Source organism: Nycticebus coucang, chromosome 18 (genome assembly GCF_027406575.1).
Source record: "Nycticebus coucang isolate mNycCou1 chromosome 18, mNycCou1.pri, whole genome shotgun sequence".
Taxonomy (NCBI): Eukaryota; Metazoa; Chordata; class Mammalia; order Primates; family Lorisidae; genus Nycticebus; species Nycticebus coucang.
In genome coordinates, this window is record NC_069797.1 from 66,502,672 (window position 1) to 67,638,695 (window position 1,136,024).

Here is a 1,136,024-nt window from a genome sequence, read left to right on the forward strand (position 1 = left end):
CTGTGTACCGCATGAAGATGTAATTTGTTCCTCGGGCGTTATCCCCACGTAGGAAGTGAAAACACTTGTCCTAGTTAGTTAGCCCGTTATTCATTGGCTACCAGGACTACGCTGTCTTGATTTTACAAGTCCAGAACCTTAATTTAGAAATCATTTTGCATCCTAAGCTAATTACTGCAATGCTGGCAGGTGCAGAGTGCGGCCAGTACTTTTGTAAATTACCAAGTAAAGCGGCTTGTGAAGGAGTAGCTGGCGCGTGCCTGCAGAGGACGCACGTGGGGACGGCCCAACTCATCGCTCGCTGAGTATTTTTAAGGTCTGCCTTGAAGATGCTAGCATACCTGGAGAAACAGCCATCCCCCAGCTTTTCATTGTTTTACGTTATTGCCAGATTCACTAAGTTCATAAAACAACTTCATGAGGTAAAGATCCCAAGAAAGAGAACATGTTTAATTCCCCAAGGAAAAAAATTTCTTTTAAAAGAAGAAAACTTTCGGCCGGGCGCGGTGGCTCACGCCTGTAATCCCAGCACTCTGGGATGCCGAGGTGGGTGGATCTCCTGAACTCACGAGTTTGAGACCAGCCTAAGTCAGAGCGAGACCTCATCTCTAAAAATAGCCGGGCGTTGTCGTAGGTGCCTGTAGTCCCAGCTACTCCGGATGCTGAGGCAAGAGAATTGCTTGAGCCCAAGAGTTTGAGGTTGCTGTGAGCTGTGACGCCACATCACTCTACCAAGGGTAACATAGTGAGACTCTGTCTCAAAAAAAAAAAACTTTCCTAAGATATATACTATCTTAGAGCAGATCACACAGGATACCATTTTTTGAGATTGCCTACTCATGAAATTTGATTATAAGAATGGCCTTTATGTGAGTGGCTCCTGTGGCTCAAAGGATAGGGCACCAGTTCCATATGCTGGAGGTGGCAGGTTCAAACCCAGCCCCAGCCAAAGACTGCAAAAAAAAAAAAAATGGCCTTTATATTTTATTATAACAAATGTAAGCTATTGAGTGGCCATCAGTGGAACACGCCCTTTTGGTGCTTCAAGAGACTGCACCTGCTTGGTCTTCTGTCTGGTGAGAAATTTCACCACTTGTGGAGGCCTTTCCAGTCCAAGGAAACAAAAAAAAATAAATAAGGCAAGGGGAGTAATGAACACCAGGACATATCGGGGGAAATCGATCAAATTCTCCACCAAGCACTATAAGCAACTCAAGCTGGGGTTGTTTATTGCTCAATAATAGCAAATCAAATGAAACACGGTAGAATGAAATGCTTGTTTCCCCACAGCTGTCTTTATCTAAGACAGTGGTCCTTCCATACTTTATCAAGACAAGCATCTTTTATTTCCCTGAGGCTTTGATATAAGGATGGAGAGAGTTGGAGGGCAGGGCTGTGGGTAGTGGAGTCCCTGAGCAGAGTCAGAGGGACCAGAGCAAGAACCAAATGAGCCTTAGCAGCACCTGGCCGTCTCCTGTGTGCACAGAGCAGCGACGGTTCTTGGTTGTCAGTAGATCAGACAGAGGCCATGTGTTTTCCTTTCTTCCAGGCTGAGGCTTTACTTTCTTGCCTGAGTTGTTATTGTTGTTCCTTGTGGGTACAGGGAGAAATGATTAACTAGAATCAGTTGACTGCTGTTGGGCTGGACATGAGTGCATCAGGTGCCTACAATCTTAGCTCAGTGAGGGGAGGATGTTGTGTACCTGTGGTGGGAGATTGCCAGTTACCTAGCAGTGTAACAGTGCCGCTAGCAAAGACTGTTGGAATTAAGAGCCAGCATTTATCCCTACAGCTCACCTGAGAAGTCCCCATGCTATAACTAAATGGGAGGGGATTAAGGAAGGGAAGACCCCTGGGTCGGGGTGAGAGGTAACCAATCAATTGTGGGCATTAGCAATTATTTTTAAGTCTCCTGTTTCATGGAGAAGGGGCAGGAAAAGAACAAGGAATGTTAGCCTGAACACAGAATTTTTCAGAATCCTCCTCTCTCCCCCTTGCCTTTAAGGAGTGAGCACAGGACTCTTGGGAGAGGTATCACCTAGACCAGTGGGTGACCCATAGGTGGAGGCTGGGATCAAAGTCAGAGCACTAAACTGATGATTCAGAAGTACGTTGCAAATTAAATTTCCTTGCTCTGTGTGGCTGTTTTCAAATAGACCAAGTCATTTTCAAATTAGGCAATAGGAACTGCTTAAATATGGAAAAAGCTTAACTCTGAGATTTATAGTAACTAAGATGAAGGTTCATGTTTTGTTCTATTCACTATATTCAAGATTTAGGAGAAGGTAAAGCAATGCATAGTTAATCAGGCAGCAGCTGGACTCTCATTAGTAGGTCTCAAAATAGGTAGAGACAAGGATCTAGCTGAGAAGAATGTGAGAATCAGGGGCCAGTGTTGGGCAATCTTAGGGAGCAATAACATTTTATAAGACTGGATGAATCAATCAGAAATCCCAATACCAAACCTTCCAGGCAGGGTTGCACAAGAACACCCACTCGAAAGACTGAGTAGAGGCTAAAATCCTGCACGCATTCCTCTTACCAAGTGTATCTTTGGGCCTCTATCTTCCCAGAAGGGGAACCACTTTTAAATTCAAACAAAGGTACCATGTAGGCTAGTGGAGGCCCTGGTTAACATCACAGCTGATTCTAATTCGTTGTGTCTCCACTGAAAGAGTTTCTGAGGATAGCCTCCCTGAGGCTTGAGGTTTGGGGACCTGCCCTCTAAGCACGCCTTCTTCTAGGCCCTCCCCCTGTCTCCTCTGTCTCAGCATCACTAGCCACTTGTGGCTCAGGTCAAAAACCTAGGCCTCATCCCTATCCTGACCTCCATTCTACTCCCACGTTCAATCCATGAGCAAGTTTTGTGGGCTCTACCTCCAGGACAGGTCGCAAACCTGCCCAAGCACCTCTCCCTGTTGTAAGCTCCGTCATCTCTTTCCCAGACCACTTACTGGGTCTTCCTGCTTTCATTCTTGCCCTTCTCAATTTGGACTCCACAAGTAGCCATCTTTTTTTTTTTTGTAGAGACAGAGTCTCACTTTATGGCCCTCGGTAGAGTGCCGTGGCATCACACAGCTCACAGCAACCTCCAACTCCTGGGCTTAAGCGATTCTCCTGCCTCAGCCTCCCGAGTAGCTGGGACTACAGGCGCTCGCCACAATGCCCAGCTATTTTTTGGTTGCAGTTCAGCCGGGGCCGGGTTTGAACCCGCCACCCTCAGTAAATGGGGCCGGCGCCCTACCGACTGAGCCACAGGCGCCGCCCAAGTAGCCATCTTTTAAAAATGTACCCTTTTAAATCCACTTTATGTCTTGAATCAATGGAAAGGCATGCCCTGGTTTTAGATAGGAAAAGACAGAGAGATGTCAATTTTCCTTAAACTATGCATGTGGTAACTTAGTCCAACAAAAATAGGATTAAAAAAATAGACAAGCTAATTCAAAAGTCCAACTGAAAAGAGCCAACATGTAGGAATAAATATCCCACCAGATATAAATCAGGAAGAAAAAGAAGAACAAGTCCTGGGGAAAATAAAGGCAAATGTCATGAACAGATAGTTCTCAGAAGAGGAAATGTGAATAATTCTTAAAGCATGATAATGTCTCATAATAAGATAAATGTAAATTAATACCATTTTGAAATACTATTGTGACCCAAGAGTTGAACACAGATAAGTGTGAGGAACACACCGTTTCAGTAAGGGTATGTGGAATCAGTATCATTTATCTTTGTGGGGACTGAAAATTATCCCAAAGACATAATAAAGAACTATTGGGCAATAAGTGTTGTAATTCGAAATGCATTAAACCCCTTGACTTACCAATTCCACTTCTGGTATGTGTGGCTGACGAAGCGAGCACAGCAATTCCACTTCTAGAAATGTATCCCCCACGTATATGTGCACACATACACAAGGGGGCACATTTATAAAAGCATCACTGATTCTAACAGCAAATAATTATTAAGTGTCTATCCACAGGAGACTAGTTAGATCAATTACTATGCATTCAGATGCTAGAATTATTTGCAGCTGTATAACAAATGAGATCAATTATCTGTACTGTGATAGAAATATCTTCCAGATGTATGAGTGAAAAAGCGAAATGCAGAAATGTGTAGAGAATGCTAACATTCATGTTCTTTCAAAGAATATATTATATAAACATAAATCTTAGAAATCTGAATAAATACACAAGAAATCCGTAAGAGTGGTTGCCAAGGGAGTAGGGCTGGGTGGTTGGGGGAAATTAACAAAGGAAGATGTACCTTTTACTGTGTTAAACCTTTTGTACATTTGAAAATTTGTCCCTAGTCAAGAAAAATATATAATTTTTAGAAGACTTCAAAATAACGAAAATCTCTATTAGATATATCGTATTGAAAGAAGTATGTAACATGTTAGTAAGTGGAACAAGCAGAATATAAAATAGTATTAAAAGTGAGATTCTGGTTCTGTGCCCACAGCTCAGGGATTAGGGCGTTGGCCACATACACCAAGGCAGGCTGGTGTGAACCCAGCCCGGGCCTGCTAAACAACAATAACAAATGCAACAAAAAAATAGCCGGGCGCTGCAGTGAGTGCCTGTAGTCCCAGCTACTTGGGAGGCTAAGGCAAGAGAATCGCTTAAGGGCGGCACCTGTGGCTCAAGGAGTAGGGTGTTGGCCCCATATACCTATGGTGGGTACAAACCCGGCCCGGCCAAAAAAACTACAAAAGGAAAAAAAGAGAGAGAATCGCTTAAGCCCAAGAGTTTTGAGGTTACTGTGAGCTATGATGCCACAGCATTCTCCCCAGGGTGACAGCCTGAGACTCTGTCTCAAAAAAAAAAAGAAAGAAAGAAAAATAAATAAATGTAAGATTCCACCTTTTTTGGAATACACACCCACCTCCTATGAATATGCAAATGTTCTTGTGATGCACACGCCAGGCACGTGTGTATATAAAGGTGCATGCACCAGAATGTTCAAGTATGTGGCTGTCTCTGAATGATAAGTGGAAATATAGATAACTTTTCTGTAAAGCAAGCTTGGCCTAGGGCTAACATTTTGAAAGAGCATTATGAGCCATACTTTTAAAAAATGTTTTCATTTAATCGAAAGGAGGCATTTATCATTTTTAATGTAAAAAGTTTTTCTTGTCGAAATTGCTTTGTTGCTTTGTTGCACAGAGTAAGGAGTGTTTACCAATTTAAACATGAAACTGGACTGCCCGTAGGGCGTTTCTTGGTGTTCAGAACTCAAGGTTTTTTTTTTTCTTAAGAGACAGAGTCTCACTTTGTCGCCCTCCGTAGAGTGCCATAGCATCACAGCTCACAGCAACCTCCAGCTCTTGGGCTTAGGTGATTCTCTTGCCTCAGCCTCCCAAGTAGCTGGGAGTACAGGCATCCGCCACAACGCCTGGCTATTTTTTTGTTGCAGTTTGGCTGGGGTCGGGTTCGAACCCGTCACTCTCGGTATATGGGGCCAGCGCCCTACCCACTGGGCAACAGGTGCCCCCCATTCCTGAAAAGGCTTTTTGGTCACCTTTCTTTGAGTTTTCCTACAGCAAGTGTGCAACTCAGAAGTCCTGGGTTTGAGTATAAGCTCCAGCAGTTACTCATTGGCTAACCTGGGTAAACTGCTTTCCACCAAGTGTCTGTTGCTTCATAAAGACCCTAGGAGTTTTTTTAAGAATTTATCCAGATGATGTATATGTGAGTGTTTAATAAATACAAGATCTCAGAAACATAAAGTAGCATGTCTGCATTTTGGAAAGAAGGGAGATCAAATCTCCCTTCTTCTAAGCCCATTCCTCCACCCCAAACTGATGTATAAATTTTCCCTCCACTCTCAGTGACTGTGGATTAGCACATGGAGCACGTACCATGGAGTTCACATTTTAAACATACATAGCTTACCAGTCCCCCTCCACTACCTTTAAGTTGCTTTTTAGCAGAAGTTGTAATACCCAGATTAGTTAAAAATTTCAGATCCAAAGGACCTGAGTAATTCCCATAGCTTTTTGCTCATTACTGATTTTTTTTTTTGACACAGTCTCACTCTGTTATCCTGAGTAGAGTGCTGTACTGTCATAGCTCACAGCAACCTCAAACTTGGGCTTGAGCAATCCTCTTGCCTCAGCCTCCTGAGTAGCTGGGACTGCAGGTGCCTGCCACAATACATGGCTAGTTTTTCTATTTTTGGTACAGATGGGGTCTGACTCTTGCTCAGGCTGACCTCAAACTCCTGAGCTTAAGGAATCCACCTGCCTTGGCCTCCCAAAGACGCATAACTGATTTAATTAAAATGAGAGTGGGTATGGAGGTTCTCTCCTGATGTTTTCCCAGAAAAATTTCTGGCCATGCATATTTCTTGAAAATTTTAACAGGAACCAGTGGTCCCTGTCTTCAATGGGAATTCACATATCGAAATTTTTAAACCTTTATTAATCAATTTTTCAAATATATGTAAAACGTTTTAAAAAATGAATCCCATTGAATTCCTGCCACTCAGCTTCAACAGTTATCAACTCATGATGAGTCCTATTTCATCTGTCCCCTTCCTTATTTCTCTATTCTCTAGATAATAATATGTTAACATCACCATCATGAGGAAACCTTTGGAGGTGATAGCTATGTTCACTATTCACTGGTTTCACAATTATTTACGTAGCAAAACTTATGAATTTGTACACTTCAAGTATGTGCACTTTATTGTAAATCATTTATACCTTGATAAATAAAAACCTTAAATTGGTTAAAGAACATAGACAGCTAAGTATAGCTAAAAACAATTCAGCAAGCTAGCAGAGGAATAGTAGAAGAACCAGTTGGGTCTCCAACATGGCATTCAGCTGACTTTACCTGGAGGCTAAGACAAGCCCAGTCTATCCAATAAGGTATGAAGTTCAAGTTGTGTTTTATTCCACATAGCATAGCACTCTGCTAGTCTCAGGAATACAAAGTGCAGGAGATGTATTTACTCTTTGTTGTTGAGGGGCTCGAGTTTTTCTGCTATACCCCAAACGCGAGAGGTTTAGCCCTGAAGTGAAGTCTCATTTTAAGGAAGTACAATCCAATGGGCAAAAGCAAGTACATTAAAATTTAAAGAATGCCATTCATTTCTCATATCTCTTGAAGGACATCAAGCAAAATCCAGTTTACACTCCCCAACCAGACTTTTTAATCCCCTTCTGTTTCTTCTTTCTTCCTTCCGACATTCACTCTCACCTCCCACATTCTCAGAACCTTTTAGAAGCCCCCTTACCTGCTCTCCCCCCAAAAGATATTTCCTTCCCTACCCAGAACAAAATCAGCTTTTACTTCCTCCCCTCTCCATTATGATTTTTTGGGTCTCTTTATATATATATTTATGTGTGTGTATATATATACACAATATCAGTTTTGACAAAAACTCTCTCTACCTCTCCCTCCTGCCCTCATTTTAAGATTTTGCATCTCAACAAGTCTGAGAATTGGTTTTAAACAGGGTAGATTGAGGTTGGAGTGAGCACCAGGTAGGGTAGCTAAGCCAAACGGAAGTGCTGACATCACCAAGATTCTCATTCATTCATTAATCAATGAACGCTAAGTCTTGGACTACTAATATGGTATGGTGTGTGCGTGTTGTACACTGATACAGTGGTGAGTGAAACAAAGTCCCTGCCTTTGTGTAATTTACATTCTGTCTGCTGATTGATGTGGGAGAGGGTAATTTACAGACACTCCCACTTAGCAAAATGTAACTCATCCCATGTGCTCACTTATATTGATTTATACAATTGTCATCATTTAATACACCTGTATAATTCCCTTCAAAATTTTGATCCTGTTTTGGTTTGCATGTAGCACCTGCTAATGGATTAAATATAGCACAACTCCCTCTGATGGGTATAGGGCAAAGATCCCAACAAAGCTCAGAGAAGCAGCTAATCGGATGTATCCAACAAGGTTAATGTAGATAAATCAGTAAGTAACAGAATGACATCCTTCCCTTGGAGCTATTTTACCACGCTCAATGTGGTAATGACAGCCTGGTTCTTTTAAATGAACACATATTATTACTTGGCAAGTTATATAATCTGCAATTATATGTGTGGTTGACGTAGCCTTGGAACTGGAGTGGTAACACTTCCCAAAGCTTTGTAATCTATCAAAACATCATTCAAATGTCTATATCAAGTGTGATTCTAGCAAACAGGAACAATATAAAAAGTATTCAGCAACACAACTTATTTAATAAATCTAAATTGAGTACCTATTACATACCCAATCACTGTTACAGATGCTACAGATGAACAGTGAACAGAACAGTTCCAACGGGAGGGGAGTTTTCAAAACTTATTTGAAGGAGGTTAAGAGAGAAGGAGAGACTGAAGTCAGAAATTACAGAATGCCTTTGTAAACAGGAGTTTAAAAAGAAAAGTGGAGGAGGGTGGCCAATGAGATCAAAATAAATTTTTATGGGAAAACAACTACATGTTTGTGTGAAAATGGGAGTGGCCCTAGAGAGAAAAAGAAGCAATAAAGGGATATGTCAAATAGTTATGTTAATTATAGTCAATAGTTATTACAGAGGGAAAACTTTTCCTATACCCACTTGGGTTCTTTCATTGGGGGCCTGTGATTAAACTGATAAAAGAAAAATAACAGGTGAAAAGACAAATTTTTGTTCGTTGAAGTATGTAGAACGCACAGAAAAATGTGACTCAATGTGTTCATTAGAATTTGGGGCTTATATTCTATCTTAATAGGGGAACAGGGAGAGACAGACCTCTTAAGAGAAAGCAAATGACTTTTAGGATGGATAACAGGGCCCTTAGACAAGCAAATGGAGGGCGGCGCCTGTGGCTCAGTTGCTAAGGCACCGGCCCCATATACCGAGGGTGACAGGTTCAAACCTGGCCCCGGCCAAACTGCAACCAAAAAATGGCTGGGCACTGTGGCGGGCACCTGTAGTCCCAGCTACTCAGGAGGCTGAGGCAGGAGAATCGCTTAGGCCCAGGAGTTGGAGGTTGCTGTGAGCTGTGTGAGGCTGTGACACTCTACCGAGGGCCATAAAGTGAGATCCCGTCTCTACAAGAAAAAAAAAAAAAGAAAAGAGAAGCAAATGGAAGATATGATAGTTTTGTGTCAACGTCTGTTTGGGTGATCTCTTAATCCCAGTGCTGACTTAACTGCAGTGGTAAAAGCCAATCTGCCCTGGTTATGAAACTCCCGGGGTGAGAATTTATGACAGTTGAGTTCTTTTAAGAGGCGTTGCTTTTAGGGGAGTTCAGAAAAAAATGTTTCTTCCCACATCTGTTGATTCTCAAATGTCTTCAGCTCAAAATAATTTTTCTGCTGCAATGGCATGTTCTAAATTTTGGAGGCTGTGGCAGAGAAACTATAAAAAAGGGCCCAACCCCACATGCAGATATGAGAAAAGTCATCCTTGGTGTCAATCCCAAATTGCTTTTCCTTCTGGAATGTCTGACAACAGCCTCAGCTAGGTGAGATGGCAACCTCAAATCACAGATGCGGTAAAAATGTCTTCTATTTGGTGAATAAGTGTCCTTAATCTTCAGAGATCTAGAATTAACTGTCCAGATGATAAACTAAATTAAACCTACAGTATTTGTATTTTTGAGTTGACTTTAGAAAGGATCTATGTATACTGTGTTCAAGAGAATTTAGCATATTTGAAGTTTTAACAGATTAACTGTGATTCTAATTTAAAGTGGGTAACTGAGTAATGAATTTAGACTGAGATTTTTAACTTGAAATCTTATTTTGTAAATGTTATTAAAACATTTCAGAGAATTTTAAGATATTCACCAGTTTTATAAATTTGATTACTTAGATTTATTATTTTTTCTTTTTCTTTTTTTTCTTAGATAGAGACTCACTCTGTTGCCTTGGCATCATAGCTCTCAGCAACCTCAAACTCTCAGGCTCAGCAGGGAATACAGGTGTTTGCCACTACACTGGCTAGTTTTTCTATTTTTAGTAGAAATGGGGTCTCTCTTTTGTTTAGGTTGTTCTCAAACTCCTTAGCACAAAAGTGGATCTTAGCCTAAAGGCTGACAGGTGATCAATCTCCTGAGCTCAAGGAATCCACCTTCCTAAGCCTCCCAGAGTGCTAGGATTACAGGCATGAGCCACCATGCCTGGCTGATTAATAAAACTTTTTAAAGTTTTAGGTTGTATGCTTGGTGCCTGTAGCTCAACAGGTAGGGCACTGGCCACATACACCAGAGCTGGCAGGTTCGAACCCAGCTCAGGCCTGCCAAACAGCAATGACAACTACAACCAAAAAATAGCCAGGCATTGTGGCAGGCGCCTGTAGTCCCAGCTACTTGGGAGCCTGAGGCAAGAGAATCACTTAAGCCCAAGAGTTTGAGGTTGCTGTCAGCTGTGATGCTACGGCACTCTACCCAGGGCCACATAGTGAGACTCTGTCTCAAAAAGAAGTTTTAAGTTGTAATGAAGAAATCTTTGTCAAACAATTGACAGTTTGTTATTTTTATTGTTTTCCTCAAACATCTCTAAAATGATTTATAAATAGAAGTAAAACAGTAAGACTTGTTTGCTGAACTAAAGATTTAAAAAAATATGTTTTTAAATCTGTAACTTTAGTAAATTAAACATGACAATTAAAAATATATCTTTCTAAATATTTTTCTAAACAAAACAAAGGGATGACAAAAGTAACTCTCAGGGACATAAAAACTCCATTGACAGTTTTGGGTGTCATTTTGTCCCCCACTCAGGTAGATATTTTTCCTGCCCTGTAGTGAAAGTCTACATGTGGTCCTGTGGCACGTGAACTCTTAAAAGTGCTTAAATTGTTTTCATACAAGTATCAAACACGTATTCAAAGTGAACCTGTACTCAAGATGTTTGAATTCAGGTTCATTACCTTTAGACCTGGGCGCTTTTCTTATAGTTGAGTGTCAATGATCCAAAAAAAATTTAAGCTCAAAATAATGTGTGGAAAAATAAAGGCCTAATATTGAAAGAAAAAAAAATTGGCCTATCTAATTGCCAAATAGTCTTAGAAAAAAATTTAATGGCATTTCAAAAGAGTAAACTAAGTGGATGCAGAAAACATACCATTTGATCAGGGTTGTTCTCACACAGAAACAATAATATACAGTGAAGTTTTGATGAGGCAAACTCAGACAGTGGTTATTTCCTTGCTCCTTTGGACTAGTGAAATACCACTTTTGAATGTATAAACATTGACTTTAATAAATACCTTTAGTTGACACTTTATTGTTGAGTTCTCTGTAGCTGCCCTAAACTAACTAAATTATTTATAAAGTTTAAGAAGAGAGAAACCAAACTGTAAAACATTTAGCATTTATTGTATGCTGAACTATGTTCCAGGAATTAGTTTAAGCACTTCGTGGGCAGATTTTTAACTCCTTCAACCTTCATATCATATGTGGTACGTGTTAATATTTTCCCTTTTTAACCCATGAGGAAACTGAGGCACAAAGAGGTTATATAACACATCCAAGGTCACACACCCAGTAACTAGCAGTGCTGAGATTTGAACCCCAGCAGCTACACGGCTGGCAGCTGAGTCAGCTTTCGTGCAGAACACTTCCCTCTTGACAAGACGAATTCTCCCAAGTTGATCCTCTCTGAGTGGAGCAGGATTTTTTTTTTTTTTTTTCCGTTTTGGGAGAACTTTTGGTGAGGAAGTAAAGCACTGGAGACAGTATGTAAATATTGAAAGAGTTGAGAGAAGCCAAGTCTTCCATCTAGTGGTGCAAGCATGACTCCTGGTGATTGAACAGGGAGCTTCCTTATGTAGCTGGAAGGAGGAACAAACAAGCAAAACAAATAGTTCAACAAATATTTCTGTGTCACCCCTTTTTTGCTAGGTTTTGCTTTCTTTGATAGAGTGTATAGTTTACCTCAGAGTACTTGTGTCTCCAGCACTTTCTGGAAATTATTTTTATAGTTAGTCTCACCAACTGCAAGCTTCATAAAACCCTTTCTTTGTACCTCTTTCACTCCGTGTACAACATCTAACACATTCTAGGTCCATTCATTCTATACTCAATAATAGCCCTGGAGTGGCTCAGCACCTGTAGCACAGCGGCTAGGGCGCCAGCCACATACACTGGAGCTGGCGGGTTCAAATCCAGCCTAGGCCTGCCAAACAACAATGACATCTACAACCAAAATCAGGCGCTGTGGCAGGTACCTGTATTCCCAGCTACTCAGGAGACTAATGCAAGAGAATTGCTTAAGACCAAGAGTTTATGGTTACTGTGAACTATGAAGCAACAGCACTCTACCAAGGACGACATAGTGAGACTCTGTCTCAAAAAAAACCCAATAATAATAATAATATCCCTGGAGCGTCCACTATGAGCCAGACACTGGAGACACAGTGTCTAAAATAATGGCCCTGCTCTTATAGAGCTTCCGTTCCAGGGGGCTGTGCTGACAGAACCATCAGAATCCAAAATGAAGCTGGATGTTATAGCTCAGTGGTTAGCACTGGTCCTGCTTACCACATGTAGTGGGTTTGAACCTTGCCTGGGCCTGTAAATAAAATAAGGAGAACCCAAAATGGAATCTGATACCAGCCCCCCATTTTTTGACCAAACCCATTTTATCATTTTATCATTTTAATTTCCTCGTTAATTATTTGCATTTCAAAATGGGGGGAAAGAGTCTGTGGTTGTCTTTCTACTTTTTTTTTTTAATTCCAGTAAATTCCTTTATTTATTAAGGTTAGTGACGAACGTCTCTGTTCTTTACAATTCAGAGAGGCCAACTAAATGTCTTTCTACTTTTTTTTGTAGAGACAGAGTCTCACTGTACCACCCTCAGGTAGAGTGCCGTGGCGTCACATGGCTCACAGCAACCTCTAACTCTTGGGCTTACGCAATTCTCTTGCCTCAGTCTCCCGAGCAGCTGGGACTACAGGCGCCCGCCACAACGCCCGGCTATTTTTTTGTTGCAGTTTGGCCGGGGCTGGGTTTGAACCCGCCACCCTCAGCATATGGGGCCAGCGCCCTACTCACTGAGCTACAAGCACCGCCCATGTCTTTCTACTTTTTAAAGAAATGTCCTGCATCTTCCTGGGGGAAGATGTGAGATGTCCCCTTGTTATTCCAGATTTAACAAAGTAAATCTCACTTTGGGTGCCTATGAAATGGGAGATTGTCAGAAGAGGTTTTAACCAGTCTCTTCCCCCCATCTTGGTGAAGCTGCTGTAACAGAACACTACGGACTAGGTGGCTTGTAAATAGCAAGCATTTACTCCTTACAGTTCTGGAGGCTGGGAAGTCCAGAGTCGAGACACTGGCAGATTTGGTGTCTGGTCTACAGGCTCACTGCCTGATTCACAGGTGGCACCTTCTCACTGTGTGTCCTCCCAGGGTAAAAGGCACAAGGAGCTCTCTTGGGTCTGTTTCCTAAGGGCACTAATCCCATTCACAGGGCTCCACCCTCATGACCTAATTACCTCCCAAAGGCCCCATCTCCTAAAACCCTCATTTTGGGGGCTAGGATTTCAGCATATGAATTTTGGGGAGGACACAATCATTGTCTATAGCACCCCCACTTCCTTGTTCCTCTGCCTCTGCCTGGAGGCTGGTGCTCAGGGTACCTGGTTTCTGAGGGGTATCATCCAATTTTTCCCTTTTTTGTGCCCAAGAATCCAGACTCTGGAACCAGCCCTGCCTCTCGTGAAAACCCTGAACATTTTGTTGTCTCCTTTCCCTGGCATGTCCTTTCTCTGAACCCCCACTGCCTTCCTCCACTTTGCACCTCCAGAATCTAGTTCCCTGCAATCTCAACAGCCCCCCAGCTGCCCCGGGCAGGTGCCCTTGTGCCACACCAAATCAGGCATGGTGGGCAGAGTCCACAACTCATGGCTCACGATTTTACCCTAAAGTATTACAGGGTCCTTGGAAAGACAAGGTGAAATCTCAGGTTCCTGTCCTCAGGGAGCTCCGGATCCACTTGTTTTTGTCCAGTGACTGATGATCTTTGGGAGATGCTCTGACTCCACTTCTGATCGATCACTTGTAACAATGATCTTTCACATTTAGTCTTCAGTGTGATTTCCCAACTCCTTCCACCAGTTACTTGTCTTTCAACAAATACTCAGGTAAACATGTAAAGCTCTTATCTAAAGAAATGTTCTGTTGGGGGAAAAAGAGACTTAATAAAAACCATTCACAACTCTTTTAATTTACCCTTTCATGTAATGGATTTTCCAGGTGTAAAGTCTCTTAAAACAAGTAGAACTTTATCCATTTCTACTACCCCAGTATTTAGAAAATGGTTAATTATTAGTCTGGACTATCAATCATCAACCATTTTTTTTAATGAACCCTTGTTAATGTAAAAATAGCTTAACAATTGCCAGGTTTCTTCATAAGGGAATAGATAAATGGATTTTTTTTTTTTTTTTTTTGTAGAGACAGAGTCTCACTTTATGGCCCTGGTAGAGTGCCGTGGTCTCACACAGCTCACAGTAACCTCCAACTCCTGGGCTTAAGCGATTCTCTTGCCTCAGCCTCCCGAGTAGCTGGGACTACAGGCGCCCGCCACAACGCCTGGCTAATAAATGGATATTTTTAAGGAGGGTATGAAAGAGACAGCAGACCATCTCTTGTTCTTTCTTAGCACTGCAGTCATATTGCCTGTAGGAAGACACAAAATGGGTTCCTATTTACTAGATTCCAGATGTGGCCCTTTCAAGTGCTGGGGCCCTTATTCATCCATACAGAACCAGGCCTGGGCTCTGAATTAATAAATCTCTGAACTGGAAACATCTCCACTTTACAAATGGGAGTGCTGGGGCCAGAGGTTCTCAAATAAAACAAAGTGGAGAGAGCTAATGTATCCATGATTTTGTCTGAAATGTTCAGCTGATTGCAGCCAAAAATGGTTTCCCTCAAATTTTTAGGAGCGTTCTGGACCCTTCATGGGTGCGTGTAACATAGAACTAACTAGAGCCACTTAGAGGATAGGGGCAAAGCCTGGAAGCCTCCTGTCCTCATTTCCCCTTCAGTGATCATATGGATGGAGATCTCCTGCCAATCTTACAACAGACCTGTCACCTTGAAAGAAATGACAATGACTTGTTCCAGTGAATCTATACAGAGGGAGCGAGTTCCTTCAAAAATACCTTATTCTGACTGGATGCCTGTAGCTCAATGGTTAGAGTGCTGGCTCCGTGCACCAGGGGTGGCAGGTTCGAACCCAGGCAGGGCCTGTTAAAAAACAAACAAAACACCTTGTTCAACAGGCACGGTAGCTCATGCGTAGTATCCTAACACTCCAGGAGGCTAAGGCAAGAGAACCCCTTCAACTCAGGAGTTTGACACCAGCCTAAGCAAGAGTGAGACCCTTGTCTCTACTAGAAATAGAAAAAAATTAGCCAGGCATTGTAGTGGGCATTGTCGTGTAGTTCCAGCTACTGGGGAGGCTGAAGCAGGAGGATCACTTGAACCCAAGAGTCTGAGGTTGCTGTGAGCTAGGCTGAGGCCACGGCACTCTAGCCTGGGCAACAGAGTGAGACTGCCTCAAAAAAAGAAAAATCTTTTTCTTATGCTCCCTCTTTTGGCGTGGGGGCTGCTTTTTTTTTCCATCTGAACTCATTTTTCATTTTTAAAACTCAGCTATGTGATAAAAATAAAATAAAACACAAATGTTAGAAAAATGTCTTTTGCTCTATTGGCTCCACCCCTCTAATCCCACAGAGGTAATCTCCGTATCTACTTGCCTTTTAAAGGAAACTATTCATATTACACAGCACAGTGTCTTGATCCAAGTTCTTACAAAGGGAAAGACAAAATGCTTCAGATGGCTTACTGCTGGCCATCACTTCCATGCCCCAGCTCTCATCCTACACAACAAAACAAAAATCAACAAATGGTTTCACCAGACAGTTGGAATTAAAAGGTGAACTGGTACAATAGTGGAGGATATCTTTGTCTAGCCACATCAAAGCACTTCTTTTCATGTTTACTGTGCCTCAGAAGTGATCAATACGTTTGTTGATCGAATAGGTTATGTTCGGGTCACTGAAGTGCCATTTCATGGGGAAATGATAAATAAACATGCAGCCATCTCTTTTGGCCTCCTTTGCCACATAAAATATGCTTTAAGGTAGATTTTCATCCCCTCTCCAAGAGCCTGAATGGAATGATCAGAAATTTTAACCTAGCTTTAAGGAAGGAGGGAGAGAGAGATTGAAACTAACCGCTGGAAAGGCTCAGTGAATTCATTCCAGATATTTTAGTACTATTGATTGTCCGAGTGAGGGCCAAAGCTCTCTTTTCCTTTCTATAAAGAATACAGAAGCAATAACAGGAGAAAATGTCCAGGTATATTACAAACTCCATCAGCGTCACGTTGTTATGAAAGTTGCTACTCTTTTGTCCAACATTCTGTAAACAGAAGCCTGCGGCTGCTGGCGCCCACTCACCATCACCTTGTCACAGGCTGAGAGCCCCAGAGTGGTCTGGCTGGGCAGTTGGAGTATTTCTCGCCTGCTCAGGCTCACAGAAAACCTGGACAGACCGAAAAACACTTGGATTCCTCAAGCTCTTCCTTGTGGGGACTTCTACTAGCAGATTAGTGGTCCCTGATAGAAAGAACTGGACGTCATAAAACAAACAAACAGGAATTCCATATGTGTTATGTGAATTTGTACTCAAGTAAGTAATTGACATTTAGGTAGCTCCCTGATAGCACCATGTGGACCCACAAGAAAATAAAGAAGAGAATAAGGGTTTTAGAGTCACACAGATCAAGATGTAATTCCCAGGGCCAATCCACTTAGCAACAATACCTTGATAGATTATCTAACCTTCCTGGGCCTCAATGTTCTCTTCTATAAAATGTGGGTAATCCCCACAAAAAAAAAAAAAAAAAGCTGGGAGAATTAAGTGAGATAATGTACCAAGGGCCCAAGCCCAGTACCTGGTATATCATGGGTACACAGTAATGTAAATTCTCTACCTAAGACATGTCTGTTGGGGATTAAAAAAAAGAGAAAGGATCATAAAGGAAAAATAAAAAGAATGAGAAAAGGGAGGAAAAATCAAGGACCAGGAGGAAGGAAAAAAAAAGAACTTGATAAAATGCTTTTCTCGAGGTGGAGAAAATCCTCACGCTCCACACTCAGCTGATACAGGCTCCAGGGCCTGGCTGCTTCTCCCTCCTGTGGTTCAGCCTTTGGCCATTTCATTCCTCATTAGCACCTTCCCTGGGAAGAAGAAGAGAGAGAAGCTGAAGCTCAGGTCAGTCAATTTCCCTGTTAGTAACTCTCATCAAGATTAAGTTGAGAGAAGAAAAGAAGCAAAGTGAAGGTCAGAAGTTATGTGTATATTTTCGCAAGATCTCTCTTCCTCTCTCTCTCTCTCTCCTTGACTCCCCATCTTTCATTTCTCTGTGAAACAGCTTTATTGGGAAATGTGGGCCCTGCCTCTCTGCCTTTTCTCAGCCCCTACTCATTGCTTCACCCCACTCCAAACTCAGCACTAGAAGAGACTGTCTTTTCCCATATCCCTAGAGACCTCTTAGTTGCAAAATCATTTTTTGGTCTATGTGATGTTGGCATGGCTGACCTTGAAACTTGCGATTCTCGTAGCTAGCTATGCCCCTGGCTTCTGAGAGTACTATTTGTCTACCAAATTCTCTTTGCCCCTTTTTTCTTGCTATCCTTTTCTAGAGATATGTGCCCATCTAAATACTACATTCCTAGCCTTCGTTGCAGCTAGAAGTGACCATAGAGATGTAAGTAGAATCCACACAGAGAAGGGCACCCAAGAGGGCTGTCGGCCACATCTTCTGGTGGCTTAAACAGAACCCTGAATATACTACAGAGCTTTCTTTTCTACCCTGTCAGGGCTTTAGAGAGCTGAGATCACTATGGAAAAATTGCTCTAGGCCTCATAGGAATTCAATCCTAATGAAATCTATGCTTTTCCCCAATGCAGGGGTGATATAATTGTCCCCCTATAGACTATGTTTCTTGGGATGCAGGAGATACCTATTGACTAAGTGTCCTAGGATGGAGTAGCTACTCGTTCAGTGGCCCCTGAGAAGTAAAATGAAAATTCTATTCCTGACAGTTTGGCAGGTGACTCTGAGGACAGGTGGTTTGAGGAGAAGGAAAGGAGAGTTTCTTCATTTGTTAGCAAATAGGGAGAATGTCAGACTCATGTCTTAAAGTACCATTTTCTGGGTGGTGCCCGTGGCTCAAAGGAGTAGGGCGCCAGCCCCATATACTGGAGGTGGCGGGTTCAAACCTGGCCCCGGCCAAAAACTGCAAATAAATAAATAAATAAATAAAAGGTACCATTTTCTGCTTTAAGCAGAAATACAGGGCTTTTGGAGGTGAAGTTTTAGCTTTAGGTTATTGTTGCTTAATCATAGTTGATGGTTCTTATCCATCCCGTCTCCAAGGAAGACAATCTCAAGACCTGTATGTGACCTTTGCCTGGATTATTCCTTTGAACCACCTCCTATGGTACAAAGAGCAAAGGACACTCCCCTGCCCCTCTAATTACTGGCCTCAGACAGGAATGTAGGTTTTAGTTCTCAAAGGAGTTAGGGGGTTCTAAAGAGACAAAATATGTTTACCCTCTTTCAGGCCATTCCCTCTGTTACAATTTCATTTTGGAGAAGAGGGTTTCTGTGTTTAACATTGAGGATGACTCTTGGTTGATCTTTCTGGATTGTGGGGTGATGTATCTAGAGATGATGGAGTTGGAGGGATGGGAAAGGGGAGCCTGAAGCAGGAGAAGCAGTGGCCAGGCTAGAAGAGGGACTTTTTAGCTGGAGTATGTGGAAATATCCAAGATCTTGCTTATGCCCAGAAGTCAGAGGAGAGCTAGGAGGGTGAGTGCCCAGCAGAGCCCAGAACACTCATCAACTGGAACCTTAGCTGGGGATGAGAAGCAGGCTCCTTCAGGGAGCTGGGTGGGACTGGGGTGAGCTGAAGCATCACAGGGATGATGGGATGACTGTGCAGTGGCTATTAGAGCCAGGTAGTAAAAGATCAGCAAAGTGTGCAAATGCTGTGGGGAATACTCCTAGTTAGAGTGGGGTCCCTGAGTTTCCATGAGTCACTGTGGCATAACTCACAATCTCTGCAGGTTTTGTTTTCTTAGTGACTCATCTTCTGATCCATTGTGGTCACTTTACTGACTAGTCTGGAACTTTGTGCCAACTTACTGAGTCACCTACTGGAAAGACTGTCTGAGATGTGTAATACTTCTCAACAATAATCTGCAGTGTAGCGGGGAAGTTCAAATAGGAGTCAAATGAATTACTGAGGCTTTGGGTGAGCTCTTTTTACCTTCTGAGCTTCAGCTTTCTTGGCTGTAAAATGGGAATAAGAAAGCATGTTTATCAGCTTTGTTTTAAGGACTAATTTATGTTATGTATTTATAGCAGTGTTTTTTTAACTTCAGTAATCTGAAAAGCTTATTAAAATACAGATTCCAGGGTCCCTACCTTGAAAGTTTCTGATGTAACAGGTCTGGGTGGGGCTCGAGAGTCTGAAATTTGAATAAGTTCTCCGGTGATGTTGCAACTGCTGTTCCTAGACCCACACTTTGAGAACCACAGCCTTAAAGCTTTTAGGTTCTTTCTGACACTTTTCCGTGATTTTAATGAATTTCCTTTCTTCTTCCTGAGTAGGCACTGGGCTCTTCCAACCCAAGGCTTAGACTTTTGAATGATTTTTTTGACAGATACTATTAATGACTGGTCCATTACTCAAGATATTAACCTGCTTTATAGGAAAGTAGCAGTGTACATTATGGTCTGCATTTTTAAGGATAATAGTAACAAGGCTAATTCACATAAAATTTTCACAAATATAGTTTGTTTGATTTGATCTTCACCAAAATCTTACTTTGTAGATGTGGACAATGGGGTTCAAAAAGATTAAGTGATTTGGCCAAACTCATACACCTAGACAGGCCTAGACTGAAACTTAGGTTTTCTGCCCCAAGGTGGTATTCTTTCCATCAAATATTTCCCCTTATTTTTTTTTCATTGTTATTATAAACTAGTTGGAAGGTGAAGGGTTTGTCTTTTCTGTTCTCATACATCTGAAGGGTCTTTAATGAAGTGAGTGACTCATTGTAAATTCTCTAAGTGGAGTGACTTTGTCACTGATAGCACTCAGGAGCACCCCTAAGCAGATGGGGGTGATTTTTTTACTGTTTGCCACCAATGCATGCTCAGTTTTAACTAAGAAATAACCTAAAGCAGCTCATTCCACAAGAAATGCTGCCCTGTCTTGGGTTTTCCTCTTGAACAGGGATGATTCCTGCCCCATGGGACTACACTGGAGGCAATCCACCAAGGATGAAAACACTTAGAACCATGTTCCATCAATAAGATTGCTGAAAAGCAAATGGAAATTACATTCTGTCCAGGGAAAATGAGAGCCATCCACCTGCCAGGAATGGGAAGTTCACAGGATTGAAAAACAGCATCTGGCTTCATTTGCAGTAGGATTTGGAGCCAAAAAGATACTCTCACTTCAGTGCAATTAGGGAATTATCAGTGTGCTGTGAGGAGCACTGAGGGAGGGCAGGCAGGGAGAGGGGAAAGAGATTCTAGCTTCTGAAACCTGAGGAAACCTGGCTGCTGATCCAGGCTTCTCCATATGCTGGACAGCCCCAGACAAATGACCCTCCTGTCTGGGATGTTGTAGGAATTGAATAGGATGAAACGTGCAGGATCCCTGTTAGCATAATATGCACCTACCATACTAGTCCTCTTCCTCCACCCACTGGGATAACCTTGTGACTTTTGTCTTTTTTCCCTTGGACTTTGGACTTCTTCTTCTTCCTCTTCTTCTTCTTTTTCTTCTTGTTGCTATTATTTGTTTTTTTTTTTTTTGCAGTTTTTGGCCAGGGCTGGGTTTGAACCCGCCACCTCAGGCATATGGGGCTGGCACCCTACTCCTTTGAGCCACAGGTGCCACCCTATTATTTGCTTTTTTCTACTTTATATCAGAACACCTTGGGCAGTAGGCCCCATCTCCCTTTACAGAAGATGAAGAGGCCACGTGTTTTTTCTCTTTGACACCTGGAGAGCAAGTACGTGAACAGGCTTCAACAGTCACCAACTTTCCTATCATAATTTGGGTTGCTTGCAAGTAGAGCCTGAGCAAGGACTTGGGTGTTTATTTTGGAAGTGATTCCAAGAAGCTCGGCTGCTGGAGTGGGGAAGTAGAGTGTAGACTGAAGAAGCAACAATCAAGGCTGTGTTGCTGAGCAGCTCACCGTGTGGGCATTGGGACTCCACCTGGTCAGGGAACCATCTGAGGAACAACATGGAATGAATCTCACACATTGCTTCTCTGCCTTTTGGTTAAGATCATGCAAAAAAAAAAAAAAAAAAAAAGATCATGCAATGGTGTCCAATCTGCAGCCTGCAGTCTCCATGCTGATTTTGTAAGAATAGTTTTCCTTATCTGTGGTACCGAATAGCACAAAAAGTATGTATGGACATTTTTTGCTAATCAGCTTTCCTTAGTGTTTGTGTGTTTACTGAATAGCCCAAGACAACTCTTATTCTTCCAATGTGCAGCAGAAAAGAAAAAGGTTGGACATAGCAGTTGTCTCTTAAAAATGAAAGGCTGGAGCAATTCCGCTCCCACTTATATGGCTAAGAGAAATGAAAATATGTGTCCACACAGCAACTTGCACATGGATATTTATAGCAACACTATTCATAATCAGCAAAAGATGGGAAAACCCCAATTGTGAGCCAACTGATGAATGGATAAATAAAATGTGGTATATCCATACAATGGAGTATTATTCAGCTGTAAAAAGGAGTGAAGTTCTGATATATGCTAGAACATGGATGAAAACAACAGGCTGATTGAAGTCAGATGCATAAAACCACATATCATATGAATTCATGCATTTGAAATGTCCAGAGCAGAGAAATCTGTAGAGGCAGGAAGCAGACTAGTGGCTACCCAGGGATGAGAGGATTGGGGGAGTAGAAAGGTAATAGCCAAAGAGTACAGAGTTTGGGGGATGATGAAAATGTTCTAAAATTGACTGTGGTGATGTTTGAATATATCTGTGAATATACTAAAAAGTGTTGAATTTTACTGTTTGAGGGAATTATATGACATGTAAACTATAACTCAGTAAAGCTGTTTTTAAGAAAAGGAGGATGGGGCACCGGCTAAGATAATCCCTGAAGAGTGTTAGCTCCCCCATAGCTTCTGGGCTGCAGACTGAGAACTGAGTTCCCTGGGGTTAAGCTAGAGAAGCAGTGTGTGCTTTCCATGGGAGTCAGCCTGCCTGGACTGACCCTGTCCTCCCAGTGGCAGGCACAGTGACAGGTGGGCTGAGAAAGAGTGGCTAAGAGCACCAAAGATGCTGGCTATACTTTCCCCTAGTCCAGTGGTTCTCAACCTTCCTAATGCCATGACCCTTTAATACAGTTCCTGTGGGTTGCAACCCATAGGTTGAGAACCGATGCCCTAGTCATTGAATCTTAAGTGAGAGGAATACAGATATAGCAATAAAGGGGACATGACTTGAAATATGATCCAGCAAATCCACTTCTGGGTATGTACCAAAAAGAGCTTAGATATCTATTTACACGCCGATGTTCATAACAGCCTTGTTTGCAATAGCCATAAAGGTGGAAACAACAATGGCATATTATTCTGCCTTAAAAAGGGAGGAAATTTTGGGACATGCTACAATGTGGGTCAGCCTTAAAGACATTATGCTACGGATGAATACCATGTTATTCCACCTGTATGAGGTACCTAAAATAGTCAGATTCATAGAGACTCAAAGTAGTCGCCAGCTGTGGGGCAGGGGGGCAAGGGCAAGTGGGTAATTAGTGTGTAATAGGTACAGAGTTTCAGTCTGAGAAAATGAAAAACTCTGTAGATGGATGGTGGTATGGTTGTACAACAATGTGAATGTACTTAACGCTACTAAACTGCAACCTAAAAATGGTTAGGGTGAGGGGTTTTTTGTATATACCATACTTCATTGATGCTGAGACACATTCTTTCTCACATTTTAGTATATAGGACATGGATCATACTATTTATATAGACTTGTATTCACTGGTTTCTTTTTCTTGCAGTTTTTGGCTGGGGCTGGGTTTGAACCGGCCACCTCCCGGCATATGGGGCTGGGGCCCTACTCCTCTGAGCCACAGGTGCCGCCCTAGATTTACTGTTTTAAATCATTTTCTGCTGGTATTGCAATTATAATTTATCTTAAAATCTATGAAAACTCCAATTTGATAAAAGATGATAATCCTGTGACTAGATGTGATCAGATTGCCTCGTGGGTGGACACTGTGGAATCCTCAGCTTCTTGGTCCTTATTCCAAATGAAAGAGATGATATGAGGAGGACTCGGGGATATCCTGATATAACTGGCACCTCATGTACCATAATGCAAGGCACAGCCAAAGGAGGAAGGAGGGCACTGGAGATGGGTTTTCCCCAGTGGAGGACAATGTCATGGCCCTCTAGACTGCTGGGCTGCACCCAGCAGAACAGGCTGGCCGCCTCCCCAGCTGTCACATCCAGGGTCGCTCAGAGATGCCACCTGCAGTCAGCATTGGCCAGGTGCTCACTGCTGGGTTCCCTGCTGCTCCTGCTCACCCACATCCACAACACTCACCCGGGCTTTGGGTAGAATCCCAAGACGTGGTAGACCAGCAGCAGATGGCCAAGCCAGGGGCTGGGGCCACTGCACAGCCAGGCCTCAGGCTTCACTGGGGCCAGAAAGAGGCAGTGAGAGGGTCCTATCATGACTTTGATTGAGATCCCAGGGGCTCAGAAACCCACAAGGTTGGACAATGACCCCTTCCACAGCCGTGGGAACCAAATAACCGTTGATTAAGTCTCTCTTCTTCTTGGGTACCTTCCTACTCTGGAGTTCAGAGCAGGAGGTGGGAGTGGAGAGTGGACTTCCCTTCTGCAGCTCTGACTTCCCGCATCAAGGACCCTCAAGAGATATCAGGGGCAGGTTTCCAACAGTAGCTTGGTTAAGATGATCTTTTTAAAAAGGTCAATGGCTGCTGTACAAATGAAAGAACTCTACTTAAAAAAAGAAAAGGGAGTGGTCATATTGGGAGTTGTGCTGTCTGCATGGCAGCACGCTGGGCGCCCTGCTGCCTCACCTCCCTTGCTTCTGTCTTTTCTAGGCCTAGTTCTCTGGCCTTCTCGAAGAATCCACAAGCTCCCTGATATTCTCCTAATACTTTGTGTGTGTGTGTGTGCTCACATTTGACAGTCACTTGCTGTTTCTTGCTTCCCAGGACTCTGACTCATACACATCTAGAATAGAATTGGCAAAGCAGAAATTTCAGGTTATTTTATACTATAGCCATTTATAATATTAACACAAACCCTAGAGCCAGACAGTGTTATAGATGTGACTGTTTTAAGGCAGGACTCAGTGTTTCTTAACTGCAGAAGTAAACAGGTCTAGTTGGTGCTTCAGGACAAGTATGCTCAGTGAAGTGGCCCATGCTAAGTGACGGTAGGGTGGGGTCTTCTTCCTCTTCATTTGCCATCTGTATAAAACAATTTCTAGACCGCAAGGCTACCATCGTCCTTACTGCTTGGCCAATCTGTTTTTTCCCCAAATATGCTGATGGTAGCAGAAAGAGAAGGGAGACCTCTCACCCTCCCAACAAAACCAACCCCGGACTTCACAGAGGAATCAGGCAGATTTAATAAGGAAAAAAAATTAAAACTTTGCCAATGAGGGTTATTCTCTCCATTTTCCACTTGCTTCCATCCCTAAGAAAGAAAGAAAGGCCAGCACAGCATGTCCAAAGGGGGATCTGTGGAAATAACCAAATGGGAGCAGCTAGAAGGAATATGGGAGGCAGAGACCGACCACAGGGGAAGCGGCTGCCTCCTCTGAGCATCCATGAGCATAACTTTTATATGTGAGACCTACAGCCAAGGAAGGAGACTCTACGGTGGGCATTGTTAAGACCCCCACAGCAGCACTGGCCGACAGGTGGGGACCACGTCTTGGCAGGGACCAGCATTTATCTGCAAATCTTAGAGCCCAGGAGCAACTTGAGAGATATTGGAAATCATGCCCAGTGGCCTCAGCCCAGCCCCTACACCACTTTTCTAAGACCATAGATGCTGGAGGATTTTAAGTATAAGAGGAATGAGATCCTCAAGAATCTGTTAGAGTTGTATTTTTGTCCAGTCATTGGGTAGGAGCCCAAAGCAATTTAAGTTTGACTTTGGGATATAAAGCAATGGGACCTTTGGTGCACTTGAATTTGTACTTAGCACGTAACTTTCTCACTTTTCAATTTCCAGCCTTTACTATAGTCAGTAGTTGTATGGTCAAGGCAGCCACGTAGTTATCTTCATTGCAGAAGCAACTCTGTAAGCAAACCTGGCACAGCAGACCTATGTTTTATGTTTTTGACTAAATGAAGCTTGATCTGAACTTGATCCAGGTTTAAAGCTGGGCTACTCTCCCCTTGTCATCTGCATCTGGTTACTCAGGACCCACGTCCCGTCCTGAGTCATTGTGATGGTTAATGTTATATGTCATCTTGACTGGCCAGGAGTACCCAGATTAAACATTATTTCTGGATGCATTTGTAAGGCTGTTTTCAGATGAGATTAGCATTTGAATCTGTGGACTCAATTTAAATTGCCCTCCTTGGGGTGGGTGGACATCATCCTATTCACTGAAGCCTGGAATCGAACAAAAAGCAGAAAAAGGGGAAATTCACCCCTTTTTTCCCCTGCCTCAGAGCTTGATGTGACATTTCATCTCATTTTCTTCTCTCTCAGACTGGATTTTACACCGTCAGCTTACACCACTGGCTTTCCTGAGTCTCTAGCTTGCAGAGGGTAGATCGTGAAGTTCTCCGTAAGTACAGGAACCAATTTCTTTCTTCTTCTTCTTCTTTTTTTTTTTTCTAGTGTGGGTATCACTAATTTATTATTATTATTATTATTAGGGATTCATTGAGGGTACAGAGAACCAGGTTGCACCAATTGCATTTGTTAGGTAAATCCCTCTTATAATTGTGTCCCACCTCCAAGAGGTGCATCACACAGGAACCAATTTCTTGTAATCAATCATATATGTGAAAAGACCCTACTGTAAGATTTCTCTGGAGGACTTCACTAATGCAATTCTTCCTTGACTTCTGCCCCCTGGTTGGGGCCACCCTGTCTGTCTTAGCTCACGGGGGGCTTTCTAGCACCTTAGGACCATCTTCTGGGTCTCATTCAAGACTCTTCACATGGGCAGTCAGAGGCAGTGAGGAATCCCTAGCCCAGTGGTCCTCAAACCTAGCAGTGCATCAAATTCACCTGGATCAACATAAAAATGCACCGAGCTCCTGAACTAATGCCTAAATCAGAGGCTCCAGGGATGGAACCAGGACTCTGCAGTGTAAGAATCATTTCAGGTAGCTCTTAAGCACAGCAGGGTTTGAGAACCATTATGTTGACCAGAGCTTCTCAAACTGCCCACTTCCCAAATATAGAGGAGAAGCAGTGAGAGCCCCAGGAGAGTCTGGGTCCATAATTCAACTGCTCACTAAAAGCTGAAATTTCTTTGAAGTCTCACTTTTCATCTTCAAACTCATTTTCATTCTGGTATCTTAAAGTGTGAATTCCGCCCTCTCTGACTGACAGCTCATTTTGATCTGATGGCAGTGTTAATACTACCAGCTACCATAAAACTACACTTCCTTCCACTCATGGCATACTGACAAGCTCTACTCTCCAAGTTTTCATAAAAAGACAAATACGGTATTTTATTTAACTAAAGCTGTTTGACCCTCACAACAACACACAGGTAAGCTCGGAGAAATGACACAGCTAGTAAATGTCAGAGCTGCATTTCTTTTTTATTTTTTAATTTTGGTAAAATATACACGAAATAAAATTTATCCACGTTTAAGTGTAAAGTGTAGTGGCATTAAATACATTTATGATGTTTTGCGTCGATCGCCACTGTCTGATTCTAAAACTTTTTCAACATCCGGAACAGAAACTCCGTTTCCATTAGAGATAACTCCCATTTCCCCCTATTCCTCCAACCATCACCACTGTTCCCTTTCTGTCACTATGGGTTTGACTACTCTAAGTACCTCCCCCTAAGTGGAACCATCCCCTATTAGTCCTTTTGTGTCTGGCTTACTTCATTTAGTCTTCAAGACTAAAGTCTTCAAGATTCAGGCAAATTGTGACGTTTGTCAGACAGACCTGCAGTTTGAACCCACTTCTGTTCTAACAGATTCCTAAATCCATGCTCTTACCGCTTCTCACTTTGTGCCCAACTATTGGAATAGCTGGGAAGTGAAAAGGAAATTAAGCAAATTTTGTTTGGTCATAGGGCATAAAAATGAGATGATCAGGGGAAGTTTCAGAGAGGCGAGGTCCAGCCTGGGAGATTAGAGAACACGTCTCATAGTTGGAACTGACCCAAAATATTAGTGAAATAGGGCCAGCTCTCTAGCCTAGGGAGTGAGTTACCGCATTTTGCTGTGTGTGATGTGGTCCTGTTTATGATGCGCACCCATGTTTTTGGCCCAAACTTTCAGGAAAATGCCCGTGGAGAAAGTGGCTGGCTCTTTCAGCTGGAGAAACATATCTGAGGAGGGCAAATGCTCTCCTGGTAAATGTGCAGATTGCACCTCCCACCCAGCTACTTGCTCTGTGAAGCCTGCCCTTTCCTTCTCTCCCAGGAACCCTTCCTTCTCTCCTGGGAGCCCTTTCCTCTCAACATGTTGGGGACTGCAGCCAAGATGGCCACATGCATGGCCAGTGGGGTGGAAACGTCTGGGGCCATAGGTCTGCCAGCAGCTCAGCAGGGCTCCTGGTCCCCTCCACACAGCCAGGTTTCGGTCCTTGATCCTCGTCCTGCATGGCTGTGGCCCAGCAGCCCCATCACATCCCCTCCCCCTAATTGTAGCACTGGGCAGAGGCCTCTCTGACCCACTCCCAGTGGATCCTAGATCCTCCCTGTCCGGAACCCTGTGCGCCTGGTGGGCCCAGGCAGGAGGGTGCAGTGGGGCTGAGAGGCCTGCTAGGCCCCCATTCAAAGCTGTACTACTCATGTAGGATGCATATCCTTATTTTTCCTCAAAAATTTGGGGGGAAAGTGTGTATTATACACAGAAAAATACCATATTTACCCCTGGTGGTGACCAAGCACAGTTTGGACAATAGGATTTTGTTTTTATTTTTAATGGTAAGATAGGTTTTATTTTACAGAAAAGAATACAGAGAAAAAACACCAAAGCTCCTGGCAGAGAGGAAAAACCCAAGTGGGAAGAAAGCTTTATCTCTCTCTGGACAATAGGATTTTGGTTGGGAAAAGGGAGGGATAAGAATAAAAATAACTCTTCTTTTTTTTTTTTTTTTTCTAAGAGTGAGTCTCACTTTGTTACCCTTGATAGAGTGCTGGGGCAGCCTCGTTCACAGCAACCTCAAACTCTTGGACTCCAGAGATCCTCTTTCCTCAGCTCCCAAGTAGCTGGGATTACAAGTGCCTCCTGTCACACTTCACTAGTTTTTCTATTTTTAGTAGAGATGAGGTCTCGCTCTTGCTCAGGCTGGTCTCAAACTCCTGAGCTCAAACGATCTACCCACCTCGGCCTCTCAGAGTGAGCCTCCAGAGAGTGAGCCACCACACCCAGCCAAAAAAAAATGGTTTTCAATCACTTCTCCTGAGATTGCGCTGGATTCATCAAGAAAGTATTTAAAAAAAAAAAAAAGACTTGTGGGTCCCCCTGCAGAGTCTAAATCGCTGAATCTGGAGAGGACCCAAGGGGTGTATTTTTTTTTTTTTTTTGAGTGGAGTCTTTAGAGTTTTCTTTTCTTTTTTTTTTTTTTATTAAATCATAGCTGTGTACATTGATATGATCATGGGGCATCATTCACTAGCTTCACAGACCGTTTACCAAGTTTCACATATACCCTTGTAAGATGTACTGCTGGTGTGGGATTACACCAAGGGGTGTATTTTGGAAGAGTCCTGGATGTATTCCAGGGTGAGGAGCCACCAGACCAGATAGTAGCTAACCCCAGCACCAGATCTTTTTATTTAAGGGCTGGGTAATCACTCTCATCCAGAGTGTAGGTTCTGACTCATTTATTAATAGGAAAAGGTCTGCCCTGAAATGGATTCTAACAACTGTTCAAAGTCTCTGAGAAACAGAGGTCAGGGGTGGGCCGTTGTGTCTTGGTAATGATTCAACATTAGGAATGATGAGCATTCAAGCCCATTAGCATCCTGAAATCTTGCCAGGCTCAGGAAGTAGCAATAACATTCATTTCTACGCCTGTGGAAGTAATGGGCCCCCGCTTAGCATCCCTGTGGGCCCTGTGGCTCGTGATGTGCCAGCCTTGCCCTCTGGCTGAACGTCTGCCCCATCCTCAACCTCCCTCCAGAATTCCCTGGTCTCCTGTCCCAGGGTTTGGATGTGGATTGGGAGTAGAGGGGTGGAGAGGCACAGCTGTGGGCAGCAGGCATGGGCCATGTGGTCCCTCTCTAGATTTAAAACACAGGAATCACCTGGGGATCTTGTTAAAAGGCAGGTTCTCTTTTGGTGCAGGGCAGGGAGGTGAGATGGAGGACCCTGCATTTCTAACAAGCTCCCCGAAAATGGGTAATCCCTATCTCTGATGCTAACCACCCTGTTCATGGACCACACTTTCAAATAGGGGTGAGAGTGCAGATTCTGAAGATGGAATGGTTGAGTCCGAATCCTAGCTCTACTTTATGACAACTGGGCAAGCTTGGCCAAGATACTTAACCTCTGATAGCCTCACTTTCCGCATTTGAGAAAAGAGAAGAGTAATAGCCCCTGTATCGTAGAATTGTGAGATTATATAAGATAAAATGTGGAAAGCGCTTTGCATGGCACCTGGCATTTAGTGAAAACTGTGCTCCAATATTAATAAGCAGGTTGAAGAAAGGGGGTTGCTGGTGGAGACACAGGTGGGAGGCAGGCCTGAGGTAGGCTCTGGGCATGACTGTCTCTTCTGCTCTTTTTCCTCCACCATCCCACACTAGCCCACGTGAGCAATGCTTTTGCTTTATAATCTGCACTGTGATGGGGCTTGTGTGGATGGTGCTAGTATAAAGGCTGAAACCCACATTGCTGGGGGGAGCCGCTATGGGGTTCCATTGAATTTGGTGCCGCTGTATCTGCTCACCAACTGTGCCTTGATGTGCTTTAGAGCTTTCATCCCTAAATTGCTATCCTGTCGCTTCTGTCCAGGTAGAGAGAAGCCAGTAATGAGTCCAGCCTGATGAACAATTCAGGGAGGAACATTCTTTTCTTCCCCTGGTGAGACTTCGTTGACTAGCCAGGCAAGGCTTAGCAGGTGCTCTGAATGTTCAAGATCTTGTTAGCAGGTTTGGCTCACTATTGGCTGGGCACTTGCCTCCTGTGTGGAAGGATGCTGGTGAGGCAGAACCCTCATGCAGGCCTACAGGACTGTCTTTTCTACCAATTTCCTGAATTGTCTGTACACATCTTAGTCCTATTTCTCCTGAATAGTCAAGACTCAGATAGTCAGCCTGCTTATCTTTTGTTTGTAAAGATAAGCCTGGTATAATTCAGGGAGCAAAAAAATTCTGGCTAGGGATATTGCCAAAAAAAAAAAAAAAAAAACAAAAAACCAGAAAACAAAAAAAGCCACAACTTTGATAAGTGACCAATCCCACAGTAGCAAAAATGGTTTAGAAGGTATTTGAAGTCTCTCCTAGAGCCATCTCCTGGGGCCTCTTTTATTGTGTCTGAAGGATGAAAGGATGGGTCGGCTTCTCCAGGATTCTCATCAGTCATTTCCAGAACCTTAATAACTTCAGTTCATGCTTCTGACCTTTCCCATGTAATTGGTCTGGGTCAGGACCTCTGTTTCCCACCTCTTGAGTTCAGGGCTGCATGTACCAATATGTCCTTTTAATGACAAAAATGGGACCAAGGGAAGTATTTTAGCCCATTTCTCATTCTGTAACAGAAATCTCTTAGACTGAGTAATTCATAAACAATAGAAATTTATTCCTCCTAGTTCTGGAGGCTGGAAAGTCCAAGATCAAGGCACCAGCAGATCTGGTGTCTGGTGAGGGCTGGTCTTTGCTTCCAAGCTGGAATCTTGTTGCTGCATCTTCACATGTTAGAAGGTAATACAGGGTTGAACTCTCACCCCCAAGCGCTTTTATAAGAGCACTAATTCTATCCCTCATCACCTTGTAAAGGTCACTCCTCTTCTATGGGGGCTTAAGTTTTGATATCGATTTTGAAGGGACACAAATATTCAAACCATAGCCGGAAGGTTCAGGAGTCTAAGGCCAAGCTGGTTGGTTGGAAGCAGTAAATAGTAGCCCTGATGAATTCAATATTCTGAATGGACCAGTTGTCCAGGCAACCCGTAGCCGTGTCTCAAGAACCAACACATTTCTCACTTTAAACATTTCTTGTACAATATTTTTTGAAATACACTTCAGACACTGTTATGTGGAAAACTCAATTATTTTTCCCAATGGATTTCATAATCACTATTGATATCTATTATAGGAGCAATGAGTTCAAGATGTTTTGAGGCACAGACCCTAATATAAAATAGCCCCAGACCTTCAACTTCTATAACTCATCTTTATTGATTTTTTTATTATAAAATGATATAGTCTTAAATTTCTTTTTTTTCAGTTTCTGGCCAGGGCTGGGTTTGAACTCGCCAAGTCTTAAATTCTTTTTTTTAAAAAATTGTTTACTTTTTAATAGTTTTTGCTGTCTCCTTCCAGACTATTTGCCTGGTATTTTGTTACTTTTGTCTCTTTTTAATATGCTTCTCGTAGCATCCAACTCATTAGTTACCATTCATCTAGATTTAGGCTGGGAAATCACAATATCAAGCTTATTACAACTGTGTGTAAAGAATGCTGTTAGGATAAACAAATGCTTAGCCAGTCAATATTGCTAATAGGATAGAACTTTCCAGTGGATTCTAGAAGTAGTTCAGGGTAGATAATCAGTTAGACCCAAGTAAAAATTGCCACTTACTGGTATTGGGAGCTTTAAAAAAATGATCTTAACATCCTTAGTTCCCTCAACATAAAATAAAATTACCCCCCCCCAACTTAGATAACTATTGTGAGGATTAAAAGAAATTGGATGCCACACACTCGTCACAGTCATGATGGTGACTCAATGAACATGAGTTCTCTCGCCCACAAATGACTCCCATGTATCCAGACGTGGAGGACTGTGCCTAGACAATGGTCTCAAACTTGAACTTGTAGTGGAATCTACTGGAGGGCTTATTAAAATGCGGACTGCTAGGGCGGTGGCTGCGGCTCAGTGAGTAGGGCATTGGCCCCATATACTGAGGGTGGCGGGTTCAAACCTGGTCTCGGCCAAATTGCAACAAAAAATTAGCCGGGCGTTGTGGTGGGCACCTGTAGTCCGAGCTACTCGGGAGGCTGAGGCAAGAGAATCACCTAAGCCCAACAGCTGGAGGTTGCTGTGAGCTGTGATGCCATGGCACTCTACCCAGGGTGACAAAGCAAGACTCTGTCTCTAAAAAAAAAAAAAAAAAAAATGCAGATGTTCATTCCATAGAAATAGCCGGGGCCCTGAAAAATTGTGAAGAAATTTCCAGATTTTGCTGGTGATGCTGCTGCTGATCTGGGGATCACACATTAAGAACCACTGGTCTAGGGGTCTAGGAGAGAGATCAACTTGGGTCTGAATCCCTGCTTGGCCACTCAGTAGTTGTGTTAATTTGGGCAAGTCCTTGAACTTCTCTGAGCTGTAGTTTTCTTATCTGAAACATGGGCATAGTAACTTATGCCTCAAAGTTGTAATAAGTGGTAAATACTATAGCAGTTGGACAAGTTCTAGTATTTAATAGGTCTTCATAAATCTTAATTTTTTTCCTCTTTGAGGCAGAGTATTTCTGTTCAGCTTAAAGAAAGTTAATGTTCCAAGGAACTATAGGAACCAGATGATTTTCCTCCTAGTATTATGTCCATCTCGTCTTAGATACTTTAAAATAAGGGGTCTCTCATTTACTAAGAAAGGGCAGCAAGAAACTCTGCCCTAGGTAATAAATTTTGATACTGCACAGGTAGCTTACAAGAATAATTTCATTGACTTTCCACTTGGTTTACCATTTGGGGAAATTATGGATTAATTACAAAATATTCCTCCCTATAGATAGTATGCCCACATATACAAGCCAAAGAGTATTTTCTCCATTGAGTGTCTGTGGGTTATGGTCTGTGGGTTGGGGGGTAGCTATGTAGACTCATAAAAGTATACTCTTAAGTTGCAAATTGGATATAACTATAATAGAATTTGTTCTGTTCGGATGATATACGCTCCAGGAAAAAAATTATGTTTTTCTGCTCTGAAATTGGTTTGCTGGTGTTCTGCCAAATGGAAACCTTATCATAATAAATACATCGACTTTAATTATTCATTTCTATTTGCTTAAAGAAATATTCTTATGTGACATACATATGTTCATACATTTCCTTGTTGTAACAACATGAACTAAATAAGTCACTTTCACGCATAAATGCAACTCCAAGAGTTATTGTTACTAACTTGTGTTCACTATACTATTCACATATTTTCCATGCATTTGGATAATGGGGAGGAATAATGGAGCAAAACGTGAGAATCTTTTTTTTTTTTGTGGTTTTTGGTCGGGGCTAGGTTTGAACCCGCCACCTTAACATGGGGGGGCAAGCACAGGCTATACCATCTGCTATTACTGATACATTGAAACATCTCTGTCCATAGAGATTCATTAATGTACAACTAGTTTGCCAATTTCCTCTACTCAGTCTACACAACCAGAGTCTTTTCAGTAAGGACTTCAGATTAATATTAGGTTTTGCTCTGCCATCTGGTGTTCATTGAAGGAAACATCCTCTGAGGCATTCTGAGTTAAATAGTGTTTCAGACATTAGTGGTGGGTATGAGTATGAAATTGTTATGATCTCAATGAAAGGCAAGTCCAGACTTCCAGCCAAATTTCAGTAAAAGGCGATTTCAGAATATATATTAAAATGAAAAGTGAATGTTCTCTTGGCCCAGTGATTTTACTTTTATGAATTCATCTTATGTATATATTTATAGAATGTACACAAAGAAATGTATATAAGAATATCCCTAGCATCAATATTTATTGTAACAGAAGACTAGAAACAAGTTTGATGTTCCTCAGTAGGGTCTGGTTAAATAAATTGTGATATAGCCCATAAAGTGGGAATACTGTGCAGTTGTTTGAAAAATAAGGCAAATATATATCTACAAATACAAGACATATTGTTCATGAAATAAACATCTAGACCAGTGTGTATAATATTCTGATACTGGTATGAAAATGTCCGTGTATGCATAGAATATCTCTAAAAGGAAACTTAAGAAAGTGGTACCAAGCGATTGACTTCGAGGACTGCTTTGTTAAAGTAGGTTGGTCAGCAATGAAAAACATACTTACTTTTCATTATTTACATCTTGTACTATAGTAATAATTTTTAACAGGTGTATATAATAGGCAGGGAGTGGTGGCTCATGCCTATAATCCTAGCACTCTGGGAGACCGATGGTGGGTGGATTGCTTGAGCTTAGGAGTTTGACCAGACTGAGCAAGAGCAAGATCCTATCTCTAAAAATAGCCATGCATTGTGGTGGGCACCTGTAGTCCCAACTACTTGGGAGGCTGAAGCAAGAGGATCCCTTGAACCCCAAAATTTGAGGTTGCTGTGAGCTGTGATGCCACAGCACTCTACTGAAGGTGACAAAGTGAGACTCTGTCTCAAAACAAAAAGAGAAATTGTTTTGTCCTATTCAAACAATTCTTTTTTATTTTAGAGACAGAGTCTCAGTTCATTACTCAGGCTGGTGTGCAGTGATGTGATCATAGTTCCCTGAAGCCTCAATCTCCTGGGCTCAAATGATCCTTCTGCCTCAGCCTCCTGAGCAGCTGGAACTACAGGCATGTGCCACCACACCTTGCTAATATTTTTATTTTATGTAGAGACGGGTCTTGCTATTGCCCAGGCTTTGCTTGAACTCAAGTGATCCTCTCTTCTACGCCTCCCAAAGTTAGATACTTTTTAAACTCTAGTGTCCTGCTATAGTTCTAAATTGCCATGACTATGCAGCAGGTTTTTCTAATGTTACTGTGAACAACTCAACTTCATATATTTGGACATTTTCACAAAAAGAGCTTTCTACTATGTGAAAGTTCACACGTACCTTGGAGAAGAGAAATGATGCATGCGCAAATCCCCTTTTCTTCCTTTTTCACCTCTTTGCTCCTTTTTTTTTCTGTCCATGCAACCAGGAGAGAGAATGGGAAGAGTTTGGAGAAACACAGGACTGAACCAGAGAGGCCGTATTGAACCACCAATAACTGTACTAATCTGAGTTAAGTTATTGAGAACGCTGAGGTTCCTCCACAGTGATGTCCCAAAAGGCATTTGGTCACATTTGGGGAATTTGTGTTCTAGGAGAGTCTATTAAAATAGAAGCACAGGATGTAGTGTTTGAAAACAAAGCTGCCTGGCATGGCTCCCATTGAGGGTAATCTACTGAGTCCTCTCCCTGGTTTCACGCAGGTAGGAATGAAAGCCTTGGAGCAAACAGGCTAGTGCAAAGCTTACACTGATACTATATGGCCAAAATAGTTTTCAAAATAGAATATTTTTTCTCCTATGACCATTGCTCTGATCATACTTAGTCATAATATTTCACTCCAATACCATGAAATGAGGGCATACGATTTTTGCATTTATCAAGAAATAGTGAGTTTGATAAATATATCTCAAGGACTACCATCTACATGTGGAAGAGAAGGTTAAGAGGGATAGTCACTTCTTCCCCCATTGACGCCTACACGAAGCTCTATCTTGCTACTAGTGGAGGACAAGCATTAAATAATAAAATGCACTGCTTTATTTTAAGAAATGAGTTTCAGTTTTAAGGCAATCTTGATCTTTGAACTCAGGCTTCATGCACAGCTGCTGCTTGGGCCTTAAGAGATGTGACAAGATGATAACATTAACGTTGGTCATGTAGGGGAGGAAAAATAATTTTCTGTTTATCTTTCATAGTTCTTAGCTGGGACTCCCCAGGCAGATTAACAAGAGAAAAACAAATAGAAGTTTATAAGCATGCGTACCTCATGTCCACATGGAAGGGAATCATGGAGAAGTGAGTAAATCTCTAGAGTAGATCTCAAAGAAAGATATGTTTAAACTTCAGGCTTAAATACCACCCTTTGGGTGTCGAGAAAGGATGTGGAGAAAGACCCTATAAGGACAAGAGGGGCAGGAAAAACATCGTGTAGCAAGGGTCATGTTTGTTGTGTGGGGGTCCATGTGTCTCTATCCTTAAAGAGTATCTAGTGATTTCCTTTAAAATTTCTTTACAAAAGTTACTCCTGTGTCCATAGTTTCTCAAAGGAACTAGCTTAAAATAATCCATGTGCCAAAGGGGCATATGTTGGGTTGTCATAGTCTGGTCTTCTACAGTCATATTTTGCAGTGGTTTCTCCTCACCCCTAGCAGTCACCACTTTTCCGCATCTTTCCTATGTCTGCCCTTTCCTCTCTTTGGGCCAATCATGCTGACTCTTGTTCCAGCTGCCACCCAGGCTTAGGCACCCCTCCAAGACATCCCTCCCACTTCAACCAAAATGCTCATCTATCGAATGCCATTTCATCTGCTGCATGCATAATCTGATTTAATTCATTCATTCAAATGACAATGTGAATGAAGCTTCACTTTTCCAGCAAGCATTTGTATTTTCCAAAGAGAAGTTTATTACAGGAAGTGAATCTCCAGTTGGTGAATTTTGCTGGGGAAATGGTTCTGAGCAACCACATCGCTTCACTTCTTCACTTCTTGTTAGTCAGTTGACAGCTATTCTAGAGCACTGATGACTTCTCAGGCACTGGTCGAGGTGCTGGAGATGCAACAGGGAAAGACAGTCAGCCCTGGAGGGCCCCATACTCCAGGTGTGGAGGCAGATAAAAAATATATAAGCAAATGAATGAAGATAGTTTTAGGTGTTGGTGAATGTGACGGAGGAATTAAATCAGGATAGTGTGGTACAGGATGAATGAGGGACAAGGGAGTGTTTTAACCAGGCTGGTGATGAAAGAAACCAAAACTATGCTACCCCATAATATACAGACTTGGTGCCCCAAAACTATGCTACCCCATAAGATACAGGCTTGGTGCCCCAAAACTATGCTACCCCATAATATACAGGCTTGGTGCCTGTAGCTCAGTGCTTGGGGTGCCAGCCACATACACCAAGGCAGGAGGGTTAGAATCGGACCCGGGCCTGCTAAACAACAATGACAACTGCAACAAAAAAATAGCTGGGCATTGTGGCGGGTACCTGTAGTGCCAGCTACTTGGGAGGCTGAGGTGAGAGAATCGCTTAAGCCCAAGAATTGGACGTTACTGTGAGCTGTGACGTCACAATACTCTACAAAGGGCAACACAGTGAGACTCTGTCTCAAAAAAAATACATACATATATATATATACACACACACACATCTTTGGTATATTTTGAGATGTTTGTTCAGAGGGGGCTGCCAATACAAGGATAACCCTGAGAAGCTGTCTTAGTGGAGGATATTTGCATCTGTAGAGGACATCCACATTTGTGAAGTAAGCAGCTATGCAAGCAGGCTTTCCTTACCCAAATCAGGAAAGATTCACTCCCAGGAAAAACAGACAAAAAGTCTAACACTTTTAAAGAGTTGCCTGGGAACCTTTTAGCCCAGGCTTTCCTTCTGAGGGCTGCTGTTTGTAAAGCTTCATCTGCATGGCAAGAAAGCATTTGCTTAGTTTGCTCTCTTCCCTTCATCCTCTCCCCATAATCTGGCAAGCCTCCCTGCTCCCCAGAATGCCCAACCCCTTATTATTTCTGTAACTTCCAGATGGTATAAAAACTTCAATCATTTAGTCCCTTCCTCTGCGTCTCATGGTCTGTGTGTGGCTCCCGTGTTTAAGCATGTTGATATACTTTTGTGCCTCCCCATCACCCCGTGAATCTGTCTATCATCAGTTTGTTTTATGGATTATAGGACCAAATATAGATTTTTATTATTTTTTTCAGAGAGGGAGGGGCATTCTCTGTACCCCTATGGTGGAAAGCACCACTCCAAGTGATGAGATGGAGGGGGATGAAAAGTATTTGGGGAATGAGGTCAAGTGTAGACAAGGGCAAAGTTCCCGGTATGTTTCAGGGAAAGAAACGAGACTGTGGAGTAAAATACCATCTGCAAGAGTAGGCAATTAAGTTTGTGAACTCATCCTAATAACATGCTACATTCAGCATTGCTGAGTATCACTATGGTCACCTTCAAAGTACTTCCCGTGGCCATCTGGTAATGGTAGTGACATTAAGCAACGTGGTGTGTACCAACTTAATTGTCAGATCTTGTATGAGGACAGCTCTGATGGCCATTCCAGAAAAAGAGTTCCAAAATTGCTTTGAAGCATGTTCTGGAAGCTGGCATTAGTGCATAGCTTTCCAAGGAGCGTACTTCAAAGGTGATTGTGGTGATGACCAACAAAGAGGTAGGTAGCACTTTTCCCAGGATGAGTTCCTGAACTTCATTCTTCAATCTCATATATACTCCCAGATTCATCTCTTCACTCCAGATTCTTGTATCTGCCTTGGCTGTAATGGATATCCCAAATCTAGCAGATAAGTAAGTGAACTTTTGGTTTCATGCACTAACCTCAAAATCAACCCCTCTATTTCCCCCACTCCCCAGTCAATCTCAACAAATGGCACCTCTATTTCTCTAATGGCTAGAGCATGAAATGTAGGTCATTCTTGGACTTTCATTTTTTTCTGGACTCTCACATGACAGCCAGCCATCACCATCCACAATGACTTTTTCTTCCAAATGAAATTGAATCTGATTCCTGCTCACCATTTCTACTGCTACCATTTTGGGGTCAACAAGGACTATTGCAAATCCCTCTGTGGTCATCAGGGTGTCGGCTACGAAGATGTAACAGATATATTATTCTATGAATAAAGAAAATGTGTTATATATACACACGAAATAGACTATTATTCAGCCATAAGAAGAATGACATCCTATCATTTGCAGCAACATGGATGGAACTGGAAGTCACTGTAAATAAAATAAGCCTGGTAGAGAACGACAAATGTTGTATATTCTTGCTCATATGTGGGAGGTAAAAACGTGGATCTTGTGGAGGAGATAGAGAGTTGATTGGTGGTTATTAGAGACTTGGAAATATAGGTGGGGGGGTGAAGAAAGAATGGTTAAAAATACAGTTAGAGGGTGGTGCCTGCTTTGCTTTTATTTCTGAGTAATGTCTTGGCTATTCGAGATTTTTTCTGATTCCATATAAAATGAAGTATTATTTTTTCAAGATCTTTAAAGTATGACAGTGGAGCTTTAATAGGGATGGCATTAAAATTGTTTATTGCTTTGGGTAGTATGGACATTTCAACAATGTTGATTCTTCCCAGCCATGAGCATGGTATGTTTTTCCATTTGTTAACATTTCCAGCTATTTCTTTTCTTAGAGTTTCATAGTTCTCTTTATCGAGATCTTTCACATCCTTTGTTAGATAAACTCCCAAATATTTCATCTTCTTTGGCACTACAGTGAATGGAATAGAGTCCTTAACTGTTTTTTCAGCTTGACTATTGTTGGTATATATAAAGGCTACCGATTTATGAATGTTGGTTTTGTAACCTAAGACGCTGCTGTATTCCTTGATCATTTCTAAGAGTTTTGTTGTAGAATCCCTTGTGTTTTCCAGATATACAATCATATCATCTGCGAAGAGCAAAAGTTTGATCTCTCTGACCCTATATGGATACCCTTGATCGCTTTTTCTTCCCTAATTGCGATGGCTAAAACTTCCATTACAATGTTAAAGAGCAGTGGAGACAATGGGCAGCCTTGTCTGGTTCCTGATCTGAGTGGAAATGATTTCAATTTAACTCCATTCAGTACGATATTGGCTGTGGGTTTGCTGTAGATGGCCTCTATCAGTTTAAGAAATGTCCCTTCTACACCAATTTTCTTAAGTGTTCTGATCATGAAGGGATGCTGGATATTATCTAAAGCCTTTTCTGCGTCAATTGAGAGAATCATATGGTCCTTGTTTTTTGATTTATTTATGTGCTAAATTATACTTATAGATTTACGTATATTGAACCAGCCTAGAAACCCTGGGATAAAACCGACTTGGTCATGATGTATAATTTGTTTGATGTGTTGCTGGATTCTGTTTGTTAGGATCTTGTTGAATATTTTTGCATCTATATTCATTAGTGATATTGGTCTATAATTTTCTTTTTTTGTTGGGTCTTTTCCTGGTTTGGAGATCAGGGTGATGTTTGCTTCATAGAATGTGTTGGGTAGTCTTCCTTCTTTTTGTACTTTTTGGAACAGGTTGTTCCTCTTTAAAGGTTTGGTAGAATTCTGACCTGAAGCCATCTGGTCCCGGGCTTTTCTTTTTAGAGAGATTTTGTATGATTGATGCTATTTCAGAACTTGATATTGGCCTGTTCAACATTTCCACTTGATTCTGGCTAAGTCTTGGAAGGTGACGTGCTTCCAAGTATTGGTCAATCTCCTTCAGATTTTCATATTTCTGAGAATAAAGTTTCTTGTTCTATTCACTAAGGATTTTTTGATTTCTTTCTTTCTTTTTTAATTTTATTTCATTTTTTATTGTTGGGGATTCATTGAGGGTACAAGAAACCAGGTTACACTGATTGCATTTGTTGGGTAAAGTCCCTGCTTTTTTGAATTTCTGAGGAGTCTGTTGTTATTTCATCTTTGTCATTTCTGATTGATGAGATTAGAAATTTTACTTGTTTTTTCCTAGTTAGGTTAGCCAAAGGTTTATCTATTTTATTGACATTTTCTTTTTTTTTTTTTTTTGTAGAGACAGAGTCTCACTGTACCGCCCTCGGGTAGAGTGCCGTGGCGTCACACGGCTCACAGCAACCTCTAACTCTTGGGCTTGCACGATTCTCTTGCCTCAGCCTCCCGAGCAGCTGGGACTACAGGTGCCCGCCACAACGCCCAGCTATGTTTTTTTTGTTGCAGTTTGGCTGGGGCTGGGCTTGAACCTGCCACCCTCGGCATATGGGGCCGGCGCCCTACTCACTGAGCCACAGGCGCCGCCCATATTTTATTGACATTTTCAAAAAACCAAATTTTGGATTTATTGATCTGCTGTATAATTCTTTTGTTTTCAATTTCATTTGATTCTGCTCTAATTTTGGTTATTTCTTTTCTTCTACTGGGTTTGGGGTTGGAATGTTCTTCCTTTTCCAGTTGCTTAAGATGTCCCATTAAGTTGTTAACTTCCTCTCTTTCTATTCTCTTGAGGAAGGCATGCAGTGCTATAAATTTCCCTCTTAGGACTGCCTTTGTGGTATCCTAGAGGTTCTGATAATTCATGTCTTCATTATTGTTTTGTCCCAAAAATTTGGCAATTTCCTTCTTAATCTCATCTCTGACCCAGCTATCATTCAGCATAAGATTATTTAATTTCCATGTTTTTGAATGAGTATGCAGATTCCTGTTGTTACTGAGTTCAACTTTTATTTCATGGTGGTCCGAGAAGATGCAAGGAATAATTTCTATTCCTTTAAATTTACTGAGGTTAGACTTGTGACCTAAGATGTGATCGATTTTGGAGTATGTTCCATGGGCTGATGAAAAGTATGTGTATTCAGTTTTGTTAGGATGAAATGTTCTGTAGATGTCTGCTAAATCCAAATGTTGGATGGTTAGGTTTAAATCTAAAATTTCTTTGCTCAGCTTCTTATTGGAGGATCTATCTAACACTGCCAAAGGAGTGTTGAAATCTCCGACTATTATGGAGCTGGAGGAAATCAAGCTGCTCATGTTTTGAGTTTCTCTTATAAAAGGAGGTGCATTCTGGTTGGGTGCATAAATATTAATAATTGAAATCTCATCATATTGAGTATTACCCTTAACAAATATGAAGTGACCGTTCTTGTCCTTCCTTACTTTTGTTGGTTTAAAGCCTATTGTGTCTGCAAATAGAATTGCAACACCTGCTTTTTTCTGATTACCATTTGCCTGAAATATGGACAACAATCCTTTCACCCTGAGTCTATATTTATCTTTTAAGATAAAATGTGACTCTTGTATGCAGCAAATATCTGGCCTGAGTTTTTGTATCCAGTCAGCCAACCTGTGCCTCTTTAGAGGGCAGTTTATGCCGTTCACATTAATGGAGAGTATTGATAAGTCTGGTAAAATTTTGGGTACCCAGTTTTTTGAAAGTCCAGTGGATATTTTTAATCCTTTCACCTCTGTGGAAGTTGGAGTTTGATCAAAAGTTTCTGAGCAAGTTTACTTTTGTGGTAGAGGATTGGGCTGGTCATTATGGAGGATAGGTCTGAGAATAACCTGAAGAGCTGGTTTGGTTATGGCAAATTTCTTCAACATTTGCCATATGAATGTCATTAAAGTATTTAATTTCTCCATCATAAATGAAACTCAGTTTAGGTGGATACAGGATCCGGGGTTGAAAGTTATTTTGCTTTAGGATATTAAAAGTCAATGACCACCCTCTTCTGGCTTGAAACGTTTCAGCAGAGAGATCTGTAGTCATTCTAATATTCTTCCCTTTGTAGGTAATGGATTTCTTACGTCTGGCTGCTTTCAGAATTTTCTTCTTCATATTAACTTTAGTGAAGTTAATTATGATATGCCTGGGGGATGTCTTATTCGGATTGAGTTGTGCTGGGGTTCTGAAACTGTCTGAATTTCAGAATCTCTTGGCATGTCTGGAAAATTCTCTTTCATAATTTCATGGAGAAGAGGGCCTCTGTGCCTTACGAGGCCACTTCATCACTTTCAGGGATTCCAATGATGTGGATATTAGCCTTCTTCGAATTATCCCAGAGCACTCTGAGAGAATGATCTGTTTTTGCTCTCCATTTCTCTTCTTCTTTGAGAGTTTGGGAGCGTTCAAAGGCTTTGTCTTCAATGTCAGAAATCCTTTGTTCTGCTTGCTCCACTTTGTTACTGAGGGCTTCTACTGTGTTTTTCAGATCTTTGAGGGCTGCAAATTCTTGCCTCAGTGTGTCAAAATCTTTGGTGGTTTTGTCTTTAAATTTGTTAAATTCTTTTTTTTTCTTTTTTGTAGAGACAGAGTCTCACTTCATGGCCCTGGGTAGAGTGCCGTGGCATCACACAGCTCACAGCAACCTCCAACTCCTGGGCTTAAGCAATTCTCCTGCCTCAGCCTCCCGAGTAGCTGGGGCTACAGGCACCTGCCATAACGCCCAGCTATTTTTTTTTGTTGCAGTTCAGCTGGGGCCGGGCTTGAACCCGCTACCCTCGGTATATGGGGCCGGCGCCTTATCGACTGAGCCACAGGTATAGCCCTAAATTTGTTAAATTCTTGAGACAACTTTTGAATTTCTCCTCAAATTTCTAATTCCAACTTTTGAATTGCTCCTTGAATTTCTAATTCCAAATTTTCCTCCATTCTATTAATCTTGTTTGCAATCCAAATTCTGAATTCGATTTCTGACACCTTGGCCAACTGTTTATGAATGGGATCTTCAGTTGCATCTGCCATATCTTTCCTTGCGGGGGTTGATCTATTCTGGTTATTCATGTTACCAGATTTTTTCCACTGATTCTGCCCCATGATTATTTTACACCATTTGATTTTTCCCCTGGAGCTTTGTCAAGGCCCTGTACAGTGCTATGGCCTGAGAAACTGGGGACCTGTTTGATGTGGTGGAGCTAAGTGGTTCTTTCTTGTTTTCAGCTGGTCTCTGTCTGACCCTAGTGAAATAGTTACTTTGGGTTGAAGTCTCAGGGGGCCTGTGTTTCCATCCCAGATCTATTCCGCAGTGGTTGCCACCTGAGAAGATGCCTGGCCTCCTCTGGTTTCCCAGGGAGACAGGGGGGTGTGTCTTCGGAATATCCGGGAGTGAGCCCTATTGTTGCCAAAAAAGGCTGCTGCTCTGTGCCTCAGGGCACCGTTGCTCTGATGCGGTTTCCTCTCAGCCGACCATCCTCTCCTCACTCCCCTGCTGCAGAATCAGCACTGACCAGCTGCAGTCTAGGCCCTGTCCACACCCCTCGCGAAATCACCCAAGAATCTGTACTCCTTGGGGTCAGGTCTCCAGACCTCAGAGTGAGAGTGGAGGGGAGTGTTGGGAGCTCAGAGTTGCAGATAGAGAATATATACAGTTTTATACAGTTTTATGCCTGGCAGGAGAACACTGTGGCACCCTAGTAGGGGAGGTAGGTCCAGTTTTTAGAGGGTCTCTCCCATGGAGTGGAGTGTTGTTTGTGGGGCACTCTGTGCTGTTCTCATGGGGGAGGGGACTCCCGTCTGCTTGGTGATGGATTTTGTACCTTTTGTTTGTATCCTTGGGGTCACAGCTCATCTCAGCGGGGTTGATGTGCGTTCTTCAACCTTCTCTCTTGGTGCAGCTCTAATCCACTGCAGATTCTGGTAATATTCAAAGTCAGTGATAGGGGATATGCTCTTGATATAGTCTGATCGAAACTGGTTTTCAGGGTTGGCCAGCGGAACTGGAGGTATAATAGTACTCATCGCTGAAATAATTGTCACAATAGTATCTTTAACATTTTCCCGTATGTCTAAAATTTTCTGCTTCTTTTCCTCCGGATTAAATCCATTGATGTGCAGGATCCTCATCTGTTTGACAATAGTCAAGACTCGCTCTTGGTGCTGGCGATAATAAAGTCCTAGATTTTTTTAGTGGTAAAAAAATAAAATAAAATAAAACTCCCTTCTGTTGCTGGCCATTCCTTTTACCCTGCTTATTTTTCTTCATAGCACTTACCCTTGACATGTCACCTCTTTATTTATTTATCTCCCACCAGAATGTCAGAAACTCTAGGGCAGAGATTTTGTCTACTTTGTCTACAGCTGTGCTGGCACATAGTCAGCCTTAAAGAACACTCATGGAATAAATGAAAAAAAAAATAGGAAAGGAGAGAGAGCTGTGGATACAGGTTGACAAGGGACAAATCACCCATAGACCATAATGAGGAGTTTGCCTTTTGTTCCAGTTTTAATGGGGAGCCATAGAATGTCTAAGTGATAGAGTGGCTTGATCTGTTCTTTGCAATGATCACCCACTTGAGCTTCAAGGGCCTACAACTTGATGTTGCCATTGATAGGATGGTTATTGCTGGTTGATGATTCTCATTTTATTGCTGAAAATCTTGAATTATTAGACATTTTTTTTGGTCAGGGCTGGGTTTGAACCCACCACCTCCTGTATATGGGGCTGGCGCCCTACTCCTTTGAGCCACAGGCGCTGCCCTATTAGACTTTTCTTTCATATGTTGGATCCTTCTTCCCTATAATTGGTATCCATTGATCTGAGGTCTGTACTCAGAAACAACTTGAAACAAATCTAAAACCTCTTCCAAACAATGGTTCTGGAAATATTTGGAGACAGCTTTCTTAGTCTTTTCTTCTCTAGGGTAGGGATCCAGGATTCTTTCATTTATGATTGTTACATGATTTTTAGACTGACTCCACAGCAACCTCAGTGTCTTTCAGAGAGAGGTCTGGATTTTCAATGTGTGTCTGAACAACTGCCAAACTTTGGTCTGACCAACACAGCACAAAGAAGCAACTGTGTCCAGACTGGAGTTGTTTGTACCTTTGAACACAGCCTAATTCAATTACATGTCAGCTGTTTCACTTGTGGGTCAAGCTGAATTTGTGGTCAATGAAAACATCTGGAACTTCTTCAAACTGGAACTGCTTCCTCCCCTACTTAATCAACCTACATGCTGAGATTTACAATGATCTCGTGAAGTTTTTTCCCCCAGTTTCTGGCTGATGTGTTGAGCTTTGAGATCAATTCTGTCTGCATCCTCTCTGTTGTGCAACATCTGAAAAGTTGTCAAGTTCTTTTCTTATTCTTTATCTAATTTGTTGAAAATATTGAATAGAATAGGCCTAGGGAAGTAATTCTATAATTGTGTCCTTGCAAGTTTTCTTAAGCATCGGCTTTTTAATAGAGGACTAAGAGGTAGAGGATTGTATGTGGGGGTTCTTAGCTCTAGGATGTTGGCAGATGAAGGCAAAGATTTTGGAGCAGAGCAAATAGATGAAGAGGACACGCTATGTTGGAGAAAATTAATGAGAGAACACACAGAAACAAAGGGAAAATAGCAAATATTCTTGACAGGTTAAATAATAAGTTGGATTTCTTTTGATCCGGGAGAGAAGGGAGTCATCTGTAAATCTCTGTGATGTATTTGTACTTATTCACATATCTAGACATAAGAATATTTTTTAAAATTCATCATCTTTGAGGAGCCAGTATAAATCAACATGGTTGGTTGTCCATGTTCACTTTAAATTTAAAAATTTAAATTTGAAACAAAAAACAAGAGATGGTATTTGTGGGAGATATTTGTGCCTCTGCTCTCTTAAAAATAGTGATTGACACAGCCAAGGACACAATCAGTAGAGCAAATAGACAACCAAAGAATGGGAGAAAATATTTGCATGCTGTACAGCTGACAAAGGGCTAAAACCCAGAATCTACAAATAACTCGAGCAAATCAGCAAGAAAAAAAATCAAACAACTCCATTAAAAAGTAGGCAAAGGGCTCGGAGCCCATAGCTCAGTGGTTAGGGCATCAGCCACATACACCAGGGCTGGTAGGTTCAAACCCGGACAGGCCTGCTAAACAACAATGACAACTACAACAACAACAACAACAAAAAAAAAAAAACAAGCAACGGGCACCTGCAGTCCCAGCTACTTGGAAGGCTGAGGCAAGAGAATCACTTAAGCCCAAGAGTTTGAGGTCATTGTGAGCTGTGCCGTCACGGCACTCTACTGAGGGTGACATAGTGAGACTCTGTCTCAATATATATATATAAATAAATAAAATAAAATAAATAAAATGTAGGCAAAGGACAGGAACAGAAAGTTTTCTTTTTTCTTTTTCTTTTTGGCAACAGAGTCTCACTGTCTTGCCCTCAGTAGAGTACTGTGATGTCACAGCTCACAGCAACCTCAAACTCTCAGGCTTAAGTGATTCTCTTGCCTCAGCCTCCCAAGTAGCTAGTACTACAGGCGTCTACCACAACACCTGGCCATTTCTTGGTTGTAGTTGTCAGTGTTGTTTGGCAGGCCCAGCTGGACGCAAACCTGCCAGCTCTTGTGATCTGGCTGGCACCTTAGCCATTTGAGCTACAGGCGCCGAGCCTACACTCAAATGTTTATTGAAGCATAATTCCCAATCGCAAAGATGTGGAAACAACCCAAGTGCCCACCAATACATGAGTGGATTAATAAAATGTGATTTGTGTATATCACGAGTACTTACACAGCCATTAAAAAAAATAGTGTCTAGTATCTTGTGTAACAACCTGAATGGAATTGGAAACCATTCTTCTAAGGAAGTATTGCAAGAATGGAAAAATAAACACACATGTACTCACTGCTAAACTGAAATAAATTGATCAACACTTATGTGCTCATACAAAAGTACAACTCAGTGGAAATCCAGCCAGTGGCAGGGGGTAATTTCACACTTAAATAGGCACACTGCACACTATATGGGTAAAGGGAACTTGTATAACTTTGATTCAAAAGGCACTAAAGGATTAAATGTGACCAAAACATTTGTACCCCTGTAATACTTTGAAAAAAAACAAAAAAAGAGTAGTGAATCATTCTCCAAGGCTTCCTTTTACTCTTATATAATCTGGACCTATTAGAGCTAATAAAACTCTGTGGGGCTTGTGTGTTTCATATTACAGCTGTTGAGCAGAACCTTTTGCAAGGTTCTTACAAGCAGCTGCCAAGTCAACTTCACATAGTAGTTGTATGTTCCAATTCCATAGTCTCAAGAATCCAGGTAGATAAGTCATCAAAACTTGCTAAATGAGAGATGCACATTATGCTAAGGTATTAATATTTTCCCTTATCCACTAACCTAAAAAAATATCAAAAAGAGAATGAGGTTTAATTTGTTGTATGCATCAAATGTTTGAAGAGAGTTCATGTTGTTTTTTAGTGATCATTTCACATTCATCTAAATGCTCATAAACCATCTGTCTAACAATGCATACCACTGGGCTGTGGATTTATGTCAAGCTGATGAGATTTGGTTGTCAGAATCCATTGCTTTCCCTCCTGTGTCTTCAGGCATCTTTCTTGTTTATCATTTTTAAAAATTCCTTTTTTTCCTCCCACTTTAAAATGATACAAACATGTTATGTAAAATTTGGAGACAGAGAAGAACAGAAACGTAATCTTCTAACTCAAATACTCTTAATATTTTGATGCATTAACTTCTAGCGTTTATCTCTGTATATTCTTAACAGTATTATGATGCTGTACATGTATTGTTAAATAAAATCTTTATGTTATTAGATTGTCTTCTGTACTTTCCTGTAGTGTAGAACTTTCTGACAGTGGTGTTCATGGGGTTATGATTATAAATTCTTGAAATTGGAGATATATGTTCCTGGATTTATAGTCCTTAAGGCGTTTTTGGACAACCTGTTATTTATGTTATTTTCTAGCTGGGCTTCAGTTCTATCCTCATGATGTCCATGTTAACTTTTCTCAATGTGAGTGTAATTTTCTTTGCTAGATAAGTTGGAGAAAACCTAAAAATTTAAAAATCGAGGTCTCTGTCAGCTTTAACTTTAACTTCATACATAGTAGGAACATAAATTGGGCTAATATTTTGGGAAAGCAACTACGTAAGATGTATCAAGAACCTTCAACATGTTTTCCCTTTTGTCAGAGTAATTCCACAGTTAGCACTCTATCTTAAGGAAATAATTTATTCAGAAATTTTGTAAAAGGATCTTAACTCTACTTTTATTCATAATGCTAAAAGATAACATCTAAATAAGAAAAGGATTTAAATATAGAGCATCTATATGATGGAAGATTATGCAGTCAGTAAAAAAAAGCGAGATTTGAAAACACAAATAATGATGTAGAAAAGTACTTTTGATATTAAAATAAAATACAAAATTATATACCGAGTATGATCGTGATTTTAATTTTTGCCTCCATTATACGAACACTGCAAAGAAATAACACTAGTGATGACATTACAGAATTTTGTTTCCTGTGTTTATTTGATAGTGTATTGTTTGTTTTCATAATGAGAAAAATACAGTTCCTTCTGTATGGACCATCTTCCTCATGAAGTCCAATACCTCTTCTTTCTCTCTGCATTCTGACCTCTCTGTTATCTTCCCGTTGTCTGAGATCTTTATCTCATCCTAAATTTAGTTTAGTCGGCTGAGTTCCTGACGTTTTATGGACTCAATTTATGCTGTACTTTTGATTCATTCCATGTAATATTCCCCTTCCTCCATCTTTAAAAAAACACACACAACCCATGGTCTTTTTTTTTTTTTTTTTAAATATGAGCCCATTGGAGAAACTTCTTGAGGAGTCATTTTAGTTTTTCTGCCTGCCTCCTGATTTTCTCCTGCATCAGATCATTAATGAATGCATTTTCAGCACCTTCCTCTCAGGCCCTCGTCTGTTCAACCTCATTCCCTTTTACAATCTCTAGTGATGAGATAATATTGATCTTTTCTTTGGCTTTCTCACAATTTGTGTTTCTAAATATGTCAGTGACACCTCTGTGAAAAGTCTCAGTGTCCCCTCCTTTGTATTACAAAGTGTCACAGCCTTTTTGTCTTGAACTTGGGACTTCATCTGAAGGAGGAAAAGGGGGAGAGTTGGAGACTGAGACCCCCAAAGGCTGAGAAGCTGACCGTGGAGGAAATGGCTGGGATGTCTGGCAACCACCAGCTGTTAGCTGGGTGATAAAATGACCCTACTGAATCTCAGGGAAGCATTCATATTATTTTCTACATGAAGATGAGTTCCTGGAGTGAGGGAAACCCATAATTATGTTGCTCATGGATGAGTAGTATCATTATGGGATGCTCATTTAACATGTGCAGACTTGAAATAGGAATTTCAAGTACTTTGCTGTAAGACAGCCGAGACACTTATGTTAATAAGGAGAATGTTAATGAGAACTAAATTTTGTCAAGCACTGACTATAAGCCAGGCATTTTATGCGTATTCTGAGGGTGTTCTTATTTAATCCTGACAACAATCATTTGAAGGTTTTAATTTTTACCCCAATTTTATTTATTTATTTATTTATTAGAGACAGAGTCTCACTTTGTCACCCTCGGTGATGTGCCGTGGTATCATAGCTCATGGCAACCTCAAACTCTTGGGCTCAACAATTCTCTCGCCTCAGCCTCCCAAGTAGCTGGGACCGCACGCACCTGCCACAATGCTCGGCTCTTTTTTAGAGATGGGGTCTTGCTCAGGTTCAGGCGGGGTCTCACTCTGGTTCAGGCTGGTCTCACTCTGGTTCAGGCAATCCACCTGGCTCGGCCTCCTAGAGTGCTAGGATTACAGGCATGAACCACCACTCCTGGCCTACTCCATTTTAGACAAGACAACTTAACCATAGAATCTTCTCCAAGATGACACAGCTATTAAGAGGTAGAATCAGGGCTTCGACTCAAGTATACCTTGATTAAAACCTCTGTCCTTAACCATGACACCCCACTCTCTCCTTCTCTGATGGAATCATTCTATAAAGAACCAAGCTACTATGTTCCTTTTTCTACTTGGCTCACCTTCTGCTCCACAGACTCAATATCACAACTACATAAATATGGAAACTTTACTCCAAATCCAATCTAAAACCCAGACATCTAGGTTGGCAAATATGTCCAGCAAACTTCCCTCCAATTTCTAAGTAATGTCCTTATTCTTTTGATAAGACTCTATCCTGTCAGGCCATTGTTTGGGGCTGGTGAGGTCTGAGGCAAAATGCTTCCCTCTTCAACAGAGCAGCTCGTGTTCTGGTTCATTCTAGTCAGGTGTACCTATGGCCAATTTCCTACTGTTCATTTCATAGAAATGTCTCCTACTCACTAACGCACAGAAGGCAGCAGTGATTTAGAGAGTAGAATGGAAGATGAGTTTACATGGTGAGATACTATTGCTTCTCCTCTTCCAATCTCTCTCTCCCTGCACTACCCTCTCACCTCACTGCTGTCGATATTCTTTCCAAAATACAAACATGACCTTGTTCTTCTCTTTTGCTTCCTTCAAAATGAGTTCTAATTCCTAAACTTGGTTTACAAGAGCCTTGGTCGTCTGGTTCTCACTCCCTCTGCAGCTTTGTTTCCTAGTATTCCTACCCTGAAATAATCAGCTATGTTCAACTATTTACCACTGTTGGGGCTAAAATCATGCAGTTTAGATCTCTTTGTTTTGGCAACCACCTAGGATATCCTCCTCCTTACCATCACAAGTACCTTACGTTGTTTTCCATTACTGTATTTGTAGTATTGTCCCTTAGCCTTAGTACACTGTGAAGTTCGTATAGACAATAGACAAGTCTTATTTGTTTCATAAATTCCACTAGCAACCACAAAGTATAGCTTAGTAAAGGCTTAGTGTTTATAAAAGAATGGAATGCATTCACAGAACCCAGGAGGAGATTCATAAGTGATCAGGAGTTGTGTAATACCGAAAGTATAAAAAGTAGTGTCACTTTGGCAAGAGAGGTAATGTACATGGTGCAACCCTATTAGTTACACTTGCTTTACGTAAACATTAACTTGCTGGATCAGTGGGTCTTAATCCTTACTGCAATCATCGTTACCTGGATACTTTTTTAAACAAGGTCTTCCTCCCAGAAATTATGTTCTAATTTTTCTAGACTAGAGCCCAGGCTTTGTTATATTTGAAAAATAACTGAGAAATTTTAATATGTAGCCAAAGTTAAAAATAACTGCTCTAGATAAAGGTAGAAATCACAGATGGTTTTTCATGGTAAAAGCTATTTATATGGAGAGGATTCCATTTATCCACACAGAGATGATTCAGTGCTAATTTAGGCTGCCTATACATTTCTAAATATATTTAATCCTGCCCCCTAAACCCTGTGACATGTTACCATATCCCCTTTGCAAAGTGTACATAGTTCCTGACCGAGTTTGTTATCACAGGAGCAAAGTCACTAGTATCTTTTCACTGGAATCTTAATGGTGGCTGTTAGCTAGTATTCTAACCCAGAGAGAGACAATATTGAAAGTAGATTAAAAAAAAAAAACTAAACTATTGCTACATGTTAGATGTTATGGTCAAAGTCTTTGCTTGCGAAGTAAATACGTTTTTAGACATGTGATGCAGGGTGGCACCTGTGGCTCAAAGGAGTAGTGCGCTGGTCCCATATGTGGGAGGTGGCAGGTTCAAACCCAGCCCTGGCCAAAAACTGCAATAAATAAATAAATAAATATGTGATGCAATGTGGTTTCAGGAATACAAAACCTTGAACTCTGAGTCCAGGTCTTTCTAGTGTAATTTACAAATTAGGGTGAGAAAGGATAAAAAATCATCAAGAAGGGCGGCACCTGTGGCTCATTGAGTAGGGCGTTGGCCCCATATGCCGAGGGTGGCGGGTTCAAACCCAGCCCCGGCCAAACTGCAACCAAAAAATAGCTGGGCATTGTGGTGGGTGCCTGTGGTCCCAGCTACTCGGGAGGCTGAGGCAAGATAATCGCTTAAGCCCAGGAGTTGGAGGTTACTGTGAGCTGTGTGAGGCCACAGCACTCTACCGAGGGCCATAAAGTGAGACTCTGTCTCTACAAAAAAAAAAAAAAAATCATCAAGAATTTTATTTTTTTATTTATTTATTTTTTTGTAGAGACAGAGTCTCACTGTACCACCCTTGGGTAGAGTGCCGTGGCGTCACACGGCTCACAGCAACCTTTAACTCTTGGGCTTACGCGATTCTCCTGCCTCAGCTTCCCGAGCAGCTGGGACTACAGGTGCCCACCACAACGCCCAGCTATTCTTTGGTTGCAGTTTGGCCGGGGCTGGGTTTGAACCCGACACCCTCGGCATATGGGGCTGGCGCCCTACTCACTGAGCCATAGGCGCCGCCCATCATCAAGAATTTTAAATACAAGGTCCTATGTTTCTTCTGAAACAAAAGTACTGTTATGTATTCTTCAGCCTCAATATCCGTATATCTATATATTCCTGATCATGACTGACAAAAATGTAACCTATGAAGAGTGACATTAAATCCAAGGGTCGTCAGTCTTTACTGCTTATAAATCTTAACGATACAAAGCAGCCACTTGATGTGCCAAAATTCCTCAGGTCTTTTTTTTTTTTTTTATTGTTGGGGATTCATTGAGGGTACAATAAGCCAGGTTACACTGATTGCAATTGTCAGGTAAAGTCCCTCTTGCAATCATGTCTTGCCCCCATAAAGTGTGACACACATCAAGGCCCCACCCCCCTCCCTCCGTCCCTCTACTCAGGTCTTTTTCTTAACAGTTTTTCCGTTTGTTCTGCCAAATAAAACTTCAATGTGTCTTTAAAATATTGTTTTACATTGGTTATCAGCCAGCTCCTCAGTTATGACGGAGGTTAGTTTTGGGAGTGTGAGTTGACATACACGGAGAGGAAGATGGATGAGGTCAACAGCTCAACCACGTGGTGCTGAAGTTAGACAGTGCATCTCAAGTTGCAGTATGAAAATAGCTGAGTGGTACAATTCCATCTCCTTTCCCCCCAAGGCTTTTCATTAGACCCATGTGTGTTTTTGGAAGAGTTCTGGGAACATCTTGTAATTCTCATACATTTTCAAGTGGCAAAGCACCCAGGACTAATAATAGTCACTATTTATTAATTGTGCAGATCACCATCCATTATCTTTGTATTTAATTATACAGACAAGGGAAATTTTTCCTAGCCAACCAGTAAAACTAAAAGTTATACATATTAGCACACACATGCCTCCCCATAAAACCTACCAAAGGTGTCAAACTAAGTTTGGTTTGGTTGTTTCTTTAGTTTCTTCTTACTATTGTTTTGTATCATTTTTCAAAGTTTGGTAGCTAGCAAATAGGAGTGATGTGTCAGTGATGACAAGGAGAATAATGGGGAGGAGGAAATTAAAATTTGGGAAAATTTTATCCATTGCATTGATTTTTAGAGGGAATGCAAGTAAAATTTGAGCCTCATGTGATCCAGTTTAAGAATAGGGTCTCATTCAAAGTACACTTCAGGAAACCAGAAAAAGGGCACACATTTTTAAAATTTCTTTTGTTTAGTTCTATTTTTAAATGATTTTATTTCCAAACGTACAGAAAAGTTTCAAGGGTACAACAAAAAACTTCCTTAAAGTCTTTACCTAGATACCCTTATTCAAGTTGCACCAAATGTCCCTGCTGGCTCCAATAGCAGAAGAACCTCATTGGGCATTCACTTTTCGTGTCTCCCTAGGTTCCTTCTGTCTTTCTTTGCCTCTCATGGCTTTTCCCTTCTTGAAGATTACAAGGCAGTCATTTTGCATAATGTCTTTCAACTTGGGGGTGTGCAATGCTTTCTCATGACTTGACCTAGGTTGTTATGTTTGGGGCAGGAACATGGCAGAAGTGATGCTGTGTTCTCATGGCATCCTTTGGGGGGCACACAGGGCAATTTGTCCCATTAACAGTGATATTAATTTTAATAACTTAATTAATAGATGGTGTCTTTCAGGTTCTTCCTCTATAAATTCCTTTTCTCCCTTTGTCATCATTATGTTATGTGGAGACACATTCGAGGCTGTATAAACATCCCATTTCTCAACCCCTTACACCTTGAAGTTTTAGCATCTATTGATACTTCTTGCCCCAATAAAATATCTCTCTGGTGATTTCCAAATTTCAATTTTCTAATTCAAGCACTCCTCTTATATTAATTACTTGGCATTTTACTGTAAGGAAGAGCTTTCTTATCTTCCCACATATTTGTTCATTCATTTATTGCTAATAGTATGGACTCATTGGTTTCTGTTATTCAATGGATTATAAAGCTTTACTATTGTTACTTATTTTGACCCACAAATTAGCCCATATTTGACCAGCGAGAGTCTCTCCAAATGTCTTTTCTGTCCTTTTGACATGTACTTATCCTTCTCGGACATTACTAGAGTCATTCTTCACACATGATATTCCAGGCTAATCTTATACTTTGCCTGCCTCATTTCAAGAATCTGCCAATTTTCCGAGAAGCTCTGGTGCCTTGCAGTGGTCAGCTGTATTTAGAAACTAAGGCTCATCACGATGTGTCTTCATGGCTACTGCGTGTATTGTTGCTCCCAGGCTACTGGAGCGGACACAGTCAGGAATTACATGTCTGTACCAGCATACGTACATACACACATTCACATAGCATTTTCATCTGTATGTGTGCAAAATTTACACTATCTTCATTTCCAACCCAATACCACAGGGCTCGTGCGCACTTTCCTTCTTTTCATATTGTTGTACTTAGTATTCCTTCATCAGTGAGAAGCCTGACTCCCATTATCCTCAATGTATTTGCTTGTTTGTTCAATCCCCTGTATGTAGCTAACCTTGTGGACATTGCCAGGCTGGCCGCCCCACACAGATCATCATGACTGCCCCGTTCAGGTCTTTCTTGTGACTTTTGGACTGAATTAGGAAGGAGAGAAGGAGGGAAGGGAGATAAGAAGGAAGAAAGGAAAGAAGTAAGGAAGTGTTTCTCAATTGAGATCTCATTAAACATAGGCACAGATCTTAAATGTTTAGTTTGATCAGTTTTGAAAATTGCATGTATCCAAGTAACAATCATCTAAAATAAATATAAAATATTCCCACCCACCCCCAGAAGGTTTCCTCATGCAAAGAAATTTGCATCATTAAAACTTCTCTCCCCATCCTCTCCTCCCAGTGGCGATCACTCAATTTGCAGCTGTTGCCAAAAATACTCTTCTCAATTTTAATATTTTTCCCCCCTCAAATTTTCTTTTCCTGATGTCCAACCTGTTTGGTTTTGCTCTCTGTTTCCCCATCTACCTCAGATCTTATTATACAGGGTGTCCATAAAGTTCGTGTGCAAAAGACTAATGTGGCTTTTCTTTTTTTAAAAAAATACTTTTTTCTCACAACTGCCTTCTGCAAAGAACTTGGTCCCTCTCAACTTCATTAGCTTTTTTTCTTCTCCACCTATCAAGAGAATTCCCCACGATAAAGCAGAATCTGGGAGTTATCCAGCCAACAAGAGTCTTTCCCCTTGGACTAAAGGAGAGGGACAGCCATTATTTGACATCAGTGATAGTACACTTTTCTTCTTATCATGGAACACAGCGTTCATTAGGAACATCCTTTACGAATCACAGCCTGACATGAAGTTTTCTCAAGCTGACGCTCTCAAGGAACTTTAGACCTGTGGGTATAAACCAAGACCACCCACATGAGAACAAATATATAAGTAAATAACAAGGATATTTATTCAGAGCTTGCTATAGCAAGAGAATCAGCCAACATCCCTTGCATTTGGCAGTGACTCAAAATCAGGCAGGGGAATGGGAAACGTTGATAACAGAAAGAGGGAGAAGGTTTCAAGTATGAGCTGACTTATTTTCCATCCAGGGATAACGGTGGGGGCGGACTAGAAGTGGAGCCTCCCCGTGATTGGCTAGAGAAATGTGTTTGGCTTTCTCTGATTGGTTGGAGTCAAGTGAAAGTTGAGCCAGTTGTTTCAAAGGTTGTGGTTTGGCTTCCTGGACTGGCTGCTACCGAGTTTGTGGGTCAGAGTTCTATTTTCATATGTGGCCTGACCATTATCCGTTTGTGTATTCAATCCCTTAGATCAAAGATGTGGAAGAAAAGTATGGACTCAAGGAGGGTCCCCTCTGAACCCTCCCAAGCAACATAATCGGTGTTGGCTTATTCTCTCTTCCTACCCAACGTTTTTTCTTCCTTAAGTCCCAACTCAGTGAAACTTGATAATTAGAAATCTATCTAGACAGATCCAAGATGTACTAAGAATGGACGAGCAAGACTTTGCATGAGAGAAGATTGGGAATTCAAGGACAGCTCCAAGGTCATACCTGGAGCTGCCGGAAGGGTCTTGTTGGTAACTGCAGATAGAAGGGGCATCAGGGAGAAATAGTCATTTTGTGGGAGAAAATGTGAAGCTAATTTTCGCTTTTAAAATTTTGTTTGTTTTTGAGAGAAGATCTTACTCTGTTGCCCCTCCTGAAGTGCAGTGGCAGCATCATAGCTCACTGCAGCCTCAAACTTCCAGGCTCAAGAAATCCTCTGCCTCAGCCTTTTGAGTAGCTGGGACTAGTGTACATGATATTGCATGTGGATAATTAAAAAATAATTTTTTTTTTTGAGAGACAAGGTCTGGCTGTGTTACCCAGGCTGGTCTCGACCTCCTGACCTCAAGCAATCCTCCAGCCTTGGCCTCTCAAAGTGCTAGGATTATAGGTATGAGCCACTGTATTCTGCCCATTGAGCTAAGTTTTTAGGGCATTAAATTTGTAGGTGCCTCCTGGAAGGTGTCCTTTAGAATCATAGATCTGGAGACCTCGTTGTAGGGATGTGGAGGCTAAGACAGAGAGAGTAGTGCTGGTTCTAAATTTATATACTGATACTGTGGGTTGAAACAGGAGCTTCAACCTGTGCTGCTCCATTTGCAATGAACACAGAACAAAATATGGAGAATGAGAGGTCCAGGAATCCAGAAACCAGCAAGATTCTGTCAGAGTCGATCACGAACCGTTTTGTGCCATTAAGGAAAATGCCATGAAGACAGAAACCATCTTCCCCAAATTTCATGACAGATTCCCATAAGTGAAGAGTAAATGATTGAAGAACATAGGTCTCAGAGTTCTGTTCAAATCATAATCCTTTATCTTTTATTTACAAAAATAAAAGTACACCCCCCAGATGATTAATGCTTAAACATTTCTTTTGTGTTTGCATCTCTCCTTTCAGTAGAGGAAAACCACTTTGGGAGTGTCAGTGTGGATCACCACAATGATTTCTCCAGGATGCATCTTGTTCTCAAGTTTTCTGTGCTATGTTGCTTTGGCAGTTCAGAGTAAGTATTTTTTGCTTTTGAAAAAATATTGAAAAAAAATTTTTTTAAAACAATTGATACATCCAGGTGGCGCTTGTGGCTCATTGGAGTGGGGCACTGTCCCCATATGCCGGAGGTGGCAGGTTCAAACCCGGCCCTGGCCAAAAACTGCAAAAAAAAAAAAAAAAAAAAAAGTCATTTTTTTTTTTTATATCCAACTCCCTCATATATGTCAGGGATATATAGTGATAATTTGATGTAAGTGGCTGCTGAAGAGACTGTGTTGATGCTTATTTTTTTAATATCGCCCTGTTTAAAGTTCCTCCTCCTCCACAGTAAATAAAGCATCTAGCTGATTAAAGCCTCAGTGTACTGACCTGCAAAATGGGAATAACAATAGTATTTATTTCAAATAGTTATTGAGGAGATTCGATGAAATATTGCATAGGAAGGATTGGTATGGAACTTGGCATACTTATGGGTAGCATTACATATTTTCATATTTAATTTCATGCTGAATTTAAAAATGCAAGTAGAGATTTCTTAACCCGTCTGCTTTGTACTCTATTTCAGCCTGTCCCAGGCCAGATGATTTACCATATGCCACAGTTGTTCCATTAAAAACATCCTACGATCTAGGAGAGGAGATAGTGTACTCCTGCAAGCTGGGCTATGAGTCGCGGGGAGGGATAAGACGGTTCACCTGCCCCCTCAGTGGGCTGTGGCCCGTCAACACTCTGAAATGCACACGTAAGTCAGCACCTTCTCTCCTCTCACTCCCCTAGTTTGGATTCTGGACACGTTGAGGAGATAACCTACCTTGTTGTGCCCAGCGGAGAGAAATGAGGCGCTCTGGGGGTTTCTCTGTGGGTGATTGGAGTAAGGGCAATCAATGTAACTTAAAGAAGAGAAGATCGTAGCCTGGAACTACAGGAGGTTGAAGAAAGAGACCTCATGAAAGGAGAGCAAAACACTACAGAAGTTAAAAGCGTGGTAGAAGTGAAATAAGCCAAGCATAGAAAGAGAAATCTCACATATTCTCACTCATAGGTGGAAGCAAAATATTAAAGAAATTGGGCAGCGCCTGTGGCTCAAGGAGTAGGGCGCCGGTCCCATATGCCAGAGGTGGCGGGTTCAAACCTAGCCCCGGCCAAAAAAAAAAAAAAAAAGAAATTGATACTGGAGACAGAGTGGAATGATGGTTGCCAGGGGCTGGGAAGGGTAGTGGGGAGGAGGAATAAAGTGGGGATGGTTAATGGGTGCAAAAATATAGTTAGATAGCTAGATAGAATGAATAATACCTAGAAACTCCATCGTTAACCACCTCTTAACCTGACCACCTCCTTAAGTTGATTTTATTTTCATAGACCAGACCTGCACCGTATGTAGGTACATATATCAGTATAATAGGCCTAGTTCCTCATGCTGATCCTCTCTATATGTTGACCAATTTAACCGTCTCTTGGGTCAACTTACAGAGGTTCTATTGTATTTGATAGCACAACGAAGTGACTATAGTCAACAGTCCGTTAAGTTATACTTTCAAACAACAAAAGGAGTGGAATTGGAATGTTCCTAATACCAAGAAATGATAAATGCCTGAGCTAATGGAGACTCCAATTACCCTGATTTTATTAATTCACATTGTATGACTGTATTGAAACATCACATGTACCCTATAAAGATATATGACTATTATGTACCCATAATAACTAAACACTTTTTAAAAATTAAAAAAAAAATTTAAAAGGGCGGCGCCTGTGGCTCAGTGAGTAGGGTGCCGGCCCCATATGCCGAGGGTGGCGGGTTCAAACCCAGCCCCGGCCAAACTGCAACAAAAAAATAGCCAGGCGTTGTGGCGGGCGCCTGTGGTCCCAGCTGCTCGGGAGGCTGAGGCAGGAGAATCATGTGGGCCCAAGAGTTGGAGGTTGCTGTGAGCCATGTGATGCCAAGGCACTCTACCGAGGGCGGTACAGTGAGACTCTGTCTCTACAAAAAAAAAAAAAAATTTAAAAGAGTGGTGGAGATACTCTGAAACTGATGCGAAAGAGACACTTGGATAAACAAAACGTAGGGGATTGTATCTTTGGACTTGGCCTCCAATGAAAGTGGGTAATAGTGACTGAAATGAATATAAATTTCATCTAAATTATATACATTTTATAAATTATATTTATAATAAAATATAAATAAGTATGTTAATAACATAATGCACATCATATAGATATCACTAGAGCACTATTGTACATGTTTGCTTTTATGTAATCCTTAGAACATGATTCTATGAGGTCTTGCGAGCATTATTTTTTACAGTCAAATATTGAGCAATGAACCAGATTGCATTTCTGGCAATTATGTACAAATCAGGCAGTAAAAACAGGTATATGGACCTGTCTGGGCTCTGGTTATTTTGGTTATACAGACATGACCTTTGTCAAAATTGCACGTTAATGCACATTGATTTTACCATTTCGTTTGATCTAAGAACATTAAACATAATTTTTAATTAAAAAAAATACAACGTCATCAGGGAAAATTTTTCCTTAAATCAGAAAAAAACTCTGGAACACTAACGGCTTCAATTTTTCTTATTTTCCATGTGTATACGTTTACATCATTACAGAGAGCATATATAATTTTGTATTTTTCTATTTTCATCAGCATATCATAAAAATAGGCCCTATTTACATAGCCTTCATAATTTATATTTTGTTGGCTACATCGTAATTCAAGTGTTGATTTACCATGGTTGATTAAAACAGTCCCCTGATACTGAGCACTTAGATCGTCCAGATTTTATCATTAATGGTAACAATGTAACAAAAACCTTGGCACATGTATCATTTGTCTTATTTTGAATTGCTTTCTTGGAACTGTTACTAGTAGAGTTATTCCATCAAAAGATGGAAGTGAGTTTATACATTTCTACTTTCATTAAAAATCCTATGAAAAGAAATTTACCTTTTTTATCTTTAAATCACAGCCAGAGTCTGCCCTTTTGCTGGAATCTTAGAAAATGGAGCAGTACGCTATACAAGTTTTGAATATCCCAACTCAATCAGTTTTTCTTGCAACCCCGGGTAAGGACTTTCATGTCACTCAGTAACGAACAGAGCATATTTTCTAAATGTGAAGACCGGTCCATATGTAGTTTCTAGCCTTTAGGTTGGACTTTTGCTGAATACAAATCCGTTTTAGTCCGGTGTTAATATAATATATACCACAGTGGTGGTGAAGGGGAAGTAAGAATTGGAGAAACTGATGAAATACGAAGTCACTATTATATCTAATTTTTCTGCTTCTGACAGTTACTTATTTGGAAAGGTACATCAAAATGATTGAACCTAGATGATAATTCTTTATAATCGCTGGAATGAATTTTGGCATAAGCTTATTTAGAAATAAGACTTGAGCTTTAGTTATGAGGCTAATTTAATTGGCCAACCTGGTAGTCTAGAAGAGCCTTCTTCAGAGAAGCTGGGAGTCTGATGGTGTAGAACACAGCAGCAACACAGCTCAGGGAAGAAAGCACTCATGGCTAATCTGCCTTGTGAGTCAAGACACCCAGGGACTTTGTCGATAGCACATTGGCTATGCTGTAGAGCAAAATTTCCCTGACGATTCTTGTTTGGGATCAGAGATTAAGAAATACTGTGTGTGAAAGAGAAATACAGTCTTTTCATCTGAAACACCAATTCACAGGCGGGTCTAATAAGAAATGACCTTGAAAAAAAATCGCCTTCCAGGACAGAAGGTTACAGTTTCATTGCACATTTTTTTTTACACATTCGTGTCAGTAGCTCTAAGGAAATGAACAGTAGCTGTTACTGCCTTTGATTCACTTTTGTCAACCTGAAGAAGAGATGGCTCTTTGTTTTATGCAGTTAACTTGGCCAACTAGTTGGATTTGAACTCCTGGCCCTACGTAATCCTCCCCCCTCGCCCTCCCAGAGTCCTAGGATTATGGGTGTGAGCCACGGGGCCCAGCCCAGCCAGCTGGTTGGAGATGAGGTATTTAGAGGTATAGCTTCTATACTCATCACCTACAGAACCTTCTAGTGATTGACTTGCAGCATTGGCTGGGGGATTCCGTGGGCCTTAGGCGAGTGTTAAGATCTTCAGGAAAAACCGGACATGGATGTGTGTGCCTGTAGTCTCAGCTATTTGGGAGGCTGAGGCAGGAGGAACACTTAAGCCTAGGAGTCTGAGACCAGCCATGGCAACATAGCAAGACCCTGTCTCTAGGGCGGCGCCTGTGGCTCAGTGAGTAGGGGGCCGGCCCCATATACGGAGGGTGGCGGGTTCAAACCCAGTCCCGGCCAAACTGCAACAAAAAAATAGCCGGGTGTTGTGGTGGGCGCCTGTAGTCCCAGCTGCTCAGGAGGCTGAGGCAAGAGAATTGCGTAAGCCCAAGAGTTAGAGTTGCTGTGAGCCGTGTGACACCATGGCACTCTACCAAGGGCAGTAAAGTGAGACTCTGTCTCTACAAAACAAAAAACAAAACAAAAAAGACCCTGTCTCTAAACAAACAAACAAACCTCTAGAAAAGAACATTATACAATGGGAAAGAAGTCAATGGCATTACTGTGGAGCAATACTCAATGGAGAATATATTTGAAATGCCAGTGATGGATTATTTTAAAGTTTGATATATTAAATTTTCGTGCCATAGGTATTATCTGAATGGAACTCACACTGCTACATGCACTGAGGAAGGAAAATGGAGTGAGGATCTTCCTGTCTGTGCTCGTGAGTCTCTGGGTCCCAGTTATGGGAAGGGTGACCAGTTGGTTTGTCAGAACTTTCCTGGTTTTAACTCTGAAAGTCCCATATCCTGGAAATTCCTCAGTCCCAGAAGCCTCTCAGTCCTGGCTCAGTGAGACAGTTGCTCACCTTTATGGGGAATGTTCATCCTGATATAACTAGGGTGCCAGAACCAGGAATAAAGAGTCACACACTTGTGTGGGTTACAGTAGTGCTTTATTACTAAGATTCAGAACCCCAGGAAGACAGGGAGATCCTTCTCAAAGGCCACCTTTCTTTGTTTCACAGAGTTCTTATGCCCTCTCCAAAAGTTACTATCTCCGCTACACGTTATTCACCCTCTAATCTCTAGTTGAAGGACTCAGTGTTTGTTACTTTCCCAAGCTGCACATGTGGTGTTTTTTGCGGTGTCAGAACCAGGGGAGGACGAGGTGACATGACTGATAGGTAACTAGTTAGACAGTTAAATAACTTTTACAGATAAGGGGGTGTTGAGGCTGTTTTTCCTCTTACCCTGATAGCATCCTGCTCTGAAGGGTGAAACAGTCACTTTGGAATGACAAAGGAAAGTATTTTACTCATGAACACATTTTGTATGCTCTACCTCATAGTAATCATTTTATCCAAGCTAGTAATTTCTAGATTTGTTGACTCACAGTACTTTGGCAGGAGCTTGGATATATGTGGCATGGGGCTGTCAGGAACCGTCACCATTTGACTAGGAGAACTGCTAACGGGGGGGTCAAACATCTTCCTCCCAACTCTGGGACCTCATTCATTCACATACTCAGTAAATATGAATTGAGGATCTAATATACACTGGTTCTTGTTCTCAGCCCTGAGGCTACACGGCCAAAGGAGAAGGCTCAGTCTTCATGGAGTAAGTCTCGTGACATGACCTTCACTGTAGGGCAAGAGCCATGAAAAGGCCTCCTAGGAGCTGGTTGAGATTCCTCCGGAAGGCAAGCAGTCAGTCACGTGTAGGCTTTGTTTACATAGAGACGGGCATTCCATTGTTAACTTGTGGTTTATATGCCCAGTCTTTGACCACGAGACCCAAATGTTACAACAATAGTGACAGTTCTTCAATGTTTCAGTGAGGTCTATCCCAAGGAAAGCCAAGTGGAAAGTAAACCAATTTCAAATAAATACTAGGCTAAGAAAAACTGAACAACACCAACAAAAAGTTTTTTATGGATAAATCTAGTATGGTTTTTCACTCTGCAGTAAGGATCACCATGGTTCCTATCGTATTCCTTATTAGCAAATGTATATCAATTATGTAAATTCACTTTCTTTTTAGTTAAAAGCTGAAAGGCTACTTTAGCTTCAATCTAGCCTGAATCAACATTTCTCACACTTGACTATACATATGAATCACCCGGGCACCTTGTTAAACTGTAGGCACTGACTCACACACCTGTGGTCTGAGTGTCCACACTTCCAACAAGCTCCCAGGCAGTGCCCCTGCTGCTAGTATGGCTGACACTTAGAGGGACAAGAGCCTAGATAATTCAAGTTAAACCACAATTTGGTCTGCACTATCTTCTACCACATCAGTGTAACTTTCCCTGAAGTCGTTGAAACTTTGTATTACTGAGGCGGTCAGTGTAACAAGCTACTACTTGTCTCTGGCTCCTTAAAGCATCTTCCAAGGTAGCATTTGGATCCAAGATTTATGGAAACCTAACCACTGTGTTAATACAAAAGGCAAATTCGTTGTGGCAAGATCGACATTTACTTCCTTTTTTAGCATTTTGACTCTTTTGGACCTCAGATTTGAGGATTCTATTTGCTTATGTGGCATCCACAATTGACTATTTTTTCCCTGGAATTTCATCAAATTTTACATTTTCATAAATTTGTCTTTTAAGTTTTTTTTTTTCCTTTCTGGAAAGAGTATATTTAAAGGCTCGATAATTTTCATAGAAATGATTGTTATTTTCTTTTCCAGTTGTAACCTGCCCTCCACCACCTGTACCTCCCTTTGCGAGATTGAGTGTTTATAGGCCGACATCCGGAAGCAGCTCCCTTTACAAGGATGTAGTTGTCTTTGAGTGTATACCACATTACGTGATGATTGGAAATAGCGCAATTACTTGCACAGAGTATGGAAAATGGACTGAAGTACCAGAATGCAGGGGTAAGTGCAATGATAAGACCAAGTGACTATGGTATTGTAGAATCTTGTTTTTGAAAAGTATTACAAATTCCAACTATTGTGGAGTGTTTCCAGTTACCTCATATAATAAATTTATAGAGCATCTTCCATGTGCCAGGCAGTGTGCTAGGCACTGGGGATCCTAGAGTTACTGGCTTCTGCCCCAAGAGGATTTTATGTAATGGAATTATGTGTCTGGAGCTGCTTAGGAAAGCTTTCCACAGAAAGTGACTCTTGAGATGATGGGCCTCTGGAGGAGAGGAGAATGAGGGGACGACCCCCCATGCAGAGCACAGCAGGGACTAAGTCACAGAGGCACCACAAGCGGGATGTGTCCAGAGGACAGCTGAATATTTCAGTGGTGCTGGTAAAGAGAAGCCTGGATTAAATTGGGAAGTCCTAGGAGATGAAGGTCAAAACCAAGCTGCAGTCCGATGATTATTTTTCTTTCTTTTTTTTTTTTTTTTAGAGATAGAGTCTCACTTTATTGCCCTCGGTAGAGCGCTGTGGCATCACAGCTCCTGGGCTTAGGCGATTCTCTTGCCTCACCCTCCCGAGTATCTGGGACTACAGGCGCGCACCACAACACCCGGCTATTTTTTGTTGCAGTTTGGCCGGGGCCGGGTTCCTACCCACCACCCTCCGTATGTGGGGCCAGCGCCCCACCCACTGAGCCACAGGCGCCGTCCCTGATCATTATTAATGTAAACCTTTACCTAAATTTAAGAATTTATTTGACTTAAAATGTTATAAACCCTCTTCTTCCTTTGGCTGACCTGTCGTTACTCCTTGAACTGGTCAGCAGCGTAATAAGTAAACAAATTATAGAGTTTATCATGCACACAGGAGATATCCTAAGGATTGTTAATGTCTCCAGTGGTAGATACTGCATATTTTTATTGAATGATTCAAAAAATAAGTGATTTTTAGCCTGGGGGAACTACCAGTCACAATAATAACTAGCACCTGTTTGGAACTTAACTATGGCCCAGACTCTGGCCTCCTGCTACAATCAGGGGTGTCACCATCAGAACTGCTGTCTGTGGGCCTCAGGCAGATTTTGAGAGGACTTTTTTTGCTTATATGAAATATCAGGAAAAATATGCTCATATCTTATTTTCGCTAATAAGCTTCTGTTAGTGCTTGTGTATTTAATGTGTGGCCTAAGACAATAGCTGCTGCTTCTAATTTTCAGCAGAGGAAAAAAAGGGTGGACACTGTCATCTGATTTAATTCCCCTAAGTCCTCAGCAGGAAATTCTTTTTTTCCTTTTTTCTTTTTTATTTATTTATTTATTTAGTGTGTGTGTTTTTTTTTTGGGCCGGGGCTGGGTTTGAACCCACCACCTCTGGCATATGGGACTGGCGCCCTACTCCTTGAGCCACAGGGGCCGCCCTCCCCCCATAACCTTAATTGTCATTAATTGTCCTCATATCAAGATTGAGTACATAGGATTCATGCTTCTCCATTCTTGTGATGCTTTACTAAGAATAATGTCTTCCACTTCCATCCAGGTTAATACGAAGGATGTGAAGTTTCCATTTTTTTTAATAGCTGAATAGTATTCCATGGTGTACATATACCACAGCTTGTTAATCCATTCCTGGGTTGGTGGGCATTTAGGCTGTTTCCACATTTTGGCGATTGTAAATTGAGCTGCAATAAACAGTCTAGTACAAGTGTCCTTATGATAAAAGGATTTTTTTCCTTCTGGGTAGATGCCCAGTAATGGGATTGCAGGATCGAATGGGAGGTCTAGGTTGAGTGCTTTGAGGTTTCTCCATACTTCCTTCCAGAAAGGTTGTACTAGTTTGCAGTCCCACCAGCAGTGTAAAAGTGTTCCCTTCTCTCCACATCCATGCGAGCATCTGCAGTTTTGAGATTTTGTGATGTGGGCCATTCTCACTGGGGTTAGATGATATCTCAGGGTTGTTTTGATTTGCATTTCTCTAATATATAGAGATGATGAACATTTTTTCATGTGTTTGTTAGCCATTCGTCTGTCGTCTTTAGAGAAAGTTCTATTCATGTCTCTTGCCCATTGATATAAGGGATTGTTGGCTTTTTTCATGTGGATTAATTTGAGTTCTCTATAGATCCTGGTTATCAAGCTTTTGTCTGATTGAAAATATGCAAATATCCTTTCCCATTGTGTGGGTTGTCTCTTTGCTTTGGTTATTGTCTCCTTAGCTGTACAGAAGCTTTTCAGTTTAATGGAGTCCCATTTGTTTATTTTTGTTGTTGTTGCAATTGCCATGGCAGTCTTCTTCATGAAGTCTTCCCCCAGGCCAATATCTTCCAGTGTTTTTCCTATGCTTTCTTTGAGGATTTTTATTGTTTCATGCCTTAAAGTTAAGTCCTTTATCCATCTTGAATCAATTTTTGTGAGTGGGGAAAGGTGTGGGTCCATTTTCAGTCTTTTACATGTAGACATCCAATTCTCCCAACACCATTTATTGAATAGGGAGTCTTTCCCCCAAGGTAAGTTCTTGTTTGGTTTATCGAAGATTAGGTGGTTGTAAGATGTTAGTTTCATTTCTTGGTGTTCAATTCGATTCCAAGTGTCTATGTCTCTGTTTTTGTGCCAGTACCATGCTGTCTTGAGCACTATGGCTTTGTAGGACAGACTAAAATCTGGTATGCTGATGCCCCCAGCTTTATTTTTGTTACAGAGAACTGCCTTAGCTATACGGGGTTTTTTCCGGTTCCATACAAAATGCAGAATCATTTTTTCCAAATCTTGAAAGTACGATGTAGGTACTTTGATAGGAATGGCATTGAATAGGTAGATTGCTTTGGGAAGTATAGACATTTTAACAATGTTGATTCTTCCCATCCATGAGCATGGTATGTTCTTCCATTTGTTAATATCCTCTGCTATTTCCTTTCTGAGGAGTTCATAGTTTTCTTTATAGAGGTCCTTCACCTCCTTCGTTAGGTATATTCCTAGGTATTTCATTTTCTTTGAAACTATGGTGAAGGGAGTTGTGTCCTTAATTAGCTTCTCATCTTGACTGTTATTGGTGTATACAAAGGCTACTGACTTGTGGACATTGATTTTATATCCTGAAACATTACTGTATTTTTTGATGACTTCTAGGAGTCTTGTGGTTGAGTCTTTGGGGTTCTCTAAGTATAAGATCATGTCGTCAGCAAAGAGGGAGAGTTTGACCTCCTCTGCTCCCATTTGGATTCCCTTGATTTCCTTGTCTTGCCTAATTGTATTGGCTAGAACTTCCAGCACTATGTTGAATAGTAAAGGTGACGGAGGACAACCTTGTCTGGTTCCAGTTCTAAGAGGAAAAGCTTTCAGTTTTATTCCATTCAGTAAAATATTGGCTGTGGTTTTGTCATAGATAGCTTCAATCAGTTTTAGAAATGTGCCACCTATGCCTATACTCTTCAGTGTTCTAAATAGAAAAGGATGCTGGATTTTATCAAATGCTTTTTCCGCATCTATTGAGAGGATCATGTGATCTTTATTTTTGCCTCTGTTAATATGGTGGATAACGTTTATGGACTTGCGTATGTTAAACCAGCCTTGCATCCCTGGGATGAAGCCTACTTGATCATGATGAATGACTTTTTTGATGATAAGCTGTAATCTATTGGCTAGGATTTTGTTGAGAATTTTTCCATCTATATTCATGAGTGGGATTGGTCTGAAAGTCTCCTTTTTGTTTGGGTCTTTTCCTGGTTTTGGTATGAGGGTGATGTTTGCTTCATAGAATGTGTTGGGGAAGATTCCTTCTTCCTCAGTTTTTTGGAATAATTTCTGCAGGACAGGAATAAGCTCTTCCTTGAAGGTTTGATAGAATTCTGGAGTGAAGCCATCTGGACCAGGGCATTTTTTAGTTGGAAGCTTTTTTATTGTTTCTTTGATCTCAGTGCTTGAAATTGGTCTGTTCAGGAGCTCTATTTCTTCCTGGCTAAGTCTAGGGAGAGGGTGTGATTCCAAATATTGATCCATTTCCTTCACATTGTCAAATTTCTGGGCATAGAGTTTCTGGTAGTATTCAGAGATGATCTCTTGTATCTCTGTGGGATCAGTTGTTATTTCCCCTTTATTGTTTCTGATTGAGGTTACTAGAGATTTTACTTTTCTATTTCTAGTTAGTCTGGCCAATGGTTTATCTATTTTATTTATTTTTTCAAAAAACCAACTCCTTGTTTCATTAATTTTCTGAATGATTCTTTTGTTTTCAATTTCATTGATCTCTGATTTGATTTTGGATATTTCTTTTCTTCTACTGAGTTTAGGCTTAGATTGTTCTTCTTTTTCCAATTCCATAAGATCTCTTGTGAGATTGTTGATGTGCTCTCTTTCTGTTTTTCGAATGTAGGCATCTAAAGCAATGAATTTTCCTCTCAAAACTGCTTTTGCAGTATCCCAGAGGTTTTGGTAGCTTGTGTCTTCATTGTTGTTATGCTCAAGGAAGTTAATGATTTCCTGTTTTATTTCTTCCTTCACCATCTGTTATTCAACAGAAGATTGTTTAATTTCCATGCCTTTGGGTGGGGTCGAGCATTTTTTTTAGAGTTGAGTTCCACCTTTAGTGCCTTATGGTCTGAAAAGATACAAGGTAAAATTTCAATTCTTTTGATTCTGTTGATATTTGTTTTGTGTCCCAGGATATGATCAATTTTGGAGAATGTTCCATGGGGTGATGAGAAGAATGTATATTCTTTATCTTTGGGGTGGAGTGTTCTATATGCGTCTATCAAGCACAGTTGTTCTAGGGTCTCATTTAAATCTCTTATATCTTTGTTTAATTTCTGTTTAGAGGATCTGTCCAGCTCTGTAAGAGGTGTGTTAAAGTCCCCTGTTATGATGGTATTATCAGATATCATATTGCTCAGACTGAGTAAGGTCTGCTTCAAGAATCTGGGAGCATTTAAATTGGGTGCATAAATATTTAGAATTGAAATGTCTTCTTGTTGTAGTTTTCCCTTGACCAATATAAAGTGAACATCTTTGTCTTTTTTGACTTTAGTTGCTTTAAATCCACATGTATCTGAAAATAAGATTGCAACTCCTCTTTTCTTCTGAATTCCACTTGCCTGAAAAATTGTCTTCCAACCCTTGACTCGGAGCTTTAATTTGTCTTTTGAAGCCAGGTGTGTTTCTTGCAGACAGCAAATGGATGGCTTGTGTTTTTTAATCCAGTCAGCCAATCTATGTCTCTTCAGTGGGGAATTCAAGCCATTAACATTTATGGAGATAATTGATAAGTGTGGTAGTATTCTATTCGTCTTATTTGGTGAGATTCCATTGCTTAGTTTTATCTTTTGCATCAGTGTGGAGGTTAGGTTCTGTCCTTTGATTTCTGAGTTCTTACTTTGCTGCTGATCCATTGTGGTGGTCAGTGTGCAGAACAGGTTGAAGTATTTCCTGTAGAGCTGGTCTTGTTGTGGCGAATTTCCTCAATGTTTGTATATCTGTAAATGATTTGATTTCTCCATCAATTTTGAAGCTTAGCTTAGCAGGGTACAGAATTCTGGGCTGAAAATTGTTCTGTTGAAGTAGATTAAAGGTAGATGACCATTGTCTTCTTGCTTGGAAAGTTTCATTAGAGAAGTCTGAGGTCACTCTGATGGATTTGCCCCTGTAGGTCAACTGGCACTTACTCCTGGCAGCTTGCAGAATCTTTTCTTTTGTCTTGACTTTGGACAGGTTCATCACAATGTGTCTTGGAGAAGCTCGGTTAGAGTTGAGGCGACCTGGGGTCCGATATCCCTCTGAAAGCAGTGTGTCAGAATCTTTGGTGATGTTTGGGAAATTTTCTTTTATCATATTCTCTAGTATGGCTTCCATTCCTCTGGGGCATTCTTCTTCCCCTTCTGGAATTCCTATAACTCGTATGTTGGAACGCTTCATAAAGTCCCATAATTCTGACAGTGAACGTTCTGCTTTCTCTCTCTTCTTTTCTGCCTCTTTTACTATCTGAGTTATCTCAAAAACTTTGTCTTCTACCTCTGAAATTCTTTCTTCTGCATGGTCTAACCTGTTGCTGATACTTTCCATTGCATCTTTAAGTTCCCTGATTGACTGTTTCATTTCCTTCAGCTCTGCTATATCCTTTTTATATTCTTCATATCGTTCATCTCTGATTTGATTCTGTTTTTGGATTTCCTTTTGGTTATTTTCCACTTTATTAGCAGTTTCCTTCATTGTTTCCATCATTTCTTTCATTGTTTTCAACATGTGTATTCTAAATTCCCTTTCTGTCATTCCTAACATTTCTGTATAGGTGGAATCCTCTGCAGTAGCTACCTCATGGTCCCTTGGCGGGGTTGTTCTGGACTGGTTCTTCATGTTGCCTGGAGTTTTCTGCTGATTCTTCCTCATGAGTGATTTCTTTTATCTGTTTCCTTGCCCTAATTTTCCTTTCGCTTCCTCTTGCTCTTTAAGTTCTTGTGCCTGTGGAAGTTGTGGGCGGGTTTCGACGGATTGAACACATGCGACCACTTGCTGGTTTTCCACTGTTTTAGTCCTCCTCTTAGGGTCCAGAAGTCTCTCCCTGACTCCCTGTATCCTCATAGGAGTGATGATAGGCAGTTCCCACCAGCCGGAGATGCCTGGAGTCCTATCTCCCCAGACTCATGGTGCCCAGATGCAAGGAAGCTGTTACTCGGCTGCCATCTTGCTCCGCCTCCTTTTTTTTCCTTTTTTCAACTCTTCCCTTAGATGTATCAGTTGCTGACATTTTGTGACATTTTTTCCCCTCTCTGCTTTTCCATACATAGACCCCCTTTTTCCTGAACAATCTTAAAATAAGTTTCCTATGTCATGACACCCACAAATACTTCAGCATAAATGTACTAAGGACAAAGAGGTTCTGTATTATCACTATACATAAGCCATTTAATGTATTTTGAGTTATTAATAATAATAATTTAAATAATTATATAGTGTAAACAATAATATCATGCAACATTTATTTCAGATGCAAATTTTATAATTGACCCAGAAGTATTTTTTTATTTATGTGTTTTATGCAAAGATCTAATTAAGAATAACTTTTATTTAGTTATCATGTCTCTTTAGTTTTCTCTAATTAAGAATAACTCCTTGCCTCTTTTGTTGTTTTTCACTGACATTTTTGAAGAGGCTAGTTGTTTTATATTATAGACTGTTCTATAATCTGAATTTGGTTGATTATTTACTCATGATGAGATTCCAATTAAATATTTATGTTAAGAATACATTTTGTGGCCAGACGCTGTGGCTCACTCCTGTAATACTAGCACTTTGGGAGGCTAAAGCAAGAGGCTCACTTGAGACCAGGAGTTACAGGCTGTCGTGAGCTGTGATGGTGCCACTCCCTTCTAGCCCAGGGAACAGAGCAAGACCCCATCTCAAAAACAAAAAGCAAACAAAATGCCCCCCAAAGGATGCATTTTGTCACATTAGGAGGTGCATATCTCCTTTGGTAAAGGCACCTCTTTTTCTTTGGAATGAGGAAGCCACCTGTGGATGGTGTTTTGAAACCACCTGAAGAAGTTATTGTCCCATCTGTAGAAGTTATTATAGGAGCCACTGACTCTGTTATGACAGTGGCAGCTGCAAAATGGTGACTTTGTACCTTTCTTTTTACATCTATTTGCTGGCTTTCCTCAATACAGAAAAGCTTTCTCTCCATCCACTTTTGTTTTGTTTTGTGTTTAGTATTTTTGTAGATGCATGAATTCTTTTTTATTCAGGGTAGGCAGACCCCAAATTGAGCCAAGCAGTCCAATTCCAGTGCTCTTAACTGCCTCCTTACGGTACTTGCTAGGAACATAGTGCTCCTCACTACAGCCTGGCTTTCTTGTGCTGCGGGAGACAAGGATACGGGTTTGGGGCTCTACCGATGAGTCTCTTGAGGATACCAGGAAGCAGCACCATGTTCCTCTGACATATTTCACGCTGGCTTCTTGCATAGTCTGAAAACAACAATAACAATCAGGCTTCCTATTTTAAAACCAAATGATGGTGTGCTAAGCATCATTTGGGGGAGGAGAGTAGAGGCTTTGGTTTTTAATTTCATGGTTTGTTTTTCTTCTTTCAAAACCACCATCATAGATTGTGTGGAGATGCAATTATTGATAAATAATACCTTATGATTATACGTGAAAGCCCAAAGAACTTAGCAGAGTGTCATTCATTTGCTTTCGAAGTATTGTTCTTTTTAAATATCCAATGTGCCATGAGAATGAGAGAAGGGGACAGACTTAGGCATACAGTACACAGAAATGACATTCAGTCACAGGCACACCCAGCGAGTAAGTGCTATGATGGAGATAGGAATGAAATCTTTCCGTAACAAGTGGACAGCACTACTATTTATTACTAATATGTCTTATTGAATAAACTCTTTAGAAGTAAAATGCCCGTTCCCACCAAGACCAAACCACGGATTTGTGAACTATCCTTCAAAACTAACGCTTTATTATAAGGACAAAGCCACATATGGTTGCCATAATACATACGTCCTGGAGGGCCCAGAAGAAGTAGAATGCACCAGACACGGAAACTGGTCTGCACAGCCGAGTTGTAAAGGTACGTTAACATTGACGAGGCCCTTTACGGTCTCTGAGTGTATCCAGCAGACTGCCTTCACTTGCCGCTTTCTCCTTCCAGTCACTTCCACTTGCTGTTCAGACATGCTTCACAGTTTTGGGCATGCGAAAGACTTTAGGACTCAGATCTACATGGAGAAGCCTCATGCTTAGAAAGCTTGCATGACATTGAACTGCACAAAATAAGCAGATCCTTCAGAAGCCTTGATAATATTATAGAAAATCGTGTGAGCTTTCTAGATTTGCTTTTAAGTCTTTGCCTATGAGTATCCTGTTTTCTGTTTTTGTTCTGTGTAGCCAAGGCTCTTTTTTTTTTTTTTTTCAAAAACCATCCACACATTCAGTTCAAGCAAATTGGGGATTCAGGGATTATTATAAAATGGCAACAGGCAATCACGTGGCACTGAAGATGAGGAAAGGAAATGAGACTCCTGAGGACTGGAACGGAAAGTCAGGATCTAATGCTACTCTTCCATAGCTCAGTGGCTCCCCCATCTCTGTGTCTCTCTGCTCACTCACCTGGAACATGGCTTAAGGCTACTGCAGGAGTTCTCAGCTAAAGGACTTGTCACCAATTAGCATCTTTTCCCTGAGATCCTGATTTCTTTTGAGTTAGGCGTCTACCTTTAATCAGTAAGTTTTATGCGTGTGCAGAATCACCACCTGGCACTGTAACTCTGCTGGAGTTTCTATGAGATAGAGAGTTCAAGTAGAAGGAGGAAATTCGGCACAGCGGGAAAAATGACAAATGACTGCCATCTTAAGTTGGCGTGTCCCAGAAGCAGAGCCTGAGGCAGGAATTCAAGTGCAACTCACTTACTAAGTGAGTGTCTCAGGAGAAAGAGATTAAGACAGGTAGGACAGGGCAGGACCTTAGTTCTCAACCTTCCCTCCGCATCAGGGTCACCTAGAGGGCTTGTTTAAGCACAAGATTTAGGGGCTTCACCCTCAGAGTTCCTGATTCTGGGATGGGACTGAGAATTTGCATTTCTGCCAAGTTCCCAAGAGATGTTGCCCCTGCTGATCCAAGGACTATGTTTTGAATATGGTTGTGGTCTTAGCTTAGAGATCAGCTGCTGTGGATCCCCCTGGGAGCTTTGGAATATGAATTCTACCCAGGAGTTAGTTCCACCGAGAGGGGCGAGGGGAGCTGCTTTTTATATGCCCTGGTTAGTCAATCAGTAACTACGAGCTGCTCCCTTCCCTGACCTGGGGGTGGGGTTTGCATACCCTCCTGAGAAAGTGGCTCCATTATGGCTAAAGACAATTTTTTTTTTTTAGAGAAAGGACATTTGGGAGCTTATGGTGGCTGGCTAATGGACAGCCACAGCAGGTCAGTAAATGGGATCTGAGTAGTGCTGGCTTACATGAAGGGCAATATCTCACCAAAGCTGAGAATCTGATGTTTCTGTTCTGACCTTCTCATGTGGCTACTGCAGGGGAAGAACAGGGCATCTTGGGAGCCATGAATAATGGTTCTATTGATAGAGACAGACGATTAGCAATCACGTTGGTATTACTTAACCATGTACACCCTTGGACTCTTCTTGCCTTGACCAATTTGTATATGTATACCCATCGACTGTTTCAAATGTCATATTCTCTTTAGGAAAGATTTACTAAACTGTTAAGTTTTAATCACAAATATTCTCTCTTTCAGCATCTTGTCAATTATCTGTTAAAAGAGCCACCGTGCTATATGATGGAGAGAGAGTAAAGCTCCAGGAGAAATTTAAGAATGGAATGATGCATGGTGACATAGTTTCTTTCTTCTGCAAAAATAAGGAAAAGAAATGCAGCTATACAGTGGCTGCTCAGTGTATAGATGGCACCATTTCTATCCCCAAATGCTTCAAGGGTAAGTCTACATTGGCATTTTTAGTTAGAACTCCCACTTGCCACTCACCATAGTCGACATTTAAATTATATAATGACAGTGAGAAATCAATTGGCCACTGGATTTTTTAAAAGAAGAGTGATAGGGAGAAAAAGCCAGTTGAAGGAGTGAACTGTGAATAGTGTCTCCACTGGCAATTTCCTTTCCAATTCTTTCCCTTAAAACTCAGGGTGATGGTTTTACTCAATGAATGTTGAGATGAATTATGCCAGCTTGTGCAACTCCAATTTAAACTTGAATAATAATACTGAATCAAATATCGAATGATAAAAATATTTACTGCTTCTTTGTCCTAAATTACAAAGAGCTCACCCCAAATCACAGGCAACACATGGTCATGGTAATTGGTCTGTAGACCAGAGTTTGTGAATTATCTATTAAAGCGAAGTATTCATTACAGCAAAATATTTAAGGAAGATGATACTATGTTTGTGCAAAATAAAGAAATGCACAACAGCCCGCCTTTAGAGTTGCTAACCATTTAAGATCACAGGTTTAGGGTTTAAATGTCTTTATTGCTAGGAAGAAAAAACTACCCTGAGGCTAAAGTTGTAGTTGGCACTAGGTTTAGAAAGGGCCCCAAAATGTTGACAATCCTGTATCAACAACGCAGAGAAGATATTGGGGGGTGGGGTGGGCGGGAGCATATAGAGCTAAGAAAAGAAGGTTCTGAGAAATATATAGTTAGAGGGAAGAAGGGAATGATAACTGATTAATAATAACCACCTCATGGGGTGGATTGATTTATTAGTAATATGCATGACATGGCGTGCTGGACCAATGACAGCATCATTTTAACTACAGTTAGAAATGCACTGAATAAATTGTTATTGTTCAAGAGATGGCAGAGCCCTGGTGAGATGTTTAGTACAAAAATTGAGAAAAGTACAATAAGTCTAGTAGAAATCAGTAGAAAAATAGTAGAAGAGGGTTTTTTTTTTTTTAATCAGAGCTTTGTTGATGTAGTTCATCAGGCTCTTCTCCCTGCTGGTCTTCAGACGGACGCAGCCCTGTCAGTGCACTGTAAAATAAATAGAGGACTGATAGAGTTTTTAAAATCTTTTAATCTGGACCGTCAGACTTACATAGAACCTTTTATTTCCCCCTTTGCATTTCCCTTAACTTTTTCTTCCATCATGTAACCTCTCCCACACAATGGTTTCATTCATATAATTAAATGTGTTCTATACATTTGCAAAGTGTATTTGATTTGGCTTAGCTATTTAATGAATTCAAGAAATGATTGTCTTAGGATGCTTACGTATCTTTTTCTCCCCCAACAGAACACAGTTCTCTGGCTTTCTGGAAAAGTGACGCATCAGATGTAAGGTCTTGCTAATGTGCTTTTCAGATTCAAAATTCAATGTTATATTTTTATTTTGTTTGTTCAAGGAACTTAATGGAAGTAGAAAAATAAAGTGTATGAATTTATTGCCTCAGCCAGTGCAGCCTTCCTCCTCATGGTAGCTTACTTTTAGTTACATTATTCGGTTAAAAACCACAAATATTTGGAACATCAGAACAGCCACATCAATGGCTGTGAAATGAAAAGTGTAAATAATTATCTGGGAAACCCGGTTTCCCTCTACCTAATCCTCCTCCCAAGTACTTTCACCCAAAACCCCTGAAATGCAATATTTTTCATAGAATGGTCCACAGACCTGCAAATCAGCATTTCCTGTCTACTTATAACTCAGAAAGAATGCTTTGTCTCAGAATTGCCTAGAATGGCCCACAAATCTGCATTTAGGTCAAAGTTCTCAGATAGTTCTTATGCGTCTTCAAGTTTGAGAAGCAGCACCATATAGAAATAACTGGATTTGAATCCTCGATGTGGGGTTTATGGAATGCCAAAGAAAATCTGTCCTCCACTAGGATCCCGTGATTTGTTATTACCATTGCTCACTTGCATTTATTCAACTTCCTTGCCCTTCTCTCTGCCAGTACTCGCTGTCCAAACTCACCCCAGACTTCCCTGTGCCTGCACTAGAGCAGCTGAATGTTGGAGGGAAAGAAAAAACAAAAACAAAAAACAAGAAAAACTTAAATTCATAAATGCGAACCTTACATAGACCCTGAGCTCTGCCTGGCAATCCCACCTTAATTTCTCTAGTTTGTTTATTCCCTTACTGTCCAAGGTGGCTATTTCTCCTATCAACCTTCCCTTAGCCACCTTCTTGCTCCTCACTCTCAGCTGATAGACTTGATTCTTATTTCACTGAGAAAATAGGAAAAATCCTTCTTTATCTCCCTAATCCCCAACCTGCCCTTCTCCCAGTATCTGTACCATGGACCTGTCTTCCATCTGGTTATAATGGATGAACTCTCAGGTCTCATTCAAGGGCAAGGCCTCTCTTTATGCACCAGTTCCCATCTTCTGTCTCTTACTGAAGGATTTTGCTTGATACTCATCCATGTTTACTACCCCTTCTTCTGTTGGCACAGTTCAATCAGCATACAAATTTACAGTAATAGCACCTGTATTTGAAAACTTCCTGTGGCCCGGCACAGTGGCTCATGCCTAACACTCTTGGAGACTAAGGCAGGAGGACTGCTTGTGCTCAGGAGTTCAAGACCAGCCTGAGCAAGCGTTAGACCCCATCTCTACAAAAAACAGCCACATTAGCTGGGCATGGTGGTGTGCATCTGTAGACTCAGCTGCTTGGGAGACTGAGGCAGAGGGTCATTTGAGCGCAGAAGTTTGAGGTTTCTGTGAGCTAGGATGATGCCACTCACTGCATTTCAGGCAGGGCCATAGAGTGAGATGCTCTCTGAAATAAACAAAAAACAAAAAAATCTTCCTGTTACCTCTCTTCCAGCTATAGAGCCACGTCTTTGGTGTCTGTTTTCACGAGAGTCCTGGACAGTTATTTACCTTTTTCATCTGCACTATATACTACCCATCACTACTTTTTTTTTTTTTTAAGAGACAGAGTCTCACTTTATCATCCTCAGTAGAGTGTTGTGGCATCACGGCTCACAGCAACCTCCAACTCCTGGGCTTAGGCAATTCTTTTGCCTCAGCCTCCTGAGTAGCTGGGACTACAGGTGCCGCCACAATGCCTGGCTATGTTTTTGTTGCAGTTTGGCCAGGGCGGGGTTCGAACCTGCCACCTTAGGTATATGAGGCCAGTGCTCTACCCACTGAGCCACAGGCGCTGCCCCCCATCACTACTTTTAAAGTCTCTGTTCCCCATACATATGTCCTCACCTATCCCTTCCTTGGAACTTGACCCAATTCCATGTGGTGGGACCCAGATCTCTTCTCCAAGACCCTTCCCTACTCCACCTCCTTTTGAAGAAACCAGGGTGGTCCTGGGCCTTCCTAGGCTGACGTTCAAGAGCTCCAATTTCCCATTACCTAACTTTTAAAAACAATTTTACCTTTCTTCCTCAACTCTTTCGTTCCAGACTCTGTGTGTGTGTCTGTGTGCCTAAGTATTAAAGGTAGAGTTTGAGAGGCTGTGATGTTTCCCCCTTCTAAACCCAAAGCCCTGTTTAGGGATTTTACTGAACAAGAGGGCCATCCACCCTGCATTTCCTCACTACAAAGCACAAAGCTTTAGAACCAGTGTTTTCTTTAACTTGTCACATGTTAATTTTAAAATTGGCCTTCCCTTCTTTCTACCTAAGAGCAATAAAACTTTTAGAGCTGTTTCCCCTGACCCACATATGCTCATTGTATTTGCTCTGGAAAAAGGGAGAATTTTGTTTTATTATCCTCTCTTTTGTTACAAATGCTTTCATAACTACTTTTGTTGTTTTTAAATTAAAAAAGATATGTCAGAGCTAATAAATTCAGTAAAGTTCTAGAATATAAAATTAACACATAAAAATAATTTTGTATAGCATTTCTATATACTAATAACAAGCTCTCTGAAAAAGAAATCAAGAAAACATTCAATCCCATTCATTATAGCTATAAAAAATACTTTGGAATAAATTTAACCAAGGAGGTAAAAGACCTCTATGCTGAAAACTATAAAATGTTGATGAAAAAATGAATATTTATTTAATATTAAAGATCTCTGTTTTGGTAGCGCCAGATATTCATTGTGGCAAAAGTTTACATGCAGGCACTTCCATTTTAAACCCACAGTACCTATCCAATACCACTCCCCTCCCCAGCCTATTCTACAAAGAAGCTCCTGGAAGATGAGTTTGGTGAGGATGGCTATTTGCACCATTTTATTCGCTGGAAGTCATCTTGGGGTGTTGGATAAGCTTGCATCCCTGAAAAGATAATCAGAGTAGACTTCAGAGCTTAGAAAATAGTACTGATTCTTCTAATTTAAGGATATTTTCACAGAAATGAAAATCTGCTATTTTTGGAACCTGAAGAGGCAATTTGGATTACAGGACCCCAATCAGTAGAAACTGCCCGGTTGCAGTACCTCTATTTAGTGATTATTTGGTTCATTTAGTCCCATAAATAGATTCCTCATTTCAAATGTTTTTCTTCTTGAATGCTCAGCTCTCCAGGTTGCCTGTCACCAAGTTCAGCGGTACCCTATGTGCTATTGCTGCCTCCTAGTGGTATCTGCTGCTTTTCAAAGTGCTGGAAAAACAGTTGGGAAAGACAAGATGACTTGGTATTGAAGTCTCCTTAATTCAGACACCGGGCAAAGTTTTCCACACATATCACCTCTGTTAATTCATAAGGAAGATAAACTGAAACTCAAGGAGGTTACATAACTTGGTTTACCCAGGTGACAAAATTAATGAGTGACAGAACCAGATGTCCAAACCTCAAAACTATGTCTTTTGTATCATTCTTACACAGCTAATTAAGCTAGGACTTTTCCCGTTGTCTTCTTAGAAACATTTGAACTCTGGGCGGCGCCTGTGGCTCAGTGAGTAGGGCGCCGGCCCCATATGCCGAGGGTGGCGGGTTCAAACCCAGCCCCGGCCAAACTGCAACAAAAAAATAGCCGGGCGTTGTGGCGGGCGCCTGTGGTCCCAGCTGCTCGGGAGGCTGAGGCAAGAGAATCGCGTAAGCCCAAGAGTTAGAGGTTGCTGTGAGCTGTGTGATGTCACGGCACTCTACCCGAGGGCGGTATGGTGAGACTCTGTCTCTACAAAAAAAAAAAAAAGAAACATTTGAACTCAAAAATTGAGATTGTGCAGCCCTATGCTAAGACAGGTTGGTAGGAACGATTGTTACCCAGGTGCGGCTAGGAAGTGCCCTCTATTGCTAGTTTCTCTGGACACTTTCTGGACAACATGGCAATATATATATTATTGAAGAAGGGAGGAAGAACAGCCAGTTTAGCTCTGTTAACAGTCTATTACATGAAATTACCCCAAGAAAGTAGGATAGAGTAGATAGCAGAAGGATTGATGAAATGGTGAATATTGCTTAGTTCTGATATAAGGAAGAAATTCAGAATCACTATCCTAAGGGCAGTGACCTTTTTTTTTGAGACAGAATCTCACTATGTTGCCCTCAGTGGAGTGCTGTGGTGTCACAGCTCACAGCAACCTCAAACTCTTGGGCTCAAGTGATTCTCTTGCCTCAGCCTCCCAAGTAGCTGGGACTACAGGTGCCCACCACTGTTGCTGTCCACTGGCCGAGTCAGAGACACGGAGGCAGACACTGCAGATGAAATGATGATTTATTAAGGGATTGGCTGGTGCTCGCTCAGGCACAGCACCAAATGGCCGTTCTTATTCACATTCTTATATACCCAAAATCATCAGATAGAAATAATCCAAGAACAAGGAAGACAAAAGGTAAAGATGCCTTATCAGAGTTAATCCAGCAAAGTACGTACACACCTTTCTAAACCAAGACTATCTTGTTTAGAGATAAACAGCAATGGAGATGAACCACAAAGGGCAGGGTTGTCTGTTCTGTTTGCCTTCTTCTCTATATGATTAACTGAAAGTTTTTGTGTAAATAGAGGTAGGGGATTAAGTGCAATGGTCCATTGCCTGAGGCCGATGATCTGTCTCCAGCTATGACTTAGTGAGAGCCCTCAGGACATTCTTTCCTTCAAGGTGTGACTGCCTGCATTTTTCAGCAAAGCCGCTTATGTGAGCTGTGGGAGAATATCCCCCCCAAATTCACACCTAGCCCAAGTACTGAAATGTCCCTTCTCAGGGTCTCATAACTTCAAGGAGCACAAATGAGACTGATTCACCTACCAGGGTGCAGTGGACTGTGCTCCTTCACACCATGATGCCCAGCTATCTTTTGTTGCAGTTGTCCTTGTTGGTTAGCTGGCCTGGGTAGGGTTCAAACCTGCCAGCCTGGGTGTATGTGGCCGGCACCGTAACCACTGTGCTGTAGGCGCTGAGCCTGGCAGTGACTCTTTTTTCAGTGGTGAGGAAAATATGCTTTACAGTCCTTGATTTCTACCCTTTATTGCATCCATTTGTGGTATAACATGCTTTTGTAATCTGTAAATAGAAAGTTCTGAATTATTTCCCATCCAGTTCAAGGAATTTACTGGGCACAGGGTTGTTCTGATATTTATCTCTCAATAATAGTAATAATAATTCTTGGTATTTATAAATTTTTTTCCATCTTGATATCTAAAAATCATTCAATTACTTCATTCTAATGATACAGAGTATCTTAATGCAAAACTGAGTCACTGATTGAAATTTGATTAGAATACCAGTTTATAAGCACCATGTACAGAGTCATTGCTAGTTTTGAAAGAATAAATGAAAAATATGGAAATATCCATATCTATATATTTACATGTATATGTATATATCATGCAAATTCCACAAAAATAGACAAAGGAGAAAAGAGCTACTCTGCAGAAGAAAGCAAGGATTAATAGAGGTATTTAAATATTTCAACTTTTCTAATTGTGGAAAATATAACTCAAAAGGGATTTTTTTTTGCAAAAACATACAACTAGCACAGATCTAAAAAATTGTTAATATGAGATAGCTACTCCACAGACCATTGAGCAGGATTGCAAATTTGCAAAATACTTTCAGCAAGCAATTTGTCAGTACTGATCAAAAGCCTTAATGTTTTTTTAAGCCCATAGGAATTTCTTTTATGGAGATAGTTAAAGCTTCAACCAACATTTATATATATTCAAAGGCATTTATTGTGACATTATTTATAAGAGCAAAAGATTCATAACCACAGGAGAATAATTAAGTGAATTATGTTATATTCAAATGATGGAATAATAAATGGACATTTAAAATGGTGATAGATATAAAGATTTAAGTATGTAAAATGTTAATAGTGATTATTATTCCTTAATGGAAGGATTAAATATACTTTTTAATTGTCTTCTTAAAACCTTCCAGTATTTTCCAATTTCCTTATAATAGCATAAAAACTTACAAAATCTGAAAAAATATGCAATGCAAAAGCCTAGTTTAGGAAGTAAAATTTTATTTCTCTATTAAGTTAACTCTTGATTACTTTTAGACAGTGAGTGGAAATTGCTGCCTAATAATCTACCACCATGATTCCACAGCGCTTCAATATCCCCAACATTTGTCCTTGGGTCTTGTACTTACTTTTTAATGTGTTTTTTACTCACACTCCTTCAAATTTCCAGATAAATCCACAGTGGAGTTGTTGAAACCTTGAGTCTAAAATGTTTTATGGGAGAAAAGTACAGTGAATATCATCATTTTGTGCCAGTATTTTGCAAAATAGGGTTATTTTTGGAGAGATTTCAAGATAAATATTAAAGGAGTACAACTGATAGGACCTAAACCATCTTTAATTCCTTTACATAGAGAATCATTGTCCACATTTTATTTATATTCTTATTCTCATAAGTTGTTTTCCTTTTGATGTGTGTATGGGAAGTATTGAAAATGACATTACGATTTATAAATTACAGTATTTTGTAATTCACTTTTTTTTATTTTTGAGACAGAGTCTCAGTACGTCGCCCTTGGTAGAGTGCCTTGGTTCATAGCTCACAGCAACCTCCAACTCAAATTGCTTTAGCCTCCCAAGTAGCTGGGACTACAGGCACCTGCCACCATGCCTGGCTATTTTTTTGTTGTTGCAGTTGTCATTGTTGTTTTAGCAGGCCTGGGCTGGGTTCGAATCTGCCAGCCTTGGGGTATATGGCTGGTGCCCTAACCACTGAGCTATGGGCACCGAGCTGAACTCACTTTCTATGTTTAGAGTATAAACTTATGCTTTTGGTATTGATCTTCAGAGCAATTAAGGCATTAAAAAAATGTCTTTATAGAACATATTAAGTTTTACAAGTATATAATTTAAGGTTAAGACAAGTAAGTTGTTGTATCAGATTTACATTTGACATAAGAGAGAAGGTAATCTAGTAATCTCTATTATAGTGACTAATTTTATTAAGCAAGCGTTTCAAATATACAGTTTTAATGCTTATAACAAAATGTAAGTCTAGAAATCTAGTTCAGTTTAGATATGAATAATTATCCTTCCAATTAGTAGAAGTTCACATTTTCCCACATTTTGTGTAGAGATCAATTGAGTTCATATTGTTCCTTATCTAGACTAATTCTGAATTGTGAGTTCACATTTTGAAAATAAGTAGGTCCCTTTCAATATGAGACGTATAGCATAATTAACTTTCCACCCAGGAAAGAAAAACAGTTTATTTTTTAGGGGCCTGTTTAATTTTATCATCGTCAATAATGTTACCATTTGAATTGTAAAAATTGAGGTAAAAGGTTATTTGTTTTTGAAATAAACCTTCTACTTTCCTTTCAGTCATTTGTAACTATTAGGAAATAACATTTTTCAATGGAAATAATGTTTTAATTTCATTATCTTTTTAAAATATATTTTCCCAATTGCTTCTCAGCCTTTTGGCTAAGATCAAGTGTAGTATCTGTTCTTACCAGTTTAAAATATATTTTCCTATACTGACTTTATAATCACGGTACTTTGTTTTCCTTTTCTCCTCCTGTTCCATAACGTATTATTTATATACCTTTTGAGCCAGGTGAGAAAATCTCACTCTAACTATGGTTGTTTGACATTTGTCTTATTATCTCCTACTATATAGTAAACTTTTGGAGAGTGGAAACTTATCTCTGTTCTCACAACTCCTGGAGCTTCATTGTAGTTGCAACAATTTTTGGTAACTCACCCACTGGTTCCCTTCTCTGAGAAAGTAACCGCAACCTCTCCCTGAAGCACAAAAGTGAGCTAATGAAGCCGTGTTTATACAATGGGACATCCAATCTCCTGACCATATCTGATTGGACTAATTGTGTTCGATAAATGTTTACTGAGTTGACAAATTATCCTTTATGAAGGATAATTTATGACAAATTATCCTCTATGACTAGATATTAATGAACTTTGACTCCAGCAATTTCTTTCTAAATATTTCTAGAGGCCCCTAGGGTGAGTCTCATGGATGTTTTTTTTATTATATTGAATTGCTGTATGGTGTGCATCATTTATGTTTCTCCAAGTCTGTGTAGCTGTGAGGCTATTACATTTCTTTTCATTTCCTGCTCTGATGCTTGATGAAGGCATCCCTGCTGGTGCTACTTTTCACTAATGTTTGCCTCGAGGATGCTAGAGCTCAGCATTAAGGACAATAATGTCAATTTTGATTTGTCAGCTCCAGAAAGTATGGACACAGATGTTGCTTATGACTTCAATTCTCAATGTCTAAATGGATATCAAGTCCATGTGGGGCACAGGTTCTTAACATAGGCTCAGTGGACATACATCAGAAACTATGGGCTACTTGGGAGGCTGAGGCAAGAGAATGGCTTAAGCCCAAGAGTTTGAGGTTGCTGTGAGCTGTAACACCACAGCACTCTACTGAGGGCGACAGAGTGAGACTCTGTCTCAAATAAATAAATAAATAAGAAATTATGGGAGCCCTTTGGTCTGTACATACATTTTCGTACATGTGAGTATTTGTTGGTGGAGATGTATGGGGGGAGAATTACAGCATTTTAAGATTCTCAAAGGAAGTTCTTCGCCTCTTGAGGTTAGGAATCACTCTCAGGAAGGAATCACTGTTAGGAAGAAAGACTGTGGACAACCCATAGCCAGCACTGTCCTTTCCATACCATCACCTCTGCCTCAATGTTTGCACACTGTCTTTGAACCAGAGCTGTTTACCATCTCCTTAGGTGACTTACATGTTTTCTAGGAGATTCTTTGGTTCTCGGGTAAGGAGATTCCAAAAGAACATTGTCTACCAGTCTTCTAAACATAACATACATGTATTCAAGGCTTGAATTCTAAGGTGAACATAGCTGAGGCTCAAGTTGGCATCCCTGCTACATATGTATAACATAAATAAGTAAAAACCTCCTATGTATTACCTTTATGTTTTCCTTTGCATAAAAATTTGTATATATGTATATTTTACATATATTAATAAATATACATATATTAACATACATATTACCTCATATACTTATCAGTTTTGTGACAATACTTAAAATCTACTTTCTTAGTAATTAAAAATATACAATACATTTTTGTTACAGTCACCATGTTGCACAATAGATTTCTTGATCTTATTCCGTCTAATTGAAATTTTGTATCCTTTGATCGATATTCCTACCTGGGATTAGGAAGCTGAAGTTTATATATCTTGCAAGTCTTCACCGACTGGTAAAATTCTTGCAATTGCATGAATTGCATGAATTGAATTCATTGCCTGAATGCTTGGGTTCTGCATCTTTGATTCTTCATGCAAACCATCTGCATTCTAGATCATTTCTTAGCTATAAACATGGTCAATTATGGTCCATGGTCAAATATGGTCAAAAGTTCAAATACGCTTTTGAAAAGTAAACATTGTTAAAAGCATTCTGTACCTTTTCTTTTCCTTAGCACGATTTGTGTCTGAAACAATGAAGAATGTTGGTGTTTGCTTCCAGTGGGATGAATTTGAAAAAGATCCTTACTTCTCTTTTGAAGCTTGAAAGTAACTAGTTATGAACGAATGGGTCTTCTGCCTTCTTTATGGAAAATTGAATAGATACTTCAAGCTGTGCTTATGTCAGATTTGGCGTCACACTGAGCATACTGCAAAGATACTGCAGAAGGAATCCTATTGTGAAATTAGATGAAAAACAGTGGTAAACTGAATCTTATTTAAGTGAGTGTTTTTACAATTTCAATTTTGTTTCTGTATGCTTTTTAAACTCATTTAGCTCAGAGCTTCTCTGGAAGAGTAACAGAAGACAAAGAGAACTCTGCAACACAGCAGCGCAGATGTGCAGACTGTCCTTGAGGTGGATGAAACTTCTTGGGAGGGGCAAAAATACATTGTACCCTTGATGTTGCCGGTCTTTACAGAACTGGTAACCACACAGCCTTTTTATTCTAGGACCTTCAGAATTTGGGATTAATTTTTTCAGACCTTGGATAGTTCCGAACTTAAAAAAGAAAAAAAATATTGCTTATTTCCCATTTAATCTACCCTTATTTCCGGCGGAGTGGCGAGACAGGAGGGAGAGAGTTTTCACTTTTTTAGTCTCATTCAATTGACGCCTCTGCAAATAATGGGCACCCCCTTTTCTATGAACATCCTCCAGCAATTTTACTCAGCCTTTCTCCACCGCCCCTAAAGTGTTCACAAGCTATTCTTTGCGCCGGAGGCCGGAGGACAGCACCACTCAGCCATCCAGCCACCAAGTTATCCCAGAAAGCAATCCGGGAGGCTGCACAACGTGGGGGGGAGGGGGGGTGGGGTGGGGTGGGGGCGTAGCGTCGCTGTGGCAACGGCGCCGCGCGTACGCCGCCGCCGGAGGGCGGTGAAACGCCAGCGCGCAAGTCTCCGCCCTCGGCGTGTTGGGGGCTGTGGTAGCTGCAGCGCCGAGCGTCGCCACGGCAACGGCGCCGCGCACCAGCCGCGGTCGGAGTAGGGGGGACGAGGGGGCGGGGAAATGCGAGCTCGGAAGTGCCCGCCCCCGGGCTGCTGGGCGGTGGCGACCCAGCGGCCGGCAAGTGTTTGAAACCGTTTGGCAGCGGCGGCGGCAGCAACCGAGCGGAAGGCTTGCGTGTGGGGGCGACAGGTTCTCGTTTTTTCCCTCATTTCCCTTCCCCGCCCTCTCCCACCAGGTTCTCGGGTGGAATTTTGCGCGGGATGGCGGCCGCCCAGCCCGTGCGGGCTCGTTCCGGGAGGGCGTCGCCCGCGGGCTCCGGGCCCGTTCTCCCCGCCTGAGGGGCGCGCGCCCGGTGGCGCCGGGGCCGGGGGGCGCCTCGACGCAGCCAGCGGCGTGTCACTTGAGTGAAATCCAGTCCGGAACGGGTTGGGAAAGTTCTCAGTAAAGTTTGATCAGCCGGGGGGGCTGGTCAGCGTGACATGGTCCAGAAATCTGACCAAAGGGTTGGTCGCTGTGGAAAGAAATCTGTGTCCCGGACAGGGCAGGGGAGCGGCCTGGCCTGGGCCGGGGTGGGCAGCGCAGGCCGACCCCGCCAGCTGCCCACGCCGGCCGAGGAAGTGACGGCTAGGAGCGGCACCGCTGCAGTTTTCAAATCCCTCTCGGAGCGGAATCCTTGTCCGCTGCGTTAGTTTGTAGAAACAGACCGCTTGGAAAGGCTGTTTTCCAGCATCATGGCTTGTCAGGAGCTACCCAGTGTTTCTGAGTTTATTATTACAGTTTTTAAAAAATTGTTCAATGGAATGACCTAAGCAAATCCAAACAGTTTTTGTTCTGATACTGCGTGGCTATTTTTTTTGTTATTTGTCTTAAATATTTAAAGATGAGTAAAAATAGGATAGCAGAGGCACGTGAAATGCCACTCTTCCCAGGGGTCAGGCTGCAGCGAAGTGGAGAGCATGGTAATTGGTGCATGGTGTTCAGGCCCAGCTGTCACTTTCCGTCGGAACCTCTGTCAGTTACTTCCCTTGGCTAAGCCTGAGCTTCCTCTGAATTGGCAGTGGAGACAGTGCCTGTCTGGTGGGGCGAACCAGAGAATACACCAGGACTGCGTGCTGTTGGCACCGTCAGGGATGTCTCCTGTCAAAACATGCAGATGTGTAAGGGAGATAAAACGTGCACCGGTAAACCTTTTTAATTTGTTGACATTTAAAATTTTTTTTAATGACCCACAATATGTTTAAAGTGTGATTGGATTGAACAAAATGGTTTTAGCACAACTTTCAGGAGCACGTTTTTTTGTATTTGGCAAGGGGAGTATGTGTGAAGTGTATTCTTTATTTAGCAGTCATGGCTTCCTTATGCTGACTTGTTTGGCAGCTAAGCATCTTGAGACCGTCTTAGCCCATTTTATGGGTGTCTGCAAAAACCCAGATTTATGAAAAGACAGTGCCAGTGAGTTAAATAAGAGGCATAATCTAAATATAGATTATAAGCAAGAGGCACCCAATTCTTTCTTTACTTTTAAATTAACTTCCATAACTGTAAGACATACTGTCAGAACTTTATGCCTAAGTTAAAGATGTACGTAGCTTTACTTATTTTTCAATTCTGGTAACTTAAGGCTGCAAGTCTCATAAATGGCATAAAGCTTTTTGACTAGCTGGAAGAAGCTATAATTTGTTTATAAGGTGTAATTTGTGTAGCAAGAATTCCTTGAAGGCATAAGGAGAGTTTTAGCTTTTACCAAATATCACTTTCCTTTTTTATCTCTCTCTTTTTTAATGTACACTCAAGTATCACATGTCATTATAGCAATTCAAATTGCCTTTCTACTCTTCAAGATACTTTTTTTTTTTTTTTTAAATTTTTGTAGAGACAGAATCTCACTACTGCCCTTGGTAGAGTGCCATGACTTCACAGGAGTCACAGCAACCTCCAGCTCTTGGGCTTACGAGATTCTCTTGCCTCAGCCTCCGGAGCAGCTGGGACTACAGGCACCCACCACAATGCCCTGCTATTTTTTTTTTTGTTGTTGTTGTTGCAGTTTGGCCGGGGCTGGGTTTGAACCCACCACCCTTGGTATATGGGGCCGGCGCCCTACTCACTGAGCCACAGGATACTTTTTTATTAGTTGATATTGCTGACTTATATGTGAACAGCCCAGTGGTTAGATATAATGGGTCTGAGAGCTAGGGTTTTCCGAAGTTTAATTTGAGCTTTGGGCTTAATTTCATGATTTTGAGTGAGTCATTTAACTGTTGAGTTTTCATTTCCTCTAACATTAAACATTATCATTTACTACCAATGTCAAAGGATTTACTGAGAATTAGTGATTATGAGGAATCTTTTTGTTTAGCCACAGCTATGGATGCTGTAAAACAGATATTTGAGTATATAGGTGGGATACACTGTTTAAGCCTGGGGGTTTATCCGGGTTTACGAATTTCCATTGGTTCGTTCATCCATTTGAATGGCGGTTTTTCATCCTTATGATCTAACATCCAGCAGTGGTTACCAAGTACATAGAATATATTGCAGGGATGTAAAACAAAACAAATAAAACCAACAAAAAGAAAAAAAACCTAGCTAACCAACTAATCAGAAAATGCATCTAATTAGATGTGTTTTACTTAAGTCTTGAATTTGAAAATATGTTTCTCCTACCATAATGCAGAAGGCAGGATGACCAATTTTGGTAAATGGAATTAGGGGAATGCAGTATTCATATTCTGGAAGATCTGTTTAATTTTTAGAAGCATTAAACAAACAAACAAGTATGTACAAATGGGACATTAATCTGTTTTTTAGCATTTGTAAGTAATCAGCTCCTCTGCTTTTACTGTGACCTAGGTAATACGTTAGGTACCTACAAAAATTATTAGTCACGGTCCCTGCTTTCTAGGAGGATCTCACAGATGGTGGAAGATGTGTAAATAGTACACAGATGTGTAAGAAAAATAACAGCATGATAAATACTGTTACACAGATGTGGGCAGGTTACACACAGAATGGAACAACAACAAGTATAGGGTAAGGAGGATCAGCTTCGCTTAGAAGTGACATTTGAGACTTCAGGCAGAGGAGACAGCCTTTGAGAAGGGTGTGGGATCAGATAAGGGCTTGGAGTGCTTGAAGAATGGTGAGGAGTTCATTGTGACAAGAGTGAAGTGGTCTTTGGTGGGTTGGCGTAGTTAGGTATAAATGCGTGTGTGGAGGGGTGAGGGATAGGCCTAAATGCAAAGGTACTTGCATGGCTGAGGTTGTGTTTGGATAGTATTCTATTGTAGGCAGACATGAGAGATTTTTAATCAGGGAGTGATAGGCTTAGTTATGTCATCAGGAAACTCATTCTTGTGCCAGTGAGGAAAATGGATTCAAACAGAAAACGACGGACAGCAAGGAGACACAGGTCGTGAGGCTGCTGCAGCAGGTTGGGTAAGTGGTGGGTAGGTCTTTATGTGAGCTGGTGGCAGGTAGCAGAGAGAAGTAGGCAGATTTGGACATTTCTGAGTATTTGTTGAGGTATTGGTTTATGGAACACAGAAACGTCTAGCAGGGGGGATGAAGTAGATGATGATGCTAGGAAGCATAGTATAACATGGTAAAACAGATTTATGGGGAAGAACAAAAGGACATTTGTGAATAGGTCTGGGAGGCTGTTGTAACATCAGTCTGGTGTTGCAAAGAGAGTTTGGAGTTTGACATAAAATTAAGAGTGAATGACATGAAGTTAATACTTAAAGTTATGGAACTGAATGCAATCACCCAGGGGGAGTGTGAAAAGTCAAATTTAAAGGAGATTAAGGAGAGGGCACTGGAGAGTCCTATTTTAATGTTGGGCAGAGAAGCAAGAGCCATGAAGAGACTGCGAAGGAATGATCTGAGAGGCAGTAGGGGACCCAGGAGTGAGTGGAATCACTGAAATCAAAGGGGAAAAGTTTCTAAAGAACAGCAGGTCTCAAACTGTGGGTCGCGACCCATCGGAACTGTATTAGAGGGTCGTGGCATTAGGAAGGTTGAGAGCCACTGTTCTAGAAGTAGAGAGTTGTTAGAAGTATAAGATGCCATGGGGATGTCAAATAGATACAAACTGAAGATAACCCTAGGGATTTGGTGATTAATGGATCATTGGTGAACTTTGTTTTTGTTAATGTTTACCATTATTTTATTATTTTTTTAAGTTCAATATACAAATATCCATTGTATACCATTAACAATTAAAGAATTAAAGTTAACATGACAACACAAAATGTGAGATACATAGAAATAATTCTTCAGGGCGGCGTCTGTGGCTCAAGGAGTAGAGCGCCGCCGGTCCCATATGCCGGAGGTGGCGGGTTCAAACCTAGCCCCGGCCAAAAACCACAAAAAAAAAAAAAAAAAAAAAGAAATAATTCTTCAGAAACGTAGTATTTCTATGTGGAAAACTTCTAGTTATTATTGAAAATATAAAAAAGACACATACTTATATATATTGCAAAATTGTTATTAATTTTTTTTATTATTTGTTGAGGTATTCCTTCTGTTATAACTTGAGTTATTATCTTTCTAGGGATATCAGTACCACATAGCAAATTCAGTTCACTTTGGGGGTTCAGAAAGATTGTAGTAAACAGCTGGTCCATTGGGGGACACACGTATCCGATAGTGGGTGTAATTATATATGCAAGTACCTTCAGGCTTTCCTGTATATTCATAGTAAGAGTAAACCAATAACACAATTTTGACAGTTTTTCTAGTTTGGGTTACCTTTTGGGTAAATTTTCCACAACCTTCATCATGTCTTACACCCAAGACTAAAGAAGGAAGGTGAAAAAGTCCAAAGCAAAGAGTCAGAAATCAGTCCCCCGCTGCTGCTGCTCATCCTCAGGCTTCTGCCATGCATAGACCCAGTCAGCTCCTGGTATGTGACTGGGGAAGGGTTGTAGACTGTTTTTTCAGGGTAGGATGGTGCGGATATTCTAGGTGTCGTTGGACCATCCACTCCCCATCACTGTGTGGTTGCATACGTGAGTGATGTATCCAGGCAGGGATGCCATTCATCTTCGCTGCTGTTGGTGTGGACAGGATCACCAAGTAGGGGCCTTTTCACTGTGGTTTCAGTGGGCTCAGGCTCCAATCTTCAATCCACACCTGGTTACCTGGAGAGTAGGGATGGACTGGGGGTGATAAACTAACTGGATATCTGTCATTCACCCATTCTGAAATATTTTTTTGTTATTTTTTCCCAGTGACATTAGTTGGTTAGTAAGTTTGTTTCTTCCAGTTCTCTGAGTGTCCCTGGTAAATTTCTTAAAATAGGAGGGGTCCTGTGATAAATTATTTTATAGGGTGAGTAACCTATTATTATTATTATTATTATTATTATTTAGTTTTTGAACCAGGTTACATTGATTGTACTCATTAGGTAAAGTCCCTCTTATAATTGTGTCCCACCCCCAGTAGGTATGCCACACACCATAGGGGATCACGGTGTGTGGCATTAGTGAGCTTTGAAAGATTTTCAGTAGTGTGATGGAGATGGAAGAGGTAATTCACAAGGCATGAGATCTGGATAGAAGTTGATGAAGTGGAGAAGGTACCATTCTACCAGTGGAATGGTAGAATGAGGGCTGCTGGGCCATGGGGTGGAGTCAGGGGAGATGGAAAATTTGAAATAGTGAAGAGGCAATTGATAGATGTTGGGTAGAGGTAGTGATGTTGTAAGAAAGAGTTAATGTAGATACAGGAGCAGAGAAGGTGAGAATGTTTGCTGTAAGAATTAAATTGAGAGGTGGGGAAATAACATTTTTTGGTATTACCGCATGACTATTATTTTTTCCAGGAAGTAAGAGATTTATAAAATTGAGAGGAGTTGTTTAAGCCGCTTTAGGATATCTGAGAAAAGTGTTAAAAACTGCTGGGTAGGGTGGTGCCTGTGGCTCAGTAAGCAGGGCGCCGGCCCCATATGCTGAGGGTGGCAGGTTCAAACCCAGCCCTGGCCAAACTGCAACAACAAAAAAATAGCCGGGCGTTGTGGTGGGCGCCTGTAGTCCCAGCTGCTTGGGAGGCTGAGACAAGAGAATCGCCTAAGCCCAGGAGTTGGAGGTTGCTGTGAGCTGTGTGATGCCATGGCACTCTACCGAGGGCAATAAAGTGAAACTCTGTCTCTACACAAAAAAAAAAAAAAACCCCAAAAAAAACAACAAAAAAAAAAACTGCTGGGTGGAGTAGGAAGTAGCAAAAGGCTCCTGAGGATCTGGGTGACATAGGAAGCTATCTGACTATAAGCAGTGCCATTTTTCTCCAGCAACTCCCTAGACAATTTAGGAGGGCGTCTCGGTATGAAGGGATCCCAGTCCTGCCATGTGTAAACCAAGATCTAGTGAAATAAGGAGGTGACACTGTCACCAGATGGGGCTTTCCTTGTGAGTTGATAGTGATGACAATGGGGAGTATGTGGTAGAGTTAGATGGTTGGAACCTTGTAAGAGGGGGATTTGGGATTGAGCTTGGATGAAAAGTAGTTAGGAAGTGGCAGGATGGATCCAGGCAAGTGTTTCCTGGGCAGGGGTGGGTGGAGAGAGAGAAAGACTACAGAGAATGCCTGAGAGAGAGAATACATGACTTTATGAGATACCTTGGTTCACTTCCAATGACATGAAGGAAGTGAAAGCTAGAGTTTACTTACAGAGACAGGGTAGAGGGAACTTTCTGTGAAGAGGTTGTTGACAGTCAAGTGGCAGACACTGTGGTGAAGGTTAGAAGCTGGTTTAGCTGGGAGAGGGCAGTCTGTGGAGCAAGATAGCTTATGGAGCAGAACAGAGCTTTCCCCTAAATATGTAATTTGTAAATTGAACAAATGACAAATTGGGCACTATGTATAGCGTGAATGTAGTCCACATCCCTACTGAGGCATTTCACAATTTAAATAAACAGCTATTGACCTATGTGAAAAATTTGTGTTCATACAAAACTGTAAATGTGGTGTTTTTAGTGGCTTTATTTTTTAGATCATCAAACACTGAAAACAGCTCAGGTGTCCCCAAGGGAACCTGGGAATGGATAAACTGTGGTATACCCACACAGTAACATAGTCCATATATATTGAGTGTGAGTGTATTTTTAACTTAATTTTTATCAAAACCTAGATTTCTGATTTTTGGAGTTTACCCCCATTATATTCAGCATTTTTCTGGCTAATTAGGAAGAAATATGAAAAACAATATTTTAAGTTTTTAGTGGGAATAAAAATTTAAATTTACATATAGCAAATTCACTTTTTTTGGTGGTTCTGTGATTTTTTTATACATACATAGATTCTGTATTTTTTTTGTTTTTTTTGAGACAGAGATTCAAGCTGTTACCCTGGATAGAGTGCTGTGGCGTCATAACTCACAGCATCCTCCAACTCAGGCTCAAGCAATCCTGATCCTCTTGCCTCAGTTTTTCTATTTTTAGTAGAGATGGGGGTCTCACTTTTTGCTCAGACTGGTCTTGAACTTGTAAGCTCAAGCAATCCACCTGCCTCCACCTCCCAGAGTGCTAGGTCCTCCATGGACAGTGTATATACAACAATTCCAACACCGTAGATATTTTCTTGAAATTATTTTCTAATTTCTCCATGAATTGCACCTTTATTGAACATCAGTTGTTCATGTTTGAGTTGGTCCATTTCTGGACTCTAGTTTGTTCCATTGACCTCCGTCTCTGTCCTTTTACAAATGCTACATTGTCTTGACTATTGTAGCTTTATAGTACATCTTAAAACAGGGTAATGTAAGTCTTCCAACTTTGTTCTTTTTCAAAGTTATTTTGGCTATTCTAGCTTTTTTACCTTTTCATACACATTTTTAGAACTAGCTTGTCTGTATCTACAAAGAATTCTGCTGGCTTTTGATTAGAATTGCCTTAAATCTATAGGTCAATTTGGGGAGAATTAACAAGTTAAATATCATGAGTTTTCTTTGTTATGTGTTTTCTTTGATCTCTTTCATCAGTTTTCAGCATACGGTTCCTTAATGTTTTAATTTTAAATCTTTTACAGATTGGATTATGGAAGTGGGAAGTGAAGAAGAGAAGTGGGAGAAGCTGGATGCAGAATTTGATCACTTTGTTGTAGATATGAAGCCCTTTGTTCTAAAATTACCCCATAGGTCAGGTAAGATTGTTTGAAAATTAGATTCAAGTTTTTTTCTTTATAGTCTTAGTCAAATGAACGAACGTCACAATGGAAAGAAAGCTAAATTCCTCTAGTAACAATTTCCCCAATTGTTAATGTAGGATTGTTTAAGTTGTTCAAAGGTAAATAGAAATTTAGTGTTTTACGAGACCATGGAAAGATCTTATAATGCCACTTTTCATATGTCATAAGCTTATATATAGCACATATCTGAGGTTAGCTATAACCATTTTTTCCTACATCTTATTCTTCCCTCTGTGGAAATATTTTCTTTTTCAGGAGCTTAACATCCATCTGTTCCCTGACCCTTTTGTTTTTTAAAGCAAAAAATAATCTGTTGATCTGGGCAATGGCTCACGCCTATAATCCTAGCACTCTTAGGAGGCTGAGGAGGGTGAATTGCCTGAGCTCACAGGTTCAAGACCAGCCTGAGCAAAAGGCTCGTCTCTGAAAAAGTAGCTGGCCGTTGTGGTGGGCACCTGTAGTTCCAGCTACTTGGGAGACTGAGGCAAGAGAATCACTTGAACCCAAGAGTTTGAGGTAGCTGTGAGCTATGAAACCATGACACTCTACTGAGGGTAACAAAGTGAGACTCTGTCTCAAAAAAAGTCAATTGGTTTTTTATACTTATTGATTGGCTGAATAAAATCAAGTATGAATGAGCTTTTGTTACCGTTTCATCTCCAATTTGGAGACTGATATTTCTAATTGTGGAATGAGATTCTTTGTGTAAAGTTAGCGGATTTTTAAATAAGGAATTGGAGAGCAGTTGGGAAAAATTTTGGAAACTAGGGAGATTCTCTGAGTTGTAGTAGGCATAAGGTTGGCTATAAAGATAAATCTGATTTGGTAGCTTTTGTATGGAGAGTTTGGAGTAAGGCAGAGAAATTATGGCTTTTTCCTTTTCCAACTTCTGTATTTTCCTGAGGTGTCTGAGTAGACTCTCGATTCGAAGTGAGGAAATGACTCAATATTAAATATAATAGCCCCCCTTTTTCTTGAGGGACATATTCCAGGACACCCAGTGGATGCCTGAAACTATGGATACTACTGAACCTATATGTACATATATATGATGAAGTTTATGTTAGGCACAGTAAGAGATTAACAACAATAGCTAATAATAAAATATAACAATTATAATGATACACTGTAATAAAAGAGGTGAATGTAGTCTCTCTCAAAATACCTTACTGTACTATACTCACCTATTTTTAGACTATGATTGCTTGTGAATAATTGAAACAGAGAAAAATGAAATCATGGAAAGCAAAACCATGGGTAACAGGGGACTCCTGTACTTATTCCAGGGAGCTATGTTAGGTAAAGGGAGTATAATAATGTGAATTACGCGTTCTGTCATCACCCATTGTTCTAGATCCTGCAGCCTTTCCTAGTGCATGGTGGCTTGGCATAGTCACTCCTTGGAGCTGCTTCCTCTGCTCTCTTTTCTTACCTTGTGAGATATAATCTCTTCTTTCTTTGTCTGCTGTTCTTGAAATGAATATTTTGCAACCCATGACTCATTTATGATCATTTTATATCATTCAAATGATCATTTCTATTTCTATTGCATCCTCTCAGATTTTCACTACATTTTTTTCTATTTGCCTTAGATCTGATTATTAGAAAACAATTATATTAAAATTTCCCATTATAAATGTATTTCAAATTCAACTATCTTAATATTTTATCTTTAAGAAAAAAAGATTTTAGAGGCTGGGCACGGTGGCTCACACCTATAATTCCAGCACATTGGGAGGCCAAGGTGGGTGGATCTTCTGAGCTCAGGAGTTTGAGACCAGCCTGAGCAAGAACCAGACCCTGTCTCAAAAAAATAAAAAATAGAGAGGCCTTGTGGCACGTGCCTGCAGTACCAGCTACTCGGAAGGCTGAGGCAAGAGGATCAACTTGAACCCAAGAGTTTGAGGTTGCTGTGAGCTATGACACCATATCACTCAACCCCAGCGCACAGAGTAAGACTCTGTCTCAAAAAAAAGAAAGTTTTTAGCTACATAGAATTGATTAATTGTAATCTTTGTTCATGACACATAGTCAGTATTGGCACCATCCATGGCTCTTTTTTATTTAATTAATTTATAATGAGCAACTGGGAACTTACATACCCATCAAGAACTAGAAACTCATAATAACTTACATCTTTGTGTGGCTAAATTCTACTTTTAATAATGGTTTTTCCTGTCACCTTATATAGAGGAGTGAATTCTTTAATCAAGTTGTACTAGATTCTGGGCATGAGAATAATATATGGATTTCATATATTTTGGTCATGTGGAAAGTACATAGCTTGAAAACTATTTACTTAAGTTTATGGGTTTTCCTTTTGCATTTTCTATTTATACAGAGTACATCCAATATTCCATGAAGTTTGTTTTGTGATTATGTAATTTTCACAACAAAAAATACAAAGTATTTTTAGAAGCATAACTCTCATACCTGTAGTGGTATTTGCAAAGTGGTAAATCCAGTCTTAGTGATTTTTGTAGGTAAAAAAAAAATTAAATGAATATGACCTTTTTAAACTAAGAGATTAGAGAAGATTTATGATTTGTGTTAGATATATAATCTTCAAATTGAGTTATGCTGGTAAAGATTAATATCAGAATAGTTTTCATGAGATCTAAAACCATCCTGTGTCATGGCAAGATAATATAGCCAGTAGATCATTATAGTATGTATGTGAATTAAACTGCGCCATACTTTTTAGGTAGAGTTTAAAAATGATAATTATTCCACAAAATTACATGTAAAGAGCACTCAATTATTTTAGAGATGTAAAAAGAAAACCCTGAACAAATCAGCAACAAATCCCTGGATATTATTGGCTTTAATAAATAAAATGTTTTAGATTTAATTTTAGAGTAAGTTTAAAACACATAAATCAGGGATTGCATTTTATCTCTTTCCAGATTTGTATAACTAGAATTATGCAAAGATTTTTCATTATATCTAAAATACTTTGGAGATGCAAAATTATAGCTAAATTTTATCTCAGAAATTTGATAGTAATGCAGAGGTTTTATTTTTGTGAAAACATTTATTTGCATGCTTGCCCAATTGCCAATTAATTAATAAAATTAAATTCTAGACCAGAGACCATAGGCCAACTACACCCACAATCTTTTTTTGTAAAGTTTTACTGGAATACAACCATGCCTTTTGTTTACGTACGGTCTGTGGGTACTTTCACACTGCGGTGGCAGAGTCGAGTAAGTGCTCCAGAGATCATAGGACCTGCTAAAGTATTTACTGTCTGGCCCTTAGCAGAACAGGTTTGCTGATTTCTGTTCTAGACTAAAACAGATGCTGTTAAAGGACTTTGTAATCTAATGTTTTATTTTCTGAAGAATCTAGTGTTTAATAGTTCTTATGTATTTACAGAACGCCAAAGGTGTGCTCTTTGGATTAAAAAACTGTGTGAACCTTCAGGATCAGGTTCAGGAATAACAGGGAGGAAGAATCGGAACCTTTATGCAAAGTTGTTATTGCATATGCTTAAGCGAGGGGTGCTTGAAGGCCCTTTTACACACCGACCTGAATCAGGGACACTAAAAACTTTACCTTCATACATGGTAGGTATCAATGACCAAAAGGTATATGAGTTTCATATCTTTAAAAGTTAGTGTCAAGTTTTCATCCCTTTTGGGAGTGATAATACTACTAAGTTGTCTGTACCAATTTTTTTCTTCTGATTCAGTTTTTTCCACCTTTAATAGAAAAGGGACATTTGCCTGTTAAGGTAGTATCCTTGCTGACTTATTTTTCCCTCAGTATTCCACAATATTTTTGAAAAACTAAAAATGAATTTTTTTATACTGAGCTTTTCTTACTAAATTTTTACTGGATTATAATAGTAATATTTTAATGTATTTATATTAATGTAATTAAAATGTAATGTAATTTATATTTAATGTAAATTCTAGTTTTTTAAAGTTCTTTTATATATATTATTTTAAAATTCATGAGAGTTTGGATTGAGTGACTTCTAAAAGTTTTTTTTACTCAATAAAATGAAAATATTAAGTTGGAGTTCAAAAGTGTTTTTTATACTTCATTTAATTTCATTATCAAAATCAGCTTTTTAAAAAGGTAGTTATTATTATGCTTGGTTCATTAATTGTCACTGTCCTGGTATTTGTAACCGTGAAGTATACCTTGGTTTGTGTGATATTGAATGCCTATACTTGAGAGATCTGATGGTGTGCAAGGTATTGGTAGTTGCTGTTGAATATATGTGTGTGTGTTTTTAAACTACAGACTTCTGTGTAGTGTATTTTAAGATTTTCCCGTATTTTATCAGTAAACTTTAGCTGAATGGCATGCTGTGCACTAGAGGATAATTCCATTTTCCATGGCAGAGTGCCAAAAGTTTTAATGTTATTACCAATTGTATGTTAAAGTTGGACTGTCCATGTTGCTTAGGTTACTATCAGTAGTAGTTGGGATAGTAGTTACTTGGATCAATAATTGATTAAATGTTTGAGTGACGATGTCATTTAAAGAGAAATTTCTGATCATGTCTGATTTGGGAAAGAGGGTTATATGTTACCCCTCCATAGAGAACAGCCCCCGAGGATTCTCTGTGTAGGGTTGGGAGAATTGTTACAGAGGTGTTCAGTCAGTACAGAGTTTTCTTAAAAAATGTGTAAAGGTATAACATTGTGTGAAGTCGGTTAAAATATGAATATATTTTATTATATTTTCCCATTCATTCTCAGTTTCATAGACTAATAAGGAAGGGCTTTATTTTACAAATAAAGAGAAGGCCTAGAGTCTTGTCATAGGTTTCTCAACTAGTTAATAGTATGGCTAGAACTAAGGTCTCTGTTGTTCTCATTTTATCAAGGGATTCCTAATTTAATTAATTAATTAATTGATTCATCAATTTTTTTGAGACAGAGTCTCATTCTGTTGTCCAGGCTAGAGTGCCATCATGTCAGCCTAGCTCACGGCAACCTCAAGCTCCTGGGCTCAAGCTATCCTCCAGGCTCAAATTATCCTCCTGCCTCAGCCTCCCAGAGATGGGACTACAGATACCTGCCACAGCACCCAGCTAATTTTTCTATTTTTAGTAGAGACAGGCGTCTCACTTTTGCTCAGGTTGGTCTCAAACTCGGCCTTCCAGAGTGCTAGGATTAAAGGAGTGAGCCACCATGCTGACTGGGAATCCTAATTTTAATTTCTGATTTGCATTGATTGTGGTTTCTTTGCCCATTGCTTTTGTGTGTGTGCAAAGTAGTTATTGATCACAGAAATAGGGTATGATTTAAACATGATTTAAAAAAAACTTTATTTTTAATTTTTCATAAAGCTAATATCCCTTTTGTGGTATAAGTCATTTTTACAAGATTTGTCTGTTATAGAATTTTGCTATTTCTAAGATTACTTATATAGCAGAGCACAGCTAAAATATAAATATATTATACATTTTATTATTTCATTCTTGGTACAGTGAATGATTTTTTAAATAATTTTATGCAATTGAATTTAAGTTGAATATTTGAAAGGCTGTTGTCAAACTTGAAACTTGATGGAAATTTTGTTTCATTTTAGTATATTTTGAAAAAATATTTTTTTTAATTTTTAAAAATCAGTCCATCTATTTTGATGAACCAAATCCAGCACGAGCAAAAGGTTCAAGCCCAGAGGGATTACCAGACTGGGTGTTGGGTGAACTGGGGACAAGTGAACACAAATTAAATGAATCATGGAAACTTTCTTCTGGAGAAGATAGCAGTATGGTACCGTCATCAACTGATATCCACAGGTATGCCAAGAAAATGAAATTTTGGATGTGTTTCATCATTTAGCCTGTTTTGGAAGTGATTCATACGTTCTACTTTTCCTTTTTATTTTTATGGTAAGTAGTTGGTTCACTTTTTTGTTTTTCTTAAAGTTGAGAGCTGCAAATGGACATTGAGTAGGTAAAATGACAGTTTTACTTTTCCATTTACTGTATATTCAAAATTATTTTACATTTTTAGTCACTTTTAGAGATACCTGTTAACTTCATATGTATATTCCATTGCTTGGAAAGTGGTACTGAAGAATCTTTAAGACAATTATGTATTTTGCTTTATGACAAGTATGAATTGAGAATATTATCAGTGAACTTAACAAAATGTAGTATCTTGAAACATTCTTGAATTTCTCTCCTTTTTTCCTTGTTGGACAATATTTGTTTTTGTAGTAAAGTAATGAATGTAAACATTAATCCCATTAAATTGTCCTTTCTTAGTAGAGTATTAAATAGGATGTTTAATCCAAATAAAAACAAATTTCTAAATTTTCAAAATGTACAAAAAGGCCATATTGTTGTAGTATAATTTTTGGCCTTTAGGAAGGATAGATTTAAATTTGGACTTTCATCAAATTTTTATTTTTCCCTTTGGCCTTGTTCTTGAAATGTTAAATATTAGACAGTGCCAAATGACATATGCCGCACTTTATGTTTCACTCCTCACCATTCTCTTGGTAATTTTCATTTTAGGAATTTGTTCTTGTTAACACTGTCATTTTTCTTGTCCACTATAATTTTTTTTTGGTTTATTAGTTAAGTAGATATAGAAATATTATTAGTAATTTGAAATGTCTCCAAGTTGATGTAGTCTGGTAATGTACATTTCAGACCTAAGATACTATTGTGGAAAAGAACAGATGAACAAAAGCAAGAGCTCCAGTCCATATGAAATTATTTCATTTGAAAGGAGAAACAAATTAAAATGGAAGAGGCAAAATAATTAAGGGCATGTTCAGAAGAATAAAAGAAATTAATATATAAGTCCATAGGCTATGGTGTTAAACACATATTCATTGGAGAATTAAAATTAGAAGAGGACTAAATTATAGAATTTTCTGTTAATGGAGGTATAAGGAAAGTAGTTTGAACTAAAAACAGTACAATTCTTAGTTGGGTTGAAAAATTCATCATTTATTTGCCAGAATTTGTTAATAGTCCAGGTAAATTCTGGGTTCCTTTCTAGGTAAAACGAATATGGAGTTTATAGCATAAAGGTGAACTAAAGTAGTTTCCTATACCTTGGAGCCTAGACCAGGCATTGAAAATTTGTGATCTTCCTGGACTGATGAATCATGTGGATAGATTTATTTTGTTTGACTTAAGCAATGTCTTTAAAAAATTTTTGAATGAGTTGTTAGCAATTGGGGAATTTCATGTAAGAGAGCAGATTTCTGGCTCCTCTTGAAAACTGGAGCTCTAGCAAGTCTTTCATACGATCATATGAAAAGATGGTTGTATGAAAGACCAGCTTTCTGGCTTATCTTATACACTGGAGACCTAGGCTGACCTAGATAGCTTGGGTTGGAGCTAAGTAAGATTTGCTTATCTCCTTATTGTAAATGCCTTCACTATTTCCTGATGATTTCCCATCACCAAATTTGAGGTTATATCTATTATTGAGCTTGAGCTTTTTTTTTTTTCCTGTAAGTAGGGGTAAGAAGAAAATGCAGTATTTGTTTTTCTATATAAGAGAAAGCTAGAAAAAGAAGGATCATATGATTCAAGAAGGGGAGAGGGCCAGGTATGATGGCTATTCCTATGTTTACAGGTATTTAGGAGGGTGAGGTGGGAGGATTGCTTGAGCCCAAGAGTTAAGAGGCCAGCTTGGGCAATGTAATGAGACCCTATCTTTAAAAAGTTTTTAAAAATTAAAAAAATGAAGTAGAGAGACACAGCATCTTCATAGAAGTGAAAAATATCTTTCTGTTCGTGTAATCGTTCCTTTGTTACCTGTTTAAGTCCTTTGTTTTAGATCAAGCGTCCTCAAACTTTTTAAACAGGGGGCCAGTTCACTGTCCCTCAGACCATTGGAGGGCCAGACTATAGTTTTAAAAAAAAAACTATGAACACATTCCTATGCACACTGCACATGTCTTATTTTGAAGTAAAAAAACAAAACGGGAACAAATACAATCACACCACTGCATGTGGCCCACGGGCTGTAGTTTGAGGACCCCTGTTTAGATGAACCTGTTTTAAGTCTTTTGTTGTAGATCAGTGGGCTTGGGGGAGAGAATGGTTTCAAGGAGGTGGTCACATGTAGTCGTGAAGTATTTGCAAAGTTTAAGATGTGTGTAAGGGAAGGGTTCAGGATAGAAAATAGACTTGAGATTTTTGGGGAGTCCAGGTGAATAGACTTTTTCTTCCTTGGAACAGAGGATCAAGTTTGGGGAAATATAGGGAGACTATTCTTCAGCTGTTACTCAGTGACTTTTTTGGAAAATGAAATCATAGTTAAACCCCCACAATTATAACAAATAACTTTTTTTCTCTTTGTTGTTCACCTATAATTAAATGACATTTTGATGCCAAACAATTACTGGAAGAGTGTGAGCTATTAGTTGTCAGTTATATAAGTAATTAATGGGAATAGTAGGCAGTCTTGTGATCCTGGTCAGTCCTTCCAATCCATCAGATCACACAACTTCAAAAAAGCCTTAGCTGATTTCCCAGGTCCTAGCACTGGGTGGAAGCATGCTGTTTATATTTGTATAAGTACTGTTTATATTTGACAGTAAACCAGGAATTAGGGAATGGACTGTCAGGCACTGCCACGTATTTATTTTAATCTGTACAAAACCCAGATGAGACAGGTATATTGTGTCAATGGCCCCAAAGTATATATTTTTTCTTTTTAGCTTTCAGAAAAAGTTGAGGGAAGAGTAAATTATAGAAAATGTTGAAGGAAGCATGGGTATAGATGATAGATTCCCTTCTTACACTGTGAGGAACAGGAGACAGTGAAGGAGCTGAAGAGGACAGACTGATGTCTTTCTGGTTAAATGTCAGAATAACACTAGGGCCAATGGCAGTTAGAGCTGCAGAAACCATACTTCTCCGGTATGTTATGTTTCTTTTAAGTTAATAATTTGATTTATTTAAAAAACATTTTAATTTGATTAAAAATTTTAATCCACATTCATTAGTTAATAGATATTTGTAGTTTTAACATAGGCAAGCATTTTAAAATAAAACTAGCATTTACTCTAGCTAGAGTCAACAAAATTGATTTTAAGGTTAAGTACTTAGTATGTGATATCAGATCAGATGTTGAGGTGAACAGTTTATTGAGGTTCGGTTTTCAGATTTCTTTTCTAAAGTTGCTTCTTTACTAGTGGTCATACTGTGCTAATAACCAAGTTAGTATCTGTTAGTATTGACCTAATACATCTAATCAGTTCTGTAAGAAATTGTTTTAAAAAGTTTAAGAGGCATATAATATTTGACACATGTATGTTTTTATAGTGAATAATTTATTGTTACTTAGAACTGAAGTTTAATGCTGCCTCATAAATTTTACAACCACTTCAACTTGTCCTTTGAAAAACCTCTTTAATCTTAAAAGATTTTCCCCCTTAGTGTTTCTTTTTTGATCACTTTATAAAACCCTGCTTTACTTAGACCTTTTTTTATATCTGAAGTATTTCTAATGGCATTTTAGATTATGCTATTTGTGTCTTACCCTTTTTATATTATTAAAGATGCAGAGTCCTTTGAAGCCTTTTAGTTCAGTAGACTCCCTATTCAGTAGAGATGGCACCTTTCCTTTACCTTTATTTTTCCTGTAGAATGTGGTGTGTAGCCTCGTTCCAAACTCATTAGAAGTATTATGAGATCATATTCTATCTGGCTTATTCTCATGCTTTTTTCTACCAAATGTACATTATATACTGGTATACTTAGCATTTCAACCAGTTTCAACACATAGCTAATTCTGTCCTGGTTCTTTCTTCGGTTTTCCTTTTTCACATTTTGTGGTTTAAGGTCATGTTATTACCCAAGTTTTCTTTCAGAAAAGCCACTTTTCCAAATGGCATTGCTATTTTATTATAGATCTGCTACTGCATTTTTTATAGCAAATATCTGCCTGTTTTCTTGACAGTGAATTTTTTTAGTTATATTTGGGTTTGTAGCATGACTTTATAAAATGTTACTAATGAGACCATAGGCTTACATCTTGTCCATGTATAGTTTGTTTAATTTAATTGAGTCATGAGTTACATCAGTATATATTATCTTTCTGGTCATCCTTCAGATACTTGCCTCTGAGATGTGATAAAGACTTTAGGGTGTCCCTGGTGATCCTCCTTCTGATGTTAACAGACTTCGATAATCTCCTTCCCTTCAGTGTGTGGGCAGGATCTGTGACTTGCGTCTAACTGATAGACTATGGCAATGGTGATAGGATGCGACTCCTATGATTACATTACACTACACACATATAAAACTTCATCTTGCTATAGACTTGCTTTCCTGTCTTCTTGTCGTTTTCTTTGCTGGCTTTGGGAGAAGCAGCTCCCATGAATCATAAAGCCATAAGGAACTGAACGCTGCTGACAACCACCCAAGTGGGGAAGTGGATCCTTTCCTAGTTGAGCCTCTAGGTGAAAATTCAGCTCGGGTCTAGCCATGATTGCTACCTTGGGTGGCCCTAAACAATAGAGGACTCAGTTCAGCTGCACCTGGACTTCTGACCTACAGAAACTATGAGAAAATATATGTGTGTTGTGTAAAGCTGTTAAGTTTGTGAATAATTTGTTAAACAGCAATAGATGACTAATACAGTCTTTATCCTCAGTTTAGAAAATAATGCAGTCTTTATACATGCTTGTAACACCTTTGTGTAGAAATATGTAGAGTAAAAAGTCAAAGTCCACCTCTACATGTCCTCTTTATCTCGTTTTCCTCATGAGAAGAGAGCATTATTAACATTCTCCAATAGATACCCACACCTGTATAATTAAAAGATTGCAGATTGGCTTATGTTATATGCACTGTTCTAAAACTTACTCTTTTTTTACTTAACTATGTCTTAAACCTGTATCATGGAGTCTTTTTAATTGCAGATAATCCACAGTGTGGAATACTATAACCTGTCTCTGTGCATTCAATTTTTTATTGTTGTGAAGAATGTCTGAGTTAACATCCAAGTATGTATATCATTATACATCTTTTTTTTTTTTTTTTTTTGACCAAAGTCTTTGTTGCCCAGGCTAGAGTGCCATGGCATCAGCCTATTCTAGCTCACAGCAATCTCAAATTCCTGGGTTCAAGCAATCCTCCTGCCTCACCCTCTTGAGCAGCTGAGACTGTAGGCACCTACCACAATGCCCAACTACACTATGCATCTTGTTTTAAAATGTGTCTGGAATTTTTTTAATCAGGTACGATAAGATGACAGACATGGCGACAACTACTTTTGAGAGAAAAGTTTATTACAATTCCCAAGAGGAGGGGCTTGTGTTACACCATATAGGGCCGCATAGAAAAGCATCAGGGTTGGTTAGGAGGCAGAAGGAGTGAGTGTGGAAGTGTGGGTGAGAATAAAATATTACTAAAAGGGCAGGGACTTGGTAGGTGGGGATGTTCCCTATTTGCAGAGAGTGAAGCACAGGTTTTGGGATTTGTAGTTGGAAGGTTTGTAACGTGATTTCCATGTACTTGCAGAAAAACAAGGATGGTATGGATGTAAACAACTTAGGTTGTTAGTTTGGCCTATGACTTCAAGATGCCAAATTATCAATTAGAATATCAAGAATTACTATAAACTACCTGCATGTGTTTGGGCTATTATGGATTCCTAGAAAAGGAATTGCTGTCTTGGGAGGATTATTGGTTGGTTCGACATCTTGTGCAATGGTAAACAAATCTATATGGGCTACCATGGCAAGATCTCTAAGATCTATAAAGTTTAAAAGGAGTGCATAAAAGTACATTAGGCTTCTATTTGTGTTTGTGTATGTGTGTTTTAAAGAGGCTACATGGGTACATTATGTGTACATGTGCATGGAATATTTCTGGATGCCACACATAGAACTTTTAAAGGTGATTGGCTTTGGGGAATGGAACTAGTCTGGACTGTGAAGTTAAAAACATTTTAAAATGTATGTATATGTTATTTTTAATAATAACACTTTTTTTTACATTTGTAAAAGCTATTTTTGATACTTATTTTTTGATAGATACTGTCAGATTGCTTTCTGAAATATCTTGTTAAAATATTTATTTATTTGGTTATATGCATTATTCACATTAGTGATGAAAATAAATTAACTTAACTATATGAAAAATTTCCGGTAAATACCCTAAATGTTTGTGGATTCCACTTGTTATTTCTAATTTTTTAAAGCCCAAACCAAGTGAGGCAAGTCATCATTTATGGAGCTCATGCTGTATGCTAGATACTCTTCTAGGAATCCTTCCAAGCTATCTGATTTAATCCTCTCTACGGCCCCGTGAGGTTGACATCATTGCCCTTTTGTATTTGTAGATGAGGTAACAGGCTCAGGAAGATCAAGTGACTTTTCCAAAGGTGGGTCCAGTATCGGAGTGCAGGTTTTTATGATTTCATACCCATGTTCTTTCTATGATACCATGTAGGCATAACAAGTACTTTATGCAGCAAATATGGAAATTTCATTTTTTATCTTTTTTCTCCACTTGTGCTGCTTCAGCAATCCTGGGCAGCTATTCCTTTGTTCTTGGTTTTTTGTAGGTTGAGCTGAAATGAAGCAGTTTGCCTTTGTTCAAATTCTACTTCTGACACTTGGCAACCATCTGTCCTTAGGCAAGTTACTTAATTTCTCTAAACCCCAGTTTCATCATTTGCAAAATGGAGATAGTAGAAGTGCTAACCTCAGAGTCGTAAGGATGTAGTGAAATAATGAAGTAGAGCCTTTGACATGGGGTATGTTAAATGTTAGCTGCTGCTACCACCATCATCATTGGTATGGTGATTGTTATAGTCATAGTTCATCCAAGGCTTTGCTTGTTAGATTGTTTGATCATTTCTTTTGTTTATCTAATTATCAAATCTGTCCAAAGGTTATTATTTTAAAATCCATTGGTCAGTAATTATTATTATTTTTCAAACTTTTTTTTTTATTTTTAGTGTTTTTTTTTAATTGTTAAATCATAGCTGTGTACATTCGTGCAATCAAGGGGTACAATGTGCTGGTTTCATATACAATCTTAAATATTCTCATCAACTTGTTCAATGTAGCCTTCATGGCATTTTCTTAGTTATTGTATGTAGACATTTGTATTCTGCATTTAGTAAGTTTCGCCTATACGCATTCTAAGATGCACTGTAGGTGTGGTCCCATCCATTACCCTCCTTCTATTCTGACCTCCCCTCTCCCTTCCCCTTTCTTGGCCATTTCCCCATATTCATGTGCTATAGTTGGGTTATACCCTTCATGTGAAAGCTATAAATTAGCTTCATAGTAGGGCTGAGTGCATTGGATACTTTTTCTTCCATTCCTGAGATACTTTGCTAAGAAGAATATGTTCCAGCTCCATCCGTGTAAACATGAAAGAGGTAAAGTCTCCATCTTTCTTTAAGGCTGCATAATATTCCATGGTATACATGTACCACAATTTGCTAGTCCATTCGTGGGTCGATAGGCACTTGGGCTTCTTCCATGACTTAGCAATAGTGAATTGGGCATTCTGGTACAGATGTCTTTGTTATATTGTGATTTTTGGTCTTTTGGGTATAAACCTAGTAAAGGAATTACAGGATCGAATGGCAGGTCTATTTTTAGGTCTCTAAGTATTCTCCAAACATCCTTCCAAAAGGAACGTATTACTGTGCATTCCCACCAGCAGTGTAGAAGTGTGCCCTTTTCTCCACATCCACGGCAACATCTCTGTTTTTGGGATTTTGTTATGAGGGCTTCTCTTACTGGGGTTAGGTGATATCTCAAAGTAGTTTTGATTTGCATTTCTCTGATGATTAACGATGATGAGCTTTTTTTCATGTGTCTGTAGACTGTGCATCTGTCTTCTTTAGATAAGTTTCTCTTCAAGTCCTTTGCCCACCCTGAGATGGGATCACTTGTTCTTTTCTTGCTAATACGTTTGAGTTCTCTGTGGATTCTGGTTATTAAACCTTTATCGGAGGTATAACCTGCAAATATTTTCTCCCATTCTGAGGGCTGTCTGTTTGCTTTACTTACTATGTTCTTGGCTGTGCAGAAGCTTTTTAGTTTGATCAGGTCCCAGCAATGTATTTTTGATACTGCTTCAATTGCCTGGGCAGTCCACCTCATAAAATACTCAACCAGACCGATTTCTTCAAGAGTTTTCCCTGCACTTTCTTTAAGTATTTTTATAGTTTCATGTCTTAAGTTTAAATCTTTTATACAGTGAGAGTGTATCTTAGTTAATGGTGAAAGGTGTGGGTCCAGTTTCAGTCTTTTACAGATTGACAGCCAGTTCACCCAACACCATTTGTTAAATAGGGAATCTTTTCCCCACTGAATGTTTTTAATTGGCTTGTCAAAGATCAAATAACGGCTTTAAGTAGCTGGATTTGTCTCTTGGTTCTCTGTTCTGTTCCAGACATCTACTTCTCTGGTTTTTTTTTTTTTGTGCCAGTACCATGCTGTTTGATCACTGTCGATTTATAGTACAGTCTCAGGTGTGGTAGCATGATTCCTCCTGCTTTGCTTTTATTGCTGAGTAATGTTTTGGCTATTCGAGGTTTTTTCTGATTCCATATAAAACGAGGTATTATTTTATCAAGATCTTTAAAATATGACAATGGAGCTTTCATAGGAATTGCATTAAAATTATATATTGCTTTGGGTAGTATAGACATTTTAACAATGTTGATTCTTCCAAGCCATGAGCATGGTATGTTTTTCCATTTGTTAACATCTTCAGCTATTTCTTTTCTTAAAGTTTCATAGTTCTCTTTCACGTCCTTTGTTAGGTATACTCCCAAATATTTCATCTTCTTTGGCACTACTGTGAAGGGAATAGAGTCCTTGACTGTTTTTTAAGCTTGGTTGTTGTTGGTATATATAAAGGCTACAGATTTATGGGTGTTGATTTTGTAGCCTGAGACACTGCTGTATTCCTTGATCACTTGTAAAAGTTTTGTAGTAGAATGCCTAGTGTTTTCCAGATAAACTGTCACATCATCTGCGAAGAGTGAAAGTTTGATCTCTTCTGACCCTATGTGGATACCCTTGATCACCTTTTCTTCCTTAATTGCGATGGCTAAAACTTCCATTACAATGTTAAAGAGCAATGGAGACAATGGGCAACCTTGCCTGGTTCCTGATGTAAGTGGAAATGATTTCAATTTAACTCCATTCAATGCGATATTGGCTGTGGGTTTGCTATAGATGGCCTCTATTACATTAAGAAATGTCCCTTCTATACCAATTTTCTTAAGTGTTCTGATCATGAAGTCATGCTGGATATTATCAAAAGCTTTTTCTGCATCAATTGAGAGAATCATATGGTCTTTATTTTTCAGTTAGTTTATGTGCTGAATTACATTTATAGATTTACATATATTGAACCAGCCTTGAGACCCTGGGATAAATCCCACTTGGTCATGGTGTATAATTTTTTTGATGTGTTGTTGGATTTTGTTTGTTAGGATCTTATTGAGTATTTTAGCATCAATATTCATTAGTGATATTGGTCTATAGTTTTCTTTTCTTGTTGGGTCTTTCCCTGGTTTAGGGATCAAGGCGATGTTTGCTTCGTAGAATATGTTGGGTAGTATTCCTTCTTTTTCTATATTTTGGAAGAGGTTTAGTACTATAGGTACTAGTTCTTCTTTAAATGTTTGGTAGAATTCTGATGTAAAGCCATCTGGTCCTGGGCTTTTCTTTTTAGGGAGATTTTGAATAGTTGATGCTATTTCAGAACTTGATATAGGCCTGTTCAACATTTCCACTTCGTTCTGGCTAAGTCTTGGTAGGTGGCGTACTTCCAAGTATTGGTCGATTTCTTTCAGATTTTCATATTTCTGAGAGTAAAGTTTCTTGTAATATTCGTTAAGGATTTTTTGACTTTCTGAGGGGTCTGTTGTTATTTCATCTTTACCATTTCTGACTGATGAAATTAGAGATTTTACTCTTTTTTTCCTGGTTAGGTTGGCCAAAGGTTTATCTATTTTATTGACCTTTTCAAAAAACAAACTTTTGGTTTTATTGATCTGTTGTATAATTCTTTTGTTTTCAATTTCATATAATTCTGCTCTGATTTTGGTTATTTCTTTTCTTCTGTTGGGTTTGGGGTTGGAATGTTCTTCCTTCTCCAATTGTTTGAGATATCCCATTAAGTTATTGATTTCCTCGCTTTCTGTTTTCTTGAGGAAGGCTTGCAGTGCTATAAATTTCCCTCTTAGGACTGCCTTTGCAGAATCCCAGAGGTTCTGATAGTTCGTGTCTTCATCGTTGTTTTGTTCCAAAAATTTGGTGATTTCCTTCTTTATCTCGTCTTTAAACCATCTATCCTTCAGCATAAGGTTGTTTAGCTTCCATGTTTTTGTATGGGTATGTATATTCCTGTTGTTATTGAGTTCAACTTTTATTCCATGGTGGTCTGAGAAGACGCAAGGAATAATTTGTATTTTTTAAAATTTGCTGAGGTTAGATTTGTGACCTAGGATGTAGTTGATTTTGGAGTATGTTCCATGGGCTGATGAATGTGTATTCAGTTTTGTTGGGATGAAATGTTCTGTAGATGTCTATTAAGTCCAGACATTGAATGGTTAAGTTTAATTCTAAAATTTCTTTCCTTAGTTTCTTTTTGGAGGATCTAGCCAGCACTGCTAAAGGGGTGTTAAAATCTCCAACTACACTGAAACTGGAGGAAATCAAGTTGCTCATGTCTGTTAGAGTTTCTCTTATAATTGAGGTGCATTCTGGTTGGGTGCATAAATATTAATAATTGAAATCTCATCATATTGAGTAGTACCTTAACAAATACAAAGTGTCCATCCTTATCCTTCCTTATTTTGGTTGGTTTAAAGCCTATTGCATCTGCGAATAGGATTGCAACGCCTGCTTTTTTCTGTTTTCCATTTACCTGGAGTATAGATGACTATCCCTTCACCTTGAGTCTATATTTGCCTTTTAATGTAAGATGAGATTCTTGTATGCAGCAGATACCAGGCTTGAGTTTTTGTATCCAGTCAGCCAACCTGTGCCTCTTTAGAGGACAATTTAAACCATTCACATTAATTGAGAATATTGATAAGCCTTTCGAGAGTCTGGTGGACATTTTTAATCCTTTTGCGACTGTGGAAGTTGGAATTTGATCAAAATTTTCTGGGTGGGTTTACTTTTGTGGTGGAGGGTTATGCTGGTCTTTATGAAGGATAGATCTTAGAACATCCTGGAGAGCTGGTTTAGTTGTGGCAAATTTCTTCAACATGTGAATGTTGTTAAAGTATTTAATTTCTCCGTTATAAATGAAACTCAGTTTAGCTGGGTACAGGTTCCTGGGTTGAATATTATTTTATTTTAGGAGATTAAAAGTCAATGACTATCCTCTTCTATCTTGTAAGGTTTCAGTAGAGAGATCTGCAGTTATTCTAATATTCTTCCCTTTGTAGGTTATGGTTTTCTTTCGTCTGGCGGCTTTCAGAATTTTCTCCTTCATATTAACTTTAGTGAAATTGATTATGATGTGTCTGGGGGATATCTTATTGGGGTTGAGTCGTGCTGGAGTTCTGAAACTGTCTGCTATCTGAATTTCAGAATCTCTTGGCATGTCTGGAAAGTTCTCCTTCATAATCTCATGGAGAAGAGACTCTGTGCCTTGTGAAGCCACTTCGTTGCTTTCGGGGATAAGACGAATTTTGGTTTTCTTCTAATTATCCCAGAGCTCTCTGAGAGAGAGTGATCTGTTTTTGCCCTCCATTTCTCTTCCTCTTTGAGAGTTTGGGAGTGTTCAAAAGCTTTGTCTTCAATGTCAGAAATCCTTTCTTCTGCCTGTTCCATTCTGTTACTGAGGGATTCTACTGGTGTTTCTCAGATCTTTGAGGGCTGCAACTTCTTGTCTCAATGTGTCAAAATCATTGGTCATTTGTTCTTTGAGTTCGTTGAACCATGAGATATCTTTTGGGTTACTGCTTGGAATTCTAATTCGATCTTCTTTGCTATCCAGATTCTGAATTTGATTTCTGACATCTCAGCTATTTGTTTGTGCATGGGATCTTGTGGTATGTCTGCCCCATTGATCCTTGGGGGAGTTGATCTACTTTGATTGTTCATATTGCCAGAGTTTTTCTGTTGATTTTGCCTCATGATTGTTTTTCACTGTTGCCTCTGGCCATCCTCAGAGTTGGGGAGGTGTCTCTCCAAGATTAGACCCCAGCGGGATCACTCTATTGTTGCTGGATCTTTGTAGTGAGTGACCCTGTGTAATTCCTCTGGGGCTGCCCCAGCCAGGGAGTTCTGGTTGTGGAAGCAGCTCCGGTTTGTGACACACCTGGATCCAGCAACAGTGCAGGGGGTGGTGCACACAGTTCTGGGAGTGCCTGGCACCTAGTGACTGGCACAGAGAGCCCAAGGCTCCAACAGTCTCTGGCCAGGAGAAGGGCTCCGTGCAGAGGCAGGGAGGGCTCCGGAGGGCACGTGGCTACCAGAGTCCCTGGGCAGATGAGCGGGCTGGTCTGGAGGCAAGGAGGATATAGAAAGGAGGGCTTGGGGTTGTGCAGCTGCTATAGTTCCTGGTCAGGGTGTGTGGAGGCCCGGCTGGCACAGGTCGCCAGTTTCAGTTCGCAGTGCAGCTCTTACCGAGGTCTGGGGAGGCTTCGATGGTGGTCGTGGCGCAGCTCTTCGGTTGTTTAGTTTTTTGACAAATTTGTACGCTGGGTGCTGTTGCTTTGCTGAGGCACTTGTTAAAAACAGACGGAATTTCTTTTTTCCTTTAAGGATCTAGAGCCCAGATCCTAGAGTCTAAGATATATAATATGTGTCCAGCATCTCAGCATCTTTGACTTTTGGAATCCTAAGGTTGACCATCATTGGCTGTTCCTATTCCACTGCCAACAGGTGACTGTTCAGAATGAGATCACCATGTGTGCCCCGAGACAAGAAGAAACAGCCGAGTTCTGTGCTACGTTAACCAGGCACCACACAGCTGCTCCACTGCAGAACACACACAGTCTAGTCTAAAACAGAACTCAAGCATCACCAAAGAAGTCTCTGTTTATGTAATAAATTGGGAGAGAGCCTAAGAGCCTGATAAAGCTGCCTTTGCCTACTATCCAGCGAGGGGTAGATGGTCAGTAATTATTTTTAGTTACTAAAAGTGATTTTGTGTTCTTCAAGAAAAATAAAGTATGACTGCAAAAAAAGGTTATGATTTTAAGTATGAATCCTGAATACTATCCCAATAAAAAGTGGTAATACTATTTTAAGAGACTTTGTAGGAATCTTTATTTAAATAAGTTAGCAAGTCTTTTTTTCCAATGTAGAAGGAATATGGAGTGGTGGGCTCCAGTTTTTACATTTTGCCACACCATATATTTGAAGGGGTCTAACTAAGTAAATAATATTTAGACTTCAGCTCATGTCATTTCTATATTGTTTTTGTGTTTTATCCCAAAGATAGAACATAAATGTAATAGGTTGTATTCTTAGAATTCTGTGAAAAATGTTTTGAAGCTTCTTTTTAATGGCTTATAATTATTTTTATGACTTTTCAGTGAAATATGTGGGGTCTGATAGCTTATCACCAAAGCTCAGTTAGGTTCTGAGGTAGGGAAACTGAAAAAAAAAAAAAAGACTGAAAAGCACATACTATATTTACTTGAAATTTTGATTTAAAGTTAGGATAAAGTGAAGGGGCGTAATGTTGAATCAACCTTGACCTTTAAACACTGCTTTTATAGTGGAAGAAATACATCCTTTCTGCTTTTTATAGAGTAATTTATTGATAAAAAGAAAGCATTCATTTCTTTAGGTACAATTTTATAAGAAATGACCATCCAGTTTTCTTAAAAATTCTAGGAATATGTAAAGAACTATTATTAATTGCATGTTATTTTTGCCATATGAGATTTAAAGTAATTTAGTATAAATTATATCCTATCTTTTAACTTATGTTAGGTCATCTGAAGAAATGTATTGATACCAATACAAAAGGACTTGGAGAATAATTACCCAATTTTAAATGATTATAGAGGACTACAGTTTTTGCAACTTTCCTTTAATAAGATTTTTCCATGAATTATTTGGAATTTCAGTTTGGAATGAAGATTCTAATTATGGTTCTGCCCTTATGGAAAATGTTATTTTCTTTATAATGATCCCTGTATGATGTGGTTTTCCAGAAATGTATTGTGGCAAAAAGCTGGGATTCTGCATGTCCTTTAAAAATGACTCCTAATACAGCTAATATTTCATTTGCTTGTGCAGTTTAAAATATGGCCAGCAGATGGTGATGAAGTATTATAAAAAAGCTTAATGTGATAAACCTTGTTAGATGTATGTGAGAAAACATTTTCACTTTAAAAATACTGTGCTAATACCCCTGTAAGATGCACCACAGGTATAATTCCACCAATCAGGGGTATTTGCGAAACTTGGTAAATGTAGAATGTAAATGTCTTGGCACACTAACTGGGATAATGCCAGGAAGGCTATGTTAACCATTGTGATGAAAATGTGTCAAATGGTCTAGAATCGAGTGTATGATGCCCCATGATCATATCAATGTACACAGCTATGATTTAATTAAAAAAATAAATAAAAATACTGTGCTGAAATTTTAAAAAATTATAAAAATTATAATAGAATCGTTTTATTTTGTTACAGTCCATTTTTTTTATTAAATCATAGCTGTGTACATTAATGCGATCATGGGGCACCATACACTGGTTTAATATATCATTTGACATATTTTCATCACACTGGTTAACATAGCCTTCCTGGCATTTTCTTAGTTATTGTGTTAAGACGTTTATATTCTACATTTAGTAAGTTTCACATGTACCCTTGTAAGATGCACCGTAGGTGTAATCCCACCAATCACCCTCCCTCTGCCTGTCCTCCCCCCTCCCTCCCCTTCCTCTTCCCTTCCCCATATTCTTAGGTTATAACTGGGTTACAGCTTTCATATGAAAGCCATAAATTAGTTTTATACTAGAGCTGAGTACATTGGATACTTTTTCTTTCATTCTTGAGATACTTTACTAAGAAGAATATGTTCCAGCTCCATCCATGTAAACATGAAAGAGGTAAAGTCTCCATCTTTCTTTAAGGCTGCATAATATTCCATGGTGTACATAAACCACATTAAAGTCCATTTTATATGCAGGTGAGCTTCTGAAATTGTTGGATGATTTAGCAGGGAGCCAGTCAATACCTTTCCTTCTTTGGAATCTTTATGTCAATTGGCAAAAAATGTGTTTAATCTTATACATAGTAAAATATTCTGAAATATTATTTACAAAAAGTACATTCATTTTATTTAAGAATAGCTTCAATGATTGCAAAGATAAATTCTATAGCAGCACTGTCTAGTAGAACTTCCTGTGATGGCGGTAATAATGTTCTATAGTTGTGCTGTTAATTACAGTAGCCACTAGTAACACGTGACAATTGAGCACTTGAAATGTGGCTGCTGTGACTGAAAAACTGAATTTCTAATTTTAGTTAATTTAAATAGCCAATGTGATTATGGTTACCATATTAGACAGTACAGTTTTGGATCTGGGTCTTCTGTTGGGGAGGTTGGGTGGGGACAGGGACGCGGGCTTGGGTACTGTGCGTGTCAAGTGGTTCTGACACTTTTCTTCTGTGCTTACTTGCATTTCATGGGCAGCTCCCTTCTTTGATGATAATCACTCATGATCAACATGTCCTTGCTTCTGTTGGATAGTCTCAGGTTTCAGAGGCGCTCTCCTTAACAAACAAAAAAGACCTGTTAATCTTTTTCATCAGTTTGTTTGGGTGAAAGCTCTTATACTATAAATCTGATTAATTTGATATCTTTGTGGACACTTGTTGATAGACAATCTTGTGTTCTAGAAATAAGACTGTTATATAAATAAGTGAAAACTGCTTATAGGGTACTCAATAAAATGTAACATTTCACATACTCATAAAACCACTTAGCTACTCATTAATTTTGAACACTAATGTGCTAATTAAGGACCATTCTTAGGTATTTACCAAGGCCATGCCAAGTGGCAACAAGTTGTAATTGAGATGGACGAGTTTTGAAAATTGTGGCCCTATACTTCCTTTAGGCTTCCCTCCCCTGCCATTCCAAACTAAGACAGATTTTTGACAAATTACTCACATTTCTCTTTCCTTTTTAATGAGTAAGGCTTTGTAGTAACATCTTTTTATTCCACAAGTTTCTCTTTGTCAGATAATATTGAATAGTTTTGATTGTCCTTTTAATAAACAAAAATGGATGGCAGTAATCTTCTAAGTATATTGTACAATTAAATTTTAAGGAAATTAAAATATTGAGTGTTATAAGCCAGAGATATATTAATAAACATTGATTAAGTATGTGATTTTTCAATGTGATTTTTAATTTTGAGTTTTAAAATAACATGTATTATTTTAAAGAAGGCAGTAAAAAGCATGAAGTCTTAACATGTTTATGGATCTCTGGTCACTTTTTAGTTTTGTTAAGCATCTCATTATTTTCACTTAGTTTTGTTTTTCTTTTTATTTCTAATAAAGTTCCCTTTGCATAATTAAAATAAATATGTTGTGGATCATTGGAAGTTATTTTCATTTCTTAATTTTCAGTGTTATTTAATACTTTGTTATTAATGCTGTTTATTTTTATTTAACAAAAGTATTTAGCAATTATACCCTAATAAGGCTATTCTACATATGGTATATAACACTACTAGCTGCTGTTCACACGAATGAAAAAACATGAAATCTTATGTTAGTTCTCACTTTAGTTTTCTGATCATTTGTAATTCAGTAGTTGTGTTATTCTTAAAACATTTCACAACTGTGAAACATCATATGTGTAAAAGCATACATGTAAAGTGCACAGGTACAGTTTAAAGAATAATTAGAAAATAAACATTCGTATACTTTCAATACAGCCAACAAATAGCATGCGACAGTGTTCCAGAAGACCCCTGAGTACCCTTCCTCTGTGGCCTCTTCCCTTCTCCTGGGAGGAAACCACTGTCCTGTGTTTTGTGTTTGTCATGTCTTTGCTTCTCTCTTCTTTTTATTTTGAACTTCATAAAAGTGAAATCATGCTGTATTATTATTTTGAGGCTTGCTTCATTCCCTATGTTTCAGATATATCCATGTTGATAAATATAACTTTAGTTCGTTACTTGTCTTTTGGTAAACTTTTAAAATAAAGTATACAGCAAGACACATCAAGATACAAAACTTGAAGTTTTACAAAATGAATACATCTATGAAATCACCTTCCAGATCAAGATAGCAAATATAGTCAGCTCTTCAGACACTCTCTTGCTCACTTCCAGTCATTTTTCACCCCTTCCCCAAAAGGTAACCATTACTCTGTGTTATGTCACCATAGATTAAACTGTTTTTTTTTTTTTTTTTGTCAGAGACAGAGCCTCACTTTGTTGCCCTTGGTAGAGTGCACACAGCAACCTCCAGCTCTTGTGCTTAGGCAACTCTCTTGCCTCAGCCTCCCAAGTAGCTGGGACTACAGGCGTCTGCCCCAATGCTCAGCTATTTTTTTGTTGCAGTTTGGCCAGGGCCAGGTTCGAAACCACCACCCTCGGTATATGGGTCCGGTGCCCTACTCACTGAGCCACAGGCGCCGCCTGATTAAACTGTTTTTGACCATAAAGTATGTTCACTTTTGTTTCTGGCTTCCTTTGCTCAACATTATGTTGGGAGATTTATCCATGTTGTTGCCTTTAGCAATGGATTTTTTTTTTATTACTGTGAGTATATCACAATTTATGTATCCATACTGTTATTAGTCTTTTGGTTTGTTTCCAGTTTGGGGCATTACAAGTAATTCTACTGTAAATTCTATTCTTTTACATGTCTTTTAGTGTACCTATATATACATTTTTTTGAATATTGACTTAGAAGTATATTTATAGTAGATAACTGTCAAAGAGTTTTTGAAGTGGCCATACCAGTTTACATTTCCATTAGTAAGATTTGAAAGTTCCCATGGCTCCACCATCCTTGTCAATATTTGGTTTGCCACTTTCTTTTAATTTTAGCAATTGTGGTATGACGGATGTGTAGTTTTAATTTGCATTTTCCCTCATGATTAATGATACTGAACATTTTTTTTTAAATGCTATTGACCATTTGGATATCTTCTTTGGTGAAATTCCCATTTGAGTCTTTGACTTTTTTTTTTTTTTTCTTTTTTAAAGGATATAAAAAATGGCTTGTGTTTTTGCTGTTGATTTGCCTTTATATATTCTGGATGCCAATTATTCAGGACACCAACTTTTGAGTTGCACATACCTTTTTCTACTCTGTGCCTTACATTTTTACTTTCAACGTTGTATTAGTCCTTGTTGTGCTACTGTAACAGAATAACTGAGACTGGATAATTTACAATGAACAGGATTTTTTGGATCACAATTCCAGAGGCCAGGGAATCTATTACCAAGATGTCAGCCTTTCTATTGTGTCATGTTATCGTGGAAGGTGAGAGGGAGGGAAGGAGTGGAAGGTAGAAAGAGAAAGAAGGTGAGAGAAGCAGGGTCAAACTAACTCTTTTATTAGGAATCCGTACTATTAATCCATTAATGACATCAGAGCCCTCTTGGCCTAATTACTGCTGAATGGTTCCACCTCTTAATACAGTTACAATGTCAATTACACATTGAATGTTGGAGGAGGCAAACATTCAAATCATAACAACTGGTATCTTCTGTTGAATGTTACTAATTTTCATTCAGTTTTATTTTTTCATTGTCTCTATTGTGTGTATGTTTGTTTCCCATTTGCATTCTTGCCTTGCCTGTTACAAGATCATAGAGTACTCTCTGACTTATGTTGTTTTTTAGAAGCTTTCTTATTTTACCTTTCTCATTTCTCTATGTGGTACATCTGGAATTGATTTTTATGTATGAAGTAAGGTAGGGCTCATGGCTAATTCCCTCTGCCCTTTTTATTTTTATTTATTTTTGAGATAGACTCTCACTCTGTTGCCCTGGGCTAGAGGGCCATGGCATTAGCCTGGCTCATGGCAACCTCAAACTTCTGGGTTCACATGATCCTTCTGCCTCAGCCTCCTGAGTAGCTGGGACCATAAATGCCCACTAGGATGCCCAGCTAGTTTTTGTATTTTTAGTAGAGATGGGGATCTCACTGTGGCTCAGGCTGATCTCGAACTCTTGAGCTTAAGGGATCCTCCCTAAGATTATAGGCGTGAGCCGCTGTACCTCGTCCTAGCATTATTTTTTAAAAGCCATTGTTTCCCTACTGCTGTAGTTGGTACCATTATTGTAAACCAGGAAATCGTATTTGTGTGGGTTTTCTTCTGGTTTCTAGTTTGTGTGCTAATACCACGCTGCCTTAATTACTATAGTTTTAAAACAAATGTTCATTTTTAGGAGTGTAGTGTAATCCCTCCAACTTTCTTCTTCTTAAGTTTGCCTTGGCTGTTCTTGGTGTTTTGCATTGCTATATAAATTTCAGAATTAGCTCATCAGTTTCATTTACATACAAATGTACAGAAATACACACAAACCCCTGTTTATGTATATATATTTTTGAGACAGTCTCACTTTGTCCCCGTAAGTATAGTGCTGTGGCATCTTAGTTCACAGCAACCTCAATCCTCTTGCCTCAGCCTCCCAAGTAGCTGGGACTACAGGTACCCGCCACAATGCCCAGCTATTATTATTATTTTTTTTTGCAGTTTTTTGGCTGGGGCTTGGTTTGAACCCTCCACCTCCAGCACATGGCACTGGCGCCCTACCCCTTTGAGCCACAGGCACTGCCCCGGCTATTTTTTTAGAGACAGGGTCTCACTCTTGATCAGGCTGTTCTCAAACTCCTGAATTCAAGCAATGCACCCTCCTTGGCCTCCTGCAGTGTAAGGATTATAGGCATGTGCTACCACGCCTGGGTCCACTATTGTGATTTTCTTATCATAAATTCATTGAATCTTCCCAAGATCAACTTGAAAAGAATTGGTATTTCTATTGTATGGAATTATACCTGAGCCCCAGGCAAGCAATGGTCTCTTTTTTGTCTCTATTGTTTTACCTTTTCTAGAAATATTATGAGTAGAAGCATAAGCTGTATAGTCCTATGTATCTGGTCCTTCCACTTAAAATATTATTTTTGAAGTTCTTACTGTTTTATGCATCATTAATTCATTTTTCTTCCTGAATGGTATTTCATTGATGAGTATACCATATTTTGTTTTTCGATTCACTGGTTCATGGATATTTGGATGATTTTCAGTTTGGCTGTGATGAGCTCCTATGGACATTCATTGCAAGTTTTTTTTTGGACATATGTTTTCTATTTTTCTTGGGTAGATATATAGGAAAGGGTTGTGTGGTCAGTGTACTTTTTAACTTTTAAAAAATTTGTTAGGCTTGGTGTGGTGGCTCATGCCTGTAACCCTAGCACTGTGGGAGACTGAGGCTGGAGGATCCCTTGAGCTCAGGAGTTAAAGACCAGCTTGCGCAAGAGCAAGACCCTGTCTCTTACAAAAATTAAAAAAATTATCTGAGCATGGTGGTGTATGCCAGTAAGTCCCAGCTACTCAGCAGGCTGAGGCAGGAGAATGCTTGAGCCCAGGAGTTTGAAGTTGCTGTGAGCTATGATGATGCAACTGCACTTTAGCTAGGATGACAATGCGAGACTCTGTCTCAATAAACAAATAGTCAGTTCCCCGCCCTGAACCAAATTTTTAAACTGTTTTCAAAACTGGCTGTTTCATTTTATATCCCCTATTGTCAATTTGTGAATATTCCAATTAGTGAAAATTAGTGGCATTGTCAGTGGTTTTGATTTTGTTCATTTTAATGGTATGTAGTGGTATCTCATTGTGGTTTTTAATTTGCACTCTCTAATGACTAATCACACTGAACATCTTTTCATGTGCTATTGTCTATTTGTCTATTTTCTTTAGAGAAATGTCTGTTCTAATAGTTATCTGCTCCCCATCCAACATACAGTGGTGAGACAAGCATAGGATAATCTCCATAGACATTTCTAAAAAGGAGGATAATGGGAGGCACAAAGGAGTCACTCGTTCAAAACAATTGTGAGATTTGTTTCCAGATAGGCAAATATTCGAATTAATTCTCATGACTTAGAAATAATTCGCCATGACTCTTGGCTCCTTTTAGTGGGCTCGCCATTCCATTTTCTCAGTTTTCTTTCCCTTTTATGAAAGGTAGTATGTGTTTTTTGTAGAATAGTTTTCACAGCCTGTTTCCTTCCAGAAGAATTTTGGGGACCCAGTGGCCTCTTTTCATTTTATACTGTCTTTATCTAAGTTTCAGGAGGCAATGATTTTGCTGATAAAATTTTCTCAAAAGCTATGTAGATCCTTTGTATTTCCCATTTGGGCTCATGACATTAGACAAAAGCCATGTCTGATCTTTTTGAGAGAGAGTCATTTTTAAACTTGGGCTGTTTCTGAGAAGATTGAGGACAATATTGTTAAGCATTCTGTAGACCCTGTTGTTTGAGAGGATCTGTGGGCAAATCCTCAGTCTTTTTAAAGGGCTCCATCTATAAATGCATAGTACTGTGATGTACTATCTTTTATATTTTAATAAAAGTTTTACATACACACCTGTGGCTGTGTCTGTAGGCAGTGCCCAAACTTTCCTTGGATGTCCTTCTTAATTTAGGGTATCTTGACATCTGGAAAGGCTGAGAATTTTTACAACAGTAAAGTCTTGGTTTCATTCTCTTTAAGTACACTTTGTTCAGTTCATTACTCTTGCATTTGTAACTGATAGGAAATACTTAGTAAATCTTTTTAGCTCTATTGCCCACGTAGCTCATCAGACACATTTTGTAATTTACAGGTTACTGATGATGATAGAGTGGCTTTATACCATTGTACAAACAGATGCCCCTTCCTCCAGTTTTCAATAGCATGTTTCTTATTTTCTTTTGAGCCCTCACTGGCAATACTCTCAATCTCCAGATCTCTACTAATAGCTTTAGGACACTAATGTCTTTAGCACATTTCTCACAATCTTTATAGCCTGTGCCCACCACCTAGTTCCAAAGATGTTTCTACATTTTTAGGCTGTACCTTACTTTCAAGTACCAAAATATGTGTTAGTTATCCATTTCTGTAGTATAAATTACTCCAAATCTTAGCAGCTTAAAACAATAAACATTTATTTTCCCATGGACATGGCTTAGCTGGGCCTTCTGAGTTAGGTTCTCCTATAAAGCTGCAACCACAATATTAACTGGGGTGGTTCCAAAAGAAGGCTTGACTAGGAGAGAATCCACTGTTTTTACTCATATTGTTAATAAGGATTCAGTTCTTTGTGAATTATTGATCTGAGAGCCCCAGTCTTTGGTAGCTGTCATCGAAAAATCTTCAATTTTCTTCCATTTGGGCCTCTCCATAGGACACCTCACCACGTGGCACTTGGCTTCCATTGAAGTAAACAATCAAGAGAACAAGAGAGTAAGCATGATGGAAGCCAGAACCTTTTTTAAAGCTAATCTTGGAAGTAATAGCTCATCACTTTTGCTAGATTCTGTTTATTAGAGGCAAGTCATTAGGTTCAGTCTGCACTTAAGGGCATACATGGGGGCACAAATACCAGGATCTAGGGACAATTGGGAGCCGTCTTAGATGTGCCTAACACATAGCTAGAGCAAATACTCAAAATATAAAGGCAAATAATTAGGAGGATTAAAATGGAATGCTATGAAATAGTCAATTCTGAACACAAAAGAAGGCAGGGGAGGAAGAAAAGAAGAGCACAGAGCACATGGGACAAAATAGCAAAATGGCAGAATAAATAGAACCATATTAATAATTTCATTAAATATAAATGAACATTGGAAACCAAAGGCAGTGATTGTTAGGTTGGATAAAAAAGCAAGAACTAACTTTATATTATTCACAAGGGGCATACTTAGCATACAAATAAAAATAGGTTTAAAATGAAAAGAGGCAAAGAAATGTACCATGGAAACAAGAATTAGAAAGCTGGAATGATTATATTAAATATCAGGTAAAATAGACTCCAAAACAAGGAGAATTACAAAAGACTAAGCCATTTTTAATAGTAAAAAAGTCAATTCATAGGCACGATAAAGTGATCATGTAATTAGCAAATAATAGAGCTTCAAACACATAGAGCAAAACCCAACAGAGCTAAAGGGGGAAATAGGCATAAGCATTATTGAATTTATTATTTCTTGGGAATTGATGTAACAGTTTGAACAACCAAAAAATCAAATGTGATGTAGACTTGTAGATGACTTTGAACTACCACAGCCTAGTCAACACTTGTAAATACCCCATTGAATAACTGCAGAATATGCATTCTTCAAATGTACATGCATGGGCGGCGCCTGTGGCTCAGAGGGGTAGGGCACTGGCCCCATATGCTGAGGTGGCAGGTTCAAACCCAGCCCTGGCCAAATACTGCAAAAAAAAAAAAAAAAAATGTACATGCAGTATTTACCCAGGCCATAAAATACATCTCCAGTGTTCTCAAAACATTGAATTTACACAGACTATTTTCTGAACTCATTAAAATTGCATAAAAAAATCAACAATAATAGTACATCAGGAAAAGCCCTCAAATGTTTACAAGAAAATTTACTTCTGGGCTGGGTATGGTGGCTCACACCTGTAATCCTAGCACTTTGGGAAGCCGAGGTGGGTGGGTTGCCTGAACTCACAGGTTTGAGACAAACCTGAGCCAGAGTGAGACCTCGTCTCTAAAAATAGCTGGGCCTTGTGGTGGGTGCCTGTAGTCCCAGCTGCTTGGGAGGGTGAGGCAAGAGAATCACTTAAGCCCAAGAGTTTGAGGTTACTGTGAACTATGATACCACGGTACTCTACCAAGGGTGACAAAGTGAAACTCTGTCTCAAAAAAAAGAAAAAAAAGAAAAAGAAAATTCACTTCTAATTAACTGTGGGTCAAGGAAGATATCACAGAGAGATTTAGAAAAATTTTTAAAATCAAATGATAAAATACAAAATTTGTGGGATGCAGCTAAAGTAGGGCTACAGAGAAATTCAAAGCTCTTAATGCCTTGTGTCAAGAAAGTATCTACAGCCAGTGGTCAAAGGAAAATAAGAGCCTTCTGGGCTTAATATCCATAGAATGAAGGCAATGGAATAGTGGAAATGAATGGAAGGTAATTCAACAGAAAATAGTATAGAAAAAGCCCAACATTGATTTTTGAAGAGATAAATAAAATTTGTAAGTTTTAATTAGATCAAATCAAATAAAAAGAAATACATTGACAAATATGAAAACCTATAGTATTGTAATTTTTGCTCGTGATTTCATTTTTTTTTTTTGTTAAAGAGATAGAGTCTTGCTCTGTCACCCAGGCTAAAGTGTAGTGGCATGATCATAGCTCACTGTAGCCTCAAACTCCTGTGCTCAAGTGATCCTGTTTCCTCAGCCTCCTGATTATCTGCGAATACATGACCCACTAATTTTTTATTTTTATTTTTGTAGAGACAGACTCTTACTATGGTGCACAGGCTAGTCTCAAAGTCCTATCCTCATGTGACTCTCCCACCTTGGCCTCCTATGGTGCTGGGATTATAGGTATGAGCAAACATGTCTGGCTTATAACTTCCCTTTTTATTTTATACGATTAAAAAGACATGCATTATACCATTATGAATATATGTTAATTGGTACACAATATAAATAACAAAGTTGGGGGGGAATGAAACTGTAAAAGTGGAATTTTTGTATGTGATTGAAGTTTAAAATAGGTTGTTGTAACTTACGGATGTTTTCCTTAGTCTCCATGATAATCACAAAGGAAATATAGAATATGCACAAAGGTAATGATAAGGGAATCAAAACCTGTCAAGACAAGAAAATCAACTAAACAGAAAGGAAGGCAGTAAGAGAAGAAATAAGGGAAGATAATGGTATAAGACATGTAGGAAAAAATAACAAAATCAGAATATAAATCCTTATCAGTAATTATTTTAAATATAGTTTAAACTTCCCAATCAAAAGACATAGATTGGCAAACTTGATTAAAAACAAAAACAGGCTCCAACTGTATGCTGCCTATGTGACACTCACTTTAAATCTAATAACACGCCTGGCTGAAAGTGAAAGGATGGAAGATACTTCAAAATAAGATATGTGCAGTGTGCATAGGAATTTGTTCATAGTTTTTTTTTTTTAACTATAGTCTGGCCCTCCAATGGTCTGAGGGACAGTGAACTGGCCCCCTCTTTAAAAAGTTTGAGGACACCTGGAGACCATGCAAACAGTAATGAAAAGTAACCAGGGTGGCTATATTAATATTTGACAACATGGACTTTAAATAAAAAAAAACAGGAGAAAAAGAAAGACATTATATAGTGATGAAAGAGTCAAGTCACTCATAATATATAACAATTATAAACATATATGCACCAAACCTCAGAATGCCTGCAAGTATGAAACAAACTATATTATAGAATTGTAGTAGGAAATGAATCTGCAATAATATTGGAGACTTCAATACTGCTTTTAAAGATGGGTAGAACAACCAGAAAATTCACAAATAGAGGACTTAAACTATCCTATAGACATGGTTCTCAAACTGTGGGTTGCAACCCCTTTGGGAATTGAATGACCCTTTCACAGAGATTGCCTAAGATCATCTTGCATGTCAGATATTTACATTACGATTCATAACAGTAGCAAAATTACAGTTATAAAGTAGCAATGAAAATAATTTTATGGTTGGGGGTTACCACAACATGAGGAACTATATTAAAGGGTCGCAGCATTAGGAAGGTTGAAAACCACTTCTATAGACCAATTGGATCTAACAGATATAAAAAATATTCTAGCCAACAATAGAAAATGGAGCATTCTCCAAAATACTCTGTATGTTAGGCCACAAAACTAACATTTCAGAAGACTAAAATCTGGCTTGGCACCTGTAGCTCAGTGGTTGGGTGCTGGCCATATACACCAAGGCTGGTGGGTTCAAACCTGGCCTGGGCCTGCTAAACAACAAGGACAGCTGTCACAAAAAAGTAGGCAGGCATTGTGGTGGGTGTCTGTAGTCCCAGCTACTTGGGAGGCTGAGGCAAGAGAATTACCTAAGCCCAAGAGTTTGAGGTTGCTGTGAGCTGTGATGCCACAACCTCTACCGAGAGTGACACAGTGAGACTCTATCTGGAAAAAAAAAAAAAAAAAAAGATTGAAATCACACAGAGTATATTTTCTCATTATCACAGAGGTAAATTAGAAATCAGTAGCAAAAGGAAAAGAGGAAAAATCCACAAATATGTGAAAATTAAATAATACTCTCAGTAAGAAAATATCTTGGGCCAAGTGAAAGCAAAAACACACCATACCAAATTGTATTTGATGCTGTTAAAATAGAGCTAAGAGGGAGATTTATAATTGTAAGAGCTTATCTTAAAAAAGAAGAAAGATCTTAAATTGCAACTTAAATTTACGCCTTAAGGAACTGGAAAAAAACACTAAAAGGTAGCAGAAGAAAGGGAATTAATAAAGATTCGAGCAGAGACAAACGAAATAGGGAATAGATGAACAAAAATAGAAAATTAATGAAACCAAGAATAAGTTTTTGAAAAAGATCAATGAAATTGGCAAGCATTTAGCTAGGTGGAATAAGAGAAAGTGATATTCAAATAACTAAAGTCAGAAATAAAAAAGAACATTGCAACAGATTTTACATAAATAAGAATGATTGTAAGAAAGTATTATGGACAATCATATGCCAACACATTTGATAACCTAGATGACATGGACAAATTTATCAAAACACACAAGGTACCAAGACTGAATCATGAAGAACAGATAATCTGAACAGATATTTAACTTGTAAGGAGATTGAATTAATAATCAAAAACCTATCAACAAAGAGAAGCCCAGAAGCAGGTAGGTTCACTGGTAAATTCTGTGACACATTTAAAGAAGGGTAAATGGCAGTTCTTCCTCAAACTTTTTCAAAGAATTGAAAAGGTGGGAACACTTAAATTTGTTGCATAAGGTCAGAATTAATCTCATACTAAAGGTAGACCGACAAAGACACTACAGTAAAAGAAAACTACAGGCCAATGTTCTGGTGAATATTCCTGCAAAATTGTCAAGAAAATATTTACACATTGAATTCAGCAGTAACTTAAAGGCTTATACATCATGACCAAGTGGTATTTATTCCTAAAATGTAAGAATGATTCCACATATGAAAACTAATACATGTGATATACCAGTAGAATCATGGGGAAAACCACACACAATCATTTTAATTGATGCACAAAAACTTTTGACAAAATTTAACTCCTTTTTTTTGATAAAAAGAAACTTAGGAAGAGAAGGAAACATAATAAAAGCCATTTATGAAAAGTAGCCAACTTATTTATGGTGAAAAACTGAATGCTTTTTCTCTAAGATCAGGAACAGGCAAGGATACTCTCTTTTGTCATGTGTATTTAAGATAGCCCTGAAAGGATGGCACCTGTGGCTCAAAGGAGTAGGGTGCCAGCCCAGTATACCAGTGGTGGCCGGTTCAAACCTGGTCTTGGCCAACTCCCCCCCCCCCGCCCCAACAAAACAAAACAAAACAAAACAAAAAAACAAGATAGCACTGAAAATCCTAAGTAGAGCAATTGTCAAGAAAAATAAATAAAAGGCATCCAAAGTGGAAAGGAAGAAGTAAAATTATCTTTGTTCACAGACAACATGATTTTTTATGTAGAAAACCATAAAGATTTTATTTAAAAAAGTTAGAACTAATTGGATTTAGCTGATTTGCAGGGTATTAAAATCAACACACACAAATTAGTTTTATTTTTGTATGACAATAGTGAATAATCTGAAAAGGAAATTAAGAACATAATACCATCAGAAAGAATAAATTAGTTAAGAATTAGTCCGGCAGGTGAAAGACTTGTACACTGAAACCTATGGAAACCTGTATGAAAGAATTTAAAAAGACACTAATAATGCTAAGACATCCAGTGTTCTTGACTTGGAAGACTTAATATTATATAAGATGATTTACAGAGGCAATGCAATCCCTATTAAAATCCCAACGGCATATTTTGTTTTCAGAAACAGAAAAATCCATCCTAAAATTCATATGGAATCTCTTAGGATATTAAATAGCTAAAATCCTTTTGAAAAACAACAGGAAGGTCTCAGGCTTCCTGATTTGGAAATTTAACTGCAAGGGCACTGTTATCAAAACAGTGTGGTACTGGCATAAAGACAGATATAGACCAATGGAACTGAATGGAAAGCCCAGAAATAAATCCTCACATACATGATCAAATGACTTTTCACAAGGTGCTAAGACTTTTCAGTGGTAAAAGGACAGTCATTTCAACAAATGATGCTGGGAAAAATGGAAATCCACATGCAATAGAATGAAGCTGGACTCTTAACACCATACATATATAAATTAACTAAGAATGGATCAAAGACTTGAACATAAGAGCTATACCTGTAAAACTCTTATAGGAAAACGTAGGAAAAAACTTCATGACATTGGTCTCGGCAATGATTTATTGGATATGACACAAAAAACACAGGCGACAAAAAATACATGAACTATATCAAAATTAAAAACTTGTGGATCAAAGGATACAATCAACAAAATGAAAAGACGATCCATGGAATGGGCAAAAATATTTGTAAACCATATAGTTGAAAAGGGGTTAAGATTTGGAGTTTATAAAGAACTCATAAACTCAACAGCAAAAATCTGATTTAAAAAACTGGGTGAAGTAGGCAGCACCTGTGGCTTAAAGGAGTAGGGCACTGTCCCCATATACTGGAGGTGGTGGGTTCAAACCCGGCCACAGCCAAAAACTGCAAAAACAAACAACAAAAAAAAACTGAGCAAAGGACTTGAACAATATGCACATGAAAAGTTGCTCAACATTTACTAACCATCAGTTAAATGTAAAGTAAAACTATAACAAGATATCACCCCACACACATCCCATCAGGATGGCTACTATAAAATAAAAATAAAGCAGGGTTTCAAAGAGCTCCATTTGTATACAAATATTTATAGCAGCATTATTCACAATAGCCAAGAGGTAGAAGCAGCCTAAATATCTGTTTATAGACGATTGGATAAAGAAAATCTGGTATGGGGCAGAGCCTGTGGCTCAGTGGGTAGGATGCTGGCCCCATACACAAAGAGTGGTGAGTTCAAAACTGGCCCTGGCCAAACTGCAACAAAAAAATAGCCAGGCATTGTGGCGGGCGCCTGAGGTCCCAGCTACTTGGGAGGCTGAGGCTGGAGAGTGGCCTAGGCTCAGGAGTTGGAGGTTGCTGTGAGCTGTGTGATGCTGCGGCACTCTACTGAGGGTGACAAAGTGAGACTCTGTACAGAAAAAAAAAAAGAAAAGAAAAAATCTGGTATGTTAAGATAATGGTTAGTATTCAGCCCTGAGAAGTGAGAAAATCCTGACATCTGGCAATGTGTATAAATCTTGAAGACATTATGCTAAATGAATAAAGCAGTCACAAAAACAATATTGAATTATTTCACTTAAATGAGGTATCTAAAGTTGTAAAATTCATAAAAACAAAGTAGAATGAATGGAGTTAAATTGAAATCATTTCCACTTAGATCAGGAACCAGGCAAGGTCGCCCGTTGTCTCCATTGCTCTTTAACATTGTAATGGAAGTGTTAGCCATCACAATTAGGGAAGAAAAGGCGATCAAGGGTATCCACATAGGGTCAGAAGAGATCAAACTTTCACTCTTCGCAGATGATATGATCATATATCTGGAAAACACTAGGGATTCTACTACAAAACTTTTAGAAGTGATCAAGGAATACAGCAGTGTCTCAGGCTACAAAATCAACACCCATAAATCTGTAGCCTTTATATATACCAACAATAACCAAGCCGAAAAACAGTCAAGAACTCTATTCCTTTCACAGTAGTGCCAAAGAAGATGAAATATTTGGGAGTATACCTAACAACTGTGAGAGATCTCTACAAAGAGAACTATGAAACTTTAAGAAAAGAAATAGCTGAAGATGTTAACAAATGGAAAAACATACCATGCTCATGGCTTGGAAGAATCAACATTGTTAAAATGTCTATACTACCCAAAGCAGTATATAATTTTAATGCAATTCCTATGAAAGCTCCATTGTCATATTTTAAAGATCTTGAAAAAATAATACTTCATTTTATATGGAATCAGAAAAAACCTCGAATAGCCAAAACATTACTCAACAATAAAAACAAAGCAGGAGGAATCACGCTACCAGACCTGAGACTGTACTGTAAATCAATAGTGATCAAAACAGCATGGTACTGGCACAAAAACAGAGAAGTAGATGTCTGGAACAGAATAGAGAACCAAGAGATGAATTTAGCTACTTACTGTTATTTGATCTTTGACAAGCCAATTAAAAACATTCAGTGGGGAAAAGATTTCCTATTTAACAAATGGTGCTGGGTAAACTAGCTGGCGACCTTTAAAAGACTGAAACTGGACCCACACCTTTCACCATTAACTAAGATTGACTCTCACTGGATAAATGATTTAAACTTAAGACATGAAACTAAAAATACTTGAAGAAAGGGCAGGGAAAACTCTTGAAGGAATTGGCCTGGGTGAGTATTTTATGAGGAGGACTCCCCAGGCAATTGAAGCAGTATCAAAAATACATTGCTGGGACCTGATCAAACTAAAAAGCTTCTGCACAGCCAAGAACATAGTAAGTAAAACAAGCAGACAGCCCTCAGAATGGGAGAAAATATTTGCAGGTTATACCTCCGATAAAGGTTTAATAACCACACAGAGAACTCAAGCGTATTAGCAAGAAAAGAAGAAGTGATCCCATCTCAGGGTGGGCAAAGGACTTGAAGAGAAACTTCTCTAAAGAAGACAGATGCACAGTCTACAGACACATGAAAAAAAGCTCATCATCCTTAACCATCAGAGAAATGCAAATCAAAACTACTTTGAGATATCACCTAACCCCAGTAAGAGAAGCCCTCATAACAAAACCCCAAAAACAGAGATGTTGCCATGAATGTGGAGAAAAGGGCACACTTCTACACTGCTGGTGGGAATGCACAGTAATATGTTCCTTTTGGAAGGATGTTTGGAGAATGCTTAGAGACCTAAAAATAGACCTGCCATTCCATCCTATAATTCCTTTACTAGGTATATACCCAGAAGACCAAAAATCACAATATAACAAAGACATCTGTACCAGAATGTTTATTGCAGCCCAATTCATAATTGCTAAGTCATGGAAGAAGCCCAAGTGCCCATCGACCCACGAATGGACTAGCAAACTGTGGTACATTTATACCATGGAATATTATGCAGCCTTAAAGAAAGATGGAGACTTTACCTCTTTCATGTTTACACGGATGGAGCTGGAACATATTCTTCTTAGCAGAGTATCTCAAGAATGGAAGAAAAAGTATCTGATGTTCTCAGCCCTACTATGAAGCTAATTTATAGCTTTCATATGAAGGCTATAACCCAACTATAGCACAAGAATATGGGGAAAGGGCCAAGGGAGGAGAAGGGAGGGAGGAAGTTGGGGTGTAGGGAGTGTAATGGGTGGGGCCATGCCTACAGTGCCTCTTAGAATGGGTACAGGTGAAACTTACTATATGCAGAATACAAATGTCTACATACAATAACTAAGAAAATGCCATGAAGGCTATGTTGAACAGTTTGATGAGAATATTTCAGATTGTATATGAAACCAGCACATTGTACCCCTTGATTGCCCTAATGTACACAGCTATGATTTAATAATAATAAAAAAAAAGAAAGTAGAATGATAGTTATCAGGGATGGGGGAAGCAGAGAATAGGGAGTTATCATTTATTGGGTGTAGTGTTTCAGTTTTGTAAGTTGAAATTTAGACATGGATGGTGGAAATGATGGCATGACACTGTAAATGTACTTAACACTACTGAAATGTATACTTAAAAATGGTTAAAGAGATATTGGCCTGTAATTTTTTTTTATTATGGTGTCTTTGTCTGATTTTGGTATCAGGGTAATGCTGGCTTTGTAAAATGAGTTTAGAAGTGTCCCTCCACTCTTCTTCATTTTTTTGGATGAATTGAGGAAGATCCATGTTGATTCTTTTTTCAATGTTTGGTAGAATAAAGCTTCTATGCTTTTAGGAATCTTTTCTTCTCCTTCAAGAATTTGCCATATGTAGACTAAAACTGAACCTGCACCTCTCACCACTTACAGAAATTGACTCTTGCTGGATAAAAGATTGAAATTTGAGACATGAAACAATAACAACTCTAGAAGAAAGTGTGGGAAAAGCTCTTGACAATATCAGTCTGGGAAGAGATTTTATGAAGACCCATTGGGCAATTGCAGGAACACCAAAAATAAATAAATGAGACATGATCAAGCTAAAAAGCTTCTACACAGCTAAAGACACAACTGAAGCAAACAGGCAGCCTTCAGAGTAGAAGATATTTGTATGATCTGACAAAGGGCTGACACCTAGAGTCTACAGAGAATTTAATCAACAGGAAAAGAGCAAAGAATCCCATTTACAAGTGGGCAAGAGACATGAATAGAACTGTCTCTGAAGAATACAAACGAATGGCCAACAAACACATGAAAAAATTTTGCTCCTCATCGCTAATCATCAGAGAAATGCAAATCAAAACCACCTTGAGATATCACCTAACCCCAGGGAGAATAGGCACTATCACAAAGCTGCAGATGCTGGTGTGGATGTGGAGAGAAGGGAACACTTTTACACTGCTGATGAGATTGCGAACTAAGCCAAGCCTCTTTGGAAAGAAGTATGGAGAATCCTCACAGAGCTAAAAGTAGACCTATCTGTTTGATTCTTGCCATCCAGTACCAGGAGAAAAAATCATTTTACCTTCAGGACATTTACACTGACTAGATTCTTTATAACAGCTCAATTCACAATCACCAAGATGTGAATCAACCCAAGCGTCCATCAACCTAGGAGTAGATTAATAAACTGTGGTATATGTCTACCATAGAATACTATTCAGCTGTAAAAAAGATGGAGACTTTACATTTTTTTGTATTTACTTGGATGGAGGTGAAGAATATTCTCCTTAGTAAAGTATCACAATAATAGAAAAGCAAGTATCCAATGTGGGCTCAATATGATACCAAAAGGTAAACAACTATATGCCCACATGAGAGAAAAACACAATTAAATGCAAGTTATGGGAGAGGAAGGAGGGAAGAGGAGGTAGGGGAATTGGTAAGCTCTCAGCTAACAGGCACAATATAGGTGTGTATACAGCACATTTGGGTGAAAGGCCCAACTATAACTTGCACTTACCTAACAAACACAAACAATGTAACCTAATGGTTTTGTACCCCGATATTAATCTGAAATTTAAAAAAAATTGTTTGGTGGAATTCACCAGTGAAGCCACCTGGTCCTGGGCATTTCTTTTTTGGGATCTTCCTGATTATCGATTCAATCTCCTTATCTGTCCACATTTTCTATTTCTTTATGATTCAGTCTTGGAATGTTTTGTACTTCAACAAATTTGTTCATTCCTTTTAGAGTATCCAATGTACTGGTGTACTACTGCTTACAGTATTCTCTTACAATCCTTTTTATCTTGGCTAAGTTTGTTATGATGTCTTCTCTTTCATTTCTGACTTTAGTTACTTGAATCTTCTCTTTTTTTCCTTTGTCTGTGTTTTCTAATTCTTTAAGACATAAATTTAAGTTGCTGGTTTGAGATTTTTCTTCATTTTTAATGTAAGCTCTTACAGCTATAAGGTTCCCTTCTTTACACTGTTTTTGCTGCATCCAGTGAATTTTGGTATGTTGCTTTTCATTTTTGTCTCAAGATATTTTCTAATTTTCCTTAAGACTTCTTCTTTGATCCATTGGTTGTTTAAGAATGGGTTGTTTACGGGTGGCACCACTGGCCCCATATACCGAGGGTGGTGAGTTCAAACCCGGCCCTGGCCGAACTGCAACAAAAAAAAATAGCCCGTGTTGTGGTGGGCGCCTGTGGTCCCAGCTGCTCGGGAGGCTGAGGCAAGAGAATTGCTTAGGCCCAGGAGTTGGAGGTTGCTGTGAGCTGTGTGATGCCATGGCACTCTACCGAGAGCCATAAAAGTGAAACTCTGTCTCTACAAAAAAAAAAGAATGGGTTGTTTACTTTTCATGTATTTGTAGACTTAATACTGCCATCTTGTTACCTGCTTTCTGTTTTATATTTCCTTTGTTCATTTCTTCCTCTTCTATTGTTTTTCTTTGTGGTTTGATGATTTTTTTGTAGAGACAGAGTCTCACTTTATGGCCCTCGGTAGAGTGCCGTGGCCTCACACAGCTCACAGCAATCTCCAACTCCTGGGCTTAAGCGATTCTCTTGCCTCAGCCTCCCGAGCAGCTGGGACTACAGGCGCCCGCCACAACGCCCGGCTATTTTTTGGTTGCAGTTTGGCCGGGGTTGGGCTTGAACCCGCCACCCTCGGTATATGGGGCCGGCGCCTTACCGACTGAGCCACAGGCGCCGCCCAGGTTTGATGATTTTTATTGTTGTGTTATGCTTTGATTGATATTCTTTATATTTTGAGTACCTATCCATGTTAAATATTTGTGTTAGCGTATAGTTACATAAATCATCTTAAAGTTATAACCATTTAAGTTGATAACAACTTAACATTGATTGCATATAAAAGTTCTGCCCTTTTACTTTCCCCATACTTTGTTATTATATTAATATCCCAATTTTCACCATTTTTACATTTTGTATCACTAACATTTAAGACTTTTGCCTTTTTTTTATTTTGAGACAGAGTCTCACTGTCATCCTGGGTAGAGTGCCCTGGCATCGTAATTCACAGCAACCTTAAACTCTTGGGCTTGAGCAATCTTCTTGCCTCAGCTTCCCAAGTAGGTAGAACAACAGGTTCCTGCCACAATGCTTGGCTAGTTTTTCTATTTTTAGTACAGACTGGGTCTCATTCTTACTTAGGCTTGTCTTGAACTCCTGAGCTCTACCATCTTGGGCCTCCCAGAGTGCTAGCATTATAGGAGGGAGCCACCACACCTGGCCAAGACTTTTGTCTTTTAACTTTTATATTAATCATGAAAATGATTTATGTACCACTATTGCATCAATAGAGTAATCTGTATTTGACTTTATAATTACCTTTACCAGTGAGTTTTGTATATTCGCATGTTTTCATGCTGCTAATTAGTATCCACTCATTTCAAGGTGAAGAATTCTCTTTAGCATTTCTTTTAAGCAGGTTTAGAGGTAATGACTTCCTTCTACTTTTGTTTGTCTGGTTAAGTCTTTATCTCTCCTTTTTTTTTTAGACATTCTCACTTTGTCACCCTTGGTAGGGTGCTATGGTGTCACAGCTCACAGCAACCTCAAACTCTTGCCTCAGCCTCCCAAGTAGCTGGAACTACAGGCACCCGCGACAGTGCCTGGCTATTTTTAGAGACGAGGTCTCACTCTGGCTCAGGTTGGTCTCCAACTTGTGAGCTCCGGCAATCCACCCAGAGTGCTAGAATATCTCTCCATTTTTAAAGGATAGTTTTTCAGGCCAAAATGTGGTTGATTGAAGGTTTTTCTCTTTCAGTACATAGAATTTATCATTTCATTCTTTCCTGGTTTATAAAGTTGCTTCTGAGGAATCTGACAGTTTGTGGATCTCTTTTGTATGTGATTAGTGCTTTTCTCTTTTTGATTTCAAAATTCTTTTTCTGTTTTTGACTTTTGACAATTGGCCTGTGACCTTCCTTGGTGTAGATCTCTTTGCATTCAACCTATTTGGGATTCTTTGAGCCTTATACGTATGGATGTCTTTTACCTTCCCCAGATTATTTCTTTAAATGAGCTTACTACTTTTCTCTCTCATCTCTTTCACTGAATCCAATGATACATATATTTGCCTTCTCGATGGTAAGTTTCATAGGCTTTCTTCATTCCTTTTCATTCTTTTTTAAGTTTTGCTTTTTAAACTTCCAAGAGTTAATTTCAAATGACCCATCTTTGAGGCTGTTGTTGAACTCCTTTAGTTAAGTTTTCAGTTAAGATACTGTATGGTTTAACCCAACATTTGTTTCTCTTTATTTTAAACATTTTTTATTTGTTGAAATATTCATGTTCTTTATGTATAATTTTCCCAAGTTTATTGAAAATTTTGATTATGGTTATTTTGAAATCTTTGTCCAGTAATTCATATACCTTTATTTCTTTAAGGTTGATTTCTAGAAATTTATTTTCTTTTTTTTGGGCATATTTTATGTTACTTGGTCCTTTGTTAAGGCACTTTTCTTTGCGTTTATGGAATAACTTTGTACTGGGGATGACCTTCAAGAATCAGACCCAGTAAAGATTCTTGGGCCCTCATAAACTTTCTGTTGATATGTGTTCTTAAACTTCTTTAAATTTTTCTGTGTAAATTCCTCAATATTTGCTGGTTACTATTGTCAGGAGATTATACTCTCTCACTCCTTCTAAAATTTATCCCTTGTACTACAGGCCCTCTGTGTCTTTACTGTGATGGCCCAACACTTTTGTTTTGGGTTTTTGATTTCTTTTTTGGTTTTAGCCACCCTTAGGCATCTGGACAATGCCGGGTCCCCCTTAGTGCTTTAAGATAGGTGAGATAGACAGAAGTTCCTTGGGCAGTTATCCCAGATGTCTGAATGTTGGACATATGCTTTAATTTTTTCTCTTCCTCCCCAGGGAGAAGTTGAGGGCTATTGAGTTTTTCCAGTTGTGTCAAGTTGAGCTGGCAGAGGGGCTCTGGCCATGAGTGCGTAATAGTCCAAACCATTGCTTTTGTTCTCTAGAGTTTGCTAATTCTTTCATAGCTTATAGAATCCAGTCCCTCAGGCAGACCCCTCCAAAAGCCAGAATGTTGGACAGATGCTTCTTTTTCCCCAGGGAGAAGGTGCAATTTAGGGGGGTTCACTTGCTAATTCTCTTCTGAGCTGATGGCAGGGACTGTGGTTGGTTATTGCACATTGGTCCAAACTATAGCTTTTGTTTTCAGCTGTTTCCATCCTGGGACTCTTGCCTCTCAGAGCTCAGATTCAGGCAAGACAGTAACCAGTCCCCTGGGTATCCCCCAGAAAAGTCAGAACATTGGTTGTACAATTGATTTCTCCTTCTGGGGGAAGCTGGGAGCTGGGGATTTTTCCCTGATCCTGTGCTACTCTGTTGGAGGAGGGATTATGGCAAGAGAACTCCATAAATTTTTCTACTGGCTTCAATGTGGTTGATTTTATGTTCGCCTGGAGTGCAGGAGCCTCTCGTCTGGTCTCTGGATGTTTTGCAAAGAGAACCATTCCATGTATTGTTAAATTTGTATGTCCATGGGGGAAGCAGGGTCTAGGGCTTCTTCTTTCACTCTTTTCCTGACTTTACCCCCTACACTAAGTTTCTTTTGCAACAGGACATTTGATTGAATTTAAAGCCTTTAGGCTTTAAATCTTACTCTGTAGCTCATTCCTTATCTATACAGGACCAAGTTTATATTTTTCTAGTATTGGGAATCAGTGCAGATATTTCAAGAGTGTTTTGGAATTCCTTTTGAAATATTTTTACATTTGCAAGAAATGAAAGGGAAAATTTTTATTTCCTTAGTTTTATTGCTTAAGAGTAGTAAAGAGCATGTCAGGGAATTTTCCTCATGTACTCAATTTTTTTTTTCTGTGTTAGTTTTGGCACTCTGAAATTAATGGAGCCATAGTCCCCCTTTTCTACTTGGCTGAAGTACCATTTCATGAGCTCACTGTGATCATGTCCCCTCTACCAATTGTCTGCTATCTTTATAAGTGCCAGGACTTGCTATCCTCTGTGGCAGGTAGCACTTTGTTATTCATAAAGAAGACTTTAGGGTTGAGTTTTTCTTCCACCTTCTGTTTTGCTGTTCATCTTGACCACTAGCTACATCATTATGAATTTGAGATAATCTTTGTACTTACTAGGAGTTTAAATTAATTTTATTTCCAACTAGAAACAGTCTCATGGCAAGAAATGAAACTTCTGTGCATGATGTCCTGTGTTTCTTGTGCCAGTCAGATTTTAGCAATGATACTGACCTCCTCTATTAGTTGGCTGAAATGCCTTATCTAGAAGCTGTCTTCTGTAAGCTTCTGCATTACTCAGCCTTCATTGGAGCATATTTTAGGGGCAAGATGATGAATTTAGTTTTAGACATGTTAATTTGAAAGAAGGGCTGTGGGCTATTCAATTGTATTTGTGATAGGTTTGGAGGCTGAGAAAGCAATTTGGACTATAGATGTAGATTTGGTAAGCAAAGTTTCTTACGTTTTGAAAAACTAATAGTATATTGGTTTATCCAGGGAAAACATGTAAAATTAAAATATAAAATAAATGGAATTTGGCACAGGATGAAATTATAGCATGTATGGTGTGGGCAGAGAAAGAAAATCTAGTGAACCTTACTGTGAAGGAGATTTTTAAAAGATAGGATGAGAACAAGGGAACCATTGGAGGCAACGAATGCGGCATCTTTAAAATATTGTCTCTCCTATATTAGATTGGTTAGGCTAAAGACAGATTACTTAAGATGACATTTTAAGTAATGGGTAACTGACTCATTTTCTTGAATGTCTAGGGGATCATTGATGGCCTTACTTATAGCACTTTCAGGAGGAGCAGGAATCAGATTGTAGTTGATTTAAAAATAAATGGCAAGTTAGGACATGGATCCAACAACTGTTTTGAAAATTTATTGTGAAGGATAAGAGGTTGATTGGTAAAGGACAGCTACAAGTGAATTAAAATGGTAAGTTGTTTTATGTATGCACCCTGTGCGATAAATAGATAAATGTTTTAGGCTGCTTTTTTATTAATATTTTCTATGAGAAGAATTATTTTTAATATTTAAGGATTTTTAAATTTTTAAGTATAGCTCTTTTTATGATTGTTTAATCTATTCTCAAAGAAGAGAAAGGCACTGCTTAATGTGATGTATCAAGTTACCTTTTTCCACATATTGAGTTTAAAATGCTTATATCACCTCATACACATTGATGAAATAGTTCTCAAAACACTTCCTTACCTATTTTTCTTATTTGCTTTTAACTGTTTGGGATTCTGGGATACTGAATAGAGGCATAAAAAATCAATAGCTCTTTTTCAAATGTTCTACGTTCCTTAGTAACTAGAGCAGGGGTGGGAACCTTTTCATATTGGAAGGCCACATTAATTTAGCTGTAATCAAATAAGATCACATTCAAGAAAGTTTAATTAGGGGCGTCGCCTGTGGCTCAGTTGGTAAGGTGCCAGCCCCATATACCGAGGGTGGCGGGTTCAAACCTGGCCCCGGCTTAACTGCAACCAAAAAATAGCCGGGTGTTGTGGCGGGCGCCTGTAGTCCCAGCTACTCGGGAGGCTGAGGCAAGAGAATCACTTAAGCCCAGGAGTTGGAGGTTGCTGTGAGCTGTGTGAGGCCATGGCACTCTACCAAAGGCCATAAAGTAAAACTCTGTCTCTACAAAAAATAAAAAAAAAAGTTTAATTAGAATATTAAAAATATACATTATTTTGTAAATAACTAATATGGCTTTAATAATTTCAAAAAAGAAAACTATTAATTTTTAAAATAGCCTTTTGACTGTTTCGTTGTTTCTTCTTTTTTGTTGAAAAGCATTTGAATATTTGGTTGCAGCGTGGAGGTCCTCAATTTCATTTGATCCTCAAGAACAGGCATTTGTGACTTTAAGGGCATCTTGATTTGGGTTAGGTAGGAGAATGTAGATTCACAGCAATAGTGGTTGAAAAGCAAGAAAGTATCTTTGGGTATTCTGCATTTTTCCATATTTCAGTTGGATCTTCCTTAGCATCAAACAATGACTTTAAAATGTCATCTTAAGAATTGAGAGCTCAGTCAATTCCATCTGTAGTTCTTTAGGTGCCTTAGTGATATCAACTAGGTAAGGCTAAAATGCTAATTTGAGTGTGATGTCATGATTCTCAAAGTCAGTGACCCTTTCATTGTATTCTGCAATTAATAGGTCTAATATGCATGTGCAACTGCATATTCTTCAAATGATTCATGTGTATCATCCTGCTCATCCGTGACCTTTGCTAACGGGGAAAAATTTTCATCCAAAATTTCCTTCTGAAAAAGAAGTGTTTTGAAAGAGATAGTTTTTTTTTTAATGCTTGGACTTATTTTTTGCCAGACTTAATTTTACATTGCAAAGAAATATTCAAGTCATTTTGATTGACATATCACACAGAAATGCATTCCAAAAGAAATCATCTTTCAATAATTCACATTGGTGATAATGCTCATCATAAAATTTATCTGTTCTTGCAGAGATAAAATTTTGGCTAACACCTGTCCCTGCAACAGCCAATGTACCTTAAAATGATATGACAAATCCACACTGAATACCTCATCTTTCAACTTCAGCATGTTAGAAAACTGACTATGCTGTGCTGCATTTGCACAAAAATAGTTTAGCTCAGAGATTTTGCTAATGGAAGATAAAATGAAAATAAATAAGAGCATCTGGATCTGTTAATACTTTTTTTTTTTTTGTTGGTCTATGCAATAAGCCCTTCATAGTGTCTTATCATGGGAGGTACACTGTCTATACATACCCCTCACTCAGTTTACCACACTCAGTGCAACTTCATGACACTTACTTGAAAGTTGTTGAAGATATCCATTCCCCATGTTCTGTTTGCAAGAGTGTCCAAAGCTAGTGACTCTTCATAGCAAAGAAAATCTTCTTTTTGATTGGAATGAAGTATAAAACCTGTGCTGAGTCAGTAGTTATCAGTTGATTCACCAACACTATTGAATAATATAATTTCTTTTTGAAGTATTACATGAAATTGTTTTGTTAAGTTGAAGGCTAATTCATGTTGCTGATCAGTTACGGTTCTCTGTGAAAGAGACACTTATTTGTACTTTGAAACTTCATTGTAGTCTAAGCATCCTAAGCTTCAACAATCCATTCTTTCAGTTTTCGATATTACTGAATGGCTTCTCTTTTTTTCTCAACTACATAGCTACTTTATAACTTACTTCAGTGGCATTATTTCCAGGGCTTAACTGCTGCTTGAAAGAATTGTCTTTGCTTTTGCTTTTCATCTTTTAATTTCAGCATACCTTTTGTGCCTTTATCCAAATTTAAAATATTTGTGGTTCTAATGAGTGTTACAATGCTAATGGTCACTGAATTTTTATAATGTTGATATTGCAGTATCATAAAGCAAGGAAATCATCTTATCTTTAGCAGAAACAAGACAATAGTGCAATTCCTGATCCTCATTATGAAAATCTATTTTTTTCTTTCAGTGTTCTCTGTTTTTTTTTTTTTGTTTTTGAGACAGAGTCTCACTATATCACCCTCTGTAGAGTGCAGTTGCATCACGGCTCATAGCAACCTCAAACTCTTGGACTTAAGCGATTCTCTTGCCTTAGCCTCCCAGATAGCTGGAACTACAGACGCCTACCACAATGTCTGGCTATTTTTTTGTTGCTGTTGTCATTGTTGTTTAGCTGGCCCAGACCAGGTTCAAACCTGCCAGCCTCAGTGCATGTGGCTGGTACCGTAAACACTGAGATATGGGTACCCAGCCTTCTTTCAGTGTTCTTTTGATCTTCTTTGACACAATGAACTATTAAACAGACAGAATTAAAACATACTGTTAAGCTGTACAACTATGTACAAATTCTATTTCGAACAGAAACACAGTTCACCATTGTCACAAGCTAATAATGGAGTGGTGTACTCGATCCCCATAAACCCTCACCAGCCAGCCTCGACCAGTAATGGTACCAGTCAGGTGGGGGAAGTTAGAACTAAACCACAAGTGTAGGAGCTGTCTTTTTGAATTAGTATTCTTCCTTCTGGGAATACTTAGTATGGTCCACAATTTGTGAAGGAAATCGTAATATGGTTTTCGTCTGAAAGTTAGTGACTTTAATTCACTATATAATGGTTACTTTCCATTTTATATGTCTTGAAGCAGGTGTTCAGAGGATGGGTATTCATAATCATGGAACTTTTGCTGAAATAGCTTGAATAAAAACATGTAAGAGAGACTCCAGGCTAAAGTAGGATGGTAATTTTATATGACATTTTGTATTAGAGTCTTTTTGTTGAAATCAATTTAAACTGGTTTCCTCTTTACCCTGTATATAGCACATTCTACCTGAATTAACATGGTTTATTTTAAAATCAAAGACTTTGATATAGCCATGATTTCTGAGATAGTTTCAAATTAATTGACACTTTATGCTATATGGAAGTTTTATTATTTTATATATTTTAAGGTTTCTCTTGACATGAAATATAAATCCAAAAAAATTTGATAACCTGCTTTAAACAATGATCTTCTTCCAGAATATATGCTTCATGTTCTGTCTTCCATACTTAGAAAAGGAGCAAATGAGGAGAAAAGACTTAAATTCAGATGGCTTAGTATACTCCCACTTGACAATAGCATTCATGTTAACAATTGTGTGGCATTCATGTGACATTTAAATTTTAATTTAATATACATTAATAAAATATGAGAAATGTAAAGTTATTTGTGTATATTTTGGTTTGCTATTGGAGCATAATTAATAATAAAAAATCTCATTTCCAAAAGAATAAAAATTGGTAATCCTAGAGTTGAATACTCTGTGCTCTCTGAATTCTCCAAATTTTGATTTTGGCTATTTTGTTCTCTTAGTAGGGAACAAGATGTTGGGACACTCCGAATGAGATCACATTCTGTGAGTCCAACTTACGGAGAAGATGGACAAAATATTACTCCAAAGGCTTGTGTAAGATTAGATTTTACTTTTGATTTTTTCTTGTAGTTTTAAAATGACTTCACAAACTTATAATTTCATATTGTTATAGTTCCAATGATTATTTAAAAACAGTGAATAAAGTCTGAATATCTTGATGTCAGCGAATGTGGTGTGTTTGGTATATTCCATAGGATTCTTTCTGCTTTCTCAATGATTCTGAAGTGTCATGCTCATCAGTCTGTTGTTTCTCCTGTTCACTGAATAACCTCAAAAAGCTTTGTTTTTTACTTTTCCCTTTTTCTCAGAGTATGAATGGAAATGATTAGATACCTAGTGATTAAAAAATTGAGAATAAATTAGAATTAGCTTATAATAATGTAAGGAATAATGCTTTTCTGATGAAGGTGGACTGTTTGTATCTTGAAATATTATAAATGTCTATCTTGTATTTATTTATTTTACACAGATCTGGTTCAAACAAGACACTAGTGAGCATTCCCATTAGCTTTATAAAGAGAGAAACTGTTCTTGCTTATTACAGTCTTTATTGCCTAACTCTGCAGTCTTAGGTTGCATGACTTTTAGTACAAGAAGGATCATGTGTAACTCATGATACTCTAGCACATATTGCTATAAACATAACCCATTGCATTTTCTCCAGTTTTGGAACTTAAAACAATTTAATCTGAAGGGCAGCACATTTCTAATAATGACTAACTATCAATCATTTTACAGTAGAACCTCTGTAAGTTGACAACCCAAGGGACCATAACAAACTAGTCAAGATACAGAGGTGGTCAACATAAGGAACTAGGCCTACTGTACTGACACGTATGTGTAGTGCATGTCTGGTCTATGAAAACTGGGTCAACTTAAGGAGGTGGTCAGTGTAAGGAAGTGATTATCTATGGAGGTTCTACTGTATGTACTCAAAGAGGGCAGATACATTTTTTCTTACTTAAGAAGTTCTTGTTCACAAAGAAAAGCATATAGAAACCAGAGGACCATTAGGAGAGATGATAATGAATTTTAATACAGTTTATAAATGATGGACATTCAACATTTTGTTGGTTAGAAATTTAGAGATTCAGTAACATATGATCACTTCATATACATTTGAATAACCATCGGTAAATAGGTTTATTTGTTAGCAATGAGGCTTTGTAAAAGCATGAAAATGCTATACCAACAAATTTAATTTCAAAATAAATTTCTTGGGCTGTAAAATAGGCATTATTTTACACAGATTTGCCTTACTAAGTTTTTAGAGCTTATTGTCTGTTTTGGCCATGGATAGGTTGCCATCAGTTAATTATAGTTTTAATTCAGTTTGATAAATGTATATAATAAATTATACAGGAAGAAAAGAAGCATGGAATTTTCATTTTTTAAAAAGTAAAGAATCGCCATAATTGCATTTTCATGACGTGAGTCCAAAGATTATTTATTTTTATATTCAGTGTATGAGTGAGAATTAATTTAAGAACACAGAGCATCTTGGACATCAACACAACATTTTCCTGTTAATTAATTTTAATGAGACTAAATAATTCATCTTTTCAAGTCTTCCCACTCCCACTTTAAAGCTACTGTAGTATACCACAATTAAACATTTTTGTAAATGAATTTAGAGTCTGGATTAATTTTTTAAAATATTCTCTTTCTCTTTTTTTTTTTTGGGACAGAGTCTTGCTCTGTTGCTCCAGGGCTAGAACGCCCTTGCATCAGCCTACCTCATAGCATCCTCAAACTCCTGGGTTCAGGTGATCCTCCTGCCTCAGCCTCCTCAGCCTCCTATAGGCACCTACCACAATGCTCTGTGAAAGTTTCTGTTTTTAGTAGAGATAGTATCTCCTCTTGCTTAGGCTAGTCTCAACCTCCTGAAATCAAGTGATCCTTCTGCCTCTGCCTCCCAGAATGCTAGGATTACAGGCATGAGGTATCATGCTCAGCCTAAAATATTCTTTAAAAAAATCCAGTTACTATGTAAATAGATTGTTAAGGCTTCTCTTAGCCCTAAGCAGCTGTAAGAAGCAGTCATTACTTAGAACTGAGAACTCTAGCTCACTTGTAACATAATCTTTCCCTCTGAGGACAACATGGCATTACCATACAAACACACAAAACTCTCATTACTCTGAATGACATATATTTTGACCTATTTTCTCCCACCCTTATCCCCCCTTGCTTCTTTGGTTTCTTCCTTCCTTCCTTTCCATCCTTCCTTTCTCTTTCCTCTTTTATTTCTTTCTTCCGTCTTTTCCTTTTTTATTTCTTCCCTCTTCTTTCTTCTTCCTCCCTCTTCCCTTTTTTCTTTTGTATTTCAGGAAGGTCATTTGAAAAGGTCCCCTGTTTCTTTGGATGATAATGACATTGAAGCTCGCCTTAAAAGTTGGAACCTTGGGGTAAAGAAAAGTATTTGTTTTTTATATATATATCAACATGCCAGAATTATATCATGTATGGATAACACCTGAACTAATGTAATTATATTCAGTGAATTTGGTTATTATATAATTGTTACTGTGTTAGCCCAGAGAAATACAGGATAGAGAAAAACATTCGAAAGAAGCATATAATAGTCCTTGTCTTTGACAAGGTAACCTTCTGATTGGTGAAATAAGAGATATACACACAAAATCGTTAATAATTTAGGATACAATAAGAAAAAATACCAAAGTGAGTTATATGGAAAGTAGAATAGTGAGGTAGGTGTGAGGAAAGGGAGAACTTGGAGAAGCCAAGGTAAGGGGAGCAGAGGAGAAGTAGGAAAGGCAAACAGAAGTGGGCATAAAAAAGATTTGGTAACATAAGTGAATTGTCATAACTGGGTCTTTGGGATTTATGTGTGGGATTCACAGGCAGTATTGTCAGGCTGCATTGTTTTGGAACTCTGAATGCTAAACTGAGAAGTTTAGCTTTAAAATTTTAGTTAATAGTGAGCCCTGTAGGTTTTTCCCCCCACATCTACTTTTCACTTTACATATACACTGTTTAAATGCTTTGAGGAAATCAATGAAACCAAAAGTTGGATGCTTAAATGATGAATAAAATCAACAAACATTTAGCCAAACTAACCAAGAATAAAAAGAAAAATGAATTTGCTAATATCAGGGATAAAGGAGGAGATTTCAGTATAGACTCTACAGATGCTCAAACTGTAAGAGATTACTGCAGAGAAACTCTGTGGGCATAAATTTGATAATGTAAATGAAAGGGACAAAAGTCCTTGAGCAACACAAACTACCAAAATTCACTCAAGAAGAAATAGATAACTTGAAAAGCCCTATATATTTTAAGTAAATTGAATTTTCAGTTGAAAACTTTTCAGCAAAGGAAACTTCAGGCCAAGATGATCTCACCAACAGACTCAATCAAACAAGCATGAGAAATAATACCAATTTTACATAATTCTAGAGGAAATAACTCTTGCTAACTTTTGAGGCCAATTTTATCTTGTTACCAAAACCAGGGACTAGTAGAAATATTTGTAGATCACATATCTGACAAAGCCTTCTATCCAAAATGCATAAGAATTCTCAGAACTCAACAATAAGAGAACAACCTAATAAAAAGATGGGGCAAAGATATTTCATTGAGATACCACTACACATCTATTAGTATGGTTAAAGCAAACAAACACCTACAACGACAAGGCCAGATGCTGGTGAGGATAAGAAGCAACAGGAACTCTCACCTCTTAATGGAGGGAATGCAAAATATTAGTTTGTATTTTTTAAAAAGTAAAACTTAATTTTTTACCATGTGACCCAGTATTCTCCCTTCTAAGTATTTGTTTACTCAAGTGAGATGAAAGTCTATGTTCACCCTAAAACTTATAGCAAGTATATGTAACAGCAAACCTCACCCCCACCCTTTTGTGTCATTGTTCCAAACTGCAAATAGTTCCAGATGCCTCTCGATTGAAGACTGGATAAGCAAATTGTATGTATATCCATATAATGGAATACTTTTCAGTAATAAAAAGGATTCAACTACCAAATCATACATTAAAGTGGATGAATTTCAAATGCAGTATATTACACTGAATGAAAGAAGATGACTGAAAAGGCTATGTGTTTTTGTTTGCTCTTGTTTGATGCTGTGGAAATGGCAAAACCATAAGGATGGAGAACAGATTAGTAGTTTCTAGGTGGTAAGGATTGAGGTAGAATTTGGTTACAAGGGTGGAGGTGGCACTTGAGATTTTTTATTTTTAAAGTTTGGTGGAACTAGTTTGTATATTGCTCGTTATACCACTGTATGCATTTGTTAAAGCTCACAGAAGTATACATTTTTATTTTTTATTTTTACGTTTTTTTGGTAAGAAGAAGATATCTATTTAAAGAGTAAATTTTAATTTAAAAAACTTAAAAAGTGACTATATTCTGCTGTTTGCCATGACAAGTCAGCTGTGAGGCAGTAGTTTACTGTCTTGTCTTTTATTTATTTATTTATTCTTTTTTTTTAATTGTTGGGGAATCATCGAGGTTACAATGAGCCAGGTTATACTACTTGCATTTGCTGGGTGAAGTCCCTGTATTAATAGTGTCCCTCCCCCAAGAGGTGCATCAAACACTGTGCCTCACACCCCCCTCCTTCCTTCTCTCTCCCCTCCCCCACTCCTCTTTACCCCCACCATGTATTAGCATCAATTGTCCTCATATTAGAATTGAGTACGTTGGATTCTTGCTTTTCCATTCTTGTGATGCTTTACTAAGAAGAATATATTTCAACTTCATCAAAATTAATGCAAAAGATGTAAAATTACCATATTTTTAGTAGTTGTATAGTATTCCATGGTATACATGTACCACAGCTTGTTAATCCATTCCTGTATTGGTGGGCATTTAGGTTGTTTCCACAATTTGGCAACTGCAAATTGTGCTGCAATAAAAAGTCTAGTGCAAATGTCCTTATGGTAAAATGATTTTTTTTCTTCTGGGTAGATGCCCAGTAATGAGATTGCAGGATTAATTGGGAGGTCTAGTTTGAATTCTTTGAGTCCTTCCAAAACGGTTGTTACTAGTTTGCAGTCCCACCAGCAGTGTAAAAGTGTTCCCTTCCTTCCACAACCACGCCAGCATCTGCAACTTTGAGTCTTTGTGATGTGGGCCATTCTCACTGGGGTTAGGTGATATCTCAGGGTGGTTTTGATTTGCATTTCTGGCAATTAGGGATGATGAGCATTTTTTCATATGCTTGTTAGCTATTCGTCTGTCTTCTTAAGAGAAGGTTCTGTTCATCTCACTTGATATATGGGATTGTTTTTTTTGTTGTTGTTGTTATTGTTGCTTAATTTGAGTTTTCTGTAGATTCTAGTTATCAAGCTTTTGTCCAATTCATAATATGCAAATATCTTTTCCCATTCTGATGGTTGTCTATTTGCTTCGGTTCTTGTCTCCTTAGCTGTACAGAGGCTTTTCAGTTTAATTAAGTCCCACTTGTTTATGTTTGTTGTTGTTGCAATTGCCACAGAAGTCTTCTTCATAAAATCTTTCCCCAGCTGATATCTTCAAGTGTCTTCCCCATACTTTCTTCGAGGATTTTTATTGATTTGTGCCTTAGATTTAGATCTTTTATCCATCTTGTATCAATTTTAGTGAGTGGAGAAAGGTGCATGTCCAGGTCAGTCTTTTACACACGGTTATCCAGTTCTCCCAGCACCATTTATTGAACAGGGATTCTTTTCCCCAGAGAATGTTCTTGTTTGGTTTATCCAAGAACAGGTGGCTGTAAGATTTTAGTTTCATCTCATGGTGTTCTGTTTGATTCCAGATGTCTATGTCTCTATTTTTGTGCCAGTAACATGCTGTTTTATCACTATGGCCTTGTAGTACAACCTAAGGTCTGACAAGCTAATACGCCCAGCCTTGTTTTTATTACTAAGAATTGCCTTAGGTATGCAAATTTTTTTCTGGTTCCATACAAAAAGAAGAATTATTTTTTCCATATCTTGAAAAGATGCTGTTGATATTTTACCGGGGATTGCATTGAATCTGTAGATTGCTTCTTCTTCTTCTTTTTTTTTTTTTGACACAGAGTCTCACTTTGTCACCCTCAGTAGAGTGCTGTGGCGTCACAGGTCACAGCAACCTCAAACTCTTGGGCTCAAGCAATTCTCTTACCTCAGCCTCCCAAGCAGCCGGGACTACAGGTGCCCACCACAATGCCTGGCTGTTTTTTGGTTATAGTTGTCATTGTTGTTTGGCAGGCCCGGGATGGGTCGAACCCTCCAGCTCTGGTACATGTGGCTGGGGCCCTAGACACTGAGCTACAGGCACCGAGCTGGAAGTATAGACATTTTAACAATGTTGATTCTTCCCAGCCATGAGCATGGTATGTTCTTCCGTTTGTTAATATCTTCTGCTATTTCTTTCTTTCTTTTTTTTGAGACAGAGTCTCACTATGTCACCCTCAATACAGTGCTGTGACATCACAGCTCACAGCAACTTCAAACTCTTAGGGTTTAAGAGATTCTCCTGCCTCAGCCTCCTGAGTAGCTGGGACTACAGGTGCCTGCCACAATGTCCGGCTATTTTTTGGCTGTAGTTGTCATTGCTATTTGGCAGGCCTAGGCTGGGCTGGAACCTGCCACCTCCGGTGTATGTGGCTGGCGCCCTAGCTGCTTGAGCTATAGGCGCTGAGCCTGCTATTTCTTTTCTTAGGGTCTTTAATTTTCTTTATAGAGGTCCTTCACCTCTTTTTTTAGGTTTATTCCTAGGTATTTCATTTTCTTTGAAGCTACTGAGAAGAGAATCGATTAGCTTCTCATCTTGGCTGTTATTGGCATATACAAAGGCTACTGATTTGTGGACATTGATTTTATATACTGAGACATTATTGTATTTCTTGATCACTTCCAGGAGTCTTGTGGTTGAGTCTTTGGGATTCTCTAAGTAAAAGATCATATCATCAGCAAAGAGGGAGAGTTTCACTTCCTCTGTCTGCATTTGGATGCCCTTTATTACCTTCTCTTGCCTGATTGTATTGGTTAGAGCTTCCAGCACTATGAATAGTAAAGTTGAGAAAGGCCAACCTTGCCTTGTTCCAGTTCTGAGTAGAAAAGCTTTCAGTTTTACTCCATTCAGTTTAATATTAACTGTAGGTTTGTCAGATGGCTTCGATCAGTTTACAAAATATGCCATCAATGCCTGTATTCTTCAGAGTTCTAATTAGAAAAGAATGTTGAATTTTATCAAATGCTTTTTTCGCATCTATTGAGAGGATCATATGGTCTTTGTTTTTGCTTCTGTTGATATGGTGAATTATGTTTATGGACTTGCATATATTAAACCAGCCTTGCATCCCTGGGATGAAACCTAGTTGATCATGATGTATTACTTTTTTAATGATAAGCTATAATCTATTGGCTAGGATTTTATTGTGAATTTTTGCATCTGTATTAGTGAAATTGGTCTGTAGTTGTCATTTTTAGTTAGATTTTTTCCAGGTTTTGGTAACAGGGTGATGTTTGCTTTATAGAATGTGTTGGAGGAAAATTCCCTCCTTCTCAAATGTTTTGAGTAATTTCTGCAGTATAGGTATAAGCTATTCTTTGAAGGTTTGATAGAATTCTGGTGTGAAGCCATTTGGACCAGGGCATTTTTTTGTTGGGAGATTTAAATTTTTTTCTTTGATCTCAGTACTTGAAATTGGTCTGTTCAGGAGATCTATTTCTTCTTGATTAAGTCTTGGGAGAAGGTGTGATTCCAAGTATGGATCCGTTTCCTCCACATTGTCAAATTTCTGGGCATAGAGTTTCTTGTAGTATTCAGAGATAATCTCTTGTATCTCTGTGGTATCTGTTATTTCCTCTTTATCATTTCTGATTGAGGTTACTAGAGATTTTACTTTTCTGTTTCTAGTTGTTCTGGCCAAAGTTTCATCTATTTTATTTACTTTTTCTTTTTCTTTTTTTTTTTTTTTTTAGAGACAGAGTCTCACTTTTTCACCCTCGGTAGAGTGCTGTGGCATCACAGCTCACAGCAACCTCTAGCTCTGGGCTTAGGTGATTCTCTTGCCTCAGCCTCCCAAATAGCTGGGACTACAGGCACCCGCCACGACGACACCCAGCTATTTCTTGTTGCAGTTTGGCTGGGGCCGGGTTCGAACCCACCACCCTTGGTATATGAGGCTGGCGTCCTACCCACTGAGCCACAAGTGCCACCCCTATTTTATTTACTTTTTCAAAAAACCAGCTTTTTGTTTCATTAATTTTCTGAATGATTTGTTTTCAGTTTCGTTAATCTCTGATTTAATTTTGGATATTTCTTTTTTTCTTCTGGGTTTGGGGTTAGATTGTTCTTTTTCCAATTCTATAAGATGGTTTGTGAGTGTGCTGCTGCGTTTACTTTCTGTTTTTTGAAGGTAGGCATCTAGTGCAATAAATTTTCATCTCAGGACTGCTTTTGCTGTTTCCCAGAGGTTTTGGTAACTTGTGTCTTCATTGTTGTTATTTTGAGGAACTTAAAAAATTCCTCTTTTATCTCTTCCTGAACCAACTGTCATTCAGCGTAAAGTTGTTTAGTTTCCAAGACTTTGTGTGGGAATGAACATTTTTGTTAGGGTGGAGCTTCACCTTTATAGCCTTGTGGTCTGAGAAGAGACATGGTATAATTTCTGTTCCTTTAATTTTGCTAAGGTTTGATTTGTATGCTAGGAAGTGATCTATTTTGGAGTGTATGCCATGAGCTAATGAGAAAAAAGTATATTCTTTTGCTTTGGGATGGTGTGTTCTGTATATGTCTATTAATTCCATTTGTTCTAGGGTCACATTTAAGTGTTTTGTATCCTTGTTTAGTTTCTGTTTAGAGGATCTGTCCAGTTCTGTTAGAGGGGTGTTGAAGTCCCTGACTATTAAGGTGTTATGGGATATCATATTGCTCAGACCCCTCAGGGTCTGTTTCATAAATCTGAAAGCATTTAAGTTAGGCACATAAATGTTTAAAATTTAGATGTCTTCTTGTTGTATTGTTCCTTTGACCAGTATGAAGTATCTGTCTTTGTCTTTCTTAACTAAAGTTGCTTTGAATCTGCTTGTATCTGAGAATAAGATTGCAACTCTTCCTTTCTTCTGATTTCTATTTGCTTGAAACACTGTTTTCCATCCCTTAATTCTGAGTCTTGATTTGTCCTTCGGGGTTAGGTGTGTCTCCTGGAGACAGCATATGGATGGCTTGTGTTTTTTTTTTTTATATATATATTTTATTGTTGGGGATTCATTGAGGGTACAATAAGCCAGGTTACACTGATTGTATTTGTTAGGTAAAGTCCCTCTTGTAAGCATGTCTTGCCCCCATAAAGTGTCAGCCAGCCTGTGCTTCTTCAGTGGGAAATTCAATCCATTGACATTTGTTGAGAATGTCGATAAATGTGGTGGAATTCTATTCATCTTATTATGAGATAGTTTGTTGTGTAGTTTTGTCCTTTGTGCCATTGTGGAAACTAAACTCTGGCCTTGGCTTCTAGGTGTTTATTTTGGTGGTGGTCCATGGTGGTGTTCAGTATTGGGAATAGGTCTAAGTATTTTCTGTAGAGCTGGTCTTGTTGTGGCAAATTTCCTCAGCACTTGTATATTTCTGTGGCTCCCTACAATGGCTGCCACGCAGGGCTTCTGCCCCTATCCACACAAGACTTGTCTAGTTTGTCAGATCTCAGCCCCACTGCTCCAGTTCACTTACAGCAACCAGCACCCCACCACCTCACAGTGCACTCTGAGCCACAGCTCCAGGCAAAATTGTGTTTTATTGTTTTAAAGAAAATGAAAGAAATCATTTGTTCTCCTAACCTGCAAGTATATTTTTCATTTGTTACTATAACTAAAGATGAATAAAAGAGCTGAAACCTATGAAAACAACTAAAAATTTCTATAGATAAAATTTTTCCTTTATTAAATCACCATTCACCTTTGGTTATCTTTTTTGAAAGAACAAAAAAAAGTTTTGAGATAGGAGAAATTGCTGTGGTTCATGTTTTATTTTTAAAATTATATGGCACTTTCTAAAAGTTAAAGAAAAAAGTATGGTTTCAGAAGAGAGACCAAGAAAAAGAATGGGGTATGAATTTATAGTCTTTTCAGATGGTTATGGGGTATTTATAAAACTAATTTAATTTATATATAAAGAAATTCTAATTAAATTACTTCATTTTAATAAAATTAGAAATTAACATTAAAAGGATAGTTGCCTTTCCATGTCTTCACCTGAAAATTAAAAACAAAATACAAAAACACTCTGAAAAGCTGTCTGTAAAAGTGGTAATTAAAACCAAGTGGCAGACTTTAATTAATAAAGGTGAAATTTGATTAAGAAGTACTGTGATGTGTCCAGAGTGATAATGAGGATCAAAGATAGCTTATTTAATTTAATGAAATTAAAACCAAACAAAGCCAAAACAAAACTACAAAAGAAACAATCAAAATTGCCCCCCAAATCATTAGAACTGATCAATAAAACAGTAGCTGGGTCTTTGTAAAGAACAATAAATTAGAAAATTCTATATTTTCTTTAAAGTGATCAAGAAATGAGAGAGGATAAAAATAGTGTTAATTGTTGAAAAGAGATTGTAACAATAGATCCAAAGGTCTAACAGTCGTGGGTAAATACTATGTATGTTGATGTATAAAATGATTCGGTATGGAAGTAGCACTACAGATTTCAAGGAAAACATGGTAATTACTGTTTTCATCATTCACCCTTCTCTTGTCTTGCAACTGGTTCTCTGCTGTATCAACCGTTTTTTAGTCTGCTTTTCCTGTAAGAAACGTGGAAAGGCTGCCTGTTCTACTTAGTGTGGCCTTCATTTAGGGCTTATCAAGACTTGCTCTAGGGCGGCACCTGTGGCTCAGTCGGTAAGGCGCCGGCCCCATATACCGAGGGTGGCGGGGTTCAAACCCGGCCCCGGCCCAACTGCAACAAAAAAATAGCTGGGCGTTGTGGCGGGCGCCTGTAGTCCCAGCTACTCGGGAGGCTGAGGCAAGAGAATCGCTTAAGCCCAGGAGTTGGAGGTTGCTGTGAGCTGTGTGATGCCATGGCACTCTACCGAGGGCCATAAAGTGAGACTCTTGTCTCTAAAAAAAAAAAAAAAAAAAAAGACTTGCTCTAAAAAGTCACTCAGGGGCAGCTGGCACATTGGTATAGCAGACACACAAGAAAGTCCACCTGAGATGTCCCAGTAGATGAGCTGCCCCAGTTGCTGACTCACAGAATTGTGAGCTGAATAAATTGGTTGTAGTTTCAAGCCATGAAGCTTCGGGTTGATTTGTTATGTAGCAAAAAAGCTAACTGATACATGTATATTATAGTAGTTACTGCTCAACAGTGTTCTAAAGTGGTCATGTCAGTTTTCATCCTCATCAGCAGTGTGTGTCAGTTCCCCTGGCTCTATTTCTTCTCTGATACTTGGTATTTCCAGTTAATTTTTTTTAAATAAAAAAAAAATTAGCCATTTTTGAAAGTGGTTAGTGAGATTGCATTGTGTGGTTTTAATATGTACTTTCTGGATGACTTATAAAATGGTACCTTTTGATATGTTTATTGACAATTTGTATAGGCTCTCAGAGTGATGTGCCTATTAAAGATTTGCCAATTTTTCTCTGGGGTTGTCTGTTTTTTTTTGTCATTGATATGTAAAAGCTTTTATCTATTCTGGATAAGAATCTTTTTGCAATATAGTATTATAAAATTTTCTTTCACTTTGTTGCCTTTCTTCATTCTCTTACTATTGTCTTTGATGAACAGAATTTTTGAATTTTAATGCAGTTCATTTTATCATTTTTTTGTCTTTATGGCTAGTGCTATTTTGTGTCCTATTTAAGGAGTCTTTGACTATCTTAAGGTCCTGAAGATGTTCTTTTATTTTTTTCATCTATAAGGTTTATTGTTTTACTTTTCCTATTTAAACCAAATACTCTGAAGGTGATTTTTGTTGTATGGTTAAATTTTAAACTTAAACTACAACCAATACATTGTAAGATAGGAAGTTAAGATTTGTTTTGATTTCTTATGTATATACAGGTGAAACTACCTTTTATTGAAAAGACCATTCTTTTCCTACTATCCTACAGAGTTATTTGTTTCATAACTCAGGTGACAGTGTGTCTGTTTCTATTCTGTTCCTTTGGCTTATGTGCTTTGGGCCAGTGGTATGCGTTTTTATGTCTGTTTTGTTTATGCTCATTGAATGTTTGTTGAAATGCTTTGGGTAAACTGAAGAATGAGCATGAATTTGGGCGGCACCTGTGGCTCAGTCGGTAAGGCCCCGGCCCCATATACTGACGGTGGCGGGTTCAAACCCCGCCCCCGCCAAACTGCAACAAAAAAATAGCTGGGTGTTTTGGCGGGCGCCTGTAGTCCCAGCTACTCGGGAGGCTGAGGCAAGAGAATCGCTTAAGCCCAGGAGTTGGAGGTTGCTGTGAGCTGTGTGATGCCACGGCACTCAACCAAGGGCGATAAAGTGAGACTCTGTCTCTACAAAAAAAAAAAAAAAAAAAAAATTGAAAAAAAAAGAATGAGCATGAATTTATAGTATATTTCTCTGGAAAAATGTTTTTAAAGTTTTAAAACATTGACTTAAAAACATAATTTTGGAGCATAATCAACTTGGCATTGAAGACTGAATTTATTTTTTACTGTAGAGAGAGTTTTGGCAGTTCTTCTGACTGATGCCATGATTTAAAAACATTCATTTTAGTTGTGTTGATGGTGATCTATTACTGTTAGTTGATAATGTCCATTCCTCTAATATAGTTAATATATAAAATGAGGTACCTTCTAATTTTTCTGGGGCCATAAAACTTTAGTTGATCAACTTTAGTCTATAAGGGGGTATTTGCTTATGTAGGTTTGACCAAATCCCGAATGATTTTAAAAAACAAACTGGCAGAAAATCCTTTGTAACCAAACAAATCTGCTAAAAAACTAAACAAAATAAAATATCAAAACCCAGTTTTCATTAGAAAGTATTCAGATATCCATTTTTATGTCTAGCTTAAATTATTATATATTTTGTTGTGATTCTGTTTGCATCTTTAACAAGAAATGTACAGATGCATTATTTATGCCATTGAAACTTAATTATATTCAGCTTTGCTTTATATATAATGTTTTCTTACACTTCAGTGTTTTGCATAAGTCCTTTTTTTCCCTTCCATTTTAATCATTTTTTATTGTGGTATTCTTTCTTGAGATGGTATGAAAGAACAAGAAGTTTTCTAAAGGAGCATGAAAAAAAAGTTAAAATGTTTACAGATTGCTTCAAGTCCATGTTACTTGTGGATTACAAAGTGGGAACATTCAACTTCAAAGCACATCTGGCTGCTGTTACAAAATGAGAAAATAGATTGCTTATTTCCCCCAAATAGACTCAGGAACACGCTTTACCATGAATAATTCCCATTGCATATTAAAAATGGTTATGAGACAAACTCAATGTATTGTAAATGAATAACAACAATGATGGAATATTTGGTACTTTGTTCATTGTTACCTTTGAAAATTGGAATAGACATTTTTTATTTCTTTTGGTCAACTCGAGAAAGGAAATTTATGATAGTAGAATGAGTCTTTAACTTCTTTATTTAATGGCTTTTAAAGATGAAGAGGATGAAATAGGAGTTACTTCTGTGTAGTATAAATGCTACATTGTAATTAGCTAAACCAGTCTTTTATATACTGCTTATAAATGTGGAGCTGGGTAACAATAAGTTACAGATTGTTTTCTTGGCTTTTGGTTTTAAATTTTAAACTTAATTAGAGCTTGACAATCTTTGGAAATTCTTGTTTCCTCTTCTTTTATTTTTTCTCTTATATTTAATTCTGATTTATGAATTAGAGTTTTATGTATTTGCAGAATTATGTTTATTTTTAAATGCTTTCTTGCATTACCCAAATAGAGAATGATTACTTATTTTTCACATACTTACCTTGAGACAATAAATATTTAATTGAGTGTACTTTGCTGTTAGCTAGAAATTTGCTGTCTTTATTTTTCAAAAAGCAGTTGTATATAGTACTGTGTTATTTACGGAAAATATGCCTCTTTCTCTGGTACAATATTTAAGTACCTTGAATTATTATCTTTACCTAATAATTGTTTCCCAAAGTAAATGTACTAATCATGCACCCACAAGTAGTGCTTCATATCTTTAACATATTGGTTGTTAAATTTTTAATACATGTAAACCTATATAATTATAAAATGTTATCTCATTGTGGTGTTTCTTTGCATTTTTCACATTGCTAAACAGATTGAGCATATTTTCATATGTTTATTAACCATTCATAATTCCTTATCAGTGAAATGTGCCCCAATTTTTTCCCCATTTTTTCAAGTATGGAGTTCATCTGTTTTTCAAGGCCTTCTTTATACATTTTGGCGACTAATCATTTTGCAAACATTTTTCGGTTTATGGCTTGTCTTTTCACTTTCTTTTTAGCTTAGAAGTTCTGATTTAAAGTGATCAAATTTATTAATTTCTTTCTTGCTTATGCTTCTTTGTTTAAGAAATCTTCTCTACCCCGAGGCCATAAAGTCATTCTTCAAATTGTCTTCTGAAAGTTTTTGTATTAATAGTTTTGCCTTTTCTGATAAGCATTTAATTCATTAGGAATTTATTATACATGATGTGAGGAAGTAATCTGATTTTCTTTTATTTATTGAACACATCCTTATTTTATCAATAGTTTGTAATGCTAGATTTTTCACAAATCACATTCTTTTTTTTTTTTTTTTGAGTTTAGAAAATTTTTTTATTTTTATTTTTGGGGATTCATTGAGGGTACAATAAGCCAGGTTACACTGATTGCAATTGTTAGGTAAAGTCCCTCTGAGGGACGGAGGGAGGAGGGTGGGGCCTTGGTGTGTGTCAACACAAATCACATTCTTATATATACTTGAGTTTCCTTCTGATGTTTTCTGGTTGGTTCTATTGGCTTTTCTTCATTAGTATAGTTTTATTATGTCTTTGTAAATTGCTGCACCTTGATTTTTTTCAAGTAGGTATGTGTTGCCTATTCTTGCTCCTTTATTCATTTGTATATATTTTATAATAAGATTATTAAAAACTCTCTTTATTTTGATTTCCTATTTTTTCTAGGGTGTTTTATTGGATATTGGATTCTTTTTTCTGTTTATGATGATTTGTTAGATTTCTTGAACAAGCAATAGCACCAAACTAATCTGGTTCAGCTTTGTATATTGAAGTAGTACATACTTTTTCAGTTGCCATAGACCCCCAGGTTAAAGTTTACACAACCAAGCATGCCCAGATAAATCAAGCACACCATAGGTGGAACCTAAGTGTTCAGATCCAGGAGCAGAGACAGAATTAAGCATGGCAGGATTGCGTGTCCAATTAGTCCTGGTATCACCAAATAGCAGGATCCTATCAGAGCACACTTCCTGGTATCACCCCATTGCAAGATCCTATCAAATTATGCCTCAGTACCCTCTGACTTACATGCTTTTATAAAACCAGCCCAACCCCTTTGTTCAAGGACACACTGCTTTGGGAACTATTTCCATTGTGCTTTGTACTTATGGCAAGTTATAAAAGCGACGTGGCTGTGTCTATTGGTCTAATAGCCACCAAACAAACAAATTGTCCTCTCCCAGATGGAAGAAGAGTTTGACTGGCTTACATTATTTCCTGGTTCTGGAAGCCCCCCTTCTCCTGCAACACTGCAGTTTAGTATCTTTAATAAATGGTGCCTTTGGTGGTTATCATTTTAGCCTGTCATCTTTTGATTCTTCAACTGTCTTGTTTCTGTAGGGCCCTTATCTTCAACTATTTTTTTCTTTCCCTTCATCATGGACAACCTTCCTTTCAAGATGCCTGTCTCTTGCAGAAGTGGATCACTCTTAAGACTGTCTTCTCTGGTTCTTCACACTTTCGAGGCTTTACCTTTTGTACCTCTGTCTCCAGCACTCTGATGTCTGGATTTTTGTGTGGCTCACTCAAAGCAGGCAAGTCTCTTTTGACAGGTCAGTATTTTATTTTATTTTTTATTATTTATTAAAAATTTGTTTTTGAGATGGGGTCTTACTCTGTCACCTAGGTTGGAGTGCAGTGGCATGATCATAGCTCCCTGCAGCCTTGACCTCCATAGATGTGTGCCACCATGGTCAGCTAATTAAAAAAAAAAAATTGCAACTTCTCTGAAGAAGACAGGTGCACGGCCTTCAGACATGAAAAAATGCTCATCATCTTTAATCATCAGAGAAATGCAAATCAAAACTACTTTGAGATATCATCTAACTCCAGTGAGACTAGCCTATATCACAAAATCTCAAGACCAGAGATGTTGGCGTGGATGTGGAGAAAAGGGAACACTTCTCTACTGTTGGTGGGAATGCAAATTAATACATTCCTTTTGGAAAGATATATGGAGAACACTCAGAGATCTAAAAATAGATCTGCCATTCAATCCTGTAATTCCTCTGCTGGGCATATACCCAGAAGACGAAAAATCACAACATAACAAAGATATTTGTACCAGAATGTTTATTGCAGCCCAATTCATAATTGCTAAGTCATGGAAAAAGCCCAAGTGCCCATCGATCCACAAATGGATTAATAAATTGTGGTATATGTACACCACGGAATATTATGCAGCCTTAAAGAAAGATGGAGACTTTACCTCTTTCACGTTTACATGGATGGAGCTGGAACATCTTCTTCTTAGTAAAGTATCTCAAGAATGGAAGAAAAAGTACCCAATGTACTCAGCCCTACTATGAAACTAATTTGGGGCTTTCACATGAAAGCTGTAACCCAGTTATAACCTAAGAATAGGGGGAAGGGGGAAAGGGAGAGGAGGGAGGGGGCTGGAGGGTAAAGGGAGGGGGATTGGTGGGATTATACCTGCGGTGCATCTTACAGGGGTATTTGTGAAACTTGGTAAATGTAGAATGTAAATGTCTTGGCACAGTAACTGAGATAATGCCAGGAAGGCTATGTTAACCATTGTGATGAAAATGTGTCAAATGGTCTATGAATCGAGTGTATGATGCCCCATGATCATATCAATGTACACAGCTATGATTTAATAAAAAAAAAAAAAAATTGTAGAGACGGCCTCATTATGTTGCCTAGGCTTCCAAACTCAAACTCCTGGGCTTTAGCAGTCCTACTTTTGGCCTTCGAAAGTGTTGGGATTATGGGCATGAACCACTGCACCCAACTAATATTAGATCATGTTTATGTTCTGGGACTACTGGAGCCCTGAGGAACTTTTATTTTTTTCATGCTATCACTCTGGTTTGGCTCAGGATCTAATTCTACTGGTTTGGCATCTTCATTTGGCCACTTACATGTTAATCCAGGGATTAGTGTTTTCTTTCAACATGTCACGATATAGGCATGAATGAGGAGCATTTTTACTTACTGTCTTTATTGATCTGTATGGATCTTTGGAGGATAGGGAGAGAAATTAAAATTCAAACAGTGGCCGTTACTTTACGAGTTCTAGCTTCCAAAAGAAGGAAAATAATTTTATATATTTCTCCTAATCCAAGCACCAAAATATAGTTATTCCTAATATTCTGTTTCTACAGAGACTTGTAAAAAAATTTACTAATGTTCTGTTTTTAATTTTATTGCCTGTATATTCATTGATTAACTGATTCTTCATCCTTATCATTATTGTCAGGTTAGGTGTGAATTATTCATCTTAGTGATTATTAAGTATAATAAATTGTTTAGGGGGGAGCTTTCTGAAAACACAATGGGGTTTTAGAGGAGTGGAGCCCAATAATATATCTTTCAAAAAGTTTATCACTTGGTCTTCATGTATACTCTTGGGTGAGAACCACTATTGTGGATTGAAGTCATGATTATTATTCTTGTGGACTATGAAATTATTTATATAATGAATTATGAGTCTTCTGATCTTAAAATATTAGACTTCCGTGGTAATGATTTTTAATTATCACATTATTTATGCGTGAAATAGTAGGGATAACAATGTATTCTACTTGATCACATTAATTCAATGAGTACTATGTATTTCATTGAAAGGCTACTATGCCTTAGATCCCAGAGAAAAGGCATTATCCTTGTACTTATTCTGATCAAAGACAGATGTGGAAACATACTGATTAAACACTCAGAAGTATTGTACAAAGGTTATGGGAAAGTGGACACCAGATACTTTTGAAACTGATAAAAGGGTAGAAGCAGGTATAGTTCACTGCATCCTTTTTTCCTTTGTTCCTTCCTTTCTAATGAATCTTTGCTGGGCGCTATGGTAGATGCTAGGGATAGAGTAGTGAACAAGGAAGCCACAGTCTCTATTCTCAGAGTCCACACTCTTTTAGAGAAGATGGATGCTAAATCCCCAAAAGGGAACAAGTGTTCAGGGTACTACTGGAGTAGTAGGAACTAAGTTTCCCAGGAGAGATGATTTCTAAACTGTGAGTCTTGAATAATCATGTGAAGAAGTTGGGAGGATGATTTCACAGGTTGCAAAGACAGATGTGGGAAAGAATATAGCACTTTCAAAATATAACAAGTTGCTTGGTGTCCTTGGAAAATAGGTTTTGTTGGGCATAGTTGAGTCTGAAAAGGTAGATTTGGGAGAGTCTCAAGTGAATTTTGTATTCTCTTTGCTATCGTGGAGGTATGTTTAAGGATTACTATATAAATATATTGAGAGTGTAGTGATTAAATTGAGACTTGAAGAATGAATAAACGAGTGCTTATAGGGATTGGAGGGGAGGGCAGAGGCACAAAAAGATATGTCATATTTTAGTAATGTCAGTTATTTGGGATTCTGAGATTATAAAATGTGAGGTGAGGAGTAAAGGAGTTGAGATGGGGAGTTAGGAAGTGAGAGGGTCATAAGGATGTACTTATGCATGCAAGAAATTTATGTTTTATATTTTATGTTTATATTTTATTTGTTGGGGGTCACTAAAAATATACAATACCCATTCTAAAAATGAACTAAGTATTTCAGACATATAGAAAATTTATTCATATAGCAGTTTAATTCTATTTTTTAAACAAATAATAATTAAAAGTCCGTTTATTTTCTCTTTGAATTTTCAGATAGAAAATCCTCGATACCTGAGACAGAAGCCTATCCCAGTTACTCTGGTATGATCCACTGGACATTTTCTAGGACAGGAATTTCTAAATAAAAATATCATCAAGTTATTTACAGTAAATAATGTATATTTATATTATGAAGCATAATAATTTTTAATCCTATCACTTGGAACTGAATTAATCACTGTTTTCCTCCAATGTTAGTATTATTTTGGTGTGGGCTTCAGGCAGTTTAGAAGTTTACTTTTGGATTAAGGATAAATGATACCTGAAAAAGTATTAAATAACTCTTAATCATTCAACAGATGACTCCCAAATTCAGCCTGAGAAAATGTAGCGGTGTTCACGATGATCATTTCTTCTCTCGAGTGCACGAGAAAGAGGTAGGACTAGGATGTTTCTGATGTACCTAATTGTTTTAATATTTTGTACACTCTGAGTTTTCCAGTTCACATGGTAGGAAGAAACTGTCTTTGAGACAAATATAAAATCATGATGCAGGATAGGCAGAGTTTGTCTTTCTGCTTTTCAAATGCTCACCTCTCCGCTCCATGATCATGATGCAGGATAGGCAGAGTTTGTCTTTCTGCTTTTCAAACGCTCACCTCTCCGCTTGCGTGTCCTAGCTCCATGATCGTGATGCAGGATAGGCAGAGTTTGTCTTTCTGCTTTTCGAACACTCACCTCTCCGCTTGCGTGTCCTAGCTCCATGTCTGCTTGATGGGGCGTGGGGAGGGATTCTGTCCCTGCCAGTTCTGGGTTTTCAGGGGAGTGGGGGAAATGGCAGTTTTTAGAATCAATATCTTTGACCTCTGACTCTAATACATTTATTTAAATAATTATATTTTCCCTTTTCATTTGATTTTTCTTTCATTTTTCTGAGGAGGCTTATATGACTTCCTGAAGTTCAATTTCAGGTTCTTTTCAGTTCTTGATAGATTTTCCTTACCACTTGGTTTAAAAAGTATCACAAAAGGCATTTATGTATTTTTTCTTAGATATTTCAAGGAATATCATGAGAATAATATATTTATTTTTGCTCATAATGATGGCTATTTTTTTCTTTTAAATTTTTCATTCTGATAGAATTATTGCTGCGGAACTCAGTAATATTCTGCATCATTTTATAGCTCCATTCAAAGGCATGAAGAGTTTTTTTAATTGCCAAATAAAAAATTATACATATTTATATTGTACAACATCATTGTTTGGAATATGTATACATTGTGGAATGGCTAAATTGAGCTAATTAACATATGAATTACCTCACCTACCACTTTAGTGTGATGAGAACACTTGTACTCTTAGCAATTTTTTTTTATTGTTAAATCATAGCTGTGTACATTAGTGCAATCAAGGGGTACAATGTGCTGGTTTCATATACAATCTGAAATAGTCTCATCAAACTGTTCAAAGTAGCCTTCATGGCATTTTCTTAGTTATTGTATGTAGACATTTGTATTCTGCATTTAGTAAGTTTCGCCTGTACCCATTCTAGGATGCACCATAGTTGTAGCCCCACCAATTCCCCTTCTTCCACCCCAACCTCCCCCGTCCCCTCCCCTCCCTTGGCCCTTTCCCCATATTTTTGTGCTATAGTTGGGTTATAGCCTTCATATGAAAGCTATAAATTAGCTTCATAGTAGGACTGAGTACATCGGATACTTTTTCTTCCATTCCTGAGATACTTTGCTAAGAAGAATATGTTCCAGCTCCATCCATGTAAACATGATCTTAGTGATTTTTAAATACATTGTTATTAACTGAAGTAACCATGCTGTACAATGGATGTCTAGAACTTATTCCTCGTATGTCACTTAAATTTTATAGCTTTTGTCCTACCTCTCCTCAATTCCACCCTTTGTCCCCTGGTCTCTGGTAACCACCATTCTACTCTTTACTCCAGTGAGTTCAACTTTTTTAGATTACATGTATAAGTGTGCTTATGTAGTACTTGTCTTTCTGGGCCTGGCCTATTTCACTTAATATAATGTTCTCTAGGTTCATCTATGGTCTCCTAAGCAATAGTATTATTTTCTTTTTTAAAGCTGGATAGTATTTCATTGTGTGTGTGTGTGTGTGTATATGTTGAATAGAAGTGGTGAGAATAGGCATTGTTAACTTGTTCCTGGTCTCAGAGAAAAAGATTTTGATTTTTCACCACTAAGTATGGTGTTATAAGTGAGCTTGTCATATATGCCCATTACTGTGCTGAGGTACATTCCTTCTGTACCCAATTTGTTAAGTTTTTATTATGAAAGGATGGTGGAATTCTGTTAAATGATTTTTTTGTGTCTACTGAGATGATGGTTTTATGTAGTTTTTATCCTCCATTCGGTTAATGTGGTGTGTCTCATTTACTTATTTGCATATGTTGAACTATTCTCAAATCACTTGATCATGGTGAATGATCTTAATGTGCTGTTGAATTCAGTTTGCTAGTGTTTTCTTAAGGTATTTCAAGTATGTATTTTCATCAGGAACATTGGCCTATAATTTTATTTTCTTATTGTGTCCTTATGTGGATTTGATATCAGAGTAATAATGGCTTCATAATATGAGGCTGGAAATATTCCCACCACTTACCTGTTTTGGAAATTTGAGCAGGATTGGTACTAGTTCTCTTTTAAATGTTTGGTAGAATTCAATAGTGAAGCCATTAGGTCCTGTGCTTTTCTTTGAGAGGTTTTTATTAATGATTCAATCTCCTTACCTGTTATTGGTCTGTTCACATTTTGTATTTCTTAATGATTCACTCATGGAATGCAGGCTATCCAATTTGTTGATACATAACAGTTCATAATAGTCTTTTATGATCCTTTGTGTTTCTATAGGATCAGTTTTAATATCTATTCTCTTTAATTTTTATTTTCATTTATTTGAATCTTCTCTTTTTTCTTAGTTTTAGCTAATGTTTGTCAATCTTATTTATCTTTATATAAAAATAATTTTGAATTTCATTGATTTTTCTATTGTTTTTTTAGTGTCTATTTCTTCTTTTTGAGATAGTGTCTCACTATGTTGCCCTCCGTAAAATGCTGTGGCATTACAGCTCACAGCAACCTCAAACTCTTGGGCTTAAGCTATTCTCTAGCCTCAGCCTCCGAAGTAGCTGGGAGTACAGGCACCCGCCAGAACACTTGGCTATTTTTTGGTTGCAGTTGTCATTATTGTGTAGCAGGCCCCACGTGGCTCAAACATGCCAGCATTGGTGTATGTGGCCGGCACCCTACTTGCGCCGAGCCTCTAGTGTCTATTTCATTTTTTCTGCTCTGATCTTTATTTCTTTTCTGTGAACTTTGGACTTAGTTTGTTTTTTCCTTCTTCTTTGAGGTATAATGTTAAGTTGTTTGAGATCTTCTTTTTTGTTGTAGACATTTATTGCTACCAATTTCTCCCTTAGAAACACTTTTGTTGTATCCCATTGGTTTTGGTGTATTGTGTTTTTATTTTTGTTTGCTTCTATATATATATATTTCTCACTTTGTTGCCCTGGATAGAGTGCTGTAGCATCACAGCTCACAGCAACCTCCAACTCTTGGGCTTAAGTGATCCTATTGCCTCAGCCTCCCGAGTAGGTGGGACTACAAGTGCCATGCTTGCCACTACTACGCCCAGCTAATTTTTCTGTTTTTAGTAGAGATGGGATCTTGCCCTTGCTCAGGCTGATCTTGACCTGCTGACCTTAAGCAATCCACCTGCCTCAGCCTTCTAGAGTGCTGGCATTATAGGCAGAGCCACGATGCCCAGCCTTGCCTCTCAATATATTGAATTTCTTCTTTGATTTATTGGTTGGTCAGGAGTATATTATTTAATTTCTGAAAGATAGCTTTGCTGTTTACAGTATTCTTGGTTGGTCGTCTTTATTCTTTAGGTACTTTGAATAAGTCATGCCACTCTTTATTGGCCTGTAAGATTTCTACCGAGAAAGTCACTGCCAGCCTATTGGAACACCAGTGGACTTTGTTCCACTGGGGCCTGGTCATTGGTCTACAGGATTAGACGTGGAATCTTGATCCATGGGGGTTGGTCTGGCATCAGGGTCTACTAAGAAAGGCCTGACCTGCAGGTCTACTAGCCAGGCTTAACCCTGGGTCTGCTGGGGTATGAGGAGTCCAGTGGGATTGGTCTGGAGGTTGAGGTTTCAGGAATCAGCCTTGTCCCTGGGACCAGGGGTGCTGACTGGAAGTTGGGGTAGATTTGAAGGCTGACGCTATGTGGACTGACCTAGTTCTGAATCCTGTGGCATGTCTGGAGTGGGAACTGAAGGGGCTGGCCTGACACTGGGTCAGTCAGAACCTAGATCCACCTGGGCCAGCTTGGAAGCTCAATCTGCTTGTTGTGGCGGGGTAGGCCTGGAGCTGCAGGATCTGGCCTGGTTCTAGGGTAGTCCTAAAAGCCTACTCTATAGGTACTTGTCTGGAATCTGGGTTGCAGAACCTGGCCTGGAGCCCAGGTTTGTGGGGGCTTGCCCAGCTTGGATTAGACCTAAAGTTCAGGCTGCTGGGGTTGGCCCAGAACTGGGGCCAGTTTGGATCCTAAAGCTGCTGGGATTGGTGTGGCTGTGGGTGGGACCGGATCAGATCTGCTAGGCACACTTGGAGCCTGGGACTGTGAGATTCTACTTTGCGCCAGGGTGGGTCTGTAGCCTCAGTCATAGTGTACTGGCTTAGAGTCTGGGACAAGGGGTCGTGCTTGGTACTGTGTTTTACTGTGACTGGCACAGTGAGGGGGTTTGAGGCAAAGTTCGGTGATCAGTTTTCTCACCTTCCCCCAAATGGAGGGTATCTGTTTCCATGTCCATGCCTCCTGGAGTTGGGGGAGGGGTGATACAGATTTGTCAAACTACCCTCTTCAATGTCTCTTCTTGAAATTCCTGTGCTTTGTCCGGGTGTTGTAATATGCTTGGTTTCCTTAGCTCTTGTGAAGATACTTTTATGTGTGGATAGTTGCCTAAATTGATTTTTCTACAGGGAGGCAAGAGCTTGAAAGTCTCAGTTGCCATCTTGCTGAGATCAGTCTCAGGGTTTTCTTTCTTCTGCATTGTATCAAAATACATTGAAATAAAAACAAATTACATTTTAAAAAGCCTTTGGGGGGGTAATACTCCTTATACCTTTTTTAAAGCTTTAGTTCTGATTTCTTTTTTTATAATCATCACTAGTTATTTTTAAAATCACTCTGACTTATTCCCAATCTTTGTTTTAAAAAATTTCATTTTGTGTACTTCTTCCTTTTTAGGCTGCTTACCATAAAATAATTAAAAGAATTGACAGGAAGTGGTGGCTTAAAAATTGATTTTTGTTATTTCATGAAATAATATTTTTACTTTTTATGATGACAGCTTGGGACTGGAGTAAACATCCCAGTGCTACCCACATATGTTTGGAAAGAAGAAAGAAAAAAAACATGTAAAGTATCATATATTATATCAGAGATTTATTTTTAAATGTTGTGTGGCTTTATTTTTTTGTACATCCTTAGTTTTTGTTTTTCTTTTTGGCATACTGTTAAATATTTGTGGCATCACTGAGAAGTTTACACATAAACATTAACTTGTTCTGTCTTAAAATATATCCACTGTACATTTTTCTGAAACAACCCTTCGTGAAATTTCATAGTCATTTCTGACTTGTTTTGATGACTTTAACAAGGTTTTTAGAGACAGTGTCTTGCTCTGTTGTCCAGGCTGTAGTGTAGTGGTTGATCATCTCAATGAAGACTTGTTGGATATTAAGGTTGTTTATAATTTTCATTACTATAAATAATTCTCAGAAGAATAGCCTTATGTCTCTATTTTATATGTATCACTATTTTGGGTAATGAAGTTTATCTTATGTGTTCAAATTGAAATGATATTAGTAGATTTTACTGAGTGATTTTTCAAGTAAGGAATTTATTATGTGAAAATAAAAAGTTAAAGGCATCTTCAATATATGAGAACATGGATTTATTTTGTTTTTGTAAAAACGTTTAACTTTTAGAACAATTTTATTTAAAACATTGTGGGCATGTGGGTATATACTCTTGTTTTGAAGTTTGATAGAGCTTTACATGTCCACATAAAACAGCTCTGTTGTGAGAGAGGGAAGGAGGGAGAGGGGTGGGGCCTTGGTGTGTGTCACACCTTCTGGGGGCAAGACATGATTGCAAGAGGGACTTTATTTAACAAATGCAATCAGTGTAACCTGGCTTATTGTACCCTCAATGAATCTCCAATAATAAAAGAAAAACAAAAAGAAAAAAAACCCAGCTCTGTTGTGTCTTGTGCGTGTTCTTATCTAAAATGCTTTTGTTGTTGCTGGGTAATATTTGAAAACAATTAAGTAGAATTTTTCAGGTGAATTAACTTTATTTTAAAATTAAATATTATTCATTTAAATATTTAATCTTCACTTTTTAAACTCTTGATCTTCATTATTCAGAGGGAGACATTGCTAAAAATTTAATGTGTATACTCTTTTTTTAGATTATAATTTTTTTATTGTTAAATCATAGCTGTGTACATTAGTGCAATCAAGGGGTACAATGTGCTGGTTTCATATACAATCTGAAATATTCTCATCAAACTGTTCAACGTAGCCTTCATGGCATTTTCTTAGTTATTGTACGTAGACATTTGTATTCTGCATTTAGTAAGTTTCGTCTGTACCCATTCTAAGATGCACCGTAGGTGTGGCCCCATGCATTACCCTCCCTCCACCCTAAACTCCCCACTCCCTTCCCCTCTCTTGGCCCTTTCCCCATAGTCTTGTGCTATAGTTGGGTTATAGCCTTCATGTGAAAGCTATAAATTAGCTTCATAGTAGGGCTGAGTACATCAGATACTTTTTCTTTCATTCTTGAGATACTTTGCTAAGAAGAATATGTTCCAGCTCCATCCATGTAAACATGAAAGAGGTAAAGTCTCCATCTCTCTTTATGCTGCATAATATTCCATGGTATACATGTACCACAATTTGCTAGTCCATTTGTGGGTCGATGGGCACTTGGGCTTCTTCCATGACTTAGCAATTGTGAACTAGGCTGCAATAAACATTCTGGTACATATGTCTTTGTTATATTGTGATTTTTGGTCTTTTGGGTATATACCTAGTAAAGGAATTATAGTATCGAATGGAAGGTCTATTTTTAGATCTCTAAGTATTCTCCAAACATCCTTCCAAAAGGAACGTATTAGTGTGCATTCCCACCTGCAGTGTAGAAGTGTTCCCTTTTCTCCACATCCATGCCAACATCTCTGGTTTGGGGATTTTGTTATATGGGCTACTCTTACTGGGGTTAGGTGATATCTCAAAGTAGTTTTGGTTTGCATTTCTCTGATGATTAAGGATGATGAGCTTTTTTCCATGTATCTGTAGATCGTGCATCTGTCTTCTTTAGAGAAGTTTCTCTTCAAGTCCTTTGCCCACCCTGACTGAGATGGGATCACGTGTTCTTTTCTTGCTAATACGTTTGAGTTCTCTGTGGATTCTGGTTATTGAACCTTTATCAGAGGTATAACCTGCAAATATTTTCTCTCATTCTGAGGGCTGTCTGTTTGCTTTACTTACTATGTTCTTGGCTGTGCAGAAGCTTTTTAGTTTGATTAGGTCCCAGTAGTGTATTTTTGATACTGCTTCAATTGCCTTGGGAGTCCTCCTCATAAAATATTCACCCAGGCCGATTCCTTCAAGAGGTTTTCCTGCACTTTCTTTAAGTATTTTTATAGTTTCATGTCTTAAGTTTAAATCTTTAATCCAGTGAGAGTCTATCTTAGTTAATGGTAAAAGGTGTGAGTCCAGTTTTAGTCTTTTACAGATCGACAGCTTTTCACCCAACACCATTTGTGGGGAATCTTTTCCCCACTGAATGTTTTTAATTGGCTTGTCAAAGATCAAATAACAGCTTTAAGTAGCTGGATTCATCTCTTGGTTCTCTATTCTGTTCCAGACATCTAATTCTCTGTTTTTGTGCCAGTACCATGCTGTTTTGAACACTATCGATTTATAGTACAGTCTCAGGTCTGGAGTGTGATTCCTCCTGCTTTGTTTTTATTGCTGAGTAATGTTTTGGCTATTCATGGTTTTTTCTGATTCCATATAAAACGAAGTATTATTTTTTCACGATCTTTAAAATATGACAATGGAGCTTTAATAGGAATTGCATTAAAATTATATATTGCTTTGAGTAGTATAGACATTTTAACAATGTTGATTCTTCCGAGCCATGAGCATGGTATGTTTTTCCATTTGTTAACATCTTCAGCTATTTCTTTTCTTAAAGTTTCATAGTTGTCTTTGTAGAGATCTTTCATGTCCTTTGTTAAGTATACTCCCAAATATTTCATCTTCTTTGGCACTACTGTGAAAGGAATAGAGTCCTTGACTGTTTTCTCGGCTTGGCTATTGTTGGTATATATAAAGGCTATAGATTTATGGGTGTTAATTTTGTAGCCTGAGACATTGCTGTATTCCTTGATCACTTCTAAAAGTTTTGTAGTAGAATGCCTAGTGTTTTCCAGATATATGATCATATCATCTGTGAAGAGTGAAAGTTTGATGTCTTCTGACCCTATGTGGATACCCTTGATCACCTTTTCTTCCCTAATTGTGATGGCTAAAACTTCCATTAAATGTTAAAGAGCAATGGAGCCAATGGGCAACCTTGCCTGGTTCCTGATCTAAGTGGAAATGATTTCAATTTAACTCTATTCAATATGATATTGGCTGTGGGTTTGCTGTAGATGGCCTCTATCAGTTTAGGAAATGTCCCTTCTATACCAATTTTCTTAAGTGTTCTGATCATGAAGGGATACTGGATATTATCAAAAGCTTTTTCTGCATTAATTGAGAGAATCATGTGGTCTTTATTTTTCAGTTTGTTTATGTGCTGAATTACATTTATGGATTTACGTATATTGAACCAGCCTTGAGATCCTGGGAGAAGTCCCACTTGGTCATGGTGTATAATTTTTTTGATGTGTTGTTGGATTCTGTTTGTTAGGATCTTATTGAGTATTTTAGCATCAATATTCATTAGTGATATTGGTCTATAGTTTTCTTTTCTTGTTGGGTCTTTCCCTGGTTTAGGGATCAAGGTGATGTTTGCTTCGTAGAATGTGTTGGGTAGTATTCCTTCTTTTTCTATATTTTGGAAGAGGTTTAGTAGTATAGGTACTAGTTCTTCTTTAAATGTTTGGTAGAATTCTGATGTAAAGCCATCTGGTCGTGGGCTTTTCTTTTTAGGGAGATTTTGTATAGTTGATGCTATTTCAGAACTTGATATAGGCCTGTTCAACATTTCCACTTTGTTCTGGCTAAGTCTCGGTAGGTGGCGTACTTCTAAGTATTGGTCGATTTCTTTCAGATTTTCATATTTGTGAGAGTAGAGTTTCTTGTAGTATTTGTTGAGGATTTTTTGAATTTCTGAGGGGTCTGTTGTTATTTTATCTTGACCATTTCTGATTGATGAAATTAGAGATTTTACTCTTTTTTTCCTGGTTAGGTTGGCCAAAAGTTTATCTATTCTATTGATCTTTTCAAAAAACCAACTTTTGGATTCATTGATCTGTTGTATAATTTTTTTGCTTCAATTTCATTTAATTCTGCTCTGATTTTGGTTATTTCTTTTCTTTTGCTGGGTCCTTGGGGTTGGAGTGTTCTTCCTTCTCCACTTGCTTGAGATGTTCCATTAAGTTATTAACTTCCTCTCTTTCTGTTCTCTTGAGGAAGGCTTGCAGTGCTATAAATTTCCCTCTTGCAATATCCCAGAGGTTCTGATAGTTTGTGTCTTCATTGTTGTTTTGTTCCAAAAATTTGGTGATTTCCTTCTTAATCTTGTCTATAACCCATCTATCCTTCAGCATAAGGCTAGATAGCGTCCATGCTTTTGTGTGGGTATGCAGATTTCTGTTGTTATTGAGTTCAACTTTTGTTCCATGATGGTCTGCTGAGGTTAGATTTGTGGCCTAGGATGTGGTCGATTTTGGAGTATGTTCCATGGGCTGATGAGAAGAATGTGTATTCGGTTTTGTTGGGATGAAGTATTCTGTAGATGTCTGTTAAGTCCAGATGTTGAACGGTTAAGTTTAAATCTAAAATTTCTTTGCTTAGCTTCTTTTTAGAGGATCTATCCAGCACTGCTAAAGGGGTGTTAAAATCTCCAACTACTGTGGAACTGGAGGAAATCAAGTTGCTCATGTCTGTTACAGTTTCTCTTATAAATTGAGGTGCGTTCTGGTTGGGTGCATAAATATTAATAATTGAAATCTCATCATATTGAGTATCGCCTTTAACAAATATGAAGTGTCCATCCTTATCCTTCCTTATTTTGTTTGGTTTAAAGCCTATTGCATCTGCGAATAGGATTGCAATGCCTGCTTTTTTCTGCTTTCCTTTTGCCTGGAGTATAGATGACCATCACTTCACCTTGAGTCTACATTTGTCTTTTAATGTAAGATGAGATTCTTGTATGCAGCAGATATCTGGCTTGAGTTTTTGTAATCAGTCAGTCAACCTGTGCCTCTTTAGAAGACAATTTAAACCATTCCCATTAATTGAGAATATTGATAAGCTTTTTGAGAGTCTGGTGGACATTTTTAATCCTTTTGCGACCGTGGAGTTTGGAATTTGATCAAAATTTTCTGGGTGGGTTTACTTTTGTGATGGAGGGTTACTCTGGTCTTTATGAAGGGTAGGTCTTAGAATATCCTGGAGAGCTGGTTTAGTTATGGCAAATTTCTTCAACATGTGAATGTCATTAAAGTATTTAATTTCTCCATCATAAATGAAACTCAGTTTAGCTGAGTATAGGATACTGGGTTGAAAGTTATTTTGTTTTAGGAGATTAAAAGTCGATGACCATCCTCTTCTATCTTGAAAGGTTTCACTAGAGAGATCTGCAGTTATTCTAATATTCTTCCTTTTGTAGGTTATAGTTTTCTTTCATCTGGCTGCTTTCAGAATTTTCTCCTTCATATTAACTTTAGTGAAATTGATTATGATGTGTCTGGGGGATGTCTTATTGGGGTTGAGTTGTGCTGGAGTTCTGAAACTGTCTGCTATCTGAATTTCAGAATCTTTTGGCATGTCTGGAAAGTTCTCTTTCATAATCTCATGGAGAAGAGACTCTGTGCCTTGTGAAGGCACTTCATTCCTTTTGGGGATTCCTATAAGACGAATATTGGTTTTCTTTGAATTATCCAAGAGCTCTCTGAGAGAGTGATCTGTTTTTGCCCTCCATTTCTCTTCCTCTCTGACAGTTTGGGAGCGTTTTAAAACTTTGTCTTCAATGTCAGAAATTCTTTTCTTCTGCTTGCTCCATTCTGTTACTGAGGGATTCTACTGGTGTTTCTCAGATCTTTGAGAAACAAAGATGCAACTTCTTGTCTGAAATGTGTGAAAATCTTTGGTCATTTGGGCTTTGAATTCGTTGAATTCTTGAGACTTCTTTTGGGTTACTGCTTGGAATTCTAATTTGATCTTATTTGCTATCCAGATTCTGAATTCGATTTCTGACATCTCAGCTATTTGTTTCTGCATGGGATCTTGTGCTGTGTTGCACATAAAGGGGGAGTTGATCTACTGTGATTATTTGTATTGCCAGAGTTTTTCCATTGATTTTGCCTCATGATTGTTTCTCACCATTGCCGTCCTCAGAGTTGGGGAGATGTCTCTCCAAGATTAGACCCCAGCGGGATCATGCTATTGTTGCTGGATCTTTGTAGGGAGTGACCCTGTGTAGCTCCTCTCGGGATGCCCCAGCCAGGGAATGCTGATTGTGGGAGCAACTCTGGAGTGTGACACACCTGGATCCAGCAACAGGGTGGGGGGGTGGTGGTGCACACAGTTCTGGGGGAGCCTGGTGTCTAGTGACTTTGGCACGGAGGGCCCAAGGCTCCACTGGTCTCTGGCCAGGAGAAGGGCTCTGGAGGGCACGCAGCTACCAGAGTCCCTGGCCAGACAAGCAGGCTGGTGTGGAGGCAGGGAGGGAGGAGGGAGGACACAGGGTGGCCTGGCTTCCACAGTTCCTGGTCAGGGTCTGTGGTGGCCTGACTGGTCGCGGGTCCTGTTTCCCAGCGCAGCTCTTATGGAGGTCTGGGCAGGCACCTATCTCGGGTCACGGTCGTGGTGCAGCTCTTCCAGAGGTTTAGGTGGGTGCCAATCGCGGGTGTGGGTCACAGAGCAGCTCTTACAGAGGTCTGGGTGGGCGCAGGTCACCGGTTGTGGGTCAGGAACCCTACTCAGCTCATTCTCAGGTGCTCAGTAGGCTCAGGCAGGAGGACCACTGGAACCCAAGTGTTTGATGTCGCAGTGAGCTGTGATGACACTACTGCACTGTAGCCCAGGTGACAGAGTGAGACCCTATCTAAAAACAAAGGTAATGTCACAGAGGAAAGAATGCCAGCATGCTAATCATCTGGTGAAGAATGTGCTCTCTCTTCCTCAGTCTTTGTGGGTGTTCATTAACCTTGTAGGCTCCTTAGCCAGTAGAGCACAGCTGTCCCAGGGAAATTTCCATATCCCTTTCTTTTCTCTGGAGTAGCTGTTTTACCAGCCCTGCCTCTAGTGTCTCAAAAGCAAGTAGGATATGATATCAAGAAGCTGGGGCGGGGCTTGGCAAGGTTTTGGCCATTTTCTCCCTGTTATCAGCCACTTGCAGGAGATCTGCCGTGTAAGGGTCATCTGGCTGGGAACTGGATATGAACTGACTTCAGAAGAAGGAAGTCGTTCATTGATTTCCATATGCTGGTGCTTAAAAGTCATTCTTTTCTTGCCACCTGTTCCCTCCTTCTGCAGCCAAACGGCCCCTGGAACGCGCCTTCCTCGCTGGTTCTTTCCTCCGACACCGGCTGTGGGGGTAGAGTGGGTTGAAAACAGCCTTAATGTGTATTCTTTTAAAATTTCTTTTAAATTAGGCGTGGCACATGTAGCTCAGCAGCTAGGGCTCACATACACCAGTGCTGGGGGTTTTGAACCCGGCCCCAGCCTGCCAAACAACAATAACAACCACAACAAAAAAAATAGTTGGGTGTTGTGGCGGGCACCTGTAGTCCCAGATATTTGGGAGGCTGAGGCAAAAGAATAGCTTAAGCCCAAGAGTATGAGGTTGCTGTGAGCTGTGATGCCATAGCACTCTACTGAGAGCAACATAGTGAAACTGTGTCTCAAAAAAAAAATTAAATTAAATTAAAGCATAGACTATGTGATGTTTTGATTTTTACTAAAATATATATTCTGATAATCATTCTATCAGAAATAATGACCCCATTCTTCTTCATAGTTACACCGACATTTTTTTTGATATAGTTTGCTATTGCTGGACATAGGTTGGTTAAAGTATTTTACTATAATAGTGTTTAAAAAACACCCTTGGGCATATCTTTGTGTATTGTATGTTTTTTCTTGCAAGATAAATTCTGTGAAATGGAATTGTTCACTCTTAGGGTTGCACATTTAATTTTCTTATTGACATTGTCAAAATCTTAAAGAAAGGTAATGTCTGTGTCTGGCTGCAAGCCTGGGAGAGATTAGGAAGTATTGGCTCATGAGTATGAAGTTTCTTTTTGGGGTGATGGAAATGTTTCAAAATTAGATTGTGGTCTTGATTGGTTACCTCTTTACTGTGTTGAAAATCTTTGACTTGTATTATTTAAATGAGTGAATTTTACAATATGTCAATAAAACTGTTAAAAATAGGTTATGTCTATTTATACTTGCATCAGAGAATGTCTCAGGTGTTTGGATTAGAAAATTTCTGTAGTTCTGTCATCAAATTTATAGACATTTGCCTGGGCTGTCTCTAATCTGTTAAACTCATCTAGTGAATTTTTCTTTCTTTCAATTATAGTAATTTTCAGTTCTGGAATTTTTATTCATTTTCTTTTTATAATTTCCATTTCTCTGCTGAGATACCCTATCTGTTCTGTCATCAAAATTATATTTTCCTTAATTCTTTGAGTACATTTTCATTTAGTTCTTTGAAGATATTGATATTAATTGCTTTAAACTCTTCTATACTGAATAGGGACATCTTGGACCTTATTAACCTCTTTTATTTATTTATCTTGCACTTTTATCTTGCATGTTTATTAATTTATGTGTTGAGAACATTGTGGATGATGCATTATATAGACTCTAAATTCAGTTATTTTCTTCCATAGAATATTGATTTTTTTTTTGTTTTTATTGTTCTTGTAGGCTGTTCAGTTACTAGTCAATCACCTTTAGGTTGTGTAGACTTGATTTTACATTCTGTCAAAGCAGATCTGTGGAAAACCAAAGATATTACAAACTGTCTTTCTGAGGCTTATTTCGAGTCCTTGTTAGGCAGGTTTAGTGTAGGCTTTAGTTATAGCCTCTGTGTTGTTTTAGCTGGATGCCCACTCAGGGTCTTTGGTGTCTCCTAACACTGTTTAATCTGTAGTATCTGTAGTATTTTCTACCCTGTAGCAGCCATGCTTTGTTATTCACTGAATGTATGTGCATCCCAACCCATGAGCCTATGGTCAAGGACTGGCACAGAATTTTGCTAGGCAGTTCATATCTCTCTAGTGCCATATACTTAAGATTCTAGCTTCTTTAACTGCCCTGAACTCTGACCTTTACCTTCTCAGCTCAGCAGTCCTGTAGTGCTGCCCTTGGGTTCCAGTTGCTGTATGCAGACAGAGAGCTGGAGCTATATAGGGCTCAATTTATGAGGATCAAAGGATCGCACTGCCTGTTGTCCAATACCTGAAAACGGTTACTTCATGTTTATTATTCCATTTTATGGTTTTAACCATAGGGGGTTAGTCTAGTACTTTGTTGTAGGCTAAAGTAGATTTCCAGGCTTCTTAAATTTGAAATTGATAGTGTATATTTTCATCCTGTGAACAGAAAACCTAAATGTTGTTTGGAGTTAGGGCTACTTGGGGCTCAAACAAATTAGAAGTGTTATATTTTGTCTTTCAATTTCTGCCTTTTGTGTTAAACTAAAGTAAGCAATGTGCCTTTTACACATATATGTGTGTGTATGTAGTTGTAACACTTGTATACATCTCTATATTTATATCTACATCTAAATCTTGTGTTACTTTTCTATATCATATTGGTAAGATTGTTTTTATATTCTAATCCTGATGACTTGTTGTACATCATGCCTTAGAGTACAGAAATATAGAGCTATTCTGTGGCATCAAAGTAAGAGTTTCCAGAGAAGAGATATTCTTTTTTTTTTTTAAAGGATGGTAGTGGAAAAACTTTCTTTTAAATACTATTATCCTTATAATAACTTAGTGTACATTATTTTGGCCAATTCATTACACTTTATATCAGAAATATTAGGACAAACCAAACACCTACTAATATGATGCAATGTACAGGGATATAGTATCACTTTAGTGTCTTTCTTGCCAAAATCTCATAAATATAATCATGAGGAAACATCAGACAAATTCAATAAATGGTTATACTCTTCAAAAATGTCAAGGTCATAAAACATAAAGAAAGGTTATTCCATATTAAAGGAGGTATAGTTGATATAACAACTAAAGGCAATACATGATTCTAGATTGGGAAGAAATTAGCTACACATGGCATTATTGTGGTAATTTATAAAACTTGACTATAAACTGTGTATTAAGTAGAATTATTGCATGAATATTGCATTTCCTAAATTTGTTAACTGGACTGTGGTTATGAAAGACAGTGTTCTTGTTCTAAGGAAATATGTACAGAAGTTTTTAAGGATAAAGGGGCATGATGCTTTTAACTTACAAATATTAAAAAATTATGTATGTCCTTCTCTTTCTCTTTAAGTATGTTATATAGATAAGGAATGATAAAGTGCATGGATTAAAATGTAAATCATTGATGAGTCTGAGTAAAAGGTATATGGGAGTTCCTTTAGCTATCATTGCAATTAAAAAAAATTAACATTATATCAAAATAAAAAGTTATAACCATAAAATAGAATTATAATAAATCTCTTTTGTTACAAGAACAGAGATGCATGAAGATACCTAAAATAAAAAGATTCATTGAATTCAAGTAATCCTATTGTCAATAAGATCTTTGGAGCCTTAAGTTGTTTACTCCATATTTCAGATGCAATGTGATTTAAAATTTGTGTTACATTTGTGTATTTGCTTTGCTTTTTTCTATATACTGGATTTATCTGCTTGGTCTTGGTTGCTGCACTTTAGAAATTGGGTTTGTTCCCTAAAGTGGGTAACTTGCTGTCTTAGCTCAGTTTCTTTCTTTCCTTTCCTTCTCCCTTTCCCTTTCCCTTTCTCTCTCCTCCCCCTCCCCTTCTCTTTCCTTCCCTTCTTTTCTTTCTTTTCTTTCTTTGAGACAGAGTCTCACTTTGTTTCCCCTGGTGGAGAGCTATAGCATCATAGCTCACAGCAATCTCAAACTCTCCAGCTCAAGCGATTTTCTTGCCTCAGCCTCTGGAGTAGCTGGGACTATAGGCGCCCACCACAACCCCTGGCTATTTTTTATAGACAGGGTCTCGCTATTGCTTAGCCTGGTCTTAAATCCATGCGCTCAAGTGATCCACCCACCTCGGCCTCCCTGAGTGGCGGGATTATAGGCATAAGTCACTGCACCTGGCCCTCAGCTCACATTCTAAGACAAAAAATTGAATGATTATTTGCTACCTAATGGATTGCTTAAACATGTGTTTATTCCTAATTTGGTCAATAAAGATTGAGGTGGGGCAGTTGAGAAGTGGTGGGTGGGGTGTGGTACACACATGGTGTTTAGGGCTCACACTCAGGAGCTGAGAGTATGACACGGTAGAAAGTATTGTGGAAAGAGCTGGCTATGGCCTCTATACCTGGTCAGCTCGATCATATTTCTTTTTGGGTTCAGTTTCCTTTTTATATACCCCCAAAATGCTTCTGTTAAGGATCTTCATATGGACTTAGACTACTTAGTCCCTTTTCTGCATAAATAAGGAAGAAAATGATTTAGAGACAAGAAAATAGAAACATTCAGAATTTTTTCCTTTTGCATAGTAAATGGGGGTAACTATCTGTTCTACCATTCATAAGGTTTAAGAGTGATGAATCTATATTAACTTTTGTTTGTAAAATTTTGAAATTTTATTTTGATGTGATGATTTGATCATGCATGTTTATCTTGTTAAATTTATAAGTCATTTTTCGGGAGGCTGAGGCAAGAGAATCGCTTAAGCCCAGGAGTTGGAGGTTGCTGTGAGCTGTGTGAGGCCACGGCACTCTACCGAGGGCCATAAAGTGAGACTCTGTCTCTACAAAAAAAAAAAAATTTATAAGTCATTTTGTACTTGAAACAGTAATTGAAAATCTAAAGTGTATTTCAAAAATTTTCAAGGAAATATTTTGCTGGTACATTTCTAATATTTTGAAAGAAAAAGTTCCATAAGGTTGTAGCCTATTTTTGCATACTTACATTATGTCACATATTGTACTGAGTATGGTCACTTAAATTATTTTATTGAATATAATTTTGAGAGTCCATTGAGGTAAGGACATTTTCCTTAATTAGCAGAATAGGAAATGAAGTGTCAAAGTGGTGTCTTGCCTGAAGTCACAATAGTTAATATGTGCTGGCATTAGACTTAGAGTTAGAAATGAGATCTGTTAGACTTCAGTGTACATGTTCTCTTGACTTGTAATGAATCAGCTGGCCAAATGTTTTCACATTTGAGATAACCAGTGTTATATTTCTCTTTAAAAACCTGTAGTGTTATTGTTCTTCTGATTCTGGGATGTACTCATTTTTAAAAAATTAACTAGCATTAGTTACATTTTTGCTAGCTTTGCTTAGAATACTGTTGCTTGGGGCATTCATTTGGGGAAGATAGACGTTGAAGTCTGTGATTTTGGGAGAGAGAATTGGGAAACTGTTGAGATATGTGTGCATTTATCAGTAACTTGCCATTTCTGTGGCTGTTCATTCTCAAATTGTCATATTTAAATATGTAGATTAATAAGAATATTATTAAGTGAGCATGTAGATGTGAGAAAAGAAAAAAAATTAAAAGACTGGAAGGGACTTACTGAAATAAAAAATAAAAAAGGCTAAAATACTGTGTAGATTTAAATGTAAAAGCAAAATATGACTTTGAAAGGACTTGTTATGGGGGAGAAGGAAGAGGGGAGTAGAGGATAACTGATGAATCTATACTTAGTATGTCAGTTTTGCTGACCAAGTGAAATTTATTTTAACCAATTTTAATTAGTTTGAAAGTAACTAAAAGAATATAATCAAAAGACTGGTATATGTAATGTGGTTGCTAGAACCTGTGGCTACATGGTTAAAATAGAAAATGATACTTTTTTTATATAGAGTTATTTTAATTTGTATATTTCTTGCCAAAGGTAAAAGTAAGTTAATAACACCTTTAACATATTTTTTTCTTGAAGTTGGACATGAAAACAAAAATGATAGAAGCTAAATTTCATGAAGAAAAGCTTAAACTGCAGCAGAAACATGATTTTGATGTTCAGAAGGTGGGATATGTATCACTTATCTTTCATTTATATTGAATTTTTAAAATATATAAGTCTTATGCTGATCCTTACATTTACCCATCTATCTGCATATTTATGTACTTTATGACAGTCTGAACTAAATGGAATTTGTTAAAGTAATATCCTAGCAAAAATTGATCTTTTGCACTTCATTAGCTAAATCTATATATTATTAAATTGGAAACTTCTGATGTAATGTAAATTAACAATTTAAATTTTCATGCAATTTTTGTCATATTTTGAGCTGATTTTTCTGATTTACAATAGCAGAACCTCGATGTAAAAGAAGCCTATTAAATGTCATCTTCCTATGTATCTGGGAATTCTTGTTATTGTCACTAAAATGATAGAAGGACACTTGTGGGTGGATTTGTGAAATGCTCAACTGAAAAATGTTCTATTCCAATGCAATGGGATGACTTGTACTGTCCCAACGTATCAAGCTTCTGATGGCTTCTCTCTGCCACTTTATGACAGTTTAATTTCTGAATTATATTTGAGGATCACCTAATTTATTATTTATACTGTCCTTAAAATCGATATGTGAAAATCCCAAAGAGATAACATATTTGTTTCAGATAATTATTCTAGTATATTTAAAAAATTTCCCAATGCACTTTAATGAAAGTTTTATTAATTTTTTGAAACCATTTATGAGATTAGCTGTGATAGACTTTACAAAAAATACTGTGCTCATTAAAAAAATCATGTTTTTAATACTTAATGTACTGAAACACATTTAATTCATTTGCAGATATTAGAAAGAAAGAATAATGAACTAGAAGAACTAAAAACTTTATACAAAAAGAAACAAAATGAAACTGAAGAAACAATTAGGAAGCTTGAAAAGAAAGGTGATGTTGTGTTACATAAATCTTTTAATAACTTTTTTTATTTATAGAGAGTAAAATTTGATTTCTGACCTTTTGTGTGAGGAGGTGGAAATTTTTATTCATGTGAGCTTCCACCAGTGGGTAAATTTATGTAGGCATCCATATTAGTGGGGAAAAACTATATGTGTGTGTGTGTGTGTGTGTGTATGCCTATATGTGCATTTGTGTGGTTAGTGGCAACAGTGATGGGGTGGTAGTGGTGGTTGGTTTGGTTAAGGAGTTGGAAGAGCATGTTGCTGTTACTCCCTCTTCTTAACTCTCTCTTCCCATTGGGGTAGAGCTGCCACAGATCACTTCAAAGCAGTCATAGAATTTAGGACTTAATTAGCTTTTATGAAAAAGTTGAAAGAGCCTATTCTTCTTTGTCTAATAAAATTCATTACATATCTACTTTATGCCTTACAGTATATACTAGTATTGAGATTGACAGAAAAAACTTTAAAAGCATTATCCATTTACACTTTCAATAAGAAAATATGTAATAAAGTATTAAATTGGCTACAATTACGGTCAGACATCTAAATCAACAGGTGGTCATGAGAGAGAGTGTTGGAAATACCTTTTGTAATGTTTGGGCTAGGCGTGATGCCTCATGCCTATAATTTTAGCACTCTGGGAGGCTTAGGTGGGAGGATCTCTTGAGCTCAGGAGTTCAAGACCAGCCTGAGCAAGAGCAAGAACCCATCTTACTAAATATAGAAAAATTAACCAGGCATTGTGGTGGAAACCTGTAGTCTTAGCTATTTGGGAGGCTGAGACAGGAGGATCACTTGAACCTAGGACTTTGAGGTTGCTGTGAGCTAGGCTGATGCCATAGCACTTTAGCCTGGGGCAACAGAGTGAGACTTTGTCTAAAAAAATGAAAAGTTTATAAAGATTTGATTAGTTGGAGAGAAGAGTTACAGATACTGAGATAGGAATGCTGAAATTGGTAAATGATGAGAAGGATGCTGCAAAATTATTTAGCTAGAGATACCCTATGAATTAAGTGATAGATTTAAAAATATTAAGGCAGTTGACATGGGCTAGATTAAGCATGACCTTGAATTTCAGATTTAGAAGTTTGATCTTCATCCTGTAGCTGTTGGGGAGTCAGAAAAGATTTTTGGACCATTGTTTTGGGAAGAATGAATAGGTTGGTAATAATGATGGGTGTGTTGAACCCAGGTGAGGCCAATTTCTTGTCTGTTTTTAGTGGTCAGAGGCAGTTAGTAGTGAAGGAGCGAACATTCTACTTATTAGAATACAGTTTCTAATCCAAGCTCTGCTATTTAATGTCTGATGTCTGGAATGTGACATCAAGAAATCTCTGGGCCTTAGTTAACTAATTATAAAATAGTGAGATAGGAATAAAATCCCTTCTAAGTCAAAGATACTATGCTTCTGTACTTCTGTAATTTTGCACATAAAGGTGGTAAGGACCCAAACAATCTAAGTGATGGCAGTGACAGTAGTGAGAATAGAACTGAAGAAGAAATTCTGAAGAGTGGATCATGATTTGGTGAATAAGACATAGGCAATGGTTAAGAAGAAAGGAGAGAAGAAGGTTTTCATTTAGGAGTTTCTGTATGGCTGCCCCCCAGATTTCCAAACCTGAATGTATCTGAATTAATGGTGATGCCCTCGACCGTTTAATATAGCAATTAAATACGTAAATTAACCAGTGAAATAAATATTCTTAGATTCATTTCCAGCCTTAAATGTCAGGGAAAGGATTAGAAATTTGTTTAGGTTTTTTTTTTTTCTGCAAATATCAGTGGGTAGAAAAATATTTTTAGTTTATTTCCAGATTTTCATTTTTACTCTGATTCAACTCAGGCAGTTCAAACATGCCTAAGATTTAAAAATGCCTAAGTTTTAAAAATAATGTTTATTAGGGCTTTTTGAATGGAAATGAGGCTTGGTTTAATTTTGGAATTGTAGAGTAAAATATGGTATAGATGGTAAAAACTCATGTTAGGTTAACTTGGGTTCTTTTCTATACTCTATTTGTTAGGTATGGAACATAGTATAGTTGAGATATAAAAGTGAAAAAAGTTTGAGGGAAACATTTATGAAAGTTTTGCTGTCTTGAAGTAAATTAATAAAAGCCTATAGTAAGCTAAGAAAATATATAAGTAAAAATACAGTTAAATTTATATTACCATCCAGATGCCATGAATTTAAATAAATTTTCACTTATGTAGCAGTTTACATAATTTTAATAAAGATGACAGAAATAAAAATGATTTATAAGTAATTTTTTATGTAATTTGAAACATATTTCATTTTAGTAACATAAACCTTGAAAACAATTTTAAAGTATCTAGGAGCAACAGCATATTGAAATGATGGGTTCAATATTTTTTAATTCAGTATACATCTTTTTGAGCTTGCTTGTATGACTGTTATGCTCTGGATAAGAAGTTGAAATAACTTTTTCCTCAGTGAACATGGTCTTAGTAAAGAGGAAATAGGCAAGTATTTTATAAGGTAATAAGTGATTTAGTTGATAAATATGCAAGGGAGTAAAGAGGAATTTCTGTCCGTACAAAGGGAGGAAAGTAGTTGGTGAATGGTTCATAAAGAAGGTGATATTTGAGCTGAGATTCCAAGTATAAACAGGAGTTTTTCTACAAGGAAGGACATTCTAGGTAGACAGATGACCATATTTAGGCAGTGATGTAACAAAGACTATATCCTCAAGAACCTGCAGAGAGATTGGTGTGTTTACAATACAGGTTTACAATACAGATCACAAGGAGTGTTTTCTATGTTAGAAGCTTCAGCCTTTATCTTTTATGTAAGGAGAACTGATTTTACACATGAGAGTAACAATCATTTGCACTGTTGAAAAGCCTCTTTAAAGCAACAGAGGACCCATTTCAGGGGAATGATACTTGAGGCTAGCATTCTGTTAAAATTCTCTAGGGCAGGGGTGTCCACCCTGCATCCACAGGCTGCATGCTGATTTTGTGAGGACTTTTTTTGTTTTTTTTGTGGTGTCAGATATCACGAAAAGTTTGCATGGACCTTTTTTTGCTAATCAACTTTCATTAGTGTTTGTATATTTGGTGGCTCAAGACAACTCTTATTCTCCTAAGGTATGACAGAAAAAAGAAAAGGTTGGTCTAGGGAGGGAATAATGACAAGTGCAACCAAGTCTGTGGTGGGAAAAATGTAGAAAAAGAGCAAGGAATAAGAGCTATTTTAGAAAATTGAGAAAGCTTGGTGAAAAACTGAATTATCTCTTAACTGGTACATTGTGTTTTATATGATAAAACTGGTATGTAGTACTTAAAACTGGTTTAACTATGTTTAGAATTGGTTTAACTATGTTTTCATCATTTTCGACAGTTCAGGCCCTTATACGTGACTGTCAAGTTATCAGAGAGACTAAAGAAAACCAGATTGTAGAACTAAAAAAGATATGTGAACAAAGTACAGAATCTCTGAATAATGACTGGGAAAAAAAGGTAAGCTCCATAAATAGTAAAAGAAAATATAAAAACTTGTTCTTCAAAGTAACGTGTTTATTATAAAAATAATAATTTTACAAAATATGCAGAAAATTATGAAAAGAAAAATAATTAAAACTCTGGACTGTTGATAAATAGCACTATTCATATTTTAGTATATTTTCTTTTAGGATTCCATGGTCTATAAAATTGTTTTCATTCAGAAAACATTCTTTACTAATTCTTGAATATATGTTCTGGATTTGTTGCATAGCTAATAGATTTGAAGCAAAATTAATGGCCAAATAACTGTACAACAGTTTTTGGAAAGTAAACCATTTTATTTTATTTTATTTATTTATTTTTTTGTTGTTGGGGATTCATTGAGGGTACAAAGAACCAGGTTACATTGATTGCATGTGTTAGGTAAAGTCCTTCTTATCATTTTTATTTTGTATTTGGGCCATTGGAACATTTCTTTCCTAAAATTTTAGTAACATAATATAATCCAGACTAGAATTTATACTTTAAAATTGTTTTTTATTATTTTAGTTTATTTTTAATTAACATATAATTATACATATTTAGGAGATGCAGTGTGATGTTTTGATACATGGATATATGGTATAATGATTAAATTAGGGTAAATTATACCATTTCTGCCACCTCAAACATTTATCAGTTCTTCCTTTTAATTCCCTCTGTCACTATCAGTTCTTTTGGTGCATTAGATTTTGAACCTGGAAGATTTATGATTTTTGCCACTTCTTTTGTCCCTCATTTAGTATTTTACCAAATCATCCAATTTACTTCTGGTCAAGGACCAATGTGTAGGATGCTGGGCAGGGCTTTTGCATCTCCTATACCTACTGTCAAACTCTGGGTTAAAAAAATCTCCTTGGGAATGTATATGGATGAACTCATTATTAAGACTTTATAGCATGCCTAATAATATTTGGCTAAAATAGCTTATTTGCCTTTTAAAGCCTCCTGGTCTCAGTAACATGGACTCCAATTCTTTTCTAGGTTTGGGAAAGCTGTTTTTGATGTGCTGTGCCTGGTACATAATAGGCATTTCTAAAATTTGTTGGATGAATACATGTTGATCATCTCTAGTTAGATTATTAGACCAGATACACCTATCTGATTCTTACACACATCAGCTAAGTTAGAGCATGTTTGTTTTTGCCAGTGCCATCTTTACCCTTGTAGTCTCAACTATATTTTCCTTGGATGAATTTCAAATGACTCAGACCAACTTATTGTCACCCCTCCAGCAGCTATAGTCCTTTTAGAAAATAACTGTGGGGTGTACCTGAGAAACTACTACATGTTGATGGGCTACTAAATACAGTAGATTTTTGACATTCAGCAGGCATATGTTCTAGGTCCTTTGGGAAATCATAAACCCGAGGAAACATCTATAATATATAATTGTTCCCATAACTACAATCACAAAATTCCAGTTACTCCTTTAGATTCCTTTATCAGAGTTGCCATGCATGTCAGTGACGGCAGTGAAGAAGCACTGGGATTTAGGTGCAGTGGGCTTGGCCATGTTATTGTTTCAGCTAAGTGACTTACTTTTGAATAACAGACCTAATGCTGGTTAAAAATGATTATTGCAACAAAAATACAAATTAAACATATCAGGGACTTGGGGGACCTCCTCAAACTTATCCAAATGATACATATTAAATTGGGGAAACCCAAGGGTCTTCTGTGTGACTATTATAGAGACATTCTTATTCTTCCTGTTCAACTAGAAACCAATAGAAAAGTCAATGGAAAAGTTTTTGAGACCTTACCAGTACTGTTACCATAATTATTGCCTGACCTGCCTCTAGTTCCTACCTCTCAGAGACTTCCTTATTCCTCCAGATCTCCAAAATAAGTCCAATAAGAGCCCATTCTGCCTATATTGTGTCCTTGTCTCTCTCCCCTATTTATGGGTAATGAATTAAATATCTCGTTTGAACTATTTTGGACTCCTAATCTCTCTTCCTATTGAGTGGGCCTGGGGTTGTGTTCAGGGACTAGGTGTTAGAATAAAAATTCCTCTCCCATTAAGATAAGTGAATAAATGTCCATAGACTGTGAGCACAGAGTTTTAGTCCCCTTAGGAAGCTGTCCATTGAACCTTACCTGGACCTCCTGCATTTGCCTTTGTTCTCTTTATTTTAGTTTTAATAGATATTTTGAACCTTTATTCATTTAAATAGTACATACATAGTCTTTATAAATAAAGACCTATGCACATGAATATGTAGTATACAGTTCTCAGGCATCCTACTCATACTTTATTTAACTTAAAAATGTGGTCTGCGTGTCTGTTTTTGTTTATGTGTCTGTGTTTTTGGTAATGGCTAACAGTAGTTTCTTGTTGGGAATTTGAGTAGAGGAGAAAGCATTTTTTAACTTTGCTATTGTCCAAAATTTCATGCGAGTAAGATGAATAATAATAGATATTGCAATAGTATTCCTAATCATTAATAATATTATAATATTTCATTTTTTCTGATTTCAGACTAATATTGGTGTTGCTTAGCTGAGGTATTATATTATCTATCTAACATTAGAAATATTTACCATTTCTACCTGAGGCAGATAATTCTATTTAATATTTGATTATCCATTGAAATTTTCAATTCAGGAAAGCAGAAAAAATTAAATATTTCTTAATTTTGCTCTCTATAGAATATCTTTACTTTGGATCTTTATTTGTGAGTTTTATACCTTTTGTGTTCAGATCACCATGTGTATATATAGAGGAATACAGAAAATGTTTTTTTCTGAATTGCAAAACAGTTTCTCCAATGTTAGTGAAGGAGTCAATTCTTGCTTTCGTTGTGTAGCTCCACAATGCTATAGCAGAAATGGAAAAGGAAAAGTTTGATCTTCAAAAGCGACACACTGAAAACATTCAAGAATTGCTAGAGGACACAAATGCACGTCTGAATAAAATGGAGAATGAATACATGGCGCAGACACAGTCTACAGTGAGTCTTTTATTTTCTTGACATTTTTAGAAACAACCTTCTTAATTTCTATGTCTTCATGCTTCCCTGATGTTCATGGTATATAAATAAGTATGTTATAGAATTAAAAGGAAAAACTTAACCTCCCTACTTGGAACAAATTTATGTGTGTCAGTGGATAGTCCCTTTAAGTTTGATGAGGGATTTGACTCTGGCTTATTTGATGCCACTTTTTAAAAAATATCTTGCCTTTTTTTTCCATTGAATTTCTATTCAGAGATAATTCATTGTCTTTCCTTCTTTTTAACTGAAGAATTGATTGTTTTTTGAAAATGTGTAATGCTACTATGAAGGCAATCAAATAGGGAGCTAGGAGTAGTATGACCACTCTGATACATTTTCTTAATAGATCATTTTGACTGAGGAAGTCAACACAGATGTCACATGGGTAAACCCAAAGTTCCTTCCGAAAAGGACACAGAGGAATGTTACTATATTCAGGCTACACAGCAGAGAGGCCAGTGATGCTGTTCAAGGAGAGGTGGAGGATCCCCCAAAAGAACCTCATTGAGTACATGTTGCAGAGTACAGGTCTGAGGGAGTGAATGTCTGCCTTTTACAAGCTTGCCTCCCTTCCTAAGATCCATAAGCCAGTTCTCCTGGGAGGCTAATATGCATGTAGGTCAGAGCTCCTCACACGCAAGGCTAGTGTACCTCCTCAATCTTGTCACTAATACCTATGGTACCCGACTTACAATGGTTTGACTTACAATTTTTCAGCTTTACAATGGTGCAAAAGCATTCTTCAGGTCCCCATGTGACCATTCTAGGACTTAACCTCATCATAAATTGAGGAGCATCTGGAATTCTACTGAACGTATATCACTTCTGTACCATTGTAAATTTGAAAAATTGTCAGTTTAACCATCGTAAATTGGGGATCATTTGTATAACCTTTATGTTTTTCACTTTCACTACAGTATTCAGTAAATTACATGAGACACTCAACACTTTATTATAAAATAGGCTTTGTGTCAGATAATTTTGCCCAACTGTAGGCAAATGTAAGTGTTCTGAACATATGTAAGGTAGGCTAGGCTAAGTATGATGTTTGGTATGTTAAGTATATTAAATTCATGTCCAAATTGCAGTATTTAAAACTCATAATGGGTTTATTGGAACACAATCCCATTGTAGGTCAAAGAGCGTCTGTATAATGTGAACTCATAGAATGGTCAAATGTTGTATTCCAGGCGTGAACCCAGTGCTCATTTGCCACTTACCACCTCATCAGTCTAGCTTGGTCCAAGTACTTTCTTGAATTTAAAGCTGTGGAATTTGAAAAAGAATTTTGAACAAGTCAGAATTTGAACAGGCATATTGTAGACATGCCTTGAAATTTGTTACTTTGGTCTCTTAGACTAGCACTAAAGCCTATCTCAGAGGGTAAAAGGCAGTGGTATGCCCAGTCATTGGGAACCTAGACTTTTTGGGGTTTGAATTCCAACTCCTCTATAGTTAGAGTACCATATAAGCTATTAAAATGTTAATTTTCCTCGTCTGTGAGATAGAATAACAGTAGTACAATGTAATATAAGTTGTTAGAAATATTAATTAAATTAATATACAGAAATTAATAAGCACTTAATAAGCATTAATAAACAAAGATAATTGTTAATATTTTGTTAAAAAATATAATACCCTTTTTATTTTTTGTTTTTATTAAATCATAACTGTGTACATTGATGCATTTATGGGGTTCAGTGTACTGATTTGATATACAATGTGAAATGCTTACATTGAACTGATTAACACATCTATTACAGTTATACTTTTTTCTTAATAGTTTTGAAATATACCATTGAATCATGCACATTAGGTGAGGTCCCCCCAAATACCCTTCCTCCTCTGCTCTCTCTCCTCTTCCTTTCTACTTCCTGGACGATAGTTATATTTTAACATTTGTATGAATGTGTATTAGTGATTATATATTGATTTCATAGTAGTATTGAGTACATTGGATACCTTTATTTCCATTCTTGAGGTACTTTACTAAGAAGAATATGTTCTAGCTCTATCTAGGTAAACATAAAAGATGTGAAGTTTCCATCTTTTTATGGCTGCATAGTTTCCATAGTGTATGTATAACACAGTTTGTTAATCCATTCATGGGTCAGTGGGCACTTGGGCTGTTTCCATGTCTTGGCAATTATGAATTGGGCTGCAGTGAATATTCTGGTGCAAATTTCTTTGTTATAAAATGATTTTTGATCACCTGGGTATATACTTAGTAGAGGAATTGCAGGATCGAACGGTAGGTCTACTTTTAGTTCCTTGAGCATTCTCCAAACTTCTTTCCAAAAAGGTCATATTAACTCTCATTTCTACTAGCAGTGTAGAAGTATTACCTTCTCTTCATATCCATGCCAACATCTGTAGTTTTGGGATTTTGTTATGTGGGCTAATCTTACTGGAGTTAGATGATATTTCAAAGTGGTTTTGATTTGTATTTCTCTGATGATTAAAGATGATGTGATTTTTTTTCATGTGTTTATAGGTCATGCACCTGTCTTCATCAGAGAAGTTTATGTTCAAGTCTCTTGCCCACATAGAAAAGGGGTTATTTGTTCCTTTCTTATTGATTAGTTTGAGTTCTCTGTGAATTCTAGTTATCCGACCTTTGTCAGAAGCATAACCTGAAAAAATCTTCCCCCATTTCTGAAAGTTGTCTGTTTGCTTTCTTAGTATGTTCTTGGGCATGCAAAAGCTTTTTAGTTTGATCAGATCCCTGTAATATATTTTTGGTGTTGCTTCAATTGCCCAGGGGGTCCTCCTCGTAAAATATTTTTCCAGGTTGATTTCTTCAAGTGTTTTCTCTGCACTCTCTTCTTGTATTTTTATAGTTTCATGTTTTAAGTTTAAATCTTTTATCCAGTGAGAATCAATTTTTGTTAATGGTGAAAGGTGGGGGCCCAGTTTCAGTCTTCTACAGGTCTTCAGGCAGTTCACCCAGCACCATTTGTTAAATAGGGAGTCTTTCCCCCACTGAATGCTTTTGATAGGCTTATCAAAGATCAAATGCTAATAAGTAGCTGGGTTCATCTCTTGGTTCTCTATTCTGTTCCAGAAATATACCTCTCTATTTTTGTGCCAGTACCATGCTGTTTTGATCATTATAGGTTTATAGTATAGCCTGAAGTCTGGTAATATGATACCTCCTGATTTGTTTTTATTTCTGAGAAATGTATTGGCTATTTGAGGTTTATATGATTCCATATAAAATGAAGCACTGTTTTTTCAAGCACTTTCAAGTATGACAGTGGTGCTTTAATAGGGATTGCATTAAATCTGTAGATTGCTTTGGGTAGTATGGACGATACAAGTTGATTCTTTCCAGCCATGATCATGATATGTTTTTCCATTTGTTAACATCTTCAGCTATTTCTTTTCTTAGAATTTCATAATTCTCTTTATAGAGAGATCTTTCACATCCTTTGTTAGGTAAATTCCTAGATATTTCATCTTCTTTGGCACTACTGTAAAAGGAATGGAGTCCTTGACTATATTTTCAGCTTGACTATTGTTGGCATATATAAAAGGTACTGATTTGTAAGTATTGATTTTGTATACTGAGACACTGCTGCTTCTAAGAGTTTTGTAGTTGAGCTCCTGTGATTTTCCAGGTATAGAATCATATCATCAGTGAAGAGTGAAAGTTTGATCTCCTCTGACCCTACTTGGATATCCTTGATTGTCTTCTTTTGCCTGATTGTGATGGCTAAGACTTCCATTACTATGTTGCATAGCAGTGGAGACAATGGGCATCTTTGCCTTGTTCCTGATATAAGTAGAAATGTTTTCAATTTTACTCCATTCAATATGATACTGGCTGTGGGTTTGCCGTAGATGGCCTCTATCAGTTTAAGAACTGTCCCTTCTATGCCTATTTTCTTAAATGTTCTGATCATAAAAGGATACTGGATATTATCAAAAGTTTTTCTCAATTGAGAGAATCATATGGTCTTTGTTTTTTATTTTATTGATGTGATGTATTATATTTATAGATTTGCATATGTTGAACCAACCCTGTAACCCTGGAATAAAACCAATTTGATCATGGTGTATAATTTTTCTGATGTATTGTTGAATTCTGTTTGCTAAGATCTTACTGAATATTTTTGCATCAATATTCATTAATGATATTGGTCTATAACTTTCTTTCTTTGTTGGGTCCTATCCTGGTTTGGAGATCCGGGTGATATTTGCTTCATAGAGTGTGTTGGGAAGTAGTCCTTCTTTTTCTATGCTTTGGAAAGGTTGTATAATATAGGTACTAGTTCCTCTTGAAAGGTTTGATAGAATTCGGATGTGAAGCCATCTGTCCTGGACTTTTTTTTTTGGGAGAGATCATATTGTGGATGCCATTTCAGTGATTGATATATGTCTATTCAAGATTTCTAATTATTTCTATTTGCATCTAGGAAGGTGGCTTGCTTCCAGATATTGGTCCATTTCCTTCAGATTTTCATATTTCTGGGAATAGAGGTTTTTGTATTAATCATTGAGGACTTTTTGAGTTTCTGAGGTGTCTGTTGTTACTTCTCCTTGATTGTTTCTGATAGATGATATTAGAGATTTTACTTTTTTGTTTCTGGTTAGTTTGGCTGAAGGTTTATCAATTTTATTGATCTTTTCAAAAAACCAACTTCTGTTTCATTGATCTTCTGAATGATTCTTTTGTTTTCAATTTCATTTAATTCTGTCCTAATTTTGGTTATTTTCTTCTGCTGGGTTTGGGTTGGAATGTTCTTTGTTTCCCAGTTGCTTGAGATGATCCATTAAGTTGCTGGCTTCCTTTCTTTCTGTTTTCTTGATGAAGGCTTCCAATGCTATAAATTTCCCTCCTAGGACCGCCTTTGCAGTATTTTACAGGTTTTGATAATTTATGTCTTCATTATAATTTTGTTCCAAAGATTTGATGATTTCCTTCTTAATCTCATCTTTGACCCAGCTATCAATAATATGATTATTTAGTTTCCATGACTTTGTTGTAGTATGAATATTCCTGTTCAACTTTTATTCCATGGTAGTCCGAGAAGATACAAGGAATAATTTCTATTCTTTTATATTTGCTGAGATGAGACTTGTGTCCTAAGATATAATCAGTTTTGGAGGATGATCTGTGCACTGATGAGACGAACGTATCAGTTTTATTCAGTTTTATTAGGATGAAATGTTCTGTAGAGGTCTGTAAAATCCATTTGTTCTAGGGTCAGGTTTAAGTCTAATATTTCTTTGTTTAGTTTCTTCTTGGAGGATCTATCTAAAACTGTCAAAGGGGTTTAAAATCTCCAATTATTATAGTGCAGGAAGATATTAAATTATTCATATCCATTAGGGTTTGCTTTATAATTGAGGAACATTCTGGTAAGGTGAATAAATATTATTGAAATCTCTTCATGTTGGGTGTTTCCCTTGACAAATATGTAGTGACCTTCCTTGTCTTTCTTTATCTTTGTTGGTTTAAAGCCAATTGTATCTGCAAATTAAATTGCAACTCCTGCTTTTTTCTGGTTTCCATTTGTCTGTATTATAGATGTCCATCCCTTCACCCTGAGGCTATTTTTATCCTTTAAGGTAAGATGAGATTATTGTATACAGAAGTTATCTAGTCTGGGTTTATGTATTTGGTCAGCCATCCTGTACCTCTTTAGAGGACAATTTAAAACATTCACATTAATTGAGAGAGTTGATAAGCCTGGGTGTCATGTTTTTGACATTCACATTAATTGAGAGAGTTGATAAATGTTTTGGGTGTCTTGTTTTTTGAATGTCCAGTGGATATTTTTAATCCTTTCACCACTGTGGAAGTTGAGTTTTGTTTAAAAATTTCTAGGTGAGTTTACTTTGGTGGTAGAGCAATGTGCTGGTCATTGTGGAGGATGGGTGTGAGAATATCCTGGAGAGCTGGTTTAGTTATGGCAAATTTCTTCACCATTTGTATGTCATTAAAGTATTTGATTTCTCCATTACAAATGAAACTCAGTTTAGCTGGATACAGGATCCTGAGCTGAAAGTTATTTCGTTTTATGAAGGTCGATGACCATTCTCTTCTGGCTTAAAATGTTTTGGCTGAGAGATCTGCAGTCATTCTGATATTTCTCCCTTTGTAGGTGATGCCTTTCTTATGTGTGGCTGCTTGTACTATTTTCTCCTTTATCTTAACTTTGGCAAAGTTAATCACAGTGTTTCTAGGAGATGCTTTATTTGGATTGAGTCTTGCTGGGGTTCTGAAACTGTCTATTGTCTGAAGTTCTGTATCTCTTGCAATGCTTGGGAAATTCTCCTCCATAATCTCTTGGAGTAGAGCATGTGTACCTTTAGGACCATCCTCTTCTCCTTCAGGAATTCCTGTAAGACAAATGTTTGATCTTTTGGAGTGATCCCACAAATATGTCAGGGAATGACTTTTTTTGCTTTCCATTTGTCTGCCTCTTTGAGCACTTGGGAACATTCAAAAGCTTTGTCTTCAATTTCAGAGATCCTTTTTTCTGCCTGGTCAACTCCATTACTGATGGATTCCACTGTATTTTGGAGTTCATTGAATAACTTTTTCATTTCCTTGAGCTCTGCTATCTTTTTACTCATTGTGTCCATATCTTTGATGAGTTTGTTGTTGATGGTGACTTTGTCTCTTAATTCATCAATTTCTTGAGATAACTTTAGAACTACTGTTTCGAGTGCAATTTCTATCTTTTCTTCCATTCTATTCATTTTATTTGCCATATTCTGAATTGAATTTCTGACATTTCAGCCATGTGTATGTATGGTATCTTCAGTTGTATCTCTTTTTTACTCCTTGGTGGCAGTGTATGTGTGTGTGTGTGTGTGTGAGAGAGAGAAATACTCTGGTTATTCATCTTGCCAGAGTTCTTCCACTGGTTCTGCACCATGTTAATTGTTCACCATTTGGTTATTAAAACTGGTAGGGTGAGATTGAATTGGGGTTGTCAGTCAGTAGAGATAATCAGCCCTTTACCTAAGTGCTAGGCTTTGTAATTGTGGCTTATCTCCTACAACTTTACAAAGACCCCTTTTACAGTTTTGGCTGGAGACTCTGAGGACCTACTTGGTGAGATAGTGTAAACTGGCTCTGTTTTGAAATCAGCCAACCTCTACTCTGTCCTTAGAAGCTACAGGATTAGGTTTAGATCTAAGCTGTGGAGTAATACAGATAGCTATGATGCTCCACTAGTGGGGAATAAAGAGGACATGGGAAGAGGACTTCGAATGTCAACCCCCGGTGACAGCCCCAGACATGAGTTCCAATCACATTGTCTCAGCAGCACAAACCTTGCTCAACAGAGAGGGATCCAAGAGTCTCCAACAGTACAATTGGAGCCAGGAGTTCATACCCCTGACTGCCATACTCAGTCCACACTGGTGTCTACTTCTCTGCTCACCAACCCAGTTGGAGCTGGGGACCATGCCCCACCTGCTGGTCTCAGTCCCCACCCTGTGAGTCTCTGCTCACCTTCCCAGTTGGAGTCAGGGGACCATGCCCTTCCCTCAGGTCTTGGTCCACACCCAACAAGCCTTTGCTCATGGGTCCAGTTGGTTCCAGGGACCAGCCCTTCCCGCTGAACTCAGTCCACACCAGGCAACCACTCTCCTGCTTGTGGGCACCATCCGAGCTGGGGATTCTGCACCCCTTCCTGCCAGACAGCCCAAACAAAGGGTCAACACCACCACTGGCTGGGCAAAGTTACAACCAGGGGACTGTTCCTTTTCCCGCGAGTGTCCCTCTCTTCCCATGTCCTCTTTCTTCCCCACTAGTCACAGATTCTGTCCTGATGTTTGGTGGTGCACACTATGCCCAAATCTCTCAGTAAATGACCAAACATGCTGCACTCTGCAAGGGGTAGAACTCCAGACCGCCATGTGGGGGTGGAAGGGTGGACTGGGAGTTTGGAATTGTGGGGGAAGATATTTGTTCAATTTTGTGCCTGGTGGGTTGGTGTCTAGGTTCATATATGGGACCTCCTTGGAGAAAGAAACCCGATGTTTAGTAGCTATCTTCAGCTCTCTCACAGAGAGCCCACTGCAGGCCTTGGGGGAGGGGTCTCCTGGTCTCTAGTCAAGAGGCTTTGTGCCTGTAATTTGTTTTCTTGAATCCTCTTCCTTGAAGTCACAGCTCGCTTAACTTTTTTGTTGGCTCAGCTTTCCACTTTTGGCTCATAGAGTCCCATTCTGTCCAGTTTTTCTCTTGCTGCTGAGGAGCCTCTCCTGAGGGTTGCTACTAGTCGCCCAGCTTCCCCCAACATACATTTTGAATATAATAATATAATGATAAGATAGACACGAATAATTATCAAGAGAGACATACAAATGAGAAAAGAAAGACTTATTTTCAGAAATGAATCAACATTTGTTTGAAGTTGGAGGGTTGAACGTAGTTTTTGCCTCCATTTCCTGCTATAAAAATGACAGGAAGAGGGATTAGAAAAAAATAAACCCAAATGGGCAAAGAGAATGGGAGAACAATATAATTTTTGGAACTAGACAGGTAATGGTTGAATTGAAACTGACCTAGCATAATCAAGAAAGCATAGGCCTGAATCAACAGTGAGGAAATCTGAGAAGCAAGCTGAGTTACACCATTGAGACCTCTGATGGCTCAAGACATCGTGGAAGAGAGTGTATGAGTGTTGTTTCAACACATAGATTTCTAGAAGGTCTATTTAAGAAGCAGCTAAATGTTGAATTTGGTAATAGGTACAAGGGAGTTTATTATACTATTCCTTCTAATTTCTTAGTTATTTAAAGTGTCCCATAATGCAACTTTTTTGAAATGATAAACAACAAAAAAACAACCAAATGTTTATATCTTTTATCCTATTTCATGAAGCATCCAACTTAGAAGAAGACATTAGACTATGTTCTGGAGAGAATAAAGCAGTCTGTAGATTAAAGACATCAGACATAGTTGAGATTTTTACCATAGCAGTTTGAAAAGCTTGTGGGGAACAGATCCCAGGAGTTCTTGAGAATCTAATCCTTTGAATGGCCAGATTATAAATTGCTGTAGCCCCCTCCCAAAGAAAACACAACACAAAAATTGAGTCATTTATAAGGGGAAAATGTATTGGTGCTTTCAGATGTCTTTATTTCAGTATTCAATGTTAGAAGATAGTGGAGCTTTTGGTAATATCTAGCATCCTTGATGGGGGGAGACAAGATGGCGGACTGAAGCCAGCTTTCAACAAAGGCTCCCGTCCAGAAGGAGAGTTAAGGGACAGGAATTTAGTAAGTATCCTGGTGGACTTGAGCCTCACCAAGAGAGAAGGCTGAAAAACGCACATCAACACCGCTGAGGCAAGTTGTGATCACAAGGACGCAAACAAAAGGTACAAAATCCACCACCAAGCGGACGGGAGTCCCCCTCCCCCATGAGACCGGCTCAAGAGCCCCACAATTGAACAAGCGGGCAGAAATTAAAGGCCCTCCCACTACATTCCACGGGAGAGACCTTCTAAAAACTGGACCTACCTCCCCTACTGGGGTGCCGTGGCATTCTCCTGCCAGACATAGGGCTGAATAAAACTTTGGGAATCCTTTGCCGGCAACCCTGAATCCCCGGCGCTCCCCTCCCGCCCACTGAGGTCTGGAGGCCTGTCCCCCAGGACTTCGGATCCTTGGGTGATTTCTCAAGGGGAGTGGACAGTCCCCGAGTTGCGACTGGTCAGCATTGACTCTGAGGCACGCAAGTGAGGAGAGGGCACCGGGCTGAGGGGGAGTCACACCTCGCGGCACGGGGCCCAAGACTGAATAAGACTCTGGCCTCCCCACTGAGAGCTGAGAACGCCTACTCTCACTCGGGGTCTGAGGGCCTATCCCCCAGGAGTTCAGCTCCTTGGGTGATTTCTCGAGGGGAGTGCACAGTGCCTGAGCTGCGTCAGGTCAGCGCTGACTCTGGGATACGTGAGCGAGGAGAGGGCACTCTGCTGAGGGGAAATCAAGCCTTGGCGGCACTTCCCTGCGGTGCAGTGCAGGAGCCCTCCCCAGACCGTAGTATTGCGTAAAACTGAATGAAACTCTAGCTTCCCACCCCCACTCCCAATCGGGGTCTGGGGGCCCATCCCCCAAGAGTTCTGATTCTTGGGGGCTCTTAAGGGGTGTGGACCCAGCACAAACTGCGGTGCTCAGTGCTGACTCTGGGGCGCGGGACAGAGGAGAAAAGGGTCGCCTGAGTGCCCACACCAGAGCAGCAGTTCCCTGGAGGTAGATCAACAGCTGTTTTTTCTTTAACGGCAGAACGCTCACTTCTGGATATTCTGAGGCCACACCCCCTGTCTCCCTGGGCAACCAGAGGAGGCCACCGGGTGACACGGCTCACAAACCCGGGAAGCTTCCAGGGTGGGGCCGACCCAGAGAGGTGTTCAGACGCAATTCTCCAGCAGCAAAGACGTTTGAACTCAAAACAGCCCGTCTACTGTAGGCGACGACAGGAACAGAGACAGAACCTCACAAAGTTGTCTGTTCTGTTCTGTTAGCAGCATCCATCAGGGACGGGGCTAAGCCTGAGTGAACACCTCCTTCCCATCACCTGCATCAAACACTCAAAGATGTCAGGCCCCATCTCCTCCTGCTAGATAGCGGCAGTCTGCGGGGGCCTGGCAGACTTCCTTGCGATTCAGGCAGGTGCAAACCCCTGGAGTGTCTGTTCACTGCAGGCAACTGGGTTAGCCATCTGCAGAGATACCAGTGACTGGGTCCGACGGAGGGGCAAGGTGGGGAAGGAGACGTCAACCTTCCCAGACTGCTCTCTTTGCTGGGTGGCTCCTCCTGACTCCACGCTGCACTGGGGTGAACTGTGTCAGAGGAGTCACCAGGCCCCTGTGATCCAGTTCCCAGAGACCTCTTGAACCCTTCCACCCGAGACAAGTGCCGATTGAGACAGTTGATTTGGACCTTTTGAACTGGGCTAATAGACTGAGGACTTTTCAGGCGGTGCCCTGGGTGTGAGATTGTAGGAAGGTTTGATTCTCCTTTTCCAACTGGGGCCAGAGGTGGGCAGGCGGGGTGACTTAATTGCTGATTTTTCCACACAGCTGAGACTTCAAGCCAGAGTAGAAGTTGCAATAGGATCGAACAGAAACCAGCTGAAAACAAGACAGAACCACTTTGCTCCACCACACCAGACAGGGCCCCAGTTTCTCAGGCCACAACACTGTACGGGCCCTCGATAAAACCCCAGGGGAAAAACCAAAGGGAGTAAACCATGGGGCGGAATCAGCGGAAAAACTCTGGTAACATGAATAACCAGAATAGATCAACCCCCCCAAGAAAAGATACGGCAGATGTGATAGAAGATCCCATTCATAAACAACTGGCTGAGATGTCAGAAGTCGAATTCAGAATTTGGTTTGCAGACAAGATTAATAAAATGGAATTAGGAATTCGAGGAGAAATTCAAAAATCGTCTCAAGAATTTAACGAATTTAAAGACAAAACCACCAAAGACTTAGACACACTGAAACAAGAACTTACAGCCCTCAAAGATATGAAAAATACAGTAGAATCCCTCAGTAACAGAATGGAGCAAGCAGAAGAAAGGATTTCTGACATTGAAGATAAAGTCTTCGAAATCTCCCAATCTCTCAAAGAGGAAGAGAAATGGAGAGCAAAAACGGATCACTCACTCAGAGAACTCTCAGATAATTCGAAAAAAAACAACATAAGGGTTATAGGAATTTCGGAGAACGATGAAGTGGCTGCCAAGGGCACAGAGGCCCTTCTACATGAAATTATGAAAGAAAATTTTCCAGACATGCCCAGAGAATCTGAAATTCAGATAGCAGACAGCTTCAGAACCCCAGCACGATTCAACCCCAATAAGCCATCTCCCAGACATATCATAATTAGCTTCACTAAAGTTAACATGAAAGAGAAGATTCTCAAAGCAGCCCGGCGAAAGAAAACTATAACGTACAAAGGTAAGAATATTAGAATAACTGCAGATCTCTCTGCTGAAACTTTTCAAGCAAGAAGAGGCTGGTCATCAACTTTTAATCTCCTAAAGCAAAAAAACTTTCAACCCAGGATCTTGTATCCAGCTAAACTGAGTTTCATCTATGATGGAGAAATTAAATACTTCAATGACATTCATATGTTAAAAAAATTTGCCATAAGTAAATCTGCTCTTCAGGATGTTCTCAGACCTATCCTCCACAATGACCAACCCAATCCTATACCACAAAAGTAAACTTACTCAGAAACTTCGGATCAAACTCCAACTTCCACACTGGCGAAAGGATTAAAAATGTCCACTGGACCTTTGAAAAACTCGATACCCAAAATTCCACCAGACTTATCAATACTCTCCATCAATGTGAATGGCTTAAACTGTCCTCTAAAGAGGCATAGGTTAGCTGACTGGATACAAAAACTCAAGCCAGATATTTGTTGCATACAAGAGTCACATCTCAACTTAAAAGACAAATACAGACTCAGGGTGAAAGGATGGTCATCCATATTTCAGGCAAATGGTAATCAGAAAAAAGCAGGTGTTGCAATTTTATTTGCAGATACAGTAGGCTTTAAACCATCAAAAGTAAGGAAGGACAAGAATGGTCACTTCATATTTGTTAAGGGTAATACTCAATATGACGAGATCTCAATTATTAATATCTATGCACCCAACCAGAATGCACCTCAATTTATAAGAGAAACTCTAACAGACATGAGTAACTTGATTTCCTCCAGCTCCATAATCGTTGGAGATTTCAACACTCCCTTGGCAGTGTTGGATCGATCCTCCAGAAAGAAGCTGAGCAAAGAAATCTTAGATTTAAACCTAACCATCCAATATTTAGATTTAGCAGACATCTACAGAACATTTCATCCCAACAAAACTGAATACACATACTTCTCATCAGCCCACGGAACTTACTCCAAAATTGATCACATTTTAGGTCACAAGTCTAACCTCAGTAAATTTAAAGGAATAGAAATTATTCCATGCATCTTCTCGGACCATCATGGAATAAAACTTGAGATGAGTAACAACAGGAATCTGCATACCCATACAAAAACATGGAAGTTAAATAACCTTATGCTGAATGATAGCTGGGTCAGAGATGAGATTAAGAAAGAAATCACCAATTTTTTGGAACAAAACGACAATGAAGACACAAACTATCAGAACCTCTGGGACACTGCAAAGGCAGTTCTAAGAGGGAAATTTATAGCACTGCAAGCCTTCCTCAAGAGAACGGAAAGAGAGGAAGTTAACAACTTAATGGGACATCTCACGCAACTGGAAAAGGAAGAACATTCCAACCCCAAACTCAGTAGAAGAAAAGAAATAACCAAAATTAGAGCAGAATTAAATGAAATTGAAAACAAAAGAATAATACAACAGATCAATAAATGAAAAAGCTGGTTTTTTTGAAAAGGTCAATAAAATAGATAAACCTCTGGCCAACCTAATCAGGAAAAAAAGAGTAAAATCTCTAATATCATCAATCAGAAACAACAAAGATGAAATAACCACAGACTCATCAGAAATCCAAAAAATCCTTAATGAATATTACAAGAAACTTTATTCTCAGAAATATGAAAATCTGAAGGAAATAGACCGATACTTGGAAGCACGCCACCTTCCAAGACTTAACCAGAATCAAGTGGAAATGTTGAACAGACCCATATCAAGTTCAGAAATAGCATCAACTATACAAAACCTCCCTAAAAAGAAAAGCCCGGGACCAGATGGTTTCATGTCAGAATTCTACCAAACCTTTAAAGAGGAATTAGTACCTATATTACTCAACCTGTTCCAAAATGTAGAAAACGAAGGAAGACTACCCAACACGTTCTATGAAGCAAACATCACCCTGATCCCCAAACCAGGAAAAGACCCAACAAGAAAAGAAAATTATAGACTAATATCACTAATGAATATAGATGCAAAAATATTCAACAAGATCCTAACAAACAGAATCCAGCAACACATCAAACAAATTATACATCATGACCAAGTTGGTTTTATCCCAGGGTCTCAAGGCTGGTTCAATATACGTAAATCTATAAATGTAATTCAGCACATAAACAAAAAAACATAGACCATATGATTCTCTCAATTGATGCAGAAAAAGCTTTTGATAATATCCAGCATCCCTTCATGATCAGAACACTCAAGAAAATTGGTCTAGAAGGGACTTTTCTTAAACTGATAGAGGCTATCTATAGCAAACCCACAGCCAATATCATATTGAATGGAGTTAAATTGGAATCATTTCCACTCAGATCAGGAACCAGACAAGGCTGCCCATTGTCTCCATTGCTTTTCAACATTGTAATGGAAGTTTTAGCCACCGCAATTAGGGAAGAAAAGGCGATCAAGGGTATCCATATAGGGTCAGAAGAGATCAAACTATCGCTCTTCACAGATGATATGATTGTGTATCTGGAAAACACTAGGGACTCTACTACAAAACTCCTAGAAGTGATCAAGGAATACAGCAGCGTCTCAGGTTACAAAATCAACATTCATAAATCGGTAGCCTTTATATACACCAACAACAATCAAATTGAAAAAGCAGTTAAGGACTCTATCCCATTCACAGTAGTGCCAAAGAAGATGAAATATTTGGGAATTTACCTAACAAAAGACGTGAAAGATCTCTATAAAGAGAACTATGAAACTCTAAGAAAAGAAATAGCTGAAAATGTTAACAAATGGAAAAACATACCATGCTCATGGCTAGGAAGAATCAACATTATCAAAATGTCCATACTACCCAAAGCAATATATAATTTCAACGCACTCCCTATTAAAGCTCCACTGTCATATTTTAAAGATCTTGAAAAACATTACTTCGTTTTATATGGAATCAGAAAAATCTCGAATAGCCAAGACATTACTCAGAAATAAAAACAAAACAGGAGGAATCACACTACCAGACCTCAGACTTTACTACAAATCGATAGTGATCAAAACAGCATGGTATTGGCACAAAAACAGAGAAGTAGATATCTGGAACAGAATAGAGAACCAAGAGATGAATCCAGCTACTTCCCGGTATTTGATTTTTGACAAGCCAATTAAAAACATTCAGTGGGGAAAAGATTCCCTATTTAACAAATGGTGCTGGGTGAACTGGCTGGCAACCTGCAGAAGACTGAAATTGGACCCACACCTTTCACCATTAACTAAGATAGACTCTCATTGGATTAAAGATTTAAACTTAAGACATGAAACTATAAAAATACTAGAGGAGAATGCAGGGAAAACCCTTGAAGAAATTGGTCTGGGTGAGTATTTCATGAGGAGAACCCCCCGGGCAATTGAAGCAGCTTCAAAAATACACTACTGGGACTTGATCAAACTAAAAAGCTTCTGCACAGCTAAGAACACAGTAAGCAGAGCAAGCAGACAGCCCTCAGAATGGGAGAAGATATTTGCAGGGTATATCTCTGACAAAGGTTTAATAACCAGAATCCACAGAGAACTCAAACGCATCAGCAAGAAAAAAACAAGGGATCCCATCGCTGGGCAAGGGATTTGAAGAGAAACTTCTCTGAAGAAGACAGGCGCACGGCCTTCAGACATATGAAAAAATGCTCATCATCTTTAATCATCAGAGAAATGCAAATCAAAACTACTTTGAGATATCATCTAACTGCAATGAGACTAGCCTATATCACAAAATCTCAAGACCAGAGATGTTGGCGTGGATGCGGAGAAAAGGGAACACTTCTGCACTGCTGGTGGGAATGCAAATTAATACATTCCTTTTGGAAAGATATATGGAGAACACTCAGAGATCTAAAAATAGATCTGCCATTCAATCCTGTAATTCCTCTGCTGGGCATATACCCAGAAGACCAAAAATCACACCATAACAAAGATATTTGTACCAGAATGTTTATTGCAGCCCAATTCATAATAGCTAAGTCATGGAAAAAGCCCAAGTGCCCATCGATCCACGAATGGATTAATAAATTGTGGTATATGTATACCATGGAATACTATGCAGCCTTAAAGAAAGATGGAGACTTTACCTCTTTCATGTTTACATGGATGGAGCTGGAACATATTCTTCTTAGTAAAGTATCCCAAGAATGGAAGAAAAAATACCCAATGTACACAGCCCTACTATGAAACTAATTTGGGACTCTCACATGAAAGCTATAACCCAGCTACAACTTAACAATAGGGGGAAGTGGGAAAGGGGGTGTGTGGGTAGAGGGAGGGGAATCGGTGGGATCACACCTGTGGTGCATATTACAGGGGTGTTTGCGAAACTTGGTAAATGTAGAATGTAAATGTTTTGGCACAGTAACTGAGATAACGCCGGAAAGGCTATGTTAACGACTGTGATAAAAATGTGTCAAATGGTTTATGAAGTGAGTGATGCCCCATAATCATATCATTGTATACAGTTATGATTTAATAAAAAAAAATATCTAGCATCCTTTTATGATCAGAACACTTAAGAAAATCGGTTTAGAAGGGACATTTCTTAAACCGATAGAGGCCATGTACAGCAGACCTACAGCCAATATTATATTGAGTGGAGTAAAATTGAAAACATTTCCACTTAGATCAGGAACCAGGCAAGGTTGCCCACTACCTCCACTGCTTTTTAACATTGTAGTGGAAGTCTTAGCCATTGCAATTAGGCAAGAGAAGGCAATCAAGGGTATCCATATAGGGTCAAAGGAGATCAAACTTTCACTTTTCGCAGATGATATGATTGTATACCTGGAAAACCCCAGGGACTCAACCACAAAACTCTTAGAAGTGATCAAGGAAATATAGCAGTGTCTCAGGCTACAAAATAAATCTCACAAATCAGTAGCATTCATATATACCAACAATAGTCAAGCTGAAAAAATAGTCATGGACTCTATTCCCTTTACAATAGTGCCAAAGGGGGCGGCGCCTGTGGCTCAGTCGGTAGGGCGCCGGCCCCATATACCGAGGGTGGCGGGTTCAAACCCGGCCCTGGCCAAACTGCAACCAAAAAATAGCCGGGCGTTGTGGCGGCCGTCTGTAGTCCCAGCTACTCAGGAGGCTGAGGCAAGAGAATCGCTTAAGCCCAGGAGTTGGAGGTTGCTGTGAGCTGTGTGAGGCCATGGCACTCTACCGAGGGCCATAAAGTGAGACTCTGTCTCTACAAAAAAAAAAAAAAAAATACAGTAGTGCCAAAGAAAATGAAATATCTGGGAGTGTACCTAACAAAGGACGTGAAAGATCTCTATAAAGAGAACTGTGAAAGTCTGAGAAAAAAAATAGCCGAAGATGTCAACAAATGGAAAAACATACCCGCTCATGGCTGGGAAGAATCAACATTGTTAAAATGTCTATACTACCCAAAGCAATCTACAGATTCAATGCAATCCCCATTAAAGCACCTCTGTTATACTTTAAAGATCTGGAAAAACTAGTACTTCATTTTATAGGGAAACAGAAAAAACCTCGAATAGCCAAGACATTACTCAGAAATAAAAACAAATCAGGTGGACTCATGCTACCAGACTTCAGACTATACTACAAATGTATAGTAATCAAAACAGCATTGTATTGGCACAAAAATAGAGAGGTAGATGTATGGAACAGAATTGAGAACCAAGAGATGAATGCAGACACTTATTGTCATTTGATCTTCGAAAAGCCTATCAAAAACTAAAATTGGGGGAAAGACTTCTTCTTTAACAAATGGTGCTGGGTGAATTCGCTGGCAACTTGTAGAAGACTGAAACTGGACCCACACCTTTCACCTCTAACAGAAATACTCTCAATGGATAAAAGACTTAAACCTAAGACATGAAACCATAAAGATACTTGGAAAGAGTGCAGGGGAAACACTGAAGAAATTGGCCTGGGAGAAATCTTTATGAGGAGGACCCCCAGGGCAATTGAAGCAATACCAAAAATACATTACAGGGATCTGATCAAACTAAAAAGCTTGTGCACTGCCAAGAATACAGTAAATAAAGCAAGTAGACTGCCCTCAGAATGGGAGGGGATACTTGCAGGTTACGTTTCTGACAAAGGTCTGATTACAAGAATCCACAGGAAACTCAAACTTACTAATAAGAAAAGAACAAGTGATCCCATTTCACTATGATCAAGAGACCTGAACAGAAGCTTCTGCGAAGAAGACAGGCACATGGTCTACAGACACATGAAAAATTGCTCGTCACTTAATCATCAGAGAAATGCAAATCAAAACCACTTTGAGATACCATCTAATTCCAGTAAGAGTAGCCCACATCACAAAATCCCCAAACTACAGATGTTGGAGTGGATGTAGACAGAAGGGAACACTTCTCCACTGCTGATGGGAATGCAAACTAATACATTCCTTTTGGAAAGAAGGGATCTAAAAATTGACCTGCCATTGAACCCTACAATTCCTCTATCCAAAAGACCAAAAATCACTTTGCAAAAAAGATATTTTTACCAAATTATTCATTGCAGCTCAATTTATAATAGCCAAGTCATGGAAGAAGCCCAAGTGCCCATTGACCCATGAATGGATTAATAAATTGTGGTATATGTATACCATGGAATACTATGCAGCCTCAAAAAAGATGGAGCCTTTACCTCTTTTATGTTTACATGGAGGGACCTGGGACATATTCTTCTGAGTAAAGTATCTCATGAATGGAGGAAAAAGTATGTACTCAGTACTTCTATGAAACCAACTTATATTTACTCACACTTTCTTATGAAAAATAGAACACAACTATACCCTGGATAAAGGAGAGAAATGGAGTGGGAAGGGAGGAGAGTGTGGAGGTTTGATAGAGTGAGGGTAAAAGGTGAGGCCACATCTATGGAGCATATTGCAAGGGTACAAGTCAAATCTGTCAAATGTAGAACATAAATGTCTTAACATAATAAGTAAATGAGACAAAAGCTATGTTGATTGGTTTGATATAACCACATTAGATTGTATAAAAAAACCAACACATTGAACCCCACATATGCATAAATGTATTCATGATCTATGTGTATATGACTTAATAAAAAGAAGATAGTCGAGCCACATCTAAAATATAAACATTAGAAAAATGTGCCCCCCAGATGGTTTTCAATACAAAGGATATGAGCAATTTTGAACATCAGCAAATATCCTTGATTTTTATATATATTAAATACTCTTATAATGTCTCTAGTTGCAGGCTTTCTGGCTTTATTTTGAGCCCTTTAAACTTGAGTTTTTTTCATTTTTCTGCATTTATTATTTCCTTGAAAAAATCTTCCTACCTAAGGTCTTATTTTATGTTTCCTATCTCCTTGTTTTATTCTTTATCCTTTACCTCTAGGATAGTTTTGTGTTCCAATCTACTCATCAGTTAAGGCTGTAGTGGACATACTCCTGCTTATTACACTTTTTAAGTATTTTTTTATAACTAGTATTTTCTTTTTTTTTGTAGAGACAGAGTCTCACTGTATCGCCCTTGGGTAGAGTGCCGTGGCGTCACACGGCTCACAGCAACCTCTAACTATTGGGCTTACACGATTCTTTTACCTCAGCCTCCCGAGCAGCTGGGACTACAGGCGCCTGCCACAACGCCCAGCTATTTTTTTGTTGCAGTTTGGCCGGGGCTGGGTTTGAACCCGCCACCCTTGGCATATGGGGCCGGCGCCCTACTCACGGAGCCACAGGTGCCGCCCCTATAACTAGTATTTTCATTTGACTTTAAAAAACAATTTATTTTTTCACTTGTTAATAATATTATTTTCTTCTTAAGTATATTTATCAGGCTTATTTAAAATTATTGGCCTTTCTCTTGATATAATTCACCTTCAGAATATTATATGTTATAAATTATAATATATGGTATATGTATTATATTAATTATATGTGTTAATTACTTACATATTGTTAATACAAGTATTGCTGACTTTCTTTCATAGTTGTTTTTGCGGGTATTTAGTTATTTTGTACTGTGAACTTATCGTATTTGTTGGGTTTATAAGTTACTCCTATGTGTACTGGGGAAAAGCTGGAAGACTGGGTTCTTGTAAAGACTTAAGTAGTGAGGAGGGAGTGAGGCTCTGGGAGAGACCTCCAAAAAGCACAGGACCACTGTTGAACTCCCATTGAAAGCTTCCCATCTGCAATAGGAAAGCCCTGATAATCCTAAGGGAAAGAAAGAATGCTTTGAAGAGAGACTGTCTCCCAAGTTTATAATGTGTCAGCTGATAGGATTTGGAGGGAGAAGTGATCTATTGATGAAGGAAGTTCTTATTTTACCTTAGTTCCGGGATGCTCCACAGATACCAAACCCATGGATGCTCATCTCTTATATAAAATGGTATAGTATTTCCATATAACCTATACACAACTTCCCTTATACTTTAAATCATTTGTGGATAATACCAATATAAGTGCTATGTAAATGGTTGTTATACTATATTGCCTTCGTCATTTCAACACATTTAAATTTAACACAATTGAATTAAATATATTAAATAATTTAAAGATTGAAATTGGTAAAATATATTAATTGCTTAAAATGTTTACTGCATTTGCATATTTCATTTATTAAATAATTTTAAGAGAGAAATATCTTTCACAGTATAACTTTTGATTTTTATAAGTTTGGAATGGAAAGAAAAATAATAATTTTGAGCCAAGAGGTGACTGTCATTCTATTTTTAATGAAAGTTGAATTTAGAAATTAGCATTTAGATCATGTCATAAGTAAGAATAGTAAATATAGAGAAAAATGGGTAGAGTCTGTCAGCAGGATTGAATTTAAGAATCATCAAAACTAGACAGGTCTTGCTGAGCAGCTCCTGATTTAATAATTAAACAAGGTAGAGTTCAAGGCATGGCTTGAGATGAAAGACGAGACTGTCACTGAGAATTACTTTCTCGGTTGTGTTGTTCTTTCAGGCTTTTTTCTTTTTTGTTGAGTCTTGTTTTATTTTATTGCCATTTGTTATAAGCAGATACTTGTACAGATTATTTGACTTATGTTTTTTAGTATGGGCAGGGATTTTCTTATGTGAAATTCATAGTTAAACATGTAAACACTGGATTTTTAAAACAAACATTAAAACTTAGAAATATAAAAATAATAACCAAATTATTGAATGCTTGTGGAGATAAGGGCTATAAAATGATAGTGCTCTCTTGAGATCAGAGTTTAGATACACTGACAGTCTGTGGGTAGCTTTATTGAGATTCTAGGCCTTTTTATTGGAGTTCTTAACATTTTTTGTACCATGGACTCTGCTGGCCATCTGGTGAAGTCTATGTAGTCCTTCGCAAAATAATATTTTTAAATTTAATAAAATATGTAAGGTTACAAAGAATAATTATGTTGAGTTGTAGTTGTAAAAATATAAATCAAAATTCTGATAGAATAATTTATATGCTATTAAATTAATGCAATAAATATCAAGATCTTGCGACGGGCCTGGAAGTAATTTTTGAATAATGATAAGGGTAAAAAAAATTAGTAAGCACTAAATTTTGGTGTAATGAACTATAAATATATCTGTGATTTCTGTTAGTCATGTTTCAATAAGAAGTTTATGAAATAAGATAAATTTTATTGTTTTTTTTGCCATAGGAATTTGTTATAAGAGAAATTTGGACTCTAAATAGTTGCCTAATACTAACCTTTAAAAATTTTTGACTCTACAGAGTTTCAAATTAAGTTTGTATACAAAACTCCAACATTTGTATCACCAGTCCTGTTTTCTTACACCATCCATGTTGCTGCATAACTGTTTCAGATGCTGCATTAACTGAAAGCCCATAGGCTATATTAGATATTTCCTGAGACTTACGTTGTTGAAAATCACGTCTATGATATTTCATACCAAAATAATACCCTTTCCCAAACTTGCTTTTAATTTCTCATTGTCACTATCAGTCTCTTGGTGCATTACATTTTGAACCTGAAAGATTTACGATTTTTGCCACTTCTCTTCTCCTTCGTTTAGTATTTTATCAAATCATCCAGTTTACTTCTCTGAAAATGTTCTTGGATCTGCTCTATTCCCATCTGTTTCCACAGCTACCAATTGAGTACAGGCCATTGTTGCCTCATTCCTGGACTCTTCCAGTAACCTGCCACTTGCTATCCCTGCCTCTTCTTGCTCCACATCTGACAAGTGTAATTTTTCCCATTTCTCCATGATCCAGCACTTGAATTTCTCCTCTCATGCCTATTATAATTTCTGCTTATAAATCATATCACTTCAGGAGGTCTAAAGTCTTCCATGTGCTACCTTCGAGTTCCCAATATGGGAAGACAACCTGTGTACCCAAGGTAATCTGTTTATCATTTCTTGTACAGTAACTTTCTTCCCTATTCCTGTGGTTATATACCACCGAATTCCCCTTCTACACTGTTACAGCCTGCAAAACATCTTTTTAAAATAATTTTTTACCTCATTTTGAGGCCTTTACTATTTTGTTTCTCCTCAGCTCTTTGTATTCTGTTTTAAAAAAGATTATTTTGGCCAAATATTATTGTTGTCCTTCAGGTACTTTATATGTGTCTGTGGGCTTTCCACTATCATTATCTTCATTATCATCAAAATATATTGGTCCATGAAGCCTTGAGTGTTCCATTGAGGAAGAATTTTATATGAATTCACATGTAATGTGGTATTAAGTCATAGTCATTGTTTTTTGTTGTTCTTTTTGTTGAGGTAAAAAGGCACAGAACATGAGCTCTATCCTGTCAACAAATTTTTAAGTATAAAATGAACACAGTATTAACTATAGGCACATTGTGATACAGCAAATCCCTCAAACTTTTACATCTCACACAAATAAAACTCTGTAACCATTGAGTGATGAACCATCTTTACTTCAGTTGATATTCAGGAGACATTTTGTGGTAACATTATTTATACTGCTCTATTCCTTTAGTAGATAATATAATATCTATTTTTCCCTCTCCCATCCCCTGGCAACCATCATTCTACTTTGTTCCTAGGGGGTTGACAGCTATCGAGACTTCATATAACTGGAATCATACAGCATTTGTCCATGACTGGTTTATTTCATGTAGTATAATATCCTCAAGATTCATTCAAGTGGTATAACATGACAGGATTTCTTTTTTATAGCTCAATAATATTCCATTTTATGTATATACCACATTTTCTTTAGCTAATCACCTATCCATGGACATTTACATTGTTTGCACTGCTTGTCTATTGTAAATAATTCTGCATGGGACACAGTAGTGCAAATATCTCTTTGAGATCTTGATTTCAGTACCAAGAAGTGAGATTTTTGGATCCTTTGGTGGTTGTTTTTTAAAATTTTTGAAGAGCATCCGTACTGTTTTCTATAGTGACTACCATTTTACACTCTTACCAACAGTGCATGAGGATACTGATTTTTCCACATCTCCGCCAACATTTGTTATTTTCTGTTATAACCTAAAGGTTTTTCAACAGGTGAAGACAAATAAGGATGGACAAGCATAAGTACTTACTTGTCACTGTTGAGAGTACATACATATCTTTAGGAAGAATGACCAACAGTCCAAACCACACATCTAGTAGGAAAGAAAAAAGAACCACTTCTCCTTTTAAACAGGTATATTCCATGGGTTATCTATTTTAGTCACAAATCTCTTCCTTGTAGATCATAAAGTTTTGATCATTTTGAGTGAAAATTTCAAGTTCACTTTATCACTGTTACTCTGCTTAGTGATATACAGATAGCTGAGATCACAATATTGTTTCAGCGTCTAACACTTTCATCTCTGATTTGTTCGATACATTTCCCTCTCATGTCCTTTCTCTCATAAAATTAGTTTTATGCTTTCATCTGAGCATTTTCTCTCATCTCCACTGTATTTAATTATTCAGTTGTGGAAAGAGGGCTATCTGGTTTTTCCTCAGTGATAGAAAACCTTTTCTTTAGGCAAAGTCTGTTGATTTATTGATATTTGTGCAATTCTAGCCCCCTTTTACCTTGATTTATTTCTTTAGCAATTTGGCATTTTTTAATATTTTATAAAAGAGCACATTTATTTTGCATTAAGATAAAGAAATAGATTTTCAAAATTTTTCTTTTAATTTAAGGGGGATATCTCTACTTGGGATTTCTTGTATTCCATCTCTACTTTTTTTTTCCATCTCTACTTTTTATAACACACAAAACTGTTTTGGTGTATTCTATATTGAGCAGATGTTTATTATTTCCTTGTTGTAACCCAATAATAAACTTTAAAAGATGCTAATATTTTTCAATAATGTGGTCAGAAATTGACAGGTTGAAGTTTAGTAGCTATCCTGTTTGTACTCTTTAAAAATGCAGTCTTTTATGGTAAATGAATTATGGTGCATCCACCCATTAAAAATGGTGGTATAGTAGGGCACAGTGGTTCATGTTTCCTGGCCTTTGGGAGGCCAAGGTAGGAGGATTATTTGAGATCAGGGTTCAAGACAGCCTGAGCAATGTAGCAAGACCTCCATCTCTCCAAAAAATTTAAAGATCTGCCAGGCATGGTAGCATTTGACTGTACTCCCAGCTACTTAGAGGCTGGGGCAGGAGGATCATTTGGGCCCAAGAGTTGGAGGCTATAGTGAGCTGGGAATTGAGCCATTGTGCTTTAGCCTGGGTGACAGAGTCAGACTCTGTCTAAATAAATGTTTTTATTTGAAACAAATTTTTAAAAAGAACATCATGGTGTGGATTTAAATTTAGTGATATGGAAAGAGAAAAAAATAAAAATACAATCTTTTTTGGGTATATGAAGGAATTGGTTTTAGGATCCCATGTGTATTAAAATCCACACTTATTTAAGTCCTGCACTCAGCCTTGTGGAACCCCAGTATAAGAAAAGCCTGCCTGCCTTTGTGTAAGCAGCTTTTGCATCTTGTGAATACTATATTTTTTCAACCCTGTTTGGTTGAGAAACATCCACATATTGGTGGACCTATGCAGTACAAGCCCTTATTGTTCAACTTTACTAATAATCTAGAGATGATTACTGAATACCTACTCTAAGACAAGCAGTACTATAGAAACAGAAGATCAAGTGCAAACAAAGCCATGTCTTGGCTATCTTGAACTTATACTTTCTTGTGGAAAATAGATAACAAAGAGACAAAAAAAAAAATAAAAAAAGGAAACTTTTTTTTAGAAAACTATGGCGATTAGAGATCTGGTTATTTAGATAAGAGTAGCCATGGAGAGATTTCAACAAACAAACAAACCAACAAAACACGAGATACTGAACTGTGCAGGCACCTGAGGAAGAGTGCCACAGGCAGAAGCAACAGTTTGAGGCTAGCTTGATGACTTTGATAAGCAGCTGGAAGGCTAGTGTGGCTGGTGTATGACAAATGGGAGAGGAGAGTGGTAGGAGATGAGATCAGAGAGGCTGTGATAATCATCCCTTACTCTGGGTACGAAGGGAAGCCCTCAAAGGGTTTTGGTAAGAAAGTGATATATTTGAAAAGCTTTAAATGGATCATTTCCTACTTGACTAATTTTATCAAGTTATTCATTCATGGCATTCTTCATTCTATGTCATTTTTATAGTATATAGTTCTATTTCTATATTCTTTTCTTACAAATTTTTGTTGTAGTTTGTCTTTTAATATACAGTAGAACCTCTGCAAGTTGATTACCCAAAGGACTGTAAGCAAACTGGTCAATATACAGAGGTGGTTAACTTAAGGAACTAGGCCTGTTGTACTGATATGTACAGGTTGTGCATGTCTGGTCTATGAAAATGAGGTCAGTTTCAGGAGGTGTCAGTGTAGGGAGGTGGTCAGCTACAGAGGTTCTACTGTATTTTCCTGTTTTAGCATTTGTTTTTCAGGTACACCAATTATATAAATGTTGGATCTTTCTTTTCTCTTTTCTGTATTAATTGTTTACTCTTTAGATTTTTGCTTATTCTAGTTTTTATTTTGTTTGCTTTTCACTGGCCTTTTCTTCATGTTTATTACTGTGTCCCTTCTCTATACATTCTTTTTGGAGCTAGTTATTATGGTGACTTTCCTTTTCATGATGCTTTTTCACCCTTCTCCTTTTACCTGAAATTATTATGTTGATTTTTTTATTGTTTTTTTTTTTTGTATCTCATCATAGCCTACAGTTGTTTTTTTGTTTTTGTTTTTTTGATCTATTTTCTTTATAGAAGTGAGATTTAACTTTTTATGGATATATAATTTTTTTGAAAATTATAAAAAGTACTTTGGAAATATTTAGTGTTGATTTTAATCTATCACATGTAAGTGATTTTTTTTTTCTTGGTGAGTGCATTTCATTTGCCTTTTGTTTTTTCTGCCTTTCTTCCTTACCATTTATTTGTATAGATGCTGGTGGTCCATTTTTGATGGTCTCTCTTCTTTAAATTTATGTTTCTTCCTTGGCCAGCTACTTGAAGATTGTTTCTGGATACATAGGGCCAAGGTCATGTTTCAGAGTGGAAGGAATTTCTTGGCAGACAGGGGTACATGAGAGTGTATGATTTAGCATTTATTATTCTGTGGCCTACTGTAAGACTTATTATAATGTTTCTTTGCCTAATCCTTCTTACCCATGCTTTCTTCAAAAATGGTTGTGTGATTTTTTTATTCAGCATAGTCTTTTCTGCTTCTTTTTTCATACCAGATTGTATTGAAAGAAGCTATGATCGTAATGGATGCATCTTTTGTCATTGAAACAAACAAGAGATTATTTGCTTCTACTTAGTTTAGGTAACTGTGCTCTGATGGTATTTTCTTAGATCTCCAGCTATGAGTCATCTTCTCCTGGACTATTCCTGTTCTTACGTGTGATCTTCATTTAATTTTGCAGGATAAAATATGTCTTCATATGTTGTATAATTTCAGTATCTGGGCCATCTGTATGCATGTTTTTGTTTTCGCTTTGATTTTCTCTTGATTCTATTTCTTGGTCTGCCTGTTATTTTCTGGTTGATTGCCAGATGTGGTGTATGAAAAGGGATAAGGCTTTGTATGACATTATCTTCTGGATTGCCTCTGTCCTCACCTCTGAGAGGAGCAAGGGTGGAGACAGATCACAGGATTCATTCAGGGACTGAATTGCTGACGGATGGGCTGTGTCTTTCTAATCTTTGGTCTCCTTTTGAATAATCTCCACTCCTACTGGTAGCCCTTAACACAAGTAACAACTGAAATTCTTGATGTTACCAGGATCTCCTCTCCATTGGATAATGTATAATTTTTACTCCTAAGAGCAATGATTTGCTGAAAACTCTAGGGTGCTTTTCAGAGTTTTTTCATTTGGTTTCTTGTCTTGCTGTCCTGTGAATGTTATGATTTAACACTCCTTGAGTAGAAAACTGCTGGTATGGAGCTTACTTCTCTTGCATCCCTTGTGTAAGGATCTTGGTTCCTCATGTCCTGCTTTGGCCCCCCTCTGCTTTGATTTCCTTGTTCCATTGTCATCTTCTTTTTTTTTTTTTTTTTAATGGTGTGGGAAATTTATTTGTGCAGTTCTTGCTATAGAAAACAAATTTGGGTACAAAAATCAGGAGGATTTAAGAAAGTGTGCCCCCTCCCCTGCCCCCAGTGCTGTTATCAACATTGTTTTTTTTTTTTATTGTTGGGGATTCATTGAGGGTACAATAAGCCAGGTTACACTGATTGCAATTGTTAGGTAAAGTCCCTCTTGCAATCATGTCTTGCCCCCATAAAGTGTGACACACACCAAGGCCCCACCCCCCTCCCTCCGTCCCTCTTTCTGCTGCCCCCCCATAACCTTAATTGTCATTAATTGTCCTCATATCAAAATTGAGTGCATAGGATTCATGCTTCTCCATTCTTGTGATGCTTTACTAAGAATAATGTCTTCCATGTCCATCCAGGTTAATACGAAGGATGTAAAGTCTCCATTTTTTTTAATGGCTGAATAGTATTCCCCATTGTCATCCTCTAACATTGGAAAATACCTCTAGGGTAAAAGCAATATAGAGAATGTTGAAGTCATCTCTCTGAGGTTTCTTTCTCTGGACTCCTTATATCCAAGCTACTTGGAAGTCCTTGAATGCCTTCCTACTGATTTCTTTGATATCTTTCTGGGTTTTTCAGTTGTTCACAGTGGGAGTGTGATCTGCTGCAAGCTACTCTTTCACAGCCGGTAATAGAACTTCTTCTCCTAAGCTTTATTAGGATGGAGTTTGCATTTCTGTTTCTAGTATGTCTGTCTCTTTTTGGTATTTACTAAGAGAAGAAGGGATATAATCATCTTTATTTCACTATTTAAAACTGGAAGGCAAAGGATGTTTTCTTTTCTTTGTTTCTTATAGTCAATATTCAGGACACAATGGGAGTTTAGAATATGTGTTAGAAGATTGAATCTGTTCTCTTTAGTAAAGTATCACAAGGTTGGAAAAGCAAGTATCCAATGTATTCACTACTAATGAAAAGCCAATAGATGAATTAATACATGCCCACACAAGAGAAAAACTCAATTTATTTTCAGATGGGGGGAGGTGTGAGAGGAGAAGGGGAGTGGGGAGGAAGATTGGTGTGCTGTCACCTAATGGGCCCGATACAAGGGTTCATGCCACACCTCCTGGGTGAGGGGCAGAACTACAACAACGATTTTATCTAACAACCCAAGCATTGTTAGATAAAATGGTTTGTGCCCTCATATTAATCTGAAATTAAAAAAAAAAAAAGAAAATTGAATCTATTTTCTGAAAGAAGCTCTTAATAAAGAGGTAAAGTGAATAGGCTACAAGGAGAGGAAATCTGAATATTTGATATTGTCAGACTCTGAGCCACAAATTTTATGTATTTTTAAAAGTTAATCTATAACCCATGCTTGTAAGTTAGATACAATGATTTCTGTTTTACAGATTTGGAAACGGTTGCACCAAAATTTATTTAACTATTAAGTGTTATAATGCAGAAAGGATGAAATGAAGAAAGGATGTCAGGGTAGTAATATTATTTAAGGTTTACATCATATTTTAAAGGATTGTCTTAGAAAATATATATCAGGGTAACTGACCAGACCCTCAGACTACCTTTCTTAATAACTCACACTTAAGTTTAAGTTTTTTTTTTTTTTGGCCGGGGCTGGGTTTGAACCTGCCACCTCCGGCATATGGGACTGGCGCCCTACTCCTTGAGCCACAGGCACCGCCCTTAAGTTTAAGTTTTAAAATGAAAATCAATTGTCCCTTCAACTGGTGCTTGCTTAACCTAATTTTAGATAAAGCACTAAAAGGTCATAAATATTTTCATCTTTTTAAAAAGTTGCAGTCCTACAAAGGTGAAACATTTTAAATAACTAAAGTATTAAGTAATAGAGAAGTGATTTAAATGCTGAGGAAGAATGGACAAGTGGCTTTTATGAAATGATAAAGTCATCAAAAAATGAAATGAATGAAAATCTTGTGTACTAATACTGCAACCGTGTAATAAAATATTCCTATATACTTATATAATAATAAGCATGTCACTTAATTGACAAACCCCTGTGTTAAAATGTTTGTGTTAAGACTTCCTTTTAAAAATATTACATTGCTTTTATAATTTAAAAAACTTTCTAAAACTGCAAATGAAGAACAAAGAACACTGGTAAGTATGCACCTAACTAATCTCTTAATAAACAGACGTAAAGAAAATATAACCTTTCTGAGGATGGGGACTTTGCCTATCTTACTGCTACTACCGATATCCTGCAGTATTACCAGACTGAGTAAATCAGTATTCATTAAATGAACGAATGGCTAAAACAACATAACCATGACGTTCTCTTAGTTTTATGGTAGTTAGCATTTTTTTTAAGATGTGATGAATTTAGAAGTTGATTTAATTTTTGCTACTGTGGTTCATGATACATTTGTTTTGTTTGTTTGTAAAGGTTACATATTTTTTTAGGCTCCTTGGCAATACGAAAATGTTATAAAACTTATCAGAGGCTTTCTTAACAATGACATATTTGTTTAGAACCACATGGTCAAAGAGTTGGAGGCCCGTGTCCAGCAGCTGACTGGAGAAGCAGAGAACAGTAATTTACAGAGGCAGAAATTAATTCAAGAAAAATCAGAACTTGAAAGATGTTACCAGATAACATGTAGTGAATTACAAGAAGTAAAGACAAGGTAATGTCTGCAATCAGATCTCTATCAGGTGTAGCTATAAAATACTGATATTAACTCTATAAATTAGCAGCCAAAATTAATTAAACTTGCACATTTAACCTTGAGAAGTTTCTAACCTAAATACCACTGTTTGTTTACTTTTGTCTCTTTGTAATGTAAGTGTAATGTTTAGAAGCAACTGATAAAAATGTTGACACTTAATTTGATATATTGAATAATGATGTATTTGGATTTAGTTGATTAAAAAATTCCATTTTAGCGACTGGCCCTAAATATTTTGGAAGTCTATTTTATTCTCTTATTGCTTTTAGGCGCAATGCACTACATAAAGAGAAGGATCATCTTGTAAATGATTATGAGAAAAACATGAAACTTTTACAAACAAAATATGATGCTGATGTAACCCTTCTCAAACAAGAGCATGCTCTTTCAGCTTCTAAGGTATTATATGTGCTGGTAGATACATCCACCTGAAGTAGTTATTTACTTCACTCATGGATAGCCATGGATAGGCATGTAGATTGTTTGACATTTGAAATTAGTCTCTCCTTCACTTTGTTCTTAAAATAATAGAAACTTTAAGAATTTTTATTGCTATTTAAAATGTTGAAAATGCTAAAATATATAACACAACGTAAATAGTTAATAAACTAAATTCTGCTATAAGTTAATGCTTTTACACATAAAACCCAAGGAAAAATGCTTTATTATATTAATAATACATTTTGAAGAGTGAGTATATACATTATTATTATTATTTTAAGAATTGGTTCCACTTTAGTTTTATAATTAAATTAAAAAACTTCTGTAAATCTATTATTTTTATATGTTACATTTTCATAACATTCAACACTATGCAGCACTTAATTTCTATTTTTGCCTTAAAGGATTTATTTTTATACTGTCTTTTAAAAATATTTTTGATTCAGATTTATGGATAATTTTAATTTTGATTGAATTTTCAAGGGAAAAAATATATTTTTTTCAACTAGAATTAACAAGATTGCACAAAAACCAACATTCTGCTTTTATTCTTCTTCCTATACTCTTTGTAGGCATCTGGTATGATTGAAGAATTAGAGCAGAACATCTGTCAATTAAAACAGCAATTACAGGAAGCAGAATTTCAAAGAAAGCAACAACTAAGGGTGAGTTTTGTTTTTCTAACCAGAATAATGGCCAAATACAACTTTTTCTTTTCTTTATCTGAAAAATGAGAGTAAATTTTAAAAGAACTCTCAGAAATGCAAGTTGTCTTTTCTGGTTTCTTTATTGCATTGTATAATTTAAAAAAAATGTTAACTAACATAGGTAGGTGTTAATAAGATATATAGAATTAAATATGATAATTTTAATTTGAATGATCTCTTTTTTGAGATTAATTAAAAAAATAAACCTTTTTAAAATATATTATTATTTTAGAATAATTTCCTCTTTTTAAATTATCTGCAAATAATCTTTCTCTCTTTCTCTCTCTCACTTTCGATTTTTCCATTTCTCTCGTGGTCAAAAATTATCAAGTGTACCAAGGACCATTATAACTTCAAATCTATCATTTTCATATTGACTTAGTTGGTCATTTTTAAAGTAATATCCTAATCCAAATGTTTAGAAAGGATTTCTCTTACATTATAAAGAAGGTACTTTTGAGAATAGTGACATCTTCAGATTAAGTAAGCTTTTATGCCCTGTAATACATGGGTTACTATGAAAGTTTTGAGACAGACTGTGTTATGGTCCATTATTTACTTCCAAGAAACACAGTCTACAGCATCCTTTCTAATTCACCTTTGCAAGTTTCATCTTGCTTTGCTTATCAGTATTGTGGGAAGGATTCATTTGTTTCCATCTTCATAGATTTTATATTTCTTGTTTTTTGTGTATCTCAAAACTTTCATAATGACCTGCTTATAAGGCTACTCATGTTTCTCATTGTGGCTTGGAAAATGGGGTAGGTAGGTGTCTCAATGATATGCAAAACTCTAAAGTGAAGTTTGACATCAAGTAGATCACCGATTTCATTAGAGTACTCATTTTATTTTCAGTAGCTATTTTAAATCTAATAAAAATAAACATTTATCATTCACAGGATCAAGAAAATAAATTTCAAATGGAGAAAAGTAATTTAAAACGCACCTATGAAAAAAAGGTAATATGTTTTGTATGACGCTTATAAAACATAAAATAGCAAATAAGTCATTAATGTAGAGCTGATTTTTATAAAGCCATACGTTCTCACCCTTAGACAATAATTTGTTTCTAAGATAACCATCCTTAACCAGTGATTAAATTTTGCTTCATTATTTTCCATAATTTTTATTTATTTATTTTTATTATTTTTTAATTTAATTTTATTTATTTTTTGATTGTTAAATCATAGCTGTGTACATTAGTGCAATCGCCTGTACCCATTCTAAGATGCACCATAGATGTGGCCCCACCCATTACCCTCCCTCCACCAAAACCTCCCCCCTCTCTTCCCCTTCCTTGGCCCTTTCCCCATAGTCTCGTGCTACAGTTGGGTTATAGTCTTCATGTGAAAGCTATAATTTAGTTTCATAGTAGGGCTGAGTACACTGGATACTTTTTCTTCCATTCCTGAGATACTTTGCTAAGAAGAATATGTTCCAGCTCCATCCATGTAAACATGAAAGAGGTAAAGTCTCCATCTTTCCTTAAGGCTGCGTAGTATTCCATGGTATATATGTACCACAATTTGTTAGTCCATTCGTGGGTCGATGGGCACTTGGGCATCTTCCATGACTTAGCAATTATGAATTGGGCTGCAATAAACATTCTGGTACAGATGTCTTTATTATATTGTGACTTTTGGTCTTCTGGGTATAAACCTAGTAAAGGAATTATAGGATCGAATGGCAGGTCTATTTTTAGGTCTCTAAGTATTCTCCAAACATCCTTCCAGAAGGAACGTATTAGTGGGCATTCCCACCAGCAGTGTAGAAGTGTGCCCTTTCCTCCACATCCACGCCAACATTTCTGGTTTTGGGATTTTGTTATGTGGGCTACTCTTACTGGGGTTAGGTGATATCTCAGAGTACTTTTGATTTGCATTTCTCTGATGATTAAGGATGATGAGCTTTTTTTCATGTGTTTGTAGATCTTGTGTCTGTCATCTTTAGAGAAGTTTCTCTTCAAGTCCCTTGCCCACCCTGAGATGGGGTCACGTGTTCTTTTCTTGTTAATACGTTTGAGTTCTCTGTGGATTCTGGTTATTAGACCTTTATCAGAGGTATAACCTGCAAATACTTTCTCCCATTCTGAGGGCTGCCTGCTTGCTTTACTATGTTCTTGGCTGTGCAGAAGCTTTTTAGTTTGATCAGGTCCCAGTAGTGTATTTTTGATACTGCTTCAATTGCCTGGGGAGTCCTCCTCATAAAATATTCACCCAGGCTGATTCCTTCAAGAGTTTTCCCTGCACTTGCTTCAAGTATTTTTATAGTTTCATGTCTTAAGTTTCAATCTTTTATCCAGTGAGAGTCTATCTTAGTTAATGGTGAAAGGTGTGGGTCCAGATTCAATCTTCTACAGGTTGCCAGCCAGTTTACCCAGCACCATTTGTTAAATAGGGAATCTTTTCCCCACTGAATGTTTTTAATTGGCTTGTCAAAGATCAAATAAGTAGCTGGATCCATCTCTTGGTTCGCTATTCTGTTCCAGATATCTAATTCTCTGCTTTTGTGCCAGTACCATGCTGTTTTGATCACTATGGATTTATAGTACAATCTCAGGTGTGGTAGCGTGATTCCTCCTGCTTTGTTTTTATTGCTCAGTAATGTTTTGGCTATTCAAGGTTTTTTCTGATTCTGTATAAAACAAAGTATTATTTTTTCAAGATCTTTAAAGTATGACAATGGAGCTTTAATAGGAATTGCATTAAAATTATATATTGCTTTGGGCAGTATGGACATTTTAACAATATTGATTCTTCCCAGCCATGAGCATGGTATGTTTTTCCATCTGTTAACATCTTTGGCTATTTCTTTTCTTAGAGTTTCATAGTTCTCTTTGTAGAGATCTTTCACATCCTTTGTTAGGTATACTCCCAAATATTTCATCTTCTTTGGTACTACTGCGAAAGGAATAGAGTCCTTGACTGTTTTTTCAGCTTGGTTATTGTTGGTATATATAAAGGCTACAGATTTATGGTGTTGATTTTGTAGCCTGAGACATTGCTGTATTCCTTGATCACTTCTAAAAGTTTTATAGTAGAATCCCTAGTGTTTTCCAGATATACGATTATATCATCTGCGAAGAGTGAAAGTTTGATCTCTTCTGACCCGATGTGGATACCCTTGATCACCTTTCTTCCCTAATTGTGATGGCTAACACTTCCATTACAATGTTAAAGAGCAATGGAGACAATGGGCAACCTTGCCTGGTTCCTGATCTAAGTGGAAGTGATTTCAATTTAACTCTATTCAATATGATATTGGCTGTGGGTTTGCTGTAGGTGTCCTCTATTAGTTTAAGAAATGTCCCTTCTATACCAATTTTCTTAAGTGCTCTGATCATGAAGGGATGCTGGATATTATCAAAAGCTTTTTCTGCATCAATTGAAAGAATCATATGGTCTTTATTTTTATGTTTGTTTATGTGCTGAATTATATTTATAGATTTATGTATATTGAACCAGCCTTGAGACCCTGGGATAAATCCGACTTGGTCATGGTGTATAATTTTTTTGATGTGTTGTTGGATTCTGTTTGTTAGGATCTTATTGAGTATTTTAGCATCTATATTCATTAGTGATATTGGTCTATAATTTTCTTTTCTTGTTGGTTCTTTCCCTGGTTTGGGGATCAAGGTGATGTTTGCTTTGTAGAATGTGCTGGGTAATATTCCTTCTTTTTCTATATTTTGGAAGAGGTTTAGTACTATAGGTACTAGTTCTTCTTTAAATGTTTGGTAGAATTCTGACGTAAAGCCATCTGGTCCTGGGCTTTTCTTTTTAGGGAGATTTTGTATAGTTGATGCTATTTCAGAACTTGATATAGGCCTGTTCAACATTTCCACTTCGTTCTGGCTAAGTCTTGGTAGGTGGCGTGCTTCCAGGTATTGGTCGATTTCTTTCAGATTTTCATATTTGTGAGAGTAGAGTTTCTTGTAGTATTCGTTGAGGATTTTTTGAATTTCTGAGGGGTCTGTTGTTATTTTATCTTGACCATTTCTGATTGATGAAATTAGAGATTTTACTCTTTTTTTCCTGGCTAGGTTGGCCAAAGGTTTATCTATTTTATTGATCTTTTCAAAAAACCAGCTTTTGGATTTATTGATCTGTTGTATAGTTCTTTTGTTTTCAATTTCATTTAATTCTGCTCTTATTTTGGTTATTTCTTTTCTTCTGCTGCGTTTGGGTTTGAAGTGTTCTTCTTTCTGCAGTTGCTTGAGATGTTCCATTAAGTTATTGACTTCCTCTCTTTCCGTTTTCTTGAGGAAGGCTTGCAGTGCTATAAATTTCCCTCTTAGGACTGCCTTTGCAGTATCCCAGAGGTTCTGGTAATTTGTGTCTTGATGGTTGTTTTGTTCCAAAAATACGTTGATTTCCTTCTTAATCTCATCTATAACCCATGTATCCTTTAGCCTAAGGTTGTTTAGCGTCCATGCTTTTGTATGGGTATGCAGGTTCCTGTTGTTATTTAGTTCAACTTTTATTCCTTGATGGTCTGAGAAGATGCAAGGAAGAATTTCTATTTTTTTAAATTTGCTGAGGTTAGATTTGTGGCCTAGTATGTGGTTGATTTTGGATTATGTTTCGTGGGCTGATGAGAAGAATGTGTATTCAGTTTTTTGGGGATGAAATGTTCTGTAGATGTCTGTTAAGTCCAGATGTTGAATGTTTGAGTTTAAATCTAAAATTTCTTTGCTTAGCTTCTTTTTGGAGGGTCTATCCAGGACTGCTAAAGGGGTGTTGAAATCTCCAGCTACTATGGAAGTGGAGGAAATCAAGTTGCTCATGTCTGTTAGAGTTTTTCTTATAAACTGAGGTGCATTGTGGTTGGGTGCATAAATATTAATAATTGAGATCTATCATATTGAGTATTACCTTTAACAAATATGAAGTGGCCATCCTTATCCTTAATTATTTTGGTTGGTTTAAAGCCTATTGCGTCTGCGAACAGGATTGCAATGCCTGCTTTTTTCTGCTTTCCATTTGCCTGGAATATAGATGACCATCCCTTCACCTGGAGTCTATATCTGTGTTTTAATGTAAGATGCGATTCTTGAATGCAGATATCTGGCTTGAGTTTTTGTATCCAGTCCGCCAACCTATGCCTCTTTAAGGACAATTGGAACCATTCACATTAATTGAGAGTATTGATAAGCCTTTTGAGAGACCAGTGGACATTTTTAATCCTTTTGCGACTCTGGAAGTTGGAAGTTGATCAAAAATTTTTTGGGTGGGTTTACTTTTGTGGTGGAGAATTATGCTGGTCTTTATGGAGGATAGGTCTAAGAATGTCCTGGAGAGCTGATTTAGTTGTGGCAAATTTCTTCAACATGTGAATGTCGTTGAAGTATTTAATTTCTCCGTCATAAATGAAACTCATTTTAGCCTGATACAGGATCCTGGGTTGAAAGTTGTTTTGTTTTAGGAGATTAAAAGTCGATGACCATCCTCTTCTAGCTTGAAAGGTTTCAGCAGAGAGATCTGCAGTTATTCTGATATTCTTCCCCTTGTAGGTAATGGTTTTCTTTCATCTGGCAGCTTTCAGAATTTTCTCCTTCATATTAACTTTAGTGGAATTGATTATGATGTGTCTGAGGGATGTCTTATTTGGGTTGGGTCGTGCTGGAGTTCTGAAACTGTCTGCTATCTGAATTTCGGAATCTCTTGGCATGTCTGGAAGTTCTGCTTCATAATCTCATGGAGAAGAGACTCTGTGCCTTGTGAATCCACTTTGTCACTTTCGGGGATCCCTATAAGACAAATATTGGTTTTCTTCAAATTATCTGAGAGCTCTCTGTTAGAGTGGTCTGTTTTTGCTCTCCATTTCTCTTCTTCTTTGAGGGTTTGGGAGCGTTTGAAAGCTTTGTCTTCAGTGTCAGAAATCCTTTCTTCTGCTTGCTCCATTCTGTTACTGAGGGATTCTACTGTGTTTCTCAGATCTTTGAGGGCTGCAACTTCTTGTCTCAATGTGTCAAAATCTTTGGTCATTTGGTCTTTGAATCCGTTGAATTCTTGAGATAACTTTTGGAATTCTAATTTGATCTTATTTGCTATCCAGTTCCTGAATTCAATTTCTGACATCTCAGCTATTTGTTTGTGCATGGGATCTTGTGCTGTTTCTGCCCCATTGATCCTTGGAGGAGTTGATCTACTCTGATTATTCATGTTGCTAGAGTTTTTCTGTTGATTTCACCTCATGATTGTTTTTCACTGTTGCCTCCGGCTGTCCTCAGAGTTGGGGAGGTGTCTCTCCAAGATTAGACCCCAGCGGGATCACTCTATTATTGCTGGATCTTTGTAGGGAGTGACCCTGTGTAGTTCCTCTGGGGCTGCTCTAGCTGGGGAGTTCTGGTTGTGGAAGCACCTCTGGTTTGTGACACACCCGGATCTAGCAACAGGGCTGGGGGTGGTGCACACGGTTCTGGGAGTTTTTAGAGCCCAAGGCTCCAGCAGTCTCTGGCCAGGAGAAGAGCTCTGCGCCGAGGAAGGGAGGGCTCCAAAGGGCATGCAGCTACCAGAGTCCCTGTCCAGATGAATAGGATAGTGTGGAAGCTGGGAGGACACAGTAGGGAGGATGCAGGGTTGCGTGGCTCCCGCAGTTCCTGGTCAGGGAATGCGGAGGCCCGGTGGGTGCGTGTCACAGGTCGGGGGTCGCTGCACAGCTCTTATGGAGGTCTGGGCAGCGCCAAGGCCAGGAGTTTGAGGTTGCTATGAGATGTGACGTCACGGCACTCTACCCAGGGAAACAGCCCAAGGCTCCAGTGTGCCAAAACTATCTCACTCTGCCCCTAAGGATTAAGGCTATAAGGCAGCTCAGTCTCCGCCTTTAGGCTGCTCAGTCAGTAGGTTACTTTGACCGCCCAATCCTTGCTCTGAGACCCTGAGGGCGGAGCTTGCCGGGACAGTTCTTTCACAATGGCTTCCTGCGCCCAGCTAAGTGTCTCAGTTTGGGGCCCCAGACATTGCCCAAAGTTCTCCACACTCCTGCTCAAGCTCTCCCCAAGGCAGTTCAACTGAGGGCCAAGTCCAAGAACCGAAACAGTTCACAGGTAAGGCCTTTCCGGTTTGCACTCTCACTGCTGCTTGTACTTACGGTTGCTGGTGTGATTAGGTCGATCGAACACACGCAACCACTTGCCAGTTTTCCACTGTTTTTGTCCTCCTCTTGGGGTCCCGAAGTCCCTTGCTGGCTCCGTGTATCCTCAAAGGGATGATTATAGGCAGATCCCACCGGCCAGAGATGCCTGGAGTCTTGTCTCCCCAGACTCACTGTTCCCAGTTGCAGGGAAGCTGTTACTTGGCCACCATCTTTAATCTCTCTCCTATTTTTCATAATTTTTAAACTGCTTCTTCAATTCAATTATTAATCATATTGACATTAAAACACCACTTGCATGTTATATTTAATGAGTGAAGTACAGTCAGCCTTCCATGCCTGTGGGCTCTGCATCCATGAATTCAGTCAACCATTGTTCAAAAATACTCAGAAAGAAAAATTCCAAAAAGTTCGAAAAAGCAAAACTAGAATTTGCTATGCACAGAGTAATACATTGAATCCATAAGAATGAAGTGACGTATAAGCATTTTTAAAGTGTTGTAAGTAATTTAGAGATAATTTTAAGTATGTGGAAGGATGCGTGTTGATTACATGCAAATTCTCTTCCCTTTCATTTCAGAGACTTGAGCATCCTCTAATGTTAGTATCCTAAGGGGTCCTGGAACCATGGATATGGCAGGATGACTGTATTATTATTTTAACCTTTCATAGTAACACTTGAAATTACCTATTTTTTCTACCTGTTTAAAAAGATGATACAATCAATTGGAGTTATTTTGTATTCTTTTCTCTTTGTGCAATGACAACTTTAAATATTTAATAGAACATAAAATAATGAAAAATTGGGGACTATTAAAATGATTAGTACTTATTTCTTATTTATAATGGCGAATATTTGTAATGACAAATATTGGTATCCCAGTATTATCAGAAATAACTGGGGGGTTATTGGCAAATTTAATACCTTAGGTAGTAAAGTGCAGAGTTCTATAGATTTGTGACTGAAACTTCAGTTTTGAAATTGTTGTTTGGTATAAGAAAGTAAAAGACTAGTTGAAATAGCGAAGGTGTTGTTGCTGTTTTTGTAATTATTTGCTATTCTAACATTTACCAAATTAATCCACTTATAAAATCTACATATGATGGAAAATGAGAAAAAGTTTAACCTTTCAACTAATTAAAGTACATATAAATTAAAATCAAACATGATTTATATCTCAAAACTCTTAAAAATTTTGTAATACCACTTATCTATCCAAGTAGTCACTCGGCAGATATCCATTAAACGCTTACATTAGGCAAGGTATCGTATTAGGTACTGAGGTGGGGTTGAGGATCAATTACACATGAACTCTGTTCCCTGAGGGCTTACTGTATAGGAAGAAGAATGTTTCTGTCATTTAAAAAAGTATTTCTACTGACATATATATATGCTTTTTAAAATTATAATACTTTTTTTATTGCTGTAGTTTTAATCCAGCTCAGTGCAAGATCTTAAGTATATTTCATGTCTATAAAATATCTGAACAGGAAGGGGAAATATAGCTTCTACTGAAATAAAGAATATATTTTCAGTGTCTATTGCTGAGCCATACAACTTCATAAGTATCTTACTTACCCAAAGAAGAACCTTTATTATCATGAGCCTTGCTCCTCACTGTATTAGGCATATGGATCCTCTGGGTGTACTTGTTAGTCCATTGGTCACTCTGGAGAGATCACTGGCTTCCTTCCCATTAAGTAACATCTTCCTGGCCTCCTGCTCTGTACATTCTGGTCAGCTCTCTTCCTGAGAGATGGTATCTGTCTACGTGTGAGACAGATGGGCTAGTAGCAAGGAGAATGGCACACACTTACTGATTGTAAAAGAATGTATTCCTATCCCAAGCTTCTTTAAGTCCAGCTGAGGGTGTTAGATACAGAGATAGACCTAGAAAGACAATCTTTCTCTAGAAGATAGACAATCACTATCTTTTGTGTATATTTAGCCACTAAGTATTTTGCCACCAGTCTCTCTCCCCAATGAACATACACAAGAAGAGAATATTGGAGCTCAATTCATCTTTACCCAGAAACCTTCTGATCATTCCTATTATATTTCATTTCAGGGAGCAGACCTAAGTCCTTGTCATTAGGCCTCATAACTACAGCTATTCCCTTTCCATAACGTATCAATTGGCCTACGTTTTAAATAAAGTAACCAAAGTATGTTGTTTTCAATATATATAAGACTTGTTTAAAATAATAGCAATGAAAAAAATACTCTATTTGTTCATATTGCATATAGCCTAAAATTATTATATTGGAGGAGAACGTTGCTCAGCATGTCACTTTTTTTTTACGATTAATTCCATGATCTCTCCCTTTAAATTGACATCTGTTCTTCTTTCTTTATTAAACCTGCTGTGATCTCAAGCCTTGAAGATTTGATGTCTTATACTCCCCTTAGGGAATATCCTTTTTGACTGCTGAGAGAGCTGTCATAAATCTTACATGGCCTGGACTGTGTAACTGGATAGTTAAATGGGATGTGTAGGGCTTTTGTTTGTTAGGCTGTGTTACAGGTGTGCACATTCAATAACTTTTGGTATTAAACTTAGTTCTGAATATCTGTTCAGTAGGAGGAAATGCCATCTGAATGACATTATTTTCTCATGCCTATAAGAAAGCAGCAGAACAGGAGCATACCGTTGTAACTTGTCTTTGAGGTGGAAGCAACAGCATCAGATGCTGTCCCTAATTTAAGCACACACGTATTATCTAATGGTCTTTATTGCTCTCTAGTGGCTATTGCCTGCTCTTAAGCTCTTTGAACATCAAACAAATAATAAGTAGTAAAACTAAATGTCATTGTTTGATGAAGTGTCCTAATCTGTTAAATCAGGAAATGGTTAGGCTAAATGATTTTACTAGCAAGGAAACACCTGTCTCCTACAAATAGCCTATTGCTTGTTTTCTAAACAGGCACTGGGGAGTGAGAGATGGTGCTATTTACTTAGAGATGTTCATAAGACAGATGTTAAGCATGTATATTCTAAAATGTGCTGAAGTGAAATATCTACTTAGAATCATTCTTATGTAACTATTTAACATATGAGGTATAAGTTCAGTGGAGTTCAAAACCATTAAAATAGTTATTCCAATTCTTTCAATTATATTCAAGTAATTTAAAATGTTCACAGCTTTACATATATTGGATAGTATTTTCCAGCTCTTACCAACACAGTTTTTTAAAGCAGATGTGTGCCTTTACTCAAATTTTAAAACATGAAATTTTATAGTAAAATGATTTATAGAAGTTGTGCAACTTAATCCCCCATATTTTTCATGATGGGAAACAGAGGTGAGAACATTTCAAAAACAAGATGGAATTATTTAACTAGTCAGTGATTGAGTCAACATCAGTTCTGTACTTTTTACCATGCTATGATGTCTGCTACAATACATCTAGCTCTTGATATATTATACAATTCTCTTTCTCATTCCTACAAACTCCTTTCTTGATTACTTAAATTCTTGAATATATTTAGTAAATATGCAATAAATATACTTTTGGCTACTTAAATCAGTTATTTACAGCAAATTCTCATGTTTGAGAATATTATATATATATGTTTTGTGATTTCATTTTTATCATTTTTAAATTCATTTTTAGTATTAATAGGTAGTGGGGAAAGGATTACAAACAATTTCAAGCATCATTTTCCACCACCATTAGTACATTAAAAAGGAAAGGTTGGCAATAGCATTATCTTTTTTTGTTTAATTTTCTTTTATGTAAAATAAATAAAAGTTTTCTTAATGCAACAAAAGTATTATTCTCTTCCCTATTTTTTTGAGATGAGTATGTAACGATTTCTCACTTATCTGGTATTTATCTGTCACCCACAACTATCTGGAATATAGGTGAAAACTAAAACTGCAATCCAAAAAGGCTCTTAAACAATACAAATATATTCAATTCAGAGCCTCCCCTCCCCACAATAGCATTTATTGACTACTGTAGTGTGGTCCAGGTCTTTCCTGGGTATGAGGGATATAAAAATAAATGAGAAATAGCTTCTAGATTTAAGGGATCCCCATCTGAAAAGTATGTGCTTTGACACATGCATGCTTGCCTCTGAGGGAAGTTCTTTTTTCTCTCACGAAGGCAGTTCATTCCTCCTTTAAAAATGGTTCTAATAGATTTAGAAGCATAAATTAGATCAAGATGTTTCAGTTAGCATGCTAATCAGCATCAAGAAGTGTCAGCTGGAAACTTGACAGGTTAAAATTGAATAGTAAGTGATAAAAAGCACTTATAAGAACTCAGAATGGTTTGCAATTAAGGGGCCATTTTCTGAAAGGGCAAATAGTCTAGGCAGGGGTCCTCAAACTTTTTAAACAGGAGGCCAGTTCACTGTCCCTCAGACCGTTGTAGGGCTGGACTATAGTTTAAGAAAAAAAAAAAAATGAACAAATTCCTATGCACACTGCACATATCTTATTTTGAAGTAAAAAAACAAAACGGGAACAAATAAATCACACTGCCTCATGTGGCCTGTGGGCTGTAGTTTGAGGACCCCTGGTAGGGGAATTACTGTATTGTGGTACTTTGTGATTTGAGGTGGGCATAACCTTGAATTAGCAAGAAAATGTTTGTATATGGAATATTCAACCTGAGAAGGTAAAATAATATTTGTTTCACATTTACTGACTATTTTGTTCCCAGTATTGTTCCAAGAGATATAGAGTAATTTAGCTTACCACAATTCTTTGATACATGCTGCCTGTTTTGTCCCCATTTTTCAGAGGAGACAACTGAGGTACGGTGTTTAGTATAATAACATGAGAAAGGGTAGGGATACAAATTCGTGCAATCTAATTCCAGAGTGTGTGCTCATAATCAGCATGTAATTTTAGGTAGATTTTTCTAAAAAAAATGGTTAATTTTTTAAAGTTTTCCCTTTAAGGGGATAAACCTCAATCATCTTTTTATGCAGAATGTTGAGTCCCAGAAAAAAAAATTGAACAGGAAATAGAGGGGAAACCACTGGTAGCATGGTACCTTGGAGGTCCTGTGTCAATTGTAAAATACCATTGACTTGGCAGTAATTCTCACAGAAGTTCCTTATTAGTTTTCCTTGTGATGTATCATTTCAGAGCACCAGAGCAACAGTCTATGGGTTGAGGAGAAACATGCCTTTTCAGTACAGCAGCATAACCTAGTTCAACACCCCTTTTCCCCCAGGTAGCTCTGAGAAGAAATCACACTAAGAGATATATAATAGGAGCAAGGTCACCCCTCCTATAGTTTTTGTTAAGTCCCAAGTTGAATGGTGTTCTGAATGTCAAGCACCAAATATGAATGATGAAGACTATTTGAGTAGAATAAAAAGTTAAAACAGAGTATGTAGGAAAATAATGTAAAGGAATGGGATAAGAACATTATAGCGAAGATTCAGAGAAAGGAATTACTTCTGAAAATGTATTATTCCAGAAGAAAATAACAAGAAATTTATCAGTAGAACACAAGAAGATGTACTATCTATGAAAAAGGAAAAGATACCATCACGAAAGAAAGAGATAAAGTACAAATGGAGGTATTTGTGAGAAGGATTGTAAGGAAACTACGGTAGGGCCTTTGTAAGTTGATCACCCAAGGGATTAAAGCAAACTGGTCAACATATGGAGGTGATCAATATAAGGAACTAGGCCTTAGTACGTGTGGTGCATGTCCAGTCTATGAAAATTAGGTCAACTTAAGGGAGTGGTCAGTGTAGGGAGGTGGTCCATCATGGAGTTTCAACTGTATTATAAGTGCGCAGCAGCATACTTCAAATCCACATAGGAGCTGGTTAGGGAAGAACAGATTTTGTAAAGAATTAAATCAGTGATTTGAAGGAAAAACAAAGTTATCTTTCAGCCTGCAAAGAAAAAGGACAAATAATAAAAATTTTTGAGAAAAGTGATAGATGGTATGGCAGAAAATGGAAAAATACTGTACAACAAGTGATGTTTCTGAAGGAGGGCTTAGAATAAATTAATACAAAAATTTACAAAAATAACTGAAGATACGAGAAGACTTTTCAGAAGGTTTATGTATGCAATTTTTAATAGTCACCTTTTATCAGCTAATAATAAATAAAAGATTAAAAAACATTTGAATTATAGTACAAGGGGAATGATTTTATAAGTATACAAACCAGGGGGTAGAAAGAGCAAAATGTAGGTGAGTTTAGTCTTAGTTAAATGTCATAACACAGTAGAGTATCGTATGCTGTGTTTTAGGTGACAATGTTGTAACCTAAGACTCTTATACACAGAGCTTTTTTCATATGTAAAGGCAAGAGAATGACATTATTGGATATGCAAAGCTTCAGAAGACACTTCCTTGAGATATTATTTTTAAAAAATAAAATTACTGGTTGAGATGCTTTAATTAACCTAAGGATAAATAAAAAATAAAAACAAAACAAAAACTACTTCAGAATGAAAAGGGAGTACTGTTGAATGCCAAAATTTCCTAAAATAAAGATGAATTTCAATATTTATTGTACACACGTATACAATATACACAGTGCTAGTGTCTGAAGAGATTCTTGAAAGAGAAGGTATGTAAAGTTTAAAAATAATTGAAACAACCATCTGGATCAACGTCCAAAGGTTATGCAAGAGAAAACTAAAATGACTAGGAAAGGGAGAGGTAAACATGTGCTCAACTATTACTTTAAAAGATAGGGCAAAGAATTTAATTTTTCACTTGCTGAATATTAGTGAGATATAGGTTAAAAATAATACTGACATCTTTATAGCACCATTGGTAAAATTAAAAAGTTCCTGTATCCAAAGATATTACCAAAAAAGATATAGGTTATATACTTGATTAACATACATGCACATATCCTCAACAAAATACAGGATGTCCATATAGCTTGTATGCAATTTAAAATTGCACACTATTTTAAATTGCACATGAACTTTATGGATACCATGTACTAGCAGACTGAATTCTATAGCACATTAAAAGGATCAGGCACCATGACCAAGTGGGTTTATCTTGGGATGCCAGGACTGTTCAATATAGGCAAATCAATATATGTGATATACCACATTAACAAAATGGAGGATAAAAATCATATGATTATCTTAATAGATACAAAAAAACATTTGACAAAATCCAACATCATTTTATGATAAAAACTCTACACAAATTAGATATAGGGGAAATGTACCCTGACATAATAAAGGGCATATATGGCACACCCAAAGGTAACATCATACTTGATGGAGATAAACTGAAGTTTTTCCTGTAAGATCAGGAACAAGACAAGAATATCTGCTGTCATCACATTTAGCCAACACAATGCTGGAAGACCTAACCAGAGAAATTAGGCAAGAAATAAAAGGCATCCAAATTGGAAAGGAAGAAGTAAATTTGTCCCTGTTTTCAGATGATGTGATCTTAATGTAGAAAACTTTAAGGATTACATAAAAAAACTGGTAGAAGTAATAAATGAATTCAGGAAAATTGCATGATATAAAATTAACATTGAGAAATCAGTTATTTTTATATTATATATATGAACAACAGATTATTAAAAAATGTAAAATAAATCCCATTTGGAGTGTCATAAAAAATTAAGAATAAATTTAACAGAGATGAAAGATGTATATATGGAAAACTATAACACGTTGATGAAAGAAATTGAAGACAATAAATGGATAAGATATCTCAAGTTCATGGATTAGAAGGATTTATATTAGTAAAATGCTCGTGCTACCCAAAGTGATTTACAGATTCATTGCCATCCCTATCAAAATTTTGGTGGAACTTGTTAAAAGTATCCTAAAACTGTAGGGGACCACAAAAGACTTGGAATAGCCCAAAAAATTCTTGAGTAAGAACAAAGCTGGAGGCTTTATACTTTCTCATTTCAAAATATACTATGCAGCTAAAGTATTCAAAACAGTATGGCACTGACATAAAAACAGACATACAGACCAGTGGAACAGAATAAAGGGCCAAGAAATAAATACAGGCATGTTACAGTCAATTCATCTTCAGCAAAGTTGCCAAGATCACATAATGGGAAAAGGACAGTCTCTTCAATAAACAGTATTGGGGAAACTGGCTATCCACATGCAGAAGAATAAAATTGAACCCTATTTCATCCCATGTACAAAACCCAACTAAAAGTAAACAAGTGACTTAAATGTGAAACCTGAAAGTATAAAACTACTAGGAAACATAGGGGAAAAGCTTCACAACATTGGTTTTGGCAAACATGTCTTGGATATAACAATAAAGCATAGGCAAAAACAGATAAATGGGATTACATCAAACTAAAAAGTTTTTGCACAGCAAATTAAGTAATCAATAGAGTGAAGAGGCAACCTACAGAAGAGTAGAAAATATTTGCAAACCATACATCTGATAAAGGGTTAATATTTAAAATACATAAGGTACTCAAAAAACTCAATAGCAAGAAAACAATCTGATGATCAAAAGTTGGGCTAATTATCAGGGAAAGGCAAATCAAAACTACAATGAGATGTCACCTTACATGTTAGAAAGCCTTTAAAAAAAAATCAAAACAGGGCGGTGCATATGCCGGTGGTGGCGGGTTCAGACCCAGCCCCGGCCAAAAACTGCAAAAAAAAAAAAAAAAAAATCAAAGCAAAACACAAAAACCAAAAGAATGACAAGTGTTGGCCAGATGTAGAGAAAAGAGCACTCTTGTTCTCTGTTGCTAGGAATGTAAATTGGTACAGTCATTATGGCAAACAGTGTGGAGGTTTCTCAAAAAAATTAAAAATAGAACTACCATATGATCCAGCAATTTCCATTCTGAATACATATCCAGAGGAAATGAAATTAATAAAGAGATATCTGCCCTCCCTTGTTCATTATAGCACTGTAGTCAACATATATGTTCATGTACAGATGAGTGGATAAAGAGAATGTGGTATATACACGGTAGAATACTCTTTAGCCTTAAAAAAGAAAAAATTCTTCATTTGTGATAACATAGGAGGAGGACAAAATACTACATGATCTCTCATTTATATATGAAATTTGCAAAGAAAAAAAGACTCATAGAAATAGATAATAGAATTGTGATTACCAGCATGGGAGGGTGGGGTGTGGGAAATGGGTAGATGTTGGTTAAAGGGTACAAAGTTTTAGTTTAGACAGGAGGAATAAGTTCTGGAGATTTATTGTATAGCATGGTGATTGTAATTAGTAATTTACAGTATACTTGAAAATTGCTAAGAGAGCAGACTTATAATGTTCTTATCACAAAGATGGTAAATGCGCATGAATATAATAGATACGTTTTTAGCTTGAGTGAATATTCCCATAATGTATACATATATCAAACTTCACATTGTACACCATTTATTATACAAGTCGTCATTTGTCAAATAAAAGAATTCTTTAAACTATCATGCTGCACACATTAAATATATATAATTCTCATTTGCCATTTATTTATCAAAGCACCTGGAAAAAATTTTTCCTGTTTCTGTCTATATCTGAATCTATCAGAACATGGAAAAGTTTAGAACAAGAAAAATCATATATGAAAGGTAACAAAGAGCCAGAAAGCAGAAAAAAATGGCATGCATAAGAATATTTTGGTGATAGCAAAATATATAATAATTTCTCCTATTAAAAGAAGATAATGTATAAATTTGGGCCAATTCCAACTATGTGAGATTTGAAAGTGACTTTAAAGTTTATTAACAAAGACATATTAAAGCAAAAGCATAGGTAAATATGTTTGGGTAAGTAACAATGGAAAGTAACCTTTGAGATATTAGTTTCTCCCTTTAACTTTCTTCCCAGCTGCCCTTCCCCTTGAATAGATTTACTTTTCTCTGTGTTTTTCTAAATTGGAATTTTGATTTTTTACCTAAGATTTTATTTCAAGAAAGGATTTTGAAGACACTAAATAAAACATACGCTTCCAGAATCTTTACATTAAGACATATGTGAGTTTTATTTGGGGGTTTTAATCTTTGATTCTTTGCATTACAAAGACTAGATTTGTGTTGAATGGTGCTTTTGGAGCTTATGTTTTTATTCCAGTCAAGCTGAAAAAACAGTTAAGGACTCTGTTCCATTCACAGTAGTGCCAAAGAAGATGAAATATTTGGGAGTTTATCTAACAAAGGACGTGAAAGATCTCTATAAAGAGAACTATGAAACTCTAAGAAAAGAAATACGTGAAAATGTTAACAAATGGAAAAACATACCATGCTCATGGCTGGGAAGAATCAACATTGTTAAAATGAAATGTCCCTACTACCCAAAGCAATATACAATTTTTTTTTTTTTTTTTTTGTAGAGACAGAGTCTCACTTTATGGCCCTCGGTAGAGTGCTGTGGCCTCACACAGCTCACAGCAACCTCCAACTCCTGGGCTTAAGTGATTCTCTTGCCTCAGCCTCCCGAGTAGCTGGGACTACAGGTGCCCGCCACAACACCCGGCTATTTTTTGGTTGCAGTTTGGCCGGGGCCGGGTTTGAACCCGTCACCCTCCGTATATGGGGCCGGCGCCTTACCCAGTGAGCCACAGGCGCCGCCCAAGCAATATACACTTTTAATGCAATCCCTATTAAAGCTCCACTGTCATACTTTAAAGATATTGAAAAAATAATACTTCGTTTTATATGGAATCAGAAAAAACCTCTAATAGCCAAGACATTACTCAGAAATGAAAACAAAGCGGGAGGAATCACGCTACCAGATCTTAGACGATACTACAAATTGATAGTGATCAAAACAGCATGGTATTGGCACAAAAAGAGAAGTAGATGTCTGGAACAGAATAGAGAACCAAGAGATGAATCCAGCTACTGACCATTATTTGATCTTTGACAAGTCAATTAAAAACATTCAGTGGAGAAAAGATTCCCTGTTTAACAAATGGTGCTGGGTGAACTGGCTGGCAACCTGTAGAAGACTGAAACTGGACCCACATCTTTCACCATTAACTAAGATAGACTCTCACTGGATAAAAGATTTAAACTTAAGACATGAAACTATAAAAATACTAGAAGAGAGTGCAGGGAAAACCCTTGAAGAAATCGGTCTGGGCGAGTATTTTATGAGGAGGACCCCCTGGGCAATTGAAGCACCTTCAAAAAATGCACTACTGGGACCTGATCAAACTAAAAAGCTTCTCCACAGCCAAGAACACAGTAAGTGAAGCAAGAAAACAGCCCTCAGAATGGGAGAAGATATTTGCAGGTTATGACTCCTAAAAAGGTTTAATAATCAGAATCCACAGAGAACTGAAACGTAAAAGCAAGAAAAGAACAGGTGATCCCATCGCAAGCTGGGCAAGGGACTTGAAGAGAAACTTCTCTGAAGAAGACAGGTGCACGGCCTACACACATGAAAAAATGCTCATCATCCTTAATCATCAGAGAAATGCAAATCAAAACTACTTTGAGATATCATCTAACTCTAGTAAGATTATCCCATATCACAAAATCCCAAGACCGGAGATGTTGGCATGGATGTGGAGAAAAGGGCACACTTCTCCACTGCTGGTGGGAATGCAAATTAATACATTCCTTTTGGAAAGATGTTTGGAGAACACTTAGAGATCTAAAAATAGATCTGCCATTCAATCCTATAATTCCTCTACTTGGTATATACCCAGAAGACCAAAAATCACATTGTACCAAAGATATTTGTACCAGAATGTTTATTGCAGACCAGTTCATAGTTGCTAAGTTATGGAAAAAGCCCAAGTGACCATCGACCCACGAATGGATTAATAAATTGTGGTATATGTACACCATGGAATATTATGCAGCCTTAAAGAAAGATGGAGACTTTACCTCTTTCATGTTTACATGGATGGAGCTGGAACATTTTCTTCTTAGTAAAGTATCTCAAGAATGGAAGAAAAAGTATCCAATGTACTCAGCCCTACTATGAAACTAATTTATGGCTTTCAGTTATAACCTAAGAATATGGGGAAGGGGGAGAGGAGGGAGGGAGGGGGGAGGATGGGTGCAGGGAGGGTAATTGGTGGGACTACACCTGCCGTGCATCTTACAAGGGTACATGTGAAACTTAGTAAATGCAGAATATCAATGTCTTAACACAATAACTAAGAAAATGCCAGGAAGGCTATGTTAACCAGTGTGATGAAAATGTGTCAAACCGTCTATAAAACCAGTGTATGGTGCCCCATGATCGCATTAATGTACATAGCTATGATTTAATAAAAAATAAATAAATAAAAAGTCCACACTAGGTATGCTTATCTGTATTTGCATACGAAGAGCTTTCTATAGTGGAGACGAATTTTCATTTAGCCCTTGTTTTGACTTACTCAAAGGATGCCACATGGTTTGGGGGGATTCTGTCCCAAACTCAGCAAATGATTATACAAATAATTCCTAGCCCTGGGAAGAAGAAGTTCATTATAACTCATATGTGTGTAGGGGATACAGATACATCATTTTAAAATATCAAAAGGAATTGCTCTCTTTTTCATTTTTGTACATATCAATTTATTTTAAAAGAGTCCACATGCAGGTACATTCACGCAATTAACTTCAAACAAAAAATTGGTATTGGAAGTATAGTATTGAAATCATTCTATGGTAAATGATTATGGTTGATCAAGGGTCTATCTTGTCATGTCTAAATTACTTTTATTATATATTACAAATGGTTTTGAGATCACTGTTTTATTATTTGCATTTCTGTTTTGAGTAAACTTTTCTTGTCTTCCAATAAATTTTATATGTCTTTGCCACGGTAGCTTCATGACTTGCAGAGTGATGTTGATAAAGAAAAAGAAGATGGTCAAAAGAAAATGCATAAATTTGAGGAAGCTTTGAAGTGAGTAAAATTATAACATATTTAATTAATATAATAATTAATATATAATACTATAATACTATACTGTGAGCCAAATTAAGTAACTAGAACCTAAACATCATATTTTCACAAAAGGCTTGCTATGAAGTCATTTGTGTTGGTTTTCCACCATAAATCTCTGTTTTCAGAGTTTTATTACTAGCCAGTCATGTTTTTAAAAAAACAAGAAAGATCAATTCAACTATTTCTAAATGATAGGAACATAAGAAAATAGTGCTTAGTGGTTTCAGATCCTTTCTGCCTCTTAAATGAAAACAGATTTTTTTTTTTTTAAATGAGAGTTAGGTCTTAGAACATTTACAAATCCCACTATAGATTTTATTGAAAAATTTGGGTAATGAAATGTTTCAGTTGTAAAAAAAAAAAATGTTTCAGTTGTTAAATTTGAGAATAGGTTAATAATACAGGCATTGTTGAGGAAGGTTTTGTATTGTGATATAATTCTTAGAAGTACATTAAAGTATTAAATTTTATTTGTCTTCTTCATTCATTTACTAATATCAGTCTACACATACTACTACTTTTGACCTTGCTGTTTTTAGCCAGACAACGTGGATTTTTTTTTTCAACAAATAATTGACTTTCCACCATTTGTCAGGCAGTGTGTAGTCCCTTCCTATAGGACCATATAGTCCAGTTTGAAATATTTAACAAATTTGACAATAACAGTACAGGGTGATAGTAACTTTAATTGGAGGAAGATCAATAGGGTACCTGACTTAAGAAATTGATTTAAGAAGGAAAGCTTTCTTGAAGTTAGTATACCTAGCAAACTCACAGAGTGTCAGCTAATTCCATTTTTCTTGATTCACTAAACCTCCTAATAGGAATAACTTACCAAAAGACCAAAAAGAATACCCAGTAAAAAATTATGTCTGGGAAGATGGGAAGATTATATAACCCTTCCCTCTCCCTCACTTGGCTAGTTAGTAAAATGTTTTGAGTTAGTTACTATATAGAACATCTTAAAATAATTTATGTACTATGACATTACAAGATAGCAATTATTTATCTACAAGGACTTATTCCTTATTTGTTCACCTCACTAGTATGAATTAGATGAACGCAGAAGAGAACAGTAATATTCATTAAACATTAAGCCATATAAATGTATTTTCTACTTCATCTTGAATAATGACAAAACTAGGGCATTCTTGCTTTTTTTTTTAGTGGATAGAATACCCTCTCTTTATTCCTAATTAACCATTTGTCTCCTTAATATAATCAATAATAACTTTCTTCATGAAGCTTTCTTCTTTTATTGAATTTACCACACCTTTTCTTTTTTGTTCTGCTTTGCCTCTGTTCTTTTAAAATTTCTTTATACTTTCTTAATTGATTTATTGATTTGTATTTTATATCTTTAAAGGAAAGGATAATCCCATGAAATAACAGTGAATCAACAAATAATAATTTTGTACCTACAATATTTATACATTGTAATATACTAAAAGAAATAAGAGGTTTAAAAGACAGAGCTCAAGATATAATGATGTTCTTAATGATTTTTCAGGTTAGGCACTTGTTACAGTACTTAGAGTAACTAAGTATTATGTTATTGACAGTTAGTGCACTTAGAATTAAGACAGTTTTTTCTCAGTGGGATACTAGGGGTTTATGTGTATGACAGTGTGGTATCTGTATTGTTGCCTGGTCAGAGAGCCCTGAAGCTTCTATAGTTTTCTGTATACAACACAATTATTTTCTGAGGCAAGTAACATTCTTTAGAGCCCTTAAATGTTTTTGCCAAAATGTGGAATTTCACTTGGAGTTAAAGAAATTATTTTAGATTATTTATTAAAGATATTTGATTTCGTATTTGCTGTTTTCAATTTTTGTTCTACATATATACTAATCATTTTTGCTTCCTATTTCATTTTTATTGTGGAAAATATTTTAATAATCTCAAGATACTAAAAGTTATCTGAAACTATAACTCTAAATGATATGAATTTTCTGTGTTCATTTTGCTTTTTTCAAAGGTGAGTAATTAAAATGTGTGGGAAATATAGACTCTAATGAATGGAAAATTACTATATATAACAAAATAATTTGGTGCAACTCTTTGAAAGACTAACACTTAAAAAGGGTATTTTTTTTCCTTTTTTTTTTTGGAGCAGTTAAGATCTATCAATTATAGACTTAGATACTATAAGTATCTACAGCGGTTGCCAAACAAATGTATTGGCAACAAAACATCAGAATGTATACTGATAAGAAAAGATGAAAACCAGTCAATTGAGCATCTCTTGTAATTGCAGAAGTTAAACGTGACTTGAGTATTACAAACGTAATGGTTTTGTTTCTGAAAATGTATATACATTTTTTGGTACCTTCTGTATAGCTTGGTTTATTGCTTTTTATATTTTCTTGTATTTATCAAATTTGATTTCAAAGTTTTTGGAACTACAGAAATACTCCTACCTCAGTCTCCCAAGTAGCTAGGACTACAGGCACACACCACTACTGTGCCTAGCCCAAACTATCTTTTCAGTTGATAACTTTTGTAGCAAAATACCAGAAATTGTCCTGAAATAGACTTATTCTGACCTATTTTAACTTTTTTTTTGCACTGGTAAATGGTAAACATTACATATACTATACATATGACACTAACTCTGACACTATTATAGAAGAACTTTCTATTTTTCAGTTAGTATCGAAAAATATGTACAGTAGTAGTAATTTCAATGGAACAAATTATTGCTCTTTGGATAATATGGTTATAAATGACCCTATTGAAAACATGTCCTTATTTAACTAAAACATGATGTATTGTATATGTGTCTGTGAATGAATGTGTATACCGAAGGTTTTACTTCATTTTTTTTTTTTTTTAAAGAGAGATGAAACAAATACAAATCTGGGCCTTTTGGCATGGCTAATACAAACTAAGCATGCATTTTTGCTAGGAATATGCAACAGTCTCATGAATTCTGAAAATTTTATTAGTTTCTTTTTTAATCATTTTCTTGAATTTTCTCATAATGACTTTGTTAAACTGAAACAATATGTTTAGCTGAGTTTTTGCAAAGTTATATGATATATGTAATATAAGCTGGGTGCAGTGGCACTTTCCTATAGTCCCAGCTTCTCGGGAGGCTGAGGTGGCAGGCAGGACTGCTTGAGTCCAGGAGTTCCAGTCCATCCCCGGCAACATGATCGTACCCTATTGCAAAAAAAAAAAAAAAAAAAAAGTAAATATGTAAGATATTTGATTGTTTGAATATTCAGAAATATCTATTAAGGTTTGTTCTTGCCTATATTTGGGTACTATAAATAATGTATATGTACTATAAAGAAAAATGAAACAGTGACTAATTGTATCTTTACAGTTTTTAAATATTTTCTTAAAGCTAGGCAATAGAGTCCCATGGTTTAAAATTTTAAAGATTTTTAAAAAGAACATACAAGGAAAAGCCCTCCTCCTTTCATGAAAGGTCTCTAACTGCACGTTTTCTCTCCTTGGAAGAAGCAATGTCACCAGCCCCCTGTGTATTGTTTCTTTCATTTGCAGGCATCAATATTTTCCACTGTCATCTTCCTGTCATTCTCTACCTGTATTCTGACCATACTCACTTATCTCAAAGGTATTTTCACATAAGGACATACAGAGCTTCCTCATTCTATTCTATATATTTTTTATTTGGTGGACTATTGTTCTTTAAAAACAGCTTCTTATTGAAAAACACATGATGAAAATTCTTGGGTTTGTTTTCTATACATATATAGCTTGATTTTTACATTTAAATTTGTGGTCCGTTTGGAATGTATGCAGTGTAGGCTGTGAGGTGTGGACCCAGTTTGGTTTTATTTTTGGCTTCTGTCAAATGGCTATCTAGTTACTTCAGCATCATTTGTTTAATAATCTAGCCTTTCACTCAGTAGAGTTCCGGTTAGAGTACTTCCATCACTGGTCTTGTTGTGAGGCTTTCTCTTCTGCTCCAGAGATCTGCGTGTGCTTGCACCAGTGCCATGTTTTTTTAATGGCTGCAGTTTAAAAATAATGTTTATTGTCTATTCTTATTCAGCCACAGTGTTCTTTTTCAGAATCTTCCTTTTTTTCTTTTTTATTTTTTTTTGCTTGTTTATATTTTTCCACTTGAACTTTGGAATTAACTTGGTAAAAACTGATTAGGCATTCATGTGTCTGTACATGCATATAAACAAAGGAAGAACTGACATCTTTTAATGTTACATCTTTTCAGAGTATAATATGCCTACCCATTTGTTCAGGTCTTATTTTGTGCCATTCTACAGCAATATACTATTTTTAAACAGATTTTTATTTCACAATAAATTTAAATATTACAAGTTGATTCTGTTATAGTATTAAGCATATATAGTATTTTGACTACATGTTAAGGCATGTGGTATGAAAATTAAAATACAAAGGGAGTCATACATTCCAGGCTTGAAGTTTCATACAGATTTTGAGATATGGATTTTAAAATCTCTGTGTTTGTGGTCATGCTATGAAAAATACATGAAAAATGTGAATTCTTTAGGGCGTCACTTGTTTATACTTCTGTAGCCTTTCAATGCTTATGTGATTTTAGTTAAATTGATTTATTAATTCATCCCATGATATATAACATTTTGGACTAGGAACTTCCTTGGTGCTGAGTATGAAATGCTGAATAAAACAAGCGAGGTCTGTGCTCTGGCCACTATGCACAGGTTTTAAATTGCCCAGCTGTAAAGGGCGCTGTTCACACTATGTAATGTCTTCTTGAAGGTAGATGTGTTTTTCCTGTCTTATTTGGTAACAACAGATTTATCTTGACTTTATTTTATTTGGTTAATATAAGATAGTTATTTTGCCTTCTATTGTACCATCATTGGGATTGCTGCATTGTTTGTAAAAGTAAGCATTTTATAGTGAAGAGATAAAATGAACTATTTCAGTCACTGTTTCAAGACCTGGAGTTAGTAATTTACAGGAAGCTCAGGATCAGTCACCTTAATCTTTGTGTCCATAACATCTTTTTATTTTTTATTTATTTATTTATTTTCATTAAATCATAGCTGTGTACATTAGTATGATCATGGGGCACCATACACTTGGTTCATAGATCGTTTGACACATTTTCATCACACTAGCTAACATAGCTTTTGTGGCATTTTCTTAGTTATTTTTGCTAAGACCTTTACATTCCACATTTACTAGGATTCACATATACCCTTGTAAGATGCACCGCAGGTGTAATACCATTAATCCCCCTCCCTCCACCTACCTCCCCCCTCCCTCCCCTCCCTTTCCCCCTTCTCCCTATTCTTAGGTTGTAACTGGGTTATAGCTTTCATGTGAAGGTCCTACATTAGTTTCATAATAAGGGTGAGTACATTGGGTACTTTTTCTTCCATTGTTGAGACACTTTACTAAGAAGAATATGTTCCAGCTCCATCCATGTAAACATGAAAGAGGTAAAGTCTCCATCTTTTTTTAAGGCTGCATAATATTCCATGGTGTACATATACCACAATTTATTAATCCATTTGTGGATCAATGGGCACTTGGGCTTTTTCCATGACTTAGCAATTATGAATAGGGCTGCAATAAACATTCTGATACAAATACCTTTGTTATGGTGTGATTTTTGGTCTTCTGGGTATATGCCCAGTAGAGGGATTACAGGATTGAATGGCAGATCTATTTTTAGATCTCTAAGTGTTCTCCATATCTCTTTCCAAAAGGAACGTATTAATTTGCATTCCCACCAGCAGTGCAAAAGTGTTCCCTTTTCTCCACATCCACGCCAACATCTCTGGTCTTGGGATTTTGTGATATAGGCTAGTCTCAGTGGAGTTAGATGATATCTCAAAGTAGTTTTGATTTGCATTTCTCTGATGATTAAAGATGATGAGCATTTTTTCATATGTCTGAAGGCCGTGTGCCTGTCTTCTTCAGAGAAGTTTCTCTTCAAGTCCCTTTCCCAGCCTGCGATGGGACCCCTTGTTCTTTTCTTGCTAATGCGTTTGAGTTCTCTGTAGATTCTGGTTATTAAACCTTTGTTGGAGACATAACCTGCAAATATCTTCTCCCATTCTGAGGGCTGTTTGCTTGCTTTACTTACTGTGTTCTTGGCTGTGTAGAAGCTTTTTAGTTTGAACAAGTCCCAATAGTGTATTTTTGAAGCAGCTTCAATTGCCCGGGGGGTCCTTCTCATAAAAAACTTGCCCAACCCAATTTCTTTAAGGGTTTTCCCTGCACTCTCTTCTAGTATTTTTATAGTTTCATGTCTTAGGTTTAAATCTTTAATCCAGTGAGAGTCTATCTTGGTTAATGGTGAGAGGTGTGGGTCCAGTTTCAGTATTCTATAGGTTGCCAGCCAGTTCACCCAGCACCATTTGTTAAATAGGGAATCCTTTCCCCATTGAATGCTTTTAATTGGCTTGTCAAAGATTAAATAAAGGTAATTAGCTGGATTCATCTCTTGGTTCTCTATTCTGTTCCAGACATCTATTTCTCTGTTTTTGTGCCAGTACCATGCTGTTTTGATCACTATCGATTTGTAGTATAGTCTGAGGTCTGGTAGCGTGATTCCTCCTGCTTTGTTTTTATTTTTGAGTAATGTCTTGGCTATTCGAGGTTTTTTCTGATTCCATATAAAACAAAGTATTGTTTTTTTCAAGATCTTTAAAGTATGACAGTGGAGCTTTAATGGGGATTGTGTTGAAATTATATACTGCTTTGGGTAGTATGGACATTTTAACAATGTTGATTCTTCCCAACCATGAGCATGGTATATTTTTCCATTTGTCAACATTCTCAGCTATCTCTTTTCTCAGAGTTTCATAGTTCTCTTTATATAGATCTTTCACGTCCTTTGTTAGATAAACTCCCAAGTATTTCACTTCTTTGGCACTACTGTGAATGGGATAGAGTCTTTAATTGTTTTTTCAACTTGACTATTTTTGGTATATATAAAGGCTACCGATTTATGAATGTTTATTTTGTAACCTGAGACACGGCTGTATTCCTTGATCACTTCTAAGAGTTTTGTAGTAGAGTCCCTAGTATTTTCCAGATATACAATCATATCATCTGCGAAGAGTGAAAGTTTGATCTCTTCTGACCCTATGTGGATACCTTTGATCGCCTTTTCTTCCCTAATTGCGGTGGCTAAAACTTCCATTACAATGTTAAAGAGCAATGGAGACAATGGGCAGCCTTGTCTGGTTCCTGATCTGAGTGGAAATGATTCCAATTTAACTGCATTCAATATGATATTGGCTGTGGGTTTGCTGTAGATGGTCTCTATCAGTTTAAGAAATGTCCCTTCTATACCAATTTTCTTAAGTGTTCTGATCATGAAGGGATGTTGGATGTTATCAAAAGCTTTTTCGGGATCGATTGAGAGAATCATATGGTCTTTGTTTTTTAATTTGTTTGTGTGCTGAATTACATTTATAGATTTACGTATATTGAACCAGCCTTGAGACCCTGGGATAAAACCGACTTGGTCATGATGTATGATTTGTTTGATATGTTGCTGGATTCTGTTTGTTAGAATCTTGTTGAATATTTTTGCATCTATATTCATTAGTGATATTGGTCTATAATTTTCTTTTCTTGTTGGGTCTTTTCCTGGTTTGGGGATCAGGGTGATGTTTGCTTCATAGAACGTGTTGGGTAGTCTTCCTTCTTTTTCTACCTTTTGGAACAGGTTGAGTAATATAGGTACTAATTCTTCTTTAAAGGTTTGGTAGAATTCTGACGTAAAACCATCTGGTCCTGGGCTTTTCTTTTTGGGGAGATTTTGTATGGTTGATGTTATTTCCGAACTTGATATGGGCCTGTTCAACATTTCCACTTGATTTTGGTTAAGTCTAGGAAGGTGATGTGCTTCCAAGTAACGGTCAGTTTCCTTCAGGTTTTCGTATTTCTGAGAGTAAAGTTTCTTGTAATATTCATTAAGGATTTTTTGGATTTCTGAGGAGTCTCTTGTTATTTCGTCTTTGTTATTTCTGATTGATGAGATTAGAGATTTTACTCTTTTATTCCTGATTAGGTTGGCCAAAGGTTTATCTATTTTGTTGCCTTTTCAAAAAACCAGCTTTTTGATTTATTGATCTGTTGTATTATTCTTTTGTTTTCAATTTCATTTAGTTCTGCTCTGATTTTGGTTATTTCTTTTCTTCTACTGGATTTGGGGTTGGAGTGTTCTTCCCTTTCCAGTCTCTTGAGATGTCCCATTAAGTTGCTTACTTCCTCTCTTTCCGTTCTCCTGAGGAAGGCTTGCAGTGCTATAAATTTCCCTCTTAGAACTGCCTTTGCGGTGTCCCAGAGGTTCTGAGAGTTCGTGTCTTCATTGTCATTTTGTTCCAGAAATTTAGCAATTTCCCTCTTGATCTCATCTCTGACCCAGCTATCATTCAGCATAAGGTTATTTAACTTCCATGTTTTTGTATGAGTATGCAGATTCCTGTTGTTACTCATCTCAAGTTTTATTCCATGATGGTCCGAGAAGATGCATGGAATAATTTCTATTCCTTTAAATTTACTGAGGTTAGACTTGTGACCTAAGATGTGATCAATTTTGGAGTAAGTTCCGTGGGCTGATGAGAAGTATGTGTATTCAGTTTTGTTGGGATGAAATGTTCTGTAGATGTCTGCTAAATCTAAATGCTGGATAGTTAGTATTAAATCTAGAATTTCTTTACTCAGCTTTTTGTTGGAGGATCGATCCATCACTGCCAAAGAGTGTTAAAATCTCCGACTATTACAGAGTTGGAGGAAATCAAGTTGCTCATGTCTGTTAGAGTTTCTCTTATAAATTGAGGTGCATTCTGGTTGGGTGCATAGATATTAATAATTGAAATCTCATCATATTGAGTCTTACCGTTAACAAATATGAAGTGACCATTTTTGTCCTTCCTTACTTTTGTTGGTTTAAAGCCTATCCGCAAATAAAATTGCAACTCCTGCTTTTTTCTCGTTACCATTTGCCTGAAATATGGATGACCATCTTTTCACCCTGAGTCTGTATTTGTCTTTTAATTTAAGATGTGACTCTTGTATGCAACAAATGTCTGGCCTGAGTTTTTGTATCCAGTCAGCTAACCTATGTCTCTTTAGAGGGCAGTTTAAGCCATTCACATTAATGGAGAGTATTGATAAGTTTGGTGAAATTTTGGGTATTGAGTTTTTCGAAAGTCCAGTGGGCATTTTCAATCCTTTTGTCGTTGTGGAAGTTGGAGTTTATCAGAAATTTCTGAGTGAGTTTACTTTTGTAGTAGAGGATTGGGTTGGTTATTATGGAGGATAGGTCTGAGAATATCCTGAAGAGCTGGTTTGGTTATGGCAAATTTCTTTAGCATATGAATGTCTTTAAAGCATTTAATTTCTCCATCATGAATGAAACTCAGTTTAGCTGGGTACAAGGTCCGGGGTTGAAAGTTATTTTGCTTGAGGAGATTAAACGTTGATGAACACCCTCTTCTGGTGAAAAGTTTCAGCAGAGAGATCTGCAGTCATTCTAATGTTCTTCCCTTTGAAGGTAATAGTTTTCTTTCACCTGGCCGCTTTGAGAATTTTCTCCTTCATATTAACTTTAGTGAAGTTAATTATGATATGCCTGGGGGATGTCTTATTGGGGTTGAGTCGTGCTGGGGTTCTGAAGCTATCTGCTATCTGAATTTCAGGTTCTCTAGGCATGTCTGGAAAATTCTCTTTCATAATTTCATGCAGAAGGGCCTCTGCGTCCAGTGAGGCCACTTCATCTGTTTCAGGAATTCCTATGACTTGGATATTTCCCTTCTTAGATTTATCCCAGAGCTCTCTGAGTGAGTGATCCATTTTTGCTCTCCATTTCTCTTCCTCTTTGAGAGTTTGGGAGTGTTCAAAGGCTTTATCTTCGATGTCGGAGATCCTTTCTTCTGCTTGGTCCATTCTGTTGCTAAGGGATTCTACTGTATTTTTCATATCTTTGAGGGCTGCAAATTCTTGTTTCAGTGTATCTAAGTCTTTGGTGTTTTGTCTTTAAATTCGTTAAATTCTTGAGAAAGCTTTTGAATTTCTCCACGAATTCCTAATTCCATTTTGTTAATCTTATTTTCTATCCAAATTCTGAATTCGATTTCTGACATCTCAGCCAGTTGTTTGTGAATGGGATCTTCAATTACATCTGCTGTATCTTTTCTTGGGGGGGTTGATCTATTCTGGTTATTAATGTTACCAGAGTTTTTCCACTGATTCCACCCCATGATTGTTTTACTCCCTTTGATTTTCCTCTGGTGTTTTGTTGAGGACCCGTACAGTGCTGTGGCCTGAGAAATCGGGGCCCTGTTTGGTGTAGAGGGCCAAGTGGTTCTGTCTTGTTTTCAGCTGGTTTCTATGTAACCCTAGTGAAACAGTTACTCTGGGTTGAAGTCTCAGCTGTGGAGAAATACCAGCAATGAAGTCACCCCACCCACCACAGGCAACAAATGGAAAAGGAAAATCAAACCTTCCTACAACCACACACCCAGGGCACCACCTGGATAGTCCCCAGGTGAGTTGACTCAGTTCAAAAGGTCCAAGTCAATTGTCTCAGTCAGTAACTGCCTCATGTGGGAGAGTTCAAGAGGTCCCTGGGAACTAGATCACAGGGGTCTGGTGACTGCTCTAAAATGGGTTGCTCCAGTGCTGCGTGGAGTCAGGAAGAGCCACCAGTAAATAGATCAGTCTGGGAAGATTGATGCCTCCTTCCCCACCTTGCAGCTCTGTCACACCCAGTCGCTGCTAGCCCCACAGGGCTGTGACCCAGTCAGTTGTCAGCAGTAAGCAGATACTCCTGGGGTTTGCACCTGCCTAAGTCACAGGGTAGTCTGTGTCTGCTTGACTAGGCCGCTATTCTCTGTCTTTATCCAGCAGGGGGTGGTGTGGCCTGTCAACCTCGGGCACTTGATGGAGGCTGGAGGTGTTCACTCAGTTCCAGCCCCACCCTTAGTTTATGTTACTGGGTGAACAGAACAACCCTGTGGGAGTTTGTTTCTGACCTTGCCAGATTCCTCTGCAGAGGAGGGGCTGATTTGAGTTCCCAGAACCTGTGCCTCAGGCCCTGTCTTTAGTCCTGTGGGTTTGTATTTGCAGCATAATCAGTTGTCGGCTGTAGCCTCTTGGCCTCCTTTGTCTATAGGCTGGTGATCCCCTAAGGGCCAGGTGCATCTTAGGCTCAGTAGAGCGGTCCTCTGGATCAGCCCTACCCTGGGAGTTTCCCGGCTCTCCGGGTGTGTTTTCTAGTCCCCGTGTTCCACCCAGGTCGGTACCGTCTCAGGCAAACCCTTTACTCACGGGGCCTGTGTTTCAGTCCCAGGTCTGTTCCGTGGTGGTTGCCATCTGAGAAGATGCTCGGCCTCATCTGGTTGCCCAGGAAGACAGGAGGAGAGGCTATGGGATATCTGGGGGTGGGCCTTGTTATTGCTGAAGACGGCTGTTGCTCTGTACCTCGGGGCACCACCGCTCCAGTGTGTAATTCCCTCTCAGCCGACCGTCGTCTTCTCGCTCCTTTGCTACAGAGTCAGCACTGGCCAGCTGCAGTCCAGGTCCTGTCTACACCTCTCGAGAGTTCACCCAGGAATCTGGACTCCTGGTGGGGGCAGGTCTCCAGGTCACAGTGTGAGAGTGGAGGGGAGTGTTAGGCGCTCAGAGTTGCAGGTCGTAACACCAAGCTCATTGAGACCAAATGAACAAATAAACAGATACAAAGGTTACCAGGCACATGGGCCCATAGATACAGAGACAGACGGAAACACGTAGACATACAGGCAACAGCGACAATAACAGCAATATAAGAACAACTGCAATAAAAATAGTGATAATCGTAAAATAATTGAAAGAAAGGAAAAAAAGAGAGAAAAAAGTGGTGTTAGAAGGAATGCTAAATTAGAAGAAAGAAGAAATTGCAATTAGAAGACATAGAAATAAAAAATATATCTATATAAAAGGTAATAATAAAAAATTATTGAAATCTCTTCTAAGAAAATGGTGAGGAAAAAACAGAGAAAAACAAAACAACAACAAAAAAACCCCCCATGAAAACCAAACCAAAACAAAACAAAACAAAAAGGCACCAACTACAAAAATATTCTTGTGTGTAGAAATATACCTATAAATATCTATATGTCTGCTGTAGGGATCAACTTTCCTAGGAACATATTCATACTGCAATATACTTTCTGGAGACCAGGTGGCGCTGTGAGTGGTTTCGAGACTTATACCTGATTTACAGTTTGTACCGTTACCATGGTAACCACCTTCCAGGGTCGATGGCCATTTTGGAGTTTCAGTAAAAGTTTGTCGCCTAAGAATTGTGCAACCTCGGCTGTTCTTTTCCAGACAGCACTTGCGACCGACCTTCCTGCTCAGTGCAGGTGTCCACGCTTCCTAAGTCCCTCCACTCTGTTCCCAGGTTCCCCTGCAAACTGGCGACTGCAATCGGCCATAAGGGGAGCGGTGCTGAGTTCACGCGGTCGTTGGCGGGCTCGCGGCTCTATCTCCTGCAGCTGGTTCCTGCGGCTTCAGCAGCCAAACCCGGTCCGCAGCTTCAGTAGCTTCACAGCTTCAGAAGCCAAAGCCGGGTCCTAGGCTTCAAGCCAGTTCCCGTGGTTGGAGCGCTCGGGGGACTTATTCTGAGTTTTATGGTTCAGAGTTTCCCTTTTGGATGGGCGCCCGCCAGTTCGCCGCGCAGCCTGAACCGCCAGCCCCCTCCAACACCTGGGGGAAAGGTGCCCGCCCTTTTGGGTAGTTCAAAATGTCTGTTTCCGGGCAGGATCCCTTCCCTTCAATTGTCCAACAGTTTGCCCAGCTCCCCGTGGTTTTGAGTGGCTCTCCTTTCGGATGCCTCCCTCAGTTCAGGATTAATTATTTGTCAATTGGATTTTGTCAGCATTTACAAGCTGCTGACCTCTGCAGGGGAGGGGTCTGCTGGCCTGCACGGCAGAGCAGGGAAGAATCTCTACAACAGAGTCTGTGATTTTAAATTACCCCTCATATATAGCAAACCTCCAGTTCACTGGGCGTCTCCGGCTGTCTGTCCACTCCAATAATCCACACACAGGTAAGGTCCAGACCGCCTTTCCTCTCACCTGGTGGCTTGGGACAGGTGGGCTACACGTCCGTCCTGTCCGTCATCATGCTCCGCCTCCCATAACATCTTTTTAAACCTTAGTTGCTTGAGTACTTCCCTAATCATCATGCTGCCCTGTTGTTTGGTTATTGTTAGCCCACATGCTCAAACTGGGTCATGGTCTTCTTTCATGTGACTTTCTTCTCTGTTCACATGTGCAGGATGAAAATCAGTGTTTTTTTTTTTTTTCTTGCAGAGGCAGGCCTAATAGAATATCTCTAAAGCTACCCAACTTTTCCTTTCTTTTTGGAGAAAAGAAATCTTGAGATTTAAACATGAAATCTTTTTTCATCATAGAATTTGTATCCAAAACTCTTTAGGGTGCTGCTAATTTTTTTTAGTGCTGATTCCAAATAGCACTATGACTTTAAAGTGCTTTCAGGATTGTATTACTTAAATAATGGGTGAACATGGGAAAAGTAAGTAATTACTATTAGAGTTAACTCAGCACCTAAATAGATCCTGTATTTATAATGTGTTAACATAGTACAATTATTATAAGAAATGGTGAGTAAGAGATTGAGCAGCACCTGGACACAGACCTGCCCCATTTCTGACTTGGGCTAGTTCACCCCTCCTTAGGCAACCTGGTGGTCTCCTGCTCCTGGGAGGTTACCTTACTGAGGTGTAAACCTGGTCATCGTAACCAAGTCAATCCACAGCCTCTGGAGTAGCTGGGACTCTGGGTGCCACCACCACTTCTGACAGATTTTGCAACTATTCTAGGAAACAGCATCCACAGGCATGAGAACTTAAAGAGCAAGAGGAAGTGAAAGGAAAATTAAGGTAAGGAAACAGATAAAAGAAATCACTCATGAGGAAGAATCAGCAGAAAACTCCAGGCAACATGAAGAACCAGTGCAGAACAACCCCACCAAGGGACCATGAGGTAGCTACTGCAGAGGATTCCACCTATACAGAAATGTTAGGAATGACAGAAAGGGAATTTAGAATACACATGTTGAAAACAATGAAAGAAATGATGGAAACAATGAAGGAAACTTCTAATAAAGTGGAAAATAACCAAAAGGAAATTCAAAAACAGAATCAAATAAGAGATGAACGATATGAAGAATATAAAAAGGACATAGCAGAGCTGAAGGAAATGAAACAGTCAATCAGGGAACTTAAAGATGCAATGGAAAGTATCAGCAACAGGTTAGACCATGCAGAAGAAAGAATTTCAGAGGTAGAATACAAAGTTTTTTTTTTTTTTTTTAAAAACACAAAAAACATTTATTGCTCTCGTTAATTTTCAACATTACCAATACAAAGGGTGATACGATTCTGTAGTTCTCAGAAACATTTTCAAGCTGATTTTCAGTATTATCAGCAATCACATCTGTTATCCTAGCTTGCAAATTTTCTAAAGATGATTTGGTTGAACATTAGCTTTCACATGTCCCCATAAAAAGAAACTCAATGGAGTTAAATCTGGCAAATGTGGAGGCCAGGAAAATGGTCCACCTTTTCCAATCCATCTCTTAGGGAATTTCTAATGTAGAAACTGTGGGCGGTGCCTGTGGCTCAGTCGGTAAGGCGCCGGCCCCATATCCCAAGGGTGGCGGGTTCAAACCCAGCCCTGGCCAAACTGCAACCAAAAAATAGCCGGGCGTTGTGGCGGGCGCCTGCAGTCCCAGGTACTTGGGAGGCTGAGGCAAGAGAATTGCCTAAGCCCAGGAGTTGGAGGTTGCTGTGAGCTGCGCGAGGCCATGGCACTCTACCGAGGGCCATAAAGTGAGACTGTCTCTACAAAAAAAAAAAAAAAAAAAAGAAACTGTCTAACATGCAAAGCAATGCAACAAGAAGTATCATCTTGTTGGAACATTATATTCTGTATCAGTCCTAATTCTTCAAGCTAAGGAATAAATAATTTTGCAGCATTTCTAAATAGCTATCCCCATTAACACCCCCTTCAAAATAGAAGGGTCCTATGACTGATTTTTGCCCGAAACACACTACACATTAACTTTGGAAGAATCTCTTTCATGTTCAACAGACTCATGTGGATTTTCAGTTCCCCAAATATGACAATTATGCCTGTTGACTCTGCCACTAATGAGGAATGTTGCTTCATTGAAGATCATCAAATTACTCAAAAATGCATCATTGCTAAGTTTTTCATTGAACTGATGACAGAGGGCGGCACCTGTGGCTCAAAGGGGAAGGGCACCAGTCCCATATGCCGGAGGTGGTGGGTTCAAACCCAGCCCCGGCCAAAAACCACAATAAATAAATAAATATCTATTAAAAAAAGAACAAAAAGAAACATAAAGAACTGGTGACAGAAAGCTGTGTATGATAATCCTCTTTCTAACATTTGATGCACTTGAATTTTATATGCTTTCATGTGAAGTCTTGCCCGCAGAATCTTCTTGTATAGCAGAATTTGGAAGCCTCAGTTCTAGGGATTCCTGTCTTAATGACTTTCTTGGATTTGCCTGAATGGTTTCTTCTACAGATGCTACAGTTCCTTCACTAATACGTGGCCTACCAGACCATGGCGTATCATTGACAGAGCCTGTTTCTTTAAATTTGTCCTTCCTTCTTGTAATGAGTTCTAAAACTTCTTTGGACAGCAGCGGCAGATTTTAGTTCAACCAAAGAACACAGTTTTCTATTCTCTTCTAGTGAAGCCATAGGTCCATGATTAAAGTCAAACTATTTCAAATTAGGTAAGAACTTTATGGACACCCTGTACAGTTCTTTCCACAGGAGTTAATGGAATCATTAGCAAATTCTCAGGAGTTAATGGAATCATTAGCAAATTCCCAGGAGTTATTGGAATCATTAGCTTATTCTCAGGAATTAATGGAATCATTAGCAAATTCAGACCACAAACGCAACAATTGCGAATCACTTTCCAAAAGAAAGACAAAGTTTTTGAGATAACTCAGATAGTAAAAGAGGCAGAAAAGAAGAGAGAGAAAGCAGAACGTTCACTGTCAGAATTATGGGACTTTATGAAGTGTTCCAACATACAAGTTATAGGAATTCCAGAAGGGGAAGAAGAATGCCCCAGAGGAATGGAAGCCATACTAGAGAATATTATAAAAGAAAATTTCCCAAATATCACCAAAGATTCTGACACACTGCTTTCAGAGGGCTATCGGACCCCAGGTCGCCTCAACTCTAACCGAGCTTCTCCAAGACACATTGTGATGAACCTGTCCAAAGTCAAGACAAAAGAAAAGATTCTGCAAGCTGCCGGGAGTAAGCGCCAGTTGACCTACAGGGGCAAATCCATCAGAGTGACTGCAGACTTCTCTAATGAAACTTTCCAAGCAAGAAGACAATGGTCATCTACCTTTAATCTACTTAAACAGAACAATTTCCAGCCCAGAATTCTGTACCCTGCTAAGCTAAGCTTCAAAATTGACGGAGAAATCAAATCATTTACGGATATACAAACATTGAGGAAATTCGCCACAACAAGACCAGCTCTAAAGGAAATACTTCAACCTGTTCTGCACACTGACCACCACAATGGATCAGCAGCAAAGTAAGAACTCAGAAATTAAAGGACAGAACCAAACCTCCACACAGATACAAAAAGATAAAACTAAGCAATGGACTAGCACAAAATAAGATGAATAGAATACTACCACACTTATCAATTATCTCAATAAATGTTAATGGCTTGAATTCCCCACTGAAGAGACATAGATTGGTTGACTGGATTAAAAAACACAAGCCACCCATTTGCTGTCTGCAAGAAACACACCTGACTTCAAAAGACAAATTAAAGCTCCGAGTCAAGGGTTGGAAGACAATTTTTCAGGCAAATGGAATTCAGAAGAAAAGAGGAGTTGCAATCTTATTCTCAGATACATGTAGATTTAAAGCAACTACAGTCAAAAAAGACAAAGATGGTCACTTTATATTGGTCAAGGGAAAAATACAACAAGAAGACATTTCAATTCTAAATATCTATGCACCCAATTTAAATGCTCCCAGATTCTTGAAACAGACCTTACTCAGTCTGAGCAATATGATATCTGATAATACCATAATAACAGGGGACCTTAACACTCCTCTTACAGAGCTGGACAGATCCTCTAAACAGAAATTAAACAAGGATATAAGAGATTTAAATGAGACCCTAGAACAACTGTGCTTGATAGACGCATATAGAACACTCCATCCCAAAGATAAAGAATATACATTCTTCTCATCACCCCATGGAACATTCTCCAAACTTGATCATATCCTGGGACACAAAACAAATATCAACAGAATCAAAAGAATTGAAATTTTACCTTGTATCTTCTCAGACCATAAGGCACTAAAGGTGGAACTCAACTCTAACAAAAATGCTAGACCCCACCCAAAGGCATGGAAATTAAACAATCTTCTGTTGAATAACAGATGGGTGAAGGAAGAAATAAAACAGGAAATCATTAACTTCCTTGAGCATAACAACAATGAAGACACAAGCTACCAAAACCTGTGGGATACTGCAAAAGCAGTTTTGAGAGGAAAATTCATCGCTTTAGATGCCTACATTCGAAAAACAGAAAGAGAGCACATCAACAATCTCACAAGAGATCTTATGGAATTGGAAAAAGAAGAACAATCTAAGCCTAAACTCAGTAGAAGAAAAGAAATATCCAAAATCAAATCAGAGATCAATGAAATTGAAAACAAAAGAATCATTCAGAAAATTAATGAAACAAGTAGTTGGTTTTTTGAAAAAATAAATAAGATAGATAAACCATTGGCCAGACTAACGAGGAATAGAAAAGTAAAATCTCTAGTAACCTAAATCAGAAATGATAAAGGGGAAATAACAACTGATCCCCAGAGATACAAGAGATCATCTCTGAATACTACCAGAAACTCTATGCCCAGAAATTTGACAATGTGAAAGAAATGGATCAATATTTGGAATCACACCCTCTCCCTAGACTCAGCCAGGAAGAAATAGAGCTCCTGAACACACCAATTTCAAGCACTGAAATCAAAGAAACAATAAAAAATCTTCCAACCAAAAAATGCCCTGGTCCAGATGGCTTCACTCCAGAATTCTATCAAACCTTCAAGGAAGAGCTTATTCTTGTACTGCAGAAATTATTCCAGAAAATTGAGGAAGAAGGAATCTTCCCCAACACATTCTATGAAGCAAACATCACCCTGATACCAAAACCAGGAAAAGACCCAAACAAAAAGGAGAATTTCGAACCAATCTCACTCATGAATATAGGCGAAAAAATTCTCAACAAAATCCTAGTCAATAGATTACAGCTTATCATCAAAAAAGTCATTCATCATGATCAAGTAGGCTTCATCCCAGGGATGCAAGGCTGGTTTAACATACACAAGTCTATAAACATTATCCACCATATTAACAGAGGCAAAAATAAAGATCACATGATCCTCTCAATAGATGCAGAAAAAGCATTTGATAAAATCCAGCATCCTTTTCTAATTAGAACATTGAAGAGTATAGGCATAGGTGGCACATTTCTAAAACTGATTGAAGCTATCTATGACAAACCCACAGCCAATATTTTACTGAATGGAGTAAAACTGAAAGCTTTTCCTCTTAGAACTGGAACCAGACAAGGTTGTCCTCTGTCACCTTTACTATTCAACGTAGTGCTGGAAGTTCTAGCCAATACAATAAGGCAAGACAAGGAAATCAAGGGAATCCAAATGGGAGCAGAGGAGGTCAAACTCTCCCTCTTTGCTGACGACATGATCTTATACTTAGAGAACCCCAAAGACTCAACCACAAGACTCCTAGAAGTCATCAAAAAATACAGTAATGTTTCAGGATATAAAATCAATGTCCACAAGTCAGTAGCCTTTGTGTACACCAATAACAGTCAAGATGAGAAGCTAATTAAGGACACAACTCCCTTCACCATAGGTTCAAAGAAAATGAAATACCTAGGAGTATACCTAACGAAGGAGGTGAATGACCTCTATAAAGAAAACTATGAAATCCTCAGAAAGGAAACAGCAGAGGATATTGACAAATGGAAGAACATACCATGCTCATGGATGGGAAGAATCAACATTGTTAAAATGTCTATACTTCCCAAAGCAATCTACCTATTCAATGCCATTCCTATCAAAATACCAACATCGTACTTTCAAGATTTGGAAAAAATGATTCTGCATTTTGTATGGAACCGGAAAAAACCCCGTATAGCTAAGGCAGTTCTCTGTAACAAAAATAAAGCTGGGGGCATCAGCATACCAAATTTTAGTCTGTACTACAAAGCCATAGTGCTCAAGACAGCATGGTACTGACACAAAAACAGAGACATAGACACTTGGAATCGAATTGAAAAGCAAGAAATGAAACTAACATCTTATAACTACCTAATCTTCGATAAACCAAACAAGAACATACCTTGGGGGAAAGACTCCCTATTCAATAAATGGTGTTGGGAGAACTGGCTGTCTACATGTAAAAGACTGAAACTGGACCCACACCTTTCCCCACTCACAAAAATTGATTCAAGATGGATAAAGGACTTAAATTTAAGGCATGAAACAATAAAAATCCTCCAAGAAAGCATAGGAAAAAGACTGGAAGATATTGGCCTGGGGAAAGACTTCATGAAGAAGACTGCCATGGCAATTGCAACAACAACAAAAATAAACAAATGGGACTTCATTAAACTGAAAAGCTTCTGTACAGCTAAGGAGACAATAACCAAAGCAAAGAGACAACCTACCCAATGGGAAAGGATATTTGCATATTTTCAATCAGACAAAAGCTTGATAACTAGGATCTATAGAGAACTCAAATTAATCCACATGAAAAAAGCCAACAATCCCTTATATCAATGGGCAAGAGACATGAATAGAACTTTCTCTAAAGACGACAGACGAATGGCTAACAAACACATGAAAAAATGTTCATCATCTCTATATATTAGAGAAATGCAAATCAAAACCACCCTGAGATATCATCTAACCCCAGTGAGAATGGCCCACATCACAAAATCTCAAAACTGCAGATGCTGGCGTGGATGTGGAGAGAAGGGAACACTTTTACACTGCTGGTGGGACTGCAAACTAGTACAACCTTTCTGGAAGGAAGTATGGAGAAACCTCAAAGCACTCAAGCTAGACCTCCCATTTGATCCTGCAATCCCATTACTGGGCATCTACCCAGAAGGAAAGAAATCCTTTTATCATAAGGACACTTGTACTAGACTGTTTATTGCAGCTCAATTTACAATCGCCAAAAAGTGGAAACAGCTTAAATGCCCACCAACCCAGGAATGGATCAACAAGCTGTGGTATATGTATACCATGGAATACTATTCAGCCATCAAAAAAATGGAGACTTTACATCCTTCGTATTAACCTGGATGGAAGTGGAAGACATTATTCTTAGTAAAGCATCACAAGAATGGAGAAGCATGAATCCTATGTACTCAATTTTGATATGAGGACAATTAATGACAATTATGGTTATGGGGGGGATACAGAAAGAGGGAAGGAGGGAGGTGGGTGGGGCCTTGGTGTGTGTCACACTTTATGGGGGCAAGACATGATTGCAAGAGGGACTTTACCTAACAATTGCAATCAGTGTAACATGGCTTATTGTACCCTCAATGAATCCCCAACAATAAAAAAAAAAAAGAAATGATGAGTAAGAAATCTTTATTTCCAAAATAGTCTTAAATGACTTACAGTATAAACACATATTAACATGTAATTAAAATTAAGATATAACAAACGTATAAAGGTTGGTAGATATTATTGTACCAAAAATAAAACTATTTCTGTATTTAAATTGTAAATTTGCTTTGACTTGAATGAACTCTTGCAGGTGGTTTGAATTTAGTTCAAGTTAAGATCATGTGCTCTAGACCCAGGTGTCATGGGTCCAAATTCTAGTTAAATTACTGTGTGACCGTAGGAACTTCCATGTGATTCAGTTTTTACATCTGTAAAATGAGGACAATAAGTTCTTCCTCCTAAGATTGTTCAGTGGCTTAGAAGAGTTAAAGCATTTAAACAATGTCTGTTACAAGTATGTATTATTATTATAAGGAGTATATTATAAGTATATAAATGTATATAAATTATTTCATTTCTCATTGTCCTTTAAAAAGGTACAAACAGTTTCTTCAGAGGTAGTAATCTTTAACTGGCATCAGTTTTTTCTTTTAAAAAACCAGCTTTATTGAGGTATAATTATCACACCATAAAATTAACTTGTTTTAAGCACACAAATGATTTTTAGGAAATGTACAGAGTTGTGCAACCATCATCATAATTTAATTTTAGAAAATTTCTATCACCCAGAAAGATCCCTTACGGAACCAAATTTTAGAAGACAATGATGATTTTTTTTCTGATTAAAAAGAATATCTAATATGGAACAAGATTTTCAATAGTTGTTTAGCAGAAAATGCAAACTGTTTTTTATTTTGACCCTCACCCCGATAATAGCTGATGGTATGTTGTGCTTTCACTTACTGAAGAGATCTTAGCTAATATTGTCCTAATATGTTGCTTCCTGGTTATTTAACTTTCTGTTGCTTAGACATTGATGGGCGGCGCCTGTGGCTCAGTGAGTGGGGCGCCGGCCCATGTGCCGAGGGTGGCGGGTTCGGACCCAACCCCGGCCAAACTGCAACAGAAAAATGGCTGGGCGTTGTGGCGCGCGCCTGTGGTCCCAGCTGCTCGGGAGGCTCAGGCAGGAGAATCGCGTGGGCCCAAGAGTTGGAGGTTGCTGTGAGCCGTGTGATGCCACGGCGGCTCTGCCCGAGGGCGGTACAGTGAGACTCTGTCTCTACAAAAAAAAAAAAATAAAATACGATGAATTTAAAAATTAGATACTCTTTCTTTCTCCATGTGTGTAGCTCTTGTGTATAAATGTGTTAAAAGGAACCTAGAAAAATATACATACTAAAGTGAAATGAAAGGAGGATGATGTTCATGTTTTGCATATAGTTTTAGTCTTTTTTAATTATAGTATTTGCTATGTTATTTTTGTAGCTTAAGACAATAGTAAAGACAAAGAAACCCATAAAGGGTTATTAGGAAGAATTATAAAACATTAATAGTGTTGTATGCTCACCCTAGTTGGTAAACATATAAAGTTTTATTTATTTATTTTTATTAAGTCATTTGTACATAGATCAGAAATACGTTTATGCCATTATGGAATTCGATGTGTTGATTATTTGTACAAATTGGAGTGCTTACATCCTACTAATCAACATAGCCTTCAGCTCATTTACCCCATTACAGCATTAAGACATTTGTGTTCTACACCTGATAGATCCAACTTGTATTTGCAATGTGCTCCATAGGTATGGAATATATAAGGTTTTAGAGCAGTGGTTCTCAACCTGTGGGTTGCGACCCGCAGGAACTGTATTAAAGGCTCGCAGCATTAGGAAGGTTGAGAACCACTGTTTTAGAAAATTTCTCTACATTTTGCATATATTCTTAAATAAACATGTCAGGGTCCTGAAACATTTTTCCTAAATCACTTAGCCAGCAAGGGACAGAGCAGGGAATAAACCCAGACAGTCTTTGGAAATAGCTGACATCTATTTTGGGTTTTTGATAGAGAAAGCCTTCAGTGTGATTCATATGATAAATGGATAGGTGCCAGAGTTGACACATTCTTTTCTGGTTCTATTTACAGGTGAGAATTTTTCTCACCTACAATGGAAAGAGTACCCTGCCACACAGCTTTTAAAGAAAGGCTATTAGGAGGCCTATGGAATATAGAATAGGAAATAAAGCTTTCTAGTAAGTGTACAATTAGGATTTTTTAATGACAGTTAAGTGAATTCTCCGTGGAGGATTATAGTACATTTTAGACATGCTTCAAGTTTCCTTCTTGTGGGAATTTATGTGTAATGCATAAAGTTATCTGCTACTTTTATCAGTCTTACTTTGTAAACTTGAATCTGATTATACTACATAACATATATTTTGATTCCTAACATTTCAGGATAGGTAAATTACATGAATTAACTGTACTTCAGGAAGATTATTCTGGCAGGAGTGAAAATATTATAAATTTAAATAATGAGAAGAGGGAAGCAGAAAAACAAGAACAATGAGGCTATTCTAATAGTCCATGAAGGAGATGGTGAACTCTGAGACAGTGGTGAGTCTTTGATGGAGAGGATGCATGCAGCCTCCATGGTTTAGACTCTCCAGGACAAGGAGCATCTCCGGAACTGTCCAATCCCAATTGAAAAGCTTTTTTCATCAAAGTCAGAATTAACATTCACAAATAACTTTAAGAGATATGCTGTTGAAAAACTGTATTATTTTATATTTTTCTATAACATATATTGAATAAATGGAAACGAAGTATAGATACTAAATTTTAAAATTCTGAAGATATAAAGTCAAGGATTTTAAGCTTTTGAACATTAGAATTTAGATTATTTGTATAATATGTCTCTATTCATACAGAAGATGCAAAAAATGTATGCACATTTTTTTTTTTTTTTTTTTGTAGAGACAGAGTTTTACTTTATGGCCCTCAGTAGAGTGCCGTGGCCTCACACAGCTCACAGCAACCTCCAACTCCTGGGCTTAAGCGATTCTCTTGCCTCAGCCTCCCGAGTAGCTGGGACCACAGGTGCCCGCCACAACGCCCGGCTATTTTTTGGTTGCAGTTTGGCTGGGGCCGGGTTCGAACCCGCCACCCTCGGTATATGGGGCCGGCCCCTTACCTACTGAGCCACAGGTGCCGCCCAAAATGTATGCACATTTTAAGAAGGGAAAATACTGTATTAAAATTGTCATATTCAATATAGACCAATAACAAAAGATGAATGAAAGTCAACTTTGAGCACCTATTGTAACTGCAGGAGTCAAATGTGACTTGAGTATTACAATTTTAATAAGTTATTTCCTTTCTTAAAACGTGTTTACATTCTTTGACACCCTCTGTGTGTGTGTGTTTACTCATATATACACCTGTCTATGTATAAATGTATATACATTTTTTCTTCAGTATAGTACCTTCTAGGACTTGAGTTGTAAATAAGCCATGATGAAAAATATTTAGGAATGTAAAAATATTGAAATTGAGTTTTTTCTTGTTAGCCAACATTGGTTGTTATGATGAAAGTAGACATTTTATTTTAGACAAATTTCAATTAATTTAAGACATAAGTTGTTTTAGCTACTTTTATTTATTATATCGCCTAATGAATGCCCAGAATCCCCAGAGGATTGAATAAGCAAGCTGAGGGAAGTGCTGGGGTAGATGCTGGCTGGATCCTGTGCTGGGTCACTTTTGGGTTTCCTAACTGGTGATGTATAAAGGACCAGAGATGGAACGGATTTTGACCTATACCTCAGCTTCAGGCGAGGGAGCTGCTCTATGTGGAACATGTAGGTGTCCTTTCTTCTATTTCCCCACCTATGTCCAAGATGTCTGTTTGAACAGTATCCAGTTTTGCCTGTTCTTAGAGTTATCACTTCTCTGTATCATTCTCCTTTTTTCCATCATCTCACTAAGTTTTATTTTATTTATTTATTTATTTTTTTTGAGACAGAGCCTCAACTGTCACCCTGGGTAGAGTGCCGTGGCATTACAGCTCACAGCAACCTCCAACTCCTCAGCTTAAGTGATTCTCTGCCTCAGCCTCCCAAGTAGCTGGGACAATGGGTGCCCGCCACAATGCCCGGCTAGTTTTTGGTTGCAGCCATCATTGTTGTTTGGCAGGCCCAGGCTGGATTCGAACCCGCTAACTCAGGTGTATGTGGCTGGCGCCTTAGCCACTTAATCCATAGGCGCCAAGCCTCACTAGGTTTTAATCTTTGAAGATAGATATACCACTTCCTTGTTCCCAAGGAAGGAAGAGCAAAAAGACCACATCCAACAGAAGTAGTAGCAATAAAGCTTAGTCCCCTGCTAAGAATTCTTGCCTTTTTGTTTTCTTTTAATTCTCAACAAGATGAAGCTCTGATTATCAGACTCCTAGCTGAATTCAACTGGAAACCAGAAAGCAAGTGAGGCCATTGATGGAAATCAGACAGATTTGACATCTGGGGCACAGAACTGGGTGGAGAAAGATGGAGGGTATCTGAAGGGGCAACTGATAAATGTTCAACACAAGAGTTGATGATAGAGCCTTTAGAGGCAACATTCTCAGTTGTGGTTATGCCAGTGAGGCTAGAGAGGGAAAGAGAACAGAAAGTGGCCCCCACCAGGCAGGGATACAAATGACATACCCCAAACATTCACTTATTATTGCATTTACTTGACTGAGTGTCTAAACTGGAATGTTCTTTCCCTCCAAAGGATGCTTTGGGGGAGTGCAGTGAGTGAGTTATTTTTTATAAGTGTGTGTGCTTTCCATATGCTTCCTATTTTCCTCCACATCCTATTCTCTTAGAACTATTTTCATAGTACATCATGGAAAAAATTGCTATTAGAAGCCAAATGATGCCAAAGGATTCCAAGTATTGAGGGGTAAACCGCATATGTGGTCAATTCAGTAAAAATATAACTGATCAAGGGAGAAAGTATGTGCTAACATCTCTGAAAGTGCCCCACTCTTGTCAGTTGAATTCTCACCGTCATCCCCAGATTGTGATTCTTTCCTCTCAGATCATGGCTTGTAGAACTCTCAGGGTACCCCCTGAATCCTACTGAAGTTCCTGCTATGAGCCCTATTGATCATGAACTGTAAATGTCTTCTGCTGATAATGTATCTGATACTGACCTATAATACCCCTTTTCTGTCTCTAGTCATTTTCTATGAATGGAATGTTATTGAGGGTGCTCATAACACAGTCCCATAGAACTTCCAATGAAGTGTAATATACAGACCCAAAAGTTCACAACTGAACCCACCCGCATAAGAAGCTCCCAGACCAAGAAACTGAATGTTACCAGCATTCCAAATGCCTCCCACCCAGGCTGCTAACTGAGCACTGCCTCACCCCCAAGAATAACCACTATCTTGATTTCTTTTATCTGTTTTTTGAACTACAGATATATAGGATTATAAAATGTACTTTTTTGTGTGTGCCTGGCTTCTTTTGCTCCATTTAGCTCTTCGTTTATATTGTTGAATATTGTAGTTTATTCATTCTCATTTGTTGAATAGTATTTCAAAGTGAACATCCTGCCATATATTTAGCCCTCTACTATCAGCTTCCATTTAGGCTGTTTCAAGCCCGTGGATATTATTAATAGTGCTGCTATGAACATTCTTACATGTTTCTTTTGGTAAGTGCACATACATATTTCTATTGGATATTTCATCAAATTTTTATATTGTGTCAAGAAGACACTAAGATGGGGAGAATAGACTTATGTGCAGTCCCTGGAGCAAGTGGAATTTTAGATTACACAGTAGCATTATCAAAGAACCAGTTGAGCGAGTGGGAACTTAGTTTTCCAGAGGGAAGAACTTATTGGAAGACTTTTTTCACTTTTACTTCACCCTGGTATACTTTTAAGCTTCCAACTCGAAGGACATTGATAACAATCAACTTAATTGGTTTGGGAAAGTCTAAGACATAAGTGATTTGTGTTGGCGTGGATGTGGAGAAAAAGGAACACTTCTACACTGCTGGTGGGAATGCAAATTAATACATTCCTTTTGGAAAGATGTTTGGAGAACACTTAGAGATCTAAAAATAGATCTGCCATTCAATCCTATAATTCCTCTACTAGGTCTATACCCAGAAGACCAAAAATCACATCATAACAAAGATATTTGTACCAGAATGTTTATTGCAGCCCAATTCATAATTGCTAAGTCATGGAAAAAGCCCAAGTGCCCATCGATCCATGAATGGATTAATAAATTGTGGTATATGTACACCATGGAATATTATGCAGCCTTAAAAAAAGGTGGAGACTTTACCTCTTTCATGTTTACATGGATGGAGCTGGAACATATTCTTCTTAGTAAAGTATCTCAAGAATGGAAGAAAAAGTACCCAATGTACTCAGCCCTACTATGAAACTAATTTATGGCTTTCATATGAAAGCTATAACCCAATTATAACCTAAGCATACAGGGAAGGGGGAGAGGAAGGGGAGGGAGGGGGGACGTGGGCGGAAGGTGGGTGATTGGTGGGATTACACCTGTGGTGCATTTTACAAGGGTATATGTGAAACTTAGTAAATGTAGAATGTAAATGTCTTAACACAACAACTAAGAAAATGCCAGGAAGGCTATGTTGACCAGTGTGATGAAAATGTGTCAAACGGTCTATAAAACCAGTGTATGGTGCCCCATGATCCATTTAATGTACACAGCCATGATTTAATAAAAAAAAAATAATAAGTGATCTGATTCATGGTCTTGCCAGCTGACAAATGGGTGGTGATAAGCTGTCTGAGCAAGTGTTACAAGTAAAAAAAAAGTGAGGCAATTCGTCAGGGCTTATTTTACCAAGTTCTTGATTTTTTTTTAAAACATTATTCCCTCTAGTAAAGATTTCTGTTATTGGTAGCTATTTTGTTTTGAAAACATGTAATCATATTTTCATATACTGTTGCCTTTCCAAGCATAATTTTATTTTCACATAGTGTTATTAGAAAAAAATTATTTATATTTTTAAATTAATTCAGAATGCTCTTGGATTATCTTTTTATTTGACCAGTTTTGAAGCTAGCCCTCAAGGCTGGCAATATTCAGCCAGTGTTCATCATTTGGCTTATTGAAAATCATTCTATATAACTATTTACTTCTACAGAAATTGGCAGCATATCTTCTTTGCTTACTTTTATCTATAGTTGTGTTTAAAGTGGGAAATTTGTGAAATAGTTTCAGGGTTTTTTTTTTTTTTACAACAAAGTAACATATAGCTTTTAAAAAACATATCTTTTCTTGCTTAATATGGATTATGGTGGAAAAACAGATTATTTACCCCTAGTTACATTGTTAAAGAAATTATATTTTTAAACACGAGTGTAAAAGCTTTCCTATAAGGTTCTTTAAAATCTTCCGTTATCTTTAGTTGCTTGTTTGTTGTTTAAATCAACATTTGTGATATTAGTAGGAACAGGGATTAATCTTCAAATAGGAATAATTTAAAATAAAACTGCAAAGACACTAATCTTAATGAAAGACTTCAATGGAATACTAAACAATCTTGTGATTGTTCAAAGAGGGAGTGAACTTCATTTTGATTAGGTTTGTTTTTTAATGGAGCATTTCCTGCTGCAAAAATTTGGATGAAGTTGCATTAAAATGCATAGCCTTCCAGTTAAGTCAGGAACTTGATTTTGAATTTTAGTAGAAAGGGAGCAGTAGGTTAAATCAGTCTTATATAGGAATTTTAAAGTATAGCTGAGTAGTGTAAGTCTAGATTTAGTTTTAATATTGCCAAAGTGAAGAGGTGTGGCTTGGTCCTTTTGTTTGTGAGGTTGGTAAAAACATACCTTTAGGAATCAATGTGACATTTATTTTAAAATGGAAAGAAATTGAATTAAGGAACTATCTAGAAAGAGAATAAAATGAAGCCTGCAAACTTGAATAGTAAACGCAAAGATATCTGTCCCTGATAAAAAGTGAAAACATCTTTACAGGGTAACTTGGATAAGATTTTATTCTGTAATCATTTTATCATAAGGACATATGCACTAGATTGTTTATTGAAGTTCAATTTACAATCTCCAAGATGTGGAAACAACCTGAATGCCCATCGATTCAGGAATGAGTTAAAAACTATGGTAAATGCATACCATGGAATACTATTCAGTGATTAAAAAGATGGTGACTTCACATTTTTTGTATTAACCTGGATGAAGTTGAAACACATTCTTCTCTATAAAGTTTCATAAGAATAGGAAAGTACATTATTTGTACTCAATACTAATATGAAGCCAGTAGATGATCTAATTCATGCCCACATGGGAGAAAAACTCATTTCAGTTCAAGTTGGGGGAGGAGAACAAGGGAGAGGGGAGAGTGAAGGGGGGTGTTTGGGGTGCTCCCACTCAACAGGCACAACGTAGGAGTGTATAGCACGTGTTTTAGGTGCAGGACATAGCTACCAGAGGGACTCTACCTAACAAGTTCAATATTGTGATTGGGCTGTTTGTGCCCTCACATTAACCTGAAATAAAACTAAAAGATAACAGTAAAGGATAAAGAAATTTTATTCTGTTTAGAAAATAAATTTTAACTTTTTAAAATGTTTTCTGGAAAGAATAATTATAAATGCTGTTCTACCACAACATAAAAAGTAGCCTGCAACTTATGATAGTTATTAATAATAAATAAGAGGTAGTGCTGGTTTTAACTTAGGCTTATTTATTTAAAGACTAATTGATTAAGTTTGTAAATTATTACTATTTTATTATGGCTACTAAAATTAGGAACAGATCCAACTTACAATGTATTATTCAAACAAAATAAGTCCCACTTTCTTATCTACCTATACTGTTACCTCTCACAACATAGATACTTTATAGAGTTGGGGATTGCTTTTTTTTTTTTGCAGTTTTTTGGCTGGGGCCGGGCTTGAACCCACCACCCCCAGTATAGGGGACCAGTGCCCTACTCCATGAGCCACTGGCACCGCCCTGGATTGCTCATTTTTAATTTGATTGTTTTTTTCTGTTGAGTTGTTTGAGCTTCATATACAGGGTAGCCGTAAAGTTTGTGTGCAATTTTAAATAGAGTGCAATTTAAAATTGCACACAAACTTTCTTTCTTTTTTTTTTGAGACAGAGTCTCACTTTGTCACCCTCGGTAGAGTACTGTGGCATCATAGCTCACAGCAACTTCAAAGTCTTGGCCTCAAGCAATCCCCCCAGCCTCTCAAGAAGCTGGGACTATATGCACTCACTATAATACCCAGCTATTTTTTTAGAGAAGGAGTCTCGCTCCTGCTCAGGATGGACTTGAACTCCTGAGCTCAGGCAATCCATTCTCCTTGGTCTCCCAAAGTGCTAGGATTATAGGCATGAGCCACCATGCCCGGCCCTTGCACATGAACTTTATAGCCACCCTGTATATTTCGATTATTAATCCCTTGACAGATGGATAGTTTTCAAATATTTTCTCCCATTTTGTGGATTGTGTTTTTACTATGCTGATTGTTTCCTTTGGTGTGCAGAAGCTTCTTAGCTTGATGTGGTCCCATTTGTCCAAGTTTTGTTTGATTGTCTGTGTTTTGGGGGATATTATTCAAGAAGTTCTTGCTCAGCCAAAGTACTGATGTGTTCCCAAATGTTCTAGCAGTTTCATGTCTTAGATTTAAATATTTAATCCATTTTGGTTTGATTTTTATATACGGCAAGAGATAAGGATCAAGTTCATTATCTGCATATGGATATCCATTTTTCCCAGCACCAATTATTGAAGAAACTGTCCTTTCCCTACTATATGTTATTGGCACCTCTATTAAAGATAAGTTCACTATAGATATGTGGATTTATTTCTGTGTTCTCTATTCTATTCCATTGTTTGTTTTATGCCAATACCGTGCTATCTTGGTTACTATAGCTTTGTAGTATAGCTGTATATTTTAAAATCAGGAAGTATGATGCTTCCGGCCTTGTTCTTTTTACTCAGAAATACTTTAGCTATTCATACTCTTTTCAGTTCCATACAATTTTAAGATTTTATTTAAATTTCTGTGAAGTATGACATTGGTATTTTGATAGGAATTTCATGAACTCTATAAATTGGTTTGGGTAGAATTGTCATTCTAACAATATTAATTATTCTCATATATGAGCGTGGAATGTTTTTCTCATTTGTGTTGTCTGATTTTTTTAATCAGTGTTTTATTGTTTTCCTTGTAGAGATCTTTTATCTCCTTTGTTAAATATATTCCTAGGTATTTTGGTTCTCAGCTTGGTTATTATTGGCATATAGCAGTGTTACTGGTTTGTGAATGCTGATTTTATAACCTGAGACTTCAGTGAATTCATTTATCAAATCTAGGAAGCTTTTGGAGGACTCCTTAGGGGTTTCTAGATAAAATATATCATTGGTAGATCACTTGACTTCCTCTCTTCTGATTTGGATGCCCTTTATTTATTTCTCTTGCCTGATTGCTTTGCTATAACTTCTGTATACTATACTGAATACAAGTGGTAAATGTGGGCATCCTTTTTGTTCCAGTTCTTAAGGGGAATGCTTTCACCTTTCCTCTATTCAGTAGGATGTTGAGTAATACATGGTTTTTGTTATTTTCAGGTATATTCCTTCTCTGCTTATTTTATTCATGATTTTTATCATGAAGGAGTGCTAGATTTTATCAAGTGCTTTTTCTGTATCTATCAACATGATCATGTGGGTTTTGTTTTTAATTATTCGTGTGTGAATCATATTTATTGACTTGTGTATATAGAACCATTCTTATGTCCTTAGGATAAACCTCAATTGATTGTGATAAATTATCCTTTTGATATGCTGTTGAATTTAGTTTGCTAGTATTTTTTTGAGGATTTTTGCGTCTGTGTTCATCAGTGATGTTAGTCTGTGTTTTTCTTTCTTATGTTGTGTCTTTTCTCGTCTTTGGTATCAGGTTCTACTGGCTTTATAGAACAAATTAGGAGGGATTCTCTCCTTCTTTTACAAACATATCAGTAGGATTGGTGCCAGTCCTTCTTTGTATGTCTGATAGGTCCATCTGGTCCTGTCGTTTTTGTTTGTTTGTTTTGGGTTTTTGGTTTGTTTTGGTTGGGAGACTTTTTAAAAAAATTATTGATTAAATCATACTACTTACTTATTGGTGTTCAGGATTATGTTTCCAGGAATTCATCCATTTTCCCTAGGTTTTCTAGTTGGTGTATGTAGAGCTGTTCATAGTAGTCTCAGAGGATCTTTTGTATTTCTGTAGTATCAGTTGTGATGTTTCCTTTTTCACGTCTGATTGAGCTTATTTGAACTTTTTTTGCCTTCTTTTCTTGGTTAATCTAGCTAGTGGTCTATCAATTTTATCATTTCACAGACCTAACTTTTTGTTTTGACGATCTTTTGTATGGTTTTTTGTCTCAATTTTGTTTAGTTCTGTTCTGATCTTTGTTATTTATTTTCTTTCTACTAGCTTTGGATTTGGTTTGTTTTTGTTTTTCCAGTTCCTTGAGGTTCTGCCATTAGGTTGTTAATTTGTGATCTTTTAATCTTTTTGATGTAGGCATGTATAACTGTAAGCATCCCTCTTACTACTGCTTTTATTTTATCCCAGAATTTTTTTTTATCAGTTATGTCACTAGTTTTGTTCATTTCAAAAATTTTAGAAGTTTCTGTCTTGATTTCATGGTACACCCAAATGTCATTCAAGGGCCAGTTGTTTAATTTCCATCTATTTTTATAGTTTTGGGAATTCCTCTTAGAAATGATTTCTAGTTTTACTCCCCTATAGTCAGAGAAAATGCTTGATATTTTGATTTTTAAAATTATATATTGAGACTTGTTTTGAGGTATAACATATGTTCTATCTTGAAAAATGTTCATATACACCACTTAAAAGGTACATGGATGGATAAAGCAACAGAACCTAAACGCATGCTGCCTTCAAGACACTCACTTAACTGATAATGACTTTTGTAGACTCAAGGTAAAGAGGTAGAAAAAGATATTCCACAAAAATGGAATATCTTGGCAAGAGTGGAGGTGAAATGAGGGATTTGTTAGCCCAAGTTTATGGGGATAATGCCATGAGGAAAGTGGTAGTGTACAAATGGATTAAATGTTTTTCTAAGGGCAGAGAGTGTCACTTATGAAAACAGGTCAGAATACCAGTAATGAGTGAAACTGATGAAAACATTACAAAAGTTCATTAAATTATGTGTGCAATTGTCAGCTTACTATGAGAAGCATAGAAACATAGCAGCAGACCAAGTAAACATTGATAGAGAAATAGGAAAATCTTAACTGAAAATCTTGGCTAACAACTCATGGCTCTTGTATCACCACAGTGCACCAACTCACACAGCACTTGTCTGTGATGGAGTTTTTAGCCAGTAAACAAATAATTGTATTAGAACATCCTCTCTACTCACATGATGTGGCCCCCAATGACTTTTTTCTTTACCTGAAAATAAAGGAAATATCAATGACATTCAGGACTTCAAAGATAATATGACCATAGTTCTGATGACCATTCCAGAAAAAGAGTTCCAGAATTGCTTTGAAGGGTGGATTAGGGGCTGGTATCAGTGTATAGCTTCCCAAGGGGACTACTTCAAAGGTGACCATAGCAATATTCAGCAATGAGCTATGTAGCACTTTTTCTAGGATGAGTTTGTGAATTTAATTGTCATACGATGCATCCATGCATGAGATCTTTTTGATGGTCAGTTTTTATTCTGTGTATCTTTCTTTTTTTTTTTCCAGTTTTGGCCAGGGCTGTGTTTGAACCCGCCACCTCCAGCATATGGGGCCGTTGCCCTACTCCTTTGACTCACAGGCGCCACCCCTCTGTATATCTTTAATGTTGTTTTTTTCCCCCTGATTCTGAGCCAGCTTTCAGAGTCCCATTGGCATTTTCTTTCTTGTTAGTCACAAACAAGGTAGATTTTGTTCAGTGTTAATGACAAACACTTACTGAGGGCTTACTGTGTATGCACTATTCTAGAGAGTGTCTGACCTTAGTGTGCAAGGTATTTTGGGTATAGATTGTCCTGTTCCTGCTCCATGTCAGCTTGTATAGTTGTCATATTCTCTTGAAGATTTACAGCTGGGTAAAAACATTTGTCAGCTGCCAGTATATTTCTAAGGAAAGTGTTACCTACAGAAACTCTGCTTTACCTATGGTGTATCTTTTCATAACCTATATTCTGAGTCTTTGACTTTCTGAATTAATGTGAATTTTATAGTTCTTAGTGTATTTTGAACTCATTTTTTTTTCCTATTTTTATATCCATTTGTATTTCTCTACTTGTGGAGATTACAGGTCCCTGTACACAGTACATTGACATCATTTGTCCTTTACTTCAATCCAGATGTTTTCCAAGAGTCTGAATGGATGTGTAGAGACCACCAATAAATGGTGGTAAGAAAAAAGCATCCTTATGGAAGAAAAATACATCATTATGGAAGAATCACAGCTACCAGATACTTTTTAGACATAGTCTCTTTGACTTGGGAGAAGTGGAAGTTGTCTTCCTCTCATTTTTCTCAGGTTATATTTCCTGAAGCTAATTTATATTTGTTTTCAGGTAGACCTGTATAGTTATTTATTATCAGCTTTTCCCCCATTTACTTTGTATTTGATTGAAATTCCTCCCAGATTCTTTCATTGGATTTTTATGTTGGTTTTTGTTGGAATGTTTTATTCTTGTTTTTTTCCCTTTCTCTTTCTATATTTTTTTAGTGAGAATTTGGACGATACCATTGGTGAGATGTTACCCAGATCTCACTTTATCTATGAAGGCTAGAACCATTCTTACTCTGATTTTTTTGATAGGATTCTTTTTGCAATGTGATATATATATTCCTAACTTTTTATAATTGCATAGTGAGGATATTTATCATAAGTCAGCATCCTCACTTTTGGAATCTATTGTGATTTGATGTAGATTGAATTATAGATTGGTTTGTGGGACTAAAATCTAAGTACATACTGACATTTCTATGACTTTGAAACTTGATTTTTTAAAAACAAAACAAAAACAAAATGTCCTTGATCTCAGCTTGCTTTGTGGTTTGATGATTCTTTTTCAAGAGGATAGGGTGAGGCATGTGGAGCTGTATGACCTCCTGAGTGGTGTAACATGGTTAGCTTTCTGCAAAATTAATAAGTGAATCAAAAGCTGACTCATGATCTCCCAAATGGGTTTTTCTTTTATTCCAGAAAAATCATATTCTGTTGCCATGAGTATTCTTTGATTTTTCATACCATTGAATATATGCTTTATTAATATAGTAGACCACAGGCAACTCCTTCTGAGGTTTCATCTCTTTTAAAAAAATTATTGCTGGCACTATTCATGGAGTGTCTAGTGAAGGCTTTGCCATCACTTTTAGACTGACAAACAGTACTGCTCTGCCTCTCACTGATTACATGTAGAATTGGTGCTATTTCTGTTCTTGTGACTCCAGGCCAAAATATTGTTTCTGATTTCATTAATGTCCTTTTAAACCCCCATGTTCTTACATTTTATTAATTTATATTATGTGTTCCCTATACTAATTCTCCCACCAGTTCTCTGCTTCCTCCTGCAATTATAGCAACTTTCTCCATTTTGAAGTCTGATGCAAGACCCCCTTGGTATCTCTCAATGACATTGGTCCTTGTATAACTTAGACATGGTGAATATCCATTTCAAAAATCTTTTTCTCAATCTCACTCCAAGTCTACCCTTAAACCGTCATTTCTTTTTGTCTTTACTTTGTGCTCAGGTTTCTTTCAAGAGTGATTTTACCTACTGCCTCCATTGCCTCATCTCCCCCTCTTTGGCCCTGTCCAATCTGACTTCTTCCCTTGTGTTACTGCAGCCTCTCCCTCTAATCTGGATTTTGTTCAGTCTTCCTTCCTTATAATACTTCTTTTTTGTTTTTTGGGCAACACATTCTCTTGATTTTCTTCCTTACATTCACTCGGGAATTGTATGTTTATCCTACTTTCCTTTCACTTTAGCATCTCTCTTTAGACATTTGAGCTCAGTTATATAGCTTCAGTAATCATGATTCTACACTATCATGACAGCAGTGATTCATGAATTTATATCCTAGCTATGGACTATTTGCTTAATTTTCATAACGGCACATGTTACTGTATGGTACTTCGTAAAGGAGATCACAACCACTTTCAGAGAATCATTGTTATAGAGACCATATTTTCTGTTCTTTGTGCAATTAAATTAGAAATCAATAATAGGCAGCCAGATTTTTTTCTAAAGCTCTCATATTTGGAAACTCAAAATTGTACTTTTAAATAAAGTTGGATTACAAAGGAAATCACAATAAACATTGCCAAATATTTAAAACTGAAAGATAATGAAAGTATTACCCATCATATGATATGGAATATCTCTAAATTAACATCTAGGCTGAAACAGGCTAAGCTTTAACCTTTAAAAATCTAGATTAAAGAGCAACAAAGTAAATATGGAAAAGAAAATAAAACTAAGAGCAGAAATCAATGAAATTGGAAACTCAATTCAGAGAAACACCACAACCAATTTATAAAAGAATAAATTAGACAGGTATCTATTAGACTGGTTAAGAAAAGAAAACATAAGAGGAAGAAGCAAAAATTAAACATTAAAGAAAAAAATACCAGGGACAGAATTACATGCAGTATATGCAGTCTTTGGTTTACTCTTCTCATTTTTGTTTCTTGGCCCCTGTAGGCGTTTGAATTTGGACCCCTGGTCCACAGTTACAGCTACAGTCTTTTTGTTTTAATTTAGGTAAAATTTATGTAACATAAAATTAACAGTTTTAACGTGAATAGTTCATTGACATTTAATACATTCACAGTGTTGTTCAACTACTACCTCTGCCTAGTTCCAGATCTTTTTCATCACCACAAGTAAAACCCCAAATTCGCTAAGCAGTTAACTCCCATTCCTTATCTTCTCTCAGAAGCTCCTAACCCCCAATCAGCTTTCTATCTCTATGGAGAGATCCAGGATATCTTTGTTGGGTATTTTGTATAAATGCCATCAGACCATTTGTGACCATTTGTGTCTGGCTTCTTTCACTTGGCATAAAGTTTTTGAGGTTCATCTACATTGCTGTGCATATCATTACTTCTTTTATGGCCGAATAATATTCCATCATACGTATATCCCACAATGTGTTTGTCTATTCAACTGACAATGGACGTTTGGGTCATTTCTATTCCTTAGTTATAGTAAATAGTGTGCTATGAATTTTTGTGTACAATTAATTTTTTGAGTACCTGTGTCCAATATTTTAAGTATAAATCTGGGAGAGGAATTGTTGGGGCAGCTAACTACTTGGTTCTTAGCTTCTATTCTGTCCTACTCAGCTTCTATTATTAGTCTTCAACATAATCCTCGGCCCGTCAGCATATAGATTTTGCTTTTACCTAGTTGTAGCTGCTGCTACACAAGGAGAGTGGACATTTAGAATTACATAAGCAGTTTCCAGCATTTAGGTAACAGTATTTTTTTCTAGTGCTCTACTCTGTTCAAGAACTCAGATCATAGATTAAAGTGTTGTTTGATAACCATATAATTATAACAAAGAGAGTTAGTTATTCATAATTTGTTTTTCTATCAAATTAGGTTAAGCAGTTAAAGTGGACAAGTTTAGCTTTTTGACTTTGGGAAAATTTTGCTTGTATCTTTTATGCTAGGCTTCATAAACAAAATTTTTCTTTGATAATTAGTGCTAAAAATACTCTAAAAAAATTTTATCTTCTATGTCCGTCCATATATTGTCATAAAAAAACAGTAAGTAAAAAACATCATCACTTTATGCCTGGAGAGTCACAATGGAATTCTTATGTTATTACATCTGCCAGCCATTGTTGCACTGTGTCAATATGGCCATCTTTTTACTATACCAGCTCATTTGTATAGTCCTTTTAACTATTGTTTTGTATTTTTGCAAATCAGAAAAGTAGTGCCAACTATAGTGATAAGAAAGAAAGTTTTACAAACAAAACAATCAAGAAAAGATAGAAATCAGCTTGGCACCTGTAGCTCAGTGGCTAGAGCGCCAGCCATATACACTGGAGCTGGTGGGTTCGAACCCAGCCCGGCCTACCAAACAACAATGACAATTACAACCAAAAAATAGCCGGGAGTTGTGGTGGGCATCTTAGTCCCAGCTACTTGGGAGGCTGAGGCAAGAGAATTGCTTACACCCAAGAGTTGGAGGTTGCTATGAGCTGTGATGCCACAGCACTCTACTGAGAGGGACATAGTGAGACTCTGTCTCAAAAACAAAACAAAACAAAACGATAGAAATCATTGGCCATACTGAAAGCAATTACTTCTTCCACTTCAAAATAGTTTCATATTGGACTTAAGCCTGTGTGTTAAAGGAAGAGAACTATATTAAATAATACATTTGAATTACTGGAGAAACATCCTCAGTGATGGTGACTTCTCACAGATATGTTGGCAATTATCTATCAGATACTCTGGTTTCTTCATAGAGATTAGAAAATAAGTTTCCTATGTAATAAGTTTCCAAAAATTAACCATTAATTTTATAATTTAAATAGAGCTCTTCCTGATGGTGTCCCCCGGTTATATTCTGAATACAGTGGCTTTTATGCTCAGTAGATTTATTTATTTATTTATTTTTTTGTAGAGACAGAGTCTCACTGTACCACCCTCGGGTAGAGTGCCGGCCTCACACAGCTCACAGCAACCTCCATCTCCTGGGCTTAAGCGATTCTCTTGCCTCAGCCTCCCGAGTAGCTGGGACTACAGGCGCCCGCCACAACGCCCGGCTATTTTTTGGTTGCAGTTTGGCCGGGGCCGGGTTTGAACCCGCCACTCTCGGCATATGGGGCCGGCGCCCTACTCACTGAGCCACAGGCGCCGCCGAGTAGATTTATTTTTATATAGTGTCACCCTGGAAGTTAGAAAAGCATGAGCTACTACGTAGAGAGGGAGAGTCCGGGGTGTTTGTGAAGAAACCTGAGAAGACCAGCCCAGCTGGAATAGAAAGCACAGGAGACTGGCAGTCTGCACTGAGCAAGACCCGAAACCCCCAGAGCTGAATGGTTGAAGAATTTGGTAGCAGAGTTGTACGTGACCAAAGTGACATTGGAGAAAGCCTTACTTTTGAATAATTCTTGGCAATAAGCTAGTTTTTGAAGGAAGGACAGGGAATAAACTGGTGGAGAAGAAGGAATTTTTCTACCAGAAAAATAAAATGTTGCAAGGACATGAATCTGATGGCCTGTTAGTGTCCAAGCATGAGGTTAGGAGTATAGAAAAATACACTTGGTTTTCTGGAAGAAAGATTTTGTCATATTATAATAAACAATAGACAAATAAATGGCAACCATTTCCATCTTTGAAAAACGTGTTTTTATATATTCACTGAATTACCTTTATTCCTCTCTAAATCCTAGTCACTGAAGTTTGATGTCATAATATTTAACAAGGGTCTTTCAAAATTGGTGACTATTAAAATCTTAATCCTCTAGTTTTTATTACTTGATACAAATTTTATTCATTTGAGCTGTATAATACACAAATGTTGAGGAACTTTGAAGAAACAGTCAGTAATTTGAACCATATATCTCTATTCTTAGTGAAAAATGAAAACACCCCGTAGGAGATTTTATGTGGAGTAAACTAGGTCTGGAAATGGTCTATATTGAGAGACCTAATGGCCTTTTGATGTCTGAATCTTTGATTTGGCTTTTTTAAAAAGGGGCACTATGTTATTATAATTAGAAACATTTTAAGCTCTTTACTTGGGAAGTTAATTGTTCCTTTGCCTGCTCTATTATTATTAATCATGTAGTTTTGAATGGTAGTACTGTTGGAAATTATCACTACGGAGATTCACAGTGTTGACTAGAGAGTGCACTAATTCATCATGAAAGCTTTATCAAATTCATAATGTGTACTTACTCATTTTGCAGGTTGTGGCTAAGATGTGAATATATGTAGGATGCCAAAATATGTATACCCATTTTAAGAAAGGAAAAAAAGTATTAAAATTGTAATACCCAATAGATACCAATAACAAACAATAAATACAAGTCATGTTGAGCACCTCTTATAATTGCAGACGTCAAATGTGACTTGAATATTATAAATTTAATACATTTTTTCTTTTTTAAAAGATGTATGCATTTTTGTACGCTCTACATATTATATATTAAAATTTCATTTTAATAATTTCTAAATAATTTTTTATTGTTAGAGATTCATTGAGGGTACTGAATAATTTACTAAGATTATAATGGTTTGCTTTTCTTGCAATTAGAATCATTATATTTTAAGTCAGAAATTATGGCTAAATTACTAGAAGGCTTTAACAAGAATTTACATTCTTTTTTGCTTATCAATTGTACAATATTCATTTTTGTATTGATATAAGCATTGTGTTTTCTTAAGAAAAGTTATCCCTACAATTTAGAAAATGCCTAAAAACTTCAAATATAATTCTCTTTTTACAAATGGCTTTGTTAAATATCAATGGTGGCGATGGTAGGAGGGAGAGGACGGCTGTTCTTTTTTTTTCCACACTGCTTGAGCATCTGAAACCATTTAGATCCAGAGCAGGCAAAGATTCTAGTTTATTGTAAACATTCCTTAGCTCCAGTGTACATGCTGTCTTAACCCTTCCTCTAACAAACACAATGTAGAGCTTGAAAGAAGAGAACAATATGTGTGTGACCTTGATTCAGTTGAAAAGAAAATTTCTAGTCTATTAAGCATTTCTTTGTGGATATGTCTTTGCAGAACTTTGCACTTCTCATGAGAACACGTTGCTTAAATGTCAGTATAGTATGTTGGTCATGAGTCCTCTTAGTGACAGAGACATTTGTTATACTATTTCGTATAATATGTTTAATTTGGAACATGAGATGTTTTAGGTTTATTGGATGCTTTCTTTAGTAATTAAGTGTACAAAACTCATTTTTTTTTTAGCAGTTTGTACATTTAGCTTATTAAGTTTTACTAGAATCAAAATTTACTTTAACCATGAAATAATGGTAAAATAAATATAATTTAGGGAGGGAGGGGTAAAATAAGCTAATAAAACCCAGTAATATTTAGTGTTTTAAAGTTAAAGAAAGGTTTTAATATATATTCTCTTAATTTATCCTCAAAAGAATCCATTCTTATTGCTGTTATCTGCATTTTAAAAAGGAAGAAAGTAAAGTTTGTAGAGATTAAGCAAGTTGACTAATACTGCCTAGCTAATATGTGACTCGACTGGGCCCTAACTGTGGGTCTTCTGAATGCTGATTCAGTGCTCTTTACCTGATAGAAGGCTGACACTTGTACTTTTGTGTTATCAAAGCTAGTATTTCTGTTGTGCTTTTTTAATGACTTAATCTAAATCCTTCATAGATGAAAACATATACTAGATATATCATTATTTATTCTTCACTCAACTCTAAATAGGGGAATCTGCCCTGCCCACACTTCTGCTATAGGACCACTTCCCTTTCTCTGCCCATGCTCAATGGGGCTAGAGTGGACACCTGATCCAAAGGCAGCTGATCAATTTTACACTGAGTTACAAAGAGTTTAAGTCACACAGCTGGTGGAAGAGCTGGGATTTGAAATTGTGTGTGTTTCACTTTCAAGCTCCCCTTCTTAACCACTGTGTTATACTGCACTGCTCCTTTTTGCTGAACTAGGGAATTTGGAACTGGAAAACTGAGAGACTAACTCAATCAATATAGAAGCCAAAAATGTGGAAAGTTACTGTGATGAAGATTGAGTAGGCAGCCACTGTGGGCCATATGTAAGCTAAAGCTTTGAGTAGTTAGGGTGATATCAAGAGGAAAATGGGCAGATGGGGCAGGTGGGCAGATAGAAGCTGTAAGAAGTGCAGCTGTGCATAGGAGAGCTTTGTCCATTCCAGTTCCATTTTAAAAGAGTTGCTTTGCTGAAATCTCACATTTTTTCTAATATATAACTGTTTTATTTGGTTAGCATGAGTTTAAAGGTATTTTAAAAATTTATGGAGGAACCGTGAGGGTATGCGGGGGTTGCAACCAGGCCTGATACCCACAGACCTTCCTCGGTGGCAGCTGCACCTTAGTCCGCCTATGCCCGCCGGCCCCGGAGGACGTGCCAGATGGACAGCGCGTCTCGCCGACTCCAGCCGGCGGGAGGGCTGGGAATCCGGAGCGGGAAAAGCTTCTCTTTAGTTTTTATGAATTTAATATGTGGCCCAAGACAACTCTTCTTCCAGAGTGGCACAGAGAAGCCAAAAGGTTGGACATTTCTGCCAGATCCACAGAATACTCAATTTCAAGAGTAAACTCTAAGACTACCATGGCTGCAGGAGTTTTGCCTCAGAATGAACAACTGTATTCTACTTTGGTGATTAACAATAGGCATGATGAAAACACGAAAGGGTAAAGATTTTATAGAAAATTTCAAACATTCACAGAAGTATACAGAATAAAATAAAGGGGGGGGCGGAGCATGATGGCGGACAGGACGGACGTGTAGCCCACCTCTCCCAAGCCATCAGGAGACCTGCCCCCCCAGGAGTCCAGATTCTTGGGTGAACTCTGGAAAGATGCAGACAGGACCTGGACTGTAGCTGGCCAGTGCTGACTCTGTAGCAAAGGAGTGAGAAGAGGACGGTCGGCTAAGAGGGAATTACACTGCAGCGGTGGTGCCCCGAGGTACAGAGCAACAGCTGTCTTCAGCAATAACAAGGCCCACCACCAGATATCCCATAGCCTCTCCTCCTGTCTTCATGGGCAACCAGATGAGGCTGAGCATCTTCTCAGATGGCAACCACCACCTGGGACTGAAACACAGGCCCCGTGAGTAAAGGGTTTGCCTGAGGCGGCACTGACATGGGTGGAACACGGGGACTAGAAAACACACCCGCAGAACCAGGAAACTCCCAGGGTGTGGCTGATCCAGAGGACCGCTCTACTGAGCCTAAGATGCACCTGGCCCTTAGGGGATCACCAGCCTATAGACAAAGGAGGCCAAGAGGCTACAGCCGACAACTGATTGTGCTGCGAATACAAACCCGCAGGACTAAAGACAGGGCCTGAGGCACAGGTTCTGGGAACTCAAATAGCCTCTCTTCTGCAGAAGAATCTAGCAGGGTCAGAAACAAACTCCCACAGGGTTGTTCTGTTCACCCAGTAACATAAACTAAGGGTGGGGCTGGAACTGAGTGAACACCTCCAGCCTCCATCAAGTGCCCGAGGTTGACAGGCCACACCACCCCCTGCTGGATAAAGACAGAGAATAGCGGCCTAGTCAAGCAGACACAGACTACCCTGTGACTTAGGTAGGTGCAAACCCCAGGAGTATCTGCTTACTGCAGACAACTGACTGGGTCACAGCCCTGTGGGGCTAGCAACGACTGGGTGTGACAGAGCTGCAAGGTGGGGAAGGAGGCATCAATCTTCCCAGACTGATCTATTTACTGGGTGGCTCTTCCTGATTCTACGCAGCACTGGAGCAAGCCATATTAGAGCAGTCACCAGACCCCTGTGATCCAGTTCCCAGGGACCTCTTGAACTCTACCACCCGAGGTAGCTACTGACTGAGACAATTGACTTGGACCTTTTGAACTGAGCCACTCACCTGGGGACTATCCAGGTGGTGCCCTGGGTGTGTGGTTGTAGGAAGGTTTGATTTTCTTTTTCCATTTGTTGCCTGTGGTGGGTGGGGTGACTTCATTGCTGGTATTTCTCCACAGCTGAGACTTCAACCCAGAGTAACTGTTTCACTAGGGTCAAATAGAAACCAGCTGAAAACAAGACAGAACCACTTAGCCCCTCTACACCAAACAGGGCCCGGTTTCTCAGGCCACAGCACTGTACGAGTCCTCGACAAAACACCAGAGGAAAATCAAAGGGAGTTAAACAATCATGGGGCGGAATCAGCGGAAAAACTCTGGTAACATGAATAACCAGAATAGATCAACCCCCCCAAGGAAAGATACGGCAGATGTCATTGAAGATCCCATTCACAAACAACTGGCTGAGATGTCAGAAATCGAATTCAGAATTTGGATGGCAAACAAGATTAACAAAATGGAACTAGGAATTCGTGGAGAAATTCAGAAGCTGTCTCAAGAATTTAACGAATTTAAAGACAAAACCACCAAAGACTTAGACACACTGAAGCAAGAATTTGCAGCCCTCAAAGATATGAAAAATACAGTAGAATCCCTTAGCAACAGAATGGACCAAGCAGAAGAAAGGATCTCCGACATCGAAGATAAAGCCTTTGAATGCTCCCAAACTCTCAAAGAGGAAGAGAAATGGAGAGCAAAAATGGATCACTCTCTCAGAGAGCTCTGGGATAACTCAAAGAAGGGAAATATCCAACTCATAGGAATTCCTGAAACAGATGAAGTGGCCTCACTGGACGCAGAGGCCCGTCTGCATGAAATTATGAAAGAGAATTTTCCAGACATGCCTAGAGAACCTGAAATTCAGATAGCAGATAGCTTCAGAACCCCAGCATGACTCAACCCCAATAAGACATCCCCCAGGCATATCATAATTAACTTCACTAAAGTTAATATGAAGGAGAAAATTCTCAAAGCGGCCAGGTGAAAGAAAACTATTACCTTCAAAGGGAAGAACATTAGAATGACTGCAGATCTCTCTGCTGAAACTTTTCAAGCCAGAAGAGGGTGGTCATCAACGTTTAATCTCCTCAAGCAAAATAACTTTCAACCCCGGATCTTGTACCCAGGTAAACTGAGTTTCATTTATGATGGAGAAATTGAATACTTTAAAGACATTCATATGCTAAAGAAATTTGCCATAACCAAACCAGCTCTTCAGGATATTCTCAGACCTATCCTCCATAATAACCAACCCAATCCTCTACTACAAAAATAAACTCACTCAGAAACTTCTGATCAAACTCCAACTTCCACAATGGCGAAAGGATTAAAAATGCCCATTGGACTTTCGAAAAACTCAATACCCAAAATTTCACCAAACTTATCAATACTCTCCATTAATGTAAATGGCTTAAACTGCCCTCTAAAGAGACATAGGTTAGCTGACTGGATACAAAAACTCAGGCCAGACATTTGTTGCATACAAGAGTCACATCTTAACTTAAAAGACAAATACAGACTCAGGGTGAAAGGATGGTCATACATATTTCAGGCAAATGGTAACCAGAGAAAAGCAGGAGTTGCAATTTTATTTGCGGATACAATAGGCTTTAAACCAACAAAAGTAAGGAAGGACAAAAATGGTCACTTCATATTTGTTAAGGGTAAGACTCAATATGATGAGATTTCAATTATTAATATCTATGCACCCAATCAGAATGCACCTCAATTTATAAGAGAAACTCTAACAAACATGAGCAACTTGATTTCCTCCAACTCTATAATTGTCGGAGATTTTAACACTCCTTTGGCAGTGATGGATCGATCCTCCAACAAAAAGCTGAGTAAAGAAATTCTAGATTTAATACTAACTATCCAGCATTTAGATTTAGCAGACATCTACAGAACATTTCATCCCAACAAAACTGAATATACATACTTCTCATCAGCCCACGGAACTTACTCCAAAATTGATCACATCTTAGGTCACAAGTCTAACCTCAGTAAATTTAAAGGAATAGAAATTATTCCATGCATCTTCTCGGACCATCATGGAATAAAACTTGAGATGAGTAACAACAGGAATCTGCATACTCATACAAAAACATGGAAGTTAAATAACCTTATGCTGAATGATAGCTGGGTCAGAGATGAGATCAAGAGGGAAATTGCTAAATTTCTGGAACAAAATGACAATGAAGACACGAACTCTCAGAACCTCTGGGACACCGCAAAGGCAGTTCTAAGAGGGAAATTTATAGCACTGCAAGCCTTCCTCAGGAGAACGGAAAGAGAGGAAGTAAGCAACTTAATGGGACATCTCAAGAGACTGGAAAGGGAAGAACACTCCAACCCCAAATCCAGTAGAAGAAAAGAAATAACCAAAATCAGAGCAGAACTAAATGAAATTGAAAACAAAAGAATAATACAACAGATCAATAAATCAAAAAGCTGGTTTTTTGAAAAGGTCAACAAAATAGATAAACCTTTGGCCAACCTAATCAGGAATAAAAGAGTAAAATCTCTAATCTCATCAATCAGAAATAACAAAGACGAAATAACAAGAGACTCCTCAGAAATCCAAAAAATCCTTAATGAATATTACAAGAAACTTTACTCTCAGAAATACAAAAACCTGAAGGAAACTGACCGTTACTTGGTAGCACATCACCTTCCTAGACTTAACCAAAATCAAGTGGAAATGTTGAACAGGCCCATATCAAGTTCGGAAATAACATCAACCATACAAAATCTCCCCAAAAAGAAAAGCCCGGGACCAGATTGTTTTATGTCAGAATTCTACCAAACCTTTAAAGAGGAATTAGTACCTATATTACTCAACCCGTTCCAAAAGGTAGAAAAAGAAGGAAGACTACCCAACACGTTCTATGAAGCAAACATCACCCTGATCCCCAAACCAGGAAAAGACCCAACAAGAAAAGAAAATTATAGACCAATATCACTAATGAATATAGATGCAAAAATATTCAACAAGATTCTAACAAACAGAATCCAGCAACATATCAAACAAATCATACATCATGACCAAGTCGGTTTTATCCCAGGGTCTCAAGGCTGGTTCAATATACGTAAATCTATAAATGTAATTCAGCACACAAACAAATTAAAAAACAAAGACCATATGATTCTCTCAATCGATCCCGAAAAAGCTTTTGATAACATCCAACATCCCTTCATGATCAGAACACTTAAGAAAATTGGTATAGAAGGGACATTTCTTAAACTGATAGAGACCATCTACAGCAAACCCACAGCCAATATCATATTGAATGCAGTTAAATTGGAATCATTTCCACTCAGATCAGGAACCAGACAAGGCTGCCCATTGTCTCCATTGCTCTTTAACATTGTAATGGAAGTTTTAGCCATTGCAATTAGGGAAGAAAAGGCGATCAAAGGTATCCACATAGGGTCAGAAGAGATCAAACTTTCGCTCTTTGCAGATGATATGATTGTATATCTGGAAAATACTAGGGACTCTACTACAAAACTCTTAGAAGTGATCAAGGAATACAGCCGTGTCTCAGGTTACAAAATAAACATTCATAAATCGGTAGCCTTTATATATACACGAACAATAATCAAGTTGAAAAAACAATTAAGGACTCTATCCCATTCACAGTAGTGCCAAAGAAGATAAAATACTTGGGAGTTTATCTAACAAAGGACGTGAAAGATCTATGTAAAGAGAACTATGAAACTCTGAGAAAAGAGATAGCTGAGAATGTTAACAAATGGAAAAATATACCATGATCATGGTTGGGAAGAATCAACATTGTTAAAATGTCCATACTACCCAAAGCAGTATATAATTTCAACACAATCCCCATTAAAGCTCCACTGTCATACTTTAAAGATCTTGAAAAAACAATACTTCGTTTTATATGGAATCAGAAAAAACCTTGAATAGCCAAGACATTACTCAAAAATAAAAACAAAGCAGGAGGAATCACGCTACCAGACCTCAGACTATACTACAAATCGATAGTGATCAAAACAGCATGGTACTGGCACAAAAACAGAGAAGTAGATGTCTGGAACAGAATAGAGAACCAAGAGATGAATCCAGCTAATTACCTTTATTTAATCTTTGACAAGCCAATTAAAAGCATTCAATGGGGAAAGGATTCCCTATTTAACAAATGGTGCTGGGTGAACTGGCTGGCAACCTGTAGAAGACTGAAACTGGACCCACACCTCTCACCATTAACCAAGATAGACTCTCACTGGATTAAAGATTTAAACCTAAGACATGAAACTATAAAAATACTAGAAGAGGTGCTTGCTTCGGCAGCACATATACTAAAAAATATACTAGAAGAGAGTGCAGCGAAAACCCTTCAAGAAATTGGGTTGGGCGAGTTTTTCATGAGAAGGACCCCCTCGGGCAATTGAAGCTGCTTCAAAAATACACTATTGGGACTTGATCAAACTAAAAAGCTTCTGCACAGCCAAGAACACAGTAAGTAAAGCAAGCAAACAGCCCTCAGAATGGGGAAAGATATTTGCAGGTTATGTCTCCGACAAAGGTTTAATAACCAGAATCCACAGAGAACTCAAACGCATTAGCAAGAATAGAACAGGGATCGCATAGCAGGCTGGGCAAGGGACTTGAAGAGAAACTTCTCTGAAGAAGACAGGCTCATGGCCTTCAGACATATGAAAAAATGCTCATCATCTTTAATCATCACAGAAATGCAAATCAAAACTACTTTGAGATATCATCTAACTCCAGTGAGACTAGCCTACATCGCAAAATCCCAAGACCAGAGATGTTGGCGTGGATGTGGAGAAAAGGGAACACTTTTGCACTGCTGGTGGGAATGCAAATTAATACGTTCCTTTTGGAAAGAGATATAGAGAACACTTAGAGATCTAAAAATAGATCTGCCATCCAATCTTGTAATCTCTCTACTGGGCATATACCCAGAAGACCAAAAATCACATCATAACAAAGATATTTGTATCAGAATATTTATTGCAGCCCTATTCATAATTGCTAAGTCATGGAAAAAGCCCAAGTGCCCATCGATCCACGAATGGATTAATAAATTATGGTATATGTACGCTATGGAATATTATGCAGCCTTAAAAAAAGATGGATACTTTACCTCTTTCATGTTTACATGGATGGAGCTGGAACATATTCTTCTTAGTAAAGTATCTCAAGAATGGAAGAAAAAGTATCCAATGTACTCACCCTTATCATGAAAGTAATGTAGGACCTTCATATGAAAGCTATAACCCAGTTACAACCTAAGAATAGTGAGAAGGGGGAAAGGGAGGGGAAGGAGGGGGGAGGTAGGTGGAGAGAGGGGGATTAATGCTATTACACCTGGGGTGCATCTTACAAGGGTATATGTGAATCCTAGTAAATGTGGAATGTAAAGGTCTTAGGAAAATAACTAAGAAAATGCCACGAAAGCTATGTTAACTAGTGTGATGAAAATGTGTCAAACGGTCTATGAACCAAGTGTATGGTGCCCCATGATCATACTAATGCACACAGCTATTATTTAATAAAAAAAAGAATAAAAAAATTTATTTAAATAGTTATGTTTACTTTAGAAACAGATTAAATGTGGCCTATATAGCATTGTTACAACATACATTTCTTTTAAAAAAGACATCTTTCTTAGAACAAATAAAGGTAAAGTTTATTATCCCACCCCATCAAAATTAGCACAAATTTTTATTAACAAAGTCTAAATTAGTGTGAGGGTGGCATAATCCTACAGATTCCTTGGGAATTTTAAGGATGTTTGTTCATGAAAACAAAATTAAGGGCATTGTTGCTTTATTAGGAACACAGGCTTTTTTTTTTTTTTTCCAGTAGTTATAACCACTATAAACTAGTTAACAAACTGGTGTAAATTTATAAAAAATTTGTAATATTTTAGATTTCAGAAAGAGTAGAGGACAATAAATAACATCCTCTTTCCCTCTCACATTTAGAACTAATTTGAAAAAATGGAAGAGCAGCATAGATGTGGTTTAGGTATGTGGTTCGCATGAGGGCAGTGCGTCCTTTTGCGTGAGAGTATGAGTGTAGTAAGCTGCCGATACAGCTGGAGGTCACAGCTAGTGCTGCCCACCAGGAGCCCACACAGAGCAGAGGAGGGGGGCGTTTTGACAGCAGGCCATTTGGGGAGCAAGAGGAAAGCGGCTGAACATGTGCATTCACACTTGCCGTTCCCAGAGGTGGTTGTTAACACATGTGAAAAAGGGGCAGAAGTTATTTTCTTGTTGAAAGGGCTGAAGCGCTTACTTTATAGTCCAAGTTAGGGAAATTGGGAGGCTTGCATAACACACCCAGCACACATGCATGCATTTAACAAATGATAACATCTTGTAATATTTACTTAAGATCCTTTCTGTTTAAAGGAAAAAAGTATTCTATCATTCGTCTGAAAGTGTGGGTGATTGTATATTGGTTTCATAATAGTACTGAGTACATTGGGTACTTTTTCTTCCATTATTGAGATACTTTACTAAGAAGAATATGTTCCAGCTCCATTCATGTAAACATAAAAGATGAAAGTCTTCATCTTTTTATGGCTGCATAATATTCCATACATATACCACAATTTGTTAATCCATTCATGGGTTGATGGGCACTTGGGCTACTTCCATGACTTGGCAATTATGAATTGGGTACACAGTTACGACTTAATAAAAAAAATAAAAAATAAATAAAGGAAAAAAGTGTCATAGATATGGGTTTTAATCACTTTGTCTACATTTTATGTTTTTATTGTGTTTTTTCAATGCTATGTTAAGCTCAATCCCGAATTAGGACTCCTACTATAGTGTGTGCTTTAAGTAAAACAGTGTATTTCAAAAAAGATTGCTTTTTCTGTTTTAACATATGTATTTAAGGTTTTAAATTGTTTTAAGGAATGTTTAATTTATATCCCACAGGTTTTATATGTGGTGTGTTCTTTGTGGTTCAGTTCTAACTATAGCAGATCATGATTGCCGATGTGATTTCTTATTAGATGCTGAATGGTTATCTAAAAATTTGTCTTTTCCTTTCCAAAGAAACTGCTTTTTAGCCCTTCTCAAGCAGGCTGAGCTAGGAAACAAATTAAAAAACGTGTATATATATACACATATACACAAACACATATCCCTGTGTGTGTATGTGTATGTGATATATAAGTGTCTTTATATCATACACATTTCACATACACGTACATCCATCTTTATTTCTACATCTAGCTAAATATATAAAAATCATGAATTCATACTAATTCCAGTTCTAATCAAATACAGTGGGGTTTATTTTATTCTTTCCCTTTATTTGTTTTATCATCCCCTCTGTGAGAAACCTGACTTCATTATATATTTAGTTATCCATTCAAAACTAAAATATGAGGAAATAGTTTTTTAATAGATAAACCATATCTCCGTGAAACCTGTAATGAGCGTCTGATACTTCTTTTGAGATTTTTTTGGTCTTCAGCTTGGTTATTTTTCCCTCTTTCAGTGTGATTATTATTCATCATTTGAGATATAGTTAGGTTATTTGTTTCTGCTTGTATTTCATTTCAGTATTTTCTTCCCTCATCCTTGTTTCTTTCTTATTTTTCCTTCCACTAAATAGAATATTAACATGTTTCCAAAAATCAGTCTTGTCCCATAAGGTGCAGTCAGAGAAGTGTTGCCCACCCCCGTTGCTTCTGTCTTTTCTTCTCCATACCCAACCTTCTCTGTAGACAGATCTTACTGGTCTCTTGTTGAACCTTCTTCTGTTGTTTCTCCACAGATTAGTAGATACATGTATTTCTTCTTTTTTTGTTTTCTCTTTTTTAGGCAGAGTCTTACTCTGTCACCCTCGGTAGAGTGCTATGGCCTCACAGTTCACGGCAACTTCAAACTCTTGGGCTTAAGCAATTCTCTTGCCTCAGCCTCCCAAGTAGCTGGGACTACAGGTGCCTGCCACAACGCCCAGCTATTTTTTATTACAGTTGTCATTGGTGTTTTAGCTGGCCCAGGCTGGATTTCAACCGGCCAGCCTTGGTGTTTGTGGCTGGCACCATAACCACTGTGCTATGAGTGCTGAGCCAATACATATATTTCTCATTATTTTCTCTTTCTTCTTACACTAAAGATATCGATACACTTTTACACCTTGATTTTTAAAAATTTCATATAACCTGGACATCATTCATTCTTTTTACATCAGCACAGTATGTCAGCATGTGGATGAACTCCAGTTTATGCAACACCTGTCCTACATGTGGGGATATGGGTTGTTCCCAATATTTGCAATTTGTAATGAATAACTTTGTGGATATGTATTTTTGTATTGTCTGGAATATTTATTCAGGGTAAGTTTTTAGAAGTGGGAATGCTGTATCAAAATCTCATCTATGTAGTTTTGTTATATATTGTGGACTTGCATAAGATATGGAAGTTATGCTGATTTTAACTGGCTCCCTATAAGAATGCCTTTTGATTCTTCATTTGTATACTTTGTAAATCTGACAGGCAAGAAATAGCATCTAGACATAATTTTAATTTGCAGCACTCTTATAAATTAGATACAATACTTAAGGGCCATTTTAACAACCATGTGGAGTTATAATTGACATACAATAAGTTTTATATATTTAAAATGTACAATTTTGTGTTTTGCCCTATGTATATACTTATGAAACTACCCATACAAAAAAGATATGTACGTGCGCGTATACGTTACCCTCCCAAGTTTTCTGTGTCATCCCTTTGGCCTGCCCCTTCCACCTTCCTCATATAATGATTTCTTGTCATTTATATTTTGATTTCTAGAATTTTAGATAAATGGAAACATATAATTATGGATAATTTTTTTCCAGGTCCTCCACATCTTTCCCAAAACTTGATATTGTCAATTTTTAATTTTCAATATTCTAACAGATGTGAAGGAGTATCTCACTGTGGTTTCAATTTGCTTTTTCCCTAGTGATGAGTAATGTTAAAAAGCTTATTATGTCCTTATTTGGTGTATGTGTATCTCTTTGGTGAATGTTCAAATCTTTAGCTTATTTTTTCTTATAATTGAGTTTTGAGAGTCGTTTATATATTCTAGATATAAGTCTTTTATCCAATAGTTTGCAAGAATTTTCTCTCCTAGTCTATGGCTTGCCTTTTTGTTTCTTTTTTTCTTTTTGATTAATTAATTAATCTCTAAAAATTTCAAGGTGTTATGGGGCACATGCATTTTGGTTACACCCTTTGCTCTGTACAATTCAGGTTCAAGTTATAAGTGTGGTCTTCACCCAGGATGTGTACATTATACCTGTTAGGTGTGAATTAACCCAACCACCTTACCACCTACTTGATTCCTGTTGTGTTTTACTTCCCTATGTGCACGTAAGCACAATTAGTCCCAATTTAGTACTGTGTACATGTGGTATTTGATTTTCCATTCTGTGATACTTTCCTTAGAAGAACAGTCTTCCTTAGAAGAACCTTGTAACAACCAGGTCCATCCAGGTTGTTACAGAAGATATGCCATCATCATTATTTTTTATGGCAGAGTAGTACTCCAGGGTATACACTACCACATTTTATTAATCCACTCATCTATTGATGGGCATCTGGGTGTTTCCACATCCTTGCAATTGTGAATTGTGCTGCTATATACATTTGATTGCAAGTGTATTTGTGATAAAATGTCTTTTTTTCCTTTGGGTAAATGCCTAGTAGTGGAATTGCTGGATCAAATGGTAGGTCTCCTTTTAGTTCTTTGAGTTATCTTCATAGTGCTTTCCATAGAGGTTGTACTAGTTTGCAGTCCCACCAACAGTGTTCCTTTCTCTCCATATCCATGCCAGCATTGAATTCTTTCTGTGTGGCCTAGAAGTTCATTGAGCTTCTTCATGGGAGCTATTCTGAATTCTCTGAAAGGTCCTGTATCTTCCTCACTCCAGGACTGGTCAGTGATGGTAACCTTATTTGGTTTGTTCAGTGAGCTCATGTTTTCCTGGACATTTGATGTTTTGGGATGTTTGTCTGGACAATTCAAAGGGAATTCTGGAAGTGTTGTGATCTAAGTTTTCAGTCATTGCAGCCATATCAGCCCTGGGGGTGCCCTAAGCTCAGTAATGCTGTGACTGTTGCAGACTCCTGGTGATGCCAGCTTAGTGGACTTGTGTAAGATATGGGAGAATTCTCTGGATTACCAGGCGAAGTCTCTCACTATATTCCCTCATAATCTGGGCTGGGCTGCTGGAGTTGGAGGGGTAGTGACATGGACACTCCTGGGGCTGCCAGGATGAGGTCACACCAGAAGCCATCTCAGTCTCACCCAAAGCCCTTCATGGTTGTTGCCTGACTACCCCCGATGTTTGTTCAAAGCCCAAGAGCTCTTTCGTCAGCATGTGAATCCTGCCTGCACTGGGCTCTTCCCTTCAGGGCAGCTTGTTTCCTTCTGGCCCAGTGTAGACACAGAGACACCATGTAGGAACTAGGCTTGGACTCCGGGGCTTCGGTCTGCTTGGTTCTTTATTTCACTGTGGCTGATCTGGCACCCAGGTTACAAAATCAAGTCTTCTGAACTCTTCCCTTTTCTTTCCCCAAGTGGAAGAAGACTCTCTCTGAGCTGCACTGCCTCTAGTTGGAGAGGGGACACTGGCGGTGCTGTGTCCCTCATGTCTTTCTGCTGCTGCTGCCCCTCGTGCTGCTGCCCCTCATGTCTTTCTCGTTCACATATACCCCAAGTCTACTGGTCCTGGGTCAGCACAGCTGCAGGAATTACCTGAGCACTGCAGCCTGTGTAGCTGAACTGCCTTGTGAATTTAGTCCAGGCCACAGGCTGCTTTTGTCAGTCAGCAGTGGTGCTAGCTGGAACTTGGGTTTCAGAGCAGAGGATTTCCCGTTCGCTGGACGGGTCTCAATGCTCCCTTTGTGGGCAGGGGCAGAGTTCTGCCCTGTGCTGTGTTCCTCTGTGCCAGGGCAGCCTCAAGTTTCAATGCAAAGTCCCACAATCGCTTTACTCTCCCTCCTCCAGCACATGGATTGTCTCTGCGCTGAGCATGCTGGTGTGGTACAGCTGGGGCAGGGGAGCAGTGGTTAATGTAGCTAATGATAAGGTTAATTTTAAGTCATATGGTTGTTTTTATTTTTCCTATCTATCATTTACCTTTTCATTTCTTTCCTGCCTTCTTTTGAATTGAGTGAATGTTCCTTATTATTGTTATTATCTCCTGTATAGGCTTGTTGGTTGCAACTAATCGCTTTGTTATTTAATGGCTGCTTTGGAGTTTAGATTATACATTTAAATAGTATTAGTCTACCTCAAGTGATGTTATATTAGTTTATGCATAAGCATCTCATAATTCTTCACTGCCATTTCTGTATTTTTACCTTTTATAAACCCCACTGTACATTGTTATAACTTTTAAGGCAGTTTAAATAATATAAAAATATCTTATTTTACACATGTAGTTATTTTTAGTAATCTCAATCCCTTTGGGTATATTCATATTTCTATCTTGATTTCATTATTCTGAAGGACTTTCTTTTGTTTTCTGTAGTGTGGGTTTTGATGATGAATACTTTCATTATGTGTATGTCTGAACTGTCTTTTTTTCACCTTAGTTTTTTTTTTTTATTGTTGGGGATTCATTGAGGGTACAATAAGCCAGGTTACACTGATTGCAATTGTTAGGTAAAGTCCCTCTTGCAATCATGTCTTGCCCCCATAAAGTGTGACACACACCAAGGCCCCGCCCACCTCCCTCCTTCCCTCTTTCTGTTCCCCCCCCATAACCATAATTGTCATTAATTGTCCTCATATCAAAATTGACTACACAGGATTCATGCTTCTCCATTCTTGTGATGCTTTACTAAGAATAATGTCTTCCACTTCCATCCAGGTTAATACGAAGGATGTAAAGTCTCCATTTTTTTTAATGGCTGAATAGTATTCCATGGCATACATATACCACAGCTTGTTAATCCATTCCTGGGTTGGTGGGCATTTAGGCTGTTTCCACATTTTGGCGATTGTAAATTGAGCTGCAATAAACAGTCTAGTACAAGTGTCCTTATGATAAAAGGATTTTTTTCCTTCTGGGTAATGCCCAGTAATGGGATTGCAGGATCAAATGGGAGGTCTAGCTTGAGTGCTTTGAGGTTTCTCCATACTTCCTTCCAGAAAGGTTGTACTAGTTTGCAGTCCCACCAGCAGTGTAAAAGTGTTCCCTTCTCTCCACATCCACGCCAGCATCTGCAGTTTTGAGATTTTGTGATGTGGGCCATTCTCACTGGGGTTAGATGATATCTCAGGGTGGTTTTGATTTGCATTTCTCTAATATATAGAGATGATGAACATTTTTTCATGTGTTTGTTAGCCATTCGTCTGTCGTCTTTAGAGAAAGTTCTATTCATGTCTCTTGCCCATTGATATATGGGATTGTTGGCTTTTTTCATGTGGATTAATTTGAGTTCTCTATAGATCCTAGTTATCAAGCTTTTGTCTGATTGAAAATATGCAAATATCCTTTCCCATTGTGTAGGTTGTCTCTTTGCTTTGGTTATTGTCTCTTTAGCTGTACAGAAGCTTTTCAGTTTAATGAAGTCCCATTTGTTTATTTTTGTTGTTGTTGCAATTGCCATGGCAGTCTTCTTCATGAAGTCTTTCCCCAGGCCAATATCTTCCAGTGTTTTTCCTATGCTTTCTTGGAGGATTTTTATTGTTTCAAGCCTTAAGTTTAAGTCCTTTATCCATCTTGAATCAATTTTTGTGAGTGGGGAAAGGTGTGGGTCCACTTTAGTCTTTTACATGTAGACATCCAGTTCTCCCAACACCATTTATTGAATAGGGAGTCTTTCCCCCAAGGTATGTTCTTGTTTGGTTTATCAAAGATTAGGTGGTTGTAAAATGTTAGTTTCATTTCTTGGTTTTCAATTCGATTCCAAGTGTCTATGTCTCTGTTTTTGTGCCAGTACCATGCTGTCTTGAGCACTATGGCTTTGTAGTACAGACTAAAATTTGGTATGCTGATGCCCCCAGCTTTATTTTTGTTACAGAGAACTGCCTTAGCTATACGGGGTTTTTTCCGGATCCATACAAAACGCAGAATCATTTTTTCCAAATCTTGAAAGTACGATGTTGGTATTTTGATAGGAATGGCATTGAATAGGTAGATAGCCTTGGGAAGTATAGACATTTTAACAATGTTGATTCTTCCCATCCATGAGCATGGTATGTTCTTCCATTTGTTAATATCCTCTGCTATTTCCTTTCTGAGGATTTCATAGTTTTCTTTATAGAGGTCCTTCACCTCCTTCGTTAGGTATATTCCTAGGTATTTCATTTTCTTTGAGACTATGGTGAAGGGAGTTGTGTCCTTAATTAGCTTCTCATCTTGACTGTTATTGGTGTACACAAAGGCTACTGACTTGTGGACATTGATTTTATATCCTGAAACATTACTGTATTTTTTGATGACTTCTAGGAGTCTTGTGGTTGAGTCTTTGGGGTTCTCTAAGTATAAGATCATGTCGTCAGCAAAGAGGGAGAGTTTGACCTCCTCTGCTCCCATTTGGATTCCCTTGATTTCCTTGTCTTGCCTTATTGTATTGGCTAGAACTTCCAGCACTACGTTGAATAGTAAAGGTGACAGAGGACAACCTTGTCTGGTTCCAGTTCTAAGAGGAAAAGCTTTCAGTTTTACTCCATTCAGTAAAATATTGGCTGTGGGTTTGTCATAGATAGCTTCAATCAGTTTTAGAAATGTGCCACCTATGCCTATACTCTTCAGTGTTCTAATTAGAAAAGGATGCTGGATTTTATCAAATGCTTTTTCTGCATCTATTGAGAGGATCATGTGATCTTTATTTTTGCCTCTGTTAATATGGTGGATAACGTTTATAGACTTGCGTATGTTAAACCAGCCTTGCATCCCTGGGATGAAGCCTACTTGATCATGATGAATGACTTTTTTGATGATAAGCTGTAATCTATTGGCTAGGATTTTGTTGAGAATTTTGCGTCTATGTTCATGAGTGAGATTGGTCTGAAATTCTCCTTTTTGTTTGGGTCTTTTCCTGGTTTTGGTATCAGGGTGATGTTTGCTTCATAGAATGTGTTGGGGAAGATTCCTTCTTCCTCAATTTTTTGGAATAATTTCTGCAGTACAGGAATAAGCTCTTCCTTGAAGGTTTGATAGAATTCTGGAGTGAAGCCATCTGGACCAGGGCATTTTTTGGTTGGAAGATTTTTTATTGTTTCTTTGATCTCAGTGCTTGAAATTGGTCTGTTCAGGAGGTCTATTTCTTCCTGGCTGAGGCTAGGGAGAGGGTGTGACTCCAAATATTGATCCATTTCTTTCACATTGTCAAATTTCTGGGCATAGAGTTTCTGGTAGTATTCAGAGATGATCTCTTGTATCTCTGTGGGATCAGTTGTTATTTCCCCTTTATCATTTCTGATTGAGGTTACTAGAGATTTTACTTTTCTATTCCTCGTTAGTCTGGCCAATGGTTTATCTATTTTATTTATTTTTTCAAAAAACCAACTCCTTGTTTCATTAATTTTCTGAATGATTCTTTTGTTTTCAATTTCATTGATCTCTGATTTGATTTTGGATATTTCTTTTCTTCTATTGAGTTTAGGCTTAGATTGTTCTTCTTTTTCCAATTCCATAAGATCTCTTGTGAGATTGTTGATGTGCTCTCTTTCTGTTTTTCGAATGTAGGCATCTAAAGCGATGAATTTTCCTCTCAAAACTGCTTTTGCAGTATCCCACAGGTTTTGGTAGCTTGTGTCTTCATTGTTGTTATGCTCGAGGAAGTTAATGATTTCCTGTTTTATTTCTTCCTTCACCCATCTGTTATTCAACAGAAGATTGTTTAATTTCCATGCCTTTGGGTGGGGTTGAGCATTTTTGTTAGAGTTGAGTTCCACCTTTAGTGCCTTATGGTCTGAGAAGATACAAGGTAAAATTTCAATTCTTTTGATTCTGTTGATATTTGTTTTGTGTCCCAGGATATGATCAAGTTTGGAGAATGTTCCATGGGGTGATGAGAAGAATGTATATTCTTTATCTTTGGGATGGAGTGTTCTATATGCGTCTATCAAGCACAGTTGTTCTATGGTCTCATTTAAGTCTCTTATATCCTTGTTTAATTTCTGTTTAGAGGATCTGTCCAGCTCTGTAAGAGGAGTGTTAAGGTCCCCTGTTATTATAGTATTATCAGATATCATATTGCTCAGACTGAGTAAGGTCTGTTTCAAGAATCTGGGAGCATTTAAATTGGGTGCATAGATATTTAGAATTGAAATGTCTTCTTGTTGTATTTTTCCCTTGACCAATATAAAGTGACCATCTTTGTCTTTTTTGACTTTAGTTGCTTTAAATCCACATGTATCTGAAAATAAGATTACAACTCCTCTTTTCTTCTGAATTCCATTTGCCTGAAAAATTGTCTTCCAACCCTTGACTCGGAGCTTTAATTTGTCTTTTGAAGCCAGGTGTGTTTCTTGCAGACAGCAAATGGATGGATTGTGTTTTTTAATCCAGTCTACCAATCTATGTCTCTTCAGTGGGGAATTCAAGCCATTAACATTTATTGAGATAATTGATAAGTGTGGTAGTATTCTATTCGTCTTATTTGGTGAGAGTCCATTGCTTAGTTTTATCTTTTGCATCAGTGTGGAGGTTTGGTTCTGTCCTTTAATTTCTGAGTTCTTACTTTGCTGCTGATCCATTGTGGTGGTCAGTGTGCAGAACAGGTTGAAGTATTTCCTGTAGAGCTGGTCTCATTGTGGCGAATGTCCTCAATGTTTGTATATCCGTAAATGATTTGATTTCTCTGTCAATTTTGAAACTTAGCTTAGCAGGGTACAGAATTCTGGGCTGGAAATTGTTCTGTTTTAGTAGATTAAAGGTAGATGACCATTGTCTTCTTGCTTGAAAAGTTTCATTAGGGAAGTCTGCGGTCACTCTGATGGATTTGCCCCTGTAGGTCAACTGGCGCTTACTCCCGGCAGCTTGCAGAATCTTTTCTTTTTGTCTTGACTTTGGACAGGTTCATCACAATGTGTCTTGGAGAAGCTCGGTTAGAGTTGAGGCGACCTGGGGTCCGATAGCCCTCTGAAAGCAGTGTGTCAGAATCTTTGGTGGTATTTGGGAAATTTTCTTTTATAATATTCTCTAGTATGGCTTCCATTCCTCTGGGGCATTCTTCTTCCCCTTCTGGAATTCCTATAACTCGTATCTTGGAACACTTCATAAAGTCCCATAATTCTGACAGTGAACGTTCTGCTTTCTCTCTGTTCTTTTCTGCCTCTTTTACTATCTGAGTTATCTCAAAAACTTTGTCTTCTACCTCTGAAATTCTTTCTTCTGCATGGTCTAACCTGTTGCTGATACTTTCCATTGCATCTTTAAGTTCCCTGATTGACTGTTTCATTTCCTTCAGCTCTGCTATATCCTTTTCATATTCTTCATATCGTTCATCTCTGATTTCATTCTGTTTTTGGATTTCCTTTTGGTTATTTTCCACTTTATTAGCAGTTTCCTTCATTGTTTCCATCATTTCTTTCATTGTTTTCAACATGTGTATTCTAAATTCCCTTTCTGTCATTCGTATCATTTCTGTGTAGGTGGAATCCTCTGCAGTAGCTACCTCATGGTCCCTTGGCGGGGTTGTTCTGGACTGGTTCTTCATGTTGCCTGGAGTTTTCTGCTGATTCTTCCTCATGGGTGATTTCTTTTATCTGTTTCCTTGCCCTAATTTTCCTTTCACTTCCTCTTGCTCTTTAAGTTCTCGTGCCTGTGGAAGTTGCCAGCGGGTTTAGACGGATTGAACACACGCGACCACTTGCCGGTTTTCCACTGTTTTAGTCCTCCTGTTGGTGTCCAGAAGTCTCTTGCTGACTCCCTGTATCCTCTCAGGGGTGATGATAGGCAGATCCCACCAGCCAGAGATGCCTGGAGTCCTATATCCCCAGACTCACTTCACCTTAGTTTTTAAAGGATATTTTCACTGGATATGGAATTGCGAGTTGATTGTTTTTTTTTTTTTCTTTTACTGGAAAGCTGTTGCTTCCGTGTCCTTTTGCTTGCAGCATTTCCCCCGACGGCCTTTTGTCATTCTCATTTCTGTTCTTCTGTAACATGTCTTTTTAAATAGCTGCTTTTAACGTTTGTTTTTTAAATTCCTGGTTTGTATAAAATTGATTATGAGGTGCCTTAGTGTAGTTTTCTGCATGTGTCTGGAGATCACTTTGAGTTCATATATGTATAGGTTTATAATTTTCACTACATGCAAAATATTTTTGGCCATTACTTGTTCAATTTTTATCCCTTTCTCTCTTTTCCTTTATGGACTGTAAGTTTACACATATGAGGCTGCCACTGATGCCCTGTTTCTATTTTACAAATCTGTCTTCCTCTGTGACTTATTTTGGTTAGTTTTCATTATTATGTCTTCATGTTCACTGATCTTTTCTTTAGCAATATGTAATTGCATTCCTTGCTATTTTACTTCACACATAGTTTCCATCTCTGGAATTTCATTATGGGAAGATAATTATCAGCCTTCATCACAAGCCCTGCCATCTCTCTTCTCTAGACTTCGGTCCTGCTGGCCTTGTTTTTTTCCTTGAATCAACTAGTTTTTGCCTTTCACAGCTTGGAGAATCCTTTAAACTAGACTTCTTCTGTGCTATGTTTTCTTTTACTAAATCCTACTCATCCTTCTGTTATCTTTAACATCACTTTCTTATCTATAATTCCTGTGTGAGGTTTTATACTCTGATATACAATGCCTTACATTTCTTCTTTGTTCAGTGAACTGAATATTCAGTCATTCTTATTAGTATGAATTCAGTGTCATTTTCCTTGCTAGACCGAAAGCTCTCTTAGTGAGGAAACTGAGTGCGACTAGTTCAGTTATGTTTTCTCAACATCAAGCAAGGTGACTGGCACATGATGGAAGCTTGACATGTTAATGGCAAATGAATTCATGAATACCACATGCTAGCAGATTAAGAGATGACTGACCTTGCTATGAAGCACGTACATGTAACCTCATCACTGGAGTCTATGGAAAAGTCTAGTATTAAGTGGAAAGAAATGGCCAGTGAAACATGGATTACATATATTCATAAAGATTGATATCGTCAATGAAAATAAATCCAGTGTGAGTATTAATATAGTGTATGCTTCTTATAATCAGTAAAAATGGTTATGTATTTAATTATATCTCAAAAACTTTAATCATATCTTCAGAAATCTCTTGCCCTTCCCATATTCATCTTCCTCATAAAGAAATGTTTCTGATAGGGATTTTTTTTTTTCATGGAAAGTAGGATGATAATGAAGAAAATGAAAGATACTTTGTAAATGTCAATATAATATATATTTTATATATAATTTTACAAATACATATAATTTTAATATATTACATATAATATGAATATATATGTCACTACAAAAGTTTTGAAATACACAAAAATCAAGAAACGTAAAATACAAGTGGATGGAAACAAATGAAGTACTCCTAGCAACAATAAACTGTGCAAGTTGAAATTTGCACATGTGAATCAGAAACAATGCTGTCAACTGTGTTTCTTGGAAGTGAAATAATGGACCATATCACAGTCTGTCTCAAAATTTTCATAGTGACCCATGTGTGTAGTGTGCATATATGTATATATGTAAGTTAAACATTTTCAGTGATGATCTTGCCAGAATGGTAAGTCCTTTATAAAATTTTGCTATGTTTTCTAGGCACAATGAATTCCTCTGGTCCTTGTCTGCTCATAGTGCTGTGTTTGTTTCATTGTGAAGGTTTTATCACGCTGAAAATAGTTCATAGTCTGCCTTCTTTCCCATCTTAAAAACTGAAACAATGTATTGATCATTTTTTTGCATTTCTAGTACTGATTTTGGCATGTAATAGATGGTAGGTAAATACTTGGCAACCATTTTAGCTTTCAGATGTTCTAAAAGCAATTTGATATGCAAATGTTATTATATGAGGATAAATTACAATAAGAACTTAGTTGCAAATCCAACTAATCAACATCAAACATCAATTTAATAAAAAATATATGTACAGATTTAAAGAAATACCATGATGTAGTGAAACTACTGTGGACTTTGAAGTCAGATGAGTTGGTTTAATTTCTTGTTCTGCCATTTACTATGTGAACCTGAGTAAATCACTTACCTCTTCTAAGTGTTAGTGTTTTCACCTAAAAAAAAGGAATAACTTCTTTTATAGCTATAAGAATCAAATAATATAATATGTGAACTGCCTAAACTATAATAAGCATAGTAGATACTGAACGAACTCTATTTCATCATTTATACAGACTTAAAAATGTTGATTACACTCTAAATGTTACAGATCAGAGCAATATCATTCACTAAAAGTAGTGGATAATATCTATTGTGACTTCTCATTTCATATCACTAAGAAATAATCTACAATAAGCAGAAAAACTTTTCACATGATAAATATTAAATTCATATTTGATAAATAATAATGAGAAAATTTGCCTCCTTAAAATTTGATCTATTGTGCCTAGTGATGAATATAAGTGAGAATATTTTTCAGCTACTTTGAAATATTGAACTGCCCAGGGACAATGCATAGATGATATTTTTGAAGGATATAAATATTTCAGCTTCGCATTTCAGCCTTTTTTCTTTATTCCTTTGATCTGGCTTTGGTTTACTTATCATTCTGCTTGAATGACTTCACACTGTCTTTCTTCCTCTCCCTGGTAACGAGAAGTGGTCCTGCACCTATTCCAAAATATTTGGAGATTGTCATTTTACAGGAAGAACATGTACACACTGCCTTATTACTTACTGATAATTATACTGCTTATATAAGAAAATATATTAGTGCGTATGTATGTAAGCTTTGTATATATGATGTTTAATTTATATATAGAAGTTTTAATCAGTAATTTCTTAAATATAGGAAACATAAAAGGAAATGACATTAGATTTGGGATTTATTTTGAAGTTTAAAGTATTTAAAGATTTTAAAAGAATCTTTTTTTTTTTTTTATTGTTGGGAATTCATTGAGAGTACAATAAGCCAGGTTACACTGATTGCAATTGTTAGGTAAAGTCCCTCTTGCAATCATGTCTTGCCCCCATAAAGTGTGACACACACCAAGGCCCCACCCACCTCCCTCCTTCCCTCTTTCTGTATCCCCCCCATAACCATAATTGTCATTAATTGTCCTCATATCAAAATTGAGTACATAGGATTCATGCTTCTCCATTCTTGTGATGCTTTACTAAGAATAATGTCTTCCACTTCCATCCAGGTTAATACGAAGGATGTAAAGTCTCCATTTTTTTGATGGCTGAATAGTATTCCATGGTATACATATACCACAGCTTGTTGATCCATTCCTGGGTTGGTGGGCATTTAAGCTGTTTCCACTTTTTGGCGATTGTAAATTGAGCTGCAATAAACAGTCTAGTACAAGTGTCCTTATGATAAAAGGATTTCTTTCCTTCTGGGTAGATGCCCAGTAATGGGATTGCAGGATCAAATGGGAGGTCTAGCTTGAGTGCTTTGAGGTTTCTCCATACTTCCTTCCAGAAAGGTTGTACTAGTTTGCAGTCCCACCAGCAGTGTAAAAGTGTTCCCTTCTCTCCACATCCACGCCAGCATCTGCAGTTTTGAGATTTTGTGATGTGGGCCATTCTCACTGGGGTTAGATGATATCTCAGGGTGGTTTTGATTTGCATTTCTCTAATATATAGAGATGATGAACATTTTTTCATGTGTTTGTTAGCCATTCGTCTGTCGTCTTTAGAGAAAGTTCTATTCATGTCTCTTGCCCATTGATATATGGGATTGTTGGCTTTTTTCATGTGGATTAATTTGAGTTCTCTATAGATCCTAGTTATCAAGCTTTTGTCTGATTGAAAATATGCAAATATCCTTTCCCATTGTGTAGGTTGTCTCTTTGCTTTGGTTATTGTCTCTTTAGCTGTACAGAAGCTTTTCAGTTTAATGAAGTCCCATTTGTTTATTTTTGTTGTTGTTGCAATTGCCATGGCAGTCTTCTTCATGAAGTCTTTCCCCAGGCCAATATCTTCCAGTGTTTTTCCTATGCTTTCTTGGAGGATTTTTATTGTTTCAAGCCTTAAGTTTAAGTCCTTTATCCATCTTGAATCAATTTTTGTGAGTGGGGAAAGGTGTGGGTCCACTTTAGTCTTTTACATGTAGACATCCAGTTCTCCCAACACCATTTATTGAATAGGGAGTCTTTCCCCCAAGGTATGTTCTTGTTTGGTTTATCAAAGATTAGGTGGTTGTAAAATGTTAGTTTCATTTCTTGGTTTTCAATTCGATTCCAAGTGTCTATGTCTCTGTTTTTGTGCCAGTACCATGCTGTCTTGAGCACTATGGCTTTGTAGTACAGACTAAAATTTGGTATGCTGATGCCCCCAGCTTTATTTTTGTTACAGAGAACTGCCTTAGCTATACGGGGTTTTTTCCGGATCCATACAAAACGCAGAATCATTTTTTCCAAATCTTGAAAGTACGATGTTGGTATTTTGATAGGAATGGCATTGAATAGGTAGATAGCCTTGGGAAGTATAGACATTTTAACAATGTTGATTCTTCCCATCCATGAGCATGGTATGTTCTTCCATTTGTTAATATCCTCTGCTATTTCCTTTCTGAGGATTTCATAGTTTTCTTTATAGAGGTCCTTCACCTCCTTCGTTAGGTATATTCCTAGGTATTTCATTTTCTTTGAGACTATGGTGAAGGGAGTTGTGTCCTTAATTAGCTTCTCATCTTGACTGTTATTGGTGTACACAAAGGCTACTGACTTGTGGACATTGATTTTATATCCTGAAACATTACTGTATTTTTTGATGACTTCTAGGAGTCTTGTGGTTGAGTCTTTGGGGTTCTCTAAGTATAAGATCATGTCGTCAGCAAAGAGGGAGAGTTTGACCTCCTCTGCTCCCATTTGGATTCCCTTGATTTCCTTGTCTTGCCTTATTGTATTGGCTAGAACTTCCAGCACTACGTTGAATAGTAAAGGTGACAGAGGACAACCTTGTCTGGTTCCAGTTCTAAGAGGAAAAGCTTTCAGTTTTACTCCATTCAGTAAAATATTGGCTGTGGGTTTGTCATAGATAGCTTCAATCAGTTTTAGAAATGTGCCACCTATGCCTATTCTCTTCAGTGTTCTAATTAGAAAAGGATGCTGGATTTTATCAAATGCTTTTTCTGCATCTATTGAGAGGATCATGTGATCTTTATTTTTGCCTCTGTTAATATGGTGGATAACGTTTATAGACTTGCGTATGTTAAACCAGCCTTGCATCCCTGGGATGAAGCCTACTTGATCATGATGAATGACTTTTTTGATGATAAGCTGTAATCTATTGGCTAGGATTTTGTTGAGAATTTTTGCATCTTTGTTCATGGGTGAGATTGGTCTGAAATTCTCCTTTTTGTTTGGGTCTTTTCCTGGTTTTGGTATCAGGGTGATGTTTGCTTCATAGAATGTGTTGGGGAAGATTCCTTCTTCCTCAATTTTTTGGAATAATTTCTGCAGTACAGGAATAAGCTCTTCCTTGAAGGTTTGATAGAATTCTGGAGTGAAGCCATCTGGACCAGGGCATTTTTTGGTTGGAAGATTTTTTATTGTTTCTTTGATCTCAGTGCTTGAAATTGGTCTGTTCAGGAGCTCTATTTCTTTCTGGCTGAGGCTAGGGAAAGGGTGTGATTCCAAATATTGATCCATTTCTTTCACATTGTCAAATTTCTGGGCATAGAGTTTCTGGTAGTATTCAGAGATGATCTCTTGTATCTCTGTGGGATCAGTTGTTATTTCCCCTTTATCATTTCTGATTGAGGTTACTAGAGATTTTACTTTTCTATTCCTCGTTAGTCTGGCCAATGGTTTATCTATTTTATTTATTTTTTCAAAAAACCAACTCCTTGTTTCATTAATTTTCTGAATGATTCTTTTGTTTTCAATTTCATTGATCTCTGATTTGATTTTGGATATTTCTTTTCTTCTACTGAGTTTAGGCTTAGATTGTTCTTCTTTTTCCAATTCCATAAGATCTCTTGTGAGATTGTTGATGTGCTCTCTTTCTGTTTTTCGAATGTAGGCATCTAAAGCGATGAATTTTCCTCTCAAAACTGCTTTTGCAGTATCCCAGAGGTTTTGGTAGCTTGTGTCTTCATTGTTGTTATGCTCAAGGAAGTTAATGATTTCCTGTTTTATTTCTTCCTTCACCCATCTGTTATTCAACAGAAGATTGTTTAATTTCCATGCCTTTGGGTGGGGTCTAGCATTTTTGTTAGAGTTGAGTTCCACCTTTAGTGCCTTATGGTCTGAGAAGATACAAGGTAAAATTTCAATTCTTTTGATTCTGTTGATATTTGTTTTGTGTCCCAGAATATGATCAAGTTTGGAGAATGTTCCATGGGGTGATGAGAAGAATGTATATTCTTTATCTTTGGGATGGAGTGTTCTATATGCGTCTATCAAGCACAGTTGTTCTAGGGTCTCATTTAAATCTCTTATATCCTTGTTTAATTTCTGTTTAGAGGATCTGTCCAGCTCTGTAAGAGGAGTGTTAAGGTCCCCTGTTATTATGGTATTATCAGATATCATATTGCTCAGACTGAGTAAGGTCTGTTTCAAGAATCTGGGAGCATTTAAATTGGGTGCATAGATATTTAGAATTGAAATGTCTTCTTGTTGTATTTTTCCCTTGACCAATATAAAGTGACCATCTTTGTCTTTTTTGACTTTAGTTGCTTTAAATCCACATGTATCTGAAAATAAGATTACAACTCCTCTTTTCTTCTGAATTCCATTTGCCTGAAAAATTGTCTTCCAACCCTTGACTCGGAGCTTTAATTTGTCTTTTGAAGCCAGTGTGTTTCTTGCAGACAGCAAATGGGTGGCTTGTGTTTTTTAATCCAGTCAACCAATCTATGTCTCTTCAGTGGGGAATTCAAGCCATTAACATTTATGGAGATAATTGATAAGTGTGGTAGTATTCTATTCGTCTTATTTGGTGAGAGTCCATTGCTTAGTTTTATCTTTTGCATCAGTGTGGAGGTTTGGTTCTGTCCTTTAATTTCTGAGTTCTTACTTTGCTGCTGATCCATTGTGGTGGTCAGTGTGCAGAACAGGTTGAAGTATTTCCTGTAGAGCTGGTCTTGTTGTGGCGAATTTGCTCAATGTTTGTATATCCGTAAATGATTTGATTTCTCCGTCAATTTTGAAGCTTAGCTTAGCAGGGTACAGAATTCTGGGCTGGAAATTGTTCTGTTTAAGTAGATTAAAGGTAGATGACCATTGTCTTCTTGCTTGGAAAGTTTCATTAAAGAAGTCTGCGGTCACTCTGATGGATTTGCCCCTGTAGGTCAACTGGCGCTTACTCCTGGCAGCTTGCAGAATCTTTTCTTTTTGTCTTGACTTTGGACAGGTTCATCACAATGTGTCTTGGAGAAGCTCGGTTAGAGTTGAGGCGACCTGGGGTCCGATAGCCCTCTGAAAGCAGTGTGTCAGAATCTTTGGTGGTATTTGGGAAATTTTCTTTTATAATATTCTCTAGTATGGCTTCCATTCCTCTGGGGCATTCTTCTTCCCCTTCTGGAATTCCTATAACTCGTATGTTGGAACGCTTCATAAAGTCCCATAATTCTGACAGTGAACGTTCTGCTTTCTCTCTGTTCTTTTCTGCCTCTTTTACTATCTGAGTTATCTCAAAAACTTTGTCTTCTACCTCTGAAATTCTTTCTTCTGCATGGTCTAACCTGTTGCTGATACTTTCCATTGCATCTTTAAGTTCCCTAATTGACTGTTTCATTTCCTTCAGCTCTGGTATATCCTTTTTATATTCTTCATATCGTTCATCTCTTATTTGATTCTGTTTTTGGATTTCCTTTTGGTTATTTTTCACTTTATTAGCAGTTTCCTTCATTGTTTCCATCATTTCTTTCATTGTTTTCAACATGTGTATTCTAAATTCCCTTTCTGTCATTCCTAACATTTCTGTATAGGTGGAATCCTCTGCAGTAGCTACCTCATGGTCCCTTGGCGGTGTTGTTCTGGACTGGTTCTTCATGTTGCCTGGAGTTTTCTGCTGATTCTTCCTCATGGGTGATTTCTTTTATCTGTTTCCTTGCCCTTATTTTCCTTTCACTTCCTCTTGCTCTTTAAGTTCTCGTGCCTGTGGAAGTTGCGGGCGGGTTTAGACGGATTGAACACATGCAACCACTTGCTGGTTTTCCACTGTTTTAGTCCTCCTCTTGGTGTCCAGAAGTCTCTTGCTCACTCCCTGTATCCTCTCAGGGGTGATGATAGGCAGATCCCACCAGCCAGAGATGCCTGGAGTCCTATATCCCCAGACTCACAGTGCCCAGATGCAAGGAAGCTGTTACTCGGCTGCCATCTTGCTCCCCCTTTAAAAGAATCTTTCTTCACTATACTTCTTTAATCATCATTTTCTCAAGGTTTTGTTATTTTAACATAAAAATATTAATTTATTTTCTGTTTCCTGAGATTAGAGTTTGTTTGAATTATTTATAGACCTGTATTTTAGGCAGAAATTAGTTTAGTACAAAACTATTATGTAATGCTTTAAACTTAAACCGTTCATTAAATTTATTTATATAACTTTATTTTCTACTTTACACATTAATTTGACCTTCTGAGATTAGCTAAGTTGTTATAATCTGTGTATTCCTTTAACACTTAAAATTTACCACAAAATTAAATATATTTAATATTACACTATTTTTTTCTTGCAGTTTTTTCTTTTACCTAGTTAGATCGTACTTTCTTCAAGATAGGAAAAATTGACCAACCCCAAAATTCATTGAGGAAGCAGATCTCAGAGCTTTCTTCCAGGACCCTTGTCTCAACTCCTAGAACTTAACTAAGTTACTGAGAAGTGAATCTGGAAGGTTAATGCCAGAACTAGTTCTTTTGAGTCATGATTCAAATCTAGCTTAGTTCAAAGATTTATAGATTTCCTAGCTGGAATCTTTATCTTCTTAAGAGGTTTTTTAGTAGTTGAAGAAGACTCCACCTTCCTATTGTAACTAACATACTTCAACCAATAAGCATGGTTCTATAATATTAGAGTTTGACCTTGGTGGCATGCTCTCTGGGTAAGTCTAAATCATGGACAGTCAAAGGTCCTTGTCAGAAGAGACTTCCACAGGATTTCTTTATGCTGTTACCATACCTTTTCCAAACTTTTTCCTTAATAGGTATTTCTTTAAATTTTCCTCATTTAGTTTTGGATTATCACAGTTTCACTGAGCTTTATTCCTTGTGGTCATACCAGTGCTGCCCTGTTTGAGCCAGTATTATGGTTCATCTGCTCTGATGCTGAGAACTACTGTGCTGGCTTTCTTTGCTCTGCCTGTACTCCCGTCGTAGTGTGTAAGTCCCTTCACCCCAAGAGGCTTGTGGGTAGCTATGTTGATTCACTGTAGCAGAATGGAGATTCCTACAGTAGAGATCTGCTTCCTACAATACCCATCTCTTCAGTTAAGTGACGGTGATAACAATCTGTCTGAATCCTCTCCCTCTCTGTTTTTTCAAGAGCCTGTGTGTTAGTATTTGTCTGACTCCTTAACTTGATGTGATCCTCTTACAAAGGTTCTCATAACTTTGCTGCTTAGCATGTTTGATGTTTGATATTTGGTGAATGAGTCAATGAAAGTTTGAAAGGCCATTATAAGCTCGACAGAGCTTATATTCTTTTAGGAGGAGGAAGGAAAAAATTTTATGAGGTTTACTATGAGCCATCTATGTATTATTTACCTTAGAAATCTTTTTTAAATCTTCTAACATATTGCTAAGGATGCATTTATAAATTATTTGGCTTTTTACCTTGAGTGGTTATATAACTATCTGTTGTAGTGCCTACTGTGACTCAGCACATTGTCTTGGTATATTTTGAATTGGACCAGCACCATGAACACTCACTGCATGACAAATATTATGAGATACGTGTCTGATATGAGCCATGAGGACATGTGTGGAAGCGTAATTTCCTCATAAGGCCTTAAAACTCTCTCATAAATAGTCACCTTATTTGTGAACTGGCATTTTCTTGACCTATCTGATAATACTGATGTTCCCTGGTGTTTTTAATAGTAGTACCTCATTCCCCACTGCACAGTTCTTCTTAATATTGGATTCTGATCTTATGAACTTATGTTGGAAGACCAAAATTTTCTTTGTTCACAGGAAGAAGTGTTAATGGTCATCGAGCTCCAGATGTGTTGGTTCATAACAATGCTGACTCTGTGCTAACAAAACTTAGATTCTGCTTATTTGGGCAGATTCACCTTAGTCAAGGTAGATGTCTTTAGGAGTTAACTAAATAGTTTTGGGGCATTTTCATTCTGGGCTTTGTCTCCTTCAAACTTGCTTCTATCAAATGTAAATATACCCTGTAGAGGGAGAATTTGTGTTTTTAGTTTGCATTTTAAGCCTGATGATACTACTTACTGGGAGTCAAGTAATCACTGGATTGGCTGAACAATCAAAAAACTTTAAACACTTGTGGACTATGATACAATTCCTATGGATGTTTTCCTATTCCCAATTTAACTTATAAATTTTTCTTATCCACAACTACTATTTTTTCCTTAAAGCATTGTTAAGGATGTTATAAATATTATGCATTGGAGTAGCGCCTGTGGCTCAAAGGGTTAGGGTGCTGGCCCCATATGCCAGAGGTGGCGGGTTCAAACCCAGCCCCGGCCTAAAACTGCAAAAAAAAAAAAAAAAATTATGCATTAAATACTATAGACAACCCTTGATATGTTGCATTCAAGAAATACTGGTATTGTTAATTGTATTAGTTTTCTATAGCTACTGTGACAAATTACCACAAACTTAGTGTCTTAAAAATTTCAAATCTTTTATCTTACAGTTTTGAAGGTCAGAAGTTCAAATGAGATTTAGGGATTGTCCTGGTGTTGTCAGGAGGCTCTATGGACCAATCCATTCCTTACCTTCTCCATCTTCCGGGGGCTGTTCTCATTCCTTGTCTTGTGGTCTTCAGGCAGTGATTCTGTAGAACCTCTGGATTGATTCTGGAAGAGCTGCCGTAATTTCAATATTAAGACTAACACTAATGTCCATTTTACTGGGCCATCCTTTCTGACTCTTGAGGTACGAAATGTTTAGATGTCCCTAGTACTTACCATTTTTTATAAAGATTTAGCAGGTTATTAGTCTCAGAAGTTAAATGAAGAAGGGGCCAAAACAGTTTATTCATTTACCACGCTTAGTGAAAGGTATTATTTTTAATGTTTTTGGCTGATTCAGTCTAATCAATTTAAGTACCAATTGGCAGCCATGGATATAGTTGATATTGCTGTTTGAAAGTCTTGTTTTCCAGCCCAGCTGGAAAGGGAATGGAGACTCTTCTAGCTGTTTTTCAGACTTGTTTGAAGTTTTTTGTTTTGTTTTGTTTTTCTTGGAGTTTCCAGGGCAGATGCCAAGCTGGCAGCAAATGAAGTATACTGTAATGTGAAGCCTTATAAATATATGTTGGATTGCAGCCATCATTATCAAAAGTGCTGGTACAGAAATGTGCAAAAGAAAGATTTTCAAATTACCGTTGGCCTGTACATACAAATGTTAGCTTGTAAAGCTCAAGAAATACTAAACTGTAGTCCATTAGTCCCCTACATTTTATTGCCCTTTTTGGAATAATCATGTACTTCAGAACATCCTTTAATCTGAGCTGGCTTGTGGTTGTTTAAGAATGCAGCTTCTTTTTTCTTTATCCTTTATGTACTCAGATGAGGAAAATTTACTGCACTTTATAAATAAATCAGAGTTAAAAAGCAAATTTTCTTCCCACCTTTTTATCTTCGTGGAGGCCCAGCTTTAAGGCATTTGAGTGATGCATTTATACTCGGCCTCACCACTAGTTCAACTGAAAAAAAATCTTCAAAGTCCCCCTTTCTTCCCCTTCTGGTAGGATGTACTTTTTGAGGTCATGGTAGAAGAGCACTGTTCTTATGGTATTCAGGAGCAGAACTTTGTTTCAATTGCTCAAGGCTTTCACTTCTATTTCATCACCTTGTGGAAATTCAAGTGGACCCCACCTAAAATGATCATTACCTCTGTCTTTAAGACACAGATTTTACTTATATTAAGACAGAAGATGCCTAATTATTAGTACAGCTAATTTATCATGGTTTTACTAGACAAGACGGTGATTTACATTAACGAGGCCTTCTTGCATATTCAGCGTTACCATTCGATCAGCTTAGCCAGGGTGGCAGTACTGGAAACTGGATTTCACACACCCCCTCATGCTTACAGTGGAATATTAAACAGTATTTGCTATTTGTAAACCAGGGTAGAAATTATCACTTAAAAGCCATGTGCTTTATTGTATGAAGTTCTATTTTAACATTTTAAAATGGTCTTTAATATATACCTGATGAGGCCTAAAGTTTAAGACTTTAATTTATGTGGTCATAAGTTGTAAACTAAATGAATAAAAATTAGTAAGTAAGAATTACGTGAAAAAGATTTGTCCTGTGAAATTGAAAGTATTTACATTAAATAGCTCATGTGAATTATTGAATTAAATTATAAAACAACTGTCTTTTAACATGGATAGAACAAAGTTGATATTTTAGCCTTAGTCATATGTTTTTATAAATATGTTATCTAATTTTCTTTTGGCTAATGAATGGTACATAATTTAAAATTATGTGACATATAATTTAAACTTTTAAAGTTTTCAAATATTGTCCGATGTACTTTCTTTTCTATTTATGGAAAAACTGGCTGTGCAAAGGTAAACCTTTGCTACAACAGCTCTTGCCCTGCGTAACCCCAATACCCTGCAATGAGGCTACCATTCGCCACCAACAGCAGCCTTTCCCTCTAAGCCAGCCCTCAGAATCCTTGCTATAGAGCATTCCAGGCAGCCCCTTCTGGCCAGATGGGACCATCACACCAGAAACATCTATTTGCTAACCCAGGTGTAGACCATGGGATACCCAATACAAATTATATGACTTGATGTTGTTCCCATATGCTGTTTTAATATTTAAATATTTGAATATTCAAACAAATTAGTCAATGTTTGTACCAAGGAAACCCTACATAAATACAACTCAAGGCTTCCTATTCTTGGGCAGATTAATATAGAAAGGGTGAAAATGCACCAGGCCAAATTAAAATTCTCCGTAGTCATCAGGGTCCTCAGTCTTTTATATAGTGATGCCCTTGGAATCAGCATTCAATGTGATATCCAGTTATTAATCACCATTATCTATGAGGTAATATTACTATTATGTGGCAGAGAAAGCATTGCGAATATTAAGGTCTTAGAACTTAACAACCAGTTAATATTAAGGCCTTAGAACTTAACAACCAGTTAACATATAAAAGTGGTGGACAACATGATATTTAGGTTCCTGTTCATAAAAGTGGACAACTTAGAGAAAAGCTTTTAAAAACTTGCAGAAGCCTATACCCTATTACTATTAAAATGCAGTAACTGAAATGCAGTAACTGGGAGCCACATCTGGCATGCATCTTGGTCTGGAATGGCTTAGCTCTCATGCAGGGCATCACACACCTTTGGCATTATTAAACCCTGCAGGTCATAAACATGGTGACCATGCCTGTAAAACAGACACTCCGAGAAAGAGGGATTTCAGTGGGAAAATTGCTTTGTTTATCAGGGGGCTTCAGTAATTACTGTCATCTTCAGGTAGATGGACATGAAGAGATAAAAACAGACACAAGTAGTTCTTAAAATGAAAACTAAAGGGAAGATGCAGGGTGTATTGTCTCAGCCTGTAAACAAAGAGTTGTTTATTTGTAGATAAGCCCTGTCCCAATACATGGGTGCAGTCAGGGGCTGGAAGTGGGGAGGAAATGCTAATTTCTATAAACATTACCTCATTATAAAAGGGCAGGAGAGTCTTGCTGAAATGGGAATTAGGTGACACTTTCTCTTAGTGTCTTTTGAGCAGTCTTTTGACCACTTAAGCTTTGGAAAAGATTTTCATTTGGGGGGAGGAAGTTTGTATGATATTTTGATACTTTATATTACATGTATGTTCTTATTAAAAAGCCTAGAAATGATTTTGGATTTTTCAGTGTTCAAACTCCAATCTGAGTAACCCCCCAAAAGCTCAAATTACTTTTTGCTCACCTCTTAAAAGACAATGGCATGATAGTTTAGAATTGTCTTTTTCCCCCATTATGATTTTTTTTGTAAATTTGATTTGGGTGAGTTAAATTACCTCATCTATCCCCAGCATTCTTCAGTGTTACAGCTGGTAATAAGATAATGTTTTATATATGTGTAAACTTTCCCATTTAGAGAAGGTGAGCCAAGTTAATCTTAACCTATGGCATCTGGAAAATCAGGAAAGCAACATAGTGTAGTAGCCAAGAACAGGAACTCTAGAAACAGACTGCCAGGGCTGGAATCCTGGCTTGACCTATTACTTGAGGTGTGTCACCTTGGAAATATTTTCTAAGCCCCAGTTTCCCGTTCTGTAAAAGTAAGGGTATAATAACTCTCTTACACAGGTTTACTGTGAGAATAAATGAAAGGAGGCATATAAACATCTTTTGCACAGTGCCTGGTGCCCCGTCAGAACTCAGTATTAATTATTATTAACTTGTATGCCTTTAGAAACAAAAGCCTTGTTTTCTATGAATATGCAAAGATTTCTTTTGTTTTATTGGACTCTTTCAACTGTGTAGTTTAGAGTTGAGGTAGGAAGAAACGCGATGCTTATCAGTTCTTTTGGGCAAATCTACCAGAGGGCAGGAAAATAATTGAGGCACTGTGTTGCTCTATTGGGCTGAGTGCCCTGCAGATCAAGTGCTGGTAGACCAATAGCATTCTGTTGTTACACTGGTTTTCAAAGAAATTGAGATATAATTCATATGTCATAAAATTCACCTTTTAAAAGTATACAATTTGGTGGGTATATTCACAAGGTTATGCAACCATCACCAGTATCTAGTTCTAGAATATTTTCGTCACTCCATATCTGTTAGCAATTGTTCCCTTCCCCTCTTGACCACCTCCTACAAATAACTAATCTACTTTCTGTCCCCATGGATTTACCTACTCTGGATATTTCATGTAAATAGAATGACATGATATGTGACCTTTTGTGATTGGCTTCTTTCACTTGGCTTAATGTTTTTAAGGTTTATATACATTGTACCATGTATTAGAGTTTTATTCCTTTTTATAATTGAATAATATTCCATTGTATGGATATACCACATTGTGTTTATTCATTCATTAGTTGATGGAGACACATGATTTTATACAGTTTTTTTTTTTTTTAAGGAAAATCTTTGAAAATGGTTTTGCCTTCATCAGAATATGTATTACAGAAAGACTTAAAAGCATACATAATATGCTTTTTCTCCAGAGACAAATTATTTTATTTTCAACTTTTTAAAGGGAAGTTTTATAGAATTTGGATGAAAAAAATTGAATCTGAATTTCCTTTTAGAGAGAGTTAAATATTGTTCTTTTATTCAAGCCTAGTTCTTCTATATTTTAACTCTGGTGCTTTTCTGAACTTCTCTAGGGAAAAAGAGGAGCAGCTCACTCGTGTGACTGAAGTTCAGAGGTTGCAGGCCCAGCAGGCAGATGCTGCTCTGGAAGAGTTTAAGCGGCAGGTGGAACTGAACTCAGAGAAAGTCTATGCTGAAATGAAAGATCAGGTAGGGAGGCAGCCACACTATACTTTATAAAAGTCACTCTCTAAAAGTAGGAAGGTATATTCTTACCTTAAATATGACAGAAAAATTTCACTTTTTAAAAAAGCTTTATCAAAATTAGCCATACAGTTGGGTCAGAGATTCAGAATGAGAAAGGGATATCATCACCCCTTGATTCATCCTTAAAGCAATGCCAGAATAATTTAGAAGTTTCTTCTAAAATGTAGTAATAGCAAGAATGTGTCTTGGCTGGGAGGATAGGTCAGCCTACAAGAAAAATCCCATGACTGATCAGTTTCTTTAGTGCAATAGCTCAAGTTAACCATGTCTGTGTTTCTTGGTTCATAAATAGTGTTTTATTGACCATTTACTGCAAACTGTGTTCAGTTGACAGCTCAGAAGGATAGATAGATGCTGTCTCCAGTTCTTATATAGGATAAGTGATAAATTCTTTTCAGTTATGAACAAAATTTTTTTGGAAGAATAAAGGGAATTATTACAAATGCCTAGATACCATTATGAAGAGTCAATACTTGTTAACACTATGGTTATATCACACAAAAACTTTCAGGTGAAGTTTTAGTTTACTCTTTTATTCAGGTCTCATCACATTAGTCTTTCCTCTCCACTCTGAGAAAACTATGGTAATTAGTTTAGTGTGTACAGTGGGCCCTCCATATCCATGGGTTTCATAGCCCATTTTGTTTTGGAAAACAAAATTTGCTAAAGTTCTGGAAGGAAAGACTTAAATTTATGTAGCATACTATGTTGAATCCATGTGAAGGGAGTGATATGTGGATGTTGTATGAGGTATATTAGGTTTGAGAAGTAATCTAGAGCCGATTTAATGTATACAGGAGGATGTGCATAGGTTTTATGGAAATATGCCAGTTGGGATAAGGAAACTGAACATTTGTGGAGTTTGGTATCTATAGGGGGTCCTAGAAATATATTCCATGGATACTGAGGGATAAATGTATTGATTCAGTTGTTTTTATATTTTATATGTATATATAATATCCATATTTAATATGTATATGTGTTATGTATACATAATATCATTCCATAGCCATATATAATTGTTTTGTTTTTCTGTTTTTTAAAAATTAGATAATTACTAACAGATTTTGTATATTATTCTTGTTTGCTCTTTTATATTTAATATAGTAGTATACCTGTGTTCTAACCATGCTGATTTAGCATAATCCTTTAAGGCTAAATATATTTTATTATATGAATATATCATATTTTATTTATCAGTTTCTCTATTAAGATATATTGAGTTTATTTTTCACTGTTTAGAAAGAATATTGCAGTACTTATTTTTTATTTTATTTTCAACTGAACTTATTTTCTTTAGGAGTCCTAAGCACATACGTAGTAAAATCCCATGGGCAATTTGAAAAAAAAAAAAAGGTGTCATAAACCCCTGTAGGGGTTGGACCTGTGTTTATTTTTGGTCTTATTTTCTCAATTCTGATTTCCGCTTACACTGATTTGTGTGAGTTTGGTCCCTGAGGGTAGTCTGAGAGCTCATTCTTTGTGTTTGCCACACCCTGGCTGAGGCAAAAGCTAGATTCCTGCTAAGATCTTGAACTGGAAAGTGGAGACTTTCAGTCCCTGCTAAGGTTGCAATCAAGGCCCAGACCCTAGCATATAAGTTTGGTCCAAATATTCAATGATGCTGCATCCAGAAGCTTTGTGATAGGCTTAAAATTAAAGGAATGGAGACAATTTTGATGGAAAAGGCCCCAGGCAAGAATTTTCAAGTATACTGTCAAGAATTTGAGGCTCAGAAATAGACATTTGGAGGTGCTAAGACCATAGCTGTGACAGGCATTTTTGGCTCAATAACTGCTTTTGTTGGGGATGATGATATAAAATTAAGAGATCACAGAATTCAAGAGTAAGTAAGGAGAAAAAGCAAGCAGACAACATGGAACCTGTGAAAACATTCTTTAGAATAAGGAACAGGCTTCTGCATTAGCCCTCACAAGTAAAAGCACACTTCTGAAAATTATCTGTAGAATTCAGAAAAAAAATTCAGAAAAGTAGTACCTTTATAATAGGCCACTTATCACGTAAAATGAATGAAGCCTGAATACGTCCTGGAAAAAGAATTAAACCTTGAGAATAAAAGTGATTATCCTGCAAGTTTCTAAGTAGGATGACACTGGCAAAGAAATTAGAAAAATGATGGAATAATGTTTTACAGTTTGAAAGAAAAAAAATTGTGACTCAGTTTTATATACAGCCAAGGAGATTTCCACTTGGAAAAATCAATAGAAATACATTTTTGTATATATAAAAGCTCACAGAATATAAGCCATTTATTACTTTTTTTGAAAAAATTATATGAACACACATGAACTAATCCAGAAATTAAGCATAATACTTCCAACACATAAGGAAACCATTAAATAAAATGAATATGAATAGAGAACACTGGAACCCAAAAAAGTAGAAAAAGTTTAAGTAATAGGTTATAAATCTGCTTATAAAATAGAATGCTAATGTTTTTTGATTAAACAACAGTTTACAAAGAAAATATAAATTTAATAACATCTTGAATTCAAATCCCTAAATTATATTAATAAAGATCAAAAAATAGGTGGATAGTGAGAGGGTTTGACGAGCATATTATGTTAAAACTCTTTGTCATAAATATCTGAGACTCTCAAAGTTAAGGAAATGCAGATTGAAATAATTTTAAAATATATAAATATATGTATTAATGAAATTAACAATACACATTTTTATAAAGTCCCTAGAAGATGAAAACAAACTTGAGAGGAGATACTACCAAAGAAACAGAAACAGAAACAAAACAAGATGTCCAAAATAAGACAGAGTATATCATTGTGATAATAAACATTCATAGGTTAAAATTTTCTAGTAAAAAATGTTATTGATAAGCAAATTTAAATTCCTGAATATGCTGTTCGTAAAAGATACAAATAAAGTTATACGAAGATAATATTTTTAAAATGATGGAAATATGTCACATATTATGACAAAAAAGAAGTAAGAATGTGCTGGGCGTGGTGGCTTATGCTTGTAATCCCAGCCCTTGGGAGGTAAAGGAGGGTGGATTGCCTGATCTCATGGTTTCGAGACCAGCCTGAACCAGAGCGAGACTTCATCTCTAAAAATAGCCAGGCCTGGTGGTGAGTGCCTGTAGTCCCAGGTACTCAGGAGGCTGAGGCAAGAGAATTGCTTGAGCCCAAGAGTTTTAGGTTGCTGTGAGCTGTGATGTCATAGCACTCTACCAAGGGCAACAAAGTGAGACTTTGTCTCAAAAAAAAAAAAAAAAAGGAGTGTAATACTACCATACAAATTAGAATCAATGTAAGTCAATAAACTGGACAAGGGGATATATTTTTGCATTCTAAAGTCAAGATTACTCAATCTAAATATGAAAAAGATGTTAAGAATACATAGAGAAGTGGACATAGATAGCCATGGGAAGCTTTAATATATTTTTCTTCATCTTTGACAGATCAGAGGGGAAAAAACCAAACAGAAGGTCTTAATAAAAGTTTATGGTATTACAGCTACATATATTTCTGCTGTCTATCATTTAGAGACAATACTCTCTTAAAGCAGTTATGAAACTCAGTATTCTATAAAGTCTCTCAATATATTTCTAAAACTTAGTATGTCAGAGGACACATATTTTTCACTGCAATATAGTAAAACTTGAAATTATATTTCATTTAAAATTGCTACATTGGACTTCATCAAAATTAAAAACGTTTGTTCTTTGAAAGACACAATTAAAAAACAATAAAAGGAAATGAATCAACCTAGAAATTGGGAGAAAAGATTCATAATATATATATATATTTCAATGAACTTTTATCTAAAATATAAGAAAATATTACAACTCAGTAATAAGACAAAAAATTAAAAATAGGTAAAAGATTTGATTGGGTGGTTCACATAAGATATACAGATGACTACTCAGCACATGAAAAGATGCTCAACATCATCAGGGAAATGCAAATTAAAAACCAAATGAGATGCCAGGTATCAGTATGTTCATTAGAGGGTTAAAATGATAAAGATTGATTGATTATACCAAGTGTGGCAAAGATGTGGCGCAGTTGGAACTCTTTTATACACTACTGGTGGGTATGAAAAATAGTACAACTACTTTGAAAAACTACACATTTTCTTAAAATACTAAATATATAATGACTATAAGTCAGTCATTCAATTCCTTCATATTTAATCAAGAGAAATAAAGACATGTCCAAAGACTTATGCACAAATACTGAAAGTAGATTTGTTCACAAAAGCTCAAAACTTGTGCAACAAAAATGTTCTTTAGAAAGTGAAAGGATGGACAAAATGTGGTATGTTCAATGAGTACCACTCAACATTGAAAAGGAATGAATGTTGACACAACAGCATTGAGGTATCTCAAAATCCTGCTCAATGAAAGAATATGAAAATGAAAGAGTATATAATGAATGTTTTGTAAGCTCAGAGTCCTGTTAGAATTCTCTAGATAAGAATAATGTTCAGTTTTTTGTTTTAGCAGACTGTCAACCCAATTTGTTTCAGAGGGAAAGTCTTGTCACATCTTCTGTCCATGAATTCCACTTTTAATTAAGTTTGAAAGCCTTTCCTATGCCGCCTTGGCTCTGTTTGTACTTGTGCCACTCAAGGGTGAGTCTGACACTTGGGTGGTGATTTAAGTCACCCTGCCCAATGACTGCAGGCACTTGTGGAACATTATCCAGGATGGGCCATATGCTTGGCCACAAGTCTCAAATCTAAAAGAATTGAAATATAAAGTATGTTCTTTGACCTCTACAATAATAAATGAAGAAATAAATAACAAAAGGAAAATCTGGGAGAACCTCACATATTTGGAAATTAAATAACGCACTTTTAAATTACTCACGGGTCAAAGAAGATATCACAAGGGAAATTTGAAAATATTTTAAACTGATTAAAACAAAAATACAGCGTATCAAAATTTATGGAATGTAGTTAAAGCAGGGGTTGGACAAAAATTTATAGTTTTAAACACCTATATCCAAAAAGGAAGTTCTCAAATCAGCAATCTAAACTTCACCTTAAGAAAACCAGAGAAGCAAAGCAAGCTTCTGTCTAAGAAAGCAGAAAAAAGGAAATAATAAAGAGTGCAAGGCTGGATGGGCGCCGTGGCTCACGCCTGTAATCCTAAGCCTGTAGGAGGCCCAAATGGGTGGATGGCTTGAGTTCAGGAGTTCAAGACCAGCCAGAGCACGTGGTGTCTTTACTAAAAATAAAGAAACTAGCAGGCATAGTGGCTCATGCCAAAAAAAAAAGAAAAAAAAAGACAAATATTAGGTTGATTGACCAAACAAATCATAAAAGTAAGGAGATACAGATTTTAAAAGTTAATGAAAGATGAGAGGACGGACACCACAATCAATCCCATAGAAAATGAAAGGACTATAAAATGATATTACTATAAACCAAAATATTCTACAACTTTAATGAAATGGACAAATTCCTAGGAAGATGCAGATTACCAAAACTGTATCTAGAAGCAACAAAATTTGAATTAAACTATAATAAGAAAGTAAATTGCCAATTAAAAATCTTCCTACAGGGCGGCGCCTGTGGCTCAGTCGGTAGGGCGCCGGCCCCATATACCGAGGGTGGCGGGTTCAAACCCGGCCCCGGCTGAACTGCAACCAAAAAATAGCCGGGTGTTGTGGCGGGCGCCTGTAGTCCCAGCTACTCGGGAGGCTGAGGCAAGAGAATTGCTTAAGCCCAGGAGTTGGAGGTTGCTGTGAGCTGTGTGAGGCCACGGCACTCTATCGAGGGTGATAAAGTGAGACTCTGTCTCTACAAAAAAAAAAAAAAAAAAAAAATCTTCCTACAAAGAAAAGCTCAGGGCCAGATGGCTTCACTGGTGAATTATATCAAATATTTAAAGAAAAAAATGCTTTTAATTCTTTCAATACTTTTTTAGAAAATGGAGGAGGAACACTTTCCAGTTCATTCTGTGAGGTCAGTGTTATTCTGATGTCAGAGCTCGGAGAAAGGTATTGTAAGAAAACAACAGATTCTTGTCTATCATGAACATAGATACAACTCTTATTGATATTTTAGTAATCTGAATCCATATAAAATCTGAAACATATAAAAATGATTATACACCACTATGAAGTAGTATCCCAGGAATCCAAGGTTGGTTTAACATTTAACTGTGTAATATTAAATAGAATAAAGGACAAAATCACATGATAATCTTGATGAAGACAGAAAAAACATTTGAAAAGCCCAATACCGTTTATAATTTTTTTAAAGAATCGGGCAAATTAGGACTAGAAACAAATTTGCTGAACCTCATGCAGGACATCTATGAAAACCCCACAGCTAATAAAATAAATGTTGAAAAATTTAATGTTTTTTCTTCTAAGAACAAGGCAGAGGTGTCTACTTTGGCCATTTCTATTCAACATAATATTGGAGGTTTTATTTAGCTAGTGCACCAAGTCAAAAATGTATATAATAAGGTACACAGATTGGGAAAAAAAGGAGTTTAAATGCATCATATATGATCTTGTATGGTAAAAATTCTATAAAATCTATAAAAGTAATATTGAACTAATAAACGATTTAAACAAGTTTATAGGGTACAATATCAATATATTGTCACACTTTTGTGTCCTAGCAGAATAATATCTGAAAATTAAATTAAGAAAACAATGTAATTCACAATAGCATCAAAAAGAATAAAATATTTACAACTAAACTAATGATGTAAATTGAAGATGTAAGTGTTGAAACAAGAAAATATTGCTGAGAGAAATTTTTTAAATTAAATTATAATGGTGTGCATTAATGCATTTATGGGGTACAATGTGCTGATTTTATATACAATTTGGAATGCTTACATCAAACTGGTTAACACAGCTTCCACCTCTAGAAATTTTAAAAGATCTAAGTGGAGAGGTAGTCTTTGTTTATGGATTGGAAAATTCAGTACTGTCAAAATGGCAACTCTTCCCCAATTGACCTATAAGCTCCATGCAATCTCTGTCAAACTCCCAATGTAATTTTTTGTAGAAATTGACAATAAGAAATGATTATTTATACTAGTAAGTTATTAAAAAAATAAATAACTATTGCATTGAGCTATTTTCCAACTGACAGATAGATTCATGAAGGCCTGAAGAAACAAGTGGTTTGACATATTTTCTGGTGGGAGTGTAATGCTATGTAATCTCTCTGGAGGATTGTATTAACACTTTATCGTTTACTGGTTGGTTCTAAGACTTAATTTTTTTAGAAGTACAAAATGTGTAAGATTTGTGCTCAAAAATGTTTATTGTAAAAAATTAGGAAATATAAAAAAATTGGAGATAACCTAGAAATGATAACTTTTTTAAGTTAAAAAAGGGATCTCCTATTTGTGTGATGGAGCTAAAAGTCCTGGGTATAATGTAATCTCAGAAACCATTATATTAAGAACCACCGCTACCTAATAAGGACAGCCAGGGATGTGGAATTGATTCTGGAACTACCATTTCAATTGGTGCCCTCCTCATATCATTTCTGTTCTGTTCTCTGCCCAGGTCATGGTCTGCTTCTGTTTTTCTTCACCAGTTCTGCCAGGCCTGTTTGACCGTCCCTCTTCTTTGCCTTCTTGGTATTATATTATATCTCTGTGGATGGTTAAATGATCTGGTGAAGGACCAATTCGGTGCACGCCTCTCGATCCCTCTACCTCCACTCCCTTCACACAGGCCCTATTCCTGTGTCCTTTGTGAGCAGTCTCTCACCACCTGATCTGTCTAGTGGTGCTAAAATCAGACTCCTTGAAAACCAATAGTGATGGCAAACAATGGGCAGGAAATTTTTTTGGTTGTCTTCTGTTGCAGAAATGTTTAGCAGTGGTTTCAATTACACATAATTTAGCCAAGCGCAATTGGGTTTCTGAAATAAAGCAAGCACTCTTGGTGTGAGTATAGTAATAAGAGACCCCATTGATAAAGGAATCCTCCGTTCACATGGGGAGAATCAGTCTAGTAATTCTTACAGGGCAAATCTGAATGATTTCCAATTATTAAAACATGTATGTGAAAAAACAGTAAATTAGAAGACTTCTCTTGCAGACCATCAGTTGATTAAAAAATGTGAATCTGATATAGCTCAAATTCTATGTAGAAAATCAGAAGTTTAGTTATTTGGAGAATCATAATGTGTTTAGATTCTTTCATAGTTGATATTTTTAAGAGTCTTCCTTTTTGGTTCTTACTTTGCACTGCTTTTCTCTTCTTACAGAAATATTTTGTGTAAAAGCCAGCAGAGCTGTAGGGCATCTTTTTCCATTTGGAAACTGCTGCAGATAGCAAACAATGGGATTTTGAATTAAAAAATAAAAGCTTAGAGTTTGTTTTAGAAAGAGGATTGCTGTTTCAAAAATGAGGCCCATGAGACAAAGTAGAACAGACTTAAACTTAAAAAAAAAATGCTTCTCACTGTTTCTTTCACTTTGAAGACCATTTTATCTCACTTAACATTGTTTAAATAATAACCTAATCTATACTCCAATGGTGAAATCTGCTATAAGTGTTAGCTGTCAGCAATTATTTGTGTAAGAAGTGCATATTTTAATGTGAAAATGTATCACTGTTAGAAATATTTCTACATATGCATACAATCATATTTTTAAAAGAAATACTGTTCTATATTTACCTGTTCTCTGTGAAACAAATAAATGGCTGAGAAACACAACTATGTTCTTTGAAGAATTGGCAGCAATTTTAAAGTGAAACTTTTTTTTTTTTTTTTTGTAGAGACTGTACCGCCCTCGGTAGAGTGCCGTGGCGTCACACGGCTCACAGCAACCTCCAACTCTTGGGCTTAAGCGATTCTCTTGCCTCAGCCTCCCGAGCAGCTGGGACTACAGGCGCCCGCCACAACGCCCGGCTATTTTTTGGTTGCAGTTTGGCCGGGGCTGGGTTTGAACCCGCCACCCTCGGCATATGGGGCTGGCGCCCTACTCACTGAGCCACAGGCGCCGCCCTAAAGTGAAACTTTTTAATCTTGTAAACCAATTGCTTGAATGTCAGTTAACTCGTTCCTCCTGGGGCTTCCACTAGCCGCTTGACTTTTCTAGTTTATTTTTCTCCTCTTGAAAATACATCCTCATTAAATAATGCTAAATATCTGGCTTTAAATTCTTTCCCTTTTATTTATTGTTGTTAGATATATATCTTAACTTCATACCTGGCAAACATACTGGGTTTACCATGAAAACAAAACTCTGAAAACCACGACTGTTGGCTAGTGGAGTTGATTCTGGGTCCTTGCACAGTTGAGACTGGCTAAACAGTTCTTTGCATCCCTAGAGATTTTAAGTTTAGTTCATCATCCTGTTATTGCTGTTTAATTAATGAAAAAATTCTCAGCTAACAAGGAAGCAAGAATGCTATCTGGATCTATTTCTGTTGTTATTTGTTGGATAATGAACAGATTTAAAAAACAAAAATGAGGGTGGTGCCTGTGGCTCAGTGAGTAAGGCGCCAGCCCCATATGCCAAGGGTGGCGGGTTCAAACTCAGCCCCGGCTGAACTGCAACCAAAAAAAAAATAGCCGGGCGTTGTGGCGGGCGCCTGTAATCCCAGCTGCTTGGGAGGCTGAGGCAGGAGAATCGCGGAAGCCCAAGAGCTAGAGGTTGCTGTGAGTCCTGTGTACATCATGGCACTCTACTGAAGGCGGTAAGGTGAGACTCTGTCTCTACAAAAAAAAAAAAAAAAAATGATCGTCGGACCATTTATTATTACTTATGCCTTTGTCCTAGTGTCCTTTTAGGCCCCCGCTGTCATGTAATTTTAAATAAGTTTTTTAGACTACTTTTAAGATAATAAAAGACACAGTATAAATAGAAGCACTTTCTCTCAGTTACCTTTTGATGAATATGAAGAAATCTACTCTTTTAAATTTTGTCTTTAAATGAGATCAGGTAGTAGAGGTAAAATTTTAGAATGTATTTAAAATGATTAAATAGAATGCATTGTGATAATTAATCAATTCTAAATGAAAAAATCCAAAGACAATATATAAGTATTTGGCTTTGAGAAACAAAATAAAACAAAAAACCAGCAAAACAAGCAAAAGGAATTATCTTTAAGTGCTTAACTGAATAGTAAGTGAAGCAGTGAAGCATTTTCCTAATAATATTCATCAATTGTTACTCTCTTTTGCAGAAGCAAAATGAGCCAAAAAAAAAAAAAAATCTGCTGAGAATGTCAGGATGAAAACATGTCATTCTCTGCATTTGGCTAATTTGTGAAAATGGTAACATTGTGTATTTAATACTTTGTTTCATTGACTTATTGGCCAGAGGATTTAACAGATTTGATTTCTTCTTTTCATTTGTTTATAAAAAATTTTGTTAATACCTTCTCTATGCAAGCCAATACTGGAGATTCTGGGGATATAGAGATTATTTACAGACATATTTGTGGCTTGTGTGATAGACCACATGTAAGACATATGATTATAATAGATGATATAAGTAGTGGAGTAAATAGGTGATTAAGGGAATACAGAGGGGCGACATCTAAGGTAGTCCAATGAGTAATTCATCTAAATATCTGCATACCCCATGCCCAGCTTTGTGTGACTGAGTTTCTCATTATATATAAGGTCAGAAATGCAAATCAATTTCATTACCATCTACCAGCACAAATAGAAAATAAAATTTGAAAAAGATACCATTTATAACAATATAAAACAGCTTCATGTACCTTTAACAAAGTATGCATAAGACCTCTATTCCGAAAACTAGAAAATGTTGTCAAGAGAAACTAAAGAAGACCTAAGTAAGCTGAGGAATATATCATGTGTGTGGTTTGGAAGTCTCCATGTTATAAAAGTGGCACTTCTCAGGTTAATCTATAGAATCAGCACAATTCTATATTTCAAAGTCTTAGCACTTTTAGGGGGAAAGTGAAGGGGACTCACAATTTCCCTTCATTCTAAAATGTGTATGAAATACAAAGTACTAAAAATAGCTAAAGTAATCTTGAAGAAGAATACAGCTGGAGAACTCAAACTGCTGGATATTGAGACTACTATCAAACTGTAGTAAATAAAGTATGGTTTTTGCACCCAAGATGACCAAAGAAACAGAGGAAAGGGACCAAAAACAGACTAGTGATCTATGATGAGTCTGATTCACATCAAAGGAGGGACAGCAGTGCAGTGGGCAGACAGTGGTCACCTCAGTGAATTGTGCTGCTTCAAGTAGATAATCATATGGGGCAAAAAAAGAGAATAATCTTATTCCATATTTACCCCATTCACAAAATTAATTTTAGAAAGATTGTAGATATACAAATGAAAGGTAATATAATAAAAATTTCAGAAGAAAATGTAAGAACATGTTTGATAACTGGTTATAGGTAAAGATTTTCTAAATAGGAAACAAAAAGGCACAAAACCCAAAATATTTTAAAATTTCACTTCATTAAAATTAAGAACTTTTCTTCATCAAAGGAGTCCAGTGAAAAGGCACTTCAGAGTGGGAGAAGATATTTTCAATTCAGATAATTGAACAAAAAACTAATATTCAGAATAAAGAGCTCCAAATTTTAGTAGAAACAAACTAAACTCCACATAGAAAACTGGGAAAAATATTTGAACAAATATTTCATGAAAGTTGATTCCACAATGGCCAATTAACGTATAAAAAGGTGCTTCATTTCTTTATCAGGGAAATGCAAATATAAAGCCACAATGTGGTGCGACTGCACATCCAGCAGAATGGCTCAAATGAAGACAGAATAACAAGTGTTTGCTAGGATGTGCAAACTTATACTACTAATGTGAATGTAAATTGGTACAAGTGTTTTGGAAAACGATTTGGCAGTCGCCACTACATCTAAATATATGCATACCCTATGTCCAGCTATTCTATACCTAAGTATATGAACCTACAGAAATGCATATATGCTAACAAAAAGACACATATGAGAACATTAATAGCATTATTTATAATAGTAAAAGCCTGCAAACTAGCCATATCCATCAGCAGTAACATAGATAAGAGAATTGTGGTATATTCACACAATGGAATACTATACAACAATTAGAATGGAGAGTCTACAACTGTACCTTACAAAATGTTTGGACCTCACAGATGCTGTGTTGAAGGAAACCAGCCACAAAGATTACAGAGTTTGTGTCATATCATTTCGTTAATATTAGATACAAAACCAAGCAAAATTAGCCAGTCCAGGTTATTCTTGGGTGAACAGGTAATGACTTCTGAGGTACCATTTATTGACTTTGGTGCTAGTTACATGGCGATATTAAGTTTGAGAAAGTTCATCTATATTCACTTTTCTTTATATTGTATTTCAATAAAATGTTTTTTAAAATGTTAAAAGTATTTGTTCATTTTAATTTATATGAATGAAAGTGTTTAAATCTCTTTAAGAGGGATTTAGTATATTGGTGATATTCTGCAATAATGATACTCATAAAAATACCATTGGTAATTATTTAATTTCATTCTTTTTCTTATATTAAGAAAGAAATATGGAAGTTGAATAATCTGAAAGTTGTCAAATGGATATAATGAAATATGGATCAATGGTCTGAATAGGGAATAATATACAATTTATTAATGAATTTGTTAAGCCTAACATTTTTCTCAACTTCTCTTATAATGTTAGTAAATTATAGTTATATTTCTATAAATATTTATATATTTTATATCCCTTTTATATCAATACTTCTGCACCCTAACATATATAAGATATAGTCTTTCCTTATATTAATGATCATCTCTCACAAAATGAATTACAGATATAATCAATTAATATGTTGATTGATTTTCTTTTTGTGAGGACGTCAGTTGCTATTGAGTCTTCAGTCAAACACAGAAATGTTTACCTGTCTTTCTGCCATTGATAACCTTCTTCCAGCCTGCCCATCTATTTCTATGTATGTGTGCATCTATTATTGGTATAGCTATGTATTTCAGAAAATATTTGAAACATTGTTTCTTATAGTTTATCTAAATGTGCATTTAATACAATAAAATATATAGAAAGTGCCCAAAACTGTATATACTTTTTAAGAAAGGACAAAAAAGTATTAAAGTTATAATACTCAATGTATCCCAGTAACAAAAGATGAGTACAGGTCACCTTCAGCATCTCTTGTAATTGCAGGAGTCAAATGTGACTCGAGTGTTACAAATTTAATACAGTTTTTTCTTTATTACAATGTGTATACATTTTTTGGCACCCTCTGTATTTTGAATTGTGGATTTGTATCCAATCAGGTAATTGTACCATGTATAATATGAAGTATGTATGTCAAATTACTTAAACTGTAATACCACTGAAGAGCAATAACTTATTATGACTATACTTTATGGAAACTGCCTGATGTTCATCCAACATACATTTCTACTTTCTTTTCTTTTCTTTTTTTTTTATTGTTAAATCATAGCTGTGTACATTAGTGCCATCAAGGGGTACAATGTGCGGGTTTCATATACAATCTGAAATATTCTCATTAAACTGTTCAACGTAGCCTTCATGGCATTTTCTTAGTTACTGTATGTAGGCATTTGTATTTTGCATTTAGTAAGTTTTGCCTATACCCATTCTAAGATGCACCGTACATGTGGCCCCACCCATTACCCTCCCTCCACCTAAACCTCCCGCCTTCTTCCCCTTCCTTGGCCCTTATAATAGATCCTTGATCTTATTTAGATACAGTTTTAAAAATACAGACTCTTATAGAAGGATATGGACATTTAATGTAGTTCTAGCGAATGAGATGCAAACAGGATAATTATAGTAATTTGCCATTGGCAGGAACTTGTAGGAAAGCCCCTGAAAAGGAAACTCACCTAATACATGTACATACCCTATGCCCTTATCCCTTTATCCTTTACCCTTTCCTCCCCAGATGTTCAGAGCTACAGAAACCATTTTGCAACCAATAGGGGAAGGTTGAATAGCAGCAACTTTAACCATGACATCTTTGAGCTGCCAATGTAGCAGACTACTTCTGAACTTTTTGTTATATATGGAAAAAAATAAGAACCTGTGTTATTTAAGCTATGGATACTTGGGTTTTCTCTTAAATGTAGCAAAAGTCAATGCCTGCGGCACCATATCAGGGAGATCTAACAACACCCTTCATTACCTTTCTTGTTTCTTTAAACATTAAACAATCTTGCCCACCAAGTTTTACTCTTAGGTTCTCTTAAAGCCTGAATTACACAACAAAGGAGTTTACTTTTTTTTAACTGGAAGTTCAGTGGAATATGGAATGATGTGTGATGAAGCAGAATCTTTTGCATCTATGGCAACTGAGAACCCTATATTTTTATACAAACTTTAAGTATTTTTAAGACTTGCTTTTTAAATTTTGGTTAAACTGTGGACGGAGAATGGAATGGGGTCTAGCATTTTCGGTCAGTATAATCTAAAATGTCATGTTTATTTGAAATCTGTTTTTTATATAGGTGTTTATTGCTATTAATTACCCTCATAGAACTACTCTAACTGCATCCCTTATGAAAGCGGCCTTTTATTTGACCCAAAAGAACTCCCTTTAGCACTTCCTATAAGGCAGGTGCTAGATTCTCTTAGCTTTTGTTTTTTGGTGGAAGGTTTTATTTTAATTCAGCAAGTTTTGACTAAGTGGAGAATACTGTGTCTTTTTTCCCCCCATTTGATTAGTATTTATTGGGTCCCCATATGTACCAGCCACTGTGATAAATGGTTGATACCATTTCACTGATACATCAGTGAACACAGTGTTATGTTACTGTGGAGAAAATAGACATTAAAAACTGCACTAATGAAGATGTAAATTATACTGTGAACCTGAAGGTGATATGTTCTGTGTAACAAAAGAGCAGCAAAGCAGGGAAAGGGAGACTAGTGGACTTGGGAATATGAGGACTGCAATCTAAAATTTACAATGGCATGATCTGGGAGCCCTCAGTACAAAGGTGACCTTAAGAGTCTGAGAAGGAAGCCGTGTAGATATCAGGTAGATACTCCTAGACCCTGAGGTGAGAGCATTTCTGGCATGTTGTAAGCGCAGCAAGGAGGCAGGTGGGCTGGAGTGATGAAGGCAGTGTAATAGATTAGTGGAGATGACCTTAGAGAGGTCACTAGACCTGGATTATGTGAGGCCTCATAGTGGTGGAGTCTATGGCTTTTATTTTTTCTTATTTTATTTTATTAAATCATAGCTGTGTATATTAATGTGATCATGGGGTACAATGTGCTGGTTTTATACACAATTTGAAATATTGTCATCAAACTGGTTAACATAGCCTTCACAGAATTTTCTAAGTTATTGTGTTAAGACGTTTATATTCTATACCTAGTAAATTTCACATGTACCCTTATAAGATGCACTGTAGGAGTGGTCCCACCAATCACCCTCCCTCCACCCATCCTCCACCCTTTCCTCTCCTCCCTTCACTCTCCCCTTTCCCTTCTTCTTGGGCTATAAACTCTGGCAAGATGGCCGACTGGAGCCAGCTTTCCATAGAGGTTCATTTTTTCTTTTTTAATAATAGCTTAGTTGAGATAAAATTCACATGCCAACTATTCACTAACCTATTTTCTGTTTCTATGAATTTGCCTGTCCTGGAAATTTAATGTAAGTGGAACCATACGATATGTGATCTTTTGTGACACTTAGTTAAATGCTTTGAAGTATTAGTACTTCATTATTTTTTATGGCTAATATTCCACTGTGCGAATATACCACGTTTTGTTTACCCATTCACCAACTGATGGACATTTGGATAGTTTCCAATTTGGGGCTGTAATGAACAATGCTACTAGGAGCATTTAGATAAAGTTTTGTGCGGATGTATCTTTTCTTTTTTGTATCTTTTCATTTTCATGTTATAGTGAGGCTAAAATAACATGGTGACTCTGTATTTAACCTGTTGAGGAATTGCCAGCATGCCTTCTAGGGGCTGCACTATTTTACAGTCCCACCAGTGGTGTTGAAGGCTCTGAATTTTCTGCATCTTCCCTGATACTTGTTGTTACCTGTCTTTTTGATTACAGTTATCTTGGGGAGCTTGCAGTAGTATGTCAATCTCATTTTAATTTATAGTTGCCTAATGATAGTGATGTGGAGCGTGTTTTCATATGCTTCGTGCCTATTTGTAGTATATATCTTTTTTGGAAAAATGTCTATTTGGAGCCTTTGCCTATTTTAAAATGGAGTGTAATTGCCTGTTTATAATTGGGCTTGTAAGAATTCTTTTTTTTTTTTTTTCCAAGAATTTTGTCATTTTAACATACAGGATTCATTGGAGATAATTTTTGTACATAATTTGAGGAAGAGGTCCAATATCCTTTGTTCATATGTGTATATCCAGAGTCATGTTGGAAAGCCTATTTTTCCCCCTTAATTTTGACATTATTATTTTTTTTTATTAAATCATAGCTGTATACATTAATGGGGCACCGTACACTGGTTTTATAGACCGTTTGACACGTTTTCATCACTCTGGTTAACAGCCTTCCTGGCATTTTCTTAGTTATTGTGTTAAGACATTTATATTCTACATTTACTAAGTTTATAAGATATTCTAGATATAAATCTCTCACCAGAGATATGATCTGGAAAAATTTGCTCCCCTTCAGCACATACCAAGAGTTTAATTAAATCTTGTTGAATAAATATTTGAATGTCCAAAATTGTATTTCTACTACATTGTTGGTATAATACTAAATTCTAATATTGTACCAACAATGTAGTAGAAATACAATTTTGGACATTCCAATATTCAATACAGTTATATACCCATTTTAATTTCTGTCCTTAAATTATTAAAATCTATTAAAATAATTGATGTGTCTTTTATTATTTTACCACCTTAAATTCATCATTTTGTTTCATGCGGTGTTTTAATGACTGGAAAATTACCAAGACATAGAACACAATTTTTTGTTTAAAAATTTAATATTTGGTTTTTAAATTTTGTAGATGGAAAAAGTAGAAGCAGATCTAACTAGATCCAAGTCTCTTCGTGAAAAACAGTCAAAGGAGTTTTTATGGCAACTGGAGGATGTGAAACAGCGATATGAACAGCAGGTTGGTCTTTTATTTTGATAATGCCATTTGATTTTTCAACATGTATGTAACCCCTCTTTTAAACATCTCTTTATATGACAAAATATATGCATAATGAAAATCTTGCTAAGAAATGTTATCTCAGTATATTTGAAATATTTAAAGTAATATTTATTTCAATAAAATACGGAAATGGAGAATTTAATACTCTACAGAAGTCTATTTTGATGGTTACTCTGAATTTTAATTGAAACATTTATTGTGATTCTTGAGTTCTTCTGTTTCCGTTGGCACAGTTTGAATTATTTATTTGTTTGGGAAATTGTGTTGGGTGCCTACCATAGGCCAGGTACTGTTACTGACACTGAGGATAGCAGTGATGGAGATAGCAAGGTTCCTTCTCTCACGGGGCTTACGTTTGCTGGGCGGTCAGTAGAAAAAAAATTTTTAAATGAATTTTGATGAGTGATTCATGAAGAAGAAAAGTGAGTGCACTTATATACTTTGCTCTTTGCTGGCCTTGAGTTGGAGGTCAGGGAAGTCTTGACATTTGTGCTAAGAGTCCCAAAGACTGGGAAGAGGCCAGCTGTGAGAGGAGAATTTCAGTCTGAGGGAACAGCCAATTCAAAGATCCCGAGAAGAGAGCAGGCCAGGAGTGTTTAAGGAACAAAAATGATGGGGATGGCCAGGTGAGCTGGAGTGGAAGGAGAAAGGTTCTAGCTATAGGAGATGAGGGGCAGACAGGTCAGGACTGGAACATACTGAGTGTAGATTTTGTCCTCCCTGCTCTGCCTCTTACTTAGTAATAAAAAGGTTTAATTTTCTTCTTTTAAAAAACAAATTCCTCTTTATTCTCAGAATTTTTAAGATGGCAATTTATTTTTACTTGTTTGTCTAACTTGCCTGCCTTGTTTCCTTAACATTTAGGAAAACATTAATTAAATTAGTAACTTGGGTAATGAAAATGTTTTATAAAGACAATATTTAAACCTTGTAAATCCTGAAACGTGGATAATTTATTATTATTACATTTTTAATCCCCTATTAAGCAAGTAATCCCTTGTGATTACTGAATTTTCTTTCTTCTGCTAATTGATAACGATTGGTGACCAGCTTGAATTTAGTGAGAGGAAAAGTCTGATCTGACATGTGTCCTTAGGGATGTGGTTTTGTTGTTTAATCTTAAAACGTTGGTAGAAAAAGATGTATTTGCGTAAGTTACTTTTATAGCGCTGTCATAAAAGCAAAATAATTACAGAGAAAAAAGTCTGTGAATTGTTCCTTGCTTTCATTATCTGGACTGTCCCGCTCCATTCCATGCAGGCAGATCATGCTCATCCTTAAGGCTCAACTCCTGTTCCAACTCTCCTATCAAATGTTACTGGACCTACAAAATTTAATCATTTAATCATTTTTTTTCTTTCTTTAAAATCATAGCATTTAACATCTGATTATTTTGTACACTTAGCTCTTGTATTATATAGTAATAATCACATAGAACTAATTTTTTTAATACAGAAAGGGTCTTATCAGAGAGAAAAACTTTCTCTTATATTGCTTTCAACCTCTGTTGCATTGTGTTTCTGTGATTGAGTTCCTACTAGAAACACAATTCATTATTGTTGAATTGATTTTAGTTTTAATCAATGGATGTCTATTATGTGTGCATTAGAGGAAAGGAATTTTAATGTCCTTAATTTGATCATTGATGAAGCCATCCCCTTTAGTTGGCTGTATGTGTATGTGTTTTATTTTTTTAAAAGACTTTTGGCTTAGATGATTCTGTATTAATCATCTTAGGTAGTAAAATTACTTGCTCAAGGTGATAAACTAAGTAGAGTCTTAAGCAGAGTTCAATTTCTGATTCATCTGGTATTCTTTTTCTTTTTTCAAGCTGTCTATATGACATTTCCCTGATTAAAAGGTTTTTTTTTTTTTTTGAGGCAGAGTCTCAAGCTGTCACCCTGGATGGAGTACCGTGTCCCCACAGCAACCTCAAACTCTCGGGCTCAAGCGATTCTCTTGCCTTAGCCTCTCAAGTAGCTGGGACTACAGGTGCCCACCACAACGCCCAGCTATTTTTTGGTTGTAGTTGTCATTGTTGTTTGGTAGGCCCGGGCTGGATCTGAACCCGCCAGCTCCTGTGTATGTAGCTGACCCCCTAGCCACTTGAGCTGCAGGTGCCAAGCCCAATTAAGATGTTTTTAGTAGTAATCAAACAACTATACATATAAAAGACATTCATTCTTTATAATTCTTGCTTTGTACTACTTGCAAATTACTTTATTATATAGTGAGTATGAAGGTTACATACCACAAAGGAAATAATAAAATATTTAAACCTAATGAAAATAAAAACCTAACATCAAAACTTGTGGAATATAGAAAAAATAGTAATTTGGGGAAGATTTATAGCATTGTGTGCTTATATAAGTAAAGGAGACAGTTTTCAAATCAATTATTTAAAAGCTTCTTCCTTAGGAAACCAGAAAAAGTTAAGAAAGTTCAACCAAAAACAAGCAAAGGCAGAAAATAATGTAAAAGCAAAAATGATTGAATATAGAAAAAAAAACAATAGAAGTAGGTACTATTGTTAATTTAACAGTTGAGGAAACCAAGGCACAGAGAGTACGTAGCCCAGGATCACAATCCTGAGTGGCAGAGCCATGGTTCAAACCCAGGCTTTATAGATTTAACTTCCTTGCTCATAACTGCTCTGATAGACTGCTTTTTAACTTCATCACAAACAAAATTGATGAAATCCTCCAAGACAAGACAAAAGGCAAAAAGATAGAATAGTTCAGAGGCTGCGTGAATCCATCCAGGGAAGGTGAACATCACTGTCTAGTTAGGAGTCCAAGAGAGAAAATAGAGAAACTAGAGAGTGGAAATTATTAGGGAAACAATGCAAGAGATTTTCACATTGCTGAAGGAGAAGAGAATAGAAAAATACATCTATGGAATTCTAAAGCACCAAGGATAAAGGGAACATTTTAAAACACAGGCAGAGGTGGCAAATAGGTTGATTTCAGGCAGGATCAAGCCTTCAAACTTGTTTTTGTTTGGCCAGCCCTTGGTTTCTGATATCAATTTTTGAATAAGTTGTTAAAGTTTAAAATGCATATAATTATACATAATATACCAATTTCAAGCTTATCTTGCAATCTTAGTAAATCTAGCAACTGTATGCCTGAATTTTCCCATGACAACAATCAACTGGAACTGAGAAACAGTACTGCTATTATACAGGGCAGTCCTTGTTGATTCACTGTGACCCTTTTTATTCTTTATATGTCTTACGACACAGGCTTCATCCAGTTGTGTTTCAGGCCTGTTCTCTGATCTCACATGAGTTTGAAATCCTTCCTAAAACTTGAAGAGTGAAAAACAGACCATATATGAAGGAATAAGAATCAAGTTAATTTCACAGTGTTGAATAGCAAAACTGGATCCTCAAAGAGAATGCCTTGAAAATTCTGTAGTCCAGCCATTAACATGATGAAATCATTTATCATATAGGCAGCCTAAAGGCACACAGGGACATGGACTCATAAAATTTGCTTCCCATGTGTAATCTTAAGAGGTTACTTAAGATTATTCTTAGAAAAATAAGACAGTAAACTGAGGATAATGAGGATTTGGGACCTAGCAATGAGAATAATAATGAGGAAGGAACAGGATGTTTGCTGTTCAGAGGTCTACAAAGGAGTTAGAGCATGAGGGATTAGGGTGAGAGTGAGTCTTCAGGAATATGCGGATAGCCTGGTTAGGCTTTGGTAAACATGATTCCAAATCTCAATGGCTTACCACAGTAAAAGTTTACTGCTCACTTATGCCACATGTCCTTTGAGGATTGACCGCATCTCCAATCCATGCTATGTCATCTTGAAATCCCATTTCCATAATGACCTATCTGGAACATTAAAATGGGAAATGGAAAAGGACTTACGTTGAGCATATTCTGGCTCTTAAAGTTGACTTAGAAGTAAGTACATTGATACATCCCCTCACATTTCATTGGCCATAGCAAACTTGACCTCGCCAATGTAATCCTCCTGTAGGAACAGGTGTCACAGAGAAGACCATCAAATAGGGGTGAGACTAAAACAATTTATCACTGTTACTATGCTCATAAAACTTAGAAATATAAAAAATTAGACAACATTGGCATTGGGTTCCAGAAGCACTCTTCATAGGGCAGCATAGGTGTTATGATATTGGACCAGTAAATAAGTTGCTGTAGTCCAGAAAAATAAGTACTCTTCATTGAAGAAAATGTGCATAGTCACAGTAATTAGATTACATTATCGTATTCAACTCTGAAAACTAATTGTTGTTACAGAACATAAATGTTATCAGTCTGGCTATTGTAACAGTAAGAGTAGAGGTGACATAGGCATGGAAATGGGAGAATGGGGCAAAGGAAGAAGGAGGATGGCTGAGAGAACTGAGGTGTTTCAATTATGAAACAGGGGTTTGAGCTTCTGCCCTTGGAGTGAAGCAAGACATACAGGGTCAAGATACAGGGTTGACCATGGGAGGAACTGAAAGGAATGATGTAACTATACTGAGAAGAAAAGAAGAGCAAAGGCCAGGGAGTGTGAATGAGCTAAATTTCTATTTGTCATTGCAGAAAACTTATCAGCAAAGTCTATCTTTAGTAAATTAAGGAAGAGCTATATAGCACAATAAGGGGTACAGAGGGAACTACCAGAGAAGGGAAAACAGAGATGGCTAAAAATCAAGAGTTGCCACAGTGCAGGAGTGGAATGGGGCAAGGGCTTGTTACTTTTCATTATAAGATGAGCTTTACAATTTTATTTTAAAAAATCATGTGTGTATGTGAATTGTTCATATACATATATAGAATATACATATATGTTCTAGTCTTTAAAAATTTTAATTCATATAGTCTTCAAGCCAAAAAGTTTACTTTTTGGAACTTATCCTACAGAAATACTTACACATGTGCAAAAAGATGTGTGTTTAAATAGGTTTGTGGAACACTATTTGGAGTAATGAAAATGTAAATAAAGTGAATGATTAAATAAATTATGCTAAATCCATATTATAGAATATGCACTTATTAAAAAGATTGATATGAACAACAAGAGATGTTGTTAAAGGAATAATGCTTATTTTAGAACACTTTGTATATAATGATCCTATTTATGTAAAATTAAAACATGTGTCTGTATTATACATACGTAAATTCAGTAAAAAATTCTACATGATTATATATATATGGAGTTGGTATGGAATTATGGATTAGGGTTGTGATGAGTGTTATTGCACGCTCTAAATGCACCTTTTTTTACTTGAAATTTCAGAATAAGCATGTGTTATGCTTATTAAACATTAATTTACAAATACTAAGAAGCAATAGAATGAAATGCATATTATGGAACCTTTATATAATACTCTGTTTAAAAAAATTTCAGTTCCCATAGGCACTCTGTAGGATATTAAGTGCATAATAAGTTTGTCTTAATGAAATATAAAATAAATTAAAACAATTTATGTATAGTGTAAAAATAACCAATAGTTGAAAAGCCTAAAAGAGAATAAAAGACGTGGAAGATAGAGCATTAGCAAATTATTTTTAAAGGTACCCAAATGTGGATAACTTCAGGGTTTCTAGCCCCCAAAGCCAGTGCAATGGGGTTAATTTATCAGATTATTTTTAAAAAGTGGTATAATACAAAAATGAAGAAGCTAATTTTTGATTAATACTTGATGGCAGCTGAAAGTCATTTTGACATATGCCAACTTCAATGAATGTATGGATTTCTATTAAATAAATTTAATCTAAACAGCCATGGAGGATAATTTCCACAGCTTTAATAACTGTAGGGAGGTTGATTGGGGAACTGGTTTTAGAAGCTAGGTGTAGAAATTATATTGAAAAGTGGATCCCAGGATTAGGGAATAAGGAGCCAAGAGGGAAACAGAAATAATAATTAATGAAATATAAATAAGAATTATAAGGAGAGACAAAGAATATTACTTTTTATTATGCTGTAGTTAAAAAGTACAATTGAGTAATTTTTGGATAAAAGGCCATATTAGAAGCACTAATAAACATAAGAAAAATTTCAGTTCGTCTAAGTAAACCAATGAATGAACATGTGAGAAAGGAAAACCACATTTAAAACTCTTTACATAACACAAGTATGAATCAGAAGTTATTGTGCTATAGAGTGAGTCTGAGAAGTTGAAGAGTAACATAGGAGAGTTTTAAAATTAGATTTTTATTTTGATGATAATCGTGTGGATGACAAATTTATAATCAACTGTAGCCAAATGATTTCAGCACTTGATTTGCATTTATTTTGTGATTTTTTTTTTGGCACAAGTTCAGCTTTTTGAGTTGGACACAGTAGGAAAAGCCACCGAGGAAAACTTAAACACTTTTGACTTTTTGTGTTAATAAAAAGGCAAATTAGAATTAACAATGATGTACCATCTAAAGTTGACAGAAGCTGCAGGAGATTGGTACTTTCATATATGCTAGTGGCATTGTAAATTAACAGCCTGTTTGGGAAGGATTTTGGCAGTATCTACCAAGAGTCATAAAAAACACATACACCCTCTGGTGCAATTTCCTTAACCTCAAAAAATCAGACACAAATATAAAAACGATGATGTTAATTATTGTTTAGGGTCCTCAAACTACTGCCCGCAGACCACATGCGGCGGTGTGATTGTATTTGTTCCCGTTTTGTTTTTTTACTTCAAAATAAGATATGTGCAGTGTGCGTAGGAATTTGTTCATTTTTTTTTTCTTAAACTATAGTTCGGCCCTCCAACAATCTGAGGGACGGTGAACTGGCCCCCTGTTTATAAAGTTTGAGGACCCCTGGTAGATGATGGAATCATGGTGAATTCTTTTTCTATACCCCTACTATCCACATTATGACAGAATCACTTTCTTCTTTAAAAAATATATTCATATAAATTTGTTTGGAAGCATGTTAAGTTTCAAAAGCTTTTCTCAGAAGGATAGATTTAAAAACCTACCAAACTTTGGTATGTTTGTGTTGCCTTGATCAAAAATGTTTTACACAATAAGAGATACTGATGAATTCTTTAAAGCAGCAGTTCTCAACCTGTGGGTCACGCCCCATGGGAACTGTATTAAAGGGTCGTGACATTAGGAAGGTTGAGAATCGCTGCTTTAAAGGATTGTACTGTTATTGGAACCCATACACTTTTGCATCAGTCTTTCCATTTTTTTTTTCTGTGAGAGAATGATAGATAATATAAATGTAGGTTATAAAAGGAATTTACAAAAACATACAAGGGCATCTTAGGTTGGTGCAGATTTCAGCCATTTTTGTTCTTCCTGTAGCTACACAGCTGTTAATTAGAATCAATATCCCAGGCAGTAACTGACTAAGGAAAGATGAAGGCAGGAATATAAGCTAGTGTATTTTAGGAGGATATTTACTGATGTAATAATATACAAGTGTTTTTCCAGTTAACCTTTCCTCAGCAGAATGTTCTATTAACTGTAACAATATTCCTGCACTCCAAATTATTAAGGTTTTTACTGTGAAAGTTTATCATGACAAACAGTAGACATATAATAGTGGTGTCTACAAGCCAGCATGAGTACACTAAAAATGAAGCCGATTAAACTAAGCTCATTTCCTACTTTGAACGGTGTAGCCAGTCTGGTAGATAAGGAAACAGGGCTAGATATAACGTATCTGGACTTTACCCAGCCATCTGACAAGGTCCTTCATGAAGGCAGTATGTGGAACTGTGCTTTGGATGTCAGTATCTTTATGTGGTTAAGTGATAATTCAGAGGGCCATCTCTGAATGATTAGTGTCAGAACCTGATGTGAGATTTCTAAGCATCTGTCAGTCAGTGGATGATGATAAGGGATAAAAAAAAAGTTTGAAGTTTCTCAGTGCTTGGAGAGTTCTGAGGAGTAGTTAATATGTAGGATAAGGAAATCAGTTTTCTGAAGCTTTAAGCAGGCTGGAATTAAGATTATATTTATTGGGGTTGAATATAAAATGTCATGCTTTGGTTTAGAAGATCAGTCACTAAAGTATGAGAGTGAGGGGTGAGGAAGACAGAAAGAGACAGATAAGGGGAGTGTGGTGCCCAGCCAGTGGGACAGGAGAGCTAGTGGACATGGTCCCTGCCTATTTTTCCTTATCAGGTCACATAGGGAATACATCAATTTTGGTCACCACATTTTTTTTTTTATTGTTAAATCATAGCTGTGTACATTAGTGCAATCAAGGGGTACAATGTGCTGGTTTCATATACAATCTGAAATATTCTCATCAAACTGTTCAACGTAGCCTTCATGGCATTTTCTTAATTATTGTATGTAGACATTTGTATTCTGCCTTTAGTAAGTTTCGCCTGTACCCATTCTAAGATGCACCGTAGGTGTGGCCCCACCTATTACTTTCCCTCCATCCTAACCTCCCCCCTCCCTTCCCCGACGGTGACAAACTGGAACAAAAGAGAGTTTCTAGAATATAGAAAGGTCTGGAACTATGTCAGAATATTTAAAGGAATAAGGCTATGTTGCCAGTGAGAAGAGGAGACTAAGGAGAATTGCGGTGTCTTTATTTGAAAATTTAATGTTACAGGAGGCTTTAGGCTTGGTCTGTTATGATAAGAGTCCTAAGAGCCCATAGTTTCTGGGACCTCCCCTGGGCAGGGCTCTGCTCTGCTTTGCCTGTATTCAGCCCCTCTCTATCTTCACAGTATTCTCCAGAGACAGCTACCATTGTTTATTATTTTTATCTTCAGTTGTAGAAAAGGAAGCGCATCTAGTTGCATGCCTGGCCTGAAGTCCCATGTAGTTAATAGATGGTGGAATCAGAACCAAAAGAACCAAAACCAGAGCCATGCTCCTTTTTTATTTTTCATTGAAAATCGTGGCTTCCACTCCACTCTACGCACACCCCCGTGGAATTCCAGGGGCAGAAATAGAACCTGTGTGTAGATAATGCTGGGAGGAACACTTTGAGTTGTTTCAAGATAGTTCTTTTCTAAAGAACACTTCAATGTGCAGTCGTTTGTCTTGTGAGAAAGTGAGTTTCCCAGCACGAGCATGTTGAAGAACCTGTCAAGGGCTGTCCTACTACCAAGCTCTCATCAAAATCCAAGATTTGATGTTCTGTTCATTTGTCTGATTAGACTCTTGCTCCTCTCTTGATAGACGGACTTCTCTGGTTGCACCACTGACTCATTTACTCACCTACCTGTCTAGCTTCCGCCTCTTTCTCAGTTGCCATTCAAACACAGATACAAGTGTGAACATTTTTCCATTCTTTTCTCTTACTTTTCTCTAAAAGGTAAAATTGTAACTGCTATAATTATGGCATCTCCCACCATGACGAGATTTAGATGCTGATCATCAGGCCCTTGCTTCTCACGCTGGGGGAAGGATCAGGTGGCAGGAGAGTGGGAGGCGACCTGCAGGTTTTCTGGAGTGTTCCATGCACTCGCTTATGTGGTGGGAAAGCAAAGTAGTTTTACTACTGAGGTAACTTCATATTGAAACAAACATAGACTTTCCTGTTTTGTAAAATGCAAAGTTCTCCTGCATTTTTAAGATAAAAGAGGACGTTTCAAAGAAACTTCCAGCTTGCAGAGGCTGCTTCAGGCTATGCCCTCACATCCCCTAGGGGACAGGTACTATTCATTTTCCCTGCTGCTAGGAGTACTTTGGTGGAAAAGTTTTAAAAGCACTTATCCAGTATCTAATCCTCACATTTTTTATAATGAGGGAATTGACTGACATTCAGAGGAAATGAATGACTTATGCCTTCGGGGCCTCAGTTTCCCTCTTCAGTTTTAATTTTTGAGCCCCTCCCTTATAGAAAGCATTGTGCTGGGAACTGTAATAAAGTCAAAACAGCAACGTAGTATTTTAAAATATCTTAGCAAAAATGCAGGCATAAAGTGTGCAGATGTGGAAAGAAAAACATCAAACACATGGGATAAATACTCACACAAATATCCTGTAAAGCCCAAGCTTTCATCAAGATTTCCTGTTTCTTTCCTGTATAACCCATTGGAACAAAAAGACAATTTAATTGTCTTTTCACAAACCGCATTCAAGTTGGAAACAAACAACCAAGCAGGCGTGCTAGGATTTCCTGAACTATGGGGATTTTTTTTTGGCAGTTCCATTATATCATTCTTTAATCTTACATTTTATATCTTCTTTTCTCACTACAAAGCCTTTAGAGAAAAATGTAGTACAGCAGATAAACAAGTGATCAAATTCTTCAGAAAAAATAAACACATATTGTCAAAGGTTACCAAAAATACTAAAGGGCCAATCTCTTACAAGCTACTGTTATTTGGAACAAACTATTTTGGTAGCAACAACAGTATCAAGGATAAAACAAATTATGCATGATAAGTAAGTGGGAAATTTCAAATTAAGGTCTGTTGGGATATTTAAAAATCAGATGACATGTGATTCTCAGTCCTTTCCTTTGTAAATATCCTAGTCTCTAATTATCTAAGTAATGTAACCTAAAAGCATATGCTGCTTTTAAATGAGACTATTTAATCTACACTGGAAAAAGAAACATCAGAAAGCATAAAATAGGGGGCAGAGGTTCCCAAGAAGGTAGAGATGTGTGGACAAGAGCCCTGTCCGGCAGTGTTGGCCTTGGAGAGGAGAGCCAGGCTTTTGCTGCAACTAGAGAAGAGAAGAGAAGGACAGAGGTACAGAAGTGAGTAGGTCTGCAGTAGGCGGATGAAGACACTCTTACTACTGGAGGATTTTCTTTGTGAGTTGGGAGGCTAAATCATTTGCAGAGACTGGGGAATCACAGGAGCGGTGATGAAAGTGGGAATTGTCTTGTGCTATAGTTGGGTTATAGCCTTCATATGAAAGCTGTAATTTAGTTTCATAGTAGGGCTGAGTACATTGGATACTTTTTCTTCCATTCCTGAGATACTTTGCTAAGAAGAATATGTTCCAGCTCCATCCATGTAAACATGAAAGAGGTAAGAAGGGCCAAGGAAGGGGAAGGGAGGGGGGAGGTTATGGTGGAGGGAGGGTAATGGGTGGGGCCACACCTACGGTGCATCTTAGAATGGGTACAGGCGAAACTTACTAAATGCAGAATACAAATGTCTACATACAATAACTAAGAAAATGCCATGAAGGCTACGTTGAACAGTTTGATGAGAATATTTCAGATTGTATATGAAACCAGCACATTGTACCCCTTGATTGCACTAATGTACACAGCTATGATTTAACAATAAAAAAATAAATTAAAAAAAGTGGTAATTGTTTGCTGTCATTTGGGTGATTGTAAGACAGATCTTACTAAAAAGCTAGACAAAACTTCTTTTCAGTAGTGACTTTCCAGATGAAGTTAATAAGTTAATGACCTGAATTTGTGGGTCTCTCTACAATCTCTTCAAAATGGATTTTGCATGTTTTATTGGTTTCTCAATATGAATTTATGGTACATCCAGGGTATTGTTTTCAATCTCTTTGTCTTATTCTTCTTGCTCAGGGGTGCAAGAAGACTACTTATCATACTCTTTTTTAAAAGTCTTTTTTGTTTGGCCTTCATTTTCTGGTTTGTAATAAATAATTTTTGAGTCCCAGCTATATGCACATCAACCACTTTGCTCCTCAATGGTGATCAAGACAAATGTAAGCTTCAATCTAATGATGCTTTTTCAGATTTCCTTCAAAAACCTCCTAATTTAGGGAATACAACTATACTACAAGTTACAGATTTGTCCTGCAGGCAGTAGATAAAGTGCTCCAGTAAAGCTCCAGAGCCTGGGTTCTTTGGTCCAGGTCACATATTAATAGCTTAGATTAATTGACTAACTGATTATTAGTGAAGGGCAATCGAAAGGGCCTCCTTTTCCTTTTTTTTTTTTTTGGCCTGAAACTTTTCTCATCTAGGCTAAAACAAATTGTACCTTTATCTAGAAACTTTATCCCACTTTGCCTAGAGTGGAAATTAAGAGAGCAAAGATGAAGTCAGTTCTTCTCAGTAACCATGGCATAAAGTGTTCATGTTTAGTGTTAGAGATACTTTATTTAAAATTTTTTCTAAGACTCATCATGTCTTCTCTAAGTAGATGAAAAATGGAAATAATGCTTCTCAATCATCCATTACTTAGTACTTGTTTATTGAGCAATTACTTTATGCTAAACATCTTGCTAGGCGCCTAGGATATGACAGCGAACAAAATAGTCTTGACCCTTCTGAGAGAGGAAGGAAACACGCCTGCCACTCCCACCCAGGCACCTGCACAAGCATGCACACATGCTGTCTCTTTCCTTCCTAAAATACAATGTGAATTAATGTGGGATAATGATAACTGCTATGAAGGAAAATAAAGCAGGCTAAGGTGAGTGCAGCAGCTACTTTATATATTGGTTGTCATTTTATAAGAAGTGTTAGTGAAGGATTAACTGAAGTGACATTCAAACTAAGACCTGAATGAAGTGAAGGAAGAAACCACACAAAAACTTGAGGCAAGAGCATGCCAGGCAGAGGGAAGAGCAGGTTTAACAGTTGTGAGGTCATTGGTGTTTGGGGGGAGTATAGCAAGTGGGGAGAGAATGGTAGGAGACAAGGCTAAGGAGAGGCAGGGTATGTCAAGCACTACGGACCATGGTGGAGCCATTGGAGCAAGATCTGGTGTGCGTTTTACAGAGATCTCTGTAGCCTTGTGGGGCATTCATTGTGGAGAAGGCAGGAGAGGCAGCAGGGGGGTTGGCTAGGATGCCATTATAGTAGGTTCGGGGAGTAGGCTAGAATGAAGTTTGGGGGGTGACAGCAATGGCAAGTGGTCTGATTTGGGATATCTGGGTCAGATTTTACAGGGAGAACTTGTCAACCTATGTGAAATGGCATGTGAGGCACAGAGGGAACTCGAATGGGACAGAAATTTTCTGGCTGAGCAACACAGCAAAAGGTGGTAACAGACATCCAGACATGAGTAGAGAGAAAAGGAAGGAGGTTCCAGGACTGGGCCCAGGGGTGTGCCAACAATTAGAGGCAGGGAAGAGGTGAAGGAAGAAGCAAAGGAGACTGGGAATGTGCAGCCAGTGAGGTAAAGGAAACACTTAGAAGGTGTGATTTCCCATAAGCCATGTGTAGTAAGGGTTTCAGGAAGAAGGAAATGAGTAACCACTTTTTTTTAAGATGTTGCCAAGAGATGCACTCAGCTGGGAACTGAGAACTGACCACTGGATTTGGCAAGAAGGTCTTTAGCCACCTTGACAAGCTCAGTTTCAGTAGAATATGGGAACAAAAGCCTGAATGATGTGGTTGGAGAGAGAAGGGGATGTGAACAACTATTTGGGGGGAATGTTGAAAGAAGGGGACAGAGAAATGGGTGGTACCTAAAGGGGTATGTTGGGTGAAGGGAAAGTTTTTTTTTCTTTTTTTTTTTCTGGCAGTTTTTGACCGGGGCTGGGTTTGAACCCACCACCTCCGGTATATGGGGCCGACGCCCTACTCCTTTGAGCCACAGGTGCCACCCAATCAAGGGAAAGTTTTTTAAAAATTGTAATACAGTAAAAATGTGTTTGCTTGGTGATGAGAATGATCCAGTGTAAAAGGAAATATTGATGATGCAACTGATAGGATAATTGTGAGAGTGTCGTGCTGAATTTGATGAGAGGGGATGAATTCAGTGCACAGATGGAAGGACTCTACTTAGCAGCAAGGCTTCCATCCCTTCAACCACAGGAAAGGCAGAGACCATGGGGGTGGACAAGCCAATTTGGTGATGAGGAAGATGAAGGAGTCCTTTCCTATCTATTTCTAATTCTATTTTTTGTTTGTTCCTGAATGCCACATTATTCCAGTTTAAATGATGAATAATTAGGAAGCCATCATAATGGGTGAGGTAAGGAAAGAAAAAAGAAAGTAAAGACATAGCCCTTTGTGTCAGAGGAGTTTATAACCTGGTTGACCTTTGGCCTTACTACATGTCTCACTAGCTGGCAAACTCAGGTGATTTTTATATTTTATACTCATTCAACAGCAGAGGTGTACTAGATTAAGACAGATGCATATTTTATCAAGAAATGAGTGTGTTTTAGAGAAACAGACCTAAGGTAAAGTAACGTAAAATATATAAAGACATGTTTCCCTCAAAAAAAAAAAAAAAAAACAAAGACGTTTCCCTCCCCAAATTTAGAACTCCATTTCTTTCTTGACACACTGCCTGCTTTTTACTAATTTTTTGTGCTTATTTCTATAAGATGTTGTTCAGAAAGTCAGATCATATTGTAGTACCTCTTATGCCAAAATGTATTTTTACTTTAACTCCAAAGTCTCAGAGAAGATTGCATGTCCTTGAGTTTATCTTTAAGGAGCCCTTTACTTTTCACATAATGGAATATGCGGTACCACATTTTACATTGTAGAACTGCAATTAATGATAAAGATTTCAACATGTTTTAGTAAGAATATAAAATCATTCTAATGACCCTGTGCTAACTTTTCAGGTCTGCTCTGTCCTACCGGAGCCACATTTCTGGAGCTTTACAGAATTAGATAATTTATTTTGATATTTTATGTATGCCATTTCACATATTTTGCAGACTTAATGCTGTTAAGTCTCTATCTCATTAAATAGAAATTACCAGGGTCTGATTCCTTGTTTCTTAGTGTGGATCTTAATGCCATGAGTCTAATGAACAATACAAAAGTAGTTCTAAATTTTACAACCAAGAAGCAAAAATTTTCCTCTAAGAGCTCTTGACTAGTCTGTAGGATGATGTGGAAGTGTTACCTGTCAAGCCCTAAAGAAAAATGCCTGTCTATTAATAGGCAACACTTTAAAGCAAAGAATCCCTCGAAGTACGAGTCTGATGATCAATATAATTTTTCACAGATTTTCCAACGTTTGGGTGCCCTTTATCTCTCTTTTTAAAAAATACACCACATTTACAGTGGTTTGTGATTTTACTAGGTAGTGGCCTTCTCTACTTCTTCCCTATTATTGGCTGTCATGCTGGAACTGCCTTGGCATAATTCTGAGGAAGACTCAAAAGTATCAGGAAAGAGAGAATATGAGAGAGGTTTTGTTATTTTAGCCCAGAGAACCTACCCGCATAGGAAGGCCTACATGATACTGCCTTCACTAGAGTACTGAGGGTACACTGATCATAGAGGCATCGGCACCCCTGAGCAGCCTCCTGGTAGCTTCCTCTGTATTTCTGGGCTGACATTAAGAGATGCTGCTATGGAATTGAACTGCTTACTTTCAATAGGAAGGTAGGGGCCAAAATGGCAGATCCTTTGTGAGACACTCAAGTCAGGTGGAAAGTAGAAACTGCTGTAATGGGCAGCAAGGCTATACTGGCAGTCAGGGTGTCTTGCCTTGCAAGTATCGGTGGTATAGTGAGCCTGGTTTTGTGAGGGATATGATAGCCAATGAGAATATCACTTGGATGTGTAACATCAGGAAGTCTAGAACTGGTGACTAGACATTAGACAGTTTGTCACTTCAGTGGAAAATCATGATCCTCTGCTAAGTTTTCAGATCTAACTAATTTCATAGATTCAGAGCACAGGTGTTAAAGGAATGCCCCATCTTTGTTTCAGACTCTTGGAATACCACTATAAACAAATATACCAACAGGAGTTATTGCTGTTTGACGAGGTAATTTACTACACATAAAGAAGAAAGCAAAAGTTCCAACCCAAATAGTGTCTTTCAGAAATGAGTGACATTAATGTTAGGTGAGCATTATTCTAGAAACGTATGAGAGATAGATAAATCAAAGGATAAGTAGATATGTAGAAAAAAGCAATTTTATTAGAAATATAATCATGCTACATTTTCCATGTTTATTAAAATATTTAATTTAATTTTATGCAAAGTTATTTTAAGAAAAAGGGAAACTGAAAGATTGCTGACACCCAAGAGTTTGAGGTTGCTGTGAGCTGTGACACCACGGCATTCTGCTGAGGGTGACATAGTAAGACTCTGTCTCAAAAAAAAAAAAAAAAGGCAGACTAGAGCCATCTCCTCACCAGCTGCTCTCGGCCACTCTAACAGCCAAGCACATAGACAAGGAAAATTAAGGAGAAGGAGGAAGCAAGAGGAGAGAATAAGGGAAGGAAGTGAGCAAGAAGAAAATATACATGGAGGAACCAACAAAAAATCCTGGCAACATAAAAAACCAGAGTGGGTCAATCCCCCCAAAGGATCACAAGGCAGCTACCAAAGAATATCCCACCTATAAAGAAATTATAAAAATGACAGAAAGGGAATTTAGAGCATGGATGGCAAAAATAATAAAGGAAATTGAAGGAAAAGTAGAAAACCACCAAAAGGAAATCTAAAAATTGATGCAAGAAATGAATATAAGACATGATGAAATTAGAAAGGATATCTTGGAGCTTAAGGAATTGAAGGAGTCATTCAGGGAACTTGAAGATGCAGTAGAAAGTGTCAGTAACAGGTTAAACCATGGAGAAGAAGGAATCTCAGAGCTAGAGGATAAACTTTAGACTTAACTCAGGCATTTTAAAAGGCAGAAAAGAGGAGAGTCAACATAGAGCAATCTCTTAGAGAATTATGAGACTTCACCAAGTGTACAAACATACAAATTACAGGTAATCCTGAAGGAAAAAAAGAGTGATCTAAAAGTATGGAAGCCCAACTGGAGGGTATCATAACTGAAAATTTCCCAAGCATCACCAAAGATTCTGACACACTCCACTTAGATGGATATTAAACCCTCTTAGTCTCAATACAAACAGAACATTTCCTAGACATATTGTAATGAACCTGGCCAAGGTCAAAATGAAAGAGAAAATTCTGCAATCAGCCAGGAGTAAGCACCAATTGACCTATTAGATTCCATGTTAGATGGAAAGCAGAGACTGCTGTAAGGGGTAGATCCATCAGGGTGACAGCAGAGTTTTAGTTGAAACTATTCCAACCAGAGAGGGTGGTCATCTTAAACTTTAACCTTCTTTAACAAAACACTTTTTCAGCCTAAGATTATGCATCCTGCTAAACTAAGTTTCATATTTGATGGAGAAATCAAATCTTTTACTGACATGCAAACAGTAAAGAAATTTGCCACAACAAGACCAGCTCTGTAGGAAGTACTGAGACATGTTCTTCTCACTGACCATCAGAATGGATCACAAGCAAAGTAGGCACCCATAAACTAAAGAACAAAACCTATCTTCCACAGTGGCACAAGGAATAAAACTAAGAAATGGAACTTCACAAAAAAAGATGAGCAGAACTCCACTATACTTATTAGTTCTCTCAGTGCATATGAGTGGCTTCAATTTCCCACTGAAAGGGTACAGGCAGCTTATTGGATAAAAAAAGTACAAGCAAAAAAAGCACAAGCCAACTTATATTGTCTCCAGGAAACACACCTAACCTCTAAGGACAAACAAGACTCCAGGTGAAAGGTTGGAAAACAATATCAGGCAAATGGAAATTGGAAGAAAGGATGGGTTGCAATTTTATTTGCAGATACAAGTGGATTTAAATAAACAAAAGTAAGGAATGACAAAGATGGACAATGTATATCCATTCAGAGAACCATACAACAAGAAGACTTATCAACTCTATATATGCACCCAACTTAAATGTTCCCAGATTTATAAAATGAATCCTAACTGGTCTGAACAATATGATATCTTACAACACTATAATTTCTGGGGACTTCAATACCCTACTGACAGAACTGGAAAGATCCTCTAAACATAAACTAAAGAGAGTATCAAGGGACTTAAATGCAACCCTAGAACAGTTAGGCTTAGTAGACATATACAGAACATATCATCCCAAAACTATTGAGTATACATTCTTCTCTCCAGCTCATAGAGCATATTCCAAACATATCCTAGGACACAAACCCCCCAAAAATTAAAATAATAGAAATTATACCTTGTATCTTTTCAGACCATAAGGGCATAAAGGTAAAACTCAACTCCAGCAAAAATCTCATCCCCGCACAAAGTCATGGAAACTAAACAACCTTATGCTGAATGACAGCTGATTCAAAGAGGAAGATAAAGAAGGAAATCATTAGATTCCTTGAACATACTGACAAGGAAGCCACAAGCTATCAAAACCTGTGGGATTCTGCAAAAGCAATTCTAGGAGGAAAATTTATCACATTAGACACCCACATCCAAAAAACAGGAAGAGCACACATAAACAACCTAATGAACCACCTCGAGGAACTAGACAAGGAAAAGCAATCTGACCCAAAACCTAGCAGAAGAAAAGAAATAACCAAAATTAAATCAGAAATAAGTGAAGTTGAAAACAAAAGAATCATTCAAAAAATTAATGAAACAAAAGATTGATTTTTTTAAAGATGAAGTCAAAAGCCTTTGGCCAGATTAACTATAAGCAGAAATGTAAGATCTCTAATAACCTCAATCAGAAATAAAAATGGGGAAATAATATCAGATACCACAGAGATGCACAGATCATTTCTGGTTACTACAAAAACTCTATGCCTAGAAATTTGAGAATGTGGAGGAAAGGGAATGATACCTGGTATCATACAATCTCCCTAGACTTAACCAGGAAGAAATAGATCTCTTTAACAGACCAATATCAAGCACTGAAATTGAACCAACAATAAAAAACCTCCCATTAAAAATGCCCTGGACCAGATGGCTTCATACCAGAATTCAAAGAAGAGTTTGTACCTATACTACAGAGCCTATTCCAAAATGTTGAAAAGGAAGGAATCCTCCCCAACCTGTTCTATGAAGCAAATATCACCCTGATACTAAAACCAGGAAATGACCTAACTGAAAGGGAGAACTACAGTCCAATTTCACTAATAAATATTGATGCAGAAATACTCAATAAAATCCTAGCAAATCAAATACAGCTACATGTTAAAAAACTTATACATCAAGATCAAGTAGGCTTTATCCCAGGGATACATGGTTGATTTAACATATGCAAATCCATAAATGTAATTCACCACATAAATGGAAGCAGATCATATGATCCTCTCAATAGATACAGAAAAAGCATTTGACAAAATTCAGCAAGAACAAGAACACTTAAGAAAATAAGCTTAGATGGGGACATTTTTTAAACTGAAAGAAGCTGTCTATGACAACCCCACAGCCAATATCATACTGAATGGAGTAAAACTGAAAGCATTTTCACTTAGAATGCACATAATCTAATGAACCATCTCAAGGTACTGGAACCAGACAAGGATGTTCACTATTGCCACTACTGTTCAACATAGTGCTAGAAGTTCTAGCCAGTGCAATCAAGCAAAAGAAGGATATTAAAGACATCCAAATGGGGAAGAGGAGTTTAAACTCTCACTCCTTGCTGATGATATGACCTGATAGTAAGAAAACCTCAGGGACTCAATCAAAAGACTCCTGGAAGTGATCAGAAATACAGTAACAGAGCCGCACCTGTGGCTCAACCTGTGGCAGTTTCAAACCCAGCCCCGGCCAAAAACTGCAAAAAAAGAAAAAAGAAATATAGTAACACTGCAGGGTATAAAATCGGTGTCTACAAATCAGTAGCCTTTGTATCCACCAAATAACAATCAAGCTGAGAAGCAAATCAGGAACACAATCCTCTTCACAGTAGCGTCAAAGAAAGTGAAATTCCTGGTAATATATCTAACAAAGGATGTGAAGGATCTCTACAGAGAATTATGAAAGCCTGAGAAAAGAAATAGCAGAACACCAACAAATGGAAAAGCATACCATGCTGGGAATGGCACCATGGCTGGCAAGAATCAACATTGTTAAAATGTCCATACTACCCAAAGTAATCTATAAATTTAATGCAATGCCATTAAAATACCAACATTATATTTTGAAGAACTCAAAAAAAAAAAAGTTCTTTGTTTCATTTAGAACCAGGAAGAAAACCTGTATAGCTTAGGCGGTTCTTTGCAATAAAAACAAATCTGGACATATCATAGTACTAGACTTCAGGTTGTGCTGCAAGTCCATAGTGATCAAAATAGCATGATACTAGCACAAAAATAGAGACATAGCTCTATGGAACAGAATAGAAAACCCAGAGATGAAAGAGCCTCATGTCCCCATCTGATCTTCAAAAAACAAAACAAAAGCATACACTTGGGAAAAGAATCCCTATTCAACAAATAGTGCTGGAAGAACTGAATTACTACAGGTAAAAAGACTAAAACTGGACCCACATCTCTCACCTCTTACAAAACTTAACTCACAATGGGTGAAAGACTTAAATGTAAGATACAAAATGATAAAAATCCTAGAAGAAAGTCTAGGCAAAATTCTTGATCATATTGGCCTAGGGAAACATTTTATGAAGAAGACTCCATTGGCATTTGCAGCAACAACAAAAATAAATACATGGGACTTAATTAAGTTAAAAAGCTTCTGCACAGCTAAGCACACACCAAATAAAGCAAACAGACTACCTTCAGAATGGGAGAAGACATTTGCATGTTACAAATGTGACAAAGAATCTACGGATAACTCAAATTCATCAACAAAAAAAAGAGCAAACAACTTCATTTTATCATTGGGCAAGAGAAGAGCCTTCTCTGAAAATGACAGACAAATGGCCAAAAAACACATGAAAAAAAAAGCTCATTGTCCCCAGTTATCAAAGAAATGCAAATGAAAACCACCCTCAGATAGCCTTGACAATAGCCCACATCACACAGTCTCCAAGCTGCAGATACTGGTGAAGGTGTGGAGAAAAGGGAACAGGTTTATAATGTTGGTAGGATTTCAAACTAATACAGCCTCTTTGGAAAGAAATATAGAGAATCCCCAAAGAGCTAAAAGTAGATCTTCCATTTGATGCTGCAGTCCCCTTACTATGTATCTACCCAGAAGAAAAAAAAATCATTTACTTACATGGAAAGACTAGGGACCCTAAAAATTTTGAATTTTAACACAGATTCACTTTGATAATAGCCTCTTTGGTTATGCATACCATCATCAAGATGTTCCCAGAACATTAGTTTTTCCTCTGGACTCTACCATTTATCTGTGAAGACACCCCTGCAAAAAGATGCTGACGGTGAGAAAACTTAGGCATACACCAGAAAGGGCTTATAACACCTAGAAGTTAGCCGAGCAGTGTTGGACAGAGCAGCAGAGCCTGAGCTATTTCACTTTAAAAGGCTTCAGCAACCTTGAGATTTGTTCGTTGAGTAGAATCACTGAACAACAGGTCCTGGCAAAATAACAAACTAATAATTTGTGAACATTTATCTTTAGGCTTGAAATTCCATTATAGCTATTTTATTTTGTTACTGAGTTTTCAAAATAAATGAACTAAAATTTATACATGGCATGGTCATTGATCAGTTTATAAGAACACTGAAAATGGCTCAGTTTAGAACGTTACTATGGAAGTGCATTATTGCAAGAGCTTTAGAATGAGGCAGCATCGTCACTAATGATCGCACAGCTAGTTCTAGTGATGTGTCTTTTTTGGGGAGAAAATTCTGTAATTCTTTTGCCTCAGTTATAGATCATTGATTACTTTTCTATAAAATATTGTAAGATATTTTGCCTTCTGTCAGTGTTAAGTCACATTCCTTCTACCAATTTTTCTGAGGCTTTCAAGAAGATCTCAGTAGAACTATCTACCTTTTACCTTCCTTCAGTGTATTACATACTTAAATGATTTTGATTAAAGTTTATAATTTTATTATAATGATTCTTGATAATATAACACTGAGTATAAATAATAAAGTGTCAGAACTAAAAATATTCTAACTTAATAATTTATTCACTTGGCTTTCTGAAAAAAAAAATGCCATAATCGCAATAAAGTTTTAAATTTTCTCTTTTGTTGGATTTAACATTGTAGTTGTGTGAAACACAGAATAAAATATACACATTCATTTTAAATTATCAAAAAGACCTTTTCTAACCAATTTCTCCATACCAGGAGACCATTTTTATACTATTTTTTCTATATATTGCCAACAGTAGAATAACATAGGGGAAAAACCCCTAAATTTCAAATAAATATAAATTCACCATATATTTGTTCTGAGATGCAAAATACATTTTCCTTGTTATTTATACATTATTTTGCTCTGATAAGTGTACATGTTTAAGAGTTAGCATACTTTTCTTTTTTCTAAATAGCATAATGTATTTATGAATGGTTAAAAATTTATTATTGGTTTTCAAACTCTCCATGGAAAATCACAATAAGAAAACATTTGAACCTAGGTGTTAAAGCAAATTTAATTCGTGTTTTAGTTCTTGATTTGCAATTAGGAGGTAAGCTTTGCAAATTTAAAAAGAAAATAACTTCTGAAATTTAGTGCAGTGTGCAGGCCTAGAGAAATGAATGCTATAGCTTTAAGATAAGGTAGTCTGGTGATTCATTGCACGAAAGAAGATCGATTTGGAGCAGGCTCCTACTGTTAGCTTTTTTGAAGATGGATTCTCACGGCGAAAATAACAGAACATATTCTAGATAACAGCAAATTTTTCCCCCTGAAATCCACCAAAACTGAAGAAAAATCCAAGTGACTGTTCCTAGCAGCTGTGTGGCCTGGAGTTCACTGGGGAAGCTGGCTTCCTGCAGTCCCCTATTCATCACCTGCTTCAAAGACAGCCTGGCTGGCTATAGTTTGCAGGCCAGGTAGGGTGCCATTGTGCACAGTCTGGGAGGATTAGTATCAAAGCTGCGGCTACCAGGCCCTTGGTCTCGGGCTGCCATTCAGTCTAGCAGGGAGAGGCTAAGACTGGCCAAGGTCACAGTCTCCAGTGTGGAGTGGACTGGGAAAGGATCCTGAGAATAGAATGCTCTTTATGAAATCATGGCGCAAGCTTGCAGCACAGCAGGTGCCCTTCTGGAACACATAACATCTGTTTATGTTGGTATACCGTAGCTGACAACGAGATAATAGAGCTTTGAAATTTATCATTTTATTTTTAAAAAGGCAACTGTATATACAATAATCCAGATACGTATTTAGCTCCATTCTTTTATTTGAAAATCATAAAGAAAACTGACCGATTTAAGTGCTGCTTTTTACATGTATATATTTAAGCAAAAAAGCAAAGCGTACTGACTATTAACCATTTGTAACCATTGCTGATCAGTAATACCCGAATTCTTGGGGAGGAAATACCTAGCATTCAACATAATTTTTTTTTTTTAATGTTCAGACATTTGTGTCAATAGATTGCAGAAGGATTTACTAAATATACCCAACTATTTTGAATACGAGGAGGTTTGAATAACCACCACCACCCTACCCCACCCCGAATAAGTGTATTTCAAGGGTGAGGTAATAATGACGCAAAAATAAGATTTTCAACTTGGGGAAATTAGAGAAAAATTAAGCTGTACATGAGTTGTCATGACGACAAGGATGTTCTGTTGATGAACTGTCTTCCTCATTGTCCAATCAGATAGTAGAGCTGAAGCTGGAGCATGAACAGGAGAAGACGCACCTATTACAGCAGCATAACGCAGAGAAGGATAGCCTAGTCCGAGACCATGAATGGGAAATTGAAAACCTGGAGAAACAGCTTCGCGCTGCCAATATGGAGCACGAACATCAAATTCAGGAGTTCAAGAAACGAGATGCACAGGTAATTATCAATAATATTTGATATAAATATTATATTGTTTTTAAAAAGTCATCAGCGTTTAATGTTTCCTTATTCTTGTTGATGCACGCTGTTTGATCATTTGCAAAACTGACATATAAATGTGATTTTTATTGTTTTTCTCACTCCACCCCCGTTTGAGGGATGAATAAGGCTTTAACTACAGAAACCACAGGTAGCCAGATTAAAAATCCCATGGCGTGCTATAACTTGGCCCCTTTTTGATAATCTTGTCTCAGTTCCTTTCATGATGGATTTTGTTAAGGTATCTGCCCCTTACCCCTCCCCTCGGCCCTAGCAAATCCCTAAGAAATATATCAGCCTCCCTCCTTGCATTTGTTTTAATCTCTGTAGGTAATCAAGCAGTTGTTTTAATATTTGCTTTACCTTCTTAGTGTTGCTTTTTCATTAGACTCTATATTTGATTAGATCACTGAGATGGTAATTGATAAAATGACTCCAGAGAAAGACTATTTCCCATCAGGTCTGTTGCTTTTTCTTGCACACACACATGCCTCCTAACCTCCATCTCTGTAGTCCCTGTTGGAAGCCATTTGGCAGAATAACCCCCAGCTGTGGTAGCATTTGACTCCTCAAACTTGTGGATGAAATGTGCACTGTCAGCATGAAAAATTATCTTTATAAATTTCAGATGAAAAAAGTCTTATTGGGTATGTATCTTTGTGGTACAATACATTCTTGAGGGTATATATAATCAAGGGCCTTTAATGTATCCTCTTGTGGAGATTGCTGTGAAATTGTATTAAAGAAAAATTTGAGAGCAATTGATAAAAAATACGAAGATAATATTCTTTTCTAATAAAATCACATCATATACTAGGTCTCAATGCCTCTTTTCCTATTGAAATCTAGCCATACTGACCACACCAAACATAAGCTTCTTCCCCTAGATAGCCTTCCTTCCAAAATGATATAATTGCCAAACAATAAAATAAACCTTCTGTTGTACTATGTGTTTAGACAATTTTAAAATTATCTAAACATAAAAATGCCCCTATTTAAATAAGATGTTAAATTTTTGAGTGGAGAGCGGGAGGCGGTAAGGCAAAGAATAGGAGTGATTGGTTATTTTTCACTTGACCTTGAATTGTCTTCTGTTTTAGGAGAATAACTGATGCAGTATGAATGCACTCAGCACAGGTTTTTTTTTTTTGGTCCATAATATACATTTATAGGAAAATTATTTTCAATTCTGTGGTGATCTGCTAATTAAAAAGGAAATCATTGTTGTAGCCATAGTTCAGAATAATCAGTTGGTTTTTGTTAAATCAATGTATATTGTACTTTTGCCACCAACCTTATTACAGCTTTTATAAAATATATGCTGGTCTTTTGATTTTTAGCCATATAATTTATTAAGAATATTTTCAAACTTATATTCTCCTTTAAACATGATTTCAGACCTCACCATTGTTTTCCCATGGTAAGGGATATGGGTTCTGAGTCAGTATAGGATTTGTTTGCATAGTAGAATTGAATGACGGATATAATACAATACATTAATTTACATAATTTTCTACTATTTTGGTGCTATTGTGGGAGGCTGGCACAAGTGGAGGCCGAATTTAGAAGAGACCTTTGTGATTTTGCCTATGTCGTATCTGCCATATAGGGTGCGGTTCATCCAATCATAACAAAAGGGAAATTTTGGAATTGTTACATGTAATAAATCCACAGGGGTGGTATTCTTGGGATATTAATTGAATTTCTTCTTACTGAAACAGTAGATGTGAGGACTCTATGACCTCTTCAAATGCTGTAGTTTAGGATTATATTTCTCATCTTTTGTGTATTTCTTAGAACGTTTTACACATTGGAATTGCTGTCATGGGAATGCCAGTAAGCAATGAAAACTTAGTCTAAATACATTCTTGGTCAAAGCAAAATAATTTTGCATATGTTGTATGTAGTTGTTTGTAGAGAATACAGTTTTTAAAAACATTTATCAATAAGTTGTACTTAAAAAAATCTTATGTGTGCTGAAATGCTGATAATTTGTATTTATGTTTGGTTATTCATTGAGGGTATTAATTCAAAGTTTCTTCAGGTAAGCCCTAAATTTTCAAAATATATCTCTTCATGATTATGGTCTAAATAATTTCATGTATAGTACCTTTTAAGTTCTGAATTCCACTTACAAATTTAAAAAAAAATGGGCATATTATTTTCAACAGGGAATATCTTTTTCAAGTCATTGTGTTGTAGTTTAATGCAAAAAATGTCTATATTTTAAATATTAGATTGGATACTTTTTTTTAGTTCCAGAGAGATTTGATTTGCAGTTAATGTTGGGCTCTTCCAATGTGGCAATGGAGGCCATTTTGTAGAAAGGAATATCTGAAATGCTTAATCAAAAGAGAGCCAGTGAAATGTGTATTTTGGATAGTATGGCTTTGCTGCCACTCTTCCATCAGATTTTTAAATAAGGAAAGTCTCCTAAAAATCTTTTTTTGGCTTCTTCCAAATATGTTAGTACATTCCATGCTGATAAGAAAATCATTATATAGTATATATACCTACCTTAAGATGAAGCATACCAGTTAGGAACTCCATTTTGGTGAATGTGTTTTGTAATTATTAAAGGTTAGTTATTCTAATAATTTCTGTTTTACAGAACAATGGTAAGATGTGGAAATTCAACTAAGAACAATTAACCATTTTTGTTCATTTTATTTAGTGCAGTTAGCTAATTGTTCTATGTATATATTACATTTTTTGTCATAATACTTTGATTTTCAATGGCAAGATATATTATATTATGATTCTTAATATTTGCTAAGTGCACATTAAATTTTACCTCCTTCATGTATGATGGGCAGTCTGGTATCTACCTGAAGACATGAGTTTAATAAAAAGCATCATCTAGATCAGTAGAAATCAAGACACTATTGAAGTTGATCATATCAACATGTCTTGATCATAATCAAGACACTATGAAGAAGTTCATAGCCTCACTGTCAAATATTTCTCATTTACCAGGTCCCTCCTGTTGAAATTATCTTTGAGAATAATTAGATTGATTTGATCACATTTCTAATATTAATTTATAATCTGAGAAAACTTCTTATAACATGAACGTTCTACATGTAATTTTTGCTTTGCTTTTGAAACATAAAATAATGAAAGAATTCCTGCAGTTCATCTTGTTGAATTAAAAGAAAAATAAACCATAAGTTTACTTGTTTTTTTTAGGGCTCTTAACCATTTAGAGATTGGTTGATAATTTATGTTTGCTGCCAAAGTAGGTGGTGTGTGTGAATACTGTAGAGACTGTTACATACCACCTTTGTGGTCCACCTCAGAGGAGGTGTCACTATCATACGACAACTATGTGACCTGTTGCAATACAGATGGAAACCTACCTAAAAGTTACAATGAACACTGTTTGGGTGATGGGCGCACTTATACTCTTGTCTTAAGCATTGTAAAAGCTATCCATGTAACAAAGACATGTGTACCCCATTAATATTTTCAAATAAAATAATGATAAAAGGAGTTAGGGTAACCAGCAGCCACTGGGAACTACCATCATTATTATGCAAATTAAGTAGTATTCATGGAGAGGAATATAGTCAATATCTGAAAATATATTAAATTTGGCATTTCTGTATAGTACAGAGCATCTTGGATAACACTGTCATCTAAATGACTTTCTTATTCTCTAAACTGAGAATCATAAGCCTAAGATGAATAATTTTTGCATAATAAATGGACAAATCAAATTAATTTTGCTATATTGATTCACATTAAGAGCTGAACCTATCACTGATTCTAACTGCTACTTAACAAAAAGTTTTCCCAAACAGATACAAGAAAATTTTAATTTTAAAAATTATATATCAATAATGTCTTATTTTCCATTCATTTGCAAATATGGGCACAAGATAAAAAAAAGTCCCCATTTATAAACTCAGCATGTTCTTGCATGCAGTGGCTCAAGCATTGGCTATCATTCTTCAAAGATGACTCCAAGGGTAAATGTATATATATACTCTGAACATTACTGTTATACTTATATCCATGGTTTTTGGGTTTTGGTAGCATTTTTCTATTGAAAACATTTAATTTCTTATATGCCAGTCACTTTCAAAAAGGATTTTAGATAGCATTTTTTAACAAACACCTACTTAAAATAACTGAAAATAGTAACTAAGCAGTAGGTGATATTTATCACATTAGAAAATCTATACTGAAAAAAAGTGTTACAGTTAAGTGTAAGTTTCAGCTCTGCATTTGCCTAGAAGCCAGAGCAAAGAGAGAAACATGATGGATTATTTAATTCTAATTATGCAATGAAAGAAATAATAGCAGTTTTTTTTTAAGCTCTCAGTTCTCAGAGAAATATATACCATAGGACATTGACCAATGTAACTGATGATATTCTCTGTAAGCTAAAACATTTGGAAATTAAATTCAGTGAGAAAACCTTAGTTCTTTAAATACTTTTATAAAATATAATTACCATATTTCTTTTTTTTTTTTTTTTTTTTATTTGGCCGGGGCTGGGTTTGAACCCGCCACCTCCGGCATATGGGACCGGCGCCCTACCCGCTGAGCCACAGGCGCCGCCCAATAATTGCCATATTTCATTTTAATGTTCAGAATTTCATTTTAATTTATTGACTATATTCTCAAACCAAGAAATAAAGCTGCTTTGAGAATTCCAATTTCATACATATTGTGAATCATAAGAAAGTATATTTTAAGTCATAGGCCTAAAAAATTCCAGATACCCTTATAAAATGTCTTCAGGAAGTAAAAATTAGAAGCATGGCTGAGTTTAGAAATACTTTAGATGATAATGACTAATGTTGAATTCCAAGGGTGTTTGTCTCTTTCTTATATCAGATTCTCCTGTCCTCTAAATTTTTACTACAAAAAATTATAAAAAGAAGTATAAAATAAAGTGGTAATTCATTTCAGGAATAAAAGATATCTGGCATTTACTAAAATGGTTCATATCCTACCTGTATAACCAAAATTGCATTTCATTATCAAAGTTCTTCATTAACATCATTTTCTTGGTTCTGAAGTAGTATATATTTTTGTTTCTTTGGGTCAAATTGGCCTGATTGCTTAGAAAAACCAAACTATGTAAATTGTATTTTTCCCTCAACCTAAGAAGCTGTTGCTGTTGATGCAGCCCTGGTTTTGTTCCCCTCTGCTCCCCAGTGACAGACACAGTCACATCAGAGTGGTTGCCTGGTGTTCTAGCTGTTTACACATCATACTTTGACACTTACCGATGGACCGAGTTATTTGTATCAGAGGGATAGTAGAGTGGAATTAAGTGTATTTTAAGTATTAAGTGGGTTTTGCTACAGTGTACAAAGTGTAAAGTCAGGCATTGGAAGAGTGCTAGGAAAAGTTTTTCTCATTTCACATTTATTTTGCAAAAAGGAAATTAGACATTTTGGTGGACTTCTGGTAAAACCTAACATCATAATTCTCTATTTTCTTTAGATGAAGTTTTATTGCAGCCGTTCTCAACCTGTGGGTGGCTGTATTAAAGGAACCTGTGGGAACTGTATTAAAGGGCCGCGGCATTAGGAAGTTTGAGAAACACTGTTTTATAGTATTATCTAAGTGTTGCATTTCATATATCCCAGGAACAACTTCCTGTGCACATTAAATATTAATAGAGATTTTCCTAACTAGACCATTTTTAAAAGCCTGTGGGGAAAACACTGTGTTTTTCTGACACCAAAAGCATAGGTCATACAGAATTTTACAAATAGAGGGGGCAAAAATCTTTATATTTTGACATGATTGCCCTAATGCTAAGATCTTGTGTCATTAGTATTCAATAGTGGTGTGTCTAATAGTATTACATATAAATTTAATAATATATTTGTATTCTTTACATGTTATAAGAAGTGAGAATACTATATTATGTACTTAATTACAAGAAAATATAGGAAAATGCCATTTCAAGTAAAGCTTACACTTGTTGTAGCTCACCAGCTATTTTTCCAATTATAATTCTAAAATTCTATAATTATTTTCATTTTCCAAGCACAAATATAGCATATATACCTGTAATTAAACTATTCTAAATAATTCAACTTGATCCTCAACATGGAGAAAATTATATTAAGTTTAAAAATGAAAATAAAGGCTGAGACAAGAAAACGGATTACTCTAAGAATGATTCATTTGTGGAAGATGTATCTTTAGTCTTATGCATTTTTTTTAAAATGTGGCAGTTACCATGGAAACCACATTCAATGGTACTTGGTTCACTTTTAGATAAGGAGTATTCCTTTTAAAGGCAAACTTTCTAAATAATAACATATAAGATATTTCCTTTGAATTGGCAGCTTTATATCAACTAATGATGATTGCTTAAAAATCTGTCTTTTGTTCTCATTATACTTAGTAGGGATTTCTGTAGAAAAATTAAAATTGTTCTTAAAGAAGAGGTAATGAAATGCAAGGGATATTTTAAATAGGTACACAGTTATGATTTAATACAAATAAATAAAAATAAATGGGTAGTAAAATGTGATCATTCTTCAGTAGTGAAAATTGGGAAGATTGCAAGGAACCATAAGTCATTTTATACAGCATGTTCTTCCAAACATGAAGTTTTTAGTAATATTAGGTGTCTAAATCTCTAGCAATAATGTAGTCAGATTAAGTAATCTAGAGATGACAACATCTAATTATTTTCCATTTATAGATAGGGAACCTGTAATTCAAGGGCACGATATTACCCAAGGTCATGGAACTAGCAAACCAAGGATTCTTAATCTTAATTCAATGTTCTTTCTATCACAGCCTTGTCAAAGAAAGATTTTTAGATTTTTGGAGAGACTTGGACATAGCAAAAAAGGGAACAGGATTATATGTGAATCTTTGCCTAGCAAGGAAGGGAGACACTGGTGCTCTTTGTTCCCCACACTGAGATTCTCATAGCAATTTGCATTTCTTTCCGTGATTTGCCATACTCAGTGTTGTTACAAAGTCATAATTAAATAATGCTGCTTCGTTTCCACTGTTAGTATGTAATGCCTCCTAGAACAACACTGAATTTTTATGTTTGTATATTTTTAACAGCAGCAGCAACAGCAGCAATTAATACTAATTCAGTACTTCCTAAGTGCCAAGCTTGCTGCTAGATCCTTTGCGTTACATTATCTCATGCAACCTTTAATACCTTGTGAGGATGAAATTTCCCATCTGGAAACTCTGTTTTGACCTTCTCACTTCGGAAAGCATAAATAAATTGTCCAAGATTTTATAACTAGTAGTTAGTATATACTGGGACTCATGGCAGTCCCCTGTTCCATATGCCTGAGTATGTCTGAAAATTTTATTTCTTCTACTTAAGTCAATTATATTTTCAATTTTGGATTGTCAATACATTGCTAGATTTAAAATATTGATACTCATAAACCTGACTATGTAAATCCAAATCAAGTTTTAGCCACAACTTTCATTTGTTTTCTCCAAAGCCACAAGCCATGACTTTGTTTTTATTTTGAGATAAATTAAACTCTGAAGAGATATGCATTTCTTAAGATTTTCTTTGGAATATAGTATATTTAATCAAGTTTTGTAGAATTTAGAATCAAGAATTTGTAGAATGGAAAAAATGGATATGTTTTGAAAATGGGCTTACTTTGGGTTTTCACATTATTACTGAAATAAGAAAGTATGCTCCAGGTAAGGATCCACAAAGCTTTTAGGTCAGTGGGACTAACCAGATGGTACAAAATCTGCATAGGAATTAGCCTTTAGTACTGGTGGAGTATAGTTTGTTGCAAGATTATGATAGGCAGATGTTTGTTATACTCACATACTGATTTGGAATATTATATATGATTCATTCATTTTACATAATGAAGTTTTAAATAGGGAACCTAAATAAGGATCCTATTATAACAAAAGCTAGTCAAAACCTTTTAGAAATGAGGTCAAAGATGTTTAAATTCAAACCTCTAGAAATACAAGGAATAATTAGAAAATGTCTTTCTTTAATATTCCTCAAAAACAATTTATGTGGATGCAGTAATCGCTTATTTCTGGAGCTATTTTGATCAAAATCAAAATCTTTTTAATTATTAAATCATAGCTGTGTACATTAATGTGATCACGGGGCACCATACACTTACACTAGTTTTATAGACCGTTTGACACATTTTCATCACACTTAGTGTAAGTGTTAAGACATTTACATTCTACATTTACTAAGTTTCACATATACCCTTGTAAGATGCACTGCAGGCTCAAAATAAAAATCTTAGGCAGAATGCTTTTAATAATTAATACTCCAGAGATGAATCATTATTCTGCATACTGAATGTCCTTTCCATTGACGTCAGGAAAAAGTGCCTCTGATTATTGTTACACGACTGCTCTTCCTTCTTCTCTTCACTTCTGCCTCAGTGACATTTTCTAAGAGTATCGGCAGAAATTATCTTGGAGGAAATGTTGGATGCATAACTCTTTTCCTTAATGTCTTGGATGGAAAAGTCATTTTTGGATTTCTGAGTTGATCAGTTCTGTAAAAGACATCCCTGATGTCTTCATTTGTATATCTGAGGTAATTTTTTGTGACAGAGAGGTTGAAGCCAAAGTGCAAGAAATGATTGGCAAAATGATGATATCATCAATGTTCAAAGAGCTGGCAAATAGAAGCTTATTAAACTGTCATTTTGTCTTCTCCTCAGGACTAATTGGAATCATGCCTAGTTGCATGATATGAAAGATATTTAACACCTGAGCACTTTTCATGACAAAAATGACATAAATTGATGTCAGGGAGACCTTTAAACTCCTGGCTGAAGAGAGGAACAAGGCATTACATGAAAATAATAGTCTATTTTCAAACATCTTTAATATTTGTGTACAGAAAATATTTGGAAAAGTATTGTCATTAAGTGGAAACTTTCAGATAATAAAAATTGGCCTAATTGAGCCCCAAACATTGAAATTGGTAGGTTAATGTGAAACTTGAGATATTGTTTTTTAGTTGAAACAAATGTGCGTATTAAAATTCAGTGAAAGTTATTTTTTTTTCGGTTATTTTAATAACTAAATTATTTCCTGACCTCTTGAGTTAGTTATTTTGGATATTTGAATACTGGGAGATGGGGAAACATGAGAAAAATCAGAAAGAAATAATACATAATTATATTTCTAGGATTTGAAAACATGTTATTTTTCTGGTTCATTTTGATTTGTTTTGCTTAGGTTAGGTATAAATTTAAGGCCTAAAAGTATTAGTAATATTTGAATATGAGTTAATGGTATCCTTATAGAATAAAGTTTGCTGAATTATGTGGCCTGGATTTGGGTCTCTTCCCTTGTTTGGAGGGGCAGTTACAATGCAGTGCTAATTTTGAGGGTATGTGTGTGTGACCTTCTGTCTGTCTGTGTCCTTCCCCCTGCCACTGTTGCTGTGTGATGCAGAGGACCTTTCAGTGGACAGGAAGCTAACAGTCTGGCCAGGCCTAGCATCTCAGAACAGGGAATTTTCCAGTGGAAAGACTGGAAAGTTGCAGGTCTTTAAAAAGGTTAAAATTAAACTGGTGATTCATTCATCTTTTCTCCTTAAGTCAGTATTTATTAAAGAAACAAACCCCAGATCCCTAAGGTGAGGTGAGACCTTATTTATTTTGTTATTTGCAAAGATGCCATTTAGTACAAAATGCATGTGTTCACCAAATGTTTCCTGAAAAGCTAATTTTTAAAAATGTGTTATCCCACTTGTTGGGTTAATTATATGATAGCTCCAGATATAGTGATTCTGGTATGTGCAACAAGAGAAGTAGAGTGTGAGGGTTGAAAACTTTTGCTCTTCAATTATTCAGAAATTAGTGCCAAAGCTGTCATTAGACAAAAGCCATGAGTTCGAAAGGTGCTGTGTGTTCCAGGCTCCCCTATTAAAGTCAATCTTGACTGTGCACTTGATGTTTCAGACTTTAGGTGAAACTTGGAAATGTACTCTTGTACTCTTTCACCTCTAGAACCATTTATAGTGGAATATAGTAAAAAGACACCATCTATTGCCATAATGTTGATGCTTCTTAAAAATATTATTCAATTCAGGAATGAGTAGTAAAGTAAGTCTTCTCAAGAAAATCATAATTATTAATGATTTTGGTTACTCTTTGAAATCTTATTTTTCCAGATTGATATTGACAAAATGGAACTCTGGCACTCGAAAATTTTTTAATTTTTTAATAGATGATTTGTAAATCAAATTTATTTTCGTATAAGTTTTTCTATCTAAAAATTAAGCAGAATTATACATGATATGTATGGAATTGCCCTATGACATCAACTTTCTTTAACTTGATTTATTCAATTAAAGTTTTTTGCTGACCCTTGGGATTAGGAGTGTACATCTTTAGAATATGCCTTTCACAACCTGGTTTAATGTGAATGTTGCACCAGAGTTGTACAGGGAATGGCCTATAGGGCCCTGAGGTATTCCTGTATTGGACACAGCAAAGAACAAGATAGACCAGTACCCTACTCTAAAGGAACTCAAACTTGAATTGGGGAAGACAGATGATGACACAAAGAACAGATTAACAGGGAGAGCATCACATAGCAATAACATGCAAGTGGAGAGTTAAAATTGGGAGATATGTTAGTGCACCATCAAAGAAGGCCTCTCCTAGGAGGAGATAGTTCAGTTAAGACCTGATTGATGAAAAGCCAGCCAGACTGAGGGAACAATGGTGCAGAGACCCTGTAAAAAAGTAAGTTTTGTGTGTTCAAGAAATGAAAAAGGAGGCCTGTGTGGCATGGGCACAGTAGGCGTAGGCCAGGATGGAAAGCAGACACAGGGCTGTTAAAGCCCTGGTGAAGAGTTTGGATTCAATTTTAAATGTGATGGGAAGACAGAGGCTTTTAAGCAGTAGGATAACATGATTTGATTCATGTTTTTAAAAGCTCGCTCTGGTTGTTGTGAGCAGTTGTGGATGTCTGTATAATGTATGTATTTGAGTCAGTAGGACCTGCTGATGGATTAGGTATAGGAATTGGGGGAAAGAAGAATTAAGGGTAACTCCTATGGTTTGGGGTTGACCATCTAGATGGTGGTGTCAAGTATGAGGAAGATTCAGAGGGAACAAAAGCAAAAGCAGGAGTTGTGCTGCTCCCAAGCTAAATGTGAGCAGCATGTTAAACATCCAGAGGGAAGGGTGTCAGACAGGGAGTTGGATACGCAGGTTGAGATTCCACAGATAAGAATTTGGTATGTAATAATAATCACAGCATGGGCCCAGATACAACTACCAATTTCTTTTTTTTTTTTTTTTTTTTTTGTAGAGACAGAGTCTCACTTTATGGCCCTCGGTAGAGTGCCGTGGCCTCACCCAGCTCACAGCAACCTTCAACTCCTGGGCTTAAGCGATTCTCTTGCCTCAGCCTCCCGAGCAGCTGGGACCACAGGCGCCCGCCACAACGCCCAGCCATTTTCTGGTTGCAGTTCAGCCGGGTGCGGGCTTGAACCTGCCGCCCTCGGTATATGGGGCTGGCACCTTACCGACTGAGCCACAGGCGCTGCCCCACAACTACCAATTTCTTATTGAAAATGAAGGCAGAGGTACGAGTGGTGCCATTTCGTGACCAATCTTTATGATATTGGCTCTGTGAGCCTGAGTTAATAAAGGCTAACTTAGAGAGAATCTTAATACCATTTTCCAAACCTATACTAGTCGCTCATTCATTTAGTGGCATTCATTGAGCTCCTACTTTGTGCCAGGCCCTAAGAGTTTAAAAAAGTAATGGTTCCCACCCTCTAGCTTATGGGCTATGGGGAAACAGGTATTGTGGATCTCTCATTAAATGAAGGTAGTATGATTCATAACAACAGAGAGGAGGAAATAATGTCTCCCTTTATCACAGACAAGGGATACACAGACCAGGAGACTCAGCAAAAACGCTGGTGGAAGGACCAGCTCCCCTGCCTCTTAAGGCCTCAGGAAGCCCCCCCGCTCCTTTCACCAGTGGCACCACCTGATTGGTGTGATGATATAATCGGCCCTTTCAAAGAACCTTCCTCCCCATTCTGTAATATGGAAGGCAGTCAGTACCCTCTTGGCCCATTTCTGCTGTCTAGAAACTTTGGTCATTTGCCTGGCTGCCCACCAGGTGTATAACTGGTAACAATACCAGCATTTTTCTGAGAATGACAGAAAGAATGAAAATAAAATGTTATATCCTGTGGTTCTCCTCTAACATGCTCATCCTTCAGGCCTTCTAGAGACAGAAGAGTGTAACGAAGTGATAAATGGACTTTGAGCTCAAGAAAAGAACAGATGGTAATAATGGATATAGGGCCATAGGGTCCAGGGGGTCATCAGAAAAGTTTACATTAGGGGAGAATTATATACATTGAGTTTTTTTTATGAGTAGAAATGTGCTATGCCAAGTAAATTGGGGCGGCTCAGTGCCTGTAGCTCAGCGGCTAGGGCGCCAGTCACATATACCAGAGCTGGCAGGTTTGAATCCAGCCAGGGCCTACCAAACAATGACAACTACAACCAAAAAATAGTTGGGTGTTATGGCAGGCACCTGTAGTCCCAGCTACTTGGGAGGCTGAGGCAAGAGAATCACTTAAGCCCAAGAGATTGAGGTTGCTGTGAGCTGTGATGCCACAGTACTCTACCCAGGGCAAGAGCTTGAGACTCTGTCTCAAAAAAAAACAAAAAAAGTAAATGGGGAAAGCATTGTAAACAGAAGAAGCAGCATAATTAATACGTGGAGAGCAGTCTGTGCTGTACTGAAAAGTCTGGACTGGATCCCCTTGACCAGGGGTCTCCAATTTGGTGTCTGTGCTGCCGTTTCTACCTCCGCAGTTTCTCTTCCATTTCCCCACTTTAGTAGCCTACTCATTACACTGATTATCCATCTGGTAATTATTAATAATTATTTAGAACAGTATTGTCCAAAGTGGAGTTAATTAAGGGATGGCAAGAAAAAAAACTGGAGCTTCTATTTATGTGTGTGTGGATTTTGTCCTTAAAATTATTTTGTGCAATTTTTTATAATGTATGCAGTGTATTAAATAGTAGTGTTACAGATTTATACATATATACACCCTGGGTTGTGTGCCCCACTATTTTGTGATAGCCATATCAAAAGAAAGTTTAGGGACCGTTAATTGTCAGCAATTTAAAGTTAACCTAGAATTTTAAGCAGCAGATTAAGAATTGAAGGTAGTGAGACTGGAGCCTGGGGGACTATTTGGAGTCATCATAGTGAGAGGAGATGAGGGCCTGGGGCAAGGCAGTGCCAAAGGGGAACGTTTATGTGGAAGTGAGGGACAGAAGAGAGACCTGGAGTTACGGTTTGAGGTACCGTAGGACATTTAGGTGTTGATCCCACTTAAGCAAGTAGAAATATAGGACTGAAGTTCAAAGGAGACTCTCCCCTCCACAGGAAATAAAGGTTTGGCAGTCACAAGCATGGGTGGTGGGGGATCCCAGCAGGGAAGATGAGATCTTCTGGGGGGGCAGAGGATGAGAAGAGAAGACACTCACTGCTTAAAGGGAAGATGGGGAAAGTAGAGCTGGACAAGGAGGCTGAGGAAGTGATTCCAGGGAGATGGGAAGGGAGCCCAGGGAAGGGAGTCTTTGAGAGCTAGAAAAAAACATGAAAATACTACCTAACTCCTGAATTGTTGTAAGAATTTGAAATGGGCAAATGTTTTTGAATAATACTATTAGTTTTAGTTAAAATTTTTCTTGAAGTTGTGAACTGTGGCTATACAACATAAATGGACCGCTTCACCGGAAGAACAGCAGTCTCTGAAGACTGACTTCATCACATAATTCTGTAGTTGGGTATGGACTTTGAGATAAGGGAATCCATTACAGAGGTTGAAAACGTGAGAGCCAAGTGACTGAAGGAGCATAGGCCATTAATGGTGGAGTCAGGCATGACATTCAGACAACACCAGCAAGGGTTTATTGAGTGATGTGAGGAGGACCAACACCCAACCCAGACTCTCCAGTCCTGTTGTTGCTACTGAGAGCAGTAAGGTTCCATGTCTGTGCCAGAGTTGGGTACTAACAAAGGTTCCACACTTCACCTGGGGAGGCAGGGATTGACTGTCAAGATCATCCAGGAAGGCACAAACTCCGTTCTGTCAGGAAAGAAAAAAAAAAAAAAGAGGGTTTGTCTGGGCCTATCTAAGAGCCAAGAGTTTGAAGAGGTGAGATCCGAGGGAGACCCTGTGTAGCATGAGCACAGGAGAGCAAAAAGCTAAATGGAAATTTCTCTAAAATGCCCAGATTCTCAACTGAGTCAGTTGGCTGGGAGAATGCTCCCACTCCAATATTCCACCAGTCAGCCTGGAATTCATCAGTTACATTGGACAGATAAGTAGAATTTTCTTGGGCTGAGTTATGTTCTCTCTCTTGCTTTCCCTTTTCTTTATTTTAATTTAATATATTTGCCTTGAATAGGTAACTCATGAATGTCTTTAAAAATTCAAAATGCATCAATATATATGATAAAATGAATACTTAAATCGGTGATTCATGAATACATATACAATTTAAATGAATAAAGATACATGGTTTTTAAAAAGGCCTTTTTAAAGATGAAAATATATTTCTAAGGATTCTTTCCTTTATCCTTTGTTCCTTCCTCATTGGTTGAATATCTTTGTGTACCAGTCACTGTGCTAAGAAGAAGTATACAAAACAAAGACAAAGCCCTCCACTGGAAGGCTTCTTACCGGGTACTTTAGCAAGTGGGTGCAGCATTACAACCCACATCCCCCGTCAGAAGACTGAGTATGCCTGAAGGAACTGGGAAGTCTCCATACAAGGGAAGATGTAACTAACACTGAGCTGGAGAGGAAAACAGCTGTTGTAGATACCATGTTGGGAGATTGTTTCTAATTAAATTTCTCCCATCAAGCTGAAATTCGTCACACTGGAGAAATGGGAGTTTTGATGGCTGGAAAGAGCATAAAAGGAGAAGGGAAAAGGATATTGCAGGAAGGTGACTTCCTGCTGGGATGCAACAGGGGTGTTGTAGTCAGAAAACTTGGACATCTGGAGGTTGGGGAGGGAGACAAAAAGTAATTGAGAAGTACAGATGGGGGTAGAAAGATGGCAAGGCTGACTTCGCCTGCTTTGAAATTGTGCCTAGGGTTAGTAATGTCAAAACTATAGTCACCTGGAGACCTGAAAGAGGAAACAGCCCCACCATCAGGAAGATAAACCCCAAGGTGCTCCTGTCCTCAGAGAAAACCTGGGGAGCAGGCGAGAGGATTGTTAAGTCAGCAGATCAAGTGTAGGCCTCTTGCCTGCTGAGAGATCTGCTCCTCTGGATGGGGGGCACTGCTTACTCCTGTCCATTTCCCAGGTCTGTTGCCTGTCCTGCTGGAGAATGTTATTCCCCTTCTCCCCCACCCCAGCCTGAGCCCTGGTACCATGTCTGCTTAGCTGCTTCCATGGGTGTTCTTACAGCACTGGGCTCAAGGTTAATTTTCAGAAGCAAACAGGTGTAGGCATAAGGGTTTGACCAGCACGTGGTGATATAAGATTATAATACGTGGAAGGAGCAGTACTCACAAGCCTTTGGTCCTGGAACAGTGGGAGATTTCAACATCTACTTTTAAAAGAATGGCTATTTTCATTAGCATGTGATTTTGTTGTATATAGAAACAAAAATATTTTCAGTTAGAAATGAGCTAATTTTAATTTTTCTGTGTATAATTTAGTTTGAGAAAGGGAACTCAACAGAATATTATGTGCCGGACACCTTTGCGTGCTTTCTAGGAGGAGATGGGTACATAGTATCTAATTTTTTTACAGATAAGAAGACAGACTCAGGCTAGCCAGCTATTAAATGAAAGGGCTAGGATTTGAATCCAAATCTTTCTGACTTCGAAGCCCATGAACTCTCTCTCTTCTGCATTTCATCTTGGATATAAATTACAGACATACTCACTGGTGGGAAAGCCTTTTTTTCCTGCTACTGCTCACTGGAGACTTGTGGTTAACATTTGTGAATATTGTGAGGATAATTTCACAGAACAAATCAAATTGACATGTCAGAACTGTTTAGAAGGGCAAATAGTTTGGGAATATTCTGAGTCCCTCCCCTAAATCTTAGAAAAGTGTCCCCCAGCATTTTGCACATGGCTCTTTCTTTTTGATTAGGCCATAATATTATATTATAGCTGCAATTTTCCCCCCTAAGCAACTCTTTCTCTTCTCAACCCTATGGCAGTGCATGGTTATTTAGCTTGAGCTCAGGAATGTTTTAAAACATTAATTTAGTTTGACATGACTTGGTGCACAAATTAATTATTCCGGCACATATTGTTCCATGTACATGAAAAGAATAAAACTGTAGTGAATTGCATTCTAACTACCACATGTGAATTGTAATGTTACCAGCAAACAGACTATTAAAGAACAAAAGCTGGCAACATATAGTAATTCTGAACTGGGCCAGTCCCACAAAATTAGCATAAATATGTGAATCAATCAGAAGAGTTTTGGACTTCCTAACAAAGTGTCTCTATTCTTATCTAGTTCTAAAAGAATGTGAAATAAACTGTTCATTTAACCAAGTATAAAAATATGTCTGCTATGCAGTTATAATCATATGTCATTAATCAGAAAATACTGCAGAAACTCTGACAAATTAAAAACACAAGGATGTGTCTGCGAGGGTTTTTTTAGCCATTATAAAGCTGCTTCACCTCTCAGGCAAGCTCTTTTATGGCAACTTCTTGCTCAGTGTACTGACATCTTCAAAGGCTCTGACATCTGTCGGCCTTTGAACTACCATTAAAAAATATTATCCCATTTCCATTCTTTTATGCCCATTTTTTTAATTATAGCCCTTCTTTCAAGTTGGGAACATGGTTGGTTTAAATGATGCTGTCCTTTCGTTTTCAGCCACCCAGCTGCGGTTTGAATAAATTGATGTAGAATCAAAGGCGGGACTTTAAAGGAAAAAGGTTTGATGGACTTGGACTCCGAACCAGATGAGGTTTTATGATGAAAAGGGTTTAATCCCAGCACAGGCATTGCTTCTATCAGTTGAGCAGTACAAAGTAATTCATATATATAGGTTCACGTGAAATGATCTATTTTTTTTAACAGCGCAGATCTCTTCAGGACTTGCAAATGTGGCATTAGCTAATATTCAGAGAGCTGATTTCCTTTCATCCCCCAGAAGCTTATGATTATAGTACAGTTCTCGAATTGGAAATGAGAGCTGCAACATAGATTTAAAGCTGTGCTGTCTGATTTGTATTCAATATACATGTCACTGCGGGACAGGCTAGTCTGGGCCATGCTGGTTCAATACAAGAAAAAACAGTTTCATCGTCTGAGATCCTTAGTCAAAAATATCACCAGCTAATTAAAACAGCAGTCTCGTGATTATTAGCAAGGTGCTTGGTTGATTGGTAGCTCTTAAAATCTGACATGAAGGATTTGAAGATGCATCCTTTCTTTTATTACATATTCTTCATGCAGTGATAATGTGTTCAAGTGCATTGCAGGGTAACGAAGCATAATCAGGTAACCCAAACCATTTTTTTTTTCCAAAGGAAAACAACATATTTTTTAAAAAATTACTTATTTGGCATTAGAATCATCCCTCTTACTCTATTTCTGATCTGGAAAAGAAATTATTTATGAAAGTAAATTTCAACATTATCTTTGCTCCTATACTATGAAGGATAAATATTATCTTGAGCTAAACAGTTAAGTAACATGAGTAAGTAGGATAATTACAGATCTAGAACACAGGTCCAAGTCCCCTCAAAAGTAAAAAGTGACAATTTTTTAATATTCTAAATGTAATTCAGGATAAATAATAATCTCAATCTGTTAGAAAATTTTCTCAAGATAATGGGTACCTGCTTTGTATTAGAAAATGTGCTATTTCTCAGAATTAAAAATGGTTCTTCCATTTCCTTGAAAGGTTTGGTGCTGTTTAATAGTACAGACAGCAGTTCTATAACATTTTTTTCATATTTTTCAAATAGAATTTTCATTGGAAACTATAAATTAATATCCAAACTATAATTAGCATGAATTCTGAATATGTATAGTTTTAAATTAGTGAAGCATAAACCCTTTGGGAAAACTTCTGTAGACGATAGTGTATGATCTACCTCATATTCTAGAATGTTTTATTTATTTATTTTTCTTTTCCTTAGAAGAAAGCATGGAATAAAACACTTTTCATATAGGTTGTACCAGGAAATACATCTTCCCTACTCTTACATATTTTCTGTAAAATACATGAGAGTTTGCTAAATTACTTACAAGGAGCTGTATTTCTCACAATGCAATCATTTTTCACTCTGTATTCCTGTTTTAGCTCCCTCTTTTTTATCATTCTGTGATTGTCATAGCTGGATTTTTATCACTGAATATATCTCTTTCACGTTTTCCTGCTGAACTATGTCTGCATCTTCCCAGTTTGTCCTAGTTTTCCTCTTCTTCCACTTCTCCACCTTGTTTTGTATTCCCACTGGCTCCTCTACCTTACGCTGAGTACTGGAGTACTGGCCTGCCCCTTATTTACCTCTCTTTATGCTTCTATTAAATGGTGACCTGCATTTCAGTGGCCTTAATCTTGTGCTAATAACCTCAAATTCCCATCTCTTTTTAGCCATATTTAATTATATAAATCGTATCTTCCTTTATTGTTAACATTTGTTGCACAAATAATAAAAATGAAAACATATATATTTTTATTTTTTGGAAGTTTCTTTTATTATTACTATTATTTTTTAAATTTCAGATTAAAATGAGGATACATACAATTAGGTTACACAGTTTGCTTTCGTAAGGTAAAAGTCTTGAGTTGTAGTTGTGTTCCTGTCCATGCAGTGTACCCACAGGGTGGGAACTTAACCAGCCCTCCCACCACTTGAATTTAATTGAGCTTTTCTCTCATGTGAACATGCGGTTGTTAATCTACTGGTTTCAATTTAGTACTGTTTTTCCATTCTTGTGATACTTCACTTAGGAAGATGTTCTCCAAATCTGTCCAGGTTGTTATAAAAGATACAAAGTCGCCATCATTTTTATGGCTGAATAGTATTCTATAGTCTACATACCTATCCCACACTATGTTAATCCATTCATGTGTTGAAGGGCACTTGGGTTGTGCTGCTATAAACATTTGGGTGCAAATGTCTTTTCTTCTTTTGGGTAGATTCTTTGCAATGGGATTGCAGGATCAAATGGTAGGTTTGCTTTTTGTTTTCTGAGGAATCTTCATACTTCTTTCCTCAGAGGATATACTAGTTTGCAGTCGCACCAACAGTGCATGAGTGTTCCTTTTTCTGTGCATCCATGCCAACGTCTGTTGCTTTGAGACCTTGTGATGTGGGCCATTCTCTCTGGGGTTAGGTGGTATGTCAAAGTAGTTTTTATTTGCATTTCTCTGACGATTAGAAACAATGAGCATTTTTTAATGTGTTGTTGACCATTTGTCTGTGCTCATGAGAGAAGTTTCTTTTCATGCCTTTTGTCCAGTTTTTAATGGAGTTTTTTGCTCTTTACTTATTGATTTGCTTGAGTTCTTTGTAGATTCTGGTTGTTAGCCCCCTTGTTAGATTCATGGAATGAAAATATCTTCTCCCATTCTGGAGGTTGTATTTTTTCTTTGTTTACTTGTGTCCTTAGCTGTGCAGAGACTTTTTAACTTGATCAAGTCACATCCACTTATTTATTTTTACTGTTGCTGCAATTACTAGTGGGATCTTCTTCATACTTTCTTTCCTGGGGCCAGTAAGATTAAGAGTTTTTCTGATACTTTCTTTAAGGGTTTTTATAGTTTTGTGTCTTAAATTTAAATCTTACATCCCCTGTGAGTTCATTTTTGTGAGAGGTACAGGTCGAGTTGCAATCTTTTGCATGTGGCTCACCAGTTCTCTCAGCACCATTTATTGAATAGGAGTTCTTTTTTCCTGTGTATGCTTTGGTTTGCGTTGTCAAAGATTAGATGGCAGTATGAAGCTGGTTTCACCTCTAGATTCTCTATTCTGTTCCACTGATCTATGTCACTGTTTTTATGGCAATGCCATGCTGTTTTGATCATTATTGACTTGTAACCTAAAGTCTGGTAAAGTGATGCCTCCAGAATTGTTCTTATTTCATAGGATTTTGTTGGCTATTTGTTTTTTTTTTTTTTTTCCTGGTTCCATATAAAATTCCCATCTCTTAAAAAACAAATCTCATCTCTTAGATCTAGACTCAAATAGCCAGGTGCCTCTTGGTATGTTCTTCTCTTAGCTTGCTCACAAGCACTTCAAACTTCATAGGTCTGTAACTTAAACTTCTACCTACCCATCTTCCCTGTGTCTGTCAGTGGCATTACTATACCACTGAGAGTTCAAACCAGAACTTAGAAGTTGTCCTTGATTTTTTTCCTTTCTCTTAACCCACTGGTAAATACTATAGATTCTGCCCGCAAATCACATCCAATCTGTTTACTCGCTCCACTGCCATCTACTGCCCTAGCCCAGGCCTCTATGTGGTCTTCTGATAGACTTGCTTTCTTATTCTTCTCAACAGCCATATCATCTTCTTTAAAATGTAATTTGGATTACATAACTTCTGAGCATAAAATCCTAACACAGGTTGCACTTAGAGTAAAATCCAAACTTCTTAGGTGAACTGGAATAGCTTGCATAATTTGGCCCTTTTGTTCCCTTCCCAGCATCTTTGGCTGTTGTCTATGAGCACACCTTGTTTGTGAACTTCATAACAGTTTTCTCATTTTATAATTGCATATTTATAATTATTGTTTCTATTCCCCTAAATAAACCGAATAAAAGAGACCTTACCCAGTTTTCTTTCCAGTACCTAAAAGGTTCCTAGCACAGATTGTAACAAACATTTGCATATGGCTGCATTAATGAAGGCAGATTCACTGAGCAATAAGCACCACTAGAAAGGGAAGATAGACACCCCTGAGGTGTCAACAGTGGCATAAAGGCCAAATTAGGTCATGGAGGAGTCCCTTGGCTTGCTGTGCTCTCAGAGAGCTACCAGTTTATTTTGGTTTTGGGTTTTTCTTTGTTTGCTCTTTCATGGATACCATTGTCAGTGCATTTATCATTCTCACCTCTTTGAGCTCTCACCAAATTTCTATAATAACATATACCAACAAAGACTTATGTATAGGATAAACGTGTAATTACTGTAATGTTATTATATACATGTGAGTGTCTTTTAGAGGAGAGACTAGATCTCATCTGCTTTGCACCCCGAGGACCTGCTGGAGGACCTGGCCCAAGTGCTGATGCTTCATCATTGAATGAATTGACAAAAATAAGTTTAACTATTCTGCAGACACTGGTTTAGTTCTGAGCTTTGCTTGTTTCCATATCATATTTTCTAACTCTCAAATATCTAAAATATATAAAGCACATTTGTTAAATCTCCAAAGAATGATGAATTCAAAGAACTAGTTACTATTTTGGTGATATGATTAAAATTAAAGAATATTCAACCACATTGTTAGCTGCGAAAGATGCAAAAATGAATAAGACACACTTAACATAAGGAGTGAAAGACAAATAAATACAAAATTTTGTGCTAAAGTGCAGTATCAAGGACATAATGAGTTGTCATCAGCCATGAAGATCACCTAAGGCATTCTGGGAGGGAGAAGAGGGGGATGTGTTTCTGTCCTTCAATAGTGCAAGTTCCCTAGGCACTGCTCTTGTAGAATTTAGTGCCAATTGAAAAGAGCACAACTTTCCTCCTTTATTATTCAGTAAGTACAATATTATTTTACTTTCATGCAATTTTTCCCTACAGAGGCGGCCATGTCTATAAGAAGCAGGAACATAGTCAATAAAATACCCCTTTTCAGTTCTTTGTTGAAAGCCATCACAGTCAGCCAAGGAGTGAATTCTACTACTGAGTTCTTGGTGGCAGAACAGTATTTCTACATCATTTTAATTTCCTCTCCACAATTTATATTCAGATCTTCAAAATGGAGTCCAGTAGAGAGAATGTCTTTAATTTTGTCATCTCTTTATAGTGATCACTGAAATTGATGTGGTTTGACTTTTTAGGTGCCGCTCTGGTACATAAACTAAATTCAGTGTGTAGAAATACTGCTCTCATCCCACTGATGTGTTGCCACTGTGAGGACAGATGTGGTGTTTGTCTCATGGTGTCCTGCTGTACCACAGAGCCATCACTTGTTCTTTTCATCCATGTCCAATGGGTATGATGCTATAATTAAGGATAGTTATTTGGCAAAGGGAAAATAGTCTGAGATCATCTTCAGGAACTTCCTTTGCTCTTTTCCAGGCAATAAATTTACTTTTAAGGGGTAAAATAATAAGATGGTTGTTTGAAGCTGTGTCTGATGGCCAAAGGGAAAACATGCACACAGAAGTGCGTGCGCACACACAAGCACAGAGGGCCTTTTTTCTGCTGTGCTTCTGAAGTTAATGTGTGAAACTTGGCTGTGTCTGTACTTGTAAAAATGACACAAAGGGGAAAAATACATCAGCTATAATAAAGTAGCATTGCTCTAGTTCCAGAGGGCCTTTGACTTCCTTATTCATATTTTTTGTTTTTACCATAATTATAGACCTTCTCATTTGAGATTGAGTTCACTTTGGAATTAATAAGGAATGGTTCTTTATTAAGCAAAGACTCTGAGGTTGAACAATCAGAAGATTCTGTCACTTCAGTAAGAACTGGTCTTGAGCCCTGGCCACGTGTCCCCATACCAGGGTCAAAGGGGACTACTTCCAGAGTCCCTCTTCACACTTCAAAATTATGAGACTGTTCATTGCCTCTATCAAGGATGTTCTAACTCTAAATCAGGGAACTCAGAAATCAGACAATACGCTTTAGAAGAGATCGTAAGTCTGAAAGTAGATTGTTATCATATTTCACAGGGAAGAAATCCTGGCTGGCACATGCAGTTGAATTAGCGGAAGTGTCTTCAACATCTTGTCTACCTCCATATGACAGCCACTTCTCTTTTTAAATTTAATTTTTTAACCTATCATCTATCTGTTCATATTCTTCAAAATAGTATTTGCTTGTAGTAACAAATATGATGATACCCATTATCATGACTCCTTATCTAATATTTTAAAGAAGTCCCTATCTCTGCAGTAAAATAAGAAAAAAGAAAACAAAAAAATCTTTGTTATGATGTGATTTTTGGTCTTCTGGGTATATGCCTAGTAGAGGAATTATAGGATTGAATGGCATGTCTATTTTTAGATCTCTAAGTGTTCTCCAAACATCTTTCCAAAAGGAATGTATTAATTTGCATTCCCACCAGCAGTGTAGAAGTGTTCCCTTTTCTCCACATCCATGCCAACATCTCTGGTCTTGGGATTTTGTGATATAGGCTAATCTTACTGGAGTTAGATGATATCTCAAAGTAGTTTTGATTTGCATTTCTCTGATGATTAAAGATGATGAACATTTTTTCATATGTGTGTAGGCCGTGCGCCTGTCTTCTTCAGAGAAGTTTCTCTTCAAGTCCCTTGCCCAACCTGCAATGGGATCACTTGTTCTTTTCTTGCGTATCCGTTTGAGTTCTCTGTGGATTCTGGTTATTAAACCTTTGTCGGAGACATAACCTGCAAATATCTTCTCCCATTCTGAGGGCTGTTTGCTTGCTTTACTTACTGTGTTCTTGGCTGTGCAGAAGCTTTTTAGTTTCATCAAGTCCCAGTAGTGTATTTTTGAAGCTGCTTCAGTTGCCCGGGGGGGTCCTCTTCATAAAATACTCGCCCAGACCAATTTCTTTAAGGGTTTTCCCTGCACTCTCTTCTAGTATTTTTATAGTTTCATGTCTTAAGTTTAAATCTTTAATCCAGTGAGAGTCTATGTTAGTTAATGGTGAAAGGTGTGGGTCGAGTTTCAGTCTTCTACAGGTTGCCAGCCAGTTCACCCAGCACCATTTGTTAAATAGGGAATCTTTTCCCCACTGAATGTTTTTAATTGGCTTGTCAAAGATCAAATAACGGTAAGTAGCTGGATTCGTCTCTTGGTTCTCTATTCTGTTCCAGACATCTACTTCTCTGCTTTTGTGCCAGTACCATGCTGTTTTGATTACTATCAATTTGTAGTATAGTCTGAGGTCTGGTAGCATGATTCCTCCTGCTTTGTTTTTATTTCTGAGTAATGTCTTGGCTATTCGAGGTTTTTTCTGATTCCATATAAAACGAAATATTGTTTTTTCAAGATCTTTAAAGTATGACAGTGGAACTTTAATAGGGATTGCATTAAAATTATATATTGCTTTGGCTAGTATGGACATTTTAACAATGTTGATTCTTCCCAGCCATGAGCATGGTATGTTTTTCCATTTAAGGTTAGAAATCAGGAAATAAACTGTCATAAGCAGTATCTATGATACTTTGACAGTCTCTAAATCTAAGCCTAGTGACTGGGTATAAAATCAATTCACTATAACAAATCAACTGCATTTTTATACTTTAGCAATAATAGACAACATAATTAAAAAATATTATTTATAATATCACAAAAACACAGGGTTGCCAGAAATAAATTTTTAAAAATATGCAGTCTTCTGAAATTTCATCACTGACGTGAGTTGGCACAGGTCCTTTTCCAGCTCTGGAAAATTCTCTTGGATTATTTCTTCAATAATCTTTCTTCCAGCTTTGTTGTTACTATTTATTGTCTTTTCTGGGTTACTGGTAGTTGTATGTTGAACCTTCTGGATTTGCTTTCATGACTCCTTTTTTTGGTTTCAGGTTTTTTTTTTTTTCATTTTGATATTCACTCGGTATTTTTGTAGCTTTCCTTCCCTTCATGCTCAGGAATCTTATGTGTAGACTCTAAAAGATCTGTTTGTACTTTATTTATTTTTTGGAGCATCTTGTTTTCATTTTATAGATGTAATAAATTTTCCTCTCTCCAAGTTTATGAATTAGATTTATTTTTAAGTTCTATTCCCTTATTTTTATCTTTCCTTAAGTGATAGCTTTTCTGTTTATTTTTATCGTTCATATTTCTTTGTGTTGGATTTTCTTATATGCTTAATGATTCTTGCTTTTGATTAATATTTACAAAAGGGAAATATCTTAAAACAAGAGAAAATTGTTATTTTATAGTTCTGAAGGTGAGGAATCAGAAATTAGTCTTACAGAAGTAAAATCAACTTATCAGAAGGCCTGGTTCCTTCTGGAGGTTCCAGAAGAGAATATCTCCTTCCTTTTTCCAGCTTCTGGAGGCCACCAGCATTCCTGCACTTCATGTCACCTTTCCTCTTCCCTTGTTCTGGCTTCACTCTGATGCTGCTCTAGTGCTTGCCTCCCTTTTATAAGGACTTTCGTGATGACGTTGGGCCTACAGCATAATTGAGGGTAATCACCCACTGCAAAAATTTTAACTTAATCACCCATGCACAGGCCCTTTTATTGTGTAAGGTGACCTAATCACAGGTTCTAGAGATCTTGAAATATGGACATCTTTGGGAGAAGGGAAGATTCAGTTTACCACAAGATAGAACAGCAGGATAGCTGATTTTTATTTTTATTTTATTTTTTTTTGTTTTTTATTAAATCATAGCTGTGTACATTAATGCAATAATGGGGTACAATGTGCTGGTTTTATATACCGTTTGAAATATTTTCATCAAATTGGTTGACGTAGCCTTAACCTCATTTTCTTAGTTATTGTGTTAAGACATTTATATTCTACACTTAGTAAATTTAACATGTACCCTTGTAAAGGGATAGCTGATCTGTTGTGTAAACAGAGTTACTTTTCCCATCCCACCACCTAATATGTCTCTCTCTGAGTAGGAATTCAGAGTGAGTACTGGAGTCAGGGGTAAATATGTTAAAATTCAGGCAGTTTAAGTGCTAGAATGAGGAGGGCTTTATTCTGGGGTTGTAAAATCCACACTAGGAGGCAAAGGTTTTCTCAGATTGTTCATTCAGCTTTTGAGGGCCAGAGGAAGAGCCTTCTGATTTACATGGACTTCTTACAATCTGCAGGTTGAGATGAGGCTTACCTCTTCCATATTCAGGGACTGGTCTTCATTCTCCCCTCTCACTGTTATTTTTACCACCTTTATAGTACCTGAGTCCAGAGCCTCTTGTAGCAAATTTTCAAGCATATAAAATGGTATTGTTAATTATAGTCACATTGGTGTATGTGGCTCGCCAGGACTTATTTATCTTATATAATTGAAACTTTGTATCCTTTGATCAACATCTCATTTTTCCCTGGACTGAGGGTTGCCCCTAGCAACCACTCTTCAGTTCTCTGTTTCTATGAGTTTGACCATTTTAGATTTCAAATAGAAGTGGTCTTTCCATGTATGGCTTATTTCACTTAGCACAACATCCTCCAGGTTCGTGGATTTTGTTGCAAATGTGAGGATTTTCCTTCTTTTAAAGTACGAAAACATTCCATTGTGTGTATTGTATATACATATATACACACACATGCACACACAGTTTTCTGTCCATTCTCTTGATAGACCTTGGCCTATTTCCATATCTTGCCTATTGTGCATAATGTGTCAGTGAATGAGATAGTGCAGCTGTATCTTCAAGATCCTGATTTAATTTCCTTTGGATATATATACACATATCCAGAGGTGGGATTGCTGGATCATAAGGTAATTCTATTTTTAAGTTTGGAGGATTCAGTGTATTGTTTTGCATAATAATGTCTGTATTAATTTACATTACCACCAAGAGTATACAAAGTTCCCCTTTCTCCACATCTTCATCAACACTTGCTATTTTTTCTCTTCTTGATAATAGCCATTTTAACAGATGTGAGGTGATAGCTCATTGTAGTTTTAATTTGCATTCCCTTGATGCTGAGCATTTTTTCATATCCCTATTAGCCATTTATGTGTCTTCTTTTAAGAGGTGTCCATTTGTATCATTTGTCCTTTTTTTTGAGACAGAGCCTCAAGCTGAGTAGAGTGCCGTGGCATTACAGCTCATAGCAACCTCCAGGTTATTTGTTTTGTTATTTTGCTTTTGACATGTATGAAATCCTTATACATCCTAGGATATTAACCTTTTGCCAGATATATGGTTTGCAAATATTTTTCAATATTTGCCATTTTAGCCATTTCATTATGCTGATTATTTCCTTTGCTGTGCAGAAGTGTTTCAGTTTGATGCAATCCTGCTTGTCTAGTTTTGCTTTTGTTGCCTGTGCTTTTGGAATCATCTCCAAAAAAATCATCATCCAGACCAATGTCAAGACTTTTCCATATTTTTATTCTAGTAGTTTTGTAGCTTCAGGACTTAAATTTAAGTTTGTAATCCATTTTGAGTTGATTTTTGCATATGGCATGAGATAAGGGTTCACTTTCACTCTTCTCACGTGGATATCCAGCTTTCCCAGCATCACTTACAGAAGAAACTATCGTTGTCTCATTTAGTCTTCTTGGCATGTTTGTTGAAGATCAGTAGACTGAGATGCATGGGTGTATTTCTAGGCTCTATTCCGATGCCATTTGTTCTGGTCTACATGTTTGTTTCTATGCCAGTACCATACTCTTTTGATTACTTTAGCTTTCTAGTACATTTTGTAAAAGACGAAAGATTTATGTGATCTGAAGAGAAGCCAGAGTATTCTAGTACATTTTGTGATCAGGAAATATGAGGCCTCCAGCTCTGTTGTTGCCCAATATTTGGGATCTTTTGTTCTATATGAATTTGGGGAATTTTCCCCCTGCTGTTATAAAGAATGTTATAAAGAAACTACTGAATCTATAGTTTGCTTTGGGCACTGTGGACATTTTAATGGTATTGTCTTCCAATCCATTCCACCTATCTGTATCTTCCTTAATTTCCTGTATCAATGTTTTATAATTTTCAGTGTATATGTCTTTCACTTCTTTGGTATTTTATTCTAATTTTTTTATTATTTATGTTGCTATTGCAAATGAAATTTTTCTTTTCTAATAATTTGTTGTTTACTTATTAAAGGGCCACTGATTTTTTTTTTTTTTTTTTTTTTGTAGAGACAGAGTCTCACTTTATGGCCCTCGGTAGAGTGCCGTGGCATCACACAGCTCACAGCAACCTCCAGCTCCTGGGCTTAAGCGATTCTCTTGCCTCAGCCTCCCGAGTAGCTGGGACTACAGGTGCCCGCCACAGCACCCGGCTATTTTTTTGTTGCAGTTTGGCCGGGGCTGGGTTTGAACCTGCCACCCTCAGCATATGGGGCCGGCGCCCTACTCACTGAGCCACAGGCGCCGCCCCAGGGCCACTGATTTTTGTTTATCAATTTTGTATTCTGCAACTTTATTGAAATTATTAGTTCAAACAGTAGTTTTTTTACTTATGGATTTCATTTTTAATAAATTAATTATAGTTAGGGAATACAAATGTTTTTGTTACACAGGTAGCTTTTGTAATGCTTTAGTCAGGGCTGTAAGTGTCCCCATCACTTGAATAGTGTTCATTGTATCTGTTAAGTAGATCTTTACCCCCCATTCCTCTTTTCTTCTTGATTTTCAATACTTTTTAATTCTTTGTGTCCATTTTGTGCCCATCAATTTGTTCTAAATTATTAGAAAGTACATGTGGCCTTCGTATTTCCATTCTTGAGATAATTCATTTCAGATAATAATCTCCAATTCCATCCAAATTGCTACAAATGACATTATTAATTCATTTCTTTTTTATGGTCCAGCGTACTCCATGCTAAATGAGGGCTGTTCAGAAATTATCCAGCCATGTATGTCTCTATTTTTTCCTAGTACATGGCTGGATACCTTCCAGACAGCCCTTGTATATACCACATTTTGTTAATCCAATCATGACTTGATGAGCATTTGAGTTTATTCTACATCTTTGTAATTGTGAATTCTGCTGCAAAAAGCATTTGAGTGTAGGTGTCTTTTTGATAGAATAATTTATTTTCCTTTGGGTAGATACCCAGTAGTGGGATTGTTCCTTTGAAGGGTAGACCTACTTCTACTTTTAGTTCTTTGAGTAATCTCCATACAGGTTTCCATAGAGGTTGTACTAATTTGCACCAACACTGTCATAAGTGTTCCTAGCTCTGCATCCACACTACATCTGCTATTTTTGAACTTTTTAATAAAAAGCCATTCTAATAGTGGTGAGGGGCTCTCTCATTGTGGCTTTAATTTGCATTTCCCTGATGATAAGTGATGTTGAACATTTTTTCTTATGTTTATTGGCCATTTGTCTGTCTCCTTTTGAAAAGTTTCCGTTCTTGTCTTTTGCCCGTTTTTAATGGTGTTTGTTTTTTTTCTTGCTGATTCATTAGGGTTTTCTTCAGAGTCTTTAGAGTTTTCTACAAATGTGATTATGTTATCTTCAAACAGATAATTTTACTTCTTCTTGTCCAATTTGGATGCCTTTTATTTCTTTTTCCTATCTAATTTCTCTGGCCAGAACTTCTAGTACTTTGTTGAATAGAAGTGGCAAATAAGTATCCTTTTTTTATATCAGATCTTACGGGAGAAAAAAAAAAAGACTTTATGATACATCATATTAATTTAAAGATATAAAAATATTTGTGCACGTAAACATTAAACAACTGCATTCATGGAATGAATTCATGGTTAGAGCTCTTTGCTAATTTATATTTCATATTTTGTCAAATATATCATGCATATTTATTTTTTAACTAATGGCTACTGAAATTGACTGGAATGAAGGGTAACTAGACATATTAATAAGAATGATCCTGCCATTTCCTTTGCAATTTTGCATAGTATTGCAGAGCACCTTTGCTCAGAGCACCTGACCCAAGAGCTCAGTTTGCATGGTATTGTCTTATTTGGGGGTTATTATGGAAACGGAGCCTAAGACAATTTATTTGAGATGGGGGAATTTATAGGTGTCTGAAGTAAGAAAATGGGGAAAGAGAGACAGGGAGGGAGAATAGAAAATAAAGAGTGGCTTCTTGAGCAGGTTGCTCTGTGAGCAAGCAGGGACTCCATTTCACTGAGGGTCCCTTGGTAATATTTTCGAATTCACTACAGAATCGTCCCACCAAAGAATGGGAGTCGTCTGCAGCGCTTATCCGTGGGCTTCCTGCCCTGTCTAATGGAGGGTGCTCTGAGAGGGCATCTGTACCCACATTTCCTGGCCGCACCTGCACTTCCTGCCTCTACCTCTACTTGCTAGCAGCATCTGTGCTTTGGCGTAGTAGCGTTCCCTGGTGTGGAGGAAGGCCAAGGTAGAAAAGCTGAGTCTTAACCACAGTTCACTTGAGATGGTATCAAGTGTGAACTGCTTGCTTTAGCTGGGTTGCAATAGGCCAGGGAGATATCCTAGGTCACAGTAACACATAAACTCCAGCCATGCAGACATACAGTGCTTCCAATCTGCATTTTACCTCCTCGGTCTTAACTATGAACAGATTCATCTGACTTTGAAGTTTTGCCTGAGGGTCATGAAAAACTAACCCAGTGTTTTTCAACATTTTTTATCTCATGGCACACTTGAACCTGTTAAACTTCCACTTAAATTATGTTGGTCAAAATAAAAGAAAAAAAGAATAAAGAAAAGAATATACTTACTGTGCTTTGAACTTCTTTTGAAATAATTTTTTAATGATCTTTAGGAATTTTTGCAGCAAACCTAAGAGCCTCTCCCTGTACACCTGTGTGCTACAGCACACTGGTTGGAAATCACTGGACTAAACAAACAAACAAAATGGATGACCACATGGAGAAAAGGAATTTCAGAAAGCAAAAAGTAAATAAATTTAGGGAAAACAAAACTGAAGTATCAAAAATAGTATTATATTTATAAATGAAGAACAGGCTGTTTTGAAAATGTGACAATGAAAACAATAAGAAAGGGCTCCTATAAATTGCAATTTTTTAAAATGCTTGCCAAAATTAGTTTCAAGATAATCCTTCACAAAAGAGAATAAAAAGCAGAGAAAAAATATGAATGTAAAAATGTATTTTAAAAAGCTAACACATAGATGATTAACCCAGATGTTAAGTATGTAAATGATGTTTGAGAAACAGAAAATAGAGTGGAGGAATCATCAATGTGATAACGCTAGTGAGGTTTATAGGGCAGAAGGGTGTAAGCCTTCAGTTTCAAAAGGGCATAAAAAGAGAAAAAGATCTATATCTATATATATCCTTGTTAAATTTCAGAACAGAAGGAATAAAAGAAAGATTCTAAAACCTTACAGAAGAAAATCAGGTCCCCTATACAGGAATAAGATAGATTGGCAACAAATTTCCAATAATAAATGGTGAAAGATAATACTTATTAGAACTATGAGACAGAAATTTTTTAAACCAGACTTCTATATGTAAGTCAACATTCAGTCATGCAGAGAAATCTTAGGTCGGTTAAAGACATTACAAAATGTAAGAATTTAAAAAGTTTTACCTCCTACATTTCTTTGGAAGTTGTTTTGTGGATGTTCTTCCATTAAATAAAGGAGAAATACGAAAGATCCCTTGAATGACGGATCCAGTCCAGGAGAGAAGAGGGAAGTCCAGAGGATAGCTGTGCAGTGAGTCCAGTCTATATTGAAACAGAAGTGGAGTGCGGGGAGGAAGACCTTAGATACTAGTCATGAGAATTCTCAGTAACATGAGAGAGCAATAAAAGCGGAAAATGCAAGGGAGAAATAAGAATGACAATTAGAAGCCTCAGGAAAATCAAAAAACTCTACCAGAAGGCTGATATAGTTATTTAATATATTCTGTTTGTGTTTTGAAGAATAATTAGACTTACTCCAAGTAATAAGTTTTACCTTTTGAGAGCAAGTACTGTTTTCATCAGCAGCACTTCTGCACTATTTAGTTTGTTGATTGTATGTGTACTGAAATTTTAAAAAATCAGTGAAAAAATTTAATATAGAAAACTTTTTACAGTACAATAGCCTAATTTTTCAATTTACATACTTTTTTGCGATATTCTGCAGCATTAGACTCATAAATGGTTTGGGCAAATTCCTATCTTGTTAATTCATAATGAATCTTTTCAGAGAAATTTGAGGATGTCTAAAAGACATTTCTGACATGTATCTGATATTTTAGAATGCAGCTAAGTTGCATTCTGTAGCCTAAAACATCTTTTGTAGCATACTAATTAGTACTAACATACTAATTTACTATGTTCTTATAAGAATGGTCAGTAAGATATGTTTACTGTTGGTGCAACAAAGGGCTAGGAAGCCAAGGATAAGTATCGTTTGGAGTTGTTATTGGGATAAACTGTTAGTGACATAAGGAGAACTTATCTGTGCTCCTCATGTGGTCACAGATGCTTTAATTTGACAAAGATCGGTACTTTTTTGTGATGATAGTTGAAAGAATAGTTTACAGGTGTAGTTTCATCAATGTTAGATAATCTCAATGATATAGTTGTATATGCTTGTAGTGAGTTGAAGATATAAAGATCTAAGTAAAAAAGGATTAAGAACAAAAGGAAACAAATTGTGTGGAAAACTGAAATAGTGGAAATCAATAGAAGACAGACGAGTCAAAACTTTAATGTATCTTGAACACCCTGTTGACATGTAATTTCATGAGGAAAAAAATGTGAGAAAAGAAGCAAAATTATAGACTTTAACAAAATGGCATTATTTCAGGGAGATAGTTTGCCCACACATAGGAAATAACTCCGTGTGGATGGATCTAACATTATTAAGCTAGCTGGCAACTATTGTAAAATAAATTAAAATTAATAGTGATTATTAAAGATTCTAATTAAAAAGAATTAGAAGTGCCCTAAGTGCCCTAGTCACTGGAGTCTAAACCTCTATGTAAAATTTCTATGATATTCTGAGCTAAGCTTTAGTTAAGGAAGTGCTGTCTAAAAGGCAAGTGAAGTCAGAGGGTCTGGATGTAACTTTGATTGCTACTTGCCAGACTTGTGAACTAAAACAGATACCTTAATTCCATCTTTTTGAGCACCCATTTTATAATTTTTAATGGAAATGGTAAAGTATGGTAAAGGTACATACTTACTATAAAAGTTTCAAATAAGTCTGTTAAGCTGCTTATAAAATTTTGAAGTGGTAGAATATCTGTACACAGACGTATACACACTCACTTACAATGTTTTTTTAAATGTAGAATTGAGGCTGAGCACAGTGGCTTAACACCTGTAATCCTAGCATTCTGGGAGGCCTAGGTGGGTGGATTGCTTGAGCTCAGGAGTTCAAGACCACCCTGAGCAAGAATAAGACCCCGTCTCTACTAAAAATAGAAAAACTAGCCAGGCATAATGGCACATACCTATAGTCCCAACTACTCGGGAGGCTGAGGCAAGAGGATTGCTCAAGCCCAAGAGTTTGAGGTTGCTGTGAGCAATGATGCCACCATACTCTACCCAGAGTGACAGAGTGAGACTCTGTATCAAAAAAATATAGAATTCAAATGCACAGTATTATTTATGTGATGTAGTTTATGTTAGGTATAATATTTTAACAAATCTATTTTATTACATACACTCAATTGTAATCATACAGAACTAGGAAAAATTCCTTATGACATGAAATTGATATTTAGTATATACCCACATGCTAGGCATCTGTTACTGAAACAAACAACAAAAAACACCATTTATAGAGTTTTATTTCTAATAAAAGTAATTTGTACTTTCTGGTTTCTTGGATCACATTCTTAGTTAAGTTTCTGTCTCCTTATTGGCTAGTCCTTTGCTTTGGAATTACATGGAATAAAGGTGAGTCATAAATATATTTTGTATCCATGGCAACATACATTTTTGTTTCAACACTTTTCAGGTAGTTATTTTTCTTCTCATACCGTACTTAGGTTTGCTGGAGGATAAATAGAGGATAATGGCCTGAGAATAAATCTAGTAATCTTAGTACTGTAGCAGGGAGCAAAGGGAAAAGACCCTTTTAAATTCGTTTTAGGTTAATGAAGTCAGATCAAGAAGTTGGAGAATGAACGTTAAGAGTCCAGGTAGTTAAAGCAAGAGATTTAAAGTGTGTAAGTATAGAAAGTTAAGAATCTAATCACAAAAACAATTTAGGGAGCAGATAGTAACTTTAATTTAGGAACATGCGCAAGGTCACTAAACCAGATCCCAGATTATAAAGCAAACAAGTATCAGAGATTAAGGGTAACAAAAATATTTAGTCTGGCAGGGGGGCTTGACAGTTCATGGCTGTGAACGTATCTCAGAGGTGAGATCTCTTTTGGCTTGGATGTGTTCTTTCATAGCTGGGAACAAGTGGGTGGGAGAGTGCAAGTTAGTATCTGAGATCAAATTGGGGAAAGAGGATGAAAGCAATTTCTGAACTTTTTAGGGTAACAAAAAGAGAAGTAATCTCATATAGTGTATATCTCATATACTATCAGGTGACTTTCTTCTGTACACTGGGTAAGTACAACATACAACTAATACCCTACCTATAGTTTTAACAGACCTTGGAAATGTGTTGATACTGACTGGAATAGTTTTAGAAGAGCTCTGTATTAAATTGGGTAGAATATTTTTGTCATTAAAAATGTCAATCTCAAAGTAAATTTGATGTTTATTAGTATTTAGTGAACATTTTAATGCACATATTTAAAAATGTTAAGCTAATTGGAACCACATTTTTCATTAGTGTTTATCTGTAAATTTACTTACAACATTGGACAGTCTATTAGTGTCCATGATCTTGATCTAGGTAGCTTTTGTTTCCTAGTTTATTTTAAATATTGTTATAATTAGAGTCATTTTGTCTGTAGCTAAGTGTTTGAATATCCAAGATGGATAACTTCTTAAATTTCATAACTGTCTAGTTTGATCAGGTATAAGAGTATAATGCTGAAAAGAATTTAACATTATATTTAGTAAGATGAATTCTTAAAAATGGTAGTCCAAATCCTTCTATAAATTAACTAAAACCTTTATGTCATTGTTCTAATGTCTGCATATATTATGTTGTAATTCTAATGTCTGTATACCAGTTTTTACTGTAGAACTATTTGTCTTTTGAATATACACTTGTGTATGTTTAAGAATAGTTTTTTAATGTTAATTTACATAAGAACCTCAGTAACAAAAAAACGAATGTTAATATAATTGAAAGTAATTTTAAAGTAAAAGGCCAAATAATTAAAAATTAATAATTATGTGTTTTACTTTTTTTAATCAGAGGCAAATAATATCACCATGAATTTAGTGTATTTTTTTCTAGTACTTTGCTTTGTCTTTTCCCACACAATTTCTTTTTATATAAGGTTAATTCATTTTATAAATAGAGAAACAAAAGCAGACATAACAAGATCATGTACAAAAGTACAAGTTATTATGATAAATTATTATTGCACCTTCTTGTGGGGTTGCCATGTTGATGTAAAATTCATCCTGGATGCTCTCATGAGTTTAATGGATTAAGAGTGAGGTTGCCCCATTCTCTCTTCTGACTCCATACCCTAAGCATTATACAAAGAATTCTGATGCTTAAGATATTTTGGGGAGGTCCACCTGGTCAGTAAAGTTATCTTCTGAGGTCAAGTTGACCAGGAAGGATACTGTTCTGTGATAACGGAGGTCTTCATCAGCAATGCCTTCATGGCATTAGAGTGGATTTTCTTTAGTCTGCATACAATTAAAAATTAGTTGCATGAAGTATGCACATTGCTCAAAAAAACTCACGTAATGGGAGAAAAGAGAAAAAGGCTGTCTGAAGTGATAATAACAGAAGACTGATCATATTGATTCTGACTGAGGCAGCATTGATCAGTTTTCATTGTAGGGGGGGAAATCTTCTCTCTTTCACTGGGTCATTTTAAAAAACTCAACTAGGGCGGTGCCTGTGGCTCAGTGAGTAGGGTGCTGGCAGGTTCAAATCTGGCCCTGGCCAAATTGCAACATAAAAATAGCTGAACATAGTGGTGGGTGCCTGTGGTCCTCGCTACTTGTGAGGCTAAGTACCAAGGATGGCAGGTTCAAATCTGGCCCTGGACAAATTGCAACATAAAAATAGCTGAATGTAGTGGTGGGTGCCTGTGGTCCTTGCTACTTGGGAGGCTAAGGCAAGAGAATCTCCTAAGCTCAAGAGCTGGAGGTTGCTGTGAGCTGTGAAACCATGGCACTCTACCGAGGGGCACAAAGTGAGACTCTGTCTCTTAAAAAAAAAAAATTCAACTATTTATGTCAGAGTGTTCTAGATTTTCTTATATTATATTTAATTAAGCAGCCAGGCACTGTAGCTCACGCCTGTAATCCCAGCACTGTGGGAGTCTGAGGAGGGAGAAATGCTTGAGCTCAGTAGTTTGAGACTTGTCTGAGTGAGAGTGAGACCCCGAATCCTAAAAAAATGAAAAACCCAGACAGGCACCACAGTGAGCACCTATTATCCCTGTGGCTTCTGGAGGCTGTGGCAGTGGGATGCCCACAGCCCGAGTCTGAGGGTGCAGTGAGCTATGACGCCACTGCACTCTGCTCAGGGCATAGGGTGGGACTCTGTCTCAATAAAAAAGAAAAAAAAAAAGCAAAGAAATAAAAATAAAAAATATATATATATTTAATTAAGCAACCCAAACTCTAGACTTTATGAATTTAGTAGTGTCGTACAGTTGTTAGCACAGTAATGAATGGCACTAGTGTAACATGTGGGCACTGGTGACCTTAGTGTGTATAGAATGTTTGGGTAAAGTAGCTAATACAGAACTGGCAGAAAACCTAGGTCAAAATTCTGCTTTCCTGGAAAGGGGAAGTACAGTCAGTGGAGAGCATATTGAAAATCTTTCCAATTACTTGAATGCTATTCTTTCTAGAAGGTTTCTGGTGAAGAAGAATTCAGCTTGAATTTTATTCTTTGAAGGTCGGATAGGTTACTTGTCACTCCTTGAAACAATCTGTCAAGAAAATAACTTTAAGTGTTTCTAGAGGCTGCAAATAACATCTTTCTGACACATGGGCCTCCTGTTTATTAGCTTGGATGTTGCACGGGAAGAAGTTTTGGATAATGCCCTTGTGTTGGCTTTTTAATACTTATATTTTGCATTTTCAGGATAAGATTATTGAAAGTGCTGTTTAAAGATAGTTTCATTTTAATGTCATCATTCTCAACTGGAATACTTCTACTTTTATGATTCCACTACTTAAGTTTAGAAACGTATACAGAGAGACTTACATTTTTGCTGCTGTTAATTATTTACATGGTTTAATTTAGATAATAAATGCTCCTATATAGTTATTTTAAGTGTGGTAAACATTTCATTCACAAAATTCCAAAAAGGTCAACATATTATGAACCTTCCTTTTTACCTTTTAATTTTAACTTTACCTAAAAGCAAATTTTTCTAGTTTTTTTTATTTATTTTCTTCAAGACTTCTTAATTAGATGATTTGGGTGGGTCTTTAAAAATAAAACTAGAGATTTCAACATCAGTTATTCATCTTTAGCAGTATTGTCACTACTCACAAAAAACAAATGTAGCCATAATGTTTGCCAGTTCAAGTGACTCATAGAATGTTCTACTTCTTTTGATGTTTTTGCCTCCTCCAGATAAGCTTGTAAATTATTGTGTTCTTTTCTTTTGTATTTTCAGCCTTTTATTTTATTTTTAAAAATTCTCTAATTGAAATATGCAGGTAAATGATTTTTCCCCTTGACATTAGTCCTTTGTAGTATGCTACAAAACTGAGTATTAATTGTTCTAAAATTTTTAACCAAATTAAAGTTTTTCATAACTTTCCTATGTGTTAAGCTCTGTCTTCTCCTTTAACCGTTACTGTGATCAATGGCACCAGAATTTAGTTTTGTGTATAGAATTCCTTGTAGAGCTAAGTTATTCTTTTGGAGTTTGGGAGGTATTTAAGCTTCTTCCTCATTTTTACAAGTGAGAAGGAAATATTTTTGCTCAACTACAAGGTAAGCCAATGATTTTATTTTTATTACTAGATCTATAAACAGTAGAACAAGACTCTGAGAACACAAATGCACTTCACATAATACCAACATGTGTGGTGGATGTCAGAGCAAATTTTTAATTACTTTAAAGGTAAATCTGTTGGCTCTATTTCTAAATATTTCTTAGCCATTTAGGAGATTTTAAAACTATTTTCTGTTTAATAAAACACAGGCAACGTGAGTCAATAAAATTCTATTTACAGCTGTTGCTGTAAATTTAGATGCAACAGGTTAAAAGTAGACAATATGCTGCCTTAGGAATCTGAAAACCTCGTTAATTGCCCAGATCTCTGTGACTTTACTTGCATACCTTGATGTTCTCTTTTCTGCTATTATCAACTACCTGCCTTTCCTATAGCATATGGGAGCACTTTAAAGTTTTAACCCTTTAAAAATACAAAATTTTATACAAAAACTCACATCAAAAAAAATTGTCTCACCTATACAATGATTTTATAATGCCAACTTAATTTGAAATCATTAATGTCCAAAAGTGTTAAAAGGTTTTCTAGTATAAAGTATGATGTAATTATAAAGTAAAACATGCAGTTTATATTAAATGTTTAGATGAATTTTAATCCTTAATGATAATAAACATGTAACATATATAGTTGTATGTATGGTATAAACTTAGTTTCTGTGAAATAAACTGACATGTTAAACATATCCAAAATGTTCTTTCTTTATTGATACAGCAGCATTTTCCTAATATTTTTTATTATTTATTTTTTAATAATGTATGCTGTCCTTTGAAATCTGAATATACATTTTCAAAACAGTTCTATATACTTAATAAAATCTCAAATTGTGTATTTCATTCGGTGTATTTCTTTCATTAAAAATAAAATGAGACCTCTTTGGTGGAAGAAGTTTCAGGTAAATAAGAGTCTAAAGTTTTGCCTCTTTAATAACTTTGACATAAAGAGGAATCCATCACTAAGTGTAACTGAATATTTTTTAATTTTTACAATATATTTGTAATACAAATAATAAATGGTAATATAAACCAACATTAATGATAAATATATACTTAGATTGTATATTATAAATAATAAAAATATGGTTTTTAAACTTAGCTATTGGGGTTTTTTTCCCTGTCAACATTATTTGAAAACACAACCACAGGTTACAGGCAGTCCCTGAGTTAAAATATCTGACTTATATACAACTCAAGAACAGTGGTTATTATAGTAAGTCCTCTGGTTATAGACATCTGACAGACATATGACTCCCATTAATGAATGGAGGCTGTTACAGGTAATTGTTGAACCTATATACAAATTCAACCTAAGAATAAACCTATAGAACCAATCTCTTTTGTAACCTGGGGACTGACTCTATGCTTTTCCCTTTCCAACACTGAAAGTTATCTCCACTTGACAAGAAAGATTGCAGTGACACTTTAGGGACATGTGATTGAGGACAAATCTGGTGTGTTTCACTGTAAAATAGTAAAATCAGAAAATATAGTAATAAATAAAGCTAAGTTATTACATAATAAACTCATCATTTAGGAGAATTTAAATATGTAAGCTCTATAAAGATAAAAAGCTGACGAGAAGGAGTTTTTAAAAATGATTTATAGGTTATCCATCTGGTTACTGTAGATTAACCCCAATCCCTTAAACCTTATTCATTCATTTATGTTCCTTTACAACGATAATTGGTGTTTATAGTAATGACCTTGAATGCTCATATGATCCTTGAGTGTTTTCAGAATCTTCAAAGTAAGATTAAAGTATTACAAGCATGTATGTAGCAACTTGCCCTCCTCAGTACGGTACCCTCACTTCTTGCTGTGCGTGATACTTAATGATGGGCCAATTACCTCGTTCATATACAAACCAGGCAGACCAGCCGCAGTAGTCCTTCCTGTGTGAGGTAAAAGGAAAGGACCAAGTGAATAAAAGGTAAAACCCACATGCTGTCTCTCCACACACACACCCCACCTTTAAAAGACCTCTTCACTCAGATGTCACAGCATTCCAACCTCTTCTGCATGACGTAACCAACCGAAGAATTAGTAGGTCACTTGCAACTTTTCTCATCTCTGAGGCTTCCAGGCCTGTGGCTCTAGATCCTGGCAGCAGGGAAGATGAACAGCGCCTTCCCGTTGTTTCCTGCACCCTCTGTGGGGAGCAGGCGCAGCTCAGCCGTTCCATCCGCGTCACCCACAACTCACGTCAGAAACACAGGTGTGTTTGAGTTCTGTGGCACCGTGCTTCCAGAAGCCTGAATGAAGCAGCTATGATGATACCTGACCAAATACAGTAGTGCTTACTAGTTGCAACCCCCTGTGACGAGCCAGAGAATGTCAAGGAAGGGAGGAGAATAGAGTCAGCGCCCTACTGGTAGAGGGCTTGCCCTTTTACTGGGGAAGAGGAAGTCAGGAGCCTCGAGTGCTGCTCTTGAAATCCAATCCCAGACAGTTTCCTTTGAGAGACTGATAAACTTGGTGTATAAACCACAACACAACTCTTCAGAAGGAGACACTGTAGACATGTTGGTATAGACAACCTAGCTCCTTAAAATGTGGTGTGGTGAGGTAATGGACGTACACACACAGCAGCAAACCAGTCACTGCTGTGGCTGACCAGGGAGCTTTGATCCAGGATCCAGGTCCTGAAAGATGTGAGACCTGTGCCAGAGCGAGAGCTCACCTGCTACTCACCATTCTTGGAGCAGCTCTGCCATTTTGTTTCTTTTTCATCACGCTTATCACATTTGTCTCTCCCTGCCACTACCTGAACTCATGGTGCTTGTTATATACCACCTGTCCTACTTCAGAGCAGAGCCGATTGGTATTTTATTATTGTATTTATTTTGATAGAAGCAAAATAATCATCTAGCATTTTTTATGGCACTAACTTTGTATCTTTGGGAGACAAATGCAATGTTTTCTTAGCGGTAAATCCTCTTTTATGCTGAAGTTCCAATGGGAGTTGTTTACAGATGAAAATTCTAGTGCATGTGATATTTATTGAAAAATGTTGGAAGGCTCATTGCCCATAGCTTAGTGGTTATGGCACCAGCCACATGCAATGAGGCTGGCAGGTTCAAACCCAGCCTGGGCCAGCTAAGCAACAATGACAACTGCAACAGAAAAATAGCCTGGCGTTGTGGCAGGTACCTGTAGTCCCAGCTACTTGGGATGCTGAGGTAAGAGATTTGCCTTAAGCCCAGGAGTTTGAGGTTGCTGTGAGCTGTGATGCTGTGGCACTCTGTTTAGGGTGACATAGACTCTTGTCCCCCCCCCCAGAAAAAGTTGGAAGACTTAAAGCTAAAAGAACAAATTAAAATGATGTATTGTCTTGGAATTTGTAAGCTTAAATCCAAATCTATGTGTGTGTATATTTATTGTGATCATAATAAAAATAGAGGAATCATTTTGATCTGTTTTATATGATTTAAATAATAAATTTGGTGGCCTTAATATTGACTGTAAGTAATTAAAATATATACTACAACTATTAATACGTTGTTCTAAAGAGAATATATATATATATTATTTTATTTTTTTGCAGTTTTGGCTAGGGCTGGGTTTGAACCCACCAACTCTGGCATGTGGGGCCGGCACCCTACTCCTTGAGCCACAGGCGCCGCCCAAGAGAATATATATTTTTAATTAACTTTGTTACATGCTAATCAAAAGTAAAAAATAATAAAGCAAAGTGGAATTTGAAAACATAATTGCAATTGTATGTCTCCTTTGAAATATTCACAACATAAGAAAAAACTGTCATAGAATGTTTGCATTTCCATAATAAATAGGATGCAATATATTAAAAATAATTGTTATATTAAAATTTAAGAAAATATTTCTTTTTAGAAGCATTCTCCTTGTCACCTGGGCTTAAAACCCCTCATCTTTTAAAAAATTTTTACCTTGGCCAGGTGCAGTGGCTCACACCTATAATCCTAGCACTCTGGAAGGCCAAGGTTGGCAGATTGCCTGAGCTTACGAGTTTGAGACCAGCTCTGAGACACAGCTAGACCCCATCTCTGAAAATAGCCGAGCATTGTGGCTGGCACCTGTGTTCCCAGCTATGTGTGAGGCTGAGGCAAGAGAATCGCTTGAGCCCAAGAGTTACGTTGCTGTGAGCTAGGCCACAGCACTCTACTGGGGGCAACAAAGTGAGACTCTGTCTCAAAAAAAAGATTTTTTTTTACCTTGTGTCTAATGCGTATGGGGAATGTATGTCATAGGTAATGTTTAAGTACTAATGTGTACAACACAATGAATGTGATCAACTGACTGCTTAGGTTGGGAATCGAATATCATTAAAATTGTTGCCTCTACTTGTATGTTCCCTCCTTTTCTATATTCCTGGCCATTCTGTCCCAGAGGTAACTATTATCCTTAATTGTGTGTTGATAGTTACCTAATAATTTGTTAGTATACCTTTATTACATATAAGTTCTCTGAATAGAAAAGTGTTTATTTTTGGTTGGTTTTGAACTTTATTAAAGTGGTTTCCTATTGTAGGTAAACTACTTTGCAATTTTCATTCAATATTTTATTTTTAAGATGTAGTTATTATCTTGTGTACACCTCTAGTTAATTCATTTTGCTGGATATAACATCCCATTGTATGATGAGAAGTCAGTTGTGACAATCATTTGGGACCTGTTTAATTATGTTGTTTTTAAAATGCTGATGTGTGCACTCTTGTTCATGTCCTTGGTACATGTACACATGTGTAAGAGATTCTCTACAGATTACTGGCACTTAATTTATGAAAATGTTCAACTTTTCTAGGTAGTATAGTTTACAATGGGGTTTTAACACATAACATTCAAATCAGTAGTGTTCTGTAAAAGTACTCATTAACACACATCCTTGATAACATACGGTATTGTCAGACTGTTAATTTTTCAAATTTGTGATTGTAAAATGTATGTGGTCTTAATTTGTACTTGTGACTACTAATGAAGTTGGCCACTTTTTCATATGTTTGCTGTAAAAATTTTGCCTTTTATAAAATCCAATCCTGCATTTTACTTATTTTTCTATTGGGATGTATATCTTTTATCTATTAGTATACTTTAGAAATTATGGATAATATTCTTTTATAAATTACATATGTTGCAGATCTTCCCTTCTAGTAGGTGATTTCATTTTTTATTATCTTTATGGCATCTTTTCATGAACAAGGTTCTTATTTGAATTATAATCTAATGTATCAGTCTTTCAGGTTAGTGACCTTTGAGTCATGCCCTTCCTTACCTTGAAGTCACAAAACCATATCTCAAATGTGTGTTTTAAAAACTTTTGTCTTTTATATTTGGCCTCTAATCCACTGAGAATTAATTTTTTAAAAGTTTTTTTTTTTTTTTGAGCTATCATTGCCATGACATCCAATCCACCCATTTACTCTGTATATAATTCAGTGATTTTAGGTATATTTACAAGGTTGTACAATCATCATTACAATAAACTGTTACAGCATTTTATTACCTCTCACCAAAAAATCCCATTCCCATTAGCCGTCACTCCTCATTTTTGCTTAACACTCCCAGCCATAGGCAGCCACTAATCTAATGTCTGTCTCTATAGATGTCCCTGTTCTGAGTATTTCATATATAAGTTGGCACCCTTATGTGCTCAGGTGTGATATTGTTATGCTATAGAATTACATGTTTCTGATTTTGTAGTAGAAGATTGGTATAAATTATCAGCTTATGAGAAGGGGTGTTATTTCTGTTGTTACGTGTGCCATGTAATTTGGTAATATAACAAAATCACACTCTAGCACAAAAGAGTGATACTTCGCCAGGCCCTGTATTTCATATAAATAGAATCATGCAACATGTGGTGACTGGCTTTTACTCAGTTTGTCTTCAAGGTTCATTCATGTCGTAGCCTGTATTGGTTCTCCGTTTCCTTATATTACTGAATAATATTACATTGGGTGGATATAATGTGATGGACATTTTGGGCTATTATTAATATTGCTTCTATGAACATGCTTGTACAAGTATTTGTGTGAACATGTGTTTTATTTCTCTTGGATATAGACCAAAAACTAGAATTTATTTTTGTCTTTATTGTGTAAGGTAGAGGTCTGGTTTCATTGTTTTCCCACATGCATAATTGTTGTCTCAGGACAGTTTTTAGAATACGGTGGTTTGTCACATCCCTGCTACATTGCAATGCCAGCTCTGTCCAGTGTGAGCCTGGTCTAGGCATCCAATTCTGTTCTATTGGTCAATTTTTTCTCTTCTCTATGATAAAACTATACTGTGTTAATTACAGTTACATTATATTAGGCCCACATATCTGATAAGAAATAGCACACCACCTGTTCTTTTTAACGGGTGCTGTGTTACTGCATTCATCCCTATACACTGTGGATTCACCTGGTCAAAGATCTTGAAAGCTTTTCTTGAAATTTTAATTAGACTTGCATTGATGCTGTAGATCAATCTATGGAGAACTGATGGACAGGCCTTCCACTGCCAGGATGAATCTCTTTGTTATTTAGGTGTTCTCAAATGTCTTTCAAAAAGGCTTATACTTTTTTTCCTGAAAAGTTGTGAATATCTTTTGATAGGCTTATTTCTAAGAATCTTTCATTTATTATAGTAGTTGTAAATGGTGTTTTGTAACTTTTTGCTGACATAAAAATTGCAGTTGATTTTTGAACATTGATCCATTTATTCAGACATCTTTCCAAATTTAGTATTTCTAATAATTTGTATTCATTTTGCATTCTCTATATGTATATATACACTCCTAATATCCATAATTAAAGTTTTGTTTTGTTCTAGTTGTACACTTGTGAATACAAGTAATGATAGTAGGCATTCTACTTTCCAGTTTTAAAGGGGGATATTTTTAAACTTCAAAATAAAAAATAAATGAAACTTGCTGAGGTTTTGGCAAATACATGTTATCTGATTAAGGATAGCTTTTTCTATTCCTGTTTTGCTAAGAATGTTGTTGGATTTTATCAAGTGTTTTTCCATACATTGAGACGATCAGTGCTTTATTTTCTTAATGCATAGATGGAGTGAATTATGATATAGATTAGTTTTTTAACCTTACGCCGACCTTAAGTTGCATACAGTTTTTCAATAATGTGGTATCATTGGATTCAGTTTCCCAATAATTTGGTAGGCATCATTGAGAGAGACTGACCTGAGATTTTTCTTTTTTAGACTCTCCCTTGTGTGTTTTTAAATTGGTGCTGTGCTAGCCCTCTGCACTGCAACTGCATGTTGCTTCCTTTTCTTATTCTCTGAAAGAATTGGTATAAGAATAAGTTATTTGTCCCTTAAATATTTAGTAGAACCAGCCAGTAGTGTCATCTGGCCTTGATATTTTATTTCTGGAAAGATTTTTGACCACTATTTTAATTTTCCTAAAGTGGTTATGGAATGATTCACATTTTCCAGTGTTTTATAAATTCAGTTTTGATAAATTTTTGTAGTTTAGGAATTTTTCTTCTTCATCTAAATTTGATACACATTTTTTATTGGCGTTTACAAATTTTTACAAATATTACACTTCCTTGCATTGTATACAACTTGGTAATTGTATATTTTATTTTTATATATTGCTGGACTTGGTTTGCCAATAGTTCGTGCTTTTTCTGTTTGTGTTCATAGGTTGGTTTGGATTTTTTATTGCTCTTCCTATCTGCCACATTTTGGTATCTGTATTATAATTACTTTTAAATTGATTTGAGAGTATTTTTCTTGTGCGTTATTTTCTAGAAGCTTTGTAAAGGACTGAAATGACCTATCCCTTGAGAGATATTTTTAGAGATCACCTGTAAAATTAGATGAGCTCAGTGTTTTCTTTTGGGAAGATATTTAACCATTCTTTAAATTTCCTTAACTGTATTATTTAGAATTTTTGTTTCTTCTTTTGACATTTTATATATTCCTAGAAATTTGTCCATTTTACCTAGATCTGTAATTATTAGCATAATGGGTTTATAATATAATGTTATTTTTTTAAATCTCTGATGGATCTGTAGTATTTCCTTTTTAAAATTTAATGTTTGGTTATTAATATCTTTTTTATAGATAACATTGCCATAGCTTTTATTTTTTCAATGCAAATATTGTTTATTTGAACCTTATTTTATCAGTTTCACCAGAAATTATTCTATCTTGCTCCCTTCTTCAACTGGTTTCCTACTTTGTTAATAATTAGCCTTTTAAAAATAAATGGTATGTTGGTGGTACCTGTGGCTCAAAGGAGTAGGGTGCCAGCTCCATATACCAGAGGTGGTGGGTTCAAACCCAGCCCCGGCCAAAACTGCAACAACAATAACAAAAAAAAAATTGATATGTTAAGTCTGTACTTTTCCCTCACTTTAGCTTCATTCTTCAAGAGTAATAAGTCATATTTTAATTTAAATGTTATGAATTCATTTTTAATTAGGAAATATGTTAACATTGATCAGAATTTATAGGCCACACAGACACAGTAAAATATCTTACACTCACCCCCTATTACTAACCACTCATTCCCATACAAAATGGTATCAATGTTAAGTGTTTTGTGTCTCCTTCCTGAGATCCATTCTACATACTTTTAACTTCATCTTAATTTTGTTTGGAACCATGAGTTATTTAACGTATGTATTTGAAATTTCAAAAGCTTTAAGGAATTAATTTTGCTTTATTTTTGTCATTTTGTCATTGCTTTCTAATGTTGTCAAGTAATGTTTCTGATGCCAATTCCTTGTAGTATGCTGACACTTGACACATTTTAAATATGTATGTTATATATATATATATATGTGCATATATAATTAAATCACCCGCTAGAATGGTGGATTTGTCATTTTCTCCTGGAGTTCCATTGATTTTGTTGTATATTTTGGATGTAAGTCCTTTACCATATGTGTTTTGCAAATATTTTCTCTCTGTGTGTGTCTTTTTATTCTGTGTCTTTTTATAGAGCAGAAGTTTTTAAAATTTTAATATCCTCTTCCTATGCAAATGGAAATTGAAAGTGTACAAGAGTAGCTATTCTTACATTAGAAAAAAATGACCTCAGTGAAGACAGGGGTGGGTCCCTGGATGGCACTCATGAGTCCTGATCTGAAAGCTTGACCCGGTAGAGAGGGATGGATGCCCTGTAGGCATGTAACACTGCTTCTCTGCCATGTTGTCCTCATTCCTCTGTGCTTGTGACTGGGCCACTGAGGCAGGGTGGGCCTGTGGTGCAAGATGTGTGCATGAGATGGGTCTGGTCTGTGGGAGAGGGTTTGTGTGTGGGATGAAGTAGGCCTGCCACGGGCAAAACGCATGTGCACGGTCCTGGGGCTGCAATGCGCTTGAGTCCTCACAACTCTGTTTCTAAATTATATTCTCACTCGTTCTGTTCTTTCCCCAACTGTTGGCCTTCCTCTCTCAGTCTGGAGTATGTCTAGTGCATCTTATGAACTGTCTTTAGATTAGTCTTTCTTAGTCTTAAAACCCAAAAGTGTCGGTTGGCTCACTATACTCCGCACCCTCTCCAACTTAGCTATCTTCATTGGTTTTTCATTGTCTACAGAATAAAACCCCATTTCTATAGCCTAATTCTTCAATATCTCCCCCAAGTCTTTCTTTCCTGAGTTTATTTCCCTTTAATGATTTTTTTTCTTTCATGCTGCTCATTCTTTCTGCTGAAAAATGTTCTGTGGCTATCCATTTTCCCAAATGGTACCCATGCATCTCTTAAAATCCTTCTCAGAGGCATTAGTTTTTTTAGTTTTCTAAAATCCTTGCTAGCTGGAAATAGCTGTTTGTTCCTCATCTGAGCTCGCATGGCACTTTGTCTTCCTTTATGGCTTTTCTGATTGTTTTTGTGTGTGTGTGTGTGTATAAGTGTGTGTTTGTAGTTTGTGTATTATAGTGTAAATTCTTTAGGGAAATTTATTTTCTTAAAGTCACCTATCATGCTTCCACATCGTAATTCCTAATAAATATGTGTTAAAATAGTAAATTATACATAATTTTAAATTAAAGCATGACACATGGGAAATATTTCAGTTTTGTGTGATTGCTCATAAACTTTCAATGAATGTACAGAGTTAACATGATATATCAGGTAGTTATTAATGTGTCTTTATTTCAGTTTTTCTTATAGAATAATAAATAATCCAAATGGTTTTTTCTTAACCATGAACATGTCCTCAACTTAGATATATTTTGCTTTAATGGAGTGCATTTTTAAATTTTGTGTGACTCTGGTTTGATGATAATCCTGGCAATGTATAACCACTGATAGGATATTTCAGCCTCACACTTTTTTTTGCCAGAACTTAAGTTCAAAGTAGTTTCCAGAATCATTGGCTTTCTAAGAAAAGTGGTCTTTATGTTTTTAACTGTAAAGTTGTCCTTATAATGTGTTTTTATGGATACAACATTTATTAATTTTTCAACATTTTTTATAGTTCAGCTGTTTTATATCAGTCAGATAGATGGTTTTGTAGTTCACTCTAACAGTAAAGAAAAATGAACACATTTAGTCTATGTTGATCTTGGCACCTTTGTCCATCTGTTTATTAGAACATTTTAATGAGTAAAAGAAGGGAAATCTTTAGCATCAAGTTCTTTTCATATAATGTTCTCTCTTCCATAATGCATTTTTCAGTGCAATTCTTTTTTTGAACGTGACAGTTTGAACAAAGTCAATAAATACCAGTATTGCTGGCAATTAAAAATACCTTCCTCTAAATTATTATCACATACCTTGTTAGCCACTAAACGTATACAAGGTGACGAAGTGGAGCAATGCCAGGGTATGGGGAAACAAGCCCATAAGTACACTGCTACTCTCTCTGGAAGTGTGTTCAGTGCTTCTGTAGAGTGACTTTTTTAAAAGTTATTTTTATCAAATACTTAATGGCCACAACATTCTCTATCTGGATGATGGTCACACTAAAACCCCAGACTTCACCCTCATAGAATATGTCCCTGTAACAAAAGTGACCTTGTAAAATTATACAAATGAAATTAATTTTATTGTGCTTTGCAAATATTGGTTTGTTTGTTTTTTTAATGAATTGAAGATTTGTGGCAACCCTGCCTCTAGCAAATCTATCAGTGCCATTTATCCAACAGAGTGTGCTCACTTCATGTCTCTGTGTTACACTGGGTTAATCCTACCACTATTCCTGCCTTCTTCATGATGGTAATATGAGTATGGTGATCTCTGATGTTACTATTGTAATGTTTTGGGATGCCGTGAACCACATCCACATAAGATGGTGAACTTAATCTACAGAGTAGTTCTAGCTACTCTCCTAACGGACTATTCCCCTATCTTATTCCCTCTTCTCTGATTTCTCTATACCCTAAGACACAACAATATTGAAATTAGGCCAATTAATAACCTTACAATGGCCACTCGGGGGCCAAGAGAAAGGAAGAGTCACGTGTTTCTCACTTTAAATCAAAAGCTAGAAATGACTGAGCTTAGTGAAGAAGGCATGTTGGAAGCTGAGAGTCTGAAATCTAGGTTCTCGTGTCAGACAGCCAAATTGTGAGTGCAATGGAAAAGTTCTTGATGGAAATTAAAAGTGCGATTCCAGTGAACACAAGTAATAAGAGAGCAAAGCAGCCTTATTACTGATATGAAGAAAGTTTGAGTGGTCTGGATGGAGAATCAGACTGGCTGCAACATTCCCTTAAGCCAAAGCCTAATCCAAGGAAGGCTCTAACTCTCTTTAATTCTGTAAAGGCTAAGAGAGGTGAGGAAACTGCAAGAATAACATTTGAAGCTAGCAAAGGTTTGAGGTTTAAGGAAAGAATCTATCTAAATGTGCATAGTGAATCAGCAAGTGCTGATGAAGCTACAGCAAAAATCCAGAAGATCATTGATTTTCTTTTTTTTTTTTAATAGCACAGAAAGAGTTTATTCCACATAGCACTAAGTGGAGGAAGATCATTGATTTTCAATGTAGACAAAATCGCCTTCTATTGGAAGAATGTTTCATAACCAGAGAGGAGAAGTCAAAGCATCAAAGCTTTAAAGAACAGGCTGACTCTATTGTTAGGGTCTAATCTGAGTGGTATCCTTAAGTTGATACCACCTACATTGGGTGGTAATGCTCATTTGCTATTTCAAAAATTCTAAACCCATTAAAAATTATGCCGAGCCTGTTATGCCTGTGCTCTGTAAATGGAACAACAGAGCCTGGATGACAGCAGATGTTTTTCAGCATGTGGTTTATCTGTGAAATGCCTGGTTTACTGAATATTTTAAGCCCCTTGTTGAGATCTACTAATTTGGAAAAAAGATTTCTTTCAAAATATCACTGCCTATTGACATCACAGCTGGTGACCCAACTCTGATGGAGATGTAGAATGAGATTAATATTCTTTCCGTATCTACCTACACAACCTTTATTGTATAGCCCATGGCTCAAGGAATCATTTCATCCTTCAAGTATTATTTTTTAAGAAATGCATTTTATAAGGCTCTGGCTGCCATAGATAGTGATTTCTCTGATGTATTTGTGCCAAATAAATTGAAAAGTAGATTCTATTAAGAACATTCATGATTCATGGGAAGAAGTCAAAATGTCAACATTAACAGAAGCTGGAAAGAAGTTGATTCCGCCATTTATAGATGACTAGGAGGGGTTCAAGATTTCAGTGGAGGAATTAACTGCAGACTGGAGTGGAGTTAATTAACTGCATAGAGGAAGATAAATAAGATAACTAGAAATAAAGTAGAGCCTGATGATGTGACAAGATTGCTGCAATCTCATCATCAAATGTGAACAGGTGAGGAACTGTTTCTTAGATGAGCAAAGAAAGTAATTTCTTGTTATGGAATCTACTCCTGGTGAAGATATTGTGGATATTATTATTATTTTTTTTTTTTTGGCCGGGGCTGGGCTTGAACCCGCCACCTCCGGCATATGGGACCGGCACCCTACCCGTTGAGCCACAGGCGCCGCCCTACTGTGGATATTATTGACATGACATGAAAGGACTTAGTTCAGTTGATAAAGCAATGGCAGAGTTTGAGTGTATTTCCTGTCAGTTTGAAAGAAGATCTGCTTGGGGTAAAATGCAATTAAACTACTTCACATGCTGTAGATAAATCTTTCATGAAAGAAAGAGTCAACCAATGCTGCAAACTTAATTTTTGTCTTATTTTAAAAAATTGCTACAGCCACTCCAACCTTCAGCAACCACCACCCTAATCAGTCAGCAGCCACCAACATCAAGCCAAGCCCCTCCACCCATGAGAAGATTAGGGTGCAGTCTCTGATGATCATTAGCACTTGTATCAATAAAGTACTGATATGATAAATATTAATTTTTAGATATGCACGTTTAGACATAATGCTAGTGTACACTTTTAGACTATAATGTGATACAAACATAACTTTTACTGGCACTGGGAAACCAAAAAATAAATTGTGTAAATCACTTTATTATGACAATCGCTTAACGGTGAAATTCACTTTCTCATAGTAGTTTGGAACTGAACCTGTAATATCATCTGAGATATGCCTATATTCTAATTATGAAATGCCAAGGAGTCACTAAAAGAGCCAAACACACTATTAAATGAGAATTAAGGTGTAAAATTAGGTGTGGGAAAATGTATCCACACAAAACAGTATCCACACAGTGACTAAACCATTAAAAAATATTTGTATGTACATTGACAAAGATCGAAATCCATTTTGAGGTGGTGTCAATGCTTTTAGAATATTAGCATAGTTTTGTTTGTTATTTATTTTTTATGTAGGCCTTATGGCCCTGTGACTTTGGCTGTTCACTTTGTAGTAACCGTACTGGAGATTTGGGGGTAGGGGTGTTTGATGAGAATATACTGTTGGCACTGCTGAAGTCTATCTGCTCTTAGAAGATTCTCATCTATTTCAAGATTTGATTACATTGTCTATCTCTTCTCTTATTATTCCCAAGTATTGAGTTCAAACAAATCATTATAAAACAAGGAACAAAAGGCAAGGGACTTTGTTTTCAAGGACGACTGGTCCCCAGCTATGTATTGATGTACAGATACCAATACATCTATGAAACAGAGAAACAAACATTAAGACATACATTCATTTCCTAAGAAAAAAGACTCATTTTCCATATTTGTGAGAATTAGCCTCTTGTATAAAGTTCTCTTACACATTCCTCTGGGACTATTTCAAGTCAGCTATTTTAGAGAGGCAAGATAAAAATGGGACACCAGATCACCTCATGTCTCCGGAGCTCAGATTGGTGATTATCAAGCACTTTCTTTTCCAAAATGTTTTTGTCCAGACACCTGCAATGTCTCTTTCAGTTGAGTATAGAGAGGGATCAGGGTCAGTAGTTGAGCTCAAGTGTACCGATCACAATTCAAGTAATGGAACAACTTTGCCTATTAATAGTACCCTGTTTCCTTGAAAATAAGACATCCTCCGAAAATAAGACCTACTTACAGGAACGATAAGACATCCCCTGAAAATAAGACCTAGCGCATCTTTGGGAGCACACCTTAAAATCAGACACTGTCTTATTTTCAGGGAAACAGGGTATTTATGATACTGGGTTGTTGCAAAGATTAAAATAACCTCTACGAATGTACAAGATGCCTGGTGTATACTCAACATCATGGTAGTTATTATTTATCATGTAGAAATGTTATAACTGTTAACACTTAAAATGGGATGAGCAAATTATTTTTATTGAAAATGAAATAATTTTAGACCATATTGACTATTCTACTAGCTTCACATCATTTAGCTTTGTATTCTTATTTCTAGCATCCTGATGTTATTTTTGCATTATAGTCACTTGGATTTTCTCATTTCTAGTCAGGGAAATGTAGTACTTGTTGAAAGTACATCATACATAAAACAGCTACCACTGTGTTTTAGAAAATGGTGCATTATTTGTAAATAATACATTGGTAGTAATATGAGATTCCCTTAAGCCTGAACTAACAACTATTCATCGGGTGGTAGTAAGGCAGACCATGTTCTCTGATCAACTTTCCCTCTGAAAACAACTAAAAAGGATAGATAAGAATAAATTTTTAAATAACTTATTTTTAGTGTGTTTATGAGCTATTAATTTGGTTAGGATCCTCAGAGACCAAAACCTAAGTGGAAATAGAAACCTGGAGATGTAAGCACAAGGCTCTCAACTTGAGGACCTTTCTTCAACTGAGTGTACTTGAACTTCAGTTTTATTCCATTTTTGTTTTGGCTCTTACGGGGTACGGTGGGGGCAGGGAGTAAAGAACGTTCAGGACCTGTTTAAAGTGACAAATGTAATATAATACCAGCAAACACCAAGTTTTGTGAGGACACAAAAGGGTCCTACCCGTAGTAAATGGGTAAAATGGAAACCAGGGAACTAGAAACAGGAAAACTACTTGTCTCAAATCTTAGCACTGAATAGGAGATTGCCCCTGAAAATTTATAGCTATAAGACGGTCTTCGTGGGGATTTTGCTGTCTGAATTCATAATATCAGAGTGTTCTGAAAAACTTGAGGCTCACTCCCACAAACCTAGAGCCTTCAGAGATTGCAAAAAGCAGAATGAGACCTGTGAGGACTTCAGATAGTGGATAGTAGAATAGATGTCATGTATTAACATGTGATATACACTTAAATTGTAAATGGATTTAAAATCGTAAAAGCCGATCTTCTAGTCATATGTCACTTTCACAGGTTCTGTGTGGATATGAAATTTGAGGAAGACCCCACTCAACGAAGGACATGGAATTTAATGATTATCTTTTTGTCATTCACTTCTAATTGCATCATGGCCAAAGAAAAGATATAATGTTTGGTACATTTACTACTCCCTTGTCATGTCCTTTGTTGAGTGGTATTTCCTTCAAATTTCGTATCCACACAGAACCTGTGAAAGTGACATTTTTGGAAATGGTGTCTTTGCAGCTATATAATCAAGTTAAGATTAGGTGGTAGTAGATTAAAGTGGGCCCTAAAACTAGTCTGACCAATCTCATATTGGGAAACACAGAGAAACACCCAGAGAGAACTCATCATGTGAAGACAGAGGCACAGATTAGAATGAGGTGTCCTGAAACCCAGGGACACCAAGGATTGCCAGCAACTACCAGAGGTGTGGACACAGGCATGGAACAGATTCTCCTCCAGCTTCCAAAAGGAACCAACTCTGCCAACACCTTGTTTAGACTTCTAGCTTTCAGAACTATGAAAAAACAAAACTATGTTCTTGTAAGACATCTAGTTTGTGGTACTTTGTTATGGCATTATTGATGGCATTAAGATACCCCATATACTCAGAATTAGGATGCATACTTCTAAATGGTTTGTAAGTCAACAGAATAAATCAAAGGAGGTGTTAAAAAAGATTTCCAACTCAATAATAATGAAAATTCTACTTATCTAAATCTAAGAGGTAGAACTAAAGCAATAGTTAGACATTTATAGTCTTAGGTTTATTAATCAGAAAAGAAGAAAGGATAAAAATTAATGAGTTAAATATCTGAAATAAGAAATTAGACAAAGGAATACAAAATAAGCCAAACAAAGTAGGAGGAAGGACCTAAGAAAAAATCAAAGCAGAAAGCAATGAAATAAAAGACAAAAATGCAATAAGGAGCACTGGGTAAATTTCGGGAATGTGATGTTATTAAATTTGAAAGAGTAAGTTTCAGAAGACTATATGTAAAATTCTGTTTACCTAGATATTAGAAACAAGTAAAAACTGAACAATACTTTGTTTTAGGATACAAATATATGGTCACATGTTCCAGGTGGTATTCCACCTCTGATCTGAGAGGTGATGGCAAGTGAGTGGGGGATAAGGGAAGGAAGGGGAGGAAGGAAATGAGGATGGAAGGAAGGAATGAATGTTTGTATTTCATATTTTCATTTTTTGTTTATTGGCTGTTTGTAGTTCTTTCGTGACGTCCCTATTTATATCTTCTGCTTATTTTTCCCTTTTTAAAAACAAGGTTATTGCTGACATGGAAATGCAGGTTCACAAGTTGAGAGAAGAGCTGATCAACGTTAACTCACAGCGGAAACAGCAGCTAGTCGAGCTTGGCCTTCTTCGTGAAGAGGAAAAGCAAAGGGCGGCAAGGGACCATGAAACCGCTGTCAACAAACTGAAGGCCGAGTCAGAAAAGATGAAGCTCGAGCTGAAAAAGACTCACGCTGCTGAGACAGAGATGACATTGGAAAAGGTAAGACAACTTAACAGACTGTTGAAACTCATGTTTAAAATATTCTGCTACCACCCTGGTATATAATCTCCAAAAGGTAATAGGCATGAAATTTCTCTTTAGAAACTGTTCAAATGAATAATTACAGCATCTTGTTCTCTAATTACCATGTCCACTAGGATTTATTTTGTTGCCTTATGATACATCCTTTTAAAATAATATAAGGAATTTCCTAACATTTCCATTGGCTTTCATGGAAGAGATTATTTGGACTATTCTCTTCTGTAGTAATTAAACGTAATTGTGATAAAATTATATTATCATATTGTCAAATATTATATTAATTAGAAATACTTGAGCTGTAGTCCTACATTTTCCTAGGTTAATATTTAAGTTTCAGATTTTTCTAGGTTATCTTAATTATTATTTCTATATTTTACCGTTTTTTATAATATTGTAGCATAAGTGATGATATATTTTCCAAGCTTGATATTTTAGTACAAATTAAAAAAGCCTCTCTAAAACCATATTATCATTGAAGCAAATGTCAATATAATCTTTACATATTTTGGGTTGACTTATATTCAAGGTACAGTCTCAAGTTTACTTTTTTTGATGTTCTGAAAAAGCATAAATATTTTATTCAAGTACTAAATATGAATTGCTATTTGTGAAATTGCTTCTTGAATTTCTTAAGACCAATCTGTATCTTGAGAATAAGAAACTTGAAAAGGGTGATTTAAGAATCACCTAATTCTGTTTAATTTTTCCTCCTCTTCTTCATCTTCAAATAACGTTGTGCTTTCAAAGAGTATATAGCATCACCGTACGAGGCATCACTGCATTGATTTTACATAGGCTGTGATCCTAACGTGCTTTCTGTATAGTACCTTAATTCATTTGAAAGTCAGATTTCAGCAGACTTTGCCCTTGGCAACATAGCTCTGAACTCAGAAATAAATAGGAAAAGGGCTTTAAAGAGGTGGGAGTATGCCTGGCTTCTTAAAGAAATGGCAGAGCAACTGGTATGGCTGGAAATGTTGACCAGGAGAAGAGGGGATGATGATGAGGCCAAAGAAGAAACCGCAGGGCTTGGGCACAGGCCAAGGAGGTCTGGATCAGCCAGTGAAAGGACTTTGCTGTGACCCTCCATGGGGAGAGGAGGCTTGGCAGTTTTGAGTAGAAGAGTGATGTGATCTGACTCATATCTGAGCAGGATCTCTCCAGCTGCCGTGTTGAGAGGGGGCAGAATTAAGGGCAAAGGAGGAAGCAGAGAGACCAGTTAAAAGGCTATTGTAATAACTGAGACAAGAGGTGTCTAGGTCATAGCAGTATAGCTGGTAAAAACTGATCAAATTTGGGGATATGCTCCAAAGGTAGAGTGGACAGGATTTGCACTTGAGGCATACATGGGGCGTAGAGAGTGGGGTGTTGGGGAGCTGTCGAGAGTAAAACCAAGGGTACTTGCCTGAGCCCGTAGACAAATAAATGAGTTCCTCTTTGTGGAAAGGAAGACTTGTAAAAGGAATAGGCCAGCCGTTCAGGACATGTTCACACTGAGATGCCTTTCATACATCTAAGTGGGATGTTAGTGATAATTCCTTCACAGCAGTATAACATAATAATGTTTTGATGCTAAAATATATAGAGTTTCAGGAATTAGAGAAATTGCCTTATACATAATAGTCTTAGATCTTTGAAAGTAGTGAGTTAATAATAGATTTTGAGGGTAAGGGAAAGTGACGGCTCAGCACCTGTTGCTCAGTGGTTAGGGTGCCGGACACATGCACCGGGCCTGGTAGGTTTGAACCCAGACCAGGCCTGTTAAACAATGACGACAACAACAAAAATAGCAGGGTGTTGTGGCGGGCACCTGTAGTCCCAGCTACTTGAGAAGCTGAGGCAAGAGAATTGCTTAAGCCCGAGAGTTTGAGGTTGCCGTGAGCTGTGACACCAAGGCACTCTCCCGAGGGTGACGCTTTGAGACTCTGTCTCAAAAGACAAAAAAAAGAAAAGAAAAAGAAAGGGAAAGTAATGTTGGCACTGGTCTTTTTGTTAACACTTACAAGCCCACCTCACCTTGGCTTCGGTCAGCTCTGCTAACAGTTCCAGATATTTCTATGTAAATGTTCTTAAATGGCACAGATACCTTGTATTTTGATTTAAGAGAACTGGACTCTCCAAAGCCAGACTTACAAAACATCCATATAGACTTTAATTATTTTGCATTATATGTACACATTCCAAATATTTCTTTTTAATAGGAGATGAAGTTTTTAAAGTGTAGTTTTTATATGTTACTCAATTGACAAGTTAAAGGTAATTAAAAAGTTAGTACTAGAAATTATTGGCAAATATTTTTGCTAGATTTTCTGTATTCCAGAAAGGCATTAGTTATTCCAGGTACTGTGTGGACACAAAAGAAAAAGAAAAAAATATGTCACTGTCCTCAAAAAGATGAAATAATAGTGACCCAAGACACACACACACACACACACACAAACACACACACATACACGCACACATCCACAGATAACTATATATACAAGGCAGAATGAATTTGGGAAAAATTGTTTCCTGCTGAGGAAATCAGGAAAAATTAACTAGAAGAGATGTCATTTGAACTAGATAGGATAGGATTCTGATCAGTAGAAATGGAGGATGGAGTTCTGAGTAAAAGGAATAAGAAAAGCAAGAGCAAACTGTTTACATGGCAAATGGTTTAATCAGGGGAGTGGCTAGTGAACAGGCCAAAAGATAGGTTGGGGGTCACTGAAAGTCTCCAAAGCTGAGGTGAGTATTTTGGGTTCACTGGGTAAACACCAAGGAGCTACTAAAGGTCTTGAGAAATGAAGTGTCAAAATTCAAGTGATTATTTGGAACATGAGTTTGTCAGTGTTGGCAAGGTGTGGGAGCAGTGGCGGGTCTGGATTAGTCCACGCCGAGGGTTCTTGTGGGCACAGTAGAGGTGCAGAGAGGTACTGGGCATGTCATGGTGGCTGTGGGACGGAGAAGACTCTGCAGGAGCAGAGATGGCATTGATTAGACTTGTTAAGTGTGAATTCTACTCTTGATTGGGAGCATAGACGTTTCTGGTTTGGGGAGGAGGAAAATGAATTCGCTTAAGAACCTGTAACGTTTGAGGTGCCACACTATGCTTTCACTTCCTGATGAAAGACTATTTCTCGGTGTCTTAAGAGGAGGCAGGACTGGAGGAAAACAACTGTTGGAGTTGCCCACAGAGAAGGCCTGGCCTAGGGCCTTGGGAGTGAGTGAGGCTACTAAAGAGAGTGAGAAAGAGAAAGAAAGAGGGGGAGAGAGAGAAGAGAGGGAGGGAGGGGAAAAGGAGGAGAGGGGGAGCAAAAAGCAGCTCTGAAGGAACTTAGGGAACAAGTTGAGAGAGGTTGGACAGGAAACAGTCACAGAATGGTTATCATGGTAGAAGGAATATGAGAAGAGTGAATTTCCATGGAGATGGAGGAGAAGAATATTCGGAAGGAAGGACTATCAAGAATGTGACAGAAAATTAGTCAGAAAGGTTGAGGGTTGAGGAAAAGTCAGTGGACTTGAAACAGAGAACCCACTGATGATCTTGGACCGTGCACTGAGAACGACAGTGAGCACAGAAGCACAGTGACAGGAGACAAGCTAGCAAGTGGGGAGCAGGGCACACTCCGTTCCGGAGAATGTGATGTGGAAAGGAAGGTGTAGTTCCAAAGAGCAGCAGGAGTTAAGGAAAGCACATTCTTAAGCTGAACATGTCTTGAGCATTCTGAACTACACAAGAAGGGACTAACCAGCCTGAGCCTTATGGGAAGAGTTGCAGATAACCACTGGCTTGTGATCTGAGGGGTGCGGGTGTGAATGAAGTCCCCAGCACAGGCCTGCCCAGGCCCTTGGCTACAAGGAGACCTTGGTCTGTTCCTGGAATGTGCCACACCCCTCTCCTGCTTCCGGGTCTTGACAACTGTTACCCTCTGCCCAGAATGATCTTTGCATTATTTTCTTATGGCCAGCCTCCTCTTCATCATTCTCCACTCCTCAGAGCATCCTTCCCTGACGTCTTTATCTAAAGCCTGGCCTATGAATACCACCTTACTTTGCCCTAGTCGCTTTATAGCTCATCTCACTTTCTGAAATCATGTTTGTTTATTTTTTATTTCCTCCCACCCCGCAGAAAATAAGCTCTATTAACAGGACCTTGTCTGTTCATTTCTGCACCGCCAGTGCCTAAAAAACCCAGCACATGGTAGGTGCTCACCTGGGGATCTGGGGAGTGAATGAGTGACAGGAGGTATGACTTTCACCAAGGGAGGAAGGAAGAAGTGCAAGGTAAAGACACAGCAGTTCTCTCACAGGACTTGAGAAGTATGTACAGCTAATCTCATCTGTATTCTTAGTAAATGAGGAGTTTCTGGAATAGTAAAAGCAGTCAGGCTTCCACTGACCAGACGGCTGGCAGAGAGGAAGAGGGTGTGAAGGAATTTGCTCATAGAATCGGAGTTCTGCAGCTAGAGGATGCAGCATGGGCAGTCTGAGTCTGGAAGAGCAGGATCCTCCTGAATTGGAGTGAGAACACAGGATGCCAGAAGACAGAAATGAGGTTTGAGCGTAGTCGTTTTAGCTGACATGGATGGGCACTGAGGAGGCTATCCAGAATGCAAGGACTTGTTGGCGAGTAGGAGAGTGTGGGAAAGGGAAGAGAGCACTAAATAGGCTAGTGTCTAGTGTGATGAGTTTGGTGTTTGTTGAATTGGTGGAATCTGCCACCTTCAAAGTTCATCTGCTGAAATCCAAGTGTTTCTGGGCTCTTAATATGAAGCATAATTTGTATTTCCAACTGATTGTTTTTGCTTCATTAGTAAAAGGAGCTTAACATTTCCAAATGCAGTGAAAACCTGAACTGTGAATTCTCTGAAAGCAGGAAATGATCATTTCTAAAGCACTGGGATCATGCATGATGCCTTGCCCAAATTAGGAATTCATTAAATGTTAAGTGAGTGGATAAGAGAAGGATGATCAACTGAGAAATTTAGTATAACCCCTGTGCATGGTAATGTGAGTAAATCAATGACTATTGATTTATCCAGATTTTATTTCAACCCATTATGAATACTCTGGGTAGGGCAAGATACATTTTTATATTCAAATATCCGTTTACATTATTTTAAGTGTTATAATTTCCTCTGTATTATGTAATGAGTTAAACACATCGCATAAATCTTTTTTAACTTTTCTACACAATAGTTTTAACTTTTCTACACAAATTAATATTTGAGTTCCTACCATAAAAGTTTCAATTAACTATTACTGAATTTATTTATTGAATTTTATTACTGAATAATTACTTGAATTAACCAAAAAGCTGGTAATTTTAATTCTAGTCTGTTGTGTCATTCTGTGAGCTACTTGAATTCTTCTCACAGTATCTTATAAAAATGTTTTATCAAGTTTAAATAAATCTGAAAGTTCAAACATTTGCTAGCAGTTTAAAATCCAGTCAGAATTCAAAGGTAAATTAATTTTCGGTCATTAAATATAGAATTGAAATTCAAAGAAGAGAGGACAATAACACCTGAATAATAAATAAATAATGTAAATATGACATCCCATGTGGGTCTGGGCTGTTTCAGTAGCACTTACAATGTTAAGGTTATAAAAGAATTCCTGGGTCCAGATCCTACCTGAGTTTCTGTCAGTAGTGATTTAGACCTAAATGATATCTTCAGTGACTTTCACAGAAACATGAAATACCTCCACAAGGTCAAAGTACTTGAAATAGACAATCCAGGAGAGTCAATGATTGACACTTGCAAAGTGAAGGCTTCTTTACTAGCCTTTTAAAATCTTTTCAAACTGAATTGAAACAAAGCTCATAAAATAAGAACCTCTGAAAAATTAAAGAACATTACTAAGTGATGATAGTGGGTACTTTTCAGAAGACTGATTAAAACTTTGCTATTTAAATTTGACCATTGTTTCAGAAAGCTATTCATCTATTTAACAAATAACCTTCCTTAAAATAGAGGATATTTTAGACGCTATGAAAAGTATAGAACAGTATAAAATTCCCTGCTACTGCCACCAACCAGCTATAGCCAATAATAATAATGTGTAAGTAAACTACCTAGATAAACTTAGCTGATCCAGATCATACTAATTAAACAGTTTCTTCTCTTGTTTTTTTTTTTTTTTTTGTGGTTTTTGGCCAGGGCTGGGTCTGAACCCACTACCTTGGGCATAAGGGGCCGGCGCCCTACTCCTTGAACCACAGGTGCCACCCTCCTCTCTTGGTTTTTTGAAAGCTATGCTAAGAAAATTCCATGTTATTTTTTTTATTTTTTATTTTTATTTTTTTGAGACAGAGCCTCAAGCTGTCACCCTGGATGGAGTGTCGTGATATCACAGATCACAGCAACCTCCAGCTCCTGGACTTAAGTGATTCTCTTGCCTCAGCCTCTGAAGTAGCTGGGACTACAGGTGCCCGCCATGATGCCTGTCTATTTTTTGGTTGAAAAATAGTTTTTGTTTGGCAGACCCGGGCTGAATTCAAACCCGCCAGCTCTTGTGTATGTGACTGGCACCTTAGCCGCTTGAGCTATAGGTACCAAGCCAATTCCATGTTATTTTAAATTCTTTGAAAATACAATTTTGTTATTTATGATATTCCGTTTTGTGGATGCAGCATAATTATTATATTACTCCTTTATTTTCAAACAGATTTTTTAAAAAACTGTTAACTGTGAAGATTAGCACATTTTAGATAAACTTTTGTCAATGTTTTTAATTTTTTCCAATTATGTTAAAATTCCAGTGGAATTAACAGGTCAAATTACATTTTGGAATATTTTTATTTACTTATATTTATTCCAATGGAGTATCTATTTAGTTCTTAGTAGTATTAGTATTTTTATTACATTTTGGTACTTTTTATTTAATTTTCATTTTTAAAGAGTGAGAGATGAAACGTTTGTAATAGATTACTTGCTATTCATATTTTATTTTCTAGGAATTGCCTGTCTATGTCCTTTGCCAGTTTCTCTGATCAGCTTATATAAACTCTTTTCATATTTAAGATGATAAAACCCTTATGTTTGTGGAAAATATCTTTGGCATTTGCCTTTTAATTTTGTGATACACAGATAATTTTATTTATATTTAGTGGAATTCTCCACTATAAATAGTTGTTTTAAGATGCCCATTTTGTTATTTATAAATATATCAATATACCAAACATTTTCTGCAATGTAACGTAAGTAAAAAGCTCTTACTAATTTGATGTCGCATTTACTAGTTTGGGTTCCTGGTCTATAATTTGAAGTGGTATCTGAAGGATTATACTGGCATTCTGCCAGCCTGAAGTCATTAAAAGGCTTTGAGCAACAATTTAGCATCTTTTTCAAATTTAAGAAAAGCTCCATATGGCATAATTATTCAAAGCTAAGGTCGTAGAAACTACTTAAACCTTTGAAATTTATAATTAAAGGATTAATATTAACTTAGGAAGACATTGTCATTTTGGCTTAAAATGAATTTCTAATCTCAATTTTGTTCTTTTTACTTTGATCTTTTTCTTAACTTTTTCCTTTGCTACAAAAAGTGAAGTTTTATATCCTTAAATTTTAAATTAAATATTCTCAAATAGTTTAGATTTATAAAAAATTGATTGACAAACAGCATCCACTATAATTTTTATTATTTCCCACAAACATTGATGAACTTAAAGTTGGCACTTTCTTCTGGATGTATAAGCTACAATCTGATATAATGGATGATGATACCTCCAAACAAATGAGTAAATTAATTTAAAGATAAAAAAAAATGCCAACTTGGAGAACTTAGGATGTGTACATAATTTAAATGTGATAAATTGTTAATTTTACTAAGGTTTCAAATTTAAACTTATCTTTAAATGACCTCAATTATAAACCTTTCTTGAATGGTGAAAGATAGTATATAAAAGCTAAGATTTTTATTATCATTTTGAGAAAATACACAAAACCAATCACATATTTTAGTGAAATACATTTGCATATCTCTTTATGTAACAAGAGAAATGTATGTTCCTTATACTCTTTCTTTTTTACATCAGCCCCCAGCTCTACTTTATCTGCTTCTAATGTGAGGCACCTGTTTCGCCGTGTCCATGAAATAAATACTGGAATAATGTCTGGGGCATTTGTCTATTAAACAAACAGGGCGAGGGATCTGTCATCATTCATACTTAGATATTTAACATTGTCAAAGATCTGTCAGCCCTACCTGAGTGGCACTGCAAACCTCAAAGTCAATGTGGAGTCCTGGGGATGGATGGAAATGCTCTGCTCCCAGCAGAGCGGCGTTTACAGTTTCCCAGAGAATCGCTTGCTCTTTCTCCCTCTGCCTCTTTGCTGCATGTTAAAGAGAAGTACTTCTATTTTCTAGCAATCTATGAGAGGAAATCAATAGCTGAACTTCAAAGTCTAGTTTTCCTAGGCTAGAAAACCATGCTTTTCTTGGAGAAAATTAAAAGAGAGTATATTTTATATTAAGATTATTTGAAAATAAAATGTAGAATTATGAATGAGTCATTGTTCATATTTAAAGCGAACATTGAAAAATTGTGAGATTAATACCCTTTTGTCATTCTGTAGCCTAGCTTTTAGTATTCTAATAAACTACTAACAACTGGAGTTCTGCGTTCACCAGAGTTGTTGGTTTTGTCTTTTATTTGGTACTGTTAGTGAAATTTTTTTTTTTTTTACCTTGAATAAAAGAAAATCTCTTAGGTCAGTGCAATAAAAGTGATTTAACATGACAAATTATTAAAAAATAAACAATTTATTAGCCATCTTCAGAGACTGACATGTAAACTGAGAGAGTAGGGAGCAAGTGAAAAGAGCAGATATTTGTGCCCTGAGTCGTGTGTGTGTGTGTGTATCCATTCTGAGTTTTGGAGATCTTTGTTTTTGGAGTGTGTGTTTTAAGATTTGTGCTAATAATTGTACAAACCTATTTTTTAAATTATTTTATTTGTGCATAATAATCATAAATACTTATGGAATATATGTGATATTTGGATAAATGTGAACATGTAATGATTAAATCAGGGCAGTTAGGATATCCATTACCTCAAACATTTATCATTTCTTTGTTTTGGGAACATTTCAAATCTTCTAACTATTTCAAAATATATAATAAATTTTTGTTGATCATAGTTATCCTATGGTGCTGTCAAAAACCAGAACTTAATTTCTTCTATCTAACTTTTCTGTACCAATTAATCAACCTCTCTTTATGTCTCCTACCCCCGACCCTTCTCAGCCTCTGGTAACCATCATTGTACTCTCTAATGAACACAACTTTTTAGCTCCCACATGTGAGTGAGAACATGCAATTTTTGCCTTTCTGTACATGGCTTATTTCATTTTAACATCATGACCTCCAGTTCCATCCCTGTTGCTGCAAATGACAGAACTTCATTCTGTTTAATGGCTGAGTAACATTCACTGTGTATGTATACTACATATTCTTTATCAATTCCTCTGCTTAGGGACCGTTAGGTTGCTTCCATGTTTTGGCTGTTGTGAACAGTGCTGCAGTAAAAGTGGAAGTGCAGGTGTCTTTTTGATATATTGATTTCCTTTCTTTTGGATGTATACTCAACAGTGGGATTGCTGGATCATATGGTAGATCTATTTTTAGTTTTTGAGAAAATTCCACACTGTGACTGTACAAATTCACAGTCTTACATTGTAAGCATTGTCCAGCATCTGTTCTTTTTTGTGTTTTTGATAATAGCCATTTTAACTTAGGTGAGATGACATGTCATTGCTGTTCCAATTTGTACCTTTCTGATCATTAGTGATGTTGAGCATTCTTTCATATACCTATTGGCCATTTGTATACCTTCTTTTGAAAAATGTCTATTCAGGCTGAAGTAGGTAGATTGCTTGAGTTCAGAAGTTCGAGACTAGCCTGAGCAAGAATGAGACCCCGTCTCTAAAAAATTAATCTGGGTGTTGTGGTAGATGCCTGTAGTCCCAGCCCCTTAGGAAGCTGAGGCAAGAGGATTACTTGAGCCCAAAAGTTTGAGGTTGTTGTAAGCTGTGACACCACGGAACTCTACTGAGGATGACAAAGTAAGACTCTGTCTCCGAAAAAAAAAAAAGGAAAGAAAGAAAGAAAAGAAAAGAAAAGAAAATGCCTATTCAAATAATTTACTCATTTTTAATTTAGATTATGTGTTTTTGTGCTATTGAGTTGAGTTCCTTATATATTTTGGATATTAATATCTTGTCAGATGGATAGTTTGTAAATATTTTCTCTCTTTCTGTAGGTTTTCTCTTCCCTCTGTTGATTGTTTTGTTTGATGTGCAAAAGCTTTTCAGCTTTATATGATTCAATTTGTCTATTTTTGCTTTAATTGCCTGTTCTGTTTGAGGTCTTCCACACAAAAAATGTTTGTGCAGACCAGTGTCCCAGAGCACTTCTTCTAGGAGTTTCATCATTTCAGATCTTACATTTATGTCTTTAATCCATTTTTATTTGATTTTTGTATATGACAAGAGATTGAGGTCTAATTTCATGTGCATGTGGATATCCAGATTTTCCATTTCTGCGTGTGGATATCCAGATTTTCCATTTCTGCATGTGGATATCCAGATTTTCCATTTCTGCGTGTGGATATCCAGATTTTCCATTTCTGCGTGTGGATATCCAGATTTTCCAGCACCATTTATTGAAAAGACTTTCCTTTCCCTAAAGTTTGCCTTTACTGCCTTTGTTGAAAATGAGTTGGCTGTAAATGCATAGTTTTATTTCTGGATTTTCCATGCTGTTTTGGTTACTATAGTTTTGTAGTCTCTCTCTCTTTTTTTCCCTCTTGAAAAATTGTCTTTACTTTGCATAGTTATCCTTCCAGGAAAGAATTTGTGGGTTTTTACTAAAGAAGAAGGAAAGTAGGCATATCGAGGAATGCTAACTAGTCTCTTCCACCTAGAGACTCTCCGTAAATTAAGATAATGGTGTCATGGCCTGGAGGGACAGTGAGAGAAGAGTGGCAATTTCAGAGGGGAATTTGTGGGATACCATAAGGTTAATCCTGGCGTAACTGGACTTTACCTGGTTTCTGACATGCAATCACTTTCCTGCTGGAACAATATGTATTCTTTCCCAGTGTTCCTACAACTACTTTCCTGGAGTTTTATCAAAACCTTTTCATCCTTGTCAAGAAGAAAGAGAAACTTAAAATGGAATATTTTTGTCAGTGGCATATATATTCTTGTTATTGTATAATATCTCATAGTCTATAAAGCACTTCCAATCATATCACCCACGTGGACAGAAAAAATGGAAGCCGTATTAAAGAGTCCCCTGGTTTTGACTACTGGATGTTGATTGTAATACTCTGTACAATACACCAAGTTCAGATATTTGTATCTGATTAGGTTTGAAAGAGCTCTGCACTCAGGGCTGAGGAGACAGTTTAAGAACTGAGTCCACTTATACAAAAGGATTCAGAGCAGCCTGGCCCTTCCATCTCTTCCACCATGGGAGAGAACACCAGTGTTTATCACTTTTGCCTTTTTTACCCCTTCTGCCACACAAAGACTCAAGAACAAGAAGGCCTCTATTCCTCATTGAATTCCAGCACCATGATCTTGGTCTTGCCAGTCTTTAGAAATGTGAGAAATAAATGTCCATTCTTTATATAAAAAAAAAAAAGAAAAAGAACTGAGTCCAGGTGTGGTGGCTTATGCCTATAATCCCAGCACTCTGGAAGGCTGAGATGGGAGGATGCCTTGCGTTCAGGAGTTTGAAACCAGCCTGAGCAACAGAGAGACTTTGAGACCCTGTCTCTATAAATATAGAAAAACTAGCCAGCCATTGTGGCGGGTGCCTATAGTCCCAGCTACTTGGGAGGCTGAGGCAGGAGGATTGTTTGACCCCAAGAGTTTGAGGTTGCTGTGAGCTATGACACCATGGCACTCTACCCAGGGTGAAAGAGACTTTATCTCAAAAAAAAAAAAAAGAAGTGAGTCTATACCAAAGACTGGTAACCCTCTCTGTTCAATGAGATGATTTATAAGCAAGCACACTGTGTCCTTATCAATGGGATTCAGACTGCCACTTTCTTCTTTCTCTCCCACTAAGGAACTGGTAAACACCTTTAGGTGTTGAGCTATTTTCCCAGGCTGCAGCAGCAAAGTAGTATAGGCCAGGTGGCTTAAACAATTTAGGCTAAATGTCCAAAATCAGAGCATCAGTAGGGTCAGCTGCATCTGGGTGAGGGAGAATCTTTTCCTGGTCTCTCTCCCAGCTACTGGCGGTCTGCTGACAATCTTTGCCTTGCAGGTGGTTGTCCCATCTTCACATTCCCAGGTGGAGTGTCTCTCAGAAGTCTGGTAATATGATGCCTTCAGCTTTGTTCTTTTTTGCTCAGGATTGCTTTGGATATTCAGGGCCTTTTGTGATTTTGTATGATTTTTTTTTTTCTATTTCTGTGAAGAATGGCATGGGTGTTTTCATAGGGATTGCATTGAATCTGTAGATTACTCTGGTATTGTGGCTATTTTAACAATATTTATTAATATTGTTAAATTAATATTAATATTAATCCATGAACATGAAGCATCTTTCCATTTTTGGTATCATCTTTAGTTTATTACATCAGTATATTATAGTTGTTGGGGTAGAGATCTTTCACTTTGATTAAAATTATTCCTATTTATTTTTTTTCTTAGATACTTTTTGTATTTGTTGCAAAGGGATTGCTTTCTTGATTTCTATCTCAACTAGTGTATTACTGATGCATAGAAATGCTACTGATTTTTGTATATGGAGTCTGTATACTGCAAATTTATTAAATTTATCAACCCTAACGGGTTTTTGGTGGAGTCTTTAGATTTTACTAAATATAGTATCATGTCTTCTGTGAACAAGGATAATTGACTTCTTTCTTCCTAATCTTGGTGTCCTTTATGTCTTTCTGTTGCCTAATTACTCTGGCCAGGACATCTAGGACTATGCTGAATACAAGTGGCAAAAGTGGGCATCTTTATCTTGTTCCTGATCTTAGAGAAAAGGCTTTCGATTTTTCCATGTTGAGCATAATGTTTAGCTGTGGATTTGTCATATATGGACTTTATTGTTTTGAACTATGTTCCTTCTATACCCACTTGGTTGGCAGTTTTTGTCATGAAAGGACAGAAGGATCTTTGGGAATCCAGGTACAAGAAAACAGTGGTGGCTTAGACCAAAGTGGTAACAGGAGAGATGGTCAGATTCTGTATATCCTCATATTTTAAAGTGAGAGCCAACACAGCTTTCAAATGGATTTGATATGGGGTGTGAGAGCGAGAAAGTAAGCCACAGATTAGTTGACACGCAGGAAAATGTGTGAAGAAATGCACTAGCTCCTTTCTCGTTGGGGTGGGATTTGTGTGATTTTTAAATTGTATTATTTTGTACTTTCTAAGTGTTCTCTGTTATAAACACTTTCTAAGCTGAACAGTGATGTACAAAAGTCACCATCTAGTCATGTCTTTGCCCGGTCCCTAAGCTCTAAGGTGTCTTCAGCCTGCTCCTTCTCGCCTGCCCCTTTGTGACCAGAGTCTCAGAGAAGAGGGAGTGCTGGCCTTCATCATGTTAGCTGTGTCAGCAACTGAGCAGTTGATTATGATGTCACCAGCTCTTCCTTATCCTTACCTGAGAGGCTCTCAAATCCTCTACCCTTGGGCTTAATCATCTTCCTTAGCTGTGCCCTTATTAGCATCAAAGACAAGCAGAAGTTTTGCCCATTCTGGACCTGAATGAGGGGCTCTCATCATTGCTTTTAGGAACTTAATGGAGGCCAAAGGAGATGTGGGCTTCTCTGACTTTAGATTGTCCATCCCACAAGAAAGACCAAGCCTTAGGATTGATAGGGAAGAGAGAAGAGAATTGTAATGCTCCTGAGAAAGAACAGGCTGGAAGCTGGAAGGGAGACACGGGACCACCTGCCTTCAAGGAGAAGAAGGTAAGACTGACACACCCTCTGTGTTCCAGAGATAGGGACCTTGCTAAAAATCACACCTCCTTGCTGAGCTGAAATAGGCTCCAGTAACATAAAAACAGCCTCACTTCTCAAGGAGATGAAGTTTGAAAGGGTGTGGACAGCGGAACAGTGATCACACTGAACCGAGATTAGTCAGTCCCCACCTAGATCCACTGGACAGCATGGAAACAACTGAGAGAGTTGAAGTCTGGGGAGTGGGGTAGATAGATAGAATCAGGCAGAACTTTCTGGAAGAGGTAGATTGGGAGCTAATGGCATTTCTTCCCTTGCTTTAAAACGTAAAATGTACAAAGTTCTGTTGCCCAAAACAAAGTGAAATTGCCATGGTTTCTTAGCAGTCTGGCCGAGGATTTACATAATGACATTTCTCCTTTGCCCTTCCTTGTTCTTCTTGTTTGTTTATTTGAATTAATTAATCAAGGTTATGGCAGAACATATATCACATAAAATTTACCATCTTAACCATTTTTATCTGTATGGTTCAGTGGCATTAAGTACATTGAAATTGTTACGCAGCCATCAGTACCATCCATCTCTAGAACTTTTTCTGTCTTGCAAAATCAAAACTATACCCATTAAAGAATAACTTCTATTACAGTGTCCCCAGTAGCCCCTGGAAACCTCCATTCTTCCTGTTTCTGGGCATGTGACTGTTCTATAGGAACTTCGATGAGTGAAATTGTATAGTAATTGAGTTTTTGTGACTGGCTTATTATACTTAGCATAGTCTTCTGGTCCATGTTGTAAGATATATCAAAATTCCTCGATTTTAAGGCTGAATTTTATTGTACGTATATATCACATTTTGTTTATCCATTCATCTGTTGTGTTTCCACCTTTTGGCTATTATGAATAATGCCTCTGTGAATAAAGGTGTGCAAATATATTATTGTGGTTCCTAATATCAATTATTTTGAGTATATACCTATAATTAAAATTAGTACATAAAATAATTCTATTTCTAACTTTTGGAGTGACTTCCATATATTTCCATAATGACTGCATCATTTTACATATCCACTGGCAGTGTACAAGGCTTTAACTTTCTCTACAACATCGCCAACACTTTGTTGTGTAATAGTCATCATAATGGAGGTGATGGTCCCTTCTTCTGTCTTTGTTAACTGTCTCCCCTGCCATCTTTGCTGTGCTTACTCCAGACAACTCCTTTTCTCCACAGTTTGTTGGCTCTAAACAGTCTCCCTTCATGGCTTCACACATTGCTCCCTCGGCTTGGAAGACATGGTAACTCATTATCCTCACTCAAAGTTGTCACCGTGCACATCTTCCTCCTCACACCAGCTCAAAAGGAATCAAGCTCTTTTTTGCATTCCTCTAACTTTTAATTCTTTTAAAAACAAATACAGCTTATATACAAATGTGTACAATACTGTAAGTTTTGACAAACCATCACAATAATCAAGGTGAAGCATAGTTCCATCACCTCAAATATTCCTCTGACCCTTTGTTATCAGCCCCTACTTTCTCTTTTTTTTCTTTTTCTTTTCTTTCTTTCTTTTTTTTTTTTCAAGACAGAATCTCACTTTGACACCCTTGGTAGACTGCCATGGTGTCATAGCTCACAGCAACCTCAAACCCTTGGGCTCAAGTGATTCTCTTGCCTCAGTCTCCCAAGTAGCTGGGACCACAACGCCCAGCTAGTTTTTTTAGAGATGGGGTCTCGCTCTTCTTAGGGCTGGTCTCGAACTCCTGACCTCAAGCAATCCACCTGACTCGGCCTTCCAGAGTGCTAAGATTATAGCCATGAGCCACCAGCCTAGCCCTATTTCTTTTCTTGTGCCTCAGTTCATGGAAACCACTCATCTAGATTTTCCTTTTCTAGAATGTCATATAAATGAATTATTCAGCATAGAGCCATTTGAGTCTGACTTCTTTCCCTAGCATAATGCATTTGAGATTCACCCTGTTCTGTATAGGTGTTATCTGTTTCTTTTTGTTGCTTAGTAATATTCTGTTGTATGAATGTATGAACATTTGTTTATACCTTCTCCAGCTGAGAAATATTTGGGTTGTTAAACATTCCTATAAAGGTTTGATATGTGTATAAATTTTAATTTTTCTTAGGTAAAAAGCAAGGAGTAGGATTACTAAATTGTATATTATGTTTTAAAAAATGGTATCAGAAGCTGCCAAGCTGTTTCCAAAGTAGCTACATCACTTTGAATTCCTGCCAGCAGCATAGGGGAGAGTTCCGGTTATGTTGGAACTCACAAGCCCTTGATACTGATGAGTACATAGTGTTATGTTAGCTATCCTAATAGGGGCATCTTGTCATAAGTGTTTTTCTCTAATAGCTAATAATTTCGAGTACCTTTTCATGTGCACATTTTGTCATCTGAATATGTTCCTGATGGACATAAGTTTGTTGACCAGTAGACTATCTTCATCTGAAAAGTTTGTTTGTGTCTTTTGCTCACTTTTTAATGGGGTTGTTTGGTTTTTTTCCTGCTTATTTGCTTAAGTCCTTTGTAGATTCTGATTGTTAGCCATTCAAATCTTTTTCTGATTTTTTGTTCAGTTATCTATTTTCTAAGTAGTGAGTTTTGAGAGTTATGTATTCTGGATACAAGTCCTTTATTAGGTGATTTGCAAACACTTTACCCAGTGAATGACTTGATTGTTCATTTTTATTATAGTATGTTTCAAAGATAGAGGTTCTTAATCATTATGAAGCCCAGTTTACTAGTCACAAAATTTTTCTCCTTTTTTCTTCTTGAAGATTTAGAGTTTTAGGTTTTATATTTAGGTCTGTGATCCATTTTTGAGTCACTTTCTGTGAATGGTGCAAGATATAGATTAAGACACAATTGCAGCACCAGTTATTGAAACGACTTATTCTTTCTTCCTTGAATTGCCTTTGCAGTTTTGTTTCAAATCAATTGATATATGTTTGGTTTACTTGTGAAGTGTTAACATTTTGTTCCTTTGATCCCAGTGTCTGTCCTTTTCCAAAACCACCCTGTCTTGATTACTGTAGCTTTATGGTCGGTCTTAGAGATAGGTAGCATGACTTGTTCAACACTGATCTTTTTCTTTTTCTTTCTTCTCTCTCTCTCTCTCTTTTTTTTTTTTTTTTTTGAGACAGAATCTCAAGCTGTCACCCTGGGTAGAGTGCTGTAACATCACAGCTCACAGCAACCTCTAACTCTTGGGCTTAAGTGATTCTCCTGCCTCAGCCTCCCAAGTAGCTGGGACTATAGGCGCCTACCACAACACCCAGCTATTTTTTGGTTGTAGTTGTCCTTGTTGTTTGGCAGGCCTGGGCTGGATTTGAACCCACCAACTCTGGTATATGTGGCTGGCACCCTAGCTGCTGAGCTACAGGTACCAAGGCAACACTGGTCTTTTTCAAAATTGTTTTCCTAGTTAATTGTTTTGCTTTTACTTTTCTTAGAATCAGAATGATGAATTCTACACAAAATCATAATGGAATTAAAAAAAAATTGTGTTGAATCTATATCTTTGGAAAGAATTGAAATCTTAATGAAATTAAATGTTATGATACATGAAAATTAAATATCTTGCCATTTTTAAACATTTTCTTTAGTGCCTTTTATAAGTGTTATAGTTTTTAGCAAATTGATATTGTATGTTAGATTATATCTAATCATTTCATGTTTTTAACTTCAATTCTCAATTGTTCATATAAAAGTATAAAAAAATTTGTATGTTGATCTTAATACTATGTGACCTTTCTAATCTCACTTTGTAGTTGTAATCACGTTGTTTGGATAGATTCTTGAGGTTTTCTACACAGATAATCAGGTAAATGCATATAGCTTAGCGGTTTTCACTGTGAGTGATTAATGTTTATCTTAACTGTGCCATATATAGCTTATTTTCCACAGTGGTAGATTTTACTATTACTGGTAAATTTTGGAAAATGACTTCTCAAAACAAATGTACCATATGAAGAATCAAATGAAAATGAATGCATGATAGGGAGATTAGTAATTTCCCAGTTCATAGCCCTCTCTATCCATGGGTTCTACATCTTTGGATTCAGCCAACCGCAGTTCCAAAATATTCAAAATGAAAAAGCAGGCTCGGCACTCGTAGCACAGTGGTTACAGTGCCAGCCATATACACCGAAGTTGGCAGCTTCGGACATTTTCTTTTAGAATTTTTGAAGTTTCGTGCCTTAATTTAAGTCTTTTATCCTTTGTGAGTTACTTTTTATGAGTGCTGGGTGGTGTGGATCCTGTTTCAGTCTTTTACATGTGACCATTCAGTTTTCCCAGCTCCATTTATTGAATGGGGACTCTTTCCCCTAGCTTATGTTTTTATCTGCTTTGTCAAAGATCAAGATTCCCTCATGGGAATATGAGGATGGTTTCCTCTCTGGGTTCTCTGTTCTGATCCACAGGTCTGTATCTCTGCTTTTGTGCCAGTCCCCTTTTGTAGGTATAGCCTTGTAGTATAGCTTCAAGTCTGGTAAAGTAGTGCCTCCTTATTTTTTTTTATTATGTGAGGTTGCCTTGGCTAGTTGAGGTCTTTTCCAGTTCCATACAAAGCGTAGAAATATATTTTCTAGATCTGCGAAAAATAGTGTTGGTATTTTCATGGGGATTACATTGAATCTATGAATCCCTTTGGGTAGTAGCCATTTTAACAATGTTGAAACTGCTGATCCTTGAGCATGATATGTTTTTCCATCTGTTTATATCCTCTGCGATTTCTTTCCTCAGTGTTTCATATTCTCCCTATAGAGGTCTTTCACTTCCTTAGTTAAATATAGTCCTAGGTATATTTGTGAAAGGTATTCAGTTTTAGATTTGACTCTCAGCTTGATTTGTTGGGTGCATATGAAAGCTACTGATTTGTATACATTGATCTTGTAACCTAAGACTTTGCTGAATTTATTTATCCAGGAGTCTCCTGGTTGAATCTTTGGGATTTTCTAGATATAAGATCCTGTCATCAGCAAAAAGCTATAGTTTGACCTCTTCTTTCGCCATTTGGATATCATTGATTTCTTTTTCTTGCCTGATGCTCTGGCTCTGTGAACATTTGGAAGAAAAACTCAGTGGAAATAAGTAGATGGGAGGGGTTAGGTAAATTCACACCTAACTGGCATAATGGATGCATTTTGGGCACACTAATAACTTTGACTTAAAATGTACAAAAGCAAATTACATAACAAAAAGTGTGTATCCCTGTAATATTCTAAATTTAGAAATAATATTGTGTATGAATGTATTCTAAGTATTCTATCGAATTAAAAGCCTTAACTACTTAATTATTATAAAATGTTTGCAAATCACAATATAAAAGTCAGGCCCAATGTATTTGCTTCTTTAATATTAGGCCAAAATATATTTATTCTCCACACGTATATAAAAATTGGCTAAATAATTTTTTAAGCATTATTTGGGATATCTACCATTCTTAGTGAATTAATGACCCTTTCAATGTTCTTTTAAAACATAATATTAGTTTAATAGTGGAGAAGTTTTTTGAAAGTATTCAAATCCCCCAATTGTGCGGAAAATCTCTTTAGCGTCCATGTTTTAAATTAAATTCCCCACAAAAAATATTTTATTTCCTTTAATTTAAATTAGTTACTTAAATATATTTTGAACTTTATAGTCTATCTATATATCAACAAGCCTGAGATGCCAAAAAGAGTTATTAATATACATGTGTATACTTATTTCCACAATTTAGTGTGTAATGATCAACTTAGGAAATAATATAGCATTTATGGCTGACTTATAGCTAAACACTAGTTACCCAGCCAGGTGTAGAGTACTCTACAACATTTTCTGTTGTTTTTCAGAAGTTTTTACAAATTATTGTCCCCACAAAAGGAAGAGCTACATTTTTAAGTGTGTACAGATGTGAATTTTGGCTGCGGAACTATTTTTAATATTCATCTATGGTATTTTCTTGGCAAAGAAAATGGACATTTGTTCCCACTGCACAATTTTAACAGATCAGTAGACAGCCTAGGAATACTCTAAGGAAGCAACCCTGGGTCATGGAAAATATCTCATAAAACATCAGTATCTTTGAATCTAATTTGTGACAGTTGGTTATGTTGTTATACATTTCATATTAATATTGAAAGAGGAATTTTAACAGATTTTTAAAAATTCAGCATTTAAGTGTATAAATTATTTTAATTCTGATAGATCATAGTGTTTATTTAACTCCAACTACTTTATTAAGTTAAAGGGTGTGTTGTTACAGTTTAGAGACTTCTTAAGCACAAGTAATTATGAGAATTACCATACTTAGGTCATAACTAGTGGTTTATGTAGTCTTACATTTGATGTCTTATTTCACAGACAGGATGTAAAGCAATGGTGTGAACTTCTGAATTTCTAGTTTCCTTGATAATTTATGAGTGAAGGAGTCAATATATACTTAATGAGCATTTACTGTATACTTAGCTCAGTACTAGGGACAATCACATAAAGATATGTAACTTTGTCACTGCTTTCTGGGAGCTTTTCTTATTGTAGTGATAATAAGAAATATAATTTAAGAAGAATTATAAAACTATATAATCATGCATAGTAAAATTCTATTGGGAACAATGCTGGGAAACCAGAGAAGGTCTGTAGTAATCAGAGGGCGTGCTATGGAAAAAGTGGGCATTGAAGGGTAAGATTTGAAATGGCATTAGGTATGAAGAATTTTCTGAGCAAGTTAAAAAGGGAAAAATAGGAAGCTAGGAGTTTACAACAAATTGGGAGAATGTCAATAATTGTTTATTAAAACTCACTTATTCTCATCTTACAAGGGTATATGTGAAACTTGGTAAACGGTCTGTGAAGCTAGTGAATGATGCCCCATGATCATATCAATGTACACAGCTATGATTTAATAATAAAACAAAAAAACTCACTTATTCTAAAAGAGATTGAAGGTGAGTTTTTACTTTTAAACTTTTTATTTACTTTTACTGAAAAGTTGCAAAAATTAGTACAGAGAATTCCCATACACCCTTCATCCAGCTTCCCCTAATACTAACATTTATCCATCGCAAATTAATAAAACCAAGGAATTAACATTGTTACAACACTATTAAATACCTACAAACCTTGTTTTAATTTCACCAGAGTGTCCACTAATGTTCTTTCTTCGTTGCTCTAGAGCCCAGTCCAGGCTCTCATGCCCATTCTATTGTCCTGTCTTAGTTTCCTTCACTCTGTGACAGTTCTTTTGTCTTTCTTCATCTTTCATGACTTTAAAAATTTTGAAGATTACTAGCTAATTATTTTGTAGAATATTTTTCACTTTGAGTTCTTTTAATTTTTTCATGATTAGATCGAGGTTTTGCATTTTCAGTAAGAATAATACCAAAGTGCTATGTACCTTACTACTGGTGAGGTTAATATTGATAACTTGGTTATGGTGGTACCTGTCAGGTTTCTGTACTCTAAAGTTATTCATTTTCTGTTCGTAAAATAGAAAGTATCTCGGGAGACATAGTTTGAGATCATGCAGGTATTCTCATACTTTCATCCACTCATTTTCCCATTCTTTGGTGACTTCTCCTATACAATTATCTCTTTTTTTACTCATAATCACTTTGAAATTTTCTTTTTTTTCTGGCTGTAAATTATGCCTAGGGTGTGGGGTTTTGTTTCATATCATTCCCCTTAGAGGAGAAAATATTGGAAGTTGAAGGTGACTTTTTAAACGCAAGATTCTTTTAAAGTAGGGAATCAGATCTAAGGGAAAATAAAAGAAAAAATAAGGTGGAGCTGAAAGTAGTGTTTGTGAAAATATAACGCATGGTGAGGGTTTTATACCTCCTGCTGACGAACCTCAATTTGACTCTACATTTTCCACTAGCAAATAGAAAGACAGCATCAAAATTAGAACAAGATTCAGTGCAATAAACTTTTGAAAGTCATCACTTCAAATTTTTGGAATTAAAACCTTTAGAGAAAAATTTACAAGGGGTTCTTACAAAGAGAACATTTTATAATGTGGTTAATTAACATCTTCAACAACATCCTCATGGAACATAATTTTTTTTATAGAAGTGAGACATAATAGGTATTTTGACTTTAACTTTTCTAAAAATAGAACAACTATTGTGGTAAGATGTAATGTATTAGAAGTCAATCTGACTTCCAAAAGTCCTTTAAGAACCCTCAAGCTGTTATAAGGTTTGCGAAATTATTTGGGGATTAAACACAAATTGATGACCACATAGTATTTACTTTAACAAAAATTAAATTCCTGCTGTTTGAATGCTGCTGTGCTAAATAACCAAAACCTTGTTATGGTAGTATTTTCTCTGAAGTAGAAATCATTTAGTCTTAACATCTAAAAGGGATTAAATAGGAAATTAAATGTCTCCAAATACCCTTGTTACATGATAGTTCCATAATATTAACCTTGAAGAGAAAGTTCTAACAAAGTTGAGATTTTCCAAGCATTTGCCTTATTCATTGTAAATCTTAAAGAGATTTTTTGCTCCAGGTTTTACTTCTGATGATAATTATATCCACTCGACTGACCCTGAGAAAGGGCATTAGGGGAGTAGTAAGGAGGAGAAAGAAGTATCAAATGCTACTTAGGTTATATTACATTAATTTTCTATATCTAAAGAGCTTAAAATATTTAAGATTTCAACATCTTAAAGTACTATGACTTTTGACTGGGCGTGGTGGCTCACGCCTGTAGTCCTAGCACTTTGAGAGGCCAAGGTGAGAGGATCACTTGAGCTTGGGAGTTTGAGAGCAGCCTGAGCAAGAGCCAGGCCCCATTTCTACTAAAAAAGGAAAAACTAACCTAATATTGTAGTCTTTAGTGGCTATAGTTCCATCCACTTGGGAGACTGAGGCAGGAGGTTTCTCTGAGCTAAGCTGAAACCATGGCACTATAGCCTGGGGCAACAGAGTAAGACATTGTCTCAAAACAAAAAGAAACTAATGTTTTTAAAAATGATAGCCGGGCATTGTGGCGGGCGCCTGTAGTCCCAGCTACTCGGGAGGCTGAGGCAAGAGAATGGCTTAAGCCCAGAAGTTGGAGGTTGCTGTGAGCTGTGTGAGGCCACGGCACTCTACCGAGGGCCATAAAGTGAGACTCTGTCTCTACAAAAAAAAAATAAATAAATAAAAATGAAATAAAATATGTGACTTTTGATATTCAGGGATGAGGTCTTTGCTACTTAAAAAAAAGTTTTGAGAGGGCAGCGCCTGTGGCTCAGTGAGTAGGGCGCCGGCCCCATATGCCGAGGGTGGTGGGTTCAAACCCAGCCCCGGCCAAACTGCAACAAAAAAATAGCTGGGCGTTGTGGTGGGCGCCTGTAGTCCCAGCTGCTCGGGAGGCTGAGGCAAGAGAATCGCCTAAGCCCAGGAGTTGGAGGTTGCTGTGAGCCGTGTGATGCCATGACATTACCCGAGGGCGGTACAGTGAGACTCTGTCTCTACAAAAAAGAAAAAAAAGTTTTGAGGGTGGCGCCTGTGGCTCAAAGGAGTAGGGCGCTGGCCCCATATGCCAGAGGTGGCAGGTTCAAACCCAGCCCCAGCCAAAAACTGCAAAAAAAATAAAAAGTTTTGAATAACCTTTTCTACACTTGATCTTAGCCAAAAGGCCAAGAAGTGATTGAATAACCTTTTCTACCATATTTAAATGAATGGCTGCCCACCTGAGGTATGCAAATTAAATATATTTGTACATTTAGAATCATTTCTAGTGAAGGAAAAAGAAATGTCTAATTGCCTTTTATTATTGTATATCACACTGAAGCCCAACTCTTTAAATTGCTTTGTAAAGCAATGCCACTTGACCAGCTAATTCAGTGAAACTTCATATTCAAGTTTTTATTGAGAACTGACAATATGAGCTAGGCAGTAGGTTAAGTACTAAAGATAGAGAAAAGGAAAGATAACCGTTGTTGATCGGCACCTAAAGGATCAAAATATATTTTGGCATAGATTTTTTAAAAATTATAAATTAGTTTATTTCCCATGAAATATAGCCAAGAACAAAATAGCCCCAACATAGCATTAGCTCAGATTAAATAAAGTACTCACCGGGGTAAGTGAATTACATTTGGCAATGTCTATAGAATTTCCGTGTTATCCTCATTTATTAGGTTATAAGCTGAAAATAAAGAACAATAAAAGTTGCCAGTCCGAGTGATATTCTGGCATGATTTTTAACTGCCCTGTACCATCTTTTAAAAATTTGCCTTTTATGGGCAAGGAATTAGATACAACTTCAATCAAAAATCCAGATGTTGAGACTGATGTTTATTTTTGGAATGCCCTAGGAGACTTCATGAATTAGAACCAAATCAAAATTGTCCACTTTTGTAAATGGAATCTTTATTGTTCAGGAGGTAGAAATAGCAGTTTTTTATAGACAAATCTTGGACAAATCTTAGATTTTTTAAAAAAAATCACATGAATCAAGTAAATGAGGTAAAAGCTATGTTGATTGGTTTGATGTAACCATGTCAGATTGTATAAATAAAAATCAACACATTGTACTCCACATATGCATAAATGTATTCATGATCTATGTGTATTTGACTTAATAAAATAAATAAATAAATAATCACATGAAACAGGGATTTACATTAACATGACAGAAATCTGAATTTTTGCTTTTATCAGCTCTTTCAAGACGGAAGGAAGAAAGTTATTTAGGAAACGACCTTGTAATCTTCCTGAGTTGAATATTCATGGGCTGTTTCAGCCTCATATATCTACACATCATGTATTTCAACCACTGTTTCATAATGTTTTAAATAGATAATACTGTTTTTTTCCTTATAATCTGGTAATAAAGAAGCCACTCAATTACTTGAAGAACATTATTCAATATTCTGAATATCTGTACTTGTTAAATAAGAAGTAATAATACCCTTTTGTGTTTTTGAAATAGACTTTAATATCATACTTAATCCAAAATTAATTATATATTATATGTCAGATACAAAGGCTGTCTGGAAAGTAGTCATCCATGTAATATTAAAAATAGAAATATACATGACTGAATATGTTCTGAACCAGCCCTTGTATACATCACCATTTATATTGTCTGTTCCCACATGAGATTTTTTTAAGTGAAGTAGGAAATAAACAAAACATTTTTATTTTTTGCTTTTCTAAATACATATTTGGCAATCTCCGTATGCAAGCAATTGCTAGCATTTGCTGAAAGGAAGAATTATGAGCACCTACTTCCACAATATCTTTATGGAACTAACTTAGGAATAATGAATGAACAGATAAACAAATACATTGTAGACTAGATTACTATACCTGTGAATTCTACCAAACATTTAAGAAAGAAATAACAATTTAAAACAAAATTTCTCAGAAAATAGAAAAGAAACACTTTCCAACTCACTTTATGACCTTAGCATTACCCTGTTAGCAAAGCTAGACAATGATATTGCAAAAAAAGAAAACTGTGTATTATTATTTTTTTTTAATTTCAGGTTAATGTGAGGAAACAGAAGAGACCACTTCACTGATGTTGGTTTAGATAAACATTTCTTCAATTGGACTCAAAAAGTATGATCTATGAAAAAAATTGATAAATTGGACATCATCAAAATTAGAACTTTGTTCTTCAAAAGGCACTCTTACGAAAGTAAAAGGCAAACCACAGTCTTGGAGAAAGTATTTGCAAAATATATATCTGATAAAGGATTTTCTCCAGCACATATGAAGAACTCTTATAACTCAAGAATGAGAAGATAACATATTTTTATTTATTTTACTTATTTATTTTTGGAGATAGAACCTCTCTGTGTCACCTAGGCTAGAGTAAAGTGGCATGATTATAGCTTACTGCAGTCTCCAACTCCTGGGCTCAAGCAATCCTTCCACCTTAGCCCCCAAGCCCCCAAGTAGCTGCGACCATAGATAGGCATCACCACACACAGCTAATTTTTAAATTTTTTGTGGAGTTAAGTCTCACTATGTTGACCAGGCTGGTCTCAAACTCCTGGCCTCAAGTGAAATCATAAATAAATTAGTAGATTCTTCCTCACAGAAGGTATACTGTGGTAACTGAAATTTTAACTGTTTTGGGGGCACTGGATTTATTCAACTAAACCATGAAAACTGAAATTTGTATAAACTGGAACTGCACAAAGCAAGGACTTGTTTGTGATTAACAAACATAATTACAACTGTTTTCAAAGTTTATTGATTTTATAGGTTTGTAGTTCTACGAAGTGCCCGACAGGGACACATCCTATGTTCCTTTTAGAGGGAGCCCCACGCTGTGTTTGTTGGCCATCTAAACACTCCTTGCCTCAATTACCTGACTAATAATGAAATAGCCAACATTTATTGCTCCAATGGTCAAGCATTGCTATGAAGACTTATCTTAATGTCTCCTCATAGTATCTTTATAAATTAAGTGCTTTTATTCTTTTTTGTGGAGGCTAACATAGGTTCAATAATTTGGAGAGATAAGATTCACACTCAGTTTGACACCAGAACTTGTGATCTTAACCTCTCTGTTACACATGGTAGCAATATGTGTGATGATTGTGTTGAGAAGAGAAACACAGGAAGCTACGAGAATATACCAGATCCGACAACTTGGTCTGGGGACCAAGAAAGTCTTCCCTGAGGAAACAAAGCCTACGCCCCTTCTTTGATGAGAAAGAGCATTAGACACACATTCAGGGAGAGACGTGGGTTCTGGGGAAGCCTCTCTGGACAGTTGCCCTTCTCTGCCATGGGTACTGTCTTTTTAAGCTTTAGCTTTTCATGCTTTCTCATCTCTTTTCTATTATGGGAACGGGATGCCTTCAGTGGATGACGGTATTTATTATCCAAGTTGAACGATGTTTGCAAATCGTTACTTTGTTTACCACCTTACTGTCCCTTCTCTTTTCTACTACAATAGTTTGATCAGGAAATAACAAGATTTTTTAAATTAGAATCATTTTTGTTAAAATTGACATTGTTAATGTCATAAAATAAAAATAACTATCTTCTCTGTATTTTTTTAAGGCTAGACAACATGTCTCCTCAATTTTGCATTTCCTCATGCTCAAATAAGTTCCTGAGAATAATTGGTTATGAGTTAAACAACTGTTAAGCAACATCCAGTATGTCTTGGCCTAAAGGGACGAAGATACTTACTGTGTGCCTCCCATGTGTCAGGCTTCTTCGCATACCTTATCCACTTTAATTTTCACAACCCTGTGAAGTTATTATTGCCTTTGAATAGTTGGAAATACTGAGGCTCAGAGAAATTAAGCAGCTTGCTCAGAGTTACACAGCTACAAGTTACAGAAGCAAGATTCGTATACCAGCGTATCTTTCTCCAAAATTTATGTCAGGAATTGTTTGCTGCTTCTGCTTTTAGTCAGCTAATCCCCCTGTCTGTTGGCTCAGCTAGGTTACCAGGAGCAAAGGATGGAAGCAGCTCCAGCCTCTCAAGGTAACTGGTTTTATAGGCCAGTTCATGCCTATTGCGACTTTTCCTCATTCTCCAGCCAGGCTCCCGCCCGGCTGCCTGACTCCTCTGTACTTGCACCTTCTGTTCACAGGCACCCCTGCCTGTGTCTTCTTTCTATCAATCCCTGATGAGTCTCCTTGAGCTAATTTTTATGGCTCTTTGTTGATCACTTTGGACTTGATCTTAGTTACACTTGACTTATCCTTTTCTAGCAAAATTATTAGCCTTGTCCTTGGACAGACATCAGATGTTTTCACGGTGTTTCTGTGTAGAATGATAAGAAGTGTAAGCCTTCTGTGATGTCCTGCTGTCAAATGGATTCCAAGGAAATTCTTACTCTCGCGTCATCTGATTATCTGAAATAATGTTATGTTCTAGATTTTTGCTCTGTGCTTTAGTTTGCACTGTAGATTTTTATGTCTATATGAATAATTTTTCTGTTCAGTAATGCCTTTGGAAAAGCAATGTGTGCTTTTGTTTTCCATCCTAGAAATGTTAACAATGAGCTCTTATTCTGTACAAATTCTAGAGTTTTATACATTTATTATTAAAGGCATTACTTCTCTTTTTAAATTTAATTTTGACATCTGTAGAAATTTCTGTCGGTTTAAATAGCAAAGCTTGAAAGTCACTTTAACTTTTGAAAGCTGCCAGATTGCCTTATCATTGTCTTTGAGAGATTAGGAATGCTTGTTTGGAAGGTTGCCTTTTGTCTAAATAAAACTGAAGTTTTGTTGCTTCACTGTAATATTTCATTTTAATCTGGTTGGTTTCTTGTAGAGATAATATACAAAAGGAACCAAAAATAGTTCAATAAGAACCTTCAGTTATAAATGGGCTGGCCGTTGTTTGATTGCGTCAGGTGCCCTTGACAGCTGCATTGGACTGCTGATTTCAATAGAGGTGGAAAATTTTTCTCTGGGCTTTTAGGGTCTGTTCTGGAGCAGTGCCGTATAAACCAGTTCTATTCCTCTTTTTACTGTGAGTCATCTACAAGGGGAAAACACCACTTTTTCCCATATAAATACCCTGGAGAGCAAAGAAAATGAAAATCAAGGGAAAGTAAGATACTTTTTACAAAAAAAAAATTGCATTTAAGACATATAATTAGAAAACAGCAATGATGGGAAAATATGTATTAATGATGGAAACAAAACTAGAATGGTTTTATATGTGTTTTAGGAGTAAAGTGCCACTTCAATTTAGAGCTGTCACCCAAACTTGAAACATCCTGTCATTGCAGAAATGCATGGCCCTTCGTTGAGTTTTTAGTTCTATAAGTTAAGAAAAAGTTTTAACTTTCATTTGATTAAATACCATCTTTCTTGTGAAATTTAGATATTGCTTCACACACTATCTCAGTTACAGGGCTTGGCTTTCATGACTAAGATAAAACTGGTACAGCAAAAACAAAGCATGTCCTACCCCAAATCATAATTGTCCATAGCCGAGATGACATGGATAGATGGACCCATTACTGAGAATTACTGCAACCCTTTGGCCTCTCTGATAGTTGAATTCATCATTCTTCCTATCGGCCACCTGTTCAGGGTATGACCCAGAGTCCTTGATATCATTCCAATAACTGTATCACCTTCAAAATCTCCATTTCAGGCATTCCACTCTCTCTGCTTATTCTCCCAGCTCCATCTTCCTAACTTGGTTTGTTTGGCGTCCTCACCCCAAGGAGGTTTTTGCCCTGTGGACTCTCAATCCACTGACATCCTCATTTTTCTCTTTCCATTGACTTCCTTATGTCTTCACTTGCCAAATCAGATTCGTTGGTCAGTGTACTCACTCCTTTAAAATACCGTCAACTTTCTTTGCCCTCTTTTCCTCCACACTCCTCACTGGAAAATCCCCAATGCTGGTTACATACTCCCATATGCCACTGTTGTATTTAAACAGTTGACCATGATTCAAGAGAAGAGGAGACACATTAACTGCATTCACTTAAATTTAAGGCCAGAAAGCTCAAGTGGACCCTCAGTATTGCAATGCTAATTCATTTTTCTACTGTCTAAGAAAATCTTACCTCTCTCTTTCCTTTTCAAAACACTGCCTTTACATTTCTGTTCTGAGGAGATGACTCCAACTTCATTAGAAAAGTGAAAGCAAACAAAAGAGAACCCTTTTGATACATCAGTATCTGTGTATTCTATCTTCCCTCCTTTAGGGTGGATGGATACCTTATCACAAAAACATGGTATATTTTAAAGAAGGTTTTGATCATCTATGCCAAATTACGCCATGGTAACAAAGCTTCCCCCCAAATTTCAGTGGCTTAATGCAGCAAATATATATTGTTATGTACAACCACATGAGCTTTGGGGGACACAGTCAAACCATAGCAGATCTCGTGTCTTCCAGTTACCATTGCTCTCTTCCTGTCGCTTTCTGTTATTGTACCCTACCATTTTACCCCCATTACTTGTCATTTCTTATTATTTATTGTTACTATAGTTGTTTACTTATTATTTGAGATTGGTTTTTCCTATACCTAGAACAATACCTGGCACATAGTGGGCATCCACTGCAAATTTGTTTAATAGCTAGAAAAACAGATGGTTTTTTAATGTTTTCCCACCTACAACAACCTGAGACTGGGAAGATTTTTATCAAGGATAATTATTGCATTTTGATTTTACCAAACAGTAATATTGACACAGATACTTTTAGCTCTCTGGAGACAGAATAGAACAAAACAATAAATTTTTTTTTCTGCTTTTGTATCAAATATGATTTGAATATATCGAATATGATTTGAATGTGTCCAAAATGCACCTTAAAAATTTGAAAATAATAAATGTCATATATAGAGTACTAGTCAACCATTAAAAAAATGGCAATCTAGCATCTTTTGTAGCAATCTGTATGGAACTGGAGACCATTTCTTCTAAGTGAAGTTATCATTAGAATGGAAAAACAAACACCATGTGTATTCAAGACTATATTGGAACTAGTCAATGAACACTCATGTGCATGTATGGAAGTGCACTAGGCATCAGGTAGTTGTGGGGGGGATTGGTTTAATTCACACCTAACAGGTACAAAACACACATTCTGGGTAAAGGGCGCACTTATAACTTGACCTGAAGTGTACAAAAGCAATTTGGGTAACCAAAACATGCATACCCCATGACATTCTGAAATTAAAAAAATATTTTTTAATAAAGAATGTAATACAAAACTGGTAAACATTTGAAACAGGATAACTAAAGAGATAAAGGGAATGAAACTACTGCCATGTGAAGATTTTTGAAAGTTTTGATTTTAGGCAGAAGACTAAGAGATTCTATGATCGGATTATGATAGTTTGATGCTGGTTATTTTTTCAACAGAGTACTATTTAGAAGAATTTGAAAGAGATTGTTTCAAGCCAAATAAAAGGAAGTACAGGAATACCACATTTATCAGATATTGTTCAGGAATAAAATGTTCCATGAATAGTTTCCAAATAACTAAAATGTAATCCCTATATATGGCCCAAAACTTGCCATTTTGAAGGATATTTTTCTAACATACTCTACTTAATTTCCTACTCTTTTAAACAAAAAGTTCTAAAGACTTCAACTCGGTCATCATTGTAAGTGTTTTAGTACCACATAAAATATTCTTTACAATAAATGCGTCATTCTAGTTTTCTCTTTTTGTAGTTCTTCCATCTCCTCCCTCTTCTTTTGTGTTGTTACTTTATGCTGATAGATGCTGCTTTCAATTTGTTCACTGATTTTATACACCCAGTAGCATGGGCAAGGGCCCAAGGGCAGCTCCTAAGAATACACACCATTGCCACTGGAACTCTGATCTCTGGGCAAGTAAGGTATTACGACAAAGTAACATAAAACACATTAAGACGATAATTTTGACAAGGACTGTTTTGACCCCTCCTGCCTTTTTAAAGATTACTTGTACAGGATATATTTTTTGCTAGATAAACTGTGACTCTCACCTAACGTGGTGGTATATAACATAATCCTTTTGTCAATAGTATATTGAAGATATGATTCGTATTTAAAATGTCCGTAGGTCCCAATTTCAATGCCTATTTTTCAGTATAATTCTTAAAATTCCATTCACTTTCAAAAGGTTATCCAATTTTTACAATAAATTATCTATTTACCTTCTATATAATACAGTTTAAGTAATTCACAAAGTGGTAGTAATTTCTTCGCTCAGACCAGAATGTAGCTGCCTGAAATTAGGAATTAAAATTCAAGGGATTTTTAAATATCATCAGAAATATACTTGGAAAATTATGCTCAATGTATTAAGCAAAAAGAAATGTGAATTAAGTAAATTTTTTCTTATATATCTTCTAGGGGAAATTTTGCAGTTTATATCAGTACTCGAAATGTATGTGTTCAATGAATAATTAGACCCATTTGAAATGGATCATTTGCAATGGAACATTACCTGAAATTTATTTCTTACCAAAAGATTTGTAGATTTAGAATACAAAACAGTGTCATAAGTATTTATTCTCACCTAATTTTAATAATTGAGAGAAAATTCCTTTAACATTTGGGAAACAAAATACAAAGCTTCTTTTGTATTTACTTAAATTAGTATGTCTTTAGGTTAAAAAGACCAAATACATTTTTAGAAATTATAGATAATTAATTCTGATTCTTTTTAAAAACACAGTGAAGGGTTATTGAAAGATGGAAAATTTTTCTGGATGAGGCTGCGTTTAATGCTGAATTTCTTCTATCTGTGTTAGGTTATTGTCTGTTCTGAAGAGCATATTCTCAAGATATTAAGAGCTATTAGCTTGAGGTGAAATGTGTTAAAAATAAAATCATTATTTCTGTCATTGTGGTTTTGTCTTTATCTAGTATATATCAAATAATCCATCTTTATGAAGTATTTTTAAGTTGACTAAATTTCACTGTGTGAAAATTTAGAATTAACAAGTACTCAATGAAACAATGCTTATAAAAATACTTTTTTTGATTAGGAAACTATAAAAACACACTAAGACATTTAATTTAGCAAAAGTTTCCCCAAGAACAGTCAATGTATGAAACATGATATACTTAAATATTATAGTGCTTGAAACTTATAGTATGAATGATCCAGAAATTATAGAATTATCTGTTTAGAAGGAGTGGAGAACAGAGTTTTTGCCTTTTAGGACATGCTGGTTAAACAGTGCAATAAATTAAACTTTGAGGAAATAATGCAACCCCTAAGGTATTTGGAGGAAGGATTTCCTTGTTGGCTGCATGTTCATTTAATATCAACATTAATTAAACCTTTGAAGGTTGGGGTACAAATTTGAAATATTTTTGTTTTGATCACTTATTCAGCACTTTTTTCCTACTTAAAAATGATGCATTATAGAGAAAAGAAAGGGAAATATTATCCAGACACCAAGATGTATCTCTGCTATAATCTTCATTTATTTATTTATAGTTCTAGTTCTCTAATGTTGTATAACAAAATCACCACAAAATATAGAGTGACTTCAAACAACATTATTTAACTATTTCTATGGGCCTGGAATTTGGGAACTGTTTAACTGAGTGGTTCTGGCTTGGGATGTCTTGTGGTTGCGGTAAAACAGCAACTAGAGTTGAGGTCATCTTGAAGTCATCTTTACTTGCATTCCTGGTACTTGGAGAGGAAAGATAAAAACATTTAGGACTCCTCTGGCACCTCTACGCGGTCACTCCACATGACAGCGTCAGTCTTGATACTAGCAAGGCTCTTGCCCTGGAACATAAAGCCCAAGTCAAATCCATATCACTGTTTTGACCTAGCCTTAGAACAAAGTGGTATCATTTCTGTCATCAGTGTTTTGGTTATGGCAGATGTAAAGTTCTACTGAGGTTCAAGTATGAGAACTCCTTTATTCCACCCCTTGATAAAAAAGTATATGCAAACACTTGTGGGACAGGATATATGGGGTGTCCGTAAAGTTCATGTGCAACTGAAAAATGCACATGAACTTTATGAACACCATGTATATTGGTGTAGGTATCTTTGAAAATACAATCTGCTACACAGATACAACATTTGACTAGTTATTATGTCTTAGACACCATGATAAGTCCTAGAATAAGATGATAAATACATATAATTCCTGGTAGCAAGGTGTTTATAGTCTAGCAAGAATATTAGTATAGATGATTGTTATACAAGGGGTAAGTATGAGAAGATAAAATAATAATTAGCTTCATGAAAGGTGGAATGTTATAAGATTTGACAGGAGGCACTTCAGTGAAGACTTGAAGGTAAAGGAATAATCTGGGATGCCTTACAGTTTTCTTGTTTGAATGATGAAGTGGATGAGCACTTTAAAATCTGTCAAGCTGACGACACCTACAAAATATACACTTAGTAATGCTCATTGATCATTTATAAGTAAATGTTTCTGTTGAAGATGTAGATTGGAGAGCCAGTGATTTTTGTTGGAATTTGAAGACCTGGATATAGATGATACTTCCCAGGGAAATTCTGTGGAATAAGTGGAGAAAGGGGGAAAGAATGTAAACCTACAGAAAATTACACTTAAGTGTAGTGGTAAGATGTCAGGAAAAATGAGGAAGGGCCTCCAAAAATTCTTTCCTTCATAAAAGCTTTGACAAAAGACACAAACATTATTAGAATCAGGTTTATTCAGAACTCTTAATTAACCAAGGGCTTTCAGAAATCAATGATAGTTTATTCAAGAAAACCATCTGGGGACTTGCTGGAGAAGCCCAACTCCTCGGTGGCTGTGAAGGCAGAGCAAGATGGCAGCCGAGTAACAGCTTCCTTGCATCTGGGCACCGTGAGTCTGGGGAGATAGGACTCCAAGCATCTCCGGCTGGTGGGATCTGCCTGTCATCACCCCTGAGAGGATACAGGGAGTCAGCAAGAGACTTCTGGATCCCAGGAGGAGGACTAAAACAGTGGAAAACCGGCAAGTGGTCGTGTGTGTTCAATCCGTCTAAACCCGCTGGCAACTTCCACAGGCACGAGAACTTAAAGAGCAAGAGGAAGTGAAAGGAAAATTAGGGCAAGGAAACAGATAAAAGAAATCACCCAGAGGAAGAATCAGCAGAAAACTCCAGGCAACATGAAGAACCAGTCCAGAACAACCCCGCCAAGGGACCATGAGGTAGCTACTGCAGAGGATTCCACCTATACAGAAATGTTAGGAATGACAGAAAGGGAATTTAGAATACACATGTTGAAAACAATGAAAGAAATGATGGAAACAATGAAGGAAACTGCTAATAAAGTGGAAAATAACCAAAAGGAAATCCAAAAACAGAATCAAATCAGAGATGAACGATATGAAGATAATAAAAAGGATGTGGCAGAGCTGAAGGAACTGAAACAGTCAATTAGGGAACTTAAAGATGCAATGGAAAGTATCAGCAACAGGTTAGACCATGCAGAAGAAAGAATTTCAGAGGTAGAAGACAAAGTTTTTTGAGATAACTCAGATAGTAAAAGAGGCAGAAAAGAAGAGAGAGAAAGCAGAACGTTCACTGTCAGAATTATGGGACTTTATGAAGTGTTCCAACATAAGAGTTATAGGAATTCCAGAAGGGGAAGAAGAATGCCTCAGAGGAATGGAAGCCATACTAGAGAATATTATAAAAGAAAATTTCCCAAATATCACCAAAGATTCTGACACATTGCTTTCAGAGGGCTATCAGACCCCAGGTCGCCTCAACTCTAACCAAGCTTCTCCAAGACACATTGTGATGAACCTGTCCAAAGTCAAGACAAAAGAAAAGATTCTGCAAGCTGCCAGGAGTAAGCGCCAGTTGACCTACAGGGGCAAATCCATCAGAGTGACCGCAGACTTCTCTAATGAAACTTACCAAGCAAGAAGACAATGGTCATCTACCTTTAATCTACTTAAACAGAACAATTTCCAGCCCAGAATTCTGTACCCTGCTAAGCTAAGCTTCAAAATTGACGGAGAAATCAAATCATTTACGGATATACAAAAATTGAGGAAATTCGCCACAACAAGACCAGCTCTACAGGCAATACTTCAACCTGTTCTGCACACTGACCACCACAATGGATCAGCAGCAAAGTAAGAACTCAAAAATTAAAGGACACACTGATGCAAAAGATAAAACTAAGCAATGGACTCTCACCAAATAAGACAAATAGAATACTACCACACTTATCAGTTATCTCAATAAATGTTTTTTTTTTTTTTTTTTTTTTTTTGGCCGGGGCTGGGTTTGAACCCGCCACCTCCGGCATATGGGACCGGCGCCCTACTCCTTGAGCCACAGGCGCCACCCAATAAATGTTAATGGCTTGAATTCCCCACTGAAGAGACATAGATTGGTTGACTGGATTAAAAAACACAAGGCATCCATCTGCTGTCTGCAAGAAACACACCTGGCTTCAAAAGACAAATTAAAGCTCCGAGTCAAGGGTTGGAAGACAATTTTTCAGGCAAATGGAATTCAGAAGAAAAGAGGAGTTGCAATCTTATTTTCAGATACATGTGGATTTAAAGCAACTAAAGTCAAAAAAGACAAAGATGGTCACTTTATATTGGTCAAGGGAAAAATACAACAAGAAGACATCTCAATTCTAAATATCTATGCACCCAATTTAAATGCTCCCAGATTCTTGAAACAGACCTTACTCAGTCTGAGCAATATGATATCTGATAATACCATAATAACAGGGGACCTTAACACTCCTCTTACAGAGCTGGACAGATCCTCTAAACAGAAATTAAACAGAGATATAAGAGATTTAAATGAGACCCTAGAATAACTGTGCTTGATAGACGCATATAGAACACTCCATCCCAAAGATAAAGAATATACATTCTTCTCATCACCCCATGGAACATTCTCCAAAATTGATCATATCCTGGGACACAAAACAAATATCAACAGAATCAAAAGAATTGAAATTTTACCTTGTATCTTCTCAGACCACAAGGCACTAAAGGTGGAACTCAACTCTAACAAAAATGCTCAACCCCACACAAAGGCATGGAAATTAAACAATCTTCAGTTGAATAACAGATGGGTGCAGGAAGAAATGAAACAGGAAATCATTAACTTCCTTGAACATAACAACAATGAAGACACAAGCTACCAAAACCTATGGGATACTGCAAAAGCAGTTTTGAGAGGAAAATTCATCACTTTAGATGCCTACATTCGAAAAACAGAAAGAGAGCACATCAACAATCTCACAAGAGATCTTATGGAATTGGAAAAAGAAGAACAATCTAAGCCTAAACTCAGTAGAAGAAAAGAAATATCCAAAATCAAATCAGAGATCAATGAAATTGAAAACAAAAGAATCATTCAGAAAATTAATGAAACAAGGAGTTGGTTTTTTGAAAAAAATAAATAAAATAGATAAACCATTGGCCAGACTAACGAGGAATAGAAAAGTAAAATCTCAGTAACCTCAATCAGAAATGATAAAGGGGAAATAACAACTGATCCCACAGAGATACAAGAGATCATCTCTGAATACTACCAGAAACTCTATGCCCAGAAATTTGACAATGTGAAAGAAATGGATCAATATTTGGAATCACACCCTCTCCCTAGACTCAGCCAGGAAGAAATAGAGCTCCTGAACAGACCAATTTCAAGCACTGAGATCAAAGAAACAATAAAAAATCTTCCAACCAAAAAATGCCCTGGTCCAGATGGCTTCACTCCAGAATTCGATCAAACCTTCAAGGAAGAGTTTATTCCTGTACTGTAGAAATTATTCCAAAAAATTGAGGAAGAAGGAATCTTCCCCAACACATTCTATGAAGCAAACATCACCCTGATACCAAAACCAGGAAAAGACCCAAACAAAAAGGAGAATTTCAGACCAATCTCACTCATGAATATAGATGCAAAAATTCTCAACAAAATCCTGGCCAATAGATTACAGCTTATCATCAAAAAAGTCATTCATCATGATCAAGTAGGCTTCATCCCAGGGATGCAAGGCTGGTTTAACATACGCAAGTCTATAAACGTTATCCACCATATTAACAGAGGCAAAAATAAAGATCACATGATCCTCTCAATAGATGCAGAAAAAGCATTTGATAAAATCCAGCATCCTTTTCTAATTAGAACACTGAAGAGTATAGGCATAGGTGGCACATTTCTAAAACTGATTGAAGCTATCTATGACAAATCCACAGCCAATATTTTACTGAATGGAGTAAAACTGAAAGCTTTTCCTCTTAGAACTGGAACCAGACAAGGTTGTCCTCTGTCACCTTTACTATTCAACGTAGTGCTGGAAGTTCTAGCCAATACAATTAGGCAAGACAAGGAAATCAAGGGAATCCAAATGGGAGCAGAGGAGGTCAAACTCTCCCTCTTTGCTGACAACATGATCTTATACTTAGAGAACCCCAAAGACTCAACCACAAGACTCCTAGAAGTCATCAAAAAATACAGTAATGTTTCAGGATATAAAATCAATGTCCACAAGTCAGTAGCCTTTGTGTACACCAATAACAGTCAAGATGAGAAGCTAATTAAGGACACAACTCCCTTCACCATAGTCTCAAAGAAAATGAAATACCTAGGAATATACCTAACGAAGGAGGTGAAGGACCTCTATAAAGAAAACTATGAAATCCTCAGAAAGGAAATAGCAGAGGATATTAACAAATGGAAGAACATACCATGCTCATGGATGGGAAGAATCAACATTGTTAAAATGTCTATACTTCTCAAAGCAATCTACCTATTCAATGCCATTCCTATCAAAATACCAACATCGTACTTTCAAGATTTGGAAAAAATGATTCTGCATTTTGTATGGAACCGGAAAAAACCCTGTATAGCTAAGGCAGTTCTCTGTAACAAAAATAAAGCTGGGGCCATCAGCATACCAGATTTTAGTCTGTACTACAAAGCCATAGTGCTCAAGACAGCATGGTACTGGCACAAAAACAGAGACATAGACACTTGGAATCGAATTGAACACCAAGAAATGAAACTAACATCTTACAACCACCTAATCTTTGATAAACCAAACAAGAACATACCTTGGGGGAAAGACTCCCTATTCAATAAATGGTGTTGGGAGAACTGGATGTCTACATGTAAAAGACTGAAAATGGACCCACACCTTTCCCCACTCACAAAAATTGATTCAAGATGGATAAAGGACTTAAACCTAAGGCATGAAACAATAAAAATCCTCCAAGAAAGCATAGGAAAAAGACTGGAAGACATTGGCCTGGGGAAAGACTTCATGAAGAAGACTGCCATGGCAATTGCAACAACAACAAAAATAAACAAATGGGACTTAATTAAACTGAAAAGCTTCTGTACAGCTAAGGAGACAATAACCAAAGCAAAGAGACAACCTACACAATGGGAAAGGATATTTGCATATTTTCAATCAGACAAAAGCTTGATAACTAGGATCTATAGAGAACTCAAATTAATCCACATGAAAAAAGCCAACAATCCCATATATCAATGGGCAAGAGACATGAATAGAACTTTCTCTAAAGACGAAAGACGAATGGCTAACAAACACATGAAAAAATGTTCATTATCTCTATATATTAGAGAAATGCAAATCAAAACCACCCTGAGATATCATCTAACCCCAGTGAGAATGGCCCATATCACAAAATCTCAAAACTGTAGATGCTGGCGTGGATGTGGAGAGAAGGGAACACTTTTACACTGCTGGTGGGACTGCAAACTAGTACAACCTTTCTGGAAGGAAGTATGGAGAAACCTCAAAGCACTCAAGCTAGACCTCCCATTTGATCCTGCAATCCCATTACTAGGCATCTACCCAGAAGGAAAGAAATCCTTTTATCATAAGGACACTTGTACTAGACTGTTTATTGCAGCTCAATTTACAATCGCCAAAATGTGGAAACAGCCTAAATGCCCACCAACCCAGGAATGGATTAACAAGCTGTGGTATATGTATACCATGGAATACTATTCAGCCATTAAAAAAAAAATGGAGACTTTACATCCTTCGTATTAACCTGGATGGATGTGGAAGACATTGTTCTTGGTGGAGCATCACAAGAATGGAGAAGCATGAATCCTATGTACTCAATTTTGATATGAGGACAATTAATGACAATTATGGTTATGGGGGGGGGAAACAGAGAGAGGGAAGGAGGGAGGTGGGTGGGGCCTTGGTGTGTGTCACACTTTATGGGGGCAAGACATGATTGCAAGAGGGACTTTACCTAACAATTGCAATCAGTGTAACCTGGCTTATTGTACCCTCAATGAATCTCCAACAATAAAAAAAAAAAAAAAGGAAAAAAAAAAAGAAAACCATCTGAATCTTGGTAAGAACAGCAAGCTTTATGCCTTTAACTTACTATATTCCTATTCTACTTTCCTCTGCAATAGCGTTGAAAACCAATATCCAGTAATTATAGAAGCCAGTAGACTGATAGCCACCAGAGGGACCACAAAGGGGAGCTCCTTCATACTCCATTTCCAGAGGACCATCATGATTTGACCCATCTGATGGTTCCTAGGAATACTTCAGTCACAGGTTGTTTTTATTTGTCTTGACTTGGAAATCACCTAGTATGTGAAGATTTTTTTTCCCTAGGAATCTTTGTCAAAAGCAATTAGAGGCATTTTTTTAAGACTAGCGTTTCTACTCCTAGGTATATCCCAAGAGAATTGAAAACATATGCCTATATAAAAACTTATACATCAGTGTTTATAGCAGAATTATTCATAATAGTCAAAAAGTGGAAACAACTCAAATGTCCATGCACTGATGAACAGATAAAAAAATATGGTATCTTCACATAGTGACATATTATTCAGCTGTAATAATTAATGACTTGTTGATAATGTGATACAACATGGATAAACCTTGAAAATATTCACATGGGGCGGCCCCTGTGGCTCAAGGAGTAGGGCGCCGGTCCCATATGCCGGAGGTGGCCGGTTCAAACCCAGCCCCGGCCAAAAAACCACAAAAAAAAAAAAAAAAAAAAAAAAAAAAAAAGAAAATATTCACATGAACAAAATCAGACATAAATGGCCACCTGTGAAATGTTTAGAAGACATAAATCTATAGAGACAGAAAACATACAGAAGTTTCCAGTGGCTGCAGTAAGGGGAAACAGAGAATGGTGGTTAATGGTACAGGGTTTCCATTTGTGAATGTTATTTTTTTTTTTTTATTAAATCATAGCTGTGAATGTTCTAAAAACAACTGAATTGCATGCTCAAAACAGTGAATTTTATGGTAAATATATCTCAATTTTAAAAATAGGGCATACTATGGAGGAAAATGTAGTCAGTAATATTGAGACAGGGTATATCGAGAGGTGCAAGAACTTTTGAGAGATTGATTTCACCTTCAGACAAGGGAAAACTTCTTATCATTAGTTTCCGAGGAATTATACATGACTCACCCGTCGTCCATCTCCTTTCATTTGTTCTAGTTCTACTCTGAAAAATACACCAAAACTAAGAATCTTTAAACAAAGAATGAGTATATGAAAACTCACTTGTGCATGTGTCAGTGTGCGGGTGTTTGTGTTTGTGAGAGGAAGATGATGTCTAAAGGGCTCAAAATGCAGTTATTTCTCTTTGTTTAGTTTTTTGATTTGTCCTAAGATGGCTTTCTCTTTCAGAAAGAGGCATAAGGCTAGAATAGCCCCAATTTACCCCATCTCCTCAAGACTGTAGCTGCTTTAAACAAAAGTCACAGTTATCTGGTCTGTTCTTCTACAGTAGAGGTTTCCAAGGGCTGTCAGTGGGCAGGAAGGGGGAGTGACGGCTGTTGGTACAGAGTTCCTTTTCCAAGTCAGATAATGGTGTTGGTTGACAATTTTGTGAACACACTAAACATGACTGAATTGTATTCTTTACCATTCCAGGAAGTCATCTTCCCAACTGCATTTCTATTCTCTAATATCACATCCTGCTGCATCAGGATAAAATCCAATTCCTTGGGCTGAGACTCCTTGACCAAAACCCTGAATTGTTGGCCCTGAAGCCAGAGTTGAATGGGAGACAGACATTGAGTAAACACACCAAGAATGAGGTATGGCCAGGTCAGGTGGAGAGTGCGGTGCCAGCTATCAGTACATTCCCAGCTCCTACCCAGCCCCAGAAAACTGTAGTCTACACTGTCAAAGGAAAGTGTTTTCTATTGGTAGGTATTCCCGAAGACCTTTTGTGAGGAGTCACAGAATTTATTCCAAAAGTTGAAGGGAGAGAAGATAAGCCTTATTTAGGAAATTCTGCTTAGAATACATTTTCTTTTAATTTTATCTCAAAATAAAAGGGAAAATTAAATGCCATGTTATCGTATACCTAAACCTTTTAAACCAAGTGGAAGGAAAGAGCTTTTAAGTCTATTTTAGGGTAAAACATTTGTATTATGCCTTTGACAAGTCAAGGAAATTTAATCATTTTGTATCTGCTCCTTTGGCTAGTAAATTATTTTGTTCATATCTTTTGTATATACTTAAATATTCCAAGGACTCATGGCCATTAATGAAGATCCACTAAAGCACTCCAGAACAAATTTTGGTTCATAATACATTTGCAAGCGGTATTTTGTTTGCTCTTAATTTTTGGTGAAAGAACCACAGTTATAGTAGCTCATCAGAACAGGATTTAAGGATTTTAGTAGCTTTAGATTTTAAACCAATTAACTATAACCTTTGCAAAACAGAGACAGTAAAAATTCTTAAAATTTTTCCATGTTCTGTTCTGAGATGACAGTCCTAGAGATGAATGCTTGTGACAAGTGACAGGTATTAAAGATGTCAAGAGGCTGGTTTAGAAAGTAAGCAAGGTTCTGTGAAAATCTAAATGAAACTTATTAATGATAGAATATAAGCTAATAGTGCTCTCCAGAACTGAGGTCTATTATTGAGTTAGTCTGTGTGAGTCAGACTTTTAAGTAACCCACACAAGGACACTCATAGCATGGAACTTCTGTACCTGCAAAATTGGGGACCAGATTGTGACCCAAGGTGCATCTTATGGATAGCGTCAGAGAGTGGCTTTCTTAGAAGCCAGCTGGCCAGCTATCCTTTCCCTAAAATACACTAACCTAGATAAGAATCTTTTACTTAAATACCTGTAAGAAAATAATGTCTTCAATTGTTTTAATTGAATTTATGAATATATAATTTTTTAATAACCAGATATCCGGGACAGGAGATAGGGGGGTGCTGTCCATTGATGAGGGCTATAGACAGACAAGTTCCTTAAGATCGAAGGGTTTTGGAGGACTGAAGGATTTTGTTGAGAAGCACAGTGCAAGAAAACCGGTGAGGCTTTTCAAACCCATCCAGACCGTCTGGCTGAGGCACACTCACATACTATCAGGTCCTGTCTGGGGTGCTAGGCAAGTAAGCTGCACGCATCTCTCACTATTTCCCACTTTAGCCAGAAGTGTGCAAGACCCCAGGCCCATCTGCAGCTTTCCCTACCACTAGAACCACCATGACCCTCTTCACTGAGGGCCCTTCCACTGATTTCTCAGAGTCTAGATAAGATTTCTGTGAATATGATCAGCAGGTGAAAGAAGATTTTTCACAGTTGGCTAGAAGAGGAGACTGGCATGAGCACTGAGCCAACTTTCAGATGGGCTTAAAAGACAACTTAATCCTCTTCAAACTTAATGAAATTCAGCAAAGGTCAATGAGTCTTCCCTGAACTAGCTGTTTCTTCCTTTCTATGTTAGTCAGATTCATTACATGAAGCTATTGGACATTTTTTAAGACTAGACACATGACCCAGGGCAAAGCTATGCTAACTTTGGAAAAAGGAGGGCTCATGAAGGAAAATCATGAGTGAACTTGCAGATGGGATAAAGAAATAAGGTAGCCAGATGAGTATGACAGCCTAAGAGATCAGCTGGTGTCTTGATCTTCCCAGTGGTAAAACAATAAACTGAGTAGACAAGAATAAGCCACCACACAGGCACCAAATGAGCCAGGTTGGATGTTGGCACCAAGTGCCAGAAAACACATCTATGTTCAGAAGATAAATCAGTGCGCATCTCAACTATCTCTCTGCAGATGGGTATCAACAAAGTTGTGTCTGGAATAGGGAGGCAAGTCTATGATTCCAGAGGTGATGCTTATCCAACAGAACTACTCATGACAGGAGCCAGCAAATGGGAACAAAAGAATCTGGCATCAGTGCTAATGAAATTCAGTCATTGTATCCAGATGAACATCATAGTAAATCCCAAGATGACTCTTCAAGATATATGAATATGGTAACGAAGTGGCCAATGTCAAAGACCTGTCATATTTACAATCTTCTACTTTAATTGGTATTTTCAAACTGCATGAGGAGTTTGAGGTTATTTAAAAATATAATTTAGTGTCTGGTTTCTACCTAGAAGAAAGTTAAATATTACTATTCCTTAAGTACAGTTTGCTAATTTTTAATGTAATGATCAATATGTAGAAAATAAAAATGCCTTAGTATCAGAGTTGGTGTCGTATCTTACCTGGTACAGGTAAGTCCCCACAGTTCATTCAGCAGGCAATGATGGTGGTTTTCACAAAAGGAATTGTGCTTAACTTCTAAGGGTTTCAAAGAAGGTTCCTGTGTTATAAAGGCTCATTTTCTGGTTAAACATATGTACCTAAATCTGCTATAAGACAGGCTTTTATAGAAGCCATCTCAGAGGTATGCAGGGCTATAGTAATTGAAGGGGGAGGCAGAATTAATGATTCTCAGTGGTGGTATCTGAGAAAGCTTCTTGGAAGAGACATGACTTTAGCTGGTTCTTCTAGGATGGGAGGGAACAATTCACAAAGCCTTTTAACTGGTGGAGCAGCTTCAGCAAGGATGTTTTAAGGCTCAGGAAAAGTTTAGAGGATGGACCCTGGGTGACTAGGGCAAATTCTATATGAAATAGTTAAAAAAGACTAATTACCAATATGTGAAGGGCCTTGAATGTCCGGCTAAAATGTTTGGACCCTTATTTTTTTGTGCATCAGGAACCAGTAAGTTTTCCAGTAGAATAAAATGACGGGTTTTAGGGATATAATTCTGGTATAGTTGGGAACCAGAAGTGATCTGGCCTTTTGGAGTTAGAATACCTACTTTGCAATCTACTGTTCTTGGAAAAGTTACTTAAACTCTCTGAGCCTCAGGTTATGTATTTGAAAAATGGGAATAATACTTCTCTTGCAGAGTTGTTCCATGAAGTAATTGAGCAAAGCACTTGGTATTTTAGTAAGAATTCATTAAATAGTAGCTACTCCTTTTAGTCTGATAACCAATTCTTGAGGATCTGAGTGGTTTAGAGAAACAGTTAATAGTGTAATTATGAGCTGGTGTTTCAGAGTGAGACTGACGTAGCTTCATATCTCAGCTTCCATTCTTACTAGCTCTGTGGCTAAGACAGCTTAGTGAGTTTTACTGTCCTCATTTGTAAAATAAGGATGGCAGTCCCAACCTCGTAAGTTGTGTGTTGAATGAGAGAATATGTGTAAAATTGCATCATATGCCTGGCACATAGGAAGTGTAGAATGAATTCATTCATTCTTTCAACAGACGTTTGATGAATACTTGCCTTATGCCAGACACCTTTCCATGCACTTGGAATGTATCAGTAAAGGAAAGAGACTAAAATTTACTCTGCCCTTGTGGATCTGACACTGTAAACGATCACTGTTACCATTCAGAGAACACTGATTGAAAGATGATTACAACATTGAATCCCATAATGGCAGAAATGTATTCTTGATCTAAGTACAAATGACTTAATAAAAAAAATAAAAAATAAAATTATATGTATGCACCTGTGGCTCAAAGGGGTAGGGTGCTGGCCCCATATGCCAGAGCTAGCAGGTTCAAAACCAGCCCTGGCCAAAAACAAAACAAACAAACAAAAAAACTACACACACAAAAAAAGTATATGTATGAAAAAAAGAAAGAAAGAAAGATGGTTGCAGTTGTCTAGGGAAGTGACACAGGTTCGGGCCAGGGCAGTGAAAGTAGAAGAGGAGATGGAAGTGTAAGCCTCAGGTATGATTTCTGACTTGGTATTAGTGGAAAGGAAAGGGGAGACTTGAAGAGGTTGTCCAAGTCATTGTGCCTTCAACCCAGGGAGGAAGCATTGAGAAGAAGCATGTTCAAATGAGGGGATGGTGGACTTCAGTCTAAAATGTTTGTGGTATTCCAGCAGATATTGGGAAGTATTTTTCTTAAATTAAACTGAGGGTACTGAAGAATTGTTTTGGAGAGGAAAGAGAGTTTCCTGTAGATAATTGTTGATCCTCAGTAAACCGATTTCAGTAAAGTGGTAGGGTACAATAAATTAGAGAGTAGAAAGAGTTGGGTGCAGACTACTCTTAAGATACATAATACAGGGGTGGTGCCTGTGGCTCAAGGAGTAGGGCACCGGTCCCATATGCCAGAGGTGGCAGGTTCAAACCCAGCCCTGGCCAAAAAGCACAAAAAAAAAAAAAGATACATAATACAGGCTGGAACACATTCTTCTTAGCAAAGTCAAGAATGGAAGAAAAAGTATCCAGTGTACTCAGCCCTACTATGAAACCAAGTTATAGCCCAAGAATATGGGGAAAGGAGGATAGGATGGGGAAGGGAGCGGGTAGAATGGGTGGAGGGAGAGTGATTGGTGGGACCACACCTACGGTGCATCTTACAAGGGTAGACTTGTGAAATTTACTAAATGTAGACTATAAACGTCTTAACATAGTAACTAAGAAAATGCCGTGAAGGCTATGTTAATCAGTTAGATGAAAATATTTCAAATTGTAAATAAAACCAGCACATTGTACCCCATGAATGCATTAATATACATAGCTAGGATTTAATAATAAAAATAAATAAATAAAAATAAATGCTCCCAACACAAACAAACAATAAAAAAAAAAAGTAGATTGAGACAGTGGTGTCTTCAGATATATTTGTGGTGTAGGGCAAGGGAATGAGCCAGTGGAAAGAAAAAGGTTGAAGCTATAAAAGAGATCAATTTGTTCTTTTAATGAATATTTACCCTTTTCCTACTATTTGCAAAATATTTTGCCTGTCATGGGATGCATACAAAAATGAAAAAGAAGTGTAATATTGCCTTTAGCGAGTTTAGCCCTCAAAATAGAATCATGCCTGCCTATACTTTTATTACTCCCCCTTTTATTACTCCCCACTGGAGTGTTAATTTCCATGACAGCAGGAATTTTGCCCATTTTGTTCACTGCTGTGTTCCCCAGAGCCTGGAAGAGTGCCTGGTATACAGGAGACATTCAATAAATGTTGAATAGATGAATTAAAAGTTTTGGCAGAAAGAATATCTGAATTTTTTCAAGAACATTATCATTTTTTGTTTCATCAAGAGTAGTTGTTTTGCATAATCATTGCTCCGTGATGGGAGTACTCAGAGAATTGGGATATAGGCAAAGGGGAGTAAAAGAAAGGACATGAGGTCAGAAGGATCGTTGTCCAACCAAGATTATTCTACCCAGCAGAACTTTTCCCGGAATATACAAATGGTATTTTCTGTAGAAAAATTATTAGAATTTAAGAATATATTAATAAACCTAGAAGGTAGAGACTAAGTAAGAATGAGGAATGGAAGAAAATGGTTTATGTTCAAAACTTAGCAAATTAGATTTAGGTGAGCTCGCCACCTGTTGCCTCAAGGGCAACAAAGAGCAAGAGAGAGAACGTGAGTGTAACTTCTTGCAAGAGTTGGAGGAACGTGTTTTTAAAATCACCTGGAATGGAAAAGTCATATGATAAATATACTTTTCTGCTTATTTGTTTACGAAACACATAAAGTAGGTAGACCATCAATATTAATTGCTGCTTTCAGCACCAAACTATTCTAAAGAATTTAAAAGTATGTCCAAACTGCAAAAGGACTTAAGTCATGTTTTAGAATAGAATTTCTAAACCCTGAGTGAGCATCGGATTCACTGGAAAACTGTTAAAAAGAGGAGTAGAAGCACATTCTTCTTAGTAAAGTGTCACAAGATGATACCAATAGATCAACAACTACGGGCCCACACTAGAGAAAAACACAATTAAATTCAGATGAGGGGAGAGGGGAAAGAAGATGAAGGACAGAAGGGAGGTGGGTGGTGAGCTCTCACCTAAGGTGGACAGTGTAATGTATACAGCACACTCACTGGGGGAAGGGCTCAACTATAACTTGAACTTCACCTAAGAAATGTAAACAATGTGGGGCGGCGCCTGTGGCTTAGTCGGTAAGGCGCCGGCCCCATATACCGAGGGTGGCGGGTTCAAACCGGGCCCCGGTCAAACTGCAACAAAAAAAAATAGCCGGGCGTTGTGGCGGGCGCCTGTAGTCCCAGCTGCTCGGGAGGCTGAGGCAAGAGAATCGCGTAAGCCCAAGAGTTAGAGGTTGCTGTGAGCCGTGTGACGCCACGGCACTCTACCCGAGGGCGGTACAGTGAGACTCTGTCTCTACAAAAAAAAAAAAAAAAAAAAGAAATGTAAACAATGTAACCTACTCTTTTGTACTCTGATATTAATCTGAAATTTTGAGAGAGAGAGAGAGAGAGAGAATTGTGTGGTCTGCACCCCAGACTTGCTCAATTGGAGTGTCTGGGCTGTTAAGTTCTAATGCACAGGTTTGCCAGCCAGTGATGTTAGAGAGTTTAGGTTATCTAACAGCCAGCTCTTCCTTCCAAAGGGACTGCTTAAATGTAGGGTACAGGGACTATCTTTATTGCGAATCCATTTAATTTTCATTCTTGCTTCTAATATGAAAGCAGGTCAACTATGTTGTATTTGCATGTTTACTAGAATAAGATTGAATTTAGGACCTTCAACTGCTGAGTTTGTACATTTCATATCAACTATCGACATTAAATTATTCTTATTTGTTAAGAAGAAAACAGTTAAAATTCCTAAAGCAGTCTTAAGGATCTCAGAGATTTCAAGTGGAAAGAGATCTAAGGACCATCTGGCCTGACATTTCCTGCCACGGATGCAAGCTTATCAGGGAGAGGGAATTTCGCATTTCAGTGCGAGCAGCTCCTGAAACCAGTCTTGATTTCACTTAATTCGGACAATTCTCTATACAGTGCCTAATTATCTAATTTATACTTTTTATACATCTTATCATGATGTAAATTTACTTTTTAAAAAAGAGTTTCTATTTCCCCATATATTGTTTCTTCACTTACGAAAATTAAAAGGAGAAATTTAGTACTTTGAGAAAAGGACATCAGTATGTGACTAGTTCTGCTTTGTTTTAATGAGAACAAAAGCAAAATGTTCCAAAATTACTTGCTTGCAGCCACAAAGCATGTTTATGGAATAAAAATCTCCTTCATTAAATGTGTGAGGGGAAATAAAATGAGTTGTTTTGAAATCCTTATGATCAGCTTGTATAGGCTTCATTGTAAACTGATACTAAAGAGCCCCCATTATGATCTGTGTATTTTGGTGCCAGAAGGTTTTTTTTTTTTTCTTATGCTAAATTATTAAGTTCTGTCAGCTACTCGGCTGTCATACAGAGATATAGAAAATCACATTATATTTTGTCATGGATTACATGAAGCAATAAATTTGGGAATAGAGATCAAAGTAGTTCCACAATCACATCTGAATGTAGGAGGGATGTTTAACTTGTAGAAAACTGATTTAGGTAAAGCTGTTGCAGTTCTTGTGTGAATTTGAAATGAATTTGGATATTTGGTTGAAAATGAATGAGGATCAAATCCCAAAATGACTTTCTATTTTTGTAGTTAGTTCAGAGAAGTTAATTCTAACACCTAGCTGTATGACTTGAATTGGATAAATAATTACATGGCGAGAGTAGTGGCCTCAGTGAAAATTGTATATTTGTATTTCAGTTGCTTTTTGATTAAACAGTACATTCCACTTTACTCTTATTTGGGGTTTTTAGGGGCCACACAATTAGTTAAAGGCTTTTGTAGTGATGCTGTCTTCTCCCCAGACCTCAACTGTTTGCTTTTTACTGCATTTAAAACCATTAAAGTAAGCCAGTTGAAGCTCACTAAGCAGCCTTGATTATTTAGATCTTGATGATTATTATCTTTGTTCTGTGTTACCATAGAAACTCTTTGGGGGTTATCAAAGTTGAATGATATTCATTTATTTAGAACAACAGAATCTCGACTGGTTGGGCTCTTTTCAGAGAGAAATGAGATAATATAGCAGATGCAGTTAACAAATGTATTTAGGAAAGTGGCCTCAGCTGTAGCCTCAATTAGCTTTACAGTTGTTCCCCAACTTGGCTGATTATCAGAAGTAACAAGGGAGCTTTTAATGTAGATTCTTGGGCCACAAGATTCTGATGATTCTGATTCAATAGAAAAAACTCAAAAGCATTTTTCCCTTTACCTATAGACTCATCTCTCCTACTTTTTTCCTTCATACTAATCCTATTTGGAGAAATATTTTTAAATGCTATATCTTGTTAATAGACATTTAAGCTTTAAAAAATTATTTCTTAAGATTATGGTTCTTTGTTTTTAGTCTCCCACTGTTATCCTTTTATTTCATGTTTTTCCTCTCATGAAATCTAGAAGATTTATACTAATATTGTAATAAATCAGATGTTAGACTTAAACAAAATCCCCCAATCATATGAAGATGAACCCCCCCCCCCCCATTAAAAGGGGATGATCAGAATAAGTTGATCATTGGGATATGGTCGTTAGAATATAGATACAGTAGCCTATAGTGCTCTCTTTGGTCTGAAAGGAAATAAAAGACCAGGCATCAACTGGTCTTTATATAACTTCATATAGCTGCGTATGTCAGGCATATCCCCAAGGGAGGGTCTTAGACTAAGGTGGGAAGATTTAGCAGTGACACTTCCAAGGTCTAGGTGGAAAGAAAAAACTGAAAAATTTGAAGAGCTCAACAGAAGATCGCAAATTCTATTTACAAACCCCACGGCCTTCTAATGGGTATTTTCTCATGTCCCCTGATAAAGCTGTGATGCCTCCCACGTCCAAGGCTCCTAGGATGGAGAGACTATTTCAGAGCTTCACTGTGGAAAAATCAAAAGCAATTAGAGCAGTGGTTCTCAACCTTCCTAATGCCGTGGCCCTTTAATACAATTCCTGTGGGTCATGATCCACAGGTTGAGAACCACTGAATTAGAGCTTTCAGAGAATGAGCTCATCCCATGTGTTTAGAAAATATATATCCTAATTCAGGCCACTTCTGTGTAAGATGTCAGAGGAACCGAGGATGGAAGAGGTTAAAACTTTAAGAGAGAATGCTGTGGGGCGATTAGGAATTGGACAGCATAGTGTCACTGCCACCATGACCAGGCCTCTGGGTACTGGGTACTGGGTACTGGGTCTCAGTTTCCATCATAGCAAATCCATGCTGGGATTTGAATCAGGCCCTAACTTGTAGCTGGGTCTATTGAAAACCCTAATTCTTCACAGTCCCTGCCTCTGATTCTCTGCTGTCTGTTTGAGGATGCAAATGCCAATACCTGGCCCTGTCTAGAAGCCCTGCCTCCCATGTCCCATATAGCATTCTTAAAATAAAGCTCTTTGGTTAGCAAACTTTCTAATCTCTTGCCTGGGATTCTTGGGATTCAAGCTGCCAGCTCCTTGCATGGGCAGGGAAGAGGAAAGCATGCCCATTTTGTTTCCTGAGCCCTGGTGGAAACTCCTTTCTAGGGAGACACAGGAGCCTGCCAAGCAACAGTTGCGACATGGACTTGGAGCAGAAGGGTAGGCTACAGTCCAGTTCTTTCAAGAAAGCTAAATATGAATTCTGTCCTATGCTAGGAGCTGGGAGTTAATATGTCTAACTAATTTTTGCCCCTGCCCTTAAGCATCTGTTGGCCTAGTGCAGATAGTTTCAATAAAATACAATGAGCAACAAGATCATCATGTGTGCAGACTGATAAAGAAGTGTGACTTGGCCCAAATGGAGATTTCCTTGAGATTTCATGGAAGACTTCCTGGAGGAGATGACACTCAGATGATTCTTGAGGATGGTTTGCCATCCCAGCAGGGAAAGGAAGGCTATTCATTAAAGAAAACAGATTGGGCAAAAATGTGGGTGTGAAACAGCGTATTCTGGAAACTGTCATCTGGTATTTACAGTAGCATGCAGGGTAGAGAGGGAAGGAGGGAAGCAGGAGGCTGAAGAGGTGGAGGCCTGGCCTTCATGGCCCCGTGTGCCTTACCAAGGAACTTGAACTTTGTTTCATATTTGCTAGAAAGCAATGAAAGACTTTAAATTACAAAGTGATGTGATCATATTTAAACTTCAGATAAAACACCAGTTGGAAGGTAGTGGGTGGATCTGTATCAGAGTCAGTAGGACGACCAGTGAGAAGGCTGTTATAAGAATTCAAAAGAGAAAAGGTAAGAACTGAGAAGTATTGTAAAAATTGATAGAGCTGTCTAGATGAGGGAGAAAAAGTCTAACAAATTCTACTGAGTTTCTAATTTGGATGTTTAAATGAAAGTGCCACTAAAATGAGGAGTAACATATTCAAGGAAAAATGATAGAGTTCAGTTAGTTGAGTGCTTGTAGGACATCTCAGAGAGCTGTCTGGATCCAGATACAAGGAACATAAAGGCTGTAGATAAAGAATTGGAGATCACATCAAGAAAAAAGATGATTTCAGCTCAGCATCCATAGCTTGGTGGTTAGGGCACTGGTCACATACCTTGAGATTGGCGGGTTCAAATCCGGCCTGGGCCTGCTAAACAACGACAACTACAGCAAAAAATAGCTGGGTGTTGTGGTGGGTGCCTGTGGTCCCAGCTCTACTTGGGAGGCTGAGGCAAGAGAATGGATTAAGCCCAAGAGTTTGAGGTTGCTGTGAGCTGTGATACGATAGCACTCTACTGAGGGCAACATAGTGAGACTCTTGTCTCAAAAAAAAGAAAAGAAAAAAGAAAAAGATGGTTTAAAACTATAAGAATAAAATTTTAAAGCAGAAGGCTACCCTAGGGAAAGAGCAGATGGCATAGGGCAGTTCTTTTTTTTTTTTTTTTATTGTTGGGGATTCATTGAGGGTACAATAAGCCAGTTACACTGATTGCAATTGTTAGGTAAAGTCCCTCTTGCAATCATGTCTTGCCCCCATAAAGTGTGACACACACTAAAGCCCCATCCCCCTCCCTCCATCCCTCTTTCTGCTTCCCCCCCCAATAACCTTAATTGTCATTAATTGTCCTCATATCAAGATTGAGTACATAGGATTCATGCTTCTCCATTCTTGTGATGCTTTACTAAGAATAATGTCTTCCACTTCCATCCAGGTTAATACGAAGGATGTAAAGTCTCCATTTTTTTTAATGGCTGAATAGTATTCCATGGTATACATATACCACAGCTTGTTAATCCATTCCTGGGTTGGTGGGCATTTAGGCTGTTTCCACATTTTGGCGATTGTAAATTGAGCTGCAATAAACAGTCTAGTACAAGTGTCCTTATGATAAAAGGATTTCTTTCCTTCTGGGTAGATGCCCAGTAATGGGATTGCAGGATCAAATGGGAGGTCTAGCTTGAGTGCTTTGAGGTTTCTCCATACTTCCTTCCAGAAAGGTTGTACTAGTTTGCAGTCCCACCAGCAGTGTAAAAGTGTTCCCTTCTCTCCACATCCACGCCAGCATCTACAGTTTTGAGATTTTGTGATGTGGGCCATTCTCACTGGGGTTAGATGATATCTCAGGGTTGTTTTGATTTGCATTTCTCTAATATATAGAGATGATGAACATTTTTTCATGTGTTTGTTAGCCATTCGTCTGTCGTCTTTAGAGAAAGTTCTATTCATGTCTCTTGCCCATTGATATATGGGATTGTTGGCTTTTTTCATGTGGATTAATTTGAGTTCTCTATAGATCCTAGTTATCAAGCTTTTGTCTGATTGAAAATATGCAAATATCCTTTCCCATTGTGTAGGTTGTCTCTTTGCTTTGGTTATTGTCTCCTTAGCTGTACAGAAGCTTTTCAGTTTAATGAAGTCCCATTTGTTTATTTTTGTTGTTGTTGCAATTGCCATGGCAGTCTTCTTCATGAAGTCTTCCCCCAGGCCAATATCTTCCAGTGTTTTTCCTATGCTTTCTTTGAGGATTTTTATTGTTTCATGCCTTAAATTTAAGTCCTTTATCCATCTTGAATCAATTTTTGTGAGTGGGGAAAGGTGTGGGTCCAGTTTCAGTCTTTTACATGTAGACAGCCAGTTCTCCCAACACCATTTATTGAATAGGGAGTCTTTCCCCCAAGGTAAGTTCTTGTTTGATTTATCGAAGATTAGGTGGTTGTAAGATGTTAGTTTCATTTCTTGGTTTTCAATTCGATTCCAAGTGTCTATGTCTCTGTTTTTGTGCCAGTACCATGCTGTCTTGACCACTATGGCTTGGTAGTACAGACTAAAATCTGGTATGCTGATGCCCCCAGCTTTATTTTTGTTACTAAGAACTGCCTTAGCTATACGGGGTTTTTTCCAGTTCCATACAAAACGCAGAATCATTTTTTCCAAATCTTGAAAGTACGATGTAGGTACTTTGATAGGAATGGCGTTGAATAGGTAGATTGCTTTGGGAAGTATAGACATTTTAACAATGTTGATTCTTCCCATCCATGAGCATGGTATGTTCTTCCATTTGTTAATATCCTCTGCTATTTCCTTTCTGAGGATTTCATAGTTTTCTTTATAGAGGTCCTTCACCTCCTTCATTAGGTATATTCCTAGGTATTTCATTTTCTTTGAAAATATGGTGAAGGGAGTTGTGTCCTTAATTAGCTTTTCATCTTGACTGTTATTGGTGTACACAAAGGCTACTGACTTGTGGACATTGATTTTATATCCTGAAACATTACTGTATTTTTTTATGAATTCTAGAAGTCTTGTGGTTGAGTCTTTGGGGTTCTCTAAGTATAAGATCATGTCATCAGCAAAGAGGGAGAGTTTGACCTCCTCTGCTCCCATTTGGATTCCCTTGATTTCCTTGTCTTGCCTAATTGTATTGGCTAGAACTTCCAGCACTACATTGAATAGTAAAGGTGACAGAGGACAACCTTGTCTGGTTCCAGTTCTAAGAGGAAAAGCTTTCAGTTTTACTCCATTCAGTAAAATATTGGCTGTGGGTTTGTCATAGATAGCTTCAATCAGTTTTAGAAAGTGCCACCTATGCCTATACTCTTCAGTGTTCTAATTAGAAAAAGATGCTGGATTTTATCAAATGCTTTTTCTGCATCTATTGAGAGGATCATGTGATCTTTATTTTTGCCTCTGTTAATATGGTGGATAACGTTTATGGACTTGCGTATGTTAAACCAGCCTTGCATCCCTGGGATGAAGCCTACTTGATCATGATGAATGACTTTTTTGATGACAAGCTGTAATCTATTGGCTAGGATTTTGTTGAGAATTTTTTCATCTATATTCATGAGTGAGATTGGTCTGAAATTCTCCTTTTTGTTTGGGTCTTTTCCTGGTTTTGGTATCAGGGTGATGTTTGCTTCATAGAATGTGTTGGGGAAGATTCCTTCTTCCTCAGTTTTTTGGAATAATTTCTGCAGTACAGGAATAAGCTCTTCCTTGAAGGTTTGATCGAATTCTGGAGTGAAGCCATCTGGACCAGGGCATTTTTTAGTTGGAAGCTTTTTTATTGTTTCTTTGATCTCAGTGCTTGAAATTGGTCTGTTCAGGAGGTCTATTTCTTCCTGGCTAAGTCTAGGGAGAGGGTGTGATTCCAAATATTGATCCATTTCCTTCCCATTGTCAAATTTCTGGGCATAGAGTTTCTGGTAGTATTCAGAGATGATCTCTTGTATCTCTGTGGGATCAGTTGTTATTTCCCCTTTATCATTTCTGATTGAGGTTACTAGAGACTTTACTTTTCTATTTCTAGTTAGTCTGGCTAATGGTTTATCTATTTTATTTATTTTTTCAAAAAACCAACTCCTTGTTTCATTAATTTTCTGAATGATTCTTTTGTTTTCAATTTCATTGATCTCTGATTTGATTTTGGATATTTCTTTTCTTCTACTGAGTTTAGGCTTAGATTGTTCTTCTTTTTCCAATTCCATAAGATCTCTTGTGAGATTGTTGATGTGCTCTCTTTCTGTTTTTCGAATGTAGGCATCTAAAGCGATGAATTTTCCTCTCAAAACTGCTTTTGCAGTATCCCACAGGTTTTGGTAGCTTGTGTCTTCATTGTTGTTATGCTCAAGGAAGTTAATGATTTCCTGTTTTATTTCTTCCTGCACCCATCTGTTATTCAACAGAAGATTGTTTAATTTCCATGCCTTTGGGTGGGGTCGAGCATTTTTGTTAGAGTTGAGTTCCACCTTTAGTGCCTTATGGTCTGAAAAGATACAAGGTAAAATTTTAATTCTTTTGATTCTGTTGATATTTGTTTTGTGTCCCAGGATATGATCAATTTTGGAGAATGTTCCATGGGGTGATGAGAAGAATGTATATTCTTTATCTTTGGGATGGAGTGTTCTATATGCGTCTATCAAGCATAGTTGTTCTAGGGTCTCATTTAAATCTCTTATATCTTTGTTTAATTTCTGTTTAGAGGATCTGTCCAGCTCTGTAAGAGGAGTGTTAAAGTCCCCTGTTATGATGGTATTATCAGATATCATATTGCTCAGACTGAGTAAGGTCTGCTTCAAGAATCTGGGAGCATTTAAATTGGGTGCATAAATATTTAGAATTGAAATGTCTTCTTGTTGTAGTTTTACCTTGACCAATATAAAGTGACCATCTTTGTCTTTTTTGACTTTAGTTGCTTTAAATCCACATGTATCTGAAAATAAGATTGCAACTCCTCTTTTCTTCTGAATTCCATTTGCCTGAAAAATTGTCTTCCAACCCTTGACTCAGAGCTTTAATTTGTCTTTTGAAGCCAGGTGTGTTTCTTGCAGACAGCAAATGGATGGCTTGTGTTTTTTAATCCAGTCAGCCAATCTATGTCTCTTCAGTGGGGAATTCAAGCCATTAACATTTATGGAGATAATTGATAAGTGTGGTAGTATTCTATTCGTCTTATTTGGTGAGATTCCATTGCTTAGTTTTATCTTTTGCATCAGTGTGGAGGTTAGGTTCTGTCCTTTGATTTCTGAGTTCTTACTTTGCTGCTGATCCATTGTGGTGGTCAGTGTGCAGAACAGGTTGAAGTATTTCCTGTAGAGCTGGTCTCGTTGTGGCGAATTTCCTCAATGTTTGTATATCCGTAAATGATTTGATTTCTCCGTCAATTTTGAAGCTTAGCTTAGCAGAGTACAGAATTCTGGGCTGGAAATTGTTCTGTTTAAGTAGATTAAAGGTAGATGACCATTGTCTTCTTGCTTGGAAAGTTTCATTAGAGAAGTCTGCCGTCACTCTGATGGATTTGCCCCTGTAGGTCAACTGGCGCTTACTCCTGGCAGCTTGCAGAATCTTTTCTTTTGTCTTGACTTTGGACAGGTTCATCACAATGTGTCTTGGAGAAGCTCGGTTAGAGTTGAGGCGACCTGGGGTCCGATAGCCCTCTGAAAGCAGTGTGTCAGAATCTTTGGTGATGTTTGGGAAATTTTCTTTTATAATATTCTCTAGTATGGCTTCCATTCCTCTGGGGCATTCTTCTTCCCCTTCTGGAATGCCTATAACTCGTATGTTGGAACGCTTCATAAAGTCCCATAATTCTGACAGTGAATGTTCTGCTTTCTCTCTCTTCTTTTCTACCTCTTTTACTGTCTGAGTGATCTCAAGAACTTTGTCTTCTACCTCTGAAATTCTTTCTTCTGCATGGTCTAACCTGTTGCTGATACTTTCCATTGCATCTTTAAGTTCCCTAATTGACTGTTTCAGTTCCTTCAGCTCTGCTATATCCTTTTTATATTCTTCATATCGTTCATCTCTGATTTGATTCTGTTTTTGGATTTCCTTTTGGTTATTTTCCACTTTATTAGCAATTTCCTTCATTGTTTCCATCATTTCTTTCATTGTTTTCAACATGTGTATTCTAAATTCCCTTTCTGTCATTCCTAACATTTCTTTACAGGTGGAATCATCTGCAGTAGCTACCTCATGGTCCCTTGGTGGGGTTGTTCTAGACTGGTTTTTCATGTTGCCTGGAGTTTTCTGCTGGTTCTTCCTCATGAGTGATTTCTTTTATCTGTTTCCTTGCCCTAATTTTCCTTTCACTTCCTCTTGCTCTTTAAGTTCTTGTGCCTGTGGACTAAGGGTTACAGGACCAGAAGGGTGAGAAGGTTGTAGAGCAAAAAAGGGATGAAAGAAAGGAGGACCGAGTGATAAGAAAAAAAAGAAAGATAGAGAAAGGAGAGGGGGTGGGTATAAGGAATATTGACAAAAAGAAGAGAGGCACAGAAAGAGGGAGACAGGGCAATATAGGTGTGCTTTAGGGTACTTTGACACAACCTTAAAAAACCCCACCTTCTGGGGGTGCCCAGTTGGGTGGTTCGCTTGATGTCAGCAGCTCTTTGCTGACCTGATCAGACACAGTACCCCACCTCCACCAAGTAGAGAGGAAAGACAAAAATGCTATAAATCAAACCAAAACAAGCAAACAGAAAACTTTACGGGGATAAAATTGGGTTAAAAACCAAATGATAGCGGTAGAAACACTAGCAAAAATGAAGTTCTAGTTATTAAAAAAGGCAGCAATGGGAAATTATAATTAAACTAGAAAAATTGAGAAAGAAAAAGGGATCTGTATGGAAAAGATTGAAATTAAAAAACAAAAGAACATCAACAATGTCAAAATAAACAAAAAAAAACCAAACAAACAAAAAAAAAGAAAAAAATACACAACCAAAAACAAAGCAGTTTGTATATGTTATTGAATATTGTCTGGGCAACGTGGTCTTCTGGGGTATGAGATGTTAGTCACAGTTCTGATACGACTGGAGGCTGCTGATTTCTCAACCCCCAGCAGGTAGACACCCTAAATCTCTCTTCAGCCCACTTAAAAGGCACTTTGAACTTGTAAATTTGCTGAGCAGAAGCTTTCCCAGCTTTCTCGCTGGAATCACTGCTGAAGTGGCTATCCACTTACCCAGTGTGCCAAAACCGGTCTCACTCTGCCCCTGAGGGTTAGGGCTGCAAGGCGACTCAGACCCCACCCTTAGGCTACTTGGTTGCTGGGTTACCAGCTCCCACCCGTTTCTAGCTCTGCGACCCTGAGGGCGGAGCTTGCTGGGGCAGATCACTGACAATGGTTCCGTGTGACCTACCGCCAAACACTATTAGCTCCGTCTGGCTCAGCGGCTCAGACTGGGGCCCTAGACAACGGCCAAAGTTCTCCGCACTCCCGCTCAGGCCCTCCCCAAGGCAGTTCAACTCAGTGCCAAGTCCAAGGACATCAAAACAGTTCACAGGTAAGGCCTTTCTGGTTTGCAGTCTCGCTGCTACTGAACTTACAGTTGTGGGCGGGTTTAGACAGATTGAACACACGCGACCACTTGCCGGTTTTCCACTGTTTTAGTCCTCCTCTTGGTGTCCAGAAGTCTCTCGCTGACTCCCTGTATCCTCATAGGAGTGATGATAGGCAGATCCCACCAGCCAGAGATGCCTGGAGTCCTATCTCCCCAGACTCACGGTGCCCAGATGCAAGGAAGCTGTTACTCGGCCGCCATCTTGCTCAGCCTCCCCATAGGGCAGTTCTTAATTAAAATCAGCTAGAGATCAATTAAGCAATTGTTAGAGAGGTACCTCAAGAACAAGGAAGGAATAATCTCATGGATGCCAAGTTTTAATAAAAAGTGAATAATTTAGTAAAAACAAAATTTGATCCTCCAAAAAGACTGGCTAAATATAAACTTTCTGGATGTTTGGAAAATAGGGAGAAGGTACAAACAGAAAAGAGAAGAAATCAAGAGAGATGATTCCTGATCCAGAAAAGATTGAAAAAATAATTTAATGAATAACTTTATGCCAATAAAATCAAAAATATTGGCTTGGTGCCCATATCTGAGTGGTTAGGGCATGAGCCACATACACTGGGGCTGGCAGGTTCGAACCTGGCCCAGGCCAGCTAAACAACAGTGACAACTACAACAAAAACAATAGCCAGGCATTGTGTCAGGTGCCTGTAGTTCCAGCTGCTTGGGAGGCTGAGGCAAGAGAATCACTTAAGCCCATTAGTATGAGGTTGCTGTGAGCTGTGATGCCACATCACTCTACTGAGGGCAACGTAGTAAGACTTTGTCACAAAAAAAAGAAAAAATTGAAAATCTGTATAAAATGGAGAAAGTTCTAGAAAATATGATTGAATGAATAAGAAATAGAAAAATGTTATAGTTCTGTAGATAGTAAGTAGAACATTTAGTTTTAAGTATTTCATTAAAGAAAATGTCAGGCTTGGGGGGTGGGGCCTTGGTGTGTGTCACACTTTATGGGGGCAAGACATGATTGCAAGAGGGACTTTACCTAACAATTGCAATCAGTGTAACCTGGCTTATTGTACCCTCAATGAATCCCCAACAATAAAAAAAAAAAAAAGAAAATGTCAGGCTCAAATAATTTTATAGGCAAGTTCAAACTTTCAAGAAACAGATAACTCCAATAATATACAATATCTATTGGAGGGACAGTAACATCAACCAAGGACAGTAGAAAGCAAATGACATACAATCTTACATTTAATTTTAAGTGTAAAATTTCTAACAGAAAATTAGAAACAGAATCTAGCAGTATATAAAAATTAATATGCATTTTCAACCAAGCTGAATTTAATATGATAATACAAGGGTGATCTAATGTTAGAAATCCATTAATATGGTCCATCACATTGCCAGATGAAAGGAAAAGCCAGATGATCATCTCAAGTGAAAAAAAAGTATTTGGTAAAATTCAACCCTGTCTGTGATGAATAATCTTAATAAGCCAGGAACAGGAGGGAAAATCCTTAACCTGATAAAGAATATTAGTCAAAAACTTAGAGCAAGTATCATTTCTGTGGTGAAACATTAGGATTCCTTTTAAAATCAGGAAGAGAAGGATATCAGTTATCACTGCTGCTGTTCAACATTGTAATAGAGATGTCCATTGGTCACAGCTAAACAAGAAAACAGACTCGGCGCCCATAGCTCAGTGATTAGGGCACCAGCCACATTCAACAGGGCTGGCAGGTTGGAACACAGCTCGGGCCTGCTAAACAATGACAACAACAAAAAAAAAAGCTGGGCATTGTGGCAGGCACCTGTAGTCCCAGCTACTTGGGAGGCTGAGGCAAGAGAATTACTTAAGCCTAAGAGTTTGAGGTTGCTGTGAGTTGTGATGCTATGGCACTCTACTGAGGGTGACATAGTGAGACCCTGTCTCAAAAAACGAAACAAAGCAACAACAAAAAGTAAATAGAACGCAAATTAGAAAGGGAGAAACAAACCCATTTTTCACTGATATAAATGTCTAGACATAAATGGATTTGAAAACTACTGGAAATAATAAAAGAATTTGTAGTTGGCTAACTATATGATCCAACAACAAACAGAAAACATAACTTTAAAAACAATCCCACTAAAATAACAGAATAGAAAATGTCTAGGAATGAATTGAAGAATATGTGTGTAAGTCTTGTTTGTAGGAAACGATAAAACTTTGTTAAAAGATATTAAAGATCTTTTAAATAAGGGAATGATATTCCCAGTATGTCTTGAATACCTTGAGTATCTCAAAGATGTCAGTTGTTGGGCAGCGCCTGTGGCTCAGTGAGTAGGGCGCCGGCCCCATATGCCGAGAGTGGCGAGTTCAAACCCAGCCCCGGCCAAACTGCAACAACAACAAAAAAATAGCCTGGCATTGTGGTGGGCGCCTGTAGTCCCAGCTGCTTGGGAGGCTGAGGCAAGAGAATCGCGTAAGCCCAAGAGTTAGAGGTTGCTGTGAGCCGTGTGACGCCACGGCACTCTACTGAGGGCGGTACAGTGAGACTCTTGTCTCTACAAAAAAAAAAAAAAAAAAGATGTCAGTTGTCTTCAACTTGACCTATAGATTAAATGCAATTTCATGGATTTATCTGACAAAATGAATCTAAAGTTTGTAAAAAAGAACAAAAGCACAAGAACATTAAAAATTCTTCTGATAAATAAAATGTAAAAAGTATCTTCCTCCACAAATACAGTATCAAAATTTGTTATAAAGCTATACAAGTTAGTAGTTTGGTACTGCTACAAGTATAGATAGATTGACCAAAGGGACCGAATAGAAAGAACATTAAAAAAACCATATATATAAACTTGGAATGTGTCAGAAATGGCAGTGAAGATTCTAATAGTACATAAAAGAATTGGCTAAAGATAAAATAGCATTTCACAGACATAGAAATATAAGTTGCCCATAAAGACATGAAGAACTGCCCATGTCATCAGCAGCTAAGGAGATGAAAACTAAGAACCTAAAGAAATAACCTGTTATACCTAATAGATTGACAGAAATTAGGAAATCTGTCAAGAAAGGAAATACAAAGCATACAGATTGGAAAAGAAGAAGTAAAACTCTATTTGCAAATGTCAAAATTTTATATACAGAAGATTCTAAGAAATTAATCTCAAAACCACGCCAAAACTACCTGACAAAAAGAGTTCAACAAGGTTGTACGGTACAAGATCAATTTATAAAAATCAATTATATGGCTCAGTGCCCATAGGACAGTGGTTACAGCGCCGGCCACATACACTGAGAGTGGTGGGTTCGAACCTGGCCCAGGCCAATTAAACAACAATGAGAACTGCAACAAAAAAGAGCCAGGCATTGTGGTGGGTGCCTGTAGTCCCAGCTACTTGGTAGGCTGAGGCAAGAGAATTGCTTAAGTCCAAGAGTTTGAGGTTGCTGTGAGCTGTGACACCATGGGACTCTACTGAGGGCAACATAGTAAGACTCTGTCTCAAGAAAATATCAATTATACTTCAACAAACTAGCAATCTATAATCTGATAATGAAATTAAGAAGATAATTCATTTAAAATAGCACAAAAATAATTCAATACTTAGGAACAAAATTTAACAAAAAAGGTGCAAAACATGTATGTCGAAAACTATAAAATATCACTGAAGAAGGAGATCTAAAACATCAATAATGTTAAGATGGCAGTATTACCTAAATTAATCTACAGATTCAACATAACCCCTACAGACTCAACAAAATTCCAGCTGCCTTTTTTGTATACATTGATAAGCTAATTCTAAAATTTATATGGAAATTCAACAAATATTGCTGGGACAACTGGCTATCCACATGCAAAAGAATGAAGTTCAATCTCTGCCTCACCACATGCATAAAAATGAACTCAAAATGAATCACAGACATAAATGTAACTGGTAAAACTATATGATGAAACTTTTAGAAAAAATCATCCAAAAAATGCTTTAAAACTCCTAGAAGAAAATACACAAGTAAATTTTCATGGCATTTCATGATTAGGCAAAGGATTGTTACATAAGACACCAGAAGCATAAATGATAAAAGATAAGAATAGGTAAGTTGGACTTTATCAAAGTAAAAAAAAATTTGTGATTAAAGGATACTCTCAAGACAATGAAAGAACAATCCAAAGACCAGAAGGTAATTATAAATCATAGATCTGATCAAAGTCTAATGTCCAGACTATATAAATGACTCTTAAAACTCAATACTAAAAATACAGCCCAATTTTTAAAAATAGGTAAAGGAATTAAATATACATTTCTCAAAGAAGATAATACAAATGGCCCACAAGCACATGAAAAGATGCTCAACATCATTAGTCATTAAGGAAATGCAAGTCAGAACAACAGTGAGATACAAATTCATACAACTAGAATGAATATAATCAACAAGACAGACAACAGTAAACTTTGGCAAGGGTGCAAGAAATTAGAACCTTCATACTTTGTTGGTGGGATTGTAAAATGATGTGATCACTTTGGAAAATAGTTTGGTAATTCCTCAAAACGTAAAACATAGTTACCACGTGACCCAGCAATTCCACTCCTAAGTATATGCCCATGAGAATTGAGCTTTCAATTTCCCAATTTTCCTATTTCCCAAGGAAATCTGTACAAGAATGTTCACAGCAGCATTATTCATAGTAGTCAAAAAGTGGAAGCGACCCAAATGTTCATCAACTGGTGAATGGATAAACAAAAATCTATACAATGGATTTGAAGTATGGATATGTGCCACAACATAAATTAACCTTGGAAATACGCTCAGTGAAGAAATCCAGTCATGAAAGGTCACATATTACATTTATGATTCCATTTATAGAAATGTCTAGAATGGGAAAATACATAGAGACAGAAAGTGGATTAGAGGTTGGCAGTGGCTCAGGGAAGGGAGAATGGTAAATGACTTTTAATGAGAATTTTTTTAAGGTGATGAAAATGTTCTACAAGTTCCTAGCAGTGATAGATGTGTAGCTTTATGGATATACTAGAAACCACTGAATTGTTCACTTGAAAACTGTGAACTTCATTTGTGAATTATATCTTACTAAAACTGTAATTAAAAATATAAATATAATACACCACATAAATAAAATCAAAAACAAAGACCATATGATTCTCTCAATGGATGCAGAAAAAGATTTTGATAATATCCAGCATCCTTTCATGATTAGACACTTAAGAAAATGGGCTTAGATGGGACATTTATTAAACTGATAGAGGCCATCTATAGCAAACCCAGATCCAGTATCATAAGGAATGGAGTAAAATTGAAAGTGTTTCTACTCAGATCTGGAAGTAAACAAGGATGTCACCACTGCTCTTCACCACATTACTGGAAGTCCTAGCCATCGCAATCAGGCAAGAGAAGGAAATCAAGGGTATTTCAATGGGGACAGAGGAGGTCAAACTTTCACTCTTCACAGATGACATGATATTATACCAGGAAAACCTTAGGGACTCAACTACGAAGCTCTTAGAAGTGATCAAGGAATATAGCAGTGTCTCGGGATACAAATCAATACCTACAAATCAGTAGCCTTTATATATACCAACAATAGTCAAGCCAACAATATAATCAAAGACTCTATTCCTTTTACCGTAGTACCAAAGAAGATGAAATACCTGGGAATTTATCTAACAAACGATGTGAAAGATCTCTATAAAGAGAACTGTGAAACCCTGAGAAAAGAAATAGCAGAAGATGTTAACCATGCTCATGGCTGGAAAGAATGAACATTGCTAAAATGTCCATACTACCCAAAAGCAATCTGCAGTTTAATGCAATCCCCACCAAAGCACCAATGTCATACTTTAAAGAACTTGGACAAATAGTACTTCCTTTTATATGGAATCAGAAAAAAAACCAAATAGCCAATACAATTCTTAGAAATAAAAACAAATCTGGAGACATCACATTATCAGACTTCAGGTTATACTACAAATCTATAGTGATCAAAACAGCATGGTACTGGCACAAAAATAGAGACTTAGATCTATGGAATAGAATAGAAAATCTAGAGATGTACCCAGCCACATATTATCATTTGATCTTTGATAAGCCTAACAAAAACATGCATTGGGAAAAAGAATCCCTATTTAACAAATGGTGCTGGGAGAACTGGTTAACCACCTGTAGAAGACTGAAACTGGACTTACAACTCTCACTACTAACAAAAATTGATTCTCGCTGGATAAAAGATTTAAGACATGAAACTATAAAAAAAGAGTGCAGGTAAAACACTTGAAGATATTAACCTGGGAAAATATTTTATGAGGAAGACCCCCCCACCCCAACAATTGCAGCAACACCAAAAATAAATAAGTGGGATTTGATCACGCTTACAAAGCTTCTGCACAACTAAGGGCACAACAGCTGAAGTGAATGAATAGACAGCCTTCGGAATGAGAGAAGACTTTTGCATGTTATGACTCCAACAAAGGTCTGATAACTAGAATCTACAGAGAACTCAAATTAATCAATAAAAGAAGAGCAAACAACCGCATTTCTTTTGGGGCAAGCAATTTAAACAGAAACTTCTCTGAAGATGACAGATGAATAGCCAATAAACACATGAAAAAATGCTCATCATCTTTTTTTTTTTATTGTTGGGGAGTCATGAGTGTACAAAGAAACAGGTTACATTGATTGCATTTGTTAGGTAAAGTCCCTCTTATAATTGTCCCCCACTCTTTTTTTATTGTTGGGGATTCGTTGTGGGTACAAAGAACCAGGTTACATTGCTTGCATTTGTTAGGTAAAGTCCCTCTTAATGCTCATCATCTTTAATCATCAGAGAAATGTGAATCAAAACCACTTTGAGATATCACCTAACTCCGGTAGGATTAGCCCATATCACAAAGTCCCAAAACTCGGATGCTGGTGTGAATGTGGAGAGAAGGGGACACTTTAACACTGCTGGTGGGATTGCAAACTAATACAGCCTTTTTGGAAAGAAGTATGAAGAATTTCCAAGTAACCAAAAGTTGACCTATTGTTTGATACTGCAATACCATTACTAGGTGTCTACCCAGATGAACAAAAATCGTTTTAACAACAAAGACATGTGCACCAAAATGTTTATTGCAGCCCAATTCACAATAGCCACGTCGTGGAAGCACCCTAAATGCCCATCAACCCATGAATGGATAAATGAATTAGATTTATGGAATAGAATAGAGAATCTAGAGCCCTATAAACTCAAGAGTATGCACAAGAAGGCATGTCTAGGGAGGGGTGTTTATAGCAGTATGGTTCATGGAGGGAAGAGTTCCAAGAATCCAAGTGCCCATTTATAAAAGAATTATTTTTGTCCACTCTCACAATTGAATGTTCTAAAGTAAGGAAAATAAAGAAAATACAATTTCAAAGTAAACATTATGAATGAATCTTAAAAAACGACGTGTGAAAAGCAGCAAGTTGCCGGAAACTATTATACATAGAGCATGATTATGCTTATAAAGAGTTCAAAATTAATAAAATGTTATAAATACATACCCATTTGTTAATTTTTTAAGCAAGACAATAAATAAAATTGAAGGTAGTGATTAATTCTTAGAAAGGGTTAAGGGATCAAGCTGGGGCTGGGAGGAAGCATGCAGGTAAACGCTCTGGCATTTGTAATGCTGGATATTAAGTTGTCATTTGAGGAGGGTTCTTTGTCATGTTTCATAAACTTACAAAATGTACTGTTCTTTGGTATGTATTAATTATTACATAATTTAAACATGTCCAAGTAAAAATGATTAACATTGTCAAAGCAGCAGAGCACCATAGTCTTTGGGACATGTCAGGAAGAAAATTACTTCCCCAGTAAAGAAGCCGAGGCAAGCAATTCTTTTCATAGGCTCACAGTGGAAGGATGAACAAGAAAGAGTAATTAGAATTGACTGTAAAAGAGTGATTTCAGTAGCTGACTTTTCCAACAGCCTGGCCCTGCAGTTCTGTAAGCTCGGCTATAGTAAAGTAACTTCTATCCACTTTAGATCATGAAAAAACGTAGCCATGCTTTAGACCCAACATGACTCAGCTACTTCCCGTGGAGATCTCAGTCTACCAAATTCCCCTTTTGATCACTCTTGCCTAGCCTTTTATTTTTGCTGTTTCCTCATGCATAAAGAGCCTGGTCTTTGTCTTTATTCCAGTGCTGACTCACCACTCTCTGATCCATTGCCATCTTGAACTTCTACCATTCCTACACTGCTAAATCTCAGTCCTGTTTAGTCTTTATTGTCCACTTTATCTGCAAATTATAAAATAATGCCCAGGAAAGTTAAACGATTTGCCCATGGTCACGCCACTCAGGTTGGTTTAACTTCAAAACTTGTGCTTTTAACCACTATGCTCTGTTGCTTACCACCTAGCGATCATTGTTGGAATAGTCAATCAGAGCAACTGGAGTTAACGAAAAATGTGACTAGAGTAAATCTAAGGATCTGGGTAATAGGAAATTCAGTCACACAGCAACAGGATACTTATTTTTGTAGACTAATTGGGGAATAGGGTTTGTTTGTATGGGCATCATGCTCATTGCTTTCCAATGTTTCCAATATTATTTTTAAATGAAATGATATTGTAATTCTGACTCACTGTAGATAATCCTGGTAAGCTCTAAGTAATTTTAATTTAGGAACAGCTAATGACTAAATTAGGAACAGCTAACTTAAGAATGTCCTCTCAACACCTATTGCAAACTTTAAATAATCCCATGTAGCAAATAGAGCTTTTAAGTATTGAGATCACTGTTTTGTATTGAACTGCCTTCAAATCTAATATAGCAGCTTCTTGTAAATATATTAATTCATAAAATTTCTAATTAACATGCATTGCAATCTTTTATATTTTCTAAGCCACAATGAGCCAAAAAGTAGAAAATTTTCCAAAATAGTAAGTGAAATATTAATGGAATTTACGAGCATGACAAATTGGGGCTTCTAACTCCTTGATTCGAAGCTTATAAATTTAAATAATTTATTACTTGACCAAATAATGTTATTTGGTCATTGAACAATGTCAACATTTTTGATCTCTGAAGTCCAAATTTTAGGTAAATCTTCTATCAGCTCCCTAAAAATACTATATCATAGAATGTGCCACTCATATGTAAATTATGCTAAGTATTTAAAGTGTATATTATGCATGTTAAAATTTGTTAAATATAGTAGTCATTTTACTTTGACATTTGTCAAATCATACATTAGATTTTAGTATAAAGCATAAATGTCACAGACCTATAAAAATGTTGCAGAAGATAGTCTTAAAAAAATTAATTGACCCCATTAACATGGGGTCTTTGATGATGAATTCTTTCCTGCACATCAGAGAATAGTTGCTTCTTCCCTAGAGCAAAGTAAAGTGTTTTTTTTCTCCCTCATTCTCTTAAAGTTTATATTTCTGCCCAAGTAATAAATGAGTTTCAGTTTCTATGGCCTTTGCTTCAGAGAGCTTCTCTGAGGGTGAGCTTTGAAATATGATTAGATCTTAATTCTTTAACTATTTCCATAAGCTCGTTTCACAGTTTGCTTTCTTATTCAGTGAGTAGGGTGGGGAGAGGCATGTAAATCTTATGTGATCATTTGTGGGTGTTAGCCATGTAAATATATGTTGCAATGGTAAGAAAATTAGTCCTGAATTACAGAGAGAAGAAAATCAACTGTCCCCTGTTATTCTTTACATTAACTGTCATTTAGTATGTATTATTTTAGTCCATAATATTAACCAGAGTTATTAACTCTTTGTGGGCAGAAAATGTATCCAGTACTAATCAGCACATTCAGAAATAGGGCCAAACTCAGGACTATGTGGGCACCACTTGTTAGAATGGATTCACCAATATTTACCAATTATCACTCAGCAAATAGCGATGCTGATGATGAAACATTATGACCCTTTTCAAAAATGTCTCATTTCTTCTTTCATTAATAAAGTACATAGCTTTTCTGTTGGATTCTTACAAAATGAATAAGCAGGGACACAAACCAGAACACTTGGAGTTCCTAATTATTAGCTTCTGGGTAAAGCAGCTATTATATCTAAGGTGATTCAGTCAATTTTCTAGAAATGAATTAAAGCTGAGGAGTCATTAAATGTGGAACAATGACATTTGCCAATATTTTTGCTATTTAGAGTAATTGGTCATTTTCTCAATTTGGGATTTATATATAGTGAAAAGAATTAAGGTACCCTTTCTTTTCATGATTGTATCAAATTAAGAATTTATTCTTGGCTTAAAATAAGATTCAAAAGATGAATCATTAGAGCTAGATGTGTTTCGCATCTGTGTCCTACTTAACAAGGGTACATCCTCCTACTCCTGCCACTCTACTATCCTGCTTACTTTTTTAAAGAAGGGGCTTTGAAATTTGAAATGTGGTGATCAGAATATTTATAAACGGCATTCTGCCTGCTAATCCTCAATAATAAGTTGATCTTGGAGAATGTCGTAAATTAGTATGATCAAGTCAAGGATAGATTAACCTTTTTTCAACATTCAGTTTAATAAATGTTAAGTGCCTGGTGAATGCAAAGCACTGTGAACATTTCACTAGATGAACAACAAATAGAAACTCTGTTTCAATAATTTTTAATCCATCTTGAAAGTTAAGGGGAATGGCAGTGAAAGATAATTCCGTAAAATTACTGACATTCTCTGTGAAGCTAGTGAATGATGCCCCATGATCATATCAATGTACACAGCTATGATTTAATAAAGAAAAAAAATTACTGACATTCTGTTTGAGCAAGCATAAACTTCAAGATACAATTACACATACATATAATTAAAAGTCAAATTTTATTGTTTAGTATAATACAATTTTGGGGAGAGTTATAACTACAATGTGATAAAGGTAATATTTTCTTTGAATTTATATTACATTATCTTTATAGTTATTTTTATGTAATCAGCTTTCCTTATGTATTTTAATTATGTTAAAATGTCCTAAGATACTCATGACATACAAAACAAATTATATTTAGCAAGATGAAAAAATAGTGTAGATGCCTTCTTTCATAAACATTTATGCCAAATTTCCATTTTACCCCAAATGCCCTTTCATCTTAGAGAAGATATAGTAAAGTATGGTAAATTATGTTTTATATACATTACTAAACCTTTCCACTTCTGCCTCTTACCTCTCCCTTACCTTTAATATGCTAAATGGAGGGTAATGCCTGTGGCTCAATAAGTAGGGCGCTGGCCCCATATACCGAGGGTGGTGGGTTCGAACCTGGCTCCAGGCCAAACTGCAGCAAAAAAATAGCTGTATGTTGTGGTGGATGCCTGTAGTCCCAGCTACTCGGGAGGCTGAAGCAGGAGAATTGCCTAAGCCCAGGAGTTGGAGGTGGCTGTGAGCTGTGATGCCACGGCACTCTACTGAGGGTGACAGAGTGAGACTCTGTCTCTTAAAAAAAAGAAAATATGCTAAATGGAAATGAAGAAATAGAAAACTATATTTTTATCCAAAAGCTATACAAAATCTTACCAATTTAGCCCATATATGCTTTTTTATTGATTATTTAAATAATATTTTCCAAGCCACTGCTAAGCCAAAGCAATTAGCTCTGTTCATAACCTAATTAGGAAAAGTAAGACACACTTTTGAAAAATGCTAGAACAGCCATAAATATTACCAAGACTCTAAATACTGAAGGATAAAAAGTAAATCACTTCTAATGGACATGAACAAAGAAAAGCATGTTAGCATTTGAACTGGTCATGGTACATTGATAGAATGGAGAAAAACATTATGGCAGAGGAATGGAGACTACAAAGCAAAACGCAGTCTGGAAAACCCATTAATGCATGTTAGAAAATGTTTATTCATTCTACAGTTATTGGTTGTGTTCTGTGATGGCCTTGGGTTATATCTGTGAACAAAATAGACAAAGACTCCTGTCTTTGAGGACTTGATGTCCTAGCAGGGAAAAGGTGGTATTTGGGGAGTTGGAAGCAGAAAAGAGATGTGGGTTCCATATCACTGAGGGCAGGGAGTGTGGACTTGGTAAGCCAAGATTCGTCAGCAAGATGGTTACCAATATCAATCCAGGAAAGATTAGAGGTTGGCTAAATGTGGAGACAGGGAGACAAATCAAGAGAACACTGTCAACATGAGATTGAGAAAGAAAGAAATTGGGTAAAGCAGTGGAAATGTTATAGACCAATAAACTGAAGAAAGAGTAATGGTTTTAAGCCCACAGGAGAGGCAGAATTCTGGTTGCAGTGTGCCATAGGGACAGTACTGCTCAAACTTCTTTGAGTCATTTAGCTCTTTGAAAATTTTTCTTGAAATATTTGGATTCCATTACAGAATACCTAAAACTTTGCATAACATATGAGGAGAGGGCAGTTTCATGGACTCTTAAAGCCTATCCATGGCTCCAGATTAAGAATCTTCATGAAGGGGAGAACTTCAACACCAAACACTTATTGAGCACCTACTGTTTATCTACCTTGGTGTGGGTGGGGGCAGAGGGATGATAAATGACTGTCGCATAGCTCCAACCCTCAAGGTATGTAGAACTGTAGAAATGTTGAATTTCTTTTTAAGTTCCCATTTTATATGCACACAGTTCCTGTGACCCCAAAGTAATTGCAGTAGTAACATCAAACTTCACTAATCACGGGGCGATGCCTGTGACTCAAAGGAGTAGGGAGCTGGCCCCGTATACCAGAGGCGGGGGGTTCAAATCCGGCCCTGGCCAAAAACAGCAAAAAAAAAAAAAAAAAACTTCACTAATCACAGATCATCATTGCAGATACAGTAATAATGGAAATTTTTTTTTTTTTTTTTTTTTTGTAGAGACAGAGTCTCACTGTACCGCCCTCGGGTAGAGTGCCGTGGCGTCACACGGCTCACAGCAACCTCTAACTCTTGGACTTACGCGATTCTCTTGCCTCAGCCTCCCGAGCAGCTTTTTGAAATATTGTGAAAATTAGAAGAATGTGATGCAGAGACCTGAAGTGAACAAATGCTAGTGGGAAAATGGCACAGATAGATTTACTGCATACACCCGTGCACTAGACAAGTCCTTTGGAAATGTGCTCTGTTTACCAGCTTGCTCTGTTATATATAGAGGAGTAACATTTGCTTCATTGGCGCTTCACAAATATTGTGTTTTTTATCAATTGAATGTTTGTGGCAACCATGGATAGAGATGTTGAATTTTAATGTTCTTAGGGTGACAGTTTACATGAAAGTGGCCTGTAGGCAGATGGATACTCAGAACAGAAAGTCAGGACTATGGCCTATAAAATAGAAGTGTGTTTGTTAGAATTAGAATCACCAGGGAGTCATGGAAAACTCCAAAAATGGTGGCCTAAACAAGAAAGTTGGTTTCCCTCACACCTAAAGTATGAGCTTAGCCATTCAAGTTAGGGCCTGGCTTCCCACTGCGCCATCCATCCTGTGGTGGTCACTCATCTTTGTGGTGAGTAGAGCAGCAAAGGCCTAAGCCTCAGGATGAGGGATGGCAAGTGGCCAAAGAGGAATCAAAGTTCACATAGATGTGCTTGTAAAGGAAGCTCCCAGGAGCTGCCCACGATGCCTCCACTTATGTGCCACCTACATGGCCAGCACTTGGTCACATGGCTCACTCAGGTGCAAAGGAGGCTGGAAAAATATAGTCTTTATATTGTATGGCAGGTGCCCAGCCAAAAATTATATGCCTGTGGAAGAAGGGGCTAATAGGTATAATGGAAATAACTAGTGTACTCATTCTTAAAGATAAATAAATACCAATTAAAATAAGAAAATGTTCTTATATTGGCAAAGATTATATTAAAAATAACTACTACTTACAAGCATATACTGTCATAGGCATCTCAGACAATTACGTGTCTGGAATTTATCTTAAAAATATAATCATTAGTGCAATGAAACATTGTTATGTGCAGTTATATACCCAAGTTTTATTTATAATGATATAGTATTGGAAATAATCTAAGTATCCAGCAACAGAGGAATGGTTCACTAAGTCATGCTGTCAGTATCTCCAATAAAAAAGAGGAAGCTGAATTCATTGCTTACTGTAATAAAGGGCAGCTGTGCTAGTCGGGCACAGCCTTTCTGGGCAGAGCACCCTTTTGATCTTGTGTAGGGATTTGGGGTGGAGTACAGATGGAGGTGGGAGAACTTTCAAAGATGTGGCTTGACATCCTCAGGCAGAAGCGTGGTGACCTGTGTGAGACTCCTGCTGACCGGTTGGCCCTCAGAGGTGTGCTGGTTGGAGTGAGTCCGTATCAGATTAGCTGGCTTTCATAGTGAGGGGCTGACACCTCTTGGTTGATTCCAAAATTGCGTCCACCAAAGCAAGTTGTTGATTAATGAACAAGTTTAAAACCAGTTCCCATGGCTGCTTGTTACTGTGGCTACAGAACAGTCTTTTCCTGAATTTGTGAGTCAGGAATCAGTCTTTTCTGAATTTTTTTTTTTGTCCTCAAGCCTTATGCTGAAATACTAAGCTTTTAAAAATTGGGTTTTGAAATAATTTTAATGATATAGGAAAATACTGATGATATAACGCGGAGTGAGAGAGACTGATGAAAATGCTTTTGCTCTCCTGCCCAGCTCCTCTCTCAATCCCCTTGCTGCAGAGGCAGCACTGATCTGAATGAGCACACTGCCTGGGCCATGCTTGCCGGGGAGCAGAGACCCTGTACACCACCCCTGCACAAGGATGGTCAAATGTTAATTTCCAAGCTTCAGAGGAAGAAAGGGTCTCATGTTTCCACCCACTCACCATGGCAAGGGTACTGGGCAGAAGCAGCTTACGTGATATACTGCAAAGGGTGCACGTGTTGGGCCATGAACTCAGATATGCATGCTTCACTATGATCTCAGCTAGTGTTTTGTGTGGCTGTACCTTGTGGCTGTGTAGCAGAAACGTGGCACTTGACCTCCATCTCCTCTGACCTCAATCGCTCCCCACCTGCCCAGGACAGCCTGTGAGCCCCAGCGGCTCTATCCTGCCTGGTGCAGTGGCCAAGCTGGGGCCTCTGAGACATCTATTGTCCCTGCTGATCTTTGGTTGTCAGTTGATACTGGTCACATCTATGTCATCCCTCCTTTCTCTTAGAAAGCCCTCAGGCCTGGCATTCTCCGTACTATGTCCCTGCTGCTTTCAGACACCCAGGAAATTTTCTTTCTTTCTTTTTTTTTTTTTGTGTGTGTGGGGGGATTGACCCTCATTTTATTAAAGTTCCTTACACCACAGCACAAGTCAGTCAATTATGGCAGTTTAATATTGCCTGGCAACTTGCTTTTGCCAATTCTACATATCAGATTACTTATCATTGCCCAGTATCTAAGTTACTTTCATTTCTCCTTGCCTGCATTCTGCTGTCCCACTTCCTCATGCAGATCTTGCCTTTACTGACGGTTCCTCTTCTAGCTATGCTGCATTAGCTTTAAATGGTCAAACTCTTATTTATTTATTTTTTTTGCATTTTTTTCTTTTTTTATTGTTAAATCATAGCTGTGTACATTTGTGCCATCAAGGGGGTACAATGTGCTGGTTTCATACACAATCTGAAATATTCTCATCGAACTGTTCAACGTAGCCTTCATGGCATTTTCTTAGTTATTGTATGAAGACATTTGTATTCTGCATTTAGTAGGTTTTGCCTGTACCCATTCTAAGATGCACCGTAGATGTGGCTCCACCCATTACCCTCCCTCCACCCCAACCTTCCCCATCCCTTCACCTCCCTTGGGCCTTTCCCCATATTCTTGAGCTATAATTGGGTTATAGCCTTCATATGAAAGCTATAAATTAGCTTCATAGTAGGGTTGGGATACTTTTTCTTCCATTCCTGAGATACTTTGCCAAGAAGAATATGTTCCAGCTCCAACCATGTAAATATGAAAGAGGTAAAGTCTCCATCTTCCTTTAAGGCTACATAATATTCCATGGTATACATGTACCACAATTTGCTAGTCCATTCATGGGTCGATGGGCACTTGGGCTTCTTCCATGAGTTAGCAATTATGAATTGGGCTGCAATAAACATTCTGGTACAAATATCTTTGTTATATTGTGACTTTTGGTCTTTTGGGTATAAACCTAGTAAAGGAATTATAGGATCGAATGGCAGGTCTATTTTTAGATCTCTAAGTATTCTCCAAATATCCTTCCAGAAGGAACGTATTAGTGTGCATTCCCACAAGCAGTGTAGAAGTGTGCCCTTTTCTCCACATCGATGCCAACATCTCTGGTTTTGGGATTTTGTTATGTGGGCTACTCTTACTGGGGTTAGGTGATATCTCAAAGTAGTTTTGATTTGCATTTCTCTGATGATTAAGGATGATGAGCTTTTTTTCATGTGTCTGTAGATCATGTATCTGTCTTCTTTAGAGAATTTTCACTTCAAGTCTTTTGCCCACCTTGAGATGGGATCACTTGTTCTTTTCTTGCTAATATGTTTGAGTTCTCTGTGATTCTGGTTATTAAACCTTTATCGGAGGTATAACCTGCAAATATTTTCTCTCATTTTGAGGGCTGTCTGCTTGCGTTATTTACTATGTTCTTGGTGGTGCAGAAGCTTTTTAGTTTGATCAGGTCCCAATAATGTATTTTTGATACTGCTTCAATTGCCTGAGGAGTCGTCCTCATAAAATATTCACACAGGCCGATTCCTTCAAGAGTTTTCCCTGCATTTTCTTCAAGTATTTTTATAGTTTCATGTCTTAAGTTTAAATCTTTTATCCAGTGAGAGTCTATCTTAGTTAATGGTGAAATGTGTGGGTCCAGGTTCAGTCTTTTACAGATCGCCAGCCAGTTCACCCAGCACCATTTGTTAAATAGGGAATCTTTTCCCCACTGAATGTTTTTAATTGGCTTATCAAAGATCAAATAACAGTAAGTAGTTGGATTCATCTCTTGGTTCTCTATTCTGTTCCAGACATCTACTTCTCTGTTTTTGTGCCAATACCATGCTGTTTTGATCACTATCGATTTATAGTACAGTCTCAGGTCTGATAGCATGATTCCTCCTGCTTTGTTTTTCTTTCTGAGTAATGTTTTGGCTATTCGAGGTTTTTTCTGATTCCATATAAAACGAAGTATTATTTTTTCAAGATCTTTAAAATATGGCAATGGAGCTTTCATAGGAATTGCATTAAAATTATATATTGCTTTGGGTAGTATAGATATTTTAATGATGTTGATTCTTCCGAGCCATGAGCATGGAATTTTCTTCCATTTGTTAACATCTTCAGCTATTTCTTTTCTTAAAGTTTCATAGTTCTCTTTATAGAGATCTTTCACGTCCTTTGTTAGATAAACTCCCAAATATTTCATCTTCTTTGGCACTACTGTGAAAGGAATAGAGTCCTTGACAGTTTTTTCGGTTTGGCTATTGTTGGTATATATAAAGGGTACAGATTTATGGGTGTTGATTTTGTAGCCTGAGACATTGCTGTATTCCTTGATACTTCTAAAAGTTTTGTAGTAGAATCCCTAGTGTTTTCCAGATATACGATCATGTCATCTGCGAAGAGTGAAAGTTTGATATCTTCTGACCCAATGTGGATACCCTTGATCGCCTTTTCTTCCCTAATTGCAATGGCTAAAACTTCCATTACAATGTTAAAGAGCAGTGGAGACAATAGGCAACCTTGCCTGGTTCCTGATCTATGTGGAAATGATTTCAATTTAACTCCATTCAATACGATATTGGCTGTGGGTTTGCTGTAGATGAACTCTATTACTTTAAGAAATGTCCCTTCTATTCCAATTTTCTTAAGTGTTCTGATCACGAAGGGATGCTGGATATTATCCAAAGCTTTTCTGTGTCAATTGAGAGAATCATATGGTCTTTACTTTTTAATTTGTTTATGTGCTGAATTACATTTACAGATTTACGTATATTGAACCAGCTTTGAGACTCTGGGATAAATCCCACTTGGTCATGGTGTATAATTTTTTTGATGTGTTGTTGGATTCTGTTTAATAGGATCTTATTGAATATTTTTGCATCAATATTCATTAGTGATATTGATCCATAATTTTCTTTTCTTGTTGGGTCTTTCCCTGGTTTAAGGATCAAGGTGATGTTTGCTTCGTAGAATATGTTGGGTAGTATTCCTTCTTTTTCTATATTTTGGAAGAGGTTTAGTAATATAGGTACTAATTCTTCTTTAAAAGTTTGGTAGAATTCTGATGTAAAGCAATCTGGTCCTGGGATTTTCTTTTTCGGGAGATTTTGTATAGTTGATGCTATTTCAGAACTTGATATAGGCCTGTTCAACATTTCCACTTCGTTCTGGCTAAGTCTTGGTAGGTGGCGTACTTCCAAGTATTGGTCGATGTGTTTCAGATTTTCATATTTCTGAGGGTAAAGTTTCTTGTAATATTCGTTTAGGATTTTTTGAATTTCTGAGGGGTCTGTTGTTATGTCATCTTTACCATTTCTGATTGATGAAATTAGAGATTTTACTTTTTTTTCCTGGTTAGGTTGGCCAAAGGTTTATCTATTTTATTGACCTTTTCAAAAAACCAACTTTTTGGTTTTATTGATCTGTTGCATAATTCTTTTGTTTTCAATTTCATTTAATTCTGCTCTGATTTTGGTTATTTATTTTCTTCTGCTGAGCTTGGGGTTGGAATGTTCTTCCTTCTCCAGTTGCTTGAGATGTCCCATTAAGTTATTACTTCCTCTCTTTTCGTTTTCTTGAGGAAGGCTTGCAGTGCTATAAATTTTCCTCTTAGAACTGCCTTTGCAGTATCCCAGAGCTTCTTAGAATTCATGTCTTCATTGTTGTTTTGTTCCAAAAATTTGGTGATTTCCTTCTTCATCTCATCTATAACCCATCTATCCTTCAGCATAAGGTTATTTAGCTTCCATGTTTTTGTATGGGTATGCAGATTCCTGTTGTTATTGAGTTCAACTTTTGTTCCATGATGGTCTGAGAAGATGCAAGGGATCATTTCTTTTTTTTTTTTTTTTTAATTTGCTGAGGTTAGATTTGTGGTCTAGGATGTGGTTGATTTTGGAGTATGTTCCGTGGGCTGATGAGAAGAATGTGTATTCAGTTTTGTTGGGAAGAAATGTTCTGTAGATGTCTAAGTCCAAATGTTGAATGGTTAAGTTTAAATCTAAGATTTTTTTGCTCAGCTTCTTTTTGGAGGATCTATCCAGCACTGCTAAAGGGGTGTTAAAATCTCCAACTACTATGGAACTGGAGGAAATCAAGTTGCTCATGTCTGTTAGAGTTTCTCTTATAAATTGAGGTGCATTCTGGTTGGGTGCATAAATATTAATAATTGAAATCTCATCATATTGAATATTACCTTTAACAAATATGAAGTGTCCATCCTTTTCCTTCCTTATTTTGGTTGGTTTAAAGCCTATTTCATCTGTGAATAGAATTGCAATGCCTGCTTTTTTCTGCTTTCCATATGCCTGGAGTATAGATGACCATCCCTTCACCTTGAGTCTATATTTGTCTTTTAATGTAAGATGCGATTCTTATATGCAGCAGATATCTGGCTTTAGTTTTTGTAATCAGTCAGTCAACCTGTGCCTCTTTAGAGGATAATTTAAACCAGTCACATTAATTGAGAATATTGATAAGACTTTTGAGAGTCCGGTGGACATTTTTAATCCTTTTGCAACTGTGGAAGTTGGAATTTGATCAAAATTTTCTGGGTGGGTTTACTTTTGTGGTGGAGGGTTACACTGGTCTTTATGAAGGATAGATCTTAGAACATCCTGGAGAGCTGGTTTAGTTATGGCAAATTTCTTCAACATGTGAATGTCATTAAAGTATTTAATTTCTCCATCATAAATGAAACTCAGTTTAGCTGGGTACAGGATCCTGGGTTGAAAGTTATTTAGTTTTAAGAGATTAAAAGTCAATGACCATCCTCTTCTAGCTTGAAAGGTTTCAGCAGAGAGATCTGCAGTTATTCTAATATTCTTCCTCTTGTAGGTAATGGTTTTCTTTCATCTGGCTGCTTTCAGAATTTTCTCCTTCATATTAACTTTAGTGAAATTGATTATGATGTGTCTGGGGGATGTCTTACTCGGGTTGAGTCATGCTGGAGTTCTGAAACTGTCTGCTATCTGAATTTCAGAATCTCTTGGCATGTCTGGAAAGTTCTCCTTCATAATCTCATGGAGAAGAGACTCTGTGCCTTGTGAAGCCACTTCATCACTTTCAGGGATCCCTATAAGATGAATATTGGTTTTCTTCGAATTATCTCAGAGCTCTCTGAGAGATTGATCTGTTTTTGCCCTCCATTTCTCTTTCTCTTTGAGAGTTTGGGAGCGTTTTAAAACTTTGTCTTCGATGTTGAAATCCTTTCTTCTGCTTGCTCCATTCTGTTACTGAGGGATTCTACTGTGTTTCTCAGATCTTTGAGGGCTGCAACTTCTTGTCTCAATGTGTCAAAATCTTTGGTCATTTGGGCTTTGAATTCGTTGAATTCTTGAGACTTCTTTTGAGTTACTGCTTGGAATTCTAATTCGATTTTATTTGCTATCCAGATTCTGAATTCAATTTCTGACATCTCAGCTATTTATTTGTGCATGGGATCTTGTGCTGTGTCTGCCCCATTGTTCCTTGGGGGAGTTGATCTACTCTGATTATTCATATTGCCAGAGTTTTTCTGCTGATTTCACCTCATGATTGTTTTTCACTGTTGCCTCTGGCCGGCCTCAGAGTTGGGGAGGTATCTCTCCAAAATTAGACCCCATCCGGATCACTCTATTGTTGCTGTATCTGTGTAGGAGTGACCCTGTGTAGTTCCTCTGGGGCTGCCCCAGTCAGGGAGTTCTGGTTGTGGAAGCAGTTTTGGAGTATGACACACCTGGATCCAGCAACAGGGCGGTGGGTGGTGTGCACAGTTCTGGGAGTGCCTGGCGCCCAGTGACTTTGGCACAGAGGGCCCAAGGCTCCAGCAGTCTCTGGCCAGGAAAAGGGCTCTGTGCAGAGGCAGGGAAGGCTCTGCAGGGCACGCGGCTACCAGAGTCCTTTGCCAGACAAGCGGGTGGATACCCAGGAAATTTTTTATTCTCCTCGTTTGAGGTCAAGGGGAGGAACACACAGGAAAAGGTGCACCTGTCTTTCTGGCCTGTATAGATGCACATGCTGCAATGCCTGTTCTGAGTGTGGCTCTGTCCTACAGTGTGCCCATGTGGCCAGGCCCTCTGGGGCTCACAGCTGAGTCCCTCCTCCTCTTACAGGAGCCCCTCACTCTTTCCCCCTATTCCAGGCTTAGCCAGAAGGCAGGGCTTTTCTCAGGAGCAAACCCACAAATTAACACTTTCTCTTCCCACTTCAGACTCTGCCTCACCCTCCTGGGGGCTCTCTTCTCATCAGGGGTGGAGAGGCCTCCAATGTGCCTTTATGCTCTGAATCATCCCCAATATTGTTAAAAGCCAAAAAACAACTCCTTTATTTTCTCTGTACTTCTGCTGTGTCATCCTTTTGTGTGAGGCAGTGAAGTAAGAATACCAGGCTGTGGGGCTGAGTGGAGGAAAGTACCATATTTAATACTTCCAAAATATCCAGCTACATTCACCAGCTATATTGCACAGAAGAATCACTAAAATGTTAACATTGTTACACTAGGTGACATATTACAGGAGATATTCACCAAATATATTTCTTTTTATTTCTTGGTTTTTCTGCAGTGAGCATATATTACTTTCTTTTTTTTCTTTTTTTTTTATTAGAAACAAAAACCTTGTAAAGGACGAATTAACGAAAATGCATTCAGAAAAGGAATCAGACAAGTGCTACATCAAAATATTAAGCAATAATAATAATAGCATATATACTTAATAATAATACTAATAATAGCATATATTACTTTATATATTTAAAAAAAGCTTTATTGAAGTGCAATTCACATAACACAAAATCCTTGTTTTCCAAAGTATACAGTTCAATGACTTTTTAAAACAACTGAATTTATTTTTATAATCAGAAGTAAGTGAATGTTATAAAAAATGACCTCATTACACAGCAGTAAAAAGGTTGTTGGCAAGTCAAATATAGGGGACAGGGTCAAATTTCAGTTCATTAAGTAAAGAATTGGGAGTCACCAAGGAGCTCAGTAAATATTTCTTGAACTAATAAGGAAATGAAAATGGAGGCACAGGTAGGGATCACCTTTCCAGAATGTGCCTGGGAAGGAAGAAAAGAAAGCCCGGAGCCTCAGATCCACCTGCTGTGCTTGTTCAAGCCTTTGGACTTTCGCAGAGGTCCTTCTATCATCTGAGACTTTCTCCTCTCCGTTTCAGTCAGTTGATTCCTATTCATTCCTAGCTGTATAACCTTAGGCAAGTTTCTTAACTTCTTTCTCAGTTTTAGTGAGAGTAATAGTAGCACCTACCTCACAGTTTTTGAGAGGTTACAAGGTATTAATATGTGTAAAGCATTTAAGCAATATGTGTCAATAAAGAAAGAGAAAAATAAATAATAGTTGTTTGGTTGTTGTTGCAATCATCATCATCACCATCATCATCATTATCATCATTATCCTCTAATATTCACCTCCCTACAGAAGCCTTCTCTGATGCAAGGTATCTCATATTTTTTTCCTTAATAACACCCTGTGTGTATCTCTTTCATGATACTTATCATGCAGTATTTTATTTATTCACTCATCTGTGTCCTCACTGACTGCATTAAATCTTTTAATTCTGTAAACATCCAGTTCCTAATACGGGGAGGCACTCAAAGTAAGTGTTTGTGAAACTAACATGGTACATAGACATCTATCAGGATTTCAGAAAGGGCCGTGTGTATGTGTGTGTTGGAGAAAAATGCATCTTTTTACAAATCACTTGGAAATATGTCAATGTAGAAGAAAATAGTGGTGCTGTGAGAGAAAGGGGGCCTGGGAAAACTAATGCCACAAGGTGTTTGCCAGTGGTGAGAGAAAGAGAATCTGTGTTTTGGTGGAGCAGCATTGCTCCTGTAACCAGTTATCATGGCATAATTTCTGCCCACTCTATATTCTGCAAAAGTTTATGTGGAGTCAGAATTATTTTTTCCTTGGATGTCTGATAAAATTCACTAGTGAAACCACCTGGACCTGGACATGGGGGTTTGGTGTATATGTAATAGGTACAAGGTTCTTAGAGTTTTCTAGTTCTTGAGGCACTTCTGATAATTTGTATCATTTATGAGACTTATCCATTTTGTCTAAATTACCAAACATTTATAAATAGGATGTTCATAATACTTTCTTACTGCCCTATTAATGTCTATGAAGTCTGATATATCCCCCCTCTCTCTCATTACTGATTTTAATAATTTGTATATTCTTCCTTTGCTGATCAATATCTAGAATTTTATCAATTTTATTGTTCTTCTTAAAGAACCAGTATTTGGTTTATTAATTTTTCTTTGTCATTTTTCCGTTTTCTATTGTGTTGATTTCTGCTCTGATATTTACTATTTTCTTTGTCTTTTATTTGCTACTCTGTACAAGCTTTTTCAGGTGGAAACTTATACTGTTTATTTTAGAACTTCTGCCTGTGCTAATAAAAGAATTCAAAGCTAAAAGTTTCCTCTGAGTACTAATTTAGCTGCATTCTACAAATATATGCTTTCATTTTCATTCATTTCAAAATACTTGCTAATTTCCTCAACTCAGATTATTGCATGTTTATCTGTTATTTGTCAAATATTTGGAGGCTATCATACATATTTCTGTTATGAATTCCTAATTTAATTTCATTGTGGTCAGAGCATATACTTTATATGAGATCAATCCTTTTAAAATTTGTTTCATGGCCCAGAATATCTTGATTAAGGGTCAAGTTCTTAGTTAATAGCAATTTTCAAGTTATCAAGATCCTCACTAATGTTTGGCCTACTTGTTCTATCAATTACTTGTTCTATCAATTACTGAGAAAGGAGTATTAAATTATCTTCAATTATAATTTGTGAATTTGCCCATTTAATTTTTACATTTCTGCCAGCTTTTTCTTCATGTATTTTGAAGCTCTTAAAATTAAGTACATACATATTTGTTGCTATATCATTTTGATGAATTAAATTTTTATTATAAAATTCTCTTCTTTATCTCTGCCAAGTTTCTTTGTTTTATATTAACAAGTTCACTTAACTTTTCTTATGATTACTGTTGGCATGGTACATATTTATCCTTTTAATTTTAACATTTTCAAAATTAGTTTTAAGTATTTATCTTGAAAACACCATGTAGTTGTATATTTTTTCAAAATCCAGCTTAAAAAATCTTTGTCAATTAGTTAGAGATTTTAAACCATTTATATTTAACATAGTGACTGATATTGTAAGGTTTCAATCTACCATTTTGGTATTTGTTTTTATTTGTCTCATCTTTTCTTTTTCCCCCATCCTGCCTTTTATTGGATTCATTAAGTACTTTTTAATATTCCATTATATTCCTACTATTGGCTTATTAAATATGTCTCTTCATTGTTAATTTTTATAATTGATCTAGGTTTTATGATATGAATCTTAAATACAGTCTATCTTTACCTCTTATTATATCAGTTTATATAAAATGTAAATTTCATAATAATATATACTTCCATTTTCCCATTTGTATTCTATGTTTCTATAAATGTTATAAACCCCACAATATGTTTTTATTATTTTTGCTTTTAACATTCAATACCTTTTAAAGACATTTTAAAATGAGAATAAAAAGCAATTTACACTTAACACATATTTTCTATGTCCTGTGCTATTTATTCCTTTGGGTTCATGGTCCATCTACCTAAACAACTTCTTTCAACCTTTCTTTTAATGCACATCTACTGGCGACACATTCTCTAAAGTTTTTCTTTGATGATGTCTGCTGTTTGTTTTTTACTTTCAGTTTGGAAAGATATTTTCACTGGATATACAACTCAAGATTGACCGATTTTTCCTTCTTTCAGCACTTTAAAGATTAAATGTGTTGTTTTCTGACTTGCATAGTTTCAGATGGGAAATCTTCAGTCATTCTTGTCATTTTAACGTATCTGTTTCCTCTGGCTACTTTTGAGATTTTATCTTTATTTATCTACTTTATCTGTTTCTCATAATTTTATTATGATGTGCCTTGATGTGGTTTTCTATATGTTTATCTTATTTTTTGGTTTGATGATCTTTTGGACTTGTGGTTTTAGAGCTTTCAATTTAGAAAATTTTCAGCCATCATGTCTTCAAATATTTTCCGAACTTTCCTCTTTCTGGGATACAATTGTGCATATGTTGGTTGATGTGATATTGTGTCAAATATTACTGAGATTATTTGTTACATTTTCTCCTTTGCTTCTGTGGAATTCATTGGATATTTAAAATGTTATTTCTAGGTCAATTTCCAGGTGCTTGGAAATTGCCATTTATCCTAATAAGTATAATCTGAACAAACTGAAAAATCAACAGTCTTTTCATATATGTCAAAGAAATAAACTCACAGGGCAAACTGCTGCCCCAAATTTGGAGAGACAAACAGGTGGACCCAGAGAATCACAATCAGAACAAAAAACTGCGCAATAACTAGTGTTGAAGCCTTAGTGTGGACAAGTCTTAAAGATAAAACTTTAGTAAGCTTTTAAAAATAAATTTTATTGTGTATTTTAAAGATATACAACATGATGTTATATACACACTATCTATATATAATAAAATGGTTACTATAATGAAACAAAACATGACCATCATCTTCACATGGTTACCCATTCCCCTCCCCATGGCAGAAATAGCTATAATTTACTCATTTAGGACAAATCCTGAATAGTGTACAACACACTGTCATTAGCTGGCGTCCTCATATTGTACGTTACATCTTTAGACTTGTTCATCCTACTTATTTGCTACTTCATATGTTTTGACCTGCATCTCTCCATTTCCTCTCCCCCTAAACCCGGATAACCACTGTTTTACTCTATCTCCACATATTTGATTTCTTAAATACTTAAAACCTTTCAGTTGCTCTCTACTTCATTCATATTGAAAACAAGACCATGCAGGATTGGGCCCTTGTTCTCAGCCCTTGTCTTTTCCATGGGACATATTACTTGCTGAGCCAACCACCCTGGCCCCTCACTGTGTCGCCTACATGCAGTGAATACCTCTGCCTCAGGGCCTTTGCACTGACTCTGCTGCCTAGAATGCTCTTTCTCTAGAGGTCCATGGTTTTCTTGCCTCCTGCAGTTGTTCATATGTCATCCTCACAGGGAGTCCATCCTTAACTTTCATAGTTTTAAAATTATAAAATAGTTTCTATCTTTTATCACTTTCCACCTTCCTTTCTTGCTTTAACTTTTACTATATTATTTGCACCATCTAAAATAGAATTTTTTAAAGATATTTTATATACTGTCATAAAAATAGAGAGATTCTAGCCACATGGTGGTTCATACCTATAATCCTAGCACTCTGGGAGGCTGAAGTGAGGGAATCACTTGCTCTCAGGAGTTCAAGACCAGCCTAAGAAATAGTGAGACCCCCGTCTCTACTAAAAAACAGAAAAACTAGCCAGGTGTGATGGCACACACCTGTAATCTCAGCTTCTTGGGAGGCTGAGGTAAAAGGATCACTTGAGCGCACGAGTTTGAGGTCGCTGTGAGCTAGGGCACCACAGCACACTAGCCTACGCAACAGAGTGAGACTCTGTCTCAAAACAAAATAGAAATTCTTATTTGTTTATTAACTGTTACAGTCATGGCTGCCTAGAGTGAATGAGTGGATGAATTGGATATTTAATCATAAGGAAGCTTAACTGGCTTTGTGGATTTGGGGGCATGCTAGCCACAAGCTCATGAAAATTAACTCCAACCAAGACACAATCTTTCCTGCAATAACCAGCGTCTCTGACTCTTAACTGTTTAAGGGCAAAATTAATTTAATCTTTATGATATTATAATTAATTTTTAGATTTTCTAGTGGGTAAATACTTTTAAAGTACTCATAATGTGTGCCTGGCACATTGTATGAGCTCTATAAATGTTTATTTTAAAAGTAACAAATGCTTTCTCAAGCACTTTGTGATAAATAATGATGACTGAATGTGAAACAAATAAGCCTCAAGAGGTTCAGAGTGGCCCTAATTCCCTAATGGAGAGTAGCTTTATTAATTACAGAGCTGGAGCACACACTGACGGCTTACTAGAAAACTAGCAGTATCATGTGTATTCTGAGGCAAAAAAACTACCTGTGTACTCAGTGAGATTATAGATACAAAGAGCATTATGGAATAAACTCTAAATAATTGCTTTTGAACTTAAGTGCATAAATCATATGGTTATGAAAGGATAATTTCAGAGATATGGATGGAGGTCACAGAAAGGGGGAAGGATTTGTGTGGTTTCTATTCATTCATTAAGCGAACATTGCTGCCCCAAGCTCTATGTTAGGATCTAGAAAACCTGCCTTGTGGAATTTCACACTCTGTGAGAGACACAGTCTAACCAGCAATTCCCAATTCAGCCTTCAAAAGAAGTATGTCCAGAGTGGGTTGAAAGCACAGACCAGCCTCCTCATCCCATTTGTGATATAAAAATAAAGAAATCGATGGCTGAAAATTAAACATAGTGGACAGAACTCACCTGTTTATCTCTACTCCCTGAGGAAGACCCAACAAAATGAAAATAATGAAATTTAAAAGGGCACAAATCAGGGGGTTTTAACCTTGGCTGAATACTCAAAATAGCAGCAGAGATTTTTCAAATCCTAGTACCTGTGATAAATCCTGTATCCCAGATGAATTAAATCATGACCCCTGCCTGGGTGTGGGGTGCAGCCATCAATATTTTTACACTGTAATTTTTGTGAAGAGAATAAGGAGACAGTAAACACATAAGAAACCACCAGCATCTGAGGACTTGAGAAGGGGCTGGATCTGCGATGGACTTAGCAGAACTGAAAATACCAAAACCAAACAATTTCTGGGTGAGAGGTGGCTTGGAGGATGCCACTTAGAAGCAGCAAGATCTTTCCTGTGGCAGAACTTTGGAAAGGCTCGGGAATCGGAGGGACAAGGTGGGGCTGGAGCCAAGAGCAGGAGAGCGGGTTGAAAGTCTGTAGGGGAGCAGTCAGATGTCCCACATCAGACACCCAGATTTTTATCCCAAGACTTCCCCTGTCCTCACCCTTCGTTGCCCTCTGGAGAGATGGGATGAGAGAGGGGACTACTGAGGTACAGTTAAGGACAAATATGAAACAGGCTTATGTGAAAGTGTCCATCCTGAACTCTTCTGTGGCCTTCTGAAACATCAGCAGCTGGGTCCATGCAGCTTGGCAGTGATCTGGAGGGCAGACTGGTCCACAGGAGAGTCCAGGCCCCTCTGTCACCCGCTGAGGAGATGTTCACCCACACACAAACCTGTAAACACCCCAGCTTCTGCTCAGCTTTAGAGGCTTCCCCTTAAAGGGCATCAAAGTTCACTAGACACTTGAGAAATGTGAAAGACAAAGACCAAAACAGGCAAAAGTGAGTAAGTACAGGGACCTCAGGAAGAACACACTCTAGTGAGCAGGAAATTGTTTAGAGAGATGTGTGGATAGATAGATAGCTGTGGACGTGTAGAGAGATCAGTGCCAGACAGGTGGTAGGTAGTTATAGATAGATAGTGATATGATGTTAGTAACTGCAGGAGACTCGGGAGTCCACTGCACGGCATTATGAGAGGGGCGCAGCTGGGGAAGCGCCTCTGCTCTGCAGCCAGACTGTGTCGGGTTCAGTCTTGGTCCATCACCCCCAACTGTGTGATGCTGGGCAAGTTACTTAACCTCTCCGTGCCATAGTTTCTTCCTCTCTGAAATGGGGATAATGATGCTGTTGAAAGAACAAAAATCTCTTGTAAATTATGAATATGAAGGCAGAAGCTGTTTAGGTAAGAGTTGAGGGAACCTCTAAGAATAATCAAAAAGACAAAGAGATGGAAACTAGAAACAGTGAAAAAAAGATGATAAACCTGAGGAGTGCAACAGTGAGAGCTGGAGAGGGACAGACAGAGTGCCGGAGAGGGAGTCACAGGGGTACACCCAGACCTTTCCCAGAAACCAGGAGCACAAGCTCAGATGGGAAGGGTGCCTGCATGATCAATGGAGAAAAGGCCCAGTCCAGGACATATCACTGTGACATTTTGAACACTAAGGACAAAGTGACAGTCCCCAAAGCTTCCAGAGAGCAAAAAGCAGGTCATATACAAAGAACTGGAACTTGAGTGGCAGAGATAATCAGCTTCTGAGCAATGTGGACTTATTCGGGAAAGGCCAATCTAGTTCCAGGACGTTAATGGTGTTGGATTTAGGTCTATTTATCACTTCAAAAAATAGCTCTCATTGGCAGGCAGAGTAGGGGCTCAATGCTTGGCTCAGTGCATCTAAAAATCTCATACCTACCTGTGTCCAGGGACATCTACTCCCTTTATTTTTAAACTTCCTTTCCTCCTCCAGGTCCCTCTTCCTCTCCTTTGTTGCTTCTCCCTTTTCCTTATTTTACCCGCTGAGCCTTCACATTTTTGCTGTGTCTATTTCTGTCTCTCCTTCTCCCTTTCTTTCTCTATCCATGAAGTCTTATGTTTGTCTAATAATTGGCAGAAGAGATCTTTTTTTTTCTTTTTAAGTGATGAATAGTTGGCTTTAGATCAAAGGCAAGCCCTGTGGTTTTCTGGCTGCCCCAGAAGGGCGGCGCAGCTGGCAGGCGTCCCAGCTGCCTGGTGATAGGCATGTGGAAGAGATACCAAGCTCACAGGTCACTGTGTGTGTGTCCGTGTGTTTTGCAGGCTAACAGCAGGCTGAAGCAGATCGAGAAGGAATACAGTCAGAAGCTTGCCAAATCGACACAGGTAAGCAACATTAAAAGAAACAAAACAAGGTAAAACCAAAACAAAAACAAAAAGCCCACACATAAAGGCTTTTGTTACGTTAGAGTTAAATTTAATTCTTTTCAGTTTTTTATGGATTGGTATATTTCTGATGGGTATAAAATCAATAGAATATACTTTTTACTATTTGTCTTATTAAAAATCAAGAAAAGTTAAGCATACTGAGTCACTGGAACCAACACAAACACACACATATGCACACACTCAGATGTGGTAAAACCAGCCTGTGCACTTGAACAAGCCCAGGCTAAAACATGTTTCACGAGGCCAGGAGATACACACCCACATTTGTGATGTGAGCAGTTTGATACCATCTGGGATTTTTTGCAACATTTCACTTTGTTGCACCCAAAGACTGCTTAGAACAAAATTCCTAACAATGAATAATTCTAGGTTAAATCAGCAACTCAACTGTTGACTCTGTTTGGAAAAGAGAGAATTGTAAGTTTCTACATCCTGTGGTGCTGTTTGTAGTCACTATAGTAGCTTTAGTATAAGAAAGGCCAATGATTGAATGCTTGTCCCTCCTTGAAATATGATACTCAGAGTACTTTTTCTGCATTAGTTGTTATAATGATATTTGATCATATCATTTAGGGAATCCCAAGAATTCCTTAGTTGTATGAGTGATTCTAGAACAAATAAATACTACTTATTTTCATTTAGCAGATGGCTAACTTAAGGCATTTAATATTGATGGCATCCTATCTAATAATTTTTTAAATCAGCTTACCTTAGTATTTTTATATGTATATAGTGGTATGTGGTCCTAAATTGGAATTTATGTATCATCCTACTACATAGTACACATAATAGTAGTCACAACAATAAAACAACACTAATGTCTAACATTTATGGGACCATAGCCATACTGACTCATTCAGTCTTCATTCACAATGACTCTGGTATTAGAAACTATCATTGGCTCCATTTTCCAGTTGGGAAAACTGAGACTCGCGGAGATGAGATTACACAGGTTAGCAAGTGACTAAGCCAAGGCCCAACCTGGCTCCGACATCAAAGAAGTTCTTAACTTTGATACTACCGGCCCTGCCAATCCCTTACATTTTTAATTATGCCAAAACTCTGGTGATGGTTATCATGAAATTTCTTCAGTTCTATAATTATTTCTAAAACGTGCATGTTATATAATTCACATCCAATTAGAAAAGCAAAATGCTTTGTCTAAGTGAAAAGTTATATATGTTTATATAAGAGATGACGATTGTGTCTTGATTGCCATTATTCCGGCTCTTCCTTCAGGAAAGAGCATGGAGAAATAGCCTTTTTAATCCACGGAAAAAGAGTACTAAAATCAAAATAAATCTTATTATTCCAAAATTTAAAGTTTGGCCTAAAGCATGAAAAGTCCCTGATTGACATACTCTATCATTCTGCTTACTTTGTTTCATGGTAAAGGGGGGAGGAGGCCTGAGAGTGAGATATAAGATAGCTGATAAAAATGCCTAAATAATGCGAGTGTAAACAAGGGTATTTAAGTGTCTCTAAAGGAATGTATGAAGAAGGCTGATTAGTTGATATTAAAGCAAATTAAATATGACTTAGTTCGGAAGAAAGCCTGAGCTCTGGAGTCCACAGACATGGATTTGAATACCAGCCCTGCCACTTCTGTGACCTTGGGCAAGTTACCTGTCCTCTTTGGAATTAAATTTCCTCATCTGTCAAATGGGAGACCAGCGCTTACTTCATAGGATGGTTTCAACTATTAAGTAAGACAATGCCAAAAATGTGTTTAGCCTAGAACAGACTTAGCTTTTAGAAAAGCAGCACTAAAGTTGCAGTGAGGAAAGGAGAGGAGAGGGGGAAGAGTGAAAAAAGTCCAGAAGGGGGCAGAGATTAATTTCTTCAGACATGATGGTTTGGGGTGTTTAAGCATTGATAAAATCTCCCTGAACTATTTTCCCAAGTAAAGACATGAAGAAGGAGAAGGAAAAACCAATCAACAATGCATGAGAAAAAGAAAAACAATCCCAGAAAGGGTAATCACTTCAAAAAATGGCTCTCGTTGGCAGGCGGAGTAGGGGCTCAATGCTTTGCTCAGTGAATCCAAAAATCTCATACCTACCTGAGTCCAGAAGCATCTACTTCCTTTATTTTTTTAACTGAGGTGAAAGATAACATAATAATATCATAACATGTCATATTCATAACTTAATAAGAGACCATCCTTCTCAGAAAAGGGATAATACCTTACACTGATATTTTATTTGCCCACCTCTGAATACACGTAAGTATGTTAAATATTTATATGTATATAAGTAAATGTACATGTTATATCTGTCAAATGGCATTTGAGAAACATTGGTCTACAATGCCAGTCAGTTCAGAGAAACAGATTATATAAAAATGACCATTATAAAATAGGACTGTAGGTTGACTTTTTCCATTTTCAAATGAGAGTTTGCTGGAATCTCTAGTTCATATCTCACCAAACTGACAAGAACTCCAGAAGTAAAGTTGCTTAACTCGGTTTATCGTATTTTTAAAAATCTCTCTCAAAAAAATAAAGTAATGAAATGAATGCATTACTAATGAATGCATTGGTCCCCAAGACAGCATCAGGTTAAATTTGGAAAATATTTTAAATATTTTCCTTCTTTAAGGGAAGTTACTTAATCTTTAAGATTTTATTAAGCTTTCAGGACCTGATAGACCATACACACTAAACCCTTGGCACACCTGAGGACAGCGCCCTCTTCTGAGATCTGAACGTTCACCATGATGGTAGTGTTTGTGTCATCTCTGGGCACACCCCACAAATATCATTTCCACCAGAACCACATACCGGGTATTTGTCCTTTTTGCCTTAATATTGTATGTTAACTTTCCCTTTTCAATGTTAATGCAGTTTTCCCCACTCAGCTGTCACCTAGTGGCCACTTTTCAAAGACAGTTACTTCCATTTTGCAAGAACGGCTAAGGTGGAAATATGAGGAAGACCGAAGCTAGGCTGCCAGCTGAGCCTGCCCACTGCAAAGGCACTGGTGTCCCGGCTTATTGCACCACGCACTGCCCACACCTGGTGCAGACTTGTGCCTGGGTGTATCACACATGTCCCCTGCGCCCAGCTTCTTGTTGGTTTGCAGGGGGTGAGCTCAGAATGCCCAGGGTGGAGGAAACACTCTTTCACTCATTTTATGAAGAGCTTCAAAGTTCACCTAACTTCCCTGAGTACAGTTTCTAAATAGCGTGTCTTGTCTTCTTAAAGAAGAGTTTTATAAAAATCTCAAACCATAGTATAATCTGAAAACAATAGAATGAGTTAAAGATGAAATCTTAACCTTTAGAATCCTGTTCTTTTTTAAGACGTTAAATAAGACCACAACACTTATGCAAAGTGTTTATTGCTTAACAATTATTATTGACTATTATTGCTTCTATAAGTAAGGTTGCTTATAGCGTCAGCTCAAAATAGCTCTCTTTTTGTTTCCCAAAATATGAATTTTTAATATCTATATGAAAATACTCTAAGCCATTAGTGTTCTTTGAAGCTAATTCAGTATAAACATTTAGCGTTTTGTTTTATGGTCTTTAATTATGATTCAGTCAAAACTAGAAGGTTTTGTGCTGGGCTCAATGGTTCACACTTGTAATCTTGGTACTTTGGGAGACTGAGGCAGGAGGATCTCTTGAGGCCAATAGTTCAAGAACAGTTTGGGCAACATCATGAGACTCTTGTCTATACAAAAAAATAGAAAAATTAGCTGGGTGTGCTGGTGGGTGCCTTTAGTCCTACCTACTCAGGAGGCTGAGGTGGAAGGATTGCTTGAGCCCAGGAGTTAGAGATTACAATGAACTATGATTATGCCACTGCACTCCATAGCAAGACCCTGGTCCTTTAAAAATAAAACAAACAACAACAAAAACAACAAAATCTAAGTTAGAAGGTTTTGATTTGAATATGATTGTGAATATTAGCTTTCAATTTTTTGGAAACTGTTTACATTATTATTCTATAAAAAGGATAAATTATCTGAATGTAATTTGCCAAGTGACTTTTTTTTCTTATTTACCATGATTATGGTTCCATTAACTTAACTATTACCTATCAGGTGCCAGTTACATACAATGTGCTCAGATGAAAATGGTCTATTTTTGTACACTCTTGGTCTACAACCAGTAGAGTTTTGGTCTTTCACTGAAGCATTTTACCTTATTAGTATGATTATTTCTCAATTTTAAAGTAAATATTAAATTGTATTTCCAAAATTATCCTTATTTTAGCTACCTTACTATAACCAGCTTATCTATCAGTCTTTCAACCAAGAAATTTGTCTATTTATCTAGCCAAGGTGTTTCACCTGAAGTGTTTTGACATTCTCTCCCCTATATTCCTTCATAAAAGTTTTAAAAATAGCTTTCCAAAGGTAATCTCATTATTTCCCCCCAAAGGAATCTCATTATTCCCCCAAAGAATGTAAGATTTCATTTTCCACACAAAAACAAGCATGCCCTCCGCAGAACATCCTGTACTTGACTTGTAGTCCCTTCCAAAACCTGTATTTATTTCTTTTTGATGTATTTTTTTTGTCCTAAATCTTCTGAAAATGAGAAGTGTCCCTATTTCGTGCCCTTGTGACCATTTGAAGTATCCCAAAATATTTTTATTTTCAGACTTTGGCCAGTTACAAGCTAGTCTCAATTTTAGGGTTTTTAAAAAAATTACTTAGTATTTTAAAAATATATTGCATGACGCCAATTGTGGATATATGAATCTACACATGAGATAAAATTACAGGGAATCAAGTTATGTGGGAGAGGGAAGAAGAGGTTGAGTTAATTCACACCTTCTAGGCCAAGGGCACACTTACAGCTTTGACCTGCAATATACAAAACAAACTGTGTAACAAAATGTGTGCCCCTGTAATACTCTGAAATTAAATAAATAAAGGTTTTTGGACTTGGAAAAAAGTATTGCACAGAACTAAACACACAACGTGCACTCTACAGCATCAAACCCATCTCTTTTACAGAGTTGTTTACTCAGCTTAAAAATTGAATAGAGAAGTTATGTTTTACTTAACTATTTGGCCCCATCTTCTTGTAAAAGATCTCTAAGTTTCATGTTAGACCAAGGAACTCTGGCTCTTTTTTTCTAGCTCTTCTGGCTTTGCGGGTTTGATTAGTCTTTGCATCAGTTTTTGGCATTTACAATCAGAACTTAACCTTTCTCACTTCACAGAAGTGCCATGGGAATTAATCACATTGATGCCACAGTGGAAGCAATATTTAATCAAATTCAGAAAATAAATGAAAACATCTCCATTCTCAGTAAATGACCTATCAGAAGTTTTCATTTAATAATATTGACATCCTGCTGTTATGTATTTGTCATTTGCAATTATCTTAATACCTTAATATTTACAAATTCTAGATGTTAAGCTTTTTGTACAGTGACTCTGCTCACTTTAAAAGCATAAATACTACATATTTATTATAAAGATCCTATAATTTATATCAATAATAACTAATATTTCTATACTAATATACTAGAAAAACTGACTAAACACTTTCTCTTTATTTCGTTATAATGCAGCAATCTAGTTTTGTCACCAAATCATAGATGGAAACATTGAGCATCAAGAAAGATAACTAACTTGTGTAATATTTCTCACCAACTGGTCCCGTTCCATAGAACCAACAGCATTATATCTAACCCAGGACTAAAGTTTCTTTCATTAGAAGAAACAACTATTTCCTGCTTTTAAAAAGTCATCACTATTGAATTTGAGAGGAAATGGATACATCCATACTAAGGCAAGGGCAGTGCTCCCAGAAGGCCAATTAAGTACAAAAAATACTTAATCAGATGGTTAATTTGAAAAGTTAGAGAAACACCATCCAATGTAGAATGCACTGCAGGAGTCTTTGGAGGGCACTATTTGAACCTAAATAAACATTAGTGACTATACGTCAGTTACGAAGAAAAATAAAATTGGCTTGTTACAGAACTAATTAGTATAGCTATTGATCTGACTGCGTGGTTCAGATCATGCCTGACTCCTTAGCTGGATGTCATTTTCAACAATGTGAATTATTTAACCTCTTTATGTGCCTCTGTTTCTTCTTTTATAAAAAATAGGCAATAATAACATTTGTTTCAAGTAGTAAATGACATAAGAACTTTAGCTAGGTGCCTGTAGCTCAAGCAGCTTAGGGCACCAGCCACATACACGGAGGTTCGAACCCAGCCGGGGCCTGCCAAACAGCAGTGACAACCACAACCAAAAAATAGCTGGGTGTTTTGGCGGCCGCCTGTAGTCCCAGCTACTTGGGAGGCTGAGGCAAGAGAATCACTTAAGCCCAAGAGTTTGAGGTTGCTGTGAGCTGTGATGCCACAGTACTCTACCCAGGGCGACAGCTTGAGGCTCTGTCTCAAAAAAAAAAGAAAACAGCTTAAAAGTATTTAACACAATGCATAAACATTAGTAAGCACCAAAAACTTATTGCATAGAATTAGGTGACTTTGAAGAATGAACTTCGATCATTATTTTCTTTGGTTATTACAGTTCGAAGTATTATGAAAAGCAAAATAGCCTTCTCTCATTCTAATAAGTAGATTTCTCAGTAAAATAAAATCTGACACTTTTCATATTTTTGAGATCACAGATGTTCTTTCTTCTGATGAGTAAATATTGTGGAATGTTATAGTGGAAATGTCTTCCAAGTATATTTGGTTCAGCAGTTGTTCACCATTCATAGTTTTATTATAGTCTTTTATTGTGTGGAATTTCATGCATTATAATAGTGTGTGATATGTTAATTGAAAATATTTAGCTTGTGGAATATGGTTTTGCCAAATCCATTCTTTTGTTAAGCATAAATACATATAAAATAGATGCCTCTCCCTGAAGAATTTGAAGTTAGAGCATGCTGTTTTCATTTTAGATCATAGCTGAACTTCAGACAACCATTTCCTCTCTGAAAGAAGAGAACAGCCGGCAGCAGCTTGCTGCAGAAAGGCGGCTCCAGGATGTTGTACAAAAGTTTGAAGATGAGAAGAAGCAGCTGATTAGAGATAATGACCGAGCAATCAAGGTAATCTGAAGACTTCAGTAACCAGTGGTACCAGCTGCTTTAATGTAATTAAAAGGAGGGCTGAAATCCCAGCAGTGGGCAGATGAATGCAGGTATCTGGCTTGTTCACACAGCCTGCAGTAATTCCATTCACTGGACTCTACCTTTGATGTAGCCAGTGACTCAGGCTGACTTCCCTCTAAGAGATCGCATGCCAGCATAAAAAGTCATTTTTGGCAAGCTTGATCCATTCACATTGAACAAATATTTAAAAAATACCCTGTCCTTTCTCTTGAGAACCACTTTGGAATTGTCTCTTGAAATTAGAATGACTGTTTTAGCCCAGTACTGCTGGCTATTAAATTCAGAAGTCAGCTTCCAATTTACATTCTATTCTTTGCCCACATCCTTTCATTATGTATTTGCATAATGGGAAAAAACCTGTTTGAGGCTTGGAATGCCAACCATTTGATGTGCTTTGACATAGCACAGGGTAGATGTGGTGCTGCTGAGAAGCTAGGTTGTTTCCCAGTGACTTCAGAGAATCACACCTTTAATAGCAACAGAAAATTCCCTGGACCCTAATTCTTTAGGTGATAGGCAGTTAGATCTCAAAGTAGTTTTTTCTTGGCTTCATAGCAGCAAATGTTATTGTAAGTGTCTGCATCATGCTGTGATTAATCTATGAGGATAAGCATCTGGAAATCTTTATAAATAAGGCTTAAAAGAGAACAAAAATTTCTTAAGGATTCCCAGCAAAAGATTATTTTTCAGGGACTTGACTTTGCTATAACAATACCTAAAGCATGTAGAGTAATCGTACAAAGCAAAGAAAAATGGGGGTTTTATAGCTGCCCTTTTCTGCCTAACCTCTTCGTCTTCCTTTTCCATAGCCTACTGCAGGCAATGTGAGCAATTTAGGGAAAAGTTCATGTTCATATAAGTTGCTTTTTTTTGTATGTGCCCTTTAAGCCTAAACAACGTGATATAGAATAAAAAGTAGAAAGGAATGAACAAAACTTCGGAGGCCATTCCATCCAGCCTCCTCCCTTTACCAGTAGGGACTTACTTTTTGTTAAAGACATTTTCCCTCTATGTATTATTTTCACCTTTGATCTTTTAGCCCCATGTTCTGAGATCTCCTAAAAGATATTTCTTTTTCATATTCTAGTAATTAAAAAATATCTTTCAAGTTTTTTTTTCCATTTATAAATGCACAGGAATTACCCCATTGATCTGGGTAACTGTTTCGCTTCGTATGAACTGTATACTTCGCTTAAATTGCTTCAGTTGTATAACATTTTCATCTTAGGTAAATTTCTTTTCCACTTTAGATCTAAATGCCAAGTGATGGGTTATTTCCAAACTTTAAATAAACAATCAAATCCAAGTATAACCAAAAAAGGAAAAACATAAATTTCTCCTAATAAGGTAGTTTCTAGTATTGTCTCTTAAAGATTAAAGAATATTTTGAAAGAATCATAATTAGCATAATTGCCCATTTTTAAATTATTTATTTTTATGCTTTTAATTCATTTACCTATTAAAAGGGAAAAACATCTTAATATTAATTTTAAACAAAGCCAGGACTCATAAAGACTGAATTTAAAAGATGTATATAATATATATATTTAAAAAAATGTACCATATGTTACCTGAAAATAAAGAATTAATATTGTAAGTAAGGTATAGTTCAGCTTTGATTCACTTACCTAGATTATGTGCAAAGTGAATGACTTTTTTTTTTGTTTTTTACTAACTACATTCAAATTGCTAAGGCAATTGATTTATTAGCATTTTTTGCCTTTGCTGTTTTTCTTCAGACTATGTCACACACACACACACACAAAATAGTAAGAAAAACAGGTGATATTTACTCAGCATGTGCCACGTGCCAGGCTCTCTGCCAAACATTACATTTATCTCATGTTCCATTCTCTCATGTGAACCTTATGCTAATCTTTATAAGGATGGCGTTTCTATCCTCCCCACATTATACATGGGAAAACTGAGCCTCTGAGGTTGAATAACCAGGTCAAGATCATGCTACTAGACAACTGGCAGAGCCAGGATCCCCCCAGAGTCTGCCTTACTTGAGAGCCTCAGATGTTATTATACCTTATCCAGCATCCTACATTCTGTCTATGAAAAGGAGTCCAATGACCAAGTGCAAGAATCAACCTTCTCTCACTCTTGTGTCTGCCTGGAGGGCATACCATTGCTGCATTGGTTTGATTTGGGCATTCTAATTATATGTGAGTGTTTTATATTGATTATTATAGATACATAGATAGATATTGATACTTGGAGAGAGACACAGTTGCCATTAGCCTTGATTTTTCTGAAACCAAATATATTTGTCTGTAGATACATTCAATAGTGCTATAAAAACAGTGTTCATGCTAGTTGTGAAACATTCTATACCCCACTTTCAAGTTGATTGACTGTCTCAAGCTGGTGATCAAGAATGGAGATGGAGAATAAAGCTAATATGCATTCTGTCAAAGTTTACAATAATGTTTCTATGGCTAAACAGCACCAAGGCACCTGTCATTAAAATAACTCTTCAGAGAAAATTTGAGGTATAAAACAGTCTATTAAAATCCACTTAAAAGGCCACCAGCTTGGTGCAATGTAACTTGATAAAACATTTCTGGAGGACAGTTTGGCAATGCCTATCATTATTAAATTGCCTGAGAGACATGCCTGGCCTTTGACTCATTTTCAGATTTGCCTTAAGGTAGCAATTAAGAGTTTCACTAAGCTTTGGCTAGTTAAAAAAATGTTTGTTTTAGCTTTCATTCATTTAGTCAGTAAGTATTTTTTGAGTTCCTACTATGTGCCAGGCACCTGCAACACCAGCATTCTCAATCTCTTCTCTATAATGTTCACCACAGCAAGTAAACTGGAAAATGTGCACTATTGAAAGTAATGTTGAAGAAGGATATTTAAGGATATTGAAAGTGTCACAATATATTTTTCAATGAAAATGGAGGTTACAAAATATATATACTTGAGCTTATTTTTGCAAATACAGTAAATATCAAGAGAACAAAGACTTCAATTGTATATCAAAATTTTACTAGTATACATCCCTGGTGAAACTTGTGATTTTTCTTCATCTATATTAAATTATAACATCATTTTTGCAATAAAAAGCAATAAAAGGTATTTGGTATAAAAGGAAGAGTTACCAGTCTGAAGAAATCCAGAGGACATTATGGGAATAATAGTAGCTGAGACTGAGGCATGAGCCTGCTGTCAAAGAAACAGAAGATAAAGTAAGGTCTTTCACAGAACAGAATTTCTTTAATGTAAAAAGAGTTATAGCCACAAACCATTTCATAAGAACAAATCTTTTATGCTGTGATAGCTTAAAAATTCAAGAGTAAAAAAATCTTATTTATCACTTGTTTTTATTGCTTGGCTCACTCCCTACATACAAAGTCACATTTTTCAAAAGAATTATCTCTGCTGCGTATCAAAACATGCCCAAACTTGGTGGCCACGTTGCATGCCCATAATTCTTTGGATCAGGATCTTGGGCAGGGATCAGCTGGGTGGTTCTTCTGCTCAGTGTGTTCCTCATGGGGTTGTGTTCAACAGGAAGCTTGACTGGACCTGGAATGTCCGATACTGTTCCAGGCCCTTTCCATATGGCCTTTCTTCCTAACAGAGTAGTCAGACTTTCCCCCCAGCAGCTAGCATCAAAGAGTATTAAAGGAGCTGAAGACAGAACCTGCATTTCTGTTAGGGCTTGCCTTAGCAAGATTCACGGTGTCCTTCCACCACATTCTGCTGGTCCAGATAGGTCACAGGGCCAACTCGGAATCAAGGGGAGGGAAAGTAGACTTCTCCTCTCATGAGAAGGATTAACTGGGATAATGGGGGACTTTGAAACCATCTTAAATTCACCCCAATAGTGTACAAACAGTCCCATTTTCATCTCTCATTTATTCTTCAATTGTACAAAACAATACAAATAAAATATCTATAGTCCTACTACCCAGAGCCAATGTAATTAACATCATGGCATATTTGCATTTATTTATTTTTATTTATTTATTTTTTGAGACAGAGTCTCACTATGTTGCCCTCAGTAGAGTGCTATGGTGTCACAGCTCACCGCAACCTCAAACTCTAGGGCTTAAGGGAGTCTCTTACTTCAGTCTCCCAAGTAGCTGGGACTACAGGCACCTCCAGAATGCCTGGCTATTTTTTGGTTGTAGTTGTTGTTTGGCAGGCCTGGGCTGGGTTTGAACCCGCCAGCTCTGATGTATGTGGCTGGCACCCTAGCCCCTGAGCTATAGTCGCCAAGCCATGCATTTATTTTTTTTAAGGAAAATCTACTCTATAGTTTTTGCAAAAATGGAAAATGGTATATGCTCATTATAAATAAGTCAAAATGCAAGGGGGAAATAGATAAAAGTTTTTAAAGTTACCCCAAATCTCATCACCCAGAAGTAACCATCATAAAATTAGGTAAGCATAATTTCAGATATCCTGCTACATGTAAGGGGGAAAAAGAAAGGAAAGCCTAATGGATTTATGAAATGAATACTACTCTAGAGTCTACTTTTTTGTTTGTTTTAGGAAAATCTTTGATTTTACCATAATTCAATACGTGAAAGAACATAGAGTAAAACAGAAGGAATTGTTACACTTTTGCACAGAATTTATTGATTTTTGGCTGAAAAATGTGTACATTTGTAAACTCATACTTTCTCTCATAACCCCTCTTCACCACCACCTCCTACCTTAGATAGTTTATTATGTTCACATTGTCCAGGCTTATAATATTCCCAATTTGCTTGTAATCATATCGCTCAGGTCAGATTTATAGGAGTGCCCTTGAATGAATTCTTTCCTTCCCTTACCTCATAGGTCAATTCCTAAAGACACCTCTTGAGTATCTCCAAACTTAGACCCCACATCCCAATTTCTAGTTCCTACCTTCTTAATCAGAGAACTTCATTATCTTTGGTCTTGCCTAGTACAATCCCTCCTATCTAGAATCACTAACAATAACTCAGCCGTCTCAAATCTATCCCTCACAGTGTTGATAAGAGGACTTTTCTAAAACAAATAGAAGCATATTGTTTTTACTTAAATTGGTGGCTTTCAGTTGCCTATAGGATAAAACCTATACTTGTGAGGATGACATTAAAAAAACACTTTATGATTCAAAGGTGTTGTCCTCAGAGTTTTGTGGGTCCCTGAGACCTTCACAAGGGCTCTGCAAGGTCAAAACTATTTCATAATAACACAAAGACATCACTTGCCTTTTCCACTGTGTTAACATTGCATAGATGGTTTAAAGACAGTGGTGGGCAAAACTGCTACTGCTTTTGTATGAAACAAGGCATTATTAACATTAAACCACACCAGCAGTCATTATTTTCTTCACCACATACTTGTAGTTAAAGAAACAAAACAAAACAAAAAAACCCAAAGCAATAAAATGTACAGACAGCTCCTGACTCCCATTGGTTTGATGCACAATTTTTTACTTTACCACGGGTCTATCGTGGTATTAAAAGCATGTTGTCAACTTATGATAGTTTCAGTTTAAATTGAGTTTATTGGGAGGTAAGCCCATCATAAGTTGAGAAGCATCTGTATTAATTTTATTAAATCTCAAACCTTGAGGACACATCTCTTTTAATATTAATGGGGAGTATGCATAAAGTGTTTCTGCTGCATACTGAAGCAGGGTGATTGTCTCAAGGAAAAGCAGCTCTGCATTTGAGAGTGAGTTGAAATCTAGTTACTCTGGAAGTACGATTGACAGGCAACCTCAGCTTGTTCAGACTTGAGTGTTTGGCAGATATTTTTCTGAAAATGAATGAGGTGAGCCTGACACTTCAAGGGTAACAACTGATGGTGCTGTTGCTAATGATAAAATTTCAGCTTTCAAGCAAAAATTAGAATTTTGGGAAACTAGTACCACCACTGTGAGCCTGACAGCTTCTCTACACTTAAAGGCTTTTCTGATGAGATCAGTGGTGTGATTAGTGATATGAATGGTAAGAAAGGGGAAGGAAGAGAATGAAGTGGATCAACATTTGGAATTTGGAAGATTTATGTAACTCACTGAACCATGTTTTCCAAATGACCAATACCTGAAGTTACAATACCATGCATGGGTAAAAGGTCCACTCAAACAACAAAAGAGACCAAGGGCTTCTAATATCTTAGTATAAAGAGTTTGCCGAGAGAGTTTCAGACTCCTCCTTGCAACCAACTTTTAAGAAATTACCACTTGTCAAGTTTTGGTGTAGTAACAAAGAATATCCCCAATCATCTAAAAAGGCTCCTGAAATACTCCTTGCTTTTCTGTTTACCCGTGTGAGCCTAGATTTTCTTCCTGAACCTTAATCAAAGTGACATTTTGCAAGAGATTGGTTATTTTTCTTCACATATAGTGGGTTTACTACTGCTGTTTTAAAATAAATTAAATACTTTAGAATTTCTTAGTTTTAATTTCTAACATGGCAGATACCAGTAGATGTAAACCACATAAACAAACTGTCTTAGGGATTGTCAATTTTTAAGAGTAGGAAGTGGTTCTGAAACCAAGAACTTTGAGAACCACTTGTCCAGATGTCACCCTCCTCTCCACCTCGTCACATGCCAGTCTCCGACACAAAAGCCATACTCTCTGTGATCCCATGCCTCTGTGTGAAATGTCCATGAGTGCTGTGTCCTTTCCCTTTGAGACTTACAGGTCATCTTCTCTGTGAACTGTCAGAGTGAGAGGCTCATGCCCTCCTTATTCAGTCCTATAATGATGCTTTTGCTGCATTATAATGCTGATCCACAGTCCCCAGCCAAACCCTTTGAGGTTGGATGTGTTTGCAAATGAGAATCTGCACATTCTAGGAAGGTGAGACAGTGCTTGTCCTCTGTCCCCAGGGGAGTCTGGGACAACACAGTGTTCTCAGACACATAAATGAACAGTGAAATATGAATATTCCAAGATTTATAAAAACCCTTACTACATCAGTCATATTTTATCCACAAAGAAGTTAATTGCAACCTTTTGAAAGGAATTTGTATTTTTCAATGGATTTTTGAATTTCAGAATTGCAGATAGGACATTTGGACCTGTGTTTTGATTAATTCTCTTCTCGCCAGCTAGACTCCAGGCTTTTTGAGAGCAACCACTTGGTACAATATTTGTTTCAATGGGAATGATAAAAACATGCTGAATAAACAAATGGTATTACCTCATAAGCCATAAAAGCCTCTGATAATTAATAAGATCATTTTATTCTCATGCTTTGTGGCAGCAAGCTCATAAATATTTTGTGATGGTACAGCAGATATGAGGAAGGAATTTTCATGTCTTGTGATAACAGTGGTATATTTTGCTTAATTAGGCAGATTCTAATAAAATACCCTTTACCTGAAACGTACAGGCACACCTCATTTTATTACAGTTCACTTTATGGCACTTTGCAGATATTGCATTTTTTTGCAAGTCTAAGGTTTGTGGTAACCCTGCATTGAACAAGTCTATCAGCGACATTTTTCCAACAGCACGAGCTCACTTTTTGTGTCTGTGTCGTGTTTTATAAGTGTGAGCCTTAGAATTATTTCAGACTTCTTCATTACCATTATATCTGTGATGTTGATCTGTGATCAGTAATCTTTGATATTACTCTTGTCATTGTTTGGAGCACCACACACTGCACCCTTAGAAGATGGCAACAATTTTTTAAATTTCAGTAGATTTTGAGTTTTACTTACATGGATGAATTATATAGTAGTGAAGTCTGGGCTTTTAGCATACCCATTACCCAATAGGTAATTTTTCATCCCTCACCCCTCCTCTTCCCTCCCCATCTGAGTCTCCAACACAGTGAAGCTTAATCAGTAAATGCCGTGTGTGTTCAGACTGCTGTACTGACCAGCCATTCATCCACCTCTCTTCCTCTCCTCAGGCCTCCCTATTCACTGAGATACAACAATGTTGAAATTAGGACAATAACTCTACAATGGTGCCTAAGTATTTAAGAGAATGGAAGTGTTAGACATCTCTCCCTTTAAATCAAAAGCTAGCAGTGACTAATCTTAGTGAGGAAGGCATGTTGAAAGCTGAGATAGGCAGAAAACTAGGGCTCTTTTTTCTTTTTTTTTTTTATTAAATCATAACTGTATACATTGATATGATCATGGGGCCTCATACACTCGCTTCATAGACCATTTGACACATTTTCATCACAATGGTTAACATAGCCTTCCTGGCATTATCTCAGTTACTGTGCCAAAACATTTACATTCTACATTTACCAAGTTTCACAAATACCCCTGTAGGATGCACCACAGGTATGATCCCACTGATCCCCCTCCCTCTACTCACCACCCCCCTCCCTCCCCTCCCTTTCCCACTTCCCCCTATTGTTAGGTTGTAACTGGGTTATAGCTTTCATGTGAGAGCCCCAAATTAGTTTCATAGTAGGGCTGAGTACATTGGGTACTTTTTCTTCCATTCTTGAGATACTTTACTAAGAAGAATATGTTCCAGCTCCATCCATGTAAACATGAAAGAGGTAAAGTCTCCATCTTTCTTTAAGGCTGCATAATATTCCATGGTGTACATATACCAAAATTTATTAATCCATTCGTGGATCGATGGGCACTTGGGCTTTTTCCATGACTTAGCAATTATGAATTGGGCTTCAGTAAACATTCTGGTACAAATATCTTTGTTATGTTGTGATTTTTGGTCTTCTGGGTATATGCCCAGCAGAGGAATTACAGGATTGAATGGCAGATCTATTTTTAGATCTCTGAGTGTTCTCCATATATCTTTCCAAAAGGAATGTATTAATTTGCATTCCCACCAGCAGTGCAGAAGTGTTCCCTTTTCTCCACATCCACGCCAACATCTCTGGTCTTGAGATTTTGTGATATAGGCTAGTCTCAGTGGAGTTAGATGATATCTCAAAGTAGTTTTGATTAGCATTTCTCTGGTGATTAAAGATGATGAGCATTTTTTCATATGTCTGTAGGCCGTGTGCCTGTCTTCTTCAGAGAAGTTTCTCTTCAAATCCCTTGCCCAGCCTGCGATGGGATCCCTTGTTTTTTTCTTGCTGATGCGTTTGAGTTCTCTGTGGATTCTGGTTATTAAACCTTTGTCAGAGATATACCCTGCAAATATCTTCTCCCATTCTGAGGGCTGTTTGCTTGCTTTACTTACTGTGTTCTTGGCTGTGCAGAAGCTTTTTAGTTTGATCAAGTCCCAGTAGTGTATTTTTGAAGCTGCTTCAATTGCCCGGGGGGTTCTCCTCATAAAATACTCACCTAGACCAATTTCTTCAAGGGTTTTCCCTGCATTCTCCTCTAGTATTTTTATAGTTTCATGTCTTAAGTTTAAATCTTTAATCCAATGAGAGTCTATCTTAGTTAATGGTAAAAGGTGTGGGTCCAATTTCAGTCTTCTGCAGGTTGCCAGCCAGTTCACCCAGCACCATTTATTAAATAGGGAATCTTTTCCCCACTGAATGTTTTTAATTGGCTTGTCAAAGATCAAATAGCGGTAAGTAGCTGGATTCATCTCTTGGTTCTCTATTCTGTTCCAGATATCTACTTCTCTGTTTTTGTGCCAGTACCATGCTGTTTTGATCACTATCGATTTGTAGTAAAGTCTGAGGTCTGGTAGTGTGATTCCTCCTGTTTTGTTTTTATTTCTGAGTAATGTCTTGGCTATTTGAGGTTTTTTCTCATTCCATATAAAACAAAGTATTCTTTTTTCAAGGTCTTTAAAATATGACAGTGGAGCCTTAATAGGGAGTGCGTTGAAATTATATATTGCTTTGGGTAGTATGGACATTTTGATAATGTTGATTCTTCCCAGCCAAAAACTAGGGCTCTTGTGCCAAACAGTTCACCAAGATGTGAATGCAAATGAAAAGTTTTTGAAGGAAATTATTAAAAAAAATGTTGTTCAAAGGCTGAGGCAGGAAGATTGTTTGAGGCAGGACTTCAAAACCAGCCTAAGAAAGCATAAGACACCCCCCACCCCTACAAAAAATTAGAAAAATCAGCTGGGCATTGTGTCATGCACCTGTAGCCCTAGCAACTCAGGAGGCTGAGGCAGGAAGTTTGTTTGAGCTCAAGAGTTAGAGGTTGCAGAGAGCTGTAATAACACCACTGTACTCTAGCCAGGGCAACAGAGTGAGACTTTGTCTTAAAAAAAAAAAAAAAAAGTACCACTCCAGTGAACACACAAGTGATAAGAAAGACAAACAACCTTATTGCTGATATTAAGGAAGTCCAGGTGATCTGGACAGAACATCGAACCAGCCACAACATTCACTTAAGCCAAAATGTAATCCAGAGCAAGGCCCTAACTCTGTTCAAGTCTGTGAAGGCTGAGAGAGGGAAGAAGCTGCAGAAGAGAAGTTTGAAGCCAGCAAAGGTTTGTTCATGAAGTTTAAGGAAAGAATCCATCTAAAAGTGCAGGATGAATCAGCAAGTGATGATGAAGAAGCTGCAGCAAGCTCTCCAGAAGTTCATTGGTAAAGGAGGCTACTCTAGGCAACAGATGTTCATTGCAGACAAAATAGCCTTCTATCTTTTCTACCCCAAGATTCCATTTAGGACTTTCATAGCTAGAGAGGAAAAGTCAACGCTTCAAAGTTTCAAAGGGCAAGCTGACTCTGCTGTTAGGGGCTGATGGAGCTAGTGACGTGAAGTTAAAGCCAATGGTCATTTACCACCCCCCAAATCCCAGGTCCCTTAAAAATGATGCTAAGCCTGTTCTGCTTGTGCTCTGTAAGTAGAAGAATAAAGCCTGGATGACAGCACATGTGTTCACAGCCTGGTTTACTGAATATTTTAAGCCAATTGTTGAGACCTACTTACTCCTCAGAAAAAAAGATTTTTTCAAAACATAACTACTGACTGACAACGCACCTGGTGACCCAAGAGCTCTGATGAACATGGACAAGGAGATAATTATTTTCTTGCCTACTAACAGAACATCCACTTTACAGCCCATGGATCAAGTAACAGGAGTTGGAAGAAGTTGATTCCAAGATTCATGGATGACTGTGAGGGATCTGAGTCTCCATGGAGATATTTTAGTAACTGCAAATGTGGTAGAAATAGCAAGAGAACTAGAATTAGAAGAGGGGCCTGAAGATCTGACTGAATTGCTACAATCTCACAATCAAACTGGAATGGATAAGGAGTTGCTTCTTTTTTTTTTTTTTGTAGAGACAGAGTCTCACTTTATGGCCCTCAGTAGAGTGCCGTGGCATCACACAGCTCACAGCAACCTCCAACTCCTGGGCTTAAGTGATTCTCTTGCCTCAGCCTCCCGAGTAGCTGGGACTACAGGCGCCCGCCACAATGCCTGGCTATTATTTGGTTGCAGTTCAGCCGGTGCCGGGTTTGAACCCACCACCTTCGGTACATGGGGCCGGTGCCTTACCGACTGAGCCACAGGAGTTGCTTTTTATGAATGAGGAGAGAATTTACGCCTGGTAAAGATGCTATGAAATTATTAAAGTAACAATAGAGGGTTTAGAATATCCCATAAACTTGGGTAACAAAGTAGCAGCAGGTTTTGAGAGGACTGACTCACATTTTGATAGTTCTACTGGGGGTAAAATGCTATCAAACAGTATTACATGCTACAGAGAAATCTTTTGTCAAACGAAGAGTCAAACTTAATTGTCGTCTTATTTTAAGAAATTGCCACAGCCACTCTAACCTTAAGCAACTACCATCCTGATCAGTCAGCAGTCATCAACACGCAGCCAAGACTCTCCAGCAGCTAACAAATGACCACGCTCTAGAGTAGTGATTTTCTACTGGTGGCATACGAGTGGGCCATGAGGGGATCTGAGATGTGTCGTGAAATTTTTTTTTTTTTATTAAATCATAGCTGTGTACATTAATGTAATCATGGGGTACCATGTGCTGATTTTACATACAATCGGAAATATTTTCATCACACTGGTTAACATACTCTTTCTGGCTTTTTCTTAGTTATTGTGTTAAAACATTGTGAAAAATTTTAAAGATCAGTAATTAAATTATTTTTGTTTTTTTAAGTTGATGAATTTTATTTTATGTAGATTTTATCTCATAAAGCTATTTATTTTTTTATATTTTGTTTTTATTAAATCATAACTTTGGTACTATGATGCATTTATGGGGTTCATTGTACTGATTTGATATACAATGTGGAATGCTTACATTGAACTGATTAACACATCCATCACAATTATACTCTTTTCTTAATAGTTTTGAAATGTACCATTGCATCATGCACATTAGGTGAGGTCCCCCCAAATACTCTCTCTCCTCCCCCCTCCGCCTTCCCCCTCCCTTCTCTCTCCTCTTCCTTTCTACTTTCTGGACTATAGTTATGTTTTATCATTCGTATGAATGTGTAGGTGATTATGTATGGATTTCAAAGTAGTATTGAGTACATTGGATACTTTTTGACATTCTTGAGATATTTTACTAAGAAGAATGTGTTCCAGCTCCATCCAGGTAAACATAAAAGATGTGAAGTCTCCATCTTTTTATGGCTGCATAGTATTCCATGGTGTACATATACCACAATTTGTTAATCCACTCATGGGTCAATGAGCATTTGGGCTGTTTCCATGTCTTGGCAATTATGAATTGGGCTACAATAAACAATCTGGTGCAAATGTCTTTGTTGTAAAATGATTTTTTATCATAAGGGTATATACCTAGTAGAGGAATTACAGGATTGAATGGTAGGTCCACTTTTTGTTCCTTGAGTATTCTCCAAACTTCTTTCCAAAACGGTTGTATTAGCTTGCATTCCCACCAGCAGTGCAGACGTGTTCCCTTCTCTCTGCATTCACGCCAACATCTGTAGTTTTGGGATTTTGTGATGTGGGCTAATCTTACTGGAGTTAGATGATATCTCAAAGTGGTTTTGATTTGCATTTCTCTGATGATTAAGGATGATGAGCATTTTTTCATGTGTTTGTAAGCCATATGCCTGTCTTCATCAGAGAAGTTTCTGTTCAAGTCTTTTGCCCACATAGAAAAGGGGTTATTTGTTCTTTTCTTATTGATTAGTTTGAGTTCTCCGTGGTTTCTAGTTATCAGACCTTTGTTGGAAGCATAACCTGCAAAAATCTTCTCCCATTCTGAAGGTTGTCTGTTTGCTTTACTTACTGTGCTCTTGGCTGTGCAAAAGCTTTTTAGTTTGATCAGATCCCTGTAATGTATTTTTGGTGTTGCTTCAATTGCCCAGGGAGGAGGAGGAGTCCTCATAAAATATTCTCCCAGGCCAATTTCTTCAAGTGTTTTCCATGCACTCTCTTCTAGTATTTTTATAGTTTCATGTTTTAAGTTTAAATCTTTTATCCAGTGAGGATCAATTTTTGTTAATGGTGAAAGGTGGGGGTCCAGTTTCAGACTTCTACAGGTCACCAGGCAGTTCACCCAGCACGATTTGTTAAATAGGGAGTCTTTCTCCCACTGAATGTTTTTGATAGGCTTATCAAAGATCAAATGATGATAAGTGGTTGGATTCATCTCTTTGTTCTCTATTCTGTTCCATACATCTACCGCTCTGTTTTTGTGCCAGTACCATGCTGTTTTGATCACTGTAGATTTATGGTATAGCCTAAAGTCTGGTAACGTGATACCTCCTGATTTGTTATTATTTCTGAGAAATGTATTGGCTATTCAAGGTTTTTTCTGATTCCATATAAAACGAAGCATGATTTTTTTTCTAGCTCTTTAAAGTATGACAATAGTGCTTCAATAAGGATTACATTAAATCTGTAGATTACTTTGGGTAGTATGGACTTTTTTTTATTAAATCATAACTGTATACATTGATATGATCATGGGGCATCATACACTCGCTTCATAAACCATTTGACAGATTTTTATCACAGTGGTTAACATAGCCTTTCCGGTGTTATCTCAGTTACTATGCCAAAACATTTACATTCTACATTTACCAAGTTTCGCAAATACCCCTGTAATATGCCCATCGATCCATGAATGGATTAATAAATTGTGGTAGTATGGACATTTTAACAATGTTCATTCTTCCCAGCCATGAGCATGGTATGTTTTTCCATTTATTAACATCTTCAGCTATTTCCTTTCTCAGAGTTTCATAGTTCTCTTTATAGAGATCTTTCATGTCCTTTGTTAGGTAAATTCCCAGGTATTTCATCTTCTTTGGCACTACTGTAAAAGGAATAGAATCCTTGACTATATTTTCAGCTTGACTATTGTTGGCATATGTAAGTATTGATTTGGTATCCTGAGACCCTGCTATATTAATTAAATTATTTTTGAAAGAAGTTCAAAGCCCAGTAGGTATGTTCTTTCTTTTTACTCTTTTTGTTGATCAACATAATTGAAGTGTGCTATGAAAGTTTAGCTTTAGGCTCAAGGGTGCCATGACATAAAAAATGGTGGAAAAACACTGCTCTAGAGGCTCAGATATTTGTTACCATTTTTAATCAATAAAGTAGTTTTGATTAAGTTGTGTACATTGTTTCTTTTAGACATAATGCTACTTCACATTTAATGGACTATGCCATGGTACAAACATAACTGTTATATGCACTGGGACACCAGATATAGAAAGATAACCAGAATCTTTATTGTGATATTAGACAGTGGCCTGGAACTGAGCCTAAGTTGTGCCTATATTATCCAAGAGCATAAGTTGTATACTCTGGGGAAGTGCCCACAAAAGGCTGTACACCAAAGCCAAATTATCTCAGTGTGAGTTAGCACTATCCACTGAGCTCACAGAAGTTTATTTGGGGAAACGTAAGAAATAGCTCTAGAGAGAGACCATGGAGCATTCTTTTGGCATTGCTATACCACCAGGGCTAAGTCCTTTCTTTGAAGCAAATGTATTGAAAGTTCCTCACTGTGAAGCCAGATGTCCAAGCAGAGATTTCATATCAAGGAGAAATGTTGTAAAATTTTTGCTTGCAGGCATAGAAAAGATATTTTAAAGCATTGATGCTTCTCTCCCTTAGCCACTGACTGGGGTTCACGGGAAAAGGTCGGCTGCCAGTAGGACATCTAGAAATCTGGTCTGTGTTACCAGAAGGGCTTGTGGGACAGAGGGAGATATTTCATAAGATTGAGTAATTCTCAGTATGCGAAAAGCTTACAGGAATCAATTTCCTAAAGAATAAAATTACAAACCTCATTGTGGGGTTTTAGGAGCATTGAGAAACAGAAGTCTCAATGCCTAGCACCAAATGCTTTGTTTGGGACCTGTTTCATTATTTAATTCCTGTTTCCCCTGCATGCACGTCCTAAGGGCACAGACGAAAGTGGCATTTTCTTTGTGCCCTCCTGAATTAGCATTAATAATGCTAAGAATAGAAATGTATTTTCCATCCCACCCAAGAAGGCTTGCCTGCTCTCTCAGAAAGGAGGACAGAGCCATTCAGTCAGAGCAGTGTAAAGCGTAAGTGCCATTTTCTAGGAAGAATGCTCTGGAAGATGAGCTTAGATACAGTTTGGCAGTGAATTATGACCTTGCTTCCTAGAGCAAGGAGAAGCAGTAACAATAAATGAGCAGAGAAGAAATGAATAGTTCTCCCTCAAAAGTGTTTTGTATCATACCTTTCCTCCAGTTCTGTTCTCTGCCAATTTTTTTTTTTAGTTTAAAAACTAGTGAAAAAGATTCTTTGTTCAGTGGACAAAACCCTTTAAGGGCTAAAAATATTATTTTTGGTGAGCAAATACATGAATCTGTGAGAGGGTGATTGATTGAAAGACTGCAAATGAAAACAGATTCCCCTTCTCCATTGGCCAGGTAAATTTTACTTTTGGAAGTCACTAGGTAACTGGATATGGTTAATTATTGCATGGCCCCGAAATAAAGTCATTTGGTTAATCAACTGTTGGAATATAATATATATAGTTTTTTTTAATATTTAAAAATCTAACCTATGTGGAAATTTTTAATCTTTAATAATGCTGAACTATATCAGAGATAGTTCAAAGTCAGCATAATGAGCACAATGATCACTGAAAAATATAAATGTAAGTAAGCCTCAACAACCAAAATGATTGAATGATTTCTATGTGTGTATTACATATGTGTAGTATGCTGTGAGCTCTATGACAACATTTTGGTCAATGAAAAAACCCATGTCTGACAGTGGTCCCATGACATGTACTGGAACAAATTATGAAAAATTCCTATTACCTAGTGACGTCTTAATGATCCTGACCCCCGGATAGGCCTAGGATAACATGTGTGTTTGTTTGTGTCTTAGATTTTAACAACAAAAAAACAACATTTAAAAAAGTAAAAACAAGCTTGGTGCCTGTGGCTCAAGTGGCTAGGGCGCCAGCCACATACACCTGAGCTGGCGGGTTCGAATCCAGCCCGGGCCCGCCAAACAACGACTGCTGCAACCAAAAAATAGCCAGGCGTTGTGGCAGGCACTTCTAGTCCCAGCTACTTGGGAGGCAGAGGCAGGAGACTCGCTTGAGCCCAGGAGTTGGAGATTGCTGTGAGCTGTGATGCCACGGCACTCTACCCAGGGCAACAGCTTGAGACTCTGTCTCAAAGAAAAGTAAAAACAACAAAAACTTTAATAGGAAATGGTTTATAAGGATATAAAGAAAAAATACTTCTGTACAGCTGGACAACATGTTTGTGTTTTAAAGTGTGTGTTACAAAAGAGTCAAAAATTTAAAACAATTTAAAATTTATAAAATAAAAATGTTATAGTAAGCTAAGGTTAATTATTATTAAGGAAAGAAATTTTTAAAATAAATTTAATGTAGCCTAAGTATAGAGTGTTATAAAGTCTACAGGGGTGTACAGCAATGTCCCAGACCTTCACCTTCACTTACTCACAGACTCACCCAGAGCAACTTCCAGTCCCTTAAGCTCCATTCATGGTAAGTGTCCTATATAAGTGTACCAGGTTTTTTATCTTGTATAGTGTGTTTTTACTGTATCTTTGGCAGAATCTATGTTTAGATATAAAAAAACTAACCATTGTGTTACACTTGCCTACGGTACTCAGTACAGTAACGTGTTTACAGGTTTATGGCCTGGAAGCAATAGGCCACATACCATATAACTGAGAAGTGTAGTAGGTCCGTGTGAGTACGTTCTGTGATGTTCACACAATGACTGAATCTCTGTTCCCATCATTTACAAACACGTGTGTTTTCAGAAGCACTGGGTTATATAGAATCCTACTTAATGCAAAATTTGATAATGATATATATGTTAATTTTATTAGGTAATTTTATGGTGTCTGGATTCAATTGTCCATTTTCCCAATCTCTCTGACAGAAGCTGAATTTCTCTTCAGCCTCTGGTGACTTGACAGACCTCTCTTTAACCATTTATCAGTCTTGAAGTCCATACTTCTTTTAACTATCATGATATTATCTCTTGCTTCCCAAGATTTATTCATAGGAGAATTCAACATTTGGTCAGGTTTGACTATCCCTCAGCTCTGTCATTGGTAACAGCAACCTCAGGGTGTACTCTTACAATCAGTGGTGTGCTTCAGCCAGCTGTATGGGCATCGGCAACCTGAATATTACATTGTTAGGAATTCTCCAGTACGTAGATACATTATAGAAGTGGGTACACCCTGCTATAAATTTTTACTTTTTGTGTGCCAGTTAGTAAACATTTACCCAAGTACCACTGCTACAACAGTCCCCATAGTCATGGTTAAGCTCAACCGTTTCACCACAAGGGGTGTATGGTTGGACAGGTAAATAGGTTGTATTCCATTATCCCTCTTGCAGCTCTTTCTAGCCCAACCTCTTATTCTTTTTCTGATGTGTATATGATTCAACTCTTCCATGCATTCTTTTAAATTCTTTTTTGTTATCCCAGCACACTATAGAAAGTTTACAAAGTAACCTGTTACCTCTTCTGTAAATTCAATAGTGTTTTTCTGCTTCCAAGCGTTCTCTAACTCAGTGATTCTCAACCTGTGGGTCGCGACCCACGGCAACTGTATTAAAGGGCCACGGCATTAGGAAGGTTGAGAACCACTGCTCTAACTCCATGCAGCATTTTACTATATTGACCAACAGTTTTCCTTCAAGAATAGAAATTGTCAGCCAGGTGTGGTGGCCTAATGCCTGTAATTCTAGCACTTGGGGAGGTCCACGTGGGAGGATCACTTGCGCTCAGGCATTCAAGATCAGCCTAAGTGAGAGTGAGACCTTGTCTCTACTAAAAATAGAAAAATTAGTCGGGTGTTGTGGCAGGTGCCTATAGTCCTGGCTACTTGGGAGGCTGAGGCAGAAAGATCATTTGAGTGCAGGAGTTTGAGGTTGCTGTGAGGTAGACTGATGCCATGGTACTCTAGTATGGGCAACAGAGTGAGACTCTGTCTCAAAAGAAAAAAAAAAAGAAAAAGAGAAGTTGTTAAACTTCTCCTGTAAGGGGCCAGGTAGTAAAAATATTAAGCTTTGTAGATCTTCCAGTCTCAGTTGCAACCCACTCTACTGTGAAAGCAGCCACAGATAGTATGTCAACAAATGGGCATGGCTGTGTTTCAATAAAACTTTATTTACAAAAACAGGCTAGGTGCTGGATTGGACCTGCTGGATAACTCACTTTTCTCTTGACTTTCAAAGACTTCTTTTACTTGTCTCTTCTGCGGGTCTCTCTTCCTTCCAGTGGGTATTCCTCAGATCTGTGTCCTGGGCTTTGCTTCTCCTTTGCCTTTCCATGGTGAGCTCATCTCCTCTGTGACTTTGGATGTCACTTCTGCAGAGATGACCCTCAGAAGCCCCAGGCTGGTTCCTGGTCAGGCTCTGTATCTTGTACTGCCTGAAAATCATCTTCTTTTGGAGATGCACTACTATTTCACAGTCAGAAACTACACACAACACTGAATTATTGTCTTCCCTTCCAAATTGGCCTTCTTTTCAGTCTATTGGGCTTACCCCCAGTCTTTCTGTTTCCTGTTAGAAACTTTGAGTTCATCTTTGTTCTTTCCTTCCTTCATCCCAATTTATCTCAAGTCTATCTCAAGCGTCCTTGAATGTATTTCTTATTCCTTTGATATGACCCTATTCAGAGCCCTTCTCAACTTGCGATTGATTTAAAACAGCCTCTTCTGAGTCGATGTCCCTGCCAAAAGTCTCTCAGCTCCAGTCCAGTGTGAAGAACTCTGCCAGGGAAATCTTAAATCACTATGATTTCTCTGCCTTACAAAGAGTGCTTAGAAATCAATAGGAAAAGATTAACAGCCCAGCAGACAAAAAGAGCAAAGAATATGAACCCAAAATTCACAGACAAAACATCAATGCTTAGCAAACTATGAGCAATATGGTCCATCTTATCTATAACTAAAGAAATATAAATCAAAACTACAAAGTTTTAGAGGGCCTTATTGCCACCTGAAAACATACCCAGTAGTTAAGGTGTAGGGAAGCAGGCAGTCTCATGCATTATTTTTTGGAGTATAAACGAGGGCAACCTCTTTCAAGGGTAGTGTGGTCATATCTACCAACATTTTATTTTTTTACTCTTTTAGAATTTTTTTTAATTTATTTATTTTTATTGTTAAGTCATAGCTGTGTACATTAGTGCAATCAAGGGGTACAATGTGCGGGTTTCATATACAATCTGAAATAGTCTCATCAAACTGTTCAATGTAGCCTTCATGGCATTTTCTTAGTTACTGTACGTAGGCATTTGTATTCTGCATTTAGTAAGTTTCGCCTGTACCCATTCTAAGATGCACCGTAGGTGTGGCCCCACCTATTACCCTCCCTCCACCATGACCTCCCCCCTCCCTTCCCCTTCCTTGGCCCTTTCCCCATAGTCTTGTGCTATAGTTGGGTTATAGCCTTCATGTGAAAGCTATAATTTAGCTTCATAGTAGAGCTGAGTACATTGGATACTATTTCTTCCACTCCTGAGATACTTTGCTAAGAAGAATATGTTCTAGCTCCATCCATGTAAACATGAAAGAGGTAAAGTCTCCATCTTTCTTTAAGGCTGCTGTGGCTCAACGGAGTAAGGACTGGCCCCATATGCTGGGGTGGTGGGTTCAAACCTAGCCCTGGCCAAAAAACTGCAAAAAAAAAAAAGTTCTACCAACATTTTAAATGCACTTAACCTTTGGTCCAACAGTTCTTCTGACGTGAATTTATGCCATGAGTATGCATGCAAGTATGCGCAATTTCTCTGCAGGATTGTTTGAGCAAGAAGCTGGGGAAAAGAAATTATGATATGAGTATATCCATACGATGTGGTATTAGGAGGCCATTTTAAAAGAATAAAGCACGTCTCTATGAAAATGAGGTAAGATTGCCAATATGTAATAAGTGAAAAGGGCGCACAATGTCAGATACATTTTAAATGTCCTGACTGGCTCTTAAGTGGTTAATAGAGGTTATTTAGGGGAAATGGGACATTTTTGTTGTTATTTTATATATCTTGATGATGTTTTGACTTCTCACAATGCCACATGACTAAATTAAATTGACAGGGCTGCTTATGACATCACAATCGAGCTTTTCCGCCTGGCTGGACTGTGCACTCTTCCTCGACATTGCCTTCTGTTCTGCTCAGGCTGGTCTTCTCCCTGCGCTTGCCGTCCACTGTACGATCTTTCCCACACTGTGTGACCTTTCCCACACTGTGTGTCTTCGTCCCTTGTCAAGTGCTAGCAGGGCCATCTCAAGCCACACTTACCTCCTGCAGGAAGTCTTCCTACCTGCTGCAGTACCTGAGGGCCTCACACTTTCATAAGGTCCTGTTGATGCTTAATGGTTCCCTTATTGTCTCATATCTGCATAGCACCCACAGTACTGGGCACTCAAAAATAAAGACTTCAGTTATTTGAAGAATCTAATCCTTAGTTATTAAACGTTACTCTTATACCTATCAGTGTTTGTTTTTAAGGCACCTTTAAACACATCAGCACCAACCTTGGTGTTGAAAGAAGTAGGGACCCTCAGACCTCCCCCTCCTAAAAAATCTGCAGTTAAATATCTAAGTCTTTGGGTTAACATATTCCTCTTTAAGATAACAGACAGCCTTGACACATTAACATATTAAACCACTTGAAGCAATTCACACTCTGATGTGAAACTTTAATCAGAGACTTTCTTCCTAACAATTAGATGAGATCATCTCACTTGAAGGACTGGGAAGTGGTGTTTGAAGGAAGAAGGTGGAAGGGGAGGGGTAGAGGGTGATTGAGGAATAGAGATTGAAGGTGTCTACGAGGGTGGGGCGGGCAGCCTGAGGGCAGGAGGAAGGGCCGTACAGTGGACAAGGGGAAGGGGCTAGATTAAAAGGGCCAGAAGAGCCCCTGGAGCAGGACTGGGCTCAGAGCCAGCCTGTGGGTGGACTTTGATCATCTTTGTCCTGCAGAATTTAACACGGAATTCAGAAGTCTCTCTAACTCTATTGTACCTGATCCCGCATTTGCATGTTGAGACAGTTGTATACATTTAAAAAAGAAAATGGATGTGTGTGTTGTATGTGTGTATACCCCTCCAAAAGCAGAGAAAATGGATATACATATGCTTACACATGTAGATTTTCCAATGGGTATTATATAGTAATGAGAAAGAAGTGAAGCTGTGAACAAACCGTTGTATTATCATAACTGATTTGACGTAATGTTCCTTACAACTTATGGAAAAATGTTAAGACATTCTTATTATAGCTCATCCTGCTTTACATTTATATAGAGCTATTTGTAGGGATTTGTGGCATAAGGACATATACAATATGGCATGGTCAATCATGCAGTTTCTAAGGAACTGAATCAAAATCAATAAATTAAGCAAATTAAACCTGGTGTTATACATGTACTGTGTTTCCCAAATGGATATAATTAGAAAAAATTAATGTGCTGCCTCCCTGCCTTCCAAAAGACCAAACATTATTTCCAGAGTTGTTAGTAGGAGACTATCGCTATTACAGAAGAAGTTGGAGCAGCTAAAAGTAGAGATTTGGAGCAGAAGAGAGCGGAGGTGGTCGGTGGGTTCCAGGAATGCTTTCATGTCAGAAACACAGAGGAAAAAGCGGAATTAAAAACAAAGAAACAGCTCCCATTTTTTTCGAGAGAGGCAGAACCCTTTTGCTTTTATGTCTCTGTCACTTGCTGCAAGATTCCTCATAAAGCCCTCTAACCACCGAAATAAATATTCATATGGCTGCTCAACATCTCATTAATAAAACAAGATTTGGTGGTAAAATATTTCAGAGTAACAGATGATTTGCATCTTACCCTTGCTTAACTTTAAATCTCAAGCAATTAATAAATTAGACTCGAGAGCTTTTTAAGAAGTAACATCTTACATGTACCACAAATTGCATTATTTTTATGTGTAAATAATGATGAAAGGGGAGATTGTTCCTTTGATGTCTATAAACTACACTGTAAAATATGCAGAAGCATTCTTGAGTTTAGTTGGAGCCAAAACAAATAGACTAGTTCATAAAACAAAGCAGCGGCGTTCTTAGAAACAAGCATTATTTTTTTCTTTTTTTCCCCGTTTGCTTTCTTTCCATCTTTTTTATTCTTGCCATTCCTAGTGGCAGATTCAGTCCAAATTCAAAATTGATGTTAGTCTGTATTTCCTCATCTGGAGAACTGAGTTCTTGTCAGGTTCCTCCCAGTGAACTTGGCTTCCTATCCGCCCTTCCCAGACCCCTGCTGTACTGCCAGTTTTTAGGAAGTGAATCATTTTTGTCAGCAGTATTTCACTGTTGCTTAAAACCTAATTATTTCAAAATTTTGCCAACTACTGGGGCTCCTCAGAGAGATACGTTTACTTTCCTCTGAATTTTCCAAGCTGGCTTATCTAATTTCATTTTGTTTTTTAAATAGCATCAGCAAATTCTTGTTTAGAATGTCTCTGAGATAAGCCTGAGTTTTTCTTTGGTACGGTTGATAAATAGCGCTTCCTAGCAAGTTCATGTCTGCCACGGGAAGGATGCGGTTTGGGGTCCTGTTAGAGCACTGAACTATTTATTACTGACCTCGTGAGACGGTTTGAGTCTTCGTCCGACTGCACATGTGACCTTCATTGAACATGGTGTGTGGCGTAGGCTACACACTACATACACATGCTTATTTGGAGAAGCCGAAGATGTACGTTGAACCTGGAATCCCTCCCAGCTAGACAACGGATGTCCTTCCACGGGAGAACTTTGCTGTGCCCCCTGCATTAGCTTCGTCACTAACAAGTCCTCCGTTTCACTTCTTGGCCTAATGCTTTCTTATTAAAACTGATCCTGAGCTCTGATCACATCAAATGTCAGTCTTGTCACATTTTCTCTAGCTTGGTTTTTATTCTGATTTTCTTTTTTCCTTCTAGATGGCAGTTTTCCACTTATGTTCACTTCTCTGTTCTCAAACATCGTGTTCTCACCCGTTCTTCCTTTATTCTTCACCAAGTTTAATGAGTCGAGTATTAAATATAGTAGGTTCATGTGACTCTGTTTCCTTTTATATCAGCTGAAATCACAGTTCCATGTCATTTCATAGACTGATGGAATCTTAAAGTTGAAAAGAATCCTAGAAAATTGGTCCCACCGACCTCCCACTCTTCCCACCCATGTGCTCCATTTCACCAATGGGAGCCCTGAGCCCACAGAGAGGAAGTGCCTGGTTCTTTCTATGCAGCTGTTGGCAAACCTCAGACTCAAACCCAGGACTTTGGAGTCTCTGGTCTGTCCTTCATACTGCGTGTGGTCAGATGCACATGAAAGAGGAGATACTTTGCTTTCCACTTTAAAATATATGTAAGCTGCCGAAATAGATGGAGCATCTTTCTTACGCCCTCCTGCAGCTCCCTGTGACTGACGCAGAGCTTTCTTTTGGCTTCTAGAGTGGGTCCCAGCCACTTCTCATGTGGACTTCCTGAGAAACGTTCCTTTGTTGCTTTGTTGTTGAATTTGTTGTTTGCTGTGAGTTTTTAAAAATGATCACTGGGTGTCCTTGGAAACAAAAATTTTCAAGGCCAATTAGGAAAGGAGGTTATGATTTGAAAAGACAACTTTCTAAACACTTTAATCGATTTAAAGAGCATTCCAGTGGAAGGAAATGTTGATCAATAATGATCTCTTGCAGCTGCATAGATGTGGAGGTTCAGCAAAGATACTTTTGCCAAGATTGATTTGCAAGAAGCCTGAGGAATTTTGTTTTCTAAGAGGAAACCAATTATTTTGAGAATCCATTTAGTTCAAATGCCTTTATTTCTAAGATATCAGATGATTAATGTATAAATAAAAGGGGTTGTTATAGCAGCATTCTGCACTGTCAGAAAGACGCTGGCACAGTGGGATGAAGATAACGAGCTCTGGGTCGCTTTGAGTAATTTTCAACCTTTGCCAAACTATGAAGTGTTACATGAAAAGCAGTCTTGGTAACGTTACCACTTTTCCCTTCTTCTTCAGTCTTAAAGTGGCCTCTTAGGTTGTCTTCCATGTGTTGCTTTAAAGGGACTTGTAGGACTTAACAACATGAACTCTGGAGCCACACTACCTGGGTTCAAATCCTGTTTCCACCGTTTAGAAATGATGTGACATCAAACTTGTAAGTTAACCTCTCCGTGCCAAAATGACAGTAGTAATAAACCTTGTCTCCTAAGAATTGTGAGAATCATGTGCACTGATGCTTGAGAAGTATCATTAATAGAATAGTGTATACTACTTATTAGGTCCTACAGATATTGTACATAATTGTTGAATTACCAAAAAGGTTTAAATGTAACCAATTTAAATAAATTGCCCTTAATTCCATTCCCCGTGAGCTCCTGTCTGTAACCCATTCTTGCTTGTGTCTTATAACCTCCGTCCCCAGCACTCCGCAGAAATGCCTCTGTGCGTTGCCAGGGACATCCTGATGCTCCACTGGACCCTCTGTCATCAGCTTGACTCCCTGCACCCTCTGACACAGTGGGATGCTCTGTGCCTTTCACGGCTTCCTCTGAGTCGCCACAATGGCCTCTTTTTTGTCTCTCTCACCCTCAAACCCTGTGGCTTGGGTGGGGGGACCCTAGGCTTCCTTTTCTCTCAGACTCTACCGTCTCCCTAAGGCAATCTCACTACCACCTATATCTGTAGCCTAGATCTTTCAGATCATACTGTGTTCTAGACCTTTCTGAAAGCTCCCGGGATGTCTACACAGATCTCCACGTGTTCTCCTGAAATCTGAAACTCTCCATGTCCAAAGTGGAAATTACCATCTGAGCCCCTTCAACCCACTGCTGCTCCTGTGTTCCTAAGTGCAGCTCAGGGTGGTGTCCACCCTCTTGACCCACCCTGGGTGTCCCCTCTTCTTCTCCCTCCCCCACCCCACATCCAGAGTGAGCTCCACATTGCAGGGTGGCCACAGTTCAGATGTGCCAACAAGACCTGAAGGCTCTCTGACCACACTGCCAGCCTCAGTCCTCTCCTGTCCTTCCCTCCAGGCTCCCTACACTCCCACCATGCTGATCTTTTTAAAACTCTTCAAAGAGGATAATCTTCAGCTTTTGGTCCATGCTGTTTCTTCTCCCTTTTACTCCTTCCCCTGGCCAGCTCCTTCTCATCCCAGAAGTCTCATCTGAGATGTCTCTGTCTCTGGAAAGATTCCTTTGACTGTTCCGGCCTCCTGAGGCTGGCTTAGTTCCTTAAGTTCCATTCTTTTTGTTTTTGTTTTGTTTTGTTTTATTGGAGGCAGAGCCTCCCTCTGTCTCCTAGGCTAGAGTGCACTGGCATCATCACAGACCACAGCAACCTCACGCTCCTGAGCTCAAACGACCCTCCTGCCTCAGCCTCTTGAGTAGCTGGGACTACAGGCACCTGCCATTATACCTGGTTAATTTTTTTTTTATTTTGGGTAGAGGGGACTCGCCCTTGCTCAGGCTGGTCTTGACTCCTGGTCTCCAGCAATCCCCCCGCCTTTATCTGGGATTTCAGGCTTGAGCCAGCATTCCCAGTCCTGATGTTCTGTTTGTGATTCTCCATCTGTGCCACTGAGTCTCTGCTGTAGCAGATGGGGCAGTTGCTGGCCTGCCCCATGCTTTCTGGGGCCTCTGAGCCCTGTGAGAGGGGCCGTACACGCCAGAGCACGCTGCCTGATGTTCACTGCCAAAGCAGCCAAAGCAGCCCAGCTCTAGTGTCCACTTCTGTGTGAAAGGTAGCAAACAATTAAAACAGAGTTTCTTTTAAAAAGTACTTTCGTCTTTAAATGATATGGCAACACATATGTAGAGAAAACAAGAAATGTAATTTCTTTAAAATCCTGCACTTTCTGTGTTGTGGGGTAAGTCCTCAGACTTATTTTCTCTCTACCTCTCTCTGAGACAAATTATTTATGGTGTTTTTCTGAATTTTCCATGTGGAAACAGTTGACAAAATTTTTAGGACTAAGGGAACAATCATACTTACCAGGCTTTCCCCAAGGTAAGAACATTTTCTGGTCTGTCCCCTCTCAATTGTCAGTCCCTAAACTACCTAAAAGGTCTGCAAAGTTGGGTTTCCCTTTCCTTTCTTCTTATGATGTTCATAAGAAGTTTTTCTTTCATTGTGTTGAGGCCATATTATTTCATGACATAACAATTCCTTTGATCGTACCAATAAAGTAATAAACAATTAAATAAAAAAAAAAAGAAAACTTAAACTTTCCCAAAACAAAGTCAATAGAATTTAATGCATACTTGTTTAACTTTACTGAAATAGATGTTAAAATTAAGGGCTGTGTAAAGAGGATATTGTAATGGGATGAGTTGAAGGAGGTACTTTGCAAAAACTTAATCATGATTATATTTCACAGAAAAGCAGTGAATATTTGATTGAAATTAAAATAGTAAATGCAACTTCCAATTAAGACCAAAATATTACATTTATACACCAGCACTTTTGCTTAGTCACATATGGATAAAAAGATGAGTCAATTTTTATATTAATAGAAAAAAATGTCAGAAAAACAATTTTTTACAAGTTTTTTTATTCTCCATCTGGTCTTAAAGCGTGAGTGTGTCACTGTAAATGATTGTCAATGGACGAGCCAGTTTAGCTGGGTTTCTTTCTATTTCTCTTTATTTCTTCTTGCCAAGAAGTCAGGGACCCTTTTAAACATTTTCACCTTACGCCACTCATGACTTCACTTGGGCACAAACTCTGTACCTGATAGCTTTCCAAGAAGTAGTGTGCAGGAAAACTAAAACTCGAAAGCTGGGAGAGTCTGGAAAAAAGGAATTGAGAAAAAAGATTTTCAAAGCAATGCTTTGCATATACCAAACAACATCCATAAAGTAGACCTTCTGTGCTAGAAGAAGCTGAACAAGAGCTTGTACCAGAAATACCTGCCTTTAGGCAAAGCCCTGGAGCTAGAGTTAAGAGGGGTAACTGCTAATTAAAAGAAAAGATAAAGGACAGTGGTCAGGATATGGCATTTCTGAAAAGTAGCAAATAAGTTTCAAAATCTTGGGTTGTTTTTTTTTTTTCCAAAACTTTGTTTTTATCTTATTTCTAGTCTCTTTTTGGAATTCTTCTCCCTCTTCTGGAACCGACTTGTTTTTTTGTCTGTGAGATCATTCTAGATTAAAGAGGGGATGTGCTCACTGTATCCTACTCATCCAGCCATCCAGCCACTTGCCTGAGGCCCCACAACAGTCTTTAAAAAGCTGTTTCAGAGGGCAAGGTGAGATTTTAAATTCATAGCAGAGACTTTTAAATGTGATGTAACTGTAAGTCCTAAAATATACAGATACATGTGGCTGAGAAAATTCCATTTCCCCGTGACAGCTCAGTCTTAAAGGTTAGCATTTCTCTAGGAATTTTTAAAAGTGGAACATGCAAATGTGAGTTTTATTGCAGCTAAGAATGTATTCAGGTTTGAATTGTTTGCACCATTCTTTAGAGACTCTTGTCTTCTCAAAGTTCAAGATGCAATTTTTTATTTAAAGGTCATAGCAATAATAAATAATTTCTAAAATCCATACCTTTGATCAAAGACAGCTTGACTCCCTGTCTTCCATCCCGGAACTCTGTTGCCTCAGCACATTCCTAGCAAGGTCTGCAGAATCCCAGTGTCCCCTAAACTGCCCCTTAACAGCATCATGCCAATTTAGTTTTTCCTCAGAGTCTGCGTTCTCCTTCTTGTTTCCATCATTACCCCACATTCTGAATCAGTCACACTACCAAGGCTGTTGCAGGGAAAGGTGTGTTCCTTGCATCACAGATGGAAACTCTGAACACAGGTTCCAACAGAAACATTGTTATAAATGGTGGATGGGTCTACTGGTGCAATTAGCACAGTTTAATGTTTCAGATGCTTACAGGTTAAATAATCTTTTTCAGATTCAGTTTTTTCCCTGAAAACAAACTTTGACTTGACTCTGAGTAACACCACCCCCAGCTTCCTCCTAGAGTACTTTTCCTCTCAACGTCTTTCACCACCAAATTCTTAAAAGAGCTGGTCTGTGCAGGCCTCTCTTTTTCACTGCACATTCATTTCTTATTCTATGGAAGAGAGTGAGAGGAGAGATTATGTTTGCAGCTCAAAGGGACATATTCTCTTAGGAAGCCATCAAATCCTTTTGAAAAGGAGATGGCAGAGAATACTTGCTTAATTTAGCCAAGGGACATAGTCAAGGTTTAAGGAACTGACACTCAAAATCTCATTTAGAATGGTGGCCCCCAAATAATAATAATAATAATTTTATTATTGTTGTTATTATTATTTTTACTTTTATTTTATTATTATTGACAGAGGAAGAGAGAGAGAGAGAGAAAAGAAGATGGTCCAAGAAAATGAGGAGTGGCCAGAGAGGAGAGGTGTTGTAGGTGATTTTTAGCTCGTTGGAGATGAACTTAGGGAAGAAGGAAAGTAAATTGACTTCATATGGAAGGAAATAAAGCTAGTAAAGAATCTGATGAATTGAAATGGACTATTGTTTGTGAAATATTTGAATTTCGCCATTGCCTTCCTATGCCTTGTAGGAATGACACGGTCTGATAGATCTCTCGAAATAGCTTTAAATTCTTCTTTAGACAGCATAGGTTTTCTTTAGCTATATTTAGAGTTTATTATGTTTTTGTTTCTAAAGTTAATATAATTTGTATGTTTTTCAGATTGGACTTGTACTTCCCCAAAATAAAAACAGCAAATTGAGAAGGCCTTGTAATAACCTTCTAATTGCCTGCATACCAGGTCACACCCTCAACCACCACTATTTGCTAGAAAGGCACAGTCTACTCAAATATTATGCATTTCCATAAAGCTACCAGAATACTCAGTTGCCAGGTGTCATCTCCCTACCTTACTAGAAAGCTCAGAAACCAAAAACCCCCACAGGAACAGTGAGAGTGACTGATGGCTGGAGACTCAGGTGCGGTTTGGGTTGTCAGGGTGCTGTATTTTGAATGCACTTCCCATTTACTTTGTGCCTTATGTCTGCTTTTTATATTTTTATGCCCAACCTTCTCCTTCCTGACCCAACGAGAGCTAATTCAGCTTGTCATAGGTAATTTCTGGCATGAACACAAGCCTTGCCATCGCTCTGTGCTGCTGATAAGCGCAGCTCTGTGCCCCGTTCAGTTCTTGCTTTTGAATGTCACCCACAGCACCCACCTACACAGAGGACAGGCCCTCCGCACACATCTTCTCATCACAAGTGGGAATCAGAGCAGGACCTGGACAGTTCTAACCCAGCTCGCTATCCAGGACTATTTTGGTCACAATTTGCATTTGCTGGTGAGAAAGCACAAAGCTGTTTTTTGTTGCTCAAAACCCTTTTGCAGGCCCACAGCAGAAATTATATGTTTGTCTGGGCTTTGCCAGTCAGATGGAAGAGGGTGGTAGCTGCACAATGAGGATGGTGATGCGGATGACCCGTTCTGTTTTATGTTACTTCTGCAAGCTTTTTTCATATGCCATATGTCAAAGTACTTGGAACTATTCGTGCCTGAGATGTAAGCAATATGAGACATCATTTCTCCAGGCTACTTTCCACCTGATATATAAATATGGAACACTTCAGTCTTCTCAGAGATCTCAAAGAAGTGGCTAAGGAGGTGTTTATGTTTTGTTCTACTAATCTTCTGTATATCGTATCTATGAATTATGAGGAAAAATCATGATTACCCCACAGGGGTAAGACCCATTAATTTCATTCCCTAATTTTCCTTATTTATGGCACCTCATAAATTGTTGTGTTGAGCATAGTGGGCATTTGACATCTATCTTTTAAAGAGTGCAGGGTAGTGGTGAGACTCATTTTCAATGTGCCAACTCTCAGATGTTGGTGCAAGGGCAGCGTTTTCCCCTGTGAGGCAGAGGAGGGACACTGGGTACACACACTGGACAGAAATGTTGATGCCAATTAAATTGGGCAGGCGGTGTCTCTGGACTGTTGGGGGAAGTGGTAGTGGCATTTTACTTTGTGTTTTGTTTCCACTGTTAAACCTTGCCAATATGTCTTCAGCAGGCATGTCCTGTGTGGTAATGGAGTGAGGGGACTTATGTTCAGTCACGTGGTGGTTCAATAATGGAGCTGATAACTGAAACATAAAGTTCAATCAGTTTGCTCTGCCAAACGCTTGTGAATGAAGACCCAGACCTCTTGCAGTTCTCGTGCTTCATTGCCACTTGTTCATTTTTGTGACTATACCATAGGGAGGATGTGGCCGGTGTGAAAATTTTTGTTGAAACCATTTCGACTTCACAAATGTTTGACTCAGATAAAACTCTGGTGAATTTCCAAAAAACCTGAGAGTCCTAGCTTGGTTAGCACTATATAGTTCATTGGTCCTAACCAGTCTCAGTAGGAAAAATAATTACAAAAATGTAACAAAATAAAATTTCTTATTAGCCAGTTGTGATAAAATGATTACTAACAGCTACTGAGTTCTTATGTGTGCTAACGTTGAATTTTTATGTAATAATCGTTATGACAACCCTGTGACATCAGTACTATTATTCCTTTATTTATAAATCAGCAGACTGAGGCCCAGAGAAATTTAAATAACTTGCCCAAAGTCACAAAACTAGTGGAGTTGGAGCAGAGATTCAAACTCAGACAGCCAGCTCGGAACCCCCGGGTGCTTCATTACCAAGCCGTGTGTTTGAGTGCCGCACCACTGGACTGGCTGACCTCTTTGATATTAGAAACCCCGTTTATCATATAGCAGTTGAATTTCATGCTGAAAGATGGCTAGCACATCATTTGTTTAATGTCTTGCTGTGATGGAGAGGGAAACACAGGTTTAAAAAAGGTAAATGGCTTGCCTGTGATCACAGCGTGAGTGAGAGAGAAAGCAGGGCTCCCGGTGCCCCGCTCAGCCATCTTTCTGCCAAACCATAGCCTCTCACTCAGTAATGCCATTATAAACAGTTGACTGTCATTACATGAATACATTTGTTTTTAGTCTTATGTCTTAGTAGAACTTAATTAATTTTTAGGCAGAAGCCCTCAGTTTTCACTTTTTAATGAAGGCTGCTGATTTGGAGTCCAGCTCACAAAAGAGCAGAGCAGCAAGCAGAAGTCCTCATGCTGAAAGGAGTAGGGGCCCAGAGTAGGCTGGGCCCAGGGTGGCCCACACACTTCCTAGACTACTGAAAACTCTAGACCATGCACCGCGACATCCCGTCTGCTGTCAGCTGTACCTCAAATGCTCCCTTACCTTCAGATCTTCAGTTTGTCTTACATGAGAATTTACCTTCAGCTTTGTAATGAAAGTATCTTACGCGAGACTTCTGCACACACAGGTTGGATCGGGAGAAGTCAGGACCATACGATTTGAGGCAAGGGAAGCCAAGGAAATATTTATTGGCAATTACTTCCTTGCTGTGTTACACACACATAAATATAGATTCATAACTCACCTCATCTCCAAAAGCATTCACGTAGCTTACAGAGATATGTGAATGCTTTCACGTATGTTGTATGGCACAACAAGATAAAATTATTAAAATTAATAAAATCAAGATAAAACTAAAAGATGGAAAAATGGAAAAAATAAGTAAATTAATTAAATTTGGGAAAAAATAATAGGAAACCAAGAATAAGATTAATAAACAAAATGCTATAAAATCCAATACAATTGCTAGGAGGGGGAAGCAAGAAGACCCCACACATCTGGTTCAGTCTTCGTCATCCTTAGGGACATGATGTGCAAAGCCAGCACCATGACCACCTAGGCGGGGTTCAGGCTCCTGGGTCAAAGGCAAACAGGAAATAAAAGAACCTTGATGATAAGTCACAGAATGATGCTCTGGAATCCTTTAGATATGTCCAGTTTAGATTAAACTTAAATTGCTGTTAGGAACCATTGAGATTTCTATGGAGAATGATCTATGGATTAAGACTTTCCATGCAATTTAAAGTGACTATAGGACTAGAGTGCCCTGAAAACTCTAGGCACCCTTCTGAGTTTTCACCAAGGGGCAAGAGAAGAACTGCCTCCACAAAGCAGGATTAAAAGAAGAGTAGGAGGCACGAGAGAGAGGCTTTCATGCTTGTACTCAGTGAGTCCTGCAGGTTCAACATGCCAGTTTCATAGACATCAGGAAAAAGACATGGAAAAAAAGACATTTTGCAAATAAGGATTATATCTGAGCACAAGGAGTGTGGAAATTTAATTTTTCTCCTGATGATTTTCTATTTTCCTTCAATTATCGTGTGTTACTTTATAATATGACATACAACCTATAGTTTTAAAATTGATATAAGGTCCTAGAACAGGGTTTAATCTACTAGCAGAAGACAGAATGGCCTTAGTTGTTCAGAAGTTGGGCTAACAGGCCATACTAACAGCATATAAATTAATTAAAAATTAATTTTAAAAATCAGATTTCCTAGACCACATTTATTTAAAGGATACCAATCATGTGATACATTAAAATAAGTTTCATCAATTTTGAAGAAAAACAACACTGTATCTTGACTTTAAGCATTTGATTTGTGGCAGCTCGTTTCAAAGAAGCCAGGCTAGCCTTACAGTTTTACTTACTGGCATAATTTATTAGTAAAGGAAAGCCTTTGATGAAAAGTTAAGAGTGAACAATTTTTCAACTACACTGCTGAAATTTTGGCTAGACTGCCAAAAATCAGTCTTGGGTTTTGCTTAAAAATATGTTTTTGACTTTTTGTATCCCTGTTGTGCTGGGGGTTTTTATTCACACTAATTCTAGTACAGTTCATGAAGTCCTGATTTACGTTGCACATTACTATCTTTGGTTAAAGTTACTTTGAAAGATGTTAAAATATTGTTTTTCTTTATAAAAGACATATTTTTCTATCATGTACTTCTGGTGCTAAAGAAGAAAATGCGTACATCCCTGATAATAGTAATTATTAATCCAGAATTTTTTTTTAAAGTTGTAATCCTTTAAACCACAATCTTTAAAAAAAAAAAAAATCCAATTAGAAACTTCTGAAACTTTCATCTTAAAAAAGCCTCACAAATCATCAGATTAGATCCCTGGTTATTTCATCATTAATTTAACTCTTGCTATGTATTTGAGAGCATAGGTGTTCATGTTTATTATTGCTCTTTCAGATTGGAATTAGTAAGTAATACAAAATTATCTACTCTATCACCTTACTGATAGAAAAAAACACCTTACTATAGAGTAGATAATTTTGTATTATTTATGATTTATCTCTTGTTTTTTTCCCAAGAGAATGACCTTCTTAATACAGTGGTTTTTAAAGTCTCTCCATGCCAACAATAGTCCCTTTCCACATGGAAAATATGGCTAGACACCGATTAAACAAGTTGATCACATAAATAAATGTAAAAATATGACCCTGTTTGGAGCTACAAATGAGACACATGTGGTGCTGTGGGAGTTGCATAGTGGACCAATTGAAAAGGTTTCTCTAAGAGTGACATTTAAGCTGAAATCAAAAGAGCGTGTGAAGGGAAGCAAGTTTAAAGTGACAAAATCATGTTCCAGACAGAACAGAATGCAAAAGCCCTGTGGTAGGAGAAAGATGGCACTTGTGACAACCTTCCATGGCCATTGTTACTGTAGGCTGAAGAATGGGTGAGGGCGGTACAAGGTGAACATGGAAGGGGAGGCAGAGGTTAGACCAGGCAGTGCCGTAAAGACCATGTGAGGAATTTTGATCTTTACTATGCAAGGAGTGACAGTCTTTGGAATATTTGAGAGAGAGGAGGACATGATCAGGATTTATTGAGCACTTTCTAATGCGCCAAGCACTATCGCAGATCCCTGAAATTCAGTGGTGAGCAGATCAATTCCTGGCTTTCATAGTTTTCTAATAATGGAGAAAGAGGATAAATAAAGAAAAGTATCATATGATGATGAGACTTCAGCAGAGACTTGGGATATTAAAAAGTAGGAACAGCTGGCCAATTTGGATTGCATGGTTAGGAAAGGCCTCAATGAGGAAGTGATGGATAAGCTGAGACTGGCTACAAAAAGGAGTCAACCTTGTGAAGAAAATGGGGGAAATTATTCCTGGAAGAAGGGAAAGGCTAACACAAGACTCTAAGGTGGTAATGAATTTGCAATGTTCAAAGAACAGTAAGAAAGCAAGTGTGACTGGACCAGAGAGGGCAAAGGGGAGGCTGACACAAGGAAAGCCTGAGAGATGGGTGGAAGCCAGTCTTACAAGGCATGATCAGGTGCTTAAATGCTATTATAAGTGTAGTGGTAACCCGTTGGAGAATTGTAAGCAGTAAGATCCATGAATGGATAGAGCTGGCTACTATTTGTAGAAAGAATGGGAGGAAATGAAGGGAGACTCAGGCTATTACTGGAATAGTCTTCAGGTGAAAGTTGGCCATGACTTGGACCAGGGAGGTGGTATTAGGAATGGGGAGAAGTGAGTAGATTATGCATGGCAGGGGAAGGTGAGGGAAAGAAAGGATTCAATGGTAACTCCTAGCAATGCCTTCTGAAATACACAGCTGCTCTGTGGAGCTTAGACTGAGGGGAGACGCAGGAATGAGTGGAGACCAGATAGGAGGCGCTGATGATGTGATGTAAAAATGGCAGCAGTAAGGGCATGAAATGGGTCAAAGCAAACAGTGCACGAAAAATGGAATCCACATCCACAGGGCTTAGTGGCAAAAAAAAACAAGACTCTATGGAAAGGACTAGGTGGAATAGAGGCACATTGTCGAAGATATCTCCTGAGCTTTTGCCTTGGATGGTTTGTGGGTTGTGGATAATGATGCTGTTCATGAAAGTAGAGAAAACTTAAACATAATGAGAAATACCTCTCTGGCAATGGTGAATTGGAATGAACAGGTCTATGAACGTGTTCACTGTCCAGGTGAAAACAGACAAGGGCAGTAGCAGTAGGGCTAGTAGGAAAGATATTTAGAAGTAAATATCAGTAAATTCAACCAGTAAATGGTTGAATGGGAGGTTGAGGAAATTTAGGGGTGTTCTCAAGGTTCCTAATTTGGATAACTGGGTGAATAGGGTTGCATTCATCTAGATCTGAATATAGGAAGATAAATGGGTTTAAGCAAAGGTGTGAGTGGAAGGATAGGGGAAAAAGTGGGAGAACTGATACGTCCAGTGTGAACCTGCTAAGCCTGGAACATGCATTATAAACATCTAGAAAGTAATCATGTACGTCTTGCTTAATCTTAGGCCTTAGGCCTTAGGTCTTTCCCATGTCTTTTACTATACAAAAGTCCCTCTTCTTTTTGCTAAGTTAAGTGTAACTTTAGTCTGGCAGTCAAGGCCTCTTTTTTTAGGACTTGCCCTTTTCACATTCCAGGTCCTGGTCCACAGTCTGCATACTCTTTGCTGAGCAAGCTCCACTTTCCTCACGTTTACCTTTGCAGAAGCTCTTTCTTTGGCAGACAATTCTTCCTTCCCACCCTGCCTATCACAATTCTGGCTATCAGTCCAGGCTTTCCTCAAATGCCCCTTCCTACCTGAAGACTTGCCTCATCTCTTTGTGTCTTTCCCATGTCTTTTACTATACATAGGATTCGTTTTTCTATTTTATTATGAAAAAGTTCAAACGTACCAGATAGAATAGTGCTATGAGTTCCCACATACCCATCACCAACTTTCAACAGCCATCAAGATTCGGCCAAATTTACTTTATCTTTTCTTTGCTAAAACCTTTTAAAGAAAATTTCAGACATGTTATTTTACCCTGTGTATTCCAGAATGCCTCTCAGAAAACATGGCCATTGTCTTACACAGTCATGTGGTCATAGGACCATTGTCATAGCTAAGAAAATAAACAATTATTTTTTAGTATCATCTTATACTTGCTTCTTAATTAGGTATCCCAAATTGACTTTAAAATGCTGTTTTATGCTTTATTTATCTGAATCAGAATCCCAACAAGAGGCAAATATTACACTAGGTTGTTAGATCTCTTACGTCTTTTTAAAGCAGACCCTTCCTCACTTTTCCCCCCATGTCATTGACTTCTTGCAAAAACCAGGTCGGTTGTCCTATGGAATGTCCCACATTCTGGGTTTATCTGTTGCTTCCTTGTGGTGTTGTGAGATGTTTTCCTCTGCCCTTTTGTTCTCTCAGTTGAACACTTAGGACACTTACTGTCCCCTCCTGCTTTTTATCCTTATCATGTGTCTTCTGTGATAATGGAAGCTCCCTAAAAGGTGAGCCTGTGTCTTACCCGGTGCTGGGCCGTCTGGATGATGTCTAATATGTTGTATGGACTCAAAGAACACTCAGTTGAGTAACTTGGAAAGCGCTTCCATTGCTCTTACAAAAATATGAACTGGAGTTTATTCTCAATCTGAAGAAATTTACATGAGGAACTAAGTTGCTGGAGAAATCTTCTCAATGATACAGGTCATTATTTCCTCATTTGCACCAATAGAATTATAGCCTTAAATTTAAGATGGCATATTCTTATATCTGAATATTCTTACAATTCACAACATTATAACTTCAATAAAATTTTCAGGTCCTCTGCGTTCTCTCTTGGTTCATATAAAAGTGATTTCAGAAATTAACTGTTTTATGCATTCAGCATGAAAACTAGGTCACTAATCATTTTTCTGATCAGGAGAACTGAATTTTGCTTAGTAGTAGCAGAAATCAAACTGCAAGGCTGACTATAAAAACACCATCACGTGTATGCTTTGTTGTTGATAACTAACTGCAATCCAAGGTTTAATAACTAGAAAGGAGTGGAAGAAACTTCAAAAGGTTGCATGATAAATGTTTTTGACAATGTGTCAGCTGAACATTAAACAGGATCTTTGTAAATCCTCTCATTCTAAGTGGTTTAAATGGAAAGTTTTAAACTTCTTCCTTCATAAGTATTGGCTCCAGATATCGCAGTATCCTAAGGTTAAAAAAAGAAAAGCACTTTATCTGGCATATATTATTTCCACCCCCTATATGAACGTGGGGGTGTGGGGAAAAGGCTCACCTACAGATCTCCACCCCCACATTGCGAGCATTTCCCCTCTCATCGTCTGAGAATGTGCCATCATCATATTGGAAAGGCTGCCTTTACAATCTGGTATGACCATGGACACACAATTATGGAAATACCAGTGAATAAATATAAAAGTGGTAATACTTCCCTAATGCCATTTTCCAGATTTTCTCACTACGAGTATACTGTTGGTCCTCACATGGAAAAAATTTGGTCTAATAGAACTAGGTAGTACAAAACAACCACATGTGTGCATGTGGGCCTCTGAAGGCTCTCTCGAAGAGTCCTTCCTGGTCTCTTAGTTTCTGGTGTTGCCCAGCAATCCTCACTGTTCCTTGGCCTGTATTGTATCTCCCCGACTTCTGCCTCCGTCCTCATGTGGCCGGCCTTTCCCTGTGTGTATCTTCTCTTCTTGTAAGAACACCTGCCATATTGGACTGAGGGACCACTTGGCTCCAGTACGACCTCATTTAATTACATCTACAAGGCCCCTCTTTCCAAATACAAACTGGGGATTTGGACTTCAACTTATTTTTTTTTATATCTTCAGCGATATAGTTCAACCCGTAACTTTGTGTAATCCCCTGCAGTTGAGCTCCACACTCTAACTGGGAAGCCATTGGAATCATTATTACTGTTGAATTTGTGACACACAGAAACTTATTTTTTCATCTTGTTTTTCATACATTTTAATTAATTAGATTAAAGACTAAGTATCATTAAAGCAAACCCAGAGCATTTTGCCTCACCGAAGACTTTCGGTGGACAGAAGCAATAGCATTCTAGATGAGATGAAGACTTCTGGGGCTCACAGGGCAGTGTGGAGCTGGGCCTGTTGCTGGAAAAAGGTAGAGGCTGAGAGGCAGTTTCAGGGAACATCCTAAACAGGGTCATGTCCTCCTTGCAACACTTTAAAGCTGGGTAGCCTGAGCAGCCTCTTCTTACAGGAGTCCTCAAACTATGGCCCATGGGCCACATGTGTTGGTGTGATTGTATTTGTTCCCATTTTGTTTTTTTACTTCAAAATAAGATATGTGCAGTGTGCATAGGAATTTGTTCATAGTTGTTTTTTTAAACTATAGGCCCATCAACGGTCTGAGGGACAGTGAACTGGCCCCCTGTATAATTTCAACCGGTATGCTGTGGCACTCTAATGGGCCAAGATCTTAGGTCTGGCATAAAAATTTTTAAAGATTATTAATGAAATTATTTTTAAAGAAGTTCAAAGCACAGTAAGTATATTCTTTTTTTTTTACTCCTTCTTTTGATCAACATAATTTAAGTGTGCCGTGGAAGTTTAACGATAGGTTCAAGTATGCCATGAGATAAAAAAGGTTGAAAAACACTGCCCTAGAAGCATCAGCTGCTGTTTATAAAGGGATAAGAGGGATCTGAGGGATACTGTGAAAGGAGGTGGAAAGTTGAAGTGTCAGCACGGTGCCCAACACAGGGGGACTGGCTTTAAGTTAGCCCAGCAGTCCCCGCTTACCCAGGAGGATGTGTCCCAAGAACCCCCAGTGGATGCCGGAAACCTTGGATAGTACTGGAACTTCTGTACTCTGATACACATCTATGATAAAGTTTAATTTGTAGATTAGGCACAGTGAGAACTAATAATAAAATAGACTAATTATAACAATATATTACAATAAAAGTTGTGTTAATGTGGTCTTTCTCTCTCAAAATATCTTACTGTGCTGTACTCACCACAGGTAACTGACACCATGAAAAATGAAACTGCATGTAAGGTGGTGGTTGGGGGTTACTGTACAGGGAGTGCAGTGAGAAAGAAATACAAAAGGATGAATGAAGTGAGCTTAGGAAGGGGTTCGGTGCCAACTGAATTTTAACCTTGGTGGGGTAAGGGGAGGAGGCAGGATGACATAAGCTAGGCAAAAGCTGGAGTCCTGGTGTACAGAAATGAGGCCTCAATAGGAGTCATTTCAAAGAGAGGCTGAAGAACTCGGGCAGTTAGGAGCAAGAACTGAGAGGGATTCCTAAAGGACTGAGTGATGGAAAGCACTGCTGCATCATTGATCAGCAAGACGGTTGCCGGGAAGCTATCCCAAGGGGGCATATCATGACTTTGGTCTTGAACTTGGCAAGTTTGAGATGATGCTGAAGCAACTCTGTGAGAGACAGAGGGCATGTTGCCTTCCTCCTGTCAATCACATGCTTGGTAAGACTTCTCTTTAACACTGTCTGTGTGGTATTATAATTATTCCTTTATCCATTTGTCACAAACATTAGATTAGGCGCTTTTTGAGGCTAATGTTTGGCACAGTGCCTAGTACATGCCCTGCCCAAGTTACAGAAATTCTTTAACTTATGAAATTGATTAGTTATCCAAAGGAGACAGGTATGAAGTGAAAACTGGAATGATACGAACTTAGTTTGGGAAATATCCACAATTGAAACGGAAGAAGAGGACGAAGAGCAGAAAGCTTTCGGAGAGGAGGAGGAGGACAAGCACAATTTTGTGGTTCAAAGGAAAGGATCTCTGGAAGAAGAGGGTTCTAACAGTGCCAGTGAAAGAGAGATTCAGGAGGATAAAGATGGAGAAAAGGCCCCTCAACTGCGACAAAAGGTTATTGCTGACCCTGCAGAGAACAATTTCCTCAAAGTGTTGGAAACCAAAATCAGGTTACAGATGGGAAGGAGGCAGCTGATGGGGAAGAAATATGGATAATAGAGTAAAAAACTTGAAAAGTGGGGCCATCATAAACAGCTGGGCATGGTAGTGCATGCCTGTAGTCCCAGCTACTCTGAAGGCTGAGGTGGAAAGATCACTTGAACTCTAGAGTTTAAGACTAGCCTGGGCAACATAGTGGGGCCGTGTCTCTAAAAAAAAAAAAAAAGAAGGGGAGGAAGGAAAGAAGGAAGAGAAGGGAGAGGAGAGGAGGGAGGCCATCACAGAATAAAAGAACATTGGGGTTTAACTAGAATCTACAGAGAACGCAAATTAGTCAACAAAAAAAGAACCAACAATCCCATCTGTCACTGGGCAAGAGACATGACCAGAACCTTCTCTGAGGAAGACAGACAAATGGCTAATATATGAAAAAATTCTCATCAACCTTGATCATCAGAGAAATGCAAATGAAAACCACCCTGAGATATTACCTAACCCCAGTGAGAATGGCCCACATCACAAAGTCTCAAAGTTTCAGATTCTGGCGCTGATGAGGACAGAGGGGAACACTGTTACACTGTTGGTGGGAGTGCTAACTAATAATTAAAGAAGTATGGAGAATCTGCAAAGAACTCAAATTAGACCTCCCATTTGATCCCACAATCCCATTGCTAGGTATTTACCCAGGAGAAAAAAAATTTTTATCACAAGGACATTTACACTAGATTATTTATCACAACTCAATTTACAATTGCCAAGATGTGGAAACAATCTTAAGTTCCCACCAACCCAGGAATGGATCAAGAAGTTGTGGTTGGGATACATATCCCCTGGAATACTATGCAGCCATAAAAAGATGGTGGCTTCACATCTTTTGTATTTACCTGGGTGGAGTTGAAGCACATTTTTCATAGTAAAGTATCACAAAAATACAAAAGCAAATATCCAATGTACTCAATACTAACATGAAGCCAGTAGATAATCTAATACATGCCCACATAAGAGAAAACTTAATTCAGTTCCACTTGGAGGGGGAGGGCGAAGGGGAGGGGCTTGGTGTGCTCCCACTTAAAGGATACAATGTGAGGGAATTGGCACGCCTTTGGGGTATGAGACATAACTACAAGAGGGACTCTACCTAACATATGCAAATATTATAACTTAGTTGTTTGTACCCTCACATTCACGTGAAATAAAATAAATAAAATTAAAAGTCCAATGACAGGAAAAAAAAAAAAAAAGAACGTCAGGGTTGAAGGGGTCAGGGAAGTGTCTCAGCCATCCTACCATACAACATGTGAACAGCAAAGAGATGAGTTTCCAGAGGGGCAGCAGGAGGAAGACAGTGAGAGGGACTCAGCAAAGGGGAGACCAGCAGTGGTGAGCAACCCCTGGGAATTTGGTAAAAGAACACTGATAGAGGTGTTATCTTGAGAAAATAAGAAGGGATACCACTTCTGACACATGCAGGGGCAGACTGGGTAAAAGTCAGTTGTTTTTCTCTAGGGACAGAGTAGAAGGAAATGTAGTTGAGGGAACGTGAGAAGTTTTAGTGGGAATACCCCAACTGTTTTTGATGAAAGGCAACTTGATCTTTATGTAATTGGTTAATGTTGCCTGTAATATTGATTACCATAGTGTAAATAACATTTTACCAAACATTTCAGAGATCATTTAAAAATATGGGTGGGGGTGGTGGTGCCTGTGGTTCAAGGAGCAGGTCACCGGCCCCACATGCCACAGGTGGCAGGTTCAAACCCAGCCCCAGCCAAAAACTGAAAAAAAAAAAAAAAAAGGAAAGGAAAGGAAAGGTAAAAAGAAATATGCGGGGGGTGGGGGGTGGAATTGTTGCCCTTATGAAACTCACAGTCTAAAATGAGAAAAAAATATTAGATGCATTTACAATACAGAGAGATATGTAACTATGTTATAATACAGGGGACATAATGACTTCATGAGAAATACTGGTTTTCTGTAATCTAGATTTGAAATGTTTCATGGAAGGAGGGAATCTTGACTTCATTCTGAATGAAGGAGAGAAGTGCACACTTTGTTGGAGGGGATTTGGAATGATGCTGTTGGCTCAAGGGATGCATGTGTGAGTGATTAGCCGTTGAAAGAAAATCAAAATTTAAATGAATGACTTATGGGTCCTCCCTCTTTCCTGGGCTTGCACCAAAGAGGGGTGGTCTGTGAGGATTTAACAGTTTGCATTCCGTTCTTCAAGTTTGAGTAGTTACCCCACTGGCCAGATAAGGAAATTCCTATATGATCATGAAAAATCCTGGCTGTGGCTCTTGAACTTGATCTTGGATTCCTACTACCCAAGATAAGAACTTATTCACAAGTGAAACTGTCCAAAATGACAGAGGGAGGAAAAATGTGCTGTGAATTTCCTGAGTGGAAATAAACTGGCTCCTTTAAGAAGAGCCGTGGATAACGTCAGGATGCTCTTTTGCTTGACTAGGGAAACATGAATAAGGTGCATTAGCAGATTCCAGCTTCCTTAGATCATCAAAGTCTTGAAATAACATGGTTGTTTTCCTGGAACCTCTGTTCAGACCAGGAAACATGAACTTTTTAAAACGTGCATTTTTAGGACTTTTGAAGGGATTTTAAAGGACTGAAAATAGGTAAGAGAGAAAAGTGAAAAAGTAAAAACTTTCTTAAACTCTTTGGAGAAAACACTACCCCATTTGTTTATATTGGCCATGATAACTTTTGCCTTTGATGTTGAATCGGTAGTCTATAACCCTACAGCAAGAGCGCATGCCAACACGCAGTTTTTCAGTCATGTGACTTGTTGCAACCATTGTTAAGATTTTCACCTGAGATGATCTGGGGCTTATGTGAAGTATAACGTACATACTGGATTAAAACTCCCAAAGATCTTTTCTTCCCATCAGTATCAGAAAAAGACTGAATTGTGAAGGTTTTATAAAAGGGTGCTTCCTTGGAATGTGAAAAAAAAAATGTAAAACCTGAATGTAAGCCATAAAAAAATGATCCAATTATCCAGTTGTGTGGTGAGTCCATCTGTGGCCTCAGTGGTAACTGTGGCTCTGGTTTTCTTCAAATCTGTAGCAGGAACCTCTTTTCCATTACTGTTGAATCACTAATAAAACTTTTTTTTATGGTTTGTCATTCATCGTGTGTAGGTCTGAATGCAGAAATCACTTTAAAAGAAATCTTGAGTGGCATTTCAGTTGAAGAAGACTTGTTACTTTTGTTAGTAGATTTAGCCTATTTAAAAATAATAATAAAACAGGAACTAAAGTGGCCTCTGTAAGTAGCCAGTGAGACCACCCAGTAAAAATGTCACTGCCATTGTGTCATCTTTGGTAGCCCCAGGTTTATATCCTCTGATGTGGATCACAGGGCTTGGCCTTCTTGCTTTATCCTAGTTGGTTAAGATGTAATTTTTTTTACAAAGTCTATAAAGCTGACATGAAAATATAGTGATATTTTATTGCTTTATTTGCATTTGCCTTAGCCTTCAGTTAGTGTAGTAGAAGGGAAACCGTTTACCCCTTCTGTGTCAATTTACATGTCAGAAAATACCTACTCACCAGAAATATTCTCGGTGTCATTTATAGGTCACATAGGAGTAATGCTGCTTATCCAGTGTGAGCATTATTAAAAAGAGAAAGTACAGGCAAGAGTCGCCCTTATTTCCCCTTTAGAACTAGTGTCTCTTCACAGTAGTCACAGATCAGATGTCCTTTCTGTTTGATGGATCAAGCAACCAGTAGAAGAGAGGCTTATATCAAGGTTTTATAACCTGAACAGGTATTTTATGACAAATATTAAAATCATCTTACCTGTTTTAAATGGAAAGCAGACCGTTACCATGAAAAAATAAACCTTGAATTTTACTGTATGTAAATTATAACTCAGTAAAAATGTAAATAAGCCTTCCCTTTCCAGGGAGATTTCCCTTCTCCTTCAGTCAAAATATGTACAGCCCACACTCCGCTTTCTTCCTTTTATGTCGAGAGCCTTCGTGGGGAAACCCTCCTACATCCCTCCTACCCTCTGAATGATGGATCATCTGTTTTCTCTAAAGTAAGATAGTAAATTCAAACCCCATGAAAGGAGGGATTGGTGACTTCATTTTTTTAAGTGGGAAAAGCTTTTTAAATTTTACCTTTTTACTTTTTATTATGGAAAACTTTCGAGCATCCACAAAAGGAGGGAGAAGAAGACACAGAACCACCATCCACCTATCATCCCACTTCAACAGTTTTCAAGGATTTACTGGAGTGATTTCTTTTTGGCAGTATCTTTAGTATAAATGCTCTGCTTTTTTGTTCTTGCTAACCCCCTCAGCTATGCAGAGCTTGCAGCTGACAAGGCCCCTCTGTACATTACCCAGTAGAGGCTCATCTGCTTCCTTGTTTCAGAGCCACAGACTTTACCCTAAGTCCTCGAGATCTGTGACTTAGCCAACCTCAGTTTTATTATTTATATAGGCCAAAAATTTAATCCACATTCTTTTTGCTTATATGTGGATTAACCCAGTTCCTTTAAATAACAGAACACTGTAGCAGTCAAGGTTCCCACTTCCCAAAGGAAGTGTCAGAAAATGTCACTGCCATTGTGACATGTGGGAGACTCTGTGGGATACTTCCCCTGCCCTTCAGCGTAGGGCAGGCCCAGAGGAGTCTGCCCACAGGCCTTGTGACAGGTTGTGAAAGGCTCGGCACAAGAGATTTTTCAGAACTGGCAGCACAGAATGAGGCAGAATAGAAGTGTCAAACACACAGCGAGTGTTCCACTCATTGAGGACCAGTTTGGAAACTTCTCCAAGGTCAGGAGGAGCACCGTTGTGCAAGGTGTGTGACAGAGAACGTGTAAGAGGATGTGCCTCTGGAAGTTCCCTCTGCTACGACGTTGCTCCCAGAACAACTGATTCGGGAGAAGGCTGACTTTATACTGTTAATGCTTCTGTACTGTTTTGCAAGTGGATTTTTTTCAAATTTCTCAGAACTGGGGTTTGATTAGGATGAGGAAGTAGAATTTGAAATTGTATTCTTGGGTAAGAACATGGAGTACAGATATTCTGGGTCTGAGCAAGAGATAAATTTGTGATAAAGGTGATAATGTCACAGCTCTCACATGCCAAAATGGAGCTAGCTGAGAGGTGGGGCAAGGGGCAGGTTCAGAAATCTCTAGAAAGACTTCCGGTCTTGCTACGATACTAAGTCTGAAAGCCTCTCCCTGTCATGTGCCTTGTACACTAGGAATATTTTTATTACACCTTTTTAAAATCATACTAATCCAGTATTTCTCTCTTCCAATAAAGTTTTCCTTTGTTAAATAACTTTTAAGTACTTTATAATTGAAGTGAACCTGTGTTTCATTTATTCATTATTAAACAGCCTCTATCTGCTATCACTTCACTCTTGTTTAATTTGACCCAGGACCACGAGAGAAACCTTTGATCTTTAATAAGACTGCACATGACTCCTTAGTTCATGGTTTCACAAGTTAGGGAGTGGCTAGTTATGAATTCTGTTTACAAATTTTGTAAAAATAGCATTGACTATTATAATTTTTTTGAAAGCCAGCGGAAAAGCCCGAGTACTGTCACAGGTGCCATTCAGTGGACACGTTAGTAGCGAGTCCTTTTGCTCAGCCCGAAGAGCCCACTAGCATGTAAAATCTTTCACACTTTAATTTATTTTAATGTTTTAAACAAACAAATAAAATTATCCTATAACCCTCTTCCTTTTAAAGAGCGTAGTATACGCTCATTGTTCTCGTAAAGCTTGTTATGTCATTTACATTTTTCTTCTGGAAAGTGTCATTCTTTGTTCCCAAGCAGCACAGAGCTCTCTGAAAGTCGGGAGCGGTGCAGTTTCCTACAGCAAGCTGACTCACAGGCCAGTTAAAGGCAGATTTAATTGGGAGAAAAGAACTGTCTTTTCAGTAATGATGCAAGTTAACACAGCAGAACTGAGAGATGAGGAATAATTTTGCAGAATAAACAGTTTAACTGTTCAAGTTGGGTTTTTTAAAATATTTTTGATCCAATGTTGGACATCCCATTCTTTAATTATCTTAGGCTTTTCTCAGGAGTAAACTAAAAGTTGTAATTTTTTTGCGTGTGTGTCATATGTCAAATTTGAAGGTTTTTGAATAGAAAAGCCACAACTTAAAAGAAAGTTCCCAGTTGTCCTTATTGAGTAATTGTGGTGATTTTCACATAGTTCTTCTGTCAGGTTCTGAGGTTGGAACTCTAATAAACTAATAATTATTTTAGAATATAAAGCCAAGACCAGCTGCCAATATAAACTGTCAGTTTCCTTTCATGTAGTACATTTTGACTTTTTTGAACATGGAATATTATTTGGTTACTTTTCAATCTTTTACGTTGATTTTAATAGACAATAGAAGTAATTTCCAAACATAAATATTTTCTCTGATTAACCTTAGAAAGATTACGTTTTACATCTTTAAACTATGAACAAATTTTTAAAGTTCTATATTTTTGAGAAGCAAATACAATCTGAATTCTATTTTGATAATATTAATAAAATATGGCAAACTTAGGCTCCGCACCCTTAGCCCAGTGGTTACAGCGCCAGCCACATACACCAAGGCTGGTGGGTTCGAACCCAACCCAGGCCAGATAAACAACAATGACAACTGCAACAAAAAAATAGCTGGCATTGTGGTGGGCACCTGTAGTCCCAGCTACTTGGGAGGCTGAGTGAAGAGAATTGCTGAAGCCCAAGAGTTTGAGGTTGCTGTGAGCTGTGACTCCAGGACTCTACCAAGGGTGACACAATGAGACTCAGTCTCAAAAGAAAAAAAAAATATGGCAGACTTAATAGTCTCCTCACTATTTGAAATATGGGGAAAGGATTAGAGCTAATTATGTTACCTTGACCTCTTTGAAACTTCCCTCAGCTAGATTTCCATAATGCATAGTCACCTCCCTCCCCTCCAAAATCTGGATTTTCATCAGCTAACTTGGCCCTTACCTTCTCCTCTGACTGATCTGAAGTGTGAACATCACCCAAAGGACAGATTTTATAACCTCTTTTCATTTTTTTTCTGCACCTCTGTCTGAAGGCATTCTTCACTGTTCAGACCCACCTTTGCGACACAATCTGCTAGATAGGCGTCTTAATGGGGTGGCAGTTCTGAGATCCAGCCATGGGCAGATTCAGTGTCTGGTGAGGGCAACCAGCTTCCTGATTCATAAACAGCTGTCTTGCTGTCTCCTCATATGGCAGAGAGGCCTGGGACCTCTCTCGGGGATCTTATAAGGGCACAAATCCCATTTAAAAACACTTTGCTTTCCAAAGGTCTGACCTCCTGACAATGTGAGAATCAGGATTTCAACAAATGAATTTTGGAAAGACAAATATTCAGACTATTGCAGTTAGTCCTCCTCAAAGGCCCACCAGCGTCTTGAACCCACCACTGGGGTGAGAATCGCCACTGCCCCCACTGCCTCTGACTGGCTGTATTCTCACTGTTTTCTGGTCACTTGGCATCAAGGCCTTGTACTATCTTTGGGTTCCCGTTTCCCTGATCTCCCCTTAATGGTTCTACCACATCTGTCCTCACGTCCCCCCTTTTCCCTGATCCCCCATTGGTGGTCCTACCACATCTGTCAAGGCTTCATTTTATTTTTGGCCTTCACTTTTGCAGAAGCCCCATTTTTAACCCTTTGACGTCAATGGACAGAAGAATTATTTCCTCAACATTCAAGGGAAAAACACAACTGGGCATGAGCAGGGCCGACTGCCTCTGTGGAATGAGGAAGAACATTAGCCTCTGGCCTTAGCATTTGGCAGGTAACAGCGACTATGGAGTCAGTGATGACAAGGTGCTGAGAGGAGGGGGGATGTGGGACACTGAGTGAGGTGTCCTCAGAGGCCCGCTGTGAAGGGAGAAGGGGGATAGCCGGCAAGCAGAGGGTCATTTGTTATTTAAGACAGGGCAGATGTGTGTCTTCTTTTTTGCTGTGAAATAAAACTAATAACAAAAGAAATCAAAGGATTATTGTTTTTCTTTATGACAGCAGAAGCCAGACAATATATTATTATCAGCAATACTATGCAATTATTAATATTATGTTGTTTATATATTCAGAGATACAGATATTTGGGAGATATATTTTTATGCTCTGTGTTTAAAGACTCATAATAACCTTTGGTTAAATGTGCCACTTTAAGGACAGTAGTGAGCCCTGATGATTATTAAAGAGATTGTCCTCAGGGAGTAGAGTTGAAATGTTTATGAGTTCCTTCCACAAACGCAAATTCAGGGTCGCCTATGTGTGGGGCATGGAGCTGGCTTGGCACTGGGCTTGCAGAGATGGGCCGCATTTCTCAATCTCGTGCACACATGTAAATTAATTCTCTTAAACACTAGATGGATAAAAGCCCCAAGAAGTCCATACTTGACTCTTGGCGTAAGTCAGGGAGAGAGAGAACACCCTTGAGCAGGGTAGGTAGGACAGGATGTTCAAGGCAAAGAAAAGATAAACTGGACAGTCCAGAGTGACAAAGAGGCAGCGTGGAGTAGCAGGATATACTGAATTTCAAATAAGAGCAGTGTGTTAAATTCCAGTCCAGCACCTTCCTCCTGGCCACCTGGACTTGAGCAAGCCACCTACCCACACTGAGCCCCACTCATGTCCTCTCTAATGTGAGTGAAATAATCCTGCACGAGGTTGTTGTAAGGGTTAAAAATATAACCCACTCAGTTGGTGAGGCTCCTGTTGTTAGGCTGCTAACAGTGACATCAGCATGACATGCCAAAGCTTGCTGCAGCTCAGCAGGGCTGGAGCACTAGCCAGCTGGCGAAGGTCCCCATGCACCGAGCTCAGGGGTTTGAGCTGCATCTCAGGGACACTGGAGTGTGTTTGAAGCGTTTAAGGAGGGGGGAAGAACATAATCAGATTTCGGTATAAGAAGATCATTCTGACAGCAGTGTGGGGATGAGTTAGAGAGCACGAGTGGGTGGGGCAGAGAAGCATGGGTGACTGTTCTTCCCTGTAGGGCATTCCCTACTGTCCCTGATTACGCCACCGGAGAAGCTAATGAGGTCCTATTTACCACCAGCTATCAAAAGGAAAAAATGCCACTCGGTCAAACAGCATAAGAACAATGGCATTCATCTTTTGGGAAATGATGTTACTGTATACCACAGTAACAGAATTATGGACAAGGAACAGAATTGAGAGATTTCCAAGCTCACCCTCAGACCTGGTTGAAAGAGACACTAGAGCAGTGGTTCTCCACCTTCCTAAAGCCGCGACTCTTTAATACAGTTCCTCATGTTGGGGTGACCCCCAACCACAAAATTATTTTTTCATCGAAAATAATTTTGTGGTTGGGGGTCACCACACATGAGGAAGTGTATGAAAGGGTCGCATCATAAGGAAAATTGAGAACCACTGTGCTAGGAGCATTTAAACTCATTTTCAAGCCTTTTCACTTTTTAAACTCATCCTTAGCTGGGAGTTCACCCACAGATATATGCATCAGGCAGTCTATGAACTCCCTAAAATCAGAGGCACAATCATAAGCATATGTTGGCCCAGTGCCTGTAGCTCAGCAGCTAGGGCACCAGCCACATATACCAGAGCTGGCAGGTTCAAATCCAGCCCAGGCCTGCAGAACAACAATGACAATTATAACCAAAAAGTAGCCAGACATTGTGCTGGGCATCTGTATTCCCAGCTATGTGGAAGGCTGAGGCAGGAAAATCACTTAAGCCCAGGAGATGGAAGTTGCTGTCAGCTGTGACACCACGTGGCACTCTACTGAGGGCGACATAGTGAGACTCTGTCTCAAAAAAAAAAAAAAAGTCTTTTTCCATCTATGGAGTGACTTACGTAGCTGTCATCAGATGCTCAAAGGGGTGTGGAGCCCCTCAAAAGTTTGAGAACCACGGTCCTTATCTATACATGAAGACCAGCACATTGAAAGAATTTGTAGTAGACACTAGCTTAGACATTTGCTCTAAAGCACCAGCATCTCCACTGGATGTATAGTGGGCATTTTGAACTTGACCCGTCCCAGGCTGACCCCCAGCTCTTCTCCACAATGTCTGCCCCTCCTTCACCCTTCCCCATCCCTGTCAATGCCACTGAAGTCTTCTGGCTGCCCCAGGCCAAAATCCGTGGGGTCCTCTTTTGCCTGTTCTTTACTCCCACTCCCTCAGGGCTTCAGCTCTGTCTCAGAATATGTCTGGAACCTGGCCCCACCCTCATCAGCTGCTGCCACCCCACCCAGTTCTCCACCATCCCATTCCCACCATGTTGCAAAGGCCTCTGGCTGGCTCACCACCCTCCAGCAGCTTCCCACCTCCCCCAGGTAATATTCAAAGTCTTTGCCAGACAAGACTCCATGGGACCTGATGTGACTTGACCCTGTTACATCCCCAACTTCACTGCTCCCCTTTTGCTACCTCTCCACACTGACCTTAGTGGCTTCTGCTGACCTGCCATCTCAGGGTCTTCCATGCACAGTGTGCCCTGCTTGGCTCTTCCTGCAGATATCTGTGTCACTTACTCTTCTACAAGAAAAAAAGACAAGCTTCTTGTCTTCTCCTTCAGGATTTTGTCCAGTTAAGCCTTCTTGGACCTTCTGTTTAAAATGGCACCCCCTCCACTCCAAAAGGTCCTGCCTCCCTGTTAGGTTTCTCTTCCACCTGCAGCACTGATGAATGTTAGACTTACTGTTTGCTTATTGTTCATATCACATTATAATGTACTCATCACAAATGCAGCAATTCTTTTTTTGGTGTGTTTTCTTTAATTTTTTAAAATTTTTATTTTAGTAGAGATGGGGTATTGCTGAGGTATGTTGCTCAGGCTGGTTTCAAATTCCCGGCCTCAAATGATCCTCCCACCTTAGCCTCCCAAAGTGCTAGAACTAGCGGCATAAGCCACACACCTGGCCTGTATTTCTTTACTAACAGCAAGAACTACAGGCCAGATGTGGATGGATTATATTTTGAGAATCTGTTTGACACCTTTGCTCTTACCACCCTGTGAATTCTGCTCACTGTAACTTCTCATGTAGTCTAATTATACTGGATTGTTTGAATAGTCCTGTTCGTCTCCAGTTCACCTCTTTACTTAAATAGTAATTGATACAATGATAATTATTGATCTTTATGGTTTCTAAGTTTCCCACAGGAACCTGAATATTTTCAAAAACTTCTTAGCAACTGAAAGAGTTCATTTCTGTCTACTTCTTGAAAGTTGGTCAAATTCCATATTATTCTCACTGACTTAATAAAGAGAGTCATTTAACATTACTGTAACTTACTCAGAATATCATAGTACTATGTATAATTTTGAAGGATGTCATGTTGGGTCAGATAATACAATTCCTATCAGTCACAGTGCTATTCAGAGTGTAAATACAGCTCGCAGATGTACTGATAGAGCTATTTTAATTAGCAATAGCTTTACGTTTTATGATGTGTTTGTGCTTCTATGGTAGGAACATAGAGACATCTTTATAATATGATTGGAATCTACTAATCTGTCTGTTTTGTAAGTTTGGGATTTTTTAGACTACGTATTTTTAAAGCAGAAAACATCTGAGCCTAAAACACAAAAGTCTGATTTAGTTTGCCCAGACACTTTGGAACAACAGTAATAAACCAGAGTTCTGAGGCCTTTTTTATATCAGTTCATGTGGTAAAACTATTTTTTCAACTATGCTGATCTTTAAAGTTCATGTGTTTATTTTATACTCTTTCAGGTTTTACAAGATGAACTTGAAAATCGCTCTAATCAGGTGCGATGTGCAGAGAAAAAATTACAGCACAAAGAACTGGAGTCCCAAGAACAGGTACCCATCTCCTTTCCTAGTTGGCTTGTTTGGTTGCTTTCTCTGGGTCAAGGAGCTCATGCATTACCTGTTCCAGCTGGGATAGCTTGGCTGCAAGTAACAGAATACCTTTTATTCTTTTTTTTTTTTGTATTCTTTATTCTTTTATTGCCTTTTATTATTAGTCTGTAGGTTAGGGCAGGCTCTGACTCCACATCCTGTGTGCTTCATTCTAAAAGTGATTCCAAGATGGCTACAGCAGTGGCAGACCTCCTGCCCAAATCTGCACTATCCAGAGGCAGAAAGGGACTGTCCATTTTTAGTTCTCCTTCTTAATGAGTAAGGAAATCTTTCCCAGAACCACACAGGTCCTTTCACGTCTCATAGGCCAGAGCAGGTTACATGCTCAACCTGGCATACCCAGTCCATGGCAAGAGGACTGAGAAGACCAAAACTAGCCTAGAACGATCAGGATCCACCTGCTGGTGATGGAATTAGGAGAGGAAGGTAACCTGGGACAAAAGAGAGGGGAGATGGATGTTGAATATGTAGCCAACAGTGTCTGCTGAGTCATTATTATAGTAAATGGACATTATTTTATTATAGTTAGGGACATAAATCATGTTCTCCTTTGAATTTTAGTTGCCTCTTCTTTCTTCCCACTCTATTTAAAATAAATGAAATAGAAACTAGAATAATCAGTCTATGACAATAGCTAACGACCTATTTTTAAATGTCAGGATTGTTTTCACACAACTCTTCTGGTTATAATAAATTACACTTAATGATACTTTTGACAATAAAGTAAAAAAGTCATCATGTATCAATAGAGAACATAAGTCTTAATGAAACCTTTTATAAGCACATTGTCCTCAGCCATTGAGTGTAGAATTGCTAACATTTTTCTACATGTCACCAATCTATTATGTACAGAACCTGACAGAGGTATTTACAGATCTTTAGACTTTGGTTATCTCATAGTGAAACTCAGTACAGGAGTTTTATCACGAGAAGGGAAGTTTTCTTTAATCTCCAGAGATGTTTACAAACAGGATCCCATGGTAGAGAATTGTACAAAATGGCAGAAGTAATACCTAATATATGCTCAATATTAGTTATATATGTATACATAATATACAAAAAATACATATATACACATATGTATTATACAGGGTATACACAACGTAGTTAATAATAGGGGAACAAAATAAAATAATACTATGAATAGAATAGCAGAATGAGTAACTATACTTTATCAAGGGCGTACAAGGTGGCAGACACTGTACAAGAAGCAGGACACATATCGGTTCATTTAATTCTCACAATCACCATGTAAGGTCAGTATTATCGTCTGCATTTTATAGATGGCACACTAAAACCCAGAGTGGTTGATTAACTTGTCCTAGATCACACAGCTAACAAATAGTAGAATTTGTTAGCTGAATTTCAAACCTTTCCCCCTTTCCTGACAATTTTTAAGTTAAATTTCTAATTAATGAAAAACTGAATAGCAATGATAGGGATTATCATTATCTTACTAAAGATGGCAGGAAAACAAACATACTATTCCAGACCCCTGGTACAGTTGCAAATGCCATTGACCATCCAAGGAGAAAAGCAAAAAACACAGGGAAAAAAAGGTATAGCCGATTTGACCACAGATGAAGATACCTCCCGGATGGATTCATGGGATTGTGGAAGTCCCGTCAGCATGGTCAGCTAAGCTCCATCCTCTATTGAAGATACGTGTAACTAAAAGAAGAAAAGACAAGCTTCTTAAAAGCAGGAAAAGGTCCTCCCTGGAGGATTGAAGCTTCTCCAGTTTGTGGAAAAATATAACTTAAGGTAAAACTTTGTTGACATCACTTTAATTCATGGCAAAACTTCACACAAAAAATTCCATAATATATTGAGAGTAGGGAAATTAAGAAATCCCAAATGAACAATAGAGAAGGACTCAGGAACTACTCTCCGTCTTTTTTTTATTGACTCCCTTTTGATCATCAAAGTTGCTTTCATCTTTGTAGTGACAATAGCTCTTTAGAATATTTCTTACACTAATTCCTGATATCTCCTATTAGGCTACAGTTTACCAAAGAAATGTCAGGAAATACCCCTGGGTAAAGCTGAATATTTCATAATCTGCAACCATGAGATGTTGGGCTCTTTCCACAAGGTCCTAGGGTGTAGCTTGAGAGGGGAAAAAAATGCCAGTTGTTTCATCAAAACTGAACAGCGAATGATAGGCATTTTATACATGCTATTCAACTATATGTCATTTAATTTAAGCTTTTATTTTATCTCAATTTGACCTATGTCCTCCTTTAAATCTGTGACACTAGTAGAAGTAGTCAAACTGATTAGAACTATTGTCGTGAAGCATTTTTAAAGATCTGCTTATCTATGAGCTTACTGAGGCTTACTAAAATGTTGAAATTGTTATGCCCTGGTTTTCTATTTTGTCACCCATCAAAGCAAGTGCAATGTTGTCAAACAACTGAAATGTGTGTGAAACAGCTACTTAGAACTTTCCTATTTTTCTTTTCAACCAAATATTATTATCCTGATACTAGTTGCATAAAGAATCAAAATTGAAACTGGCAGAATTACAAAGCACAATTTCCTAGGCTGCTTTTTTTAAGTTGCTTCCTTAAAAAGAGTTCAAACTGTTTCTGCTTTTAATTTAAGAAAAATTTCTGTGTTTTGATTCTATAAAAACAAAAAATGAATGAGGCATTTTAAAAGTTGTGTTTTTAATTACAAGCAAAAAGCTGCTTCTCATCAGGCCTTGATGGGCGGTGTCCTTGCTGCCTGCCACTTGCCTTGGTGCCATCGGCTCTGTCCTCGTCTCCTCACGTTGACAGATGAGCAAACAGAGGCCCCAGAGAGGGCATGTTCCTTGGTGGGTACAACGGGTTAATCTGCCCCTTATGTAGTTTCAAGAGAAAGAACACAAACAGAATTAGAAAATGCTAGTTTTTTTATCTGTGGACCTTACAAAAACAGGATCTTTCCTTTAATCCGTAAGTAGTAAAATAATTTAAAATTATTATTACTTTTATCCAGACAAGGAGCTAATGGTTTCTCACACCAGATAAAATCTGTGTAAGAACCCCATAATTTCAGCAAAGGAGGGGAGGTCAGAGCTCTGATCCAACTTCTTCTTTGTACAAGGAAACTGAGTCATCAGGAAAGGAGGTGACTTCCCTGATGTGCAGCACAGGCTGGGGCAACATGCAGTCTGCTCACTTCTGAGGTTTTATCCTCTACTGTTTAAACACTGCACAAAATGGACACATGCCATCTGTCACTCGGGTTCAGGTATAGATTAAAAAAGTATGGGTAGGGCGGCGCCTGTGGCTCACTGAGCAGGGCGCCGGCCCCATATACCGAGGGTGGCGGGTTCAAACCCAGCCCCGGCCAAACTGCAACAAAAAAATAGCCGGGCATTGTGGTGGGCACCTGTAGTCCCAGCTACTCGGGAGGCTGAGGCAGGAGGCTCGCCTAAGCCCAGGAGTTGGAGGTTGCTGTGAGCTGTGTGACACCACGGCACTCTACAGAGGGCAATAAAGTAAAACTCTGTCTCTACAAAAAAAAAAAAAAAGTATGGGTAAAACCAAAATTCACTTTTGGGAGCAAACAATGTTTTATTATTCACCATGAGACTAGATAATTTGGTCTGATAAATTAGAGAAAATAAAAAGGAGACAAGAAGTAATCTAAAAGTTTGCTTGGTCCACTTAACACTGTGTAAAGCATGAATTTATCAAAAGGCATTAAACAACATCAGATACTAACAGACTATATTGTGGATATTAACATATCAAAACCCCTGTCTCAAACCGGCTACCTTAACATTTGAAAGTATGAATAGCTTTAAAATTACATTGGTCAATTTCCCAGAAGATTATTTTAAATAAATTAGTGAGAAAAAAACAATATTGCAGAACTCTCCTAATAAATAAAATACAGTGCTGAGCATTTCACAGGAATGTCACTATTTACTCAATACATGACAAGCATTTTGAGCTTTTGACGAGCACATTGTATAGACAGTGCTGAATAAGATAGACCCTGCCCTCAAGGAGTTCACGTCTAGTAAAGGAGTTACGTGTAAAATGCAGACTCCAGGCATGAACTGAAAGTTGATTCTTTTTCCAAATGGTTTGGAAGCTTGGGACACAGATGTGGAAAGGACACAGCCTTGGTCCTGCCTTCCATCTTCACTGACCTTGTGGGGAAGGGAGGGGAAGATCTTGCCAGGAAAAGGTTAGGGCCCCACCACCCAGGCAGGTTTTGGCCCCTGCTGACTTGGGGGTGCTGCAGGCATTGCAGCCCTCACGAGTACAGGGTCCTTCTGGGGCTGGCCAAAGAGAGTCAGTGCTTCCGCCAGGCTTCTCGTGAAAGCACCTGGCTCCCACCGTGCCTCGCTGCTTCTGCCGCTCCAGGGGACCTCTCTGTGTCCAGTTGGTTTCGTTCTGGGTCTTATATGGTGTGTCCAAGCTTTAAAGGCACAAGTTACCCATAAATTGTTTTAAAATATATAAATCCCAGTTACACTTTAGCATTTCCGTCACAATTTTGCAGCAACCAACTTCACATTTAACGTATCGGTTAGTTTCGGAGATAGTCTAGTGACCAAAAACAAGTATCAGAGGTGATTGTGTGTGTTTAGGGGTTGGGGGCTGGAGGCAGAGGTTGTCACAGAGATAACCCCACACACACACACACACACACAGAGGAAACAGCAGAGGCCTTGAGGACTACTATGCTGCAGTGGGAAAAGCACTTGCTGGGTCTAAATACACTTTTGTCCGTGCTAATCATGGGTAAGTCTCTTAACCCCTCTGGAAAATGTTGGTAATAATATCTTCCCACGGGATTTTCAGGAACATCAAAACAAGATAATGTGCATAAAAATATTTCAGGAGCTATAAAGCATTATGGACATGCAGTGTATGTGATTACAGTTCTTCATGAAGGAGAAGGGACACCTGGGCAGAGCGTTAACCCAGAGGAAGGACCTTCTAGGAGAAGGGACACCTGGGCAGAGCGTTAACCCAGAGGAAGGACCTTCTAGGAGAAGGGACACCTGGGCAGAGCGTTAACCCAGAGGAAGGACCTTCTAGGAGAAGGGACACCTGGGCAGAGCGTTAACCCAGAGGAAGGACCTTCTAGTCAGGGAACAGAATGAGGGAAGGCAGGAGCTCACTGAGCCCTGAGTCATAGCTTGGCCAGAGGGTAGTATCAGTGAAAAACAAAACAAGACCAGAAATTTAGTTTTGTTCATTTTCTCCATTAAAGGGGAGGTGGTCCTTTGGTCCTTTCTTACTGAGCATCTTCTCTGTACTTGTTACTTAGCTTGTGGTGCATGTCAGGACAAGTGGTGGCCAGTTATGATGCCATGCGGAGGGGCTGGGTCATTTGGTGCATGACGTGGTTATCAGCGAGTGAGGATCTCTTTCTTTACTGGGGAGTGTTGCATGATGGTGATTATCCTTTACAAAGATATCCGGCAGGGTAGATGAGATGAACACGAAATGAAAGGCACCAATTCAGAGGCTACCACACTAAAATTCACATTACTAACCACAAGAGAAACAGGGAAGGCTTGAACTAGGTGTTGTCAAAGGAAATAGGAAGAAAGTATAAATGTGAAGATTCATTTAAAATGAAAAATTACGGAATGCAGAAATTTAGGGTGCAAAAGAAAGGAATGTATCAAAAATAATCCCCCGTTTCTGAACTGAGAAGCTGGCGTAGACAGCGGTGTGTGACTGTGAGGTGCGGCACCTGAGACGCCGGCGGGAGGACCTGCATTTGCAGGCGTGAGGTTGGATACCCAGATCTGGGACTCAGGAAAGCCCTCAGAGGGTAAAACGTCAGAGCTTTCTTGCCAGGGATCCAGCAGATGTGCAGTATTGGGTGATACTCACAGGGGAGAGCCTGGAGAGAGGTTAGAGGGCTGTGGGCAGACCCTTGCCCATATCCAGGGGCTCAGAGATGGGAGGGAGCGTGCAAAGTGGGGATTCAAAAGGAACAGGCAGAGAGCTACGTGCAGATCCCAGAGAGCTTGATGCCATGCAAACCAAGGAAAGAGAGTTTCCTGGGGTGGCACCTGGGGCTCAAAGGAGTAGGGCACCGGCCCCATATGCCGGAGGTGGTGGGTTCAAACCCAGCCCCGGCCAAAAAGAAAAGTGCTAAAAAATAAAAAAAGGAAAAGAAATAAAAGAGAGTTTCCCACTGGACTATTAGCTCTTTGGGGTAAGCACCTGACTGGTCACCTTCATAGTGTCCACCAGTGCTTGTTGAATTGAATCGCTCTGTAAAGGCTTTACTGTCCAGAGCCCCTGTCCTCAAAATGGCCATGCCCACCCCAGGACTCTCTTTCATCTGTACTCTTGTGCTCTTTCTGTGGTCCCACCTGACAGGTTTTTCTACCCACTGCCTCAGTAGGTCGCGTACTCTTAGGGTGCAACATGGAGCTGGGACTGTGCCATGTTTATCCTGGTATCTCAGCCTGGCCCATCTGGTGCTCAGTGAATTCATGGGAAGAAGAAATCTGGGAGAGAAAGGGAGAGGGATGGAAAAAGGGAGAGAGGGAGGATTAACAACATCACACACTACCACAAATGGGTTAATAAATTGTGGTACATGTACACCATGGAATATTACGCAGCCTTAAAGAAAGATGGAGACTTTACCTCTTTCATGTTTGGTAAATGGATGGAGCTGGAACATATTCTTCTTAGTAAAGTATCTCAAGAATGGAAGAAAAAGTATCCAATGTACTCAGCCCTACTATGAAACTAATTTATGGCTTTCACATGAAAGCTATAACCCAGTTATAACCTGAGAATAGAGGGAAGGGGGAAAGGGAGAGGAGGGAGGGGGGAGGTGGGCAGAGGGAGGGTGATTGGTGGGATTACACCTGCGGTGCATCTTACAAGGGTATATGTGAACCTTAGTAAATGTAGAATATAAATGTCTTAACACAATAACTAAGAAAATGCCAGGAAGGCAATGTTAACCAGTGTGATGAAAATGTGTCAAACGGTCTATAAAACCAGTGTATAGTGCCCCATGATCTCATTAATGTACACAGCTATGATTTAATAATAAAAAACAGCAACAACAACAACATCACACATTAAAGGAGGGAGGGGAGGGGAGAGATGCAGAGGGAAGAAGGATTACCAGCATCACATTCAACTGGGAATTTGAGGATGAGGAGTTCCAAAAGCCACTGTACTTGGGTAATGATCACAGGCCCTTGGTATTGGGCCTCCTAAACATATTCTAAGTGACTTCTTCTAAGCCTATTCTTATATAGATTTTTTAAAATAAGTATTATAAATATTCTTTTATCATTTTCATCAGGGTGATCATTTTATCTGGTAGGATCATTCATGGCCTCTTGTGGTTTCTCTGGGCTGTCAGCTATTCCCCAGACATTATAGCACCAAGCAGGCTCATAGGCTAGGGGGGAAAAAGAGAAAGCAGAATGTCCATGCCCTGTCCATGCCCTGCCCATGCGGCCCACCCACTTTTCTGCTTCCTTCTAGAGCAGGGCAGAATGTCCTTCCAAATCTCTCCTGCAAGATGCCGCAAACAGGCCAAACCAGAAAAGGCATCAAAAAGTCCTTTATTTTCTCTACAGATAAAATTAGCATTTCACTGATTCCTTCCTAGGTTCGTGGGTTTTAAGCATAAAATTTTGTTTCTTTGGGGCAATGTTAGACATCTCCGGAAGTGTCTGAGCTCCTTCTCTCTGTTATCCCATTACAACTATTATCATTCGCATTCCCAAAGAGTTTATTTGCCTCCCACAATGCCCAGTGATCTGTTGGGGAGTAGCGTGGATATTAGAAAAACCAAAATCAATAAGTTTATTTTTATTTTATTGTTAAATCATAGCTGTGTACGTTAGTGCAATCAAGGGGTACAATGTGCTGGTTTCATATACAATCTGAAATAGTCTCATCAAACTGTTCAATGTAGCCTTCATGGCATTTTCTTAGTTATTGTATGTAGACATTTGTATTCTGCATTTAGTAAGTTTCGCCTGTACCCATTCTACGATGCACCGTAGGTGTGGCCCCATGCATTACCCTCCCTCCACCCTAAACTCCCTACTCCCTTCCCCTCTCTTGGCCCTTTCCCCATAGTCTTGTGCTATAGTTGGGTTATAGCCTTCATGTGAAAGCTATAAATTAGCTTCATAGTAGGGCTGAGTACATTGGATACTTTTTCTTCCATTCCCGAGATACTTTGCTAAGAAGAATATGTTCCAGCTCCATCCATGTAAACATGAAAGAGGTATAGTCTCCATCTTTCTTTAAGGCTGCATAATATTCCATGGTATACATGTAGTATAGTATACCAGTCCATTCGTGGGTCGATGGGCACCTGGGCTTCTTCCATGACTTAGCAATTATGAATTGGGCTGCAATAAACATTCTGGTACAGATGTCTTTGTTATATTGTGATTTTTGCTCTTCTGGGTATACCTAGCAAAGGAATTATAGGATTGAATGGCAGGTCTATTTTTAGATCTCTAAGTATTCCCCAAACATTATTCCAAAAGGAACGTATTAGTGTGCATTCCCCTTAGCAGTGTAGAAGTGTGCCCTTTTCTTTGCATCCACGGCAGCATCTCTGGTTTTGGGATTTTGTTATGTGGGCTACTCTTACTGGGGTTAGGTGATATCTCAAAGTAGTTTTGATTCGCATTTCTCTGATGATTAAGGATGATGAGCTTTTTTTCACGTGTCTGTAGACCATGCATCTGTCTTCTTTAGAGAAGTTTCTCTTCAAATCCTTTGCCCACCCTGAGATGGTATCACTTATTCTTTTCTTGCTAATACATTTGAGTTCTCTGTGGATTCTGGTTATTAAACCTTTATTGGAGACATAACCTGCAAATAGTTTCTCCCATTCTGAGGGCTGTCTGCTTGCTTTACTTACTATATTCTTGGCTGTGCAGAAGCTTTTTAGTTTGATCAGATCCCAGTAATGTATTTTTGATACTGCTTCAATTGCCTGGGGAGTCCTCCTCGTAAAATATTCACCCAGGCTGATTCCTTCAAGAGTTTTCCCTACACTTTCTTCAAGTATTTTTATAGTTTCATGTCTTAAGTTTAAATCTTTTTTTTTATTAATATTAAATCATAGCTGTGTACATTAATGTGATCATGGGGCACCATACATTGGTTTTATAAACAGTTTGACACATTTTCATCACACTGGTTAATATAGCCTTCCTGGCATTTTCTTAGTTATTGTGTTAAGACAATTATATTCTACATTTACTAAGTTTCACATGTACCCTTGTAAGATGCACTGCAGGTGTAATCCCACCTCTCACCCTCCCTCTGCCCATCCTCCCCCTTCCCTCCCCTCCCTCTCCCTCTTCCCCATATTCTTAGGTTATAACTGGGTTATGGCTTTCATATGAAAACCAAAACTTAGTTTCATAGTAGGGCTGAGTACATTGGATACTTTTTCTTCCATTCTTGAGATACTTTACTAAGAAGAATATGTTCCAGCTCCATCCATGTAAACATGAACGAGGTAAAGTCTCCATCTTTCTTTAAGGCTGCATAATAATCCAAGTTTAAATCTTTTATCCAGTGAGAGTCTATCTTAGTTAATGGTGAAAGGTGTGGGTCCAGTTTCAGTCTTTTACAGGTTGCCAGCCAGTTCACCCAGCACCATTTGTTAAATAGGGAATCTTTTCCCCACTGAATGTTTTTAATTGGCTTGCCAAAGATCAAATAATGGTAAGTAGCTGGATTCGTCTCTTGGTTCTCTATTCTGTTCCAGACATCTACTTCTCTGTTTTTGTGCCAGTACCATGCTGTTTTGATCACTATCGATTTATAGTATAGTCTCAGGTCTGGTAGCGTGATTCCTCCTGCTTTGTTTTTATTGCTGAGTAATGTTTTGGCTATTCGAGGTTTTTTCTGATTCCATATAAAACAAAGTATTATTTTTTCAAGATCTTTAAAATGTGACAATGGAGCTTTAATAGGAATTGCATTAAAATTATATATTGCTTTGGGTAGTATAGACAATTTAACAATGTTGATTCTTCCCAGCCATGAGCATGGTATGTTTTTCCATCTGTTAACATCTTTGGCTAATGGATAGCGCTGCTTATCTTTAAACCACCTCAGTCAACATCAAGGGCAACCAGCAAATCTATGGAGTCATAGGCAGCCTTAAAGAAGAAGACGCTACGGAGACAGAAAATCAATTAAGCAATAATCGTGACAATTATTAAAAGGAAGAATTGGTCTTCTACCAGATTTCCAAGCCTTTAATTTACATTTTCCATCAAGGATTTTCAAACTTCACAGTCTTAGATGCTGTTGGCTAACTCATCTGTAGTGAAATCTATTTGAAAGTACTAACAACTCAAAACGATGTTTCATCCCAAAGCACTTTATAAAAACAGGAATTGCAACAGAAATATAATTCAAATACTTGTATTGACTTTTCATGTTTAATGGTTATTATTCTGGTTTGTTTCAAGTAATTTTAATAACCACAGTTTATTTACAAAATTCAGACTAATTCTTTTGTTCCTATGCCAACAAAATACATTTGTCCCTAGACAGCTGGCATGATGCATCATCCTAAGATGAGTTGTTATGGGAGATAGAGCCACATTTAATTTTGGCCACATCTTATTCTCAGTGACAGTTTGAATTACTTGCCTGTGTTCTCTGGGAAAAAAAAAAAAAAAACACTTGAACTAGTGTCAAGGACATTCATATTTTTATGAAAATACACATCGCATTAAAGTATTTCTTATAAATCAGTCATTCTAGTAGATTTCAGTGACAAAGCAAGTCAAATACTTATACCCAAACCCCTGCTAAAAATGACATAGGGCGATCACGACGGCAGCTTTAGGGACTGAAAGCACTCTTCTAGCGTGAATGTGCTCCGCATTGCCTCTTTGCTTTCCTGAGAGGCCCTTTGTTTTTCACTTCACTAGGCTTACTGTGCAGGGGGAGGAGAGAGGAGGCAGGATCCCTTATGTGCCTGCTGTATGTTTTTAATCCTGTGCTTTGCTGACATACCAAATCTGAGTGTCAGCAAAGCACCCACTGCATCATTGCAGCTGTTTTTCCACAAAGCGTTTTCCACATTGTTGAAGTGATTCTTCATCCTTGCAGTGAACACTGGGGCGTGATGAAGATGGTGAGAGCCATGGGATTACTCAGGACTCTAAGCCAGGGCGGGAGGGTTCAGAGCCAGGCTTTGCCTGCCTGCAGCTGGGTCTCATCTTGTACTCCTGTAATAAAGTAAGGGGATAGTATATTCTCACACCTTTGGTTAAATTTGAAAGATAATTTTAGCTTTAATTTGGATCTTTTTTAAAATGATTTTTTCAGTCCAAGAATGATTTAATCAAATGATTTACTCCAAACCAATATATTATGGAGGCACTTAAAGAATAAAGCAGAAACAAAGACTTAAAATCAAGTTATGTTCTATCTCACCTTTTAAAATTGGTGGGCAAGAAGAATTATCAAGCATTATCCTGAGTAACTGAATATGATTTCCAGGAAGATGGAAAGGAATATATACATACTGTATACAGAGGTTGCCCAAAAAATGTATATACATTTTAATAAAGAAAGAAAACTTTATTAAAATTGTAATACTCAATATATGCCAATAACAAAAGGTATATACAAGTCATGCTATGCTCTTTTTTTTTTTTTTTGCTTTCAATTTCAGCTGGCTCTCACTCTTCTTAGTTTGAAGGTTTTTTCTTTTCTTTTTTTTTTCTGTTCTTCCTTTAGCAATTCTCTTGCCCTTCACCTCCCAAGTAGCTGGGATTACAGGCGCCCGGCTATTTTTTTTTTTTTTTTGGTAGAGACGGGGTTTCACTCTGGCTCACTCCTGCTCATACTGGTCTCCAACCTCCGAGCTCAGGAAATCCACCCACCTCGGCCTCCCACAGCTCTGGGACTACAGGCGTGAGCCACCACACCCGGCCTATGCTGCTCTTAGAATTGCAGAAGTCAAATGTGGCTTGAGTATTACAAATTTAATACAGTCTTTTCCTTTCTTAAAGCATGTATACATTTTTTGGCACTGTGTGTGTATTATATACTCCTGAACAATATCCTACCAAGGTTTACTTTCCTGACAGCTACTATGCACTGAATTCATAGAATTAAGTGAACAGCTGGAAAGGGGAAGCAAGAGATAAACATAATGATGGTGAAAGAGGGTGGGGGTGAGCCAGCATGGTTCTAAGACAGAAAGGTCCTGTGTCTATTCAGACAGTCTAGGATGCCACTTAACTTGCAATTCCTTTTTTAACTAAATCCAACCAGAAAAGATCTCCTTCTCTTGTTAAGAAAGGTCTGTTTTGGGCGGTGCCTGTGGCTCAGTGAGTAGGGCGCCGGCCCCATATGCCGAGGGTGGCGGGTCAAACCCAGCCCCGGCTGAACTGCAACAGAAAAATAGCCGGGCGTTGTGGCGGGCGCCTGTAGTCCCTGCTGCTCGGGAGGCTGAGGCAAGAGGATCGCGTAAGCCCAAGAGTTAGAGGTTGCTGTGAGCCGTGTGACGCCACGGCACTCTACCGAGGGCGGTACAGTGACACTCTGTCTCTACAAAAAAAAAAAAAAAAAAAAAGAAAGAAAAAAAGAAAAGAAAGGTCTGTTTTGAGATAGCAGCGACTGAAATTGTTTATTATCAAACAAAGGACAGAACAAAGAGATTTTAGAGGCATCAGATGTGTATTCGTTTAAACTAGAGATTAGGAAAGAAAGGTGATCTTTTAATGCAACTAGACAATTCAGAAGTCAAAAAGGCTATTTGGATCTATTTTCCAAATGTAGAAAGTTGTCATGGGAGATACATCCCGATGATGTAGATAATCTGTTGGATTTCTATACAGAATTAGAGGGTGCAGTTCTAGTAAGAAAAAATATTATCAGAAAATGTTCAAATGCAAAAAATAATTTGTTGACTTAAATGGAAAAATTAGAACTAGTGAAGAGTATAATAATTGGCATTATTAAAATATTATGAAGGCCTATTTTGAGTCAGACAACTAAAACTTGGCTCTCAGTGTATAGAAAGACATGGGAAAAGGGTCTCCACTAGGATCTCCTGTCACACTGAAGGGAAACAATCTTTAAAGGCCCCTTTTGGTTTGGTATGTAAGAACTGCCCTCATGTTTACTAAGAGGGGTGAGGAAAAGTAAGAGGTGGAGCGCTCTGATAGGAGAGTGTCTAGTTTGGGGTTATTAGGAAAGAGGGAAAGAATTTGCAGGCTGTGTGTGGCGGCCTTGACAAGCTTCCCCGAGGGACCCTTCTCGGCTCAGTTGGGTGGCACAGGGCAGAAGGACACAGATTTGGTGCCCGCTGCTCCTCCTGGAGCAGAGCCTCCCAGCTGGAGGGCAAGGACCCGTGCGTCTGGGCTCCAGGCCTGGTGGACGCCAGAGCAGCATGTTATCTTACTTTTCTGCCCTTTCAGCTGAAGATTTTGTTTTAATGAACGGCCCCTGCAGAAAGACTGAAAAACTAGACCAAATGATCCCAACTGCTTCATTCGGTTTTGTGTGTGACTTGATACGCAGAGGAAGAGAAAGGAGATGGTACGTGTGTATGGGCATGTCCCGTGGCAACCAAATGACAGCTCAGAGAGAACTCTTTTTGTAAACCTACGACACTTTTAATGTTCAATTCAGCAGACATTAGCTGAGCAGTTGCTGTATGGCCCAGGTACGCTCCCCCCAGTGAGCCCCAAACTGCAGTTTGTGTCTCCCTGGGTTTTTATTGTGAAACTGTTAAAAGATCAGTTCAGCTTCTTAGCTAATTAACAAACCAAACAAAACTTCTTGCTCTGGTGAAGTCTGCATTTCCATATAAATTTTAGATTCAGCTTGTCAATTTTTTTTTTGTAGTTTCTGGCAGGGGCTGGGTTTGAACCCACCACCTCTGGCATATGGGGCCAGCGCCCTACCCCTTTGAGCCATAGGCGCTGCCCCTAGCTTGTCAGTTTTTATGTCTTCTAGTCCATAAATATAGTCTATGCCTGTGCTTTATTTAAGCATTTTAATTTTTTCTGTTACATTTTACATGTTCTGTGGAGATAACACATCTTCCAGAAATTATTTATTCTTATATATTTGACATATTATAATGTTATTCTTAATGACTTTTTTTTAAATCGCATTTTCTCACAGTTTGTTGCTGGCATATACATATAACAGAAATACAGTTGACTTTGTCTAGATTCCCTTTATGACATTAAGAAATTTTTTTCTATTCTTATCAAGAGTCATTTTTCTTCTTTTAGTTACTGAATTTTCTTAATAGATACTAAATTTTCTTAAATGTCTTTTCTCCATCTTTTGATAATCATATAAATTTTGTACTTTATTCTGCATAATGCAGTGAAAGTCATAGATACATTTTCCAATGTTAAATCAGCCTTGCATTCCATCTTTTTTTTAAGACAGAGTCTCACTATGTCTCCTTTGGTACAGTGCCGTGGTGTCACAGTTCATAGCAGCCTCAAACTTTTGGGCTCAAGTGCCTCAGCCTCCCATGTAGCTGGGACTACAGGCACCCACCACAACACCTGGCTATTTTTTTGTTGCAGTTGTCGTTGTTGTTTAGTTAGCCCCGGCCATGTTTGAACACGCCAGCCTCGGTGCATGTGGCCAGCACTGTAACCACTGTGCTATGGGCGCCAAGACTGGAATAAGTCCTCTTTAATCATGATAACTTTCTCTCTCTCTCTCTTTTTTTACCTTTAGCTGTATTTTGGCTTGTTAATATTTATTTAGGATTTTTACATCTGTGTGTATAAGGGAAATTAACCTATAGTTTTCTTTCACTGTAATGCTCTAATCATATTTTAGTATCAAAGTCCACTGGCCTCATAAATAAATTAGAAAATTCCCTCTTTATCTATTTTTTGGAAGCATTTGTGTAATATTGGTATTTTTTTCCCCCTTTAAAATATTTGGTGGAATTCCCTGATGAAGCTCTCTGGGCCCAGGGTTTTCTTTGTTGCAAGATTTTCAATTAATTGTGGATATACCTCCTTTAGTGGTTATAATATCCATATTTTCTGCCTAATTCTCTCTCTGTTCTCCTTTTGGAACTATAATTTGTATGTATTAGATCTTCTAACTGCGTTCCCTGTGTCTGTATTTACTCTGGGTATTTTATTTTTACCCAGCTCCTAATTCACTAATTGTCTCCTTTGCTGTGTCTAACCTACTGTTACATTGATTCTTAATTTTGTTTACTGTAAGTTCACAAATTTATCCTAGAAAAAATGTTACATACTTCATTGCTGAATGTCACTATGGTCACCTTCAAGGTACTGCCCTTGGAAAGCTATGCACCAGACACCCGCACCTACCCTTCAAAGAAATTTTGGAACTCTTTTTCTGAGTTGTGGCCATCAAAGCTGTCATCATATTACACTTAATGTCCTGAATGTCATCAAAATGTCTTCCTTTCAATATTTCCTTAATTTCCAGGTAAAGAAAAAGTCACGGAGGGCTAGATCAGGTGATTAGGGAGTTTTCCAATACAGTGATTTCTTTCCTGGCTGAAACCTCCCTCACAGGGAGGATGCAAGCGCCAGGAGTTGTTGGCCCAGATTTTCAGTTCAGATTTTCCTGTTTCTCTATCAATGTTCATTTGGTTTGCTTATGCTTCTCACAGTCAGCCAACAATTTTAACACACAATTTGATGAACTTTTGCACTGTTTTCATCAATTCTGCTCTTTACTGGCCTCCTTAACCTCTTTTCATCAATGAAATTTTTCTCTCCCCTCAGACAAATGTTTAATCCATTTTTACAGCTCCATTTTCTTCATGGTATTATCCCCTTAAACTTGAACTCACATGTCCTGATTTCACTCCATTCTTGCCAATTTTAACAAGAAATTTACAAATGTTTGTTTGTTGCTCTAATTCAAGCTCCAAAGTTTTCATAATGGGACACAAAAACACTCAACAACAATAAAGGACACCACTAATCAAGACACCACCACATGTCACATCAACACAAACTGTGAGTCACTGATACACCAAGGTTATGAAACCTCACTGAGTTGTTCATACAGTGCTGCCAACCTAAGTTACCATGGCAGATTTACAAACTTAATTGTTAGGCTTCGTATTTTCCTGAGTTAGAATTTCTACTTAGTCCTTTTTAAATTTCTTAGTCTGGCTTGGCACCCATAGTTCAGGGCTTAGAGCACCAGCCACATACACCAAGACTGGCAGGTTTGAACCCGGCCCGGGCCTGCTGACAACAACAGTGACAACTACAACAACAACAACAACAACAAAAATAGCCAGGCGTTGTGGTGGGTGCCTGTAGTCCCAGCTACTTGGGAGACTGAGGCAAGCGAATCGCTTAAGCCCAAGAGTTTGAGGTTGCTGTGAGCTGTGACACCACAGCACTCTACCAAGGGCGACATAGTAAGACTTGTCTTTAAAAAAAAAAAAGTCTTATTCTATGTCAAAGTTCACAATCATTTGCCTTATTCTGTTGAAACTATATCTTGGTTCTTGTAAAGTCTAGGTCTGATAACCATTACCTCAAGTTCACAGAAATCTTGTTACATTGTCTTTTGTTTCTCCTGGCTTTTGGTCAGATGTATCGTCTTATATTCTTCTGAACCTGGGTATTTATGATTTGCCATATGTTTTACATGAAAATTTATAGAAATTATTTAAGACCTAGGATAATGTTAATTTTCTCCAGAGGAAACTTATTTCGTTTCTAGGTAGGCAGGTAGCTGCACTTGCAATCTTGAATAACCTCGATCCATTTTCAGAGATTGAGATAATCTGAAGCTAGATTTCAGATCTGGAGAGAGCTGGTCTATTTCAAAGTCACTGCTACTCCTAGAGTGTAGCCCTTTGGAACCACCCAAAGCATAAGGATTTTATCAGACACTCTGCCTTGAACTGTAATTTGTGTCTCCTTGGATTTTTATTGTGAAGCTGTTAAAAGATCGGTTCAGCTTCTTAGCCTCTCACCAACCACTCTAGAATTAGGAAAGGTCACTATGTCAAAATGTCCCCAAATGCCAGGCTTACAAGTTCTCCTGGTTTATATCTTCTCTCGGATCTTGGCCCCATAATTCTTCCCTGACTTGTTAGTTACCTAAATTTTTGAAGAGGACTTGAGAGAGGATTATCTAAGCTTCCATTTCGAAAAGTGGAAATCCAGCATTTACATTTCTATGAATTGCTTGTTCATATTTTTTGCTAATTTTTTCCATTAACTTGTTTTTCTGCTTTGATCTATGGAAGTTTGTTTTTATATAGTCGGCATTTTAATGGTTTGTTAGTTAAATAGGTTGCAAATACTTTCAATTGCTTATCTTTTAATTTTTTATTCAGTATTTTAATTTTTTGAAGAGATTATCTTCTTTTTCTTTATGGCTTTTAAGCTTGCTTAGGAAAACATTTCCTAACCTAAGATTATGAAGTGTATTTTCTTTATTTTCTTATAGTACATAAGAATTTTGTTTTATACATTTAACTCTTTAATCCCCCTCAAATATATTGTTATGTATTATGTGCAGTAAGGATTGCGGTGGCCCTGGGAGGAAGTCCATCCCTGGAAATCTGTGACAATGTATGCTATGTGACAAATGAAAGTTTATGAATATGATTAAGGTTACTAATCGGTGACCTCTAAAGGGGGAGATTATCCTGGATTATCCCAAATGGTGGTCCCAATCCAAACACACGACCCAGGAGAACTTTCTCTCACTGGAGGCAGAGAGATATGGCAGGAAAGTGGGCAGGGATCTGAGATGTGAGAAGGACTCCAAGTACCACTGCTGCTTGTAAGACGGAGAGGACTCCGTTCATCAGTGTTTGGTAGTTCTCCTTGTAGAGATCTTTTGCCTCCTTGGTTACATGTAGTCATAAGTATTTTATTTTCTTAGTAGCTGTTATAAATGGTGTTGAGCCTTTGAGTTGACTCTCAGCTTTACTGTTACTAGTCTGTAGAGATGCTGCTGCTATTTGTATATTGATTTTGTAACCTGAGATTTTGCTGGATTTATTTATCAATTCCAGGAGTCTTTTGGTGGAGTCTTACAGGTTGATACAAGACCATATCACCAGCAAACGGAGTGGTTTGACCTCCTCTTTCCCTTTATTTCTTTCTCTTGCCTGATTGTTCTGGCCAGGCCTTCAATACTACATTTAATAGAAGCCATGACAGTGGGCATCCTTGTCTTGTTCCAGTTCTAAATGGAAATGCTTTCAACTTGTCCCCATTCAGGATGATGTTGGTTGTGGGTTTGTCATACATTGCTTTTATAGTTTGAAGTATGTTCCTTCTGTGCTGATTTTATTGAAGGTTTTTATCAGGAAAGGGTGCTGGATTTTGTCAAATGCTTTTTTGCATCTATTGAGATGATCATATGGTCTTTGTTTTTGTATGTGTTTATGTGGTGAATCACATTTATTGATTTGCATGTGTTAAAACATTCTTGCATCCTGGGATGAAACCCACTTGCTCATGGTGAATTATCTTTCTGATGTGTGTTCAGTTTGGTTTGCTAGTACTTTACTGAGGATTTTTGCATCTATATTCATCAGGGATTTTGGTCTAGAATGTTCTTTTTTGTTGTTGTGTCCTTTCCTGGCTTTAGATGACACAAATGGGAAAACAGCCTATGCTCAGGGATTGGTAAAATCAACATAAAAATGTCCATATTTCCCAAAGTAATTTATAGATTCACTGCAATTCTCATCAAAATACCAACATCTTATTTAACAAACCTAGAAAGAGTAACCCTAGGCTTCATTTGAAACCAAAAAGAGCCCAAATAGCCAAAGCAATCCTCAACAAAAGGAACAAATCTGGAGCCGTCACATTACCTGACTTCAAATTATACTATAAGGCTACACTAATCAAAACAGCATTATACTGGTCTAAAAGTAGAGACATAGACCAATGGAATCAACCTAGGGGCCCATCAGTTGGTAAATGGATAAAGAAAATATGATATCTATAATACACACTCACACACACACACACACCACGGAGTGTTACTCAGTGATAACAAGGAATGAAATAATACCTTTTGCAGCAACTTGGATAGAACTAGAGACCATTATCTTAAGTAAAAGATTCCAGGAATGGAAAACAAACATCACATGTTCTCACTAATAAGTGGGAGCTAAATGATATGGGTACACATGGGCACAAAGAGACATAAAGGATATTGAAAACTAAGAACAGGGTGGGGAGAATAAAAATTTACCTATCAGGTACAGTGAACACAATCCAGATAACAGGCACACTGAAAGCCTGACTTCAGCACGATACAGCATATCCATGTAACAAAAACATTTGTACCCCTTAATATTTTGAAATAAAAAAGAAATTATCGAATACAAGAAGGGGCTCGGTGCCTGTAGCTCAAGCGGCTAAGGCGCCAGCCACATACCAGAGCTGGCGGTTCGAATCCAGCCCAGGCCCGCCAAACAACAATGACGGCTGCAGCCAGAAAATGGCCGGGCGTTGTGGCGGGTGTCTGTGGTCCCGGCTACTTGGGAGGCGGAGGCATGAGAATCACTTAAGCTCAGGAGTTGGAAGTTACTGTGAGCTGTGATGCCACAGCACTCTACCCAGGGCGACAGCTTGAGGCTCTGTCTCAAAAAATATTTAAAAAGTATAGGAAGGGAGGGACGGAGGGAGAAAGGATGGAAGGAAGGAAGGAAGGAAATAGCATGAGGAGGAATGCAGGCAGCTTAGAGGGCTGAGAGGGACTCCCAGCCGACCAGCCGACAGCCTGCAAGGGAGTCAGGACCTCAGCCCTAATAGCTACAAGGAACTGAATTCTAGCAATAACTCAAACTCGGAAATGAGTTCTTCCCCAGAGTTTCCAGATAACAACCCAGGCTAGCTGACAACCTTGATTTTGACCTTGCTATATCCAGAGCAGAAGATCCAGCTGAATCCCCACAAACGTCTGACCTACAGAACTGTGAGATAACAAGTTTGTGTTGTTTTAAGCTGCTAAATTTGGAGTAGGAAACTAATACAGGAATCTTAGCTTATTAGTTTCATTTCCAAATAGATAACCAGTTACTAACAATATTCATTGACTGAGGTGTACTTCCCCCATTTTTTTGAAGTGCCATCTTTGTTAAAAATCATATTTCCCATATATATGTGAATCTGTTTTGAACTTTTTTCTCTTTCCCATTCATGCATTTTCTTTGCCCATTTGTGGTGCTTAAGAGCATGAACTCTGCAGCCACACTGCCTAAGTTCAAATCCTGGCTCTGCCACTTCTACTTACTTGCTGTAGAGCCTCAAGAGAGTCGCTTTACTTAATTTGCCTCAGTTTCCCTACCTTGAAAATGGGTTAATGGTAGTACCCACCTTATAAAGCTGTTGTGTGGATTAAATCAATTATTATAATGAAAGCCTTTAGAAGAATGTTAACACCTAGTGAATATTATCTCTAGAGGGAAGACTCCACTCATGACATTTTTTTAGAATCGTCTCAGTTATTCTTAAGCATTTTCTCTTTCATATGAATCTTGGACTAAGCTTGTAGGGTTCTTTTTTTTTTTTTTTTTTTGTAGAGACAGAGTCTCACTTTATGGCCCTCGGTAGAGTGCCGTGGCCTCACATAGCTCACAGCAACCTCCAACTCCTGGGCTTAAGCGATTCTCTTGCCTCAGCCTCCCGAGTAGCTGGGACTACAGGCGCTCGCCACAGCGCCCGGCTAAGGGTTCTTTTTTTTTTAATCTCACTGATCGCCTGATTGGGATCACACTGGACTTATGAATAAGTCTCAGTGTAATTGACATCTTTGCAAAATTGAGTCTTCCCAGTCAGGACTCTCCATCTCTCTGTACTCACTGAGTCTCCCTTTCTGTCTTTTAATGCAACTGAAATTTATCATATCCATGTGTTGCACATTTCTTGTTAAATTTATTTGCAGATGTGTTGTGGTGTGTTTTCCTTTTGTAGGTTGTCCTTATACTTTCTAAATGGTTATTGGTAGTGTTTAGGAAAGTATTTGCATTTTGTTTGTATATGTGTGTGTGTGTGTAGGTATGTGTATATATGTATCAATATATATTATTACTAATATCAGTTCTGATTCCTACATAGATATAATGTTTGTGTCTTCCTTCCCATCTTTCATCCTTATTTGTTTGTCTTCCTGCACAAGTGAGGCCTTCCAGTTCAATATTGAACAGTAGTGATGAAAGCATATGTTTTCTTTTACTCATCTTTAATGAGAATTCTTATTTCACTTAAGTGTTTTATTTTCTGAGGGTTTCTGACAGCTACCTTTTGTTGAGTTTAGACATGTCACCTTCATTATAATGACTTCTGGACGTATTTTGTCACTTTCACTATACTAGGACTCCTTTGAGGGTCAAGAATAGATTCTAGAAGGAGTGCACACGCACATACACACACACGGGTATCGGTACAGACATACGTTGTGTGTTTGTGTGTACAGTCTTTATATTTGCCTCACAGTCATGTTTCCCCACGTAGACGACGCGCTGAGTTCCTCTGTAGTTGGGACAGGGAGGTTTATAGAGCCCTGGGAAGCCTCAGAGCACTCTCATGCATGCCGGGCAGACACACTGCTCCTCCTGTGCTCTCAGCGGGCTGCCTGGCCCTGTCCCTTAGACGCCATGCAAGGTGCGGGGCAGCGTCCCCATCTGGGGGTCGGAGAATCCTCCCGTTGTCGCATATCACACTCCCTCCCAGTTTCCCCTCCTGGACCCCTTAGGCTCAGGTCAGGGGTCTCTTTTCTGAATGTCACCCTGTGGTCTCATCTGCAGATTCCTGGCCCACTGCCTACTGTTTTGCCTCTTGCCACCTGCTTACAGCATTGACTTGTCACTCAGCTGCTGACTGTTTGTGTAGCCCCTCGGCTGAACAAAGAAGACGTACAGAGCTCCCTGCAGTAAAGGGAGTAGCTTACAGGAAATACCACTAGACATTTCTTTGTATATTTATATTCTTTATATATTATATATATTATATTTATAGCTCTCATGTATTTCTTTGTAATAGTGGGTTGTTTTTTCAAGGGCAGTAGTATGAGTTGCTTCCCCGGTTATTTGCACCACCACCATAGCAGCCAGTGACGATTTGCACAGAGCAGGCATTCAACTCTAGATTAGTAAATACAGGAATTCACATTCCATGACTTTTTGGACCCCGAGTTTGCTGGCAGTCAGATTCATAATTCTGAAGTGGTGTCTACTTAGTTTTTATTCTTTAAAACTGCTTAATTTTTAGTTAGGCATATCCTGATCTTAGTAAAGCTTGTGAGAAACTGATTTTTGAATATGTGAAAATTACATCAGTTAATTGTTGCTGGTTCCACTTCTTTATGACCTGCGACATTTGGGAGCAGCTAAGCCCAGGGGAGGGCGGGGTTTCGTTGAAGCTCAGAGAATGCGTTTTCAGGTTGATGTGTTTTCAAGTTGGCACTTTTTGGCATTCAGTTTTTAAACAGGTGACAAATAATAATAAAAATGTTTACATATGTGTGTGTAAACATACTGCCAGCATATAGAATACTTCCTGAGAATTTCAATTATGAGGGTTTTTTTTTTAAATTACAACAGAGTTATAAAAATATACAGAAAGTAACAGGAAACAAATAGTGAGTTGAAATCCTGCCTGTTAGGAAATTCTAGCTATGATACCTATGTAACTCTCTAGGTATAATTAGAATATATTTTTTGAAAATGGCAAAATGCAAAAATTTTCAACCCTCTTTTGAACATCAATAAAAAGAAGATATGCCTCACTTAAGGGAGAAACAAGTTATTTCTAATAGGAGAAGGAATTAACTCATTCAGTAAGCATTTCCTGAACACCTGTTGTGTACCAGGCACTGTTAGCTCTGGACCATGAGATGAGTGAGAGAATCTTTTTCTGAATATTATAGCCCATAGCCCAGGCAGAGGTTCCTAAAGTCAATTTGCATTGACTTTTTGACCCAGCATAGTTCTATTTTTCTTCTCCTTTCCTAGACTCCACTTTCTCCATCCCTCTCGTCTTTGGCCTTCTCTCTATGCTCAGCGATCTCTGTTTCTGGGCTCTGTTGCCCACTTGCTCCAGCTATATATTCTCTCTCCCTCAGGGACATCATCTGTTCCCATTGGCTTGAGCTCTCAGTCACTTTGATGCCCTCACATTTCTGTCCCCAGGCCATCGCCTTTCTCAAACTCAAGCCCTACATTTATACCTAGGTTGTCATTCATGCATCTCAGTCTGGCACCTCAGACTCCAAAGTCTAAAACCAGTCTTAAGAAGAAGACTCCTTGCCACTAAATGTATATTTTATGGTTGATCTAATAATGGAGGCTCAATGTCATGCCATCTTTTGGAAAGCAAAACAAATAGTAATAGACAAGAGTGGTAGAGTTCATCTTAAGACCAGGCAAAGTCGAACTGCGAGTGTGACTTCAGAGAGCCCTTCTTGCAAAGTGCCTCCCTTGCCTACTTGCTGAAAGATGAAATTATGGGGCAAAAACTTGAGGTATTAAGGACCAGACTTTAGTTTCAATTAGAGACTTTGCAATGAAACGGTCACACATCAGAGACGTTAGCAAAAGAAAGTTTGCCAGAAGAAAGTAGGGAGAAAATACTGGGCATCAGAACAAGACAGCAAGAGTCTGCAGGCGGAATGGAGGAGAAAGAAGGGAGAGGTCAGAGGTACCAAAGAAAAGCATCACTTGGCAAGTGCACGCAGTGTCGGCCTGTCCGTCACAAAGAGCCTGTCCAAACCTGTCTTGGGGTAAAAGGGTCATGCAGACTCTTAACAGTAAAGCAATAATGCTCAGTCCAGAGAACAGAAACCATCCAAATTTTAACAAAATGGAGAGGAAAGGAAACTTCTCATTCCATCCCAGGAAAGAAGGGAAAGTACACGTAACTTTGTTCTATTTTCAGAGAGCACTTTTATTCTTCTTCAGTTTGTGTGATCCCACGAATGTTACTTCCCAACGCCATATGCAGTCGGGTGGTTTTAGAGTTTTCTCTGCCCTTGCGGTTACAAATTACATAGACTTTTAGTGCTTAACTACAAACAGAGGATTTTCCAGGTGGGGGATCTGAGTTATGAAAAGAAAAATGCTGAAATACAAGTCACAGGGGTAATAAGGACTCTTGGATGTGGGTAGAAATTTCCTGACTTGGTGCCAAAGCCTTAGCATGTATATTGAACTGCTCAGCCTACCTGGAGGACCGCAGGGGATTACTCAAAGAACCAGGGCATCAATGTTTCAATGTGTGAATTGAAAACAAAATTAAACAAAATTAAAACAAAATAAACATTTTGTGTATTAATAAAATAAAATAAAATAAATTTAAAAAAAATAAACATTTGCCTGTAACCAACTTTTAGTTTACTAAAACGGGATGAGTCCTTTAAGAACAGTGCATATGGGAGTGTCACGAGTGTTTGTTTCCCTCTGAAAATCTGGGAGGCTTCTGTGGGACAGACTCACCTGCCGGGCTTCCCTGGGTCCTGTGACATCCCTCTGAAAAGCTAGGTGGCTGCTGTGGACAGACTCACCTGCCGGGCTTCCCTGGGTCCTGTGACATCCCTCTGAAAAGCTGGGTGGCTGCTGTGGGACAGACTCACCTGCCGGGCTTCCCTGGGTCCTGTGACATCCCTCTGAAAAGCTGGGTGGCTGCTGTGGACAGACTCACCTGCCGGGCTTCCCTGGGTCCTGTGACATCCCTCTGAAAAGCTGGGTGGCTGCTGTGGGACAGACTCACCTGCCGGGCTTCCCTGGGTCCTGTGACATCCCTCTGAAAAGCTGGGTGGCTGCTGTGGACAGACTCACCTGCCGGGCTTCCCTGGGTCCTGTGACATCCCTCTGAAAAGCTGGGTGGCTGCTGTGGACAGACTCACCTGCCGGGCTTCCCTGGGTCCTGTGACATCCCTCTGAAAAGCTGGGTGGCTGCTGTGGACAGACTCACCTGCCGGGCTTCCCTGGGTCCTGTGACATCCCTCTGAAAAGCTGGGTGGCTGCTGTGGGACAGACTCACCTGCCGGGCTTCCCTGGGTCCTGTGACATCCCTCTGAAAAGCTGGGTGGCTGCTGTGGACAGACTCACCTGCCGGGCTTCCCTGGGTCCTGTGACATCCCTCTGAAAAGCTGGGTGGCTGCTGTGGGACAGACTCACCTGCCGGGCTTCCCTGGGTCCTGTGACATCCCTCTGAAAAGCTGGGTGGCTGCTGTGGGACAGACTCACCTGCCGGGCTTCCCTGGGCCCTGTGACATCCCTCTGAAAAGCTGGGTGGCTGCTGTGGACAGACTCACCTGCCGGGCTTCCCTGGGTCCTGTGACATCCCTCTGAAAAGCTGGGTGGCTGCTGTGGGACAGACTCACCTGCCGGGCTTCCCTGGGTCCTGTGACATCCCTCTGAAAAGCTGGGTGGCTGCTGTGGGACAGACTCACCTGCCGGGCTTCCCTGGGTCCTGTGACATCCCTCTGAAAAGCTGGGTGGCTACTGTGGGACAGACTCACCTGCCGGGCTTCCCTGGGTCCTGTGACATCCCTCTGAAAAGCTGGGTGGCTGCTGTGGGACAGACTCACCTGCCGGGCTTCCCTGGGCCCTGTGACATCCCTCTGAAAAGCTGGGTGGCTGCTGTGGACAGACTCACCTGCCGGGCTTCCCTGGGTCCTGTGACATCCCTCTGAAAAGCTGGGTGGCTGCTGTGGGACAGACTCACCTGCCGGGCTTCCCTGGGTCCTGTGACATCCCTCTGAAAAGCTGGGTGGCTGCTGTGGGACAGACTCACCTGCCGGGCTTCCCTGGGTCCTGTGACATCCCTCTGAAAAGCTGGGTGGCTACTGTGGGACAGACTCACCTGCCGGGCTTCCCTGGGTCCTGTGACATCTCTCTGAAAAGCTGGGTGGCTGCTGTGGGACAGACTCACCTGCCAGGCTTCCCTGGGTCCTGTGACATCTCTCTGAAAAGCTGGGTGGCTGCTGTGGACAGACTCACCTGCCGGGCTTCCCTGGGTCCTGTGACAACCCTCTGAAAAGCTGGGTGGCTGCTGTGGACAGACTCACCTGCCGGGCTTCCCTGGGTCCTGTGACATCCCTCTGAAAAGCTGGGTGGCTGCTGTGGGACAGACTCACCTGCCGGGCTTCCCTGGGTCCTGTGACATCCCTCTGAAAAGCTGGGTGGCTGCTGTGGACAGACTCACCTGCCGGGCTTCCCTGGGTCCTGTGACATCCTTCTGAAAAGCTGGGTGGCTGCTGTGGACAGACTCACCTGCCGGGCTTCCCTGGGTCCTGTGACAGCTGCATTGTGCCATGTGTTGTTCTCCAGAGTCCTACAAAGTTGGGTGTATCCTCAGTATGCAATTATAAAAACCTGATTTTAGCCACGTTTCCAAAATGTCTAGCCTTACCAGTCCATGCTGTGGGTCACAGGAAAAAAAAATGTCTAGCTAAATATAAGAAATTTAAAATTCGGTGTATCTGAACCTAAAATATTGTTGCGGCTAATTTTTAGCCCTTTGAAATTCCTCTCAACAGGCATTTTTCTTTTTGGCATAAGAATAGGAATGTTGTTAAAATTCATATCTTTACTATAATAAATTATAAAGGAACAAGTGAAAGGAATATAATAATTTTTTTCTATCTAGTACATTATAGTGTACAGTTCTAGTCAATCCTATAACAGACCCCAATTCAGAAAATGTCATTTTATTCCCCCACCATATCACCCTGAAGTTGTGATTACTCCCGCTAATTCATTGGGTTTCTACATTTGGTTCTCTGGACATTTTCCCAAGCTTGTTCAACCATTAGCCTTCTGGACTTCTGGGTTTAAGTACTGTCAGATCAGATTTAAATCATTTGTTAAGGCTTGGTGGGTCCATCATTGTCCTCAATTTAAGAAGCATTATGGAGGTCATGACATTGCTACAAAGAAGGTGGCACTAATCCCTCACTTTATAAAAGGGAATGCCGTGGTATGCATTACAGCAAGGGACCAGCCCCACCAGCACCAACCCCGAGAGCCAGCAACGTGCACACTTCCTTCCCCCACCCCAGGCACTTCCAGGGATGGGGAGCACAAAACCAGATGTAAGCTATTTTTCAAATACTCCTCTGACTTAGCATTAAATTTCCCTTAGACAAGATGCCAGTGTTTAAATAATATCCTGAAGGATCCAAAGAGAAGGAATTACTCAACATGTTTCATTCATATAAAATCTGAAAATAAAGGGGAGAGATTTTGTACAAAGAAACCAAAGTACCTTGGTTCGTACAAAGTACCTTGAGTATGCCTTGTCTGAGTACAATAATTTGAAAAGAACATTGCCTTACCTGTGAAAGAAGGCTCAAAAGTGAAGTGTTCCTTAATGATAATTGAACTTTCCATTATTGTTATTAGTGCTTTTTAGGAAAAACAAAAGCAACCCATTATAATTCCTTTTGCAAAGTGGTCTAGTTATGTTTTCAGGAGATTGGGCAACACTTGCTTTAAAGTGGCTCTGTCCTTTAATCACTTCCATTTACTTATTGTATTGATTTATACCTCGTTCTCTGCAATTACTACTTTGATGGCTTGGCGTCAGTTAAGACGCGCAGCACAGCGCTAAACCCGTGTCTTTGTGTAGTTATTTTCTGTGGTGCTCCATGGACATTACCAGAAGCTTTACCAAGTACAGAGGGCTATTGGGTCCTAGATTAGATTAAACCAGGGCCAGTCATCAGCAAGGTTGCTAAGTATGTAGGTGTCCTGTAAAATAGACATTGTCTGGAAAAGGACCCCACACAAAGTAAAACAGAGGTGGTAAATGTCTACCAGCAGTGGAGAAGGTCCTTTGAGGTAAAATAGCATGAATGTATCCTATCAAAGTGTGTGTTATTGTTGTTTACTTTCTGCAGCAGCAAAAGATAGCCTAGGGCTGAAGCAAGTAGATGACAGGAAGTATCCAGAGTCAGGATTTGGCCCAGAAGACCTAGCAACATAAGATTTTAGTGTAGAAATTCGAGATTAAGTCAGCAAAACACTACACAAGGAATCTAACTCATTAGTTCAGAAAGTGGGGAGGGAGGCTGTGAGTGCCCAAAGTTGTGATGCAGATGAACAGTGAGGTAGGCAAGGTCTTTGGAGATGTGGAAATCGGTTGGCAGTTGGGGCAGGTGTCAGTACCCAGCAGGGTGTGGCAGATTTTAAACCATGTGGCCCTTATTCCCTAGCTCTAGGTGATTGGTGAGCCAGCTCATAGGGTACACAGTTTAGGCCCTTGGTAGGAAGTCTTGGCCGCAGCAAAACAATCTATGGGAAATACGTGTTTGAAGGCCCGGTGCGGTGACTCATGCCTGTAATCCCAGCACTCTGGGAGCCCGAGGCGGGTGGATCACCTGAGTTCACAAGTTTGAGACCAGCCTGAGCTAGAGCAAGACCTGGTCTCTAAAAACAGCCAGGCATTGTGGTGGGCACCTGTAGTCCCCGCTACTCAGGAGGCTAAAGCAAGAGAATTGCTTGAGCCCAAGAGTCTGAGGTTGCTGTGAGCTGTGATGGCATTCTACTGAGGGAAACAAAGTACGACTCTGTCTCAAAAAAAAAAAAAAAAGGAGAGAGAGGGCGGTGCCTGTGGCTCAAGGAGCAGGGCGCAGGCCCCACATACCAGAGGTAGTGGGTTCAAACCTGGCCCTGGTCAAAAACTGCAAAGAAAAAAAGGAAAGGAGAGAGAGATAACTATTTGAAAATCAAACTGGCTTAAATAATGAAGAGAATTTTTTGGCTCACGTAATTGAGAAGTAGTACTGGCTTCCAGGGAGACTTAATGCAATAGCTCAAATGATGTGACCAAAATCCAGTTTTTCTCTCTCCACTTTTTTTTTTTTTTTTTTTTTTGTAGAGACAGTCTCACTTTGTTGCCCTCGGTAGAGTGCCGTGGCGTCACATGGCTCACAGCAACCTCCAACTCCTGGGCTTAGGCGATTCTCCTGCCTCAGCCTCCCGAGTAGCTGGGACTACAGGCACCTGCCACAACGCCCGGCTATTTTTTTGTTGTTGTTGCAGTTTGGCCGGGGCTGGAACCCGCCACCCTCGGCATATGGGGCCGGCGCCCTGCTCACTGAGCCACAGGCGCTGCCCTCTCTCTCCACTTTTTAGTTGGGTGTTCTTATTGTTGGTGCCATGCTCTTCAAGTTGTCCCCTTCCTGGCTGCACGATGAATGACTGCTGTTTGTTCCTGGGCCTCTGCCTCCAGGTTTATGTCAGCAGAAAAGAGAAAGTTCCTTCCACAACAGCTGCAACAGAAGTTTTCATATGTCACTGGCCCTGAGCTCCAGTTCTAGCAGAGACTGGGAGCAGTAGGCAGGGGAAAGGGAGAAGTTCATTCATACAACTGGGTTAATGAAAAAGCCCTCGAGTGGGTCCTGAGGCCGCTAGATACTAGGTCTGTAATAGTAAGAAGAATCTAGTTGTCTCCACCTCATGGACTATGAATGTACCTTCATGCTTCCCTGTGTTGTCTCAGTGGCCTGGTAGGGCTGGGCTTGCTATTGGAAGGGAAGTCAGTGACATAAGCTGGAAGGGAGTGAAAAAAATCTATAGTGTAGAAATGGAAATCATTGAGTGTAGAAATGGAAATCATTAAGATTGAGGTGGTATTTTGAGCCACATGTCCTTCCCATCTCCCCCAATTTATATTTGGAGGCCTTAACTCTCAAAGTTGTGGTATTTGGAGACGGGGCCATTAGCAGGTAATTATGTCATGAGGGTGGAGACTTCCTGATAAGATTAGCACCCTTCCAAGAAGAGACATAAGGGAAACATATCTGTCCTCCCAACCCCCATGTGAGATATACAATAATACAGTGATCTGCAAGCCAGGAGGAGAGCCCTCACCCAAACCTGACCATGCCACCTTGATTGTGGGCTTCCCAGACACCCTACAACTGTGAGAAACAAAATGCTTGTTGTTCAAGCCACCCAGTGTATGGCATTTTGTTACAGCAGCCAGAGCTTATTATAAAAGCAGGTGGGAACTAAGATGCCAAAGGCATCAGATAGTTCAGTGGGGACCCTGAGTCCTTCACAGGGTTAGCAAGGTTGAGAGGAAGACACTGCTGGAAACCTTGACATTCTGTCAGGCTCTGCTCACTGCATCAGTCACACCTTACAACCAAATTGTGTTATTTCTACCCCTAAAATGTGACTTTAGTCCTATTCATCTTCTCCATTCTCCCTACTGCTGTTTCACTCCTGTTCTCCTCAAGTTTGAATGAAATGGTCTCTTCCTGGCTGCCGGTTACATCTGAGTAATCTTCCTAAAATATCACCATCATCACGTGATTTCCCAGCTCAAAAAAATGACCAGCTCCCACTCACATATCAAAGTTCCCTGCCCAACTTGTAAAGTTCTCTGCAGCCTAGATTAATTGACCATCCAGTGTTATTTCTAAGCATTTGCCATCACCGCCTGTCAGGCCCTTAGTGGAGTGGACACTCATCTCTCACACAAGCCACACTCCCTTGCCCTTGGCTCACGATTCTCCCTTCATCTGATTCTCCCACCAGACTTCTGCTAGTCACCTTTGGGAGGACAGCTCATGACTCTCCTCCTCCCACAGACCTTCCCAAGAAATTCCATGGCCACAGATGTTTTTCTTTCCCAAAATTTCTACTATACTTACACTCCGTTTCCCCTTACCTGTATAGATAATGTTTATGGGTTAATTTTGTTTCCAAAAAAGTTGTGGATTCCTTGAATTCAGGGTTTAATTCTTCTTTTGTGTTCTCCACAGAGCATACGCGGGTAAACTCTAAGGCATTCAGCATTGATGGGGAGGGAGGGGCAAGGTGGGAACTGATGTAAAGTGCAGGTGTACAGTTCTGTGCCTGCTCTGAGCTGGGATTCCTTGAGGCAGCTCTACCATCCTATCCCTTTCTTAATCTAATCACCCACCAGTCTTTACCATCCCATTGGCTCAGAATCATTTCAGTTAAGAACTAGAGGGTGCCACCAAAATTCTGAGATGATAGTTTACATGCCTACCTTGCTCCTAATCCTTCCATAGCCACATAGCCACCTCCTTTCTCTCTCAGATGTCTTATGGTTACTATATGTGATGCAGAAACTGAATTGAGCTATACCAAGTGTAGACTAAATAAAAGGTCTCAGACAAGTCTTGTGAAAGTCCCCCTTCCATCAAACATCTACTTTGTCTTAAGGGACATTTAAAGTATATATTAGCCAGAGTTCGCAAAATACAACAGCTCCTGTATTTCCAAGATCACTGGACAGGACAAGGATCACCTAAGCCACTTTTAGTTCAGGGATTCCCAATCTTCCTAAGGCCTTATAGAGGAAGCAAGATCAATTGAGCTCATCAAAATGAAGGCGAATAAAGATTTTTTCTCAAAGCTAGGGGAAGAAGTTATCACAATGCAAGATAAAATAATATCCTTATCTCCCAAATCTCAGACTTTCTACTGCCAATGTCAGTTTTAAATACACCTGCAAGATAAAGAGAGGGAAAGAAATTGCTATGGAGTCCTAAGATGCCAACAGGATGCTCAAGCTACGCAGAAACATCCTCTGATAGCAGCCTCTTCTGGCTGGAAATAAAGCAAAAATAAACCCTCTAGAATTCTATCCAAATAAGAAAAGACATCCTTTCTGTTTGTTTTCACTTACAGATCAGGTAGTTGGAATTTTCACCATAATATGTTTTACCTCGTGAGCCAAAAACATGAAGAATGACATTCATCGTAATATCCACACACAATGTTTAGGATTTTGTTTCTAATTTTAAATAGTGGAATTTTTTTCCCCCTACTGTTGAAGTAAAGAAAAAAGCTATCCCAATGAGGCTCCCAAAGCCCTTAGCTGCCAGCCACTGCCAGGAGCTTTTTTCCTTGGTCTTTTCCTCTGTACCGCGAATCCTTTTCAGACACTATCACAACATGTTTCCAGATTTCAGTACATTTTTAATATTAAAGAAATTCCTTCAACGGAAAGAACAAATCTTTGTGCTCTTTATTTGACCTTTGTTGGTTTGATGTGTTCTTTTTTTAAAAAAAGGATCTGGGCAGCAGTTCTGTAAAGAATGCACTGAGACATTCCTGAAAGAGTTTGCTAGTGAAAATAATAATGAAAAAAAGATTAGACGATGAAGGCTCTTGCCCAATCTAATGTAACTATTGCTCTCCCTGGGCACAGTTTCTTAAGGTTGCCTTGGTTTTGTCTAAGTCAGGAAGAAGGAACTAAACTTTTTAATAGATATTCTCATGGAACTGTGTCTAACAGAAATTATACTTTCAGGTATATTTAAGTGGACCAAGCCAAATTAATAATCATTACCCCTTTATCTGATTCAGAAAAATATAAACCCTAATCTCTCTTAAAAAACAAAAAGGGAACCACCAACTGGCTGCTGTTTCTCCATCTTGCCTAACGCAGGTGTGAAAGTGGTTAAATGAGCCCACATCTGTGTGGCTGGGTGTGTTCTGCTTCGTGTGAACTCCAGCCTACCGAAGAGATTAGAAAAAAGGCCTCTGTGTTGATAAAAAAAAACAGTCCATATGATGTTTTCAAACTGCAAAGAAATAATGACTTAATCTTATTTACTTTTTAAATAGCCTTGGTCTCCAGTTAGACAGAGAACTTATCCTCAGGGAACCCCCAGCCCAACAGCAGAAAGCAGGATGTAAATCAGTAATTATAATATTATGTGATAATGAAGTGGAACAGAGGCTTTGGGGGACCTGGACCTGGGTCCTAACTCAGGTACTAATCAGCTGTGTGACTATGGATAAAATAATAACTTCTCTAAGCCTATTTCTTCTTATGTAAATAGCTATAAAAGTACCATATGGGATTCATGTGGATATTAAATGAAATGTAATATATGCAAAAGGGTGCGACGTGGTGCCTAGTACATAGAAAACACTCAATAAATGTCAGTCTTCACATCGTAACAATAATAACTATTAGGTGCACAAAATACCAAGACATCTTAGTGGAGGGGATGGCTGCCTTGACTAGAAGGCTGGGCCAGGGTCCCGGAGGAGGTCCCAGGAGAGAATGGAACGCAGTCCCCTAGCCTGTTAGGAGGGAGGACAGGCAGAGAAGGGGCACAGAATGGGCTGGCACTTGTGTGGGTCACAGAACAGTGTGGGGGCGATGTCCAGTCATCACTGGAGCACAGGGTGCCAGAAAGTTAGACTAAGTTTCCATGAGAAGGTTTTTTGGTGATCCGTGCAAAGAAAGTTGTCTGTAACCCCCAGGTCAAAGAAATCACTACAGTGTTTTTATATGGATGTGTATGTGTAGGTGTGGGCGGGAGTTGGCTCTGCATTTCAGAGAAATGGGCAACAAGTGTGGAGAACCAGTTGAAGAAGAAAAAACTAGAAGCGGGATGACTCCATTAGCTTTCTCTTCGAGTAACAGAAATCAGGAGGTATTCATCTCCAATCAGAAACTTAAGTTTTTCCACTATCTCCGGAGTAAAATCCAAATGACCTTCCAAGCCCAAGCCCCTCATGCCCACCTGCGGAACTCATCCCTGCCCACCCCACAGCCTCCTCTACACCCAGACACTCGGCTGCCCCCATGCCTGCCACCCACCGTCACCACCACATCCCGCTCGTCCTCAGCCAGCAAGTTCTCCTTCCTCGCATCCATCTAGAAAGTTCCTGCTCGTCCTCAGCATCCACATCCACTCTTGTCATCTCCCACTTAAAAGTTACTCTTCTGGGGCAGCGCCTGTGGCTCAATGAGTAGGGCGCCGGCCCCATATGCTGAGGGTGGCGGGTTCAAACCCAGCCCCGGCCAAACTGCAACAAAAAAATAGCCGGGCTTTGTGGTGGGCGCCTGTAGTCCCAGCTGCTCGGGAGGCTGAGGCAAGAGGATCGCGTAAGCCCAAGAGTTAGAGGTTGCTGTGAGCCGTGTGACGCCACGGCACTCTACCCGAGGGCGGTACAGTAACACTCTGTCTCTACAAAAAAAAAAAAAAAAGAAGTTACTCTTCTGTTTCTGACCTTGGATTATGACATGTCAATTTTGTGTTCATGTAGCTCCTTTTCACCTCTCGTATAGAAAGTATAAGTTTTTTTCTTTCAGAAAACCTAAATGAAGGCTTTTGATAACATCACACACCCTAAATTTTAATTGAATGGAAATTCCTTTTCTCTCTGCTGCGTAACGGTGAACAGCTCATGACTTAGGGAGTGACTGTTTACAATGGTGTTTTGAAATTCTCTGCTGTGGGGCTGTGGGGTCTCTGTTCCCCGTGGTTGGGAGGTAAGGGGACTCAGGCACAAAATCCTCAGCGGTGTTAATCGGAGCCGCCTAAGTCCTGGGTGCACCACTGGGACAATCACCGCCTTTGTTTTCCTATCTTGTGTTTTGTGTAGAATGCTGTATCTGGCAAGACATGCCTTCTCAAACATAAGGAGATAATTGGTGTTTTCAGGGAGAGGTTTAACTTATTTATAATTGTCAAGAGCTTAAATATGCAGAAAAGAAAGAGCAGTTGGAACTTGCCTCTTTAGAAAAATGCCCTCAAACCAGGTCAAAACGCTCTTGACTAAATCAGATATTTTGAACAATATTTAAGTTTTGTTTCAAAATAGGAAACTATATGTTGGTCACAAACTAATTCCATCTTCTACTCCCTCTGTTTTTGGCATCGCTGCTCACCAACGTCTCTTATGACTGACCTGCTATCCAGATGACTCTGTGGCCTGGAGAAGTGGTCTGGGCCTCTCGCTCATTGTCCTCAGCCTCCGCAGCGCCCAGTCCCTGCCTCCCCCTCCTTTGTGAAATCCAAGGCCACACTCGCCGCCCTCCTGGCTTGTCACCTCTCCTCTCTGGCCATTTCTGCTCTTTCTCTGCCTCTTTCTCTTGCATCCTCACTGTGGGGGTCCCTCATGGATGAACCTTGGCTCCTGGGAAATTCCTGTTCCTTCCCTCCACCCTTAGGGAGCACTTCCTTCCCAAAGCTTCAGTTTCCTCTTCTGGCACATGATTCCTGGGTCCCCGGAACTGCCTTTCCTCATGAGCTCCATTCTCAAGGTTCCTCAGGAATGTCTCCCAGCACCTCACACTAAGTAATGCAACCCCCAAACACCTTCCTCCCCCGCACCCGGACCGGCTCCCTCTCCTCACTGCCCTGTCTCCACAGTAATGTCACCCTCTCCCGGGCACTAGCTGAAGGCGCGTACTCTCATTCCCCTCGTCTCTTGCTTCTGTTCTGTGCGCCAGTTATCAGCCTCTACTGTATGACCTTCCCCATAACTGTCACCTTAAACCAGGCTGTGTCTTCTCCTGAGATTTTGTTGCAGGATTTCTGAATCAATACTCTTCCCTCCTCCCCCTCCCAGTAATAAGTGACCTCACAGTACGGGGCGAGACGTCAGCTTTCAAACCTGGCTCTAGCAGTTACTCACTGGGAGCCCGTTTCCTCCTCCCTGAGATGCATATGGTAACACTGACCTCCCAAATTTTATGTAAAGATTAAATGGAATCTTCACAGTATGTACAAGATTGTGTATAGTTGTTTAATACAGTGTCTGGCGTACATCAGGTGCTCCTAAATGTGTGTTTTTCTTTGCTTTCCCTGTTTTTCTTCCACATTAAATTTCCACATTACATCTGAACTCGTTGGTATATCTTGTGCTGCCCTGAACAATTTCAAGGCCTCACCTACCAATTCAACCACAATTTTATTCAGTCATTTACTCATTAAAACAATGTTTAGCGAGCATTTACTACATATCAAGTACTCCACCTTGACTGCAGTGTACAAAGAGCCAGAGATACTCCAACCACTACCCCCGCCCAGCCTAACTGAGTATCAACCTCACTCCTTAACTCTTCTTGGATCTTTTATTAACAAAGTCAGTTAAAAATCTCAGCTGTCGGGTGGCGCCTGTGGCTCAAGGAGTAGGATGCCGGTCCCATATGCCAGAGGTGGTGTGTTCAAACCCAGCCCTGGCCAAAAACCACAAAAAAAAAAAAAAAAAATCTCCGCAGTCTTTCTCCACCCACCCCTTGGTTGGGGTTTTGGTCCTCTGTTGATGAAAACCACCTTTCCAGAAAGTCTAAACCCCAACCAGAAAGGGCTGTCACTCCCTTTCTGAGAGGGTGGTCAGCACCCTAAAGAGAAGTGGAAACTGACCTGTCTCGAGAGCCCAGGTCTTTGCCAAAGCCTTTCAGAGATGTACATGCAAAGCAGAAAAGGGGCTTCCTTATAGCTCGTAGCAGCTGGGCCCTGCACGTAGCCATGCTCTTCAGCCTGGACCTCCCAGACAGTCCGCATTTGGCCTTTCTCACCCAACACCTGTAGAATTGCTGTACTAGTCAACCCTTTCAGACCTGCATCACCCCTTCTTTGAAAGAGGAGAATGTTCACAGTAAATATCAACCTAATCAAAGAAAAATATTAGCAATGATATTAAAAAGAAAAACATTAGAAATGTAAAGTATAGCAAAAATTCTAGCAAGAAATTTGCTGATGTTTCAGAAGAAAGCGAGTCATGAGTCATTCACTATCAGAGCCCTATAAAAAGTCTGAGAGTGAGTGAAGGAGAAGCGGCGCAGAGGCAGGACTGAGCAGGGGTGAAGCCAGCTCCCCTCTTCAGGGTGCAGCTCTAAGGTCCCCCATGATCTCAGCAGCCCTGTGGGCCCTGGTGTTTGCCTCCAACTTTCTCAGCTTTGAAGCCAGCCTGCTTAGTAATAGTCACCGGGCTGATTAAGAACTGCAATACCCAGATGGCAGAAGCTGCCTTTGTGTTTAGGGAAAGCTTTGTGCTTAGTTTACTGTAGACATCCTGAAGATCTTGTCGTTTTCAGTCAAAGACGGAGTGGGGTCAGTTGTGTGCCTGAGGTTTTGATCCATTCATTTGGCAGCTGAGCTCCTACCATACACCAGACACTGAGCTAAGTGCTGGAGCTTCAGCGGCTGGCAAGACGGTTGGTCACAGTCTCTACCTTATGAAGCTCAGTCTCATGCAGGCATCAGCCAACTCTTGGTAAAGTCCAGATAACAAATGTTTTGGGCCGTGTGAACCATAGGTCTCTGTCATGACTACTCAGTTCTGCCATTGTCATGAGAAAGCATCATGGCCAGTAAAGAGACAAGTGAGCACCATGTGTTCCAGGAACAAACAGACTGGGCTGGATCTGGTCTGTAGGCGGAAGTTTGTGGGCCCCTGGTCTATGGACGCAGCACACCTGAACCATGGTAATATTTTGCATATTCTGTATCATTTCGATTCAGACTGTCGTAGTTGCAAGCACCAGAAAAATCCAAGGACAGGGCTAACTGAGGGTCTAGGTTGATAAAAGGCCCAGTTCCTTTTCCTCCAGTTCTCAACTCTTCTCCCCTGGATTGGCTCCATTCTCAGACCAGCTCTCCTTCTGTGGTAGCAAGAGGACATCCTCCATGGAGCAATCCAGGGGACCGGAGTCTGGGTCCCTTGACTCTGAGTGATTCTGGTTAACCAGACTTGCATCATGTTCCCAAACACCTAAATGATGATAGCACCAGGAAATACCATGTGATGTTTAGCTTAGGCCCCCGGTACATAATTTCCCCCTGAACCTTGGGTAGGACAGAGAACGGGAGATGGGTGTATTCCAGTTACCAGAAGACTGGTGCAAGAACATTGGGTGCTTTACTAAGAAGAATATGTTCCATGGGGAAGGGGGAGACGGAAGGGAAGAAGGGGGGAAGATGGGCAGAGGGAGGGTGATTGGTGGGATTACACCTGTGGTGCATCTTACAAGGGTACATGTGAAACTTAGTAAATGTAGAATATAATTGTCTTAACACAATAACTAAGAAAATGCCAGGAAGGCTATGTTAACCAGTGTGATGAAAATGTGTCAAACTGTTTATAAAACCAGTGTATGGTGCCCCATGATTGCATTGATGTACACAGCTATGATTTAATATTAATAAAAAAATAAATTAATTAAAAAAAAGAACACTGGAGTGAATACTATGAGTGAAATACCCACTGTTCATATGTCTTGTGAAATCCTCAGTGAGAACCTCCTAAGCCACATGTATTTGTGGGAGCTCTGTAATATGTTTCAGCCTTTCCTCACCATCAGGTAGTAAAGTGGACAGCTTATATGCAAATATTGCTGTCCAAAATTTTTAATGTTTACGTGTATTTGTTTAATATTCAATAAATACATTGAATAAATACCCTGTTTAATATTCAATGTACTTATTGAATATTATTCAATGTATTTTCACATCGCAACCTCATTCTTATTAGGTATGTAAGTCTTCGATTCATGAACAAATTTGGCAGTTCGTTGGCAATTTTCTGATCTTTGATTATCTCACCCATTTCCCCCACCTTTTCCATGTGTATTAACCCTTACAAGTAGACTTACCAGACCTTTGTTTTGTTTTTGGTATTGAAGTTCTTGAACTAGTTGAAGCTGGATTTAGAACATGTAAACCTAATTAAACTTCTAGGTAGGAACCATTCTGAAGCTCCATTTTTCTCCACAGGACCAGAAAACTATTCCTTCTTCCTGGAAATATAACCCTTTCCAAAAACTAGTTCATGTGACCCTTCAAACAATAGAGGTCAGCAGCTGCTTCATTAATCAGCCATTCCTTCCTGGGAGTCACAGGGCCATTAAGTAGCAGGCTCCACTCCCTAGCAGTGGATGGTCTGTGTGAACAGGGGGTGGAGGACGCCTGCTGAGCTGCGTATGTTTTGAGAGGACACCAGTCAAACATGAAACCATATTGAAGAAGGAAGGGGAGATCAATATTTTAAGGTAGTTAAGGAAATTATGGTTACTTTTACATTTTGACTTTATATTTTAGAATCAAAGCACACAAGCCATGGGTGAAGCACCTTTCTTAGAATGGATCTTCCTTGGCAGTTGCTGTGGTAACACATAATACCTTAACCCAATAAAAAACGGAATTTCTTAGAAGGCAATGCATTTTATCTCAGCAGCACTACAGCATTGTTTGGAAGCATCATCTTCTGCTACTATTTCTTTCATTCTTATTCTTCAAAACAAAAACACAAACTAAAACATGTAAGGTCTATATACTCATTTACCTAAAAATCTTCTGTGCAAAAATGACAAAGGCCCAACCCCCACAGACATCTTCCGTGTTGCTGCTTATGTTGCAAATTCATTTAAAATTGAACCTGAATTTATAGAAGCTTTTTATCATGTACTTTCTCAATCACAGTACTAAAAAAGACCTAAATGGAGTCCTCAAATTCATCATGAATAAATGCAAATAACTTGCTATAAGTATTTATAATGTTGCAAATAGCAAAATGTGTAATGATAGAAGATTGGCTAAATGAAATATATACAATTCATGCTATATATAATAATACAATGAATTGTATGTAGATTCAAAATCTCCATTAAGTGATATAATAACTGTTATTGAACACTTATTATGTGTAACTTTTATAAAAATGTTACATATGTTAAATCATCTAATTCTCACAATGGCCTTGAAAAGTGATTTTCCTGATAAGGAAACTGAGGAACAAAGAATTACCCTTCCCAGGGCACACAGGTTAGGACACAGCCCAGACTCAGTTCTAGACATTCCCATTATAGCATCTGGGGTCTTAACCCCCAGAGTTTACTTATTAAATTAAAAGGTTACAAAACCTCTCTCCTTTTGTACAAGATGGGTCTATTTCGGTTTATCATCAGGTACCCACTCGACTCCACACACTCAATAATGATTGAGAACATATTTTAAAATTCTACAAGAAAGTGCAGGGAAAACTCTTGAATAAATCGGCCTGGGTGAATATTTTATGAGGCAGACCCCCCGGGCAATTGAAGCAGCATCAAAAATCCACTACTGGGACCTGATCAAACTAAAAAGCTTCTGCACAGCCAAGAACATAGTAAGTAAAGCAAGCAGATAGCCCTCAGAATGGGAGAAGACATTTGCAGGTTATGTCTCCAACGAAGGTTTAATAACCAGAATCCACAGAGAACTCAAATGTATTAGCAAGAAAAGAACAAGTGATCCCATCTCAGGCTGGGCAAGGGACTTGAAGAGAAACTTCTCTGAAGAAGACAAGCACATGGCCTATAGACATACAAAAAAATGCTCATCATCCTTAACCATCAGAGAAATGCAAATCAAAACTACTTTGAGATATCATCTAACCCCAGTAAGATTAGCCCATATCACAAAATGCCAAGACCAGAGATGTTGGTGTGGATATGGAGAAAAGGGAACACTTCTACACTGCTGGTGGGAATCAAACTAATACGTTCCTTTTGGAAAGAGGTTAAGAGAGTTAAGAGAAACCAAGGGGCGTACATGCTTGGCCATGACTCCAGAGTACTTGAAAACAGAGGGAGACAGGCCCCCAGAGCAAGTGGTACCGTAGATTTGGTCAAAGGGTATTGAAGACAACAAAGCTGAATCATAGCTTTCTTCTACCTTACTCCTGCTTCCTCAGCACTCAGCAAATAGCTGGTTCCATTCAAAAATGAGGTGTGAGTTTTTTAAGAAAAAGGAACTAGCATATGATTTTTGATGGCTTAGCTTAAAAAAGAGAAAGAAAGTAAGCAAAGAGCAAAGAACATGTATCAAATGGAAAATTACTCAAGAAATGGAAGATTCAGACAAATTACAGTTCTTTATAACAATTCTTCACTGTGTCAAAGCATTTACAAAACCAATTGATACACATTTCTCTCAAAGAAAATGGTGGGAGGAGATACAGAAAGAGAAAAAAGAAGAGATGTGTTTAAAGATGATGTAAGTCAACAAAGATAAGAAATGATCTCTCAGAGAACAGGAAAAATGGTAGACAAACAGGCTCAGTGCGTGTAGCTCAGCAACCAGGGTGCCAGACACATATACAGGAGCTGGTGGGTTCAAACCCAGTCTGGGCCTGCTAAACAACAAAGACAACTACAACCAAAAAACAGCTGGGCATTGTGGCGGGCGCCTGTAGTCCCAGCTGCTTGGGAGGCTCAGGCAAGAGAATCGCTTAAGCCCAAGAGTTTGAGGTTGCTGTGAGCTGTGACGCCACGACACTCTACCCAGGGTGACTTAGTGAGATTCTGTCTCAAAAAAAAAAAGAAGAAGAAGAAGAAACAAACCAAAAAATTATAACTGAAAACATCCAAGGAAGTATGGTGATTAGGCTGGAGGAAATCATACCAAAGAAGTGGGAATACAAAGGAGATAATAAAATAAGAAAATAAAAGTCATAATAGAGAAAATCCTAAGTGTGAGAGATTGTTCAAAACATACAAAAATATGCAAAATCTTTGTTTTTGAAGAAGAGAACAAATAGAAAACATATATGTAAAAATAATAGAATATGGCTCAGTGCCCATAGCACAGTGGTTAAGGTGCCAGCCACATACACTGAGGGTGGCGGGTTCGAACCTGGCCAGGGCCAGCTAAACAATAATGACAACTGCAACAAAAAATAGCCAGGCCATGTTGTAGCGGGTACCTGTAGTCCCAGCTACTTGGAAGACTAAGGCAAGAGAATTGCTTTAGCCCAAGAGTTTGAGGTTGCTGTGAGCTGTGACACCACAGCACTCTTTCCAGGGTGACATAGTGAGACTCTGTCTCCAAAAAAAATAGAATACAAATAATTCTTGTAACAGAGGAAACTTTTGTTTAAATAAACAATCTAAAGATAGAAAGGGCACATACAATGTCTCAGGAAAATTGATACAGAATACTTCATGCCAAATTAAGTTACTGAATCAAGGAAAAAGAAAATGATATGAGCATCCAGGTAGAAAAAGAAAGTTATTGTCAACATAAAAAAAAAAAAAAACCAGCCTGGCCTCAGCCTGCACCATCACAGTATGTAATGCCAGAGAACACTGGAGAAATTTCTCCAAAATTCTGAGGGAAAGAAAGTGGGATTGAAGCATTTTTTACCAAAATATAAAGGCAGTGGACAGACATTGTGAACAGATAAGGTTGCAAGAAATAGTGTGCATGAGTCCTTTTTAAATGAATAGGAGCTCAAAATTTCAGAGCCAATGCTGAAAGAAAAAATAGTCCAATAGTTAATATGTAACATTCGAACTCTCAATAAATGTTGCTTTTAAGGTCTTGTTTATAAAACACGTACTTCGTTTTGTGTTTTCTTTTCATTTGAGTAGACTAAGAAATGTAACTATTGGAAGTAAGTTCAAAAGAGGACAGAAAAATCAATACATATGAAAACCAACATGCATTTTATCAGTAAAGAATTCGCATCAGTGGGAAAGATAACCTTTCCACTATTTTGTTTTTCCTTTAAGTATAAATCACAAGATTATAGTGTATATTATGAAAGCACTTTGCTAAAAATTGAAAACATATTCTAGAACAATTGCCATGAGATTTTAGTAGGTAATGAAATGAATTATTAGAGCACATTTTTTCCTTAATTCGGCTTAGCGTAAGAAAAGTTTGGACTTAAAGACTGGTAATTTTAAATTATCTCCAGCAAATCTGTAGGCTTGTGCAGCTGTACTCAAAATATATGCATTTTCATAGTATATTACCTTATTTCCAGTTGTGTCTGATGAATCATTTATATGATACACTACAACTCAGTTAAGTCACACACAGCACATGCAACTGATGTTAAAAGTAATTAATTCTCTCACCTTACAGATGAGGTAACACAGCTGAGAAAAATTCCCATATTTACACACACACACTCACAGCATACCATGTACACTTTCATCCTGCAGATTCCTCCAAAGGCCTTTCTTCTACTCTTTCATTTACTTTTTCAGCTTTTAGAGAGATGAACGGGATGAGCCACCAACCTTCCCTTTACCAGCCCAGTGAGCACCAGCGAGTTGAAAATAGGCCTGATAGTATTCGGGAGGCAGAAGGGAAAGTAAAAGCCGGGAGCTTCTTATGCCCAACTCTGTCTACCTGTGTTGAGGAGGCTTGGAGACATAGCTGCTCCTTATTCATGTCTTCATAATCATATGACTTGCATGTAGCACCCCAGGTGTGTGCCAGTTTGGAGCAGAGTTATAATCAAAACAAAGACATACTATGAGTTGTCCTCAGATAGCAGCTCAGTACAGTCAAAGTCTGCATCCTGATTAAGGAGAGGCTGCGGAGCTAGTGCACATACCTCATGAGTGGAGAGGAGAGAACCAGTACTTCACTTATTAGATGCCAAAATTATGTTACAATGATTTTAAAGAAGAAAATGTTGTTACTGGAACTGTCTCTTTTAGAGACTCGAGGTGAGGCTGGGTAGCTTTTTCTGTTTTTAACTCTTTCCTATTATTGCACCTTCATTGTCTGGTTTCTGACCATATGTAACATACTCATCTTTGTGATGAATAGATATTATTCTGGTTTTTAAATTCAAAACAATCATTTCTGTGGTCAAAAAAATTATTTTTTCCCCCATTTTAGATAACTTACGTAAGACAAGAATATGAAACAAAATTCAAAGGGTTGATGCCAGCATCTCTAAGACAAGAACTTGAAGATACAATTTCTTCCTTAAAATCCCAGGTAATTACTATAATCAAAGCATTTCCCAAGAGAAATTTGCAAGTGGCAGTGCCCATCGCTCAGTGGGTAGGGCAGCAGCCACATACACTGAGGCTGACGGGTTCAAACCTGGCCCAGGCCAGCTAAACAACAATGACAACTGCAACAAAAAAATAGCCAGGCGTTGTGGCAGGCACCTGTAGTCCCACTACTAGGTTGGCTGAGGCAAGAGAATCGCTTAAGCCTAAGAGTTGGAGGTTGCTATGAGCTGTGACAGCACGGCACTCCACCAAGGGTGGCATAGTGAGACTCTGTCTCAAAAAATAAATAAATAAATTTGCAAGTAAATTTGATACTGAATTTATTCCAGAAATCAATGTGATATCATAGCATAACTTTACTACACAGGATGAATTGTTTTGCTTTGAATTTTGTTTCAAACTAATTTAAGAACTCACTGTCTCAGTAAGATTTTCTTAGAAGTACCCTTGAAATTGCAAAGTTCGGTGATGGTAACTTTTACTCACTTTCAGTCCTGGGGTGGTACCTTCAGTGAGCTGAGTGCCAGGCAGCTCCTGTGAGTTGTTTCTCATCATCCTCATCACCGTGGGCAGTAGCATCATTGTATTCTTGGTGACAGGTACAGAATGCCATCACTTAGCACATCGCTGCTCCTCACCATGAGAAGGTGCCAAAAAATGGAAGCTCAGTTCTCCGACGAGCATTTTTATTGTGGTGAATTTTATATGGTTATTAGAAGTAACAAGATGCATTTTAAGTTCTTGCTGAAATGTGTGGTTCTTGGTATAGTTCATAAAACATGATATGAGAGGTAAAATTGATTTAAATTTAGGGATTTATTTAAAATGTCCAATGTAAGTTTTCTCTACATATTTCTGTATTGTGGAATGTTTTTTATGTTTCATTGGTTAACTCTAGCATAAGAAAAACTTTGCATATTCCTTTTTCCAATGGATTTTGATTTTTAAGACATACCTTTTTCTGGAAAAGTTCCACAAGGGAAAGGATTTCTTTACTCTCTGTGCCAAGAACTGTGCGTGGCACATAGTAGGTGCTGAATAAATTTATTTATGAATAAAATGAATGATACAGTTTGATTATATCCACATTACCTGTTTATAATATGTAAGATGAATGTGGAACAAATTTTAGCTTATCCTTTATATTCCCCTCTTATCTGAAAGGGAAACAAACATTCATTATACCCACCCTTAGGCTGCTGTTTGCTGTTGCTTGTGTAGGCTAATAAGTTTTGCTGCACATAAAAATAACTCCGGGGCTCGGTGCCTGTGGCTCAAGTGGCTAAGGCGCCAGCCACATACACCTGAGCTGGCGGGTTCGTATCCAGCCTGGGCCCGCCAAACAACAATGATGGCTGCAGCCAAAAAATAGCTGGGCATGTGGTGGGCACCTGTAGTCTCAGCTACTTGGGAGGTGGAGACAGGAGAATCGCTTAAGCCCAGAAGTTGGAGGTTGCTGTGAGCTGTGATGCCACAGCACTCTACCCAGGGTGACAGCTTGAGGCTCTGTCTCAAAAAGTAAAAATAAAAAAAAGTCCCAGAGGAGAAACTTAACCTAGAATGGTGGGACTAGAGAATCATCTGAATTTAAAGTCGTCTTTATTTACATGAAAAGCTCCAGGTGTGGTTTACCCCTCAAGTTTGTAGGAGAGCTTCCATGGTGTCAGCTAGGTAGGTCCTGACACCTTCAGAGGAGTTTTTTTAGAGGGAGAAAAAGGAGGCATTCGATACCCACCTGCAGGGCTTCTGTTATCATTCATATCATTTCACTGTAATAAAAGCCACTCAGCCTCCCAGAACTGGATGCTGACCCAGAAAGAGAGTGCTGCCAGCTGCGAGAGGGCCCCAGCATTGGCAGCTGCGTGGAGGAGTCATAGGCCATACAGTGGGCAAATTTAGTTTGGAAGCACAGGTGCCTGTGTTTTTTGAAAATTGTTGGAATTCCAATTGCAAAGCACCATGGGGGTTGGGAACAGGAATCAATGTAATCCTTCCATCTGTCAAAATTATCAATTGTCCTATGGGTCACTTGAGCAATTGGATAAAGTTAAGACCAGGGTGATACGCAAATAAGCAAAACCTGGGGCATCACTTTGACATGCACCCATTTAGAGAGACTGCTTTCTTCTTTTAGGCGTATTTTCTATTCTGCCAGCTGTACTATCTTGCATAACTGTGTTTCAGAATCAGCCGTTGCCATGGTTTCAGTTCAGACCAAAGAGGCAACAGTAAACAATTCTGAACCCATCAAATAGCACTGACTCTTGATTACATTAAGCCATAGTGTATGTTATCCCCAAACCGTTTTTATTTGCTTTTGAATTCATGCCTGACATAGGTAACTTTAAAAGTATAGAAATTTATGCTTCAAAATAATCAAATACATTGTAAAGGTCTGATTTAGGAGAACATACTAAAGCAACCCAGTTTCCTCCAGGCCCCATGAGCTGGGCGGGGGGGTTGAAGGGGGTGGGGGTGGGGGGTGGTACCTTCTGTGACCTCTGCCCTAGGGAGCTTCTATTAGTTGCTCACATCATCCTCATCACCTTGGGCAGTAGGTGTCATTAACCCCATTCCACAGATAAGGTGTCAAGAGCTTAAGTAACTTTCCTGGAGCCATAGAGGCCAAGCCATGAATTAAGCCCAACTTGGCCTAACTCCAGACAAACCTCAGGCTCTCTCCACTACAAAATGCTGTCTCTCCAACCTCAGGGACTCCCCAGGATGGACTGAGATTTCCAGAAACTAGCAATTTTCTTTTCACTCTTTCTTTCATTCATTAAACAGCTAGTGAATACTAGTTTCATGCCTCGCCCTATAAAAGGAGAACTGGGGGTGGAGAGAGAAAAAAGTCATCCTGGCCCCAGAAGAGCTTTCGAATTTGGGAAAGAGATATGAAAACATCTCACTACAAGGCAGTGTGAGAAGTGCCAGTAACAGAGGCCAAGAAAGCAGAGGAGGGGACCACGGGCTTTGGCTGGCATGAGGAGCAGTTGGGGAGGAGATGGGAAGCCGCGTTGGAACCAAAGAGTGAAGGGTGAACCAGAGATAGGTAGCCAGGCATTCCCAAGAGAAAATGGCCCAGGCCAAAGGGCAGCATGTGAAAGTCCTGGTGTATAAAGTGGCAAAGGCAGGGAGGCCATGAGGGGATATGAAGCCCCAAAGACAGGATGGAGCCAGATCAAAATGGCCCGTAATAAGGAATTTGAACTTTGTTCTGTAGTTTCTGATGGCTTTTCAGTAAGAGTGCGATATAACCAAATGTAAACACACCACACTGACATTAACAAATCCTCCGAGTTTTGGCTAGAAGTCTGTCTGAATGTAAATAAAACCTTACCATACTGTTTGCACAATATTGACATTTGAGCTGCATTCACCTCTTCTCATACAAGGTGTCTTTCTAGGTTAACTTTCTGCAGAAGAGAGCGTCCATCCTTCAGGAGGAGCTGACCACGTACCAGAGCAGGAGGTGCGGCCTCTGGGTAGCGTGTGTTGTTTGTGCTGCTGGTCTTCTGGTTTGACATTTAAGTCTTTATTAAAATGCTTAGACATAGTAGCAGTTTTGAAGACAAGGCTTGTCTTTAGGAGTCACCCACCCGTCTTAATCACAGTGCTTAGTCAGTTCTGTCAGAACAAGATCCACAGGGACGTGGCAAGCCCAGGCCTCACCTGGGTAGTCACCCCAGGACGTGGTCTTGAAGTCCAGTCTCAGGGCAGAAGAGACACTGTCTTCCTTTAAGACAGTGAGATGATGCAACTCTTGCGACGATAGCTCACATCTTCAAAGCCTCTTATCCCCTGGGGGTTTGGCGCTGTTCTGAGAGGACGGATCAGCAGCGCAGTGATGTCACAGCACTTGAGTGCCCCTTGTGCACTTGTGGGATGCGCGAGACCTTTTCACTCAAAGGTTCTCAGTGAGGTCACTGACATAGATCGTGTTTACCTGCTCTAATTCTATCAAACACCCTTCCTGTTAGTGCAGTGAAAGGCTGAACCGCGTCTTTGGCATTGAATTAAAGGAAAGAGCCTGTGAATAATTCCCTTTAAAAAGGTCCTGTTTGCTCAGTGTTGGTAAGATTTAATCCCTTAAATGCATAAATGATGACATTCTGATATCAAATATCCTTTTTAACTGTTATCCAACTTTTCCAGGATTGCAACCTAGTTCATGATTGACACACTTACTAAACCTAGCGAAAGTCATCACTGGGGTTTTTGGTTTCCAGGTAACTTCATGAGAGAATGCACTGGATAGAATTGCCCAGGCTGCGCTGTGGATTTCTTCCGGCAGGTTTGAAGATTCGGATACTGTAAACAGTGAGATCAGTGGCATTTTTTAATATTTAAGTGTAATTAAAATCATAAAAACTTTCATCATTCACACACTAGTAGGGTGGTTTTATTTGTGTCTGTCTAAGTTATTTTTTTTAACATTCTCTTATTTCTGACTTCCATATTTGTGTGCATTTGAGTGTGTGCTGAGGAAAGGAAATGATTTCTTGTGGTATGCCTTGTTAACGCTTTTGCATAGAATTTTACGACTTGCATATGATCGAGATCACGTTTGTAGTATCATCAAAATTTTAACCTATTTACATTATTTGCATGTTCATCTTCATGTACTATTAAAGCATTATTTTGTACGTTTCAGTTTTATTTCTGCTTTTTATTTTATCTCATGTGCTAATTGTGGCATACATGTGGTATTTTTCCCTACCAAATACGGACAAGCTCAAATTGTTCTTTGGGGAAACATACCTTATGTCATGTCAAAGAGCAAATCTATAATTAGTGCACGAAATTGGTGTGTAGAATAAAGTCACTGCCTTATCTGAATATCAGTTCAGGTATGTGTCATGTTGATCTCCAGTCCTGTCCTGGAAGTCCAGAAGGGTGTTAAGAATTTTGTGTAGCAGTTTTATTGTTACTTTCTTGATCTCTCTTGTTATGGTGGTTGTTTTCATGCTACTATCAATCAATAATCTTTAAAAGCCTAAAAATGTCAGGTCATGTTATGAAGACACAATACACTGGCGAGTGATCACAGAATGTGCTTTACTTGATGGTGTTTTTGTGGAGAATATGGTGTTGCTGCCGTGAATGGATGGTTAAGTCAGGGTCCCTCTCCCCACCTGAATGCCGAGGACCCGATCTCGGGTTGGTTGGTCAACCGTGATGTACCAAGGAAATGTTGACTTGCAGTGAGTGGATGCTCCTAATTCTTTTGAGTGCTTTGTGGTGCGTGCCATGGGCATTTGGAAGCACTCTCTGAAATTCTGGCCTGTGGGTGGGGCTAAATCATCTGGTTTACTGCAAAAGGACAGGACAGAAAGTTTATTTACACTTTTTTCAAAATTCTTTTCTCTTTCCCACACCCATGTCTGTTGTTTACTGCACGAGGACTCATTTCCCTGTTTTGTACTGTGACTGAGAGATGGCAGTGATGAGGAAGTAATGGGGTCACAGCCACTTCCAGAGCCGGGACAAGGATGGGCATAAACATGGCCATGCTGCAGCCATAGCAGGAGGCCTGGGGTTCTCACCCTCGCTCAGCTCTGTGAGGGCCTCACTCTGGTGAGGCTCAGCTCCCCACCTGGACACCTCCTCCAGGAACACAAGTCTCTATCCTTTGAAAGATCAGGTTTTTCCTGACTATACAATAAATTTCCAAGAATATTCAGGAAAAAGTAATATTGTAGCAGATGCTATTAAAAGCACCTAACAAATGAGGATAATTGGTCCTCAGGCTGTGATTTAGCCCTCAGAGGGAAAGCTGAAGGCTACAGGATTAATGTTAAGAACTTCTACACAGGCCATGAAAAGCAAGTTGAAGCTCAATGATTTCATTAGTGAGGTTATTAACTGCTTGAAGTGAAAATACTTTGTGAATTGTATGGGTATTGTACCCTAGCTTTGGAACTCCTACTCAAGAATATTTGTTTTCCATGAGTAAATATCCGTAGGTGTTTTGGAGAGGTGCCTGCCATTCTTATTTCAGGCCTTATGGAATTACAAACACTGCTGAACCTTTGACATTACCCAGATCCTGTTTCCCTTCTGAAGCGTGTCACGTATGTCTGGGAGTCAATGGAATGAAACTTTAGGTCAGTTTGATTGGATGTGATAGGAATGGGTGGTTGACACTAATGTCTTTGTGAACGTTCTCTGATAAAGGAAGAGAAAGAAAAATTGCATTTGGCATGTTTGAAATTCCTTACTGAGTTGAGCATTGAGTATAGAAAGTGCTACTGGGAGAAAAAAATAGGTGCTCAGGAAATAAATTATAAACACCATGCCTTATTATAAAAACATCTAAGATTTCATCTTTTCTTTTATCTTCTGGAAGATCAATTGTTCATCACAAGTACCTAATTTAGTCACATCTGAAGTTATTACTATTGGCTGCCATGCCTGAGTCATCCACCTGTGCTTCATCTATTCCAACATGTAATTGTCAACAGGTAGTGGCTGATAAAGCCTTTGGAACTAGCCAAGCAGAAGCGGCTCTCTGGTGGTAGGTGTTATCATCCAGTTATGGGGTCAGGGAAGAGAAAGATTGACAGCAAATTTAGCTATTCAGTCACCTACATGTGTCACAGTTTTGTTGAGTCCACCATTTCTGCATCACCAAGCAGTGAGCCTTCGCAGGGGTCTGACCTTTGATTCTGCAGCCTCCTCGCTCAACAGTGGCCCCCACAGAGGGCAGCCATCAGGTCATAAGGGAGAAGAAAAGGAAGAGTAAGATAGAGGGAACAGAAAACGATGGACTTGCTTCATAGGTCGCACAAAAGAATTGAGGGAAATAGCTCAGATTCAAACATTTTCCTGAAACGGGGATGTGCTTATAGTGGTGAGCAACCTCATTAAAGGAATCTGCAGAGAAAGTCAGAAAGAAGAAACTGCGTTTGAATTAACAATTAACAGCTCTCTTATTGAAGTACATCACCATCCATAGAAGGCAGTGGTGTTTTAGCTTTCTTTTTAAGAGTGAAAAGGAAAGGTAAAACATCAAAAATGGTGGGAGAAAAGTTTCAGAACACAAGGTCATTTTAATTCATAGTTTCCTTAAAAGAACTAGCTCTTCTGAGCTTTCATATTTTGTTCAGAAAGGTCATCTCTTTTAAGCCTTGTCATTAAAGACGGTTTGCTCTTTAAAGTGAATTATCAAAGGGTGTAGAAATTGCAAGTTACTGAAACTAAAATGCATGATCAATTTTAAGTCTGCTAACTAAAGCCTACTTAAAATTGGATATGCTTTTGTCCTGGCAGCTCCTTTGATAAACTCAGAAAAAGATACATGGTTGGTCAATTCAAAGTAGGGAATGAAGATAATTAGATAAAACTTTTTCTCAACTCATATCAAAGTGGTTCTTGGCTTTGGAGACTTGATTAGGAAGCTGTAGTATAGGGTGGTGGTATTTGAAAAGTAAAAATTGAACACCTCAGGTTTTGACCTGGTTAGTATTGATATTCTTCATTATATTGTCTTAAAACGAGAATTAAACTTCAGACCACATTATTTGTCTCTCATGTGGAAGAAGAGAAATGAAATTGTGACCTAAGATTAAAGGAATTTTAAAATCTGGATCCTTGGCTCAGCGCCGGTAGCTCAGGCAGCTAAGGCGCCAGCCACATACACCAGAGCTGGTGGGTTCGAATCCAGCCTGGGTCTGCCAAACAACAATGACAACTACAACGAAAAAATAGCCGGGTGCTGTTGCGAGTGCCTGTAGTCCCAGCTACTTGGGAGGCGGAGGCAGGAGAATCGTTTGAGCCCAGGAGTTGGAGGTCGCTGTGAGCTGCGATGCCACAGCACTCTACCCAGGGCGACAGCTTGAGGCTCTGTCTCAAAAAATATATATATATATATATGGATCCTTCACCAACATCTAGTTCAGTTGAAAATTTGTTCTTCCAGACATTTCAGTGGCAAGCAAAGATTTCCATCAGGCAAATGTTTTAAAACCAAAGATCCAAGATGTTACTATAGATCAGTGGTTCTCAACCTTCCTAATGCCGCGGCCCTTTAATACAGTTCCCATGGGTCGTGACCCACAGGTTGAGAACCGCTGCTACAGATTCTGCTGTTTTGAGAACTGAAGCTTAGTCTAGAACTTTAGGCTAATAAATATTCTTATATCCTCTTTGGAAGTCTACCACTTAAGGAAGTCTCATGGAAAATAACTAGTTGGACACAAAGATTGAATCGTGAGCAGAAAGAGAGGGCTACCTGGTGAGAAGCCTGATCTCCTTAAGTAGCTAACACGTGGTTCATGTGAGTGAAACCATTGTGTCCACAACCCCTTTATTTTTGCTGGGAAAGGAAATCCATTCAAAGGCGAGAGTGTACCAGTTTGTTTTATTTCTCTAGGCAAGTCTCTTCACCTGTCTGGGCCTCACCTCTCTAATCCAAAACATAAAGGGGTATAACTAGACCAGTATTTTCCAAACTGTACCATTTCAATGTTCTTATTTAGTGTTTCTCAAGCTAGTTTTCTATCAGGCCCCGTTCCATATGACTTATCTCAAAGGATTCGGAGGTAATATTTAGGAAATGTGACATGTTGTATCTCCCTCTTGAAGATTCACATTTATATCACTTGCTCATTCATTCACTTAATAAATAGTTATTGATTGCCAGCCATGTGCTAAAGAGCACATTAGCCACCCCAAAACTTACTGGCTTGAACAATAATCTATCATCATCTCTCTTCATGCCGAGGGTTGATTGGACTCAGTCTGTTCTCACATGGGTTTCATGTAGGTGCGCCAGTAGTTGACTGGAGCATGGCAGCTGTGAGAAGCCCTGAAAGCAAGCCCAGCAAGGGACCAGACAGGGAAGTCACCAACCCCATAAGGCCGAGGCCCTGAAACTGGCACGGTATCATTTCTACTATATTCTACCAAAGACAGAGCCTGCCAGGAGTCAAGGGTAGGATGCAGAGACCCCAGCAGAGTCAAAGCATCTGTGACCATGGTTAATCTGTGATACTCTTTGGTTAAAAAAAAGCTATTTAACATTCTTTGATCTGTAATTCCATAAAATGATTTGATCTTGGGAATAGTTTTGAGCTTTGAACTTGGCCCACATAATATTTTTTTATACAAGTTCTGGGAAATATTGACTAGAAAAGCTCAAACCAAAGTGATTGCTAAAAAAGTTCTTTTCTGTTCAAAAACTCTGTTGTCTAGATTGTATTTCTAAAATCATAGGTTATATTAGGGGTTCAAAACACTTCTTGGGAAGCCCTGAGTTAGGGATATTCACAAAGGCCTTGTCTTCCTCTGTGACTCTTTGGAAAGATGGTAGCACCATAGTTGAATTTTTTTTCAACTCTTCCTGGGGCTTGGTATGCACTGTTAGTGGTAATTATCTTCGCAAGTATGTGATTACAAAGGTCCACTAAAACCCATACTCGGTGCTTAGAATGGTTTTTCCTTCTTTCGTGGAACTGTCAGGCACATGGAAGGATGCAGACCTGATGAGCCTGTAAGGACAGATTTCCTGAACCACAGAACACTTGACTAAGTAGGGCATAATCATCTAGATAAACAAATGAATCAGCCTGCTAATTGCCCTGTTAGCTTCCTCCCCGCTGCAGTGGAGTTATCTCTGTTCACACCTCTTAGCCCATCCCCTGTAACTCACTCTGCCCAGCCTGAGCATGGGGTGGGGACGTAACTATGTGAGCAAAGCCAAGTGAGCAGGGCTGGGCTTCCTTTCTCCTGTCTACCTCTCCGCGTCCTGCTGAAGCGTCAGTCTCCAGACCCTTGGTCCAACCTAGTGATCTGCGGGCATTCTGGACACGTTAAAATAGTTGGTTTGGCTGGAGTTCAGCTCTATTCAGCAAGCAGAGCATGAAGTGCGAGAGAAAGGAAAGTAGAAAAGACACTGTGTGCTTAGAAAGAGGAAATATTTTCCTAAAACGATGGTAGAGATTCATGAGAATCTTGTACTTGTTAGAGAAAAATCTTGACATCGACCATGATTTCTCAAAACCAAGCTTTGTGGGTCCTAGCATTGCTTCATGTGAGGTGACTGACATCAACCCTGGTGTCATCCTCAACTTATATGTCAACTCAGGTTCTAGCCCAGTTGCCCTTGAACCCTACGATGTTTCCCAGTTATGTAGTGTCATAATCCCGTGTGAAATCATTTCAGAACTGACCATTTGGCCCATTATCTATCATTGTGTTTGTAACAAAAATATTTCTCCAAGCTGGGACAGAGCGGGTGCTGCGTGAAGCCTCGGCGGCATTGCCTGGTCGTGTCTCCACCTGCTCCTTCTCAGAGTTAAGGATCTGGTAGCAGTTTTCTGCCTAGAGTGAAATTTCCTACAGTGTCAGGGAACCTTTCTCTGACTGAGTTCCCACTTCTGTTATCTGATTTTCTTCTTCAGTGTTTTTATTTATTATGCATCTGGGCATGTGAATTTGGAAGCTGCTGAAATATAAATTGAGTAGATTAAGGGTTTTCTTTTAAAACTATTTCTATGATCTTATTTGGACTCTGTGTGTGTGTGTGTAAATTGATACAGATTTATAGTGCCAAAATCTTTTTTAAGTAAGCTAATTAAGATAGCAAACCTAAATAGACCTTCTGCTGGCCCTACTGGTAGGTACTTTGCTAAAACCATATAATATTCACTCTTTCTGCCTTTTTATTAATAGAGAAGAAAGATTAATTGGCCCCATCTCCACCTCACATTGTAATTATTGTTCTCCCTGTATTATCACCTCTGTTTATATGAGAAGCATTTTCACTTCATGCAAAACGTAGAGTGAGCTCGACTCTCTGAAATGTAAATAAATTTGCTCAAAAAACTAAATATTCTACAGACTTTTACTGAGTGCCTCATTGGTCCCAGGGACCGAGCCTGGGACTGAAGGGCAAACAAGGATGGATAAGGCCTTGGCCACATGCTCCTTGCCCAGAAAGAACCTGAACCTTAGGAAAGAAAATAAAACATATTCAGAAAAGAAAAAAAAAAAAAAGATAACGTAAGAGAGAACATGATCTTTACACAAGATAAATGCCAAATATTATAAGAATTCCAAGGAAGCAGTAACAGTTAAAATCATTTTGTAGGAGGAGATGACACTTCCAATGGAGTTTGGAGTAACAGTAGGATGTCAGTAGGTAGAAATGAGGGGAGGATCCTTCTAGATGGCATCTCGGCCAAGGAAGGGCTGTATCTTGCCATGTACAGTGCTCTTCTGGGTATCACGCACACCCTCATTTTTTGGCCCAAACTTTCAAGGGGAAAGAAAACCTTTTAATTTGTTAATTCAAATTTTTATATGTTTAGAATTAGGTACTTGGTTTTGGTATTATAAAGGGATTTTAGCATTTATTTTTTAACTTTTTACACATAAGGATAAATAAAAGAATTAAAAACATTTATATAGTTGCGGAATCAGTACTACCCATGTAAAATGTCCATCCTTATTTTTCCCTCAAGAATTTGGGCCAAAAAGTGCTCAAAAAACTTGACCAATTAAGTTTGCAAACTCATCCTAGAAAAAGTACTATAGCCTCGTTGCTTAATATCACTGTGGTCACCAGATGGCCAAAAGGAGGTGACCCTAGTGATGTTCAGCAAGGAGGTCTGTAGCACTTTTTCCAAGAACTTAATGGTCCGACCTCGTACATAGCAAAATACAGTAGCTCATATCATCTAGGTTACAGCTGCTGGAAGAAAAGTAGCATGGTAAACTTTCTGGTGAAAGCAGAAATTGGAACTCCTGTGTCTCTGATTCATTCATTTTTGCTCTTTTCACTGGAAAGCATTGCCTCCATGGAAGAGGAGAAGATTGGAGTTTATAATATAAGCAGCAAGGGGCAATTAGAGTTTTGAGCAGGGGAATGACCCCATCAGGAATTGCTATATGAGCACTGGTCTAGCAACAGCATGAGATGGGATGGATTAGAGGAGACAAGAGTCTGAAAGCCAACAAAAACTTAGGCAATGTGTGCAGTGTTCCCACAAATTGGTCCACGTTCTTACTGAGATAAGTGTTTCTCTGTGAATGGAAACTAGGTCAAAGATTCAGTAGCTGCCATACCACCTGAATGAATGAGATGATTGTGAAAGAGAAAGAAACGTATGTGTGGCCAAGGCTTCTAGCCTCAAAAGATGAGCACAGCTTGTGGGGAGGAAGAAGAATGAGTTTGAGTTTAGATACAATAAGCTTTGTCAGGTAACTAGAAACCTGGGTCACAGCCCAGAGACTTGTCACTCAGGAACATCTGGGTTAGAGGTGATGCTGGGAGAACTGATGGTTTCACCAAGAAGGGCAAAGGTTTTGGAGGCCACAGAAAGGGAGAGGGAGAGGGACAAGAGGGACTGGGAGAGAATGCCCTGTTCTTTGGGGAAGCCAAGGGGGAAAGAGTTTACAAAAGAGAAGTGAGAGAGGGCTGGCCAGCAGGGTGTCTGCCCTTGAGGAAGAAGTCAGGATGGGCGTGGATTAGAGAAAACCATATAAATTCCTTGAGAGTCCAAACTGAAGGATGTGGGGGCTCCCAGACATCTGCAGTCCTGGAACTCCTTAGGGATTGTAGGCAGGGTTCCTTTTTTTGATTCTAGATAAGTTCGCGGTTGGTGTTGGTTCTACCAGACACTAATTCCATAGAACCACTGAAGGTCCTACAGGCCCAGCCATGTAAAGTGGTATCCAGGATTACTTATGAAAGTTTAGGGAAATGTTTTTGAAAGTTCAGCTCTTCTCTGATACAGTCTGCAGCAATTTGTAAATTTCATAGAGTGCTAAATGAAGTTAGTCACTTTAGAAGCTAGCCCTCGGGATAAATCATGATAATAAAAATGACCCTCTGTGAGGGAATTTCCTCTACACTCTGTCAAATATATTTGCTTCTGGTCCTTACTGATATGAAATTCTGGATTTGTATTCTTTTTTTTTTTTTGAGACAGTCTCACTTTGTTGCCCTTGTTAGAGTGCTATGGCATCAAAGCTCACAGCAACCTCAAACTCTTGGGCTCAAGCAATTCTCTTGCCTTAGCCTCCCAAGTAGCTGGGACTACAGGACCCCACCACAACACCGAGCTATTTTTAGAGATGAGGTCTCACTCTGGCTCGGGCTGGTCTCAAACCTGTGAACTCAGGCAGTCCACCCACCTCGGCCTCCCAAGTGCTAGGATCACAGGCATGAGCCACAGTGCTAGTCCCTGGATTTATATTCTTAGCAAAAACAACAAAACACTAACTTTGACTTAAGTTGGTATTTAGGCAGACCTTAACCTCAAGTTAGTGTACTTTTTCATAAGATTATGCTTTTTGGTGGCAGGGGGTGGGGGCAGAGTCTCACTGTGTTGCCCAGACTGGAGTGCCATGGCCTCAGCCTCTCTCACAATAACCTCAGACTCCTGGGTTCAAGTGATCCTGCTGCCTAAGCCTCCCCAGTAGCTGAAAGTACAGGTGTCCACGGCAATGCCCAGCTAATTTTTTCTGTTTTTAGTAGAAATAGGATCTTGCTCTTACTGAGGCTGCTCTCAAACTCTTTTTTTTTTTTTTTTTTTGTAGAGACAGAGTCTCACTTTACCGCCCTCGGTAGAGTGCCATGATGTCACAGGACTAACAGCAACCTCTAGCTCTTGGGCTTCCGCAATTCTCCTGCCTCAGCCTCCCGAGCAGGTGGGACTACAGGCACCCGCTACAATGCCTGGCTATTTTTTGGTTGCAGTTCAGCCAGGGCTGGGTTTGAACCCGCCACCCTCGGTATTTGGGGCCGGCGCCCTACTCACTGAGCCACAGGCGCCACCCATAAAGTTCAAGCTACCCTCCTGCTCAGCCTCCCAGAATTCTAGGATTATAAGCAAAAGCCACTGTGCCCAACCAAAGTTATACTTTCTAATAATGTTCAGCACCCCTGTCTAAAAAGAAAACAGTAGTTTACCCAGGAAAATTCTGGGGTTAGGGAAGATTACATTAAAACCAGAGCAATGTAAGTGCTAGAGAAAGGACTATTGCATCAAACATCAGAAGATGGAACCACTCTTTACAAAGGAAAATTAAACTTATTAGAATTCTGGAAATACGGTAAGACTTTCTTACTACACAAAAGGAATTGGTACCCTAAATTTCTTTAGTAAATTTTATAAATGCTTACCACAGTGTCTAGAAACCATGAACATCTTCCTCAGCTTATTTTTTAATAGTTTGTCACTAACATTTCCTTCATACTAACACTAAAAATTATTAATAGAGACTTTGAATATAAGGCAAGACATTATAATTCTGTCACATAGCTTAGATTATGGACTTGTTTTACAGGAAAGAAGGGAAGACGGCTTTTCTCTACCAAAGAAAATTGAGAACAGGACATTTGCAGCAATTTATAGTCTCTGGGAGTGAAGAGAGAATTAGTAAAATTGGTGAACACTTTACATTTGCTGTCTTCTTCTAAGAAATGGCAAAGTTAGGCTGGGCACAGTGGCTCATGCCTGTAATCCTAGCACTTGGGAGACCAAGGTGGGTGGATTGCCTGAGCTAACATGTTTGAGACCAGCCTGAACCAGAGGGAGAACTCATCTCTAAAAACAGCCAGGCAAGCAACTGGAAAAGGAAGAACATTCCAAACCCAAACCCAGCAGAAGAGAAGAAATAACCAAAATTAGGGCAGAATTAAATAAAATTGAAAACAAAAGAATCATTCAGAAGTCAATGAAACAGAAACTTAGTTTTTTGAAAAGATTAATAAAATTGATAAACCTTTGGCCAACCTAACCAGAAACAGAAAAATAAAATCTCTAATATTGTCTATCAGAAATGATAAAGGAGAAATACCAACGGATACCTCAGAAATTAAAAAAAAAAAAATCCTCAATGATTACAACAAAAAACTCTATTCCCAGAAATATGAAAATCTGAAGGAAATGGACCAATACCTGGAAGCAGGCCACTTAGATGCAACCAGAAAGAATTAGAAATCTTGAATAGACCTCTATCAATCACTGAAATAGCATCCACAATATGAAATCTCCCAAAAAAGAAAAGTCTGGGACCAGATGGCTTCTATCAAACCTTTCAAGAGGAACTAGTATCTATATTATACCACCTTTCCCAAAGCATAGAAAAAGAAGGAATACTTCCCAACACGTTCTATGAAGCAAATACCACCCTGATCCCCAAACCAGGAAGGGACTCAACAAAGAAAGAAAATTATAGACCAATATCATTAATGACTATCAATGCAAAAATATTCAATAAGATCTTAGCAAACAGAATTCAACAATACATCAGAAAAATTATACACCATGATCAAGTTGGTTTTATTCCAGAGTTACAGGGTTAGTTCAACATACACAAATCTATAAATATAATACATCACATCAATTAAATAAAAAAACAAAGACCATATGATTCTCTCAATTCATGCAGAAAAAGCTTTTGATTATATCCAGCATCCTTTTATGATCAGAACATATAAGAAAATAGGCATAGAGGGGACATTTCTTAAACTGATAGAGGCCATCTACGGCAAACCCACAGCCAGTATCATATTGAATGGAGTAAAATAGAAAACATCTCCACTGTTATTCAACATAGTAATGGAAGACTCAGCCATCGCAATCAGGCAAGAGAAGGTGATCAAGGGTATCCAAATAGGGTCAAGTAAGATCAAACTCTCACTCTTTGCAGATGATATGATCCTATACCTGGAAAATCCTAGGGACACAACTACAAAACTCTTAGAAGTGATCAAGGAATACAGCAGTGTCTCCAGATATAAAATCAATATTACAAATCAGTAGCTTTTATATATGCCAACAATAGTCAAGCTGAAAATATAGTCAAGGACTCTATTCCTTTTACAGTAGCACCAAAGAAGATGAAATATCTGGGAATTTACCTAACAAAGGATGTGAAAGACCTCTAAAAGAGAAGTATGAAACTCTGAAAAAAGAAATAGCTGAAGATGTTAACAAATGGGAAAACATACCATGCTCATGGCTGGGAAGAATCAACATTGTCCATACTACCCAAAGCAATCTACAGATTTAATGCAGTCCCTATTAAAGCATCATTGTCATACTTTTAAAAGCTTGAAAAATAGTGCCTCATTTTATATGGAATCAGAAAAAACCTTGAATAACCAATATATAACTCAGAAATAAAAACAAACCAGGAGGTATCATGTTACCAGACTTCAGGCTATACTATAAATCTATAGTGATCAAAACAGCATGGTACTGGCACAAAAACAGAGAGGTATGGAACAGAATAGAGAACCAAGAGATGAACCCAGAAACTTATCAGCATTTGATCTTTGACAAGCCTATCAAAAATATTCATTGGGGGAAAGACTCCCTATTTAACAAATAGTGCTGGGTGAACTGCCTGGTGACCTGAAGACTGAAACTGGACCCCTACCTTTCACCATTAACAAAAATTGATTCTCACTGGATAAAAGATTTAAACTTAAGACATGAAACTATAAAAATACAAAAAGAGGAGTGGCACCTGTGGTTCAGTGACTAGGGTGCCATCCCCATATACAGAGGGTGGAGGATTCAAACCCGGCCCTGGCCAAACTGCAATAAAAAAAATAGCCAGGTGTTGTGGCAGCTGCCTGTAGTCCCAGCTACTCAGGAGGCTGAGGCAAGAGAATCACCTAATCCCAAGAGCTAGAGGTTGCTGTGAGCTGTGATACCATGGCACTGTCTACCGAGGGTGACAAAGTGAGACTCTGTCTCAAAAAAAAAGAAGGAAGGAAGGAAAGGAAGGAAGGAAAGGAAGGAAGGGAAGGAAGAGAGGAAGGGAGGAAGGGAGGGAGGGAGGGAGGGAGGAAGGAAGGAAGGAAGGAAGGAAGGAAGGAAGGAAGGAAGGAAGGAAGGAAGGAAATACTAGAATAGAGCGCAGGGAAAACACTTGAAGAAATCGGCCTGGGAGAATATTTTAGGGAAAGGAAGGAAAGGAAGGAAGGAAGGAAGGAAGAAAGGAAGGAAGGAAGGAAGGAAAGAGAGAGAGAGAGAGAGAGAAAGAAAAAGAAAGAAAGAAAGGAAGGAGGGAGGGAGGGAGGGAGGGAAGGAAGGAAGGAAGGAAAGAAAGAAAATAAAGAAAGAAAATACTAGAATAGAGTGCAGGGAAAACACTTGAAGCAATCGGCCTGGGAGAATATTTTATGAGGAGGACCCCTTCCCCCTGGCAATTGAAGCAATACCAAAAATACATTACAGGGATCTGATCAGACTAAAGAGCTTTTGCACAGCCAAGAGCACAGTAAGTAAAGCCAACAGACAACCTTCAGAATGGGAGAAGATTTTTGCAGGTTATGCTTCCAACAAAGGTCTGATAATTAGGATCCACAGAAAACTCAAAATAATAAGAAAAGAACAAATAACACCATTTCTATGTGGGCAAGAGACTTGAACAGAAACTTCTGTGACAGGCACCTGTAGACCCAGTCTACCTGGGAGGCTGAGGCAAGAGAATTGCTTAAGCCCAAGAGTCCGAGGTCGCTGTGAGCTGTGGCACTATTGCACTCTACCAAGAGTGACATAGTAAGACTGTCTAAAAAAAGGAAAGAAAGAAACTTCCCTAATGAAGACAGGTGCATGGCCTACAAACACATGAAAAAATGCTCATCATCCTTAATCATCAGAGAAATGCAAATCAAAACCACTTTGAGATATCACTTAACTCCAGCAAGATTAGCCCACATCACAAAATCCCAAAACTACAGATGTTGGCATGGATGCAGAGAAAAGGGAACACGTCTGCACTGCTGGTGCGAATGCAAGCTAATATGACTTTTCTGGAAAGAAGTTTGGAGAATACTCAAGGAACTAAAAGTAGACCTACCATTCAATCCTGTAATTCCTCTATTAGGTATATACCCAGATGTTCAAAAATCACTTTACAACAAAGACCTTTGCACCAGATTGTTTATTACAGCCCAATTCATAATTGCCAAGATGTGGAAATAGCCCAAGTGCCCATTGACCCATGAATGGATTAACAAATTGTGGTATGTGTACATCATGGAATACTATGCAGCCATATAAAAGCTAGAGACTTCACATCTTTTATGTTTACCTGGATGGAGCTAGAACATATTCTTCTTAGTAAGGTATCTCAAGAATGGAAAAAAAGTATCCAATGTACTCAATACTACTATGAAATCAATATATAATCACCTACACATTCATATGAATGGTAAAACATAATTATAGTCCAGAAAGTAGAAGGGAAGAGGAGAGAGAGGGGAGGGGAGGGCCAGGAGGGTTTTTGGAGGGACCTCACCTAATGTGCATGATGCAATGGTGTATTTCAAAACTATTAAGAAAAGAGTATAATTGTTACGGATATGTTACTTATTTCAATGTAAGCATTTCACATTGTATATCAAATCAGTACACTGAACCCCATAAATGCATCAATGTACACAGTTATGATTTAATACAAAAATAAAATAATAAAACAGCCCGGCATTGAGGTAGGCGCCTGTAGTCCCAGCTACTCAGGAGGCTGAGGCAAGAGAATAGCTCGAGCCCAAGAGTTTGAGGTTGCTGTGAGCTGTGACACCATGGCACTCTACCTAGGGCGACAAAGTAAGACTCTGTCTCAATAAAAAAAAAAACAAAACAAAACAAAATGGCAAAGGGAACCCAATGTTGCCTTGTGCCCTTGAGATGCTGGGAGAATTCAGTCAACTCAAATGACCAATGCGAGAGAAGGATCCCACACTGGGAACGTCTGTAGAACTGACTATGTAAGTGGAAATGCCAAGAGCTGAGAGGCTGTGCCACTGTGAATCCAGCTCTGGATTTCTTTTTCAGTGATAGAAAGTGTCTCTTCCAGCTGCCGAGAGAAAGTTGGGACCTGAAAGCGTGTCAGTACTGGGCTAGTCCATTGCAGAGATCAGTGCGGGGAGGTTTGTAGACACTGACTTGGGATCTTTCTGCAGCTAGTATCATAGAAGTGGTGCCACTCTTCTGCCAGATGGCATCAGCCAAGAGCAAGCTGAGAAATGCCCCAGGTAATTACAAGCCTGATCTTAGAGCACTTACCACTCTCTCCGGAATGGGGTGTGCTTTTCTCCCAGGCACTTCGGGAAGAAATGGAGAGGATCCCAGGTCAGGAAAACCGCAGGATAGTGGAAAAGTCCTGAGTTTTGTGCCTAGAAATGTATGTAAAACTGGGAATAGACTTTATCTTCATCTGAAAGGTGTGTTTAGGCCAAAAATAAGTGGAATCTTATCTTAGATAAGCTTCACTATAATATAATTTAAATAATTCTAGTTTATGTACTTAGATTATGTTATAATTCCCACTTGGTCATAATGGTTTTATCTGTATTAATAAAGCAATTATGCCCAGAGGGGTAGTTGAACTTTATTACCTTTTGACTACAAAGAAGAGAAAGTATAATTCTACTGTGACTTTAGGCCAGTTGTTAAATTTTTTCTATGAACGCGTAGTTCACAATAAATACTTAAGGCAAGAGCTCGTATGATAGCCAGATTCAATTTCTAACACTCTGGTTAAATTGGACTTTAAAGGCTAGTGACTTAAACTGTGTGTGCCTTAGCATCATCCAGATAGATAGGCAAGAAATAATGGCTAGAGCCTTGTCAAATTAGTAACGCATTGGATATGTAAACATCATGATGTAGAAATCACTCTGGCTATCTTGAGAGGTAAATGGCACCCACAGCTAATATTGAGTGTCGACAAACTCAACAGCCAGTCTTGCTGCCTGTCCCTACTTTAAAGTCCTTTCTTAACCTGGGTAAGCTCTCTCCTGACCACCGAAACATGTATTTACTACGACCTATATCACTCTCCCCAAAGGGGAAAAAAAAACCTTTTTGACAACACTTCATTTAAAAAAAAAAGGAAATTCAAGTATTAAAATTTTTTCATGCTTCACTATATCTAAGAAAAGTAAATGTAATTTGCAGATTTTCCAATCAATAAAAGAATTAGGCCATAGTTTTGGAAAGCATTTAGTCAAAAGTAAGATGTTTCATTTGGTTGTGAGCACACCAAAAAATAGCTGAAGCAGCATGTGAGCAGAGAGTTTCTCAGTTATAAGCAAGTGTGATAGGCTCATTTATGAAAGAGAAGAAAGTTCATAGCATAATGGAAACCTGATCAGATGTGATGGGTCCATATGCATCAGAATCCAGCAGTAGTTTGAGTAAAGGAACCAGTTCTCTGCAAAACGCATGAGAGCACAGAGATGTTTTAGCCTGTCCATAGCAGTGTGTCATCACCTTGAGACACGAACCTGTCGGCTTGAGGGCAAAGGACAGGAAAAAGCTTTGAAAACCTATCCAGAAGCATCAAAGAACTCTGCAGAAAAGTTGATGAAAGGAGCCAAGGGAATCTTTTTCTGCCAGCAGTTACCTCTCAGTGGCTTTCTTGAGCATCTATGCACAGTATATCCACGGTGACTAGTTTTCTAGATGGTAGTTGGAATACAAATGCCATTTTCTATCCAATACCATTAGACTCAGCCCATGAAGAAAAATGCCTTCAAAAAGGGACATGTATGATTTAGTTCTTAATCTGATTATTGGCTTTCCATATTTGATAAGTATTTGTGTAAGAAAACATTTGCTTTGCTTTTTAATTTGTTTTTGAGACCACTTTTGGCGTTTTTAATGTTATGAAACAGATTCTTACCAATGGGATCTCCATTTATAACAGGATGCCTATCAGAAATAATCATTTAACTTGTTACCAGCGTGGTAACCAGGTAGGTTGTGGAAGATCACTCATCTTTATTTAGTGGATCTGGGACTAAGAATTGTTAAACTTCCTCAACTTCCATAAAGACCAAACATGCAAAACTCTCCACTCTAATAACACAAGAAAGGTAGAAAGAGTAGAGCTGTTGGGTAGTCAGAGAAAATGGCTTTTGCTGAATCAAGGGCTTTCCAAGGACAATCTGGAGGACTTCCTTCCCTAGAATTGACTTAGTGATTGACCCATGTGTCTGCTCCATGGCTTTCCAGAGGAAGGAATGATTGATTTTAAGTCACCGATTTAAATATCACTCAAATTACCCTAAAATATCCAAGACAAGGACAGACCATGAACTATGCACAACAGTAAGGAAGATACTTAAGCTTCACAAGTAGACAGCCATACCCCATGGCCACAGCCAAGAAGGGGCAGACAGCCATTGTCAGTGGTCTCTGGTACCACTCTGAGGGCAGAGCTGGCTAAGCATTTAACCACAGATTCTAAGAGAAGTTGGGTGACAGACTAGCCACGGGTGGGGACCTGTTGCTTCAGGTCAGAAAGGCAGGGGACAGCTGTTCATACCAGCACCCCATAGCTGAGTGGACTGACTCTCAGGTGAAAGTATGGGGCAGGTAAATGACTCTCTGGGCAATAACAGTTATCCACTTCACTGGGTATGCTGGATATACAAGAGACATAGGAGGAAGAAATGCTCTCGGAATTTGGGTAGCATCCCTTCCACCACATCTGACTGAAGTTTGGATGGTTCAGAAAGCCCCTTCCTCTGGAGGGGAGCCACTGGGCTCCTTTGGCTGTTTTCACCGTTGCCATTGTCCAGAGTGGGCAGCATCAGCCCAAGCCCACAGCTGGTGTCTGTAACCTAATAGAATGTGCGCCTATAGCTGGGTTTGTTGAACAGCGCCAGCCTTACCTGGCTCTTCTTTTCTGCTACAGACTTGGTTCCCAAAGATTGACACTAAATCTAAAATAAGCCAGAGAACTCTCAGCTGGATATATTGCTTAGATTGGGAGACCATTTTTCAAAACTGTTCTCAACCATTCTATGAATGCAGAGCAGAAGTCAGCAGGCTTTTTCTATAAAGGGCCACATAGGGGCGATGCCTATGGCTCAGTGAGCAGGGTGCTGGCCCCATATACCGTGGGTGGCGGGTTCGAACCCGGCCATGGCCAAACTGCAACAAAAAATAGCCCGGCATTGTGATGGGCATCTGTAGTCCCAGCTACTCGGGAGGCTGAGGCAAGAGAATCACCTAAGCCCAGGAGTTGGAGGTTGCTGTGAGTTGTGACACCACGACACTCTACCAAGAGCAATAAAGTGAGACTCTATCTCATAAAATAAAGGGCCACATAGTAAATATTTTCAGCTTCAGGCCATACATCTCTGTTGCAACTACTCAATTCTGCAGTTGTATTGCAAAAGCCATTATATAGAACATGTATACCTGCATTCCAATAAAACATTATTTACAAAGATAGGTAGGAGGCAGGCTTTGGCTCACAGATAAAAGTTGCAGAGAATTGATTGCCACAGGCTCTTAATTAGAAACTTCATAGGCTGATAAAATCTCTAGGTTGCCAAGAGCCTTAAAGGTCTCTTCTGGCCCACACCTCATGGCCTGGAGCCCCAGATGGAGAGATGGGGAGGTGGTCGAATGGGTCAGTAGCGTCCCAGTCCAGCTGCTTCTCATGATTCTTCTGTGTCACCCTTGCCGGTCTTGAATCAGCTCAGTACTTCCAATGAAAAGGTAAAATTGTTCTCTCCCAGGACAATCATTTCATTATGGGAAGCTGTTCTTCTTCACACTGACTCAAAATTGTCCTTCCTGTAACTTCTACCCATTAGTCCTAATCCTGCTGTTTCAGGAATACCAGAAAGAAACACATTGTTCTCCCTTATGACAGGCACTTGGGTATTTGAAGAGAGCTGTGAGGTGCCCCCTCAACCATCACCTCTGTGAACAACGCTCTGTTCTTCTAGTAGCCCCCCAGGTGACTTGGTCTCTGGATTCTCCATCAACCTGGGGGATCTCCTGGCACATTTCAGTCTGTTGATCATCCTCTTAACAGGTGCCTGAGCTCTGTCTTTCTGATACAGTCTTGTTTGTGTTCCTCCCTTCAAATGAGCTTTTACTCTCTGAGAGTAGTAATAGCAATCTACTCTTAGGTCTCACCTTCTCACCTCTCTTTTACTTTTCAACCCACTACAGATTAGTTTTCAATGCCAGTAACTCTTGCTTGGGTTGACAGCTACTTGGGAGGCTGAGACAAGAGGATCACTTGAGCCCAGGAGTTTGAGATTGCTATGAACTCTTGAGCTGTCAAACTCAAAGGACACCCTGTTTTTCCTCATTTGCCTTTCTTCCCCTCTCTACTCTCTCTCTCTCCTTTTTTTTTTTGTTGTTGTTGTTTGTTTGTTTGTTTTTACAGTTTTGGGCCGGGGCTGGTTTTGAACCCGTCACCTCCCGCATATGGAGCCAGCGCCATAGTCCTTTGAGCCACAGGCACCGCCCTACTCTCTTAATTAAACTCTTCTCCCTTTCACTGGGCCCCTCTACATCTCTGCCGTTTACAGTCTCCTTCATGGGCTTCTCTCCTCCTTTTCCCCACAGGTTGGTTTCTCCAGGCCAGGCATGGAGAAATATGTAAGGTACAATGATTTTTCTAAGATCAGAGGTCAGCTACTTGTTTGCTAAATTAGAACCCAAGCTTGTTGTTTCAAAGTCCCTTTCTCGGTGGCCTGTTCCCTGCCATCTGCAGTACAGCCCTCAGCATTAGACATGTTAATTTAACCTTACAGTAAGATGAGCCACATCTTTTTATTTATTTTTTTAATTTATTTATTTTTATTGTTAAATCATAGCTGTGTACATTAGTGCAATCAAGGGGTACAATGTGCGGGTTTCATATACAATCTGAAATATTCTCATCAAACTGTTCAACGTTGCCTTCATGGCATTTTCTTAGTACTGTATGTAGGCATTTGTATTCTGCATTTAGTGAGCCACATCTTTTTAAATAACCAAGGTCCATTTACTAGTTTCCTGAGCATGTCATGCATCTCGTGATGTAGAAAGGGTAAAAGACTTAGTCCTTAGTGGCTCTGGGAACAGTGTCAGTTTGGAAGTGTGCAACACAGCAAGAAGCTCAATTTCATAAACCATCTGATAGGACATCTTATAGGAGAACGAATTTGGCCAGAGGCCCAAAGAGTAGTATGTGCAAGAGTCTGCTCTTGGGCAAGAGTTTGAGAAATGGAGTGGGGATTGCAAGAGGGAAGCCCTGGCATCATTTCCAAGTGGCTTTTCTCTCTAGTCACAAGCAATTCTTCCATCCTTGGGCCCTCAGTTTCCTCCCAGTTCTCTGGAGAGAGATTCTTCTGGGCAGTGGGGAAAGGGTCCTGGAGAGAGCTGCAGCCTGTGTCATTCTTTGCAAGGTTGGAATAAGCATTTGGGGTGGGCCTTCCCTTTCCCACATTCCTGCAAGTCTTCCAGCAGTGGTGTCGGGAAGCAATCAGGGGTGAGAGATCACATTGTGTAAGCCTTCGATCGATATCTCTCAGGTCTTTGTAACGCCAAGATCCTATGACAAAATCTTAGGAAGCAGATAAGCAGCTAATATTGGACAATGGGAGGGGAAAGTGTGAAGCAACCGAGAGGTCCTTGATGTCCAGCCAGATGTCCTCACACAGGGACATTTTTAACTGGATGCCTTCACAGTGCCTCAGACACATAGAACTTGGCTTTCACATTGCTGATGTCTCTGATTTTCCATTTGGAGATGATGGAAAAACAACTGAGGAAAGATGTGAATGGAATGTTGCTGGTTCCTAGGGCAGCCAAGAAGGAAAGAGCCCAAGCCCCCTGTGTTCCAAGTTCGAGTCTTCCTGTGGCTGAAGACAGGTTCAAAATGTTGCATTTCTTTTTTTTTTTTTTTTTTTGCTTGAAATAAAATGCTGCCAGATAGTATAAAGTGCAAAGGATGTCTCAGAAGCCAGTGGCTTCCGGGCCCTTAGGAAGTCATCATGAAGCAGGGCTCTACTCTGTAGAGTAAGCCTGGGGTCTCCAGCTTCTGTAGTTTACACACAGGTGAAAAACAGGGTGCAGACGACACCTAAGTTTCTGGCTGTGTTTACTCTTGAACAACATAAAAAATTCAAACTTTTTTTTCCAGAGGTGGGATCTTGCTCCATGGCCCAGGCTGAATTGCAATGACACGGGCACAGCTCACAGCAACCTCAAACTCCAAGGCTCAAGCGATCCTCTCGCCTCAGCCTCCCAAGATGAGCTGGGACTACAAGCACCCACACTGTGCCAGTTAAAACATGCAAACTTTCACATGTGGGTCAGTTCTGATTGTAAATTTTTTAGAGGGAAAGCCACGTTTATAGGTGTTGCTTTGTGAATCCCCTCCACAGCCAGTGGATGAAGAAATGATATTGAGAGGTCATTTCCCAGGGAGGAGCAGTCCCAATGATGGGGCAGGGTCTGATGAGACTATTACACTAACTCAGTGATCAGGCACAGAGGCTGTCACCCAAGCTGCATGTTGGAACCATCTGAGGTGCTTCAAAGATACCCTAGGCCCAGAACCTTCCCCAGAATGGGGCCAGTGCCAAGGCCTAGGATATGGATATTTTTAAAGCTTCTGGATGAGGCTGGGTGTGGCGGTTTATATCTGTCCTCCTCGCACTCTGGGAGGCTGAGGCGGGTGGACTGTTTGAGCCCAGGAGTTTAAGACAGGCCTAAGCAATAGTGAGACCCCATCTCTACTAAAAATAGAAAAATTAGGTGAAAAAATATATATAATTAAATACATAATGAATGGATGAATGAATGAATGAAAGAAAAATTAGCTGAGCATGGTGGCAGGTGCCTGTAAGTGACAGCTACTTGGGAGGCTGAGACAAGAGGATCACTTGAGCCCAGGAGTTTGAGATTGCTATGAGCAGTGACACCATGACACTCTATCTGGGGCAACAGAGTGAAACTGTCTCAAAAAAAAAAACTTCTGGATCATTCCAAGGTGCCTTCTACATGATTCCAAGGTGCCTTCTGAATGATTCCAAGGTGCTTTCTGAATAAAAAGCAGTTAGACCTTCCATCCCAGACTTGATAGAGCTTGACAATCCTAGCACTCTGGGAGGCTGAGGCAGGTGGACTGCTTGAGCTCACAAGTTCAAAATCAGCCTTAGCAAAAGTAAAACCCCATCTCACTAGAAATAGAGAAACTGAGGCAAGAGGATGGCTTGAGCCCAAGAGTTAGAGGTTGCTGTTAACTATGACACCAGCGCACTCTACCCAGGGTGATAGCTTGAGACTCTGTCTCAAAAAAAAAAGGAAAGAAAAAAATGGAGAAGGAACCCCGCTGGAAGGAGAAGTGTGCCAGAACTGACCGCTAGAGGAAGGCTTAGTTGGGTCTTTGAAGCATTTTCTGATGGATGGGAGTGGTCACCACGTGCTGTGGAGTGAGGTTTCCCATAAGCTGTGGGTGAGGCACATCTCTGTCCCCCCTGTTGGTACTGGGGAAGCAAACCTCTGGAGGCAGGAGCTTGCTGAGCAGCCATTTGGCTGCCTGTAGAGGAGAAACGTGCCTCAGGGGCCTGGACGACTTCAAGGTCCAGTGTGAACTTGGAGCTGCCCAGTGGTGTCGTCTTTCCTGCAGACACTTTTATTGCTCTCACTACCCCTCACACGGGGGAGAGTCAAAATGTCCTTACCCCTGCCCCTCCCAGCCTGAGCTGAGGCTTCCCGAATATCCAGCTCTCACCAGAACCTGTGTGGTTGTGTCTGCCAACCTTTGGTGCCAACGCAGAAACAAAGGCACAGTGCTCAGATTCCCCTCCCCTCGCATGTAAGCCTGGCTTTCTGCAGCAGAAACCCTGCCTCATGGTTGCCGTAGGTTATAAGCAGTAATGCGTGTGCATGCCACGCCAGGCCTGGCTCTGGCAAAGCACCCACAAGTGGTGATAGGAGTGACAGGAGCTATTTACTTTCCTGGCCCTTCACTCTGTGGTGCCCTGCCCTCCTGCCAACCCCAAGGTGTCAACACCAGGTTCTTAGGAACAGCACAGGAAAGCACTGAACCCAGGCCCGCTCCCAACAAGATGTCTCTGGGAGCACTAGCACCACCACCCCAGCCCAGAATTTTCCAGATTGCTCCCTTCACTCCCAGCTCAGCTGGGGACCAGCCCATTCCTGGCTGGGGAGCAGTGTGTACAGAGGTATCCGCCCCTCTCACCAGCACACGTGAGCCAGGGCATAGCTGCCTTTGCATCTGGTTCCAGCATTTATGGCTCTGCAACCTGGGGAGGCCACCGGGACCCACTGAGTTTAGCTCCATCTGCCAATGGGGACAGAGCACCCACCCGGGGTTCTTTGGAGCTAACCCCTGATATGTTACCCCTCAAAGGTGACACATTACCACAACCCATGCACAGTACTTATGTCTTCAGAGTCCAGAGATGAGCCGAAGGCTGAGGCCAGAAGGTCTATTAAGCAAAGAAGCCTATTATCAAACCCCTAAAATTGAATCCTATAGTCCACCCGCTTCCTGCTCCCCATTCAAAGCTCCCACCACCAACCTCAACTTGTCCTCACTTCACTCCAGAGCACACCCTTCCTCCACGTGTGAAGCAGGACCTATCTCCATTTGCCCCCGGGGTGCATTGTATAACTGGATTTATGTAAATAACAATCCCATCTGTACTGTGCCCGTGCGTGTGTCTTCATAATGACCAAAGAGGACAGGAGAGTAAGATGAAACTTTTCTTTTTCTTTTTTTTTTTTTTTTTTTGGTAGAGACAGAGTCTCACCGTACAGCCCTCAGGTAGAGTGCCGTGGCATCACACGGCTCACAGCAACCTCTAACTCTTGGGCTTACGCGATTCTCTTGCCTTAGCCTCCCGAGCAGCTGGGACTACAGGCGCCCGCCACAACGCCCAGCTATTTTTCTATTGCAGTTTGGCCGGGGCTGGGTCCGAACCCGCCACCCTCGGCATATGGGGCCGGCGCCCTACTCACTGAGCCACAGAGTCTCAGTATGTCACCCTGGGTAGAGTGCCGCGGCTTCACAGCTTACAGCAACCTCAACTCTTAGGCTTAAGCAACTCTTTTGCCTCAGTTTCCCAAGTATCTGGGACTACAGGTGCCTGCCACAACGCCCGGCTGTTTTTTGTTGCAGTTGTCATTGTCATTGAGCTGGCCTGGGGAGGGGTGGGGGGGTTCGAACTGGCCACCCTCGGTGTATGTGGGTGGTGCTGTAACCACTGTGCTACCAGCACCGAGCCAAGATGAAGTTTTTCTAATTGAAAAGCAATGGAACTTTTCAAAATTCATTTTAAATTTCTGTTTAGAAAAAGTAGTGTTATATCAAATCCACAGCATAGCCAATCCACATGCCTCCCCTTCACTGGCACCATCTCTCATGGGTGACCTAAGAATTTTGGTGGCCCTTTTCCTTATGGAGTTGACCCGTGCTGACAAAAGAAAGGGGAGGCTAAGGGTCAGCCATCCCCCAGCCCCCTCACCATGAGATTTAATCACCACTGTCTGGTCCCTTGGGAAATGAAGAGACACTGGCTACGTATACCATGGAGACAGGGTTTACAGGATTTCATCCTAAGGGACCACAAAATGCCAAGCATCCCAAGCTCCGTGGGAGATGAAGGAACAGAGACTTTTCAGACAGAAGCAAAGCAAAGCTGGAGGCATCCTGGAGCCTCCTTTGGGCTAAGCCAGCTGTGATGGGGTAAGGCAGCCACTGTGAGCTTGTGAAGGGGGAATTTGCCCAAGCCCAGAACTAGAAAATTGCGGAGCTGAGCCTGCTCCGACCTGAAGCCTCAGTTTTAGGGATTTGTCTGCTCAATTGAATCAGTAAGCAACTAAAATGCCTTTTCCTTAATGTATTAAAAAATGAAGGGAAGTGAAGACCAGCACTATTGTTATGAGGGACCAACTAAGGCAGTGGGAAGAGCAGTGCGTCGCAGACCATGGGGTCAAATCAGTTGCTACGGGATTTTTTGATGGCCTCGATACGGGGTGTGAGAGAGGAAATGCAAGCATGGCACCAGGAAGGTTGGCCTGAGCACCCCAAAGCAAGTAGGTGCCTGCTAATGAGATGAGAAGGCTGCAGAAGAAGTGGATGGAAGGGGAGACCCAGCAGCTCCGTTCTGATCATGACAATCCTAGATGCCTCTGCAGCTCTCGCCACTGTGTCTAGGACATGCCTGGTGCTGCCAGGGGGTGCCCAGTAAATACTGGCTACTATTTTCGTTATCATTATTGTCATTGCCCTATGCCACTTGTTACTGCTCCTTGAATCCTACCAGGATTAGAACCTTAGGAGAGGTTGAACAGATTCCACTGACCTTCTCATCACCTTTACCATAATCATTGGCTATTCTTCCTCCTAAATGTGATCAGAGAAGCAAGTGGGCTCCTTTCACAGGGATCTCAAGCGCAGCCTGAGCTGCAGCTGACCATCTGGAAGTTTCCTTATGTCAGGACCTTTGGGTAAAAGGAAGCTGACTCATGCCAAGGTCACTCTGCAGCTTTGAGCTGCAATTCACAGCCCCCAGTGGACGTCTCCGCAAGGACCCCTTTGTTCTTTGTGAACCAGAAGTGCGTTCGTGTTCTTCACAGAGACGGAGCTACAACCACAGCAAGGGATCTGGGTCTCATAGGGCCAGATAAGGAAACTTAGGCAAAACTTTGGGAAGAGACTTGCCCAATATCACAGTGTCGGTGATGAATCTGAGATGCTGCCGTGGTTTCCATGCGTCCCCCAAAGTTCATGTGTTGGAAATTTAATTTCCCACTGCAACAGTGTAGGGAAGAGCAGCCTGATCAGAGGCGATTAGATCAGAAAGGCTGTGCCCTCACAGATGGGTTAATATTATTTCAGGAAGAGATCAGTTATTTTGCAAGAGGTTTTGTTATGAAAGTGGGTTCAGCCCTCTCGCTCACCTTCTTGCTCTCTTGCCCGTCCGTCTTCTGCTGCAGGATGACACAGCACGAGTGCCCTCGCCAGAAGCTCCAGAACTGTGGAAAGTGAATTTCTTTTTTTTTCTTTTTTTTGTAAATTACTTAGTCCGTGGTATTCTGTTATAGCAACACAAAATAGGCTAAGACAAATGTAGAATTTATAATGCCCTAGCTGTACTCCCACACAGCTGTTTTCATTTGGGGGCTGAATCTGGGTGAAATGCTGTTGTTTTACAAGCATGTTTTAAGTGCTTTGAGGAAAGGGTATTCCATTCAGGTCAACATTTGCTCACCTTTGATTTTGTAAAGAATACTTTCTCAGCCAGGCAAGGTGGCTCATGCCTGTAATCCTAGCACTCTGAGAGGCCGAGGTGGGTGGGCTGCCTGAGCTCAGGAGTTCGAGACCAGCCTGAGCCACAGCAAGACCTCATCTCTAAAAATAACCGGGCATTGTGGCAGGCACCTATAGTCCCAGCTACTAAGGAGGCTGAGGCAAGAGAATCGCTTAAGCCCAAGTGTTTGAGGTTGCTGTGAGCTGTGACGCCACAGCACTCTACCAAGGGCAACAAAGTGAGACTGTCTCAAAAAAAAAAAGTTTTCTCGTCCCTGGCCCTAGCGCCTCAGAAGGATAGATACTGTGGTCTCCACTGTGAAGAGTTTATCCAGTGTTCAGATCAATGTCCTGCCCCACAGATGCTTAGGAAATTTCCCATGGGACTAGACCCAGCTGTCTCCTTGGGTGCCATCCTCCTTGCCACCACCACCTCTACATACACACACCCCACGTGTTTCAAGTCAAAAGAATCACTTTCACATCATTCTTCTTATTATTTTGGACAAACCAAAGATGTTTATTGCATAAAAGATTAGGCAATAAAGACCATAAGGATTGTATCGAGTTGCAGTTCTAGTAATGGTAGAGTTGCTTATATTAAACAAAGATGCCTGGCAGATAACAATGATCAACTCTTGGCAAAGTTAATTTAGAAGAAGAAAAAACTACTTGGAGGCACTAGAGAGTGGCCAGAACTGGAGGGTTTTCAACCTTTGAAAGAAGGGAACTGTACTGAGAGCCACATTTGTATAGTTTTCTGCCTAAGGGCAACCTCCATTCTGATATGGAGAGGCTAAACTCAAGCAGAGAGCTACAGAATTGGGGCTGACCAAGTGGCTAGAAATTGTGGAAGAAATCCAGGAAAAGAGGCTCGGCACCTGTAGCTCAGCAGCTAGGACACCAGCCATGTACACCAGAGCTGGTGGGTTCGAACCCAGCCCGAGCCTGCTAAACAATGACAACTACAAGCAAAAAAAAAAAATAGCCGGCGTTGTGGCGGGCGCCTGTAGTCCCAGCTACTTGGGAGGCTGAGGCAAGAGAATTGCTTAAGCGCAAGAGTTGGAGGTTGCTGTGAGCTGTGACTCCACAGCACTCTACTGAGGGCAACATAGTGAGACTCTGTCTCTCTTTTCTCTGTCCAGGTAAAAGAGAACCATCATTGGGAAAACCCAAAATGTGCATATGAACTTCCCTCAAATTCTTGACTGACCCCTGAACTGTCAATGAGTGGGGAGAGCCGAAGGCAACTGCAGAAAGCAATAGTTGGAAAGCTGAAAGGGCAGAGCAGGTATTTCAGCTGCTACTCCCACAAAAAAAGAATAGAGTTTAGAGTTTTAGTCCCATCAAGTTAGCTGTCTTTTTGGAGAAAAAAAAAAAAAACTATAATATTCAAAGGAATCTCAAATCCACTCTCTATGACATTTAAAGCACAGTGTCTAGTGGGCAACTAAAAAATTACTAGACAGGAAAGCAAACAGAAAAATGATCCTACTCAAAAGAAAAAGCAATCAAAAAAATTGACCCATGACTCAAATGTTGGAATTAGCAGACGTGCACTTTACGGCAACTTTTATAATTATGTTCGAGGACAATATGGTCATAATGAATTTAGAAATAGAGAAACTGAGAAGAGAAATAGAAATGATTTTTAAAATAATAAAATTCTAGGACCAAAAAGTATGTTTGAAATGAAAATTTTCTAAATGGGCTTGACAGCAGATTGGAGAGAGTGAAGAAAGAAAACTCAGTAAACTTGAAAATAGATCAGTCAAGAGCATCAAATTTGGAGAGAAGAGAACAGATTTTTTTTTTAATTGTTGGGGATTCTTTAAGGGTACAAAAAACCAGGTTACACTGATTGCATTTGTTAGGTAAAGTCCCTCTTACAATGGTGTCTTGCCCCCAAAAGGTGTGGCACACACCAAGGCCCCACCCCCTCCCTCCTTCCCTCTCTCTGCTCTTCCTTTCCCCACCCCGCCCTCCCTCTGCTCTCCGCTTTACCCACCCCCACCATGGCATCACCATGTCTAGCCCCCTGCTTTTTGTCAGGAGTATAAAGACAGCAGAAACCACAGGTTTGATATAAACCGATAGTCAGCAGTTGTGTGACTTCCATTGGGACCTCCTCCTGGTGGCATTTCCAGCTCAAATTATTTAAAGTATTTGGTAGGAACACAAACCACCTGTTGACGAGACAGAGAAGAAACAAGACATTGATTTTTCCATTGTGGAAATTTTATTTCTTAGAGCAAGGAAGAAATCCTTATATGTCTCCTGTGTCACTGTTTTTATTCTCTTCTTTTTATTAAGAGTGGGCTGGGTGTGGTGTGCTTCTTTTTTTTTTTTTTTTTTTTATAGTTGGGGATTCATTGAGGGTACAATAAGCCAGGTTACACTGATTGCAATTGTTAGGCAAAGTCCCTCTTGCAATCATGTCTTGCCCCCATAAAGTGTGACACACACCAAGGCCCCACCCTTCTCCCTCCTTCCCTCTTTCTGCTTTTCCTCACCCCCCACCATAACCTTAATTGTCATTAATTGTCCTCATATCAAAATGGGAGTACATAGGATTCATGCTTCTCCATTCTTATGATGCTTTACTAAGAATAATGTCTTCCACTTCCATCCAGGTTAATACGAAGGATGTAAAGTCTCCATTTTTTTTTAATGGCTGAATAGTATTCCATGGTGTACATATACCACAGCTTGTTAATCCATTCCTGGGTTGGTGGGCATTTAGGCTGTTTCCACATTTTGGTGATTGTAAATTGAGCTGCAATAAACAGTCTATACAAGTGTCCTTATGATAAAAGGATTTCTTTCCTTCTGGGTAGATGCCCAGTAATGGGATTGCAGGATCAAATGGGGGGTCTAGCTTGAGTGCTTTGAGGTTTCTCCATACTTCCTTCCAGAAAGGTTGTACTAGTTTGCAGTCCCACCAGCAGTGTAAAAGTGTTCCCCTCTCTCCACATCCACGCCAGCATCTGCAGTTTTGAGATTTTGTGATGTGGGCCATTCTCACTGGGGTTAGATGATATCTCAGGGTGGTTTTGATTTGCATTTCTCTAATAATTAGAGACGATGAGCATTTTTTCATATGTTTGTTAGCCATTTGTCTGTCTTCGAGAACAGATTTTTTTTTTAATCCCATTAATCCCCCTTCCTCCACCTTCCTCCCCCCTCCCTCCCCTCCCTTTCCCCCTTATCCCTATTCTTAGGTTGTAACTGGGTTATAGCTTTTTTTTTTAAAGGAACACAGCCTTCATAATGTCTGGATCAATAACACTGGGTCTAACATATGCATAATTAGAGTCCCCGAAACACAGGAGAGAGAATGAGGAAGAAAAAATTTTGAAGAAATGATAGCTGAAAATGTACTGAATTTGGTGAAAAACATCAACTTAGAGATCAAAGAAGTTTAGTGAATCCCAAGCAAAATAAACATTACAAAGAAAACCACACCACAGGATTGAATGGCAGATCTATTTTTAGATCTCTGAGTGTTCTCCATATATCTTTCCAAAAGGAATGTATTAATTTGCATTCCCACCAGCAGTGCAGAAGTGTTCCCTTTTCTCCGCATCCACGCCAACATCTCTGGTCTTGAGATTTTGTGATATAGGCTAGTCTCATTGGAGTTAGATGATATCTCAAAGTAGTTTTGATTTGCATTTCTCTGATGATTAAAGATGATGAGCATTTTTTCATATGTCTGAAGGCCGTGCGCCTGTCTTCTTCAGAGAAGTTTCTCTTCAAATCCCTTGCCCAGCCTGCGATGGGATCCCTTGTTTTTTTCTTGCTGATGCATTTGAGTTCTCTGTGGATTCTGGTTATTAAACCTTTGTCAGAGTTATACCCTGCAAATATCTTCTCCCATTCTGAGGGCTGTCTGCTTGCTCTGCTTACTGTGTTCTTAGCTGTGCAGAAGCTTTTTAGTTTGATCAAGTCCCAGTAGTGTATTTTTGAAGCTGCTTCAATTGCCCGGGGGGTTCTCCTCATGAAATACTCACCCAGACCAATTTCTTCAAGGGTTTTCCCTGCATTCTCCTCTAGTATTTTTATAGTTTCATGTCTTAAGTTTAAATCTTTAATCCAATGAGAGTCTATCTTAGTTAATGGTGAAAGGTGTGGGTCCAATTTCAGTCTTCTGCAGGTTGCCAGCCAGTTCACAACATAACAAAGATATTTGTACCAGAATGTTTATTGCAGCCCAATTCATAATAGCTAAGTCATGGAAAAAGCCCAAGTGCCCATCGATCCACGAATGGATTAATAAATTGTGGTATATGTATACCATGGAATACTATGCAGCCTTAAAGAAAGATGGAGACTTCACCTCTTTCATGTTTACATGGATGGAGCTGGAACATATTCTTCTTAGTAAAGTATCCCAAGAATGGAAGAAAAAATACCCAATGTACACAGCCCTACTATGAAACCAATTTGGGACTCTCACATGAAAGCTATAACCCAGCTACAACTTAACAATAGGGGGAAGTGGGAAGGGGGGGGGGTGGGTAGAGGGAGGGGAATCGGTGGGATCACACCTGTGGTGCATATTACAGGGGTATTTGCGAAACTTGGTAAATGTAGAATGTAAATGTTTTGGCACAGTAACTGAGATAACGCTGGAAAGGCTATGTTAACCACTGTGATAAAAATGTGTCAAATGGTTTATGAAGTGAGTGTATGATGCCCCATGATCATATCATTGTATACAGTTATGATTTAATAAAAAAAAAAAAAAAAGAAAACCACACCACAGGACATCACAAACTATTGGAAACCAGGCATAGAGAGGAATCTTGAAAGTCACCAGAGGAAAAAAGATATAAGACATAGCCAAGGGAACAATGTTAAGAATGAACACCAACTTCTACTCAGAAACAATGGAGCCCAAGAAAGAATGGCTCATCCGTAAAGTTCGGAAAGAAAAAAACGTCAGGGCAGCGCCCGTAGCTCAGAGGGTAGGGTCCTGGCCACATAAACCCAGGCTGGTGGGTTCGAACTCGGCCCAGGCCAGCTAAACAACAGTGACATTTGCAACAATAAAAAATAGCCAGGTGTTGTGGCTATCATCCCAGCTACTTGGGAGACTGAGGCAAGAGAATCGCTTGAGCCCAAGAGTTTGAGGTTGCTGTGAGCTGTGACACCATAGCACTCTAGCAGGGGTCCTCAAACTACAGCCCGCAGGCCACATGCGGCGGTGTGATTGTATTTGTTCCGATTTTGTTTTTTCACTTCGAAATAAGATATGGGCAGTGTGCATAGGAATTTGTTCATAGTTTTTTTTTTAAACCATAGTCCAGCCCTCCAACGGTCTGAGGGACAGTGAACTGGTCCTCTGTTTAAAAAGTTTGAGGACCTCTGACCCAGGGCAACAGCTTGAGACTTTGTCTCAAAAAAGAAAGAAAGAAATGTCAGCATCCTTTTACATTGCTTCAGAAACAGTCTTCTAACTCCTGCTCCCCTCCATGTATGTCTGACAGTTCCAGCAGGATGGCTTGGAGTGTGCTAGATACGTGTGCACGTGTGCATTTGTGTGAGTATATTTAGTTCTATGCAATTTTATCACATGCATATTTTGTTTTTACTAACAGACATTTGTTAGTATAAGGCAGTGTTTTTCAGCCTTTTGTATCTCACAGAACACTTGAACCTATAGTTAAACTTCCATAGAACACTTAAATTATGTTGATCAAAAAAGAGAGTAAAAAAGAATGTATTTACTGTGCTTTGAACTTCTTTCAAAAATAATGTAATTAATGACCTTTAAAAAATTTTGTGCACACTTAAGAGTCTCTCAGTGTGTCATGACGTTCCGGTTGAAAATCACTGGTCTGAGGCTTAGTTTTGTGCTGAAAAATTTATAATCTGGTTAACGAAGACCAAAGAAACATGTAAGAAAAGTTAAATATATGTTTACGAGGGCTTTTTGTTTGTTTCATTAGTTGTTTTATTAAGGTATAACTTACCTTCAGTAAGTAATGTTTACATACGTGTATATATATACCTATGTAATAATCCCTGGATTAAAATATGAAACATTTCCATATGTTTTCTTGTGTGTCTATCCGGTCGGGGGCCACCAATAGATATAGGCACTCATCTGACTTCTATCACAAAGTTAGTTCTACCTGCTCTTATACTTCATATGAACAGAATCATCCAGTATATGCTCTTATGTCTGGTTTCTTTTGAGGTTATATCTGTGAGTTTTAGCTACATTATTGTTTGTATTAGTAATACCTTCCTTTTTATTGTTGTGTGGTATTTCATTGTATAAATTCCGCAATTTATCCATTCATCCACTGATGGATATTTGGGTTGTTTCCAGTTTGGAGCTATTACGAACATAGCTGCTCAAACTAAAAAGCTTGTGCACAGCCAAGAACACAGTAAGTAAAGCAAGCAAACAGCCCTCAGAATGGGAGAAGATATTTGCAGGTTATGTCTCTGACAAAGGTTTAATAACCAGAATCCACAGAGAACTCAAACGTATAAGCAAGAAAAGAACCAGTGATCCCATCGCAGGCTGGGTAAGGGACTTGAAGGGAAACTTCTCTGAAGAAGACAGGCGCGCAGCCTACAGACATATGAAAAAATGCTCATCATCTTTAATCATCAGAGAAATGCAAATCAAAACTACTTTGAGATATCATCTAACTCCAGTAAGATTAGTCCATATCACAAAATCCCAAGACCAGAGATGTTGGCGTGGATGTGGAGAAAAGGTGGTGGGAATGCAAATTAATACATTCCTTTTGGAAAGATGTTTGGAGAACACTTAGAGATCTAAAAATAGATCTGCCATTCAATCCTATAATTTCTCTACTAGGCATATACCATAAGACCAAAAATCACATCATAACAAAGTTATTTGTACCAGAACATTTATTGCAGCCCAATTCATAATTGCTAAGTCATGGAAAAAGCCCAAGTGCCCATCGATCCACGAATGGATTAATAAATTGTGGTATATGTACACCATGGAATATTATGCAGCCTTAAAGAAAGATGGAGACTTTACCTCTTTCATGTTTACATGGATGGAGCTGGAACATATTCTTCATAGTAAAGTATCTCAAGAATGGAAGAAAAAGTATCCAATGTACTCAGCCCTACTATGAAACTAATTTATGGCTTTCACATGAAAGCTATAACCCAGTTACAACCTAACAATAGGGGGAAGGGGGAAAGGGAGGAGAGGGAGGGGGGAAGTAGATGGAGGGAGGGTGATTGGTGGGATTACACCTGTGGTGCGTCTTACAAGGGTATATGTGAAACTTAGTGAATGTCTTAACACAATAACTAAGAAAATCCAAGGAAGGCTATGTTAACCAGTGTGATGAAAATGCATCAAACGGTCTATAAAACCAGTGTATGGGTCCCATGATCGCATTAATGTACACAGTTATGATTTAATAATAAAAAAAGAACATAGCTGCTATGAATATTTTCGTATGTGTCTTTTGGTGAATGTGTACAATCATTTCCTCCAGATGTATATCAGAAGCAGAATTACTAGGGCATAGGACAAACAGACATGTTTAGCTTTAGCGGTGCTAAACAATTTTCCAAAGCAGTTGAACCAATTTATGGTCCTATCAACAATGTATGTGAGTTCCCATTGCTTCACATCCTTGTCAACACAAGATGTTGTCAGTTTTTAAACTGAAGCTATTCTGGTGGATCTGTAGTGTTAACCCCCTGTGGTTCTAATTTACAATCCCTGATGAGTAATGATTTGTGTCGTCAGCACCTGGCACATGCTGGGGCGTATAGTAGGTACTCCGTGTTTGCTGGATTAGTCTGAATCAGCTCACTTCCTGTGCAGCTCTTCACCAGCCTCCACCCTATCTCAACTTTGCAGAGAAACCATGGGACAGAGTTTTCTAGAAGTCAGAATGGGGAAGGGGGTATACCTACCCCCCATCTTAAGGCTCTGCCTTTGAAGTAAGGTCATTGTGTCTCCATCTTAATTCCATTATATTCACGTCTGTAGTTCACCTGGAATTGGGCATTGTCTTAGAATTTTTTTTTTTTTTAAGAGACAGAGTCTCACTTTGTCACCCTCGGTAGAGTGTTGCGGCATCACAGCTCACAGCAACCTCCAGCTCTTGGGCTTAGGCGATTTTCTTCCTCAGCCTCCTGAGTAGCTGAGGCTACGGGCGCCCACCACAACGCCCGGCTATTTTTCTGTTGCAGTTTGGCTGAGGCCAGGTTTGAACCCGCCACCCTTGGTATATGGGGCCGGCGCCCTACTCACTGAGCCACAGGCACCGCCTTGTGCCTTAGAATTCTTTACAACTACCCTATACAGTGAGATCACTCACTCAGGATTACTCCTATAATTTGGCTCCAAGAAGGAGAATGGCTATCCAAGGTCATTAAAGATGGTAGCACAACTAAGAAGAGAACTCAGATCACCTGGTCGAATCTAAACCCAGGGCTGCTCTCCTACAAGGCAGAGCTCAAAGCAAGCTGCACTTGATGCCTCCATCAGCTCTGCACCCATCTCGTGTTTCAGGACCGTAACCTGTTGCCAGATTGGCAGATATGTGGAAAGCCTTTGCCTTGGGCCTTGGATGGGAAGGACTGCTTTTCATCTCCACCTAGATATTAATCATTTTGCAAACTGCCAGCCTGTTGCCAGCTGCATTCCTTGACGGCCCATGTTTTAATAAGGCATGAGCACTCCTGGCAGGCCAAAACACAATGTGCAGATTCACCAGACAGGATTACAGAAGGGGCTTTTCTTTGCTGCACTAGGGCTGGGGGTTGGTGTGCATTTCTGCTTTGACACAGCATCTCCAAGGTTTTCACTTTCTGAGAAGGATGCTACCCACTGAGCTATTCAGAGTGAGTAAATGAGAAAACGGGTTAATAAAATACATGCTAGAGAAAAAGAAAATAAGATTAGGGGCTGATGTTTGGGCTGAGTGCTTTGCTGAGCCCCGGGAAAAATAGAACAAGATGATTATTTTTTTTTTTTTCAGCCCCAAGGACGTCATGCCCGGAACATCACCACTAATCCAATTTTCCTGTTCTAACAAGTATTTTATCAACACCTCTTTAAAAGTTCAATTCTTAGACTGACGAGCTACTAGTTCCACTTTATAAATATATTTTCAGTTTCTTTGGTGGAACCTGACTATGCAATGTTTATTTGTCCGGACAAATAAGAGGTATGGGGTAGGGGGCAGTGTTCAGTGCCATGTTTCTCCCCAAAATAGCCACAATTTGGGGGTTTCTTACTTTTAATGACTCAGGAACCTGTGAGTTCTTTCTTAAGCAGATACACTGGGACCTGATTAAGAGTCACTCGGGTAGCGTGGGTGTACAAGTCAGCAGCGAACACTGAATGCCTGGCCCTTTCCCAGGCTGATTAGGGTTGACTTTGTTTGGTGAGCAGACAATAATAATTTTTCTCCTTAACCAAAGGAGGGGGAAGGGAAGACACAGGGAAGCTAAGAACTGAGAGTTTCATCAGTTAAGATTCTTTCCCAAACTTCCAAGCTGAAAAGGTTTTTGAAGAGTTTCAAGTCTGTTTTTGCAAGACATTAAAAAAAGAAGAAAGGTTAAATATAAAAATTGAAGTTTGGCAGGCAGTATTCCCTGAACTCAATGCATTGCTTGTGGTATTTTGAAAAAAAAAAAGAAAAGAATTTTGCTTTGAAAATGTCATACTCCAAAGAAGTTTTTGGAAGTTATTTCTAGGGGAGTTGACTCCTATTTAGTTGAATGGATGATTTGACTGTTCCTTTAAAGATATTTCAAACTATTCCAAAAGCCTCTCTTTTTTTGAACAACAAGACCTACCCCACACACCAGTCCCAGTAAAACAGGATAGGAGGGAAGGCATTTCCATTTCAGTGGCAAAATAATCATTACAAAAATGTTAAGATGTTAAGGCTCCCGCCGATGTCTTTCTCCAAAGATATGGAAACATGGTGCCATTCAGCAGAGCCCAGAAAACTCCCCAGATGTTAGGTAACTGGGTGACTGTCAAAGACGAGGAACTTCAGGGAAGAGCTGCCACTGTGCCATCAATGCAAGTGTTCTAGAAAAAGAACTCTGCCTCTCTTGATCCTTCCACCTCAAATAGCTTGACTTCCTCCTTCCCTTCAGGAGGTGCTGGGAGAAGAGTGGATGTGCTGTCATGTATCCAACTTGTTTCCCTTCACGTCAGGGGACAGGCATGGCATCAAGGCCTTAGTGCTTTGACAGTTCTAATAAGGAACCTGCCAGAAATGGATGGCACCAGCAGTGGTGAGGCGCTCAGGAGGGAGGGAGCAGCCTTTTGATAGGGGAAAAAAACATCTGTGTGTGAAGAGAGATGATATGGCAGAACATGATCGTGACAGACAGAGAGAAAATGCATTACCACTCTTTAGCCACACTGTGTTTATACGGAGTGGAATGGTGGCCATTACCTGCTCTCTTCCACCTGGATCATGGCACTGAGAACACCTGTGCTGAAAGAGACTGTGGACATGATCTAGTCCAACGCCCTTACTCTACTGCAGGAGAAACTAATTGACAGAGGCCATGGTCCCACAGCTAGCCAGGGATACGAAGTATTGCTGTGCTGCCCAGGGCCCTGTGTCACTAGGTGACAAACAGGGTCCCCCCTTCCCTCTGCCTTTCCAGGGTGTCAGTCCTTGGCACAGTAAATACCACAGGTAGGAGGTATTTACTGTTAGTGGAAACAAGTAGGCCGATTTTCTGCATAACCACATCTCTGAAGCACAAAGACATAGGCAAACCCATGAAATACATGGGTTGTTGCAAGATCACTAGCCAGTGAATCCCATTTTCCCATTGACTTCTACTGCAAGGCTGGAATTACTGTCTCCTGGTGGGACAGGGGAACCTCTCTGATTAGTTTATTTCAGTCTGTTGGAGCATAAGTGAAGGCCATGGTTTCGAACCGCTCTTGACACATCCCATGTTCCATGGGCCACCATTAGAGATCACACCCTCGTCAGCCACTTGACATATTTGTGATGGTCGTGAAGCTCAGACAAGACAGCTGGGGCAGGTGAAGGTAGAGTCATCACAACTGCTGGACAAGAAGAGCTGCTCCTTACGGTCAGATTCCTGTGGGAAGAAGGTCTGTGGAATATCCGATGTGTTCAGTTGGCCAGCTGTGGCAGTGCCAGCAATTTGAGAACTCAGCAGCATTTGACTCTTCCTAAGTTGAAATGTCTCCTTCACCTTTCCCCCACTTCTGCTGATACTAGGGTCAAGGATCCTCCAACTCTGAACTTCCTTTGGGCTAATTGCTGGCAGTGTCTAATAGAATCAGGTCGCATTTCCATGCTTTACCAGGAGGTGTCTCTATTTAACACAGCATAGACTTGAACTTGTACCTGAACCTTGCCCCTGTGGTTCAATAAAACTAATTTTAACAATCCTATAAGATTATGCTTTTGTAAAGCAAAGACTACTGTAGTTCTCATTCTCCTACCTTCTCCCAACCAATTCTTTAATGATCCCTAACAGCAACCACAACAATGGATGCATCAGTGCCCTTGGGGTTCCTGAGGACACAAAGTGAGCTGCAGTACCAACTTGCAAAGCCTGCCCTCTTAGAAGCTAAATAAAATGCGTTCTTACAGTGGATTGGATTGGATTGGATTGTCCAGCCCGAAGAATTATTGGAAAAATAATGAGTGTACTGAATGCCTGCAATGTGCCAAAAACAGTATGCCGCCTCATAATCCCAGTAATTCCACGAGACAGGAGTTCTTCTTCTACCTTTCAGGCAAGGAAATTGACGTATGGATGGATTGAGCAACTTGTCCCAGTTGTTCTCAGCCAACATGTGGCCGAGTGAGTGCAGACTCAGGCCACACCTGGGCGGCAGGTGGTGTAGGTCTTAAGTTCATTCTTTCCTTCCTTGAGAGTGCAAAGCATTCTGGACTAGCCTGCTCCCAGCAGATCAGTCTCCTGCTCACACGCTCACGTGCACCCCACCCAACCTCCAGTGTGAGACCAGAAGGGAAGCCATCCATCCTTTGAGTGCTGACCGGGGGTCTGTTTCTGCTTTGAGGCCAGGGACTGATGGCAGCTTATTAAAAAGAATATCCCTGGCTTTGGGCCCTCTCCTGCCTCCAGCAAATTCTCCTTTAACAGGAGCCTGTCCCTGACACCTACTCTCATCGCACAGGAAGCTTCCTCTCTGAAAACAACATGAAAGGAAAACCTTTTACTTGGTTCCTAAAGTAAGACTTCTCTCTGTGGCCTGCAGCTTCTTTTGGAGAAGTCTCTGGGTAAATTGGGGTTTAGCTTCACTTGGCAATTAACTTCTATTTTCTCTTGCTGCAGAAATGTTTGTCCCATCAACTAACCAACCAACAAAACCCCCAAGATGTAAAGGGGAGACCTGGACACACCCAAAGGGAAATACAGATAAATGATGCTCAGGAATTGAGGCAATCTCTGTCCACAACTCCCCTAAAGTCGTCACGCTTGCCCAGCTGGACACAGAGGCCCCAATGCCAGTCTGGAGTCCTCTCCCCAACCATCTTTAATGCTCAGCATAATTACATATCAGCAGCCAGGATGAGATGTTCCCAAAACCAATAATTAAAAGTAGACTTCATTTCATATCTTCCTTTTGTGTGGAGAGAAACATTTTCAAAAGTATTTTAGAATATCCCAGGGCGTTTTAAAACTCTTTAGAAAACCTAAGCCCTCCATAATAGTTTTTTTCACCTCCTACTGGAAACATCCCCAACCATCTTACTTTCCAATGTGCAAAGATTAGAAAACCACTAGAAAATGGAAAATTCTGAAGTGAGGAGAGATTACAGTTATGTAGGCCTATTCAGACTTACTATGCTTTTTTAAATCTTTTATTTCTTTACAGTGGAAATGTTTGAGCAGTTGTAGTTCAGGCAGAAAAGCAAAGGCATCCCTCCAGCTCAAGCAGAAATTCCTCCAGGGTCTGCATAAACCATATTAGAAAGCAGCTTTTATGTATCTAGAATAATTACACTTGATTTGAAGGAGTTTGTTTTTTGTTCAGCTAACTTTAGCATTGGCTTTAATCAGGACCAGATGAGTTGTCGCATCCTGGGGATGGCCCAGCACCTTCCGTTCATATGTAAATGTATGTACATCCATGCACCATGTGCATATTATGCACACTATACATGTAAGATCAGACAATTAAGTTGGTGAATTCATCCTAGAAAAAGTGCTATGTACCTCACTGCTGAATATCACTATGGTCACCTTTGAAGTACTCCCCTCTGGGAAGCTATGCCCCAACACCTGTGTGCAGTCCACACTTCAAAGCAATTTTGGCACTCTTTTTTTTGGAATGGTCATCAGAGTTGCCGTTGTACAAGGTCTGACAGTTAAGTTCACGAACTCATCCTAGAAAAAGTGCTTTAAAGGGTGGACTAGGCTCTGGCCATTGGTGCATCCCTTCTCAAGGGAAGAACTTCAAGGAGACACTAGTGATACTCAGCAGTAAAGTATGTAGCACTTTTTCTAGAATGAGTTCATGAACTTAATTGTCTGACCTCTTATGCACATCTGCATAATCACAGCCCAGGACATCTGCCACCTGACAGCCCAAGTGACCCTAAATTTCTGTGGCTTCTCATTGGCTGGCCTAAGATCATGTGCTCCTGTCAACTGAGCAGTTACCACTTATGCTCTAAACCCTCATCCCCTAAAACAGAATGGCCCGAGCCCCTGGCCCACTTTGAGTGACATGCCCACATTTGTGACCCCTCTGGTTCCTTTAAATCCAAGAAATGGAAGAGTGACCTAAAAGAAATAAGGGCTGAGTCTTTAAAGGATTACTCTCTCTGAGAAAAAGTTCAGTCCCTGGGAGAAAAGAGCCTTAGGCCTTTGGAGAAAGTATGAGAAACATTTTGATCTTTTCACATAAACCACTCTACTTTTCAAAACCTGCTGTCCTTTTTTTTTTTTTTTTTTTTTCCCCCACAGCCCTAGCTGAGCATGTGTATAAATCAGAGAGAAGAAATAAAATCCCAAGGCAGGGGCATTTTGAAACAAAAACCCACAGACTCATTTCAAATCAAATCCTAAGCATGTAAGTTGGGTTCTCGAAGCAGTTTGTCCTTCTTCCCGGGGCTGGCAGGAGGGCCTGACTCAAGTTATTTATTCCCAGGAACATGAGAATGTGCAGCCATTCTTCCTGTCTGAACAGACTCAGGAGTGGCCTTAAACTCGGAGCAACATGAAAGCCCCAGACCCAGGATCCAGGCGAAGGGGACCAGCTTCGGCTCTGGGTTCAGAGTCCCCACAGCCAGCAGGCAGAGGGCAGGCCAGTCTCTGACCCTCCCAGGCTCGCTCACCAGGGCTTCCAGACCCCCACCTTTGCGACACATTGCAGGAGGAGATGTTGGCTTTGTGGCTGAAAACACTGTCAGGGCCTCGCAGATGGAGAAGAGAGCTTTCCAGATGTTGCACACAATAAAGGGAGCTTTTATTTTATTATTTCTTTTTTTAATGAGGAGTGGGGGAGTTGTAGCAAAGGGCAGAATGTGAGCTTGCAGATCCTCCGTTGGCCGTGTACTTGCCTGTGTGTGTCAGGCCGAGGTGCGGCAGCGCAGTGGAGGGGCAGACGCGGCCCCATCACATCTGAAACAGCCGGGCTGCTCCTGTTACCACAGAAGGCTCCTTGCTCATTCCAGCACGACTGGGAAACTGCAGGGACGGGCTCTTCCCCTCTGTGTTTTCATCTTTGTGTAGACAAGCATTCCAAATGGGATTAAATGAAAAGGAGAAATGAAACACACATTGCCAGCGTTAGTTAGCGCACACCCATAGACCCACTGGAGTTTGCCTTCTCTCTCTTCTCTCTCTCTTTCGCCTTCCTTCTCTCTCTTTAAACACAGAGAGGCAAGCTGCAAGCATAATGATCCTGAAAGAGCTGCTGCCTCTGGGAACCCAGACAGACTTTTGCAAAAAACAAAAATAAAATAAAGGCTGTGGTGCTTTTCCTCCTGGTGTTGAAAATCGTGTGAGACTGACTTTCCTCTTTGGTGAAAGAAGCCAGGATGAAAGTCTCCCCTGTCCTCCGACAGCCTCTTTGGGGGACAGATCTTTTTAACAAGCCATTTCCTGGTGCATGAATAGTTGGTCCCCTTCTCCCTTTAACAGTGCCAGGCACCACATCAGACATCAAAGCTCTAATGAAACCCACTCTTTAATTGTGTCTTTTTTGCTTTGTTACTTTCTCTTCCCCTTTGATGAGGGCTGCACCTCTGTGATCGCCCCCAAATTGATCACTTTCTCTTTATTTTCCAGAGGATCTGAAAATTGCTCACTGGATTTTTGTTATTGCTTGCCACCCACCCATCTTTTTTTCTTCCTTAGGTTAGGGACACTGCCCTTCTCTGTCCCAACCCCCATCCTCCCTGGAGTCAGCCAACAGTTAAAGGGATATTCACACCTTTCCCCCTCCTGGCCCTTCTATTCTTATGAAGTTTCCATTGATTATTGTCCTGAAATTCCTTCGTCCAGTCATAGATAAAAGGATAATGACTTCAAAGGGAAGAGTTAAGAGTTTAACCCCAAGCTAAGAGAGTGGACAACTAGGTAATTGAGGGTAATAACCCATCACAGACTTGCTTTCAAAGGATCACCAAGCCGAACTCTCAGGTGGCTTTAATTTTATTAACATTTGTAGCCGCTGACTTGAGAAGACGGTCTGGAGTCATTACGAGCTTCAAAGCTCCAGGTAACACTCGCCCAGGCCGAGAACCTGACATCAATTTGGACCCGCGCGCTCCCCTCTATGCGGATGGCAGCGATTGCTGCTAACCCCAAACTTCTCTGCCAAACCACAGACCCCAGAAACTCTGGGGAGGCGAGATCAAAGGTCCAGCTCAGCCCACCTCTTCGCGCTGCCAATCAGGAATTCAAATCCAAGGAGGCCATTGAAAAAGTGGGTGGTTTAGGGAAAGGAAGGGAAGCCTGCCTTTCTTGGTGTCAGGGGGCCTAGGTCTACATACAGCTCCTGGGGCGGTCTTTGTAGGTGAGGCTGCGACTCCCCAGGGTCCAGGGAGCCCAAGTCTAATCTGCGCTAGCCTAGGAGGCAGATGGTGGGTCAGGGGAGGGCGTGAACCAGCAGGGGCTCCCCTTCCATCAGCTTCTCTCAGCCCTCCTGCATTCTCTGGGATGCCCATCAGAAAGAAGCAGGCCTGGTCACCAGGCCAACATCTCTATTTTTTGACTGAAAACATAGTGTTTCAAAAAGTGAAGTGACTGGCCTGGAAATCACCAGCGAATTGGTAGTAGCAGAACCCAGAGCGAAGGCAGAGCTGTGACTCCCACTGCTAACCAAGGGTGAAAAGGCAGGACCTGGGGAAGCCGGGAGCCGGGCGGCAGCAAACCAGGAAATTGCTCAGGAGACCCAACAGCGGCACCAGCAGCATCCCTAGGAGCACCTTGCCAAGGCCACCGGTCTCCTGCTGCTCAGCACATCTGCACATCGCCCTTCCGGGAACCCTAGAGCCAGAGAGAGCCTCACTTGGTCCTATGGCCCCTTGGGACCCATCCCCTGATTTATTGCACTGATTGCCCAGCTCCGGTCTCCTTTCTCCATTCTCTGGGGTTGGAGGAGAGCTTGATAGCCTTCCAGGTCACTGAATTGCGAGGCCTTCCTGGTGCGTGGCTTCAGGCTGTCCTTTTGGCGGTTAGAAGTTTAACAAAAGGCCTTTGAAATGGATCAACACTTGAACAGCTGCCAGGGCAGCTATCTGCAGGCTGCAGGGCGGGGCTCTCTGACCACATTCCTGGGCCTGTCCAGTGGGGCAGCTGGGGGGGCTGGGGAGGTTACCATCCACCCTTCTCCTAGGCTTCTACAGAGATCCACCAAGTCCTCAGAGGACCAGGAAATGCTCCCAGGGCCACTAGCATGGCATAGTGCTCCATGCAGAGCCTGACCCTATAAATGTCCCCCAAGGGCATGCAGAGTGCAAGGGCTCTACCCACCTCTCAGGGAGTGTGGGTCCAAGCAGGCCTGACTGCAGCCCCATCCATCTGCGGAGTGCAAGGCCTCTGCCCACCTCTCAGGGAGTGTGGGTCCAAGCAGGCCTGACTGCAGCCCCATCCATCTGCGGTGCTCCCTCAGTTCTGTGTAGAAGCAGTGAAAATGATCACCACCCTGGAGAAAGGGATTGCGGCATCTCAGGCCACAGCCCAGACTCCTGGACTGGAATTGCATGCTTGGTCCTCAGACGGAAGAATGGATTGGCAGGAGGAGGAGGAAATAGCCAGGCTCCTGGTCCCTCCACAGAAGCCAAATCAACCAGTCCTTTGTAGCACCACTGTTTTGGGACCCTTCCCGAGCCCATTGATTTCAGCACCTTTTAACACCAGTGATCTAATCAGTTGGTCAAACTTTTCTTCCTTTTTTAGCTCATAAAAGCACACTTTGACCAACTGCGCCTGCATTGCCAGAGAGATCACAGAGAGTGTCCCCCATGAAGGGCATGGTAAGGTACAGCTTCTGTGTGTACATGGGCCAAAATAGGCTTTCCCTGATCACATGTGGGTTATGCATCCTCCAGACCATGCCGGTGAGGGTTGTTCCGTCAGTTCATTGCATTTGATTTGTTCTCGGAAAATGATGATGAATGTTCAGTATAGCCTGAGGAAATGGGGTGATTCATTCCACAATCCAACCCAAAATTTTAAAAAATCATCTGCTAATTTTGATACTACACACGGAGACCTGTGAACTCTCGCAGAGGAGATAACTTGGTGGGAACTGAAAACATCCTTAGTGTGGCCTGCCCCAGATCCCCCTGCCCCTGTCCTAGGGAGCTGCGTGGACAGGAGCCTCTGTCCATCTTCTCTTCCCAGAACCCCTGTCAGCAAAGACGTGCCTAAGGTCAGGGTCACAGGCCTCAGCTCTGGGACAGAACTAGTCCATGTGTGAAACTGGATGCTGGGAACGTGTTGCCAACCTTTGATTTTTATGATGTTATAACCCAGATGTCTTAGTTCAGACACACGTGTGATTTCTTGGAGGAAGCCCAGACTTTGAAGTTGGACAGACATTTGCTGAAGTCCACACTCTGCCGTTTTCTGACCGGTTTAGCATGGGCAAGTCCCAAGGCCTCTCATATTGGCAGTTCCTCCAGGGGCACATGGTGAGTCAGGAATCAAGAGCACCTAAGTGCTAAGTGCTGGGTATCTGCCTTACGTGAGGTTCCAGGGAGATGAAGGGGAGTGAATCGTACCCTTGCCCTTAAGGACCTCATGGGTCAAGAGCTCTTTTTTATTTGATACTGTGTCCAAGGAGAGCCTTGCCACCCTGAAGCCACCCATGAACTCCCACCCCTCACTCTCATCCCCACCTTTGGGGCACCAGGGTCCCCACAGTAGCATAGGGTCCAAACCCCAACAGAGAAGCTGGCAGAGGTTGTACAGAGTCTCCTGACAATAATAAGGGGTGTCTAACTTTTTTTTTCCCCTCTGACACACATTAAACACTAAGGAAAGCTGATTAGCAAAAAAAAAAAAGTCCAGTACATACTTTTTGTGATATCTGACACCAACAATAAGCAAAAAAAACAAACATCCTCATAAAATCAGCATGAGGCCTTTAGGCCCACAGACTGGACACCTCTGGATCTAAACTTTAGATGTAGGGCTGGGTGTGGTGGCTGAAGCCTGTAATCCTAGCACTCTGGAAGGTCAAGGTGGGTAAAGACCAGCCTGAGCAAAAAAGCAAGACCTCTTCTCTACCTAAAATAGAAAAACTTGCCAGGTCTTGTGGCAGGCGCCTATAGTCTCAGCTACTCAGGAGGCTGAGGCAAGAGGATCACTTGAGCCCAAGAGTTGGAGGTGCTCTGAGCTATGACACCACAGCACTCTACCAAAGGCACAAAGTGAGACTCTGTCTCAAAAAAAACCTTTAGATGTTATAGACATAATTAAACATTTTTTTTTTTTTTTTTTTTTTTTTGCGATCTTAGAATCCACAACAACAAGGCTTTGTAAATGGGTCTGGGGCCCAGATTTGAATGATTCAGAGGGAAATGTTCTACCTGTGGGTCTAGCAGGGAGAGGATGCAGAGGATCTGTCAAGCAGAAGAGGAAAAGGGACAGGTCTCCTAATCCTTAACATCATCCACAGCCTTGATTTTCCAATAGAAATATGATGGCTTCTCTACTCAGTTACAGCAGGGAAGAGGTTAGATTTGATACTAGATGGCCTCTAGGCTCAGTCCCATGTGCATAGTGTATAGCAGGCTCCCAGGGTGACTTGTCCAGCCCTGGCCTGACTAGAAATCCCCTAGCCCTCAGCATAACCTTGTATGCTGCCTTACTCCAGCTGCCCACAAGCCTTTTCCACATTCTCCCACTCACAGATGACTGGAGCCCTATGGAAGGCTGGCCTGGCCCTGTAGGTGGTAGGCCAGACTCAGAGCTCACATATGCTCGGCTGAGCATGTCTACAGGGTGGGCTGCAGGGAGCTGGCACTGGCCCTGGCTATGGAAGTCTCATTCACTGGCCAACTTTGATCTCTGTTTATCCTCAAGTCTGAAGAGCTAACTCAAATGCTCAGTGATCAATTGCATTTTGGGCAGAGACTGCATGCCTTAGTGATATCTGTGGCTGTAGGGACAGACAGAGCAGGGTCTCTGTCAGCGTCCAGCATCCGGCCTTCAGGGTTGAAGTTCTAACCCATGCACCTTCTCATCTTCTCGAGGGCAGCCACCAACCTGTGGGGCACATTCTATAAATGTCACTTTACTCACTATTTCGGAGTGGAGTACGTGGGGGACTTTACAATAAGCTTGAACATTCCTAGAGAACTTGGCCAGGCTAAAATCCCATTTTTATCTTGGTAACAATCTTCAAGGTGAATAGGGCAGGTGGAGCCATCCTGTTGTGGAGATAAAGGGTAGTGAATCACCCACGGACGGGGACTTGGCCTTCCCTCTGTTTGGTGAGCCAGTGGATGGCATCCCTCACCTGGCCTCTGCGTTTCCTCAGCAAAGCCCTGTCAGAGCCATCAATGTGGTTCATGGTTAGCTTGTGAGGGGCTGGCATTCCTTTCTTTGCCAAGTCCCTTGCCCCTTCCCAGCTGGAAGGAATTTTTCAGAGCCATAAGGCTCCCATAATCCTGGAAAAGGAGCTGATCGGCCATCTAGTTTGGGGCTTTCCTTGACATCCTAGATGGGAACCATACAAGTTCTTCCCAATCGCTAATTCCTAGCTGGTCCTTGCCAAGACCTATGTGCATGGGGCTGTCTCACACAGGAAGCAGATGCCCTCTGTTCCATGCTCTTGGTCCCCCTACAGGTTTTTCCTGAGACTGATTCCTAATAAGACACATGAATTCCCATCTTGCGCTCAGCTTCTGGAGAGCCCAACCTAAGACAGTTGCAGAAATCAAATGTAAATATCTAAACAAATACAATCACTTAGATTAGTGTGATAGAGCCCCATGGGGGCCTGCTTCCTAAGTCCTTCCTCTCATTTCATCTGAAACACAGCTTGGGCTGCCTAGCCCCCTTGCTTATCCATTTTGGACAATTCATCTGTAAAGTCAAGGCCATGCTCCTGGTGGAGAGTTTGGTTCCTCTTTGATATGGCCACACCAGCCTCTACTCCAGACACCCTCTTGCCTTTGAGTTAGGTGCCATATGGCTCGGTGGGGGGGCTTTGTAACTCTCAAGGCTGCTTCTGGCTCCCAAGCCTTTGCTGAAGCTGTTCCAGGTTGCCCTCCTTGGGCTGGTCCTGCCCCTTCATCTTCTCATCCAGGGGGGCTCAGTGCCCCTCTCAACCTTAGCCCTTACCCTGTCTCTGTGTTGCTTTCTCACAAAATGAGGGTTCCTGGAGGATAAAGCCTGTGTTGTTGACCATTAACTGGCAGTTCTCCCAGCATGCATGTGACAGGTACCTACCCTCCCTGGGAAGCTCCATGAAACAGAGCTATGGACTAAATTGTTCCCCCAAAATTCCTACATTCAAGCCCTAACCCCCAATCTCTAGAGACAGGGCCTTTGGGTGGTAATTAGATTTAGATGAGGTCCTGAGGATGGGGCCCCCATGATAGCATTAGTGCCCTCACAGGAAAAGACACCAGAAAGCCTGGTCTCTCTCTCCATGTAAGGACATAGCCAGAAGGCAGCCTTCTGCAAGCCAGGAAGAGAGCCCTCAGCAGGAACCAAACTGGTTGGTACGTGGCCTGGGACTTCCAGGCTCCAGAAGTGTGAGAAGTAAATGTTTGTTGTTTCAAACACTCAGTCTGTGGCATTTTGCTGTGACAGCCCAAGCTGACTAATACTCATGGGCACATTAACCCAAACACGTATGTTTCTGGGTGAATATTGAAAGTCCTGTACTAGAATCCAGCATTGAGACCTGCCAAATATTTTTGTGTTTTTTATTTTTAATCATAAGAGAAGAAATTGAGGCATATCCATCCATTAATTTTATCCATTTTTAGGATCTGGTCTAGGCTAGTCTAAAAATCAGTAGACTAAGTTGCTGACCCCTAAATCTTCCTCCTAGATTCCTGGAGAATAACTCTAGATCCTGGATGTATTGAGACCTCCCGAAGGATTCTGATGCAGGGGACAGCTGCAGCCCACAGCACTGTCTGACACCACTGAGTCTGAGCACTCTAAGGCCAGGTCTAAAACTGGTTTAACTAAAGCTGTCCCTCCATGGTCCTACTCAATCTGTTTTGACTGTTATTCTGCTTCATCTGTTTGATTTTTAATTTTTTTTTTTTTTTGAGACAGAGTCTCAAGCTGTCACCCTGGGTAGAGTATCGTGGTGTCACAACTCACAGCAACCTCAAACTCTTGGGCTTAAGTGATTCTCTTGCCTCAGCCTCCCAAGTAGCTGGGACTACAGACACCCACCACAACGCCCGGCTATTTTTTGTTGTTTTTGTTGTAGTTGTTGTCGTTTGACACTGAGCTACGGGCACTGCCTGATTTTTAAATTTGATGTATTATTGGTGTGTGACAGACAGAGTCAGCCATGAGGTAGGCATCTCCAAACTGAACCGTGTGGATTTGTCTGAGATGAAAGCAGTGAGGCTGTCTGGAGGCACCATCCCAACTACTCCCATATCATGTGGACATAAGCCTCACCTTCCCGAGCCCAAAGTCACCATTCTTCCTGCAGTCCTCTGGGGTCATCCAGAGGGGCGAATGGACTCTTTTTATTCTGTTTTGGGTGGGGGATTGAGTGGAGAGTTGGGTGAGAAGGGATCTCCTAGCTCCTAGCCCTGAGTGGCGTTTGGAGCCTCCTGGGGCCTGCGGTACTCCCTGGTAGCACCACCCACCTTTTTAGTGCCAGCACATTGGCCTTGGCTAAGCTGCTTGGCCGGCATGGCCCCTGCCAGGAACTCTCAGCTGTGGTCCCATAGCCAGGGTTTTGTACCTCTTCATGGAGGCTGGGGCTGCAGGCTTCCTCTTCAGCCCATTCAGAGCACCTTGGATCTCCCTCCCTTTCCAAGGCCATCATCCCCTAAGAAATAAGCAAGGTCTTCTCAGGTGCTCCTGATCCCTTCAGGGAATCCTCAGGGACCTTGGGGGCAAATTCAGAGGGGCAGAGACCCAGTCACGGCAGGAAGCTTCCTCAGTCTTCCATGCCCCGGGGACCCAGGCAGGAGAAGAGTTAAATTCTGGGCCGAGGCTTCAGTGTTCAATTTCTTTATTTCCTGTTGATGACATTATTGCCTTCCTACAACCATTGACACATGTTGCTTTCATCTGTTTCATTTCAAGACATGAATACACTCGCTGGAAACTATGCTTAATAGCTAAACTCAAAACATTTGGATTTCCTTTCCTTCTGTGACTCTTTGTTGGTATGCCACATTCTCTAGTGGGGTTTTTTTAGGTGGTGGGGGTGCGTATTTTTTCAGCCACCATTTTTACCCAGCAAAGAGAAGTCACTGGCCCTGGCCAACTGCCTCAGGCCTGTCTGCTATATGTGAGATGTTCCACTTCCCTGGAGGAGGCTGATGGCTCCCTGCAGCTCATGGTGGAGGAAGAGCATCTCTTGGCCTCTCCCTCTGCCCAGCGCCTTCCCCTGCCTGTCAGGGAGAGGACAGGCCTTGCTTGACCGCAGGATGGGCAGACACAGTTCTCCGGATGTTGCTGTGCCCTTGAGCTCGCACCTACCCTTCCTACCTTCCCCAGTGGCGCCAGGTTCCATGACTCATGGCTTGGACCTTCTGAATGAAGCCTCGGGAGAAAGAGGTGAGATTGTCAGTCTGGACTCAAGGACTCTGGGGAACAAACAGGCCTGGCTGCGGGTGGAGGGGATCTGGGCAAGGCTCACCCTGGCCAGAGCTCGAATGGAAAGCGGCCGTGGGAAGCTGGCCAGCCTCATCTGGTTGGAATTGGGTCTGACACGTGTTTCCAAACCTGGTTGCAGAGTTGCGGCTGCCGCTCACCCTTCCCTGGGCCAGGACAGCACTGCCTATTGACAGCAAAGTGAGCAGTCACTCTGCTATGGAAGGGGCTGAAGGTAGCTCCTGGCCTGGGGTGACTGTTCCCATCCCCACTGGGCTCCCAGAGGATTTTGGATATTTTCCGATGAGGAGGCCAGAGGAGGGAGGGGACAAGTAACCATTTACAGGGCGCTTACTGTATACATGGACCTTGTCCATTTTCTCATTTTATCCTTCCAGTAACAGAGTGGTTTGTTCCCATATTGCAGGAACAAAATTGAGGCTCAGGAAGAGTGAAAAAATTTGCTCAAACTCACATTGATTTCAACTGGGGATATTGGGATATAATCTCAGGTCTGAGGTCTCCAAAGCCAACAGCCCAGGGCAGGGGTCAGGGGGTATAAGGAAGAGACACTGACCAAGGGAGAGGGGAGCATAAGCCAGGATGCTTTGAGAGTCCACTCTGCTCCCCTCCATCTTCCCCGCCCCTTTTCCCCATTTCACCCACCCAAGACTTCTTCTTCCCAGCAGTCTCCATTTCAGGCAGGCAGGGAGAAAGTCTAGAAAAGCTAAGAGATGAACGTGCTTGTGTGCATTTTATCCGGGAGGAAGAACATTGGAGGCCACTTCGCTGCACCTTTCAAATCCATAGTCATGGCCCAGAGTCTGAGACAGCAGGAAGTACGAAGAACAGAGACTTCAAGGAAGGAGGCCTGGGGGGGGAATGGAAACGTTAAAGGATTAGAGACCTGGAAATATGTTGCTCTTATCTGTTCATACTTGCCAACTAAAGTTCCCCTGCTAAGGAAATGGTCTTCAAATTCTATAAACCTAATTATATATTTTCTTCCATTTTCTTGTCTGGTATTTCCAGACTGCGCATGTTCTGGTCTGCATGTGTGTGTGTGTGCGCACAACTGTGTACAGAGATTCACGGGAGCACGCAGCCTAAGCCTAGCAGTCCCAGGGTGTCTTTCACAGATGCCATTTCTGACAGTGTCTCGAACAGGTTGTCTCCAACGACCCCTGGCTGGGACTCTCTGATGCCATAGCCCCCATATGGACTTCCACAGCTGCACAATATCCCAATAGCCATAGGCCTGGTGAAGAGACACTGACCAAAGTGATTTAAAAATATTTGACTAGATATAAGAAGACATTCCAAAATGGAAGGGTTGCCTGAAGATGCTCTGGAATCCCTTGGTGGCAATTCATTATTTTAGTAAAAGTGGTATAAATTCATAGAAATTTTGGAGCAGAGCTCCCCTCAGTTGACCTTAAAGGAAGATGGATGTGTTGCAAGAATAAAGTTGCTTGTCCGGGAGCTGGAAGCCCACAAAGGTCAAGGCTGCCGCTCTATCCCTAGGAGACCATCCCCTGCACCCGCTTTCTCCTCACGTCACTGAGTCCCTCACCCCCAGTGGCCATTCATACAGTCTGGTCTCTTTCCGTGGCTTCAGCCGAAGGGAGTGCAATTTTCTCTTTGTTTCTCTGTTCAAATTTCTGAGCTCAAGAGACAAGCAGAACAACTCAGCTTGTCCTTCTAGGACGGACTTCTCAATTCACACAGTGCTGGCCAGGCTATGATGGACTGCCCACGAGTGACGCAGCCAGTGTAGTCCAGTTGCTGTGCCTGGGACCTGGGATATGGAAAGAGGGTAGGAGTCACATGGTGCAAAATAAACACCCACACAAGTCCTCAGGAAGGGGTCATGGTGGCCAGCCGGGAGCGCACAAAAACAAGTATAAAAAGTGAGAAAAAAGTGCGGTGGTGGCTGACACCTGTAATCCCAGCACTCTGGGTGCCAACGGAGGTGGATTGCTTCAGCTCAGGAGTTGGCTCCTGAGCAAGAGCAAGACGCCATCTCTATTAAAAATAGAAAACTAGAATGGCTCCTGTGGCTCAAAGGAGTAGGGCGTAGGCCCCATGTACCGGAGAGGGTGGGTTCAAACCCAGCCCTGGCCAAAAAAAAATAGAAAACCTGCAGGGTGTTGTGGCAGGCACCTGTAGTCCCAGCTACTCCAGAGGTTGAGGCAAGAGGATTCTTTCAGCCCGACAGCCTGAGGTTGCTGTGAGCTATGATGCCATGGCATTCTACCCAGGGCGACAGAGTAAACTCTGTCTCAAAACAAACAAAAAAATAGGTAAATAAACAAATAATAATAAAAGGTGATCCTCCCATCTGTACTTCACCAAGCCTTTCATTGTGATACTTTACCCGGTTGAGTACAGTGCCCCATACCATTTTCCATCCTGTTTTTTGGAGTTAACATCAGATCATCAGCACTTCTAATACCTTTACAACTCCATTGTCTTCTCAGTGACTACATCGTGTCTCTAGGTACTGCTGCTAGTGTATATGATTGACCGAATCAATCCCCTGCAGCAGAAATGTTATTTTCAAATTCCTACCATTATACATAACCCCGAATGCTCAGAATAGTTTCAGGAATGCACAAGATGACATCCTAGAGTCGTTGTTAATTCTGGGAGTTTTGGGGAAACTGGGGCCAGGAGGGCTCTTTGGAAGAGGCCACAGGGAATGAGGGAATGCCTGTGTCCATGCTATTGCCCCGCACGCTGCACCTGAGGGCACAAGGCTGCAGACCGGCACCTCTGCCCTCCCTGGGCGGCCTCCAGGGAAGCCAGAGATGAGCCAGGCTGTGAAAAGGGTGGAGGAGGAGGGAGTGGTAACAATCTGTTCCTTCTGGAGTCTTTGCTCCTCTTATCTGACAGATCTGGCCACTGGGAGGTGCCTCCCACAGCTGCGCTCTGCAGTGAGGAGGAGGCGAAGACTGGGATGAAGAGTCGTTAATGTAAGAGGAAGGGAACCTGAGATGCTCTCCTTGTGCAGAAGAGGACCTTGGGCAGCCTCAAGTGTCCCTGGTCACAGAGGGAGCCCCAGCCAGAGCTGTGATGTGGCCTCTGAGCCCACACTGGACACTCACCACACCCCACCTTCTCATGCCTTCAGTTGATGAGAACATGTAGACAAATGGAAAATTAATCTTCTAAAATGCCTCTGTAGTTTGATGGTCTTCAAAGACAGCAGCTCAAACCAGCTGCCTCCAGGGGCATTGGCCTGTGAGCACAGACTCCCATCTCTCAGGTAAGGGAGAGCTAGCACTGGACCAGAGCCTTTAGGAAACTCCTGTCTGCAAAAGACGGTCGTCCTGAGCCCTGGGCCCCAAGGCAGGAGAGTTCCTGGTGGCGAAGTCCACACCTCCATCCTGGAGGATGTCCATGCAGCAGTTCCCCTTTGGCCCAGCAGCTACCACTGCCCTGGAAGAGTATCCTAAAAAACAAGTGGAGGTTGACACCTTCTAGGATCAAGCCCATCCTGAATCCTTGGCCCATCCTGAATTCTCTGCCTTATCCAAACAACCCACCTCTTGGGGCACAGGGTGACCTCAAACTGTTGACTTACCCTCTCTGAACCTCTGCCTGTGGCTGATGGTAGAATTGTCCAGAAGAATGGGGAGGAACTGGGAGACCAACCCAAACTTGGTTCTTTCCCACTGTTCTGTGTTCATACCTGGCTCTACCTCTGCTCCCTGCTTGTGACCTCTGCCAAGTGTCTGGACCCCTCTAGACAGGGCCAACTTTGTGGGCGTGAGATCTGTGTAGTCACACAAAGTCCCCTGCTCAGAGCCCCGTGATAGAGCAAATGCTCTGCCATTGCCATTCTGGAAACTCCTCCTAAGTGTTGCACAGGAGGCTCACACTTCTGCACCACACCCTGCAAGCCGAGTGGCAGGGCCTCCTGCCTCTAGGACTGAGCTTCCTGAGAAATAGCCTGATAACGTCAGGGTCCACCTCAAGGGGCTTGGGTGGGGGAGTGAGCAAGGTGATGGCAGAGGACCTGGCCTTCTCACCTGAGCCATCCTGACGTGGTTGTCGCCCCGCCCCCTTCTGCAGCTCCTCTGGCCTTCAGTCAGATGTGCCCTCCTGTCCCTTCCTGCCCTCTCTGAGGGTTTCTCCCCCTTCATCTTCTCTTAGTGAACTCTGAACCAGGGATTCAAATATCTAGACCCGGGCTCAGAAATCACAGCAGTCTCCTTGGAACCCCTGAGGCCCTTATCAGAAAGGAAACTACTAATGACTCTGGTTGGTTTATGGCGGCTCTTCCAACTCATTTATGGCCTTTTACTGCTCCTTGGTCCTGGGGGTTCAGACGGTTCTACTCTTTGTTCAGGAATATGGCGCCAGGGATAGAGCTATTGCTGCCAGGGAACAGAGGACTCAAGGCTGGGGCAGGACCAGCCCAGAAACATCCGTGGTAATGCTTGACTCAGCCTGGAAGCCAGACTTTTGGGACTGAGTCTGACCACCTGCCCAGGTCTCTGGAGTCAGCTTCCTGGGTCTGAAGAGGAGGGCAGCCATTCTGCCTTCTCTGTGCCAGCAACTGTGGGGGGGCCCAGCGCACATTTTATCTTAATACCCACAACATCCAGGCCTGCCCAGAGCCCAGGACTGGTATGTGGGAAACACATAACAAGGAATAGCTGAAAGATTATTTCACTCATAGGCAAAACCTTCGCAAAGCTTTTTATCCCTGGCCCCCGCCCCCCCCCCTTTTTTTTTTTGCAGTTTTTGGCCGGGGCTGGGTTTGAACCCGCCACCTCCAGTATATGTGGCCAGTGCTCTACTCCTTTGAGCCACAGGCGCTGCCCTTACCCCTAGCCCATTTTATGGATGGAAAAATAAAAACTTTAAAAGGAGGTACAACTTACTTAAGGTCACAGCTAGTCAGTGAGGATTAGAAACTTGGCCTGAAGCTTGATTTGTCTTTCTAACTCCAAAGTTTGAAGTGTTGTGTGGCTTCGTGTTCCTAATATCTCTGCTTGTGCTGGCTATAAAGTAGAAGGCTTGGCCCAGGCAACTTGGATGGCTCCTTATTGGTCATGGAGTCTGGGTAAGCGTCCCTGGGAAAATCTAGCACTTTATAGAAGGAAAACATACGACCCAGTGCAGGCAACCCAGATGCATGCTGAAATGAGATAGAAAATACTTCTGTATAGAGGTAACTGTGGCTTCCTGCCGCTGCCTGGCCCTCCTTTATCCCCTTGGGACTCGGTCTTGGGTGCTCCTGGCTAAGGCTCAGCTCAATACATTTACAGAGGGAAAAACTTCTAAACTGACTGCTGAGGTTCTGGAGACTAGTAAATAGCACCCCCCTTTTCCTGCCCTGTCTGGTAAATTGAGAGCAGACACAGGAGTCAGCCAGTTGTATTGGTTGCAGATCAAGGAAATGCACAGCAATGAACAGCAATGATTTGCCTTCAAGAGTTGGATCCCAAATGAGGCGGGCTTATTACCTACAATGGGTTGAATGTCTGTCCCCTCCCCAACTCGTGTTGAAATTTAATCCCCCGGCTCAGCCCCTGTAGCTCAGTAGTTAGGGTACCAGCCACATACCCCGGGGCTGGCAGGCTCAAACCCGGCCTGGGCCTGCTTAACAACAATGACAACTGCAACAAAAAATAGCCAGATGTTGTAGTGGGCACCTATAGTCCCAGCTACTTGGGAGGCTAAGGCAAGAGAATTGCTTAACCTGAGAGTTTGAGGTTGCTGTGAGCTGTGATACCACAGCACTCTACCCAGGACAACATAGTGAGACTCTGCCTCAAAAAAAAAAAAAAAAAGAAAAAGAAAGAAAGATAGAAAGAAGGAAAGAAATTAATTTAATCCCTAGCACTGAAAGGGCGGGCTTTAAGAGGTGAGCAGGTTATGAGGGCTTTGCCCTCCTGAATGGATTAATCCATCCACGAATTCATAGATTAATAGATTAATGGGTGGTTCGGCACCTGTAGCTCAAGCGGCTAAGGCGCCAGCCATATACACCTAAGCTGGCGGGTTTGAATCCAGCCCAGGCCCACCAAACAACAATGACGGCTGCAACCAAAAAATAGCCGGGCATTGTGGCCAGTGCCTGTAGCCCCAGCTACTTGGGAAGTGGAGGCAGGAGAATCGCTTGAGCCCAGGAGTTGGAGGTTGCTGTGAGCTGTAATGCCACACACTCTACCCAGGGTGACAGCTTGAGGCTCTATCTCAAAAAAAAAAAAAAAAAAAAAAGATTAATGGGTTAATAGGTTATCATTGGTGGGGCTGGGGCTTTATGAGAAAGGAAGAGGCCAGGTAAGATAGCTCACATCTGTACTCCCAGCACTTTGGGAAGCCAAGGCAGTAGAATTACTGAGCTCAGAGGTTTGAGACCCTGAACAAGATCAAGACCCTCTCTCTACTAGAAACAGAAACAGAAAACTAACCAGGTATAATGGTGTGCACCTGTAATCCCAGGAGTCCCAGCTACTGGGGGCTACTGCAGGAGGAAGAGGATCGCCTGAGCCCAGGAGCAGGATGTTGCAGTGAGCTATGATGCTGCTGCTGCACTCTAGCCAGGGTGACAGAACAAGACTCTGTCACAGGAGAAAAACAGAACAGGAAGCGACACCTGAGCTAGCACAGTCAGCACCCTGGTCACGTAATGTCCCATGTCACCTGGGGACTTTGCAGAAGCAAGAAATCCTCACCAGATGCAGCCCTTCACCCCAACCTTGGACTTCTCAGCCTCTATAAGAAATAAATTCCAGGTGGCGCCTGTAGCTCAAGCGGCTTAGGTGCCAGCCACTACACCAGAGCTGGCGGATTCGAATCCAGCCTGGACCTGCCAAACAACAATGACAACTACAACCAAAAAATAGCCGGGCGTTGTGACAGGGGCCTGTAGTCTCAGCTACTTGGGAGGCTGAGGCAAGAGAATCGCTTAAGCCCAGGAGTTTGAGGTTACTGTGAGCTATGATGCCAGGGCACTCTACCCAGGGAGACAGCTTGAGGCTCTGTCTCAAAAAAAAAAAAAAGAAAAGAAACAAGAAATAAATTCCATTTCTGTATAAATTACCCAGTTTCAGGTATTCTATTATGAGCAACAGAAAACTAAGAGACTACTGACACTGATTTAGAGGGATAACCTGGGATCTTCGGGTGTGGGGGGTGGGGGTGTACTTTACGAAGCTCAGGGCTTCTTAGAGGCACAAAGAGGGACACTCTGCAGGCCTGCACCAAAGATGAAGGGGTGGAGTGAGGCACGCCCTGTTTATTCTCAGAAATTCACCTGGCAGATCTTTCCTCCTCTTCAGGGGCCAGAGGTCTCTACCCAACATGGAAGCCAGAGGAGTGGAGGGCAAGTAAGCCCCCATCCAGAGCCAGTAGGGCAGGACCAACAGGCCTGCCCCCACAGTGAGCAGACATCTCATGGACCTGTCCCTAATCCCTAGACACTTCGTTTACTTTACTGAAGCAGACAAGAAGGGTCCATCTGGGAAACCCAAAAAGATTCCCTGATCCTTACCTGCCCTCTAGACATTCCTCCAGCATGAGGAAGACAAAGTCAAGAACCCCTTTCCTGGGCCACTGGACCTTATAAGGACATCTGGCTGCCCTCACCACTGCCAGCCCCCACCAGAGAGGGAACAAGATCTGAGAACTGATGGCTGTCTGTCAGTCCGTCACACAGATACGGCCAAGCACATTGTCCAGCCACGTTCTTCCAGAATGAATTAGCTCACATCTCCTCCTCTGCCTTCCTTCTTACATCTTTTTTTTTTTTGGAGACAGAGACTCAAGCTGTCACCCTGGGTAGAGTGCTATGGCATCACAGCTCACAGCAACCTCCAACTCCTGGGCTCAAGCAATTCTCCTGCCTCTGCCTAGTAGCTGGGACTACAGGCGCCTGCTACAACGCCTGGCTATTTTTTGGTTGCAGTTGTCATTGTTGTTTGGTGGCCCCAGGCTGGCCCCGCCAGCTCAGGTGAAGGTGGCTAGCGCCTTAGCCACTTGAGCCACAGGCACCGAGCTATCCTTCTCACATCCTTTCAACACTGAATGCCCACCACGCTGGGCATTGTGCTGGCCTCAGTGGGAGACGCAGTGGGTTTACACACACCCTCAGTGTCTGTGACGAACTCTGCCAAGAGGGCCCAGAGAACCCCTTGCAAGGAGCCTCCAGGGTATGTAGCCCCCTGCCAGGCACAACAGTAAGAGGGCAGACAGCCAGGGTCGGGCAGGGGGCACAGGTGCAGCGTCAACAGCGTGCAGAAGCAGTGCTAGGTCAACAGTCCAACTCGCGGGGGTTTAGAGAGGAGCCTGCAGGGGCTTGGTCTGTGGCCACCTAACACCTGCCCCAAAGGTTCTCTTTGAATTAGCCTTTTTCCAATGCAGAATATTAATGAGGAAGGGAATCAATACCCAAAAGTATGGCTGAAACACAGCATCTTGCAGGATTTATAAAGAGAGTGGAAGGAAGGCCTGGTGAACTTGGTGGTCACACTGGAATCATTATTAAATTGCTAAAATTGGCGGCGCCTTGGCTCAAAGAAGTAGGGCATCAGCCACATAACCTAGAGGTGGTGGGTTCAAACCGGGCCCCGGCCAAAAACTGCCAAAAAATGAAAAAAAAAAAAAAAACAACAAATAAATTGCTAAAACTGAAGAGACCCAATATGCTGCAGTGTCTGTCGCCAATTATGTGAAGCTCTGTGAAAGCTGGGGGGAAAGAGGGTGCTGCTGGACAGTCTGAAGGATAAGTGGGATCCAAGCACTGGGACCCAGGCTTTCCTGATTTTGGCCGGTAGGGCCCACCTTGCAGCACTTGGGAAGAGTGAGAATTACAAAATAGGTGAATGCTGCTGCCGGTGACCAGGGAAAGGCCAGTGGTTGGGAAGTGGTGGTGATGGGGGACCTAGCAAGGCTGGGGGCTGCCCAGGCTGTTCCGGGCTGACGGTTTTCAAGTCTCTAGGCATCCTCACTGTCGTCAAAGCAAGGCTGGAGGGGGCGGTGCCTGGGTGCATCCTGACGGGCAGTGGGCAATGGGAAGGTGACATGTAGGCCAGGAACTTCCCTGGCCTTGGGAAACCATTTGTGCCAGAAAGCTGAGCACTTACATCTTTCAGAAACTAAACTTACTGGCTAGAATGCTTCCTTTCAAATCTCACCTTAAATATGCTACTGTTATTCTCACTTTATGGGTAAGGGAAGGGGTCTTAAGGAGCCCACATGACTTATAGGATGTCTTAGCTGGGAGCAGGGCCCTGGTCCGGGTTGCTTTTCCCTGAGATGTGGAAGCTTTACCCAGCACTCCTTGGGCACCAGGTGGGGCCCTGACCCCTATGCTGTGTCAGCTCATTTAATCCTCACCACCCTCCAGCCAGATGCTGTCTGTCCTCCCATTTTACACTTTGGGAAACCGAGGAACGGAGAAGTGGCCACTTCCAAGGCCCTCCATGTTTAACCACTGACCCACACTCCCTGGCTTATAATGAGATCCCAGGAGGAGGAAAACACCTCCTTCCCCAGGCTCACAAGCCTCTGCCAAGTCCGTTAGGCTGGTCTGCCCCTCCCACCTTTCTCCCTGGCTCTGTCCAGCTCTCAGTTTCTTTGGGTTTCTGGAAAACGCAGAGCTTCCTCCTGCCTGGGGCCATTGCAGGTCCTGTTCTCAGCTGCAATGAGAACATAGCCCCCGTCCATAGCCCCCATCTCTCCCTTCCTGCTCAGACTGTGGGTAGCTGAGGGCTGGAACTCCACCCCTCACTTCCCCTGCTTTAGACACCGCTCTCCTCTGCCACCTGGTTTCCTGGGAAAAGACCCTGTCCCAGTTCTCCCCTCGATAGACTCTCCATTGTCTTGTAGAGTTTAAGGTTGACACCTTTTTACAGGGAAACACATACAGGGGACCTCCTGGGGATGGCCGAAAGGGGGAAGGAAGGTAGCCTTTGTGGGGGGAGAAAAGGTCAAAGCCAAGGGGTGGGGCTGGGGGAGGGTCAGGTCAGTTAAAGATGAGCCAAGTTCGGGTTAAGCAGCTGCTGGACCCTCACAAAGTGGGTGGCCGCCTGAGAAAGCGGAAATGGGGAAGCCTCGAGGCCATCCCACGCTGGCTCCCTTCCTGGGTGGCTCAACTGTCTTTCTCAGTCTTGACCTCTGGAAGCCACCCTGCAGCTGAGGGCGTCCCCAGTGCACTCTCTGAATATCCACTACAGCCAGTAACCTTCCTCCCTGGCAGGCCCCTGCTCGCACCTGCCCTCACACCTTGACACAGTGCCAGGCTATTTTCTGACCTTGAGATAGAGAAGGGGACAGGGAGGAAGCCCCTCACTCATGATGCTCCGCACCTTGTGACTGTATTTTCTGACCCCAAAGTCAGGCTGCCAGGTTTTGGTCACTTTCTGATTGGTGAATTAATGGATTCATGGGAAAAGTTTTACAAAAGTAGACAGATGATAACATTGAGCAAATGGATCTTCTGGAAGATATGACAATTGTGCAAAAAGACAAACTCACTTGGGAAGGGGGTGAGGACAACAATATAATCAGCTAAAAGACTTGCTTCTGGCCTTTTATCTGCCGGAGTTGGCGCTGGGTCTTGCTCCAGTTTGCCTTGTCTGCAAAGCCGGGCTACTTCAATACTTTATTCCACTTACTTTTTTCTAACATCCCCTAAGTGTTTGAGTGATTCATTAAGGTTATCGAGATATAGTTTTGATAATTATCTATCTTTTTCTATGCTCAAAGTTGTTGGCAAAAGTATTTATTATGAGCGCTTTAGTACCAGGCCCACACATTTGACCTCATGATACTAATGTTTTGCTAAGAAAACCATTATGTTCAACCACACTGATCTACACACAATTTCTCCTGGTTTGTTTAGAGAACGTACTCCCAGGACACCCTGCCATTAAAATGGTCACCCAGTAACAAAACAACTTCTCCAAAGTGTTTCTGGGCCACCCTATTAAAGAATCCACCTCCCCCCACCTTTCTAAGCTCAGTGTCTGGGACTCAGTTTTGCTTTACAAAGACAGCAACAACTTCAGAATTAGCCCCTTGCCCCTACCCTTTTAAATCTCTCATTAGCATCTTCCAGGTTCTGAATCAGTCTAAAGGAAAAGATTAATTTCCTTCTTTTAATTTGAATGCAATGGCTAACAAAGAATATTTACATTTAACTGAATCAGTAGGTTCCGTCTTGCCATTTAGGGAGAAAAAGCAACTTGGAAAAAAGTGATAGCAAAGCAAATACCGTTCTTGAGTGTGATCAAAATGTCGGTGCTCTGTAACTCAGTCAAATCTCAAAATGATTTAGTTTTCCTTTCATGATGTATTTGGAGAATTTTGATATATTTTTTATGGAAACTTCCAGTAACTTTTGAAGAGCTTCAAACATGTTATCATTATTGGCAGTTTAATATGCTATTATCTCGTGAAGGACATAAAAGATCCGCGTAATCTGTGTGTCTTGCAACTTGGTTCTTACCATCAGTGATATTAGCTGTCATGGCAAAGCCTTATCAACAGTTCTTGTAAGCACAGCCCAGCGTTTGCCTCTCCCGTCTCCAGAGACACATCTTAATCTGTGGGTGTGGCTCAACTGGGTGCCTCACACTCGGGTTTCCTTAGAGGTTGGAAGCACGCCAGCAGCTGGGCCTGGTGGGAACTGGCTTCTGAGATCATTGAGTTGATAGCAGCCTTGTCCCTTGCCACTTTGCCTCACCGCAGGGCTAGCTAAGGAAAACATCTGGGATAGAAGTCACAGCAGGGACAGGAGGCAGGAGAGGAGTGAAGAACAGAGGAGGATGGCAGCCATGATGATCATGGAAGGGATGAGGCTGTGGCAGCAAGAAACCGAGCTGGGCCAGGCCCAGTGGCTCACACCTGTAATCCTAGCACTCTGAGAGGCCCAGGTGGGTGGATTGGCTGAACTCAGGAGTTCAAGACCAGCCTGACCCAGAGCGAGACCCTGTCTTTAAAAATTAGCTGAGCATTGTGGCGGGCACCTATAGTTCCAGTTACTAGGGAGGCTGAGGCAAGATGATTACTCGAGCCCAGGAGTTTGAGGTTCTGGAAGCTGTGATACCGCAGTACTTTACCGAGGGCAACAATGTGAGACTCTGTCACACACACACACACACATACACACACAAGAGCTGGAGGAAGGCCTGGGCAGACCACCTGTGTACCATGCTAGGGGTTCAAGGATCTGAAGCCAGGGAATGGCATGGCTATCTTTGGGGTACACAGTGTTCACCATGGCAGCAATGGTGGGGGTCTGGAGAGGGGGCTCTTAACTGCAGGCCAGGAGAGTAACGGGAACATTTTGCTGCTCCTGGAAAGAGATGGTAAGAGGCAGAGCTCCAGTAGCGGTTGTTGATTTGGGGAGAAGACAGTGATTTTAAGAGACTTTTTGGAAGCAGAATCAACAGGGCTGAGTAAAGGAGTGGAGGTGTTTTAGGGAAAGGGGAGTGGCTGCATGTGGCCCAGGTTTCTAACTTAGGCCTCTGTGGATGGAAAGGTCACTGCCTAAGAGAAAGATGGCTAGTTTCAGGGAGGGACAAACTAAGTTCTGTTTTAAGTGTGCAAAGTGAGGACATGAAGATGGTCTCTAGAGAGGAGAACTTGAAGCTGTGGGCGGGGCAGGAGATTGCCAGGAAAAGTGTTGGGGACCATCCTGGGGAAGGAGTGGAGGGGAGAGGGATGGAGGAGGAAGAGGTGTCCTGTCAGAGAAGGGAGAGAAGATTGCTCTTAAGGATTAGGATGTCTTTTGCTAGACTAAGAATTATTTTCATGGCAGAGAGACTGTAATGGGCCAAAGAGTCAAGGAGAGGTAAGAAAGTATAGACAGCCAGCGTAGACTTCTTTTTCTTTTTTTTATTTTTTGAGACAGAGTCTCACTTTCTTGCCGGTAGAGTGCCATGGAGTCATAGCTCATAGCAACCTCAAACTCTTGGGCTCAAGTAATCCTCTTGCCTCAGCCTCCCTAGTAGCTGGAATTACAGGTACCCGCCCCAACGCCTGGCTATCTTTTAGAGACGGGGTCTCGCTCTTGCTCAGGCTGGTCTTGAACTCATGAGCTCAGGCAATGCACCCCTCCTTGGCCTCCCCGAGTGCTGGGATTACAGGTGCACTCTTAACCTGCACTTGTGACCCACTGCACCTGGCCTTCAGTGCAAACTTCAAGAAGTTTGCTGGCCATTTTGTATTCCCTGAGCGCACTGATGCCAACCAAGTGAGGGAGGAGGGCGTGGCTGCAGCACTGGAAGGTTATGTAATAAGGCAGCAGTTGGAGGTTTGATGTAGGAAGTTTCTTCAACTGGGAGCAAAGCCCAGATCCTTCCCAGGTGTCCTCAGGCAGAGCCTCCTATCCCACCAGACAAATCCCTCAGAGCAGTTAGCCGCATGTGGAAGTTTCAAGAAACAACCTGACAGGAAAGACTAAAGAAACTTACTTCAAGCTCAGCTAAACTTCACTTTCCAGAAGTTGTTTAAAATGAGCAAAGTGGAGCTGGGAGCAGTGGTTTATGCCTATAATCCCAGCACTTGGGAGGGCTGAGGCAGGTGGATTGCCTGAGCGCACGAGTTTGAGACCAACCTAAGCAAGAGCAAGACCCCTGGTCTCTAAAAAACAGCAGGTGCTGTGGTGGGCGTCTGTAGTCCCAGTTACCTGGGAGGCTGAGGCAAGAGGATCACTTGAATCCAAGAGTCTGAGGTTGCTATGAGCTAAGATTCCACAGCACTCAACCGAGGGTGACCAAGTGAGACTCTGTCTCAAAAAAAATGAAAAAATAAAATGAGCAAAGTGTAACATCAAGAGCAGAAGAAAATGTCTATGAGAGTGGCTTAGGAACACAGACCGATGTATGAGCAAAATTTCACTTGTCCCCAGTTGGAGCAATGGCTGTAGGGGATTCTTTTCCTATTTCTCAGTTCCTTTTCTGAAGATGACCTTTGGGAGGGTGTTTTCTTTGTATTTTTGTTGTTGTTGTTGTTGTTTGTTTGTTTGTTTTGGTGTCTGACACTAGGGAGACGATAACATAAGAAAAGAGAACCTCTTTCTGGATTTGTCTTAATATTCATGGGTTCTTCTGGTTATAAGCTCAAGCCAACTCCTAAAAGCCAAATTCCAAAACGATGAATGGTGAGATACTAAAAACAATTAGCAGTTTATAGCTCTATTTATAATAAATATTAAAAGCACTTGAAAGTCAATCAACTTAGGAAGTTTAAATCCTTGTTTAACCATGTTTTTAATTTTATATGCCAATGACGATAACTTATTAACAAATAAGTTGCCCCAACACTTGTATGGATAGGATTCCTTAGGGAAACCTCGGTTTTCCCCAGTAGGTATTGGCATTCCCAGACCCTCCGCAGAAGCAGGGAAAGAGAATAGTCGGAAGTGGAGCCCACTGGTACTCCCTTTCTTCCTCTTCTGCTCTCTATGTCCTTTCCTCTGGCCAGGCATGGTGGCTCTCACCTGTGATCCTGACACTCTGGGAGACCACGATATGTGGATCGCTTGAACTCCCAAGTTTGAGACCAGCCTGAGCAAGAGTGAGAACCCATTTATATCAAAAATAAAAAATGGAGGCAAGAGGATCACTTGAGCTCAAGAGTTTGAGCTTGCTGTGAGCTATGATGCCACAGTGCTCTACTGAAGGTGAAAAAGTAAGGCTCTGTCTCAAAAAAAAAAAAAGTCCATTCTTCCTTAGGGCCAACCCCACTGAGATGCCCATGGGAACAGCTGCCGCCATGAAAGACTTGGCCAACCCATTCCTGATCAGGCTGAGGGCAGCCCAGTCCCAGTGTTAAGGTTACACATAGCGAGGGGTAGATGAAGTGTGTCTCTGGGGAATTTCAGGCTGAAGCCCTGTTGTGACTGTTTATTAGCCCTGCCCTGGTAGTCAAGGCCTCCAAATGCTGATGCCCCCTTATTAGCCAGCCTTGCCCTGGCCCACCTCCTCACTGTCGTGTGGGGGAGGAAGAGGAGTGTCCAGGAGGCAGGACCCCCAGGAAGTTCTAGCTCAGGTCTGACACTGACATGGGCAACATGATGCTGGGAAATCTCACTTTCTCTGCTTAATTCACCTCACTTTTTAATTGAGAGGTTACACTAGATAACACTGGAGGGGCTTCTTGGGTTTATTTCTTTGGGAGTACTGGATAAACTGTCCCTGAAAGATGACAGAAAGGAAGCTGCCTGTCATCCTGGCTACTTGGGAGGCCCAGGAATTAGGCCATGAGTTCAAGACAAGCCAGAGCAAAATAGCGAGGCCCTGTCTCTATAAAAAAAAGAAAAGTGGCAGAAGGGCATGAGAATTCCACCCCCTTTTTTTCTTTTTGAGACAGAGTCTCAAGCTGTTGCCCTGGGTAGAGTGCTGTAGCATCATAGCTCACAGCAACCTGAAACTCTGGGGCTCAAGTGATCCTCTTGCCTCAGTTTTTCTATTTTTAGTAGAGACGGGGTGTCATTTTTGCTCAGGCTGCTCTCAAACTCATGAGCGTGAGCAATCTACCTCCCTCGGCCTCCCAAAGTGCTAGGATTACAGGCATGAGCCACCTCGCTGGGTGAGACCCCTTTGCCTCTTCTTTTAGAAGCCCTCCTGTGGTCAGCTTCCTGGGGTCACACTTCTCCAGAGTGTAGCTCCTAGAGGAGGGTATCCTTACTTTGGAGATGAGGGGCCCACCCTAGAATAGTTAACAGGCTACGGGGAAAATAGTTACCCAGTAGAATTAACTGCCTTATTTTGAACACCTACTATGTGTTAGGTGCCATGCTGGGCATTGACCTTATTGCCCACACTCTTACCAGCCTTTTGAGGGCGGTTTCCTCCACTCTGCAGGTGAATAAATGGGGCCTCAGAGGGGTTAGGCGACCTACAGTCTTAGGAAAGGTTACCTGTGTCTCTTTCCACTTTCCTTCCTAAACAAAGGTGCATTGTCTAAGGTGGCACCTTTCCAAAGAAATAAAAGACAAAGTCACTGAATCTAAGAGAGCGATGTCCTGCGTCTCAGCTCCTCTGAAGTCCCAGCTGGTGTGATTTCTCCTCCACAGTGGTTTTTGTGGGACAGACTAAAGGTCTGAGATCTGGCCAGATGCCTCCCTGGGAGCCCTTAGTCCTTGTTTCTGGGATTCTAGGATTTCAGCCCAATACATAATTCCAGAAAAGAATCACACTCAGCTTTATTAAACTTGTCTGCACTTAGGCAAAGTGGGCTGTTTATTCTCTGTAGGGTTTTTCTTTAAAGGGGGGGAGCATGTGAAGAAATCCATCACCTTGCTTTCCAGTTTCTAGGCAACGTGCAGGATTACAACAAGTCACATGATAGTGCTGCTGCCAGGGAGAAGGGGAAAATGGAAAACTGTGCTATCTTGAGAAAGGGGCTGGGTGTAAGCAAAGGACTTTGGATTCTCTTCCAGAAATATTATCAACAAGTGGTTAAAGACCCAGAGGCTAGAGAGGGTTCTGGCTTCTCAGCACTTAGCCCCACCTCCTGCTAAATGGGAAATCCCACACCAGATATAAAGTTGGGGTGAAGGGGACGGGGCATGGGTGAGATGGTGGTGGTGGTAGAGGGAATCCCTAGCCTAAGGTGACCCCAGCACCTGTTCTGGAGACTGGGCTCTCAGAGGAGTCTCTGCTAACTGAAGGGAGGATCCCAACTCAGAACAGGCCTTGCTCCTGAGTCCCCAGTGTTGGGCACCCCCTGCTGCTGCTGCCCTGGGATAAGGAGGGAGCAGGTGGGAAGTCATTCTGTTAAAGCCTAGCCTGTGGTGACTGGAACTGGTTGTGGGACAGTAAAGGGTCAGTGGAGACAGCTGAGTTGGGGGTGGGAGGAAAACCATCCCTGAAGACCAAGTTTTCACTTCCGTTTTAAAAACCTTTTCTTTCTGAACATGTTTATTTTGATTTTGGATGTTTTGCTCATTCTGTCTCCTCTCCCCCACAGTGTGTGTGTGTGTGTGTGTGTGTGTATACGCCCCTTGATATTGTCGATGCTTCTATGGCAATCCATCTCTGCCTACACTTTGTCCTGTAATAACACCCTCAGCGACCTAAAGACTCCTTGGAACCACAGTGACAGTTTTTCTCACTCCTGTGGTTGCCTTTAAAGTGGGGCGGGTGCGTTTTGGCCCTGGCTCTGACCTGGTGGCTAAGAGGAGCCCTGGACCATTCATCCTTCAGAATTTGAGAAGGCCAGGCTTTTAGAGCCCACCAGTTTCCTCATACCCGGCGGTAGGGCAGTCGTCCCAGGGCAAAGATGAATCATCTGGGCCACACTCTTCCTTGGGCATTCTCCACTTGCCTGAGGTGGCCATTATTTTGTGGCTTTCTACCAACCTGGCCACCTGGGGCAGTGATCCTAGAGGACAGACCACCAGCACAGACAGGTAGGTCTTGAGGAGGAGCTGACACCTGCCATGTACTCAGGAGCTAAAGAGGCAAGCAGTAAAGGCTGCAAGAATGCACTAGTCACCTGATGCAGCCTCATGGGCCAACTGATGCAGGAGCCAGCTCTGTTGCCTGCTCTTCTGCAGATCATGGGTGGGGGATCTGCTTTCTCTTTTTAAGAGCTTGTCATCCATTAAGTTCAATGAAAAAGGAAACTAAGAAAAAGTGAGGAGAGCTGACCAGCAAAGCCTCAAACAGCTCAGAGGAGGCTGGACTGCTGTCCTTCACTTCTTGGACCTCTTTGGTTCACACTTATGTTGTTGTTGTTTTTTAAAGGAAGAAAAGTTAATTATTAGTTCATAACATGATAGCTCATTCTATAGCCTTACATGAGTAAACAACTAGTTTTCTGGGTTTGTGGAATAGTTCCTTACTTTAAAGGAGAAGAGAAGATTGTGACTTATAAATATATTGGGGAGAATGTGGGAGGAGTGAGAAATTCAGAGGTGACAATGACCTTAAAACTGAGCACAGCACGTGTGCATGTGCTTGGGTGTGTGTGTAGACATTCGATGTCTTGTTAATGTGTAACATATGGGAGGACAGGGGATGACTGGAAGGGAGTAGCGAGTGTGCAGTCATTACAGCACGTGTGTTGCCATGAGGGTCTGATGCCAGGCAAGGCTGGGAAGTTGGGGTTGATGTTCACAGAATTGAGATATACTTCTTAACTGGTGTCAGAGACCGTCTCCAGCACTCAGGCCTGTGCTGGCGGAATCTCACACCCACAAACGCAAACCATCCATGAGCTGCAGTCCTGTATTTACCCAAACTCAGAAACACGCGCAAGTATGCACAGGTCTTCTGCATCCTGGGGCAGTTCATCCTAAGACTTTCGGCCAGTAGATCCCCGGGTTAGAATTCCCTTCATGAGGTCCTCCAAGGCCAAATTCCCGGGGAAACTTGAAGAGAGGTAGAAAAGTGTTTGATGATACAAAAAAGAAAAAAAAAAAGAAAAAGAAAGAAAGAAAGAAAAGAAAAAGAAATTCTGCTTGCTTGCAGTTCTTCCGATGGCCATAATGCTACAAGAAACTGTTGCACTCCAGAGCTGAAAAGGGCGAGGGCAGGCAGGGAAGGAGGCCAGAGCGCAGAGGCCCGAGAACTTGAAAGGAGAAATCCGCACTCTGGCGGAGAACGCCCTCAAGGCGCGGGGGCCTAGCAAGGGGCGGAGGAGAGCCCCGGGAAGGGTTAACGCGGGAGCAGAGCGTGCGGCGGGGGCGGGCCGGGGCCGGCCCGGGCGGGCGCCGGGCGCTGTCCCTTTAAGGCGGGCGGCGCGGGCTCGCCGAGCGCGGCTGTGATTGGCGCGGCGGGATCACAGGCTCCCAGAGCCCGGCCCCGGGGAATCGGCTGGGAGCCGGCTGCGCTTTGATAAGGTCCTGGCAACTCAGTAACAACCCGAGAGCCGGGAAATAAAAATAGCCCCTCAGAGCCATGGATTTCGGGGCCACCGGGCGGCCCAGGCGCCCGCCTCCTCCGCCGAAAGCCCTGCTGTAAAAGGTGGGGGTGGAGGCTCGGCCCCAGCGGAGCGGCTTCAAAGAAAGCCCCCCCTTGGACGGGGAACGAGGTCGCTTCTAGCCGTGTAGCGGGCGCGGGGGCTGGGAGTTGGCGTGGCTGAGCAGAGACCGGGTCCGGAGGGAGGTGAGGGCTGGACGGTCCTGCGATGGGGCGGCCGGGGCGCGGGGGGACGGCCCGGGGCGCGGCCGGCGCGTACCTCCCTTTCAGGACCGTGCGCTCGGCTCGCGCCTTTGAAGTGCACAGTTAAATCCACAGCGCAGTTTTTGTTGGAAGCGCCCGGAGGACATTTGGTGCGCCGAGTGCCTGCTGGAAACTGGACCTGTGTTGAAAGCCTGGCCAGGCGGGGGCCGGAGGGGCCGGGGGCGGCCGCGGCGGGGGCGGAGGCCCACTCGGGTCTTTTGCATAAAAGGGGCGGCGGGGTGCGCCGCTCCCCCTCCCTGGCGGGTGGATTTCGTTCTGATCCCAAGATTGTTGTTTCCCCGCGCACCCCTCCCCCGCCGCGCAACTCCCCATGTTCCCCGACGCCGGGTCCGGCCCGGGGGGGCCCGGGGCTGCCTCTGCGAGCCGAGCTGGGGGCCGAGGCCGGGGCCCTGCCCCGGGCGTCTGCGAGGTCTCGCCGCGGAGCGCGCGCGCGGATCAATGGTGAGTGCCGAGGCCGCGGCGGCCGGGCGGCCCGCGCGCTTTGATGTGCGGGGCGGCCCTTTGAAGTTGGCAGGCCGGCTATTTCGGGGCGCGCTTCGGTCAGGCGCGGAGGAGAGCGGCGGGCCGGGCGCCCAGCGCTCCGGGGGCTCGGCCCGGCCGCCTAGAGCGCTCTTCGACGAGCCCCCTCCTCAGGGGAGTCCGGAGGGGAGACTTCTCCAAGTGGCGGCAGTGGCGGGGCGGAGAAGGGGCAGATGCCCCCCGGGGGTCGCGTCGGTGTTGTGGTTAATGGATATGAGTCAGTGTGAGTGTGCGGAAGGGCCTTTGGAAGGTGGGATGAAAGGGTGGCGGCGCCCCCTGCTTGCCCTCCCTCCTCCCACCCCCGCCCCATCCTCTCCTCCTCCTCCTTCCCTCCTCCCCTGCGCCGCTCCTCACTGCGGGTCCGCGCTTAGGGGCCCAGAGAGCTGGCGAAGGCTCAGTCTGAGCGCTGGACCGGCCCGAGCCCGGGGCGCCCGCGTCCCCCGCGTCCCTCCTCCTCGTCCCGGCCCCGCGCCCCTGGCTGCCCGGGCCCCTTTTGCGGAGAGGCAGAGACTCTGCTCGTCGCCATTTCTGGACTGGGCTGCTGCTTTCACTGCTTTTTCTGCGGACGCCTCTGCGAGTGGCGGTGCAGGGACCGACCCCTGCCCGGGCTCGGGGCGCTTCTCGCGCGACCCGGAGCACTGGCCTTGCGGTCTGCTCGTCCGGGCTCTGGAGGCGTTCGGCGGGATTTCGGCAGGGGGATCGGGCTGGAAGGGCTCAGGGGATGAGAGCCCGGCCTCGGCGGCCTTCGTCTTCCAGGTAACGGGGCCGCCCCACCTCCCCGTCGCTGGGTAGCGCGGCGCTCCCGGCAGCCCCGCCGCTCCGCGGGCCGCGTTCCCCAGTCCGGCAGCCGGAGGCTCCGGGCGGGGGCGGCGAGCACCCACCCCAGGCCGGGTTCCCGGCTCCTCTCTCGGAGGTCGCCCCCCGTTTCTCTGTCCCTCTCCTGCGCTTTCCTAGTTGATCCTCCCCGTGCTAGGGAAAGCGGCATGTTTATTGGTTAGGTAAGACTTTTTTTCTTTTGGAAAAAAAGAGTTGAGATCAGTGGAGTTTGGGATTCTTGGCTTAGGCAGTGGTAGCGTGAGACGGCTTGTGATCCGATTTTGTAGGGTCCGCGGCTCTGGGACGTGTTTTGGGGGTACAGGGGCAGTGGGTCCTGAGGCTTCTCTGCTCTCTCAAAGTTTGGAGATCAAAGTCTCAACTGAGTGAGTTGGTTTTGGTTTGGGGGAGCGGGAAAGAGGTGTAGACTGAGACCGATTCATGGCGGGGGAGTGGGGGCGCGCAGCGAAAATTTACCTTGGGGGTGGGGAGGTGGGGTTGCGTGCTGAATCTGGGAGTCACGGAGCCCATTCCGCCTACGCTGGACGGGTACTTTGGGCAAGGATCCTCTGAATTTTTAAGTATGGGAAGGGGGGAGCGCGAAGGGGGAGGGAGTCGGGGGAATGGGAACCAGATGCCGGGGAAGGGCAGGTTTGGAGCTGGAGTTATCTGTGCAGAGCTGAGCGGGGAAATTTACCGAAATTGGTTTCACCTGCACAGAGCCCAGCTTTGGAGTTGATGCTTTGGGGGAGGGGAGGCGGGGGCAGAGCTGCCCTGCGTGTTGCCCAGGAGAGTGGGTTTTTGGAAAGTTTTGTCTTACACCTTCCATGTCCCTCTGCCGCCCCCACCCTTGCTCCTTTCACCTTCCCTGCCGCTTCTCCATCCCTCTCTGCGTCCCCCCCACGTGTGCCGGGAGCTCAGATTTCGCCTTTGAAAAAGCTGCATCTGATACTTTAGATGAGCACCTCGCAGATAGCTGGGTTGCTTGATTTGAATTTGAGGAGTTGAAAAGCCTGTTTACTTTCTTGCTTTGATGTTAGGTAGATCTGGTTTTGATTAGATCAATACCCTTTTCTCTCTCCCCACCTCCCCCTTCCTTTTCTTTCCAGAGAGGAGGCTCAGAGGAGCCCCTGCTGACTTGAGAGAGACAGAGACACCACGCTGATTGCTGGGAGGAACTGGAAGACGAAAAAAAAGGATTCCCAAACTCAGGGAGAAGAGCTCCCTCACCATGAGTAGCGCTGTGTTGGTGACTCGCCTCCCGGACCCCAGCAGCAGCTTCCACGAGGATGCCCCTCGGCCTCCAGTTCCAGGGGAAGAAGGAGAGACCCCACCGTGCCAGCTGGGGGCGGGCAAGGGCCAGGTCACCAAACCCATGCCTGTCTCCTCCAATACCAGGCGAAATGAAGATGGGCTGGGGGAGCCAGAGGGGCGAGCGTCCCCAGATTCCCCTCTGACCAGGTGGACCAAGTCCTTGCACTCCTTGTTGGGCGATCAAGATGGTGCTTACCTCTTCCGGACTTTCCTGGAAAGGGAGAAATGTGTGGATACCTTAGACTTCTGGTTTGCCTGCAACGGGTTCAGGCAAATGAACCTGAAGGATACCAAAACTTTACGAGTAGCCAAAGCGATCTACAAAAGGTACATCGAGAACAACAGCATTGTCTCCAAGCAGCTGAAGCCTGCCACCAAGACCTACATCAGAGATGGTATCAAGAAGCAGCAGATTGATTCCATCATGTTTGACCAGGCGCAGACCGAGGTCCAGTCGGTGATGGAGGAAAATGCCTACCAGATGTTTCTGACTTCTGATATATACCTCGAATATGTGAGGAGTGGGGGAGAAAACACAGCTTACATGAGTAATGGGGGCCTGGGGAGCCTAAAGGTTGTGTGTGGCTATCTACCCACCTTGAATGAAGAAGAGGAGTGGACTTGTGCCGACTTCAAGTGCAAACTTTCGCCCACTGTGGTTGGCTTGTCCAGCAAAACCCTAAGGGCTACAGCGAGTGTGAGGTCCACGGAAACTGTCGACAGTGGATACAGGTAAGACTGGCAGGGGGTGGTGGGGGCAGGCTTGGTGGATGATGTGGACTCCGCCGCTGTTTTCAGCTAAATAGGATGGACGGATGGCTGTGCTGTGCAGGTTGACAGAGGTCTGTTGAGAGCTAGCACTGCTGGCCATGGACCCTTCCTTTGATTTCCTTTTTGTTGTTTAAGGGGGGAAAAGCATTGCGTAAATATCTGCAGTTTTCCAGTGCTGACTTCAGACAGTGGCAAACAGTGTTCCTTAATGTGGGTTACTTATCCTGGGCTAGCGTCTTAGAAGGGGTTGAGAGAGAGAGAGAGTGTGTGTGTGAGTGTGAGTGAGTGAGTGAGAGAGAGAGAGCATGCTCCAGAGAACAGCAGCTTTTGATGCCTCTGAGTCACCAGTTCCACTAAGCACCAGTTCTGGAAGGGGTCACTTCACCACTAATCAGTAGCGAGTTAGGGAAGCAGATGGGTGGTGGTGGATGCAGGAAGTAACGTGTTCACCCATTGAGGGGTAAGTGGGATCTTTTGAACTTTTCTGTTAAGAGCCAGCAGTTGGTTTAACAACTAGGCTCATGGGTCTCTTTATAGAATTAGATATTTACCCAGCAAGACACGGTTCTAACTAGGGAAGGTCCTGTGACCTTCCCAAATGAAGGACCCTTAGCTTTAGAGTCTATTGGCATATTAATCTAGGTTTTAAGTATTTGCAAGTCCGAGGGGCAGACCTCAGTGGATTATTTTGTTAGTGCTGAAGGAGAAGAGATCTTGGCATGGGAGAACTGGAGCTCTGGAGTACTTAATCTTTGAGGCTTCAAAGACAAATAGTTCTTTACAGATTCTTGACTTTTGGAGGCAACTTCGGACGTCTTGTTAGAATGGTTGTTTCTGTTTCTCCCCCTCGCTCCACTTCCAAATATTCAATAAGAGAAATGGCCCTCTTAATTCCAAGGTGTTGCTTACACGACATGCAGAAGAGTGGACGGGGCGTACTGATTGCCATCTGAATGGTTTATCTTGCCATCCATGTGGATTTCCGGGTCTGCTAGGGACTCAGGATGCCATCTGTTAGCTGCCTCTGTAGATTTCCCTCTCTCTGTAGGCTGTGGTTTCCAGCATCCAGCAGGAGGAGGCAGAGTAGGCACCAGATAGTTTATCTTGAGCCTCTTGGGGTAGCCAGGTCTGAGCCTAGCAGACCATGATTTAGAGGTGGCCAAGAAAGTTGACTGCCCGTGAAGGAGGGGAAGGGCTTGTTCTCCAACCACCAGGGGGCGCGGTTACAGTTCTGGGAACCAGTTTACCCGCTCTCCGGCATCTGGCCTACCCCTAAGTGGAGGTGGGTTGGTTTTTCCAAGGAAACATAGAATCACATGAGGGAGTTGTTTCAGCGTCTTTATGCTTATGGATTAAGGTTGGTTGGGAGGAAGATTCTGGGTCTGGCCTCTGCAGCATGTCAGTCGCTGAGCACCTGTTGGTACGCCCTGCTCCATCACGAGCACATAAGGGTATACCTGTGGTGGTGGCCTCCTTGCCTTTCAGCTTGGCAGCTGAAGCTCAGACTACTTAAGTTCTGTGGTAAGGCTGCTTCTCCAGGGGCCTTCTGACAGTGGGGCTTCTGTGTCTGCCAGTGTAGGACCCAGAGTCACCATCCACCTTTGTAAATAGCTCGGTGTGTGATTTTGGATGCTCTCCGGGCAGGACTGGCCCCGCCCCTTTGTGGGCGGGCAGTAGAGGCCCAGCCTCGCTCACCTCCTCCCTTCCAGGGCCGCATCTGAGACGTTACCAGGATAATTTGTTGAATATTATTCTTGTGAAGCTTTTATGATAAATCCTGAAGCAGGGGCAAGAGATCCTGTTTCCCAGTGCGGCCTTCTTGCTTGTGAACTGTGGGTGGGCGGGCGTTGTGGATGCCACGATGACAGCTTTTCACTGACCTCTTGAGAGCTTCCATGCTGGATTCCTACGTGCTTCCTCCCACTGCTGTGGTGAAAATGAAGCTTTTTACCTGGACTATTTAACTGGGAATTGTCAAAAAGAATTTAAGACCTATGCAAATGATCTAATTTCATTTTAACATGGAAGGTGCTCAAGTATACTGGGACTTGTTCTGAGTTATTCAGAGGTCTATGTTCTGGCCCAGGCTACCACCTACTACTTGGATTAAAGCCTTTCTGAGCCCCATGTGCCCATCTGTAAAATGGGTGGGCACCAACCCTTCTGTGCATGTCACAGGTCAAAATAATAAACATGAAAGCCTTTTGGACAGGGGAACATTTTGAACAGATGAAAAGTGCTATAATTAGTATAATTAATAATGATAAGATGAAAAGGGTGACCAAGTCTGGAAATCACTTTCAAAGGGTGATCTGGGATTTATCCCATTTTTCATTGTAAGGCTGTACCCCCTTCCCATGCCTCAGCATTTTTCTTTCTTTCTTTTTTTCCTTTGCTTTGAGACAGTCTCACTCTGTTGCCTAAGCTAGAGTGCCATCATGTCAGCCTAGATCACAGCAACCTCAAACTCCTGAGGCCATCCTCCTGCCTCAGCCTCCTGAATAGCTGGGACTATAGGAACCTGCCAGAATGTCCAGCTAATTTTCAATTTTTAGTAGAGATGGGGTCTTGTTCTTGCTGAAGCTGTTCTTGAACTTCTGAGCTCAAGGGATCCTCCTGCCTTGGTCTCCCAGAATGCTGGGATTACAGGCATGAGCCACTGCGCTCATCCCACCTTTTTCTACTTGTTAAACTTATGTCTTTGCTGCTATTTCTTGGAAGAAAAGGATGCCATCTTTTGGGTTTAAGTCTTCCCCTCTTCTCCCCTATACACTCACTCACTGTGCAGAATGCTTGTTATATGGGATGGGTTTCATAAGTTAGCAAAATGAATGAAACAGAAAATCTGGGTTTTGCTGAGGGTCTCTCTTCATCAGCCTCGTGCCCAGGGCATTGGCCAGGCTTCTAAGCCCTGTGTTTACCTTGGGCTCTCAAAGGAGTCTCATTTTTAATGACTTGTTTGTGTCCTTACTGATTTGGTGTCAGGTTTAATATAAATAGTTGGGATGGAAGAGCAGGAATATCCTCAGAGGGCAGGACTTTGGTTTGAGGGGGATGCTTAGATTTCTATGGTCTCTATAAATACCCTGGAGTAAAAGCAACCTGTTGTTGGAGCACGTGTAAAAACCCGGGCACACAAACATGCACAGTGTTGAGGTGTGTGCAGAGGGGGCGTTGTGGGATTAGGCGCTCAGCCCAGCATTTATTTTGGGAAGGAGAATACAGTGTCGGGTGCACAGAGCGCTCCCTGTGCCCTCTCCTTTCTGCTTTGGCGCCTGTGTGTTCCTGCCCACAACAGGTCTCATCTGCCTGCCTTTGCGCCCTCTGCTCTGGCCACACTTGAAATTAGTCTGGCCCAGCAGATGGCCCTCTGCTGGCTCTGAGCACTTCCTGTTCTCTGAAAGAACTCGCTGATGAGGCCGGTTTTTGTGCGAAGCCATTGGAATCAAGCTTGGCTTCAATTATCAAAGAAAATGATGCCATAGGAAAGATATGCTGGAAGCAGTAGTCTGCAATTAGAGGAGGGAAGCTCTGATGAAGGCAGTGTGCTAAGATACACTTGTAAGTTTGCCTGTTTTCAAATGGCTCAGTTGCTGTTTGAGTCCTGGGCCCTCTCTGAGTGCCCCTTGATCTTGCCTTAGAAAATGCCAGTTGAAGAGAGTGTTGCCTTTTGGATAGTGGCTTTGTGAGTAAATTATCAGAGGGCTCTTAGAAAGCCCTAAATAGCCTTAGAAGCTAATACTTTTCTGAGTTGTGTTGTTTTGTGATGGGACCCAGAAGAGGGCCTCTGGCGGGGTCAGTCTTCTGTGCTTTGTATGGAGCCTCCCCCCTGGTGTATGGGAGGGGTGGGGCCACAGCATCCCATCAAGATAAGAGCTAAGGATGGGCTGGGGGAAAAGCAGCAGACCTCACCTATCTGTGAGGTCTTAGGAGCCTCTGCTACCTGAGAGCTGAAAACCCTTTGTAGGTTGACATTGCAGCCTAGGTGTGTGGATGCATGCCCAGTGCAAAATCTGTACCATAGGCCTCCACTCCCAGTAGGAATTTAAAATCCCTGCAGCAATTGGGAGCACAACAGGCCTGAGGAAATAATCAAAGCATCTGGGTACAATTACCATGGTGTGGTCAGGTTTCTTTCCTTTTTTTTTTTCTTTTTTAAAGTAATCACAAGAAAACAGCCCTAATCCATTTTTTTTTTTTAAATTATGTGCTGCTTTTGACAAAGTTCTGGGTTCTTAAAAATTGAGTTTCTGTCTCTCCCTACAACCCTGCCTCCTTCCTCTGCCCTGTCCTGTTATGATTGTAGGAAAATCCAAGTACTTTATGGCAGGCGACCGAGTTAAGAGCAGTACATTCCATTTTTAATCACTGGTCACACAGTACTCCTCTATTTTGGAAGTGAAGGGAGACAAGTTTATTTTGGGATCCGTGTATTGAACGAGTGCAAAGCTGTGTGAGCATACACAGGGTTGGAGTTGTGTGTCTTTTGCTAGGGAGGAAGGAATTTCTATTGAGTCATTTTCTCCTCATGGAGGTTGAAGTATAACTCTTGCATTGGCGACACAGTTGATGTGTTAATGCCACCAAGATAACAAGACTGAAGGGATGGAAAGAGTGTCTGAATGCCACTTAAGGCTGTTTTGGTTTTTTTGATGTCATACTACACTTCATAAACTAAAAAAACTTTTCAGCAACCACTTGATGGACCTAGGACTTTTAAGGAGGTCCAATAAGTTCTGAGCTCCTGTCACTTGCTACCAGCTGCTCTCAGCATGGTATACACGTGTGAAGAAGACAGGGCTGGTCCCTAGGGGATTTCAGTTTGGGTGCACAGGACAGACATTCACACCCACACGCCAGTGCTCTGCAGCTGGAGGTCATGCTACCTACTGTCAGAGCGTCAGTTGTGTACTGGAGAAAACAGCAGCAGTTCTCAGCGTCTGACTGGGGGTCCCTAGCAGGAGTTTACAGAAGGTCCTTCGATGGGAAGGGGCCCTAAAGAAGTCATGCTGTCCATCTTGCTCTTAGATGGTAGTTCCCCCCAGCCCCCTACAACTTTGGGCTGTTTTAAAGATCATACCTGTCCCCATCCACTCCAGGGATCTCCCCTTGCCATTCAGAAGCACTTCCTTTTTTCTGACTTTGGAAGCATCTTCTCTCATTGCCTCTGGCGGAGATGCTGACAGAAAGCCATACTGTTCCTTCCCAATCATCCCTCTGCCTTCTTGTCTCCAGAAAAGCAAACTCGTTTTCCTTTACTCTTCTCTCTACCTTTGGTGTCTGGGAATTTCAGATTAAGGACACAAGGACCAGGAATAAGGCATGGGTGATCTTAACCTTTCTCATTCAGTCCTCACAAAAGATCATGAGATCTCAGTCCTTCAGCAGATAAGAGAACAGGCCAGAGTGTCCAAGTGGCAGTTCAGAGTCACTTGGTCAAAGTACTTAGTGGGTTCCGTCAGTGCTCCAGGTTTGCACTTCTGGTCAGTTCTGTGCCTCTGTCATATTCCCGAGATCCTGGCTTTCTGCTCTAGCCTAGTGCTGTGGGTAGGATCGAGGTCCCAGCAGAAGTCCAGCTCCTCTGGCGAGTATCAGTGGGGTGGCCTCTGACAAGGCATTTGGCCGGCCTGAGGCTTGCTTTGCCTCCCTTGGGTGGTTGTGCAGATTAAAGGGTGTTTTCCAGCTCAAAAACAGTGACTTTACAGCTTTTTGTGTTTTGTGACTCCAGCTAAGAGCACAGACTCCTTAAAGACAGTGCCTATCTCTTCCACCTTTTTCTCTACCCCTGCCTTCCCCTGTGGAGATCCTCACACCAACTGTGGTACCAGCTAACCCCTGAGCTCCCTGCCCACACCTCTTCTTCCATCCCAACCTGGTGGCACAGATCAGATCCCATGTGCTGCTGGGAACATTTTCCCTTCTCTCTGTTAATCCTACTTCCTTGCTGTCCCTCAGGCTCTTGGTCCCTCCCCATCTGTTGAAGACAAGACTCTGGCCTTGAGCTACAGACCTACCTCCTTGTCTTTGCTCAGCTAGTTAGACCACCTCTCCCCATCTCTGTGGAGGCCTTTTCATGGCCTTTCCTTTTCCCCAATCTCGGGTGTCATTTCTTTGAAGGCCATCTTGGTGCACCTGCTCCCACCTGTCCCAGGGAGCCATCTCCAACAATCCTTGCTAGAAGCATCCTTTCCATCATATCCTGCCCCGTACTCTAAAAGAACTTATTAATTAATTTTTTTTGAGACAAAGTTTCAATGATATTGCCCTTGGGTAGAGTGCTGTGCGTCACAGTTCACAGCAGCCTCAACCTCTTGGGCTTAAGAGAGTCTCTTGCCTCAGCCTCCCCAGTAGCTGGGACTACAGGCATCTGCCACACGCCCGGCTATTTTTTTGTTGCAGTTGTCATTGTTTAGCTGGCCTGGGCTGGGTTCAAACCTGCCAGCCTTGGTGCATGTGGTCGGCAACATAACCACTACGCCTATTTTTTTGTTGTAGTTGCAGTTGTCATTGTTGTTTAGCAGGCCTGGGCTGGATTCAAACCCTCCAGCCCCAGTGTATGTGGCTGGCACCCTAACCATTGAGTATGGGCACCGAGCCTAGAAGAACTTTTTAAAATGTTGAGGCTAGTCTTTGTATTAAGAGGCAGAAAGAGGGGTTGAATAAGAGCCAGATGAGTCAGTTTCTGCCCACCTGTTCCAGCTGTGTGATCCAGGGCAGGCTGTTGTTCTTCTGATACCAACAAGGGCCTCATCTGTAGAATGGGCACAGTGCCATGTACCTTCTCCCCAAGTGGCCATGAGCATTAAGTGAGTTGATGTGTACAATGAGCATGGTGTGTACCTCCCTATGATACCCCCACATTATGGTGATGTGTTCTGACCAAGCCATGGGTCCTAGGAGACCAGGTGGGGAGGGGCTTCATACACTCTGAGTTCAGCACACAGTGTGAGTGAGTAGGAGCTCGGGAACAGTGCAGACAACTGACTGTGACCTCTCAGGGGTCCCTTTAATTTGCCAGCCTCTATGGATATCTTTATAGACCAGCTGCTATGGCCAAATAGAAAATGTTCCCTCTTCTGAGCCTTTCTTTTCTCTTCCAATTGATTTCTTTGCTGCTGGCTTAGACTTGGTGGGACCAGTAGAGGATGCCAGGATCTTTGTAAACCAGGTCTTCTGAGATACTGGGCTTTAATGGGCTGCAGGAAGGTCCCTTCCTTCAGTCTGCCAACCTATCTGCCCCTCCCCCTGAGTCTCTCACTGGTGACACAAGAGGAATGCAGCCCAGCAGGAGATGGGCACACTGGTTGTTCTGGGAAGAGATCAAGGGGGCAAAATGGGGAGCCAGAGGCCACTGAAACAAAAGGGCTGGAGACGCCCGGAGGAGGGGCCCAGGCCTTCCTTTGAAACAGCTGTGCTGCTCTTTTCATGCTGCTGGCCCTCCTCAGCCCTGGGGGAGGAAGCCCAGGCTGGGGGTGGGGGCACGGCAGAAGCCCAGCCCCGGGATGGGATGGGATAGGATGGGAGTCCTACACTCTGTTTTGAACTTTTCTGTCCTATCTGGACTGGGCTAACACACATTTTGGGGTCCCCAAACTATGTTCTCTTGGTGTAGGCTCAGATACGGGACTGGGAAGGAGAAAGTCTTCACTGACCTGTCCCCCGTTTTCATTCCATCGTCTCCTCCTAGAGCAGAGTCCTGTTTCCCCTCTGTTATTTAAGTGTGCATTTAGAATTTTATAGGATCTCCTGGGCTGTCTCTGGAATACTCTGCCCTGGCAGACCACCTTTTGGGATTAGAAGAACCCAGCCTGCCTTTTCCCCAGGCGAGTCAGGGGCTTCGCAGGCCTCCCTCTGTGGCCCCTGCATTCTGCCCTGGGCAGCAGGTTGGCATTGAACAGATCACAGGTTTTTATATACTTGGTTGTCCTGGGGTCCCTTATTTACCTGGGCTTCCGGTGAGCATCAGTCTAAACTGAACTATTGTTGTACTTTTCCTTCAGGTCCTTCAAGAGGAGCGACCCTGTCAATCCTTATCATGTAGGTTCTGGCTACGTCTTTGCGCCAGCCACCAGCGCCAACGACAGTGAGATATCCAGTGATGCGCTGACTGATGATTCTATGTCCATGACAGATAGTAGTGTGTGAGTATTCTCCTGTCCCCTCCGAGTATGTAATAGGGAGTGTGAGCCACCAGGACACCTGCACACAACTGTCAGTCATCCTCACCTGGCCTCACAAATCCCACCTGCACGTTTATGGACATTTGTCTGGTGGGAGGGGAGTATGACTGTGGTGTGGTGCTGGTTAAGGATGCCCTAGTTTGAGTTAGGTTAAACTTACAGCCTTGAAAGGGAAGAAAACTAAAGTACAATTGAAGGTGAAGAGGAGTAACTACAGATTTCTTGAGTTAAAAAAAGCCTTACTGGTTGTCATCTTCTGGTTATTCCTGTGGGAACAATTGCTTGACTGGATTCACTGTCTGCAGAACCAACAGGTGGGAGACAGGGTGGTAATAGAAACATTCCTATTTAGGTATTCATTGTTTTTGGAGGAAAAGGCATTGAAGGTGGGGGTTGGAAAGCCAGAAATCTCTAAAGGTCCTCTGTGTATAGCATTCCACCCTGATGTTTACACAGTAAGTGTTGGTGGAGTGTCCACTCTCCGTGTCAGACGCTGGGGACCCTAAGTGGGGCTCTCTCCAAAGTAGTGTCTGATCTGGGATATTTTGCAGATGGATGGCTTTGATCTTTCCAAGTAACCCAAGTCATTGGGGTGGTCTGATGAGGTCAACAGGCCATAATAAGGCCAGATCATATCTTTGAGTTTTGGGCCATATGAAGTTAGGTTATGGCAACCTCAGTGGAGGGAGAGCAGTGTTCCTGTGAATATTGTGTGTGTAGTGGGGGTGTTTGTAGGGTCTCCCTATCTCCTATGATCATTAGAGGTTTTAGTTCAGGAGACCCGGAATAGAGCCTGGGCATGGGTGAAATTTCCCAAAAGCTTCTCACCCAACACCCAGTTGAGAATCATAGTCCCAGAAATGGTCTTGAAAGTCTTCCAACAAATGTTTTGGAGTTGGAATTTCACCTGCTAAGGGAATACTTTGAAAGGCAAATTCATTGAACTGTGTCAGTTCTGACACACTTAGAGTTTGTTCCCTTTAGCTTCCTCGAATTGGACCATCTGTTCTTCTAGTTTGTTGGGAACAATCAGGTTTCCACTGGCCAGTGTTGCTTGGCCTGTGGCATAGGACCAGCAGGAGGGAAAGTTGATGAAGTGAGCTTGCGACTCTACTGTGGATTTTCCTGGTGGCTTTTATGGTTGTTACCTCATTCTTTTATTAGTAAAGGGAGGGAGATCCTTATGGTGAAAGATTCCATTTTAATAAATATCATTTGGCATTAGTGAAAATACAATAAGGTACACATCTTTCATCCAATGTAGAGAAATGAGAAGATTCAGAGGTGGGTTTTCCATATTGACTGAACTCTTTAAGTATCTACACTTGAAAAAAATTTATTCTTTGATGGGCATATTTCTTAGAATATGTTTTATCCTGTATTTAATGAGTAGTATTAGACAAGGCATATATTTTTTTTTTTTTTTGCAGTTTTGGCCGGGGTGGAGCTTGAACCCACCACCACGGGTATATGCGGCCAGCGCCCTACTCCTTGAGCCACAGGCGCCGCCCTAGACAAGGCATAACTTTTTTTTTTTTTTTTTTATCATCCCCCCAGAGACAGTCTCACTTTGTCACTGTTGGTAGAGTGCTGTGGCATCACAGCTCACAGCAACCTCCAGCTCTTGGGCTTAGGCGATTATCTTGCCTGAGCCTCCCAAGTAGCTGGGACTACAGGCACCCACCACAATGCCCAGCTATTTTTTTGTTGCAGTTTGGTCAGGGCTGAGTTCAAACCTGCCATCCTTGGTATATGGGGCTGGGGCCCTACCCACTGAGCCACAGGCGCCGCCCATAATTTAATTCTTGATTATCTGGACACTTAAACACCAAGCTCTGGTTTTCCATGCATTGTTGTGGCCTTTATCTCAAAGGCTAGGAGGTTGTGTGGGTTTATCTGCCCCTGTACGTATTGACATAGTTTTTCTCTTTGTCATTCTGCGCTGTCACATTTTGCTGTGTGCTGCTTCTAGCAAGCATTACTCCTCCAGCATTTACTAATTTGTGGATTGCGTGGGAGCCTTAGTGTTACATGTAAAATGAGAATAAGCTGGAATTGAATGAAGGCGTTGAGTCAATCTCCTAAGTCAAATGTAGTTGACTTAAGCCTATAAGGCTTCTGTTTAGTTTTCTTAGAGACTATTTTTGGCATGCTTCCTGGTCCTTGGCTGCATTTCAGGTCCCCATCATTGAGGTGTTATTCTGAGTTCATGATGAGATAACTTGGGTGTAGTCCCACACTTGCTTCTGTTTGATCCTCACAAGACCCAATCTGAAAGGTAGGCAGGTACCTACTCGTGACTTTCACAGATGAGGCAGTACAGCCCACTGTGCGTCCTTAGCCGTTCACGGCTCCCAGGCCAGACATAGGCTGCTGCACTTTGCTCGCTAGGCCCATCGCCTAAGCATGACCATTTTCAACAGGAGATATGTTAAGAGGACCAGTTGGCCAGAGATCTTTGAGCCACTTTAGGTTTCTGTTATTTTTTATTCATTAGCGATCAGACTGCCTTTACTTAACTAGGGTGGGGTGGAGTAGAAGAGAGCAAGTTTACATCCTCCCCTGCTGCCTCCCTCTTTATTTACCCCTTCTCTTATCTCCTTCTGGGAAGCAAGACTGTCTCAATTTTATTTACTGGCAACTTTAACTTCCCCCTTTAGCTGAAGCACTTTGGACTTGAAGCCAGGGGAGGTCACTTTCAGGGATTGGAAAGGTTACTTTTGCTAGTCACCTGTTGTGGGTTGAAAGGGTTATTAGCCAGCGAAGTCCACTTTGATAGAGACAGAAATGGGCAAACCCCTCCCTTAGCAACTTCCAGTTTGAGATTCTCTGGGTCCCTGATGGCAGGACCTCTGGGTGTTATAAGCCCATCCTGTTCAGATAATTAAGCAAATTATGCCTTGTCTAATACTATTCATTAAATACAGAACAAAACATATTCTAAGAAATAGGCCCTTCAAACTATAATTTTTTTGGAAGTGTAGATACTTGAAGAGTTCAGTCAATATGGAAAACCACCTCTGAATCTTCTCATTTTTTCACACTGGATGAAAGATGTGAACCCTCTTCTATTTATACTAATGCCAAATGCTAAAAAGTGGAACCTTTCACTGTATGGATCTCTCCCCTTTTACTTAACAAAGGATGAGGTAACACCATAAAAGCCACCAGGAACATCTACAGTAGAGTCCCAAACTCATTTCATTGATTTTGGATCAAAAACAAATAAAACAGAAAGCCAAGAGAAAGTCCCAGTGAGGCTCAGAGATACAGGCTTGTGGTATCGAGTGTCTCTGAGTCCTCTTCCAACTAAGTGGGCAGGCATGGACTATCACAGCTGTATGCATGTGGGTGTTTATACCAACTGGAGTGGATTTGGCACCTGTGTGGGATCACCCTCTTTTGAAAGTTGTGTCATGATACCGTGGTGGTGGACAAAGGGGTCTCCAGAACCAAAAGCCTATCGGATAGGGGCTTGTTTGCACTTAGAAGCTCCAGTGGGTCTCAAGCTGCCATCGAGTGCCAGGCGTGGGGGTCTGTTCTGCTGAATGGACTTGGCTACATGGAGCATTCTCTGGCTGGCTGGCCCTGGGTGTGTGTGATCTGCCTAGTGTTGGGCGGTCACCCAGGATTCCCAGGGCTGGGATTAGACCCCTCTTCAGAGCTCTGCCAGTTGTGGGCCCGTGCAGATGAGAGCGCTGGGAGAGAAATAAAGTGTGTGGGGGATGAAAAGCTGAACTGAATCGCTTTCAGCCCATTGTTCATCTGGGGAAGCTTAGAGGGGATAAGAGGGCAGCAGGCCCCTTTGAAATTTCCTTGAACAAATGAATAGGAGCGCCCCGTAAAGCATGAAAAGAGCCCTGGCTGTTTTTCCTCATCACAATGGCTGAGAGGGGCTGGGGAGGGGGCTGGCTGCCCCGCTGGGAGTTGAGGAGGGTACAGGACTGAGGAGGGGTGAGGGGGATAGAGGGGGTCACAGGCAGCCTTCAATAGACTCCAGAAGGTTGGAGTTCATTAGACACAAGCCCAGGGAAGCAATCGTCTCATTTGCGACAGAACCAATTAAGTCCCCGGGGCCTTTGCAAGAGGCCTGGGTAGAGGCTTAGGACAGGGCTGGCCTGCACTTGGTTATTCCAGGGAGCTGCCCACCAGGGCCTGGATGTGCAGAGCAGGCAGAGGCTTTAAAGAAATCATTGCCTTCTCCCAAAGCCCACTGCTGACTTCTGTTTTCTTGCTAAGTAAAATTAGCCTGTTAAAGATGGCTGGGGATTTGGGTCTCCATCACAAGCCTCTGAAAAGGCTATTTTATGAGTCTATTACTCTGAAACCTGCATTCTTGGATGAAATGGCTTAAAAATTTTTTTTTGAATGTTAACTGCCAAACTCCCAGCAAAATCCTAAACCCCAATCCTTGGAGGACTACAGGGCTATTCTAAGGCATCAGGCTTAAGAGGTTAGAGCAAAAGGGCTGAAAACATCAGAGGCAGCAGGGTGTTTTTTCTTTCGAAGAGGAGTTGCCCTCATAATCAGGATCAGCTACATTTGTACGTTGCTTCTGCTCTGAGTGTCCTCAAATCAGCACAAGATGATTTCTTTGCATCCCACACACGGGGTGTCGTCACTGAGTTATCTTATTTATTTTTATTTCTTTATATCTTATTTATGGGGGTTTACTTTGGACACCAGGAAATATATCTGAGTGAACTTCAAATATTACCTTCTCTTACAAACCAGGCTTTTGATGTTGGCTGTGATCAGAGGCTGCCTTCAGAGTGGCTGCCAAGTGAAGATGCGAGTGGACGCGTGTGCACATGAGTCTATTTCAAAGCTGCCGGGAAAAGACATTCAGGTTAGGTCGGGCACGGCTGAGTCAAAAGGCTAAGCTAATTGGCTCAGCTCAAATGGCAGCTAAGTGGAGTCTGTACTTCAAAACCTGTGCTCCCCAGAAACAGCTGGGCCCAGCAGCGGCTCGTTAGCTAAAATGTTTATCATTAAAGGAGATTGTATAAGGACCAAAACTCTGGTGCTCTCCAGCCCACAGGCTTGAGCAGCCAGGAAACTGATCATAGACTTTTTGAGGTTAAATAAAAAAAGAAAGGCCCCTTTTTGCAGTGAGGGGCTGTTTTGGAAGAAGATTCTTGGCTGGGGGGAGTTAAAGCCACATTTCCTTGAAGGTGACTGTTAAGCCTTTCTGAGCCTCTAAAAGCTGCCATCTCCCTTTTCCACTCTGGTCATGAACTGCCTTTACTGCAGTTTGATCCTTCACCGGCCCTGGGTGTCATGGCTGTGTGCATGTGAAATCATTTCTTCCACTTGCCTTCAATTTGGCAGTGGCCTGCTCCCCTGAACTTCTCTTTTTTCTACTTTATGTGGAGAAAGAAAGAAAAAGGTATAAGAGCTTTACCACTGATTTTCATCTAAGAGGAAGGGAAGGAGAAAAGAGTAACGCCTACCAGTAGAAACATCAGAGCAGAGTTTTGGAAGGGAGGGGTGGGGAACTCTTCCAAGACTTTTGGACCCTATGTCACCTGCATCATGGTGGAGTCCACGGGATAATTGCCTGCTGTCTCCCTAAGTTATAAGGAGAGGTATCCATGCCCTCTTTTTTTTTTAGAGACAGAATCTCACTTTTTTGCTCTCCGTAGAGTGCTGTGGCGTCATAGCTCACAGCAACCTCAAACTCTTGGGCTCAAGTGATTCTCTTGCCTCAGCCTCTCCAGTAGCTGGGACTACAGGCACCTGCCACAATACCTGGCTATTTTTAGAGATGAGGTCTTGCCCCGGCTCAGACTGGTCTTGAACCTGTGAGCTCAGGCAATCCACTCGCCTCTGCCCACCAGGGTTATAGGCATGAGCCACCGCGCCCATCCCCCATCTATTATATCCACTCTCTTAAGGGCCAGGAAGAACAACTGGTCAGAAGAGGGGCATGAACACTTGTCTTGTGCCCCCCACCCCTGGAGGTGGTCAGCGTGATTTAGTTAGAACAGCATAAGACCCAATCTTTGGAACTCCTTCACCTCACAGGGATTTAGGTGAGACAGGAACATTCATTGTGACTTGGGAACCACCAGGCAAGCCCCAGAGCCAATGAGTACTGAGTGGTGGGAAAGGACTTTTCAGAACATTCCACAGGTACCCCATTCATCTCTTCAGAATGTTAGGTGACTCCTTAGGGCTTAGCAAATGGTACCTTCATGCTCAGCCCATCAGGAAGCTGGATTCCTCTGGCTGGGGCTGAGTATAGGTTGCTCAGTTAAGGATACCTGTTCTGGGGGCCAAAATGGCTTGGGTTTGGATCTAGAATCTAACTGCAACTGACTATAATTCTAGGCGTGTAATTGAGTCCAAAACGTGGCTCGTGAAGATTCTTGTGAGAATGAAGTCTGATTACACATCAGACGTGTAAGCCAAGTGACCTGCACTGGGAACTGACCACCTCAGGCTACAGTCCATTGACTCAGGTGGGATTTGGTTGCTGGTCAAGCCAGGCATGCTTTTCAAGGGTCCAGTTGGTAAAGTATCCCAAGGTGAAAGAAAATAACGAATTTTGATAATCTTTATCTTTAGATAGTTCAATAAGTTGCATGACTTAGAAACTTATCCTCCTCTTACTTCAGGCAGTCCCCGGATTATGAACAGATAGGTTTTCTAGGTTTCTTCTTGAGTTTGTAGTAAGTTGGAACAGGTACATTTACCTATTACCTGCAATAACTTCTGTTCATAAGTGCAAGTCATATATCTGTTGGGTGTTTGTAACTCATAGATTTACTGTAATTGTGTTAGGGGCTGCCTGTATAGGAGTCGGTCAAGTGCTGGGCCTTACGAGTAGCAGGCTGACTGGGGGTCTGATTTCCCAGTAGGCGCTGGTTAGCCAGCTGCTGACCTTCCTACAGTGCTGTCTGTGCTGCACACTTGACTTTCTTTGGGGCAAGACTCACAGTTGTAAGTTCTTGCCTTATATACTGATTTCTTCTTTTCCCTTCCTACTCTTCTCAATGCGATTATCTTTATTCTTTAGCTAAAGTTTGGTTAACACAGATTGGTTCCTTGATCTGCTGGAATCTTCATTGGCCCCTTGGTGTCCTTGTTTTCTGGCCTTGGTCAGCAGCCTTCCTGAAATTACAGCCATTTGGAATTCTAGGGCATCACCGATAAGGAGCTAGAGGTCAACCAGTCACTCCTGGCGGTCTCTTGGTATTTTTAGGCATTGCCTGTTTTCAACTCTTGCTGATGAGTCTAAGATGTTTTTCTTCCTTCCACCTGTGTGGAAACAAACATCAGGGAAAGGGAAAGAGCCAAACACCTCATTTCAATATTTACAGCCTCAAAGTGTGATTCATTATGGAAATGTTTAAATCCTGAGGCTTCTCTAAATAAGTGGCCTCCTGAAGGGACATGAATGGGAAAATAGTCACACCTTGACCACTCTACTCTTTTAGAAGGAAATTATTTTTGAAAAAAATCCTAACTCCAGGTCATGTGTATAATGAACAGTAGTTGGAGTAGAGGGTTTCTGTTTTAAAATTCTTCTACTTGCTAATGTTTTGTTTTTTAAAATACACTGAGGGACAAAGGTGGCCCATACTTTAAGTCTTTTTAAAATTACCTTACAGTGAAAACTTCATTGATATGCCCTCAACTTAAAACTGCAGCTTTCTCCTTCTTTTCTGCTGTTTCATCGTAGTACTTATCACCTTTTAATGTTTTGCCCCTTCCTATGCCACCCCATGAAACTTCATGAGGGCAATTGTTTGGATTTTTTATCCACTTTTTTCTCTTGCTCATTGCCTAGAACAAGGTCAGGCACATAGCAGGTACTCAAATATTTAAATGAATTACACAAACCACCACATAGTAGAGTCTTGTCTCTTTATGCCCACATTGGTATTGTGTCTTTGAGAATTTGTTAGTTGGGAGTGGTAGGGTTTAGAGCTGAAGGAAGGAGTTGAAAGACTTACTGTGTATTATTTTTGTAAATCCCGTGGTGGTTTATAGAAAGTATAAATTTGTAAGTGACTGAGAGGTTGACTACTGGAGAATCATTCATACCTCACTAGTGCCTGTTTTAGCCTCTGTGGGTTGGTCTCTATCCCTACAACTTTTTGCCCCGATACTCTCATAAGGTACGGTTCCTGCTTTGGGGGCAGTATACTGTCATGGTAACATACTGCTGGAGGAGCAAAGGGACCCAAGAATCCCCTGCCTAGGAACCTGTTAAGTAGGGGAGTATATTGCATCTGAGTTGGCCAGAGCACAACTTGGTTTTGAGACAAGAGCCTAAGAGGTGAGCTTACCAAGCGCTTTCTAGGTCAGTGGTTCTCAACCTTCCTAATTGCTGCATTGTTACAAATGGAAAAAAGGGGTCACGGCCCACAGGCTGAGAACCGCTGTTCTAGGTTGATTTTCCTGCTTCCGACAGGGAGCCAAGTTTCCAGAGATGACTGATGGGAATATTCAAAGATGTTTTGGCAATTTGGTCTTGGATGTATCCTTCTCCCAGGGAATACTGATACATCCGGAGATAAGTGATGAACTGCCATGGAAGTGTGTGGCCCCATCTGTTGGTGGGATCTCAGGATGGTGTGTGAGTCAATCCAGGTACTGAAAGCATCCTCATAAGCCTGTGGATTCTGCCTTTTCCCTTAGAGATGGAATCCCTCCTTATCGTGTGGGGAGTAAGAAACAGCTCCAGAGAGAAATGCATCGCAGCGTGAAGGCCAATGGCCAAGTGTCTCTACCTCATTTCCCGGTGAGTATATCCTGGAAAGGGGAGGTGACCATTTCCTGCCATGTTGAGTCCTTAAAAAAAAGGAACAGAAGGTGGCAGAGGTAGAGGGGGTGGGTAGTTTGGGGACTGCAGAAAGACGCAGTACTTAAAGTCCCCTGGGGAAAGGGAGAGAAAGGAAGAACTGGACAAAAGGTGTTCCATGTTTCTTTGGGGGGATGTGATATTAAGCAAAGTGATGTGGTTATGAAGTTCACAATGACCTATTTTTGAAACTTGTACATTTTCTGAATTCAAAAGAGAACAATCTCTATGAGGAAGAAACCAAAGTAGTTCCTTCCTAGAAACGAAGAAATGCTAAGATACAATTTATGCTTCTATGTGATGGCTCACTGGATTCCCACTAGAATGGAAGCTCCCTGAGAGGAGTCTATTCTGTTAACGTACGTATCCAGAGACTAGAACACGTCTGACACATAATAGGTGCTCAATAAATAAATGAATGAATGAATGAGGTTGGACGAATCTGTCCCCTTTGGAAGAAAAACCACATTGCTGGAATATTTTAAATGTTGTGTTGGCTGCATGGCTGGGTCATCTGAGTCATCCATGTATCTCTTTACTTGGCTGTTTCTCTTCCTTATTTCTGAATCCCTGGAGGACAGCTGTTTATCTTTATTTCCAACCCCAGAACTTGGCTTAGCACCTACTGTTGAGTCTGTGTCTCACCAAATGCTGAATGAATGATTTAGAGTGAGGATCCCCACATGTAGCTTCTGGTGGTGATTTTGAGTTGGTGGGTGAAGGGCTTTTCTTCTACCTCCTCCTTTATTTCCATGTCCCCTGAAGCAGCTAACACATGGCCCACTGTATGCTTTCCCTGTCTACATTCCCATTTTAGGGCTGTGCTTCTTCGGATAACCTGAGATCCAGGTTGCAAGAATGCTGTTAATTAGGGAAGGAAAGAGAGCACCAAACTTACAGCAGGTGTTTCTGAATCCTCTTGTAGAATCCAAGTAGTCTGGTTATGTTGTTTAGAAAATTAACACAGTGAATTGCTAATCTCATGAATTGTAGGTTTTTTGGAAGCCCCTTACACAGACAAGGACAAACTTAACCTTGTCTTAAAATTAGCATGTTAATAAAATTGTTTTTCTGGGGACCTTCAGCATCTCCTCCCCCTATAAACACAACCAGTATTGATGACATATTGTTGTTTTTTTTTTTTTTTTTTTTTTTTTTTACTTTTACAATGGGGCAATATATGTGGTAACAAAGAAAAGTTCTATTGCCCAAGCTTGTAAATTAGATGATTTTGTCCTGGAGTGTGCAAATCGACTTTCTCCATCAGGCAGCACTTTGATATCGGGGGCTGCATGGAGCCAGCCTGTGTGAGAACGGCCATCCATCTACACAGGGGCCTTTCTCTCCCCTCTCACATTTCTGCAGCTAAGTGGTTGCCCTGGCGAGGCCCATCTCTTTAGCTGGGGGAGGTGCTGGCCTTTGCAAGCTGGCTTTCTGCTTCCCCTACCCCACCCCAAAGAAAAGGTCAAAGCAAGAGGGAGATGAGGAAGAAGGAGGTGGAACAACTGGAGAGGTGGGGGGCTGGGCTTGGGAGGGGAGTGAGATGACAGGAAAAGGACAGAAAGCTGGGCAGAAAGCTGGGCAGCGGGGGTTCTCTCTGCTCGCTGCTTTTGGCAGGCATTCTCGGTGCTTTTTTATATTCTGCACTTGATTTGGAGATGTTCCCTTTTCCCTTGATAGATCAGCTTCAGGCAGCCAAGCTCAGCAGTGTTCTGCTACTAGCCTGCAGCAGCTTTCTTCATTTTCTGTACAAAGAGATAGGGAGGAGGGAAGGAGAAAAACGAGGGAGATCGAGGATGGTGTTGAGACAACACCACCTCAAAGGTGCGCAGTGTGCGGCCAGGAAATAAATTACCACTTCTTCTCTGATCCGGAGCCGTTTGACTCCCCCCCCTTTTTTTTTTCTCTTTTTCCTCCCTCCTACCTCCTTTCCACTCTTATTATTTTTTTTTTTTTAATTTCTAACTCCCTGTCTGTTTAGATTCTATTTTTTATTCCTTGAGTTGGTCTCTCCCCTCTCTACCTCAGAGGGCTGCCTTTTTTTTTTTTTTTTTTTTTGATGTTTGACAACAGTCTTTGAAGATTTTCTACTTCAGAGTAGCTACTGATGGGCTGGTTGTACTACAGAGAGAACAAGCAGGGCCTCTCGGAGTGCGACCAACTGCTCCTGCCCAAGGCAAACGCTGGTGGGGCCCATGGCTCTCCATGAGGCCACGGTGCCGGTGCATAAAAGTCCCGAGCAGCCCAGGCCGCCCCTCCATCCTCTCTGCACTCAGGCATGGGGACGCGGCTCGCGCGCAGAGCCCCGGACGCTCCGGCCAAGCCGCCGCACACCGGGCCTGCTAAACGTGCCTCGTCCCTGTCCCTTTCCTCCCTGCGTCCCGTAGAGAACCCACCGCTTACCCAAGGAGATGACACCCGTGGAACCTGCCACCTTTGCGGCCGAGCTGATCTCAAGGCTGGAGAAGCTGAAACTGGAGCTGGAGAGTCGGCACAGCCTGGAGGAACGCCTGCAGCAGATCCGCGAGGTAGCCCGTCCGCGGGGGCGCCGTCGTGCGCGTGTGCGCAGGGTGAACGTGCACACGCATGCGTGCCGCGGGCTGACGGGTGCGACCTGCGGCTTTGGGGGTGTGCTTCCTGCTTCCGGGGTCACTTCCTCTTCTGCTGCCTTCTTTTCCAGGACGAAGAGAAAGAGGGGTCCGAGCTTGCCGCGAGCTCCCGGGACGGGGCGCCTACCCAGCACCCACTCTCCCTCCTGCCCTCCGGCAGCTACGAGGAGGACCCGCAGACGATTCTGGACGACCACCTGTCCAGGGTCCTCAAGACCCCTGGCTGCCAGTCGCCAGGCATGGGTCGCTACAGCCCCCGGTCCTGCTCCCCAGACCACCACCACCACCACCACCAACAATATCACTCCCTCCTCCAGCCCGGGGGCAAACTGCCCCCCACGGCGGCCTCGCCGGGCACCTGCCCCCTCCTCGGGGGCAAGAGCTTCGTGACCAAGCAGATGACGAAGCACGTCCACCACCATTACATCCATCACCACGCAGTCCCCAAGACCAAGGAGGAGATCGAGGCGGAAGCCACACAGAGGGTGCGCTGTTTCTGCGCAGCTGGCACTGAGTATTACTGCTATTCAAAATGCAAGAGCCACCCCAAGGTTCCGGAGCCCCTGCCAGGCGAGCAGTTCGGGTAGGTGTTGAGCGGCCTGTAGGATCCTAGATAGGGTTTTTTCCCCAGCCGTAGGCCTGGGCAGGTGTGAGGTGGGATGTATGGCAGAGGTATTTAGCTTTCAGGAGGGAAGCAGAGAGCAGGGTATGATGACTGGGATGGGGTGGGGGTAGGGAGCAGGTGCATGGGTGTTTGGTGTCACTACCCCTCACTTGGCCAGTAGTCCAATTTGAAGAATCCTGGAGATTTAACCTGGTCTCTGGGTTGGGTGTGGTTCTTGGTTCCCCACAGCGGCAGCAGAGGCAGTACCTTGCTCAAACGAAATGGGAAAGGCACCGAGCCGGGCCTGGCCCTGCCCACCAGGGAAGGAGGGGCCCCCGGAGGAGCTGGGGCTCTGCAGCTTCCGGGGGAGGAAGGAGACAGGTCGCAGGATGTCTGGCAGTGGATGCTGGAGAGTGAGCGGCAGAGCAAGCCCAAGCCGCATAGGTAAACACCGCCTGCCACAGCTGCGTGGGGGTCGTGGGCACTCGGTATGGAGGTATTGTGGGGATGGCTATTTTTGCAGTCTGCTGAAAACAAATGTGACTGTTTGCTCTTGCCATCTTAATATTAAACGTTGGACTGAGCAGACCACAAAAATGTCATGTTTTGGCAACGACCCCTATTCGTGTTATGGTAGTTTATTTTTTTTCTTCTCTCTCTCAGAGCAGAATAGACAAGTTTCTATTGAAGTCACATTTTCCAGTTTTTCTAACCCAATTTCTTTCCTTCTGCTTTCTCTCCTCATTCCTTGTTCAGTGTCCAAAGCACAAAAAAAGCCTACCCCTTGGAATCTGCCCGAGTGTCCCCAGGTGAACGAGCCAGCCGGCACCATCTGTGGGGTGGCAGCAGTGGGCACCCACGCACCACCACCCGTGTTCACCCATTTACCCAGGACCCTGCAATGCCTCCCTTGACCCCACCCAACACTCTTGCTCAGTTGGAGGAGGCCTGCCGCAGGCTAGCTGAAGTGTCAAAGCCCCCAAAGCAACGGTGAGTAGGAGAAGGGGTCAGAGAGTAAGGCAGGTATTGGGTTTGAGGTGGAGACCTGGGCCATTGCTAATGGGGAGGGCCCTCTTCTGCCTGGGTCTCAAACCCTCCTTGGGAGGAGGAATTACTCTGGCCAAGTAAGATTCTCTTCACCACCTTCTAGAAATTGTTCCCTTTAGTTACATTCATTCTGCCAGGATCTGTTTGTTAGGCAAGTCACGCCTAGAAGTAGGAGAATGAATTTTAGTAATTCCTTACAAATCCCATTGCTTATAAATGTCTTGCTCATTTAATGCTGGTTAGATGAGTGCAAAAGAAGCCATGACTGGTAGAGAATCAAAGAGCCTCCTTTGCTGCTGCAGCCTGTCTTGGGCTCCCAGGAGGGCTTAGGATGGCTATTCCCAGGACATCGTCCAGTCCTCCTCCAGCTGTTGTTAACATAAGGCCTTGGTTGGGTCTCCACAGGGATGGAAGTCGAGTCCGTGTCTCTTCAGGAGGCCAAAGAGAGTAATTTTCTGTCTGCTTCCCAATTGCTCTGGGGACAACAGTGCATCTGTTAAGTTCCTCACCCTGGCTGTGTCCTCAGGTGCTGCGTGGCCAGTCAGCAGAGAGACAGGAACCATGCGGGCACTGTTCAGGCAGGAGCCACGCCCTTCTCCACCCCAATTCTGGCTCCAGAAGAGTGAGTGTCTTCACCTGGCATTACTGAAATCTGAGTGGTTTATGTTTCAGCGTTTTCACTATCTGGAGTTGTATTTCTGTGGAATTGCTTTGGTACATAAAATCACCTTTGGTACATACAGTCGCCCTAGTGATGAGGAACAAACAGTAAACCGGCAGATGTTGCTGTCCATGAAAAATCCACATGTATTGAGAAATGCATCCTAACAAAAGTTTTTCTGGGCCCACGTCAATCAAAAACTGGGACATGAGGACATTAATAGATGGGTAAAAGGGACCCCAAATTTGGATGAGAACATGATCCCCACTCATCTTGCAAGTTAGCAGTACCAGAAACACCTTTGTCACCCCTAAGCAAGAATATGGCAGAGATGGAGAAGGACCATCTTTGTGTTTTTGCTTGAAGAAAACAGAATATTTTCCTTAAATTAGGCAACGATTCTTTTTGTAAATGTACAGTTTTGTAAAATGGATTGAGAAACCTGCTCAGGGTAATTGTAGGATGGTGGGTTTAAAAAGAAATCTAAAGAAGTCTAAGAAGGTCTGACAAAAGAATTTTTTGTCGTAGCTTCTTTCTCCTGCACAGTGAGCAGCAATGTTTAAAGTCTTGATGAGGCCCCTCCCTGAGCTTTTTCATTGTTCTCAGTGGTTGACTTGAAGTCTCCCAGCTGACCAGGACAGCAGTTTTTCTTTTTCTTTTCTTTCTTTTTGAGATAAGGGCCTTAAGTTGTTGCCCTCCGTAGAGTACTGTGGCGTCACAGCTCACAGCAACCTCAAACTCCTGGGCTTAAGCAATTCTCTTGCCTCAGCCTCCTGAGTAGCTGGGACTACAGGCGCCCGCCACAACGCTTGGCTACTTTTTGGTTGTAGTTGTCATTGTTTGGCAGGCCCGGGCTGGATTTGAACCCACCAGCTCTGGTGTATGTGGCTGGCACCTTAGCAACTTAAGCTACAGGCGTCACTCTCTTTTTTTTTTTTTTTTTAAGCCACTCTTAAAAAACTCAGAATAAAAGGAGAAACTGGGATGACTATGGGATAAACCCCCTATAGTTGTGTCTGTTCCACCAGAATGAGAGGTGGGCCTCAGGCGTTCTGAATTGGGCTATCTCTGGAGGTGCCCTGCTCTGGGTTTGTCTCCACAGCATTCTCTGGCCAGGGCGAGCCCCTGCAGCTCTGTGATAATGTTTCCTCTTTTGTCTTCATTTGCAAGTACCCCATTTATGGTAACCTGAAGGAGGCTGCCACCGGTTTGGTGCCCCATTTGGTGGCAGTGAGGGAAAAGCTGTCAGTTTGTACAACCAAAAGAAATCATCCCTTCCTATGTGCTCTGTGCAGAGCACGTGGGGTGAAGCTGTAGGTCCCCCAGTGTGGGCTGCTGCTGTGAGAAGGGGGTTCATCCTCAAGCCTCATTTGAACTTATGGCTGTAGCCTTAGTACTTGGATAGCTTGTCCCTTGTGCACATGTGTTTGTGTTTGCTTTAGATGCGTGTCCGCTTTAAAAGGCTGAACTTGTTGCATTCCATCTTATTTTCAGTCACAAAGAGCCAAAGAAACTGGCAGGTGTCCATGCGCTCCAGGCCAGTGAGTTGGTTGTCACCTACTTTTTCTGTGGAGAAGAAATTCCATATAGGAGGATGCTGAAGGCACAGAGCTTGACCCTGGGCCACTTTAAAGAGCAGCTCAGCAAAAAGGGAAATTATAGGTAAGAGTTCTGTGGCTTTTTTTCTGCTCTGGAGTTTGTTTGCTCAGAACCAAGAGCCAGTGCCTGGAGCAACTCCTCTGGCCTGAGCAGACCTGCCAGGGCTGAGGAGGTGCACAAGGAGGCGGCTAGGGGGCCCTGGGCAGGGTTTCCTCTTTGCCCTCACTAACGTTAACTAACAGTAGTAACACAGCAGCTGCCATGAGAGGGCCGCTGCTCGGGAGACTCTGGGGACCTGGCCAGGCTTTTCCCACAAGGTGAATAAGACTAAGGAAAAGAGTAACTTCTGTTTACGTTGTCTGGAGAGCCGGGCTTGGGCTTGCTGTGGAGGCTCTACCTGAAATTGTGGAATGTGTTGAGAGAAAAAGACAAATGGATGAGGAGGGAGGGCCTGTAAGAGCACCCCTCTCCTCTGGGCTTGGGTTTGGGACAGACCCCGACACTGAAGGCCTGGAAGAGCAGAGACGGTGGCTAGGAAATGGCAGTGTTTTTCTTACTCTACCTTTCTGCCTGAAGAGCTATCTCCTGGGATTTATGGGTCATTTGAAGCAGGGATGTGCCTTTGTCCGTAACAAAGAAGGGGCCAGACTTGTGGGTGGGCACAGGGTGAATAGAGCTGGCCACTCTTCCTGCTTAGGCCTGGCCTCACTGCTTTCTCCTCCCTGCAGGGGTCTTGGGAAGGGACCTTACCCTTTGGGCCTTTTTTTCCTCATCTGCAGAGTGGAGGTGCCCTTGAAAAGGCCCCACACTGAGCTTTGCGGTACCCTTAAGAGATTCCAGAGCTGAGGAGGGCGAGGGCAGTCCTGGGCCAGTTCTTGGGCACAGTCTCTTAATTCATGTGGATGCTGCTTGTCAGACCTGGGTTTCAAGGCCTCAGCCTGGGATTGGGGGAGACAAATGAGGCACTGAGGTTGCTCCACATTAGCAACCTTTGAGATGGGCACTGGCTCCTGGATTTAGGTGAGTCCACTTGTTGGGCACTGAGACAGCCGCTGAGAGGAGCCACGGAGTGCTGAGTGCAGGCTCACAGGGAAGGTGCCTCTCTGACCCAGTTTAAGGAGGTGCTGGTTTGGGGGGTCTATACCTGAGAGGGATGCTACTTCCTCAATTGAGTGCCGAGGCCCTGTGTGGGACCAAGTCCATGCCCAGTAGGTGTCAACTCGTCTCCGCCTCCAGAGCCAGGAGATTCAAGTGCAGAACTCTGAGTAGCACTTAGCAACCTTTGCCATGGGCACTGGCTCCTGGACTTGGGTGAGTCCACCTGCTGGCACTGAGACACCGCCCCTCCAGAGCAGGCCCTGTGTAGCTTTGCCAGCCGCCGCCTTCTGGGAGTTAGTTTGGGCAGAGCCCAAAAATGATATCTTTTGCAGGAGGAAGGTGTGGAGGTTGGGCTTGAGACCCTGTAGGGGATTGACCAGCAGGGCGTGTAGCTGGGCCTAGATCTTTTCCTTTTACACCCAGGCAGAGATGATTCAGAAAAGTTATCAAAGGGATTGGGGAACAGACCTGGCTTCTTTTTTGTCTTTTTTATCTTGAAAAGACACAAGGTGGAACTAATTACACAAATGCACCCCTCTAGGGATTCATTTTGATCTCGGCTTTGACTTGGCTGGACTTTGAGTGGAACTGCAGGTGACCTTCAGGGAGAGGAGCCACGGAGTGCTGAGTGCAGGCTCACGGGGAAGGTGCCTCTCTCAGCCACTCTGGCCACATCTGGCTCTGATTTTTTTTTTTTTTTTTCTCTCCTAAGGCATATTTAATAAGCTTGGCTTTGAAGCCCTGGCCTCCCCTTTAATGCACAAAGACTCACACAAATGGGCGATGCTCACATTCTTTCCTGATTGGATCAGGCTGTGGGAAGGCCCCTCAGCCACCTTATCTCTGCAGGGCCTGAGCTGGACTCAGTGCCCTCCTGTGGGGTGGGGGCACAGTGTGTCTTGCCTCGCCCTCCCAGCAGGGCTGGTGCTCCAGCATCTCAGTTCGTACCCTCCCTCCCAAATAAAAGAGCCCAACGAGGTTGGGGCTGTGGATAGGGCTGGGAGAGTGGGGGGGACCTGGGATGCGTTGAGTGATCTCAACATGGCTTGGGTTCAGAAGGCAAACAGTCCCTCCAGATGGGCCAGACGCTATTGGTGCCAGATGTCAGAAGAAAGCAAAGTTTGCCACATAAAGCACGTTGCAGTGGAAAAGCCCGTTTCATGGAGAAAATAAGGGCACTGTAGTGTTTGAAGTCCTGGGGTTTGGGCTGCGGGAGTGTTGCCTCTCCTCTCAGAAAGGGGCTGCAATTATGTGAAAGGTCTTTGCGTGTTTGCCCAGAGATAGTGTAGAAGCCCAACTTGGGAAGCCCTGGTGGGCTTGGAGCTGGGTCTGAGGGTGGCACTGGGCTTCGAGCCTTATTTGGAAAAGTGACTTTTTCCTTGCTGTACACAGAGCCCCCATCTACTTACCGTCTCCTCTCAAGCGCCTCTAAACATTTTGACCCCGTTGACATGAAGCAGTTTCAGCTCTGACCCATCTGAGCCATACTGTTATTCACCCCATGTGTTAGCTCAGGCAGGAATGCTAAAAACAAAGAACCTTGACTAAACCCAGCTGTTTCACTTTATTTAGCCTTATCTCCTATGAAAGTATTTGGCTTGCCTTCATTAAAGAGGAAAAAAACATTGCTCTAACCAAAGGGAGTTAATTTTTTTTTAAAAGAGAAAACAGAAAAACAAAACCCACCAGTAACCCTGAGACACAATGAAGAGGTCCCCCCACCCCCAGGGGCTGTGACCTTCCCTCTGGGAGTGGCCTTCACAGGCTGGCATTGACAGCTTGCAAGGGCAAGTTTAATCTGTCTAGGGGTCGCCTTGCTGGGGACTGGGGAAGAAGAGGCCCTCAGCTTAATTTCCTCAGAAGAAATTTGGGGGTGGGCCTGGCCTGGGAGGACTGCCTTGTTTCCACTCCTGACAGTCCTGAGAGGGGCAGGGCATTTACATCCGTACAATTAAAACAGCCTTAGAACAAGGACTGCTGGGGTGGGATAAAAGAAGCCTTTAAAACAGGCATAATAGAAGGGCCTTTGGTGTTTGACCCTGGAGGGGTAAGCTGGGAGAAGAGGGAAATGGGAATAGAGGAGGGTGTCATGGGGGCGGGTGCACGTCTGTTCTTGCCCCCAGGAAGCTTCGTGGGGCTGGCCAGCCTCTTGCTGCTTGTGCTGGCAGCTGGGAGTGTTGGCACTTGGGCATTGGAGGGTTGGAAGGGCAGGAGGCCTCCAGGCTGGTGGCACTGTCTGAAATCTGCCTCTACGGACTTCTGTAGGTTCAGGTCCTGCAGGTGGTTATAGTTCCAGGCTGGCAGAGCATGGAACGGAGTCCAGGGTCTCCTTGAGGGCCCCTCCTGGCTGTTGCTACAAATGAACTCCAGGCATTTGCCCTTCCCTTTCTCTCCCCACCCCTCCACTAAACCCCAGGACAAAGTGGAGGGAGAAAGAAGCAACTCTACTTTTCACATTTTGTGTGTGGGGTGACGGTGGAAATTCTGGGCTGAAGACTGCAGCCTCAGAGTCATTCGCAGGTGGCGGGCCCAGCTTAGGCCACTGCTCAGGGTGCCCAGCCTTCCTCCACCCACCTGTTTTGTGTTCGGCTAGCCTGATTGCCATCTTAAATCAGATACAGGCAACAGTTTACACGCCACACACCACACACACCTGCTATATATTCGTATGACACCTCAGCCCTCCATGTTGGTATACCTTTTTTTTTTTTTTTTTGAGACAGAGTCTCACTATGTTGCCATTGGTTGAGTGCTGTGGCATCACAACTCATAGTAACCTTTCAAGCAGTTCTCCTGCCTCAGCCTCCCAAGTAGCTGGGACTGCAGATGCTGCCACACCCAGCTATTTTCTGTTCTAGTTGTCATTGTTGTATAGCTGGCCTGGGTCAGGTTCCAACCCACCACCCTCAGTGTAGTGGCTGGCGCCATATCCACTATGCTACAGGCGCCGAGCCATACTTTTCTTTTAAACAGTGTGAAAATTCATTTATCATTTTTTCTGGTTTTCTTTTTAAGGTATTACTTCAAAAAAGCAAGCGATGAGTTTGCCTGTGGAGCAGTCTTTGAGGAGGTCTGGGACGACGAGACAGTGCTTCCGATGTACGAAGGAAGGATTCTGGGCAAAGTGGAGAGGATCGATTGAGCCTTGGGGTCTGGCTTTGGCCAACTGTGGTGCCCAAAGTTCTTGTGACCTGTCTTGGACACGAGTGACTGCGACAACACATTTTGAAGGAAAATTAAACCAATGAAGAAGACAAAGTTTAGGGAAGAATTGGCCAGTGGGCCTTCAGGGGAGGGTGGGGGGAGGTTGATTTTCATTATTCATGAGCTGGGTACTGAGATAAGAAAAGCCTGAACTATTTATTAAAAACATGACCACTCTTGGCTGTTGATGATGCTGACTGTATTTGAGAGACTTCCGTATATAATATATGACTTCCTAGGGATCTGAAATCCATAAACTAAGACTGTGTAGAGCTGACCTAACAGGAGTTCTTACTGATATTTATTGAACAGTCAGTTCCCATCCCCAGTTTATGGATATGCTGCTGTAAACGTGGACGGGGGCGAGAGGAAGTTTTAACCGTTCTGTCTAAACTTAGGAGTTAAGCTAGGAGTGCGTTCATGATTTCTTCATTAAAAGAGGAGTTATGCTTTGCACTGTGTTTCTCCAAGTGAAGACAGACTTTTTAAAATGGTACCCTACCATCGCCACATGCAGAAATTGGTGCATCTCCCCCACCCCGACCCCCCATGCTGCTCTTTTAGTCTTAAAGGTCTTGAGGGTTGACCGAGTTGCAACATTGCCAACATTTCGGGGCTGTCAGGTTGGATGGGATGGCCCGTTGTGGAGGAGGTGGGGCAGCCTCCTTGTTGGGCCACATTGTGTAGCCCAGGGACTGGCCTGCCAGCGACACTACCTGTGGTTCAAGCTTGTGCTTTTATTGAAATGACAGTTTCTCGGTTTTTGGTGTGTGTTTGTTTTCTTAAATTAGGCCTTGGACCACAGCCATTCAGGAAACTACCCCTTCCCCTGCATAGAAGCGGACAGTTGTGGGAGACCTAGCAGCACCTTTCCTCCAGACACCTTCACTTTGGCGTCCGGGTTTTTGTGTTAAGTTAATCTGTACATTCTGTTTGCCATTGTTACTTGTGTTTTACGTCTTGTATATAGTGTACGGCAAAGGAGTGTTAATCCACTATCTCTAGTGCTTGACTTAAACCAGTACAGTACCTGTACCTGCACGGGGCCACTCCGTGTGTCGCCCTATATTGAGGGCTTGAGCTTTCCCTTGTTTTTTGAAAGGGGTTTATGTATAAATATATTTTATGCCTTTTTATTACAAGTCTTGTACTCAATGACTTTTGTCATGGCATTTTGTTCTACTTATACTGTAAATTATGCATTATAAAGAGTTCATTTAAGGAAAATTACTTGGTACAATAATTATTGTAATTAAGAGATGTAGCCTTTATTAAAGTTTTATATTTTTCAGAACCTTGGCCTTGTCTTTGAATTCTCTGGGTGGGGGCAGAGCCAAGGGACCCTTTAGTGTAATGAACACAGGTGCTCCACTTTCCACCTTGCTCCACCCCATCCCTGACATCCAGCCCTACTTGATCCGGACTGGCCCTCAGGTTTTGCAAAGCTGTTTCCTTAAAATCGCCGGACTACTGGCTTGAGGCTTTTGTCACAGAGCAGGCTGTAAACAATGTTTCCCTTGAGATTTACCTCCCTCTACTGTGTTCAACCTCATCCTCCCAGGCAGATTGTCTATAGCCTGGCCAGGTAGGTGCTGGTGACTTGAGGCTGAGACGAGATCCTGCCAGGAGTACTTGCAATTCAATAGGTGTCTCAGAGGTAAAAAGCCCCTTAGAAAATGGGTTTGTAGACCTGCAATGTCCAGGAGGGGCCAGTGGACTTAGACATACTGAGCAGCCACCATCTCCCCATCTGACCAGCAAGGCCAGCTATTAACCTCATCTGACAGTTTTCATGCATGCAAGGCTCGGGGCTGGTCAGGTGTCAGGAATAGCAAGCAGGAAGCTCAGGAGGAGGTGACAAAGGCAGTTTCTGCACCTTTCAGTGCACAGGTGTGCTTCTCGTGGCCGAGGAGGGCAGCGCAAGTCTGCCAAGTTTGAATTATGTCAGAAGGCCACATGTGGCCCCAAGTCTGTAGGAGAAGACAAACCCACACTTTGTGCTGTCAGCCCTTCTCTTCCTAAATCATTTAAGACCTTGTTCTTACAGAAACCCCTCCTCCCTCCTTCAGTCCTTATTAGTGTGGTCTGAGGACCCACAGCATTGGCCTTACGTGGGAGCTTGGGAGAGACCCAGCCCCACCATCCGATGGCCAGGGTCCGTGTGTCTTTCCCTCCACCCCCGGGGGATTCGAGTGCACATCAGGGTTGCATTGCTCTATCCCTCTCCGATCTGCTCCTTCTGAACTCCAGCTTCACTTCCTGGGCTCTTTCCCATGTGCCAGCCTTATCTATCTGATTAATTCTTAGCCAGATAATTAGATGTCCAGAGCAGATCAGGGGCTATGTCATATTAGGAGCCACTGTTTCTTCATTTATTCAGTGAAGGTGATGGGTCCTCTTTGTAGAGCTGCTGTGAGTGCCTCACCCAGGGCCTCCCCACGTGTTACTCCTTGTGTGGATTTCCAAACTCAGACCCTCTGCCACACCATCTGGGGTCTGGCTTCCTACCGCCTTGCCCCTGGCACAGAACCAAGAAGGTGGTGAGAAATGGGTTTGCAGATTCCTTGATTGGAAAACAGAGTTTTTGCTGGAGACAACCTTTGGCCCCAAAGCACCTTTAAATTGTTCTCCATCACATCCAAAGCCTTATACAGTGCTCAGAAATTCTGTGTGGACTCTGACCCAGGATGACAGTTTGCAGGGAAGACTTTTGAAATGTGGGGCTTTGGAACAAGGATCCTGTTTCATTCTCCCCACCTCAGAAAATGTAGGGGCCATAATCATGCTGTCGGAATGAAGGAAATTGGCAATTACCCCCAAGAAAATACTGCAGTCTCAATTTGAAACATTGAGTAAAGTTGTTTTTGTTTTTTTGGTAAAGAAAAATGTTTCTCTCTCTTTTTTTTTTTAACCTTTAGTGTATAATTTGGTTGCACAGAAATTCCCAAAATTACACCGGAGGTTCTTAAGAGTGAATAACATCCTTCTTACCAATTATTACTTTATCAACCACATTTCCTCGAAATCTGATATGAAAGTGAGCCTTTTCTGTACTGTAAGGAAATGGGTAGTAGCAACTTGTTTAAAAATAAAAACAAAAACAAAAGTACCATCACTACCACCAAATACCACCAAAACCAAAACAAAACGAAAGGCATTTTGGTAAATGTTAGCTATTCCTTGAATTACCCTAGGGAGTCCACCTGCTTGGAACAGTCTCTAAGCCCGTAAGTGAGGAGACCTGTAGGTAGGGGTTGCTTTGAAATGATCTGTCACAGATGGAACAAATGCCTCCTGAACAGGGGTTTGTCTGTGCCCCAGTTCTGAAAACAAATCCTTTATGCTCCGTGCTCACTAACCTCGTTCCTCTGAAGTGCTTTGCTGCTCAGGGTCCTTGCAAATGCATGACCCTCTGCTGGGCACAGGCCCTCCCTCATCCTTCCCTGAGGTGGTTACCTTTCAGCCTGCAAGTCTTGATTTATAAATGTCAGAGGTCTTCTCTGACCAGAAGATCCATGCATGATCCTCTTCATGTTCTAATTTGTAACTACATTAATTATTTAATTGCTTCCTCATTTATCCATGAGCCTGGAAGTAAATACATTTTATTTGGCACTGTGTGTAACACCCGCAGTGGCACATGGCAGCTACCAGGCACTCAGTTAACATCTGTGAAATAGAAACAGAAGAAAATAAGAATTGTCCGTGTCACCGAAGATGAAGAGAACTCCTATTAACACTTCATAGTGTCCTCCCAGATTAAAAAAAAAAATGCAGATTACAAAATTTTTTATACTGAATGGTCCTATGTGTGTACACACAAACACACAAACACACACACGTTGGCTATTCCTAGAATTACCCCAGGGAGCCCACCTGCTTGGAACAGTCTCTGAACACACATACAACGATGCTGTACAAAAACATGTGTAGTCCGTATTTCTTTTTTTTTTTTTTTTTTGTAGAGACAGAGTCTCACTTTATGGCCCTCGGTAGAGTGCCGTGGCCTCACACAGCTCACAGCAACCACCAACTCCTGGGCTTAAGCGATTCTCCTGCCTCAGCCTCCCGAGTAGCTGGGACTACAGGCGGCCACCACAACGCCCGGCTATTTTTTGGTTGCAGTTTGGCCGGGGCCGGGTTTGAACCCGCCACCCTCGGTATATGGGGCCGGCGCCCCACCAACTGAGCCACAGGCGCCGCCCAATAGTCCGTATTTCTTATTCTATAATACATCATTGGCCTATTTCCACATTAATAAATACTTTTCTATATTCTACAGCATGACTTGCACACGTGGCTGAACTGTATTTGAGTGGGCATTTACGTCGTTTCCGAATTCTGCAATTATAAACAACACCGTAACAAACTCTTCCTGGTAAATTCTTCCTACATCTTCTCAGCTCTCTGGATGTTCATAGCTAGTCTTCTTTAATTACTGGGATGAAGGTTTTTTTAATGCAGAATTGCTGGCTCAAAGGTCCTTTGTAGGGCTTTGGCCACCCTTCCACCAGACCATGTGAGGAAATTTGTCTTTGAGTCTTGGGGGGCTCAGCTGTGTGTCCCTCTCTGTGCCATGGATTTAATCTCCAGCCTGCGTATTTGAGGCTTGCCTCAGCCTGACCTGAGCCCGCGTTTCTGGTATTCTTTCTGCTTATTAGCTGAATAGGCTTGAGCAAGGAACTTCTTTCTATTTTTCTTTATAAAATGAGCATTGTCATAAGCGTCCATTATAGCACTGATGGAGGTGGCTCAGGTGGGCACAGATCTTAGGAGAGAGTCTGGCCAGTGAGAAGCCGTGGACATGTCACCTGCTGTCATAGCTGCACAAGCCCCACCTTCTGGTCCTCAAGCCTGACTTGGCTCAGGCTTCTCATCCTTCCTTCTGCCTGTGCTGTTCAAGGCCCAGCTTTTTCACTCCTGCCCTCCTCAGCCTCCCTGCTCAGAACTCTGTAGTGCAGGGGTCCTCAAACTAACGGCCCACGGGCCACATGCAGCGGTGTGATTGTATTTGTTCCCATTTTATTTTTTTACTTCAAAATAACATATGTGCAGTGTGCATAGGAATTGGGTCATAGTTTTGTTTTTTTTTTTAAACTATAGTCCGGCCCTCCAACGGTCTGAGGGACAGTGAACTGGCCCCCTGTTTAAAAAGTTTGAGGACCCCTGCTGTAGTGTCTCTGAGTCCCTCCACCTGTGCCCATTTCCACTATTTCTTTTTTTTTCTTTTTCTTCCCTGAATTATAAGCTACTTTGAGAGTAAGGCCTGTGGCTCAGACCTCCATGTACAAAAGCTTTACAGATAAAAAGTCACCCTGATAGATATAGGAAGTGCCAGGTAAGTTTTACCCAGATGTCCTGTGACCACACATACCCTCCTTAACCCAATACCGGACTTTGCTCCATTTTCTCTTTTTTTTTTTTTTTGTAGAGACAGAGTTTCACTTTATGTCCCTCGGTAGAGTGCCATGGCATCATACAGCTCACAGCAACCTCCAACTCCTGGGCTTAAGTGATTCTCTTGCCTCAGCCTCCCGAGTAGCTGGGACTAAAGGCGCCTGCCACAACGCCCGGCTATTTTTTGGTTGCAGTTCAGCCGGGGCCGGGTTTGAACCCGCCACCCCGGGTATATGGGGCCGGCGCCTTACCGACTGAGCCACAGGCGCCGCCCTTTGCTCCATTTTCTCAAACTTGACTTTAGCCCAAATTATACCACTGAGAACCCTTGTCGGAACACCCGTTTGTGAGCCTCTCATGCCCTGTGTGTGTCAGACATGGTGCTGGGGGCTGAGGATGATTTTCTCTCCTACCCTCCGCCCTGATGATCTTAACACTAAGAGAGAACTGGAAATCATCACATATGGTGTTACAGTCAGGGTTTTCAGATTTAGCAAAGAAAAATACAGGATACCTGGTTAAATTCGAATTTTATATAAATGATGAATAATTTCTTAGAAGTGTGACCCGTGCAATAGTTGGGTCATACTTCTATTAAAAACGTACATTGCTTATCTCACAATCTGAGGTTTAACTGAGCATCTGGCATTTAAAATGGCAACCCCCACTGTGAATGCTGTGAGTTACCCACTCAACCTTCCCTCTTCATTTCTTTTCTATTTTTTTCAGTTTTTGGCCGGGGCTGGGTTTGAACCTGCCACCTCCAGCAAATGGGGCTGGCACCCTATCCCTTTGAGCCATCGGCACCACCCGCCCTCTTCATTTCTTACATGTTCCCTTGTTCTGCAGATTCAAAGGCTACATTTTCTACATTCCCTCCTGTCTAAAAGAGAATTGAGTTCCACCATTTAGGTTTGCTCAACTGGAGACAGAGGCCTTGTCCTGCCCCTTTTGGCTCTTGTCAACCAACATCCAAAGTCATGGAGACACAGGGCTTTACTGCAGCTGCCTTAGGGTCTTTTCTCAGCAGTCTGGGTGCCTTGGGGGTGTGGAGCTGGAGGAGTGGCCAGACTTCCCATTGTTTATGGGTGAACAGGAGCTGTGGCCACTTCCTGATAACTGAGTCGCTGGCATCTGAGAACATTTGCTTGGCAGATGCACTCTCTAGGACAGTGTTTTTCAATCTTTTTGATCTCATTGCACCCTTGAACCTATAGTTAAACTTCCCTGGCACACTTAAATTATGTTGGTCAGAAAAAGAGTTTAAAAAAAGAATATGCTTACTGTTGTTTGAATTTTATTTTGAAAATTATTGAATTAATGATCTTGAAAAGTTTTCGTGGCACACCTCAGATCTTTTTACAGCACACCAGTTGAAAATCACTGCTCAAAGGTTTTGGAAGTCATGACCAAAGGCTCAGCCTTTGCCTATTGGGTTGACTCTTTAAACAAAATTCCAAGCACCTAATTTTCTATTAACTTACTTTCTGTTTAAAATACTGTATTAGGCTCGGCACCCATAGCTCAGTGAGTAGGGAGATAGCCACATACACTGAAGCTGGTGGGTTCGAGCCCAGCTGGGACCTGCTAAACAACAATGACAACTGTAACCAAAAAATAGGTGGATGTTTATGGCGGGTGCACTTGTAGTCCCAGCTACTTGGGAGGCTGAGCCAAGAGAATCTCTTAAGCCCAAGAGTTGGAGGTTGCTGTGAGCTGTGATGTTACGGCACTCTACCAAGGGTGACAGGGAGACTCTCTTTCAAAAACCAACCAAACAAACAAAAAATAATAAAATAAAATACTGTATTAGTTCCCTAAAGTTGCCATAACAAAATACACTGAACTGAATGACTTAGAATAGTAGAAATGTATTGTCTCTTATCAGTGTAACCTGGCTTATTGTACCCTCACTGAATACCCAACAATAAAAAAAAAAAAAAAAAGAAATGTATTGTCTCTTAATTCTGGAGACTGGAAGTCCGAGGCCAAGGTGTCAACAGGTCCATTCTCCTTCTGAAAGCCGTAAAGGAACGAGCCTTCCTTACTTCTGATTTCTAGTCGCCCCAAACATTCCTTGGCTTGTGGCGGGGTAGAGCCAATCTTCACCTCCCTGTGTCTCTTCACACTGTGCTCCCAAGGACACATCTCTGTCCCCAATCTCTTCTCCTTGTAAGGACATCCGCCATCTTAGATGACAGAACCCACTTGATTAAGTCTCCAAAGACCCCATGTTCAAATAAGGTCACATTCTGAGGTCCTGGGATTTAGGACTTTGCCATATTTTTTTTTGGGCAGACACAATTCAACCCATGACAAATATCCAGAGTGCTGACTCCAGGGCTAATTAAATTGTCACACCTGTCATTTTCTCTGCCCAAATCTTTCAAAAAGAAAAATGTTAAGCATTACCTCAAGGAGAAGCTCACCACTGCCATGTGTAAGACATCACTATTCCCCCTCCGTAATTTTGGTAACTACATCTTCCCTGCCTGTCTCTCTCCACCTAAATGAACAGATTAAGCCAGCTCGTCCTGGGCTTACTCTGTCCTGACTGCTCTATCCACACAGCCCTATTTTTATTTCTACCCCTCCTGGGCCACACTGGAAAATACACCTTGCCTGTCTTTGCCCAGCTGAAGATGAAGCTGGGATCTGAGCTCTTCTCTCTCTGCTTGTGGAAGGCATATAGGACAGAAAACAGGAAATACAATGGTCCCTCCAAAGACTATCTCAGTTACCAGGGTATAAAACCCTGAAATATGGAGTAGTAGATCAGTTACTAGAAGACATTATGGAATCTCTGTCTCCCAAGATTTCCAGGTAGGGAACACAAAGCAATGTATCTTCCATGAATTTTAGACCTCTTCTGGCCTGGAGGCTGCAGCCTCCTCTAGCCGTCCAAATCTCTTCCTCTCTGGGATTCTGAGTTTGGCACAGGCCTGTGAGTGTGAGTCCACCATATTTTCTCCAAGCGAAGGGATTAACTACCTGGTTGTTTTATTGACTTTTTTTTTTTTTGAGACAGAGCCTGGGTAGAGTGCTGTGACATCACAGCTCACAGCAACCTCCTACTCCTAAGCTTAAGCGATTCTCTTGCCTCAGCCTCCCAAGTAGCTGGGACTGCAGGTGCCCACCACAACGCCCGGCTATTTTGTCATTGTTTGTTTGCCAGCTCTGATGTATGTGGTTGGTGCCTTAGCCGCTTGAGCTACAGGCATCGAGCCTATTTTATTGACTTTTGAGGGGAGCTTTGTTTATAAATTCAGTCTTAGCTCCCATCCCTGATCAAGCATGAATGTTTGTTTCTACCAGGGTAAAGTCATTTGAAATAATCAGTTGTATTACACATGATTTGTGCATCATTGCTGGACACTTGGTGGGCTGAAGCAAGAAGCCATTCATCTTCTGATCAACATGGTTTGTCAACATACAAGGTTTTGGCTGGCGCATCCTTCATTTCTTGGTGTGGCTGAGACTGACCACAGGCCTTTGTTGTCCCTTCATCCTGCCTGAAGGACATGGGAAGAAGGAGGAAGGGGTGGGGTCCCCTGTGGGGAAAGGTCACAGCTGCTGTATATCCTGTCCCTCAGCAGTGGCCAGGCCTGGTGGGAAATATGGGTTTCTAGACCCAGCCTCAGCGTGAAGAACCAGAGACCCCTCCTAGCTTCTTCTTTTTTTTTTTTTTTGAGACAGAGTGCCTTGGCGTCACAGCTCACAGCAACCTCAAACTCTTAGGCTTAAGTGATTCTCTTGCTTCAGCCTCCTAAGTAGCTGGGACTACAGGCGCCCACAACGCCCAGCTATTTGTTGATGTTGTTGTTGTCATTGTTATTTAGCAGGCCTGGACCAGGTTCGAACCCGCCAGCTCCGGTGCATTTGGCCAGTGCCCTAAACACTGAGCTATAGACGCCAAGCTCCTCCTCACCTCTGATTAGCAGGCAAGATTGCTTTAGCCACCTGCTTCCAGCTAAAGGCCGATTGGCCAGCCCAAGAAACAGCCAGGTCCCCAGTGTGAGAAACAGAGAAATGGTGAGCAAAAGAAATAAAAAGTAGATTATGGGGCAGCGCCTGTGGCTCAAGGAGTAGAGTGCTGGCCCCATATGCCGGAGGTGGTGGATTCAAACCCGGCCCTGGACAAAAACTGCAACAACAACAAAAGTAGATTATGATAGTGAAAAGTTGGCTCACAGGAAGTTTGATATGAGCAACTTAGAAATTTTTCCCCTTTAATTTGTATCTTTCCTGGCCACAAAAATAAATGGTTATGGTAGAAAATATGAAACAACATAGAATTTTAAAAAGGATAAAGAAATTATCCTGTACCCAGAGATACAAACTGATAATATTTGGGTATATTTCCTACCATTATATGACATATTCTCTTGCTTAGTAGAGTATTCTGAGCATCTCATAATTTTTCGGGATAAACCTCTCCCATTGTGAAACTTTCATTGTTTCAAGCAGATTTCATGGGCATTTCTGCAAACTGCGTTTATCAGTGTCCTGGCCTGTCATGATCTCACCGTCTTTTCTATTAAGAAGCATAGCATAGCCTCCTCTCCTTGGAGACAGAAAGCAGATTAAGCACAAGGTAGTCTTCTGAACCTCCAGGAATTGTATAATTCTGGACCAGGACAAAAATGGGCTTAGAGTTCCTGCCTGCTTTGCACTGCCCGTACACTATAGGGAGGTCTTGCTACTTAGTCACCTGCTTGGCTCGTCTGCTACTTACCTGGTTCCGTTTCTCCACACCTTCACCTTCACCGCAAGATCTGATGAAGTCTCATTTCTGATCCTAGTTTCTCTCCACCCTTTCACACCTGATAACCAGGGTCATCCTAGCCACCTCCCTTTGAGATTCTCCATAAACAACACCAGTGGGATTTGTTCTTGCAGTGATCATCTGTTGTATTAGCTGGCCCGATTTCCATGTTTTCATTTCCTATTAATAGCACCCTGGTTTTCCTTTGAGGAGCACCACTCAGCTACACAGATGGGGACGTGATCTGCCAATCAGTACATTCCATCACTTTGGCTACCGTGATTGGTTCAGGGATAGACACATGACTTAAGTTGGTCCAATGACAGTCAGTCCTGGGACTTGTGCCAGGAATTTAGAGAAGGCAGTGTTCTCTTTGTACAGAAGCTTTTAAGATGGTGGAATAAAATCATGGAGTTTCTGGTGGCCGTGGTGTAAGAGCTCCTACTTGAAGTTGAAGCCAACAAAAAGGAAATCAGAGCCATAAGAGAGTAGAGTGGAGACAGAGAAAAAGATCCACTCAATCCTGATGACATCACTTGGATCCTTAGATTCAACTACTCCAAAACTACTTGTGAATCAATAAATCTCATCATCTCTTTTTTTCTTAAGTAAATTTGACTGAAGTTTTGTTCATGCCCAACCAAAATAATTCTGACCAATATGGCTCCTGTCTTAGGGCAGAGGTGGTGGTGGGGAAATCTATACTTTTTTTTTTTTTTTATCTTAAAGTTAAAAATATTGTTTGGAAAAAATATAAACAAAAGTCCCAACAAAAAGAACATGACAATACAGCATTAACTAAAGCATCATTCTCTCTAGTAAATATAGTCATTAAGTGATCCGTTGCTTTACTGTATCTTTATACTAAGCAGAAGAGTCCTTGTTTCTGATCATGAGCACAGGGGATTCCTGTAGATAGGACCCTGGCCTCACAGGGTATGCCCTTGCCCAGGATGATCTGCAGGACAGGTGATTCCTGGATTCCTCACAGATTACTCAGGGAGCCTGGAATAACATTCACTACATCTACTTTGCTGGGAACTCCCACTGCGAACCTTCCTTAGGTTGTCAGAGATGAGATGGTTGTTGAGTTGTATCCACATTGAAGGTCATAGCCACTTGGGACTTCATTCTGGGGTTAATCTGTAGCACATCTCTTAACTGGTTTTCTAGGGCCTTGACCTTGCACTCCAGCTCCCCCAGCTGGGCAGGGGGCCTGATGTTACTCTTCTGAGAGAACTTAGGGTAGAGGGGACATGGCCAACCCTCCTGTGGCACACCTTCTGCAGTGAGTATGCAAATTTGAGAAAGTAGATATTCATAGTTCAGGCGCTCAGGATTATCAACATAGTCCAGGCAGATAGAACATGTACTTGTTTCTTTAAAGTGTTCAGCCATGATCCTGTCTTTCCTTCATTAGGAAAGCTATGCTTCCAGCTGTGTCCAAGAACAGCTCAGATTTTGGGGAAATCTATTCTCAAGGCCAAGTTCCTGGAAGTTCACCTCGGTACATCACATGATCCAAAACAGGGAGAGACAGGTTCATGCAGAGATATTGGCCATTCTGAAATACCAGATGGCAGTAATGAAAAGATGCCTCAAATTCAAGTCACAGAGGATGCCACGTTTAAATGCACACAACCAAAGTGTAGGGTGTATAATGGCCTCGATTTAAGGCGATCTTGAGACCTAAGCCCACTTTCACTCTCCTCTGCACATCACCCTCATTGCCAGTATCACCAGCACCTGCTGAGAACTACTTGCTGGTGGTGGGAGTGAGTAGGAGCCAGCACACAGACAATAGACACCTGACTGAGAGATTGTGATTCATTGTGAGAAGCTGCTTGAATAAAGCCTGTCTGGAGACCTGGAGGAAAGACCACGTCTGCTTAGGATCCCCAGAGTGGGGTCACTGCCAGAGCTGAGACTTGGAGGGTCCTGAGAATGGTCAGGGGACTAGAGGAAGAGTAGTTTTGGGACAGAGAACAGCCTGGGCAAAGGCAGGAGGTGAGAAAGAAGAGGCAAGAGTGAGGCAATCAAGGTAGACAGGGTGGAGGGTGCCTTGGGCTCTGCCAGGTTGGGGTTCTAAAGGGCAGATCAGAGTCCTTCTGGTCTCTGGTGGAGGCATGGAAGGTGGAGAGGCAAAACCCATTAGCTGTCTCCTCCCCCGCCCTGCCCTCCCCACCCTCCCCGCCTCTCCCCTCCTTCCTCTGCTTCTCCCTCTCCCCCTTTGTCCACCTTCCGCATCTCTCCTCCTACTCCCTTTCTTTCCCCTTCTTTCTCCTCCCTCTGGCTGGCTTCTTTCTCCCTGCTGTCTTTCCCTCCCTCCCTCCATCCTCTTCCCTCCTCTCCCTCCCCCCTTCTGCCTTCTTAGGGGCATAATTGCCCCAAGAGAAGGGCAGAGCCTGATCCCTGCCCTGCAGCAGCTACAATCTCTGACAAGCTTATTTTGGCCAAGAGAGGGCCCTGCCCCACAACCCCAGCCACCCCCTCCCCAGCCAGGGGCCGCCATGAAGGGGGGCCACCCAGCCCCCTCGGGAGGGAGATACAGGGAAGCTGCCAGCTCCAGGAGGGACATGAGGATGGAGCTGACTTTCTTGTTATTATTTTTCTCCCCAGGGGCTACAAGTAAAGACTTCTGGGCTTGGAGTCTTTATAGATTCTCACTCCCTTGGCAACCCAGCGCTCCTGTCCAACCTGGAGTGTTTAATTACCAAGGAAAAGAATGATTTTTTTTTTCCCTGAGAATCCATTTAATTATTTGATTGCACAGTAACCAAAGAGTGTGAGAGGCCTGTAGCCAGAAGGGACTTCAAAGCATCACCTTGATGTTGCTGAGTGGGGCATTAATGGGTTCTGAAGGCAGGAGATTGCTAAAGAGAGGGAAAGTATTCAAAGCGCCTCGTGATCCTGCCAGCAATCTCGAAAAATGTATAAACACTGGAATGCTCCGTTGGAGAGGGAAGGAGAGTTCAAAGGGACTGGGAGAGTTTTCATGTAAAGTTTAGAGTTTAAGGCGTGACTGTTGGCTACAGAGACTCAGCGTTTGAACTCTTGTTTATTAAAAACAGTTTCCCAGCCATTCAGCGGGTTCCCAAAGACAACAGAGAAACGCAGGCTTCTGCAGCATGGAAGGTTTAAAGGCTTCATTGATTCCTACCTAGTCCTCCCCCTGCACTCCACCACCCCCGCTCTTTTGTGCCTTCTTGCCTTATTTCTTTTTTTCTTTTCTTTTTCAATATATATATATATATTTCTTTTTTGGATCAAGTTTTTAAAGTCCTACTCTCAGAGGAAATAGACAGCAGAAAGAGGGATGTCCTCCTCCAGGTCGGCCCTGGAGACCATGTTATCCTGCTCCCTGTTCTCTGGAGGCTGGGGCTGCACCGATGGTCCTCCCACCTGCAGGTCCCATGGGAGCCCTGGGTGCCAACAGCTCTTTCTGAGGTGAGGGCTGTGCCTGGAGTCTGTCCCAGCTCTAGCTGGCCCAGCAGGGATGCTGGCTGTGGGCTTCACTGCCTCTCTCTGCCCCTTGTTTTTTTTCCAGACTGGGTGCAGGCAGCCTAGCACTAGTGTCTCAGAGAAGGCCTTCCACTTTCCAGGTCTGATTTCTAAGCCCAGGGACATGGACCAGTGTCTTGTAGCTATCCAACACTATTCCTTGGTAAGGAAAAAGAAGTCATATTTTAATGATGATCTAGGCTGGGCTCACGCCTGTAATCCTAGCACTCTTGGAGGCCATGGTGGGAGGATTGCTTGAGCTTAGGAGTTCAACATCAGCCTGAGCAAGAGAGGGACTCCATCTGTACTGGAAGAAAAAAAAAAAAAAAAGGTAGTAAAATTATCCAGGCATTGTGGCGGGCACCTGTATCCAGATTGTAGTCCTAGTGACTTGGTGTGAGGTTGCTGTGAGCTAAGCTAAAGCCACTTGCACTGTAGCCTGCAGGGAGGAGGGGGAGAAGAGAAGGGAAGGGAAGGGAAGGGAAGAAGAAAGATAATCTAAATAAATTCCAGGAAAGCCCTCAAGCCATGGAGCTCCCTATGGCTCCCAACTCCAACGCCTCAGTTTTGCTGCTCTTGACTAAGCCTACTTGGGGCTTATTGGCCCATCTCATTGCTCCCCAGGTCCAGAAGAAGTGAACTTTGCCTTAGAGGCCAAGCCAGCCCCTAGAACATCAGAGATAGCTCAGGGCAGAGCCACTAATCAGGAAATTCTGATGTCTGGGGAATGTTTCCTGCCATCCCCCCACCAGGCCTAACTTGCTTAGAAGTCAGGCCGGTGAGTAAGGTTCAGTAAAGCATCCAGCATCTCTGGGTTGCTGCAGGATTACAAACCATCTGAAAGCACATCACACACAGGCTATGGCCAACCCCTCCCAATATTGGGGGTTCTCAGTCTTTACTTTGAGAATATGGCTAAGATCTCACCCAACTCTACCCCCATTTAGCTTTGTTCCCATACAGAGAACAAAGTTTTAAACTGAACATTTTGTTCTGCTTAGCCAGGAGCCCCCATGTTCACTGTTACAATTTTTTTTTAAACATTGTATGGAATATATCCAGACTTTCCAGCCTTTAACCCCCTCAGCTTTCTTCCCTCCCACCGCCCTATGGGAAGATGGATCTTCAGGGCAGTTGCAACTGTCTTTATGACACAAGAGGAAAAAATCGGGGGGTGGAAGATGGCGGCCGAGTAACAACTTCCTTGCAACTGGGCACGGTGAGTCTGGGGAGATAAGACTCCAGGCATTTCTGGCTGGTGGGATCTACCTATAATCATCCCTTTGAGGATACAGGGAGTAAGCAAGAGACTTCTGGACCCCAAGAGGAGGACAAAAACACTGGAAAAGTGGCAAGTGGTTGTGTGTGTTCAATCAACCTAATCCCGCCGGCAGCCGTAAGTACAAGCAGCAGTGAGACTGCAAACCGGAAAGGCCCTACCTGTGAACTGTTTCAGTGTTTTTGGTATTGGCACTCAGTTGAACTGCCTTGGGGAGAGCTTGGGCAGGAGTGCAGAGAACTTTGGGCATTGTCTAGGGCCCCAGATTGAGCTGCTGAGATGGACGGAGCTAATACTGTTCGGCTGTGGGCCACAGGGAGCCATTGTGAGAGAACTGTCTCGGCAAGCTCCGCCTTCAGGGTTGCAGAGCAAGGATCAGGTGGGAGCTAGTAACCTAGTGACTGAGCAGCCTAAAAGAGGGGGCTGAGCTGCCTTACAGCCTTAACCCTCAGCGGCAGAGTGAGAACGGTTTTGAAACACTGGAGCCTCGGGCTGTTGCCCTGGGTAGAGTGCCGTGGCGTCACAGCTCATAGCAACCTCAAACTCCTGGGCTTGGTGCTGCCTGGACCTCCATAAGAGCTGCACCATGATCCCCGACACATGACCCGCAACTGCCGGGCCGCTGCACGACCTGACCAGGAACTACAGGAGCCGTGCAACCCTGTGTCCTGCCTCCTGTACCTCCCTGTCTCCACACCGGCCTGCTCATCTGGCCAGGGACTCTGGCAGCCACGTGCCCTCCAGAGCCCTCCCTGCCTCTGTGCAGAGCCCTTCACCTGGCCAGAGACTGCTGGAGCCTTGGGCTTTCTGTGCCAAAGTCAATGGGTTCCAAGCACTCCCAGAACCATGCGCACCACCTCCCGCCCTGTTGCTGGATCTGGGCATGTCACTCTCCGGAGCTGCTTCCACAACCAGAACTCCCTGGCTGGGGCAGCCCGAGAGGAACTACACAGGGTCACTCCCTACAAAGATCCAGCAACAATAGAGTGATCCCGCTGGGGTCTAATCTTGGAGAGACACCTACCCAACTCTGAGGATGGCCGGGGCAATGGTGAAAACAAATCATAAAGCGAAATCAACAGAAAAACTCTGGCAATATGAATAATCAGAGTAGATCAACTCCCCCAAGGATCAATGGGGCAGACACAGCACAAGATCCCATGCACAAACAAATAGCTGAGATGTCAGAAATCGAATTCACAATCTGTATAGCAAATAAGATCAAATTAGAATTCCAAGCAGTAACCCAAAAGATATCTCAAGAATTCAATGATTTCAAAGACCAAATGACCAAATTTTGACACATTGAGACAAGAAGTGGAAGCCCTCAAAGATCTGAGAAACACAGAATGGAGCAAGCAGAAGAAAGGATTTCTGACATTGAAGACAAAGCTTTCGAACGCTCCCAAACTCTCAAAGAGGGAGAGAAATGGAGGGCAAAAACAGGTCACTCTCTCAGAGAGCTCTTGGATAATTCGAAGAAAACCAATATTTGTCTTAAAGAGATCCCTGAAAGCAACAAAGTGTCTTCACAAGGCACAGAGAGTCTTCTCCATGAGATTATGAAGGAGAACTTTCCAGACATGCCAAGAGATTCTGAAATTCAGATAGCAGACAGTTTCAGAACTCCAGCATGACTCAACCCAAATAAGACATCCCCCAGACAAATCATAATCAATTTCACTAAAGTTAATATGAAGGAAAGACGAAAGAAAACTATCACCTACAAGGGCAAGAATATTAGAATAACTACAAATTTCTCTGCTGAAAGCTTTCAAGCTAGAAGAGGATGGTCTTCAACGTTTAATCTCCTAAAACAAAATAACTTTCAACCCAGGATCCTGTACCCAGCTAAACTGAGCTTCATTTATGATGGAGAAATTAAATACTTCAATGACATTCACATGTTAAAGAAATTTGCCATAACTAGGGCGGCACCTGTGGCTCAGTCGGTAAGGCGCCGGCCCCATATACCGAGGGTGGTGGGTTCAAACCCGGCCCCAGCTGAACTGCATACCAAAAAATAGCTGGGTGTTATGGCGGGTGCCTATAGTCCCAGCTACTCGGGAGGCTGAGGCAAGAGAATCGCTTAAGCCCAGGAATTGGAGGTTGCTGTGAGCTGTGTGATGCCATGGCACTCTACTGAGGGAGATAAAGTGAGACTCTGTCTCTACAAAAAAAAAAAAAGAAATTTGCCATAACTAAACCAGTTCTCCAGGATATTCTCAGACCTATCCTCCATAAAGGCCAGCATAATCCTCCACCACAAAAGTAAAACTACACAGAAAATTTTGATCAAATCCCAACTTCCACAGTCTCAAAAGGATTAAAAATGTCCACTGGACTCTCAAAAGGCTTATCAATATTCTCAATTAATGTGAATGGTTTAAATTGTCCTCTAAAGAGGCACAGGTTGGTGGACTGGATACAAAACCTCAAGCCAGATATCTGCTGCATACAAGAATTGCATCTTACATTAAAAGACAAATATAGACTCAAGGTGAAGGGATGGTCATCTATACTCCAGGCAAATGGAAAGCAGAAAAAAGGAGGCATTGCAATCCTATTCGCAGATGCAATAGGCTTTAAACCAACTGAAATAAGGAAGGATAAGGATGCACACTTCATATTTGTTAAAAGTAATACTCAATATGATGGGATTTCAATTATTAATATTTATGCACCCAACCAGAACGCACCTCAATTTATAAGAGAAACCGTAACAGACATGAGCAACTTGATTTCCTCCAGTTCCATAGTAGTTGGAGATTTTAACACCCATTTAGCAGTGCTGGATAGATCCTCCAAATAGAAGCTAAGCAAAGAAATCTTAGATTTAAACTTAACCATTCAACATCTGGACGTAACAGACATCTACAGAACATTTCATCCCAACAAAACTGAATACACATTCTTCTCATCAGCCCACGGAACATACTCCAAAATAGACCACATCCTAGGCCACAAATCTAACTTCAGCAAATTTAGAAAAATAGAAATTATTCCTTGCGTCTTCTCAGACCATCATGGAATAAACATTGAACTCAATAACAACAAGAACCTGCATATCCATACAAGAACATGGAAGCTAAACAACCTTATGCTGAAGGCTAGATGGGTTATAAATGAGATGAAGAAGGAAATCACCAAATTTTTGGAACAAAACAACAATCAAGACATGAATTACCAGAACTTCTGGGATACTGCAAAGGCAGTCCTAAGAGGGAAATTTATAGCACTGCAAGCCTTCCTCAAGAAAATGGAAAGAGAGGAAGTTAATAACTTAATGGGACATCTCAAGCAACTGTAAAAGGAAGAACACTCCAACCCCAAACCCAGCAGAAGAAAAGAAACAACCAAAATCAGAGCAGAATTAAATGAAATTGAAAACAAAATAATTATACAACAGATCAATAAAACCAAAAGTTGGTTTTTTGAAAAGATCAATAAAATAGATAAACCTTTGGCCAACCTAACCAGGAAAAAAAGAGTAAAATCTCTAATTTCATCAATCAGAAATGGTAAAGATGAAATAACAACAGACCCCTCAGAAATTCAAAAAATCCTTAACAAATACTACAAGAAACTCTACTCTCACAAATATGAAAATCTGAAAGAAATCGACCAATACTTGGAAGTACGCCACCTACCAAGATTTAGCCAGAACGAAGTGGAAATGTTGAACAGGCCTATATCAAGTTCTGAAATAGCATCAACTATACAAAATCTCCCTAAAAAGAAAAGCCCAGGACCAGATGGCTTTACGTCAGAATTCTACAAAACCTTTAAAGAACAACCAGTACTTATATTACTAAACCTCTTCCAAAATATAGAAACAGAAGGAATATTACTCAACACATTCTATTAAGCAAACATCACCTTGATCCCTAAACCAGGGAAAGACCCAACGAGAAAAGAAAATTTACAGACCAATATTATTAATGAATATTGATGCTAAAATACTCTATAAGATCCTAACAAACAGAATCCAACAACACATCAAAAAAATTATACACCATGACCAAGTGAGATTTATCCCAGGGTCTCAAAGCTGGTTCAATATACATAAATCTATAAATGTAATTCAGCACATAAACTAAAAACTAAGGACCATATGATTCTTTCAATTGATGCAGAAAAAGCTTTTGTTAATATCCAGCATCCCTTCATTATCAGAACACTTAAGAAAATTGGCATAGAAGGGACATTTCTTAAACTGATAGAGGCCATCTACAGCAAACCCACAGCCAATATCGTATTGAATGAAGTTAAATTGAAATCGTTTCCACTTAGATCAGGAACCAGGCAAGGTTGCCCATTGTCTCCATTGTTCTTTAACATTGTAATGGAAGTTTTAGCCATCGCAATTAGGGAAGAAAAGGCAATCAAGGGTATCCACATAGGGTCAGAAGATATCAAACTTTCACTCTTCGTAGATGACATGATCGTATATCTGGAAAACACTAGGGATTCTACTACAAAACTTTTAGGAGTGATCAAGGAATACAGCAATGTCTCAGGCTACAAAATCAACACCCATAAATTTGTAGCCTTTATATATACCAACAATAACCAAGCCGAAAAATGGTCAAGGACTCTATTCCTTTTACAGTAGTGCCAAAGAAGATGAAATATTTGGGAATATACCTAACAAAGGACGTGAAAGATCTCTAAAAAGAGAAATATGAAACTTTAAGAAAAGAAATAGCTGAAGATGTTAACAAATGGAAAAACATACCATGCTCATGGCTCGGAAGAATCAACATTGTTAAAATGTCTATACAACCCAAAGCAATATATAATTTTAATGCAATTCCTATGAAAGCTCCATTGTCATATTTTAAAGATCTTGAAAAAATGATACTTCATTTTATATGGAATCAGAAAAAACCTCGAATAGCCAAAACATTACTCAGCAATAAAAACATAGCAGGAGGAATCACGCTACCAGACCTGAGACTACTATAAATCGATAGGGATCAAAACAGCATGGTATTGGCACAAAAACAGAGAATTAGATGTCTGGAACAGAATAGAGAACCAAGAGATGAATCCAGCTATTTAAAGCCATTATTTGATCTTTGACAAGCCAATTAAAAACATTCAGTGGGGAAAAGATTCCCTATTTAACAAATGGTGCTGGATGAACTGGCTGGCAATCTGTAGAAGATTGAAACTGGACCCACACCTTTCACCATTAACTAAGATAGACTCTCACTGGATAGAAGATTTAAACTTAGGAAATGAAACTATAAAAATACTTGAAGAAAGTGCAGGGAAAACTCTTGAAGGAATCGTCCTGGTTGAATATTTTATGAGGAGGACTCCCTAGGAAATTGAAGCAGTATCAAAAATACACTACTGGGACCTGATCAAACTAAAAAGCTTCTGCACAGCCAAGAACATAGTAAGTAAAGCAAACAGACAGCCCTCAGAACGGGAGAAAATATTTGCAGGTTATACCTCCGATAAAGGTCTAATAACCAGAATCCACAGAGAACTCAAACGTATTAGTAAGAAAGGAACACATGATCCCATCTCAGGGTGGGCAAGGTACTTGAAGAGAAACTTCTCTAAAGAAGACAGACACACGATCTACAAACACACTGAAAAAAGCTCATCATCCTTAATCATCAGAGAAATGCAAATCAAAACTACTTTGAGATATCATCTAACCCCAGTAAGAGTAGCCCACATAACAAAATCCCAAAACCAGAGATGTTGGCGTGGATGTGGAGAAAAGGGCACACTTCTGCACTGCAGGTGGGAATGCACACTAATACGTTCCTTCTGGAAGGACGTTTGGAGAATACTTAGAGACCTAAAAATAGACCTGCCATTCGATCCTATAATTTCTTTACTAGGTTTATACCCAGAAGACCAAAATCACAATATAACAAAGACCTCTGTACCAGAATGTTTACTGCAGCCCAATTCATAATTGTTAACTCATGGAAGAAGCCCAAGTGCCCATCGACCCACGAATGGACTAGCAAATTGTGGTACATGTATAGCATGGAATATTATGCAGCCTTAAAGAAAGATGGAGACTTTACCTCTTTCATGTTTACATGGATGGAGCTGGAACATATTCTTCTTAGCAAAGTATCTCAGGAATGGAAGAAAAAGTATCCAATGTACTCAGCCCTACTATGAATTATAGCTTTCACATGAAGTCTATATCCCAACTATAGCACAAGACTATGAGGAAAGGGCCAAGGAAGGGGAAGGAAGGGGGGAGGGTAATGGGTGGGGCCACACCTACGGCACATCTTAGAATGGGTACAGGTGAAACTTACTAAAGGCAGAATACAAATGTCTACATAAAATAACTAAGAAAATGTCATGAAGGCTACGTTGAACAGTTTGATGAGACTATTTCAGATTGTATATCAAACCAGCACATTATACCCCTTGATTGCACTAATGTACACAGCTATGATTTAACAATAAAAAAAGAGGAAAAAAAAGAGAAAAAAATCATAAATTCCAAACCACAATGTCCATGCTCACACCCATGTACATTCTCTCTTCTGTATGAATTTCAGTTCTTTTTGGGTCAGAGGCAGTGATGTTCTGGAAAATGTGTAACAACCAGGTCTCTAAGGGAACAAGCCCTGATTTGTAGCATTTGCCAATTTCCCTGGTGTAAATACTCCCACATGATGAAATTCAAACCACCAACCTGAACTGTGATTTTGGAGCCAATGCGAGTGAGCTTTAACACACCACTGAAAAGGATTCCAAAATTATAGAGTTTCTACCTCCCATAGAGGCTGCTTTCTCTGCACAATCCCTCCAGTCTCAAAGACTGTACCTTAGCTAAAAGGTTTAAGAGTCTTTTGGCCTTTAGAGATAAAAGTATAAAGAATATGGGATTGGGGCAGAGGTTAGTAACACTTGCATGCTTTCTTGATGTCAGGCATCATGCCAATGGGTATGTGCAAGTGTCTGCATGTATGTGTCCATATGCCCACATGTGTATGTATGTATGTCATGATACCGTACTGTGATACTCTTGGTTGACCTTGTTCTTGTTCCTCTGCTAATTCTAATTAGGAACTGTGGATTCAATTTTGTGGGATGTGAGGGTTTTTTGTTTTGTTTGTTGACACAGAGTCTCACTTTGTCACCCTTGGTAGAGTGCTGTGGCATCATAGCTCACAGCAACCTCAAACTCTTGGGCTCAAATGATCCTCTTGCCTCAGTTGTTTAGTTTTAGTAGATATGGGGGTCTCACTCTTGCTCAGGCTGGTCTCAAACTCCTCAGCTTAGGCGATCCACCTGCCTCTGCCTCCCAGAGTGCTAGGATTACAGGTGTGAGCCGCTGTGCCTGGCGTGTGAGGGTTTTTTAAATTGCCACATAGACAGTCCCATGCAGAAAAGAAAATAAACAGGTATCTTCATTACTAGGAGGTTTGCTCCAAATAATTTACAATTTATGTCGTTTTAATAACCTGATGGATGGGAATAATAAACACGTATTTAGAGGTGGTGTTTAGAGCCATTTTTCTAAAAACTCAATTTTGTTGAGGTATAATTTGCATAAAGTCAAATGCTTCCTTGTACTTCGATCAATTATAAAGCATTTCTTCACGCACATGTCCCTTTGCAATCAGCCGTCTCTTTCCCACCCCCAGCCGGTGGTAATCCCCAGTCTGTTTGCTGTCACTACAGATTGGTTTAGCCCAGGATTTCTCAACTTTGGCACTATCGACATCTGGGCTCACATGATCCTTTGCTGCGAGGGTCTGTCTTGCACATCACAGGCCGTTCAGCAGCCTCCCTGGCCTCTACTCATCTTGCCAGTTGGTATCCCAACTGGGGACAACAAAAAAATGTTTCTGGATATTTCCAAATGTCCTCTGAGGGACAAAATCATCCATTGGTGGGAATCATATGACATCTACTCTTTGTATCTGGCTTCTTCTTCTCAGCATAGTTTTGTTTTGATTCATCCCTGTCATTATACATACAGAGCGTTTGTTCCTATTAAGCCCTTTGCATGGATATGCCATAATTTGTTTATCTATTCACCCATTGAAGGACATTTTGGTTATTTCCAATTTATTTATTATAGTAAGTCTGCTATTTCATCCGGACTTATTCATCCATTAAGATACTCCATGGATTCTGAATGAGCATCTGTTTACAAGTCTGGGTGGCCATATGTTTTCACTTGTCTGAAAAGGGAAATCATTGGTACGTATCATATAGTTTAATTTGGTATCAGTTTATATTTTCACTAACAATGTAGGGAAATATGTAAGAGTTTGAGTTGTTCCACACTCTAACACTTGGTATGATGGTCTTTTTAATTTTAAACATTCTAGAGCTCACGTGCCATGACTTACTGCAGTTCTCTGATGACTGATGACATTGGTCACATTTTTGTGTGCTAATGGTCATTGATAAATTTTCTTTGGTGGCTCACGCCTGTAATCCCAGCACTGTGGGAGGCTGAGGAGGGAGAATTGCTTGAGCTCAGGAGTTCGAGACTTGCCTGAGTGAGAGTGAGACCCTGACTCCTAAAAAAAACGAAAAACCCAGCTGGGCGCCATGGCGAGCATCTGTAATCCCAGCGGCTTCCAGAGGCTGAGGCAGCGGGATGCCCACAGCCTGAGTCTGAGGTTGCGGTGAGCTATGATGCCATTGCACTCTGCTCAGGGTGTAGGGTGGGACTTTGTCTCAGCAACAACAACAAAAACAAAAAAAGCAAAGAAAAAATAAGCAAGGAAATAAAAAAATAAAAGAAAACTTCTTTGGGGAAACATTTGGCTGTATGATTTGCTTGTTTTTTAAACTGGACCATTGTTTCCTTGAGTTAGAAGTGTTCTTTATATGTGTTGGTCCAGGTCTTTTGTTAGATATTTTTATTTATTTTTTTTGAGACAGTCTCAAGCCATCACCCTGGGTAGAGTGCTATGGCATTACAGCTCACAGCAACCTCCAACTCTTGGGCTTAAGTGATTGTCTTGACTCAGCCTCCCAAATAGGAGTAATCCCTGCCTCCCAAATAGCTGGGATTATAGGCACCCGCCACAATGCCCAGCTATTTTTTGGTTGTAGTTGTCATTGTTGTTTGGCAGGCCGGGGCTGGATTAGAACCCGCCAGCTCTGGTTTATGTGGCTGGCGCCCTCGCAGCTTGAGCTACAGATGCCGAGCCAGACATTTTTATTTTGAACCTTTTCTACCAGTCTGTAGCTTTCTTTTTCATTTCTTTAATGGTGCCTTTGAAAAGTGAATATTTTTAATTTTGATGAAGTCTGATTTATCCACCTATTCCCACAACCTTTTTTCTTTTGGGACAGGGTATTGGTCTGTTGCCCAGGCTACAAGGCAGTGGTATCATCACAGCCCACTGCAACCTCAAGCTCTTGGGCTCAAGTGATCTTCTTGCCTCAGCCTCCCAAGAAGCTGGGGCTACAGGCATGCACCACCACACCTGGCTAATTTTTCTATTTTTTGTTGAGACAGGGTCTTACTCAGGCTGTTCTTGAATTCCTGGCTTCAAGCAATCCTGCCTTGGCTTCCCAAAGTGACAGGTTTATAGGAGAGAGCCACAGCATCTGGCCCTTTGACAGTGCTTTTGGAATCCTTTAATAAAAATGTTTTGGCCTATGTCAAGATCAAAAATACTTTTTTTTTTTTTTGCAGTTTTTGGCTGGGGCTGGGTTTGAACCCGCTACCTCCAGCAAATGGGGCTGGCACCTTACCCCTTTGAACCACAGGAGCCACCCAAGATCAAAAATACTTTTTTCAATGTTTTTTGTGTTTTCAGTTTTTGCAAAGTTTAGCTCTATGCTCAATGTTGGGTTAATTTTTGTCTATGGTGTAAGGTAAGATTCAAGTTTCACTTTTTCCCCATATGGATGTCTAGTTTTTCTAGGGCCATTTTGAAAAGGCTGTTTTTTCTCTTGAATTATTTTAATACTTTCATTAAAAATCAATTGACTCTATATATGGGTCTATTTGTGGATTCTCTAGTCTGTTCCATTTATATATTTATCTACCTTTATGCCATTTCCACACTGTTTTGATAACTAGCTTTATAAGTTTTGAAATTAGTGAATTAGTGTAAGTCATCCAATTTTATTCTTTTTTTTTTTTTTTTGAGACAGCGTCTCACTATGTCACCCTCAGTAGTGTGCCGTGGTGGCACAGCTCACAGCAACCTCAAACTCTTGGGCTTAAGCAATTTTCTTGCCTCAGCCTCCTAAGTAGCTGGGACTACAGGTGCTCGCCACAACACCTGGCTATTTTTTGTTGTAGTTGTCACTGTTGTTTAGACGGGCAGGTTTGAACCCACCAGCCTCGGTGTGTGTGGCTGGCACCTTAACCATTATGCTATGGGCACCGAGCCCAACTTTATTCTTTAAAAAAATTTTTTTGGTTAGTTTAGTCGTTTGCATTTCCATAAACATTTATATTACCCTGTTGTTTCATACAAAAAAATAATTCTGGGATTTTGACTGGAACTGTATTGAATCTGTAGATTAATTTGAGCAAAACTAACATCTTAGCAACACCATGTAGCTCATGAACACAATATATCTTACAATTTGATTAGTTCTTCCTTAATTGCTCAATAATTTTTTTTCATTTTCAATGTGCAAATTTTGGATATATTTTGTTAAATATATTCTTAAGTATATAGCGAGTGATGATGCTATTATAAGTAGTATTTATAATGTTACTTTTTAGTTGTTTCTTGCTAGTATATGGATATATAATTGATTTATTTTGACCTTATACCATATAACCTTGCTAAATTTACTTAACTATTTCCGTTATGTGTTCTAAATAGTTTCATGAAGGTTTTTCTATGTACAAAATCGTTTTCTGCACAAATCAGGATGTGCTATAAAATGTGAAATAAAACATATGAGATTAGGTATCCTTGCTCACTTCAGATGTAAAGTGTTCATTCATCATAAAGTTTGATTCTGGTGCTTTTTTGCAGATACTCAATTTCTAGCTTCCTGAGAGTTTTTATCATTAATGTAAGTATACTTTCTCAAATCCTTTTTAAAGTATTTATCAAATTGATTGTATGTTTTTTCTCCTTTACTTGTTAATATGATGAATGACATTGGTCGATTTTTTTTTCTTTTTTTGAGACAGAGTCTCATTCTGTTGCCCAGGCTAGAGTGCCATGGCATGATCCTAGCTCACAGCAACCTCAAACTCCTGGGCTTAAGTGATCCTCCTGCCTCAGCCTCCCCAGTAGCTGGGACTACAGGTGCCCATCACAATTCCTGACTGATTTTTCTATTTTTAGTGTAGATGGGGTCTCATTCATGCTCAGGCTGGTCTCTAACTCCTGCCCAAGCCTCAGCCTCCCAGAGTTTTAAAATTATAAGCATGAGCCACTGTATCAGGCCAACACTGGTTAATTTTTAAATGGTCAACTGTCCTAGACTTCCTGGGAGGAACCCCACTCAGTCATGACATACTATCTATTTTAATTATTGCTATGTTCAAATTGCTAATACTTTGTTAAGGAATTTTGCATCCATGTTCATGAGAAATATTGGTCTATAATTTTCTTTTCTTATAATGTCTGTTTGGTTTTGGTATCAGGTTATGCAGATTTCATAGAATTGTAAAGCAATATCTTCTCTGTTTTTTGAAATAATTCATTAAAAAATTAGCATTAGGTAGCTCCTTAAATATTTGATTGAATTCACCAGCATAGCCAGCTGGAGTTGTGTTTTTTTTGAGATAGACTTTCACTTTGTCACCCTTGGTAGAGTGCCTTGGTGTCTACCAAGCTCATAGCAACCTCAAACTCCTAGGCTCAAGTGATTCTCTTGACTCAGCCTCCTAAGTAGCTGGGACTACAGGTGCCTGCCACAACACCCCATTATTTTTTTGTTGCTGTTGTCATTGTAGGTTACCTAACCCAGGCCGGGTTCGAACTGGCCAACTTTGGTATACGTGGCTGGTGCTGTAACCACTGTGTCACAGGCAAGGAGCCTATTTAATTCTTTTGTGGTTAGCAAATATAGTCTATGATCTCTACCCTTTATATGTATCAATAGTTGTTTTGTGGTATAGCAAACAGTCTATCTCGAATAGTCCATGTGCATTTGAAAAGAATGTGTATTCTACTGATGGTGAATGGAGTATTCTATTAATGTCAATTAGGTAAATTTGGTTGACAGTGTTATTCAAATCTTCTATATATTTAGTGATTTGCTGTCTATTTGCTTTATCAGTTCTGAGAAAAAAGGTTTAAACTCTCTAGGTATCTTTGAAATTTTCTTTGTTTTTCCTTTAAATTCTGTTAGTTGACACTTTATACATTTTGAAGCTGCCTTTATTTGCACACACATTTATGATTGACATGTCTTCTTGAAGATTTATTTTTAATTTAATTATTTTATTTATTTATTTTTTTTTTGTAGAGACAGAGTCTCACTTTATGGCCCTCGGTAGAGTGCCGTGGCCTCACACAGCTCACAGCAACCTCCAACTCCTGGGCTCAAGCGATTCTCCTGCCTCAGCCTCCCCAGTAGCTGGGTCTACAGGCACCCGCCACAACGCCTGGCCATTTTTTGGTTGCAGTTTGGCCGGGGCCGGGTTTGAACCCACCACCCTCGGTATATGGGGCCGGCACCCTACCGACTGAGCCACAGGCGCCGCCCCTTAATTTAATGTTTTGATACATTATAGATGTACATATGAATCTAATCTTACATCATTAAGAAATGTCCTTCTTTACCTTTGATAATATTCCTTGCCCTTCCTTTGTTTGAGATTTATATAGCCAGATTTCTTATTCATGTTATATCTTTTTGTGTTTTTTTCACTTTTGACTTATCTATGTCTTAATATTTAAGATGTATTTCTTAATAGACAATAAAAAGTTGGATCTTGCTTTTTCCGCCCCCCAACATGGGAAAAAGCTGAATCTCTGCCTTTTAATTAGAGTGTTTGGACCATTTACATTTCATGTAATTATCAACATCATTAGGTTTAAATCCCTACCATCTTGCTACTTTTTTTCTATTTGCCATTCATTGTTTTTTCTTCTTTAATTTATCATATTTCACCTTCAAAGAATTTTAGGGCTGTGCTTTAAAATCATCACATTTGCTGATTTACTAGAGGTAAAAATGAACAGGAGAGGACAATGTCAAGGATGCTTCTAAGATTTAAGAGTGAATGATTGGAACAATAGCTGATAAATGTGTGGAGGTCAGGCAGTGGTGTGCTGAACATGGCTTATCATGACTTAGGAGAGTTGAATCTGTGTATCTTTTCCCAACTTCAAGTTCAGTAATGTCATGTTAGAAGCCTGAAATAACCCATGGTGGAAATTTTTACCATGGACAATGGCAAAGGTTATACATTGGGACTTCCATTTTAGGAGAGCTGGTTTACCAGAGAAGTTGAGGCTGGAGATTTAGTTTTGTATGCCATCTGAACTTGAAGGTAGATTTACCATTTTGGGAATAGAATAAGAATAAAGGGTCATGCCTGAGAGAGAGGAAGAAATCAGGACAAACCAGGGCAAAAATTTTATGCTAAACTGTATGGAGTTTGGCCAACAGCATTAAATGAGGCAGAAGGTCAAGGAGTGAGAGGTCTAAGAAAAGACCAATAAAAATAATTATTAGGAGGTTGTTGCTGATGCTCGAAAATCTGTCTTGGAGAGAAACAGAGAGACACTAAAGTCTAAGGCAAAGGCTAATTAATAGATTGCTAGGGCTGTGTGGGAGGAAAATGGTGAGGAAAAGAAAGCAAAAAATGTCTTTTGAGAAGCTGTCAGTGAGAGTGGGTGGAAGAGGCAGCAGAGAGGGTCTCAGCCTGAAGAGAGGAGAGTCTCATTGCAGTAGCTATGAGTGAGAGGCTGTGGAGCACAGGCTAGAGAGTTTGAACTCTGTCCTGCAGTTAAGAAGGAAGGGGGCATGCTGCATCAAAGTGGAGAGGGGAAAGAACAGATGTGCTGGGCCTTTTTCACCTCCAATGCAATCATGGACCAGCAACATCAATGCCATGGTTAGTAGCACAGAATCTCGGCCTCCACTCCAGACTCACAGAGAATTGGGATCTGAAATTTAACAAGGTTCCCAATGCTTCTCAAACATGCAAATGAACCAGGTGGGGCTTCTCTGATTCTCATGTTGCTGTCCCTGGACCACACTTTGTGGGGCAGGGGCCCAGACTGTACAGGGTAGTGCTGAAGCTTTTAGGCTCTGCCATCTGACTACTTGCTGTGGTTTGGATATGGTCTGTTTTATTCTTACCAAAACTCACATTGAAATTTGATCCTCAGTGCAGTGGTGTTGGGAGGTGAGGTCTACTGGGAGGGGTCTGGGTCACAGGGCAGATCTCTCCTGAATGTCTTGGTGCTGTTCTGGTGATGGTAAGTGAGTTCTCACTCTGGTAAGATGGCATTAATTCCCACAAGCATGGTTCCTTACAAAGCCAGGATCCCCCTGGGGTTTTGCCTTTTTGCACAAGTCCACTTCACTCTTTGACTTTCTCTGCCGTGTTATTATGCAGCCCAAAGCTCACATCAGAAGCTGAGCAGATGTCAGCACTGTGCTTCTTGAACTTCCCAGCCTATGGAAGTGTGAGCTAAACAAACATCTTTCTTTATAAATCATCCAGCCTGGGGTATTCTGTTAAAGAAACACTGAATAAACCAGGATAGCATTCAGACTCCATCTCTGCTCTTGGCTGTGTGACCTCAGCAAGCTAACTGCTTAATGCCTCCATTTGCTCATTTGCAGAAAAAGAGAATTTCAATCAAACCTACCTTGTCCAGTTGCAGGGATCTTAAATAAGATAATAAAGCTCCTCATGCTTAGAAAACGTTCTCTAGACGATTGCAATTGTCATTGCAGATACTCCATGCTGGGTTTGACAAGTTAGGACAGCACCAGAAAGCCTAGTAGATGCCATGAGGCAGCAGCCAGGGACAAGGCTTTGCTGAGGTCCAGCACAGCACTGGGGGCAGAAAGTGCCCCCCACCCCGGGAGCTTGGTTGTTTCCCTTCCCCCAGCAGCACACAGGACTGGATGGCAGTGAGGCATCGTCAACAGGAGGGTTGAGGTTGCAGGGACAGCCTGTTGGAGAGTTTGAAGTGATGGAGATTCTGGATGGAAAGGATGGGACTGCCAGGTCTGATCTCAGCGTCTCATCAGTGGACGCTTGCAAAGGGAAGGCATGCTCTAAGGAAGTCAAGGATAAGCAAGAACGTCTAGGTCACAGTGATGGTACCAGGCTGGCAGCATCCCTGACATTGAGAGCAGTTGCTTTGTTGGGCAACGTCTCCCACCACCATGGCCCATTAGCCTTGAAGGTCTTGGGGAATCCCAGAGAGGGAAGAGCATCAGTATGGTATGCCCTAAATGTGATAACTGGTGCCTTTATTGCAGTGATTTTCAACCAATGTGCCGTGGCACAGTGCGCTGTGAGAGGATCTTAAGTGTGCCACAAAAATTTTTAAAAGATTGTTAATTAAATTATTTTCAAAAGAAGTTCAAAGCACAGTAAGTATATTCTCTCTCTCTCTCTTTTTTTTTTTTTTTACTAGAGATAGAGTCTTATTATGTCGCCCTCAGTAGAGTGCTGTTGTATCATAGCTCACAGCAACCTCAAACTCTTGGGCTTAAGTGATTCTCTTGCCTCAGCCTCCCAAGTAGCTGGGATTACAGGTGCCTGCCACAATGCCTGGCTACTTTTTGTTGTTGTTGTAGTTGTCATATTTGTTTGGCAAGCCCAGGCTGGGTCCAAACCCACCAGCTCCAGTGTATGTAGCTGGCACCCTAGCCTGCTGAGCTACAGGTGCCAAGCCTCTTCTTCTTCTTCCCCTTTTCTTTTTTTTTAAACATAATTTAAGTGTACCATAGAATTTTAACTATAGGTTCAAATGTGCAGTGAGATAAAAAGAGGTTGAAAAACACTGGCTGCAGGGGCAGCGCCTGTGGCTCAATGGAGTGTGGCGCCAGCCCCATATGCGGGAGGTGGCAGGTTCAAACCCAGCCCCGGCCAAAAACTGCAACAAACAAACAAACACTGGATGCTTTATGGGAAAAAGGAGAGGGGTATTTGGATGCACAGACATGTAAAAAAGAAGGCCTGGGGAAATGGAGGCAGATTGGAGTGATGCTGCCGCAAACCAAGGAAAACCAGGAGCCACCAGAAACTAGAAGAGGAACGGAAGGATGCTCCCCTAGAGCCTGTAAAGGGTGGTGCCTGTGGCTCAAGGAGTAGGGTGCCGGTCCCATATGCCAGAGGTGCTGGGTTCAAACCCAGCCCTGGCCAAAAACCACACAAACACACACACACACAAATAAAAAAATAAAAAATAAAGGAAAAGAAAATAAATTTATGTCATTTCAGGCCATGTTGGTGGTAGATACTTTGTTACACCAGCCCTGAGCAACTCACACACATGGAAAGGGACGTCAGTCAGCCACCGCCTCTGTCTAGGTCACAGTGATGGTACCAGGCAAGCAGCATCCTTGACATTGAGGACAACCTATATTAAACCAAGTCCCTATTTTTAGACATTCAGGGTGTTCTTAATTTTAAAATCATTATGAAGAACCATGGGACTAATAACTTCATATGCAAATATTCTTAGACAATTCCAATTATTTTCTTAAGAGACATTCCCAAAATTGAAAGTGGATAAGCCTAGGAAAATCAAGGCTTTAATTCATATTGGAAAACATTATATCACATTATATTTTTACTAGCTTTGAATCAGAGTTTCTGTTTCGCAACACTGAGTGTTTATTTTATTTTATTTTTTGAGACAGAGCCTCAAGCTGTTGCACTGGGTAGAGTGCCGTGGCATAATAGCTCACAGCAACCTCCAACTCCTGGACTCAATTGATTCTCTTGCCTCAGCCTCCCAAGTAGCTGGGACCACAGGTGCCCACCACAACGCCCGGCTATTTTTTTGGTTGCAGCTGTCATTGTTGTTTGGCGGGCCTGGGCTGGATTTGAACCTGCCAGCTCAGGTGTATGTGGCTGGTGCCTTAGCTGCTCGAGCCACAGGTGCCGAGCTGTGTTTATTTTTATAGTTGCCAATAAGCTAAGGAACTTCACTGTTATTTTTGTTTGTATTTATTTTATTATTCAAGCCAATCTACTTTTTACATTTGTATGTCTTTATTTGTAAATTATGTCCATTGAACTTTTTTTTTAAACTGGAATTTTTCATTTTTTTTTTTTTGGTTATTGATTTGTAAGTGCTCTTTATATATTTAAAGATATAAATTTTAGCATGCGCTTCAAATATTTATTTTTAAATTCCATCATTATATATTTTATCTTTATTTTTTAACATAAAATGTACATTTCTAAAATGTACTCAAATCTATTACTCAATCTATTACATATTCTTTTTTTTTTGAGACAGAGCCTCAAGCTGTTGCCCTGGGTAGAATATGGTGGCATCACAGCTCATAGCAACCTCCAACTCCTGGGCTTAAGTGATTCTCTTGCCTCAGCCTCCCAAGTAGCTGGGACTACAGGTGCCTGCCATAATGCCCGGCTGTTTTTAGGTTGTAGTTGTCATTGTTGTTTGGCAGCCCAGGTTGGATTCAAACCCACCAGCTCAGGTGTATGTGACTGGTGCCTTCGCCGCTTGAGCTACAGGCGCTGAGCCCCATCACATATTCTTAATACATATGTGCTTAGAAATATTTTCTTACCTGAGCTCACAACTATTCATTAAAATTTTCTTCTGTTTCTCATAATTAAAGAAATATGAATTTAGCTATTTCTTCTCTTCCTTTGTCTGTTTTTTTCTGTGTTCTCAGTTGGCGTCTACCTCCGGGGATATATGTTCTTAAACTTAAATAACAGTTGGCCTACTGACTTCTTTGAAAATTTACCCAAAATCTTCAAAGGAAAGAGAAAGAAAACATTGTCTCCTTATCAAAGCTGCCGCTGAGAAAACTGTGGTGTCACAAGTCTCTTCCATCTCAAAACCTGCCCATCCCAGCTTTTTGCTGTGCTTCTTCAATGGGAAGGTGAAGAAGGGACAATTGTCTCTGTCTACCTCAGGGATGGTGGTCTTCAAAGAAGGAAGCCCAAGGAAGTCAGGGACGGCCACTGCCATCAGGTCTCAGACCAATAACTAGCAGCTGATTTGTCCTCCCTGAGCACCTCCTTCCCTCCGGTCCTCCGCAGTTACTGCTGAAACACACAGAGCAGGCCCTGAGGTGCACCCAACACCACACACTCTCAAGAGGGGTAGCAGGGGTGAGGGCAGGAGAGATAACATGTCTGAACACTGTGGGCCAGACATACATATATACATAACTTCCTTTTAACCCTGCAAACACAGTACAACCCCTGTCCAGCCACTCTATGGCCACAGTACAACCACACTGCAACCTCAGTCAAGTCACACTATAGCCACACTGCAACCACACTACAATACAGCCGCACTGCAACCACAGTATAGCCAGAGTACAGACACACTATAGACCCACTACAGCCACACTACAACCTCAGTACAGCTGCACTGCAACCATAATACAGCCAGAGTACAGACACACTATAGACCCACTACAGCCACACTACAACCTCAGTACAGCCATACTGCAACCACACTGCAACCACAGTACAGCCACAGTACAGACGTGCTATAGACACCCTATAGACCCACTACAGCCACACTACAACCACAGTACAGCCGTACTGCAACCACAGTACAGCCACAGTACAGACACCCTATAGACCCACTACAGCCACACTACAACCACAGTACGGCCACACTGTAACCACAGTACAGCCAGAGTACAGACACACTATAGACACACTACAGCCACACTACAACCTCAGTACAGCCATACTGCAACCACACTGCAATCACACTGCAACCACAGTACAGCCACAGTACAGACACACTATAGACACCCTATAGACCCACTACAGCCACACTACAACCACAGTACAGCCGTACTGCAACCACAGTACAGCCACAGTACAGACACCCTATAGACCCACTACAGCCACACTACAACCACAGTACGGCCACACTGTAACCACAGTACAGCCAGAGTACAGACACACTATAGACACACTACAGCCACACTACAACCTCAGTACAGCCATACTGCAACCACACTGCAATCACACTGCAACCACAGTACAGCCACAGTACAGACACACTATAGACACCCTATAGACCCACTACAGCCACACTACAACCACAGTACAGCCGTACTGCAACTGCAGTACAGCCACACTACAACCACTCTATGACTACAGTCCAGCCATACTATAACCACGTTATGACTATGCTATAGCCACACTACAGTAACAGTACCACCTGAGTACAGCCACATTGCAGCCATCCTATAGCCCCTCCATAATTACCCTATGAGAATAGCACAGCCACACTATGACTACACTCCAGCCACAGTACAGTCACACTACAGTCACAGCGTGGTGGACAACAGCATCCAAGACTGGGCTGGGCGCAATGGCTCACGCCTGTAATCCTAGCACTCTGGGAGGCCAGTGCCAGTGGATTGCCTGAGTTTAGGAGTTTGAGACCAGCCTGAGCAAGAGTGAGACACCATCTCTACCAAAAATAGAAAAACAGAGGCAAGAGGATCTCTTGAGCCTGAGGTTGCTGCGAGCTCTGACACCACTGCACTCTAGTCGGGGCAACAGAGTTAGACTCTGATTTAAAAAAAAAAAAACAGTGTCCAAGGCTCCTGGGACTTTGGGCAAGAGTGTCAATGTGCATGAGACTTGGGCCTGGGAAGTCAGACTGAACCACTCCAGTGGAAGGACTGGGCCGAAGCAAAACGGGAGAAGACGTGGGTATAGGCGGGCTGACCCTGAGGACAAATGAACATGCGTGAAGGCAAATGCTTAGGGTCCAGTCAAGAGCGGGCCGCCAGACCTGCCGGAGAGAGAAGGCGCAGTGGGCAGTCTCCCGCACTGAGGCTTGGAGAAGGCGACCTTTTCCTGGCTGCCGCCGCCATCTCCTACTGTGGAAACTGCAGGGAGTGAAAAGGATGGAGCAAAGTCCTCCTTCCCTCTCCTGCCCAATCCCAGCCCAAGTCCATTTCAGGAACTCACATCTTGTCCTCCTCTAACACATGGCCACTTCAGATGAGCTGAGTCTGTCCACTTGAAGGCACGCTCCCCTGAGGAAAGGGTTTGGGGAGTAGGTGGCTGGGGATCTCCTGGCACTAACAAAGCCAGGGCTTCCCCGCCCCACAGGTCACATGTAAGCTGTTTTCCACCCCCCCACCCCCCACCCCCACCGAGCAGAGGGAGGGCAGTGGTACTGGCCCTTTTCCCCTAGCCAGTGATCCTGATGCAGTGGAGGGGCCCTGAGAAGGGAGGTGCTGGTTTCTATTCCCTGAGGCGTCTCACTTGCCCTCCTCCTGTAGGTGGGAACTAGGATGGCAGGAGGTGGCAGGGGCGGCTGCCTATGGAGCTTACCAGCTGACAGCCCTGCTGCGAGGCTCCCTCGCTGTAGATGTGGCAGCCCAGGCTCTCAGTGTAGATCTGAGGAGCCCAGGGGCCAGAGAGCTGAGCAGCCTCTTGTTAAACCTCAAAGAGTTCTTTGTTCTATAGCTGAGGACCAAAAATCCAGGGCAGCCGTCTCTTGGCTGGTTGCTTGGAGGTTGCCGGGAGAATCCTTCAGTGAGAGAAGTTTGGACCAAGATCACAAAAAGAAGCCAGTTCTTTTCTGCTTTCTGTTCCTTGCCTGGAGAGAGGCTTTGGCCACTTCCATTTCTTTCTTTCTTTTGGTTTGGAAATACAGAAACAGAGCTTCAAGTTTGCCTTTGGGGATTACCAGCACAGCAACCCTGGAAAGCTTTAAATCCTGTTGCTGCCTGGGCACCCCGGCTAGAGATTCGGACTTAATTGGGGTGGGGTGGGACTCCCCAGGGGATTCTAATGTGCCACCCACGTGGAGGGCCACAGGCTTAGAACTGTGTATATTTTGTGTGTTTCCATCTCTTTTCCTCCCTGGCAGCGTGGGACAGTGAGTACAACCTCTTTGGAGAGCCAGCATCTTCACTTGAGGCCCTCCATAAATGGGTCCCTCAATACGCTTTGATGCAGAGCCAAGTTTTGCCGTGATCAGGATCCGCTAATCCAAGTAGAGGATGCAAATATTACGAAAGCATCTTCTTGCCTCTGAGCTGTTGGTGTTTTCTCTCCCCATCTAGTCACACGCGTACTCTTAAGCTTTCTCTGACCAGATGCAACGGGCTTCTTCTCCCAGTTCCCTGGGTTCTCTCTGCCCTTTGGAGGCAGAAAGCCTTTACTGGGGCCCACGTTCACCAGCTCCATCAGCAATGTGGACGTCCTCAGGGCAGAATGCACCGTTGGCCTCCTCTGAAGCCCCTGTGCCTTCCACGTGATAGGTGCCCAATACACATTCATTTGTTTATCTGGTCCTCCTGGAGGGTCTGAGCCTTAGTTTCCTCAGCTATAAAATGAGAATAATATTCACTTTGAAGGGCTGATGTGATGATTAAAGTGAATCGAGCCATGTTCTAAGCACTTTGTATTAGCCCTTTGGGTCCTTACAAAATCGTGAGAGACAGGTCCAATGATTTCTGCATAGCCAGGAAGAGGGAAGCAGCCCAGGGGCCCAGGATGGAATCTGGCCAGAGGGACTTGAAGCCTGCCCTGCCTTTCATGGTGGGCTTGGCGGAATAAATGAAGCCCTCATTTCACACCCAGCACACTCCTCAGCTGTGAGGGGTCTCCCTTTCTCCCAGGGTCCACCCTGCACGCTGTTTTCCCTGTGAGCTGCTGCCAGCAGTCACCTTCCACCATTCTTGTCTTTCTGGATTAAGTCCAACAGGCCCTGTTTTTCTCTTCCAAAAGGCCCATCGTGGCAACTCTGTGTGTTTTCTTCGACATCTCACCTCTGAGACGAATCATGGCCCCCACCTGGAGGGCAGGTGTTTCAGGCAGTGTTGAGTCTGACAACCACTGTCTTCTTCCTAAGCGTAGACGGTCCCCCTTAAGAACTGGGTCTGCCCCAGAAGAGGTCCCAGTCCTCCCTCCTCCTGCCCTTCCTCCCTACCCTCTCTCTTCCATTAGGAATGTTGATTAGTGGGACACTGGCCACAGGGAACAAAGAAGCATTGGAGGGCTCGCAACCTAGTCCCCATGGGGTGACCATGGCTAGGGTGACAAGTGGAGAGCAGAGGTGCTTGCAAATGCCAACGTTTACAAATCCAGGGTTTATAGAGGTGGTCACAGCCATACCAAGAGTTGTGGAGAGAAGAGTGAGTGTGCAGGCTGAGTGAGGAGCATGGCCCAGGCCTGGTGGCTTAGAGGGATGAGAGACATTCCAGGGTCACGAGGAGTCTGTTGGAGTACAGAATTGGGCAGAGCGTGTTGATGACACAAGGTGGGAGAGCAGGTCCAGCTGTCCCTGATTTGGAGGATATGGCGTCTCCATCCTGCAGGCTGTTTATCAAAGGAGGTTTAGAAACCCATCTGTGAGTCCTGAAACTAATATAGAAAGCTGCAGCCAGCATGACAAAAACAGAGTGAAAAATAAGAATGCACTGCATGTCAGAGCAGTAAGAATTGTTTCCTGAGATCTGATTCGAGTTCTTTGTATGTACGGATGTGCGTAGGTGCAGGCTGGGTCCCCTAGGAAGATGCATCTCCTCCGGAGGGCTGTCACAACTGGAGGCATGATGCCAAGGGCCACAGCCCTGTGGAGAAGGGTCCAGGGAAAGTTCTCGAAGCTTCTTGGTCCATCTTGTGACTGTTCTCCCTGGGTGCAGAAAACGGGAGGGGCCCTGCCGCACCCCGCACCTGTGGGCTGCTGGCATTTCCTGAGGCTGCTGGTTGTTTGAAGGCTTAACTGCATCCTGCTGCGCAGCCACTCTTGCTGAGTGCAAAGCATTTTTGAGGGAGTGGGAGTGGGGGTGCAGACTCTCTGCTTAATTAAAATAGGGAGAGGTTGACATGAGGGACCTTTACTGGTTTTTGATCTCTCTGTTTCTCTCTGCCTGCTTTCTAACTCGAGGGGGGAAGAAAGCTTTTTCCTAGTCTTTCTTCTTCAACCTCTCCCATCTTTCACAGACCCGGCAGGTGCCGCGGGGTGTTCTGCCTTCCCCCCCCGAGGCCCCTCCTCCTCCATCTTGAAAGGGATGAATTCTGGGTGCAGTTTATACACAGAGTGTTTTGTGCTGGGGGGATTAACTATTCACCCAGATAAATGACCTTGACCTTCTAAAGAGCCTTGAAGGCGTTTGAAAAATATATCTGGTTTCCCTACAAAACAACATTAAGCTATCCCATTGCAAATCTGGAAAATCTCTGTGATACTTGGCAAAAATGGAAGACATGGAGGCCCTGGGACAAGCACGTCCAAGTTTAAATCCTGGCCAAGGCATTTATTAACCGTGTGGCCTTGGGAATTTAATTTCCCCGAGGCTCTCTTTTCTCACCTGTACAATAGGTTGTCCTGTGGAGGTATGACATGAAACATATTAAATGTCCAGTGTGTGCTTGCTGGGACAATTCAGTTGTGCTCAAACAGACTGTGGTAGAGTTGTGGATGTCAAGGCCTGTGTCTCTCAAATCTAGTGTTGATCAGTAGTTACAGAAAGTTGGAGCCAAGAACTAGGTTATCCACTTAAGTCCCTTTATCCTGCTCGTGGGGAAATGGAGGTCTGAAGACATTAAGTGATTGCTAGCATCATGTGGTGAAGAGATCAAATAGCTTTGTAGTGAGGCCTCCATTGAGTGCCTCTGGAGTGTGCATTCCTCCCCCCGCTTCCCCCTTAATTCCCAGGAACACACGGTGTGTTCATAGTAAATTATGTGGACCAGCAGACCAGCTGGTAGTGATGGTTTGAGACAGATCCTGACTCTTCTGCATACCCTTCCATTCCTATAGCCTTTATCTCATTCTAGCAAAGTAGCAGCAGTCAGGACAGCCTGGGTTAGTATGAAACCTCTTTTTTAGAGAGAGAAACTGAGGCTTGGGGGATTAAGTGCTCAGTGGAAGTTCATATAGGTACAAAGTGATAGCTATGTGGGTCCCTTTCCAGTGTCTCCTGCTGATAACTGCTGATGGGGCAGGTACCCCATCACAAGGGAGACAGCAGCCATCAGTTAAATGCTTAAGTTAAGAACAGAAGTATCCACAGTGGTTCAACCTGTGAACCTGCTGGCTGGTATCAAAACGCCCAATGCAGAGCTTTTGTTGGTATCACACATCCTCTGTAGACCCCAGCACAAGTCCCCTAGGTAAGCAATGGCTGTGAAGCACCAGCTTGGATGGGGCAAGACCAGCATGTTCACCTCACATACTGTCACCTCCCCATAGACCAGGGGTTCTCAACCTGTGGGTTGTGACCCACAGGAACGGTATTAAAGGACCACATCATTAGGAAGGTTGAGAAGCACTGCCATAGACTATAATGAGGTGCATTCAGTTAAGCTCATTAATCACTTCTGCCTGAGGTCAGCCCAGAGCTGGGTCCTCAGCAATTCCTTTACTCAGTGAGTCAGTGTGTCCAGGGCCTGCTCTTGCGTGGAGCTGCACTTGCTCCCTTCCTCAGGGGCTGAGGACCATGGGTCCAGCCATTCCTTCATGCCCGTGTAAACCATGAGGTACGTTAAGAAAGGCCTAAGAAAGTAGATCCTAAGGCCTGGGTGTTGTGGGCGCACTAGGGTGTGGTTTCCATGATAGTCTGTGATCAGCCACAAGCCGAGCTTAGTTTCCCAGAGGTTTCTAGTGGAAAATACCTAATAATTATTGAGAATTCTTTAAGGGCCAGGCACTTTGCATGAGTGATCATACATTATCCTATATAATTCACACAACAACACTGTCACCCCACTTTGCACATAAGGATCTGAGGTTCGGGGGGATTAAGTCACCTGACTCAGGTTCACACAGCTGACATGTGGCCAAGCAAGGAGGAGGTGGGGAGGGGAGACTCTGGCAACCTTGTGACAAAAGGTCATGGGAAGGGCGTCCTCCTCTTTTTGATTGGCTGGTGGCAGCTAAGAGTAGGCACCTAGGGGTATGTGATGGGGAAGGGTGAGGAGCTTTGATGGTCAGGGCTACAGGGCCCACTGGGGAACCACTGGCCAAAGAAGGCATTTGAAACTTGTGTCTTCTTATAGATCCAACATCCTAAAATTCTGGATTAAGCATTAATGTCCGGCGAAGGCCAAGGGTTGATATAATCACAGGGAGGGGGCAGGGAGTCAGGGGGCCACAATGCTCGGAAGCTCGTGCCTGTCTGGGAAGCTGGTGATCAATGAGAAGCCTGCGCATGCTCCATTGTTGGAAAGATCTGAGTTCCAGTACTGACTGGGCCTCTGACTGGCTATGTTTTCTTGGGCAAATGACTGTCCCTTTCTTAGTTTCTGAGCTTCTGTGATAGGTGATGATTCACCATATTACACCGGGTGCACAGCGAGCACTACACAAATGTTATTCCTTCTCCAAAGTGAGCCCACATTCAGCCTGATGGCTGGATGGAAGCTGTTTCCTCAGGAACACTCGGCACATACCTGAGATTGCCACCACCTGCAGGGGTCACTGAACTCTGTGTTGCCCTCTCCTGATCTTCCCTGAGACCCAATTCTGTTCAACTACTGAGCACCTGCTTGATTTGTGAACCCCTTTTGTCCCCAAGGATGAATAGTGATCAGGTTGTACCCCAATAATTCTATTTCCTTTGGCATGAACGTGTCTAAAGTTTGCTGGGAAGGGGTTTCGGGGAAGGTTTTGCTTCCCCTCGACAAAGGTTATAAGTTTGGGATTCAACCATACTATCTTTGGGGGTTGTTATGTGAAGATGTGATACTTGGAGCAACAGCAACTAGTTTGTGACTAAGAGGGAAAAGCTGAGACAATCACAGAGGAGCTGACTAGGTAGGTCCAGGGAACGACACTTCTGTTTTGGTTACCTATTACTATTGTAATAGATCAACACAAATTCAGTGGCTTACAACAACACAGGTATATTCTCTTACAGTTTTAGAGGTCAGAAATCTGAAATTGTTTGATTGTGCTAAAGCCAAGGTATCAGCATGTCCGTTCCTTCTGGAAATGGGCAGGAGAATCCATTTCCTTGCCTATTTTAGTTGACAATTTTTCTGCATCCCTTGGCCTGTGGGGCCTTTTTCCATCATCAAAGCACATCACTCCTACTGGCTTCTATATCACCATCGCCTTCTCCCCTGACTCTTCCTGTGTCCCTCCTAAGGATCTTTGTGATTACCTCAAGCCCACCAAGATAGTCCAGATTAATCTCTTCAAACCCAGAGCCTTCAATTAATCATATCAGCAAAGTCCATTTTACCATATAGGGCAATATTCACAGGTTGTAAAGATTAGGCTATAGATGGATTTGGAGGACCGCTGACAAGTCCTGGGACACCCTGCCTTGGGGCCTCTCTTTAGGTCAAGACATTCTTAGTGGTGCACTAGTAAATATTTAAGAACTGGCTTTCTAAATTAAGAAAAAGCAAACCTGATTTGCCATTTGGCATTTGCCAATTCCCATGGTGTAAACACTCCCATGATTTTAAGCTACAGCATGATTCACTGGATGTGAAGCTTAGAAGAGACGCTGATAGTCTGCTCTAGCATCTTACATGCATCAGACCATTTTTTTGCCTGGTGCTTGACAGTAGCCTAAATGATCCATCTAGTGGTTATTATTTTGTTTTGCTCTAATTCTGTATTATTCCACTTGTTTTGTTGCCAAACATCTCCTAGGCTTGTGATATTGGTTGAGTTTTTTGAGCACGCTGTCTCTTCCCACCCTCCCCCCGACACACACACACTTCCCGGCCATCTCCTTTGCTATCTGCCAAAGAATTGCCTGGTTTACAAAATCTTGAAATCGAAGCACAGGTGTTACCCATCCCAGGGATATGAAGGGTCTTTTGTTTAACTTTTTTCAAAGACTTAATTTTTTTAGCCAGTTTTAGATTCACAGAAAAACTGAGAGAAAGGTACAGAGACATCCCATAGGCCTCTGCATCACACACACGCAGTCTCCCTGTTATCAACACTCCCCACACATCAGTGCATTTGTTACAATCCATGAGCTACACTGATGCATCATTACCACCCAAAGACCATCCTTCATGCTGGGGTTCACTCTTGGTGTTGCACATTTTGCGGGTTTTGACAAATGTATGAAGACAGGTTTCCATCACTATAGTATCACACAGAGTATTTTCTCTGCCCTAAAAAATCTCCAATGCTCCTCCCTCCCTCTCTCACTCTAACCCCTGGCAGCCCCGGGTCTTTTTATTCTTTATAGTTTTGCCTTTTCCAGAATGTCCTATGGTTGGAATCCTATGGGATAAAGCCCTCTCGGATTGGCTTCTTTCGTTTTATAACATGAGTTTAAGTTTCCAACATAGCTTTTTGTTTAGAACTAATTATGGATCCAGAGGAAGTTGCCAAAAAAAAAAAACAAAGCTACCGGATGACCTATGTCTCCTTTTCCTACTTTTCTGTGATGACAACATCTCACATAACTATGGTGCAACCTCAAAACCAGAAAATTGACATTGGTATAACCCATAAAGCTTGATCAAGTTTCATCAGTTTTACACACACCCATTTGTAGGTGTGTATAGTTCTATGCAATGTTCTCACAGGTGGATTTGTGCAACTGTCACTGCAGTCAAGATGTAAAACTGTTCCATCCCCACCAGACTCTGGTGTTACCCTGTTACCACACCTGTCCTTTCCCCACCCCAACTCTGGCAACTACCCGGGTGTTCTTCATCTCTATAATTTGGTTATATCAACAATGTTACCTAAACAGAATCAAACAACTGAGGATTTTATTTTATTTTATTTTTTGAGACAGTCTCACTTGGTCACCCTCAGTAGAGCACTGTGGCATCACAGCTCACAGCAACCTCAAAGTCCTGGGCTCAAGTGATCCTCCTGCCTCAGCCCCCCAAGTAAGTGGGACCACAGGCGCCTACCACAATGCCCAGCCACTTTCCTGTTGCAGTTGTTACTCTTGTCTAGCTGTCCTGAGCCAGGTTTGAACCTGCCAGCCCTGGTGCATGTGGCTGGTGCCGTAACCACTGTGCCACAGATGCCAAGCAGAGGATTTATATTAATTCGACATAATTCCCTTGGGATCCTTCCCAGTTGTCCTGTATGTATCAACACTTGGTTCTTTTCTGTCACTGAGTAGTATTCCACAGCACGGATATAATATCTACGGTCTGTCTCGCCATTCACCCACTGACAAATGTTTCTGTTGTTTCTGGGGTTTGAGCTGTTGTACATAAAGCCTCCAGGAACAATCATGCACAGGTTTTTGGGTGAACATGCATTTCATTTCTCTGGGATAAATGCCCCACAGTATGATCGCTGGGTCAGATGTTCATATTTTAGCAACATGTCTCTGGAAATGAGGGAGGGGATTTCTAAAGCGAGGCGGCCAGACGTAGCAGAGTGCGGAAGATATTCTAAGCCCCAGATTCTGCTGGGACTTCTCAGATGACACATGCATTGTGCATTTCATGAAGGTGGAGCAAGGTGCCTGGAATGTTCTAGAGCCAGGTTTGTAATTGCTGCCATAGGCCTAAAGCTTGGGCCTGCTACCCTGGGGACCACATAAATGAGAGACTGGGGCCCTTTCAGGAGAATGGAATGAACATCCTCCCCCCAGGCCTCCCCATTTCTTACTGTTGGTCAGCATGATTCTTACTCTTTCCCAAGAAGGCTCCAGGCAGTCTAATGGGCACTCAGCTCATGCTCACTCCCTTCCCATCACTGGCCTCACAGGGAGACCCTCTCCCTGTCCAAATTCTAACCACGCCTCCTGGAAGCCTGTGTTTTCCAGCCATTCTTGATTTATCCTCACCTTGATCTTGTAACTGGAAATGGTAAGTGGCTTTCAAACATCTTTTAGTCACAGATCCCTTTGTTCAAAGGAAATTGTGCCCAGAAATATACACACATGAAACTGATAAAGGCAGAGCTGCTCAGATTAAAGTTAGGCTGAGGGAGGAGGGTACCTGCAACCCTCCCCACTGGGATGTCCACCCTTCTACGGACTCCAGTCTCTCCTTTATCTCCCCCACCTGCTTCCAAAGACCCTTAGGGGGCTTCTCCGCCTCCTAAGGGTTTCAACATGTCTTGCCTGGACAATAAGCATTTAACAAGATATAAATGTTTGATTCTTGCTTCACACTTCTTGAGTTCTCTAGAATTCCCTCTTCCCTGTCTCAGGCCAGACAGCTACAGTTCTTACCCAGTGAGCTTTTGTCTCACTTACGATGAGCTACTCTCTCTCCTTTCTCCTGATAACAAGCAAAAAATTCTTGGGTTGCTGGGTGCCAGGAATATGAACAGAAAATCACTTACATTTGGGGACCTCAAAGGCTAATGTGAGGCTGGAGCCTAGGCTTCTGGGGGCTCTTATGCCAGGGCTAGCTGACAAATGTCTCTGTGGCCCTGCCTCAGTTTACCACCATGTACAACGAGGGGAGGGCTTTGCTTGGGAGAATGTCTCTTGTGTCATATGAACAAAAACACGAGCTGGGTGCCTGCTGGGGCACAAAGCACTGAGCTGGTGTTGGTGCAGGAGCAGGGACACACAAGGGAGATGTCGCTCATGCCCTGGAGGGCAAGGTGAGATGGCCGAGAGGCTGAGGAAGCAGGCGGACGGGGAGGGACGTGCACTTTGGGCTGGAGGCGGCAGCTGCCTGATTCCAAGTCACCGGCGGACCTTCCTTCTAAATTCATGGCGGGGCAGGTGACATCTTCCTGCCCATATTGCAAGTCCATGGGGGACGGAGACGCTAGTTCTTTCCTTGACTGCTGCTATCACTAAATCATGCTCTGTAATAACCGTCAGGGCAAAATTTATGAAGGGCCTACTCTGCACTAAGCAGAGTCGGCATTCTTGATCTTCGCAACAATCCAGTAAGGGAAATGGCACGATTAAACCATCTTCAGATGAGAAAACAGAGGTTCAGGATTGTTAAGCAATGCTACTAAGGTCACCCACCTACTGAGTGGCAGTGAGGATTTCCGCATCCTGAGTTTTTGACCTGAGCGCTCACGTTTCACTCTACACCACACATCTGCTGGTTGTTGGGGTGCATTTAATTGGTGGTCAGCTTGATAGGCTAAGAGAAAGAACCCTTTTTATCCAGGTTATCCTTTTATTCATGCTTTGGTGAAGCTTGGAACTCTCAGTAGAGGGGAAACAACCCCCGGGGGTGTGTTTTCAGCAGCTCTCATAAGACTAAGAACGCGTGTTCCTACTTAAGGAGAGAGACTAGTATTTACGTCTTTTCCACAATAAATCAACAGTTGGTTGTGTGTCATGTGGCAGGAAGTTCTGCACAATTGTCCCTCTCTTCATTAACCTGACCATATTTATTATTGCTTTATAATTGTGGGGAGCTCAGCTCAGCTAGCAGGAAGCTGGAGGAGCAGGGTCCCAGAGGAGGTGAGTAAGGAGGGAAGAAATGTGAAGAGGTGTTTCAACTCTCACATAGGAGCCCTGGTGAAGACCCAAAAGCAGAGGGATAGTTCCAGCATCTGCTCCATATCTGTCCTGGTGTCTTGCCAGCTCTAAAGTCAGCTGGGCTACCGGAACAGCCGGAGAGGGAGGAGTAGATGGGGCCTAGGACGGAGAACTGTGTCTGTTTCTTGGGCCGTTTCTGCAGTGATGAACAAGGACCAGCAAGAAGAGACAGATCATGAACAACTGACAAAATAAAGTCATTATGTAGCATGTTGGAAGGTACTAAGTACTCTGGAAAACAGAACGAGTGGCGTGCAGGCTGGGGAGGTGGGGGAGGGGGCTGTGTGGGTGCCCAAATTAAATAAGCTGGTCACACAATTGACAAGATGTGGGAACAACCCAAGTGCCCATCACCTCAAGAATGGATAAACTGTGGTGTATGTGCACCAAGGAATATTGTTCAGCCATAAAGAAAGACAGAGACTTTACACGTTTTGTATTTACCTGGATGGAATTAGAGAACATTCTCCTGAGTATCACAAGAATGGAAAAGCAAGCATCCAATGTACTCAATACTAATACGAAACTAGTAGATGAACAGCTACACACCCACATGGGAAAAAAACACAATTAAACTCAAGTAGGTTGAGCAGGGAAGAGGTTGGTAAACCCCACCTAATGGGTACAATGTAGGGGTATGTGGCACACCTCTGGGGTGAAGGGCTCAACTACAACTTGGACTTTCACCTAACAAATGCAAACAATGTAATCTAATATATTATCTGAAATTAAAAATAAATAAATAAAGTGGTCAGTCATCAAGTTATTGCTATGGCCTGAATGTTGGTGCCCCCCCACCCAACCAGTTCATATTTTGAAAGCTGACACCCAATGTAATAGTATTAAGAGGTAGAGTCTTTGAAAAAAGAGCTTCACTCTCATGACTGGGATAAATAATTTCTAAAAGAGGCTGGAGGGGGCTCCCCAGGCTCCTTCTGTTCTATGAAGACTCAGCAACAGGGAACCATCTCTGAAGTGGAAAGCAAGCCCTCCCCGGACACAGAGACTGCTGGCGCCTTGACATTGGTCTTTCCAGCCTTCAGAACTGTGAGCAATAAATTTCTGTTGTTTATTAATAACCCAGTCTCAGCATGAAAGGGCTAAGCCAGGTACCACATAAATAAGGTAGGCCTCACAATGTGGGTGGGAGAGTTGGCCTTATGGTTACCTGGTGGAAGAACATTCTAGGCAGATAGCACAGCCGAGACAGGGGCCTCAGTGGCTACTTCTTCCCGGTGGAATATAAGCTGACTGAGGGCAGAGACTTTGTTTTCTTTGCTTTGCAGCCCTGGCAAAGGGAGGGCACAGAAATGTGTGCTGAGGGAATGAACTTTCAGCCTCCTGGTACCAAAGCCAGGAGCAATCCTCATGGAGGGGGTGTGTTTAAAATTTCTGGCCTCCCCATCTATGAAAAATGGCCCCTGAGCGCCAGGAATCCCTTTTCCTATAGGTTGAACACCGCATTCCGTTCCCCTCTGTCTTGTTTTCCACTTTCCCACCAGGTCCCTCCCAGCCATCCTACCCTACACGATTCTCCCAGCTCCACGTTGCCACCCTCTAACTTGGAGCCCTTATCGCGTCCCCCCTTTGTGTTGGAGCCAAGCTAAACATATTTGGGTACTGTTGCGCTTTTTTCATATTTCCTTATGAGTCAGTCTCTCCAGCTCTTTAATCATTTCTCCCCTGTGAATGCTGGCAAAGAGCAAGAGCCCAGTTCTCGGCTTGGAAACACAAAGTCCTTCAGCACTCGGCCCAGGCTGGGGCCAGAGGGCCTCCTCCCACCTCTCCTGGAGGGTGCCTCTCCCGCTCCCTGGGAGTCAGGCTGGGGCCACCTGCCAGGTGAGCATTGTGCCCAGCCACCACCGCAGGCTTCTCTCAAGGGGGCTCCTGCTGGCTCAGAAAGAACGCAAAGTCAATCTCAGACTGAGTTGAGATTGACTGAGGTGCCCAGCTCGGGGGTGTGCAAGAGAAACTCCGTCACTCAAACAAATGTTGAGCACCTACTTCCATGAGCCAGGCATTGCCTAAGTGCAGGGCCTGCAAAGACACAGAAGGCAAAATTGTACACAAATAATCACGAGTTTTTGGCAAGGGTAACCAAGGAGGGGACAATTCCATCTGCTCTGGTGACAAGAGGAATGGAAGAGGCTCATGGGACATTTTAGTACTGAGCTAAGAGCAAGCAATTTAGAGACAGAGAGATCTGGGTTCAGATCTTGGCTCTCCCACTTACTAGTGGTACGACCCTGGGCAGTTCACTTATGCTGGCTAAACCTCACATTTCTTTTACCTATAAAATGGGATGAATAGGCTGAGTTTGCAGGGAGATAAGTGTCATTACACTTAATACAGTGTAATGACTGGTGCGATCACTGTGGTGGGAGGAGGCATGACTGTGTATGCACCCCACCATTCAGTGTGGTCACAGACCAGGCTGCCTCTGCCCCACTTAGGAGCTCAGGTAACGTAGAATCCGAGGCCTACCTCAACCCACTGAAGCAGAAGCTGTATTTTAAGATGTTCTCCAGGTGATTTAAGGTTTGAGAAGCATAGCCCTTGGGGGCCGTGGGACCTTGTGGACTTACTGAAGCTCGGTGGGAAATGGTGGGTTCTGTGCATGAGTGCATTTTTCTGAAGCTGAGGGTCCATTGCTTTCACTTCCCGAAGGAGTTCTGGGAGGGCCCTGTCCAATCTTGCATTTTAAATATTTTAATGTAGAAGGGGCGAGGACAGGGAATTTCTCAAGTGTTCAGGTGGATGGTGCTGGAGATGTAAGACAGAAATGGTGGGGGGGGGGGACAGGAGGTCACAGACGTGAGGATGAGCACACAGGGGGGTAGGGGATGGTGTGACTTTGGGGTTGGCAGCAGAGGAGGTGAGGGGGCAGGAGCTGTTAGACTGACCCTCAGGGGGTGTAGGAGAAGGGGCAGCTGTGAAGAAGGAAGATGGGGAGTGCAGGGGTGTAGAGGGGAGAATATTCTGGAGAAATTAGAAGAAACAGACCTTATTACAGAAATAATGTCTGCCTGGCTAGAGTTAGCACTGGACAACTCAGAGAGTTGCTGATCAATAATACCAAGGAAGGCCAGGTACAGTGAGTGGAGTAGTGTTGCTCCAGAAGTCACGCACACCTGGAGCCTCAGCATGTGACCTCGTTTGGAAAGAGTCTCTGCAGGTGGAAATAGTTAGAATGGGGCCATACAGGCCTAGAGAGGGCCCTAAATCCAGTGACTGTATTCTCTTTAAGAATAAGAGGGGAGGCTAGGCGAGGTGGCTCATGCCTATAATCCTAGCACTCTGGGAGGCCAAGACGGGTGTATCACTTAAGTTCAGGAGTTGAGACCAGCCTGAACAAGAGCAAAACCCTGTCTAAAAAAGAAAATAGCTGGGCGTTGTGGTGGGCTACTCAGGAGGCTGAGGCTACAGGATCACTTGAGCCCAAGAGTTTGAGGTTGCAGTGAGCTATGATGCCACGGCACTCTACTAAGGGTGACTGAGTGAGACTCTGTCCCTGCACCCCCCTCCCCCCACAAAGAAAGACTGGTAGGGGACATACAGACACTCACAGAGGAAAGAAGCTATGTGAAGCCAGCAAGTGGCGTGATGTAGCTACAAGCCAAGGAATGCCAAGAGTTGCCTGGGGCCGCTGAAAACTGGAAGAAGCAGGGCGCATTCTCCCTTGAGCCTTCAGAGGGAGCTGGCCCTGCCAACACCTTGATTTCAGACTTCTAGCCTCCAGAGAGGTGAGAGAATACATTTCTGTTGGTTTTAAGCCCCCCTGTTTATTACACCGTGTGACCCAAACACGGTTTATAAGCATGGAGACCTTTCTAGCAAAGCCTGGCAAATGATTCCCTCAGCGCGCCTGAGGTGGACAGCCTCACCGGCTTGCTCTCTGCCCAGGCCCCCTGAGCCTCAGGTGTCTGCTTGCCCTGGGGCGTCAGCAAGGTTGTTGTCAGGTACCCTCACCAGGGGCACAAGTTTGGGGTGCGGCACTCTCTCAGCATCTCTCTTGGATAAAGTCTTTCTTCTTCTTTGCCCTTAACGCCAGAATTTATGCCTGGAAGGTGAGATTTAGTTTCTCCTTCTGTTTCCTTCCTCCCTGCTCCTGCTGCCTCTGCCGTGTCACCCACGCTGGCCTCCTGCCCCAAGGGTCTCACCTTTTTGTCTTTTAGGGCCTTCTGGGATGCTGTGATGCGGAAACACCTCCTGGACAGGTCAGTAGTAGTTTAAGGTTCTGGTTTCCAAACTAGGTTCTTCAGATGTGCCTGAGAAACTAGGAAATGTTTGACTTGAACTTAATGAGCCCAGGGGGCTGATGCACACAAAGGGCATCATATGTAGGGTGACTTACTCCTGGTGACCTGGGGACAGCTCCTTTTGTCCCATTTAACTATTACTAGCACCCACATTGGGGCAATATGTTTACCATATCTATAATCCATTTTGCAGACTTGTGTTCATCCATATGGCCTAACTATTCTTCAGGAATAGCTTGTACAACAAGTAAATGTCAATTTAAACTCATATTCTAAAACCAGATACTGCACTTACTCATTTGATCTATTTGGGTTTGTGAAAGATTTTATTTAGACAAAACAGAGTTACTCTGCTATAGCAAAATTGGCCACAGGTATCAACCTCATTAAGTTTCATCTCAACAGGACTGTTAGACTTGGTACTACTTTCCCAGGGCTGCTATAACAAATTATCACAAAGACGGTAGCTCAACACAACAGAAAATTTTTCTCTGTCATAGTTTTAGAGGCAGAAGTCTAGAAATCAAGGTCTCAGCAGGGCTGTGCCCCTTTGAAGGCTCCAGGGCAGGATCCTCGATTGTGCCACTCAGGTTCCGGCAGCCCAGGGCAGTCCGTGGCATCCCTTGGCTTGACGCCACATCACTCTATTTCCTGCTCCGGCTTACAGGTCTGCCCCTCTACTTTTCTCCTCTTCTTATAAGAACACCTGTCCTTGGATTTAGTGCTACTTAGTTCATCCAGCATAAGCTCATCAAATTAATTACAGCTGCAAAGAAACTCTGTGTTCAAAGAAAGTCACATTCACAGGTGCCAGAGGTTAAGTCATGGATGCTATAAAGCCCCAAGCCATGTATTACACAATGGTACATTCTGTGGACCCCGGGGAAAACTGGCTCTGGGGTTTGTTGGGGTGACTGTGGGTTGGGTTTACCTGTGTATGGAACTCACCCACCCCCAGTGCCTTATAGGCCTGCCTTCTGCTGGGCTCCCGCCTTAGACCCTTCAGGCCACTATGACAAAGTTGTGTTACTCTCAACCGGGAAGGAGGTCACCACACACAAGCGAGGGCCACACGCGGTTGAACTCAGGCAGGCACAGAATGGCAGCAGGCTTTGTAGTATTGAGAGGGTGAGGTAGCCCTTGGTTCCACAAGACGATGGACTAGCTTGTGTGAATGATTCCATGGGTTGGTGAGGAACTGAAACCCACTACCTGGGGATAATCAGGGCATGCCTGGTCCCTTGATAAAGAGAATTGTTCGACCTTAGCCAGAGGAGTGGTGTGGAAAGGGGACTTGTGGTTAGGGCCTTCTGGTCCCCATCCGACATTGTGGTGGCACCTAACATTGGCCTTCAGTGTAGTCCTTACTCCACGGCCAGGCGAGGAGAGCCGTATAGTGAGGGCTTTTTGTCCTGCACTCTCTTCTTGCAACATCTCCCTAACCCTGCAGTTGATACTGGGTCAAGTCTCATTGTCACATAAGCCAAGACCCTGTTGAAATTCATTGATTTCACTGGAATTCAGCACGTTGGCTCTTGCCAGGGCTTGAAAATCTTTCTATGACATAGAGATTTTGTTATGATAATGTTTGTGGTAACCATGCATGATGGATACATCTTCCTTTCTCTCCCTCTCTCTCTCTTTTTTTTTTTTTTAGAGATAGGGTCTTACTCTGTTGCCCAAGCTGGAGTACAATAGCACCATCATAGCTCACTGCAGCTGCAAATTCCTGGGCTCAAGCAATCATCCTGCCTCATCTTCCTGAGTAGCTAGGACTACAGGCGTGTGCCACCATGCCCTGCTAAATTAAAATAAAAAATTCTTTTGTAGAGATAGGGTCTTGCTATGTTCCCTAGGCTGGTCACAGACTCCTGGTCTCAAGTGATTCTCCCACTTCGGCCTCTCCAAGTGCTTGGATTACAGAAGTGAGCCCCCATGCCCAGCTTGTTGGGTAAGTCTTGAGAGAGTAAAACTTTTTTTAGTCCCTTCTCAACTCTCTCCTGGTGGGGATCCCTCAGTGGATTCCTAGTCCCTGTGGTTGGAGACCCAGCTTACCCTCAGGGCACCAAGAGTCCAAGTGTCTTGGCAATGGTTTAGATTCTGAGAGTGTCGGTAGCCAAGTCACCTTGATTCTGGGTCTTAGTTTTTATTTCTGCACAAGATGATGAATGGCCAAAGCATCTGTATCTGCAGTGTCTGTGATGTATGTTATGAGATTCATGTTATGTGATGTATGTTATGTAATATGTGCTATGTGGTATTTGTCACATGGTGTGTGTTATATGGCATCGTTGTGTTGTGTGTGCTACATGACATGTGTTATGTGTTACGTGACGGTAGCTGGGGAGAGCAGCCTGGGCCGAGAAGGATCATCGTTCTCAATCAAAGCCGTCTTTGGTTTTGTTGCCACTCCGTGACTGGTGGTCATCTTTGGGGTAGAATGCTCTCCGTGTGCAAAGCCCCCTAACTAGTCCCCGAGAGGGTAAAAAAGCTCAAGGTTCCTGCTACATATATACACACATGCAAAAGACTCAGGACTCTTACACGAGTGCATGCAGAGGGGTGCCAAGCAGAAAGACAGCCTTAATTTTCTTTCCTTCCCCCTACTTGTGTTTAAAGTGGGAAAAGAAGCCTTCAATAGCTTTCCTTCTTCAGTTGCAGGTCAAATAAACTCACGTGAACTAACTCAAGCCAGAATGAGGGCTTTGCTTTAAGGACGTAGGACTTTCATAAACTGAAGACAGAGACCTCATTGTTCTAGTGATCTATTGCTGTATAACACACCACCCCCAAACCTAGTGGTTTTGGACAGCAATCCTGTATTATTTCTAAATCTGCACTTCACCCAGAGCTCAGTGGGGAAGACCCATTGCTGTCCCATGTGGTGTCACCTGGTTTGGTTTTATTGGGACCAGAGGATCTGCTTTTAAGATGGTACGCTCATCTGGCCGTCAGGTTGGTGCTGGCCAGAGCTGAGGTCTGGGGCCTCTGTTCCTCTCTCCATGTGGCCGGTGCTTCCTCAGAGCCCAGTGACTGGGTTCTAAGGATGAGTGTTCCAAGAGATAGAGCTCTGTGATCTAGCTTCAGAAATCACCCAGTGCCACTTCTGCCACATCTCAGTGGTAAGGGAAGTCACAAAGGCTCACATGATTTCAGGGGCAGAGGACACAGATTCTATCTCTTTATTTATTTATTTGAGACAAAGTCTCAAGCTGTCACCCTGAGTAGAGTGCCAAGGCATCACAGCTCACAGAAACCTCAAACTCTTGGGCTTAAGTGATTCTCTCCCCAGTAGCTGGGACTACAGGTGCCCACCACAACACCCGGCTATTTTTTTTGTTGTAGTTGTCATTGTTGTTTGGCAGGCCCAGGCCGCATTCTAACCTGCCCTGGTGTATGTGGCCATTGCCCTAGTGGCTGAGCTACAGGTGCCGAGCTCAGACTCTATCTCTTGATGGAGTGGCCAGACCATGGAAGAGCAAGGGTTGGGGTGGAAAATATCGAGGTCATTCTGGAAAATACAGGCTGCCACATATGTCATGCCTCAGGAAGGGCCTGGAGTGTGAATGGGGGCGGGGGGGACAGGGGCTCATTCTGTGCTCTCTTGTACCCAGTTGTCTTGGACATTGATCTCATTCTATTTCCTCCATCGATGAGCCTTTTCTATTCTATAGTTCCCATGGCAGCTCCTGGCAGTCCCTTAGCTTGTGACAGTTTGTGTTACAGTTGCAGTTTCTATTGAGATAGACTTTCTTGGTCACAGTTCCCAAGAGAGGGAGCCAGGCTGGTCTGGATCAGGTCAGGTGTCTATTTCCAGGCCAATTGGCTAAAGCCAAGGTCCCTGTCATGAAGCAGAAAGAAGGTGTGTGAGGAATGTCTTTGAGGAGTGGGCTGACGTTTTGACAAATGTCAGTCTTGAGAAGTGACCTGTGAGCAGGACATGGCAGCTGGCTCTTTGGGCAATGCTGTTGACCTTCCTACAATGACCAGTGAAAGAGTGGTTTGATACAGTCAGAGCAGAAATGGGGGCTTTTTAATGGGCAGAGCTTACATGGTTGTTCTCTGACCTTGAGATATCAAACAGGAAAAAATAGGCTTAATTACAACAAGATAATCTTTGGCTAGAATTAGATAGATCTGGGTGAGACCATCTGGTCTACTCCTCTGTCTTCAATCAGGTAAAATAGTTATATCCTTAGATGTGAAGACTGAGAAACTATAAACAGCAAGTGAAGGGGAGAGAAAACAAGCTTTCTTTGCCATGGTATAATATTTTCCTTCTATGGACAACCTTCTTGGTGTCTTGAACAGCCTAACAATATAATTCAATGCAATGCAATCAATCAATCAGTCAGTCAAAACTCACTAACAGTCTATGTGCTTGCAGCAAACAGGCTTGTTGATAATCCCAGTGAGATAAGTATTATTATTCTCTTTTAAAAGGGAGAGTTGAAATAACTTGCCCAAGGTCACAGTTAATGAACAGAAGTAAATTTAAACTCAGCATGTACATTTAACCTTGACACCAGCTGTACTTTTCTTATACTATGCATTTGGAACTGCTGCCCTGTTCACAGCCTGACAGAGAACAGACTATCACTGTTCTGATATCATGTGATATTATTCTTGACCTCCCAGCCAAGCTGATTGGACCAGAGGAAAGCACCTGACCCAAGAACAGTCAATTCATAGGCTGGCTGGTAGCCAATGGGGAGATCTGCCCTAGAACTTTCCCAGTAAGAGTGAGGTTACTCACTAGTTCCTCAGATGCTCTTTCTTTAGAATTTGAGCTGGAGGTGCAGAAATTAAGTCAAGCAGTTAGTAGTGAGGATAGAATCACATTAATAATCAAGTGCTACAGAAAATGTAGGAGAACTTGGTGGTTGAAGTTGTTTTGCTTCCTGGTTCTCCTTTCATGATCTTTGGGAAGCCTGAGTTTGGGGCTGTTCTAGGCTTCTTGCAAGAATTTTTTTTCTCACTGACCCAAGTTCCTTAAGGTAAGTTGCTGTCATTTGAGGTAGCCCAAGTGAGTCTCAGATCTTTGCTAGCATGCTTAGTTTTTCATCATGAAAATAGGATGGTTGTCAGCTGAGAATGAAGGCAATTAAGTGAGGAAAGAAATAAGACGACTGTTTCCAGTGAATGAATATGATCCCCATCCATCATCTATCTATCTATCCATCCATCCATCCATAACAAATCATAAGTACCCGGAAGGAAGAGGGTGAGGTACTTACCTGGTTAGATGGAAGAATAAACTAATGAATCTTATTCAACTTGGTGTTCTTTTTTTTTTTTTTTTTATTAAATCATAGCTGTGTACATTAATGCAATCATGGGGTACAATGTGCTGGTTTTATATACAATTTGAAATGTTTTCATCAAACTGGTTAACATAGCCTTCATGGCATTTTCTTAGTTATTGTGTTAAGACATTTATATTCTACACCTAGTAAATTTCACATGTACCCTTGTAAGATGCACCGTAGGTGTTGTCCCTCCAATTACTCTCCCTCCACCCATTCTCCCTCTCCCCCTTTCCCTTCTTCTTGGGCTATAATTGGGTTATAGCTTTCATAAGAAAGCTATAAATTGGTTTCATAATAAGACTGAGTACATTGGATACTTTTTCTTCCATTCTTGAGATACTTTGCTAAGAAGAATATGTTCCAGCTCCATCCATGTAAACATGTAAGAGGTAAAGTCTCCATCTTTCTTTAAGGCTGCATAATATTCCATGGTGTACATATACCACAATTTATTGATCCATTCATGGGTCGATGGGCACTTGGGCTTCCTCCCTGACTTAGCAATTATGAATTGGGCTGCATAAACTTGGTGTTCTGTGATCCACTGATGAAGGCTTGTCTGAAAACAGGATGACTTTTTGGGCATATAAATTATCTTTCCTGGATGAACCACAGAGATTTGTTGCAAGTGCTTGTTGAAGTACAACTAGTCCTATAGGATACTGGTCAAGACTTTTTAGGTTTTGTAGGACAGAAACTCAACTCAAACAAAGTTAAGCCAAGAAAGTAAGAAGAAGAAGGAGGAGGAAGAGACGGAGAGAAAAGAAGGGGTGGAAGAGGAGGAGGGAGAGGATGAGGAGATGAGGAGGAGGAAGAGGAGGAGAAAGGAAGGAAGGAAGGAAGGAGAAGGAAGGAGGGAAAAGGAAGGAAAGAAATAAAAGGAAGGAAGGAAGGAAATAAAAGGAAGGAAAGAAAGAAAAGAAAGCAAGCTACCGGGGTCTGGTTCAGTGTGGTGGTGTCTGAATGGGTGCCTGTCAGAACTTCCTGTGCTAATAGAAGTCTTCTGAGTCTGTGCTGTACAGCACAGTAACCATGAACCAAGTGTGGCTACTGAGCACCTGACATATGGCCAGTGAGACTGTAGAACTGAATTTTTATTTTATTTAATGTTAATTAATTTAAAATTAGATTTAAATGGCTACATGTGATGAGCGCCCACAGCACTGGACAGACCCAGGTGCCCAGGTTGTGCTGTATCTCACTCTCTTGGGTGCCCTGCAACCAGCTTTTCTTAGCTCATGCGTCCAGGCCCGAACCAATTGTATTCAGACTGGGAACTGTGCCCAGGTCTGTGCCGTGTGTCAGCGAGGTTCACCTTGTCTGAACCACATGAAATGGGTCCCTTGTGACAAGAGGATTTCTGGAGGAGAACAAGAGGGAAGCAGAAAGCTGGAGGAGCTGAAACTCTGTGCCCCTCCCCCAGGGTGCCCTGTGGTCTGTGAAGGACAGAGGGGAGACATCCTTGGGAGCAGGCACTGTGTTAGATGCTGGGGACACTAATAAAGCCATCGCGACAAGGGCAAGACAGGAAACCCCTGTCTATTCCCGGTCTGGTAGGAGAAGGCGACTCCTAAATAGAGTCCTAGACAGGGTAAAACCCCCCAGACTAGAGAAGAATGAACATGATGCTATCGAGACAACTCATTTTGTATTCATTTAGCAAACTGCTGATATGCTGAAAAGTGACTTCTTTGTCCACCCCCTCCTGAAGGGAGTATTAAGAAATTGCTTCAGTTCTCAAAAAAAAAAAAAAAAAAAAAAAGCTTAAAAAAATCAGAAAACAAAGCCCAGTCTCGGAGAGGAGCCAGAGTCTGGCTGATGGCTAGGCATGAGTTGTCTAAAAATAGAGTGAAGCTGATTAATGAATGTCTCTAAAACTGAGATCAAACCCAGAGGTTGTACTGACATGGCTGACATGTGCTTCTTTGGGACTTAGCACTCCTCTAAAGAATTGCTCAAAATGGGTTACCCAAGAGCCTGGCCTGTGTGGCCGCAGCTCCGCTTAGCTGGGGAGGGGCACCTCTCGGGAAACACCAGCTGTAGGTGGCACAGGGCGCGTCACCTGTCCCCCCATTCCCAGTCCTGCCTGTCCTCACCCCACCAAGCCCTCTGTGAGTTCAGGGCTGGGGCCTCTGTGGCTAGCTCCTGCCATCGCCCAGAAATCTGCCCCGTGGTCAGTGAGCCTAGATTTCTGGGCATGGGCACCTCAGGAGATGGGATGTTAGATTACAGAGGGATGTTTATTTTTTATTTATGTTTTATTTTTGAGACATAGTCTCACCATGTCGCCCTTGGTAGAGCGCCGTGGTGTTACAGCTCACAGCAACCTCCAGCTCTTGAGCTTAAATGATTCTCAGCCTCCCAAGTAGCTGGGACTACAGGCGCCCACAGCAATGTCCAGCTAGTTTCCTGTTGCAGATGCCATTGTTGCCCAGCTGCTCGAACCTGCCAGCCTCAGTGTATGTGGCTGGTGTCACAACCACTGTGCTACAGGTGCCAAGCCAGGGATGTTGATCGACTGTTAACCCAGTTACTATCCCAGCAAGCCAGTCGGGTGGGTCCTCATTGACTCCCTGTTACGGGGAGGAGAACTGAGGCCCTGGATGCTGATCGCTTACACAGGTCATGGAGTTCATCTACGGAGACCTGGGGTCTGGACCCAGGCGCTTGGTTCTAGAGTCTATATATTCAGCCACTATCCATACCGGTCTCATTTGTCCCTACCGATAGGCACTGTCCCTGTCCACATTTTACTGATGGGAATGGGAGATGTTTAGTGAGTTGAGAGAAGCCCATGGGAGGGCGGGTGGGGATCCGGAGCCCCAGGCCCTGGTCTGGTCTCTACCCAGAGTGCTCTGTGACCTGGGGATTGTCACCCACCCTCTCTGGGCTTCAGTTTCTTCATCTGTGGAAAGTGGCAGCATCCTTACCCTCCCTCATGATACCTTTGCTTCTGAGTTTCTCTCACATGTGTCACTCTTCACACATGTCCTGTGTGTCCCTCCAAGAGTGTCCTGAGGACACAGGTCACCCTTAGGGTCTGCCAAGTGGTAGAGTAAGAATTTGAACTCAAGTGTCTTTGGTGCCAAAGCCCTTCCGTTTCCCCCTGTTCAACAATGAACCTCTCAGAGGTCACAGGCACAGAAGCTCTAGGGGAAAGGAGACTGTCCCTCTACCAGGGGGAGAGGCCTGTGTTCTAATGATCATGCAGGGGGGTTCTCTGGAGAGTTGTGGGGTGTGCAGACAGCAGGTCAGCAACCTGACCTTGTGGGCTTCTCCCTTGACACGTGCTCAGGGAAGGTCTTTACGGATGGAGGACAGAGCAGAGAGCTGAGGGGACAGTGACCACAGACAGAATGTGGCCACCACAGCCAAAGGAAGGAAGACTGAGGTCCTGCTGGGCTGTGTACACCCCTCCCCTTCCCCTTATCAGAGGTGGTCAAGGAAGTCAGGCTGTGATGGGCCTCCAGGACACCTGCAGCCACTGCAGAGGCTCATGGTCCCCCTTCCTCCCAGGTGACAGACTACTTTCCAGCCCTCACCCATCTCCACCCTCTGATTTTCTTTTCTGAAGCTCCCTCAACAGCGGGGAGAATTCATTTTGTCTCTTGAGGACACTAAAACCTGGTACAAACAGACTCTGATAATAAATGCCTTTCTTTGCAGGGGATCAAAAGCTCCCCAGACACGTTCAAAGACAGGCCAGGTGCTTTGACTATAAGGTGAACGGCACAGAGGGAAAGGCGGCTGCCAAGCCCTTCCTGGAGGGAATGAGTGCCCTGAGAAGCAGAGGGCGCCTGAGACAGAGTGGCAAGAGGGTCAAATTCCAGACCCCTGGCCAGAGTGGCAAGAGGGTCAAATTCCAGACCCCTTGCCCAGTAGGGGCTCCTAAAGGAGGTCTGGCAGCCGTGGGGGCTCTGGAGGAAGGTGGCAGCCTGGGATGCAGGGACTCGGGCAGGCACATCTGAGGGTAGTAGCTGGCATGGTGGGCAGTTTCAGGCCTGGAGGGGAAACTCTGATGCTGAGGGTATCCATGGCCACTGGCCTGAGTGGGCAGCTTCCAAACGAGATAAACACCCCTTTCTCCCGGTGTGTCCTCAGAAGATAGGGAGTGAGGCAGCCACCCAGCTGCCACCAGCCAGAGGTTGCCCCAAGTCTCCTACGGAACTAGGTTTGGTCTGGCTTTAGTCTCCAGCATTGTGTCTTCATGAGCCATTATTCCCCAACCAGCTGGCCTCTGGTTGGAGGGGCCGGGGAGCAAGCAGCACACCACTCCCCAGAACGTCCTTCCCTTCTTGTCCACTTGCTGATCACTCTTTATCTGCCACGTGGTGGCTATGGGCAGGGACTTTGGAGCTAGGTACACCTGGGTTTCAATCTTATTATTCTTGGGTGAGTTGCTTGCCCTCCATATTCATTACCATTTGACATACAACTCATTACCCCAACACTTAGAGAGTTAAAAGATTTTTTATTTACATGGACTTATTTTTGAGACAGGGTCTTATTCTGTTGCCCTGGGTAGAGTACAGTGGCATCATCATAGCTCACAGCAACTTCAAAAACCTGGGCTCAAGCAAGCCTCCCGCCTTGGCCTCTGGACTGGCCGGAACTACAGGTGTGTGCCACGGGGCCCAGTTCCTTTCCCCCATCTTTTCCCTTTCCTTGCAGCAAAATCTGTGTTGGTTTCCTTGGGGCATTCAGGGATAGAGGTCAGATGATAAAGGCTCTTGGTCACTCTTAGCCTGGGACCTGCAACTTGACCTTGGGTCAAACTGTTTGGCCTAGACATGTGGCTGAGGAAGACCCTGACCTCTAAGTTTCTAGAATCCTGGGGTGGTTAGTGGTTGGTAGTTCCCCTCCTGAGCAAAAGAGCAAGGAGAGGAGGGCTGGAGGTGGAGTCCTGTGAGCCTGTGTGTGACCCTCTTTCTGCGGAAGGCTTTGCTACTCTCTGGACTTTGAGCCAGGGACCTTGTTGGGGGTGATTTCTGTCTCCCCAGCCCTTCCTGGGCACACTCTGGTATACAGTAAGCACTTACATAGAATGGCGTGCGTGTGGTGAGCACACTCTGGAGTCAGTCTGGGCAATGCCTCTAACCTCAGTTGCAGGATCAGCTGAATGGGGTGTTGACGTAATCCAACCTTGCACTGGTTGTGGTGAGGTTCAACAAGACAGCACTTACCCAGCACAGTGCCGGGTCCCAGACAGTGTTCAGTGGATATTAACACCAACAATGGCAGACAGCATGGAGGAGCCACTGGATTCTGCTCAGTTGGTCAGGAAGCCAGGGGGAAACTCTGGCAGACTCAGTCTGGCCCACTCCCCTCCACCTCTCTCCATCCTTGGAATCTTGAAAACAAAGTGGCCCTCTCTTTGGATAGTTGCTACGGGCCACAGCCAGGGCAGCCAACCCCAGGCCTCCCAGCAGGGAGCCCCCCACTAGACAAGGCCTTGCTGTGGCCTTTCACCTTTGGCCTCTGGGTGAAGGACCATTAACCAACTGCCTTCCCCAGTCTTTTGTGGAGGAGAGTCCTTTGTCCAGCTGTCCTCTAAAAAGAAAATGTGTGGAGTGATGGCTTCTGTCTCTATGCTGTGTCTGAGAACCAGGCTGCCATCTTTGTTTGCCCAGCCCTTTATAATTTATAAAATTCTCTCTTGTGCACGATCCAATCCCATTAGGTCTTCAGAGAACCAGTGATTCTTATCCAAGGTCACCCAGCTGGTAAGTGTCTGAGAGGAGACTGGCTCCTGGGTCTCCTGAGTCTCTCCTTCACCTCCATCTATTTTCCAGGTTGCCATGCGTGAGGCAGAAAGGGCTCGGGGATGGTTTTGTGGGGGTCATTTACATTTGTCCCTCATCTGTCCCCATGTTCCTTATGAGGCAGAATTTCTAGATAAAATCAAAGGGAAAAGGTAGTTACTATTTGTCTTTACTGAGCTCCTCTTTTGCCAGACACTTTACAAAAGTTATCACATTGGTTTTAACTTAGTCCTCATGGGAAACCCTCAAGAGGGTTGTTCATACTGTTTACAGATGAAGAAATGAATATGGAAAGGCCAAGGAATGTCACACAGCACTGAGTGAGGGAGCAGGGACTGGTCCTTCCATCTCCTGACATTCTGAAGTCTGTGCTATTTCTGCCACCGCGTGCCCTGGGTCATGGTGGCCTCCCGCATGCACTGCAACTCAGGACAACGTGCACGCAGGCCTGGGATCACAAGTTTTTCCAAATGGCAAGGCAGACACAGGGTTTGGGGAGAGCTCAGGGCCTGAGGCTCAGCAGACCTGGACTCAGATCCTGGCTCTGTGGCTCCATAGCTGTGAGCCTAAAACAAATTGGGGAACATTATGTGCCAAGTGGGAGAAGTGTCCCCTAGCTTGCAAAATCGGTAATCATAGATATAAATTATGTTCAAGAAATAGCGCCCTATTGTTCCCAGGAGATTGGGAGAGAAAGCAAAATGGCTCAAGGAACTGCTTTGCTTTTTCTCTATTCCTTTCCTTGCACCCTTGTTCCACTACAAATAGATCAAAATACCTCATGGGCCTTCAGTAACAGGCTCTGCTGTGCTCAGAGGGTCACAGGGGTTTTTATTCTGAGTTGCAGACTCACTACTACCAGCACAGGAACACAGGCCCAAGGCAGGGGTGCCAGCCCCTTCGCTGTCCACCAGCAGAACACTTAACCCTGAAGGCCTTACAACTCTCAGCAATACCATTGGCACAATCCAATTCAACAGACATGGAGCAATCACTTATTCTGAGCCAGGAAAGAGAGCTGACTGCATCAGTTGGGATTAGTTTCAGCTGCAAGTAACGGAGGGCCCAAGAAACGGCAGCTTCAACAAGATGTCAGTTTATTTCCCATAAAGGTCCAGAGGCAGGTGGTCCAGGACCGGTGGGGTTCTCTGCTGCCGGAAGCGTGGTGGACCTGGGCTCCTTCCATCTTCCTGGTCTACCAGGCGTGCTGTCCACTCTTTGATGTCACCTCATGGTCTGAGGCGGCAGCTCCAGCTCCAGCGATCATGTTCAGAGCCAGTAAGAAGGTGGAAGAGACAAAGAAGAGTGCGTGCCAGCATCCTCTTAGCCGAGATTCCCGGAAGCTGCCGCGTGGCACTTATGCCTAGTTGCCATTGGGCAATCTTGGTCACATGACCACACTTGGAAGGCGAAGTCAGATGGTCATTTACCCAGTTAAAAATTAGGGTCTCTATATTCTGGGGAGAGGTGGCAATGAACATCCTTCTGCACTAATGTGTCTAAGCCTTTATTATGCACCAGGCACCATATTTTCCTTCTTTGTCACAAATAACTCTACCATTTGATTCTTTCCATCCCCTTTTATATAAATGAGAAAAAGGACGATCAGAGATGTTGAGTCACATGTTTTAAGTCACCCAGGAAGGAAATGGTGAAGCTGGGCTGCCAGGAAAAGCCTGCCAGGCTCTGAAGCCTGTGCTGTCAGCTCTTCCAGGAGGCCTGTGAGAGGGGGCGCAGACACCTCAAATGATGGGGCACCTTCTCTCCCCTGCATTATTTGAGAAATGATACCATTGTTCTTTAGTGGCTTTTTAGAATGAAAGGTGATTGGTGTCGATTTCAGATGCTACCTTGGGTTGAACTATGTCCCCAGTACTTCAGAAGATGACAGTATTTGGAAATAGCGTAATTGTTGAGATGAGGTCCTCCTGGAATAGGCTGGGCCCCTGGTCCAGTAGCACCAGTGTCGTGTGAGAAGATGGCTATGAGAAGACGCAGAAGCAGAGGGAGATGCCGTGTGAAGATGGAGCCAGGGATTAGAGCGAAGCAGTGGAAGCCAAGAGCATCAGGGAACACAAACCAGCAGGTTAAAGAGAGGGAACAGATTCTTCCCTCGTAGCCCTCAGTAGGAACCGATGATCTTGAATTTCCAGCCTCCAGAACTTCAGACAATACATTTCCAGTATTTAAGCCACCCACCCTTTGGCATGTTGTTATGGCAGCCATGGCAAACTACTATAGATGCCATGTGGGGTCCACCGCCTGCCCTGGAGACCGCTTCAGAGGGTTGGGAAGATGTGTCAGATTTTCAGGAAGGCAGGTGCCTTGATCTCCCTTATATAGGGAAGAGTCACTTTCCTGTGGGCTATTCTCAGAGTTCATCCTGGGCCACCAAGTTCAATGCAACTTTTGTTAAATCATTTCAAGTGTTCCAGACACTGTGCTAGATGTGTGGTCCAAAGAAACAGGACTAGATTTAGAAGAAATAAAGGTCCTATGCTTAACACAAAGGACAGCCTGCATCTTGGCACTGGGCTTCTCTATTTTAAGCTCAGACATTCCTGGTAACTGGCTACCTCATTGCCTTGGCATTGGGGAGGGGTGAGAAGGCTCTAGTTTGTTTGGCTTCTCTGCCAGGTGAGATCAACCAGCCCAGTACAGAAGCTGGTGTGCAAAAAACAGAGTCTCCTCCCAGCGCCCACTGAGCTAATCTGTCTGGATGTTTGAGTCACTTCATGAGTGGCCACATATCTCATGATTACAGCACACGGTACTCATGAAGCCGATGCGCTTAGGGGTTGGTTAGAGTATCAGCCTGCACTCCTGACTCAGGTGGCTGTTTCCAGGCAAGTCCATACGCTGCTGTAACACCTTCTGGCTTCATGTTTTGGGATTCTGTCCCATCACCTAAACTCTATGGCCATCACCTGCAGGGGGTATGTGTGGGTGTATGTTTGGAGGACACAGACTAGCTTTCCTCTTTTATAGAATAGGTAATACTCTTATCCCTCAATGCAAAAATACCAAACAACCCAATTAAAGTAGCGGGCAAAGGACTTGAATAGACACTTCTCCCATGAAAAGATTCAGCATCACAAATCATTAGGAAAATGCAAATAAAAACCACTGTGAGATGCCACACTTCACACCAGTTAGGATGCTTATTAAAAAAAACCCAGAAAATAAAGTGTTGATGAGGATGTAGAAAAATTGGAACCTGGGTACATTGCTAGTGGAAATGTGAAATGGGCAGCTGCTGTGGACATCTGCATGGAAGCGCCTGAAAAAATGAAACATAGAATTAGCACAGAACCCAGCAATTCCACTTCTAGGTATATGCCAAAAGAATTGAAAACAGAGGCTTGAATAGGTATTTGTACACCTGAGTTCATAGTAGCATAGATCACAATAGCCAAAAGGGGGAAACAACCTTAATGTCTGTCCACGGAAGACTAGATAAGATCAATGTGATAGACGCATACAGCGGCATATAACTCAGTCTTCAAAGCAATGAAATTATGTTACCTGCTGCCCCATGGATGAGACTTGAGGTCATCATACGAAGTGAAATAAGCTAGACACAAAATAACCAATATTGTATGATTTGTTCATATGAGGTTGGTATAAGTCATAGAGGCAGGAAGCAGAACCTGGTTCCCTAGGGCCAGAAGGGGTGGGGAATGGAGAGTTCGTGTTTAAGGGGCACGAAGTTCCAGTTTGGGAAGATGAGTAAGTTCTGGAGATGGATAGTTGTACAAAAATATGAGTGTATTTAATTCCACTGAACTATACACCTAAAAATGGTGAATTTGGTGGTGAATTTTACCACGATAGAAATGAAGCCTGGTTATTGATAATACAAGTACCTGCCACATGTTGAGTACTCATTATATGGCATTGCCTGGACAGAGCAATTTACATACATTATCTCGGCCAGGTAGGCGTGGTCACTATCCTTGTCTTAAGGATGTGGAAACTGAGGCTTAGAGGGGCAGAATCATGTGTCCAGGAGCCCCTGACCATAATGAGTCATGAGATTCGGGTCCAGCTTTGCCTGGCCCTGTGGCCTTAGCTCCTGTGCACCTCCCTGCACAGCCTCCCCACTTCCCTGGGTCCTGCACACAGCCTGGTCCTAGTGGGCACTTGCCTGCCTCTGACCACTTCCGGATTGAGGTGTGGACCCCAAAACCACCCCACCCAGCTCACTGCAGGGTGGTTGACTCAACAATGTCTGTACAGGAGGCACTCAGAGGTGTCAAAGCTGAAAATATGACTTAGATGAACACACAGCACAGGGAGCCCGAGTTTGGGGTCAGGACTAGGGTAAGGCAAGGGACTCGGAGGCAGCAGCAGGATGGTGGAGCCGGCTCATGGGGTGCAGGGCAGATTCACGTACATGTAGCCATCAAAAGAAGGTTTTGAAAATGACTTTGCCAAGTCAAATTCAAACAGGACAATAAAACTCTACCTTTGGGGCTATCTTTTCTACCAAGCAAACATCATTTGCATTTGTAATGTAATTGATTTTCTGTAAATTATCACCCCATCAGTAGTACGTGCTAAGTCAAAGTGACTATCCTTCATGTTGACTGACCCCTCTTTAACGGTCAGCAGTGTTCCCCAGCTGCTGAGAATACTAGCTGCTGACAGTGATTGGGTTGACTGTGGTAGGGTTGACAGCTCTGACCCCCGCTGGTGGAAACTACCCCAACCTTATACCTTCCCTCTCCCACCCGTGGCTGGCCTTGAGCAGGTGATACAAAGCCTGGTCCTCTTGTACCAATTTGGGACAATACTGCGGCATCCTCCCAGATCCAGGGCTTTCCATCAGATGGGCGGAGGCCTCACCTGTAGCCACACTGAGGGGCCGCGGGGCCCCTTTTCCCTCATCCAGCCCTTCCTTCCTCACCTGCTGACAGGTGTGTCTCCTGTGAGCACACCCCAATAAGCCCTTTGTGTACAACTCCTTGTCTTAGTGGTCACATCCGGGGAACCCCATCCAACTAGCACAGAGGACTTGTCAAACAAACCTCTAGCATGACTTTGAAAGGGCATGAAGTCATCTTTTTGACTCATTTTCAAGTTTTTAGACACTTTCTTTTACAGAAGTTGGTAAAAATCTGTGGAATGAATAGACAAGAATGGGTGGGAAAGTCTCTCCCACACCTGGATAAACAGCTCCAGCCCCCTGACAGCCCTCACGAGTTCTGGGAATTCAAAGGGACTGCTCCCTGGCAGAGGTGAGAAATTTGACTGGGCAGCAGTTGGTGTCTAAGATCAAATGTGATTCTCCACCTCCAGGGCGGGGCTGGAGAAAGCACGCGAAAGCGTGTGCCTAAATCCTCTAGGGGGTTGTTTTTAGTCCAAGAAAACAGCCTGATGGAAAAAACTGCGGAGCTAAGTGCAAAGCCAGTGTCCCCTCTGCTTGGACCCCTCAGCACTACTCCCGGGAGAGCCAAGCGAGTCAGCTAAGCTCATGGTGCTTCTTCGGAAGAATCCAGGTTCTGCCCTGTCTCTTTATTTCAGAGACAAAAAATAAGGTTCTGGAAGGTGCAACTTAAAATAGACCCTTCATAAAAGATTCATTCCTGGAAAAGGATGTCACAAAATCATGAAATGTGAAATAGGTGCCCCATCGGAACTCCACTTGAAGCATTTGGTGGTAATAATTTTTAAAGTTCTCCCACAAAAAGGCACTTTCCAATTATAGGAGAGTAAGTAACATCAGTAGAGATCAGGGCTAGATAATTTCTTCACTGCAGGAAGAAAATTTTAGGTACTGATTTAAGGCATTTTGGAGAATAAGCATGAGTATTAACTAGATGTCGTTTTTTAAAAAAAATTTGTTGTTGTTGTTGTTAAAGCCTAGAGCCATGGCAGGAAAATGCCTAAAAAGCAGAGGCTCAAACGAGATATAAATTACCTCCAGGAAAAGCCTAATGAGCCATCATTAGCCACCCCAGGCTGTCTTAAGGATGTGTGCACCTAAGGGTTGAGAGTTGTTGCACCCTTAGAACTCTTGTGAGACTTGGGTGGAGGGTGTGGCTGGTTTTGTCTGTTGTCCCCTTATATGAGTACTATCTCTGCTATAGGGGATCCCCTCTTGAAACACACTTGCTTTCTATTAACACTGTGTTCACCCACAAACAAATCCGTGGTGATAAAAACTGATTTCCAGGTATCCTCTCTGCTCCATCTGGTATCTGGATTTTTTCATCTGTTTTTTTTTTTTTTTTTTTCTTTTCAGATCAGCTCACCACGTTGACTAGTAAGGGGTAGGGGGTGGGTGAGAGGGGCTTCCCTTTCCCCTTCCTTGGGGGCTTGGCATGGTATCAATGGCGTAAGTTAAAGTTCTAGGTTCTGCTGAGGGGTCTCAGTCTCCTTCCCACTGCACAGCACTGCCTGTGTGGCCAGGCCACTGGGCTGGCCCTAGCCCCTGGAGGGTTCCCATGGGCTGATTTCAGATCGCTACGATTTCTCTGTAGGTCCTAGTTCTCCCCTGCTAGAATAAGAGCCAGGAGTGGTAGATTTGAAAAGTGGCCTAGCTGTATATAAGGGACGCTTCACCATCTATACCCACTCCAAGCCAGAGAAAAGAAAATAAACCCCCAAATGCTTGAAGTGGCTACAGTCCTGACAATTCCCAAGGGCCCCTGGGTTTTCCTTCTGATCTTTATGGCTGATAATGTTAATTGCCATTCTCAACCACTGGTGTGCTCTCTGGAAGGTTTGGAAGGAGGGGAAAGAAAGTACACTGGGGTTTCATTACAGCAATTCTTTTCAAGGGGGAGAGAAACAGTTTTGGGGCCCCTCAGACAGTGAGCAACTCAATGCCCAGGTGGCCCCAGGACAGGATGGGGTGGGAGGGACCCAGGCTGGCATTAGTGGCCCAGGCTGGGCCCTGGGAACACCAGAGGAGCCAATGCTTGCCTTGAATGGAACTGGGGCCAGCAGGGTGGGGGTCACTCAGGCTCTCACTTCATGCCTCCCTCTGGGTGTAGGGTTTCTGACAATGATGGATCATCCCCGCAGTGGGGCTCTACTCCAGACAGGAGTTTTATAGAAACCACAGCTCTCTCTAGGAGAGCATGGTGGTTCATGCCTATAATCCCAGTACTCTGGGAGCCATGGTGGGTGGATTGCTTGAGCTCAGGAGTTCTAGACCAGCCTGAGCAAGAGCAAGATCCTGTCTCTACTAAAAATAGAAAACAAATTAGGGGTACTATGGCAGACACCTGTAGTTCTGGGGTACAGCCCCCCTATCTCAGGGGGCTGAGGCAGGAGCATAGCTTGAGCCCAAGAGTCTGAGGTTGCTATGAGCAAGGCTGATGCCAAGGCACTTTACCTGGGGCAACAGAGTGAGATTTTCATCTATAAAAAAAAAAATAATAAGCCCAACTTTCAGGACCTGGTTAACACTGGAGGTCCCTTCTCCCTGTAAACTTTCAGTTCTAGGCAAACAGGGCCTTGGTCACCCCTGCTTGGGATACTCTCACTCCAGAAAGGAGCCGCAGAGGCAGCTCCACCACAGAGGAGGCTTCAAGGAGACCATAGTCACCCATGTGACACCTGGAGCAGGGGTGTTGGGCATTTTATTGTGAGACCCAACTGCTCCCACATTTTAAAAACACAGAGAAGAAGGTGGTGCCTGCAAAGGAGTAGGGCGCCAGCCTCATATGCTGGAGGTGGCGGGTTCAAACCCAGCCCAGACCAAAAACTGCAAAAAAAAAAAAACAAAAACCACAGAGAAGAGAAAAGGAAAAGAAAAGTCCCATTTTGGCTTTTGGAGCACAGTTTCTAGACTTTAACATGCGCACAGACCATCCAGGCCCATGCAGTGTGGGTGCGTTTGTTTTTTAACACCTGCCAGGCACTGCTGTGTGGTCACAACAATACCTATTCCTTAATCCTGAGTGCATACCATGTCCCAGCCACAGCTGCAGGCTCCTGTCGTCCATGGACACACCTCACTTTCGAAACAATCTCATGAGATGAGTACAATTATTCCTATTTTTTTCAGTTGAGGAAACTGAAGCACAGAGAAGTGAAGACATTTGCCCAAGTAGCAAGTGTTAGATTCCCCAAACAGAGGCAAGAACAAGACCCCAAGATGTTGAGGCTGTGCAGGCAGAGAAGCGCGTGTTATTATCATGTGGTGTGACTAGGGTGCCCCGTGGGCATTCAAAGTCATATTAGCAGGGTACGACCATTTCATTTATTTCACAGATACCCATACAGAGCTTACCCTGGCAGGTACAGATCTAAATTTATGAACAATTATAAACTTATTTAATCCTCATGATTGCCATTTAAGGTGGATACTCTGATGCCATCAACCAGTGGTTCTCACCTAAGGGCGTTTTTGCCCCCAAGGGGACATTTCACAAAGCCTGGAGATATTTGTGGATTGTTACCACCATGGAGGGCAAGGTGGTACTGGTACCCATAGGTAACCGTCCTTCACTGCACAGGGCAGCTCCCGTAAGTGTCATCCAGCCTCAAGGTCAGTAGTGCTGCTGCGGACAAACTCCACCTACTGATGGGAGCAGGTGGGACCCCGACCTCGGGACCTGGAAGCAATAGTCTCCTTTGCCCCTCCCCTCCTCCACAACGAGGCTGGAGCAGTTTTTCTCTTGCTTTGCTTCCTGCTGTCTTTTCCAGGGTCCCTCCAGAGCCATGGATTGCCTTCCTAGTCACCATGCGAGCAGCTGCACTCTTCTGGCAACACCGCCCAGCTTTGTTCTGCTTTGTTAAGACAGTGAACCGCATTTTACAGTTATTGCCCTTGAAAGCCCCATAAATGGCGTTTGCAGCCATGAGCGGGGCTGGGGTTGCCAGATCAGTAGGTTTAACTTGGTGGGATGACTCACTCTCAAATGCCCTCTAGGGTTCATCCAGCTGCTCTGTTGCCCAAGCCTCTGCCAGGCTGCAGAGACGTCGGCCAAGGACAAAACCTGAGTTCAAAGCGGTGTGAGGCCATTCCCGGGGAACACCTCCAAGCTTGTCTGGCTGGCTCCTGCAGTAGGCACCTGCTCTGAATGGGGTAACAAGGCCACTCGCAGACCCCAGTCTCTATCCTTTGCCTCGTTGTATGCTGTTATTTTTAACTTCAGGGGATTTGAACCAGCTGGGTTTAAAACCGGAACTTTCTCCTCAGGGGCTTGGAGCTTAGCAGTCTAGGCCTGGAAGGGGTTTCAGAGGTCACGCTATCTCTCCTTGCTGTGAGAGCAGATTCTCCCTAAGGAGGACCAGTTACGTAATTGGCAGGGCCCATGCAAAATGAACATGAGGGGCCCCTTGTCAAAAATTATTAAGAATTTCAAGACAGCAACAGCAGAGCTTGAAACCAAGCACAGGGCCCTCTGAGCACCAGGCCATGTGTGAGGCACACGTTGCACGCCCATGAAGCTGGCCTTGTTCCCATGTCATTCTGTGGTTCATGACCTGTCTGGGTTTCCCAGGGACAGTCTTGGTTTACTGCTGTTATCCCAATGTAACCATTAAGGGTTCCACTCTCTACACTGTCCTGGTTTGGACAACAAATTATGTGGTCACCTTATAATTACATGCAAACTCTAGGTAATTGTTCTGTCATCCTATTTATGTTGTAATGTCACCCAGAGTCTAGCCATTGCATAATTTGTTTTGAGGACAAAGTGATAATAACCCTTTCTATTGACTATCATGGTTTACTGAGCACATGTTCACACATTAACCTTATTTCATCCTCATGACAATTACTCCAAAACAGGGAAACAGCTATTTGCAGTTGAAATGAGTGAGGCTCAGAGACACTTAATGGTCTTCTCAAGGGCACTCAAGTCGCTAGTAAGGAGCAGATCCAGGATCCAAGCCAGGACATAGGATAGCACGATTTCCAGCTAAGGTGATCAGTTGTCCCAGTTTGCCTCAGTGTGAAGGGATTTGGGGGCATGGGATTTTCAGTTTTAAAACTGGGAAAGTCTTTGGAAAACCCAGACAAACCAGTCATCCATTTTATAGTCTACCATACAATGCAGACTATTGAATAAAAATTTTGTATTAAACATTTTATAACAATCTTTTCTAAAGTTGGATTCCTTTTAAGACAAATGAAGATTTTGCCATGACTGGTGGATGGGATTTATATAAAGGCAAGATATTCCAATCAAGAATGATTCCTAAATAACATTTTGTTGTACATCCTTCTAGACTTTTGACTATTATGTGTTATATGTGTGCATATAACAATTTTGGGGGGAGGACAGAGTCTCACTCTGTCACCCTGGATTAGAGTACCATGGCGTCATTATAGCTCACAGCAACCTCAAACTCCTGGCACAAGAGGAGAGTCTTTTGCCCCAGTCTCTCAAAGTAGCTGGGATTATAGGCATCCGCCACAATGCCTAACCAGTTTTTCTATTTTTAGTAGAGATGGGGGTCTTGCTCTTGCTCAGGCTGATGTTAAACTCCTGAGCTCAAGAAATCAGCCTGCCTCAGTCTCCCAGAGTGCTAGGATTACAGGCGTAAGCCACTGCACCTGGCCATTTTTTGAATTCTGTTTGGTGAAAACTTTTCATTTACAGGTGAGGTCTGCAGATATTTCCATGAAAGAGACAGATAGTAGGCTCAGCACCTGTAGCTCAGCAGCTAGGGTGCCAGCCACGTATACCAGAGCTGGCAGGTTCGAATCCAGCACAGGCCTGCCAAACAGTAATAACTACAACCGAAGAAATAGCTGGGTGTTGTGGCAGGTGCCTATAGTCCCAGCTACTGGGGCGGCTGAGGCAAGAGAATTGCTAAAGCCCAAGAGTTTGAGGTTGCTGTGAGCTGTGATACTGCAGCACTCTACCGAGGGTGACATAGTGAGACTCTGTCTCAAAATAAATTAATTAAAAAAAAAAGAGCCAGACAGTAAATATTTTATTTGTTTGCAGGCCATATAGTCTCTGTTGCAACTTACTTAACTCTGCCAGTATAGTACAAAAACAACATGCAAACAAATAGACATGTCTGTGTTTTGGTAAAACTTTATTTACCAAAAATAGGCAGATTTGGCTGGTGATCCATAGTCTGCCAATCCTTGATCTGTAGCATAAACACTTTTTCATGACAACTGTTAAAGGATACTTTTCGAAAATGTAAAATGGTGACAGCCATACAAATATAAAATAGACACATTTGGAAGACTTTATTTAAATTATTAATGAATGAGGGGAACACCAGTAAGATGTTACAATCTGTTCCAAGGAGAATCTGAAGAAATATATATATATATATATGTATATATAGTGTCTTTGTTCGTGTTGCTACCACAAAATACCTGAGGCTGGGTAATTCATGTGTATATAAATTATATATGGTGTCTCTGTGTTTTTGTAACAAAATATTGGAGGCTGGGTAATTTATAAAGAAGAGGAATTTATTTTCTCTGAGTTCTGGAGGCTGGGGAGTCCAAGATCAAGGCACTTGCTGGTGAGAGTGTGGTCTCTGCTTCTAAGACAGCACCTTGTTGCTCTCTCTACCCTCTGGAGGGGAGGAGCCTTGTTTCTTCACGTGGGGGAAGGCAAAAGGACAAGAGAGCTGACCACTGCATGAAGGGTCTTTGTAAGAGCCTTAATTTCATTCCTGAGGAACTCTCATGCCTTAATCACCTCTTGAAAGCCCCACTTGTTAATATTATCATATTGGCCATTAATTTTTAACACCTGCATTTTGGAGATCATACATCGAAACTATAGCAAACACACAATCACAAATGGAGAAAGGATCTGTGAATGGGTACAAAATGTGTTAATACGATCTCTGGCAATAAAATATGATATTTTGAATCATGCCAGCAAGGTGGACAACAATTAGGGCAAAATTAATTTGTGTTTCTAGGAATAAGATGAATTTTCACTACTATTTCTTTTCTACAACTTACTCTCAAAACGATCCCATCAAAGACAAAGAAAAGAGACACTTCTAGAATCATTACCTCAAAGGGTCTCCTAGATACAGTTTTAGATCCATTCAAAGGACTTCCCATAGTCCTTTGCTCATTTCAAAATCTTCCACTATTTTCATTGACGCAACACCAACATTTTGCCACATCGTTTTTAAATGCCTACGTGGTATTCCACCGTATGGAGCTACTCTCTTAAGGAATGTTTCACCCCTGAGATAAATGAAGCTACAGTGTGCACGCATAGATTCAGACATATTTGAGCACACCCCCCGCCCCTTAATCCCTAATATAAGCTGGGTTTAAGGGCATATTTACCTTTAAGGCATGAAGTAGAAATGGCTCAGTTGCTGACGCAGTGGCCGACTTGGAGAGAGAGCCTATTTTTCCACATCTTTGCCAAAACTAAGAAACTGAGACTTGCCATTCTTTTTCCTGTTAGCTAATCTGAAAGGGGGAAATGCTGTTTTTATTGAAAAAAGAAAAAACAACAACAACAAACAGTTCTAACCAGTGATTTTTTCTCTCTACACTCTCTGTCTGCCTGGTGTTATCCACGTCCAGGACTCCTAACCCCTCCGAGCAGGTAGAGATCTTCATTTAGAGGTTGAAGGGACATCTCAGCTCTCCTGGTCCTGAATGGCGCTGTGCATTCTCCCCCAGGAGCACCCTCCTCAGCACGGTCCCTGTCCAATTTTACCCACACCATGACGTGGCAACATCATCTGTCCAATTGTTTGCCAGGAAACTCAGCCATTCTTGACTTGCTCTCGTTCCTTCCACTTTGTTTCAACTTTTCAGCACGAGCGGTCAACTACTCTTCCGAGATATGTTCCGGCCTGTCCGCTTCTCTGCTCCCTCACGCCCCCATCTGCAGAGGTGTAAGCTGTGCCAGTGTCCCCTCTCATCACATCCTAAGGTGGTTTCCTTATTTCTGTTCCTGCCCCTTCACAACCCTGGCATGAGGGTGATCTTCACATAAGCAAGAAGATGTCATTTCTTCACCTCCAATGTCCACTCAAACCCCTTGCTGTCTACGCCTTCTGGCTCCTGCCAGCTTTCTGGCCCCACCTTGCACCCCTCTGCACTGGGCCCTGCTGCACCCACACTGGACATTTTCTCTTCCTCAATGTCCCCAAATGGACTTCCACCTTGAGACTGTCTTAGTTTGGGCTGCTATAACAAAAATACCATAGACTGAGTGGCTTATGCAATAAACATTTACTTCTCGCTGTTCTGGAGGCCGGGAGTTCCAAGATGGAGACTTCGGTGAATCTGGTGTCTGATGGATTCTCCTCCTGGTTGTAGATGGCGACCTTCTTGTTGTGTCCTCACGTAGCTGAGAAAGAGATCGGCTTCCTTTTGTCTCTTTTCTTTTTTTTTTTTTTGCAGTTTTTGGCATGGGCTGGGCTTGAACCCACCACCTCCGGCATATGGAGCTGGCGCCCTATTCCTTTGAGCCACAGGCACCGCTCCTTTCTGTCTCTTCTTTAAGGACACTAATCCCATCCATGTGAGTGCCACCTTCATGACCTAATTACCTCTCAAACTCTCCACCTCCAAAGACCATCACATTCATTCAGCATATGAATTTGAGAGGGGACATGAACCTTTGTCCATAGCAGAGACCATGTTTGCTGCTCACCCTGCCAGGAATAGGCTTCTCCTGACTCTTCACATGACTGGCTCTTTCTCAGCAGTCTCTTATTCCACCAGACCTTCTCTGACCACCTGCTCACCACCCCCACCCCATCGCTGTCCACTGCTAAATCCCGATTAATTTCCTTCATAGTGTTTTTTCCTTTCACGTTTATTTTATCTGTTGGCCTGCATGCTTCCCATCTTCACCAACTAGAGGGTGAACTTCCTAAGTGTAGAGACCTTAGCTGTCCTGATGGTGGCTTTATTCCCAATAGCTGTAGTTCTTCCCCCTAAGTAAAGACTCAACAAATGTTTGTGCATGGATGGATGGAATGACAAAGATCTTTCTTTGTCCCCTTTTGTATCTTGGTCTTATTCTTCTACTTTTTCAGTCTTCATCCATTAACAATATTTACTGAATGCCTTCTCTGTTGCAAACACACCCCAGGCTCTGGGGATATACAATGACCAAAATAGACAAAATCCCTGCTTCTGGGGCATTTAACTTATGGTGCTCCATTTGCTTCTGCAAACTCCTGTAGAACTTCCCAGGAATCTTTTGTGCAGTGATTTTCTCTTCTTTGCCCTCTCTTACTTGTTCTTTCTCCTGCCCTCCTCCCTGTCTACCCTCTCCCTATGTCCTTTTGAGAGCCAGAACCTCCACTTGGCCTCTTTTTACATCCATAGTTTGTTTCTAGCTTCTGGCTATGTTATCCCTTAACTGTTTCATCCTAACTTCTCTCTGAAATTTAAAACCTTCATTTCCCCTATTTCTTCCTGAGCCCACTTTCATCTCTCCTGCTTCCCTCAGACAAGGTAACTTCTCAGTCCCCTGGGAAGCTCTTCCTGGCTAACTTGTTTAATTTCCTCTTTCCTTCCGGGTTGGCCAGCTGGCTTGCCGTAGACACCGTCATGGTCACTTGGCAGTTTAGACAGATTGCTGTTTGCTCCAGATCCGAACATTGCCCTCAGTGTCACAAACCAGCTTCAGCATGCATGCGGCTCTCCCCAGGGCCAGAAAAAGGAATGGTGAGATGGTGTATTCTGAACCCCCCATCAAGATACGTGGACTGGGAGAGATTAAAGATGGAGGCCCAGTAACAGCTTCCCTGCAACTGGGAACAGTGAGTCTGGGGAGACAAGACTCCAGGCATCTCTGGCTGGTGGGATCTGCCTATAATCATCCCTTTGAGGATACAGGGAGCCAACAAGGGACTTCTGGACCCCAAGAGGAGGACAAAAACAGTGGAAAACTGGCAAGTGGTTGCATGTGTTCGATCGATCTAATCATGCGGCAACTGTAAGTACAAGCAGCAGTGAGACTGCAAACCGGAAAGGCCTTACCTTGAACTGTTTCAATGTTCTTGGACTTGGCACTCAGTTGAACTGCCTTGGGGAGAGCTTGAGCAGGAGTGTGGAGAACTTTGGGCATTGTCTGGGGCCCCAGACTGAGCCACTGAGCTGGGCACAGGAAGCCATTGTGAAAGAACTGCCCTGGCAAGCTCCACCCTCAGGGTCTCAGAGCAAGGATTGGGCGGGTCAAAGTAACCTACTGACTGAGCAGCCTAAAGGCAGGGACTGAGCTGCCTTACAGCCTTAATCCTTAGGGGCAGAGTGAGACGGTTTTGGCACACTGGAGCCTTGGGCTGTTGCCCTGGGTAGAGTGCTGTGACGTCACAGCTCATAGCAACCTCAAACTCCTGGGCTTGGCGCCGCCCAGACCTCCATAAGAGCTGTGCAGTGACCCCCGACCGGTGACCTGCACCCACCGGGCCCCCGCATTCCCTGACCAGGAACTGCAGGAGGCACGCAACCCTGCATCCTCCCTACTGTGTCCTCCCAGCTTCCACACTAGCCCATTCATCTGGACAGGGACTCTGGTAGCTGCGTGCTCTTTGGAGCCCTCCCTTCCTCTGCACAGAGCTCTTCTCCTGGCCAGAGACTGCTGGAACCTTGGGCTCTCTGTGGCAAAGTCACTGGGCGCCTGGCACTCCCAGAACCATGCGCACCACCCCCAGCCCTGTTGCTGGATCCGGTTGTGTCACAAACTGGAGCTGCTTCCACAACCAGAACTCTCTAGCTAGAGCAGCCCCAGAGGAACTACACAGGGTCACTCCCTACAAAGATCTAGCAACAATAGAGTGATCCTGCTGGGGTCTAATCTTGGAGAGACACCTCCCCAACTCTGAGGACAGCCAGAGGCAACGGTGAAAAACAATCATGAGGCGAAATCAACAGAAAAACACTGGTAATATGAATAATCAGAGTAGATCAACTCCCGCAAGGATCAATGGGGCAGAAACAGCACAAGACCCCATGTACAAACAAATAGCTGAGATGTCAGAAATTGAATTCAGGATCTGGATAGCAAATAAAATCGAATTAGAATTCCAAAAGTTATCTCAAGAATTCAACGGATTCAAAGACCAAATGACCAAAGATTTCCACACATTGAGACAAGAAGTCGCATCCCTCAAAGATCTGAGAAACACAGTAGAATCCCTCAGTAACAGAATGGAGCAAGCAGAAGAAAGGATTCCTGACATTGAAGACAAAGCTTTTGAACGCTCCCAAACCCTCAAAGAAGAAGAGAAATGGAGAGCAAAAATAGATGACTCTCTCAGAGAGCTCTCAGATAATTTGAAGAAAAACCAATATTCATCTTATAAGGATCCCCGAAAGTGACGAAGTGGCTTCACAAGGCACAGAGTCTCTTCTCCATGAGATTATGAAGGAGAACTTTCCAGACATGCCAAGAGATTCCGAAATTCAGATAGCAGACAGTATCAGAACTCCAGCACGACTCAACCCAAATAAGACATCCCCCAGACACATCATAATCAATTTTACTAAAGTTAATATGAAGGAGAAAATTCTGAAAGCTGCCAGACGAAAGAAAACCATTACCTACAAGGGGAAGAATATCAGAATAACTGCAGATCTCTCTGCTGAAACCTTTCAAGCTAGAAGAGGATGGTCATCGACTTTTAATCTCCCAAAACAAAATAACTTTCAACCCAGGATCCTGTACCCAGCTAAACTGAGCTTCATTTATGACGGAGAAATTAAATACTACAACGACATTCACATGTTGAAGAACTTTGCCACAACTAAACCAGCTCTCCAGGACATTCTTAGACCTCTCCTCCATAAAGACCAGCATAATTCTCCACCACAAAAGTAAACCCACCCAGAAAATTTTTGATCAAATTCCAACTTCCACAGTCGCAAAAGGATTAAAAATGTGCACTGGTCTCTCGAAAGGCTTATCAATACTCTCAATTAATGTGAATGGTTTAAATTGTCCTCTAAAGAGGCATAGGTTGGTGGACTGGATACAAAAACTCAAGCCAGATATCTGCTGCATCCATGAATCGCATCTTACATTAAAAGACAGATATAGACTCCAGGTGAAGGGATGGTCATCTATATTCCAGGCAAATAGAAAGCAGAAAAAAGCAGGCATTGCAATCCTGTTTGCAGACGTAATAGGCTTTAAACCAACCAAAATAATTAAGGATAAGGATGGGCACTTCATATTTGTTAAAGGTAATACTCAATATGATGGTATCTCAATTATTAATATTTATGCACCCAACCACAACGCACCTCAATTTATAAGCGAAACTCTAACAGACATGGGCAACTTGATTTCCTCCACTTTCATAGCAGTTGGAGATTTTAACACCCCTTTAGCAGTCCTGGATAGATCCTCCAAAAATAAGCTAAGCAAAGAGATTTTAGATTTAAACTCATCCATTCAACATCTGGACTTAACAGACATCTACAGAACATTTCATCCCAACAAAACTGAATACACATTCTTCTCATCAGCCCACGGAACATACTCCAAAATCGACCACATCCTAGGCCACAAATCTAACCTCAGCAAATTAAAAAAAATAGAAATTATTCCTTGCGTCTTCTCAGACCATCATGGAATAAAAGTTGAACTAAATAACAACAGGAACCTGCATACCCATACAAAAACATGGAAGCTAAACAACCTTATGCTGAAGGATACATGGGTTATAGATGAGATGAAGAAGGAAATCACCATATTTTTGGAACAAAACAACAATCAAGACACGAATTACCAGAACCTCTGGGATACTGCAAAGGCAGTCCTAAGAGGGAAATTTATAACACTGCAAGCCTTCCTCAAGAAAACGGAAAGAGAGGAAGTCAATAACTTAATGGAACATCTCAACCAACTAGAGAAAGAAGAACACTTCAACCTCAAACCCAGCAGAAGAAAGAAATAACCAAAATCAGAGCAGAATTAAATGAAATTAAAAACAAAAGAATTATACAACAGATCAATAAATCCAAAAGCTGGTTCTTTGAAAAGATCAATAAAATAGATAAACCTTTGGCCAACCTAACCAGGAAAAAAAGAGTAAAATCTCTAACTTCATCAATCAGAAATGGTAATGATGAAATAACAACAGACCCCTCAGAAATTCAAAAAATCCTTAACGAATACTACAAGAAACTCTACTCTCACAAATATGAAAATCTGAAAGAAATCGACCAATACCTGGAAGCACACCACCTACCAAGATTTAGCCAGAACGAAGTGGAAATGTTGAACAGGCCTATATCAAGTTCTGAAATAGCATCAACTATACAAAATCTCCCTAAAAAGAAAAGCCCAGGACCAGATGGATTTACGTCAGAATTCTACCAAACATTTAAAGAAGAACTAGTACCTATACTACTAAACCTCTTCCAAAATATAGAAAAAGAAGGAATATTACCCAGCACATTCTATGAAGCAAACATCACCTTGATCCCCAAACCAGGGAAAGACCCAACAAGAAAAGAAAATTATAGACCAATATCACTAATGAATATAGATGCTAAAATACTCAATAAGATCCTAATAAACAGAATCCAACAACACATCAAAAAAATTATACACCATGACCAAGTCGGATTTATCCCAGGGTCTCAAGGCTGGTTCAATATACGTAAATCTATAAATGTAATTCAACACATAAACAAACTTAAAAATAAAGACCATATGATTCTTTCAATTGATGCAGAAAAAGCTTTTGATAATATCCAGCATCCCTTCATGATCCCAGTGTCCCTTCAGAACACTTAAGAAAATTGGTATAGAAGGGACATTTCTTAAACTGATAGAGGCCATCTACAGCAAACCCACAGCCAATATCGTATTGAATGGAGTTAAATTGAAATCGTTTCCACTTAGATCAGGAACCAGGCAAGGTTGCCCATTGTCTCCATTGCTCTTTAACATTGTAATGGAAGTTTTAGCCATTGCAATTAGGGAAGAAAAGGCGATCAAGGGTATCCACATAGGGTCAGAAGAGATCAAACTTTCACTCTTCGCAGATGATATGATCGTATATCTGGAAAACACTGGGGATTCTACTACAAAACTTTTAGAAGTGATCACAGAATATAGCAATGTCTCAGGCTACAAAATAAACACCCATAAATCTGTAGCCTTTATATATACCAACAATAACCAAGCCGAACAAACAGTCAAGGACTCTATTCCTTTCACAGTAGTGCCAAAGAAGATGCAATATTTGGGAGTATACCTAACAAAGGACGTGAAAGATTTCTACAAAAAGAACTATGAAACTCTAAGAAAAGAAATAGCCGAAGATGTTAACAGATGGAAAAACATACCATGCTCATGGCTGGGAAGAATCAACATTGTTAAAATGTTTACACTGCCAAAGCAATATATAATTGTAATGCAATTCCTATTAAAGCTCCATTGTCATACTTTAAAGATCTTGAAAAAATAATACTTCATTTTATATGGAATCAGAAAAAACCTCGAATAGCCAAAACATTACTGAGCAATAAAAACAAAGCAGGAGGAATCATGCTACCAGACCTGATACTGTACTACTGTCCATAGTGATCAAAACAGCATGGTACTGGCACAGAAGCAGAGAAGTAGATGTCTGGAACAGAATAGAGAACCAAGAGATGAATCCAGCTACTTACCATTATTTGATCTTTGACAAGCCAATTAAAAACATTCAGTGGGGAAAAGATTCCCTATTTAACAATTGGTGCTGGGTAAACTGGCTGGCAACCTGTAGAAGATTGAAACTGGACCCACACCTTTCACCATTAACTAAGATAGACTCTCACTGGATAAAAGATTTAAACTTAAGACATGAAACTATAAAAATACTTCAAGAAAGTGCAGGGAAAACTCTTGAAGGAATCGGCCTGGGTGAATATTTTATGAGGAGGACTCCCCAGGCAATTAAAGCAGTATCAAAAATACACTACTGGGACCTGATCAAACTAAAAAGCTTCTGCACAGCCAAGAACATAGTGAGTAAAGCAAGCAGACAGTCCTCAGAATGGGAGAAAATATTTGCAGGTTATACCTCCGATAAAGGTCTAATAACCAGAATCCACAGAGAACTCAAACATATTAACAAGAAAAGAACACGTGACCCCATCTCAGGGTGGGCAAGGGACTTGAAGAGAAACTTCTCTAAAGAAGACCGATGCACAATCTACAGACACATGAAAAAAAGCTCATCATCCTTAATCATCAGAGAAATGCAAATCAAAACTACTCTGAGATATCACCTAACCCTAGTAAGAGTAGCCCACATAACAAAATCCCAAAACCAGAAATGTTGGTGTGGATGTGGAGGAAAGGGCATACTTCTACACTGCTTGTGGGAATGCCCACTAATACGTTCCTTCTGGATGGATGTTTGGAGAATACTTAGAGACCTAAAAATAGACTTGCCATTCGATCCTATAATTCCTTTACTAGGTTTATACCCAGAAGACCAAAAGTCACAATATAACAAAACATCTGTACCAGAATGTTTATTGCAGCCCATTTCATATTTGCTAAGTCATGGAAGAAGCCCAAGTGCCCATTGACTCACGAATGGACTAGCAAACTGTGGTACATGTATACCATGGAATACTATGCAGCCTTAAAGAAAGATGGAGACTTTACCTCTTTCATGTTTACATGGATGGAGCTGTAACATATTCTTCTTAGCAAAGTATCTCAGGAATGGAAGAAAAAGTATCCAATGTACTCAGCCCTACTATGAAGCTAAATTATAGCTTTCACATGGAGACTATAACCTAACTATAGCACAAGACTATGGGGAAAGGGCCAAGGAAGGGGAAGGGAGGGGTACGGTTTTGGTGAAGGGAGGGTAATGGGTGGGGCCACATCTATGGTGCATCTTAGAATGGGTACAGGCGATTGCACTAATGTACACAGCTATAATTTAACAATAAAAAAAAGATACATAGACTGGTAAAAATTATTTTTCCCTATTTTCAGGATTAGATTTTACACCATGAGAAAGAAGTATTACACTGGTATACAAATTATAACCTAAATGATATTTTGTGTATTATTGGTTGTACATGGAAGGAATCACTTTTATTTAAGGATAGAAATAGCATGTGAAACCTGGGATATTTTGGAAAGTCTGGGAAAAGGAATCACCAGTGAGAACAAACTGACTGTTCTGTGAAAGGCGGAGCCCCATGGTTAAATCTTGGGAAAAATGGCATTAAAAATCCATCTTCTAGAAAGTCCCCTTCAACTCCCATGTTAGTTACCTTCTTCTGCACAACAATATTACCAGGACTGTGGTGGTTTAAAACAACAGGCCTTGTAAAGTTTCTGTGGGTTGAGAGTAGTTTACCTGGGTCCTCTGCTCAGGGTTGCCGTTGAGGTATCAGCTGGGACTGCAGTTCATCTGAGGCTCAGCCGGGGAAAGAGCCACTCCAGAGCTCAGCGTGTTACTTACAGCCTGGGTTTGTGCCTTCAGTGATTTTTTATTTTTTATTTTTTTTGAACAGAGTTCTCACTTTGACACTCAGTAGAGTGCCATGACGTCATAGCTCACAGCAACCTCAAACCCTTGGGCTTAAGCAATCTGCTTGCCTCAGCCTCCTGAGTAGCTGGGTCTACAGGCCCCTGCTGCAATGCCTGGCTACTTTTTTAGAAACAGGGTCTCACTCTAGTTCAGGCTGGTCTCAAATTCCTGAGCTCAGGCAATCCACCTGCCTTGGCCTCCCAGAGTGCTAGGATTACAAGGGTGAGACATCATGCCCGGCCTTTTTGTTTTGTTTTTTGTTAGCTATTGACAGGAGGCTGCCCTCAGCTCCTTGTCATGTGACCCTCTCTAGTTGGTAGCTCACAACTGGCAGCTGACTTCTTTAAAGCCAGAAAGGAAGAGGAGGTCTCTTCACGATATAGGCATTTTGAGCTTAGGTAACATAACCATGTGCTTCTCTTCACCTTTGCAGTATGCTGTGGACCAGAAGTGATTCACAGATTCTGCTCACACTCAAGGGCATGAATACCAAGAGGTGGGGCTCACAGGGTCCACTTGCAGTCTGTCCAGCACCACCCCTTAGCCCTGAGCTGAAAGGTTTGCTGTTCCTTTACACTCCTTACACCTGGGGTAACCTCCCCTGTGACATCCTCACCCTCCCTCACAAGCGTGTTGTCTTTGCTGGTCTTCCTGCCTTGACTGTGGACTCCTTAAGGACAGGCACAGCCTCCAACTCTCCTCCCCCATTCATTCTATTGCCTGGAATCAGTCCCTGTTAGGGACCGTGTAAATGCTTGTTGAAGAAGAAACCAGCGATCTCAACCTCAACTGCCAGGGGTCTTCTTTTCCTCCTCCCCCCTCCAAAGTTGCTTCTCTTTTCTCACCTCTCTGGCAGAACTAAGCAAGGTACATGATCCCGTTGAATCTCCCTTCCTCGAGTCTTATGTCTTATGAGAGCAACCAGCTTTGCCATTGAAAGCTCCTGGTGCCCCTGTACTGTTATGTTCATGTTTATGTTCAGAACTCAGTGCCTACAGCATTGAAGCCCAGGCGGGTGGCTGTATGTGCTTGGGACTGAATGATAGCCAGAGATTCAGGCAGCCATGACTTTCTGTAAGATTAGAAGCAGCAAGGCACTGTAGCTGATTCTGGCCTTGAATCAGATGAGTCTGGGTTTCTGCCCTGACTTTGCCCTCTGCTGGCTGTGCACCCTTGGACGGGTCACTTCACTTCAGTGGGTTTTGGTTTCTTCCTCTCCAAAGTGAGGATGATAATCACGAGTTAGTCAGCCATCAGCAGTTGCTTGGCCCACCCAAGACAGCCCGTGCAAAGCCCATAATTTAGCACAGTCTCAGACCAGAGGGAACCCTCCGCAAAGGCGAGCACCTGTTGGTGAGTCATCATCCTTTTCAGTAGTGTCTCCTCCAGGAAGGTGGGGTCTCCTCCCCCAGCCCCACTCCCACCTCACCTTAGAGAATACAGCACCCCCAAAGCTGGGGAGGGTGGTCTAACCAGCCTGCTCCCCCCCTCTGCTGGATCTGTTTGGGTTTAGAAGGATGTCGACAAGAGCATTAACTGTCCCTTCAGGTTGAAGGCACAAACCCAGAGAGCCGCCTACATACCTTAAATGACTTGAACTTTCCAATATGCTGGAATTTCAGCTCTTAGCATTAATGTTTTAAAAATGTAAAGTTCAATTAAATTTTAAAATGTGTCTTTTTACTCATTCCTGTTGCTGGGTATGAACTACCGAAAAATATAAATGAGAGCTCATTTGGGAAGGTTTTACTTGCACAAGCTTTTAGAAAAGCAATCTGGGTTAAGAAGTGTTGTCAAGTAGAAATTCTGCAGACCTACCTCAATGAATGGATCAGTGTCTTTTCCTATAATCCCATCACTCGGACTGTAGACAGGCCCTGCAAAAATTTGAGAGAAGTTTGTTCCCTGGAGTAGATTAAATATTTCTCCTCGGTTTTATTTTATGGTCTTTATTGGTTTAGCTCGTTCTTTCTTCCTAAGTAAGATATTTAAGCCCGGTCCCTGTTGATCTTGCCACAAATTCAGATCAGAAGATTGGAAAATCATGCAACTGGGATGCTCAGGGCCGCTAAGTGCCTGATCCCAGCACTGCTTAGCAACTTTTCCCAGTTCCCTCCGATGCCGCTCAGAATCTTTCCTGCTGTCCTCAGACCTGGTCCCGCCACCCCACACTTGGCCCCTTCATATTTAGCAGATGCTCCTGCCTCCTAATTCTTTTAGAAAAACGAGGCTATCATGCTGACCTCTTTCAACGTCTTGCCTTCACACCAACATGTTTATCTAAATCCTGATTCTCCCTTCTCTCCTCCAGCCTCAGAGGAAGAGGCTCATCCTGCCTTCTGCACCTGTCAGCCTCCACCCTCCTGCAGAAGGTCCTTGGGTATCACACAAACATGCCCAAGCCTTCTGCACTCTTAAAATAACAACAACCTAACCCCCAGGCCCCAAACCCTCTTCCCATCCTACAGCTCTATTTCTCCCTGTCCCTTCTCTGCCAAACTTCTTGAAAGAGTTGTCCCTAGCCACACAGGCCATGTCATCACCTCCCATGCATCTATCCACCATCTGCATGCTGGCCGCTGCTCACACCGTTTCCCTGACATGCTGGCCAGGCAGGCTGAGGGCTTCTTTGTTGCATAACCCAGGAAGCACTGTTTAGCCCTTACCTGACCAGATTTCCCTGTAGGCTTTGGCTGGTAACCTTTCCTTGAAAAGCTTTTCCCTCCTTTGGCTCCTAGGTCACCCCTCTCTCCCTGTTTTCTTCACACCTCTTAATCATCCTCCTCTGGGACTCTGCAATTGGTCTGTTGCTCACTCTATAAATTCCCCTTTCAGGGATGCATTCAAATCCAGAGCTCTGGGACCACCCATACTCACTCAGGACAGCCATGGTGATTCCAGCCATTTTTCCAGCCCAGGGTTTCTCTGGAAGCCACAGCCTACCTGACTTGTCCCCTTTCATTCCTGTGGGCCTACAATCTTGAAACATGACAAAACATGTCAACATCCCCCTCCCAGCATCCCTCTGCCCCACACCCCTCTCACTGAATGGTGTCACCAGCCCTGGACACTGGTACCTAGAGCCTGGCTGCCAGCTGTAGCCCTTCCTACCCTGTCCCCACTTGTCCCTGAATCCCTCTCTAACCCATCCATTTCTCCCTATCCCCACCAGCCAGCGCTGCTGTGTGCTCTAGGAGGCTACTAGATCTCACCTGGACAACAGCTTCCTAACACACAGCTGTCTATGCCCGCAAACTTGTCCATGTCCAAGCCATCTCCTGCACTGCCTGTGTCCATGTTGGAGTTCCCCGTGGCCTGCAGGGATCAGCTGGGCAATCTGATTTCAGTCTTTGCAGGATTAGCAGCCTCACCTCCTCCACCCTCTACCACTCTCAGTTCCTGGAAGGTTCTTTCCCATCCCCACATTCTCCCTCTTCTGGGAGCTCCCTCGGGGCTCCCTGAGCAACCTGTGCACTCCTTAACATCCTTAACTGTCCCATTCAGATGCAGCTTTGTCTTCTCCCTTTCCCCAATATGTGTTCCTGAAGGACAGGGACCCATTTAGTGTGGGTAATCCCAGGACTTAGCCAGGGCCTGGCACCTAGTAGACAGCCACAGGCAGCAAAGGCTGTTGATGGAATAAATTCATTTGGAGGAAGGCTGACAACTTTACACCTGTGCCTGGAGTTGTACAGATTACACGACAGTGTTGTGGACCTCCAGGGCCTTCTGGGCCCTTCTGTCTTGGGATAACTTCTCAGTGGTCCACTATCCACTGGCCCACTATCCAGTGTGGTGGACAAAGTTTTTGACTTCTGGTAGGTGCATATGGCTTGGGTAGGGATGGGGGAGCAGATTTGAAGTTTGGGTATAATCACTTAGCTATGTCACTTCTGCAGATCACCCAATTTCTCTGAACTTTTCTCGTTTATCTATAAAATGCCAATTAAAAATAATATCAGCCTCCTAGAGATATTGAGAATCTCAGATAGGAAAATAAATGTAAAATGTATTGTTAATGGTCATTCTGTTGGTTAGAATTTGGGAACTGGGATGGGGATAGGATAGGTCTCTTCCAGAGAGACTTGACTAAAGAACTCCAAAATTTCACAAGACATATCAGGGTCGTACTTTTCCCTTAAGACTAGTGTTCCTCTAAACCTTATTAGAGTATCAATTTCTTATATTCTTTTTGTACACCTGGGACATTGCATGGCCAAAATCAGGGGTCAACGAATGGTTCTTAGGTGGTTGATCTGTGTCATGGGTAAATTTTTATTGATTGATTGATTGGTGGTTGTATAGCAAGGCTTAAAAAATTACACTTTAAGACATTTTGGAAAAGCAAATATAAATAACTTGGGCTTTACTTTTTTAATTGACAAATAAAAATTATATTCTATTGATATTTCAGTGCTATTACTTCTATTTTCTTGTGATGGAAGGAAATAGCAAAGGAAAGTCATATTTAGGAGGCAGAGCTGGGATGGGGGATAATGACAGCTTCATATTCCTCAAGCTGCTGGGAAGAGCATAGGACTATGTTACAGCCAACAGGTCTTGATGAGGCTATGCTGGGACTTTAAGTAGAGAAGCATGTCATGACTTCTTTCTGTTGGACTCACACCTGGGAGAATGTAAGTTTGGAATTTTCTCTCTTGTCTCCACATGGAAGTTGAGGAAAAAAGCAGATATGAAGTGGAACAGAGAGACTGAGTCCTGGTGATATCTTTTGAACTCCTGGATCAAACCATACCTGAAGCTGGTAGACATCTTTCAACTTATAGTCAGCCCATTTTGCACGTCAGTATAAATTGGTGCTCTGTTGTCTGAACTGAGAGACTGAGAGTGTTCTGACACTTGGAGCAATGAGACTCTTATGAGACTTTGGATAGGGAGATTGTGCCTACCACCTTTTCCTCAGTCTCTTTTACACTGCTGACCTCCTTCATATTTATAGAAATGGCGGATATGACAGGGTCTTTGCAGATTCTGGCCTTGAGCACCTTCAAGATTATTTAAAGGAAGGGGTGGGCCTAGGAGATTCTCAGGGAACTCTTTTAACCCTAAAGTCCCAAAAGTCTGTAAAAGGGCTCAAGAATTGTAACTTCATACCACCAATAATGCTGCAAAAATCTCATTTGGATGTGAGACAGCTGCCAGCAAAACCTTAAACACTGGCTCCACTTCGGTGTCAAATTATAATTCTCCTCTTTCATCTTTCCCTCCAGTTCCTTCTGTTTTTCATTTCTCTTGATTTCTTTCTTGGGGCTTTTGATCTGTTTTCTATTGTTATCATTCAGGCATCTCATGCTCGAACTTTCCAAGTCCGTGTAATCCAACCATAACAACATCTGGGATCTGTGGTCATGTATTAACGTTCGTTCCTCTTGATGCATCAGGACTGGGTTCTTTGCTGGATTATTTTATACCTTTGTTCCATGAAGCAAACTTTCCTCCAAACCTTAGCCCCGGGATTTTCCAGGGAAGTTTCCAAGGTGTGCAGGATGTAAGGAGGGCTCTCCTGTCTTGCTTAATTGCCACCACGAGTGATCTTCACAACTTTGCCTCTCAACTGGCTCCTTGTAATTCTGCTTCCTGGCCTTGGAATGTCCCCCAACCCAGCCCTGACTGAGTCTCCTAGACCTGGCTGTTCTGTTTGTCATTGGCTGTTTGTCACTTAACCTCTCTGAATCCTCTGAATTTCACTTTCTTTGTAGTTACATAGGGATGGTGGTTTAAAAATATTGTAGGGATCTCATGAAATTTAATGCAATACTTTCTATCAGACACTCAGCACAGTAGAGTCATAGCCACTGGGTGGCTTTTGTTATTCCATTTACCCAGGACAATCCTTACTAGGAGATATTGTTGTTCCCACTTTATGGGTGAGGAAACTGAGGTTGAGGAAAAATTAATGTCAATATTTTGCCTCTCTTGTCTTCCCCACGCTGCCTGGCACATAATAGGGACATACATTTGTCACCTCCAGCATGGGAGCTATGATGCCTGTCTCCTACCAATGTTGGCTGTGGTTTTTTAGGCTGTGGAGTCATCACCTGGTACTAGAAAGTAGCAGTTTTCACTAAATCCTAAGACCACATTGCATGTCTGTAGTGAATTTGACTTTGAGTTAGCAAACTTCCACCTCCTTAAACTCTCCTTCCCTCTAATACTTTGCAAAGGAGAAAAACCAAATTCAAACTAGAGTCAACAGAAAGGAAAGGGAAAAAAATCCAATGCCTTAGGTACAGAAGAATCCAGGGATAGGTTTGACACCAGAGAAGTTGGCTCTGAGGCCAGATGCTACCTGCCCAAGCTGCCCTCTCACTCCCCTAGCTCTTGTCTCTGTCTGTCTCTCTCCTCTCTAGGTAGTAGGGAGCACTAATCATTCCCTAGTGCTCCCTACTCCAGGAGCAAAAGTCCCCAGGAGACCTTGCTGGTCTTCTTGGACAATCACTGTGGCCAGGCCTGGGTCATAAGTCTACCTGGGTGTGGAGGAGAGGAGTCACCACCTCCCACCCAAACCAGCTGGCTCAGGCAGCGGGGGCTCTCGTGAGAGTCAGAGGCCCACATCCTATTTGTGATCCCGTGTTTCCTGAACTTTGTTATGCTGTTACTACCTACTTTGGCTGCATCTCCAGCAATACCATTGGTATATCACAGGGTCAGGGATATACAGGGTGGCCATAAAGTTCATGTGCAATTTAAAATAGTTGTCTAGAACTTACTGGCCACCTGTATCATCTGTTGGGGAGCTACATATGTGTGTATATGTATAACAGTGGCCCCCAACCTTTTTGCCACCAGGGACCAGTTCCATGGAGGACATTTTTTCCGTGGATGGAGGTGAGGGGTGGGAGGATGGGTAAGGAGGTGGAACTCGGGCAGTGATGCTGGCAATGGGGAATGAAGCTTTGTTCACTCACCCGCTGCTCACCTCCTGCCGTGCGGCCGGCCTCCTGACAAATGGACCAGAACATTTTTGGCACCAGAGGCCAGTTTTATGGAAAACAATTTTCCACAGATAGGGGAAGGGGCAATGGGACAGGAGGCAGAGCTCAGGTGGTGATGCTATGTGGCCCCATTCCTAAAAAGCCACAGACTGGTACTGGTCCACAGCCTTGGGGACCCAAGATCTATGATCTGTATATTATATATCCTTCCTAATATACATAACTATGATAAAATATTTATGTACTTATTACCTAAAATAACCTCTCATCCCACCAGTGGCTACACTACACTTTGGAAAACATTGATCTAATCTACCCTTGTCTTGTTGTTTTTTTTTTTCTCACCAACATTTTATTATGAAAAATTCAAACATACAGCAGAGTTGAAAGAATTTTAGAGTGAAATAATTTTACAGTAAAATCTATTCATACCACCTAGATTTCATCATTAACATTTTACTCTCCTTACTCTATTATGTATTTATTCATCTATTTATCTCCCAGTCATCTATTAATCCATCTAATTTTAATGCTTTAAAAAAATTATTATTAAATCATAGCTGTGTACATTAATGCGATCATGGGGCACCATACACTGGTTTTATAGACCGTTTGACATATTTTCATCACGCTGGTTAACTTAGCCTTCCTGGCATTTTCTTATTGTCTTAAGACATTTATACTTTACTTTTTTTTTTGTAGTTTTGGCTGGGGCCGGGCTTGAACTCACCATCCCCAGTATATGGGGCCAGCGCCCTACACCTTAAGCCACAGGCGCTGCCCCTACCCTTGTCTTTTACAGCTGAAGAAAGGGCCAACTGGAAGTGGCAGAGATAGAACAAGAAGCCAGATTTCAGCTTTTCACCTGCTTATTTTTAATTCCCCAAAGCAATGTGATTTGGTAGCTCTGTCCTTTACCAGCTATGTGTCCTTGGGCAAGTTATTTAACTTCTCTGTGCCTCAGTGTTACCACCTGTAAAATGGGGGTAGTGATAGGGTCTATTTCACAGACATGTCATGAGGATTAAGTGAATTTGTATTTATGAACCACAGAGGATGGTGTCTGGTACATAGTTATATGTATTTGTTAAATATACGGGACATGACTTGTAGTAACAGGAAATGTAAGCTTGGAGTCCATCTTCCAAATTCCCAGGGGAAGGAATGCGGATTGTTCTAGTTTGGGTCAGACACCCAACCCTGAGCCAACCAACTGCAGCCAGAGCAGTGGTGTCACTTGGTTGGAAAATGGTTTTCCCCACTGCAGCTTCAGAAAGAGGCTTGAGCAGCACAGGAAGGGGAGAATGAAGGTGTGAGAATTTGGAGAGTACTGTCCATCCAGGTTCTGGTGGTAAGCAATGTCCCCTGGGACCCAGCTGGGTCTGTAGAGACTCTCTGCTGAGCCATACCTGGCTCAAAACCTGCTCTTCCAGGGAGTCTCCTTAGATTTGCACATCTTCTGCTCTCAAAAAGATCATGTGCACCTTGAACATGGACGACCCATTCTTTCCTCTTTTATTGTTTCTATTGATGCCCAGCTTGGGACCCATCAATGTTAAATGGGTACAAATCACTGTAAAATGAACAAGAGACACCTGAACCTCAGGTTGTTTCTGAACCTCATTTTGGCCATTAAGCATGTCTGAAAAAGCAAAGGGTAGATCAATTAGAGAGATACACATATCACTTTATACAAAACTGGCAAATGTAAGAGTTTCAGAAATGTGCTTTTCCTGTCTGACTAATCTTCTAAGCTTCTCACAGCCCAGACGGTCTGTCGCGTTAATAACACCAAACACAACTGGGGAAGTTCTAAGGGGGTTCGTGTCAAGGAACCACAAGATGAATCTTTCTTCTTAAAAGAAAACGTTACCTTGCTTTTTCTGTTGTGTAAGGTTGTTGTAAGCATACTTGTCCAAAGAAGGGCCATTCTAAAAGCAGGGGCATTTCAGATGCGCCAAAAGACCGACAAAGACAGTGTTGCCTTTTCTGGTGAATTCTTTCCTCTAGAGACGACCGCACTAGAAGCACTGCCCTTCTGTTCAAGTTCTAACAGAAAGCTCAGAAGTGTCCCATTCATGAAGATCTGCCTCTTTAAGAAGTGAGGACCCTTGCAGGAATTAGGTTGAATCTCACTTGACTCAATTAATAAACTTCCATCTCTTTAACCTCTTCTTCCTCCTAAATCAACGGTTCTCAAAAGTGGTGAGGGTGGTTTTGCATTACAGGGGACATTTATTTATTTTTTTTGAGACAGAGGCTCCTCTTGTCACTTTGGGCAGAGTGCCGTGACATCACAGCTCACAGCAACCTCACACTCTTGGGCTTAAGCGATCCTCTTGCCTCAGCCTCCTGAGTCGCTGGGACTACAGGAGCCCGCCACATTGCCCAGCTATTTTTACAGACAGGGTCTTGCTCTGGCTTAGGCTTGTTTTGAACTCTTGAGCTCAGGCAATCCACCCACCTCGGCCTCCCAAAATTCTGGGATTATAGACGTGAACCACCACGCCCAGACTTAGGAGACATTTAGCAATGTCAAGACACTTTTTTGTTCACTGCAGATGAGAGCATGTTGCCGTCATCCAGTGAGTATTCTAGTGAGTGGAGGCCTGGGATGCTGCTGAATGTCCTATAAAGCACAGGACGGTCTCCCATGCTAAGGAACGATCAGCCTCAAATGCCAAGGATGCTCAGGTTGAGAAATGGTGCCTTAAATCAACAACACAACACTGCCAAGTATGAGGAGCACGGAAGTGGAAGATTTAAAAGTGCTCTTTCATTTGTTTTTTTTGTTTGTTTTTTTGAGACAGAGTTTCAAGATGTCGCCCTGGGTAGAGTGCCGTGGTGTCACGGCTCACAGGAACCTCTAACGCTTGGGCTTAAGCGAGTGTCTTGCCTCAGCCTCCCACGTAGCTGGGACTACAGGCGCCCGCCACAACGCCCAGCTATTTTCTTGTTGTTATTGTTGTTGCAGTTGTCATTGTTGTTTTAGCTGGCCTGGGCCAGGGTTTGAACCCTCCAGCCTCAGTGTATGTGGCTGGCGCCCTACCCCACTGAGCTACAGGTGCCGCCAAAAGTGCTCTTTCATTTTTAAATGCCCTTGGGAACTTAGGTGGACCTTCCGCCTTGCAGGTAACAGCCTTAAGTGTGTATTTTTTCTGATACCCTTGAAGCAGATTATTTACTCGTCTATCATGGGTTAGCCTGACTTGATTTACCTTTGAGCTTGGAAGTAACGAGTGCATTTCTTAAGAAAATGTTGTTTACACCAACATCTTCTCACTAATTAATTCTGGCCTCTCCTGCACGAGTTTCTCTGTAACTGGGATCTGTCCAACTTCTCGTGGGTGTGGAGGACACCTGCCAAGAGGGGGAAGGCTCAGAGGAGTCATTGTGATTCTGAGCTAGCCAGTTTCAAACTCCTTTGAGTCCAGTGCCAGCCTTGGCAAAAACGCTTTCCCCTGAACAAATGCTGTTTAAAAACCCGAAGGCAGCTGCGTGGGAGCGAAGTCCAAGATGGCAGAAAGGGACAATGGACCACTGCTGGCGTCCTGCCCGCTGTTTTGATCAGCCAAGGCCTTGATTCTCCATCCCTTCTGTATGGAGCCAGATGAAAGCCGGTGTCAGCAAGCATCTTGTTTGTGAGGAAGGGGTGTTTACTCACAGGATAGCACCGTGGCAGCCTCACCCGGGCCTCCAGCAAACGGCCAGGTTTGGAATGACTCAGTAGGGACAAGATAGAGGAATCCACCATGGCACCTGCAAAACCCCTGATAGTGACTCGGTCATCATCCAGCACTGGGTCCTTGGGTGTGTGTTGTTGACTGGCTGGAGGTCAGCGAGGGGAGAGACAGCAGGGTAAAGGTGAGGTGCAAATGGGAGAGCAAAGACGGCCAAGCCTCATAGCGTGTTTGAGTGGAGCAGGATGGCTGGGTACTAGGTTGGAACTACCTCTTGACCAGCCACGGAGAGGGCCAGTGGGTGGCAAGGCCATGGTCAGTGCCCTCTGGGATTTGAATCCCATCACAGGAGCTTTGCTACCTCTCTCTTATCTTCCACCTCCCTCACCAGGATCCTGTTCTGTGCTGCTCACCTTGGCCAGGAGGCCTGACTGTGCTTCCACTTGTGGTTTGGACCTTGGACAAGATTTATCCTTATACAGGGTCAGTCTCCAACCCCTGATCTTGGTAAAATGAGAGCCTCAGGCTGCTCTCAGTGACCCAGAACCCAGGGTTGCCTGCCTAAGGCAGGTTTTATAACTACTCTACCAAATGTGATGCTGGCCCATGATGGGGGGCCTCCTCCTGCTCCCCCTCCCCAGCCCTAACATGAGGAAGCCATGGTCTGCATGGGGAGCTGGCAGGGCCCCCTGTGGGTAGCACAGAAGCAGCAGGAAGCCCCTTCTGGCCACAGGGCTGGGGCTGGAGTCCCCTCTCATGTCACAGCCCCAGCCTTCATTAGGGACCTTCAAAGAAGCTTTGAAACATTTTCATCCAACTCTAAAGCATCAAACAAGCCAAGTCTTTAATCCCACCTTTCAATCATATGCATTATTTACATTCCTTCACAGCCCCTTTCATTTTCTTCTGTAAAAATACCTATTTTTGTGAAGTTATAATTGTGGAACATCTATATTTCATTCAGCATTATTTCCCACATATTTTTCCCAAGTTCTACACAGTACCCATGAGGTTTTGCAATTCCCTAATATATCACCGAGTTGATTATGCTGAAATCTATTTCATTATGCCACGATCATTCTTCATTTCTTTTGCTTTTAGATTCTTATTAGTACAAAGTAATAATAAACATCTGGTGTGCAACTAGCTCTTTCTTTCTTTTCTTCTTATTTTGAATGATTTCCTTTATATAAATTCCCAGGACTGAGATTACTATTCAACAGAGATGAACACTTTCATAGCTATTTTTTTTTTTTTTGAGACAGAATCTCAAGCTGTCACCCTGGTAGAGGTGGTGTTATAGCTCATAGTAACCTCCAACTCTTGGGCTTAAGCAATCCTCTTGCCTCAGTTTTTCTATTTTTAGTAGAGATGGGGTCTTGCTCTTGCTCAGGCTGGTTTCGAACTGGTGAGCCCAAGCAAACCACCTGCCTTTGCCTCCCAGAGTGCTAGGATTAAAGGCGTGACCTACCATGTCTGGCCCATTTTTATAGCTCTTGATATATATAAGGCCAAATTATTTTTTGAAAATGCTGTATTAGGCAGCGCCTGACTCAGTGAGTAGGCTGTTGGCCCCATATACTGAGGGTGGCGGGTTCGAAACTGGCCCCAGCCAAACTGCAACAACAACAGCAAAATAACAAGAAAATGCTGTATTAATCTTCATAGCCCTTAGAGATGAGTATGCTTCAATGGGGTTGAGGGGCAAGCCCTAAAATTTTCAAAATAGAGTCCTTCTGCCCATAACAGGGTGATTTTTAAAAAATTATTATTGGAGATTCATTGAGGGTACAAAGAACCAGGTTACACTGATTGCATTTGTTAGGTAAAGTCCCTCTGATAATTGTGTCCCGCCCCAAAAGGAAGTGGGTAGATTTTAAACCCACAGTTACGCCCCAGTTAGTTTTCAAGTATAAATGTTCTTTTAACATCTCTAGTGCTCTCATGGTGATTTCTTTACATTCCTGTAATCTTGTTAGAGCATCCAAACCAAGGCATTGGTAGGGAGGGAGAGGAGGGAACACTTTTGAGTGATAATGGAGTTAGAATCCATCATATTTGGTGACAGATACAATGTGGGTTGTCCTGAACATTAAGAAGACAAGACAACCTCTTAGGTTTCTGGGTAGAAAGTCTGGATGATGGTGCCTTGCTCAAGACTAGGCCAGGAAGAGAAACTAAGACAGAACTGGGTCATAACGGGAATTGCAGAAAGGAGGGAAGGTTTTGAAAAAATGGACGGTTGAACCCCACCTCTATCACCCAGGATCTGTCTGAAACTGCAAATTATTTCACATCTCTGATTCTTAGTTTCCTTATCTGAAAAATGAGATAAAAGTGCACATGTCATGGAATTACTGTGAGAGTGAGGTGGGATGAGAAGGCAAAATGTAAATGTAAAATGCTTAGATTAGTGCCACCCGTTAGCAAGGGTCCAATAGATTGCAACTATGTCATTCTATTGTTACTAATGGGTCACATTAAATCCCAGGGTGTTTTACTATCAGCGCCTTTCCAGGCGGTGAAGAAGCCAGCAAATATGCTCTCAGGGAGTGAGACTTGGAACACAGTTTGGATTGTGATTTTCTGCAGTGTTAGAAATGCCCCCTACTTCATTGGGTCATCCTACTATAGGTTGACCAAAAAGTATGAGGGTGGGGTGGGGTTTTTTTTTTTTTTTTGGCTTATCCAATAAGTTCCATTTCAAAGTCTGAATAAGATATTGTACTCTAGAATCATCTGACAATTCTCCTCCCCTCTCTGCTGATTTGATCATGAGCATTTACTATTGTTGGAAATTTGGTTAAATACTTCCTGGGAGGCATGTGGGCAGCTGATTAGGATGGTATGGACCAGGAGTTGGAAAAGAAGATGTGGTCAGATTGGAGTTAGAATCTCTGCCCTGCCATGTGTTGGATATGTGATTACGCACGGTTACATACAATTATTTAGCTTGAGTCTCAGTTTCCCCAAGTGTAAAATGGGGATGAGAAAGCATCTTCTTCCCTGGGTTGTGGTGAGACTCAAATGGCACTTGTACACAGAGCACAGTACCTAACTTCTTTGTGCCTAAACAAGTTCTCATTATTAATTAATAATACTAGTAGTCTTTCCTTTAAAGAGGTGGTGAGGAAACAGGGAGGTTATGCTCTTATAGTCTTTTTGATGTTAATTCACCTTCCTGGTTTATTAGAATTAAGCTACTAAAACCATTTGGGTATTTGTGAAATCCACTTCAATTGATCGTCCAATGTTGCATCCCTGAGTGTGTATTTTCATTCACAATGTCTGGTTTAGGATGAAAATGGATGGCTGGGCCTTTTGACTTTCTGCACTCCTTAAATTGGTGTGAATTTAAGAGTAGAGGATTAGGACAGCAGTCTGGAATGTTCGCATCTCTAGTCTTTAATGCAGAAAATCAGTTCTTTCATATCAGAACCGGGTTTGCATAGTCATTGATTGTAATTGCAGGGACCACCTAGGTGGATTTTTCTCAAATGTTTCCCCTACTTGGCCACACCAGCCCCATGGACTAGTAGCTGGATAGTCAGATGTTGGGCAAGGAAGGGACAGAAACCCACCAGAATATACCCATTTTAAGAGGAAAACTGTAGGACATTCAGTCAAAGCTGATGTACAATGTTTTAGGTTTCTCACTTGGCATTCTATTTCCCTCTTCACTAGTTTCCCCCAGTCTATTGCCCCAGATCTTAACAAGAACAGATTTAATGGCCCTAAGCCAGTGAAATTTTTAGGAGAACTCTCCTTTGCAACAAGGAGATGAGTCACCTCCCTCCATTTTTCATACCCACAGTGCTGATCTTTCGGATTTGAAGCTTTTCCTGAAGGAAAGACATCAGCTAAATGTGTGTGCAACTGCTATAACATTATTAGCCACACTCCTAATTAATCCCTTGGAATCTCAGGCATTTTTCCTCTGTCCTCGGCTCAAATGAAGGTGCATTAACAACTCCTTGCTTCCAAGTTCCTAAATGAGCCCCACACCCTCTGCCAGTGCTGCTATAATTTTATCGGAATGGGCCCTGTTCCCTTTGATCTCCTCTGGTTCTTAAATCCAGCAGTTGTGTGTTCGAACATCAATGGAAATGGGGTTTCAAGCTTCCTCTTTCATTATCTTTCTCAAAGATAAAAAACGAGCAAAAGGGGGGAAAAATGTCCTGAGCTTTGTAGATGAGGCAATATTTTTACAGTAATTTCTTTATCTGATTTTATCAGATCAACAAAATTGTTTGTCCACTTGCATCTCCCCATTTTAAAAGTGGCTTTTCTTAAAAATAAATAAAAATAAAATGCATCTAAGACCAGCCTCATCTCTATCTGCCAGCACTAGGGACGTCTTGCTTTGCCCATTCTTGTGGGTGAGGGATAGTGTCCCTTGTGGGTTTTCAAGATTTGGAAGTCTTGGGGTGGTTCTGAGAGCTTTGCTGATCAAGGATGAGATTCAACCCTTCTAAGGAACTAACCTATTTTTCAAAAAGGAACTTTCTGTTCTTGGCAGTGTGGGGAGCATAGACTTCTAGATTAGAATAATTAAATATCTGACCCACGACTCCCCAAATGCCTGTGGCTTCTTGGGCTTTGATGTGGGCAGCTTACTGTAGAATGGAAAAGTACAGCTTCTTCTCAAGGCCCTCAGCATCTGGGAGTGAGGAAGACTAACAGTGAAGAACTCCAGGGTTTCTGGCTTGAAAGCAGACAGACAGGACATCAGCCAGAGCCCCTGGGCAATGGAAATGTGAACAAGTATGAATCTTGCAGACATTACTCCTTCACTGGGCCAGTATCTGGATCCTTCAGTCTAGTCCCTGCCAACCTCCGCAGCTTTCTCTAAAATCTGCAGCCTCTCACTCCATCCACACTCACTGGCCTTTTTCTAATTCCTCTTGCCTTCCTTTCTTCCTCCCACCACAAAGCCTTTACATAGGCCAAGCTCTGTACCTAGAATACTTTTCCTCCTCTCTCTTTATATATCTAGCCCCTTATTCAACATTCAGCTCTTCACTCAACTGTGTATTAGTTAGGGTAGGATGGGCTCAGCTACAGTGACAAATAGCCCTTGAAAACCCACTGGCTTAACATGGTTTTTATTATGCTACTATTCAAATCTAGTTTGTCTCCATCAGTTCTACCTGGTGACTCTTTGAAGGAGTCACTCAGGATCTTCCCATCAGGATGGACCCAGGGTCATCCCATTGCTTGGCTCTGTAATCTTGGAATTAAGGAAGTGAGAGTGTGGAAGTCTGCATGGGAGACATTTGACAGGCAGGCCTAGAAATGGCTTACCCCATTCTGCTTTATTTCTTTGGCCAAAACTTAGTCATGTGGGCCCAACTACATGTAATGAAGGTCAGGAGATGTAGTCTTCTTACAGTCCCAGGAAGAAAATGGCAACTTTGATGACCATAGAGAGATATTTCCATCACAAGTATCATTTCATTAAGTAAGATTTTTGTTACCTTTTGCATGGGATCAAATCTCCCAAGTATAGTCATCTGTTATTCTGTTTTTCTTTCCTCTGCAGCCGTCATAACTACAGCTTTTCCTTAGTGTGTGTTGAGTATTTGGTTAAAGTCTGTCTCTTTGACTATGCTGTGAACCCCATGAGAGCAGGGACCATGTATGATTTTGCTTATCACTGCTTCCTACCTGGAACACAGCAGGTGCTCAATTAGTATCTTTTGAACAACGACATGAGTCCACCAATAAAATTTCTAACACCTAATTCAGATGTTTCCCTGGACCAGATAGGGATAGGGATAGGAGGGGACAGCAGAGCCTTGGAAAAATGTCTTTCTCTTTGTTATGAGATCTGAAACAGAGGAGGAAGCACATGTTTTGGGTGGCCGGGGTGCTGCATTAGTTATTGTGTGAGTTGACGGTCATAATTGTAAACAACAGAGCTCACTCTGGAGAGGTTGAACAGAAAAGGAATCCAATTAAAGATACTAATAAAAACCAGAGGGGTCCAGAAAACCAGGCTTGGAGGCTCTGCAGCCTGGTACAATGTCCAAATGACCTTGACACCTGGCCGTTCCTCAGGATGAGGCAAGGTGGAGACCAGGACTCAACTGCCACCAGAGGCTCTGCCTTTAGAAGCTTGAACGTCTACACTGGAAGCCAGATGTCTACATAGCCATCCCTTACTAAATGGATTCTATGTGGCTCTGATTTTTACCAGCATTTCCGAATCTGTATCCCATGAAGGTGCTTTTGATTGGCTGAGCCTAAGTCACATGACCATGGCCTTGCTTCAAAGAAGGATGGCAAAGTAAGTTTCTGGCTTCTATCTTGGGAGATGCAGATCGTGAAGGGGGAAGCAATTCAGATGTAGGGGGTGTGGTGGTGGGTGGCTACTGTGCATACAGGAAGGCTTAGAGTCTATTTGGAGCCTAGGTCTGTTTGAAATGATGCTGGGGTTGGGGGGGGGTAGAGGGGGACTAAACAAAGACTCCTAGTGCAACACCAAGCACACCAAAGGCAGGCCACAATTTTTTGTTGCTCTCCTTCTCAAAGTTTGATGAAAAACATAGGACCCTAAAGCTAAAGATGGTGAAAATGCACTTTTTTTGGGTCAGACTCTAACTATAAATTATTTCAACACTTCCTATTGTTTTTCACAAGCGTGCTTTGTTTTCCTCCCAAACTTATTTTTTTAAAAATCAGACAGCAATAGAAACCCAGAGGAGCAGATGGTCGGGTGGGGGTGGGCTTGGGCAGCCCCGGTCCACCTTCTCCCATCTGGACTTGCATCCCAGCTGCTTCTGCTGGGTCTTGAGGCCCTCTCTTTCCATCAGGCAAGACAGTGGTCTGAACCAGGGCCGTTGGTCGTCGGTGGGGTGCTGGGAATTCAGCAGCACAAAGCTTCCCCTTTTTTCTCGCCTGGCAGGACATACTTTCAGGAATGCCCTGAATGCCAACTGCTGTCAGCCCTGGTCATCATCCAGAGGACGCACAGTAAGTAAGTGGAGGGACACATGCTGCCTGCCTCAGTGACAAAGCCTCAGCATCTCCACCAACCTGCTTCTGCCGAGTGAGCTCTGTTAGGATCAGGAGCTGGAGTTCCGTGATGGAAGGGAGTTGTGAGGATTCAGTCTCAAATCTGGCCACAGGATGTTGTGTTGAAGCAGCCCTTCAGGTCTGTGAGGGGGAACAGATCTGACCGAAACGTGCTCAAAGCTAAGTGATGGGGGCGGGGAATGACAGAGGAAGCGTGGCCCCAATTCCCATAGATGCACCTGTGAAACCTGGAAGGGGTGCAGAAGAGTCTTACCATAAGAAGGTCACAGATCTCACAGAGTCCAGAGAATGATACTAAATACTTATTTTCTTTTTCCAACTGGTCTTACTTTGGTCTCTTTATAACACTCCTTAGAGAGACATCTAGATGTTCCTTTGCTGTCTTTTTTCCTGTACCAGTTAGGAGAGACAGCTATGCTTGGATCAAAAACGCACCCTCTAATCTAGTGGCTGAAAAAAAAAAAAATGAATGTTTGTCTTGCACGTCCTGCACTGTTAGTCATGGGTTGGAAGGTGTCCTGCCCCAGGCAACTATAGCAGCCGTCACTGTGAACATTACCAGCCACAATGCCAGTGGAAAAAGCTCAGAAAGGTCTCTTGTTGGTGATCAAATCCTCCAGCATGGACGTTGCTGCTGCTTCTTGGATCAGTTGGCATGAACTAGTTGCCTGGTCCCACCCAACAACAAGGGGCCCAGGAAATGCAATCTTACTTATGCAAGAACTGAAAACATTGGGTACAAAGCACTTGTGATGACTTAATATCCCCTTTCTGTTCTTTGGGATTCTCTCTTCTCTTTTGCTCTGCATGAGTTCCCATTCTATGAAGGAAGGATCATATCCTTTGGGTTTTAGGCACCTCTCTTACCTCCAACCTTAAGCATTAGTAAAAGAGGATGTCTTTGGTGTTTCAGAGTGAAGCATCTCCGAATTAGATCTTGCTTTTGCTATGATTCACAGCCTCTCATAATAACCTTTGGTAGGTCATTATGCTGATAAAGTCTTTGTTCCTTCACACTGTTTTACCAAAGATCTCCAGGAGTGAGTAAAGCAGGGCAGGAGAGAAGTGGGTGAAGGATAAAGAAAATTGTGTCTTGCCATGTCTGTAAGGTTTTCTTTTGGAGACACATGCTTGTGAACTTCTCTGGTCCTGGCTAAGGAATAACATTGCTCTCTACTTCAAGCATGATGAGGTAGACATTTGGCCAGATGGGTTCAAAAACTACATGCCAACAGTTCTCAAGGCGTGGTTGCCAGGCCGGCATCACCAGCACCACCTAGGAGTTTGTTGAAGATGCAAATTCTTGAGCCTCACTCTGGAATTACTGAATCAAAATCTCTGGGAATGGTTTCCAGTAATTGGTTTTTGAGTAAGCCTTCCAGGTGATTTTGGTACACACTAAAGGCTGAGCACTGCTGGGATTATGACACTGCTTTCTAATAATAACCTGAACTTTTTCTGGGCCTCAGTTTCCTCATCTGCAAATCTAGAGTAGGGACCCCATGTGGTGTGGTCAGCAAGAATGTTGGTACAGGGCATGTGACAAGGAGCAGGGTCTGGTTAAGCCATTTATTGGTTTTTCCTTTCTTTGTTCCTGTGGAATATTGTATTCTCCCATCTAATGCTCATCTTACACTGTGATAGTCATCCTTTTTAGTGGGGTGGGGGCCAAAGTCCTCTTTCTTTCTTTTTTGAGACAGAGTCTTAATCTTTTGCCCCGGTTAGAGTGCTATGGCATCAGCCTAGCTCACAGCAACCTTCAACTCTTGGGCTCAAGCAATCCTCCTGCCTCAGCCTCCTAAGTAGCTAGGACTATAGGTGCCCACCACAACGCCTGGCTACTTTTTCTGTTTTTAGTAGAGACAGGGTCTCACTTTTGCTCAGGCTGGTCTCAAACTCCTAAGCTCAAGGGATCCACCTGCCTCAGCCTGCCAGAGGGCTGAGATTATAGGTGTGAGCCACCACCCCAGTCCCATGTTCTCATTCCTAAACCTGAGAAGACTTTTGTTCACAACTAACAGAGTATGATGCTGCCATGTGACTTCTGAGGTTACAGCATAAAAACACCTTATATTTCCACTTTGCTCTTTGGGGGTGCTCACTCTCTAGGCTCTTAAAATCCAGCCACCAGGCTGTGAGGAAGTCCAAAGTAGCTCGTGTGGAAAGACTGCACAGAGAGGCCATGTGTAGGCTGACAGCCCTGCTGAGTTCACAGTGGACAGCTGATTCGGCCACTGGACATGTGCGTGTGTTTGTGTGATGAGACCTTCTGATGACTCCAGCCACCCACAGCCATCAGGTCGTCCTATCTGCGGCATCAAATGTGGAACAGAGACTGGCTATCTTCGCCATGCTGTGTTCGAATGCCTGTCCCCACAATGTCAGGATAACAGAGCAGCCATTTTGTGCTGGCACATTCTGGGGTGTTTTTCTGTGCAGCAATAGAAAACTGATATGCTCCCCCAAGCTGACCTGGGAATTCCACTAGGCTGGCCTATGGCATCTGAGAGTGAAGGGGCAGAAGGTAGGGACCCTCTGATGGTAATGGTAATAAAGGCAAAGCCCCTTCTGCAGGAAACCTGGATCACAGGACTCTGGAGAGAAACAGTGAGAGGCTGAGATGGAGAGAGGGTATTTAGCCATTGTTCATCAAAAGATGGTCCCCCCTTCCTGGAATTCTTCCCACCAGGCTCACCCCTAATGTGTCCTGGGATAGGAGTACAAATGGAGGCCAACGTACCACATGATTATTAAAAGTAATCAAATCAAGCCAACAAACTATTAAAATGTGCTCCACCTTCCTACCATGAGTAATGTACATTCAGAACAACCTGGAAAGCCCAGTTCTTCGACCCTGCAGGATTCCTCACTGGGAGATGCTGACATATGACAGACCCCCAACACCTTCACTTCCCACCCCCTGCTCTGTCTCCACATTCGCGTTTGTAAAATAAGGCCACAGATGTTATCCGCTTCTCAGCATGTGAGGAAGAAAGATGAAAAGTGATAAGCAAGTGCTGGCATGTGCTAATTACTGAATAGATGGGAATAGTAATAATAGTACTCTGACCTGTCCTATTTCAAGGGCTATCATGTGAAAGAGGACTTTGATCTGTTTTGTATAGCTTCAGGGCATATAATTAAGAGACCAGTGGTTGGAAGTTACAGGAAAGTAGATTTTAGTTCAACCTAGAAAGATCTTTTTGTAATAAGAATGTTCTGAAAAGGAATCATGATCCTTCGGGAAGAGAAATGTCATAGTAGAGGTTCTTATGTCAGCTGGGACCTGGATTTGGCATCTTAGAGTTCGCTTCTGATTCTGGTTCTGTGTGAAGTTCTCTTTTTCCTGTGTGTTTGCAGTTGGGTTTTATCCCATTGTCTGTCCTTGGGCTGCCCGTATCACCCTGCTCTGTATCTTAGAAGGCTAACCTTTTGCGTTCCTGCACTGTGTGCCCCCAATTTGTTATGTCACATGTAGAAAGAAGCTTGGTGAACCTTTTGAAACAATCAACTTAGTAGGCTCAGTAGTTATCATAGTTAGGATGATTCTAATTGAAGTCAGCTAGCTTAGCAAAAAAAAATGACTTTGCCGGAAGGATCCTGGGAAATAATATGGGATTCAAAGAAGAGTTGAAGTCCAACCTACAAGAGGGGCAGGAAAGCAGATGGGGTCAGGGCCACCTAGAACCAGAGACTTAATACATCGTTGAGGTATCTGCCCCCTGAATCTTTCTGTCTCGGTGCCCTTCTTTGCTCCCCAATTGCCTTTGCCCGCACAGTGACTGCCTGCAGCCTGACCGCCGACTCTGTAGATTGATATTGTACAGCTTTGCCTACAAGCAGGCCTGGCTCTCTTTCTCAATGTCAGCCCCACATTTCTTGGGAAGGGACTGTGATTGGCCCCATCTGTACCAGGGGCCTGCCTGCAACTAATCAACCATGGCCAGGAAGGCAGGCAGAAAGGGTTTTGTTATATTAAATGGTCATTTCTATACTAGTCGGGCAGGGGAGGGAGATGGTGGGATGGACCAGACACATCCACTGTCCAGGCCACAGCTCTAGGACCTCTCTGCTGGGCAGGGAGCCACACTTAGCTTTTGGCTGTCTTGCTGAGGACTGGTGTAACGTGCTCCTCAGTCTGGGGTGGATTCTCCTTCCCTTACCTGGGAGCTCTTTGTTTAAAGTGAAAGCTTCTCCTAAGGAGGCTTTCTAAGGTGAAGGCTGCTTCCTTAGCATTGTGAACCATGTAAATTACTGCTCTGACAGGCCTGTCTTCGGATAAGTGAGCTGGTGTCAGAGACAGGCCGACTCGTGTGGACTAAATTGTCCCGTCATCCCACTCACTAGATGAAAGACTGGCCTGGAACCCAGACGTGTAGCTTGAAAGGGTTGTAGCTGGGGTCTCAGGAGGGGGCCAGATGGCAAGAAGTTATCGAGGGTGCTGCTTGCTTTCATGAGTAAGTGTTGGAGCTAGAATTTTCCTGACATAATAGGGCTGTGTTCTCTTTTTTTTTTTTTGTGGTTTTTGTCCGGGGCTGGGTTTGAACCCACCACCTCCGGCATATGGGGACCGGCGCCCTACTCCTTGAGCCACAGGCGCCGCCCAGGGCTGTGTTCTCATAGAAAACTTTAAGTCCCACTTCTTCATTTTGAACACCCCAACTTCTCGGAAAAGTCTTTGGAAGGAAGTCTTGGGTAAGGTCAGGCCTCAGTCGAGCTTGCTGGGGTACAGGACTGTGCTCACACCTCTGCCTGGGATGCTTTTTACAAAATACATATGTGTGTGTGTGTATACATGTATATATGTGTATACACCCACGTATACTATATATATGATTTTATATAGAAATGTGTACCACACACATATATATACAATCCATATATAGTGTGTATAAATGTACATACTCATATATACACATGTGAAGATACATATATGTGGATATCCGTATATACATGTATGTATATCTATTTAATCATAATGATCTTTTTAAAAATCATGCTATTTTCACACCTTTTTTGATGCCCTCCCCTGAAGATTTACAATGCTAACATTGCAACGGCATGCTAGATTCAGGTGAATCTATCTTCCTCATGGGTGGATCTCAACAAAACTGGGTGCTCACAAGAAACTTGGATGGGGAACTGGGGGTAGAGCTGTCATTCTGGCTGTCTCCAGGCCAGGAGATGTTTTCACAATGGAGAATGTCCCAGCATCACAGAACCCTGCCAGGTGAAGCAGGGAGGGTCCCTTCTCTCTGGCTGGCCTTGTGTCCTCCTGCCCTGGCTGGCTCCCTGGCCATCCGCTGTGGGCCTGGAAGCTGGAAGGATAATGCGGCTCTTGGTTTATGCTTCCTCCAGGGAGGGTGGAAGGAATAAAGGGAGTGAAGGTGAAAGAATGTAGGGGAGAGGTAGGAGACACAGCTTAGCAATCTCTGCTGTTTAATTTCACTCTGCACCTTTCAATCTCCACTTGTCCATATGTTTCTGGGCAGGTAGCATCTTCCTCACAAAGCCTTCCCCGAGAGAGGACATACCTGACATACCATCCCCATGCTTACCCCATGGATCTGAAAATTTATACAAATTTGGTGGGAGGGAATCTTCTGTAAGTAAAGAATACAAATTATGAATATATTATAAAATTAGATATGAAGATGAATATTTACATGAAAAGATTAAATGAGTCACAAAAATATAAATTTGAAAAACCTGGCAAATATTACAATTTTGAAATGAATAAACTCCCTGACTCATCTCTATAATGTTTTTTTTTCCCTTACATTTCGACTGTTCATGTGACAATGACTTTGTAATGTCATTTTCTATAGGGAAATTAGGAAAGTAATTCGACCTTTCTCTTTAGCAGGTTGATTGAAGTGTGATTATTATTCAGTGTTGGAATGCATCAAACAGGTAACTTCACATTGTATTCCATGTGATTCCCACCAAAAAATAAAATAAATGCGTGCGCATTTATCATTGTATCCATTGCATCACTGAGTTTTTCCCATCCGAAGGACAATTTCTCCCTTCACCAGACATTGATGAGAATTACATCCTCCACTTCAATTTTATACATTTGATGACTGGAAAAATTTCCTACACATTGGCTCCGTATATCTCAAACCTTGTTTCTCACCAACTATTCACAACTTCTGGTACCAGACCATGTAAGATGTGTTCAATTATTTCAAACCTCTGTGCTCATCTGTGTCAAAAACAAGGGTGGGTTGACACAGTGGACAATATGATTCTCCCTGGAGGCCCCACTGTAATGTCTAATGGTGACTTAGGTCTACAGGGAGGTGCTTGTATACCATGTGGACACATCCCATGGAACCCGACTAAATGCATCTCCAATCATCCTTGTCTGGCTGCTCAGAATGCCGAGGCCATTCCAGTGGTGGTGAACATGAGGATTGGTATAGTGGAGGGTAAGTCAGAGTGGGAAAAGATAGTAGTCTTACAATTACTAGTCAACTGTCTGACTTTGTAAAATTTACAACATGTCTGGCTACATGAACACAGTACTAGGGCCTTCCTGTGTAAGTGATGGGTCGAAAGCTTAGCTAAGCTTGATTAGTTTCTTACTAAAGTAGTCTCTGCCCCTGCCACATCCCTTCACACTGGAAGTACCAGTTTTTTAACTCCCTGGAGAGGGACACATGCCTCGTCTACCCATGCTTAAACAACAGGCTCTCCAAAAAAATAAAAAAGCATATGTAATAATGAATTGTACTGATAGAAAGGATGTGTAGCACACAATTTACAAATAAAATATCATTTCTGCCAATTGATTGTCATAGAATGCCTTCATTGAATTTGGTCAAATTCTTCTGTAGCCAACCAATGACTGCGCTTGAAGACAGCATGGTTATGACATGAACATTGACTGATAGTTTCAGTGACATAAAGAGAAAGATGAAATGATGAGGATGTATATAGGAACTTCAATCATTTGCCTATGGCTCATCTGTGACTTCTTTGAAGAACTGGATAATGGTTTTGAATGCTGGAAGATTCCTTCCTCAATTTTTCGTGTGTACAACATAATGTTTACAGAAATGACACACTTTTAACATTAACTATCATTATTAACATTTTCTCCATTCCTTTTTTTAAGTCTAGAAGTCCAGAGAGCCATAGATCAAGCCTTGATATGTAGTGTCTGCCAATTTCTGTGGTGTAAATATTTTCACCACGGCTGACTTGCAGTGACTATTAAACAGGGAGCTAAGAAGTGCCATGTGGTAGCTTGCTATTACATACTACTTCCAACCTACCAATATTCTGAAGGTAAACAACCTCAGGAGCACAGATAAAAGTAAAAAGTAGTAAAATAATTAGGAGTGATGCACTTTGAGTTTTTATTACCTGTATTTCCCATATAATTTATTAATTATACTCTTATATAATTTAATTTTAAATAAGGGCTTTGTTTCACAATTGGTTTCCAAAATTCCTGAAAATTTAACAAACTGGAGCTTACAAGCTGGGAGCAGCTATCTCCAGCATCCCACTGGGGTGTCCCTACTGCTTAGCATAAGAACCAGTGCAGAGGAGGCATTGAACACACATTGCACAATGAATGAGTGTCATCTGCCTGGTCTCTGACTCTCCAAGGGCCTGGAGAAGTCACTCAGCCTCCTCTTTCTCTCTGCCTAATGTAAGAAGCTATTAATGCTTACTTCATAGAGGTGCTGTGAGAGTTAATTAAGGTTTGCTAAGTGCTTTGAAATCCATGGATGAAAGGCCCAGTGAGGGAGAACTTTATCATTATTTTCATGTATCATCTTAAGAAGTACATGGTGATGATACTCACCTGGTACTTTTCATCTTCAAAGCCTTCTCCAGACATTAGCCAATTAAACGTCACAGTTCCCTGCCCAGTCAGTGGGTGTCTTTCAGGGAGAGAACCATGCAACAGGTAGGTGACCCTTTCCCCTCTTGGCCACAGGGAGCAGTGATCAGAGCCAGGGTCCCACATCCTCTGGCTTCAGTCTTCCCTGGGCTTGGTTTTGACCTTCTAGGCCCTCAGCCCTCTCTGCTGTGCATGGTGGTGAGACCTGGGTGGGCTCTGGGACTTTGAAATCATGTTGGTTTTTTCGTAGTGTATGATGCTACCCATTCAATGTCATCGGTTCTAAGATGCATTCAACACCCCCCCCGAAATTTGCACATCTTTGAACTGAGTTTGCATCTTAAAACTAATGAAGAACCACAATTCCAAAGGAAGTGTTTTCTCCTTTCTAGTAGATAAAATAATAGGGCATTATATGGTTGTCATATGTCAATCGTTGCTGAAATTCGATATTACCGTTTCTATGCCTTAGAGATCTGTAATTTATTTCCTCCTAATTTTCTAGAAGAACCTTTCCTCTCTCCACTCCCATTATAATAGTAACATATAGTTGCTATATTTTGTGGGAAATGCAGGAAGGGCAACAATAATCCTGAGTGTCACAACTCAGAGATTAATGTCAGTAGCATAGTACTATATTTCTTCCTTTTTTTTTTGAGACAGAGTCTCACTATGTCACCCTCAGTAGAGTGCTGTGGTGTCACAGCTCATAGCAACCTCAAACTCTTGGGCTTAAGTGATTGTCCTGCCTCAGCCTCCCACGTAGCTGGGACTATAGACGCACATCATAATGCCCAGCTGCATTTTTGTTGCAGTTGTCATTGTTGTTTAGCTGGCCCAGGCTGGGTTCAAACCCTCCAGCCTTGGTGTATGTGGCTGACCCCATAACCACTGTGCTATGGGTGCCGAGCCAGAACTATATTTCTTTCCAGGCTTTTCTCCTTTCTTTATTAGGAACAGATCCCTCCCTTGATTATAAAAGTAACTAATGCCTATTGTAGAAAGATCTGAAAATAGAAAAACTAGTGTAATATTAAACACCAACCACTGATATTCCTATTGCCCAGAATGAGCATTTATTAAAATTGTAATTGCTATTATATTTCTTTTTTTTTTTTTTGAAATGGAGTCTCAGTATGTCGCCCTCGGTAGAGTGCCGTAGTATCACAGCTCACAGCAACCTCCAACTCTGTGCTTAAGTGATTCTCTTGCCTCAGCCTCCCAAATAGCTGGGACTACAGGCACTTGCCACAATGCCCAGCTATTTTTGTTGCTGTTGTTGTAATTGTCATTGTTGTTTGACAGGCCCAGGCCAGGTTCAAATACACCAGCCCTGGTGTATGTGGCCGATGCCCTCGCCTTTGAACTACAGGCACCGAGCCTGCTATTATATTTCTATATTACATAAGTTATCCATGTTAATTATAAAAAATAGGTTAAAAAAGAAGAAAAATTGATGGTTAACTTTTGCATGAATTTCCTATTGTATATTTGTCTTTATTTATATCTGTATATATACCAGTCCTATGTTTATATCTGCATATACACATAAAATTGGAAACATACAGTGCGTATAATTTTCCCTGATTACTTATTATTATTATTTTTTGAGATGGAGTCTCACTATGTTGCCCAGGCTGGAGTGCAGTGCCTCTTCACGGGCCTGTGCACAGCTTCCCGCAGCCTCAAACTCCTGGGTTCAAGGTGGTCCTTCCACCACTTCTTATAATGACACCTAATATTGGATTAGGGTTGACCTCAATAATGTCACTTTAACTTAATGACCTCTGCAAAGACCCTGCCTCTATATAGGTCACTTTTTGAGATACCAGGGGTTAACATTTATGAATAGGGGCAGCCACCATTCTGCTCATAACAATACCCAAGTGCTCATGTCCACCAAAAGACATGCGCAAAAATGTTCACAGAGGCTTTATTCATCATAATCAAAACTTGGAAGTAACCCAATGTCCATCAACAGTAGAAGGATTATGGAATACTACTCATCTGTAAAAAGATGGAGACTTCATCTTTTTGTATTAACCTGGATGGAGTTGAAACACATTCTTCCTAGTAAAGTATCACAAGAATGGAAAAGCAAATATCCAATGTGCTCAACATTAATACAAATCCGGTAGACAATCTAATAGATGCCCACATGAGAGAAAAACTCAATTTAAGTTGGGGGGCAGAGGAAATAAAGGAGGAGAGGGGGGACTGGCATGCTCCTACTCAATGGGCACAATTAAGGGTACGTGGCACACCGTTTGCGTGCAGGACACAACTGCAACAGGGACTCTATCTAACAAATGCAAACGTTGTAACCCAGGTGTCTGTACCCTCACATGAGCCTGAAATTAAAAAGAAAAAACACTATCCTAAAAAAAGTGTCATGTTTATACCTTCATACAGTGAAATACTGTATAAAAATAAAAAGCCAACTCGCTACACATAACAGCATGAATGACTTGCAGACATAAGATTGAATGAAAGAAGCCACGAACAAGTCTTCATTCAGTTTGATTCCATTTCCATGAAGTTCAAGAATTGGCAAAATAAACATTTGGCGCTAGAAGTTGGAATAGTGGTTACCTCTTGGGTAGGTGTTGAGTAGGGATTACACAGGACTCTAAATGTGCAAAATCTAACTAAGCTGTAAACTTAAGATTTGCGTACTTTATCAAAGGTTATATGGCAATTTAAAAAGTAAACTTACACAAATTTCCCTGTATCACTAAGGATTTTTTCTGAAACATGCTGTTTAGTGACTGCAAAATGTCTCGTTTTCACAAAATGTCTAATGACGGCTGACTATTTACCACACACCAAGGACTGTTCAAAGGACTGCCTGTTCTAACTGAATTGATCCTCACACAAGCCTATGAGGTAGGGTAGTGACATCATACCCATTTTGCAGATGAGGAAAAATGGCCGTAAAAAGCTACCTCCCTCAGGTTAACACTGTAAGTGATAAAGTCAAGATTTGAACCAATAATCTAATGACGAGGTCACATGCTCAACCACTCTGCGGTATTGCCTTTGTGGTTGGGTATCCTGACACCCTTTCCATACAAACAAATTATGATTGCTTAGATTCATTTAGTTGCCTGTTGTTAGACATTTAGGCTGGTACCTTTCTTTCCTGTTATCAATAAAGAAGCAATATACAATCTCATATATAAATCTTTCTCTGCATCCTGATTCTTCCTGTGGCTTGGAGCCCTAGAGTGCATGCTACCAGATCCAGGTCTTGGAACTTAAGAGCTCTTGATCTGTATTGCTAATTTATTCTCCTGATAGATTAAACTAGTTCACATACCTGTAATTAGCTGCTAATTTACATATCTCCATTACACTTCTCCCTCCTCTTAGGCCATCCAGAAAAGTTCTAGACACTGCCCTTCCTCTGTCAGTGGATTTGTGCTCAGAAAAATTAAAATGGAAATGCTATCTATGCGCATGTGTATATGTGTGTCTATTACACATATAATATAAATGTAAATAAATATGCACGCATATACGCTTCCAAATCAACCCTCCAACTATTTTGTTCTAGTTAATCTTAGAATAAAGGACCAGAAGAAGTAACTCTTTGAATGCTCTTCACTGTGGTTTCCATGCATTCTGATGGGTTTTTAGAGCTCTAACAATTTGATTTCAAGTGAAGCATGACCCTTTGGTAAAAGGAGAGAGTCTGATGTCAACAGAACATGTAGATTTTTTTAAAGGCTCTTTTATTTTCAAGTTATTTACCTTCATCCCTTTCCATTGAGGCAATGAGATCCTACCTCTCAGTTGGTAGAACCTGAAAAATAGTTCCTTTGCATCCAAGGAACTTTTATTTGCATAAAATATTCGATGAAAGACATGTTTGGTAGCTACATCAGGGTTCAAATCACATACAACAAATAATAATCCATGGAATTTAAGGGATTATATACAGAGGGTGCCAAAAAATGTATACACATTTTAAGAAAGGGAAAAACTGTATTACTATCATAATACTCAAGTCATGTTTGACTTCTGCATTTTCAAGAGACACAGATATAATATATACGATAATAAACGTTATGGAGTATTAAAATTTGTATACAGTTTTTTCCTTTCTTAAAATATGTATACATTTTCTGGCACCCTCTGCATTTTGGCCTATACTCTGCAATGTATCAAATTATTTTGTGGCATTTTATTTAATAATTTATTGACTATATTAAGCCATACTTATTGATCATCCACTGACCATTGGGTAGATAATAAGCAATTTGTGGGCTAGGCTTTCTACCCTGCATTGATAACCAGTGGTGCCCAGATCAGCACTAGGACTCCAGGGAGGAGAGGGATTCCCTGGCGTTACAGTAGGGAACATGAAAATCCCCAAATTTGTGACTTCAAACCATAGCAGATAATCCTGCTACGACATGCACTGTGAAGTAGTGACCCCTCGCTATGTTATAAACAATTGTTTCAAATAAATGATACCTCTTTCCCTTTCCAAGTTCCAATCCAAGAGAGAGGAGTCGGACAGCTGGAGCTGGTGATGGAGGCTGTCATGGAGGCGTGGCATAGGCATATGGCCCTAGGGGGCTTATATTCTCCCCCACCCCCACCCCAGCTAGACATTCCTACCCACCCAAGGCCTGGCAGATGCAAAGGTCCCCCAGCCCTGACAGGGCAAGAGCCTTCCTTCTCTGTGGCAGAGAAGTGCTAAGAACGCACTGCCACTCTGTGCCAGCATGAGCCCAGGAAGGGCTGAACTGAGTGTGCCCAGTTCCTCCTGCCCACCTCAGACCAGCCAGGGCTGCTCCTGGCAGTGGAGAGCACAGGGGTGGGAAGACAGGCTGGGACATCACGCTGGCGGAAGTGTGAAGCCAGGGGGATGGAGGCACCTCTGGCAGAAAGCCCTTAGATATTCCTGAGATTATGTTCCCTGCCAGAGGCAGGAGTCCCGGCTGAGTCTCTCTTGGTTCAGCAACTTTTCTGTTCACATCAGCGCCGCCTCATTCGTTGCATATACAACTTTTGTGCAGCTTGGAGCAGCCTCTGAAATTGCTTCATGAATCACGTTTTCTTGTTTCTAAAGGGGGGTGAGTATGCGTGTTTCCTGTCCACTGCCATCACCAAACTCTACTATTTATCTAAAATTTCTCTTTATTTATAAGAAACATCATGTTCTTAGGCCTCTTAATTCTGCTTAATTCCTTCTTCCTTTGGAGCTATTGAGATAAGGCACTTTTGCAGTGGCGATTTTTGTTGTTGTTGCTGGTGGTAGTAGTTTTCCTTTATCTCTGGAAATAACTCACATTGGATGAGATAAGCTTCAGCTGCTGGGTTCAATCACTGTTCCTCGTGCCCCAAGACCTGCCACACTGCAAATGGCACTCAGATGTGTTACTAAATACTACTCAGACCGCCAGGATATCTCATAGATAGTTGAAACAAGAAAGATGACATCTGCAAATGTCAAGGGTTTAGAGCAGGGATTGGCAAACTTTCTGTAAAGGGCCAAATGGCAAATATTTTCAGCTTTGTGAGCCATATGGTCTCTGTCCCGATGACTCAATCTGCTGTTGTGTTGGGAAAGCAGCCATAGTGAATATGTAAACAAATGTGCATGGCTGTGTTCCAATAAAACTTTATTTACACAAACTGACTGCCAGCCAGGTTTGGCCAGAGGGCTGTAATTTACCATCCTCAGTTTGGGTGCTGAGTGGATCTTTCCTAAATGCAATTGATCAGAGAATATAACAGAGCAAAATGGTGAGACAAGGTGTCAAACCCAGCTGCATGACTTTGGGTAAGTCACTGATTCTCAACAGTTCAGTGTTCCCTTCTGTAAAATTATGAAGCAGATCCACATCAGAGTTGCAAATTGGCAATCCAGGGCTGCATCTGTTCCACAGATGTGTGTCATTTGGCCCACGCAATACCCAGAACATTTTGAATTCGTTTTCAACATTTCAGATGGGGAGATTTCATTTAAAAGTCCAGATTTCTGGCTACTCATGAAATATCAGACAATCTGGCACCCCTGGGCCCACATTCTCTCATGGCAGCCCCCTGCCAGGGCTGGGGGCTACCCCCGGAATGCGGCAGTCTCTAGCTGACCTGCTTTGGCCATTTGTGTTATTGTCTGACACGGGAGCATTTTGGCCTGTGACCCTTGTAAGAGAGACCTTCGGTGCATTTGAGTTTGCTAATTGGTTCAGACCATTACCTCGTACTGTGCAGTGAATGCCTCCCTCCTGTTCTCCCTGCCCCCTCCCTAAAGCTCTTGGTCTCTATTCGAAAGCCATGTGTGGTTGGGGAAAGACAGCATTGCCCTCTGCTAAGCCAATTAGCATGTTCCGTCTCCTCCCTGGCCCTACATTCGGGGTGGAGGCATGAGCTTCGCGGACACATCAGAGTGGCTCTCAGGCCTGGTTTGCAATGCTGGGACAGAGGTATGCCCTTTCTCTGCAGGAGGACGGAGGGACGCAGCCCTTTGACTTCTTTGGAATTTTTGTTACTATAAGGGAAAGCTGCCCTAAACTAACAACTACTGTCTGGAATAGGTGGATACATACCCTACTCCCCTGCTCCTTGGGCAGGATAATTTGAAGCCGCACAGTCTACACTGTCTCCTTGCCCACTGGGATTAAGCTCAAGCTGCCCTTTGAGGTCACTTGCTTGATAATACACCCTGTATTGGCTGCCTTCCTTTGTTTGTCTCACTCCCCTGAAATAATTTCCCAAACAAACCACTTGCGCTAGACTCCTGGTCTCAAGGTCTACTTCTTGAGGTACCCAAGCAAAGCTAGCAGTATGTTATAAAGGGCAGAGGAAATATGTTTGTGACAAAAGTGATGGAGTCCTTATGACAGGCTGAATGTGTTGATCAAACCACTCCTGAAGCCCACACTACCTTTGTACTTTTCCTTTTAAGAACCAAATTACTTGGTGTTCATGCTGGTTTGAGAACCAAATTACTTGGTGTTCATGCTGGTTTGATATGAGTTTTCTATTACTTGTAGCCAAAAGCATCTATAGATTTACTTATCTATTTATCTAAATGAATAAATGTATTTTTGTTTTAAATTCCGGAATAATGAACTTAGTAATGCATGTCAGGTGCATAATCAGAAACACCAAGAATATGGGGAAAGGGGAACAGGAGGGGAGGGAAAAGGATGGGTGGAGGGAGGGTAATTGGTGGGACCACATCTACTGTGCATCTTACAAGGGTACAGGTGAAACTTACTAAATGTAGAATATAAATGTCTTAACACAATAACTAAGAAAATGTCATGAAGGCTATGTTAACAAGTTTGATGAAAATATTAAAAATTGTACCCTTTTATACCTTATAAAACCAGCAAGTACCCCATGATTGCATTAATGTACACAGCTATGATTTAATAATAAAAAAAAAGAATCAGAAACACCTTTTATATGTAGAATTTCTTTAAGTTGCCTAGCCTAAATGACCTTGGGCTGGTTCAGCTGAGATGTTATGTATCTAGAAATTTCCACAACAGGGGTGAAGGGGCATGGTTCTCAGCACCCCAGAAAGGTGGCTTTGTCTCATATGTGCTCCTTGAGGTACGAGAACCTAAGACAGGAAAATTCCATTCTCGGCTATAAGCGAGACTCAGGGGTTAATTCCTCCCTGCTTGCTAAAGCAGCAGAGACGCAGGGGTTAATTCTGCCCTGATAGCTGAAAAGGCCTTGAGATATGATTCCCTGAGGTCCCTGCCAAGTCATAGCTAGAGATTTAGCACCTGTCTGGAGCTGAACTGTTACTCTTCATTCCCTAACTTCAAATTACACAAAAGCTTCATTTAACCTGTTAGGGAAGTTGGGCAAACAGAAACAGACGGCCTGGTGTCCTTGTAGTTTATCTCCAAGTTATATGCTCCAGACTTAGAAATGACGTGGATGTGCTTTGCAACATTTATGCTGAAAAGAACTTTTTTATAGCAGTCTCAATTAATGCTTTTGTTCTTTATTCTTGCTTCTTCTTATCTGATGAGTTTGGATATATAATACAGTGAATAAAGATGAACAGGGGCTGTAGGCCTGAGCGAGCCTCAGTCTTCCCTTAGTTAATCATTCCGTCTACAGTGATATCTCTGTGTCCTTGATTGGGCTGGTGGACAGCAACACAGGGGTATCGTGAGTATCGGCATCCTTCATTCATATCCTCCCTGTTATAAAGAGGCATATTTATATTCATACTCTGATGATTAAAGTGCAGGGTAGTTATCAATGTCTAGGTGGTTATTTGCTGGCGTGGAGACAGTGCTGCAGAGAAATCAGGTGTAGAAACCCCAGGGCTGTGGAGTGACCCATCCAGGGGGGTTGGGACAAGAGAATCTGCCACCGTCCTCTAGTTCATAGCAATGTGGAGAGTCATGCTTCCATGGTTCCTCTGCCTGTGACTCCCCTGGCACCAAAGTCTTCCAGGGCAGAAAAGAGTGACTCAACAACTTGGGTGAGATGCCTTCAAGGAGCCAACCCTCCTGTCCTTGCTTAGAGATGATGACTGTCCAGACAGGGGGTTGCCCACACTCACCCAGCTTGTCCATGGCAAGAGCTCCAGCCAGACCCTGATTGCTTCATGGTCTTTTCCTACCTCTGGACCAGCATCTTTAGGGGAGCCTATCTAGAAATGCCCTTAGTTATGGTCAAACTCAGTATTTGTAGGACCTGAAGCTTACCTACTTGGGTGGGAGGGGGTCTCTTCGTCAAGAGAAAGAATACAAACTTAAAAAAAAAAACACCAGAAATGCTTACAGAGAAATGTATCTTGATCACCACCTGGCTTCTTCTCTCCACTAGAACATTCTAGAACTCCTAGCACCTGCCAGCACTCAGAGGGGCCCACGTGAGTGAGTCCCAAAATTTAAGCTACATCCACCTTGCTAAGTCTTTCTCTCCTCACAAAAGGAAAAATGAAGAGAGGTTCTGTGTGTTCCAGAGACCTTGCTCTTCTGAACATTCCAGCCCCACTTAGAAAAGATTTCCAAAAAGCTCTGCTCCAGCCAGAGATGATTCAAAATGGGTGGCCGACATCCCAGAGTCTCTCTCCCAGGTTGCCTTGGTTACCTGGAGTCTTTGATCTCATTCTCGAGAGCAGGGCTTTCAGTTGACATACAAAGAATGTTTCTGTGAGCTCAGTGACAAGGACATCGGAGAGAGGGGATGATGCGTGGAAGACTAGGGCATCAAGGGTCCTAAGAGCATGCCCCAAGTTTCTATCTGACTAACATGATGTCATGCTGAGGACCAGAAATACTGAAGTGCTTTCCTTCAGATCATCTGTCATAGTCAGAGTTGACACCAGGGTATAACTCTCCAAGGGTAAGGAGTTTCATCTGTTTTGTTAACAACAAAATCCCCACTGCCCAGAGCAGTGCCTAGCACATTTCAGATGGCCTGTAAATAGTTGTTGAATGAAAGGATGCATTTGTTGCATCCATATTATGTGATGGGAGCTGTATCAAGCATTTCAGGGGTAGTGTCCCATTTAATCCTTGCATCATCCCTCCCAAGGAAGGGCTATTACTGTCTTTGTCCGGAAGGGACAATAGAAACATAGTGATTGTAGGAACATGTTGGGGTCACAGAGCTGCTGAGTGGCAGCGGCAGCCCTTGAGTCGTGCCCTGTAGAGTGGTAACGACAGCCGACCTTGCTTTGCTGGTAGCCCTGTTCTGATACTGCATTCTGTACAAACTGACGGTTTGTGGTAACCCCGCGTTATGCAAGTTTATCAGAGCCATTCTTCTAACAACATGTGCTCACTTCACGTCTCTGTGTCACGTTTTGGTAATTCTTATGATATTTTAAACCTTTTTAATTGTTATTTTATCTATTCTGAATGATCTGTGACCAGCAATCTTTGATGTCACAGTTGTAATTATTTTGGAGCATCACAAGCCACACCCATATAAAACAGTAAACTTAATAAACGCCGTGTGTTTTCTGACCAGCCATTTCCCATTTCTCCTCAGGCCTGTCTGTTCCCTGAGGCAAAATGATGTTGACATTAGGGCAACCCTACAATGGCCTCTAAGTGTCCAAGTGACATCTCTTACTTTAAATCAATAGTTAGAAAAGATTAAGCTTAGAGAGGAAGGCAGGTCAAAAGCTCAGACAGGTTGAAAGCTAGGCCTTTTGGCCAGCTAGCCAAGTTGTGAATGCAAAAGAAAATTTCTTTGAGGAAATTAAAAGTGTTACTCGAGTGAACACATGAATGGTAAGAAAGTGTAAAGAGTATTATTGCCGATACAGAGAAAGTTTCAGTATTCTCTGCAGAATATCAAACCATCCACAGCATTCCCTTAAGCCAGAGCCTAATCCAGTGCAAGACCCTAACACTATTCAATTCCATGAAGGCTGAGAGAGGTGAGGAAGCTGCAGAGGAAAAGTCTAGCAGAGGTTTTCTTATGGGGTTCAAGGAAAGAAGTCATCGCCATAAGATAAAAGAGCAAATGCTGATGTAGAAGCTACAGCAAGTTATCCAGAAGCTCCAGCTGGGACAGTTGATGAAAGGGGCTGCCCCAAACAACAGATTTTCAACATAGACAAAACAGCCTTCTATCGGAAGAAAATGTGACTGCCTGGCTTCAAAGAACAGGCTGATTCTGTGGATAGGGACTATGTAGCTGGTGACGTTACAGTGAAAACCAATGTTCATTTATCATTCTGAAAATCCCAGGCCCTGTAAGAATGAATCTTTTCTTCCTGTGCTCACTAAATAGTTGACAAAGCCAGGATGACCGCACATGTGTTTAAAGCATGCTACATCAAATATTTTAAGTATACTGTTGAGACCTACTGTTCAGAAAAAGAGAACCCTTTCAAAATATGATTGTTCATTGACAATGCACCTGGTGACCCACGAGCTGCAGTGGAGATGTACGAGGAGGTGACTGTTGTCACACGCCTGCTAGCACCACATCCATTCCATAGCCTGGGGGTCAAGGAGTCATTTCTGACTTTCAAGTCTTATTACTTAAGAAATACATTTTGTCAGTTATAGTTGACATGGGTAGTGATTCCTCTGATGTATCTTGGCAAACTAAATTAAAACCCTCTGGAAAGGATTCACTATTCTAGATGTCATTAAGAACATTTAAGAGGCACGGGAGAAGGTCAAAATATGGACATTAACAGGATATTAATGTTATCCTGTTAATGTTATCCTTTAAAAAGACGTTGGGGGCGGCGCCTGTGGCTCAGTGAGTAGGGCGCCGGCCCCATATGCCGAGGGTGGCAGGTTAAAACCCAGCCCCGGCCAAACTGCAACAAAAAAATAGCCGGGCGTTGTGGTGGGTGCCTGTAGTCCCAGCTACTCAGGAGGCTGAGGCAGGAGAATCGCCTAAGCCCAGGAGTTGGAGGTTGCTCTGAGCCGTGTGACGCCACGGCACTCTACCGAGGGCAATAAAGTGAAACTGTCTCTACAAAAAAAAATAATAATAATAAAAAAGAAGTTGGATGACCTTGAGGGGTCCAAGATGTCAGTGGAGGGAGGTTAAGTGCTGATGTGGTGAAAATAGCAAGAGAAGCGGGATTAGAAGTAGAGTCTGAAGATGTGACTGAATTTCTGCAATCTCACCATAAACCAAGTTTTTTTCTTTTTAGTTGACACAGAGTAAGGTACATATTCACGGGATACAGAGTCGTATTTCAATACATGTCTACAATGTGTAATGATTAAATCAAGTTAATTACCATATCCATCATATCAAACTTTTATCATTTCTTTGTGGTATAAACTAGCTTTTTGAAAATATACAATAAGTTGTTGTTAACCATATTTACCCTACAGTGCTGTAGAACACTAGGACAGATAACTCCCATCTAGCTGTAATTTTGTACTCATTAACCAACCTCTCCCCATCCTCCCCTCCTCCATCCTTCTCAGTCTCTGCTTTTATGGCCTCCATTTTTTTTTTTTTTTTATCTTCCACATGAGTGAGAACATGCGGTAGTTTTTGGTCTGTCCCTGATTTATTTCACTTCACACAATGCCCTCCAGCCTCATCCATGTTTCTATGAATAACAGACAGGATTTCATTCATTCTTTTATATGGCTGAATCGTATTTCATGGTGTATGTGAGGGCTATCCAGAAAGTATCCACCCACTGTTAATACTATCTTTCATATTACACAGCTAGATACTCTCCAGGCAGCTCCTGTATATACCACATTTTATTTACCCATCTGTTGATGGACATTGAGGTTAATTCCATACCTTGGCTACTGTGAATAGTGTGCAGTAAAGGTGAGGGCACAGGTATTTCTTCAAAATACTAATTTCCTTTCCTTTGGATAAATACCCACTAGTAAGATTGCTATTTTTAGTTTTTTGTGATACCTCCCTACTATTTTTGGTACTGGCTATACTAATTTACACCCCTACCAACAGTGTACAAAAAAGTGTCTTTTTCTCTACATCCTATCGAGCATTTATTATTTCTTGTTTTCTTGATGAAAATTTTTTTACTAATATAGAATCATTGTACGTATTTGGGGGCACATGTGGTATTTCGATACCTGTATATGATGTGTAATGATCAAATCCAGGCAACTGGGGTATCCATCACCTCAATCACTTATGCTTGATTTTTGTTGAGCACATTATAGTTCTCTTTTTTTTTTTTTTTTTTTTTTATAGTTTTTTTTTTTTTTTTTATTGTTGGGGATTCATTGAGGGTACAATAAGCCAGTTACACTGATTGCAATTGTTAGGTAAAGTCCCTCTTGCAATCATGTCTTGCCCCCATAAAGTGTGACACACACTAAGGCCCCACCCCCCTCCCTCCATCCCTCTTTCTGCACCCCCCCATAACCTTAATTGTCATTAATTGTCCTCATATCAAGATTGAGTACATAGGATTCATGCTTCTCCATTCTTGTGATGCTTTACTAAGAATAATGTCTTCCACTTCCATCCAGGTTAATACGAAGGATGTAAAGTCTCCATTTTTTTTAATGGCTGAATAGTATTCCATGGTATACATATACCACAGCTTGTTAATCCATTCCTGGGTTGGTGGGCATTTAGGCTGTTTCCACATTTTGGCGATTGTAAATTGAGCTGCAATAAACAGTCTAGTACAAGTGTCCTTATGATAAAAGGATTTTTTTCCTTCTGGGTAGATGCCCAGTAATGGGATTGCAGGATCGAATGGGAGGTCTAGGTTGAGTGCTTTGAGGTTTCTCCATACTTCCTTCCAGAAAGGTTGTACTAGTTTGCAGTCCCACCAGCAGTGTAAAAGTGTTCCCTTCTCTCCACATCCACGCCAGCATCTGCAGTTTTGAGATTTTGTGATGTGGGCCATTCTCTCTGGGGTTAGATGGTATCTCAGGGATGTTTTGATTTGCATTTCTCTAATATATAGAGATGATGAACATTTTTTCATGTGTTTGTTAGCCATTCGTCTGTCGTCTTTAGAGAAAGTTCTATTCATGTCTCTTGCCCATTGATGTAAGGGATTGTTGGCTTTTTTCATGTGTATTAATTTGAGTTCTCTATAGATCCTGGTTATCAAGCTTTTGTCTGATTGAAAATATGCAAATATCCTTTCCCATTGTGTGGGTTGTCTCTTTGCTTTGGTTATCGTCACCTTAGCTGTACAGAAGCTTTTCAGTTTAATGAAGTCCCATTTGTTTATTTTTGTTGTTGTTGCAATTGCCATGGCAGTCTTCTTCATGAAGTCTTCCCCCAGGCCAATATCTTCCAGTGTTTTTCCTATGCTTTCTTTGAGGATTTTTATTGTTTCGTGCCTTAAATTTAAGTCCTTTATCCATCTTGAATCAATTTTTGTGAGTGGGGAAAGGTGTGGGTCCAGTTTCAGTCTTTTACACGCAGACATCCAGTTCTCCCAACACCATTTATTGAATAGGGAGTCTTTCCCCCAAGGTAAGTTCTTGTTTGGTTTATCGAAGATTAGGTGGTTGTAAGATGTTAGTTTCATTTCTTGGTGTTCAATTCGATTCCAAGTGTCTATGTCTCTGTTTTTGTGCCAGTACCATGCTGTCTTGAGCACTATGGCTTTGTAGTACAGACTAAAATCTGGTATGCTGATGCCCCCAGCTTTATTTTTGTTACTAAGAACTGCCTTAGCTATACGGGGTTTTTTCCGGTTCCATACAAAACGCAGAATCATTTTTTCCAAATCTTGAAAGTACGATGTAGGTACTTTGATAGGAATGGCATTGAATAGGTAGATTGCTTTGGGAAGTATAGACATTTTAACAATGTTGATTCTTCCCATCCATGAGCATGGTATGTTCTTCCATTTGTTAATATCCTCTGCTGTTTCCTTTCTGAGGAGTTCATAGTTTTCTTTATAGAGGTCCTTCACCTCCTTCGTTAGGTATATTCCTAGGTATTTCATTTTCTTTGAAACTATGGTGAAGGGAGTTGTGTCCTTAATTAGCTTCTCCTCTTGACTGTTATTGGTGTATACAAAGGCTACTGACTTGTGGACATTGATTTTATATCCTGAAACATTACTGTATTTTTTGATGACTTCTAGGAGTCTTGTGGTTGAGTCTTTGGGGTTCTCTAAGTATAAGATCATGTCGTCAGCAAAGAGGGAGAGTTTGACCTCCTCTGCTCCCATTTGGATTCCCTTGATTTCCTTGTCTTGCCTAATTGTATTGGCTAGAACTTCCAGCACTATGTTGAATAGTAAAGGTGACAGAGGACAACCTTGTCTGGTTCCAGTTCTAAGAGGAAAAGCTTTCAGTTTTACTCCATTCAGTAAAATATTGGCTGTGGGTTTGTCATAGATAGCTTCAATCAGTTTTAGAAATGTGCCACCTATGCCTATACTCTTCAGTGTTCTAATTAGAAAAGGATGCTGGATTTTATCAAATGCTTTTTCTGCATCTATTGAGAGGATCATGTGATCTTTATTTTTGCCTCTGTTAATATGGTGGATAACGTTTATGGACTTGCGTATGTTGAACCAGCCTTGCATCCCTGGGATGAAGCCTGCTTGATCATGATGAATGACTTTTTTGATGATAAGCTGTAATCTATTGGCTAGGATTTTGTTGAGAATTTTTCCATCTATATTCATGAGTGAGATTGGTCTGAAATTCTCCTTTTTGTTTGGATCTTTTCCTGGTTTTGGTATCAGGGTGATGTTTGCTTCATAGAATGTGTTGGGGAAGATTCCTTCTTCCTCAATTTTTTGGAATAATTTCTGCAGTACAGGAATAAGCTCTTCCTTGAAGGTTTGATAGAATTCTGGAGTGAAGCCATCTGGACCAGGGCATTTTTTAGTTGGAAGCTTTTTTATTGTTTCTTTGATCTCAGTGCTTGAAATTGGTCTGTTCAGGAGGTCTATTTCTTCCTGGCCAAGTCTAGGGAGAGGGTGTGATTCCAAATATTGATCCATTTCCTTCACATTGTCAAATTTCTGGGCATACAGTTTCTGGTAGTATTCAGAGATGATCTCTTGTATCTCTGTGGGATCAGTTGTTATTTCCCCTTTATCATTTCTGATTGAGGTTACTAGAGATTTTACTTTTCTATTTCTAGTTAGTCTGGCCAATGGTTTATCTATTTTATTTATTTTTTCAAAAAACCAACTCCTTGTTTCATTAATTTTCTGAATGATTCTTTTGTTTTCAATTTCATTGATCTCTGATTTGATTTTGGAGATTTCTTTTCTTCTACTGAGTTTAGGCTTAGATTGTTCTTCTTTTTCCAATTCCATAAGGTCTCTTGTGAGATTGTTGATGTGCTCTCTGTCTGTTTTTCGAATGTAGGCATCTAAAGCGATGAATTTTCCTCTCAAAACTGCTTTTGCAGTATCCCACAGGTTTTGGTAGCTTGTGTCTTCATTGTTGTTATGCTTAAGGAAGTTAGTGATTTCCTGTTTGATTTCTTCCTGCACCCATCTGTTATTCAACAGAAGATTGTTTAATTTCCATGCCTTTGGATAGGGTCGAGCATTTTTGTTAGAGTTGAGTTCCACCTTTAGTGCCTTATGGTCTGAAAAGATACAAGGTAAAATTTCAATTCTTTTGATTCTGTTGATATTTGTTTTGTGTCCCAGGATATGATCAATTTTGGAGAATGTTCCATGGGGTGATGAGAAGAATGTATATTCTTTATCTTTGGGGTGGAGTGTTCTATATGCGTCTATCAAGCATAATTGTTCTAGGGTCTCATTTAAATCTCTTATATCTTTGTTTAATTTCTGTTTAGAGGATCTGTCCAGCTCTGTAAGAGGTGTGTTAAAGTCCCCTGTTATGATGGTATTATCAGATATCATATTGCTCAGACTGAGTAAGGTCTGTTTCAAGAATCTGGGAGCATTTAAATTTGGTGCATAGATATTTAGAATTGAAATGTCTTCTTGTTGTAGTTTTCCCTTGACCAATATAAAGTGACCATCTTTGTCTTTTTTGACTTTAGTTGCTTTAAATCCACATGTATCTGAAAATAAGATTGCAACTCCTCTTTTCTTCTGAATTCCATTTGCCTGAAAAATTGTCTTCCAACCCTTGACTCGGAGCTTTAATTTGTCTTTTGAAGCCAGGTGTGTTTCTTGCAGACAGCAAATGGATGGCTTGTGTTTTTTAATCCAGTCAGCCAATCTATGTCTCTTCAGTGGGGAATTCAAGCCATTAACATTTATGGAGATAATTGATAAGTGTGGTAGTATTCTATTCGTCTTATTTGGTGAGAGTCCATTGCTTAGTTTTATCTTTTGCATCAGTGTGGAGGTTAGGTTCTGTCCTTTGATTTCTGAGTTCTTACTTTGCTGCTGATCCATTGTGGTGGTCAGTGTGCAGAACAGGTTGAAGTATTCCCTGTAGAGCTGGTCTTGTTGTGGTGAATTTCCTCAATGTTTGTATATCCGTAAATGATTTGATTTCTCCATCAATTTTGAAGCTTAGCTTAGCAGGGTACAGAATTCTGGGCTGAAAATTGTTCTGTTTAAGTAGATTAAAGGTAGATGACCATTGTCTTCTTGCTTGGAAAGTTTCATTAGAGAAGTCTGAGGTCACTCTGATGGATTTGCCCCTGTAGGTCAACTGGCGCTTACTCCTGGCAGCTTGCAGAATCTTTTCTTTTGTCTTGACTTTGGACAGGTTCATCACAATGTGTCTTGGAGAAGCTCGGTTAGAGTTGAGGCGACCTGGGGTCCGATAGCCCTCTGAAAGCAGTGTGTCAGAATCTTTGGTGATGTTTGGGAAATTTTCTTTTATAATATTCTCTAGTATGGCTTCCATTCCTCTGGGGCATTCTTCTTCCCCTTCTGGAATTCCTATAACTCGTATGTTGGAACGTTTCATAAAGTCCCATAATTCTGACAGTGAACGTTCTGCTTTCTCTCTCTTCTTTTCTGCCTCTTTTACTATCTGAGTTATCTCAAAAACTTTGTCTTCTACCTCTGAAATTCTTTCTTCTGCATGGTCTAACCTGTTGCTGATACTTTCCATTGCATCTTTAAGTTCCCTGATTGACTGTTTCATTTCCTTCAGCTCTGTTATATCCTTTTTATATTCTTCATATCGTTCATCTCTGATTTGATTCTGTTTTTGGATTTCCTTTTGGTTATTTTCCACTTTATTAGCAGTTTCCTTCATTGTTTCCATCATTTCTTTCATTGTTTTCAACATGTGTATTCTAAATTCCCTTTCTGTCATTCCTAACATTTCTGTATAGGTGGAATCCTCTGCAGTAGCTACCTCATGGTCCCTTGGCGGGGTTGTTCTGGACTGGTTCTTCATGTTGCCTGGAGTTTTCTGCTGATTCTTCCTCATGAGTGATTTCTTTTATCTGTTTCCTTGCCCTAATTTTCCTTTCACTTCCTCTTGCTCTTTAAGTTCTCGTGCCTGTGGACTAAGGGTTACAGGACCAGAAAGGTGAGAAGGTTGAAGAGCAAAAAAGGGATGAAAGAAAGGAGGACCTAGTGATAAGAAAAAAAAGAAAGATAGAGAAAGGAGAGGGGGTAGGGATAAGGAATATTGACAAAAAGAAGAGAGGCACAGAAAGAGGGAGACAGGGCAATATAGGTGTACAGTAGGGTACTTTGACACAACCTTAAAAAACCCCACCTTCTGGGGGTTGGGTGCCCAGTTGGGTGGTTCCCTTGAGGTCAGCAGCTCTTTGCTAACCTGGTCAGACACAGTACCCCACCTCCACCAAGTAGAGAGGAAAGACAAAAATGCTATAACTCAAACCAAAACAAGCAAACAGAAAACTTTATGGCGATAAAATTGGGTGAAAAACCAAGTGATAGCGGTAGAAACACTAGCAAAAATGAAGTTGTAGTTATTAAAAAAGGCAGCAATGGGAAATTATAATTAAACTAGAAAAATTGAGAAAGAAAAAGGGATCTGTATGGAAAAGATTGAAATTAAGAAACAAAAGAACATCAACAACGTCAAAATAAACAAACAAAAAAACCCAACCAAACAAAAAAAAAAGAAAAAAAAATACACAACCAAAAACAAAGCAGTTTGTATATGTTGATGAATATTGTCTGGGCAACACGTGGTCTTTTGGGGTATGGGATGTTAGTCACAGTTCCGATACGACTGGAGGCTGCCGATTTCTCAAACCCCAGCAGGTAGACACCCTAAATCTCTCTTCAGCCCACTTAAAAGGCACTTTGAACTTGTAAACTTGCTGAGCAGAAGCTTTCCCAGCTTTCTCGCTGGAATCGCTGCTGAAGTGGCTATCCACTTACTCAGTGTGCCAAAACCAGTCTCACTCTGCCCCTGAGGGTTAGGGCTGCAAGGCGGCTCAGACCCCACCCTTAGGCTACTTGGTTGCTGGGTTACCAGCTCCCACCCGTTTCTAGCTCTGTGACCCTGAGGGCGGAGCTTGCCGGGGCAGATCACTGACAATGGATCCGTGTGACCCACCGCCAAACACTATTAGCTCCGTCTGGCTCAGCGGCTCAGACTGGGGCCCTAGACAACGGCCAAAGTTCTCCGCACTCCCACTCAGGCCTTCCCCAAGGCAGTTCAACTCAGTGCCAAGTCCAAGGACATCAAAAGAGTTCACAGGTAAGGCCTTTCTGGTTTGCAGTCTCGCTGCTACTGAACTTACAGTTGTGGGCGGGTTTAGACGGGTTGAACACACGCGACCACTTGCCGGTTTTCCACTGTTTTAGTCCTCCTCTTGGGGTCCAGAAGTCTCTCGCTGACTCCCTGTATCCTCATAGGAGTGATGATAGGCAGTTCCCACCAGCCAGAGATGCCTGGAGTCCTATCTCCCCAGACTCACGGTGCCCAGATGCAAGGAAGCTGTTACTCGGCTGCCATCTTGCTCCGCCCCCCTATAGTTCTCTTTTAGCTGTTTTGAAGTATTCAATAAATTATTGTTAACTATAATTTTTCTACTGTACTATCAAATACTAGAACTTATTCCTTCGATCTAACTGTATTTTCATACCCCTTAACCAATTTCTCTTTGTCTCCCCCTCTCCTCTTTCCTTCCTAGCTCCTGAAAACCACTATTCTACACTCAACCTCAGTGAGATCCGCTTTTTTAGCTCCAATAAATGCCTGAGGACATGTGATATTGTCTTTCTGTGCCTGCCTTTTCACTTCACATATGACCTCCGATTATATCCATGTTGCTGCGAGTGACAGGGTCTCATTCTTTTTTTTTTTTTTTTATGGCTAGATAAGATTCCATGGTACATATGTGTCGCATTTCCCTTCATCTGTTGATGGACGCTTGGACTGATTCCTTATCTTGGTTTTATGGATAATGCTGCAATAAACATGAGAGTAGAGATGTCACTTTAATATAGCGACTTACTGATTTCCTTTCTTTGGGGTACATACCCAGCAGTGGGATTGGCGGATCACACGGTAGCCCTATTTGTAGCTTACTGAGCAATCTCCATCCTATTTTCTTTAATAGGTGGACTAATTTATATTTCTACCAACAGCACACGAACATTCCCCCTTTCTCTGCATCCTCACTAGCATTTGTTATTTTTCGATCTTTTCAATACTAGCCATTCTAATGGGGATAAGATAATATCCCATTGTGGTTTTGATTTGCATTGCCCTGATGATTAGTGAGCATTTTTTTCCTATGCCTATTGGCCATTTGTGTATCTTCTTCTGAGAAATGTCTATTCAGACCCTTTGCCCATTTTTTAAAAATCAAATTATTTGCTCTTTGCTTTTGAGTCGAATTCTATGTATATTCCGGATATTCATCCATTGACAGGTGAATAATTTGTGAATATTTCCTTCCATTCTACACGTTGTCTCTTCACGCTACTGATTGTTTGCTTTGCTGTATTGAAGATTTTTAGTTTGATATAGTCCCACTTACCTGTCTCGTTGCCTGTATTTTTAAAGCCTTACTCATAAAAGCATTGCCTCGACGAAGGCCCTGAAGCATTTCCCCGTGTATTCTTCTAGTAGTTTTATAGTTTGAGGTCTTACATGTAAGTCTTCAATGCATTTTGAGTTGAATTTTGTATATGGTGTGAGATGGGAGTCTAGTTCTATCCCCCTGCTTGTGGATATCCAGTTTTCCCAGTACCATTTGTTGAAGAGTTTGTCCTCTCTCCAATGTGTATTCTTGTCATCTTTGTCAAAAATCAGTTGTCTGTAACATGGATTTATTTCTGGGTTCTTTATTCTGTTCCATTGGACTCATAATAAAACTTTAATGGATGAGGAGTTCTTATGGACAAGCAAAGAGGTTGCTTAAGATGGAACCCATTCCTGGTGAAGATGCTGTGAACACTGTTGACATGGCAACAAAGGATTTAGAATCTTACATAAACTTAGTTGATGATGCAGCCAAAGAGTTTAAGAGGACTGACTCCCGTTTTGCAGAAAGTTCTACTGTGGGTAAAATGCTTTCCAAAGAATACCTCATGCTACTGAGAAATCTTTTGTGACGTGGCAAATTTGTCTTAATTTAAGAAATTGCCACAGCCACTACCACCTTCAGCCACCATACCCCTGACCAGTCAGCAGGCGTCAACATCGAGGCAGGACCTCCACCAGCAAAAGGAGTATGACTTGCTGAAGCAGCGGTTCTCAACCTGTGGGTTGCGACCCCTTTGTAACCATGAAAATACATTGCGGCACTAGGAAGGTTGAGAACCACTGGGCTGAAGGCTCAGATGACTGTTAACATTAATAAGCATTGAAGCACCTTTTAATTAAGATATGTACATCTTTTAGGTATAAGGTTGCTGCACACTTACTAAACCCAGCGTAGTGTAAACACAACTTCTATATGCACTGGCTTGATTGCAATATTTGCTTTATTGCTGTGGTCTCCCAGGAAGGAGAGATGATTTTTAGATGGTGAAGAAATACGGCCTAAATAGTGTTGAGTCGCACAGGGAGATAGTTACCTTCCTTGCAACTTTATTTCAATCCTCTTGATCTCAGGCAAGAAGAAAGGCTCAGCCTGGGATGAGAATGGCTTTAACATCTCTCTAACCTGCTAATCTCCCCTCCTTTAAACAGTACAGAACAAGATCCAGGCTCAGAACCCTCAGCCGCAACAGGACTCAGATAGAATCTAATTTAACGTTGCTCTGTTGCTGCGGCATTTATCTTTGTGAGTTATCACCTGTGCGTGGCAGTTCTACTCTCTTCCACTGAAGGTACTACTATGAAGCTGCTTTTACAGTAAATATTTTAAGAATTCTTTTCCCCAGGGTTTTCTTTTTTCTTTCTTTCTTTCTTTCTTTTTTTTTATTAAATCATAGCTGTGTACATTAATGCAATCATGGGTACAATGTGCTGGTTTTATATACAATTTGAAATATTTTCATCACACTGGTTAACATAGCCTTCACGGCATTTTCTTAGTTACTGTGTTAAGACATTTATAGTCTACATTTAGTCAATTTCACATGTACCCTTGTAAGATGCACCATAGGTGTGGTCCCACCAATGACTCTCCCTCTACCCATCCTCCCTATGTTAAGAATTTTAATAAAATTTAACTAATAGAAAAATGTAAACACTATTTAAAAATAAATATTGTAAACTTTAATAGTATTTAAATCATTTTAATAATAACATCATAATAAGAATAAATCTTTGAGTAAAATGCATGAGTCTTCTACATGTAAAAATTATGACAATAGTAGAAGATGCATACTGAATTAAGCTTCGTTGCCTCCCGAGGTGTCCGTGGAAACATGGTTTTGAAGTGGGATGGAGCAAGAGCTGATGAGTTCAGGTCAGTTTCAGTTATTAGACATGCCCTGGTGCAGAGTCTATAGGAGACTGTGGTGTGGCCAGGACGCACTGGAAGGGGGCTGGGCCAAGAACCTCAGGAGGTCAGGAGAGATGTGGTCTGTGAGAGAGCTGAGCTGTGGGGCTGGAGAATAGAAAAGGAAAAAACTGGGAAAAGAGAATTGGCTGAGTGAGGGGAGTGTTCAGAGCCATTCAGGAAGGTGCCAAGAGGGTGACTGACGAAGCTCGCCTTATGCTCTGAGGCAGAGCAGGTCAACCTTTTTCAAACACAGACCCCAACTGGGAAGAAGGCTCTGTTGGGCTTGACTTTGTGTAGTCTGTGTTGAACGTAATGTTCAACTCCTTCTCAGTTCCAATGCGCAGACTCACCTCCGCCTTTGAACCTCATGAGAATGACTTCCTTAGCATCATCACCAGCGGCTCCCATCTCCTGTCCCATCGTAGAAATGTTCCAGTGGAGTATTTGTGAGTGCTTGGGGGTTCCCAACTGTTGAATTCAATTTCAGTTTTTAAAAACTAGGACTTTAAAAAGCTGTTATCCAAACCAATAAACACATGGGTGTCATCTACCAAATCGTAACACATCAGCAATCAATGTCTTCACTTGCTGAATCTGGGCATCTATTTGAATTTCTTATCGATGTGTCATTGATTAGAAAGGAAGAGTTGGTTCCCCCCCCCAAATTCAGGCTTTGCAAGTTTGCTCGCATAAAAATGAGTACCAGAGCAGCTAACATAGGCTCACCTCCATTCCCAGGCAGACAGAACTCAGGCCTGTCTGCTCGGTGCATATTCTTAGCATGGTTTTGTTGTCAGATGCACAATAACTTACATGTCGTGTCCTGATAATACTGTGTTATGGATTGTTTTGCACTTATTCAAAGCTAAGAATGCTGCTTCTATCTCTTCTATATCTATGGTAAAGAACTTAAGCCAAGGTTACATTTCAACTTGGGAATAAAATTCATGCTACTTCTGAGTCTTCAGGTCAGTTGCATGAAAGAGTATTCCGAGATCTCAAGGGGAGTTACATAAAAAACAAACCATTCTCAACCTCTTGCCTGTGTGAATCAGAATTTTTTAATTACTGTATAACCAAAAGGACAATAGAGAAATAATTTACGCATTGGACACTGAGGCTGGTTTAAGAATGAACTGTCATCTAGAATGGGGGTGGCCAAACTTTTTCTGTAAAGGACCTGATGGCAAATGTTTCTGGATTCTGGGGCATACAATTTCTGTTGTGATTATTCAACTCTGCTCTTACAGCACAAAAGCAGTTACGGACAACATGCAAAAGAATGATTATAACTTTGTTGTAATAAAGTATTATTTGTGAACCCAGAAATTTGAATTTCATGTATTTTCATGGGTCATGAAATATTATTCTCTTATTTTTTCCCCCCAACTATTTAAAAATGTAGAAACCATTGTTAATGCGTGTACTGTTTGCTGATTTTTTTTTTCTTATCTGCAATCCTGAATTTAATCCGGGGAAGGAAGAGGATGTGATTGGACAGGTGCTGAAGTAGAGGTAGAGAAAAAGGGTGTATCAATTCCTGGCTTTGTTCAATGTCTTCACCTGGGCAGTGGTTACATAGGTGTCCATTTTATAATTATTTGCTAAACTCTACATTTATGGTGTATGTTTTTTTGTATGCATAATTTTTTACAAATAAAAAGGTAATATTTTACAATAAAAATGTTTGAAAATAAATAATATATAAATTAGCATATGTACAAACATCATGGTTCTCACTGTATAACTAGCAAAGGTTATTAATTTGCTCTTCAGAAAATAAATTAATACTAATTGAAGTGGCACATTGGCTACTTTGAGGTTTCGTGTAAGATTTTATTGGAAAAAATAATTCCACTGCTGAAAGTGTTTGACAACTGCCATTTAATCAGCACCAACCAATAGAACCTTCTGCTTGGATGGAAATGGTTTGTCTGTGTCGTCCACATGTGGCTACCATATCAGATAGCATAGGTTTATGCACATTATAATTTTATTTTTATGCACCTTTGTCTGGGTTTAAATCTCCACTGCATCGTTAGGGAGAGAGCTGTGTGACCTTGGGCAACTTACTTGACCTCTCTGTGCCTTAGTGTCTTCATGTATAAAATAGAAATAACAATAGTGCCTACTTTGTAGTGGAGTTAAGAAGATTAATTAAGGAAAATTAATGTGCCTAGTACCATGCCTGGTCTATGCTAAGTACTCAATGAATTTGCTGTTATGATTATTGACAATTTCATCCTCATAGTACTCCTACGAGATTTATAGAAGAGGAAATAAAGGCTCTCAGAGCTAAGAAAGGGCAGAGCTGGACCCAAATCCAGGTCTCTCCAAGTTCTCACGGGTCAGTCTGACTCCCTGGTTGGCAATATGGCAATCAGACTGACACACGGCCATAATGGCCCTTTGAGGGCTAGAATATCATGTTCATGTAAAACAGAGGGGCTTTGAACTCTAGCAGGTGTTCTTCTGTGCTTGCATGAAAAGAAGCCCCTCCATAAACACTGTATGAGTGAATGAAATTAAAAGTAATGGTAACAGGCAATTGCCCATAGTCCCAATTCTCACAAACTTACCCCTCAGCTAAGCAGCCTCTCTATTAGCTAAAAGTTAAGTTATAAGGAAGGGGAAAACGTAGAGCTTCATTCCAGTCACAGCAAGTCTCTAAAAACTGACTTTGAAAAAAAAAACTAATAAAAAAATAAAAATAAAATAAAAATTGACTATGACAAGTTTGTTTTCCCTTGAACTTTTCTCATGGCCGGCTTTCACAGAAAGGAATGATACTTGTCCTGAAACACATCCCAGAGCTTCCAGACCACATTTGTACATTCGTAATGGGTGGGGTTGAGATCGAGGGATAAAGCTCTTGGGGTTTGAGATTGATGTTTATGACTCTGCCTGTCCTTGGTGCCTTTGATCTCCTACCCTGAATGGATGGGGCGGCAGGCATTGTTTGTGGGAGTGATTGAGTTTTTGTTTTATCAGATTCCTACACAGAATATAAGGGTGGAGAGATTACAGTGCAGGTTTGGAATTCGGATGGGTTGGGTTGCCTGTGCTGTGGGAATTTGTCAGGCTTGAGTTTTGCTCGTGGGGGCTAGATTCTGAGCTCGGGAGGGGACTGGGGGTGGTGAGGACTGTTGACTCCATTCTGTGACCTTGACTCCATCAACATGGCTGTCACGTAGCCCGGCTCGTAGCCAAGTGGTGCGCTTAGGCTGGGCATAGTTAGGCCTCTGTTGGGGGCCAGAGGGCCAGGGAAGAGATGAAAAAGGCAGACTCTTTCTCAACAAAGCATAAAATGCCCCCGCTCCCCAGCTGCTTCAACAGTGGGCTGAAGGGGTCTTGGTGGGCGGCTGTTGGCTGATCCAGCCCCAAGCTGCAAGCCTTGGCATATGGCATCGCCCCAGCCATGGTGATGACCCTCCCTGGCCTGGCCACAGTGTCTGGACCGCCTGGATCTCCACTGTGCAGGGGCCTGTCATGGCAACAGCTGGTAGGGGGAGGGGACAGGGAGACCAGCCCCAGCCCTGCCTGCCTGATGGGCTGAGATGAATGTACTGCACGCGATATGTCAGGGGACTACTCCCTGCCTCTCCCTGGGGCATGCAGAGAGGTGGGGAGCATGGCAGGGAAAAGCAAGAAGGGCCGCCTTTGCTGGAGGGGCTGAGAGCTAGGACATTGTTGGGGGAACCACCCAAAACTGTGGGTGTCCCTAGCCAGAAACTCCCCTACCCATTTCAGGCCCCCACTCCCAGAAACTGGCCATGGGATATGGAATTTTGCTGGACATGCCTGCAAGGGAGGACTCAGCATAGTGACTCATTTGGACCCCATCTGAGCCAGGACCAATATCTGAGCAGATGACCCTGACCACCCCTCCCCTGATGAAATGGAGGCGCGATTTTTTGACAGGTGGCCCATCTGTGCTCCAGCATCTGTACAGCCATCATTGGCTGGGAGGAGCTGAATAGGGGTGTTTGAATTGCAAATGTTGGGAATCTGGTAGAGTCAGAGCGGCGGGGGCAGAGGGGCACGAGTGACGGCTGGGGTATGTGTGGTATCACCCAAGTCACAGGATGGCTGTCAACACAGGGTGAGCCCGAAGCTGAGGAATCTGCCTTTTGCTATCTGTGCGGCTCCAGGCTTGACTGCCTGAGATGGTCTATGACTATCTATGTTCAGTATGGAGCAGACTGAAGATGGATTGATTTTCTTGGTCATTTACCAACATGGAGATTAACCCAGAGCCATTTTCTGTACATAAACCAGAATTTCAAAGGCTGCACAACTCAAGCAGGGGAAGGACAGTTTCATGTGGTCACTACCTAGTTCAGTCTCTAGCGAATGCCATGAGTTGATGCTTTCCCAGACTCAGATTTGGGTTTTTCAACAGATAAGTAGAGAACAAATACATAACTTGCCTTTGCTCGGCTGTGGGTCTGGGTGCAAGTCCTGGGTGCCTTCCTAGGTACCTTTCTCTTGGGATCACACTCTTTTCCATTTTTGATTTTTTTTTTTTTTTGCTCATACATATAAATAGAGTGCCAAAAAATGTACACACATTTTAAGAAAAGAAAAAAAACTGTATTAAAGTTGCAATACTCAATATATGCCAATAACAAAAGATGAATTCAGGTCACATTGGGCACATTTTGTGATTTGCAGAAGTCAATGTGACTTGAGTATTACAAATTTAATACAATCTTTTCCTTTCTTAAAAGGTGTATACGTTTTAGGGGCACCCTCTGTGTATTTAAAATCAAGGCCTGTAAAAAAATAAGCCAACTTCGGATAAACTGATCACCTCAACATTAGAATCATCTAAAAATCAGGACATCAAAACAACCTTTCAAGCAACCAAGAGAGTCACATTGGAGACGAGGTGCCAGGATTCGGCAGGAGTCTCGAGACATTGTGGGGATCTCTTTGATAGGATGCCTTAAATGGAAATTATCAAATGGCTCTTTAAAACATGCACCCTTTTGTTTGATTAGTCTACTGTAGATAACCTTTATTAAACTTGATCTGAAATTACAGCCATGCCTGGTGCTTCTTTGATGCTGTGGCTGTTTCATTTCCTGTTTATACTATGATACACGTTGCACTAGGAGATAAAGCACTTCTGAGGGATATTAAGACATAAAAGTCCCTTGGCTATTTGCTGGCACTGTTTTGATGTTTTCTTGCTCCCTAGAAATTAGCATATCCTTTTCAAAGGCTGCCTCTGATGAGAGTAATCCTTTGCCATGATGTATTTGCTAAAAGTCATCAATGATAGTATAGTGTATAAAAAAATGACACATAAAAGGCATAAGGCTAGATTATTGATAATGAGGCAACTCGTGTAACAGTTGCTTTTGGCTTTTCTAAAACATATTTTGACACCATAAATACACTGGGTTTGTATTAATGAGGATTTAATGTTCCTCAGATTTTAAAGAAACTTGCACAGGGCTACTTTTCAAAGGAGAGCATTAATAAGAGCCACCGTCTTCACAAATTTTACTAAGTTATGTTCTATCAAAATGTTTCATTGCCTTGGAAATAAGAAATGATGGTAAGCTTTTTGTTTTTTTTTGTTTTCACACTTGGAGTTAATGAATAAATACTGCATGGAACCAATTTGGGGAAGGAGTTTTGCCCACACACCTAGAATTTAAATATATATATATATATATATCTGTAAAGAGAAGGGAAAAGAGAATGGAAGAAAAAAGTAGGAAAGGAAAAAAAGGACAGAAGTAATAGAAGAAAGCAAAGAGAGAAATATAAAGGAAGGTGAGAGAGAAAAATAGAAAAGGAAAGGCAGGAAGGAGAGGAATAAAGGGAGAAAGAAAAAAAAAAGCAGAGAAGAAGAAAGGATGGAAGAGTAGGGAACAGAGGAACCAAAAAGTAGGAAGCAAAGACAGAGGAAGGAAAGACAGATGAAGAGAAGAAAGGATAAAGGGAGGAAAGATGAGAAAGACAAAAGTAAGAGGAAAAGGAAGGTGGGGAAGGAGTGGAGGAAAGAGGGAAGAGCAAAAAGAGAAAAAAAGATAGGAAGGAAGAAAAAAAGGGAAGAGAGAAAGGAAGGAAGGAGAAAGAAGAAAAAGAAGGAAAGAGACGAGAGGAAGGAAAGAGAAAGAAGGAAGTAAGGAGCAAGGAAGAGAAAGTTCTACTGGTTGCACAGTATTAAGTTATTCAGGAAAAGGGCTCCAGAAAAATCTAACTCAAGTTGACAGGCTATTTAGGAAAAGCATTTGTAATTAAGTTTATCTGAATCAATCAGTCAATCAATCAACAATAGACTTATTCTTAATTCTAAGTTAGTTATCCTGGGAGTTTAAAATTCGAAGGAAACTCAGGCAGCGCCTGTAGCTCAGTGGGTAAGGCACCGGCCCCACATACTGAGGGTGGCAGGTTCAGACCCGGCCCTGGCCAAACTGCAACAAAAAAATAGCCGGGCACTGTGGTGGGCTCCTGTAGTCTCAGTTACTCGGGAGGCTGAGGCAAGAGAAATCACCTAAGCCCAGAAGTTGGAGGTTGCTGTGAGCTGTGACACCACAGCACTCTACCAAGGGTGACAAAAGTGAGACATTTAGACCAATATGCCTCTAAAAAAAATAAATAAATAAAGTTTGAAGGAAACTAAACTACCACTTCGGGGGTCCTCCACATTTCTAGGCAGAACTGTATCCAAACTTATTCCTGTAGGATAATTCTTGAAGTTTGGTTCTTTCTCTTCTGATTCAATACAAAGAGATGCTGAATCTTTATTTTGTAATTGCTAAAAAATATGCAAGGACCAAGTAGTATGCGATGCTGTGGCTGAGAAATGTTCTTCAGACCACTCTTATCACTCTGACATGAATGTCAATTAATAGTAAGCAAAAATTTAAGATACCCACTGCAAGAATATTTTCTTCAAAATCTGCATATTTAAAAAAATGCAATGTTTCAAGTGTTTGGCTTTTCGGGGGTCTGTTTCTCCATGAACTTAACATACATTGGGTTGTCTGTTTAAGAATCAGAAATCTTTTCTTAATGACGGACACACTGTTCTTGGACTGTGGCTATTTAGGCTACTTGGGAAAATCATTTTTAATTAAGCTTAATCTGAATCTATCAATCAATAGGTTTATCCTTAATTCTATGTTATTTATCTTGGGAATTTAAAATTTGAAGGGAACTGAATTATTTAGGATATTTTTCTCCTGGGTGTTTGATTCCAACTTGGCTGGGATAGCTGGGCGCCTGTTGTTCAGTGGTTAGAGCACCACCCCTGTGCACAGGGGATGGTGGGTTTGAACCCAGCCTGGGACTGCTAAACCAGAAAAAAAAAAAAAAAAAAAAAAAAGACACCAGGATGAGAGAGGGGGATGGGCTGCTAGTGGTATGTGAAAAATGGTACTGGGGATCCTGTATCCAGCCACTGAAAGTTTCTGGAGACCCTTTTGTGGCATGTTCCTCGAATGACCACATCAACACAATGTCACCTATACAAATGTGAACCTTGGAAATTGTCGAGGAAATTCATTAATGGAGCTGGGGAACGGGAAGAACTATTCTTGCGTCCTCCAGCACTGCCACCACGTTAATATCATCCTGAAGGACATTTGGTACTTGCCCAGGTGAACAAAGCTGTTACAGGTAGGTTTTTGCTCTCCCAAACACTCCAATTCTTTCCCAAATGCCTACTTCTCAGCTGGGAAGGACATGTCCACCCAAGGTGATTCTCTTATTTGGAATTCATATCTCTATACTGAACTTGGCCCAGCAGCAAGACCCTCACCTCTCTACAGAATAAATATCTGGGACTGTTCCCGTGACTACATGGCCTGTGGCCGTACTTCTCAAACTCTCTGTGGCTACTTTTTGTTTTTATCATCTTTTTATTTTGTTTTATTTTATTTTGAGTTAATTTTCAGTTCCACCGCAGACCAATATGCCATCCTACTACCCAAGACTAGTATGCAGCAGGCACTAACATGGCTCTCCAGGAGAGCTGGACAGCTCCAGGAATTGTCTCTATGTTCATCGATGAGAAGTTTTCTGATCACATACACGTGATCATCCAAGATGTCGTGGCAAAGTCAAATCCATCAGGGACCAACATCAGTCTGTGGACCACACTTTGAGTGCCTGGGCATTCTCAATAGGTCTAGTTATTCCTTCAGGGCCATACGTTACTTTCTTAGTCACGATAAAATGGATGTTTTGGCTGGTCGCTTGTAGCTAAGTGGTTAGAGTGCTGACCTGTGCACTGTGCTTCGGGGTGGTGCATTCAAACCCAGCCCAGGCCAACTTAATAACAACAACAAAAATGGATGCTTAATCTTGTTGATGATGGAGACAGCGGTAATTGGGAAGGAACACAGGAGTTCATCATCTTGGTCTCTATCTTAATCCATGAATTGGGATGAATTTGAAGTGCCAATCCAGTCATGAACTAAAATACTGGTTGACAATTGTGGTGATTGGGATTATCATAATGCTGAGGAGCTGTGATTTTGATAGTGACAGCTATTTTCTATTTTGCTTATGAATAATTCTTTAGTAAGGAGGAAAAAAAGAAAGCATGATCAAGAATAATGCTATTTGTATTATCACATTGAAAATGAGTAAATTCTTTCTATTATCTTAAGCCATAATATCATATTTATCTGTACTCATTTTTCGATAATACACACATGCTTGCCTTACTGAAATGATCTGTGAAATAGAGATACAGGGGAGAAAAATCAATACTTACTGAAAAAAAGTTCTTTATTCTGAAAAATTATTCATTTTCACTTGTGATATGAACAATTTTGATAATCTTTAACTTGACTATTTCATTACTTATAGACTCATACCATGCCCACCTGAAAAGGCTGCCCTATTTCTATTTCTTTCCTCCAGCACTAAAAAGTTAAATTGCATACAGGGATGATGAATTTGGACATGACCTATGGCAGTATGTTGCATGCTGTAATACCCCATCATCTTCTGTAGTAGGATCTACCACTGGATTTCTTGGGGAGTCATTTTCCCAACTACCAGTAGCCATTAAAGGAGTAGAAATAGAGTGAGAGTTCTATTTCCTATTGATCTATTTCGGGCTTGCTGAAAATACCTTCCAACAGGTTGAATGGGCCATTGGAAGGGTCTTAACAGTTCTTCAAAAATGGTGCTTCCTGCCAGGCAAGTGGTTCACACTTGGAATCCTAGCCCTCTGGGAGGCAAAGGCAGGAGCATCACTGGAGGCCAGGAGTTCGAGACCAGCCTGAGCAAGAGCAAGACACTGTCTCTATTAAAAATAGAAAAATTAGGGCAGTGCCTGTGGCTCAAAGGAGTAGGGCACTGGCCCCATATGCCAGAGGTGGCAGGTTCAAGCCTAGCCCCGGCCAAAAGCTGCCAAAAAAAAAAAAAAAAGAAAGAAAAATTAGCTGGGCATGGTGATACACACCTGTAACTCCAGCTACTTGGGAAGCTGAGGCAAGAGAATCCTTGAGCCCAGGAGTTTGAGGTTGCACTGAGCTACGACGACACCACTACACTTTAGCCTGGGACAACAGAGCAAGACCCTATCTCCAAAAAGGTGGGGGCTCTTCCACAGGGTAAAACAAAGCTGGAGTCTTCCTGGGCCTCAGCAACATTTCGGGGATCTGAATGTAAGACAGTCCCTGGAGGAGACAGTTGCACTAGATTCTCACCTGAGCATAATTGGGGGTCACACTCAGAGAAGAGTTTTATGAGTAGGGAAAGAGCGTCCCAGCTGTGATGATCTGGACCACAGGCTGGGGTGGAACAATCTCATGGGCTTGTTTTAGGGATGACTCAACTCCCTCCATTCCCTTTTAACCCAAGGGAGCTGTTTCCCTCCTTCCTGTACCTACTCACCTCTCTCTTCCACAGACACGGCAAGGTTTGGGGGCTGTTGTAAGAACAGCAATGAGCCCAGGACCCCTAAAGAGTACAGGGATGTGAGGCAGCACCTGTGGCTCAAAGGAGTAGGGCGCCGGCCCCATATGCTGGAGATGGCAGGTTCAAGCTCAGCCTAGGCTAAAAAAAAAAAAAGAGTACAGGGATGCTGGGATGCAAGCACAAGTGCACTTGCCTCCCTCGTAGGCTTATTGAAAGTATGTACTAATGAATGAACAGGGATATTGTGAGAAGGGAAAGCACCAAATGGTACTAATTGGAAAGCTTCTTCACATTGAGGCTTCCTCATCCACAGAACAGAAATAACAACACTCCTCTCACTGGTGTGTTGGGATCAATGCTGACCATGTAATGCATTGCGCTGTCACATTCAGGAACAATTTTCAGGGCATAGCACACATGCTTAATCCTAAACAACAGTACTCTCTTTGAAGGTTGCAACCTGTGATTTGTGGCCCCATTTTTCTCTCCTGAGAGGCTAAAAGTAACAGTGCATTCTTATGCAATTAGAGCAACTTAAAAGAAAAAACAACAACGATTTCCAGGAAGGCATTCCTCTTCCTCTTCTGTCAGTTTTTAAGCTGTCATCTTCACCCAGCCTACGCAATGAGGGAGCCATATGTGAAAAGGACCCATCTTGATGTGCACATGTGCTACACCCTGGAAATTGTTCCTGAAAGTGATAGTGCAAGGCAGCTACACCCTGGAAATTGTTCCTGAATGTGACAGTGCAAAGCATTACATGTTCAGCATTGATCCCAACACGCCAGTGAGAGGAGTGTTATTATTTCTGTTCTGTGGATGAGGAAGCCTCAACATGAAGGAGCTTTCCAATTATTAAATTTTTAATACTGTAATATCAATAAACATAGTCTATATAAGTCAAAGCTTTTCATTGATCATTTAAAAAGTTTAAGAGGGGCAGTGCCTGTGGCTCAGTAGTAGGGCACCGGCCAGCTTCTCAGGAGGCTGAGGCAAGAGGATCACCTAAGACCAAGAGCTGGAGGTTGCTATGAGCTGTGATGCCATGGCACTCTACTGGGGGTGAAGTTTAAGAGCATAAAGAGGGTGAGCTGGACCCAGTAGCTCACGCCTATAATGCTAGCACTCTCAGAGGCTGAGGCAGGTGGATTGCTTGAGCTCAGGAGTTCAAGACCAGCCTGAGTAAGAGTGTGACCTCATCTCTACCAAAAATAGAAAAACTAGCTGGGTATCATGGCAGGCACCTGCAGTCCCAGCTACTTGGGAAGCTGAGGCAAGAGGATCACCTGAGCCCAAGAGAGTTTGAGGTTGCTGTGAGTTATGATGACATGGCACTCTTCCCAGGGCAACAGAGTAAGACTCTTTCTCAAAAAAAAAAAAAAAAGCATAAAGCATTTGGGCTGCTCTAACAAAATGTCATAAATTGGGTGGCTTATAATTGACAGAATTTATTTCTCACAGTTCTGGAGGCAGGAAGTCTCAGATCAAAGTGCTGGCAGATTCAGTATCCAGTGAGGGCCACTTTCTGGCTCACAGATGGTGCCTTTCCCCTGTGTCCTCATGTGGCAGAAGGGCTGAGCTAGCTCTCTGGAGTTTCTTTTTATAAGACTCTACCCTTATGACCTAATCACCTCCCAAAGCTGCCCACTTTCTATTACCCTGGAGGTTAGGATTTCAACATATGAAATCTGAGTTGGGGGCAGAAATATTCAAATATCACAAGAGGATCCCAAGACCAAAAAATCTGAGACTACTGACCTAGGGTATGACTGCTATCCTCATGGACTAAAGGTGTTGCTGTAGCTCCATCCATCATGTCTGCATTCCAGCCAGCAGGAAGGAGAAAAGGGAGATGATAAGAACACATCCTCCTTCCTTTGAGGATGTTCCCAGCTTTAGCCCATCCAGCTTCCTAATACCTTGTTGGCTGGTGCTTGGTCACCTGCAGGAAAGAATGGTCAATAGAGTCTTCAGGCCACATGCCCAACTTGAAAGAGGTGAGGAAGGGTCCCATTCCTGAGAAAGTAGTGTGACAGGCTATTAGCAGCCTTGCTATAGGTGAAAACTGCAAAAGCAATATTCCTGTGCGCGACAAACGGACCCACCATCTGCAGGACACAGATGCTTTTCTTCCATACCACACAGATGGCCCTGAGGACTTTCTTGTGTGTCCCCAAACCCTCATACCCACACATTTGGTTGCACATGTTCTAATTTTCATTGATCTTCAAAACCTGGTTAGACCTGTGAGGGTCTTAAAAGTTGATCCCACAGGACCTTAGTGACTTAGTACACTCTCCGAATCTCTCCAGTTCAGTAAGGGCTAAAGAAGAGTCATTTTCTAAAAAGTTATGATGGCATTTAACGAGAAAGAACTGGAAGTGAGAATTCTTTCATGTGGTAAGAAACCCGGAACAAAAAAGGCAGTGAGCTAACTAGAGCATGAACTGGTTAACAAGTGAGAACAGGGTTAATGAGGCTAAGACTGAGAGGTTGCCTTGAGCCAAATGGACCAAATAATTTTGCTCAGACTGTCTTTACCCTTGATCGTCTATCTCACAAGCATTTATATCTGCTGTTTATCACAGATTGAGTGGAGAAGCATGGATGGCTCAACTCAACTTATCCCCAACCCTATTTTGCAAAATCACCTCCTAGTTTGTGCTCTTTTGATGGTGGGTCTGAATGATCTTTATCTTGACTTTTCCAGCCTATTTCGGAGCTGGGGCTATACGGATACTTTTTATCAACCATCACAAGTTTTTATATGTAGAATTCTTTCTCCTAACTGACTCCATCCAAAACCTTTGGTCTTTTGGCCTGGGAAGAGAACCCAATTGGCCCATCTATTTTCTTTCCTTTTGCTAAGATTTTTGATTGAGGGTTTCACATAAAGTAGCTAAATGAATTTGGTTCTTTGTGTTCTTTAGCACACTTTCTGGCACATTATAGACACTCAGAAAGTACTAAGAGTATTTGAGGATGTGAATTAATGTTTCTTATTTTGCAAGCCCACCGTTTCCCTCTATTTCCTTTTTACCAAAGATGAATTGACTTTCCTAAAAGTGGAGCTGTTAACCTTTTGACTGATCTCTACTGGAAGAGGATTCTTCCAAGAATATTCCCCAGGGCCCCCGAGCAGGACATGCTTGACCATGCATCTGGGTAACACAGCTTTCATCCTACCGACCTGTCCTAGCATTGTGAGGCCCTCTCTGATGATTTTGAGGTAGTTCTTTGCAAGACTGGAGCCTTGGCATCAATGAAAAAGTTGAATGTGGGTTATGTGAGGGTTGACATCATAGAAGCAAAAACCCTAAATGCCTTTAGAAAGAGCCAAGCTCAAAGTCAGGCTTGCAGAACAGCGGGTACAGGCTGCAAGAAACAAAAAGGAAGAAAAAAGAAAGTGGTTTCCTTTGGGCTTTTGGAAGGAAGAGTAATTATGTAACCTCTCCCCCCCACCCTCTCTACCACAACTAAACAAGGCTGGGCATCTTGCTCAGACAGCAGGCATTCCTCAGTGCACACCAATCCCTACTAGAGTCTTCTAACATGTTTCAAGTTTCCTTTCAACCTGGACCATTCAATTCTCTCTTTAGTCTTTGACTTTCATCCATGTAACTATAGCGGTGCTCTCTAGAGAAGAGAAGAAAGTCAATGACTCACCTGCCTACAAGCCAGACCCGGTTAACCCAGCTTGAAAGGGAAGAGTCTATTTCTCTCAGCCTGCCCTTGGCTGTCACTAACACTTTACTTCCCTCCAAAAGAAAACACACTAGGACTTTGTAGCACGGAGGGAAAGAGCTGGGACCCATCTGATAAAAGACTATTCCCAAGGGTCTTGGATACTTCAGGAAACATGCTCTCCTATACAATGTGGAAAATGAAACCATGTCAATTTTCTGGATGGCTGAAAGCTTCCTAGCCGTGTTTTGGCATCTTGATTGGTAAACGTATCCCAGAGTTGCTGGTTGGGTCTTTTGAGCAAGGGAAGCCTCTCGGAAAGATTATGATATCACAGTTCAGGATGTGGACTCTAAATTCAGAGGGCCCAAGTTCAACTGTCAGCACTTATCATTCTCTAACCATGTGACTTTGGACAAACAATTTAACTTCGTGAAGCCTCACTTTTCTCATCCATAGAAGGGAATAACAATAGCCCCTCCTTCACACTTTTACGGTAATATGTAAAGTACTTATCACAGAACCTGGCCTGAGTGGGGCTCAATCCCCATGATCAAAACTGCAGCCAATTTAGGCAAGTTAGATTTGGTTTAGTGTATATGAACTTGGTTACCCCCCCCCACTGTGCACACACATACACACACACACACACACACCCTCCATCTTTACTAAGATGTCTGATTGGAAGGTCACAAGTCTTCCCACCACCTCATTCTTTTTCTATTGATTACTGTAAATTTTTTTTTTTTTTGAGACAGAGTCTCACTATGTCGCCCTTGGTAGACTGCCATGGCATCAGAGCTCACAGCAACCTCTAAGTCTTGGGCCCAGCAGATTCTTTTGCCTCAGCCTCCCAAGTAGCTGGGACTACAGGCCACAATGCCCAGCTATTTTTTGTTGCAGTTGTCATTGTCGTTTAGCTGGCCTCAGCTGGTTTTGAACCCATTGGCCTTGGTGTATGTGGCTGAAGCTGTAACCACCGTGCTGTGGGCGTCAAGCCATCATTATAATTTTTTAAAAAGAGGAAGTTAAACTTTCTTAAAGGAAAATCCTTCTAGCCCTGCTAATGTCTCCTTAGCCTAGCTTAAAGCTCTTGACCAACAATTGACTACATGCAGCTGACCTTGGATGGCTCATACAGCCTATCCTTCCTTTACATCCCCTCCCTCTTATCCCATGGTAATTCCCTTTCTCCCCACCGCCCCCTACTTCTATGTCCTCTGTTAAGTCACACCATTGTTCTGGTAGGACATCACTCCCTTTCATAAGGAGCTCCTGAATGCCCATTCTTCCAGGGAGCCTACCTGGATTGATTCCCGCTTTCTTATCAACAGGTGAACCTCCACTCACTGCCTGCCGGCATCACGCCATCTTGGCTCTTTGTTCTTATTTTACTCCTTAGAGTCTCTGCTTATGTTTTCATCTCAGGTAGCTAAATCCTGGAGGGCAGGGCCTTGGGTCTGTAATTTTCTAGATTAACCTTTGATGATGATGATGATGAGATGGTGTGGCCTGAAGGGATGCTTTGCTTTTGACGAGGGAAAATGAAAGGCCCCCAGAGCATGGCTCAGCAAGGGTTTCCACACTCGTCTTCACTCCAGTCTGGGTACCTCTGTCCTAAATTGCCATCACTCGCACTCTAGCTACTTCACTGTCTTGTTTCTTCCAAGTCACATGTCATGAAGCCTAGGCTTCCGGAATCCATCTGGCCTTCTCACTTGTTTACATGTACCCATTTCCTGGAGCAAACACTTGCTTCAGATCGAGTTTAATTCCCATTACTCACCAGGTTCACCGCTAGGCTGTATAAAGACCCGCTCTGGCCTTCTCCTGGGCTCTAAAGTTCATCCCTCCCTGTGATCTTCCCACTGGGGTCAAGAGGTTGACTAGCTATCTAGGGAAGGTAGGTTAAAGGAATGCCAGCCAAGTAGGGGACATCACACCAAATGTGCTTCCACACCACTCCTGGCCTTTTGCCTACAGCACAGATGGTGTGGCAGCTCCAAACCTTGCTCACCATTCTTCACCCTTGCCTTGGCCTTAGAATAGGAGGGCATACTTCTGATCCCTTGACTATGGGCTTGGGTGTATCACTTGCGTTGGCCAATGAGATGTTACTGGATGTGACATTGGCAGAGACTAAAAATGTGCTTGTGTGGCTGGGCTTGCCCTCTTGTGCCTCTTCTTTTGACATGAGAAGAATGCCCTCTGGCTGGCTCCTGACCTTTCAGCACATGCCCCAGAATGGGCACACCTGAGATCAATCCAGAGCACAAAGCCAAGCCCAGCTTGATTGCAACTTGAAAAAGAGTACTACCCTGGTCACTCTAGATCAGCCAAACCCCAGATCCCCTGAAGATGGGAGAACGAGGATAAATGACTCTTGTTTTCAGCCCCCAAGTTTCTCCCCAATGTTATGCAGCATTATTGTAGCAATAGCTAGCTGGGGCAGGTGGCAGGCAGGTTTCCTCTTGTATGCCTACTCTGTTCAGTTTGTAGGGGCAGAGCAGAGTGCTCCACCAGCGGGTGAAAGATTGTGAGACCAATTGGGCTCCATGTGAAAGAATTCCAGGATTGATTAGTCATGTCTACCATAGGAAGAGTCATAGCACAAGTGCCAGAGAGCTGCTACCCTGGCTACCCTAAAGCCTTTCCTGATTTCTTACCTTGCCCTCCCGCAAAGACAAAGCAGAGTACAGAAATGTGGCTCCCTGAATAGTATTAATATGCACAGGTAGAAGCAGATGACATATTCTCATATTTATAGCACCAGCACACAAGGCACCACTATCACACATAGCTTCTTAGAAAAATTCACTTCCCAGAGGAGTAGTCGTCCCAGGGTTGCCAATTTTATAAGCAGTTAGTCTCTTTTGGTGGGTGGGTGGGGGGGGGGGAAGTGCCTCTTCTTCAAAACAGATTTGTCTCATATTGGGATACATGGTTTGACAAGTATAGCACAGACTGGAATTCAGCCCCCAATCACTCCCTCATTGAGCACTTTTGTAGAGTGTACAAACTGTACCAGTGTATATGGCAGGCCTACCAGCACAATTTAGGATGAAAATTAAAATAGAAAAAAAAAAAAAAAAGGAGGAACCAAGATGAAAAGAGAGAAAAGTCTGCCTTTCTCCAATGTCAGCTCTGCCCAACTCCTTTGCTTTGGAGTTTCGAATGAGTCTCCTTAGCACTGTTTGACCTTGGGTTCCAGGGCCAAAGTGCATATGTATCCTGTGCAGTTGCAAGAATGGTTTCATTACAGATGGGTATGTCTACTACTGAACAGACATGCTCTATTCCAAAAGAGGAAACAGTGTGCCCCACTGAATCTCCAAGCCTGAAAATGTTGAAAAGTGTTAAGCTAAGAACAAACTCCCTAAAATCTTTCTCCCACTCCTGCCTGTCAGGTACCTTGGAAAAGCAAACACTGTAGTGCAAAAGGATCTTCTTGGGCAAGGTAACTGAGAACTTGAGTTAAGACTGACCCTGGGAATTAGATTGCTTGAGTTTGAAGAGCCCAATGAAAGGAAGTCACATCTGGTTCCATTTTTCTCGTGAAATTATCTCACACTGACCAAGTAGTTCCTTTCCTGAGTATATAAATACAGAAGACACACACATGGTTGTTATCAAACAGTATTGTGCAAAATTAAGTTGGCTACTTTATGGTGAAATGGAGAAGAATGGAAGGCATTTCAAACACATGAGTTTCTCTTCATTGGGTCTGGAAGCAATCACTCATGAAGACAGCTACTTTATCTCCTAGAGTGAGGAACCATTCAAGAAAGGGTATCATGTTGGGTTAAAACTAGCGACATGGTCAAACCTGCAGTGGACCCAAGGTGCACAGAGCCCTGCAAGTCCAATGATATGGGGGAAGGTAGTCTGTATTAATGACAGAAATCCCCTCCAAGCTGGTCTTTTTTGTTTTGTTTTGTTTTTCTTTGCAGTTTTTTGGCCGGGGCTGGGTTTGAACCCACCACCTCCGGCATATGGGGCTGGTGCCCTACTCCATTGAGCCATAGGCGCCGCCTTCCAAGCTGGTCTTTTAGACAAGGTCTCTAATGTGCTGACCATATGTGAACTTGTGGCCAAAGGGAATGGACTTACTGGGATTTTTCAATTATCTTTTTGGTCTCAGAGACTCAGTGCTACCTGGCTCCTATCCTTAGACTGTTCTGGGGGAATGCACAACAGATGAGAAGCAGAAATAAAGGAAACTCCCCCAAGCCTTAGCTGTGTGAGCCTTGAAATTGTTCCATATTGAGCCAGAAGGAAGGAATGTTGAAGGGGGCAGGGATACTTCCAACCAAGCATTTGGTTAATACTATTCTTGTCCAGAGACTGTTCCAAAGGAACATGAATCCATCTTTGGATTAAGTGTCCCATAGGACCTATGTGAGCAAAAGGATAGGGGTAGGCGGTGAAGGAAAGAGTGAAACCATGAACTGTAAAGCAATAAAAATTACGAGGCTGGAAGAGGGAGGGGGCCATGAGATCGTTTCTCCTATCACCCTGCCTTGAAATTCCCAGTACTTTCATTTTTACAGGCTGCCGCGAAAAATAAGAAGTTTGTTTGCACAAAACTGTGATCCGTGAATGGTGTGGTTAAGTGGGCCAAAAAAGGAAGAGTACTGTGAATTTACCAGAGAGAGAGGGTGGGTCCTTGTCCAGAATTCATTCTTCTCTTTAACTTTGGTGTTTCTAAACCTACTATACTGTTGAGACCTTGTTATACCCCAAACTGCCCAACCCAATTTTTCCTACACAAAAACAATTCCAGGCGCTTGCTAATTGTGTCCTGAAACACTGTTCAGTGAAGACTGCAGTTGACAATGGAGTCAACTTGGAGTTTGCAGAATCAAGGTTTGAAATCAGGTCCTGGAAAGGGATTTCTGGTCTATATATTTTCTTTGTAACATTCAAGGCAACTGTGTCTAACATGAAAAAGAATTTGAGAAGAGGGTCTTTCCTTCTGTCTCTTCCCAGAGAATTAACATGACTAATGTGGGTCCTCCCTTGAAATGGAAAGTGAAAAATAGAAATATCTTATATGAACCCTGAGGAGGTCATAATGTGACCCATGCCTTTGTGATTGGGAGGTGGGAAAGGCAGAAAGATTTGATTCATTGTAGTTTAGACTTATCTAAAAGGGTCCTGGGGGGGAAGCATTTGAAAAAAAGACCCGGTTTTATGAGGTGGAGTTTTCTATGTCCAAGGGCAAGTCATAGTTGTGGTAGTAGGAACAATAGGAAGGTTTTAAGTAAGGGGATGTGAACTTGAAATGGAATAGTGTGGCTCCCTTAGCCATCTGGCTTGGGGTGGTTTGAGAAGTCAATGGCTGAAGAACTTATAGAGGATTATGTAATCAGCTTTGGTTCCCAGAGATCCACAGATAAGCATCACCCCGTCCAGAAGTCTTAGATGTGAATGCAGCACTGGTCCTATTTGTGCATCATTAAGTACACTCATCTTCCTCATCTTCTTATTTTAGGATAGCCCTGAGATTCTTAGCATTTGCTTTTTCCCATTTGAAAAAAATGGAATGACAATACCAGCTCATGTTTTTCTTTTTCTCTGCAAACCCCCTTCTTGAAGTATCTTTGTTAAAAAGGCATGCATTTTATTTTAATAGTTTTATAAAAAGTAGGAAGAAACTCATCCCTTTGTATTCAAAATGGGGCCAACAGAGATTGCTAACTGGTCATTGTCATAGGCCCATGACTTCTGCCCTAGAGAAGGTAATAAAAGGAGGTACATTTTTTTTTTTAATTTCAGATTAATGTGAGGGTGCAAACGATTAGTTTGTGTTCGTTTGTTAGGTAACATCCCTTTTGTTGTTGTGCCCCTCGCCCAGGAGGTGTGCCATATACCTTTACATTGTGCCTGCCAGGTACACAGCTCGTGTTTTTCTGAATGTGGATTAATTAACACTTAAAATGTTGGCTAATTGTTACAACTTGGCAGCATCTTCAGCCCTGAGCTCCCTCTGCAAAGCCGCAGGCACCTTTGTATTAAATGAGAGAAAGGGAACAGGCTGAGAAAGATGGCAGGATAGAGGCAGGGTCAAACAACAGGGCCTACGCCATGGAGGTAGGCAGAGGAGAGTCTAGTAAACATGCCCAGCCAGCTCCTGACGTTGGCCAAGCCAAAGTTCCTAGCCTCAGCAGCGCCCACTATCCTTGCCCTTCCCCCACTCACACTTAATCCCAAGAAGACTGACCAATGGGTGCCTGTCACTACGTCAGCCCAAAGAAAGCAAGGAACTGTGTCTGACAGGTTTCCAAAGTGCCCCGAGAACTTGAAGCCACTCCAGGAATGAGAGGAAATAAAGTCTGGAAAACCTCTACAAGAAAATAGCCAGGTTATTCCACCTCATTTCTTTAGGGTTTTTTTTTTTTTTGGCATGAATTAGAGAATACTAACTGGGTAGAACTGCAGGTGTCTAAGAAGAACTTTGATTTTTCTAAACATTTACAATTCTCTTTTATGTATAGACTCAAAAATGGGCAAGAAAATCGAAAATGTAAATCTTTCAGCAAACATGTGTGTCAGGCAAATGCCAGACTCTCTTCAGAGGCGTAAATTACCTTCCAAGTCTCTGGGAGAAAAAAAATCGGAAGAGAGAATTTCCAGAGAGCACCCAACCCCCCTCAGAATGGGAAGTGCAGCCTCAGCAGAAAGAGGTGGGACTTTAGCTGAGAGCCAGTATGATGCCTGGTGCTGCCAGGGCAAAGATGGTGGGAACCCAGGGCAGGGTCCTGTTGCTCCAGGCCTCACATAACCCAAGAAACAGTCAATTAGGATGGAGCTGGAGAATTGTATCTTGTTTTTCTGTCTCTTCAGTCTTGAAAATGATGTCCCTGAACATACAGTCTTTCCATTAGGATGTCACCGTAATGAACTGAACCTTCCCCAAACCCTCCCTAGAAAGACAAAGGGAAAACTATGATTTTGATCCAGTTTGTTTTAACCTTTCTCTCTCTGCTAATCCTGTATTTTTCCTTTTTTAATGAACACTTCATACTGTGCAAACAATAATCAAATAGAAAATGTCGGTAGAAAGGCCGGGAGTGGTAGCTCATGCCTATAATCCCAGCACTCTGGGAGGCCAAGGTGGGAGGATTGCCTGAGCTCACAGGTTCGAGACCAGCCTGAGCAAGAGTGAGACTTTGCCTCTAAAAATAGCCAGGCATTGTGACTTTGTGGTGGGTGCCTATAGTCCCAGCTACTCTGGAGGCTGAGGCAAGAGAATCGCTTAAGCCCAAGAGTTTGAGTTTGCTGCGAGCTATGATATTACAGCACTCTACTGAGGGCAATAAAGTGAGACTGTCTCAAAAAAAAAAAAAAAAAAAGTTGGCTCAGCACCTGTGGCTCAAGCAGCTAAGGCGCCAGCCACATACACTTGAGCTGATGGGTTCAAATCCAGCCCAGGCCCACCAAACAACAATGATGGCTGTAACCAAAAAATAGCAGGGCGTTGGGGCAGGTGCCTGTAGTCCCAGCTATTTGGGAAGCAGAGGCAGAGCCCAGGAGTTGGAAGTGGCTATGAGCCGTGATGCCACAGCATTCTACCCAGGGCAACAGCTTGAGGCTCTATCTCAGAAAAGAAAAAAAAAAAAGTCAATAGAATATAAAATGCTAAGAAAAAATTTAATAAGATTTGTGCAGAACTTAAATGAAGAGAATGATTCTACTGAATAATGTAAATAGGATTGTTGAGTAGAGAGATTATTTCCTTTGTTTTTGGATGGGTGCATACAATATCCTTAAACTATTCTGAAACTTCAACCCAACACTTATCAAAATTTCAACAAAGGTTTTGAGTCCTTGATAAAAATAATTCTAAAATTCATCCAGAATAATATAAAGTGAAAATAACTAAGAAATCCCTTAAATGAAGGAAAACAATGGAGAAGTAGCCTTCCCAGATAATCAAGCATAACATAAAATTGAAATGATTTTAAAGTATTATAACTGGAACATATTCTTCTTAGCAAAGTATCTCAAGAATGGAAGAAAAAGTATCCAATGTACTCAGCCCTACTATGAAGCTAATTTATAGCTTTCATATGAAGGCTATAACCCAACTATAGTACAAGAATATGGGGAAAGGGCCAAGGGAGGGAGGGTAATGAGTGGGGTCATGCCTATAGTGCATCTTTGAATGGGTACAGGTGAAACCTACTAAATGCAGAATACAAATGTCTACAGCGTATAACTAAGAAAATGCCATGAAGGCTATGTTGAACAGTTTGATGAGAATATTTCAGATTGTATATGAAACCAGCACATTTTACCCCTTGATTGCACTAATGTACACAGCTATGATCTAACAATAAAAAAATAAAATAAAAAGTATTATACTAGGAAAAGAGAAGCCAGATTAGTGGAACAGATTAGAATTTCCAGGAATATATCCATGTAAATATCAGAATTCAGTATGTGACAAAGTTGGGGAAAAGATAATTTATTGAATACTATTGAGACAAGTGTCTAGCCATTTGTGGGACAGGGAAATGCCATCATCCCAAATAAATTCCAGATGTTGTAAACATAAAAAATAAAGGCAGAAAAATACTAGAAGAAAGCATGAATAAATACTTTTTAAATCTTTGGGTGGAAGCTTCTAGGCATGGCACAAATGCCATAAATCATAAAGGAAAAGATTGGAACATATGGCAGCATAAAAATTAAAAACTTCTGTACAATAAGCAGGATTTAAAAAGTGAAAAATAAAACACAAATAGGAAAAATGTTTAGGACCCATATCAAAAGGTTAATATCCTTAATATAGAAAAACTAATGAGGCAAACAACAGGGAGGTAGAGCAATATGGCAGATCAGAAGGATCATTCAGCTGAGCTCTCCTACTATGACTGGGGGAAAAGAGAGAACACAGCCATACCTGGTGTGAGACCTTGCCCACAGTTGTAGCTCATGGAGCACAGAAAGGAGGTAGTGAGCTGGATACAGCATGTGATCTGGAGCTGTGGAAATCTGACACATCAGAGCAAGGATTCCTGTAGTTTCGCTCATGAGGAAGAGTTTGGCTATGCTCAGGCTGCTCTGAGACAAGGTAATTTGAAGCAAAGGAGGAAGTGAGAAGGAAAAAGGAGGACAAGGAGGTGAATACGTAATAAGAACAGATAAGGAAGAACCAACAGAAAAATTCCAGCAACATGAAAAACCAAAACAGAGCAATTCCCTCCAAAGGACCATGAGGCAGTTACTGCAGAAGACTCCACCTGTAAAGAATTAATGGATTTGACAGAAAGGGAATTTAAAATATGGATGGTAAAGACAATAAAAGGAATGACTGAGAAAATGGAAAGACAGAACCAGAATTCAGATAAGAGATATGTAGATTATAGAAAGGATATGGCAGAGCTTAAGGAAATGTACAAGACAATCAAAAAATGTAAAGATGCAGTGAAAAGTATCAAAAATAGGTTAGACCATTGGAGCAGAAAGAACTTCAGAGCTAAAGGATAAAGCATTCAAGTTAACCTAGGTAGTCAAAGAGGCAGAAAAGAAGAGAGAGAAAAGCAGAGCAGTCACTTAGAGAACTACGAGACTCCATGAAGCATTCAAACATACGAAAAATAGGGATTCCCTGAAGGGGAAGAAGATTGTCTCAAAAGAATGGAAGCCCTACTGGAGACTATCATAAATAAAAACTTCCCAAGTTTTACTAAAAATCCAAACACATTCTTTTCAGACAGATATCAGGTCATCTTAACTTAAACAGAGCTCTGCAAAACACATTACAATGAACCTGTCCAAGGTCAAGATGAAAGAAAGAAAATTCTGCAAGCAGGCAGGAATAAGCACCAACTGACCTAAAGAGGTAGAACCATTAGGATGACAGTAGACTTTTCAACTGAAACTTTCCAAGCCAGAAGAGCATGGTCATCCACCTTCAACATTCCTTTTTTTTTTGAGACAGAGTCTCACTATGTCACCCTTGACAGAGTGTTGTGACGTCACAGCTCACAGCAACCTCAAACTCTTGGGCTTAAACAATTCCCTTGCCTCAGCCTCCCAAGAAGCTGGGACTACAAGTGCCTGCCCCAACACCTGGCTATTTTTTGGTTACAGTTGTCATTGTTGTTTAGCAAACCCGGGCTGGGCTTAAACTGCGAACTTCAATGTATATGGCTGGCACCATATTCACTGAGCTACAGGTGCTGAGTCCACCTTCAACGTTCTTAAACAAAACAATTTCAGCCCAGAATTCTGTATCCTGCTAAACTAAGCTTCAAAATTGATGGAGAAATCAAATCTTTTGCGAATATACAAACAGTGAGGAAAGTCACCACAACAAGACCAGTTCTACAGGAAATACTTAGACCTGTTCTCCACACTGACCATTATAATTGACTAGCAAAACAATCGCCCAGAAGCTCAAGGTCAAAACTTAGCTTCCACAATGATGCAAATGATAAAACTATACAATGGACTTTTACAAAATAAGATGAATAGAACTCCACCATACTTATCAATTCTCTCAATTAATGTCAATGGATTGAATTCATCACTGAAGAGGCACAGGCTGGCTGATTGGATAAAAAAAACATAAGCCATCTATATGCTGTCTTCAGGAAACACACCTAGCCTTAAAGAATAAATCAAGATTCAGGGTTAAGGAATGGAAAACAGTATTTCAAGCAAATGGAAATCAGAACAAAGGAGGGGTTGCAATCTTATTTTCAGATACAAGCAGATTTAAAGCAACTAAAGTTAAGAAAGACAAAGATGGACACTTTATACTGGTCAAAGGACCAATGCAACAAGAAGAAATTTCAATTTTAAACATTTATGTATCCAACTTCAATGCTCCCAGATTTATGAAACAGACCTTAATGGGTCTGAGCAGTATGATATCCAATAACACCATCATATCTGAGGACACCTCTCTGACAGAACTGGACATATCCTCTAAACAGAAACTAAACAAAGATAGAAAGAACTTAAATGTGACCCTAGAACAAACGGGATTAATAGACATATACAGAACACACCATTGCAAAGCTGAAGAATATACATTTTTCTCATCAGCCCATGGTACTTACTCTAAAAAAGACCACATCCCAGGATATAAATCAAACCTCATCAAAATTAAAAGAATAGAAATTATATCTTGTATCTTCTAAGTCAACTCCAACAAAAATGTTCATCCCCACTAATGAGCCAAACAACCCAATTAATAAAATTGTACATGAGACTTTATGGTTGATAAAATGGTTTCAAACTTGGGTTATCAGATAAAACAATATTTGAGACACACTAATACTAAAAGATTATTCATTGTTTATCTAAAACTCCAAGTTAACTGGGCATGCTGAATTTTTGCTGAAACTGGCAACCTTGTTTCAGACACAGCATCTTATTTTGTCCTTTCAGTAACTTAGAGAGGTAGAAAATGAGGTTAATTAATCTCTCCAATAGCAGTTTCCTCATCTGTCGAGTGTAGTGTGAGGATTAAGTTGGATAACTTATGTGCTGCACCTGGGGCAATGCCTGCCAAATAGGTACTGTCAATATATGCTAGTTTCCCTTTCCCCTACAAAGGGTTCATTTTACAGAGGAGAAACTGGAGGCTTAGAAAGAGGACGTTACTGGCCCAAGGTCATCCAGATAGTAAGCTCTGGTGGTGGTTCCAATGTGTTACTGTTTTTGAAGATAGCCCTGCGGGTGACAACTATTCCACCCCAATGGACCCATGGTCACGTTTTCTGATTCAGTATCCTCTAAGACTTCAAATTCTTTAACAGAACTCTTCTGTTTATGCTCAGGTCTCCCTGAGGTGACAAGAACAAAGCTGATAAACAAATATTGCCTTAGGGATTAGCCATTGTTCATTGGTTAGCCTTTAGAATAATGAACTATTTCTGCTCCCTCTCCACCAGTTGTTTTCCTGCTCAGAAAATTTATGTGGTTTCTGTCTGGGTCTTTGTGGCCAGAGAGTCTTAATACGTGGACTACCAAGAGGTCACAGAATCCAAGGGGGTTCCTAAACATGGCCAGGAAAAATACATTTTTAGTGAATTAACAATAAAATATTTACCTATTTTTCTTAAACAATAAAACACATATTTCTTTTCACGAACCTCTACTGGAAGTTTGGCACATCTTTCGGTTACAAATGCAGGCAAAACAAACCATGGTAGTGTTAACAGAGTCTGTGATTTTGTTGACTTTGTTACCAAGAAAACAAATATTTTCCTATTATGTAATAGTCATTGCAAATACCTTGCAGTGTTATTTATGCTCAGCACTACTACTCTGAAATTATGGTCAGTATTAAACTTGTCACTAGGATTCCTTAATGCACTCGTAACAAGTGTGCATAGTACTATGTCTCAATTTAAAAATATTTTAAACATTTTTCAGTATAATTGGTCTCATTTGCAATCCTGTGTGTTTTATTTTCTGCATTTAAAAAATATTTAAATCACTCAGAAGCATTGTTCTGAGAAGGGCTCCATGGCACAAAAGCAGTCAACCCCTGCATCAGCATCACTAGGATGCAGCCATGGTCTTCGGGGCCTCTTGGGTTGCCTCAATGGCCACCATTTTCTTGCAGCCAGTTGCCTGTGTTAGGTCAGGGATGTTGGAAAGTTGGGCTCTTCTGGAAAGCTCTCCCTAGGAACTTTGTCATCTTTGGGTAGACCCATTAGTTTGAGAGTCCAGTTTTCTTCCACAACCTGACAGACATAACAGGGAATTACATGTTAAAAAAGTACAAGTGGCAAGCATGGGTCAAAGGTCAAAGCTCTCTTGGTATCAAGGAACAGAAATATACTCACACCAGCTCAGAGCAAGATTTTGGTGGACTGACCTAGAGTTCTCATGAGAACAGCACAGTAGGCCACTTAGAGAGTAGGAAGCTGCCCAAGACTGAAGCATCTGCTTTCCACATCCCTCAGGAGCCTCATTTCTACACATCTGCCTCATTTTCTCTTTTCTGACCAGCCTCTCTGTTTTCTCCCATGGTCTGTTCTCCTATAACTTCAATTTTGACTCATTCTAGTGTCCATTTGAATCCTGATATTGCATGACCTTGTAGCACACCTCTCATGGATGGTTCTTCTTTTTTTTCTGGGCTCTTGGGAAGACTGCACATCCCTAAGCCATTAGGGTCATGTGACTAGCTCCAGCCAATAGGTGATGAGAGAAAGGGGGAATGTATTGTGTGTTTATGATTTAATACAAAATAAAAAAATAAAAAAGGCCAGTGTGAGCCCTGTCAGTGGTTTCTTCCTCTACTGAGGTAAACCCTAAAGCCACATGTAGAGATGACAGGTACGTAAAATGGGTAAATCTCTGTCAACCTGTGGCCTGAGTGATTATGTGGAACAGAGAAACTCTCCTGCCCCTTCCCCAACCCTGACAACCTGCATTGGCATATAGAGGCAGGAAAGAACAAGTGAGCAAGGAATAAACTTTTTCTAATTCACTAAGATTTGAGGGTTGTTTATTGCTGCAGCATATCTTAACCTTTCCTGACTAATAGACTGTCTCCTGTGTGAATATAAATCATTAGGAAAAGAATCAGAATTCCCAGTGGAGTTGTATGAAATATAGATCCTACTCACTGCTGTCACTTTGCTAGGAAAATAGAAAAGTGTCATGGTCATTCATTTTCCTAAATCAGGCATGTAAAAAACAAGTAATATGGGGAAAGGGGGGGAAGTAGTGGAGACCAAAAAGTTGATGGTACTTGTTCTCAGGCTGTTAACAAATTCATTATATATATGACCTTAATTTCTGAACTGAAAATGGAAACAAATGGTCTTACAATTAAGAGTACACGTGGAAGCTACAGGATGGAATGTTTTAAATTTGACCACTCCCAGACCTTATAGAGTAGTTTCTTCTTATTTAGGGTCAATATTGACAATGGTGCAAGACAATTTCGATAGTTGTGACTGGGAGGGTAGGGGGTATGTGTGTGTAGTACCAGCATCTCTTGCACAGAGGCCAGGGATCCTTTAATGCAGGGGTCCTCAAACTTTTTAAACAGGGGGTCAGTTCACTGTCCCTCAGACCGTTGGAGGGCCGGAGTATAGTTAAAACAGAACAACTATGAACAAAATCCAATCACACTGCCGCATGTGGCCCGCGGGCCGTAGTTTGAGGACTCCTGCTAAATAGGCTCCAATGACAAAGCATCAATGATGCCACTGTTGAAAAATCCTGAGTGTAGGTTACGTAATTGGCAAAGCCATTGTAGCCATCCCAGATTATTTTATTCCCAGGCAGGTTCCCTTCTCCGAATTATGGCTGAATTTGTTAGTAAAGATCTTGGATGCCTACTCTTTGAAAAGAAAGTTTTTTTTCTTACAAACTCTCCTTTCGGAAATGATGGAGACAGGACATTTCAATCATGATTCATCTCAGTTCTAGCTACATCTCATTGAGTCAAAAGTGGACAACTGAGCCCTGACACCTTTCTGTTTTCCTAGCACCCTCTCTAAGCTACTGCAGGTGGGTTTCCAAGCCTACACACAACTCCACTGGGAACTGTGCAGGTGAGTGCAACAGGTTATTTATGCCTTGAGGAAAGCATTAACTCTTCCTCATTCTACCCACTTCCTCTTTCTCTCATTTAGTTTTTCCTTTAGATGAATCATAGCAACAAAATCCAAGTTTCTCCATGGGCCCTTTTGCTGTTGCACCTCATCAAAAGGTGTGCTGGCATTCCTCCATTTCTTTGTCACTGCTTCAGTTGGAGGGGTCTCCTCTCTACTCTGCCTCAATTGAGAAAGAAGGCACCATTTGCCATGGGAAAACATAATAGACACCACATGAAAACAGTCACATATAAAACAAGACCCTTGGAGGGCCTCTGATGTGGGACCAGTTCAAAGGATGGTTGAAGTCTGCTCAGCAGAGCTGGTGAACTACAAAAGGCAAATTTGGGGAAGACACTTCTTAGGGAGATGTGAGAAACTTTTCTAAGAGGCACTACTCAAATCTCTCCTGTGATCTCACACCATGAAGCTGAAAAGTGGATTAAGGCAGGAACTAATAAACTACGTGTACCCTCACATGCACACACATGTTCACATGTAGCTTTGCTTACTTACATTAAAGGGCCTGCTGACCTCTGTGATCCCCACCCTGAAACTCAGAAGCAATGGACAGGATGCATTCTGACTTTAAATGCAGTGGAGAGCTTTGAAAAGATGGAAAATTAGGGGCGGTGCCTGTGGCTCAAGGAATAGGGCGCCAGCCTCATGTACCAGGGGTGGCGGGTTGGAGCCTGCCCTGGCCAAAACTGCAAAAAAAAAAAAAAAAACAAGATGGAAAATTAGCAACATATGGGCTGAAGAAGCTAAAGACACCTGAAAAGGGAAAGAAATGGCTGAAAGAAGTTTCAAATGTCACAATTCTGGGGCTGATCTTTGGATGTCTAGGTGGCTTTGTGTGGTTTGAAAGGGGGTCCGGACCTCTCTGACCACCCCTGACAGAATCCTTTATTTTTCTTCTTCTCTTCTCCATGCTCTCCCAAGAGGGAAATGAACCTTCTGCTTGGAAGTGGTCCCCACTGAGTCTCTTAGACATTCTGCCTGATGTTGTCAAGATAAAGCAGACCGATTTTCTCATGCATGTTTTTCCCCTTTTTTTTCCTTAGCACATGGTGCCACGAGCCCTTGATCTTGTTTGTTTGTTTGTTTTTTATGAGACAGAGTCTCACTGTGTCACCCTTGGTAGAGTACTGTGGCATCGCAGCTCACAGCAACCTCAAACTCTTGGGCTTAAGCGATTCTCTTGACTCAGCCTCCCAAGTAGCTGGGACTACAGGTGCCTGCCACAATGTCAGGCTAGAGCCCTTGATCTTATCCCCAAATCTTCTCTGAAGCCGAAAAGATGCAAAAACAGTCAAGTACAATTTATTTCCTGATGCCCCTCCTCTGCCTGAGAGAAATCACATTTGCTCTGAAGTCTCTTGTGTTACCACGGGCTCTATTGGTTGCAATGGGCAGAACACAACTTAAGCTGGCCTGGATGGAAACAAGAAGTTTCACATAACAAACTCTAGGAATGGTGAAGTTTACCTCAGGGTCAACTAGCTCCAAAAATTTAAACACTATCAGAATTCCCTCCGTCTCTGACTTGCCTCTCACTTCTGTCTCCCTTTTGATATTGGCCATAACCCTAGCTCAAACCCTAACCCTGTCGGTCTGCCTACTCCACACAGCGCACAGCAGGAACATGCCCCTCAGTAGTCCCCAGGAAAGAAAGAAACATTATGCTTGCCATCTCAGTTACGTGAAGTCTAGGGAAAGACTGTGACTGGACCAGATTGAGTCATGAGTCACTCCTGGACCCAGTAGTCACCAGCTATAGGGGCCAATGTAGCCGAGGAAATGGGGTTCTCCAACTGGCTAGTTCTGGGTGGCAGGCTCTTTTTTGAGTCCAGAATCAGCTGTCAGAATCCCATGCACAAAGTTTGAGGGGAGCACATCTCGTTAAAATGGAGGAGTTGTAATCCAAGGTATACTGACACTACTCTCCAAGGCACTTTTTCTAGAAAAAGTTTGGTGAACTTAATTGTCAGACCTTGACAGCTCTGATAGCCGTTCCAGAAAAAGAGTTCTAAAATTGCTTGGAGGATGGACTAGGTGCTGGGGTCAGTGCACACCTTCCCAAGGGGAGTATTTTGAAGGTGACAGTAGTAATATTCCCCAATGAGGTATGTAGCACTTTTTCTAGGACAAGTTTGCAAACTTGATTGTCAGACCTCATATTATTTCACTTTTCAAAACTTGCAAGGTTGATGTCTGATTTCCACCATACAGAGGAGGAAACTGTAGCTCATAGGATGATTAAGAGGTTCAAATGAATTCGCGACAGTAAAGCACAGTGCCTGGCACCTAGTAAGTGATTTTCCCTTCTATTCTAACCTTGGCCTTTTCTGCCCCTTTGTGAAAAGGTTATTTTGTGGATGGGTGGGGAGAATTGACCCAGTCTTCTGTTCTTCCTTTTCTCTAATGGAAAATAGAGGATCTCAAGATCAGCTTCTTGCCTGATACAAAGAAACTTCTGGTCCCTGGTTTGCAATTTAGTTCAAGAACTAAAATGTCCCAAAGTATAGAGATCAAAACTTATAAAGCAAACTCGTGTTCACACAACTATCCAGGTGATCTGAGGTTTCACTTTCCCCTTCCTGTGTTGGCAATCTAGGGTGAAGGGAACACAACCAGGCTGCCAAAAAACTGGGGCAAAGTGTGTGACCCCAGAGCAAGGCAGCCCTTGGACGCAGCAAGTCCAGGTGAGAAATAAGGGCCGGCCCAGGTCAACGGAGTTGAACCACTTGCGTGAGAGAAATGAATTCAGCCCCTCTCGCAGATTCTGGTTTCTTCTGAGTACTTGTTCCTCCCATACTCCCTCACCCCTGAACCTGACTTAGGGGTTTACAGGCGGTCAGCAGAGCCTTCCGGTGCCTGCTCTGACTTCTTGGCACACCTTTCTGGATTCTGGGATCCTGAGCAGGATGTTTGCTCTCTACATGAATTGTTGGTTTGCCTGCCTGGACTCAGCCCTGGCTCCTTCCCTTGACCTGCCTGAGAGCTGCTGCACAACGTGTGTGTGTGTGTGTGTGTGTGTGTGTGTGTGTGTGTGTGTGTGTGTGATTTATTGATTTACTTGTGAATAAACTAGCTAAAACTTTTCAAAAAATAACTGTATGGAGTTATAATTCACACACTTTACCATGGACACATTGAAGGTATGATTCCACGGTTTAAAATCCATCCACGGAGCTGTGCAACCAACACCACATGTTCATCAGTGATGAAAAAGTAACCCCACAATACTTGAGTTATCACCCTCTTACTCCTTGCAACCCTCTAATCCTGGCAAACACTAATGGACTTTCTGTCTCTACACGTTTCTATTTTGGAAACTTCCTATGAGTGAAATTGCCTACCACGTGGCCTTTTGTGATGGGCTTCATTCACGTCCACACTGTTTCATCCATATCACAGCAGGTGTCAGTACAATTGTCTGTCAGTGTCTGTGGCAATTAGTTCCATGACCCCCCGCAGATACCAAAATATGGGGATGCTCAAGTCCCTTGTAAATGGGGCAATATTTACATGTAACCTACACATCTCAACACACATACATCTCTGGATTACTTATAGCACCTAATACAAGGCTATCCACAATGTCATTGGCTTGAATTCAGCATAGTATTTGATGCATAGCAAATTCAAATTTTGCATTTTAGAACTTTGCATAATTTTTTCCTTTGTATTGAATATTTTTGATCTATGGTTGGTTGAACCCACAGATGCGGAACTCATGGAAACAGAGGGCCAATTTACTACATCCTTTTTGGTGGCTGGATAATATTCCATGGTATGACTATTCCACATTTTGTTTAGCCATTTGTTGTTTCCATCTTTTGGCTCTTGTAAATGATAGTGTTTTAAATATACATGGGCAAGATTTTATGTGGACCCATGTTTTCAACTTTCTTGGGTACATACCTAGCAGTAGAATTGCTCCTAAGGATCACATGATAACTCTACATTTCAAGTAGCTAACGCTTTTTAATGTGTTGAAGACATGGAGAAAGATCAGAACTTGTACAGGATGTGAAAGGTTAAGAACTTCTATTCCACTGGAGCTACCTCAGGGGATATTTATTTCTAATCTGAAGATAGTTTATACCTGGTCAGAGAGAGGAGAGAGAAGCAAGCCAGAGCAAGGACTCATTGCAGCTGTTTAAATTTCATAATAAAACATGGGAGAGAGGGTAAATGGCGGGACTATACCTATGGTGCGTATTGCAAGGGTACATATCTAATCTATTAAGTATAGAGTATAAATGTCTTAACACAATAATTAAGTAAATAAGGTGAAGGATATATTAACTAGTTCGATATAAGTATTCCAAATTGTGTGTAAAATCAGCACATTGTACTCCATAAATGCATTCATGTATACATTATCTATGTGTTTATGACTTAATTTGAAAAAAGAAAAAAGAAAAACAAACAAACAAACAAAAATGGGGTATCTGGGCCAGTCTCTATTTTCTCACCATTTAGCTGGCTTGGAGAGTAATGGGATTTGTCTTTCCTCTATGATCCCAGTCCTTTGGGGTCAGGAGGAAATGAGAAGCTCTTGGAGGAAGGGAGCTTTTTTAAGGACCCCTCCCCCAAACTGGGCTTCCCACAGAAGGCACGGGGGGTAGCTCAGGACCTGCCTTCCTTGGGAGAAAAACTCTTTCTCTGGGACCCTTTCTGCATGGAGACAGCCCAGGCTCCTCCTGGTGCATGGGGGGTGGTGCTAACCAGTTGGCTTTTAAGGGCTATAGTATTGCTAAAAAATTTAGTTCATATTTTACAGCGTAGACTTACTATAGCATTATAGTATGTTTGGAAGTTGACAAAAACAGTCAATGGGTAAAATAATTCTCTTTGTCCCACCAACCAAAGACGACAACTATTAATGTTTAGGGGGTTTCCATCCAGGATTTTTGGTTTTGTTTTCTTAATGCATAGGATTTTTTTTCTCTCTCTTTCTCTAGGGAAATAGATTTCTGAGCCTATGTGGCAGCATCCAAGTTTCTGAGTTTAGGGGTATCTTTCTGAGAAGAGGGGAGGCTAGGGGAGAGGTCTGCAAGCTGTGTCTGCAAAACAAGGTGGCGTAACAGCATGGGTAGATTTGGGGAAGAGCTACTGGAAATTGGGGGTGGGTGGGTGACTTTTGCGTCTACCATTAAAAGGAAGTGGGAAAACCCACAAAACCTGCAAGCCCAAGGCCAAAAGCTGGGAACCATCCTTTGCTCTCTGTGCTCCCAACTCAGAATCCCTGCGGTCCTGGCCGCACAGCACTCCTGTCCCTAGGGTCTCAGATCCTTGCTCAGGAACTATTGAGGTCAGCAAGCAGCTTGTTCCCTGACTCAGACTTCTCTAAACTTATTCATCCAGGGCTAATCAACTACCTGAGCAACCCCACGGGCTACTTGGTGTGACCTACTATTAGAAACCAGAAAGGGAAGAAGCCACAGGCAAAACTCAAGGACACAATTTTTGGTCTTTTTTGTTTTAAGTAAGATCCTTTCAAGTCCCTTCTAACTCCGAAGCTCTGGCCATGTCACGGAGACAGCTCTCTTAGAAGATGGAGCAGGCAGCTTATAGATCACTGTTCTAATAAAGTATAAAGTGCAGTAGGGTCCATGTGATCTGCTGGGCAATGTGCATAGTTACGGAGCCCCTTGGTAATCAGATCCAGGTGACAGCACTCTGCTTTATCATGTCTCATTAGTGTTATGGAACAAACACCTTTGTTCTTCTTTTCTTGTTTCATTAGTTCTCCTAGACTGGACCAATCATTAGCATAAATGCTGAGGGGAGTTCCCGAGGTCTTGTGTCCCTGGTGACTGCAATTCTTGCTTTTTTTCTTATCTCTCTCATCTCATACTTTCTTTCCCACATCTGTCCTTTCTCTCCCCTGGATCAGAAGGGTCCTCTGGGCCTCTCCCTGCTTCCTGCCCTCCTTAAAGAACGCTGGTGGTAAGAAGGGCGGTGTAGAAGGACTTAGGGCTAGGAGACCAAAGGCTGCCTGGCCAGCCTGACAACCCTGGCAAGGTGGAAGAGGACCAGAGGACTCGGGGAAAACAGGCTTTGGGTCTCCAGCATGAGGGAGCCTAGGGACAGAGGGAAGGTCTGGAAGGAGTCTGAGTTGGGGGGTGGCCCAGCAGCCTCATCCAAACTTGGCCACTAACCTATTACATAACCTTGAGAAGCCACGTCCTTTTCTGGGCCTCCGTTCCTGATAGGGGCTGGGGGAGAGGGACATAGACACCTCCTAAGGCCCTTTTTAGCTCTCATAGCCTGCCATGTGTACAGTGAAACGGAATAGGACCAAAGTCTGATGCAGTGCATCTGAGATGGTCAGAGAATATTAACAGAAAAAGCCTCAGCTTGGGAATCAAGAGTTGGAGTCCTCTCTCAGTCAGTCACTAATAATGACCTTAGACAAATCTGCACCTTAATTTCCTTGTTCATAAAGTAAAAATAAAAATACATTTTACCTGTATAATTTCAGGTGGGTGGTAAAATACCAATAAAATGGCTGGTGGGGATTGTAAAGACAGCACAGTCAAGTTCTTCAGCAGTGGTGAGGGCCCTGGTGGAGGAGGTGGGGGCTGCCTCAGGCCCTGCCGGGGCATGTGTCTGCCTGAAGGGCCACGGGGGACCCCCACAAGGGAGAGATGACTGAGTGTCTTGGCATTTACAGGCAACTGTAAGGCTCAGGCAAGGCAGAGGGGATGGAGCCACCTCCTAAATCCCAGGGCAGGTGGACAAAGGATTCAGCGCTGGCAAGGGCTCTGGGAAGAAATGACTACAGTGAAGGACAGGATGTGACATGTTATACTGAGCATTAGCCCTGTCCAGGGAGAGGGTGGTAAGAAACGAAAGGGCACAGTACTTCTAGAGTTGTGACACTGGAAAGTATACTAAGAAAGAAAAGGTGAAAACTAGGCCACCCAGCAGGCTATTTTAGAAGAGTTGTACCTTTAAGAAAGGATGTGGGTAAGGCCACAAGCTGAGGACACACATGGCCACCAGGGCCGTCTGGTCTACCAAGACGGACACCTGACTCCCCGGGCGCCTGGCCAGGGAAAGGGAGGGTTGAGATCCTGGGGCTCCCGTGATTCCGACTCGGCTGGTGCAGGCTCGACTTCACAGACGGCCATTGTTCTCCACACCCCTTTGTTGTCTTTTCCCAGGCGCCAGGCGGGTGGAAACTGGGGAGGCATGGGCTACCCAGAGATAAGGTCTTTTTATGAGCTTCCTGATTTAGTTGCTAGAGGAACTTGGCCAACTGGCACGGAGGATGGACAGCCCCCTCTACCTGGCTCCTCTGGGAGAGAAGCTCTTCCCAGTCTAGACAGGAGGGCACTGAAGCCCTCTGAGGAGACTTGTGCTGCAGTGCTTGGGGACACAACCAGTCCAGCAGGACACCAGCAAGAGAGAGAAGACGGTCTTGTTCACCCTTCTGCAGCCTACCCTGACATTTCAGCAAAAAGCACTCGGAAGAATGAACTGGGTCATCGTCTTGGGTGGTGTGCAGACTGGAATCATGTCCCAAGATTCTTCTGGACATTTCTTCTTACTCCTCCAGGGAAAAGGAAAGGGGTTAAAACAAAATCCAAGAAAATACCCACATATCTAATCTGAATCTCAAATACACAGGAGAGGCTTGAAGGGGATCCATTGAAACCTCATTGGTTGGGCCCAAGGGACTTCAAAGAAGGTATTTGGGGAGCTCAGGCTGGCTAATTAAGAGAGAAACAGAGACAGCGGGAGAAAAAGAGAGAGAGTGATTTTATTCCAAGTAAACTTTCAACATAGAAATACATATGCTTAATAAAATAGTCAAATAGTATAAAAAATTAACAGTGAGAAGTTGATTTTTAAATCCCTACCTCTCAATTCCTTAGTTCCTTTTCCCAGAAGCAATGACTGTTAGCAATATTTTGGGTAACTTTACTTAGTAACTTTTTAAACAGTTATTTCTTAAAGTGTTATCCTAACACAGGGAGACTTCAAAGGGTGCCAGCGGATTGACTCAAACATTAAAGGAACAAAGCTTTTGTCCCAGTGGCAAGAACGGTGGTAGGTGACAAGGTCAGGGAAGCCGGCAATAAACAGATGCCCAGATAGATGATAAAAATGTGAAATACCACTGAATACTCCACAGAGGATTGGAACAGATTGGGTGCTCATTCGCCACCGCTCTCTGAGGAGGTGACTTTCAAGGTGAAGGGTATAAAGAAGGAAGACACTTCCAGTTTTAGTGTGCTGCTAGCTGACAGTACTGAACGTCGAGAGTGGCCTGGATGTGACCCGTGTCTCATCTCTCACTGGCGCAGACACACACTGACATTCGCGCATTAACAGTCAGAGGGGCAGGCTCAGACCGTCCACCATCTGGGGCCAGCTATTGTTCCCTCCACCTGCTTCCTCGGGTTGGAACTAAGGCCCATTCTCCTCCTGCCGCCACGAGTCTCCCCTCCCTCCCGTCTGAGGAGTTCATGAGCAGCGTATCAAATATATAAAGTGTGCCATGCAAGGTGGAGGTTCGAAGGTGTTAGAGATCAACCCAAGAATCTTGCTGGCATCTGCTAGCAGATACTGTCTTTTCCCAATACATGCCTGGTATGAGTCATCTTTGTCTTCTTTTGTTTTTCCAAAGGACTATGGATGAAAATCAGGCAATTAAGTGCGCATTCTGGTTAAACTCTTGGTACCTCCTAACCATAGATGTTGTGTGATCATACAAATGATAGACCCCAAGATCCTAGATAATCCTCATAACCTTTTACCTCAGTCTCCAACATGCTAACTCTCTGAGTCCATCCAGCTAGGAGGACACTGTCCCCCCCAAATGAGAACATTCTCCCTTCCTTCCTTCTGTCCGTCTTCCTTCCTTCCTTCCTTCTCCTTCCCTCCATCTTTTCTCCTTTCTTCTTATTACAGTTTAACCCCCTATGAGAGTATCCCTACTCTGTGTGCCGTTCACTGTTGCCTATTTTTGCACTTTATACTCTGCACGTTACCTTCTATGGCCTGTATTTCTTTGTTCATCATCTTTCATGTTTTTGAGATTATTCACGTTCATGTCCATTGCAGTAGTTCAGCCATGTTCTCTAACCAAAAGCATTTCTTTGTATTAAAAATGCCACAGCTTGTTTTTCCCTTTTGCTGATGGACCCTTAGGTGGTCTCTGCTTTTTACTATGGTGAATCACACTGTAAAGAACACACCTAGTCCTGTCTCCTGGTGCATGTTTTGGATCATCTCTAGGATACATACCACTAAGTGGAATTGCTGGCTCAGAGTGTTATGAACAGGCTCAACTTTATTAGATAAGGCTGAGCTTCTTTTGCAGAAAATATTTTGTTTGAAGAAAGCTCTCCATAGTTGTAAAAGGGGAAGACAAGTCTAGGTGGGCTCAAAAGTGTCTTCTATAATAATTAGAGGAAGTCGTCAATATTGAAAGTAACTCTGCAAGGTTAAAGAATAAGAATCAACATAGTCTGGGCGTGGTGGCTTGTGTCTGAAATCCTTGGGAGAGGGAGATGGGAGAATCACTTGAGGCCAGGAATTTGAGACCAGCCTGGGTAGCATAGCAAGACTCCATCTGTAAAAAAAAATTAGCTGACCATGATGGCAGGTGCCTATAGTACCAGCTACTTGGGTGGCTGAGGCAAGAGGATAGCTTGAGTAGTTTAAGGATTCAGTGAGCTATGATCACTCTACTGCACTCCAGCCTGGGGTATGAGTCCATGAGTTCAGGAGGCTACTTGAGAAAGTGAGATTCCATCTCAAAAAAAAAAAAAATAATAATAATAAATCAAAATAAAATGATGTACTTGGGCATGTGAGGAAAGAGCCAGCTCTGCAGGATGCATTTATTAATAAAGGGCACTTCCCCCATCAGAGGGCAGGACACTGAGCAGGACAAGGTGTGAGGCACATAATTGCAATGGGTCTGGGGTGGTGCCAAAGACAAAGGGACAACCTGCAGTCTAAAAAGAAAGTCAGAGCAGAGGGACTTGTCCCTGGGCCTCCCCATAGCATTAACCTGGTGGTAGCCTGGTGCCATTTTCAGATGCACTGTCTCCAAGGTACGTGGGGACCCTGGCTCCTAAGTCAGGGTGAAATTGCTTTATAGACCATCAGTTCCTCCGAGCTCCACCTTCCCCAATGGGTGTCACCTTGTCAGCACCTGCTGCGGGTCGCCAGGTGGGGAAGCCTGGTTCACTCACTCTCAGTATTTTACCCAAAGCAGGCCAATTCCACCATTTGAATTCACGACAATAAAAATTGAATCTTCTACTGTGATTTTTAGGTTGTTTTGTTTATTTCCTTTTGCTCACAATGGTGCAAATAGAAACACATAGATTCAGAGACACACAGAGAAGAAAATCAAGGCCATTGTTTAACCCCAGAAACACTTTATACACGACACGGACCAAAGTAAATTTCATCAAAAATGCCTCTGGAAATTCAAATCTGCTGTGGGGTGCCATACGGGTGATCCCATGCTAGCCTTCCTTCACCCATGGCAACCAAGTTTGGGTGTGGGAAGCTGGCTTCTCTCTGGATTCCCATGTGCTGACCGGTTTATGTAACGCTTGGGGATTTGGGAAATATTTCCATTGGCACTGTTTGATTAGATTTTCATAACTCAGTGACTGAGGAAGAAAGGATGATCTCCAACTATGCAGAGTAAAGAAACTGAGGCCCAGAGGGTTGGCAGATTTGCCCAGTGTCACCCTCGTCCTTTTCCTTCACAGCACGGACTAGTCACACCATCGGGGAGGGACACCTCTGTTCCTCTGGGGTCCCCTGGGATGACAGTGGCACACTCCTCTTGCTTAAAACCACTAACTAGGAGCAGGCACCACATCTAGCTCAGCACCTCATCATGGCCCTGGCCCTGGCCCAACTGAATCCTCCAAAGGGGCTGGGTCCCCTTCATGGGGAAACCATCAGCACGACAACGGTGGTAACTGCTGAACAGACAGTAACAAAGTTCAGATTCCCACCTGGCTCTGATTTGCAGGCTCCTGTCCTGTTGCTGAAGGTAAATATTCTGAGAAAAACCAACTAGGCTGCAGCTGCCTTCAGGGATATGTGTACTTTCAAGATAAGGTGAGTTGCCCCGATCATTTTTATGATCCTAATTGTTGGGGAGCAAGATATTCATCCACAAACATATCCCGGTGACCCTCCCAGCTTCCTGCTCTACTGATTAAAATGAAGCCATTCATGAAGCCCCCAGAACTGGAACATTGATAGCTAGCTTTTTTTTTTTTCTCCCTAGAAAACCTAATTTCCAGAGGGTATGCCTTACCACAGCAGGCCTCTGCGTGGCTAAGATAAATAATACGAAATCTCCAACAACCCCTGCAAAGAACTTGCTCCTGTTGCATGAGCTGCATTTTATTTTATTTTGTTTTATTTTATTATGATTTATTTGTTATCCAACGAGGACATTTTGCCTGTTTTCTCCTAACCCCCTTTCCCCCAACACCTTTAGTGGTACACAAAGTAATTTCAACTGTAAGCTTCTCCCGACTTAACTACTTATTAAAAGCACTAATATGCTTGGTGGCTTTGATGTCTCCCGAACAAGAAAGGGAGAGACTTACTCTGGACCACTGTAATCCTTGATTTGTCACTAAGTTATGACACCCAGCAGAGCCGTGTGACAGAGCAAATCAATCATCCCCCGTGCTCTGCAGGGCCCTCCCTGCCTCCTGCAGAGCCTCTGCAGTTTAATTAGCTCTTTTCACACTACCCTAACATACATCTGCAGCTTCAGCAAGAAAAAGAGATGGAGGCAAGTTCACTGGAAAGTGGGGGGGCCTTAAAAAAAGTTCATATCTTGGGGTAAAAAAAGTCTGCAAGAAGAAACATCAGAGACCTTTGTAGTTTTTGCTTTCAGAGGCTTTAGGCATGAGAGACACAGGCCTGGGGTACCATGTTGTTAAATGTAGACTTTAAAAACAGCCTCACCAAACCCTTTGCAGAGGGCTATCAGATGGTGTTGAAAGGGCCATTGCTTCTTTTGGGGGAGTCTGCATGTTCTGTGTTTTTCCTCCTACCCCCACCCTCTGCAGATTGTGCCAAAATTCTTTTGCGTCCCAACTCTCCCTGAGCCCACCAAGATTAAGGAGGCAAGATCTTGATACTGGCCGAGTTTTGTAAAACTTTTAGATAAATTCCCCCAGTTAGGGTGGTGCCTCTGAGGGAAAAACATGCTCCCCTGCTCATTTTGCTGTGATCAATAATGCCAGCCAAGGAATAAAGGTGGGAAGGAGGCCACAAAGGTTGGGAGTCATTGACAGGGACAGCAGGGGTGAGGGCAAATCAGGCCGTGGTGTCAGACATGGAGTGACTCTTTTGTCCTGGCCCAGGAGGGTGTTAGACAGATGAGACTGAGCCAGCCCTGCCTATGTGTATGTGGGGGCGTGAGGGGGGTGGTGGTGAGTGCTCCAGAAGCTGTCTGATTCCTCTGGAAAACCACCGGCAGGTGGAGGGACATGAGACAGCCAGTCAGCTTTTCCCAGCCAGTTCCTCATGGGCAGCTGTTACACCTCACCAGCCAGTGAGCTCAGGCCCTGGTGACACTGGTGAAAGGTGAGTTGAGGGTTGGAATTTCTCCTTCCATAATTCTTTTTTCTTGTCCCATTGGAGGAAGGAAGCAGAATGGGGAATAGAAGTGCAGAGGAGTCACCTTGTCACCAGTTGGCACCCCCTATTCAGGCTCGTGAGTTACCTGCAGGAGAGATGTACCCGAGGAACCCAGGTGCCCACCTAAAGGGGTCTCCTGCGAGCTCCTTCCACTGATTTCAGTTGGGCTTTAGCAATAGCCTGGGCTGTCTTTGTCCTGCTCTGTCCCTCACATCTCCACACATCTGGCTGACACAGAGGCAGGCGCAGCCACTTCAAGACTTCCCTGCCAGAGTCCCCCCCACCCCCCATGAGGGTCCTGGCCCAACCTGAAGGATCTTCTGCTCCATTCAAAAGGTCATAGGGCCAGATCTAACAATAAATGAGCTAACCAGCCACTAAAAGACGTGAAAGAAACTTAGATATGTATTGCAAAGTGAAAGAAGCCACCCTGAAAAGGCTACATACTGCACAATGCAACTGTGAGATGTTCTGGAAAATACAAAACTATAGAGGCAATAAAGAGGTCAGAGGTTGCCAGGGGTTAGTGCGGAAGGAGGGTGAGTAGGTGGAGGCAGAGGATCGTTCAGGCAGTGAAACACTTCTGTAGGATACTGTAATAGTGGACATGTATCATTATATGTTTGTCACATCCCTACAATATACAACATGAAGAGTGAACCCTGACTGAAACCATGGACTTTAGTTAATAATAGTGTAGCAATGTCGGCCCATCAATTGTACCCCATGCGCCCCACCAACGCAATCTCCTGATTATAACAGGAGAAAGTGGTATGGGGCTGATACAGAACTCTTTGTTGTTTCTATCAATTTTTCTTTTTGTAAACTTAAAACTGCTCTAAGGAATAAAATCTCTAAGTTTAAATTTTAAGAAGAAGTCACAGGGATAAAAGTGACAAAAGCAACAGGGAGGGGAGAGGTGAGCGGGGAGGCGCCCTCCACCAGAGCTGTTTATTTTGCAGGTGGCTGTGAGCGGGCCTTGGCTGAGACCTGTGGTTACCTACAACATTTCTCTTTCTTCAGAGACAGCTCCCTCCTGACCTTGTTTTCAGCATTTAGCAACCACCACCTCCCCATTAGAGACCCATGATACCCGAGTCTAGCTGTCATTCCCCTCTGACCTTCAGGAACACAGAAGTGCCATGTTTTATGTAATGACAGATGTAGACAGCATTTGGATACACTGAATCACCTTTTAAAATAGTCACAGAAAATATTCTCCAGTGAACTTCTGGAGGGGGCGGCATGTCATTTCAGAGGAGTAAGTGCTCTTCAAGGTCATGTGGTTCAACTTTCCAAGAGGTTAAAAATGACCTGAATAAAGTCACATGGTCGTGCTGGGGCAGAAGCGAGACTGAGGGAAGCTTCCCTGGTGTAGACATTTTTTAGAGCACTGATTTTTCAAACCAGTGTGGCGTGGCACCCTAGTGTGCTGTGAGAGGATCTTAGGTGTGCTGCAGAAGATTTTTAAAGATCTTTAATTAAATTATTTTCCAAAGAAGTTCAAAGCACAGAATCAGTCAGTGATGCTGAGTCTTCCACAGCAATCAAGGCATCCGCAGGGGCCTCAGTCGTGGAAAAGGGATTGGCTTCCAGGCCCCTCATGGTGGATGGCAGGATTCAGTTCTTTGAAGACTGTTGTCTCAAGGCCACCCCCAGCTCCTTCCTACATGAGTACCTCTGTCACAGCCTCTTGCTCCCTCAAAACCAATGAGAGTCTGCCAGTAAGACCCAAATCACAGTGCTCTGTATCTGGATCATGGAAGTGGCATCCTCAATGTTGTCTAGAAGCAAGTCACTTGAGAGGAGGGGACTACCTGGGGCCCTGGCCACCATGGGTGGCATTCTCCTCAGGGCTCAGGGCAGTGCCACCCAACAGAAGCACACTGTGGGCTGTAGATACATGATTGTGTATATGAAGCTGTATATGGCTGTGAACTGGCAAAATTTAATAATATGCTTTATTTAGGCAAAGGTACCTAAAATAAAAATTTTAACATGTAAAAAAAAATAATAAGTGAGAGTTCTCTCACAATGGGTCCCTGCAGTGCACAGCCAAACACTATTAGCTCCGTCCAACTCAGGGGCTCAGTCTGGGGCCCCAGACAATGCCCAAAGTTCTCTGCACTCCTGCTCAAGCTCTCCCCAAGGCAGTTAAACTGAGTGCCAAGTCCAAAAACACCAAAACAGTTCACAGTTTTGGCACCAGGACTGCGATCGGCACCACCTGTACCTCCGGAAGAGCTGTGCCAGGACCCACGATGGGCACCTGCCCGGACCTCTGGAAGAGCTGCGCCGTGATCCATGATAAGCACCCTCCCGGACCTCTGTAAGAGCTGCACCCACCTGGACCCCGGTAAGAGCTGCACCCTGCCCACCAGGCCTCCCCACGCCCTGACCAGGAACTCCAGGAGCCACACAACCCCACGTCCTACCCTCCCTGTCTCCACATTGGCCCACTCGTCTGGCCAGGGACTCTGGTAGTCGCGTGCCCTCCGGAGACCACCCTGCCTCTACACAGAGTCCTTCTCCTGGCCAGAGGCTGCTGGAGCCTTGGGCCCTCTGTGCCAAAGTCACTGGGCTCCAGGCACTCCCAGAACCGTGTGCACCACCCCCCACCATGTTGCTGGATCCGGGGGTGTCACACTCCAGAGCTGCTCCATAACCAGAACTCCCTGGCTGGGGCACCCCAGAAGACCTACACAGGGTCACTCCCTACAAAGATCCAGCAACAACAGAGTGATCCCCCGGGGTCTAATCTCAGAGAGACACCAACCCAACTCTGAGGATGGCCACAGACAATGGAGAAAAACAATCATGAGATGAAATCAAGGGACAAACTCTGGAAATACAAATAATCAGACTAGATCAACTCCCCCAAGGAACAATGGGGCAGACACAGCACAAGATCCCATACACAAACAAATAGCTGAGATGTCAGAAATCGAATTCAGAATCTGGATAGCAAATAAGATAAAATTAGAATTCCAAGCAGTAACCCAAAAGATGTCTCAAGAATTCAATGAATTCAAAGACCAAATGACCAATGATTTTGACACATTGAGACAAGAAGTTGCAGCCCTCAAAGATCTGAGAAACACAGTAGAATCCCTCAGTAACAGAATGGAGCAAGCAGAAGAAAGGATTTCTGACATTGAAGACAAAGCTTTCGAATGCTCCCAAACTCTCAAAGAGGAAGAGAAATGGAGGACAAAAACAGATCACTCTCTCAGAGAGCTCTGGGATAATTCGAAGAAAACCAATATTTGTTTTATAGGGATTCCCCAAAAGTGATGAAGTGCCTTCACAAGGCACAGAGTCTCTTCTCTATGAGATTATGAAGGAGAACTTTCCAGATATGCCAAGAGATTCTGAAATTCAGATAGCAGACAGTTTCAGAACTCCAGCACTACTCAACCCGAATAAGACACCCACTAGACACATCATAATCAATTTCACTTAAGTTAATATGAAGGAGAAAATTCTGAAAGCAGCCAGACGAAAGAAAACCATCACTTACAAGGGGAAGAATCTTAGAATAACTGCAGATCTCTCTGCTGAAACCTTTCAAGCTAAAAGAGTATGGTCATTGACTTTTAATCTCCTAAAACAAAATAACTTTCAACCCAGGATCCTGTACCCAGCTAAACTGAGTTTTATTTATGATGGAGTAATTAAATACTTTAATGACATTCACATGTTGAAGAAATTTGCCATAACTAAACCAGCTCTCCAGGATATTCTCAGACCTATCCTCCATAAAGACCAGCATAATCCTCCACCACAAAAGTAAACTCACACAGAAAATTTTGATGAAATTCCAACTCCCATAGTTGCAAAAGTATTAAAAATGTCCACCGGACTCTTGAAAGACTTATCAATATTCTCAATTAATGTGAATGGTTTAAATTGTCCTCTAAAGAGGCACAGGTTGGCTGACTGGATACAAAAACTCAAGCCAGATATCTGCTGCATACAAGAATCTCATCTTACATTAAAAGACAAACATAGACTCAAGGTGAAGGGATGGTCATCTATACTCCAGGCAAATGGAAAGCAGAAAAAAGGAGGCATTGCAATCCTATTCGCTGATGCAATAGGCTTTAAACCAACTGAAATAAGGAAGAATAAGGATGGACGCTTCATATTTGTTAAAGGTAATACTCAATATGATGAGATCTCAATTATTAATATTTATGCACCCAACCAGAATGCACCTCAATTTATAAAAGGAACTCTGACATGAGCAACTTGATTTCCTTCAGTTCCACAGTAGTTGGAGATTTTAACACCCCTTTAGCAGTGCTGGATAGATCCTCCAAAAAGAAGCTGAGCAAAGAAATCTTAGATTTAAACTTAACCATTCAACATCTGGACTTAACAGACATCTACAGAACATTTCTTTTTTTTTTGATAATTAAAATTAGGATTCTGTATTTGCAATAAAAATATTTATAAAGAAAATATTACAATTGTCATCTATGTTTCTTAATCTTAAATTCATTCTAAAATGCCATCCTAGCAGCTGAGCTGTGTCAAAATCAAAATAGCACATCTTGGGATCAGGTATTCTAATCGACACAAATTCCAGTTTGTTTTTTTATAAGCCACTTTCTACAGAACATTTCATCCCAACAAAACTGAGTACACATTCTTCTCATCAGCCCACAAACATACTCCAAAATCAACCATATCCTAGGCCACAAATCTAATGTCAGCAAATTTTAAAAAATAGAAATTATTCCTTGCATCTTCTCAGACCATCATAGAATAAAAGTTGAACTCACTAACAACAGGAATCTGCATACCCATATAAAAGCATGGAAGCTAAATAACCTTATGCTGAAGGATAGATGGGTTATAGATGAGATGAAGAAGGAAATCACCAAAATTTTGGAACAAAACGACAATGAAGACACGAATTATCAGAACCTCTGGGATACTGCAAAGGCAGTCCTACGAGGGAAATTTATAGCACTGCACGCCTTCCTCAAGAAAACAGAAAGACAAGAAATCAATAACTTAATGGGACATCTCAAGCAACTGGAGAAGGAAGAACATTCCAACCCCAAATCCAGCACAAGAAAAGAAATAACCAAAATCAGAGCAGAATTAAATGAAATTGAAAACAAAAGAATTATACAACAGATCAATAAATCCAAAAGTTGGTTTTTGAAAAGGTCAATAAAATAGATAAACCTTTGGCCAACCTAACCAGGAAAAAAAGAGTAAAATCTCTAATTTCATCAATCAGAAATGGTAACAATAAAATAACAACAGACCCCTCAGAAATTCAAAAAATCCTTAACGAATATTCCAAGAAACTTTACTGTCAGAAATATGAAAATCTGAAAGAAATCGACCAATACTTGGAAGTACGCCACCTACCAAGACTTACCCAGAATGAAGTGGAAATGTTGACCAGGCCTATACTAAGTTCTGAAATAGCATCAACCATACAAAATCTCCCTAAAAAGAAAAGCCCAGGACCAGATGGCTTTATGTCAGAATTCTACCAAACCTTTAAAGAAGAACTGGTACCTATATTACTAAACCTCTTCCAAAATATAGAAAAAGAAGGAATACTACCCAACACATTCTACGAAGCAAACATCACCTTGATCCCTAAACCAGGGAAAGAGCCAACAAGAAAAGAAAACCATAGACGAATATCACTAATGAATATTGATGCAAAAATACTCAATAAGATCCTAACAAACAGAATCCAACAACATATCAAGAAAATTATAAACCATGACCAAGTGGGATTTATCCCAGGGTCTCAAGGCTGGTTCAACATATTTAAATCTATAAACATAATTCAGCACATAAACAAACTAAAAAATAAAGACCACATGATTCTCTCAATTGATGCAGAAAAAGCTTTTGATAATATCCAGCATCCCTTCATGATCAGAACACTTAAGAAAATTGGTATAGAAGGGACATTTCTTAAACTGATAGTGGCCATCTACAGTAAACCCACAGCCAATATCGTATTGAATGGAGTTAAATTGAAATCATTTCCACTCAGATCATGAACCAGACAAGGCTATCCATTGTCTCCATTGCTCTTTAACATTGTAATGGAAGTTTTAGCCATTTCCATTGTAATGGAAGAAAAGGTGATTAAGGGTATTATACATACAGGGTCAGAAGAGATCAAACTTTCACTCTTCACAGATGATATGATTGTATATCTGGAAAACACCAGGGATTCTACTACAAAACTCTTAGAAGTGATCAAGGAATACAGCACTGTCTCAGGTTACAAAATCAACATTCATAAATCGGTAGCCTTTATATATACCAACAATAGTCAAGCTGAAAAAACAGTTAAGGACTCTATTCCATTCACAGTAGTGCCAAAGAAGATGAAATATTTGGGAGTTTATCTAACAAAGGATGTGAAAGATCTCTATAAAGAGAACTATGAAACTCTAAGAAAAGAAATAGCTGAAAATGTTAACAAATGGAAAAACATACCATGCTCATGGTTGGGAAGAATCAACATTGTTAAAATGTCCATGCTACCCAAAGCAATATATAATTTTAATGCAATCCCTATTAAAGCTCCACTGTCATACTTTAAAGATCTTGAAAAAACAATACTTCGTTTTATATGGAATCAGAAAAAACCTTGAATAGCCAAGATATTACTCAGAAATAAAAACAAAGCAGGAGGAATCACGCTACCAGACCTCAGACTATACTACAAATCGATAGTGATCAAAACAACATGGGGTATTGGTACAAAAACAGAGAAGTAGATGTCTGGAACAGAATAGAGAACCAAGAGATGAATCCAGCTACTTACCGTTATCTGATCTTTGACAAGCCAATTAAAAACATTCAGTGGGAAAAGATTCCCTATTTAACAAATGGTGCTGGGTGAACTGGCTGGCAACCTGTAGAAGACTGAAACTCGACCCACACCTTTCACCATTAACTAAGATAGACTCTCACTGGATTAAAGATTTTAACTTAAGACATGAAACTATAAAAATACTAGAGGAGAGTGCAGGGAAAACTCTTGAAGAAATCGGTCTGGGCGAGTATTTTATGAGGAGGACCCCCCCCGGGCAATTGAAGCAGCTTCAAAAATACACTACTGGGACTTGATCAAACTAAAAAGCCTTTGCACAGCCACGAACACAGTAAGTAAAGCAAGCAAACAGCCCTCAGAATGGGAGAAGATATTTGCAGGTTATGTCTCCGACAAAGGTTTAATAACCAGAATCCACAGGGAACTCAAACATATAAGCAAGAAAAGAACAAGTGATCCCCTTGCAGGTTGGGCAAGGGACTTGAAGAGAAACTTCTCTGAAAAAGACAGATGCACGGCCTTCAGACATATGAAAAAATGCTCATCATCTTTAATCATCAGAGAAATGCAAATCAAAACTACTTTGAGATATCATCTAACTCCAGTAAGATTAGCCCATATCACAAAATCCCAAGACCAGAGATGTTGGCGCGGATGTGGAGAAAAGGGAACACTTTTACACTGCTGGTGGGAATGCAAATTAATACATTCCTTTTGGAAAGATGTTTGAAGAACACTTAGAGATCTAAAAATAGATCTGCCATTCAATCCTATAATTCCTCTACTAGGCATATACCCAGAAGACCAAAAGTCACATCATAACAAAGATGTTTGTACCAGTATGTTTATTGCAGCCCAATTCATAATTGCTAAGTCATGAAAAAAGCCCAAGTGCCCATTGATCCACGAATGGATTAATAAATTTTGGTATATGTACACCATGGAATATTATGCAGCCTAAAAGAAAGATGGAGACTTTACCTCTTTCATGTTTACATGGATGGAGCTGAAACATCTTCTTCTTAGTAAAGTATCTCAAGAATGGAAGAAAAAGTATTCAATGTAATCAGCCCTACTATGAAACTAATTTATGGCTTTCACATGAAAGCTATAACCCAGTTATAACCCAAGAATAGGAGGAAGGGGGAAAGGGAGGAGAGGGACGGGGGAGGTAGACAGAGGGAGGGTGATTGGTGGGATTACACCTGCGGTGCTTCTTACAAGGGTATATGTAAAACTTAATAAATGTAGAATGTAAATGTCTTAACATAATAACTAAGAAAATGCCAGGAAGGCCATGTTAACCAGTGTGATGAAAATGTGTCAAACAGTCTATAAACCAGTGTATGGTGCCCCATGATTGCATTAATGTACACAGCTATGATTTAATAAAAAATAAAATAAAATAAAATAAAAAAGAAAATCGATATAGAAGGGACATTTCTTAAACTAGTAGAGGCCATCTACAGCAAACCCACAGCCAATATCGTATTGAATAGAGTTAAATTGAAATCATTTCCACTTAGATCAGGAACCAGGCAAGGTTGCCCATTGTCTCCATTGCTCTTTAACATTGTAATGGAAGTTTTAGCCATCGCAATTAGGGAAGAAAAGGCGATCAAGGGTATCCACATAGGGTCAGAAGAGATCCAACTTTCACCCTTTGCATATGACATGATTGTATATCTGGAAAACACTAGGGATTCTACTACAAAACTTTTAGAAGTGATCAAGGAATATAGCAATGTCTCAGGCTACAAAATCAACATCCATAAATCTGTATCTTTATGTATACCAACAATAGCCAAGCCGAAAAAACAGTCAAGGACTCTATTCCTTTCACAGTGGTGCCAAAGAAGATGAAATATTTGGGAGTTTATCTAACAAAGGATGTGAAAGATCTCTATAAAGAGAACTATGAAACTTTAAGAAAAGAAATAGCTGAAGATGTTAACAAATGGAAAAACATAACCATGCTCATGGCTGGGAAGAATCAACATCATTAAAATATCTATACTACCCAAAGCAATATATAATTTTAATGCAGTTCCTATCAAAGCTCCATTGTCATATTTTAAAGATCTTGAAAAAATAATACTTCATTTTATATGGAATCAGAAAAACCTCGAATAGCCAAAACATTACTCAGAAATAAAAACAAAGCAGGAGGAATCACGCTACCAGACCTGAGACTGTACTATAAATTGATAGTGATTAAAACAGCATGGTACTGGCACAAAAACAGAGAAGTAGATGTCTGGAACAGAATAGAGAACCAAGAGATGAATCCAGCTACTTACCGTTATCTGATCTTTGACAAGCCAATTAAAAACATTCAGTGGGAAAAGATTCCCTATTTAACAAATGGTGCTGCATGAACTGGCCGGCAATCTGTAAAAGACTGAAACTGGACCCACATCTTTCACCATTAACTAAGATAGACTCTCACTGGATCAAAGATTTAAACTTAAGACATGAAACTATAAAAATACTTCAAGAAAGTGCAGGGAAAACTCTTGAAGGAATTGGCCTGGGTGAATATTTTATGAGGAGAACTCCCCAGGCAATTGAAGCAGTATCAAAAATACATTACTGGGACCTGATCAAATACAAAGCTTCTGCACAGCCAAGAACATAGTAAGTAAAGCAAGCAGACAGCTCTCAGAATGGGAGAAAATATTTGCAGGTTATACCTCTGATAAAGGTTTAATAACCAGAATCCACAGAGAGCTCAAACATATTAGCAAGAAAAGAACAAATGATCCCATCTTAGGTTGGGCAAAGGACTTGAAGAGAAACTTCTCTAAAGAAGGCAGACACACGATCTACAGACAAATGAAAAAAGTTCATCACCCTTAGTCATCAGAGAGATGCATATCAAAACTACTTTGAGATATCACCTAACCCCAGTAAGAGTAGCCCACATAACAAAAATCCCAAAACCAGAGATGTTGGCGTGGATGTGGAGAAAAGGGCACACTTCTACACTGCTGGTGGGAATGCACACTAATACGTTCCTTCTGGAAGGATGTTTGGAGAATACTTAGAGATCTAAAAATAGACCTGCTATTAGATCCTTTAATTCCTTTACTAGGTATATACCCAGAAGACCAAAAATCACAATATAACAGACATCTGTACCAGAATGTTTATTGCAGCCCATTTCACAATTGCTAAGTCATGGAAGAAGCCCAAGTGCCCATTGACCCACGAATGGACTAGCAAATTGTGGTAAATGTATACCATGGAATATTATGCAGCCTTAAAGAAAGATGGAGACTTTACCTCTTTCATGTTTACATGGATGGAGCTGTAACATATTCTTCTTAGCAAAGTATCTCAAGAATGGAAGAAAAAGTATCCAATGTACTCAGCCCTACTATGAAGCTAATTTATAGCTTTCATATGAAGGCTATAACCCAACTAAAGCACAAGAATATGGGGAAGGGGCCAAGGGATGGGAAGGGAGAGGGGAGGTTAGGGTAAAGGGAGGGTAATGGGTGGGGTCACACCTACGGTGCATCTTAGAATGGGTATAGGTGAAATCTACTAAATGCAGAATACAAATGTCCACATACAATAACTAAGAAAATGCCATGAAGGCTACGTTGAACAGTTTGATGAGAATATTTCAGATTGTATATGAAACCAGCACATTGTACCCCTTTATTGCACAAATGTACACAGCTATGATTTAACAATAAAAAAAAAAGAAAAAGAAGTGAGACTGATTTCAGGATTCCTCTCCCTAGCAGCTGCTAATTGGTCACCACGATGGAAAGGTGGCCTGCTGAACTTTCAGGAGGTCTGAGTCCTGGGCCTGTATCTGTTTGCCAGGGGCTGTATTGCTTCATTAAGTCTCATAACTGCCTCATGCCTCAGTTTACCCATCTTTAAACATCTCAATCCACAAGCCAAGAAGCACTTCCTCTTCTCCCGCGTGGCAAAGCTCATCATATTAAGAGTCACCAGCAGGTGGGAGGATGGCAGCATTCTTGTAGAATAGAAAACTCGTCTTGTGCCGGTGGTGTGGCCTTGGCTTACTCTCCCCTCCCAGTACAGTTTTTTTTTTTTTTTTTATTGTTGGGGATTCATTGAGGGTACAATAAACCAGATTACACTGATTGCAATTGTTAGGTAAAGTCCCTCTTGCAATCATGTTTTGCCCCCATAAAGTGTGACACACACCAAGGCCCCACCCCACTCCCTCCATCCCTCTTTCTGCTTCCCCCCCCATAACCTTAATTGTCATTAATTGTCCTCGTATCAAAATTGAGTACATAGGATTCATGCTTCTCCATTCTTGTGATGCTTTACTAAGAATAATGTCTTCCACTTCCATCCAGGTTAATACGAAGGATGTAAAGTCTCCATTTTTTTTAATGGCTGAATAGTATTCCATGGTATACATATACCACAGCTTGTTAATCCATTCCTTGGTTGGTGGGCATTTAGGCTATTTCTACATTTTGGCAATTGTAAATTGAGCTGCAATAAACAGTCTAGTACAAGTGTCCTTATGATAAAAGGATTTTTTTCCTTCTGGGTAGATGCCCAGTAATGGGATTGCAGGATCAAATGGGAGGTCTAGCTTGAGTGCTTTGAGGTTTCTCCATACTTCCTTCCAGAAAGGTTGTACTAGTTTGCAGTCCCACCAGCAGTGTAAAAGTGTTCCCTTCTCTCCACATCCACGCCAGCATCTGCAGTTTTGAGATTTTGTGATCAAAACAACCCTGAGATATCATCTAATCCCAGTACAGTTTTATTCCAGACAGGGGCAAAGGAGTAAATGGTTATTTATCCCTATAGACCAGCCCACCTCAAACTTCAACGCACATCTGAACATGATGAAGCTCTCGATAAGATGCCCACTCCAATTCAGCAGGACGAGGTGGGGCCCCAGGTGCCTCATTTATTACTGGTTCCCCGATGGAGCTGACGCTGCTGGCGCCAGGCCAACACTGCAGTGGCAGAGCCCTACAGGGGGCCCGGTGAGGGGCCACAGAGTGATAATCACATCAGTGGTTTTGTCTTTTATAAGAGAAAAGGATGCTCGGTGCCCCACCCAGGCCTGGCTGCTTTCATCAGTGTTAGGGAGCTGGAGGATGTGAGCCCATCTTTGACTTCATAAGCTGCTGGGGCCTGGGCCCCCCAGCATCTGGGGGATGAGGTGCCAAGGTATACAGCCTGGCAGGTTGGGGACAAGGGTTATCTGGCCCCTCATTCATTTCAGTTCCTGTTCAACTTCAGACAAGGAGCTTGGCTTCTTTCTCCTCCCCCTGCCCGTCGCCACCTGAAGGGTCATGGCAAGACTTTCAGTCACTCTGAAGTTCAGCCCCACCAGACACCTCAAATACTTTCCGTCCAAAGGGCTGGGCACCCATGAAGCCCTCACAGCCCTGGTAGGTCAGCTGCAAAGCTGGGGTATAGCTGGGGGCTGGCTCCCCTTGGGGTTGATTCCCCAGCCAGGGGTGGGGAACCTGCATCCTCAGGGCAACATGTGGCCTTCTGGATTCTTGAGTGTGGCCTTCTAACTGAATCCAAACCTTACAGAACAAGTCTTGTCATCAGAGAGTGGAGGGATGTCCCTTTTGAATGAAAGAACTTGTTTTCCTCCATCTGTCCCTCCCCTACTATTCCACCTGTTTCCTGTCATCTTTGCCAGTTGAAAGGTGCATGAGGGCCGGGGCAGGAGAGTGGAGTTTGGCACAAGCCTGGTTCTGCTGCTGTGGGGTCAGCCTGAGAGTTTATGCTTGCATCTTGAGAATGTTGACGGCACTGAGTGGGTTCACCTGAGACTATTTCTTACCAGCGACCTGTTGCTGATTTAGCTGTCGCTCTCCAGAGGCAGGGGGTAGGCCCAGCAAGGAGTGAGGGTGCTGGAAAGATAGGGAGTACCAGACCAGCAACCTCCCCTCCCTGCTGCACTGTGAAGGCATCCTTGACCTCTACCCATGAAATCAGAATCTTCCTGAGTCATGTGACAATCAGGACATACCCACCTCTCCCCCTACCCCCTGCTGGGGTCCTGGTACTTCTGCTGGTTGAGTAATTCTGAGGGGTTTGGTGAGCATTGCCACCTGCCCCCACCCACAGCAGACATGCAGACCTCCCAGCTGAGGCCACACACATGAAAACTCCTAGACAGTGTGGGACACTGTGCCTGGGCGTGGAATCCACTCCAGGATACCAGAGCACAGGTCTCTGTGCTTCCTCCTGCTTTTCACCTTCTCTTCATGCCCCCAACTCGCTCCCCTAGTCACTCACATTTGTATACACTCAAGCACACACTCCTGTACACACACTAACGTATGCAGGTGTGCACTTGCATATACAGACACGCTTCCTGACACACACACACACTCATGTGCCATTTGACTTTCCTCATGGCTTCTCATGATGAGCATATATTATATTTATTTATTGAGAGAGAGAGAAAAGATGAGGAAGATGTTAAAAAAGAATGAAACAGATGACAAGCACTGAAGTGGAAAAAAAGCAAGTCACGGAATGATATAGAAGTATTACATATAGGATACTCTGCTTAGGTAGCAATAAAAATTATATACCTGTACATAAGTGTGATACATTTTGAAACTCATGCTGAAAATAACTGACTACTTCTTTGTAATGGAACCTGGTGGCAGGAAGTTTGGTCTTAGTCAATTCTAAGTAAAATCAGTCTGAGCTCCCTTTCCCACCCAGGAAGCATCTAACTTGGTGGGAAGGGTGTTCGTGCAATCTCATGGTGCTGGGAGGCAGTGTGTGTCCATGCCAGAACCCTTCCCCGTCCCCCCCACCACCACCCCTGCACATGCGTGCTGTACTCTGACCCTCTGTTAAGATTTTGATTGGGATTACATTGAACCTAGAAGTCAGTGTGGGGAGAATTGATGTGTTTATAATATTGAATCTTTCAATATGTGAATATGGTATATGTATTATTTTAAATTTTCTTTAATTTTCTCCAATAATCTTTTGTATTTTCTAATGGTAGTCTTGAATATCAGTATTAGTTTTAAGCCCACGTAGATATTTAAGGTTTTGTATATTATTGTAAGTGCAAATTAAAAAATATATTTTCTAATTGTTGTTGATATATGGAAATACAATTGACTTTTACATATTAAATTATATGCAAATAATTTTCTAATTCTCCTATTGTTTATTTCAGTTTATCAGTAATTCTTTTAGATTTTCTACAAACAATTATGTTTTGTTTGTTTTTTGGTAAATACTCTTTATCAGGTTAAGAAAATTCTCATCTATTCTGAATTTATATGTTTATTTCTTAATCATACATGGCTGCAAAGTTTTATAAGGTAAATTTTCTGAATCTATTAGATAATATAATTTTTCTTAGTTGTTTTGCTAGCACGGTGAATCACAGTGTTTGAGTTTCTAGTATAAAAAAAACCTTACATTACTGAAATAAACTCAACTTGGTTGTGAGTTTTTATATCTCAAAACTTGGTTTTCCAGCCAAGGAAAATAAATACTTTGAAGGGTGGACTTAGGCGCTGGCATCACTGCATAGCTTCTTAAAGGGAGTTCTTTGAAGGTGATATTCAGCAGTGAGGTCTGTAGTACTTTTTCTAAGATAAGTTCAAGAACTTAGTTGTCAGACTTTGTACAATGACAGCTTTGATGGCTATTTTAGAAAAAGAGTTCTAAAATTGCTTTGAAGTGGGCACTGGCATGAGGGCACAGCTTCCCAAGGGATGTACTTCAAAGATGACCATAGTGATATTCGGTAAGGAGGTATGTGGATCTTCTGCTAAGATGAGTTCAGGAACTTAATTGTCTGACCTCATGTATGTGTGTGGATTTATGTGTGACTTTAAATTAAGTCAAATCTGCTAATCATATTGCTCAAACCTACCATATTCTAACTGATTATTTGCTTATTTTATTAGTAAATTGAGAACTACATTAAAACATTTTTCTATGACTATGGACTTACCTTGTAATTCTGAAAATTGTTGCTTTATGTATTCTGAATGATCTTATTTAATGCATAAAATTTATAATTATTACATGATTTGCTTATGAATGTAAACTTTTAGTATTTTTAAGTTTTTTTGTCATTAGTAATTCTTTCTTGCCTCAAAATCTACATTGATTTAAAATAGTCACATTGGCTTTTTAAAATTTCATGTTTACATAATATACTCTGTTCCATTCTTTTTTTTTAAAACAGAGTCTCACTATGTCACCCTTGGTAGAGTGCTGTCACATCACAGCTCACAGCAACCTTAAACTCTTGGAATTAAGAGATTCTCTTGCCTCAGCCTCCCAAGTAGCTAGGACTTCAGGTACCTACCACAATGCCCAGCTACTTTTGTTTTTGTTGTTGTCATTATTGTTTAGCAAGCCTGGCCAGGTTCAAACCCACCAGCCCAGTACATGCGGCCGGTGTTCCAACCACTGAGCTATGGTGCCGAGCCTGTTCCATTCTTTTACTTTGAACTTTTCTGTATCCTTACATTTTATATGAATCTCTTGGGAAGATCATATAGTTAAGGTATTATAAAAAATAATTCAAGTTGGCCAGCATCTGTGGCTCAGTGGGTAGGGCGCAGGCCCCATATACTGAGGGTGGTGGGTTTGAGCCCAGCTCTGTCCAAACTGCAATAAAAAAATAGCCGGCCGTTGTAGTGGGCGCCTGTAGTCCCAGCTACTCAGGAGGCTGAGGCAATAGAATCACCTAAGCCCAGGAGTTGGAGGTTGCTATGAGCTGTGAGGACAATAAAGTGAGACTCTGTCTCTAAAAAAAATCCAAGTTGACAATCTTTGCCTTTTAATTGGCACATTTAGTCCATTTATATTTGATACAACTACACATATATTTGAGTCCAAATTTGTGATTTTATTCAGCATTCTTTCATTTGTTCCACTATCCTATTTTCTTTTTTCTTTCCTTTCTTTGGAGGGGGCTTATTTAGATTAAGTATGTTTTATTATTCTACTTACCTACTAATTTGTAAGTTATAGACTCTTTTACTCTTTCTTTAGAGTTTATTCTGGAACAATTTTTCTCAGCAGGGGCTTTATTTTTCTTTCATTTGCAATTTTCTATCTGAGATCATTTTTTTAAAAACACACTTTAGTGTGTTTCCTTTGGTATAAATATCATTTACACTATAGTGAAAATATGCTGGTGATGAATACACTTTAGGTTTTGTTTACCTAAAATGTTTTTATTTAGCTTATGTTCTTGTCAAGTCTCAGTAGAACATGTTAATAAATGTAATCTGAACAAATGTAGGGAAAGAGAGAAAAGCTTCACACTTGTAAGTGTAAACAAAATTAAACAGAAAGTTAGAATGAGATATTAGTTTATATTCTTGAAGAATCTTTTGAATGGGCATAGTGTTCTAGTTTGGCAAATATTTTCTTTCAGCAATTTCCAGGTGTCATTCCGTTGTCTTTTATCTTCCATTATTTCTGCTTAGGAGTCCATTATAAGTATTATTGTTACACTTTTAAAATAAACTTTGTAAATAATGGTTTTAGTATTTTTCTCTTTGTCTTTGTTTTTCATCAGTTTAATATTATTGGCCTATTTTTTGCCTTTATACTACGTCCTGAGAGTGTAATATTGGCCTAAATTTAGAGATATTTTTAATATCTTAAACTCTAGCATAAGCGTCATAGGGCTTATTTGAATCCGTGACCTAATGTCTTCTTAGTTTTAGAAAGTTCTTTGTCATCATTTCTTCAAATATTGCCTCTTCCCTATTCTTTCTTCTTCTGGGATGTCAATTATAATTTTTTTTCTAGGATGTATTGCTTTATTGTCTCTATTCTCTCTCTCTCTCCTTCATTCTGTTTTTTATTTCTTACCTATTTTCTTTTTTTTTTTTTTTTTTTTTTTTTTATTGTTGGGGATTCATTGAGAGTACAATAAGCCAGGTTACACTGATTGCAATTGTTAGGTAAAGTCCCTCTTGCAATCATGTCTTGCCCCCATAAAGTGTGACACACACCAAGGCCCCACCCACCTCCCTCCTTCCCTCTTTCTGTTCCCCCCTCATAACCATAATTGTCATTAATTGTCCTCATATCAAAATTGAGTACATAGGATTCATGCTTCTCCATTCTTGTGATGCTTTACTAAGAATAATATCTTCCACGTCCATCCAGGTTAATACGAAGGATGTAAAGTTTCCATTTTTTTTAATGGCTGAATAGTATTCCATGGTATACATATACCACAGCTTGTTAATCCATTCCTGGGTTGGTGGGCATTTAGGCTGTTTCCACATTTTGGCGACTGTAAATTGAGCTGCAATAAACAGTCTAGTACAAGTGTCCTTACGATAAAAGGATTTCTTTCCTTCTGGGTAGATGCCCAGTAATGGGATTGCAGGATCAAATGGGAGGTCTAGCTTGAGTGCTTTGAGGATTCTCCATACTTCCTTCCAGAAAGGTTGTACTAGTTTGCAGTCCCACCAGCAGTGTAAAAGTGTTCCCTTCTCTCCACATCCACGCCAGCATCTGCAGTTTTGAGATTTTGTGATGTGGGCCATTCTCACTGGGGTTAGATGATATCTCAGGGTTGTTTTGATTTGCATTTCTCTAATATATAGAGATGATGAACATTTTTTCATGTGTTTGTTAGCCATTTGTCTGTCCTCTTTAGAGAAAGTTCTATTCATGTCTCTTGCCCATTGATATAAGGGATTGTTGGCTTTTTTCATGTGGATTAATTTGAGTTCTCTATAGATCCTAGTTATCAAGCTTTTGTCTGATTGAAAATATGCAAATATCCTTTCCCATTGTGTAGGTTGTCTCTTTGCTTTGGTTATTGTCTCCTTAGCTGTACAGAAGCTTTTCAGTTTAATGAAGTCCCATTTGTTTATTTTTGTTGTTGTTGCAATTGCCATGGCAGTCTTCTTCATGAAGTCTTTCCCCAGGCCAATATCTTCCAGTGTTTTTCCTATGCTTTCTTGGAGGGTTTTTATTGTTTCATGCCTTAAGTTTAAGTCCTTTATCCATCTTGAATCAATTTTTGTGAGTGGGGAAAGGTGTGGGTCCAGTTTCAGTCTTTAACATGTAAACATCCAGTTCTCCCAACACCATTTATTGAATAGGGAGTCTTTCCCCCAGGGTATGTTCTTGTTTGGTTTATCAAAGATTAGGTGGTTGTAAGATGTTAGTTTCATTTCTTGGTTTTCCATTCGATTCCAAGTGTCTATGTCTCTGTTTTTGTGCCAGTACCATGCTGTCTTGAGCACTATGGCTTTGTAGTACAGACTAAAATCTGGTATGCTGATGCCCCCAGCTTTATTTTTATTACAGAGAACTGCCTTAGCTATACGGGGTTTTTTCCAGTTCCATACAAAACGCAGAATCATTTTTTCCAAATCTTGAAAGTATGATGTTGGTATTTTGATAGGAATGGCATTGAATAGGTAGATTGCTTTGGGAAGTATGGACATTTTAACAATGTTGATTCTTCCCATCCATGAGCATGGTATGTTCTTCCATTTGTTAATATCCTCTGCTATTTCCTTTCTGAGGATTTCATAGTTTTCTTTATACAGGTCCTTCAACTCCTTCGTTAGGTATATTCCTAGGTATTTGATTTTCTTTGAGACTATGGTGAAGGGAGTTGTGTCCTTAATTAGCTTCTCATCTTGACTGTTATTGGTGTACACAAAGGCTACTGACTTGTGGACATTGATTTTATATCCTGAAACATTACTGTATTTTTTGATGACTTCTAGGAGTCTTGTGGTTGAGTCTTTGGGGTTCTCTAAGTATAAGATCATGTCGTCAGCAAAGAGGGAGAGTTTGACCTCCTCTGCTCCCATTTGGATTCCCTTTATTTCCTTGTCTTGCCTAATTGTATTGGCTAGAACTTCCAGCACAATGTTGAATAGTAAAGGTGACAGAGGACAACCTTGTCTGGTTCCAGTTCTAAGAGGAAAAGCTTTCAGTTTTACTCCATTCAGTAAAATATTGGCTGTGGGTTTGTCATAGATAGCTTCAATCAGTTTTAGAAATGTGCCACCTATGCCTATACTCTTCAGAGTTCTAATTAGAAAAGGATGCTGGATTTTATCAAATGCTTTTTCTGCATCTATTGAGAGGATCATGTGATCTTTATTTTTGCCTCTGTTAATATGGTGGATAACGTTTATAGACTTGCGTATGTTAAACCAGCCTTGCATCCCTGGGATGAAGCCTACTTGATCATGATGAATGACTTTTTTGATGATAAGCTGTAATCTATTGGCTAGGATTTTGTTGAGAATTTTTGCGTCTATGTTCATGAGTGAGATTGGTCTGAAATTCTCCTTTTTGTTTGGGTCTTTTCCTGGTTTTGGTATCAGGGTGATGTTTGCTTCATAGAATGTGTTGGGGAAGATTCCTTCTTCCTCAATTTTTTGGAATAATTTCTGCAGTACAGGAATAAGCTCTTCCTTGAAGGTTTGATAGAATTCTGGAGTGAAGCCATCTGGACCAGAGCATTTTTTGGTTGGAAGATTTTTTATTGTTTCTTTGATCTCAGTGCTTGAAATTGGTCTGTTCAGGAGCTCTATTTCTTCCTGGCTGAGTCTAGGGAGAGGGTGTGATTCCAAATATTGATCCATTTCTTTCACATTGTCAAATTTCTGGGCATAGAGTTTCTGGTAGTATTCAGAGATGATCTCTTGTATCTCTGTGGGATCAGTTGTTATTTCCCCTTTATCATTTCTGATTGAGGTTACTAGAGATTTTACTTTTCTATTCCTTGTTAGTCTGGCCAATGGTTTATCTATTTTATTTATTTTTTCAAAAAACCAACTCCTTGTTTCATTAATTTTCTGAATGATTCTTTTGTTTTCAATTTCATTGATCTCTGATTTGATTTTGGATATTTCTTTTCTTCTACTGAGTTTAGGCTTAGATTGTTCTTCTTTTTCCAATTCCATAAGATCTCTTGTGAGATTGTTGATGTGCTCTCTTTCAGTTTTTCGAATGTAGGCATCTAAAGCGATGAATTTTCCTCTCAAAACTGCTTTTGCAGTATCCCACAGGTTTTGGTAGCTTGTGTCTTCATTGTTGTTATGCTCAAGGAAGTTAATGATTTCCTGTTTTATTTCTTCCTTCACCCATCTGTTATTCAACAGAAGATTGTTTAGTTTCCATGCCTTTGGGTGGGGTCGAGCATTTTTGTTAGAGTTGAGTTCCACCTTTAGTGCCTTATGGTCTGAGAAGGTACAAGGTAAAATTTCAATTCTTTTGATTCTGTTGATATTTGTTTTGTGTCCCAGGATATGATCAATTTTGGAGAATGTTCCATGGGGTGATGAGAAGAATGTATATTCTTTATCTTTGGGGTGGAGTGTTCTGTTCTATATGCGTCTATCAAGCACAGTTGTTCTAGAGTCTCATTTAAGTCTTTTATATCCTTGTTTAATTTCTGTTTAGAGGATCTGTCCAGCTCTGTAAGAGGAGTGTTAAAGTCCCCTGTTATGATGGTATTATCAGATATCATATTGCTCAGACTGAGTAAGGTCTGCTTCAAGAATCTGGGAGCATTTAAATTGGGTGCATAAATATTTAGAATTGAAATGTCTTCTGGTTGTATTTTTCCCTTGACCAATATAAAGTGACCATCTTTGTCTTTTTTGACTTTAGTTGCTTTAAATCCACATGTGTCTGAAAATAAGATTGCAACTCCTCTTTTCTTCTGAATTCCATTTGCCTGAAAAATTGTCTTCCAACCCTTGACTCGGAGCTTTAATTTGTCTTTTGAAGCCAGGTGTGTTTCTTGCAGACAGCAAATGGATGGCTTGTGTTTTTTAATCCAGTCAACCAATCTATGTCTCTTCAGTGGGGAATTCAAGCCATTAACATTTATTGAGATAATTGACAAGTGTGGTAGTATTCTATTCATCTTATTTTGTGAGAGTCCATTGCTTAGTTTTATCTTTTGCATCAGTGTGGAGGTTAGGTTCTGTCCTTTAATTTCTGAGTTCTTACTTTGCTGCTGATCCATTGTGGTGGTCAGTGTGCAGAACAGGTTGAAGTATTTCCTGTAGAGCTGGTCTTGTTGTGGCGAATTTCCTCAATGTTTGTATATCCGTAAATGATTTGATTTCTCCGTCAATTTTGAAGCTTAGCTTAGCAGGGTACAGAATTCTGGGCTGAAAATTGTTCTGTTTAAGTAGATTAAAGGTAGATGACCATTGTCTTCTTGCTTGGAAAGTTTCATTAGAGAAGTCTGCGGTCACTCTGATGGATTTGCCCCTGTAGGTCAACTGGCGCTTACTCCTGGCAGCTTGCAGAATCTTTTCTTTGGTCTTGACTTTGGACAGGTTCATCACAATGTGTCTTGGAGAAGCTCGGTTAGAGTTGAGGCGACCTGGGGTCCGATATCCCTCTGAAAGCAGTGTGTCAGAATCTTTGGTGATATTTGGGAAATTTTCTTTTATAATATTCTCTAGTATGGCTTCCATTCCTCTGGGGCATTCTTCTTCCCCTTCTGGAATTCCTATAACTCGTATGTTGGAACGCTTCATAAAGTCCCATAATTCTGACAGTGAACGTTCTGCTTTCTCTCTCTTCTTTTCTGCCTCTTTTACTATCTGAGTTATCTCAAAAACTTTGTCTTCTACCTCTGAAATTCTTTCTTCTGCATGGTCTAACCTGTTGCTGATACTTTCCATTGCATCTTTAAGTTCCCTGATTGACTGTTTCATTTCCTTCAGCTCTGCTATATCCTTTTTATATTCTTCATATCGTTCATCTCTTATTTGATTCTGTTTTTGAATTTCCTTTTGGTTATTTTCCACTTTATTAACAGTTTCCTTCATTGTTTCCATCATTTCCTTCATTGTTTTCAACATGTGTATTCTAAATTCCCTTTCTGTCATTCCTAACATTTCTGTATAGGTGGAATCCTCTGCAGTAGCTACCTCATGGTCCCTTGGCGGGGTAGTTCTGGACTGGTTCTTCATGTTGCCTGGAGTTTTCTGCTGATTCTTCCTCATGGGTGATTTCTTTTATCTGTTTACTTGCCCTAATTTTCCTTTCAATTCCTCTTGCTCTTTAAGTTCTTGTGCCTGTGGTCTAAGGGTTACAGGACCAGAAGCGTGAGAAGGTTTAAGAGCAAAAAAGCGATGAAAGAAATGAGGACCGAGTGATAAGAAAAAAAAAAATGAAAAAAAAGAAAAATAGAGAAAGGAGAGTGGTTGGGTGAAAGGAATATTGACAAAAAGAAGAGAGGCACAGAAAGAGGAAGACAGAGCAATATAGGTGTACAGTAGGGTACTTTGATACAACCTTAAAAAAAAAAAAAAACACCTTCTGGGGGTGCCAAGTGGGGTGGTTCCCTTGAGGTCAGCAGCTCTTTGCTAACCTGATCAGACACAGTACCCCACCTCCACCAAGTAGAGAGGAAAGACAAAAATGCTATAAATCAAACCAAAACAAGCAAACAGAAAACTTTACGGGATAAAATTGGCTGGAAAAACCAAATAATAGTGGTAGAAACACTAACAAAAATGAAGTTCTGATTATTGAAATAGGCAGCAATGGGAAATTATAATTAAACTAGAAAAATTGAGAAAGAAAAAGGATCTGTATGGAAAAGGTTGAACTTAAAAAACAAAACAACAATCTAGAACGTCAAAATAAACAAAAAAAACAACCAAACCAAAAAAAAAACCAAACAAACAAACAAAAAAAAACACACACGCAACCAAAAACAAAGCAGTATGTATATGGAATTGAATATTGTCTGGGCAACACGTGGTCTTCTGGGGTATGAGATGTTAATCACAGTTCTGATACGACTGGAGGCTGCTAGTTTCTCGAACCCCAGCAGGTAGACACCCTAAATCTCTCTTCAGCCCACTTAAAAGGCACTTTGAACTTGTTCACTTACTGAGCAGAAGCTTTCTCAGGGAAGTGCTTGTTGCTGGAGTCACTGCTGAAGTGGCTATCCACTTACCCTGTGTGTCAAAACTGGTCTCCCTCTGCCCCCGAGGGTTAGGGCTGCAAGGCGGCTCAGACCCCGCCCTTAGGCTACTTGGTCGCTGGGTTACCAGCTCCCACCCAATTCCAGCTCTGCGACCCTGAGGGCGGAGCTTGCCAGGGCAGATCGCTCACAATGTCTGCCTGTGACCCAGAGCCAAACTCTATTAGCTCCGTCTGGCTCAGCGGCTCAGACTGGGGCCCTAGACAAAGGCCAAAGTTCTCCGCACTCCCGCTCAGGCTCTCCCCAAGGCAGTTCAGCTGAGTGCCAAGTCCAAAGACACCAAAACAGTTCACAGGTAAGGCCTTTCTGGTTTGCAGTCTTGCTGCTACTGAACTTACAGTTGCGGGCGGGTTTAGGCGGATTGAACACACGCGACCACTTGCCGGTTTTCCACTGTTTTAGTCCTCCTCTTGGGGTCCAGAAGTCTCTCGCTGACTCCCTGTATCCTCTCAGGGGTGATGATAGGCAGATCCCACCAGCCAGAGATGCCTGGAGTCCTATATCCCCAGACTCACGGTGCCCAGATGCAAGGAAGCTGTTACTCGGCTGCCATCTTGCTCCTCCTCTCCGTAATATCTCTATTTCTTACCTATTTTCTATTTCACTAATTCTCTCTTCAGTTTTGTCTAATCTTTTTTTTAAATCTATCCATTGTGTTCTTAATTTTTTTTTATTAAATCATAGCTGTGTACATTGATATGATCATGGGGCATCATTGACTAGCTTCACACACCATTTACCAAGTTTCACATATACCCTTGTAAGATGCATCTCTGGTGTAATCCCACCAATCCCCTTCCCTCCACCCACCTCCCTCCTCCCTCCCCTCCCTTTCCCCATTCCCCCTATTCTTAGGTTGTAACTGGGTTATAGCTTTCATGTGAAAACCCTAAATTAGTCTCATAGTAGGGCTGAGTACATTGGGTACTTTCTCTTCCATTCTTGAGCTACTTTACTAAGAAGAATATGTTCCAGCTCCATCCATGTAAACATGAAAGAGGTAAAGTCTCCATCTTTCTTTAAGGCTGCATAATATTCCATGGCGTACATATACCACAATTCATTAATCCATTCGTGGATCGATGGGCACTTGGGCTTCTTCCATGACTTAGCAATTATGAATTGAGCTGCAATAAACATTCTGGTACAAATATCTTTGTTATGATGTGCTTTTTGGTCTTCTGGGTATATGCCCAGTAGAGGGATTACAGGATTGAATGGCAGATCCATTTTTAGATCTCTCAGTGTTCTCCATATCTCTTTCTAAAAGGAATGTATTAATTTGCATTGCCACCAGCAGTGCAAAAGTGTTCCCTTTTCTCCACATTCACGCCAACATCGCTGGTCTTGGGATTTTGTGATATAGGCTAGTCTCACTGGAGTTAGATGGTATCTCAAAGTAGTTTTGATTTGCATTTCTCTGATGATTAAAGATGATGAGCATTTTTTCATATGTCTGTAGGCCGCGGGCCTGTCTTCTTCAGAGAAGTTTCTCTTCAAATCCCTTGCCCAGCCTGCGATGGGATCACTTGTTCTATTCTTGCTAATGCGTTTGAGTTCTCTGTGGATTCTGGTTATTAAACCTTTGTCAGAGACATAACCTGCAAATATCTTCTCCCATTCTGAGGGTTGTTTGCTTGCTTTACTTACTGTGTTCTTGGCTGTGCAGAAGCTTTTTAGTTTGATCAAGTCCCAGTAGTGTATTTTTGAAGCTGCTTCAATTGCCCGGGGGGGGTCCTCCTCATAAAATACTCACCCAGACCTATTTCTTCAAGAGTTTTCCCTGCACTCTCCTCTAGTATTTTTAAAGTTTCATGTCTTAAGTTAAAATCTTTAATCCAGTGAGAGTCTATCTTAGTTAATGGTGAAAGGTGTGGGTCTAGTTTCAGTCTTCTACAGGTTGCCAGCCAGTTCACCCACCACCATTTGTTAAATAGGGAATCTTTTCCCCACTGAATGTTTTTAATTGGCTTGTCAAAGATTAAATAACGGTAAGTAGCTGGATTCATTTCTTGGTTCTCTATTCTGTTCCAGACATCTACTTCTCTGTTTTTGTACCAATATCCCATGTTGTTTTGATCACTATCAATTTGTAGTATAGTCTGAGGTCTGGTAGCATAATTCCTCCTGCTTTGTTTTTATTTCTGAGTAATGTCTTGGCTATTCGAGGTTTTTTCTGATTCCATATAAAACGAAGTATTGTTTTTTCAAGATCTTTAAAGTATGACAGTGGAGCTTTAATAGGGATTGCATTAAAATTATATATTGCTTTGGGTACTATAGACATTTTAACAATGTTGATTCTTCCCAGCCATGAGCATGGTATGTTTTTCCGGAAATTGACCGATACTTGGAAGCACGTAACCTTCCAAGACTTAGCCAGAATCAAGTGGAAATGTTGAACAGGCCCATATCAGGTTCTGAAATAGCATCAACCATACAAAACCTCCCTAAAAAGAAAATCCCGGGACCAGATGGTTTCACGTCAGAATTCTACCAAACCTTTAAAGAGGAATTAGTACCTATATTACTCAACCTGTTCCAAAAGGTAGAAAAAGAAGGAAGACTACCCAACATGTTCTATGAAGCAAACATCACCCTGATCCCCAAACCAGGAAAAGACCCAACAAGAAAACTTAATTTTTTTTAATTGTACATTTTAATTATACATTTTGGTTGCTTTTAAAATATGCTATATATTCTCTATTTAAAAAATACTTTAGAGTTCATTGTAAAAAGTTTTGTCTTACCTTTTTCTTTTCTTTCTTTCTTTCTTTCTTTCTTTATTTTTGCAGTTTTTGGCTGGGGCCGAGTTTGAACCTGCCACCTTTGGTATATGGGGCCGGCACCCTACTCCCTTGAGCCACAGCACCGCCCCCTTTTTCTTCCTAATCACAGTGAGCATAGTTATTTTAAAGTCTGTGTTTAATGCCATTTTCTCTCTCCAGAACAAATGCTTTGCCTTTTACTAAAGAGTTCCATGGAGAGCGGGGCACTATGGCTCATGTCTGTAATCCCAGTACTGTGGAGTTGAGGAGGGAGAATTGCTTGAACTCAGGAGTTTGATACTTGCCTGAGTGAGAGTTAGACCCCAACTCCTAAGAAAATGGAAATACCCATCCGGGCACAGCGGCAAGCACCTGTAATCCCAGCGGTTTCCGGAGGCTGAGGCAGCAGGATGCCCATAGCCCGAGTCTGAGGTTGCAGTGAGCTATGACACCATTGTGCTTCTCAGGGGCATAGGGTGGGACTCTGTCTCAACTAAAAAAAAAAAAAAAAAAAGGGAAGAAGAGTTCCATGGAGAGAAACAGTTATGAATTGGTAACTAATTTTTTTGAATTCTTGCTTAGGTAAGGCTAAATTAAAAAAAAAAAAGTTTATGTCTCGGCCAGATGCAGTGGCTCACACCTGTAATCCCAGAACTTTGGGAAGCCAAGGCAGGAGGATCCCTTGAGGCCAGGAATTTAAGGTCAGCCTGGGCAATGTACTGAGAATATGCCTCTATAAAAACTTTTAAAATTATCCAGCTGTGGTGGCACATACTTACAATCCTAGCTACTTGGGAAACTGAGATGGGAGGATTGTTTGAGTTCGGGAATACAAGGTTATAGTGAGTTATGAAGATGCCACTGGAACTCCAGCCTAGGCAGAAAAATAAAAAGTCTGTGTCTAGTATCTTCAATATCTGGAGTTGTTATATGTCTGTTTCTATTATCTTAATCTCGTTAGCTCTCGTTCTTGTTTTCTTATCTCTTTTTGTGTTTGATGATGATGATGATGATTGTGGGATAGACTTGATATTTGAAAAAATGACTTGCGGAAATAATTTGAAACCTAAAGTCATGGTTATCTTCTTCCAGAAATAATTTTCATTTGCTTCTAAAGAGAACATCAGTGATATGGCATCACTTTGATCCCAAATCCATTGAGGTTATTGGAAGTTGGAGCATATAGTCTTTGCCACAGACATCTTCTTTCTTAGCGCAGAGTTTTCATTAGGTAGCACCCAACCTTGGCAGCCATTGGATAACAATTTTGTTTGCTTATTACTGTGAGTCTCTATAAAGAGATCACTCAGCCGTTCAGAATCTTGGTATTTCTTTCTGAATTGGCAAATGCTTTCAGAGGAAAGCAGTCCTAAAATTCAGGCTTATCTGTCTGGATCTTGTTCCAGTAATTCTTCACTGCCTTGTTAACACCCTCCTGCCTTAGAGTGATCTTAATAATATTTTGTTTAACTTTTCTCATTGTACATAGTTAGGGAGATTGTTACCTTGTTCTGCATTCCTGGAAGCAGCAATTGGGAAGACATTGTTTACCCATCAGATACTCAATAATGAATGAATTGTACCATCTTACAAGGTCTATCCAGAAAGTATTCAGCCATAAGATATGAGAAGTATGAAAAATATCAGCTGGATACTTTCTGAACAGACCTTGTACATGGTGACTTTGTTATGCCCCCTCACCATGTGGTTTAAACCACTGGATTTAGTGCGTGGGTTGCAGATCTTCTAGACAGATCACTGAACTGCTATTTGAACACAAGCTTTTTACTTACTCTATTACTGAGTGCAGATGGCTCAAGGTGCAGTGGCTTCAGAGTTATGACATTTCAATTTTGCAGTTAGTTATCACCTCTTCTCTTGCTTAATGGAGAAAACTCAGTAATGCCTATAATCAGCCTAGGATTCTTGAAAGATGAAAACTGTACTTGATAAGATTTGTAGAACACATTGTCTCTTTCTTCACTTTTTTTTTTTTTTTGAGACGGAGTGTCACTATGTCACCCTTGGTAGAGTGCCATGGTATCACAGTTCATGGCAACCTCAAACTCCTGGTCCTAAGTGATTCTCTTGCCTCAGCCTCCCAAGTAGCTGGGACTACAGGCGTCTGCCACAATGCCCAGCTGTTTTTTTGTTGCAATTGCCATTGTTGTTTAGCTGGCCTGGGCCAGGCTCCAACCCACCAGCCTCAGTGCATGTGCCTGGCACTGTAACCACTGTGCTACAGGTGCCACGCCTCTTTCTTCACTTTTGAAGGTCTTCTCTGGATTTCAGAGAAGAAACCTTGATGCTACTGCTCCCCTTCCATTTTCAAATGTGAAGAAGAGTTTTTTTTTGTTTGTTTTGTTTTTGTAGAGACAGAGTCTCACTGTACCGCCCGAGGGTAGAGTGCCCTGGCGTCACACGGCTCACAGCAACCTCCAGCTCTTGGGCTTACACGATTCTCTCGCCTCAGCCTCCCGAGCAGCTGGGACTACAGGTGCCCGCCACAACGCCCGGCTATTTTTCTGTTGCAGTTTGGCCGGGGCTGGGTTTGAACCCATCACCCTCGGTATATGGGGCCAGTGCCCTACTCACTGAGCCACAGGCGCCACCCAGTGAAGAAGAGTTTTGATAGACATAATTAAGAATTTTATAGGGCTGATAACCCTATACATATCATATATCATTCCACATATATGGAAGTCCAACTTCCAACCATATACAGCATATTCATAGAACTCAAGCAAATCAACAAGAAGAAATCAAACAATCCCATTAAAAAGGGGGCAAGAGACATCAACAGGAATTTTTCTCATGGAGATGGACTAATGGCCAACAAACACATGAAAAAAATGTTCATCATCTCTAATCTTCAGAGAAATGCAAATCCAAACCCACTGAGATATCTTCTAACTCTGGAGACAATGGCTTACATTATGGAGTCAAAACAACAGATGCTGGCATGAATGCAAAAAGAAAAAACACTCACACATGGTTGGTAGGACAGTAAACTGGCACAGCCTTATAGGTGGTATAGAGATGCCATTAGATCCTGCAACACCATTACTAGGTGTTTACCCAAAGAGGGGGGAAAGAGGCATTCTATCATAAAGACACTTATACTTGAATGTTTATAGCAACACAACTCACAGTCACAAAGTTGTAGAAACAACCCAAATGCCCTTCGGCATAGGAATGGATTAATAAATTATGGTATATGTATACCATGGAATATTATTCAGCCACAAAAAAAGATAGAGATCATGTATCTTTTGTAACAACCTGGATAGAATTGACGACCATTCTCCTAAGTGAAGTATCATAAGAACGGAAAACCAAACATCACATGCACCCAGTACAAAATTGAAACTAGTAGATTAACATGCTCACATGAGAGAAAAACTCAATGAAATTCAAGAGGGGAGAGGGGGTAAATTCCCACCCAATGGGTGATTGTGCTGGTATATGGCACCCTACCTGGGTGTGGGACATGCCTCCGAATTGAACCTTAACCTTACAAATGCAAACTATGGAATCTAACGGTTTATAGCCTCACACTGAAAAACTTTTTTGAAGCCCAGGAAAAAAATAATTTTACTTAGCTAAATTGAAGAAAAAGGAGAAGCTTATAACTTCAGCAGAGTCTTCAGGTAGCAAAGGGGACACGCAGAGTACATTGTATGACCCTTGCGAAGGTGACGTTACAGGTCCCATTTCTTATGCCTGGAGAGCACGTTCCACAAGCAGGAGGATCAGCAAAATGAGGAAGAGAGACGTTGCTCTGCCCATTATCTTCCTGTATGAGGAACTAGGAAATTTTGACCAATTATTTTGTTTTCAGGCAATGTTTGTTACCCTTATGTGAATTTAGGTTCCACCATCTTTGAAAATGTTGCAGAGGGTATGACCTGAAAAAAAAATGGAAAAAATATTTTCTGTTCCCTCAATTTTTGGGAAACGGCAACCTGCATCCCTGCCTCAGGCCTGTGTTGGTGGGGGCGGGGCAGAGGATGTCTCTTGTTCTTTGAGCCACAGGAGATAGTTCAAGGAAATCGTCTGGGCAGAGGTCACAAGATCTTCTTAGCTGAAGATGAGATGGGAGTAGGTCCCGAGATCCTCTTAGCTGAAGATGGGATTATTCTGGGTGGAGGTCACAAGACTGTTGCAGAGACCACAAGATTGTCTTGGCCCAAAATGGGATTATGAGATTATAAACTTTAAAAGCTCTGTGCTTCTGCTCAGAAGCAGGAATTTGGATTTTGAGACCATTGTCCACCATTTTCCTCCTTTTCCAGCAAAGTAATAAACTTCTCTTTCTTTCTTCTCAAACTGCTTGTCCCTCTTATTCTGATGCTGGGGGACAAGTGCCAAGCTTTCAGTAACAAGACTGTATTACATCCATGGAAAGTATAGGTATTCTGTCCAGGTCTAAAATCTTGCCTGCGGTAAGACTTTGAAAGAGACTGTACTTCAAGTGCCAATGCCCGCCCTGGTCTGCCCACTGAAGACCCCCAGGTGTCACACCGAGTGACTCTGATGTTTGGGTTTCTAGTTCAGAGACCATGGTATCTTGTGGGTTGCCCTAGTGGGTACAAAAGTAACTCCCAGAGGAGACAAACATTTTGAGGAGGAAACCCTTTTTTCCTAAAGAAGAACAGGGATAAAAAAATTGAGGGAGTGACTGTGTCTGAAGAAGGAAGGAAAGGAAAGACACCAGGGAGCTCAGCTAGGAAGAGTTTATCCTGTTTTCTCTTCCTCGGATTCCTTTCAGTTCTGGAAATATTCATATTTCATATTCACTCTGAAACACTTTTTCTTACCTTCATTTTTTTCTATTTCCCTCATACCTTCAGTAATGTCTATTACATCAACAGTGGCCTGTATGTTGGCAACGTACTGTACATGTGCTGGGGGGAGTTAGGGAGGACAGAGGCAGGGGGGTCTGCCCCAGGGTCATTCCTCCCCCAGACAGCAGCAGCGCTGTGCCAAGTGAGGCCAGCACCCCGGCCTTACAGACGATAGCAGCAGGACTAACAAGCCTTGACCTCTGCCTACTCCTCCCAAGCCCTGGATAGACTACAGGAAGATGCTCTTTGAAGAGGGAAAACAGATGCTGTGTTACACTGAATGCTTACTCAGAAATACCCACGTTTCCTGCAACTTCATGTTCAGGCGGAATAAAGGGTGGGAGGATCTGGCAGCACCGGGATTCAGGTGAAGCAAAGAGGTGGGTCGTGCAAGTGCTGCATGGTCCAGCCCTGCCTTTATTTAAATTTTTTTTTTCATCATGGATTTTGTGCATTCATTTTGAATTTTCTAGATGTTACATGCAAATTTTATTCATTTTGATAACTGAGATTTTTCTTTGGTTGCCTACTTAAATTTTAGGTCCCAGGCAAGTGCCTTATTGCTTCACACTCAGACATACACACTTTGTCCCCTCTGCTCCACCTGTACAAAACACATTGCAGCTCTTCGAGTGCCTTGTACTTTGATACCAACTGCATCCCCTGCTCACAATGCCATTTTCTCTTTCTCTCCCATCTGCCTGTCAAACTCCCAAGTCAACTTTCAAGGCTTGAACATCAGCATTAGTGATCTCCCTAGAGAGACATACCTCTATTTCCCCTGAGTTATTTCTTCACCCTGTGCATACCTCCCTCAATGTCCGCACACTGGATTTTAATTGTTCATGTGTCCATCTCCCCCATGAGAGTGAGTGGTCTTTGAGGGCAGGAATCTTCTCTTTTTGATATCTTTTGATTTCTGGTGGCTGGCACATAGTAGGTGCTCAAGAAAACACGCATTTAATGCTGAGTGAAGACAAAGCATTGCCCCCATTTTATGGAAAAGGATTGGGATGGCTTGCACAAGGTTACACTGGATCACCCTGGCTGCCAGGCTAGATCTTCAGATGCCTGAGGCCTGTGATGCTTGCACTACCCAGAATAAACAGTGCTCTTTGTAGAGGGCCAGCTCCTAAGTTTTGCAGAAAGTCAGCACCCTGAGACCGCTCCAGCTCTTTGCCAGGATCTTGCACCCAGCCCTGGCCCACTTTGGGCACCACTCCAAGGCCCCTCCCCTTTGTCTTCCTCCCTCCAAGGAGGCTGACTCATCTGGATCCCAAGCAAAGTTCCTGGACCCTGGTCCTGCTGACCCTGACTGCCAGCATCCTCTGATTGCCACAGCAAATTTTGCTGGGGTCAAAGGCACCTCCCCATCTCCAGAGTGCAGAGCCGAGTCTGGCCAGCAGCTCTGGGAACTGTCACCCAACGTACTGAGGCTTTGCCCTCAGAGGGGAGATTTTACAGCCTGAAACAATCTGTTCTTCACAAGACATTTTTCTGGAAAGCCTCAGGTCTTGAAAGGGAGCCGCTTAGGCAGTCAGAAAGAAGGGTTTTTTTGGTTCCCCCCCCCTCCTTTTCTTTTTGTAACCTTCTGCTTCTGACTCTGCCAGCCTGTGTCTCTCTTTCACCCCTGGAGTTTTCTTTTCAATACTGGTCATTCGTGGAGTCGGCTCTGCCCTCTCTGCTTGTGACTGGTGGGAGAGCAGAGCCGCCTCCCTCTAACGAGGGGCCCTCCAGGCCGCGCTGCCTTCGTTTTTGATACCTGGGGAGAGGATGTACAGGCAAGGGGCAATTGGATCAGAAAGGCCCCACTGAACAGACATCACAGCCAAGCTCAAAGAGAGCAGGAAGTGGAACAAAGAATAAAAACATTTACAGAAGTGCTTCAGTGTAAGGGGGAAAAAGTACTAGCAACTCTAACAAGGTCAATGGTGAGGGAAAAAAAAATTTTTTTTTTTTTTGAAAGGAATTGCTGAGGGAAAAATGAAAGGGAAACCTTAAAAAGCGGCTGAGGACTCCGACTGGGTCCTGCTGGTTGGCTCCTGGAACGTTTTCCTTGATATCTTCCCATGAAGCACTATTTCTACAAGACTTCAATACGTTGGAAAAGTTTATGCAACTGGCTACAAGGAGGGTTAGAAGTTGTGAGTCACCATCATCAGCTCTGCGTGTGTTTGCTTTTAACACCAGCTTCCTGTGGGACCACATCAATGGAGCCTTTTTGGCTCTTTGGCATGTGCTGGGGTGGGCCGGGTGGGGGTGCCTGGCCAACCTATAATAAGGGTGTGTGGGGTACTGGGCCCCCATGGCTACTAAGAACAGAACAAATGGTCTCCGATGTCAAAGAATGGCGGGAGGGACTTTGGGCAAGTTTCTCCAACACTCTGGACTTCAACTTCCTTTCCTGTAAATTGGGTGAAGTATGATCTCTTTTACACGTTTATTTGGAGATTTATGATAGCTACATGGCATGCAAAAGAAGCTTCATGAATAGTTGTAATTCTTGTTTTTTGTTTGTTTGTTTTTTTCATTCATTGTAATTCCTTTTTTCTTGTAACTTATCACCAACAACAGGAATGTTAAAATAGAACTTCCCAGATCTTGGGCTTGTGAGCTAATAGAATGGGCTCTTAGGAAGAAGCATCTTTCCTAGGATGTTTTTAATGGGACCGACAGCCATCCGTCTTAGATGTGCTGCTAAATTTCATCTGATTTTGTGGATGACCGTGGCAAATATCTTAATCTTGCTTCCTCTTGCAACCCAGTGAGTTTTAGGGTTGCTTCTCTCTGTTTTCTGTTAGGTCTTTTTAATAATGCAGTTTATGTGAACATCATCCTACCAAGGTATTTGGAAAGCAGGGTCTCCACATGCATAATTACATAAAGGCTATTTATTTCCTTCAAATAGACCACATACTTGCTTAGTCCTTATTCTGAGTTGTCCCTCTTTATTACATGCCAGAATCTAAGTCCATGAGGGTGGAATGCTTTTTCAAATACAGTTTTTATTATTTTAGAAGATTTTTAGATTTACAGAAAAGTTGCCAAGATGGTAGAGTTTCCATGCACCTCCCATGTCCACTATTGTTAACTTTTTACATTATTACGTCACGTTTGTCACAGCTGAGGAAATGACACTGGTACCTTACTGTTAACCAAACTGAACAATTTATTCGGATTTCACTAATCTTTCCCTCAGCCCTTTTTCTGTTCCAAGGTCCCATCCAGGATCCTATGTTGCCTTTAGTTGTCACACGTCCTTTGTTTTCTATGTGACAGTTTCTCAGACTTGCTTTGTTTTTGATAATGACAGTTTTGAGAAGTACTGGCTAGGCATTTTGAAGAATATCCCTCTGCAGGGGGGTATATCTGATGGTTTTCTAATGGTTAGACAGGTTTTGAGAAGGATGAGCACAGAGGCCAAGGGCCATTCTCAGCATTCATACCAAGAGTCACTCTATCAACACAACTTATCACTGATAACAGGCATGAGCCACCATACCTGTCCCATGATTCATTCTTTTTTATTGTTGAGTAGTATTCTGGTATAAGTATCATAGTTCATGGCCATTTATATTGTTTCAGCTCTGGGATACTACAAAGAAAGCTGCTATAGACACTCATGCGAAGGTCTCTGTAGGACACACGCTGTCATTTCTGTTTGGTAAATACCTAGGAATGAAATGGTTGGATTATGTGGTAGGTATATATTCAATTTTTTTTTTTTGGGCCGGGGCTGGGTTTGAACCCACCACCTCCTATATTCAATTTCCAAGGTAGTGCAGCATGCCACTTTACATTTTCGTCAAAAGAATATGAGAGATTCAGTTCCTCCACGTTCTTGCCAATACATGACATGGCCAGTCAATTAGACATTATTTTCTAATTTTAGCCTCTGATAGTTATGTAGCTATATCTCACCTTTTAAAAATATTAATTAAAAGATTATTAATAAGATTAATACAAGGGTGCATTTGATTAGGTTACATTTTTTATTTGTTAGGTAGAGTCCAAGTTGTAGTTGATCCCTTCACGTAGGAGGTGTGCCATGTACCCCTACACTGTGCCCGTTAGTTGAGAGCTCATCAAGCCCCTTCCTTCCTCACTCTGGTTTCAATTTGAATGAATTTGCATTGATGCTGAAGATCTTCTTAACTGCTTTTAAAAGACTTTTGGCCGTTTTTGTTGGGTTGTATGCCTTTCCTAAATTTCAACATATTAAGGGGAGACAAACATTTTTGTTACAAGAATACCTTATACATATAATGTCAGAGGTTTTGGTGTGCCCATCAGATTAGGGTTCATTGTCCCCCAACAGGCAAATTTTTATCCATAACTCCTCCACCGTTCCACCTTCCTGGTTTCTAATGTCCTTAATATCTCTTTTGGCCCATTGTGTATGGTGTTTGGTTTTGCATTCCTGAGATAACATCATATTGAAGAGACTATCCTTTCCCCACTCTATGTTCTTGGCATCTTTGTCAGTGATAAGTTCACTATAGATGTGTGGATTTATTTCTGGTTTCTCTACTTGATCTATGTGTCTGTTTTTATGCCAGTACCACGCTGTTTTTGTTACTACAGCTCTACAGTATAAGGTTGGGTAATGCAATTCATCAAGTTTCATTCTTTTTGCTCAGGATTCCTTTGGCTACTCTGGGTCTTTTGCGGTTGCCTAGAAATATTCGGATTATTTTTTCTATTTAAGTGAAGAACGATGCTGGTATTTTGATGGAGATTGCCTTGAATACATATATTTCTTTGGTTAGTGTGGACATTTCAACAATATTGATTCTTCTTCCAATTCACAAACATGGGATATCTTTCCATTTTTTTGTGTCCCCTTCAATTTCTTTCATCAATGTTTTATACTTTTCATTATAGAGATCTTTCACTTTTTTAATTAAATTTGTTCCTAGGTATTTTATTTTATTTGTAGCTATTATAAATGGGATTGCTTTCTTGGTTTCTTTTTCAGATTGTTCATCAGTTCTGATAGGTTTTTTTGTGATATAAAATCATATTGTCTACAGACAAAGAAAATTTGACTTCTCCTTTTCCAATTTGGATGCCCTTTATGTCCTTCTCTAGTTTGACTGCTCTAGCTAGAACTTCCAGTACTATGAATTGAGTAACAGTGGTGAAAGTGGGCATCTTTGTCTTGTTCTAGATCATAGAGAAAAGGCTTTCAGTTCTTCCCTTGTCAGTATGATATTCCCCGTGGGGCTATCATACACACATATATGGCTTTTACTTGTTATGAGGTAAATTCCTTCAATACCCAGTTATTTGAGAGTTTTTATCATGAAGGATGTTGAATTTTATCATGTACTTTCTGAGCATCAATTGAAATGATCATATGGTTTTGTCCTTTGTTTTGTTGATATGTTGTATCACACTGATCAATTTGTATATTTTGAACCATGCTTGCGTCCTTGTCGAAGTGGATTTGCTAGTATTCTGTAGAGGATTTTTATGTCTTCATCTAGTTTGGGTATCAGGGTGATACAGGCCTCATAGAATGAATGTGGGAGTATTCCTTCCTTCATTTTTTGCAATAGTTTAAGTAGGATTGATATTATTTCTTCTTTGAGTGCTTGGTAGAATTCATCAGTGAAGCCATTAGGTCCTGGACTTTTCTCGATGGATGACTTTTTTAACGACTTCTATCTCATTATGTTTTATCAGTTTATTCAGCTTCTGGATTTCTTCCTGGGTCAATGTTGGTAGGTTGTATGTCTAGAAATTTATCCATTTTCTTTAGATTTTCCAAAGTATTGTCACATAGTTTCCCACAGTCATGTCTAATGATCTTTTGGATTTGTGTAGTATCAGTTGTCATGTCTCCTTTGTTGTCTCTGATTTTATTCATTTGGATATTCTCTCTTTTTCTCTTTGTGTGGCTAAATGTGTGTCAATTTTATTTATCTTTAAAAAAACACTTTTTTGCTTCATTTTTTGTTTCAATTTTGTTTATTTCTGCTGGTTTTTTTTTTGTATTTTTATTTTTATTTTTTTTTATTAAATCATAACTGTATACAATGATATGATTATGGGGCATCATACACTCACTTCATAAACCATTTGACACATTTTTATCACAGTGGTTAACATAGCCTTTCCGGCGTTATCTCAGTTACGTTTCTGCTGTTTTTATTATTTCTTTTCTCTTACTGAATTTGACTTTAGTTTGCTCTTATTTTTCTAGTCATTTGAAATGTATTAAGTTGTTTATTTGAAGGTTTTCTACTTTTTTGATATAGGCACTTGTTACTATAAACTTTTGTCTTATTACTGACTTTACTGTGTACTATAGGTTTTGATATGTTATATTTTCATTTTCATTTGTTTCAAAGAATTTTTAAATTTTCTTCTTAGTCTCTTCATTTACCCACTGGTCATTCAGGAACATATTGTTTAATTTCCATGTGTTTGTATATTTTCTAATATTCCTCTTATTATTGACATCTAGTTTTATTCCATTGTGGTCAGAGAAAATACTTGGTATGATTTCAATTTTTTTTTTTTTTTTTGAAATTTTTAAGACTTCTTGTGTAGCCTATCATATGGTCTACCCTTAAAAATGACCCATGAGCTGAGGAGAAGAACTATGTATTCTTCCGCTGTTGGATGAAACATTTGTGAATATCTAGTAAAGCTGTTGGGTCTATAGTGCAGATTAAGTCCAGTGTTTCTTTGTCAATTCTCTGCAAGGATGATCTGTCCAGTGCTGAAAATGGAGTACTGAGGTCTCCAACAATTATTGTATTAGGTCTATCTCTCTCTCTTTAGCTTTGATAATTTTTGCATTAAGAATTCAAATCACTTTCCCTTTCTACTGTCCCAAATCCAGGGGACTTCCACTTCTCTGTGGATCTCCAAGATAAACCTAGATCCTTGTGTTCAGTAAATCGTGAAGGAAAGAAACAATCTGAACGCTGATTAGCCTCGATTTTATTATTTGCCAATTCAACCCTAAAGACACAAGGATAGCCTTGTCTTTCTTTTTTTTTTGGGGGGGGCAGTTTTCTGAATTTCTTTCTTAAAAATAGTTACCATGCTATGCATTTGAAGCCAACATGCTGCCAGCCTGCTGGACCTAATGTATATATGTTTGGGATATAGATGTGTTGGGGGAAGGGAGATTTGAGTACAAATTAAAATAGTGGTTTTCGGGCGGCGCCTGTGGCTCAGTGAGCAGGGCGCCGGTCCCATATACCGAGGGTGGCGGGTTCAAACCCGGCCCCGGCCAAACTGCAACAAAAAAATAGCCGGGCGTTGTGGCGGACACCTGTGGTCCCAGCTACTCGGGAGGCTGAGGCAGGAGAATCGCCTAAGCCCAGGAGTTGGAGGTTGCTGTGAGCTGTGTGACGCCACGGCACTCTACCGAGGGCAATAAAGTGAAACTCTGTCTCTACAAAAAAATATATAAAAAAAAAAAATAGTGGTTTTCTGTGTGTGATATACATGAGGTGGAAAGACATCATGATCACTTAACCATGAGGAGTGATTTGCCCCTGCTGGCAGCTCTGCCTGGCATGAGGAAATACTAGGATGTCTGAATGATCGGAACTCTCTTGGACAAGCTGCTCTGAACACCAAGCAAAGCCACACAGGCCTGATGGTCTGGCCACTGAAGCCTGGTTTGAGGGTGGAGTAGAAATTTATCTAGGGAAGTAGTTGATCCCTTCCTGGAGTTACTCACTTACTCACTTAAAATATAGAGAGCATGGATACCATATCAGACACTCTGGGAATATAAAAACAATAAGAAGGGTCTCAATAGGCCATTGGGGAAGACAGACAGGTAAATGACAGCATTATAATGCCAAATGAAGACAGTAAAGATGGCAGATCAGGGCTCTATGGGACCTCTTGGGAAAAAGTGGTCTGTTAGTTTTGCAGGTTTCGGGGACTTCTATTGGAAGTCATTAGAACAGCAAATTTAAGGCTTCTCCTTGAGACCTTTTGCTTGTCACCCCTTGCCCTGCTAGGTTAGGGTAGATAAGGAAGTGTGTGCATTAGCATTAGTCAACCCTTGGCTATCTGTGCCCTGGTGAGTGGAACCCTCTGAATCTGCTGATTTGGACTATGACAGGTGTTTTGGAATGCAGACATGTGACATGCTCCCCTCACAGAAGTCTACTTCATCTCAGGTGAAGCATGTGTCTCAACACAAAATTCCTTGTACACAACAACAGAAATTACCTCTGGCTTGGAAAATGGGCTGGACTCAGGCCCACTCCTACAGTGGGATCCAGTGGAGGGTAGGCAGGAAGTAGCAGACAAAGCTATGAAAATGTCTCTAACTGCTCCAAAAATGAATCTACTTTAACCACACTGTGTTTAGGTGACTCAGCCTAAGAGTCACATCCTGGAATTGGCCTCAATGAGAGTACACAGGATGGAGAAAAATAATGTGCCTCAAAGAAATTGGGGTGCCTGACCCAGAAGTAGAGGGAAAAGATTCAGAGAAGCTAAAGTGTTAAACAGGGGACTCTGGGCAAATCGCTTAACTTCCCTTCTCAGTCTGCTACCCATATAATAGGGACAATAATACCACTTATTTTTTGGAGTGATGAGAGATATAAGAGCAACGTGCTAAAACAAGTTCATCATGCAGTAAGTTAGTTTCCTTTTGCCACTGAAACAAATCACTATAAACTTAATGACTTAAAACAATGCAAATTTATTGTCTTAACTATTCTGGAGGTCAGATATCCTAAAATCAAGGCATCGGGCTGAGTTCTTTCTGGAAGCTCTGTAGAACAATCCATTTTCTTGTCTTTTCCAGCATCTAGAGGCCACCTGCATTCCTTCACACAAGGCCCCTCCTTGCATCACGCTGAACTTACTGTGTTACTGTGGTCACCATATCATCTCCTCTGACTAACCCACCTGCCTCCTTCCCTGTGATTACCCATGGGCCCACCCAGATAATCCAGGATGATCCCCCAACTCAGCTCAAGATCCTTTAGCTTAATCAAATTTGCAAAGACCATTTTGCCATGGAGGGTAAAATATTTACAGGTTCTTAGAGTTAGGATGTGGACATATTTGGAGGGCACTATTCTGCCTTCCATGGTAAGTATTCAATGAAGACAAAAACTATAGTGAATTCCTTTCTTTTTTAGATTGTTGCGAGGTATAAGCCTAGAAACTCATCGTTTGTCAAATCTTCCCGTGGACAAGAGATAAGAAAGTTTCCAAAGGCCTCTCAAGGAAAAAGTGAATACAAAATTTGTATATCTACAAACAACAATTGAGCTGTCAGATGTCAACAAACTCCAAGGCAAGGTTTGCTGCAGTCAACATCTGTACACCCATGGTTGTAGCAGCATTATTCACAATGGCTGAAACGTGGAGGCGGCCCAGTGTCCATCACAGATGAATGGGTAAGCAGTATATGGTAGATACATGCAGTGGAAGATTATTCGGCCTCAAGGTGGAAAGAGATTCTGACTCATGCTACAACATAAGGGCAGTGTGCTAAATGAAATGAACCAGTCACTACAGGACAGATACTGTATGGTTCCACTTACCTGAGGAACCCAGAGTCATCAAGGTCATAGACAATGGCAGTGGTTGCCCAGGGCTAGGGATGGGGGCATGAGCAATCAGTGTTGGTGGGTACAGGGTTTCAGCTTGGAAGAGTAAGAGTTCTGGATATAGAGGGTAGTGAGGGCTGCACAATGATGTGATGTACTTAATACCACTATACACTTAAAAATGGTTGAAATGGTAAATTTCATATTATGCACTTTTTGACACAAATTTTCAAAATCAATTAAAGAAAGAAAATGTAACAAGGAAAATTCTGCTCTGGATAGTGGAGTGCTGAACTGACCATGAAGGGAGAGTCGGTCACCAAGCAGAGCCAGGGAGAGGTGGGATCCCGGCCACAGGATCAGAGTGTGCAAAGGTGAGCGTCAGGCTGGCCTGGTTCAGGGCTTGGTGCAGCCCCCACTGGGAGCAGGAGCCTGACTGCTGTGAAGCTACTGCCCAGCCACGGTGTGTCTGGGTGGAGGGAGGCTGGTGGGCAGCTCCTGGGCCCCCTGCCCTTCCCAGCTGTGTAGTTCTAAGGCTCTCGCTGTGTCAGCCTGCAGTGAGCAGAGGATGTCACAGTCCCTTGGTCACTCTTCCCAGAGTCAGTCCCTCCCTTTCCCACCCCAGGATCAAAGCAAGCTTCCCTTCACAGGAACCTTTTGTTTATTTCCTCAGTTTCCTGATGACCTAGTTTTGTGTCCCTGCTTTTTATTCCTCCTCTCCCAACACTCCTTCATCCTATTCCTGCCACAGTGGAAGGAAAAGACTCTGACCTTCCAGCCCAGATGGTGGCCCCTGGCGACTCCCAGCTCCTCCTGCCAGTGGGAGCCCAGCCTGGCCCCAGTTCCCAATCAGGCCTTGCTCATCCCCAGTGGGCATGAGCAGTGGGCATGAGTGTCCCTCAGCTCCTCCAGCTCCCATGAGTAGGGTGCCTCCTACTCATCAGCTCCTTGCTTCCCCCTTTTGAAAAAAAGAATCTTGTTTTCTTTCTAATTGTAAGTAATATCCATATGTTCATTGTGGAAATTTGGGCATTACAAAACATTAAAGAATTATTTTTGAAATTATTCATAATACCCCCCCAAAGAGGAGAACTCTTAGCATTTTACATATATTTTCTCCACTCTCTTGCAATCCACTTACGTCTAAATTTACATGGGGATATATTTTATGATCCACATATTTATACATGCAATTATTAATATAGTTATGAATAATCAAGTAATAAAATAATACAGAATAAATTTGCTCAAGTGTACATGCTATTTTGTAAGCTGCTTTTATTTTTCAGTTACAGTGTACTATAAATATTTTGGCTCGTCATGAATTGCTCTTCTGTATATGCCTTTCAATGACTGAATAATATTCCATCATATTATTCAGAGATTCTTAAACTGGGGTCCACAGGCCCCTGAGGGTTTACAGGGAATCATAGGTTCACTCTGGGAATTTTTTTGTTTCTATTCTCATTTTACAAGATTTGAGTAGGAGTTACCAGGAGAGGGAATTAGGGAAGAGATGAGGGAAGTAGGAGTTACCAGGAGAGGGAATTAGGGAAGAGAGAGCCCAAGTGATGGTATTAGAGTGTCGAAGGGAAGGTTTCAGGCCTCTAGAGTAATCTGTTGGGAAAAAAGCATCTTGCCTGACCAAATTTGGTGGGAAATGAGTTTCTTTTGGTAGAGTGGGAACTTTATCTACTTCCTGTCTGTTGCACTGATTGGGATTGAGGCATTTTTGTGGCAGGACATGAGACAATTGCCTCTTTTTGATAGAATTGTCTGGCAATGACCATTGGGTCATGTACAGGCACTGCCAGATTTATTCATTTTTTTTCACTCATTCATTCAGTCACCAAGCATTTATGGAGGATGTATCAGTTATCTATGGCTGTGTAACAAATTACCCCCAAATTTAGCAACAATAGATATGTATTATCTCTTATCATTTCCATGGGTCAGGAATTCAAGAACAGCTTAGCTGAGTTGTCTCAGCTCAAGGTCCCCTGTAAGATTGTAGTTAAAAGGTCAAATGGGGCTACAGTTGTCTGAAGGTTTGATTCAACCAGGTGGCTCCTTTGCTCATATGTTGGCAGGAGGCCTCAGTTCCTCGTCATGCAGATCTCTGCTTAGGCTCCTCAACTGTCCTCACAGCATGACAGCTGCCTCCTCCCTCCGAGAGTGAGTGATCTGAGAAAGAGCAAAGAGAAAGCAGCAATATTTCTCATGCCCTGGCCTGAGTAGTCACACTGTCATTTCTGCAACCCTATTAACCAATGGGTCATCTGGATGGCTCTCTTCAGTGGAGGAGGGACTTGCACATGGATGTGCCAGAAGACAAGGATAACTGAGGACTGTCTTAGAGACTGGCCACGGCAGAGTGATGAGCCAGGCCAAGTGCTAAGGATGGAAATTGAATCTGATATTCCTACACCCAGGAACATCAATGTGGTGTTGATGTGCATAGCTGTGACAGCACTCAAGCTCCAGCTGAAGGTCACCTGTGGCCCAAAGGGATTGGTCTTAGCCTGAAGACATTCTCTGCTCACTATGAGCCAGCACCATTGCACTGCTAACCATGGTTATATCCCAGATAGGAAGAAGCAAGGAGCAGGCTCGTGGTCCATAAAAAATTAGTCCTTAATGGAAGATCCATTTTGTTCTATGACAGGACAGCTGGTATGAAGTGACATGGAGCAACAAGGGACTAGGAGGTCAGTCCCTAGTTCAGGTTCCCTGTTTCACCTAGAGGCCATCTCACTTCTTACTTGATAGGTGCTTATAACACTTCCTTTAGACTAGCAAGAGCATAGGGAAAGACTCTGGATTCTAAAGACTCTCTTCCTCTTTTGGCAACAATAAAATATATATTTTTCCTCTAGTCACTGGCAAACACTTGATCCCTCGTACTTTGTATTTTGGGTTAGACTTGCCTACTGTTCCAAGAGCCTACCAAATTCAGACCAAATCTGATTTTATATTCCAGAACCTGGGAATGAAAAGAGTTCTTCTCATAACTTGTTGAGAAAAATCACAAGTATCAAAGGATAAAATCACTGAGCTACAGTGAGACAGAAGGGAAAGGCAGCAACAGAAAATCAGATCTCTGCTGATGTTCTAGGTCAAGGAGAAGTCTGTGGGTGCCATTTCAGCTCTGTCCTCAGGAATCCTCATCTCAGCAGACTAATAGTGAGAGCTCTAAAAGAAAGGTTCTACCCGGTGGATATTGGTCTGGTGGCACATGGACTCCCCCAAGGGGACATTGCTCCATTACTCTTTCTGGTCACTGGTAGAAAGTGAAAGGGAATTATCAAACTGTGATGGTGTCTCAGTCTGCAGTGACCCCACCTCTGTGGGCAGTTCCCCTCCACATCTTATCTGGATGGGTAGCTCAGCAATATTTCTGTGGAGATTGAGGGATGTGACTTATGCTATGGAACGTGCCAGTAGAATGTGTTCAGGCACAATCTGGAGGGTGGGCCATGGCAGCCTCCACTTCCCTCCTCATGCTTGTTGGACTTCAGAGAAGAAGGAATATGAAGAGGCTTTAGGAACTGGTTTCCACAGTGGACTGCGAAAACTTCATATTCTCCCCAGGGACCCTACTGCACTTACATTTTATCAAGATGTTAAAGATATTACAGATAGTAGAGATCTATGACATAGAGAGATTATGATGGAGCATGAATCTCAAAACTAATATACTTGAAGGGAAAATAAATGGATGGATATGCTCAAAGACCCATCTCCTAGGCTCCTGAGGCCTCACATCTAGAGACCATTATAATTACTACCAAGGCCATTTTAATTGACCTAAATGGGACAATTCTGAGGATAAAAGTGGTTCTGGGGTCAAGTTTTCTGTTCAGTGTCTAAATTGTCTTAATTTCCATAAATTCCATTATTCCTTAAATTTCCATTAAGACAATTATGGAAAAGGCTTGGGTCAAGAGATCTGGTTCAAGTTCTGATCCTGTCATTTAGCAGTTACATGACCCTAGACAAGTCACATCCACTTTCTGGGAATCAGTTTTCTAATTTATACTACAAAATGGTTGGACAAATTCATCTATGAGGGTTCTGGTTTAAGAACTCAAGGAGACTTTGTTCTAGAACCATAGCTTGGTTGGTGATAAGCTAATTGGAAGACAGTACAGAGGGACCCAGAATTCTCACAACCACTACTGAAAATTCAGTGGGATATTCAGTCCCCTTATCTTCTTCCTGCAGGGCTGATGTACTATCAAATCTTCAACCAACGCTACATAGCATGATTTATTCTTTTGAGATTATGGTTTGTAACAACTCTGATACTTAGATTTCTCCTAAATTCCCATTATCTTTTCCCTCCCCTTCCTTATAAGTGTTGTTGATGTGCTGTCCTCTCCTAGCCCTGTCATAGGTTTAGTATTTTGCTACTTTTTTTTTTTTTTTTTTTTTTGGATTTTTTGGCTGGGGCTGGGTTTGAACCCGCCACCTCTGGCATATGGGACCGGCACCCTACTCCTTGAGCCACAGGCGCCGCCCTGCTACTTATTTTTAGTAGTGACTAGGAAAATCCTCCACCCCACCTGGACTTTTTCTGATTCCATCCCAGGTGTGTCCATCACTGCTCTCATAGCCATCCATATCCTCTGCCCCGTCTCTGGCTGAAGTTTGTCCACTCTCTGCTTCGACATTTCTTTAGGGATGGTGCTTGGGGACTGGCTTCATCTTGGGCAGCCCTTCTCCTAACCAGATACATGTTTGAAAGGTGCTTGAACGTTGAACTGAACTCTGACTCTCTGTAACATTCTTCCCCGGTCCTTAGTCTAGATGTAAGAACAAAGTTTTCATTCCTCATCCATGTGATAGGTCTGCAAATGCTGAGATCCAGCATTTCTGTATCTCCTAGACTACCACTCTCTAAGGGAAATAGCCCTAATATCTTTAGCCATTCTCCATGTGAATAGTCTGAAAGCTCTTTACCCTTCTTATTGAAATCCTCCATATGTGCTCTGGTTCTTCATGTTCCTCCTCAAATGTTTCCCAGAAGCAGAGGCACTGGTCCAGATACAGTTGGCCTAAGCAGGGAGGGATTTTCTCCTCTTGATGCAGTATGAGATTGCCTTTGCTTTTTGGCAACTACATCACACCATTGCCTCATACCAATTTGCAGGCAACTAAAACTCTACAGCATTTGTTTTGTCTTAACATGAGCTCTTGTTAAGCCGTTCCCTACTTGTATGGCTGATTTGTTTGGACCCAAGTACGATCTAACATTTGCCCATGTAAGAGCGTCTTCTCATTCAGCTCAGTTCCCATCCCAGTCTGCTGAGATTATTCAGAATCTCAAGGCGGACATCCAGCTGTCCCTCTGATTTTGGGTCAGCTGCCAATTTGATTTGCATGTTTCCTAGAGCTTAATCCAAGTCATTGATAAAAATGTTGACTTGAATCGGACCAATGACACAGCCTTTTGCTACTAGAAATCTTACTTGGAGGCAGAGGTCACACACTGATGGGTCCAGTTGCCAAATGCAGCCTGCTGATGTGTTTTGTTTGGCCTGTGTAATATTTTCTTTTCTCAAACTTTGAATCAGTGACCTACATCTGGATGCCTCACTTCTCCTAAAAGATCAAAGATGTCTCAACACTGGGTCTGCAATCCAACAACCAGAGCAGCTGTGTGTGGTTGTGTAGGTTGTGGACCGCACTTCCCACCAGGATGTGCATAGCAATCACAGCCACCAGGCTATACATTTGGCCTCTGTCCCCACTATTCCCTGTTATCAAGCAACTAACCCACCCCTCCCTATTGATGATACCTGTCTCATTCCTGAAGGTATTGAGTTAGTACCCCCTCCTCCTTATTTATCAGCACCCGTTGGGTGTGAGCTGTCAACTAGTTATAAATCCACTTAATTGTATAATACCATCTCCTAGACAATGCAGTCTCTCCTGGATTTTATGATAGATCTTGTTAAATGCTGCAAAACTCAGTTATCAGGGTCCACTGCATATACTTGATGTATAGATGATTAAGACTATGGAAAATAAAATAGCAATTAGCCTGGCTTGTCTTGATCTTGGGAACCTATGTTGACTCTAAACTATTACTATTTATCTTTCTAAGAGAATACAAACTCTCCTTTAAAACTGTTTTCAGCACTTTCAATGACTTAACGTGGGATTGGTAATCAACCCACTAAGCAAGAATGTGTAAAGACACTTTCTTCTCTTGTATGAAAGTTCGGAGAGCAGTATGTATTATTCACCTTTAGTTTTCAGATACTTTTATTATCTGTGACATCCTGTTTGGTACCATTTTAGGAAGTTGACTTAGGGTCTCTAGGGTAGAACCATCCAACCAGGAGAGTTGATCCAAGTGATCGGTAACTATTTTAGGTTGGGCTTTAATTCCTTGTCACCAATGTCCATTCTACTCTAGTCGGTCTGATTATTCTCTTCCCCAGCAGAAAAATCAGAAGCAAAGGGAGATGAGGAACTTCATAGTCCCCTTTCCATCATAAATGCTATAGCATTAGGCTCAAAAAGCAGGCCTGCCCCTTTTTGATCATCTTCTTGCTTTAACTATCACTTTACAAAAGAAAAGTCTTTCATACTGCTGTGACAGAGAGAGCTAGCTGTCCACCAGCGATTTATCCTTTCCCTGCTGTAGTGTAGGGGTGTATCCAGGAAGAGCTGCCCTGCTGGGAGTACATTCTCTAGCCCCTTTGCACCTAGACGGGGCCGTGTGACTAGTTCTCAGAATGTTGGAAGTGATGAGAATCACTCCTAGGCTTGGCCAGGCACAGTGGCTCACGTCTATAACCCCAGCACTCTGGGAGGCCAAGGCAGGAGGATCCCTTATGCTTAGGAATTTGAGACCAGCCTGAGCAAGAGCGAGACCCCCGTCTCTACTAAAAATAGAAAAATTAGCCTGGCATTATAGCAAGCACTTGTAGTCCCAACTACTTGGGAGGCTGAGGCAGGAGAATGACTTGCACCCAGGAGTCTGAGGTTATTGTGAGCTAGACTGATGCCAGGGGACTCTAGCCTAGACAACAGAATGTCTTAAAAAAAAAAAAAAGAAGAAGAAGAAGAAGAAGAATCATTTCTGGGCTAAATAACTTAAGATGTGAGTGATCTTTTCTTTCCCTGCCCCAGTCAGTGGACAGCAGAGGATTCTTAGGCCCTAGAGCAGGGTGCCGTAAGAGGATTTCAGATGTTCTTCAAAAATTTTAAAGATCATTTGGCTTGGCACCCGTAGTTCAGTGGTTAGGGTGCCAGCCACATGCACTGAGGCTGGCAGGTTCAAACTCAGCCCGGGCCTGCTAAACGTCGATGACAACAGCAACAACAACAAAAAATAGCCAGGTATTGTGGTGGGCTCCTGTAGTCCCAGCTACTCGGGAGGCTGGGGCAAGGGAATCGCTTAAGCCCAAGAGTTGGAGGTTGCTGTGAGCTGTGATGCCACAGCACTTTACCAAGGGTGACATAGTGAGGCTCTGTCCCAAAAAGGAAAATTTTAAAGATCATTAATTACGGTCTTTTCTTTTTTTTTTTTAATTAATTACATTATTTTCAAAAGAAGGTCAAAGCATAGTGTTTTTTTACTTTTTTTTTTTTTATCAATGTAATTTAAGAGTACTGGGGAAGTTTAACTATAGGTTTAAGTGTGCCATGAAATGAAAAAGGTCAAAAAACACTGCCCTAGAGGAAGGTGGAGACACAGGTGGAAAGAGCATGGATCCCTGCATGACCGTGTGGAAGGCCACCTGTTGAGCAAGAAACATTAAACGAACTGTCACATGAGCGAGGAACCAGTGTAATTATGTTATGCTCACTGAACATAATTGTTGATTTCAGTGGCTAGCGCCTTATTTAATAGAATCATCCTAAATATTTTTCAGAAGTTACAAGCTGCCTAACATTTTCCTTCTAATTCTGAACTACTTCAGTATCTCTGTCCTTGCTTATGTGATCTTTTCATCTTTTGTTATACGTGTCCTGTTAGAACCTTTCCTTTCTGGAAATTCCCTCTACAGTAAATCTCTTCGGGTATTAACATATCCTCTTTTGCATCTTCACAGGGACTGTTTGAAATTGTATGGTCAATTTTTACAAGCTCCCAATTCTCTCAATCTTATTTTAGTGGCAGTCCCTGGCGTGGAATTGTGCCCCAAATTCCTGAACCACTCACCAAGGTTCTCTTCCCAACATCCGAGGGCTTCTAGGAAACTGTCAGATGGATGATGGGAATTATGTCAGAGATTGCATATTAGTTAAGATAGCACGAGAGGCTAAATAATCTCCAAGGTGTATAAAAGCTTATACGAAACAGATGTTTGTCACTTACTTACGTAAAGTCAAAACAAGTTTGCCTAACTGATGACAGGCTTTCCTGGAATGGACATTCAGGGACTCCGTGTCCTTCCACCGTCTAATGGTACCATCTTCAACACCCGTCTTCGCCTGCTAAGGAGTCTGGGGCCGTGGGCCCCAGATGCTCAGTCTCTGCCAGAATATGTGTGTTCCTTATACTTTGAAAATCACTTTCACAGATATTAGCTCCTGTTTTTCTTTTCTTTTCTTTCTTTTTTCTTTTTTTTTTTTTTTTGAGACAGAGTCTCATTATGTCGCCCTCGGCAGAGTGCTGTGACATCACAGCTCACAGCAACCTCCAACTCGTGGGCTTAAGCGATTCTCTTGCCTCAGCCTCCCAAGTAGCTGGGACTACAGGCACCTGCCCCAACACCCGGCTATTTTGTTGTTGTTGTTGTTGTTGCAGTTGTTTAGCCGGCCCAGGCTGGGTTCGAACCTGCCACCCTTGATCTATGTGGTACCATAACCACTGTGCTACAGGTGCCGAGCCAGCTCCTGTTTTTCTTTATCTGGTGCCTCAGAATATATTTCTTGAGATCCCCTGTGTGCTAAAGTGTCTCAGGTCTCTGTGAATGGTCTTCTGTGTATCTTCTCTCCCCTGGAAACACTCACGGATGCTTCTCTGATCACGTGATTGTCCCTTCTCAGGGACTCTCTTGCTGGCTGGTGAGGGCTTGGGCCTGCTCTGTTACCTACACAGACCTTGGCTCATCTCTTGGGCTTTCAACTCCGAATCACCATGAATTATGATTTCTCCACAGATTTACCCTGTTGTCAGACACTGCACAAATCAAAAATGGGTTCACAAAGTAAGCAAGATAGATGCTGTGTTCAAAATAGTTCTATACGGGAGGCAAGGCACATGTTTTTATTCCCATTATAAAGTCAATTGAGACCAAAGAGCTAAACAGCTTGCCGGCAGTGGCACCTGCAGTCACCAGCAGATGAGGGCTTGGGTGTAGGCCACCCTGTGCATGTGGTGACACAGAATGCCACAAATCTGAGTTTGTTTTCGTGCTTCCTGCTCCTCTTGCAAAGTTGTCTAGGTCTGCTGGCTAGACCCAGCAAAGAAACTGAACCTTAGGGAAGAAATGCTTTATACAATGTTGAAAAGTAAGGCTTGTCCTTGCTACTGTTTTTGCTTGGTAGGATGGTGATCATCTTGTCATCCCTATTAGAGGGTAGTGGAACAGGGTGCTCAGTGAAGACTCTATCTAGGGCCCCCCACGTGGTAATTTGCACCTCAAGTTTAGGCTGTTCCAGTCTGCTGAATTTCTCCTCCCAGACATTGATGATGTGGGTTCCACGGCATCCTCTGAACAAATCCCCAAATATTTGCTTCTCAAAGTACCACCTTACCTAATGTGCTCTCAAGTCCTCCTTCTAAGAAGCACAGGTGCCATCCACCAAAGCCCCAGTCTTCGGGCAACTTCTGCCAGATTCTGTCTGGCTCAACAATGCCAGCCACACGTAGGTGGGGGAGGTGCTCTGGTCTGAGCCCATCTCCAGCTGTTGCGGAGAGAGACAGGGCTATGTGTTGCTACAAAATAACCCTAGGAGTGCTGGGATGGGGCCAGCTAGTTGGTCAGAAGTGAGGCCTTCAAGACTTAACTTCACAAAATGGATTAAAATCACTTGCCAGCTAGTTGGCTAGACATGAGGCCTTCGAGACTTAACTGCATAAAATGAATTAAAATCACTTGAACCAAAAGTCTGAAGTATATAAACACTTTTTTTCTTATTATACCAAGTAAATTATGTTTGTTATAAAAAGTTTTGAAAATAATGGAATTGGCAGGGCGTGGTGGCTTACACTTAACACTCTGGGAGGCCAATGCAGGAGGATTGCTTGAGCTCAGGAGTCTGGGACCAGCAAGAGTGAGACCCTCGTCTTCACCAACAAATAGAAAACATACCTGGCTGAGTATTGTGGCACACACCTGTAGTCCTACTTGTGTGGGAGGCTGAGGTTAAGAGGATTGGTTGAGCCTAGGAGTTTGAGGTTGCTGTGAGCTATAACGCCACAGCACTCCACCCAGGACCACAGAGTGAGACTCTGTCTCAACAACAACAACAACAACAACAACAACAAAAAAAATAACAAAAAAAAAAAAGAAAGAAAAGAAAAGAAAGGAACTGAAACTCACTTCTATCATCATTATCACTTGAATATAATTACTCTTAACATTTTGGTGTCTGCTATGGACTGCGTCGTTTCTTACCACAGACTCATATGTTGAAGCCTTAACCCTCAATGTGACTATATTTGGAGATTGGGTTTTAGAGGTACTTACGGCTAAAAGAGGTCATAAGGGTGAGGTCCTAATTGGATAGAATTGGTGGCCTTGTGAGAAGAGGAAGAGAAAAAGATCTATTTATATGTACACACTCATGCACCAAGGGAAGGCCACATGAGGATGCAGAGAAAAGGCAGCTGTAAGCCAGGAAGAAAGCCATCTGCAGGAAGCACATCAGCCTGCACCTTGATCTTGGACTCTAGAACCGTGAGAAAACAGAATTCAGTTGATTAAGCCACCTAGTCCGTGGCATTTCATCATAGGAGCCCAAGCAGATTAATACTGTCTCTACACCCTTCTTTCTCTGTGAATTTTAGTTTTTATTTACTATGTATGAAATCTTACTATATATTACTTTGTAAGTTGCTTTTTAATCTTAATTATTTTGTACAAATTGTGTTCTACATCATTAATTACTCTTTCCTGTGTCATGAGTGATGGCCGCAACATGTTTAATATAGAACATTCTTTGCTATAGATCTAAAAATTACTTAAGCAATATTCTATCTTTTGAACATTTAAATGATTTCAAAACTTTCACACTTATCAATAGTGCTACAAAGACTGTACAGCTATGCCTTTGTGTATTGGTGCTCCTTTTAGAATAAATGGCTCAGTGTGTTGAAGAATGTGCACATTTCATGGATCATTTACATGTTGTTTGAATTTCCCTCCAGACACGTGGCACCGGTTTACGTTCCCACCCCCAGCATATGAAAGTGACTGTTTCCCTACATCCATCCCCACTTTGAGTTTTATCCTTTTTTAATCTAAAAGGCTGTGGGAGGCCAAGGCAAGAGGCTTTCTTGAGGCCAGGAGTTCAAGACCAGCCCAGGCAGCCTAGTAAGATCTTGTCTCTACAAAAAAAAAAAAATTAAAGAATTAAGCAGCCACGATGACATTACTCAGGAGGTGAGAGGATCACTTGGGACCAGGAGTTTGAGGTTGTAGTGAGCTATGATGATTCCACTGCACTCCAGCCTGGATGACAGAACAAGACCTTGTCTCTAAAAACAAAGAAAAGAAAAAAAAAGGCTGACTAGCATCATGGATACTTCTCTGCTCGTGTGTTTGTTCTTGAGGTTGGAGATCCCCCTGGTTGGGCTGATGAGAGCTCACTCCTGCTATGCTGTCCACACAGTAACTGGTCCATCTCTTGGCAGTGCGTTCTGGATCACATGGATTATGTATCTGTTGTCCTTACCCGTGGCCTCTGGAGCAGTCTTCTTTGCACCAGCTGTGGCTTCCTTCTAAGGTTTAAGATCCCTTCAAAGGAACATATAGAGATGAACTGTAAGTTTAAAGAAATCCTTCTTCTGTTTCCAGATAAGTCTTTGGAATAGGCTTTAAAATGGTTCATAACATCCAGGCAAAATCAGCTCATGATATAATGCTGCCCTAATACAGATATACATACATAATAGAACTTCCATAGTTGGCTACTTCCCTACTTTGACCACCTCCTTAAGCTGACCTAATTTTCATAGACTGGACATGTACCACATGTCAGTACAGAAGGCCTAGTTCCTTATGGTGATCACCTCTGTAGGTTGACCGGTTTGTTATAGTCCCTTGGGTGGTCAACTTATAGACCTTCTACTATAGTTGTAGCTATAGATATAAGTATAGATAGATAGATATCTTGACTTTACCACTTACTAGTTGCATGACCTTGGTCAACGTTACCTAACTTTGCTATGTCTCAAATTTCCCCATTGTAATAATAGCAAAACCTCATATGCTTGGTGTGAAGGTCAAATGCACTGATATACCATGTATATAAAGTGTTTAGAACAGTACCTGACACATAATAAACGCTTGTTATTGCTGTTATAAAACATAGAGACAATTTCTTCCTTGGTGTTGCACCAAAACAATGGAAGTCTTTGGGAAACATATCATAGATGCTAAGGAGAGAAAAGAAAAGTAACATTCTTTTTTTTCTGACAAAGGCTCTTTTTTATTGCTGGGGATTCATTGAGGGTACAAACAACCAGGTTACATTGATTGCATTGTTACATTGTTAGGTAAAGTCCCTTCTATAATTGTGTCCTGCTCCCAAAAGGTGTGTCATATACCATGATTATCCACCCCCTCCCTTCTTCCCTGTCCCTTTTCCCCACCCCACTCCATGTACTAGGTAATTAATTGTCCACATATCTTGTATTCATGATCTATGTACAAATGACTTAATAAAAAATAAAATAAAAAGAACTTAAGCTAGACCTCCCATTTGATCCTGCAATCCCAAGACTGGGCATCTACCCAGAAGGAAAAAAAAAATCCTTTTACCATATGGACACTTGCACTAGACTGTTTATCAAAAAGTAACATTCTTAAGGAAATATCAGGAAATATTGCCTTTCTTTCCATTTCGATAATAAATCACTTAAATAGGACAGTTTTTGAAGGAGATAAAGAAAAGTGTAAAGTATCTAAGCATGAACGAACTGTTTGTTGGGCATAAAGGAATATCTGAATAGGTGATCATTACCCCAAATATCGAGTAGTCTGATGATAGCGTAAGACACTGGTGCTCAATGTCACTCCATCTGCAGATGTAAAGCTGTGGACTGTCTTGGGCTGTCTCCCCAATGGAAGAGTTGGTTTCCCTGGACACTATCTTGTCTGACTTCCTATCTCTGATCATGTCCTCTGACAAGGGCTGGGAGAACCAGGTCAAACTCATGACCTTGGAAAAGAGCAAAGTTAATTGTAACCAACTCCACTGCCTGGCCTTGGTCAATGAAAAGGATCTCCCTATGTCCAGAACACAGACTCAGACTCTTGAGTGCCTTGGCTCAAATCCTGGTTCTGCAGCTCTTTAGTTCTGTGTCCCAGGTTCCTCAACTATAAAATGGAGATAATAAAAGAACCTGCCCCGTAGTGTTGTTGTAACAGTTAAATGTGTTACTCTGTGTAAAGTGCATAGACTAACACTAAATATGGAGTGGGTTAAGAGCTGCCTCTAAGCCAAGGGATGGATGTCTCATCCTTCCGAGGTTATTCCAACCCAAGTCACCCAGGGGTGCCTTCCACAGCAAGGTCTCTTCCAAGTTCATCTTTGGCCCATGGTAGGTGCAGCTCTTCCTCTTAACCAGCATGAAAAGCTGACACCCTGAGACCACAGAGAGAGCTATGCGGCTGTGTGGGGTGAGCTCCCATGGCGTCCTGTGTTTCTAATCCAATGTTAGGTTCTTGGGGAAAAAAACAGATTGTTCACTGAAAAGAGGGAAAAACAAAAACTGTGTTTTAGTTAGTGTTGAAAGAAGCTAACCCATGAGTATGAGTAAATGGCTGTGTTTCTTGTCCTGGAGACCTCAGTTGGAGATGCTGGCACCCCAGTGAAGCACCACTTGTGCTTCTCTTGTTAATAGCAGTTCCATCTCAGCCAAAAGAAAGGGAGAGAAAGGAGAGAAAGAGGCTGGGGGCCTCACTCCCTCAGAAAGAAAGGAATCCAGATTTCAAAACACTCATACTTATTCTTCTTTCAAAAGGCAACTTCAGAAACCTGCCTACCCTTCCATCAAAAAGCAGAGCTGTTTGAAGCTGCCCCCTCCCCAAACCCACCTGCTGATTATTCAGGAAAATATTATATTGACATGACTTTTTAGAATATAAAGGATTTGCAGCGTTTGGGCCCAACCCTATGACTATCTTGCATCCACACATGATTAAAAATTTAGATGGCTAACTTTGAAACAATCAGAGGCATTAGAAGCTCCTTAATGAGCCGCTAGCTGAACTAAAGCACTGCAAACTTCAGAAAAGTGCTTCTGTGGAAATTCCATTGTCTTTGATCCGGTAAAGTCACGGCAGGGTGGATTTATTTCAAGTTTATTTTTTTGGCATACTGGTCCTCCCGAAATATTGGAAGATATCTTTCTTAGGAAGACGTGGGAGAAAACAATGGTGCCGTCTCTTTCATTTATCTGCAATTTGACAGGAGTGCAGTTTATTAACTTGAAAAGAGGCAGAGACAGCATCTGAAGCCCAGAGACTGTAGTGGGTATCGCCTCCCTTTTGTGCCAGTGGGAGTTGGCGACATTTTGAACCTGCTCACCATTAAATGCCTTCCCGAGTGGTGGAAGAGCCTTTAAAAAGAAAGCCAACGCATTTATGATGTAAATTCGTTATTTTGACAGTCTTTGAAATCTGTCATATTCACATCCAATTTAATGCCTTGCTAAAAAAAAAAAAAGTCCCTTTTCTTTTAAAACACTTTTAAGATTTTCAAAGCCATTTTCATGTAGCAAACTATTGTTATACCTAACATATCCTGAAAGTATTTTAGCAAAGGAACTTATAGGATTCTGTTTCAAGTCATGTCGAGTTTTACAACATGGCAGTCTTCAAATAAGCTTTGACCAGGATATCTCTTTTTGATTAGTTAAAAGCTGTTCTTGATTTCCATGTACACAATTAGCCAGCACAGATGCACTTATCGGTTTAGGCAATCATTTAGCATCAGAGAAGTTGGCCTCGTGAGCTGCTCCATATGTTGCTACATATTCCGGGTAACTGAATCCTGTCCAGACCATTGAATATAGAGGCCTTGCCTCAGCCATCTCAGCTATCCAGACATAACTGAAACCCTACAGCAATGCTTCCCAACCAGAGCCGATTTGGCCTCCCCTGAAAATTCAGCAATGTTTGGAGACACACTTGCTTGTCACAAGGAGAGAGAGGTCAGAGCTCAGGGGTGCTGCTAAACTTCTTTGGATCCACAGCCCAGCTTCTCACAACAAAGGATTATCCATCCCCAAATGTCAATAGTGATGGGGTTGAAAAACCATGCTACAGAGGCAATCAGTAAAGGTCCCTTTCCCTGGGGGGCTACACAAGGTATTCCCACACCAACTGGACCCAGTTTGCAGTTACCAAACATGGGAAGTGTGAGGACACCTGGGATGCTTTTTGACAAATAGAGATTTTCAGACTGCGCACCTCCTGAAACAGGTCCTCCAGCGAGAGAGTTGTAGAAATCTGCATCATTCAGACATTCCCCAGGTAATTGTGCTGTAGTTCATCAACAGCTGAGCATTTGGGGGACCATCACACTAAACCACAGGTATCTTTTATTTTTGAGAAAAAGTCTCTTCCTTGCTCAGAATTATTAACTTTTACTTTGCATGCAGTTCTGATCATCTCACCTGTTGCTTTCTGAGTTCTGGGCATATTCATAGCAGGTGACTAGCAGAGATAGGAGTTCTGTCTGTCCATATGGAATGGACAGTTCAATAAAAAGGGACGAGTAAGAAAAGCTACTTTTAAAAAGCAGATACAAGTTTCTAAAGCTCAGTACTCTGGGACTAACATTTGCACCAGGGAGAGTTGGGTAGACAGACAATAAACAAACAAGTAAACAATGAAAACATTGGCTGGTGCTAAGTGCTATGCAAAGAAGTAAAATAGGGTGGTAGAGAGTGACTGAGTAGCTAAATTAATTTACAAGACCAGGAAAGGCCATTTTAAGCTGATCTAAATGACAAGAAGCAAGCAGCCATGTAGAGATGGCATTCCAGGCTGACAGCACTTCTAGCGCAAAGGCCCTGTGGCAGGAGTGAGTTTGGGATGTTCCAAGGACGGGAAGGAAGACTAGAAAGGCTGGGCTGTGGTGGCCCAGAGGGAGACTGATGTGGAAAGAAGAGTAAGGAATTTGGGCATTATTTTAAATACCAGAGGATACCACTGGAAAGCTTTAAGCAGAATCGTAACAAGTGATTTTTTTTTGTTGTTGTTGCAGTTTGGCCGGAGCTGGGTTTGAACCCGCCACCCTTGGCATATGGGGCCGGCGCCCTACTCACTGAGCCACAGGCGCCGCCCCGCAACAAGTGATTTTTATTTTTTTGAGACATAGTCTCACTCTGTCTCCTTGGGTAGAGTGCTGTGGAGTCATAGCTCACAGCAACCTCAAATTCTTGGCCTCAAACAAACCTCTTGCTTCAGCTGGGACTACAGGCGCCTGCTACAATGCCCGGGTGGTTGTAGAGATGGGATCTTGCTCTTGCTCAGGCTGGTCTTGAACTCCTGAGGTCAAGCAATCCACCTACCTCGGCCTCCCAGAGTGCTAAGATTATACATGAGTCACCACGCCCAGGCCCTGATTATTTTTTAATAACATAACTTTGCCAGCAGCTAGAAAATGGACCACAGGGGGGCAACAGTAAGAACAATGGGTGGCAGTGACCACACACTCAGATGGTGGGTTTGGGATAGATTGGTGGAATGTGCAGTGGATTCTGGTGATGAGGAAAAGAGAGGAGTGAGGGATAAACTCCTAGACTTCTGGCTACAGCCAATTAGTTTAGAGAGATGGGATGGGCTGGGGGACGATGTTGGAAGTCAATGGCTCTGCTTTGTTGGCGCTGCCTTTGAGGAGCTCTTGGTTAACCATGTGGAGATGCCAGTGACAAAGAAATACGCCTGGCGTTCCAAGGAGATGTGATCACACATTGGCAGTCACGGACATTTAGATGGAACTTGAAGTCATCACTTAAGGCTGGATAAGAGAAGAAGACCAGGACAGAGGACCCATAAGGAGGGTTGAACAAAGAAGACGGCATAGCCAAAGGGATGGAGCAGAAAGAGGTCAAGGGCAGGAGAAAAACCAGGAGAGGGATAGAAGAGGCGTTTCAAGCAAGAAAGAGAAATTCGCTACCTCCTCAATGTCTACCAAGAGCGAGGTGTGCTTCCGCTTAAAGGCGTGAGTGCAGAGGGCTGGTGGAAATGCTTCACAGTTGACAATGCTCCAGTCAATCAGAGCAGACACTGGACCTTCATGGCAGGTTCAGGAACCCAGAGACCCTCTCTGCTGGGTCATCCATTGACTCCTTGATGTCTGCACTGTGGGGAAGTCCAGGAGATTCTGATAGTGGGGTGTAGTTGGGGGCAGAAGGTGGCAGGAGATGCGGCTGGTTACCAACCATTACCCCATGATTGCAACACAGTAGGACCTTCTTAGCTGACCAGCTCCCTACACCGTCCACCTGCTTACATTGACCTGATGTTCATATATTGGCCATGCACCCCATGGACCTATCAGTACCATAGGCCTAGATCCTTATGTTGACCACCCCTGCATACTGACTGGTTTGTGACAGTTCCTTGGGTGGTCAACTTACAGAGATTCTACTGTATTTTCATCACCAGTACTAGGACATACCACCAGAACTCCACCCTACATATGTGCTTTTGGCCACTTGCTGACTGGTTCTAGAACAGGTTTTAAAAATCTAGTCTGGGTGGGGCCCCTAGCTCAGTGGGTAGGGCACTGGCCACATGCACCAGGGCTGGTGGATTTGAAACCAGCCCCGGCCTGCTAAAAACAAAAATATAGCCAGGCATTGTGGCAGGTGCCTGTAGTCCCAGCTACTCAGGAGGCTGAGGCAAGAGAATCGCTTAAGCCCAGGAGTTGGAGGTTGCTGTGAGCTGTGACGCCACGGCATTCTACCAAGGGCAACAAAATGAGACTCCGTCTCAATTAAAAAAAAAAAAAATCTAGTCTTAATCACCCACTTTAGAAGCCCCCTGGGTCTTATTAAAAACCCAGTTCTTTGGGTCTCCACATAGAATATGCAAATAAGACTCCCTGGCACTAGAACCCCAGAATCTGAATCTTCACAAGCTCTGCAGGCGATCTGTCCACCTGATGAGACTTGAGAACCACAGTGCAGAGGAAAATGTTACACAACCATTTCTGAAACTGAAGACTTCGTGAATTTGAAGGTGCATGTGCTCACTGGGTCTGCGTACTGCGTACCCCGCTCTGTGGGACGGGGCTAGGGGAGTGGGAGACTGGTGTTTGGGGTTCATTTTGATTGAATTCAAGCCCCACAGTTTTTCAACTCTGTCTTCAATCCAAACAAACCTTCTCAGGCTCACTAATCCCTATTACCGAGTGGATTTTAGCTGGATCTGCACTTCGTTATCAGTTGGCAAGACATTTTCATCTCACGCAGAGGTCTTCCTGCAGCTCTGCTTCAAAGTGGCAAACCCAGAAAGGTGGGAAGGAGTTTCAGAGAGTGTTTACAGATGCCTTATCGCTTTGGGGGTGGGAAGGGAGAGGCAGAGAGTTGGGTAAGGGAGCAGATTTCTGCAAAGCAGTTCAGAGTGACCCGAGTCCATGGAGGCTATTGAACAGTAGCTTGAAGGACTTCTCCTGCGAACAGGGAGATTAATTGTTCTGGTTTGTCAGTCACCCAGGATCTAGGTTGGTGTTTTCTAGTACGCAGAAGTATCCTTTAGAGGGTGCTAATTAGAGGGTCTGGGAGCAGACATGTGAGGATGTGCAAACCCACAAGCACATGAATCTTCCCATGTGTAGATATATACGTATGTGAGTGGGCGCCCATGTGATGAGGGGAGCAAAACGTCTTTCTTCTGGTTGCCTTGGAGAGGGAAGATGGTCGCTTGGACCAAATCACCTCCGTTTCTGAGTTGAATTGGGAGAGGGCAGGGGATTGGTTTTACCTCTAACTCCTTGCCTGTCCTGAGGAAGAGACAAACAGATTCCTTTCTTTTCTCACCTGGATAGATTCTGTCCTTTCCAATGTTTCTCCCCAGAGAAGGGAGGTTGAATGTTTCAGACACTCAGAAAGGTGAACTTGTAGGTCAACATGTGGAGATCGGAGTCCCAGAGAACTACCGCTGGAGGGTGTTTGGCATTTGCCCAGCCTTGACCTCCAGCGATGATCCTGGCTCAGGGATAGAATGACCATGCTCTGGTCTTGTGCGTGGCCCAGTTGCTGGAAACACACACACACACACACACACAAAAGAAATAGATTGGAAGGTGGCCTAATAAACTTGGGCCATATACCACATAAACCACCATAACAGTGCTTACGAGAGACAGGGTGCCCCCGTGTTTGGTTAAACCATGGGATATTTCCTTTGCAGAAAACACATTTAATCAGGTTTAAGTATAGGTTTGTTGTGGCAGGGAAACAGTCACTGCCATCATTGATTTTCCCACAGAAGGGCTCAGCCCTCTCAGTGTCAACAACTGAGCACCAGAAGGTTTCCCCAGACGGGGACCAGAGCCGCCTCCTCCCCACGGAAGCCAGCCTGTGGCCCCAGCCACAAGGGAGCATTTCTCCTCTGACAGTCATGGGACTCTGATTTCTTTACTGTTTTGCACATTGGAGTTTCTCAGAAATCTCATCCTTTTCTTCTCCTGTTGAAGTTTCTCCTTTTTTTGATTGAATTGGTGGGGAGAGAGGTGAATTACCTCGGGTTAAGAGAAGGCTGGGGCTGACAGCTTAGATCTTGAAGGATCTGTGAGCCCGTAGCACCCTAGGGAAACTTGCTGAGAGGCAGGTTAGGGTAAGATTTAATGTGGACCCCGCATCCAGGAAGCTTGGGTTGGAATGAGAGCTGCGTCCCTGACTCTCTCTCTCTGGCTTTGGGGGAGTTGCTTACCTGCTTTGTGCCTCAGTGGGGATAATAGTAGTGCCTGCCTCTGTTACTTGAGGATGAGACCAGAGTTCATAGGTAATAAGTGCTGAGAAGCATGCCTGGTTGAGGACCCCTCCAGGGAGTGTTGCCTGCCACTGTTATTCTGCCCCTGGGTTTGTGCCTTTGATAACGCCTCATAAAGGTCTTACTACATTTTACTGCATATAATGCACACACTTTGACCCAAATATTTTGTGGGAAAAATAAGGATAGACCTTATTCATGGGTAGCATGGCTTAGGAGTGAGGGAGCCCAGCAGGCCTCCTGGGGACCCTGCGCCCTCCTGCCTGGACCCACAGGTGCATGGATTTCTAGCCTAGGAGGATCTGGGATCTGGCGGGCTGGGGTGGCCTCTGTCAAGGGCTGCGATCTTGGCAGGGCTGACAAGATGGTCATGACCAGGAGGAGCCGGAGCTACACAGAGGGGACAAGGAGCCTTACGTAAGCCCTCAGCACCTGCCTGGCTGGGCCATGGGCCAAGCAGCCTCAGAAGCTCTCATCCTGCCAGCCACATGCGTGGCCATCTCAGCTGTGGCCCCTAGTGAAATGAGAAGGGAAGGGCTCCCAGGAGAGAGGGAAGGGGAAGCCTTCACAGAGTGAGCAGCTGCGGGAGGGCAGTGCAATGTTAACCAGGGAGTGTCAGCCCCTCCCCCCCCCAGATGTGTCTTTCCTGGCCAAGAGCTGGCCACTTTCTCAAAAGGCGTTTTCCTAAAAGTTTGAGCCAGAAAAACCTGGGTGAGCATTATACATTGTCAGGCAGGGGACACATTGGGGATTTGTCTGCCCAGAGAGTCCTTTGTGCCACCAGAGGGGCTGTTATTAGAGGGAACTCTAGGGTAGGTAAGGTCTGTGCTGACCCCTTTGGACAGTGCCTAAGGGGTCATCGTGCCCCATCCGAGTGGGGTGAGCTGCATCCTAAAGGGCTCCATGTGGGTTGTCAGTGACCAGGTCAGCTGCCTCCCAGGCTCAGTGAGCCCGTCACCAGTGCTAAGGTGTTGCTGTTTTATTTGTCCACAAGTCTCTGGCTGCAGACTCTTCTCTCCCAGCAGAGGATGTGCAGCCTCCTGCCTGGCGCTCCTGATGGGTCTCCAGCTTCTTCTCCCATCCCCCTTAGTCAACAGCAGCTATAGCCATTCACATAGAGCATGAATCAGAAATTTCCATTCCCTGCTAAAATCTCTCCAGTAAAATAGGACTCCAGCACCTTTCCATGACCTGCAAAAGCCTCTTTGATCTGGCCCTTTTTTTTTTTTTTTTTTTTTTTTTGAGACAGAGTCTAACTCTGAGGCCCTGGGTAGAGTGCTGTGCTGTCATAGTTCACAACAACCTCAAACTCTTGGGCTCAAGCGATCCTCCTGTCTCAGCCTCCCAAATAGAGTAGCTGGGACTATAGGCACCTGCCACAACATGGCTAGTTTTTCTACTTTTAGTAGAGATGGGGGTCTCGCTCTGGCTCAGGCTGGTCTCGAACTTCTGGGGATCCACCCACCTCAGCTTCCCAGAGTGCTAGGATTACAGGCGTGAGCCACTGTGCACCATGCCTGGCCTGCTGTGGACTCTTTGGCTTCTCATTTTCCTGCAGCTGCACTGGGCTCCTTTTGGGTCCTTTGACTTGTTCTGCCTTCTGGCTGGAACTTTGCTCTTGCAATACCATCCACCAGATCTGTTTCTTCCAGCTTCTCTTCCTCCAGATTTAGCCCACTGTCACCTCCTCAGAGGGGCCTTCCCAGACCACCTGCTCCAAAGTGGCCCCTCCTCTCTTCACTCTGTGCAGGTGCCACAGCCTGTATCGACCCCACCCAGGCTCCACTGGAAACTCTCCAAGTGCCTCAGATAAGTCATGGCACATCTTGCCATCCATAAATACACATTTTTTTAATTGCTGGGTAACATGCCACCCTTTGTTTATTTTGTGGGGACTCTTTGAAGTGCCCTGGACTCAGGATGGAGGATTTGGGTAAATTTGAGGCATTGCTTGGCTACCCAGAAGCGCTAGGACCTTGTGCAAGTCACTTAAACATATCACACCTCAGAGTCTTCATCTATAAAATGGAGACAGTCCCAGCCGATCTCGGATGGCTTGGGGCAGGAAGAGCGTGGCACCAGCCTGGAGTAAGTGCTCAGTAGATGGCAGGTGCTCTGGTGGTCATCGTCACTGTTGTTGTAATTATGGGGCAGGGAGACAGATTGTCCCTCCAACCCAAATGCCAGTTGTCATCCACTTAGCCCTTTACATATTTTCACAAGGTCTGAATGAAGTGCAAACATCTTCCCTGGAAGGGGAATCCCAGCCACCTGTTTGCCTCCATCAGCCCCTATATAAGTTGGTCTGCAGGCTGAGAACAGAGGGGCTCCAAGGAAAGGGAAATAAACTGATTTCAGAGTACGAGAAGGATAAGATTGCCAGGTCTGGGATGGATCACCTCACAAAGGTCAGATACCTGGACTCCCCCGAGACAGCAGAAGAGGCCCTATTGTAATCTACCAGGTGGCAGACACAGGAGAGGCACTCTGAGAGCCATGTGAGGGACCAGGGACAGAGCAGGGAGGGGTGGAGTGGGGCTTGGGCTGTGGGTGGGTGATCCAGGAGGAAGGGCATCCACTTTTCAGTCTTGACCTCAGCCCACAGCCTCAGATGCTGCTCCTGGTTGAAGAGACACGGGCGCCCCTGGTCTGGTCATCCTTGCCCACTCCCAATGCTCCACCTGTCCTAGGAGCCTTTCTCCAGCTCGGCCTTCCAGAAGCAGCCAGTGGGGTGGCCAAGGTCAACTTAACTGGACCAAGCCCAAGGCTAAATCCCCTTGTTCTGCAGGGGTTTGGTTCCTCCCGCTCCCAGCCTAATCACTGTCATCATCTGCTGTGTCACGCGGTTATTGCTGGGATTAAAGAGCTCAGAGTTGGAAAAACACTTTGAACTATGTGAATGAAAGGGTTCGAGGAAGAGTGTTGCAAAGAGCAGGGTGACAGACCATGGAAATAAAGTGCCACTTCCGGGTGTTGTGAGGAAAGCCACTCCACTTCTCTGAACTGGCATCACTCTTTAATTCATTACAGGCCTTTCTGTGACCACCATGTTTTCTCCCTTCCCTCTTCCTGCCCACGTCCTAACACATACCCATACTGAATGGCAGAGCTCCACCACTACTGCCCTCCAGCCACATGAGAATGACTTTGGACTAAGCAAGTCAGGTTCAATAGCAGATCACTCCATCATTCTCTTGGCTAGTGCAGAGGAAACAGGGTGCCCATGGAAGGCTGGGGCTCTCTGGAGAGAGGGAAGTAGGTAAGAAGGTCTCTGAGTCTTTGCTAAGGAAAGAAGCAGGTGTGATAAATTTCTCTTGCTGGGCACAACCCAGTCTTTTTGACGGGGCCTGAACCAGTCCAGAAAGTACTGGGCTATTTACCCTGTGGTCTGAAGACAGTGGCTCCTAGTGGGAGAGGGAGCACTGGCCAGAAATAAAGACTGTGCCAGGTAGCCCAGGAACCAGGATGTGTAAATGTACATATATGTAGATGTACATGTACCCTTCTTATAAAGGTGTTTCTTTGGGTTGTGGTCTTGATGCCTTGGAATAAGAGCACAGAATGGGTGAGGTCTGAAGCACACTGCGTGAGTTTTATTGAGCAATAGACACAGGTCGGAGCTTATGATTCCCCTGCAGAGCTCCCCAGACAAGCCCACCCAGACTGGGGCAAAGATTGAGATGTGAGAGAGAGCAGGAAGCACTGGGTTGGAGGGGACTTCCAGCCACACGGAGGCAGTGGCTGAGCTGGTGAAAAGGGCTTATTTCCTGTTCAAGAAAATCTCTGACTGGCTTTGCTGGCCACACTCGTTCCCTTCTTCTGAAACCCCAAGTGGTTGGATTGCAAATGACAAGAAGTTGGGGCTGGAGGAGAAACACTGAGGGTGTTTCTTTGTGGATTAATAAAAGCCGCCAAAAACCAAAATGTTAAAAGCTTAAACATTTGCTGATGACCCAGATGGGATTTTTATATCTATACCAATGCCAGAGGCAAATGCAGACCATGCCTAATTGTCTGAAAAGGATTCTTCCTGGACTCACTCTAAAATTCAGTCTTCTTTTAGCATTCCAGCAGGGATGGGAATCTGGGGGGAGCAGGCAGAGGAGACAGGCAGCAGGAAGAGGGGCTGTGGGAGGCAAAAAGAAATCATTTTTTGAGACTCCCTCCTTTTAACTCAATTTTTATTAAATCATAACTGTATACATTTATAGGGTACAATGTGATGATTCGATATACAATGTGGAATGCTTAAATCAAACTGATTAACATAAAGGCATCGTCTGTAATTAAAACTGCAGAGAAAATTTGCTTGGATGTACAAGTGTTGTCGTTTTGTGAGTATGAAATCATAATCCTTTCTCTTTCCGTGTATCCTGTTTTCTAGATAGGCAGGTAGGTAGAAGATAGATAGATAGATAGATAGATAGATAGATAGATAGATAGATAGATGATAGATAGATAGATAGATAGATAGATAGATAGATAGATAGATAGATTTCCCCTCACTTTTGGACCATATAAGAGTAGGTTGCATAGTTCAAGTCCCTTGACCTTTTAATATTCTGATGTGCTTTTCCTAAGAGCAAGAACATTCTCTTGTATAACCATCAGCAAATTACCAAGTCTAGGAAACTTCCACTAAGATAATGCTTTATTCAATCTACAGTCCATATTCCGATTTCATCCGTTAGTCTCCCCCACAAAGTGTCCTTTATAACAATTCTAGCTTCTGTCTAGAATCACATAAAGCAAGAATGATCTGCAGGCTTTAATCGAACCCCATCAATGTCTGTACTGTTCTTCCCTCCACTGGGTTCCTGAAAAGATTTCAAATAATATACAAAAAAGACATAGACATATAATCAGATAAAACACAAACAGAAAATGTCAGATGAAGGAAATGAAACAGAAAGAAGAGAAACCGAAGCTGGGGCTGAGGTCACCTCACAAGGACATACCACAAAGTCCTTCCTTCTCATTTGTTGCTGAAAGTGATCCAGGCTTTTCCCTCTAAGCTTCCTAGCAGCCAAAGCAAAGAAGAAAGTAAGATCAGATAGGCAGGGCAACAGGATGGTCCCAGATTGGGGTTTCTACCTTGTGCAGACAGGTGTTTGTTTTTAATGTTACTGTCTGTGATTGCAATTTATACTTTCTTCTCAATTTCTTCTCCAAAGTCATGCATCCCTAAGCTCTAAGTTGAAGCAGGGAGCATCCTCCTCGTGGAGAGTAGTTCACGTACACCTGAGTATGCCCTTGACTATTGCTTCTCTCCTTCCCTGGTCCCCCCAGGGGGCTGCACGTCATCTGCCTTGGTCCCCAGTGTCTTTCTAGGGCTTAGAATAATCCCAAGCACAGAGTGACACCCAGGAGTCTGTTGAAGAAATGAATGTCCCCAGGAACCAGCCTCTGTTCCTCCACACACCCTGCTGTGTGTCAGCCTTTCTCCCCTGCAAAGTCTACAAATCCTGGAGGAGCCAGAACAGTTTCTCTGCTCCAATGTGGAAACCAAACTCTCAGAGGACAGCTGGGCAACTGGTGGACACTCGATAGCACTTGCTGACAGATGGACATTCAGAGAGACTGAACTGGGCCAGGAACAGAGTCTGGCGTTGGCCAGGGAGGTGAGGACACCCACCCACCTCCACCGAGTGGTGCAGCTGCACCAAAGAGCCATCTGGGCCACACCCGGCTGGAAGGGGGGCCTGGTGGCGCCAGCGTTCCCTTTGAGCACTGGGCAGCCCTCTGCCTGGCACCTCCGCCCTCCTCTCCTGTGGTGCTCAGAGCCTCCCAAGGCGCCACGTGGCATTAGGGCTCCAACCTCCGGCCAGATGCTGGGCTCCCAAGGGTGCACCCCTCCCGGCACTGTCCCCTGGGGAGCGTTTGGCTTGGGCTCACATGACTGTTCTTCCTCTGCGGCCACTTCTTCCTGTCCTGGCCCCCTCCTCTAACATCAACACCTCCCCTCCCCTCCCTTGCCCTACACTTGAGGCTGGCCCTGGCTCCTCAGGATTCGGTCAGAGCCTCCAACACATCTTTTATTAATATTAATTCTTAAAAAAAAATTTTCAGTGCTATTTACCATCCGTTTTTTCCCTCGGCTGAAAATAATTGGAGATGAAACGACTGCTGCTTGGTCCCCCACGCGGTCTCAGAAGGAACAATGGAGGCAGACAGTGACCGCATTTCTTTTTCCCCAAGCAAAGCGAACTAGAATCAACTCTCGGGGCTGTGCTGCTGCACTTGATCAAATGGGTGTCAAATCCCCGGGTTTCTCATCTTCTGCATGTTCAAGGTCCTGAGCATCCCGGGTCCAGAAAGCCTTCTCTGGGGGATGGGGAGGGGTGTCTTTGATTTCTATTAGCCAAATTCACTAATTTTCCCCTGTCCTAACAACATCTGGCACATATGATGTTCCACTAAAGTTTGCACCATCTGTAAATATAAATAGCTGGGTCTTGATTCCATTAGAGGCCCATGAATGGAACAAAAATATTCCACACTGACTTTGCCACGAGGCCATGGTCCCGTAGGATTGGACGCCTGCTTTAATGAAAGGAAGGACATACTTTGTAACTCCTTTCTTCCCTTGCCATGGAGCCAGACTTTTAGTTTCCCGGCTGCTGGGCTCTAAGCCTCCCAAGATCCCTTCAGAATCCTAGAAATGTATGTCACTATTGGAAAAGACCTTACAGAGGGGCACCGGGCTGATAAACAGCTAAGGTCAGAGTGGGCCACGATGTGCCAGCCTGACCGAGTCAGCAGCAGAGGCTGGGGGAGAATCCAAGCGCAATCTGTAAAGGGAGGCGTCCAGGGGAAATCCACAGCCCAGAGATAGAAGTCCCCTGGGGATTTCACAGCCCAAGTCACTCAGGGGTGGCCATGGGTATCAAGCCAGCATGTAGCTGAGCCTTCCTTCTGCCAAGCCTTGCCCTGCTCCTCTGCTCCGTGCCTAACAGGTGATGTGAAGAATTCAAAGTCCATCATTCCATGGGCTCAGCACAGGTCAGAGGCTGGATTCAGTTCTTAGAGACACTCGCTGCTTTTGCCTCCATCTCATTGTACTCTTTCCTACCTAGTCATTTTGTGTTTATCCCTAGGTGTCTAGGCTGAGCTTAGTCAATATTCAGTCTCTCTCTCTCTCCCCTTCCCTCTCCTCCTTCACTCTCTCCTCTCCAGTTCCAAGAAAATACGAAGATCTTTCTAAACTAGATGTTATTAATGGCATATTTGCATACCCCCAAAATCCATATGTTGAGATTCTAACTGCCAAGGTGATATTAGGAGGAGGTAGAGAATTTAGGAGGTGTTTAGGTCATGAGGGTGGAACCCTCATGTAAGATCACAGCAAGTAGGTGGCTGTTTGCAAACCAAGAAGAGAGGCATCCAATCTCCTGGAGCCTTGATCTTGTACTTTCCACCTCCAGAATTTTGAGAAACAGATGTCGGTTTAAGCTACTCCATCTGTGGTATTTTTGTTACAGCAGCCCAAACAAACTAAGGCACTAGGTCTGATCTCCCACCTCTCAGCTTCAGTGAGAAACTGGTCTTGCCAAAGCTACCGGAATTTTTTATCAAAGAATGGCCCTGAATTCTGTCTATAGAATTTGTGCTCAGACTGGGAGGTTTCACAAACTCAGGTTTCACAGCTAGTGTTTCTCACTATCCATCAGAGCCCTAAACAGCATCTGGACATGACTAGATTTTCTCTCTAAATCCCAGGTTATTCACCTCCCTACCTCCATTTCTCCACCAGGAGACCTTCTAAAATGTGGCACTGTAGGAATTCACCTCCACCACACCATTATCTTTGGGTCTCTCATCAGGCACCATTAACACCAACTAGCCTTTCTGGAAGTATCTCTCTCAGAATACCCTATAGTGGTGATACACAACAAAAGGGAATTTGCTAGATAAATCTGAGGTATTGAGTGTTATGGACTGAATATTTGTGACCACCCTGCCATTCATATGCTGAAGTCCTACTACCCAGAGTGGGCCTTTAAGGAAGTAATTAAGGTTAAATGAGGTCATCAAGGTATGAGTCTAATCCAGTAAGATTAGTAGCATGCTTATAAGAGACACCAGAGCGTGTCCACGATCCCAATCTCTCTCTCTCTCCCCAACATATATTGAGAAACAGTGATGTGAGGATACAATGAGAATATACTCTAATCCAAGAGGAGAGCTCTCACTAGCTACCATCCCTGTTGGACTGTGATAGACTTCCACAAAATCTATGCTAAAACAAACTTCTGTTGTTCAAGCCTCCTGGTCCACTCTGTTATAGGAGGCCAAGCGGATCAATACATTGCATTAGACCAGTGGTCCCCAACCTTTTGGCACTAGAGACTAGTTCCATGGAAGATCATTTTTCTACTGATCAGTAGGGTGGGGAGGAAGGAATGGTTTTGATATGTGTCTGCAAGCAATTGATTTATTATGATCTCTGTGCAATCAAACCTCTTCACTAATAATAATCTGTATTTGCAGCCACTCCCCAGCAGTAGCATCAGCACCTCAGCTCCACATCAGATCATCAGGCATTAGATTCTCATAAGGAGAGTTAACCTAGACCCCTGGCATGCACAGTTTACAGTAGGGTTCCATTCTTTTCATAATCTAATCCCATCACTTATCTGACAGGAGGCAGAGCTCAGGTGGTGATGACAGCAACAGCGGGTGGCTGTAAATATAGATAAAGCTTCATTTGCTCATCTCCTACTCTGCAGCCTGATTCCTAACAGGCCATGAACTGGTACAGGTCCACTGCCCAGGGGGTGGGGACTGCAGCATTAAACCAGAGGAACAGACTTCAATGCAGTCATTCATTCATTCACTTATTTGCTCAGCTCCTGTCAGAGTCAGGACCTAGGCTGGGGGTCCTGTGGGGACAGCAGGTATCCCCTGCTTCTTTCCTGTGATGATGTTCATTGTGGTTCTCAAAGAGGAGGATTGGCCTCTCTTTATCTGGCCACAGAATGCTCACAGCATATCACAACAGATACTTTGAGAAACATTCAATAATGCTTTGGCCCAGTGGGGAGATGGATTCTTTTTTTTTTTTTTTTGCAGTTTTTTGCCGGGGCTGGGTTTGAACCCACCACCTCCGGCATATGGGGCCGGCGCCCTATCCCTTTGAGCCACAGGTGCCACCCGATTCTTTAGATCAGTGGTTCTCAACCTTCCCAATGCCACGGCCGTTTAGTATAGTTCCTGTGGGTAGCAACCCACAGGTTGAGAACCACTGCTTTAGATTGTATTTTACCATAGTTATTATTGGATTTCACAGAACTGGGCACCCATGCTGGGTACAGAGTGCCAAGCTGGACACCAGGAAGGGTGAAAAGCAAAGAAAAGATAAGGAGTTGGGAGAAAACAAGATGTATTGGAGACAGCAGGAGCCTTAGAATATGGTGGGGACCCAGGTTCAAGACTTGGCCACTAACAATTTATGTGACTTCTCATTAGTCACTGGAACTCTCTGTGCTTCTGTTTCTTCCCGTATAAAATAAGAATAGTTTGAAATATTGTGATGCCTTGACATAGAATAGATACAAAGTGTTTGGCACCCACAATGCATGTCACAGGTGGTGGCCATCAGTACCCTACACAGAATGACCTCCATGGACAGGGGTGAGAGGGCATTGGCCCTACCCTGGCCCAGGAACCTTGAGGAAATCCCACAACCCCCTCTCAAGGCCACTTTCCCATTTAGAAACCAGCTTCCTCCCAAGGACGCCAGATCCAGTGGTCTTTTCGGTGCCCCTTTGAACCCCAGCACCTAGAACTATTCTCTCCTCCCAAGTCTCATGCATCTTGACCCAGGGAGCTGGAGCTGAGCCCATGGAATTTAATCATCTGTTTCTATTAATTCAGTGGTAATCATGACCCATGCTAAAGTGGAGGTCTCATGGGTGAAGGCCTCATTCTATACTTTCCCTAGCATGGTGACAGCCAGCATGTTCTTTGTTAATATTCAAGAATTTTTCTCTCATTCAAGATGGGCTGCATTTGGGCTTCCACACTCCGATCAGTTTTAGTATCTCGCTGAGGAGTCAGGGGAGCTTGCTCAGGCTTGCATTTTAAGAGCACCTTGCCAGCCCCTTCTGCCTTTGTTTGCTTACCGGTCGATAGGTCTCCTGACCCCACAGTTGGCTTTGCTATTAAAATACTTTGCATCTCCAGATTAGGGTATGGAAAGGTCTGTGCTGGCAGGGATGTGGGACTGAAACACACAGCCTGTGTCAGTCAGGGCTTGACCTCGGGGTGGGCATTACCCACTATTTGTGTTTCTTTCTCTCTGCTATGTTCCTAAGAAGCACTGGAAGGCGTACAGGATTCAGAACGACCAGAAAAGGAATTGACTCTATTTCTGCCACTAGCTCCCTCTAGGACAGTGGGCAAGTGACTAAAATCCTCCAAGTCTTCATTTCCTCTTTTGCAAAGGGGGTTAATAACAGGTTATTTGAGGATTGCCCAATGCATTTGTTAGCAAGGAGCTGCAATAGCCAAGCACCACAGACTGGGTGATTTAAACAACACACATTTATTGTCTCACAGTTGAGGAGGCTAGAAGTCCAAGGTCAAAGTGTCAGTGGAATCCGCTTCTTCTGAGATCTCTCTCCTTGGCTTAGCCAGCTGTCTTCTCCCTGTGTCTTCACATCTTTCTTCCATGCAGGTATCTGTGTTATAACCTCCTTTTGTTGTGAAGACACCAGTCCTCTTAGATTAGGACCCACCCTAATGATGGTATTTTAACTTAATCACCTCCTCAATGACTCTTTCTCCAAATACAGTAACAATCTGAGGTTCTGGAAGTCAGGACTTCAGCATATGAAGAGGGGGGAGGTGGCACAAGTCAGCTCATAACACCCCCACGTAACACAGGGGAAGTGGCTAGGTCACATTGTGTAAGGTGTATTGTTGAAACTGAACCTGGTGACAGCTCAGTACCTCAGTTTTCATTGTTAATAACCATCTGCAAATTTCACACTGTATACACACACAGTCCAGGTGAGAGAACTGTGCAAAGTACTTAATAGCAAGCTGGGAGCGGGAGGCGTCATAAGGAGTGAGCTGGCCTCATTACTTCCCGTTGATCCTGCAGAGGACATCTGTGCATGGGAAGAGGAGCAAGGCTAATATGAGGTTTCTGTGGTTCATCCCTGGGTTTGGGTTACTGAGACTCTCCCTGGCTTTTTCCAGGAGAAATACTTCCAATTCCTTTAACCTTTCTTCACAAGGCCTATTTCCGTCTCTTTGATCATTTCTGAGGCTCTTGCCTGGACACCCTCCAGCCTCTCCTCGCCTGTTTAGGAGGGAGTGACACAGACCCAACTCAGCAATCTAATAAGGAGCTGACTAATATGGAACCCGAGGGGGGGTGGTGACTTAGGGGCTGAGGCACGTCACAGGCCTTTTATGTGTGCAGAATCAGTCAGCTTTGAAGAAAGCAAAGCACTCTGTTGACTACGACCAGATGCTCTGGATTTTCCAGAACAAGCTATTCAGAGATGGTTCAGATTTCAAATATTCTATTTGATTGTCCCCATAAACCAGTAAAATGTCCCAGAACTTCTGCTTCTACATGGCAGGCCCCAGAGTGCCTCTAACACTTGAACGTGACACCAAAATGTTCCCCCAGCCTGGCAGGGGACAGATGACATCCTGATGTGGTGAGGTCACAGGATGGCAGTCCTGGAATGGAAAGGTTGATCTCATTTCAGAGATCCTGCCCTTCTGCAAACCAGAAATCACACCTCATGCCAGACCACTCCTTTAGGATTTCATATTCTGAAAATAGGATTGTGAGGACGATCTCACTTATTTGTCCCTAGCCCAGGGACTTTGATCCTCATTGGGTCTTCTTCTAAACCTATGCCTGGCCACGACCCCTAGCTCAGGGCCATGCACCTTGCAGGGACTTACCTACACTGATTGAAAAGTTGCTCCTGTCTTCACAGTAAACATATGGTGGCTACTTTTAGCCCTAAACGTAACACCTTATAATGGTACTGTTGAATTTCATCCGGTTTTTGTAGGCCCGTGTTTTCAATTTGTTGTGGTTGTTTTGAATTTTATTCTCGGCTCTCTGTGAGTGAGCTACCCCACCAAATTTAGTATCATGTGAAGATTTGATGAACACAAGCCCCATCCTTTTGTCTTTAAGTCATTAGTAAAGACAGGCCCTGCAACTAATCCCCCAGAGGAGTGAGTGGCAGTCTTTCAAGTAAATGTCTCATCACTGATCATAAAATAGTGATTTTTATTTAGGTCTTAGACTTCTATGCTGATTGTACAACAATCAGAAAGTGCAGACAAGAATAAGAAGGAAGTAAAAATAATTTGTAGTGCTACTATTGCTGTTGTTTGGTGTAAACCCTTCTTGCTAAATATATGTGCATTGATCAACATGGACTCAGCAGCATGCCTTGTATTATAATGTGCTTATTTTAGGACTTATTTTAGGACATAGCATGACTCCAAGGCTAGTTTCAAACTATATTCCATGAATATTAGCTCCAAGAAAACAAGAGTTGATTGCTTTGAGAAATGCTTTTCACCTATACTGGCACCTTCTCAGAGGTGTAATAGGCTCTGAGAAATCTGCAGTAAAAAATCCTATGTAATGTTTTCCTAACTCTGCATTCCCCAAATTCAATAATCCACAAGACCCCGTCTCTAGAAGCACCTAGGATATCCCTTTGAAAAACATTTGGATAAAATGCTGCTATAGACTATACCTTGACCTCAAGATGAAGAGTGTTGATAATTTTTAAAAGCACTTGACTTGAAGTGAGGAGACCAGGTCCCTCGTTAATACTTAATGGGCTCACGACTTTGGATATGTCTCTGTTGTCTGGGTCTTAGTTTAGCAAAATGGTTGGATTCCCCTTGTAGCCCCAACCTTCCATGTGTTCCCTTTAAAGTGAAGATGAATTAAAATGAGATGAGTCTAGGATAACGTAGTCTTTATGACATCATTTGGTTATTTCCTCCCATCTTACAGTAATAGGCAGCATGCATTCAGCCCTTCACGCCTGCTGGATTCTTACAACATCCTCATGGCAGGTAATAGCACTGAAGGCGTTAAAGCCACTTGCCCTACAGCCCACAACCAGGTAGGTTGGGATTTGAACCCCAGGGCTCTGGCTCTCCCTCCCTAAGTTGCAAGCCCCTGTGCTCCCCCAAATGGTTGGGGGTCAGCTCTGGAATTTTCCTAGGAGAGGTTAAGCCTGCTAGTCATTGGATCATGAATAGTTTGCCCCCTCTTTTCATCCTTGGGGTCCCCCTTGTCCTCTGGGATGCCACTAAAATAACATAACTGACGTGTGTTGATCTCTCAGGTCCTGCAAGTTTGAATAGACCTGCTTCTGAGTTCTCCAGCTGCTTCTTTAAGGGGGCTGGGGAGCCTGCAAGAGGCACAGGGGCCAATTTCAGACTAGCCTCTCCTGATTGCCCAGTCAAATTAATAAGAAGTAGCTTAAACTGCACTTTTCACATGGACTCTCATATAAATGGCCCAACAAAAAACCCTATGTAGTATTACATCTTCATTACAGATCAGTGAATGGAAACAGAGAGGTCAGTCACTTGCCTAAAAGCCCCACAGCCAGGAAGAGTTAGAGCTGTGATGCAAATCCAGACCCAGCCCTTCCCCCAGAAGCTGTGCACCTGACTTCTCCATAAATTCTGCCTCCCCTTCTCCCTCCCTCCCAGCTGCTCCTCTCCCAATCTCTGCCATGTTCCTCCCTGCTTCCTCCCAGGAGAGCGGTGCTGGAGGGAGCCGCAGAGCATCCCTGGGCAGCCTGGGTGTAAGGGAGGGAGGACATGCTGCATCTGCTTTCTGCTGCAGGTCCCTGAACAGTGTGTAATGGAGACACCTACTGGCTGCTCTGAGCACAGGGGCCAGGAAAACCCAGGACCTGGCTCAGGCTCCCATCCCCTTGGAGAGCCTGGTGGATGGAAGCATTTGTCAGAGTTTCCTGTTGGCTCATCCCACCTCTTGGGCCAGGCTGGAATGATCCCTAAGAAGGCCAGGGAGGACCTTTGTCTTCTTCCTCCTGTCCTTCCTGAGGACAAAAGCAAAAGGGAAGGGGCAGCTTTGATCACAAAGCATCAGTCCCTACATGAGGCTAGTCACAGCTTGGCAGAGATGCCAGGAAGGTCGGAGGAAGAGACATTACAGCCAAATAAAGAAAGTGTAGCTTTTCTGTAATGCCAAGGGGGAGAAAGCGACAGCTTGGGGCAGGTTGATTAGACATTGTTGGTGTGTGTTATTCAGACCACCCTCCTGGGCATGATGTCTCCTCTCCCTCCCGTTGAATCAGAGTTTATAGCCCCTCACCGAGGGCCAGGAAACATTTGGTGCAGAGAACTGAGGCCCATCCTCTGGTTAATTGCCAGAATTTACCAGTTCAAATATTGAGCTTCAAAGTGGATGGAGAAGAAAAGATAATCACTTCCTAGGAAATCACTGGCCTAAAAGAGATATTTTTTCTCAAATGTTCTGCCAAAAACGGGGGCCACTGTGGCCAGAAATGTCCCTGTCACCTCTTTCCCCCTCCAAGAAGGATGTCAGGGCCAGGGCAGACAGGCATTGATGGACAGCTCTTCCCAAGGTGTACCCAGCCTGTGCCTTTCTCTGCCTTGAACAACTCCCATTTGATTTCTTCTTCTGAATGGGGACTCATTCTCCATTAAAACAATCAACAAACATTTATGAATACACAGCTGTGCCATGCACTGGGGGGAGGTTTTAGGAAATGGCCAGATGTTTAAATATGATCACTTTCTCGCTCTCTTGTGGGAGGGAGAACCCTCACCTTAAAAGACCCTGTCTGGTTACTCAATGAGTATATTCAGCTGACCCAAGTCCTTTATGAACTCAACAGGTAGAATTTACAGATTCCAAACACGTGGAATCTGTAACACATTTGAAAAGTAAAGAAGAGCTAAAGACATGGAAAGCAACAGAGTGATGCCATCTCTTAGGAATGGTTTGATATCAGTTTCCTCAAGACAACTGGGTGATTAGTCTCAATTAATTGGTGCAGACAAGTTCTGATAATGAGAAAGGTCACAGAAACTCCGAAGGCTTCTGGGAGGAGGAGGGATTTAAAAGGGTCTTAAAGGGTGACTGGGTTTTGACAGGCAGAAATCAGGAGGGGAGAATGCCTGGTGAGGAATGCTGTGCAAGAATCCGTACCCATGTGGTTGGAAGAGGAAGGAAGACTCGTGGTGACAGCCCTCCAAGAGTGGGTTGTGGCCAGTCTGTAACAAGCTTTGAAGATCCAGCTCAAGGATCTGGGCTTCATCGGCTGTTAAGAGGCAGCCATGAAAGGTTCTTAAACAGGGCGATTAGTAGGGTCAGAGCAATGTGTCTGGAAGGTCACAGAGGAAGAGGAAGAGTCAGGAAGAAGGATGAAGAAATCAAAGCAGTGGTTCTAGGGTGGCAAAAAAAAAAAGCAGGACCAGTTGACACAAAAATGCCATTGCCCACAGCTGTTACAGAGGGGCAGGATCGGGGTGGGGGGGGGAGTGTCCTTCCTTCCTGAGCACTGTCTAAGTTTCCCCAGGAATAGGGAAGAGGGGCTCAGATAACAGAGACAGGCCCAGGAAACTGATGTCACAACATTGCCTAAAGGACTGACTGCAAGTAGGGACAAACTACCCCAGCACTATTCAGTAGAAATGTAATTCAAGATATATATGTAGGCTCAGCGCCTGTAGCTCAGTGGCTAGGGTGCCAGCCATATATACCAGGGCTGGGAAGTTCAAACCCAGCCCAGGCCTGCCAGACAACAATGACAACTACAACAAAAAACTAGCCAGGTGTTGTGGTGAGCACCTGTAGTCCAAGAGTTTGAGGTTGCTGTGAGCTGTGACACCACAGCACTCTACCAAGGGCGACATAGTGAGACTCTGTCTCAAAAAAAAGACATATATGTAATTTTAAGCCTTCTAGGGGGCCAGGTTTTAAAAAGTAAAGAGAGGTCGGGTGTGGTGGCTCATGCCTATAATGTTAGCACTTTGGGAGGCAGAGGTGGGAGGTTTGCTTAAGGCCAGGAGCTCGAGACCAGCCTGAGCAATGAAGGAAGATCTTGTCTTAGCAAAAGACAAGATCTGGGTGTGGTGGCATGCACCTGTAGTTCTAGCTACTCAAGAGGCTGAGGCAGGAGGATCACCTGAGCCCAGGAGTTTGAGGTTGCTAGGAGTGAGACGCTGCCTCTAAGAGAGAGAGAGAGAAAAAAAAACAAAAAGAAACAAGTGAAATTAATGTTACAATACACTTTAATTAGTGCAAAATATCCAAAATATTATCATTTTGACATGTAGTCAATGCTTAAAAATTATGATTGAGTTTGTTTGGACTAATTCTTTAAAATCTGGTGTGTGTTCTATATGTCACGGTACATCTCAGTTTGGATTAGATACATTTCAAGTGCTCAAGAGTCACATGCGGCTGTGGCTACCATATTAGACAACACCGAGCTAATCTCTAGAGTATTGCTGCTCAACCCCAGAGACATTTGGCAACGTCTAGGGACAGTTTTAGTCATCACAACTTGGGGTGTGGGGTGCTACTGTCACCTTGTAGGTAGAGATCAGGAATGCTGCTCAACATCTTACCATGCACAGGACCGTCCCCCCAACAAGTCAGAGCTCCACATAAGGCTGGAGGAAGTGGGTGCTCGATGCCATGTTGTCAGGGAGATGCCACTCAGACACTCCTGCGGGAACCCAGGCCTCGCCTCGGACAGGGCAGGTTTCCAGGCGCCAGTGTCAGGACTTCCTGGCACTTTGTGATATGGCGTGGACTACACCCTGAGCCATTCAGATAAGCCAGATTATATTTGTAATGATTTTAGTCCTGCAATTACCTTCGCACCACCCCACCCAAACCTCAACATTGTGATCGCCATGCAGTGTAATTCCATGCAGGACACCTGTTCAAAGCAGATGATGAGAACAAAAACCCCTGTAGTTGTGCAGTGCACAACTTAGGCAACTGTTCATGGCAGCTCCACTCCCAGAAGCTAAGGGATCCTGCCTCATCATCACAGCAGCCTTTTCTAGTTTTCTTCTTAGCAATACCCACATTTGGAAGCATAGCAAAGTAGAGCAATCAATGGCCTTGTATGTACTAGAAAAAGTCTCTTACTTTCAACTTGGGGACTGTAACCAGGAATTGAAAATGCCGCTGAATTTCTGTACAGGGTTCCTTCCCTTAAGACAGGGCTCTTGGTCTTTTCATAAGAACAAGTGGTCCTTCCTTTTCTCTTTGCTGCCCTTCCTACAAGTGTTTATTGCAGTGCAAAATTGTGAGCCATAGCAGGGTTGGGCTGAACCTTTGAGAAGATAAGGGCAGAAAGATCACTGCTGGTTGCACAGACATCTTTGCAGGAAATCAAGATAAACTTAGAGCTAACTGTTTTCAGTAGAACCAGCTCAGTTGATGTTAACAAGTGATACAATTAAGAACAATCCATTATCAAAAAATAAGGGCAATTTGGAGATAAAGCAAAGTGTGTTTATAAAATGGTTGTTACAAGCTCTTGCTCTGGAGCTGGGCTTCCTGGATTAGAAGCCAGCCTTCTCTACCTGTTAACTGTTTTAGACGAGTTTCTTACATGCTCTATGCCTGTTTCTCTGTTTGTGAAATGGGATAATAATTGCTACTACAGAAGTCTATACGGGGAATTAAAAAAATAATAGATGTAAAGTACCTAGAATCATGTTTGTCATAGAGTAAGTGTTCAATAATTGTTAGCTTATAAGTTAAACAGGTGTGTGGATTTTGTTTGTTTTTTCCCACTGCAGAATGTCAGCTTACATGCACTGTGACCCTTCTTCTAAGTGGGGAGCAGGATAAAATATGTATTATTTCCTAATTTAATTTCACTACTGTTATGAACTGGATCTTCTAGGAAACAACGCCTAAAGAAAAGATGAAAACACCGACTTTTTCTTTGTAAGGTATAAGCCAAGGCCGTGCAGGTGGAGGAAGGGAAAGGTGAACATGAGAAGCCGCCTCAGGACACCTTTACAGTGAGGTTGCTCAGCAGGTGCGCTTGCTGGGCTGACAGGGTTTCTCCAGAATGGCCACAAGGAAGAAATGCAGTCATAAGTAGGCCCCCAAAGAGAGAAAGAGGGAGAATTTACATACCCAGCTCCTTCCCATGTGCCCAGCTCCTTCCTGTGACCCATTGGTCAAATTTCCCTCCACCAAGAGATGACTCCACCTAGTCCATCTGGGCCTTTTGCAGCCACTGCAGGTTCCACATCCAGATCTGTGAGCTTCCATTTTGGTCTGAAAGAGGAGGAGGGGCCCAGCAAGTTGGCTCCCCAGCCCAGAGGGAGGATGAAGCAGGAGGTCAGGGCAATCTGAGAGGGTACCTGGGTTCTAATACAACCACGGAACCATTCGGGGGAAGCATTCTCTTAGTAGATGCCAGGAAGACTGAGTGAGGTCTACCTGCGGGGGGTCCTAGAGCCAAACTCCCAGGCCCTCGCCTTTATTTAAGGAACTTGTAGTTGGGGCTGGAGGTGAGGGGGACAGGGAACCAGAAAGTAGAAAATTGCTATAGTATGAAAAAATGTGGTGTGTTTTGGGAGAAGCTGAGCTTTGGGGAGGTCAGGAAGTGACATCCACCATGGCAAGGTGGAGGGTCAGTAGGAGGCTGGCAGTGGAGGGAAGACAGAGTGAATGTGGGGGTGGGCTGTGCAGACAAGCCATCTGTGGCAGGAGCCATGGGGTTATTACACTTCACTGGGTAAGTGTCTGTTTCCTAGGGCTACCATGACATGGTATCTGGCTTAAAAAAACAGAAATTATTTTTCTCAGGTCTGGACGTCAGAAGTTCAAAATCAAGTGCTTTCTCTGAAGGCTCCATGGGAGGAGACCTCCTGGCCTCATCCAAATTCTTGTGGTGTGGACAGTCCTCAGCTTTCCTCGGCTTATGGCTGCATCCTTCCAGCCTCTTCCTCCATTTCACATCTTCTGCTCCTGTGTCTCTGTGTCTCTTCTCATCAGGACACTCGATCACATGGGATCAAAGGCCAACCCTCCTTCAGCATGACTTCATCTTAACTACTTGTATCTGCAATGATTGTTTTCAAATAATGTTCTATTCTGAGTTTCTGGGAAGGACATGAATTTAGGGGGTTAGGCATCACTATTCAACTCAGTAGCAAAAGCCTGGAAAAAGGAGAAAACAGGACCAGAAAAGCAGGTCGGCATGGCTGGAGTGTCTCTTGAGGGCAAAAGCAGCAAAAATGGGACTAGAGAGGAAGCAAGGATGGTCTGCGAGAGTTTCTAAAGTCACTGGGTTCCCCGGGGCAGGGGAGCACTCCCCAGATCTGTGGTCTAGAGAAACCCTTGGTCAGAATGTGGAGTACAGTTTGGAGGAAGCCAAGTTGGACAGACTGACCCGGGAAGGCTACAGGATGGATTTGGGATCTGAGTTAGGCCTTGACCTAGATGACAGATTGGCAGTGGAAGTGGCATGGACATTCTAAGTGGATTTAAGGGTCCAAAGCCAGGAAAAAGTTGTAGTTGGCTCCACAAACACCTTCAGCTTGGTTCTCACAGAGGCGGTGTGGTGGAGTAGGGAGCAAGGCAAGATGGACTCAGAGATCCAGGATGGGAGGATCCTTGCCTCATCACAGACCTACAAACAGTGGGAAGATGACTCTGCTGGCCTGAGGGGTGAACCAGTGGCCTCTGAAATAGGACCTAGCATGTGCTGACCCTCAGTCCCATAGACCCTCACTCTAGACATCCCTTGAAGGGTCCCTTAAATGTCATGGCAGCTTCTGGAAGCATTCCTAGGTTTTTTGGGGGGAGGGGGTGTGATATGAGTTTTTAAGAAAAAGCTACACGGGAACAGCTACTCCTCATCCCTCGTGTGTGGCTAAAGCCTTCCAGTCCATCCTGCCCCAGCCCCTGCTCCTCTGGTGCTCCCCTAACCACAGAGGTGGGAATGCAGAAAAAAGCTCTTTACTGGAGAATGCTGGGGTCAGGAACTCCGGGAAAGAATGTCAAATATGAGAGGGTTCTGCTGACACAATTTAAGATGTGGGTGGCTGGAAGCTGCAGGGGATTTTAGATTAAAAGAGCTTCCAAAGACACTTCTTCAAGGTCAATGAGAGGAGAGTCCAGGCACATCGCGTGCCTCCTGCCAAGAATTCCGGAGGCCAGGACCCTCTTCTGGGAGCCAAAGTTGGAGAGTTTCCCATGGAGCCCCCTGATGAGGGAAAAGTCCATCTTTACCCATATTTTCCTCTAGAATTCAAAACTGAGGGAGACCTGAGCTTGGGGTAGTGAAAAACAGGCAGGGGCTACAATAGGCAGACATGGCTTTAATTCCAGCTTCCCCCTTATGAACTGTGTGATCCTGGACCACAGACTTAACCTCTCTGAGACTCTTTCTTCCCTTATGAAAGCGGGCATGAGGATGATCAGAGGCCTGTGTACAGTGTGTGGCATGTATGACAGATGCTCATTTGTCACTCTTCCTGTGGTCCCAGGGAGCCAGGCGTCCAGCAAAACAACTCTCTGCTGAGGTTCTGTTCACTGCCCACCTGTCATGGCACTCTTCAAGGCAGCTAATGGGACAAGATTATAGATTACAGATCTCACTACCCACTGGGCTGGACCAGTTAGATTTCATTCATTCACTCATTCATTCAAATGGTTATTGAAACAAATAGTTATTGAAAACTAATACCTGGGTGGTGCCTATGACTCAAAGGAGTAGGGCGCCAGCCCCATGTGCTTGAGGTTCAAACCCAGCCCCGTCAAAAACCGCAAAAAAAAAAAAAAAGAAAGAAAACTAATACCTGCCAGTCACTGTCATGGGCACTAGGGTTTCAACAAGGAGCCAGTCCTACAGAGCATGTGCTCTGATGAAGGGAGACAGAAATAATCAGATAAACATAATAAATATATACTGTATCAATTAACAATAAGAGCTTAAAAATACATATATATAATAAAGCAGTGCATGGGGCCAGAAGTGCTGGAAAGAGATGCCTAGAAGGAGAAATAAAGTAAATAACATGCCAGACAGAAACACAGGGAACAGCAGGCCATGCAGGAAAAAACTACAAACACAAAGGCCTCGGGCCGAAGCAGGGAACAGCCATAAGGTTAGGGCAGCTGAAAGGCAGAGAACAGATGGGGGTTAGGAGGTGAGACCAGAAAGATGTGGATCCATAGATAGAAGGTCTTGTTGGCCACAGCAAGGACTTCTGATTTTTTTCACAGTGAGATGGGAGCCATCCTACCAATCCTATGGATTTCATATCTGATACTAACTGGATTCTTCCCAGGTGCCAGGCATGGGGCTAAGCCCTGGACATACATTTAACTCTTATAGGAACTCCCCATTTTACCGATGGGGAGGTGCTAGTGCAGACCCAGGACTCAGCCCAGAAGCCCCTGACTCTAAATCTTCCTTCCTATGGAGGTTATGCTTCTTACCATGTACCTATTTCATCGCTGTCAAAAAAAGAAGGCCATGTAAAGACCATGTGAAGACAGAGGCAGACGTTGGACTGATGCATCAACACCAGCCACAAACAGGATTTCCAGCAGCCGCCAGAAGCTTGGAGGGAGGCCTGGAACAGCCTCTCCCCCAGAGCCTCCAGACGGAGCCTACCCTGCCAACACCTTGACGCGGGACGTCTGCCCTCCAGAACTGTGAGAGAAGAAATTCCTGTTGTTTTTAAGCCACCAGCTTTGTGGTAATTTGTTATGGCTGCCCCAGGAAACTAGTACAGATCTGTGTAGAGAAATGGAATCAACTCTGTATTACAAGTCAGACAACCCAAATTTGAGCCCTGGCTCTACACCTCCTAGCCACATATCCATGCACAACTTCTTTTCCTTCACCCTCCCGGGTCTTCCTCTGTAGAAAGGGTGCCCTGTCACCTGGCCCCCAGGACTGTAGTGAAAAGGAAGCCTGGGGACAACGCAGGTGATGTGTCTGATGGAGTCGGCAGAGCTCCCACTGGGTAGAGGCTGGATTTGAGGGGACAAGACAATGAGATGGAACCCTGAGGGCTTAGGACAGCACTCAGGGCCCAGGTTGAAAGTAGCAGTTTCTTGGCATTTGCTTCCAAAGGCTCCAGTGTGTTGTTGGCAAAGTGGAGTCTCCCTGACATCATCTCCTGTGGAGGGAGGGTCCGGCTCCTGGGCCAGGCAGAAGTAACCGTTTGGAGAGTGAGTCAAGGAGCCCTGGCACTTGGACATTCAGTCATTCCTTCCTGCCAGGAGTCTGGGTGTGTGTATGCGGAGGCAGTCCTGAGCCAAGGGAGTCTCTGAGCTTCAAAGCCAAAGAAAAGGCAATTACATTTATGGTAGAATTAGTCAGGAAACTATAAACCTAGGACATTGCCCCTGTACAGTAGATTCTTTTAACACCATCTCAGAACCCACTAAACGGTATGGGCCTTGGTTCCAAAATTGTCTTTTAAAAATAAATTTAGAGTCTAGACAAGGTTACCATGACCTCCCTGCCACCCCTAGGACTTCATATGTCACCAGGTTAGGATATATGCCCAGTGATAAATCAAGACATTTCAAGTTGTAGAGCCCTAACCCTAATCCTAACCCACCCTGGACCTACCTTCCATTAAACCCCTCCCAGTGGGGAGATGTAGGAAGGAAATCAGAGATGGTGTGTTGCGCAGCCCATAAGAGTGGACCAGGCACAAGTGTTACTTGGCCTCCCATGGTGTGCTGAACTCACCTAGGGCCCCACAGTCTTAATTGGTGAAACTAAACTTAAGCAACCAGAATGTTACCTTGAGGCCCAACATGGATTGGGCATAAATAAGATCATTTCACAGTGATAAAGGGATCAACTAATCAAGAGGACATAACAATCTTAAACATTAATGGCCCTAATAACAGAGCTTCCAAATATGTGACTCAAGATCAGACAGAACTGCAAAGAGAAATGACAAATTACCGTTGTAGTCAGAGACTCTGGCAATCCTGTCTACATTGAGAAATCATGTAGACAGGAAATCAGAAAAGATAGACATGAATAACACCATCCACGTCTGGCTAACCAGAAGTAACCCAAACATCCATCAACAGGTGAATGAATAAACAAATATGGTTATTTGCAAACAGCAGAACACCATTCAGCAATAAAAAGGAATAAACTATTGATCACTTGATGATGGGGATGAATCTCAAAATGCTTTAGTGAACGAAAAAGAGTGAATTTACGTACATAAAACTTTAGAAATTGCAAACTAATCTATAACAATGGAAAGCATATGACTGCTGACCTGGGGAGGAGGGATAGAGAGGGATTAGCAAGGAACATGAGGAAACTTTGGGAGAGGTGGATATGAGCATAATTTTGCTTATAGTGATGGTTTTATGGATATATACATATGTTAATATTTGCCAAATTGTACACTTTATGTGTAGTTTATTATATATCAACTACACCTCAATAAAGCCTTTTTCAAAAATGTCTTAAGTCTGTCCAGAAGGTCTCCACAAGGTTATACAATCTTCCTGGTGCCCAGGGTCATTATTCTGCTGCTGAGATATTGGTAGAAGGCTTCATACACCTAGCTCAGCATTCTTGGTTTGTAAGTGGCATCTCTGGGAGCCCAGTGCAAAGTGTCATGTGTCTCAGGTAAAAATCTCTTCCATCCAAGAAGAGACTATGGAAATAGACACTTTGCAAGCAACTACAAAGATTTTACTGGGGGGGGGGGGCTAGTCACAGTGGCTCATGTCAGTAATCCTAGCACTTTGGAAGGTTAAGGCAGGAGGATCACTTAAGGCCAAGAGTTTGAGACCAGTTGGGGCAATATAGCAAGACCTCATCTGTATAAAAAATAATTTAAACAATTAGTCAGGTATCGTGGTGCACAACAGTAGTCCTAGCTATTCAGGGGTATGAGGCAGAAGGCTTGCTTGAGCCCAGGAGTTCAAGGTTGCAATGAGCTATGATTGTGTCACAGCACTCCAGCTTAGAGCAACAGAATTAAGACCCTGTCTCAAAAAAAAAAAAAAAAGTTACCAGGGCAGAGTAACATACAGTTCTCTTGTGGGCCAGGGCTGATACTCAGGTACTCTTAACATCTTGAGTTACAACACTCAAGTTCCCAAGTGTCTACATCCATCTTGATCTTTGTACTGACTGAGGACCTGCTGGGGGAAAGCTTCTTGTATGCAACCATCATTCAGTCATTCACAGGCATATTTGGCAAATGTCTGGTGGTTGTGCAGGGAAGAACCCAGAAAGAATCAGTCACATTGGCCAGTGGGTGTCAAACTCAGCCATAGGACCAGGATCAGGGATGAGGGAAGCTCTGGGTGGAGTACACAGGTCAGCCACCCTGGTACATATGTGAACCCCAGGGAAGAAAAATATTTTATTTTGAGCTGAAAAAATTATTTCACTGAAACCAAAGCCTATGCTCTTAATGATATAACATATTGACTTCCTAGACCAGGGATCTACAAACCACTGACCACAGGCCAAATCTGGCTCACTGCCTATTTTTGTAAGTAAAGGTTTATTAGAACACAGTCCCTCCCATTCATTTACATGTGGTCTACAGCAGTTTTAGTGCTACAACAGTGGAGTTTCACAGTTAAGTGACTGCAACAGGGACCATATTGGCCTATGAAGCCTAAAATGTTTACTATTGGGCCCTATTAAAAAATGTTTGCTATTTCCTGGACCTACATGTCAGGCCTTATAGAGTGAGTAATCCATATAACTAATCAGTAACTTAAGACATTTTATTTATAAGAAACGGAGAAAGAGAAACAAATAAACAAAACATGGTATAGATGTACTATGAGCTACTACTCGCCCTTAGGAAGGAAGGAAATTCTGACATTACATACTCTATGACATAGATGAAGCTTGACCACATTATGCTGTGTGAAATACACAACTCGGAAAGGACAAATACTGTAGGGTTCCACCCACATGGGGTACTGAGAACAAATTCATGGAGACAGAGTAGAATGGTGTCACCAGGGGCTGGAGAGTGGGGAGCGAGGCATGGTGAGTTAATGTCTGATAGGTAAAGCGTGTCACTTTGCAATGTGAGAGTGTTCTGTGGGTGGATGGTGGTGATGGTTGCACAACAATGTAAGTGTAATTAATGCCATTGAACTGTGTGCTTGAATTGAATCGGTTAAGATGGCAAATTTTATGGCATGTATGTTTTATAATTTTAAAAAGGAGAGGAAAAGAAAAGATATGTGATGAGGTAGAATGTAGTTTTCTCTGACTTTTTCTTTTTTTTAGATAAAACATAACACTTCAAAATTAGCCAGGTGTGGTGGCAGGTGCCTGCAGTCCCAGCTACTCAGGAAGATGAGGCAGGAGGATCCCTTGAAGTCAGGAGTTCAAGACCAGCGTAGGCAATGTAGTGAGATCCCATCTCTTGAAAAAAAAACAAATCTTTTCTTAAATTAGCCAGGCACGATGGCATGTGATTGTAGTCCCAGCTACTGGGAGGCTAAGGCAGAAAGATTGCTCGAGCCAGGAGTAAGAGGCTGCAGTGAGTTATGACGGCGCCACTGTACTCCAGCATGGGCATCAGCGTGAGACCCATCTCTAAAGCAAACAAACAAACAACAACAACAAAAAGAGGGTGCCAAAAAAATGTAAACACATTTTTAAGAAAGGGAAAAGCTATATGGAAATTGTAATGCTTGAGATAACAGAAGATGAATACAAGTCACATTGAGCACCTCTGATGGGTTTCTTATAATTGCATAAGTCAAACATGACTTGTGTATTACAAATTTAATAAGTTTTTCCTTTCTTTGAAACATTTATACATTTTTCTACACCCTCTGTATATACAAATATACACAATATTATACACATACATTTCACAGCATTTTTTTCTTGTTTTTACTTTTTTATTTCTTTATTTTTTTATTATTAAATCATAGCTGTGTACATTAATGCGATCATGGGGCACCATACACTGGTTTTATATACCATTTGACATATTTTCATCACACTGGTTAACATAGCCTTCCTGGCATTTTCTTAGAACATTTTTATTTTATTTACTTATTAACTTATTTATTTTGAGACAGAGTCTCACTATGTCACCTTCAGTAGAGTTCTGTGGCATCACAGCTCACAGCAACCTCAAACTCTTGGGTTTAAGTGATTCTCTTGCCTGAGCCTCCCAAGCAGCGTCGACTACAGGCATCCACCACAACGCCCGGCTATATTTTTTTGTTGCTGTTATTGTCATTGTTGTTTGGCAGGCCTGGGCTGGGTTCGAACCTGCCAGCCCCGGTGTATGTGGCCGGCACCCTAGCCACTGAGCTATAGGCGTTGAGCCATTTCACAGCATTTTTAGATCTCTTCCCTCTCCAGATGTTAAGAACACACCAGTGGAAGCCGTCAAGGAACCCGGTGACTCCAGTGCCGAGCTACCTGCCCAAGCGCTCCAAGGAAGCCATTCAATCTCAGCCCTCTCTGGTACAGGTGAGAACCATCAGTTCCCGGTGCCAACAGAGGCCACTACACCCAGGAGATATGGGTGAAGGGACGATGGCTGCCTGCATACTCCTGGGAGGGGGCTGCCCCACACAGTTGCTGTGGCTCCTTGGGGGTGACATCGGCTTCAGGGGTGCCATCTCTCCCAAACATACCAGCAGGGGTCTGTTGAGAGAAGCAAAAAAGATAACAAAAGTAGATATGAAAGGCTTTTAAAGGTTTAGGCCACCAGATGATGGCTGGCTATTCCTTCAGCCTCCCAGGGGCCCATCTGTTTTTGCAGGTGGCACAGTGGTACAGGCTTGGGCGAAGGGCTCAGGAGGCCTGGGATCAGGCCCGGGATCAGGACCCCTGCTGGCTCCGCAACCCATTGGTTTTGTGACCTTTGGTGAAGCATGTCCTGATCTGAGCCCGTTTCCTCATGTGTGCAAGGGCATGCTAACTCCTCTCGGGTGGTCATGACAAATCAGTGCAGTATTGTGGGACGTGCCCAAGTGCTCTGCAGACACGGTACCTCAAGTCACAGTCCTCCAAGTCCTCAAGCACCTCCAGCCGGTAAGCGACTCCAGCCCTCCAGGCAGCTAGCAGCTCCCCCTGAAGGCCACTCCGGAGACTGGCCTGTAGTGCCTCAAACCCGAGGAGGGGCTCTTTACTGCAAGGGTGGTCTGAAGGAGGTGACCAGACACCTGCTCGGGGTGCCAGAGAGGCAAGCATCTGTGTAAACTGCCCCCACCCTGTGCCCACAGGCCTGCCGGGACTGTTGAATGAAGCTGTCGCAGGAGACCCCAGTGTTCTGCTGATTTCTAAGTGAAAGGGAGGCGGGTGGCGGGGCCTGGGGAGGCATTGATTATTGTGACAAGCTGATCTGCATTTGTCAGGGTGGAGCCTTCTGTGCTAGGGGGCTGGAGGCCCATAAACAAGACTTCTGAAGCACAAGACACCCTCCTCCTGGCCTCTGGAGGGACTGCACCCCTCACCAGGTGGCCTGGAGCCAGGGACACTGAAGGGGCCTTTAGAAGGAGACACCACTGCTTGAGGAGCAAAGAGTGAAGTCAGCCACAGTCTCCTTGAGCTAATGGGTCCTCAGATAAAATCTGGACTTAGGAGAGTTGGCTGAGATCTGAGTTTCTTTCCTGTGGGAGTTGGGGAGACAGAGGAGGGGGTGCTAGGTTGGATGGGACAGATGGAAGAGATAGGAAAACCTATGTGGTTTGATGCTTGGGTCAGGAAATGCAGACTCCTTGTTCTCCTTAAGAAGCCTCGTGTTGACCCTCTTAATGAAAACAGAAATTAAAACCTAGAAATGAAAATAATAGTGTTTCTGTGGAGATTTTTTAAAAATTAAAGAAAGGGTAAAAGCAAAAGATAAAATGAAGTCGAGGGCTGTGGGCTACGTCTTCTCATCCAACTCTCCACCCAGGTGGCACGCTCAGGAGAGGACACTCACTCTTCTCTCTCCGAATGCAGTTGAATTGTCAAATGACACTTTGTTGAAAATATTAAAACCTAGAGGTCACGCCAAACCCAGCTTGAAAGAGAGGAGACATTCTTTCGTCTTAGCACGAGTGCATATTTGGAATTGTAAATGCAAATTCTTTGGAGACAGACTTGCCTCCCTGGCCGGCAAGTACAGACAGAACGGTTGAAAGCAGGTCTCGCTTTAATTTTTGACAAGTGTTAGGAAGAGATACTCTTCACAGCTTGGGGGAGGGAGACGAAAGCCAGCTCTGGGTCAGAGTATGTGGAGGGAGGGGGGAGAGAGGGAAGCTGGCTTCTGGAAGAAACATCTGACTCAGTTTCTACCCCTGCTGAAGACTCCCTCTGATGATAGGGACCGAGTGGCAGAGAAGTCACTGGAGGAAGTCAGGTGTCACCTTGCAATGGTGCAGGTAATACAAGTCTGGTAAGCAATCCAAATTATTTTCGGGGAGGGGAGGAATCAGCACAGGTGTGGGTACCTAGAAACACATTGTAGTTCCCCAGCTTGGGAAATTCATCCAGCTCTATGTCTTAGAGTTCAGATGCATTTTTGCAGGCTCATGGGAAATTCCTCTTCGAAAAAAAAAAAAAAAAAATGGAGACCTGAGAGACATGGCTGTGGTCACCTCCTCTTCCTGTTATTGAGCTGCAGTAAGGGAGGACAGGGGGTGCAATTTGCTCCTTCACCCCGCCGTCACCTGGTCTGCTCTCTCACCTGTAAACACTGAGCTCTCCCCACAATGGGAAGACGAGGAGAAGGGAAAAGCAGGGCACTGACATGCACCACGTGCCTGGATCCTGACACCCAATCCTCCCACCATCCTCGGTTACAGACAAGGAAACTGAGGCTCAGCAGGGCCAGGTTACTAGTCCAGAGTTTCCCAGGAGCAAGGGGCAGGACCAAAATTCAATACAACCAAGCCACTCACACATATAAGAAAATATAAGAAGATGTCTATTTACCAGATTAAATTTACTCAGCAAGAGGCAGATACAATAACTCACACTGGTAATCCCAACACTTTGGAAAGCCAAGGAGGGAAGATTGCTTAGGGCCGGGAGGTTTGAGATCAGCCTGAGCACTATAAGCAAGACCCCATCTCTATAATACATGAGATAAAATAAATATTATTAGCCAGGCAGGGTGGTGTGTGCCTGTAGTCCAAGCTACTCAGGAGGCTATGGCAGGAGGATCACTTGAACCCAGGAGTTTGAAGTTGCGGTGAGCTGTGAATGTGCCCCTGCAATCTAGCCCAGGGCAATGGAGCTAGACCCTGTCTCAAAAAACAAACAATAAATAAATAAATAAAAACTGAGAAACACACACACACACAAAATAACAACCCAGCAAGGAAAGAAATGGGACCAGTTTGGTCCAACGACACCATGGACGAGGGACCTCTTGAATGTACCACTTACACTTAATGATTAAGGAATATCCTGGGGCGACCAGGAGAAAGGAGTCTCCGTGCTTTCTAAGAAGCCATTGGTCCCTGTTAGCACTCTTACCCTATCCCCAGTTCACCTCCATGGTGTTTTTGAAAACTGAAGTATAGTTCATATGCCATCAAACTCACTTGTTAGAAGTACACAATTCTGTGGGTTTTAGTATGTTCACAAAATTGTATAACCAGCACCACTATATAACTCAGAATTTTTTATGACCCCTAAAAGAACCCATTAGCATTAACTCCCTGCCCTATCCCCAAACCCCAATCCTTGGAAATCATTAATGTACTTTATGTTTCTCTGGATTCGCCTACTCTGGACATTTCCTATAACTGTAATCATATAATGAGTGGCCTATTGTGTCTGGCTTCTCCAACTTTGAATAATATTTTCTTTTTCTTTTTTCTTTTTTTTGAGAGAGAGTCACTTTTGTCACTCCCAGTAGAGTGCCATGACATCATAGCTTACAGCAACCTCAAACTCCTGGGCTCAAGTGATCCTCTTGGTTCAGCCTCCCAAGTAGCTGGGACTACAGGTGCCCACTGCAATGCCCAGCTATATTTTAGAGATAAAGTCTCGCTCTTGCCCAGACTGGTCTCCAACTCCTATGCTCAACCAGTCTGCCTACCTCGGCCTCCCAGAGTGCTGGGATTATAGGCACAAGCCATCATGCCCACCTTGTGTACTATTTTCAAGGTTCCACCACGTGGTAGGGTGTATCCATACTTCACTTCTTTGTTAGGACTGAAAGATATTCCATCCTAGACCATACTTTGTTTATTCCTCGGTTGATGGACATTTGGGTTATGTCTATCTTTTGGCCGTTGTTCTATGAATGTTTGTGTACAAGTGTAGGGTGGATATTTGTTTTCCATTCTCTTGGGTATATACCTCAGAGAAAAATTGCTGTGTCCTGTAGTAACTCTATGTTTAACTTTTTGGAGAATTGACAAACTGTTTTCTGAAGTCAGTGCACCATTTTACATTCCCGCCAGCAGTGAATGGGAGTGTCAGTTTCTCATCTTACATGTCATTATCCATCTTTTGATGATAATCATCCTAGCGGGTGTAAAGCAGGATCTCATTGTGGTTAAAGTTTCTCTAATGATTAATGATGTCGAGCCTCTTCTCATGTGCTCGGCCATCTTTTTTGCATACCTTCTTTGGAGGGATATCTATTTAGATACTTTGCCCAGTTTTTAAATTGGACTTCTGTCTTTTATTTTTGAGTTGTAAGGTCTGCATGCTAGACTCTTATAGATACAGATATTTTCTTCCATTCTGTGGGGTATGTTTCACTTTCTTGATAGTGTCCTTTAAAGCACTTAATTTTGACAAAGTCCAATTTGTTTTTTTGATTGTTTATTTCTATGGTGTCATATCTAAGAAACCATCACCTTATACAAGTTCCTGAAGACTTACTTTTATATTTTTCTAGAAGTTTTATATCTTGCATTTAGGTCTTTCATTCATTCTGAGTTAATTTTTGTATATGGCGTAAGAGTCTATCTTCATTCTTTTGCATATAGATATCCAGTCGACTAAGCACCATCTGTTGAAGAGACTATTGTCCCCCCATTGAATTGTTTTGTCATCTTTGGCTAAAATCAATTGACCATAAGTATATGGGTTTACCTCTGAATTCTCAATTCTATTCCATTGATCTGTAGGTCTGTCTTGATGCCCATACCACAATCTTGATTACAATCACTTCATAATACATTTTGAAAGTGGGAAAGTGTGAATCCTTCAATTGTTGGTTTTTTTTCCATGATTGTTTTGACTATTCTGGGTCCTTTGCATTTTCATATGAATTATAGGATCCAGATGTCAATTCCTACAGAAAGGAAAGCTAGGATTTTGACCCCAAGACAATTTATCCTTTTAAAAGGAAGAGAAGAAAAGCTGTGGGTAGGCAAAAGAAAGATGACAAATACATGGTCCATTCTCCTAGATCACTGATAATAGGAAGAAGACACAACATCCTCCAACGTAACATTGTCTTAGATGGGCTGATAAAGACTGATATGGCTGTGACTTACCATGACAACTGAATGACACCCATTTTCTATCCAAGTTAGCGCAATAGGGAGCATTTTTTGTATTAGGCTATTCATTATTCTATGGCCACTTCCAAAGGAATGAACTGATTTCCTTCAAATTTAATCTATGATAAGAGTGTCAAGATGCACAATAAATTCGATTTGAGATTAAGCACACCATCTTTGAATTAAATGGCATGTCTTTAGTGATTTTATCAAGTCACTGAAAATTGACCAAAGTCACGAAAGTATGCTCGTGCTAGACCAGATCACTCATTAACGTGGCGTTTAATCATGTATGAATACCCTTAGATGTGGGTCTCGGCTTCCTTCTCTGTAAATGGAGATGATTCTTGCGTCTCTTGCAGCTCTGAAGATCTATGGTTTCAGTAATTAGTCAAGTGGCAGTGAATGAAGGGCTCCTTTCTAGCTCGAGTATTTTCTCAGTGCGGGAGCCATCAGCCCTTGGGGTTCCTCATGAATGGGACTACTCAGAACTACTTCTTGGATGAACACAATGATGCAAAAGGATCTGCCTTGCTTGCCTACATCCTGCTGCTTTATGAGGTTCTCTACGACAAAAGAGTAAATGTCTCCAAGGAAGTGGAAGATCTCTCCGTTAGAGACTTTCAGACTATTCTTCTCATACATCTTCCATTCAGGAGAAGCTCTTGTTAAAGAATCACCTACAATACTAAGCTCTCTCAGGGTCTCATAAGTCCTAAGTCACTCACCAGCCTGGTCAACCTATGCCTGTGTGAATCCTTCCCAAGGTCTAGAAGTGGTTCAGAACAATGCCAAGCAAGCATCCTCTGACACTACCCTCTAGAAACTTGCACCATAGGAAAAGCACTGAGTTTATCTCCTGTGCTAATGCCCATAAATTGGTAGTGGCTTCTCAAAACACTGTATTGAGGAGGATTCTGAAATTGAGTTTCAAGCTCAGCAGGAAAAAAGGAATCATGATGGAATAGGCAAAGCGTAGGGACCTGGGGACATAGATTCCAAACCTGTGCTGTCCTTTCTTTAAATCCAGTAGCAAATTCCCCAATCTGTGAACTCTGAAGTAAGTGTAAAACTACCGATTTGTCTATCTACTGAGCATTTATTTATAGGATGAAGAAGTGATGTCTTGCACATCTATGCACAATGATTTTTCAAATATAAATAGATAAAGCAATAAAATACAAGCTTACTTCAAAAATTATTTTAAAATTCGGAATGGATTTCTTTCATTACATATTTTCTTTGTCCCCAGATAAGTCTAGCTGCTGATCAATGGGGAGCTATTGGATACCTAAAAAGTATTCTCATACTGAGAAATGTGGGGAAACATACTTTATCACCATCCCATGAGCACAGGATGAAGGACAAAGTCACCAGACATAAAACATGATTTGACATGGACCAAACATGCTTAATGAGTTGCTTATATCAATGTGGTTTTCCCAACAGCCAGGAAAGCCTATCTTCCCTGTATTGGGAGGGAGATCCTGATACGTAAATTAATTCTATCCCATGCTAATGTGTCCTCGGGGATGAGGGAAGGACCCTTACTCCAACACTTCCCAATTTTGATCTCATAGAATATTGAACAATGGATACTTCAAAACATCTATTTCAGTGATTGTCAAATAATGCTGTTAGTAACAGATTTCTTTTTGCCACTAAATTTCATCCAGAGCTACAAAATACCAGACAGATAATAGAGTTGAGTGGAGGAGGGGGTCGTAGTCTCCTCCCTGTTGGGCACCCCCGGGGGATACCCTGGCAATGCCTGCATATTTCCAGGACTGGCTACCAAAAGTATCCCAAAACTGTGACCTCATGTCTGCCTCTGTCACATGGGGTAAGGAAACCGAGACTCACATCTTCAGCCCCAAATCCTATCCACCTGCCTCAGGAAGGACCAGGCAAGCCAAACACTGTCCTCCCTTTTCCAAATGGGTAAGCTAAAACCGGCTGTGCATGGCACATTCATGTTGGAATTGTCATGACACCAAAGAGATGACAGCCAAAACCCTGAAGCCTCAGCCTCACAGCGATCCGAATCAGGAATCTTTTTAGCCTTTAAATTTGTCTTTATCTCAAAAAAAAAATTTTTTTTAATAAAATAACCTAAACAACAGATGCCCAAATGCAGGCATCTCAAGTCTTATGTCTTGTATCTTTAGCGTGAAAACTGCCCAGAGACTTCACCTCCGCCCCTTCCGTTCCTTCCTCTCTCTCCTTCCCTTCTTTTCCCACCACTTTATCTTTCCCTGGAGCTGGGTTTGAGTCAGCTTCGTCTGCAGCCTGCAGAGCAGTGAGGGCCTGGCCTCCATTCCATGCCACCCCCTGGGCAGTTCCTTGGCAGAGATTTGAAACATTTCTATTTAAATGACATCTGAACAAACGAGAAGGGGTTCAGTTGAACTTCAATCAAATTCCGTGGGATCCAGTTGGGAACCGAGTCCCCGTGGACAGTGCTCATGGAGTTCCCTCTGTTTTCTGATTTGAATTGCTTTGTTCTTGTTCCAGGAAGGGGGAAGGAGGGGGAAGCATTTGGCCTAAAATGAAACATTTCCCTTTTAAGTCAAAAACTTGAACATAGCTTGGAGGAGAGAGTTTAAGCTCCATAATCCCCAGTCCTGAGCAGAGCAGTAACATGCCTGCAATTTCCTTTTTGGAAAAGAAAAGTCAAGGAAACAGCCATTGGGCAGAGCAGCCTGGCACCCTCCATGAGCCTACCCGGAGCAGGCGTTTCACATGCTCCTGGGGCCACCGTTCAGGAGTTACATCCTGCAAGGCAGCTGGGCCTATTTTCTTTCGAAGTCCACTGTTTCAATTGTTGAGAAAAGAAAGAAAACCACGGGGCAGCTTTTTTTGTGACCCTTCTCTCTCTTTTTCATGTTTAATGCCTTGGGGCGGGGGGGGGGAGGGACAAGCCCACTGAGCTAGTCACCAGCTACTCCTGGCTTAACTGGACCTGCTGCCCCATAATCCATGTGTTCTGCCCACAGCCTATTTATTCCTCGCCCAACAGTCATCGCAGAGTCTTCAGGAGACACCTGATGGAGTCAACAGGGGAATGAAGCCAAAGTCAGGTCTGGGCACAAATCCTTCAAGCTCCCCAAGTTCAGATTTTCTCACCCCAACCATGAGAAAATTGGACCAGACAACACTTTAAGATACCATGCAATCATCAAATAATGGTACTGCAAACGGTGTGACAAGTATCCAAGTTATATTTTCTCCTTTTGCAAATGGAGAAGAGGTTATCTGGCTGAGTCCTGACCTTCAGGTGGGACAGTATCTTGCTAGTTTGACCATGACCTAGTGCATCAAACCTTTTTCTCAGAAGACCTTGTGTCCAGAAGATATATGTTTATTAATTAGCAAATATAGAGATGGATGGATGGAAGGACAGCAACTCTATCAGACTAACAAATGTTTTCTAGTCTGAATGTTGTGCCCCCTCAATATTCATATGTTGAAACCAAATGACTGATGTATTAATAGATAGGAACTTGGGGAGACGATTAGATCATGAGGGCAGAGCCATCATGAATGAGATTAGTGACCTTATAAAAAGAGGCCCTACAGAACTGTCCTCCCCTTTCCACTATGTAAGGTCACAGCTAGAAGGGACCAACTAAGAACCAAAAATTAGGCCTTCACCTGACAGTGAATCTATTGGTGCCTTGATCATGGACTTCCCAGCCTTCAGAACTGTGAGAAATAAGTTGTTATTTATGAGTTACCTACCTTATGATATTTTGTTATAGCAGCCTAAATAAAGTAAGATATTATAATAAAAATTACCAGAAACAAGTGTCATAGCAGAAGCAACCCAATGTGTCCCGTCTTCCCTTCCAAGTCTCACTTAGCCATGGGTCTCACTCAGCCATAGATCCATTTCTTTTAGGCCCACCCTTGTTTCAGATTTGTTCATTGATAAGGAGAAAGAGATATTTTACATGATGATTTTATGTCCTTGGAACCTTGAAATTTTTTTCTAAGGAGAACATTGCAAATTTCTGATTCAGTTTCCATGTTAATATTTCTGTAGGAAGCTCATTACATCAGAAGACTTTTGATTGTGAGTGTTAGGAACTAACTCAACCTGGCCTTCAGCCCTATGGAGAATTTATTGGTGTACATGCACAAACATCCAGAGTTAAATTTGCCTCTGTGTATAGTTGAAAACAGTTCCATAAACAATGTAGTCAGAAACCTTACTCTCTCTCTTTAGTGCTTAGCTTCGCTTTCCTCAGTTTTGGCTTCATTGTCAGGTAGGAGCCTTAAAAAGATGCTGGGGGGGAGACAAGATGGCGGACTGAAGCCAGCTTTCAACAAAGGCTCCCGTCCAGAAGGAGAGTTAAGGGATAGGAATTTAGTAAGTATCCTGGTGGACTTGAGCCTCACCAAGAGAGAAGGCTGAAGAACGCACATCAACACCGCTGAGGCAAGTTGTGATCACAAGGACGCAAACAAAAGGTACAAAATCCACCACCAAGCGGACGGGAGTCCCCCTCCCCCATGAGACCGGCTCGAGAGCCCCAAAATTGAACAAGCGGGCAGAAATTAAAGGCCCTCCCACTACACTCCACGGGAGAGACCTTCTAAAAACTGGACCTACCTCCCCTACTGGGGTGCTGTGGCGTTCTCCTGCCGGACATAGGGCTGAATAAAACTTTGGGAATCCTTTGCCGGCAACCCTAAATCCCCGGCGCTCCCCTCCCGCCCACTGAGGTCTGGAGGCCTGTCCCCCAGGACTTTGGATCCGTGGGTGATTTCTCAAGGGGAGTGGACAGTCCCCGAGTTGCGACTGGTCAGCATTGACTCTGAGGCGCGCGAGTGAGGAGAGGGCACCGGGCTGAGGGGGAGTCATGCCTCGCGGCACTTCCCTGCGGTGCAGTGCACCAACCCTCCCCGGGCATACGGGGCCCAAGACTGAATCAGACTCTGGCCTCCCCGCTGAGAGCTGAGAACCCCTACTCTCACTCGGGGTCTGAGGGCCTATCCCCCAGGAGTTCGGCTCCTTGGGTGATTTCTCGAGGGGAGTGCACAGTGCCTGAGCTGCGTCAGGTCAGCGCTGACTCTGGGACACGTGAGCGAGGAGAGGGCACTCTGCTGAGGGGAAATCAAGCCTTGGCGGCACTTCCCTGCGGTGCAGTGCACGAGCCCTCCACGGACCGTAGTGTTGCGTGAAACTGAATGAAACTCTAGCTTCCCCCCCCACTCCCAATCGGGGTCTGGGGGCCCATCCCCCAAGAGTTCTGATTCTTGGGGGATCTCTTGAGGGGTGTGGACCCAGCACAAACTGCGGCCGCTCAGTGCTGACTCTGGGGCGCGGGACAGAGGAGAAAAGGGTCGCCTGAGTGCCCACACCAGAGCAGCAGTTCCCTGGAGGTAGATCACCAGCCGTTTTTTCTTTAACGGCAGAACGCTCACTTCTGGATATTCTGAGGCCACACCCCCTGTCTCCCTGGGCAACCAGAGGAGGCCACCGGTGACACGGCTCACAAACCCAGAAGCCTCCAGGGCGGGGCCGACCCAGAGAGGTGTTCAGACGCAATTCTCCAACAGCAAAGACGTTTGAACTCAAAACAGCCCGTCTCCTGTAGGCGACGACAGGAACAGAGACAGAACCTCACAAAGTTGTCTGTTCTGTTCTGTTCTGTTAGCAGCATCCATCAGGGACGGGGCTAAGCCTGAGTGAACACCTCCTTCCCATCACCTGCATCAAACACTCAAAGATGTCAGGCCCCATCTCCTCCTGCTAGATAGCGGCAGTCTGCGGGGGCCTGGCAGACTTCCTTGCGATTCAGGCAGGTGCAAACCCCTGGAGTGTCTGTTCACTGCAGGCAACTGGGTTAGCCATCTGCAGAGATGCCAGTGACTGGGTCCGACGGAGGGGCAAGGTGGGGAAGGAGACGTCAACCTTCCCAGACTGCTCTGTTTGCTGGGTGGCTCCTCCTGACTCCACGCTGCACTGGGGTGAGCTGTGTCAGAGGGGTCACCAGGCCCCTGTGATCCAGTTCCCAGAGACCTCTTGAACCCTTCCACCCGAGACAAGTGCCGATTGAGACAGTTGATTCGGACCTTTTGAACTGGGCTAATAGACTGAGGACTTTTCAGGCCGTGCCCTGGGTGTGTGATTGTAGGAAGGTTTGATTCTCCTTTTCCAAGGGGCCAGAGGTGGGCAGGCGGGGTGACTTAATTGCTGATTTTTCCACACAGCTGAGACTTCAAGCCAGAGTAGAAGTTGCAATAGGATCGAACAGAAACCAGCTGAAAACAAGACAGAACCACTTTGCTCCACCACACCAGACAGGGCAACAGTTTCTCAGGCCACAACACTGTACGGGCCCTCGATAAAACCCCAGGGGAAAAATCAAAGGGAGTAAACCATGGGGCGGAATCAGCGGAAAAACTCTGGTAACATGAATAACCAGAATAGATCAACCCCCCCAAGAAAAGATACGGCAGATGTGATTGAAGATCCCATTCATAAACAACTGGCTGAGATGTCAGAAGTCGAATTCAGAATTTGGTTTGCAGACAAGATTAATAAAATGGAATTAGGAATTCGAGGAGAAATTCAAAAACTGTCTCAAGAATTTAACGAATTTAAAGACAAAACCACCAAAGACTTAGACACACTGAAACAAGAACTTACAGCCCTCAAAGATATGAAAAATACAGTAGAATCCCTCAGTAACAGAATGGAGCAAGCAGAAGAAAGGATTTCTGACATTGAAGATAAAGTCTTCGAACGCTCCCAATCTCTCAAAGAGGAAGAGAAATGGAGAGCAAAAACGGATCACTCACTCAAAGAGCTCTCAGATAATTCGAAAAAAAACAACATAAGGGTTATAGGAATTTCGGAGACTGATGAAGTAGCTGCCAAGGGCACAGAGGCCCTTCTACATGAAATTATGAAAGAAAATTTTCCAGACATGCCTAGAGAATCTGAAATTCAGATAGCAGACAGCTTCAGAACCCCAGCACGATTCAACCCCAATAAGCCATCTCCCAGACATATCATAATTAGCTTCACTAAAGTTAACATGAAAGAGAAGATTCTCAAAGCAGCCCGGCGAAAGAAAACTATAACGTACAAAGGTAAGAATATTAGAATAACTGCAGATCTCTCTGCTGAAACTTTTCAAGCAAGAAGAGGCTGGTCATCAACTTTTAATCTCCTAAAGCAAAAAAACTTTCAACCCAGGATCTTGTATCCAGCTAAACTGAGTTTCATCTATGATGGAGAAATTAAATACTTCAATGACATTCATATGTTGAAAAAATTTGCCATAAGTAAACCAGCTCTTCAGGATGTTCTTAGACCTATCCTCCACAATGACCAACCCAATCCTATACCACAAAAGTAAACTCACTCAGAAACTTCGGATCAAACTCCAACTTCCACACTGGCGAAAGGATTAAAAATGTCCACTGGACCTTTGAAAAACTCGATACCCAAAATTCCACCAGACTTATCAATACTCTCCATCAATGTGAATGGCTTAAACTGTCCTCTAAAGAGGCATAGGTTAGCTGACTGGATACAAAAACTTAAGCCAGATATTTGTTGCATACAAGAGTCACATCTCAACTTAAAAGACAAATACAGACTCAGGGTGAAAGGATGGTCATCCATATTTCAGGCAAATGGTAATCAGAAAAAAGCAGGTGTTGCAATTTTATTTGCAGATACAGTAGGCTTTAAACCATCAAAAGTAAGGAAGGACAAGAATGGTCACTTCATATTTGTTAAGGGTAATACTCAATATGACGAGATCTCAATTATTAATATCTATGCACCCAACCAGAATGCACCTCAATTTATAAGAGAAACTCTAACAGACATGAGTAACTTGATTTCCTCCAGCTCCATAATCGTTGGAGATTTCAACACTCCCTTGGCAGTGTTGGATCGATCCTCCAGAAAGAAGCTGAGCAAAGAAATCTTAGATTTAAACCTAACCATCCAATATTTAGATTTAGCAGACATCTACAGAACATTTCATCCCAACAAAACTGAATACACATACTTCTCATCAGCCCACGGAACTTACTCCAAAATTGATCACATCTTAGGTCACAAGTCTAACCTCAGTAAATTTAAAGGAATAGAAATTATTCCATGCATCTTCTCGGACCATCATGGAATAAAACTTGAATTGAGTAACAACAGGAATCTGCATACCCATACAAAAACATGGAAGTTAAATAACCTTATGCTGAATGATAGCTGGGTCAGAGATGAGATTAAGAAAGAAATCACCAATTTTTTGGAACAAAATGACAATGAAGACACAAGCTATCAGAACCTCTGGGACACTGCAAAGGCAGTTCTAAGAGGGAAATTTATAGCACTGCAAGCCTTCCTCAAGAGAACGGAAAGAGAGGAAGTTAACAACTTACGCAACTGGAAAAGGAAGAACATTCCAACCCCAAACCCAGTAGAAGAAAAGAAATAACCAAAATTAGAGCAGAATTAAATGAAATTGAAAACAAAAGAATAATACAACGGATCAATAAATCAAAAAGCTGGTTTTTTGAAAAGGTCAATAAAATAGATAAACCTCTGGCCAACCTAATCAGGAAAAAAAGAGTAAAATCTCTAATATCATCAATCAGAAACAACAAAGACAAAATAACCACAGACTCATCAGAAATCCAAAAAATCCTTAATGAATATTACAAGAAACTTTATTCTCAGAAATATGAAAATCTGAAGGAAATAGACCGATACTTGGAAGCACGCCACCTTCCAAGACTTAACCAGAATCAAGTGGAAATGTTGAACAGACCCATATCAAGTTCAGAAATAGCATCAACTATACAAAACCTCCCTAAAAAGAAAAGCCCGGGACCAGATGGTTTCACGTCAGAATTCTACCAAACCTTTAAAGAGGAATTAGTACCTATATTACTCAACCTGTTCCAAAATGTAGAAAAAGAAGGAAGACTACCCAACACGTTCTATGAAGCAAATATCACCCTGATCCCCAAACCAGGAAAAGACCCAACAAGAAAAGAAAATTATAGACCAATATCACTAATGAATATAGATGCAAAAATATTCAACAAGATCCTAACAAACAGAATCCAGCAACACATCAAACAAATTATACATCATGATCAAGTTGGTTTTATCCCAGGGTCTCAAGGCTGGTTCAATATACGTAAATCTATAAATGTAATTCAGCACATAAACAAATTAAAAAACAAAGACCATATGATTCTCTCAATTGATGCAGAAAAAGCTTTTGATAATATCCAGCATCCCTTCATGATCAGAACACTCAAGAAAATTGGTCTAGAAGGGACTTTTCTTAAACTGATAGAGGCTATCTACAGCAAACCCACAGCCAATATCATATTGAATGGAGTTAAATTGGAATCATTTCCACTCAGATCAGGAACCAGACAAGGCTGCCCATTGTCTCCATTGCTTTTCAACATTGTAATGGAAGTTTTAGCCACCGCAATTAGGGAAGAAAAGGCGATCAAGGGTATCCATATAGGGTCAGAAGAAATCAAACTCTCGCTCTTCGCAGATGATATGATTGTGTATCTGGAAAACACTAGGGACTCTACTACAAAACTCCTAGAAGTGATCAAGGAATACAGCAGTGTCTCAGGTTACAAAATCAACATTCATAAATCGGTAGCCTTTATATACACCAACAACAGTCAAATTGAAAAAACAGTTAAGGACTCTATCCCATTCACAGTAGTGCCAAAGAAGATGAAATATTTGGGAATTTACCTAACAAAAGATGTGAAAGATCTCTATAAAGAGAACTATGAAACTCTAAGAAAAGAAATAGCTGAAAATGTTAACAAATGGAAAAACATACCATGCTCATGGCTAGGAAGAATCAACATTATCAAAATGTCCATACTACCCAAAGCAATATATAATTTCAACGCACTCCCTATTAAAGCTCCACTGTCATATTTTAAAGATCTTGAAAAAACATTACTTCGTTTTATATGGAATCAGAAAAAACCTCGAATAGCCAAGACATTACTCAGAAATAAAAACAAAACAGGAGGAATCACACTACCAGACCTCAGACTTTACTACAAATCGATAGTGATCAAAACAGCATGGTATTGGCACAAAAACAGAGAAGTAGATATCTGGAATAGAATAGAGAACCAAGAGATGAATCCAGCTACTTACCGCTATTTGATTTTTGACAAGCCAATTAAAAACATTCAGTGGGGAAAAGATTCCCTATTTAACAAATGGTGCTGGGTGAACTGGCTGGCAACCTGCAGAAGACTGAAATTGGACCCACACCTTTCACCATTAACTAAGATAGACTCTCATTGGATTAAAGATTTAAACTTAAGACATGAAACTATAAAAATACTAGAGGAGAATGCAGGGAAAACCCTTGAAGAAATTGGTCTGGGTGAGCATTTCATGAGGAGAACCCCCCGGGCAATTGAAGCAGCTTCAAAAATACACTACTGGGACTTGATCAAACTAAAAAGCTTCTGCACAGCTAAGAACACAGTAAGCAGAGCAAGCAGACAGCCCTCAGAATGGGAGAAGATATTTGCAGGGTATAACTCTGACAAAGGTTTAATAACCAGAATCCACAGAGAACTCAAACGCATCAGCAAGAAAAAAACAAGGGATCCCATCGCAGGCTGGGCAAGGGATTTGAAGAGAAACTTCTCTGAAGAAGACAGGCGCACGGCCTTCAGACATATGAAAAAATGCTCATCATCTTTAATCATCAGAGAAATGCAAATCAAAACTACTTTGAGATATCATCTAACTCCAATGAGACTAGCCTATATCACAAAATCTCAAGACCAGAGATGTTGGCGTGGATGCGGAGAAAAGGGAACACTTCTGCACTGCTGGTGGGAATGCAAATTAATACATTCCTTTTGGAAAGATATATGGAGAACACTCAGAGATCTAAAAATAGATCTGCCATTCAATCCTGTAATTCCTCTGCTGGGCATATACCCAGAAGACCAAAAATCACAACATAACAAAGATATTTGTACCAGAATGTTTATTGCAGCCCAATTCATAATAGCTAAGTCATGGAAAAAGCCCAAGTGCCTATCGATCCACGAATGGATCAATAAATTGTGGTATATGTATACCATGGAATACTATGCAGCCTTAAAGAAAGATGGAGACTTTACCTCTTTCATGTTTACATGGATGGAGCTGGAACATATTCTTCTTAGTAAAGTATCCCAAGAATGGAAGAAAAAATACCCAATGTACACAGCCCTACTATGAAACTAATTTGGGGCTCTCACATGAAAGCTATAACCCAGCTACAACTTAACAATAGGGGGAAGTGGGAAAGGGGGGGGGTGGGTAGAGGGAGGGGAATTGGTGGGATCACACCTGTGGTGCATATTACAGGGGTATTTGTGAAACTTGGTAAATGTAGAATGTAAATGTTTTGGCACAGTAACTGAGATAACGCCGGAAAGGCTATGTTAACCACTGTGATAAAAATGTGTCAAATGGTTTACAAAGTGAGTGTATGATGCCCCATAATCATATCATTGTATACAGTTATGATTTAATAAAAAAATAAAAAAAAAAAAAAAAAAGATGCTACACATCAAGTGGCTTCAAACATACCTGGATCAATAATCAGAGTGAAAAGAAGAAGGGCCCTTCCCAGTAGTTCTAGCTAATTTCTCAGGGCTAACTCTTACAGGTCTGGCTTGGTCAGGTGACTATTCCTGAACCAATCACTGTGCCTGGAAAATTGGAATAAATATTCTGATTGGTCATGTCACATTTTGTGTGTGTGGCTAACTGAGAATGTGCAAAAAGTAGTTACTAAATTAAAGGAGGAGTTTCTGTCCAAAAGGAGAGATATAGAGTACATGAAGATCTTGCCTAGCACTTCTTACCTATCTGCCACCCGCTACGTTGATGTTTTCTTCACTTTTCTCTAGGGCAAATTTACCTTTATAAAAGTCACTAATACAGTGGTTCTCAACCTCCCTAATGCCACAGCCCTTTAATACACTTCCTGTGGATCACAAACCGCAGGTTGAGAACCGCTGCATTAATACTTACGAATAAATTTAAGGAGGTGAAAGATTTGTATACGTAGAAGTATAAAACATTGATGAAAGAAAAAGACACAAATAAGTGGGAAAATACACTATGTCAATGAAATAAAAGTTATTATTAACTTAATATTGAAGTTATTATTAACTTAAAATAACTTAAAAGTTATTTTTAACTTAATATTGTTAAAAATGTTCATACTACCCAAAGTGATCTACAGATTCAATGCAATTATAGTACTATCAAAATTTCAGTGATTTTTTTTTATAGGAATAGAAAAAAAAGTCCTAAAATTTGTGTGAACCACAAAAGATCCTAAATAGCCAGAGCAGTCTTAGGCAAAAAGAACAAAAGGGGAGGCATCACACTACTTGATTTCAAAATCTACTACAAAAACCTTAATGATCCATACAACAATATATTGGCATCAACACAGATAAATGGACATAAGGAATTGAATGAGAATCCAGAAATAAATTCATACATATATGGTCAACTGATTTTTAGTTGGGTTGATATGTTGGGTCTCCCAACATACAATGGGAGAAGGATAGTTTCTTCAATAAATAGTGGACATCCACACACAGAAGAATGAAATTAGACCCTTATCTCACACCATATACAAAAACTGACTCAAAAGGGACTAAAGACTTAAACAAAAGACATGGAAATTATAAAACTATTAGAAGAAAACATAAAGGGAAAGGTTCATAACATTGGTATAGGCAATGATTTTTGGATATGACCCTGAAAGCAATAAAAGGAAAATATAAAAGTATGATAACACCAAACTAAAAAGGTTCTGCACAGCAAAGGGAACAACCATTAGAGTAAAAAGACAACTCACATAATGGGAGAAAATATTTGCAAATCATATATCTGGTTAATATCCAAACTATATAAGGAACTCAACTCAATAGTAGGAAAACAAATAACCCAACTAAAAAAATGGATGGATGGATGGATGGAAGGACAGATGCCTGGATGCATGGATGGATGGATATGGAGAGAAGATATTACACAGAAGCCATAGAAACTCTGAGACTGCCTTGTTGTGGCAGAATCCAGGAAATGGGAAGAGTCTGGCACGACTTTGTCAATAGCAGCTGAAGTCTGCTAGGCAAGCAGCTGATGACTGATGAGAGCTCAAAAGGCAATTATATGACCAGGTCACTCTGTTGGGTGACTGAAGTAGCTGCTAAAATGCCAGGACTTTCTATGGCTTAGATGTTCCAGTTCTTTGTGGGGCCTGGCTATAGGGATGCTGAGACATTTCCTGTCTCTCTAGATTCCCTGTGTACCCATATGATAAGCCCCAGGAACCATGATAACCTGAACATGCCAAGATTTCATACATCTTAAAAGAACCTATCATACACTGCCCTTTGCTCCATCTCTAACATGTGCCTTTTTAGCTAGCTCACATCTTAACTCAGTAGAAACTGTGACATAGACATTTCTCCATCAGTATAAAGTCTAGTAGGTATGTGTACTTTTGAGCAAGGAAACATTAAATGCCACACCACGCAGACCACAGTAAACCAACTAAACAACAGTAAATATCAGAATTCTACTATCTACAAAGAACTATAGTAATTATTCTTTAAAATAGTACACTTTACAAAAATTTGAACAGAACTTCATAGACAAGAACATCCAAATGGCCAATAAACACAGGAAAGGGTTTTCAGGGGCTCAATTTCATTAAGACAACATACCCAGCAAAATAGAAAATACCAAGTGTTAGCAAAGAAGTAAAGCAACTGGAAGCTCTTACACACTCCTCCTGGGATATAACTCGATACGACCACTTTGGGAAGCATTTTGATAGTGTCTACCAAAGTAGAATATACACATTACCTTGTGACTGAGCAATTCTGGTCCCAGGTGTCCACCAAAAGAAATGCATGCATATGTTCACCAAACAACATGAAAAAAAAAAAAGAAACAATAGAATGCCTAACAGGAGGAGAATGGGTAAATTCTACTGTATATACTCACGTATGATAAATATATTCACTCAGTAGAATACTATGTGGCAATAAGCAGGAACAAACTTGATGTAAACATTATGCATACATTTCATTAACATACTGTATGGTCCATTTACATAATATTCAAAAGATTCTACCTATATAAAGTTCAAAAAACAGACAAAACTAATGTAAAGTGTTAGAAGTCAGAATAGTTGTTACCTTTATGGAGGGGTAATTGGTTGAGACCATGAGGGAGCATCCAGTTTTCTTGGAGCACCTATTTCTTGATCTGGATGTTGGTTACATGGGTGTGTTTGCTTTGTGAAAATTCAACAAGCCGTACCCTGGTTCACCATCAAACTTGCATGAAAAATTTACCTTAAAAAAAAAATACTGCCTAGTTCAGAAATTATACTGAGTAGGTCGAGGTTGATGGAATTCATGTACCTTTGTCTTCTAACAAAAGTTCAGTTCTTTCAAAAATGATCTTTTCGTTGTGGCACCACTATAATCCATCATGGCCATGGATTAAGAAAGAAAGTTTTTCTTTCTCCCTGGACAATCAGGTGCATCTGCAGGCTCCGTCCTGGCCAGTCTCTGTATGGGCTCTTCTGCTCACTAGCAAGGCTCACTCTGCTCAACCCCTGTGCTTGTTTGTTGTCTCTAACTCCCTCCCCAGACACTTCAGCTCATTTTGTGTTTGGTGGAAAAAGTTTCCCCGATGGACACTGGCGTGAGGTACAAAGAGCATAGGGTTTAGAGTCAGATAGACCTGGACTATTCCATCTCTGCCACTTTAGGTAAATTGCTTAACTTCTCTTAGTCTGAGGAATGAATGGGATGATATGAAATGGCCAGTCCAATCTTGCCATATTAAGCTTCCTTAAGGAACGCAAGCTAGCATTGTCATCATTATTGGAGAGAAAGGTGGAGAAATGTCCTGATACCACTTTTTCTCCAATTTCAAAATTAATGTTTTATTGCAAAAAGAAAAAAAATGGAACACACAGGAAGACACCAAGAAGGAAACTGAAATCTCTCAGGGATACCCACTGAATCCTAAGTTGACGATAGGTCCTTTTCCTCTTTTCCTATGCACAAAGAGTGGGCTTAAATCCCAGTCCACAACTTCAGGTGGGCAAGAAACATCTGTGTTATCCTGGAGTTCAGCTTGATTTCTGTTAGGAGCCCTCGTTCCCCTCAGACAGGATGCTGGTCTCTTCTGCTCAGTCTCCCTTCTTGGCAGAGGAGGGGAGGGGAAGGGGTTATGGGGATCTGATCCTGGCTGGATGTCTAGACCCATGGACCAAGCCACTTTGCTCCCAACACCTGTCTGCTTTGTTCTCCTCCTACATTCCCATCACTTTCTATTTCATTTCCCTTCCCTGAGGCAAAAAGCACCAAAGAGCTGAACCTTGACACAGAGAGTGGAGTGAGGGAGGAGATTCAGAAAACAGTAAAAGGAAACACAGATACAACAATATTCCATAATGCTTTAAAAATACTGTCTATACACATATCCTCTCACGTACACCAGCATAATGTAGCTTCGTGGCCTAATTTTTCCACTTAACAATGTATTGTGGACCCATCCCTGAATCATTATAGCATTTTATTATCTACACACTGTGCCATTCTATAAAGGTGCAGTAATTTACCGTACAGTACCCAGTATTGGGGAAATGGATTATTTCCCCTCATTACCATAAGTAACATTGCAATGAACATCCCTGAAACATGCCACTCCCAAGCCATGGGTTCAAAGTCAAGGGTAATAACCTCTCTAAGCCACAGTTTATTAACTTGCAAAACATATGCACTACTGCACAGGAAGGTTGAAAGAATTAAATGAGACAGCATATATGAAGTGTTCAGCAAATCCACGTTCAACAAAGGATGATGGTGATCGGATGACAGTGATGACAACACAACTTCTTATGAGTCCATAGTCTATTTCTCAGGATAAAAACCTAAAATCAAAACTGCTGGATTAAACAACAAGAACATCCCTCTAAAGCAGTGGTTCTCAACCTTCCTAATGCCACGGCCCTTTAATACAGTTACTGTGGGTCGCGACCCACAGGTTAAGAACTGCTGCTCTAAAGTCTTCTGGTAAATAATAGGACTTATCCTCCATACTACTCTGCAGAGAACCCCTTGGCTAGGAGGATACACCTGTCTTTCCATTGCTGTGTGTTGACTACAAAAGGCTCATAGATGTTACCTGAAGAACTAATTGCATTAGCCTGTTACATAGCCACCTAAGTGGGGAGCATCTGGAATCTCAGTCCATCCCCTAGAGCAGCAGTTCTCAACCTGTGGGTTGCACTGTGTTATAGGGTCGCAGCATTAGGAAGGTTGAGAACCACTGCCTTAGAGGCAGCCTAAGTCCATGGGGGTGACTGGTGTAGGATACAAAGGCCAGCTCCTCGTGATCTCAAGGAGGCACTAACCCTACGGTGCCCTTCATACAATGGCGTGCCCTTGGGACTAGGCTCACCACACCTCACGTAAGCCACATATCTGCCTGGCTTCTTCCTCTTGTCTGCCCTACTTTCTTCACTTCCTTATAGGTTTTTAGCCCAAGAACCTCCCTCAATGAATCACTTGCATGAGAATCCCAAATGCTGGCACATCTGTCCTTAGAACACTTCCTCATGAGGGCCACCAAGAGGAGGCCTTTATACAGTATTGCCCTTTAAAACTGGTAGGATGGGGTTTCAATCCCACGAAACCCCTGCCTGAATTTGTTGCATCTCCTCCTCACCCGGCCAGCCAGAGGACCTCTGAGCCAGCCAGCATTGAGAGGGAGGACATGGAGATTTCCTGCCCTTCACAAAGACAGGCTGTGGAATCCACGAAAACAGAACCCGGGGGAGCCCAGGGCTGGCGATAGGAGTGGGAAGACCAAAGGTGAACATCGAGGTAGTTAAGATCAAGTTCAAAATGGGGCCAAGGTGAAAAGTGAACAGTCTGACCTGGTTCATGTATGTTCATTTAACAAGGACACTCATTGCTAAGCAAACCACCTGATGCTTGCATAGTAGAAAAAAATAATAATAAAACACCTGGTACTGCCTTTGGGTTGATAAGCCAATATCTTTAATCTTTCTCTTTCTTTCTCTCTTTTTCTTTTTTTTTCCCCCCTGATGACTGAAGTACCCTCTCTGTGCGGCCTTCTGCTCAATCCACACTGGTAATAGTGACAAGACTTTGATGTCCTCCTCCTTCAACAGAATGTTGTTTAGTTCAAAGTGAAGAACAGAGGCAATTCTTTGCTTTTAAATTATTAGCTCCCTAAGTCTTCTGTAATGATATAGTTTGACTGAAGTGTGCAGTTTATTAACTACATAAAGACGACATTATCAGAGCAGAGAAAGGCCGCTGTGAGTTTTGCCTTTCAGCCTAGCAGCAGGGGTTCCTGATACTTTGATCTCAATCAATGCTAAATGCCTTTGTGAGATAGAGAGAGAACTGAAATTATCTTTGGCATGGCGGCTGCATCAATTATTCAAGCCCTTCTCCTTATGAATTAAAGTGTTCTTCAACTTCTACCCCACTTGTGGGTTTGGGCTTTTTTTTTTTCTTTCTTTCTTTCATTGTTGTTTTTCTAGCCAGGAAAGGCACTTGGAATAAGTCTCTAAGAGTTCGCTAATCAGACTCTGCTTGACCTTTGAAAACCCACATCCACTTATTCTCCTCCCCCTTCCTAATTGCTCCCTCCACCCTCCATTCCCAGTGCTGGTATTCTCTGAGGTGACCCAAAGGACTATTCCAAGAAAAGGGGGACATTGTTTCCACTGGGCTTCATGCCAAAATGGCCAGCAAAGACCAGCGAAGCAGCCCCTTGATGAGAAGCGTCAGTTCGATATTCAGTGAAATGAAGGGGTCCATGAATCCCTCCCAGTTGACCTCAGCTGCTCGTGGTGTCTGCCAAAGAGAAGTTCAACTACCAAATTGCACTTGTGGCCAAGACCCAGTTCTCCTTAATATGCCCACCCTTGAGGATGATCTTCAAGCTACAAGCTGAGCCTCATGAGTGGGTGATCAAACCAGCTTAGCAGGTCATGTCCAGCAGAAAAGAAGAGTGTGTGTGATGTATCAGTGGGAGCTTGTCTCAGATGTGCGTGCCATGGGTCACTGTATATCATCACTGCCTCCCTCACCCCCAAAGAGACCCTGAGGCAAAGATTTCAGGTTAAGTAGTTTAATTAGAGAGGAGGTGATTCCAGGAAGCACTGTGAGGGAGTGAAGGAAGGTCAATAAAACATGTGTTGATGACTAGGCTACTCCTTTGGGCCATTGGAGCTCAGTCCCTCTGAGGACCCTTGGATGACCTTGCAGACGGTGCCCCAGAGTTGTCTTGCCAAAGGTGAGGAAGCTGAGGGTAGGTCCACAAATACCCACCCTGCCTTGGTCAGGGTCACATCTGTGAATGAGTGCCTAATATTTTTAGGATGTTCCTCATACATGGGTCACTATGAAAGTTTTGAGACAAAGTGTGTTATGATCCATCATTTCACTTGCAAGAAACACAGTCAAGAGCATCTTTTCTGATTCACTTGTGTAAGTTTGAACTTGCTTATCAGTGTTGCTGGGAGGGCTTCATTTGTTTTCATCTGTGCGGATTTTAAGTTGTTGTTTTTTTTTTCTTATTGAGACAGAGTCTTATTCTGTCAACCTGTGTAGAGTGCCATGGTGTCATAGTTCACAGTAACCTTAAATTCTTGGGCTTCAGCAATCTTTTTGCCTCAGGCTCCTGAGTAGTTAGGACTATAGGCACCACCACTTTGCTTAGCTAGTTTTTCAATTTTTGGTAGAGATGGGGTCTTGCTCTTGCTCAGGCTAGTCCTGAACTCCTGAACTCAAGGAATCCATCTATCTCGGCCTCCCAGAGTGCTAGGGGATTTTACATTTCTTGATTTTTTGTGTATCTCAAAACTTTTGTAATGACCCATGTATAGACCAAATACTCACCTGTGGCCAGAAAATGCCTTCAAGCAGAAAGGGCATTCATCATTCATCAGGGTGCAGAGGATCTGTCTATGGTGACCTCGGGGTAGACCAAGGAGACAGCCATGGAGAGCACCAACTGTGTCAGCTCTAATATGTAAAATGTATTTCTTACTGGGGTCAACAGTCAAAAAGTTTGAACACCCCTGTCCTGTAAATATGAGTAGGAAAGGTACCATTGCACCACTAAAATATTCTATAAGACTTCTAGACCTTCCTGGAGCTCCATGTTAACTACACATATGAACTTATTGCACTTACCTTACAAGTTAGTAATGCTGGCACAACATAAGATTGTGTAGGTCAACAAGCCCACATGGTACGTGGCCCAGAATGGTTACTTAACTGTAAGTTAAATTTGAAGCCACAACATACGAGCCGAGGACCTATTGAGTACTTGACACTATGGTTGGTGCTGTGTGGTGTTGATGATTTGATGGGAAGACAAAGCCAAGCAAAAAACACCAGGTGGAAAACAAGTGTACAGCCCAGCAATCAGCAAGGCAGGAACTGGGACCATCCTGTGGTCTTGCATTCACCCACTCTTACCCCTCTCAACTTGGCCACGAAGCCCTTTGTTTTTATCTCTTTTTTATGTTCAGACTTGACCCCTCTTCTCCCCTCCCATCTACAGCATCTTCTTGCCTGGATTGTTACAGTAACACATAACTAGATATCTATCCTCCCCCTTAGTTCCTACCTTAAGGACCTAAGGCACATTTTTAAAATGTCAGTTAATTGGAGAATGAGACTTGACCTTGACTGAGTAGACCTGAAGAGTTGGGCACAAAAGGAAATGTAGGGAGGCCAGGTAGGACGCTGGGGACAAAGGGAGGAGGGGTACAGAAAGTCTTCCCAGAGGAGGTAATGCTTGAAAAGAGTCTTGAAAAAATGAGTGTTTTTCAAGGCAGACAGGATGGATGAAGAGCATGAGAAAATTCTGGAAGTAGGAAGCAACAAAATGGGGTTAGGAAATATAAGTAGTCTGTGTCACCCAAGTAGCAGAGAAGCTACAGGAGAGATACAGGAAGGGTAGTCAGTGTGGAGCCACAGAAGGATCTTAGACAGGATATTAGGATGCTTAGGCCTGTGTTTATAAAAACTTATGCTGGAGGTAGTGTGGAGAATGGGTTGGGAGGGTTGAAGGCAGGGAGTCCAGTGAGTAAGAGGTAGGCTCTGCCAGAGATGGCCATGATTTAGACAAAAACTGTAGCAATTGGGTTAAAGACAAGGTGTTTCCTGCATTGTAATACACAGAGAATTACAGAGGTGAAACAAGAACTCTCACATTCTGCTGAGAGTATTCTCCTGGAAGGCAATGCCCAAAAGCTATCAAGAGCCTTGCAAATATTTTTCCCATTTGACCAAGCAATTCTACCCCTAGAAACTTTTAGTAAGGAGTGACTGTAAAAGTAAAATTAAAAAAAGGAAAGATCCAAAATGGCCAATGAAATGGAATTAGTTAAATAAACAATGCTGTATCTCTATAATTGAATACAACCTCATTATTAAAAATGCCAAGATGAATATCTAGTGGCATGGGAAAGTGTTCATGACAAGTGTGAAAAAAGCAGGTATTAGACTGGGTAAGAGGCTTCTAACCTCCAGCACCTGGGACTCTCTTTGAAGGCTCAGGTGGAAGAGGTTGAGCAGATTATAAGAGGAGTACAAAACTCTATGAGGCAAACCCCTGTGAGAGGAGATAGGATCTACTCTCTTTGTGGTGCTGAGAGCCTCCCCATCACTTGGCTTCTCCTTTTCCATGTCCTGATTCCTCCACCTCCTGACTGGTTTCACGTGGAAGCAGCTCAATAAATCACTAGCAGATGGATCCTCATCTCAGGATCTACTTTTGGAAAACCCACCCAAGATATTGCTGTTGATGTTTTAATGCATCTCCTTCCATTCTTTTCTCTCTTTATATACCACATGTATGGCTGTGACCCATAGTAGTTAATGAAAGATTTGGCTCTGATTGGCCACATGATTCATTGAGTCCATGGGATTAAAAAAGATCATGACAGAAGCTGCAGAGGTATTTGGGGCTCTGAGAAAAAGAAAAACATTATCCTGTAGATTATAGAGAACCTCAACAACTTCCTATAGTAGTCACAGAGACAAATTCCATAAGATGGTGGCAAAGAGTCAAGGCCATATGGTGGATGGAAAGAGCTCACTTATGTCCTGATATATGACCCAAGGATTAAATTTGGTGTTTAACCAGGGATCATATAAGCCTACAGGGGATTAGCTGGATGATGTAAATGAGGCATCATGTAACAAAACGGTAAGTTGAGGGCACATATCCCATCAAAGAAGTCACTACTCAGCTTCAATCAGGAGTTACCCTGTGGGTACATTGTTGCCAGATCTTCCAATATTCAAGAGACCTGAGAATTAGAATTTATATGAAAAAAATTTCAATTTTTTAAAATGTTGGAAATAAATTCTTTTTATTTTATTAAACACTGAGCCGAAGAAATACGACCATGAGTCAAATTAAAACCATGACTGACAATTTGCAACAAAAGATCTAACAAGGAAAATAAGGCATACTCTTCAGATAAGCCACCAAAAGAATTACCTTTCACAAATTGGCTTTTAATTGCATTTTTCTGTATTCTGCTATTTTCATCTATCATAGTATAGCATTTTCTTACATCATTAAATGTCATTTATAAAAATAATTTCAATGGCTACATTACTCAAGCACCATGATTCACTTAATCATTCTCCAGGTTCGATAACATAAAGCATTAGTGTTTTTGCTTTAGTAAATAACATGGCATTTCAACTAAAAATGTCTGAAGTCATGTCGAACCAGCTAAAATCCAAACTGGCTCAAACCAGACCAAACTGGCTGAAACTAGTTCAAATCAGCTAAAACCAGACCAAACAAGCTGAAACTGGCCAAAACCGTAACAAATCAGCCCAAGCCAGCTGAAACTAGACCAAAGCTACCCAATCTGGCTGAAACCAGCTGAAACAGAACCAAATCTGCTGAGACCAGATCAAACCAGCTGTGACCTATTGAAACCGGTCCAGACTGGGAGGAACCTGCTAAAACCAGTTGAAACTGGTCCCAAGTGGCCAAACTCTCTTGAAACCAGGTGAAATTGTCTGCAACTAACTGAAACCAGCTAAGACCAGTGCAAACTGGTTGAAACCTGTTGAAACCAGCCGAAACAGGCTCTAGCTGATTGAACCTGTCTGGACCTACTGAAATCAGCTTGAACCAATCAAAACCTGTTAAGCCTATTGTAACTGGTTGAAACTAGCTCTGACTGACTGAAAACAGTCAAAGCTAGAAGAAACCCATTCTATTCTATTTATAATAGCTACAAAAAATATACGCCTGGTAAGAATACATTTAACCAAGAAGTGAATGATGCCTACAAGGAAACCTATAAAACACTAATGAAAGTGGCCAGGTGCAGTGGCTCACGCCTATAATCCCAGCACTTTGGAAGGCTGAGGTAGGCAGATCGCTTCAGGCCAGGAGTTCAAGACTAGCCTGGGCAATACAGCAAGACCCTATCTCTACAAAAACCTTTCTTAAAAGTGACTATAGTTCTGGTTACTTGAGAAGCTGAAACAGGAGGATCACTTGAACCCAGAAGCTTCAGGTTGCAGTGAGCTATGATTATTCCACTGCACTCCAGCCTGGATGGCAGAGCCAGACCGTGTCTCTAAACAAAAACCTTTAAAAAAATAAAAACTAATGAGGTGGCAAGCACACTGTAATCCCAGTGGCTTCTGGAAGCTGAGGCAGCAGGATGTCCACAACCAGAGCCTGAGGTTGCAGTGAGCTTGACACCATTGCACTCTGCTCAGGGCATAGAGTGGGACTCTGTCTCAACAACGACGACAAAAAAACAAAACTGAAAGAAATTGAAGAGGACACAAAAAAGTAGCACAGTATCCCATATTCATGGATTAGAAGAATAAATATTGTTAAAATGTCTATATTATCCAGAGGGATCTATAGATTTGATGCAATCCCTATTAAAAGACCAATGTTATTCCTTACAGAAGTAGAAAGAACATTCTAAAATTCACATGAAAAGACAAAAAAGACCCCAGGTAGCTAAAGCAATCCTAAATAAAAAGAACAAAATTGTAGGGCAGCGCCTGGGGCTCAAAGAACTAGGGCACTGGTCCCATATACTGGAGGTGGTGAGTTCAAACCTGGCCCCTGCCAAAAAATATATTTATATATAGTAACCCAACAGGAAGAAAGGATGGATGTTTGGGGTGATAGATGTCCCAATTACCCTGACTTGATCATTGTACATTGTAAACATGTATCAAAATATCACATGGATCCCCAAAATATGTAAATTATGATACATCAATAAAAATATAATAAATTTAAAATAAACATAATGGGAAAGACTTACAAATTACATTATATGGATTATATAAAAAGTAAGACTTTTGTTTACCAAAAGATAATATTTCAGTGAATCCCCAACAATAAAAAAAAAGAAAAAAAAAGATAATATTAAGACAAGGAAACAGTGTAGGAGAAAATATTTGCAACATATATAACTGACAAACATCAAATCAGCAAGAGAAAGGCAAACAGCCAGCAAGAAAAATGGGCAAGAGACTTGGACAGGCACAAAACAGAATATCCAAAAGGGCAGGCACAGAGAGGTCAGCACAGAAGATGGCTCCATTCATGTCACGTCAAGGCACGAACATGGGCTTCAGAGTTGGGCCATGACCTTGGGCAAGTTTCTTTATTTCGCTAAGCTTCAGTTTCCTCATCTGTCATGTGGGGAACTGTTATAGGCTGAATTGTGCCATATGTTGCAGCCCTAACTCCTAGTATCCTAGACTGTGACTGTATTTGGAGGCAGGGCCTTTAACGAGGTGATTAAGTTTATCCACTGATGGACATGTACGTTGTCTCCACTTTTCAGCTGTTATCAATCATGCTGCTATGAGCGTGCATGTGTGAGTCTTCTGTAGACGTGTTTTTTATTCTTGGGGGGGGAGGTCACATAATTTAGCCATCTTAAGAGAATAAAGAGAACAAAACCACCAAAAACTCTTCCTTTGACCCTGCTAACATCTCACCTTAGCACAGCTGTTCTTAACCTGTGGGTCGCAACCCACAGGAACTGTATTAAAGGACCGTGGCATTAGGAAGGTAGAGAACCACTGCCTTAGCATCTTCAATGATTCTCTTCACTGCCAAATTTCTTATGTCTATTCCATTCATTCCTTAACTCTTGAATTTGGCTTCCAGAAATGAGTGGCTATTTCTCAAGTCTTCAGTCCCCTGAATTCTGTGCTGGAAGTGACAGTGTATACAGCAAGTGCTTAGCACATACCAGATGCTGCTTGAACCATCTCCAAGTGCTTCCATCAGGTGCTGGCCTTCCTCATCATGGTCGTCCTCACTGGCATCTTCCAAAGCCCAGCTCTTCCTCCAGATCCCTTCTCTCCCTCTACTCTTTCCTTGAATAAACACCCTCTTCTATTCCTGGAGGTCCGTATTTTTATTATATCTACGAGGATGTCCCCAAAGGCTATAACTCCAATCCCGTCTTCTCTCCTGAGGTCAATTCAGCGATTTTACCCCAAACCACTTCCTCCTCCCACTTTCCTTGTCCCATGAGTGGCAACCCCTTCTCTCACACACTGGGTTTCATGGTCTCAGCCACTATGAACTTCATTTCTCCTTTCCCTGCAGGTCGTGTCATGATCCTGTTCATCCCCTGCTGACTGTTCTTTCCTCTCTCAACCCAGAACTGTCATGTCACCCTAGCACAGCCCCTGAGATTTCAAAAACTTACAGTCACTTTGTGTCTCAGTCTATCACACACCTGCCCCCAGACTCATTTCTCTAGAATGCAGCCCTGATCAGGCACTGTCAGGCTCAAAATCCTCCCATGGCTCCCTAGTGCCTGTGGGATTAAGTCTAAATGCCTCAACTGGGCTCTGGATCAACCTAACTTTACAACACTATCTTCTCCAATCCTTTTAATAAACTGGATTTCTGTGCTGAGACCGAGACTTGCACGCTCCCCCTCATACACACACATACACACACACACACACACACACTCATCACACTGTTATTCTCCCCCTATCTTCAACGAGACGCTTCTCTTTCCTCTCCCTATCATTTAAGGTTCAACCCCATCTGTGAATACCCCAATTGCACCAGTAAGGTGATTCTCTCCCTCTGAAATGATGCAGTCTCTAGGCAATTGATCACATTCTGCTTTATACTATTTTAGTGCCTGCTTTAAGACCCTGACAGCTCAGAAAAGCCACATGAGCCACTTGCATCCTCGACACCAACCACACAGTATGCCCTCCATAAATGGGTAGTGAAGGAATGTGTGGATGATTAACAGTGCTGAGACTGGCTGAGCTAGCCCACCTCCATTTGTAAGCCACCCTCTTCCTTAGCTCTGCTCCTAAAAACACCCACAAACCATCTCATTTGCACGTTTCTCTCAAGTCAAGCGATGCATACGCAGCCCCTCATTACCCTTCCTTCTTACTGCTCTCTTCAGACCAGAGATCTCTTGCCCTGAGGGTTTTGAGCCAACTCCCTCAGACTAGCATCGCAGTCTCAAGGCTTAGCCCACTTCTGAGAGCCTCGTTGTCTGTCTTGCTGTCCCCAGCTCTCTGCTTCTAGGACAATCCCCAAGCCCTGGAACAAAGCCAAAGCTTGGTCCCAAGGCAGTGTCCCCTTAAAAGCAGTTAAAGAGCAAAAGAAACCCTGCCTTCCCTAAGATCAAAGCTTTGTGCAGCAGGATCACCGGTGGCCTAATGCCACGCTGCCATGGCAACGCGAATTTTAAGCAGTCATCGGCAGAACCTGCCTCCTCTATTTCAACAACCCCTGAGCCAGAGCGGCTTCTCCAGGGGGAGACTCCCCACCATGAGGGGCTGGGGTGGGCCTGAGGCACCCAAGTCATTTTCTGGAGTCAGGCTGACCTGCCCTGGTAGCCGACAACCCAAGGCCTGGTTCGATAGGGGAGTGGGATGTCATATTTACATTTCCAGAGACAGAAGACAGCATTTCTGGAAAAGACCTGGGGGCACCAGCAGTCGCAGGGCAGAACCCCAACAAGGAGGCTGAAACAGCTCCCCATTTTTGTCCCCTCCAGGAACAGGCTCTTCTGTCCCCAGGGATGCAAAGAGAATTGCATAGTTCTCGGTCTCCTGGCTTCACAGTCCCTCAAGGAGGCAAGTCGCATATCAAACTGATGGGAAGTGCAGCATAACTGGTGTCACGATAGAGATTCTCTGACTCTGTGAAGATTTATTAGACCAGGATTAGTGATGTTGGTGGCACCAAATAAATACCAAAAGCCCTACGGAGGCTGAGCCATTGAAACCTGAGATGTCCCAGAGAACAGGCAGGGAGGCACATGCCTGGTGATCTATCTGGTCACCCTCACTGTCCCTGTCCTCCCAGAGGACCACACTCCTGGCATTCAGGGCCTCTGGAAGAATGTACTTAACTCCAGGGGGTCTCATCTCTGCAATAAACACCAGCATTGACATTGTAAAACCATTCATAACAGTCCTAACAAGGACTAAGGAAATGATCACCCTCACAATGCAGTTAGGAGAAATCTAAATTAGTATAGACATTTAGAAAAGCAATTTAGGGCCCCGTATCTCAGTGGGTAGGGCACCAGCCACATCCACCAAGGCTGGCGGTTCAAACGCAGATAAAACAACAATGACAACTGCAACAACAACAATAAAATAGCCAGGCGTTGTGGTGGGTGCCTGTAGTCACCAGGGGGACTGAGGCAAGAGACTCACTTAAGCCCAAGAGTTTGAGGTTGCTGTGAGCAGTGACGCCACAGCACTCTCCCCAGGGCAACAGCTTGAGACTCTGTCTCGAAAAAACAAAAAAGGCAATTTAGTCTGGTGGATGGGTCTTACTGCATGTACACTCTAACCCAGTGGATTAGTGTTTTTAATTTTTGTCCTGGGATATATGTGTACGTGTGCACAGATGAGTGTGCAGGGATGTTCTTTATCACATCATTTGTTTTCATGAAAAATTGCAAACAACGTACTCTTCATCTATAGGAGACAATCAAACTATGGTACAAGCACACTGTGCAAGTTTCCTAGCAAAAACTAAGTAGCTGAAAACCTAGTAATAAACAGAAATTTACCTCTCACAGTCCTTGGGGCTAGGAACCTGAAATCAAGGTCTCAGCAGGGCCACGCTCCCTCTGCAGGCTCTGGAAGATGCCCCTTCCTTGCCTCCCGCCGCCCCTAGTAGTTCCCGACAACCATCGTGATCCTCTGCTAGTGGCTGCCTCGTTCCAATCTCTGCCTCCATCTTCACGTGCCTTCCTCTCCGTGTGTGTCTGCGCCTTCTCCTCTTCTTTTAACGATCCCAGTCATTGGACTTAAGGCCCTCCCTAGCCATTTAGTGTTGCTTCTTTCTTTCTTTCTTTCTTTTTTTTTGAGACCGAGTCTCACTCTGTCATCCTTGGTAGTGTCATAGCTCACAGCAACGTCAAACTCCTGGGCTCAAACAGTCCTCCTGCCTCAGCCTTCCAAGTAGCTGGGACTATAGGCGCCCACCACAACACTCAGCTATTTGTTTTTCTATTTTTAGTAGAGATGGGGGGTCTTGCTCTTGCTCAGCTGGTCACAAATTTCTGAGCTAAAGCAATCCACCTGGCTCAGCTTCCCAGAGTGCTAGGATTATAGGTGTGAGCCATCATGCCTAACCCATGTAGTGTTGCTCTAAAGTAGTGGTTCTCAACCTTCCTAATGCCACGATGTATTTTCATTGTTACAAAGGGGTCGCGACCCACAGGCTAGGCCTATTAATTAAAGAGATTTACTTGGCCTGTGGTTCTGCAGGCTGTGCAAAGAGCATGGCACCAGCACCAGCTTCTGGTGAGGGCCCCAGGCTACTTCCACTCACAGCACAAGGGAAAGGGGGGCTGACATGTACAGAGGTCACCAGCTGAGAGAGGGAGCAAGAGGATGGGGGTGGTGCCAGACTCTTTTGAACCACCAGCTCTCCCAGGAACTAAGAATGAGAACTCCCTTCTGTGAGGCTGGCACCATGCCATTTATGAAAGATCCAACTCTGTGACCCAGACACCCCAACCAGCACTGGAGATGGGATTTCAACATGGTACCATGCAATACTTTTCAGACCTGAAAGAATGGCAAAATGTCTTTTGCAGCAAGTTGGATGGAGCTGGAAGTCATTATCCCAAATGAGATAACTCAGGAAAGGAAGAACAAATACCTTGTGTTCTCACTTCTAAGTGGGCACTAAGCTGTGGGTCCTACATAGTGAAATAATAGACATTGGAGACTCCAAGTTAGGAGGGTGGGAGGGAGGCTGAGGGACTAACTATTGGGTACAATGTACACTACTTGGGTGATGGATACACAAAACCTCAGATCTCACTGCAATACAATATATATCCTTATAACCAAACTGCACTTGTACCCCCTAAATATATTGAAATAAAAATAAACATATAAATGAAAATTTCAACATGAGATTTGGAAGGGACACAACTGTCCAAACTACCAGCAGGTATTATTTTTTTAAGACATAAAAATTCAGACCACCGATTGCTATGAATTCACTGACTTTTCATCCTGTTCCCACAAGAATTCTAGAGATGTAAAAGAGAAATGATAACAGGTCCACCGACTCACAAAATAGCCTCCATGTGTAAGGTGATAGATATATTGGGATATTTGCTGTGTAATCAGATTTTTATCTTAACAAGTGATGAGCCAGCTGCTAAGATCACCAGCACAAGTACGAGCTTGTTCTCCCAAATAGGCAGCCATATTTCCTGCTGGCTAGAATATACTCTGCTCTTTCCTGGTCCCTGGACACTGATTCCTAGATGTCCAGTGACTGGATCCCAAAAGATATTTTACTTCAGCTTCTTGTAGAAGCGGTTGCTTTCTTCATCCTGTGCCTTCTCATTTCATATGCATAACGTGTCTGAAAGCCCATACCGTGAGAATAGGATGGAGTCTGTCAGGCTAGGGCAGACGTGATGCAGCTGGGCTGGTCGGTGTAGGTACTAAGCGACCTTTACCTCCTGTTTTCTCATTCTTACTGTTTTGTAAATTTAGCTCCCACCCTAAAGATGCTCATCTTGAATAGGTTGGGAAATTAACTTTTGAATTAGAAATATTGTAATAGATTGTCACTGGGTTGAATTAGAAATATTGTAATAGATTGTCACTTTTATTTAAAATAAGAGTTATTATGGTCTTGGCTGTGAACCATTATGTATAAAACTGTGATTTTGGAAATGGAAGAACAGAACAGTCTTGGAGAGGCTACTGTCATGCCTGGCCTTCTGATAAATCAAGTTTGGTCGACATATTGGCTGACAGTGACAGGAGGCTGGACCTTCTTTGTCTGGTAACATGTCAACCTGTTATTTTGCATTTTACAAAAGGTAAGTATTCCGAGAATATTTTCTTATGTGTCTGGCCTTTTCTGCTACATGCTAGCACAACACACACGTACACAGAGACTTTCTTAGGCTTGTTTTATTTCCTTTACCACCTGGTGGCGAATATTCACCAAGCATTCACCAGGGCCCAAGCATTGGTCCGAGCTATTTGCATGCCTTAGTTGATAATCTTCACACACCCCTACCACAAAGAGGCTGTGTTGTCCTGATCCCAAGTTTCTGAATGAAACAACTGGGGTTTGGAGAGCTTTGGTGAAATAGTCATGGTCACTCAGTTGGGAAAGTCAGTAGAGCTTGGATCTGACCTTAGGCCGTGTGATGCCAGAGTGCGTGCTTTCAGCTGCCATGCTGTGCGCCTTCTCCTAGTATAGGGTATTGTGGTCCCTAGATTAAAGTATGCACCTGCCTAAACTATGAGTTTTCTTGAGAGTGAGGCCCAATTTTACTCATGACAGCATACCAAATGCCTAGTGGACCCTCCATGAAACACAGCTGGATGCATGGATGGGTGGATGGATACGTTCAGAAGAAAAAGAACAAACGTTTCCTTCTACCAACTTGTGTTCTATGCTTGGAGGCCTTCGAATGAACTGACAGAAGACAGACTAATAGGAAAAAAGATCACATTTATTTGCATATACGAGAGTGCTACAACCTGGCTCTCGAAACAGCTGAATTAAGGGTTTATAAATGGTAAGATAAGAAAGGGAGTAAGACTTTAAGGGGAAAGCAAAAGGTGGGAAACTGATAACAAACAAGTGGTATGGTATGGAAAGTTTTGATAAGGTTTTGTTTATGTAATTTCTCATTTGGGTTAGAGTGGTCCATCTTCTTTCTGGCTGTAAGCGTCCTGGAGAGGGGATTAGTAATGGCTACATGTTTGGGAAGCCTTTTCAAATCGGCAAAAGTTTACATAACTTGGGATTTGGGATTGTGTAGTATCTTGGGATTTTGTGTGTGTGTGATAGAGAGAGGGAGAAGAGATGGCCTGGAGCCAGAAGGCGGGGAGGACCAGACCTAAGATTCCAATACCAGTAGGGCTACCCAGGACAGGAAAAGGGGACTCAGAAGAATGGAGAGGCTTCTCCCTAAAGTATAACATACACCTCATAGGAGCTACTCGCAGAAGAGAGAAAAGAGAGCAAGGGAGGAAGCCCCATCCAAAGAGATAATGGGTAAGAATTATGGAAGGGGAACAAGACTTGAGCACTCAGGTTGAGGAAGCACGGCAGAGCAGGATAAACCCCAAAACAGGCGCACCTGGACACCTGCAGAGATGCTGCAAAACTCTCTCAAAGACCAGTTCTTAGGGGCTGAGAAAAAGAGAAAAAAACCTATAAAGCAAAGGCAACAGGACTTCTCTCAGTCTCTCACTTTGTTTGTTGTTTGTTTGTTTTAAGAGGCATAGTCTCGCTCTGTGGCCCAGGCTGGAATGCAAGTGGCATAATCATAGCCCACTGCAGCCTTGAACTCCTGGGCTCAAGCAATCCTCCTGTCTCAGCCTCTCAAGTAGCTGGGACTACAAGCACATGCCACCACAACTAGGTAATTTTTCCCTTTTTGTTTTTAAGACACTGGATCTCATTGTGTTGCCCAGGCTGATCTCCAAACGGCTGATCTCAAGTGATTCCCCCTGTCTCAGCCTCCCAAAGTACAGGGATTACAGGCGTGAGCCACTGTGCTCAACCTAACCTATCATTCTTCAATCAGATAAATGATTGTTTAATAGTGATGATGAAACTAATAATAAGGTAAAATAGCCATGAGGATAAAATAAAGCCATTTTCAAACAGAAAAACAAACAGAAAAACTGAATTTGTTTCTTGAGGCCATCAACGAAAGAATCACTAAAGGATGTGCTTGAGAACAAAGAAAACGGGACTTGGAAGGAAGAAGTGAAATGCAAGGAGCAATGGTGAGCAAAGACTCAGATAAACTTGTAATTAAAGCTTAAAAAGCATTGTCTATAATATACAATAAGAACACTCGATATTGATTTATTGTATTCAAAAATAATGAAACTAATAATAGCATATTACAGTTCAGCAAACTTTGACCCTTGAGCTAAGTCCAGCCCGAAACCTGTTTTTGAACAGCCTGCTGATAAGAATGGTTTTATGTCTTTATTGTGCTAAAATATACATAGCATAAAATTTATCATTTTAACTATTTTAAAGTGTACAGTTCAATGGTATTAAATACATTGTTGTGCAAACATCACTGCCATCCGTCTCCAGAAAGCTTTTTATCTTCCCCAACTGAAGGTTTGCATCCAATTAACAGCAACTCCCATTCCCTCCCACTCCCATCCCAGCCCCGGGTAACCACCACGCCACTTTCTATCTCTATGAGTGAGGTACTTCATACATGTAGAATTAAACAATGCCTGTCCTTTTGAGTCTAGCTTATTTCACCTACCCTGTTTCCCCGAAAATAAGACATCCTCTGAAAATAAGACCTACTTACAGGAAAGAGAAGATGTTCCCTGAAAATAAGACCTAGTGCATCTTTGGGAGCACACCTTAAAATAAGACACCGTCTTATTTTCAGGGAAACAGGGTAGTATAATGTCTTCAAGTTTCATTCATGTTGTAGCATGGATCAGAATTTCCTTTCTTTTAAAGTTGAATACTATTCCATAGTATGGATATATTGCATTTTGTTCGTACATTCCTCTATCAATGGACATTTGAGTTGCTTCATCTTTTGGCTGAGTGATGCTGCTGTGAACACAGATATACAAATCCATATTCAAGTCCTTGCTCTCAATTCCTTTGGGTATACAAGGTCTGGTAATAAAGTTCTTGAACTCATCCTAGAAAAAGTGCTGTATACCTGATTGCCAAATATCACTGCAGTCACCTCCCCTTGGGAAGCTATGCAGTGAGGCCAGTGCATGGTCCACCCTTCAAAGCAGTATTGGAACTCTTGTTCTGGAATGGCCATCCCAGCTGTAGTCATATGTGTATTATCCTTGATGTTCTGAAGGTCATCAAAATGTCCTCCTTTCAATAATGCCTTTACTTTTGGGTAAAGAAAAAAGCCACTGGGAACCAGATCAGGTGAGGGGGGAAGATGTGCCAAGATAGTTGTTCATTTTCTGGCTAAAATCTCCCTCACAGACAGTGCCGTGTGAGTTGGGGCCTGTCATGATGCAAGAACCACATCGTTCTCATGCCGTGATTTTTCAGTAAAGATTTTCCTGTTTCTCTGTCAACCTTCACCTGGTCTGCTGTGCTTCTCACGCTCAGCTGACAGCTTTGATGCACACCTTGATGGAGTTTTGCAGTGTTTTCATCAGCTCTGCTCATTACTGGACACTTTGACCTCCCCTCACCAGTGATGCTTTCTCTCCGAAAAATGTTTAATCCATTTGTACTCTGCCATTTTCTTCATGGCCTTATCCCCACCAACTTGGACTCATATGTTCCTGATTTCACTTCCAAGTTTAACAAGAAATGTCTTGCGTGTTCATTGCTCTAATTCAAGCTCAGACATTCCTCAAAGGACACACAAAAACATGCAACAACAATTATGAACGCCCCTCGGCAAGACACCACCCCACATGCACTTGAACCCAGCCGGGAGACACTGATGCCCCAAGGTTATGAACCTTACTAAAGTTTTTGTACAGTGTTGCCAATGTAAGTGCATGGTGGCAAGTTTGCAAACTTGATTGTCAGACCCTATACACTCAGAAATGGAATTGCTGGATCATACGGGAATTCTGTTTTTAACTTTTGAGGAACCACCATACTATTTCTCAGAGTAGCTGCACCATTTTTCGTTCCCACCAGCATCTTTGCAATGGTTTGTCATTTCCTCTTTTGTTTTGTTTTAGTAATAGCCGCCCCAGTCAGTGTGAAGCGGTATTTCACTGCGGTTCAGCATCTTTTCTTCTGCCTAATGGTCATTTCTTTGGAGAAATGTCTATTCAAGAGTTTTACTCATTTTTTTTAATTCAATTTTTTGTCGTTATTTTTGAGTTGGAGGAATTCCTTATAGATTCTGGACATTAATACCCTATCAAATATACAATAGATTGTACATTTTTAAATGGTTGGAAGAAGATGAAAATGAAGGAAGAGGAGGATTTGAAGGCGGTGATAGTGAGGAGACAGAGACCAGATGTGGCTAGTAAGGTTTGAAATATTTACTAACTGATCAGTTACTGAAAAAAGTTTGCTGACACCTAAGATGGGAGTGAAGGTGGATGAGGGAGGAGAATAAACATATTGTTTTTCATTTTATTCTAAGCATTAGGAATAATTAGGGCAAAATGTTAACAGCCAAGTCTGAGTAATGTGCATGTGGATATTTGTTATAGTATTCCAAATTTACATAGAGAATAGATGTATGTAACAATACATTTTACCATACATTATATTATATATAGACAGACAGACAGAGAGTACATCAGGCTTCAGCTAGAGGCTTTCTGCTACTTATAAGCCAGGAAATCACATCTGCAAACTGAAGACAGTCCCTCTCCCTCTTCTCCAGCTGCCTCTTGGGATATCTGTGAACTTCGGACTCCCTCTTCTGGTGAAGTGTGACAGCGCCCAGAGCAGAGGGCTGGGCCTCTGAGGCTGAGGTGTTCGAGGTCCCCTGCTCCCCACCCTGACCCTAGCTCATCTTTGGGGCGCGCAGGCACCCTCGGGTACTCAGCCTGTACAGACTCTATTGATCCTCTTCTTCTGTTTCTGAGCACATCAGCAGCACTGCCTGCTGCCCGGGTCCACAAATCCATAGCCCTAATGGGCCACCAAAGATTCCTGCCCCAGAGGGCAAAGCGACAACCCCCTTAGGGACCCTGGGGAAACTTGCTCCGCTTGTAGGTCCTTAAGAGAAGGAGAAGAACCGCACCCCAGCACACTGGAATGGGATGTTACAATAAGAGTCTTCAGTCTCTGTGTTAACTGTGACCTCAAAAGCTGACAATGAATAGCAGGTGTGACCCCTCTCTCTGTACTCAGTGGGTGCTGGCCGCATAGACAGGCCTTGCCCAGGCTCAGGTCTGAAAGTCACTCTTACAAACCCACCAGCTGGGAAGGGGCTGCTGTGCCTGCTCTTGAGCTAAGGGAAGAAGTTTCACGGGGCCACTCAGAGGACTTGGAGGGCAAGAGGAAAGCTGAGGTCAGGTGGGGCAACAGAGGGAAGGAGGACAGGGCTGCCCTGGAGGGGCAAAAGCTGCGCGGAGGGGGAGCCTCCTGCAGCCATTTAAATCTTGCTCCAGATAACTCGGAATGTGACCACAGGCGAGGTGTGGACCACAGGCTGCTCGTGGGCTAAAGAGACCCTCAGGCCGCTGGCTAGATGAGAGCCATGACCCCGTCTGACCAAGACAGCTGAGGCCAGGTCCCAAAAATCTAGGAAAAGCCTGCCAGCACCAAGTAAGAGCCAGCGGGGAGGACCCCAGGAGCACCGTGATGAATGGCCTCTATACTGGTCAACTAAGAACGTTCTTCTGCCCCAACCCCACCCGCCGCAGGTGTCCCAGCCTGGGACAGCCCCATGCTGGAGGTGAGAAGGAGCCTTACCCATGGATGAAGTTCCAGACTGTGCTTATTTCACTAATATTTGAACTACGTACAGAGCTAAACAGCAGACTTTTCTCTGTCACTAATAGTGCCTGGAGGATTTTTATTTCTGAAAGTGACCAGAAAGGTTATTGGGACTCCTCAGAGCTGAGCTTTTATCCAGTGATGGGAAAAGAGACAACTCACAACACAGGTTTAAAGGAAGCATAATGATGGTTTCTTCTTGTACCGTGCATAACCCTGAGAAGAAGGCCAAAGTGTCGCCCCCAGTTCACAGAGGGAAAAACCAGGGAGCTTCTCCAACCGGAAGGCGGGCAGGGCAGGACTCCCACATCCCACAGCGCAGGAGGCAGCAGCCACCAGTGGCTCCGAGACCTGGCTTCCCCCTGAGCGACAGTAGCACCTCCCCGAGGGAGTCAGCTTCACCCCCAGCACCTTGCTTGGTGTTTGACATCCAGCAGGCATTCAGTCTGAGGGAGTGAAAAGCCACCAACTGTGGCGTAGAGCACAGCCATGTTTTACAGGCATTCATGAAGGATTTGGCCAAACAAAAATGAAGCGGTCCCTCTCATCTCCTCTCGTCCCCACCCCACCACACTTCCCATACCCCTCCAGACTGGAGAGACCACCGCCATCCACCCTCTCATCTTCCTTCCTAGTACATGAACCTCCAGAAGTTTAGCTATTCACACCGCTAAGCTAACACATCCGCCCAACCAGAGACTACATTTTCCAGCTTCTTTGCAGCTGGAGATGGCCCCATGTGACCAAGGGCAGACCAGTGGATATGAACGCAAATGACGTGTGCTATTAAGCTCCTGACTGCAAACCTAAGAAGCTGTCTTCCCACCACTTCCTCTTTTCCAGTTAGCTCCCTGGGTGTGGACATAGGCATGGGAGTGGTGAGCCAGCTCCAATCACTGCCTCAGAGCAGTGGTTCCTGACCTCAGCTGGACATTGGAATCATCCTGGGAAAGGCTCTAAAACTATCCTGATGCTGGCACTACTTGGAGGGTCCAACCTAGAGCCTGAAGACCCCCGTGCTGATTTTGTGAGGATGTTTCTATGCTGTTGGATATCACAAAAAGTGTGCATGAGCTTTTTTGTTGTTGTTGTTAATCCGTTTTCATTAGTTTTTATGTATTTGATGTGTGACCCAAGACATCTTCTTCTTCCAATGTGGGCAGACAAAAAAAAAAAAAAAAAAAAAAAGGTTGGACACCCCTGCTCTATCCCCAGAAGTCCTGACCTCATCGGATTCTATGTGGCTCAGACATCAGGATCTTTGACTTTTCCCCAGTGAATTCTAATGATAAGACAGAGAATCATCATACCTGTGACTAGGAATTGGGGGGAACAACAAAATAAAAAAAAAAATTAATTGGTCCCTGGGTTTCTTCTCTTCCCTGGACTCCTGTCCTAACTCCCCTCTGGTCTTTGGGCAGCTATGTAACACAGACAGATACTCCCTCACGTCTGCACCACTTCCTTTCTTCTGTTTATTACTGAACTTTACCCTGCACTTGACCTAGTCCAACCTGGGCATTCTGGAGCCTTCTATCCTTAATGCTGGGGAGCCAGATGGGCTGAGTTCCTCTGTAGGAGGAGCTTAGGAGTGGAGCCCCGTAGACACTAGTATCCACATTTAGGGTTTAGATTTTCCTTATTCTCAACACACTGGTTGATAATAGAATACGGGTCACTTCACCCTTAGTCTCATTTTAGACCAGTTTTGCAAATAAAGTCATCAAATTCTTCAGCCCGTTCACCTTCCAAGAAAGACCCATACTATTACTTTCTGAGAGAAAAAGTTTTCTCCACTGTTGATGAGTGACTCTTTTGAGAGCACAGTGGAGCAGATTTCGTAGAATTTGAAATAAGCAATGCTCTGTAAGCATTGAAGCATCTGCGGTTACCCTGCAGGAATCAGTAAGTCCGGATTTCAGCCACCAACCTACCCAACCATCATTCTTAGAAGTGCAGAGAGAGATGATTCAGCAGCCCCAGTATTTATGGGCTGAATAAGATAAACTGTCAGAGGTTAAAAGCAAGTCAGGGGCTCTTATCTGCTAACTGAATTCTGATGAAGTTGGGGTTAAAGGGAAGGAACATAATGAGTGGTTTGGCAAACCACTTAATGTTTTTCTCCTGTGAGGACCTTCTATGCAACTTTTAAGAACTGTTTTATTCACCATATAGCCCTTAACCTCAACCCACTGTCCCATTCAATTATGATCTCACCAGGACCCATTCGGGCAGCACTTGAGGGCTTGCACAGAAACATAAGACAAGGGGGTGTAATCTGTAGACCTAGGTTTCCTGACAGTGGCACCACTGATATTTTGGACCCACAGTCTTTTGTTGGGGGGGGGGGTTCTGTATGTTGGAGGATGCTTATCAACTTCCCCAGTCTTTGCCTACCACATGGCATAGCAACCCCTCACCCTGTCTGGACAAGCAAAAATGTCTCCAGATGCTGCCCAATGTCTCCTGGGCAACAAAATTGTCCAGTGGAGAACTTCTGCTCTAGATGAATTCCGTGAGCCAGGGAGTCCTCCTCAGAGCTACATCCCCAGGGTCTATCACAGCCCCTGGCACATAGTAGAGGCTCAATAAATACTTGTTGAATGAGTAACTGAGAGAAGGGGGAGTTAAACCTCTGGAAGTACCTATTGGCCTGGCAGTGGGAGAGAAACAAATGTTCAGAACTCTTATTGTAAGGCGCATGTGGGCTGATGGCCCAGCTGCTGAGACTCAGGACCCACCAGTGTGTCCACGCCATAGCCAGGCTTCCAACAGAGACTCCTAGTCTGTACCCACATATTGTGACTGTAGATTACAAGCCCCCTCCAACCATGTCTTTGGTTTAAGGATATCCAGTGGCCTGACCGAAACTTTCTTAGACCTGTGCTGCCATCTGAGACCCTGCTGGCCCACTCCTTCTTCCCTAGAGCTCACACATGCACCTGCTCTGTCCAGACCCCTCAACCTCCATCTTCCCCAGTTCTGGTCCTTTATCTTCTGCAAGGGTTTTCCCTAACAAATCTCCGGTGGGTCCAATCCCATCGGAGAATCTGAATGAACACTCCTGGCTTTCAAGGAGTGTGTCTTTCTTCAGCCTTCCCCCCACACTGGGGGGCAGACCTCAGGAGCTGAGTTGATGGAGCCTTATACCCAACTCTGTTCAGACAGGGAGAGACCTCTTAGAAGTGACCCCATGTCCTTTGTCTAGAAAGCAAAAGGAGATGTGAATTTAACTCGTAAATAATCACTCATAAATAACTAATAAAACCAGACGCGCCCTAACATTCCAGTCCAAGAAAGTTAACCTTTTACTGGTTTTAAGGCAGCAAGGAAAGTCTTCTGGTCCACATGCCTCTTTTCTGCTCGAGGGAAGGAAAGTCAGGAGGAGGAGGAAGAGTTAGCCACAGGGAGCTGGCTGGGGCATTCTTTGCCACAATCCACCCCATCTTATCTCTGCAGTCCTCAGGAGTCATGCACTTTGGTTCTTGAGCGAGCATCTGTGACCCCATCCATGGCACCTGTCAGGAGCGTCCTCCAGGTGCACCGCCCCTGGCTTAGCCTGCCTTCCCCTGGGCCAGGCTCTCCCAGGGGCAGATGACCTCCTTCTCTATGGCCTGGTCACCTGCATCTCCTGTCCCAGTGTCCTCTGAGTCCATCAGGCAGGTCCCGCTGTCTGTAGGCATGTCCATTTTGATCTGGAAAAAACTTCAGGTGCAAAAGGAGAGCAAGTGATGCAGGGGCGGGAGGGGACAGCAAATCCCTGAATTATCCTGACAACCCTGAAGATTAACCCCCGGTGCATTGACCAAGAGCTGTGTGCACAGTGACTGGCTTTGTGGGTCCATTTTATTGAGGATCCCTACTCATCTGTTGAATTAAAGATAATTCTGAAGATGCTTTATTTTCATTTCAAGGGGCTTGAATTTTTATGGTCTTAATGAATTCAGGTTGTCCCTGTACGACATGTCAGTCCTTAATCATCAGCCCCTTTAAACTTCCCTCTGAGGAAGTGGTGACCCCTGAGAAGACAGCCTTGTAAAAGCCAGTACGTGAGGTACAGCAGTGGCCATGAAACATTCCCTCAGAAGGGCCATTTGGGAAAAATTACAGACACACTCACGCTGCATCCTGATCCTCTCCTAAGGCAATCAGGGTAACCCCTTTCTCCATCTTCCCACCAACAAGGGCAGGTGCAAGGAACAACCTCAGGTAACAGGCTCTCCTCGGCTGTTGCCACGCCCACTGTGGGCAGAGGCCACGCCCCTCAGGCATCCGTGGCAACCTGAGACCACTGGGGCTTCCTTCTCTGAGCTCAGGCAGGGCCAAACACAAGAACATGATGATTGGTGCAAGGGTGCTCCTGACTACCTCCCCCAAAACCCCAGTAAGGGCACGGGAGCTGGTTTTCTGATCTGCATTGCTTGCGACTTTTCTTTCTGACTTTTCTTTCTGCCTGGTCCAGGCATTATTAAGCTCTCCTCAGAGCCTCAGTTCTGCACCCCGTAGGCTGCCTTGGAACACTTGGGACACTCAGAGGTCAGTTTCTCAGGAGCCACGGGGTTTCCAGGGGCCACTGCTCAGGCAGAGACTGGGCGCTTTCATTTTCACAGACTGCTGGAGCAGGAATCCCGCAAGCACCTCTAACGTGCAGGTGGATACAGGAGGGGTGGGTGAGGAAGGTAAGGGCACCTAAGGTGGGGGAGGAGTTGAGTCCCTGGGACCTTGTCCTGGGCATCCCACCACCTGCAGCTCCCACCTCAGGCATCAATCTTCCCTGCCCTTTACAAATGCCATGGATTTATTAGACTAATAGTTTTGGGATGGGGCCTGGTGAGCAGAAAGATGCTTGAGGGGGAGGACAAACTGAGTTTCTGAAGACCTTCTGGGGAACAAAGGATCTGAGGGGTCCATCTGGGTGTCTGCTGTCCAGGCCCTCCCACCCAGCCCCCACCCAGCCAGGAGCTCCAGAACACACCTGGCCCGGCAGAGCCCCAGTACATGCGGCAAAACCCACTCTGGTTCTTACTTTGCTACTCTCTTGGATTTCAGCCGTGGCAGCTGCTGGCCCATATCCCCCAGGGGCTGCACCTTCCCGTGGGACACAGGGGGGCACTTGGGTGACAGCCTGGCGAAGACAGGTGAAGCCAAACAGCCTCGTCTGAGAAACCTGCCCAAGGACAGAGCCATGCGGGCCTTGGGAGGGGCCCTGGGCAGGCTGCGGGACCAGGGACCGTGGATGGAGGCCTCACTGCCCTCGGCCTCAGAGGACCCATTGGGGAGCCTGGACCCACTGGGCTCCCCCTTCTGCTCCAAGCCTGAGGAGCTCTCCAAGGCCACTCTGATGGGCGAGGGGCAGATGGTGCTGCTGGGCCGCCGAATGAAGCGGCCAGGTGAGGGGAAGGGCCTCCTGGGGGACCGGCAGGAGGAGGAGAAAGGGCTGGAAGGGGAGGGCGGCACGCAGGTTCCAGTGTACACTGCCAGGTGTGGGCTGGGAGCCAAGTGCTGGCCCGGCTGTAGAGGAGGAAAGGGGAGTGGTCAGTGGTGGGTTGCGTGGCCCACTCAGCAGAGCCCCACGCCCCAGCTGCCCTGTTCTAACCCAGCCTCTGTCCAATGGGAGAGTACAGACCTGGTGTGGCTTTCTCCTAGGAAGGTGGGAAAGATGCCCCAAACCACCTGTGACAACAGCACAGCCTCATGGAGGCCTCCTGCCCAGCAGCCTGCCTGTCCCCCAGCCCTGGCCACAGTCCCTGGGGCCGGCCAGTTGAATCCCAGGGCACAAACTGACTTTCTTCCAGGCCTGGCATGCTGGAATGTGGCCAGGCTGAGTTCCTGATCATCCCTGCACTCCCATCCCTAAATAAGCAATGCTTAGTATCTGCCACACCCCATGACATGCTTTCCCCATCCTTGGTCCCCAACCTCAAGTCTGGATGCATTTAAAACACCGTTAGCAGAGCAGTGGAGGTCCCAGCTCATGCACCACTCACTCTTCCAGTGAGGGACCACACCTTGTCCTGGGCCGGGCCTCAGCCTCGTGTCTATGCTAACAACCCCTTTGGGATGGTCACAGCCCGACACCTTCCCCAGCCTCCCATCTGACAGGAGTACCTGGGAAGAAAAGCTGACTGTGAAACCAGGCCACATAGGTGAGACCAAAACAGGGAGCCCAGGAGAGAAAAGGGAAGTATTTCAACCTCACTGGGCCACCAATGCTCAGCCCTCAGAGCATGTGGGCAGGAAGGGTGAGCTGCCATTTTCAGCCCAAGAAGCCTGAAAAAGCTTTGTCTGAGCTGTTCTCACCTCTCTTCCCTTGCCAGAACACAGGAGACACATGGGCCGTGTCCCCTTCAAAGGCCTGCCCAGCTGAATAAGGCTGGGGATGTGCTTGTCCTGGGAGAAGGGCGTGGGCGCTGTGACAGTCACACCAGCAACACCTCCAGGAGAGAACTGAAAGTGACTCCAGTAAAGAACAAACCCTCTTAAACCGCCACTGCCACTGCCAAGCTCAGAAGCATCTTCCCCTCCCTTCGGCCCCCCTGGGCAGGGGGATGCAGCCCCAGTCCGGGGCAGGAAGCTGCTTTCTCCTGTAGAGGGCGCCTGTTTCCAGATCACCTAAAGAGGGGTGGGCAGATGCACCCATGAACAGCTTTGGGAGGAAGAGAAAGGGCAGAGGCCACAGAGGACTGGACTGGGAGTGGGAGGTCTCCATTCTCTCCACCCACTCCCTGAAATTCAAACAAGATTCTGTTCTGAAATAGCAGCTCCGAGCCCCTGCTCTATGGCCTAGTCTCCCACCTGCCTCCTGGGGCTACTGGGTTATTACACTAATAATAATGCTAATTCACAGCAGGCTATATGATAAGGCTGAGCCAAGTGTGTGTCCAGGTGGACTGGACCTCATCACACAGCCCTTTCAACCTGAGTCAAGACCAGATGCAGAAGTCAGAGAGATTCAAAGCATGATTGGGATTCAAACAGGGAGAAAATCTCCATCACTGGCTTTAAAGCTAGAGGGACCACATGCCAAGCAACGTGGGTGGCCCCCAGGAGCTGACAGCGGCCCCAGCTGACAGCCAGCAAGGAAATGGGGCCCTCGGCCCTAGAATAAGGAACTGGATCCAACCAAGCACCTGCATCAGCTTGGAAGCAAATTCTTCCCAAGAGCTCCCAAGGCTGGCCTGGCTGACACATTGAGCAGAGAACCTGGTTGCTGTAGGTTTGTTGTAAAGTTTATTTCCCCGTGAAGATTTATGTGTTGAAGACCTTACCCCCAAGGTGATGGTGTTAGGAGGTGGAGCCTCTGGGAGGGGAATCCAATAGGTGCTCTTATAAGAGACCTCAGAGAGCTCACTTGGCCCCTCCACCAGGTAGGGACAGCATGAGGCAACCTCTACAAACCAGAGAGCAGGCCCTCACTAGACCAAATCTTCAGTGCCTTAATCATGATGTCCCAGCCTCCAGAACTGTGGTAAATGCCTGTTGTTTACAAGCCGCCCAGTTCACAGTATTTTGCTAACGAGGCCTGAGCAGACCAAGACACGAGCCTCATCTCACTTGGACAACTGCGAGCTAATGAATGGCTGATGATTGTGGTCATTTGTTACCTAGAGGAGAGAAACCGAAGCAATGACCAAATGAGAATCTGAGCTCAGGTCTGTGTGACCCCAAAGCCCCTGTTTTTTCCACTGACCCACTTTGCAATCCTGCTGCCTATGGAATTCAGATAGGACTGGGGGTCATGGAGAAGAAGTCCAAAATACCAAAACTAGTAAATAGGCTTTGTCAAAGAGGTATCAAAGTGGGACTCCTCCCCCCCACCAGGCTCATTAAATTGAATCACATTTCCTTAAAATTTGTAATAAACTCCTGTTGTGATCCCACTTTTTTTTTTTTTTTTTTGTAGAGACAGAGTCTCACTTTATGGCCCTCGGTAGAGTGCCGTGGCCTCACCCAGCTCACAGCAACCTCCAACTCCCGGGCCCAAGCGATTCTCTTGCCTCAGCCTCCCGAGCAGCTGGGACTACAGGCGCCTGCCACAACACCCGGCTATTTTTTGGTTGCAGTTTGGCCGGGGCCGGGTTTGAACCCACCACCCTCGGTACATGGGGCCGGCGCCTTACCGACTGAGCCACAGGCGCCGCCCATGATCCCACTTTATAGATACAAAAACTGAGGCTCATGGAGATGATACACCTTGACTGAGGTCGTACAGCTTATGACCGGACCAGCCTTTCCATATGGCCCCAGTTCTGTGCCCTCCTCCCACCCTCCTTCCTCTCTCTGTCCCTCTTCACCCCACCCCACTCCTCCCCAGCATCTTCTCTTTTCCAGGATGAATGACAGACAGGTGAGGAAGGTGGCCACTTACCTGGCCTGAGATGGTCCTTTCTTCTGCGCAAATGGCCATTAGCCTTATTGGTCCTGGACACTCTAAGCAGGATGCCTTTCCCACCCTCCCCCACCAGGGAACCACAACCCTCACCTTGGTCCCTCCCACAGAGGGTCGGGGGCTCTCTGCTCAGAGACCCAGCCCCTCCAGCCTGTGCCCCACCTACACTGGTGTGAGGCAGCAAAGCAGTGGCAGGTGAGACACATGGCAAAGAAATGTGACACCACAGAGACAGAATGAAGGACAGCTTGGTGCTTTTTTATTGTGCAAGGGAACCAAGGGGTGGGGAAGAGCATGAAATGGAGCAGGAACATTAGCATGAGAGCATGGCCAGAGGCGTTTTAATGAACAGCAAAGCAGATGGTGCTGGAGATATAATTCATTTTCTGTCCTCAGAAACTGGTTGAGAACTTGCAAGAGACCTTGTAGCCACTTGAACTCCCACTTCTGGTGAGCAGGAAGGTGAGCAGAGGGCCTCACCCAGGTGCAGCATGCAGTGTGCAGAGTCTCCCCTGCCTGTCTCCTCTACATTCCCCTGCCCCACTGTCTCCAAAAGCAAACTAGTAAAGTTGGCCCCACCGGGAAAAATCCATGCAGGTGAACACATCATTCCTCCTACCATTCATCCCATTGGATACCATCCAGCACAAGACCTTCCTCATTAGAAGGGACCCTTCCTGCAGTCGTGGAACTCGGGACCACAGGATTAACCAGTCACTACACTGTAGCTGGTTAGTTCTCTCCTAGAAGCTGCAGGTAGAGAACATAACATCAATCCCTCACCCTCTTCCTCTAAGCTAAAAGCTGGGAGGGCCACACTGCAGATCCTTTGAGAGCAGAAAAGTAAGAAGGTTTGGGACAACAATCTTTTAAATGCCCCTCAAGAAATGCCTTAAATAATAAAAAATAATGAGTCAATGTATTAGATACAGGAAGAAAGCATAGGCTCACTCTGAGACCATGAAGCTACGAGGGAGGGTGATGGTGGTGGTGAGGATGCCAGTGATGATGACAATGATAATGAGGATGATGACAATGAGCATGAGAAGGATGATGATGGTGATGGTGATGATGATGATGATGGTAGTGATGATGGTGATAATGCTAGTGGTGATGGTGGTGATGATGGTGATGGTGATCTTCGTGATGATGGTGATGATGGTGGTGGTGATGGTGATGATGATGGTGATGATTCTAGTGATGATGGTGATGGTGGTGATGGTGATCATAATGATGATGGTGATGATGATGATGGTGACAATGCTAGGGTGATGGTGATGGTGATGATGGTGATGATGATGGTAGTGATGATGGTGATGATGCTAGTGGTGATGGTGGTGATGGTGATCATGGTGATGATGGTGGTGGTGATGGTGATTATGATGGTGATGATGCTTGTGGTGATGGTGATGGTGATGGTGGTGGTGATGGTAATGATGGTGAGAAGGATGATAGTGGTGGTGGTGGCCATGGTGATGGTGATCATAGTGATGGTGGTGATGATGGTGATGGTGATCATAGTGATGATAGTGATGATGGTGGTGGTGATGATGCTAGTGGTGATGGTGATGGTGGTGATGGTGATCATAGTGATGATGGTGATTGTGGTGGTGATGGTGATGGTGGTGAGAAGGATGATAGTGGTGGTGGTGGCCATGGTGATGGTGGTGATGATGGTGATGGTGATCATAGTGATGATGGTGATGATGGGGGTGGTGATGGTGATGGTGGTGATGATAATGGCAGCTAGCATTTATTGAACACATATAATATACCATGCATGGTTCTGGGTACTTTACTCATATTTCATTCCTGGCCCTATCATTTTCACTTAATGTAATGAAAGCAGTCCCTTCCCTAAAAGTCAAGCTGAAAAATGGAATTCTATAAAGGAAATCCTGGTACTCTTACAGAATAACTTATATTCTAGCATAAATTGTTTAAATATAATGTTAAGGAATTAAGACGATGTCTAAATACATGGCATAATAGTGACTAACATACTGACTTAAATGTATCATCAATATTGTCCAAATAAAAACTATTTTTGATGCTATTGGAGATTCAAATGGGCCCTGTAGGGGCCCATTTGATGCATAGTAGCAAATTCAGGAGGAGCAATGTCCCCTGCTGGAGCCCCAAGCCACTGCCCTAAGGCCTCAGTCCTGTAGCCTCTGCTGACCTCTCCAGGACAGGGGTCCCTGCCAAGCCCTCCCAAAAGCATCATGCGGCTTCCCAATGACATAGCTGGCTGCACCCTTGTGTGTGATGGTCTCTCCTGTTGCACTGTAAGCACCCTAAGGTGTCTCTCTCTCTCACTTACTAGTAGTCCCCAGCCCCTGGTAGGATGCCAGGCACATAGCAGGTGCTGAATATCCTTGCTGAATATTAAGCAATGGGACAAATTAAAGAAAACTGGTGCCAGAGGCTGAACTCTGTATTCACCAAGGCCAGGACTAGAGATAGAAGTCCTGGCAGATTGCAAGAAACAATAGAGCAAGCAAAGAAGAGGGAGTGAAAAAAAAAGAGAGAGGAAAGAAAGAAAGGAGGGAGGGAAAGAGAGGAGAGACTTCTGAGCATTCACCTTGAGCCACTCTCACTCTCAACAACTCACTATGAGAAATTATTACTTCAGAGAAGTTTAAGGTCAAAGTCACACAGCTAGTAAATGCCCAAACCAGGTCTGCCTGACTCCAAAGTTCACATTCGTCCTCCTACCATTCAAACCTAGCTATAGAAAAACATCTGATTTCAAGAATGAAAAATATAGAAGCCACAATACAGAGATGTATTCATTCAGTGATATTTAAGGACCAACTCTGTACAGGCTCTGGTTGGACTGAGAGCTGATAGCAAGTGGGTTTCCTAAAGTTCAGCCTTGAAAAGTAGTCAGTGATTTCTGGAGGGCCATCTCTTCTTCCTAAGGACGTTCCACAGCATTTCACAGGAACACTGTAGCTGGGATGTCCAAAGCTTTCCCCCACAGTGCTGCCCGGCCAGCCCAGGAGCATTATGGAATGTAGATCCCTCTCGGTATCCCACCTTCAATACATAGAAGGTTCCAGATAAAGAAATGAGACACTTCTTCCCTCTCATAGCTGGAAGACCTTTCTCCCCACCTCTCTCTGGCCCAGTGTCACAACATCCCTGCCCCACAGTGACTGTCAGGAGCTCTTCCTCCTGCAGTCTCTCTGCCTTCCCCACACCATGCTCTCAGCACATGCCTCAAACTCCACTTCACCATGAAAATTGATGCCCCCTGATTGAAAGGCTTCAGCTTCCTTCCTTTCCACTTTGAAATCTCTCCGATCTGTAATGTCAGAGGATAAACTATTCCTCTTTGAGAACTGTCTGGACTTTGGTCTGATCTCCAGATTTTTCCAGACTTTCTTATCAATTATTCCTTATATTACCTCCCATCTCCTGGTATCATCCCTCCATTTGGCAAACACACTCACCTGGCCCTGTCCTTCAAAAATGCCTCTTCTCAACCCACCATCTTCTGGGTTACCACGTTCTTGCCTTCACCCCAAACTTCTAGAAATGGTCATCCGCCCTCTTCACTTCCAATCATTTCCTTTATCCCCTCACTACTCCACTGAAATCACCCACTCAGAGATCCCTGACAACTTCCTAACTGCTAAATGCAGTGGCCTCTGTTGGTCCTCAACATGCTCAGCTTCTTGATTGGAGGACAGGTTGGGCTATGATGCATTGTATGGATTTTCTACCCTAGGAACCACTGACCTAGATCCTTTCCCCACTACTAGGTATGAACAGGAAGTTAAAAATATGGTTCTGAGGAGAGAGAGAGAGAGAGAGAACGCATGCCGGGCCACAAGGGCATTAGGTTGCAGAACTGAATAAGACAGTCAAGTCTCATTTCATTGAGTTGCAACGAAAATAATTTTATGGTTGGGGGTCACCACAATGTGAGGAACTATCGAAGGGTCATGGCATTAGAAAGGTTGAGAACCACTGATCTAGGTGAAGATGGATTTGAATGCTTTATTTCATGACACAATAGAATCCTAAAGCCAGTATGTCCCTCCTGTTGCTTGGAAGCTGTCAAAAAATCTCAGAAAATAAAGTTATGATAATTCAGTCATCTAAGGTATACTGTGCACATCCCTACTTTTAAAAATTGATTTTGATTCTTATCACTTGAATTTAGGCAAAAAGAAAAAAATAATAAAATTGATTGTCAGTCTATCATTTCAGAGGTTCCATCAAAGAGTTTATAATATTATAAGCCACCTCAAATCCTTTCTGGAAGAAGGGGTACTATGATTACAAACCACAGCTCTCCACTTCCCACCTGGATGGCCTCCATCTTTGAGCTGCAGTTTCCAGGACACCTCCAGCTGGGATTGATCACTTCATCCTTGACACTCTCCTTCCCTGTCTCATGTTATAGCCATTTGCATCCATGCACTTTTGTCAGATCCTTGAGGGGACAGACCATTCTGTCCATTGTTGTACCCACCATAGCACCCACCACCTTCTTTTATAAAACAGGTCTTTAAAAGACATCTGGGGGATATAACTACTGCCCTCTGGCATGGAAGCCATTTATCACATGCTTTCCTCCAGATGCAGAAACTTACATACTCATGCCGTCTCTCATCAGAGTGTGGGTCCTGCGTGTCTGACACCAAGCAGGTTTCCAACAACATGTGGGGAGTACCTCACATGCGCCCCACACAGAGCTCATCACCGTCTGTGGTGGAATGAGAGACAGGCCAAGTGCAAGCCTGTGATGCGTGGGATGGCAGGTAGTTGAGCTAAGGATGGGCAAGATGGTCTGTGCCCTGAAAAATTCATGATGTATCCGATGCCTGCCTCACCACTTGGCTAGGCATGGGACTTCAGCTCATACGGAGTAACTAACAAGAAGAGACAGCAAATAGCTCTCTGGTTTCATGCTTCTGAGATGTTCCCACAGAAGGAGGCCAAACAGCAGGAGAGCCAGGCAGACGGGCTCCCCCAGGGGTCTCAGGGCAAAGCCTATGCCCACCCACAGCCAGGCACAAAATGTCTTTGAAGTCTCAAATTCTATCTTAAAAAATTTATGGGCATTTTTCATTCTACTTCATAACATATTCACGATTGTTTTAATGTAAAACTTTAAAAATTACCTAATTTTCCTACCATTCCAAATCTTCAAGTAAAATGGATGCTCCAGCCCGGGTGCCCTTTTGAGATTCATAAAGTCTGTTTCGAGAAGCTGAGTCTGGCCCCTCTCACACGCGAGGAAGCACACAGGTTAAGTGACTTGCTGAAGACCACAGGACTAGAACTAGGGCCAGGGCCTGGGAGGCTTTCTCCAAATCCATTCTGTTGTTCATGTCACACACATCTGTGCAGAATCTGCCAGATCTCAGACATTAGGCTCCAAGTGGTGAATGAGATAAATATGGTCCCTCCTTTCAAGTTACTTAGTTTACAAAGGTTCATCATCTAAGATGCCTGGTTAGGGTACAAGTTGGAGGTGCCAACATTCTTCAAAGGAGACATGAATACAGCATATCTCTTGGTGCTCTTTCAGAGTGCAAACTAGGCTATAACTGGTGAAAATGGGAAATGTAAGCTCCCACCTTCTGGGTTGGAGTCATTTTGCTAATGAGAAACTTTGTAAGGACCACAAAGTCCTTACAATGGCCTGGAGGTCTTCAGTGACCTGGCCCCTGACCACTCTCTAAATTCGTCTTATACCATTTCCCTGTCACCCACCAGGCCCCATTCCCCAGGCCTTTCAGTTGACTCTGAGCCACTTCCCACCTTGCGCCTGTTGCTCACAAGTTCCCCTCTCCCTACGACCTCTCCCTGCCAGGCCCACATTCTTTGCATGGCCAACTCTTCCTTACTCTCTTCTCTGTCCCAGCCTCAGAGAGGGGCATCCCACACAAATTCCATCTTCCCCATTACAGCACTAAGTCTGCCCCTTTATGATCCACTCAACAGGTTTTATCTGGTATTTGTGGTAATTGCAATGATGCCCCGATTCTTTAGCTGTCCCTGTAACTATATCTTTTGCCATGACACTTTGAAACCTCTCACTAAAGAAGTGGGGTCTATTTACTTGCCCCTTGAGTCTAGGCCAGAGTGATGACTTGCTTTGGTCAATAAAATAAAGTGGAAGAGATTGTATGAAGCCCTACATGTTCCCTCTGGCTCCCTTGCAGTTTAGCCCTCAGCGTGGCATCACACCCAGGCTAGGCTGTTGGCAAATGAGAGACATGTGAAGCAGAGAAGATTCATCCCACTCAGCCCAGCCCAGGCCACTGCAGAATCAGTCCCAGACACTTGAATGAGTACAACCATGATCAACAGAGCCACACAGGTGACCCCATGTGTGTGAACAATAAGCACTCCTTGGCCTACACCACTCCATTTTTTCTGGCTGGTTGTTACACACCAAGAGCTATCTGAGAATGTGTTTAATTATTTCGTATCAATCCTAGACTATAAGCCCCACGAGCAAGGAATATGTTTGTCTTATTCACCAATACCTTGCACGTGGTAGGTGCCCAATAAATGTGTTGAGCGAGTGAGTACTCCTGCTTGGTAAGGCTGGTGTCTTGCTCACCTCTGCAGTTTATCACTTTTGCATTCTTACACAGGTGTAGGGGACAAGACTAACTTCAAGAATGACCTTCTAGACCTCCCAAGGTCAAAGTTTGAACGGTTCTGTCTCTCTACCCCGGGCAAGGGGGCTGGCCTAGTCTACACCTACAGAGGAGAGAAGCATCAACTTATAGAAAAATCTCAGAGAGTATTATCTTTGGTCCTGACTCATCTTTAAAGTGTGACGGATGCCTGCCATCCCTCTTCCCATGTGAAGACATCAGAGCCTTTGTTCCTTAGCCAAAAAGATGCCCCTCAGAGAGCTATTTCAGATGACTTCCCTAGAGGCCAAGTCCTTCATTCCTACCAGCTACTTATGTCCCCAACATGTACAAAGGGAATAAGGAAACAGGAAGAAAAGAGCCCACCAGCCCTCAAGTAACCGTGACAAAGAACAAACTCAACAGGAGAAATGTCCCAACAAGGCCTCTCCAGGCAGGTGTGACAGAGGGAGGTGGGGAAGTGCTTCTGTCGGGGAGCCTTGCAACTAGGCTTGGGGGGATCTCAGGCTGCTTTTCAAGCAAGACTCTAAACTGGAGGGACAAGATGAGGAGCTTCTTGCAACTATTTTAAACAAATGTCCCTGAACACTATGCCTTGTGGGTGGAAAGGGGCCTTCTCATTAACTTTCCATGGCAAATGGTGGGTCACAAGCAGCCTGTTTTCCCCAGGGTTCTCATCCCAAGAACTCCCCCAGGTAAGACAGGCAGTCACGCAGCAGCTGGGCCAGGTGCCCCCCACTTGCCACCACACCAACCCCTAGCTGAGCAGCAGAACAAGCTGTATCTGTGGTGGCGTCACCAAGTCCTCCATGAAGGGGATGGACCTGATGGCCTACTGCCCCACTCGTAGGGAATGGAGTCTCCTAGACTCTGGCCCCATCTTTCTTTGTTTGCCCCTCCCAAGTATGTCCCCCCACCCCTGGAATCACAGGTTTATTTAGGAGGCAGCTCCTTCCTGAGTTGGCTCCTACGGTCCAGCTTGCTCATGACCTGGGTGATGTCCACAGTGTTGGCTGCCTCTCGCGCCTTGGCCTCTTCCTCCAGCTGCCTCAGGATGACCGGGCTCGGGCTGGAGCGCAGGTGACGCCGCATGAACGGGAGGCTGGCGCTGGAAGGAAGGACAGGCAGGTTGGTGATGGGTGGAAAATGGCACTGCTTTCCCAGCAATCACACAGTCACACCTGGTGAGAGTTGGGGCCAGAAGGCCAAGTCTTGACTGTTCCCTCCTTTTCCCAGTGAACCTCAGGTGGGGTCCTCAGGGCCATGTCCAACCTTGGCTCTGTCCTCCCCCGGGGAGGATGAGACAACAGTGAGCACCAGCTGCCATCAGATATTAAGGAATACTCTTTGGATGGGGAAGATTACAGACATACCTTCTCTGATGCTTAGAAATTCCCCTGTTATCTTGACTTCCTATAAGATCTTCATGAGGGAAGCGGGCAAGGAGGACTTAGGGGCTAGATCCCCAAAGGCTGTACCCTCAATAGAGAGCTGGAGCATTTATTTTAAAAAGCCAAAGCTGGGAGGGGGAGCTGTACTCTCCAAGGTGGCCAGGCCTCAGTGGACAGAGGGAAGGGCCCCAAGGGGGGTGAGAGGCTGGTGGTCCCCTGCGTAGGCACAGTGTCTTGGCATGTGTCAGAACCCTTCTTCAGAAGCCAACCATGGATCCCTGGGACAAAACTCTATTACAGCCTTAGGAACTGGGGCAAAGCTCTAGGTGTCTGAGAGTGGCAGGCAATGGTGAACAGCTGAGCCACCTGCCTTTGAGGGCCCACACACGCTTGGAAAGTAAACATTTCAGCAGCAATGACAGACCAAAATCTAGGCCCCACTCCAAATTTCTGCACAACATAAGCCCCTAGAGCTCTTGCATCTACCCTAGGGAGAAGGAGACTCCCCTATCAAGAAGTAAAGCCTGACACTGAATCTCTCCCTAGCCCTGCCAAGGGGGAAGCTTGGAGCCAGGTTTAACTTGTCCTGGGAAAATTAAGTTTTAAGACATTGTCTTATACCTGCAGGTCATGGAAAAAATTCTCACACCCACAGCAATCCCTGCATGGATAGCGGCCAAGCTTCACACTTCACAAACACATTTACACATAATTCTCACTCTCAATAGTGAAGACAACATTACCGGCTGCAGTAACCCAGCGGCCTGCTCCACCCCAGGAACTCAGAGCCCCCGCTGTGGCCTAGAAAAGACCCCAGCTGAAATCTCATGTCTGCCCCAAATTATAAACCATCTGAAGAGAGCAGTACAAACTCCCCTTCCTTTCCCCATTACTTTCTGGCAGAACGTCTGAAACTATTAAAGCCCTTTTTTCTGGCCTAAAGGAGAAGCTTTTAAGTCCCCAGGGACACCGAACTCCCTTCCTTACTCTGTAAACCTAGAAGAATAACCCTACAAAGACCTCCTTTCTAGTCTTTTCATAACAGAGTCATTATCCTCCAGAATGAAACTAAGTGGGGTGTTTTTTTAAGCTCTTTCAATAAAGATTCTGGTCCAACCAACCACCCCCGTTTTGAATTGAATGAAGACGCTGGAAGGGAGCCTGGTGTGGGCTGAATGGGAAAACGGTACTGACCACGGGGGGGCCAGGACACACGGCTGCCTGTGGGGAAACCTCCGCCAAAGTCCCACGACTTGGTTCAAGCTGTCAGTTGGTCACCCTTTTGAATTGTCAATCCCTGTAGAGTATTTTTTTCTCCAATAAAAGAGTTCAGCCTGCCCCTCAGAACATTTTTCCATCCCCGGTCCCAGCGGATGTGCAAAAAGAGACGCTCCTCATCTCTAATGGGGAGAGTGAGAGTGAAGAGTTAATGGAGTTTCAAAAGGCAATCCCTGGAGGCCGAAAGAGCACTTGGGATGTTACCCTTTGCTGCCCCTCAATCTAGCATTTTCTCCTGGGGCATGATATGCTACGCATTCTCTCTAAGGTCTTAGAACAATTTAAATACGAGGGTGCAGCTAAATTAATTTCTATACATCAGCTTGGAGGTGGAGAATTTTAGCAATCTAAAAACCCAGTGAGATGCTTCCAATTGTGATAAGGGTAAGTGTTAGTCTGATAATCAAAACTTTTTCGAACCAGCATTAAGGGGTAATTACTAAGGAAATTTGGTCAACTGATTTCAGGGCATTTAGAAGCAGATGAGGAGCTCTTTCCCTAAGCAATACTTCCAAGTCCCTAATATTTTCATCAAGCGAATATCTCTAGTCATAGCCATTTGGTTTACAGCCCCTCACTTGTCTGTAAACTGAACAGCAGGCAGCAACAATTACAGACAATCCCACTTGCCTTTTCTTGGTTTCCTGAGGCTCAATGGCTTTGGCCAACATCTCCTTGTAGATTGGAGATTTCAAATAGCGAGCGTAAGAATCCTAGCGGGAAGAAGAGAAAAACAGTCATTAAGAGAGAAACAGGCGGCGCCTGTGGCTCAGTCGGCAAGGCGCCGGCCCCATATACCAAGGGTGGCGGGTTCAAACCCAGCCCTGGCCAAACTGCAACCAAAAAATAGCCGGGCGTTGTGGTGGGCGCCTGTAGTCCCAGCTACTCGGGAGGCTGAGGCAAGAGAATCGCTTAAGCCCAGGAGTTGGAGGTTGCTGTGAGCTGTGTGAGGCCATGGCACTGTACTGAGGGCCATAAAGTGAGACTCTGTCTCTACAAAAAAAAAAAAAGAGAGAGAAACTGCCAAATCAAGCAGACAGGCCTGCCCCCATTTTCAAGTGCTCCCTCAGCAGCAAAATGAAAATTTAAAGAGAATTCATCTCTTTGGGCCAACAGTTTTGGGGTGGGTGTCAAGAGCAGTAGTTCCCAGTGTAGTTCCCAGGCCAGGTGTGGCAATGTCACTGGGGCAATTGCTGGAAATGCACCTCCTGGGGCCCACTCCAAGCCAAGCCGGCCAGAAATTCCAGTCATAACAAACATGGAACCAGGGCCATAGCCACAACACAGGGATTGAGAATATTTTTTTAATTTATTGAAATGGTGCTATTCTAAAGACAAAGTGGTAACAACAGAAGTTATGAGAATAAGAATAGAGTCTGGGAAACATTGGGTCACCCTGAGTTTACTGCCAGAGGATATGGCCATAGTGACACGGAGTCCAGTAAGCACACCCCGTTCTGTTCTTCAGTTCCCTATGACTCCATTCCATTCTGCCTGGGTTCCCTGGGCAGCCCCAGAAAGGCTATATGAAAACTGCCTTTTTAAGAATCAAAGCATTTTAAGATATGTTAAGTAAAAATATAATTAAAGAAACCCTGCTGTGAATCTCATAGTAACAAAACACAGAGAAACCCTACCAATGCTCCCTCCCCCCCAAAATGGAGAAAATAGAGAAAAAATGACTAATTTGGCTTGGCAAAAAATATAAATGATTATATGTTCTCAAAGTAATGTAAAAATATTTTTATAATGCAATAAAAGGCTAAATAGAAGAAATATAAATCAGGGAAGCTAATAAATATTAACCAGTCACACAAACCTACATCATACTAGCAAGTTTATGGAAATACTTTGCCATTAAAGAAATAATTGCCATAACATGAAACTGAAACACCCAAAGATGGTGCCAAAGAGGAACCAAACTATACAACTTCTGGAAGACTAAGCCTGAGCCTCAAATTCGAATTTCTTAGGAAAGTGACTGATTATCTCTCATAATAAATAGAGGGTTTATGTATTTATTTATTTATGTTAATTTTCTGACAATTCCCATCATGTTCACATTCTATTAGTAATCCAGAAGGCTATTTGAAGGGTTTTACTACAACCATAATTTGTCTCTTTTAGACATTACACCTGCACCTCCATGTGAATTTGCTCAGGGCCAAGGCTGTGGGAACTCCCGCCACTCTACAACACAGCGCTAGGCCTCTGGACTCACACAGACCCAAGTGTGGTTCCCAGCCCCACCTCTGATGAGATCTTGGGCAAGCTCCTAGAATCTGCAAAAGCAATGCCTATCTGGTGTGTTGGCTTCCAACACAAAATTCCATGCTTTGCCCAGCTACTGTGCCTCGTAAGTCCTCAACAAATGATGGCTATCGCAATAGTGCTCTTATTATTAATGTCCTTATGACCACTGTTACTGCAATGTGAGGCCCCTGAGAATGCTTCTATAGCAATCCTCTCCAGTTAGTGGGAGAAGGGTTCCAAGAAGGGTGGACAGCTGACAATTCTGCATCCCACCACTGGCAAGGTGCTATCCACAGGTCATGACCCTTTTTCCCACAGCTAAAGAACTTTCCTGGCCAGGCATGGTGGCTCACACCTGTAATCCCAGCACTCTGGGAGGCCAAGGTGGGAGCATCACCTGAACTCAGGAGCTTGAAACTAGCCTGAGTGAGAGCAAGACCCCATTTCTACCAAAAAAAGAAAAAGGTAGCTGGGCGTCATGATGCGTTCCTGTAGTCTCAGCTATTCAGGGGGGTGAGGCAGGAGGATCACTTGGACCCAGGAATGTGAGATTGCAGTGAGCTATGATGATGCCACCGCACTCCTGCACTCTACCTGAGGTGACAGAGCAAGACTGTCTCCAAAAAAAAAGGTACCTGGGGAAGGGGAGGCCCCATCCCCGTGTCCTCAGCACAGACCCACCTACCTTCTTCATGAGCATGTAGATGTGGGTCTGGGCGGCGTCCAGCACGTAGCGGTGAGGGTGCCGCAGCCCCTTCACTGTGATGTCCATGGTTTTGCCATCTATGTTGATCCAGCGCCTCGCACCTGGGGCCAGGAACAGCCTAGGATGGGGGGGAAACATCAGCAAAAGTAGCTGGACCTAGTCAGTCCGCGAAAAGCTCACAGCCGCTTGGGAGGGAGGGACATGACTCAGGTTACTCAGGCTAAGTGTGGTCTTTTCTTCATAGGAAATACTAAAAAGTTTGAGCTTTTAAACAGGTTGTCAAGCAACTTTTCCAAGAAGCAAGAAAATGGTCATGCAGTATTGGAAATGTGAATATTTAACTTTGATGTTCCCCCCCCCCCCCCCGCCTCCAGAAAAGAGAGCAAACAGGGGGTGGGGTGTGATAAATGCTGGTTGGGTTAGGCCCTGGCCATGAGGGGGAAGACTCCAACTTCACACTCGCTGAGATCCTGGAGCTGACCTGGAACCAGGCAAAGGCACCTCTAAACAGGTGTTTTGGGACCCTCTGCTCTCCCTCAGCCCAATCTCAAACGCTGAGTTGGGAGACAGCTCATAAATATCTCAGCACCCAAAGGTTGGGCCCCCTTGGACAGCCAGGCCACTGGCCCCAATGAAACAAATTTGGCCATGCTTTGTGAGTCCTGAGGCTGTGCCTGGGATTTGGGGCACGCAGACCTCTCCCAATACTTCTGGTTCTGAGTCGTTGTGGGGTTAGAAACACTCACAGGGATATGTTCTGTCCCTTCTAAGATGTGCTTTAAAATTTTGGAATTCAAACTGAGATTTACATAATTGGGGGGGAAGGAAGCTGATATGGAGGTGGAGGCCGCGGGCTTCCTTGCAGCAGATTTCTGGAATTAGCAGTCATACGTGTGTCATCGTGTAATGTCATGGGACGTTCCTGGCCTGAGTGTCCTCCTCCCCCACCCCCTTTTCTCTGGGTCACAGAGCCCCTCCCAGTGGGAGGAGATGGGCGAATTGTCAAGAGAGTTGAGTATGAGGAATGAGACCTCCAGCTCTTTCCTCTGTCTTTTAGTGTCTCTCTAGAAATTGGGGTGGTCCAACAGGGGCCCATTTGAAAGAAAGACCTCAGAGGTCCCAAAGGCAAGTCCTCAGAGGGGAGGGGCTGCTGCCTGGCCTGCTGTCCAAGGTTTAGCACACAGTCTGGTGCCCTTGAAGAGCTGGTTTCAGCCCACCGTGGTGCTTGGACTTCAAGAACCACAGCTACTTGTGTGAGCTTGAACTAAGAATGTCCTTGAAGCCTAAGGCAGGCATCTGCCATGGCCAGTGCAGACAGAAGGACCTGCAGAGATTTGAACACAGCAGGACAAGAGCGTCCACGAGGCGTAGGATTGTTAGGTGTGTGAGAGTGCAGCTCTCAGCAACCTCAGTGGCCCCATCACATACCTCCCATCACATATCCTTCCATTTGGCCATTAAAAGGAACCCTTGGCTGCTGGGTAATCTGGAGGTGAGACAGGCCTGGAGGGGGCAGAGTTATTGCCACACTAAGCAAGTACACTTGAGCCATGAAGTGAGACTCAAGAGCTACGCTGCCCACACTTCTACCCCAAGCTGGACTCCTGTCCCAGGCACATGGGGGACCTCCCCTTCCCCACAGTCCTGGGAGGAGGTGTTTCCCATCTCACCTCTTCTCTCTCACACACTCTCAGGAGACCTCAGGGGTTAGTCAAAGACAAAGCATTTTGTGCTATCATTTGGGACTTATGCTTTTTCAACACCCTAGGCACATTCACATAGGAACAGGGGAATCACATTGAATAAGAAGAACCCCAAACTTCCCAAAGCAGCCGAGAGATCTTTACAGCCCAGCAGGAAAGGCAAGACAGAGACTGCCCCTCTGGCTGCGGCTGTGCCTGGGACTCTGACATAACAGGGGGGCTGGTGAGAAGCCTGAGGGAAGGCTCACCCCACCGTCAGGCTAATCCTCACTTGTAAATCTCCTCTGCTTTCTCCTTGACCTTGGACTGATCTCCATACTTCAGATCCTCGCAGGCTTCCCAGAATCCCAGATTCTCCCCTGCACGGGAGGCAGGTCCATGCAGGCAAGAGCCAGACAGGGAACAGGTTGGGAGGAGAGAAGAGGGAATAAGAGAAATAGGTCAACTGGGATGGGTGCAGTTCCCCAGCCCCACGACTGTCTTTCCTGCTGCACAACAAGCCGTGGCACATTGTCACTCTAGACAAAATGCTCCTGGGTGGGAGGAGCCACGTCTCACTGCCGGGGCCCAGGCAGGTGTCTGGAGCCCAGGGACAGCTCCATGTGGTCTCTGAGATGAACTAGGTGGGCTCCCAGCACCACGGTGCAGCCTCACCGTCGCTGCCATTCTTTCCTCCAACAACACACAGGTCAGAGCTCACAATAACCCTCCACAGGCTGTCACTTTCCTTTTTTGTTCTAGAGTTTGGCCTGAACAAGTTCGCACAGGCTCATCCTCATGTCTGGCCTCAGTAAGGGTTTTCTTCAGAAAGACCTCTGGTGACTTTACCCCTGTTTAATGACCGTTTGAGTTCCGCCTCCTTTGTTTGGCTGTGTGCAGTGACCCCATCTTTTATAGCCCCTTGTAGTACATATTCCAGCCCAAAGGTCCTTCCAGAAAGGCTGCTCAAGCAGCAGGATTGAGGGATGGACCCTCAGGGAAGGCCTGGTGTGAGGGGGACTTAACTGAGCATCCCCTCAGCTAGAGGGAAGCCAATCCTTGGAGCCCAGAAGGAAAGCCAGGTTCCTTGTCTCCTTCCAACATGAAGTTCTCTAAGCCTCCTCAAACCCTGGGAGCACTGCAATGCAGTTTTCACCTGTGATGACCTGATGACCTGATGACCACACCAAAGAGAGAACAAGAGGCTGTGTGTGCACGTGTGTGTGTGTGTGTGTGTGTGTGTGTGTGTGTAAATCATGGAGTGCCACTGTGTGGAGAGATAGGAAAGAGAACCCCTCTTCTCCTCTCACAGTACAAGTGACACTTGAACTATGTGGGGTTTAGGGGCACTGACATTCATGCAGTCAAAAATACATGTGTAATTTTTTGAGACAGGGTGTCCCTCTGTCATCCAGGCTGGAGTTGCAGTGGCTCAGTCACAGTTTCTGCAACCTCAAACTCCGATCTCAAGCAATTCTGCCTCAACTTCTCAGTAGCTAGTGCCACCATGCCTGGCTAATTTTTAAAAAAATTATTTAGAGAAGGGGTCTTACTATGTTGCCCAGGCTACTTTTGAACTCATGTCCTCAAGCAATCCTCCTGCCTTGGCCTCCTACAGTGCTGAGGTTAGAGACATGAGCCACTGCATCCAAGTACATGTACCTTTTGACTCCCCCAAAACTTGACTATCAATAGCCTACACACCCTTTTTCTTTATCTTGCAATATTTCTAAGGCTATGCAGTTTATCTGAAAGTTTTTTCAAATTGTGACAAATCCTCTCCAAATTTTCCAATGTTTGCTGAAAAAATCTACATATAAGTTGAGCTATACAGTTCAAACCCATGTTGTTCAGGGTCCAACTGTTTTTGAAAGCTTTTTCAGATCAGGAAAGGCTGAACAATTCTAAGCTGGTTGACATTTGACATTTGTCCCATCACTTTACAAAGGTCCTTCCTCATTAGCATGAACTTGAAGTTATTCTTTGGACTGAGATCACAAGCCAGGAATGTACTGAACAAGGAGTTAATTGCTCAGGGTATTAAACGAGCAATCATTCACAGAAACCAAAAGGTGGAAACCACCCAAATGTCCACTGAGGGAAGGATACACAGAGTGTGGCAAAGCCAGGCAGTGGAATATTATGTGATCATAAAAAAGAATGAGGCACTTTGATAGGCTACACCATGGATAGACCTTGAAAACATTATGCTAAGTGAAAGAAGACAAAAGGCCACATATTGCATGATTCCATTTCTATAAAATATCCAGGCAAATCCACGGAGATGGAGAGCAGATTTGTGGTTGTCTAGAGCTGGGGTCGGGGGAGGGGAGCAGTGGGGAGAAGGAGGAGGGGAGGGCATGACTTCTGATGGGTAAGTGGCTTCTTTTGGGGGGTGTTGAAAATATCCTATTTTAGACAGTGGTGACGGTTGCATGGTTTAGTGTGCTGCACTGAAATGTACTCCTTAAAAGGGTGAATTTCATGGCACGAGAATTATACTTCAACATTAACTTTTTAAGAAAATAAATGATTAAACTGATCATTCTTCTGCTCTGTTCATATCCAAAGCCTGGGGGAATCTCATGAAGATATTGCCAGCAGTACGGTTTAAATAACGCAGGGAAACGTTTCTGCCGGTGCGATAAAATCAGGGTGTCATTTGTCATTTTTGCCACTAGGTGGCAACATAATCGCTTATTTGCCAGAACGCCCCTTTTTCCACCCATCTTTTCTGGATTTTATTATATCATGGCAATTAGGCTTGATTAGATAGAAGGATTTTCAATAACACATGTTATAATGTAATGTTCTGCATCTGGCAGTCAACCAGGATAAAGGCATGGCCAGTAGGATTAGTGTCAGGGGCAACCCCACAGATAGGTAGGTCTTGGGTAGCAGGCAGCTGAGTGTGAAGGTCCCAGGGCTGAGAACTCAAGAAGGAAATACATGTGTCTTATAAAAATAAATATTTCAATGAAGGTGGGGAAGCCAACTAAATGCACAGCCTGGTAAAATTGGTTCTAATCTGGCCTCCTGGTTTTCCCAGATGCATAATATATGTAAGTCATGAGCACGTACCATGAGAAGACATCCAGAGATGGGATGTAAAGGTGGCTCTTCCCATTACAATCCGCCCACTCCTAAATCAGCCCTGAAGAAAGCAGGCCAGGAGTAAGAGCAGTGGCTCTCGTCACCACACATTAGAATCCGGTGGGGAGTTTTCAAAACTTTGGAGACGTCAACCCCATTCTCTGGGGATGGGATCTAGGCAAGCATATGCTTTAAAATATGCCCAGATGAATCAAATGTGCAGAACTACTGAGCTAAGGAAAAGCGGGCTGGCAGACAAAACAGGAAAACTGCCTGCTCCCATTCGCTTCTTCAAGGTTTCCCCCAAAGAGCTTTCCCTGGAGGCTTGAGGAGCAGGAGCTCCGTGGGTGGCAGTGAGGGCCGCCAAGGTGGATGGAGCCCCCTGGAAATGTAAGGGATGCTAATGTGGAGTTTGTGACCAGACTATGGGGCTCCTTTGAGAAAGGAAAGAATGGGGAGGCTGAACTCTGGCACCACTCAGGAAACTGTCAAAGGAGCACCTTGGGTAAGGGCCAAGCTATGAAAACATCTGCTGGGAAGGTCCCCAAACCCGAGGCTAGACACTGAAGGAGTGTTTCTAAAAGTAAATTTGTTAACTTTTGTGTTTAAAAAGAGACCCACCACTGAATTCTTTCTTGAGGAAGTGCTGGAAGCTCTGTCGACCCTTCGGGTCTCGGATCAATTCACTGAAGTTGAAAGCCCATCGTTCCACCCGCATCTTGGTTGGGATTTCCACCCTGCAAAGACAGTGATGTGTGAAGGCACCAGACACTTCCCCCAGGGCAGGGGCTGTGCCCAGCTGTGGTCTGGGTGGTGGTGAGGGGCAGCGGCTCTCCCAAGCCCCATTAGTCCCAGGGGCCAGGGCTTGGCCTGATCCTCCTCCCCCTCCTCCTCAACCCCTGCACGAGCTCACCAGCCACGTAATCAGTCGCTGGGAAGACAAAGCCTCGGAGAGGTACTCTGGGCTCACATCAAGGAGACGGCCACCCCACAAGTGAGAAAGGTGCCCAGGTGGAGGGCTCAGGGCAGACCGTGAATGCCCCTCCAAGGCCTAGTAACAGCCTGGAAACCAGGCAGCCAAGGCTCAGGCAGCGGCCTCTTCCCTCCCCCCATATCCCTGGGCTCAGGACAGAACTCTGGAGCAGCATTGGTGATGGGAGCTACGGTCACTGCCACTCACACCGTGTCTGTCCTCAGCCGATGGTGGCCCCGGGCAGACACTTCATTGCAATCCAGGCACTCTCACCCAGAGCCTCTCCTCCCACTTCCATGTTCAGAAAACTCTCCCCAGGGAGGACATGGGGACCCAGCTAGCAGAGGTCTAACATTCCAGAGAAGCAGGGAGATGGTTGTTTTCCTCTTACTCCTTATAGAATTCTAAAGCCAACACAGACCCTTTGAAACAGAAGTTTCAAGTTCATTGCCCCACGTTTCCCATTGAAGCAGCTGCTGGGTTGGGAACCAGGTACAAATCATGTCTGTGGGATCCAAAATAATGTATGCTGAGCAAGCTTATGCTTCTGATAACAAGGGTAACAACAGACCACACAATAGCACAGACAGCTGCCAGGTGTGGGGCGTTGGCATGCGTGAGGTGCTGTGCTTTACGCACATGTGGCTGGACCCTTAAGACAACACTATGAGCATTATTGTCCCATTTCATTGCTGGGAAGACCGAGGCTACATACATACCTCAGCTCACACAACTAGCGAGAAGCAGAGCCGGGATGAAGTCAGAGATTTGCAAATGTTACTGGGCACCAGAATCATCTGAAAGACTCATTACGGCAGCTTGCGAGGCCCAGCCCCAGACTTTCTGATTTGGTTGGTATGAGTGGGGCCCGCAAATTTGCATTTCTCGCGCTTCCTGGCCCAGGACTCATGCTCTAACCCAGTCTGAATCTAGGCTACCCACAAAAATCATGGAGCTTTTAAAACACCCCAACAGGGGTGACAGAGCAACACATACCAATTCCTATAAACAAAAAGTTTGGGGGTAAGACCTGGATATTGGTTAAGATTTTCTTTAAAAGCTTTGCACATAATTTTAATACCACTCCAAAATCTTCTAAACCATTAAGAACAAGGTTTCCCACTGTCAGTAGGCATCCACCGGCGCCCTCTGATCATGGCTCTTACCAAAAACCTCACCCTTTTCTTCACCAACAATCTCTACCTCCATCTCCAACCCCACACTCCCCATGTCATTTAAAGTCCAGCTGTCACATCTTCTCCCTAAGCCCCCTGGGATGATGCTTTTCCCAGGCAGGCTGTCCTGCCACCCGCTCCATGGACAGCCAGATTCTGCCCATGCTGTGCAGGTCACCTCCCTTAGCACATAAACAGAGACAGACACAGGCTCTGGAGAATGACCCTGATAACTAGATTCCCCAGAGGGTGAGGGAAGCTTCCCCATGGGCTCAGGTGACCACCAAGCGCCACAAGAGAGGCTTCCTGAACCCATCAGAACGGGCCGCTTGGAACTGGCACAATGGCTGTGCTGTGCTGAGACAGGAATCCGCTCTGCCCCCAGGCTATGCCTGCTTCCCTGGTTGGGTCAGAGTTGCCCGTGAGTGCCTCAGGGCTGGGCAGGTGATGGCCTGGGCATTACCCCCAGCAGTGGTGAGTACCTGGTGCTCTCGTCACCCCACCTCCTTCACATACCCACATCATCCCTTCCCCCACCCCCATCCGCATGAGTGGACCTCCCCCACCCCTTCTCTCTTCTGGGATGCCGCCCTTGCCCCGTCTTGCAAAGAACACATTTGTGAAAATAGAATTAGCAACAACTGCTTAGAATTCACAGCGCAAACAAAAAGGAATCAGTGCCCGGCAGGTTTGGGGCCCTGCCTTCCTGGAACTTTTTATCTAATTAGATCTCAGATATGCAAAGCCATAATGATAATTTTCTCATTTTCAAAAATAACTATTGTTTAACACAGTCATCATTTGACTCAGCACTTCTACTCCTAGATATACACCCAAGATAAATTAAAACAAAAAGGAGGCAGGGCACAGTGGCTCCTGCCTGTAATCCTAGCACTCTGAGAGGCTGAGGCAAGGGGATTGCTTGAGCTCAGGAGTTCAAGACCAGCCTGAGCAAGAGGGAGACCCCATCTCTAAAACTAGCCGGGCGTTGTGGCAGGCGCCTATAGTTGCAGCTACTTGGAAGGCTGAGGCAAGAGAGTCACTTGAGCCCAAGAGTTAAAGGATGCTGTGAGCTGTGACGACATGGCACTGTATCCAGGGCACAGAGTAATACTCTGTCTCAAAAAAAAAAAAAAAAAAAGTGTGCAAGGATCTTCATCTCAGCGTCATTCATGATCGCTAAAAGGCAGAGGCAACCCAAATGTCTGTCAGCACATGAACGGATGAACAAGAGGAGGTATATCCACACAATGAATATTATCTAGCCATAACTAAGCCTGGATGAGCCTTGAAAACATTATGCTAAGTGAAAAAAAGCTAGGCACAAAAGAACACTGAACAGATGATTCCATTGATACAAAATTGCAGAATAGGGGAATCCATAGAGATGGAACGTAAATTCACAGCTGCCTCAGGCTGGAGGGGTACAGAGTTTCTCTTAGGTGTGATTAAAATGTTTTAAAATTGATCATAGATTTCACTGCTCTATGAATATAATAGAAAAGCACTGAATTATACAGTTTAAATAGGTGAATTGCATGGTAGGTGAATTATAACTCGAAAAGCTGTTTAAAAAAAAAAAACACAACGTATTGAATACATACAATTTGGCATTTAAATCCCAGAACTGGGTGTCATCTGTTATCCAAGGGTTGCTGGGGAGGCAGCCTGACATGATAGCATCGTTGGATAAAAACTGCTCGCTGTACTTGACAATCCTGAAAAGCAAATGGAAAATAATTTCCTAGAAGCTCAACACCCAAGAGACGAAATCAACACTCAGGTTGACTGCCCAGCCTGTCCGTCTTTTCCTGTATTGATTTAGTTTCGTACTTGTTCCTGTCTTCTTAGAAAAATGCTTTAATAGTCCTTGACATTGGCAGGTACTTGACAGCATCTGTCCATATTCTACTTAAAAAACCAAACGTTATTTCCAGTCCCTTCACTTTCTGTTTCATTAAAATATGGCCTCTTTGCATTTTATCAGGAAGTCTTTTAGACTCAAAGCCAACTCAGTTTGCCCTTGTTCAAACAGGTGTCTCTGTACCCATCCTGGAAGCATGTCGGGTTCCACCCTTTGTCAGGATAATGCCCAGGTTTGGGAACTTAGACCCACTATTCAAACCTCGGATTCACATGGAAGTGTGAATCCCAAATGAACTGTTTGGAGAAAGACCTAATTCCCTAGCTATTTGGAAATATAGTTTATTGTTCACTATAGTTATCCTACAGTGGTATAGAATGCCAGAACATATTCCTCCTGTCTAGCTGTGATTTTGTAGCCTTTGTTAACCTCTCCCACTCTCTCCTTCCCCCTACCCTTCCTAACCTCTAGTATCCTCAGTTTTATTCTCTATGTATTTTCAAATAGCTTGAAGAGAGGATAATGAATGTTCCTAACACAAAGAAATGTTAAATGTTTGAGATGATGGATATGCGAATTATCTGATCACTACACATTGTAAGTACCAAAACATTCTCAGTATCCAGGCATCAGTGGCTCACACCTATAATCCCAAGGACTCAGAAGGCTGAGGCAGGGGGTCAAGTACTTCAGATCAGGAATTCAAGACCAGCCCGGGCAATGTGAACCCCCCACACACATATCCTATCTCTAAAAATAAGAAAAACAAAATTAGCCAAACATGGTGGTGTGCACCTGCAGTCCCAGCTACCTATGAGATTGAAGCAGGAGAATTGCTTGTATCCAGGAGTGCAAGGCTGCAGGGAGCTATGATTCTGCCATTGAACTCCAGCCTGGGTGAGAGACTGAGCCTGTCTGTTTTAACAGCCTGGCTATTACAACAAACCAACAGATTCCACAATATACTCCATAAATATGTACAATTATTACATGTCAATTTAAAAAAATAAATTAAAAATAAAGACAATCTTCTTGAGATGAGTCAGATCTTCTGAGTCAGAACATTTCTTGGTGTCTAGGAAGTAGGGAAAAGCCTGCTACTCCCTACAGGTGGGAACTGCGCCCACGGTGGATAAATAAGGCGTCTACCATAAAGTCAACCCATGGGAGTTTTTATGGTGATTCTGTTTGTTTATTTTTATTTTTTAAATTTTTATTGGTAAATAATAATTACACATATTAATGGATACATTGCGATGTTTTGGCACATATAATATATACTGATGAGATCAGAGTGATTAGCATACGCATCTTCTCGAATGTTTATCATTTCTTGGTGTTGGTATACTTCCTATCTTCCTTCCAGCTATTTTAAACTATAAAAGATATTACTGGGTTTTGCAAGAATAAGATCCATGACCTAGATATCATCTACAGCGCTGTTTGCTATTCTATGCAGGACTCCCACCCCCTGGCTTCATTTCTCCTAAGACTCTCAGATTCCTTAATCAGACATTCCAGTGAAGCAGCTGGAGGGGGAAAAAAACGGGTCTGCAGGTTGAAAGACTAATGATGTCGAAATTGCGATAATGAGGCCCTGAGATGAATAAAAATTAGAAAATGGGTCTACGAAGTATCCTTGACTCTTTAATTTCCTGTCTGTTAGTCTCAGTGAAACTGGGTTTCTGGAACATCAGAGTCAATAGTTTTGACTTCATCATAGAACGGTGATTATCATTACCACCCACATGAGCACCGCCTGAGGACACAGGTGCACTCCTCGCTGGGGACCAGTCTCACTGCAAACAGTCGCAGAAAAATGTGGGTGGGGTCAGGGCACATTTTCTTGGGGAGGTACATTTTTTGAAACTAGAGATTTGGGTAGATGTAAAAGATTTTTACAAGATTCCCTAGAAAGCAGGCTCAGAAAAAAATAATAATAATAAGACTTTTATAAGAGTCCAACCCCTAACCATATTGGAAGGAAGATACAGGACAAAACACATCTTCAATCCCAGTCAGTATGATGACTTGAGTCTTAGGCAGTCTGAATAAATTATTAGTCACATTGTGCCTCCTCAGAAACAGGCAAGTTCATTTTCATCTGTGCAGGAAAACCTCAGAGTTAGCAGTGTGATATTAAAACGAATTCTACATTCCATATTTCAAAAGGATGACTGCTTGCATGTGGAAGGCTCTGAGCCCTTTTGTGACTCCCACATTATGTACCATGAGCAACTGGATCAAGGTAGCCTGAACAGTTTTAAAAATCAAACATAAATTTCCAAGTTATCCTAACTGGATTTTTTTTTTTTTATTGTTGGGGATTCATTGAGGGTACAATAAGCCAGGTTACATTGATTGCAATTGTTAGGCAAAGTCTCTCTTGCAATCATGTCTTGCCACCATTAAATCAAGGATTAACAATGGGCATCTATCAGCACATGGAGCCAGTAAACATAGCCCACACATCCCTAAGAAACTTGAACAGGAGATGACAGGAACACAGTCCCCAGGGGATCCAGTCACAGATTTTCAAGTCTTCCCACCCTCCCCATCTGTAGATTAGTGGATTCCGAGTAACATGACAGACTTTTATGGCCCCTTACCCACCTCTGATTCTGCCTAAACCAAGATGAGACCTAGAGACTCAGATTCCAAGTGAAGGACTAGGAACTAAACCCCCAAGAGACTGGTTTTGTCTCTCGCAGGCCTTCGGGATCCTAAATCAGTCAGCCCATGACTGGACATTCTCTTTTAGCTTCTCTATTGCCCCTGCTTCGGCAAGACCAAGAAATCAGAAACATACCCTCCAAGGGACACTGAAGACTTCACTGTAGATCTCATTAAGGCCTGTTGGTAATACATGATCTGAAAGAGACACAGTCATTAGGAGATGCCCAATTCCCCCACCCTTGAGTGTCACCAACACTCACACACATGGCCTCCACAGCCAGAAGCCATTTATCCATAACAACACCCCACTCCATCCCCTCCAGCTAGCTTCTCGGTACCAACAGGACTCAGGGACCCACAGACAGCTCACCCCAAACTGCAAGTTAGTGGCCTCAATCCATCAATCATGTATTGGTATGAAAAAATGGGACCAGAAGAAAATATGTTCTAAAGAGCCTCAAACTGAAACAAGAGAACAGATGCTTGGCTTTTCCCATGGAGGTATCAATTGACACATCCCACCTCAATAGGAGGCTTCCCAGGGCTTTATCTTGCATCCTGGATAGAAGATTGGCCAAAACAGGTCATTTGCCCCTTGGGTAGCAGCTGAACACCCTATAATTGTAGGAGCAGGGGCTAAGCAGGGGATGGGGGACCCCCCCCAAATCATTCATTTCCACTGTCCTCTCCAGTCATGCCTCATCTCTACACCTTCAAGGGGTGTTTCATGTCATCATTTTCTGCTGTCCCTTAATTCACAAACAATCGTTTAAACATTACACATGGTTTTCATTTCATGACTGAGTACAGAGCATAAAGCCAGAGTACACATAACTTATTAGAAGATTTAAAATCAGACTTCACTGGAACTGGAAGATTAATTACCTCTTTTTTGACAGCAGTGATTGTTTCTTTCTGTAAAACAAAGAAGCAAAACCATTAAGCAGATGTCATTAAATCACTACAGTTCACATACCCCATTTGAAAAATTAAAATCACTCCGCATGGGAAAACTGCCATATTTTCTTACTTAAAAGGTAGAGTTTCCCATTAGCACTGCCCTTCAATCTATTTCACATAACCACTGGAGAGTAATATTGAGTAAGGGGTTTTGGGAAGAGAAGAAGTATAATTTACCACTGTAATTTCATGTTGCTCTCCAAAAAGGCAAGATGAATTAAAGACTAAGTCTGGGGTTGGTCTCATTCTAGCATGGTGCCTACAGATGATCTGTAGGGTGAGAAATAAAGATTCCATCTGAATTAAGAAATGAGAGAAAAAGATGGAGAAACTAGCATGGAGCCGGATGTGTGTTTTTCTTTGCTCATGGGGAAGATGTCTGAAAGAATGATGAGATGCTTTCCTCAGGTATCCATAACAACTTGATCTGTACCACAAGTTGGGAAAAAACAAAAGAAGCCATGTTGCCAAAGATAAAGCCCACAATTAAAAGCCCTGTGACCAACATCCACTGCAAGCTGAGTCCCAGAGTTGAGCTACAAAGGGGAAGATCACATCACACCCATCCCCTCGCTGAAGCTGCTCCATCAGGTTCATGGTGGAATGAGCTTCAAGGTGGCTTCTCTCTGAACTTGTTGGGTTATGACAAAGAAAGGAGGACTCCAAGAAAGGCTCCTTGTTTAGGCTCTTAGAAGCTCCCGAAAACTATTTGGATCTATCTCCAGCTAAAACACAGAAATCGTCTACAATCTGAAGGTAACGTCCTTCCTTGGTGCCACATTTCTGCACCAGTAACTCTCTGAGGTTGGCCACAGTGGTGATTCCCATCTTGGTTTTCACAGGTTTGGTTGTGTCCAGGCACTGGCTGGTGCCGACTCTTAGACTTTGAGCAGAGCCTCTTGATTCCTGGTTTCTAATATCTTAACCCAGCCAAGTCTTCACTTGGAAATGAGTCAGAAGTCCAAGGATAACACTTCCTTTTGACCATTAGCAAAATAAACAATGGCCTGTGTGACCCCACTGATAAGGAATGCAGCAGAGTTCAATCTGGAATGTTATCTGTTCGCCTCCCTTTCCCAATCCATGCTGGGTTTCACTTTTGCTTCCCTGAATTACTTTTATATAATTTCTTTTCCAGTATGAAGGAGTAGGGAGAATTATCTCAGAAAGGTAAAGCCCAGGTAGGTCTCTCTGTTTTAGACTCCACACAAGCTGACTTTTTCCTTTGTAGCACTGACTGCAATTTTAATTACGTATTTATTAGTATGAATCAACATAAAGGCCCCATGAAGAGCAGAGAAAATATTTCTCTTCCCTAGCATGATGTCTGATGCAGACTCAATGCTCAATAAATATCGAGTGAATAATGACTTCAGGGTGCTTTGGAGGCCTAGAAAAGTGGGGATTTTTTCTAAATTTAATAGAATTTTTCCCACTTAAAAAATTGAAAACACTCCCTAAATGATTCAAATGTTTTGGCAACCCCGCTTATTATTATTTGTTCACATTCTCTCCCAACATAAGCCACTGTTGTAGGAGATGTGCATTTCAGGTCGGAAAAGACCCTGGGGCCAGAGTGGACTTGCATTCTAATCTAATTCTGTATAATCACTTCCTTCTGTTAGGATCTTGCTGGAGTGAATTATTCAGAATAGTGTCCGCTGGCCCATGCCCTCTGCTCAAAGAAAAAGCTGGAGTTTTGCATAATAATAATGGTGGAACAACTACCACAAAGCAATGTATACCTCTTTGACCCTTTACAAAGCTTAAGGAAGGAAGATTTTATTATACTGATTTTCAGCAGAGGAGACCAATGCTCTGAGAGACTGTGGGACACTTTCTCAATATCTGTCGGTAATTGGTGGAGGCCAGATTCAATCCCAGGTCTGTCCTTTACAAAGCTGAGGAGTGATCCAAGAGAGGCAGAAACACAGTCCAGTCATTTAGTTTAAAATTAAAACAAAAAGAGAGCCAGAGCCCCAATCATGAGATGAAATTCAAACACAGAAAACACTCTCTCATTAGTTAGTACCCATGAAGGTGAAGATGAAAATCGTGCTCAGCCCATACTCAACAGCCAGTGTCAAAAATACCTTCAAAATGTCCCCATGGTCAGACTTCCTATTTGTCGGCCACTGACCTAGAGCCCTTACCCCCGGGACCAAGGCTCCCAGGTGGACACACACAGATGCAAGAAGTGGGGTCCTTTCTGTCCTGGTGTTCTCTGGGCTCCACAAGAAGCTGCAAGCCACAGTCACACACATGCACTGGATCTAATGTATGTGCTTCTGGAATCATCATCTCAGTCTTTGGGGCTTTATAATTTTTATATTTTTATTCTCTTCATTTGATTGTATTGCCTTTTTAGGGCTCTGCCTAAGTGGTGTAGTTCATTGTTTGGGGATTCGCAGAATTACCAGCTATCTTCTGTGAATCAGGCTATAGCAAGCTCTCTAATAATAGAATTCAGCTGAATCTGAGGCTTCCCCCACCTCTAGTCTGGACTGTCTGTATGAATTTTAGCTTTTATTTCCAGCTTTAAAAATAGCTGTCTTGTCTGGGTGCAGTGGCTCACACCTGTAATACTAGCACTCTGGGAGGCTGAGGCAGGAGAATTGCTTCAACTCAGGAAATTGAGACAGGCCTGAGCAATAGAGTGAGACCCCGTCTTTACAAAATAACAACAACAACAATAACAGAAAAACTAGCCAGACATAGTGGTGTGCACCTGTAGTCCCAGCTACAGGGAGGCTGAGGCAGGAGGATCACTCTAGCCCAAGAGTTTGAGTGAGCTAGGCTGACACCATAGCACTCTACGAAGGGTAATGGGGAAAGACCCTGTCTCAAAAAAAAAAAAAACTGTCCATGGGACTGACTGTCCATCAGGGGTCCTCAAACTACGGTCCGCGGGCCACATGAGGCGGTGTGATTGTATTTGTTCCCATTTTTTTTACTTCAAAATAAGATATGTGCAGTTTTTTTTTTAAAACTATAGTCCGACCCTCCAATGGTCTGAGGGACAGTGAACTGGCCCCCTGTTTAAAAAGTTTGAGGACCCCTGGTAGACTAACATATGGGTATCTCTGCCCTTCTTGGGTGGGGGGTGTGCATTGGGGCAATGAAGGGAAAGTTTCTGGACTTTTCTTAAAGGTGCAGAGACAATTTGCTGTCTGTCAGGGGAATGGTTTAGGGGTCAAAGGTTAAAATCTTGGTTCTATCACTTACTGACTATCTGATCCTGGATGAGTGACTTAGTATCTCAGAGTCTCTGATTTCTCATTTGTAAAAAGACAATAGGAAAAAGGGAGGATTAAGTATGATAAGACACTTAAGACAAATGGAACACAGCAGCAACTCCGCCCACAGGGGCTGCCTCTGAGCACGCGCCAGTGTGGTTTCAGCCTTCCTTGAAAGGTAAAATACTGGATGTCCAGGCCATATTTGGGACACACGGGAAAAAAAAATCATTCATTGTTTATTTGAAAATGAGAACTGGGAATTCTGTATTTTTTATTTGCTAAATCTTGCAGACTTCCTCTCAATATGCTTATTCCTTACCCGAAGGCCACAGAAATATTTAAGTGATGTTATTAAAAGATACACTTAAATCTAAGCAATTCATAGAAAACTACCTCATGCTAAAAGTAGAGCTCACACACATCCCTTCCCTCTCAGCAGCTGGAGCAAAGCCACTTCTTTTTATTCTTCATCCTGGTGACACACTTTGCTACTGCAGGAAGATTCTGCCTAAGGAATCTTTCGATCCTTGGCATTCTTGGGAGTCTAATGACTTCTAAGCTTTCCCTTGCAGAGCGGCCCAAATAGGGACATGATCTGGACTTGTTTACACAGCTTTGTGGCCAGCTGGTCAGCAGGAACCTCCATGGAGGAGGCAGACAATGGCCAGGCAGGAGCCCAGGAGCCCAGGCGGGGGACAAGCAGGGACCTTGGGACAGGGCAGCCAGGCAGGAATCTGCAAGGAAACACAGGTGGAAGGTGGGGCGAGCAGAGGAGCGAAAGCAGGAGTCTGGCAGTGAGGCCACCCAGAGCAGAGAGCGGTCTGAAGTCAGACACCAGGAAGGACAGAAACTGAGGCGGTTAATGCAAAGCAGGAGAAGAAAGACAGAGAGGCCACCGTCCAGGGAGACAAGGCTTCCCGCTGCCATCCTCTCAGTATCTGTCCTGCCAGGGGCCTCCCAATCAGGGAGAGGAGGCAGGATTGCTTACAATGTGCAGGGCTCAGAGCACAGTGAAAATGCAGGGACCCCGTCTAGATGAAAAATAAGAATTTCAAGTTGACAACAGAACATTGAACCAAGCAAAGGCCCTTCTGAGCATGGCGTCCCGGGTGATTAACAAACAAGTGCCTGTGAAGTTGGCCCTGGGCCCAGCACAGTGGGTGTTAGAAAAGGTCAGGCAGGATATAGAGAGAGCGCTGGTGGCCATCGGCTGAGGTTCACACCCGGCTCCACCATTTCCAGCTGTGCGTCCTTGGAGACGTTACCTTCTCTCTCTCTTCCTGCCTACTTCCTCAACTAGGAAATATATGAAATGGAGATGCTGACACCACGATTTAGCTCACACAGCTGTTGTGAGTTTTACTGAGCCGTTACGAGGTGTGACACGCTCAGCTCTGTGTCTGGACACAGCCAACCACATCCACACAGGGGGCCTTAAAAAGAAAACACTCTGTCCCCTGTGGATATGAGCATACAGGGGGTGGGGGCATTCGCTCACTGAGGGCTCCAGGCTGAGTGCTCTGCAGAACACAGTATTTAATACGGGGCCAGGTCTCTGCCTTTTACTCAAAGACCTGTGCACACAACAGTGCAGACTCCACGCCGTTCTCAACAGTGCTGACTGGATGGGGCGGAGAGGCTGGAGTCGGTGCGCAGAGAGGCCGGAGTTGGTGTGCAGAGAGGCTGGAGTCTCTGGGCATCTTCCTTCCTCCAGCTCCAACCAGGACAGAAGTATGAGATGCGACAAGGACAGAAGAGGAAACTGGCAAAGCACGGCCCCTGAAAATGGGGTCTGAGACCTACTGACCCCGTAAGTTCTCTCTCACAACGTGGTGACAGCTTTAAGCTCTCCGTATGTTGATTGCCGTTTATACACTTCATACAAACAATCCTCCTGTTAAGTACTTGGAGGAAGGAACTACTGCGATTATCCATTTTATAGATGAAGAAACTGAGATTACGTACGGCTCGAGAGCATGCCCAAGACCACATGGCCAGGGAGTGGCAGAGTGGGGTTCACGCCGATGTCGAAGGTCTCTTCAATACTCAGCACCACCCTCCTCCCTAAGTGACAGTGGTGATCCTGTCAGAGCAGTCCCCTGCCCCATCTCTTCCTGGGGTGGAGGGGCTGGGGGCCTCAGAACTGAGAGAGAGGACACATGTCCAGGGCGTGGCTCCTCCCAGGACTGGGCATGTGGGTCACCAGGGCCCTAGATACCCACCAACCTAACGTCCTCCTTTCTTAGGCTTCATAAGTTATTTGCTTCTATTTAAGGAAAACATATCTTTTCAAGAATTCACTCATTCTCAGCAATGACCTCTCTCTTCAAACTAGCTCAGGCACTGTGAGTTCTCTGAACAGTGACAAAAACCCAAACCCCCTGCATGCGCAAGGCCTGTGGAGACGCTTCCCATCTCGCTGGCCCTTTCCTGCCAGGGTGGAAGCACTCAGGACAACAGGGGACACTCAGACGGTGGGCGATGCTGCAGAAGACGCAGCAAGGGGAGGGCCCCGCGTGCACCAGAACCATGGTTCTTTGCTCTTCTTAACACTGCACAGCACCCGGAGTGCACACACAGGAGAAAGACAGCTGGGGAGAGAGAGAGAAGATGGTGGTAAGCAGCAGGCAGGCCCAGCCCCTGCCCAGCCCCTGCCCAGCCCCGCCATGGTCAGGACCCACTCGGTCTCATGCTCACTCGGGCTCTGGGCTGAGAGGACCGTCAACGTCTGCAGGAAAGGATTCTGGAGCAGAAGGATGAGGCCCTGCTCAGGGGCAAGGCATATCTGGCCACCCTCCTTGGCAGTTACCCCAACCATCATCCCAGGTTTGGGCAATGGGCTCCCCAGTTCTCCTCCCAAATTGCTGATGTTAAAGGCCTCTGCCCCACCCCCAATACACACACAGAGCTTGGGTTGCAGATAGGATGCTCTCCAGTGTCCCTGCGCCCCCACATCAGAGTGAATGACCTGCTTTCTGCCTCCACCTCCCCTCCTCCACAGGAACCAGAGCTGACAGTCAGACATAAAAAAAGCAAATCTTCCACCCCGTTCAGTATTTTACTCGAGGATTCTGTTTCCTTGACAACCAAGCCTTCAAGGCCTCAGCAGCGATCTGTTGTCTGACAAGGGGAACACGGGAAAAGCTGCCCTGGGAACAGCTGAGCGGAGGCTGACAGTGCCTGGCATGTATCAAAGGGAGGGAGGGTCTCTGTGGCCTGCAGACTGGGACTAACAATCCCCCAGGGACACTCTCTGGGGACTCGATGTCTCTCATCACATGTCATAGTCGGCAACAGCAGACACTGTCCCATAGCTGCCAGTTTCCTGCTTTGTTCTCTTTCCCTCCCACTTCCCAGCTTGTTCCCCCAGAAGGCACTGCCAAGCCCAGAAACAGCACGCTAAGCTAAAGAGGTGACTGACCCCTTGCTGCCCAAAGATAATGTAAGCCAGAAAGCAGTGGAACCATCTGAGGCCCCTCACGTGGGTTTCAGGCTGGGCGACTGGACTCAGTGGTTCTCAACCGGAGCATTTTTAACTCTCTCCCCAGGGTATGTTGGGCATCGTCTGGAGACATTTTTGATTATCAGGACAGGGTGGGAGGTGGGCAGGGAGAGGGTTGCAGTCCTCAATCTGGCAGATAGAGGCCAGGGGTGCAGTTAAATACCCTATAGCACAGTACACCTCCCACACACACCACCACCACCAAAGAATTCTCTCTCCCAGAATGTTAATAGTGCCACAGTCTCAATAGTTTGTAATCTGTCCCTTTAAAAAAAAAAAAAAAAAAGTCATAGGAAATTGGCCATCTCGTGAAAAGAGGCTTATTTGTGGAAAGAGTCTTTATAGAAGTATCGGAGAATCTTTGCAAAGATCCTACCCTGGTGGGATGTAAAAGAAAGTGTGACATTCCAGGCCCTGCCATGCAGATTAGGTTTTTGATTTGAAGTTGATTTTAAGGGTTTTGAGCCTGGCCCCTATTATCTTCTCGGGATCAAGGAACTGGCTGAAACTGAGTGCCAAATGTTTATCTGTGCCTCTTTGTGTGGAATGGATTTCATCAGATTTTCAAAAGGGGAAGTGACTCAGAAAAGTCTGAAAACCAACAACCTCGATCCTACATGCTCTGCCCAGCATCCTGTGGTCTCTCTCCAGCTGTAACCTCTCTTATGCAGGACCCTTGCCAAGGCCTCCCCTCTCTCCTGACTCTGATTCCACAGAGCCCATAGTCCTTCCTCTCTCTGGCATCTCAAAAGAAGGAAATCATTTCCCTAACAGACATGAGCAGACTTGCAGATACTTTCCCAGCCTCGGCACCTGACATAAGCCCTACCCAAAGGGTGCATCAGAGACATACCTGGTTTACCTTAACTTCATTCGGATCAGTCACTCGGTCCAGGCCATAGTCCAGCACATTGTGCATTCCTGGCTGAAAAGAATTTTTTAAAAATCATAAGGATCACTACACAGTGAGTCTCCAGGTTCTGAATAACTTTGGGCCTTGGCCAAGCTGCCAATTCTTAGATTGCACCAAGGTTTTTTGGCCTAGTCCACACGGAACTCTGAGGATGTGTAAACTCTCCAAGTGAGCTGGTGAGCTTCATGGGGTCTGCTCTGCTCCTATAGCTTCCCTAGTATCCACTATAGTGGGTGGGTGGATGGATGGATGGATAGATGGGCAGGTAGTAGGTTGGATGGATGGACAGATAGATGGCATCCTTAGCACCATAGTGGGATGGATGGACAGAAGAATGGAGGCATGGATGGATGGATGGATGCATGCATGGATAGATGAATGGAGGCATGGATGGATGGATGGATGCATGGATGGATGGATAGATGGATGGATAGATGGATAAATGGATGGATGGGTGGGTGGATGGATGGATGGGTGGGTAGATGGATGGATGGGTGGGTAGATAGATGGATGGATGGATGGATGCATAGATGAATGGATGGATGCATGGATAGATGAATGGAGGCATGGATGGATGGATGGATGCACGGATAGATGGATAGATGGATGGATGGGTAGGTGGATGGATGGATGCATGCATGCATGCATGGATTGATGGATGGATGAATAGATGAATGGATGGATGGATGGATGCATGCAGGGATAGATGGATGGATGGATGGATGCATGGATGGATGGATAGATGGATAGATGGATGGATGGATGGGTGGGTGGATGGATGGATGGGTGAATAGATGAATGGATGGATGGATGAATGCATGCAGAGATGGATGGATGGATGCATGCATGGATGTATGGATAGATGGATGGATAGATGGATAAATGGATGGATGGGTGGGTGGATGGATGGATGGATGGATGGATGGATGGATGGATGGATGGATGGATAGATGGATGAATAGATGAATGGATGGATGGATGAATGGATGCATGGATGGATGCATGGTGGATGGATGCATAGGTGGGTGTTGAGTGGGTGGATGTGCAGAGTGGGTGGATGAATAGATGAATGCATGGATGGGTGAATGGATGCATGAATGGATGCATGGTGGATGGATGCATAGGTGGGTGTTGAGTGGGTGGATGTGTAACACCAAAGCCCAAAAAGAGTTGACTGGAACTGATATATGGAACTCCTGACTCCTCCCTAGTGCTCCTTCCCCACACTGTGGTTTCTGTCTTGAGCTGAATGGGGAAAGAGATGGAATAGAGCAGTATCTTGGGAGAGTCAGGCACCTCTAGATTCTATTTCTGATTCTACAACTTTCCAGCTATACAAAAGATTTTAGAAGCCACTTCTCTCTGCACTCTCTGACCCATCTAAGAAACAGATGATGCCTCCTACCTGGCAGGTTCTTGTGAAGACTTAATGAGACAGAGTACAAAGCTCCCAACAGAGGGTAGTTATTACTGAGCAAGGGATCATATTCATTTTACAATTACATACATAAAGGTGTGGCCCAAAGCTGGGTCTGCAATTTTTGTCAGCTCCCTTCTTCACCAGGTAAGCCATCTCTCCAGAAAATCTTTCTTGGTCTCTCTCAACTCCTTGACACAGTGGGGCCAACAACTGAGTCTTTCATGCCCCTCTATGCAGGTTTAGTGCCAACATCCACCAAATGCTCAGCACCAGTGATGAACCAGGCAGACCATACTGATGCAGAGAATTGGGAAGCAACAGGGCTCTCTCCTTACTGGGATCAGAGATACTTTTAGTTCTGAGATGGGGTTGCCAGATAAAATATAGAATATACAGTTAATTTCAGATAAACAGCAGATAATTTGTGCCCTGGTATTTTTCTGTTTAATTGTATATGTATACTAAAATATATATAATATATATTTTATAAGAGTTATGTTGTAGCTTGAATTTATCTGAAATTCAAGTTTAACTAGACACCCTGAATTTTATTTGCCCAGCATGGAGGTGAATAGTAGGCAGGGAAGAGAAAAAGGAAGGCAACAAAAAGTAGGGAAGACGACAGGGAAGGGAGAGGCCCTCATTACCCTAGTCACAAGCAGCCCTCAATCGACAGATACGAGGCACTTCCTGTGTGCTGGACATGCTCAGCCTTGGGGCACTTTGGTGAACATGCCCTGGGACCACTGCTACTGAGACAGATACTCCCAGCAGTCACATGGAGGTGCCAGTCTCATGGGGAGGCACCACTCAGCAATTAGTCCCACAAGTGGCAAATTACAGGTGCCTTCAAGGGACAACATGGAGATCCAAGCCAGCCCCCAGTGGCTCTAACCTAGCATGGGGCGGGGTCAGTGCTTTCCTCTGAACTTGCTCCGTGCTCAGACATAAATTTGCCTGCCCCGGTGCTCAGCAGTGCACCTGCACAACTGAGATGGGCACTGGAGTGCCCTCCGCTGCCCAGATCATGTGACTTTGAACTCTCAGACCTGTAGTTACCTACTATGCTTTATTACTCTGCCGGCCTGCCCAGTTCCAGCCCTCCATGACCCCCAGCTTTCCCCACCAGCCCTAGGGAACAGCCTGACATATTCCTCTGGCTGCCCATTGCCTGGGTTCCTGCCTCCTCTCAACACCTCTGTGGGCAGAGGACCCAGCGGCCTTAGTTGCTCCTGATTAAGCTGTGTCCCATCCCAGTTGCTGTCAAAACTCCCCCAGGGGCTGCTTTCTGCCTCTGCTGTTTTGGAAGACTTCCAAGTTCCATTCATTCATTCATCCATCAGGTGGCGTAAAGTTTTTGATCCACCATGACAGTCACGGGAGCCACTACTGACGCAGTTTCTGGCACACAAGAGAGGGTTCGAAGGAAAATAACCCAGAGCTGACTCGCAGGAAATGAGGGCAACTGATGTGCCTGCGGTGTGCTGCCAGCAGATAGGGAGGCACGCAGACGCTTTCTGCCGCTGGTGCCACACGCAGGAAGCTCTCCAGGATGTGCAAGCTTCCCTTCACCAACCAGAGGAGCTGCGAACACCAGGGTATGATGACCCAACAACATCCCTTGGGTGTAAGACAAAGAGGCAATTTGCACTGTGCCTCATCATTCGGGTTAGGAAAGGATCTTCTGTGCTCATGACAACTGCATGGTGGGGAGGTGACATTCTCAGGAATTAGCACCCATTACAGGGCCAGCGTGGTGGACATTTCTTGGTGACACTCTCCTGCATCCCTCCTATCCCTTCTCTAGTTCTGAGATACTTCTCATATCTTGACTCTCATCTCAAAAGGATCAGACCCTTTAGATGCATGAGACAGAAAACAGTAAGAAAAACACTAAACTGTTTGATTAAATAAACCAGGAGAAAGAAAAAGAAAGAAATGAGCCTGAAATGGGGAGTTGATTTTAGGTTAAAGAGTTCAGGAGGTCTGCTCCAAACAGATCTTGGTTTGACAATCACTCTCCATGGAGAGGTGCTCCCCGACCCTCCACCTGACACAGGGCCACCTACAAGCTGCCGTGGCATTCTGTGATGACTCATTTATTGGCATAACAGTGTTAGTCTTTGTCTCTCTACCAGACTGTAGGAAGCTCCTCAGGGTAATGCAAATACTCCCATTGCCTGGCACTCGCCATTTCCAAAATACATGTTAAATGTCTAAAAACTTGGACCAGAGTATAGGGAACATTCCAGCCTGCTTTTGTTATAACATTATGTGGCAGACCATTTTCCTAGGTCGATGAATGGCTTTGAACATATCTTAATAGCTTCCTGGTGTTACACCATGTTAGATATATCTCCATTTAACCCAATTTCAACAGACATGGAGGGCAGCTATCTCCTTGTCTGCCAAGCATCTGCACATGTGGTTGAAACAAGAGCCATTTAGCTTGATATTTGGACAAATGACCACTTGCGTTACAGCACAGACTGCCAGAAAATAGTCTGTGTCCACAAGACTAGGCCTTGACCGTGGACTATATCCTTCAGAGGCATGAGCCCACAGATGCCACAGCAAAAAGGCAGGGAAGACCCCCCAAATGGCAATCTAAACTCAGGCACAAGTGTCCAGACTTTTTTCTTCTCTGCCGAACATTGAAAGAATAGGAGCTGTCTTGGGCCACACTGTAAATACACCAACGAGCAAAAGAACAGGTCCATGCATACTTTTTGATCCAACACCACAGACAGGCAAAGCAGTACTCAAATAATCTGCACTTGGCCCACGGGCCACAGGTTGGACACCCCTGCAAAAGAGCTACTTCTCCTTTTGTCTGATTACAAAACTGGAGCCTGCATCATGCTCGGATGTGTCCTTTGATTCATTTTGGTGATCATTTTCCTTCATCACAGGATGCTGAGCCACAAGTGGCATCTGAGCTCTGGATGAGAATGCAGTGCAGATCTCTCACTCGACAATCACCAGGCACGTCTGACCTTGGCCTCTGCCCGTGATGACATCCTGCAAGGCATCTGTCAGCACTCCTTCCCTGCTCCCTAAATCAATACCTCCTCACTGAGCCCCTTCCACCAGTGGGTCCCCACTCAGGAAGAGGGCTGCCTCCAGTGTCTCAGCAGTTTGGGCTCTGAGCTCCGTGAGCTGAGAGAGGGACCATTCATGGTCCTTATGCATTATCTTATCAGGCTTTGCTGACAAAGAGATGTGGCTTCCTCTCCCAGCACTGGGCAGCCTCAGAACCTCTCTGAGCCTTGATTTCTCCATCTGAAGAACAGGCACCATGAGCATCCCTACCCCACAGCACGTCAACAGGTGTGCCGAGACCTGACACAGGCACACGACAGTGCACGGTGACTCCCACCAGTATCTTATGCCCAACTCCTAAGCCCTTACCTGGCATGGAGTCAGGGCCCACCAAAGACTTCACAGATCAGCACACAGACAAATGAACCAGTTGGCGCAGTCACAACAGGCCACGTCTCTCTCTACGACAGTTGGTTACAGTCAGTCCACAGAGCCAAATGCTTTGTTTGCCTTGGCTGGCTTTCTTCCCACTACACTGACAGTTTGTTTGCATCTCCTGGAGACCATCTGACAGTCTGTGAGCCCCTGGATTCCTGGGCCCATCAATCAGATTGTTCAGTTTCTAGGCTGAGATGCTCTTCAGACAGAACAACGAGAGACAGCAAGGAACAATCTAAGAAGGTCGGAGAGAGCAGGGCCCGGCACTGTCCCGCCAGCCCTTGGGCTACTGTTCTGGCTTTGACTTAGGGAGCAGCTGTGAGAGAGACTAGACGTGAAGAACAGTTTTGTGTTCTAGGAGTTTCAGGACTCCTCTGAGTCCAGCAAAGTCTCATCCTGAACTTGGGTGCCCAGTGCTGTGAACAGCGACCAGGCACATTTGAACCCAGGAGTTAAGTTTCTCAGAGCAGCAGTGACCCAGGTAATATTCTAATGGCCAAGGGCTGAACAGCATTAAGACTTCACGTGACACTTCATGAGCAGCAAAAGGGCAGCACAGGGGCCGAAAGGGAGGGTTTGAGGTCAGCAGAGTGTGGACTCAGACCCTCTGGCACGCACTAGCTGTGTAACTGTGGGCACATTAGCAGTGTCCCTGAGCTTTCACTTGCTCATCAGTAAAATGGGAACAATAACACCACCTCCCACACAGGGCTATGAGGATTAGCAAGACAGTGAGTGCAGAATGCTTAGCACAGCACCCAGAACACCGTGAGTTCTCAATTCAGGTCTGCTGGGATGATGATGGAGATGGTCACAACAATGACGATGACAATGGAAGTGGTGGAGGTAATGCAGGAAGGGAGAGAGGGGAGGTAGGTGGGGGAGGGGCTAGGGAGGTGATGATGGGAGGTGAGATGATGGTCATGTTGGTGGAGATGGGGGAGGGGAGAATGGCAGGCAGAGTGGGGGCAGGGTGCTGTAGAGACATATCCTCATCCTCCTGTACTTCTGTATCATGCTGGGAAGAGCCATTCAGCCAGTTTCCTCGGGGGGCTGAGAGATTCCCCTAGCAGAACCAGGGAGTGCCTAAATGATAATGTTTTACACCTTCTTCCCTTTAGAACTGCTGGTTGCCAGAACAGAGGGGAGGATACAGACCCTGGGTAGATCAAGTGCACAGCCAGCCTAGGTCGCTCTCTGCAGGGGCTGTGGTCACACTGACATTCCCATACCATGGGGTCTATCCATGGGATAATATGGGAGCCATTCTCCTCCTTGCAAGGAGCAGGTTCCCTCCCTCAGACACGGTGCCACCGGGCACAGGGCATCTTGCCAAATATGGCAGATCCACCATCTTCCCTTATCCTCACCAAGGAGCTGCTTCTGGAACACACTAGTGGTGTGCGGTTCCCTTCTCATACAAAGCTCTCACTCCTAAGCCACCAACCAGGAGGTGTGTGATTGTCACCAGAGCCCTGTGCTCTGTCATCCATCCCCCACGACCCGGAGTCAGGAATGTGCAGACTCCTTTCTCTAGAGGAGGAGGGGCTGTGCAGCAAAGAGAAACCACACAAGCTACTTGGGGTCAACCCCTGGACCTCAGCCTCAGCAACCGCACCCAAACCCTCGCCCCTGCAGGTGGACCTTACAATAATCTGTTTTGAATGCAGAAAGAAAATAAGCAAAACAGTCGCATCTGATAGGCTTGGGAGTTCCAAAATCTGTAAACTCACTTTCTGGTTCTCAGAATTTCTGGTACAGGGCAGGCAAGGAGACTAAGGCATGAAGAGGAAGAATATTTACTTTGATCTCTTCAGTTTCTGGACTCTGTCACACTCTCCCACCTCCCCTGAACTGCAGGCCTCACACGGGTCTGACACAGGAGGAAACTGAGGCAGTAAACTGCAGTAGGTGGTAGGCAGAACCTGCTTCTCCTTGCTGGGGCGTAAGTCACCACTCCCCAGCAATAAGCAGGGCCTAGTCACACAGCAACTGTGACCTCGACAGTCCAAAGCCAGAGACACAACATGCTACAGTGACAAGAAGCTCCGTGCACACCTATCCCTTCCCCTCCTCCCATCTCAGCTGCTGGGGCTGAATCCGGGGGCACAGAGGAGAGGAAGCAGGACACACCGAGGACACCTTGCAGCTGGCAGTGCCATTTCTGTCCTCACAGCATTCTATCTATTTTGCTGCTTTTGGAGCCTATGTTCTAGCTTTTTTTTCTTTCTTTTTTTTTTTTTTTTTTGAGACAGAGTCTCACTATGTTACCCTGGGTAGAGTGCCATGGCATCACAGCTCACAGCAACCTCAAACTCTTGGGCTTAAGCGATTCTCCTGCCTCAGCCTCCCCAGTATCTGGGACTACAGGCACCCACCACAATGCCCGGTTCTTTTTTTTGTTGCAGTTGTCATTGTTGCTTAGCTGGCCCAGGCTGGGTTTGAACCCGCCAGCCTCGGTGTATATGTCTGGTGCTGTAACCACTGTTTACATTCCTTTCCCAAGTATGGCAACTCCTGGACAAAAAAAAAAAAAAAAGCCCAGCCCTCATAAAACTCAAATTCATTTGGGTTCTTCCCTTCCTAACACCAGCAGGGAGTGGACCTCACCCAGACAGCACACTTCCTCTTCCAGCCAACAGGCACAAACAGCTGCTTCTGCCAAGCCAATCCCAGGCCCAGAGGGAGATGCACCCACTGGCACCCAGGGAAGGTGAGCACAGGAGGGGCAGGAAGCCCTGGAGGGGGTACTCACCGGGCATCGGTGCACCAGCCAGTATGCCTTCTCCTGGCAGTCCAGGGCGTACCTGTCTGCTTTGGTCCTCTCCTTTCCAGCCCTGAAAAGCCAAAAGCTGTGTTTACGGCCAGGAATCCTTTGCATCTTTGATGAGCGACAACCCCATTCCTGGTGACCTGGATCGTTCTCCCAACACATGTTGTAAAACAACAAACACAGCAAACAGTGACGTCACATGATGAGCCAGGCACCGCCCTGGCTACTTTCACCTGTAGTAACTCCTTTAACCCAATTTTATCCTCCCAGTGAACTTTTCTCAAATCTCAGCTCAGGGAACTGAAAGAAAGAGGAGCTGCGGGCCCTGCCAGGGCCACACGGGCAGCAAGTGACAGAAGTGTGGCTTATGCCAGGGGTGCAGCTCCCCGCCCGCACTGTGCTGCCATGGCTGGCTCTGGGACGAGATCAGCTTCTCCCACTGGAGAAGAGCGCGGAAGACCTTCTGGGCCGACATCTGACCACCTGGCTTTTTAACTTTTCCCTGTCTTGGCGAACTAGTTGGGGAAGATGCTGGCCTTGGGACATCCTCTTTTCTCCCTACCTGTCAGTTCCATTCTCTTACTCCAAAGAGTTCATGCCATGTTGCCACTGTAAACGTTATTCACTTTCTCTCTTAGCCCTCAGTCTCCTCCGGTCTCTTTCTGGGTAGGAGTGATGCTGACGTAACAAGGTTACGCTAATTGTCACACCACAGCCTCATTCTGCACCATTTCCACGGCGACCTGCGCACACTCCTTAATGCTTGTTTTCCCAGGCAGTGTGGGATGACGCACACGCCCTCTGCGTGACAGAGCTGGCGGATTTATCTCCCCGTTAATGTACTGTGAATAACATAATAACACCCAGAGACCCAGATGGCGAACAGCGCCATTCCAGTGGGGTGTTTTGACAACCTCCTCTGGAAATTAAATAGAAACGCTGTTGCTTGAACTTCCCCTTGCCAACCTAACTGGATTTTCTACCAGCCCACGTCTTCGGGAGCAGGGGCCATGGTCTGCCTGAGGCACTGCGGAGTGTCTGTGATACTGGACAGCCTCAGACAGACAGTCAGCACCCAATTTACCCTGAAGGTCCTTCCAGCTTTGCTCTGCTTTTATCAGAGGACAGTCATGATAAGTGGACTCTAAAGAAAGCCAGTAAAAGGAATTACTTTAGCTCATCGTTTTATGAACTTTTTTTAGCAAAAGCATTTGCTTAATCATTCATTCATTTACACATTTATTGATCTTCTCCTATGTTCCAAACACCAAGAGTCTACTGGTGAACCAGACCTAGTCCTGCCTTTGAGCACCTAATGAACATTATACAAATAGTCAAAAAAAAAAAAAAATCAATACAGAATTGCAAACTGCAATCTGTGCTATAAGGAAGCCCTTGGGGCACTATAATGTAGAATCAGGGATGGCCTCTGCGGTGGTTTTTAAATATGTTTATAATTCGTTAACACTCTTTCCACTGACAGAGGGTCTATGTCCTCTCCCCTTGAAGCTGGTGGGGTTTTGTGATGGTTTCGAGCAACATAAGATATCAGACACGGCCCTGTGTAATTCCTGAAGCTGGGCCATAAAACGTGGGATAGTTGTCACCCTCCTCACTGGAATATGTGCTCTTGAAATCTCCAACCACCTCACAGTATGGTGGCCTCAGAGCATTCAGATTTGACTACCACCATACTGTGAGGAAGCTCAAGCTAGACCTGGTAGAGAGCAAAGGACACCAGCCAGCCCCCACCTGCCCCGGGTCCCCAGCTCCAGCCATCTGACTGTAACCTCTCAAGAGATTCTGAATCAGTGCTGCTCAGCCAAGTCCTTCCTGAATTCCTCACCTATGGAAATCATGACAGATACCAAATAATTGTTGTTTTGAGTCACTAAGTTTGGGGTGACCTGAGTGCAGTAACAAGTTATTAGAAAAGCCTCCTTGAGGAAGTAACACTGGGCATGGGCGTTCTCTCTGATAGCTTAGAGCAGGCGTCCTCAAACTGTGGCCCGCGGGCCACATGAAACGGTGTGATTGTATTTGTTCCTGTTTTGTTTTTTTACTTCAAAATAAGATATGTGCAGTGTGCATAGGAATTTGTTCATAGTTTTTTTTTTTAAACTATAGTCCGGTCCTCCAACAGTCTGAGGGACAGGGAATTGGCCCCCTGTTTAAAAAGTTTGAGGACGCCTGGCTTAGAGATTGTAGTCTCATGATCCTATTTGTGTTTCAAACATGGGTGCAAAATGGGAGCAGAGAGGCCAGCTGGGCAGACACTGCCAGCTGACAATGAGGTTGGTTTGATCAGGGTAGGGGAATAATGGAGGCAGCCAGGAGTCCTATTGAGTGGAAGGGATTTGCCAGAGGTGATAACAGGACATTGGGTATGGCTGGAGATGGAGGTGGATGGCCGTTCCTTGTATTGATGTGGGTAATAATGAAGGAAGAAGCTGGAGAGAGGGGAAGATGCATTGAAACGTGGACCCGTTAGAGGTGTGACTTCAGCATGAGCTGGGTGCTGAGTCTGGAATTCAGAAGAAGGGGCTCAGTGTAACAAAATGACTGCCTATGTAGTTTACATAGCCAGCATCATTTTATGAGGCCCTAAATCTGAAATTGGAGGCAGACTGAGTTTAGCCTTGGAAAGCCAGCACCTCAGAAGGAGAGAGCCTCTGAGGAACCGCTCACCCCAAAGCACCTAGGAAAGGAGGAGGGGAATGTCCTGTGATCTGGGCAGCACAGAACTTTATCCTAGCTGAGGCTGTGGCCAGGTGGTGGGCCTGTGGGACCACTGAGAACAGCTCTGAGCCATGAGAACTCCTAGAGCACCTGGAAAGCAAATATCAGGGTCCATGGTCCTGTGGGCTGCTGGGACCGTCCTGCTCAGAGCAGAAAGGCAGGGGGGGAAATGGAGACGCTGGCAGAGAGGGACACCTCTTGCTCATCTCTGTGTCCCTGGGACCCAGCCAGTGCTGGAACGCAATAGCACCTCAAAACTGCTGCACTAAAACTTGGTCAATAATGTTGACCAAGCTCTGCCACTACCTCACCTAGTGACCTTGGCCAAGTGATTCTAACCTCTCTAAGCCTCAGTTTCCCCACTGGGAGAGGTGATGATAACCACTACTCTAAGCATTTCTCCCACACTGACATAAAATGAGACAGTAACCAAGAAGTCACCAAAAGAAGTCTTATAAACTAACAGACATAAGTGGCAAGAGACTAGAAAGTTATAGCCGTGTTGCTCTGGCCCAGACATGCCCAGGCAGAAACACGAGAGGGGCTAATGAGCAGAGGCAGCTCTCCAACTGATGTTCCACATGAGTCTAAATTCTATGGATATACCGGACCCCTTACTTCCCCTGGACTGGCTCTCCCCTGGGACAGTTCTCATCACTACTCCAATTCCTTGGCCACTCCAGAAAATCACTCTCCACCACTCAGCCCAGCCAGACACCTGCAAGCCTAGACCTTTCCAGATCCAGCCCTTCTGAGGGAGAATAAGGCTGGGCCAGTGGGAATGGCCCCTTCTGATACACATTGGTGCTGGTCACCAGATATTCCTTCCTCCTCTGCTTCTTGGGCACATGGTAGGATTGTACCTTCCCACCCACCACCCTCTGGAGTTGGGCATAACCATAGGACCTGCATTATGAGATATAAGCACAAGTGACAGTTGTCACTTTGACCCACACAGGCTCTTCCTCCCCCTGTTACAGGAATAGCCAAAGCACAGATGGATCTCAGGACCCCAGCTGAGCCACAGTGGACATGGAACACAAGCAGGAAAGCAGAATCTCGGTGGTTTCCAGCCCCTGAGAATTCAGGGCTGTTGGTTATGACGACCTAATTCATCCTGATGAAGACACTCTCCCCACCAGTCACTGTCCCCCATATGTATAGCCGGCTCTCACTGACGAGGCAGAGGCCTCAAGGGGATGCTCAGCTCCAGTTCTGACATGCATAACAGACAAATGTGAGCAGTGGGTGGTTCTAACATGCAAATCCAATTACTATCTATCCCTCCCCTGTTTAAGCATATTTCTGTGGCTCCCCAGGGCCCTTAGCACAAAGCCCTCTTAAGATCTGCTCTTGTCTACATCTCTAGTTGGCATCTTGCTAACTTCCATCAGGTCCACACTTTGTACTCTCTGCTGTAGCCACAGGAACAGCTCCCAGTAGGCACTCTCCCAGCTCCAGGTTCTGGTTCTATCCACTTAGATCACCCTTCCTCCCACCATGCCTCTCCTCTCTATCCATCCACCATCACCCTCCCTCACCTGGACACCCCTATGCAGCCATGTTAGGGCCATTCTACATACAGCTCCACTGCAAATTCCACCACACGGCCCTCCTGTCATGGCAGCACCATGGCCTGTTCACTCATCTGCCTGACCCATGAGCCTGTCTTTTTATTCCCTATGCCCAGCCCAGTGTTTGGCACATAAATGTCCAACAAAGGCTTATTTTAATTATAGGAAACAAAGAAGGGAGGGAGGGAAGGGGGACCACCAGAGAACAGGTGTGATACCCTCTCACTCACTTGTACTGCTCTTTGGCCTGCATGATGACGAAGTCCCACTTGTAGTTCATTTTCTGGTTCAAGAAATTGTAATTTTCCTGGAGAAGAAAAACAGAATATGGATAGTGAGCCCCAAGGCATATGCCATGTGCTGCAGGGCAAAAAACCCTGAGCCAACAAGAACATGCCCCCTGTCCATCGCAACCACAGACAGACCCAGCTTAACGGTGGACCCCACTTCACAACAGTGTCCACTCACAATGATTTCACAGTAAGTCTTATTTTTTTGATTTTTTTTTTAAATCAATATATCCCAATCTGATTAGGAAGAGAGAATCGGGGATGAGGAAGAATATGTAAACTCAACATTCAATATCACAAATCTACAAAGATTAAGCCCTAACACCAATGTGATTTTGGCCCTTCTAAAAACATGTCTGTAAAGAATAAAAACACGGCAAGATTTTACCCTCTACCCAGAAATTCTAGCCTTTTGAGGTTTAGAGGGTGTTTGGGGGAAAATCTGGTTTACCCAGCCTAAAACAAAAGTCTGAACAGTACTATTATTTTCCCACCAGAAACTCATGTTCAAATCTGTTAACAAAGGATGGTCCATCATAATACATATTGATTAAGTCAATATGTCCCTTGCTTCGGGACAACACAAAACAACTAATAAATAAATGGATGGATGGACAGATGGATGGATAGATAAATGGATGCGTAGGTGGATGATAAGGTTGCATAGTAATATAATTATGTGGGGAAGACAGAAAAAATATCTCAATACTACATTCTATTCAATTATAATAATCTCTATCTGAAAACACCTCTGTACCTTTTCATATTCTTCCAAAATCCCTTTCTTCTTGATATTTCGCTTGGCCAGATAGATGGCTGGAAAGGAAAGTAGTGACATTTTCCATCATCAACATGTTTCAAAACCCCCATCTGCAGCTCCCTGTGCTGGAGGCTGCCATGCTCAGAGTGGCAGGGAAAACACCCAGTGCTCCCTGTCCTTTCCCCTGGAATACCCCCAGTACAGATGTGAACTGACATACAGGTCATGATGACAGCTAGACAAATGTCACCAAAACGCAGCAAGTAAATCAGCAGCACATAAAGCACTACCCAAGGCATAGATGGGGGCAGGGTATTTACCATAATCTGTATCTTCAGCTGGCCACTGCTGGGTGGGCCAGAAATAGGGTGTCTGCAAAAAAACACGAGAAACCATGCTTTAATACTGGGTTGCAACCCCATGCACCCCCGGTCCCATCACTAAAGAGATAAAACTGCAGGCGGTGCCTGTGGCTCAAATGAGTAGGGCACCGGCCCCGTATACTGAGGGTGGCGGGCTCAAACCCAGCCCCAGCCAAACTGCAACAAAAAAAATAGCCGGGTGTTGTGGTGAGCACCTGTAGTCCCAGCTGCTTGGGAGGCTGAGGCAAGAGAATCACCTAAGCTCAAGAACTGGAGGTTGCTGTGAGCTGTGATGCCACAGCACTCTACTGAGGGTGACTCTGTCTCTTAAAAAAGAGAGAGAGAGATAAAACAACCTTAGCCCTCTCCACCATTCCTAAAGTCCTGATCTGTTAACATATGAAGCCAACCACTTTTTTTTTTTTTCTGCTCTGTCACCAGGCTGGAGGGCAGTGATGTGATTATAGCTCACTGCAGCCTCACACTCCTGGGCTCAAGCTATCGTCCCACTACACTGTGATTACTGGTAAAAGCCACTGCCCCAGTTTCTTTCCAAGTGAAATCAATCCTACATTAACACCCAAGGCCAAGACTCACCTGAAAACGGTAGAGGCTGTTATCAGGTTTAAGAATGAGATTCTTGGGGTCTTGCAGGGGGTAAATGTAGCCGTACTTGACAATGAAGTTGCCCAAGTTCTGTGCCTCTAGGGAGAAGCAGTTCAAACACAGATGTGAAGAGCAGGGCCAAGGGCAGAAGCTCAGTGCCTTGCCCCACACAGCACCCCAAACTCAGGGAGAGATGTCCCTGTCCTAACAGTGCTGCATCTGAGGAGTGAGGAAAGTGGCTCCTGAACTTGGCTGTGGACTAGTATCAACTGGGACACACACCAAAGGAGGAGTTCCTGGTTCTGGCCACAGAAATGATGGCTCTGTAAGTCTAAGTAGGAGTCAGTGAATCCGAGAGATAACAGGTCCCACAGGTGGCCTGCTGCACAGGGTTGGGGGCAACAGTGGGGAAAGCCCTGGAAAAGCTTCTCTAGGCCCTGTGGATCTGGAAGAGGTCACAGGATCAGGAAAAAATGTTTCCATTAGACCAACAGACATTTTCGTGCTCAAAAAATGAGAGGGCCACATGCTTACTTATCAACTTCTATCCCTTCCCCCCCTTCCCCAGGCCCAGGCCCTTCCTCTCCTTCCCACATTGCTTGAATTCCCACCCTATTTGGTTTATTTGGAAGCACAGCCTTGTTTTTGAATCTGCCTCAAAACTTTCCTGGTTCTATCTCAGAGGCACCCACAAAAGCAGGTGTCTCTACACCCTTCGGAGGGGAATCACATCCCTCCAGTCCTGCAGGGACCCAACCCACATCCCACCCCAGAGCCTGACCTCTGCCTGAGGTGTGGGAAGACTTCCTCCCCTTTGTCAAGTCCCACTTTCTCTGTGACAGACCAGACCCTCCGTTTTCATGCCTCGTTGTACCAACAACCTTTTTCCTCATGTTGTTCCTTCAGCTCCAATCCATCATTCCAACTGTTTCCAGACATCCTAGCTTAACCATGGTGATCACACACATGCCATGCTCAAAACTTGCCTGTGGCTTTCCACAGCCTATACCCCAGACAAAACTTGGACTCAAGTCAGGTGCACGTCCACCCCTCCATTGCCCTCCATGCCCAGCTGAAGCTGTGACTGGCCTGGTGCCCTTCCATTTCCTATCCACTCCATCCCAACACCATCACTCTTGCTAGACCCTCGGAGCTCCCCATCACCACCTCACACTCATTGATCCTATCTGCGAGTTCATGTGTATGCAGCACCCCTCCCAAAGGTCTTTCTCAATTAGGTCCTCCCCAATTGCCCCTGTTATTTACATGGTCTCAATAATTTGTATGAAAAAACTCTTTTGTTCTCTTTTGTTCTTGATTCTGGTTGATTCGCACAGGAAAGTTGTGTCTCTCCAATTAAAATGTAAGTTTCTCAGAGATATGGGTCAAGCCTCCACCCAGTTTCCCCCATGGTGATGAGCACACAGCCATCCTCAGTGACTGGGTGTGGGACAAGCTCTCACCCACATTGGAGATCCAAAGCCTCTCAACAATCCATTGCAGAACGTCACTTCCTGCAAAACAGAGAAGTCTCTGGTCATTGCCATGGCCTCCTGACACCCCCCAGTCCTCCTGCTGTTGCTGACTGGTGTCCTCCCTGCTCAGTTGTGATCTTGTCCCTCTTATGCCCAAGACCTTCAGGGAACTCTCCCCCTCCCCGCCCCGTGTTCAGTTCAAACTCTGCCGCCTGTGACTCGGCCTGTGCATGCTGACTCAGCCGATCTGCAGCTTCCTGAAACCCAGGCACACTCAGTCTTTCCTTGTTGTGCTTATTATCTTTCACATCACGATCACTTGTGGGTGGACTGTCATTCATTAACAGGACAGTAAACAGACTCAGTCTAAACACTTAAAACAAAACCAGACGCAAGGCCAGCTGGTTTATGGGACTCTGGACACACAGGAGTAAAACACAGCCAGGCCTGGGACGAGGAGGAGACGCTGCAGGCAGGGGCCGGCTCTCCTGCCCCCCTCAGTCCTAGAAGAACGCCAAGGAGTCAGAAAATTCTCAATTCTAACCTGGCCCTCCACACGTTAGTGAGGGTACTTCTGTCAAAAATAGGAAGACAAGACCTATCTTAGAAACACTTTGTAGGTTGATTTGTAACTCTGGACAATGGAACAAAGATACCATTTGTACTCTGGCCCTTGGCCCTGTGAATCTTAGAGGCTGTCTTGAGAATTACACAAGGTGAAGGCTGGCATGAAAATGAAGGAGGAGAGGTGGGCAGGACCAAGGTCAGGATTCAGGTTATCTAGGGGCCAAGGCAAGTCAAGTTCTACCAACAAGCCCAGAGCTGCCGCAGGACCCCATGGAAGCTCTGAGCCCCTTGCTCAGCCTGCGCACTCTGCCCTCATAAGCAGACAATGTGCCTTTTAGGAGAAGGGTGGCAGCATCACAGGGACTATGATGAAGATAAGGGGCCCTAGAACCAATCACCCCAACTCAGATGCCATCTTGTAAACGCCAGCAACCACATTTTCCAGAAACCTCAGCCTGCTTTCCAAAGGCCAAGCTGGGTCCCTGCCTGGGTGAGAACTGGCCCACAAAACATGGCAAGAAAGAGGGTTAGGGTTGGAGACCCCACGGTCTGTATCCTAGTAGCTGGACAGTCAAAAATGATCCTTCCTTCCTTGTTTCCTCGAACAGCCACTCACATGCTCTCAGAACTATGGCTCTTCCCTTCAGATCCACACCCTTGTGGCCCAAAAGTCCAGCCCTTCCCTCTGCCAGCACCCACATGCACATCTTATCGCTTTCAACTGATTCTCTTTCTGTTGCCCTTAGCATCCCCCAGTTGGCTCTTCAGAGGCAAAATTCTTCATCTAAAATCCCGTTTAAAATCCTATGACTGGGTATTGAGACTTTCCATAACAAGTCTTTCTTCAAATGATACGGGGCAGTGTGCAGACAGAGAGACAGACCCAGACAGATGTCAGACTGATGAGCTCTCTCCACCACGGAGCCCGAGCCGACGGTTTTCTCATCCGCTTGACTGCTTCCCGAAATAGACCAAATGAGATTATGGTGCCACCGGCATCCATCCCATGTGGTCTGTGCTGACAGCACAGCAGGTGGCTCAGGCTCCCACGTCAGCCACCTTTGTCCCCAGGAAGCCCAGGTCAACTGCCATCTGAGAACTGGATGGAGATTTTGCTTCTATTACAGGCGCTGATGCTGCCGGACCAGCACTTCTCCCCGTGTTCTGTTTCTACAGTGCTGGAATTCGCTCAAGCAGCAGAAATAAGGGAAAACGTGGCAGAGTGGGTGGCTCCCCCTAAATCCAGGGACGGGGCGCAGGGAAGCAGGGACGCATGCACACTGACAGTGACAGCAGTGTGGGCTCTGGGGTCACACCTCTGGGCTCACGTCCAAGCTCACTCATGAATAAGCTTAATGAGTGATGACAAGTTGCAGAACCTCTTTGCTTCTCCATGGCCCAGCTGCCAAAACGGGATGGTCATGTCTACCTTTAACTTCACTGTGGGTGCTAACAGGCCCAGCATGGGAAGGTGCCAGCCATGGCCACCTGCCCTCAGTTGCTGCCTGCTGACACCAGCATGGCAGTCTCACTGAATTCCTCGAATTATTCTCTTAGACAAGGATTGCAATTCCCACTTTAAAAATGAGAAAGCTGAGAATAGGGGCACACAACTAGAAAAAGCCACCTGAATCCTGGTGCAGTGGCCGTGCCTGTAATCCCAGCACTTTGGGAGGTCAGGATGGGAGGACTGCTTGAAGTCAGGAGTTCAAGACCAGACTTGGCAACAAAGTGAGACTCTGTCTCTACCAAAGTAAGAAAAATTAGCCAGGTGTTGTGGTGCACTCCTATAGTTCCAGCTAGTAGGGAGATGAAGTAGGAAGATTGCTTGAGCCCAGGAGTTCAAGGTTGCAGTGAGCTATGATTGAGCCATTGTACTCCAGTTAGGAAAGAGTAAGAAAACTATAAGAAAAGAGAAGAGAAGAGAGAAGGAGGGAGGGAGGGAGAGAGAGAAAGAAAGGGAAAGGAAGCAAGGAAGGAAGGGAGGTAGGGAGAAGAGAGAAAGAAAGAGGGAGGGAGGGAAGAAGGAAGGAAGGAAGGAAGGAAGGAAGGAAGGAAGGAAGGAAGGAAGGAAGGAAGGAAGGAAGGAAGGAAGGAAGGAAGGAAGGAAGGAAGGAAGGAAGGAAGGAAGGAAGGAAGGAAGGAAGGAAGGAAGGAAGGAAGGAAGGAAGGAAGGAAGGAAGGAAGGAAATAAGAAAGAAAAAGTCACCTGAAGAATTCCATCCAATGTTCTTTGCAGAATGCCAAGCCGGGACTCCATAAAGCAAGCATTCCATAACCTATTAACCATCCCTTATGAACACAGTTGTATTAAGCATTGGGGTTACCCAGGTAAGTGAGATTAGATACCACTTCTTGAAGGGCCTCCCAGTCCTGTAGAGAATTCAGGCCAGAATGAATGACAACCAGAGCCAAGGATGGGGCAGGGGGCAGGGATGCCTTCAAGAAGAATTGCTACAGCTTCATCTTCTGTGATATACGGAGCAGAGGCACCCTGAAGAATCTGCCTCTCAGTCCAACTCTTGGGTGCTCCTAGCTACTCTGGTTCCCAGCTTTTCCCAAGCCTGTCCCATCACTTTCCTTTTCTTTTGTGAGCTGCCCCATAGCATTCCAATTAATTCCCATTCTGCTCCAACAAGCCAGAGGGATCTTCTGTTGCTTGCATGCAAGGAAGCCTGAGCAGTACATTGTAGTGGGGCTCCCTCTCTTGCAAGCAGTCAGAAAGGGGAAGGAGAGGCAGCTGGCTGGAGTGGCTCTGCAAAAATCAGGGACTTGGAGAGGAAAATCAGCAGTCAGGTCAGATTGGGGTAGAAAGGAAAGGCTCACACCAAGCACAGCAGAATGGTGAGGCCCTGGCTTGCATTTGGAAGCTGCAGGCAACGTGCCTTGGTAGGAAACATACTCTTAACTGCAAACCCAAGGTCATAAAACAAGGACAACACATTACCCAAAATGTACTCCCCTTTTAGAGTCCTGCCCTTCCTGCCAATATCCCCAAATTGCACTCTGCAGACACTCTGCCTCTGGCACAAGAAGGAGACAGTGGCGCCATCCCCTTGGGTGGCTAAGGAGGGCCCAGATATGAATAGAAGGTAAGGAGAGGAGCAGACAGAGGCCAACTTTTTTCTGCCAATTTTTTTTTTTTCCTGCTACCTGATTTCATTGAAGCTAAATAAAACAAGCAAACAAAAAAGGCCCTCCTGAGAGGAACGGCTTCAAGTCGTGACCTATTGAGTTTGGGGGGTTTTCCTTTCTGATTCTTTTATTGGGAGAAGATTGTGTGGTTCAGGAATCACCAAGTTTATTTTATAAGGGCTAAATAGTAAACATTTCAGCTTTGTGGGCCATAACACAGTCTCTGCACAGCTATATAGTTTAACTCTGTCGTCGTAGCATGAAAGCAGCTACAGAGGATGTGTACATGAGGGGGTGTGGGTGTATTCTGATAAAACTCCACTTGGTGGGGCCTGCTCCAGCCCAAGGCTAAGCCTCGAGATACGTCACCTGTCATGGCGTGAGGGACACTGGTGACCAGGACCCTCTGGTTCTGCATCCGGACCCCTGTTTCCGGGTTCTGCATGTCCTTCACGAGTGTTTCAATCTGTAAGACAGAGCGGGAGAAGCTGGCTGACTGGAACCATTTCAGAAGCTGGCTGAGGCCCTTCCCACAGCACTGAGAGGGATCCAAAGATGGTGGGACAGGGGCTTGTGACCTGCTGAGGAGCCAGAGGGGCCTTGAATAACCACAATGCATGCAGGACTGTGTGTGTGCCCCGCAGACACTGACCCCTTCCCCATGCGGGATGGCTCCAAGAGGGTCCTTCTCCCTGGGAGACTTGGGGAGGGCTTTTAAGAGATGATGGGGAATAACAGAAAGGATTGTGCTGGACAGGAAGTGAGAGAACAATGCAAGAAAAGGCATGAGAGGGGCAGAAAACAGTGGGAGCTGATGCTGACCAGCAGGTGGATGCCAGATCCAGTGGGACTTGAAAGCCATTCCTGGAGTATGGCTTTTCCAGGGGCTGTTCTGGGACAGAGGTTTAGGGGTGTGAAGAAGTTTGGTGAGATAGGGAAAAAAGTGGGTGATCCATTCAAAGTTATTGCAACACCCCAGGAAGAAAGGACAGGGCCCCTCCCTCCGTGTATTCTCAAAAGAACAGCTGGATGAGGCTTTCCGTGATTTTCTAATATAGTAATAACCTCCGTAGCTGACTGCCTCCTTACACTGACCACCTCCTTACGTTGACCTAATTCTCACAGACCAGACATGCATTACATGTACGTATCAGTACAGTAGGCCTAGTTCCTTATGTTGACCACCTCCATATGTTGACCTGTTTGTTACAGCCCCTTGGGTGGTCAACGCACACAGGCTCTACTGTGTATCACTCCACTGCTTGGCAACTTCGTTACAAGGCCCCTTGCATTCAGAGTAAACAACAAAGTGCCCCCACTGGTCTACCTGGTTGGAACCTGCCTCCTGGATGCTTCTCCTACCACTCCCCACGGGCTCCCTCCAATCCAGCTGTGTTGGCTGCCTTGCTGCCCCTGACCATGACAAGCACACTCCCAGCCTACTTCAGGGTCCATGCTCTGGCTGTCCCTTCTGACTGAAAGCGTCCTTCCAAAAGATCTATGTGGCTCTCCTCCTTATAGCCTTGACAGGGCCCCCTGACCATCCTGCTTAATGCTCCAACCTGAAGTCCACTGTTGGCCCTCCTGACCCCCTGCTCACTTTTTCTAGAACACTCGCCTTCTAACATACAAAACAGTTTGCCAATTTAGAAAAGTGTTTATCATGTATCTACCCTTGCTCCTAGAAAATAAGCTCTTTAAGGGTAGGTCTGTGGTTCCTTGTCATATTCCCAAGGCCTAGGAAAGAGCCTGAAATGTGGGTAGAAATCAATAAACAGCCATTGTGTGAGTTAATAAATAAGTGAGGGCAGGGGCCGAGCCCTGGAAGGGCAAAAATTAACTGAATTTGCAAGTGACCAGGTAGGTCAGTGAGGGTGGTGACAGAAATGACTGCCCCACAGTGAGAAGAGACAAGGTCAGAAATATGAATTAGAAAGTGCTGAATATCAAAGAGAGAGTTAAAGCCCAACAGGATGGATAAACCGTTCAGGGAAGACTGAGCTGCAGGGGGACAGCCGCCAGCACAGCTCCGATTTGTTTTCCTTTGTACTGTTAAAAAACGATGTTCTACTTGAAAAAAAAATTAAATGGAAATAAAATCAGTTGAAGGATATTATAAAACCAACTGGATGTTTGACACTATTAAAAAGAAAATCCAGGGGTTTCTCTCATCATTCAGTATTTGCCACTGACATTGATAAAGCCTCAGGTCCAGAGGTTTCAAACTTCATGTTCCCCAGAAAAGCCCCTGTTAACAGGGAAACCATCCACCCCTTCTGCCCCAGATGAGCTTGTCAATAATCAGTCAGTCATTCAACAACCAGGTACGGCCATGGTCAACTCTGGAAAGCCAAGGAGCTCACTGCCTGGTGTAAGGACAATGTGTCACATCACAGAGTCATGTGTACACAATGGAGGCTAGAGCCTGCCAGGAGGGCAAGACTCCTGAAGGGAATCTTACAATGATGAGTAGGAACCAGACAGTGGACTGGGAAGAGGAGGGTGGATTAGGCTGCTCCAGGATTCACCAATTTTCCTGATCGCCTCCATGTAACTACCTTGTTTACACCTTCCTTATTCTCCTGTCATTTAATAAAATAGCACTCAACAATGCTATATGGACCCCCCTGAAATTTACAGTCCTTTCACAATTTGGAGGTGCTTGCAGTCCAGAGAAAAGAAGTCCTCACAGCCTCCATGGGATCTCTTTTCTCTACTAACCGTAGGATCTTGGGCATCTCACAATCCATCTGAATCTCCTTTTGCTACCATAAAATGGGGACCATGATACTATGTGCCCCACCAACTAATATGGTGCTGTGATCTCTTAGAATCTAATTAAATGATTGTGTAAAAATGTTCTACCAGGAGAGAGATATGTTATGTATGCACAAAAATATGTACTTTATAAGGAGAGAACATTGTTAGTTGTTACGGTTAGAATCATGATAGTAATGATTACCACTTATACAATTAATGCATTTTTGAAATATTGCATGCAGAGTTGTGTTGAGTGCCTAGTAGTAGAAACCCACCTCAACAAATCAAACAAATACAGGTCTTTAGTGAGCATGTATTAAGTGAGGGTTTAATAGAGTAAAAGACACTCCCAGACCTTGGAGAGTGGGGAGAAAATTATGTGCAAATAAAAAGTTAACTAACACACAAGCTAGAAATCTGAGTGCAGAAAAAGCTCAGACCCAATCCCTGCTCCAATTTAGAAGCTAAAGACCTTAGGTTAACTGCTAAATTTCACTAAGACTTGTTGCTCTGTAGAGATTACAACAGTATCTACACCATCACAGAGATGTTGTGAGGACTAAAGGAGATGAAGGATAGAAAGCGCTTAGCACCGTGCTGTGTACCAAGTATTTAGGAACCAGCAATTGCAGACTGGCAGAGATGATCCCCAGAAGGTGCAAAGAGGGAGTGCAGAATTTCCTAGATGGTGAGAACCACGCTACACTCTACCAGGGTGTGGGAAGGACCGGGGCTTCTCCGTGCAGGAAAGGGAAGAGATTGAAACTGGAACCTTGTTCACTGTTGGTAGAAATGCAAGATGGTGCAGCCGCTATGGAAACCAGGATGGAGGGTCACCAAAAAATTTAAACTAGAACTGTCATAGAATCCTCCAATACCACTTCTGGGTATATATCCCAAAGAATTGAAGTGAGGATCTGGGAGAGCATCTGTGCACTCCTATGTTTCACCGTAGCACTGTTCATCTTAGCCAAGATGTGGAAAGCCTCTGTGTCCATAGACAGATGAACAGATAAAGAAAATATCACATATGTGTACAATGGAATATTACTTGGTCCTTGAAAAGAAGGAAATTCTGCAACAACGTGGATAAACCTAGAGGACTGCAAGATAAGTGAAATAAGCCAGCCGCAGGGCTGTCATCAGAATTTCACACACATGAACCATCTAAAATAGGCAAGTTCATAGAATCAAAGATGGTTGCCATGGTATGGGAAGGGGGAAGGGGAAAATGGGCGTTGCCAGTCATTGGGCATAAAGTTTCAGGTAAGCAGCCTGAGTATGTCCTAGAGATCTGTTGTACAACACTGTTCCTCAAGTTAGCAGTATTGATTGTGCACTTAAACTTTCGTTCAAAGGGTAGAGCTCATGTTAAATGCTTTTACCACCATAAATTACATGTGAGGTTTTTTTGGTTTTAAGAAAAAAGAGAGAGATTGACACAGCTACATCAGAGGTGAAGGATCATTCAAGGCAGCCCTGAATGGAAATGGTCTACCCACCACCTCCCACCTAAGCAGCCTTCTCCTGAAGCTAGGAGCCCACCTTGGAGTGTGGGACGATGTTCTAACTCAACACGGAGGGATGGGATTTTCTATTTCAGTCGTTGCTCCCAAACCAGTATTTGCAGCTGAACCACAATCTTGAGAAACAGGCTGAGTCAGGTGCACAGCATAGGCCACTTCAAGGACAATGCCAGTAACTCAGCCAGCGTGCAAGACCCAGGCAGACCCAGTACTCCCTGTGCAAGGCTGACTGTGAGCATCCTCTGCACAGATGCTTTCTCGGCTCACAGAGTTGTTTTGAACCAGAAACTACTCATGGAGGCTCCATTCGGATCCAAAGTCCTTGCCCTGCTGCAGGGTCAGGACCTGGCAGCATCTCAGGTCACTAGGTCAGGCATGGGGCCAGCAGCAGAGAGGGGAGCAAAGAGACAACCCCAGGGGAGTGTTGGGGCAACACTTGTGCGCTGTCGGTAGAAATGCAAGATGGTGTGGCCGCTATGGAAACCGGTGCTGGGAGGTGGCTCCACTGCTCCTGGGGATGGCCAGGGGACCTAGGAGCTGTGCATTGGCTTTTTCCAGAATATTCAACTAACCATGGGCCTCCAATCTATATGGTACCCCAAGAAGTCCCTGATTTCCTAATTTGAGGGCCCAAAACACCTCTTTCCCACATTAGCTGCCAGATGAAAGGCTGCATTCATTCCAAAAATATGTATTTTCTTTGAGACAGAGTCTCACTCTGTCACCCTAGCTAGAGTGCCGTGGCATGATCATAGGTCACTGCAATCTCAAACTTCTGGGCTCAAGCAATCCTCCTGCCTCAGCCTCCCAAGTAGCTGGGACTACAGGTGCCTGCCCCAACACCTGGCTAATGTTTGTATTTTTGTAGACACGGGGGTCTCTCTAGCTCGGTCTTGAGTTTCTGGCTTCAAGCAATCCTTCTGCCTCAGCCTCCCAAAGGGTTAGGATTACAGACAAGGGCCACCACACCCGGCCTGATTCAAAAATTTTTTATTAAATGAAAGAACAGTATTTCATGCAAACAGGGGGCCCCATAAGGGGGAGAAGAAATCTAATCTTACTTTTTTAAAAGTTAGAAACCTGAGTTTCTCCGATAGAAAGTTAGCAGATTTGATTCCTTGTCTTTGCATTAAAAAAAGAATCTAGCTATAAAGAGTTTGAAAATAACCTTCAGAGGAGGAATAATGAGAGTTATTTTAAAAACACAATGAGGGGAGTCAGATTTCTTTCCAGCAGGTGTGTCACCCTTCACAAAAAGGAAGAGCTGGGTGGGAGGATGGAACATCACGTGGACCTCGGGAACTTTCTGTTTTTTAGAGACAGGGTCTTGCCCTGTCACTCAGGCTGGAGTGCAGTGGTATTATCACAGCTCATGGCAGCCTTGAACAACAGGGCTCGAGCGATCCTCCTGCCTCAGCCTCCCATGTTGCTGAAACTGCAGGTGTACCCAATACCCGTGGCCCTGGGAACATTTTGAGGAAGTTCAGCCCCCTGGGATTCTGATCAGTTCTCTGTAGGCCTTTCTCCTTCTAAATTCTTCTGAGGCATCCCCTCCATCACCTGTTGGGGACACCATAGACCCTAGCTCCATGGGCTAAACTGTGCCCATCCCTCCAAATTTACATGTCAAAGTCCTAACTCCCACACCTCAGAATGTGGCTGTATGGGGAGACAAAGTCTTTAAAGAGGTAAGTAAGGTAAAAATGAGGTCACTGGGTGGACTGCAGTCCCATCTGACTGGTGTCTTTATGAGAGGAGATTAGGACCTGGATGGGTACAGAGAGAAGGTGACAGAAGGACAGGGAGAGAACACAGCCACTACACGCAGAGGAGAGACGCCTCAGCAGAAACCACCGCGCCACACCGTGGGGTCAGACTTGTAGCCCCCAGAATTGTGACAAAAGAAATTTCTGTTGCTTAAGCCACTCAGCTGTGGCACTTTGCAGTCTGCGTTCCATCCTCAGTGGGAAGCACTCCCTGCCCTTGACAGAGGAGAGAATTGCAATGGTTTCCCAAGTGCACCGGAGAGCAGGAAGTCCTTGCCTTTTCTGCTCCAAACTGCTGCAGGCTCTCACACCCTCCTTGTGTCCCACGGGTGTCCCACTGGAGAGGAGGGCAGAACCCCAGCCATTCTCAGCCTGACACCAATTCCCCCATTCCCCAACCAGACTCAGCTTCCCAGCTCCTCCCAAAAAGCATCAGCCCCATCTCGTTCCCAAATCGAACATTCATGGTGCACAGCTTGGCTCCTGCTCACCCAGCTCACCCTGCGTGGGGAGAAGAGGGTCAGGATGTCAGCCACACCCTCCTCTCTCAGATGCCACCGCTCAGAGGTGGGACTGCATACCTGCCTGGAGCCCCACATCACAGAGGGATCAGAAATGATGACTTTGATGGCTTCAGCACCCCACCTGCACACCCACACCCTCCTCGCACTGAAGAGCTGTCACTCACTGCAGGGGCTGGAATTTTCCTTTAAGCTGGAGAAGGCTGGGAAGGGGGCAATAATAATCAGGGCTTTTTATACAAAGATGGGGAAAGTGACCCAGAATGACAGGGCTGCTTTTCTAACAGGGGAGAGTGTGCTACTGCGAATCAGCCTGGCCACATGGAGTCTGGCCACCTCTGCCATTCACCCCGCTGGCCCCCAGACACTCAAGAGCACTAGGCCTTAACCAGGGCTCGGTGTTTGTTCTCCCAAACCTGTTCTTCCTACCCTGGGCAAAAGCCCAGGAAGCAATACAGGTGACCCCTGCTGAAACGTGGCCAACTTCTGTTGATTCCACTTTTCTTTGCAACACATCTCTTGTCTGCCCAGCGGAACATCTTCTAACCTCCCTCCTGGGCTAGCGGTTCTATCTTTCGACCTCCACCTGTCTCCAGCCTCTGGGGTACCCTCTAGCCCAGGAGTCTCAACTGCTGCCCCATTGACACTGGAGCTGAATCGTTATTTGCAGGGGTGGGGAGGTTCTCCTGTTTAGCCACATCCCTGGCCTCTACCCTAAATTCCAAAAGGACCCCACCCCCGCTGTGATGACCCAGAATGTACCCAGACATTGCTAAATGTCCCCATGCTTTCATCCTGGCTGCACATTCCAACTACTTGAGAAGCTTTTATAAAAAGACCAATGCTTGGGCTCCACCTCCAGATCAAGTGTTAATAAGTCAGAGCCTCCAAAAACAGTGATTTGATATCAATATTTTTAAAAGCACAACCAGAGTGAAGTACTCATCCCCTCTCACTGGAATCAGCTTTCTAGCATCTAAGCCAAAGCATCTTATACATCACTGATTTTAAAACCTCAAACAGCTTCTCATTAAACTCAGAAAGCATCAAACTCCTTATCGTGACACGTGAAGCCCTCCAGCTCTGGGCCTACCTGCCTGCCTCCCTGCCCATCAATTCCAAACCCACCTCCTGCCCACTCAGGGCCAGCAACCCCAAGCCCTAAGGAATCTCCAAACCACCATGCTATTTCACTCTCCAGTATTGTGTTTGCCAGAAATGTCACTTATCCCATCTTCCTGGCCAAAAACTACCGACCTTGTATTACCTGCCTCAGTTGCAAGCCTCCTCGTGAAATGTGTCCTGATTCCCAGGCTCCTGCTCCCCAGGTACAACCGACCACTCCCCACTTAGAACTCTATGCATCCTCTAACAATGCCTGCCAAATCTACATAACTGCTTTTTTCTCCTAATTTATACGTTTGTCTTTCTCTACTAGACTCTTAGCTCCTTAGCGTCCCCGGCTCCTGGCATCATGCCTAGCACACAAGTGCTCGATTATGTACGTACCAAAGGCAAGAACGATGCAAACAAGAGATACCACACTCTGCCCGGGTATCCTCACTATTTCTGTTTCTCCACTTCCTTTCCAAGTAAAAAGACATGCCAGAAGCCACAGGGGAAAACAAAGCTGTCTAGCAGAAGGCTTCTCCAGGTGGCACCAAGAAAAGTCAGTCCCACTGTGAATCTGAAGGGCAGTGGTGGCTGGGACGGGCAGGGAAGGGATTGCAGAGGGGGATGGGCCAGCATCAGAACAAGAGCCCATGGGTGCCAGAGCCACGGGAGGCCACCCACCTGTGCTTGCCTGTCCATTGCATGTCATCAGCTGATCCCCTAGCAAAGCCATGGACAGGCCAGCCCTCCACTTCCTCTGGCCACAACTGAACAAGCCCAGGTGTCAGAGGTGGGAGGCAGCTTGGCTGGTGGGCACGCTCACTCAGGCTGCAGCACGCCTGAGATGGCCACAGGTGCGAAAGCAGTTGCAGGAGAGGGAATTACAGGAAGAGGACCAGCCCTTCTAACCAGCACCACTCTCCCCTGCCTGTGAGAAACTGCTGTTTCCTAAGTGTCTGGAGTTGCAGGGGACACAGGAGGACCCTGGGTGGATGCCCTTAGCTCAGGGAAGGGAAGACATCCCATCCGGGCCTCTCGCTCACACCGAATTTGCAAATCTGTCATATCACGTGCCTGTTCCAAATTCTGCCTTGGCCCTCCCTACTAAAGCCACCTTCAAAAGGTTCCAAAGGTGCATGAGGATCCCCTCCATGTCAGCCTCCCTTTCCCGCCTCCCACTCCCTTGTAGTCCAAACTTCATCCATTGCAGAACAACACCTCCTCAAACCCACCAGGTTTCCCAGACCTCTGTGCCTCAGCACATGCTATTCCCTCTGCCTGGAACACCTTTCCTTTCCTCTCTGCCTGAACAAATTCTTCAGCTCTGTGCCCTCAAGCCCATTTAACCAGGCCTTCCCACAGCCCCTGTGCTCTGCCCTACCTCATGGGAAAGTCCAGAGTGCTGTGTTACATTTGACAACAGAATAAGGCCACTCTTGTACTTTTTTTCTGGTTTCACCACTTAGTGGCTGTGTGACTGGCAAGTTGCTTAACCTCTCTGAGTCTCATTTCATCCTCTGTAAATGGCTTATGGAAAAGACGAGATAAGGTACTGAATCAGCACTCAGGATGCGGGCACCCACGTCCACATTCCTCTGGTCTGGGCCCTTCTCCAGAAGGCGGGACACCTAGTGCAGCTGGTTCCTCAATAAGGATCTTTGGCACCAGCTTTTGAATCCTCTTCTGCCGACTGTTATTCTATCCCCAACACTAAAGAACTCTGTGACATGACCAGGGACCTTGGAATACACAGCCAGGACACTGTGGCATAAGACAAAGGGACAGAGTGATGCTGGAGGTGGGGGCAGAATCAGCAGGACGCAGAGGACATCACTCAGCTCGGGAGGGGGAAGAACCAGACATCACTAAGGAAGGAAGGACAGAAAAGACTTCCCCAGCAGAGGGGACCCGAGGCCTGGAAGGGCATAGTTCCTAGAAAGGTGAGGAGGCCTTCGAGGCAGGAACCCCTGAGTCCTGTGGCTACTTTGCTTTGTTTCCTGGAGGGCAGGTGCAGAAAGTGGGTAGAAAGGTAAAGCCTGAGATATGGGTCACAGCAGGATCCTGAGGGGCCAACCTGAGAAGGTTGGACTTCGTCTTGTGAACATGGGAAGCCAGTGGAGGGTTTCAGGTTGAGGAGGTCACAGTTGGTTTGAGAAAGAAAGCCTGTGTATCATGGATGTCACGGATGGGGGAAGATGGAGGGGAGACTGGGGCAGAGGAGAGGTGCTGGGAGGGGAGGCTGAGGTAGAGGAGGGGGCTGGGGTAGAAGCAGGGGCTGAGATGAAGGAAAGGGACTAGAGTGGAGGAGGGGAGGTTGAGGCGGGGGGGCAAAGCTGAAGACCAAGACACCAGTTAGAAGGTCAAGGTAAAGACAGGAGAATCTGCTAGGCAACAGTCATGATAGCAAGGAGTATTAGAGAGTCAATCAACAAACTGTGTATCTGCAGACAATTACACTCTCCGGCTCCAAGTCAGTCCTGAGAGAAGAAGGCAATCCTGGGATAGATCCCAGAAAAGGATATAAGACTTTTCAGAGAACAGACTCAGGTGATTTCTCCTGCTTTTAGGAACTGGTGTCTGCAATATAGGTTCTGAGTGCTTTCCGAGTTAGACAACATTCGGCCTCTCTGTTTTACACACAATTCTAACACCTCTACTCCCTGGAATAAAAGCCCAAGCTTCCTAAAGTAGGGGGACAGAGTGTGACCAACTGTCCCAGTGTGCCCAGGACTGTTCTGATTTTAGCATTGAAAGTTCTGGGCAAATTGGGACAGTTGGTCACCAACAATACCATCTAAACGAGCTCCATGGGCTCAAGGAAGGGCCCAGCTTGTTGCAAACACTCAGGTAATTCTCTGAAACAAGATAAGCCTAAGAAGATCGACACTGCACTGTGGAAAGTGCCTGTGGGTGGGAGGAACGGCAAACAAGTAATCTGGGACTTAATCCTCCATAGATCTCTTCTGACACCAGTTATCTCAGAAGCTCAGAACAAAATGAACCACTCTGTCCCCAGACACATAGGCCCACAACTGCCTTCCAGCTCCCACATGTCCATCCAGGATAGACACTTCATGCCTCCCACTTGGTTTGAGAAAGCATTTGCAACAGAAGAGAAAAGGTTCCCATTTCTGCAGCCAGCACAGGAAAAGGGAGAAATACAGACTTACACATATACACCCTTTGCCCTCCAAAAAGAACACTTTCTTATGGTAAAGTGTACACAGACATACATTTTAAAATAATGCAGTCTTAAATCAGAAAAAAATGGTTTAAAAAATGTTGATGGAACATCTGGGTGTCTTATAACGATATCAGCAGGCTGCCTCAAATCTGACAAAGCCTGGGCTGAACTGTCTTCAGGCACCCTCCTCTCCAAGTAACAGGTTGTTTTCACTCCATACCGTCAGCGCTGGCCTTGCAGTCTCCACTATAACGGAGACATGAAAACCTAATTAGTATAGTCTTCAATAGCGACACACACAGCAAATTAGTCAATTAATAAGATCAAGTCGCACAGACCAAAGCGACACCGTCCCCTCCCCTCTAACTCTCATCCACACTACCCAGAGTTGCGTCCCCACCCACCGTCAGGGCCCAGGTGGGCACCGGGGTTACCTTCTGCAGAAATGCCATCCTCGGCCTGTACTGCTGGCCTTGGTGTCGGATTGTCATCCTGGACCCCGGATGAATTCACGATCAGAGCACTGATGGGAGGGGAGAGCAAGTGCCCCCAAGTCAAAGGCCAGCGCGCCTCGCCGGGCCCGGGCGTCGGCAGCCAGGCGGCGGGGCGGGCAGGGCCGGGCGCAGGCTGCCGCCTGTGGCCACTCGACGCTCGCTGGGCGCCCGCCGGCTCCGGGAGCCGCTGGAACACGCGCCAGCCAATAGGCGAGCGGCGCCGCGGGCTCATTAGCATGCGCTGCGCGTGCGCCCACCCGCCACGAGGGGGCGGTGTCCCGCTCCGCCCGCGCCCCGCGGAGGCTTAGGTGCCAGAGCAGGTCAGGGCCAGCCGGAGGGAGAACCTGTCGCAAGGAGACGGCTTTATAGCCTCGGGCGGATTTGTGTACAGACTTGAGGCCAAGAGCCCTCCCTGATGAAGCGCTGCGGAAAACACGCGCTTTCCCATGCCAGCTCTGCCACTAGTTAAGCCGGTAGCCTTGGGCACGTCCTTTAAAATCTCTAAAAATCAATTTTATCATCTGACAAATAAAAAATTTAAAAATGGGATCGTAATATCCTACAGAAGTAGTCCCAGCTACTTGGGAGGCTGAGGCAGGAGGACTGCTTGAGCTCAGAAGTTTGAGGTTGCTGTGAGCTATGATGCTACAGCACTCTACCCAGGGCGACAAAGTGACACTCTGTCTAAACTAACTAACTAAATAAATAAATAAATATCCAGGCATTGCAGATGCCTGTAGTTCCAACTACTGGACAGACTGAGGCAGGAGGATCACTTGAACCCAGGAGTTTGAGGTTGCTGTGAGCTAGGCTGAGGCCATGGCACTGTAACCCTGGCTACAGAGCTAGACTCAAAAGATAAATAAATACATAAATAAAAGAAGAAAGACAGAAAGTGAAGAAAGAAAAGAGGAAGGGGCTAGTCCCTACTAAACTAGCTAGCTGGCCTTGGGCATGTTATAATTTACTTCTCTGGTTCTTAGAGTTTTGGTTTATTTGTTTTTAATAGACTTTATTTTTAAGAGCAGTTTTAGGTTCACTGCAAAATTAAGCAGAAGGTGTAGAGATGTCCCACAAATCCACTCTCGTCACCCATGAGTAGGTCCCCACCAGAGTGGGACATCCGTTACAACTGATGAACCTGTGTTGACACAGCGCTATCTTGGTGTTGTCATCTCTAGAAAAACGAAAGGATACATCATCAAAAGCCTTTCTGCACTGCCCTGTCTCAAAAGCACTTCCTTCTACTTGTAATTGATGGCTGTCAAGGGTAGTAGATAAAGTGTTCAAAGTTGGGACAGAGCAAAAAGAGGTTTGCCTTTGGAAGGCACCATCCACCAATGTCTTGCTCTGTTTTTTTGTTGTTGTTATTGTTTTGTTTTTGTTTTCTAGATGGAGTCTTGCTCTGTTATCTGGGCTAGAGTGCCATGACATCAGCCTAGCTTACAGCAACATCAAACTTCTGGCCTCAGGTGATCTTCCTGCCTCAGTCTGCCCAGTAGCTGGGATTACAGGCACCCACCATTACACTGGGCTAATTGTCCTACTTTTAGTAAAGATAGGGTCTTACTTTGCTGGTGAGTTCAGAGTGCAGGCATGAGCCAGCACACCCAGGCCCGGTGTCTCTCTAAAGCAGTGGTTCTTGTCCATTTTTGAGAGGATCATATTTACCTGTGAGAATCTGATGACAGCTATGAACACTTTCAGGTAACATGCTCATGTGTGTACACACACACAGGCACACATTCGTGTACACACGCGCGTGCACACACACGTTCACATAGCACTGAAGTTTACAAACAATGTCAAGGGGTTCATGGTTTGAGTCCCTGATTCGAAGGAATTTAGAGGCCTCTGGACCCTGCAAAGGTTCACCTGTCCAGAAGAACAGAGATCGTGCCAAGCAAACTAGACCACTGAGAAGAACGTTCCTAGCGTGAGCTGAGATCCAAGGATGGTCTTGGTATCTGGACTTTTTCTCATGCAGCATCTTTTGGGCCTTTTTCTCATGCAGCATCTTTTGGGCCTACACAGAGCACATGCTACAATATGCCAGAGCAGAACTATGGACTTCCTTCCAGCTTCAACATTCCTTGATTCTTTTTTTTTTTGAGAAAGGACTCAGACCAGGCTAGTCTCAACCTCCTGGCCTCATGTAGTCCTCCCATCTCAGCTGAGTAGCTGGGACTAGAAGCATGCATCACCAAGTCTAGCAGCATTCTTTAATGCTATAAACTCTAAGAAGAAAGAAGATAGGTACCTTTCCTAAGATGAAGGAAGAGAAATTATACAGGAGCAAAGAGGTGCACAAATATAAGGAACTTTGCTCAGTAACAGGATAGGCAAGGCCTCAGAATGCCTGCCATGATCCTCCCCACACCTTCTCCTAACAGTACCAGCTATAGATGGGAACCTCATTTTAGGGGACATACTCTGAGCTCATTGGACCAAGGATACTAAGTGCGTAACCCAGAGGCTACCGTGGTGCTGCCGTGATGTAAATCTGAAGAACTGAGAGTAGCCTGTCGTAGTATTACCTCTGCAAATGTCAACTTGAGTCAGATAGAGAGAAAGTTAGGGCCAGAGGAAACCGAGACCAGATGCAGGCTGACTTTATACGGAAGCAGAAATGAAAGGTGAGCAGAGGAAGCCAATCAGAAAAGGAAAGCAAAGGAACTAAAAGGGTAGAGAGCAATGGAAGGCCATGGGGCAGACAGGCCCCTGTGCCGCCGCTGAGTGGGTGTCCTTCCTCAGGCCAGGCTGTCTTTATAATCCCCCCTTATATCTTCATCTTTGTTTCCTGCAACTGAAAGACCCAATGTGGGGCTGGGTGAGGTGGCTTACACCTATAATTCTAGCACTCTGGGAGGCCAAGGCCAGTGGATTGCTGAGCTCAGGAGTTCAAGACCAACCTGAGCAAAAGAAGACTCCATCTCTACGAAAAATAGAAAAATTAGCCAGGCGTCATGGTGTCACCTGTAGTCCCAGCTACTTGGAAGGCTGAGGCAGGACAATCATGTGAGCCCAGGAGTTTGAGGTTGTGGTGAGCTATGACACCACGGCACTCTATCCAGGGCACAGAGTGAAACCCTGTCTCAAAAAAAAAGAAAAGAAAATGAAAGTGTAATGTGGCATTAAAAGTATCATGCTAGCGTCCTAGAAAAAAAAACCAACTTGATTTAATTCTCCTGTTTATTCAAACAACAAACATATTGTATGCCAGGCTTTATGCTAGGTTCTGGAATCTAAAGCAGAAAATGACCCAGTCCCTGCCTCAAAGAGCTCACCATTAAGAAGAACACTTAAACAAAAATGTTATAAAACAAAATCTACAGATGATGGAGCTGCAGTTGATACAATACGGAACTTTGTGGAAGGGAATCTTCTCCGGCCTGAGTGGATCAGAGAGACATCCTGGAGGAGGAATCTTTGAGGAAGACAGGAAGTCAACCAGATGAGGGGGCAAAGGTTTTGTACTAAGAACAGCATAAAAAAAAAACCATGTAGAGGCAAAGACTGCCATGATTTGATGGGGGTCTTGATGAGACTGGTGGTCATACAGCTAAATAAGTTCATGAAAACTGATCCAACTCTATTCTTAAAATTAAAGCATGTTGTTGAGTGTAAACTATTCCTCAAAAAAAGATGGACCAAAAAAAGCAAATATAACATTGTGCTAAGGCAGAGGGACGTAGTACTATGGTAAAATCCTCCTGTGATTCAGTCAGGTAAAGGGACATCCCATCATCACCATCATCATTGGTGTCCTCCTCGTTGTCAACAAAAGGGTGTGATTCAGGCCCTAAACCATAGTCAAGCTGCCCTGGACATAATACAATGTGATCTACGTAGTCCTGGACCTTGTCCCCCAAGGAGAAAACCTCATCCAGGTACAATGAGGTGGTCTAAATGGCACATACAATCAGCAGTGCTATTTAGAACCCAGATCTAAGATCATGTCAATTAGGTGACCAACACCCCTGGTCAAATCAACCTTGTGCTGAGTGCTGAGGCCACCAAGCCTGAAAAGACACGCATCCCTGCATCTATGCCCTCTCACCATCTGGGAGGGAACACTGAACCTAAACCATTAATTCCAATATGATGTCTGCATCAGAGGCTTCTAAGCAGAGAGTTCTTATAAAAGGTGCAGCCTCTAAGGGATGTTGAGGCCCCAGAGACTAGCAGCTGTGGGCCACCCTTAACCACTGCCTAGGCACAGTGGGGTGAAGAGGCAGAGCCAGGCATCCAGGATGACAGTCACTGCCAGACAGGAAGCCCGGGGATAAACAACATGGCTCTCTCACCGCCTCGCTGATGGGCCTCCTGTGGATATCTCCCATTGGTCAGTCCTGACCCGGATCCAGAGGGCAATGGCCTCTGGGTGACACTTTAGGGTCAGCCTCCCGGAGTATGGAGTCAGGCGGAGAAGTACAAAGGACTTGGAGGGAGAGACACAGGGAACGCACACTGCAAAGAAGCAGCCGGATAGGTTACATGTCTGTGATTGTGTGAATGTCCAGAGAAATCTCAGAGTTCATCCTGCGTCCCCAAGGACTTTGGACAGCGTGATGACAGCACCTCCCACACCTGCACCAGTAGACATCTGTCTGACTTGGACAGGAACAGTATGAAAGTCACCTAACTCCCTGGGCCACTCCCCATTCACTTCATGTAATTCTGTCTTGTTTGAAACTGTTACAAGTGTATGTTACATTTATAGTTTATTTTTAATCTTTTAAAAGCAACAACAACAAAACCCTTAGATGGGTGAATGTTTCTGCCTAGCTCCTATTTAGAGAACCAATAGCTCATGAAAACACACTCTGGTGGGGAACCCCAGGGCATTCTCTCCCACCCAGCCAGCACACTGGGCCACTGGCAGCGTTTCTGTCCACCTCATGGGTCAGCCCAAGTCCATCAGCAGAGGGAAGTTAGGGGTGGACACGCCTGCCCTTCTTCCTGCACTTTCACCTTCTCCACAAAAAAAGCTATTTTGGACCTTGGCATCTGGCCACAGCTGGTGGCTCTGGGTGTTTGATTGGCGGGGGAGGGGGCTCTAGAGAAAAAGAGGAGGTAGAATTTCCTGGAAGACTTCCTGCCTCTTCCTCACCCGGGGGTTGTGCAGAAACTATTCATATTTTGACCTATGGGGACCACCAGCTCTGTGATAGAAACTCCATTCCTCTTATCTTTCTTTTTCTAAATTTAATTCATCAGATGCATTTAGAGAAGATACTTTTCACAAGCCTTGCTAGAGATGAACATAGGAAAAAAGAACAAAATCACACCTTGCTGTGCCCCCAACCCCCTCCCAGTCCTGTGGGGTACACTTCTACCCCAGGACCAGGTCAGATGGGAACTGTGGAGCAGCCTCTGCTACATTTTTTGTAAGGCTGTTATTATGTTTCATTATAAACAATTTGAAAATACAGAGGTTTTGTTTTTTCGAATCAATATGAGGGTACAATGATATTTTTCCTTCTAAGTAGATGCCCAGTAATGGGACGTGCAGCTCAATTTACAATTGCCAAACTGTGGAAACAGCCTAAATGCCCACCAATCCAGAAATGGATTTACAAGCTGTGGTATATGTCTACCGTGGAATACTATTCAGCCATTAAAAAGATGGAGACTTTACATCTTTTATATTAACCTGGATTGAGTTGGAACACATTCTGCTTAGTAAAGCATCACAATAATGGAGAAACAAGAATCCAATGTACTCAATTCTGATATGAGGACAATTGATGATGTAGTACATGGGGGGAGGGAGCAAAGAGAGGGAAAGAGGGAGGGGAGTGGAGGGTCACAGTGTGTGACACAATTATAAGAGGGACTGTACCTAACAGATGCAATTAGTGTAACCTGGTTCTCTGTACCCTCAGTGAATCCTCAATAATAAAAATAAATTAATAAATATTTTTTAAAATGAGGGTACAAATTTTTAGGCTACATTGTTCTCACTTCCAAGGTAAAGTTCAAGTTGCAGTTGAGTCCATCACCCAGGGGGTGTGCTGAACACCCTCACATTGTGCACATTAGGTGAGATCCCACCAATTGCCCTCTCGTCTCCTGTCAATAGCCCCCCCTTCTCTCTCCTCTCATTCATGTGAGCATGTAATTGTTTATATATTGGTATCATATAGGTATTGATTATTTCCATTCCTGAGATTCTTTACTAAGAAGAATGTGTTTCAGGCTGGGTACCCATAGCTCAGTAGTCAGGGAGCCAGCCACATGCACTAGGGCTGGTGGGTTCAAACCAGCCAGAGCCTGCTAAACAACAATGACAACAATAACAAAAAAATAGTTGGGCATCATGGCGGGTGCCTGTCATCCCAGCTACTGGGAAGCTGAGGCAAGAGAATCGCTTGAGTCCAAGAGTGAGGTTGCTGTGAACTGTGATGCCATGGCACTCTACCAAGGGCAGCATAGTAAGACTCTGTCTCAAAAAAAAAAGTGTGTTTCAACTCCATCTAGGTAACCATAAAAAGTGTAAAGTCTCCATCTTTTCTTATGGCTGAATGGTACTCCATGGTATTCCATGGTATACAAATGCCACAGTTTGTTGATCCATTCATGGATTGATGGGCACTTAGGTTGCTTTCACAACTTGGCAATTATGAATTGGGCTATAGCAAACAAACTGGTGCAAATGTCTTTATGGTAAAATGGGTTTTGTTCTTCTGGGTAGATACCTAGTAATGAAATTGCATGATCAAATGGAAGGTCGACTTTTAGTTAGGAATTCTCCATACTTCTTTCCATAAAGGTTGGAAAACACCAAATTTGAAAAACAACACTCTGGGCTGGGCTGGGCGGTTCACACCTATAATCCTAGCCCTCTAGGAGGCCAAGGCAGGAGGATACCTTGAGCTCAGGAGAGCGAGACCAGCCTGAGCAAGAGGGAGACCCTGTCTATACTAAAAATAGAAGAAAAAAAAAATTAGCTGGATGTTGGGTCAGGTGCCTGTAGTTCCAGCTACTTGGGAAGCTGAGGCAGGAAGATCGCTTGAACCCAGGAGTTGAAGGTTGCTGTGAGCTGCCATGGCACTTTAGACTGGGTGACAGAGCAAGACTCAATCTCAAAAAAAGACCCAACACTATGGGAAAAGGCATATCTACAACTTGATACAGGCTTTGGTTTTAAGGAAGCACTGGGGTTGAGGAACAAGATTCTGGTCCCTGCTCTGCCTCTGACCAAATGGGTGGCTTTGATTCGGATTTTTATTGAGACATAATTGGCATATGATAATCATACATTTAAAGTGCATAACTTGATAAGTTTTGATCTATGTGTACACCCCTGAAACCAGCCACACACTCAAGACAGGAAGCAAATCCATTCCCCAAAATAGTCTGCTTGTGTCCCTTCCTGGTCCTTCCCTTCTGCTGTCCCCACACACCACTGATCTGCTTTCTGGTCACTATGGATTAGCTGGATGAGTGACCTTGATCAAATTATCTAAACCTTGTGATTGTCTAATTTCTAAGTAATAAGAAAGAATCATACTTGGCGAATTCAAAAGTCCTCTCTGATTGTAAAATCCTATGACATCAGTATTCTAAGTAGAATAAAAAGCTCAGTGAGCCCTGAAGAGTGGCAGAGGGGAGCTAGTGCTCCTTAAAAAGCAAAGTTGCTTATGAGCTCAGCCTCCCCAAAATGAGATTCCATGTAGCAAACACTTAAAAGAGCTGAATGGTACCATCAACATACCCCAACCATTCCTGCCACAGGTGATCAGAGAGGGATGGGTGTGGCACGGGCAGACAAGACAGACCACATGAGGAAAAGAGACCCCAGGACAATGTACTGCTCGGGGCATGTCATTTGTCTGCATCTTACCGAAGCCCTTTGTTTTGTCAAACACATACGTCCTGCAAAGGATACTTAAACAGAATGCATGCCTGCCCAGGGTCCTCTGCTGACCCTGGCCCTCGAGATCCACCTGGCGGTTTGTGGTTTCCTGGGTGTTTCTGCCAATCACAGATGCTCCTCCCCTACGCCCACAGTGCCGAGATGGCTCAGGCGCCACAGTGCGGAGAGGGTGGGGGCCGTCCCAGCCCTTCCTCCTGCCTCCAGCAGCCACCACCACCCTTCATAAGGAGCCGAGAGGGCAGCAGGGAACAAGTGTCTTTCTCATGGCTTTTCAAAGCAAGGGATTTTCCAAAGTTCCTGGCTCTTCTGCTTTTTCAACTTTAGTTTCCCCAAGAATGGAAATGTCTAGAAGGGTGCAGAAAGATGTTTGTTCCTAGGAGATGCAAAGAAAGTAAAAACGTCAACTCCTGCAAGGACTTTCTTCTTTTTAATTCACAACTTCCACTTTATTTAGATGTTTCATTTGAAGACCCACCTCCCACATGCTCATTTTTCTGTGCTTCCCTGTGTGGTCCATGCTGCTATCAATCAATCACTCTGTCTATCTGTCTATCCATTCATCTAGCTATCCATCCACTCTTCTGTCTTTCCACTCCTATATGAACCTCTCATTATATCAGCTGGATCTTGTGGAAAAGCTAACTGTGTCCTCTGTCCCCATCGTTTTCTTTATCTATGGCAGACAGCCCTGCAGACAACAAATTTGGTGTTTTGAAAAAAGTACAAATCCTGAGGGGAAGAGGGAACAGGGAGGGACTGCTAACAAGCCTGAGGTGTCTTCTTGAAAATGCTCTGAAATCAGATGGCAGATAGTGACTCAGCCTTGTGAATATACCTCAACCATTGAATTGCATGTTTCAAAAGGATGGATTTTATCATATATGAATTATATCTCAGTACAAAAAAGTAGGAACGCAAAGACTAATTTTTGCTAGGTATTGCTATTATAATGTCCCTCCCTCGCCCTCGCTTGCTTGCCTAATAAAGTTCATTCTCTCACAGTTGGACCCAATCTAATTTTCCACCAGTTTCACTGCTCCTTTACATGAACTCTCTCTTCTAGCCAGACCCGAAACTTGCTTTTCCTCTGGCATATGGTAGATCTTCCCACCTTTGGGTCTTTTCTCTTACCCATGTTCTGCTGAAAACCCCTTCTTCCATATTGCTGACATATGAAATCCTATCTCTGTTGCCCCTGCCTCAAAACCCACACCAAATTGTACCCCTGAGGAGATACCATCCTTTCCTCTCCTTTGGCATTGAGTTTGTACCACACACTGTGGTGTTTTCCACTCACCACTTTGAGTACATAATTAGTACAATCTCACATCCCTCTTAATCAATGATTTTCACTAAGAGTAAAGGCAGTCGGTGGCTTGTAAGCACTTGTTTTGGTGTTATTTTGTTTTTGGCAGGGGATAGATCTAATTAGCAGCGTTGCCAATTTCTGTGGTGTAAACACACCTACCAGTGTGACCTTGCTGACCCCAGACTCACAGACTGGAGTTGGGAAGAAATTCACACAGTCAGCTCTTGTGCCCAGGTGCAAGCTGGCTCCAGTGCACGGGTGCTCCTAAACTCACTCAAGGCTTCTCATCCCTACCCGACCCCACCCACCTCCCCATCTGTCTGTCCTCCACTGCCGTCCTTGTCCCTTCTGCTTTATCCTCAAGCACCTCCTTCATAAACATAGTCCTCTTTGTCCTCCTAGAATATTCTACCAGATCTTCATTCTAAGTGCAAGTGGGCCCATCCCTCAGGATGCAAAGAAGGTTCTTCAATCCCCTGACATCAGCCCTGTCTCCAGGCTGGTTACTGGGAGTTCCCCGAGCTTCCCATTGCCTCTTCTAACCACCACCCTTCCGCTTTCGTGCTACACCCTCCCTCCTCTGAGCTCACTCACTCGTCTCTGCCACCCTCACTCTTCCTTTTGCTCTTATTTGTCTTCCTCCAGATTCCCTTGGAAACATGGACACCTCACTGGTATCCTCCTCTTATCCTCATCCTGGGTGATTTCAGGGTCTCTGTGGATGACCTGCCAAACTCCTGAGACTCACTGGCCCTTGACCTCCTTCCTCCAGGGATCTTTGCATCTTCTTCACTTCAGCCATCTATATCCACAGCCACCCACTTGTGTGGCCTTATCCCAGTTCTTACCCCAAACTGAGCCATCTTGGAAAGCCTGAACTCCTATATCTTTTCCTCTAAGTCCAGCATCCCGTCCTGTTCAGAGTGTCCGTATGTGTTCACCATCATCTTGGGAAACTCCCATCCCCAGAACCCTCTGTTTCCATGTGTTCCATCCCTCATGGCCTCATCTCCCTCCCCACTCAGCTTGTGTCTGCCACATGCACTGACTTCTTGACAGCCCTTCAGTCCCATCACACTCTCTGCAGACTTGTCCTGAAATCCTCCAGTTACAGATCAATCCTATACCCAGGTAGACTCAGCCAGAGTTTATTTCACTGAATTTGCATCACCATTATCAATTCAGGAAGGTGGAGCCCTGTGGTCATGGAAAGAGCACAGGATTCAGAACCAAAAGACCCATGACTGAGTCTTGGTTTGGCTATTTACTAGCATGTGCATCTCTGGGCAAAGCCTCTACTCCCAAACGATGCATTTCTTGCTATAGAGAATCAAATGATAATTATAAAATGGTAGTTAATATAATATGGGAAAATATTTGATAAATTGCAGAATCTCATGGTGGGAAAAGTTAGCTAAGTCAAGAGGTCCTTCCATATCTGTTAGGGTCAGGCTGCAGCATCTAAGAGTCCTAACAGTTACCAAAAGCCCCCTCTACACTTTGCATTGTATGAGCGATTTTTTGCAGGGAGGTTTTGGATATCCTGAGGGTAGATTTGATCTCTCTAAAGACAATGATCATTTCTCCTGCCAATCCCCAAGGGAAGAGATGGGTACCAAAGCAAAGAAAGGAAGCAATAATTAAGAAAGTGAGCTTCAGGTAGTAGTCTGTTCCTAGAATCCATTCATCCATCAGATGGGAACAATTCCAGGGCTAGGGCAAAAAAAAAAAAATGGTCTTCAATCCCCAGGGATTAAGCCTCTTTTTGTAAGAAAATTGTTCCAGCTTCATGTGATTCTATTTCCTTTATCATCTAGGGTTTTTTCATTTTTATTAATTGTTCAAACTTTCTCTGTTCTGCCCTAGTTAATATTCCGTTTTCTTCAGGACAGAGGTTTCTTCTGGACACATCTTGATTGAACACCATTTCTAAGGTCAGAGCTGTGTTAAGCATGCAAGGTGCAAATGAGGTACATAAGACACAGTCCTGGCTTCAGGATACTTCCGATAGGGAAGAAAGATATAAAACATAGTTTCTGGGATAGTGTAGTAGATGATATTGGAGTATGTGGAAAGCAAAAAGAAAATGGAAAGAAAGGAAAGGTGGAAATTGGAAAATAATGATGAAGGCAGGGAGGTAGGAAATGATAATGGTAGCACTAACCAGGCACTATGTGTATCATACCGACTTCATTCATTGAGTCCTTACTCCAAACCCAGGAGATGGGGGTCTGTTATTAACATGCCCATCTGACAGAGGAGCATGCTGAGACTCAGAGAGACTGAACAAGGAGCTCACTCACCTGTTAGGCGGGGACCCTTCATGCCTTACCGCCTTGCCCTGGAAGGATGTTCTGATTGGCCAGAGCTGGATCATGTGCCTGTCCCAAAAGTGGATTGAGAGAGCAGGTTTCCCACCAAAAAAAAAAATTCTCCTACTTTTTTTTTCTTTTTTTTGAGACAGAGTCTCACTTTATCGCCCTGGGTAGAGTGCCATGAAGCTCACAACAACCTTCAACTCCTGGTCTTAGGCTATTCTCTTGCCTCAGCCTTCAGAATAGTTGGGACTACAGGCGCCCGCCACAACGCCCGGCTGGGTTTTTTTTGTTGCTGTTGCAGTTTGGCGGGGGCCCGGTTCGAACCTGCCACCCTCGGTATATGGGGCCGGCGCCCTACTCACTGAGCCACAGGCTCCGCCCCCTCTTCTAATTTTAAAATCGGAAAAACGAAAACTGAATCAAACCAACAGCTGTCCATTGTAGAATTACTTCAGAAATGCACTTTCTCTTTCTCTTGCATTATTTGCATTATTTTCGCAGATGGGATCCCCTGAGTCAGAATGACTTAATATAAAATGCATTCGTTTTTCAACAATACTGCCTCTATTTGCATTGTTTGCTCAGAATGAACCAATTTCACCACACGCTTTTTTGTGTTGGATGTTATTCTTTAAACCTAGGCCATTTTAATTTTACCAGATTCTGCATAGTTTTCCCTTTCTCTTAGAATCCACAGATGAGCCAGCTGGGGCCCCTGAGATGAGAGGAAGGACGGCGGGAGGAGACACGAGGGCAGCGGGTCCAGCCCCAGCCTGGGTTTCAAACTCAAGAATCACTTCCAGTGTAAACCCTGTTTTTTTAAAAAAGAATTATTTATTTATGGTCATCTCAGCTGTTTCACTGAATGGAAAGAGGACATCATCTAAATTTTAAAATGCACCTGTGCATACAGTAAGGGGACAGAGCTCGAAAACGGTTGAGAAGTTCTGGGGGGCCCTGTTGTGTTCCCGTATCTTCCTTTTCTTAAATCGTGGTGACAACAGTCTCCGAGCCCGCGCTGGTGGTGGTGCCAGGTGCGCACGCGGATTACAGGGTAGGAGCCTCCTATCCGAGGCTCTTCCCGGCCTAGCCAGGGCTCCGGGTTTCCTTCTGCCCCGGGGCAAGCGGGACGGCGCGAGACCACAAACCATAGAGGTGTGGAACCCTCCAGACGCCTAGAGGGGAAGGCAGGCTCCGGGAGGCGGGCTTCCGCCGGCCGCCCACTTCCGGCCCCGGCTGGCGCGCGGGTGCGTGGGATTAGCTGATACTCTGCTGCCCCTCTGCTCTGGGCTGGCTGGAGGCCGTGCGGGAACGGTTTTGCGTGCCGCGGAATTGGGGGCCGGGACGGAAGGCTTCACGGAGGGGTCCCTTGGGCCACAGTGCTAACCTCTTCACGATCGGCTCCTAGAATACTTAGCTGGGAACGGCTTTCCTCCTTATACCCCCCGAGGGCCACCTGAAACGAAAAAATAATGGTGACACTCAAGTTGAAGTGTGCTTCGGAGTTTGTTTTTCGTGTATCTGAGAGAACAGACTGGCCCATTTTAAAAACTCAAGTAGCTAAAACAAAAAAATGCACTTTTATATTTAATTGTAGCCAAATACGGGAGAGAAGAGGTAAATCGAGTGGTGAGAATTTGTGAGCCTGGAAGAAGAGTCGGGGGGTGGGGGGAGAGGAACTCTGCAGTTGGAAGGACAGAAGGGGCAGAAGGACTCCCCGTGGGAGAGGAGGGTGAAGACTCAACATCAGGAGCTCTCGCCAAGAGAAAAGGGACTCGAGATTTTAGAGTACTGCCTCGCAGAATACTGGCCTAGGTTCTTTCTTTGCCAGGGCAGACACTTTCATAGGAGCTGGCCACCCAACTTTTTGAACTTGAGTGTCCTCAATTTTACCAGATTGGCAGAGGATACAATCTGCCATCTTGTCCAGTGTGTGCGCACTAGTTTATGTTCGTTTGTGAAAATGATATGACCTCTCTGGCACTAATCTTTGAGATTGTGTTGAGGAGTATTTCAGATGAAACTTTTACAATCGGGTTTTTTTTTTCTTTAACAACTTTTTTGTGAATCTGGATACCATAATGTGTTCTGAGAAGAAAATAAAAGGACAAATACATTTGGTAATTGAGGCCAGGAGTGGTGGCTCACCCCTATAATCCTAGCACTCTGGGAGGCCGAGACAGGTGCATCCCCTGAGCTCGGGGGTTCTCAACCAGCCTGAGCTAGAGCAATACGCCATCTCTACTAAAAGTGGGGAAACTAGCCCGGCGCTGTGGTGCACGCCTGTAGTCCCAGCTGCTTGGGAGACTGAAGCAGAAGGATCCCTTTAACCCACGAATTTGAGGTTGCTGTGAGCTATGATGAAGCCACAGCACTCTAACCAGGATGACAGAACAAAACTGTCTCAAAAAAAAAAAAAAAATGGGATTTGAACTATAGTGTCAACATAGTTGATGATAAAATACTAAATGATAGAAGGCCTGCAGTGATGGAACTCAATTTTGTTTAGTCTGGTGTTTCTCAAACATTCTGACCATGGAAACTTCTGAGAAATGCCCTATTAATATCACTTCAATGTGGTTTTCCCCAGAACACATTTTGGGAAATGCTGACAAAGAGATCATTCACCTGGACACAAAGGCATGTCACATCTGCTTTTTGGAAATCATCTGGCTAGATTTCGGTAAGGATAGTTTCAGTTTTATGTACATTCAAGGAAATGGACCATAATCAATGAAGAACTACAAGAGAATAACATTTGGAAAAGGAAACAGTTTGTCCTTGCCCTTTCTCCTCATACATCATGAAAAGCAAATAACATCTCAGTATTAATTGGGCAAACAATGTGTATTTATAGAACAATGGGAAAAATTATTTGGAAAAATGTAGATTGTACCAGGTAGAAATTCTACAATTCAGTATATTCAAGGATTCTTGATGACAAACAAACCTAGGAAATTTGTCCATGGATTTGTAGATGGACCTACTTTAGTAAGATAAGATTAACATTTTCTCACTGTATAAATAGAATGCAGCTAAACACCATTTAAATGTGTAGTATGTATGCATTAAGTGGCAGTCACTGGACTCTGACATAGAAGCAAGTTTAGAACAATGCTTGTTTTGAAATTCGTCAAGATAGCTCAGTTACTGAAGCACCAATAGAAACCCTTAGTGAGATAGTTTCATGTGTTTGGCACAAACCTCCAGGTAGAGCTGTGAAGGGACTCACTAGTATTTTTTTTTTTAATTTCAGATTAACATGAGGGTACATAGATTAAATTGTGTCATTTGCATTTGTAAATTTAGGTCCAACGTGTAGTTGTGCCCTTCACCCAGGAAGTGTGCCATGTACCCAAGCAGTGTTCCTGTTGGGTGAGAACTTACCAATCCCCCTCCCTACCTCCCCGCTTCTTGAATTTGAGTTTTTGTCTCATGTGAACAAGTAGTTGTTAATCTACTAGTTTCAACTTAATGTTGAGTACATGTGATGCTTTACTTTTCCATTCTTGTGATACTTAGGAGAGTGTTCTCCAAATCCATCCAGGTTGTTAACAAAAGATACAAACTTACCATTTTTTATGGCTGGATAGTATTCCATGGTATGACTTAATAGTATGCTACTGACCTCTTGCAGTTTCAGACAAGGCCTGCTTGAGAATGACTGGATTACAATCCTAGAGTGCCCTTGTTCCAGTTTCAGATCCTTTACTCTGTGGATCCAAAAAGCTAGATTCATTAGTTGACACAGAGGTTAACAGTTCACAGAAGACACACTAAGTAATGCTAACCAAAGTCAAGAATTTGATGTATAAATCCAGAGTGCAAGTTAATTCCTTTTTAGTGAAAAATGAAATTATCAGACTGGATAATTATATTCCTTTCTTGTAGGAAGATCTGTCATGTATTATCTATCTAATAAATAGGAGATAAGATTCTTATATCGAAACACATAGTTTGGAATCAGAACAAAGGAGAGTGATATCCAAGTGTCATGGCTTCAGGTGTCTTTGGTCTAGAATGTACCTGTCAAGATGGCCAATTCGTTTTCATGGTTAACAGGCACTCTTCTGTGGTACAAAGGTGAGATGAGTTATTTTGTCTCTCCGAGCAGCCCTTTCAGAGATCTCCCTATGTGAACGTATTCTTTCTCAAGCTGAAGTACAATGCAATTGATTTAGTTTAAGCTTTTGTTTACAGCCCCTATCCAGCTGTGCATCTCTCAAGTTGCACCCAGGTCACCTGCCTTGGATTTGGTGTCCTCATGGACAATCTCTTGAGTCTTTTCTAGAAATAACTTATTCTCTCCTACATGTTTGGATTTTTTCGAAAATTTAAGTATCTGTGGGTCCTGTGTAACCTATCCGAGAACCAGGATGTGTATTAATCTACTTAATAATCTCCTTTTCTCCGTGACATTATACTTGATGTTAAGACTACACATAACTTTTTAAATCAAATATCCAGTTCCACAGGACAGATAGTCAAAATTAGTTTTGTCCACTGTTGAGATATAGCTCAAAATTAGTTTTGTCCACTGTTGAGATATTTTAGTAGCTGCTAGTATTTTCTCCCCTTTTTTTTTTCTTTAGCAATAGGATCTCACAATGTTGCCTCGGCTAGAGCTAGAGGGCAGTGACATCCTCACACTTCACTCATCCTCAAACTCCTGGGCTCAAGTAATCCTCTTGCCTCAGCCTCACAAGTAACTGGAACTACAGGCATGTGCCACAACACCCAGGTAATTTTGTAGTGAGGGAGTCTCACTATGTTGTCCAAGCTTGTCTCAAACTCCTGGCCTCAAGTGATCCTCCCACCTTGGCTTCCCAAAGCGCCAGGATTGCATGTGTGAGCCACCTTTTCTAATTATAAATTCCAGTAGTGACTGGCTTGATATTATTTTATATGTGGCCCCAACAATAGCTTTCATTTATCTACATTGACAATAACTTACTATACTGGAGGAGTGGTCCTAAAGAGGAATCCCTAAGCATTTGAATAGCTCTTGGGGTTTAAGCTCTGCAGAACCCATCTGTGAAAAATAATGATCACAGGATTGAAGGATCCAAGAACCTAGGGTTGCCTTGTTTCACTTGGGCTAGAGGGACCCCAGATAGCAAAGGCAGAAAAAGAAGAAAACTGGGGACAGAAATTCAGCCAAAAGATCTTATGTCAGCACTTTAGGAAATTCCCATACTAGATGATCCCAACAGCCTGTGAGATTCTGAGCAGACCCAAGAGCTGTATTCAGCAAGGCTGAGCCCAGACTTAACTGGGGCTGTTCGTGCTGCAGCAGGTGGTCCTGACCAACATCAGCAAATGCAGAGGAAGCTCTGAATGTGTTGGAAATTCTGGAGAGATGTAGGATTATTCAGGATAGTGGGTGAGAGGCAGGAGGAGAGGGAGAGCAGTGGGCGCTGGCCAGCAATCTAGGGCAAGGTGCATAGTCCCAACAGTGGGAAAAGAGATGCTAAAATTAGTCTCTGCCCAGCTAGACTGAGCATGTTGTTCTCTGATCTGACTTTCTGCCCTTGGAAGTTAATGAGGACTCTGGCTTCTTTTTTTTTTTTTTTTTTCATTCCTTGGAGATGCTGTATTTTCTTGTTAGGATTTTCATTACAGTTCTGTGCTGATTCCTTTACAAACCCAACATTACCTGCCTGTTTGCAGGCCTCCTAACATATGCATGGACAAATAAGCTGTTGCTTCTAGAAGAGGCTCGTGTGTCAGCAAGTATGTGTCCTAACTCAATGTACACTTGACTCAGGTAGGAATTTCAGGAGTCCCGCACCCCACCCAGCTTTACCTAATCATTCAGGTAGGAAGCAAAGATTGCTTTAAGGCAAGAGTTAAAATGAGAGACTCTCAAATATGAACCTCTCAAATATGACCCCATTCTGGAGTCCTCAGAATGGACTCCATCTGATTGAAATGGGAGAAGTCAGGAACAAAATTCTCTAGGGCAGAGGGTTCCCCAGCCATAGTGCATACCTCTGATTCATTGTCATTCTGGACCCCTCAGAGCTTTGTCCATCTCATTCCTCTCCTTGTGAGAAATGCTGTGAAACCCAAACAGTTTTCCAGGGTATGAAATTTATCATTATTTCTGATTTTAACATTGAAAGTATCGTGAAATCAGGTGGTGCCTATAGCTCAGTGGGTAGGGTGCCAGACACATACACCCAGGCTGGCAGGTTTGAACCTGGCCTGGGCCAGCTAAACAACAATGACAACTGCAACAAAAAAATAGCCAAGTGTTGCGGTGGGCGCCTGAAGTCCCGCATACTTGGGAGGCTGAAGCAAGAGAATCTCTTAAGCCCAAGAGTTGGAGGTTGCTGTGAGCTGTGACACCTCGGCACTCTACCCAGGGTGGCATAGTAAGATTCTGTCTCAAAAAAAAAAAAAAAAGGGTATTCTAAAATCATGCTGCCTTTTACTCTCAAATAGCAAAAATCATGTATTTTATTATAGTGGAGTCCATCATGCTGATTAACCTGTCTCCATTTCACATTTAACTCTGTGTTTAAAATATTAACATGCCTCCTTTTCTTCAGGCCCTAGACTTCGCTCCTATCACCTCTTTTTATTGGACATCAGGCTTATTGAATTGGTCTGATCTTAATTCTCAGTGCCTGGTACACAAACATCTTTGTTCCATGCATGACCCTTTCTGTTTGTTTTATTCTTTCAGTATTTAATCGTATCAGGAATACTCATGACCAATAACTTACACTTACCGACATGCTCTAACCAGTCCTCCTGCCTCCCTGTACCAGGGTGACCACTACCAGCAACTGTAGTGGAAGTTCCCTTCCCTTTCTGGTAGTTTGTTTGTTTTATATTTATTTCTATCTAACCAATATATTCTTGGGTTCTACTTTTTAAAAAACTGTATCAGAAGAGTGTCTTACTGTATTTTGTCTTCTTGGACTAGCATTTTTAACCCCCGTACTGTCCAGCAAATATTAATCCTTGCAGCTGTGTTGAGCTCTGGCTCATTCATCTATTCTGATTATCCTCATCACCCTTTTCCAATTCTCCATTATTTCAGTTCAGACCTTTCCTTCATCCAATAAAGAACAAAAATTTTCTGGGCACTTTTGTACTCATTTTCACTCTTTATTCATCAAACATTTATTAAGTGAGCCATAGTGGGAAAAGGGTTAACAAAACTAACAAATGAGGAAGTGACCATCAGCTAACTCTCCTATTATCTATTGCTGATTAACAAATCTCCAAAACACTTAGTGGCTTAACCCAACAAACACGTATCATCACACTGTTTCGATGGGTCGTGAATTTGGCAGTGTCTTTGCTGGGTGGTTGTGGCTCAGGGTCTCTTGTGAGATTGTAGTTAGGATGGTGATCAGGGTTTCATTATATGAAGGCTGGCATGGAGTCGGAGGACCCACTTCAAGAAGGCACATTCACACGGCTGGTGGCAGGAGGCCTCAGTTCCTCACCACATGGGCCTCTGCATAGGATTTCTTAAGCATCCTTATAACACAGCAGCTGACTTTCCCTGGAACAAGTTATTCAGAGAGTAAGGCAGAAGCCATAATATCTTATATGACCTAACCTCAGAAGTCATACACCATCATTTCTCCAATTTAATTACAGAGGCTGGGCCTCTTTAATGTGAGAAGGCATAAATACAGTGGATTGCTGGGGGATCATCTTGGAGGCTGGATACCCAAACTCTCTCTCTCTCCCCTTAGTATGTCTCTTATGTTGCCAGACATACTACTTAAGATAAAAGTGACCCCTGACTGGTCATCTGCGTCTGGCTGGGAGAACTACGTATTATAATTCCTATTAGGAAGCCACAACTTTGAGCTTTCCTGACAGTGGTGACTCACAACTACAGGGGCTCCAGAAGTTATGTCCAGATAGTTGTTACAGGAAATACTGGCTCCTGTCAGGGATGAGGCTTTTCACAGGCTGATTTCCACATCCACCTGATTTGGATCTCACCTCCTGTATCTGAGTGGTCACCTGGAGAAAAGATATCTTTCTGCACCGCCACAAGGACTCCCCTAGAAAAGGAGCCCCCAGGTCTGCTGTGCTGGGCACTTGTGCTTCCTGCTGTATATCATTCTTAGCAGATGGGTGACAATTGTACCTTATGGGGGTCTTAGGAATCTAAATGTGCAGAGGACCCACCTGAGAAAGCCCTTGGTGGATAATAGAACTGAATTTCGTAGCAACTCAGGAATGACCAGGAGGAAGCTGCAGACCCTGCGTTTATGATAGTGCAGGTGGAGGATGCATAAACCAGAGTTTTGACGAGTGGGAGATGTTAGTGCCAGAAATCTATGTCAGGCAGATGGCAGGACAGATGGCAGGTGTGTGGAGGATTCCCAAGACCACCCAAGACTCCCCAGGTTCAGTGATTTGCTTGGAGGCCTCCCAGGACTCAGCATATAGTCATACTCATGGCTCTGATATTTTACAGTTAAAAGGATACAAAGCAGAATTAGGAACAGGAAAAGGCACATGGGCACAGTCCAAGAACCACCAAGTGCAAGCAAGCTTCCACCTCTTCTCTCGTGGGATCACACAGGGCACATTCAATTCCTCCAGCAATTCCTTATGACAAGTGTGAACTGCTGTATACTGAGGAAGTTAATTATTAGAGACTCAGTGCCCAGAGGTTTTGTTGGGGGTGAGTCATGTAGACAGCCTCTGCTTAGCAGGTACCAAGATTCCAGACCCCCAGAAGCAGTTCAACATAAAGCACATTGTTTGCATAAACAGTCTAGGCACAATGAGCCACTCTTATCAGGAAATCATGGGAACCCTCCTGAAATCCAAGTTCCTAAATGCCAGCCGAGGGCCAGCCTTGGAAGCAGACCTTTCTAAGGACAGCAGTCTCTGGCCTGTTGTGGTGACTGTCTTCTGCATGGTGGAAGTGGAACTCTGGGCTGCAGAAGCTCAGGAAAGGCTTTCCAGCAGTGGTTCTCAGCCTTCCTAATGCTGTGACCCTTGAATACAGTTCCTCATGTTGTGGTGACCCCCAACGATGAAGTAGCAACAAAAATAATTCTATGGTTGGGAGTCACCACAACATGAGAAACTGGATTAAATGGTTGCGACATTAGGAAGGTTGAGAACCACTGGTTTAGAGGGAAATGATGTTTCCAGCAGAGGGAAATTTGTCAGCAAAGGCAGGGAGATGGGGATACTCCAACACCATTGGAGAAGTGTGGGTAGTTTGGGAGCAGATGACAACCACTGACCTGATCTGAGTCACTGTCTTCCCATCACTTCAACATAAGCCAATGAGAGAGTTGGCCTGTGTGACCCCAAAGGTCCTTTCCAGTGCCTGCACCTCCAGGAAGATGGTAACAGCTGAGTCCCAGAGTGTCAGCCGCTGAGATGTGAGGAGCAGACGTGGTTAGACCTGGAGCAGAGAGCATGAGGTGGACTGACGTAAACCCTCTTCTCTCACTAGCTATGTGACCTCAGGCAAGTCACTTCTCTGAGCTTCTGTTTCCTTATTTGAAAGTGGATAGTAATAATGTTTTCTTCACAGAGTCGTGAGGATTCATGAGACACTATATGGAAGTCTCTGGCACAGAACCTGATGACAGCAGGTGCTTAATGGATGGTGACCACTAAAATGTTAATGTTTAGGCTTTATTCCAAGACAGTTCCAGGTCATTGCTGGACCACTGTCATCACTGTCGCAAACCCTATTAGTCCTAATCTCCAAAGGAAGCTAAAGCACAGCTAATAAATGGTGCAGTCAGAGGGAGGCCCCACAGCCACCACCAAACCACTTCTCGGAGCAGCCATGATGACATCAGGACTCCAGATCATGTGGGAGGGACCTGCAGAGGGAGGGTGGTGGAGCACAGCTTCCCTCCATCAGGGCCAAGGAAGCCAGAAGGCTGATGACCTTGGCTGGGTTTGCCTGACACAGAGACAAGAATGAAATTCAAGAGGGTGCCTTGACAAGAAGAAAGAATAAGTCACAGATGGGGCAGTCATGGAGGTCTGATGTCGGTGGCCACATGGTGCAAAGTCACGCACATTTGCTCAGCAAGCCATCTGCTTGAATATAAGTAATGTGTTCATGAGATGCACGATTCTGCTTCTTTAAACAGAATTTAATGTTTGAAAACATATGCACTACATTCTGTTTGTAAAAATGTATCGATCTGCACGTTTTCTGAACGAATACCATATTTTAATTAGAAAAAATATGTGGCTATACACATACAACATATTAATCATAATGCAATTCCACTTTGGTCTTCCTCACCTTCATTCAGTATTCTCAGTTAATGATTTTTAGGCTCTTTGACCTCCCCCTGACAGGTATTACCATGTTCCCCAGTGTTATGCTTGAGAATGATTTGAATAAGGATGGGGGATAAGACAAAGGTCAAATATTTTGGTCGAATATAGTTTTCTACTAACTAATAGCACAAAACAACAAGCAACAATTTAAAAAAATTATTTCTGGACCATAAGAGACCAGAGGAAACCGTAGTCAATAAATCTGCAGAATGAAAATGAACCTGGAAATGAAGGGAGGAATGAAGAATACAAAAAAGGATGAATATTAAGTGTCAAACCAACAGTTATGATGTCTGTGGAATTTAAATACAGAAAAATATATGACAATACAAAATGAGGAAGGGAATACATGGATCTAAAGTTTCCTAATGTTTTAGAAGTCTTGGGCAACTGGTAAAAGTAATAATTTGTCTTAGACAGAAATAAGATTGCATGTTGCTTCATCTCTAGGATAACAATTAAAGGCAAAGACTATATAACAAAAAATGTATGACTAACAACTTTCAGGTGTAAAATAGAATAATAGAAAACATTTTATTAATCCAACATAAGACAAGAAGAAAAACAGAATATAAACAGATGGGTCAAGCAGAAAACAAATAGTAAGAATAAACCCAAATTTATTGGTAACTATTTAACACTTAAATGGACTAAATAATCCAAATAATCCAACTAAGCTTGTCATACTAGATAAAGAAATAAAACCCAACCACGTGTAACTTTCGAGAGAGAATTTAAAAACAGAGACAGTTAAAGTAAGGGATGGAGAAATATAGTCTATAAAATTCTAACAGCTAAGCCTAGTGGCTCACACCACTTTGGGAAGCCAAGGTGGTTGTATCACTTGAGGCCCGGAGCTCAAGACAAGTCTGGGCAACATATTGAGACCCCATCTCTAAAGAAAACAATAAGAAAAATTAGCCAGGTGTGATAGCTTACGCTGGTAGTTGTAGTCCTAGCTACGCAGGAGACCAAGGCAGGATTGCTTATGCCCAGGAGTTCACCGACGAGCTCTGATTGTGTCACTGCACTCCAGCCTGGGTGACAGAGTAAGACATTGTCTCTCAAACAAAACACAAAAAAACAAAACTTCACCAACAGAAAACAAGGGTCTCTTTCTCTAGCAAAGAAAACAGAGTATCCTTCCCAACTCTTATGTGGCCAATACAATCTTGACAGAAAAACTGGACTACAATATTATAAGAAGGAAAACTTACAAAGCTCTCTCATTCATTGTGGTATAATAATAAATATTTGGTCTTTGTCCCCAGATCCTGGCACTCCAGCCTGGGTGACAGAGGGAGACTCTAAGACCATCTCTTAAGAAAAAAACAAGAAAACAGGAGGAAACTGGCAAACAAGTGCTATTTAACAATTAATTATGGTGTCAGGTGCCCTTCTGGTACTAGGGGGTAAATATGTCACACTGCCGGCCTCACGCCTGTAAACTTAGCATTCTGGGAGGCTAAGGTGGGAGGATCATTTTAGGTCAGGAGTTTGAGGTTGATGTGAGCTAGGCTGATGCCATGGGCCACAGAGTAAGACTTGTCTCAAAAAAAAAAAAGAAAGAAAGAAAAGAAAGGCCCACTGGTGGTAAGTAAAGCCCCACTGCTGGCAAATGGCAGAGCTGATACAGGCACCCAGTGGGTCTGACTCCAGAATTCATACTCTTAATCATTCTGTGTCACTAACTGTACGTATAAATAATCAACCACAACACTAAAATTAAGTGTCAGGTAGACATAAGTACATGGGCTGTGAAATCAAAGGAAAGATGTTAATTCTGACTGGAGATGGGTTGGTTCTGGAAGGCTTTTAAGAAAGAGTTAGCATTTAGGCTGAGATTTAAAAGATGAAGAAGACTTGAGCAGAAAATGAAAGTGCCTTAGTGAGGTTAACTCAGGTCACACTGCGGGGATAAAGGTTTAACACAACAAAGGTTTATTTCTCTTATGAAAATGTAAATTCAAGATGGGCAGTGTCCAGGACCCTCCCTTGATGTCTGGACTAAGCTATCCAGGCTCCTGCCATCTGGGGCTCCTCATTCCATCGCATGTATTCACAAGCCCCATGCAGGGGAAGAGGGAAAAACTAGGAGAACGCATACCTGCTTGTCAGGGCTTCGACCTGGACGCCCACATATTACTTCTGCCCACGGCCCATGAGTTCTAACTTAGAGCATGAGGACCATTTGGTGAGAAAGCATTGCCTTTGCTACTGGGAAAAGGAGCATTCTGGACTGAGGAAGGAGCAGGCAAGAAGGATGGACAACAACTCGCGGTGTGTGTGGGGACTGGATGACAATGCGGGGACTGGATGACAACGTGTGGTGTGCATGGGGACAGGATGACAATGCATGGAGTGCATGGGGACCAGCCATAAGAGAACACAGCAGGCTCTCCATATCATTCCAGGGGCATCTGGACGCTCCGGGGAGGAGCACCATGGTCTGCCTCGTTTTACAAGACTGTAGATGGTAGCAAAACAGAAAGCGGCGCTGAGATGAGAGGCCAGTGAGCTGGTTACAGCAACAGCCCAGACAGAAGCAGTGCGGAGGTCAGAGAGTGTGGTGGTGGGAAGCACCAGGGACGAGAACTCTCTCATACTTGAAGACTGGATACAATTTGGTGAGGGCAAGAGAGCATGGTTCCAAGGTTTCCTACCTCTTCACCAAGCAAATCCACCATAGAAATAAATGCACAAGCAGCAGATTGTTTGGAGAGAGGAAAACGTCAGTTTGTGCCATGCTGCTGGAACGTATGCATAGAAATGTCTAGAAGGCAGGTGGAAATACAGCCTGGTATTTAAATACAAGCTTAGGTGAGTGAGGAAGGGCTTCCCAGGGTGAGGGTACAGCATAAGCAAAAGGATGGAGGCCAGAACTATCAGGGTGTACACAGAGAACTACAGGAAGAAAAAAGGTCTTTCCTCGGCCATTGACTCTGTCCCTCCCGCCCTCCTCAGTGCCACTTCCTGCTGCGGGCTACACATCTACTCGCGGAGGGCCCCCCAGTGCAGCCAGCTGTCTGGCTCCTGTCAAGCATATCGGAGCCATCCAGATGGGTTGCTCCCTCTTAACGGTTTCAGTCTTACAGTAGCTGCTTTTCTGCAATGCATCGTAATCCTTTGTAACATTGTCTGAGCCCTCCACTCACAAAGTCCTTCCATCATACCTGCGTGTGGCTGTGGTCTGAATGACAGCACTGGTTTTCCTGCATTCAGTAAAGCTGAGAAATAGAAAGTGTCAGCTGTGTGACCCTGGGCCAGTCATTTGACCTCTCTGACCCTCAGTATTTTCATCCACTAGGGAAAGAAACTTAATACCCATCCCACCCTTTAGAAGGGTGGTTGTAAGGATCAAATGAAAATAATGAATGTGAAAGTTATATAATCTCTAAGGCAGCAGTTCTCAACCTGTGGGTCGAGACCCATAGGAACTGTATTAAAGGGCCTCAGCTTTAGGAAAGTTGAAAACCACTGCTCTAAGGCAAGATAGGAATGGTGACATTTGGGGTGGGAGCAATAGAAGACTCTGTTGTCACAAAAAGTATCTGCCCTTTAGGGACCAGCCAGTAGCTATATAAGAAAAACTCAGCCAGATAACTTAATACGATGACAGAGATTTAATTGAATGCTTCTTATGGATCCAATTCCATAACTGCTACAAGTAAACAACATCATCTTTGTCTTCCTGCAGCTGGGCTGATAGTGTAGACAGAGAAGAGGTGACCAACACACAGCACAGAATACAGTGTGTTCCACTCAAGCCATGCAGATCCTTTGCACAGGACCTCAAAAGATGCAACAACCACAGGACAGTGCTGTGGTTTGAATATGTCAAGTCCATGTGCTGGAAACTTAATTGCATAGTATTAAGAGGTAGGACCTTTTAAGAGGCAATTAGGTCATGAGGGTGGTGCCCTCATAAATGGCTTAATGCCTTTCAGGAGTGAGTTAATTCTTGTGGGCGTGAGTTCATGCCCTGAGGTTTCTTTTGCACGTCCCCGCTTGCCCTCCCACTTTCCAGCCACGTTATGACACAGTATGAAAGCCCCTGCCAGAAGCTGCCGCCATGCTCTTGGATTTATCAGCCTCCAGAACTGCAAGGCAAATAAACTTATTTTCCCTATAAACTACCCAAATTCAGAGATTCTGTTACAGCAACAGATAAACAAAGATAAATAGTTCAGGAATGCTTCCCGGATGAAGTAGACTTTGAAGGGAACTCATGACATGATGTGGCCAGGTGTAGACTCTATTGAAGGGAAATAATCATGCGGGAAGAAATGAATCAGAAAAATTCTACTTACCACCTCCCCCTCAGCCAGCCCGCTCCTGATTCGAGAGCTCCCATCTTCTAAGGAGGAAAAGAGTGTGGGCCAATGCTTAAGCCAACATGAAGGGGCGAGATTTCCTATTTTGATCTTTGTTGCCAAACCAGCATTTGCAGCTGAACCACAAGCTCAAGAAATGGGCCAAGATCAGGTGCACAGTGAAGGCTATGAGGACAGCCTCGCCACTCAGTGCTCCGGGCACAACGCCAGCCACTCAGACAGCGTGTGAGACATGACTGGGGCTCCTCGTGCAAGACTGACTGCACGCTTAATCTGCATAGACACTTTCTTGGCTCACAGAATTGTTTTGGAAAAGAAACTATTCATTTAGTTTCTTTTCTGGCAAAGCCTCCGGTCACTGGGTCAAGCCATGTGGACACAAGCAGAGAGGGGAGCAGAGACACAACCCCAGATGGGTGTGGACAAGGGTAGGACATGGCCCCATTGCTCCTGGGGATTGCCAGGGATGTAGGAACCACCAGCTATGGGAATCACTCCTTCTACCAACAGCCAGCTGTCCCTTCCGTCCCAACACACACACACTGTTATGCTAGTTTCTGATGACAGGGATTAAAGCTTCCTTGTCCTTCTAGGCATAGCTTTTGGGGTCACACCTACGGCACTTCATTGGGTAGGTGAAATGACTATATTCGTAGTAGGGAGGCAGAGGGAGCTGAGGATTTGTGCCTGTTTTGCTAGTCAGAAAGTTAAACTTCTGTAACAAAAGTATCAGCTGCTTCATTCCTTTGTCTTTGCATTTAAAAAAAAAAATCAATCTATAAAGAATTTGAAACTAACCTCTAAAAGGGATTAAAAAGAGCTATTATTAAAAGTGCCACACAGAGGGCGGCACCTGTGGCTCAAGGAGTAGGGCGCCGGTCCCATATGCCAGAGGTAGCGGGTTCAAACCCGGCCCTGGCTGCACTGCAACCAAAAAAAAATAGCTGGGTGTTGTGGCAGGCGCCTGTAGTCCCAGCTACTCAGGAGGCTGAGGCAAGAGAATCGCTTAAGCCCGGGAGTTGGAGGTTGCTGTGAGCTGTGTAATGCCATGGCACTCTACCGAGGGCCATAAAGTGAAACTGTCTCTACAAAAAAAAAAAGAAAGAAAGAAAAAAGTGCCACACAGAGGGGCAGATTGCTTCCCAGCAGGGCAGTGTCACTGTGGTTTACTGGGAAGAGGGCACCTGTACCGGGAGCATTTTTAGCGGTCTGTGAATTAGGGTACAGTAGAATTTCTTTCTGACTTTTTTCCATGTAAATTCACTTAAGGTGCTCCCTGATTAAAAATTATAATAAATATTAAAGTACATTGACCCCAGCTACTTGGGAGGGGAGGCTGAAGCAGAAAGATCACTTGAGCTCAGGAGTTCGAGGCTGCAGTGAGCTATGATGCCACTGTACTCCAGCCTGGTGACAGAGCAGGCTCTTAAAAATTTTTTAAAAAGAAAGGGAAAAGGAAAAAAGAGAAAGTACAAAAAATATGACTTATTCCTAGGGTTTGGAATGGTCTTGGAGAGCTGGTCTTAACCATCTACTTGTCTCAAGCAGAAACCCTGCCCACCCACAGCAGGAAAAATCCACCTTGATTTTCAAGCTCCCCAGGAAGGGTGCTGCTCCAGGCCCCTTACCTCTGCTTCTTGTGTCCATCTCTTCTGAGATACCTCCCTTCATCAGACATAGTGAAGATGCCCGGCCCCTTCCCACACTGTCACCTCCCCACCCAACCTTGCCACTCACTGTTGACCAGACCACAGCTTCCCAATTCTCCCAGAATCCTGACTTCTTCACAACTATTTCCAGAGGTCTCAAACAAATGCTGCAAGTATTTGGACCTTGGACCCTGTGTGCCCCTGCCACAGGCCTAGTTTCCCCTCTCAGATTTCAGCTGACAAAAGAGTGACAGTGAGCATTTCAAAGAACCCAGACAGTCACTAAAAACATCAGAAAGTGATTGCTTCAAAATTCCATCATCACCCCCCGCCCCATGCTCACAGGCTTTTTTTTTGGTTTGTTTATTTTTTGAGACAGAGTGTCACTATAGAATTCACTATAGCTGTAGAATGCCCTGGCATCACAGCTCACAGCAATCTCCAACTCTTGGGCTTAAGTGATTATCTTGCTGCCTCCCAAGTGGCTGGGACTACAGGTGCCCACCACAACACCCAGCTATTTTTTTGTTGCAGTTTAACTGGCCCAGGTAGGGTTTGAACCCGCCACCCTAGGTGTATGTGGCTGGCGCCATAACCACTGTGCTATGGGTGCCAAGCCATGCTTACAGTTTCTTTTCATAGTAAGTAGCTGTCACTCTTCATAAAATCTCAAGGACTGGAATTTCCCTATAAACCAGAGAGGGCTCCCTGGGGAACTATCACAACCATGTACTTTGCTATACAAAGATGTAAATAGTGACCCAAACCACTGCTCTCTCTTCTGCAGTAGGTGACTCATATCCCAACTACAGTGTTGCCAATCACAGTTCAAATGTGCAAGTCCAATGTGCCCCAGCTGCACCCAGCCTCAGAAATGTCTCCCATTTTTGCTGAATTCTCAGTGACCAGTATGATGTGTCTCTCAAGCCTTTCAGAACCTCTCTCCAGAAGCAGGACTGCCTACAGAACCTCACCATCTGGCTCCAACCAACAACTGACACACACTAGATCCGTTATTACACACTCTCCCTCCTCCTCTGAGATTTGAACCCAAATCTGACCACACTGTTCACCTGCTCTTTGGAAAAAATGGGACATGTCATTGCTACTGGTCAGGGTCTGGGACTGGTTGGTCTCTGTCCCTTGCTTATCTAGGTTCCCACAGTAGACCGCTATGCTACCTTGCTCAGGAACAATTACTCTTAGGTGCCTGAGGGCTATTTACCTTAGCAGGAAGGAGAGAGAGATAGTCTTTGAGGGTGAAGTAGTCTTAGAATAGATCTTAGTCTTTAGCAGAGCTTAGTGATCTTCAGCAGAGATGCCGTGCCGGCGTTCTGCAGGCAGGAGAAGCGATAGAGTGAGAATAAGCGGCTCCGTGATGGAATGCGCATGCTCTGGACTGCCTGCTCCTCCAGCCTAATATAAGGCTGAGCTGGTGCCTCTCAACACCACAGGTGCAGAGACTGCCAATTCACCACTGCTCTCATCTTGCGAGCTCTCTCAGGCTTGTTACGAGAGCTAAATCCCTCCCCAAGCCCTTTTCACCAAGGTGTTCCATTATTGAGCTACAGGTGGTACTTTTAACTCGCAGTCCTCTTGGCCATAGGCTATACGGGCTGCTACAGGGACAACCTTGGTAAAGAAGGCATAGGAGACCATATGCTCTACCTCTGCCTGCCTGCCTGCCTAGCCTCATGCCCCCCTTATACAATAAGCTCAGGAGCAGCATGCAACTTGCCCTCACTTCTGTGCTCTTTGCTCCTGCCGGCTGGTTCTTCCAGGCCTCAGTGTTCTTTGAGCTCTGGGGTTCAAAGCAGAGCTCCTCACATAGACTCAGAAGCTCCTCACTGCAGTCGTCATTGTGTGTTTCTACTACTGTCATGAGAGCGACTTTACTGTTTCTACCAACAATTCTTCCAGTGTTGGTCCTTATTAGCCTCAGTCTTCTTACCTGTAAAATGGGTATAATAATTGAATGTATCTTTTACCATCGATGAGAAGATTAATCCTGGGAAGTGGCAGTGAGTGTGTGGGGAAGTGGGAACGGGGAAAGTGAGGAGGGCAAAGTAGGATACTCAGAGAAAGTAGGGTACATTCATGAGCAGGGGACCCCTGTGGGCTGCTGGAGTTGTATCCTACTGGAAGCCCCCGGGAGAAACAGTACCGGGACACCCTCAGAAGGGCCCCTCCCCAGAGGGGAGGAGGCTTGGTATTCATCAAGCATCTCCCCTTCATTGTCAGTTGCAGGTTGATCTTTAGGGGCATCCACTCCCTGGCAATCTGGCCACACGTGTGCCAATCGTGTTCCTATGGTCAGAGAAAAACTTCTGAGCAGACGGGCTCAGGCATTTGCAGAAGTTCCTCCTCTTGGGCAGGAGGCAGACAGCACCGGATACCATCTACCTCCTGCTCTGCCCACGGCTGGCTGAGTGAGTTTGGCTCATTTAGAAAGTAGTTGTATTTAACTAGGTGGTTGCTAAGGTCTCTTGTGGTGGGCCCGAGCCTCAGTCAGCCCACGTGCCCCATGGCTGCGCACCATTAAGCTGCCAGTCGGGTCTCTGACGCTGGGGCCGTCCCTAACGCTGGAACAGTGCTCAGCGCCTGCTAGCTTCTGAGTGCACACGGGTGACGGCCGCTGAGAGGAAACAGTGCAGAATGAGGTTATGGCACAAGGAAACCCTAACATTTAGATGCAAACCCAACCCAGGGGCCCCAAGCAGTGGAAGCCAGTGACCACAGCCTTTGGAGCCGCGTGTTTGTTGTGGTCTCTGTGTGTATGACACTTAACTTTCAGATTTCACAGTTCAGATCCAGACATGGCAATGTGTAGGCACTATGACATTTTTATATTAACTGTATGTGGGCGTCTCCTTACCTTCCATGACTCAGAGCTGGGGCGGACCCGGCTGAACTGCAGTCGGTGCCCCTCTGCACCTGGAGACAGGCTCTTCGCCCTCTTTGCTGTGCCCACGCAGTGCAGAGCCTTGGGGACCAGGAGGTGGCTTGGAAACCTAAACAGATACTGTCTTTATCACAACTTACACCAGTCAGTAAGATCAAGCCGCACGAAGCGACCAAAGTGACACCGTCCCCTCCCCTCCGTCCTGCCGGGCATCTCATCCACAATCCCCAGAGTTGCGTCCCCGCCCACCGTCAGGGCCCAGGTGGTCACCGGGGTTACCTTCTGCAGAAATGCCATCCTCGGCCTGTACTGCTGGCCTCGGTGTCCAATTGTCATCCTAGACCCCGGATGAATTCACGATCAGGGCACTAATGGGAGGGGAGAGCAAGTGCCCCCACGTCCAAGGCCAGCGCGCCTTGCCGGCCGCAGCGTCGGCAGGCAGGCGGTGGGGCGGGCAGGGAAGGGCTCGGGCTGCAGCCTGCGGCCAGACGACGCTCGCTGGGCGCCCGCAGGCTCCGGGAGCCGCTGGAACATGCGCCAGCCAATCAGCGAGTGGCGCCGCGGGCTCATTAGCATGCGCTGCGCGTGCGCCTTCCTGCCGCGAGGGGGCGGTGTCTCGCTCCTCCCGCGCCCCGAGGAAGCTCAGGCGCGAGCACAGGTCAGGGCCAGTGGGTGGGAGCACCCGTCCTACAGGACCAACCTGAAGAAAGTGAAAAAATAGTATGCAACGGGCATTGGGTCCTTGGCTAGCCTTCCCCTCCACCGGCCCTTAGCAAGTTACTTAAACTTCCTGTCAGTTTTCTCATCTAACCTGGAAAAAGCAAGTGATAGGATGGCGATGACACCTGTCAGGTGCTGTGTTGACTGAGGGAACGAGTTAAGACCGACAGTGAGTGTGGTTGGTGGGAAGAATGCTGCTCACCTGCCAGATGGGCTGGCTCCGAACGCCCCGTGTGCCACTTAGCTGTAGGATCAAAGCAAGTTATGGAACCTCTGAGTTTCATTTTTCTCAGCCTAACAGTGAGAATAATTGCACCCTCCAGGTGGAGGAGGTTTTGTTTGATTCTAGTTTTGGCTGGATTTTTTTTTTCACGTAAATGCAAAGTAAACCGACATGTTTACAAACTTGTGTTTTCCTAATCAAAAACAAATACACTGGGAATTATATTTGCTAGTAATACAGAAGACTAGATATTCAGGAAAACTTTTTTTTTTTTTGAGACAGAATTTTACTCTGTTCGCCTGGGTAGAGTGCCCTGGCATCATAGCTTACAGCAACCTCAAACTCTTGGGCTTGAGCAATCCTCGAGCCTTCAACCTCCCAAGTAGCTGGAACTACAGGTGCCCACCACAATAGTTGTGGTGGTTAGTTTTTCTGTTTCAATAGAGGCAGGATCTCACTCTTACTTAGGCTTGTCTCGAACTCCTGAGCTCAAGGGGTCCTCCTGTCTCCACTACCTAGAGTGTTGGGATTACACACCTAGCCCAGAAAAACTGTCTTTTTAAAATAATTTTTATTTCAAAATATTAGGGGTACAAGAGTTCTTATTACATGGATGAATTGTGTAATGCCAAAGTCAGGGTTTTTAGTGGGCCCATTATCAGAATGGTGAACATTATACTGGACTGGATAGGTAAGGTTTTATCCCTCATCTCCCTTCCCCAGTTTTGGTTTTAAGATAACTGAGCTAATGCGTATACAAGCACTTAGAATCGTGACCTACACATGGTGAATGTTCAGTAAGCAACAATTTCTGCATGTCTCTTGGGATTCTTTTTCAAAAATTATCATGCCTGGCAGTGGCTCACCCCTGTAATCCTAGAATTCTGGGAGGCTGAGGCAAGTGGATTGTCTGAGCCCACGAGTTTGAGACCAGACTGAGCCAGAGTGAGACCTCCTCTCTAAAAATAGCCCAGCATGTGGCAGTGTCTGTAGTCCTAGCTACTCCGGAGACTGAGGCAAGAGAATCGCTTAAGCCCAAGAGGTTGAGGTTGCTGTGAGCTGTGACACCACAGCAATTTTGAGAATTGCTTGGGCTTAAGCGATTCTCAAAAAAAAAAAAAAGACTATGCCTGGCGGTTCCATTACACACATAGTCCGATGTATATATATTATATACACATAGTCTTTTATATACTATATACACGTAGGCTTTGATATGTACTATATATGCACATAGTCTGATATACAGGGTGGCCATTAAGTTGGTGTGCGATCTAAAATAGTGTGCACCCTGTGTATTATTTTCAGAATACTGTGAGAACTACTGGAGTAGGAACTGGAGGTAAGAGTATAGGCTCTGGAATCTGATTACTCAGGGCCAAATCTCAGCTCTGCTACTCACCATCTGTGTGACTTTGGACAAGTCACATGGCTCCTCTGTGCTTTAATTTCTGTAAAATGCAGGTGATACGATGACAGTGCCTACCTTTAGGCAGTGCTGTTAAGATAAAATAGTAAAGAATCAATAAATAGAAGTGTTACTATTATTAATATTAAAATTATTGAAAATCATGTACAGATAGTGTAATATTAAAATTATTAAAAATAACATACATTTGGAATGCTAGCTATTTTTTTTTTTTTGAGACCATGTCTCACTCTGTTGCCCTGGCTAGAGTGACATGGCATCAGCCTAGCCCACAGCAACCTCAAACTCCTGGGTTCAAAGAATCCTCCTGCCTCAGCCTCCCAAGGAGCTGGGACTACAGACACCTGCCACAACGCCCAGCTAATTTTTCTATTTTTAGTAGAGACGGGGTCTCCCTCTTGCTCAGGCTGGTCTCAAACTCCTTGAGCTCAAGGAATTCTCCTGCCTCAGTCTCCCAAAGGGTTAGGATTACAGGTGTGAGCCACTGCACCTGGCCAGCCACCTAAATCTTTGATAGGATGAGATCCCCCACATTTAACTCTTGGGATTTTCAGGATCAGGGACATGCCCATCTTTTATTTTTAGCACTAGTTGGACTGAGCATGACAAAGCTGATTTCCAAAGACAGCATGTGGATGTTTGTCATAGAGGTGCACTCAGCAGATATCTCTTCAGATCATCTGATTCCCATCCTTGTGGAAGAACTAAATTCCCACTACACTGTCCAGACATCTTAGCTCTGAGTTAAGGTGCTGAAATAACTGTTTCAGAAATCAGACACTGAAGTCTGGTTGACTCATAGGGAAATGACTTGGCAGGAAGCCATGAGCTGTAGTCTCTATCCTCCAGCAGGGTTACTCTGTGGTGTATGGCCAGAGGGAAACTGCTCGTCTCATCCAGGTTTTCAAATGTATTTGGATTATCTTTGATTATTTCCCCCATTCTCTTATTTTTCTGATTCGCGCTGACTATTTTGTTTTGTTTTAGGATGGATAGTGATTTATCCATTATAAGTTGTATATATATTTTCTTTTTTTTTTCTTTTTGCTTGAGACCTAGGTTTTATTTAACAATTAGAACTTTAAGGCTGGGCATGGTGGCTCACACCTGTAATCTTAGCACTCTGGGAGGCTAAGATCCCTTGAGTTTAGGAGTTTGAGACCTGCCTGACTAAGCAAGAGGGAGACCCAGTTTCTACTAAAAATAGAAAAATTACCTGGGTATTGTGGTGGGTGCCTATAGTCGAGCTACTTGGGAGGCTGAGGCAGGAGGATCACTGGAACCCAAGAGTTTGCTGGAGCTAGGCTGACATCAGGGCACACTCTAGCCTAGGCAACAGAGTAGGACTCTGTCTCAAAAATAAAAACCAAAATAGTGTGAGTGTGACAGCACTCTGTAAACTAGAAAAAACTTTTCAGAGTGACCCATTTCCTCCTCTAACAATGATCTAATCAACCCTCGTTGTTTCCTAGGTGAGGGAGGCGGGCGGCATGGGGTAGTGGAAAGTGACTATGACTAGGACTCATGACACTTAGATTCTAATCCCAAATCTGCTGCTGACAAATTAAGGGATTTCAGACAAAGCAGTCACTTCACAAAGCTTGGATTACTGTTGTTCCCAAAGTTTGCTTTACAACCAACACTTCCTTAATGCAAATATTAAGTCTCCTATGGATCTGGTTATAATGCAGATTCTGATTTAGCAGGCCTTGGGTGGGGCTGAAATTCTACAGTTCTAACAGGCTGCCCAGCGATGCCTAGGAGTGACCTTGATCTGAATAACAAAGATCTACAAAGCAATGAGGTGGACGGGAGGGTCACAGTCAAACACATAGAAGTCTGTGTGTTTACTACATTTCAAAGAGATTAATTTCTGCAGTACTCCCCAAAGCCTCTAACATACTTCTAAAGAGATGGCTGGAGCAACTCAGAAGAAAAGTTTTTCAGGAAGACAAAAGGCTGAGTGTGGTGATGCAGCCTGTAGTCCCAGCTACACACCAGGCTGAGGCAGGAGGATCCCTTGAGCCCAGAAGTTCAAGACCGCAGTGAGCTATGACCATGCTGTTTTAATTCAGCCTGGGTGATAGAGTGAGACCCTATCTCTAAAAGAGAGAGACAAACGTCTTTTTTCTGTATTGTATAAACAGTGCAACAGAGACAAAGAGAACAGCTAGTTTCCCCACACTCAGTCCTTCTCCCAGATGAAGAGACGGTGTCTCACCAAATGTAAACCTCATTGCCAGAAGACTGGTTTCACCCACAGCTTCCTTCACTTTCCTGCCCCACCCATTAGCTCATATTTTGGACCTCATGACCTGCCGCACAGACTGGTGTCAACCTGCCACGTGGCCGGGTGTAAAAAGATGAACTGGACCAACCAGATTATCACTCTTGGAAACAGCCACCTGAGCTAGTTAGTACAGGTGGACACATTTGAAAAGACTTCAAGGTGGAATCAGGGTCGTGATAAGGCACAACCATATTCAAGGTAAAGTATAAGGAAGACAAACTGAGCCTGGAGCAGAAGGGAGCAGAAGCCAGCAGAGCAGAGATGCCAGAGAACACTGAGCAATGGAAGTGAAGGCCGCTGCGGCTGTTGTTAGGTAAAAAGGAGTAAATTACATCATCTTATGCCTTATGACTCTGTTATGAAAAGAGATACAATATACATAAATACCGGATGAGAACGGAGTTAAATGGGTTCATGCCTGAATGAATGATCATTTTCCAAATTCTTCCTGTTAATATTGTTGCAGGAACTGGGATAGGTCTAGTGCCATGTCATAAGATTCACCCCAAACTGCACCCTGTTACAAGTCCTAGTATTTCAGATGACAACATTGATAACTTGGTGTTCCCATTTTCAGAGAAGCAAAAGAAAAGCATGACTAATACTTTAGTAAATAGGATCTGCATTCAGAAGTTCTCGCCAATCTATGCTTAACCCGGTGTGCTTTTAAGAAGAATTAAATGTCCACACCGAATCAGCTCCTCTGGGCTAAACGTCAGTGTTAGGATTTCCCACTGTTATCAGAAGCCGTTATTAAGAACTAGTCATGTGGATTTCTCTTTGAAAAATTCTGATCTGATCCAAAACTGTTGCCAAAGTATTATCCATTCTATTTTTCTATCATGTGGCATAGTAGAAATTTCTTTCAAAGTTTAGTACCAAGGAAAACAGTTTTCCCTGGAAACTCTCCCTTATTATTATTATTATTATTATTTTGGAGATAGTTTCACTCTGTCACCCTGGCTAGAGTGCCATGGCATCATCATAGCTGACAACAACCTCAAACTCCTCTTGCCTGAGCCCCAGAAGTAGCTAGGACCACAGGCATGTGCCACTATGCCTGGCTATTTTTTTTTTTTTCTATTTTTAGTAGAAACAGGGGACTCACTCTTGTCCAAGCTGGTCTCGAACTCTTATATTCCAGTAATTTACCCACCTCGGCCTCCCAGAGTGCTAGGATTACAGGATGTGAGCCACCTGGAAACTCTCTGGATCAGAGAAAAGGAAGTGTTTTCTTTTCTCTGATCAAGAGATAAGTGTAACCTGTTTCCTCTTTCATCTTGACCATCTTAATACTTCAAATCTTGTATTAGGCTCTCTTGTAGCAACTGGAATGAAGATGGGGGGAGGGTTGCTGTTTTTTTGGGTGTTTTGTTTTGTTGAGACAGGGTCTTACTCTGTCAATTGGGCTGGAATGTGGTGATGTTGTCATGGCTCACAGCAACCTCAAACTCCTAAGCTCAAGCTCCTGCCTCAGCCTTCTGAGTAGCTGGAACTACAGGCGCACTACCACTCCTGGCTAATTTTTGTCTTATTGGTTTTGTGGTTTTATATATATAAAGAGAGAGAGAGATGGGTGCTCACTATGTTGCTCAGGCTGATCTGGAACTCCTGACCTCAAGGGATCCTCTTACGTCAGCCTCCCAAATGCTAGGATTACAGTATAATCCACAGCTCCTGGCCTAGAATGAACATTTGATTTCAAATGTTTTTCTCCACTGTTTTCCTATTTGATTCACATACCATTGATTATATTGTCTTGGGCTTTTCTCTTTGGGTAGGCTGCAACAACAACTTTTTTTGGAATGATTGGATATAAATACATTAAATATTTAAATCTTATTTGAAGGATGAGAGGGAGATGGCTTGAGGAATTGGACAAGGTAGGGGAAGAAAGGAAAAAATGAACAATCTCAACCATCCAAGATAAATAACTCTGCTTATCAAACTGATTTTTTTAACCTACATTGTTTTATTTCAGTCCATAATACCTTCTAGAGGGAGGACAGTTTGGTGAGTTGCATTCATAGTTGATAAACTTCCTCCATCTTGCTATCTTTACAAGGCAGTCCCTTACAGCATTTCTGTCCATAGACATTGGTTGGTTTTGCTTGTCAGTAAAAGCATGTCTTATTCCTACAAGCCTGGAGCTCTGCTCCCCTCCCTGCATCTCTATCATTTCCAAGTAAGGTAGAAAAATGTGGGAGTCAAGACTTCAGGGGTTTCATGGAGAATTATCTGACCTAAGTAAGACCCCCGGGTCACTCCCCAGTATGCCATCCTGCAATAAGGGCTGTTTCTCCTTCATCCTTTCCATCCTAAGAATTAGAGTTCCTGAAGTGATTCCAGGGCAGAAATTCCTCAGAAACATTTGCTAGAAATTATCAAAGGGAAATATGGCAGTCCTGTCCTATCTTCTGTAGCCCCTCCCCTTGAAATGCCCCATACCTCCCTCAAACCCAAGTCAGATGGGTGCTGCTTAATCTTGATGCCTCTGCTTTTGCAAGTTTCTTTTTTCCATTTTAAGTATTATACATGCTCCCTACTAAAAATGTAGAAAATAGAGAAAAACAATTTTTTTTTAATTTAATACTATCTAACTGGGAAAAGAAGTCTGAACAACTTGAAATTGAATATATGATAGAAAAGGATCTACTGAGAGTCAGTAAACTTGGAGTATGGTCCCATCTCTGCCAGACCTAGATGGGATGACCTTGGGTGAGTCACTTAATCCTCTTTTTTCACTTATAAAAGGAAAAGGTTGGGCTGGCACACCTGGGCTTCTAGGATCACAGAGTGTTCAACAGGAGATACGGCAGCCACACTTCCCCAGGTTTCCATTCCTACAACTGCCATGTATGAGCTGCTTGACCCTGGGTAAATGTCACAGCCTCTCTATATTTGCATGTCCCCATCTATGAATGAATCATGATAATATTCCTCATACATTGATGATTCAGTGAATGTTGGCTGCCATCATTATCTTAAACATGGCCTACCCTGCCTTTCCAGCCATATCTCCCATCACGTAAGACCTCTTTTTTGAGAGCCACATGTCCAACATTGTCTACCATGACAGCACGAGGACCATGACCTCAGATGTCATTTGGGATCTCAACTTTGTGATGTCCAAAGCTGAGAGTGAATAATTCCTGGATAGGACACAGTGAACCATGCCTGTAATTCCAACACTTTGAGGGGCCAGGGAGGGAAGATTACCAGAAGCCAGGAGTTCAAGACCAGCCTGAGCACCATAACAAGACTCTGTCTCTACAAAAAAGAAAACTTAAAGAAAAACATACACAAATAAACAAGTCTTATGAACTTCTGACCCATGCCTCCTTCACTTCCTATCTCAGCAAACAACACCAACACCCACTCACTTGCTCCCCCCACCAAGCTGGGTGTCTACTAGATACTTCTTTCTCCCTTACTCCTGAGAGCCAATCATTAAATTATGATGACTCTGTAACCCTTCCTCCAGAGAAAACCTTCCCTGTCTCCTTCCCTCTGCTAGGTTAGGTCCTTCCATTATCCCTTATTTTGGGTCCAAGTTCCTTAATTATAATTTTTTTCACATGCAAAAGGAAAGGTTCATAACTGCATCATTCACAGCAGCCCAAAGGCGGAAGCAACCCAAGTAAGTGTCCATGGACGGATGATTAGATGTTTAAACAAGACGTGCTCTGTATACACGCTAAGGAGTATTGTGCAGCCTTAAAAAGGAAGCAGCTCTGACACATGCTATAACACCATGATTGTGTGATTCTCTCCATATTGTCTTTCCTCAGTGGCTTGTCGGCCCCTTGGGGCAGAGACTTAATTCTCTCATTCCCATGCTCATCTCGGCACTTGGTTCTGCGCCTGCAGGAGAGTGGTCCCCAATCAATATATGGGAGAAAGAGATTCAGAAAGATGCAGAGAGCAGAGAGGGGAGGAGGAGTCCCCGTTTCTGCCAGCTCTGCGCCAGCCCCTGGGAAGCTTGGCTATCCAGCTTCTCTCTCATCTGTCCACAGAAGCACTAGGCATGTAATTAAAATGCCTTTACTTAAGGTGGCATGAGGGCTTTTCTCTTCCTGGAGTTCTAGAACTTTGGCCCCTCTCTCTACAAAAACGTCCTTGAGGTTTTTAGATAATAGCAAAATAATAGTCAACACTGATAGAGTCAACCTCTAAAAGGCTCCTTTAGACTCTGTGACCAGCTCCCAAAGCGAGTACAGGGACAGCGTCCCCATTGCTCAGGTAAGAATGCGGAGGCCACCTGGGAACCTGGCACAGAACTGGGAAATAGAAGGAGTCAGACCTGAACCTGGGCAGTCCAGTTCCAAAGTCCGTGGCTTCACCATTATACTACACTGAGACTGCCAGCTCTGGGTGTGGCATAAACGTTTGTAGAATAAAGGCCTAAGAGACTTGGAGCAGCTGAGTGCGGGGGGGAAGGCAGGGTCTCCCCTCCCATTTTCTTCCTTGAGCCTGGCCCCTGGTGGTAAGCCCTCCATCCCCACCCCACTCTGCTCCTTTGCTGGCTGGGTCCTAGAGGAAGTGGAATGACTCATTAGATTAGCAAATTTGGCAAGAACTACTGCCCCCTTTCCTCTTAGGCATTGAGCTGCCTGCAGGCAGCATCTGCTCTGCCTTACCCAACCGTAAGAACCTCTGCCCTGGCCCTCCTCACTGTGATCAGGTGGGAGATTCTGCCTCATTCTGACTTCAGTGGGCCCATTTAGCTCGCAGACTAGGTCAAGGTCTCCACTTAGCCTTTCTCAGAAGTGAAAGTGCTCTTTCCATGCTCAGTGAATCCATTTCAGGCGGAGGTAGGCTCCCCCAGTGCTCAGTATCTTAAGGAAGCCCAGGAGGGTCAGGTGACAGTGCTAGGCTCCTTCGGGCTTAGGTCCCCTAGCTGAATGCCCCGTTGCAGGCACTCAGCACAGGCATCTTCACACCCGGGGGTGGGGGAGGGGGGCATGCCAAGACACACTGTCCCAGCCTCTGGCAGCAGGGGAATGCTCAAGGATGGAAGGTCAAAGTTGCCTTCCTTTCACAGCATGAACTGGGGCCTTGCAGCCTGTGCAGACCTCATCCTCAGGGACCGCCTGCCGTTCACATCTCCCTGGGCCTATGCAGGCAATGATGAAGGATAATATCCCACCTTCACCAGGTGTCCACCTTCCAACTCACTGAATTCTCAGACACACGTCCCTGTAAGGGAGCTACAACCATGACTCTCTCCTGGAGTCCTCACTCCGAACCCCCAGCTGGGGCTTCTCTGGCCATCGGAAGGCCCTCAGGGACCTTGGCCACCAGGACTTCCCCTGGGGTGGTCTTGAAGTCCCTGGTATTCTTGCCACAGACTCAGGCTCAGCTTTAAACCCCCACCCCCACCCATCATTCTGCGTCCAGCAGGTGCCACCTTCCTTGAGCAGCAGATGGGAAAGCAGGAGCCAGTGTGTCCACCCACGACTTTCCAAAGTGAGGGACTTTCCAAAGTCCCCACCCCTGCTGCTTTCCGTCCCTGATTTTCCTGGGAATGACGGGGACATCTGGAGGGGTGCAGGATACACAAAGGAAATGGAAACAGGAGCACCTGCGAGGATTCCGTTCACCACCCACCAGTTTCACTTTCTTGATTTCGACAGGGACTTTCAAAGTCCACCTCCTTCACTCTCCTGGTCTTCCCACCCTGCTGGTTCTGACGACTTGCGTTCAGACCACCCAGGCGCAGGGCCTTTTGTGTTGTATTTCACAAAACACCACTGTGAAGTCCTATCAGGACTGTCTGGGGCTCATCCTCTGAGTGGAGTCCCCAAACTGCTCGCCCCTCTTGAACTTGGCAGCTCCCTCCTCAAGCTCCTGAGCAAATCTTGATTCTCAGCCGGCGATCTGGCATTTGCTTGGCTCCTACCTGCCCGTGGCAAACTCTTCTCATCTGCCCGTGTTGTGAAGTGTTCTTTCCAGGTCACCTTCCTCAGCTGTGTGTGCTCTTCCTTCTTGAGTCTGTTTCCTCTTACTCTCCTTGGCCCTCCTCTACCTACTCCCTGGGCCTATAAATATGCTTTAAAAAAAAAAAAAAAAAGGTAACCCTCCCCTCCCTGGCCCCCATCAGCTACCACTCTGCTCCCAGGCCTCTCCTCTGAGCTTTCCGGAGCCTGGTCCCCTCTTGCTGTCTGCACATCCTCTGCTCCCTCTTATTCCTTAACCTGCTGCAACCTGGATTTCCCACCCCACCCTCCATTCCACCTAAACCCTCATGTCTGCAAGTGACCTGCCAAAGGCTCTGAGAGAGAACCCGACCCGCATCCCTGTCCTCATCCTATCTGCGTCATTTCATGCCACTCCCTCCCTTCTTGAGGCTTCTGTCTTCGTTTTCAGGATGTGACTCTATTCAAGTTCTCATCTCTTTCCTTTTCTTTTCTTTCCTTTTCTTTTGACAGAGTCTCACTCTGTTGCCCTGGGTAGAGTCCCATGACATCAACAAAGTGCAAAGCAACCTCAAACTCTCGGGCTCAAGCGATCCTCTTGCCTCAGCCTCCCGAGTAGCTGGGACTACAGGTGCCTGCCACCACACTCAGCTAGTTTTTCTATTTTTAGTAGAGACAGGGTCCAGCTCTTGCTCAGGCTAGTCTGGAACTCCTGAGGTCAGGAAATCCATCCACTCTGGCCTCCCAGAGTGCTGGGACTACAGGTGTGAGCCACTGGGCCCAGCCCTATTTTTTTTTTTTCTTAGAGTCTCTCCAGTCTTACTTTGTTTCCTGGACATAAGGGGAGTATTGTCATAGCTCACAGCAACCTCAGCCTCCTGAGCTCAAGGAGTTTGTCTTTGCTGCCTCAGCATCCAAGTAGCTGGGACTACAGGTACTTGCCACAATGCCTGGCAAATTTTTCTTTTTTTTTTTGTAGGGCCAGAGTCTCGCTGTGTTGCTCAGATCGGTCTCATCTTGCCTGGCCCGCTGCTTCTTAACTTCGTTGCTGGTTTCCCAAGCTGCCCAGCACGTGTGTGTGTTCCTAGGAGTCCACCCTTGGTCCACCTCTCTTCTCATTCTCCATGCCCTTCAAGCTGACCGTCCAGTGATGGTTAATAACCCTCATACATGTATGTTGTTGGCCCCCAAGTCTGTATTCCTAACTATTCTCCAGTTTTCTAGACCAGCACTGTGCAATAGAACTTGCTATGATGATGAAAATTTTCTACAAACTGTAGTCCAGCATGGTACCCGCTAACCATGTGTGGCTAATGAGGGCTTGAAAGGCCGCTAGTGCGTCTAAGGAATTGAGTTTCAGACATTAATTAAATGTAGCAGTTGCAAGTGGCTAATGGCTATTGCATCGGACCATACGATTCTAGGCCCTCATCACCAAATGCTGTGCACATCTTGACATCAGTCCCTCTGACTCTTCAAAAAGACCCAAACTGACCTTTGTAGCACCACACTAACCCCACCCCCAACTCCAGGCCCTGAAGCAAAGTGAAAACCTTCTCTCCCTTTTAATTTCTCTTCCTGAATTGGCAGCACCCACAGTCATGCAGTCCCCCAAAGCCAGAACTTCTAGGACTCTTCATTTTCCCTCATCTTCTATAATTATCAATTGCGGTCAAGTCTCCCTTTTTGTTTTATTTATTTATTTTTTTAGAGCCTTACTTTGTCGCCCTCAGTAGAGCACTATGGCATCACAGCTCACAGCAACTTCCAGCTCTCGGGCTTAGCCTCCTGAATAGCTGAGACTACAGGTGCCCGCCACGACGCCCGGCTATTTTTTGGTTCAGTTTGGCCAGGGCCGGGTTTGAACCCGCCAGCGCCCTATTCACTGAGCCACAGGCATCACCCAGGTCTCTCTCTTAAATCTCTTTTAGCTCTGCCCTTGCCTTACCAAACCTTCTCTGAAGCTTTAGTTCAGGACCAAAGCCATCTCTTTCAAGGCTATTACCAATTCCCTGCACCCACCCTCCTTCTAGCCACCAGCTGAGCCCCTGGTCTGGATGGCTGTCCACCTGCTCCACCCATATGCCCCCGGGAGCTGGCTTCCCCACACTCTGCTTCCTGGGCTTCTCTGCCCTCACACTTGCACTTGGGTCAAGAGACAGGAAGGTAGGAAGAAGTTGGGGTTTTAACCACTGAACTCCTGGGTTGTCAGTGGGCTGCCTCCCTCTACCAAAGCCCAGGCCCCTGTCAGCTGGCTGCTCCTCCAGCTACCTGAGCTCTGGTTCCCATGCTCTTCTCTTGCTTCCAGCAGAGATGCACTAAGTTCTCTGCTGCTGCTAGTGCTGGGGTCCTGCCGCACCCGGTGTTGTCTCCCTAGGCCCTTCTCAATCCCTTTTACACAGCCCACTTATTACACCCTCCTTGCTTAACCAGTTTAAGTTATCTGTTTCCTCCAGGACTTGTTTGATATCCCCCCTCATGCCTTGAAATACCTCCCCATCACCCACAGGAGATAAAGATGATGCTTCTTGAGAGCACTGGAAGCTGTTCGTGATCTGTTCCCTGCCTACTGTTTCCACCTCCTCACCTCCCTCCTCTCCTCCCTTGCACTGTACAGACCTACAGGTTGTTGTGGTGCCCTAAATGGGCCGTTCTGCTTCACACATCCATGCCGATGCCCACCAAACTCTTGCTTAACCTTTAAAACCCTTATCAGGTGTCACCTCCTCTGTGAAGCCTCCCAGGCCTTCCTCCGTACTTCTACTGTACTTTGTACATATGCCCATGGTTTCTGGTGTCACAGTACATTGTAATCACTTGTTTGGGTCCATCCCGTCTTTGCTGCCCATAGAATGCCTCTCAAGGTAAGGACTATAGGCCAGGTGCAGTGCCTCACACCTTGGGAGGCTGAAGAGAGTGGCTTACCTGAGCTCATGAGTTCAAGACCACCCTGGGCAAGAGTGAGACCCCCATCTCTAAATAATAACCAGGCATTGTGGTGGGCACCTGTAGTCCTAGCTACTTGAGAGGCTGAGGCACGAGGGTGCCTTGAACCCAAAGAGTTTGAGGTTACTGTGAACTAAGATGCCACAGCACTCTATTGATGTTGACCAAGTAAGACTCTGTTTCAAAAAAAAAAAGGTAAGGATTATGTATACATATTTTTTAATTTAACAAAATATGTACTGATTCAGGCATGCTGGGTGCTAGATATATTAGCAGTGACTCCTTTCTACATGCACAATGAAGTAAGTATTATTCTCCCTGTTTAGAGGGTGAGACTCAGAAGGGTCAGGTTACAGTGAAGCCAGGTTCGAATCTTTGGTGAGGTTTGGATTTACTGCCCAACCAAGTCTTTCCAGCTCTACATTTTGGGCTTTTCTTCACAACTTTATGTTGATGTGGATATTGTCAAAAATAGTTTTATAAGGCTAAGGCTAATGCTATAAGGCTAGTAGATTGTGACCATCCCCCCCCATCCCCCCAGCAAAAAAAAGATGAAGTTGGAGTCCTGACATCCAGTACTTCAGAACAAGCTTGATTTGGAAATAGGGTCTCTCTCTCTTTTTTTTTTTTTTTTTGCAGTTTTTGGCTGGGGCAGGGTTTGAACTCATCACCTCTGGTATATGAAGCCGGTGCCCTACTCTCTGAGTCACAGGCGTCACCCCTGGAAATAAGCTCTTTATGGAGGTAATTAAGTTACAGTGAGGTTAGGTGCACCCTGATCCCGTATGATCACCGTCCCTATAAACAAGGGAAATTTGGACACAGAGATACAGGCAGCCAAAGACGTGAAGACAGAGAGCAGACAACAGTGTGAGGAGGGTGGTGCCACAGAGTGCGGCCAACACCACAAGTCGGGAGAGGTAAGGAGGGCTCTATCTAGAGCCTCAGAGAGAGCGCAGCCCTGTGGGTGCCTTGAATTTGGACTTCTAGTCTCCAGAACTGTGAGATTATTCCTGCTGCTTCAAGCTACCCAGGAACTTTGCCGCAGCCCTAGGAGACTCATACAGCTGGGAGGCTGACCCTGAGAGTGGCTTAAACCCCTCCTTGCTGGGAGGCTGGGGGTCTCAGAGCACCAACTGGATGTGGAGTCTCCCTGGCGCTCCGCTGGGAGTATGGAGGAGACCCCGGCAGTCACTGATTGAACACCGTGCTTTCAACTGGCTCTAGTGACCACAGAGGTCTATGACATGCAGCAATTTATAAACCTGACTCCTACCCCATCATGGATATACCTTAAGCATGTTCAAATCCCCAGCTGAGCTGGGCACAGTAGCTCATGCCTGTAATCCCAGCACTTTGGGAAGCTGAGGCAAGAGGATTGTTTGAGGGCAGGCGCTTGAGATCAGCCTGAGTAACATAGTGCAACCTCATCCCTACAAAAAAATAAAAAATTAGCTAGGTGTGGCGGCTCATGTCTGTAGTTCCAACTACTCGAGAGGCTGAAGCAGAAGGATCGCTTGAACCCAGGCATTTGAGGTTGCTGTGAGCTATGATGATTCCACTGCAGTCCAGCCCAGGTAACAGAGAAAGACCTTGTCTCTCATTAAAAAAAATAAAAACCCCAATCCCCAGCTCCTAGGGTAGGGCCTAACACCCCCCAGGCTCCCAAGGCTGGGTATGGAGTCATCTGAGGCACCAGGAGTCTGTGGAGAGTCGGAGTTTGGAGGGGCATCCAGGAGCCTGGCGTGGCTTTTGTGCACGTTCACAGGCCAGCCCCTGGGACATGTTCCAGTCTCATGCCATGCTTAAAGCAACCAAGTAAAGTTTCAGGATGCTCTGGTGGGTTCTGTGACTACTTCCCAAGGGTGAGTCACTGCCCTTGGAGAGGAGCAGGCTGAGGCCCAAGGGCCCGTGCTTTCTTTCTCTTTCTTTTGTCTTTCCAGGAAGCCCTTGGAACAGGATATAAGAGCAGCACTTTCCAAGTAGCCCAACATCCTGCTTCCAGATGCAAGAGGCTAAACAGGCCACCAGGATCACTTTTAAGTGGCTGTGACCACGATGTTTCAATTTGAAAGCTGGAGTCCAGCAACTTCCATATGCCCTTGCTCTGCAACCCACCCCTGCACCCCCATCGAGGCCCTCAGAATGATCCAAGTAAATGTCACATTTCATCAGTCTTCCTGGATGAAAATAGATGTCAGCAGTTTGGAAGGCAGGGACCTTGCCACACCAACCCTAGGGTCTGGGGCTCTGCTCCTGCGAGGAGCACAACAAATGTTGGGTGAAATAAAATTTTGAAGCAGTTGTTGAATTTTGGGAGTCAATGTTGCAGTAAAATGACACCAAGGAAACCCTGGGCTGGAGGATTGCTGGCTGCCCAGCCCACCAGGCTCCCGCCATCACACCCAGCTGGTGATCGTCTCAACAGACCCCACAGTTTTGGCAGACTCCACATTTTCTTTTCTCCTAAGCTCTCAAAGCTCCAACTCCCAGGCCAGGGAGGAAGAGGCAATGCAAGCTGCTATTTACGTGGAACTTGAGTGTAGGTGCTTTTTTTTTTTTTTTTTTGAGACAGGGTCTCACTCTGTCACCCTGGGTAGAGTGCCACAGTGTCATAGCCCAGAGCAACCTCAGACTCCTGGGCTCAAGTGATCCTTCTGCCTCAGCCTCCTGAGTAGCTTGGGACTACAGGCACCTGCCACCATGCCCAGCTAAATTGTTTATTTTTAGTAGAGAGGGGGTCTCACTCCTGCTGAGGTTGGTTTCCAATTCCACCCAGCTCAGCCTCCCAGAATGCTGGGATTACAGGCACTGAGCCACTGTACCCGCCAAGCGTTTATGCCTTTCTGTGAAATAGATGCCTGAGGTTCTTCTGGGCTCTGGTTAACAAAGAGAAGGTACTTTTAATGTCCCCAGGTCCCTGGTGACAGCTAAGAACCCCAGAAAGGGCAGGACCAGAGTGTGCAGGATGAAGAATCAGGGGTGGCCACAGGTCAAATCCCCAGGGCATAACCTTGGCCCTGCATTCGGTAACAGCCTGTTTGGATAAACCAGTCAGATGAGATTCCTCATGAATGTAGCTTAAAAAAAAAATACATTTTTTGTAAGAAGTGCCGTCTCCTTGGTCTCTTTGTGTGGCAGCAGTTTTGCTGGTTGGGTCTTTGCTTGTGTAAAACACCACCGAGGCACCATCATTCAGCCAGAGGGATGACAGTGCCGAGCTACAGGACACAGCAGACCTGCAAGCAGATCAAGCCCTTGTCACCTGTCCATCATGGTGGGGAAGGAAGGACAAAAGACACGCTGACTAGGAAAAGAGTCTGGTGTACGGCAGAGCCCACACAGAGAGACACACTACACAGGGGTGAGTGGGTGCTCAGAAGCGAACCTCAGCACTGCTGCACCCAAGCTGTGCGCCCTGGACCCGTTACTCAACTCCCCTCTGTCTAAGTTTCCTTATGTGTGAAATGGGAATGGTGACAGTCACAGGACCTGCTTCCCTGGGCCCTCAGCAGGACTGATTGGAAGAATCTGCAGGAAGCACCTAGAGCAGTTTCTGCCACATTATCAGCGTTATTTGTTGTTCTTGTTATTTTTATCTACGACACTGTTAAATGAGATATTATATATAAAGTGCTAAGTAGGGCCTGGCCTTTATCAAGTACTCAATATTAACTTCTATTATTATTATTATTACTTTCATTATTTAAGATCCAATTAGGTATCTCTTGCTGCATAACAAATTACCCCAAACTTAGCAGCTTGATACAACCACAGACGTAGGTGACCTCACATGGTTCTCAGGGGTCAGGAATGTGGAGCAGCAGTATTGTTTTGTGGTTCTAGCTCAGGGTGTCTAATGAGGCTGCAGACAAAACTGTTGCCCGAGGCCTGGCAGGGCTTGAGCAGGACCTGCTTCCAAAGTGGCTCACTCTCGCGGCTGCAGGTTGGTGCTGGCTATTGGCAGGAGGCCTCAGTTCTTCTCCACGCAACTCCTTGCCCAAGGCGGCTTGAGTGTTCTCACATGGCAGCTGGCTTCCCGTCCAGCAGGTAACACAGGAGAGCAAGGGGAGCAATGCAATGTCATGACCCACCCCCAGAAGCCACGATCTGTGTCATAATCTCTTCTGGGTGACAGGGGTCAGTTCTGTCTGTTTGGGGAGGGGCTATGCAAGGGGCATGCACACCAGGAGTGGAGACGCCTTGGGACCATTTGGAGCCCGGCTACCAGCAAGCACTAAATGTCATGATGGAGACTTGAGCTCTGCCCGAATTCAAATGAGAGAGACAGAAATGAAGGTGAAAGCGCGCAGGGAACGTTCCCGTTCTTTTCAGCTACATCTTGAGGGATATCTTCACTATTTCTTTTTCCATATATTCTCTCTTTCAGCAGGACCTGGAAAGAGAGAAGCCTAGGACTTTCACAATCAGAAGGGCAAGAAGAAAGCAGAAAGTTATGAGGGAAAGCTCCAAAGAGGCAAGCAGGTCCCGCTGGAAGGATAATGAAGGGTAGACTGATGGGGAAGGGAAAAAGTTCAGAAATAACAAGGTGAAAGAGGCAGCAGGGCCCATCACGGAGGGCCCAAAGCCCAAGTAAACACATTATAATGGACAGGAGTAGAAAGTAAACGTTTAAGGCCTGAGGCTCTGACTAAAAACATGTTCACAATTCCTGCAGGCTTGCTTGATGTGGGAGATTTGAGGGTGAGCATTAGACTTGGGGAATGGGAAAAAAATTCTCCTCTGTGGGACATTTGCTGCCACATGAGCGTGTCCTGGTGGGGTCAAGGCAATACCAGGAAACGGACTTTAATAGCTTCCTTCTATCAGAGTAGGAAGCTCAAGTTGATAAGAAGTTGGAATCCAGTATCCCACTGGGAGGAGAAGCCTCCCCAAAGGAAACGCTGGAGTGGGAGATAGTCTGTGTTTACACAGTGCGCCAGTGCTGTCTGCAGTTTACACAAACTGTATCCCCGGGCCAGGCTGGGATAGAACCGCCTGACCTAGAAAAGCCCAAGTCTGGGCCCGGTGCCCAGCCAGCCAGCCAGCCAGGGCCAGCAGGAAGCGCCTGCCAGACCCACCCAGCCCGGGGCTCCGAGCTGCTGGCCCCACACTGCAGGCTGGCCAGAGCTGAGACAACGGCTTAAGTATCCCCTTCATGTCCTGCATGGAACCACCTGTTCATTCTTCTAGTTCAGCGGTTCTCAACCTATGGGTCACGACCCCTTTGTAACAATGAAAATACATCGCAGCATTAGGAAGGTTGAGAACCACTGTCTAGTTTATGCCAATTAGCAACAAGGATTAGACAGCCCATTGCATGATGCTGGGTCAGTCATCAAAACGGTCATGAAGCCCAGCATTCTGGAGATCAGTGTGGGCTCCCGCAGCATTGCCAACAGAACGCTCAGTGGCTTGCAAATCTGTGCTGCTTAAAGAGGTGGGTGAGTCAGTCCACCTCCCTGGACTGTGGCCTTGGACAAGTGCATTTTACTCCTGAGAGTTTCACCTTCCCCGTCTGGGCAGTGGGGAGAAGCCTGATAGATGACCAGCCTTTGGATAGTGCCTGGCACAGAGCAAGAGCTCAGCACAAAATGACAGCCACCACTATCTCATTATTATTCCGCGGCCATCCAGTGCTGTCCCCAGACCACAAGGCCCCCTACCCACTCCTGCTCACTCTTCCTCTTCACTCTACACTACTCGTGTGGAGTGTGCAGGCTGGTGATGTGCAAACCCCCACAGATCTGGGCAGCTGTCCCTGTTCCCACAGTGGCATGGAGCACTTAGCACAGCAGTGGCTGGGTGACCCACTGGCATCACCTCGTTTACTGTGAGCTCCTGGTCCATTCCTTCCTGCTTGTACTCCTAACACATAGCACGGTGCCCACCCCAGACTGGGCACTCCCCATACTTTCCAACATCTCAGTCTTGGGCTTATGCCACCTAACAGAAAGCACGGTCCACTCTTGTAGCCCCAGAGCCTTGCTTTGGCCTGGGCTGCCTGCACTTGGGGACTGAAAATGAAGGGGAGGATCCAACGGTGAGGGGATGAGTGGCTTTCCCAGCACAGCAAAACTTCAATTCATGTTGAAGTATTACTTTTCCCAGAGAAGGTGTCAGAGGTAAGAAAAAAGGTTAGCCAGGAGCAGAGGGGTTGCCACCTAGTACTTGCCCCTGACTTCTGAGAAAGAAGGGCCCAAATCCAACTCCAGTCTGGACCCAGCACCTCAAAGAGTCTTCTAAACTAAGGAGTGTCTCTCACAATCTCAGAAACTCAAAGCAAAGTCCAAGGTTTGCCCTGTGATTCAGAGGGTGGGGTGAGTATTACGAATTACACATTTGGGTTGTTTTTACTCCATAAAAAATACAGACTCCTTGGCAGGGTACGCACTGTAGGAGGCCGAGGCAGGGGGATCACTTGAGCTTGCAAGTTCGAGACCAGCCTGAGAAAGAGCGAGATTCGTCTGCACAAAAGATAGAAAATTAATGAGGCGTTATGGCAAGTGCCTGCAGTCCCAGCAACATGGGAGGATGAGGTAGGAGAATAGCTTAAACCTAGGAATCTGAGGTTACCGTGAGCTAAGCTGACGCCACAGCACTCTAGCCTGGGTACAGAGCAAGACTTTGTCTTAAAAAATGAATGAATGAATGAATGAAGAGCCTGGTTGGTTTCTGATCCTGCAGACTCTGCTTGGTAAAGTCTCTGGATGTTTCTATCAGCTTTCATGCTAGCCAGGTACTGTTGCTACACGCCTGAATTGCCACAGCCACCTTCAGCCTTGCTCCCTGGCTGTATCCCTCCTCTCTCCATCCCCTCATGGGCACTGGTGCCTGATAAATCAACACGAAACAGCAAATGCTGCCCACTTTCTTGCACAGAAACATTCCAGTGGCTCCTGTTTAGGAACAGAATAAAATCCCAACATTTAAACCTAGCATCTAAATCCTTCCCAGTCTGACTCCACCCTGCCTCTTTAGCTTCAACTTATTGTCTCTGATCAAACTGGCTTCTACACTGTCACGGGCTCATGCCATATGTTGTGAATCTACTTTTTTAACCGTAAATTGTTGTTGTTGTTGCACTTTTTTTCTTTTTTGGCTGGGGCTGGGTTTGACCCCACCACCACTGGTATATGGGGCTGGTACCCTACTCCTTGAGCCACAGGCGCCGCCCTTTAACTGTAAATTTTAGGAAAGCTTAATACACATCAACTACCTCCAATGAAAATTTAGCAATTGAATCTAGCTTGCTGCAAGTGTAAAATGCACACTGAATTTTGAAGTCTTAGTCTCCCCCACCTCCATCCCCCAAAAAGAATGTAAAATATCTTCAATGATCTTCATATTGATTACATGTTGAAAGGATATTTTGGGCTGGGCACAGGGACTCAAACCTATAATCCTAGCACACTGGTAGGCCGAGGTGGGTAGACTGCCTGAGCTTAGGAGAATCGCTTGAGCCCAAGAGTTTGAGGTTGTTGTGAGCTAAGACATCATGGCCCTCTACTGAAGGTAACCACGTGAGACTTTGTCTCACACACACACACAGAAAGGATATTTTGAATATATTTGATTTAATGAATATATTATCAAAATCATTGCCACTTTTTAAAATCTTTTTAATTGGCTACTAGAAAATTCAAAGTTATATATGTGGTTTACATTTCCATTAGCCATGCCCTTGTTTCTGCATTCCTGAAAGATAAGCACAACTCCTTTAAAACTTAGTGTGTGCTTAGAACTGGGGATAGGTGTTCAGGAAAGAAAAGACAAGCTTATTATATGCAATTTTGTATTTTTTGTTTGTTTGGTTGGTTGGTTTTCGTTTTTGTAAAGAAAAGGTCTGGCTCTGTTGCCCAGACCGGAGTGCAATGGTATGATCATAGTTCACGGTAATCTGGAACTCTTGGGCTCAAGGACTCCTCCCATCTCAGACTCCTGAGTAGGTAGGACTATAGGCATGTGCCACCATGCCTGGCTAATTTTTTGCTACTTTTTTTAGAGATAGGGCCTCACTGTGTTGTCCAGGGTGGCCTCAAACTCCCGGCCTCAAGTGATCTTCCTGCCTTGGCCTCTCAAAGCACTGGGATCACAGGCATGATCCACCATACACAGCCACTTTACATATGTTACCATGATCTTCTCAACAACCCACTGGGGTGTGGACATTATTGGCTCCATTATTCAGATGAGGGGAATGAAGCTCAGAGAATTTAAGTAGTTCATGACGGGATACCAACAGAAACATGAGGTGGCAGACCTAGGGTTAACAACTCCCTGCCTACCTCTCACAGGTGCTCTTTGTGACCCCACCTCATGCCTGATAGGGGTGGGCATCTGTGAGACACCTGCTATTGGTAAGGACAGCTCAAGTTCTAGTTTACACTGACCATACAGGGAAACTTGGCTGTCCAGCTTACCCTTCTCTGAGCAGGATACTTGATTGATGTCCTTTCAAGGCTGTTCTGTCCAATCCCCCTTCCCTGCCCAAACCCACACACATCCTTAATTAGATCCACTTACTGCCCCTTACTGTGGTATTATCTAGCTATTTCTAGTTAGCACTGTGAGCAGTAAGATCTAGGATCTGGGGCCCTCTCTTCTCTGGTCACTGTGTAGGTCCCTGAAGCTCCGGTGGGTTACACATCCAGCTCTCAACTCTTAGAAACATAGGGAAGATGGTTGGCTGTAGGCAGATGGTGCATACTCGTTTATTGAGCCTTTATTAAATGCCATGCAAGATGCTGAAGATACAGAGTAAGCTGTGTCTCCTGCCTCAAAAAGCCCACCTTTGGCCATGGTAGGCAAGGGAGGGGACAGTGACCATCTAGGGTGTCAAGTGCTGGGATGGAGAGAGCAAGAAGACCTCAGAAGCCCAGTTCAACCTTGACCAGCCTGGAGAGACAAGACCCGGGAAAGAAGGGTTGGGAGATGGGGATGATGGACTCAAAACTCAAACAGGGAGAACTCTGGGTGTTTTCACCATTGCCAGATAAACTAGACAAATGGGTGGTCCTATGGGAATGGGCCTAAAATTAACTAAGATAGTAATTTGTCAAAAGAAATATCTTCCTAAGAAAAGGCTATTTTCCAGAGGAGACTATACTGGGGGTTGGAGGAAAAGGCTTTTCAGAAATACTTCATAGCTTCTGACTATTGATAAAGTGAACAGTATTGCCATTTGTTCCCCATCTGTAGAAAAGGTTAAATAATGAATAAGGCTACAGAGGAGCAAATCTTTTGGGGAAACAAGCCATAAATGGTAGGTACATGTTTATTAGACTTTCCCATTGCTTCCCGATAAGAGTGGGCATCTGTGAGACCATAATGGTAAGGCTAGTCTATTGGGTCAAGTGCATTTGTCCCAGGAGGAGTTAAATAGTGCTCCACCCCATCCCAATTCCCTAATTGTTGTAAAAAATTAACTGAGAGTCTCCGTGATCTGCTCTATTCTTAGAAAATCACTTAGGCAGTAGGTGTTAATCTTCTCAAATCTGAGCACCTTGCACCTTCCACACTCCTGAATGCCTAAAGTATGTTTAAACTCCTTGAAGATAACTATGTCTTCCCTTAGCAGAAATCGAGGTTGACAGAATAACTGAGGGTGAGTCTGAATAACTGAGTCCAAAATGAGTTTTGTATCTGCTTCTCTAGAAAACTGCCTGGGGTAGCCTCGGGAAAGGCAGTGAGGGCCACAGTCTTGGGCCAAGGGCTGACTAATGAATGACTTCAGTGCAGTCAGCTGAGCACTCAGAAGTGTTACAATTGGGATCCATTTCAAGAGCCTGGACCTTGAGGTCTAGTTCACCCATGAAATAGGGTGAGTTATTTTATTTTATTTTATTTTTTGAGACAGAGCCTCAAGCTGTTGCCCTGGGTAGAGTGCTGTGGCATCATACCTCACAGCAACCTCCAACTCCTGGGCTCAAGAGAGTCTCCTGCCTCCGCCTCCCACAGGCTGGGACTACAGGCGCCTGCCACAACGTCAGCTATGTTTTTTTTTTTGGTTGCAGCCATCATTGTTGTTTGGCAGTCCTGGCCTAGATTCAAACCCGCCAGCTCAGGTGTATGTGGCTGGTGCCTTAGCCACTTGAGTCACAGGCACCAAGCCAAATAGGGTGGTTTTGATGCTAGTTCATTGTTATCTTCCAGCCAATATGACACTTGGCTCCAGGCATCAAGGCCCTCCACCTGTGCTTTAGAGGGCCCTTCTCCAGCCCTCTCCTGGTGCAGCCCTCAGGCGTGGAGCAAGGCCAAGGGTCTCACCAGAGCCTGCGCTTCCCCTAGACCAACCTTCAGGTGCCAAGGAGCCCAAAGTCCCCATTCAAACAGGCTGAGTCCTGGGTGGTGGGGGTCTCCTAAGGGAGGAATGCACCCTGATGTGTCCACCCCTGGGCCTGAGGGCTGTCCAGTGGTCACTGTTTGGGAGGGAAGGGTGCAAAGAGCATGCGGGTGTTGGCTGAAGTACCCACGTGCACACACACAAGGCACGCCCTTGCTTGTGTGACACAAGCTCATCTACTGGGATGTGAGCACTCATATAACGCTGACTGACAGTTGGCTCTGTCATCTTGTATAACCCTACCGAGCACTCCGAGATTATTATACCCAGTTTACAGATTAGAAAACAAAACGCATGCTCTTCATGTACCATGCTGACACCTCCACTTGAACTTCTACTTTCTGGGTGAAGAGGTGATTCCTTAGGCTCCTGGTGGGAATTAATAAATCCTGCCCCCTCTTCAGAGTTGAGATTTGGGGGTCAAGCCCTAACAGACACATTCTTTTCTCATTGTTGTACCAGTCCCCTTAGACCAGAAACAGATCTTATTGGGGGGCACACCTGGGGCCGGGAGTTACCCTGAGCACAGGAAAGAAAAGATACATGTTCATACCATAGAAGGAAGGGCTTAGGAAGCACGCAGGGAGAACAACCCTTCAAAGGGCTTTTAAAGAAGTCTGGTTGCTCCTTCCTAATAGTCCAAGCTTCAACGTCCCATTCATTGATGGGCAGACACTGAGCACACTTGTGCTATAGCTTAATCTCCATAGTAAATCTTTATGAATTGCCAGCCCTAATTCACATATAAGAGAGGCAAGGCTCAGATCTGTTGACCGAGTTCTCATCCACATTCTCCCCACTGCTCTACATTCCTTCTCCAGAAAACAAAATGACTAGTGAGCAATCTGATAAGATTCAAACTGAAAAGTGGATTACCTTACTACGTAAGGGAGCTTTTCCTTGTATAATTCTGTTTATTAGCAAAGAAAGGGGAAACGATCTCAAGTACAAAATTGCTTAGCACACATCCAGCACCTTCCTTTTGCTTTTATTTTGTCCTCTGTCTTCTCCTGGCACAACCTTTTCAGGAGAAAGCTAGGAAATGAAGAGGGACCTCAGCTCCAGGAATTATCTTCTAAGCACTCTTTTTCTGTCACTCTACCACAGCAGCTGCCGTCATTGCTACCATGAGCAAGCCTTTCTTTTCCTTAGCAGCTAACTCTATGCAGGAGGTTGAAGAAAGTTGATAGCCAGTGTGCCACAGTCCGGCCATAGTCCAACCATAGTTCGACAAAGGCCACATGGACCATTTCTCGGCACTCCTAGGTCAGCCTCTTATTGCTTGGTGGTAAATTCAACCAGATGATGCTCCCTGGCATTTTGTACTGAGGCAAAGGCCAGGTGAACAGGCCGTGACATGTGACACTGCCTGTAGACAGAGCCAGCTATCCAGGAGTGTGGTTATTGGAAGGGCAGGTCCAAGCCTGCTACTCCAGTGTCCCAAAGGAAAGAAAATTTCTGCATGCTGCCAGGGTGGGAGCACGGGATTGTAAAACACAGGAATAAATTGAGACTGGCAACTGGAACTTTCCTGGAGAAAAAGAACTTACGTCCTCAGCATCCTTAGCAATTTTTGGCAAAGGGCACCCCATTTACAGACATTAAAATATAAAAAGTATCCCTCATCCCTCCCTTTAAAAGCTGTAAAGGGAAAGGAGGGAGGGAGCTGGATGTTTTGAGTTTCTCAGAAAGAATCTCAGATTTACAGGCAAAGCCTTGTGCTTCAGGTTATATAAACAGATTGCCCTTAAATGGCTCTGCTGTGGGGAGCAAGGTAGAAGAGCTTTATGATGAGTAATGGTGTGTGTCTGTAAGACAGTGCCAGCTGTGGACATTGCATGAGCTGAGAGCTTAACTGGTCAACAGCAGCTCTGGGATCTTTCTCAGAGGCTGAGAAAAATACAACCAATAATTAAAGTCATGTTTTCCATTATTGACAACAACAAACAAAACCACCAACCATTCAATTCCACATGTCCAGTTTCATACAAAACTTTCCACATGAGAGGCTTGTTCTGGTAATGTTTAAAATCAAATTTCATTAGAAAAAATTGCCTTTTCAAATGTAAGTCATGTTTAGTAAAGAACGTGTGGGACTTACGTACCACATAAATGAATAAACAAACAAATAAATGATGCCTCTTATTTCGCCATCAGCCACCTGGAACATTTTACGAACCAAAACTTGAACTCAAAGTACAGATGATCTTGGAAAAACAGACAAAATATTGAACTCTATGGTGCTTGAAGGTTAAGTACAGTTAGCTACTTGTTTCAAGTTTGAATGTCATACACCTGGGTATTCTAGGCACCAGGGCAATTTTGGCACATCAGAACAAGTACTGCAGTAAGACTGAAAATAGGGAGTTTCCAGTCCCTGCTCTGCATCTGGCCACAGCAAGGAGTCTTTGAGTCACTTCAACTTGTCTTGGCCATGCAATGGTGGTTCATGCCTTAACCCTAGCACTTTGCGAGGCCGAGGTAGGAGGATCATTTGAGGAGCAGCCTGGGCAGCATAGAGAGACCTTGTCTCAGGAGAAGAAAAGAGAGGAGGAGTGGAGAAGGGAGGGTGAAAAAGAAGGAAAGAAGGAAAGAGGAAGGAAGGGAGGGAGGGAAGGAAAATATAATTAGCTAGGTATGGTGGCACATGCCTATGGTCTCAGCTGCTGGGAAGGCTGAGGCAGGAGGATTACTTGAGCCTGGGAGTTCAAGGCTGCAGTGAACTATGATCACTCCACTGCACTCCAGCCTGGGATAAATAAAATAAAATAAATAATAATAAAATAAAAAAACAACCTTTTTTGTCCAATGGCAGTGAGGTTAATGCTGGATTTTCCTCTCCTATTCTTTTTTTTGTTGTTGTTGTTGGAGTTTCGTTGATTTCCTCTCCTATTCTAAGTAGAGACTAAGATAAAGTAGGTCAGAGTGCTTTGAGGCATTTAAAACATTACACAAATGTAAGGGATGTGTATTTTGGGAGAGCTTGGGAATTCCCTTCCTTTCCTTTAGGGAAAAGAAGACAAAATAAGTCCATGCCTGTTTTATCCATAAGAAAGGATTCGACTCACTCATTTAATACTACGATGAGACAGAAGAGAGTTGTGTAATAAGAACACTGGATGTGTCATCATCCTTATTAGAAAATTAACACAAGGTTTAACCATCAAGTAATGAGACTGATATTTAAATAAACATATCTAAATGGGTGTTGTTCCCTCCTAACTAATGAGTAGTCACCTTGGCAGGGGAAACACTTATTTAAATCATATTTCCTATCAAGAAAAATTTTTAACTCCTCTTTTGGAACTGTTCCTAGAACCTCTGGCACATTTTTAAAAATACGACTAAGGGTGACAAATTTTCATCCTTTGTGGATAGTTCTGATTTTTGTAAACAGCCTAAAGTTATTTGTCATGATTGGTAAATAAGCTAAGTAATACCGTTTTAAAATTGAAACTAAACTGTGATATAAGATAGAAGCCTGTATTTCTTTCAGTTCCAACAGAAGAGTGACAAATAGATTTCGAGTATGGCAGTGTGGTTGGAAAAGCTTTGGTTCTCAGACGACAAGAGGAGAAAAGCCATTTGGAAATGTATTTTTAGTCGCACTCTGCATTATTTATCTTAAAGACTGTTTGCTACTAAGCTTTGAGTTTCCAAAAAGAAAAAAGCATTGCTTCTGATCATTTTATCAGAATTCCACAGGGCACATGAATCCTTCATTTCCTTACGATTAAGTGTCTAGCAACAATACAGATGTTTGCCATGAGTCAAAATCTGGGTCTGAAGGAAATACAGCACCCAGCAATAGTTTAATCAGTACACTCTATACTCCCTTAAAAAGTTTGGATATTTTTTTTCCAGTTATGAAACAATCTCTCTGAAAATCAAAAGATCACTAAGGTAACTGTACTTCACAATGTAACTTGAAGCTGCTGGGGTAGATTACCTTCTGGTGCAAATAATTTAAATTGTCAGTATTATTTTAAAATAAACACACTGGCACCTTCATTCATTCAATGTGGGCAGTGTGGGCTCTTCAATGTTAACTGTTGCCAGTGACTTTTTATGGAGCATATTTTTCCCTATTCATTTTTTTATTATGGTAAAATTCACATAAGATTCTTCATGTGACCATTTTAAAGTGCATGATTCACTGGCATTTATTTAGCACATTCATAATCCCCTGCTATCATCATCGCTATCTAGTTCCAAAATATTTTTATCACCCCAAAGGGAAACCTTGGACACATTAAGCAGTCACTCCCAATTCTTCCCTCATCCCTCAGCTCCTGGCAACTATTACACTCATCTTTCTGCTTCCATGGGTGAGGGTATTCTAGACTTCTACTGATTTCTTATTTTATTTTGAAACAGAGCCTTGCTCTGTCACCCTAGGTAGAGTGCTGTGGCATCAGCTTCAGTCACAGCAACCTCAAACTCTTGGGCCCAAGCAATCCTCCTGCCTCTCGAGCAGCAGGGACCACAGGCCCCTGCCACAATGCCTGGCTAGTTTTTCTATTTTTAGTAGACATGGGGTCTCACTCTTGCTCAGAGTAGTCTTAAACTCCTAAGCTTAAGCACTCCTCCCAGAGTGCTAGGATTACAGGGATGACCACTGCACCCAGCTGGACATTTTATATAAGTGAAATCTTACAGTATGTGGTCTTTTATTTCACTTAAATGATCTTTTCAAAGATCATCCACGCTGTAGTATGAATCAACACTTCATTTTTTTTTTTTTTTTAGAGACAGAGTCTCACTTTGTAGCCCTCAGTAGAGTGCCTTCGCATCACAGCTCACAGCAACCTCCAACTCTTGGGCTTAGGTGATTCTCTTACCTCAGCCTCCTGAGTATCTGGGACCTCAGGCGCCCACCAGAATGCCCGGCTATTTTTGTTGTTGTTGTTGCAGTTTGGCTGGGGCCGGGTTTGAACCCGCCACCCTTGGTATATGGGCCTGGTGCCCCACTCACGGAGCCACAGGCGCCACCCACTTCATTCCTTTTTATAGCTGTATAATTCCATTGCATGGATATATCACATTTTGTTCATCCACTCATTTACTGATGGACACTTTTTTTATTGTTGTTTTTTGAGACAGAGTCTCACTTTGTCACCCTCAGTAAAGGGCTCTGGCATCAAAGCTCACAGCAACTTCAAACTCTTGGGCTCAAGTGATTCTCTTGCCTCAGCCTACTGAATAGCTGGGACTAAAGGTGCCTGCCACAACTCCTAGCTATTTTTATTTTTAAATTTTCTTTCCCTAGCTATCTTTAGAGACAGGGTCTCCCTCTTGCATAGGCTGGTCTTGAACTTCTTAGCTCAGGCAATCTATCCACCTCAGCCTCCCATAGTGCTAGGATTGATTACAGGCATAAGCCATGGCACTGGCCTATCACTGGACATTTGGATTGTTCTCACATTTTAGCTATCCTGGATAATGCTGCAATGAACATGAGTGTACACGTTTTTGTTTGAACACCCATTTTCTTTCTTTTCTTTCTTTCTTTATTTTGCAGGTTTTTTTTTTTTTTTTGGCAGGGCCAGGCTTGAACCCACCACCCCCAGTATATGGGGCCAGCGCCACACTCCTTGAGCCACAGGCACTGCCCTGAACACCCATTTTCAATCTTTTGGGTATTCTTTTGGGTTATTCCCTGGGGTATAACCAGGAGGGGAATTGCTGGGTCATATGGCAATTCTTTGTTTAACTTTTTTAGGAACCATCAAACCTCAAACTCATTTTTATGCTTAGTTTACAAATGGAGGAGGAGGAGGAGGAGAACTGCAGCAGAACCCCAGGCAGGACCCAGAGAGGTCTCTTTTTCAGAAACACTGAGTAGAGCAGCCAGGCTCCATCTGAGGCAAGCTTGTTCCCAGGCAAGGTTACAAGCTGTTACCTTGAACAGCTTTCTCTGCTCTCTACATGTCACAACATGAACTGGCTGGGCAGGAACACCTTCCTGCCTCTTAGGCATTCTTGGTTTTCCATTATGTTGCACACACTTTTAGAAAAAAGATGTTAACTACCTAAGGCTTCCCTCTTCTTTGTTAGAGCTCAGATTAGCACCTGGGATGGATGTAGAAACAAAGTGCTATGCCCCTGTCTTAGACAGAGGCTTGTCCTTCTAAGCTAAGTTAGAGAACAGGGCCTTCCTAACACTAGTTGGGACTAC

General features: G+C 41.3%; 4 protein-coding genes, 1 long non-coding RNA gene and 2 pseudogenes across 15 annotated transcripts; 4 read left to right on the forward strand and 3 right to left on the reverse strand.

The window, feature by feature from the left end:
* The first annotated feature begins 57,946 nt into the window (after window positions 1-57,946).
* Window positions 57,947-76,712, forward strand: APOH (apolipoprotein H). The gene is made up of 8 exons (XM_053568378.1): window positions 57,947-58,010; window positions 58,563-58,739; window positions 60,973-61,069; window positions 62,662-62,738; window positions 64,708-64,896; window positions 73,277-73,456; window positions 75,137-75,334; window positions 76,657-76,712. Exons 1-8 carry the CDS (start codon window positions 57,947-57,949, stop codon window positions 76,710-76,712), a joined length of 1,038 nt encoding a protein of 345 aa, XP_053424353.1.
* A 7,435-nt stretch (window positions 76,713-84,147) lies between these two features.
* LOC128571525 (uncharacterized) lies at window positions 84,148-84,246 on the forward strand (annotated as a pseudogene).
* Window positions 84,247-87,235: 2,989 nt separating this feature from the next.
* On the forward strand, window positions 87,236-607,184 carry CEP112 (centrosomal protein 112). Of its 4 annotated transcripts, XM_053568366.1 has the most exons (28): window positions 87,308-87,352; window positions 88,222-88,344; window positions 95,189-95,302; window positions 98,726-98,916; window positions 100,939-101,111; window positions 143,968-144,061; window positions 146,359-146,436; window positions 163,083-163,130; window positions 163,388-163,465; window positions 181,456-181,542; window positions 182,318-182,417; window positions 185,793-185,911; window positions 188,749-188,892; window positions 218,816-218,970; window positions 219,282-219,411; window positions 220,026-220,118; window positions 221,060-221,119; window positions 239,990-240,069; window positions 315,950-316,085; window positions 333,090-333,197; window positions 356,579-356,761; window positions 411,563-411,793; window positions 500,278-500,340; window positions 507,289-507,438; window positions 559,156-559,245; window positions 602,679-602,780; window positions 606,208-606,272; window positions 607,030-607,184. In XM_053568366.1, exons 2-28 carry the CDS (start codon window positions 88,311-88,313, stop codon window positions 607,031-607,033), a joined length of 2,910 nt encoding a protein of 969 aa, XP_053424341.1. In that variant the 5' UTR covers window positions 87,308-87,352; window positions 88,222-88,310; the 3' UTR covers window positions 607,034-607,184. The 4 variants fall into 4 exon arrangements, with proteins under 4 accessions (XP_053424342.1, XP_053424341.1, XP_053424343.1 ...); XM_053568367.1 differs by lacking the exon at window positions 88,222-88,344 and having other exon boundaries at window positions 87,236-87,352; XM_053568368.1 differs by lacking the exons at window positions 87,308-87,352; window positions 88,222-88,344; window positions 98,726-98,916 and having other exon boundaries at window positions 95,185-95,302.
* LOC128571530 (uncharacterized) lies at window positions 435,246-435,402 on the reverse strand (annotated as a pseudogene).
* A 67,518-nt stretch (window positions 607,185-674,702) lies between the features above and the next one.
* Window positions 674,703-707,801, forward strand: AXIN2 (axin 2). Of its 7 annotated transcripts, none has more exons than XM_053568372.1 (11): window positions 674,706-675,060; window positions 677,721-678,657; window positions 686,697-686,837; window positions 695,526-695,628; window positions 698,076-698,216; window positions 698,369-698,880; window positions 699,151-699,345; window positions 699,658-699,891; window positions 700,475-700,570; window positions 702,104-702,271; window positions 706,322-707,801. In XM_053568372.1, the coding sequence occupies exons 2-11, from the start codon at window positions 677,843-677,845 to the stop codon at window positions 706,446-706,448; spliced, it is 2,532 nt and encodes an 843-aa protein (XP_053424347.1). In that variant the 5' UTR covers window positions 674,706-675,060; window positions 677,721-677,842; the 3' UTR covers window positions 706,449-707,801. The 7 variants fall into 7 exon arrangements, with proteins under 7 accessions (XP_053424352.1, XP_053424347.1, XP_053424350.1 ...); XM_053568375.1 differs by lacking the exon at window positions 674,706-675,060 and adding an exon at window positions 675,063-675,201; XM_053568371.1 differs by lacking the exon at window positions 674,706-675,060 and adding an exon at window positions 675,454-675,720.
* A 294,882-nt stretch (window positions 707,802-1,002,683) lies between these two features.
* On the reverse strand, window positions 1,002,684-1,075,445 carry RGS9 (regulator of G protein signaling 9). 2 transcript variants are annotated; one of them, XM_053569164.1, is made up of 20 exons: window positions 1,075,217-1,075,445; window positions 1,064,282-1,064,378; window positions 1,060,199-1,060,249; window positions 1,058,727-1,058,833; window positions 1,058,088-1,058,139; window positions 1,057,765-1,057,823; window positions 1,056,948-1,057,024; window positions 1,052,387-1,052,468; window positions 1,044,681-1,044,743; window positions 1,037,255-1,037,347; window positions 1,037,003-1,037,032; window positions 1,036,251-1,036,312; window positions 1,033,182-1,033,295; window positions 1,030,051-1,030,166; window positions 1,026,629-1,026,716; window positions 1,024,634-1,024,772; window positions 1,022,326-1,022,408; window positions 1,020,017-1,020,134; window positions 1,009,035-1,009,519; window positions 1,002,684-1,007,713 (listed from the first exon to the last, which is right to left on the reverse strand). In XM_053569164.1, exons 1-20 carry the CDS (start codon window positions 1,075,271-1,075,273, stop codon window positions 1,007,563-1,007,565), a joined length of 2,124 nt encoding a protein of 707 aa, XP_053425139.1. In that variant the 5' UTR covers window positions 1,075,274-1,075,445; the 3' UTR covers window positions 1,002,684-1,007,562. The 2 variants fall into 2 exon arrangements, with proteins under 2 accessions (XP_053425139.1, XP_053425140.1); XM_053569165.1 differs by lacking the exon at window positions 1,037,255-1,037,347.
* Window positions 1,075,446-1,104,817: 29,372 nt separating this feature from the next.
* Window positions 1,104,818-1,106,715, reverse strand: LOC128570014 (uncharacterized). The gene is made up of 3 exons (XR_008375515.1): window positions 1,106,255-1,106,715; window positions 1,105,949-1,106,084; window positions 1,104,818-1,105,024 (listed from the first exon to the last, which is right to left on the reverse strand). It is a non-coding gene; the product is annotated as an uncharacterized LOC128570014 (long non-coding RNA).
* Between the last annotated feature and the right edge of the window lie 29,309 nt (window positions 1,106,716-1,136,024).

What these genes read in the sequence shown, in the direction of transcription:
- APOH (XM_053568378.1), top strand. Translation starts at nt 57,947, where the DNA reads ATGATTTCTCCAGGATGCATCTTGTTCTCAAGTTTTCTGTGCTATGTT. An exon ending in TGTTGCTTTGGCAGTTCAGA is followed by an intron (nt 58,011 to 58,562) that starts GTAAGTATTTTT and finishes ACTCTATTTCAG; the next exon opens with CCTGTCCCAGGCCAGATGAT. An exon ending in AGTTTTTCTTGCAACCCCGG is followed by an intron (nt 61,070 to 62,661) that starts GTAAGGACTTTC and finishes TTCGTGCCATAG; the next exon opens with GTATTATCTGAATGGAACTC.
- CEP112 (XM_053568366.1), top strand. Translation starts at nt 88,311, where the DNA reads ATGCAGATGTGTAAGGGAGATAAAACGTGCACCG. An exon ending in ATGATTTTGATGTTCAGAAG is followed by an intron (nt 181,543 to 182,317) that starts GTGGGATATGTA and finishes ATTCATTTGCAG; the next exon opens with ATATTAGAAAGAAAGAATAA. An exon ending in TAGGAAGCTTGAAAAGAAAG is followed by an intron (nt 182,418 to 185,792) that starts GTGATGTTGTGT and finishes CATTTTCGACAG; the next exon opens with TTCAGGCCCTTATACGTGAC.
- AXIN2 (XM_053568372.1), top strand. Translation starts at nt 677,843, where the DNA reads ATGAGTAGCGCTGTGTTGGTGACTCGCCTCCCGGACCCCAGCAGCAGC. An exon ending in TGTCTCTACCTCATTTCCCG is followed by an intron (nt 695,629 to 698,075) that starts GTGAGTATATCC and finishes TGCGTCCCGTAG; the next exon opens with AGAACCCACCGCTTACCCAA. An exon ending in GCCTGCAGCAGATCCGCGAG is followed by an intron (nt 698,217 to 698,368) that starts GTAGCCCGTCCG and finishes CTTCTTTTCCAG; the next exon opens with GACGAAGAGAAAGAGGGGTC.
- RGS9 (XM_053569164.1), bottom strand. Translation starts at nt 1,075,273, where the DNA reads ATGACAATCCGACACCAAGGCCAGCAGTACAGGCCGAGGATGGCATTT. An exon ending in TGTCCCTCACGCCATGACAG is followed by an intron (nt 1,060,250 to 1,064,281) that starts GTGACGTATCTC and finishes TCTGTTTTGCAG; the next exon opens with GAAGTGACGTTCTGCAATGG. An exon ending in TCACTGCTGTCAAAAAAGAG is followed by an intron (nt 1,036,313 to 1,037,002) that starts GTAATTAATCTT and finishes TGTCTCTTTCAG; the next exon opens with ATCATGTATTACCAACAGGC.